This window comes from Rana temporaria, chromosome 3, assembly GCF_905171775.1.
Source record: "Rana temporaria chromosome 3, aRanTem1.1, whole genome shotgun sequence".
Lineage (NCBI taxonomy): Eukaryota > Metazoa > Chordata > Amphibia > Anura > Ranidae > Rana > Rana temporaria.
The window spans coordinates 489,144,489-490,297,921 of record NC_053491.1 but is presented as its reverse complement, the minus strand read 5'-3'; the positions used below and the strand labels follow the sequence as shown (position 1 = coordinate 490,297,921).

The 1,153,433-nt window shown below is 46.0% G+C and overlaps 6 protein-coding genes and 1 long non-coding RNA gene across 19 annotated transcripts in view; 4 read left to right on the top strand and 3 right to left on the bottom strand.

Annotated features, from left to right (window-relative positions):
- Positions 1-221,450, top strand: part of LOC120933759 (NACHT, LRR and PYD domains-containing protein 3-like) — a 250,256-nt gene extending 28,806 nt beyond the window's left edge. For 3 of the 7 annotated variants that reach the window (XM_040347144.1, XM_040347141.1, XM_040347140.1), the window contains exons 2-11: positions 48,521-48,643; positions 56,965-57,122; positions 77,369-77,540; positions 103,970-104,035; positions 105,908-107,615; positions 144,678-144,842; positions 175,389-175,553; positions 180,587-180,751; positions 206,908-207,072; positions 221,288-221,450. In XM_040347144.1, coding sequence (XP_040203078.1) covers positions 48,577-48,643; positions 56,965-57,122; positions 77,369-77,540; positions 103,970-104,035; positions 105,908-107,615; positions 144,678-144,842; positions 175,389-175,553; positions 180,587-180,751; positions 206,908-207,072; positions 221,288-221,375 — 2,919 coding nt within the window. In that variant the 5' untranslated portion in view covers positions 48,521-48,576 and the 3' untranslated portion in view covers positions 221,376-221,450. Of the gene's footprint in view, positions 1-39,055; positions 39,119-48,520; positions 48,644-56,964; positions 57,123-77,368; positions 77,541-103,969; positions 104,036-105,907; positions 107,616-144,677; positions 144,843-175,388; positions 175,554-180,586; positions 180,752-206,907; positions 207,073-221,287 lie in introns of those variants that run through there. The other 4 variants (XM_040347142.1, XM_040347145.1, XM_040347146.1 and 1 more) reach the window with 4 other exon arrangements.
- A 54,972-nt stretch (positions 221,451-276,422) lies between these two features.
- Positions 276,423-811,204, bottom strand: LOC120933758 (NACHT, LRR and PYD domains-containing protein 3-like). Of its 5 annotated transcripts, none has more exons than XM_040347135.1 (18): positions 811,120-811,204; positions 792,665-792,781; positions 779,409-779,569; positions 767,799-767,970; positions 743,052-743,117; positions 707,536-709,243; positions 667,425-667,589; positions 661,431-661,595; positions 655,714-655,878; positions 650,007-650,171; positions 643,635-643,799; positions 321,251-321,415; positions 315,297-315,461; positions 309,202-309,366; positions 299,232-299,396; positions 294,086-294,250; positions 288,942-289,106; positions 276,423-276,543 (listed from the first exon to the last, which is right to left on the bottom strand). In XM_040347135.1, the coding sequence occupies exons 2-18, from the start codon at positions 792,723-792,725 to the stop codon at positions 276,459-276,461; spliced, it is 4,068 nt and encodes a 1,355-aa protein (XP_040203069.1). In that variant the 5' UTR covers positions 792,726-792,781; positions 811,120-811,204; the 3' UTR covers positions 276,423-276,458. The 5 variants fall into 5 exon arrangements, with proteins under 5 accessions (XP_040203069.1, XP_040203070.1, XP_040203071.1 ...); XM_040347136.1 differs by lacking the exon at positions 811,120-811,204 and adding an exon at positions 805,733-806,260; XM_040347137.1 differs by lacking the exon at positions 315,297-315,461.
- On the top strand, positions 540,340-545,785 carry LOC120933762. The gene is made up of 2 exons (XR_005748127.1): positions 540,340-540,429; positions 544,901-545,785. It is a non-coding gene; the product is annotated as an uncharacterized LOC120933762 (long non-coding RNA).
- Positions 724,908-732,713, bottom strand: LOC120933757. Of its 2 annotated transcripts, XR_005748126.1 has the most exons (4): positions 732,485-732,713; positions 732,037-732,275; positions 725,246-725,369; positions 724,908-725,036 (listed from the first exon to the last, which is right to left on the bottom strand). XR_005748126.1 is itself a non-coding variant. In XM_040347133.1 (2 exons), exon 2 carries the CDS (start codon positions 731,547-731,549, stop codon positions 725,676-725,678), a length of 5,874 nt encoding a protein of 1,957 aa, XP_040203067.1. In that variant the 5' UTR covers positions 731,550-732,275; positions 732,485-732,713; the 3' UTR covers positions 725,395-725,675. The 2 variants fall into 2 exon arrangements, 1 of the variants encoding a protein (XP_040203067.1); XM_040347133.1 differs by lacking the exons at positions 724,908-725,036; positions 725,246-725,369 and having other exon boundaries at positions 725,395-732,275.
- Positions 811,205-955,863: 144,659 nt separating the features above from the next.
- LOC120930814 (E3 ubiquitin/ISG15 ligase TRIM25-like) lies at positions 955,864-958,355 on the bottom strand. The gene is made up of 2 exons (XM_040341992.1): positions 957,562-958,355; positions 955,864-957,471 (listed from the first exon to the last, which is right to left on the bottom strand). Exons 1-2 carry the CDS (start codon positions 958,353-958,355, stop codon positions 956,793-956,795), a joined length of 1,473 nt encoding a protein of 490 aa, XP_040197926.1. The 3' UTR covers positions 955,864-956,792.
- A 40,299-nt stretch (positions 958,356-998,654) lies between these two features.
- On the top strand, positions 998,655-1,001,777 carry LOC120930813. The gene is made up of 2 exons (XM_040341990.1): positions 998,655-1,001,517; positions 1,001,672-1,001,777. Exon 1 carries the CDS (start codon positions 998,655-998,657, stop codon positions 1,001,511-1,001,513), a length of 2,859 nt encoding a protein of 952 aa, XP_040197924.1. The 3' UTR covers positions 1,001,514-1,001,517; positions 1,001,672-1,001,777.
- A 26,467-nt stretch (positions 1,001,778-1,028,244) lies between these two features.
- On the top strand, positions 1,028,245-1,094,934 carry LOC120933760 (NACHT, LRR and PYD domains-containing protein 3-like). Of its 2 annotated transcripts, none has more exons than XM_040347148.1 (10): positions 1,028,245-1,028,395; positions 1,030,071-1,030,138; positions 1,031,086-1,031,385; positions 1,033,735-1,033,773; positions 1,034,562-1,036,269; positions 1,039,052-1,039,204; positions 1,072,327-1,072,497; positions 1,078,887-1,079,063; positions 1,086,123-1,086,196; positions 1,094,466-1,094,934. In XM_040347148.1, exons 2-9 carry the CDS (start codon positions 1,030,102-1,030,104, stop codon positions 1,086,160-1,086,162), a joined length of 2,625 nt encoding a protein of 874 aa, XP_040203082.1. In that variant the 5' UTR covers positions 1,028,245-1,028,395; positions 1,030,071-1,030,101; the 3' UTR covers positions 1,086,163-1,086,196; positions 1,094,466-1,094,934. The 2 variants fall into 2 exon arrangements, with proteins under 2 accessions (XP_040203082.1, XP_040203083.1); XM_040347149.1 differs by lacking the exon at positions 1,028,245-1,028,395 and adding an exon at positions 1,028,581-1,028,599.
- Positions 1,094,935-1,153,433: the final 58,499 nt, after the last annotated feature.

Sequence of the window (1,153,433 nt, the reverse complement as noted above, 5' to 3'; positions counted from 1 at the left end):
TTTAGGGTTCCCAAAAATGCAGCGTTAGCGGGATCATCCCAGATACCTGCTAGCACCTGCGTTTAGCTCCTCTGCCCAACACAGCCCACCCCACCCAAATGCAGTATCGTTCGATCACTGTCACTTCCAAAACACTAAGGGCCAGATTCACGTAGAATCGCGGCGGCGTAACTTATCCTAGATAAGTTACACCGCCGCAATTTTTCATCGCAAGTGCCTGATTCACCAAGCACTTGCGATGAAAACTACGTCCGCGGCCTCCGGCGCAAGGCGGGCCAATTCAAATGTGCGTGTGCCATTTAAATTAGGCGCGCTCCCGCGCCGGACCTACTGCGCATGCTCCGTTTCCTAACTCCCGCCGTGCTTTGCGCGCCGTGACGTCATTTTTTTGAACGCCGACGCGCGTAGCGTACTTCCGGATTCCCGGACGGCTTACGCAAACGACGTTAAATTTTGAATTTCGACGCGGGAACGACGGCCATACTTTAGACAGCAATACACTTGCTGACTAAAGTTAGAGCACCAAAAAAAAAGTGTAACTTTGCGACGGGAAACTAGACTAGCGGCGACGTAGCGAACGCGAAAAACCGTCGTGGATCGCCGTAACTCCTAATTTGCATACCCGACGCTGGTTTACGCCGCAAACTCCCCCCAGCGGCGGCCGCGGTACTGCATCCTATGATCCGACAGTGTAAAACTATTACACCTGTCGGATCTTATGGATATCTATGCGGAAATGATTCTATGAATCAGTCACATAGATAGAAACAGAGATACGACAGAGTATCAGGAGAAACGCCGTCGTATCTCTTTTGTGAATCTGGCCCTAAACCCGTAACTGCAACATTTGCAGAGTCAGGCCTGATTCCTGCGAATGATAACATTTTTTTGGTAGCGTTTGAAGCAGTCGCTCTTTTTTCCTGTGAGTCTCACTAGTGTACCAGTAAATTTAGAGGCCAAAATGTCCAATCAAAGGTACACTAGTGAAGAGGCCTACTAGCCAGATTCACGTACGGCCGCTTAAAGTTATGCGGGCGTAGCGTATGTCATTCACGTTACACCGCCGCAAGTTAGAGAGGCAAGTGCTGTATTCACAAAGCACTTGCGTCCTAAGTTACGGCGGCGTAGCGTAAATGTGCCAGCGTAAGCGCGCCTAATTCAAATTGTGAAGAGGTGGGCGTGTTTTATGTAAATAAAGCATGACCCCACGTAAATGATGTTATGAATGAACGGCGCATGCGCCGTCCTTGGACATATCCCAGTGTGCATGCTCCAAATGACGTCGACGTGAACGTAAATTACGCCCAGACCCATTCACGCGCGACTTACGCAAACAACGTAAAAATGTATAAATTCGACGCGGGAACGACGTCCATACTTAACATTGGCTGCGCCATCTTTTGGGTGGATTATCTTTACGCCTGAAAACGCCTTACGTAAACGGCGTATCTTTACTGCGACGGGCAAGCGTACGTTCGTGAATAGGCGTATCTCGCTGATTTACGTATTCTAGGCGTAAATCAGCGCACGCGCCTCTAGCCGCCAGCGTAAATAGACAGCTAAGATACGACGGCGCCGGCGGTCGTATCTTAGCAACATTTAAGCGTATCTCAATTTGAGAATACGCTTAAAAATACGACGGCGCAGATTCGGAGTTACGACGGCCAAGGTCAGGCGTATCCGACTCCAGCGCTGTAGGAGGTGATTTCACCACCACAGTTAAAAAATAAAAAAAGCATATATGTCGAAGCATGGGGGCAGGGATGGAGGGGCGATTTGCTCCTAACATTACGGAGGCCCTGAAATGTCCAGATAGCACAAAACACCCCCAAATGACCCAATTTTGGAACGTAGACACCCCAAGGTATTTGCTAAGAGGCACAGTGAGTACTGTGCAGCTTTAATTTGTTTTTGAAAATTAAGAAAGGAATTTTTTTTTTTTTCAATTTTCAAAACCTTGTGACAAAAAGCAAGATCTGCAAAACACTCAACAATAGCTTGGGATGCCTACTTTTTTAAATGGGGTCATTTGGGGGGGTTTTGTGCTATCTGGGCATTTTCATGGCCTCCGAAACTGTCATAGGCAGTGAGGCGTGAAATCAAAAAATGCACGTGGTCCCCCTAAAAATCTATACCTGACCGAGCTCCAAGGCTGTCCAGTAGGGGGGGGGGAACAAACATAAGGGGTTCGCTCGGTAGCGGGGTGTGTGACCCCCTGGATGGGATCACCACACACTGAATTTATACAGACAGGCAGTCGAAGACGGTTGAAAACAAAGAATTTGGTTTATTCTTCCATCTTGCTGGAAACAAGTGCAAGCATCCAAACAGCATAAACAAAATCAAACATAAAATAAACCCTGGCCACTTGGGGCGTCTAACTTCACCACACAGGAACCTATCTATGGAGTCTGGCACAGCCTAGTGAAAATCCGATTGTCTGTAGCAATTCCGACGTGCAAAATTCCGACGCATGCTCTGAAACAATTTGACGCATGCTCGGAAGCATTGAACTTCATTTTCTCGGCTCGTCGTAGTGTCGTACGTCACCGCGTTCTTGACGGACGAAAGTTCAGAGAACTTTTGTGTGACCGTGTGTAGGCAAGCCAAGCTTGAGCGGAATTCCGTCGGAAAAACCATCCAAGGTTTTTTCCGATGGAAAATCCGATCGTGTGTACGCGATAAGTGTAGCAATATGTTGCTAAATGTACCTTCATTAACCACTTCCTTCCCGGGGGGCACTTATACACCTTCCTGCCCAGACCAATTTTCAGCTTTCAGCGCTGTTGCACTTTGAATGACAATTGCGCGGTCGTGCTACACTGTATCCAAACTACATTTTTTTCATTTTGTACCCACTAATAGAGCTTTCTTTTGGTGGTATTTGATCACCTCTGCGATATTTATTTTCTGCAAAAAAAATAAAAAAATACAGAAAATTTTGAAAAAAAATAGTTTTTTTTGTTTCTGTTATAAAACATTGTAAATAAGTAAGTTTTCTCCTTCACTGATGGGCACCGATGGTACTGCACTGACGGGGAAAGAAGAGGCGGCACTGATGGGCACCGATGAGGTGGCATTGATGGGCACTAATATGCGGCACTGATGGGCGGCACGGATGGGCACTGATAGGCGGCATGGATGGGCTAGGATAGGCGGCACGCATGGGCACGGATAGGTGGCACAGATGGGCACAGATAGGCGGCACGGACGGGCACGGATAGGCGGCACGGATAGGCGGCATGGATGGGCACGGATAGGCGGCATGGATGGGCACCAGGCCCGGACTGGCCATAGGGCACACCGGGCATATGCCCGGTGGGCCTCGGCAGCCAGGCCGACAGTTAACATGTCCCCATGCTCAGCTGCTTGGCCGGCCTCTCTGCGCTAAAATCGCGGCCGTATTCGCGGCCGATTTCCGCGGAGACGGCCGCATTTCTATTAGGCAGGTGTCCGGCCGGGTCCCCCCCACACTCTGAGGCAGCGTCTGGGCTTCTCCCTGTGCTGGCATGGCTGCGCCACGGCAGGCTCCACAGCCGCCTCCACGGCCGCCGGCCAGCCTTCTGTTCTAGGCTTAGAAGGAAGGAGCAAGGAGGGCTTCATTACGTCAGGCCGGTCATGTGACTGTGAAGGGGGAGGAGCTGCTGGAGGAGGCCTGGTGTCTTAAAGGGAGCTCGACGTCTAGAAAGGTAAGTGACACAGTATGGCAGCCTGCCAATGTTTTTTTTTGTTTTTTTGTTTTTTTTTTAATAGCTTGCCTGTCATTGTTTTTAATAAGCAGTTAAATAAAAATGCCTAAACGACCCTGAAATCTGATTGGCAGCTGTGGAGAAATACCTCCTGCTAGTAAATATATATTTAATTTCATTGATATCATGAGACTTTCAGACTTCATCAGCTTCTTCTTGCTAGTTGGATCACTAGCAAGAAGAAGCTGATAAAGTCTGCCAGTCTCATGATATCAATGAAATGATATATATATTTACTAGCAGGAGGTATTTCTCCACAGCTGCCAATCAGAACTTGCTACTATCACACTGGATCGGTGCGCTGTCGGCGGTAAAACGCTGCTGTTATTAGCGGCGCTTTACTGTCCTTTTTGTGGCGTTATTCGGCCGCTAGCGGGGCACTTTTAACCACCGCTATCAGCCGAAAAAGGGTTAAAACCGCCAATGGGCAGGAGCGCTTTAGGAGCGGTGGATACACCGCTCCTACAGCGCCTCAAAAGATGCAGCTGGCAGGACTTTTTTGAGCGTGCTTCCAGCGCACCGCTACAGTGTGAAAGCCCTGGGAGACGCTTTTTCAGGGCGCTTTGCAGGCGCTATTTTTAGCTCTTTAGCGCCCTCAAAGCACCCCAGTGTGAAAGAAGCCTAAGTGCAGAATCATGAAATCTGGTTGTTACAGGTTACGAAACTCTCCAAACCAACCAGCAATGCTCTTGTACCCCTTTCACACTGGGTTACTTTGCAGGCACTATACCGCTAAAACTAGCACCTGCAAAGCGCCCTGAAAGAGCCGTTCCTTTCACTCCAATGTGAAAGCCAGAGGGCTTTCACACTGGAGCGGTGCACTGCCACTCCTTACAGCGCCTCAAAGATGCTGCTAGCAGGACACCGCTCCTAAAGTTCCCTTGACCATTGAAATCAAAGGGGCAGCGCTTTGCGGCCGGTTTTAACCCTTCCGCGGCCGCTAGTGGGGGTTAAAAGCACCCTACTAGCACTTTTCAGGCACTATTTTTAGTTCTAAAACGCCTGAAAAGGGCTGAAAAGCGCCTCTAGTGTAAAAGGGGCAAAGTGATGGTGTCAGAGATTGTGTGAGAGAAGGACAGTTCTTGTACCCAAAAGGCATCCTGCATTCACATTGGGCCGATTTGGCATGCGATTTGACATGTCAAATCACATACCAAATCAGCGGCTATAGCCGGCAATAGCACTGTCCGAATCAGTGTGTCATCGACTTTGCAGCGCCGCACCAATTCCCAAAAGAAGTTCCTGTACTACTTTTGCCGACTTCGGGGGCAATTTGAATAGACAAATCTTCCCCCAAAGTCAGACTGCATTGCCGGTTTGAAATTGTGCGAGTTCATCTGAACTCGCATGATTTCAAACCGGCAATGCAATGCAGTCCGACTTTGGGACACCTTTTGGGTGTATATATATATATATATATATATATATATATATATATATATATATATATATATATATATATATATATATATATATATATATATATATATATATATATATATATACCCCCTCCCACCGCCGCCTTCACCAGGCTCTCCTGTGTGAGTGGGCAACCCAGTAAGGATGCAACTGGTGGCATCCAGCTCTAGGCACACAGTGAGAGGAACTGATCTTATTCCTCTTACCTTGTGACGTCAGAAACAAGGAGCGAGGGTTTAGTCACTTCCTGTTCTGGCTCTTTGGTTACCTGGCCATTACCGATCAGACTGATTGGCTCCATTGGAGGCCAGAGGACAGATTTGATGTCTAATAGACCCCAGATCTCTCCATAAAAGAGGAACTGTCACGGCCCATGCTATTACAAGGGATGTTGTTCATGCCATTTTAACAGCAATAAAGTTGATGAAAAATAAATAAATGCCAATAGCACCACCCAATAGCACCACACATGTAAGGTATCACCGCAAACCTAGTGAGAGCAATCATTCTAGCACCAGACCTCCTGTGTAACTCTAAACTGGTAACTGTAAAGACTTTAAAAGCGTTGCCTATGGAGATTTATAGGTACTGTAATTTGGCCGTGTTCAATAGGCGGACGCAGGGAAATTGCCACTCCCGAGAGAAATTAGTTTTAGTTGCGGAATTTGGCACCAGAGAGTCTGAGCGGGCGGTTCAGCAGTGAGTGAGAGTCAGAGAGTGGGCGGTCAGCTGGTCGGCTCTGTGGGTGTGTGGGTGGCTGGCCAATCAACAAGCCAGCGGCCGGGGGAGCAGAGAGATGACATCATCTTTCACCGCCCGGTGCCCGCCTTGCATACCGGCAGTAATTTTCGCCCTCACTGTGCAGGCAGCAGGGAGATTACATCATCTCTCTGCTACCTGACTCTGACAAGCAAAACACCACCTTAGCAAGTGACAATCCGCAAGGTGTGGCAGGTGAGGTGGCAAGTGACAATCTGCATCTGGTGGCAGGCAAGTGACATTCCGCAAATTGTGGCAAGTGACAATCCGCAACATGTGGCAGGTGACATGGCAAGTGACAATCCGCAACATGTGGCAGGTGACGTGGCAAGTGACAATCCGCAACTTGTGGCAGGTGACGTGGCAAGTGGCAATCCACAATGTGTGGCAGGTGATGTGGTAAGTGACAATCCGCAACTTGTGGCAGGTGACGTGGCAAGTGGCAATCCACAATGTGTGGCAGGTGATGTGGTAAGTGACAATCTGCAACTTGTGGCAGGTGACATGAAAGGGACAATCCACAATGTGTGGCAGGTGATGTAGTAAGTGACAATCAGGGCCGGCGCAACCACCAGGCGGACCAAGCGGCCGCTTGGGGCGGGCAGGTCCGCAGCCTGTGATGGGGCGAAAAGATTACTTTTTTTTTTTTTTTTTTTATTGTCCGGAGTTGAACGAGTCCTGCGGGAACGGCGTCTGTAGAGGAGAAGGGAGGGAGAAAAAGTTTCACTGGCACCGCACTGCCCCGCCCCCTCCCCCGGCGAGCTGTTGCAGAAGAACAATAACATCATTAGCATGTGACAAACCCGAGTCTCTGCTGCCTGACTAGTAACTCCCCCCAGCAGGAGATCGTGGCCGTGCTTCCCTGCTTGTAATTTTTTTTTGTGATGGACGCTGATGAGCTGACCAGCCAATCTGCATGCACCTAGCCCTATCATGTGCATGCAGATTGGCTGGTCAGCTCATCAGCGTCCATCACAAAAAAAAATTACAAGCAGCCAGCATGCTCCCTTCAGCAGGGAAGGAAGAGAAGTTTAGCTAGTGCTGGCCACGATCTCCTGCTGGGGTCGAGTTACTAGTCAGGCAGCAGAGGCTTGTCACATGCTAATGATGTTATTGTATAAATACCAGGAAGCAGCATGGATGGAGGGTAAGTCACAGAAATTGTGTGTGTTACTGTGCCCCCCCCCCCCCTGCAGACTTTATTTAAACTCCTGTTTAAAGGGAAACCTGGCTGAGGTTGACAGGCTGGCATTGAGAAAATGGATGAGGATGACTCTGGGTGGATATGAGAGTTACATTGTGGATGGAAATTCTCTTCACAATGTAACTCTCATCCCCACAGAGTCATCCTCATCCATCTTCACAATGCAACACAATCATCTTCATCCCCACCCAGCACCATCCATCCCTCTCTAACGCATCCCCTGCACCATCCATCCCTTTCCACAACACATCCCCACCCAGCACCATCCATCCCTCTCTAACGCATCCCCTGCACCATCTATCCCTTTCCACAACACATCCCCACCCACACCCAGCACCATCCATCCCTCTCCACAACGCATCACCACCCACCCCTCTCCACAACGCATCCCCACCCACGCCTAGCACCATCCACCCTCTCCACAACACATGGCAGTGGAGGAGGCGGGTACAGAGAGAGGTGGCTGTGGAGGAGGCGGGTACCACCCACCCCTCTCCACCACGCATCACCACCCACGCCAAGCACCATCCATCCCACTCCACAATGCATCCCCACCCACCCCTCTCCACAACGCATCCCCACCCACCCCTCTCCACAACGCATTCCCACCCACGCCTAGCACCATCCACCCTCTCCACAACACATGGCTGTGGAGGAGGGGGGGTACAGAGAGGTGGCTGTGGAGGAGGGGGGGTACAGAGAGGTGGCTGTGGAGGAGGGGGGGTACAGAGAGGTGGCTGTAGAGGGGGGTACAGAGAGGTGGCTGTAGAGGAGGGGGTACAGAGAGGTGGCGGTAGAGGGGGCACAGAGAAGTAGCTTTACAGCCCTCTCTGTACCCCCCCTCCTCCACAACCACCTCTCTGTACCCCCCTCCTCCACAACCACCTCTCTGTACCCCCCTCCTCCACAACCACCTCTCTGTACCCCCCTCCTTAAAATGACTAAGATTGTATTTTTTTTTCTTTTTTAATAATTATGAGGTGGCACTGGTGGGCAGTAATGAGGTGGCACTGATGGACACTAATGGGCTGAACTGGTAGGCAGTGATGAGGTTGCACTGACAGGCTGAACTGGTGGACACTAATGAGGTGGCACTGTTGGACACTGATAGGCTGCACTTTACCTCTCCACCCAAACAATAACCTCCTCCCCAACCTAGATTTCCTGAGATAATGAAAAAAAAAAAAATATCGGCTGCAAAAATCGGCCTAAAATATTGGCCTAAAATATCGGCCTAAAATATCGGCCATCGGCCGCCCCAATTTTGAAATATCGGTATCGGCCAGAGAAAAACCCATATCGGTCTACCTCTAGTCTGCACTGTAGGGGTGTCTGCATTGTAGGGGTGGGGGTCTGCACTGTAGGGGTGTCTGTACTGTGGGAGTCTGCACTATAGGGGTGTCGGTCTGTACTGTAGGGGTGTCTGTACTGTGGGGGTCTGCACTATAGGGGTGGGGGTCTGCACTGTAGGGGTGTCTGTACTGTGTCGGGTTGGGGTCTGCACTGTAAGGGTTTCTGTACTGTGGGGGGCTGCACTATAGGGGTGTCTGTACTGTGGGGTATGGGGGTCTGCACTGTAGGGGTGTCTGTACTGTGGGGGTCTGCACTATAGGGGTGGGGGTCTGCACTGTAGGGGTGTCTGCACTATAGGGATGGGGGTCTGCACTGTAAGGGTGTCTGTACTGTGTCGGGTGGGGGTCTGCACTATAGGGGTGTCTGTACTGTGGGGGTCTGCACTGTTGGGGGGTGTCTGTGTAATGGGGTCCAGAGGTGCAGGGTGCTATGTAATGTTAAGGGGTCCAGTGGTGTATGGTGCTGTGTAATGTAAAGGGGTCCAGTATGTTTTACATTTAGTAGTATGGTGTATATTATACTAAGAATTTCTGGTGTGGCGTGGTTACAAAAGCACAAATTAGTGTGTTTTTTTTATATAAAAAAATGATTGAAAGAAAATTTTTTGCAAGGGAGGTGGGTGGCCGTTGGGGGGGGGGGGAGGGGGCGCCAAAATGGAGCTTCGCTTGTGTAGGCAGAAATCCTTGCACCGGCCCTGGTGACAATCCGCAACTTGTGGCAGGTGACATGAAAGGGACAATCTGCAACTTGTGGCAGGTGATGTGACAATCCGCAACTTGTGGCAGGTGACGTGGCAAGTGACAATCCACAACGTGTGGCAGGTGATGTGGCAAGTGACAATCCGCAACTTGTGGCAGGTGACATGGCAAGTGACAATCCACAATGTGTGGCAGGTGATGTGGTAAGTGACAATCCGCAACTTTTGGCAGGTGACGTGAAAGGGATAATCCCAAATGTGTGGCAGGTGATGTAGTAAGTGACAATCCGCAACTTGTGGCAGGTGACATGAAAGGGACAATCTGCAACTTGTGGCAGGTGATGTGGCAAGTGACGTGGCAAGTGACAATCCGCAACATGTGGCAGGTGATGTGGCAAGTAACAATCCGCAACTTGTGGCAGGTGATGTGGCAAGTGACAATCTGCAACGTGTGGCAGGTGACGTGGCAAGTGACAATCCGCAACATGTGGCAGGTGATGTGGCAAGTAACAATCCGCAACTTGTGGCAGGTGATGTGGCAAGTGACAATCTGCAACGTGTGGCAGGTGACGTGGCAAGTGACAATCCGCAACGTGTGGCAGGTGATGTGGCAAGTAACAATCTGCAACTTGTGGCAGGTGATGTGAAAAGGACAATCTGCAACTTGTGGCAGGTGACGTGAAAGGGACAATCTGCAATGTGTGGCAGGTGACGTGAAAGGGATAATCTGCAACTTGTGGCAGGTGACGTGGCAAGTGATAATCCGCAACGTGTGGCAGGTGATGTGGCAAGTGACAATCTGCAACTTGTGGCAGGTGATGTGAAAAGGACAATCTGCAACTTGTGGCAGGTGACGTGAAAGGGACAATCTGCAATGTGTGGCAGGTGACGTGAAAGGGATAATCTGCAACTTGTGGCAAGTGACAATCCGCAACATGTGGCAGGTGATGTGGCAAGTAACAATCCGCAACTTGTGGCAGGTGACGTGGCAAGTGACAATCCGCAACGTGTGGCAGGTGATGTGGCAAGTAACAATCTGCAACTTGTGGCAGGTGATGTGAAAAGGACAATCTGCAACTTGTGGCAGGTGACGTGAAAGGGACAATCTGCAATGTGTGGCAGGTGACGTGAAAGGGATAATCTGCAACTTGTGGCAGGTGACGTGGCAAGTGATAATCCGCAACGTGTGGCAGGTGATGTGGCAAGTGACAATCTGCAACTTGTGGCAGGTGATGTGAAAAGGACAATCTGCAACTTGTGGCAGGTGACGTGAAAGGGACAATCTGCAATGTGTGGCAGGTGACGTGAAAGGGATAATCTGCAACTTGTGGCAGGTGACGTGGCAAGTGATAATCCGCAACGTGTGGCAGGTGATGTGGCAAGTGACAATCTGCAACTTGTGGCAGGTGATGTGAAAGGGACAATCTGCAACTTGTGGCAGGTGACGTGAAAGGGACAATCTGCAATGTGTGGCAGGTGACGTGAAAGGGATAATCTGCAACTTGTGGCAGGTGACGTGGCAAGTGATAATCCGCAATGTGTGGCAGGTGATGTGGCAAGTAACAATCAGCAACTTGTGGCAAGTGACGTGGCAAGTGACACACTCGGGGCTCCCACTGATTCGATATTATGGTGAGTTGAACCAATTAATTTTATATTACAATGTAATAATAGAAATAATGCTCTTCAATCATCCTGATACCATAACAACCATGGTGCCATGATCATTGAAGCGCTAACATTAGTCATTTCCCTGATAAATTGCCCCCCCAATTTTGGTTTTTAACAAAATGGGCTGCTCAGCTTAGAATGCCCGGGCCTATTTTTTGTCCCAGTCCGGGCCTGATGGGCACTGATAGGCGGCATGGATGGGCACTGATAGGTGGCATAGATTGGCACTATTGTATGTGTTGTACTAATGGATGCCAATCAGTGCCAAACAATGCCTGCCAATCAGTGATGCCCATTGTGGGCACTGATTGGCATTCATTGCGGCACTGATTGGCATCCATTTTCTGTGTCCTCCTCATCCCTGGTGGTCTAGGGTGGCATCCTTTATTTATTTTTTATTTATGGTGATCTATATGGCCATCCCTGGTGGTCCAGTGGGCATCCTCGGGGGGGCTGTGCTGATGATTGATCAGCACAAACCCCCCCTGTCACAGGAGCAGCAGATCGGCTCTCCTCTACTCGCGTCTGACAGATTACCGGCTTTTCCTATTTACATCGTGATCAGCCGTGATTGGACAGGCTGATCACGTGGTAAAGAGTCTCCGTGAGAGACTCTTTACCGAGATCGGTGTTGCGGGGTGTCAGACTGACACCCCGCAACAACGATCGCCGCGATGCGCGCCCCCGGGGGCGTGCAGCGGCTCAGAATCCTGAGGACGTCATATGACGTCCAGTCAGGATTCTACAACCACTTTGCCGACGTCAATCTGTCATTGGCGGGCGGCAAGTGGTTAAATGTATATTGCTACACTTAGAGGCTCCTCTCTTCTCTTTTATACTCAGTTGTGACATCACACTATACCAAGTCAAAATGTATTAAAAATAGCTTGTCTTGCAAAATGCTCTCAAACCAAGTTACTCTCAAACCAAGGTTTTTATCCTGCCAGTAAGTATGTTGTTATTCAAAAGAATATGTCCTGCATATTCTAGCAGTTAGGGACAAACCAATACCACTGATAGGGGTGCTTACAGTGATCACTTTTTATTTATTCAAAACCTTTATCCCAAAAGAAGAAAATGCTGCCCCCCCCCCCCCCAGGAAAAATCACGTCCACCAAGAATGTTCACATTCACCTCAGTGTGGGTGCGGGAGTCATTGGCCCAGATTCAGGTAGAATCGCGCAATATTTGCGTGGGCAAAGAGCAAATTTTTTTCTCTGCGCCCACGCAAATATTGCGCTTTGCCCGCGATTCACGGAGCAGTTGCTCCGTAAATTGCGCGGGCAATATGCTAAACAGCCGGGTGCAAGGCTGCCTAATGTAAATGATCCCGCCGGGGCGGGAATCATTTAAATTAGGCGCGCTCCCGCGCCGAGCGAACAGCGCATGCTCCATCGGGAAACTTTCCCGACGTGCATTGCGGCAAATGACGTCGCAAAGAAGGTCATTTGCTTCTAAGTGAACGTGAATGGCGTCCAGCGCCATTCACGGTTCACTTACGTAAACGACGTAAAATTTGAACGTCGCGAGCGGGAAGCGCATCTATACTTTAGCATTGGTTGCGCCTGCTATTAGCAGGAGCAGCCTTATGCTAAAGTCGCCGTACGGAAACTCCGTACCTTGCGTGCGCAGGGCCCGCGCAACTTTTGTGAATCGGTGGTAGTATGCAATTTGCATACTATACGCCGATCACAAAGGCCGCGCCCCCTAGCGGCCAACGCAAGAATGCAGCCTGAGATATGAAGGCATAAGGAGGCTTATGTCTGTCACATCCTAGGCTGCAGTCCGCGTAGCGATGTTCCTGAATCAGGGGCACTCGTTACACCGGAGCAAGTAAGCCCTTGCGCCGCGCAACCTATGGTTGCGCGGGCGCAAGTGCTTCTTGAATCTGGGCCACTGTGTATAAATTGCACACATTTCTCACACCCGCATAAACAACACGTTGCTTTAAGAAAACATGTGGGAATGCCATTAACTCTTAAATATACAATGTGATTTGTTGCTCACATAAACACTAGTGTTGCTCACGAATATTCGCATTGCGAATATTCGACTCGAATATAGCATATTCGAGAAATCGCGCTATATTTCGAAATTCGCGGTGAATATTCGCAATTCCGAATATTCGATTTTTTACAATTTTTTTTTTGAATCAGATCACATCCTAGATATCTCCATCGACGTCTAAAAGCATTGCTGGTATCATTAGAGACCCTGGGCCGAGTAGCTGAAGCGTTCATTGAATTTTCCAGAAAGATCGCAATGCGATTATTCGGCAAACGCAATATCGCGCGATTATTTTCCTCGCCCCGATCTTCCGCATCAGAGCGATTTTTACAGTTTCATTTTTAAAACAGATCACATCCTAGTGATCTCCATAGACGTCTGAAAGCATTGCTGGTATGATTAGAGCCATTGGGCCGAGTAGCTGAAGCGATCATTTTATATTGCCGAATATTCGCAATGCGAATATTCGGCAATAGGAATATTGCGCGATTATTTGCTCCGCCCTTTTGCATCAGAGCCAATCAGAGTTCTCCTTCCACACTCGTCACAGGTTAGCAACCAATAGGAACCTGCCTGCATGGACATTATATAAGCTCACTCCCAGCACCATTTCATTGCAGATTCAGAAGCTTGCTATAGAGTGTGGAGGCTGTTTCTGTGTTCCTGGTTTCCTGTGTCTTTGTTCTTGATTGATTTAGATCATCACCAGCATTGCTATTTAGTGATTCCAGTGGATCTTTTCCAGTATATCAACTGCTTTTTTCAAAGCAATAGACCCAAGAGCTTTTTTCAAAGCTACGTTTTGTGCTGTTTTGTGCTGTTTTTTTCATTTGTGTTACTGTTTGATCCTGCAATCCTCCCTGTTCAGTTATATTTGCAAGAGATTTCAGAACACATTTTGCTGAGCTTTATAAAAGAGCTTTTCTAAAAGCTAAGTTTTGTTCATCTTGTGTTACTGTTAGATCTTGCAGGTTCGCTGTTCAGTGATATTTGATAGGCATCTCAGTTCAAATTTTGTTTAGTTTTCCCTAAAGAGCTTTTATAAAAGCTAAGTTTTGTGTTCAGTTTAGTTAAATTTTGTGTAGTAAGTGTACACACTGTTAGTGTACATTTATTTCATCTAGCTTAGCTTAGTGTGTGTTTAGTGTCTGTGTTTTGTGTTTAAAAAAAAAAAAAAAAAAAAAAGTTAGTGTTTGTTTAGTGCTTTTTTTTTTTTTCTTTAATTTTGTAGTCCTTGTCTGGTGTACTACTTTTCTTATAGTTTAGTAGCTGTCTGTGTACGTCTTTGTCTGCGTGCCTGTCTTGTAAAAAAAACACAAAAACACATTTTGTTCACATTTTCCCCCCCAATAAAGTTTAACCCCCCCACACACATATCAGCAATAATGAGCGGCATCCGTGGCCGTGGCAGCAGGGGTAGGGGAGTTACTCCCAGTGCTGGATCGCTGCCAGCACGGGGTACCTCTCGTGCCCCTACTAGTGGTAGAGGATCGGGTGCAAGGGGAGTACGCCTGATCCGGGAGTTCTTCCCATCGGGCAGCCGCCCGATATTGCCATCTCAGGCTCAAGTAGTGGTGGACTACATGGGGCACAGCAGTGCCACTGAGTCGTCGGTCCCGACTCACAGTAGTACCACCATTACACCGTTGCCTGTACTACCCCCCCCCAGCCCCCAAGAGTCCAGCATCTTACTGTTCGACAGCGACAGTGATAGGGATCTCTTGGGGGAGGCCATGCATCAGGCAGACCTCCAGCTCTGTCCTGATGGTCAGGACCTTTTTGAAGGGATGGATGAGGAGGATGGGATACCTGCTGGCAGTATCCCAGAGACATCCCTTCAAACTGGTGCTGCTGTTTTGGTGCAGGAAACAGCAGCACCTAGTCAGACCCAGGCGTGGGTGAGGGGACAGCGGAGCCAGGCTAGAGGCTCCATGTCACGTGGTTCCCTCAGACCAACACATCTCAGCCCTTGGTCTGACATCTCTGGGGGCGAAGAGGGTGACCCATCATGGTTGCCATCTGACGCGTCGGCTCACTACGTCAGTGACGACGGGGAAGGTAGGCACCCTGGTGAAACGGTGCGCCAGGTCACCACCAGGGAGACCATCGTCAGGGTCTCCACTGGTGATGGCAGCAGGAGGTGTCAGGAGGAGGAGCAGCAGCAGCAGCAGCAGGCAGCTCCACCTGTGCGCACCGAATCCCAGCAGGTGCAAGTAAGCGTCACCCCATCTGACAGGAGGGCGGTGCTGAAGTCACCTGTCTGGAATTTCTTTACCCTGGTGGCAGACAACCCTACCGTGGCCATCTGCCGGATTTGTAAAGTGAGGGTGAAGAGAGGGAAGTGTTTGGCTCGGGTGGGTACCACAGCCCTGAACCAGCACCTGAGGATAAACCACTGGGCGTTGTATGACGAGATGAAGCGTGGTGGTGGTAGCAGCGCCACCACCACAAGTGAGCAGGGTACAGCAGCCCCTGCCACATCTTCATCTGTTTCCAGCAGGTCATGCCCCCCCGCTCCCTCTAGTAGAGGTACTGGTACCGGCAGCCAGACCTCTACTTCCACAGCACCCTCCACGTCTGTGTCCCGCACTGCCGTCCGGCGCCAGGCGTCGATTTCAGACGCCTTTGACCGCACCACTCCCTTCCCCCCTGGAGACCGACGTGTGCGTTCCCTCAATGGGCTCCTGGCAAGGGTTATTGCCCAACATCTGCTGCCCTTCAACATAGTTGACAGCAACCCCTTCAGGCAGATGTTGGAGCAGGCCCAACCCCAATGGCGTGTCCCCAGCCGCCATTTCTTTGCCAGGACTGGTGTCCCTGCCCTACACCAGCACATTGTGCAGAATGTAACCCTGTCGCTGGATCACGCTGTCAGCGACAGGGTTCATCTGACAATGGATGGCTGGACCAGCAGGCATGGGCAGGGACGCTACATCAGCTTCACGGCCCATTGGGTTTCCCTCCGAGGCGTCGGTGAGGGATCGTCGGCAACCGATCTTGTGGTGCCGCCCCGGGGTGTCCAGGGGAGAACTGCTGGTCTCCCTCAAGCCACTGTCTCCGCAGCTGCTGAGCCTCCCAGCAAGCGCCCCCGTAGCTACTCAAGTGTGGGGCACGTGCGCTGTCAGGCCGTGCTCCAGCTTGTTAGTTTAGGGGACCGGAGACACACTGCAGAAGAAGTGCTGAAAGCACTTCAAGCTCAGGTCCAGAAGTGGCTGACACCCCGAAGGCTCCAGCCAGGTATGGTTGTCTGCGATAACGGCAGCAACCTACTCGCCGCCCTCCATGCTGGCAGTCTGACGCACGTGCCCTGTCTGGCACATGTCCTCAACCTGGTGGTGCAGAAGTTCCTGCGCACTTATCCAGGGTTGAGTGACATTGTGGCAAAGGCGCGTAGGATTGCCAGCCACTTCAGGCGCTCCCCAACCGCTACCGCGTCCCTGTCCAAATTGCAGCGGAAGTACAATCTGCCCCTTCACAGGCTGATTGTGGACAGTGTGACGCGGTGGAACTCCACCCTCCACATGCTGAAGAGGTTGTGGGAGCAGCAAAGGGCGGTGAGGGAGTACCTGATGGAACTAGGCACTGAGAGGGCTTCACCACAACTCCCTTTCATCGCCTGTGCGGAGTGGGGGCAGATAAACCAGGTCTGCCAAGTGTTGTCCTCCTTCGAGCAGGCGACCAAGATGGTCAGCAGTGAGCAAATTGGCCTCAATAGCGTGCTGCCAATACTGTTCATGCTGGAGAGGACACTAGATCGCCTGCTCGAGGCTGGGGAGAGTGCCTTGGTGGAGCAGGAGGAGTCAGCAATGCTCCACCGAGACCAGGGCCAGGACCAGGAGGAGGAGGAGGAGGAGGAGGATGATGATGAAGAGGAGGAGGAGGTGGTTGCTGGTGTCGTCCCGGAGTCAGGGCCTGGTCAGGAGGGAGAGCCGGTGTTGGGGGCACCGATAGTCCGGGGGTTGGGCATGTCTGAGTTTGACCAGCAGCGCCTCAGGGAAGAAGAGTCGCACCTCATTCACCTGGCCAGCATTGAGGAGTCACAGCGGGCTGTGCTCTTCCCCATGGCTGCCCACATGCTGAGATGCCTCAGGAGGGACCCCCGGGTTAAGACCATCAAGACGAGGGATGATTTCTGGATGGCCACCCTTTTGGATCCCAGGTGCAAGGGGAAACTGGAGCAGTTCATCCCAGCCAGCCGGAGGCAGCACCGGATGGAGGAACTGCAGGCAGCCATTGTCAGACGGTTGGAGCAGGCAACTCCCCGGCCTCCAGTTGTCCCCCCTCATCTCACCCAGCAGGTGGCTGCACCCAGCTGCAGCCGAGCAGGGGACCTAATGGAAGAGATGAGGATGTTCTTCCAAACCGAGCGACCCAGTACCACCACCAGCAGCAGCAGCAGCAGTCACCACCAGCGGCTGGCCCACATGGTGGCAGACTACATGGCGTCCGTCGGTGCTTCTGACAGTATGAGCACCGACGACCCCATGGAGTACTGGGTTGCCAGATTGGACACCTGCCGCGAGCTCGCTCAGTATGCGCTGGAGTTATTGTCTTGCCCCCCCTCCAGCGTACTATCTGAGCGGACATTCAGCGCGGCAGGTGGGGTGGTCACGGACAAGAGGACCCGTCTGTCCACAGACTCCGTGGACAGACTCACATTCATAAAGATGAATGAGTCCTGGATCGGCGGTGACTTTCTGGCACCCGTCGTCGGTTCAGGGCGCTGAAGGGTCCCTTGCCATGCATTCCCTGATGAAGCCCCGGACCTGATGTATTTACAGTGCTGAATATAACTATTTCAACATCAGAGAAAATCAATGTTAATATTTGGTACAGTAGGCTTTCTTTGCAATTACAGCGGTCAAACATTTCTTGTAGTTTTACACCAACTTTGCACACACTGGAGGAGGGATTTTGGCCCACTCCTCCACACAGATCTTCTCTACATCAGTCATGTTTCTGGGCTATCGCTGAGAAACACGGAGTTTGAGCTCCCTCCAAAGATTCTCTATTGGGTTTAGGTCTGGAGACTGGCTAGGCCACGCCAGAACCTTGATATGCTCCTTACAGAGCCAATCCTTGGTTATCCTGGCTGTGTGCTTTGGGTCATTCTCATGTTGGAAGACCCAGCCTCGACCCATCTTCAAAGCTCTAACTCAGGGAAGGAGGTTGTTGCCCAAAATCTTGCAATACATGGCCCCGGTCATCCTCTCCTTAATACAGTGCAGTCACCCTGTCCCATGTGCAGAAAAACACCACCAAAGCATGATGCTACCACCCCCATGCTTCACATTAGGGATGGCGTTCTTGGCATGGTACTCATCATTATTCTTCCTCCGAACACGGTTAGTGAAATTATGATCAAAAAATTATATTATAGTCTCATCTGACCACATGATTTTCTCCCATGACTCCTTTGGATCAGTCAAGACAATTATGTCAGCAGTTATTTCACACCCTATATACTCTTATTAAGACTGCTGTACATCATGGCAACTCCTGCCCATGTGATATGACTCTGTATCAACTACTACTGTTAATACTACTACTGCTGCTTCTGCTGCTGCTGCCGCCCAGTCAATACACCTATGTCAGCAGTTATTTCACACTCTATATACTCTTATTAAGACTGCTGTACATCATGGCAACTCCTGCCCATGTGATATGACTCTGTATCAACTACTACTGTTAATACTACTACTGCTGCTTCTGCTGCTGCTGCTGCCGCCCAGTCAATACACCTATGTCAGCAGTTATTTCACACTCTATATACTCTTATTAAGACTGCTGTACATCATGGCAACTCCTGCCCATGTGATATGACTCTGTATCAACTACTACTGTTAATACTACTACTGCTGCTTCTGCTGCTGCTGCTGCCGCCCAGTCAATACACCTATGTCAGCAGTTATTTCACACTCTATATACTCTTATTAAGACTGCTGTACATCATGGCAACTCCTGCCCATGTGATATGACTCTGTATCAACTACTACTGTTAATACTACTACTGCTGCTTCTGCTGCTGCTGCTGCCGCCCAGTCAATACACCTATGTCAGCAGTTATTTCACACTCTATATACTCTTATTAAGACTGCTGTACATCATGGCAACTCCTGCCCATGTGATATGACTCTGTATCAACTACTACTGTTAATACTACTACTGATGCTTCTGCTGCTGCTGCCGCCCAGTCAATACACCTATGTCAGCAGTTATTTCACACTCTATATACTCTTATTAAGACTGCTGTACATCATGGCAACTCCTGCCCATGTGATATGACTGTATCAACTACTACTGTTAATACTACTACTGCTGCTTCTGCTGCTGCTGCTGCCGCCCAGTCAATACACCTATGTCAGCAGTTATTTCACACTCTATATACTCTTATTAAGACTGCTGTACATCATGGCAACTCCTGCCCATGTGATATGACTCTGTATCAACTACTACTGTTAATACTACTACTGCTGCTTCTGCTGTTGCTGCTGCCGCCCAGTCAATACACCTATGTCAGCAGTTATTTCACACTCTATATACTCTTATTAAGACTGCTGTACATCATGGCAACTCCTGCCCATGTGATATGACTCTGTATCAACTACTACTGTTAATACTACTACTGCTGCTTCTGCTGCTGCTGCCGCCCAGTCAATACACCTATGTCAGCAGTTATTTCACACTCTATATACTCTTATTAAGACTGCTGTACATCATGGCAACTCCTGCCCATGTGATATGACTCTGTATCAACTACTACTGTTAATACTACTACTGCTGCTTCTGCTGTTGCTGCTGCCGCCCAGTCAATACACCTATGTCAGCAGTTGTTTCACACTCTATATACTCTTATTCCTACTGCTGTTCATCATGGCAACTCCTGCCCAAGTGATATGACTCTGTATCAACTACTACTGTTAATACTACTACTGCTGCTTCTGCTGCTGCTGCTGCCGCCCAGTCAATACACCTATGTCAGCAGTTATTTCACACTCTATATACTCTTATTAAGACTGCTGTACATCATGGCAACTCCTGCCCATGTGATATGACTCTGTATCAACTACTACTGTTAATACTACTACTGATGCTTCTGCTGCTGCTGCCGCCCAGTCAATACACCTATGTCAGCAGTTATTTCACACTCTATATACTCTTATTAAGACTGCTGTACATCATGGCAACTCCTGCCCATGTGATATGACTCTGTATCAACTACTACTGTTAATACTACTACTGCTGCTTCTGCTGTTGCTGCTGCCGCCCAGTCAATACACCTATGTCAGCAGTTATTTCACACTCTATATACTCTTATTAAGACTGCTGTACATCATGGCAACTCCTGCCCATGTGATATGACTCTGTATCAACTACTACTGTTAATACTACTACTGCTGCTTCTGCTGTTGCTGCTGCCGCCCAGTCAATACACCTATGTCAGCAGTTGTTTCACACTCTATATACTCTTATTCCTACTGCTGTTCATCATGGCAACTCCTGCCCAAGTGATATGACTCTGTATCAACTACTACTGCTAATACTACTACTACTGCTGCTGCTGCTGCTGCTGCTGCTCAGTCAAGACAACTATGTCAAAAGTAATTTCCCACTCTATATACTCCTATTACCACTGCTGTTCATCATGGCACCTCCTGCCCAAGTGATATGACTCTGTATCTACTACTACTACTACTACTGCTGCTGCTGCTGCTCTGTCAAGACACCTATGTAAAAAGTTACTATTACCACTGCTGTTCACTGATACCACTGATAGTTAATTTATCCCTTAACTACCCCCATTTGTGAGGGTCGGGGTTTTCCTTTAAAGTCCCATGCAAATCAATGGAAAATGTATGTTCCCACATAACTTCTGTACGCCTGGAGATATTTCAATAATACCCGCTATACATATTACTTATATGCCAAATAAAAATATATAACAGTTAAATTAACCCTTACCAACACCCTTATATAAAAGATGGGTATATTTATATTACTATGATTTTCCTCCCCAAAAGGTTAAGATAGGAAGACCGGGCAACGCCGGGTATTCAGCTAGTAATAGTATAAAATGTTTTCGGTTATTATTAAGCTAGATGTGTTGATGTTGATGTTGATGTGTTAGATGTGAAGTTAGATGTGAAGTTAGATGTGTTTAAAAAACTAACAATTTCAATAAGAAATGAAACCTTTGCAAAATATAACATTTTTTATTAAAAAAAAAAAAAAAAAAAATTAGGACATTAACTTCTGAAGCTCTGTCACCTCATCCATGTTTTTCGCCAGTTGTTGCACCAGTTGTTGATTTTGGCGCATCAAAAACAGTATCTGCTGCTCATTTGCCATTACTCTCTTCGTGAGGTTTTTCATGGCAGCTTGTTTCACCTCTAGCTTTTTTAGAACTGTTAGGATATAAGAAAAAAACATTTGGATTTCAAAGACCGTTACGAAAGATTATTTTCAGCCATAAAAATAATAAAGTCTGACTTAAGAGACTCTATGAAAGAGGATCTGGCAGAGGCAATTCTCTTCCTTAGAACTCTACATTGCATTTATTTGCATTTGCTAAGCCTAGAACTACATTTCAAGATTAATATAAACCATTTCTAGGTTTTTCATATTTTTTTTTTGGGTTCATTATAGATAAGCTTTGTTTTGGTTCTAAAACAGCCAAATAATGTGGTCTGTATTTTTGAACTGTTAAAGATCATGTTCCTGATGTTTAAGCCTGCTGCTACTATCCAGTCACTTGATTGTTTTCATTGTGTTTGTCTTTTGCTTAAACTGTGCAATACAGTAGACTGTTGGCTTCCCAGCCAGTAGTCCTGTGGTAGTTTGCGTTTCTTTCCCTCAAGGAATCTATAAAATACATTCGCATATTAATACAGAGGAGTCGGAGTCGGGGAGTCGGGGAGTCGGGGAGTCGGAGTCTGAAGTACATAAAACTGAGGAGTCGGAGTCGAAAAATTTATCTACCGACTCCACAGCCCTGCTTTAAATGCTGTCCATTTTTAGAGCTACATTTTATTGTTGAAATTTTATTAATCTCTGTGCACATATTTACCCTCCTGATTGACGGTATAATTAACCGTCTCATCCTGCTCCTCTTCCTCGTCACCCACTACTCCACCAGAAGTTTCGGGGGGGGGGTGCAGCTCCTCCTCTTGCTCCTCCACAGGAACTGGGGGTGGTGATGTGGATGGCCCTGGCTGCTCCTCCTCATCCCTCTCCTCCTCTTCCACATCCTCCTCCTGCTCCTCCTCTGCGGCCTGTCGCCTTGTGCGCTTGGGGCGCACAGTTGGTAGCGGAGCTCCTATAATAACACAATGTTCATATATTATAAAAATGTTTTCTAATGACGTATGCAAATTCTGTGTACTCTACTGTATTGTATATGAATACAAATTAATTTATATAGACAGTTAACCAATGGGACAATGTTATATTAAAGGGTCTTGTGGGCACTACAGGGGACTGAGCGTGAGCTGGGCTGCCACCATGGTAAAATGAGCTGTTTTTGTCTCCTTTGTTTTGTTCAGACGATCTCATGTTAAAAAAAAGTACTTGATGGAGTACACAGGATTACTATAACAACCCCACGCCTAACACAGGAATTTAGTGGGAATCTATATATATAAAACTCAACGTGTGTGTGCATGTATGTATGTATGTTCCACCATCACGTCCAAACGGCTAAAGATATTTACATGAAACTTGGCACACAGGTTACTTATATGTCAGCCACAAATATAGGATTGGTGGTTTAACCCATACCCACCCCCATTTGCCTTGGTCAGGGTTTTTCTTTAAAGTCCCATTCAACTCTATGGGAAATACATGTTATTTCATAACAGCTGTAGATATTTCGATAACACTTGGTCACATGTTATCTATACGTCCACTTAAAGTATAGGATCGTTAATTTATCCCTTAACTAACCCCATTGGTGAGGGTCGGGCTTTTTGTTTAAAGTCCCATGCAAAGCAATGGGAAAAGTATGTTCCCACATAACTTCTGTGTTCCTGTCTGCTGTCCCATGTTTTTTTCCAACAGTACTATGAATACCTTGGCTGGTGGTGATATATGTTACAACAACATGGCGTCTTGGTTAACAACATCTGACCTTACATTAATTACATATGACCTTACATAACTGTCCCCAAGGGACCCGGGCTGGCTCAACGCGATTGCCACTGCGCTGACAAGCCATTCACCTCTGCAGCTAGGGGTTCGGATCCCGCTCTCGGCTACATGTGAATTGAGTTTGGTGGTCTCAGCTCGGCCCCCGGTGGGTGTGCTATGCGAGGTAAGCCTGCGCTTAGTATGCCCACCTCCCTCCCACAAAAACCACCACACTTACACACGCACTCGCAATTGGGTTAACATGCACGCACTCTGACCATGCGGTCTCTAAAAAGAGAGGCGAAGGACTAACGGGGCTGGTTGAGCGGGCAAATCCTCTCACTCCCTTATAGGGAGTCCCTCTGCCCCGTGGGGCTTCGAAGCGGAGCAGGTAGGACGGTCTGTGTGGGAGGACCCCCTCACACCCGCCATTGCCACCCGGGGCATGGAGAAAGGTGGCAGATTACCTCTGGGGGAGGCCTGCCTACTCCCAACTCCTGCAGTCCGGCTCCTCTCTCGAGTACACGCACAAAATACACTTTAGGGAAAAAAAAACATAACTGTGACCAATAACTTACCAGGATGATATTTATTCCGGATACGCCTGACCCGGTTCATCTGGCGCCTCTTCAGGTCGGACCACTTTTTGAGGATCGCCATGCGAGTGTGTTCTTCGCCTAGTTCCTCAATCAGGGAGCTTATAACTCCCTGTTTTTCTTGCTGCCTCCGCAGCTCATCGTATCCTGTTTCCAGGAACTTCTGCAAGATGAAGAACAAAGTATATTGTAATACTTTTGTTGACAGCCTTATGGATATATGACATAAATGTATGCTATTCAACAATTGGAAGCATTCTCGCCTTATTAATCAATGACAGGGGTAACATGACAGATTTTATATCCTGCCATTTCGGTCGCCACCTTTTTTACATAAATATAGCAGCCATTATCATTTGCATAATTATGAATATATACTAACTTTTAAACTAGACTAAAATGCAGTTGAAGATAATGAAATAACAGTGGTCAAAATACTTACACAAATCAGCAACTTTTCCTCAGATACAGTGAAATTACTTCCAACCATCTTGCTCTGCGATTGCGTTGCGATCATAAAGTTGGAAACTGGCAAGGGTCCAGGAAATGGTCGCGTGTTGTTCGCGTGTTGATTGCGCTGCTTGGACCGAGATGGGTCCATATGGCTTCGGCTGTATGGACCACAGTAACTCTTTTCCCTGTCAGGAGCCTAACGCCCCGGGGGGTCAGAGACGGGACCTTTTCGGAGGACCACTGACGTATGCAACCGTCGCAGTTTTTTGTGATGTCACTCTTTAGGTGTGTGCAAATTTTTCCTTGCACCGGGTGGAGTTTTTGGGTTGTGTTTTGCACGCCACAGGCTTTTCAACAGAAAATAACCAGCTGGAGGCAGAATGGTTGCAAAACACTACGGGTTTGTTACCTAACTCTGGGTTTCAAGACCAGTCCAACTCCAGCTGTTGCAAAACTACTACTCCCATCAGCCACGGTCTGTCAGTGCATGCTAAGAATTTTACTTTTGCTGCATCTAGGGTGCCACAGTTTAGAGACCCGTGCATAAAGGCCTGAAAAATGTGGGCCTGCAGAACTTACAATACTAGAAGTGCCAGCATTCCCAGGCATGCTGGAAGTTGTAGTTCTGCAACATCTAAAGGGCAATATGTATTCGAACGTCCTTGGGCCTTGAGGACACTGAAGTCAGGACGTTCGCATACGTCCTATGTCCAATAAAATGTTAAATTCATTATGCTAAATAACAAGGAAAAGTGCCTAAATACACATTTGCCAACCAGGGTGTCTGCAGCTGTCCAGGCATGCTGGGACTTGTAGTTTTGTAAAAGCAGGAGACACATTTTTTGTGAAATACTAATATCTGATCATATATACTAACTTTTAAACTAGACTTAAATGCAGTTGAAGATGATGAAATAACAGTGGTCAAAATACTTACACAAATCAGCAACTTTTCCTCAGACTTAGTGAAATTGCTTCCAACCATGTTGCTGTGTGATTGCGCTGCGATCATAAGTTGGAAACTGGCAAGGCTCCAGGAAATGGTCGCGTGTTGTTCGCGCAATTGCGCATGCGCGATCGAAAAATCGCAATCGCAATATGTATTTTGGTTAAAATATCATACATATTCGATTTCAGAGTGCTGCTACAGCAGTTTTCGAAATATCTGCAATCAATTTCGCATTCGCATGTTGCGATATTTCGATAAAATATCAGGAATATTCTGAGCCAATCAGAGCGCTCCTCCAGCATATCTCGAAATTGCGCAATAAATATCGCATTCGCATGTTGCGATATTTCGATAAAATATCACGAATATTCTGAGCCAATCAGAGCGCTCCTCCAGCATATCTCGAAATTCCGCAATAAATATCGCATTCGCATGTTGCGATATTTCGATAAAATATCACGAATATTCTGAGCCAATCAGAGCGCTCCTCCAGCATATCTCGAAATTCCGCAATAAATATCGCATTCGCATGTTGCGATATTTCGATAAAATATCACGAATATTCTAAGCCAATCAGAGCGCTCCTCCAGCATATCTCGAAATTCCGCAATAAATATCGCATTCGCATGTTGCGATATTTCGATAAAATATCACGAATATTCTAAGCCAATCAGAGCGCTCCTACCGCAGTTATTAAAAAATCGCAATTATTTTCGCATTCGCAATAGCGAAAAATCGCATTCAATTAATTTCGATAAAATATCACGAATATTCGAATTTAGCGAATATATCTCGAATATTCGAATATATATTCGAGATATATCGCGAAATCGAATATGGCGTATTCTGCTCAACACTAATAAACACAAAGGCACCGTGCAGTTTCTGTGCAGACACATGTAAGGAAACATCGGCACACTGGTCTATTCTAATGAATGGGCTGCTTTGCCCATACAAAGAAATGCAGCACACAAAACTGCTTAGATGTAAATCTATCTTCAGACCTTGTGGGCCATATTCTGAGAGAAGTTACGACAGAGTATCTCAGGAAACTCCGTCGTATCTCTCTTTTTTGGGCCGCGTATCTATGCGACTGATTCCTAGAATCATTTTCGAATAGATACGCTTAAGATCCGACATGTGTAAGTCACTTACACTGTCGGATCTTAAATGTAATTACTCCGCCGCCCGCTAGGTGGCGTTTACGTTCAGGTCTCATTTGTTTATGCAAATGAGCCTGATACGCCGATTCACGAACAAAAAAAATTGCGTCGCGTAACCGCCGCTAACGCCGTTTGCGTAGGCGTAAGGTTACCCCTGCTATATGAGGGGTAACCTTACGCCAGTCCCACGTAGGCCATGTTAAGTATGGCGTCGGGTCCGCGTCGTGTTTTCCCGTCGGGTACGTCGTTTTACTAAGTCGTCCGCGAATACGACTTTACGTCAATGACGCACACGTCGGCGTCATTGACGTTTTACACCGAGAACTGGAGCATGCGCACTGGGCTATTTTAAGCCCGGCGCATGCGCAGTTCGTTAGAATCGGGGGCGCGCTTAATTTAAATACAAGCCGCCCCCTTGGATATACGCGGGGATACGCCGGGCCATTTTCACTCCGCCGCCCCAAACTACGGAGCAAGTGTTTGGGGAATACAGCACTTGCTCCTGTAGGTTGGGGCGGCGGAGTGTAAATGGCTTACGCGCCGCCCGCCTACTTTCTACCAGAATATGGCCCTGTGTGTTTCCATGGGCAACAGCTTCACTTAAAAGGGTTGTAAACCTTCAGGTTTTTTCACCTTATTGCATCCTAGGCATTAAGATGAAAAAACACCTGGCAGTGCCCCCCCCCCCCCCCCCCCGAGCTCCTCTACCTCCTGTCAGTCCGGTGTTCTATCATTATGGGTCCCCAGTCCCCTATCAGATAGTGCCCTGGCCAGGCCGGGTACCACGCATGGTACAGGAGATTCATAGCCAGATTCTCGTAGGCGGGCACAATATTAGGCAGGCGTAGCGTATGGCATAGAGAGGCAAGTGCTGTATTCACAAAGCACTTGCCTCCTAAGTTACAACGGCGTAGCGTAAATGGGCCGGCCTAAGCGCGCCTAATTCAAATGTGGAACAGGGGGGCGTGTTTTATGTAAATGACTGGTGACCCGACGTGATTGACGTTTTTAACGAACGGCGCCGCTCGTATCTTAGCCTAATTTAAGCGTATCTGGTTTCCAGAATACGCTTAAATTTGCGACGGCGTAGATTCAGAGTTACGACGGCGTATCTACTGATACGCCAGCGTAAACCTATCTGAATCCACCTATCAGTTTCCTGTGTTCCCGGCCGGACTGAAAGGAAGTGAGCACTCAGTGTGCGGTCCCTGGCCAGACTGACAGACTCCAGGAGGAAGGAAAAGGAGCTCAGCCACACTACAGCCTGGGAAGGGGAAGTTGGGGGCCCCAGGCTAGCTCGGGCCCCAAGCAATTGTTTGTTTTGCCTGTCCTGTAGCGACGGGCCTGGTGGCAGGCAGGTGATTGTGCTAGCTGCAGTATTCTCACGTGGTGTACTGCCCGTGTCCTCTGCAGTTTGCACCTAAAGCTACGTGGTGTGTACTGCCCGTGTCTGTGCTATTTTTCTCAGTGATTTTCATCCATATTGCAGGGACCAGACATTACATTAAAGCCGCAAGCAGTTTTAAATTACCGTATTTATCGGCGTATACCGCGCACTATTTTGCCCTGAAAATCAGGGCAAAATCGTGGGTGCGCGATATACGCCGATACCCGCTTTCCCGCCATGAGTTTGAATACTGCGCCCGCATATAGCGAGCGCAGTACACTCGTGAATCTTCGGCCAGTCTCGGCGCCTCTCGTACTGACGTCCTGACGTCCTGAGCGTACAGAACGTCAGTGCGAGAGGCGCCCGAGCCTGCCCGAAGATTCACGAGTGTACTGCGCTCGCTATATGCGGGCGCAGTATTCAAAGTCGTGGCGGGAAACGAGCGGGAGGACGCCGCCGAAGGACGCCGGACCCGCCGAAGATGGACACCGAACCCGCCGAAGATGGACACCGGACCCGCCGAAGATGGACACCGGACCCGCCGAAGATGGACACCGGACCCGCCGAAGATGGACGCCCGACCCGCCGAAGATGGACGCCCGACCCGCCGAAGACGGACGCCGGACCCGCCGAAGAGGACACCCGACGAGGCCGCAGAAGGACGCCGGACCCGATGAGGCCGCAGATGGACGCCGCGCAAGACATCAAAACTGTAAGTACAAAACAACAAAAAAACTTTTTTTCCCACAGGATTGGGGGCCACTTTGGGGGTGCGCGGTATACGCCAGAGCGCGTTATACCGCGATAAATACGGTACCTTTTTCTTATAGTAATCTCATGTTGTGCGGGAACATTTCTAAACACGTGCCACTCAGAGGCGGCTCTAGACTTTGTGAGGCCTTAGGGAAAACTTAGACCCGAGGCCCCACTCACGCAATTATAAAAACTATAAAAATGAACTGTATAAATGCATATATTAACTTAAATAAATAACACTTCTGTATTACTTAACTGTAAAAGAGAAGGTGATACTGGTACACCATTCTGGGTGTACTGTCTGGGAGAGGAATATGAACCACAAAAATAGCTGCACAGAACTATAAATCTATTGGTAGAGGAAACATTTCACATATGTGCGTTTGAATAGATGTTTGCTTAGGGTTAATTTTGAAAGCAGAACTGAAGCAAGATAAATAATTTAAAAAAAATAATAAATAAGCCCTCCAGTTTGAACAACAGCCAGCCAGCCTCATTCAACTGGAATGTACATGCCCACAGCCTGTCATTCAACAAGTAAGGAGTAGGGCACAATGATGATCCCATCCAGTGGCAGCTGGTGCTCCAAATTTTTTGGGGGGCACAAAGAAACTGAAAAAAAAAAACATCAATTGCAGCCTCACTGTGCCCATCAAAGACAGCCACTGTGCCCATCAAACACAGCCACTGTGCCCATCAATCGCAGGGCGGAGAAAGTATTCGCGAATATTCGGAAATCGAATATTGGTGATATTTTATCGAAATTTCGCTAATGCGAATGCGAAATTGATTGCGAGATTTTGACAACTCTGATGCAAAAAAAGGGTGGAGAAGTATCCATTTCCGAATATTCGCAAATACTTTCTCCACCCTTCTTTTGCATCAGAGCCAATCAGAGTTCTCCTACCACAGTTGTCAAAATATTTCACAACATTTTTTTTTTTGATAAAATATTCAGAATATTCGTTTTCCGAATATTCGAGAATACTTTCTCCGCCCTTCTTTTGCATCAGAGCCAATCAGAAAAAAAAAAAAAAATTTGCAAAATGTTCGCAATAAATTCGCATTAGCAAAATTTCGCATTTTTTTTTTTTTTTTTTTAAATATCACGAATATTCGATTTTAGCGAATATTTCACGAATATTCGGCTATATATTCGTGATATATCGCGAAATCGAATATGGCGTATTCCGCTCAACACTAGTTAATACGCAAGTTATTGTCATAAAAAGTGTTTGGGGGCCCGGGTCCTGCCCCAAGGGACATGTATCAATGCGAAAATACGTTTTTAAAACGGAAGTTTTTTTCGGGAGCAGTGATTTTAACCACTTGCCGACCAGTGCGCGCTGATATACATCGGAAAAATGGCGCGGACAGGCAAAAGGGTGTACAGATACGTCCCCTTTAAGGCTGCATTCACACCTCGGCGTATATACGCCTGAAGCGCGACGCTCGTGCCGCTGGAGGGGCGAATTTCCATTGAAGTCTATGAGATGGTTCACATCTCACGCCGAACGCCGAAACGCTGTACGCCTGAAAACAAGTCCTGGACCCTTTTTTTCAGGCGGCATTGGCGTTCGGGCATAGACATCAATGGAAATTATTTGTTAAAAAAAAAAAAAGTAAACAAATCGCGGCAAAATACGCCGCGTAAGCGGCGTTACAATGGGAATGCTGCCGTGTGGTCACACAGCTCCGCAAGCTCCATGAACACGCCTGTGGGACCCACGGACCCGATCGCCGCCGGTGTCCCACGATCGGATCACAGAGCTCAAGAACTGGGAGATGTTGTGTGTAAACACAACATCTCCCCGTACTGCCTAGTGACACTGGGCCAGATTCAGGTAGCTACGCTATAAGTTACGGCGGCGCAGCGTAGTGTATTTACGCTACGCCTCCGCAACTTACAGGAGCAAGTGCAGTATTCACAAAGCACTTGCTCCGTAAGTCGCGGCGGCGTAGCGTAAATGGGGCCGGCGTAAGTGCGCATAATTCAAATGGGGAAGGGGGGGGGGGGCGTGTTTTATGGTAATATGTGATGACCTGACGTGATTTACGAACGGGAACGACGTCCATACTTAACATTGGCTGCGCCTCCTAATAGCAGGAGCAGCCTTACGCCGAAAAAGCCTTAACGCAAATGACGTAAAAAAACGAACGCCGGGCACACGTACGTTTGTGAATCGGCGTATCTAGGAAATTAGCATATTCTACGCCGACAACAACGGAAGCGCCCCTATCGGCCAAAGTTATATTGCACACAATTCTACGCCGCCGCAATCAAGTTACGTCGGTGGAGGAAGCCTATCTTTTCAGCGTAACTGCCTTTGTGAATCGGCGCAACGCTACGCGGGGGCGGAATTCAAATTACGGCGGCGTATGTGAATCTACCCCACTGTCACTGATCGTTTTCCCTGTCATCGGGAGCAACAATCAGTGATGTGTCACGTGTAGCCACGCCCCCTACAGTAAGAATCACTTCCTAGTGAACACTTAACCCCTTCAGTGCCCCCTACAGGTTAACCCCTTCACTGCCAGTGTCATTTTTACAGTAATCGGGGCATTTTTTTTATACCAAAAATCTGTCAAAAGTGTCCGATGCGTCCGCCACAATGTCGCAGTCATGATAAAAATTGACGATCGCCGCCATTACTAGTAAAAAAAAATATAAAAAAAATGCCATAAATCTATCCCCTATTTTGTAGGCGCTATGGGCCAGATTCACAGCTGAAATACGCCGGAGTATCTACTCATACGCCGGCGTATTTTCAAATTTGCCGCGTTGTATCTTTAGTTTGAATCCTCAAACCAAGATACGACGGCTTCTGGCTTCGATCCGACAGGCGTACGCCTTCGGATCGTAGGTGTAATACTTTGGCGCCCGCTGGGTGGAGTTTGCGTCGTTTTCCGCGTTGGGTATGCTAATTAGCTGTTTACGGCGATCCACGAAGGTACGCGCGTTCGTCGCATTCTCTTACGTCGTGGCTAGTCGGCTTTTCCAGGCGTATAGTTACGGCTGCTATTTCTTGGCTTATATTTAGACTTGCCATGTTAAAGTATGGCCGCCGTTCCCGCGTCGAATTACATTTTTTTTTTTTGCGTAAGTCGTCCGTGAATAGGAAAGGACGTAACGCACGTCGCCGTTCAAAAAATGACGTCGGTGCGACGTCATTTCGCGCAAAGCACGGCGGGAAATTTCAAAACGGAGCATGCGCAGTACGTTCGGCGCGGGAACGCGCCTAATTTAAATGATACACACCCCATTTGAATTAGGCGGGCTTGCGCCGGACGGATTTACGCTACGCCGCCGCAAGTTTACAGGCAAGTGCTTTGTGAATCAAGCACTTGCCCGTAAAACCTGCGGCGGTGTAACGTAAATGTGATACGTTACGCCGCCGCCGATTTACGCAATTCTACCTGAATTTGGCCCTATAACTTTTGCTCAAACCAATCAAACACTTATTGCAATTTTTTATACCAAAAATATGTAGAAGAATACCTATCGGCCTAAACTGAGGAAAAAATGTTTTTTTTTATATATTTTTGGGGGATATTTATTATAGCAAAAAGTAAAACGTATTGCTTTTTTTTCAAAATTGTCGCTCTATTTTTGTTTATAGCGCAAAAAAAATGCAGAGGTGATTAAATACCACCAAAAGAAAGCTCTATGTGTAGGAAAAAAAGGACGTCAATTTTGTTTGGGAGTCACGTCACACAACCGCGCAATTGTCAGTCTAAGCGGCGCAGTGCCGCATCGCAAAAAGTGCTCTGGTCTTTGGCCAGCCAAATGGTCCGGGGCTTAAGTGGTTAATTAGAGGGTGTAGTCAAATTTCACTAACAGTGGGAGGGTCTCAAGGGGCATGAAAGTGCATTACATACAGAGTGCAGAGTTTGGGGTGCGCTATGTGCAGATTTCAGGGGTGCACTACATAGAGCCTTCTACCACAGCCACTCACCTCTGTATCCCCATTCACATGCTTTCACCCCTCTTCAGTTCTGACTTCTCTATGCACCCCCCCCCCATCCTTCACTGCCTCCACCCCCCTCCTTAAAAGCTTCACTACCTTCCACATGTTTTACTTTTGTTGTTGTATTAAGCTGTAGCACCCAGCCAGCTCTAGTACCTCCCTGCACACTGTAGGTCGCTCTGTCTTTCTCACTTGCAGGGAGATCATCCTGGGGGGGGGGGGGGGGTGTCGCAGCATCTGCTCCCCAGGGACATGCATCTCCCTTGTCCCCATCCTGCACTCAGTGGGAGCCGCTCAGGAGATCAGATCTGTGGGAGCCATTGGGGGACAGGCTGTCACTTATAAACACAGAAGCCAGACATCTCTATTTACAAGTGTTAGTAGTAGGCATACCTCCCAACATTTAAAAAGTCCGCTGCAGGCCAGTTGTTGAGCGGGGGGGGGGGTGGTCGAAGTTGTTGAGTGGGGGGACGAAGTGGATGCCTCTCACCTTTGCACAGAATGTCTCCTTCCTCAGTAGTCATCGACGCGCCGCAGTACTGCCCATTCAGCTACGCCCGCCCCCCCCGATAGTACGGCTGACATTCAGCTCCGCCCGCCTCCTCCTATAGGCTGCCATTCAGCTCCACCCGCCTCCTCCAGCAGTACTGCCCATTCAGCTCCGCCCACCTCCTCTTACAGTACTGAGGGGGGGGGGGGGGGAGCTCGGATCCTCTCAGTGCGGGGAAATTTAAACCTTTTGCGGGACTGCGGGAATATGCAGTCAGTGCGGGATAATCCCGCAGAATCCGTGCTTGTTGGGAGGTATAGTGGTAGGCAAGGAGCAGAGGTGGTGGAACTTAGTTCTACCAAGTTCCAGCTGAAAATATGGCCTATATATATATGTGTGTGTGTGTGTGTCTGTGTGATCCTGCACTTCCAGGTAGCGGGCACACAAGTGCACACTGCTGGCGGCTCGCTCCCGCTGTGATTGTACACAGTGGGAGCTGATCAGCGTGTCCTCCAGCACCTGCCGATCATTTTGTACACAGGCAGAATGGTGATCTATCTATGTAAACAAGGCAGATTGCCATTCTGCCAGTTAGGAAGGCATGAATCCCAGGTACACTGATCTATGCTGTCCACTAGTAAAAGCACCTCCCCCCACAGGTAGAAAACACATTTTAAGAACACATGTAACCCTTTCATTGCCCTTGATGTTTAACCCCCTTCCCTGCTAGTGTCATTAGTACAGTAACGGTGCATATTTTTTAGCACTGATCACTGTATTAGTGTCACTGGTCCCCAACAAGTGCTAAAAGTGTCAGCTAGTGTCCAATTTGTCCACCACAATATCGCAGTCCTTCTAGCCCCCCCTGCCAACCTTCTGGTGATTCCTGGGCTTACCTGGACAATCGGTAGCTCCAGGAACCGATCCAGCACTGGCAGCAGCTGGATCCAGAGATGAGCGAAGGAAAAATGGCTTCCAATCAGCTCTATGACCTAGGAGGACCAGAGCGATGTCATGACGTCACTTCTGTTCCGGCCACATGTTAACAAGGACATTTTTTTTATTATTTTGCTTTAACGGTAGAGGAAAGATTTGGCATCTTATAGACCTCAGATCTCTCCATAAAGAGGACCTGTCATGATGTATTGTTTGCCACAAGGGACGCTTTCATTTCTTGCAGCAGCAATAAAAGTGATCACATTTTTTTAATGAACAGTGTAAAAATAAAAAAAGTAATAACATTTAAAAATTATAAAAAATGTAAACAATTTCCATCCTCCATGCTGAAATGCAGAACTCATATCTAGGTCACACCCACATATGTAACCAATTGATCCATTGATTGCACCACACATGTGAGGTATCACCGCAGATGTCAGAATGAGAGCAATCATTCTAGCACTAGACCTCCTCTGTAAGGATAAACTAGTAACCTGTAGAGAATTTTAAAATGTCGCCTATGGAGATTTTAAAGTACCATAGTTTGGCGCCATTCCACAAGCAATTTTAAAGCGTGACATGTTAGGTGTCAGGGACCTTGGAATGCGGAAGTGTTCCTCCTTGAAAGCTGTTACACAGTGGGGGGTCTTCTGCTCTGTCTTAAGGCTCCAGACGGCTCCATTGTTCTGTGCCTGGCTATTGTGTACATTGATTGCCCCCTGGGGCTTCTGTCTCATTACACATAGCAGTCCTTCTATTCAAGCTATCGGATCAATCCTTGCTGACTCATTTTCAAGTCCTCATTTTCATGGTTATGAGGACCTGAAGGAGAACTACATGTACTTTACAATTGACCAATAGGAAAGCGGTTGTTGGGGGCGGGATGTTCCAAATTCTGTATAAAAGTGTGTTGTGTGCTTCCAATAAAGGTCTTCCTGTTTGAACTTGCATACAGCCTGCCTGGTGTTTGTTCTAATGGATTCCGAACGGCACATAGCTGTAGTTCGGATCCCGGAGCCTTGGATGACCGAACCATCAGACGTTGCAATCTGCAAGCTGACTCACTAGTAGCAGATGAGTGTCGGGGGAGCAGAAGCCAGCGAGCAAGGGTCTTGTTACATTAGGTATCTATTTAATCACTGTAACATAATCTTTCACATTTTAGTAAAAAAAAATGGGATATACATTGTGTTTTTTATTTTTTTTATTCATTAAAGTGTATTTTTTCCCAAAAATTGCCTTTGAAAAACATCTGCATAAAAACCGTGTGACATCATTTTTTTTTAATGATCGACATTTTATTCTCTAGGGTCTCTGCAAAAAAATATATAATGTTTGGGGGTTTGAAGTAATTTTCCAGCATAAAATACAGATTTTTACTTGTAAACAAAGCGCGTCAGGAAAGGTCAGGTCTTTAACCACTTTAAACCCGCACGCCGTCATATGACGTCCAAAAAGGGGATCTGTTATCCCGGGTGGACGTCATATGACGTCCTGTGCTTTGTGCGGGGATATCCGAACGATGCCTGCACCTAGAGGCATCATTCAGATATAATTTTCTTCTGGCGGCGATCGTAAACACCGTAAGAATGATCATAGCTGCGGTTCTGCCGCTTGATCGTTCTTACAGGCGGCGGGAGGCGACATCCCCCCCTCCCGCCGCCATGCGGTGCTTCTCCGGGCTCTACCGTCCCATCGGGGGCCCGGAGAGATGATCGCCGTCCGCCGGATGTGCAGCATAGAGATGACTGGTGACCAGACCGGAGAATCTAACTGATCCATAATGTGAAGCCTTAAAACTGCAACAAATAAACTCAGATAATCAAAACTTTCCATAGGCAATGCTTTCCAATTCCTTCCAGGTCATCCTTTTTTACAGATCACCGTTATTAATGATCTGAGAACGATCGCTCTCTCCGGTGTGTGTGGTGATATGTAATGTGTAGAACATCTCCGGATTTTACAGAATGACTCTTTCTATGGGGGTAGACCTGGTCACCTTCCACACATCACCCACCTACATACCTCCAATGGAGCGTGTGATGAAGGTGTGACGGTATTGGTATGATATCCCCGTCAAACCGTCCCTTCTTCCCATAAAAGAAATCACAGAAGCATCCATACATGAGGCAAGGCTTAAGGCTGGAACAACACAGACTTTTAATAGTAAAAAACAGAGCTTATATGTGGTTACAACTGTTACAATGACAAATCTCCGCCCCCCCTTACACAGTGGGGGGTCTTCAATACAGCTCCCTTGAAATAAAGATATTTCTTTGAACTAATCAGTATCTAGCCGGTTCGGCTCCGCATATAGAGAGATAATTACCACAATGAAGCAATCAGCATAATTAACATGAGCCACTTATCTAATCACAGTAACCAGTAAACACAGGGCTAGAACAATTAACATTTGAAACAGGACTGGCTGCAGAAGGGTAAATACCATTAACAGCCTTAAACAAGCAGGGAGGATTAACCTGAAGCATATAGGTAAAAAGTCCTTCACAATGGCCCCCCTTTTTCTCCCTGCTCCGGCAAACCCGGTTGGACCTTCCCTGGTCCAGTAGGGTTGACGGGTTCAGAGCTTTTAGTCCGAGGTTAACTCCGTTTGGCGTGACTGACCTCCCTTGGCAACTGCTTCCGACTTAGGTATGTCACCGGGTCGTCAGATCACACGCCGGTCAGTCCCCAAGTCTTTGTGCGATCTGCAGAGTCACCAGAAGTCAGTGTGAAGACGGCGAATGGGTCTGTGCGCCGCCGTCTAGGTGTCCCGCCATGGGAGGGGCAGGTTATGGCTCTGAAGTGACAATCACAGGAGATTCATAAAAAGGAAAAGTTATATTTGTTGACATGCTGTAGCACTGGTGCTCAGAGTCCGGGGGGGGGGGAGGGGACTCAGAGCCCCATAAGGTCAGCCACCCCCTGCTCCCTCCGCAGCCGCCGGTTCTCCTCTTTGAGCTTCTCCAGCTCCATCTCCAGTTCATGGAGCCTGGGGGGGTCAGCCCGCTGTGACCTCAGGTGGTTGTTCTCCTCCTCCATGCGGCTTATGCACTCCTCCAGCTCTATGTACTCACGGATCAGATCCTGCTTGCTCATGTCCTGCAGGCTTTCCACGTGGTCCTTCATCATCAGGAACTGGGTGGTGGTGTAAGGGGCCACCGGTGGGCCCTTGGCGAACATCTCAGCCCGCATCTGGGGCGCCCGCTGCGATTCCATCTCCTCCAGTCGCTTCTTCTCCTCCCAGGTCCGCTGGTTATATGACTTCCAGGACCTCTTCTTCTTGGAGGGTAGCTGGCCGTGCCTCTTTCTGCCCAGCTCCCTGAAAGGCCCCTCTGGCTCATGGCTGTCGCCCATGACCAGCTGACAATGGTGTTCCCTGTTGTCCGTGATAACAGATTGTACCATGAGGGCTTCGTAAGGGGTGCCCAATGGTTCTTCCTGACCCAGCTCCTGGGGATCCCAAGCCGAGTCTACACAATGGGCTGCTGCTGGTGGGCGGTACCCAGGTTGAGACCAATTTGACCTGGTGTTGTCATTCAGGGGGCAATTCTGCTTGAAGTGACCCAACTGTTTGCACCGGAAGCAGCGTTGTTCGTTGTCCTCCTAGCGTGGATAGCGAGGGCTCGATGTCATCGATCTGTTAGGCGGTTGGTATCTAGCGGCTGGTGGGTGTGAGGGCGCTGTTGGTCGTGGAGGTTGTACCCGTGGTGTGACCTGGTTTGTCTTGCGAGTATCCGCATATTCATCCGCCAACTTTGCGGCCTCTGGTAGAGTCATGGGCCTGCGATCTCTCACCCAATCTTTGACATCCGTCTGGATGTGATTGTAAAATTGCTCCAGGAGCATTAGTTGCAAAATGTCCTCTGCGGTGGTGGCCTGGCTGCTGTTAACCCAGTTAGAGGCCGACAGGGACAACTGGCATGCCCATTCCGCGTAAGAGTCTTCCGTGGTTTTGCGTGAGTCCCTGAACGTCTGTCTGTGGGACTCTGGGGTTACTGCATAACGAGCCAGGAGCACTTCTTTAACCCTGGCGTAGCTATGGATATCCTGATCTGGCACGGTCCGGAAAGCATCAGAAGCTTTGCCTGACAGTTTGCCTGACAATATTGAAACCCACTCTCCTCTAGCTATTCGGTGCAGGTTACATTGTCGCTCAAAATCTGCCAGGTAGTTATCAATCTCACAGTCCTTTTCATCAAAAGCTTTAAAAGCGCTAAACGGAATCTTCCTTGCGTCTGCTGTGCTGTACTCACTGTTTGGAGAATGTGCGGCTGCTTGTTGGACTGCTGCCAGTTTTAACTGTAGCTCTGCGTCTCTTATTTGTTTAGCCTTCTGTAGCTCTGCGTCTCTTATTTGTTTAGCCTCCTGTAGTTCTGCGTCTCTTATTTGTTTGTCTCTTATTTCTTTAGCCTCCTGTAGCTCCATCACTTTCAGCACCACATCCGGCGTTGGGTTCGGGCCGAACCACGCTAGCTTCTCTCTCATTAGCTTGTTGGTTGGTGACTCCTCCTGAATCACTGGTGTCTCCATCTCTTGTACTGCTGGCGTTGCTGCAATTACGTTCTCCTGGTCTAGCTCCATTAATTCTGCTATGATGACCCGCTTGGTTTTGTTGCTAGCAATCCTTCCATGAACTTCCAGTAGTTCTTTCAGTGTATTTCTTTTAAGCAGGGTGTAGCAGCCTTCCATTCACTGTTCCCAGTGTCTGCTTGGAATCCTGGTGTAAGGGAGAGTAGAAGGGAAAATCCCGCTGCTGCCAACCAATTTGTGACGGTATTGGTATGATATCCCCGTCAAACCGTCCCTTCTTCCCATAAAAGAAATCACAGAAGCATCCATACATGAGGCAAGGCTTAAGGCTGGAACAACACAGACTTTTAATAGTAAAAAACAGAGCTTATATGTGGTTACAACTGTTACAATGACAAATCTCCGCCCCCCCTTACACAGTGGGGGGTCTTCAATACAGCTCCCTTGAAATAAAGATATTTCTTTGAACTAATCAGTATCTAGCCGGTTCGGCTCCGCATATAGAGAGATAATTACCACAATGAAGCAATCAGCATAATTAACATGAGCCACTTATCTAATCACAGTAACCAGTAAACACAGGGCTAGAACAATTAACATTTGAAACAGGACTGGCTGCAGAAGGGTAAATACCATTAACAGCCTTAAACAAGCAGGGAGGATTAACCTGAAGCATATAGGTAAAAAGTTCTTCACAGGAGGAAATACAAAACATGCAGTAGATCCAGTAATACAGGAAGGTGAAATTCTTATAAAAAAACATTCCCTGCAGACTTGGGCTTGTCCCTCTACATGGTATGAGCTAAAATTCTCTTTATCTAGAGGTGGAAGGATAATGTACCCCAGACTGCTGCACCAGATACTTGGGCAGTGAAGGCCAAACATTAACCATCCACAGAGGTAAGTACTGGGGGTGGGAAATGGGGCAGGCTTCATTTTCTTTTTTATATTTTTTTTTAATTTAATTTTTTAAAAGTTAACCAAGACATAGAAACAAAGCAAAGATCACTACAAGTGCTTCATCCCAATATACATAGAATGTGATGTTATAAATCATGGAAGACGGGATTAGAATTCACAAGAGGAAAATGAGAAATTCAAGGAAATATAAAATCCAGATATAAAAGGAGCGTAGAAATACAAGGAACACATCAGGGGTGAATATTATAGCAGAGCATTGAATTGCTTCATGTGAAAAATAACAAGATGTTGAGGACAAGGAACCTAAGGGGACAGAGAAGACCATATTCAGACCGGTCCCAATCCTCCCTTATAAAATGACAAGAGAGTATCGCCTACATTGGCAGTAAGGTGTCCTCACTGGGTTCCCATTGAAGAGCTCAGTAAAAGTGGCAGCAGGAGGGTGACCCCCTTCCCCCGACTGTAAAAGTAATCCAGCGACTATTTAGCCACTTGGATTACTTTTGCAATGTGCAGAATCACCAGCTGGAAACAATTATATTGCAGATGCAACAATGTATGTGATTTTACCCTTCCCATCCAAGGATGTACAGGTATGCCCTATGTACAGGGAATGGTTAATTCTACTCCTCATTTCTTCCCAGGAAATGGGATTAATTTAATTTTTGTTACTTTTCAGTTTATTTTTGTGGGGTGTAATTATGTATTAAAAAATTCTATTTTCTTGATCATACATCACGGGACAAAGAGCCTTAATCACTTAATGGGATGTCCCATAGCAATACTAAAATTAGAGGGGAGGGAGACACAGATCAGAATAAGACCACCATCGAGCCAGAGGATCTATACTGCTGCCTGCAGCACACTACGCCCGAAGGTGGCATCCTCATAACCTCTCACATCTATCTGGTAGAATTTGGTAAATGTATGGACTAAAGACCAAGTAGCAGCCCTACAGATCTGCGTCATGGAGGCCTGGTGATGCACTGCCCGTGAAGCACCAACTGCTCTAGTGGAGTGCGCTTTCACCTGAAAAGGAAGGATCTTATTTTCTAAACCATAGGCCTGAATAATGACTTGTCGAATCCACCTTGCAATAGTGGATCTTGACGCTGCCTGGCCCTTCTTTGGGCCTTTTGGCAGAATGAACAGACAATCAGTCTTCCTTATCTGAGCTGTAGCTTGCAGATAAACCCTTACCGCTCTTACAACATCTAGAGCAGTGGTCATCAACCCTGTCCTCGGGGTCCACTAACAGGCCAGGTTTGCAGGATAACTGAAATACATCACAGGTGATCTCATTTTGCTGCTCAGTGATTGCAGTATTCTAGTCTGCATCTCCCCAAGGTAAGGCTTCATTTCCACTGGCGTTTTTACAGCCACTGTTGTTAGCCTTTTTTACAGCTTAAAAACGCCTGTCCATGTTTATTTTGTAAAAAAAAAAAAAAAACGTCTGGCGTTTTTACAGCTCTACTCTGGAGCTTCAGAACGCCCTGGTCCTGCGTTTTTTTTACAGCTCAAAAACGCCTATGCCATTTGCAGCTCAAAAACGCCTATGTGGGCATGATGCCATAGAATAACATGGACAGGCGTTTTTAAGCTGTAAAAAATGCTCAGAAAAGTGGCTGTAAAAACGTCAGTGGAAATGAAGCCTAATACTTAAAACCTGGCCTGTTGGTGGGCCCTGAGGACAGGGACGATGACCACTGATCTAAAGAGTGTAGACTTTCTTCCTCCGCAGACTGTGGATCTGGAAAAAAAGACGGTAGGACTATATCTTGGTTCAGATGAAAACCTGAAACCGCGGTGCACCCTGAACAAAGGCCCTAACTAGGGAATGAGAAGCTAGCGTTTTTTGAAAAAATACTGACAAAGCTGAGATTAGGCCCTTGATAGTGCTCAAGGCCAACCTCATATCTAAGCCCAACTGAAGAAAGGCAAGAATCCTATTAATGGCAAACTTCCTAGGATGCCACTTTCTGGGTTCACACCAGGAAACATATGCCTTCCAGATTCTGTAGTAGATGAGCCTGGAGGCCGGCTTACTAGCATTAACCAGGGTGGATAAGACTGGTCCTGAGAGCCCACGTTTCTTCAGAATGTTTGTCTCAACAGCCAAACTGTCAAATTTAGACTTTGTAAGGCATGATGGAATATTGGACCCTGTGATAATAGGTCTGGGCGTAATGGAAGAATCCAAGGTCTTCTTACTGCCATCCGTACGACTTCTGCGTACCAGGGTCTCCTGGGCCAAGCCGGGCCGACCAAAATCACTGACTTTCCTTCCTTCTTGACCCTCTGAAGGAATCGTGGGAGGAGCGGTACTGGAGGGAATGCATAAATCAGGGAATACCGATCCCGTGAGATTGTTAGGGCATCTGAGCCTTGAGCATAGGGATCTCTTGTTCTTGACACAAAGCTGTCCAGTTTTGCGTTGAACCTGGAAGCCAACAGGTCCACATTTGGGGTTCCCCATTTCTGACATATGATCTGAAATATGTAGGGGTGTAGAGACCATTCTCCTGGGCTCAGTTGCTGGCGGCTTAAAAAAATCCACCTGCCAATTTTCTACCCCTGGAATGAAAACCGCAGACAGGCGAGGAATATGCATTTCTGCCCAGTCCAGGATGTAATTTACCTCTTTTTGGGCATCCAGACTTCTGGTGCCTCCTTGGTGATTGATACAGGCCACGGCCGTAGCATTGTCGGACTGAATCCGAACAGGCCAGCCTTGCAGTCTGTAAGACCAAACTTTGAGGGCCAAATGAATTGCCCGAATCTCCAGAATGTTGATGGGTAGGAGCTTTTCGGCCCCGGACCACTTCCCCTGGGCAGATGCTTCTTCTAGAACTGCCCCCCAGCCCAGAAGGCTGGTGTCTGTGGTCACCACTTTCCAGGTAACTGGAGTGAAGGATTTTTGCTTCTGACATATTTTGGGGGAGCAACCACCAATTGAGGCTCTGGCGAACCCTTGGAGATAAGATCATAGGAAGACCCAGGGCCTGAACATTTGTTCCAAGCTGACAGAATTCTGCCCTGTAATGGTCTTGAGTGAAACTGGGAGTAAGGGACAGCCTCGAATGAGGCTACCATCTTTCCCAACAATCTCATGCAAAGATGGATGGAAGAATGTGGGTAATCGTGTAGCGCTAAACCAAATAAACAATATAATAAAATAATGATATTCAATGTCACATGAATGCAACCAAAATAAAGTGAAAAACAAACATGAAATTAACAAATGAAATTGCACAAATTATTGAATATAGTACAGTAATACACCCAGTGGTGAAAATGTCCGGATATGGCTGAAGTAACATAAACATCCACCATAAGTGACAAATGAAGTAATGACATAAATGTTGAAGTGATGAAACCAAAATTCAACTGGAAGTGACTTCTTATGTGCAGTAAAAGACCCTCCACCAATGAAGATGCAGGCTTACCAGATAGCATGGACTTAACCACTTCCATACCAGCCCATTGTAAAATGACGTCCACAAAGGACCTCTAACGATCCGGGTGGACGTCATATCACGTCCTGGGCTTTGTGGGGGGATATCTGAATGATGCCTGCAGCTAGAGGCATCATTCAGATATCCTTCTCTTCTGCCGGCGATTCTGCACAACGTAAGAATGATCATAGCGGCGATTCCGTCGCTAGATCGTTCTTACAGGCGGCGGGAGGGGACATCCCCCCCCTCCCGCCGCCATCCGGTGCTTCTCCGGGCTCTCCCGTGCCATCGGGGGCCCGGAGAACGAATCGTCCGGCGCTGGCAGGAAGCATAGAGATGACTGGTGACCAGATGGTCACCAGTCATCTCTATGACCGTCGGAGGACCCGGGCGCGATGTGATGACGTCACGGCCGGGTCCCCGTAAGTAAACAAAGCCGCAATTGCGGCTGCTAAGCAACAGTAAACATGAGATCGGTGAATTTTTTTTCACCGATTTCATGCTTTCCAGCCTGGAGGAGAGATGTGGGGTCTTATTGACCCCGCATCTCTCCATAAAGAGTACCTGTCACACACATTCCTATTACAAGGGATGTTTACATTCCTTGTAATAGTAATAAAAGTGATTATAAAAAAAAAAGTAAAAAAAAAAAAAAGTGTAAATAAATAAATAAATATGTAAAAAAAAAAATAAAAAAAAAAAAATGTTAACGCCCCTGTCCCCAGTAGCTCTTGCGCAGAAGCGAACACACACTCAAGTCCCGCCAACATATGTAAACGCCGTTTAAACCACACATTTGAGGTATCGCCGCGTGCGTTAGAGTGCCAGCAACAATTCTAGCACTAGACCTCCTCTGTAAATCTAAACTGGTAACCTGTAAAAAAATTCAAAGCGTTGCCTATGGAGATTTTTAAGTACCGAAGTTTGGCGCCATTCCATGAGTGTGCGCAATTTTAAAGCGTGACATGTTAGGTATCTATTTACTCGGTGTAACATCATCTTTCATATTTTACAAAAAAATTGGGCTAACTTTACTGTTTTGTTATTTTTTTAATTCATGAAACAATTTTTTTCCAAAAAAAAGGTGTTTGAAAAATTATTGCGCAAATACCGTGCTAAGATAAAACGTTTCAATGACTGTCGTTTTATTCCATAGGGTGTCTGCTAAAAAAACATATATAATGTTTGGGGGTTCTGCGTAATTTTCTAGCAAAAAAATTATGATTTGTACATGTAGGAGAGAAGTGTCAGAATAGGCCTGGTATGGAGGTGTGTATAACAGCCCTGTATGGAAGTAGGGTGCCCACGTGTACATCTACCCGCAATTGACATGTCTGTCCCGGGTCCCGGGCACCTCCATTCCGGGACAATACAATGTCCCGGAATGAAATAGAGGACACAGTCACCCCCTACCAACTAATATCTACATTTCCGGAACTGGTGGCTAGGGCCGGCGCTGCCTGGCATCTTGTAACCAGTGACAATTTACTCTCAGACAGTAAGGCCGAGAGCGAGGCTTACGCCTAGTGCAGCACTGCTGTCCCCACCCACCTTGGCACCTCCTCCTTCTCCGGCACCCAGCAGCAGGGACTGGTGTGATCTTCACTCTCCAGATAGTGACGCCACTTCTTTCCTTCTACGCACGTGGCTCATGCAGAGGGAGTGACAGCAGCACTGCATCTGGTGGCAGGCTATGGGTGGCAAGCGGCACTGCATCTGGTGGCAAGTGGCACATTCACCTGACAAATAACCCGCCGCCAAATTCCCCATCAACCCCTGAGACCACATCCCCCCCCTCATCTTTTTTTGGGGAAGGTGAGAGAGGGGTGTGTCCCTGAATGGCAGTTTGGAAATGTGGTGACCCTATATGGAAGTAGTTAAAGAAACATATGCTTCATGAGTCAAACAGGCTCAATAATCAGAGGAGCTCCAAGGGGATCACTTCAAGAACAGAAGATCAGCAACTGGCTCTCCGACAGATGTATAATGCCCCAAAATTGGATAAGCAATGGCTTGTAAGACATGTAGATTGCTCTCGGATGTAATGGATCTGCCACAAGTTAAATCAATTTCATGGGTTGTTATGCGTTTCCACACTTTGCAGATCATCCGTTTTGCAGTCCTTTATTGAACAGGTTTGATTGTCTTTTTCCGTATTGACAATAACTTCCCAAGTAGTAAAAAACTACTACTTGGGAAGTTATTGTCAGTAAGGAAAAAGACAATCCGGTTATAGCTCCTAGGTCTCCACAACCAGACCAACCAGACCATCAAAAGAGCATTTTTCTTCTTGGCACATGTTAAACGTGACCAAACACTGGTTTTTATTTTTTTGCACTATAAACAAACAGAAGGCAACAATTTTGAAAAAAACAAAACCATTTTTGTTTTACTTTTTGCTATAATACATATCCAAAAAATAATAAAAAACAATTTTATTCATCAGTTTAGGCCGACATATACTCTTCTAAATTGTTTTGGTTAAAACAATTGCAATAGGTATATATTGATTGGTTGGCGCAAAACCTATATAGGATAGATTAAGGGACTTTTATTTATTTTTTATTGTTTTTACTAGTAACCGTGGCAGTCTGCGATCTTTAGCGGGACTGCGACATTGCGGCAGACAAATCTGACTCCAAATTACACTTTTTTGGGGACCAGTGACATTTTTAAATTGATCTGTGCTATAAAAATGCACTGATCAATGTAAAAATTACACTGGCAGGGAAGGGGTTAACTGTGTTCCCTCAGCGTGTTCTAACTGTGGGGGGATGGACTGGCAGGAACATGACAGATCACTGTTCCCGATGACTGGGAACAGAAGATCTGTCAGAATGGGGATCCGCGTGTACAAAGGAAGATCCCTGTTCTGCCTCTGTACTAGGTGATTACTGGTTGCTGGTGGACATCGAGTCTGCTGACCCACGGGCACACTCCCGCAGCTTGCAATGGGCACTCTCCCGCTATCGTGCCTGCATGCGCCGCCGAACAGCTACGGTGATTTGCGCAGGAGAGCCAACCAAATGCCATCATCCTTCAAGTGGTTAAATTACTTCTTCCATATAAAATACATTTTACTGCTTTAGCCCCGGAAGAATTTACCCCCTTCCTGACCAGAGCACTTTTTTGCGATTCGGCACTGTGTCACTTTAACTGACAATTGCGCGGTCGTGCAACGTTGCACCCAAAACAAAATTGACGTCCTTTTTTCCCCACAAATAGAGCTTTCTTTTGGTGGTATTTGATCACCTCTGCGGTTTTTATCTTTAGCACTATAATCAAAAAAAAGAGCGTAAATTTTGAAAAAAAGCAATATTTTTGAGTTTTTGCTATAATAAATATCCCCCAAAAAATATATAAAAACAATATTTTTTTCCTCAGTTTAGGCCGATATGTAAAAATCACAATAAGCGAATATTGAATAGTTTGCGCAAAAGTTATGGGGCCATTTTCACAACCAGCGGACTTAACTTAAATGTTCCGATTTAAGTTACACCGCCGCAAAATTTCTACCTAAGTGCCCGATCCACAAAGCACTTACCTATAAATTTGCAGCTGTGTAACTTAAATCCGTCCGGTGCAAGGCGGGCCCAATCTAATGGGGCGAGTCCCATTTAAATTAGGCGCGCTCCCGTGCCAGACGTACTGCGCATGCTCCTGACGCTATTTTCCCGATGTGCTTTGCGTTATGTTGCGCCGAGTTTTGTGAATCGCGACGGGTAAAAAAGATGCGGCGAAAAAAAAAAAATGTAAAAAAAAAAATTGACAGCGACGCGGGAAAGACGGGTATACTTTTACATGGTGTACTAAGTTTACACTTTGTAAAAGCAGCCCTAATTTTGCGACGGCAAACTAACACTTACGGAGAATTAACGAAGGGAAAAACCTTTGTGGATCTCCGTAAGTGCTAATTTGCATACCCGACGCGGAATTTCGACGAGAAATGCCCCCAGCGGCGGCCGCGGTACTGCATCCTAAGATCCGACCGTGTAAAACAATTACACCTGCCGGATCTTAGGAATATCTATGCGTAACTGATTCTATGAATCAGCCGCATAGATAGAAACAGGGATACGACGGCGTATCAGCAGATACGCCTGCGTATCCCTTTTGTGGATCTGGCCCATAGTGCCTACAAAATAGGGGATAGATTTTTGGCATTTTTATTAATATATATTTTTTTACTAGTAATGGCGATCTGCATTTTTTTTATCATGACTGCGTTATTGCGGCGGACACTTTTGACACTATTTTGGGACCATTGACATTTATACAGTGATCAGTGCTATAAAAATGCGCTGATTACTGTGTAAATGACACTGAAGGGGGCGATGAAGGGGTTAACTGCGTCTTAGGGAGTTATTATAACTGTGGGGGGGGCTGGGCTACAAGTGACATGACAGTGATCACAGGGAGCAGACAATCAGTGTCCTGTCACTAGGCAGAACAGGGAAATGCCTTGTTTATAAAGAAATCTCCCCACAGCTTTTTAGAGGGGGATGTACCTGTATGTCCATTTGCCCACCGCTGCCATTGTGCCGACGTATATCACGTGCAGCATAGGGTGACCACATTTCCAAACTACCATTCAGGGACACCCCCCTTCCCAAAAATCAGCTTGTGCTGTAACGAATCACAGCACAGTGATTGGACACAAGAGGCGTGATTTATAATTTCTCCAATCACAAGCAGGGGGTGGGGATTGTGCTCCTCCAGGCATTCCCGGCCAGGACAAGTACTGTCTGTGAGTAAAAAGGTGATGTGGGGCCCTTTTTTGGGGGCACCAGATTGTCCCTGGGGGGTGGCTGTGTCAGTTTCATTCCGGGACACTGTATTGTCCTGGAATGAAAGTGCCTGGGACAGACCTGCAAAATGCGGGACTGTCCCGGGCAATCCGGGACATGTGGTCACCCTAGTGCAGCGGTCAGCAAGTGGTAAATAATGTAATGATGACAGAGTTGTATTCATTTGCATCCTTTATCTCTGCATGGATTGAGAACAAACTGTTTATCTGTCTCTTAGATATACCGTAATAAATTATAAAGTTCCACAAAGATTTCAGTCTGCAGCTGGAAATGAATCCTCAAGCCCTGTACACACGGCCCAGAATCTCGTCAGGAAAAAAAACGTAATTTTTCCTGACGAGATTCTTTGCAAGAATCTCTTGCCGCCCGAGTGTACAGACACTCCATTCAACAGAACCGCCGTTCTTTTGAATGGTACGAACGCGGTGTCGTCATCGAGTACGACAGGCATGCGCTCGTCGCATTCGATGCCGCCATCTTGCTTCACCCCACCTATGCCTTGGAAGCTACCACGCATGCCTCAAAGTCATTTTGAGCATGCGTGGGTTTCCATGGAGAGGTAAGTATACACACGCTCGGGTTTCTCGGCAGGAAAACACTGAGGCCCCGTACACACGTCCGAGGAACTCGACGTGCCAAACACATTGAGTTCCTCGTCGAGTTCAGTGTTGAAGCCGCCGAGGATCTCGGCGGGCCGACTTTCCTCATTGAGCAACGAGGAAATAGAGAACATGTTCTCTATTTGGCCCGACGAGTTCCTCGTCGGCTTCCTCGCTGAAAAGTGTACACACAACCGAGTTTCTCGGCAGAATCCAGCTCCGATCGAGTTTCTGGCTGAATTCTGCCAAGAAACTCGGTCATGTGTACGGGCCTCACGAGAATCTCATGATGATAAAATAGAGAAGAGGTTCTCTATTTTTCTCGTCTAGATTCTGGGCAGTTTTCTTGACGAGAAACCTCAAAGCCTGGTACACACGCGCGGTTTACTCGGTAAGAAAGCTCTGCCAGCAGTTTTCTTGCCAAGCAAACAGTGCGTGTGTACGAGGCTTTAGACCTCTTACATGTGGGGGATCTGGACAACATAGTAACCGTTAGTCACAATGTATCTCTGTGTCTAGGTGTTCTATGACATGACTGGGATTCAGATGTAGAAGAACCAAGACCGAGCAAAGAGATGGCGGAGAGATTGAGAGAAGCCTTCAAAGGAATGTTGGAGAGAAAGAAAAGAAGTAACAACCCCGGTAATTACTTTTTGTGTTTTATTTCTCTGATTTATTAAATGAGTAATAACTAGTGTTGCTCACGAATATTCGCATTTCGAATATTCGTTACGAATATGGCATATTCGAATATTCGCGAATAACTCGAATTTCGCGGCCAAAATTCGCTATTCCGAATATTCGTATTTTTTCAAATTTATTTTTAAAACAGATCACATCCTATCGACGGCTAAAAGCATTGCTGGTATGATTAGAGACCCTGGGCCGAGTAGCTAAGCTGAGGCGATCCTTTTATGTTGCCGAATATTCGCAATCGCGAATATTCGATTTCCGAATATTCGCAAATACTTTCTCCGCCCTTCTTTTGCATCAGAGCCAATCAGAGTTGTCAAAATCTCGCAATCAATTTTGCATTCGCATTAGCGAAATTTCGATAAAATATCACCAATATTCGATTTCCGAATATTCGCAAATACTTTCTTCGCCCTTCTTTTGCATCAGAGCCAATCAGAGTTGTCAAAATCTCGCAATCAATTTTGCATTCGCATTAGCGAAATTTCGATAAAATATCACCAATATTCGATTTCCGAATATTCGCAAATACTTTCTCCGCCCTTCTTTTGCATCAGAGCCAATCAGAGTTGTCAAAATCTCGCAATCAATTTCGCATTCGCATTAGCGAAATTTCGATAAAATATCACCAATATTCGATTTCCGAATATTCGTGAATACTTTCTCCGCCCTTCTTTTGCATCAGAGCCAATCAGAGTTCTCCTACCACAGTTGTCAAAATTTCGCAATCAATTTCGCATTCGCGAAATTTCGCAATTTTTTTTTTTTTATAAAATATCACGAATATTCGATTTTAGCTAATATTTCACGAATATTCGTCTATATATTCGTGATATATCGCGAAATCGAATATGGCGTATTCCGCTCAACACTAGTAATAACATAAGAATTGTCAGAATTGCAAATCATATTTAAATCGTATCATAAAGAGAATAAAACATCCCCCGTTGCCAAAGGGGAATCCGGGAAATCACTGCAAGGCACGTCTGCCGCATCTTCAGTAAGTTCCGAAATTCCCCAAACGTCCCCCTTCTTTTATATACATTCATAATTTACATATTGTTATCTTCTGTCATGCACAGTGCATTCTGATAATGCGCTTTAGCTACATCCAGCACGTGACCTGCTCATGTCATCATGCGCAGTTGCTCGTCTTGATTGAATGCACATCTTGTGACTACGAGTCATAGAACTGGTCTTGCCTGCTTTTGGTATGAGTCCTTATCAGTAGTCTGTCGTTACATATTCAGTAGTATCCATTTCTCAGGAATTAATTTTTAGCAGTATTGGGTCATTTCAGACTGGTGTTCCTGACTTTGTAGTTTGAACTATAGTCACCTTCTCCACTGAGGGCCAGATTCAGGTACAAATCTGTTACGCTGCGGCGGCGTACCGTATCCCATTTACGTTACACTGCCGCAGGTTTACAGCGTAAGTGCCTGATTCACAAAGCACTTAACTGTAAACTTGCGGCGGTGTAACGAAAATCCGCTCAGCGCAAGCCCGCCTAATTCAAATGGGGCGGACACCATTTAAATTAGGCACGTTCCCGCGCCGAACGTACTGTGCATGCTCCGTCCGTCAAATTACCCGACGTGCATTGCGCTAAATGACGTCGCAAGGACGTCGTTGGTTTCGACGTTAACGTAAATGGCGTCCAGCGCCATTCACGGACGACTTACGCAAACGACGTGAAATTTAAAAATTCGACGCGGGAACGACGGCCATACTTAATATTGGTTAGACCACCTAGAGGGCATGCTTAGTTTTACGCGACGCATCTCTACGGAAACAACGTAAATTTAGATTGACGGGCAAAGCGTACGTTCGTGAATCGGCGTAACTAGTCATTTGCATATTCTACGCCGACCGCAATGGAATCGCCACCTAGCGGCCGGCCTAGAATTGCAGCCTAAGATCCGACGGTGTAAGTCACTTACACCTGTCTGATCTTAGTGAGAACTATGCCTGATTCTATGAATCAGGCGCATTGTTGATTCTATGATCAACCTGATTCTATGAATCCGGCGCATTGTTACGACAGGCGGATCTCAGAGATACGACGGCGTATCAGGAGATACGCCGTCGTATCTCTTTTGTGAATCTAGCCCTGAGTATTCTTCTACTAGAATTGATGATAATTAGGTGTCGGTCATCCTTCCACACATACATTCTACACACCCGTATCACATATGTATCACAATCAGTTTTTTTCCAATCAGGCAGAGTTCAGGTTTTTTCAACGGGTACCATAGCACGATGCCAAAAAATTGCCCAAAAATGACATACAAGCCAGCGGGTGTGTCAAGTCTAATGATCAGTATTGCCGGCTATAGCCGGTGGCTCTGATCATGCAGGGAAAAAACCAACAGGCTGATTGTACACAGGTCGCCTATAGACATTAATCAATATTCAGCCAGTCCCAGCTGAACAGCTTGCATTGTGATCCATGTATGGTCGGCTTAGCCATAAAATGTGACATTTACCATACAATTTGGGCAAATGTAATTATTTCCAATTCCTACATGTCTATTACAATGTATTTATTACAGTCCTTAATACAAAAATATGCCTTATCTATTCTCTCTTCTCCCTCTTATGATTGATAAGACTTCTCCATCACATCTCCATGTTATGTAAACACTAACCAATTCCGGACCACCCACCACATAGCTGTGCAAAACCATGTACAGATATGTGATTTTGGGCACAAGATCCAGGGGGCGCACACCGGAGCGTTGCTTCTGCTGTGATTGGACACAGCAGGTCCAGCGGCTGAGATGGCCATCGGGACCCGCAGATCATTCAGTAGAAAGGAAGAACAGTGGTCTAACTATGTAAACAAGGCAATACGCTGTTTTGACATGGTGTGATAGAGAGATCTTAACCTCCCTGGCGGTATGATTCTGTCTGGAATTACTTACCAAAAGCGGTACAATTATTTGCAAGGAAATTTGGCGTTTTATACTGTAGGCCTGTAATTTTTAGGAATAACTCACTTAAATCTGACCAAGCAAGAGTCTTGTAGGCATCCCGGGTATGATTTTTTTTTAAAAACAAAATTTTAAATTATAATATAATAAATAATTATAAATAATTATAGCAAGTAATAATATAATTAAATAAAAAATTTGTCAATAATAATGTAATCAACTCAAAATCACTGAAATTTGCAGTTGCAGAATTGTCGCTGTCATTATTTATTTATTTTTATGACGAATTTCCCCACAAATCGCTATCGCACAATTCTGCAAGTGATTATAATTTATTATCGCTGTTTTCTAGCTGATCTAAAACCATTTTTGACATAAAGGGACACTTTTGGACAATCTACAGTTTTTAGGCAGAAATGACATTTTTTATTTTTATAAAAGAACATGCAGGGCACTGGGCAGACCACTAGGGACAAGGGGGGGGTGTATTTTTTACATACAGTACTGTAATCTATAAGATTACAGTATACTGTATGTAAAGTGTTTGTTTACTTTTTTTGAATTTGGCGCCGTTCTCCGCTCCCGTGCGTCGTAACGTCGCAGGGAACGGAGATCGGCGGCACACGGAGACTGTGAATCGAGCGAGGAGGACCCGCTCGCTCACACAGTGGGGAGGCATCGCTGGATCCAGGGACAAGGTAAGTAACTTGCCTGTGGATCCAGCGAGAAGGTAAGCCGCGCCGCTGCACACTCTGCACAGCTACCCCAAGCGTGACTCAGGGATACCGATCCTAGCATAAAAAAATTAGGCCAGTGTGTATCCTGCTACATATGCATAAACTCTTATTGCGATTTTTTTTACCAAAAATAGGTAGAAGAATACGTATCGGCCTAAACTGAGGAAAAAAAATGTTTTTATATATATTTTTGGGGGATATTTATTATAGCAAAAAGTAAAAAATTTGATTTAAAAATAAAATGTATTGGAAATTTTTTATAGCAGAAATTAAAAAATATATATATTTTTTCCACAATTGTTGTTTTTTTTGTGTTTATAACGCAAAAAATAAAAACTGCAGAGGTGATCAAATACCACCAAAACAAAGGTCTATTTGTGGGAAAAAAAAGAACATACATTTTAATTGGGTACAATGTCGCACGACCACGCAATTGGAAGTGAAGTCACTGTAAATCTGAGGGGTAGATCTGAAATGAGGGGAAGCTCTGCTGATTTTATTATCAATCATGTGCGAGCTAAAATGCTGTTTTTTTATTTTCCTTGCATGTCCCCCTCGGATCTACAGTGACTGCACTTTCAAGTGTACTTTCAGTGCAATTTCAAGTGCACTTTGCACTTGTAGTTTTCACTTGTAGTGCAAAGTAGAGTTGTCTTTTGTAAAAAAAAAAAAAACAAGTGTTGTATCCTGTAGAGCAGACATGACCAGATATGTATGGATCTGCACAGAGAACACCAGGCTCAACACTAAATGGAAGTAAATGGGGTTTATTCGGGAAACAAGACAAGTGATCAGCACAACAATAAGTACACCGGGCCAGATTCACAGACAATTAGGTTACACCGCAGCGGCGTAACGTATCCCATTTACGTTACACTGCCACAGGTTTACAGCTTAAGTGCCTGATTCACAAAGCTCTTACCTGTAAACTTGCGGCGGTGGAACGTAAATGCGCTCGGCGCAAGCCCACCTAATTCAAATGGGGCGGGCACCATTTAAATTAGGCGCCTTCCCGCGCCGAAACGATCTGCGCATGTTCCGTTAGGAAATTTCCCGACGTGCATTGCGCGAAATTACGGCGCCCAACGTTTTTTTTTAAATGCGACGTGCGTTACGGCGTTTCGTATTCCCGGACGTCTTACGGAAAAAAGAAAAAAAATCGAAATTCGATGCGGGAACGACGGCCATACTTTAACATGGCTGATCTAAAGATAAGCCATGTTAAAGCAGGTGTAACTTTGCGACGGGTAAAAAGGACTAGCGACGACGTACGGGATTGCGACGAACGTGTGGATCTTCGTGGATAGCCGTAACTAGTCATTTGCATATTCTACGCCGACCGCAATGGAATCGCCACCTAGCGGCCTGCCTAGAATTGCATCCTAAGATCCGACGGTGTAAGTCAATTACACCTGTCGGATCTTTTGGCTATCTATGCGTAACCTGATTCTATGAATCAGCCGCATAGTTAGGACGGGGCGGATAACAGAGATACGACGGCGTATCAGGAGATACGCCGTCGTATCTCTTCTGTGAATCTGGCCCACCGAGTACAAAACCCAGTGAATCTAATCAGTGAAAGTGATTACAACTAAGCAAAGCTACCTAAATTTAATCTGTCCAGAGATGGTTTGAAATTTGTCCGGTTCAGCAGGAACCGGCAGCCCGGAGATTGTGCCACACTTAAAAAGTGTCCTTGAGCCCGCCGTCAAATGCGGGAGACGCCCGCAAGTCACGTGAGACTTGGGATGTCTGTGGCTATAGCTACCAGCAGTGATCATTGTATACTGCCAGTTGGGACGGCTGCCTGCGCTCCCCACCAGCACAAAACAATAGCACTGTGGGATGGATTCCCCCATCTACACTGACTGGATAGGATTCAGAAAGAGATACGACGGCGTATCTCCTGATACGCCGTCGTATCTCTGAGTTCCGCCGGTCGTATCTATGCGACTGATTCATAGAATCAGTTACGCATAGATATCCCTAAGATCCGCCAGGTGTAAGTGTCTTACATCGTCGGATCTTAGGCTGCAATTTCAGGCTGGCCGCTAGGAGACGCTTCCGTATGTTTTACGTGAGGAATATGCAAATTAGGATTTACGCCGATTCAGAAACGAACGCTCGCCCGGCGTTTTTTTTTACGTCGTTTGCGTTCGGCTTTTTCCGTCGTAAAGTTACCCCTGCTATATGAGGGGTATGTGCGGCGTATCCTATGTTAAGTATTTCCGTCGTTCCCGCGTCAAATTTTGAAAATTTTGCGTAAGTCGTTCGCGAATATGGCTGGACGTAATTTACGTTCACGTCGAAACCAATGACGTCCTTGCGACGTCATTTAGAGCAATGCACACTGGGATATTTTACGGACGGCGCATGCGCCGTTCAATTAAAACGTAAAAAACGCGGGGTCAAGACAAATTTAAATACTACACGCCCCCAACATCCCCATTTGAATTACGCTGCCTTACGCCGCAACACATACGTTACGCCGCCGTAAATATGGGCGCAAGTTCTTTCTGAATACAGAACTAAGCGCCCAAAGTTACAGCGGCGTTACGCCGGCCGGACAGATACGCTCAGGTATCTGAATCCGGCCCACTGTGTTGATGGAGGAATTATGCAAATTTCTTTCTTGCAACCTGTGGTATGGCCTGTCTAGCTAACTAAGCTTTGTAAACATGGCAGGATAAATAGGGCAGAGAAGTAACAGGAACATGATTACAGGATATAAGAAGCAGAGCACATGGGGCACAGAGGCAAAGCACTGAGGCACTGTAGAATACTATCAGAGAAGCTAAATACCCTCCCAGCAACCAGCATCAGGTGGAGGCGAATGGCTTGATCTGTTGGTTACAAAAACACACCCACTGGTGGGCACTAGTATAGCACCCTTCAGATCTGTAAACCACAGTGTCACTGGTAATGACAGTCACATTCCAACTAAAACATTTCCTCTTTAGCTATAGAATAAACAACGAATACCAGAGCCTCTGTCATGTTTTTATTATTGGGTTGTGTGTGTATGTATATGTGTGTGTGTATGTATATATATATATATATATATATATATATATATATATATATATATATATATATATATATATATATATATATATATATTAGGGAGATTTCCATTTCTTCTTGTCTGAGGGACCCCAAGTCATCTGGAAAGGAATTAAAAAAAGTGTAGCAAATGGGGACACAGAGAGCAATGACCAGACAGTGACAAAACCCTGACAGAAGTCCTAACTCTTCTCAGTTGTTGGGGTGGCAATGTGTGACAGCGCTGGGCCAGTATGTGGTTTGGTATTACTCGAGTGGATCTGGGATGTGTTGTCCTTCTGTTCCACTTAACGCCCGCCGCACGACTATTTACGTCCGCAAAATGGCACGGACAGGCAGATGGGCGTATATATACGTCCTTGCCTTTCCGCGGGTCGGGGGTCTCCGATCAGGACCCCCCCCCCCCCCGCTGCGTGCGGCTTACCTCGTAAGCCCCCTGTGGTTAACTCCCAAACTGCAACTGTCATTTTCACAGTAATCAATGCAATTTAAATGCATTTTTTGCTGTGAAAATTACAATGGTCCCAAAAATGTGTCAAAATTGTCCAAAGTGTCCGCCATAATGTCCGATGTGAGTTTGACTGGGCAAAATCCTGATCGTGTGTATGGGGCATAAGACTTATTTTAAAAGGTGGCAGTTATCATAAGTCCATGGCTATACCTGAGAGCCTTCTCCTTGTGTTAGCAATTTGTGAATTGAGTCCAATGCATGATAAAATCCTGACAGAGGATATAACCCTCTCCCTCTATAAAAAATAGGGTTATATTTGAACTCTTGATATGAGGCCTGCATGGAAGGTAAAGTTAGAGATTAAATTATCATTGAAACTTTTACATACCATAGGTATTAATTTTAAGAGAGAAGTTTCAGAGGAAAAAAAATATTTTAAATAAAGAACTTCAATGCAAAATAGGGGTCAGTGCCCATCTGCAGCCCCACCATTGCCCATTAATGCAGCCTGATCAGTGCCCATTAACTACTTGCCGACCAGCCACCCTCGTTATACGGCAGCAGGCTGGTTCCCCTGCGTGAATAGTGATAGCTGTACGGTGGGCGCTTTAAGGAGTATAAGGGGAGCGCGTGCTTGCCACGTGACGTCGGAGCCGATGTACGTGGCTGGCGGCCATGATGTCTGCCAGCGATCGCTCCTGAGAGAGACAGATATTTTGGAGAAGTTGAGGAGCTGTAAAAATGTCAATCGCTCCTAAACTCCTGTTATCTCTTGTGAACGTCAAGTTTTAACGTTGTTTTTTATTTGGGAATTAACTTTTGAAGAGGGGAGTGCAAAAAACGCCTGTAAACTCAAACACACAAAAACTCTCATAAACTTGCCTAAACTTTGTACAATAGGCGGTCAATTTGCGTTTTTTTATGCCACGTTTTTTTCTGCTCCTATTGTGCATGGAGCCTTATAGTGATTCTCACCCCCAGTGCTCCTTTTCTCAATTGCAGAGATCTCCAGTGAGATAAAATTCATACTGGATATTAATTTGCATAATTTATAAATTAGAACATGTATTTCTGTGTATTTTCTAGACATCAGGAGGTTCCGCCGCCGGCTGTCTGCATACGATGATCCATCACTGAGGAGAATATATGAGTATTATAGAGATGATCTGATCTACATCCTAGAGAACATGGATCCTCATACTGTTCTGGTAGAACTAAAATTTTGGAATGTCTTAAACACAAAGGTAAGAAAAATATATTTCTAAATTACCTCCAGCAATATATGTATAAGTAATGGGGAGCTCTGATTCATAGTTGTAAACATGGATTACCCCAGTCCTTTATCATTGTACACTAGACATGTGCATTCATTTTCGTCCTAATGAATTTTTGTCCAAATTTCGGGGGTTTTCGCGTTTGTTTTAACAAACAACGAACGTGCAGAATCCGAAAGATCCGACATAAAAAATTCTTTATTTTAATTTTGTTGCGACAACAGTTCGATATAGATAGAAGATTCGACATGACAACAGCGATCTGTGTCTTTTGAACCTGCGGTCAAATGTGCCTAACCTTAACTCTATTAGTCCAAGATTATTCGATATAAAAATAAAAGATTCGACATTATAGAGAGAAAAGATTTGACATTATAGAGAGAAAAGATTTGACATTATAGAGACATGAAGATTCGACGAAGCAGCTAAAAACATACGATCGCAGCGAGCGGACATTTATGGTCAAATGCTCCGCCCATAGGCTATAGAATAATTCTAATGTTGGTTGACTAGTAATAATAAATATAATGACTACTAGTCATACAACATTAGAATTCTACTATAGCTAGTGGGTGGAGCATTTGACCAGAAATTTACGATTGCGGCGTTGTACAGTTTAGCTGCTTTGTTAAATCTTCTTAGAACACCCGACGGACACCATAAGGCTTCAATGACAGATTCAACCTTAATTAAAGCGGAGTTCCACCCAAAAGTGGAACTTCCACTTTAACCACTCCTCGTCCCCTTACATGCCACATTTGGCATGTAACTTTTTTTTGGGGGGGGGGGTGGGGGCTTTGGTAGGAATGGGACTTCCTGTCCCACTTCCTCCTTCCGTCCAGGGACCGCCTAGGCGGCGACTCCTCTCACCTTAAGCGACCCCTCCCTGTAGGCGATCACCTGGGACACATGACAGGTCCCAGACAATCGCCTATCCCCTCCGGGAGTGCAGAGCGACTCGCGCATGCGCGGTGCATACCCGGCTGTGAAGCCTAAAGCTGTCACAGCCAGGTGCCCAGAGTGACAATGGAAGCACCATCGGAGAGGAGCGATGCTCTGTTCAGCCACATTGCTGGACCGTGGAACAGGTAAGTGTCTGTTTATTAAGTCAGCAGCTACACTTTTTGTAGCTGCTGACTTTTAATAAACATACAAAAGCCTGGAACACCCCTTTAAATTGAGATTTTCCTAGCATGTGAAGGAAAATATTAGTTATATGAAGACAGGAGGCGAGTATCTTATGCATATCTTTCTTTACTAAAGCTCATAGCAGAAATACATAAAAACTTTATGGTAATCTAAAAATAAAACATTCAAAGGACTACCAATCCCAGCAGTCCCTGGGGCAACGTAGCCCCTCCCAGGCCTCAGCCTATATATGGGACTGACTGAGGTAACCACGTCCTCTTTCTTTGTGCAAATCCTTGTAATCAGGAAATGTAAGTTCGATCCTCTCTCCTTGTGAAGATCAGGGATTTCCATACTGGAACACGTTGTCCGCCTCTGACTGGAACGGCAGGGGATGTCCAACTGGGTCGTTTCATACGAACTGACTTCATCCCAACGGGGATCAAGGGAAAACCGGATCCTTTGGGCCGACTGGGCCGCCGCCTTCAGGTAAAACATACCAACTGCAATCCAACAGGGATTGTGAGCAACTCAGGCCATCCGCATTCCAGGATGAGTACTGTACTGTTCAATAACCTGCAAGGAGAAGAGAATAATCGTAATAGGGATGGGAAGGGAGGGAAGATACTCGCCTCCTGTCTTCATATAACTAATATTTTCCTTCACATGCTAGGAAAATCTCAATTTATATATCAGACAGGAGGCTTCGTATCTTATGCAAGTTCAAAGCAAACAATAGAGTTAACAATGTATACAATGCAGATAAACCTCATAAAATTGACATGGACACATGGGCCTCCGGTCTGAAATAAAAATCACGAAAGGTGGACTCTGAGGACCAATCGGCTGCTCTAAGTAGGTCAGAAAGTGAGCCTCCGGAGGAGACGATCTTCGTAGCCATAGCGCCTCTAGTGGAATGAGCTCCAAACAGGGAGGTGTCTATGCCCGCCATCTCCATGGTGGAACGTATCCACCGTGCCAAGGTAGCGGAAGAGACTGGATGATGGGGTTTAACGTATGAGACTAGGAGTTGGGAGAAGTTCGGTGGGCGAAGAACAGACGTATGTGCCTCATAGGATTGTAAACAGCGCACTACGCACAGTCGCGGATGAGTGGGAAAAAAGGGATAAAAGACAGATTGAATACCTGTCTTTGTCCTACGGACCACCGAAAATCTGACCCCTTGAGGCGAAAATTGGCGCCTGGAAATGTCTAACGCTCTCACGTCCGAGACGCGCTTGACCGAGACCAAGCAGAGTAACACTGTGAGTTTGAAAGACAGTAATCTTAGGGATAGATCCTCATTGTCTTCCCATGAAGCAAACATGTCAAGTAGCTTGGAGACGTCCCAAGTTGCCTGATACTTAGGTCTAGGGGGGCGTTGGAATTTTATACCCCGCAGAAGTCTACAGACCAAAGGGTGTTTGCCTACGGCTAAAGAGTTAACTGGACAGTGGTATGCTGATATAGCTGAGCGGTATATGTTGATGGAGCTGTAAGATTTGCCGGAATCAAAAGATTCCGCCAAATAATTCACCACTACAGATACAGGGGCATGTATGGGATCAACCTGTTGTTGATCACACCAACGAACCCAGAGTCGCCAAGCATGCCGGTAGGTTGATCTAGTCCCGGGGGCCCAGGCCACGTCGAGGAGATCCCTAGCTGACCCTGAAAGGTCGATATCCGCTTCGGAGATCCTGAAATCAGCCATGCTAGGAGATGGAGGTTGCCCTCCATTATTAGTGGATGGGGTTCCCCGGATGGGTTGGTCAGCAGTAATGGGAACAGAGGGAGCAGTCTGGGGTAATCCACGACCATCCCTAAGAGGAGAGGGAACCAGGGTTGTGTCGGCCACCAGGGTGTGATCAGCACAATAGTTGCCTGTTGATTCGAGGCGTGGAGGAGAACTCTGGGTATCATCTGGAATGGGGGAAATGCGTAATGAGTTCCCTCTGGCCAGATGTGACGGAAAGCGTCCACTGCGGATGCTTCTGGGTCGGGCCTCCAGCTGAAGAACTGGGGTAGCTGGTGGTTGAGGCGAGAGGCGAACAAATCCATGTTCAACGGGCCCCAAAGACGTTCCAATAGGTGGAACACAGGGCGATCCAGTCGCCAGTCGCTGGAATCGACAAGGTGGCGAGAGTACCAGTCGGCTACCGTGTTGGAGACTCCAGGAATATATTCCGCGATAGGGACAATGTTGCGGGCCAAGCAGAAGTGCCAGAACTCCTTTGCCAGTTCTGCAAGGGTCCTGGACCTGGTGCCTCCTAAGCGGTTGACGTACTGAACCGCGGCCACATTGTCCATGCGGAACAGTACACAGCAATCGGAAGCCTGTGGGATGAAGCTCTTGACGGCGAAGAATGCCGCCAGCAGTTCCAAGGCATTGATGTGCAATTCCGATTCGGAGGCAGACCAAGTCCCCCCTGTGGAAGCTGCCCCGCATCGGGCGCCCCAGCCGTGGCGACTGGCGTCCGACTCTATGATGATGTTGGGACCTGAATTGAATATGGTCTTGCCGTTCCACTCGATTGCGTGGCGAAGCCACCATTGTAATTCCTCTATTGCTTCCGAACAGAGAGAGATCTCGTCCGCATATCTGAGGCCCTGGCGAAGGTGCAAAATTTTGAGCCTCTGAAGGGCTCTGTAATGAAGTGGGGCCGGGAAGATGGCCTGTATGGATGAAGCTAAAAGTCCCACCAAGCGGGCCAGAACCCTTAAGGATAAGGAGCCTTTGCGAAGCACTGCCCTGATTTCTTTGCGAATTAGGGCTAATTTTGGTTTTGGGAGTCGGAGGACCGCTTGTTTGGTGTCCACTAGGAAACCCAAGAATTCCAACACCTGGGCCGGATTTAGAACCGATTTTTCGTGGTTGATTAGGAAACCCAGCGTTTGTAGCAGGGAGACCGTCCATGTCATGTGAAGGGAAACTAGGGCCCTCGAGTGGGCCATGATTAGGATATCGTCCAGATAGATAATTAGACGTACCCCTCTGCTTCGAAGTGCAGCTACCACTGGTTTCATCAACTTTGTGAAACACCATGGTGCCGACGATAGTCCGAATGGAAGGCAGGTGAACTGCCATATCTGGTCTTTCCAGCGGAACCGGAGTAGGTGTTGTGACTCCGTGTGGATAGGGACGGTGAGATAAGCGTCCTTCAAATCTATTTTCCCTAACCAGTCCCCCGGTTGTAGGAGGTCTCGAAGGCAGTGAATGCCCTCCATCTTGAAGTGTCTGTAGCAGACATGTTGGTTCAAATCTCTTAGGTTTATTACGGGCCGGAACCCGCCCCCTTTCTTCTTGACAAGAAAAAGGTTGCTTGTGAAGCCCGGGGAACAATCCTCTACTTTTAAAATCGCCTGTTTGGACCAGAGGTCCTGTATTTCGTTCTCGATGAGAGTAACGTTCTGGCGTGTGAATTTGATAGGATGAGGGACCACATTTAATGTCGGTGACGACAGAAGTTCTATTTGAAAACCCTCTACCGTCTGCAATATCCATGGGTCTGCCGTAATCGCAGACCAGGCGTGGATAAAATACCTCAGGCGTCCCCCCACTGGAATGTGTGGTTGTGGAGTGTAAGGTATACTCACCGAATGGAGGTCGGGCTCGGGTGTATCCGCGTCCGCCGCGTCCGCGCCATGGTCTGCCCCGGGGTGGAAAGAACGGTGCTGGTTGCGCCACTGGAACGGGGTAGGTGGAAGGAGCCTGCTGGTACTGGTATTGGGGGTTTGGTCTGTTTTGTGGCCTATAGGTGGACCCACGGCCGGCAGATCGGCCTCTACTTCTGCCGGCCCTGTTGAAAACTCTCACAGCCCCTGACTTTCTGAGAGATGTTTGGGCTTTATCAAGTCCTGAAAACAAACCCACAAATTTATTGATGTCTTTGAGGAGGTTATCCCCAAAGAGCATACCGACTGCCGCCGGACCGGGTTCGGTCTCGGCCAGGTGGGAAAGTTGGGGGTCTAGCCGCATTAAGATGGAGCGGCGTCTCTCCACCGAGCAGGAGGTGTTAGCCGTGCCCACTAGGCAGATAGCCCTCTGAGCCCAGCCGCGTAGTTGCATTAAATCTACCGGTTGACCCGAAGCGGCTGCCTGTTCTGATAAATTCAGAATTTTGGTTAGGGGTCCCATTAGATCTAAGATGCGTTCCTGGATAGATTTAAAGGAACGCTCAATCCCTTTTTTGGGAAGTTTCCCCGATTTTGCCAAGTATTTGGCCAGCATGGGATCCACCTCAGGTGTGGTTACTACCTTGTTGGGGATAGAGGGTCTAGGGCACTCGGCCCGCAGTTTGTTGCGGGCGTGTCTGTCCAGGGATTTCCTGGCCCAGAGCTCCACGTACTGAGATACGTGAGGTAAGGGGGACCAATCGCCGGATCGCGGGTGAGCGATGGCATCTGGGTGAAAAAATGGTTCCCCCAAGGCATCTAAAATGCTTTCTCCCTGTGCATCAGGGTTGGCATTGGCGTGAAATGCCGTATCCTCAGCATCCTGTCTATCCTCGTCAGACCCATAGTCGTCAGACTCGCTTTTCCCTGAAGCACCTGGTGAATCCTCATCCGAGGAATCAACATAGGAGTCAGGTTTGGTCCTTCTAGCGGACCGATGCCTCTTAGTGTTTAACTCCCTGAGGCCCAGGGGTCGATCAGGGTCTGTTGGATGCTGTGGTTGGCAGGCCGGGGAGGGAACTGCCTGAAACAAATTATTCTCTTCCCCTGTCGGGGAGTCAGGTGCTGCTAGAACGTGTTTCTGTTTAAAAGAAACTTTGCCTTTCTTGTGTGGCGGTTCGCCATTTTGAGGCGGATTAACCGTAGCAGCCTTTGAGGGATGTGTTCCAGTGGACGGGATGGCCGAGGCCAGAGCCGTTTGGACAGAGATATTGATCAGATCTTGGATCTGAGCCGCCGTCATGAACTGAGTGGTATCCAGGGTAAAAGCCTCCCCTGCAAGGGGGGCAGTGTAATTATCCTCAGACATGCTTTTTAAAATGTCGGCGTTTTAAAAGTCACTGGTCCCTCTATAAATCAATATATATATTTATTTAAATCAGTTGATCACCAGTCTAGACTGTAATGTACCAGATCCTTACAGTTATTTAGCCTAGAAACAATTTGTGGATCAAACTCTATCCTTACAGCTTGTAAGCATAGAAGCAATTAGGATGTTTAAAAGGTTTCTGTGGGTAACAAGTATCCACAAGTGTCAGTAATAGGGGGAGAAAACGGGAGTAGCTCAGCAGGCTTCCTCACCTCAGAACCGCTCGTCTTGCACTGGCAGCGGTGTGAGGGAGAAAGCCCGCGTTACTTTCGCGCTCTGGGCGAAGTCTCGCGAGACTACGCTACCCGAGCGCTGATTGGCTGGTTGCCGCCGAGTCCCGCCCCTCCTCAGTGAAAGAACGTGAGGAGAAGGGAGAAGATGGCGCTGCCTGTCGCGCTGCGAACGCTGACAGGCAAGCGGAGGGGGGGGCGGGCGGGGGAACACCACTCCATGCAGTGTGCGAGTGAGGGGACAGCGTCTGCACCTCACGATCAGCAGGTGTAGATGGAGTACACAGGAGAGGAAGGGCACATAACCCGGAAAACCGTCAGGAAAGAGGAGAATTCTAAATGGTTATTACAGAAGTAAATAACAATGAATAAAGCGCGTACATAGCATACATAAGTGAAATGAGTGAATAACAGCTGTGGAAAAAACGGAAAGACCGCAGGGGGGGGTACCCCACTGTCACTGAAACAGCTGTCTATCAATGTCAATCAAATACTTATCTGAATCCTGCGATGAGCAGAAAGAAAGAGGACGTGGTTACCTCAGTCAGTCCCATATATAGGCTGAGGCCTGGGAGGGGCTACGTTGCCCCAGGGACTGCTGGGATTGGTAGTCCTTTGAATGTTTTATTTTTAGATTACCATAAAGTTTTTATGTATTTCTGCTATGAGCTTTAGTAAAGAAAGATATGCATAAGATACGAAGCCTCCTGTCTGATATATAATTCAGATTTTCGGACAAATGCATTTTTTATTGAAACAAAATAAATAAAAACGAATTTCGGGAATAACTAAATACATTTACTTTGCGGACGAAAACGAAATTCCGAAACTAAATATTTCAGTGTGCACATGTCTATTGTACACATATCACTCCATAATGATCATACAACAGCTGAACATAAAAGTCCTCCCAATAAACATGATCATATCAAAACTTCATTACTCAATACTAAATATATTTAAACCATTTACACAACTTCTCCCACCAGAATGTAATAATGCACAGAGGGGTTGAGTTACTAAATGCAAAGAGACTGTACACTTTGGAAGTAAATTTTCACTCAGTTTCCCCAGAGCTTAGCAAATGTGATGAAGCTTCATATTGCAAAGAATACCCAATCATATAGGTAGCGGGGGCAATTTTGCCTCTAAGAGCCCTTTGACACTGCCGCGTTTTTGCGGCGTTTTTGCTGTGTTTTCGCAGTAAAAATAGCGCTATTAAAACGCTCATAAAACCCCCCCTCTATTAAAATGAATTGAAAATGCTGTAAAAACGCGGTAAATCGCGGTAAAAACGTGGCAAAAACATGGTAAAATCGCTGTAAAATAGCGGTGTTTTACCGCTATTTTAACGCTCCGCTATTGGCGTTTCCAGTGTGAAAGGGCTCTTAATCTTGTATTAATATTGTGTAATGACATTTTCGGGACTAATGCTATAAATTGGTAATTGGCTTCATCTAGTGGCCAAAATGTGAAATGGACTTCAGTTATGGTATTGTTGTTTTTCAAGAACATGATGAGGGATTATGCAAATAGCCTACCCATGAACACTCGGGGCTGAAGTGCATGCTGGGAAGGAGATAAAAAGCCTTGTGGTGGCCATTTTAGGTCTCTTGTTCCTGAGACACATGGCTTGCCAGCAGAGCTCTGTATGTAAATGAATGAATGACTTGTATAGCGCTACTCATGCAAACTGAATCGCCTCTGGGCGCTTTTTCCAGCCAGAGTCGGCTTGGCTGGTGCAGTCATTTACCCCGTAGGATCGTGACACGCTTGGGACACACAGTCATACACACAGAATACATATATATACTGGGCCAATTTGGACAAGATCCAATTTACCTACCAGCATGTCTTTGGAGTGTGGCAGGAAACTGGAGTACCCAGAGGAAACCCGCACAGGGAGAACATGCAAACTCCAGGCAGATGGTGTCGTGGTCGGGATTTGAACCAGCAACCCTTTTGCTGCTAGGCGAAAGTGCTACTCACTGCACCACTGTGCTGCCCTCACAGAGCTCCGGCCTACATCGTGGTGAACAAACCAGCGACCCTTGGGGAGGTAACTGTGAACTCCCTGGTACTTTGAAACAGAACAGCAGTGTGAACAAACCAGTGGCATTTGGGGAGGTAACGGAGAACTCCCGGTCGTCCGTGAAACGGTACAGCGTGACAGTGTGGTTGCAGCAAACAGACGGAGATCCTGTGGAGCAGAGGCATCTATCTTCCCGGACATCGTGTGGTGAGAGGGCTGATGCCCAGAACTTTGTACTGCTTTTCACACACCTAGACTGATTGCGTAGTGTTGCTGGGACCGGTAGTTCAACGGAACAGTTCAGTTCAATAGAGTCACATGTGCATTGATTGTTTGGTGACTGCCACTGGAAGTGCATTTCTAGGAAGGAGTACACAGATACTTTCCACAATTTAAACTACAGTTTTATGTTGTTCTACCTTGCTTATTGAGCAGATAGCCCTTTGGACTACAATCTTTGTTTCACTGTAGCTAGCAGAAGAAAAAAGACCAGAGACTATACTGTATTCTTATTGCAAGGCCTTGCCGTGCTGCTACCATTTGCTAGAGACTGTAAGGGGGGGATATTGAGTTCATTATACTGTGATATACTATTCTCGCTAAATACTGTGTGCCGCATAGTAGGTTTCATAGTGTTTACATGGTGTGCTGAAAGTGGGAAGGTGCTCGGTGCTGAGGTTGTTGCCTGAACATTAGTCCCACTTGGAGACACTCCTGCTGAAGCAATACAGGTGGTTCTCAGGCGGTTGCCACTTACAGCCTCTTGTTTCATTATTGTATACCAATTGTGACTCCATGTTAATGATAAAACCTGTTCTAGTAAAGTTACCTTTTGCTTTAACACAATCTGTTGTGAGGCTTGTTAATTCTCCAAGCAGATGTAACAGTGTATGCCCGGGTGACAACACAGGTAAAGTGAATATAATCTGTGTCTAATTACTTGTCTTTTATTATTGAGCTTCATATCAGCACTGCACCACAGCTGTGTCAAGGGGAGTGAGACCAAATTATTGGGGGGTGTTAAAGCAGAGTACAGACCCAATCAATTACCAGCGGCTCCCTAATGGGGTAGCGCTACATATGCAAGGAAAATAAACATTATTCTTGCACATGATTGGATGATGGAAATCAGCAGAACTGCACCACATTCACTAAGCTCTGGGAAAAATCTGTGTAACTGTACTTTTAAAGTGCACAATCTATTTGCCTTTAGTAAATCCACCCAAATTCCCTTTAAATAACTTCTATCAATGTATCCAATTGTATCTACAGTATATTATAATCATCTTTTATATACTTTCATTGCTAAAAATGGTAAGCCCAGGGTCTTTCCTCTTCCTGGGCTTCCCCAGTGACGTAGCAGAGGGTACGTCAGAGGGTGCGGGGTCAAGTGACGGGGGGCTCTGCCTCCTCTCTATAAGTAATGTCACAGCTTCAGCCGCTCATTCGCTGGGCTGTGTCCAGCGGTGAGAGGAGGTCGGGGATGCTGCTGCGCTGGATGGATGGATCTTCTCATCGCTGGAGCGGAGATCACCCGGCGCAGGATCTTCTCATCGCTGGAGATCACCCGCAGCCGTCGCAGGATCAGGACAACGCAGGAAGCCGGGAACGAGTGGATTATCACCGCTGGAGTTTTTTTCTTTTTTTTTTTATTAATAAAGGACTTTATTCTACGGTGTCAGTGTGTTTTTTTTTTACAAGACTTTACACTTCCTTCGTGAAATGGTAGGGGTACCCCATTACCAATTCACACAGGGGGGTCAGGATCTGGGGGTCCCCTTTGTTAAAGGGGTCTTCCAGATTCTGATAAACCTCCCGCACGCATACCCCCACAACCACCGGGCAAGGGTTGAGGGGATGAGACCCTTGTCCCCATCAACATGGGGACATCCTCCCCATGTTGAGGGCATGTGGCCTGGTGCGGTTCAGGAGAGAGGGGGCGCACTCTGTCCCCCCCTCTTTTCTGCAGCCGGCCAGGTCAACGTGCTCGGATAACGGGTCTGGTTATGGATATTTAGGGGGAACCGCACGTCATTTTTGTTTTAAATTGACGGCGGGGTTCCCCTTAATATCCATACCAGACCTAAAGGGTCTGGTTATTGAATTTGCGGGGACCTCCGCGCATTTTTTTTTCTAAAAGTCCGTGTCCCATTGACTACAATGGGGTTCGGAGTTCGGGTTCCCGAACCCGAACTTTTTTTTTAAAGTTTGGGTTCGGACCCGAACCTGAACATCCAGGTGTCCGCTCAACTCTAGTCAGGAGGGAAATTGTTGTTCCCTCCCATGCAACCACCTAAGGGGGAGGTGTAACGATATCACGCACTGGACACACAGATAGCTGTAGCAGAGGCCATGTTGTTAGCTAAGCTGTCATGGCTGCTGTACGGTTTTCAAACAGTGTAAGCAGTGAAAATGAACTCACTCCCTCCCTCCCTTATTCTCAGGAATTCATAGGCTTTATACTTCAAAAGAGTTGTTATCTCATCAGAGAAACAGAACCAAGCTAGGTTTGATAAGGTCGCCTGCCAGGGTTCCTGGCGTAAAACTGTCACCCTCTCACCTCAGAGAACCAGCAGACCCCGGTCGTAAATGCCTTAGTACCCATAAAGGCTTAGGGCCAGATTCTCGTCCAGCGGAGTATCTTTGCGGCAGCGTAACATATCCGATTTACGCCTCTGCAACTTAGACGGGCAAGTGCTGTATTCTCAAAGCACTTGCTTTGTAAGTTGCAGCGGGGCAGCGTAAATCGTCCGGCGTAAGCCCGCCTAATTCAAATGTGGGACAGGGGGGTGTGTTTTATGTTAATCTACTGTGACCTGACGTGATTGACGTTTTTCACAAACGGCGCATGCGCCGTCCGTGGAAATCTCCCAGTGTGCATTGCTCCCAATACGCCGCAAGGAAGTATTGGTTTTGACGTGGACGTAAATTACGTCCAGCCCCATTCACGGACGAGTTCCGCAAACGACGCAAAATTTTCAAATTTCGGCGCGGGAACGACGCCCATACGTAACATTGTTATGCGGCACTTACGCCACCATATAGCAGGGGTAACTATACGCCGGGAAAAGCCTAACGTAAACGGCGTAAATGTACTGCGTCGGCCGGGCGTACGTTCGTGAATTTGCGTATCTTGCTGATTTACATATTTTGACGCGTAAATCAGCATACACACCCCTAGCGGTCAGCGTAAAAATGCAGTTACGATCCGACGGCGTAAGAGACTTACGCCTGTCGGATCTAAGGGAAATCTATGCGTAACTGATTCTAAGAATCAGGCGCATAGATACAACGGCACAACGCAGAGATACGACGGCGTAAAGATACACCGTCGTATCTCCACTGAGAATCCGGGCCTTAAACTGTGAAATAGGTATGAAAGTTAAGCAGGTTTCATAACTTCCAGCTAACTCATAGCACAGCCAAAGAACGGACATATTTAGTTTCCTCAGATAATTTGTAACGTTTCAAGCCCAGACATGAATATGATCAATTATATGGAAGGCCCCTGGCCCCATTTATTAGTCCTAGGTAAAATAACAATGGCAAACTTGTTTTAAAATATGGGGGGGGGGGGTGCAATGGCGCTTGCAATAAATAACTAAAAACTATATTAAAACACTTCCTGTTGAAAAATTTCAATCAAAGTAAAAAATCCACCACTTCCTGTATTTCTAGAGGTGTTCCACTCCAATTGCAGTTTCAACAACCATCCAACATCAATAGGATAATGTGGAGGGTGATAAGAGTGAGAGAATAATAATACGAATATCCTTGTTTAAATATACACACGTGCCTATATAAGCACAATGTAAATACAATGAATGTAATCAATCCTCAAAACCCGGGATAAGGAAAGCACCCAGACCTTAATAAATAATGTGAGGGGCAATAAAGGTGAAATATCCTAATACTGAGCAAACGTGCCAATATTATATAGATAATAAATATAGATAAAAAATCAAAATACAAATACCATAAATAAATAATAATAATAATAATAATAATAATAAGTGAAAAAGATCCAGTAAAGTGCTTGATTCATTGAAAGTGCATATGTGCAATCATAAAGCTGTAGTCCAATATATGTGTTGAGAATAAACGTCCTTATAAGTGAAATAAATGACATGCATGGGTTAACAAAACCCAATCTATAAATAGACCGAAGTGAAAATGTCCCATAAACTTCCGAAAACGTGAAAAACACAAAAAACGTGTCATAAAAAATATATAAAAAAATGTGATGATAAAAATATACATAAAAAAATATAATATTTATAATATAATATCAAAAAGTGTCCAGTGCACAAACGTGCAGAAACCAATGGATAGAATCCAACAATGTGTCCAGTGCACAGACGTGCAGAGAAAATAAATTCAATGAATGCTTCAATCATAAACTTGAAAGGTGCATAAGTGCTCCACCAACCACCAGGCTTTCCACAATGTAGATGTACGAATCAGCGTTCATGCAAGCCCCTTACCTCACAGAGGCTATATTAAAGCCTGTAATGCTGCCAAAGAGGGTATTTCCCAGCCAACCTGCTGCTTCACTCACACACGAACCGTCTCACAGGGTCCCAGCAATGGCGCTCAAATATAAAAACAGGGATGCTTCCATAGCGTAAAAACGTACACAATTTATTTGGATTAAAAAACAAGGTAGCACTTACAAACAGCGCTGAATCATCAGCATGTAAAACAGACAGATTCGTCTCTGCTCTGCGGCCGCAAGCGGATGACGTCACCAGCGAATCCTCCTACTTCCTCCTCACGCGTATCGTGACACCACGTCACTTAATCATAGGATGGGCAAACTTGTCATGTTTGGACTTTTCATAAAGCAAATATCACACTGAACAATAAAATGGATATTGTTAGTCTGCAAACATTATGCCGTGTACACACGGTCATTTTTTGTGATGAAATAAAACAAAGTTTTTTATCATGAAACAAAACAATGTTTTTCAAACTTCATTTTAAAAAACGAAGTTGCCTACACACCATCGTTTTCTCTAGCAAAGCACGGTTACGTTCAGCACGTACGACGGCACTCTGTTCCATTCAAGCTCCCGTCATAACTTGCTTCTGAGCATGCGCATTTTTAAAAACTTCGTTTTACCCACACACTATCATTTATTGTGACGAAAACGACATAAAAAATTGAAGCATGCTCGATTTTTTTTTGTCGTTTTTCACAAGACAAAACAACGTTTTCCCCACACACAGTCATTTTAAATGACGTTTTTAAAAATGTCGTTTTTTTTCATCACAAAAAACGACCATGTGTACACGGCATTAGAGTTGCAGAGATATGAAAATGGATCACAAAGTGACGTGGGATATGGGCATGAATGTGGACCCCTCCCAGTAACCAACCCCTAACTAAGTTGACCAGACAATTGGTCACTGGTCGTGTCAGCGCCCCTTTGATCTGACAGAAAAGAGGAGATGTCAAGTCATCAGGGGTTCTCCTTTTTGACCATCCAAGCAGGAACATCTGCCAAGTTTTGAGCACCGATTACCCAGTTCATCGATCGAACTCTGATCAACCCTTGGACATTAATTGCAAGTATTCTTCTTCTTCAATTCTACCTTATTACTTATTACTTATTACTCATTATCTCTTTAACCACTTGCTTACTGGGCACATATACCCCCCTCCTACCCAGGTGAAATTTCAGCTTCCGGCACTGCTTCGCTTTAACTGACAAATGCACGGTCATGCGACGTGGCTCCCAAAGAAAATTGACGTCCTTTTTTTCCACAAACAGAGCTTTCTTTTGGTGGTATTTGATCACCTCTGCGGTTTTTATTTTTTGCGCAATAAACAAAAAAGCGACAATTTTGAAAAAAAAATACTATGTTTTACTTGTTGCTATAATAAATAGCCCATTTTTTTTTCTCAGTCTAGGCCGATACGTATTCTGGTTTTGGTTTGCGCAAAAGTTATAGCGCCTACAAAATAGGGGACAGAATATTTTTTTTATTATTTTTTTTTTACTAGTAATGGCGGCGATCTGCAATTTTTTTTATTGAATGAATGAAAAACTTATAAAGCGCGGCGCATGCGAACTGAATCGCTTCTGGGCGCTAGTTGTTCGTGTCTCATGACATCAAAAGAGCAGAGTTTTGATCCGTCTTCTGAAAGTCAGGTGGTTTTCCTCCAACCGAATGCTGGTTGGTAAAGCGTTCCATAGTCTAGGACCCTGAAAAGCAAACCTTCTTTCTCCTTTGGACTTGTATTTGGTTTTTGGTACCCTGACCAGATTTTGGTAGGTGGATCGCAGAACGCGATTCGAATTGTGAGGTTCTATCTTGTCGCAAAGATATTGCGGAGCCTTCCCATGGATGCACTTATGTGTCAGGCAGAGTGCTTTAAATGCAATTCTGTCTTTTACTGGCAGCCAGTGAAGGGTTCTCAACGAAGGTGAGATTGATTCCCATTTTTTTTTTCCAGTCACCAGTCTGGCGGCCGTATTCTGAACGACTTGCAGACGGGAGATTTGGTACTTTGGGAGTCCGAGGTACAGGGCGTTAGCATAGTCCAGTCTGGAATTCACGATTGTTCCCACCACGACTGCTACGTCGTCTTTATTGGGACTGGGATTTATTGTTATTTATTATTGGGATTTTTTTATTGTACAATTGAGCTGCGTAAGCTCAATTGTACAATATGCAAGCTGCATGCATAGTGAAAAACGTTCAAAAAATATAGTGGGATGATAAGTGCTGGATATGGGTGATGGTGACAATATATATCCACTCTGTAGGTATCCTTCTGGTGACAGTGAATGAGTGGCCTCTTACCTCACTGCTGTGAGGTTACAGCATGTAAATATATCGATCCGGCCTTATGTTGAGCCTGGGGATAATGGTCTGGCTATATGGGACACTTCACCTGTCCATAAGGTATATGTTCTACAACGATCGTACCCAAAATGAGCAGGGAAAGGATAAAGGAAGATCCCGATATGGTGTAGTAATTTTGAAAATAATCTGTAATAATCCGAAAAATAATCCAAGCTCTTCCGTGTCACCTCCGGTGCTTGCGTTGTCCCGGCGCGTGTCGTCACTGATCACGTGACTTCATCAGGGGATAAGAAAACAAGCACAAAGGATGTCCTTATATTCGTATAGGGAATTCTGATGAGGGCGGCCATTTTCCTGAAGCTCAAAACACAGGATGTTGAATGGCGGCCATGTTACTGAAGGTGTATGTGTTCTGCTGGGTGTGGCCATTTTGTTGGTGGGTTAATGTGCTATAAATAATAATATTTGCATTCTTGCATATTAACATTAACATAGCACAGAGTCACTATCTGTCCCCTTTGATATGTGGAGTAAATCTTGTTTGGTCACTATCCCCTTTGATCAACAAATCCCCTTTGAAATGCGTAATTAGATTAACAGATATCAATGTTGCCCTGCACAACATTAACACCCTTTTGATGTGTAAAATGGATTTGTCCTGGAATGCCTACATATAACACAATATATAAAATAGAAATGAGCTTTGAGTTCGAGTCGAACTCATGTTCGACTCGAACAGCGAACTATTTAGGGTGTTCGTGGCAAATTCGAAAAGCCGCGAAACACCCTGTAAAAGTCTATGGGAGAAATCTAAAGTGCTAATTTTAAAAGCTAATATGCAAGTTATTGTCCTAAAAAGTCTTTGGGGACCTGCTGTCCTGCCCCAGGGGACAGTTTTAAAAACAGCATTTTTTTTCGGGAGCAGTGATTTTAATAATGCTTAAAGTGATACAATAAAAGTGAAATATTACTTTAAATTGCATACCTAGGGGGGTATATAATATGCCTGTGAGGTAGCGCTTATTTCCCGTGCTTAGAACTGTCCCTGCACAAAGTGTAATTTCTGAAGAAAAAAAAAAGTAATTTAAAATCACTCGTGGCTATACTGAATTGTCGGCTCCCGGCAATTCAGAGAAAAGTCATTCATAAAAATAAAAAAAAAACATGGGGGTCCCCCAAATTTAATTACCAGGCCCTTCAGGTCTGGTATGGATATTAAGGGGAACCCCGCGTCAAATTTAAAACAAAAATTACGTGGGGTTCCCCCTAATATCCATTCCAGACCCTTCAGGTCTGGTGTGGATTTTAAGGGGAACTCCACCCAAAAAAAAAAAAATGGCGTGGAGTTCTCCCAAAAATCCACATATTATCTGAGTACGCAACCTGGCAGGCCACAGGAAAAAGGGGGGACGAGAGCTCCCCCCTCCTGAACTGTACCAGGCCACATGCCCTCAACATTGGGAGGATGCTTTGGTGGGTCTGTGACCCCGCCCCCCATGTGAATTGGTAATGGGGTACATTGTACCTCTACCATTTCACTAAGGAAGTGTAAAGAATTGTAAAAAAAAAACACACACAGTGGAGAACTGGGGAAGCCTGGGCTCTCCCTTGCGTCAGAGGGGGACGGGTGGCCCCGCCCTCACCTACATAAGAGCTGTCACTGCTGAAGTCGCAACATTCGCCGGGCTGTTTCCAGTGGAGACAAGCAATGCGTGCGCTGGATGGACATCTCATCGCTGGATCCCGGACCTGGATGAAGAAGAGATCTTCTCATCGCTGGACCCTGGCGGAGAGGAGATCACAGGATACCAACAGCGTTGGAGCGGAGACCGAGAGTGGATTACCACAGCTGTATTTTTAATTTATTTATTTTGAATAAAGGACTTTCTCCACGGTGTGTGTGTGTGTTTTTTTTTAATTACAATTCTTTACACTTTCTTACTGTAATGGTAGAGGTACAATGTACCCCATTACCAATTCACATAGGGGGGGGGCGGGATCTGGGGGTCCCCTTTGTTAAAGGGGTCTTTCAGATTCCGATAAGCCCCCTGCCCGCAGACCCCCACAACCACCGGGCAAGGGTTGAGGGGATGAGGCCCTTGTCCCCATCAACATGGGGAAATAGTGCTTTCAGGGGTCACAAACCCCCCAAAGCATCCTCCCAATGTTGAGGGCATGTGGCCTGGTATGGTTCAGGAGGGGTGCACTCTCTCGTCCCCCCCTCTTTTCCTGTGGCCTGCCAGATTGCGTGCTCGGATAAGGGGTCTGGTGTGTATTTTTGGGGGGAAATCCATGCCATTTAAAAAAAAAATTTAAAACTAGACCAGAAAGGCCTGGTAATTGAATTTGGGGGAACCCCCACGCTTTTTTTTTCTTTTTTATGAATGACTTTTCTCTGAATTGCCGGGAGCCAACAATTCATTATAGCCGCAAGTGATTTTAAATGACTTTTTTTCCTTCAGAAATTACATTTTGTGCAGGGACAGTTCTAAGCACGGGAAACAAGCGCTACTTCACAGGCATACTATACACCCCCAGGTATGACATTTAAAGGAATAATTAAATGTTATTGTTTCACTTTAAGCATTATTAAAATCACTGCTCCTGAAAAAACTGCAGTTTTTAAAACTTTTTTTTGCATTGATACATGTCCCCTGGGGCAGGATTCAGGTCCCCAAACACTTTTTAGGATCAATAACTTGCATATTAGCCTTTAAAATTATCACTTTAGATTTCAAACGTTCGAGTCCCATAGACTTTAACAGGGTTCTAAAGTTCACACAAACTTTTGGTCTGTTCGCAGGTTCTGGTGCGAACCGGACGGGGGATGTTCGGCTCATCCCTAATATAAAATACATACACATATATATTAATAATCTAATCTAATGCCTAGGGTGGTCAGCTTGAAATGGGAAAACAGGGGGACTAGCTTTTAGCGCTGTCGCACTTTGAATGACATTGTCATTCAACACTAACTATATGACATTTTTATCTTTTTCCCCCACAAATAGAGCTTTCTTTTGGTGGTATTTTATCACTACTGGCTTTTTTATTTTTAAAAAATACCAACATTTTAAAAAAAAATACCTTTTTCTTTGTGTTTGTTTAAACAATGTTTTATTCTCATGGTTATGCAGTAATGTTTGTCTGCCAGCTTACCTCTCCTCCATGTGTTCAGCTTTAGAGGCCAGACACTCTCACCTGGCTGCGTAAGTAATCTCTCCTCTAAGCATGGCTCCACCCCAGGCCCCATCAGGGAACTCTATATTAACCTGTGCACTGCAAGCCAGCCGTGCTGATCAACATTGTTTGTTAGCTATTGTGTGTTTGGTTTCCAGCTTGCCGTGTGCTCTATGTCTGTGTCTGTTTTACCGATCTTGGCTTGTTCTTGACTATCCATGACTGCTTGTGACCCTGACCTTTGGCGTTTTCTATGTTTATCCTTGTCTGCTAGTCACCCTGATCTTTGGCTTATCCCCTTACTATCTCTTGTTATCCTGAGTTGCTGCTTCACCTCTATCCTCTTGTAGCCTACTGGAAGTGTGAGCTGGGAGACTCTGGGGGCTGCGACCTGCAGCCAGTTGCAGCCCAGTCAATCCTCACCACTAGAGGCTCTGGTGAACACCTGCTGGCTCTTAGACTCCACACCCTGGGGAATCTTATGCTCTAGCTCCCTGTGGAATCTGTGTTGGTGCTCCAGTGGACCCACCTTCCTTTAACCACCCGGAGTTCCATCTGCAGCAGTCAGCCGTAAGGTCCACAGCCTTAGCGGTGCACTCCTGACCCTAACGGTGTGTATCTGTCACCTGGCCTCAGGTGACCTGACATTTGTAAATAATTTTCCTCCTTCACTGATGGACACTGATGAGGCAGCACTGAGGAGGCACTAATATGTAGCACTGATGTGCACAAATAGGCAGCACTGATGGGTACTGATAGGTGGCACTGATATGCAGCACTGATGGGCTCTGATGGGTGGCACTTATGGGCAGCGATGGGCAGCAATGATGGGCACTAATGGGTAGCACTGTTTGGCAACACATTATCACCCCCTGTAGTGAATAGTATAAATCTGATCTGTTGTCTCTTGCCTGCACCTCTGGTAGTGTCTTTGTGACAGGAGTGACTTTGGGTCTGGGGTTTGTGGAACTCAGCTTGCCCTGGAGAGTTCTGGAGGCTCCTTGTCCAGCTTCCCCCGACGCCTGTATTGTGTAAAGCACCCTGTGTCTCTAATAGGGTCACATTGTGAATGAGAACCCCACTATGATCTGTGCTAGTCAGACTCAATGCTGTATATATGTATATATAACGTATGTTGTCTCATGCTGTTGGACTATTTGCTGTGATGGTTTGCGGTGTGACTGTATTCTATTGTCTATTGTGGCTATCTGCCTCAAGTATTATGGGAGTATTAAGTGTCTTGCTGTGAGGAATGAGGGAGGGGGTTTCCTCCAGCAGCCCCCTGTGGATAAGACTGTTTACCAATGAGAAGTTTGAACAGATCTGACCTCTGTATCCATTGTCATTGGACAGTTTAACCCGCCCTGTTTTCCAAGGGTGGGAGGGAAGTGTTTTGAAGTGAGATCTCTGTTGTGTTCATGTGTGAATATAAAGCAGTTTGTTGTTTGCCACTCTACACTGAGGTGTTGTCTGGGGGGCTGGAGATTATTGGATGGTGCTGGTTCTGGACAGAGGAAGCATTGACGGCAGACCGAGTGCTGTTTGAGAACATAGGGTTTGTCACAGTCCTATTGAATCAAAATATAATGGGAGAAATGCAAAAGCACACAAAGGCCAGGAAGATTTCAGGCAAGTGTCAGCGGTACCCAGGATAACTTCCTTTGTAACAAGATGTTCTTTTCTGAATGGAATGTTCAAAGCACCCAGAATCATTTTATGTATTTATCCAAAAGAAATTAAGTTACATTTTAACAGCAGATATGATAAAATAATCATATATATTTTCCAGAAATACACATCAATGGAAAAAGACCCGTCTTCCTTCTCTCGTACCTTGTTACAAGATATTCAGGATCGGGGAAGAAAAGCTGTGATTGGACTCTGGGAATGTCTCCATGCACTACAGAAAGATCATCCTCATCCTAATTTATTGGCCATTCTGGATGAGATCACACAGACAGGTAAGAGGACTTTGTGTTTTCAGACAACAATTTGGTAAAATAATGGTTGACACCAATCATCTCAAAATAATGAGTGACACCAATTATCTCAAAATAATGATTGGCACTAATTATCCCAAGTGTAACTCCATTGTCGGTGATAAACACTGTACACATACACCGCACTCATCACCACTACCTTTATTCTCTCCTTTTCTCTTTGGTAGATTTTCTCTTGTTCCCATTTCCAAACAAATCCTCACTGTCAGATCAGAATTTGTATTTTTTTAAACAAACTTTGCTACACAATAGAAAAGAGGTGGAAGTGGTTGGTGTATCCTCTAATAGATTTGGCACCTCATCCCTGTACAATAGGTAAAAAGTAAAGGAAGGGATGGAGGGATTATGACGGTGCCTAAACAAGTCACATGAATTTTGGAAGCAAAATTAAATGAAGGCAACATTTTATTCAATTCAATTGAGTAAAAATGAAGACTGTAAGCTATAGAAATATATACTGAATTGTGATAAGTATAACACAATGTCCCAAAATGCCTCCCTGTTCTTCTTCAGGAGTATGGAATTCGTTCAGTGTAGTGAATACAGTCTTTTTTTTGTATTAATATTTTTTTTATTTTGCAAAGGGGAAAGGCATACAAAATAGCATACATATTCCAAGAGAAAGAAAAACAGCATCACCACGTCCACATAATACAAATACACCAATATAACATATACCTTATTCTATCCAACAACATAATAGGATGGGGATTTCCTATACCCAATGTATCCCTTTCTCCCCTTTACATTACTTCTTCGACCTACGGACTAAGTCAAAGAGAGAGAAGGGAACAAAAAAAAAAAAGGACCACCCCTCCCTCCCCCCCTCCATATCCACTATTCTCTGAGGTGTGTGGCACCAAATCTTATAGAGTCCCTTTACCTGTTATTTTTCCTCAAACATTTTCTTCCCTTCCTCTGAGTTAATAAATGTTTTCCAACCCAACCAGGTATCGTTATATTGTTTCCTCCTATTCTGAGCTGAGAGAACTAAATACTCCATTGCCTCTATCTCCTGAATCCTCAAAAGCCACCGTGCTATAGAGGGAGGTCTAGAGTCCCTCCAGCTTCGGGGGACTCCCACCTTTGCTGCATTGATCATGTGACATATGACTGATTTCCTGTAACTCTGGACTGGAATTTGTGAGCAATGGAGCAGGAAGAAAGCGGGATCATTTGGTATCTGATATTTTGTAACATTTTGGGATATTCTCCTAACTTCCTCCCAATAATGTCTCATTTTTTCACAAGTCCAGAATATATGCAAAAGAGTTCCCCGCTCCCTCCCACATCTCCAACATTGGTCTGAGTTTTCTTTTGCAAATTTATTCAGCCTTACTGGGGTATAGTACCATTGTGTGAGAATTTTATAACTGGCCTCTTGGGTTCTTGTAGAAATCGAAGAGTTAAATGTCAGTAAAATAATCTGTTTCCGTTCAGTTGGAGTGAAATTTCTCTCCAGGGCTTCTTCCCATTTGCCAATTCCTGACATCACATACTCTTCTGGAGGAGCATTCAAAAGACCATACATCTTTGATACCACCTGCAAGAGTGGTTCTTCATCGCTACAGTATTGTTCAAACACTGTCAACTGCCTTTGAAAGTTCTCCACCGATCCTAGTGACCCCAGGAAATGGTTTAACTGGATTGCCTGCCAGAAAGTGAGCCCAAAGGACCCCCATCCTTTGTCAGATCGCCCACTGAGGGCCAATCTTCTGACTGTATAAAATATGCGGCCTGATAGCCGCCCTTCTGTCTAAGGTTCTCAAAATTGCCCTTTTCCAAACCCGGGGTGAATTTAGGATTTCCTAATATAGGTAGCAATGGTGAATATTTTGACGAGAATTCCTGATTCCTACATATTTTTGCTAATATTCTTAACGTAGGTCCTATTGTAGGGTGTTTTTTAAGATATATTGGTAATTCTGCATAACACCACGATGCTCTAGATAATGGGATCGGGCTACAGGTTAGTTCAATATCTACCCAACATTTTGACACTCTATGCCTGCACCAGTCCACCATCCTTGTCAGGTGAGTTGCTCTATAGTATTTCACTATAGCTGGGACAGCCATCCCCCCTACTCTCCTCGGCTTTCTAAGTAATTCTCTCTTTATTCTAGGGCATTTCCCCGCCCATATAAAGTTAATAAACAGCCTATCTAATTGCCGAAGGAAAGAAGCTGGGATAGAAATTGGGAGTGCCTGGAAGAGATACAGTATTTTTGGCAAAATCGACATCTTCACTGTACTACTCCGCCCAAACCAGGAATGAAGTCCATGTTGCCATTTATCTAGAAGTGTTTGTATTGAGCTATACAGGGATGGGAAGTTTAACCCAAAAATATTCTTTATATTTGCTGGTATATAAGTACCCAAATATTTCAGGGCCTTCCCCCATTTAAATCCAAAGTTCAGTCTTATGGTTTCCCCCATGTTGGCTGGCATTGCCACCTCCATTGCCTCTGATTTAGTTCTATTAATTTTTAAATTAGACATCCTTCCGTATAGCTCAATTTTTGTTTATCAGATTAGGCAGGGAAATATGAGGGTTGGTCAAGGAGAAAAGAAGATCGTCTGCGTATGCTGCCACCTTGTGTATCTGCTCCCCCATCTGAATTCCCTGGATATTCAAATTCTGACGGATTCTATTTAATAAAGGCTCCAGTGAAAGAGCAAACAGCAAGGGCGATAAGGGGCATCCCTGTCTTGTACCATTTGAGATCTTAAACGGGCGAGAAAGGACTCCATTTACTTTTTCTGAGGCACGTGGGGTCGTGTAGACACTCATGATCCACCTGACCATATGTGCCCCCAGCCCCACCTGACTCAGCATCTCCTCCAGGAACCCCCAATTCACCCTATCAAATGCTTTTTCGGCATCAGTATTCACCATGACGCTAGGGTTTTTTTGTCTCCGCATAATGAATCAAATTGATGATTTTAATTGTATTATCCCTGGCTTCTCTTCCAGGGATAAAACCTACTTGGTCAAAGTTCACTAACTGCACCATCCATGGTTGGAGACTGGTTGCAATTATTTTTGAAAATAATTTTAAGTCAACATTTAATAGAGAGATAGGCCTGTAACTGCCACAGTCTGCCGGGTCCTTCCCCTCCTTGGGTATCACTGTAATATGCGCAAGGAGTGCGTCTGGGGGAAACTTTGCAGTACTTCCAAGAGCGTCGAAAAATGTTGTCATTTGGCCTATTAATAGTGTGGAGAATTCCCTATAGTACCTTAAAGTAAATCCATCGGGGCCTGGCGTCTTTCCTGGCTTAATCTTTTTTAATGTAGCATCTACTTCCTCAATGGAAATAGGTCTCTCTAGACTCTCTCTAATTGGGAATGGCAATCTAGGTAGCTCCGAGGCGGATAGATATTCCTTCATCTCTAGCTGGGATTTCACATCTATAACAAGATTATATAAGGAGGAATAATAATCCCCAAATGTCTGGGCTATCTCTCTTGGTTTTCGTATTAATTGTCCTTCCTTCCCTTTTATTTGGGGGATGTATGTTGACCCTCTCTTTTCTTTGAGTGTTCCTGCCAATAACTTACTACACTTATCTCCAAATTCATAATTAAATCTCTTTGAATTGTTGCCTTTGCTTTAAAACGCATCACCTCTGTTAGCTGTCTCCTTAAGTAACCTAAGTCTCTCCCACTACTAGATAATTGTGTTTTTTTATGTTGGACTTCCAGCTTCTGAATATCTTCCAATAATTCCCTAATTTGTTTATCACGTTTCTTTTTCAGGATCGAGCCATGCTTGATCAGGATCCCCCTAATCACAGTCTTGTGTGCTTCCCAAACCATGCCCGGGTCAGATCCAGGGGTATCATTAATTTGAAAGTACGCTGCAATTTCTTTAGCAACGTCTTCCCTAATTTCCGTGTTTTGCAGTAAACTCACATTTAAACGCCAACATCTGTCCTGGGATAGAACCGCACCGGAAAGGGAAAGACACACGCTGACTGGGGCATGGTCTGACCACGTTATATTCCCAACCTCTACTTTCGTTACCGATGTAATCAGGTAGTGTGGAATCAAAAAAAAGTCTATACGAGAGTATGTCTGATGTGGATTGGAAAAAAAAGAATAATCCCTTTCTTCTGCATGTAATATCCTCCATACATCTACTAACTGTGTCTCATGCAATTTATGCAGAATTCCTTTTCTAACTTTCCCTGGGATCGATGATGTCCCAGAAGACACATCCAGGCCGGGATCCAAAGTAACATTAAAATCTCCTCCCAAGATCAACTTGCCCTCTGCGAAATCCATCAAGTCTGTGAGAACCTTTTTAATAAATACATCTTGATGGGTGTTTGGTACATACAGTGTGGCCAAAGTTACTTTAGTCCCTCCAATAGTACCCTTCAGAAAGAGATACCTTGCTTTCAGGTCCAGACGTTTATCTAACAATGTCCAAGCAATTTGGTTGGAGATCAAAATCGATACTCCTTTAGATTTTGCTTCCTGGTTCATTGCATGATAGACACAAGGGAAGAATCTGTTCTGGAGAAATGGTAGATGTCCTGTCTTGAAGTGTGTCTCTTGAACGTAAGCCACATCTGTTTCCTCCCTCCTTAAGTCATTTAAGAGCATTCTACGTTTTTCTGGTACATTAAGTCCTTTAGCGTTCAATGATGTTATTTTTAGAGCCGCCATCTCAGGGAAAAAGTGGAGAAAAAGAAATAAAAAAAGATAAAAAAAAGGATTCAATAAATATAAATGTTAATTCCCCTCCAAAAGTACCTTCCCCCTCCCCCCTCTATACCCCTAAGGGAAATATACACCACTGACTGGGTCTTCCCCCAGTTACCTCCGTGGGTGAAATCCTAACTAGGGGGAGATGACCCAAAATGGTTGAGCGGCTCCCACCCTAGCTCCCCCTCCCCCGGCTGTCATTTATTATTATCTCCAAACCCCTCCTAACTAAACCATATTTTCAACTTAATCCCATCCAAAATAATACCTCCCTTTTTTCTCCTTCCCCTCCCCCTTAAATCCCCACAATCCATGGGGATATTTATATACATAGATTACAACTACCCCTCCCGTATTTTTCCCTCTTTAGACATGAATTATTCACTATATAATTTATATCTTCATATCATTCCATTTCCATATTTAGAGTACCAGAAAGCTAAATTTAAACGATCTCCATTTATATTCCTCAATCTGTCTCCAAAGGAAAAAAACAAACAAACAAATATGTCTATAATTTTAATAATAGTCATGCCACCCTTTTACATTATATGCTATAGTTTATTCTTATGATAAGGCTGAGGAATATAAATGCGTCTCGTCTCCACATCACAAATTGCATCAAACATCCCTTTATAAACTTCCTCTATTGGTTATATTTCACCAATATACTTATGTCCACCTCCCCCCCTCCCCCCTATGTTGACCATTCCCGGCACAGGGGGACCAAAAAAAAAAAGAAGATGGGCAGAGAGGCGAAACCGAGGGGGCAAAATAAAACAACAATTATAGCCCTCCCAGGGTAACACCATTAAAATAATTTATATTTCTACCTCTTAAAAAAAAAAAAAACATCCCCCTCCCATCCCTCCCAGTATGTGCTTCTACTTCTACTTAACTGTGCTTTTTTATATTCGCTTTTTCTTTACTATATAACCTTCCCCATGTGACCAATATGTGATGTATAAGAACCCCCCAGTAGAGAAATACGATACCTCTCCCAATTCTTCCCTTTCTCCCTTCCCTCCCATTTCCTTCCCCTACCCCTCTTTTACCCCTTTCTCTTCCCCCCCTATCACCCAATCTTTTTATCCCCTTATATATTTGTGTTCCTATACGTGTTTACTTTATGTGATTTCTAGATTACCCTATAAAGGGTAGAACCCCCCCCCCCCCGGTGTATTACTTTGTGTTTGAGTTTCCCATTTATAACTATTTCCTATAGTTATTATAAAATATATTCCACCAAAAAATATATATATATAAATAAATAAAAAGGTAGACTTCCCTCGTATAGCATTGTATGGCATCCCCATGGGAGAATTAGCAATTCTCTAATTTAGTAAGCTTAGAAAAAAAATTGTTAATAGTTTAAATAATATATATATATATATATATATATATATATATATATATATATATATATATATATATATATATATATATATATATATATGTATATATACATATATATATAAAAATATAAGAAATAACATCCCAGAAATAAAGGGGGAAAAAAGAGCGGGAGGAGAAAGAGCAAAGGGAGCCTCATATAGATGTATAACAGGGGGAGGGGAAACCAGGGGAGGCCAGATCCATTGCAACTGGACTTAGGCTTAAAGAAAAAAAATTAAAAATAATAAAAAAAAAAAACATTTTCTCCATTAGAGAGACTTCATTAAGTTCCTACATTTTCCTCCCTTGTACCCCCCCCTCCACCACATAACCTTAGGTAGACTCCATGAGCTCTCCTCCTTCCCCCCTTTCTGTTACTGCCACAATAGTTAAACGTTTATTCAAACTCGGAATATATTGTAACCAGTCCGGAATCTCCATAGGAACTGTTTCAATGAACTTGAATAGTTCTGGCAGGTCTAATGGCTGTTTCAGGGAAAATGATCGCTTGTTTTTCTTGACTGTTAGAGAAAATGGATATCCCCACCTGTAAGATCCCCCCGATTTCCTAATACTGTCTAGTAGTGGGCGCAATATTGCTCTCCGCTGGAGGGTAGCCCAGGAAAGATCGGGTAAAAATTTTATCTGAGCGCCTTCATACGATACCTCCCCTGCCTCCCAGGCCATGTGGCTAATAGTCTCTTTTTGTGCATAACGCAAAAAAATACAGATCACGTCCCTGGGCCTATCCGCGTTAGCAGATCGAGGTCCCAGAGACCTGTGAATTCGCTCAAATTCAATGGCCTGTGGGAGGGGGGACACCGTCACTTGGAGACAGATTGCCTGAATAATTTCTTGCAGATTTTCTTTCTCCATGGCCTTTGGGATCCCCCTAAATCTCAAATTCTTGCGGCGGTTACGGTCTTCCATTTCTTCTAACTTTAATTGAATAATATTTGTATGGGTTAACTGTTGTGTTTGTTCCAGTTCTAATTGTGTTATGCGTTTTTCTACAGAGGATAAGCATTTTTCATCCTTATCAATCTTGTCTGCAAGCATTTGAATATCTCCCCATACAACTTCAAGATCTTTCCTGTGTATCTCTTCAACTCTAGCTACAAGAGCTTCCATATCTGTTTCTACCCGGGAAACAAACACTTCCATATCTGCCCTTGTAGGTAAAGTTTGGAGGTCTGTTCTAGTTGGGAGTGCTTGTAACAAAGTCCTTAAATCCATCTCCTGTTTGCCTTGAGCAGCCTGCTTTATCAATGGGCTTTCCTGACATTCTGTCTGGCCCTTTAACTCATCTCGGGTCTGTTTCTCCATATGTATTTCTTTAGGAAGCCCCTGTCCGCCTGAAAATGCCACCGTATCAGGCCGTGTATCTAAGTGTGGTGATTTTGCTTCAGATAAAGTACAAAATTGTCTCTCCTTACACCCTACTTGCTTAATTTGTTTAGTGGTCTCAGTTATCTTTTGCAAAACACATGTCACACTTATCTTTTGTCGCTCACGCTCGATCTCCTCACTCTCTCCTTGCTTTCTGTAATCACCAGGGCCGCTTGTCTCTCCACGCTCAGTCTCACAGGCGTCTTGGCTGTCTGACTCCCGGAGCGTCACGGTGTCACGTGGTTTGTGTTCTCTCTCGCGATCACACACGGCAGTAGCGATATCGGCGGAAACAGCGGCTTCTGCAGCAGCAGTAATTGCAGCAGCGATCGAACGAGTCTGGGGAAAGAATCTCCGGATCTCCGTCTGAGCAGGTGTGGACAAAGGTATGGACAAAGATTTAAGTGCCCGGGCTTGCCTCTTCTTCATACCAGAGGTCTGAATCCCGCTCCTTTACCGTACGGTACAATATCAATTTTTTTTTCTCCTTTAGCTGCTCAGCCAGGTCCCCCCCCCCCTTGGGTCTCTGACAGATCTCCTGCTACAGGTTGCTACACAGGCTGCACAACTGCCACACGCAAGGTTACAAGCTTTGTTCTGCAACAGGCTGGGCTGGGTTAACACATCCTCAGATTAGCCGGTTGGGAGGTTGGAGCTCAGGGATCAAAGCAGCAGCGTGTGTCTCTACTCCTCCATCCTAGACCACTCCCCCTTCTATGTGAATACAGTCTATAAGAAAAAACAATATTGGTAAATTTACATACAATAATTTTCTAAATAAAGCTGAAAGTCAAAAGAAGTCCGAAAAAAAAGGGTCCAAATGTGAAGGCCTCAGAGACAGACTCAGTGCACAGAAAAAAACTGTACCTACCCCCAGGTCAAGGACCAGGCGAGACGCGGCGTCCAAGGGCGAAAGACAAAGACTCCAGCCCAAGTGTGGTTGCAGGGGACTAATGATTCAAACTACAAAAAATAAGGTTATAGAGAGCTAATTAGGGGTTAATTGCCATGAACAATAATGCCATGGCTAACAATTATCCCTCAATTGGGGCTAAAATAGCCTCCCATACATACCCGAACCAACAGTAAGTTAAGAATAAAAATGGGGGCGCTGACTAGACTGCCAAGATACAAAATTGTTAGTCAATAGCAGATAAGGATCCAACTACAAGAAATTAAAAAGGGATAAATGTGGCCATGCAGTCAGGAATATGGACAAGGAAAATGGATGAGAAAAGGGCTTACCAAGAAAAACCACTATGCAATAAATAGCATAGCTGTCAGATCAGCAGGGAAGTAGAAAGTAAACCTGCAATGATGTGCACATTATGAAGCAGTAGATCAGTTAGAGACAGTGGGCAGATCCACAGACGAAGTACGGTGTACTTTTTAAATTTCCCGCGTCGTATCGTTGTTTTGAATCCTCAAAACAAGATACGACGGCTTCTGGGTTAGATCCGACAGGTGTACGTCTTTGTACGCCTTCGGATCTAAGATGCAATACTTCGGCATCCGCTGGGGGTGTTTTCCACGTCGGGTATGCAAATTAGCGATTTACGACGATCCACGAACGTACGCCCGGCCGTCGCATTTTCTAACGTCGTCTGTAGTCGGCTTTTTCCGCCGTATAGTTAAAGCTGGTATTTTGCGGCGTATAGATAGAATTGCCATGTTAAGTATGGCCGTCGTTCCCGCGTCGAAATTAAAAAAAAAAATTGCGGAAGTCGTCCGTGAATAGGGATGGACGTAACTCACGTCTAAGTTCAAAAAATGACGTAGTTGCGACGTCATTTAGCACAATGCACGGCGGGAAATTTAGGAACGACGCATGCGCATTTCATTCGGCGCGGGGACGCGTTTCATTTAAATGAAACCCGCCCCCAACCCGCCCAATTTGAAATACACCGCCAGAAATACACTACGCCGCCGTAACTTACGGCACAAACTCGCTGAGGATTCGGCGGCGTAGTGTATCTCTGATACGCTGTGCCAATGTATTTCTTTCTGGATCTGGCCCAGTGAACCTGAATTATGATAGAGAGAAGAAAAAAAAGATTTCAATACAGTAAAGTCAGCAAACCAGACCATGTAAGTCCTATCCACAAGAAAAGCAGAGCTGATTACCTGGGATCAATAGGAACAGTGAAACAGCACCCCACCGACAAGCCAGCACATGAGGGCTGGCTGCACCGGTTTAAATAGTCCCCCAGCCGGTCAGCATCTGACATAACTGAACGGCAACGCACAGGAGATAGCCACGGCGCTTGCGCACATCCCGAACTAAGCCTACAAGACCCATACTGCTTTATGGTGTAACATCAGCGATAGCAAGGCGGACGGGATCCATCCACGCCAATGGAAAAACAGAACAGAGGAGGCAGTTCTTGAAGTAGAGGGATAGATGGTAAAGGCTGCAAGGGCGTAGCTAAGGGGCGGGCAGAGTGTCAATGACAACACGGCCCTTGGGTGTCCATACAGCCACAGCTTGGGATCAGAGTGCCGGCCAAGCACATTACAGCAAACACCACAGCCAAACCCCAAGAAGGACAGGCATCGGGCACAAAGAAAATGTCAACATGAGGCCAACATATGTCAAGATATAAATGACAGAAGGACCTAAGGTGGTCTGACATCGAAAGGAATCCAGCCTAAAAGAAAATGATATAAAATCAATGTAAAATGTAAATTGTACAGTTGCTTGAATTAACAATTAAGATACAATAAAGGAGTCAAAACAGAACCGTAAAGATAATCAACATATATGTTTCTAAAACAAGGAATAAATGTATACACAAATAAAATGAAACAAAAAGAGGAGGCAATATAGAGCCCCAAAATAACATCCAAGTGGATCCATGCATGTAAAAGGATCATAATTAGCGATGAGCGATGAGCAAAGGAGAACTGGTGAGGGAAAAGCAAGGGAAGGGATTTCAGACTAACATGAATGAACAATTAGTCATACACATGGAGTCCAAAGCACAGTAAAAAAAGGAGCACAGACTGTAGAAACCCAAATTTGTATTCATTGGAGAAATTAGCAAGGAAACTTATAGAAATGACTTGTAGCTGCTGTACTCATTGAGCCCGGGGTATCTAAAAGCATCCAAGCTGTGTATCCACCTTGTCTCAAGTTGTAAAAGAGTCACATCTATGCCACCCCCCGAACATGTGATGGCACGTGTTCAAGGGTATGGAACCGTATCCTAGCTGCAAAATTTCATCCTTGGTTCCTGACCAAAAAATCAAAATGTTGTCTATATATCTAGACCAAGTGATCATATGTTGTAGCAGTGATGATAAATGATCATTAGAAAAAGTTCCCTCTACCACCCCCCCAGGTACAAGTTGGCATAGGAGGGGGCACAAATGATCCACATAGCCACACCTTGCACCTGGAGGAAGTGGGAGGTACCGAATACAAAAACATTACGTGTAAGGATGAACTCAAGCAGCCGAAGGACGAACTGGCTGTAACGACAAGAAGAGGAATCGAGTTATATATACAGTACTTTCTACATCTAATGCGACCAACCAAGTGCCCGGCGGAATTTGTTTTCCGTCAATGCTACGAAGCAGGTCAATGGTATCCTTAACATAAGATAATAATAAGATAACGTGAGGATGCAAGTACTTGTCAACCAATGCACTTGCATTTTCCGTTTAATCCTTGACAATCAGACACAATCGGGCGACCAGGAGGGTGAACCAAAGATTTGTGTACTTTCGGTAAAGAATAGAACGTAGGTAATTTGAGATCCTTGACGTTTAGATAATTCCAAGTAGGTTGGTCGATGATGCTGTGACAGACTCAGATTCTCCTATGTCTAGGGTCACCTTATGTCCAATAGGGCCATAGGGTGACTAAGAAATGATATCATAAATTCTATGAGATGGGACATTACTGATACTGATAGTTCATATTCCAGGATGTCTTGGGATATTACAGGTGATTTTATTCTGACCCCCAACCAGGTCAATAGACTCAGAAGATATACTAATTGTCCATTGTGTAAGGCTGTAGAGGTGTTAATTCAGGTCTGCTCCTAGACCTTTCTATTGTGTGATAACACTGTTTAAAGCCTTTTGATTATCAGGTGTAAACACCTTTCTGTCGGAGACAGACCGTCTGTCTAAAGATGTGTATTGAAAGACATACCATGTTCTATTGTGTGATGCCAATACTGTGTTGTAACTGATTAAGTCAAAAAGGTCAGAAGTCTCCTTTCAGGCTGTCTGGGTAACGCATTCTGTTACAATTAGTAATTAACTCCACTGATGTCATTATCTAGGAATGTGTCTTATCAGGTTCGGTGCCAGGGTGTCTATCTAAAAGTATGTGATTGAAGCCCCCCATGGTGTGAAGGGGGGTGGAGATTTCATTGTTCATGTGATTGTTGAAACATACCTTGTACCTTATATAAGGCTGTATTCTTGGTCCTATTAAACAGTCCATACTTAGCACACATACAAGTCTCGTCTCGTTGTGTGTTAAAGGCAGCTAACATATCTGGTATCTATGTCCAGACTGATGGGAAGCGCTGTATGACGGAAGCATTCGTTCTGAGTGCGGGGACCTTCCGTGACAGATGCCATCCCGATAGACCTTAAAAATAACATCATAATACTCCTGAGTAAAATTATCCACCACTGTCCTCGAGATAGGACAGTACCAAAGCTTGTTGTCAAGGATGTCGAGGCACATGCGTTCATATGCCTCGACATCCATGACAACAACATTACCCCCCTTATCGGCTGGTTTGATAACCAGACCAGGGTGGGCCTGAAGGTCTCTAAGTGCCTTGCAATGTATGGGAGACAAATTCTGTTCATATTTGTTTGATAGCTCCATGTTTTTAGAGGTACTCTGCTGGACAAAAGCCCAAATATTAGGATTGGCAAAGGAAAATTGCGAGATTTCGGCTTAAAGGAAGTAGGGGGGAAGATATACCAGGAATGACAACCCCTGGCAAGGATAAAGTTGGAGGGTTGCCATCAGCCTCCTCCCAGAGTGACATAAGATAATTAGAGTTGAGCGGACACCTGGATGTTTGGGTTCGGACCCGAACCCGAACTTTGAAAAAAAAGTTCGGGTTCGGAGCCCGAACCCGAACCAAACTTTTACCTGAACCCCATTGAAGTCAATGGGGACCCGGACTTTTGACTACAAAAATGTCTCTAAAAAACTAAGGGAAAGGGCTGGAGGGCTGCAAATGGCAGCAAAATGTTGGGAAGAGCATGGCAAGTACTCTGAAAATAAATGTGGATAGGGAAATAACTCAAAATAACATTAAACAAAAACATTTTGCAAAATGTCGGGAACAGCATGGCAAGTACTCTTAAAATAAATGTGGATAGGGAAATAACTCAAAATAACATAAAATAACATAAAAAAAAATAAAAAAATAAAAATAAAATCATTTTGACCTAGGAGGACGAGGTCCATATGTAGTAGGAGGTTGAGGTGGATGTGGCGATGTAGGTGGAAGTGGCGGTGGAGGAGCAGGATGAGGTAGCCAACACAGCAGGTTTTGGTTTTTAATATATGTATTTTTTAAATTAGGGTAAACCCCAAAAGAGTGAGAAAGATCTAGGGTTGCTACCTCATCCCTTTAAACCTGAACACAGAGTAATTTCACAGGTTCTGGGGCTAATTTAATGTCGATAAGACACCAAGTGAGTTTAATTAGCAGCACCTTAATCAGCCAGAGAACCTGTGTAATTAATATGTTTTTGCTTTTAAAGGGATGAGATGGCAACCCTAGAAAGATCAGAAAATAAACAATGGCTGGGTAAGGCCGGCCCGGTGCCTATTCTGCACAAGGTATGGACAAGTCCTATGGGATCCATGCCTGGTTCATTTTAATGAACGTAAGCTTGTCCACATTGGCTCTGGACAGACGGCTGCGCTTGTCTGTGATAACGCCCCCTGCCGTGCTAAATACGGCAGGGCAGGCCAGCACCTCCAAGGCGTAAAGGACAAGCTCAGGCCATGTGCCCAATTTGGAGACCCAGAAGTTTAAGGGGGCATAGCCGTCATTCAGTAGGTGTAGGCGTGTGCACACATACTGCTCCACCATGTTGCTGAAATGCTGCCTCCTGCTAAAACGTTCCATATCAGCTGGTGGTGCTGTTTGTTGTGGCGTGCTGACAAAGCTTTTCCACATTTCGGCCATGCTAACCCTGCCTTCTGAGGTGCTGGCGGTGCCCCTGCTGCGTTGGCGACCTCTTCCTCCTCCTCTGCCTTCGCCTTCTGCTTCCACTGTGCCCCCACTGCCAGGTGGGAATTGCACCAGCAGCGCGTCTACCAGCGTGCGCTTGTACTCGTGCATCTTGCGTTCACGCTCCAGTGAGGGGATTAAGGACGGTACATTGTCCTTGTAACGGGGATCCAGCAGCGTGGCCACCCAGTAATCAGCACCTGTTATAATGTGCGAAACACGCCGGTCGTTGCGGAGACACTGCAGCATGTAATTGCTCATGTGTGCCAGGCTGCCCAGAGGCAACGAAAAGCTGTCCTCTGTGGGAGGTGTATCATCTGTGTCCTCTGTATCCCCCCAGCCACGCACCAGTAATGGCCATGAGCTGGTCTGGATGCCATCCTGCTGTGAACATGGTTCCTCCTCCTCCTCCATGTCTTCCTCCTTCTCATCCTCCACCGTGTCATCCTCCAGAACTGTGCCCTTGCTGGACAATTGTGTACCTGGCCTTTGTTGGTGCACGAACCCACCCTCGAAGCCACTTGTGAATGACTGCCCTGAAAGCCTTGGAAATGATCCTGATTCCTCCTCCTCCTCCTGTGCCACATCCTCTTCCATCATTGCGCATAGCGTTTTTTCAAGGAGGCATAGAACTGGGATAGTCACGCTGAGAGCGGCGTCATTGGCACTGGCCATGTTGGTGGAGTACTCGAAACAGCGCAACAAGGCACACAGGTCTCGCATGGAGGCCCAGTTATTGGTGGTGAAGTGGTTCTGTTCCGCAGAGCGACTCACGTGTGCGTGCTGCAGCTGAAGCTCCACTATCGCCTGCTGCTGCTCACACAGTCTGGCCAGCATGTGCAAGGTGGAGTTCCACCTTGTGGGCACATCACATATGAGGCGGTGAACGGGAAGGCTGAAGTTACGCTGCAGCACTGCCAGGCGAGCAGCAGCAGGGTGAGAACGCCGAAAGTGCGCACAGACGGCCCGCACTTTCTGCAGCAGCTGTGGCATATCGGGGTAAGTTTACAGGAAACTCTGCACCACCAAATTCAGCACATGCGCCAGGCAAGGGATGTGCGTCAAACCGGCTAGGCCCAAAGCTGCTACGATATTTCGCCCGTTATCGCACACCACCAGGCCCGGCTTGAGGCTCACTGACGCCAACCACTCATCGGTCTGTTGTTCCTTGTCCCTCCACAACTCCTGCGCGGTGTGTGGTTTTTCCCCCAAACAGGAAAGTTTTAAAACTGCCTGCTGCCGTTTACCCATGGCTGTGCTGAAGTTGGTGGTGAATTTGTTACGCTGACTGGATGAGGAGGCGGTAGAGGATGAGGAAGCAGAGTAGAAGGAGTTAGGAACAGGAGGCAAACTGAAGCACCCTGCAATCCTCGGTGGTGGAAGGACATGCGCCAAACTGCTATCCGCCTCAGGCCCAGCCGCCACTGCATTTACCCAGTGCGCTGTTAGGGAGATATAACGTCCCTGACCGTGCTTACTGGTCCACGTATCCGTAGTTAGGTGGACCTTGGCACAGATGGCGTTGCGCAGTGCACACCTGCTTTTGTCCCCCACTTGGTTGTGCAGGGAAGGGATGGCTCGCCTGAAAAAGTAGTGGCGGCTGGGCACGATGTACTGTGGGACAGCCAATGCCATCAGGCTTTTAAAACTCTGCGTCTCCACCAGACGGAATGACAGCATTTCAAAGGCCAGTAATTTTGAAATGCTGGCATTCAGGGCCAGGGATCGCGGGTGGGTAGAGGGGTACTTCCTCTTACGCTCCAGTGTTTGGGAGATAGAGAGCTGAATGCTTCCATGGGACATTGTGGAGATGTTTGGTGACCCAGGTGGTAGTGTTGCTTGCCAGTCCTCTAATTGAGGGGTGGCAGGTGGCACTGTCACTACAGAGGTGGATGAAGAGGCAGAGAGGCCCGAGACTGATGCAGAAGAGGAAGCAGGAGGAGCCAGAGACCTTTCTTGGTTTTTGAGGTGTCTACTCCACTGCAGCTCGTGCTTTGCACTTAGATGCCTGGTCATGCAGGTTGTGCTCAGGTTGAGAACGTTTATGCCTCGCTTCAGGCTCTGATTGCACAACGTGCAAAGCATGCGTGTCTTGTCATCAGCACATTGTGTGAAGAACTGCCACGCTAGGGAACTCCTTGGACCTGGCTTTGGTGTGCTCGGTCCCTTGCTGCGTTGGGCAGTAGCAGGCATACTGTCTAGGGGATGGACGCTCTGCTTTGGCACCCTGCTCCCTCTTCTGCTGTGCTGGTGGCTCTGTGCGACCACTGCCTCTTCCTCCGAACTACATGGGTCACCTGCATGAGGTTGATTCCATGTCGGGTCGAGGACCTCATCGTCCTCCACATCATCTTCCACCCAGTCTTCACCACTGCCCTCCTTGTCGGTCTGCACAATTGCAAAAGCACCAGCAGTTGGCAACTGTGTTTCATCATCATCCAAGACGTGCTGTGATGGTCCCCCCATGTACTCATCTTGAAATATAAGTGGTTGGGCATCAGTGCACTCAATCTCTTCCCCTCCTGGGGCTGGGCTAGGTGGATGGCCCTGGGAACACATGCTAACAGACTCATCAAAAAGAAGAAGAAGAGACTGCTGCATGCTTTGGGGCTCAGACTGCTTGGCTGATTTGCAAGGGGGTGAAGTGAAAGACTGATGGTGGACATCGGCTGCAGGCGCCAACTCTGAACTTTCAGCACAAGACTGGTTGGAAAACAATGTGAAGGAACTGGAGGCACTGTCAGCAACCCAATCTACTACCGCCTGTCCTCCTCCTGGCCTCAACATTCGTAGAGCTGGATTAGGCCCGACCAAATACCGATGTAGGCTCTGTCGGCTACTCGCACCTGAGAAAGGTGTTTCACTTGTGCGTGTAGCTGGCACAGATCGACCACGTCCTCTCCCTGTAACAGGAGCTCCACCAGCAGCACCACGACCACGGCCACGTCCCTTATTTGACGTTTTCCTCATATTTCTCAAAATATGGATTTAAATATTAAAATACAACAATAGTGTAATATGGTGAAATAGGCAGAGATTCACCTATATATTTCTCTACCTATAGCAAGAAGCAGGAACCTAGCCCTAAACAATGTACTGCACAGAAAGTATATCACAGAGAACAGGTGGAGTGCTGGTGAAATAGGCAGAGAGTCACCTATAGATTGCTGTCCCTATAGCAAATAGCTGGAACCTCTCCCATAACTATGTACTGGACACACACAGTATATCACAGGTGGTGGCAGGTGCAGTGCTGGTGAAATATACAGAGCGTCACCTATAGATTGCTGTCCCTATAGGAAACAGCTGGAACCTCTCCCTCAACTATGTACTGGACACACACAGTATATCACAGGTGGTGGCAGGTGCAGTGCTGTTGAAATATACAGAGTCACCTATAGATTGCTGTCCCTATAGGAAATATCTGGAACCTCTCCCTTAACTATGTACTGGACACACACAGTATATCACAGGTGCACAGGTGGTGGCAGGTCCAGTGCTGTTGAAATATACAGAGTCACCTATAGATTGCTGTCCCTATAGGAAATATCTGGAACCTCTCCCTCAATTATGTACTGAACACACACAGTATATCACAGGTGCACAGGTGGTGACAGGTGCAGTGCTGTTGAAATATACAGAGCCACCTATAGATTGCTGTCCCTATAGGAAATATCTGGAACCTCTCCCTCAATTATGTACTGGACACACACAGTATATCACAGGTGCACAGGTGGTGACAGGTGCAGTGCTGTTGAAATATACAGAGTCACCTATAGATTGCTGTCCCTATAGGAAATATCTGGAACCTGTCCCTGAACTATGTACTGGACACACACAGTGGATCACAGGAGAGAGTTGCAGTGCTGGTGAAATAGGCAGAGTCACCTATATATTACTGTCCCTATAGAAACAAGCTGGAACCTGTCCCTGAACTATGTACTGGACACACACAGTAGATCACAGGAGAGAGTTGAAGTGCTGGTGAAATAGGCAGAGTCACCTATATATTACTGTCCCTATAGAAACAAGCTGGAACCTGTCCCTGAACTATGTACTGGACACACACAGTGGATCACAGGAGAGAGTTGCAGTGCTGGTGAAATAGGCAGAGTCACCTAAATATTACTGTCCCTATAGAAACAAGCTGGAACCTGTCCCTGAACTATGTACTGACACACACAGTGGATCACAGGAGAGAGTTGCAGTGCTGGTGAAATAGGCAGAGTGACCTAAATATTACTGTCCCTATAGAAACAAGCTGGAACCTGTCCCTGAACTATGTACTGGACACACACAGTGGATCACAGGAGAGAGTTGCAGTGCTGGTGAAATAGGCAGAGTCACCTATATATTACTGTCCCTATAGAAACAAGCTGGAACCTGTCCTTGAACTATAAGATGCAGATCTCACAGAAATACACAGTGCTGTTTTCGATTAGTGAAGCAGTATAAAGCTATCTGACACTGTCCCTGATTCAGCAGCAGATTGTCCCTATTACATAGCTAGAGCACACTTGAAGCAGGAAAAAACTATCTGACACTGTCCCTAGGCAGCACAGCCTCTCCCTATCATAACTAAAGCAGAGTGACGATCTGTGCTGTGTGCCTCTATGTGATATAGAGGCTGGTCATATGCTGAGTCACATGCTGCACTGGCCAATCACAGCCATGCCATAAGTAGGCATGGCTGTGATCAGTTCCCAGTCACAGTAGTAAAACAAATGGCGATTGGCTGCCGTGCAGCGCGCCAAAACATACCCGAACTCCGAACCCGAACTCAAACTTTTTTCAATTATTCTGGTTCGGGTCCAAAAAAAAAACAAAGTCCGTACCGAACCCGAACTTTACAGTTCGGGTTCGCTCAACCCTATTTATGTTGATAGTTTGCTAAATCTATGCCCTTGATTGAGGGGTTTGTATGGATAGCCTGGGCAAGAGGTTCAATGATTAAGGCAAATAAGAGTGGGGAGAGAGGGCAACCCTGGCGTGTTCCTCTATTGATATCGAACATGTCTGATTTGTATCCTGCATAATTAACACATGCATTGGGATTATTATAAAGTGAAGTGACCCAGCTTAGAAAATGATGGCCAAAGCCCCATTTTTGTAGAGCAAAATGTAAGTAGGGCACGTCACTGTATCAAATGTTTTTTTGATATCTAATGAAAGGAGGCACAGAGGTATGTGCCATGTTTTAGCTGCTTGAATCAATAATGATGTTGTTCGAACATTATCTGTGGCTTGGCGTAAAGGGACGAAACCTACTTGATCTTTGCTTATTAATGAACCAATTATATTATTGAGACGCAACGCCATTACTTTCGTTTAAGGATTTAGGTCTAAAGTTAGTACAAGATGAGTTATCAGACTGAGGTTTAGGGATCATTGAAATTATTGCATTTAAAGTGGAGGTTCACCCGCAAATTTTTTTTTAAGATGAGATTCATGCTCATTTTGTCTAGGGGAATCGGCTAGTTTTTTTTTATAAAAACGAAGCAGTACTTACCGTTTTAGAGAGCGATCTTTTCCGCCGCTTCCGGGTATGGTCTTCGGGTCTGGGCGTTCCTTCTTGATTGACAGGCTTCCGACAGGCTTCCGACGGTCGCATCTATCGCGTCACGATTTTCTGAAAGTAGCCGAACATCGGTGTGCAGGTGCCGTATAGAGCCGCACCGACGTTCGGCTTTTTTCGGCTACTCATGACGCGATAGGTGCGACCATCGGAAGCCTGTCGGGAGCCTGTCAATCAAGAAGAAACGCCCAGACCTGAAGACTCCACATCTCTCCTCCAGGCTTACAAGCATGAAATCGGTAAAAAAAATCACCGATCACATGCCGACAGCCGCAATTGCGGGTTTGTTTACTTCCAGGTACCGGGCGTGACGTCATAACGTCGCGCCCGGACCTCCGACGGTCATAGAGATGACTGGTGACCATCTGGTCACCAGTCATCTTTATCCTTTCAGGCAGCACCGACCGATTCACTCTCCAAATAGCGAACAATTTGCAGGGTGTTCGTGGCAAATTCGAATGCAGTGGAACACCCTTTTACAAGTCTATGGGAGAAATCAAAAGTGCTAATTTTAACTACCTCAATACCGAGCCTATTCTGGCACATCTCTCCTTAATGAAAAAATCATAATTTTTGCTAAACAATTACTCAGAACCCCCAAACATTATATATATATATTTTTTTAGCAGACACCCTAGGGAATAAAGTGGTGGTCATTGCAACTTTTTTTATCTCGCATGGTATTTGCGCAATCATTTTTCAAACTTATTTTTTTGGGGAAAAAAATGGTTTAATTAATTAACCACTTGCCCACCGAAGTACGAGAAAATACATCCTCTGTGCGGTGATATCTGAATAATGCAAAGGAAAAAACAAAAAAACGCGCTAATACCCTCCCAACCTCTATGCTAAGGCAGCAACTAGCGTGCGATACACAAATAGACAATAGAAACAAGAAAAAAGCCGCGCCACAAATAAAGTGTATTAAAATCAGCAGTCTCTGAAGATGTGATAGGTGAAAACATCCATAAATAAATAGATTGTTAATAACGTGTCCATGGGTTATGCAGATTCATTCCTTGCAGAAATACTTTCTACGTTCCACACCACCAAGTGACACATAAACAAAGTGCACCCTCCACCGAAAGAAAGAGCCGCTTACCAGAAGGCAAGCAATACGGTCAGATGGCTATAACCCAGCCGCGGCCTTTAAATTCCTTGAAGGTTTCCAAATGAGGGAAGACTATCTCTGGAACGTGATGGCTGACAGAAACGAAAAACTTGATATCAGCATAAATAAAACATTGCCAGTCGGCATACAGGAGCCCTCCTCCTCAGCGTGGTGACGTCACTGCGTAACCTCCCAAACGCGTTTCGTCACTAGTAGGATGTTATTAATGGGTAACACCCCCATTGATAACATCCTACTAGTGACGAAATGCATCTGGGAGGTTACGCAGTGACATCACCATGCTGAGGATGAGGGCTCCTGTATGCCGGCCGGCAAGGTTTATTTATGCTGATATCAAGTGCTCGTTTCTGTCAGCCATCACGTTCCAGAGATAGTCTGCCCTCATTTGGATACCTTCAAGGAATTTAAAGGCCGTGGCTGGGTTATAGCCATCTGACCGTATTGCTTGCCTTCTGGTAAGCGGCTCTTTCTTCCGGTGGAGGGTGCACTTTGTTTATGTGTCACTTGGTGGTGTGGAACGTAGGAAGTATTTCTGCAAGGAATTAATCTGCATACCCCATGGACACGTTATTAACAATCTATTTATTTATGGATGTTTTCACCTATCACATCTTCAGAGACTGCTGATCTCAATAGACCTTTTATTTGTGACGCGGCTTTTTTCTTGTTTCTAATATCTGAATAATGGGTGCAGCTACAGGCATCATTCAGATATCACCGTCTTCAGCCAGCGATTCTGTGCACATCTCTATGCTTCCCAGCCTAGCGCCGGCCGATTCATTCTCCGCCCCCCCGATGGCACGGGAGAGCCCGGAGAAGCACTGGATGGCGGCGGGCGGGGGGGACGTCCCCTCCCGCTGCCTATATGACGTCCTTGGGGGACAAGTGGTTAATTGGTTAAGCGCACGTGCAAGAAGGGTGAAAGGTTTTATTAGCTTTAAAGTAGAATTTGTGTTTAACTTATGTAATGTTTTGTCCACCGATTCTGACAGGAATAGGTCAAGATTCAAACTTGCCTTATCAAGTTGTGTTTTTGACACTGGTGTAGGGTTAGATTGGAAATTTGTGTGAAATTCATTGAATTATTTTTCTAGTTTTTGTTGTAGTTGTCATTTTCTTTTTTAAGGTATGATGCTTGTCGTGAACAGACCCCTCTAAGAACTGGTTTATGGGCTTCCCACAATGTTAGTGGGGATGTATCATGAGTATCATTGTTTCCCAGATATTCTTTTATTGCTGATTCTAAGTTGGATGAATGTGATGGGTGTGTGAGAATTGAATCGTTTATGTGCCATATGGGATCTTGAGCTTTTGGGTTCAAAGAAGTAAAGGTTGAAATTAACTCACAGTGATCTGTCCAAGTATAAGGTTTAATATAAGAATTGAGCAATTCTGGTGACATACTGTACTTATAAATATTAGGATATGATCAATACAGGAATTTACGTTTTAAAGAATTAATTTCACGCCAGGAATCTAGCAGTGAGTGTTGTTGAAGGAGTCTTTGAAACATTCGAGATCGAGAGCTGAATACGCTTATAGTTGGGGATTTATCTAGATAGGGATATAGAACTTGATTTGAATCGCCACATATCAAAAGAGTGTCCATTTTAGGTCAATCTATTACTTGTAGTAAGTGAGAAAGGAATGAAGTTGGTCTTTTATTAGGGACATAATAAGAAACAATTGTGATTGGGATATCACATAGGTGTCCCAAAGGTATGAGATAGCGGCCTTCTGGATCTTTGATCTCTGTTATGAGGGTAAAAGGTGTTGTTTGGTGAAATGCTATTAATACTCCTCTGTGTTTTGATTTAGTTGAGGCAATAAAAACTTGGGGGTAGCATGTCCCAAAATATTTAGGGGTTGAAGTTTCAGTAAAATGTGTCTCTTGAAGGCACACTATATGGACTTTTGAGGAGGACAGAGATCTGAATACTTTAGTTTGTTTCTGAGGAATGTTTAGACCTTGGACATTTAAGGTTAGGACATTTAAAGGAGCCGTATATAATTATTACATAAGATATAATGATGTATTACTGTTATCATTTGCAGAATCAGAGAAACCCTGGGGAAAGACCAGAAAAAAAGTTATATAGACTAGGAGAAGTAGATTATGAGAGAAAAAAGAAAGAAAAAGAGTCATATATTTAAGAATAAATTATAATTACTAATATATGTATAAAAATAAAACAATGGTGTACTGAGCATGCAAATCTGCTAGCTCAGAGGCACAAAGTCTATCTGAGGAGGCTCCTCACTCTATAACCCTAGTGGAGGAGAGTCCTAGGACAGAAAAAATGGGGCAGCAGTGACCAATTCTCGGGTCCCCCACGGACAAAATTTATGAAAAAACAAATAAAAATCTATTTAGACATCCAATTTTGGTTGTAGTCATTAAAAATAAGCAAACATAAGAGTAGGATTAAATACTATTCCTTTTAACAAATCCTGAATTAGTTATATATAAATATTTGCACATAAGGTTATATACCTTAACTTATAATATATTAAGTACTAGTTATGAACTTGAACTATTTAAAATTAAAGCTAAGAAATGAATCATAAAGTTGAATGACCTTCAGAGAGAATTGTTGTACGTCAAAGAGGGCTGGTTGAGGGCCTATTGTATAGATGCAGATTTTGCAAGGTGTTCTGTAATTCTTCGGAGGATCTGCATGAATATTTGGTGCCTTAAAAGGTAAAACAAATAGAAAATGGGAATCCCCATTGTTGGAGATTTTGTAGCAAGGGTTTCATTGTACGACATTTAGCAACTGTTATTGGGATTAGGTCAGCAAAAATCTGGTATGAATGACCTTGAAAAGTAAGAGATTCCTTGTTCCTGGCAGCTGTCATAAGTTGCTCTTTTGTGTGAAAAAAGTGGAACTTTACAATTATGTCACAAGGGGGGCCTTCAGTTTTGCGTGGCGCCAAAGCTCTATGTTTCCTGTTTATTTCCAATCTTTCAATTGGGATTGACGGTGTTAATCCCTGAAAAAGAGCAGTCATAGTCGATTGAAGGTCAATGATTGACTCAGGTGTACCTCGTATGCGGAGGTTTGATCGACTTGCCCTATTTTCAAAGTCCTCCAAATGCGCTTGTAGCATTAAGTTTGCATCTTTAATACCGCGTACACATGATCATTTTTCGGCATGAAAAAAACGTTGTTTTAAAAAAAATGTCATTTAAAATGATCGTGTGTGGGCTTCACATAATTTTTCGGGTTCTGAAAAACGACAATTTTTTTTTCGTACATGCTGCATTTTTTAACGACGTTTCAAACTATGTCGTTTTTTTGGGTTGTAAAAAATGATCGTGTGTGGGCTAAAACAACGTTAAAAACCCGCACATGCGCAGAAGCAAGTTATGAGACGGGAGTGCTCGTTCTGGTAAAACTACCATTCGTAATAGAGTAAGCACATTCATCACGCTGTAACCGACAGAAAAACGTGAATCATTTTTAACTAACAGGAATTCAGATAAAGCAGCCCAAAGGGTGGCGTCATCCGCATGGAACTTCCGCTTTATAGTGCCGTTGTACGTGTTGTATGTCACTACGCTGTGCTAGAGTATTTTTAAAAAATGACCGTGTGTGGGCAACGTCGTTTTAATGATGAAGTTGGAAAAACTTTGTTTTTTCTACATGCCGAAAAACTTTGGTTTTTTTTCATGCCGAAAAATGATCGTGTGTACGCGGCATAAGAGTCTCAAATTGATTGTCATGTGAAATTACATTAGTTTCAATGTCATCCATTCTGTTTTCCAAGTCAGCTGTGCGTTGGCCTAAATCACGTATTTCTTTTGTCAGTTTCTCTGTAATTTGGTCGGAGGTCTGCTTTAAAGCTTTCTGTCGCATTTTCTCTATTTGCTTGGGTGTAATGTAACTGCTTGTTGTGGCTGGGAGCTGGCGCTGTATTCACTGTCTGTGTCATATAATTCCTGAGGTAAATGCAGCTGCTTCTTGTCAGTGAGTGCTTTAGTTGTGTGAGGAGAATTTGACTGAACCATATTTCAGGAGCCTCTGGGCAGCTTTTCCTTGTGGCTTTTCACTTTTGTTTTACCTCGGGCAGCTACCAAAACCATTCTATTTGGTTCAAGGGTACTGAAGAGGATCTCAGTATGCTTTGTTTAGTTACCCTGCCATTTGGGCGTCTGTAGTGGCCATGCAGTCCCAGGAGGAACAGAGCCTCAGCGGGATATGTCCATCGCTGTCTACTCTGTGCATGCACCCCACGCAATTGAGGTCAGCAGTCTTTCTCATGATTGTGATTCCTACTGAACCAGACGCAGAGACCATTTAAAGGCTCAGGAACCCTTTGCAGGTTTTATGGCTTAATTATCTGATTAGAGTGACTTTGAGCCTAGAATATTGCAACTTTTCACAATATTCTAATTTTCTGAGATTTTGGATTTGGGGTTTTCATGAGCTGTAAGCCATAATCATCACAATTATGACAAATCATGGCTTGAACTATCTTGCTTTGCATGTAATGAGTCTATCTCATATATTATTTTCACCTTGTAAGTTGCATTAGTGAAATAAATGAACTTTTGCACAATATTCAAATTTTTCGAGTTTCACCTGTATGTGTATGTGTATGTGGATTAGCTGTGAGAGAAGAGGGGGATTTATCATGCAGCCCTTCCTAAAGGCTGTCCGTGTGTCTCTTGTTACTGAATGTAACTCACCCCCTCATGTAGAGGGCATGTGGCCTGGTACGGTTCAGCGGGGGGGCGCTCGCTCATCCCCAACCCCTTTTCTGACCTGCTGGGCCACTACCTCAATACCGGGCCTAATCTGGCACGTCTCTCCTTCAAGTAAAAATCATCATTTTTTTGCTAGAAAATTACTCAGAACCCCCAAACATTATATATATATATATATATATATATATATATATATATATATATATATATATATATATATATATATATATATATATATACATATATATATATATATATATATATATATATATTTGTATATATTTTTTTTTTAGCAGACACCCTAGGGAATAAAGTGGTGGTCATTGCAACTTTTTATCTTGCATGGTATTTGCGCAATAATTTGGGAAAAACGGTTTCAAGAATTAAAAAATAACAAAACAGTAAAGTTAGCCCAGCTAAAGCGCAAGCTATTGGGGACAGGGGCCTTACATCTTTTTTTGTTTACTTATTTATTAATTTTTTATATTTTTTTTTTTACATTTTTTTTTATCACTTTTATTCCTATTACAAGGAATGTAAACATCCCTTGTAATAGGAATCTATTGTGACAGGTCCTCTTTATGGAGAGATGCTGGAGCAATAAGACCCCACATTTCTCCTCCAGGCTTAAAAAGCATGACATTTAGAAAAAAAAATCACTGATCTCAGGCCGACAGCCGCAATGGCAGCTTTGTTTACTTATGGGTACTCGGGCGTGACATCATAACGTCGTGCCCGGGCCTCCGATGGTCATAGAGATGACCGGTGACCATCTGGTCACCGTAAATCTCTATCCTCGTCATCCGGCACCAGCTGATTCGTTCTCCAGGCCCCCGATGGCGCAGGAGAGCCCAGAGAAGCATCAGATGGCGGCAGGAGAGGGGAGCGTCCCCTCCTGTCGCATATAAGAATGATTAGGGCCGGAACTGCCTGCTCGCAAGTTCTGATGTGAACTTAACTAAAGGGTGTTTGACTCATCCTTATTACCACTACATGTGTGAAAAAAAATGCAAAAACAGCCCTGGCAGTGAAAGGGTTAATACACTAAGATCTAACATTATTGATATATGTTCCGGGTTCCCTAACAATCAGTCAAAACACAATATTAATAAGATCACTGACATGTAAATGTAACATAGGATTTGTGATATTCTGCTGTGTGGACATAATTGTAATGTGTAGTTTGGTGTATGTGAAAGATCAGCTTCAATCATACATGACTCAGAGCCATCATCTTATATTCCTCTCTATAGGTAAGGATCTGCCGAATCAGATCCTACTGGATGAACTCGGACATTCCCTGACTCCGGAGCTGAGAGGTAAATAAAACCCGAAGTGTATCTATCACAGGAATCACTTTGTGTAAGGGGCAGAGAAGGTGTTGGAATATTTACACTTCATTTGTACCGTCTATTCCACTGAGGGATTCTGGATCTGAATCTAGCAAATTAATAGTGATGGTATGGGTGCTCTAATTACACCGGATCCCGGGGTCTGTCTTCTGGTTATACCAAGATCAGAATTATGGAACACTGAGTTTTATTCCAAGAGTCCAGACTCTTATATATATATATATATATATATATATATATATATATATATATATATATATATATATATATATATATATAAAACACACGCCTGTACAAACCTTTTAGTATCAGATGTGGCTAAGTGCTGATGTAGTGTGAAATGCGTTAGTTGGAGTGCTATGTTCCCTTGATTGGAGTGGGGTGTGGAGAGTCTTTCCTGAAAATGTCCAAATAAAGGTGATTTTATTGGATGTGCTCCGACCAGATTATTTTCTTCTACATGTCTAAAGTCATGCAGACCCTGCCACTTTCCTCATTAGAGCCATACAAGTGCCACAGGTGATTGATAACTATAAAGTCACTCCCCTACAGACTCAATCCCCTTTCACACTTGTACGACTTCAAAGTCGTGTGACTTTGCCATGATTTTACCGCAATTTCGCAAAATTTTGCCGCAATTTTGGATCAGTACTACTTTGTACGACTTTGCCACAATTTTGGCACCAACCAATGCGTTTCCAGTTCCTGTTTGCTTCCTGGTTGTTGTGACAAAAAATGTTTGCTACTCAATATATTGCCACAGCAGTTGTCATTGCTGCTGCAGCAGTAGCAGTGCATGAGGAAGAAGAGGAGGAGAAGCGGAGGACAAGGACAAGGACATCTCTTTTTTTGGGCTGTTTGGAGCACATTGTTCCTGAGGGAATAACCAGGAAGTGAATGTGTGCTAGAAAAATGTGCTTGGGAGGGGCTACTATGCTGAAAGGATTGGGTGGGACAAGGGTCAAAAAGCTGCTTGTGCTTACAAAGTCGTACTGAAATTGTGTCTATATTATTCAGGTACGATTTGCATGCTACTTGAGGGTTTAACATTGAGGTCTATGGACATCAACTCGCATGGAAGTTGGACCAAAGCAGTGCAGGGACTACTTTGAAGTCCGCACGTCTTAAATTCCTGCCAATATGAATGGAAGTCATTGAAAATCATGGAGAATGACTTGTCATGCAATTTTGCAGTCCAAAATCGTGGGACAAGTCGTATAAGTATGTATTGAGTGAGTCCCATTTCACAAAGACAGACAAACAGCTATTTCTTCAGAATAACTAGAGGTAGGAATCTACAAAAATGTTTGTTTAAATCTTTGCAGAAGACATAGATCACCCAGAGGGGCATGTTTTTTTCAACAAAAGTGGAGTTACCCCTTCATGACCAGGCCATTTTTTTTCCAATATGGCACTGCATTACTTTAACTGACAATTGTGACAATGTACCCAAATAAATGTATTTATTTGACAGCATAGGAAAGTAAATCTGGGCAGGGCTGACATTATTTTTTGATATTTCAGCTTAGAAAAGGCACAATGTTTTCTGATACAAGTGTATTTCTGTCTGGATCAATAGGTATTTTTCTTTACTTGCATGGTATTTAAAGGATAAAACATGGAGAAATAAGCATATTGTACATATTGTAAAGAATCAGTGTTCAAGTAATATCTGGATGTTTAATGACCACACATGGTAACCTGTAAAATTTGAAACTAAAATGTAGTAATAATTAAAGAAACTTTATTAACATTATGAACATTACAAAAGAAAATAACATCAACATTCTCAACTTCTACTTTAACATGATCCATACAATATTTTCTTTATCTTTCCAGAAATTCAGGAAAAGCACAAACACCATCTGATGGAGAAGACTGAGACTCTAGTGGAGCATAAACCCCCAGGAACTACCCTGGAGCCACAAACATTCCTCATCAATGAGCGTTATGTGAACCTGATTGTAGTCTCCACTGATCAGTTCAGGGAACGTCCCCAGAATGAGCTAATACAGACCGGGGTAAAACATGAGGAATGCTTGAAGGAAACACAGACAGGACTGGAACACATTTCCCCCAACAAGCTGTTCAGATGGAACCCCCAGTCACATTGTGTACCACGTGCAGTAATGGTGAGCGGAGTGCCAGGAATAGGGAAGACCACACTGATGCAGAAGTTTGTCTATGACTGGGTGACCGGAAAACTCTACCAGAGATTTTCCTTTCTCCTCTTCTTCAGATTCCGGGACCTTAATAGACTGGGAGAGGTCAGCTTGGAGGAGATGATTCTTCATCAATATCCATATCTGGAGAGTCAGATTGGAGATATTTTACAAGATCCAGAGAGACTTCTGTTTATATTTGATGGATTAGATGAAAGTATTCACCAAGTGAATTTCAGATCAAGTAAACTGTCCAATCCAAAGCAGAGATCACATTTTGGTGAGATTGTGGACAGTTTGGTGAGGCAGAGTCTTCTTGAGGGTTGCTCTGTACTGATAACAAGCCGCCCAACCAGACTGGCATCAGTTGATACCGGTGTTTTCCAGAGAATAGCTGAGATCATGGGATTTCTCCATGAAGACAGACGGATCTTCTTTAATAATTTCTTTGGAAATGAGGAATTGTCAGAAAAGGCTTTTCATCATTTACAGGAGAATGACACGCTGTACACTTTCTGTTATATCCCATCATACTGCTGGATCATCTGTACAGTGTTATCAATGTGCTTCAGAGCCCAACCAATCACTGATCAGCTGATGACATCATTACCCAAAACAGTGACACAACTCTTTGTGACTTTTGTCTCCAACATTCTGGCCAATCACAGCCAGAATAAAGATGGTGGTCACACTGACCGTGATCTGCTGACCTCTATTGGGCGGATGGCAGAACATGGAGTTATGAATCACATGATTGTATTTGATAAGCGTGATCTGGAGTCGTTCAGTGTGAGAAATGATAATCATCTCTTTTCATCTTTCATGATGGAATCTGGTCAGCCTCCTGATGTGGATTACACCTTCTTACATCTCACTCTTCAGGAGTTTTTTGCTGCTTTAGTCCATTTTATTAACTATAATGCTGACAGATTACAGAAAACACTTGATGATGGTGAATCTTATGAAGACGGTCGTGCTAAAATATTCCTCCGTTTCCTCTGCGGTCTCTCAGACTCTTCTACTAGATCCTTGTTAAAGTCTCATGGGGGAGAATTGTCTACTCAGGCTGCCAGACATGTCATCACCTGGATCCAGAAGAAATTACCAGAACAAACACCTGACAAATCCATAAGAGGCAGCACAGAGTTTCTTAATGTATTCTACTATCTCTATGAGAGCAGGAATAAGGCTCTGGTGTCACAATGTATTGGATTAAAGAAAGTTGACTTTTCTGAGGTCCCCCTCAGCCCTCTGGACTGCTCTGTGCTGTCTTTTATCCTTCAATCCTGCAGAGACACAGAAGAAGTAAATCTAAGTTCATGTAATATTCAGAGTGAAGGATTGAGGAAATTTATACCGGCTCTACACAACATCAAGAGCTTAGGGTAAATATTAAATCTGATTTATCACATTTCTATAATTGGTATTTTTAGGTGTATTCCCAGAGAAATTACTAATTATTAGTGCGATTTGTTTCCTGTTATATGCAGACTGTACATATCTATCTATATGAATACATCAGATAAGACTTAAAGCAGAACTAAAGGCAAAACCTTTTATTTTCGGATGGAGTAAAGGAAGGTTATAACTCATGTCTGTTTTTTGCCATCTGTATCACATTGGGGAGATTTCCCTTCACTTCATATCCCATAGACAAAACAGGAAGTGAGAGGAAATCCCTCCAACGTGAGGAATCACTGGTTGTCATCAGAACTAGAGTTCTTATTGGAATATTTCCCCTCTTTTCCATGTTCTGGTGACAACCCAACATATTTGTTTTTTTCACTTTCACTCTCGGAGATAATAGTAAACAGGACAAATAGAGGGTGTATCTCCCTATTGGGGGCACAGACAGTAATAAAAACCTTACAGGCGCTCTAATCCTTCTCCACATAATTGAAACCTAAAAAAGTTTTGTCTTTAGTTATACTTTCATTTTCACAGAGAAATACTTTTATTTTGAAATGTTGAATTATTACCCAGAATGAACAGACAAATGACATTGGGTTTCTACCTTTTGATTGATGAACAGAGTGGGTGCAGTGAATGCTAAAAAGTGGGTGTGACTTGTTAAAAATGGGTGTGAACGAATATGTGTGATTGAAGCTGTGTGTTACATATATATAGATTGAGTTTAGTGAAAAAGGGTGTGGTTAGGTAAAATCTGAGCCTACTCAAAGTATACACTGTACACATATCACCATTAGGGATGGGCAAACGGTTTGGCCCGAGCATGAGTGGGGGCCAAACATTTGACAATAAATGAAAAAATAGGATTTTTAATACAGCTTACCTGTAAAATCCTTTTCTTGGGAATACATCACGGGACACAGAGCCTTAATTAATGGGTTATGTAATCACCACAGGTGATTGGACACTGGCAAACCCAATTAGAATTGAGTTCCTCCCCTATATAACCCCTCGCAAATGGAGAGTGCCTCAGTTTTGTAGCAAAGCAATAAGTGTTCCATGTTTAACTCCTAAGAGGGGTGGGAGCTCTGTGTCCCGTGATGTATTCCCAAGAAAAGGATTTTACAGGTAAGCTGTATTAAAAATTTATATTTTCTTGATCATACATCACAGGACACAGAGCCTTAACCACTTAATGGGATGTCCCATAGCAATGCTAAAATTTTAAGGGGAGGGAGACACAGATCAGAATAAGACCACCATCGAGCCAGAGGATCTATACTGCTGCCTACAGCACACTACGCCCGAAGGCGGCATCCTCGTAACCTCTCACATCTACCTGATAGAATTTGGTAAATGTATGGACCGAAGACCAAGTAGCAACCTTACAGATCTGTGCCATGGAGGCCTGGTGATGCACTGCCCATGAAGCACCAACTGCTCTAGTCGAGTGTGCTTTCACCTGAAAAGGAAGGATCTTCTTTTCTAAATTATAGGCCTGAATAATGACTTGTCGAATCCACCTTGCAATAGTGGATCTTGACACTGCCTGGCCCTTCTTTGGACCTCGTGGCAGAATGAACAGACAATCAGTCTTCCTTATCTGAGCCGTAGCTTGCAGACAAACCCTTACTGCTCTTACAACATTTATAGAGTGTAGACTCTCTTCCTCCGCAGACTGCGGATTTGGAAAAAAAAGACGGTAGGACTATGTAACGGGCAGGGGTTAACGCTGTTTACGATATTCCATTCCACCAACCCAAGACAGCTTATCGACAGTCCACAATCCAGCAGACGAACAGGGCCCATATGATTTCCCCAGAAAACGAGACACACAGCTCTGTTCTCTGGTTCAAAACAGATAGATCTTTAATGGTAAACTCAGGCTTCTTATATACAATCAGTAATAAAATAACAATGGCTTAACTCCACCCACAACATGACACAAGGAGCCCAATATGCATCTTTAGTCAGACTTTCTGGCACCGGTATAACCCACATGAGCTAATTAGCTACAGCTGACAAGTCAGACATCAAGACTCCAGCTTTTCTCACCTGCTATACAATACTCATTTATCAATAGAATTTTCACACAATACAGTGTTAATTAGCATCACACAATGAAAAGGTCTTTAGAAGCCAGACTGTCTACCAAGCTCCAATCCACATCACCACAGTAGCAGACTTAGTTAGCACAATAGACAATAGAATGCAATCACAGCAAGCTTTATCATACACTAGAGCCAGGTAGCTGGAGGTGATGACATTTTTCAATTAACATCTTTCAATTAACCTGTTGAGTTCAGAATCAACAACCAGTAATTCGTTTTTTACAGACATTCTTGAATATATTGTGGATTATCATTACTGTCCCATCTCATGTAATCCAAGATATCAGTTCTCAATCATCCTATGCCCCTAGTGGACATAGGATGACCCTAGACACAAGAGTCATTGGTGAAGCTGAAACAGGAGTACCCCACACCCTTCAAGAGCCTCTGGGTCCCACGGGCCATACCGTTACAGATTATATCTAGGTTCAGATGAAAACCTGAAATCACCTTAGGTAAGAAATTCGGGTGAGGCCATAGCACCACCCTGTCTGTACGGTTCTTTACATGAAAGAGCCGCCAATTCCGATACCCTTCTAGCCGAGGATATGGCTATAAGAAAAAAACTGTTTCTGTCAACATATTAAGAGAAACCTGGTGTAAAGGTTCAAAAGGTAGCTTCTGTAAAACAGACTACACCAAATTCAAATCCCATGGGCACACGGGAGACTTAATCAGCGGATTTAACCACAGTGCACCCGGAACAAAGGCCCTAACTAGGGAATGAGAGGCAAGCAGTATTTGAAAAAATACTGACAAAGCCGAGATTTGGCCCTTGATAGTGCTCAAGTCCAACCTCATATCTAAGCCCAACTGAAGAAAGGCAAGAATCCTAGGATGTCACTTTCTGGGTTCACACCAGGAAACATATGCCTTCCAGATTCTGTAGTAGATGAGCCTGAAGGCCGGCTTCCTAGCATTAACCAGAGTGGATAGGACTGGCCCTGTAAGCCCATGTTTCCTCAGAATGTGGGTCTCAACAGCCAAACTGTCAAATTTAGACTTTGTAAGGCAGGATGGGATATTGGACCCTGCGATAGTAGGTCTGGGTGTAATGGAAGAACCCAAGGTCTTTCTACTGCCATCCTTACGACTTCTGCATACCAGGGTCTCCTGGGCCAAGCCGGGGTGACCAAAATCACACTTTCCTTCCTTCTTGACTCTCTGAAGGAACCGTACTGGAGGGAATGCTTAAATCAGGGAATACCGATCCCATGAGATTGTCAGGGCATCTGACCCTTAAAGGGCCACTAAAGGCAGAAATATAAAAAAAAAAATAACAAACCTGTTATACTTACCTCCGCTGTGCAGTTCATTTTGCACAGAGTGACCCGGATCTGTGTCTTCTGGGGTCCCTCGATGGCTGTCTCGGCTCCTCCTCGCAAAAGCTTTCCACGTTCATGCGAGCTCCCTCGCATGGTGGAAAGCTTTTGCGAGCGCGCTCCTGTGATACATCGGCGGCCATAGCCGCCGACTGTATCACTCGGCCCCGCCCCCCGGCGCGCTGCATCATCCGCTGTGATTGACAGCAGCGCCAGCCAATGGCTGCGCTGCTATCAATCCGCCCAGCCTAGCCAATCAACGGCCAGGCTGGGACCCGAACAAGATGACAAGCACGCTCCCGGGACTTTCAAACGGTGAGGTAAGTAAAACGGGGGCTTGGGGGGGGGGTGGTGCTGTCTGATGTTTTTTTACCTTAATGCATAGGATGCAATAAGGTAAAAAAACTTTTACCTTCACAACCACTTTAAGCATAGAGATCTCTTGTTCTTGACACAAAACTGTCCAGTTTTGCGTTAAACCTGGAAGCCAACAGGTCCCCATCTGGGGTTCCCCATTTCTGAAATATGATTTGAAACATGTCGGGGTGTAGAGACCACTTGCCTGGACTCAGTTGCTGGCGGCTTAAAAAATCCACCTGACAGTTTTCTACCCCTGGAATGAAGACCACAGATAGGCGAGGAATATGCCTTTCTGCCCAGGCCAAGATGTGATTCACCTCTTTTTGGGCATCCAGACTTCTGGTGCCTCCTTGGTGATTGATATAGGCTACGGCCGTAGCATTGTCAGACTGAACCCGAACAGGCCAGCCTTGCAGTCTGCAAGACCAAACTGAGGGCCAAATTAATTGCCCGAATCTCCAGAATGTTGATGGGTAGGAGCTTTTCGGCCCCAGACCTCTTCCCCTGGGCAGATGCTTCTTCTAGCACTGCCCCCTGCTCAAAAGGCTGGCATCTGTGGTCACCACTTTCCAGGTAACTGGAGTGAAGGATTTCCCTTCTGACAGATTTTTGGTGAGCAACCACCAATTGAGGCTATGGCGAACCTCTGGAGATAAGATCATAGGAAGATCCAGGGCCCGAACATCCTTGTGCCAAGCTGATAGAATTCTGCCCTGTAACAGTCTTGAGTAAAACTGGGCATAAGGGACAGCCTTGAATGAGGCTACCATCTTTCCTAACAATCTCATGCATAGACAGATGGAAGGCCTTCTTTTTGCCCTTACCACTCGGACCAAGTCTCCTATGGCTTTTGCCTTTGGCTTGAGAAGGAATACCATGCTTAGGGACGTGTTTAAAATCATGCCCAAGTACTCTAGCCTTTTTTGAGGCTGCAATGAAGATTTCTCCAGATTGAGGACCCAGCCTAGGTACTCTAAATATTCCACTGTTCTGTGCACATTGTGGCCTAAGCGTGCGGCAGACTGATCTATGATCAATAGATCGTCCAGATAGGCTGTTATCGCTATGCCTCGTGCCCTTAGCCTTGCCGGGGCCAGTATTTTCGTGAACACTCGAGGTGCTGTAGCCAGCCCAAAAGAAAGGGCCACAAACTGAAAGTGGCGCTGATCCACCACAAACCTTAGAAATCTTTGGTGAGCGGGAAATATTGGCACATGTAGATATGCATCTCTGATGTCTATTGATGCCAGGAACTCTCCTCCCTGAAGGGTGGAAACAACTGAAAGAACAGACTCCATGCAGAAGGAGCGAATGTTCAGAAACTGATTGTGACTTTTTAGATCTAGGATAGGGCTGACATTCCCGTTTGGTTTTGGAAACAGGTTTGAATAGAAATCTGACCCCTGATCCTCTGGGGCTAATGCCAAGATCACCCCTTGGGACAACAGGTGTTCCATGGCCAGGGCAGGACTTAGGGTGGTGGGGGCCCCTGGGCTTGAGTGTTGAAGGGGCCCCCTGGAGCCGAGAATTGAGGGGGATCGAAGGTGTTGAGCGAGGGGGGATCATAGTTGTTGAGCGGGGGGGATGCACATTAAAGTTGTTGAGCGGGGGGGGCAAATTGAAGTTGTTGAGCGGGGGGGCGCATTAAAGTTGTTGAGCAGGGGGGGTGCCTCTCACCTGTGCCAACAGCCGGGGCCACAGACTGTCATTAGCCCGGTTGTCGGCCTTCTTCCCTTCAGCAGCCACAGTCCTCCACATACCGCTCCGGTTCCTCCTGCTTAACCCTTTCATGGGACTGCGGGAAGAAGCTGTCTGTGCGGGAAAGTCCAGCAGAATGCGGTCGTGTTGGGAGGTATACGCAGGGCCGCCATCAGGAATTTTGGGGCCTCTTACACAGCTTAAGGCATGGCAGAGAACCGGGGGGGGGGGGGGGTGCTGCCGCCTGAAATTAAGCGTGGGGGGGGGCGTTTACAAAAAAAAAAAGAAATAAAGAAATATATATATATATATATATATATATATATACAGTACAGACCAACAGTTTGGACACACCTTCTCAATCAAAGAGTTTATTTTTATTTTTATTTTCATGACCATGAAAATTGTAGATTTACACTGAAGGCATCAAAACTATGAAGTAACACATGTAGAATTGTACATAACAAAAAAGTGTGAAACAACTGAAAATATATTTCATATTCTAGGTTCTAGGTAGCCACCTTTTGCAGCAGACACATCTCTAGAACTGGTAAGAGGAGACTGTGTGAATCAGGCCTTCATGGTAGAATATCTGCTAGGAAACCACTGCTAAAGAAAGGCAACAAGCAGAAGAGACTTGTTTGGGGCTAAAGAACACAAGGAATGGACATTAGACCAGTGGAAATCTGTGCTTTGGTCTGATGAGTCCAAACTTGAGATCTTTGGTTCCAACCCCTGTGTCTTTGTGCGACGCAGAAAAGGTGAACGGATGGACTCTACATGCCTGGTTCCCACTGTGAAGCATGGAGGAGGAGGTGTGATTGTGTGGGGGTGCTTTGCTGGTGACACTGTTGGGGATTTATTCAAAATTGAAGGCATACTGAACCAGCATGGCTACCACAGCATCTTGCAGCGGCATGCTATTCCATCCGGTTTGCGTTTAGTTGGACCATCATTTATTTTTCAACAGGACAATGACCCCAAACACACCTCCAGGCTGTGTAAGGGCTATTTGACCAAGAAGGAGAGTGATGGGGTGCTGCGCCAGGTGACTACCTCTTGAAGCTCATCAAGAGAATGCCAAGAGTGTGCCAAGCAGTAATCAAAGCAAAAGGTGGCTACTTTGAAGAACCTAGAATATGAAATATATTTTCAGCTGTTTCACACTTTTTTGTTATGTATAATTCCACATGTGTTAATTCATAGTTTTGATGCCTTCAGTGTGAATCTACAATTTTCATAGTCATGAAAATAAAGAAAATTCTTTGAATGAGAAGGTGTGTCCAAACTTTTGGTCTGTACTGTATATATAAAAAAAGGGGGGTAGCCATCTGGGGCCCTGGGGACCTCTGGGCCCTTTAATAAAAATAAAAAATAAACCTCTGGGCCCTTTATTAAAAAAAAAACATTTATAAAAAACGCATTAAAAAGGGGAGGTTGCCACATGGGGCCATGGGGACCTCTGAGCCCTTTAATAAAAAAAAATATATATATAAACATTTTTTTTATTTTTTTTATAAAAAAAAAGGAGGGTTGCCATCCGGGGGCCCTGGAGATCTCTGGGCCCTTTATTAATAATAATAATAATAATAATAATAATAATAATAATAATAATAATAATTAAAAAAAAAATATATATATATATATATATATATACATATATATAAAAAATATATAAAAAAAATTTATAAAAAAAGGGGGGGTTGCCGTCCGGGGGCCCTGGAGACCTCTGGGCCCTTTAATAATAATAATAATAATAATAAAAAAAAAAAAAAATATATATATATATATATATATATATATATATATATATATATATATATATAAAATATATAAAAAAAACATTTTTTATATAAAAAATAAATACAAAAAGGGGGGGTTGCCGTCCGGGGCCCTGGGGACCTCCGGAACCCTAAAAAAAAAAAAAAGGGGGCCCCCTATTGGGTGGGGCCCATGGGCTTGAGCCCAGTCAAGCCCAATGGTAAGTCCGGCCCTGTCCATGGCCAACAGTAGAGGCCTTCTTTTCTCTGGGTCTTTGGCAATTCTTGATCTCAGAAACCGGGGTGGCGAAAGTTCTCTGAATTCTAGCTTGTAACCTGAAGACCCCGTGGCGATGACCCACTTGTCCTGAACCTCGTTTCGCCAGGCATTTGCAAAATGCAGTAGCCTTCCCCCCACTTGTCCAAGCGGGGGGAAACCTTCATAGGGAAACTTTGGGGGTCTGTTTAGACTTTGAACCCCAAGTCCTTTTCTGCCCATGGGCTTGGCTCTGGGCTTTACCCCTAGTGTTAGGCTGGGGCAGCCGCCTCCACTGCCTCGAGACTGATTTTTCCAGGGGCTGGAGAAAGCGTACATTTAAATGAGGGACGCTTACTCTTTCTTTTAACTGGCAATAGAGTAGACTTGCCTCCAGTTATCTTTTGGATATATTTATCCAGGTCATCTCCAAACAGGCGTTCTCCCCAAAGGGGAATGCTGCCAAGTATTTCTTGCAGCGGAATGCTTGCTGAACAGAGTCCATAATCGCATCAATCGCAAAGCACAAGGCCTTAGGAAGGTTCTCATAAACCTCAATCTCCTCTGAAGGGAGGAGTTAAATCATCTGCTTTATTTGTTCCTTGAGGAACTGACATACACCAGTGGCTGCAACTGCAGGTTGTACTACAGCCCCAGCCATGGCAGAGGAGGCTTTTAACAGGGACTCCAGCTTTTTATCAGTTGGGTCCCTGAAACCCTACACGTTGTCTAAAGGACAGGTCAGGTTTTTGTTTGCACAAGAAATAGCTGCATCAGTAGCAGGTACCCCCCATTTCTTACTGAAACCTTCCTCCATAGGATAAAGGAGGGAAAACTGTCTAGGAGGAGAAAACTGTTTATCTGGGTGAACCCAGTCATCATATATCAGTTTATCCAGCAAGGAATGAACTGAAAAGGTGCATGCAGCCTGCAGGGATTTCCCTAGATCCAAAAGAGGAAACAAAGGGCCTAGAAGCTTTAACATGAAATTTGTAAGTGGCATGCACCATCTCTGCATAATATTGCACCTGCATCTTTAGCGACTGAGAGGTAGCAGGAATCCTCTCATCCTCCGAATCCTCAGACTGCACATGATCCTCATCTCCAGAGAGGGATTATTCACCCTCAGACGGCTCATCTGATGAGAGAGCCAGAGCAGATGACGGGGATCTACCCCGTTTTCTGCTATCTTTCAAGGAGGTTGCGATAATAGTAGCAATCCTTTCTTCCAGGCCTTCCATAGCAATTTTTAAAGCTTCCTCAGTGACGTATACAGGAGTTGCCATAGGAGAAGCAGCAAAACCAGACAGGGGCTCATCTTGTAAGGCTGCTATCAGGCTAACAGAGGGGGATGGTAAACTGCAGGCAAGCTCAGAATCCTTAGCCGTACGTGGGGATTTTCTGGTGCATTTTTTATTCGCCCTAGACCCTCTTCTAGGAGACCTAGTCCTTACTGAAAAGCAAAAGGTACTATCCACAAATATAAATCACTGTTGTGCAATAGTCTTACAATACACAAAAATATCAGCTCACTGCACAACCTGATGCTGAGTAGGAGTCTTAGGTTTGCCTGGTTCAATCCACAGGGATGCTCACAGCCCACAGCTCTGTGTCCATGCCATTAACATGTAGCACTACCCCCGAAGGAGCCGCTGGTTGATTTTGGGATCGGCCTGCTAGGTCACCTTGGCAATGTCTAGTGGTGTAGTTTGTGAGAACAGCAGGAGTGGATGGAAGTCCAGACATTCAATAAAGAATTTTCAATGCTTTGTTGCTTAGGCCAAACACGGCCAACATCAAAACAATGTAGGAAGGTCAAGTTGATGAAGGAAGAAAGGAACCATGCGGTATCTGGCCTGGATGTAGATCCGAGCAACTCTCTGCTCTGAATCAATTAGAAGACACACCGCCACTCTACTCGGAGTGGGTAAAGTGCTCCCCGGACAGACCCCTATGATAGGCCTGGCAGCCAGAGCGTCACTCTGGATAATACTGGGATAAGTAGGTCTCTCACACAGACCTGTCTCTAGGCCCCATCATAGGCCATCTTCAATATAGAGACTCTAGCAAGTGAAGAACGTTCCCAGTAGGCTGATTTAAAGAGAGTCCCTGGATGACAGTGAGCATACCTGTCAGCTGCTGGACTCCCGATCCCAAACAAGGATCCTGTCAATAAGTCTTGGAACCCAGCGGAGCGCTGAGATTCTCTCTCTCTCTGTAGGATGCGATCCACTGAATGGTTCGGTCCTGGCCGCGGGAAAAGAGCACTCGAACACCTGACCTCCCTCACGGATATACCCTCTCCCAGCATGCCCTGCAAGACAAAACATCCTCTGATTGGCCGCTGGGAGAAGATCTTCTCCATCAGAACCCCTCTGGTGCCAACTGCTGACCAAAGGTGGCATTGCACTCCCTGACCACAGTCTGACCCAGTGGACTTCTGAAACGACAGAGGTCCCAAATTTAGTCAAACACATAGAAGGGAGCAAAGTAACTCTCCCTTCCTCACTAAATTTAGGCATAGTGCCCATGCTAAAAGCAAGTGGGCGCTACATACTCCCCCCACTTGAACTGACACTGTCCCCAGTGTCCAAAAGCATTCGAGCCCGAATGCTGACCTGATAACTGCAAAAAAAAGAAAAGGAGGAAAAGAGAGGACAGAGTTCACACATGAACATATAGTTCTTAAATCAACCTAAGACACACGACATACACAGCCCTGCTATCTATCTGCCCATTCTCAGCAGTGATCGACGCAGGTGGGTCCAAAACGGTCCTGTATGGGAAGAGAAAAAAAACACATACAGAAATGCAATATTTTTTTTCTAATATTTACAGTATCTATAGTCAGGATCGAGACTGCACGCTCAAACCTGAACGCAAAGTCTCCTTCCCCAAAAACTCGAAATTTCAAGTGCCATGAAGGATTACTCTCTGCAAGAATATCATAATACAGTTCTATGAAGAACTATGCAGAACACTGCCCCTAGCGGTCAGTGCGCTGGTACTGCAACAGTCACAGGTCAGAGAAAAAAAACACGCTGAAATAGCAGCAAATGGAAGTGAAAAAAAAACACAGTCCTTTCTCCTGATGAAATATTCCAAAGTTGCCAAAGGAAAGTTAACCAAGTCCCCACTCTAACTGGCTAAAGCCAAACCCTCCCAAGAGTCATTCACAATAGTTCTTGTGGTTCTGGAGAAGTAAGGGGGGAAAGGGAAACTGGGAGAGGGAAAAAAATGTCAATTGGAGTGGGGCATACTTGTCCGTAACTTCCCTGGGTTGAATAACCACAGTTTTGGCAGGCTGCCTGATCAAACGCAGGCCTGCTAATGGGAGCATCATTCTCCTGAGTAGGACAACTTGCCCCGGGCTGGAGGAGCAGTGAGCCTAGCCTATTGAAAAAAACAAAAACGCACAGCACACAACAGGCTCACCCGCTCCGTTATGGCAAATATGGGCCACTAGAGGTATTCTGATCAGGGCGTCTTTTTCTTCTCCTCGTTTTTCCCGAGGCCCGACATCCCCCGAAGCCCTGCTGCTCCGGGAACCGGGGCTAAAACTGATGATCAGGAAGAACGCCATCGTCCGTATGAGAGCCCCCCGACCAAGGGTCAAACTTTGTGGAATCCTCGGCTTCAGAGGGGAGGTATTCCCTTTCTCCAGTGACCTTGTCCGGTCGAATAAACTGCCTCAGCTTGGCCCAGTCAAGGGGCTGGGTAGATCTTCCACCCGCAGACACACATCGAATGGTCCCCGCACCGATGGGGTCGGCCCCACAGGTGGTCTTGGCCTGCACACAGGCCGCAGGGGCCGTAAACTCGCTCCTTGGTTCCCTCTCGCCCAATGGGCTTACCTCCTGAGAGCCAAAAGCCCAGGCAGCCGGCAGGGGAACCTTCTGCAACACTCTCTCATCTTCCGATAGGCCAGCGGGGGTTGCGCTCCCTTCAGCGGGATAAAATTCCGGCCATGGGGCCTCCGCCTCTGCGATGACAGCTCTGGAACACTTATCCACCCGATAGTCCTGCGGAGGTTCAGCCACTGGCATCGTGGAGAACAAGGGCGCCCGGCATCTCTGGAACTGGGCGAAGGGCAAAAGGCGGACAGCCAACTCCTCACATCGGGGGCACCGGAGGCCCAACGTCTCCGCTCCCTCAGAGGACAACAGGACAAACTGGCCCGCCGTGGACAGTCGGACACCTGTATCTGTCACAGGTGTCCCGGTTTTCATAGGCTCAAGGAATAGCCTGGGTGCAGTCACTGAGCGCCCCAGGGCAATTGGAGCCTGGAAAGTCTCTGACATCTCGGTAGTAGCGATCCGCTCCAATCAGAGGAATGATGATTCTGCCTGGACTCCCACTTGGCGCAAATTTGGGCATCGCTCATCCCAGTTTGGCGCAAAATATTCTGGCGCCATGCGCAGGGGAGGGTGGCTCCGCCCACTTGAAGTGAAACTGTCCGGACACGTTGCAGGCGCGTGCTAGGCCACACACGCCCAGGCTCAGCAATGCAAAAAAACATCCATTTAGGGCAATAAAAAAAATTGCAGTGTTTCCTCCATATCTGTACGTGTGAGATAAACACTTTAGCTAGTGTTCTTCTATTGTGGTATTCAAAAAACACCCATTTATATTTTGCAGTGTTTCCTCCAGTGTTTCCTCCATATTTGTTAGTGTGAGATAAACACTTTGGGCCAGATTCTCAAAGACTTACGACGGCGTATCTCCAGATATGCCGTCGTAAGTCCGAATGGCCGCCATCGTATCTATGCGCCTGATTCATAGAATCAGTTAGGCATAGATTTGACCAAGATACGAGCGGCGTAAGTCTCCTATGCCGTCGTATCTTGGGGTGCATATTTATGCTGGCCGCTAGGTGGCGCTTCCGTTGATTTCCGCGTTAAATATGTAAATAAGCAAGATACGCCGATTCACGAATGTACGTACGCCCGTCGCAATTAGTTACGCCGTTTACGTAAGACATATGCCGGCGTGAAGATAAAGCTGGTCTCTAGGTGGCACAGCCCATGCAAGGTATAGACGTCGGAACAGGCGTATCTTTTTACATCGTTTATGTAAGTCGTACGCAAATAGGGCTGTGTGTAAGTTACGTTCACGTCGAAGGCAGTGTTCGACGTATCTTAGGCTTTCTATCCGACGCATGCACACTGGGATACGTCCATGGACGGCGCATGCGCCGTTCTTTCGAAGCGTCATTTATGTGGGGTCATGCTTAATTTACATAAAACACACCCACCTCTTCCACATTTGAATTACGCGCGCTTACGCCGGCCGATTTACACTATGCCGCCGTAACTTAGGACGCAAGTGCTTTGTGAATACAGCACTTGCCTCTCTAAGTAGCGGCGGCGTAGCATAAATAAGATACGCTACGCCCGCACAACGTAATGCCGCCCTACGTGAATCTAAGCCTTTAGCTAGTGTTCTTCTATTGTGCTATTCAAAAAACACCCATTTAGGGCAAACAAAATTTATTTTGCAGTGTTTCCTCCAGTGTTTGCAGTGTTTCCTCCATATCTGTTAGTGTGAGATAAACACTTTAGCTAGTGTTCTTCTATTGTTCTATTAAAAAAAACACCCATTTTGGTGCAAAAAATATATTTTACAGTGTTTCCTCCATATCTGTACATGTGAGATAAACACTTTAGCTAGTGTTCTAGTGTTCTATTCAAAAAACACCCATTTAGGGCAAAAAAATAAAATGTGCAGTGTTTCCTCCATATCTGTACATGTGAGATAAACACTTTAGCTAGTGTTCTTCTATTGTGCTATTCAAAAAACACCCATTTAGGGCAAAAGTATTTTTTTATTATTTTTATTTATTTTATGTTATTTTAAGTTATTTCCCTATCCACATTTGTTTGAAGAGTACTTGCCATGCTCTTACCAACAGTTTGCTGCCATTTGCAGCCTTCTAGCCCTTTCCATTACTGTTTTAGAGACATTTTAGTAGTCAAAAATTCGGGTCCCCATTGACTTCAATGGGGTTCAGGGTCAAGTTCGGGTCCCGAACCCGGACTTTTTTTCCGAAGTTCAGTCGAACCCGAACATCCAGGTGTCCGCTCAACTCTAGTGATGAGACAAATGAGAAATCTGCAACCTACAATGTGTCCGAATACCAACACTTATAATGTAGATGTGATAACTCCACCAATAGAAATGGCCTGGCGGTTCGCCCGGCAGTCGATTCACGGCAAACTTTGCTAGTTCGTGGTTCGCCAAACAGGCGGACATCTAGCGATATTTGCGCTATCCGTAATTTTACATTGAGAAGAACTTTGACCCATGACATATCCATCAGGTGGTACAGGACAGCCAATTGAGATATTTCAGCATGGACATACCCCCTACCTTATAAATAGACCTGATCTGGTGGCCATTTTACATTCTGCTTTTTGTCAGTGTAGAGAGAGGTTGCTGTGTGGAGCAGGGACAGGCTGTATTGAAACAAATTGCTAGCTAAAAGGTCCACAAAAGTCCTTTTAAGGACTGGTATAGGTGTACTATTGTTTGGTGTGCAGTATATAGGGGTGTAATACACTTATAATATACTTTCTAACATAGAAAGCATATTATCGTGGATTTGTATTGTGCACTGTGCAGCATTGTGACTGGTGTATTTGGGTACTGCAGATTTTTTTTTCTGTTTTGCTGCTTTACCTCTTGCTACACACAGTAACAAATGATACTGGAAAAAAAAGTTTTATAACTGGTGTGATACATTCTGCTTTTTGTCAGTGTAGGGAGAGGTTGCTGTGTGGAGCAGGGACAGATGTAGTGACACAAATCGTGTACGGGGCTTAAGAGGAAGTCTATCTTAATATGGATTAGCCGCGTGTTGCTATGTATTTACGAAAGTACAAAATTACGAATCCATTAAACGAAAATGATTATCTAACAAAATTACGAATTTCGAATCAACGAAAATAAATTAGACAGAATTACGAATCATTCAGTATAAACGAAAATAAAAATGTTACGAAAATACGAACGGGTCCGAATAGGAAAACTTGAGTCTTACGAAATTACAAATCTTTACGAATCTACGGAACGAGACAAAACGGAACAAAAAAATACGAAAATGTTTGTTGTGCAGACAAAAAGGAACAAAAAAAATACGAAAATTTTCTAGTTACCACTGTGCCATCAATTGCTACCACTGTGCCCATCAATTGTAGCCACTGTGCCCTGCAATTGTCGCCACTGTGCCCCGCAATTGTCGCCACTGTGACCAGTAAAATGCTGCCACTGCGACCTGTATGTGCCATCAATTGTTACCACTGTGCCCAGCAATTGTAGCCACTGTGCTCTGCAATTGTCGCCACTGTGCCCAGTAAAATGCTGCCACTGTGACCTGTATGTGCCATCAATTGTTACCACTGTGTCCAGCAATTGTAGCCACTGTGCCCTGCAATTTTCACCACTGTGCCCAGTTAAATGCTGCCACTGTGACCTGTAAAATGCCCCTTCCCCCGTGCCTGGCACTTACCTTTCTGGGGTCGGCCGTGCTTCTACCGTCACTCGATGTCTTCTCCCGCCCTCGATGACGCTTCAGCCAATCAGGTTACCGATAACCAGAACCAGTGAACCTGATTGGCTGAGACGCCTGTCAGTCTTATCCAAGGAACGCACCGCCGGTACGTCCCGAGGATAAGCATTCAGGTAGCCGACTACAGCCTGAAGGCTGTACTCGGAAAGCCTATCAGAGCCGCTGGCTCTGATAGGCACTTCCACACAGCCAACCAGCTGCCGTTATTCAGATGGCCGGCCCTCAGCATCCGGCCATCTGAATAGTGGGCAGCAGCGGCGAAAATACTTAGATTCATGCAATGGATGAATCTATGTATTTCAGTGGCTGTGCAAGAGCCAGAGGGGGCAGCGCTCCAGCGCCCTCTTTGGACGAACTGCCACTGGTATAGGTTGAAACAGTATGATACATTCCAACGATACATAAAACAGTAGAAAAGGAAGTCGAAAATTGCTAGGCCTTCCAGGAGAATTGATGATCGATGGGGAGGAGGGAGCAAGGCTACGATAGGCGTATGGCCTGGGGTGAGCCAGAGTGACTGGTTGAAGAGTCATAGGGGCCGCGACTAGTAAAAGCATGGTAGAAATTACTTCAATAAGGTGTGAGTCGTTGTTGGTCTGGACCAGAAGCTCTGAATTTTTTTGGAGAGTCTTTGCGTGGACTTCTGTGTTCAAGGGCACGGTTGGTGGGAGCTGATCTGGGAGAAGGACTGAGCTATGGGCCTGCGTGTAGCGATCACAGGAAGGCCTCCGCTTCGGACGGTTCGTGGAAAGAGGGTTGGTCACCATTGGGGGGATTTAAGCCGGAGGGTAGCTGGGAATGCCAGGGTGAATTTGACTTGCCGTCGGTGAAGCTCTGAGCAGATCTGTTGGAATGCTTTTCTTTTCTTGGATACTTCTATGGAATAGTCCGCAAAAATCAGGTAGTTAGATTCAGGTAGATTGCCGCAACTTTAAGGCGGCATAGCGTATCGTATTTACGCTACGCCGCCTTAAGTCAGAGAGGCAAGTACTGTATTCACAAAGTACTTGCATCCTAACTTACGGCGGCGTAGCGTAAATGCGGCAGGCGCAAGCGCGCCTAATTCAAAATAGGCTGAGGGGGCGTGTTTTATGATAATTTGCTTTGACCTGACGTGTTTGATGTTTTTTTGGAACGGCGCATGCGCCGTCCGCCTACATTTCCCAGTGTGCATTGCGGCTAAGTACGCCGCACGGTCCTATTGATTTTGACGTGGACGTAAATGACGTAAATCCCTATTCACGGACGACTTACGCAAACGACGTAAAATTTTCAAATTTCGAAGCGGGAACGGCGGCCATACTTTAACATTACTATTCCAACTATTTGATGGAATATCTTTAGGCCTGATAATGCGTTATGTAAACGGCGTATCTGTACTGCGTCGGCCTGGCGTATGTTCGTGAATAGGCGTATCTAGTGATTTACATATTCTATGCCGACCGCAATGGAAGCGCCACCTAGCGGCCAGCCTAAATATTGCACCCTAAGATAGGACGGCGCAAGCCGTCCTATCTTAGATAGGTTTAAGTGTATCTCTGTTTGAGAATACACTTAAACTTAGGTCGGCGCAGATTCCGAGTTAGGTCGGAATACTACTACTGATACGCCGACCTAACTCTTACTGAATCTAGCTAAGGATCTTTATTCCGTCGATCTGGAGAGTTCTGGACTGTCTGAATTTCTGTAGGATGAGAGCTTTGTCCGAGTAGTTGAGGTACTTGGCGATTATGGGGCGAGGTGTTTTGCGATCGGAATTAAAGGTCCCCATGCGGTGGGCACGCTCGACTGTGCAGGGGCCTGGGAGGCCTAATGCTTCGGGAATGCGACTCGAGCACAGATCCGTTAGTGCCGAAGGTTGTAGCGATTCTGGGAATGCCCATGAATCGCAGGTTGCTCCGTCTGGACCTATTTTCCAAATCATCCAGCTTCTCAAGGATGTACCTGTTTGTCTTGTCTTGGTCCTGTTCTGTGGACTGGGCCTGGTACAATTCCTCCTTCACGTTAGCGATGCGGTGTCCAGCCTCATTTAATCTGGAGGTGTGCTCCCCTAACTGGGCCTGGAGCTTCTGCATGCCAGCGCTGATGGCCTTCTCGACATAGGCTGCAATATTTGGGGACAGGAGAGCCACCACAGCCTGGGCGACGAGGTCTGTATTGGGATCCCATGCGTGTGGTGGAGCCGTGACAACCTGTGAGGAGGAGGGGGGCCGAAGCGCCGCTTACCTCCATTGCGGGAGCCGTTTCTGGGGGTTGAAGGATGGTGCTGCTGGTGATCGGTGCCGGGTCTGCCAGCTTTATAAGCCATTTTGTGAGTCAGGCTGCGGGAGCTGATGCGAGGGGCAGCTACTCCATGCGGCGCCGGACCGGAAGTCGACACTTACTTCTGTATCCGGTTTTTCACTTAATACTTTTGGTAGGTCAGTGTCAATGTTGTGGGACTATTTGTGCACAGCTAGTATTTTGTGGCTGCAAATATGACCTGCAGGTTTTTAATGTTCGCCTGCCATTAAAGTCAATGGGGCCCACCGTGAACTTGCGGTTAGCATTCGCGAACCGCCCCGTCAGATGTTCGGCCATCACTATCCACCAATAGTGATCAATAATAAAATTTGCATTCACTACAAAAATACACTTTCATACATGTGAGCAAGGGCAGATCTCCTCCTACCTATTCCTACCTATTCACAGCTACTTCAGTCTGTATAACATATAATGTACAAAAATACAATATCACCCGAGGTGTCCACACAATGGCCGCAATCACATTACATAGAAAAGAAGAAGCCTCCATGTTACTGCCTGGACTCCATCATACACGGCTGCAGTCCGGAGCGGTGTGTGCTCTGAGTTCTGTGTATACTTGTGTATATGATGAAGTGTACAATCTGTGATTCTATATATATATATATATATATAAAGGATTATACACTATGGAGGATTTTTCTTTTCTATGTGATGTGATTTTGGCCATTGTCTGGAGACCTCGGCCATAGATACAGAGAGCCGCCTAAGGAGAAATAATGTACGCATTCTAGGCCTGCCAGAGCGAGCAGAGGGAGAAAATCCAATCAAATTTGCGGAAAAATTACTAACGGAAGTATTGAAATTGGCAGAGGCAACTACAATGATTGTGGTAGAGCGAGCACATAGAATTTCATTCCGCCTCCCCAAACCGGGGGCACCTCCCCTGCCCGTTTTTGGTGCATCTATTGAACTATAGAGATCGAGATCAAATCCTGTCAACAGCCAGAGTAAGGGCAGACATCCAGTATGAGAACGTTAAGTTGCTATTTTTTCCTGATTACCCGATAGAGATTCAGCAGCAAAGAAGAGAATACACAGAGATCCGTAGAAGACTGAGAGAAAAAGGGTTAAAATACAGTCTTTTATACCCTAGTAAACTACGAGTGACGGATGGGACACGCACCCTTTTTTTTGAGACCCCAACCCAAGCGGTGGAATGGCTGGATACCAAATAGACAGGCCGGCTGTGCGATTTTTGTGAGACTTTTTATTTTTTTTGGTTGTTTTTTTTTGTTTTTTTCTTTCTTCCTTTTTGAGGTTCCCCATGACAGGGGGGCTGACGGGTCCAACCCTATGTACAAATTTGAAACTCGATATTTGAAACTTTTTTTTTTGGGGGGGGGGGGGAGGAGGGAAGGGGGAGGGAGAAGGTATAAATTGGGGTACATGAGATGATATTGTATAATGTTTATTTTATCCCCTTAGGGAAGAAGGGAACATATATTTTGAATGAGTGATTGATAATGAGAAAGAATTGGAATTGGAAATTTGGGTTATAATTGATTAATAATAATTAATAAGCACTTAAGCACTTGGGCACTTAAGAATATGTGAATGATGGGAGGTGGAGAGAAATTGTTCTTCTCCCCCTCCGTTCAATATGTCATCTGTTTGAGGGTGGAAAGTGTTTTCCCTTTTTTTTTTAAAGATATAAGGAATTGTAAAATCACGTTAAAATTAGGTTAAAGACAAACAAGGAATACACAAATATTCACTGATAATTTATAGAAATGAAGTAATACAATGGTATGTAATAAGAGGGAAAGGTTTTTTTTCTTCTTTTTTTTTTTATTAAAAGATATAAGGAATTGTAAAATCACGTTAAAATTAGGTTAAAGACAAATAAGGAATACACAAATATTTACTGTTAATTTATAGATATGAAATAATACCCATTACATAACCATTATGTAATAAGAGGGAAGAGGAGGAACGATACAGAGATGGGGAGGGGGTTGGGAAGGTTTTTTTTTTTTTTTTTTGGGGGGGGTGAAGGTATAAAAGGGCATATGGAGGATAATATTGTACAATATTTATGTTATGTTCCCCTAGGGGGAAAAAGGGGATATGTATGAGGAATAAGTGACGGATTATGAGTATTGATTAGTATTGATTGGTATATTTGTTATAATTTAATTAATAATGAGCACTTGGGCATCTGGGTGTTTCAAAATTATGTGAATGAGGGAGGGGAGGGAAGCGGACAGAACTGTTCTCTCTTTCTCCTTCCGTTCACTCTATCATTTGTGTTTTTTTTTTTTTTTTTTTTTTTTGGGGGAAGGTCCCAAGATATGGAATAATATAAATAACACAGGTGTGTAGATGAAATATGTAGCTGAGTAGAGGAGCCTGCCACACAAGTGAATGGGAGATAGGTGGTTGTTTTTTTTATGTACTAGGGAAGAAGGGTGGGCTATGCTAGATACTAGACCTAAAAAAGAGATTATGGTCAGTAAAATAGGGGATAGAAGAAATTCCTCTCCACTCCCAGAGAGGGGAGTGGGGAGGGGTAGGGTGGGGAGGGGGAATGAATGTAAGAGTGAAGAGAGAATGGAGTCAATGGTGTGATTTAGGTACCCAAGAAATACCACCCAAAAGAATGTAGTGGTATAGTGAACAATGGAGGTATAAATTCCTCACATATTCTAGATATTATGCCCGGGAAGGATAACTGGTTTTCGATTTTATCCTGGAATGTTCGAGGATTGAATTCAAAGTTTAAACGTGCATTAATGTTTCAGTATATAAAAAATTTTTCTCCCCAACTGATTGTACTACAGGAGACTCATTTAATGGGGAAAAAAATTAATAATGCTAAAAAAAGCCTGGATACAGAAAACGTATCACTCTACGTATTCTTCATATGCTAGAGGGGTGTCGATTCTAGTGAATAAATCTTTTATAGGAGAAATAGAGAAGGCTCATATGGACGTAAATGGAAAATATGTTATTCTAGTATATAAGATAGGTAAACAGAGATATGTTACAGCAGCTGTGTATATTCCACCCCCATTTTCGGTGGCAGTACTGAATGAGATCATGGAGAAAATCATTCAGTATATGCCAGCGAGATTGATGTTAATAGGAGATTTTAATGCTGTCCTATCACCAGAGTTGGACAGACCAAAACCCCCTAAACAACATCTAACAGAATTATATAACTGGGCACAGGTAATGGGGTAACGGAAGTTTGGCGGTGGAAGAATCCAGGATAAAGGGGATACTCATGCTTCTCCACTTCCTATAAAACGGCATCTAGAATAGACTTGGCATTTACTGATCCCACGATGTTAGCAGATATTGTGGAGGCCAAATATCTACCGAGTGGTCTTTCGGATCATTCTCCTTTATTTCTGTCAGTACGTATTGCAACTCCTAAAAATGCGTCTCTGTGGAGATTAACTCCGCAATGGGTGGATCACCCAGAGATAGCAGAAAACATGGAACCAATAATGAGGGAATACTGGGAGAATAACGCAGGATCAGCCTCGGTAGAGATGGTATGGGATGCGTTCAAAGCTTATACACGAGGGCAATATATATCAAATATTTCAACAATTAATAAAAAACAGAAGATGAAGGAACAAGAGTTGAAAATACAGATTGATATACAAAGGGAGAGATATGGGCAGGACCCCAGTAGCATCAATTTTGATGAAATGATGGCAGCACAGAGAGATCTTCACCTACATATGGAAGAAATAACAAGATTGGAAATGCATAAAAATAGACAGAAAATTTTTGAACAGGGAGATAGGGGGGGTAAATTCCTGGCAAGGTTGGCGCAACAAGAACATCAAGCCACAATTGTATCAGAGATTGAGGACTTAAATGGACAGATAGTAAAAGAACCCAAAGAGTTACTGGAGGCCTTCAGAGAGTATTATAGCATGCTTTACACCTCCTCACTCCCATCTGGCTCCTGCCCAGAGGGTATGACGGACCTTTTGGACCGGATAGCCTTGGGGTGGCTGTCAGATGGGGAGAGGAGAGAATTGGTTCGGCCCATTGGGGTGGAAGAGATTATGGAGGTTATACGAACATTTTCGGGAGGAAAGGTACCAGGTCCAGATGGAATTCCTGTAGAATTTTATAAAAGGTATGGAGCATTAATAGCCCCTAAATTAGCAGAAGTATTTACAAGTGGGTTATTGCAAGGAGCCCTGCCAGAATCTATGAGAGAGGCACATATAACATTAATATATAAGGAAACAAAAGATCCAAAGTTATGTTCATCGTATAGGCCAATTGCATTATTAAATACAGATTTGAAAATATTGACAAAAATATTAACATTTAGAGTACAGCCTCTGCTCAGAAGAATAATAGATTCAGATCAAACAGTATTCATGCCACAAAGAACAACAGATATTAACTTACGTAGGCTTTACACGAACATACATACACATCATATGCATGAGGGATCAAGGACAGTGGCCTCTTTAGATATTGAGAAGGCCTTCGATACGGTGGAATGGCCATTTCTCTGGGAAATACTTAGGAGGATGGGATTTCCTCTAGTATTTATTACGTGGATCCAAACAATATACGAAAGGCCAATGTCTGCAGTGAAATTGGGGGGAAGACTGTCGTCTTTTTTTCAACTATATAGAGGCACGAGGCAGGGCTGCCCTCTCTCTCCAGCGCTCTTTGCAATTGCAATAGAGCCAGTGGCAGAGGCTCTTAGGACCACACCTAACATTCAGGGACTCCGGGTAGGGGGGCTGGAGGAGAGAGTAGCCCTGTATGCCGATGACATGCTTCTATTTTTGAGAGATGCGGGTCCTTCTTTGGAAGGAGCTCTGGAATTGCTGAATGTATATTCGGTATATACAGGGCTTAAAGTAAACTGGGGTAAGTCAATATTATTTCCTATAAATCAAGGAGCACAAAAAAACGCTGCCCCAAATAGGCCGTTGAAATGGGCACTGGAATTTAGATATTTAGGCATTAAAATATCCAGACAGGTTGAAGATTTTCGGAAATTAAATTCAGATCCGAAGGTACAGGAGCTTGGGAGGAAAATAAAAATCTGGGCAACATTGCCTCTGTCGTTACTGGGATGTATAAACTTAGTAAAGATGAAGGTATTGCCCAAGTTTTTATATGCTTTCAGAAACTCTCCACAGTGGCTCCCAAAAAGTTTTTTTATACAGCTACATGGAATGCTCTCCTCATTTATATGGGCCAATAAACCAGCTAGACTTAAATTAAGTACACTTATGAGACCGGAAGTGCAGGGGGGATTAGCATTCCCAGACTTCCATAAATATTATACAGCGGCACAGTTAGTGACAGCAGGGAGATGGTTATACCCGGACGGGTATGATTCGGCCACTATGTTGGAAGCAGCAGTGGTCCAATCGGTAAAAGCACTGCAGGGATTGCTGTATAGGGGTATTAAAACTAGGAGAGATGTGACGCCAGCAATGAAAACAACAGTTAAAATATGGAAAGCGGTCATAGGAAGAGAAGGGGGAAAAAAAATAACTTATCTCCAAATACTCCTTTGTGGAGGAACCCTGAATTACCTCATCTGGATTTGGTTCAAGACCCGGGAGCATGGACTAAATACGGGGTGAAGAAATTATCACAGTTGATACGGGAGGGAAAGTTTCTATTATATGTTGAAATAAGACAGCTTTGGAATATCCCCGAGAGTTATGCGTTCAGGTATAGGCAGCTCAGCCATGCCTTAATAACCCAGTTCCCAGAGGGGACTCCGCAACTGACGGAATCAGATGTAGAACGAATGGTAAAAGGCGGGAAGAGGACAATCTCAAATTTCTATGGATATTTGATAAACACTACACCTTATGATATAAGCAAACTAAGGGAGAAATGGAAGAGAGAAGCACCGGGTTTGGAGAACTGGGAGGAAGTATGGAGGTTCCCATTGCAGATACTGGTATCACTCCGAGATAAACTGATACAATATAAAATTATACATAGAAGCCATTATACACCATATAAGCTGCATAAGATTTCACGACCAACTCTCAGAATTGCTGGAGGTGTGTAGTTGCTTCAGGAGACTTTATGCACATATTTTGGCTTTGTCCAAAAATAGCAGTGTTCTGGAGTGAGATTTTGAGAATGATAGCAAGAGTGACATCTGTAAGGCTAAAACAAGAAATGGAGATTTGTCTCTTAGGATTAATAGGGGGTAATGCTATTTCGAAAGAAAGGAAAACGCAGATAGGCCTGTTGCTGTTCTATGCCAGGAAAGTAATAGTCCTAAATTGGAAAAAACAAGAGGCCCCTTCAATAGTACAGTGGAAAAACTTAGTAAATAGCAACCTGATATTATACAGAGAGACATATTGTAATAGAGGATATGGGGAGAAATATAGGAGAGTATGGGCAAATTGGATAGAGAACTCTATAACAGCGTCAGGATAAAGGGGGAAATTGGGAAAATAATCACACCATTGGGAGAGAGTGGGGGAGGGAGAAAGAAGAATGTAATGTATTGAATGGAAGGATACTGTCAGGCCCCGTACACACGACCAGTTTCCTCGGCAGAATTCAGCTTCTGACCGAGTTTCTCGCTGAATTCTGCCGAGAAACCCGGCCGTGTGTACACTTTCGGCCGAGGAAGCCGACGAGGAGCTCGGCGAGGAAATAGAGAACATGTTCTCTATTTCCTCGTTGTTCTATGGGAGCTCTCGTCCCGCTGAGCTCCTCGGCGGCTTCAGTGCTGAACTGGCCGAGGAACTCGATGTGTTTGGCACGTCGAGTTCCTCGGCCGTGTGTACGAGGCCTAAGGATGTCTTGGAGAAATAGAGGAAGGTCAATGTCATTGGAATTTAAGAAAAATATGAATGTAATGTACGTGTACGATTTTATGTTTTTGTATGGGAAAAAAAAGAGAAAATTTAAATAAAGAGATTTATAAAAAAAAAATATCGTACCTGCTGGGTGTCTATAGTAGTGACACGTGTTTAGAACTGTCCCTGCACAAAATGAGATTACTATAAGAAAAAGGTAATTTAATGTAATGTTTGGTCCCTGCAATATGGATGAAAATCACTGAGAAAAATAGCATGGGTTTCCCCGCCCCTCTCCCCCTAGGTCATTATAAGCCCCTTTCTCCCTATATACTTTGAACAGCAGTATACAGGCGGTGCAAATAACACAGGGACTGTGGGCCAGATTCACAAAGCACTTACGCCGACTTATCTCGAGATGCGTGGCGTAATTGAAAGATGCTCCGCGCGTATCTTTGCGCCTGATCCTCAAAACGAGATACGCCTGAAAACCACTTTTTTCCGTCCGACGTAAAATGATTACACCGGCGCTTCTTTGAGCGCAAAATACGCTAGACACACCACTGTTTTGAGGGAGATACGGCGATCCACAAAATTACGTGTGTGCGGCGTAGGCTACGACCTGTGCGCATCTGTTAGTTTCCCGGAGTAAAGTTACACTTTATAAAAGGTGCCCTAACTTTGCACCAGCCGTGTAAATGTCAGCTAAAGCAACACCATTAAGAAAGAGCTGAGCACACACACTTGCAGGACAACAATCTGTATGCCAACATGCCAGGGGCATCCATGCTCATAACTATACTAGTGACTTTAGTAACCGAGGGTACCCCGTCTTCTGAGGGAACAGCAGCCAGGAGACGCCTTGCAGAATGCATCTTTAGACAGTAAACACACACATTAAACATGGCACAATGAGAATGCATGCATGCACGCCCACTGTGGTCCCTAGCGCAGACACATCACATGCACATCGAATTGGATTAGATCCAAGTACCCCCAATGCTACTTGGGAGCAGCAACGCCCCGCCACGGCTCCAATTATGTTGCTTTGCATTCATACACCATTCACATGGACCTGGGATCACTTCTCCCTGGTCCTGGGATCCCTACTTCACCAAAAATGAGGGTGACACCCTTATTTAATCAGGAATGCCACCCCCACATTCATACATCATTCACACACATAAAACAAATCATAAGCACAGTATAAATAAAAAATAATAAAAATAAAAAATCAAAAGTACCCCGAAACCTAACGGCGGCGTCATGAGCTATGCCTGGGCCGGCCATGGCCAACCAGGGGAGACTCCTGGGGGGGGAAGCAGGGGAAGGAGGAGCCTCCCCTGGTGACTGTCCTCCTGCTGGCCTGCCCTCCAAGGCCACGGCGATCCTGGTCAGGCCCAGTGTGTGGGCAGCCGTATTGGCCTGGACAGCCCGGGTGTTGTCCTGGACAGCCTGGGTCAGGGCACTCACCTCCTGGGCCACGCCTGTTGTTGCGGTCTGCAGCTCACACAAGCATGTGATGACCGCCAAGGAGTTTGTGGCCACATCACTGAGTGAATTCTTAATTGAGCCCAGGTTGTCCTCCATCTGGGTCAAAGTCGGGTTGATCTGACCCAGATGGCGGGTCTGAAGGGCATTGTCCCTCCGCAGACTGGCCGGCAGACACTCGGCCACCCCCCTGGTCATATGGGTCGCCTTCCTGCCTGCAGCTGAGTCTTGTGGCCTGGGAGGAGGGGAGAGAGAGACCCTTGTGGGGTGAGGCCTGTTGGGGGAGGAGTGGGAGGGGCTACCCCTGATGGTGGCCTGACTGCTGCCAGCCTCAGGGGTAGCCTCAGGGGTAGCTTCACGGGGAGACACATCTGAAGCCAAAAGGATTTCCCTGGCAATGTCCATATCTTCATCCTCATCCTCCCCCCCTCATCCTCCTCACGATGTGAGGTGTGGCCACTCCCCTCCCCTGGGGACTCCTGCCCTTCTTGGGGCTCTTCTGCAGCCTCTTGTCCTGGGGGTGGTGCAGCCTGGCCTGATGGCCCAGCAACCTCCTGGCCTGATGGCCCAGCAACCTCCTGGCCATCTGTGGAGGACACAAAACATTCACATGTTGGAGGATCCACACACTTGCCCCATATTCCCTTCCCCCACCCACACATGCTACTCACCAGATAGAAAAACCAAACAATTACCTGTCCTCACAGGAGCATCTGATTCAAAGCCAGGCAGGCCGACCACCTGCTGGCTATGGAAGCACCTGGCCACTGCCCATTCCTTCTCAGTCAGCATGACGGAGCAGGGTGGCCCTCCTCCAGTGGCCCTGGCATGGGCACTTTTCTTGGCCATCTTGTCCCGGACCAGGCTCCTACGATCGTTGATCTTCTTCTGTATCCCACTGGGGGTCCTCGTCTCCCCCCCCCCCCGCCGCATTGATCTGATCAGTGATTTGCTGAACAATCGCCCTCTTCCTGGCCGGGGTGGTGTCCCGGCTCTCAGGGCCATGCAAATAACGCCCGAAACGGGTAATGGCCCAAGCAAGTATCTGCTTTTCAACTATGGAAAAATTAAGCTTCCTGCGCTTCGGTGCCATAACACCCAACACTCAGCACCAAACACAAAAAACAAATACAACAAACACAAATACTCACTGAACAAACACACAAAAATCAAACCACACAAGCAGACAGCTAATACAAATTCAAAAACAAACACCAAAAAAACACACAGAAAAAACAAACAGAAAAAACACTGAGAAAAAACAAACAGAAACTACAATCTACTACTCCTCCAAATCTTTTAACTAACACTACACTCACCAACACACACCAACAGACGACAGAGCAAAAGACAATTGCTTTAGGAAGGGGAACACAGGGATGTACTTTTGCAAGGGAAGTGTGTTTGTCTGGGGCTATTTATACACAGGGCGATTCTCAAACTAAGTACGCTTGGCCTTTTACCTATCTCACTGATTGCGCCGATGACCGAGTTCTGAGCATGCCCAGTGAGGTGCAGATTTGTGCGCGCATGCGCAGTACAGCCGGCCCTTCATTTGCATGGGGTCACGGCTCATTACAATGAAGCACGCCCACTTCCTTCCCACTTGCAATAACCCCGCCTTACGCCTCGGGATTTAAGTTACGCTGGCGCAAAGTTGGGCGCAAGTGCGCTGTGGATACGGCACTTACGTCACAAAATTCAGCCGCCTTAACTTAACTGACATACGTTAGGACAAACTAAATTTGCGCCTCTCTACGTGAATCTGGCCCTGTAGGTTTGTTGTTACGTAGAATCTAGTTGTAATTTTCAACTGGTACTTCTTTAAAGTGTAGCTTCAGCCATAACATTTTAAGCTTTTCTGAAAACATAGAGAAGGGTTATCACCCCTGTAACATTTGTTTTGCTGTCTGTGTGCATCAGAAGATTGCACCTCACTTTCTGTCCCAATGACAAATGATTTTTTGAAAATGTTTTTTTTGTGAAACAAGGATTGTGATAAAGCATCAGTGGACAGGAGACACCTCTTACAGAAGAGAATTTCCCTTCCTAGGGGTAGATTTCCTCTCACTTCCTGTTGTCTCCTTGCATTTGCAAGTAGGAGTCGTTTGTAAGTTGGATGTTTGAGGGGCAGAAAAATTGGACCTTAGGCGCTGGTGCTGGTGCCACAACACTGCAACCCCTCACAGATACTCTAATTGGAGCGCAGCAATGAGCATGCTGCAAAGTATAGCATGAACAAATTGTAATTACATGCCCCTGTTCAACAGGGGCAGAAAAATCGGGCCTTAGGCACTGGTGCTGGTGCCACAACACTGCAACCCCTCAGATACTCTAGTTGGAGCGCAGCAATGAGCCCGCTGCAAAGTATTGCATCAAAAATTGTAATTACACGCCCCTGGTAAACAGGGGCAGAAAAATTGGGCCTTAGCCACTGGTGGCGGTGCCCAGAGCCAACAATGTTCTTACAAGCTATCAGCAAGATCATTGAGGAGGAAAAGGATATTCAGTCAGCAAAACAGGATAGTCTTCAAGGGATCTGACATTTAAAAAAAAAATATTCAGTTATATCAGCATCAGGTGATTGGTAGCTGGTGGTGATCCAAACCTGATTCATTTTTATGAAGGTCAGTCGATCGATGGAGTCGGTGGAGAGGCGCACCCTGTGATCGGTTACAAAGCCTCCAGCAGCACTGAATGTGCGTTCTGAAAGAACGCTGGATGCAGGACAAGCCAGAAACTCAATTGCGTACTGTGCAAGCTCTGGCCAGTGATCCATCCTCAAGACCCAGTAAGCCAGAGGATTTTCGGTGGGAAAGGTGTCCAAGTCTGATCTTGCCCCTAGGTATTCCCGCACCATGCAAAACAGTCGCTGGCGATGGTTGCTGGAACCGGTCATACCTTGGGGCTGCGGACTAAAAAATTGGGTCAGCCTCCATAGAGGCTGACCCAATCAAAATGTCATCAACATATGAAATTACTCTTTCAGGTTTTGAAAACTTATCAATCACTTCTTTTATATGTGAGTGAAATATTGCTGCACTGTCTTTGTACCCTTGCGGAAGAACTGTCCAATAATATTGAAAGCCCGCCCAGCTGAAGGCTGTTTTATACTGACATGTTGGGTCAAGGGGTAAATTCTAATAACTGTTACTGATATCAATCACCATGAACCATATCATTTCTGGTGTTAATTTGGCAATCATTTCAGGGTAAGCTGCTACCACAGGAGCAATACTTTTAGCATATTTGTTTAAGGCACGGTAATCTATCGTCAGCCTGAATGACCCATCAGGTTTGGTGACTGGCCAGGCTGGCTAATTACATGTTGATGCACCCCTTTTTAATGTACCTTGCGCCTCAAATTGTTTTATAGCTTCTGTTATAGGTTTAATGGCGTCTTTTGGAACAGGGTATTGTTTGAGAGGTGCTGGATCAAATCCTTCCAATAAAATCATTGTATTCAGCCTACCACAATCTTGTTTATGCTTAGCCATTATGTCATCAAATTCACACATCAGACTATCCCAACAGGGAACCCAATCTCCATTTAACACACCAACTGGCTTTACTGCTGCTGTCACCAATTCCATGGGAGGATGCCACACATGACCCAATCCATCATTTCCAGGCATCATCCACAACTTCATGTTAGCAAGATCAACCACCAGACCCTGCTGTACACAGACATCAGCACCAATTATGTCCTGATTTTGACAAAAACAATGTCACACTCCCACTTCTCTCCCCCTATTTGCATCTCAACACCACGCACAAAAGGAGCTTCAATGGAATATCCAGTGACACCTGTTATTCTAATTTTCTCATTTCCAGGGACAACAGATTTACTAAAACTAATCGCTGCCCCACTATCTAGCAAAGCATTTACACAAGTTCCCCCTAATGTTACATCAACAGTGGGCCGCCCCCAGGAATCTAATGTTAAATCAGTTAAAAATCGTCAGGAAGGGGCGTGGGGGGCTCGGAACCCCTAACAATGACTGGTAGAGGGTGACACAGCACTTTCCATTCCTATTGCTGCTACCTTGACCCCTCCTGCTTTTATTCTTTCCATTTCTTCCTGTATCTTGTATAGCTCCTCCTGCAAACTATTAGCCAGATTCAGAGAGAGTTCCGCCGGCATATCAGTAGATACGCCGTCGTAATTCTGAATCTGCACCGTCGTAAATTTAAGTGTATTCTCAAATTGAGATACACTTAAATCTAGCTAAGATATGACCGCGGGCAACGTCGTATCTTAGCGGTCTATTTAGGCCGGCGTGTACACTAATTTACGCCTAGAATGTGTAAATCAGCGAGATATGCCTATTCACGAACGTACGCTTGCCCGTCGCAGTAAAGATACGCCGTTTACGTAAGGCGTTTTCAGGCCTAAAGATATTCCACCAAAAAACATGGCGCAGCCAATGTTAAGTATGGACGTCGGAACCGCGTTGAATTTAAAAATGTTTACGTCGTTTGCGTAAGTCGTCCGTGAATGGGGCTGGGCGTAATTTACGTTCACGTTCACGTCAAAACCAATAAGTCTTTGCGGTGTAATTTGTAGCATGCGCACTAGGATATGTCCACGGACGGCGCATGCGCCATTCGTTAAAAAGGTCAATCACGTCGGTTCACGATTCATTAGCATAAAACACGTCCACCTCTTCACAATTTGAATTAGGCGTGCTTAGGCCGGCACATTTACGATACGCCTCCGTAACTTAGGACACAAGTGCTTTGTGAATATAGACAATTTCTTTCACCGCTCCAGGTGAGTCTCGTAGATCATCAAGGGTAGTTTGAACCACCAGGGTGCCGGCAATGCTGATTGTAGCAAAAACGAAAAGAACTCTGGACAGCCGCACTCCAAAATGACTTAAAATAAAGTTGGTCTTTTAATGTAAAAAGTACATACAGGCACTGCAAACAACAGATACAGATTGGCCAATCTGTATCTGTTGTTTGCAGTGCCTGTATGTACTTTTTACATTAAAAGACCAACTTTATTTTAAGTCATTTTGGAGTGCGGCTGTCCAGAGTTCTTTTCGTTTTTGCTGCTTTGTGAATATAGCACTTGCCTCTCTAACTTACGGCGGCGTAGCATATATGAGATACGCTACGCCTGCCTAACGTTAGGCACGGATACCTGAATCCAGCTATATCTCTCTCACTTCTCATTTCACTAAACGGCACCCAAGGCTGTTTACTAGGCTTTCCTCTGGGTTCTGGCCTTCTATAACTACCTGTATTGTTATAAGATCTTCTTCTCCATGGACCATAATCATCTCTATTTTGCTGACCCTCGACTCTAGCTGCATCAACCGCAAGACTGTCTTCTCTACACCTTCTCCTCCACAAATTATCCGCTCTTAACAAAATATAATTATAATCACTAGGATCAGGTGAAACAGATAAAATGCCTTCCCTGACATCATCATCATCCACTGCTTCCAATAACATTGACCTTTGAACCAGACCACCACGTTCAAAACCAGGATTCCCAGTCATCACATATTCTATCACACTGCTAATTCTATCTGCAAGTTCATACGGGCATTCATTCTTCATTTGCTTAATTTTTTTTGACAAGGACACATTTGTCGTCGCACCATACAATGCTTTCAATAATTCCCTTAAAACATCCTTAGTTTTATGACGCTGGCCACAATTTTGCAAAATCCGTGCCCACAATCCATTGCCTACACTTTTCTGCAAAATTCTAGCTAGGTCCTCCACATTCAAGTTGTATGTGTCTCTGACTCTCTGCAAATCACAAAACCATTTCATGAACCTATTTACATCATAGCGGGGTACCTGACCTACCTCTCTTATAATAGCTTCCATCTCCTGTGGCTTTAATTGTTTTGTGATCAATTTAATTTCACTTGTATCGTCGGTGTTCAATACAGTTGTTGTAGTGGTAGGAGCTGCTGGTATGCATGGGGCTGCATGTAACTCACCCCAGGGATATATTGGCTTATAATCTTTGGTATCAAGCTGTATTTTAGAAGTATCATTTTGATGTGTGTAACTTGATTTTTCTGCCAATTTATCAAAAGCAATGTTCGCAGCATGTTTACACTCCTCCAACTGTTTCTTTTTGTCTTCTCAATCAGTGCCTCCCCAGTAGTGATGGCATGTAACCTGAGATCTGACATCCTCTCATTCAACCCTTTTTCCATAACCTCGTAGCTCTGAGTATGTTCTAGAATTTTCTGCTTTTTCCCTTTAATCTCCTCTATTAATTCTGTACAACAAGACAGTAGTCCCTTACGTTTCTTTTCTTTTGTTTTCTTATCAAAGACACTATCAGATAAAAAGCATTTAATTAAATCCCATGACTGTCTACATTCTTGGGGAATCTCATAAGGCCCCCCATGATTTTTTATATAATTTAACAGCCATATATTCACATTCTCTCCTTTAGGGCTATTGTCACCACCAGACGAAGCCAAAGCCATTGTGAAAAATACAATGAGAGAGAAGAAAAAAAAAACGATTAAAAAAATAATAATAATAATAATGAATAAGGCACACTTACCAATTGTTATGTTTCTTTGAACTTCCTTCCTGGTTCCTCACGGTCTTCTATCACCTCACAGATTGTGAGATCCAGTCTCCAGAAAATAATTCTAGGCTTTCAAACTTGTTAAATTTTGTAGATCAGACTCTTGGTTTTTCATCAGGAATTGTTGTCATCACTGGCTTCTGTTACTAAGTCCTGAAAATGCGCTTCTGGTCACTTGAACGGCACCAATGTAGTGAAGTCATATATAGTATCCAGTCCGGTTATATAATTGTTATTTAGATGTTATTATGATGACTATAAATGATGATGTTCCGCAGCAACACACAGGCTCTCCAGAGAATGCATTTTTATTTAACTTCCAATGACGAACATAGTCCAAATTCCACAGACGATACAAATCCAACAGAGTATATAATTCAAATCTCTTCCTAGATCTGTGCCTCCATATCAGAGAATACATAGGGAATATATTCTGATCACTTCTAGACCTGTGCCAAATTCATACAGAGAATATACCGGGAATAAGTGACAAGACTGAACTCCATGATTATATTCCCTATCCACTGAATAGCTGAGCAATTTGATTGGCCGTCTTTGATCCACATCCTGTCTTTCAGCGTGACAGGACAATGACCCCAGCCAGAGACCTATTTCTAATTTTGCATTCTTGCATACTAATAAGCTTTTTCTAATATGTAATTAGATTACATGTGGCCCGAGTAATGGTTTGATTGGTTTGATGTGCAAAATAGACCCATCCTGTCTCTTTGCCTATTGAAAATCGACAAGCGTCTTTTGATGTGTAACATGTAATTACAGGTTTGATGTATAAAATAGACTTATCCTGTCTCTTTGCATATTGACAATCGACAAGCGTCTTTTGATGTGTAACATGTAATTACAGGTTACTGAAATCTGGTCTGGTCAATTTTGGACTCATAATAAAACATATATATATATAACATCCCACATAAATCGGCCAACATATTACAACATATATTACAGCACCCCTCTCTCTGGGCTCTCGTTACTGCCTTCCTCTATCTATGTACCATCATCGGAGCCTTCAAAACGCTGCGCATCCACATGCAGCATGGACCCAACACTGTGGTCAACAGTTCGGGGGACTTCTCAGGAGGACATGCTGGGGCTAGGGAAGGAGTGAGTGATGCCATTGAGCAGAGGGAAGAGGACGCCTTGGCACCTACTTTGCCAGACAAAGTTCCCTGAGCCTGGGTGAGAGAGGATGAGGTCGGCTTGGTCATCCACTCTACCAAGTCTTCGGCATGTTGGGATCAACACGGCCAGCTGCCGAAAACAAGGACGAGCATGTCCAACGGCCACGTGCTGATGAGGATGCACCGTGTCCACAACCAGCACTGTTGCCTCTAGACGCAGAGCCTGCTTGCCCTTGTGACTCTCTGCCTCTCCTTGTTGTCCTTCCAGACATATTAATAGCCTGCAGAGGACAATGGCAGTGCACACACCTCGTAGCTTTAGGTGCAAACTACAGCGGACATGTGCAGTACACAGCAAGTAGCTTTAGGTGCAAACTACAGAGGACACGTGCAGTACACAGCAAGTAGCTTTAGGTGCAAACTACAGAGGACACGGCCAGTACACACAAAGTAGCTTTAGGTGCAAACTACAGAGGACACGTGCAGTACACAGCAAGTAGCTTTAGGTGCAAACTACAGAGGATACGTGCAGTACACACCAAGTAGCTTTAGGTGCAAACTACAGAGGATACGTGCAGTAGACACACTACATAGCTTTAGGTGCAAACTACAGAGGACACGTGCAGTACACACTTAGTAGCTTTAGGTGCAAACTACAGAGGACACGGGCAGTACACACCAAGTAGCTTTAGGTGCAAACTACAGAGGACACTTGCAGTACACACCAAGTAGCTTTAGGTGCAAACTACAGAGGATACGGGCAGTACACACCAAGTAGCTTTAGATGCAAACTACAGAGGACACATGCAGTACACACTTAGTAGCTTTAGGTGCAAACTACAGAGGACACAGGCAGTACACACCAAGTAGCTTTAGGTGCAAACTACAGAGGACACGTGCAGCACACACTTAGTAGCTTTAGGTACAAACTACAGAGGATACGTGCAGTACACACACTATGTAGCATTAGGTGCAAACTACAGAGGACACTTGCAGTACACACCAAGTAGCTTTAGGTGCAAACTACAGAGGATACGGGCAGTACACACCAAGTAGCTTTAGATGCAAACTACAGAGGACACATGCAGTACACACTTAGTAGCTTTAGGTGCAAACTACAGAGGACACAGGCAGTACACACCAAGTAGCTTTAGGTGCAAACTACAGAGGACACGTGCAGCACACACTTAGTAGCTTTAGGTACAAACTACAGAGGATACGTGCAGTACACACACTATGTAGCATTAGGTGCAAACTACAAAGGATACGGGCAGTACACACTTAGTAGCTTTAGGTGCAAACTACAGAGGACACGTGCAGTACACAGCAAGTAGCTTTAGGGGCAAACTACAGAGGACACGTGCAGTACACAGCAAGTAGCTTTAGGTGCAAACTACAGAGGATACGTGCAGTACACACACTACGTAGCTTTAGGTGCAAACTGCAGAGGACACGTGCAGTACACACCAAGTAGCTTTAGGTGCAAACTACAGAGGACAGGTGCAGTACACACTTAGTAGCTTTAGGTGCAAACTACAGAGGATATGTGCAGTACACACACTACTACGTAGCTTTAGGTGCAAACTACAGAGGACATGTGCAGTACACACTTAGTAGATTTAGGTGAAAACTACAGAGGATACGTGCAGTACACACCCTACGTAGCTTTAGGTGCAAACTACAGAGGACACATGCAGTACACAGCAAGTAGCTTTAGGTGCAAACTACAGAGGACACTGCAGTACACACACTACGTAGCTTTAGGTGAAAACTACAGAGGACACGTGCAGTACACACTTAGTAGCTTTAGGTGCAAACTACAGAGGACACGGGCAGTACACATCAAGTAGCTTTAGGTGCAAACTACAGAGGACACGGGCAATACACCACGTGAGAATACTGCAGCTAGCACAATCAACTGCCTGACAGTAAATTAGGAAGAACTGATCTAACTAAACTATACAGTGTATAAATATATGTACAACACCTGGGATGTATATATATCCTCTACACACTATGGCCCGGATTCACGTACCTGGGCGCATCTTTGTGCGGGGGTAGCGTATCTTCTTTACGCTACGCCACCGCAACTTAGAGAGGCAAGTGCAGTATTCACAAAGCAGTTGCTACGTAAGTTGTGGCGGCGTTGCGTAAATTGGCCGGTGTAAGCCTGTGTAATTCAAAGTAGGCTAGTAGTGGGCTTGTTGTATGGAAATTAATCTTGACCCCATGTAAATGAAGCGCCTAACAAACGGTGCATGCGCGCGCATGCTCAGTACCACATCGAATTTACTCCCTAAGATACGCCGGCTCAATGCCTGTGACATGAACGTAACCTACGCACAGACCCATTCATGTACGACTTACGTAAATGACGTAAAAAGATACGCTTGTTCCGACGTCCATACTTTGCATTACCTGCACCTCATATAGCAGGGGTTACTTTACGTCGAACGTAAGCCTTACTTAAACGGCGTAGCGGGCACAAGTACGTTCGTGAATTGGCGTATCTAGCTCATTTACATATTCGATGCGTAAATCTACGGAAGCGTCCCTTGCGGCCAACGTAAATATGCACCCAAGATACAATGGCGTACGGCAACTTACGTCGGTCGGCTGAAGCCATATTTCAGGCGTGTCTAGGTTCCTGAATACAGGGCATAGATACAACAGCGCATCTTTGAACTTATGCCGCGTATCAATAGATACATCGGCGTAAGTCGTCTGTGAATCTGGCCCTTTAACTTTAACTGACTAGCCTGCCTGCTCTATCTACCTAGAAAAAAAGACACTCTCTCTCTCTCTCTCTTAGACAGATCCTAACCACCGCCGCAACACACTACACAACGCCGACCTGCAGGCAGCCTTTTATAGTGTGGGGCGTGTACTAAACCCCCTGAGCCATAATTGGCCAATTATGGCTCTCTGTTTTTTGTGCGCTGTGATTGGCCAAGCATGCCAGTCATAGTGCATGCTTGGCCAATTATCAGCCAGCAATGCCGCAGTGAATTTTGGGCCGTGACGCGCCACTCGAATTTGGCGCGAATGGCCCGGATCATTCGTATTTCGACGAATGGTCGAACATACGATGTTCAAGGCGAACATGGGATTAACTCGAACACGAAGCTCATCCGTAATGAAGAGAATTTATAATCAGCATATATAAAATTAGTGCAGCAATATTAGTACAAATTTTCAAAAAAGGTCCAAATAAAGAACGGTAATAATAAAATCTTCTCCACACCATAAGATCAAATCCTCCACCATGATGTTCAAAGGAAATCCCAAAGTACAATGGTGTCACTTTTAGTCAATGAAGTTTCCACAACATGAGTGAGACTTCTGTGACCATCAAAGTGAATCCCCACAACCGAATCCAAGACTTAGCAGAAGGTTGGAGGTGAAAGCCTATTGGTCAGTGTGAGTGTGTATGGTCCAATCCCCATACAGGACTAATGAATGGATCACACCACCTCATCCACTACTCATGTCACATTTAGTAATTGGGATCCACAAAAAGAGAAAACCTCCAATAGTGTAGATGATCGATCGTGTTTTATAAAGTGATCTCATATAAATGATTCCAATAAAGAGAAATGAGTTCCATTCATGTAGAGAATAGTTCCATTCATTCCTGGGGGAGAAATTCATTTTCTTCTGGTAACATTCTTCTCTTCTTCTACAGATTGTCCTCTAATTACCTGACAGACAGTTCCTGCCCCCACCTGACATCTGGAATAAGAAATAACCAGACACTGAGGACACTGGACCTTTCTGATAACAATCTGAAGGGTCCTCATTTCAGGGATCTGATGAAAGCTCTGACAACAAGCCGGATAGAGGAATTACGGTGAGTATAACAGGACTGACTGAGACAATAATATTCTGGGACAGTTTTATATCTAAACCACATAAATAATATAGAAATATGAGAATGTCATTAAATTATATCTTAAGACTCCATACACACTGGGCTTAAAAAATGCCAGTTCCCTTGGCAGAAAAAAAACCTTCATATAGAGAGTTTATTGTACAATGTTTTGGTGAGTTTTACATTTTTCTGCCAGAAAGCTCCAATCAGAAACGTGAACCAGAAGAGTTTTTTTTTTCCTGCCACTAACATAGAGCTCAAAATATGTCTGTAATCATCCCAATGTGTATGGACACATAGGAGAACATGGAGCTGCTTCTACAGGCAGAACACAAAACTCCTGTAGTAGCAGCGATTGTTAAGCCAGTGTGCACAATATACACTATATTACCAAAAGAATTGGGACGCCTGAATTAACACACATGAAGTTTAATGGCATCCCAGTCTAATGACGTGTACACACGACCGTTTTTAATGTCCTAGAAAAAATTTAATTTTTCTCTACGTGATTCTTGTCAAGCCTGCCTTGCATACACACGATCGCGAAAAAAATGCAGGAGCAAAGCGCGGTGACATACAACACGTACGAATGCACTATAAATGGGAAGTTTCATTCAGATGGTGCCACCCTTTGGGCTGCTTTTGTGTTGGTAAAAGTTTGGTGAGAGACGATTCGCACTTTTCAGTCTTCGTGCTTTTCAGTTTGTTACAGCGTAATGAATGTGCTACTGTATCTCCATTACAAATGCTAGTTTTACCAGAACGAGTGCTCCCGTCTCATAACTTGCTTCTGAGCATGTACGTTTTTTTTCCCATCGTTAAAGCCTACACACGACCATTTTTCACAACGTGAAAAATTACAACGTGAAAAACGATGCGAAAATTTAGAGCATGTTCTAAATTTTTAATGCCCATTTTTCACGTCGAGAAAAGTGCTCTGGAGCCCTCACACAATTGTTTTTAATGACATTTTAAAACAAATGGCATTTTTCACATCATTAAAAACGGTCATGTGTACGCGGCATTAGTCCATAGAGTTCAATATTGAGTTGGCCCACCCTTTGCAGCTATAACAGCTTAGGTTTAGGAGGGTGTCTATGGGAATGTTTGAACATTCTTCCAGAAGCACATTTGTTAGGTCAGGCACTGATGTTGAACAAGAAGGCCTGGCTCACAGTCTCCACTCTAATTCATCCCAAAGGTGTTCTATCGGGTTGAGGTCAGGACTCTGTGCATACTAGTCAAGTTCCTGCACCCCGAACTCACTCATCCATGTCTTTATGGACCTTGCTTTGTGCACTGGTGAACAGTTATGTTGGAATAGGAAGGGACCATCCCCAAACTGTTCCCATAAAGTTGGGAGCATGAAATTGCCAAAATGTCTTGGTATGCTGACACCTTAAGAGTTCCCTTCACTGGAACTAAGGGGCCAAACCCAACCCCTGAAAGACAACCCCCACACCATAATCCCCCCTCCACCAAATGATTTGGGGTAGGGCACAAAGCAAGGTCCATAAATACATGAACGAGAAACTTGACTGGCCTGGACAGTCTGGACCTTAACCCAATAGAACATCTTTGGGATGAATTAGAGCAGAGACTGTGAGCCAGACCTTCTCGTCCAACATCAGTGCCTGACCTCACAAATGTTTTTCTGGAAGAATGGTCAAACGTTCCCATAGACACACTCCTAAACCTTATGAACAGCCTTCCCAGAACATTTGAAGCTGCTATAACTGAAAAGGGTGGGCCAACTCAATATTGAACCCTACGGACTAAAGCCCCATACACACAATACGAAAATTGGAAGTAGAATTTTGTCCGAACGAACGATCTGCCGATTTTTGGATCGTTAGTATGTTGCTTTTGACAGCCAATTTAGATTTTTCGTCCGACAAAAGCTGGATGTGCAGACTATAACATTTTTATCGTATGTGAACTCAACGTCTGATTTTCAATTAATAAGTATGTTTTTCATCTGAAAATAAATAGTAGGAACAAGACTATTCACAGCTACTTCAGTCTGTATAACATATAATGTACAAAAATACAATATCACCCGAGGTGTCCAGACAATGGCCGCAATCACATTACATAGAAAAGAAGAAGCCTCCATGTCACTGCCTGGACTCCATCATACACGGCTACAGTCCGGAGCGGTGTGTGCTCTGAGTTCTGTGTATACTCGTGTATATGATGAAGTGTACAATCTGTGATTCTATATGTAGCACTACCCCCGGAGGAGCTGCTGGTTTGTTTTGGGTGGCATGTTACCTTGTAACAAGAACAAGACTACGCATGCTCAGAAATGAAAGAATACATACAAAACTATTCAACACATTACATCACTTCTGAAGTTGTATTCTGTTGGATGAGAATTTTCGTATGGTGAGTAACCTCTTCACTTTTGGTATAAGACTAGCATGCCACAAAAAACGGACGAACGATCGTCCGAAAATCTGATTGTGTGTGCGAGGATTAAGACCGGGATGCCATTAAAATTTATGTGCGTGTAAAGGCAGGCGTCCCAATACTTTTGGTAATATAGTGTGTGTCTTAACTACATAAATCAAATAATAATAATTGTCCTGGACTCGCTTCCCGTACTCCCGGAGTCTATGGGTAGCTATCTAGGCAGATGACCTTTCTCTGCACACACAATAATAGACTGCTGTTTCTTATCTTGTGTCTTTATTGGCACGTTACAGATTTCAATACACATGTGAGTGACACACGTGATATGCGGGAAAACTGAAAGTAACAAGAATAATATAACATTACCATACAGAAATAGACAACATCATACAAGCATCAACTAAGATGGCTAACTACCTCCCTGACAGCCTGTGGAGGAAGAAGAAGAAGATTGCTTACCTCCAATGCCATGGATGGGGAGAGATTGCATGCAGGCCTTCCTGCCTTGATCTTAAACATGGAGATACTAAAAGACCTTCACTTCCTGGCTAAAGAGGATATGACGATTTTGATGTCACATCCTATAAAAGCTAGATAAGAATATTTACAACTATATTAATGTTTGGCCAGTAGATGGCGCAAGCGTAACAGCTAACCTGAGACAAACACAATTCTGCTTACTAATGCAATAATACATTGTACACACAGTGAATTGTCCTTTTTGAACCTGAAAGGTATCCTGGAGACATAACAATAATGGAGATATATTTCATCTCTTGGTTGTCTCTCTATATCTCCAATATCAGACCGTTCTCTAAAGCTGAATATAAAAATGTAAAAAATGAAATATCTGCACTAAAAATCTAATAAATGAAAAGCAGCCGCCAGCAGGAAGTCTGATATAGAAGTACAAATAGTATAATAGAATTCTATGCATAGAGCCCGGCACTTAGTGATAAAATGTGTGATGAGACAAATGAGAAATCTGCAACCTACAATCTGTCCGAATACCAACACTTATAACGTAGATGTGATAACTCCACCAATACTGATCAATAATACAAATTACATTCACTACAAAAATACACTTTCATACATGTGAGGAAGGGAAGATCTCCTCCAACCTATTCACAGCTACTTCAGTCTGTATAACATATAATGTACAAAAATACAATATCACCCGAGGTGTCCAGACAATGGCCGCAATCACATTACATAGAAAAGAAGAAGCCTCCATGTCACTGCCTGGACTCCATCATACACGGCTACAGTCCGGAGCGGTGTGTGCTCTGAGTTCTGTGTATACTCGTGTATATGATGAAGTGTACAATCTGTGATTCTATATGTAGCACTACCCCCGGAGGAGCTGCTGGTTTGTTTTGGGTGGCATGTTACCTTGTGGCTCTCTGAATTCCTAGGGGTGAATGTTGCATTTAGCAGAAGTAAAGGAATGTCCGAAACAGGTGGATTGTCGAGGCCCTATTGGATTGCCAGCCTCTCATTGGCTCTCCTCAGATGGACTCCCCACGAACAGCTATACCGCTTTGGATCTTCAGGATTGGGAACCGAGTCGACCACTGGGTTCCCTGCCACAGCTCAAATGTTCCAGACCAACATGGTCCCGGAACCAGGAACTCTGCATGCAGGCCCTGGCCTAGTAGGCCATAACGCCGGGGCGCTGTGGTGCAGACACCCTAAAGGTGGATGCCGACCTTGAAGAAGAAGACCCAGAACTAATGGTATCTACCCCTTAAATACCCTCCCCCAGCATGCACAGTGAGGCTCAACCCTCCTGATTGGCTGCTGGGGAGGAGCACCCAAACCTTGACTCCACTGCTGCCATCTACTGCCCTGGGGTGGGAAGAATACCCCAGCACAACAGAATGAGCCCACAGCACAGCCAAGCAAACAGAGACCCAATTTGAACATATTATCCAGATCAGAGTTTAACTACACTCTGATCTCCCTCTAAATTTAAATAGCACCGGTACTTTGAAGTAACCAGGTGCTACACACACACATATATATATATATATATATAGATAGATATATATAAGGATTATACACTGTGGAGGATTTTTCTGTTCTATGTAATGTGATTGCGGCCATTGTCTGGAGACCTCGGGGGATATTGGAGATACTACCTTGGGGTCTGACATTCCGTGGCACAGTCTGTTCTCATCGGAAGCCGGCTTGAGCAGAGTGGAGCTGCTGGAAGGATATAGACAAGCGTGTCTGGGCCTTGCTTGTGGGGACAAACCTTTTGGTAAGTGACCTGTTTGCTCACTGGTGTGGGGGAGGGTGATTGAAGTTGCTTCAAAGAGGTGGCAGCTGATCAGCATTGATTTAATCCATCTGGATGAATCTTTGGGACTTCTTATTTCTGTTACGGCACAAGTCACTGTATGGTGATTGGAGATGGAAGTAGTGGTGAATGGGTTGTAGGAAATCCATTTTTTTACATTTATGAACTTTCTTTTGATGTTTGCAATTTTATAAGATACCTTTGTTATGTTTCATGTTTATGTATTTTGAACATTATATGTTATACTGTAAAGATTGAAGTAGCTGTGAATAGGCTAGGAGATCTGCCCTTCCTCACATGTATGAAAGTGTATTTTCTTTATCGTACATCACGGGACACAGAGAAGCATAGTTATTACTATGTGGGTTATAGAGTAGGGTGACCAGACGTCCCCGATTTCCGGGGACAGTACCCTGATTGAAGACACTGTCCCCTGAGCCTGAGTGTCTCCGGATTCATTGGTGGCACCCAAATCCATTGTTGCCAGCCTAGCTAACTAGCAGGACATGCAGCAGTGTGACCAATGACCATGGATCCAGCGATCCAGTTATTGGGAAGTAAGCCAGGGGCGTATGGCTGCAGGGAGAGTGAGTGGATCTGTCAGGTTGAAGGTCTGATGTCGGGATGGAGGGGGGCAATATCTAGAGCTCCGCCCCTTTGTTAGACAACCCAGAGCATAGTGAGCAGGAAGTACAGGTAGTGAAGGTGCCAGCAGCTGACCAGCGTCTCTCTCCCTCTGCCTTTCTGCTACAATAGCAGCCGATCCCCAGCCTCCTGGTATTCTCTCCCTGCACTCAGCTCAGTGCTGTGATGTCGGCTCTCCTTCCTGCATGATCTTCTATTTACCTCATAAGTTTGCTACTCCTCCACCTTCTAGATACTGGTCCTGCTCACATTCTCCCTTCTTTGTCCCACTGATAGCAGGGGCGGATCCAGAGTCTGGTCTCAGGAGGGGCACTGGCAGAAAATTTTGCGGGCATATTGTCAGGGCAATGGCTGGTGTTGGCGCTTCAATCATCACGGCGCCATGGTTGTTATGGTGTCAGGATGATTGAAGTGCATTATTTCTATTATTACATTGTAATAATTCAGAATCAGTGGGAGCCCCGAGTGTGTCACTTGCCACATTCCCTGCCAGTGGCTGTGTCCCGGAGTGAGGGCGGACAGTGAGTAGGGTTGCCACCTTTTCGTCAAGCCAAACCCGAACACATTAGCAGCGCACGCCAATACATATATATATATAAAAAATAATATTATATATATATATATATATATATATATATATATATATATATATATAATTATTTTTTTGTAGTACATTAAATTCATTACCTCTGTACAAAGCAATGCACTGCTATTTTTTTATGCAGTATACACTGTATATATATTTTTGTGATTAAATACAATTTCTAATCATATGGAGTTAATCACAAGAGTCCCCCTTTATATTAGAGTCAACAGTGTTCTCCACAGAGTTGCCCATTACATCTGAATGTACAGGGTTCTGCAGAAGAGGAGTGCAGAGGGTATGAGGGGGGCAGTATGTACAGGAGAGGAGTGCGGAGGGTATAATGGGGACAGTTTGTATTGAAGAGGAGTTGGGAAGGTATGAGGGGGGCAGTATGTACAGGAGAGGAGTGCAGAGGGTATGATGGGGACAGTATGTATTGAAGAGCAGCTGGGAAGGTATGAGGAGTGTGGAGGGTATGATGGGGGCAGTATGTACAGGAGAGGAATGTGGAGGGTATAATGGGGGCAGTATGTATAGAAGAGGAGTGTATGACGGGGACAGTATGTACAGGAGAGGAGTGCGGAGGGTATGGCGGACTGGCGGTGGCATAATGGGGAGGGATTTCTTGTGGTGTCTATGGGGTAATCAGGGAGTGATGTTGGAAAGATAAGGGAAGGAAAGTGACCATGGAATGATGTCCCTCAGCTGGAGGGGGGGGGGGGGGGGGTAGGAAGCAGCTCGGAGTGGTGTCTGTATGAAGTGGTCTGGGGGGTGATGCAAGATGGGGGCTGAGAAGTGGTCAGATAGCGATTTATATAATAATAATAATAAAAAAAAAAAAATAAACTCATCCATTAAAAACATTTACAACAATAAATCATACAACAGTACTACTAGATGTAAGTACAGATCTATGAAATCCAGCCCCTAGCACTCTGTATGCCCAGATAATGTGAAGGTAAATATATGATCATTCATATAACCCTGTGTTATTCAGGCTCTGAGTCTGTACAATCAGAGGTGTGAACTCACCACATATACTGTACACAGGTTACATGAATTTCTCCACATATCTAGCCTGAACAATTGGATTGGAGGATGTTTGCACAGACTGTTCATGCTTAGAAGTGATCTGTCACATGTGGTCGGGCTGCAGACCTCACCCCCCCCTCCCCCTCACTCTCACTATCTCCTCCAAGATTCTTCTCCTGAAGAACATATCTCCTTGAAAGTTTGCAACTACTATCCACCCTACTAAACTTAAACTCACCTCCTCCCCTGCTCCGGCCAGCCGACAGTGAGCTCCGCCTCCCAGGTCTCTCAACACACCGCACTGGTGATTGGAGGGGGGGGGCTGAGTCAGAGATAACAAGGACCCCGCACAGCACGAGACTGGAGGGAGGGGGGGGCATAGCATGCATAGCATGCGCCTAAACCCTGCACTCTGTGCATAGCATGCTACTGAGCCATGCACTCTGTGCATAGCATGCTCCTGCACTCTGTGCATAGCATGCTCCTGAGCTCTGCTCTCTGTGCATAGCATGCTCCTGAGCTCTGCACTCTGTGCATAGCATGCTCCTGAGCTCTGCACTCTGTGCATAGCATGCTCCTGAGCTCTGCACTCTGTGCATAGCATGCGCCTGAGCCCTGCACTCTGTGCATAGCATCCCCCTGAATCCTGCACTCTGCACGTAGCATCCTCCTTTACCCTGCACGTAGAATCCTCTTGCACGTAGCACCAGCATACAGGGGGCACACTGACCACCAGCATACAGAGGGAACACACTGACCACCAATATGCTGGGCCAGTGGTTACCAGTGTACAGAGGAAATAACAAATCAAGTAAAACTTCCACCATACAACCCCAAAAAATCTCAAAAGCAATAAGAGAATCTTGTTAGCTTGTTCCCTCATCTAACACGAATCAATAAAAAGCAAACAATGCAGCACTGCTCTACACTTCATCTATACAATTGTACAAATGGACTTATAAGTGTAATGGTAAAACCTATAAATGAATATCCAGTGCAAATCAATTAATGTATTGCAATATAGTAGTGATGGTGTCACCCCCCCCCCCACTCTGCAAATGGTAGGAAATATTGCAGAGCTGCAATGTGCAAATAGTGGTGGAACCCCCTATATATAATCCTAATAAAATATGTACATCAATTGTACTTTTTATTATGATTTTGCACATTGCAGCTCTGCAATAAGTCCTACCTTCTGCAGAGAGGGCGACACCATCACTACTATGTCCTAATACACGGGTTGATTTGCATCTCTGTTATTATTATTGTATGTAGGGGGTTTCACAATTATTTGCACATTGAAGCTCTGCAATTTCTCTAAATAGTTTTGCAGTGGGGGTAACACCATCACTACTATATTGCAATACATTGGTTGATTTGCACTGGATATTATTTTATATGATTTACCATTGCACTTATAAGTATATTTGTAGAATTGTATAAAGGAAGTGTAGAGTTATGTATTGGTATACAGAGGCCAGGACATACTGATCACCATTGTACGCCATGTAGAAACCTCTGCTTTCAGGCCATACCCAGTTGCTGGGCACACCCACTTTTTGGCCACATCCAAGGGTGTGCGGGAGCCTGCTGCATTAGCACCCTCACTTTTACCTCAAGCACCACCATGGCCCCCCCCCCCCCCCAAAAAAATAAATTGTCTGGAGCCGCACCTGAATGGAGTAGATTTGAATTGTGCCACCCCATCCATCCCTCCAAGTTTTTTTTTCTATCTTATTTTCTTAGCATTTAGTAGTCCTATCCCCCAAAAATTCTAAGGCCCCGTACACACGAGGGGGTCTCCGCTGGAAACGGTCCGCCAGACCGTTTCCAGCGGAGATTCCTCCTCCAGATTTGGATCCGAATTCATCCGCGGTGACGTGTCGCGCCGTCGCCGCGATGATGACGCGGCGACGTGCGCGACGCTGGAATGTAAGTACTTCCACGCATGCGTCGAATCATTACGACGAATGCGAGGGAGGGGAGCGGACGGATTGATCCGGTGAGTCTCAATCCGCTGGACCCGATTCAAGCGGGTAAATTTCTTAGCATGCTAAGAAATTTATATCCGCTTGAAATCGATCGGCCCAAGAAATCTCAGCGGATAAATATCCACTAGGCCGTACAGACGACCGGATTTATTCGCTGGAACTGATCCGCGGATCAATCCCAGCGGATAGATACGGTTGTGTGTACGGGGCCTTAGAAGCATCTTTCACGGAGGAAATGTGAGAAATAACATATATATCATACAATCATTCCATAAACACATACACTGCATATATCATTTGAGGAAAATATGCTTATGAAATAGTTTACCATTTGCCAATAATAAAAAAAAAAAAAATGTCCCCTGATTTCATTTTAAAAATCTGGTCACCTTATTATAGAGTCTACCTTCAGGTGATGGACACTGGCAAGCCCTTAAGGCAGGAAGTTCCCTCCCCTATATAACCTCTCCCATACCGGGAGTACCTCAATTTTTTCGCCAGTGTCTAAGGTGTTGGTCTGAGGAGCTCCACTGGAGGGATCCATGCTGGATTTAAAAAGCCTCCAAAGAAACCGGATCCATCCAAAGTGCATCTTAGCCAAAGTGGACGGTACCCGGTCCCCGGTTGAGAAGAATGGGGTTTGGCCTGTAATGCTCCTCTTTTGAGGGGTGGATCCTGGGTTTCAGTGCTTTGGTCAATTTCCCAATACCAAAAGCTTACTGACAGGGTGCTATATGGGTCCAGGGGTGTGGTGTTCCTGTCCATGGACCCCGGTCCCTGAAGGTCTGCAGACTCAGCTCTCCATGATGGGCGAAGATTGGGCTGCCTGTATTTTGCAGAGTCCTGCAGCGTTAGATAAGATAAATGAAGGCTCTTTCAGAACTTGGGGCCAGATCCACAGCCAGCGCCGCAAATTAAGTTACTCAAAACTTATGTCATTTAAGTTACGACGCCCTAAGTTGGTGTCGTAATTGCCGTATCCACATCGCATTTGCGCACAAAATTGCGCTTGCGTAACTTAAATCCAGAGGCTTAAGGCGGGGTTATTGCAAGTAGGAAGGAAGTGGGCGTGCTTCATTGTAATGAGCCGTGACCCCATGCAAATGAAGGGCCGGCCGTACTGCGCATGCGCGCACGAATCTGCTTCTCACTGGGCATGTGCAGAACTTTGCTCGGCGCAATCAGTGAGATAGGTAAAAGACCAAGCGTACTTAGTTTGAGGATCGCCCTGTGTATACATAGCCCCAGTCAAACACACTTCCCTTGCAAAAGTATTTCCCTGTGTTACCCTTCCTAGAGCAAGTTGCTTCTGCTCTGAATGTTTGTCGGTGTTTGTTGGTGAGTTGTGTGTGATAGAGAAGTTTTGGAGGAGTATTAGATAGTAGTTGGTGTTTGTTTCTGCTAAGTGTATTTTGTGTTTGTTTTTTTCTGAGTGTATTTTTTTTTTTTTTCTGATTGTATTTTGTGTTTGTTTTTTTATGAGTGTATTTTGTGTTTGTTTTTTGCGTGTTTGTTTTTGAATTTGTAGTAGCTGTCTGCTTGTGTGTTTTGCTTTTTGTGTGTTTCTTCTGTGAGTGTTTTTGTTTGTTTGTTGTGTGTGTATTTTTGTTTGTTTGTCCTGTGAGTTTCTTCTTGTTGCTGAGTGGTGTCTGTGATGGCACCCAAGCGCAGGAAGCTCAATTTTAATCAGGTTGAGAAGCAAATCCTTGCTAGGTCCATCGTCCTATATGGGCGCTATTTACATGGGCCTGAGAGCCAGAACACCTCCCCGGCCCAAAGAAAGGCGATTCTAAAAAAGATAACGGATCAGATCAATGCGGCGGGGGGGGGAGACGAGGACCCCCGCTGGCATCCAAAAAAAGATCAACGATCTAAAGAGCGTGGTCCGTAACAAGGTGGCTAAGATCAATGCCCATGCCAGGGGCACTGGAGGAGGGGAACCCTGCCCCATCCGTCTGAGTGAGGAGGAATGGGCAGTGGCCCAGTGTTTTCAGCCAGAGCAGGTGGTGGGCCTGCGTGGATATCAGACAGGTGTTCCTGTGGGGCCAGGTAAGTTTTTGTTTTTTCTATCTGGTGATTAGCATGTGTGGGTGGGGGAAGGGAAGATGTGCCAAGTGTGTGGATCCTCAAACCTGTGATTGTTTTGTGTTCTCCACAGATGACCAGGAGATTGCAGGCCCATCAGGCCAGGAGGTTGCTGGCCCATCAGGCCAGGCTGCTGCACCACCCCAAGGACAAGAGGCTGCTGAGGATTACCCAGGGGAGGGGAGTGGCCAAACCTCCCCTCATGAGGAGGTTGAGGGGGAGGAGGATGAGGGGGAGGAGGATGAGGGGGTGGAGGATGAGGGGGTGGAGGAAGAAGATCTTCAAATTGGCCGGGAAGTCCTTTTGGCCTCTGATATGATGACCTTTGAGGATACCCTTGAGGCTACACTTGAGGCTACCCCAGAGGCTGGCAGCAGTCAGGCCACCATCAGGGGTAGCCCCTCCCACTCCTCCCCCAACAGGCCACAACCCACAAGGGTCACTCTCCCCGCTCCTCCCAGGCCACAAGCCTCAGGGGCAGGCAGGATGGCGACCCAGGAGACCAGGGGGGTGGCCGAGCGTCTGCCGGCCAGTCTGCAGAAGGACAATGCCCGGCAGACCCGCACTCTGGGTCAGATAAAAGTCACTCTGACCCAGATGGAGCACAGCCTGGGTGTAATGAAGGAGTCACTCGGTGATGTGGCCACCAACTCATTGGCGGTCATCACATGTTTGTGTGAGCTGCAGACCGCCACAACAGGCGTGGCCCAGGAGGTGACTGCCCTGACCCAGGCTGTGCAGGACAATACCCGGGCTGTCCAGGACAATACCCAGGCTGGCCAGGCCAATGCGGCTGCCCTCACAAACTGTCTGACAAGGATAGCAGTGGCCTTGGAGGGCAGGCCAACAGGAGGACAGACACCAGGGGAGGCTCCTCCTTCCCCTGCTCACTCACCCCCCCATGAAGATACTCCTTCCCCTGCTAACACCCCCCCATGAAGATTCTCCAGTTGGCCGTGCCCGTGTCCATGCCCGTGGCCAGCCCAGACGGAGCAAACGCCGCCGAAATTAATTTGCAGGGGTACTTTTTTTTTTTTTTTTTATGATTTTGTTTGGTATACTGTACTTATGATTTGGTTTATGTGTGTGAATGATGTGTGAATGTGGGGGGGGGGGTGGCATTCCTGATTAAATAAGGGTGTCACCCTCAGTTTCGGTGGAGAAGGGATCCCCAGGACCAGGGAGAAGTGATCCCAGGTCCATGAATGGTGTATGAATGCACAGTAACAGAATTGGAGCCGTGGCGTGGCGTTACTGCTCCCAAGTACCAATGGGGGGGGTACTTGGATCTAATCCAATTAGATGTGCATGAGATATGTCTGTGCTAGGGACCACAGTGGGTGTGCATGCATGCATTCTCATTGTGACATAATTAATGTGTGTGTTTACTGTGCAAAGATGCATTCTGCGAGGCGTCTCCTGACTGCTGTTCCCTCAGAAGAGGGGGTACCCTCGGTCGCTGAAGTCACTAGTCTAGCTATGCGCATGGATGCCCTTGGCATGTTGGCATACAGATTGTAGTCCAGCAAGTGTGTGTGCTCAGCTCTTCCTTAACCACTTGCCGCCCGCCAATGACAGATTGACGGCGGCAAAGTGGTTGTAGAATCCTGACCGGACGTCATATGACGTCCTCAGGATTCTGAGCCGCTGCGCGCCCCCGGGGGCGCGCATCGCGGCGATCGTTGTTGCGGGGTGTCAGTCTGACACCCCGCAACACCGATCTCGGTAAAGAGTCTCTCACGGAGACTCTTTACCACGTGATCAGCCGTGTCAAATCACGGCTGATCACGATGTAAACAGGAAGAGCCGTTGACGGCTCTTCCTCACTCGCGTCTGACAGACGCGAGTAGAGGAGAGCCGAACGGCTGTTCTCCTGACAGGGGGGGTTCGCGCTGATTGTTTATCAGCGCAGCCCCCCCTCGGATCGCCACATGGACCACCAGGGAAGGGCAGATAAAAAAAAAGGCTAAAAAAAAAAAAAAAAAAAATGCTGTAAAAAAAAAAAAAAAAAAAGGGCAGAAAAAAAAAAAAAAAAAAAAAAAAAAAAGGCTGTAAAAAAAAAAAAGCATAAAAAAAAAAAAGATGCCAATCAGTGCCCACAAATGGGCACTGACTGGCAACATAGGTTAATCAGTGCCACCCCAGTGTCCATCAGTGCCACCCTACAGTGTCCATCAGTGCCACCCCACAGTGCCCATCCATGCCCAGTGCCCACCTATCAGTGCCCATCTATGCCACCCATAAGTAGCCATCAGTGCCACCCATAAGTGCCGCCCATGAGTGCCCATCTGTGCCGCCTATGAGTGCCCAGTGCCGCCTATGTGTGCCCATCAGTGCTGCCTATGTGTGCCCATCAGTGCCGCATACAAGCGCCGCCAATCAGTGCCACCTCATCTGTGCCCGTCAGTACTACCTCATTGATGTCCATCAGTGCCATCTCATCGGTGCCCATCAGTGCCGCAATATCAGTGCCCGTAATTGAAAGAGAAAACTTACTTATTTACAAAAAATGTAACAGAAAAAAATAAAAACGTATTTTTTTTCAAAATTTTCAGTCTTTTTTTAGTTGTTGCGCAAAAAAAAAAATCGCAGAGGTGATCAAATACCACCAAAAGGAAGCTCTATTTGTGGGGAAAAAAGGACGCCAATTTTGTTTGGGTGCAGTGTAGCATGACCGCGCAATTGCCATTCAAAGTGCGACAGTGCTGAAAGCTGAAAATTGGCTTGGGCGGGAAGGTGTATACGTGCCCTGTATGGAAGTGGTTAATGATGTTGCTTTAGCTGACCTTTACACGGCATGTGTAAAATTAGGGCACCTTTTATAATGTGTAAATTTACACATTGAAACTAACAGAAGCGCACAGGGTGTAATCTAAGGCGCACACACTTAATTTTGTGGATCGCCCTATCTCCCTCATTTGCATCTTTGCCTATCAAAACAGTAGCGTTTCTAGCATAATTTGCGCACAGAAAAGCGCCGGTGTAATTATTTTAGGTAGGACGGAAAAACCTGATTTTAAGGCGTATCTCGTTTTGAGGATCAGGCGCAAATATACACGCCATGTAAATTTCAATTACGCCGCGTATCTCGAGTTAAGTCGGCGCATCTGCTTTGTGGATCTGGCCCTTGGTTCTGAAAGTTTCCTTCTTTTGAGCCATTATGCTGGTTTGCCTGTCTGTGCCTCTCTCTCCTTTCATTGTCCTGGTGTAGAAGTGATTGTGAGGTTTATCTATAATGAGTACTTGCCTGAGTGCGTCATTTAGCCTCCACCTGCTGGTAGTTGGTTCCTGGGGAAGGTTCCTCCAAAATTTTGGCTACAGAAGTGTTTGTTTTTGGTCCTCACATGCTGGCTTCAGCTGACAGCAACCTCGTGCACGGGCAAATCAGCGTCACGTGCAAGCGTACAATAGTCATCATAGGCGCGCGCGCAATAGCCAACTTTTATGCGTCCCGGCGCTCCGGGATGCACGCAGTAGCGTGTGTGCACACACGCGGCTTCGGAATAGGCGTGCGGTGGGACACGCGCGCGCGCGCATGTGCACGGCCTTGTAATAGGCGCGCATGAGGATTTGGTTCAGCTGCTCTCTATGAGCCTGAAATTGCAGGACAGAGCAGGTCAGGTGAGTTGCACCTAGTCCATAAAGCTCAGTCTACCTCACCTATCCTGGCTAACGGTGGACAGAGAGGGGCAGATTCTCGTAGATCGGCGTAAAAATGGGCGGGCGTAACATATCTGATTTACGTTACGCCGCCGCAAGTTTTTCAGGCAACTGCTTTATTCACAAAGCACTTGCGTGTAAAGTTGCGGCGGCGTAACGTAAATCACCCGGCGGAATTCAAATTCGGCGGGTAGGGGGCGTGTATCATTTAAATGAAGCGCGTCCCAGCGCTGAACGAACTGCGCATGCGCCGTCCCTAAAAAATTTCAGCGTGCATTGCTCTAAATGACGTTGCAAAGACGTCATTGGTTTTGACGTGGACGTAATTTACGTCCAGCACCATTCACGGACGACTTACGCAAACAACGTGAATTTATACATTTTCGACGCGGGAACGACGGCCATACTTAACATTGACTACACCTCATAGACCCAGGGGCAACTTTACGCCGGGAAAAGCCTAACGTAAACGTCGTAACTTTACTGCGTCGGCCGCGCGTACGTTTGGGAATTTGCGTATCTAGCTAATTTGCATACTCGACTGGGAAATCGACGGAAGCGCCACCTAGCGGGCAAAAAAAAAAAATTGCAGTTAAGATCCGATGGCGTAAGAGACTTACGCCTGTCGGATCTAATGGATATCTATGCGTAACTGATTCTAAGAATCAGTTGCATAGATACGACGGCCCAGATTAGGACTTACGACGGCGTACATGGCGCTGCGCCATCGTAAGCCCTTTGAGAATCTGGGCCAGAGTTTATTTGTGCATAAATTGACAGTGGCATTTTCTTAAGGCACATAGTGTGCTCTGCATCTCGCTGACCATCAAATAGCAGCGTCAGTGCTGGTCTATAGGTCCGCAAGTGGATGCAATTCCTGGCTGTGAGTACCTCGGCTTTACTATGGCAAAGGGCTCAGGGACTAAAAATGCAAAAAGACAAAGGTTTCGCCATCAGGCTCAGAGGATCTTGTGCTCCTGCGGCTATTTTCTCTCCTGATAAATTAGAGGTGAACCAGGGTGATCCATCGGGGCTTTTAGGTGCCTCAGCTGCCCTTGCCCCGCCTGCTCCAGTGTTTGTAACAGAGGAGGCTCTGGCTCAGCCATGGGTGGACTGGAGAAAAGTTTGGCGACTTTAATTGCATCTTCTCTTTCAAGAGATAAACGCACCAGGTCTCCCTCTCCCCCTGCAGAGTTCCTTTTGACAGAACAACTATCCCCGGAAGAGATTGTTTTACCCTCAGGGGATCAGGCAGAGGGTCAGTCAGATTCTATCCTGGAGGAACCGTTTTTGGCTTCTCAGTCCGAAAGATTGTTAGTAAGTCCCTTACTGAGATGGTCCATTCGGCCTTTAAGTTATTAGAGCCAGCTTCTAGCTTGGTCTCTGCTTTGGGCTCTTTGAAAGCCCCCCAGGCGGATTATTCCTTCTGGCTCATCATCTACTAGAAGGTCTTATCTATCAAGATTGGGAACATCCAGATAGATTGTTTCTGCCGCCTAAAAAAAATTCTATTTTATATCCCATGGAGGAGAAGTTCACTAAAAAATGGAGTGTCCCTGCAGTGGACGCAGCTATCTCCTGTGTGAACAAGATTCTGACCTGTCCGGTGGACAACGTGCAGATGTTTAAAGACCCGACAGATAAGCAACTGGAGACGTTGTTAAAAACATCATTTGCTACAGCCAGAGGGGTAACCCAACCTGCAGTAGCAGCTATTGGCATCTGCCAGGCCTTAAAAGACCAGATGAAGCAGGTCTTGAAAGATGTCCTGGCTCAGCAAGCTTGGGAGTTGGCCGACTTTCCCAAGGCATTATGCCTTTCAGTAGATGCCATCAAGGACTCTATACAACAGTCCTCCCGCCTTACACTACTTTTAGTACATATGCGTAGGCTGCTCTCGTTGAAAAACTGGACTGCTGAAACCCCTTGCAAGAAGCTTCTAGCCGGGTTTCCCTTCCACGGAGAGCGTTTGTTTGGGCAAGATATGGATAGGTATATCCAGAAAATTTCCAGTGGCAAAAGCATGCTGTTAACATTTAAAAAGAGTTTCTCCAGTTCCTGGGCCTTCTGCCTCCAGGCAGTCCTGACGGCCTCCCAGAAGGTTTAATGCAGGAGGAAAACCTCAAGGGCAATCTCAGGCTCCCAGGAAACCCTGGAACCGTAAGCCGGCCAAGCCTGCGTCTAAGTCAGCATTTTGAAGGTTCACCCCCACCCAGCCGGGTGGGGGGAAGACTTCAGCTGCTTGCAGGGACCTGGCAAGAAAGGATCCAAGACAATTGGGTCCTCCACGGTTTCCGAGGGGTACAGGCTGGAGTTGCGAGAGTTTCCTCCACCCTGCTTCCTGGCATCAAGTGTCCCGAAAGACCCAGGAAAAATAAAGTCTCTAGCGTTGGCCTTGGATCATCTGGTATAAAACTACCAGTGGAAGAGCAAGGTTTGGGTTTCTTTTCAAATCCTTTTACCGTCCCCAAGCCAAACGGAGACGCAAGACCCATTCGGGATCTCAAGGCCCTAAACCAGTCCCGAAATGTTCGATCCTTTCGGATGGAATCAATTCGGTCAGTGACCGCCTCCCTGCAGGGAGGGGAACTATTAGCGTCCATAAATATCAAAGACGCATTCCTACACATACCTATCTTTCTCAGCCATTAGAAGCTGTTACGCTTCGCGATATATCAGCACCATTTTCAGTTCGTGGCTTTACCCTTCTGACTAGCCACTGCACCTCGGGTGTTCACAAAGGTGCTGGCCTCCCTGTTGGCCAATCTAAGGTCTCATGGCATATCTATAGTAGCCTATCTGGACGATCTGTTGCTGGTAGATCGCTCAATTACCGATCTGAATTGAGAAATACGCAGAACCGTGAGGTACCTGGGGTCCATGGGTTGGATTCTCAACCTGGACAAGTCAGCCTTAGTTCCTGTGAAGAGGCTGGAATATTTAGGTCTGCTCATAGACACAGATCAGAGAAAGATATCCTTGCCTCAAATGAAGGTCGATTCTTTAAGGGAACTAGTCCAGTTTGTCAGTTCAAAACGTCAGCCTTCCATTCGCCTTTGTATGCGACTCCTGGGGAAAATGGTAGCCTCATTTGAGGCCATCCTATTTGCCCAGTTCCACTCAAGGAGACTACAACACGCCATCTTATCCGCTTGGAACAAGAAAGCCCATGCCTTAGACTTCCCTATGTTGCTCTCCCCTATAGTTTGGCAGAGCCTTTGCTGGTGGCTGGTTCAACAGAATTTTTCTAAAAGGGAAGTCCTTTGTTCCAATATCTTGGCTGGTTGTGACTACAGATGCCAGTCTGCTAGGAGCAGCTATCTCTCCAGGGATAGTGGTCGGTCTCCGAGAAATCTCTACCCATCAACCTGATAGAGATTCGGGCAGCTCGTCTAGCCCTAGCAGCATTGACAGACAAGTTGCGGGGCTTTCCAGTCAGGATACAATCCGACAATGCCACAGCTGTGGCATACATAAATCACCAGGGTGGCACGAGAAGTCGTGCGGCCCAAAAATAAGTGGATCAGATCCTGATTTGGGCAGAAAAGCATGTCCCGTGCATATCAGCGATTTTCATTCCGGGAATAGACAATTGGCAGGCAGACTTCCTAAGTCGCCAGCAGTTGCTCCCAGGAGAGTGGGCTCTTCACCCAGACATCTTCTGGGGCATTTGTCAGAGGTGGGGAACACCAGATGTGGATCTCTTTGCATCAAAGAGGAACGCGAAGGTGGACAATTTTCTGTCCTGAACGAGGGATCCACTCGCTTGCGGAACAGATGCGCTTGGGTTTCCGTGGGATCGGTTCTCCCTAATCTATGTGTTTCCTCCACTGCAATTGTTACCCCGCCTCCTTCGAGGGATAAAGTCGGAAGGAAAACCAGTATTTCTGGTCGCTCCAGCTTGGCCCAGAAAGGCTTGGTACGCAGAGATGGTAAGGATTTCAATAGGACATTCACAGGGGCCAATATTCCACCCTTCCTTACGGTCTCTAAATTTAACGGTCTGGCTGTTGAAACCCATATCCTAAAGAGGAGGGGTCTCTCTAATTCTGTAGTATCTACACTAATAAATGCCAGAAAGCCAGCTTCTAGGCTTATTTATTTTCAGAATTTGGAATATGTGGCCTGGTGCGAAGCACCCTCGCAGATATCTCATTGGCAGAATACTGGAGTTTCTGCAGTTAGAGGCAGACATGAGATTAGCCTTGAGTACCATCAAGGGCCAGATCTTGGCCTTATCAATATTTTTTCAAAGGCCACTGGCTACACATTCTCTGGTTAAGACCTTCTTACAGGGGGTGATTTGTATTAATCCTCCAATTAAAACCCCCTTGTGCCTGTGGGACCTGAATCTGGTTCTCTTTGCCCTACAGAAGCAACCCTTTGAGCCTCTGGCTCACATTCCCTTGGTCCTCTTGACCAGGAAGGTGGTGTTCTTGGTAGCCATAGCCTCTGCTTGGAGGGTATCGGAGTTGGTGGCCCTTTCATGTAAAGAGCCATACCTAATTCTTCATAAGGACAAAGTGGTCCTGCGGCCTCATCCGGCCTTTCTCCCCAATGTAGTTTCAAATTTCCATCTGAACCAGGATCTGGTTCTCTCTTCTTTTTTTCCAGAACCTAGTTCTGCAACAGAAAGATCATTGCATACTCTGGATATACTGAGAGCAGTAAAAATCTATCTTAAAACTACTGCTCAGATTCGGAAATCTGACATTTTATTTGTTCTGCCCGATGGTCCCAGAAGCGGACAGGCAGCATCTAAGTCCACTATTTCTAAATGGATTCGACAGGTCATTCTCAAGCCTGTGGCTTGAAAGGAAAGATTCCTCCACTTAAGGTTAAAGCGCACTCCACTAGAGCGGTTGGCACTTCCTGGGCAGTGCATCATCATGCCTCCATGGCTCAGGTCTGTAAGGCCGCGACCTGGTCGTCAGTCCACACTTTCACTACATTTTACCAATTGGATATACGAGTGAGGAAGGCGCCTTTGCGCAGTGTGCTGCAGGCTGCAGTTTGATTCCTCACGTCTGATGGCGCCCGGCTTATTTTCTCTTCCGTTCATGGACGGACACAGCAGCATTGACCTTAGGATTATATATCCTTCCAGGAGAGACTAGGCAGAAAAAACAGCACTCAAATGTTAAAACACTTTCCTCAGTACAGCACCTCCCAGGGGGCGTGGTCCCCCAGGTATATCCCACTCTCTGACTCAGCAGCTCCAGTTTTTTTTTGCCTAGCGTCAGGAGAAGACATGGGCTTTTCTGGAGTCCATGTGCTCTGGAATTTTTTCTGCGATTTTTTTCGCTTTTATTTGATTTTTTCCTTTTGGATCCTGGGATCTACAATCGACTGCTGACTGGGTGACAGGCTGGATCCTCGATCCTTGTAGTCCCCCCATGTTCGGCGGCCATTTTCTTGTGGCCCGCATGCTTTTTTCTGCATTCCGGCGGCCTTCTTGGTAAAGTCTCGGCCTCTAGTGCCTGGAATAGCGGTGCAAAAGCCTGAAAATTGCTTCCTGAAGGACGGCGCAGCGCAGACAGCACTCTCAGCTTCGGGTGGTGAGTTCCCCATGGGATCCCCTGCCCCATGGGCGGCATAGCGGTGGGTCAACGTGGAGTCTGAACCAGAGGCTTCTACCCCAACCATGCCTGAGTTAACCCTTAGTTCCCCTGCGGCCTCTGTAGAGGCTAGGCTGTCCTTGAGGCGTTTATCGCCAGGATTGAAGCGACAAGTGGCCAGAAGGGGGGTAAAAAAAGCGCCCCATCCCTGCGACTGCTTCTGGGGATGGCTCTGACACAGAACCAGACCCTGCTACTGCGTCTGGCTCTGGTTCTGTCATGTCAGATGATGCAGGCTTAGCCCACACGGACAGTGAGGATGACTCTGCTTCAGGGTCAGCGCATTATAAGGCGTTTGTTGGAGCTCTTATCACTGCGGGGCGGGATACTCAGAAACTTGAGGATTTGGCGGAGGCATCAGATATGCCAGTCCCTTTTGGGTTCCGCAAGACGCCCCGCACCGCAAAAGTGTTTCCTTGTGTTCTATACCTGGACATACTGTTGTACAAGGAATGGGATAAGCCGCAGAAAGTTTTTGCTGTTCCAAAATACTTTGCGGTCCGTTACCTCCTTGAGGAGAACTTTTTTTAAAAAGTGGGTTTCCCCCTGTGTCCAGACGGAGCAAAGCCACCACGTTGCCTGTGGAAGGGGCCCCCACCTTTAGGGACCCCGCAGATGGGAGAGCTGAGGCTGTGTTCACAGTAGTGGGTTCGGCAGTGAGACCGGTTTTGGCCGGAGCTCTGGTGTCACAGACACTTACCGAACAGGCAAAGGTCTTGCTGCAGGAGCTGGAGGCGTGGAATGCTTCTGAGATCTGTGTGGACATGGCTGACCAGTTAGTGCAAGGGCAAAAAGTTTGTCTGTGAGTCGGCCCTGGATATGCTCCCCTTGATTTCCAGGGCCTCCGCTTACGCAGTGGTACTACGCCGCCTTGTGTGGCTGAAGTGTTGGTCTGCGGACCAGTCTTCAAAAAAGGCCTTGGTGGTTTTACCCTTTAAGGGTGAGTGGCTTTTTGGGGTGTCCCTGGATGACATCATAAAGGATGTCACAGGTGGTAAGAGCACACTGCTCCCACAATCTGGGAAGGGTAAGAAGCCTCGCCGTAAGCAAGGACCCTCCTTTACTCCCCCCAAGTGTTTTTTTTCGCCCGCCAAATACGGCAGTGGAAAGTTTTCAAGGTGCTAAAGCACCCGCTGAAGGGCAGAAGCGCACCTGGTACCGCAAGCCTAACAAGCCTCCGGACAAACCTGCTTCCGCATGAAGGTCTGCCCCCGCCTGCATCTCGGGTAGGGGGCCGGCTTCGCGGATTCGTGGAGGTCTCTGCTTTCCGACCGTTGGGTTTGCGAAGTAGTTTCCTCGGGGTACAAGATAGAGTTTCTCTCTTGTCCACCAAACAGATTTATTCTTCCAACCTCCAGCTTCCTCCGGATCGCCGGAAGGATCTGTCAGGGGCTGTCCAGGATCTACTGGTCAGGGGAGTGATTCTGCCAGTTCCCTCAATGGAACGTTTTCAGGGGTTTTACTCCAATCTGTTTGTAGTCCCCAAGAAGGAATGGGTCCGTCCAATCATGGACCTCAAGGCCCTCAATTGTTTCGTCATAGTGTAAAAATTCAGAATGGAGTCGATTCGCTCGGTGGTAGCAGCGCTCCATCAGGGGGACTTTATGGCGTCCTTGGACGCCATGGACGCATACCTGCATGTCCCCATATGCACAAAGCACCAGAGATTTCTTCGCTTTGCGATCGGAGAATACCACTTTCAATTTGTGGCCCTCCCGTTCGGCCTGGCCTTGGCACCACGGGTCTTCACCAAGGTGCTCGCTCTGATTCTGGCCCTGCTGAGGCAGCGAGGGATCGCTATCGTAGGATACCTGGACGACCTTCTCCTGAGATATTCCTCAAGCTCAGAGTTAGAAGAGGGCGTGTCTATCACCTGTCAGACCCTCTGAGAATTCCGTTGGCTACTGAATGTCCAGAAGTCAATGTTGGTACCGTCTCAGTGGCTGGCATACCTGGCGTTACCCCTGCATTCCTCGGAGGCGAGAGTTTTTCTCCCAACGGAAAAACTTCAGACATTACAATCTGCGGTGCAGCGGTTGGCGACCCAGAAGTGGTCGTCGCTTCGCTTCTGCATGAGGGTTCTGGGTCTGATGGTGGCTTCTTTTGAGGCAGTTCCGTATGGCCAATTCCACACTCGAGTGTTACAGAAAGAGATTCTGTCACTTTGGAACAAGCTCCCTTCATCTCTGGATTACCAGATTCGGGTGAGTCGACTGGTCAAGTCGTCCCTAGTGTGGTGGCTGACGTCTCTGGTGCTTCGGCCTGGGAAGTCGTTTCTGCCGTACCATTGGACAGTGGTCACGACGGATGCCAGCCTCTCTGGCTGGGGGGGTGTCTGGGGTGCCCAGTCAGCCCAGGGGCGCTGGACTCAGGAGGAGTCCCGCCTTCCAATCAACGTACTGGAGCTCCGAGCGATCAGGTTGTGCCTCGTCAAGTGGTCTCTGGGTCTGCAGGACTGTCCGGTCAGGATCCAGTCCGACAACGCCACGGCCGTGGCATACGTCAATCATCAGGGAGGCACACGGAACTCGGCTGCAGCGACGGAAGTCGCGCACATCCTCCGGTGGGCTGAAAGGTACGTTCCAGGTCTGTCGGCCGTGTACATTCCGGGGGTGCTGAATTGGCAAGCCGACTACCTAAGTCGCCAAACACTAGACCAAGGAGACTGGTCACTACACCCGGAGGTGTTTCAGAGTCTGTGCCAAAAATGGGGCACTCCAGACGTGCACCTTCTGGCGTCCCGTCTCAATCGGAAGGTGTCACGGTTCGTGGCCAGGTCAAGGGACCCGTGGGCGGACGCATTGGTGGCGCCATGGGGTCACTATCGCCTAATCTACGCCTTCCCTCCTCTGAAGCTTCTTCTTCACCTGCTGCGCCGAGTGGAAGCTGAGGGAATTAAAACAATCGTGATCGCCCCAAGATTGACCGCGCTGTCCCTGGTACGCGGACCTGGTGCGTCTGGTGGCAGACGTCCCTTGGCGTCTACCCCTGAGAGAAGACCTTCTGTCGCAGGGTCCGATCTTTCACCCTGCTTTACAGTCGCTGGCTTTAACGGTGTGGCTGTTGAGAGCCAGGTGCTGAAAGACCGTGGTCTGTCAGGCTCGGTGGTCTCTACCATGCTACGAGAACGGAAGTCTATTTCACGAAAGATTTACCATCGTACGTGGAAGGCCTACATCTCTATGTGTGAAGAGATGAAATGGCACCCCCGTACATACGTGATGTCCCGGATTCTGCTGTTCTTACAGCGTGGAGTGGATCAGGCTCTCACCTTAAGTACAGTTAAGAGTCAGATTTCAGCTCTAGCTGTTTACTTTCAGCGATCCTTGGCGGAACACTCCCTGGTGCGTACGTTTGTGCAGGGGGTTTGGCATGTGGCCCCCCCTGTGCGTCCTCCACCGCCTCCATGGGACTTGAATTTAGTGCTCTCGGTGCTTCAAGACGCTCCGTTTGAGGACATTTGAAAGATCCCTCTGTTGACTCTGTCCCAGAGGGTGGTTTTTCTGGTGGCAATTACCTCTGTCAGACGGGTATCTAAACTGGCGGCCTTGTCCTGCAAGGCTCCCTACTTGGTCATCCATAAGGATAAGGTGGTGCTGCGGCCGCAGCCGTCATTTCTCCCAAAGGTTGTTTCGGCTTTTCACATTAATGAGGACATTGTGTTACCATCCTTATATATTAAGGAGGCCACTTTGCATTCCTTGGACGTGGTTTGGGCCCTACGGGTGTACTTGTCTGCTACGGCTCTGTTTCGGAGGTCAGACTCACTGTTCGTGTCGGTGACTGGTCCTAAAAAGGGTCTGGCGGTCTCGTTGGCCACCATTTCTAGGTGGATCAGACAGGTCGTGTTTTAGGCCTATGCCATAAGGGGGCGGGCGCCTCCCTTTCAGGTTACGGTGCATTTGACCAGGGCGATTGAGTGAGAAACTTATATAGCGCAACACATGCAAACTGAATCGCCTCTGGGCGCTTGGTATCCATTCCCTGGGCCCTCAGAAGAGATGGGTCTTGATCTTTCTCCTGAAGGCCAGGTGGTTTACCTCCAATCGGATGGTGGTTGGTAGAGCGTTTCATAGTCTGGGTCCTTGGACCGCAAATCTTCGTTCTCCTTTGGACTTGTATCTGGCTTTGGGTATCTGGAGTAGATTTTGGTTGGTGGATCGCAGAATGCGATTGGTGTTGTGAGCTTTTAGTTTTTCGCATAGATATTGGGGGGCATTTCCCAGAATACACTTATGTATTAGACAGAGTGCATTGAAAGTGATTATGTCTTTTAAGGGCAACCAATGAAGGGATCTCAACGAAGGTGAGATTGATTCCCATGTTTTTTTCCCAGTCACAAGTCGAGTGGCCGTATTTTGAACGACTTGCAGACGAGTGATTTGGTATTTTGGGATTAAAAAAATGGAAAGTTGGGACTTTAAATGAGATGCGATTAGCAAAATGCGATTAAATATACATATGGAAAATACAAAAATTCTTACCATAATAGCCAGGCTCAAAAATACCAAACCAAAGAAGCACAAAACCAAATTAATCTGTCTAACTGTATGTAATTAAAACAGAGGTTTAGTTGGCAATTATGTAACACTCCTGAAATCGCATCTCCATCCCTTAGTTAATGTTTATAACATTAACTAAGGGATGGAGATGCGATTTCAGGAGTGTTACATAATTGCCTCCACAGATCTGCCACCAACAAGTTAATTCATGCATTGTCATTTTTTGACTAGCTGACCCAGTTCGATGTGGTCCGCATCCAGTTTGGTGGTATTTTAGTTTGGTAGGCATGTTTTGGTTTCACCCCTGTTTTTTGTCTTTTCAGTGCTCTCATTTGCCAGACCAACCATAGATAGGGGCGGTTCTAGGTTGCCTTCTGCTCCCTGTCTATTAATTAGCACACCTGGGTTCCTCCTTTGGAGGCCTTAAAATTCATAGTTAGGACTGCAGTTACACAGAGTGCCGTGACGTGGCCTGCAGCTTCCCAGACATTTGCAAATGACTGCAACTAAACCCCTGTTTTAATTACATACAGTTAGACAGATTAATTTGGTTTTGTGCTTCTTTGGTTTGGTATTTTTGAGCCTGGCTATTATGGTAAGAATTTTTGTATTTTCCATATGTATATTTAATCGCATTTTGCTAATCGCATCTCATTTAAAGTCCCAACTTTCCATTTTTTAAACCCTTTTAGGGATGGAGGCCTGTGGTGGTGCAAACCACATGCCTCATATAAAGTCCCAACCCCACTTTTTCCTATAACATTGGTATTTTGGGAGTCCAAGATAGAGGGCATTTGCATAGTCATGTCTGGAGTTGATAAGTGTCCACACCACGACTGCTATGTCTTCTTTTGGGATAAAGGGAGCGAGTCTGCGTAGAAGGCACAGCAGATGGTGCGATCCGCTGACTACTGACCCTATTTGTGCATCCATTGTCATGTAGGTGTCGAAGATGACTCCAAGACTTTTGACTTTGGTGCTAGGGGTGATGGATTGACCCAGAATGGGCGGGGGGCGTCCATGTTGTTGCGGGATGAATCTTCCGATTGGCCTGAAACAGGAGAAGTTCTGTTTTTGAGCCATTGAGTTTAAGGTAACTCTTTGTCATCCACTTTTATATCAAAGAAAGGCATTTCTCTAGTCCGAGATAATGATCCTTTTTGTTGCAGATGCGAAAATATAGTTGTGTGTCATCTTCATAAGAGTGATAAAGTAACTTCTGGTTGCTGATTTCAAAAAGAGGGCGGAGATAGATATTGAAAAGAACAGGCGACAGAGGGGATCCCTGGGGGACTCTGCATGACACTGAGTTTTTCAGAAGTGAAAGGGCCCAATTTCACTATTTGTGATCGGTTTTCCAAGAAGGAGGAGAACCACGATAAATCACATTCCGCAACTCCAGCTACTTTGACTAGCCGTGCCAGCAATAATTTGTGGTCTACCGTATCAAAAGCTGCGCTTAGGTCCAGCAGTACTAGAAGACAAGATTCTCCTTCGTCTGCGGCCTCTAGACCGTCATCCCATATTTTGAGCAGTGCTGTTTCTGTCCCGTGACCAGGACGTAAACCGGACTGGAATGGGTCAAGTAATTTATGGGTGTCTAAGTGATGTTGTAGCTGTTGTACAACTTCTTTCTCCATTACCTTGAAGAAGACATTCAGCCCTGTTATGGGGCGACGGTAGTTAGGGTCTTTGGTGTCGAGGGTGTTTTTTTTTAGAATTGGTTTGATTATACCTTGTTTAAGCAAGGGTGGCACCACGCCCTCCTTGAATGACTGGTTTATGAGCTGCATGATAGCTGAAGCCATAATATCGGGAAAATTCTTTCAGCAGTTTGGGGATGATATCATTGGGCGCTGTGCTATTTCGCAGAGTACCAATGATATTTTTAGTGGCATCGATGGAAATGGGTTTTAGAGTGAAGTTAGGTGACTGTGGAGGAATTATGTGGGTATTAGGTTTGTGATTTACAGGGGGGTAGATGGAGGTTGTATTTTGCTGAATACTTTCACGGATTCCTTTAATTTTGTTGATGAAGTAATCTGATAAATAGTTGCCAAATTCTTGTGAATCAGAATTAAGGGCTTCTAGACAGACTAGGTTCATGGTCTTGGTAACTAGATTGAAGAGTTCACAGGGGCGGTTTAGGGCATTGGTGATAATATTGGAAAAATGTTTTTTTTTGGCAATAAAGATTTCTTTATGGTATTTTTTGGTTATTATCTTATAAATGGTGTGGTTTTCCTCTTTTCCTCTGAAAGGCTTCTTTTCCAGGCTGCTTCAGCTCTTCTGCGTTCTTGCTTTAGCAACGACAGCTGGTCGTTAAACCAATTGTTTTTCCGGATGCACGTTGTGCGTTTTGGCGCTACTAAGTCGGCTGACTGTAGCAGAGCCTTGTTTATAGCATCAAGAGTTTCTGTGGCTGTTTGATGTAGTTGGATTGTTTTTATTTTTTTCCCTAATGTAGTTTTGAAGAGTTCCGAGTGGAGCTTCTTCTGAGATCTAGTCCAGTGTGTTGTCACCGGTTTTACCGTTTTTTTTTAGGGGGCATTTATGTTGATTGTGAATTTAATGGCATGGTGATCAGTCCATGGTTGCGGCTCATTTTCCAGAATATTAATTTCCAGATCTTGTCTGAAAATGAGATCGAGCGTGTGACCTGAAGCATGTGTGGGCCCACATACTAGTTGCTGCAGACCTAATCCTTCCAAGTGGTCAATGCAGGCTTCGGCAACGGGGTCCTGTGAGGAGTTGGCCCAGAGGTTAAAATCCCAGAGCAGCAGGAGATGTTTGGTGTTTAGGGTATAGGTGGAGATGAACTCTGTCAATGACATGAGCAGGTGCGTTTTTGGACCCGGTGGTCTATAGCACAGGAGTATGTGAACAGTGTCCTGGGGATTTGTTTGCAGTTGCAGGATGAGGGTTTCCATGAATGGAAGTGAGTACTGAAGGCCTGGTTTAGTGATCGAGAGGTGAGTCTTGTGGATCACCGCCAGGCCTCCTACTCTTTGCCCCACTCTGTTTTCTGTTAGAATGCGATAATTCTCTGGCACCAATTCTCCTAGAATGGTATTACAGTCAGCTGTGAGACAGCTTTCTGTGATAAAAAGGCAGTCTAAATCGTTTTGTAGAATGAAATCATGGATTTCTTGTCAGTGTTTTACTGCCGACCTTGTATTGACCAAAGCACATGATATGTGCTTATGTTGGGGTAAATGCGTGTAATTTTTGACTGTCGATCGTCGATTGATTCTTAACAGTTGCTCATTCCTTAGAGCTTTTTTGGTGACAGCTGGTAATATTGAGGCGAATGGCTTTAGACCCCACATGATTTCTGCAGAGTATCTCAGATTAGACATTATCGCAGAAAAACGCCGGAAAAAGTGATAATTGATCGGGGAGATATTCAATGATGATGGGAAGGGCGATTTCCAAGTTGGTTCCCTACTCGGCAAATCTTCCCCCGTTTGATCCAGAGGAAGGCGAAAAAACCCTGGCCGTGCTGTGCCAATGTGCCTTGACCGGGGGAAAAAAAATCCTTCCTGATCCCACAAGGGCGATCGGATTGGTGCCTCTTGGGCTTTCCGTCATCAAGCGTCTGTTTTACAGGTGTGTAAGGCAGCGACCTGGTCGTCAATCCACACCTTTTCAAAATTTTACAAGGTGGATGTGAGGGCATCTTCGGATGCCTCCTTCGGCCGCAAGGTTTTACAGGCGGCAGTTTAAGGTTGGATTTCCTATGTTGAGAAACTCTGTTTTTTTTGTTTGGGGTGAAGCTTGGTTTGCTGTGTTGTTTCCCACCCCTCAAAATTTTTTGACACTGCATGGGGACGTCCCTAAGGTCAATGCTGCTGTGTCCGTCCATGAACGGAAGAGAAAATAGGATTTTTGTACTCACCGTAAGATCCATTTCTCTTCCGTTCATGGACGGACATAGCAGCCACCCCTCGTTTTTGTTTGTACTGCTTGTTACGAACTGGAGCTGCTGAGTCAGAGAGTGGGATATACCCGGGGGACCACGCCCCCTGGGAGGTGCTGTACTGAAGAAAGTGTTTTAACACTTGAAGTGCTGTATTTTCTGCCTAGTCTCTCCTGGAAGGAAGGATATATAACCATAAGGTCAATGCTGCTGTGTCCATCCATGAACGGAAGAGAAATGGATCTTACGGTGAGTACAAAAATCCTATTTTTTGGGGTCTCCCTCCCCTCATTAGCATTGCTTTAGGACGTCCCACATAGTAATTACTATGCTTCTCTGTTCCGTGATGTACGATAAAGAAAATAGAATTTTTATAACAGCTTACCTGTAAAATCCTTTTCTTGGAGTACATCACGGGACACAGAGCTCCCGCCTCTCTTGATGGGGATATTGGGACACTTATTGCTTTGCTAAAAAACTGAGGTACTCCCGGTATGGAAGGGGTTATATAGGGGAGGGAACTTCCTGCCTTAAGGGCGTGCCAGTGTTCATCACCTGAAGGTAGACTCTATAACCCACATAGTAATTACTATGCCTCTCTGTGTCCCGTGATGTACTCCAAGAAAAGGATTTTACAGGTAAGCTGTTATAAAAATCCTATTTTTGTAGTGAATGTAATTGTTATATCTGATCACTATTGGTGGCGTTATCACATCTAGTATAATATGGAAGACTGCAGCACTAGTATATAACATTCACACAATATAAATGTGAAAATATAACAATAGAAGTGAGACTCCTCATCACAAACCTCCCTATAAGTGTATATATAACAATGGTATGGCGAATATTTCACTGATAACTAATGAAGAGAATTTATAATCGGCATATATAAAATTAGTGCAGCAATATTCGTACAAATTTTCAAAAAAGGTCCAAATAAAGAACGGTAATAATAAAATCTTCTCCACACCATAAGATCAAATCCTCCACCATGATGTTCAAAGGAAATCCCAAAGTACAATGGTGTCACTTTTAGTCAATGAAGTTTCCACAACATGAGTGAGACTTCTGTGACCATCAAAGTGAATCCCCACAAATGAATCCAAGACTTAGCAGAAGGTTGGAGGTGAAAGCCTATTGGTCAGTGTGAGTGTGTATGGTCCAATCCCCATACAGGAATAATGAATGGATCACACCACCTCATCCACTTCTCATGTCACATTTAGTAATTGGGATCCACAAAAAGAGAAAACCTCCAATAGTGTAGATAATTGATTGTGTTTTATAAAGTGATCTGATATAAATGATTCCAATAAAGAGAAATGAGTTCCATTCAAGGGTGTCAAACTAAATTTTATTGTGGGCTGCATCAGCATTATGATTGCCCTCAAAAGGGCCGGTTGTATCTGTAAGATTAGATGTCCAGTGCATCCCCTCCCCATATATTGTCAAGAGCCACTCCACCATCAGAAGTTGAGTCCCCCACTCTCCCTTACATCACAATACACCACCCTTTCCATATGCTGCTGGGAAGAAGCTGGATGCATTGCTTGAAAGCAAAAAGTAAGGGTCTGGAGTAGGATCAGAAGAGGGCTGAAGCTCTCCTGCAGCTGCTGGAGAGGTGCGAGGGCCACAAGAAATGGCCTGGAGGGACGGATTCGGCCCACAGGCCTTGTGTTTGCCACCTATGATTAGAGAATAGTTCCATTCATTCCTGGGGAGAAATTCATTTTCTTCTGGTAAGATTCTTCTCTTCTTCTACAGATTGTCCTCTAATCACCTGACAGACAGTTCCTGCCTCCACCTGACATCTGGAATAAGAAATAACCAGACACTGAGGACACTGGACCTGTCATATAACAATCTGAAGGGTCCTCATTTCTGGGTTCTGATGACAGCTCTGAAAACAAGCCAGATAGAGGAATTACAGTGAGTATAACAGGACTGACTGAGACAATTATATTCTGGGACAGTTTTATATCTAAACCACATAAATAATATAGAAATGTGAGAATGTTATCAAATTCCATCTTTAGGCTCCATAAGGCTCCATACACACTGGGCTTAAAAAAAATGCCAGTTCTCTTGGCAGAAAAAAAAACATTCATATAGAGAGTTTATTGTACACAGTTTAGACGAGTTTAGGAGAGTTTTGCATTTTTCTGCCAGAAAGCTCCAATCAGAAACGTGAACCAGAAGAGTTTTTTTTTCCTGCCTCTAAATATTGAGCTCAAAATATGTCTGTAATCATCCCAATGTTTATGGACACATAGGAGAACATGGAGCTGCTTCTACAGCCAGAACACAAAACTGTAGTAGCAGCGATTGTTAAGCCAGTGTGCACTATATTACCAAAAGTATTGGGACGCCTGCCTTTACACACACATGAACTTTAATGTCATCCCAGTCTAATGCCGCGTACACACAACCGTTTTTAATGTCTTAGAAAAAAATAAATTTTTTTCAACGTGATTCTTGTCAAGCCTGCCTTGCATACACACGATCGTGAAAAAAAAAATGCTGGAGCAAAGCGTGGTGACGTACAACATGTACGACGGCACTATAAAGGGGAAGTTCCATTCAGATGGCGCCACCCTTTGGGCTGCTTTTGCTGATTTCCTGTTAGTAAAAGTTTGGTGAGAGACGATTCGCACTTTTCAGTCTTTGTGCTTTTCAGTCTGTTACAGCGTGACGAATGTGCTATCTCCATTACAAATGCTAGTTTTACCAGAACGAGTGTTCCCGTCTCATAACTTGCTTCTGAGCATGCACGTTTTTTTCCCCATCGTTAAAGCCTACACACAACCATTTTTCACGACGTAAAAAATGACAACTTGAGCTCTGTATTCTGTATGAAATGTACTCCTTCTCTTTCTTATTTTCAATAAAAAGTTATTTGATAAAAAAAAAAATGACAACTTGAAAAGCCCACACACGATTGTTTTTAATGACATTTAAAAAAAATTGCATTTTTCACGTCATGAAAAACGGTCGAGTGTACGTGGCATTAGTCCATGGAGTTCAATATTGAGTTGGCCCACCCTTTGCAGCTATAACAGCTTCAACTCTTCAGAGAAGGCCGTCCACAAGGTTTAGGAGTGTCTATGGGAATGTTTGACCATTCTTCCAGAAGCACAATTGTTAGTTTAGTCACTGATGTTGGATAAAAAGCCCTAGCTTACAGTCTCTGCTCTAATTCATCCCAAAGGTGTTCTATCGGGTTGAGGTCAGGTCTGTGCAGACTAGTCAAGTTCCTCCACCCCAAACTCACTCATCCAAGTCTTTATGGACCTTGCTTTGTGCACTAGTCATGTAGGAACAGGAATTGGCCATTCCCAAACTGTTCCCACAAAGTTGGGAGCATGAATTGTCCAAAATGTCTTGGTATGCTGACGGCTTAGAAGATCCCTTCACTGGAACTAAGGGGCCAAACCCAACCCCTGAAAAACAACCCGACACCATAATCCTCCCTCCACCAAATGATTTGGGGCAGTGCACAAAGCAAGGTCCATAAAAGATATGGATGAGTTTGGGATGGAGGAACTTGACTGGCCCACACAGTCCTGACCTCAATACGATAGAACACCCTCGGGATTAATTAGAGAGCAGTCTACAAGCCAGGCCTTCTCATCCAACATGCCTGACCTCACAACGTGCCTGACGTCACAAATGCGCTTCTGGAAGAATGGTCAAACATTTTCAATAGATACACTCCTAAACCTTGTGGATGGCCTTCCCAGAAGAGTTGAAGATGTTATAGTTGCAAAGGGTGGGGCCAACTCAATATTGAACCCTACGGACTAAAGCCCCATACACACGATCTGAAAATCAGAAGTAAAATTTCGACGAACGATCTGCCGATTTTCAGATTGTTAGTATGGTGCTTTCAACAGCCGATTATGATTTTTCTTCCAACATAAGCTGGATGTGCAAACTGTAAAATTCTGATTGTACGTGAACTCAACATCTGATTTTCATTTAACAAGTACGGTTTTCATCTGAAAAAAATTGTAAGAGCAAAACTATTCAACACATTACATCACTTCTGAAGTTGTATTCTGTCGAACGAGAATTTTCGTATGGTGAGTAACTTCTTGACTTTCCATATGAGACTTGCATGCCACAAAAAAAAACTGATAAACAGTCGTCCGAAAATCTGATCATGTGTATGAGGCTATAAGCAGAACTTGTTGCTGATCTACCTTCACCAACTTTGCCACCCATGTTCTTCTGAGCTCTGTAATTCCTCTTTAATAGGCTGCTGAACTTGCTGAAAAACCTTTATTGCCTGCTGACATCCTGTTTGTAAGACCGCTGGCTGCTATCCCTCTCCTCAGCTCAGCCAGCAGTCTGACACACACCCTTGTAGTCCTCTGAAAGCCAAGCATGAAGTTCTATTTCCTTTAGTGGGCAGAGGGAGTCTCTCAGCCCCCGGTCTGTTCTGCCAATGGATGAGGTCTCCTCCTTTTTGTTTCTCCTCCCTCCTCCACTGTCAACCCCCACCGCCGCCCCCCCCGCCTGCTGTCTACATGCAGAGCAGAGATTATTATCAGTAATCAGTTATATGACACAGTGAGGATGTCCCACTGTGTCAGGTATAGTCAGTGCTTTGTCTTGGTCTAGGCCAACACTTTGTGAGGTGGCGACAAGAAAGCCACCCCGCACGAAAAAAAGCCCCCCGCTGAGTCCCAACGGCCGAACAAATTGAGTCCCCCATAAAGCATCATAAAGTGAAAGGCTCGACTGTGCTCGTGCAGGTGGGCGGTCTCAGCTCACCTCGGCTGTGCTCGTGCAGGGGGGGGGGGGGGCGGTCTCAGCTCACCTCGGCTGTGCTGTGCTTGGGTGGGGGGAAGTCCCTGCTCAGCTCACCTCAGCTGTGCTCGGCTATGCTTGGGTGGGAAGTCTTGAATCACGTCACGCTTGGCTGGGCTCAGCAGAGGGGACGGTCACAGTTATGTATCATGTAAGTGTAGCACTACCCCCGGAAGAGCTGCTGAGTATTTTCGGCGGCATGTTACCTCTATCTTCTCGCCGTCCAGGGTAGTAGATGAGAGTTGAAAAAGTTCAATGTCCACACTTTGCACTTCTTTTTCTAAGATTTATTTGAGGAACTTGGTAAAGAAAGAAGTGGTTGAAGAGGTCGAAGGGTAAACAGGTAGATAGGTTCAGGTGCATAATTTCAATCAGGAAACACTCCTGTTTCCAGCAACACAGTTCTCGTCGCCACTCTAGTCAGAGTGGGTTTTGCGCACCTGGATAGGTTCCTCTCACTGGCCTAGCAGCCAGAATGGTGCACGGAATAAGGTACAGTCTCTGCCACAGACCTTCCCTCAGATGGAGACACTTTCGGTCCAGAATACCCGTAACACAGGATTCAGCACCCGGATCTCTCCAGATTAACTTCTGTAGAACTTAGAACTGACAGGCCATCACCATCAAGACTCTCAGTAACGGTGCATCCTTCGAAGAAGTTTCCAGGCCTCTCCTGAGATACCAGCCTCTTGCTTGGTCCTCTCCAAGATAGATCCTTCATCGAGCGGCTTCCTCCCTCCAGGGCGGACAGCACAGGATCACCTTGCAAGCGCAGACCCAGTCTGACTACTGGGCCCACTTGAACAGATCACAACCCCGGACCAACGTGGTCCCAAAACCAGGATTGCAGGAGCACACACCCCTGGCCAGGAGGGCCACAAGGTGGTGGGACGACAGACCAAAGACCGACGACCTCGGTCCAGCTACGTCTGTTCCTTAAGTACCCCTCCCCAGCATGCATAGCGGGACGATCACTCCCACGACTCACTGCCGAGGGGGAACACCCAATATCACCTTGACTTAGCTGCTGCCACCCTTGGTCTGGGGTGGTAATGACACCCCCAGGCGCACAATGGTGGTAACTCACAGCACAGCGATGGCTGGAACAGAGGCCAAATTTAACCAAAATTATACATGTCTTAGTCGGCTAACTCTCAGACTCCCTTCTAAATTTAAAGCAGCGCCAGCCCAACAGGAGCAGGCCACTACATAAGTAATGATGACCAGCAAATGTATTAGAAGAAGGATGCTGACCATGTCTGCAGCCCCTGACCATGTCTGCAGCCCCTGACCATGTCCGTAGCCCCTGACCATTTCCACAGCCCTCGACCATGTCTGCAGGGCCCCCCCAGCCCCTGACCATGTCTACAGCCCCACAGCTCCTGACCATGTCCACAGCCCCTGACCATGTCCACAGCCCCTGACCATGTCCGCAGCCCCTGACCATGTCTGCAGCCCCTGACCATGTCTGCAGCCCCTGACCATGTCTGCAGCCCCGCAGCCCCTCGACCATGTCCTCAGCCCAGCAGCCCCTGACCATGTCCGCAGCCCCTGACCATGTCCCCAGCCTCTGATCATGTCCCCAGTCTCTAATCTTGTCCCCAGCCTCTAATCTTGTCAACAGTCTCTGATCATGTCCCCAGCCTCTAACCATCTCCTGTATCATGTGTGCAGTTTCTGATAATGTCTGCAGTCTCTGACCATCTCCTGTATCATGTCCGCAGTCTCGGACTGTCTCCTGTATCCTGTCCGCAGTCTCTGACCGTCTTCTGTATCATGTCTGCAGTCTCTGACCGTCTCCTGTAATAATAATCTTCTCCACACCATAAGATCAAATCCTCCATCATGATGTTCAAAGGAAATCCCAAACTACAATGATGTCAGTGTGAGTGTGTATGGCCCAATCCCCATACAGGAATAAGGAATGGATCACTCCACCTCATCCACTTCTCATGTCACATTTAGTAATTGGGATCCACAAAAAGAGAAAACCTCCAATAGTGTAGATGATCAATCGTGTTTTATAAAGTGATCTCATATAAATGATTCCAATAAAGAGAAATGAGTTCCATTCATGTAGAGAATAGTTCCATTCATTCCTGGGGGAGAAATTCATTTTCTTCTGGTAACATTCTTCTCTTCTTCTACAGATTGTCCCGTAATCACCTGACAGACAGTTCCTGCCCCCACCTGGCATCTGGAATAAGACATAACCAGAAACTGAGGACACTGGACCTGTCTGTGAACAATCTGGAGGGTCCTGATTTCAGGGATCTGATGGAAGCTCTGACAACAAGCCGGATAGAGGAATTACAGTGAGTATAACAGGACTCATTGAGACAATAATATTCTGGGACAGTTTTATATCTAAACCACATAAATAATATAGAAATATGAGAATGTCATCAAATTCCATCTTTAGGCTCCATAAGGCTCCATACACACTGGGCTTAAAAAATGCCAGTTCTATTGGCAGAAAAAAAAACATTCACATAGAGAGTTTATTGTACAAAGTTTAGACGTGTTTGTGAGAGTTTTGCATTTTGTCGGCCAGAAAGCTCCAATCAGAAACGCAAACCAGAAGAGTTTTTTTTCCTGCCTCTAAACATTGAGCTCAAAATATGTCTGTAATCGTCCCAATGTGTATGGACACATAGGAGAACATGGAGCTGCTTCTACAGGCAGAACACAAAACTCCTGTAGTAGCAGCGATTTTTAAGCCAGTGTGCATGGAGCCTAAATATACAATCCTGGACTGTTACACTATATGACCAAAATTATTGGGACACCTGCCTTTACACACACATGAACTTTAATGGCATCCCAGTCTTAGTCTGTAGGGTTCAATATTGAGTTGGCCCACCTTTTGACGCTATAACAGCTTCATCTCTTCTAAGAAAAGGCTGTCCACAAGGTTTAGGAGTGTCTATGGGAATGTTTGACCATTCTTCCAGAAGCGCGTTTGTGAGGTCAGGCACTGATGTTGGACGAGAATGCATGGCTCACAGTCTCCACTGTAATTCATCCTGAATGTGTTCTTTTGAGTTGAGGTCAGGACTCTGTGCAGGCCAGTTAAGTTCCTCCACCCCAAACTCACTTGTCCACGTCTTTATGGACCTTGCTTTGTGCACTGATGCGCAGTCATGTTGGAACAGGAAGGGGCCATCCCCAAACTGTTCCCACAAAATTGGGAGCATGAAATTGTCCAAAATGTCTTGGTATGCTGATGCCTTAAGAGTTCCCTTCACTGGAACTAAGAAAGCCAAACCCAACTTCTGAAAAAACAACCCCACACCATAATCCCCCTTCACCAAATGATTTGGACCAGTGCACAAAGCAAGGCCCATAAAGACATGGATGGGCGAGTTTGGGCTAGAGGAACTTGACTGGCCTTGACCTCAACCAGATAGAACACCTTTGGGATGAATTAGAGCAGAGACTGTATACCAGGTCTTCTCATCCAACATCAGTGCCTGACCTAACAATTGTGTTTCTGGAAGAATGGTCAAACATTCCCATAGACACACTCCTAAACCTCGTGGATGGCCTTCCCAGAAGATTTGAAGCTGTTATAGCTAAAAAGGGTGGGGCCAATTCAATATTGAACCCTACGGACTAAAGGCCCATACACACACACAATACAAAAATTTGGAAGTAAAATTTCATCTGACAATTGTTCTGACGAGTTAATGGATTGTTAGTATGATGCTTTTGACAGCCGATTCAGATTTTTCGTCCGACAAAAGCTGGATGTGAAAACTATAATTATTATATTTTGTATTGAAGTTTCTGCATAAACAAAGTACATTGAACAAACTCTGTCATGTTATGTAACACATTGATGAAAGTCAGACAAAATGAACATTATAAGCTATACTGGGTATCAGATGTGGATTGCAAGTCCCTGCTCTTCCACTCATTGCACCCCATCTGGGATCAAACTGTGCTAGGGAGAGGCAGGGCAGCACAATCCGCTGATATACAGATACCACAGGTACATAATGTGTAAATGACAGCAAGTACAGCACTGTGTATAAACAGTAGACATGTGCGATTCGTTTCGTACAAATTTCCGAAAATTCGTACTTTTGGAAGCCTCTGTAATACGAATTTCTATTTTTACGAGTTTTATACGAAATATAAAATTTTGTTGACAAATTTATTTTCGGTGGGAGACTGCTCAGACTGGTATTGGTAGTCGATGGGAGATTCAGAATTGGACAAAATAAGAATGTTCGTTAAAATCGTTTTATTATTGTCATAATAATTACGATTATTCGCTATGATGAAGTTAAAAACCCAGGAAGTCAGCACAGCACAGGGATGATGGAAGCCCCTCATAATGAGCACAGCACAGGGATGATGGGAGCCCCTCATAATGAGCACAGCACAGGGATAATGGGAGCCCCTCATAATGAGCACATTAGGGATACAGCCCCAGGAGGAAGTCAGCACAGCACAGGGATGATGGGAGCCCCCTCATAACGAATGTTCGTAATTGTTACAAAAAGTTAATGAACCTAACAAACTTTTGTATTTTGTATGAATCCAAATTGAATTTCGGACACAAATTATGAAATACAAATTAAAGGGCTACTACAAACCCAGGAAGTCAGCACAGCACAGGGATGATGGGAGCCCCTCATAATGAGCAAAGCAGGGGTACACTGCCACATTGAGTAAGATATGTGTTACTTTTTAAATTCATCATAACGAATGTTTGTAATTGTTACGAAAATTTTATGAATCTAACGAAAATTCGTATTTCGTACGAAACAAATCCAAATTGAATTTCGGACACAAATTACGAAATAAGAATTGTTGTCTTATACGGAACGGAACAAAACAAATTTATTGACGGCGCACATGTCTAATAAACAGGTAAACAACAGTTAGATTTATGTGCCACATAGGGCTCAAAAGAGCAACTATTTGGAAGGTGAATCAGAAAACAATATTATGGATGTAACTGAATATGTCTTGAAAAGAAGAGACTATACATTGAAGTGAGGAGAAGGAGATAAGAGAGTATAGAGAGAGAGAGAGAGAGAGAGAGAGAGAGAGAGAGAGAGAGAGAGAGAGAGAGAGCACCTCTCCTCGATATATGGTTACCGCCTATACCACTCTTTCCAACAGTTCCAATTTTTAATCAAAGGATGAGCAAGAGGCTTTCCTTAGAGCAATGAGCCTTTCCTATTGGTAGTGGAGATTAACCTGTACCAGGACTAGAGATGGCCTGCCAGTTCGCCAGGCGGTCGTTTCGTGGAGAACTTTGGTCGTTCGAGGTCCGCCAAACCGTCGGACATCTGGCGATGTTCGCGGTGGTCCGCAATGTTACATGGGTAAGAACTTTGACCTATAAGACATCCATCAGGTGGTGCAGGACAGCGAATTGAGACATTTCAGCACATGGACATACCCCCCTCCTTATAAATAGACCTGATCGGGCGTCCATCTTACATTCTGCTGTTTGTCAGTGTAGGGAAAGGGTGCTGTTTGGAGCAGGGACAGGCTGTATTCTTTCAAATAGCTATCTAAAAGGTCCACAAATGTCCTTTTAAGGGCTGGTATAGGTGTGCTACTTGCTCTAGTATAAAAGGTGTCTAATACATTCTTATACTTTTTGTCAGTGTAGGGGCAGGGTGCTGTTTCCATCAGGGACAGACTTCAGTGACAAATCGCTACCTAACAGGTCCACAAAAATGGTTTCAAACACCGGTATAAGTGTGCTACTTGCTCTAGTATATAGGTGTCTAATACATTCATATACTTTTGTCAGTGTAGGGACAGGGTGCTGTTTCCATCAGGGACAGAGTATAACAACACAAATCGCTATCTAACAGGTCCACAAAAGTCCTTTCAAGCACTGGTATAGGTGTGCTACTTGCTGTGCACTGCAGTATATAGGTGTAATATACACTTATAATATACTTTCGAATATAGAAAGCATATTATAGTGGATTTGTATTGTGCAGCATTGTGACTGGCGGTGTATTTGATCACTGCTGGATTTTTGCCTCTTTCGCTGTGTTTCCTCTGCTACACACATTAAAAAAATACTGAAAAAACTGTTTCATAACTGGTGAAATAAACCAGTGGCCCCCCAAAACGACAGATTTTGTTATATACCTTCTTCCACATATACTGCGCTTCTCTAGAGACTTTTGTCACAGGGTCATTTAAAAAATGACAGGCAGAGGAAGAGGCAGGCCCTTCCGCAGGGGTGGTAGGGGTAGGGCAGGAGCACCAGGCCAGAGCCAAAGTGGGAAGTGGCACAATGTTCATTCGATTATGTCAAAGGACGCACCAGACTTGGTTGAGTGGCTTGCCACCAACACCACCACCACATACCCTCTGCTTGAGTCACAGGAATTATTTTCCAAACCATCAGAAGAAGATATTTCGGATGCGCAGCCATTCTTGGCATTGGATCAGGAAGAGGAGGTAGCAACAGCCGGCACTCAGCAGTCTGATGACAGTACTCAGATCAGCCCAAGGAGGTTGGTGCCCGCTGTTGCTGCCTACTCCGAGATCTCTCATGTTAGTGATGGGGAAGGTGACGTTGATGATGACGTGTCTACAGACATCACATGGGTGCCCACAAGAGAGGAAGAGGAGGGGAGTTTAGAGGGAGAGATGGACCAACAGATAGGGAGGAGAAGCAGGCAGAACTTACATTGCACAGGAGGGACAAACCAGACTCCTAATGTATCAGGAGCGAGCCATCAACCATGTACGGTCACGTCTGGCACTCCCAGGACGCCGGCCCATGGCTCCGCAGTGTGGACTTTTTTAACGTGTCCGCTGCAGTCAATAGTGTTGCCATCTGCAGCCTTTGCAGTCAACACAGAAGTCGCGGTAAGCCCAACACTCACCTAGGGACGACCACCTTAAGAAGGCCCCTGGCCTCCCATCACCGAGCCCAGTGGGAGCAACACCATCAGAACCCACAAAGCCACACTCCAGGCTCTGACCGTCCAGCCTCTTTTCCTTCCCCTCTATCCTCACAATTGTCCTCCACTCCACCTTCCATCATGCCTTCCTCACGTTTTTCTGCAAAAAGGCAGGCCTCCATGGCCCAAATGTTCTAATGTAAAAAAAAGATGATGCCGGATAACCCTCTTGCCCAACGGTTTACCGCTGGCTTGTCGGAACTGATAGCCTGCCAGCTACTGCCATCTAAACTGGTAGAGTCAGAGGCCTTTTGAAAAAATTGTGGCCATTGGAACACCACAATGGAAGGTCCCAGGAAGGAAATATTTTTCACAGAATGGCATCCCAGAGCTATATGGCCATGTTCAGCAGCAAGTGAATGATACATCTGACCGCAGACATGTGGTCTAGCAAATGCGGGAAGGGAAGGTATATAACATTCACTGCCCACTAGGTGAACCTTCTGACGGCCGTCAAGCATGTAACCCATTGCACCCATGTAGATTTGGTTTTACCGCCACGGATTACATGCAGGCCTGCCTCTTCTTCTTCTCCTCCTCCTCCATCCTCCCTCTCCTCCTCGGCTGACTCCTCATTTTCCGATGCTACCGTCTCTTCTGCTGCGCCGCTCAAGATCCCCAGAAACTATTCTACATGCCAGGTGAGACGTTGCCATGCTGTGCTGCGTCTGTTGTGCCTGGAAGACAAGAGCCACACTGGTCATGCACTCCTTTCAGCTTTGCATTCACAGGCAGATCAGTGGCTAACACCGCTAAATTTGAAAGTTGGTAAAGTGGTGTGCGACAACGGTGCCAATCTCCTGAGCGCGCTGAAACAGGGCAAAATTACACACGTGCCATGCATGGCACACGTCCTGAACTTGGTCGTGCAGTGATTCATTGCCAAATATCCTGGGCTCCAGGACGTCTTGCGGCAGGCCAGGAAAATCTTGGCCCATTTCAGAAGATCTTACACGGCCATGGCTCGCCTTGCTGACATTCAGCGGCGACACAACCTGCCCGTCAGACGTTTTATTTGTGACTGCCCAACGCGATGGAACTCAACATTGTATATGCTTGATAGGCTGCTCCAGCAGAAACGTGCAGTTGATGACTACCTGTACCAACTCTGCAGCAGGACAGGTTCTGGGAGCTTGGTTTTTTTCACGGCACCAGTGGCTGCTCATGCGCGACTCATGCAGACTTCTGTGGCCATTTGTTGAGATCACCAAACTGGTCAGTCACAGCCAGGGCGCCATTGGTGACATCGTACCTTACGCCTTCTTTCTGGAGCGTGCATTGCGTTGTGTCATTGATCAAGCCATCGAGGAGCAGGAACAGGAAGATGAGGAAGTCGCAATGCTGGATGAATTCCCAGGGGGGCTACTCCACCTGAAAAAAGTCAACAATGGGAGTCTAAAGAGGAGTCAGAGGAGGATGGTGCCGGGGCGGAGGAGGAGGAGCAAGAGCATGCTTTAAACTTTTCTGGGATCCCTGGTGTTGTCCGTGAATGAGGGGAGGAGAACGAGGACGACATTATCCTGGATGATGAGCAGGAGCCAGGCCAGTACAGCGCTTCCAGTTTAGTGCAAATGGGGGCCTTCATGCTCCAGTGTTTTAAGAGGGACCCCCGTATAAAAAGCATAAAGGGCAAGGACCAGTACTGGGTGGCAACGTACTTGGACCCCCGGTACAAGCAAAACATGGCGGAAATGTTAGAGAAACAGTTTTGGGTACCAATCCAACAGTGCCAGCAAGAAAAGGGCGGTTTGGAGATGTCTTGGTCACTAATGATATGAGATCATTCTTTCAGCCGACCCATCGACAGCTGTCCTCCGAATCCAGCATCAGGGAACGCCTAGACCGGCGGTTAACGGCCGATGTGGACGCACTGAGAAGTGATGAACCCCTGGACTACTGGGTGGGCAGGCTTGACCTCTGGCCAGAGCTTACATAATTTGCAATGGAACTGTTGGCTTGCCCCTCGTCCAGTGTCCTGTCTGAAAGGACATTCAGCGCAGCAGGGGGATCATGACTGATAAGCGCACTCACCTAGCTCACAACAGTGTTGACTACCTCACATTTATAAAAATTAATGAGGCATGGATCTCGGAGGAATTAAACACATGTAACCAGTAGACCATGTTTGATTCAAATTCAGGTGAACGCCTGTGGGCTAATTTTTGGAGCCTATAATGGCTGACACTTCTGTATCCGGTGAATGCCTAATGTACCACCAGCCACAGAATACAAAGTTGTTTGCCGTCAGGTGAACGCCTGTGGCCATGGGCTAATTTTTGGGGCATGTAATGGGCGGGACTTACTACTGTATCCGGTGAATGCCTATTGTACCACCAGCCACAGAATACAAGGTTGTTTGCTGTCAGGTGAATGCCTGCGGCCGTGGGCTAATTTTTGGGGCATGTAATGGGCGGGACTTACTTCTGTATCCGGTGAATGCCTATTGTACCACCAGCCACAGAATACAAATTTATTTGCTGTCAGGTGAACGTATGTGGGCTAATTTTTGGGGCCTGTAATGGCCGACACTTATTTCTGTATCCGGTGAATGCCTAATGTACCACAAGCCACAAAATACAAATTTGTTTGCTGTCAGGTGAACGCCTGTGGCCGTGGGCTAATTTTTGGGGCATGAAATGGGCGGGACTTACTTCTGTATCCGGTGAATGCCTATTGTACCACCAGCCACAGAATACAAGGTTGTTTGCTGTCAGGTGAATGCCTGTGGCCGTGGGCTAATTTTTGGGGCATGTAATGGGCAGGACTTACTTCTGTATCCGGTAAATGCCTATTGTACCACCAGCCACAGAATACAAAGTTATTTGCTGTCAGGTGAACGTATGTGGGCTAATTTTTGGGGCCTGTACTGGCCGGCACTTACTTCTGTATCCGGTGAATAGATTAATATACCTTCAGCCTCAGAATACAAAGTTGTTTGCTATCAGGTGAATGCCTGTCGGCTAATTTTTGGGTCCTGTGATGGCCGGCACTTACTTATGTATCCGTTTTTTCACTTAATACTTCTGGTAGGTCATTGTCCATGTTGTGGGACTATTTGTGCACAGCTAGTAAGTATTTTGTGGCTGTAAATATGACCTGCAGATTTTTAATGTTCACCTGCCATTAAAGTCAATGGGGCCCACTGCGAACTTGCGGTTTGCGGACATTTGCAAAAGTTTGCGGTTAGCGTCCGCGAACTGTCCCGTCAGATGTTCGTCCATCACTAGCGCTAACACCCACACACACAGCATACACCTCCCTTAGTGGTATAGTGTCTGAACGGATCAATATCTGATCAGATTTATACTAACGTCCCCAGCAGTTAGGGTTCCCAAAAATGCAGTGTTAGCAGGATCAACCCAGATAGCTGCTAGCGCCCGCGTTTTGCCGGTCCGCCTAGCCCAGCCCACCCAAGTGCAGTATCAGTCAATCACTGTCACTTACTAAACACAAAACTGTAGCGTTCGCAGAGTCAGGCCTGATCCCTGCAATCGCTAACAGTTTTTTGGTAGCGTTTTGATACAGATGCTGAAAGTCGGGTGCTTTTTTCCTGTGAATCATTTAGAGCCCAAAAGAGCCCAAAATGGCAAATCAAAGGTACAGTAGTGAAGAGGCCTACAAGTTTCTGAGCATGACAGATAGTGAAGAGGAATTCACTCATCCGCTCAGATTCAGACTCAGAATACAATCCTGTTGATGACAACGGCTCCATGACAGATAGCACTGACAGAGTTGTGGTTCGTGCGAAGGTCAGGCGTACCCGACCCCATTCTTCTTCTTCTGTTGTTGAGGTGCAAGAACCGCAGGGCTCTCATATGCAGAGAAGTACTAGTGCCGGGCATCCTTCTGGTGAACTGGCAAGTGCCAGTGGCCTAGTACACCCTGGTTGTACATCCAGCACTGCAGTATCACTTGGTGACGCGGCGAGTCCCATAAGTGCAGCTCAAGCTGGCGAGGTGGCAAGCACAAGTAGTGTCCCGCTGCCACCAAGAAGAAAATGAGTGGGTACGTCGGTGCCCATAGTGTCGTTGTAGAATTTGCCAATCCTGATTGGGTGCCCACCACTTCTGCAGAACCCGTACTTCACTGGCCAACTTGGAATTCAGGTGGAAACGGTTGATTTTACGTCACTTGATTTTTATTCACTGTTTTTCATGGAAGATCTCTATAGATCTATTGTGGACCAAACTAATTTTTATGCTGGTCAATTTATTGCTGCTAATCCCCAGTCCTCCCTTGCCAGAGAATGGACACCAATTACGGTTTCCGAATTTAAGACCTTTCTGGGCCTTTCCCTCGAGATGGGCATAGTTAAAATGAGTAGGTTGCGATCATATTGGTCCATTGACCCAGTTTACCATTTGCCCCTCTTTTCTGCCTCCATGACCAGGGCACGATACAAGCAGATCTTGCGGTTCATGCAGTTCAATGACAATGAACTCTGTCGTCCTCATAGAGACCCTGGATAGATCGGCTCTACAAAATTCGGCACTTCATAAACCACTTCAACAAACGTTTTGCAGCCTTGTATACTACCCATCAAGTTGTCTGCGTTGATGAGTCCCTGATTACATTTTCTGGCCGCTTGTCTTTCAACCAGTATCTTCCCAGCAAGCGTGCCAGATATGGGGTTAAGATGTATAAGCTCTGTGACAAGGCCACAGGCTATACATGTAGTTTAATGGTTTATGAGGGAAGAGATAGTCATGTAGAGCCGGAGAACTGCCCAGATTACATAGGAAGGCCCGGACAAGATTGTGTGGGACTTGGTGTCACCCTTATTCAGAAAGGGGTAACATTTGTATGTGGACAATTATTACACAAGCGTGCCATTTTTTAGTCACTTGTTTGATCATCAAATTGGCGCATGTGGCACTGTGTGATTTAATTGCTGGGGCTTTCCTCAGGAAATTCCCATCTTAAGCTGGGGGGGAGAGCCTGCTTGAAGTGTAATAATTTGCTCGCTGTGAAGTGGAGGGATAATAAGAATGTTTTCGTTCTGTCCTCCCTTCACACAGACACAACGCTCCAAATTTCTACGGCGACTGGGGTCGAGAAACCCCTCTGTGTCCACGAATATAATCAAAATATGGGAGGCGTGGACCTCAACGACCAGTTGTTGGCGCCATACCTAATTGCCCCTAAGGTCAGACGATGGTACAAAAAAGTGTCTGTATACTTATTTCAATTGGCTTTGCTGAATGTGCTATACAGAGCTTCAGGCCGAACTGGATCTTTCCTTAAATTCCAGGAAGTGATCGTCAGAGCCCTTCTGTTTCCAGACGGTGCTTCACCTCACCATCCCCAACCAAATACAGTAAGCCAGCTGCATGAGAGGCATTTTCTGTATGTCCTCCCTAGTACCCCTACCCAATGAGCCCCCCAAAGAAAATGTATCTGTAGAAAGCGTGGATATAGGCATGACACCCCCTATTATTGTTCCTCCTGTCCTGACAATCCTGGTCTTTGCATTGGTGAATGTTATGAATGCTACCACACACTAGTGCAGTTTTAGAGTAGGGTACATCACTGCACAGACTAGGACACATAGTAGGTGACCGCGATATTGTGTCAATCTCGCTGATTCTATCGGCGAGAATCAACACCTACGAGCTCCATCGTGGGAGTCAGCGCTGAGCTGGCTTGCCGGAAAGAGAAAAATGTGTTGAAGCCGACATACAGGATCCAACTTGGATTCCCACCAATACCAGGCACTGTGTTTGGTATGAATCATGAGGGGGAACTCCACGCCAATTTTTAAATAAAAAAACGGCATGGGTTCCCCTCCAGGAGCATACCAGACCCTTATGCATGTCAAGAAAAAAACACACTACACAAGTTTTTAAAGTCATTTATTAGGCAGCTCCTGGGTTCTTCTGACTTCAGTGGTCTCTTCCGACTTCTCTGTGCTCTTCTGCTCTCCCGTGTCGTCTCCACACTCTGGTTCTTCTCCCACTCTCCGGTGCCTTCTTCCTTCTGCCGGGCTCCTCCGCTATCTTCTTACAGCTTTTTTACTAGCGGAGGCCTGGTCTCCCCTGTCGTCTTCTCCCGCTCTCCGTTGTTCTTCTGCAGGGCTCCTCCGCTATCTTCTTCCAGCTCTTTTACTAGCGGCGGCCCGATCTTCTGCATCGGTGACTTCCCTCTTCTCTTCTTCGATGTTGACACAACGCTTCCTCCTGCTGTAATGCCAGGTGCACAACGATTTATATAGGCATGGGGCGTGGTCATTGGGTGATGTCACCTGGTGACCCCCGCCCCTTATGTCGTCACCACCCGGAGCATGATGGGACTGTGACATCATAAAAGGCCTATATAAATCGTGGTCTCTGACACGTTGCACTGCTTTGTATTTATAAGGCTGTAACCTATCATACTGTGTATTATGTATGGCTTGCTGGCTGCAGAATGAGGAGTGTGATTTATGTTGGAGTGGGTGGGTTTACATTTACATGTACAAGCCTAGGGTACCTCCCAAATTCACTCCCATCCCAATTATTCATGGGAAATGTAGTCTGATTACAGTTAGAGAGAGAGAAGAGGATATGATGTAATCCCTGTTCTAAGAGATCCTCCCTGCCAGAAAAGATGAAGCATTTTTTGAATCACAAAACTGACTTCCTAAAAATTCAATCAGTCATATCTCTTAAATCAGAGGTCTCCAAACTTCCTAAACAAAGGGCCACTTTTCTATTGTTCAGACCTCAGGGGGCCGGCTTGTGGCCAGTGGTGAGCACAAAATATCCTGGCTTCAATAGGAGGAATAGTGACCCATATTCAGTATTGTGGGAGGAATAGTGTCCTCGGTACCAGTAGGAAGAATAGTGCCCCAAGGGCCAGATAAAGGCCACAGTTTGGAGACCCCTGTCTTAAATGATAAGAAATGTCGCAAATGTAATAACTGTTTATTGTTTTGTGTGGAGAGTGTACTAATGTTTTTTTTTTTTTTAAATCCCAAAGTTTTGCTTTAAGACTGGGATGCCATTAACCACTTCAGCCCCAGAAGATTTTGCTGCTTAATGACCGGGCTATTTTTGCATCCCGATACTTTTTATAATAGTGTATGTCTAAGCTACATAAATCAAATAATAATAATGGAGATATATTTCATCTCCTGATTGTCTCTCTATATCTACAAAATCAGACCGTTCTCTAAAGCTGGATATAAAAATGTAAAAAATGAAATATCTGCACTAATAAACATGAACAACTTTGTAAAAATCTAACGAATGAAAAGCAGCCGCCAGAAAGAAGTCTGATATAGAAGTACAAATAGTATAATAGAATTCTATGTATAGAGCCCGACACTTAGTGATAAAATGTGTGATGAGACAAATGAGAAATCTGCAACCTACAATCTGTCCGAATACCAACACTTATAATGTAGATGTAATAACTCCACCAATAGTGATCAATAATAAAAATGACATTCACTACAAAAATACACGTTCATACATGTGAGGAAGGGCAGATCTCCTCTTTTTTTTTTCCCACATCAGACTCAACCACAAAACAGGACAGCGAGACATGCTCACGGTAACTCTGCCCTTCACGTCTTCTCTGTGGCATCGCATCACATGTGGTTTATCCATTCATAATATATATATTTTTTTTATTATATATTTTTTTCTTTCTTATACATAACAAGAAAGATCTCTCTTGGATGAATAACCATTTTTAGTTATAACCATCAGTACAAAGAGGAAATCCCGCCCCTGAAGTACTACCCTTCTTTCTTCCATTTGACCCCTCCTAATCCTATCCCTCCCCCTCGATCACCATTTAAGTTTGATTTCTCTATTTATACGTAGGTCTCACCTATCTGTTTCTGTCATTGCCTGTACGAATTCTTCTGACATTTTGAAAGCTCTCCATTTCTCCCAGACTGTTCTACATCTATCCTCTCCTCCCAGTTCACCTCGCCCCAGATATTCCATTTCAGCTATGTATCCACTCTTTTATGGATGGCCTCTGTGGGTGTAGCCAATTTTTTGGGATTAGGCTCTTTGCTGCATTCAGTAACACCGGAACCAAAGTCGATCCATACTGTTTTTTTGGCCTGACTGTTCCATGGAACAAGCAGGTCAAAGGATTTTGTGGGATCTTTTCACCTGTAATTTCTTCTATATGTTCTAAAACTTCTTTCCAATACTCTTGTATTCTCGGGCAGTCCCACCAAACATGCATTGTAGTTCCTACTTGATTACATTCCCTCCAACACAACGCAGAGTTATTTGGATGTATTTTATTCATTCTCTCAGGGGTCAAATGCCAGCGTAGCATACATTTATAATTTGTCTCAATTGTGGTGATGTCAGTTGCATAGTTGAACACTGCGCCTATCATTTGTGAGTCCTATCTTTTTTCCAATGTCTTGTCCCCACTTTTCTACGCATGTCAGCGTTCCCTGCATCTCCAAGTCCGTTAATATCCTGTATAGTACCGCAATTCCGTGTTTTAATGGTTTTCCAATGAAGCATAGCTTTTCTATTGAGTTTAATGTTTTATCATCTCTAATCGGCTGTGGTAAAGTGCTCACAAAGTGTTTTAATTGAAAGTATTCCCTCTCACTACAATCTTGCACCCTTCCTGTGTTTGAAGATCGTTTATTGGCCTTATTTTCCCTTGTGTAACTAATTCCCCTAATCTTTTAGTACCCAAATGCTTTCCCATTCGTGTCCTGTTGCCTGGTGGAAAAAAATGTGTGCCTGCTAATGGAATTAGTGGAGAGTTATATTCCCATTTTTCCTGTCTTTATATTGTGTCCCATATGGAATTACATAGGTTTTTATAGTTCTTTGATCTGCTAACTATTTTAAATTTGATCTGTTCCGCTGCCTGTGTATGTTTTTTTGGTTGTTGCTGTATTGTTGTTCTCGGCGCATCGAGGCCTACGGGTAACTGACTGCGTTTTGTACTTTTTTGTACTTTTAAGAATTTTAATAAATAAATAAATAATATTTTAAATACATTTTTCGTTATGCTGTGTGTGTCCGTGCCCATTTTTCTGAATTTAGGTGGAATCCAAAAAATTTTTTTAATTGCGTCGAACTTAATGTGTCTTCCATCTGTGCCCACTTTTTTTTAGTGTGTATGTTTGTTCATTCTGCTAACCTTGCTAAAATTACGGCGTAATAATATCTTTTTATATCTGGGAGTGCCAGCCCCCCATTGTTTTCTTGAAAAAGCTTTGTGGAATTCTTATAGGGAGCATTTGAAACTTGTATATTATTTTCGGTAGGGTCATCATTTTAAATGCATTGATCCTACCTACCCAGGAGATCTGCATTTATTAAATCTGGCATTAATGCCTCCATCCTCGTAGCCAATATTTTTGCATAGAGCTTTATGTCAGCGTTCAATAATGCTATTGGATGGTAATTGGAACAAAGAGTACCATCTTTTCCCGCTTTGGGGATAATTAAAATATTGGCAAGGAGGGATTCTTTTCTTATTTCCTCCTATTCTCCCAATCTATTAAAATAGTTGCATAGCTCTGGGACCAAAAGTTCTTTACATTTTTTAAAATACAGTACTTAATTGGTAACACGTCCGGACCTGGGCTCTTGCCTCCAGATGTTTCTTAAATGGCTTTATGGATTTCCCCCTGTGTTATTGGATCCTCTAGTAGTTCAGCATTTTCTTGCAATATCTTTGGTAGATTGGCTTCCTATAGATATTCCTTAGTTTTTATTTTCCTGATTTCTTTCTGATCTTGAGTTTCTCCCTTTCTAATGGAATACAGTGCACTATAGAAGGTCTGAAATGCCTCTGCAATTTCAGAATTCTTATATTTTATCTGACCTACTTGGTTTTTTATTTTTTCAATATATTTTTTTTTTTCCTTAGATATTTTGGCAAGATATTTCCCTGGTTTATTCCCCCATTTGTATCTTTCTTTTTCTACGTTCTTGAATATGTTTCTGGTTTCAAGTTCCATCAGGTCTCCAAGTTGGGCCCTCTTTATCACTATTTTCTGATATATTTCACTTTCTCCTTTATGTTTTTGTTCCAGATCTTGTAACTTGCTTATTATATTTTTTCTATTTGATTCTCTTGCCTTTTTTTCCCCTGCCCCTATGGAGATTAACTTACCCCTAATACATGCCTTATGGGCTTCCCATATTGTCGCAGAACTTACATCCGGTGTGTTATTAGTCAAAAAATATTGCTCTATTTTTTTTTTTACTGTGTCCCCTACTTCTATATCATTTATCAGTTCCTCATTTAAATTCCACATCCCTTTTCTTTGTTCTATCTCATTGAACTGTATTCGAGCTATTACCGAGGCGTGGTCAGAGATTAATATTATACCTATTGAGGTTTTATTTACATATTCCAATACACCGTGATCTACCATTAGATAATCCAAACTTGAGTATGTGTCGTGCACCGATGAATGGTATGTATAGTCCCTTTTATTGAGATGTGCAATTCTCCACGGGTCTATTAATTGGTGTTTGAACATTTTTTTTTTCACTAATCGCAGTTGCTTAGAATATCGCATCAGTGCACCAGACGTACTCTCAAAATGGTGTTCCAATGAGGAATTGAAGTCTCCAGCTAGGATTACATATCCTTGAAATCCATGAATGCATTTAAAATCCCCCTAAGATACTTTTGGGGGTGTCTATTGGGACAGTATATGTTTGCTAGCGTGTATTTTTTCCCTTGTAGGACCCCTCTTAAAAACAGATACTGACCCTCTGGGTCGACTCTCCTTTCTTCAACCTTGAAACTAATATTTTTCCCTATCCCTATGGTGACCCCCTTGGATCTTTTCTTTGGGGAGTCTCCATAGTACCAGGTTGGGACCGCCCGAGAATAGAGTCTGACTCTAGAATCTACTGTTATATGTGTCTCTTGTAAAAAAACAATTTCTGCAGAGTACCTTTCAATTTCTTTTAAGACCATATGTCTTTTTTCAGGGGAACAGAGGCCTCGTACATTATATGTAATAAAATCTGTGTTAGTCATGTATATTTTTTTTTACAGAGTTTTGACCTTTTTTTTTTTCAGACAGATAACCAAACCTAATCTCCTATGCCCCCCCTCATCCCACCTTCCCCTACCCACCCCCTTTCATCACCCTCCCCCCACCCCACTCCCCTTCCATCCCACCCAGTCCCTCCCCCCTTCCCATGATGGAACCTTGACCCTATGGTCTTGTTATATAGCATCTCCTCTTGCGCCCCCTTTGGCGCTCTTTTGCTCCTATCTCTAAGGTGGAGAACTATTCACCACGGTCTCCTATTCCCTATTTCTAGGGAAATAACGCCGGGCCTAGCCGATATTTCGGGTCCCCATGTCTCTTTCTTTCTAAATTGTATTAATCCCCCTTATTTTCCTTCCCCGTCCCCTGAATTAATTATTTTCTCTTTTTCCTTCCTTTCCCTTCCTCTTCCTTTTCCCCTTCCCATCTCGTTAACTGGTAGGCATTGGGATATCTAGTTTTTGACAGAATTCCGGTATTTCTTCAATAAATGTGAGTCTTGCCGTAACCACGTTTTTTCTGCTGATCAAGCATGCTGGGAAACCCCAGTTGTACTGTATTCCTTGCTCTTGAAAAACCCTTAGTAATGGTCTTAAGTTTCTTCTTCTTCTGAGCATCTCTTGGGATAGGTTCTGGTATATTTTAATATTGTGTTCTGCAAATTTTATTGGGGACTTTCGTCTCAGGTTTCTCCATAATTGATTTTTCTCTTCCCAGCTTTCAAATCTTATAATGATATCTCTAGGACTCTAGGAATTATCCTGTGTGCCCGTTCTATTCTTAATGGGAAAGTTATTTCTCTATCCAGTTGTGGGTTACAAATTTTCCTTATTATTTCTGGGAGATTTTCTGGCTGAGATGAATCTGGAACTCCGTGGATTCTGATATTTTTCCTTCTATCTCTATTTTCTTGGTCTTCTAATTTATACGCTTATTCCTGTTGTTCTTTTTTTATTGCTTTAATTTCTTCCTCTAATTTTCTAATAGTATTTTTATTCAAGTCTGGGTTTTTTTCCCGCTTCTTCCAATCTTTCCAACATGTGCCCCATATTTCTATCCATTTGCGATTTAAGTGATTTTTCCAGGGCTGTGGAGTCGGTAGATAAATGTTTAGACTCCTAAATGTTCCGACAATCTAAATTTAGTAGGAGTCGGAGTATTGTTTGCTGACTCCGACTCCAGGTACCCAAAATCAAGGCACCTTGGTAGGAACCGCCCGGGCCAGTGAGGGCAAGTAATGACCAACTATTATTTTTTACTATCTATCTGTCTAATCCTTTTTTTTGTCAGTATTTTAGTCCTGATCTGTTCTTTCCGCACACTCCCTTTATTAGTGGGATGTTAGGTGCAAAGTTTTAGTATTAGACCATCCTGTAAACTATGCAGATTTAGGAGAGACTGTAGCTTTTTACTAATTAAATTTGCTTCAGGCTTATTAATTGCTGGTTCAAGGGAAAAAAAAGAAAAAGAGAAAGAGCAAACAAGCAGCGAAATTATCTTTCCCCCACAATCTCTTTGCTTGTGGAAAGTTCAGTGCGAATATTAGGCAGTCCTGAAAACTATGCAGACTTAGAGCCGGTTCACACTGGGGCGATCCGACTTCCAGCGCGACTTCCAGAGGCGATTCCAACACGACTTGAATGTGAACCACAGGCCGATCTGGGGAGATTTACAACAGGACTTGAAGTCGTCTCCAGGACAGGAGACATTCCAGTGGCCAATAAAACAACCATCAGCTCTGGGAGAGGGAGGGGGAGGGAGGGGTTTGCCTGAGAAATGTATGTTATCTTCCTAGAAAGTAGCTTCAGATAAGACAGTGATCCGACTTCCATTGAAATCAATGGGTACAAATCGCCTACAAGTTGGATTGAAGTAGTACAGGAACCTTTTCTGAAGTCGGATCGCCTTGAGTCGTGTGTATTAACACTGCTCCCATTCACTTCCATTGTTTTTCTCTACAGCATGACTTGGGACGACTTGAGGCGACATGAAGTCGGATCGCAAGTCGCCCCAGTGTGAACCGGCTCTTAGAGGAATATTAGCTTTTTACTTTGTTGCATTCAATTAGGATTTTTGACTGGTTGCTTGTTTAAGGCAAAACACAGGGAGAGAAAGAATACACAAGCAGCGAAAGAAAACCATTTCCTGGAAGCTCATGTAGTTTTTTCCTTCCCAGCAGAATAAATACTTTGTCCCAATAGCTTTTTTTTTGTTTTTCAAGTAACCAATGTTACATGTAACAGTAATTTGTAACAATGTTTTGTTAATGCTTTGTTGCCTCTGGAATTTTTGGATGCTGGGATTTAAATATAAAAATCACAACCTGTTCACAGTTCTTGGTTCGGCTTACATGGTTACCGTCCTTGCTTTACTCATTAGCACTTATACCGTCCCCACCTGGCAACATCTGTTTTTTTTTCTCTTTCTTGTATTGGGAAAGGGAACTAGCCAAATTTTTCAGTGACCTGCTATTGAATTATCGTTTTAATCTCTGTATCTCAAAATCAATGCACAGTTCACACTTCAATGCGCCATTTCTGATTGCCAGAGACCTCCAGCGTACTCAAAAAAAAAAGTGGACCAAACGGCATATTTTCCCTCAATCCAGATTCGGATTTGTGATTTCAAACAATACAGGGAAAAGAGAACGTATCGGAGAGCCAGCTGGATGCCATAAGCAGTTTGCTGTTTTTTTATTTTTCTATCGCCAGAGCACGTAACACAATCCAAACAATTTTCCCGATATTTAAATAGATTAATATCATACTCACTGGTAGTCGACTCTAATTCTGTGCCTTTTGGCCGAAGAGATACTGCCCACTGGTGCCGGGAGCGAGGGGCGAGGAGCATAGGCTGACAATACTCACCACTCGCGTCTCCCCATACCTGTGCAGCCCCCCGGCTGGCGCTCCGTGCACCGCGCTGCCGTACGTGTTTTGGAGCTGCTCACTCTCAGCTCAGCCTCGTTCTCAGAGCCGACCAACCGATACCTTATTCGCAGCTTCCCCTGTATTCCACCTGGGGTCACCGTCTGTCACCTGTGGTGTTCCCTCTGCCGACGACACCGTGACCTCCGACTAGGTAGGTTGTTTTCTCCCTTTGCGATGCTTTGGCTGTGTCTGCGGGGCTGTGTCTACGGGGTTGGACGGGGGGAGAGAGAGAGCCGCGCTATGCGGTGGGGGGATCAAAGCGGGGAAGGAAAGGCTCATCGCTTCCTGGGGCTGAGGGCCGCGAGCTCCCGTCTAGCTACCCCAGCGATCTGGTCCCGCCATTCCTAGACTCCTCCCCCGTTTATTCCGGGCAGATCTCCTCTAACCTATTTACAGCTGCTTCAGTCTGTATAACTGTCACGGTCTGGGGTCAGGCTCAGAGGCCAGTAGCTATAGCAGTTGATGACAGGTGTACAGACAGTCACTTCTGGCAGATGACCCAGGGTCACCTGAGGTGCAGAGTCTAAGCGCTAACCGGTGTTCACCAGAGCTCCTGAAGGTGGAGATGGATTTTGCTGTGTGTTAGCACCAGGTCGCAGTCCTCAGGATCGCCCCACCAGGAGGTGAGCAAGCCGGGGTACAATAGCGGATGAGCAGGTAAGGATCAAACAGAAGCATGGTCGGTAAACAAGCCAAAAGGTCGGTAATGAGTATTTGCAGGTTGGGATCAAGCAGAAGCGTAGTCGATGAACAAGCCAAGGGTCGATAACGAGCAGTAGAAAATATGGACGGCAGCAGGGAAGACAGGAGCGAGATACAGGCTGGAGATAGCACAATATTCTGGCAAGGAGGAAGTGCAGAGACATGGCTTATATCAGGAAGTTCGTGGGAGGAGCAAGGGGTTCAATGTTCAAGGCAATCAAGACACCAGGCAGGAATGTCCAATGGATCAGATGGATTTGTCTGGCAGATCAGACAGGGAGCTGTCCAGCATCCTAGATAGCTCAGTGAGAAGGTTCACTGCCAGACACAGATGAGGTCCCAGGTTCAAGTCCAGGTCCTGACAGTACTCCCCTCCTCCCAGGACGTCCACTGGACGTCTTAGGGCCTGGTTTGTGAGGGAACCTCTGGTGGAATTCTCTTGTTAATCTAGGAGCATGAACATTCTGCTCAGGCTCCCAAGAATTTTCTTCTGTCCCGTATCCTTCCCATTGAACCAGATATTGCAATTTGTTCCTATAGATCCTGGAATCAAGAATTTTCTCCACCACGTATTCTTCTTCACCCTGTACCTCAACAGGTGGAGGGGGTGGAAGAGTTCTTCCAGAAAAAGTATTTTCGTGAAATGGTTTAAGTAGCGAAATGTGAAACACAGGGTGAATCTTCATACTGGCTGGAAGTTTTAGGCGAAAGGCAACTGGGTTAATCTGGGCCAAGATCTGGAAAGGTCCCACAAACTTTTGTCCCAACTTTGCAGATGGAACATGAACCTTCAGATTTTTAGTGGATAACCAAACTTTATCACCCACATGAAAGGTAGGAAGTGCTCTGCGATGTCAATCTGCAGCCTTCTTGTAACTTTCCTGAGCTTCCCTCAAAGTCTCGATCAATTTTTCCTGGATCTCCTGTAAAGCAGTTAATCTGTTGGTAACAGCAGGAATTGGAGTTGAGATAGGGAGATCAGGGATAAAATCTGGATGATGCCCGGTATTTAGGAAAAAAGGGGTCTGAGAGGTGGAGCTATGTTTAGAATTGTTATAAGCAAACTCCGCTGTAGGAAGATAGTCCACCCAATCATCCTGAAGATAACTAACAAAACATCTGAGGTACTGCTCTAACGTTTGATTGGTCCTCTCGGTCTGCCCATTAGACTGAGGATGAAAAGCAGAAGATAGATTAATTGTTACTCCTAAAGCTGAGCAAAAGCTTTTTAAAAATTTTGAAGTGAACTGTACTCCTCGGTCAGAAACTAAATCTTCTGGAATTCCATGTAGTCTAAAGACTTCTCGAACCATCAACTCTGCAGTTTGTTCTGCAGAGGGTACCCCCTTCACCGGTATGAAGTGAGCCATCTTAGTGAAGCGGTCAATAACAACCAAGATAGTGGTCATTTCTTTAGAGGGGGGTAAATCAACCACAAAGTCCATATAAATTGATCCCCATGGTCTTGATGGGACAGGGAGTGGCTGGAGCAAACCCAAAGGAGAAGCTTGGGGTGTCTTATTGCGAGCACAGACCAGGCACGAGGCTACATAACTTTTGACATCTCTTTTGTACCCAGGCCACCAAAAGGAACGGGATAAAAGTTCCTCCGTCTTAGAAACTCCGAAATGTCCAGCAAGTTTGGAGTCATGAGCCAACTTGAGGACTTCAACCCGAGCAACTTCAGGTACATAGAGGCGATGTGCTTGAGTCCAGAAGCCATTCTTGTACTCAAGGATGATGTTCATAGGAGGATCTTTGAGGAGTGGGTCATTCTCGTACCCTTCCTTGAGAAGACTCAAGAATGCTTTAGAACTAGTGACACCTAAAAAGTTATTTTGAGGCAGGACTGTGTATTCAGAGTTGTCTTCCTGGAGAGGCCCAGACAACATTCATGATAAAGCATCAGCCTTACCATTCCTTGACCCAGGTTGATATGAGATAATAAAATTGAACCTAGAAAAGAACAATGACCAACGTGCTTGTCTAGAAGACAATCTCTTGGCAGAACGAATGAATTCCAGATTCTTATGATCTGTGAGAACGGTTACAGGATGCTTAGCGCCTTCCAGCAAATGCCTCCATTCAGAAAATGCTTCCTTAATTGCCAGCAACTCCTTATTCCCAATGTCATAATTTCTTTCGGCTGAAGACATTAAACGAGAGAAGTAAGCACAAGGATGTAGCTGCATCTTTTCACCATGTCGTTGAGAGAGGATAGCTCCCACGGCAGAGTCTGAAGCATCCACTTCCACTATAAAAGGTAATTCAGGATTGGGATGTACCAATACTGGTGCAGAAGTAAAAAGAGTTTTTAACTTTCCAAAAGCAGCCTGTGCCTCAGATGACCACACAAAGGGCACCCCTTTCTTTGTTAGCTGGGTAATTGGAGCTATCACCTTAGAGAAGTTCCTTATAAATTTTCTGTAAAAGTTGGCAAACCCGACAAATCGCTGGATTTCCTTAATGTTTCCGGGGGCAGGCCAATCTACCACTGCTTTAATCTTCTCAGGATCCATGCCCACTCCATCTGGAGAAATAATATACCCTAAGAACTGGATCTGGGTTTGTTCAAACTCACATTTCTCCAATTTGATGTAAAGTCGATTCTGCCTTAATCTTTCAAAGACAGTGCAAACATGCTTGCGGTGCTCTTCCAGGTTGTCAGAAAAGATAAGGATGTCATCCAGATAAGCAATGACAAATTGGTCCAACAGATCTCGAAAAACATCATTTATGAAGTGCTGAAAGGTCGCAGGGGCATTGCAGAGACCAAAAGGCATGACCAAGGACTCAAAATGCCCATATCTGGTTCTAAAGGCGGTTTTCCATTCATCTCCTGAACGAATACGGACCAGGTTATATGCCCCCCGTAGGTCAAGTTTTGTAAACACTTTGGCAGGACGAAGTCTTTCCAACATTTCCGAGATCAAGGGGAGTGGATAACGGTTTTTAATTGTGACCTTATTCATGTGCCTGTAATCAATGCATGGACGCAAGGTGGAGTCTTTCTTTTCAACAAAGAATAGAGCTGCTCCTGCAGGAGATGTTGAGTGTCTAATAAAACCCTTTTCTAAATTTTCATCAAGCCACTCCCTGAGCACTTTTAATTCAGGTTCTGAGAGATTAAAAAGGCGGCCAAATGGTATTTCGGCCCCTGGAAGCAGCTCAATGGGGCAATCGTATGGGCGATGAGGAGGTAATTGATCTGCATTTTTCTTATCAGACATCCCGGAATGCATGGTATTGTGGAGGCAAGTCGTCATATGACTGGGTAGTTACCACACCAACTTGAAATTCCTTGACCAGCAGAGATCTTGTTTGATAAGATTCCCTACAGTGTTCCTTGCAGTGGGAGGATGTGAAATCTATGGTCTGTTCTCCCCAGTTGATAGAGGGATTGTGAGTGGAGAACCAAGGAATGCCCAAAATGATGGGAAATTTGGGTGATGTGATCAACAGAAAGCTGATGGTCTCACGATGATCCGCCTCAAACTGGATTACCAAAGGAACTGTTTTATGGGTAACAGGTCCTGAGGATAAGGGAGAACCATCAACTGTCTCCATCTCAATAGGAGCAGATGTATTTATGGCTTGAATGTTATTGTGGTGGGCAAACTCTATATCCATAAAGTTTCCTCCAGCCCCAGAGTCCAGCATAGCAGAGCAGGGGATTTCACGGCCCTCAGAAATTAGCTTAATAGGGATGACAAAATTAGTTGATAAAGAATTAACCTTATTTGCTTCCTGAATCAAAGGAGAGACAGACTGAGAAATTGAGTTTATTTGTTCAGATACTGTAAAATCTGTTGCTGCAATTTTTCTTTTAAATTTATTGGGACAATTAACTGCATAATGTCTGGATTCTCCACAATAAAGACATAAGTTCTCTGAACGTCGTCTTTCTTTCTCCTGAGTAGTAATATATCTTTAAAGAGCATCCACCTGCATAGGTTCAGGAGTGTCAGAATCAGGAATAAATCTTGAAACCTTAGGAGGATACTGAGTAGTAGAAAAAAGCATGCCACCATTACTGCCTAAGATTCCCAGTCTCTCCTTTCTCCTTTCAGTAAGTCTTTGATCAATTCGAATACACAATTTAATAAAAGCCTCAATGTCGTCAGGACTTTCTACTCTGGCAAGCTCATCTTTTACTTGTTCCGAGAGTCCTTGATGGAACTGACTCTTTTGTGCTGCTGGATTCCAATTGGTATCTGAGATCCAACGTCGGAATTCAGTTGTGTACTCTGCAACAGAGCGTCTACCCTGCCGTAAATTGTGCAATTTTGCCTCAGCAGTAGCGCAGCGGTTAGGATCATCGAAAACTTGGTTCATCGCAGTCACAAAAGAATTTAAATCATCCAGGACGACATCATCTTTCTCCATATAAGGGGAGGCCCAGGCTAAAGCTTCCTCAGTCAGGAGGTTGATAATAAAAAGCACCTTTTTCCTGTCTGAAGTAAATGCAGCAGGTTGCATCTGAAAGTATATATGACATTGATTAAGGAACCCTCTATAATGGCGGCGGTCTCCGTTAAACTTAAGTGGTAGGGGCATTCGTGCATTAGTATCTACGGCAGCAGTGTCTCGGGTACGAAAGTCACGCAATTGTTTATTCATATCAAGGATTTCCTCTTGTAGTGCTTTCACTTCAGGTTATAACTCAGAACATTTTTCCTGGTAGTTAACAGCAAACGTCTGCAACTCAGCGATTTGCACCCTGAGAGGAGCTACAGCAGCTGCTACAACGGCCTCCATGTCTTGGGCCAGAATATTCTGTCACGGTCTGGAGTCAGGCTCAGAGGCCAGTAGCTATAGCAGTTGATGACAGGTGTACAGACAGTCACTTCTGGCAGATGACACAGGGTCACCTGAGGTGCGGAGTCTAAGCGCTAACCTGTGTTCACCAGAGCTCCTGAAGGTGGAGATGGATTTTGCTGCGTGTTAGCACCAGGTCGCAGTCCTCAGGATTGCCCCACCAGGAGGTGAGCAAGCCGGGGTACAATAGCGGATGAGCAGGTAAGGATCAAACAGAAGCGTGGTCGGTAAACAAGCCAAAAGGTCAGTAATGAGTATTTGCAGGTTGGGATCAAGCAGAAGCGTAGTCGATGAACAAGCCAAGGGTTGATAACGAGCAGTAGAAAATATGGACGGCAGCAGGGAAGACAGGCTGGAGATAGCACAATATTCTGGCAAGGAGGAAGTGCAGAGACATGGCTTATATCAGGAAGTTCGTGGGAGGAGCAAGGGGTTCAAGGTTCAAGGCAATCAAGACACCAGGCAGGAATGTCCAATGGATCAGATGGGTTGTCCAGCAGATCAGACAGGGAGCTGTCCAGCATCCCAGATAGCTCAGTGAGAAGGTTCACTGCCAGACACAGATGAGGTCCCAGTTTCAAGTCCAGGTCCTGACAATAACATATAATGTGCAAAAATACAATATCACCCGAGGTGTCCAGACAATGGCCGCAATTACATGGAAAAGAAGAAGCCTCCATGTCACTGCCTGGACTCCATCATACACGGCTGCAGTCCGGAGCGGTGTGTGCTCTGAGTTCTGTGTATACTCATGTATATGATGAAGTGTACAATCTGTGATTATATATATATAGATTATACACTATGGAGGATTTTTCTTTTCTATGTAATGTGATTGTGGCCATTGTTTGGAGACCTCGAGGGATATTGGAGATACTACCTGGAAATCTGACATTCCGTGGCACAGTCTGTTCTCATCGGAAGCCGGCTTGAGCGGAGTGGAACTGCTGGAAGGATATAAACAAGCATGTCTGGGCCTTGCTGTTTGCTCACTGGTGTGGGGGAGATTGATTAAAGTTGCTGCAAAGAGGTGGCAGCTGATCAGCATTGATTTAATCCATCTGGATGAATCTTTGGGACTTCTTATTTCTGTTACTGCACAAGTCACTGTATGGTGATTGGAGATGGAAGTAGTGGTGAATGGGTTGTAGGAAATCCGCTATGTTCACATTTATTAACTTTCTTTTGATGTTTGCAATTTTATAAGATAACTTTGTTACATTTCATGTTTATGTATTTTTGTACATTATACGTTATATAGATTGAAGTAGCTGTGAATAGGTTGGAGGAGATCTGCTCTTCCTCACATGTATGAAAGTGTATTTTTGTAGTGAATGTAATTGTTATATCTGATCACTATTGGTGGAGTTATCACATCTAGTATAATATGGAAGACTGCAGCACTAGTATATAACATTCACACAATATAAATGTGAAAATATAACAATAGAAGTGAGACTCCTCATCACAAACCTCCCTATAAAAGTGTATATATAACAATGGTATGGAGAATATTTCACTGATAACTAATGAAGAGAATTTATAATCAGCATATATAAAATTAGTGCAGCAATATTAGTAAACATTTTAAAAAATGGTCCTAATAAAGAACGGTAATAATAAAATCTTCCCCACACCATAAGATCAAATCCTCCACCATGATGTTCAAAGGAAATCCCAAAGTACAATGGTGTCACTTTTAGTCAATGAAGTTTCCACAACATGAGTGAGACTTCTGTGACCATCAAAGTGAATCCCTACAACTGAATCCAAGACTTAGCAGAAGGTTGGAGGTGAAAGCCTATTGGTCAGTGTGAGTGTGTATGGTCCAATCCCCATACAGGAATAATGAATGGATCACACAATCTCATCCACTTCTCATGTCACATTTAGTAATTGGGATCCACAAAAAGAGAAAACCTCCAATAGTGTAGATGATCGATCGTGTTTTATAAAGTGATCTGATATAAATGATTCAAATAAAGAGAAATGAGTTCCATTCATGTAGAGAATAGTTCCATTCATTCCTGGGGGAGAAATTCATTTTCTTCTGGTAACATTCTTCTCTTCTTCTACAGATTGTCCTCTAATAACCTGACAGACCGTTCCTGCCGTCACCTGACATCTGTAATAAGAAATAACCAGACACTGAGGACACTGGACCTGTCTGATAACAATCTGGAGGGTCCTCATTTCAGGGATCTGATGGAAGCTCTGAGAACAAGCCGGATAGAGGAATTACAGTGAGTATAACAGGACTGATTGAGACAATAATATTTTGGGACAGTTTTATATCCAAACCACATAAATAATATAGAAATATGAGAATGTCATCAAATTCTATCTTTAGACTCCATAAGGCTCCATACACACTGGGCTTAAAAAAATGCCAGTTCCCTTGGCAGAAAAAAACTTTCATATAGAGAGTTTATTGTACAAAGTTTAGACGAGTTTAGGAGAGTTTTGCGTTTTTCTGCCAGAAAGCTCCAATCAGAAACGCAAACCAGAAGAGTTTTTTTCCTGCCTCTAAACATTGAACTCAAAATATGTCTGTAATCATCCCAATGTGTATGGACACATAGGAGAACATGGAGCTGCTTCTACAGGCAGAGCACAAAACTGCTCTAGTAGCAACAATTGTTAAGCCAGTGTGCATGGAGCCTAAATATCCAATCCTGGACTGTTACACTATATGACCAAAAGAATTGGGACACCTGCCTTTACTCAGACATGAACTTTAATGGTATCCCAGTCTTAAGCCTCGTACACACACTCAGTTTTCTCGGCAAGAACCAGCAAGAAAACTACTGGCAGAGCTTTCTTGCCAAGTAAACCAAGCGTGTGTACGAGGCTTTGAGGTTTCTCGTTGGGAAATCTGCCCAGAATCTCCACGAGAAAAATAGAGATCCTGCTCTCTATATTCAAAACCCAAAGGTCTGTATACTTACCTGTCGCCGTGAAAAGCTGCACATGCTCGAAATGACTTTGACGCATGCGCAGTAGCTTCCTAGGCATTGGTAGGGTGCAGCAAGATGGCAGCGACAGCATCGAAATGTGACAAGCGCATGCTCGTTGTACGCAATGACGACACTGCGTTCTTGCCTTTCAAAAGAACCGTGGTTCTTTTGAAAGGAGTGTCTGTACACTCAGGCGGCAGTTTTTTTCTGACAAGATTCTGGCCCATGTGTACAAGGTTTTAGTCTGTAGGGTTCAATATTAAGTTAGCCCACCCTTTGCAGCTATAACAGCTTCAACTCTTCTGGGAAGCGGTCCACAAGGTTTAGGAGTGTCTATGGCAATGTTTGACCATTCTTCCAGAAGCGCCTTTCCGAGGTCAGGCACTGATGGAGAAACTTGACTGGCCTGCACAGAGTCCTGACCTTAACCAGAAAGAACACCTTTGGGATGAATTAGAGCAGAGACTGTAAACCAGGCCTTCTCATCCAACATCAGTGCCTGACCTCACAAATGTGCTTTTGAAAGAATGGTCAAACATTCCCATAGACACACTCCTAAACCTTGTGGACGGCCTTCCCAGAAGAATTGAAGCTGTTATAGCTAAAAAGGGTGGGGCCAACTCAATATTGAACCCTACGGACTAAAGGCCCATACACACGATACGAAAATTTGGAAGTAAAATTTCATCTGACAAACGTCCTGACGATTTATGTATCGTTAGTATGGTGCTTTCGACAGCCGATTCAGATTTTTCGTCCGACAAAAGATGGATGTGAAGACTATAATTATTATATTTTGTATTGAAGTTTCTGCATAAACAAAGTACATTGAACAAACTTTTTCATGTTATGTAACACATTGATGAAAGCAACAGCGGATCCAGGGGGGGGAGGCAGGGCAATTGCCTCCCTCCCCCCCGAGACAATCATGTCACATTGGCTTTTTTTTTATCATTTTTTTTTTAAAACTGCTTTGCGGTGCCTGCAGCTGCCGAGTCTCTTACTCTCTCTCATCACCAGGGCCGGACTGGCCCAGCCTGGTAGGCTGCCTATCCTGAGGCTGCTTTGAGCTGTAGCTGACTGCAGCGCTCCCCCTCTTTCCTGCGTGTATGACACCGGGCATCTCTCGCTGTGTGTGAGAGCTGGGTCTGTGTTGCCTGTGCTAGACCTACTTGTGTGATAGTAGATGGAGATGGAACACTGATTGAATCAGTGTTTTGTCTATCACACAAGCCCGTCTAGGGGGGGGACCTTGCCAGAGCACACTGCCCTGCCGAACACAGACCTACAGCTCCTGTTTGTTCCATGACACACGTCGGGAGAGGAGATACCTGCTGTGTGTGATCGAGGCAATGCCATGGTGAGTGCCATGCACAGTGGGGCTTCATTCATATACAAAAGTGGGGCTGCATTAATATACAAAGTGGGGCTGCATTCATATACAAAGTGGGGCTGCTTTTATATACAGAGTGGGGCTGCTTTTATATACAGAGTGGGGCTGCATTAATATACAAAGTGGGACTGCATTAATATACAAAGTGGGGCTGAAATTATATACAAAGTGGGGCTGCTTTTATATACAAAGTGGGGCTGCTTTTATATACAAAGTGGGGCTGCATTCATATACAAAAGTGGGGCTGCATTCATATAAAAAAGTGGGGCTGCATTCATATACAAAAGTGGGGCTGCATTAACCACTTAAGCCCCGGACCATTTTGTTGCTAAATGCCCAGGCCAGGTTTTGCGATTTGGCACTGCGTCGCTTTAACAGACAATTGCGTGGTCGTGCAACGTGGCTCCCAAACAAAATTGGCGTCCTTTTTTTCCCCACAAATAGAGCTTTCTTTTGGTGGTATTTGATCACCTCTGCGTTTTTTTTTTTTGCGCTATAAACAAAAATAGAGCAACAATTTTGAAAAAAATGCAATATTTTTTACGTTTTGCTGTAATAAATATCCCCCAAAACATATATAATTTTTTTTTCCTCAGTTTAGGCCGATACGTATTCTTCTACATATTTTTGGTAAAAAAAAAAAAAAAAATCGCAATAAGCGTTTATCGATTGGTTTGCGCAAAATTTATAGCGTTTACAAAATAGGGGATAGTTTTATTGCATTTTTATAAAAAAAAATTTTTACTACTAATGGCGGCGATCAGCGATTTTTTTCGTGACTGCGACATTATGGCGGACACTTCGGACAATTTTGACACATTTTTGGGACCATTGTCATTTTCACAGCAAAAAATGCATTTAAATTGCATTGTTTATTGTGAAAATGACAGTTGCAATTTGGGAGTTAACCACAGGGGGCGCTGTAGGAGTTAGGGTTCACCTAGTGTGTGTTTACAACTGTAGGGGGGTGTGGCTGTAGGACTGATGTCATCGATCGAGTCTCCCTATAAAATGGATCACTCGATCGATGCAGCCGCCACAGTGAAGCACGGGGAAGCCGTGTTTACATACGGCTCTCCCCGTTCTTCAGCTCCGGGGAGCGATCGCGACAGAGCGGCTATAAACGAATAGCCGTGCTGTCGTCCCGGATCGCTCCCCGCGGGAATCCGACCGCCGCATGTCGCGGGGGGGGTTCCGATCGGACCCCCGACCCGCGGAAAGGCAGGGATGTACCTGTACGCCCATATGCCTGTACGTGCCATTCTGTGGACGTACATATACATGCGGCGGTCGTTAAGCAGTTAATATACAAAAGTGGGGCTGCATTAATATACAAGTGGGGCTGCATTAATATACAAAAGTGGGACTGCATTTATATATATATATATATATATATATATATATATATATATATAGTGGGACTGCATTCATATACAAAAGTGGGACTGCATTCATAGACAAAAGTGGGACTGCATTCATAGACAAAAGTGGGGCTGCATTAATATACAAAAGTGGGACTGAATTTATATACAAAAGTGGGACTGCATTTATATACAAAATTGGGACTGCATTTATATACAAAAATTGGGACTGCATTTATATACAAAAAGTGGGACTGCATTTATATACAAAAAGTGGGACTGCATTTATATACAAAAAGTGGGACTGCATTCATATACAAAAGTGGGACTGCATTTATATACAAAAGTGGGGCTGCATTCATATACAAAAGTGGGGCTGCATTCATATACAAAAGTGGGGCTGCATTCATATACAAAAGTGGGACTGCATTTATATACAAAAGTGGGACTGCATTTATATACAAAAGTGGGGCTGCATTTATATACAAAAGTGGGACTGCATTTATATACAAAAAGTGGGACTGCATTTATATACAAAAGTGGGGCTGCAGTCCTGTCAGCTGGTCTCCGTGTGTGTATCTCCTCGTGAGCGTGATGACGGTCCACGCAAAATCCAGTCGTTCCTACGCACGTTTCGTCGTAAATGACATCGTCGGGGATAGGCCAACGATGCGTGCGTCATCACACAGGCCTTATATAGTACCAGGACATCATTTTAACTGGTGGCAATAACTAAGGGCAGAGGAAAGAACATAGAACACACAGGAAGCGTCTGGATAGATGGACGCTAATGGTAGATGGAATTAAAAGCAGATGACTGCCATCTTGTGGTGAAATAAGAGAAGAGTCACACAACATTAGGAGCCAGCATTAGGAAATGGAGGAAGAACGCCGCATTATACATATTAATAAAAAATGTATATATATATATAAAATATAAATGTAAAACATACATATATATAAATCATATATATATATATAAAGGAATACCGTATTTATCGCGGTATAACGCGCTCCCGCGTATACCGCGCACCCCTAAAGTTGCCCCGTATCCTGTGGAAAAAAAGTTTTTTTTCTACTCACAGTTTTGGTGTCTTGCGCGGCGTCCATCGGCGGCCTCGTCGGGTCCGTCTGCGGCTTCGGGTGTCCTCTTCGTCGGGTCCGGCGTCCTTCTGCGGGTTTGGGTCACCTCTTCGTCGCGTCCGGTGTCCGTCTGCGGCTTCGGGTGTCCACTTCGTCTGGTCCGTTGTCCTTCTGCGGCGTCCTCGCATCCTCCCCGCTCGTTTCCCGCGCCGAGTTTGAATACTGCACCGACATATACCGAGCGCAGTACACTCGTGTATCATCGGGCAGGCTCGGCAACTCTCGCGCTGACGTCCTGTACGCTCAGGACGTCAGCGCGAGAGGCGCCGAGACTGCCCGAAGATACACGAGTGTACTGCGCTCGGTATATGCCGGCGCAGTATTCAAACTCGTGGCGGGAAAGCGGGTATCGGCGTATACCGCGCACCCACGATTTTGCCCTGATTTTCAGGGCAAAATAGTGCGCGGTATACGCCGATAAATACGGTATACATATATAGATATAAAGGATATAAAATCCCAATATATATGAAAAAATCCAACCCATATAAAAATAGATTGAATAAAAACAATCAAATATAACAATGAACCTACATTCTCAATATAAGTTATAAAAGCTATGAAAATTCCCTTTTAGGTTTAGTCAAATAAAGAAATTAGATAAAAAATAAAATAAATATTAAAATCATATGATTAACATTTAAAATTTAAAACAGTGGGGAGGAGCTACGCATTACTGAGAAAACAATTGATATCCCACTCTACGTTTAACCAAAAAGGGACAAAACTCTTCATATTAAAAACCCACTGAGTTTATGACCTGGATATGGAACGCACTTTATTCGTACCCCTCCATGGTGCATTTAACTTTTCAATGGGAAGAAAGAGGGTCCCATTAATCTGTTTATTATGGTATTTCGCATAATGCTTTGACAGATTATGTTTGGGAAAACCTCGTCTGACGTTACCAACATGTTCTTCCAATCTAACATGCACAGCTCGCTTAGTGCGTCTATTCTGAATCGGCTACAAAGGCTATGAATGTATTTTTCAGTAGCACATGGAGCTCATTGCCCTGAAGAGATTATCCATCCCAAATCACCTTTCCAGATAGCTTACTCAGTCACAACTCACATGAAAGAAGATCTGGCGATGTTTATTCGTCGTATGATCCGTAGAATGCAAGTTACAACAGGTAAAAGAACGATTCTTACATGCAGGTAGAAGAAACATACAGGTCACATGAAGTACAGCATTGAAATGACTGATACAGAAAAGAGGGGGAGGAGACTGAGCAGCATGCAAACTAAGGAATGCCACAAGAGTCAAACTAGATAGGGATTAAAGAGACAGTACATAATAAAAATAATATCATGTAACATGACACTCCCCGCCTGAAATCTTTAGATTTCAAAGTCTATTACATATATAAAGATAAGTCCAACTTGAACCTGTAGGGAAAGAAACGTTAAAGGTAAAACTGGTGTGTAAACCATAGATACGAGATACCCGCAAACACAAGAAGGTATGCAGTAAATGAACAATGAAACATGACGTCCAAAAAACAGATGGCTTGAGTCCTGCAGTCTATCGTTTGTAATCGTGGGACTTCAACAGTAGCACAGTCAATAGTGATAGTGATATTCTCCCCGCCATAGCGGGTATAGCCGGTACTCCTGCCTAAGTCACTATTATGACTTCAGCTATTTCCACTGCTAGCACAGCTGCACAAAGTTCAAGTCTGGGTATGGTATGTGCGGGTTTTGGTGTTAGCTTTGTCTTGCCTAGAACAAAGTTGCAGTGTATGTCTCCATTAACTCCTGAGGTCTTCAAATAGGCCACTGCAGCTATAGCTTCAACTGATGCATCAGAGAAAATATGGATTTCCCTCTGGACAGCGGCTGAGATGGAGACTGGGGCATAGCAACGTGGAATTTGGAGCTGTTCTAATGTCTTCAGAGAACCTCTCCATTTCTCCCATCTTTGTTGTTTCTCAATAGGTAACGGAGTGTCCCAATCTAGGTTATCGGTAGTAAGCTGTCTTAATAACATCTTACCTTGGATGGTGACTGGGGCTATAAATCCCAGTGGGTCGTAGATGCTGTTCACTACGGACAAGACTCCTCTCTTGGTGAAGGGTTTGTCACAGGTTGACACCTGGAAGGTGAATGTGTCTGCCTTGATGTTCCACAGCAGACCTAGACTTCTCTGTATAGGGGGTGTGTCTGACCCAAGGTCAAGGTCTTTCACACTGGCGGCATAGTCCTCAGGGTGAAATGCATTCATTAGCTCTTGGCTGTTAGATATAATTTTGTGAAGTCTCAAGTTTGCTACAGCTAGCATCTCCTTTGTTCTGGTAAGAAGATTAATTGCTTCTTTAGCAGTAGGAAAGGATTTGAGCCCGTCATCTACGTAAAAGTTCCTTTCAACAAATTGACGAGCATCGGATCCATACTCAGCTTCTCCAAGCTGAGCTGTCTTTTTTAGTCCATAGATTGCTACAGCTGGGGAAGGGCTGTTCCCAAAGACATGTACCCTCATTCGGTAATCAATTACCTCTTTGTTGATGTCGTTGTCCTTGTGCCATAGAAACCTGAGGTAATTCCTGTTATCTTCCTTGACGATGAAGCAGTGGAACATTTGTTGAATGTCGGCCATCACCGCTACAGGTTCTTGACGAAAGCGAATTAGGACTCCAATGAGGTTGTTGTTCAAGTTGGGCCCTGTGAGGAGCATGTCGTTAAGTGAGAAGCCTTCATGTTGGGCACTGGAGTCAAAGACAACTCTGATTTGGTCTGGCTTTCGTGGGTGATACACACCGAAGGAAGGGAGGTACCAGCATTCTTCTCCTTCTTTCAATGGGGGTGCGGGTTCGGCATGACCCCTGTCAAAGATATTCTGTATGAAGTCCACAAAATGTCTTTCCATCTCTGGCTTCCTGCTTAAGGTACGCTTTAAGGAGGAGAATCTTTTGACTGCTTGATGTAGATTGTTTGGTAGCTTCTCTCTCGGGAGGCGAAAGGGTAGGGGTGCTACCCAGCTATTGGAATCTTCCTGAAAGAACTCATTGTCCATTACTTTAAGGAATTCTTTGTCTTCTGCCGAAGGAGCCAACTTGTCGTCTTCACTGCTTACGTTGAAAACTGTAGAACCAAAGCTGTCATCGTAGGTGCGGGAAAGGTTTGTGTTGCAATGTTGCAACTTGCAGCTAGTTACCTTCTCCTTTACCCAGTAGTGATGTGGGCATGGCTCAAAGTGAGTATTACGACCATTTGGCAATACATTTGTCTTGAATGAAGAAATGTTAGTAGGCCTTTTCATTTTGCCTATACAGACGTTGCCTATGATGACCCAGCCTAAGTCCAGGTACTGGGCGAATGGGGCCTCTGGAGGTCCGCTGACCTGCCTGTGTACCTTGTGGATCCTTAGAATATCTCTTCCCAGCAGAAGAAGGATTTTAGCATCTTTGTCAAGTGGTGGGATTTCACTGGCTATTGACCTTAGATGAGGGTGGTAGAAGGCAACTTCTGGTGTAGGTATTTCTTCTTTGTTGGCTGGTATCTGGTTACACTCTACAAGTGTAGGTAAGGGTAATTGTAGGTTATTTTCTAGGGAGGACACAATAAATCCATGAGCCCTTCTTCCAAAAACCTCTGTAGTTCCACTACAAGTGCCTAATGTGTAAGGGTGAACCTCTCCTTTTGTGCAAAATAGATCGAACAGTTCGGATCGTGCAAGCGATCGATTGCTTTGATCGTCTAAGATAGCATACACCCTTAAAGTCTTTTCTGGCTGATCCTTGTGATGAATATTCACTAGGCATATTTTAGCGCAAGATTTGTCACAGTGGTCTTCCCCACAGACTTCAGTGCACGAAGAAAATACCATGGTGGAATTAGATACGTGATCTGTACTCTTCCCGCTGTGGTTCTGCCCAGGAGGAAGGTCTGCATGTTGTGAAGGATTGGACTCAAGGGGATGGAGTGCTTGCACGTGGTCCTCGGAACCGCACTCTATGCACTTGATAGGAGTTTTACATTCCTTGGCAAAGTGATCGGTGGAAGCACAGCATCTATAACATACCCCAAAAGTCTTTAGGAGTTCCTTTCGTTCTTGTAGGGGCTTCTTTCTGAAACCGATACATTTTTTGAGGGGATGAGGCTTCTTGTGGATGGGACATAATCGGTTTGGGTTTTCGATCTTGCCGCTCTTGTTTGGGGCGGGAGTGGGAATAATGTCTGTCTTCCTAACGGACACGGGACCTCTGCGGTTCCTGTAGCTAGTATGTAGGTTGTCACCTTTAGGTGAGGGAGTATTGAACTCGCTGAATGCAAAACTAGGATCGTTCTTGGTGTCAGCAATGTTCCTGACGAAATTGCAGAAGTAGGAGAACGGGGGAAAGGAAACCTTGTTTTCCCGTTTGTATGATGACCCAACTTGGATCCACTTTTCTTGTAGGCCATGCGGAAGCTTGCAAACGATAGGGTTAACTCCTCGAGCAGTGTCCAGGTAACTGAGGCCAGGTAGCTTAGGGTCAGTTTTGGCAAGCTGGACTTCGAGAAGAAGGTCGCTGAGTCTCTGGAACTCTATATTGTCCTTACCAGATATCCTTGGGAAATTTTCCAATCGTTTGAGCAATGCATTCTCTATGGCTTCAGGACTACCGTAAGTCTGTTCTAGACGCTCCCATGCTGCGGTGAGACCTGCAGTTGGATTGTCGATGTAAACTGACCTGAGGCTCTTGACACGTTCTGTTGACTGTGGGCCAAGCAACCCGATCAGCAGATCCAGCTCACGATCGGCAGTAAAACCGATACCGCCTAATGTAGTTTTGAAAGCGGCTTTCCAGCTTCTATAATTTTCAGGATGGTCGTCGAAGTTTACTAGGCCTGACTTGGCGAGCTCATGTCGAAGTAAGTACTTTACTACCTCTGTTGCCTCTGACTTTACATAGGAGGTTGCTGGTTGATTGTTGTGGATAGCATTGTTTATGGTATCGTTGCAAAGAGACGTGGGAAGATATGGTGCAGCAAGGGCATTCAGCTGAATTGTTGGGTGAAGGTCTGGAACAGTACTGTTAGCAGGAGGCTGGCGACTTGCTTGCGGATTAGTGTGCCGTTTTGTGACATATGCGGGATCAGCATGACAGTCGGGAGCTGCACTGGGGTGGGTTTGCATGTAGGAAGTGGCTGGAACAGCTTTTACCTGATGATGTGGTGAAGTCCTTGCGTTGCCGTGAAACGTGGAGGTAATTGAGTGTTCACTGCTGTGGTTTAGAACATAGTTCTTAGTGCGTTCAAAAGGATCTTCTACATCTGCCTTGACGCTGACCCTTTCGCTAGCATCTTCATCTGCACCGATAGCTTGTTCCAAAACCTTTAGTTTTGCTGCAGCTGCCTCGTAGTTGCTCTGTTCCTTTAAAGCTTCAATTGCTGCCCTTTGACGCGCTGCCTCGGTTTCCATTTCTGCTCTCTTTTTTGCATATGCGGCCCGTACCTTGATAGCCTCTGCTTCGGCGCGGGCATTTATTAGCTGTTCACTAAGCGTTGAGTGCCTTGAACTTCGGGATCTAGAGGAACCTTTAGAACGTCTGGTGGATACAGATTTGTGAGATACAGTGTCCCGTGGCAGCATTAATTTTGCTTCTGCCTTTGCTTTAGTTCGCTGGATAAAGCTTTCTCTTTCCTCATTAAGAAGCTGGGCATTGTTAAGTTGCTCTAAGGACTCCTCAGTGTTGATGCTTTGCAGAATAGTTTTATATTTCTTGCTTGTAGTCTGGTACAGTTCGTATGAGGCAGAGAGATGCTTTATGGCGCCCTCTAGTTGCAGTACCTCATGGCTGGGACATGAAATCACATCAATGTGGGTGAGGATTTTATCCCAAATCTGCTTCAAACTGGTTGCTAGTTCAGTTCTCATGGATTCATAGTTCTCTTTAACCTTCCAAGTGGGTTTCACAGAGCGTTTGGTCAATGCAGTGAACTCTGGGTCCTCATCCTGGCTTTCTCTGTGTGGTGCATGCTGTGGTGTTTCATCACACACTGAGCCCTTTCCACTCATGATGGCCTGCAGTACACAGGCTTGACTGTAGCAGTGAAGAGTGTCTGTATACTGTGAGGAGCTGTAACAAGCTGTGCTGGGGTTGTATGCAGAATTCTCATGCAATACACACAGTTACACTTCACTATGATCTGTTCTGTGACGCAGTTATCTCTGTGCAGGCTGCTGGATACGTTCTTTTACTATTCTGAATCGGCTACAAAGGCTATGAATGTATTTTTCAGTAGCACATGGAGCTCATTGCCCTGAAGAGATTATCCAACCCCAATCACCTTTTCTAGATAGCTTACTCAGTCACAACTCACATGAAAGAAGATCTGGCGATGTTTATTCGTCGTATGATCCGTAGAATGCAAGTTACAACAGGTAAAAGAACGATTCTTACATGCAGGTAGAAGAAACATACAGGTCACATGAAGTACAGCATTGAAATGACTGATACAGAAAAGAGGGGGAGGAGACTGAGCAGCATGCAAACTAAGGAATGCCACAAGAGTCAAACTAGATAGGGATTAAAGAGACAGTACATAATAAAAATAATATCATGTAACATGACAGCGTCCAATATATTGTTTGGAGCAAGGGCACTGTATAAGATATACAACATGATCGCTAGTGCATGTAATAAACAAATCAATGTTGTATGTCCTGTTGGTCTGAGTAGACTGGAAGGATAAAAGTTTACGTCCTTGAAAATAATTAATTTTACAGATGTTACATTTCCGACATGGGAAAAACCCCTTCATATCCTGAAAAAATTGCACAGTTTTAGGGGGATCAATCACATTCGGTGCAACTTTAAGGCGTAACGGGGTACCCCTCTAAAGATAACCACTGGTTGGTCCGGAATGTTTGGACCCAAAACACGGTCATTCTTTAAAACATTCCAGTGCCGTTTTAAAATCTTCTTAACGGAAAAATGCTGGTTTGAATAGCCAGTGATCATCGCAAAATTTAATTTTTGTTCCATATTAACCTTAGAAGCTCTAATGCCACTCAACAACTGATTTCTATCAAGTTCACTAACTTGTTGGATAGTGTCATCTATGGTGACCTCGTCATATCCTTTTTCAAGAAACCTTGATTTCAATACGAGGGCTTGCTGATAATAATCACTTATTGATGTACAATTACGTCTAATTCTCTGAAGCTGGCCCTTAGGCACAGCTTTAAGCCATTGAGAATGGTGGCAACTATTAAGAGGGATGTAGACATTACGGTCTATCTTTTTAAAATAAGTGGTGGTTTTAACCACACCATCCTGGACTGAAATGTTCAAATCCAGGAAGCGGATCTCAGACTCGCTTGCCTCATGCGTTAAAGTAATACCTCTATCATTGGTATTCAATCTGGTAAAGAAATCCTCCAGAGATGGGAGATCCCCCTCCCATATTAACAGAACATCATCGATGTATCTTTTCCAGAGCCTCAATTCTCTGGGGGGGTTGGTATCTATTACATCTCTCTCCCAAAAGGCCATAAAAAGGTTGGCTAGGCTCGGGGCAAATTTAGCCCCCATAGCCACGCCGCGTGTCTGTAAATAGAAATTGTTTCCAAACCAAAAATAGTTGTGACTAGTGGCAAAGATTAATAAATTAATTATAAAATCTTTCTGAATCAGCGACAAAGTAGTATCCTGTTGTAAGTAAAACCGAACGGCTTCCAAACCATGATCGTGCGAAATGATCATGTAAAGAGAATTTACATCAGCTGTGGCGAAAATGAAACCTTCCCTCCAACCACAATCAGCCAACAGGTTGATCACTTGTGTCATGTCACGTAAATAAGAGGGAGTAGTGACAACCAAAGGTTGTAAAAATTCATCTATATACCTGCCCAGGCGTGACGTCACTGAGTCCAATCCACTAATGATTGGACGTCCTGGTGGAATGGTAGGATTTTTATGCACCTTTGGCAGGTAATAGATGACGGGGATCCTGGGTGCAGATGGTACTAAGTAAGCTGTCTCCTTTTTATTTAAGACGCCAAGAGAATATCCCTCATTAATCAAAGTCTTAAGTTCTTTTTTGTATTTGACTGTAGGGTTAATCGCCAATCGACTATAGGTGGCGGTGTCTGACAATAGCCTGTCCATTTCAGCTATATAATCGGTCTTATTTAATATCACGACACCGCCACCTTCTGCCCAGTTAACAACAGGAGAACAGTCCATTTTAAGTTATGGCCTTAAATTTGCACCTCCCCGTACCCTAAACAAGTTTGAGACATTCATGGATGCTCACAAATTTATTCGAAAATTCGGCATCAAGAGACTCTTTATGCTCAACCCCTCAGGTATAAGGAATCTAACCGCAGTTCAGCCTGTTGTTCAAACAACAGAGGGCCAGATTCTGGTCCATCCTGTGGCAGCGTCGCGTAAGCCATTTACACTACGCTGCCGCAACTTACTGGAGCAAGTGCCGTATTCGCGAAGCACTTGCTCTGTAGTTTGCGGCGGCGTAGTGTAAATGGCCCGGCTTATCCCTGCATAATTCAAATGGGGCGGCTTGTATTTAAATTAAGCGCGCCCCAGCGACGATTGAACTGCGCATGCGCCGGGCTGAAAAATAGCCCAGTGCACATGCTCCAGTTCACGTCAGAAAACGTCAATGACGCCGACGTGTGTGTCATTGACGTAAAGTCGTATTCAAGAACGACTTAGGAAAATGACGTAACCGACGGAAAAAGACGACGCGGACCCGACGCCATACTTAACATGGCATACGGCGGACTGGCGTAAACGTACCCCTCATATAGCAGGGGTAAGTTTACGCTTACGCAAACGACGACTACGCAACGCAAATTTTTAACATTTAAGTTACACCGCCGGTGTAATATAAACTGATACATTCTGCTGGGGAGCTTGTGCTTTTGAATAACAACAGACGTGCTGGCTGGTTCACCTGATAGAATTAGAAAAAAAAAAGCCTGAAAAAAGGAAACGTATTACAGCAGTCACAGAGTAGAGAAAAGATGTCCATCCTCCTAGGTCACTAGCAAAAAAACTGAGGCATGCTGGGAGGAGGAGGGATTATCCTGGTCTGACCCACAATGTTTTATTTTCCCAGTGTCAGATTCTCCTGTAGGTGGCAGTATAACCCAAACTTATCTGAACTGCTGTGTCTCTCATTGGATGAGATATAAAGAGAAGAGTGACTGTGATTGGTGGGTTTGGGACGTCACAGAACAGATCTTACAGGATAAATGACCAATGAGGAGGAATATTTCCTGTTCTATAATCCGATATCTCCCATCAGTCTCCATAGGGCAGTGTGACGTCTTAGTTGGTAAAGCCCTACAAGAAGGTGACAGGATGATGTAAGGCCCACCACACACACAGTACAATCTGACCATACAATCTTTGTACAATCAGCTTTATATCTTCCAGAACTATGTAATATGAGGACCTCCCTAATCTATCATATCCGTCTCTCTACAAATCAGACAGATCCTTTCTCTACATACTTCCTGGAAGATCTAACAGAGATTGTACAATCAGATTGTAATGTGTGTGGTGAGTATTAGATATCCTGGAGGATGCTGGGAAATAATGTGAGAGAATTCTGCTGAAATCTGATGACTGTTTTTATATTCTCTCTTTTAGGATCAGGGGCTTCCCCTTGTCAAAGAAAACAAGAAGAGAACTAAAAAATCTGGAAAAGTTCCAACCAGAAATTAAGATTTATAGATGAATCCCCCTGGAGGAAGAGACTCAGCTACAGCTGTGAATGGAAGTGGGGAGAGGGGACATTGCTGTGAATGGGGGAGGGGACATTTCTGTGAATAGGGGAGGGAGGACATTGCTGTGAATAGAGGAGGGGGAGGGGACATTGCTGTAAATGGAGGAGGGGGGACATTGCTGTGAATGGAGGAGGGGGAGGGGACATTGCTGTGAATGGAGTAGGGGGAAGGGGACATTGCTGTGAATGGAGGACGGGGAGGGGACGTTGCTGTGATTGGAGGAGGGGGAGGGGACGTTGCTGTGATTGGAGGAGGGGACATTGCTGTGATTGGAGGAGGGGGAGGGGACATTGCTGTGATTGGAGGAGGGGGAAGGGACATTGCTCTGTATGAGATATAGAGATGAGAAAACCCGACCCCAGAGGAGGAGAAGAATCATCACAGATGAAGTAATACACAGGACAGGACGGGGATTGTGTTTTATAATGAAGAAGGAGATAAAAACATTCCATATATAATGTGACTCTTACACAGCCCCTCCCCCTCTCCCTCTCTCCCTCTCTCCCCCATGATGGGAGGAATCCTTGTTCTGTGAATGGAGTCTCCTCCCCCCAATGGGTCACTGCCGGCCTTTCCACACGGACTCCGTGTCGCCCACATGGATTGATCCCTGCAGGAGAGATCAGAACTGGGTTTGTATGAAGCTGTGTGATTGGAGGAGGACAATACAGGAGGACTCATCAGAAGATCCATCAGCCTGGGAGAGGTAAAATCAGGGGACAGAGGAGCCCTTGGAAAGTCCCCAATGGGGGATGGGATGGAAGTTTCTGATACATCAGTCTATGTATTGATCATTACACACACAGCAGGGATCGGGATCACATTCTCTACAATACTGAGCCACATTCTATATTATAATGGAATACAAATAGAGAAGCAGAATTGGTGATCAGTGATATTATTCAGGAACATTTCATGGGCCGCAGACCATCTTCTGCCGATCACATCCGAGGGACATTCCGGCCTTTTCATCTCATTTCATGTGGAATAAAAGTTCTAATCAATAAAATGTAAATTTGAACTTTTACTCCTCAGATCCTGACTGGTGATACATTGTAATATAAAACATATTTATCATCTCCCTGTAATGTGAGGATTCCTATTGAGGAGCTAAAGTGATCTGATTGGTTGATACAATGAACATGGTGTACCGTGTGTATTAATTCTTGTTATTAGTAATTTTGGTAAAGCTTTCATGTATTTTCTCATGAGGGGGTGTGGTCTCTTCTATTCTGGATTCTAATTGGTCAGTTTCTGTGGGAAGGACATGAAAGGAAGATCAGACAGAGAAGATGAATGATGGTGATGATTGGAGGATGGTAATACCGGTGATGTGGGCGATGATTGGGGATGGTAATACCGGTGATGTGGGTGATGATTGGGGGATGGTAATTGTAATGGTCAGGGGTTAACACCGTTCAAGATCTCCCATTCCATCAACCCACTTCCGACACTCCAACCATCCAGCAGACCCAGTCCATTCCATATGAATTCTCCCCAGAATTACGAGACAGACGCTCTGTGTTCTGAGTCAAATGTATGAATATTTTAATGGTTAGCTCTCAGGTTTATATACAGTTACAAGGCATGTTTCAGTAAGCACAGGAACAATCAAACTCTCCACCCCCAACATCACTCAATTCTTCAATCACATTCTTTTAGATAATTACATAGAGGAGTTAATTATCCCCCAGACGTTACATCTCCGACAATAAGTGATTCACCTGCATAATACACATTTCTATGTCAGACGTTTTGGCACCGAGCTGACATAATTACTACAGTTGGCATGTACATTCCACACAAAAAACAGTATTAGCATACATAATGAGAGATCCAGGAGCCAGGCTGTCTGCCAAGCTCAAATCCACTTTACCCCAGTACAGACTCAATTAGCATATCAACAGCCTATGTTACACAAAGGAATGAGTCACTATTGACCAGTAGGGTCAGAATAAGCCCCCTTTCACACTTGTACGACTTCAAAGTTGCGCGATTTCGCGGCCGCGATTTCAATGAATGCCTGTGTAAGTGGCATCAAAATCGGACCAAAGTAGTGCAAGGACTACTTTGAAGTAGGCACAACTGAAAGTCGTGCCAGTATGAATGGTAGTCATTGAAAATAATGGAGAATGACTTGTCATACGATTTTGCAGTCCAAAATCGTGAGACAAGTCGTATAAGTGTGAAAGAGGCCTAAGCCAACAACTTGTAATTAGTTCTTTGCAGACATTAAGGAATATATTGTGGATTACTGTCCATGCTAAAACAATCCAACATATGTCCCTTATTTCCTGGCTCAATCTGTGCCCAAACATGGCTCCCTCCTTGTGGAACACTCCGGCAGACCCGGCTTGATCCTTTTTGGGTCAACTTGGGGATGTCCGGAACTAGGAGGCCGGGATGACGTCTGTTTGTCGGGATAACCCATCCGCATTGCCATCTTGCTTACCAGGACGTAGCTGATGGTGAAGGTGAATAATGGAATTCAGTTCTGGAACAGTCACTTGCTTTGCTCTCTCAATGGCTCCCAAAACCTGTTGCTGATGCTCTTGGGAGAGATAAGGCACAACCTGGGCGCAAATCCCATTTAACCTTTTGACAATTTCAGCCTGTTTGTGCATTTCAATGTTCAAGCCACGGGACATCTCATAATACATGACATAGTGTCGTTGCATCTCCGATTTCTCACTGGCCAACTTGTCACATTCCCATTTTAGACTGTGCCGGATCTACAGTACATGTCGGGGAAGGTAGTCTTACTCAGATCTCAGCAGCAAGCAAATTGGTTACAGCAATGCAGGTCTGGGCACAGGTAGTCACTGTGTGGGCTTCAGCGGGGCACATCGGGGCGTAAGCAGAAACAAGTGGGGCCAAATCATTCCCCAGTAGTACATCCACTGGCAAATCCTTCATCACCCCCACATTCACATGTCCCAAACCAACCCCCCAATCCAGGTGAACCTGGGCAATGGGTAGCCGGAAGACGGTGTCTCCTGCTACTCTTACGGCTACAGTGTCTCCAGTGTGCTGGCTCTCTGGGATGAGTTTCTTCTGTAGCAGTGTCATCATGGCCCCAGTATCACATAGCCCATTGGCTACCTTTCCATTGACCCAGACAGTCTGCCTGTGTTGCTGCCTGTTGTCCTGGTTAGCTGCTTGTATCGGACCTGCCTCGTGCAGAACGCCCCAATGTTCTTCCTCCTCAACACAGTGGGCCGCAGGAATGGGTGTGCGGGGGTTCCCCCTTTCTGGCTGTCTCCATGACTGTGACTGCCTGGGTGGATTTAATGGACAGTCTAGCTTTTTGTGTCCTAGCTGTTTACACTCAAAACACTTGATGGGTTGTGAGTAGCCCTGGGAGTTGTTCCTGGGCTACTGAGGATAAGTGGCCGCTGGAGGTGGTGCTGTAGAACGGTCCAACTGGGGTTTGTAGGCAATAGCGGGCGGGGGTGCCGCTGATCGATAATCCACCTGAGCTGTTGTCTTGACCACAGAGTTGTCCAGTTTGTGGGCGTCTGTGTATTCGTCCGCCAGGCGAGCTGCTTCAGACAAGGAGAAAGGGTTTCTGTCCCGGACCCACTCTCTGACTTCCCGGGACAGTTTGTCAAAGAAGTGCTCCAGCAGGAACACCTGCAGCACCTCTTCCCTGGATTCTGCTTGGCATCCATCGACCCAGTGGGATGCTGTGCGGTGTAGGCGGCATGCCCACTCGGTATATGAGTCTCCAGTCTGCTTGCTTGTCTCCCAGAACCGCCTCCGGTATGCCTCTGGTGTGATGGTATACCTGGCCAAAAGTGCTTTTTTACCAGTCCATAGTTCATAATATCCTTGTCTGGGATGGCCCTGAACACTTCACTGGCCCGGCCGGACAATTTCCCAGACTAAATGGTAACCCATTCCTCTGTGGGCACCCGGTGTAGGGCACATTGCCGTTCAAAATCAGCAAGGTACCCATCAATATCCCCTTCAGTTTCAATGAAATTCTTAAAAGCAGCAAAATGCATCCTTCTCCTTTCAGTTGGTGCTGCTGTGACTTCTGCTGCTGCAGAACCTCTTTGCCGTAGCCAATTTGCGTCCACAGCAGCTATAACTCGGTCTATGATCTCTGGTGGAGGGTTAGGACCATAGTGTGCCAGTCTTAGTTTAACAGCCCGATCAAAACTTGCCTCCTCGGGTGTCCTGTCTGTTACGCTGGGCCTTTCCGTTAAGTTGGGTCTTTCAGCTCCATCCATTTGGACAAGTTCTGTGATCACGTCCATCTTCTTATGGTTGCTGGCCGGTCTGCCACGGTTCTCCAGTAAGTCCTTGTAGCTGTCCTTTAAGGCTGTGGGATCATCTCACTGCTAGCCAACAATTGTAAGGGTCAGGGGTTAACAACGTTCACGATCTCCCATTCCATCAACCCCCTTCCGACACTCCAACCATCCAGCAGACCCGATCCAGTCCATAAGAATTCCCCCCAGAATTACGAGACAGACGCTCTGTGTTCTGAGTCAAATGTATGAATATTTTAATGGTTAGCTCTCAGGTTTATATAGTTACAAGGCATGTTTCAGTAAGCACAGGAACAATCAAACTCTCCACCCCCAACATCACTCAATGCTTCAATCACATTCTTTTAGATAATTACATGGAGGAGTTAATTATCCCCCAGACGTTAAATCTCCGACAATAAGTGATTCACCTGCATAATACACATTTCTATGTCAGACGTTTTGGCACCGAGCTGACACTACAGTTGACAAGTACATTCCACACATAAAACAGTATTAGCATACATAATGAGAGATCAAGGGGCCAGGCTGTCTACCAAGCTCAAATCCACCTCACCCCAGTACAGACTCAATTAGCATATCAACAGCCTATGTTACACAAAGGAATGAGTCACTATTGACCGTTAGGGTCAGAATAAGCCAACAACTTGTAATTAGTTCTTTGCAGACATTAAGGAATATATTGTGGATTACTGTCCATGCTAAAACAATCCAACATATGTCCCTTATTTCCTGGCTCAATCTGTGCCCAAAGTGACTCCTGTTACAGTAATACCGGTGATGTGGGTGATGATTGGGGGATGGTAATACCGGTGATGTGGGTGATAATTGGGGGATGGTAATACCGGTGATGTGGGTGATAATTGGGGGATGGTAATACCGGTGAAGTGGGTGATGATTGGGGGATGGTAATACCGGTGATGTGGGTGATGATTGGGGGATGGTAATACCGGTGATGTGGGTGATTATTGGGGGGATAGTAATACCGGTGATGTGGGTGATGATTGGGGGATGGTAATACCGGTGATGTGGGTGATGATTGGGGTATGGTAATACCGGTGATGTGGGTGATGATTGGGGGATGGTAATACTGGTGATGTGGGTGATGATTGGGGGGATGGTAATACCGGTAATGTGGGTGATGATTGGGGGATGGTAATACCGGTGATGTGGGTGATGATTGGGGGCATGGTAATACCAGTGATGTGGGTGATGGTAATACCTGTGATGTGGATGATGATTGGGGGCATGGTAATACCAGTGATGTGGGTGATGGTAATACCTGTGATGTGAATGATGATTGGGGATGGTAATACCGGTGATGTGGGTGATGATTGGGGGGATGGTAATTGTAACGGTCAGGGGTTAACACCGTTCACGATCTCCCATTCCATCAACCCAAGACAGCTTCCGACACTCCAACCATCCAGCAGACCCGGTCCATTCCATAAGAATTCCCCCCAGAATTACGAGACAGACGCTCTGTGTTCTGAGTCAAATGTATGAATATTTTAATGGTTAGCTCTCCGGTTTATATACAGTTACAAGGCATGTTTCAGTAAGCACAGGAACAATCGAACTCTCCACCATCAACATCACTCAATGCTTCAATCACATTCTTTTAGATAATTACATAGAGGAGTTAATTATCCCCCAGACGTTACGTCTCTGACAATAAGTGATTCACCTGCATAATACACATTTCTATGTCAGATGTTTTGGCACCGAACTGACATAATTACTACAGTTGACATTTACATTCCACATATAAAACAGTATTAGCATACATAATGAGAGATCTAGGGGCCAGGCTGTCTACCAAGCTCAAATCCACCTCACCCCAGCACAGACTCAATTAGCATATCAACAACCTATGTTACACAAAGGAATGAGTCATTATTGACCGGTGGGGTCAGAATAAGCCAACAACTTGTAATTAGTTCTTTGCAGACATTAAGGAATATATTGTGGATTACTGTCCATGCTAAAACAATCCAACATATGTCCCTTATTATATACAAAAAAGTGTAGCGCTAAATACATGTGTGGTAGGAATGCTAGACGCAAACCCAATATAAGGTACCGAAGGTACTAATAGATTATAAATTCGTGAGTCCACAAACGAAATAAGAAAAAGTTTGTAGGTGAGGTTTCATATGCAATAGTCAAAACACTCCCCACACTTAGTGAAACAATCTGCAGTGAAGTGACTTGTCTTCATAGGCATGGAGTGACAATCAAAAGTGTATCCACCACCGAAAGTAATTGGAGGCTTACCGGATTCAGTGGACCCAAAATAGGCTTATACCTAATGGGTCATAGAGGCTTATAATTGATGGTATCCCACTTCTGGAGGTGTCCTAGATGGCAGGCAGGAGGGAGAGGTCCGATGCAATTCAGTAAACGTACCAGGAAGAGGATAATCCCAATAATAGCCTTAGGCCCCGTACACACGACCAAACATGTATGCTGAAACTGGTCCGCGGGCCAGTTTCAGCATACATGTTCGGTCGTGTGTAGGCGCGAGCGGGCCGAATTCCAGCAAACATTTGCCCGCCGGGCCTTTTCCCAGCAGACAAATATTCCTGTTTTAAAACCGTCCGCTGGAATCCTGCCCGCTCGGACATGTACGGTCGTCAGTACAGACCTACCGTACATGTCCGAGCGCCCGCCGTCCCTCGCATGCGTCGAATGACTTTGACGCATGCGTGGAAGCCTTTAAATGGCAGGCCCGCCCACGTCGCCGCGTCATCATCGCGGCGACGACGCGGACACGCCCCGCGTAATGTTTACGCGCGGACTTCTGTACGATGGTTAGTACAACCATCGTACAGAAGCCCTCTGGCAGACATGTACGGTGAAAACGGTCCGACGGACCGGTTTCACCGTACATGTTTGCTCGTGAGTACCCGGCCTTAGATGTTAAATGATTTGGACCCACGTAAGTGGTTCAAAATCGCAGCTCATAGAGAAGGAATGTAAGAGAAAGCAAAGATGCACATAGTGTAATTCTGTATGTAAAGGTTTACTTAGCAGTAAAGACAAAAGAAATTACACTCACATTTCAGCAAACAAAATCAGGCATGAAATCTGTCAGCAGTAGGGTCAGCGGGTTCCCAACGCGTTTCGATCTAATGGATCATCATCTGGGGTGCTGTCAGCACAACCACTGGGCAAGGGTTGTGGAGATGAGGCCCTTGTCCCCATCAACGTGGGGACATGGTGCTTTGAGGGTCACAGACCCCCAAAGCATCCCCCCAATGTTGAGGGCATATGGCCTGGTACGGTTCAGGAGGGGGGTGCTCTCTTGTCCCCCCTCTTTTCTGCAGCTGGCCAGGTTTGCGTGCTCGGATAAGGGGTCTGGTGTGGATTTTTAGGGGAACTCCACGCCATTTTTTTTCAAAATTTGAGGTGGAGTTCCCTTTAAAATTCATACCAGACCTGAAGGGTCCGGAATTGATATTTGGGGGGAACCCCACATATTTTTTTTTATTTGACGCAGGGTTCCCCATAATCTCCATAACAGACCTGAGGGGCCTGGTAATTGAATTTGGGGGGACCCCCACACATTTTTTTTTTTTTAATGAATGACTTTTCTCTGTATTGCCGGGAGCCGACAATTCATTATAGCCGCGAGTGATTTTAAATGACTTTTTTCCTTCAGAAATTACACTTTGTGCAGGGACAGTTCTAAGTACGGGAAACATGCGCTATTTCACAGGCATACTATACACCCCCCCTAGGTACGAAATTTAAAGGAATATTTCACTTTTATTGTTTCACTTTTAGCATTATTAAATTCACTGCTCCCGAAAAAACATCAGTTTTTAAAACTTTTTTTTTGCATTGATACATGTCCCCTGGGACAGGACCCAGGTCCCCAAACACTTTTTAGGACAATAAATTGCATATTAGCCTTTAAAATTAACACTTTTGATTTCAAACGTTCAAGTCCCATAGACTTCAATGGGGTTCTAAAGTTCACACAAACTTCTGGTCTGTTCACAGGTTCTGGTGCGAACCGAACGGGGGGTGTTCGGCTCATCCCTAGTCAGAAGTATTTGTGAGTGCCAAACAAAATGCCCTGCAATTAGTCTAAAAGATTAATGTCTGTGTTGTCAGCTCCATCTAGTGGCCAAAGTGCAGTATAGTTTTCTGAAACACGTCATTTATAAAATTATACCACATTTTGGCTTCTAGGTGGCGCTCATGATACAGGAATTAATCTACACTATATTACTAAAAGTATTGGGACACCTCCCTTTACACACACATGAACTTTAATGACATCCCAGTCTTAGTCCGTAGGGTTCAATATTGAGTTGGCCCCGCCCTTTGCAGCTATAACAGCTTCAACTCTTCTGGGAAGGCCATCCACAAGGTTTAGGAGGGTGTCTATGGGAGTGTTTGACCATTCTTCCAGAAGAGCATTTGTGAGGTCAGGCACTGATGTTGGATGAGAAGGCCTGGCTCACAGTCTCCGCTCTAATTCATCCCAAAGGTGTTCTATTGGGTTGAGGTCAGGACTCTGTGCAGGCCAGTCAAGTTCCTCCATCCCTAACTCACCCATCCATCTCTTTATGGGCCTTGCTTTGTGCACTGATCCAAATCCTTTGGTGGAGGGGGGATTATAGTGTGGGGGTGTTTTTAAGGGGTTGGGTTTGGCCCCCTTCCTTCCAGTGAAGGGAACTCTTAAGACTTCAGTATACCAAGACATTTTGGAGAATTTCATGCTCCCAACTTTGTGGGAAGAGTTTGGGGATGACCCCTTCCTGTTCCAACATGACTGCACACCAGAGCACAAAGCAAGGTCCATAAAGACATAGATGAGGGAGTCCTGAGCCATAATCACCGGGAGTGACATCATCACGACTCACATGACATGAAGTCTGAACCCGGAAAGGAAGAGCGGGTGAATATGGAAGCCCTGTCAGTGGTGACAGCACGTCACTGGAGGGCTTTATTCTAAGGTAAGTATGTGCTGCATACTAGCACATTATGACATTGCCTTGCAGGTTTAAAAAAAAAAAAACAGTGGTTTATTAACCCTTTAAAAACTGACCACACTAAGCAGGAGAGCACACCATGGTCAGTTCTTTAGCTATGCTGGGAACTCAGTGTGCTTTCCTCCAATGATCAGACTTGTCCTGACACACCCCCCTTGCGCAGCTTTTCACTGGGAAGATCAGTGTACTGCTGCTTCTCCTCCCCCAGCTCTTATGCAGCTGAGAATAGAGAGAATGGGATCACTTATTAAAAGGGTAAAAAAATGTATTTATAATGTTTTTTTTTAGATCTATTCAAAAAGGTTTTGCATTTCAATTCTATTTTATTCGGAATGATTTGTTTTACAATCACTTTAAAGGGGTTGTAAACCTTTGTGTTTTTTTTCACCTTGTTGCATTCTATGCAGTTAGGTTAAAAAACACCTTGCAGTGTCCGGGCCCCCCAGCCCCCCCCCATTTTACTTAACCTGAGCCCTGAATTTCCTTGGGCGCGATCCCGCATCGCTCTCTCCATGGCTTCTCATTGGAAAGATTGATAGCAGCGCAGTCATTGGCTCCCGCTGCTGTCAATCAAATCCAATGACGCCGCCGATGGGGGGGTGGGGCCGAGTCAAAAACTTTGCGTCTATGGACAACAAGGGTATGACACGGGAGCGTACTCGCAAGGTAACCCCCTCGGGAGAGAGCTTCACAGAGGGGGTTATCTAATGTGGGGAGGAGCCACAAGAGCCACGAGGGACCCCAGGAGGAGGAGGATCGGGCCAATCTGTGCAAAACAAACTGCACAGTGGAATTATGAAATTTTTGTTATTAAAAAAAAAAACCTTTAGCCCCCATTCACACCTAGGCGTTTTGTCGCCTGTAGTGTGACGCCGCAGCCGCCAGAGGGATGATTTAACATTGCCCTCTAAGGAGATGGTTCACATCTCCACGCCGAACGCCTGCCGCCTGAAAAAAGGTCCCGGACCTTTTTTTCAGGCGGCTTTCGGCGTTCGGCATAGGAGATGGGAACCATCTCCATAGAGGGACAATCTTGGGGCAAATCTAGGCGGACAATCGCGGCGTTTTGTCGCCGCAAATCGCGGTACAAAACGCCGCTATTTGTCGCCGCAATTCGCGGGAAATTTGTCTGCCTAGATGTGAATGGAGCCTTACAACCACTTTAATCCCTGGTTCACATTGATGCTACTTTGAAGTCACACAATTCCAGGTGCTACCTGGCTGATATCTGTGCTACTCCATGCACAGATGTCTATGAAAGTCGCACCTGAAATCGCCAAAAATAGTGCAGGAACTTTTTTTCTCCAAATCAGTGCGGCTCCGCAAAGTCAGTTCCATTGCTAACAATGGGGTAATCAGTGCGGCTCCGCAAAGTCAGTTCCATCGCTAACAATGGGGTGCGACTTGTCGTGTGATTTGGAACTGTCTAATTGCATGACAAGTCGCACCGATGTGGGGTCTTGGGCTCCATTCACACCTATGCATGTTGCTTTTGAGCGTTTCTGCTGTGCTTTCTGCAATTTTATTTTACCCCAATTTGCTTTTTTGTTGTTTGCTGTATTTTATTTGTATGTGTTGTTGGGCAGATTTAAAAATGCAAATTGTAGCAAAGGCGGTAAAAACGCACGTCATGCTTTTCTGCAGCTTCTCCATTGAACCAAAAAATTCAAAAAAGCACAGTTATACATTTAAAAAAGTCCCTGAGGCCGGTTCACATTGGATGTGGTGCGAATTCAGAGCAAATCCACATCTACGCCCCAAGTTCACACTGAATGTGGCTTTCAGCTGAACTTGCATGATTTCAAACCGGCATTTCAGTGCGACTTCAGGGGCGATTTTAGAGACGTCTCTGTGGCTTCATGCACAGATGTCTATTGAAATCGCCCCTGAAGTCACGAAAAGTAGTGCAAGAACCACTTTTGGGATATGGATGGCGCCGTTATCAGCAATAAGCTGTGATTTGACATGCGATTTGACATGGCAAATCGCATGCCGAACTGGCCAGTTGTGAATGGGGACTAAACTGATTGCGGAGTGTATGTTAAGTTAACGACACCCCAAAATCTGTTTCCAAAACGTAACACCCATGCGATCCAATTCTGGTGCAGACAAAAAAAAGGTTCCTGCACGAGTCTGGTCTGAATGCGATGTGACTTCAGCTGTACGGCTTGTATGTCTGAATTTGAATCGCACAGACATCGCATTTGATCGTCACAGAAATGCTGTGCGAATCACATGCGATGTCTGGAATCGCAACAGTGAGAACAGTCCTGCATTTCTGCCAAAAGCATGAAAAAACGCATCGGTATGAATGGAGCCTAACACAATGCTATAGTCCGGGTTCACACATATGTGATGTCGGAGATCGCATGTGATTCGCATCGTATTGCTGTGCAGATCTTATGCGATGTCTGTGCAATGCGAGTTCAGCCACACATTTGTATTTCTGAACTCGCATTGGATTCGCACTAAAATATTGCAGGAACCTCTTTTTCCCCCGGCACTGGAATCGGATCGCATGGTGTGAACAGCGATTCCTGTCCAAATTCACACCGCAATCCGATCTGGGGGTGTCATTAACTTTGTATTGACACCCACAGCGGTTGGCAGAGGGCGGTATGATCTGCCTGCAGGGGAGACACGGTTCGGGAACCAGTGTCCTGTTGAGAAATTCCCGCCTGGAACTGCGCATGCACAGTACAGAGCCGCCGAACATCTAAATTTATGATCAGTTGTAGACGGCGCCTGTGCACAATAGCCGACATTGTGCCACACACTCCCGATGCTCGTGCAAGTCTGCAAGGGGTGGATTTCTTCATGATGGGCGGATACCTACATGAAGGGGGCGGGTTTCTTCATGATGGGCGGGTGTGAGGGGCGGATACCTACATGAAGGGGGCGGATTTCTTCATGATGGGCGCGTGTGAGGGGCGGATACCTACATGAAGGGGGTGGATTTCTTCATGATGGGCGGATACCTACATGAAGGGGGCGGATTTCTTCATGATGGGCGGGTGTGAGGGGCGGATACCTGTATGAAGGGGGCGGATTTCTTCATTTAGGGGGCGGGTGTGAGGGGCAGATACCTACATGAAGGGGGCGGATTTCTTCATGATGGGCAGGTGTGAGGGGTGGACACCTACATGAAGGGGGCGGATTTCTTCATGATGGGCGGGTGTGAGGGGCGGATACCTACATGAAGGGGGCGGATTTCTTCATGATGGGCAGGTGTGAGGGGCGGATACCTACATGAAGGGGGGGGATTTCTTCATGATGGGCGGATACCTACATGAAGGGGGCGGATTTCTTCATGATGGGCGGGTGTGAGGGGCGGATACCTTTATGAAGGGGGCGGATTTCTTCATGATGGGCGGGTGTGAGGGGCGGATACCTACATGAAGGGGGCGGATTTCTTCATGATGGGCGGGTGTGAGGGGCGGATACCTACATGAAGGGGGCGGATTTCTTCATGATGGGCGGGTGTGAGGGGCGGATACCTACATGAAGGGGGCGGATTTCTTCATGATGGGCGGGTGTGAGGGGCGGATACCTACATGAAGGGGGCGGATTTCTTCATGATGGGCGGGTGTGAGGGGCGGATACCTACATGAAGGGGGTGGATTTCTTCATGATGGGCGGATACCTACATGAAGGGGGCGGATTTCTTCATGATGGGCGGGTGTGAGGGGCGGATACCTGTATGAAGGGGGCGGATTTCTTCATTTAGGGGGCGGGTGTGAGGGGCAGATACCTACATGAAGGGGGCGGATTTCTTCATAATGGGCAGGTGTGAGGGGTGGACACCTACATGAAGGGGGCGGATTTCTTCATGATGGGCGGGTGTGAGGGGCGGATACCTACATGAAGGGGGCGGATTTCTTCATGATGGGCGGGTGTGAGGGGCGGATACCTACATGAAGGGGGCGGATTTCTTCATGATGGGCGGGTGTGAGGGGCGGATACCTACATGAAGGGGGCGGATTTCTTCATCATGGGCAGGTGTGAGGGGTGGATACCTACATGAAGGGGGTGGATTTCTTCATGATGGGCGGGTGTGAGGGGCGGATACCTACATGAAGGGGGCGGATTTCTTCATGATGGGCGGGTGTGAGGGGCGGATTACCTACATGAAGGGGGCGGATTTCTTCATGATGGGCGGGTGTGAGGGGCGGATACCTACATGAAGGGGGCGGATTTCTTCATGATGGGCGGATGTGAGGGGTGGATACCTACATGAAGGGGGGCGGATTTCTTCATGATGGGCGGGTGTGAGGGGCGGATACCTACATGAAGGGGGCGGATTTCTTCATGATGGGCGGGTGTGAGGGGCGGATACCTACATGAAGGGGGCGGATTTCTTCATGATGGGCGGATGTGAGGGGTGGATACCTACATGAAGGGGGCGGATTTCTTCATGATGGGCGGGTGTGAGGGGCGGATACCTACATGAAGGGGGTGGATTTCTTCATGATGGGCGGGTGCCTACAGAAGGGGGTGTATTTTGTATTAATGGGCAGTGCTGCCAAGATGGGGCGGGATTTTTCAGGAAACTCAAAGCAGAGATATATTTGTTTAGGAGATGTGTTTGAGTTTCGTGAAAAATTCCGCCCCCATCTTAGTAGCTCTGCCCATCATTACAAAATACACCCCCTTCTGTAGGCATCTGCCCCTCACACACGCCCGTCATGAAGAAGTCCGGCCCTTGCAGAGCTGCATGAGCATCGGGAGCGTGTGGCACAATGTCGGCTATTGTCTCGTTTCTCGTCAGAACACCAGCACTGGAATCGCACTGGTTCCCGCATCGCTTATGTGTGAACCTGGGGCATAAAAAAACTGCAGATCAACACAAATACATTTATAGTGTGTCAGCGTGCAGAAAAATGCACACGTGGTGTGACTCCACCCCTGACTACCATCTGCACCATCCTTCTACATTACTGCTTGTATTCCACATAAAGGAGACGCACTGAACACGCAGACCGGCGCCTTTTATCCCATTCAGAGATCAACGTTTTCTACGTTTCTTCACGGGTCACCGAGCAAAGGACGGGATAGTAGACATGTGCAATTCATTTCACTCCAAATTATTTTTTTTGTCAAAATTCAACAAATCCATTGAACATTTTTTTTTGGGGGAAAGTTCGAAAGAACGAAAATCTGAAATTCAAAAATCTGAAAATTAGAAAATCCAAAAATAAGAACGAAAATCTGAAAACCCGGAAATTTGAAGATCCAAAATAATAACTATTAAATTATAGGTATTGGAATTTCCTTTCAAATTTGGGTGTTAGAAAACAACGAATACGAAAAAAAAAAAAAAATGAAACATTTTTATTTTTTCGGCAGTGCACGTGTCTACTGGATAGGAATGGGAAAGCCTTTATATTACCGATAACCAGACACATGATACCGGAGGAGACGTGTGCGCTTTGCTTCATTCTAAATTAATATTCAGATGATTTTACCGAATACCAGTAACAAAAACAAAATGTGTCCGTATTTTGAAAATTTGGACTGGAATTCAAATCAAATTTTACATGAAACTCAAATTCTAAGGCCGCGTACAGACGAGCATACATGTACGATGAAACCGGTCCGCCGGACCGTTTTCACAGTACATGTCTGCCCAGGGATTTCTGTATGGTGGCTGTACTCACCATCATACAGAAATCCGCACGTAAACAATACGCGGGGCGTGTCCGCGCCGTCGCCGCGACGATGACGCGGCGACGTGGGCGGCCCTGCCAGTTAAATGCTTCCACGCATGCGTCAAAGTCATTCGACGCATGCGAGGGATGGCGGGCGCTCGGACATGTACGGTAGGTCTGTACAGACGACCGAACATGTCCGAGGGGACAGGATTCCAGCGGACTGTTTTAAAACAAGTCCGGAAATATTTGCCCGCTGGGAAAAGGCCCGGCGGGCAAATGTTTGCTGGAATCCTGTCCGCTCGGGCCTACACACGACCGAACATGTCTGCTGAAACTGGTCCGCGGACCAGTTTCAGCAGACATGTTCGGTCGTCTGTACGGCCAATAACTGTACACATATTACTGACATCAAAGCCCGTGTGTTATTAGAGGAACATTTCCAAATAATGATGTTTTAGTGAAGACATAGAATTAGATCCGCGCAGCGTATCGGAGATACGGTACGCCACCGTACCTTACCTGGCGGAAGTTCGAATCCACAACGATTTTGCGCCGTAAGTTACGGCGGCGTAGTGTATTTCTGGCGGCGGAATTCAAATCGGCAATCAGGGGGCGAGTTTCATTTAAATGAAGCACGTCCCCGCGCAAAATGAACTGCGCATGCGTCGTCCAGAAATTTCCCGCCCCTATTTTTGCGCGAAATGACGTCGCAACAACGTCATTTTTTGAACTTAGACGTGAGTTACGTCCATCCCTATTCACGGACGACTTACGCAAAAAAAAAAAAAAATTTTATGCGGGAACGACGGCCATACTTAACATGGCAAGTCTACCTATACGCCGCAAAATACCAGCTTTAACTATACGCCGGAAAAAGCCGACTACAGAAGGCGTTAGAAAATGCGACGGGCACGCGTACGTTCGCGGATCGTCGTAAATCGCTAATTTGCATACCCGACGCTGAAAACGACGCATACTCCACCCAGCGGGCGCCGAAGTATTGCATCTAAGATCCGAAGGAGTACGAAGCCGTACGCCTGTCGGATCTTACCCAGATGCCGTTATATCTTGGTTTGAGGATTCAAACTAAAGATACGACGCGGGAAATTTGAAAGTACGCCGGCGTATCAGTAGGTACGCTGGCGTACTTGCTCTGTGGATCTGCCCCTATGGTCCTTGCAGTTGCCGGAAAAAAAATTAGAACATGCTGCATTTTTCCTGCACTGGAACGTTGTAAAAAGCATCAAAAACACACCGGAACACACATTGTGACGGGAGTCAATTTTGGGCGCAGGGTGAACCCTGAGAATGTGATTGGATTACTTCAAATGGGACATTAATATTCATTAACAATATCTCTCAATAAATATAAAGATTTTTATCCCCTGTACACTGTGAGGTCTATGACCAGGAAGTATAACTCCTAATATGGGCATTCCAGGAAGTTCAACGTAAGAGACCGACCGTCTATTGCTTAACGATGTTGACTTTGTCTGGATAAGTAAATTGTGTCATTGTGTCACTGCTGGCTGACGCGTTTCAAAGCGCAAAGCTTCTTCATCAGAGCCCAGGCTGCGCAAAGCTTCTTCATCAGAGCCCAGCCTGGGCTCTGATGAAGAAGCTTTGCGCTTTGAAACGCGTCAGCCGGCAGTGACCCTCATCACATCCTCCATGACCATTCGTAGTGCGTTCTACATGCTACAGCCACCTATGGAATAACTTTTTTACTGTGAACCTTTCTACTACTATATTGTATCCTAAATAAAATCTATCCATACAATAATACACTAGGCTGGTGCGCCCTTCTTGTTTTCTTTCTTTTCGTTTGTTACCAGGACACCCCTATCCATGAAGGGCAGCAAGGCCAATGTCATCGTTACGAAATATTGACTGCTTGAAAATCCACTCGTTCGCAGGAGTGTTCATTTTCTGTTATCAAAAGTACACATTCAAGAGCCGATTACGACACGGGCTGTGGTTGTTGGGGTTTGTGGGTGGGGGGGGGGGGCTTTCTGGAATCTGGAAGCCCCCTTTAACAAGGTCCCCAGATCCCAGCTCCCCATACTCCTACCCATTCATCAAAAAAAGTGTCAAAAAGTAAGAACCACAGGAAACTGTTTTTTGACAAATCCTTCATTAAAAAATAAAAAAAAGTGTGCCTCAATGTAAATCCACCCTCATGTGATGTCAGAAGGGGGCGGTACCACTGAGTGACATAACCAGATGGCCCACCCCCTTGCCTATATAAGAGCCGTCAAAGCGAAGTGAGAGCATACAGTGGGTGGCCTCCCAGGAGGTGGAAGCGTTTTAATTTTTTTCTACTTTTCGGGTCCGGCAGGCGTTGCGATTGATGATGATTTACATTGAGGGACACTATTTTTTTAGTTTTTATTAAAGGATTTGTCAAAAGCCATTTCCTGTGGTTCTTACTTTTTGACACTTTTTTGGGTGAATGGGTATGGATACAATGTACGCAATACCCATTCACATGGGGAAGGGGCAGGATCCGGGAGGATTCCAGATTCTTATAAGCCCCCACCTGCAGACCCTGACAACCACAGCCCAGGGTTGTCGGGAAGAGGCCCTTGTCCCCATCAACATGGGGATAAGGTGCTTTAGGTTAGGGGGGTGAAGAGCTCCACCTGCTCCAAAGCACCCACCCCCCATGTTGAGAGCATGTGGCCTGGTATGGTTCAGGAGGGGGCACTCGCTCATTCTCTCTCCTTCCCTAATCTGCCAGGCTGCATGTTTGGATAAGGGTCTGGTATAAGTTTTTAGGGGGGACCGCACGCTGTATTTTTCTTTTTATTCAGCTGTCAGCAGGGAAACCCATTGACAGCTGATGACTCATCATTGACAGCTGATGACTCATCGGTTAAGGACATGGCAGCTGGCTTGCCAGCCCATTCCTTAACAACCAGCTTATACTGCCCCCTGATTGGGCAAAGCTGTGCAGCGCTTGGTGTATTGCAGGGTGTTCATCAGGGCAAACAACCTGCAAATTCAGGTGTTCAGCAAATGGCCAAACAGGAAAATGTTCAGCCCGAACTCATGCTCGGGCCGAACCATTCACCCATCCCTAGTAAGCATTCCTTGTCATAACAATACAGTGTGACAGGTCCTCTTTATGGAGAGATCTGGGGTCTATAAGGCCCCAAATATTTCCTCTACCTTTAAAATTTTTGATCTTTTGATTTAAAAAAGACAAATGGCCTTGTTTACATGGGTCTGGAACCGGAAGTGACATCACAATGGTTCGGTCCTCCTAAGCCATAGAGTTGAGTGAAGGCCATCTTTCCTTCGCTCATCTTCGTGACCAGCTGCCACCAGTGCCAGATCAGTTCTTGGAGCTACCAATCATCCAGGTAAGCCCGGGAATCACCGGAAAGTAGCAGAAGGGCGGGGGTGGGGGGGCTTGACCCCTCACACTGCTTCTAAAAGTGATTCAACAGCAAATCTACAGTTTAGATCACTTTTATCAGAAAGTCCGGAGCCTGAGGGGAAAATAGATACCGGGGGTTGTGACATCTTACCACAGCCATAACTCCAGTATTAAATGTCAATATCATGATGTATTTCCCCAGGTAGGTGGTCAGCAAGTGGTTAACCCCTTCCCGACCTCCTCATGTACATTTACGTCGGCAGAATGGCACGTACAGGCACATTGGCGTACCTGTACGTCCCTGCCTTTCCGCGGGTCGGGGGTCCGATCGGGACCCCCCCCCCGCGCGACATGCGGCGGTCGGGTTCCCGCAGGGAGCGATCCGGGACGACGGCGCGGCTATTCGTTTATAGCCGCTCCATCGCGAACGCTCCCCGGAGCTGAAGAACGGGGAGAGCCGTTTGTAAACACGGCTTCCCCATGCTTCACTATGGCGCTGCATCGATCGAGTGATCCCTTATATAGGGAGACTCGATCGATGATGTCAGTCTTACAGCCACACCCCCTTACAGTTGTAAACACACACTAGGTGAACCCTAACTCTTACAGCACCCCCTGTGGTTAACTCCCAAACTGCAACTGTCATTTTCACAATAAACAATGCAATTTAAATGCATTTTTTGCTGTGAAAATGACAATGGTCCCAAAAATGTGTCAAAATTGTCCGAAGTGTCCGCCATAATGTCGCAGTCACGAAAAAAATCGCTGATCGCCGCCATTAGTAGTAAAAAAAAAAAAAAATAATAAAAATGCAATAAAACTATCCCGTATTTTGTAAACGCTATAAATTTTGCGCAAACCAACCGATAAACGATTATTGTGATTTTTTTTTACAAAAAATAGGTAGAAGAATACGTATCGGCCTAAACTGAGGGGAAAAAAAAATTATATATATGTTTTTGGGGGATATTTATTATAGCAAAAAGTAAAAAATATTGCATTTTTTTCAAAATTGTCGCTCTATTTTTATTTATAGCGCAAAAAATAAAAACCGCAGAGGTGATCAAATACCACCAAAAGAAAGCTCTATTTGTGGGAAAAAAAGGACGCCAGTTTTGTTTGGGAGCCACGTCGCACGACCGCGCAATTGTCTGTTAAAGCGACGCAGTGCCGAATTGTAAAAACACCTTGGGTCTTTAGGCAGCATATTGGTCCGGTCCTTAACTGGTTAAAATAAATAAATGTATCCATGTGATGAATAGAAGGACCTTCTATTGCTCTCAGACTCCTCCTCCCGAATCTCCACATTTATTTCCTCCTTCTATGATGTCACTTCCTGTTAGAGGGGGCTATGCTCATTCTCCATGATCTCTGTATGTAGGGATGGAGCCCCCCTCCCCTCCCTTGCTCCCTCCTGAGATGGACTATGGGATGTGTAATGTACATAGAGAAGTGTCATGTCTACAACTAATGTACGCTGCTTGTTCCAAACAAATGGAAGTCGGGGAGAGAAAAGGAAAGGTCCGGGAGCTCATGGAGGATTACAAAGAGCCAGAAAAACACAGAAGCACTTCCATGAGAAATAAATGACAGAGCCATTAGATAGTAGAGAGATAAAGAAGAACTCTGTGTAATGATTCTGTATGAAATGACATAAAGAGGGTATAGGAACCAGGGGCGCTGATAGGGGGGGGGACCACCGGTCCTCTTGTAGGGGGCCCGAGCACACAGTCGGGCCCACACAGGGAGGGGGATTAATGATGGACGACAATTGTGTCGCTCTTCCTCCTGCAGCTGAAAGCTAGTCTCTCCCCCTCTCCCTGCAGCCAGCGTTTATCTGCTGAGAAAGAGACAGTCGTCCTTTACTAGTCCCCCTCCCTGGCTCTGATGTTGGCTCGGCTCGTGAGTTTGTTATCTCTGTAACTTTGTTTCCCTCCCTCTGCCTCTCTGATCCCGGAGCTCCAACTACCCAGCCTATGTATTTTTATTTCATCTCATCTTCGGTTTTATTTATCAACTCAGTTTTATCTTTTAGATTTAGCAGCAGTTCTGTGAGTTCTTGTGTCTGCTAATAATTTTATTGTACTTTTAGTGAAATATATCTTTAATATTTTCTGGGGGGGGCCCCACGATTTCTATCAGCAGCCCTGATAGGAACTCTATACTAAGAATGACGAGATCTGTATCTCATGGTAGGAGCAGAAATATGAGGGTGAGAGAACAGATTTACCAGCATGGGGGTGCTGTGTACCCCGATAATCAGAGCCGGGACAAGGGCAACCAACACCCAGGGCAAAGATGCCAATCTGCCCCCCCCCCCACCCCACTGTTCATGATCTGCAAGCTTAGGGGATCCAATGGCCAGCGGTCACTCACCCCATCCCTACAGTAAGCCATTGCGCCTGGGGCACACGTTCCTCTCGCCCACCCGTGCCGATAATACTTCCTCCAGTGCCATGGTCTGTATATACAATAAGTACAATATTACCGGAGGATTCCTCACACCTCAGCATCTTAATAAAGGATCTTCCAGTGTAAATGCTGAGAAAGGCCGGCCTGGAGGTTCCCTCCTTTCATTATATATAAGGGGGTGTGACATCATCAGAGGAGGATTATCAATAATAATGAGCAGAGAGGAGACACAGACAGTGACAATTGTAATCTCCCCTCACATTGGAGGTCTAGGTGATGTCATAGTGATGTTAGTTTGTATGGTGTGATGTGTCGGCTTCCTCTATAGCAGGGGTCTCCAAACTTTCTAAACAAAGGGCCAGTTTACTGTCCTTCAGACATGAGGGGGGCTGCAAATTGGTTTCAGTGGGAGGGAATAGTGCCCCCCCCATTGGTGTCAGTAGGGGGGAATAGTGCCCCCTCATTGGTGTCAGTAGGGGGGGGATAGTGTCACATCATTGGTGTCAGTGGAATAGTGCCCCATCATTGGTGTCAGTGGGAGGGATAGTGTCCCATCATTGGTGTCAGTGGGAGGAATAGTGTCCCATCATTGGTTTCAGTGGGAGGGATAGTGTCCCATCATTGGTGTCAGTGGGAGGAATAGTGTCCCATCATTGGTTTCAGTGGGAGGAATAGTGTCCCATCATTGGTGTCAGTGGGAGGAATAGTGTCCCATCATTGGTGTCAGTGGGAGGAATAGTGTCCTATCATTGGTGTCAGTGGGAGGAATAGTGTCCTATCATTGGTGTCAGTGGGAGGAATAGTGTCCTATCATTGGTGTCAGTGGGAGGAATAGTGTCCCATCATTGGTGTCAGTGGAATAGTGTCCCATCATTGGTGTCAGTGGGAGAAATAGTGCCCCCTCATTGGTGTCAGTGGGAGGAATAGTGCCCCCTCATTGGTGTCAGTGGGAGAAATAGTGCCCCCTCATTGGTGTCAGTGGGAGAAATAGTGCCCCCTCATTGGTGTCAGTGGGAGAAATAGTGCCCCCTCATTGGTATCAGTGGGAGGAATAGTGCCCCCTCATTGGTGTCAGTGGGAGGAATAGTGCCCCCTCATTGGTGTCAGTGGGAGAAATAGTGCCCCCTCATTGGTGTCAGTGGGAGGAATAGTGCCCCCTCATTTGTGTCAGTGGGAGAAATAGTGCACCCTCTTTGGTGTCAGTGGGAGAAATAGTGCCCCCTCATTGGTGTCAGTAGGGGGGAATAGTGCCCCCTCATTGGTGTCAGTAGGGGGGGATAGTGTCCCATCATTGGTGTCAGTGGAATAGTGTCCCATCATTGGTGTCAGTGGGAGGAATAGTGTCCCGTCATTGGTGTCAGTGGGAGGAATAGTGCCCCCTCATTGGTGTCAGTGGGAGAAATAGTGCACCCTCATTGGTATCAGTGGGAGGAATAGTGTCCCATCATTGGTGTCAGTGGGAGGAATAGTGTCCCGTCATTGGTGTCAGTGGGAGGAATAGTGCCCCCTCATTGGTGTCAGTGGGAGAAATAGTGCACCCTCATTGGTATCAGTGGGAGGAATAGTGTCCCCTCATTGGTGTCAGTGGGAGGAATAGTGTCCCATCATTGGTGTCAGTGGGAGGAATAGTGTCCCATCATTGGTTTCAGTGGGAGGAATAGTGTCCAATCATTGGTGTCAGTGGGAGGAATAGTGTCCCATCATTGGTGTCAGTGGGAGGAATAGTGTCCCATCATTGGTTTCAGTGGGAGGGATAGTGTCCCATCATTGGTGTCAGTGGGAGGAATAGTGTCCCCTCATTGGTGTCAGTGGGAGGAATAGTGTCCCATCATTGGTGTCAGTGGGAGGAATAGTGTCCCATCATTGGTTTCAGTGGGAGGAATAGTGTCCAATCATTGGTGTCAGTGGGAGGAATAGTGTCCCATCATTGGTGTCAGTGGGAGGAATAGTGTCCCATCATTGGTTTCAGTGGGAGGAATAGTGTCCCATCATTGGTGTCAGTGGGAGGAATAGTGTCCCATCATTGGTGTCAGTGGGAGGAATAGAGTCCCATCAGTGGCGTCAGTACCAAGAATAGTGCCCCATAGTTGGTGTCTGTGAGAGGAATAGCATTTAGTATCAGTGAGAGGAACAGTGCCCCAAAGGCCTGATAAAGGCAAGCAAAGGGCCGCATCTGGCCCTCGGGCCGCAGTTTGGAGATCCCTGCTCTATAGAGTCCTGTGTGTGTGATTGGTGCTGTAAAAAGAACCTTCACATGAGAGCCGTTCTATTGGCTCATTCCATACGCAGCCTCTGCTTCCTCCTTAGTAGATCTGCACAATGCATGTGTCCTGCTGAGCCCTCATCTCACTGCCAGCCTAACAGACATTACTGCACTGTCCTCAGACTGGGGGGAGGGAGGGGCTGTAAATATGATGGTGTCATACAATTGGGGGGGGGGGGACTCCATGATGGAGAAGGATCTAGGGGGGGGGTCACACTTCAATCTGATATATAAGAGAGAAATTAATGCAGCTCTGTGTTTATGAAGACATCATGGAGGCAGTGGAAGAATCTGACCTGGTATCAGCCTCTTGCAGTCCCTGTACAGCCACATCCTGAGTAGAAAGGCCTGTCCCCATCCAGCATGATACAGAGAAGGAGCCTTGCTCTCTGTGTGGAAGCAGTGGTCTCTCTGCAGAGGTCTGACACCCCCCCTGCTGACTAAGAGCCCTCCAATCAGCTGACGGGAATGTATACATGTAAAGTGCTGTATAAATACCTGAAATATCAGTGAGGAGGGTGAGCTTTACTTATTGCAGAGCTAGAAGTGTGACTCAGCAGGGGGTGTGTCAGACCTCTGCAGAGAGACCACTGCTTCCCCACAGAGAGCAAGAGACCTACTCTGTAGCATGCTGGCCGGGGACAGACCTTTCTACTCAGTGTGTGGCTGCTTTCTACACACAATGGCCCGGATTCAGTAACAATTGCGCTTTTTTTACGGAGGCGCAGGGCAACGTTTTTGCCCTGCGCCCCCGCAATTTTTTTGCGCTGCCCTCGATTCACGGAGCAGAAGCTCCGTAAATTGCGCGGGCGCGCCGGCAAAATGCCCGGCGTAAGCGCGCGCAATTTAAATGATCCCGTAGGGGGCGGGAATCATTTAAATTAGGCGCGTTCCTGCGCCGATCGTAGAGCGCATGCTCCGTCGGGAAACTTTCCCGATGTGCATTGCGGCAAATGACGTCGCAAGGACGTCATTTGCTTCAAAGTGAACGTGAATGGCGTCCAGCGCAAAGTACGTAAATTTCAAATTTCGCGACGCGGGAACGACGGGTATATGTAACATTGGCTGCCCCTGCTAATAGGGGCAGCCTTACGCAAAAACCGCCGTACGGAAACAACGTAAATTGCGCACGCAGGGCTCGCGCAACGTTGTGAATCGGTGTTAGTATGCAATTTGCATATTATACGCTGAGCACAACGGGAACGCCACCTAGCGGTCATTGCAAGAATGCAGCCTAAGATATGCGGGCATAAGAGCCTTATGCCGCGCATATCTTAGGCTGCAGTCGGCGTAACAAGGTTCCTGAATCAGGAGCACTCGTTACGCCGGGGCAAGTCAGCAATTGCGCTGTGTAACCTATGGTTACACAGGCGCAATTGCTTCTTGAATCCAGGCCAATGAATGGTAAAACCACAGCTAGACATGTGCAGAACCACAAATATCAGTTCAGCGTTTAGATAAATTTGTTTATTTCATTTTCAGAATTCCTTTAGTTTAACATTTTCAGACTTTGGAAAATTAGAATTCCATTCTAAAATTCAAATTTTGGAAGAAAGTTATATTCTATGTTATTATATTATTATTTTTTTATTCAATTATTTTCTATTGTATTCAAATATATTCTATTTGAAATTAGAATTTTAGAAGCTTGTTATATTCTTTTGATATTATTATGTTATTATATTCTAATTTACTCTTCCTTTTTATATTCTATTGTTTTATATTCTATTCCTTTGTATTGTATTCAAATGTATTCTATTTGAAAATTGAAATTTTAGAAGATGGCAATATTATTTTTATTTTATTCCTTCATTTTCTATTCTATATTTCTCTGTTATTTATGCTCTATTCTTTTTTACCCTATTTTATTTTCTATTCAGTTTTTTTCTATTCTGTTATTTTCTATTAATTTATTTTTTATTCTATACAAATATTAATTCTATTCTATTCAAAATAAGAATTTTGGAAGAAAGTGATGTTTTATGTTATTATATTCTTTATTCACATTTTTTATTGTATTCAAATCTATTCTATTTGAAATTTGAATTTTAGAAACTTGTTATATTGTTTTTGATTTATTCTTTTTATCATATTCTATTCCTTAATTTTCTATTCTATTTATTCTGCTTTACTTTTACTTTTCTAATCTTTTGATTGTATTCAAAATGTATTCTATTTGAAAATTAAAATTTTAGAAGATGGTGATATTATCTTTATTTTATTCAATTTTTTTTTAATTCTATTCCTTCATTTTCCATTCTATTTTTCACTGTTATTTATTTTCTATTATTTTTTACCCGATTTTTTTGTTCCTTTTTTTTTTTTCGATTTTTTTCTATTCTTTTTTTTTTCTCTTCAATTCTATTTTATTTTCTTCAGAAATTCAAATTTGATTTGAAAACTATTAGAATTTTGTTCCAAAAAAATTGTTTTATTTCAGATTTGTTTAAATCTTTTACTGTTGTATTTCGGAGATTTGGATACATCCAAATTTCTGAATAACAAAAACATGGTCTAAATTTCGATTCAGAACAAAACTAAGGCATGTCTACCCAGAGCTACACCACCGCATTTTACCATCCCCCTCCTTCCCAACCATCAGGGCCGGTTCACACCACAAAAACTCACCGCAGATCCGTCCCGGATGCGTTTCTGCATGCGTGTTTTTGATGCAGTTCTGGATGCATTCCAGCTGCTTTTCTTTTCTCCTTTTACTATACTAGGGTCCAGTGTGATGCGTTTTTGATGCGTTCCAGTTCAGTGCCTTTTTCATGCGTTTTAGTGCGTTCCAATACAGTCCAGTGCAGGAAAAATGCAGCACGTTCTACTATTTTTCTGGAACTGACCGCCCTGGTGTGAACTATTCCATTGGAAACCAACTAACCTACTTTTCATGCGTTTTTTAAAGGTTAACTTTTTTTTTTTATTGTTTATAAAAACATAACAAACACACACACACTACACAGGTGTATTATCCTAGCGAACATCGCTTCAGTCAAAGTGCAATACAATACTCGGGCGTACAGGTGAACATTGTGAAACAGCATACAGACAATATCATCACATAGCACAATCTACCCTAGTCAGGGCCTAGGCACTGGCAGTCCTGGAACTATAGTATCCCTATTAACCACTTAACGCCCGCCGCATGTATGTGTACGTCCACAGAATGGCACGTACAGGCAGATGGGCGTACCCGTACGTCCCTGCCTTTCCGCGGGTCGGGGGTCCGATCGGGACCCCCCCCCCATGTTACATGCGGCGGTTGGTAGCTCTGGAAACGATCCAGGATGAGGGGGCGGCTATTCGTTTCTAGCCACCCCCCCCCGCGCGCGATCGCTCCCCGGAGCTGAAGAACGGGGAGAGCCGTATGTAAACACACCTTCCCCGTGCTTCACTGTGGCGGCTGCATCGATCGAGTGATCCCTTTTATAGGGAGACACAATCGATGACGTCAGTCCTACAGCCACACCCCCCTACAGTTGTAAACACACACTAGGTGAAACATAACTCCTGCAGCGCCCCCTGTGGTTAACTCCCAAACTGCAACTGTCATTTTCACAATAAACAATGCAATTTAAATGCATTTTTTGCTGTGAAAATGACAATGGTCCCAAAAATGTGTCAAAATTGTGCGAAGTGTCCGCCACAATGTCGCAGTCACAAAAAAAAATAAAAAAACGCTGATCGCCGCCATAAGTAGTAAAAAAATAATAATTAATAAAAATGCAATAAAACTATCCGCTATTTTGCAAACGCTATAAATTTTGCGCAAACCAACCAATAAACGCTTATTGCGATTTTTTTTACCAAAAATAGGTAGAAGAATACGTATCGGCCTAAACTGAGGATTTTTTTTTTATATATATATATATATATTTTTGGGGGATATTTATTATAGCAAAAAGTAAAAAATATTGCATTTTTTTCAAAATTGTCGCTCTATTTTTGTTTATAGCGCAAAAAATAAAAACCGCAGAGGTGATCAATTACCACCAAAAGAAAGCTCTATTTGTGGGGAAAAAAGGACGTCAATTTTGTTTGGGAGCCACGTCGCACGACCACACAATTGTCTGTTAAAGCGACGCAGTGCCGAATCGCAAAACCTGGCCTGGGCTTTTAGCTGCATTTTGGTCCGGGGCTTAAGTGGTTAAGAGCTGTACCCTAGGGGGTTTCATGCATTTTTTAATGCAGAATAAAACTGGACTGCATGTGGTGTGAGGCGACCCCAAGTGTAGGCGGGGCCTCAGGCTCCAAACACATCTGAGGATTTTGTAAATGTGCGCAAAATTGTGTATTTTTTTCTGTAAAACACACATTGCGTTTGTGTCGCTATTCATTGTTAATGACGCCCAAAATGCGGCAAGCAGACGCACATTTTGTTGCATTAAAAAAAACGCAGCACAAGTGACCGCGGCAGAAACCTGAGAGCGACTTTCCCTCATGAAGGGCGCCCTGTTAAGGTGTGGGGTGCGGGGGATGGGAAAAGGTGTGCGGGGGATGGGAAAAGGTATGCGGGGGTGGGAAAAGGTGTGCGGGGGATGGTGGCTGTGATTGGCTCCTCAGGGCTGTGACTGTGAGAGGATTTCTACCTCAGAAGGATGAGGTGTCCGGTCTTATCTGTGCTTTCTGTATATTCATCAATAATGGAGAAGAAAACTCCATTCATTTTATAAATGTTACTCCGTGTCTCTAGCTGTGGGGGGCGCCGTCTCTGGAGGGGACATTTCTATGGAAGAGGAAGGAGAAGATTTTCCCTCCAATGACCTCTTACCTGACACAAAATGGAGGACGGCTCCTCACTCTGAGGTGTCGCTGAGAAATCCTTCCCCCCCGACACACAGAGCAGGAAGTAGAGTTCCCCCTTCTAGTGTTGTGTGGAATGTGCCCCCCCCTCTTCCCCCCTCTTATTACTGGGACTGGATTGACATTTAATTTTCCCTCCAATGACCTTTGACCTGACACAAGATGGAGGACGGCTCCTCACTCTGAGGTGTAGCTGAGAAACCCCCCCCCCCCCCCGACACACAGAGTTCCCCCTTCTAGTGTTGTGTGGAATGTGTCCCCCCCTCTTATTACTGGGACTGGATTGACATTTAATTTTCCCTCCATTACTGTCCAGTGTAGATTGCGGAGTATTCCCTGTCAGGGAGCCCCACACACATCCTATATACACTCTCTATATACACACACTGTATATATACACACACTGGCCCAGATTCAGGTAAATCCGCGCAATATTTGCGTGGGCAAAGGGCAACGATTTTTGCTCTGCGCCCACGCAAATATTTTGATATGCCCGCGATTCACGGAGCAGTAGCTCCGTAAATTGCGCGGGCGCTATGCTAAATAGCCCGGCGTAAGGGCGCCTAATGTAAATGATCCCGCCGGGGGCGGGAATCATTTAAATTAGGCGCGCTCCCGCGCCGAGCGAACAGCGCATGCTCCGTTGGGAAACTTTCCCGACGTGCATTGCGGCAAATGACATCGCAAGGACGTCATTTGCTTCTAAGTGAACGTGAATGGCGTCCAGCGCCATTCACGAATCACTTACGTAAACGACGTGAAATTTAAATTTCACGAGTGGGAAGGGCGGCTATACTTTAGCATTGTCTGCCCCTGCTATAGCAGGAGCAACCTTGCGCTAAAGTCGCCGTACGGAAACTCCGTACCTTGCGTGCGCAGGGCCCGCGCAACTTTTGTGAATCGGTGGTAGTATGCAATTTGCATACTATACGCCGATCACAATGGCCGCGCCCCCTAGCGGCCAACGCAAGAATGCAGCCTGAGATATGAAGGCATAAGGAGGCTTATGCCTGTCATATCCTAGGCTGCAGTCCGCGTAGCGATGTTCCTGAATCAGGGGCATTCGCTACGCGGGAGCAAAACAGCTATTGCGCGGGCGCAATAGCTTCTTGAATCTGGGCTACTATATATATACACACACACACACCCTATATACACACACTCTCTATATACACACACTATATACACTAGGCTGACCAGACATCTCCGGTTTCCAGGGACAGTCCCCGGATTGAGGACACTGTCCCCGGACCAATTATGTCTCTGGATTCAGGGACAGCACCCATACCCATCGCTGACAGCCTAGCCCTAGCAGGACAAGCAGCAATGTTTATATCCATCCAGCACAGCAGGGATGTGGTGGGCAACCCCGGGACGTATATGGCGTACAATGGCGATCAGTATGTCCCGGCCTCTGCATACCAATAACAATCCCCAAAATTCTACAAAATATAAGAAATATTGCTGCAGAGCTTCAATGTGTAAATATTGGTGACACCCCCCCCCCCCCCTATATATAATTATAATAAAATGTAAAATATGTCCATCAATTGTACATTTTATTATAATTATATAATCGGGGGGTCTCACCACTATTTTCACATCGCAGCTCCGCAATATTTCTTACCTTTTCCAGAGGGGGGGGGGGGGGGGGGGTGACACCATCACTACTATGTTCTAATACACGGCTTGATTTGAACCTATGTTATTATTATTGTATGTAGGGGGGGTGTCACCGTTATTTGCACATTGAAGCTCTGCTAATTTGCAGTGGGGGGAGGGGGGGTGACACCATCACTATCATATTGCAATACATTGGTTGATTTGCACTGGACATTCATTTATACATTAATTTTTTTCCATTGCACACTGGGTAGTTTTTCAGGCGCTAGAACGCTAAAAATATCGCCTGCAAAGCGCCCTGAAACAGCCGCTGCTGTCTCTCCAGTGTGACAGCCCAGAGGAGCAGTGCGCTAGCAGGGCGGTAAAAAAAAAAAAGTCCTGCTAGCAGCATCTTCGGAGCGGTGAAGGGGCGGTGTGTATACCGCTCCTGCCCATTGAAATCAATGGGACACCGCAGCTAAACCGCTGGCAAAGCGCTGCTGCAGCAGCATTTTTCCGGCGGTTTTAACCCTTTTTCGGGTTAGGGTTTCCCCTTGAAGAATTAGGCTAGGACTTAGGAATTGGAACAGTGACCTCCCCCAGAGGTCAAAGGTCAGAAGGTGGGTTGTCAAAGGTCACGGGGCATGGCTGACCCTCCACCCCCAAAGTGTACCGCCTACCCCAAATAAGTCGAGGAATGAACAAGTCGGGGAAATCGGCCGAATACCTCTGCAAAAACGACGGTAAAGCGCTGCTTAAAAATTGCGGCACTTTACAGCCAATGTCGCCCCCGCCCCAGTGTGAAAGGGGCCTTATAACTCCACTTGTAGAATTGTAAAGGACCCCTTTCACACTGGGGCAGTTTGCAGGCGCGATTGAGCTGAAAAATATCGCCTGCAAACTGACCTGAAACAGCGGCTGCTGTTTCTCTAGTGTGAAAACCCCGAGGGCTTTCACACTGGTACGGTGCGCTAGCAGGACCGCTCCAAAAGTCCTGCTAGCCGCATCTTCGGAGCGGTGTGTTTACTGATCCTCCACCACTCCTTCCCATTGAAAGCAATGGGACACCGCGGCAGTGCGCCTCTGCAGACGGTATTAACCCTTTTTCGTCCGCTATCGGGGGTAAATCTGCACCGCTAGCGGCCGCATACCGACGCAAATCCGACGGTAAAGCGCCGCTAGAAATAGCAGCGCTTTACCGCCACCACACCTCCCGCCGCCGTGTGAAAGGGGCCTAAAGGAAGTGTGGGGTTGTGCTGCATTTTGGGGATTTTTATTGGTATACAGAGGCCGGGACATACTGATCACCATTGTACGCCATGAAGAAACCGCCACTTGCTGGCCACAGGTAGTGCGCCGCATTTGTACCCTCGCTTTTACCCCGAGCACCACCAAAATAATTGTCTGGAGCCGCCCCTCACCGGATTGGACCTGAATGTTGCCGCCCCCATCCCCCATCCAAGTTTTTTCTCTATCTTATCTTCTTAACATGTGGTAGTCATATCCCCAAACATTCGAAGAAAATTATTTTTTGTTTGTTTTATCTGATGGAGGAAATGTGAGAAATAACGCGTGTGTGTGTGTGTGTGTGTGTATAGAGCATACAATCATCGTGTGTGTGTATATATATCATACAATCATCGTGTGTGTGTGTGTGTGTGTGTGTGTATATATCATACAATCATCGTGTGTGTGTGTGTGTGTATATATATCATACAATCATCATGTGTGTGTGTGTGTGTATATCATACAATCATCGTGTGTGTGTATATATCATACAATCATTGTGTGTATATATATATATATATATATCATACAATCATCGTGTGTGTGTGTGTATATATATATATCATACAATCATCGTGTGTGTGTGTGTGTGTGTATATATATATATATATATATATCATACAATCATCGTGTGTGTGTATATATCATACAATCATCGTGTGTGTGTGTGTATATATATCATACAATCATCGTGTGTGTATATCATACAATCATCGTGTGTGTGTGTGTGTGTATATATATATCATACAATCATTGTGTGCGTGTGTGTATATATATATCATACAATCATCGTGTGTGTGTGTATATATATCATACAATCATCGTGTGTGTGTGTGTATATCATACAATCATCGTGTGTGTGTGTGTGTGTATATCATACAATCATTGTGTGCGTGTGTGTATATACCGTATTTTCCGGCGTATAAGACGACTTTCTGGATGCAAAAAAATGCATCCAAAGTCGGGGGTCGTCTTATACGCCGGGTACGGTCTCCGTGCAGCTGCGATCGTCATAATTTCAAAGCTGCGCGCCGTCTTCTCAGAGCGTCCTCGCTGTCCTGTGATAGGCGGAACAGAAATCTTCCCAGTAGCGCCTCTGTTCTGTTTTCCGCCTATCACGGATGCCTTCTCATCCTCGGACGAGATGAGAAGGCATCCGTGATTGGCGGAACACAGAACAGAGGCGCTACTGGGAAAATTTGTGTTCTGCCAATCACAGGACACGCTGAGAAGACGGCGCGCAGCTTTGAAATCATGGACGCTCGCAGCAGACGGAGACTGTCACCGGCCTGCAAAACGTGAGTGATGGCACAGTGGGGGCATGCAATGTGATGGCACTGTGGTGGCATTTAATGTGATGGCACTGTGGGGGCATGCAATGTGATGGCACTGTGGGGGCATGTAATGTGATGGCACTGTGGTGGCATTTAATGTGATGGCACTGTGGGAGCATGCAATGTGATGGCACTGTGGTGGCATTTAATGTGATGGCACTGTGGGAGCATGCAATGTGATGGCACTGTGGGGGAAAGTAATGTGATGGCACTGTGGGGGCATGCAATGTGATGGCACTGTGGGGGCATGCAATGTGATGGCACTGTGGGGGAAAGTAATGTGATGGCACTGTGGTGGCATTTAATGTGATGGCACTGTGGGGGCATGTAATGTGATGGCACTGTGGGGGCATGCAATGTGATGGCACTGTGGGGGCATGCAATGTGATGGCACTGTGGGGGAAAGTAATGTGATGGCACTGTGGTGGCATTTAATGTGATGGCACTGTGGGGGCATGTAATGTGATGGCACTGTGGTGGCATTTAATGTGATGGCACTGTGGGGGAAAGTAATGTGATGGCACTGTGGGGGAAAGTAATGTGATGGCACTGTGGGGGAAAGTAATGTGATGGCACTGTGGGGGCATGCAATGTGATGGCACTGTGGGGGCATGCAATGTGATGGCACTGTGGGGGAAAGTAATGTGATGGCACTGTGGTGGCATTTAATGTGATGGCACTGTGGGGGCATGTAATGTGATGGCACTGTGGGGGCATGCAATGTGATGGCACTGTGGGGGCATGTAATGTGATGGCACTGTGGGGGCATGTAATGTGATGGCACTGTGGGGGGAAGTAATGTGATGGCACTGTGGGGGCATGTAATGTGATGGCACTGTGGGGGCATGTAATGTGATGGCACTGTGGGGGCATGCAATGTGATGGCACTGTGGGGGCATGCAATGTGATGGCACTGTGGGGGAAAGTAATGTGATGGCACTGTGGGGGCATGTAATGTGATGGCACTGTGGGGGCATGTAATGTGATGGCACTGTGGGGGCAAGTAATGTGATGGCACTGTGGGGGCATGTAATGTGATGGCACTGTGGGGGCATGTAATGTGATGGCACAGTGGGGGCATGTAATGGCACAGTGGGGCTTGGAAAAAAAGGGGGTAGTCTTATACAGTGAGTATATCCCAAAACCAAATTTTTTCCTGGAAAATTAGGGGGTCGTCTTATACGCCGGAAAATACGGTATATCATACAATCATCGTGTGTGTGTGTGTATATCATACAATCATCGTGTGTGTGTGTATATCATACAATCATCGTGTGTGTGTGTGTGTGTGTGTGTATATCATACAATCATCGTGTGTGTGTGTGTATATATCATACAATCATCGTGTGTGTGTGTGTATATCATACAATCATCGTGTGTGTGTGTGTGTGTGTGTGTGTGTGTGTATATATATATATCATACAATCATCGTGTGTGTATATATCATACAATCATCGTGTGTGTGTGTGTATATATATATCATACAATCATCGTGTGTGTATATATCATACAATCATCGTGTGTGTATATATCATACAATCATCGTGTGTGTGTGTGTGTATATATATATCATACAATCATCGTGTGTGTATATATCATACAATCATCGTGTGTGTGTGTGTGTATATATATATCATACAATCATCATGTGTGTATATATCATACAATCATCGTGTGTGTGTGTGTATATATCATACAATCATCGTGTGTGTGTATATATATCATACAATCATCGTGTGTGTGTGTGTGTATATATATATATCATACAATCATCCCATACACTGCTTATATCATTTGAGGGAAATATGCTTATAAAATAATTTACCAATTAAAAAAAAAATATGTCCCGGATTTCATTATAAAAATCTGATCACCTTACTACACACTCTATATACACACACACTCTCACTCTCTATATACACACACTCTCTATATACACACACTCTCTATATACACACACTCTCTATATACACACACTCTATACACACACTCTCTATATACACACACTCTCTATATACACACACTCTCTATATACACACATACACTCACTCTCTATATACACACACACTCTCTATATACACACACTCTCTATATACACACACTCTCTATATACACACACTCTCTATATACACACACTCTCTATATATACACACATACACACACTCTCTATATACACACACACTCTCTATATACACACACTCTCTATATACACACACTCTCTATATATACACACATACACTCACTCTCTATATACACACACACTCTCTATATACACACACTCTCTATATACACACACTCTCTATATACACACACTCTCTATATATACACACATACACACACTCTCTATATACACACACTCTCTATATACACACACTCTCTATATACACACACTCTCTATATACACACACTCTCTATATATACACACATACACTCACTCTCTATATACACACACACTCTATATATACACACACACTCTCTATATACACACACTCTATACACACACTCTCTATATATACACACTCTCTATATACACACACATCCTATACACACTCTCTCTATATATACAAACTCTCTATATATACACACACTCTATATACACACACTCCTATACAAGTCAATGGGTGGACAGTACCTCAGTCACCACAGCTGTGCGCACACATTTCTCCTCCCACACACCTTTCTAGTCAGGTAGTTGTGTGTATTGGTGGGCGGTGATTGGCGGCTGTGTGTGGCCCCTGTGGGCTCCCTCCCTGGCGGGTGAAGGGGCCACATTTACACTATAGGGCCGGACACAGCCGTCTACATGAGTCCAAACAAGGCCCAGACCTCTTATTATGGGATGTATGAGCCTCATAATAGAAACACATTTTTATTCAGCGTCTTTGAGCTTTTGGCATTTTTCTATTATTCAGTAGAGAAAACTCTCATCTGTTGTATCATTTGTTACTCCGACCTTCAGATTTTCTTATTATAATTATTCCTCCCCCCTCCCCCACACATAATTCTCCTCATGGTTACTCACAGTCTCAGATTTCCTCTCAGATCAGAGGTGTGCGCTTCCTTTCCCCTTCCCCCGGGAACACACAATGTACACAGCGCCCCCCAGAGGATGGAGGACTGACTGACCTCTACAGGCTGCACTGGGGAGGAAGTGAGGTCACCAGATGGAGGAGAGAAACTCTTTCTGAGGTGAGATTGTGGCCCCCACTGAGGTGTGAATGGTGTCCTAACTGTGTGGCCCCCACTGAGGTGTGATTGTCACCCTAACTGTGTGGTCCCCTCTGAGGTGTGATTGTCACCCTAACTGTGTGGCCCCCACTGAGGTGTGATTGTCACCCTAACTGTGTGGCCCCTCTGAGGTGTGATTGGGGCCCTAACTGTGTGGCCCCCACTGAGGTGTGATTGTCACTCTTAGGCATGTGCATTTCGTTTTGTTCCGAATCGAAATTCGGACAAATTTTTCATTATTCGGATGCATACGAATTTCCGAATTGCAATATTAATGAATTTACCGAATCCGAACGAACGTTTTTGATTCCGAATCGAAAACCCGTGGACGAAATTCGATCGGAATTCGAAAAAAAAAAAAAAAAAAAAATTTGAATATAATTCGAAAAAGAATTCTATTCGAAAAGAGACTATTTGTTTTCGAATGTGGTCGAAATATTTTTCGAATTTGACCAGATTTTTCGAAATTCGGTCGAAAACGAACGAATTCCGCAAACGAATTTTAACACATGTAACGAATCTAACTTAACGAAATTAATTAAATAACGAATTAAAACGAAACGAAACAAATTTTTCCCTTTTGCACATGCCTAGTCACCCTAACTGTGTGGCCCCCTCTGAGGTGTGATTGTCACCCTGTGTGGCCCCTCTGAGGTGTGATTGTCACCCTGTGTGGCCCCTCTGAGATGTGATTGGGGCCCTAACTGTGTGGCCCCCTGCTGAGCTCTGCTGTCAGTGAAGTGGGCACAATGACACGGCTCTGCACATCCTGTCTGTCCACACGGCAGGCGTTCCTCCTTCACCATTTGTTGAGTATCTGTGAGGGCCACACCAGGGCCCCAGTAGGGAAGCAGGGGTGATGCTTGAGGAAGATACTGAGTGATAAAAGCGGCAGCGCGGTGACGTCACATGTGATGCCCGTGTGATTGCAGTTAGGTTGTGAGGGAATCTATTGATCAATGGACTGGTAATTGATGTTCATCCGTTTGCCCTCCACCTAGGGAACCTTGAAGGATGGCACCCAGGAGTTGGCGTTTTCATCACCCCCACTCACCATACTAAGCCCACCTGACCTGCAACGCAGTACTGCTTGGGGCTCCATTGGGTCTGGTGAGTCCAACCATAAGGGGGGGGGGTCCCATATACACCTGTGTACAGCATCATATGTGTTTTCCAGCACAGCAGCACTTCTGAGAGGAACTTTTCACCTGAGAATTGCTATATGTTTATGTGGACTTTCACTGGTCACATGCTTAATATTGATTTGAACTATTTCTAGCACAGCAACACCTGTAGAAGTTTATGATTATTTGCACATGTTTTTCAAGCTTTCACTGGCTACATGCTTGATATATATTGTTTGTATTGTTGGATAATTTTGCACTTTATTTTGTATGCTCTGCAGTTGCACTTTATTGTATTATTCCGGCTGTCAGCGCCGTGCTCCTCGCACCTTTTATTTCCTTAAAGGGGATGTAAAGATTCGTGTTTTTCTGCCTTAGTGCATCCAATGAAAAATCACCTCGCTGTCGGCGACATCTCTCCCGGGGGTTACTTCCGGGTATCTCGGCTCCGGCAGTGTGTATAGGACGGGGGTGTAGGGTTAAAGGGGCAGTATGTATAGGAAGGGGGTGTAGGGTTAAGGGGTGCAGTGTATTTAGGAAGGGGGTGTAGGGTTAAGGGTGCAGTGTATTTAGGAAGGGGGTGTAGGGTTAAGGGGTGCAGTGTATTTAGGAAGGGGGTGTAGGGTTAAGGGTGCAGTATGTATAGGAAGGGGGTGTAGGGTTAAAGGGGCAGTTTGTACAGGAAGGGGGTGTAGGGTTAAAGGGGCAGTGTATATAGGAAGGGGGTGTAGGGTTAAAGGGGTACAGTGTATATAGGAGGGGGGTGTAGGGTTAAAGGGGCAGTGTGTATAGGAAGGGGGTGTAGGGTTAAAGGGGTACAGTGTATTTAGGAAGGGGGTGTAGGGTTAAGGGGTGCAGTGTGTACAGGAAGGGGGTGTAGGGTTAAGGGGTGCAGTATGTATAGGAAGGGGGTGTAGGGTTAAGGGGTGCAGTGTGTACAGGAAGGGGGTGTAGGGTTAAGGGGTGCAGTGTGTACAGGAAGGGGGTGTAGGGTTAAAGTGGGCAGTGCATAGGTGTGCACCTCAAACCCACATGTGGGGGGCTCCCCCTGTATGTATAATATACACACACTTATGGCAGAGCTGGTCAGTGAGGAATCCTTTCCCATCCCCCTGCTGGCAAACAAAGTGATAATACTCGGAGTGATTGGGGTGTGCCCAGGTGCACGGAGTGCCCAGGTGCACGGAGTGATTAGGGTGTGCCCAGGTGCACGGAGTGATTAGGGTGTGCCCAGGTGCACCCCTATGGAGCCACCTGCCTTCCAGCCCCCCGGGAGTTACCATGCGGTGGCGCCATCTTCACTGAACGGGGACACCAGACGGAGTCGAACATCTACTGGGGTCCATGGTGGTGAGGGGGCACCTGCCCATCCAAGTAGAGACAACTGTATTGCTGAGTTTCTTTCCTACAGACTGCTGGTGAGACTTGTAGTTCCACGGATGTGGATCTGCTCTTTCACAGACATCATAGAGCCAGACGTTGGGGCCTTGCTCTTCTCCCCCGCGCTGTAAGGTCAGGACTGTATTACTCACACATGGAAAGAGGAATCTACAATAAGGTCACCAGATTTATAAAATCAAATCCGGGGACATATTTTTTTTTACTAGTAATGGCTGCAATCAGCGGCTCTCTGCCCGTTGCCGCCCCTGCCCGCCACACACAGCCTGTCACGTCTCACTCTCCGGGCCCCCCGGATACTACTGGGTGGGGGGCTGAGGAAGATCACTCTGCCAGGGAAGGCAATGAGATCGGCAGGCGGCTGGCCGGGACTTGAGCCAAGGCAGAAGAACATGTGGGAGGAGCTGAATGGACACGCCCCCGAAACTGAAGAAATATTCCCTCCGCTCCGACATGATCATCAGGAAGGGGCCCAGATAATGGAGAAAATACACCCCCTGAGCTAGAAGGAGCGGCAGAGCGGGGGAGGGGGGGAATTCAGCCTTTTCTTTATCGTACATCACGGGACACAGAGCGGCATATTCATTACTATATGGGTTATATGGAGTACCATCAGGTGATGGACACTGGCAATCTCAAAAACAGGAAGTGCCCCTCCCTATATAACCCCCTCCCATAGGAGGAGTACCTCAGTTTTTACGCCAGTGTCTTAGGTGTTGGTCATGGTTTAGCTTGCCTCCACATCCTTGGGATTAAGGTGGGCTAACCGGTTCTGTCCAAAGGCCTCAGCGCTAAAGTGGTCAGTAACCGGACCCCAAACCAATGGGGTATAGCCCATAATGCTTTCTGTTGACTTAAAAACCTTTGGGGGCCTAATGTTTCTGTTGCCAGAGTGCTATATGGGCCCAGGACAGTGGATCCTTCATAGGAACCCAGGGCCTGAAGGTCAATGCCCCACGGAGATGGGGAAGATTGGGCCTCTTGCTGTGCAAAGTCCTGCGGCATGGAGCAGGTAAGTGAGGGGAAACTTGCGGAACTTGGTTCTTAGCAGGTTTTTCTGGGGGGTTCACAGGGGACATGCCTAAAGTTATGCGCTGCATCTGGCAAAGTAAGTCACATGTCTTAAAGATAGGATGGCTCTATGTGTATTTCCCCATAAGGGTGACCTCCCTGGTAGTATTGTAAAGCATTAGAGAGAGGTCTGTGTAAGAGAGCTGTGCTTACCTGCAAGCCTCCAGGCGATTGCTGCCAAGGTCTTCCTCCTGGTGGATGACAGACAAACTCTGCCTCCTCGTGTGGCCTCCTTCCACCCCACCCCCCCCCCCACCGGCGGGCGCGCGCGCGTCCCCGTGTTATGGGCGCAATTTCGCGCCGTTAGCTGAGGGGGGAAGGGCGGGCCAGCATGTTAAAGGAAGGGGCGGCCCTTCCATTCGTTCCCAGCTCAGTGTTTGCTGGAACTGAGGAGGAAGAGACCAGAGCGGCAGCGCGGGGCGCCGAGGACACACAGTGGCCAAAAAAGATATTACAGTCTTCAAAGACTGTCCTGGAGCCTAGAGATAGGCTGTTCTTTTTTCTTTTCCTCTCTCAGCAGTTTTTTGGCAATACTACTAAGGGGGAAAGGATGTTTTTTCTCTCTTTGGTTTAAAAAAAAAAAAAAAAGAAAAGAACCATTAAAAGGAGAGAAGGCATTTTTTATCCCCCAAAGGGTTTTTGGGTAAATAACTATTTATAATTCCAAACACCGTTAAGTTAGCGGGCGTACCTCGGTATTGTACCATGGCATCTGGTTCAGAGGGTACAAGAGGTGGGGACTCCCCCCGAGAGTCTGAGGTCTCGGACAAGGTTATGCCGCTGCTTTCCCGAGAGGGAACCTTGGTGGGGCCATCGGGATCTGGGGCTGGGGCTGACACGGGTCAGTCCAACCCTAGGGTGGTCACGGACGAGGTGCTGTCCACCTCTTTAAAAGAGATGGAAAAAAGAATGGAAAAAATGATAGCCAAGGCTATGCGGGGCAGAAAACGGAATAGATCTCCGTCGCCCGAGCGTGGACCCTCAGAGGAGGAGGTCCTTTCCGCAGGGGAATTGGACGACCTCTTGGACAGGGACCAAGCAGGTTCAGGGATCGAGGACCCGGATACGGAGGAGTCTGGGGCAGCCTCCCAAGGGGAGAGCTGGTGGGTTCAAGCCTTAACGGACTTGGTCCATAGAGCATTCAACTTGCCAGTACCAGATCTCCAAGTGTCAACGGTTTCAGCTTTGGGCTCACTAAGGACGCCTCAAAACAACGCAGTTTTTCCGATCCACCCTCTGCTAGAGGAAGTTATGTTCCAAGATTGGACCAAACCAGATAGAATCTTTTTACCACCTAAAAGATTCTCTGCCTTATATCCTATGGGAAAGAAATTTTCCAAGAGATGGGCAACCCCGGCGGTGGACGCAGCCATTTCATGTGTTAACAAATCTTTAACATGCCCTGTAGAAAACATACAGGTGTTCAAGGATCCGGTTGATAAACGCTTGGAAACGCTACTTAAAAACTCCTTCACTACTGCAGGGGCAGTAGTGCAGCCAGCTGTGGCTGCGATTGGGGTTGCACAAGCATTATCGGATCAAACTAAGCAGATGCTTAAACTTATTCCTGCCCAGCAGGCAGAAGAATTTTCGGATGTCCCTAGGGCCATACGCTTTACGGTAGATGCGATTAAGGATTCTATCCAGCAAGCGTCACGTTTATCGTTATCCCTTATCCATATGAGAAGACTCTTATGGTTAAAGAGCTGGGAGGCAGAGCCCCCATGCAAGAAGCTCCTGGTAGGGTTCCCCTTCCATGGAGAACGACTCTTCGGAGAAGACCTGGATAAATACATTTAGACCATTTCAAGCGGCAAAAGTACTCTTTTGCCAGCCAAGAAAAAGTTTCGAGGCCCTGAGTTTAAACGACAGTACTCCCCTGGGCAGGGGCCCTCCAATACCAAACAGTATTGACGGCCTCCTGCAAGATCAAACTTTAACTTTAACAACAAATTTGCAGGGACAGGCCGCTGGAGGCAAGAAGCAGTGGTTTCGCAAACCAGCAAAACCAGCCCCCAAGCCGGCCTTATGAGGGGGCGCCCCCACCCACAAGGGTGGGGGGAAGACTGCGTCTCTTTTCCGAGGTTTGGGAGGCCAGCATTCTCGACAAGCTGCCACACTCCAGAAGGACGACTTCATGGCATCCATAGACATAAAGGATGCCTACCTTCATGTTCCAATTTATCAGCCACATCAAAGATTTCTACGCTTTATGGTGGCTTTGCGTCATTACCAATTCGTGGCGCTTCCCTTTGGGTTGGCTACGGCCCCCCGGGTGTTCACGAAGGTCCTAGCTCCAATCCTAGCCAAGCTAAGGATCCAAGGGGTCACGATCCTAGCGTACCTGGACGACCTCCTAGTCATAGATCACTCGTCTCCTGGCCTGGAACGAGCAGTGGCCCTCACAGTCCAGTACCTCGAGAGGTTCGGCTGGGTCCTAAATAGAGAAAAGTCAGCATTCCAGCCCACAAGGCAGTTGGAATATCTCGGCATGAGGTTAGACAGAACAACAAAGGGTGTTTCTACCTCTGATAAAGATCAAAGCCATCAAGGAGTTAATCCTACTGGTTCTAAGCAAGAGAGAACCAACTGTTCGCCTATGTATGCGGTTACTAGGCAAGATGGTGGCCACATTCGAGGCGGTACCGTACGCCCAGAGCCACACTCGCATCCTGCAGGCAGCCATCCTGTCAGCATGGAGCAGGAGGCCACAGGCCTTGGATATCCCTTTGCCGCTCTCATCAGGAGTCCGACAAAGTCTGTGTTGGTGGTTAGACCCTCAGAATCTTCTGAAGGGGAAGTCTTTCAGCCCAGTGGCTTGGAAGATAGTAACCACAGACGCCAGCCTGACGGGCTGGGGAGCAATTTTGGATGGTTGCACTCGCCAGGGTACTTGGGCAAAGCCAGAGAAGCAGTTGCCCATCAACATCATCAACATCTTGGAGCTCAGAGCTGCTCGACTAGCCCTCAGGGCTTGGACGTCCAAATTGCAGGGGTTCCCGGTGAGAATTCAATCAGACAATGCCACGGCTGTGGCATACATAAATCACCAAGGGGGAACCAAGAGTCAAGCCGCTCAGAGAGAGGTGAGCTTGATTCTCCGATGGGCAGAGGCTCATGTGCCCTGCATATCGGCAATATTCATTCCAGGAGTGGACAACCTTCAGGCGGACTTCTTAAGTCGCCAGACTCTGTTGCCGGGGGAATGGTCTCTACATCCACAGGTCTTTCAGACACTCTGCCAAAGATGGGGAGTGCCGGACGTGGATGTCATGGCATCAAGACTCAACAAGAAGCTAGACAGGTTCATATCCCGCTCAAGGGATCCGATGGCCTGCGGAACCGATGCGCTGGTTTGCCCTTGGTATCAGTTCAAACTTCTTTATGCATTTCCCCCGATCCAGTTACTACCCCGCCTGCTGCGCAGGATCAGGGTGGAGCACATACCAGTTATCCTGGTAGCTCCAGCATGGCCCAGAAGGGCATGGTATTCACTAATCCTGAAGATGGTAGTGGGAGACCCTTGGACTCTACCTCTACGGCCAGACCTGCTATCGCAAGGTCCGATCCTCCACCCTGCCTTACGGCATCTAAATTTGACGGCCTGGAAGCTGAATCCCTGATTCTCAGGGGTAGAGGTCTGTCTCAGAAAGTAATCTCTACCCTAATCAGAGCCAGGAAACCGGTCTCTAGGGTGATTTATTACAGGGTCTGGAAGGCCTATGTAGGCTGGTGTGAGTCCAAGCGATGGCTTCCTCGCAAATTTACCATCGATAGAGTATTAAGTTTTCTCCAGCTAGGAGTGGATAAAGGACTGGCATTAAGCACAATCAAGGGACAGATTTCAGCTTTGTCAGTGTGGTTTCAGCGGCCGCTGGCCACCCACTCGCTAGTTAAGACCTTCATTCAAGGGGTCTTACGTATTAATCCTCCAGTTAAATCCCCGCTTTGTCCGTGGGATTTAAATCTTGTTCTGTCAAGTTTACAGAAACAACCTTTTGAGCCGTTGGCTGAAATTCCTTTGGTTCTACTGACAAGGAAGTTAGTATTTTTGGTCGCCATAGTTTCCGCCAGAAGAGTATCGGAACTGGCAGCCTTATCCTGTAAGGAACCATATCTTATTTTGCATAAGGACAAGGTCGTTCTCCGCCCTCATCCTTCCTTCCTACCAAAGGTTATATCCAGTTTTCATCTAAACCAGGATTTGGTATTACCATCCTTCTTTCCTAAACCTACTTCCAGAAAAGAAGGGTTGCTGCATACCTTGGATATTGTCAGGGCCATGAAGGCCTATCTTAAAGCTACAGAGAAGATGCGGAAAACAGATGTGTTGTTCATTTTACCGGATGGGCCCAAGAAGGGGCAGGCAGCTGCAAAATCCACCATCTCGAGGTGGATTAAACAGTTAATCACTCAGGCCTACGGCTTGAAAGGGTTGCCTCCTCCGTTATTATTAAAAGCTCATTCTACTAGGGCCATGGGCGCCTCCTGGGCAGCACACCACCAGATCTCTATGGCTCAAGTTTGCAAGGCGGCAACCTGGTCTTCTGTCCACACGTTTACAAAATTCTACCAGTTGGACGTAAGAAGGAATACTGATACAGCCTTTGGGCAGGCAGTGCTGCAGGCTGCAGTTTGAGACCCTCGGATTCCGGGGGCTCCCTTTTGAGTTAAATTTAAAAATTTAAAATTATTTTTTCTCAACTAAGTTGGATTTATTATGATTTGAGTATATCTCTAAATTAAATCCTTTTGTCTTGGGAAGATGTTCTCCCTCCCCTCATTGTAAGCATTGCTTTGGGACATCCCATATAGTAATGAATATGCCGCTCTGTGTCCCGTGATGTACGATAAAGAAAAAGAGATTTTTAATACAGCTTACCTGTAAAATCTTTTTCTTGGAGTACATCACGGGACACCGAGCTCCCACCCCTCTTTTGGGGACCATTTTGGGAGGCATACTGCTTGCTACAAAACTGAGGTACTCCTCCTATGGGAGGGGGTTATATAGGGAGGGGCACTTCCTGTTTTTGAGATTGCCAGTGTCCATCACCTGAAGGTACTCCATATAACCCATATAGTAATGAATATGCCGCTCTGTGTCCCGTGATGTACTCCAAGAAAAAGATTTTACAGGTAAGCTGTATTAAAAATCTCTTTTTTTTTATTTCTGCACTGACTGTCTTTGAAATTGCCCCAGCCCCCGTTCAAATCCAATCCGGGGACAAAACCGGGGGACAGACTTGGTCCGGGGACAGTGTCCTCAATCCGGGGACAAAACCGGGGGACAGACTTGGTCCGGGGACAGTGTCCTCAATCCGGGGACTGTCTCCGGAGACCGGGGACGTCTGGTCACCCTGATCTACAAGTTGGGATCGTTCTTCAGTCTGAGGAAACATCAGCAGATTTCTTGCTTTGCTCCCTTTTCTTTGTGTTCCTTTGGGTTACAAGCAAAACACAAAATCACACTGCAGTGTAAACACCAGGCTAGCTGAAGACACCCGGAATCTAAGGAACGCTCATCGTTTTCTTCTTCTACAAGCTTTATTGTTCCACTTGGAGTTGTGCTCTGAAGTACAACATAGGGGGAGGAGCCATTGTGTGAGATATTGTCAGAACTCGCACTGTGTCGTTGTGTGCATGTGTTGTATATTTTATGCTGGTTTGTGTGCTGAGGCCTCAGTGGGAAGGTCCTCAATACATGTGTTAGAGGGATTGGATATTTACCCCCCTTGTGCACCTCTCCACATCTACCTCTTCAGCCTATCACCAGGTTACACGTATATGTATGTATGTGCACCGAGCAATACTTTGTGTCGATCATAACTTGTGTTCATTCATAACTTTCATTGTGTTCATTCTTTATCTCAGTAAACATTTCTGAGTGGTTCAGTGATCTTGTGTGAGTTTCTCATTACTAATGTGACCCTTTAGAATGGAATCTGGGGTGTCAGAGGTAAGAGAGTCGGGGGGCCAGTGGGGTATAGAGCCAATCAGCAGCCCCCATGGGGGGTACCGCTACAAGTGTTATCTGTTCTCCTGTTATCTCTTCTCCCTTTCTCTGTTTTGTTTCTCTCCATTATAAACTGATATGATGGGGGGGCTGTCTGTGTAATACCATGAGGGGCTTTTCACAGGATGGGAGGAGACAGAGACAGGGGCGTCACATGACTACTTCCACATGGATGAGCTCTGCTCGGGGGCGGGGCAAATTACTGCAGGGGAGGGAAGAGAGGAGGGGATAAGAATCATGGGACACAGGAAGTCCAGTGACAGGAGACTGGTAAACGTACTGCCTGAGGAGAGAATGCACAGCTCCCAACTGTCCCTGGTTTGGAGGGACTGTCGCTGGTTTGGAGGGACTGTCGCTGGTTTGGAGGGACTGTCGCTGGTTTGGAGGGACTGTCGCTGATTTGGAGGGACTGTTGCTGATTTGGAACAGTCCCTCAGTCCCTCTTTCCTCCTCATATGTCTGATCTATATAGTTTGTAGCACTACCCCCGGAGGAGCTGATGGTTGTTTTGGGCGGCACATTTACCTCGTGGCCCCCCCCCCCCCCGAATTCCTAGGGGTGAATGGCGTATATAGCGATAGTAAAAGGAATGTCCGCAACAAGTGTCTTTTCTGTTCTCTTTATTACCCAGCCGGGTAAAAACAATGAACCGGTGATGAAAGGATGGAGTTTGGAAGAAGAACAGCAGATTCAGGCGTAGTATTTGGAACAGTCCTGATCCCATATATAACACTTTCCACACCACTCCTGACTGAGTGGATTTAGTGTACCCGGACAGGCCCCTCTCGCTGACCCGGACGGGCCCCTCTCGCTGACCCGGACGGGCCCCTCTCGCTGACCCGGACGGGCCCCTCTCGCTGACCCGGACGGGCCCCTCTCGCTGACCCGGACGGGCCCCTCTCGCTGACCGGGACGGGCCCCTCTCGCTGACCGGGAAGGGCCCCTCTCGCTGACCGGGAAGGGCCCCTCTCGCTGACCGGGACGGGCCCCTCTCGCTGACCGGGACGGGCCCCTCTCGCTGACCGGGACGGGCCCCTCTCGCTGACCGGGACGGGCCCCTCTCGCTGACCGGGACGGGCCCCTCTCGCTGACCGGGACGGTCCCCTCTCGCTGACCGGGATGGGCCCCTCTCACTGACCCGGCAGCCGGAGTATCACTCGAACCTTTTGAGGAAAAGTCTCTGCCACAGACCCTCCTTGGAATGAACTTCAGGGAGACGCCTCTGCCACAGGCCCTCTCTGATTGCGAATGCAATCCTCCTCGGAAGAATTACGCCTGGATCTCCTTAACGTCGCCCAGGTACTGACTGACAGGTGATCAGTCCTTCAGTGTCCGGCTACCTCGATCCCCGGTGGTTTGTTGAAATCCTTTTGGACTGCCAGCCTCTCATTGGCGCTCCTCAGACGGACTCCCCACCAAACAGCTCTACCGCTTGGGATCTTCAAAAGTGGGAACCCAGTCGATCACTGGGTCCCCGCCGTTGCTCAAACGTTCCGGACCAACATGGTCCCGGAACCAGGAACACCACGTGACACGCGCACCCCGGCTAGGTAGGCCATAACGCTGGGGCGCTGTGATGAGGTCACCCTAAAGGTGGGTGCCACACTGGAAGAAGAAGATCCAGACTCAATGGCGTCTGTCCCATAAGTACCCTCTCCCAGCATGCCCAGCGAGGAAACTCCCTCCTGATTGGCTGCTGGAAAAGAACACCCAAGTCTCGACTCTGCTGCTGCCACCTGTCGCCCTGGGGTGGGATAGCACCCCAGCAAAAACAGAATGAGCCCACAGCACAGCCAAGCTGAAACAGAGACCCTATTTGAAGATTGTAATTTGGATCAGAGTCATTAGTACTCTGACCGCCCTCTAAATTTCAATATCACCGCTACTTGGAAGTCACCCGGCGCTACAAGTTGTACATAAAATGCACTTTTTATCTTTTATCATAAAGTGTTTCCCAGCGCTAAACCTTTCTTACAAATGTTAAATTGCTGCATTTGTCAATTTTAAAAGTCAATGAAAAGGAATATTAGTGGTAAAAAAAAGCACTTGTGGATTTCATTAAACTTTTTTGGGGTTATGTCCCCTTTAAGGGGCGTGACAGGAGGCGTGTCCTATGCCTACATACCTTTGCTAGTAGGTGTCCCTCATTCCCATCTCAGAATGTTGGGCGGTGTGAGAATTTATTTGCAGCTTTTGAATGATGGAAAATGGGAACTCGCATCTTTGCAGGAAGCAAAGGATATGAAAGGTACAACTGTTTACAATTCTGCACCGCACTTTTTACCCCTATGGGCGACCTTTACACCAATATGGAACGTTTATTACAGGGGAACTAACCCTTCTCTTACCTTGTCTCCCCAAAAATAAGCCTGGGTCTTATTATAATACCGGCAACAAAAGACACAGTAGGGCTTATTTTTGGGGTAGGTCTTACCATGTAATGTGCCGTCTTCTCTCCCCCTCCCCCCTCCCTGCCTGTCAGGAATCCCCGGCATGAACTGATTTATAATGCTTGTAAAATCCTATAATCCTCTATTACTGTCACGTCCCCGATAGAGCAGAGGGAGGCTCCTTTACGGCTCCTACTCACGGCTCCTGGTAACAGTAACAGAAGGCACAGGAGTGAGGAGGAGTGGTACGAGTGCCTGGCAGGTAGACATGTGCACTGCCAAAAAAATATATTGTTTTATGTTATTTTCGTTTTTTTTCCGGAAATTCAAAAAAAAAAAAATGTTTTTGTTTCATTCGTTTTTTTGCTTTTTTCGTAAATTCGGGAAATTCGGAATTCTTAAATCTGGAAATTCGAAAATTCAGAATTCCAAATTTTCTGAATTCCGAATTTTCTGAATTCCGAAAAAGCAAAAAACAAATAAAACAGAAAAAACGACATTTACGAAAAAAACGAATGAAACGAAAATATTTTTTTTTTAATTTGGGATTTCGGAATTTCTAAAATTAAAAAAAATCAAAAATTCCACATTTTCGAAATTTCGAAAATTCAAAATTTCGAAAATGAAAAATTCGTACAAAAATGGGAACCAGGACAGACAGCAACCATTCAGCAGACTGGAACCAGGACAGACGGGAACCAATCAGCAGACTGGACTGGAACCAGGACAGGCGGGAACCATTCAGCAGACTGGACTGGAACCAGGACAGACAGGAACCAATCAGCAGACTGGACTGGAACCAGGACAGACAGGAACCAATCAGCAGACTGGACTGGAACCAGGACAGACGGGAACCATTCAGCAGACTGGACTGGAACCAGGACAGACGGTGGATCTTGTCGGATCGGATGCCAGGTGGGTGTCGGCAGACACGGATCCGCTGACATTAGTCTCACCATAGAAGTCAATGGGCGGCCCGATCGGATCGGCCTGAGAAATGGAGAGGCGGATGGGATGGGTGTGATGGTGTGAAAGGGGCCTTACTCCTCAGATCCTGACTGGTGATACATTGTAATATAAAGATGTTTATTATCTCCCTGTAATGTGAGGATTCCTATTGAGGAGGTGAAGCGGCTCTGAGGAGGTCGGACATTGATTACAATTATCAGGGTGTGTAATAATTCTTACCAGTTGATTGGCTGATTAGAATTTTGGTGAATCTTTCATAGATTTTCTTTTGTTCAAACATTTTATTGAAGAATATAAGAAGTATACATCTATAAAGGAGCGAAAAAGGAGATTCCGATCCATAGAGAGGAGAAGACAGGATCTCCCATAATGCAATGAGAGAGATGCAGCCCTTCACCACTTCAGCCCCGGACCATTATGCAGCTTAAGGACCGGGCCCCTTTTTGCGATTCGGCACTGCGTCGCTTTAACTGACAATTGCGCGGTCATGCGACGTGGCTCCCAAACAAAATTGGCGTCCTTTTTATTTCCCCACAAATAGAGCTTTCTTTTGGTGGTATTTGATCACCTCTGCGGTTTCTATTTTTTGCGCTATAAACAAAAATAGAGCGAGAATTTTTTAAAAAATGCAATATTTTTTACTTTTTCCTGCAAAAAATATCCCCAAAAAAGATATAAAATTTTTTTTTTTTTCGATATGTATTCTTCTACATATTCTTGGTAAAAAAAATCTCAATAAGCGTTTATCGATTGGTTTGCGCAAAGTTTATAGCGTTTACAAAATAGGGGATAGTTTTATGGCATTTTTATTAATATTTTTTTTTTACTACTAATGGCGGCGATCAGCGTTTTTTTTTTTTTTTTGGTGACTGCGACATTACGGCGGACACATCGGACACATTGGACACTTTTGGGACCATTGTCATTTTCACAGCGAAAAGTGCTATAAAAATGCACTGATTACTGTGAAAATGACACTGGCAGTGAAGGGGTTAACCACTAGGGGGCGCTGTAGGGGTTAAGTGTGACCTCATGTGTGTTTCTAACTGTAGGGGGGCGGGGCTGGACGTGTGACGTCAGTGATCGTCTTTCCCTATATCAGGGAACAGACGATCGGTGTCACTGTCACACAGAAGGACGGGGGAAGGTTTCTTTACACTCACCTCTCCCCGTTCTTCAGCTCCGGGGACCCAAAGCGATACGATCGCCATCAGTCCAGCGGGTCGGATCGGATGATCGGATGAAAATGGACAGGCGGTCTGTTCTCCTCCGATCTCCCCATAGAGGAGGGCGGGACTCTAACAAGTCCGTCTCTGTACAGTGAGCCGGATCCGCCCCCCCGTGTGAAAGGGGCCTAACATTGTACATGACATTTTATTGATTAGAAGTTTTATTCCACATGAAATGAGATGAAAAGGCCGGAATGTCCCTCGGATGTGATCGGCAGAAGATGGTCTGCGGCCCATGAAATGTTCCTGAATAATATCACCGATCACCAATTCTGCTTCTCTATTTGTATCCCATTATAATATAGAATGTGGCTCAGTATTGTAGAGAATGTGATCCCGATCCCTGCTGTGTGTGTAATGATCAATACATAGACTGATGTATCAGAAACTTCCATCCCATCCCCCATTGGGGACTCTCCAAGGGCTCCTCTGTCCCCTGATTTTACCCCTCCCCCAGGCTGAGGGATCTTCTGATTGGTCCTCCTGTATTGTCCTCCTCCAATCACACAGCTTCATACAAACCCAGTTCTGATCTCTCCTGCAGGGATCAGTCCATGTGGGCGACACGGAGTCCGTGTGGAAAGGCCGGCAGTGACCCATTGGGGGAGGGGAGACTCCATTCACAGGACAAGGATCCCCCCCCCACCATGGGGGAGGAGAGGGGGAGGGGCTGTGTAAGATAAATGTCCATGGGGGAGGGGAGGGGCTGTGTAAGATAAATGTCCATGGGGGAGGGGAGGGGGAGGGGCTGTGTAAGATAAATGTCCATGGGGGAGGAGAGGGGGAGGGGCTGTGTAAGATAAATGTCCATGGGGGAGGGGAGGGGGAGGGGCTGTGTAAGATAAATGTCCATGGGGGAGGAGAGGGGGAGGGGCTGTGTAAGATAAATGTCCATGGGGGAGGGGCTGTGTAAGATAAATGTCCATGGGGGAGGGAGAGGGGGAGGGGCTGTGTAAGATAAATGTCCATGGGGGAGGGGAGGGGGAGGGGCTGTGTAAGATAAATGTCCATGGGGGAGGAGAGGGGGAGGGGCTGTGTAAGATAAATGTCCATGGGGGAGGGGCTGTGTAAGATAAATGTCCATGGGGGAGGGAGAGGGGGAGGGGCTGTGTAAGATAAATGTCCATGGGGGAGGGAGAGGGGGAGGGGCTGTGTAAGATAAATGTCCATGGGGGAGGAGAGGGGGAGGGGCTGTGTAAGATAAATGTCCATGGGGGAGGGGAGGGGGAGGGGCTGTGTAAGATAAATGTCGGGATAAATGGCGCCTGTGTTCCCCGAGTCACATTATATATGGAATGTTTTTATCTCCTTCTTCATTATAAAACACAATCCCCGTCCTGTCCTGTGTATTACTTCATCTGTGATGATTCTTCTCCTCCTCTGGGGTCGGGTTTTCTCATCTCTATATCATCCTCCCCCCTCCTCCATTCACAGCAATGTCCCCTCCCCCTCCTCCATTCACACCAATGTCCCCTCCCCCTCCTCCATTCACAGCAATGTCCCCTCCCCCTCCTCCATTCACAGCAATGTCCTCTCCCCCTCCTCCAATCACAGCAATGTCCCCTCCTCCATTCACAGCAATGTCCCCTCCCGCTCCTCCATTCACAGAAGTGTCCCCTCCCCCCTCCATTCACAGCAATGTCCCTTCCCCCTCCTCCAATCACAGCAATGCCCCCCCTCCTCCAATCACAGCAATGTCCCCTCCCCCTCCATTCACAGCAATGTCCCCTCCCCCTCCTCCATTCACACCAATGTCCCCTCCCCCTCCTCCATTCACAGCAATGTCCCCTCCCCCTCCTCCATTCACAGCAATGTCCTCTCCCCCTCCTCCAATCACAGCAATGTCCCCTCCTCCATTCACAGCAATGTCCCCTCCCGCTCCTCCATTCACAGCAATGTCCCCTCCCCTCCTCCATTCACAGCAATGTCCCCTCCTCCATTCACACCAATGTCCCCTGCCCCTCCTCCATTCACACCAATGTCCCCTCCCCCCTTCTCCATTCACACCAATGTCCCCTCCCCCCTCCTCCATTCACACCGATGTCCCCTCCCCCTCCTCCATTCACACCAATGTCCCCTCCCCCTCCTCCATTCACACCAATGTCCCCTCCCCCTCCTCCATTCACAGCAATGTCCCCTCCCCCTCCTCCATTCACAGCAATGTTCCCTCCCCCTCCCCCAATCACAGCAATGTCCCCTCCTCCTCCTCCATTCACAGCAATGTCCCCTCCCCCATTCACAGCAATGTCCCCTCCTCCATTCACAGCAATGTCCCCTCCTCCATTCACAGCAATGTCCCCTCCCCCTCCTCCATTCACAGCAATGTCCCCTCCCCCATCCACAGCAATGTCCCCTCCCCCTCCTCCAATCACACCAATGTCCCCTCCCCCTCCTCCAATCACACCAATGTCCCCCCCCCCCAAATCACAGCAATGTCCCCTCCTCCATTCACACCAATGTCCCCTCCCCCCTCCTCCATTCACACCAATGTCCCCTCCTCCATTCACACCAATGTCCCCTCCCCCTCCTCCATTCACAGAAGTGTCCCCTCCCCCCTCCATTCACAGCAATGTCCCTTCCCCCTCCTCCAATCACAGCAATGCCCCCCCTCCTCCAATCACAGCAATGTCCCCTCCCCCTCCATTCACAGCAATGTCCCCTCCCCCTCCTCCATTCACAGCAATGGCCCCTCCTCCATTCACAGCAATGGCCCCTCCCCCATTCACACCAATGTCCCCTCCCCCTCCTCCATTCACAGCAATGTCCCCTCCCCCTCCATTCACAGCAATGTCCCCCCCTCCTTCATTCACAGAAGTGTCCCCTCCCCCTCCATTCACAGCAATGTCCCCTCCCCCATTCACAGCAATGTCCCCTCCCCCTCCATTCACAGTAATGGCCCCGCCCCCTCCTCCATTCACAGCAATGTCCCCTCCCCCTCCTCCATTCACAGCAATGTCCCCTTCCCCCTCCTCCAATCACAGCAATGCCCCCCCTCCTCTAATCACAGCAATGTCCCCTCCCCCCTCCATTCACACCAATGTCCCCTCCCCCTCCTCCATTCACAGAAATGGCCCCTCCATTCACAGCAATGGCCCCTCCCCCTCCTCCATTCACAGCAATGTCCCCTCCCCCTCCTCCATTCACAGCAATGTCCCCTCCATTCACAGCAATGTCCCCTCCCCCTCCTCCATTCACAGAAATGTCCCCTCCTCCATTCACAGCAATGTCCCCTCCCCCTCCATTCACAGCAATGTCCCCTCCTCCATTCACAGCAATGTCCCCTCCTCCATTCACAGCAATGTCCCCTCCCCCTCCTCCATTCACAGCAATGTCCCCTCCCCCTCCTTCATTCACACCAATGTCCCCTCCCCCTCCTTCATTCACAGAAATGTCCCCTCCCCCTCCTCCATCCACACCAATGTCCCCTCCCCCTCCTCCATTCACAGCAATGTCCCTCCCCTCCTCCATTCACAGCAATGTCCTCTCCCCCTCCTCCAATCACAGCAATGTCCCCTCCTCCATTCACAGCAATGTCCCCTCCCCTCCTCCATTCACAGCAATGTCCCCTCCTCCATTCACAGCAATGTCCCCTCCCCCTCCTCCAATCACACCAATGTCCCCTCCCCCTCCTCCAATCACAGCAATGTACCCTCCCCAATCACAGCAATGTCCCCTCCCCCCTCCTCCATTCACACCAATGTCCCTTCCCCCATTCACAGCAATGTCCCCTCCTCCAATCACAGCAATGTCCCCTCCCCCTCCTCCATTCACAGCAATGGTCCCTCCTTTCACAGCAATGTCCCCTCCCCCATTCACATAAATGGCCCCTCCCCCTCCTCCATTCACAGAAGTGTCCCCTCCCCCTCCTCCATTCACAGCAATGTCCCCTCCCCCCCTCCATTCACAGCAATGTCCCATCCCCCTCCCCCATTCACAGCAATGTCCCCTCCCCCTCCTCTATTCACAGCAATGTCCCCTTCCCCCTCCTCCATTCACAGAAGTGTCCCCTCCCCCCTCCATTCACAGCAATGTCCCCTCTCCCCTCCTTCATTCACAGCAATGTCCCCTCCCCCTCCTCCATTCACAGCAATGTCCCCTCCCCCTCCATTCACCGAAGTGTCCCCTCCCCCTCCATTCACAGAAGTGTCCCCTTCCCCCTCCTCCATTCACTGCAATGTCCCCTCCCCCATTCACAGCAATGTCCCCTCCCCCTCCCCCATTCACAGCAATGTCCCCTCCCCCTCCTCCATTCACATCAATGTCCCCTCCCCCATTCACAGCAATGTCCCCTCCCCCTCCTCCATTCACAGCAATGTCCCCTCCCCCATTCACAGCAATGTTCCCTCCCCCTCCTCCATTCACAGCAATGTCCCCTCCCCCTCCTCCATTCACGCAATGTCCCCTCCCCCTCCATTCACAGCAATGTCCCCTCCCCCCTCCTCCATTCACGCAATGTCCCCTCCCCCTCCTCCATTCACAGCAATGTCCCCTCCCCCCTCCTTTATTCACAGCAATGTCCCCTCCCCCCTCCTCCATTCACAGCAATGTCCCCTTCCCCTCCTCCATTCACAGCAATGTCCCCTCCCCCCCTCCATTCACAGCAATGTCCCATCCCCCTCCCCCATTCACAGCAATGTCCCCTCCCCCTCCTCTATTCACAGCAATGTCCCCTTCCCCCTCCTCCATTCACAGAAGTGTCCCCTCCCCCCTCCATTCACAGCAATGTCCCCTCTCCCCTCCTTCATTCACAGCAATGTCCCCTCCCCCTCCTCCATTCACAGCAATGTCCCCTCCCCCTCCATTCACCGAAGTGTCCCCTCCCCCTCCATTCACAGAAGTGTCCCCTTCCCCCTCCTCCATTCACTGCAATGTCCCCTCCCCCATTCACAGCAATGTCCCCTCCCCCTCCCCCATTCACAGCAATGTCCCCTCCCCCTCCTCCATTCACATCAATGTCCCCTCCCCCATTCACAGCAATGTCCCCTCCCCCTCCTCCATTCACAGCAATGTCCCCTCCCCCATTCACAGCAATGTTCCCTCCCCCTCCTCCATTCACAGCAATGTCCCCTCCCCCTCCTCCATTCACGCAATGTCCCCTCCCCCTCCATTCACAGCAATGTCCCCTCCCCCCTCCTCCATTCACGCAATGTCCCCTCCCCCTCCTCCATTCACAGCAATGTCCCCTCCCCCCTCCTTTATTCACAGCAATGTCCCCTCCCCCCTCCTCCATTCACAGCAATGTCCCCTTCCCCTCCTCCATTCACAGCAATGTCCCCTTCCCCCTCCTCCATTCACAGCAATGTCCCCTCCACCACCCACAGCAATGTCCCCTCCCCCTCCTCCATTCACAGCAATGTCCCCTCCCCCTCCTCCATTCACAGCAATGTCCCCTCCCCCTCCTCCATTCACAGCAATGTCCCCTCCCCCTCCTTCATTCACAGCAATGTCCCCTCCCCCCTCCTCCATTCACAGCAATGTCCCCTCCCCCTCCTCCATTCACAGCAATGTCCCCTCCCCCCTCCTCCATTCACAGCAATGTCCCCTCCCCCTCCCCCATTCACAGCTGTAGCCGAGTCTCTTCCTCCGGAGTCATCAATAAATCTTCATTTCTGGTCGGATCTTTTCCAGATTTCTTAGTTCTCTTCTTGTTTCCTCTGACAAGTTGTTGTCCCTGATCCTAGAAGAGAGAATATAAAGAGTCATCAGATCTCAGCAGAATTCTCTCACATTATTTCCCAGCATCCTCCAGGATATCTAATACTCTCCACACACATTACAATCTGATTGTACAATCTCTGTCAGATCTTCCAGGAAGTATGTAGAGTGAGGATCTGTCTGATTGTAGAGAGACGGATAGGATAGATTAGGGAGGTCCTCATATTACATAGTTCTGGAAGATATAAAGCTGATTGTACAAAGATTGTATGGTCAGATTGTACTGTGTGTGTGGTGGGCCTTACACCCTCCTGTCACCTTCTTGTAGGACTTTACCAACTAAGAAGTGACATTACACAATGGAGGATGACGGGAGATATCATAGAACAGGAAATATTCCTCCTCATTGGTCATTTATCCTGTAAGATCTTCTCTGTGACGTCCCACCAATCACAGTCACTCTTCTCTTTATATCTCACCCAATGAGGGACACAGCAGATCAGATACGTTTGGGTTATACTGCCACCTACAGGAGAATCTGACACTGGGAAAATAAAACATTGTGGGCCGGGCCAGGATAATCCCTCCCCCTCCCAGCATGCCTCAGTGTTTTGCTCGTGTCCTAGGAGGAGGGACGTCTTTTCTCTACTCTGATGAGAAAAGTTTGAAGTGATATTAAACTAAAAATAAACATTTATTATATTGCAGCTCATCAATTCTTAGATGTGACGGCGGTAATAAGTTTCCTTTTTTTAGGCTTTTTTTTCCTAATTTCATCAGGTGATCCAGCCAGCATGTCTGTTGTTTTTCAAAAGCACAAGCTCCCCAGCAGAATGTATCAGTTTATATGAATGAGACAAACCATTTAACACTGGCAGGGGTGATTAATATGATCGGCTTTTATTTCTTATTATCTAATCATCAGGCAGATTTACATGTCATATCTACAGTGTCTTGCAAAAAAGAGATTTTTAATACAGCTTACCTGTAAAATCCTTTTCTTGGAGTACATCACGGGACACAGAGCGGCATTCATTACTATATGGGTTATATGGAGTACCTTCAGGTGATGGACACTGGCAATCTTCAAACAGGAAGTGCCCCTCCCTATATAACCCCCTCCCATAGGAGGAGTACCTCAGTTTTGTAGCAAGCAGTATGCCTCCCAAAATGGTCCTCAAAAGAGGGGTGGGAGCTCTGTGTCCCGTGATGTACTCCAAGAAAAAGATTTTACAGGTAAGCTGTATTAAAAATCTCTTTTTCTTTATCGTACATCACGGGACACAGAGCGGCATTCATTACTATGTGGGATGTCCCAAAGCAATGCTTACAATGAGGGGAGGGAGAACATCTCCAAGACAAAAGGATTTAATTTAGAGATATACTCAAATCATAATAAATCCAACTTAGTTGAGAAAAATAATTTTAAATTTTAAATTTAACTCAAAAAAGAGGAGCCCCCGGAATCCGAGGGTCTCAAACTGCAGCCTGCAGCACTGCCTGCCCGAAGGCAGTATCAGTATTCCTTCTTACGTCCAACTGGTAGAACTTTGTAAACGTGTGGACAGAAGACCAGGTTGCCGCCTTGCAAACTTGAGCCATAGAGATCTGGTGGTGTGCTGCCCAGGAGGCGCCCATGGCTCTAGTAGAATGAGCCTTTAATGATACTGGAGGAGGCAACCCTTTCAAGCCGTAGGCCTGAGTGATTAATTGCTTAATCCACCTAGAAATGGTGGACTTTGCAGCTGCCTGCCCCTTCTTGGGCCCATCCGGTAGAATAAACAGCACATCTGTTTTCCGGATCTTCTCTGTAGCTTTAAGATAGGCCTTCATGGCCCTGACAATATCCAAGGTATGCAGCAACCCTTCCTTTCTGGAAGTAGGTTTAGGGAAGAAGGATGGTAATACCAAATCCTGGTTCAAATGAAAACTGGATATGACCTTCGGTAAGAAGGAAGGATGAGGGCGGAGAACGACCTTGTCCTTATGAAATATAAGATATGGTTCCTTACAGGATAAGGCTGCCAGTTCCGAAACTCTTCTTGCGGAAACTATGGCAACCAAAAATACCAACTTCCTTGTCAGTAGAACCAAAGGAACTTCAGCCAACGGCTCAAAGGGTTGTTTCTGTAAACTCGACAGAACAAGATTTAAATCCCACGGACAAAGCGGGGATTTAACTGGAGGTTTAATACGTAAGACCCCTTGAAGGAAGGTCTTAACCAGCGAGTGGGTGGCCAGCGGCTGCTGAAACCACACTGACAGGGCAGAAATCTGTCCTTTGATTGTGCTTAATGCCAATCCTTTATCCACTCCTAGCTGGAGAAAACTTAAAACTCTATCTATGGTGAACTTGCGAGGAAGCCATAGCTTGGACTCGCACCAGCCTATATAGGCCTTCCAGACCCTGTGATAAATCACCCTAGAGACCGGTTTCCTGGCTCTGATTAGGGTAGAGATTACCTTCTGAGACAGACCTCTACCCCTGAGAATCAAGGATTCAGCTTCCAGGCCGTCAAATTTAGATGCCGTAAGGCAGGGTGGAGGATCGGACCTTGCGATAGCAGGTCTGGCCTTAGAGGCAGAGTCCAAGGGTTTCCCACTACCATCCTTAGGATTAGTGAGTACCAAGCCCTTCTGGGCCATGCTGGAGCTACCAGGATAACTGGTATGTGCTCCACCCTGATCCTGCGCAGCAGGCGGGGTAGTAACTGGAGCGGGGGAAACGCATAAAGAAGCTTGAACTGATGCCAAGGGCAAACCAGAGCATCGGTTCCGCAGGCCATCGGATCCCTTGAGCGGGACATGAACCTGTCTAGCTTCTTGTTGAGTCTCGATGCCATGATATCCACGTCCGGCACTCCCCATCTTTGGCAGAGTGCTTGAAAAACTTGTGGATGCAGAGACCATTCCCCCGGCCATAGAGTCTGGCGGCTTAAGAAGTCCGCCTGAAAGTTGTCCACTCCGGGAATGAATATTGCCGATATGCAGGGCACATGAGCCTCTGCCCATAGGAGAATCAAGCTCACTTCTCTCTGAGCGGCCTGACTCCTGGTTCCCCCTTGGTGATTTATGTATGCCACTGCCGTGGCATTGTCTGATTGAATTCTCACCGGGAGCCCCTGCAATTTCGACGTCCAAGCCCTGAGGGCTAGTCGAACAGCTCTGAGCTCCAAGATGTTGATGGGTAAAAGCTTCTCTGGCTTTGCCCAAACACCTTGGCGAGTGGACCCATCCACAATCGCTCCCCAGCCCGTCAGGCTGGCGTCTGTGGTCACTATCTTCCAAGCCACTGGGCTGAAAGACTTTCCCTTCAGTAGATTCTGAGGGTCTAACCACCAACACAGACTTTGCCGGACTCTTGATGAGAGTGGCAACGGGATATCCAAGGCCTGTGGCCTTCTGCTCCATGCTGACAGGATGGCTGCCTGCAGGATGCGAGTGTGGCTCTGGGCGTATGGCACCGCCTCGAAAGTAGCCACCATCTTGCCTAGTAGTCTCATACATAGGCGAATAGTCGGTTCTTTCTTGCTTAGAACCAGTAGGATTAATTCCTTGATGGCTTTGACCTTCCTCAGAGGTAGGAACACCCTTTGTTGTTCCGTGTCTAATCTCATGCCGAGATATTCCAACTGCCTTGTGGGCTGGAATGCTGACTTTTCTCGATTTAGGACCCAGCCGAACCTCTCGAGGTATTGGACCGTGAGGGCCACTGCTCGTTCCAAGCCGGGAGACGAGTGGTCTATGACTAGGAGGTCGTCCAGGTATGCTAGGATCGTGACCCCTTGGATCCTTAGCTTGGCTAGGATTGGAGCCAGAACCTTCGTGAACACCCGGGGGGCCGTAGCCAACCCGAAGGGAAGCGCCACGAATTGGAAATGACGCAAAGCCACCATAAAGCGTAGATATTTTTGATGTGGCTGATAAATTGGAACATGAAGGTAGGCATCCTTTATGTCTATGGACGCCATGAAGTCGTCCTTTTGGAGTGTGGCAGCTGCTGACCGCACGGATTCCATCCGAAATGAGCGGACTTTTAAGTATGCATTTACCATCTTTAGGTCCAAAATTGGCCTGACATCTCCATTGGGCTTTGGGATGATGAATAGGTTGGAGTAGAAACCCAGCCCCTGTTCCAGGACTGGTACCTCTACTATTACTTCCTGGGAAAGTAGATGATCTAGAGCCGATCTTAATGCGGCTCCTTTCTCCAGATCGTTTGGAATCCTCGACTCCTGGAAATGAGGAGGAGGAAACCTTAGGAATTCTAGCTTGTAGCCTGTGGCCACGGAAGACCGTACCCACTCGTCGGGAATGCTGGCTTCCCAAATCTCCGAAAAGAGTCGCAGCCTTCCCCCCACCTTCGTGGGTGGGGGCGCCCCTTCATGAGGTAGACTTGGGGGCTGGTTTTGCTGGCTTGCAAAACCACTGCCTCTTGCCCCTAACAGCCTGTCCTTGTGATCTGCTGTTGAAGCCGAAGTTTGTTCTTGCAGGAGGCCGTCGATACTGCTTGGCATTAGAGGGCCCCTGCCCAGGGGAATGCTGTCGTTTAAACGCAGGTCCCTGAACCTTCTTCTTAGTTGGCAAGAGAGTACTCTTGCCGCTTGAAATGGTCTGAATGTATTTATCTAGGTCCTCTCCGAAGAGCCGTCCTCCATGGAAGGGAAACCCTGCCAGGAGCTTCTTGCATGGGGGCTCAGCCTCCCAGCTTTTTAACCATAAGAGTCTTCTCATATGGATAAGGGATAATGATAAACGTGACGCTTGCTGGATAGAATCCTTGATTGCGTCTACCGTAAAACATATGGCCTTAGGGACATCCGAAAATTCTTCTGCCTGCTCGGCAGGAATAAGTTCAAGCATTTGCTTAAATTGATCCGATAAAGCTTGAGCGACTCCAATCGCAGCCACGGCTGGCTGTACTACTGCCCCTGCAGAAGTGAAGGAGTTCTTAAGTAGGGCTTCCAAGCGTCTATCAACTGGATCTTTGAAAACCTGTACGTTTTCTACAGGGCATGTTAACGATTTGTTAACACATGAGATGGCTGCGTCTACTGCAGGAGAAGCCCATCTCTTGGAAAACTTTTCTTCCATAGGATATAAGACAGAAAATTTCTTAGGTGGAAAGAAAACCTTGTCTGGTTTGTTCCACTCTTGGAACAAGACTCCCTCCAATAGAGGATGGATCGGAAACACAGCACTGCTTTGAGGCGCCCTCAGTGAGCCCAAAGCTGAAACCGTCGATACCTGGAGATCTGGTACAGGCAGGTTGAATGCCTTATGGACCAAGTCCGTCAAGCCTTGAATCCACCAGCTCTCCCTCAGGGAGACTGCCCCAGACTCCTCTGTATCCGGATCTTCGATCCCTGAACCTACTTGGTCCTTGTCCAAGAGGTCGTCCCATTCCCCAGAGGAAAGGACCTCCTCTTCCGAGGGTCCGCGCACGGGTGACGGAGATCTATTCCGCTTACTACCCCGCATAGCTGCGGCTATCATTTCTCCCATGCTTCTCCGCATCTCATTTAAAGAGGTGAGTAACACCTCCTCCGTGACCACCTTAGGGTTGGGTTGACTCGCGTCAGCTCTAGCCCCAGACCCCGATGGCCCAAAGGCTCCCTGTGGGGAAAGCAGCGGCATAGCTCTGTCCGAGACCTCAGACTCTGTGGGGGAATCCCCACCTTTTGTACCCTCTGATTTTGATGCCATGGTACAATACCGAGGTACACCTGCTACTTATTGGTACCTGGGACTTATAAATAGTTAAATGCCCAAACACCTGTTTGGGGAATAAAAAATGTTTCCTCTACCCTAGATGACACTTTTTTTTTTTTTTTTTTTTTTCCAAAGAAAAACTTCTCTTCTTTTTTTTTTTTTTTTTTTCAATCTAGGCAAGAAAAAACATTCTATCCCCCTGAGTAGTATTGCCAAAGAAAAGACTATGAGATGGAAAAGAAAAACAGCCTATTCCTAGGCTAAACCACAATCTTCTGAAGACTGTAGTATTCTTTCTGGCCACTGTGTGTCCTCAGCGCCCCGTGCTTCACTCCAGTCCTTCCTCCCCTAAGCCAAAGAAATGAATGAGCTGTGGCATCTAAGGAAGGGCCGCCCCTTCCTTAAACCACTGACCCGCCCTTCCCCCCCAGCTAAAACGGCGCCAAATGCGTCTATAACACGTGCACGCGCACCGCGCGCGCGCCCGCCGACGGGGGGGGGGGGTTGGGAGGAAGGGCCTCTCTGTTCCTGCAGCCGCAGGCCTGGAACACACGAGGAGGTCAGCGTTTTGCCTGCCTTGCAGGCATGAGGAAGAGGACTGGATAGAGCATCGCCTGGAGGCTTGCAGGTAAGCATAGCTCTCTGACACACACATACATTTGTACACAAAAGGCCCCACTCACAGCTTTTCCAACACTACCAGGGAGGTCACTTTTTATGGGGAATAATAACATATAGAGCCATCCTATCTTCATGATATGTGACTGGTTTGCCAGATGCAATGCATAACCTTAGGCATGTCCCCTGTGACCTCCCAGAAAAAACTTGCTAAGAGCCAAGCCCCGCAGGTTTTTCCCCTTACTCACCTGCTCCATGCCGCAGGACTTTGCCAAGCAAGAGGTCCAATCTTCCCCCATCTCCGTGGGGATGTCTAGACCTTCAGGCCCTGGGAACCTTCTTCTTCCATGAAGGATCCACTGTCCTGGGCCCATACAGCACCCTGGCAAACAGAAAACATTAGGCGCCCCAAAGGTTTTCTAAGTTCTGGGCCCAGGGTCCAGCTCTCTTAAAAAGAAAGCATTATGGGCTATACCCCAAGGGTTTGGGGTCCGGTTACTGACCACTTTAGCGCGCAGGCTTTTTTGGACAGAACCGGTAGCTCACCTAATCCCAAGGATGCGGAGGCAAGCTAAACCATGACTAACACCTAAGACACTGGCGAAAAAACTGAGGTACTCCTCCTATGGGAGGGGGTTATATAGGGAGGGGCATTTCCTGTTTGAAGATTGCCAGTGTCTACACCTGAAGGTACTCCATATAACCCATATAGTAATGAATGCCGCTCTGTGTCCCGTGATGTTACGATAAAGAAAGTATTCACCCCCCCCTTGGCACTTTTCATGTTTTGTTGCCTCACAACCTGGAATAACTCGGATTGTTTGAGGATTTGCATCATTTAAATCGGTGGTCTCCAAACTGCGGCCTGGGGGCCAAATACGGCCCTTTGCTTCCTTTTACCTGGCCACTGGGGCATTATTCCCCCCACAGACAGCAACCAATGATGGGGCACTATTCCTCCCACTGACACCAACGATGGGGCACTATTCCTACCACTGATACCAATAATGGGGCGCTATTAATCCCATTGATACCAATGGTGGGGCACTATTACTCCCCCTAATACCAATCTTGGGGAATTGTTTACCCCCACTGATGCCAGGACATTTTCTACTCCTATCATCCACATTGTCCGGCCTTTCTAAAGCTTGAAGGACAGTAAACTGGCCCTTTGTTTAGAAAGTTTGGAGACCCCCGATTTAAATCACAGAACACGCCCACAACTTTAAAAGGTATATTTTTTTTATTGTGGAGCAAACAACAAATAGGACAAAATAATAGAAAAAGTCAATGAGCATAACTTTTCACCCCCCTAAAGTCAATACTTTGTAGAGCCACCTTTTGCGGCGATCACAGCTCCGAGTCTCTTTGGATAAGTCTCTATGATCTTCCCACATCTCACCTCTGGGAATTCTGCCCATTCCTCCTTGCAAAACTGCTCCAGATCCTTCCAGTTGTGAACAGCAATCTTTAAGTCTGACCACAGATTTTCTATTGGATTGAGGTCTGGGCTTTGACTAGGCCATTCCAACACAGTTACATGTTTCCCCTTAAACCACTCAAGTGTTGCTTTAGCAGTGTGTTTGGGGTGATTGTCCTGCTGGAAGGTGAACCTCCGTCCTCGCCTCAAATCACACACAGAGTGCTACAGGTTTTGCTCAAGAATATCCCTGTATTTATCACCATCCATCTTTCCCTCAACTCTGACCAGTTTCCCAGTCCTGACTGCTGAAATACATTCCCACAGCATGATTCTGCCACCACCATGTTTCACAGTGGGGATGGTATTCTTTCGGTGATGTGTTGGGTTTGCGCCAGACATAGCCTTTTCTTTGATGGCCAATAACTTAAATTTTAGTCTCATCAGACCAGAGCCCCTTCCTCCATACATTTTGGGAGTCTCCCACGTGCCTTTCCCAAACTCAAAATCTGACATTTTGTTTTTTGTTGAAAGTAATGTCTTTCTTCTGGCCACTCTGCCATAAAGCCCAACTCTATGGAGCGTACGGCTTATTGTCGTCCTATTTACAGATACTCCAGTCTCTGCTGTGGAACTCTGCAGCTCCTCCAGGGTTACCTTAGGTCTCTGTGCCGCCTCTCTGATTAATGTCCTCCTTGCCCGGTACATGAGTGTTGGTATGCGGCCGTCTCTTGGCAGGTTTGCTGTTGTGCCGTGTCCTTTCCATTTGGTTATGATAGATTTGATGGGGCTCTGAGGGATCATCAAAGATTTGGATTTTTTTTATAACCCAACACTGACTTGTACTTCTCACCAACATTGTCCCTTCCTTGTTTGGAGAGTTCCTTGGTCTTCATGGCAGTGTTTGGTTAGTGGTGCCTCTTGCTTAGGTGTTGCAGCCTCTGGGGCCTTTCAAAAAGGTGTGTCTATGTAATGACAGATCATGTGACACTTAGATTGCACACAGGTGGACGTCATTTCACTAATTATGTGACTTCCGAAGGCAATTGGGAGCGGCCATCACCACCACCACCGAGGGCAGCCACTCATCACTATCAGCATGAGCTGCTGGAAGACCACAGCACTGAATCTGAGCAATGGACCAAACTACATGAGGTGAACCTAGCACAAGCCGAGGGGGACAACCGGGTGCACCACAGACAATGGGTCTTTCCATCTACTGTGACAATGGGTCACAGTAGATGGAAAGAAGGCTGAGGCACTACAAGACTCTGGGGCCACCCTCACTCTGGTGCAGCCTCACACCGTATCTGCGAAGGCGCGCACCAACAGGACTGTTGCAGTAAGAGTGCCAAATGTTCGGATGAAAGGATCAGACGAGCCTTTCATGTGAACATGTTGAAACCATACTTTGAGCGCTCCGAGGATGTGGACGCTATCAGTGCCCCATCCACTGACGCTAGTGAAGGACTCCCCTTACCCGACCTGCTGACAGCTAACCAAGGTAACCTAGAGCAAGTTGGGTTGGGGGAGAAACTAAATCTCACCCTGAAACCCGAGAACTGCCATGCGGGCATGGCAGAGGTTCAATACCTAGGTCCTAGAGTAGGGTCTGGGAAACAGCACCCCGAACCCGCGAAAGTAGAGGCCATAGTCAATTGGCCCCAGCCCTGCACCAAGATGCAGGTATTGAAAAGTAGATGAAAGATGGATAGCCGCACTCCAAAAAAAAGTGCAGGTTGTCTTTTATTTAAATAAACAGCAAATACATCACCAAATCATAAAACAGGAACAGGGGAACAGCCGACGTTTTGCACAAGATTAGTGCTTATTTATGGCTAACATGCAAATGAAAACTGTTGGATATATATATAGAAAACAAATAGGGAGACATGTGACTTCTGTGAATAATTGGCTAGGAGTGGCCCAAGGTAACAGGACACACCTGGAGCCAATTAAGAGTCACAGCCCACCTGTGCATACCATAGAATAGAAAAGTGAAAAGAATATATATATAATTTTTCCTAAAATCCAAAAAGATGCAGGTATTGGCGTCCCTAGGCACCGCCGGGTATTATAGGAAGTTCGTCCCGGAGTATAGCACCCTAGCGAAACCCCTCACCGACCTGACAAAAAGGTCCCTACCCAAGCAGGTAGCCTGGTTTTCAGAGTGTGCAACGGCGCAGAGTGTGCAAACGTACCTTTATGGCCGTGCCTTTACCCTACTCACTGACCACAACCCCCTCATCTGGCTCAACCGAGTCTCTGGAGACAATTCCTGGTTGCTGCGCTGCAGTCTAGCGTTGCAGCCCTACAATTTTACACTGCAATACCGCCGGGGCAAGCAGAACGGCATGTTTTAAAGAGCGACAAAGTCCTTGGTGATATATTACCCGATAAACCGCAGGTCATATTCAGAGGGGTACCTACATTGAAGGATAAGTTGGCTCCTAATATCTTGAATCCCCCCAAGATTAATTCAATGTTCCTTTCTGGCCTTACAGGGTTTTTTAAGTGTGGGAAATGTCAAGTATGTTCGCTTAATGGATGCAAAACAAAGAGAATGTTCAGTTCAAATTGCACCTCTAGAAGTTACTGTATCAAGTCCTTTATTACATGTTCCACGATCGGGGTGGTCTACATGCTTCAGTGCCCATGTGGCCTGCAATACGTGGGAAGGACTAAGCGCCCTTTGCAGGTTCTTTTGAACAAACTAATTAATAATATATGCAGTTGTTACCCTAAACACTCTGTATCCAGGCATTATTTGTCCACACATGGTAAGGACCCCAAGAACACAATTTTTTTGGGTATCGATAGATTTAATGCACACTGGAGAGGGAGTGATATGGTACGGAGCATTTCCAGATCGGAAATGGCATGGGTGCATAGACTTACATGCTGTAAAGGGTTTTAGGGAATTTAGTGTACATTTGTAATTGTATTCAGAATGAAATCCTACAAGGACTTCTTAAAGAACCATATGCAACTAAAATGACATCAATTGGTTTTGTAATACAGTAGTAAATGTGTATTTTGTGAATTCTTCATTTACACAATTATTCAACCCCTTAAAGACTACCACTCTGAAGAACAGGGGTTCAATGCAAATTCAAAGCGTGTATACACTGCCGCCTCATTTTGTGTATACACGCTTTGAATTTCCAGCCTACATGTGAGTGTAATTGCTGTTTTTTTTAAATAAATGCTTTTTTTTGTTACAATTTTACGCTATGTGGCCACCCTTCTCTTTTTCCTCCTAAAATAAACATCCTCGATACCACTTTGAGTGGTTGGGCCTAGGAACCTTCCTTTTTTACCAAAAAGTTCCCCTTTTAGAAGCATTGGATGATCATCGCATCTAGCTGCCTGCTTCCACGACCCTGGATATACACTTTAAAGCTCTTTTTGACTTCAGGCGACATACGTCCCCTTTAGTTCACCTTTTCCGGTAAGCAGATCACTACACTGTTGGTGGAGGTCTGATCACTACAAGGACGCTATTGCATTTCTTGGATTGTATCCCTTCTCACGTGGTGGAATATAATTTATATGGACTCTAGTTATCTTATCTTTTTTTATCACATTGTTTATCCACGCATCATGTTCTTTTATTTGTTTATATACACAATGAAATCATGTTGTAATTAAGAACTGTCACGAAATTCCTTCCGTTACACAATATTCTATCCAAGTATAATTTTACTATTTACCTGGTCTAAGCGCTACACTTAATTTTTCTGCACGTTCTGCTAGTCGGCCGGCTTGAGATTTTTATATGCTTCATTTGATCTGCTCTGTTGTAAGTGCAAATCTTTTTATTCTATTAAAACGGTTGTAAGGTTTTATGCTATGTGAGTCTCCCATGTCTTTTTGCATATTCCTGTCAACTGACCTTAATCTGGGGATTTATTTACTGGGGAAGATTTGTTTGAGTGCTGGATTGCCCTGAGGATTCCTTTTGTCCATGCTGTGTTTGATCTCTTTGAGATCGCTGTGTCTTGTAAGGGTCAGTGTTTGATTGTGGTGGAGATGCTTTGTCAACACTGTCAGTGTTCCACTTAAGGACCATCTTTTCACCGGGCATCACTATCATCTTATTCATCTACCTGGGACTTTTCCATTGTATATGTGCTGCCAGCGCACACATTTGTGTCACTAATGTTCCTTTAAGGATTTATCTTCATTAGCACAGTGCACTTTATTTTCAATAGAGCGATTCCTTTTTTCGGTAATATAGTGTAACAGTCCAGGATTGGATATTTAGGCTCCATGCACACTGGCTTAGAAATCACTGCTACTACAGGAGTTCTGTGTTCTGCCTGTAGAAGCAGCTCCATGTTCTCCTATGTGTCCATACACATTGGGACGATTACAGACATATTGTGAGCTCAACGTTTAGAGACAGGAAAAAAAACTCTTCTGGTTCTCGTTTCTGATTGGAGCTTTCTGGCAGAAAAATGCAAAACTCTCCTAAACTTTGTACAATAAACTCTCTATATGAATGTTTTGTTTTTCTGCCAAGAGAACTATTTTTTTTTTTAAGCCCAGTGTGTATGAAGCCTAAAGATGGAATTTGATGTCATTCTCATATTTCTATACTATTTATGTGGTTTAGATATAAAACTGTCCCAGAATATTATTGTCTCAGTCAGTCCTGTTATACTCACTGTAATTCCTCTATCCGGCTTGTTGTCAGAGCTTCCATCAGATCCCTGAAATGAGGACCCCCCAGATTGTTCATAGACAGGTCCAGTGTCCTCAGTGTCTGGTTATTTCTTATTCCAGATGCCAGGTGGGGGAAGGAACTGTCTGTCAGGTGATTATCATACAATCTGTAGAAGAAGAGAAGAATGTTACCAGAAGAAAATGAATTTCTCCCCCAGGAATGAATGGAACTATTCTCTACATGAATGGAACTCATTTCTCTTTATTGGAACCATTTATATGAGATCACTTTATAAAACACGATCGATCATCTACACTATTGGAGGTTTTCTCTTTTTGTGGATCCCAATTACTAAATGTGACATGAGAAGTGGATGAGGTGGTGTGATCCATTCTTTATTCCTGTATGGGGATTGGACCATACACACTCACACTGACCAATAGGCTTTCACCTCCAACCTTCTGCTAAGTCTTGGATTCAGTTGTGGGGATTCACTTTGATGGTCACAGAAGTCTCACTTATGTTGTGGAAAATTCATTGACTAAAAGTGACACCATTGTACTTTGGGATTTCCTTTGAACATCATGGTGGAGGATTTGATCTTATGGTGTGGAGAAGATTTTATTATTACCGTTCTTTATTTGGACCTTTTTTGAAAATGTTATATATGCTGATTATAAATTCTCTTCATTAGTTATCAGTGAAATATTCTCCATACCATTGTTATATATACACTTATAGGGAGGTTTGTGATGAGGAGTCTCACTTCTATTTTCACATTTATATTGTGTGAATGTTATATACTAGTGCTGCAGTCTTCCATATTATACTAGATGTGATAACTCCACCAATAGTGATCAGATAGAACACTTAGGCCGCGTACGGGCCATTTCCATCGGTTCACCACTGAAGTGGCCTGATGGTCTGATATGTGTACACACCATCATTCCAAAAACCGATCGGGTCAGAACGCGGTGACGTCAAACACACGACGTGCTGAATAAAACGAAGTTCAATGCTTCCAAGCATGTGTCGACTTGATTCTGAGCATGAGCGGGTTTTGAACCAATGCTTTTCTGTACTAACCATCGGTTTGGACGGATCGGTCAGCGGACCATCGGTTTGATTTTGAAGCATGTTTTAAAATTTTGGACCGAAGGAAAACAGACCGATGGGCTATACACACCGTCGGTTTGGACCTGTGAAAATGAACCTCGGTCCATTCTCATCAGTTTGGAACGACCGTGTGTACGCGGCCTTACATTCACTACAAAAATACACTTTCATACATGTGAGGAAGGGCAGATCTCCTCCAACCTATTCACAGCTACTTCAATCTATATAACATATAATGTACAAAAATACATGAACATGAAATGTAACAAAGTTGTAGGTTGCAGATTTCTCATTTGTCTCATCACACATTTTATCACTAAGTGTCGGGCTCTATACATAGAATTCTATTATACTATTTGTACTTCTATATCAGACTCACTGCTGGCGGCTGCTTTTCATTTATTAGATTTTTAGTGCAGATATTTCATTTTTTACATTTTTATATCCAGCTTTAGAGAACGGTCTGATATTGGAGATATAGAGAGACAACCAGGAGATGAAATATATCTCCATTATTATTAGATTTTTGTAGTTTAGACACACACTATATTACCAAAAGTATTGGGACGCCTGCCTTTACACGCACATGAACTTTAATGGCATCCCAGTCTTAATCCTCCCACACAGATCAGATTTTCAGACGACCGTTCATCCGTTTTGTGTGGCATGCTAGTCTCATATCGGAAGTGAAGAGGTTACTCACTATACAAAAATTCTCATCCGACAGAATACAACTTCAGAAGTGATGTAATGTGTGGAATAGTTTTGCTCTTATGATCTTTTTCTGATGAAAAACTTACTTATTAAATGAAAATCAGATGTTGAGATCACATACGATAACAATGTTATAGTCTGCACATCCAGCTTTTGTCAGACGACAAATTGGAGCGGTTGTTGAAAGCACCATACTAACGATCTGAAAATCGGCAGATTGTTTGTTCTGATGAAATTTTACTTCCGATTTTCATATTGTGTGTATGGGGCTTTAGTCCGTAGGGTTCAATAATGAGTTGGCCCCGCCCTTTTCAGTTATAACAGCTTCATCTCTTCTGGGAAGTCTGTCCACAAGGTTTAGGAGTGTGTCTATGGGAATGTTTGACCATTCTTCCAGAAGAGCATTTGTGAGGTCAGGCACTGATGTTGGATGAGAAGGCCTGGCTCACACTCTCCACTGTAATTCATCCTAAAGGTGTTCTATCGGGTTTAGCTCAGGACTCTGCAGGCCATTCAATTTCCTCCACCCTAAACTCGCTCATCCGTGTCTTTTATGGACCTTGCTTTGTGCACTGCCCCAAATTATTTGGTGGAGGGGGATTATGGTGTGGAGTTGGGTTTGGCCCCTTAGTTCCAGTGAAGGGAACTCTTAAGGCGTCAGCATACCAAGACATTTTGGACAATTTCATGCTCCCAACTTTATGGGAAGAGTTTGGGGACGGCCCCTTCCTGTTCCAACATGACTGCACACCAGTGCACAAAGCAAGGTCCATAAAGACATGGGTGAGCGAGTTTGGGGTGGAGGAACTTGACTGGCCTGCACCTCAACCCGATAGAACACCTTTGGCATAGGTGTGCGCAGCCTAATGCATTAGGGTGTGCACCTCAAACCAAAGCTCAAACACACGTGTCATATATATATACACACATATACACTCTTATAAATACATGTATTAAAACATTTTTAATTAAATAAACATCAATGTAAACTAACATTGTTTTTTTAACTTATTAATTAAATAATCTTTTAACATAAACAAAACTTTTAAATAAATCGCCAGATCAAATAAGTAATTTTTACACAAACCGCACAGTAAGTAGGATTTTTTTTATAAGTGTCAGGTTTTAATATCCTGAATTGTATTTACTGCTTTAAATAAACTTGTTAGATACCCTCAGCAACAATAGATCCCCCAGGAACAAGACATCTCCCCAGCAACAATAGATCCCTCATGGCAACTATAGATTCACCAGCAACAATAGATCCCTCCCAGGAACAATAGACACCTGCCCCCCAGCAACAATAGATCCCTCCCAGGAACAATAGACACCTGCCCCCCAGCAACAATAGATCCCTCGCAGGAACAATAGACACATGCCCCCCCCCCCAGCAACAATAGATCCCTCCCAGGAACAATAGACACCTGCCCCCCAGCAACAATAGATCCCTCCCAGGAACAATAGACACCTGCCCCCCAGCAACAATAGATCCCTCGCAGGAACAATAGACACCCGCCCCCCAGCAACAATAGATCCCTTCCAGTAACAATAGACACCTTCCCCCCAGCAACAATAGATCTCTCCAGATTTGGTCTGTGTGAAAGTTATACAGTCTACAAACTATGGCATACTGTATATATATTGCAATTGATCAGGACGCTTGTATGGGTCAGGACGCTCTGATTGGACACAGCAGTCACATGGTACAAGACCAGCGGTAATGGGATTCACTGTGTCCAGGCCACACACTGATCACAGGGCTTCCAGGTGTATTTTTTATGTTGGATTTATATACGGTACATAATCTGTGGGATTTATTTGCCATTTTTAATATTTTTGCACACGTACTATATTTCCTTTACATAATTTGCCACTGTTTTTGCTGGACACTTCATATTTTAGTTTTTTTTACCTGCACTGTCAGGGTATTTATTATTACTATCACTTACACATCTGTATTATATCATTAGAATCAAATCTCGCAGAACAGAGCCACATTCCCTTTCTTTGAGTTTTATTTCCTGGATCAATATGAACCCTGCCTGACTTGTCAGCAAAAAAGTAAGTGTGATAGATATATATATATATATATATATATATATATATAAATGCACACTTACTTTTTTGCTGACAAGTCAGGCAGTGTTTATATCGAGTTGTCTTTTTTTCTTGGTCCATCGTGTGTCTGGCTGTCTTCCCTGCTCAGTCAGTGCTGTTTCACTGCTCACCTTACTGAGCCACCCGCTCTGCCGCTATCCAGGCTGAGGTTCCGTGTGCTTCTTCCAAGGAAGAGAGAGGAGGCCAAATGGGGGGGGGGGGTCGGAGTGCAGATGTATATCACTCCGCCGCCGCCTCTGGGTCCTGCAGCCGGAACTATAGAAGACCCATCGGCAAATGCGTCTGGATTAATCCGTGGCTGTGGTCCCGGGGACTCCCTAGTCCCTGTTTAATCACCTCCCAATCACAGCACACAGTTTTTTTTGCTTGCCCGGACCGACCCCAGGGGTGACATAAGGTACACAGGCAATTTCACAGGCTCACAGCAGTGAGAGCACAGGATTGATTAGGGTGTGCCGGGTGTGCGCACGCCTATGACCTTTGGGATGATTTAAATCGGAGAGTCAGGCCTTCTCATCCAACATCAGTGCCTGACCTCACAAATGCTCTTCTGGAAGAATGGTCAAACATTCCCATAGACACACTCCTAAACCTTGTGGACAGACTTCTCAGAAGAGTTGAAGCTGTTATAACTGCAAAGGATGGGCCAACTCAATATTGAACCCTACGGACTAAGACTGGGATGCCATTAAAGTTCATGTGTGTGTGGGTAAAGGCAGGTGTCCCAATACTTTTGGTCATATAGTGTAACAGTCCAGGATTGGATATTTAGGCTCCATGCACACTGGCTTAAAAATCACTGCTACTACAGGAGTTTTGTGTTCTGCCTGTAGAAGCAGCTCCATGTTCTCCTATGTGTCCATACACATTGGGATGAGTACAGACATATTTTGAGCTCAACGTTTAGAGGCAGGAAAAAAAAACTCTTCTGGTTCTCGTTTCTGATTGGAGTTTTCTGGCAGAAAAATGCAAAACTCTCCTAAACTTGTCTAAACTTTGTACAATAAACTCTCTATATGAATGTTTTTTTTTTTTCTGCCAAGAAAACTGGCATTTTGTTAAGCCCAGTGTGTATGGAGCCTTATGGAGCCTAAATATGGAATTTGATGACATTCTCATATTTCTATATTATTTATGTGGTTTAGATATAAAACTGTCCCAGAATATTATTGTCTCAGTCAGTCCTGTTATACTCACCGTAATTCCTCTATCCGGCTTGTTGTCAGAGCTTCCATCAGATCCCTGAAATGAGGACCCCCCAGATTGTTATCAGTCAGGTCCAGTGTCCTCAGTGTCTGGTTATTTCTTATTCCAGATGTCAGGTGGGGGCAGGAACTATCTGTCAGGTGATTATCATACAATCTGTAGAAGAAGAGAAGAATGTTACCAGAAGAAAATGAATTTCTCCCCCAGGAATGAATGGAACTATTCTCTACATGAATGGAACTCATTTCTCTTTATTGGAATCATTTATATGAGATCACTTTATAAAACACGATCGATCATCTACACTATTGGAGGTTTTCTCTTTTTGTGGATCCCAATTACTAAATGTGACATGAGAAGTGGATGAGGTGGTGTGATCCATTCTTTATTCCTGTATGGGGATTGGACCATACACACTCACACTGACCAATAGGCTTTCACCTCCAACCTTCTGCTAAGTCTTGGATTCAGTTGTGGGGATTCACTTTGATGGTCACAGAAGTCTCACTTATGTTGTGGAAAATTCATTGACTAAAAGTGACACCATTGTACTTTGGGATTTCCTTTGAACATCATGGTGGAGGATTTGATCTTATGGTGTGGAGAAGATTTTATTATTACCGTTCTTTATTTGGACCTTTTTTGAAAATGTTATATATGCTGATTATAAATTCTCTTCATTAGTTATCAGTGAAATATTCTCCATACCATTGTTATATATACACTTATAGGGAGGTTTGTGATGAGGAGTCTCACTTCTATTTTCACATTTATATTGTGTGAATGTTATATACTAGTGCTGCAGTCTTCCATATTATACTAGATGTGATAACTCCACCAATAGTGATCAGATAGAACACTTAGGCCGCGTACGGGCCATTTCCATCGGTTCACCACTGAAGTGGCCTGATGGTCTGATATGTGTACACACCATCATTCCAAAAACCGATCGGGTCAGAACGCGGTGACGTCAAACACACGACGTGCTGAATAAAACGAAGTTCAATGCTTCCAAGCATGTGTCGACTTGATTCTGAGCATGAGCGGGTTTTGAACCAATGCTTTTCTGTACTAACCATCGGTTTGGACGGATCGGTCAGCGGACCATCGGTTTGATTTTGAAGCATGTTTTAAAATTTTGGACCGAAGGAAAACAGACCGATGGGCTATACACACCGTCGGTTTGGACCTGTGAAAATGAACCTCGGTCCATTCTCATCAGTTTGGAACGACCGTGTGTACGCGGCCTTACATTCACTACAAAAATACACTTTCATACATGTGAGGAAGGGCAGATCTCCTCCAACCTATTCACAGCTACTTCAATCTATATAACATATAATGTACAAAAATACATGAACATGAAATGTAACAAAGTTGTAGGTTGCAGATTTCTCATTTGTCTCATCACACATTTTATCACTAAGTGTCGGGCTCTATACATAGAATTCTATTATACTATTTGTACTTCTATATCAGACTTCCTGCTGGCGGCTGCTTTTCATTTATTAGATTTTTAGTGCAGATATTTCATTTTTTACATTTTTATATCCAGCTTTAGAGAACGGTCTGATATTGGAGATATAGAGAGACAACCAGGAGATGAAATATATCTCCATTATTATTAGATTTTTGTAGTTTAGACACACACTATATTACCAAAAGTATTGGGACGCCTGCCTTTACACGCACATGAACTTTAATGGCATCCCAGTCTTAATCCTCCCACACAGATCAGATTTTCAGACGACCGTTCATCCGTTTTGTGTGGCATGCTAGTCTCATATCGGAAGTGAAGAGGTTACTCACCATACGAAAATTCTCATCCGACAGAATACAACTTCAGAAGTGATGTAATGTGTGGAATAGTTTTGCTCTTATGATCTTTTTCTGATGAAAAACGTACTTATTAAATGAAAATCAGATGTTGAGATCACATACGATAACAATGTTATAGTCTGCACATCCAGCTTTTGTCAGACGACAAATTGGAGCGGTTGTTGAAAGCACCATACTAACGATCTGAAAATCGGCAGATTGTTTGTTCTGATGAAATTTTACTTCCGATTTTCATATTGTGTGTATGGGGCTTTAGTCCGTAGGGTTCAATAATGAGTTGGCCCCGCCCTTTTCAGTTATAACAGCTTCATCTCTTCTGGGAAGTCTGTCCACAAGGTTTAGGAGTGTGTCTATGGGAATGTTTGACCATTCTTCCAGAAGAGCATTTGTGAGGTCAGGCACTGATGTTGGATGAGAAGGCCTGGCTCACACTCTCCACTGTAATTCATCCTAAAGGTGTTCTATCGGGTTTAGCTCAGGACTCTGCAGGCCATTCAATTTCCTCCACCCTAAACTCGCTCATCCGTGTCTTTTATGGACCTTGCTTTGTGCACTGCCCCAAATTATTTGGTGGAGGGGGATTATGGTGTGAGGTTGGGTTTGGCCCCTTAGTTCCAGTGAAGGGAACTCTTAAGGCGTCAGCATACCAAGACATTTTGGACAATTTCATGCTCCCAACTTTATGGGAAGAGTTTGGGGACGGCCCCTTCCTGTTCCAACATGACTGCACACCAGTGCACAAAGCAAGGTCCATACAGACATGGGTGAGCGAGTTTGGGGTGGAGGAACTTGACTGGCCTGCACCTCAACCCGATAGAACACCTTTGGCATAGGTGTGCGCAGCCTAATGCATTAGAGTGTGCACCTCAAACCAAAGCTCAAACACACGTGTCATATATATATATACACACACACACACACTCTTATAAATACATGTATTAAAACATTTTTAATTAAATAAACATCAATGTAAACTAACATTGTTTTTTTAACTTATTAATTAAATAATCTTTTAACATAAACAAAACTTTTAAATAAATCGCCAGATCAAATAAGTAATTTTTACACAAACCGCACAGTAAGTAGGATTTTTTTTATAAGTGTCAGGTTTTAATATCCTGAATTGTATTTACTGCTTTAAATAAACTTGTTAGATACCCTCAGCAACAATAGATCCCCCAGGAACAAGACATCTCCCCAGCAACAATAGATCCCTCATGGCAACTATAGATTCACCAGCAACAATAGATCCCTCCCAGGAACAATAGACACCTGCCCCCCAGCAACAATAGATCCCTCCCAGGAACAATAGACACCTGCCCCCCAGCAACAATAGATCCCTCGCAGGAACAATAGACACATGCCCCCCCCCCCAGCAACAATAGATCCCTCCCAGGAACAATAGACACCTGCCCCCCAGCAACAATAGATCCCTCCCAGGAACAATAGACACCTGCCCCCCAGCAACAATAGATCCCTCGCAGGAACAATAGACACCCGCCCCCCAGCAACAATAGATCCCTTCCAGTAACAATAGACACCTTCCCCCCAGCAACAATAGATCTCTCCAGATTTGGTCTGTGTGAAAGTTATACAGTCTACAAACTATGGCATACTGTATATATATTGCAATTGATCAGGACGCTTGTATGGGTCAGGACGCTCTGATTGGACACAGCAGTCACATGGTACAAGACCAGCGGTAATGGGATTCACTGTGTCCAGGCCACACACTGATCACAGGGCTTCCAGGTGTATTTTTTATGTTGGATTTATATACGGTACATAATCTGTGGGATTTATTTGCCATTTTTAATATTTTTGCACACGTACTATATTTCCTTTACATAATTTGCCACTGTTTTTGCTGGACACTTCATATTTTAGTTTTTTTTACCTGCACTGTCAGGGTATTTATTATTACTATCACTTACACATCTGTATTATATCATTAGAATCAAATCTCGCAGAACAGAGCCACATTCCCTTTCTTTGAGTTTTATTTCCTGGATCAATATGAACCCTGCCTGACTTGTCAGCAAAAAAGTAAGTGTGATAGATATATATATATATATATATATATATATATATAAATGCACACTTTTTTGCTGACAAGTCAGGCAGTGTTTATATCGAGTTGTCTTTTTTTCTTGGTCCATCGTGTGTCTGGCTGTCTTCCCTGCTCAGTCAGTGCTGTTTCACTGCTCACCTTACTGAGCCACCCGCTCTGCCGCTATCCAGGCTGAGGTTCCGTGTGCTTCTTCCAAGGAAGAGAGAGGAGGCCAAATGGGGGGGGGGGGGGGTCGGAGTGCAGATGTATATCACTCCGCCGCCGCCTCTGGGTCCTGCAGCCGGAACTATAGAAGACCCATCGGCAAATGCGTCTGGATTAATCCGTGGCTGTGGTCCCGGGGACTCCCTAGTCCCTGTTTAATCACCTCCCAATCACAGCACACAGTTTTTTTTGCTTGCCCGGACCGACCCCAGGGGTGACATAAGGTACACAGGCAATTTCACAGGCTCACAGCAGTGAGAGCACAGGATTGATTAGGGTGTGCCGGGTGTGCGCACGCCTATGACCTTTGGGATGATTTAAATCGGAGAGTCAGGCCTTCTCATCCAACATCAGTGCCTGACCTCACAAATGCTCTTCTGGAAGAATGGTCAAACATTCCCATAGACACACTCCTAAACCTTGTGGACAGACTTCTCAGAAGAGTTGAAGCTGTTATAACTGCAAAGGATGGGCCAACTCAATATTGAACCCTACGGACTAAGACTGGGATGCCATTAAAGTTCATGTGTGTGTGGGTAAAGGCAGGTGTCCCAATACTTTTGGTCATATAGTGTAACAGTCCAGGATTGGATATTTAGGCTCCATGCACACTGGCTTAAAAATCACTGCTACTACAGGAGTTTTGTGTTCTGCCTGTAGAAGCAGCTCCATGTTCTCCTATGTGTCCATACACATTGGGATGAGTACAGACATATTTTGAGCTCAACGTTTAGAGGCAGGAAAAAAAAACTCTTCTGGTTCTCGTTTCTGATTGGAGTTTTCTGGCAGAAAAATGCAAAACTCTCCTAAACTTGTCTAAACTTTGTATAATAAACTCTCTATATGAATGTTTTTTTTTTTCTGCCAAGAAAACTGGCATTTTGTTAAGCCCAGTGTGTATGGAGCCTTATGGAGCCTAAATATGGAATTTGCAGACATTCTCATATTTCTATATTATTTATGTGGTTTAGATATAAAACTGTCCCAGAATATTATTGTCTCAGTCAGTCCTGTTATACTCACCGTAATTCCTCTATCCGGCTTGTTGTCAGAGCTTCCATCAGATCCCTGAAATGAGGACCCTCCAGATTGTTATCAGACAGGTCCAGTGTCCTCAGTGTCTGGTTATTTCTTATTCCAGATGCCAGGTGGGGGCAGGAACTATCTGTCAGGTGATTATCATACAATCTGTAGAAGAAGAGAAGAATGTTACCAGAAGAAAATGAATTTCTCCCCCAGGAATGAATGGAACTATTCTCTACATGAATGGAACTCATTTCTCTTTATTGGAATCATTTATATGAGATCACTTTATAAAACACGATCGATCATCTACACTATTGGAGGTTTTCTCTTTTTGTGGATCCCAATTACTAAATGTGACATGAGAAGTGGATGAGGTGGTGTGATCCATTCATTATTCCTGTATGGGGATTGGACCATACACACTCACACTGACCAATAGGCTTTCACCTCCAACCTTCTGCTAAGTCTTGGATTCAGTTGTGGAGATTCACTTTGATGGTCACAGAAGTCTCACTCATGCTGTGGAAACGTCATTGACTAAAAGTGACACCATTGTACTTTGGGATTTCCTTTGAATATTATGGTGGAGGATTTGATCTTATGGTGTGGAGAAGATTTTACTATTACTGTTCTTTATTTGGACCTTTTTTGAAAATTTGTACCAATATTGCTGCACTAATTTTATATATGCTGATTATAAATTCTCTTCATTAGTTATCAGTGAAATATTCTCCTTACCATTGTTATATATACACTTATAGGGAGGTTTGTGATGAGGAGTCTCACTTCTATTGTTATATTTTCACATTTGTATTGTGTGAATGTTATATACTAGTGTTGCAGTCTTCCATATTATACTAGATGTGATAACTCCACCAATAGTGATCAGATATAACAATTACATTCACTACAAAAATACACTTTCATACATGTGAGGAAGGGCAGATCTCCTCCAACCTATTCACAGCTACTTCAGTCTATATAACATATAATGTACAAAAATACATAAACATGAAATGTAACAAAGTTATCTTATAAAATTGCAAACATCAAGAGAAAGTTCATAAATGTGAACATAGCGGATTTCCTACAACCCATTCACCACTACTTCCATCTCCAATCACCATACAGTGACTTATTATTATTATTATTATTATTATTATACAGGATTTATATAGCGCCAACAGTTTACGCAGCGCTTTACAACATCAGGGAAGACATTATAGTTACAATACAATTTAATACAGGAATGATCAGAGGGCCCTGCTCGTTAGAGCTCACAATCTAGGAGGGAGGGTGAAGTGGAACAGAGGGTAGTAGATGTGGGGGGTGATCAGGTGGGCAAAGTTAAAATACAGTTGTTAGGTGTGGGTAGGATAGGCTGCCGTAACAGAAATAAGAAGTCCAAAGATTCCTCCAGATGGATTAAATCAATGCTGATCAGCTGCCACCTCTTTGCAGCAACTTCAATCACCCTCCCCCACACCAGTGAGCAAACAGGTCACTTACCAAAAGGTTTGTCCCCACAAGCAAGGCCCAGACACGCTTGTTTATATCCTTCCAGCAGCTCCACTCCGCTCAAGCCGGCTTCCGATGATAACAGACTGTGCCACGGAATGTCAGACCTCCAGGTAGTATCTCCAATATCCCCCGAGGTGTCCAGACAATGGCCGCAATCACATCACATAGAAAAGAAAAATCCTCCATAGTGTATAATTCTTATATATAGAATCACAGATTGTACACTTCATCATATACACGAGTATACACAGAACTCAGAGCACACACCGCTCCGGACTGCAGCCGTGTATGATGGAGTCCAGGCAGTGACATGGAGGCTTCTTCTTTTCTATGTAATGTGATTGCGGCCATTGTCTGGACACCTCGGGTGATATTGTATTTTTGTACATTATATGTTATACAGACTGAAGTAGCTGTGAATAGGTTGGAGGAGATCTGCCCTTCCTCACATGTATGAAAGTGTATTTTTGTAGTGAATGTAATTTTTATTATTGATCAGTATTGGTGGAGTTATCACATCTACATTATAAGTGTTGGTATTCGGACAGATTGTAGGTTGCAGATTTCTCATTTGTCTCATCACACATTTTATCACTAAGTGTCGGGCTCTATACATAGAATTCTATTATACTATTTGTACTTCTATATCAGACTTCCTGCTGGCGGCTGCTTTTCATTCATTAGATTTTTAGTGCAGATATTTCATTTTTTACATTTTTATATCCAGCTTTAGAGAACGGTCTGATATTGGAGATATAGAGAGACAACCAGGAGATGAAATATATCTCCATTATTATTATTTGATTTATGTAGTTTAGACATACACTTTATTACCAAAAGTATTGGGACGCCTGCCTTTACACGCACATAAACTTTAATGGCATCCCGGTCTTAATCCTCGTACACACGATCAGATTTTTCAGACGACCGTTCATCCGTTTTTTGTGGCATGCTAGTCTCATATCGGAAGTGAAGAGGTTACTCACCATACGAAAATTCTCATCCGACAGAATACAACTTCAGAAGTGATGTAATGTGTGGAATAGTTTTGCTCTTATGATCTTTTTCTGATGAAAAACGTACTTATTAAATGAAAATCAGATGTTGAGATCACATACGATAAAAATGTTATAGTCTGCACATCCAGCTTTTGTCAGACGACAAATTGGAGCGGCTGTTGAAAGCACCATACTAACGATCTGAAAATCAGCAGATTGTTTGTTCAGATGAAATTTTACTTCCGATTTTCATATTGTGTGTATGGGGCTTTAGTCCATAGTGTTCAATATTGAGTTGGCCCCGCCCTTTTCAGTTATAACAGCTTCATCTCTTCTAGGAAGGCTGTCCACAAGGTTTAGGAGTGTGTCTATGGGAATGTTTGACCATTCTTCCAGAAGAGCATTTGTGAGGTCAGGCACTGATGTTGGATGAGAAGGCCTGGCTCACACTCTCCACTGTAATTCATCCCAAAGGTGTTCTATCAGGTTTAGCTCAGGACTCTGTGCAGGCCATTCAATTTCCTCCACCCCAAACTCGCTCATCCATGTCTTTTATGGACCTTGCTTTGTGCACTGCCCCAAATTATTTGGTGGAGGGGGATTATGGTGTGGAGTTGGGTTTGGCCCCTTAGTTCCAGTAAAGGGAACTCTTAAGGCGTCAGCATACAAAGACATTTTGGACAATTTCATGCTCCCAACTTTATGGGAAGAGTTTGGGGACGGCCCCTTCCTGTTCCAACATGACTGCACACCCGTGCACAAAGCAAGGCCCATAAAGACGAGGATGAGCGAGTTTGGGGTGGAGGAACTTGACTGGCCTTCACCTCAACCCAATAGAACACCTTTGGCATAGGTGTGCGCAGCCTAATGCATTAGGGTGTGCACCTCAAACCAAAGCTCAAACACACGTGTCATATATATATATATATATATATATATATATATATATATATATATATATATATATACACACACACACACACACACTCTTATAAATACATGTATTAAAATATTTTTAATTAAATAAACATCAATGTAAACTAACATTGTTTTTTTAACTTATTAATTAAATAATCTTTTAACATAAACAAACCTTTTAAATAAATCGCCAGATCAAATAAGTAATTTTTACACAAACCGCACAGTAAGTAGGATTTTTTTTATAAGTGTCAGGTTTTAATATCCTGAATTGTATTTACTGCTTTAAATAAACTTGTTAGATACCCTCAGCAACAATAGATCCCCCAGGAACAAGACATCTCCCCAGCAACAATAGATCCTTCACAGCAACTATAGATTCACCAGCAACAATAGATCCCTCCCAGGAACAATAGACACCTGCCCCCCAGCAACAATAGATCCCTCCCAGGAACAATAGACACATGCCCCCCAGCAACAATAGATCCCTCCCAGGAACAATATACACCTGCCCCCAGCAACAATAGATCCCTCGCAGGAACAATAGACACCTGCCCCCAAGCAACAATAGATCCCTCGCAGAAACAATAGACACCTGCCCCCCCAGCAACAATAGATCTCTCCAGATTTGGTCGGTGTGAAAGTTATACAGTCTACAAACTATGGCATACTGTATATATATTACAATTGATCAGGATGCTGGTATGGGGTATGACAGTGATCAGGATGCTGGTATGGGGTATGGCAGTGATCATGAAGCTTGTATGGGTCAGGACGCTCTGATTGGACACAGCAGTCACATGGTACAAGACCAGCGGTAATGGGATTCACTGTGTCCAGGCCACACACTGATCACAGGGCTTCCAGGTGTATTTTTTATGTTGGATTTATATACTGTACATAATCTGTGGGATTTATTTGCCATTTTTAATATTTTTGCACACTATACTATATTTCCTTTACATAATTTGCCACTGTTTTTGCTGGACACTTCATATTTTAGTTTTTTTTTACCTGCACTGTCAGTGTATTTATTACTACTAGCACTTACACATCTGTATTATATCATTAGAATCAAATCTCGCAGAACAGAGCCACATTCCCTTTCTTTGAGTTTTATTTCCTGGATCAATATAAACCCTGCCTGACTTGTCAGCAAAAAAGTAAGTGTGTATATATATATATAAATGCACACTTACTTTTTTGCTGACAAGTCAGGCAGTGTTTATATCGAGTTGTCTTTTTTCTTGGTCCATCGTGTGTCTGGCTGCCTTCCCTGCTCAGTCAGTGCTGTTTCACTGAGTATATAAAGAAAAAAGTGCAGCGCAAAAATACAATCTAATAAACATATAAAAATAAATATAAATATAAAGTGTCCAAGTGCAAAATAAAGTGTCCTTTAAACAAATAAATAAATCCGGCAGGGGTGAGAGTGAAGAGGAGACACCAGAGGTAAATCCACCACCAAGGTAAGGATGGACTCTCACCTCATTGCTTCGACCCATAAAGAGTCACAAAGCATATCGGCATAACAGCATCCAAAACTCAGTCAAAGACCAGCTTCCAGTCTCCAGCATGACACCATATCAGATTGATATCCACAGGTCACCATAAAAGAAAAACACACAAGAATCTAAGTGCTCTCTGTATGTACCGGGGATATTTAATAAGGAAAAAGTGGTACACTTACATTTAAAATCACTCTGAGCCGAGTGCGAGCAAAGCAGCATGTACAGCAAACAATCCAAACACAGCGGCGATGATCGAGGGTGACGTCCGTGCGTAACTCCTCCCCCTTCGTACGCGTTACGTCCCGTGGGCGGGACTTCCTCAGCGTCGGGTGAGAGAGAACGCCGGACGTCCCCAATGGTAAAGAATTTATAGTGAAAGCATAAATGGACGGCCAATCAGATAAGCTCACGGATGTGACCAATGAGAGTACTCAATGGCCAATAACATCCGGGGCAAAGGTCGCCTATAATGAAGTGCTGAGAGTAACCGGCCTATCGAATTGATAGTAGATGTGGCCAATCAGTAGCTAAATGACCAACAACTTCCGGTTCAAAAGCCATAATGCTGTTTAAATTACGATTCAGCACCCAATCGAAAGAGTCTCAGGATGTGGCCAGTAAAGGGAAATAAACTGGAATTACACATCCAAGGCTGGGCAACAAATCAATAATAGACAATAAAATAGGGAGGCATAAAAAATATATATAAAAAATATATAAAAAATATATAAAAAATCGGAACAAGAACTGAATGGAAAGGAAAAAAGAAAAACCAAACAGTAAGGTCCAATAAGCCTCATGAATAATTAATTAACTGGATATAAAAATTAGATTATATACAATCCCCGCACAATCAAAAAAGACTATTTTTATTTTTATAAAAAATTGTACAGAGAAGCCAGCTAAATATATTAAAATATATGTTAAAAAATTCATATAAAATGCATAAAATATATATATATATAAAAAATTTATATATACAAAAATTTATATAAAAACGGACGTCATCCTCGATCATCATCACTTAACAGTGACTGATAACAAATTGAAACAGAGATAAATAAATACAGACAACAATATAATAAAAATTAAAAATTACTATAAAAACGAAATTTTAATCAATTAATTACCGGTTAGAAATGAAACAATTTAAATCAAACTCAACGTTAAGGCCCCCAGGCGAGGCAACCTTGAGCTCAAAGATCCAATACGATTCTCGTCTGCTTAACTGGCGGATAAAGTGCCCCCCCCTCCAATGTCGGGACACTCTCTCAATACCCCAGAATTTCAGACATTTAGGATCACGGTTATGATAACGTCTAAAATGTTTTGACACGCTATGTGTTTTCACACCTCGTTTGATGCAACTGATGTGTTCGCCAACGCGAACATGTAGGGCACGTGAGGTACGACCTACGTATTGGAGCCCACAATCACATTGTAGCATGTATATAACTCCTTCAGTATCACAGGTGACAAGCTCTTTGATAGTATACTCATTACTAGTGACGGTAGAACTGAAGGTTTTTCGTTTCTTAATATTGTTTCTCACATGTTTACACGTGGCACATCTGCCACATGCATAAAAACCAGAAAGAAAATTGAATAATCTCGGTCTAGGCACAATAGGCGGGTCGATGACCCCCGGTGCAACCAAATCACGCAAGGCTGGGGCTTTCTTGTAAACGAATTGCGGTCGATCAGGTAGTGTCGGTCCCAAAACCGCATCTCCTTTTAACACTGACCAATGTTTTGTAACAATCCGTTCAAATTTTTTATATTGTATATTGTAATCTAAAACAATTTTATGATTAACAGTTTGATCAATGCCTGATGAGACTGGTGATTTGTCTGAGACAATAGCCTCCCTATTCATTAAGCGCACCCTTTCAATTTCTGAATCTATATCTGAGGAAGAGTAGCCTTTCTGGATGAATCTTTTGGCAAGCACCTAAAAAAAAAAAAAAAAAAGGTACTTGCCAAAAGATTCATCCAGAAAGGCTACTCTTCCTCAGATATAGATTCAGAAATTGAAAGGGTGCGCTTAATGAATAGGGAGGCTATTGTCTCAGACAAATCACCAGTCTCATCAGGCATTGATCAAACTGTTAATCATAAAATTGTTTTAGATTACAATATACAATATAAAAAATTTGAACGGATTGTTACAAAACATTGGTCAGTGTTAAAAGGAGATGCGGTTTTGGGACCAACACTACCTGATCGACCGCAATTCGTTTACAAGAAAGCCCCAGCCTTGCGTGATTTGGTTGCACCGGGGGTCATCGACCCGCCTATTGTGCCTAGACCGAGATTATTCAATTTTCTTTCTGGTTTTTATGCATGTGGCAGATGTGCCACGTGTAAACATGTGAGAAACAATATTAAGAAACGAAAAACCTTCAGTTCTACCGTCACTAGTAATGAGTATACTATCAAAGAGCTTGTCACCTGTGATACTGAAGGAGTTATATACATGCTACAATGTGATTGTGGGCTCCAATACGTAGGTCGTACCTCACGTGCCCTACATGTTCGCGTTGGCGAACACATCAGTTGCATCAAACGAGGTGTGAAAACACATAGCGTGTCAAAACATTTTAGACGTTATCATAACCGTGATCCTAAATGTCTGAAATTCTGGGGTATTGAGAGAGTGTCCCGACATTGGAGGGGGGGGCACTTTATCCGCCAGTTAAGCAGACGAGAATCGTATTGGATCTTTGAGCTCAAGGTTGCCTCGCCTGGGGGCCTTAACGTTGAGTTTGATTTAAATTGTTTCATTTCTAACCGGTAATTAATTGATTAAAATTTCGTTTTTATAGTAATTTTTATTATATTGTTGTCTGTATTTATTTATCTCTGTTTCAATTTGTTATCAGTCACTGTTAAGTGATGATGATCGAGGATGACGTCCGTTTTTATATAAATTTTTGTATATATAAATTTTTTATATATATATATATTTTATGCATTTTATATGAATTTTTTAACATATATTTTAATATATTTAGCTGGCTTCTCTGTACAATTTTTTATAAAAATAAAAATAAAAATAGTCTTTTTTGATTGTGCGGGGATTGTATATAATCTAATTTTTATATCCAGTTAATTAATTATTCATGAGGCTTATTGGACCTTACTGTTTGGTTTTTCTTTTTTCCTTTCCATTCAGTTCTTGTTCCGATTTTTTATATATTTTTTATATATTTTTTATATATATTTTTTATGCCTCCCTATTTTATTGTCTATTATTGATTTGTTGCCCAGCCTTGGATGTGTAATTCCAGTTTATTTCCCTTTACTGGCCACATCCTGAGACTCTTTCGATTGGGTGCTGAATCGTAATTTAAACAGCATTATGGCTTTTGAACCGGAAGTTGTTGGTCATTTAGCTACTGATTGGCCACATCTACTATCAATTCGATAGGCCGGTTACTCTCAGCACTTCATTATAGGCGACCTTTGCCCCGGATGTTATTGGCCATTGAGTACTCTCATTGGTCACATCCGTGAGCTTATCTGATTGGCCGTCCATTTATGCTTTCACTATAAATTCTTTACCATTGGGGACGTCCGGCGTTCTCTCTCACCCGACGCTGAGGAAGTCCCGCCCACGGGACGTAACGCGTACGAAGGGGGAGGAGTTACGCACGGACGTCACCCTCGATCATCGCCGCTGTGTTTGGATTGTTTGCTGTACATGCTGCTTTGCTCGCACTCGGCTCAGAGTGATTTTAAATGTAAGTGTACCACTTTTTCCTTATTAAATATCCCCGGTACATACAGAGAGCACTTAGATTCTTGTGTGTTTTTCTTTTATGGTGACCTGTGGATATCAATCTGATATGGTGTCATGCTGGAGACTGGAAGCTGGTCTTTGACTGAGTTTTGGATGCTGTTATGCCGATATGCTTTGTGACTCTTTATGGGTCGAAGCAATGAGGTGAGAGTCCATCCTTACCTTGGTGGTGGATTTACCTCTGGTGTCTCCTCTTCACTCTCACCCCTGCCGGATTTATTTATTTGTTTAAAGGACACTTTATTTTGCACTTGGACACTTTATATTTATATTTATATTTATTTTTATATGTTTATTAGATTGTATTTTTGCGCTGCACTTTTTTCTTTATATACTTTGGGAATTGTTTTATGAATACATTCACAGTGCTGGCTTGCATTATATTTTATTAATTGTTATTTCCCAGCGCTGAATTTTTCTATTTTCACCAGTGCTGTTTCACTGCTCACCTTACTGAGCCACCCGCTCTGCCCCTATCCAGGCTGAGGTTCCGTGTGCTTCTTCCAAGGGAGAGAGAGGAGGCCAAATCGGAGAGTCAGGCCTTCTCATCCAACATCAGTGCCTGACCTCACAAATGCTCTTCTGTAAGAATGGTCAAACATTCCCATAGACACTCCTAAACCTTGTGGACAGACTTCCCAGAAGAGTTGAAGCTGTTATAGCTGCAAAGGGCGGGGCCAACTCAATATTGAACCCTACGGACTAAGACTGGGATGCCATTAAAGTTCATGTGTGCGCAAAGGCAGGTGTCCCAATACTTTTGGTCATACAGTGTAACAGTCCAGGATTGGATATTTAGGCTCCATGCACACTGGCTTAAAAATCACTGCTACTACAGGAGTTTTGTGTTCTGCCTGTAGAAGCAGCTCCATGTTCTCCTATGTGTCCATACACATTGGGATGAGTACAGACATATTTTGAGCTCAACGTTTAGAGGCAGGAAAAAAAACTCTTCTGGTTCTCGTTTCTGATTGGAGCTTTCTGGCAGAAAAATGCAAAACTCTCCTAAACTTGTCTAAACTTTGTACAATAAACTCTCTATATGAAAGTTTTTTCTGCCAAGGGAACTGGCATTTTTTTAAGCCCAGTGTGTATGGAGCCTTATGTATCCTAAAGATAGAATTTGATGACATTCTCATATTTCTATATTATTTATGTGGTTTAGATATAAAACTGTCCCAGAATATTATTGTCTCAGACAGTCCTGTTATACTCACTGTAATTTCTCTATCCGGCTTGTTGTCAGAGCTTCCATCAGATCCCTGAAATCAGGACCCTCCAGATTGTTATTAGACAGGTCCAGTGTCCTCAGTGTCTGGTTATTTCTTATTCCAGATGCCAGGTGGGGGCAGGAACTCTCTGTCAGGTGATTAGAGGACAATCTGTAGAAGAAAAGAAGAATGTCACCAGAAGAAAATGAATTTCTCCCCCAGGAATGAATGGAACTATTCTCTACATGAATGGAACTCATTTCTCTTTATTGGAATCATTTATATGAGATCACTTTATAAAACACGATCGATCATCTACACGATTGGAGGTTTTCTCTTTCTGTGGATCCCAATTACTAAATGTGACATGAGAAGTGGATGAGGTGGTGTAATCCATTCATTATTCCTGTATGGGGATTGGACCATACACACTCACACTGACCAATAGGCTTTCACCTCCAACCTTCTGCTAAGTCTTGGATCCAGTTGTGGGGATTCACTTTGATGGTCACAAAAGTCTGATTAATGTTTTGGAAATTTTATTGACTAAAAGTGACACCATTGTACTTTGGGATTTCCTTTGAACATCATGGTGGAGGATTTGATCTTATGGTGTGGAGAAGATTTTACTATTACTATTACTGTTCTTTATTTGGACCTTTTTTGAAAATGTGTACCAATATTGCTGCACTAATTTTATATATGCTGATTATAAATTCTCTTCATTAGTTATCAGTGAAATATTCTCCATACCATTGTTATATATACACATAGGGAGGATTTTGATGAGGAGTCTCACTTCTATTGTTATATTTTCACATTTATATTGTGTGAATGTTATATAGTGCTGTGCTGTGCTAGTGCTGTAGTCTTCCATATTATACTAGATGTGATAACTCCACCAATAGTGATCAGATATAACAATTACATCCACTACAAAAATACACTTTCATACATGTGAGGAAGAGCAGATCTCCTCCAACCTATTCACAGCTACTTCAGTCTATATAACATATAATGTACAAAAATACATAAACATGAAATGTAACAAAGTTATCTTATAAAACTGCAAACATCAAGAGAAAGTTCATAAATGTGAACATAGCGGATTTCCTACAACCCATTCACCACTACTTCCATCTCCAATCACCATACGGGGACTTGTGCCATAACAGAAATAAGAAGTCCCAGAGATTCATCCAGATGGATTAAACCAATGCTGATCAGCTGCCACCTCTTTGCAGCAACTTCAATCACCCTCCCCCACACCAGTGAGCAAACAGGTCACTTACCAAAAGGTTTGTCCCCACAAGCAAGGCCCAGACACACTTGTTTATATCCTTCCAGCAGCTCCACTCCACTCAAGCCGGCTTCCGATGAGAACAGACTGTGCCCCGGAATGTCAGACCTTCAGGTAGTATCTCCAATATCCCCCGAGGTCTCCAGACAATGGCCGCAATCACATTACATAGAAAAGAAAAATCCTCCATAGTGTATAATCCTTATATATATATATATATATAGAATCACAGATTGTACACTTCATCATATACACGAGTATACACAGAACTCAGAGCACACACCGCTCCGGACTGCAGCCGTGTATGATGGAGTCCAGGCAGTGACATGGAGGCTTCTTCTTTTCTATGTAATGTGATTGCGGCCATTGTCTGGACACCTCGGGTGATATTGTATTTTTGCACATTATATGTTATACAGACTGAAGTAGCTGTGAATAGGTTGGAGGAGATCTGCCCTTCCTCACATGTATGAAAGTGTATTTTTGTAGTGAAGGTAATTTGTATTATTGATCAGTATTGGTGGAGTTATCACATCTACATTATAAGTGTTGGTATTCGGACAGATTGTAGGTTGCAGATTTCTCATTTGTCTCATCACACATTTTATCACTAAGTGTCGGGCTCTATACATAGAATTCTATTATACTATTTGTACTTCTATATTAGACTTCCTGCTGGCGGCTGCTTTTCATTTATTAGATTTTTAGTGCAGATATTTCATTTTTTACATTTTTATATCCCGCTTTAGAGAACGGTCTGATATTGGAGATATAGAGAGACAACCAGGAGATGAAATATATCTCCATTATTATTATTTGATATATATAATTTAGACACACACTATATTACCAAAAGTATTGGGACGCCTGCCTTTACACGCACATGAACTTTAATGGCATCCCAGTCTTAATCCTCGTACACACGATCAGATTTTCAGACGACCGTTTGTCAGTTTTTTGTTGCATGCTAGTCTCATATCGGAAGTGAAGAGGTTACTCACCATACGAAAATTCTCATCAGACAGAATACAACTTGAGAAGTGATGTAATGTGTGGAATAGTTTTGCTCTTATGATCTTTTTCTGATGAAAAACTTACTTATTAAATGAAAATCAGATGTTGAGATCACATACGATAAAAATGTTATAGTCTGCACATCCAGCTTTTGTCAGACGACAAATTGGAGCGGCTGTTGAAAGCACCATACTAACGATCTGAAAATCAGCAGATAGTTTGTTCTGATGAAATTTTACTTCCGATTTTCATATTGTGTGTATGGGGCTTTAGTCCATAGTGTTCAATATTGAGTTGGCCCCGCCCTTTTCTGTTATAACAGCTTCATCTCTTCTAGGAAGGCCGTCCACAAGGTTTAGGAGTGTGTCTATGGGAATGTTTGACCATTCTTCCAGAAGAGCATTTGTGAGGTCAGGCACTGATGTTGGATGAGAAGGCCTGGCTCACACTCTCCACTGTAATTTATCCCAAAGGTGTTCTATTGGGTTGAGGTCAGGACTCTGTGCAGGCCATTCAATTTCCTCCACCCCAAACTCGCTCATCCATGTCTTTTATGGACCTTGCTTTGTGCACTGCCCCAAATTATTTGGTGGAGGGGGGATTATGGTGTGGAGTTGGGTTTGGCCCCTTAGTTCCAGTGAAGGGAACTCTTAAGACGTCAGCATACCAAGACATTTTAGACAATTTCATGCTCCCAACTTTATGGGAAGAGTTTGGGGACGGCCCCTTCCTGTTCCAACATGACTGCACACCAGTGCACAAAGCAAAGTCCATAAAGACATGGATGAGTGAGTTTGGGGTGGAGGAACTTGACCGGCCTGCACAGAGTCCTGACCTCAACCCAATAGAACACCTTTGGCATAGGTGTGCGCAGCCTAATGCATTAGGGTGTGCACCTCAAACCAAAGCTCAAACACACGTGTCATATATATATACACACACACTCTTATAAATACATGTATTATAACATTTTTAATTAAATAAACTTCAATGTAAACTAACATTGTTTTTTTAACTTATTAATTAAATAATCTTTTAACATAAACAAATAAGTAATTTTTACACAAACCGCACAGTAAGTAGGATTTTTTTTTATAAGTGTCAGGTTTTAATATCCTGAATTGTATTTACTGCTTTAAATAAACTTGTTAGATACCCTCAGCAACAATAGATCCCCCAGGAACAAGACATCTCCCCAGCAACAATAGATCCCTCGCGGCAACTATAGATTCACCAGCAACAATAGATCCCTCCCAGGAACAATAGACACCTGCCCCCCAGCAACAATAGATCCCTCCCAGGAACAATAGACACCTGCCCCCCAGCAACAATAGATCCCTACAAGGAACAATAGACACCTGCCCCCCAGCAACAATAGATCCCTCCAAGGAACAATAGACACCTGTCCCCCCAGCAACAATAGATCCCTCCAAGGAACAATAGACACCTGCCCCCCCAGCAACAATAGATCCCTCGCAGGAACAATAGACACCCGCCCCCCAGCAACAATAGATTCCTCCCAGGAACAATAGACACCTGCCCCCCAGCAACAATAGATCCCTCCCAGGAACAATATACACCTGCCCCCAGCAACAATAGATCCCTCGCAGGAACAATAGACACCTGCCCCCCCAGCAACAATAGATCCCTCCCAGGAACAATAGACACCTGCCCCCCCAGCAACAATAGATCCCTCCCAGGAACAATAGACACCTGCCCCCAGCAACAATAGATCCCTCCAAGGAACAATAGACACCTGCCCCCCAGCAACAATAGATCCCTCCAAGGAACAATAGACACCTGCCCCCCAGCAACAATAGATCCCTCCCAGGAACAATAGACACCTGCCCCCCAGCAACAATAGATCCCTCCCAGGAACAATATACACCTGCCCCCAGCAACAATAGATCCCTCGCAGGAACAATAGACACCTGCCCCCCAGCAACAATAGATCCCTCGCAGAAACAATAGACACCTGCCCCCCCAGCAACAATAGATCTCTCCAGATTTGGTCTGTGTGAAAGTGATACAGTCTACAAACTATGGCATACTGTATATATATTACAATTGATCAGGATGCTGAAATGGGGTATGGCAGTGATCATGATGCTGAAATGGGGTATGGCAGTGATCAGGACGCTTGTATGGGTCAGGACGCTCTGATTGGACACAGCAGTCACATGGTACAAGACCAGCGGTAATGGGATTCACTGTGTCCAGCCCACACACTGATCACAGGGCTTCCAGGTGTATTTTTTATGTTGGATTTATATACGGTACATAATCTGTGGGATTTATTTGCCATTTTTAATATTTTTGCACAAGTACTATATTTCCTTTACATAATTTGCCACTGTTTTTGCTGGACACTTCATATTTTAGTTTTTTTTACCTGCACTGTCAGGGTATTTATTACTACTATCACTTACACATCTGTATTATATCATTAGAATCAAATCTCGTAGAACAGAGCCACATTCCCTTTCTTTGAGTTTTATTTCCTGGATCAATATGAACCCTGCCTGACTTGTCAGCAAAAAAGTAAGTGTGATAGATAGATATATATATAAATGCACACTTACTTTTTTGCTGACAAATCAGGCAGTGTTTATATCGAGTTGTCTTTTTTTCTTGGTCCATTGTGTGTCTGGCTGCCTTACCTGATCAGTCAGTGCTGTTTCACTGCTCACCTTACTGAGCCACCCGCTCTGCCGCTATCCAGGCTGAGGTTCCGTGTGCTTCTTCCAAGGGAGAGAGAGGAGGCCAAAGGGGGGGGGGGGGGTCAGAGTGAAGATGTATATCACTCCGCCGCCGCCTCTGGGTCCTGCAGCCGAAACTATAGAAGACCCATCGGCAAATGCGGCTGGATTAATCCACGCTTGTGGTCCTGGGGACTCCCTAGTCCCTGTTTAATCACCTCCCAATCACAGCACACAGATTTTTTTTGCTTGCCCGGACCGACCCCAGGGGTGACATAAGGTACACAGGCAATTTCACAGGCTCACAGCAGTGAGAGCACAGGATTGATTAGGGTGTGCCTGGGCACACCCGGCACACCCCGTGCGCACGCCTATGACCTTTGGGATGATTTAAATCGGAGAGTCAGGCCTTCTCATCCAACATCAGTGCCTGACCTCACAAATGCGCTTCTGGAAGAATGGTCAAACATTCCCATAGACACCCTCCTAAACGTTGTGGACAGACTTCCCAGAAGAGTTGAAGCTGTTATAACTGCAAAGGGTGGGCCAACTCAATATTGAACCCTACGGACTAAGACTGGGATGCCATTAAAGTTCATGTGTGCGCAAAGGCAGGTGTCCCAATACTTTTGGTCATATAGTGTAACAGTCCAGGATTGGATATTTAGGCTCCATGCACACTGGCTTAAAAATCGCTACTACAGGAGTTTTGTGTTCTGCCTGTAGAAGCAGTTCCATGTTCTCCTATGTGTCCATACACATTGGGATGATTACAGACATATTTTGAGCTCAACGTTTAGAGGCAGGGGAAAAAAACTCTTCTGGTTCGTGTTTCTGATTGGAGCTTTCTGGCAGAAAAATGCAAAACTCTCCTAAACTTGTCTAAACTTTGTACAATAAACTCTCTATATGAATGTTTTTTTTTCTGCCAAGGGAACTGGCATTTTTTTTAAGCCCAGTGTGTATGGAGCCTTATAGAGCCTAAAGATGGAATTTGATGACATTCTCATATTTCTATATTATTTATGTGGTTTAGATATAAAACTGTCCCAGAATATTATTGTCTCAGTCAGTCCTGTTATACTCACCGTAATTCCTCTATCTGGCTTGTTGTCAGAGCTTCCATTAGATCCCTGAAATGAGGACCCTCCAGATTGTTATCAGACAGGTCCAGTGTCCTCAGTGTCTGGTTATTTCTTATTCCAGATGCCAGGTGGGGGCAGGAGCTGTCTGTCAGGTGATTATTATCCAATCTGTAGAAGAAGAGAAGAATGTTACCAGAAGACAATGAATTTCTCCCCCAGGAATGAATGGAACTATTCTCTACATGAATGGAACTCATTTCTCTTTATTGGAATCATTTATATGAGATCACTTTATAAAACACGATCGATCATCTACACTATTGGAGGTTTTCTCTTTTTGTGGATCCCAATTACTAAATGTGACATGAGAAGTGGATGAGGTGGTGAGATCCATTCATTATTCCTGTATGGGGATTGGACCATACACACTCACACTGACCAATAGGCTTTCACCTCCAACCTTCTGCTAAGTCTTGGATTCAGTTGTGGGGATTCACTTTGATGGTCACAGAAGTCTCACTCATGTTGTGGAAACTTCATTGACTAAAAGTGACCCCATTGTACTTTGTGATTTCCTTTGAACATCATGGTGGAGGATTTGATCTTATGGTGTGGAGAAGATTTTATTATTACCGTTCTTTATTTGGACCTTTTTTTGAAAATTTGTACTAATATTGCTGCACTAATTTTATATATGCTGATTATAAATTCTCTTCATTAGTTATCAGTGAAATATTCTCCATACCATTGTTATATATATACTTATAGGGAGGTTTGTGATGAGGAGTCTCACTTCTATTGTTATATTTTCACATTTATATTGTGTGAATGTTATATACTAGTGCTGCAGTCTTCCATATTATACTAGATGTGATAACTCCACCAATAGTGATCAGATAGAACAATTACATTCACTACAAAAATACACTTTCATACATGTGAGGAAGAGCAGATCTCCTCCAACCTATTCACAGCTACTTCAATCTATATAACATATAATGTACAAAAATACATAAACATGAAATGTAACAAAGTTATCTTATAAAACTGCAAACATCAAGAGAAAGTTCATAAATGTGAACATAGCGGATTTCCTACAACCCATTCACCACTACTTCCATCTCCAATCACCATACAGGGACTTGTGCAGTAACAGAAATAAGAAGTCCCAAAGATTCATCCAGATTAAATCAATGCTGATCATCTGCCACCTCTTTGCAGCAACTTCAATCACCCTCCCCCACACCAGTGAGCAAACAGGTCACTTACCAAAAGGTTTGTCCCCACAAGCAAGGCCCAGACACGCTTGTTTATATCCTTCCAGCAGCTCCACTCCGCTCAAGCCGGCTTTCGATGAGAACAGACTGTGCCCCGGAATGTCAGACCTCCAGGTAGTATCTCCAATATCCCCCGAGGTGTCCAGACAATGGCCGCCATCACATTACATAGAAAAGAAAAATCCTCCATAGTGTATAATCCATATATATATATATATAGAATCACAGATTGTACACTTCATCATATACACGAGTATACACAGAACTCAGAGCACACACCGCTCCGGACTGCAGCCGTGTATGATGGAGTCCAGGCAGTGACATGGAGGCTTCTTCTTTTCTATGTAATGTGATTGCGGCCATTGTCTGGACACCTCGGGTGATATTGTATTTTTGCACATTATATGTTATACAGACTGAAGTAGCTGTGAAAAGGTTGGAGGAGATCTGCCCTTCCTCACATGTATGAAAGTGTATTTTTGTAGTGAATGTAATTTTTATTATTGATCAGTATTGGTGGAGTTATCACATCTACATTATAAGTGTTGGTATTCCGACAGATTGTAGGTTGCAGATTTCTCATTTGTCTCATCACACATTTTATCACTTATGCCGCGTACACACCATCACTTTATGTGATGAAAAAAAATGACGTTTTTAAAAACGTCACTTTAATTGACTGTGTGTGGGGGAAAACGTTGTTTTATGTCTTGTAAAAAACGACCAAAAAAAATTGAAGCATGCTTCAATTTTATGTGTCGTTTTTCAAAAGTGCACTTTTTACTTCACAGAAATTGACCGTGTGTAGCAAAAAACGTCGTTTTCTAAGACGTTTTTTCATCCACGCATGCCCAGAAGCTACTTATGAAGCAATCTTCAATGGTAAAACGTGGTGGAACGTAACCTCACTTTGCAAGATCATTGTGAGAAAACGATGGTGTGTATGCAACTTCGTCTTTGAAAATTGAAGTTTCAAAAACGTCATTTTTTACTTCACAGAAAGTGTCGTTTTTTTTCATCACATAAAGTGATGGTGTGTACGCGGCATAAGTGTCGGGCTCTATACATAGAATTCTATTATACTATTTGTACTTCTATATCAGACTTCCTGCTGGCGGCTGCTTTTCATATATCTCCATTATTATTAGATTTTTGTAGTTTAGACACACACTATATTACCGAAAGTATTGGGACGCCTGCCTTTACACGCACATGAACTTTAATGGCATCCCGGTCTTAATCCTCGCACACACGATCAGATTTTCAGACGACCGTTCATCCGTTTTTTGTGGCATGCTAGTCTCATATCGGAAGTGAAGAGGTTACTCACCATAAGAAAATTCTCATCCGACAGAATACATCTTCAGAAGTGATGTAATGTGTGGAATAGTTTTGCTCTTATGATCTTTTTCTGATGAAAAACTTACTTATTAAATGAAAATCAGACGTTGAGATCACATACGATAACAATGTTATAGTCTGCACATCCAGCTTTTGTCAGACGACAAATTGGAGCGGCTGTTGAAAGCACCATACTAACGATCTGAAAATCGGCAGATTGTTTGTTCAGATGAAATTTTACTTCCGATTTTCATATTGTGTGTATGAGGCTTTAGTCCGTAGGGTTCAATATTGAGTTGGCCCCGTCCTTTTCAGTTATAACAGCTTCATCTCTTCTGGGAAGTCTGTCCACAAGGTTTAGGAGGGTGTCTATGGGAATGTTTAACCATTCTTCCAGAAGCGCATTTGTGAGGTCAGGCACTGATGTTGGATGAGAAGGCCTGGCTCACACTCTCCACTGTAATTTATCCCAAAGGTGTTCTATCGGGTTGAGGTCAGGACTCTGTGCAGGCCATTCAATTTCCTCCACCCCAAACTCGCTCATTCGTGTCTTTTATGGACCTTGCTTTGTGCACTGCCCCAAATTATTTGGTGGAGGGGGATTATGGTGTGGAGTTGGGTTTGGCCCCTTAGTTCCAGTGAAGGGAACTCTTAAGGAGTCAGCATACCAAGACATTTTAGACAATTTCATGCTCCCAACTTTATGGGAAGAGTTTGGGGACGGCCCCTTCCTGTTCCAACATGACTGCACACCTGTGCACAAAGCAAGGTCCATAAAGACGAGGATGAGTGAGTTTGGGGTGGAGGAACTTGACTGGCCTTCACCTCAACCCAATAGAACACCTTTGGCATAGGTGTGCGCAGCCTAATGCATTAGGGTGTGCACCTCAAACCAAAGCTCAAACACACGTGTCATATATATATATATACACACACTCTTATAAATACATGTATTAAAACATTTTTAATTAAATAAACATCAATGTAAACTAACATTTTTTTTTAACTTATTAATTAAATAATCTTTTAAAATAAACAAAACTTTTAAATAAATCGCCAGATCAAATAAGTAATTTTTACACAAACCGCACAGTAAGTAGGATTTTTTTTTAATAAGTGTCAGGTTTTAATATCCTGAACTGTGTTTACTGCTTTAAATAAACTTGTTAGATACCCTCAGCAACAATAGATCCCCAGGAACAAGACATCTCCCCAGCAACAATAGATCCCTCACGGCAACTATAGATTCACCAGCAACAATAGATCCCTCCCAGGAACAATAGACACCTGCCCCCCAGCAACAATAGATCCCTCCCAGGAACAATATACACCTGCCCCCCAGCAACAATAGATCCCTCCCAGGAACAATATACACCTGCCCCCCCGGCAACAATAGATCCCACGGAGGAACAATAGACACCTGCCCCCCCAGCAACAATAGATCCCTCGCAGGAACAATAGACACCTGCCCCCCAGAAACAATAGATCTCTGCAGATTTGGTCTGTGTGAAAGTGATACAGTCTACAAACTATGGCATACTATATATATTACAATTGATCAGGATGCTGGTATGGGGTATGGCAGTGATCATGATGCTGAAATGGGGTATGGCAGTGATCAGGATGCTTGTATGGGTCAGGACGCTCTGATTGGACACAGCAGTCACATGGTACAAGACCAGCAGTAATGGGATTCACTATGTCCAGCCCACACACTGATCACATGGCTTCCAGGTGTATTTTTTATATTCGATTCATATACGGTACATAATCTGTGGGATTTATTTGCCATTTTTAATATTTTTGCACACGTACTATATTTCCTTTACATCATTTGCCACTGTTTTTGCTGGACACTTCATATTTTTGTTTTTTTTACCTGCACTGTCAGGGTATTTATTACTACTAGCACTTACACATCATGTATTATATCATTAGAATCAAATCTCGCAGAACAGAGCCACATTCCCTTTCTTTTGAGTTTTATTTCCTGGATCAATATGAACCCTGCCTGACTTGTCAGCAAAACAGTAAGTGTGATAGATATATATATATAAATGCACACTTACTTTTTTGCTGACAAATCAGGCAGTGTTTATATCGAGTTGTCTTTTTTTCTTGGTCCATTGTGTGTCTGGCTGCCTTCCCTGCTCAGTCAGTGCTGTTTCACTGCTCACCTTACTGAGCCACCCGCTCTGCCGCTATCCAGGCTGAGGTTCGGTGTGCTTCTTCCAAGGGAGAGAAAGGAGGCCAAAGGGGGGGGGGGTCAGAGTGAAGATGTATATCACTCCGCCGCCGCCTCTGGGTCCTGCAGCCGGAACTATAGAAGACCCATCGGCAAATGCGGCTGGATTAATCCGCGGCTGTGGTCCCGGGGGCTCCCTAGTCCCTGTTTAATCACCTCCCAATCACAGCACACAGATTTTTTTGCTTGCCCGGACCGACCACAGGGGTGACATAAGGTACACAGGCAATTTCACAGGCTTGCAGCAGTGAGAGCACAGGATTGATTAGGGTGTGCCTGGGCACACCCGGCACACCCCGTGCGCACGCCTATGACCTTTGGGATGATTTAAATCGGAGAGTCAGGCCTTCTCATCCAACATCACAAATGCTCTTCTGGAAGAATGGTCAAACATTCTCATAGACACCCTCCTAAACCTTGTGGACAGACTTCCCAGAAGAGTTGAAGCTGTTATAACTGCAAAAGGTGGGCCAACTCAATATTGAACCTTATGGACTAAGACTGGGATGTCATTAAATGTTATTCATTTATGTATTTCATGGGATGAGGTGCTTTCAAATTTGAGGATCTGCTTATCCATACCATAATACTGGGATGCAATTAAAGTTCATGTGTGCGCAAAGGCAGGCGTCCCAATACTTTTGGTCATATAGTGTAACAGTCCAGGATTGGATATTTAGGCTCCATGCACACTGACTTAAAAATTGCTACTACAGGAGTTTTGTGTTCTGCCTGTAGAAGCAGCTCCATGTTCTCCTATGTGTCCATACACATTGGGATGAGTACAGACATATTTTTAGCTCAACGTTTAGAGGCAGGAAAAAAAAACTTCAGGTTCGCGTTTCTGATTGGAGCTTTCTGGCAGAAAAATGCAAAACTCTCCTAAACTCGTCTAAACTTTGTACAATAAACTCTCTATATGAAAGTTTTTTCTGCCAAGGGAACTGGCATTTTTTTAAGCCCAGTGTGTATGGAGCCTTATGGAGCCTAAAGATGGAATTTGATGACATTCTCATATTTCTATATTATTTATGTGGTTTAGATATAAAACTGTCCCAGAATATTATTGTCTCAGACAGTCTTGTTATACTCACTGTAATTCCTCTATCCGGCTTGTTGTCAGAGCTTCCATCAGATCCCTGAAATCAGGACCCTCCAGATTGTTCTCAGACAGGCCCAGTGTCCTCAGTGTCTGGTTATTTCTTATTCCAGATGCCAGGTGGGGGCAGGAACTGTCTGTCAGGTGATTATCATACAATCTGTAGAAGAAGAGAAGAATGTTACCAGAAGAAAATGAATTTCTCCCCCAGGAATGAATGGAACTATTCTCTACATGAATGGAACTCATTTCTCTTTATTGGAATCATTTATATGAGATCACTTTATAAAACACGATTGATTATCTACACGATTGGAGGTTTTCTCTTTCTGTGGATCCCAATTACTAAATGTGACATGAGAAGTGGATGAGATGGTGTGATCCATTCATTATTCCTGTATGGGGATTGGACCATACACACTCACACTGACCAATAGGCTTTCACCTCCAACCTTCTGCTAAGTCTTGGATCCAGTTGTGGGGATTCACTTTGATGGTCACAAAAGTCTGATTAATGTTGTGGAAATTTTATTGACTAAAAGTGACACCATTGTACTTTGGGATTTCCTATGAACATCATGGTGGAGGATTTGATCTTATGGTTTGGAGAAGATTTTACTATTACTATTACTGTTCTTTATTTGGACCTTTTTTGAAAATGTGTACCATTATTGCTGCACTAATTTTATATATGCTGATTATAAATTCTCTTCATTAGTTATCAGTGAAATATTCTCCATACCATTGTTATATATACACATAGGGAGGTTTGTGATGAGGAGTCTCACTTCTATTGTTATATTTTCACATTTATATTGTGTGAATGTTATATACTAGTGCTGCAGTCTTCCATATTATACTAGATGTGATAACTCCACCAATAGTGATCAGATATAACAATTACATTCACTACAAAAATACACTTTCATACATGTGAGGAAGAGCAGATCTCCTCCAACCTATTCACAGCTACTTCAGTCTATATAACATATAATGTACAAAAATACATAAACATGAAATGTAACAAAGTTATCTTATAAAACTGCAAACATCAAGAGAAAGTTCATAAATGTGAACATAGCGGATTTCCTACAACCCATTCAACACTACTTCCATCTCCAATCACCATACAGGGACTTGTGCCATAACAGAAATAAGAAGTCCCAGAGATTCATCCAGATGGATTAAACCAATGCTGATCAGCTGCCACCTCTTTGCAGCAACTTCAATCACCCTCCCCCACACCAGTGAGCAAACAGGTCACTTACCAAAAGGTTTGTCCCCACAAGCAAGGCCCAGACACACTTGTTTATATCCTTCCAGCAGCTCCACTCCACTCAAGCCGGCTTCCGATGAGAACAGACTGTGCCCCGGAATGTCAGACCTTCAGGTAGTATCTCCAATATCCCCCAAGGTCTCCAGACAATGGCCGCAATCACATTACATAGAAAAGAAAAATCCTCCATAGTGTATAATCCTTATATATATATATATATATATATATAGAATCACAGATTGTACACTTCATCATATACACGAGTATACACAGAACTCAGAGCACACACCGCTCCGGACTGCAGCCGTGTATGATGGAGTCCAGGCAGTGACATGGAGGCTTCTTCTTTTCTATGTAATGTGATTGCGGCCATTGTCTGGACACCTCGGGTGATATTGTATTTTTGCACATTATATGTTATACAGACTGAAGTAGCTGTGAACAGGTTGGAGGAGATCTGCCCTTCCTCACATGTATGAAAGTGTATTTTTGTAGTGAAGGTAATTGTTATTATTGATCAGTATTGGTGGAGTTATCACATCTACATTATAAGTGTTGGTATTCGGACAGATTGTAGGTTGCAGATTTCTCATTTGTCTCATCACACATTTTATCACTAAGTGTCGGGCTCTATACATAGAATTCTATTATACTATTTGTACTTCTATATTAGACTTCCTGCTGGCGGCTGCTTTTCATTTATTAGATTTTTAGTGCAGATATTTCATTTTTTACATTTTTATATCCCGCTTTAGAGAACGGTCTGATATTGGAGATATAGAGAGACAACCAGGAGATGAAATATATCTCCATTATTATTATTTGATATATATAATTTAGACACACACTATATTACCAAAAGTATTGGGACACCTGCCTTTACACGCACATAAACTTTATTGGCATCCCAGTCTTAATCCTCGCACACACGATCAGATTTTCAGATGACCGTTCTTCCATTTTTTGTGAAATGCTAGTCTCATATAGGAAGTGAAGAGATTACTCACCATACAAAAATTCTCATCCGACAGAATACTACTTCAGAAGTGATGAAATGTGTGGAATAGTTTTGCTCTTATGATCTTTTTCTGAAGAAAAACTTACTTGATAAATAAAAATCAGATGTTGAGATCACATACGATAAAAATGTTATAGTCTGCACATCCAGCTTTTGTCAGACGACAAATTGGAGCGGCTGTTGAAAGCACCATACTAACGATCTGAAAATCGGCAGATTGTTCAGATGAAATTTTAGTCCGACTTTCATATTGTGTGTATGAGGCTTTAGTCCGTAGGGTTCAATATTGAGTTGGCCCCGCCCGTTTTCAGTTATAACAGCATCATCTCTTCTGGGAAGGCTGCCCACAAGGTTTAGGAGTGTCTATGAGAATGTTTGACCATTCTTCAGAAAAGCATTTGTGAGGTCAGGCACTGATGTTGGATGAGAAGGCCTGTCTCACAGTCTCTGCTCTAATTCATCCCAAAGGTGTTCTATTGGGTTAAGGTCCGGACTATCCAGGCAAGTCAAGTTCCCCATTCATGTCTTTATGGACCTTGCTTTTTGCTCTGCCCCAAATAATTTGGTGTAGGGGGGATTATGGTGTGGGGTTGTTTTTCAGGAGTTGGGTTTGGCACCATCGTTCCAGTGAAGGGAACTCTCAAGGCGTCAGCATACTAAGACATTTTGGACAATTTCATGCTCCCAACTTTGTGGGAACAGTTTGGGGACGGCCCCTTCCTGTTCCAACATAACTGTTCACCAGTGCACAAAACAAGGTTCATAAAGACATGGATGAGTGATTTTGGGGTGCAGGAACAACTGGTATGCACAGAGTCCTGACCTCAACACGATTTAACACCTTTGGGGTGAATTAGGGCAGATACTGCGAGCCAGACCTCATATTCAACATCAGTGCCTGACCTCACAAATGCTCTTCTGGAAGAATGGTCAAACATTTCCATAGACACTCCTAAAATTTGTGGACAGTCTTCCCAGAAGAGTTGAAGCTGTTATAGCTGCAAAGGGTGGGCCAACTCAATATTAAACCCTACAGACTAAGACTGGGATGCCATTAAAGTTCATGTGTGTGTAAAGGCAGGTGTCCCAATACTTTTGGTCATATAGTGTAACAGTCCAGGATTGGATATTTAGGCTCCATGCACACTGGTTTAACAATTGCTGCTACTACAGGAGTTTTGTGTTCTGCCTGTAGAAGCAGCTCCATGTTCTCCTATGTGTCCATACACATTGGGATGATTACAGACATATTTTGAGCTCAACGTTTAGAGGCAGGAAAAAAAAAACTCTTCTGGTTGACATTTCTGATTGGAGCTTTCTGGCATAAAAATGCAAAACTCTCCTAAACTCGTCTAAACTTTGTACAATAAACTCTCTATATGAAGGTTTTTTTCCATCATCGCGGCGAAGGCGCGACACGTCATCGCGATGGGATTTTGGCGCGAATTTCGATTCGATGGTGAGTACACTCCATCGGATGCAAATCCGCGGAAATCTTCGAGAGGATTTATCCGCGGAAACGGTCCGTTGGACCGTATCCACGGATAAATCCTCTCGTGTGTACTAGGCCTTATACAGACTGAAGTAGCTGTGAATAGGTTGGAGGAGATCTGCTCTTCCTCACATGTATGAAAGTGTATTTTTGTAGTAAGTGTAATTTTTATTATTGATCACTATTGGTGGATAGTGATGGACAAACATCTGACGGGGCGGTTCGCGAACGCTAACTGCAAACTTTCTCAAATGTTCGTGAACCGAAGGTTCGCAGCGGGCCCCATTGACTTTAATGGCAAGCGAACATTAAAAACCTGCAGGTCATATTTGCAGCCACAAAATACTTACTAGCTGTGCACAAATAGTTCCACAACATGGACACTGACCTACCAGAAGTATTTAGTGAAAAACCGGATACATAAATAAGTGTCGGCCATTACAAGCCCCAAAAATTAGCCGACAGGCGTTCACCTGACAGCAATCAACTTTGGATTCTGTGGCTGGAGGTACATTAGGCATTCACAGGATAAATAAGTGCAGGCCCCAAAAATTAGGCATTCAACGGACATAAAAGGCCTTTTATGCCGCTGTATTTACCTAAGACAGGGACCATGAATTGTTATGGGTGGTGGCTGATATTTGTGGCCTGTCATGAGGAATTTGAATGAAACATGGTCTACTGGTCATTAGGGTTGAGCGAACCCAAACTGTAAAGTTCGGGTTCGGTACGGACTTTGTTTTTTTTTTTACCTGGACCCGAACATTTTTCTGAAAGTTTTGGTTCAGAATTCGGCTATGTAACGGTGAGCTGCACGGCAGCCAATCGCTTTTTGTTTTACTGCTGTGACTAAAAAGCCATCACAGCCATGCCTACTAATGGCATGGCTGTGATTGGCCAGTGCAGCATGTGACCCAGCATGTGACCCAGCCTCTATACAAGCTAGAGGCACACAGCACAGCTCGTCACTCTGCTTTAGCTATGGTAGGGAAAGACTGCTGCTGATCTGAGGGAGAGATTGAGATAAGATTGTGAAATGGAAGGGCTCTCGTGCTATCAGTATTCTAAACCTAGGGGGCACTGCTGCAGTTACCTGAAATTGGTCCTAACCAAAAGTGAAAGCAAATTAAATAAGTAATAGTGACTGCGCTATGTTGGTGTGGAGGGATAAAACAAAAAACAGTGAGTCCCACCAAGTAGGCGGGGTAATCCCTACAAGCAATGTCCAATCTGAGCTGTGGGGTGGGTGATCTGAGAAAGCTTAGCAATGTGCAACAAAATACATTCATGAAAGATAAATAAACACAGGAATAAATAAGGTAAACACAATATTAAAGATAAGTGTCCAAGATTGGTACTGTAAGACCAAAAGGTAAGTGATCCCAAAAAATGATAAAGTGTAAAAAGTCCAATGGAGTCAGATACAGGTGAAGGTCTCACATCCAAAAAGAGGTAAAGAGTGCAATTCTCGATATGCTGTCAACAATAGTGTGGTGAAAAACCAAAGAATCCAGTGTTTCAGGGAAGAGCGAACTTCGGTGCACACACCTCTAGTGGTATAGAATGCTCACCTCAAGGCCATAGCAAGGACAGCCTAAATACCACTTGGGATACACTCAAAGATCCAGCAGGATAAATAGCTAGATGTAGTCTCCACATTGAATGGCCATATTGGAAGGAAAAGAAAAAGAGAAAAACATGGCGTAGTACTGAAAAAAGGATCTGGGAAATAATGAATCACATGCACATGCACTCACATGGAGGCCGTGAGCAGTGGGCCTATCTCCTACGAATGGCGAGTTTGTGCGATCCAGTCAGTGATCTTGATTGTATACTGATCCTCTCTCTTTAGCCTCCACCTAAACGTCCACAGATGCTGGCACTCAGAAATGCTCAGCGGGTGTAGATGGGCAAAGAGAGAAGAAAGCACATAGTACAGCTCCGCTTCAAAGGTATTTATTGTAAAAGAATATAAAAAACTCACATTTAAAATGTCGGGAATCTCCAAACAAAACGAGCAGCGAGCTTGTGTCTCTCCTGTCAGAGTGTGTGAGGTCTAGTACTTCCTGTCCCTACGCGATACACCTCCGAATCACCCATGCCAAAGACGTTCATGCGCGTTCGGTATATCCTCTCCCGTGCCCTCCTACGTGCCTGTGGACACAGTAGTAGTGCTAGGACCACGGCTGCCCCTGGCATGTTGGCATACAGATGTGTTGTCCTGCAAGTGTGGTTGCTCAGCTCGTCCGTAACGGTGCTGCTGCAGCTGCTCTCCTGCTGACCTGTGCACGTCTGTTGCTGAGTTACACCTGCTTTATGAGAGATAACTTTAGGCCGGACGTACAACTTACGCGCACCGCGCGTAGCGTGCGCCGGGTGCACGTACGTTTGCGAATCGGCGTATCTCCCTCATTTGCATATCTGAATAGGAAATTAATGGGAGCGCCAGATGCGTCCAGCGTAAATATGCGCCCGCGAAACGCCGGCATAGGAAAGTTACGTCGGTCGGAAGAAACCTATTTTCAGGCGTATCTATTTCTGTGGGTATGGCGCACAGATACGACTGCGCACATTTTGACTTATGTGGCGTATCTCGAGATACGTCGGCATAAGTCCTACGTGAATCTGGCCCAATGTTGTCTATAATTGCAGAAGCTGCACAAACCGCTCAAACACACAAAATTCCACATATACAGCCAATTAAACTGGTAGACCAACATTAATTGTAGTAAATACTTCACACATGAAGTGACATTTGGAGAATAAATTTACTTTTTAGATCCACTGGAATAGAAAAAATGCTTCAGGTAAGCTCATGCTGATTGGACAAAACATGTCGGCTGTCACAACACCACATGAGTTACATTGAGAAGTGACCTCTGATGCTACGTTGCACATGCTCCTTGAGTTCCACGAGTACCGTGGCATCCATCTTTACTGAGGCACTCCGAGACACCAGCTTAGAGCTGAATCCAGATGAGCAGCTATCGCTCATATCCCCGAGTGCGACCTAAGCTACAACTCCTGGACTTCATGTTTACCAGATGTGAGACACGGATGAGACAACAAGCCGCCACAGGCTGTTAAAGACACAAACCTGCAGTGCTCCTAGTCGGGTGAGCGGACCAGCTGGTCCTTGGTTTATTTAAAGATCCATGATTTTCACCTCATAGTGAAGCCCTGATGGTTACTTGCATTATCTTTTCCATCTCATTATCTCTGGGCTATTTCTAGCAATATTGAGAACTTTACCTCTACAACACAGCCCTAATGCATATATGCCCATACAGTGGCGGAACTTTCAAGGTCACTGCAGTCGCACTTGTGACGGGGCCCTGCCGTTCTGCTGCTGTGGGGGGCCCCAAGACACAGCATCTCCCCCTTCACCTCTGGCTTTCAGTTTGGGATGCAGTGGGGGGAGTGGGAGGTGGTGATCGGCAGCTCTATGGTGCTCGCAGCATCTCCCTTGGGTAGGGTTGCCACCTTTATTTTAAGTCAAACCCGAACACTTTAGCAATGCACTGCAATTTTTATTTATAGTGTAGCACTACCCCCGGAGGAGTTGCTGGATTTTTGGGCGGCATATTACCTCATGGATCCTCCAAAATTTCTAGGGGTGCATGTTGCATATAGTAGAAGTAAAGGCGTACGCACGCACATACGTCACTTCCGGGTCAGCGTTCAGGTGGTTGTGGTTGGAACGCACGCCACCCACCGCCGTATACATGCTTATACCCTGCATTCCTGACGCTTTAATCTTTTGTTTTTCGTCTGGATTTGCTTATCGTATTGTGTTATTTTACCATAACTGTTACAGCCACTCTCATTGAGCATTTGTGGCTATTTCTTTTTTTCTATTTAATTTTATTTTTAATACATTTTATGGTACTACACCATTGGAGCTCCTCTTTTTGTTTTTACACATATATACTTTTTGGAACTACGGAGCAACTATTTGGTGTGCATATCTTGTCGGACGGGCAATCTCTGGAAGTTCTGGAAGTCTGGAAATCATACTCGAGGGGCAGCTGAGCGTGTGAGCAGAGGAAAGGATTAACATCTGAGTTTGCGGTACATGCCTGGCACCCCAAACGGGGAGCGCCATCTGGTGAGTGGGGAACCCTGAGGGGAGCACCGGGATCACTTCGTACCTGCAGCCCTAGGACCACTCCCTCTGCACGCCTCACCTTCCTTGGACATCCTGTATATCCAGTATTGCCATTGCCCACTGTTATCTATGATTTTATGGACATGGACTAAGTGGCCCACACATTGCTGTGCATAAGCCCGTCACGGTCTCTAGCACTATAGGTTTTTACCTGTACGTTGTTTACTATATGCGCAGGATATATATGCAGTATTTGTACAGTCAACTTGTATGATCCAGTATATAGCATTTACATATCTTGGATTAGCAGCTATATTTATACCAGTTACTAGTACCCACCTTTTTGTGACCTTGAGTGGATCTCCAGCCACTATATAGTTTGTGTGCTGGGCTTCCACCCATTTATATATACACAGGGTGTACTGCTGTATTGTTTTCTTTTTACTTCATTTATTTTGTATGTGCAGGATTCATTGGTTATCTACATTGCAGTAACTCTTGTATACTGTTTAGCACATGCACGTGTAGTATATGTAGATTGTGTTATATGATTGGTGTATTGATACATAGTACATATAGATCTGGTACATTGTTACTAATATACATCTGCACCACCTTATCTCAATAACATCACTCTGAGTGGGTTCCTAGCCCACTTGCACTGCTGGGACCCTAGCCACTCACAGCCCTATTGGATGCACTTGGGCACTCACACCTGAGTAGGCCCTACGTGCACTAGGCAGCGCCACCACCCCATTTACATTTTTATCTCTTTCACATCCCTGTTATAGGGGCTACACAGGGGGGCAGCAGCCTATACTCCTTATCCCAGCGCAGGTTACCTTCCACTATACAGAAGTAAAGGAATGCCCACAACAGGTGCTCTTTGCTGTGCTCTTTATTACCCAGCCGGGTAAAAACAGTAAACTTGTGGTGAGAAAAGTAATGTTGAAGAAGAATGGAGAATAGCAGATTCAGGCGTGATAATAAGAAACAGTCCTGCTCCCAAACGTAACCCTTCTATGCACCACTCCTGCCGGAGTGGGTTTAGCGTACCCGGACAGGCCTCTCTCACTGACCTGGCAGCCGGAGTATCACTCGGACAATTGTAGGATAAAGTCTCTGCCACAGACCCTCCTTAGTGAACTTGAACTTGAGAAAGAGCCACAGATTCCCCTTGGTGAGCCTCAGAAAGACACCTCTGCCACAGGCCCTCTCTGGATTGAATTCTTGGAGATATCCCTCCTTAGATGAGTTACGCCAGGATCTCCTTCAACTTGTTGCCCAGGTAGCGACTGACAGGTGATCAATCCCTAAGTGTCCGACTACCTCGATCCCCAGTGGTCTGTCCAGGCCCTTTTGGACCGCCAGCCTCTCAATGGCGCTCCTCAGACCGACTCCTCACCGAACAGCAGTACAGCTTGGGATCTTCAAAGGTGGGAACCCAGTCACTCACTGGTTCCGCGTCGCTGTTTAGATTCTCCGGGCCAGCATGGTGCCGGAACCAGGAACACCGCGTGGCACGCACGCCCCGGCCAGGTAGGCCATAGCACCAGGGTGCCGTGGTGTGGCCACCCTAAAGGTGGGTGCCACACTGGATGAAGAAGACCCAGACTAAATGGCGGCTGCCTCATAAATACCCCTCCTCAGCATGCACAGCAAGGACAAACCCTCCTGATTGGCTGCTGGGAAAGAGCACCCAAACCTTGACTCCACTGCTGCCACCTGCAGCACCGGGGGTGGACAAACACCCCAGTACAACAGAATAAGCCCACAGCACAGCCAAGCTGAGACAGAGACCATATTTTGCACTTAACAATCTGGATCAGAGTTTAACTACACTCTGATCTACCCTTAAATTTAACTAGTACCGGTACTATAAAGTACATAGGTGCTAAAATAGTATAAACTATACATATATTTTGTTATTAAATAACATTTTTAATCATATGAAGTTTATAACAAGAGTCCTCCTTCACATCAGTGTCCACTGAGTTCCCCTTTTAAATCTGAATCTGCAGAGTTCCCCTTTTACATCTGAACTCACAGCGTTTCCTAACACTGTAAGGGGGGACTCTGCAGACTCTGATGTAAGGGAGAACTCTGGGGACTCTAACATAAGGGATGCTCTGGGCACCCTGATTTAAGGGGGGATACTGAGAACTCTGATGTACAAAGAAGACTATGATGTAAGGGGAAACACTGTGGCCTCTGGTTTAAAGGGGATCTCTGATGTAAGGGGTGCACTGAGAATCCTGATTTACCTTAATGTATTTAATTAGAGGAAGGAGAGAGAAGGAGGAAGACTTCTGTAACAGACAGGGATGGATGGTGAGCTCACTCACCCCTTAGCAGTCAGCACCTCTCATTCAGATGTATCTGAGGTTGCTGGACTTCAAATTTAAGCCCCCCAACTTTCCTTTTCTGAGGTACAGCGCCGGGGATTGAAGTGTGGGCAGACACAGAAGGGTAGGGGTGGGGGGGAAGAGGTGCAGATCGAGCCCTCTCTCCTCTCCCATCTGTGTGTGTTGGGGTGAGGATAGTTAGTGCTGGCTTTGGGCAGTGTAAAAATGTACGATTCTGCCAGATTCGATCAGAATGCAGGGATTAGGAATGCGTTGTGCTCAGAATACACTGTGCAACATACACTGACCTACCTGATGCATGCACTCACCTACCTGACACATGCTTTCTGCTCTACTCACATCCCCATCCCCCCACACACAGTACAATGTAGATCGGAGGATCCATCCTCCCTACCTATCCATGGCCTCATCGTCCAGCTCTCCCCGGGCAGTATTGAAGGAATCCCCGCCATTCAGCCACTCTTCAAAATCCCATCCACCGGAAAGGTCAGCTAGCAGCCACTGCACCTCTCCCCATGAATGATCTGCTCCGAGCACTGCCTATTCCCCTCCACTTTTTCACAGGCTGTACTAGAAGGACAGACTGAACCAAAGTCGTCCTGGAGCATTGGGAGCTGGAATAGGGCGCCTGCAGAAAGGAGTGCCCGAATGCCTTACCATAGGTGTAGGGGTCCGGGGGAGGCAATAAGCTGCAGAACAGAGTTGGGACGGTGGAGGAAGAATTTTAGACCCCCCCTTAACAGCACACATGGAAGAAGATGACTGGCTGCCGACGTCACTGGCACTGATACAAGGAAGGAAGCTGGCTCCTCCGTGTCATACAGAGACATGGTTGGGGGGAGGGTCAATGTGGTTGCTAGTGCCCGTGCACAATGCAGGACACCTGTGTGCAGGCGCCAAGAGGCTGGTTCAAAAGCCCAGAACGCCAGAGCCTTCTGTAAGCGGCATGGACACAGAGCTGTGGACTGTAAGCATCACTTTGGATTGAACCAGGCAAACCTAAGACTCCTACTCGGCATCAGGTTGTGCAGTGAGCTGATATTTTTGTGTATTTTAAGACTATAGCACAACAGTGATTTATATTTGTGGATAGTACCTTTGCTTTGCAGTAAGGACTAGGTCTCCAAAAGACGGTCTAGGGCGAATAAACAATGCACCAGAAAATCCCCACGTACGGCTAAGGATTCTGAGCTTGCCTGCAGTTTACCATCCCCCTCTGTTAGCCTGATAGCAGCCTCACAGGATGAGCCCCTGTCTGGTTTTGCTGCTTCTCCTATGGTAGCTCCTGTATACGTCACTGGGGAAGCTTTACAAATTGCTATGAATGGCCTGGAAGGAAGGATTGCTAATATTGTCGCAACCTCCTTGAAAAATAGCAGAAAACGGGGTAGATCCCCTTCATCTGCTCTGGCTCTCTCATCAGATGAGCCTTCTGAGGGTGAAAAATCCCTCTCAGGAGATGCGGATCATGCGCAGTCTTAGGACTCAGAGGATGAAAGGTTTCCTGCGACTTCTCAGTCGCTAAAGATGCAGGTGCAATATTATGCAGAGATGGTGCGTGCCACTTACAAATTGCCTCCTGTTGAAGCTTCTAGGCCCTCTGTTTCCTCTTTGGGATCTCGGAAATCCTTGCAGGCTGCATGCGCCTTTTCAGTTCATCCCTTGCTGGATAAACTGATATATGATGACTGGGTTCACCCAGATAAACTGTTTTCTCCTCCTAAGCAGTTTTCCCTCCTTTATCCTATGGAAGAAGGTTTCACTAAGAAATGGGGGGTACCTGCTATTGATGCAGCTATTTCTTGTGCCAACAAAAACCTGACCTGTCCTTTAGACAACGTGCAGGGTTTTAAAGATCCAACTGATAAAAAGCTGGAGTCCCTGTTAAAAGCCTCCTCTGCCATGGCTGGGGCTGTAGTACAACCTGCGGTTGCAGCCATTGGTGTATATCAGTTCCTCAAGGAACAAATGAAGCAGATGATTAACCCTCTCCCTTTAAAGGAGATTGAGGTTTATGAAGACCTTGCTAAGGCCTTGTGCTTTGCGATTGATGCGATTATGGACTCTGTTCAACAAGCATCTCGCTTGAATCTCCTGCAGGTACATATGCGCAGGTCCCTTTGGTTAAAACATTGGGAGGCCGAGGCTTCCTGCAAGAAATACTTGGAAGCATTCCTCTTTGGGGGAGAACGCCTGTTTGGAGATGACATGGATAAATACATCCAAAAGATAACCGGAGGCAAGTCTACTCTATTGCCGGTTAAAAGAAAGAGTAAGCATCCCTCATTTAAATGTACTCTTTCTCCAGCCCCTGGAAAATCAGTCTCCAGGCAGTGGCGACGGCCGCCCCAGTCTAACACTAGGGGTAAAGCCCAGAGCCAAGCCCATGGGCAGAAAAGGACTTGGGGTTCAAAGTCTAAACAGACCCCCAAGGTTTCCCTATGAAGGGATGCCCCCGCTCGGCCGAGTGGGGGGAAGGCTACTGCATTTTGCCAACGCCTTGCAGAACGAGGTTCAGGACAAGTGGGTCATCGCCACAGTGTCCTCAGGCTATAAGCTAGAATTCAAAGAACTTCCGCCACCCCTGTTTCTAAGATCAAGAATTACCAAAGACCCAAAGAAAAGAAGGCCTCTACTGTTGGCCTTGGAACACCTGTTGTGCCAAGGGGTGATCTTGGAATTAGCCCCAGAGGATCAGGGGTCAGGATTCTAATCAAACCCGTTTACGGTTCCAAAACCAAATGGGGATGTCAGACCTATCATAGATCTAAAAAGTCTGAATCACTTTTTGAACATTCGCTCCTTCGGCATGGAGCCTGTTCGTTCAGTTGTTTCCACCCTTCAGGGAGGAGAATTCCTGGCATCAATAGACATCAGAGGTGCATATCTACATGTGCCAATATTTCCCGCTCACCAAAGATTTCTAAGGTTTGCGGTGGATCAGCGCCACTTTCAGTTTGTGGCCCTTCCTTTTGGGCTGGCTACAGTACCTCGAGTGTTTAAGAAAATACTGGCCCCGGCCCTGGCAAGGCTAAGGGCACAAGGCATAGTGATAACAGCCTACCTGGACGATCTGTTGATCATGGATCAGTCTGCCGCACGATTGGGTCACAATGTGCACAGCACAGTGGAATATTTAGAGTACCTAGGCTGGGTCCTCAATCTGGAGAAATCTTCCTTGCAACCTCAAAAAAGGCTAGAGTACTTGGGCATGATTATAGACACATCCCTAAGCAAGGTATTCCTTCTCAAGCCAAAGGCAAAAGCCATAGGAGACTTGGTCCGAGTGGTAAGGGCAAAAAGAAGGCCTTCCATCCGTCTATGCATGAGATTGTTAGGAAAGATGGTAGCCTCATTCGAGGCTGTCCCTTACGCCCAGTTTTACTCAAGACCGTTACAGGGCAGAATTCGGTCAGCTTGGAACAAGGATGTTCGGGCCCTGGATCTTCCTATGATCATATCTCCAGAGGTTCGCCAGAGCCTCAATTGGTGGTTGCTCCCCCAAAATCTGTCGGAAAGGAAATCCTTCACTCCAGTTACCTGGAAAGTGGTGACCACAGATGCCAGCCTTTTTGGGCTGGGGGGCAGTGCTAGAAGAAGCATCTGCCCAGGGGAAGTGGTCTGGGGCCGAAAAGCTCCTACCCATCAACATTCTGGAGATTCAGGCAATTCATTTGGCCCACAAAGTTTGGTCTTGCAGACTGCAAGGCTGGCCTGTTCGGGTTCAGTCCCACAATGCTACGGCCATAGCCTTTATCAATCACCAAGGAGGCACCAGAAGTCTGGGTGCCCAAAAAGAGGTGAATCACATCTTGGCCTGGGCAGAAAGGCATATTCCTCGCCTATCTGTAGTCTTCATTCCAGGGGTAGAAAATTGGCAGGTGGATGATCTCTACACCCTGACATGTTTCAAATCAAATGGCAGAAATGGGGAACCCCCGATGGGGACCTGTTGGCTTCCAGGTTCAATGCAAAACTGGACAGTTTTGTGTCAAGAACAAGAGATCCCTATGCTCAAGGGTCAGATGCCCTGACAATCTCATGGGATCGGAATTCCCTGATTTATGCATTCCCTCCAGTACCGCTCCTCCCACGATTCCTTCAGAGAGTCAAGATCCATGGGACCAATACTTTGGTTGGATGAACGGGTGGCAGAGAATTTTATATGCAAATAGGAGTAACTATTTTGATCTGTCCCTATTTTAATCCAAGATTCCCCACCCCAGGGCGCGGAGTCTAAGGTCCAGCAGGTGTTCCCCAGAGCCTCTAGTGGTGAGGATGGCTTTCACTGCAACTGAACTCAGGTCGCGGCCCCTGGGGTTCCCTATCCTATCTGTCCCTGTTGTCCTGCCTATTCATGATGTGAGACTGGGAATGTCTGTAGTGGAATGTGTGGTTCTTTGTACTCATCTTCCTCGTGCCCTATATCTTGGTTCACAAATGTGGGGATTCCTTGTTCTACTGCTTTCTCTATACATTTCTTCAGACAAGGGAGTATGCAACAGATTACCAGAGCTAGGAGAAATAGGACGATTAATATAGTTACTCATATTTGCGTTAAAATTCTCTGCCACATGCAACAAGGCACTATCCAACGGTACCTGCTACGCACAACATCACAAGACCCTCGTACAGGGAAAGACAAACTTTCAGCAAGCCGAACTCCGGGCAAAACTAAGCTTCCTCCCCCGCTTCATCGGATGGTGGACACGGCTCGGGCCCACACCCAACTCCCCTGATGGACCCTCAGGTTCCAATATCCGGACCCGCACTGCCTCCTACCACTAGCGTAGGCATTCCCCCAGAGGGGATGCCTCTCCCGGCCTCGGGGGGAGCTCCGGGCTCCACAACCACTGCCCTGCTCTCTGCCTTCCGGGCTGACTTTGACTCCTGGGCCTCTAAATTGGAGGCTTCTCTCCATGTTGAACTGACTGCCCTTAAACAACGGGTCTCTGCATCGGAGGTCACAGTTTCTGCACTGGCTACCACTCAGGAAGACCATTAAGCCCGTATAACAGCGCTTGAAAATGCTTCTACAGCCCACCTTTCCCGTCTACGACAGCACCAGCTCCGAATCGAAGACAGTGAAAACAGGAGCCGCAGGAACAACATCCGGCTGCAGGGTGTCCCGGAGGCAACCTCCGGTACTGATCTCAAACCCACTATCACCGCTATCCTCAATCAGGTCCTGGGCAGGGAGGTTACATCCCGTATCGAACTGGACAGAGTGCATAGGGTGAGGGGCGACCGCAGGGACCGCCCTCGTGACGTCCTCTGCCGGGTGCACTACGACGATCGTTTCGTCCAATCACGTCTTCTGAAGCGGGACCCGCTTCAGAAGACGTGATTGGACGAAACGATCGTCAAGCGGATACACGCATACCCCCACGCACTTCCGGGAGACGAGCTGGAACGCACCTGGAGCGCACGCCGCTCTACAGCTCTGTCACGAGTACCGGACGCTAAGTGCCTAGTGGGCATACTGCTGGCTCAGCAGGTTTTGTTTTTATACCCAACGGCTGGTATACTTCACCAGCCTGGACCTTTTTTAATTAATTTTAATTTTTTAATTTTCTTTATATTTGAGTCCCTGTCATTTTTGTATTTTTGTTATCTGTAACTTTTCTTTTTGCTGGCACCGCCAATTAAACCCTAGCTTAGTGCTATTTCAAACATATTACGCTATGGGAGTCCCTGTCCTTCTTATTTCCGGAGGTATATAAAGACAGCCGTTTATTTTTGCCCCGCTGTGGAATTTAAAGGGAACGTCGGGGAAATCCAGTGCCTGGAGATCTGAGCTGTGGAACACCTGGTGGAGATCCTACCTACGCTTTTTACCCCTGTAGGGGTGTTCAACTCTGGTGAGTGGGGACACATAAGGGGGAGCACCGGAGCCACAGCGACTGCACCTGAAGTATTATGTTTGTTCACCAAGCAAGGCACTAAGATGACACCCATCGAATGAACTGATTATTTGTTGCCATTCATTTATTGCCACAAATTGGAAGGACTTTTTTAACTCATTTGTCTATAGATGTTTTTCACTTTTTATTGTTCACATCTATCAAGTATACCATACTTGTCCAGTGGCAATTAATGCTGCTGGTTGTGGATGATATATATATTTTTTCACTGTTTAGAATCTTTCACTTCACACATTGGCGTGTGAATATATTTAATGTAATTAATTATTTTTCATGTCTTGCTACTAGCTAGCTGGTCACACCTTTCAGTGCACCTGCACTAACATTTTGGTTATCACAGTCAAATTACAGGCACTTATATTATCGCCATCTAGTGGACACATAGTATTACTATACCACATATTTATATAATTACCGTATTTATCGGCGTATAACGCGCACCGGCGTATAACGCGCACCCTAATTTTAGGAGGGAAGTTTTAGGAAAAAAACTTTCAACAGCCCCTTTTATATTCCAAAGCCCCCTGCACATTACATACAGATCCCAGCACATTACACATAGATCACATCCCAGCACATTACATATAGATCACATCCCAGCACATTACATATAGATCACATCCCAGCACTTAGATCACATCCCAGCACATTACATATAGATCACATCCCAGAACTTAGATCACATCCCAGCACATTACATATAGATCACATCCCAGCACTTAGATCACATCCCAGCACATTACATATAGCCCCCAATCCTGTGGGAAAAAAAGATTTTTTGTTGTTTTGTACTTACAGTTTTGATGTCTTGCGCGGCGTCCATCTGCGGCATCGTCGGGTCCGGCGTCCTTCTGCGGCCTCGTCGGGTGTCCTCTTCGGCGGGTCCGGCGTCCGTCTTCGGCGGGTCCGGTGTCCATCTTCGGCGGGTCCGGTGTCCATCTTCGGCGTGTCCGGCGTCCTCCTCCCGCTCGTTTCCCGCCACGACTTTGAATACTGCGCCCGCATATAGCGAGCGCAGTACACTCGTGAATCTTCGGGCAGGCTCGGGCGCCTCTCGCACTGACGTCCTGTACGCTCAGGACGTCAGGACGTCAGTACGAGAGGCGCCGAGACTGGCCGAAGATTCACGAGTGTACTGCGCTCGCTATATGCGGGCGCAGTATTCAAACTCATGGCGGGAAAGCGGGTATCGGCGTATACTGCGCACCCACGATTTTGCCCTGAAAATCAGGGCAAAATAGTGCGCGGTATACGCCGATAAATACGGTATATATTTTTGGTTATCCACTTTTAATTTCACTTTATGATCCTCGCTATTTTAGCATTAGGACCGCTCACATGCTTATTAGACAGATCGCACCCTGGTCATACAGGGAATACACAGACAGCGCCAGTACCCCCATTTTTTGTATTTGTATTATTTATGTTTTCCTTGGAAAACATGTTCTAGGGGGGGCAGCAGTTTGGTGTTCACATTTACCTTCCTTATACCTACTTTACATACGCGCAGGCTTTGGTCTTCTTTTCTTCTTTTCTTCTTTTTTTCCCTGAATAGGATTGGCACAGCCCGTGTCTGACACGTGATTTTTCACGAGGTGTCCTGTTTTCTCGGACACTAGTAGTTTTTTCTTGAGCCACTATTCTAAGGTGCTCTCTTTGTTCAATCTCTTACCCACCTCTCTTCTCCTCGACTCTTCCTTCCCTGCTGTCTTCCTTCCCTTTTCTTTCTCTTGATCCCTATTCCTCCACTCCAGCCTTCCCTTCTCTTTCCCCCCTCCCCCCTTCTTCTTTGTCACTCCATCATGGCCCACACAATGGTTTCTCACCCCAGGCTGCAATTCTGTTCCTACAACGTTAATGGCCTCAATGTTGCCTCCAAAAGAGGTCAAATCCTTTATCAAATGCACAAACGCCAAGTCAATGTGCTTCTTCTCCAGGAGACACATTTCCACTCCGCTTCCACCCCTTCCTGCTCCAACAGATATTTCAATAGGTGGTTCCATAGCACTAACCCAACTCAGAAGGCCAAAGGAGTGTCTATTGCCTTTCATAAGACGCTCCCCATGGAGGTGCTTGATCAGCTCTCTGACCCTCATGGAAGGTATGTTTTCGTGAAATTCCTGCTGTGGGGTACCAAATTTACGGTAGCTAACATCTATCTTCCCAATGTTAATCAAGTATCGTCCGCGCTGAACTACTTGAGGATTCTGTCAGGGTTCATGGAGGGTAAGCTAGTCTTGGGAGGTGATTTTAACACCCCTCTGGAGCCGCTTTTAGATTCCTCCACTTCACGATCGGGTGTCTCATTCTCTAGACTGAGGGCACTGAAGCGGGCATTTTATGATATGCGTCTTGTAGACGTGTGGAGGGTATTACACCCCACGTCCCGTGATTATACCCACTTCTCTCATGTACATCACACTTATAGTCGCATAGACTACTTGATGAGTGACCACAGCTGTCTAGATTGGTCTCCTGAATGCAACATAGACCCGATGGTCTGGTCTGACCACTCTCCTATCCACATGACATTCTCGCTCCCCTCCACTCCAATTAGGGAGTGGACATGGCGCTTGAATGATTCGTTGCTCACGAATTTGGAGTGTGTGCAGAGGGTCTCTGATACGATCTCTAACTTTTTTGCTGACCATGCCTCGGATACGACTGCGGTGCCCTTTCAATGGGAGGCGCTAAAGGCCGTTCTACGCGGAACCTTTATCCAAATGGGTGCACGTCTGAAAAAGGAACGATCGGCTGCCATAGAGACAGCAATTCGAACACTTAGAAACCTAGAAATTGATCATAAAAGATCCCCGACGGTGTCAACGCTGTCGGATGTGTCTAGGGCGCGATCACAACTCAGAGAACTGTACGAGACCTCCGCACGCACGTATGCGGATAAGCTCGCTTTCCATCAATATAAGTTTCAAGATAAATGTGGTCGATCGCTGGCTCGCTCCCTACATCCAAAAGGATCTTCCGCCTTTGTGCCCCACATTCGGGGGGTGCGGGGAGAGTTGATCTCCGCACCGACTAAGATGGCTGAGGAATTCAGGGACTTCTATCAATCCCTATATAATATTCCTGCGACCCGATCGACCGGTTCCCCTTGTTCTGGGGTAGATGACCAATTGTCCTATATCTCGGATACCGCACTTCCTACATTAGATGCTGACACCGTTGCGGATCTGGAAGCCCCTATCACGGAAGATGAAGTCGCCACAGCCATAGCGGGTACGCCGAGTGGAAAGAGCCCGGGCCCGGATGGCTTCACTCCCAAGTTCTATAAACTATTTTCTGCCCTTCTCGCACCCTTTCTTACTAAGGTGTTCAACTCTCTGACAGGGGGCTCAGTGTTTCCTCCACAAACACTTGAGGCCCACATCTCCCTCATTCCAAAGCCGGGCAAGGACCCTACTCTTTGCGCTAATTATAGGCTGATTTCTTTGATTGGTGTCGATCTGAAAGTCTTTGCTAAAATACTGGCAAATAGGCTGCAATCACTGTTGCCAGGGATAATACACCTAGATCAGGTCGGCTTTGTGAGTGGCCGTGAGGCTAGGGACAATACCCTAAAGACCCTTCTTTTAACTGATTATGCCCGGTCTCACGAGGTCCCATTGTGCCTCTTAAAGGAGTTCTCTGACCTAAAACTTTTAACCCCCGCTGTGCCCGGGCTGTAAAACTATACAAAATAAACTTTCACTTACCTGCCTACGATCCCCCGTTGTTCCGATATCGCCGTCCCGTTCTCCGGTCCCGGTCTCTTCCGCTTCCTGTGTGTCGGTGACTCATAGTGCGCTCAGCCTATCAGCGGCCGCGACGGGACATTGCTGCGGCCGCTGATAGGCTGAGCGCACTATGAGTCACCGACACACAGGAAGCGGAAGGGGCCCGGGACCGGAGAACGGGACGGCGATATCGGAACAACGGGGATCGTAGGCAGGTAAGTGAAAGTTTATTTTGTATAGTTTTACAGCCCGGGCACAGCGGGGGTTAAAAGTTTTAGGTCAGAGAACTCCTTTAACGGTCGATGCCGAGAAGGCATTCGACCGTGTAGACTGGCAGTTCCTTCGACTATCCCTGCAACAAATAGGCTTGGGACCTAATATGATCGCGAGGATAATGTCCCTTTACTCTTCTCCATCTGCTAGGGTTAGATTGAACGGCTCACTATCTCCGACCTTCTCTATATCTAACGGGACTCGACAGGGTTGCCCACTGTCCCCCCTCCTCTATGTTCTTACAATGGAACATCTAGCCATTGCTCTACGTAACAATCCCTCGGTCCAGGGCATAACGATCGGGCCCACTCATACTATACTCGCCCTTTTTGCGGATGATCTGCTCTTGTTTGTGACACACCCACATACATCCTTGCCTTCAGTGTTGCAGGAATTTCAGAAATTTGGAGAGGTTAGCAATTTCAAGGTGAACTACACCAAATCTGAAACCCTTAACGTATCTTTATCCAAGTCAGACCTACGGAGACTATCCACTACTTTTTCCTTCAAGACTGGCTCTACCTCCATCAGGTACCTCGGAATTCAAATCCCGGCGGATCCATCCCAACTCTTTTCCCTGAACTTTACCCCCCTACTTCTTAGGACCCAAGCAGATCTAACTACGTATGCGTCCAAACGGATCTCATGGCTAGGTAGAGTAAATGCCCTGAAAATGGATGTCCTCCCTAGGTTCCTATATTTGTTTCAAACCATCCCTATTCATATACCTAATTTGTACTTTAAGAAGCTGCGCCGGATGTTCTCCAAATTCATTTGGAATGCTGCCCGTCCCAGAATACGATATGAAACATTATCTCTTCCAAAGGTTAGGGGGGGAGCTGGAGCCCCAGACGCCTCCTTGTACCATAAGGCTGCGGTGCTCACTCGTATATTAGACTGGTTCCATCACTCTTCAACCAAACTCTGGGTTCAGTTGGAAAGCCACATGAACCCAGTTGAACTCTCCGCTCTCCCATGGACCTCACCTACGGTTCGGGGGGGTTCGGGCCCTTTAGGCGACCTTACCCTTCAAACGCTCTAGATTTGGGATCACCTGCGACCCAGGAGGGGCTTGTCAAACCACATGGGTCCTATGACTCCCTTCTTTGGGACCCCAGCCTTCCCGCCGGCCATGTCCGCAACGAGATTCGGACCATGGCGAAAGGAGGATCATGGGAGGCTTGCCCAGGTCCTTCGAGCAGACCCCACCCTGAGGGCTGATACCCCGACCGATCCGACCTCCCGACACCCCATGCGGTGGCTTCAGAGGCAACAGATTACTTCTTACATTCGAACCTTCCCATCCATTCCGGACATCCTTGCTGAACCGACGGGGTTTGAGGCGCTGCTTCTGCAGGCGGAACCTCCAACACATGTGGTATCTCAACTCTACTCCATGTTGCTCAGTATCTTCTCCCCTGACCCCCCGCCATTTACAGTGGCCTGGGAGACGGACCTTTGTCACTCTATTTCCCTTATAGACTGGAAGAAGTGTTTTATCCTGACGCACAAGCTATCCTTGGCCACTAAGACCCAAGAGAAGGGGTTCAAGTTGCTAACAAGATGGTACAGATGCCCAACAACTATCCACCATTTCAATTTTGGCAGTGCCGGACACCTGCTGGCGGTGTCTTGGATCTTGGGGAACCATGCTCCACATCTGGTGGGAATGCCCTCCTGTACAGGGATTCTGGAGGCGGATTTTCAAATTGTACTGCAAACTGATGGCGACCTCTATTCACCCTTCCCCTGAGATGGCTCTCCTATCTATACTCCCTGACACGTTCAAATCCATCAAAAACGATGTACTACGACACTTCCTGGCGGCGGCCAGAGTGGTGATCCCCCGTCATTGAAGATCGGCAACCATGCCTTCCCTGGGGGATTGGGCTGTTGAAGTGCACCGCATAAGGGACTTTGAGCGTCTGTTAGCGGAAGAGGGTGGTAAAAGCGAGCAGTTTTCTCTCACCTGGACTTCATGGTCCATGTTCCGATACTCTTCTGAGTTTATCTCTTGGGCCGAGGGTGGCCTGGATGATGTGACCCTGACGCCATGATGGAGTGATTCTTGTCCCTTGACCCTTTTCCCCTGTCTCTCTGCCCCCCTCTTTGTCTGCCCATGCTTCTTCTCCTTCTCTTGATCTCTAAATACTTCCTTAGGAATCTATTGAGCTAAACATATCATGGCCCCGACCCGCTTAGTATTCCTGATTCGTTATGTGACCCCATGTCTTATTTTGCCTGCAGACTCATGCATTATCTCCCCTAATATGCCATATGCGGCGCAACACTGACCCCCTCAAAAATGCGAGGTTGGTGGATGCAATTAATATTCATATTATATATCTGGGGATTGTTTAAATGAACGGCCTTGTAGTGGTCCGCATACACATGCTCTCGTTCCCATTTCTCAAGTATCTTGGACATGAGTTTGTTATGTCAAACACGTTGCTTACTGCTGATGTAAGTGTTTTCATTGTATGTAATGTTTGAGACACTATCTGTCTATGTGTTTCTTCCTTTTCTTCTTATGAATAAAATAAGATTGAATTAAAATTCTCTGTCACCCGTTCATCCAACTGAAGTATTGGTCTCATGGATCTGTGACGCCTGATTTTTTCTTTAGTTCAACTGACAGATTCTTCAACTTTAAGAGCTACAGTGACTTGGCCATTCGGACCGGTGTTGTCTGGAATATAGGTACAGCAAGTGGTGCTGGTCATTTTGTCTATCATAGTACAAACCCCTCCTTTCTCTGCAAATATCATATCCAGAGCCATCCGGTTCTGGAAAGTCATTTGAGAGTCGGCCTCCAACTGTTCGGCTATTCCCTGGAATGCATCTCTCGTGTAGTTGACAAACATTTGCTGATTGTAATATATATAATTTATCCAATCTACATTTTTGCTAACAGTTATTATTCAGACAAGGGAGTATGCAACAAATTACCAGAGCTAGGAGAAATAGGACGATTACTATAGTTACTCCTATTTGCGTTAAAATTCTCTGCCACCCGTTCATCCAACCGAAGTATTGGTCCCATGGATCTGTGACGTCTGTGATTTTGGTCACCTCGGCTTGGCCCAGGAGATCCTGGTACCCAAAATTCATAAGGGTGGCAGTAGGAAGACCTTGGGTTCTTCCATTATGCCCAGACCTACTATCGCAGGGTCCAATATCCCATCCTGCCTTACAAAGTCTAAATTTGACAGTTTGGCTGTTGAGTCCCACATTCTGAGGAAATGTGGGCTCAGGGCCAGTCCTATCCACTCTGGTTAATGCTAGGAAGCCGGCCTCCAGGCTCATCTACTACAGAATCTGGAAGGCATATGTTTCCTGGTGTGAACCCAGAAAGTGGCATCCTAGAAAGTTTGCCATTAATAGGATTCTTGCCTTTCTTCAGTTGGGCTTAGACATGAGGTTGGCCTTGAGCACTATCAAGGGCCAAATCTCGGCTTTGTCTGTATTTTTTCAAAGACCGCTTGCCTCTCATTCCCTAGTTAGGGCATTTGTTCAGGGTGTACTGCAGTTAAATCCGCCGATTAAGTCTCCTGTGTGCCCATGGGATTTGAATTTGGTGTTGTCTGTTTTACAGAAGCTATCTTTTGAACCTTTATACCAGGTTTCTCTAAATCTGTTGACACAAAAACAGTTTTTTCTTATAGCCATATCCTCGGCTAGAAGGGTATCGGAATTGGCGGCTCTTTCGTGTAAATAACCAAACATGATTATTCATGAAGACAGGGTGGTGCTATGGCCTCACCCAAATTTCTTACCTAAGGTGGTTTCAGGTTTTCATCTGAACCAAGATATAGTCCTACCGTCTTTTTTTCCAAAATCTGCAGTCTGCGGAAGAAGAAAGTCTACACTCTCTAAATGTTGTAAGAGCGGTAAGGGTTTATCTGCAAGCTACGGCTCAGACAAGGAAGACTGATTGTCTGTTCATTCTGCCACAAGGCCCAAAGAAAGGCCAAGCAGTGTCAAGATCCACTATTGCAAGGTGGATTCGACAAGTCATTATTCAGGCCTATGATTTAGAAAAGAAGAGCCTTCCTTTTCAGGTGAAAGCGCACTCTACTAGAGCAGTTGGTGCTTCATGGGCAGTGCATCACCAGGCCTCCATGGTGCAGATCTGTAAGGCTGCTACTTGGTCTTCGGTCCATACATTTACAAAATTCTATCAGGTAGATGTGAGAGGTTACAAGGATGCCACCTTCGGGCGTAGTGTGCTGCCGGCAGCAGTATAGATCCTCTGGCTCGATGGTGGTCTTATTCTGATCTGTGTCTCTCTCCCCTCAAAAATTTAGAATTGCTATGGGACATCCCAGTAAGTAATTAAGGCTCTGTGTCCCATGATGTATGATCAAGAAAATTAGATTTTTTAATACAGCTTACCTGTAAAACATTTTCTCTGATCAAACACAGCAATGGCTGTGTGACTGCCTGTACTATAAGTGGATGGACTGATATCTGCTATTACTGATCCTGTTTTCCCACAAGCAACGGTGGTACAGCTTATATATTTTTTCATATTCATGTTGATGTCTCTTTTCTGAACATAAGATACCGGCATATTTAATAGTCAGCAAGTGTCGCACGCTTCCACCTGTGCCTACTTACACAGGACTTGGTAAGAAGGGAATCCACTCCTTCATTTCCACTAGTTCATCATCGTCTGACCTTATGTCAGCTGATTCATACTGTTTAGCTATCTGAACTTAACAGCACATCCAACTGTCAGCAAGTGAAGCAAGCTTTCACCTGTGTTTACTCACACTGGACTTGGATGGTCTCACTGCCCAATAGGAAGAAATGGAAGGTGAAGTGGTGAAGTTAAGCTCCATGCCATTTTGAGGATTTCATATCCCACTTGAACACATTTGAAGACAAACATCTCTAGGAAGCAGTGTGAGAGTCTGATGAGCTGGATAATGGGACAGTTCTAACTGCAGCAAAAACAATTATAGCAAGCTGAGGCCTGGAGAATTAACCCCTGCAGCACTGGGTGACAAGTGAACGTTTGTTTTATGTTTTATTTTTTCTGCCCTCCCTTGTTTTGCCACTAATATATGATTGAAAAGTATGGCATTGCTATGAGTTTAAACGCTAGAAGCGCTTGTCAGGGGGGCAAACACATTAGTGGAACCCTCCATGGGAAGGACAGGGTCAGTAGGAGGACTACGAGACAGGGCAATGATATACTGGAGAAAAATAAGAGAACAAAGAACAACATTTCTTGCAGAAGTAATATACAACAGCAGGCACGGAGTGAGCTGACACGGATGCTTCTGAATCTTCGCTCAATGAAGGCTCACCATGTTTTTTTTTGTTTTTTTTTAAATGTTTTATTTATCACCAGAAAGCCAGTCCTCGCGGACCTTCAACATACAATGTTAACAGTAGATACAACAGTTCTCGTACATTGGTAAAATAACAAGTGTGAAGCTAATGTCATCGACACATTACAGCGTGCATGTTAGAATATAACTAGATCTCAGTGAGGGAGTGTCTGTCGAGGCGACGAGTACTTCCTCGTGCCACGATGCCGGGGTTCGATCGGACCAGCCTCTATAACCGTTTTCCGTTTTCAGGGTAGAGAGAGATAAAATAGGGGTTAGAGAGTAAATTAGAAGAGAGTAGGGAGGGAGGTAGGGAGGAGAGGGCGGGGGAGGGGGGGGGGGGTAGGGGGGGGAACTGCCTGAGCAGGGCTAGTGCAAGGCGCCCCCAAGGGGCGTAATGTATTTCTGTGTCAATCCTGGACAGACTGTTTGTCAAAAGGAGCAAGCATCAAACCTGTGGATGCGTAGACAGTTGGCAGTCGGTCTCTCTGAGCTGTTGTCCTTCCTCTGAGTACTTGAAGATGTTGTACATCTGCGAAGTCTCAGAGTACGTCTCCTGTCGCTGTTGGCTGGAGAGGATGAGGTCTTCCATTCGACTGATCTCGTCTACTTTGTTTAGCCAGAGAGAGATAGTCGGGGGGTGAGGGGATTTCCAGCGGAGAGGCACGCAGGCTCTGGCTGCGTCCAAAAGGTGACGCACCACCGACTTTTTATAAGACCCAGGTGGTATATTAGTTGCCTGTAAGAGGAAGTAAGCCGGGTCATCCGGCACTGTGTACCCCGTAAATTTTTGGGTGATCCGGCGTACCTCTCCCCAGAAGCCCCTGATCAGTGGGCAATCCCAGAACACATGGAGTAGGGTGCCCTTCTCTTGCTGGCATCTCCAGCAGGTGTCGGTAGTGTTGGGAAATAGCTTATTTAGGAGATCTGGGGTTCTGTACCAGCGAGTAAGGACCTTGTAATTTGTCTCCTGAGTTTTTGCGCATAAAGATGACTTATGTGCAAAGCGGAGTATGTTCTGTCTTTTGGTGGGTGAGAACCGCTCACCATGTTTTTATATTTGACTTCATTACAGAAATTACGATGTTTATTGTTTTACAGAGACATGGTTAGATGAGGCTAGTGGACCTGTTATAGCGTCTGCTATCCCCCCAGGTTACAAGATTATCTATCAAAACAGGGCTATAGGAGAGGTGGAGGGACAGCGGTAGTTTTTAAACAAAATTTAAAAGTTAAAAAGACGGAAGAACTGAATATGAAGGGATGCGAGATTCTCTCGATCCAATTTTTAGGTGTTGACAAGGTCCTCTTGGACCTTCATGTAGTGTATATCTGCCATAATTTGAAAACTGCTAGTCTGGCTAAATTTTGGGAGTGGGCTATGAATACACTTTGTAGACCCCACCCTGCGATCTTTTTAGGCGATTTTAACATTTGGTCTGAAGATCACAGTATCAAGGAAGTGAGAGATTTTTTTCACTGCTCTGATGAGATGGGACTGTTGTTTTTAACAATGGGGCCCACCCATCAGTCTGGCCATGCTTTAGACTTGATTCTCTTTAGAGAAATAAGTCTTAATTTCACGGCCACTTTGACTATTCCATGGACAGACCATTGTGCTGCGTCATTTACTAGTTTATACTTATTAAAGGAAAACATTTCCACCTCTATAATGGACTGTTCCTTCAGAAATTTTAGGAAATTCCCTCAAGAAAGGTTTAACTCTTTACTGGAAAGGGAGCTGGTCTCCACTCCTGAATCTGATGTAGAGACTGTGTTCAGGGCTATTCATAATGGTATTGTGGGGGCCCTGGACATAGTGGAACCCTTCAAACAGAAAAAAAAAGAAGGTAGGTAGGGCTTTTAGCTCTGCCCCATGGTATACCGAGGCTCTTAAGGTGCAGCGGAGAGAGGGGAGAGCTTTGGAACGGGTGTGGAGAAAGAATCCCTCCCCGGATTCAAAGATGTTATGGAAATCCCATATGGGGCTTTATAAGAACGCCATCCTGCTCACAAAGAAAACTTTTGTGGCAGCGAGGGTGGAGAAACCCAACAATAATGGAAAGGAACTTTTTAGAATTGTCCAGGAGTTTACTTCCCCGAGGGCACTTCACTTAGAAGTGGAGGTTTTCTCGCAGACAGCCCAAATGTTTGCCAACTTTTTTGTCAGGAAGATAGAAAAAATACATCTTGGCCTAAAAATATCAGCAGAGTTGAATGGTCCGTTAAATGCCCCAATTCAGTCTGATATAAAGCCAGCTTTACTTGACCACCCTCAGTTCTTTTTTAAAGATGTGACAGCAGACTTTGTCCTGGGACTTATTTCCCAGGCCAAGGATTCTGCGCCCCCTAGTGACCCCTGCCCCAGTAATTCTTTTAAAGGGGCCAAACTAGTTCTGGTTTTCTTCTGCCTTAAAAACTAGTTTTTAAGGCATTCAATAAATTAGGTCTTACTTACCTCCAGGCGAAATTGACAAGACATCTCACCGTTCATTGAGAGCAGCCACTCAATTCCACCTGGAGGTCCCAAAGTTTAGATTGAAAAAGTTGGGGGCAGAGCATTTTGCTTTTAAATGTCCTTATTTCTTCTGAGAAATCCTCACTTCCTGTTCTTCTGTCTGTAACTAAACACAGTAATGCGACACTTTCTCCCTGATGTGGAGAAAGCCTCTTGAGGGGGGAGGGGGCGAGCAGGAGTGTCAGGACGCCCACTAACACACAGCTCCTTTCTTTATCTGCAAAGTAGATAGCGTCCTGACTCTCCTACTCGCCCCCTCAAGAGGCTTTCTCCACACCAGGGAGAAAGCCTCGCATTACTGTGTGGAGTTACAGACAGAAGAACAGGAAGTGAGGATTTCTCAGAAGAAATAAGGACATTTAAAAGCAAAATCGAAGGATGAGGTAAATGAAGGAGGACTGCACTAAGGTAAAGGAAGCTATTTAGGGAAATGTATTTTACCTTTACAACCCCTTTAAACGTGGAACACTTATTGCTTTGCTACAAAACTGAGGCACTCTCCATTTGGAAGGGGTTATATAGGGGAGGAACTCAATTCTAAATTGGGTTTGCTGGTGTCCAATCACCTGTGGTGATTACATAACCCATTAATTAAGGCTCTGTGTCCCATGATGTATTCCCAAGAAAAGGATTTCACAGGTAAGCTGTTTTAAAAATACTATTTTTTCGTTTATTGTCAAATGTTCGGCCCCCACTCATGCTCGGGCCAAACCGTTCGCCCATCCCTAACTGTGATATGTGCAGTGGCGGCCCGTCCATAGGGGGCGCCCGGGCGCCGCCCCCCCCCTCCCCCAGTCTGTAAAAAAAAAAAAAATTAAACCTGTCCCTTTAAGAAAAAAAAAATCCAAAATAGGTAATTATGTGCACTGTGTCGGCGCGCCGGGCATAGTGCGGTAGGAGTAGCGCCACGTCTGTGCAATCACGGGATTGCAGACGTGGCGCTACATTGGCAGCCAAAATATGCCTTTGTGGCGCTGCCGATTACGCCACTTGCTTCCGGTGCAATGCCAGTAGCATTGTTATGGCCGGGCGGGTGCATTTCTTTGTGCACGCGCTCGTCTCTGCGCTCGTTCCGACGTCACTGGAAAAACAGGAAGTGACGTCGGCACTCTCGAGCTCAGTGCGTCCCGACGGGGAACAGGTAAGCAGAGCTATGTCTTCCCCTCTTAACTACATTATGTTGTAATACAAACTGCAGCAGCATGACCAGAGTCCAGACAGTGGAATCCCAGGCATGCCTCTCCCTCACTGAGCACCACAGTCACTACTCTGTTATTTCAATGGTGTTAAACTTGTTAACCCAGTCATTGCTGGAGGCCCTAGCACACATGGATTGACGGATGGCAGCATGTCACACAGATAAATGCATCCAGCCTTGATAAATTCCCGCAGACAGACCCAATCTGTCACAGTGACCCGATACCCTGCAATTAGCAATAAATATTAGTTCCAGCCCAGTGCCCATCACTAAATGCTGCCCAGTAACTGCTGCAATAGGTGACATTTCCTTAATCCTAATTACATTGCTAAGTTATAGCTTATAGAAAAGTGGTTTAAGGTTATGTACATGGCAGTTTTATTTATATATAAATTTGAATGTGGATTGCTTAATGCAGATGGCATGTGGCTGTGTGTTGGCACCCTTATGCTAATAAATCCATAATTATTCTACCTGTGTACACTATTGTGTAACACACAGTTTTACGTGTCTGCAATGCATTATTGTAGCTGGTGTGGTGGTTATGGATTGAGGGTTCAGTGGCTGCACTGGTGACATATTCTTGTGCTTGTCCGTCACAGGTAGAAACTATGCCAGGGCTAGACCTGCAATTTAAAGTACTTGTATACCCAACATCGGCGGCCGGCACACCACCCCACTCGCTTATACAACTTTGAAGTAGTTCCTGCATTACTTTTGTCCCACTTTGATGTGACTTGAGCTCCATAGACCTCCAGAATACATTGCTTCAAGTCGTGCTGCAAAATCGCAGCAAAAAATTGTGGCAGAATAGTGCGACTTTCAGGCTAATGCAGTCTGAAAGTTGCACAATTCTACCGCAATTTTAATGCGACTTAAAGCAATGCCTGTGTATTCCGGAGGTCTATGGACCTCAAGTTGCATCAAAGTGGGACCAAAGTAATGCAGGGACTACTTTGAAGTCGCTGTGACCTGAAGTCGCACAGATATGAACGGTTCTCATTGGAAAAAATGGGGTACGACTTGTCATGCAAGGTTCAAGTCCCAAGTCGCAAGACAAGTAATGCAGTATGTCCGCAGTCTCTGGTAATCTTGTGCAGTATGTCCGCAGTATCTGCTAATCTCCTGCCCAATTCGAGTCCTTCATTACTAACAGTGTCATTTTTTACGTTGTTTGCACCGATCTGTAAGGCTGCGCTATATACCATGATTTGTGATGCTGGGGCTGTATACTCTGTGCTGTGATGCTGAGCTGTATACTCCTGACAATATGAGTGGAAGCAAGTGGAATACAGGGGACGGAGTGGTGGATTCTATAAGGGGTGTGGCTTATGAGACGTGGGAGGGACCAAATGTGGAAGGGCGGGGTCTTGCGCCCCCCCATCCTAAAACTTCACCAGCCGCCACTGGATATGTGTACAGTGTATACTTTGAGTAGGCTCATATTTTACCTAACCACGCCCTTTTTCACTAAACTCAATCTATATACATGTAACACACAGCTTCAATCACACATATTGGTTCACACCCATTTTTAACAAGTCACACCCACTTTTTAGCATTCACTGCACCCACTCGGTTCATCAATCAAAAGGTAGAAACACAATGTCATTCGTCTGTTCATTCTGGGTAATAATTCAACATTTCAAAATAAAAGTATTTCTCTGTGAAAATGAAAGTATAACTAAAGACAACATTTTTTAGGTTTCAATTATGTGGAGAAGGATTAGAGTGCCTGTAAGGTTTTTATTACTGTTTGTGCCCCCAATAGGGTGATACACCCTCTATTTGTCCTGTTTACTAATATCTCCGAGAGTGAAAGTGGAAAAAAAATATGTTGGGTTGTCACTAGGGTTGAGCGAACCCGAACTGTAAAGTTTGCGAACCCGAATAATTGGAAAAAGTCCGGGTTCGGAGTTCGGGTATGTTTTGGCACGCTGCACGGCAGCCAATCGCCATTCGTTTTACTACTGTGACTGGGAACTGATCACAGCCATGCCTACTTATGGCATGGCTGTGATTGGCCAGTGCAGCATGTGACCCATCATGTGACCAGCCTCTATATTAGATAGAGGCACACAGCACAGATCGTCACTCTGCTTCACTTATGATAGGGAAAGGCTGCTGGAATCTGCTGCTTAGGGACAGTGTTAGGTGTATCCTGCTTCAGAAATCTCAACAAGCACACTTTATTTCTTTGATATCTGCATCATCTTATGGTATCTGTCTCGTTGTCACTGTGCTTTAGTTATCATAGGGAAAGGCTGTTGTTGCTGCTTAGGGACAGTGGGCCAAATCCACAAAGATCGTGCCTAACTTAATTTTTTCCATTTAAGTTACACTGCCTTAAAATTTCTACCTAAGTGCCCGATCCACAAAGCACTTACCTAGAAATTTTGGGCTGTGTAACTTAAATTCCGCCGTCGCAAGGCGTTCCTATTCAAATGGGGGCGATTCCCATTTAAATTAGGCGCGCTCCCGCGCCGGCCATACTGCGCATGCTCGTGACGTCATTTTCCCGACGTGCATAGCGCGAAATTACGTTACGCCGAGCTTTGTGGATTGGGACGGGTCAATAAAGTTGCGTCGGGAAAAAAAAAAGATACGGCGGAAAAAAAAAATCAAAATTTTAAAAAAATCGCGTCGCTGGACAGAAAGGTCTGCTTTTACTAACTTTACACCATGTAAAAGGAGCCCTAAATTTGCGTATGCAAACAAAAACTTACGGAGAAAAAACGAAGCTGAAAAGCTTCGTGGATCTCCGTAAGTGCTAATTTGCATACCCGAGGCGGCATTTCGACACAAAATGCCCCCAGCGGCGGATGCGGTACTGCATCCTAAGATCCGGCAGTGTAAGTCCCTTACACATGCCGGATCTTCTGCCTAACTATGGAAAACTGATTCTGTGGATCAGTTCCATAGTTAGGAACAGGGATACGACAGCGTTACAGCAATTACGCCGTCATATCCCTTTTGTGGATTTGGCCCTGTGTTAGGTGTATCCTGCTTCAGAAATCTCAACAAGCACTCTTTATTCCTGTGACATCTGCTGTGCTTCATATAGTTTAGGAATTTTGTTCAGCTATAGGGACAGTCAGCAATCTATAGGTGACTCTGAATATTTCAACAGCACTGCACCTGCCACCACCTGTGCACCTGTGATATACTGTGTTTTTTTGTCCAGTACATAGTTCAGGGACAGGTTCCAGAAATGTTCCTATAGGGACAGTCAGCAATCTATAGGTGACTCTGAATATTTCAACAGCACTGCACCTGCCACCACCTGTGATATACTGTGTTTGTGTCCAGGTTCCAGAAATTTTCCTATAGGGACAGTCAGCAAACTATAGGTGACTCTGAATATTTCAACAGCATTGCACCTGTCCCCTGTGATATACTGTCTGTGCAGTACATTGTTTAGGGCTGGGTTCCTGCTTCTTGCTATAGGTGGAGAAATATATAGGTGAATCTCTGCCCATTTCACCAGCACTCCACCTGTCCGCTGTGATATACTGTCTGTGCAGTACATTGTTTAGGGCTGGGTTCCTGCTTCTTGCTATAGGTAGAGAAATATATAGGTGAATCTCTGCCTATTTCACCAGCTTACACTATTTTTGTATTTAACATTTCTCAAAATTAGGGCAAGACCCTAAATTTGAGAAATATATAGGTGAATCTCTGCCCATTTCACCAGCACTCCTCCTGTCCCCTGTGATATACTGTCTGTGCAGTACATTGTTTAGTGCTGGCTTCCTGCTTATTGCTATAGGTAGAGAAATATATAGGTGAATCTCTGCCTATTTCACCAGCTTACACTATTTTTGTATTTAAAATTTCTCAAAATTAGGGCAAGACCCTAAATTTGAGAAATATATAGGTGAATCTCTGCCCATTTCCCCAGCACTCCGCCAGTACATTGTTTAGGGCTGGGTTCCTGCTTCTTGCTACAGGTAGAGAAATATATAGGTGAATCTCTGCCTATTTCACCATATTACACTATTTGTGTATTTAAAATTTCTCAAAATTAGGGCAAGACCCTAAATTTGAGAAATATGAGGAAAACGTCAAATAAGGGACGTGGCCGCGGTCGTGGTGCTGCTGGTGGAGCTCCTGTTACAGGGAGAGGACGTGGTCGATTTGTGCCAGCTACAAGCACAAGTGAAACACCTTTCTCAGGTGCGAGTAGCCGACAGAGCCTGCAGCGGTATTTGGTCGGGCCTAATCCAGCTCTACGAATGTTGAGGCCAGGAGCAGAACAGTCGGTAGTAGATTGGGTTGCTGACAGTGCCTCCAGTTCCTTCACATTGTTTTCCAACCAGTCTTGTGCTGAAAGTTCAGAGTTGGCGCCTGCAGCCGATGTCCACCATCAGTCTTTCACCTCACCCCCTTGCAAATCAGCCAAGCAGTCTGAGCCCCAAAGCATGCAGCAGTCTCTTCTTCTTTTTAATGAGTCTGTTAGCATGTGTTCCCAGGGCAATCCACCTAGCCCAGCCCCAGAAGGGGAAGAGATTGAGTGCACCGATGCCCAACCATTTATATTTCAAGACGAGTACATGGGGGGACCATCACAGCACGTCTTGGATGATGATGAAACACAGTTGCCAACTGCTGGTGCTTTTGCAATTGTGCAGACCGACAAGGAGGGCAGTGTTGAAGACTGGGTGGAAGATGATGAGGTCCTCGACCCGACATGGAATCAACCTCATGCAGGTGACCCGTGTAGTTCGGAAGAAGAGGCGGTGGTCACACAGAGCCACCAGCACAGCAGAAGAGGGAGCAGGGTGCCAAAGCAGAGCGTCCATCCCCTAGACAGTACGCCTGCTACTGCCCAACGCAGCAAGGGACCGAGCACACCAAAGCCAGGTCCAAGGAGTTCCCTAGCGTGGCAGTTCTTCACACAATGTGCTGATGACAAGACACGCATGGTTTGCACGTTGTGCAATCAGAGCCTGAAGCGAGGCATAAACGTTCTCAACCTGAGCACAACCTGTATGACCAGGCATCTAAGTGCAAAGCACGAGCTGCAGTGGAGTAGACACCTCAAAAACCAAGAAAGGTCTCTGGCTCCTCCTGCTTCCTCTTCTGCATCAGTCTCGGGCCTCTCTGCCTCTTCATCCACCTCCGTAGTGACAGTGCCACCTGCCACCCTTCAATTAGAGGACCGGCAAGCAACACTACCATCTGGGTCACCAAACATCCAAACACTGGAGCGTAAGAGGAAGTACCCCTCTACCCACCCGCGATCCCTGGCCCTGAATGCCAGCATTTCAAAATTACTGGCCTTTGAAATGCTGTCATTCCGTCTGGTGGAGACGCAGAGTTTTAAAAGCCTGATGGCATTGGCTGTCCCACAGTACGTTGTGCCCAGCCACCACTACTTTTCCAGGCGAGCCATCCCTTCCCTGCACAACCAAGTGGAGGACAAAATCAGGTGTGCACTGCGCAACGCCATCTGTGCCAAGGTCCACCTAACTACGGATACGTGGACCAGTAAGCACGGTCAGGGACATTATATCTCCCTAACAGCGCACTGGGTAAATGTAGTGGCGGCTGGGCCTGAGGCGGATAGCAGTTTGGCGCATGTCCTTCCACCACCGAGGATTGCAGGGCGCTTCAGTTTGCCTCCTGTTCCTAACTCCTTCTACTCCGCTTCCTCATCCTCTACCGCCTCCTCATCCAGTCAGTGTAACAAATTCACCACCAACTTCAGCACAGCCATGGGTAAACGCCAGCAGGCAGTTTTAAAACTTTCCTGTTTGGGGGAAAAACCACACACCGCGCAGGAGTTGTGGAGGGACATGGAACAACAGACCGATGAGTGGTTGGCATCAGTGAGCCTCAAGCCGGGCCTGGTGGTGTGCGATAACGGGCGAAATCTCGTAGCAGCTCTGGGCCTAGCCGGTTTTTACGCACATCCCTTGCCTGGCGCATGTGCTGAATTTGGTGGTGCAGAGTTTCCTGAGAACTTACCAAGATATGCCACAGCTGCTGCAGAAAGTGCGGGCCGTCTGTGCGCACTTTCGGCGTTCTCACCCTGCTGCTGCTCACCTGGCAGCGCTGCAGCGTAACTTCGGCCTTCCCGCTCACCGCCTCATATGTGATGTGCCCATAAGGTGGAACTCCACCTTGCACATGCTGGCCAGACTGTGCGAGCAGCAGCAGGCGATAGTGGAGTTCCAGCTGCAGCACGCACGCGTGAGTCGCTCTGCGGAACAGAACCACTTTACCACCAATAAATGGGCCTCCATGCGAGACCTGTGTGCCTTGTTGCGCTGTTTTGAGTACTCCACCAACATGGCCAGTGCCAATGACGCCGCTCTCAGCGTGACTATCCCAGTTCTATGCCTTATTGAAAAAACGCTACAGGCGATGATGGAAGAGGATGTGGCACAGGAGGAGGAGGAGGAATCAGGATCATTTGCAAGGCTTTCAGGGCAGTCATTCACAAGTGGCTCCGAGGGTGGGTTCCTGCACCAACAAAGGCCAGGTACACAATTGTCTAGCAAGGGCACAGTTCTGGAGGATGATGCGGTGGAGGATGAGGAGGAGGAAGACATGGAGGAGGAGGAACCATGTTCACAGCAGGATGGCATCCAGACCAGCTCATGGCCATTACTGGTGCGTGGCTGGGGGGATACAGAGGACACACCTCCCACAGAGGACAGCTTTTCGTTACCTCTGGGCAGCATGGCACACATGAGCAATTACATGCTGCAGTGTCTCCGCAACGACCAGCGTGTTTCGCACATTATGACAGGTGCTGATTACTGAGTGGCCACGCTGCTGGATCCCCGTTACAAGGACAATGTACCGTCCTTAATCCCCTCACTGGAGCGTGAACGCAAGATGCGCGAATACAAGCGCACGCTGTTAGATGCTCTGCTGGTGCAATTCCCACCTGGCAGCGGGGGCACAGTGGAAGCAGAAGGCGAAGGCAGAGGAGGAGGAAGAGGTTGCCAACGCAGCAGGGGCACCGCCAGCACCTCAGAAGGCAGGGTTAGCATGGCCGAAATGTGGAAAAGCTTTGTCAGCTAGCCACAACAAACAGCACCACCAGCTGATATGGAACGTTTTAGCAGGAGGCAGCATTTCAGCAACATGGTGGAGCAGTATTGGAGCACACTCCTACACGTACTGAATGACGGCTATGCCCCCTTAAACTTCTGGGTCTCCAAATTGGGCACATGGCCTGAGCTTGCTCTTTACGCCTTGGAGGTGCTGGCCTGCCCTGTGGCCAGTGTATTGTCTGAACGTGTATTTAGCACGGCAGGGGGCGTTATCACAGACAAATGCAGCCGCCTGTCCAGAGCCAATGTGGACAAGCTCACATTCATTACAATGAACCAGGCATGGATCCCAGAGGACTTGTCCGTACCTTGTGCAGAATAGACACCGGGCCGGCCTTACCCAGCCATTGTTTTTTTTTCTGATCTTTCTAGGGTTGCCATCTCATCCCTTTCAAAGCAAAAACATATTAATTACACAGGTTCTCTGGCTGATTAAGGTGCTGCTAATTAAACTCACTTGGTGCCTTATCGACATTAAATTAGCCCCAGAACCTGTGTAATTACTCTGTGTTCAGGTTTAAAGGGATTAGGTAGCAACCCTAGATCTGTCTCACTATTTTGGGGTTTACCCTAATTTAAAAAATAAATCAATTAAAAACCAAAACCTGCTGTGTTGGCTACCTCCTCCTCCTTCTCCACCGCTGCTTCCACCTTCAGTCACATTCTTAGGCTTGCGCACTGCAACTGCTTTCTTTAAGTCCCACCAGAGGTTCTCAATCGGATTTAAGTCTGGTGACTGCGATGGCCACTCCAAAATGTTCCAGCCTTTAATCTGCAACCATGCTCTAGTGGACTTGGAGGTATGCTTGGGATCATTGTCCTGTTGAAAGGTCCAACGTCTCCCAAGCCTCAGGTTTGTGATGGACTGCATCACATTGTCATCCAATATCTCCTGGTACTGAAGAGAATTCATGGTACCTTGCACACGCTGAAGCTTCCCTGTACCTGCAGAAGCAAAACGGCCCCAAAGCATGATTGACCCCCCCGCCATGCTTCACAGTGGGCAAGGTGTTCTTTTCATCATAGGCCTTGTTCTTCCTCCTCCATACATAGCATTGATCCATGGGCCCAAACAGTTCTAATTTTGTTTCATCAGTCCACAGAACACAATCCCAAAACTTGTGTGGTTTGCCCACATGACTTTTGGCATACTGCAGTCGACTCTTCTTATTTTTTGGAGACAGCAAGGGGGTGCGCCTGGGAGTTCTGGCATGGAGGCCTTCATTACGCAGTGTGCGCCGTATTGTCTGAGCAGAAACTTCAGTACCCACATCTGACAAATCTTTTCTCAGTTCCTCAGCAGTCACACGGGGACTTTTCTCCACTCTACGCTTCAGGTAGCTCACAGCAGTCGAAGTCAGCATCTTCTTTCTGCCACGACCAGGTAGCGTTTCAACAGTGCCCTTTGCCTTAAATTTTGCATTTACTACTGTATTACAAAACCAATTGATGTCATATTAGTTGCATATGGTTCTTTATGAAGTCCTTGTAGGATTTCATTCTGAATACAATTACAAATGTACACTAAATTCCCTAAAACCCTTTACAGCATTGGGGGGTTGAATAATTTTGAACAAAACTGTATGGACCTCGTCCTCCAAGGTCAAAATCATTATATTTTTTATTTTTATTTTTTTTATGTTATTTTAAGTTATTTCCCTAGCCACATTTATTTCCAGAGTACTTGCCATGCTCTTCCCGACATTTTGCTGCCATTTGCAGCCCTCCAGCCCTTTCCCTTAGTTCTACTTAGAGACATTTTTGTAGTCAAAAGTCCGGGTCCCCATTGACTTCAATGGGGTTCGGGTCAAAGTCCGGGTTCGGGTTCGGTCCCGAACCTGAACTTTTTTTTCAAAGTCCGGGTTCGGGTCCGAACCCGAACATCCAGGTGTCCGCTCAACTCTAGTTGTCACCAGAACATGGAAAAGAGGGGAAATATTCCAATAAGAACTCTAGTTCTGATGACAACCAGTGATTCCTCAATTTGAAGGGATTTCCTCTCACTTCCTGTTTTGTCTATGGGATATGAAGTGAAGGGAAATCTCCCCAATGCGATACAGGTGGCAAAAAACAGACATGGGTTATAACCTTCCTTTACTCCATCCAAAAATATAAGGTTTTGCCTTTAGTTCTGCTTTAAAGGGTCACTAAAGGAAAACATTTTTTTTGCTGAAATGACTGTTTATTGGGTATAGAGACATAAAAGTTAACTGATTCCTTTTAAAAATGATTAAAAATTGAATTTAATCTATCATATAATGTGCCTCTAGTTTCACGTTCGGTTTTAAAGGTACATACATGAATTTCCGGGTGAGAGGTGAGTCGGGAAGACTCACAGAACAAAAACAACAAATCCAGGGCAGTTTTTTTTTTTTAAATGAATCTGATTGATTCTGAGGAGTTTTAGACACACAGTAATGACAGCTTAGACCACCATGAAAATCTCCCAGTACGATGGTTATAAGGAAACAGGCAACCAGGAAGTGTGGAGATCACAGCAGAATTACAGCTACTTCAAAGCAAAAACGAACAATGAGGACATGAAACCAGGACTGCAGTAAGGTAAAGGAAGCTATTTAGCTAAAAAAAAAAAAAATCCTTTAGTGCCCCTTTAAGTCTTATCTGATGTATTCATATAAATAGATATGTACAGTCTGCATATAACAGAAAACAATTCACACTAATAATTGGTAATTTCTCTGGGAAAACACTAGGGTTGTTCTGATATCACTTTTTTAGGACTGAGTACAAGTACCGATACTTTTTTTCATGTACTCGCCGATACCGAATACCGATACTTTTTTTTTAATGTGACAGTTTTCAAATTTAAGAATGTCTCTTACATTGGTGGTCAGGGTACTGGGCACAGGGTATGGGGCACATCAGAGTACTGGGCACAGGGTATGGGGCACATCAGAGTACTGGGCACAGGGTATGGGGCACATCAGAGTACTGGGCACAGGGTATGGGGCACATCAGGGTACTGGGCAAATCAGGGCACAACGGGGTACTGGGCACATCAGGGCACTGGGCACAGCGGTGTACTTGGGCACAGGGTATGGTGCACATCAGGGTACTGGGCACATCAGGGCACAGCAGGGTACTGGACACAGCGGGGTACTGGGCACATCAGGGTACTTGGACACATCGTACTGGGCACAGTGGGGCACTGGGCACATCAGGGTACTGGGCACAGCAGGGTACTGGGCACATCGGGGTACTTGGGCACATTGTACTGGGCACAGCAGGGTACTGGGCACAGGGCACTGGGCACATCAGGGCACAGCGGGGTACTGGGCACAGTGGGGTACTGGGCACATCAGGGTACTTGGGCACAGCAGGGCACATCAGGTTACTGGGCACAGAGTAGCGCAGGAAGCGGCTCACATCTGTAATAAGTGGCTGTAATAAGTTCTTACTGTCCTCTATCATGTTGCGCTATTCCCTGGCGGCCCCTCCTCTCCTCTTGTCCATCTCAGATGCTGTCACAAGCGTACAACAAGAGGAGACGAGAGGAGGGGAGGGGCCACCAGGAACAGCGCAACATGATAGAGAACAGTAAGAACTAATTACAGCCAATTATTACCTGCCTGAGAACTGCTCTCCGCCCCCGCCCGCTCTCCGCCCCCTCGCCACTCTCTTGCAATAGATAGATAGAAGTATCGGGTCAGGCATCGGCAGCATTTGCGCGAGTACAAGTACTCGCGCAAATGCTCGGTATCGGCCCTGATACCGATACTAGTATCAGTATCGGGACAACCCTAGAAAACACCTAAAAATACCAATTTATTACAGAAATGTGATAAATCAGATTTAATATTTACCCTAAGCTCTTGATTTTGTGTAGAGCCGGTATAAGTTTCCTCAATCCTTCACTCTGAATCTTACATGAACTTAGATTTACTTCTTCTGTGTCTCCGCAGGATTGAAGGATAAAAGACAGCACAGAGCAGTCCAGAGGACTGAGGGGGACCTCAGAAAAGTCAACATTGTTTGATCCAATACATTGTGACACCAGAGCCTTATTCCTGCTCTCATAGAGATAGTAGAATACATTAAGAAGCTCTCTGCTGCCTCTTATGGATTTGTCAAGTGTTTGTTCTGGTAATTTCTTCTGGATCCAGGTGATGACATGTCTGGCAGCCTGAGTAGACAATTCTCCCCCATGAGACTTTAACAAAGATCTAGTAGAAGAGTCTGAGAGACCACAGAGGAAACGGAGGAATATTTCGGCACGACCGTCTTCATAAGATTCAGCATCATCAAGTGTTTTCTGTAATCTGTTGGGATTGTAGTTAATAAAATGGACTAAAGCAGCAAAAAACTCCTGAAGAGTGAGATGTAAGAAGGTGTAATCCACATCAGGAGGCTGACCAGATTCCATCATGAAAGATGAAAAGAGATGTTTATCATTTCTCACACTGAATGACTCCAGATGACGCTCATCAAATACAATCATGTGATTCATGACTCCATGCTCTGCCATCCACCCAATAGAGGTCAGCAGATCCCGGTCAGTGTGACCACCATCTTTATTCTGGCTGTGATTGGCCAGAATGTTGGAGACAAAAGTCACAAAGAGTTGTGTCACTGTTTTGGGTAATGATGTCATCAGCTGATCAGTGATTGGTTGGGCTCTGAAGCACATTGATAACACTGTACAGATGATCCAGCAGTATGATGGGATATAACAGAAAGTGTACAGCGTGTCATTCTCCTGCACATAATGAAAAGCCTTCCCTGACAATTCCTCATTTCCAAAGAAATTATTAAAGAAGATCCGTCTGTCTTCATGGAGAAATCCCATGATCTCAGCTATTCTCTGGAAAACACCGGTATCAACTGATGCCAGTCTGGTTGGGCGGCTGGTTATCAGTACAGAGCAACCCTTAAGAAGACTCTGCCTCACCAAACTGACCACAATCTCACCAAAATGTGATCTCTGCTTTGGATTGGACAGTTTACTTGATCTGAAATCCATTTGGTGAATACTTTCATCTAATCCATCAAATATAAACAGAAGTCTCTCTGGATCTTGTAAAATATCTCCAATCTGACTCTCCAGATATGGATATTGATGAAGAATCATCTCCTCCAAGCTGACCTCTCCTAGTCTATTAAGGTCCCGGAATCTGAAGAAGAAGAGAAAGGAAAATCTCTGGTAGAGTTTTCCGGTCACCCAGTCATAGACAAACTTCTGCATCAGTGTGGTCTTCCCTATTCCTGGCACTCCGCTCACCATTACTGCACGTGGTACACAATGTGACTGGGGGTTCCATCTGAACAGCTTGTTGGGGGAAATGTGTTCCAGTCCTGTCTGTGTTTCCTTCAAGCATTCCTCATGTTTTACCCCCGTCTGTATTAGCTCATTCTGGGGACGTTCCCTGAACTGATCAGTGGAGACTACAATCAGGTCCACATAACGCTCATTGATGAGGAATGTTTGTGGCTCCAGGGTAGTTCCTGGGGGTCTATGCTCCTCTAGAGTCTCAGTCTTCTCCATCAGATGGTATTTGTGCTTTTCCTGAATTTCTGGAAAGATAAAGAAAATATTGTATGGATCAGGTTAAAGTAGAAGTTGAGAATGTTGATGTTATTTTCTTCTGTAATGTTCATAATGTTAATAAACTTTCTGTAATTATTACTACATTTTAGTTTCAAATGTTACAGGTTGCCACGTGTGGTCATTAAACATCCAGATATTACTTGAAAACAGAGATTATTTTTATCTACAATATGCTCATTGCTTCATGTTTTATCCTTTAAATACCCTGCAAGTAAAGAAAAATACCAATTGATCCTGCCAGAAATACACATGTATCCTAGTTTCCTGCTAGGAGTAAGCATCTTATGATCTGAAACATGTCAGCCGTTTTTTTGTCCTATGGTTCACTTTCTATTTTTGACTGCACTGTTTTTGGATTATGTTTTGATTTGATTTTATCCAATAAAGACGTTGTTTAACGGAATGCGGCAGTCCAGGATTTCTTTCAAATCCTAGTTTCCTCTTGTGGCAGAAAACATTGTGCCTTTTCTATACTGAAATATAAAAAAATAATGTCAGCCCTGCCCAGTTTTACTTTCCTATGCTGTCAAATAAATACATTTATTTGGGTGCATTGTCGCAATTGTGAGTTAAAGTAATGCAGTACCGTATTGCTAAAAATGGCCTGGTCATGAAGGGGTATAATCTTCTGGAGGTCAAGTGGTTAAAGAGTAACTCCACTTTTGTTGAGAAATAACATTCCCCTCTGGGTGATTTAAACAAACATTGTTGCAGATTCCTACCTCTTGTTATTTTGAAGAAATAGCTGTTTGTCTGTCTCTATAAACAAATAGCTAGATTCATGTATGGTGTCCTAACTTTGCGGCGGCGTAGCTTAGCGTGTTTAGGCTACGCCGCCGTAAGTTAGCGTGGCAAGTACTTGATTCTCAAAGTACTTGCCTGCTAAGTTACGGCGGCGTAGCCTAAAGCGGGTGGGCGTAAGGGCGCCTAATTCAAATTTGTCTGAGGGGGCATGTTTTATGGTAATGAGGCTTGACCCGACGTGATTGACGTTTTTTTTTTAACTGCGCATGCGCCGTGCGCCTACATTTCCCAGTGTGCATTGCGGCTAAGTCCGCCACACGGGCCTATTGATTTCGATGTGGACGAAAAAGACGTAAATCCCTATTCACGGACGACTTACACAAACGACGTAAAAATTTTGAATTTCGACGCGGGAACTGCGGCCATACTTAACATTACCATTTCATCTATTTGATGGAATAACTTTAGGCCTGTAATGCGTTACGTAAACGGCGTAAATGTACTGCGGCGGCCGGGCGTACGTTCGTGAATAGGCGTATCTACTGATTTACATATTCTACGCCGACCGCAATGGAAGCGCCACCTAGCGGCCAGCCTCAATATTGCAACCTAAGATAGGACGGCGCAAGCCATCGTATCTTAGATATGTTTAAGCGTATCTCTGTTTGAGAATACACTTAAACATGGGTCGGCGCAGATTCTGAGTTAGGTCGGCGTATCTACTGATACGCCGACCTAACTCTACCTGAATCTAGCTAAAAGTCTTTCAATCCAGAGTGATTAAAAAGAGAATGGGGCTAAAGGAACACCAACAATTTGGTAATGTATCAAAAAGAAATATTTGTATTACTTGTAATAATATGTATATCATATAATACTTTATTATATGATATACACGGTGGGTGGATAAATATATGGAGACTAAAAGAGTGTTGTATGATCTGAATGGAGATGCCAGGCAGATCATAGTAACTCACACATAGGAAGGACATACATGACAAACATGTAACAATAAACAAAGTCCGGACGCCAGGTAATTTGGGGAGAGTGCACTCACAACAGGAAATCCCATAAAGGCACAGCAATGCTGTATGAAGTGTGAGACCCACACCCAAATCCCCCTGGATGCTCAAGCCACCGAAGCAGAAGGAGGAAAAGGGACAGAGCTGGAAAACGGGATGGGGTAACTAGCTATATGTGGTGGAAATGTAAAAATAATGGGGCATTGCGGGGAACACAGTCCATCAAATAGTCTCCTCCAATGATCCACTATATGCTCAGACCACCAGGGTAAAGATGCCCAATGTTGCAGGTGTATATGTCCAAATAGTTCTCAAGCATGTGTGTGCTGTCATCAAAACATAGTATCACAACGATATGGTTTGATACATTACCATTCCTATGGTATCTAGAAACTCCGATAAGGCTGACTGGTATCTCCTGGTTAGGTGTGACAAGGGAGATCCACAACACAGCCGTGTCTGGAAATGTGCTGTATCCAAAGTGTGACCAAGAGTGGTGTAGAGATGACATAGCACACCGCCAAAGTGGGGACATAGGTTAGATCCCAAGTCTTGAGGGGGAGGAAAAAACAGTGAGCTAGATTCACAAAGACTTTACGTTGGCGTATCTATTGATACGCCGCGTAAGTTGAAAGATGCGCCTTCGTATCTATGCGCGCAGGGCCGATCCTAGGGTCATATGCGCCTGGGTGCAGAAATATTTCTGGCGCCCCTACAAGGGCGTGGTCACCTTACTAACTCCTCCCCCTTTACAAATGTTTCTATGGCAACGATTCAAACGCAGAGATGCGTTACCCTGGGATCCTTACATGATCTCTTAAAAATAAACAAAATACAGAAAGAGAAGCAGAGTACTTTATTGGACCTAGAGGGGGGGGGGTCTCTATAATGGACACAGAGAGGGCCTCTGTTAGAGAGTCTGTTTAGAAAGACCCCCCCAGACATAATACAGGAGATGGTCAGAGACTGCAGACATACTACAGGAGATGGTCAGAGACTGCAGACATACTACAGGAGATTAATGCAGTGCCCATCAAATGCAGCCTTATCAGTGCCCATAAAAATGCAGTCTACCATTGCTCACAATTGTAGCCTACCAGTGCCCACCAATTGCAGCCTACCAGTGCCCACCAAATGTAGCCTTATTAGTGCCCACCAAATGCAGCCTACCAGTGCTCACCAAATGCAGCCTACCAGTGCCCACCAATTGTAGCCTTATAATTGCTCACCAATTTCAGCCTACCAGTGCCCCTGGATCACACAGAAGAGCAATATCCTGCTGTTACAGAGCTTGGATTTGATTCGCCCGGGCAGGCACTGTAACAAAGACGCACACACACGTCAGTTTTCATGGACTTCGCTTGCTCAGCAGGGATCGCTTCGTTGAGCCGACAGATGGCAGGTCCGTCTCTGCACACAGTGGAGAGATGGACCTTTTAGAGCTCCGCTCTCCTCTATGAGGGACTGGATGAAAACAGATCCTCCTGTCCGTTTTCATCCCATCTGCCAGAGGGATGGAAAATAGGGTTTCCATCCACCTGGATTAGCGGATTTGGATGTCAGCGGACATGTCACCACTGACATCCCTCACTCCATAGAGGTGAATGGAGCGTCCTGTCAGGTCCGCCTGAAAAACTGACAGACCTGAACGTGTGAAAGGACCCTAACTCACTCCTCATTCTTTCCATCTCTCTGTCCATCCACCTCCCCCAACACTCCACTACTCTTTCCATTATAAACAAATAAAAAGACTACAATGCACTTCCACACCAAATCTGCTCACTACTTACAAAAAAATATATGAACACCTTAAAGCGGTAGTTCACCCCCCCCCCGACACATTTTACCATCGAGACAGGCATTGCTACAGTATGCCTGTCCCGATTTTTTTAACCCCGGACTCACCTTGTAATCCGACATCGTAGGTTTCGGCTCCCGCGGGGAATGGGCGTGCCTATGGAGAGGGAGGATGATTGACGGCCGGCCCTGGCACGTCACTCTCCCCGAAGACAGCCGGAGTAGGTCTCGGCTCTTCACGGCGCCTGCGCACAGGCTATGCGCACGCGTCGTGAAGACCAAGCCTATTTCGGCTATTTCCGGAGAAGCGTGACGCGCCAGAGCCGGCCGTCAATCATCCTCCGTCTCCATAGGCACGCCCATTCCCCGGTATCTTCGATGGACGACTACAAGGTGAGTACGGGGGTAAAAAATTCGGGACAGGCATACTGTAGCTCGCGCTACAATGCCTGATTTTAAGGTAAAAGAAAAAAAAAATTTTTTTTTTTGGTCGATAGGGTGAACCCCCGCTTTAAGACCATCAAGCGTAATAATCAAATATATAAAAAAGGGGGAACTAATGCGCAAATCAACCTAACCACGGGCAACTAAGCTAAAATGAAATTAAATAAAAATAATATATATAAAGTACAACTATTAGGCAGCAGCCACGACGAACAGTGCTCTCACACTGACAATAAGAATACAGGGGTGGGGTGTAATGGCGCTTACCGATTGATAAAATATAAAGAAGATAAAAATATCAAATCCAAGAATACCACCCAACACTAATAAATAATGTGGAGGGTACAGCATAATGTTGATAAAAACATATATAAAATTCAGATAATTAATGACAAATAGTGAATAAATAAATGCAGTAAAAATAAGTGAAAATCTTTTAAATGGATGAAGCACTTTATGGATTTTCACTTATTTTTACTGCATTTATTTATTCACTATTTGTCATTAATTATCTGAATTGTATTTATGTTTTTATCAACATTGTGCTGAGTTTGGCACATCTGTTTACCTGATTAGGTATTTATTATTATACCACTCTTAGTACCCTCCACATTATTTATTAGTATTGGGTGGTATTCTTGGATTTATTTAGAGTGGAACATATTTAGACCCACAGCAGGTAGCAGATTGACCCATCAGTCATTTGGATCTGTTTCTGATTAACTTTGGAGAAATATTTTATCAACAGGAATTGCTATTTTTATCTTCTTTATATTTTAGTCATCGGTAAGCGCCATTACACCCCACCCCTGTAATCAAATATATAATTATCATACATTTTATAAAACACACTATACAACACCAGCACTTTTCATCTACAAAACCAGCCTGATCTGTGACATTGCTCCTGCATCCCCTCTCCTGACATGCTGGGATTTGTAGTGCCACAGCCTGACACATGAGGTGGACATACAGGAGAGGAGGCTGTGCCTGGTGAGCAGATAATGGGTAGGGACAGGGAGGTGTAATAGAGATTAGAGGAGATCTCAGAAAACATGCTCCCTTTAGAAGCAGAGCAGTACACAGCCACACATAAAAACGATCTTGTGTAACAGCATGAGACAGGAGCCTGCTACACAGAGCCCATCCTCCTCTCCACTAAGATAAGCCACCGACAGGACTGACTGCATGTTGTTCAGCTTACCTTAGAATAGGCTGAACTCCGTCCTCCACTGCAGAGGCTGCATGGCTCCACTCCTCCCCCTCTCAGCATCTCCTGTGAGGAACTTGAATAAGGCGCGCTGAGAGAAAGGGGAGGGTACAAGTAACTGCACTCTGTCAGATCATAAGACTCTCGGTCTCTGTCAGCTCTGGCTGGAAGCTGCACATGAGTAGTATGTACTGCAACATTCCTAGATCGGAACCAGTCCTGATGGAGCCCCATCAGCACTTGTGGCCACTGGGCACTGCCCGCTCAGTAAGACGGCCCTGCCCCCACCTCTGTTCCACACAGTATACCCCCCACACAAATCAGTTCCTTTCTGTACGACCTCCAACTCCCCCCCCCCCCCCCCCTCTCTGTTCCCCTGTGTGTGAGCCAGCAGCGGGCTGCTGCCTGTTCTCCCACAACAGATCTCTCACGAGCCAGGAGGAGGAGGAGGGAGGGGAAATCATGGCAAGCCCAGGCAGGGTTACATGCAGCCAGGGTTCTCACTGAGTTCCATCTCACCCGCCCCAGCCGACTCCATGTTAATGCAGCACTTTCCGGGCTGCTCCTTGTCCCGGCTCTCTCCCCTGTTCTGATTACTGATGCTGCTAGCACAATTCCGACCAACAGTGCTTCTAAAACTTTGGCGCCCCCTCCCCTCTGGCGCCTGGGTGCAGCGCACCCTGTGCACCCCGTCTCGGATCGGCCCTGTATGCGCGGTATTCAGGGAACTAGATACGCCTGAATTCCTGCTTCATCCAACCGACCTAAGTCTTAGTACGCCGTCGTATCTAGGGTGCATATTTACGATGGCCGCTAGGGGCGCTTCCGTAGATTAACACGTAGAATATGTAAATGAGCTAGATACGCTGATTCACGAACGTACTTGCGCCCGCTACGCCGTTTACGCAAGGCTTACGTCCGGCGTAAAGTCATCCCTGCTATATGAGGCGCAGCCAATGTTAAGGTATGGACGTCGGAACAGCCGTCGAATTTTACGTTGTTTACTTAAGTGGTACGTGAATGGGGGTGTGCGTAGGTTACGTTCACGTCGAAAGCATTGAGCCGACGTTTCTTAGGGAGTATTTGCGACGTGATTCTGAGCATGCGCGCGCATGTGCCGTACGAACGGACATTTATTTACATGGGGTCACGGCTAATTTAAATGAAGCACGCCCACTACCTGCCCAGTTTGAATTAGGTGGGCTTACGCCGGCCTATTTACACTACGCCGGCGCAACGTACGGCGCCAGATCTTTGACAATACTGGTCTGGGCTCCCTGTTTTATGTCGGCGTAACGCATATGAGATGCGATACGCCGGCCAAAAGAAGCGCCGAGCTACCTGAATCTAGCTCAGTATATTAAGTCACTGGGGCATATTGGCAACAGATGTACAATAATTCCTATTAACTGAATTACTAGTTAGGTAAATAGCATGAAGGTGAATCAAACACGAGGACAAAAAGCATGGACTACATATAACATAATCACACATAGACAATGTACACAATACATAATGAGGCACATACTTGGAGGAAAAAAGGGAGGAATATGCCCTCTAATAGTACCAAAGTGTGTGTGTGTTTGTGTGTGTATGGTACATTTTATCAGAAAGAATGTGGCATCCATCAAGTTCCAAGGAATGGCTGTAAGTTCAGCCTGTTGTTCAAGCCCATAGGCACAAGCGAACCCAAACGATAAATCCACATTTTCTCCTTCTGGAGTAGTATCTGATCAAAGTCCCCCCCTCCTCAGAGAGAGATTTAATGAATAGATACCTTTTACTTTCATGCCGGCTCAATTACCACCATGAAAAAGGGTGAAATGTCTAGCTAGGGGTTTCTCAGGGTTTTTCTCTTTAATTTCCCTCATATGTTCCCCCAGCTGTACCCTTAGTTGACGTTTCATCTTACCAATGTAGATCTTTTTACATGGGCAAGTTAACATGTAGATGATTCTGGAGGTGGCACAGTTGATAAGATCCCTGATTTGGTAACTTTGTTCATTTTTGGAATCATAAAAAGTAGATGTCCTATCCACATAGGGGCATACATGGCAATGTCCACATGGGAACATGCCCTTACTTCTTGGGTAGTCTGACAACCATTTAGTTTCTGTTGTTCTTGTGAACTCTGAGTGTATCAACATGTCACCCACATTTTGGGCTCTTTTTGCCACCATCAAGGGGGTAGCTCCAACTATTTTTTCTATTCCTGGAGTATTAGTCGGTACATCCCAGTGTTTGTTTAAAATCTTCCTCATTGTATCCCATTGGGTACAAAACTGTGTGATGATCCTCACCGGGCCTGGCTCTGGGGCATCCTCTTTGGGAGTACTGATCAGCAGATGCCTACGATCACTTTAAGAGATGTGCTGAAAAAAATATATTTTTGTTTTGTTTTTCAGTGCAATATAATGTCCTTATTGGAAGTAAACAAATCCAATTGCCAAGTGCTGAGTGATTCTAAAAGTGCTTTGTGCTCTTGTTGTATGCTGTGATCACTGCAATCCGTGCTCTTATACACCCAACACTCACCAACTTTTTCACCCCTTGTTAGGGTCTGGTGCTTTCACAGTATAGGCCACTGTAAAGCCCTCTGGCCGTTACGCGTCCCCCTGCGCTGATGATGTTAGTCCAGTATTTTTTTTTCCAGCACATCTCTTAAAGGGTTAACATAGGTACCCTAATGGTACAGGAATTTCACGTTTTGCAAATTTTCTTTACCTAGCAGTGTTTTAATTTGCACAGCACTGTGATATATATTTTATGTATTTTGTTTTATTTTTTTTCATAGCTGCATTTATGATATATACTGTGGAATCATTCTAGTAGTTTACATAGGCACTTGGCACTTTGTGTATATTTTGCACACTGCACCTTATACTAGGAGTCTCTTTTATGGAGCATTTGTCTCCGTAGGACCAGCGCCAACTCTACTTTCTTTTTCTTCTCAACACTTCTTTGCCCTTTATGCTTTTTATACAGGGGTCCCTCTTAAAACACCGGAGCATGAAGGCCCCCATTTGCACTAAACTGGAAGCACTGTACTGGCCTGGCTCCTGCTCATCATCCAGGACAATGTCTTCTTCGTTCTCCTTCCCCCATCCAGGGACAACACCAGGGATTCCAGAAAGGTTTAAAGCATGCTCCTCCTCCTCCGCCCCGGCACCATCCTCCTCTGACTCCTTTTCAGACTCCTGTTGTTGACTTGTCTCAGGTGGAGTAGCCCCCCTGGGAATTCATCCAGCATTGCGACTTCCTCATCTTCCTGCTCCTCGACGGCTTGATCAATGACAAGACGCAATGCACGCTCCAGAAAGAAGGCGTAAGGTACGATGTCACTGATGGTGCCCTGGCTGCGACTGACCAGTTTGGTGATCTCATCAAATGGCCGCAGTCTGCATGAGTCGCGCATGAGCAGCCACTGGCGCGGTGCAAAAAAACAAGCATATACACAATGTTGAGTTCCATCGCATTGGGCAGTCACAAATAAGACATCTGACGGGCAGGTTGTGTCACCGCTGAATGTCAGCAAGGCAAGCCATGGCCATGTAAGATCTTCTGAAATGGGCCAAGATTTTCCTGGCCTGCCGCAAGACGTCCTGGAGCCCAGGGTATTTGGCAACAAATCGCTGCACGACCAAGTTCAGGACGTGTGCCATGCATGGCACGTGTGTAATTTTGCCCTATTTCAGCGCACTCAGCAGATTTCCACCGTTGTCGCACACCACTTTACCAACTGTCAAATTGAGCGGTATTAGCCACTAATCTGCCTGTGAACGCAAAGCTAAAAGGAGTGCAGGATCAGAGTGGCTCTTGTCTTCCATGCACAACAGACGCAGCACAGCATGGCAACGTCCCATGGCATGTCGAATAGGTTCTGGGGATCTTGGGCGACGCAGCGGAAGAGACGGTAGCATCGGAAAATGAGGAGTCAGCCGAGGAGGAGAGGGAGGATGGAGTAGAAGGAGGATGAGAAGAGGCAGGCCTGCATGAAATCCGTGGCGGTAAAACCAAATCTACATGGGTGCCACGGGTTACATGCTTGACGGCCGTCAGAAGGTTCAACCAGTGGGCAGTGAAAGTTAGTTTGCTAGACCACGTGTCTGTGGTCAGATGTATCTTGGCACCGACACTGTGTCCCAGAGATCCATTCACTTGCCGCTGAACATGGCCATATAGCTCTGGGATGCCCTTCCCAGGGACCTTCCATTGTGGTGTTCCAATGACCACAAATTTCCAAAAGGCCTCCAACTCCACCAGTTTATATGGCAGTAGTTGGTGGGCTATTAGTTCTGACAAGCCAACGGTCAACCGTTGGGCAAGAGGGTTGTAACGGTCACCACCGTTTATGACCTTCCATCAACCCACGACAGCTTATCTGACACTCCAACCATCCAACAGACATCAGACATCCCATTTCCCAGAATAACGAGACTTGCTCTGTTACTGGTTTCAAATGTATGAATACTTTTAATGGTTAGCTCTCAAGTTTATATACAGTTTTCAAGACATGTTTCAGTGATCACAGGAACAATCAAACTCTCCACCCACCCATCACACACTGGGGGGGCTTCAATACACCTTTATATGAGCCAATTGCTAAACATTCCAGACATTTTGGCGCCGGTCTATAATTAACATCAGGAGCCAGCCTCATTTAACAACTCACTAGCCTGGGCTAATCATTGAAAAGAGTCATTATTGACCGGTAGGGTCAGAATATTCTTTACAGACATTAACCACTTAAGGACCGCCTCCTGCACATATACGTCGGCAGAATGGCACGGCTGGGCACATGTACGTACAGGTACGTCCTGTACTAGTACCCAGCCGTGGGTCACGGGGGCGCTCCCGCGACCAGGTCCGAAGCTCCGTGAACGGGACCGCGGACCCGATCGCCGCTAGTGTGCGGCGATCGGTCCCCGGAGCTGAAGAACGGGGAGAGCCGTGTGTAAACACGGCTTCCCCGTTCTTCACTGTGGCGGCTGCATCGATCGTGTGATCCCTTTTATAGGGAGACACGATCGATGATGTCAGACCTACAGCCACATCCCCCTACAGTTGTAAACACACACTAAGTGAAACGAAACTCCTTCAGCGCCCCCTGTGGTTAACTCCCAAACTGCAACTGTCATTTTCACAATAAACAATGCAATTTAAATGCACTTTTTGCTGTGAAAATGACAATGGTCCCAAAAATGTGTCAAAATTGTCCGAAGTGTCCGCCATAACGTCGCAGTCACGAAAAAAAATCGCTGATCGCCGCCATAAGTAGTAAAAAAAGAAAAATTATAAAAATGCAATAAAACTATCCCCTATTTTGTAAACGCTATAAATTTTGCGCAAACCAACCGATAAACGCTTATTGCGTTTTTTTTTACCAAAAATAGGTAGAAGAATACGTATCGGCCTAAACTGAGGAAAAAAAAGTTTTTTTTATATATTTTTGGGGGATATTTATTATAGCAAAAAGTAAAAAATCGTTTTTTTTTCAAAATTGTCGCTCTATTTTTGTTTATAGCGCAAAAAATAAAAACCGCAGAGGTGATCAAATACCACCAAAAGAAAGCTCTATTTGTGGGGAAAAAAAGGACGCCAATTTTGTTTGGGAGCCACGTCGCACGACCGCGCAATTGTCTGTTAAAGCGACGTAGTGCCGAATTGTAAAAACCCCTTGGGTCATTTAGCAGCATATTGCTCCGGTCCTTAAGTGGTTAAGGAATGTATGGTGGATTACTGTCCACGTTAAAACAATCCAACATATGTCCCTTTATTTCCTGTCTCAATCTGTGCCCAAAAGTGACTCCTGTTTCATGGCTCCCTCCTTGTGGAACACTCCGGCAGACCCGGCTTGATCCTTTTCGGGTCAACTTGGGGATGTCCGGAACTAGGAGGCCGGGATGACGTCTGTTTGCCGCGATAACCCATCAGCATTGCCATCTGGCTTACCAGGTCGGTAGCTGATGGTGAAGGTGAATAATGAAATTCAGTTCTGGAACAGTCACATGCTTTTCTCTCTCAATGGCTCCCAAAACCTGTTGCTGATGCTCTTGGGAGAGATAGGGCACAACCTGAGCGCAAATGCCATTTAACCTTTTGACAATTTCAGCCTGTTTGTGCATTTCAATGTTCAAGCCATGGGACATCTCATAATACATGACGTAGTGTTGTTGCATCTCCGATTTCTCACTGGCCAACTTGTCACATTCCCATTTTAGACTGTGATATTGTGCTGGATCTACAGTACATGTCGGTGAAGGTAGTCTTACCCGGGTCTCAGCAGCAAGCGAGTTGGTTGCAGCAACGCAGGTCTGGGCACAGGTAGTCACTGTGTGGGCTTCATCGGGGCGTACGCAGAAACAAGGGGGGCCAAATCATTCCCCAGTAGTACATCCGCTGGCAAATCCTTCATCACCCCCACATTCACATGTCTCGAACCAACCCCCCAATCCAGGTAAACCCGGGCAACGGGTAGCCAGAAGACACTGCCTCCCGCCACTCTTACGGCTACAGTGTCTCCGGTGTGCTGGCTCTCTGGGATGAGTTTCTTCTGTAGCAGTGTCATCGTGGCCCCAATATCGCGTAGCCCATTGGCTACCTTTCCATTGACACAGACAGTCTGCCTGTGTTGCTGCCTGTTGTCCTGGTTAGCTGCTTGTATTGGATCTGCCTCGTGCAGAACGCCCCAATGTTCTTCCTCGTCAACGCAGTGGGCCGCAGGCATGGGTGTGCGGGGGGTTCCCCCTTTCTGGCTGTCTCCATGACTGACTGCCTGGGTGGATTTAATGGACAGTCTAGCTTTTTGTGTCCTAGCTGTTTACACCCAAAACACCTGATGGGCTGTAAGTAGTCCTGGGAGTTGAACCTAGGCTGCTGAGGATAAGTGGCCGCTGAAGGTGGTGTTGTTGGAAGGTCCGACTGGGGTTTGTAGGCAATAGCCGGCGGGGGTGCCGCTGATCGATAATCCACCCGAGCTGTTGTCTTGACCACAGAGTTGTACAGTTTGCGGGCATCTGCGTATTTGTCCGCCAGACGAGCTGCTTCAGACAAGGAGAAAGGGTTTCTGTCCCAGACTCACTCTCTGACTTCCCGGGACAGTTTGTCAAAGAAGTGCTCCAGCAGGAACACCTGCAGCACTTCTTCCCCGGATTCTGCTTGGCATCCATCGACTTAGTGGGATGCTGTGCGGTGTAGGCGGCATGCCCACTCGGTATATGAGTCTCCAGTCTGCTTGCTTGTCTCCCAAAACCGCCTCCGGTGTGACGGTATACCTGGCCAAAAGTGCTTCTTTTACTAGTCAATAGTTCATAATATCCTTGTCTGGGATGGCCCTGAACGCTTCACTGGCCCGGCTAGACAATTTCCCAGACAAAATGGTAACCCATTCCTCTGTGGGCACCCGGTGTAGGGCACATTGCCGTTCAAAATCAGCAAGGTACCCATCAATCTCCCCTTCAGTTTCAATGAAGTTCTTAAAAGCAGCAAAATGTATCTTTCTCCTTTCAGTTGGTGCTGCTGTGACTTCTGCTGCTGCAGAACCTCTTTGCCGCAGCCAATTTGCGTCCACAGCAGCTATAACTCGGGCTATGATCTCCGGTGGAGGGTTGGGACCATAGTGTGCCAGTCTTAGTTTAACAGCCCGATCAAAACTTGCCTCTTCGGGTGTCCTGTCTGTTACGCTGGGCCTTTCCGTTAAGTTGGGTCTTTCAGCTCCATCCATTTGGACAAGTTCTGTGATCATGTCCATCTTCTTACGGTTGCTGGCCGGTCTGCCACGGTTCTCCAGTAGTCCTTGTGGCTGTCCTTTAAGCAATGGAATTATCCCACTGCTGTGCCACCACTGTAACGGTCACCACCGTTTACGACCTTCCATCAACCCACGACAGCTTATCTGACACTCCAACCATCCAACAGACATCGGACATACCATTTCCCAGAATAACGAGACTTGCTCTGTGTAACGGACCTATGAACTATTCTGCCTACAGAGGACTGCATGACTCGTTACTGAGCTCAAAGGGTTAATTGTAGAAGGAGCTCTTTCATTGCTAAATGCTAATTGACGCTCTGTTGTGTATTACCAGTTAACAGCCTCCTGTCAGGTGTATGCTAACGTGATGATCTGTGAGTGTATTGTTCTAAAGGTTAATTGAATTCTATTGAGAAAGGAATGTGCCCGGCCAGGTCATGTTAAGTGGATTTCGGTGCCGGAACGTCTAGAGACTGATTGATTTAAGGAGATGTCATTATTTCAAAGCATGTGTATTGAAGCTCCCCCTGTGTGAGGAGGGGGGGGGGGGCGGAGAGTGTCATTGTCCCTGTAAGTTGTGGTAACCACATATAAGCAAAGTAAAATGTGCCAATAAAGAGTCTTGTTTGACCCTTCAACGTAGCCTTGTCTCGTTCGTGAAGGGGAATTCTCTCTCTCTCTCTCTCTGGATCTATTGGACGGGGATACCGGCGGTACTTGCATATTGCAGCTTGCCAGGGAAAAGGACTTCTCCAACGGCTGAGACCCTCTCCCTAACTGGGTAGCCGTTACACTCTGTTACTGGTTTCAAATGTATGAACACTTTTAATGGTTAGCTCTCAAGTTTATATACAGTTTTCAAGGCATGTTTCAGTGATCACAGGAACAATCAAACTCTCCACCCACCCATCACACACTGGGGGGGCTTCAATACACCTTCAGATGGGCTAATTGCTAAACATTCTAGACATTTCGGCGCCGGTCTATAATTAACATGACCTAATCACTCCACCTGAGAAGTCACATTCCTTCATTAACAGAATTCAAACAAAACACCATCACACAATGATTTCCCCTCAATCCACATCTTTAGACAGACGGTCTGTCTCCGACAGAAAGGTATTTACACCTGAGCATCAATAGGCTTTAAACAGTGTTATCACACAATGAAAGGCCTTTCAGGAGCCAGCCTCATTTAACAACTCACTAGCCTGGGCTAATCATTGAAAAGAGTCATTATTGACCGGTAGGGTCAGAATATACTTTACAGACACTAAGGAATGTATGGTGGATTACTGTCCATGTTAAAACACTCCAACAACATATGTCCCTTTATTTCCTGGCTCAATCTGTGCCCAAAAGTGACTCCTGTTACAAGGGTTATCCGGCGTCATCTTTTTTTTACGATCGAACATTTGGGCCACGGAAGCCTGCCTTTTTGCAGAAAACGTGAGGAAGGCATGATAGAAGGTGGAGTGGAGGACAATTGTGAGCAAAGAGGGGAAGGTGAAGGAGAAGAGGCCGGACGGTGAGAGCCTGGAGTGTGGCTTTGTGGGTTTTGATGGCGTTGCTCCCTCTGGGCTCGGTGATGGGAGGCCAGGTGCCTTCTTAAGGCGGTTGTCCCTAAGTGAGTGTTGGGCTTACCGCGACTTATGCGTTGACTGAAAAGGCTGCAGATGGCAACACTATTGTCTGCAGCGGACATGTTAAAAAAAGCCCACACTGAGGAGCCATGGGCCGGTGTCCTGGGAGCGCCAGATGTGACCGAACATGGTTGATGGCTCGCTCCTGATACATTAGGAGTCTGGTTTGTCCCTCATGTGCAATGTAAGTTCAGCCTGCTTCTCCTCCCTATCTGTTGGTCCATCTTTCCCTCTGAACACCCCTCCTCTTCCTCTCTTGTGGGTGCCCACGTGACGTCTGTAGACACCTCATCATCGACGTCACCTTCCCCATCACTAACAATAGAGATCTCAGAGTAGGCAGCAACATTGGGCACCAACCTCCTTGGGCTGATCTGAGTACTGTCATCAGACTGCTGAGTGCCCAGAATGGATGCGCATCCAAAATGTCTTCTGATGGATCAGAAAATAATTCCTGTGACTCAAGCGGAGGGTATATGGTGGTGGTGGTGTTGGTAGCGAGCCACTCAACCAAGTCTGGTGCGTCCTTTGACGTAATCGAACGAACATTGTGCCACTTCCCACTTTGGCTCCGGCCTGGTGTTCCTGGCCTACCCCTACCACCCCTGCGGAAGGGCCTGTCTCCTCCTCTGCCTGTCATTTTTTAAATGACCATGTGACAAAAGTCTCTAGAGAAGCACAGTATATGTGGAAGAAGGTATATAACATAATCTGTCGTTTTGGGGGGCCACTGGTTTATTTCACCAGTTATGAAACTTTTTTTCAGGATTTTTTTTTAATATGTGTAGCAGAGGAAACGCAGCAAAAGAGGCAAAAATCCAGTAGTAACAAAATACATCGCCAGTCACAATGCTGCACAATACAAATCCACTATATTCGAAAGTATACAGTATTATAAGTGTATATTACACCTATATACTGCAGTGCATAGCAAGTAGCACACCTATACCAGTGCTTGAAAGGACTTTTGTGGACCTGTTAGGTAGCGATTTGTGTCGCTAAACTCTGTCCCTGCTGGAAACACCAACCTCTCCCTAAACTGACAAAAAGTATATGAATGTATTAGACACCTATAAACTAGAGCAAGTAGTACACCTTTACCAGTCCTTAAAAGGACTTTTGTGGACCTTTTAGATAGCTATTTGAAAGAATACAGCCTGTCCCTGCTCCAAACACAGCACCCTTTCCCTATACTGACAAAAAGCAGAATGTAAGATGGCCACCAGATCAGGTCTATTTATAAGGTAGGGGGTATGTCCATGTGCTGAAATGTCTCAATTGGCTGTCCTGCACCACCTGATGAATGTGTCATAGGTCAAAGTTCTTACCCATGTAACATTGCGGACCGCCGCAAACATCGCCAGATGTCCGACGGTTTGGCGGACCGCAGACGTCCAAAGTTTGCCGCGAGACGACCGCCTGGCGAACCGGCAGGCCATCTCTAGAAGAGATCCGAAAATATATAAAAGAAACAGCCTTACAGCGGTTACTAAGAGAAATATCTGAGGACATGGAAAAAGAAACTTCACTTGAGGAGATCCAACAGGCAGTTGCCGAGCTGGTCCCGGGAAAAAACGCCCTGGACCATATGGATACACCTCAAGATTCTATAAAGCATTTGAAGATATAATAATACCTATTCTTAAAAAAACATTTAATGCAATACCTATAACTCAAACTTTTACAGTACAAAGTATGGAAGCACACATAGTATTGATAACAAAACCCGACAAGGACCAGACATAATGCAATAATTATCGACCAATTTCTCTGACGAATATTGACATAAAGTTATATTCAAAAATAATTTCTAATAGAATAGCACCCATACTACCAGGGTATATACATTTAGATCAAACAGGGTTTACAAAAGGCAGAGAAACTAGGGATAATATTATAAAAACCCTTACATTAATGGAATATGCCCAGAGAACTGCCATCCCAACCTGTTTATTATCCATCGATGCGGAAAAAGCTTATGACAGAGTGGGATGGCAGTTCTTAACCACTTAAGACCCGGACCTTTAGGCAGCTAAAGGACCCGGCCAGGTTTTGCGATTCGGAACTGCGTCGCTTTAACAGACAATTGCGCGGTCGTGCGACGTGGCTCCCAAACAAAATTGGCGTCCTTTTTTTCCCACAAATAGAGCTTTCTTTTGGTGGTATTTGATCACCTCTGCAGTTTTTATTTGTTGCGCTATAAACAAAAATATTGCGACAATTTTGAAAAAAATGCAATATTTTTTACTTTTTGCAATAATAAATATCCCCAAAAATATATTAAAAAAAAAGATATTTTTTCCTCAGTTTAGGCCAATACGTATTCTTCTATCTATTTTTGGTAAAAAAATAAATCGCAATAAGCGTTTATCGGTTGGTTTGCGCAAAATTTATAGCGTTTACAAAATAGGGGATAGTTTTATTGCATTTTTATAATTTTTTTTTTTTTTTACTACTAATGGCGGCAAACAGTGATTTTTTTCGTGACTGCGACATTATGGCGGACACTTCGGACAATTTTGACACATTTTTGGGACCATTGTCATTTTCACAGTAAAAAATGCATTAAAAATGCATTCTTTATTGTGGAAATGACAGTTGCAGTTTGGGAGTTAACCACAGGGGGCGCTGATGGGTTTATGTGTTCCCTGAAGTGTGTTTACAACTGTAGGAGGGTGTGGCTGTAGGTGTGATGAAATCGATTGTGTTTCCCTATAAAAGGGATGACATGATCGATGCAGCCTTCACAGTGAAGAACGGGGAAGCCGTGTTTACACACGGCTCTCCCCGTTCTTCAGCTCCGGGGACCGATAGCGGTACTCAAGCGGCGATCGGATCTGTGAGTCCCACGGTCCCACTCACGGAGCTTCGGACCTGGTCGCGCCCACGACTGGGTACTAGCACAGGAAGTACCTGTACGTACATGTGCCCAGCCTTGCCATTCTGCCGACGCATATGTGCAGGAGGCGGTCCTTAAGTGGTTAAAGGAACCATTGGTTCAGATAGGAATGGGCCAAAAAATGCTCAGTAGGATTGCCGCATTGTACTCCAATTCACGGGCAAAAGTAATAACAAACGGAATGCTATCAGAAAACATACTAATTACAAATGGAACTAGGCAGGGTTGCCCATTATCCCCCTATATATATATATTAGTGATGGAACATCTTATACAAGCAATTAGGAAAAACAAAGACATACAAGGAATTAGTATTAAAGATAAAGAATATAAGGCAGCAGTTTATGCAGATGATTTACTAATATATGTAACAAATCCCATTATAAGAATACCAAACCTAAAAAGGGAATTAAAAAAATTTGGGGAACTTAGTAATGTTAGGGTTAATTATGAAAAATCCGAAATGCTAAATGTATCATTAACAGAAAAAATACAGGGACTACTACAAAAGGACTTTCCGTTTAGACGGCAGCAAATAGCAATTAACTGTTTGGGAATATATATCCCGAAAGACTTAAAAAAGCTACAAGAATTAAATCATAAAGCAACAGTTAGAAAAGTAATACAAATATTACAAAAATATGAAAAAATTGCAAATTCATGGTTTGGAAGAATTAATATAATAAAAATGGATATATTATAGAGGGAACCTATCCACTAGGATGGGACCACTGACCCCTTTGTTCTCCAATCCAAAAATTTCTGCCAGCATTAACAACTACAAAATATTTAAAATGGAATATATTGGAGAATGCAAGGGTGGCTTAGATTCTGGTGTAGGTGAAGGTACCAAAAATGCAAGATCTTGGACCCAAATATAAACATAAATGGTTGCAATATCAAAAATTAAAAACATTTATTTAACCTCCCTGGCGGTATGATTCTTTCAGAAAAAACATGCTGAAAGCGGTACCATTATTTGCAAGGAAATTTGGCGTTTTATATTGTAGGTCTGTCATTTTTAGAAATAACTCACTTAAATCTGACCAAACAAGCTTCTAATAGGCATCCCGGGTATGACATTTTTTTAAAAACAAAATTATAAATTATAATATAATAAATAATTATAAATAATTATAACAAATAATAATATAATTATAATAAAAATTATTCAATAATGTAATCAAATCAAAATCACTGAAATTTGCTCAGTTGCAGAATTGTTGCTGTCATTATTTTTTTTTTTTTATGACGAATTTCCCCACAAATCGCTATCGCACAATTCTGCAAGTGATTATAATTTATTATCGCTGTTTTTTAGCTGATCTAAAACTATTTTTGACATAAAGGGACACTTTTGGTTGCTATGAACAATCTACAGTTTGCAGGGAGAAAGAAACGTTTTTATTATATAAAATGACATGCATGACACTGGACAGACCACTAGGGACAAGGGGGGGGTGTATTTTTTACATACAGTACTGTAATCTATAAGATTACAGTATACTGTATGTAATGTGTTTGTTTACTTTTTTGAATTTGGCGCCGTTCTCCGTCCCCGTGCGTCGTAACGTCGCAGGGAACGGAGATCGGCGTCACACGGAGGCACTGTGTGAATCGAGCGAGGTCCCGCTCGCTCACACAGCGTGGTGGCATCGCTGGATCCAGGGACAAGGTAAGTAACGTTGCCTGTGGATCTAGCGAGGCAAGCCCGAGTCTGACTCGGGGTTACCGCTCGCAGCAGGAAAATCTAACCCCGAGTCAGACTCGGGAACACCGCCAGGCAGGTTAAACAAAGATAGTAATTACTTTAATAAATAGACCAAAAACTCAATTTGAACAAATATTAATAGATGAACAAAAACCAACAAAAAAAAAATCTAAAGGGTATATAATCTACTGCTTCCCTCTGGACCGATTAGAGAAATAATGGGAATAAAAAAATGGGAAAAAGAAATAGGAAGACCAATATCAGAGATGGAATGGGAGATATTTCTACTAATCCATAAAACATCCCTAGCAATTAAATACCAAGAGAGAAACAATAAAATAACTATGAGATGGTATTGGAGCCCAGTAGCATTAAATAAAATAAATGATGGACAGACAGACATCTGTTGGAGAAGCAAGGTGGAAAGGGGAACTATGGAGCACATATGGTACACCTGTTACTTGGTTAGAAAAAGATTTATACAATATATCAGAAAATATCGGGAGTAGAAAAGAAGTCCTCCATGTTATCTTCAACTCTAGATAATTTAACCACTTAAGGACCTTGGGTGTTTTTCAGATTTGGCGTTTACAAGACTAAAACTGTTTTTTTTGCTAGAAAATTACTTAAAACCCCCAAACATTATATATATTTTTTCTAGCACCCTAGAGAATAAAATGGCGGTCATTGCAATACTTTTTGTCACACCGTATTTGCGCAACGGTCTTACAAGCGCACTTTTTTTGGAAAAAATTCACTTTTTTGAATAAAAAAATAAGACAACAATAAATTTGGCCCAATTTTTTTATACATTGTGAAAGATAATGTTACGCCAAGTAAAATGATACCCAACATGTCACGCTTAAAAATTGCACCCGCTCGTGGAATGGCGTCAAACTTTTACCCTTAAAAATCTCGATAGGCGACGTTTAAAAAATTCTATAGGTTGCATCTTTTGAGCTACAGAGGAGGTCTAGGGCTAGAATGATTGCTCTCGCTCTAACGATTGCGGTGATACCTCACTTGTGTGGTTTTAACACCGTTTTCATATGCGGGCGCTACTCACGTATGCGTTCGCTTCTGCGCGCGAGCTTGTCGGGACGGGGTGCTTTAAAAAAAAAAAAAAGTGTTTTCTTATTTATTTTTATTTATTTTATTATTTTTTACACTGAAAAAAAAAATGATCACTTTTATTCCTATTACAAGGAATGTAAACATCCTATGTAATAGAAAAAAACATGACAGGTCCTCTTAAATATGAGATCTGGGATCAAAAAGACCTCACATCTCATATTTAGACTTAAATGCAAAAAAATAAAAATAAAAGGAAAATGTTGTCATTTGAAAAAATTACATTTTAAAAATGTTGCTTTAAGAAGCATTGGTGGAACTGACGTTTTGACGTCACTTCCGCCCTGCTACGCTATGGGGATGGGTGGGGGCCATCTTGCCCTCATTCGCATCCCCACACAGCAGGAGAGAGGACCTGATCACCACCGCCGCTACCGACGGCTCCGGTAAACGGCGGAGGGTACAGGAGAGTGGCGGTGGGGGGGGGGCCCTCTCCCGCCACCGATAACAGTGATCTTGCTCCGAATCCGCCGCGGAGACCACCGTTATCTTTTACAGAACCGCTCACGCTAAGGATGGATATCTCGGTTGTGGCAGCAGCTGCTGCCGTTACCGAGATATCCATCTTTAAAAAAAGGACGTATATCTGCGTGAGGAGGTCCTTAAGTGATAAAGAGCATTAGGAAAGATATTTTTCATTATATGACAACAGCAGCCAGAAAAATAATAGCACGTAACTGGAGAAATAATAAAGAACCAAATATAGCAGAGTGGATATGTGAAATGAACAAAATGCAATGTATGGAAAGGCAGATAATGAATGAATGAATGAATGAAAAAACTTATATAGCGCGGCACATGCGAACTGAATTGCCTCTGGAGATAAGAGATGAAGGATATATAGATAATCAAATGCCAATAATTTTCTTTATTCTTAGAGCCAGCAAGGCGTCCTGAAGACGACTTCAGAGGCGACTTGCAAAATGACTTCTGTATAGAAGTCAATGCAAGTCGCCCCGAGTCGCCCCCAAAGTCGTACAAGAACCTTTTTCGTCCCTCCTATTAGAGCGGTTCTATTGAATAGAATGGGACGCGACTTGTCAGGCGGCTGAGTCGCCTGACGAGTCGTCCCAGTGTGAACCGGATCTTAGTGTGAATGAGTATGAATGTTGAAAATGTTTTTATGATAAAGCAATATGTATTTATTAAAACTCGATATACTGAAGAGAACATGTGAATAATGTAAACGAGTTATGTATAAATGTGAAAAAAAAATTGTACTTGGAAAAATATCAACAAAAAGAAATTGGAAACAGATCATACAACACTCTTTTATTCTCCTTATATTTATCCACCCACCGTGTATATCATATAATAAAGTATTATACTTTTTGATACATTACTAATTTTTTTGGTGTTCCTTTAGCCCCCTTCTCTTTTCAATTACTCTGGATTGAAAGTCTTTGTTTATGCAGTTAGGGGCCGAACAGCAACTGGTACTAATAGATCTGCATTGTACATTATTAGCCTTGTTTGCTCTCTCTTTTTTATTCATTGTCTGTCTCTATGTATTGAGGGAGTCTGTATGGGAGTGACTTTATAGTTATCAATCACATGTGGCACTTGCAGGGCTCTAATGAGGAAAGTGGCAGGGTCTGCCTCACTTTAGACATGTAGAAGAAAATAATCTGGTCGGAGCACATATGATAAAATCACCATTATTTGGATATATTCAAGAAATACTCTCCACACCCCACTCCAATCAAGGAAACATAGCGCCCCAACTAACGTGTTTCACGCTACATCAGCACTTAGCCATAGCTGATACTAAAATGTTTGTACAAGCGCGTGTCGTATACTGTATATATATATAGTTATTTAAAAATATACAGTGGGGATCGAAAGTTTGGGCACCCCAGGTAAAAATTTGTATTAATGTGCATAACGAAGCCAAGGAAAGATGGAAAAATCTCCAAAAGGCATCAAATTACAGATTAGACATTCTTATAATATGTTAGAAAAAAAGTTAGATTTTATTTCCATCATTTACACTTTCAGAATTACAGAAAACAAAAAAATGGTGTCTGCAAAAGTTTGGGCACCCTGCAGAGTTAATATCTTGTACTGCCCCCTTTGGCAAGTATCACAGCTTGTAAATGCTTTTTGTAGCCAGCCAAGAGTCTTTCAATTCTTGTTTGAGGTATCTTTGCCCATTCTTCCTTACAAAAGTCTTCCAGTTCTTTGAGATTTCTGGGCTGTTTGTCACGCACTGCTCTTTTAAGGTCTATCCATAGATTTTCAATTATGTCGAGGTCAGGAGATTGTGAAGGCCATGGAAAAACCTTCAGTTTACGCCTCTTGATGTAATTCCCCGTGGATTTTGAGGTGTGTTTAGGATCATTATCCATTTGTAGAAGCCATCCTCTCTTTAACTTCAGCCTTTTCACAGATGGCATCAAGTTACCGTCCAAAATTTGCTGAAATTTTATTGAATCCATTTTTCCTTCTACTCGTGAAATGTTCCCTGTGCCACTGGCTGCAATACAACCCCAAAGCATGATTGATCCACCCCCATGCTTCACAGTTGGACAGAGGTTCTTTTCATTAAATTCTGTGCCCTTTCTTCTCTAAACGTACCTTTGCTCATTCCGGCCAAAAATTTATATTTTAACCTCATCGGTCCACAGAACTTGTTTCCCAAAATGCATCAGGCTTGTCTATATGTTCATTTGCAAAGTTCAAACGCTGATTTTTGTGGTGAGGACGTAGAAGAGGTTTTCTTCTGATGACTCTTCCATGAAGATCAAAAAAAAAAAACAGGGAGAAAAGCGCCTCTTAGTAAACTGTATTTAATGTATAAAAATAAAGATTATCCAGCACTTACATAGTATAACACAAGTGAAGTCCGGGGAGCTGGTGTGAATCTCTGCTGACGTCTAATGAAGCATCAAAGCCAGGTAGTTGCAGCCGCTCAGAGCCGGGGGCAGCCGACTTAATCCGCGATGGTGATTGGCTGCTACACTGGAGTGTTGTTTGCACACAGGTGACGTCAGCTGTACAGAGGCCTGAGGGGACCACAACGCGTTTCAGAGCGTGCGCGGGTCTGAGGATGGACCTGCGCGCTCTTTTTTCAAGTGTTGGTGGATGGGGGAAAGAGGCGGGTATAAATGCGCATCATGTGGCTGACCAATAGGATGTCTAGAAACACGATCAGACGGGGCACAGTGATAATAGTAATAGTAATTATAAGCTAAGGGGACAATGAGAGAGTCATATATAGAAACAGATCAATAAATCTAAATGTATCATTTGTGCCCATATACACAGGAACAATCATAATGATATAAGCAGACAGTGCTTGCAATCTGTGGGCCAGATTCAAGAAGCACTTGCGCCCGCGCAACCATAGGTTGCGCGGCGCAAGGGCTTACTTGCTCCGGTGTAACGAGTGCTCCTGATTCAGGAACCTCGTTACACCGACTGCAGCCTAAGATATGACAGACATAAGCCTCCTTATGCCTTCACATCCCAGGCTGCATTCTTGCGTTGGCCGCTAGGGGGAGCGGCCATTGTGATCGGCGTATAGTATGCAAATTGCATACTACCACCGATTCACAAAAGTTGCGCGGGCCCTGCGCACGCAAGGTACGGAGTTTCCGTACGGCTACTTTAGCATAAGGCTGCTCCTGCTAATAGCAGGCGCAACCAATGCTAAAGTATAGCTGCGCTTCCCGCTCGTGAAATTTAAATTTCACGTAGTTTACGTAAGTGAACCGTGAATGGCGCTGGACGCCATTCACGTTCACTTAGAAGCAAATGACGTCCTTGCGATGTCATTTGCCGCAATGCACGTCGGGAAAGTTTCCCGACGGAGCATGCGCTGTTCGCTCGGCGCGGGAGCGCGCCTAATTTAAATGATTCCCGCCCCCGGCGGGATCATTTACATTAGGCGCCCTTACGCAGGGCTATTTAGCATATCGCCCGCGCAATTTACGGAGCAACTGCTCCGTGAATCGCGGGCATTTCAAAATATTTGCGTGGGCGCAGAGAAAAATCTTTGCTCTTTGCCCACGCAAATATTGCGTGATTCTACCTGAATCTGGCCCTGTGTATTAAAAGCAGGGAGCCCTCTAAGGCAACATGGCCCAGAGTGGCAACTCAAAGACCACACATTTCGGGTATGAAATGAAGTAAAGAAAGAAAGAAAGATGAAAAATTATATAAAAAAAAAGTAATGAATATAAAATTAAAAATGTTAGGCTTCATGTTAAAAAGTAAAAAATGGTAGGGATAATTGGGGATATGGATGTATGTAAAAGAGAACTATGATTAAGAAATATGTATAATTGGAGGATAATATGGGAACAATATGTGCAGAATTATGATGAAATAAAGTTACAATGGATTATGGAAGATAATCTCTACACTAATAAGTGCAAGTGCATGCGCATGCACACGTATACACACGTACATGTGCATACACATATACACGTGCATGCATGCATACACATACATCTACACACATATCCAAACATACATGTGTGCACCCACACAAGCACACACATGCATGTGAGGAAAAAGAGGGAGGGGGGAGGGGAAAAGGAAAAGGCGTGGGATTCAAAGGATAGTGTTAACATCCAGTTCCTCATTAAGGCCAAGAAGTGCGAGACAATCCAGAGTGAAGATCCAGAAAGTCTCGCGCTCACACAGTCTTGAGAACCGCTCAGCCTTGAAGTGACCTTTGGGTATGGATTCGATGACCCACACCCGCAGGCCATCCGTGGACTGGTCGTGGTGCCCAAGAAAGTGACGTGGCACGCTATGTTCGTCACAGCCTGCCTCAATGAACCATCGGTGTGCGCCAAACCGCTGTCTAAGCGGGTTAATGGTGCGGCCGACATACAAGAGTTTACAGGGACATGTGAGACAATAGACAACATAGTCACTGGAACAATTAAAGACATTTTCCAGTTGATATGTTTTGTCTCGCTGAGTGAATTCTTTTTGACTGTGGGAAACGAAAGAGCAGGTCTTGCACCGGGGTTTATTACACCTGTACATCCCCTTGAGTGGGATCAGACAGGTGATACTGGGTAATGGGAGACTCTTTAGCCTGCTGGGCGCAATCTTATTTTTAAGGGTGGGGGCCCTTCTGTACGTGACTTTGGGTTTGTCACACAGAGTATTGGCCAAATGAGGGTCTTGTTTAAGGGTGTTCCAGTGTTTAAGGAGAATGTTTTCCATTTTTTTTATATTGTCCATGGAAACCGGTGATAAATCTCACTGCAGGTTTTTCAGGTGATTTAGTAGGCTTTGGTTTTTTGCCTGGGAGGTAGAAGGTGTAAGCTTGATCTATCAGGGGTTCAGGGTACCCTTTCTCCAGAAATTTTTGTTTTAAATGTGTACTTTGAGAGATGTAATCACTGTCTCTAGTACAGTTTTGACGTAGTCTGCAGAATTGGCCTTTTGGTATATTTTTTACCCAAAGAGGGTGGTGGCAACTGTCATAGTGCAGGTAAGAGTTGCCCGCTGTGGGTTTATTATAGTTACGGGAAAATATATTATTCTGTTCATGACAGAGTTCTAGGTCAAGGAAGGCCAGACTGTCCTGATTCCACACAAAAGAGAAGGAGAGTCCTAGATTATTAGCGTTACAATGATCTACAAAGTTGTTTACCAGGAGGGGAGGGCCGGCCCAGATGATGCCAATGTTATCAATGTATCGACCGTAAAATATAATATGTCTGGAAAAGGGGTTCTCCTACCATATGTATGAGTTCTCCCACAGACCCATGGTCAGGTTGGCATAAGACAGGGCCAAGTTGGCTCCCATTGCTGTACCATGGGTCTGTAGGTAGAAGTCACCATCAAAATAAAAATAATTGTGCTTAAGACAAAAAGAGGTGGCCTCTACAATAAAGGCCATCTGTTTAGAATTAAGCATGGGGTCAGAAAGTAAAAATTGTTGTACAGCCAGAAGACCTGTGTCGTGGGGGATGGACCTGTGTCGTGATGACATTCCACCATAGGACTCCTAGGATTACCAGGAATAGGTGACAATATGTCATCATAGATCATGACATACCTGGGTTACCTCTATAGGGGTGATCAGCATTATATCCAAGGACATCTGAGGCAACAAGGCGGTCCATTCAAAGGCCCTGGCTAGGGTGTATAGCCACAAGTCCATTTTACTTGGCTTCTGGTAAGCCTTCATTTCATTAGGTGATCTGGTGATGGTGGCACTCATTCAGTGACAGCTATTTTACCATGTTTGTTTTGCAATACTTCACTATGTCTATTTCATTGTTTTAATATACACAACCCGATGACGATCCATTTGGAGATCTCTTGATTGGTTTCCATCCGGTGTGGATTTCCCAAAAGGCCCAGGATGGGGTTTACAGCCACAGGCTCGCTATGCTTGCCTTCTGGTAAGCCTCCATTTTCAAAGGTGTTTTTGGTGGTGGTTGTTTATTTATTGGACCTTTAACTATTTGGACTGATTTAACACAAGACCTGGTTCACACAATTTTTCCAATTGGGATCACAGCTGCAAGCTGTTCTGGCTTGCCATAGCCACTTGAACTTTATTCTTCACCAATTGGACTTTACATTTAAAGGGATATCTGCTTCATGTAGTGTTTCCTGTTTTTATTATTATATTTACACTAGTTTAATTTATTGTTCACAGCGCAACTCAATTTCCTATATTTTTTGAATAATATATTTGCCCGTAAATATACTAAACCCACAGCGGGCAACTCTTACCTGCACTATGACAGTTGCCACCACCCTCTTTGGGTAAAAAATATACCAAAAGGCCAATTCTGCAGACTACGTCAAAACTGTACTAGAGACAGTGATTACATCTCTCAAAGTACACATTTAAAACAAACATTTCTGGAGAAAGGGTACCCTGAACCCCTGATAGATCAAGCTTACACCTTCTACCTCCCAGGCAAAAAACCAAAGCCTACTAAATCACCTGAAAAACCTGCAGTGAGATTTATCACCGGTTTCCATGGACAATATAAAAAAAAATGGAAAACATTCTCCTTAAACGCTGGAACATTTTTAAACAAGACCCTTATTTGGCCACTACTCTGTGTGACAAACCCAAAGTCACGTACAGAAGGGCCCCCACCCTTAAAAATAAGATTGCGCCCAGCAGGCTAAAGAGTCTCCCATTACCCAGTATCACCTGTCTGATCCCACTCAAGGGGATGTACAGGTGTAATAAACCCCGGTGCAAGACCTGCTCTTTCGTTTCCCACGGTCAACAAGAATTCACTCAGCAAGACAAAACATATCAACTGGACAATTTCTTTAATTGTTCCAGTGACTATGTTGTCTATTGTCTCACATGTCCCTGTAAACTCTTGTATGTCGGCCGCACCATTAACCCGCTTAGACAGCGGTTTGGCGCACACCGATGGTTCATTGAGGCAGGCTGTGACGAACATAGCGTGCCACGTCACTTTCTTGGGCACCACGACCAGTCCACGGATGGCCTGCGGGTGTGGGTCATCGAATCCATACTCAAAGGTCACTCCGAGGCTGAGCGGTTCTCAAGACTGTGTGAGCGCGAGACTTTCTGGATCTTCACTCTGGATTGTCTCGCACCTCTTGGCCTTAATGAGGAACTGGATGTTAACACTATGCTTTGAATCACACGCCTTTTTCATTTTCCCCTCTTTTTCCTCACATGCATGTGTGGGTGCACACATGTATGTTTGGATATGTGTGTAGATGTATGTGTATGCATGCATGCACGCACGTGTATATGTGTATGCACATGTACGTGTGTATACGTGGGCACGTGTGCATGCACTTATTAGTGTAGAGATTATCTTCCATAATCCATTGTAACTTTATTTCATCATAATTCTGCACATATTGTTCCCATATTATCCTCCAATTATACATATTTCTTAATCATAGTTCTCTTTTACATACATCCATATCCCCAATTATCCCTACCATTTTTTTACTTTTTAACATTAAGCCTAACATTTTTAATTTTATATTCATTACTTTTTTTATATAATTTTTCATCCTTCTTTCTTTACTTAATTTCATACCCGAAATGTGTGGTCTTTGAGTTGCCACTCTGGGCCATGTTGCCTTAGAGGGCTCCCTGCTTTTAATACACAGATTGCAAGCACTGTCTGCTTATATCATTATGATTGTTCCTGTGTTTATGGGCACAAATGATACATTTAGATTTATTGATCTGTTTCTATATATGACTCTCTCATTGTCCCCTTAGCTTATAATTACTATGTTGTCGTTCGTTTTAACATTTGTAGTCCCATTATCACTGTGCCCCGTCTGATCGTGTTTCTAGACATCCTATTGGTCTGTGTCAGCCACATGATGCGCATTTATACCCGCCTCTTTCCCCATCCCCCAACACTTGGAAAAAGAGCGAGCAGGTCCATCCTCAGACCCGCGCACGCTCTGAAACGCGTCGTGGTCCCCTCAGGCCTCCATACAGCTGACGTCACCTGTGTGCAAACAACACTCCAGTGTAGCAGCCAATCACCATCGTGGATCAAGTCGGCTGCCCCCGGCTCCGAGCGGCTGCAACTACCTGGCTTTGATGCTTCATTAGACGTCGGCAGAGATTCACACCAGCTCCCCAGACTTCACTTGTGTTATACTATGTAAGTGCTGGATAATCTTTATTTTTATACATTAAATACAGTTTACTCAGAGGCGCTTTTCTCCCTGTTTTTCTTTCTTGCATATTTGAACTGGCTTCGCTTCTGGAGAGCTGCCCTGAGCAACTGTCATCACCTGCACTCGCCGTTTACAGCCACTAATTACAGCCTATTGCTACTTGCTGGGACTGATCCTTCAATGGACTTATGAACTTTTAAATCACACATGTTGTCAGTGTGGTTTCATTCTTATTCACGTTTTATCTCTATATTCTGCCCTATAATTGATTGTTTTTGCATACATCCTGAGCGCTGTTACCCACTCCTAACTTCCATTAAGACCATATTTGTACAAGTATCTCTTTATGGTGGAATAGTGTACCACAACTCCAGTGTCTGCCAGATCTTTCTGGAGGGATCGTGCAGTCAAACGTGGGTTTTGAATTGCTTTTCTCACAATCCTGCGAGCTGTTCTGTCTGATATTTTTCTTGGTCTTCCAGATCTTGCTTTAACTTCCACTGTTCCTGCCATTTCTTAATTACATTCCGAACAGAGGATATTGACATCTAAAAAACGCTTTGCTATCTTCTTATAGCCTTCTCCAGCTTTGTGAGCGACAACTATTTTCAGTTTCAGTTTTCTAGACAACTGCTTAGAAGAAGCCATGGTGCTGATTGTTTGGGCAAGGTCAGATGAGTCTGGGCATTTAAAACCTTTGAGATTGACATCACCTGGTCTTCCCAGACGATGATTGAGAACAATCCATGACACTGGCAGGTCTCAGCTTTGCAAAGGGGGCAGTGCATGCTATAAATTCTGCAGGGTGCCCAAACTTTTGCAGATGCCATTTTTTTGTTTTCTGTAATTTTGAAAAAGTAAATGATGGAAATAAGATCTAACTTTTTTGACATATTATAAGAATGTCTAATCTGTAATTTGATGCCTTTTGGAGATTTTTCCATCTTTCCTTGGCTTTGTTATGCACATTAATACAAATTTTTACCTGGGGTGCCCAAACTTTCAATCCCCACTGTATATATATATGAGCTTCTGGACTTAATTCCATAATTCTGATCTTGGTATAACCAGAAGACAGACCCTGGGATCCGGTGTAAATAGAGCACCCATACCATCACTATTAATTTGCTAGATTCAGATCCAGAAGCCCTCAGTGGAGTAGATGGTACAAATGAAGTGTAAATATTCCAACACCTTCTCTGCACTTTACACAAAGTGATTCCTGTGATAGATACACTACAGGTTTTATTTACCTCTCAGCTCCGGAGTCAGGGAATGTCCGAGTTCATCCAGCAGAATCTGTTCCGGCAGACCCTCACCTATAGAGAGGAATATAAGATGATGGCTCTGAGTCATGTATCATTAAAGCTGACCTTTCACATACACCAGACTACACATTACAATTATGTCCACACAGCAGAATATCACAAATCCTATGTTACATTTACTTGACAGTGTAAAGGTCTCTATATTCTGACCATATATAAATATATAGAAGTGATCTTATTAATATTGTGTTCTGACTGATTGTTAAGGAAAATATATCAATAATATACCAGCCATGTTAGATCTTAGTGTATTAAGTAAGGATGAGCCGAACACCCCTCGGTTCGGTTCGCACCAGAACTTGCTAACAGGCAAAATATTTGTTCGAACACGCAAACACCATTAAAGGGTCATGAACATGAAAAACCCAAAGTGCTAATTTTAAAGGCTTATATGCATGGTATTGTCATAAAAAGTGTTTGGGAACGTCCAGGTCCTTCCCCAAAAGACATATATCAATGCAAAAAAAGATTTAAAAACTCCAGTTTTTTCGGGAGCAGGGATTTTAATAATGCTTAAAGTGAAATTCCTTTAAATTGCGTACCTATGGGTGTCTATAGCATGCCTGTAAAGTGGCACATTTTTCCAATGTTTAGAACAGTCCCTGCAGCAAAATGACATTTATAAAGGAAAAAAAGTAATTTAAAACTGCTTGTGGCTGTAATGAATTGTTGGGTCCCAGCAATACAGATAAAATTCTATGAAAAAAAAAAAACGGCATGGGCTCCCCCCAGTCCATTACTAGTCCCTTTAGGTCTGGTATGAATATTAAGGGGAACCCAAACTAAAATTCCTCCCAAATTCCATACCAAGCCCTTCAGATCTGGTATAGATATTAATGGAAACCCTGCCCCAATTTTTTTTATGGCATAGAGGTCCCCCTTCAGGTCTGGTATGGATTTTAAGGGGAACCCCGCACCAAAATAAAAAAATGGCGTAGGGGGTCCCCCAAAAATCCATACCAGACCCTTATCTGAGCATGCATCACAAAAAAGAAAAGAAAATGCGTCCCATGCACTAACCTGATTATGAAAAGTAGCAACAACACTGAGAAGACACACCCCCAAGGCTTGAAGGGGTTTTGCCGTAGCCAAAAAGCCAACTGAATATATACAAAGATACCCAGGTAGCAACCCTAAAAAATAAGGCTACCTCTGGGTAAGAAGCTACTATGGGCAAAACAAGGACTATACTCAAATGTGCAAAAATATGAATATTTAATAATAATTTATAGTTTACTACAAAACATGGTAAAAACCGATCAACTATAGATACAAATTGAAAATGTGGCAGAGCTAGTTGGCCAACAATTTTTTCCAGTTCTCTTTACAATACTTCCAACAGATCAAAGGAACCTCTATGGGGGCGGCCTGGGCTCCTGCTTATGCCTGTCTCCATTTGGGGCTGTGGGAGGAGGAAGATGTTTTCACCTTGCCACAATATCATGACCATGTGCAAACATGGCTAAGGTACATAGATGGACTAATTAATAATAGTGATACATACTTGAACCAATCAATATACAAATATATAATACTACAACACCTTATATTACTAGAAGATCTAGTAAAAAAAGTCCTAGAATCCTGAGCTGTGTTGCAGTAGTGATTGCTCAGATTCCTGTGCCAAACAAATTAAATAGACTGTGATAATGAAAACAAGTCCTATTAATGCATAGTAGCATACAGGTGAGAGTCTTTTCCCAAATTAATCCTCGATTTGTGAAGAAAATTTTGTGTGCTGTTTGATCAGATAAAGTGATGTTTCCACCTTCACCTTTAAACTGTCACCCAAAGTGAATAAATCAGATGGCTTCTTACCAGATGGTAATGTCCCTTACTTTGATACCAAAAAAGGGAACATTAGCGCTTATGACAGGATCACCTGTAAGGTCAATGCCGTCCTGGCAGTAATGCTTGCAGTGTTCATTGAATGCCCGATAATTGCATGAAAAACAGAACGATGCCAAACATAGTGTAATATGTTTTATTAAAGTAAAAGATATATGCAGAGGGAGCCAAGTGTCCGCCTACCGTTTAGGGTGCCTCAAACCCGGCACTGGGGCTATCTTGCGTTGGAGCAGTTAAGATCCTGGATGCTGTATGCCGCGCTCGTTACCCGGCCGTGCGTTCCACCTCAGCAGTGATGAGAACCAGCGATACAGGAAGTGACGATGTTGCGTGCGTGGTTAGGCACCGCCCCGTCGTACGTTTCGTTGTAAACGTCTTCAGGAGGCGTACCCAACCACGCTTGTTTGGAATGTTTTATACGTCTGTCAATTGTTGTGGGCGGGGAGCGGTGTACGACAGCCCCAGTGATGGGTTCAATGCGACAGATGCGAATGAAACAGCCATTCGTCATAACCCCTTAACAATATATGAAATGTATACTTGGGTGCAGTTGCAACACAACTGCTGCAGTGATGTAATCCAATCGATGACCATACAATCATACACTGTGCATATGCAAAAAACATCTGGTTAGAAACCTAAGTTTATACCAGAAAATTAATAATACATAATAATCATATAGACAGACTTAAATTAAAAAATAGAAATATAAAATTAGAATTTTTGGGTACTGGACTATAGTGGACCTCTCGACCTAATGGATGCTGAGCCCATCTGATCAATCCACGCTACCAATACCCCCAACTAGTAAATGGCTATTAAAATATTTAAAATGAATTTGAATTATTTTAAAATAACATTAGGTATGAAATTAAAATCGCATATAATAATAAAATTTAGAATTAAAATTCTATATAGACTCAACACCCTAATTTTAATAGTTGGTGAGAAAGCAGTTCAGGTCCAATTCAATGTTGAGGCCTTGCGGCTGCATCGTCCCCAAACGATGAATCCACATGGTCTCGTTCTGGGAGATGGCCTGTGTCATATTGGTGCCTCTCCAGTGACTGCTTACCTTATCTATACCAACAAACGAGAGCTTGCTGGGATCTCGATCATGATATTGGTCAAAGTGACGAGATACACTGTGATTGGGGAATCCATTTTTAATGTTAACCACGTGTTCGTTAATTCTTATTCTAAGTTTTCTCGTAGTGCGGCCTACATATTGAAGAGAGCACGGGCACTCTAATAAATATGTGACATGATGAGAATCACAAGTTATGAGTGGTTTTACAGTGTATTCTTTCTGTGTGATGTTAGATTTGAATTTGACTATTTTTCTGTTTTTTCTAGTCGTGCAGTGATGGAAACCTGTTCCATCAAGAAAGGTGGGAGGTCGAGGAGGAGGATCTGGTACATTTGGGGCAATTATATTCCGAAGACCTGGTGCCCTTCTGTAGACAAATTTAGGTTTAGGGGGTAAAATTGCGGCCAAGTCATTGTCTTTAAGCAGAATGGGCCAGTGTTTTTTAAAAAAAAATTCAATACTTTGGTATTGGCGATGAAAGCCCGAGAAGAAAGCCAGATTTCCTGAGAACGGAGCCTTTTTCTTGGAAGTCAAAAGTTGGTCCCGATCCATGTTTGATACTTCCAGTGTTGTTTTTTCTAGTGCCTGGGAATGGTATCCTTTTTCTTTGAACTTTTCCGTTAGGATCAGGGATTGGGATTGGAAGTCAGTAGTGGTGTCGCAATTGCGACGAATCCGCATGTACTGCCCTTTCGGAATGGTACTTAGCCACTTGGGATGGTGGCAGCTGTTCACTGGCACAGATGCATTCCTGTCTGTGCTTTTGAAGTACGTGTGTGTACTGATTTTATTGCCATTCTTAGTTAGAGTTAAATCTAAATAATTAATGGAGGCCAGACTTGAAGTTGCCGTAAATTTGAGTCCATATTGGTTGTTGTTCAATCCACTCAAAAAGGCCTGAAGTGTAGCCCAAGATCCCTCCCACATGAGAATAATATCATCTATGTACCTCATGTAATAGATGAGGGAAACATGGTTATCATGATAGATGGTTTCTTCCTCCCATTTATTCAGTACCAGGTTTGCAACACTGGGGGCATAGCGAGCCCCCATTGCAACTCCCTTGATTTGATTGTAACACAATCCCAGTGCCCAGAAGTAATTATTCCCCATTGCCTGTCGGAGTCCATCAACGAGGAATTTGATTTGGACCTCCGGTAGTCTGGGATCAGTCCTAAGTGCCAGTGTTACTGCTTCTATGGCATCCTCCTGTCGGATATTTGTGTACAAAGACTCTACGTCTACTGTAACCAACCATGTGGACTCTGTTATTGTTAAGGAGGATAGGGACTTAATGAGTTCCCGACTATCTTTCAAGTATGATTTGCCTTGTATGACCAATGGTTGAAAAAATGTATCAAGATATTCTCCGATCCTGGAATATAAGGATCCGATCCCACTTATTATGGGCCTTCCTGGTGGGTTTATTTTATCCTTGTGCACCTTGTGAACTATATAAAGGACAGGAGTCCTAGGTGTATTGGGAACTAAATACAATGCCTCCTTAGTGGTTAATATGGATTTGGCTGTGCCTTCTGACGTCCTTAAGCTTAACCAGAGTATCTCCCCGAAGTGGTTTATAGGTAGTTACATCTCCCAGTAGTCTTTGTATTTCACCATAATAATTATCCTTGGTGAGCACTACAACGCCCCCCCTTGTCAGCGGGGCGAATAATGATATTTTTATTTGCTTCTAACTGTTTGATACCCTCTGATATCAAACCATTGGTGTTAAAATGTTTCACCTCCAGGTCTTTGATGTCTCCTTGAATCATGTTTTTAAAAACCTCCACGTGATGATGAGTGCCCTTTTTGGGGTTGAAAACAGAATTGTTCTTCAGCCCTGTATGAACAAACCCATCATCAGCAACAGTGGGTGTACTGATACTCTGTTGTGAAAAGTATTTTTTAATATTTAATTTTCTTATGTATTTCTCGACCTCTATGTAAACCTCAAATTTATTAATATTTTTATCTGGGCAGAATTTCATGCCTTTTGACAAAACTTCCAGCTCTGCTCTGGAGAAATCCGCCCCTGCCAGATTGAATATCCCCTCATTCAGTCGTCTCGAGGTCTTTTTCGTCCTGGCTCCCCCTCGTCTCCCTCTTCACAGTGTATCTCGTCACTTTGACCAATATCATGATCGAGATCCCAGCAAGCTCTCGTTTGTTGGTATAGATAAGGTAAGCAGTCACTGGAGAGGCACCAATATGACACAGGCCATCTCCCAGAACGAGACCATGTGGATTCATCGTTTGGGGACGATGCAGCCGCAAGGCCTCAACATTGAATTGGACCTGAACTGCTTTCTCACCAACTATTAAAATTAGGGTGTTGAGTCTATATAGAATTTTAATTCTAAATTTTATTATTATATGCGATTTTAATTTCATACCTAATGTTATTTTAAAATAATTCAAATTCATTTTAAATATTTTAATAGCCATTTACTAGTTGGGGGTATTGGTAGCGTGGATTGATCAGATGGGCTCAGCATCCATTAGGTCGAGAGGTCCACTATAGTCCAGTACCCAAAAATTCTAATTTTATATTTCTATTTTTTAATTTAAGTCTGTCTATATGATTATTATGTATTATTAATTTTCTGGTATAAACTTAGGTTTCTAACCAGATGTTTTTTGCATATGCACAGTGTATGATTGTATGGTCATCGATTGGATTACATCACTGCAGCAGTTGTGTTGCAACTGCACCCAAGTATACATTTCATATATTGTTAAGGGGTTATGACGAATGGCTGTTTCATTCGCATCTGTCGCATTGAACCCATCACTGGGGCTGTCGTACACCGCTCCCCGCCCACAACAATTGACAGACGTATAAAACATTCCAAACAAGCGTGGTTGGGTACGCCTCCTGAAGACGTTTACAACAAAACGTACGTCGGGGCGGTACCTAACCACGCACGCAACATCGTCACTTCCTGTATCGCTGGTTCTCATCACTGCTGAGGTGGAACGCACGCCCAGGTAACGAGCGCGGCATACAGCATCCAGGATCTTAACTGCTCCAACGCGAGATAGCCCCAGTGCCGGGTTTGAGGCACCCTAAACGGTAGGCGGCCACTTGGCTCCCTCTGCATATATCTTTTACTTTAATAAAACATATTACACTATGTTTGGCATCGTTCTGTTTTTCATGCAATTATCGGGCATTCAATGAACACTGCAAGCATTACTGCCAGGACGGCATTGACCTTACAGGTGATCCTGTCATAAGCGCTAATGTTCCCTTTTTTGGTATCAAAGTAAGGGACATTACCATCTGGTAAGAAGCCATCTAATTTATTCACTTTGGGTGACAGTTTAAAGGTGAAGGTGGAAACATCGCTTTATCTGATCAAACAGCACACAAAATTTTCTTCACAAATCGAGGATTAATTTGGGAAAAGACTCTCACCTGTATGCTACTATGCATTAATAGGACTTGTTTTCATTATCACAGTCTATTTAATTTGTTTGGCACAGGAATCTGAGCAATCACTACTGCAACACAGCTCAGGATTCTAGGACTTTTTTACTAGATCTTCTAGTAATATAAGGTGTTGTAGTATTATATATTTGTATATTGATTGGTTCAAGTATGTATCACTATTATTAATTAGCGCACCCATTTCCAAATATTCTCTCACTGTATAATCATTCGATTAATATTGGGTAGCAGCTTAACACTGTATATAAATTTAATTTAATTTATTGGCGCGAGATACCACACACACACAATAAGGTACATAGATGACATTTTTGTCATATGGGCGGGTGACATCGACTCCTTTCACAGCTTCATTGGCAGTCTAAATACTAACGAGCGGAACATCCACTTAACCTACACGATAGACAGGAATGTGATCACCTTCCTTGATCTTACAATTGGTCTCAAGGAAGGCAGAATCGTTACGTGTACTTTCCGCAAGGAAACAGTGGCAAATACCTTGCTACAGGCAGATAGCCATCATCCACCTTGGCAAAAAAATAGCATCCCTATTGGGAAATTTATTAGGATAAAACGAAACTGCTCTGATAAATCAAGCTATGACACTGAAAGCAAGGAACTCTATGCAAGGTTCAGGGAAAGGGGCTACTCACATAAACAGATTAGACATGCAAAGAAGAAAGCAGCCCAACGAAGTAGGAGCAGCCTACTCGTTATGAAACCCAAGATGCCAGTACTAAATAGCAAGGACACTAACCCGGTGAGGCTCATTACCACATATGGCCCCCAATGCGAGAACGTGAGACAATTGTTGGAAAAACATTGGGGCATTTTAACTGGTAACAAGACGCTTGCCAAACTCGTAGGTACAAGCCCCAAAATGATGGCATGTAGAACCAGAAATTTGGGGGACCTCCTGGTCCACTCTGAATTCACCAAACAACCACAGATTTCTTGGCTGTCGGAATACCCACGTAGCACCGGTATGTTCCCGTGCTCTAAATGCCAGGTATGTCCATACGTGGACAGAACTAAAACTTTCTGTGATGCAAAGGGTGAAAAGACTTATGAGATTAAAGGGCTCATAAATTGCGCGACGGAAAGGGTTATCTACATGCTCACCTGTCCCTGCCCCAAAATATATGTGGGTAAATCCAAAAGACAACTCAGGGTAAGGATAGGTGAGCATCTCAGGGACATCAAAAATGAGGAAAGGGAGGAGGAAAAACGCAAAAAAGTTGGACATATTGAAAAGTACCATGAAAGTCCAATAGCCAGACACTTCTTGCAACATCATGGAGGTAGACCTGATGGCCTTAGGGTTAAAGGTATATATACCCTAAGGCTACCTGCAAGGCGAGGCGACTTTGACAAAGTGTTACACCAAAAAGAAAAGTGGTGGATATACACTTTGAAATCTTTGGCGCCCCTCGGAATCAACACCGAGATGAGTATGCAACCTTTCCTTTAAATAAATAGCCCCATCAATGTTTCTCAATAGATAGCTTCTTCATCTCTATCTCCCGATAGTACCCACATAGAGAGTTCATACTTCCCGTTATACCACATTGTGATTACCAGGCACTTTGGTAGCCTGGGTGTCTTTTGTGCTCTTTATATTGATTGGGGTACTAAATGCTATACCCCCTAACTTATTTTCACAACTCAATATGGAATGACATAAATCCATATATGTATACCTCCTATGGAGGCTGATATCTCAATTTGCTTGATGCTATGATGTGTGTTTCATGTTATATGTAATCTTTGTCTTTTGTTGTCTTTTGTTTATGGTCCCCCATAAAATACATACTAGGTTGTATTGTTTAAAAACATTTTTTGGAGAAATGAATTAGTTTTCAACCAACAACGCTGATAACTATGGGGCACGGATGGTAAAGACATCTTACAACATATTAGAGATTAAAACGACACAATGTTATTGACACGGCTACTTACTTACATACCATTAAGGAACCTATCAGGTTTTACGAACAATATGCGATTTAATCAACAAACACTCTAAAATAAAATTGGTGAACATATAGTTCAGGAAAGTGGGCGTGCATAGCATGATGCATAAAAAGGAGTGATGCACGGCCCCTTTTCAAGCGTCCAGACGAAGCTACGCAAGTCATTTGCGAAACGCGTTGACGTCACAATGCTCAGACGTCGGACACACACACACCCCCCTTACCAGCTGGGGCCGGGTGTATGAGGGAGCGTCAGCTTGACAGGACCTGATTAGGTCATCGCCAGCCTGCTGCACGCCAGCACATTTATATGCTAGCATATTAGTACATCGGACAGCCTGACTCAGCCTGACTCAAATTCACGGAGCCATCTGTATACATGAGGGTCATCCCTCGAGGCGGTGTCCTCCCACATGCTTTGTGCGGTGCATGATCGGGCCATATAAGTTTCAAATAAGGACTTATCTGCATGACCTCACACACTAGAGGCAAATGCTTTCATACAACCTGGAGAATTTTGATACAGCTTATAACTTCAACTCATGGATGCGGTAAGATCGTTCCAATAACCACTTTTTCAGCACCAAGTTTTTCTATAATTGAGTTGTTTTCATCGCAATCTCCACTCAAGAGTTATACTCCTTTCCAGGAACTGTCCTGACCTGGTTCATGGCCATGATCGAAGAGTGAGACTACACAGGAACATGACCCATGCGGTCTTCCATTTATCCTGCATTCAGCAGTTTTGTTTGTAGTCCCACATGTCATCTTGATGATACCTTGACTTCATTTGTTGATAGGTCGGGACATTATCAGGCACAGGGCATAATTCACCTTCACCGGTGGGCCCTTCTATCTGATTTATGTACCAACCGCCACCTGTAGAGTATATATCATCATATATACAACAGGTCATACAGGGTTTCTTCTTTGTCTAGCTGTCTGCTCCCCCCTCCCCGCAGTGTCACCTCCGTGGTTTGTTCACTATTGACTTATTCTTTACATTATAATTTTTTCTGTAAATTAATAGGGGTTTTCCCTTGGTGAACCATCACAGAAGTGATATTTCTTTGTCCGGACTGTCTGGGGTCTTATTGTTGCATGTTTGTCATTGTCTTTTGTTTGTATGTCTGATACTTGCAAAACCGCTATCGCGGGAGCATTCTGTTCTACCAACTAGCTCTGCCACATTTTCAATTTGTATCTATAGTTGATCGGTTTTTACCATGTTTTGTAGTAAACTATAAATTATTATTAAATATTCATATTTTTGCACATTTGAGTATAGTCCTTGTTTTGCCCATAGTAGCTTCTTACCCAGAGGTAGCCTTATTTTTTAGGGTTGCTACCTGGGTATCTTTGTATATATTCTGAGCATGCAACCTGGTAGGCCACAGGAAAATAGGGGGATCAGAGAGCGCCCACCCCTCCTGAACTGTACCAGGCCCATTTTCATCAACATGGGGAGGATGCTTTGGGGTCTGGACCCCAAAGCACCATGTCCCCATGTTGATGGGGACAAGGGCCTCATTCCCACAACCCTTTCATGGTGATTGTGGGGGTCTGCAGCGGGGGGGGGGCTTTTCGGAATCTGGAAGCCTCCTTTAACAAGGGGGCCTCCAGATCCTGCCCCCCCTATTTGAATTGGTAACGGGGTACCCATACCATTTCACCCAAAAGTGTCAATCAAATGGAAAAAAAAAGCGAGCTTGGGACAAGTCCTTTATTAAAAAAGAAAAAAAAGTCCAGCGATGTACATCTATCTTGCTCTGGCGACGATACCAAAAAAAAGCTGCTACTGATGTGCCTCCATAGGAGACTCCCATCGAGTGACGCTACTCCCGCAATGGCAGCTCTTATAAAGCTGAGGGCGGGGCCACCCATTGATGTACATAGGTGACCCTATCCCATCTGATGCCACAAGGGTTTCCTTCGGTTTCCCCATTTGTTCTCAAGTTGAATCTGCTTGTAATTTGGAACAGGTACATTTTGTAAGTGTAGCTCCAGCCAAAAAATCTATTTTTAAGATTTTTAGATAACATAGGGAAGGGTTATTGTAACGGACACATGCATGCTGCCGAGACAGTTATAATCTTCATGCAGGGAGGACTACAAGGAACGGCATGGCTTGTCACAAGTGGATGTACCACAGTGTATTCTGAGCTCAAAGGGTTAATTGGACAAGTTTCTTTTCATTGTTGAATGCTAATGTTCCCTTCGCATAGATAATGAACTCTTCTTTTGTGTGCAGGTAAACAGCCCCCTGTGAGGTGTATGCTGATGGGGATTATGTGTGAGTGATAATTGTTTTAAAGGTTAATTGAATTCTATGTGCCTGGCCAGGAAATGTTAAGTGGGGTGAGGTGCCGAAGCGTCTAGAAACTGGCCAAGTGATTAATTCAAGGAGATGTCATTGTTTCAGGGGGTCTGTGTTGAAGCCCCCTACTGGGAAAAGGGGAGGGCGGAAACTGTCATTGTTCTTGTAACAGTTGTAACCAGATATAAGCAGGTGAAATATGCCAAATAAAGTCAGTCTGCTTGACCCTCCAAACGTAGCACGTCTCGTTTCTTGGAAGGGCGTTCGATGGGATATACCGGCGGTACCTGCATATCATAACTTGTCAGCAAAAAGGACGTCTCCAACGGCCGATACCCCTCACTACCAGTGGGTAGCCGTTACATTGGTTGGCAGTAGTGGGATGGTCCTTTTATCCAAAGAGCAAGTGCTGAATGGAGTCGCAGTACGCCAGGCTGAAAAGATCCACACTGAAAGATCTATTGGAGATTCGTGGTAGGAGCGCCAGCAACAGACCACGGAGGGAGCTGATAGCTGACCTGCTGGAGCTGGACGAAATGGATGGATCCATGGAAGGAACGGAGCCCCTTGCACCGGTCAGCGAAGAAGATGTAATTACTGGGATTGTACAGCGGAGATTATCCTTGTATCCAGAAACGTCCGTGGAACTAATCAACCAGCTGTTCCGGGAAGCAAAGGAAGAAATACAAACGAAGAGGGGACAAGAACTGGAACTGGTAAGAGCGAGACAGCCCATTACACCTGCAGTTCCTACCCCCCCACCTGCTGCTACAGGAAAGAAAATACCGTTCACTGCATTTAAAGCTTTTGTAGAAAGTGAGGAGGAAATCGATGGATATTTGGCGGACTTTGAGAGGCAGTGCTCACTACACCAGGTACCACCAGACCAATGGGTCACTATTTTGTCGGGGAAATTGTCGGGCAAAGCCAATGAAGCCTTTCGGGCTCTCGCCCCAGAGGATATTTTACAATACCAGCAAGTTAAAAAGGCGCTGCTAACCCGATACGCCGTAACGCCAGAAGCCTACCGCCGGCGCTTCCGGGAGTCCAAGAAGATGGCTGTGGACTCCCACATGGAATGGGCAAACCAGTTACAAAGGGTGGCATCCCTTTGGGTCCAAGGGTGCAAGGCCAACACCGGGGAGGAAGTATTACAGCTGTTCCTAATGGAACATTTCTTCCAAGACCTGGCCGCAGACATACAAGACTGGGTACGAGATCGCCGGCCCGCTAACTTAAACGAGGCGGCTCGGCTAGCAGATGAGTACGCGGAAACAAGGAAAGTAAGCCAGGGTACTACACGGCTGGCTCATAAGGTAGAACCGCGTACTCCAACCGTCACCCCACGCCCAGAGTTTCGGGCTCCAGTCCCACCACGTCCTCAGGGGCCTAGCAACTACCCCCGGGATTCGCCTAGGGTGACGTGCCATCACTGCAGCGACACTGGACATATTGCTCGTTATTGCCCTTTGAGAGCTACAAATAACAATTGGAGACGCACAACACCCAACACAGAGGTCACTCCATCACGTCCCTCTGCGGCCCACTGCCTGGAGACCGAGGGGGGCCCGGAGGAATGTCTGGGAATTTGGTATGAGGCAGACCCAATACAAGCGGCCTCTCCGGATAACCGTCAGCATCACCGTCAGGAGGTACGAGTGAATGGACAAGTAGCACAAGGCTTAAGAGATTCCGGGACTACTATCACTCTGATTCAAAAACATCTGGTAAAGCCAGAGAACGTGTCCACTCGCACAGTTGCCGTCCGGGTCGCAGGGGGTGCTGTATTTCGCGTACCCACCACCCGGGTGCACTTAGACTGGGGAGCCGGGTCAGGAAAGACCACAGTTGGTATCATGGACAACCTACCTGCCGAGGTGGTGCTGGGCAACGACATTGGCCCTCTGACTTCGGCTTATTTACCTACACCTGCTGCTGCTTGTCCCGTGACCACCCGCATTGCTGGAATCAACCCGCTTGCTGCTGAGAACCGGGTAAGACTACCTTCCCCGACATGTACTGTAGATCCGGCACAATATCACAGTCTAAAATGGGAATGTGACAAGTTGGCCAGTGAGAAATCAGAGATGCAACGACACTATGTCATGTATTATGAGATGTCCCGTGGTTTGAACATTGAAATGCACAAACAGGCGGAAATTGTCAAAAGATTAAATGGGATTTGCATCCAGGTGGTGCCGTATCTGTCCCAAGAGCATCAGCAACAGGTTTTGGGAGCCATTGAGAGAGCAAAGCAAGTGACTGTTCCAGAACTGAATTCCATTATTCACCTTCACCATCAGCTACCGACCTGGTAAGCCAATGGGAAGGCTGACGGACTGTCCAGGCAAACGGAACTTTTACCCTAACAGCAGACCGGACATCCCCAAGTTGATCCGAAAAGGATCAATCCGGGTCTGCCGGAGTGTTCCACAAAGGGGGAGTAGTGTAACGGACACATGCATGCTGCCGAGACAGTTATAATCTTCATGCAGGGAGGACTACAAGGAACGGCATGGCTTGTCACAAGTGGATGTACCACAGTGTATTCTGAGCTCAAAGGGTTAATTGGACAAGTTTCTTTTCATTGTTGAATGCTAATGTTCCCTTCGCATAGATAATGAACTCTTCTTTTGTGTGCAGGTAAACAGCCCCCTGTGAGGTGTATGCTGATGGGGATTATGTGTGAGTGATAATTGTTTTAAAGGTTAATTGAATTCTATGTGCCTGGCCAGGAAATGTTAAGTGGGGTGAGGTGCCGAAGCGTCTAGAAACTGGCCAAGTGATTAATTCAAGGAGATGTCATTGTTTCAGGGGGTCTGTGTTGAAGCCCCCTACTGGGAAAAGGGGAGGGCGGAAACTGTCATTGTTCTTGTAACAGTTGTAACCAGATATAAGCAGGTGAAATATGCCAAATAAAGTCAGTCTGCTTGACCCTCCAAACGTAGCACGTCTCGTTTCTTGGAAGGGCGTTCGATGGGATATACCGGCGGTACCTGCATATCATAACTTGTCAGCAAAAAGGACGTCTCCAACGGCCGATACCCCTCACTACCAGTGGGTAGCCGTTACAGTTATCATGACCCCTGTAACATTTGTTTTGCTGTCTGTGCACCTGTTCAAAAGATTTCACCTCACTTTCTGTCCCAATGACAATTGGATTTAGAAAATGTGGGTTTTTAGGGAAACAAGGATTGGTGATAAAACATCAGTGGAGACACCTTTTTCCCATATTAACTCTTACAGGAGAGAATTTCCCTTCCTAGGGGTAGATTTCCTCTCACTTCCTGTTGTCTCCCTCCCTTTGTAAGTAGGAGTTGTTTGTAAGTCGGATGTTTGAAAGTAGGGGACCGCCTGTATATACTATACGGCCTGTCCTATGTACTCTTCAGAAATTTGGGCCTTAGGTGGGGGTGGTGCCACAACACTGTAAGCCCTCACAGTTACTCTTGGTGGGCGCTGGAACGGTCCCTGCTGTGAAATATTATATCAAGAATTGTAATTACATGCCCCTGTTGAACAGGGGTAGAAAAATTGGGCCTTTGGTGGTGGTGGTGGTGCCACAACACTGTAAGCCCTCACAGTTACTCTTGGTGGGCGCAGAAATGGGCCTTGCAGTGAATTATTAGTTTAAAAATGTTAATTACACACCCCTCTTAAATAGGGGCAGAAAAATTGGGATTTAGGCACTGGTGCTGGTGCAACACCACTATAACCCCTCACAGATACTCTAGTTGAGCGCAGGAACGAGCCCAGCTTCAAAATATTACAGCAAAAGTTGTAATTACACACACTTGTTAAACAGGGGCAGAAACATTGGGCCTTAGCCACTGGTGGTGGTGCCCAGAACCAAAAATGTTCTTAAAAGTTATCAACATGAGCATTGAGGAGGAATAGGATAGTCACTAAGCATAACAGGATAGTCACTCAGCATCAGCATAAGCAGTTTTCAAGGGATCTCACATTCATAAAAAATTCATTGGTTACATCAGCTTCAGGAGCTTGGTAGCTGGTGATCCAAGACTGATTAATTTTTACGAAGGTGAGCCGATCAACCGAGTCTGTGGACAGGTGCACTCTGATCGGTTACAAAGCCTCCAGCAGCACTGAATGTGCATTCTGAAAGAACGCTTGATGCAGGACAGGCCGGTAGCTCAATTGCATACTGTGTTAATAATGGGGGGAACTAATGCGCAAACCACACTACAATAAGAATAGCTGATTAATTAAAACTGCATCAACACTATGTTAATGTAGTGAATACGGGGTTAAAACAACTTAGGCAGCTGCCACAACTAAGTAATGTTCGCACACTGATAATATATGAAGGATGGGGGGTGTTGGGGCACTCACCAATAGTAAAAAAATTGAATAAATAAACTAATTGATCAATAAAATTGCAATGTGCTCATTAAAATATAAGTGATCCCATCAACATTAAATGAGCAATAAATAAATCACACAATAATAAAAGTGCAGCAATATTAAAATAAAGTGCCTAAATAAATATGTGCTGATCATGTGCATCAGAATTAATAAAATAAAGTGCATAGACAAAAACAAATAGATCAATAATGTCCATAGCATATTAGTGAAAAAAGTCTCTCATGCAAGCGTGCAATATAAATCAGCATTTATAGGATCCTATGATTAGGAAAACAAAAGGGGGCGCTCGTGAGACAGTGAGAATAATAAATAAATAAGAAAAACAAAAAATATCCAAAATTGATTAATCAAAGGCAATCACAATAACATGTCACATACAGTATGTGCAATGTGCAACATCCATATGTGAGGATGCTTGATAGAAAAAGTGGTCACAATAGTCCCATACATATACTGAGTACATGAAAGAAAAACTGTGAAAAAAGGGAACCAAGTGTCCATAAAAACTGAATGAAGAGTGTTCATATATTCCTTGCAATCTGCATTGTGCATGCAATAGAGACAAGCAGGTTTCCACCTTCACCGATACAAGACACCCAATAGTGCATATAAGGATGGCCCCTTACCGCAAAATGTTGACCTTTCTTGTTAGAAAAGAGGTCAAAATGAGCTTGTTGTCACCATAGACAAAATTGTAACACCTGTAGTTTCCTTTGGATCAGCTTGTTAGAGCATCATAGGCATAATGAAAGAGACAGAGATACCGCCATGGCATAATAACGTTTTATTTAAAAGAAAATATAAAACACAGTGCCGAGTGGCCCCTTACTTGGATGGTGCCCTCGTCCCGGCGCTGAGGCTATAGGCTTATAGGTCGAATTGATCAATCGAATGGATCGAATCGGATAGAGATGCGTCCGTGCTGGGGAGACTTACAGCGTGCGCTCCACCTCTCGCTGTTGAGAAACCAGCTGGACCGAAAGGTGCTGTGCGTGTTCACGTACCGCCTCGATGTACGTTTCAATTTGTCATCATCAGGAAGCGTACCTGACACACGCACAAGACCCATTTTAAATAGGTCTCATAGACAGCAATGCCAAGGATGTTTAGCCAATGAAAGCCTCAGTCCCGGTTACCGCGGCAACTAGTACACAGACTCAAAGGATATGCGTACAAGGCAAAACAGCATGTTAAATACAAGGTCACATTAACCAATGAATGGCAGGAAGCAGACGAATCTTACTCCACCAAAACGCTCATATTAACAACAATATTAAACTAGAATAAAATAATTTTAAAATAACACAAGATGTTACGGGGAGGTACATATGAAATTACCTATTAAAAATATTTAGATATTTAAACCCATAATGTTATAATACACTCCATAACGATCATTCATTAGTCAAAAAGCAATTGAGATCAAGCTCTATATTAAGGCCCAACGGTCGCATAGTTCGCAAACGGTGCAGCCATTGGGTCTCATTTTGGGATACTGCTCTGGTAAGGTGGGTACCCCTCCAGTGGCTAGTAATCCTGTCAATACCATAGAATGTGAGCTTACGAGGATCTCTATTGTGAAATAAATTAAAATGTTTGGATACGTTATGGTTAGGGTAGCCTTTTAAAATATTTGCTACATGTTCATTGATCCTTACTTTAAGCTCCCTGGTGGTCCTACCAACATATTGAAAAGTTCACGGGTGCAGTAATAGAAACCAGACCCATCCAAGAAAGTGAGAGGTCTCTCGGGGGGGGGGGGGTCTGGCACATTACCTGCTATCATATTTCTAAGGCCGGGGGCTTTGCGGTAAATGAAGTTAGGTTTAGAAGGTAATATTTTGGCCAAATCGTTGTCCTTCAGCAAAATAGGCCAAAATTGTTTAAAGATCTTTTCCACATTTCTATATTGTCTATGACAACCAGACAAAAAAGAAAGTTCGCCCTGATGAGGAGGTCTAGGTTTGGATTCAAGCAACATCTCTCTATCCATAGCCCTGACCTCTTCTTTAATAACTAACAGCTTGGTTTGGGAATATCCCTTCGCAATAATAAAAGTGCAGCAATATTAAAATAAAGTGCCTAAATAAATATGTTCTGATCATGTGCATCAGAATTAATAAAATAAAGTGCATAGATAAACAAATAGATTAATCAATAATGTCCATAGCATATTAGTGAAAAAAAGTCTCTCATGCAAGCGTGCAATATAAATCAGCATTTATAGGATCCTATGATTAAGTGGTGTGAGTTGCCATGTAACGCGCGAGGAACAGCTGAGCCGTCGGTGACGTCATCTCTGCTCTCAGCCGGGAGCGGGGAAATCTACACGTTTGTCTGATGTTCTTGTATTGGAACTTTTAAATGTAAGTTTTCTGCGTTTTAAATACAATTTGCTGTTGCGATATCACACTATTGTGAGTGTTTTCTCCTTCACATGCACTGCATGAGAGTCATTGGTTTGAGGAAAGAATGAATACTGGTCAAAACGCTGCAGTTTGGTGTGGTACTGCAAGCAACCTGCACATGAAATAGGAAAGAGAAGCTGCGGCCATTGTGATCATTATTAAGGCTTATTATAAGCCTCCAAGAGGTGAGAGGCTAGCACTACAGGTCACTTTTGAGTGGAGCATGTTTTTTTGGATTTATTTTTCCTGAGCAATGCACTTTGGAAATATCGTGTGGAGAATAATTATCTGTGGGCTGCATGTTTGGGATTCTGCCCTGGATTTATATTGCACGCTTGCATGAGAGACTTTTTTTCACTAATATTCTATGGACATTATTGATTAATCTAATTGTTTATCTATGCACTTTATTTTATTAATTCTGATGCACATGATCAGCACATATTTATTTAGGCACTTTATTTTAATATTGCTGCACTTTTATTATTGTGTGATTTATTTATTGCTCATTTAATGTTGATGGTATCACTTATATTTTAATAAGCACATTGTAATTTTATTGATCAATTCGTTTATTTATTCTATTTTGTACTATTGGTGAGCGCCCCAACACCCCCCATCCTTCAATTGCATACTGTGCAACTCTGGCCAATGATCCATCCTCGAGATCCAGTAACCCAGTGGATTTTCGGTTGGAAAGGTCTCCAAGTCTGATCTTACCCCAAGGTACTCCTGCACCATTTAAATCAAACGCTGGCGATGGTTGCTGGAACTGATCAGACCTTGGGGCTGCAGACTAAAAGATTGTCTAAACGCATTGGTCAGACGGCTACCTTCTCCACCACTCCTTATGTGACTGACCGAATCCTCAGCAACATTTTGTCCAGGACCAGGAAATGGTAAACTCCCAGGCTCTGGAAACGCATTGCACAAACTTTTCTGCAAGGTCTCCCGAAGATGTTTCCTCCTCTGCTCCCTCTGCAACGGCTGGATAAGTTCTGCAACCTTACCCTTCTAACGTGGATCAAGAAGGGTTGCCAGCCAGTAATGATCCCTCTCCTTGATCACATGAATCTGAGGGTCCTTTCCCAGGCTTTGCAGGATCAGGGAAGCCATGCAGCGTAGGTTTACTGAGGCATTCGGTCTGGAGTCCTCTGGGTCACTAAGGACGACATGATCCGCAGTCACCTCCTCCAAGTCACGTACAAGTCCATGAGTTTCTGGGGACTTAAAATGATCCCTTGAAGACTGCTGCTGATGCTGAGTGCTAGGCACCACCTCCATGCTTACACAATCCTCCTCCTCTTCCTGTGAGATCGGCGGGCACGCAGGAATACTGTCTGGATAAAGTGGGCCTTGAGAGGCAAGGAAGTCTTCCTCTTTCTCTCTCTGTTCTGCCTTAAGTGCCCTGTCTATTATTCCATTCAGCGTGTGCTCCAACAAGTAGACAAGAGGGACAGTATCACTGATGCATGCACTGTCACTGCTCACCATCCTTGGGGCCTCCTCAAATGATGACAGGACAGTACATGAGCCACTGGCATGGCAAAAAGGGGATTTTTATAAACAGTTTACTTACCTGTAAAATCCTTTTCTTGGAGTACATCACGGGACACAGAGCAGCATAGCCATTACTATGTGGGTTATAGAGTCTACCTTCAGGTGATGGACACTGGCACTCCCAGACAGGAACTCCCCTCCCTATATAACCCCCTCCCATAACGGGAGTACCTCCGTTTTGTAGCAAGCAGTATGCATCCCAAAAATCCCCCAAAAGAGGGGTGGGAGCTCTGTGTCCCATGATGTACTCCAAGAAAAGGATTTTACAGGTAAGCTGTTTACAAAAATCCCCTTTTCTATATCGTACATCACGGGACACAGAGCAGCATAGCCATTACTATGTGGGATGTCCCAAAGCAATGCTTAAAGGGTGCCCTGGACGTGAGGATCTTATACTGCAGCCTGCAGTACTGCCCGCCCAAAGGCTGCGTCTGCGTTACTCCTAACGTCCAGCTGGTAAAACTTTGTAAACGTGTGGACCGACGACCAAGTCGCCGCCCTGCAAACCTGAGCCATGGAGATCTGGTGATGCGCCGCCCAAGAGGCGCCCATGGCTCTAGTAGAATGGGCCTTCACCAACAAAGGAGGGGGTATCCCCTTTAAGCCGTAGGCCTGGGTAATCAACTGTTTGATCCATCTAGCAATAGTGGATTTCGCTGCTGTCTGACCCTTCTTGGGTCCATCCGGTAAAATGAACAAAACGTCGGTTTTTCGAACCTTTTCCGTGGCCTTAAGGTAGACCTTCACAAGGTATGGCTCTCTACACGACAGGGCTGCCAACTCAGATACCCTTCTAGCAGAAGCCATGGCCACCAAAAATACTAACTTTCTAGTCAGTAACAGCAACGGGATCTCGGCCAAAGGCTCAAAAAGCTGCTTCTGTAGAGCTGACAGGACAAGGTTTAGGTTCCAGGGGCAAAGGGGGGCCCTGACTGGAGGATTAATCTGTAAAACTCCCTGTAAGAAGGTTTTAACAAGAGAGTGGGTAGCCAATGGTCTTTGAAACAAGACCGATAAGGCCGAAACCTGACCCTTGATAGTGCTCACGGCTAGGTTTTTGTCTACCCCGAGCTGAAGGAATTCTAGAATCCTGCCAATAGCATATTTGCGGGGATGCCACCCCCTCGACACACACCAGGCTATGTAGGCCCTCCACACTCTGTAATAGATTATCCTGGAAACTGGCTTTCTGGCCTTAATCAGAGTGGAGATTACCTGGCTATACAGGCCTCTACCCCTGAGAATTAGGGATTCAGCCGCCAGGCTGTCAAATTTAGTGGCCGTAAAAGAGGGTGGAGGATCGGGCCTTGCGAAAGCAGGTCTGGGCGGAGCGGGAGAGTCCAGGGCTCCCCTTCTGACATTCTCACTAGGGATGAGCTTCGAGTTCGAGTCAAACTCATGCTCGACTCAAACATTGCCTGTTCGGTGAACAACGAACAATTAGGGGTGTTCGCGGCAAATTCGCAAAGACACGGAACACCCTGTTAAAGTCTATGGGAGAAATCAAAAGTGCTAATTTTAAAGGCTAATATCCAATTTATTGTCCTAAAAAGTGTTTGGGGACCTGGGTCATGTCCCAGGAAACATGTATCAATGCAAAAAAAGTTTTAAAAATGGCTGTTATTTCGGGAGCAGTGAATTTAATAATGCTAAAAGTGAAACAATAAAAGTGAAATATTCCTTTAAATTTCGTACCTAGGGGAGTGTAAAGTTAGCATGTGAAATAGCGCATGTTTCCCGTACATAGAACTGTCCCTGCACAAAGTGTCATTTCTGAAAGGAAAAAAAGTCTTTTAAAACCGGACTTGTGGCAATAATGAATTGTCGGCTCTGGCAATTCAGAGAGAATTCATTCATAAAAAAAAAAGCATGGGGATCCCCCCAAATTCCATTACCAGGCCCTTCAGGTCTGGAATGGATATTAAGGGGAACCCCGCCGTCAATTTAAAAAAAAATGACGTGGGGTTCCCCCCCAAATATCCATTCCAGACCCTTCAGGTCTGGTGTGGATTTTAAGGGGAACTCCACCCCAAATTTAAAAAAAAAAATGGCGTAGAGTTCCCCCAAAAATTCACACCAGACCCCTTATCCGAGCACGTTAACCTGGCCGGCTGCAGAAAAGAGGGGGGGACAGAGGGGGGGACAGAGTGCGCCCCCCCCTCTCCTGAACCATAGCAGGCCACATGCCCTCAACATGGGGAGGATGTCCCCATGTTGATGGGGACAAGGGCCTCATCCCCACAACCCTTGCCCGGATGTTGTGGGGGTCTGCGGGCGGGGGGCTTATCAGAATCTGGAAGACCCCTTTAACAAAGGGGACCCCAGATCCTGGCCCCCCCTATGTGAATTGTACATTGTGCCCTTACCATTTCACGAAGGAAGTGTAAATAGTTTGAAAAAACACACACACACACACCGTAGAAAAAAGTCCTTTATTAATAAAAAAAAAAATTAAAAAAATCCAGCGGTGAAAATCCACTCTCGGTCCAGGCTTCCTGCTCCAACGTTGTCTGTATCCAGCGACTGGTGCGGCTGAAGCTGTGACATTTCTTATATAGGGGAGGCGGGCCACCTGTCACGTGACCCCACCCCCTCATACGCACCCTCTGCTACGTCACTGGGTAAGCCCAGTCTTCCCCCTTCCTGGGCTTCCCCAGTGACATAGCAGAGGGTGCGTCAGAGGGTGCGGGGTCACGTGACGGGTGGCCCTGCCTCCCCTATATAAGAAATGTCACAGCTTCAGCCGCGCATTCGCTGGGATGTGTCCAGCGGTGAGAGGAGGTCGGCGATGCTGCGCTCTGGATGGATGGATCTTCTCATCGCTGGATCGGAGATCACCCGCACCCGTCGCTGGATACAGACAACGTTGGAGCAGGAAGCCGGGACCGAGAGTGAATTTTCACCGCTGGATTTTTTTTATTTATTTTTTTATTAATAAAGGACTTTTTTCTACGGTGTGTGTGTGTTTTTTCAAACTATTTACACTTCCTTTGTGAAATGGTAGGGGTACAATGTACCCCATTACCAATTCACATAGGAGGGGGCAGGATCTGGGGGTCCCCTTTGTTAAAGGGGTCTTCCAGATTCTGATAAGCCCCCCGCCTGCAGACCCCCACAACCACCAGGCAAGGGTTGTGGGGATGAGGCCCTTGTCCCCATCAACATGGGGACATCCTCCGCATGTTGAGGGCATGTGGCCTGGTGCGGTTCAGGAGAGGGGGGGCCGCACTCTGTCCCCCCCTCTTTTCTGCGGCGGCCAGGTTAACGTGCTCGGATAAGGGTCTGGTGTGGATTTTTGGGGGAACTCCATGTCATTTTTAAAAAAAATTTGGGGTGGAGTTCCCCTTAAAATCCACACCAGACCTGAAGGGTCTGGTATGGATATTTGGGGGGAACCCCACGTCATTTTTTTTAAATTGACAGCGGGGTTCCCCTTAATATCCATATCAGACCTGAAGGGCCTGTTAATGGAATTTGGGGGGACCCCCAGGCTTTTTTATTTTTATTTTTTATGAATGAATCATCTCTGAATTGCCAGAGCCGACAATTCATTAGAGCCGCAAAGCCGGTTTTAAATGCCTTTTTTTCTTTCAGAAATGACACTTTGTGCAGAGACAGTTCTATGTACGGGAAACATGCGCTTTTTCACATGCTGACTTTACACCCCCCTAGGTACGAAATTTTAAGTAATATTACACTTTTATTGTTTCACTTTTAGCATTATTAAATTCACTGCTCCTGAAAAAACGGCCGTTTTTAAAACTTTTCTTTTGCATTGATACATGTTTCCTGGGACAGGACCCAGGTCCCCAAACACTTTTTAGGACAATAACTTGCATATTAGCCTTTAAAATTAGCACTTTAGATTTCATATGTTCGAGTCCCATAGACTTTAACGGGGTTCTAAAGTTTACACGAACATTTGGTGTGTTCGCAAGTTCTGATGCGAACCGAACAGGGGGGTGTTCGGCTCATCCTTACTCCCAACATTTAAAAAGTGAGGGGGGGTTCGAGGTTGTTGAGCAGGGGGGGGGGGGTCGAGGTTGTTGAGCGGGGGGGGAGTGGATGCCTCTTACCTTTGCAGCATGTCTCCTTCCTTAGCAGTCATCTCATTGCCGCGCCGCAGCTACGCCCGCCTCCTTCAATAGGCTGCCATTCAGCTCCACCCGCCTCCTTCAGCAGAACTGCCCATTCAGCTCCTCCTACAGTACTGAGCAGGGGGGGGGGGCTCGGATCATCACAGTGCGGGAAATTTAACCCTTTTGCGGGACTGCAGGAATATGCAGTCAGTGCGGGTTAATCCCGCAGAATCCATGCTTGTTGGGAGGTACTGTATGCACTCCCCAGACTAGTCACACAGATCTGGTTCCAGGTTGGAGCATATCTCTCTGCATGCTGGGAGTTTTTGTAGAGGACCTAATGAGCTCACCTAATTCAGCTGGGCCCATCAAGTCTTCCAGCAGGACTCCCAGCACTCCCCCTAGAGGTATAAACTGGCATAAGGCCTGAACCTAGGGGATATATACACTGCATCCTGGATGCAACCAGGGAATTTAACCTGCCTGCTGCCACAATATATATATATATATATATATATATATATATATATATATATATATATTAAATACACTGCAGCTAACTGAATCAACTGCCTGCTCAAAGTAAAGTAAATGACACACTCTCTCTCCACCTGCAACACACTACACAAGGCCGACGTGCAGACGGCCTTATATAGTGTGGACTGTAACGGATTATGGACTATTCTGCCTGGACATTGATAATAATTGCAGGATCTTGAGAGACTACAAGATGTTGGTTAATTGTGACCCCAACCAGTCAATATTCTATGACTCAGTCTAGTGACATGCTAATTGCGTCAGGGCCTGGGAGACAGTCCATTGTCCTTGTATAAAGGTGTTGTAATGGACAGGTGTTAATCCCAGGTCTGCTCTCAGAACTATAATTATGCACGCTAAAAACTGTTTATGTGTGATAACACTGACTCTGTATGCGGAGACGAAACGTCTGCCTAGGAGACGGAGTGGGTGAAGGTTTTGTTGTTATTAATTAAAGAATGTTTAGTAATTAGCCTTAGTGTGTGATGAGGGGGGGAGTGTCATTTGTTTCTGTACAGTTGTAACCAGATATAAGGAGAAAAAATGTGGAAAATAAAGTCAGTCTGCTTGACCCTTCAAACGTAGCACGTCTCGTTTCTTGGAAGGGCGTTCGATGGGATATACCGGCGGTACCTGCATATCGCAGCTTGCCAGGGAAAAGGACGTCTCCAACGGCTGAGACCCTCACACCAGTGGGTAGCCGTTACATGGACTTAAACCCCTGAGCCATAATTGCCCAAAGGCACCCTGCCTCTGGCCAATTATCGCTCTCTGTGCTAACGGCGCTGTGATTGGCCGAAGCATGCGGATCATAGTGCATGCTTGGCCAATCATCAGCCAGCAATGCCCTGCGATGACGCAGTGCATTATGGTGCATGACACGCCACTCAAATTTTGCGTGAACGCCCCATAATGTTTGAATTTCGGCAAACAATCGAACAGCCGATGTTTGAGTCAAACTTATGTTCAACTCGAACAGAAAGCTCATCCCTAATTATTTTGGCGTAATTAGTGGCAATCATTATTTTGGGATAATTAGTGCCAATCATTATTTGGGGATAATTAGTGCCAATAATTTTTTGGGATAATTAGTGCCAATCAATATTTTGGGATAATTAGTAACAATAATTTTTTTGGGGATAATTGGTGGCAATCATTATTTTGGGATAATTGTCACTCATTATTTTGGAATGATTGGTGTCAATCATTATTTTACCAAATTGTTGTCTGAAAACACAAAGTCCTCTTACCTGTCTGTGTGATCTCATCCAGAACGGCCAATAAATTAGGATGAGGATGATCTTTCTTCAGCGCATAGAGACATTCCCAGAGTCCAATCACAGCTTCTCTTCCCCGATCCTGAATATCTTGTAACAAGGTGTGAGAGAAGGAAGACGGGTCTTTTTCCATTGATAGGTATTTCTGGAAAATATATAAGATTATTGTTTCATATCTGCTGTTAAATTCTAACTTAATTTCTTTAGTATAAATACATAAAAAGCTTCTGGGTGCTTTCAGAAAATAACATCTTATTACAAGGAAGTTATCCTGGGTACCGCTGACACGTCTGAACTCCTTCTGGCCTTTGTGTGCTTTTGCATTTCTCCAATTACATTTGGACGTAATAGGACACTACCAAAGCTGCAGGCAATAGAGACAATAGATCTGATTTATACCATTCACTACAGGGGGTGAAAATGGGATTAAAAACATACATTTAAAGCGGTAGTTCACCCTCTAGTACTTGATGTTACCATCGAGACAGGCATTGTAGCGCGAGCTACAGTATGCCTGTCCCGATTTTTTTAACCCCGTACTCACCTCGTAGTCGTCCATCGTAGATTTCGGCTCCCGCGGGGAATGGGCGTGCCTATGGAGAGGGAGGATGATTGACGGCCGGCCCTGGCACGTCACTCTCCCCGAAGACAGCCGGAGTAGGTCTCGGCTCTTCACGGCGCGTGCGCACAGGCTATGCGCACGCGTCGTGAAGACCAAGCCTATTTCGGCTATTTCCGGAGAAGCGTGACGCGCCAGAGCCGGCCGTCAATCATCCTCCGTCTCCAGAGGCACGCCCATTCCCCGGTATCTTCGATGGACGACTACAAGGTGAGTATGGGGGGAAAAAATTCGGGACAGGCATACTGTAGCTCGCGCTACAGTGCCTGATTTAAAGGTAAAAGAAAAAAAAAAAATTTTTTTCCTGTCGATAGGGTGAACCCCCGCTTTAATCACATCCCACATCAGCTGTCCTGACTGGGTGTCATAAGATGTTCAGCAGGATGAGCCGCTCGTGTGCACCCCTGTGGGCGTGCAGTGTGGCGATCTGTGATGCGGTGTGTCGGTTCTACACACTGCTTCTCCGATCTAGGTAAAGAGCCTATGATGTAGGCTCTTTACCATGTGATCAGTTGTGTCCAATCACAGCTGATCACATGGTAACCAGGAAGTGCCGTTTATTAGCTTTCCTCTATTCTGACAGGTGTGAGAGTAGAGATGAGCCAATCAGCAGCTCTCCTGACAAGGGGGGGTTGCAATGATAGCCAGCGCATTGTTTATCAGTGCAGACCCATCATTAATGTCCACCTATTCCCACCGGTGATGCCCATCAGTGGCCCACCAGTAATGCCAATCAGTGCCCATAATGGATGTCAAACAGTGCCCATAAGGGATGTCAATCAGTGCCCATAAGGGATGTCAATCAGTGCCCATAAGGGATGTCAATCAGTGCCTGTGATAGACTCACCTGGGCCAGAGGCTTTCGGAGTAGAATAAATGCTAGCCTCGCGCCTACCGACTATGGGCCCTGGCATTTGAAGGAGCTACAATCATGGGTGAGTCTGTAACAGTGCCCATCAGAAATGCCAGGCAGTGCCTCCTCATCAGTGCTGCCTATCAGTGCCATCGATCAGTGTCACCAAACAGCGCCACCCATCAGTGCCCATCATTGCTGCCCATCTGTGCCCATAAGTGCCACCTATCAGAGCCCATCAGTGCTGCATATTAGTGCCTCCTCATCAGTGAAGGAGAAAAATTACTTATTAACACCATTTTATAACAAAAACAAAGAAAAAGGTTTTTCCTTTTTCAAATTTTTTTTTATTTTTTTTTATTTGTAGTGTAAAAAATAAAAAAGCCAGTGGTGATAAAATACCACCAAAAGAAAGCTCTATGTGTGTGAAAAAAGGATACAAATGTTGTATGGTTAGTGTTGAATGACAGTGCAATAGTCATTCAAAGTATGACAGCGCTAAAAGCTGATAATTGGCCCGGGCAGGAAAGGGGTGAAGGTGCCCGGTAATAAAGTGGTTAGAGAATGCCATCTCAACGTTTCATATTCCTGATATGTGCCTACTGTACCATGTAATTGTGTTAAAAAGTATCCCATTCTTGTCATTGCTTTCTTTGTGTGGAATACCTGGGGATCCTGCCAGTCCCCCTGTCTTCCTATTTCAGACTGACCACTCTAGGCATTAGATTAGATTATTAATATATATGTGTATGTATTTTATATATTGTGTGATATGTAGGCATTCCAGAACAAATCCATTTTACACATCAAAAGGGTAATAATGTTGTGCAGGGCCACATTGATATCTGTTAATCTAATTACGCATTTCGAAGGGGACTTGTTGATAGACATGTGCAATTCGTTCTGTTTCTAATTCGTTTTTTTACGAAAATTCGGAAATTCGTGAATTACGAATTTTCGTATTTACGATTGTTTTATTTACGAATTTTCGGACTTCCGAAAATTTTGAATTTACAAATTTACGAATTTTCGTATTTCCGAAAATTCGAATTTACGAATTTACGAATTTTCGTATTTCCGTTTTTTTTACGAATTTCGGAAATTCGGATTTTCGGAAATTCGGAAATCCGAAAATTTTTCGAATTTTAGAATTTTCGAATTTTTCAATTTTCGAATTTTTCAATTTTCGAATTTTCGAATTTTTCAATTTTCGAATTTTTCAATTTTCGAATTTTTCAATTTTCGAATTTTTGAATTTTTCAATTTTCGAATTTTTGAATTTTCGAATTTTTGAATTTTTCAATTTTCGAATTTTCGAATTTTCGAATTTTTCAATTTTTCAATTTTCGAATTTTCGAATTTTCCAATTTCGAATTTTCCAATTTTTGAATTTTCGAATATTCGAATTTTTCCCATTTCGAATTTTTCAATTTTCGCATTTTTCAATTTTCGAGTTTTTCCAATTTCGAATTTTCGAATTTTTCAAGTTTCGAATTTTCGAATTTTTCAATTTTCGAATTTTTCAATTTTCGAATTTTTCAATATTTCAATTTTCGAATTTTCGAATTTTCGAATTTTCGAATTTTTGAATTTTCGAATTTTTCAATTTTCGAATTTTTCAATTTTCGAATTTTTCAATTTTCGAATTTTTCAATTTTGAAAATGTGAAATTTCGGAAATTGAAAAATGTTTCAAATTTCGAATTTTTCAATTTCCGAATTTCGAATTTTCGTATTTCCGAAAAATTCGAAATTCGAAAATTGAAAAATTTTTCAATTTTCGAACTTCGATTTTTTCAATTTTTTTTTTTTTAATTTTCGAAATTTCGAATTTTCGAGATTCGTAAATACGAAAATTCGAAATTTGAAAAATTCGAAATTTGAAAATTGAAAAAATCGAAGTTCGAAAAATTCGAATTTTAGATTTTTTCAAATTTCCAATTTCTCCATTTTCGAATTTTTCAGAAATTTCGCATTTCGAATTTTTCAATTTTCGAAATTTTGAATTTTCGTATTTCCGAATTTTAGTATTTCCGAATATTTTCGTATTTCCGAATTTTGGTATTTCGAAATTTCGAAAATTGAAAAATTCGAAATGTCAAAAATCGAAATTTCGAAAATTGAAAAATTCGAAAATCGAAATTTCGAAAACTGAAAAATTCGAAATTTCGAAAATTGAAAAATTCTAAATTGAAAAATTCGAAATTCAAAAATTGAAAAATTCGAAAACTGAAAAATTCGAAAATTAGAAAATTCGAAAACTGAAAAATTAGAAATACGAAATTTCGAAATACAAAATTTCGAAATTTCGAAAATTGAAAAATTCGAAATTTGAAAATGGAAAAATTCGAAATTCGAAATTTCGAAAATTGAAAAATTCGAAATGTCAAAAATCGAAATTTCGAAAATTGAAAAATTCGAAAATCGAAATTTTGAAAATTGAAAAATTCGAAATTTCGAAAATTGGAAAATTCGAAATTCAAAAATTGAAAAAATCGAAAACTGAAAAATTAGAAAATTCGAAAACTGAAAAATTAGAAATACGAAATTACGAAAATACGAAATTTCGAAATTTCGAAAATACGAAATTTCGAAAATTTTTAAAATTAGAAATTTTCCCGAATTTCCGAAAATTCTTTTTTTTTTTCGTTTCATTCGTTTTTTTTCGTTTTATTCGTTTTTTTTTGTTTCATTCGTTTTTTTCGTTTTTTTGATTTTTCGGAAATCCGAAAATTTCCCGAATTTACGAATTTACGAAAAAAGCAAAAAAACGAAAAAAAAAAAAAAATTTTCAAAATTTACGAATTTCCGAAAAAATAAAAAAAACGAATGAAACAAAAACGGGAAAAAATTATTTTTCGAATTTCCCGAATTTACGAAAAAATAAAAAAAACGAAAATAACATAAACGAAAAAAACGAATTTTTTGGCATTGCACATGTCTACTTGTTGATCAAAGGGGATAGTGGCCAAACAAGATTTACTCCACATATCAAAGGGGACAGATAGTGACTCTGTGCTATGTCAATGTTAACCACTTAAAGCGGTTCTCCACCCTAAAGTGGAGTCCCGCTGATCGGAACCCGCCCCCCCTCCGGTGTCACATTTGACACCTTTCAGGGGGGAGGGGGGTGCAGATACCTGTCTAAAGACAGGTATTTGCACCCACTTCCGGCCACACGCTACGGGCAAAAGACGGGTTTTTCTGACTTCCCGTCTGTCGCCCGTTGTGTGCTGGGAACACTCGGCTCTCAGCACACAGCGGGAGCCAATCGGCGGGCGACACGCTGATGAAGTCCCGCTCATAGGGACGTAACGTCGTACGAGGGGAAGGGGCCACATGTGACGTCAACCGCGATCGCCGACCTAGACTGAAACCCATGCTCTTATGGATGTTTTATGCTGTTTCGCTGCACTCGTTTGAGAGTGCTTATACAGTGAGTGTATTCGTTTTTTATTCTTAAATAAATGTATTTTGGCTTCAGAGAGCACTAGATTTCCTCTCCTTTGTTTTTTATGCCCTGATTGCCATGTCCTGATCCTGAGTCTGACTGATATCGTGGTTCTACTGCTGCATTGCTTGCTGTCCTCTGAGAACAGGTGGTTCTCTGATTATGCTTTGTGACCTATTGCAGGTCGAAGTTGTAAGGTGAGAGGCCATTCCTGCTATTTGGTGGAGGTTCCTTATGGATATCACCCTTTGGATTTTTGCACTATTATATTCCGATTTGGATCATCTTTTTGCACTTGAGCACTTTATATGGACTTTATTATATAATTTTTAATTATATATCATATATCATATGTTTTAACTTTCTGTTTGTATAGTTTAAAATTGTTTGTTTTGCGCTGCACTATTATTATTTTATGTCAATGTGAGGTGTTTTATTTGAATTTACCTTAGTGCTGGCTTGCATTTTTTAGTTTATATTTACATTCCAGCGCTGAATAATTTTTCTTTATTACTCCATTATGAACTGCCATTTGTATGCAGGCTCCCTGTATATCATGAAGGAGCAGTGGAAGTGTGCATTACCTGTTGGAGCCACAGGAATGACTGGAGAATGAGCTGCAACATTAGTGCTGATCACATTCACCTTTCATCTCTAATCATTGAGATTGCAGTTGGTATAAGTGATCACTGAGGCAACTGAGGGTTAAATTGTAACTACTCTATTCCCTCCTATTCACACATGACTGACTATGCTGTCCTGCATACTGGGAACATAACATCACACACCACTGGAGGGTTCCATAGTCCCAATATTGTTTCCTCCTTTCTTGTCATTACACCTTACTTTGTTCCTTTTGCTCCATGATCCTACTGAATGGAGTGTCCAGAGGAGCTGCAGAACCACCAATGGAGCTGCCAAACTTTTTTTTCCTTCTGATGGACCTCACCATATTTTTTTTGTGTTGGTTTTTGGGACTAAGCTATAAACCGGAGGTTTTCTTTTTAGTTTTTTTAGTTGGGTATCTGGTATAATAGCAGGATGGGGGCAATTTTGTTTGTCACAGTTCTCCAATGTGCCTTAGCTTTTGATACCATTCCACAATGGATTGGCTCAGTTTTTTTTGTGGTCACTACATAGCCATAAAATTATCAGCACAGCCCCCCAGAGGATGCCCACACTGGACCACCAGGGATGCCACTAGACCACCAGGGATGCCCACCACAGGTATGCCACCCTAGACCACCAGGGATGACAATCAGAAATAATGGATGCCAATCAGTGCCCACAATGGATGCCAATCAGTGCCCACAATGGGCATCACTGATTGGCAGGCATTATTGTTTGGCACTGATTGGCATCCATTAGTACAACACAATACAGTACATTAGTGCCACCTATCAGTGCCCATCTATGCCCATCCATGCCACCTATCAGTGCCCATCCATGCTGCCTATCAGTGCCCATCCATGCCGCCTATCAGCGCCCATCCATGCCGCCTATCCATGCCCATCCGTGTCACCTTTCCGTGCCCATCCATGCCGCCTATCCGTGCCGCCTATCAGTGCCCATCCGTGCCGCCTATCAGTGCCCATCATCAGTGCCCATCAATGCCACCTCTTCAGTGCCGCCTTATCAGTGAAGGAGAAAACATACTTATTTACAATGTTTTGTAACTGAAACAAAAAAAAAACATATTTTTTTCTAAATTTCCGGTCATTTTTTTCTTTTTTTTGCAGAAAATAAAAATCCCAGAGGTGATCGAATACCACCAAAAGAAAGCTCCATTTGTGGGAACAAAATGATAAAAATGTAGTTTGGGTACAGTGTAGCATGACTGCGCAATTGTCATTCAAACTGCAACAGCGTTGAAAGCTGAAAATTGGTCTGGGCGGGAAGGTGTATAAGTGCCCCCCGGTATGGAAGTGGTTAAAGTGACACTAAAGGTTCACCTTTTCTTAAAATAACAAACATGTTATACTTACCTCCACTGTGCAGTTTGTTTTGCACAGAGTGGCCCCGATCCTCCTGTTCTGGGGTCCCATGGTGGCTCTTGCGTCTCCTCCCCGCATTAGATAACCCCCTCTGTGAAGCTCTCTCCCAGGGGGGTTACCTTGTAGGCACGCTCCTGTGTCATACACTCGGCGTCCATAGACTCGGCCCCGCTCCCGAAGAATGCATCATTGGATTTGATTGACAGCAGTGGGAGCCAATAGCTGTGCTGCTATCAATCTATGAGTGAGTGAGTGAGTGAAAAACTTATATAGCGCAACACATGCGAACTGAATCGCCTCTGGGCGCTTGTTTGAGCACTTCTCCCTTGAGCTCAGAAGAGGTGGGTTTTGATCTTTCTCCTAAAGGCCAAATGGTTCTCCTCCAACCGAATGGAGGTTGGTAAAGTGTTCCAAAGTCGCGGGCCTTGGACAGCGAATCTTCTTTCTCCTTTGGACTTGTATCTGGTTTTGGGGATGTGGAGTAAATTTTGGTTGGAGGATCGCAGAACGCGATTGGGGTTGTAGGTTTTTATTTTTTCGCATAAGTATCGGGGGGCATTTCCCCAAATACATTTATGCGTTAGACAGAGTGCTTTGAAAGTGATTCTGTCTTTCACTGGCAGCCAGTGAAGGCTTCTCAGTGATGGGGAGATTGATTCCCATGGTTTTTTCCCAGTCACAAGTCGCGCGGCCGTATTCTGAACGACCTGCAGGCGTGTGATTTGGTACTTTGGGAGTCCGAGGTAAAGGGCATTTGCATAGTCCAGTCTGGAGTTAACAATTGTTCCCACCACGACTGCTATGTCTTCTTTAGGAATAAATGGAATAAGTCTGCGTAGTAGGCGTAGCAGATGGTGCGATCCGCTGACTACTGACCCTATTTGTGCGTCCAATGTCATGTGGGTGTCGAAGATGACTCCGAGACTTTTGACTTTGGTACTAGGGGCGATGATTTTTCCCAGAATGGGCGGAGGTATCCAGGTTGTTGCTAGTTGATTCTTCCGATTGGCGTGAAACAGGAGAAGCTCTGTTTTCGAACCGTTGAGTTTAAGATAACTCTGTGTCATCCAGTTCTCAATCAAAGAGAGACATGTCTCTAGATTGAGATGATGATCCTTTTTGTTGCAAATGCGAAAATACAATTGTGTGTCATCCGCATAAGAGTGGTAGAGCAGCTTCTGGCTGCTGATGATTTCAAAAAGAGGGCAGAGATAGATATTAAACAGCACTGGCGCCAGCTGGGATCCTTGAGGGACTCTGCATGATACCGTGCGTTTTTTGGAGGTGAACGGTCCCAGTTTCACCACTTGTGATCGGTTTTCCAAAAAGGAGGAGAACCAGGATAAGTCACATTCCGTAACTTTGGCTACTTCAGCTAGCCGAGTCAGTAATAATTTGTGGTCTACCGTGTCAAAAGCTGCGCTAAGGTCCAACAGTACTAGAAGACAAGGTTCTCCTTCGTCTGCGGCCTCAAGAGCATCATCCCATATTTTGAGCAATGCCGTTTCCGTCCCGTACCCTGGACGGAAACCCGATTGATAAGGATCGAGCAAATTATGGGTGTCTAAATGCTTTTGCAGCTGTTGTACCACGGCTTTCTCCATTACCTTGGAGAAGACGTTCAGACCTGTTATGGGACGACGGTGTTCGGGGTCTTTGGGGTCGAGGGTGGGTTTCTTTAAGATGGGTTTGATTATACCTTGTTTCAGCAGGGTGGGCACTATGCCCTCCCTGAATGACTGGTTATTCAGTTGCTTGATAGGTGGTGCCAGAATATCGGCACATTCCTTCAGCAGTTTGGTGGGGATAATATCGTCAGGCGCTGTGCTATTTCGCAGGGTGCTGATGATATTTTTTGTGGCCTCGAGGGAATTGGGTTTTAGAGTGAACATTGTTGATTGGGCCTGATTCCTATGGGGATTGGGCGGGCGACTAAGGGGGGGATTGAGGGGGGTACTGGTTTGCTGAATGCTTTCACGGATCCTTTCAATTTTGTTAACGAAATGATCCGATAATTCATTGCAAAATTCTTGGGTGTCAGAATTGGGGGCTTCAAGACAAGCTGGGTTCATGGCCTGGCTGACCATCTTGAAGAGTTCCCGGGGACGGTTTAGGGCATTGGTGATGATCTTGGAGAAATGTTTTTTTTTGGCCTGGAAAATTTCTTTGTGGTATTTTTTTGTTATATCCTTGTAGATAGCGTGGTTTTCGTTTGTAGTGCTTCTTTTCCAAGCTGCTTCCGCTCTTCTGCGTTCTTGCTTAAGGAACGACAGCTGGTCATTAAACCAGCTGGAATTGTATTTCCGGATGCAGGTTTTCTGTTTGGGCGCTACTACGTCAGCTGACTGTAGTAGAGCTGTGTTAATGGCATCCAGGGTTTCAGTAGCTGATTGATGCGAGTGGATTGTTTTTACTTTATTCCCTAATATTGTTTTGAAGAGTTCCGAATGGAGCTTCTTCTGAGATCTCATCCAGTGTATTGTTCCTGGTTTTGGTGTTTTTATTAAAGGGGTATTTTTGGTAATCATGAATTTGATTACATGGTGGTCTGTCCATGGTACCGGCTCATTTTCCAGAATTATTACTTCCAGATCTTGTCTGAAAATAAGGTCGAGCGTGTGACCAGAAGAATGTGTGGGCCCACATACTAGTTGCTGCAGACCTAGTCCTTCCAAGTGGTCAATGCAGGTGATGGCCACGGGATCCTGTGAGGAGTTGGCCCAAAGGTTGAGATCCCCAAGCAGCAAAAAATGTTTGCTGTTTAGTGTATAAGTGGACAGAAATTCTGTCAAAGATGTGAGAAACTGCGATTTTGGACCCGGTGGTCTATAGCAGAGTAGGATATGGACGGTCTCCTGTGGATTTGTTTGAAGCTGTAGGGAGCGGGTTTCCATGAATGGAAGTGTGTTCTGAAGGACTGGTTTAGTGATCGAGAGGGAACTCTTATGGATCACCGCCAGGCCTCCTCCTCTTTGCCCCACTCTGTTTTCTGTTATTATGCGATAGTTCTCTGGCACCAGTTCGTCGAGAATGGTGTTACAGTCAGCTGTGAGCCAGCTTTCTGTAATAAAGAGGCAGTCTAAATCGCATTGTAAGATGAGATCGTGAATTTCTACTCAATGCCTTACTGCTGATCTTGTATTGACCAGGGCGCATGATATGGGCTTTGGTTTGGGTAAGCAGGTGTAGTGTTTGACTGTCGATCGTCGACCGATTCTGAACAGTCGTTCGGTCCTTAAGGCTTTTTTGGTGGTGGCCTGCAATCTTGAGGCCAATGGCTTTAGTCCCCAAATAGTTGCTGCCGAGTACCTCAGTTTAGTCATAGTTGCTGACGCACTGGGGGCTAATGCCTGTAAGGGGGGGGGGGATTTGCAGTAATGCTGGGAGCAATGATTCACAGAATCCTAAACTCCCTGTTTGATCCAGAGGAAGGCGAAAAACCCCTGTCCGTGCTATGCCAATGTGCCGTGGCAGGGGAAAAAATTCCTTCCTGACCCCCAGGGGTGATCGGACGTGGCCCTGGATCAAATAACTGCAAAGGGCTGTGGTGGTGACCTTGAGGGGAGAAACGGGCGCAGGGGGGGGGGTTAACTAACTAATAGTTATTGGGTTAAGACTTGAAAGCGGTAGGTGACCCCCAACTGCAGGGGTGCCCCAAGATGGTCACCCACTGAAAAATTGGGGCTGGGGGGGCTAAATCCTGCGGGTGGGGGCTGCTCTGGGGAAGTCTGGTGATTGATGGTGGGTGGAGGGGGGATTTGTGTCCAGTTTGCAGGGTTTCTTAGGGTTCCTGGAGGGGAGGTGCAGTGGGCCACTAGGCCGCGGGTGAAGCCGCGGTCTTTCCTAAAAATCGCAGCCGACTGGAGGGGTAGATTGTGCGGGTAGGGCTAGTCCAGGGATATCTGGTGAAAGATGGGTGGTGAGGGGGGGATTGGTGTCCAGTTTGCAGGGTTTTTTTGGGCTCTCTGGAGGCAAGTGCGGCGGGCCGCTAGGCCGCGGGTGAAGCCGCGGTCTTTCCTGAGATTGCGGCCGTCGATTAGTTCCAGGCTGTCGTACGAGGGCCGTCGCCGCCGCGGCTTGTCCTGAAAAGGACGGCCGCCAACGGACAGGGGAGGTGGGAGAAGACAGCCCTGTGCCAGGGGCTTACCTTAGCTGGCTTGTGGGGGAGAAGGGAACCAGGGGAAAAGGCGGATGGCAGGTCCTGGAGCAAGCTGGAGGCTGGCTGGGGGAGGAAACCCTTCCTATCTGCATCCAGGAGCCACACGTCCTACTCCTAGGTACGTGTGCCGATTACTACTAGATGCAGTTCTCGCCCTGGGGAGGAGTCGCTCTTTCAGACTCAATCCTGTGAGTCAGGAGAAGCTGTACACACACATTAATCTATCCAATGAAAGCCAGGACTCTGTGGAGAGAAGGACGGCGGACACTCGCCCATGGAAATTTGGGGCTCAGGTAAGTAAAATGGGGGGGGGGGGGGGGCGGACACTGCAAGGTGTTTTTTCATCTTAATGCATAGGATCTATTAAGGTGAAAAAACACGAGGGTTTACAACTCCTTTAAATTACACACAAGTGGACTCTATTAACTAATTGAGTAACTTCTGAAGGCAATTGGTTCCACTAGATTTTAGTTTGGGGTAACAGAGTAAATGGGGCTGAACACAAATGCCCCCCTCCCCACATCTTTCACATATTTATATAAAAAAATGCACCCCATTTATCATTTTTCTTCCACAATTATGGGCCACTTTGTGTTGGTCTATCACATAACATCCCAATAAAATACATTTATGTTGTTGGTTGTAGCGTGACAAAAAGCTGAAAATTGGGCAGGAAGGTGTGTAAGTGTCTGGTATGGAAGTGGTTAAAGGCAATTGGGGTGGATTTACTAAAGACAAATAGATTGTGCACTTTGGAAGTACAGTTACACGTATTTTCCCCAGAGCTTAGTGAATGTGGTGCAGTTCTGCTGATTTCCATCATCCAATCATGTGCAAGAAGAATGTTTATTTTCCTTGCATATGATTGGGTATTCTTTGCCAGATGAAGCTTCACCACATTTGCTAAGCTCTGGGGAAAACGAGTGAAACTTTACTTCCAAAGTGTACAGTCTATTTGCCTTTAGTAATCATCCCCTCTGTGCATTATTACATTCTGGTGGTAGAAGTTGTGTAAATGGTTTCCATATATTTAGCGGGATGTAATGAAGTATTGATATGATCATATTTATTGGGAGGACTTATATGTTCAGCTGATTATGATCAGTATGGAGTGATATGTGTACAATTATAAAGGACGGGGGTAATCCATGTTTATAACTATGAATCAGAGCTCCCCATTACTTATACATATATTGCTGTAGGTAATTTAGAAATATATTTTTCTTACCTCTGTGTTTAAGACATTCCGAGATGTTAGTTCTACCAGAACAGTATGAGGGTTCAGGTTCTCCAGGATGTAGATCAGATCATCTCTATAATACTCATATATCCTCCTCAGTGATGGATCATCGTATGCAGACAGCTGGCGGGGGAAACTCCCGATATCCTCTAGAAAATACACAGAAATACATTTTCTGATTTATAAATGATGAAAATATCCAGCATGCATTTTATCTCACTGGGGATTTCTGCAATTGAGAAAAGGAGCACTGGGGGGTGAGAATCACTATAAGGCTCCATGCACAATAGGAGCTGAAAAAACATCAATGTTTTAGGTGGAAAAACGTGGCATAAAAAATGCGAATGGAGAGCCTATTGTACAAAGTTTTTGCGTGTTTGAGTTTACAGGCATTTTTTTGCACTTAACAACACTCCCCTCTGCAAAAGTCAACTCCCAAATAATAAAAAAAAAAAAAAACGTTGAAACTTGACGTTCACAAGAGATAACAGGAGTTTAGGAGCTATAAAGAAAAGGGTAGTGCTGCGCTGTAAATACGTAAGGAATGGGGTACAAGTGTAAGAGGAAGTGTAGCAAATCCTTATATGAGTGTAACCAAGAGTTCACCAAGAGGTACCGGAGGTGACGTCGGCGAACGCACTCTTTCATTTTACATGCCTGATTTTATCACAGCTATGTGAGTACCCTAGTGTATTATTTTGTTAATAAACCTTTTTAAAACAATCCTGCACTATTGGCACTTTATCTCCCTGGGTGCGAGTCACTGTCATTTCTCGGACGTGACTACCGAGAGGGATCTATCTCTTCAATTACAGTGCATCCGGATAACATCCTATGCGGATACGACCAGAAAGTGTATTTGGGCTGATATGCTGTTACCTTACAGCAGTAAGGTAAGGGGACATCCTCACTTATTTTGAAGAGAACACCGAAAACCTACCTTTTTTTCACATTATTTTGGCATCTTCACCTGCACTTTTATTTTTGGGTTTTTCCTTTGTTATGCTTATAGGCTTTTTGTTGCATGGACATTTAACTTAGCCTATTTCAGTCACTGTTGTGTGTTGTGTTATGCACGCTGTACACCCCATTGGATAACAGTACACCAATTATTATTGTATTACACTGTATGATACTAGCACTGTCACGTTTTATTATCCTACTTTTGCCAGCTGGATTAGCTGCACTGTAGCACGTTAATTTTGATGTCAATATTTTTTCACATTGTCATTTTGATCATTAGTCAGACTGTATCTTTTTACATATAAGGATTTGTTACACTTCCTCTACACTTGTACCCCATTCCCTATTTACAGTGCAGCACTACCCTTTTCTTTATATCTGTTATGGTCTGATACACCTTTCAGTGCCGCAGCCGTACCCCCTTCCTTTTTCCCCTTCCCCCACTTCTTGGTAGCGCGGTAATACTCACTCCCTCACAGGAGTTTAGGAACGATTGACATTTTTACAGCTCCTAAACTTCTCAAAAAACAGGATTTTTTAAACAGCTTACCTGTAAAATCCTTTTCTTGGAGTACACCACGGGACACATAGCAATTCATTACATAATGGGTTAAGGGTCACCAGCGGTGATTGGACACTGGCACAACCAATTAAAGACAGTTACCCTCCATATAACCCCTCCCATCAGGGAAGTACCTCAGTTTTGTAGCAAGCAATAAGGTTCCCATAAGAAGGGGGGACCTCTGTGTCCCGTGGTGTACTCCAAGAAAAGAATTTGGAAAATGTGTGGATTGAAGACCAAGTTTTACAGATCTGAGCCAACGAAGCCTGGTGATGCACTGCCCATAAAGCCCTTATAGCCCTGGTAGAGTGCACCTTAACAGAAAAAGGAGGAGTCCTGATCTTTAAACCATAGGCTTGAATAATTGTTTGTCGAATCCACCTGGAGATAGTGGATTTTAATGCCGCTTGTCCCTTCTTGGGACCATCTGGCAAAATAAACAAAACATCTGTTTTGCGTATCTGAGCGGTTGCCTGCAGATACAACTTTACTGCTCTCACTAGATCTAGAGAGTGCAATAATTTTTCCTCCGCTATCTGCGAATCCGGAAAAAAAGAAGGCAGAACAATGTCCTGATTTAAATGAAAAGCCGACACCACCTTAGGTAAAAAGGCAGGATGGGGTCGTAGTACAATTTTGTCTTTGTGACAAATTAAATAAGGCTCTTTACAAGAAAGAGCTGCTACTTCAGATACTCTTCAAGCCGAAGAGATATCAATCAGAAAGGCCAACTTCCTGCTTAAAAGGATCAGAGGAGTCTGGCAAAACGGTTCAATTTCAAGTTTATTTTGCAATACTGACAATGCCAAATTCAAATCCCATGGGCACAAGGGAGACTTGACTGGCAGATTTATCCACAGTACCCCCTGAATGAAAGCCCGAACTAGGGAATGAGATGCCAGCAGTCTTTGAAAAAAGACTGATAGAGCCGATATTTGATCCTTGTAACGGGAGTCCCTTTAGGGCATAGGGTGACTGAGAACTGATATCTCGGATTACATGAGATGGGACATTAATGATAATTCATATATTGCAGGATATCTTGAGATGTTACAAGTTGGTTATCCTGACCCAACCGGTCAATAAGAGTGTCTCCTTCAATGTGAGGACACATGCTTTTGAGGTGTTAATTGGGTTTGCTCCAAGACCTTTCATTATGTATGCTAATAACACTGTTTGTGTGAAGATGCTATTGATGATAGATATGTGTTGTGGGTTAGCAGTCTAAGGGTCAGATGTCTCCTTTCAGGGGTAGGGAATTAGCATGTCAATTATGTTTAGTAAAGGGATGTGACTTCTCAGCTGTAGTAATTAGGTCATGTTAAATCGGTGCCAAAACGTCTGACATAGAAATGTGTATTATGCAGGTGAATCACTTAGTATCGGAGTCCGGACGTCTGGGGAATAATTAACTTCTCTGAATGTCATTCTCTAAAAGAATGTGATTGAAGCCCCCCCATTGTGTGATGTGTGGTGGAGAGTTCATTTGTTCCTTTGATTACTGTAAACATGCCTGTACTGTATATAAGAAAGATAAGATACCATTAAAGTTCATTCATTTGACTCAGAAAGAACAGAGCTTGTCTCGTCTTAATTCTGGGGGAATTCTTATGAAATGGATCAGGTCTGCTGGATGGTTGGAGTACAAGAAAGAGTCACCGCTCCAGGTGGGTCTACTATATGGTCACACGTGTAGAACAGGATTCCAAGGGTACTGGCAGTGCACTGGGCAAGCATAAAAAGTAGATGAAAGATGGATAGCCGCAAAAAAGTCCAGGTTTTCTTTTATTCAAATAAACAGCAAATACATCACCAAATCATAAAACAGGAACAGGGGAACAGCCCATGGATGGTTGGAGTGTCGGAAGCTGTCTTGGGTTGATGGAATGGGAATATCGTAAACGATGGTGATTATAGTGGTGGCACAGCAGTGAGATGATCCCACAGCCTTAAAGGACAGCTACAAGGACTTACTGGAGAACCGTGGCAGACCGAACAGCAACCGCAAGAAGATGGACGTGATCACAGAACTTGTCCAAATGGATGGAGCTGAAAGACCCAACTTAACGGAAAGGCCCAGCGTAACAGACAGGACACCCGAGGAGGAAAGTTTTGATCGGGCTGTTAAACTAAGACTGGCACACTATGGTCCTAACCCTCCACCGGAGATCATAGACCGAGTTATAGCTGCTGTGGACGCAAATTGGCTACGGCAAAGAGGTACTGCAGCAGCAGAAGTCACAGCAGCACCAACTGAAAGGAGAAAGATACATTTTGCTGCTTTTAAGAATTTCATTAAAAATTGAAGGGGAGATTGATGGGTACCTTGCTGATTTTGAACGGCAATGTGCCCTACACCGGGTGCCCACAGAGGAATGGGTTACCATTTTGTCTGGGAAATTGTCCGGCCCGGGCCAGTGAAGCGTTCAGGGCCATCCCAGACAAGGATATTATGAACTATGGACTGGTAAAAGAAGCACTTTTGGCCAGGAATGCCGTCACACCAGAGGCGGTTTCCAAGAGACGAGCAAGCAGACTGGAAACTCATATACCGAGTGGGCATGCCGCCTACACCGCACTGCATCCCACTGGGTCGGTGGGTGCCAAGCAGAATCCGGGGAAGAGGTGCTGCAGGTGTTCCTGCTGGAGCACTTCTTTGACAAACTGTCCCAGGAAGTCAGAGAGTGGGTCCGGGACAGAAACCCTTTCTCCTTGTCTGAAGCAGCTCGCCTGGCGCACGAATACACAGACGCCCACAAACTGGATAACTCTGTGGTCAAGACAACAGCTCGGGGTGGATTATCGATCGGCGGCACCCCCGCCGGCTATTGCCTACCAACCCCAGTCGGACCGTCCTACAGCACCACCTCCAGCGGCCACTTATCCTCAGCAGCTCAGGTTCAACTCCCAGGACTACTCACAGCCCATCAGGTGTTTCGGGTGTAAACAGCTAGGACACAAAAAGCTAGACTGTCCATTGAATCCACCCAGGCAGTCACAGTCATGGAGACAGACAGAAAGGGGGAACCCCCACACATCCATGCCTGCGGCCCACTGTGTTGAGGAGGAAGAACATTGGGGCATCCTGCATGAGGCAGATCCGATACAAGCAGCTAACCAGGACAACAGGCAGCAACACAGGCAGACTGTCTTGGTCAATGGAAAGGTAGCCAATGGGCTACGTGATACTGGGGCCACAATGACTCTGCTACAGAAGAAACTCATCCCAGAGAGCCAGCACACCGGAGACACTGTAGCTGTAAGAGTGGCGGGAGGCACCGTCTTCTGGCTACCCGTTGCCCGGGTTCACCTGGATTGGGGGGTTGGTTCGGGACATGTGAATGTGGGGGTGATGAAGGATTTGCCAGTGGATGTACTACTAGGGAATGATTTGGCCCCCCTTGTTTCTGCTTACGCCCCGATGTGCCCCGCTGAAGCCCACACAGTGACTACCTGTGCCCAGACCCGTGCTGCTGGAACCAACCCGCTTGCTGCTGAGAGCCGGGTAAGACTATCTCCCCCGACAGGTACCGTAGATCAGGCACAATATCACAGTCTAAAATGGGAATGTGACAAGTTGGCTAGTGAGAAATCTGAGATGCAACGACACTACGTCATGTATTATGAGATGTCCCGTGGCTTGAACATTGAAATGCACAAACAGGCTGAAATTGTCAAAAGATTAAATGGAATTTGCGCCCAGGTTGTGCCTTATCTGTCCCAAGAGCATCAGCAACAGGTTTTGGGAGCCATTGAGAGAGCAAAGCAAGTGACTGTTCCAGAACTGAATTCCATTATTCACCTTCACCATCAGCTACCGACCTGGTAAGCAAGATGGCAATGCTGATGTGTTATCCCGGCAAACAGACGTCATCCCGGCATCCTAGTTCAGGACATCCCCAAGTTGATCCGAAAAGGATCAAGCCGGGTCTGCTGGAGTGTCCCACAAGGAGGGAGCCATGTAACGGGAGTCCCTTTAGGGCATAGGGTAACTGAGAACTGATATCTCGGATTACATGAGATGGGACATTAATGATAATTCATATATTGCAGGATATCTTGAGATGTTACAAGTTGGTTATTTTGACCCAACCGGTCAATAAGAGTGTCTCCTTCAATGTGAGGACACATGCTTTTGAGGTGTTAATTGGGTCTGCTCCAAGACCTTTCATTATGTATGCTAATAACACTGTTTGTGTGAAGATGCGATTGATGATAGATGTGTTGTGAGTTAGCAGTCTAAGGATCAGATGCCTCCTTTCAGGGGTAGGGAATTAGCATGTCAATTATGTTTAGTAAAGGAATGTGACTTCTCAGCTGTAGTAATTAGGTCATGTTAAATCGGTGCCAAAACGTCTGACATAGAAATGTGTATTATGCAGGTGAATCACTTAGTATCGGAGTCCGGACGTCTGGGGAATAATTAACTTCTCTGAATGTCATTCTCTAAAAGAATGTGATTGAAGCCCCCCCATTGTGTGATGTGTGGTGGAGAGTTCATTTGTTCCTTTGATTACTGTAAACATGCCTGTACTGTATATAAGAGAGCTAAGATACCATTAAAGTTCATTCATTTGACTCAGAAAGAACAGAGCTTGTCTCATCTTAATTCTAGGGGAATTCTTATGGAATGGTTCAGGTCTGCTGGATGGTTGGAGTGTCGGAAGCTGTCTTGGGTTGATGGAATGGAAATATCGTAAACGGTGGTGACCGTTACAGATGTAACGGAATGACCCGTGACAATCAGAGACTTTTGAAGAATGGGGGGTACTCCTGTGCCAGCGTCACTAATGACTCTTGGGTCTAGGGTCACCCTGTGCCCCTTTTGGGCATAGGGTGACTGGGAAATATTAATTATAAAATTACATGAGATGGGACATTACTGTTAATTCATGTATTGCAGGAGATCTGGAATATTACAGTTTGATTTCATGCTGACCCACAACCAGTCAATAAGAGTGCCTACTTCAATGCTTAACCTAGGCTGTTGAGATGCTAAGTACGTCTGCTCCTCAGACCTTTCATTGTGTGAAGATGCTATTGATGATAGATATGTGTTGTGAGTTAGCAGTCTAAAGGTCAGATGTCTCCTTTCAGAGGTAGGGAATTAGCATGTCAATTATGTTTAGTAAAGGAATGTGTATTATGCAGGTGAATCACTTATTGTCAGAGACGGAACATCTGGGGGATAATTGGCTCCTCTGAAGGTCATGGTCTAAGAGAAGGTGTATTGAAGCCCCATTGTGTGATGTGTGGGTGAAGAGTTCATTTGTCCCTGTGATTACTGTAAACATGCCTGTACTGCATAAAAATCTGAGAGCTAACCATTAAAGTTCGTTCATACATTTTGACTCAGAGAATGGAGCTTGTCTCGTTTATTCTGGGGAAATCCATATGGATCGTGTCTGTTGGATGGTTGGAGTGTCAGATAAGCTGTCGTGGCCAATGGAATGGGAATATCGTAAATGGTGGTGACCGTTACAATCCTTAATGGTACTAAGGGCTAATTTCATATCCACTCCTAACTGGAAAAAAGGTGAAACTCCTACTTATGTCATACTTCTGAGGATTCCATCTTTTGGTTTGACACCATGAAACATATGCCTTCCAGACTCTATAGTAGATAAGCCTGGAGGCTGGCCTTCTAGCATTAAGAAGTTTAGAAAGAACTGGACCCGAGATCCCTCGTTTATTAAAAATGTGAGTCTCAGCAGTCAGACCATCAAATTTAGCTTTTGTAAGGAAGGATGGAACCCTGTACCCCACGACAGTAGGTCGTGACAAAGTGGAAGCTTCCAAGGTTTTCCTACCGCCATTTTTATGATTTCGGCGTTCCATGGCCTTCTGAGCCAATTTGGGGCCACTAAGGATTACAGGAATTCTTTCCTTCTTGATCCTGCAAAGTAGCCTCTGTAAGAGAGCGATTGGAGGAAATGCATAGATCAGTGAGAACTGATTCCAGGGAATTATTAGAGCATCCGATACACAAGCTAGAGCAGGGATATGCAAGCTGACCTCCAGCTGTTGCAAAACTACAAGTCCCATCATACCTCTGCCTCTGGGTGTCTTGCTTGTGGCTGTCAGTCTTGCTATGCCTCATGGGAATTGTAGTTCTGCAACAGCTGGAGGTCCGCTAATTGCATATCCCTGGGCTAGAGGATCTCTCATCCTGGATACAAAGTTGTCTAACTTCCTGTTGAACCTGGAAGCTAGCAGGTCCCCAATTTCTGACATATGGCTTGAAAGACATCGGGTGGAAAGACCATTCTCCTGGTGACAGCTGCTGGCGACTCAGATAGTCCTCTTGACAGTTTTCTACCCCTGAGTTTGAAGATTGCAGAGAGACAAGGAACATGAGCTTCTGCCCATTAAAATCCGATTCACCTCTTTCTGAGCACCCTGACTGCGGGTGCCTCCCTGGTGATTGATGTAAGCTACTGCAGTAGCATTGTCAGATTGAATCCGAACCGGGTGGCCCTGTAACCTGTGTGTGCAGATTCTGAGGGCCAAGTATATTGCACACATCTCCAGTATGTTGATGGTCAGGTTCTCGTCAGTCTTGGCCCTGGGTAAATCCAGAGCTTGGATCTTCCTGTTCCAGGTGGCTAAGATACTGCCTTGAAGTAGTCTCGAAGGAAACTGGGTGTAGGGGACAGCCTCGAAGGAGACAACCATCTTCCCTAATAGCCTCATGCAAAGGCGAATAGATGGCCCTTTCTTTGCCTTGACCTTGTGGAGCAGATCCTTTAGCGACTTGATCTTTGGCTCTGCTTTTGGCTGTGTCTATGATCATGCCCAAATACTCTACCCTTCTTTGGGCTTGTAGAGAGGATTTTTGTAGGTTTACAATCCATCCTAAATGCTCCAGGTATTTTATTGTGGTGAGCATAGCGTGATGCCTCTGACTGATCTATCATGAGTAGATTGTCTAGATAGGCTGTTATCGCTATGCCCTGTGCCCTCAGATTTGCCAACAGAGGGGCTAGTACCTTTGTAAATACCCCGGGGCGCGGTAGCCACACCAAAGGGCAGAGCCACAAGCTGGAAGTGGCGATGTTCTACCGCAAACCTTAAGAACCTTTGGTGAGCAGGATGGATAGGCACATGTAAATATGCGTTCCTGATGTCTATCGATGCCATGAATTCTTCACCTTGTAGGGTGGCGAACACTGATTGAATAGTTTGCATTCGGAAGTGGCGAACGTTCAGAAATTGATTTAGAGATCTTAGATCCAGGATGGATCTGATGTCTTTGTTTGCTTTTGGAATCACAAATAGGTTTGAATAAAAACCTGAGCCTTGCTTTTTTAGGGGTACTTCTGTGATCACCCCTTGAGACAGCAAGTGATCCAATGCTTTGAAGAATCCTTAAGCTTCGGAACTGAGAAGATGGGACTTCTCGAAATTCCAGCTTGTACCCTAGGGATACTGTGGCTACTACCCATTTGTCCTAGATTTCTGTCTGCCAAGCTGCTGAAAACTGCCAAAACCATCCCCCCATTCGGCCGAGTGGGAGCGCCTCTTCATAAAGAGGCTTTGGGGTTTTGCTTGTTAGCTTTTGAACCCCACGGCTTCTTGTTTTTCTGGGCCTGGTCTTCTTTAGCCTTTGTGGCTGGCTGAAAATGCCCTCGCCATTGGCTGGAGGTAGATTTACCAGGGGCCATGGAGAGAGAACCTTTAAAACAAGGCCGCTTGTTTTTTTCTTCTTCTCTGGTAATAGAGTGGTCTTCCCACTCGATATCTTTTGGATATATTTTTCCAAATCTTCCCCAAAGAGGCGTTCGCCATGGAAGGGGAAAACTGGCCAAACGTTTTTTTGCATGGTGCCTCTGCTGACCAATGCTTTAGCCAAAGAATTCTGCGCATATGCACCAGCTGGAGTGTGAGGTGAGATGCTTGTTGAATCGAATCTCTCATAGCATCTATTGTAAAACATAAGGCTTTAGGCAAATTCTCCCGCAGATCCTTCGGGATCCACCGGACAAGTCAGGTTTTTTTTTTTATACAAGAAATGGCTGCATCTACAGAAGGCAGACTCCACTTCTTGGAAAACTCTTGCTCCATATGATAACGAATGTCAAACTTCTTAGGAGGTGAGAAACGCTTATCTGGATGTTGCCAGTCTGCATAAATTAGCGTTTTTATTAATGGATGAACCGGAAAAGAGAGGGATTTTAGTGAACCCAGGGAGGAGACAGGTGATTCAGTTAACTCCGAAGAGGGCAACCTGAATGCAGTACGCACTTTCAGCATAACATTGTACCTGTGACTTTAGCATCTGGGAAGCAGAGAAGGGTTCCTCTGATATCCCTGATCCATCTGACTCCTCATCCCTATCCTCTGCAGATGTTACCTCATCTTCATCCTTCTCCTCAGAATTTTCTGAAAGGGGATCTAGAACCACCAAAGGAGATCTGCTTTGCTTCTTGGCCTTTTGCAAGGACTTTGCGATTAGCGTAGCGATTCTCCCCTCTAAGTTTTCCAGGGCTGCGGCCAAGGTGTCCTCAGTGACATATGCAGGCCCAGGTGCCACCGGTGGAAGTTGTTACTTCTGATAGTGGCAATCGCTCCTCCTGTACAGGTGCATCAAATATTACAGGAGAGGAAGGTACCGAGCAGGCACGTCTCAGACAGCGGTGCTTTCTTGTCTTTCTTAGTCTCTGAATTTTTTCTAAGGGAAGACACATTACTAAGCAACAAGTCGAGGTACCACAACGCATATACTACTGTGCTCAGTTTAGCAATCTACATAAAGTATGCAACTTAAACAGAGTTTCATGCATAGAGAAGGTGTCTCTCTCCGGAGTGCCCCACCAACCACATAGAGCTTACATGCCCCCAAAATGCTGCTGTGTCCCAAGGAAGAGCTGCCGGCTCTGAGTCCCTTTATGGCTTTTGTGATGAGCGCCATGCTTCAAATTAGCGTGCACGCTTGCGACCCTGTTGCTCCTCCTCTCCGATAAAGCGCGCCCCTGTGCGCACGCGCGCACAACCTAGGGAAGATGGCGGCTGTCCTGGAGTGAGGGGAGCCTCCTCCTGCCTAGTACTGCCTGTGCTGTGGCATTTTACCCAGCGTCTGGAGGAGAGAATCGGTGGCCGTCTATGGCAGAGCTCTGCAGCGAAGGAAGTGTGCTTGCCCATAGGATCTGACACTGCTTAAAACATGGTGAGTATAACTCAGCTCTTTACTCCCTCTAGTGGCGGAAAAAGAGAAAAGACACCTTACTCAATTAGAAAAGGTCCTTAAGATTGTTCTTAGGATTCCTTTTCCTCTTACCTTTATCCCGCCGCATGTTTTTCTGCTGAAAATTCAGACAGCACCAATATTCACCCTACACGGGGGGGGTTTGTGTGCCAACCTTCAGGGATATGGGTTCCTATTTAAAGGAGACCTCTCCCCTGGGCCTTGTAGAAGACTCTTACCAGGACTTTTAGCATAAAGAGCTAAAGTGTTGGACCCTAAAACATAACGCAGAGCTGTCTAGTAAGTGATGTTCACTATACAGAGGGAGCTTGTATTGCAGTGCATATCCTGGTGTGTAATCATCCAATGCATACCTCCCAACCAGCACAGATTCTGCACATTCCAGCAGAATTTTCCTGCATAGACATTACTTTCCTACAATCCTGCGATAGAGGTTATTTTCCCACACAGCACATAGAAAGAAGAGGCAGCACTTTTCTAATGTCAGACAATTGGCGGCAGCACCCCCCCCCCCCCCCCACACTTATCAACTATTTTAATGTCAGATGATCGGCAGCAGAACCCCCCATCCACCGCTTATCAACTATTTTAATGTCGGATGATTGGCGGCAGCACCCCCCCTTATGAACTTCTTTAACCTCCCTAACATTATTTGTCCCGCAGTTCACGATTCAAAATTTGGGAGAGTGGAGGAGAGGTATGCCAATGACATGCTGGAATCCTTGAGGACTGGCCATGGGTAAATTGCCATCAGTTTATTGTACACTGTACAATGCAATGTATTCACTTTTATTGCTTGAATTATTTTTATTATGAGTGGGGCCTCATGTCTTATGCCTCGTACACACGCTCGGTTTACTCAGCAAGAAACAGCAAGAAAATTGCTGGCAGAGCTTTCTTGGTGAGTATACCGAGCGTGTGTATGAGGCTTTCAGGTTTCTCGACAAGAAAACTGCCCAGAATCTAGATGAGAAAAATAGAGAACCTGTTCTCTATTTTCTCGTCGCGAGATTATCTGTAGTTTTCCTGCCGAGAAACCTGAGAGTGTGTATACTTAGCTGTCGCCGTGGAAACCCGCACATGCTCAAAATGACTTTGATGCATGTGCGGTAGCTTCCTAGGCATAGGTAGGGTGCAGCAAGATGGTGGTGATGGCATTGAATGTGACGAGCGCATGCTTGTCGTACTCGATTATGTCACCGTGTTCTTGCCTTTCAAGAGAACCGCAGTACTTTTGAAAGTAGAGTCTGTGCACTCGGGCGGAAAGAGATTCTTGGCTAGAATCTCGTCAGGAAAAACAAGGGTTTTTTCCTGACGACGTTCTGGCCCGTGTGTACAGGGCATAAGTTTTGCCTAAAGCCTCACAAAGTCTAGAGCCGCTTCTCTGGTCACCAATGCCTGGGCTTCCATTTTCATCTGGTCTTCCTTTCAGGTTCACCAGCTTCAGGGGTTTGAATTGCCAAGTGTGGAGACTTCACTCATTGTGCATGCACATGGGAGTCACAGCCCAGACCTCTAAATGGACAGCGCCATCTATTCAGAGCATAGCGTGCATGCGCAGGTGACATCACTGGCTGCTACTAAAGCAGCTGACACTGACTCTGTTCATTCTGAAAAGGTAGGAGCCGGGTTGTGTCCAATCACAGCGGGAGCCATGCTCTGATGGCGTGTGCACGCCCCCTGGATCTTGTGCCCAATATCGCATACCTGTATATGATTTTGCACAGCTGGGCCGCCCTGCCTCAGTATATATGTGGTGGGCGGTCCGGAACTGGTTAACTTTAGTGTCTTTTTACTGACTTTTGTGCTTGATAAACCATTCCATCTGTATATATACCAGGAATTGTATGGATAAAAGCTGATTAGATATTAGGCATGTATTTTGCAGACCGGAAGTGAAACAAAGTTGATGTCTGATCATCTGTATACATAACATGGAGATGTGATGGAGAAGTCTTATCAATCATAAGAGGGAGAAGAGAGAATAGATAAAGCATGTTTTGTATCAAGGACTGTAATAAATACATTGTAATAGACATGTAGGGATTGGAAATAATTACATTTGCCTAAATTGTCTGGTAAATGTCACATTTTATGGCTAAGCCGGCCATACATGGATCACAATGCAAGCTGTTCAGCAGGGACTGGCTGAATATTGATCCATGTATGGGTGAGCTGGTCTATCAATCGACTTGTGTACAATCAGCCTGTTGGATTTTTCCTGAATGATCAGAGCCACCGGCTATAGCCGGCAATACTGATCATCAGACTTGAAACCCACTGGCTTGAATATGATTTTTGGGCAATTTTTGGGCATTTTGCCAAGGCACCCCCTGAAGAAACCTGAACGCTCCCTGATTGGAAAAGGCCGATACATAGCAGATAGAAAATATAGATGACCTTGCATCAAATATCAACACATTCAATGGATTAGTAGAAGTATTCAGTATTTGATGCTTCATATATAATTAGTCACATTACATTAAACCTGATCAGAGAAATAAAAGACAAATAGTGATTACCGGGCCTGATAGTTCTTCTCACAGACAATCCTTGGAAGGTTTTTCTCGATCTCTCCGCCATCTCTTTGCTCGGTCTTGGTTCTTCTACGTCTGAATCCCAGTCATGTCATGGAACACCTAGACACAGAGATACATTGTGACGAATGACTGGTCCAGATCCCGCACATGTAAGATGTCTGAGGATTTATTTCCAGCTCTGAACTGAAATCTTTGTGGAACTTTATATTTTATTACAGTATATCCAAAACTAAATTCCACAGACAGATAAACTGTTTGTTCTCAATCCATGCAGAGATAAAAGATACAAATTAATACAACTCTGTCATCATTACATTATTACATGTATTTTATATATAAGAAGTATTTTAACCACTTAAAGACCTCTTCACGCCGATATACGTTGGCAGAATGGCACGGCTGGGCACAATCACGTACCTGTACGTGTCTCTTCGGTGATCGGTGACCCGATCGCCACCGGTGTCCCGTGATCGGTCACCGGAGCTGAAGAACGGGGAGAGGTGTGTGTAGACACAGCTTCCCCGTTCTTCACTGTGGCGCTGTCATTGATCGTGTGTTCCCTTATATATGGAATCACAATCGATGATGTCACACCTACAGCCACACCCCCCTACAGTTAGAAACACAGATCAGGTCACACATAACCCCATCAGTTCCCCCTAGTGGTTAACTCCCAAACTGCAATTGTCATTTTCACAATAAACAATGCATTTTTATAGCATTTTTTTGCTGTGAAAATTACAATGGTCCCAAAAATGTGTCAAAATTGTCCGATGTGTCCGCCATAATGTCGCAGTCACGAAAAAAATCGCTGATCGCCGTCATTAGTAGTAAAAAAAAAATATTAATAAAAATGCTATAAAACTATCCCCTATTTTGTAAACGCTATAAATTTTGCGCAAACCAATCAATAAACGCTTATTGCGATTTTTTTACCAAAAATAGGTAGAAGAATACGTATCGGCCTAAACTCAGGAAAAAAAAATGTTTATATATGTTTTTGGGGGATATTTATTATAGCATAAAGTAAAAAAAATAGATTTTTTTTTTCAAAATTGTCGCTCTATTTTTGTTTATAGCGCAAAAAATAAAAACCGCAGAGGTGATCAAATACCACCAAAAGAAAGCTCTATTTGTGGGAAAAAAGGACGCCAATTTTGTTTGGGAGCCACGTCGCATGACCGCGCAATTGTCAGTTAAAGCGACGCAGTGCCAAATCGCAAAAACGGGCAAGGTCCTTAACCTGCATAATGGCCCGGGGCTTAAAGCTCACCCGAAAAAAAAATTTAACATTAGATTAAGGCTCGTTTTGTGAAGGGGAATCGAGTATTTTTTTTTAAAACAAAGCAGTACTTACCGTTTTAGAGATAGATCTTCTCGCCGCTTCTGGGTATGGTCTTCGGGACTGGGCGTACCTATTTGATTGACAGCCTTCCAACGGTTGCATACATCGCGTCACAAGCCTGTCGGAAGGCTGTCAATCAAATAGGAACGCCCAGTCCCGAAGACCATACCTGGAAGCGGCGGAGAAGATCTATCTCTAAAACGGTAAGTACAGCTTTGTTTTAAAAAAAAATACCCGAAAAAAAAACGGTAAGTACTGCTTCGATTTATAAAAAAATACCCGATTCCCCTTCACAAAATGAGCCTCAATCTAATGTTAAAAATTAACTTTTCGGGTGAACTCCCGCTTTAAGTGGTTAACCACTTGGAGGACGATGGCGGCTGGTTGGCTCTCCTGCACAAATCACCGTAGCTGTATGGTGGCGCGCGCAGGCACGATAGCGGGAGGGCACCCTTTGCATGCTGTGGGAGTGTGCCCGCAGGTCGGCGTACTCGATGTACACCAGTGACCTGTAATCGCCTAGTACAGAGGCAGAACGGGGATCTTCCTTTATAAACAAGGCGGATCCCCATTCTGACAGATGACATGACACTTCTGTTCCCAGTCATCAGGAACAGTGATCTCTGTCATGTCCCTGTCAGTCTTTCCCCCCCAGTTAGAACACACTGAGGGAACACAGTTAACCCCTTGATCGCCCCCTAGTGTTAACCCCTTCCCTGCCAGTGTCATTTTTAAATTGATCAGTGCATTTTTATAGCACAGATCAATGTAATAATGTCACTGGTCCCCAAAATAGTGTCATTTGGGGTCAGATTTGTCCGCCGCAATGTCGCAGTCCTGCTAAAAATCGCAGATCGCCACCGTCCCTAGTAAAAACAATAAAAAAATATAAAAGTCCCTGAATCTATCCCATAGATTGTAAACGCAATAAGTTTTGCGCAAACCAATCAATATACGCCTATTGCAATTTTTTTTTTTTTTTATCAAATTCTTTTATTATATTTTTTCTAGACATTACAATAAATACAACATAAAATCAACATATAGACTAACAACATACATGGTCTCGAGTAGGTACCCCTTACACTAATAGAGATAACCAAAAATATTTAGAAGAATATATATCGGTCTAAACTGATGAATAAAATCTTTTTTTATTATTTTTGGGATATGTATTATAGCAAAAAGTAAAAAAAAAAATTGTGTTTTTTTCAAAATTGTTGCTAATTGTTTATAGCGCAAAAAATAAAAACTGCAGAGGTGAGAAAATACCACCAAAAGATCTATTTCTATTTCTAGTTCTATCTGTGGGAAAACAAAAGGACGTCAATTTGTTTGGGTACAGCGTCGCACGACCGCGCAATTGTCAGTTAAAGTGACGTGGGGCCGTTTTGCAAAAAATGTCCTGGTCATTAAGGGGGCGAATCCTTACGGGGCTGAAGTGGTTAATCTGACCTGGTATTATTCTCCTGCAGAATAAGTCAATCTGTTAATGTGCTGACAAGAAGCATGCTGATTGGAGGAGAGAGCAGAGTGACAGAGAGAGATGAGCTCATAACTGCTGCTTCTCCTTTCACTGTCCAGTCACAGGCATTTTTATTTGAAAAATATATACATTTAAGTAGATTCAGTAAGAGTTAGGCCGGCTTATCTACAGATACGCGGCGTAGGTGTAAATATGCGCCGGCACGCTTTTGTTCCGTACCCACAGAACAAGATACGCCTGAAAATAGGCTTTTTTCGACCGACGCAACTTTTCTAAGCCGGCCTAACTTGGGCGCATATTTAGGCGCGACCAGGGGCGACTCAGGGGGCCCTGACCCTCCCAACATTATGCTGTGCCCCACCATGTGCCCCCCCAAAAAAATTTTTTTTTTTTTTTTGCATTTTTGTATTTTGCTCGGGCCGCAGCTGGAGTAACAGTCTCTCCTGAGAGGGAGAGCGTCCCAAGTCAGCTCTGTTGGGCATTCTTTCCCCCCCTCCCTCTGCTCACTGACACTGCATAATGCGAGCTCTCACACAACCACAGCAGCCCGATCTGCTAATTTCCCTGCATCCTTATTGGCACGGAGAAGAGCGAGTTGCAGAAAGGACTCCATGAGCACTGTGGGGGAGGGGGGGCCCAAGCCTTCATCTCAGTTACTGAAAAAACAGACTGATTTCTCCCATCCTTAAAACAGGAGAACCAGCCTGTAAATTCCGAGAGTGGTGACTGCAAGCTGAGCCAAGTGTCAGTCTATAACACTCTTTTACAGACCAGCGAGTCCAGCCACCCCCCCCCACTCTCCTCACATACGAGCAGGAAGGAATACAGCTCCTCCTCCTCCTTTCAGTCCCGCCCACGCTATCCTGGTGTGCTGTATCTGAAGAGAGGGGATGTGTGGGTGGGAAATATGAAAATCAGCAGCATTCCTGGCTGTGTGTGAATGATGCCTGAGATTCTAGCCTGGACCGTGGGTAAGTGTGTGCACTGCAGACTGCAGTACACTGTAATCACTGAACTGCATTATCTCCATCCCTTCTCCCCCCCATCTGTCTCCCTCCCCCTCTCCTGTTCTTTCAAGACATTCACAATTTACTTTCTGTAATGGTCACCACCGTTTACGATACTCCATTCCATCGCCCCACGACAGCTTATCCAACAGTCCAACAGACATCAGACACAACCCATTTCATTTCCCAGAATAACTGAGACAACACAAGCTCTGGTACTGGTTCCAAAATGAATGAATGAATGAATCCTTTAATGGTAATCTAGCTTTGTTATATACAGTACAAGCATATTACAGTTAATCACAGGGACAAATACACACTCCACCCACACATCACACAATGGGGGGCTTCATACACATTCTTTTAGATAATGACATTCCAATGAGTTAATTACTACTCATTACCCAGATGGTCTGGCTCCGCATTTAGAGGGGTTAATTACTACAGCTTGACAAGTCACATTCCACATCTTAACAGCTTCATTAGCATACACAATGAACAGGTCTTAGGAGCAGACTTAATTAGCACAATGGACACAAAACAGTATTAGCACCACACAATGGAATGTCTAGGAGCAGACTCAATTAACACCTCAAAAGCATGTGTCCCCACGTTGAATGAAAACACTCTATTGACCTGTCGGAGTCAGACTTTAACAACTTGTAATATTTCAAGATATCCTGCAAAACATGAATTATCAGTAATGTCCCATCTCATGTAATTTATCATTATCATTTCTCAGTCACCCTATGCCCAAAAGGGGCACAGGATGACCCTAGACCCAAGAGTCATTAGTGACGCTGCCACAGGAGTACCCCCCATCCTTCAAAAGTCTCTGGGTGTCACGGGCCATTCTGTTACACTTTCACTTTCAGTTAGTCAGGTAATATACAGTGCATATTTCTTTCCTACATCCACAGATTGCAGGAAAGAAACTTGCATGATTCCCCCATCAACACAGACAGTGGTGACAGGGGAATATCCCTCCTGCCCAGCAATTGTATTCTCCCGACAAACAGTGATTATCACCAGTGGCTATACAGAAACCACTAGTGATAATTATAAGAGAATCTGCTCATTAATGGTTAAAATTTCAGCCAGTTCCTGCTGAACCAGCTGAGATTTAAACTGTCTATGTCTGGTCTTAGCTCTTAGGCAGCCCATACATTGATCACTTTTTTTCATTCAACTATTAGGTTGAATGAAAAAAAAAAAAGAAATGATCCAATTCCCCCATCTACACATTATAGGTGGATGGGGGAATCCTCCCAGTGTGAACCACTGCTGGAATAACCACAGTTGCTGTCCTGTCCTGGCTATTCACAGCGCTGGTCTCCTCTGTCTCCATGGCAGCGGCGGCAGCACATTGGAACCCAGAGCTGGTTACTTTATGGGGCTGATGTACAGGAGGGCCAGAACAATTTAATTGTTAGAGATGGGCTGGGGCATGTTCAAAATTCCACCTGCCAGAGCCTGCCAGGAAGCTGACACTGCACAGCGCTAATCACAGGTAGTGAGACATTTCCCTGTCCGAAGCTGCACAGATCAGGAAATGTCTCGCTGGCTGTGATTAGCACTGTGGAGTGTTGGCTTCCTGGTGGGATCGGGCATGTGGGATTTCAAACACACCTGAGCCCATCTCTATTGGTTGTAGACAGTTGAGCTCCCTGCAGGTTGCTTAGCAGCAGTGGATCTTCTCTGACATGCTGATCGTGATGCATTCCAGGTGATGCTCCCAGTCAAATCCTAGTGTTAAATATCAGAGATTTTATTGATCAAAGCCCACACTTTACAGGCATAGAGCCCACACGGCTGCGGAACATATGTTTGATTATATATATATATATATATATATATGTGTGTGGTTGTACTCTTGATGCTAATAAATACTGGCTGTGATTCAGATACATTGTAGTATCTTTGAGCGGGCGTAACGCATCTCCTATGCGCTACGCCAACGTAACATTGAGAGGCAACTACTGTATTCAGAAAACACTTGCTCCCAAAGTTACGTCGGCGTATCGTAAATGGGCCGGCGTAAGCCCGCGTAATTCAAAGTAGCAAGGCAGTGGACGTGTTGTATTGTAATGAAGCGCGACCCCATGTAAATGCATGTCCGATCGAACGGCGCATGCTCAGAATCACGTCGCAAATACTCCCTAAGATACATCGGCTCAATGCTTTGTCGACGTGAACGTAACCTACGCCCAGCCCCATTCACGTACGACTTACGCAAACGACGTAAAATACAACGCTGTTCCGACGTTTCAGACGTCCATACCTTAACATGACTTACCCCTGCTTTATGAGGGGTAAACTTACGATGGACATACGCCTAAAGTAAACGGCGTAGATAAATCCGACGGGCGCAAGTACGTTTCTGAATCAGCGTATCTAGGTCATTTGCATATTTGTAAATCTACGGAGGTGCCCCTAGCGGCCAGCGTAAATATGCACCCAAGATACGACGACGTAAGAGACTTACGTCGGTTGTATCTTGGCAAAATTCAGGCATAACTGCCTTTATGAATCAGCGCATAGATACGACGGCGCTCATTTGGACTTACGACGGCGTATCTGGAGATACGCCGTCGTAAGTCCTTTCTGAATCCGGAAAGCGCTCTATAACCAATAGTGCCAGCCTTCCCCTGCATGCACCCATAATGTCACCAGCACTAGGTCCTAATAGACTGCCTCTGCTGCCAAGGAGACAGATGCCAGACCAGCGCTGTCAATAGCAGGGACAGGACAGCTGGGGAACCTCACAGGGGCAGAACACCAGGCCCCGGTGGCAAGACAACCTTTGCAACCCTGAGAGTTCTCCCACTGCTTTGGACCCTTATATTTTCTTGGTGTGCTGGTAACATATATCTCTTGTTTTCTGCCACCATGGGGGGCCCCAGTATAGTAGGAAGGTAGCTCACTGCAGAAAATGTGAAAGGGCCCGTTGTGGGATCGTAGTAAAGGGCCCCAGGAGAAATATATATATATATGTATGTATATATATATATATATATATATATATATATAATTGCATTTTATAGTTGGCCCCCCTACTTTAGCCCCTGTCCCCCCATGTGCCCCCCCTAAATGTGAAAGCTGGAGACGTCACTGGGCGCGACGCCTCTTCCACTAGCATTGATTTCCTATTTAAATATGCAAATTACGGAGATACGGCGATTCGCGAATGTAAGTGCGCCCGACATAGGCTAAGCCCGATGCGCGCAAGTGTTACGTCAGGCCGAAAGTTATTCCATCAAAAAGGTGGAATAACTTTGCACCAGACGGACACAGGTCAGCTGGAGAGCAGCTACAGCAGCAGCGTTACAGATGAGCTGAGCAAGCAGAGCACCCACACTTGCAGGACAACACATCTGTGTGCCAACATGCCAGGGGCAGGCGTGCTCCTTGCACTACTAATGGGTCCACGGACTCGTAGGAGGGCACGGGAGCAGATATACCGCACGCGCATGAACATCTTTGACATGGGGGAATCAGAGGTGTATCGCATCTTCAGATTCAGCCCTGATGCCATCCTGGAATTAGCCAGAACCCTGCATGATGACATCGCCAGCAAGACACATCGCGCACATGCAGTGCAGCCACTGGTCAAGGTATTAGCAACACTGCATTTCCTTGCCAGTGGATCTTTTCAGCGCACAAGTGGAGTCTTGTCTGGGAAGTCACAAACCAGCATGAGCAGATGTGTGACCAGGTTGTCCCCGCAATCCTGAGATGCATGTCCCACCACTTCATCAGCATCTGCAGCAGAAGGCAATGGAGGATTTCTACAGAATTGACAGATTCCCACGCACCGTGGGGGCCATTGATAGCACACATGTGGCACTATAGCCCCCCGTGAGACAGAGCACCTATACTGCAATCGGAAGCACTGGTATTCCATCAACATACAGGTGATAGCTGATGCCCAATGCCTCATATGGCACGTCCGTGCCAAACACCCCGGGTCCTGCCACGACAGCTTCATATACCGTCAAAGCCCCATCCCAACAGAATTTGAACAGAACGTATATGGGGACAGCTGGCTGGTTGGTGAGTGACATGGGAGTCAGGCATGACTGTCCGACCCCATGATGCAGACATCACGAGGGGCACATGCACGACTAACATCCTCCTGTCTTTTCCCTTCCAGGTGACTCTGGATATGCACTTGGGCCCCATCTCATGACTCCATTCCGGGATCCCCAAACACCAGGAGAGAGAAAATACAATGAAGCACACGCACGTACCCATGGAGTGGTGGAACGCACCTTTGGCCTCCTGACGTCCCGTTTCCGATGCCTGGATAAGTCTGGGGGGAGCCTGTTGCATTCCCCAAACTGTGTGCCAGATCATCGGGGCATGTTGCATGCTGCACAACTTCGCCATGAGAAAGGGCCTGCAGATTGACATACGTGATGACCTGACCCCTGAACCACACAATCCCCCCCTAACCGAGGCTACCCCGTCTGCTGTGGGAGCAGAAATCAGAAGACGCCTCACAGAAGACATCTTTTCACGTTAAAAACACACATTAAACATGGCACAATGAGAATGCATGCATGCACACCACTGTGGTCCCTAGCACACACCCCCCACATCCTCATCAAATTGGATTAGACCGAAGTACACCACACAGGACTTTGGAGCAGCAATGCCACGCCAAGGCTCCAATTATGTCACTGTACATTCATACACCTTTCACATGGCAGAGGGTGACACCCCTTTGCCAGCAGGAGTGACACCCCCCCCATTCACACACCAGTCACACTGTAGCAGCACTCCTCACTGTGTGCTTGCACAAATCAAAGGAACTCATCACCTGAGCAGAACCAAAAAAAAAAAAAAAAGCTCATCACCTGAGCAGAACCAAAAAAAAAAAAGCTCATCACCTGAGCAGAACCAAAAAAAAAAAGCTCATCACCTGAGCTCCTCAGCTGCCTGGGGGGGCCTGGGGGGGGAGATTGGGAGGTGGCTCATCCGCAGGTGGCCCAGTCCTGGCAGGTGACAGCTGCCTGGCCTCTAAGGCAACGGCTATTCGGCTGAGGAACATGTTGGTCTGGGCCTGCATCTTCAGCTGTCGGGTGAGGTTAGCCCTCTCAGTCCGCTGCCTCCGTCTCCCCTCCTCCTGTACGGCAGTGGTATTTGCCTTAACAGCCTCAATAAGGCAATCCACTTTGTTGACAAGGTTGGCAGTGGTGGCCTGCAGGTCAACCACACAGGTGGCTACTGCAGAGCTGTTGCAGCTCACCTCCTGCACTGCCTCCCTTAGTTGTCCAGCATCGTCAGCCGTCTTCCGGAGGTGCCCGGCAATATCCCCCATATGCCAGGTCTGTTGGCTTTGATCCTGGGCAATCTGGTCCTGGACATCCACCGCTACACCCCTTGTCTTCCTGGTTACCTTCCTGGACCCAGAAGAGGCGACTGAGCGGGTGTATGGGGAGCCCCTTGAGGTGGTTGCCCTGCTGGTGGGTGATGGACAGGGGCTTACTATCATGGGGGTAGAGGTGTTAGAGGGCCCAACCATGAACATGGACTCCTCAATGATAAGACCAATCTGGCCTAGGTCCACTGATTCATCCAACACCACCTCAATAGGAGTGGTGTGGACAGTCCCCATCACCACAGTATCTTGGGGGTCTTCCTGAGGCTCCTCGGACAATGTGGTGGGACGGCCACAGACACCAGATGTGCCCGCCCCTCCTGCACATCTGTGGATGACATAAAGCAGTCACATGTTGGGGGACCACTCACATGTTCCCTTCCCCCACCCACACATGCTACACACCAGATAGGAAATATAAAACACACTTACCTGTCCTCAAGACCTCTTCCCGGGAATAAAACCCTTCTACTCCCTCCACCTGCTCCCTATGCAGACACCAGGCGATCCTCTCATCCTCCGGGGTGAGCTCAACATCACAGGGTGGTCCACCCCCAGTGCCAGTCTGGTGCTTATTGATTTTTGCGAGCTTCTCCTGCACACGAAGCCGCATGTCATAAATTTTTTTAAGTATGTCCTTTGCAAGGCGGGGGACATTGCCAAGGGCATTGACCCTAGTGGCTATGGTGTCCAGGATCTCCTGCCTCCTGGCACGGGTGGTATTTCGAATTTCAGGTCCATGGAGGAGCTCATCAAACTCCTCCATCCCAGAGATGATGATAGCCCTCTCCTGGGCAGTAAAAAAAAATTCTCTTGATGACAGGAGCAGCCATCAGACAGAAAAAATAAACAAGCTGGGGGCAAAATTACCACGCTCAGGGGGGAAAGCAGGTATTTATGAGCTCGACGCAAGCCAATAGGCCGGCGTACAACGGGAAGTTCGGCTGACCTAGATGCGCGCATGCGCACAAGAAAGCGCTCCGGCTTAGACATCACTGCGCATGCTCCTTTGAAGTTAGGCTGGGCGTAAGCCACTGCACCACGCTCACACAATCATTTGCATAAGTTCACACCCACTTCCACTTACACCGGCTTAAGCCTCCAAGTTTAGGTTCGGCCAGCGCACATTGGCGAGCAAGTGCTTTGTGAATAATCAACTTTGCTTATGCCGGCGTAGCGCATATACGTTGCGTTACGCCGGCCCAAATATGCACCAATCTACCTGAATCTACCTAAATATCTTTACTCACATAAATGCACCCCACAAAAATGATCTGAAAAATAACAATAATGAAAATAATCGCATTTCCTGGGAAGAAATGATGAGTAGTATTAACCGTTGTAGCAGAGCATCCCAGAGAGAGCCTGGGAAAGTCCTGTTCGGGGTTTATACATCTCCCAGGCTCCTCTTACATATTCAGGGATCTCTGATTCAGGATCCAGGATCCAGTTTGGGTCTTGACCCTCTCTCCCAGGCCAATTTAAGTTCACCTGAGCAGACAGCCTTTGCTCTGCCTAGGAAACACAGATAGTGTTGGTCTGTGAGAGCAAGAAGGTTGGTGAAAACTTTTGGAGCAGTTTATGTGAAAGCTGACAAGCTGTAGGCTTGCTCAGCTTGGTAGTGAGGGCCTGTATATATAGTTTAGTTAGAGCCGAGACACGACTAGGTTTTTGTTTAACTATTTTTTTGTTCTGTTTGTTTTTTCTGCAAATTTGTATATTGCACCAATAAACACTGCATTGTGTTTCACTTATCCTATGGACTTGGTATCTGTGCCAGCTCATCCTAGGGAGCTTTTGTACCTGCTACCTATCCCCCCAGGTTACATATGGTGGAGAATGCAGGCAGCTGTAGTAAGTTACTACCTTAAAGACCAGTACCTAAAGAGAAAAAAACATGGAGAAAATCCTCAAGCAATTGGTGTTATCCAATGCTGCACAGCAGCAAGCAAACGCTGCACAACACTATCGCACAGGAGCAAACCAAGGCGCTGTGCCAACAGATTGGTGCTGTACAGCAGCAATCGCAGAGGCTGTTTGAACAGCTTGCCACTGCTGCAAAAAGCGGATAGGAAAACCCTGACTGAGGTTATGGAGACGCTAGCACAGTGGGCACCTGTGAAAATTATGGATATTGGAGACAAGCTCACTCTAAGATGACTGCAGATGATGATTCGGAGTCCTTTCTAATAACATTTGAACGGACCGCTGAGAGGGAAGGGTGGCCTCAAACCCAATGGGCAGGACTGATCGCCCCCTTGCTTTCTGGAGAATCACAGAAGGCCTACTATGATCTGGAGTCAGCAGAAGCGGGAGACTATGAGAAGGTCAAGTGGGAAATCCTGGCGCGACTCGGTGTCACCTTGGCCGTTCGAGCACAGCGGGTCCACAGCTGGTTCTTCCAAGATGAGAGGCCCTAAAGATCACAGATGTTTGATCTAATCCACCTGGTGTGGAAATGGCTGCAGACGGAGTCCCTGTCTGCGCCACAAATAGTGGAGCGTGTGGTCATGGACCAATTCCTGAGGTTCTGAGGGTTCTAAAAAGCGGAGGTTCCTTGTTTATGTGGACTTCCGCTTTAAAGCAGATGTCCGCTGAAAAAAAATATTAAAAGTTAGCAGGTACAAATACTGCAGCTGCTGACTTTTAATATCGGCACACTTACCAGTCCAGCACTGTCCGCAGCAAAGGACCAGCGATCGCTCGTCACTCTGCTGCCCCCGCCATCCTCGGTGAGGGAACCAGGAAGTGAAGCGCTTGGGCTTCACTGCCCGGTTCCCTATGGCACATGTGTGAGCCGTGATGCGCCATGCTGACTGGCTCCCGCTGTGTTCTGGGAGCCGAGTGTTTCCCAGAACACAACGGGGGACGGGAGGTGACGTCCTGCCCGCAGTCTACCCGCAAACTGTGTGACTGGAAGTGGGTGCAAATACCTGTCTTTAGACAGGTATCTGCACCCCCCTCCTCCCTGAAAGGTGTCAAATGTGACACTGGAGCGGGGAGGCTTCCGATTCACGGGAGTGAAGGTGGAGGGTGGAACTCCACTTTAAAGTTACCACTGCCTGCAATACTTCCTGCCACCATTAGAGGGAGAGTAGCCTAAAATTTCCTAAAATCTAGCTGGCTGGACACACATTAGCAAAAACGAATATTTTGTATACAATCTGGCAAATTCTAAAGGTTGTGTAGCAGCCAAGTGAATCACACACACACTTCCAAGATCCCTCAAGATATTGTATGAGCTGGAATCCTCGGGTGATCACTTTCCCTACTGCCCACACACACACACCACACACACAATTCATTGGGTAGTGCTTTAACCTTTTTTAGCTGACTTGTCTAATAGGCAAATCTTTCCTGCAACCACTGAGAGCTACTGTGTTCTCCTGGTGGTGGGGCAGGAAGAGAAATCCCTCCAGGGAGAACGCAGTGATTACTGCTAGTGGTTATAATATTCGCTAGCAATCAGCCAGCCCATACATGGTTTAAATCTTGTCCCTGCTGAACCAGCCGAGATTTTAACCTACGGCTGGCTTTTGATTAGTACACAGAAGGTACTTTTTAATTTTATAATTTATTATTCCTAGATGGACATTGCATAGTTTTATGTATAGAAGGTAAAATGAAGGAGGACAAGAAAAAAAATGATATAGAAAATTATTGGTTATTTGTTATAAAATAAAATGGGAAATAAACATTACACTGGAATGTCAGTGTACTCAGTGGGTCTAATGCTCCATGTATGGGGGTGGTCATTATATTTTTACAGATAGGTAAAGATGGGATACACAGTATATTATCATCCTCCATACCTGACTCTGTGTCCTCTGGTCTCGGTGATATCTCACTGTGTGATGTGGAAGTCGCTTAGAATATTTCTTCATTAAGATTAGTTTCATTTCCCAGCTCTGCCCTCAGATCCTCCCCTCCCCCTCCTATTTCCTTTACTGTGTACCGTACTCAGACTTGGCTCCGTGTTTTGGCGCTCTCCTCGGTGATTCTTCATAACATCTCCACAATAATCACACAGACACACCAACACCTACACACACCATTCACTAAAGGAGGAGAGACTCTTCACTCTGGAAATTCAACAACCTAAGTTTACATTGCCAAATATATTAGGGTTAATGCAGGAATTTCAAAATATATCCAATTTTAAGATCTGAAATATTAAATATATCAATACCTACGCATGAAGCTGACATTTTAAAAACCTTATGGTTTCCATTTTACACCGACTCTCACCAACTTATTCCAATACAACATCTCAAACTGCTTAAAGAAATTTAACTAGACTTACATACAGTACAGACCAAAAGTTTGGACGCACCTTCTCATTCAAAGAGTTTTCTTTATTTTCATGACTATGAAAATTGTAGATTCACACTGAAGGCATCACAACTATGAATGAACACATGTGGAATTATACAGAACAAAAAAGTGTGAAACAACTGAAAATATATTTCATATTCTAGGTTCTTCCACCTTTTGCAGCAGACCCATCTCTAGAACTGATAAGAGGAGACTGTGTGAATCAGGCCTTCATGGTAGAATATCTGCTAGGAAACCACTGCTAAAGAAAGGCAACAAGCAGAAGAGACTTGTTTGGGATAAAGAACACAAGGAATGGACATTAGACCAGTGGAAATCTGTGCTTTGGTCTGATGAGTCCAAACTTGAGATCTTTGGTTCCAACCCCCATGTCTTTGTGCGACGCAGAAAAGGTAAACGGATGGACTCTACATGCCTGGTTCCCACCGTGAAGCATGGAGGAGGAGGTGTGATGGTGTGGGGGTGCTTTGCTGGTGACACTGTTGGGAATTTAATCAAAATTGAAGGCATACTGAACCAGCATGGCTACCACAGCATCTTGCAGCGGCATGCTATTCCATCCGGTTTGCGTTTAGTTGGACCATCATTTATTTTTCAACAGGACAATGACCCCAAACACACCTCCAGGTGGGGGAAGGGCTATTTGACCAAGAAGGAGAGTGATGGGGTGCTGCGCCAGGTGACTACCTCCTGAAGCTCATCAAGAGAATGCCAAGAGTGTGCCAAGCAGTAATCAAAGCAAAAGGTGGCGACTTTGAAGAACCTAGAATATGAAATATATTTTCAGTTGTGTCACACTTTTTTGTTATGTATAATTCCACATGTGTTCATTCATAGTTTTCATGCCTTCAGTGTGAATCTACAATTTTTATAGTCATGAAAATAAAGAAAATTCTTTGAATGAGAAGGTGTGTCCAAACTTTTGATCTGTACTGTAAATGGTCCTCCCTCTGCCATTCTTGGATAAGTAAGATCAATGTCATTAAAATGAATGTCCTTCCCCATGTCCTATATATATTCCAAATGATACCCTTTGGTGTCCCTTTGGGTTTTTTCTTTTTCTGTTACAGTCTTCTATAGCACACTATATTTAGGAGAGACAGAGTAATAGAATATCCTGAAACATTTTGTACCGTCCTAAAAAATTAGGGGGATTGGCTTTACCAAACTTCAAATTATATTACTAAGCAATTGCACTAACCCGTTTGGCAGACTGGAAATATGCTAAAAATACTGGGCCAGATCCTCAAAAGAGATACGGCGGAGTAACTGCTGTTACTCCGTCGTATCCCTGGTCCTAACTATGGAACTGATCCACAGACTCAGTTTCCCATAGTTAGGACGAAGATCCGACATGTGTAATTGAATTACACTGTCGGATCTTAAGGATGCAATTCTAGGCCGGCCGCTAGGTGGCGAGGCCATTCCGGCCGGCGTAGAATATGCAAATGACCAGTTACGGCGATCCACGAACGTTCCGACGGGCCCGTCGCTCGAAATCTACGTCGTTTACGTCGAGTTCCGCCGCGTAAAACTAGGGCTAAGCCCTAGTTGTCTTAAGCCATGTTAAGTATGGCCGTCGTTCCCGCGTCGAATTTTAAATTCTACGTCGTTTGCGTAAGACGTCCGTGAATGGCGCTGGACGCCATTTACGTTAACGTCTAAGCAAATGACGTCGGAGCGACGTCAGTTAGCGCAATGCACGTCGGGTAATTTACCCGACGGAGCATGCGCAGTACGTCCGGCGCGGGAGCGCGCCTAATTTAAATGGGACTCGCCCATTTGAATAGGAACGCCTTGCGCCGGACGGATTTAAGTTACAGTGACGCAAAATTCCAGGTAAGTGCTTTGTGGATCGGCACCTAACTTGGGAATTTTGCGGCGGAGTAACTTAAATCCGAAAAGTTACGTTGCGCCGCGGCTTTGTGGATAACCCCCACTAGGGCCAAATCCACAAAGAGCCTGCCTAACTAAATTTTTTCCATTTAAGTTACACTGCCTTAAAATTTCTACCTAAGTGCCCGATCCACAAAGCACTTACCTAGAAATTTTGGGCTGTGTAACTTAAATTCCGCCGGCGCAAGGCGTTCCTTATGTAATGGGGGCGATTCCCATTTAAAATAGGCGCGCTCCCGCGCCGGCCATACTGCGCATGCTCGTGACGTAAAAAAAATTGCGTCGCTGGACAGAAAGGTCTGCTTTTACATGGTGTACTAACTTTACACCTTGTAAAAGCAGCCCTAATTTTGCGTATGCAAACTAAAACTTACGGAGAAAAAACGAAGCTGAAAAGCTTTGTGGATCTCCGTAAGTGCTAATTTGCATACCCGAGGCGGAATTTCGACACGAAATGCCCCCAGCGGCGGATGCGGTACTGCATCCTAAGATCCGGCAGTGTAATTCAATTACACATGCCGGATCTTCTCATTAACTATGGAAAACTGATTCTGTGGATCAGTTCCATAGTTAGGAACAGGGATACGACAGAGTAACAGCAGTTACGCCGTCGTATCCCTTTTGTGGATTTGGCCCACTAGACTCTGGGGGGAACTTAAAATGGCATTGGAAGATACCGATTTATCAGCAGTCCCATGGATACCACAATCACTGAGAGGGCTGGTGCCCACAATATCACCCTTGATTAAATCAACCCTGGCAATATGGGACTCCCTGCATACTCGATACGGGTGGAAATATAATTCCCCACTAATGCCCTTGTTGAAACATGAATATTTTGTGCCGGGAGCCCTGGATAAAGGCTTTGAATCATGGTTTCCAGAGTGACACCGTTATTACATTAAGTATTAACGTCCCTGGCGGTATGATTATTTCAGATTTTAGATGCTGAAAGCGGTACCATTATTTTGCAGTGAAATTTGGCGTTTTATATTGTAGGCCTGCAATTCTTAGGAATATCTCACTTAAATCTGACCAAACAAGAGTCTAGTAGACATCCCGGGTATAATAAAATGTGAAACACAAAATCATAAATTATAATATAATAAATAAATATAAATAATTATAACACATAATATAATAATAATAATAAAAATTATTACTTTTCATTTTTTGACGATGAATTTCCCCACAAATCGCTATCGCTCAATTCTGCAAGTGATTCTAATTTATTATCGCTGTTTTCTAGCAGCTCTAAAACCACTTTTGACATAAAGGGATGCTTTTTGTTTGCTATGGACAATCTCCAGTTTCCAGGCAGAAAGAACAGTTTTTATTATATAAAAGTGCATGTAGGACACTGGGCAGACCACTAGGGACAAAGGGGGTGTGTATTTTTTACATACGGTACTGTAATCTATGTATTGTGTTTACCTTTTTAAATTTGGCGCCGATCTCCGACCCCGTGCGTCGTAATGTCACAGGGAACGGAGCTCGGCGGCACTCGGTACTGTGAATCAAGCGAGGAGGATACTGCTCGATCACACAGCGGGGAGGCATTGCAGGATCCAGGGACAAGGTACGTAAACTCTGCCTGTGGACTCTGTAAGGCGTTCCCAGGTCTGGCTCGGGGTTGCCACTTTTGGTCCTGAAATTCCACCCCGAGCCAGACTCGGGAATACCGCCAGGGGGGTTAAAAGATAAAAAAATGAAAACAATTAAATCTCTATGTGGAACAGATCAGCCAAAATTTATGGACCAGTGGAGATATGTACAGTTGTCTCAATGTATTCAGAATCTCCCACAACCCATTCATTTGTTAAAAGTATTGAATCCTATTGAAACAATTATGCAATATAAAGACCAACTGCAACACTGTATTTTCCTTTTTTTAAAGCTTTGATGATCCTGCAAAACCCTGGGTACCCAGACTATATAGGCTGGTGGGAAAAAGACTAACAAATCACAATTACAGATAAACAAAAAATGAGATCATACAATTTTCTTATATTTTCTTATATGCCCGCCAAACTCCTATCTCAATGGCATTATACACCAGTAAAATTACATGCAATGTCTGACTCAACCTTGTCCCTCTGCTGGCGGGAATGCGGAGAGCGAGCCACACACGGGGGGTTTTGTCCTAAGATCCGCCCATCTTGAGAAGAGGCGGCAAAGCTGATTTCTTTGAACCATTAATATTTGTATTTCATTGTACGAATGAAACAACAGAGCAGTACAAGATGACCCCATACTTATTAAATGCTTGTAAATCTCTGATCCCACTATAATGGGGAAAATGTTAAATGCCTTCTATTTCACAGTGGCTATGAAGGGTTAATGAGCTCCGTTTAATAGAAAAAATAACTTGTGGAAATAAAGGGCTGACCAGTGAATTACTTAATATATGGGCAAAATGGTTTGAAATCAAAGTGGAGCTCCACCTTAAAGTGGAACTTCCGCTGATCGGAACCCTCCCCCCCTCCGGTGTCACATTTGACACCTTTCAGGGGGGAGGGGGGTGCAGACAGGTATTTGCACCCACTTCCGGCCACACAGTCTGCGGGTAGACTGTGGGCAGGACGTCACCTCCCGTCTACCCCCCCCCCCCCCCCCGTTGTGTTCTGGGAACACTCGGCTCCCAGAACACAGTGGGAACCAGTCAGCACGGCGCATCGCGACTTGCACATGCGCTGTAGGGAACCGGGCAGTGAAGCCGGAGCGCTTGACTTCCTGGTTCCCTCACCGAGGATGGCAGGGGTGCAGCAGAGTGATGAGCGGTCGCTCGTCCTCTGCTGCGGATGGCGCTGGACTCCAGGACAGGTAAGTGTGCCGATATTAAAAGTCAGCAGCTGCAGTATTTGTAGCTGCTGGCTTTTAATATCTTTTTTAGCGGACATCCGCTTTGAGAAAACCAAGTTATATTATGAAATAATTTCGGATTCCGATAGTAAGTCAGAGCCCTATTTATTAATCAATATAGATTAATATTATTTTTTCTGCACATCTTTGATAGTTTTATATCTACATTTGTCATAGGACTCCCCCTTTAGCTTCCCCATTTTTGATCTTTCTTTCCTTTGATTTTTTTTTTCTATGTTTTCTTTTTATGTTGTCCCCGCCCTCCTCCCTCTAATTTGCTATTGGAGGGTAGAGGATGGGAACTAATAAGATAAAGTGTATGATATGTGTTTTAAGATGATGTTTGGAATTTCTTAAAATGCTGAAAATGATAACAATTTAAATAAAGTAGGTTACGTTAATCTTCTTGCCCTGCTATGTGATGTTTTTATTTGTCATTGTGCAATAAACCTGAGGGTGCAGAAAAAAAAAGTTTGAATTCAGCATCTGAACTTAAGATGCATGAAAATTATTTTTGATAATAATAATAATAATAATAATAATAATTGCTATTATTATTTTTAATTAAAGCATAGTAAATGACAGAGAAAATAAAAAAAGTGAAAATGGTTGGGGTCTCATTACATTGATGGTCAGTGTGGAGAAGGGCCACATTACACTGGAAAGTTAGTGTACTCAGTGGGTCTAATGCTCCATATATCGGGGGTCATTAGATAGATTTGCCCCTCTTACAGATAGGTAAAGATGGGATACACAGTATATTATCATCCTTCATACCTGACTCTGCGTCCTCTGGTCTCGGTGATATCTCGCTGTGTGATGCGGAAGTCGGTTATAATATTTCTTCATCAAGTTTAGTTTCATTTCCCAGCTCTGCCCGCAGATCCCCCCCTCCCCCTCCTGTTTCCTCTGTTGTGTACCGTGCTCAGGTTTTGTTCCGTGTTCTTGACTATGGTATAAATACATTAACCCCTTATCTGCTAAGACCCACATTTTTTACTCAACCTTTACCTTAATAAATAACTGACACCACTACTGTAATCTTTGGAGTAAAAACTGGCCGTAGCAGCCTCCATTTATTTTAAATAACCTTTTAAATATTAAATAACATTAAATAACATTTTCACACATAACCTTTATTAGACCTGACATACAATATTTTTAACCCTGCTGATGCTGGACTTTGCAGGCACATTAACACACTTGTAACCATTCTAAAACGTTTTATGAGCACTGCTGTACCTAACTCTGGTCTTAGGCCTCAAGCCGAAACTGACTCAAAGACGACCAACTGACCGCAGTGCCCCCATTAACCACTTGTCAGCTACACCTTGGTAGACTGGACTAACAGCCCCTTCAGAACCCATACCACCTCTGGGTAATGGCATCCACTTCAGGGTAATTTCTTCTCCTGCAAAGTCCAAAACACCCGCCGCCGCCACGACATCATGAGTTCGTACCTGTGTGGAAAAACAAAAACCAGGAAAGCACCCAAACCGCCAACACCATATCACATACCCTTACATCCCAATATACCAATAGCCCCCTTTAAAATACCCAACGAAGGGAGGGTGGGTGGTAAAATTCTCCCCTCGTGTGTTACCCAGGAAGCGTGGGAGGGGAAATATATAACCTCCCTCCCACTGCTCTCCTTCCTTACTGAGCCCTCCCCCCGGCCAGAGCAGGGCTTTTCTTTAACCCTGTCATGGCCGGCCCTCCGCCTATGTCCTGCTGCTCTTTGCTCCGGGCCTCTCTTGACTATGGTATAAATACATTAACCCCTTATCTGCTAAGACCCACATTTTTTACTCAACCTTTACCTTAATAAATAACTGACACCACTACTGTAATCTTTGGAGTAAAAACTGGCCGTAGCAGCCTCCATTTATTTTAAATAACCTTTTAAATATTAAATAACATTAAATAACATTTTCACACATAACCTTTATTAGACCTGAGATACAATATTTTTAACCCTGCTGGTGCTGGACTTTGCAGGCACATTAACACACTTGTAACCATTCTAAAACGTTTTATGAGCACTGCTGTACCTAACTCTGGTCTTAGGCCTCAAGCCGAAACTGACTCAAAGACGACCAACTGACCGCAGTGCCCCCATTAACCACTTTTCAGCTACACCTTGGTAGACTGGACTAACAGCCCCTTCAGAACCCATACCACCTCTGGGTAATGGCATCCACTTCAGGGTAATTTCTTCTCCTGCAAAGTCCAAAACACCCGCCACCAGCACCCAAAGGTAACTCCTTACCTTTGGGCGCACCTCCACACCCTCAATGCTCACTGTATCCCGTCCTGTAGGCCCAACACCCACATATCAATCCCCACGTCGGTCAAATGAACTCCATCTCTCAGCTGATACCTCCACGTATCCACCTCCAACTCGGGGTGACTAACCACCAACCCGCCGTTCCGAATCACAAATTTAGCCACGTCCCGATTAATCTTTCTCCTGGCCCTGTTCACACCTTCCCATGATCTAGCCATCCGCCATGAAGACCTTCCCACAATATCAGACCATATCACTACCGTTTCCGGGTAGGACATGCGAATCCTCAAGAAATCAAACTTGATGTCTCGTGCGACATCCAACATAGAACGCACCCCCAAGTCGTTGCCCCCCGCATGGATCAACAAAACGTCCGGCGGTCGATCCAACCGTGCAAATTTGTGCACTTCCGGCACCACCCTGCTCCACAACATCCCCGGGAATCCCAACCACCGCACCATCGCTTCCTGTCTTGGAACCCCCAGTTGGCGACCGTTCGGCCGCATATCCGCTCTCGCAGCCCCCCTACGCACGAAGGAGTGGCCCATTATCCATACCAGTCCCTGTCCCGCACCTGAAAGACAGCAAGTAAGAAATCCATCACCACAAGCCCATCGGGAGACGCTCCCATCCCCGACTACCAACATGTTCCCTTTACCAAAAAACCCCGATCCACTCCCCATCCCCCTTGGAGGTGGCCTAACCTTAACTTTCCCTGGACCTCTATTTTGTTGCACCACCGCTCACCCCTAATTCTACCATGAGCTGAGGTCTGACATATAACCGAAACCTCCTCGACTCCCATCTCCCAATCCTTTTCACCAATTCATCGTCCAAGCCACAACGTACTGCTTCTGTCGCGGCCCCAATCCGAAAGGAATGCGCCGAGAACTCCTGAGCCGCCAGGCCCAATGCCCCCAGACACCGTCTGAACACTGTCACGAACTGATACCGCGACAACGCTGTCCCATCCTCGTGCACCAAGAATGATCCACTTAACACTGGCCGTACATCCAAAAATTCCTGCACTGCGACCCCGTCTTGCTTCCACACCACATCCTCAGCTAACATGCCACCCTGCACCGTCTTCGAGGGGCTAACCAACTCCCCCACTCGAAAAGCTCCAAAGAATGCCAACGCGAACGCCGCGCGAAACAATAACACTTCAAACCGGGACGAACACAATGTCCCCAATTTTCCCATAATACCCCTCAATATTTCAAACGACACAGGGCGCCGGGAATCCGCCTGACGCCCCTGCTTCCTGTAACCCTTGAGAGCCTGCCGGACACAAAATTCCTTAGTAAAGTCCGGGCGCCCTTGCCACTTAAACAGAAAAGCCAAACCAGCCAACTTTTTGTCCAACATGGACGGAGAGACCCCGGCCTCCATGTTCCTGACCAAGAAATACAACACCAATCCCTTGACCTCGGGACCGGCCGGGTCCACCTCGGACTCCCCAACCAAAGCCTGCCATTCCGCCCACACCTTCTCATACACCCTCCAGGTGTTCACACTTACCGACCTTCTGATCCAATCGGAGACGATTCCAACGGAATCCTCCAAAGCCACTCCGGACAGGGGACACCTTGCTCCTCTGCCTCCGGCGCCAGCTCCCGGAACCTGTCCCACTGAAAGCGAGACAGAGCGTCAGCCACTACATTCTCCACCCCCGGTAAATGCACCGCATATACAAATATGTTCAACTGCAAACAGCGCAGCACCAGGTGCTGTAGCAGCCGAATAACTGGAGGAGAAGACGCCGTAACTCTGTTGATCACCTGGACCACCCCCATATTGTCACCATGGAACCGCACCTTCCGATCCCGGAAGGCCGCCCCCCACAGTTCTACTGCCAGCACCACCGGAAACAATTCCAACAGCACCAAGTTCTTTGTGAACCCCGCCTCCAACCAGGCCTGTGGCCAAGAGCCCGCACTCCATTGCCCTTAAAAATATGCCCCAAAACCTGCGCCACCGGCCGCATCTGTGAACAACTCCATGTCAAAGTTGCTAACCGGGCCGGACATCCACAAGGCCCTGCCGTTGAAGGAGTCCAAAAAGGAGTGCCATACCAACAAATCCTCCCTATGTTCCTTCCCCAGTCGCACATAGTGCCTGGGCGACCTGACGCCCGCTGTGGCCGCCGAAAGGCGCCTGCAAAAAACCCTCCCCATGGGGAGAATGCGGCAAGCAAAATTTAGCTTCCCCAGGAGCGACTGAAGCGCTCGGAGTTGCACCTTTCGCAAGCCCACCATCTCCTGAATCTCGGCCTTGAGGCCCACCAACTTGTCCAGCGGTAACCTACATTCCATCCTTTCCGAGTCAATCACGATGCCCAAGAATTGGATGACCGATCTCGGTCCTTCCGTTTTCTCGGGTGCCAGCGGCACCCCAAATCGCTCCGCCACGTGCTCCAACGTGGCCAACAACACTGCGCAAATCCGCGACCCCGCCGGCCCAACACAGAGAAAGTCGTCCAGGTAGTGGATCACGGAGCTTACGCCGGACACATCCCGAACCACCCACTCCAGGAACGAACTAAACCGTTCAAACAGCGCGCAGGAAATGGAACAGCCCATCGGCAGACACTTGTCTACGTAGAACTCCCCACCCCAATGGCAGCCCAAGAGCCTGAAACTATCTGGGTGGACCGGCAGGAGCCGAAACGCCGCCTCAATGTCCGACTTGGCCATCAAGGCCCCCCGGCCATACCGCCTGACCCAGCCCACCGCAGCATCAAAAGAGGTGTAACTCACCGTACACTCCTCCATGCTGATGGCGTCGTTCACAGACCCCCCCTTTGGAAACGACAAATGATGAATAAGCCAAAATTTGTTTGGCTCCTTCTTCGGCACCACCCCCCAACGGGGAAACCACCAAGTCGTCCAAGGGAGGCGAGACAAATGGGCCCCCCATACGGCCCAACGCCACTTCCTTCCGCAGTTTCTCTGAAACCACATCCGGGTGTTGTAACGCGGAACGCAAATTCTTAGCCACCGGGGGGACCACGGCCAAAGAGCACGGAATGTTAAAACCCACAGAGAATCCCCTTTCCAACGACAGGGCGGCCGCCCTGTCAGGATATCTACCGAGAAACGGTCGCATCCTTTCCACCATCACCGGAGTCCTCCCTCTTACTTGAAGAATCTCCGGGACGTCCCTTGCCTTGCTTAAAACACCGGGAAGAGGGGTGATTGCCACCACAGCCGGAGCACTCGTGCTTGAACCGGCAAGACCCTCCGAACCTGCAGTTTCCCTCGTTAAACTGCCAGCAGACCCCTTTCTTCTTTCCGGCCGACTGTCCTGGGGAAGAGGTTCCACCGGCCCCCCCCCTGAAAAAACGGCGTGGACGTCCGTGGGGCCGACATAAGCCGCATCCAAAGGCCAATGTCCTTAGTGTCCCACCTAATATCCGGCCTGATAGCCCGGCGTTGCCGGAACTGCTCATCATACCGGAGCCACCCCGTGCCCCCGTAACACCGGTAGGCCTCGCTGATCGCCTCTTGGTAACTGAAAAGCGCCGAACAATGTTCGGGGTTTTTCTCACCGATCACGCTCGCCATGATCGAGTAGGCCTGCGACCAATTCGCAAAAGTCCTAGGTATAAGCCTTCTTCTCCTCGTCCTCTTTCTTGGACTCTTCCGGCTTAACCCTATCCAGGTTAAACTTTTCCAGCGGAAGCAACGCGAATATCTCTACATATTCACTCTTCCAAATCTTTTCCCGCACCTCCGGCTTCAAATGCGAACCCAGCGGTGCCTGCCAACACGTGTAAACCTCCCCTTTAGCCGCGTCCGCCAACCGGACCAACTCTCTCTTCTTCGCGGAGTCGACCCCCGCATCCCCCTTTTCTGTAGGAGGCACCACGGCACCTGCCGCCACTGCCCCTACCTCTTGTCCCTTGTCCACGGGCACCACAGCCCCCGGCACGGCGACCGCTACTGCAGACGCCGTAACCCCGGATCCACCCGCCGTTCCCCATGCCGCCGCTGGGCTGACAGCGGGGCTGACCCCACCCTTCAGCTGGCTAACCAACGTTTCCAGACCCGCCAGGAACCGGTGCAAACCCGCATCCTCTCTCGACTGTTCCCCCAGCGCACCAGAATCACCACTACTCACCCCTGCGGGCACCCCCACTCGACTACGGGGACCCGTCCCCGTCCCCCCGCTAACACCCCCACATTTTGTAAAGTAGAAGGAAAAGCCAAAAACGACTCACCGGGCTGTCTGGAAGCAATCCCACCAGCCGTCCGGCTAGGCTCCCGCGCTGCGAACTCCGTCCTGGGCACGACTTCCTCCTCCGACAGCTCCCCTTCCGATCGATCTCCATGCCGACCCTCCTCACCAGATGAAAGCCCACCAGGCGACTCGGGCCTGGGAGCCGCGGGCCCAGAGCTGGACTCACTCTCGCTGCGTGCCCTGGACCCGTGCACCGACTTCCGCGTAGCTTTTCGTGGCACCTCGGACACTGCCGTCTTCCCCTCCCCCTCGCTCCCTCACCACGGGGCTGGATTGGAGGTGGCTAGCCGCGGATGCTGAAGAGCTAGCCACCGCAGGGACAGATGTGTTTTGCCGAGGCTCTCGGCCCTCCGTTGCAAAACCGGGGTTGGAGCCCGCATCCCTCCGATCATCTCGCCGAGCGGACCTGGCCGCCGCATTGGAGCCCCCTGGCCGCCCCCTCCCTGTTCCCTGCTGCCGATCGGTGGCCTTCTCCTGGCGCCCCCCCGCCGCCGACGCTGTCCGTTTTGCGGGTGGGCCCGAGGGGGCCCGGATGGGGCTACCCCCTCTCCTATGGGACCGGGTGGACGGTCCCGGGGAATAACGTGCCGGAGGCCGGGACACCCTGGATCGCGGGGTGTCCCCCTACCCCCCCCCGGATGGGTGACTCGCTGGCTATGTCCTGGGTGGCAGTATGCGCCCCCCCCGCTCGCAGGGTGCCCCCCCCACCCCCCCGAACGGGTGAATCATGTTCCGTGTCCCCGGGCGGGAGTAGCGGCCCCAGCATAGACTGCAGCCACCCCTCACCGCGGCGATCCGCCTCCTGCCTGAGCTGGGCGAGCATAGCCTCGACCCCAGCCATGGTGCAGGCCGATGGATGTGGCAAAATTTAGTCCCCGGCTGCGGCCTAGCGGCGCTCGTTTTTTTTTTTTTTTTTTTGGGGGATTTCTGGCAGAGCCTGGCTTCCCCCAGCAGCGCTGGTCTAAAAAGCTGCAAAAACGGCAGGAAATGTCCCCGGTCGCAGCCTACCTCACCCCTTCCTAAGTCTGGCAGAGCAGCAAGTCCCCAGCAGAAAATTCTCCCCTCGTGTGTTACCCAGGAAGCGTGGGAGGGGAAATATATAACCTCCCTCCCACTGCTCTCCTTCCTTACTGAGCCCTCCCCCCGGCCAGAGCAGGGCTTTTCTTTAACCCTGTCATGGCCGGCCCTCCGCCTATGTCCTGCTGCTCTTTGCTCCGGGCCTCTCTGACACGCTGGTCGGTGATTCTTCATAACGTCTCCACAATAATCACACAGACACCACAACACCCACACACACCATTCACTAAAGCAGGAGAGATTCTTTACTCTGGAAATGTTAGTAAGTCATCTTATTTTTTCTTCAACCAGCAGGTTGAATGAATAAAATTATCAATTCCCTCATCCACACACTCAAGAACATATATATATATATATATATATATTGTAGCAGAGCATCCCAGAGAGAGCCTGGGAAAGTCCTGTTCGGGGTTTATACATCTCCCAGGCTCCTCTCTTATACGTTCAGGGATCTCTAATCTGACTTTTGGAGCAGTTTATGTGGAAGCTGACAAGCTGTAGGCTTGCTCAGCTTGGTAGTGAGGGCCTGTATATATAGTATAGTTAGAGCCAAGACACAGCTAGGTTTTTGTTTAACTATTTTTTTGTTCTGTTTTTTTTTCTGCACATCACCTGTAAATAGACTTTGTATATTGCACCAATAAACACTGCATTGTGTTTCACTTATCCTATGAACTTGGTATCGGTGCCTGCTCATCCCAGGGAGCTTTTGTACCTGCTACCTATCCCCCAGGTTACATATGGTGGAGAATGCGGGCAGCTATAGTAAGTTACTACTTAACCTCTTCGCCACCAGCCGCCGTCTGGAAACGGCGGCAAGGTGGATGCTTAACTGGGGGTCGCCGTTCTGAAACGGCGCCCCGCAGAAGCAGCAATGCGCGCCGCCTCGGGCGCGCACACAGAAATTTCTGTGCGCGCCGGGTCTATGAGACCCGGCGCTACACAGATCTAGGTAAATGACCAGCAACAACGGTCATTTACCTTGTGATCGCGCCGTCCAATGACGGCGCGATCACAATGTAAACACAGGAGGTCAGGGAAAGTTTACCTCCTCTCCTCTCCTCACACAGTATCAGCGGGAGAGAAGAGGAGATAAACTGTGAGTGTTCTATTGCCGATAGTGTCACATCAGTGCCCAATCTGTGCCCTAAAGTGCCCTAAAGTGCCCAATCTGTGCCCTAAAGTGCCCAATCTGTGCCTAAATTGCCCAATCTGTGCCTAAAGTGCCCAATCTGTGCCCATCTGTGCCCAATCTGTGCCCATCTGTGCCCAACAGTGCCACATCTGTGCCCAACAGTGCCACATCTGTGCCGCATCAGTGTCACCAGAGCCGCACCAGTGTCACCAGAGCCGCACCAGTCACCAGAGTCCTATAATATTGCCACAACAGTGCCGTACCAGTGCCGCCTGTGCCCACCAGTGACGCCTGTGCCCGCCAGTGCCGCCTGCGCCCGCCAGTGCCGCCTGCGCCCGCCAGTGCCGTCTGCGCCCACCAGTGCCGTCTGCGCCCACCAGTGCCGTCTGCGCCCACCAGTGCCGCCTGTGCCCACCAGTGCCGCCTGTGCCGCCTGTGCCCTCCAGTGCCGCCTGTGCCCACCAGTGCTGCCTGTGCCCACCAGTGCTGCCTGTGTCCACCAGTGCTGCTAATCGGTGCACACCAGAGCCACCTGTGCCCACCAGAGCCACCTGTGCCGCCTGTGCCCACCAGTGCCGCCTGTGCCCACCAGAGCCACACCCGTGCCACTACAGTGCACATAAGTGCCGCCTGTGCCCACCTGTGTCCACCAGTGCCACCACAGTACTCTGCAGTACAGCCTCACCAGCCACCAATATGGCAAAAAAATTCTTTACCGGCGAGCAGGCCGTACATCTTCTACTTGCCATGAGCGATGAGAGCAGCGAGGAGTCTCTGTCCGATTCTGATTCGGCCTATGAACCCGTTATAGACAGTGGGTCCGATTCAGAGTCTGAAGAAGAACATGTGCCCAGGAAAAAAAGGGGTGCTGGCGTGGAGAAGCGGCCTACTCCCAGACGCGCAGGGCCGTCCACCTCAAGCGCTGTGCCTACAACCCCAAGCGATGTGCCGTCCACCCCAAGCGCTGTGCCGTCCACTCCAAGCGCTGTGCCGTCCACCCCAAGCGATGTGCCGTCCACCCCAAGCGATGTGCCGTCCACCCCAAGAGCTGTGCCGTCCACCTCAAGAGCTGTGCCGTCCACCTCAAGAGCTGTGCCGTCCACCTCAAGAGCTGTGCCGTCCACCAGTAGGGTGTCATCTCAGCCCCAAAGGGATAGGGGCCATGCCAGCCTTCCCTATGGCCTTCAAAACCCCCTGTGGCTTCCCCCCAATTCCGGAGCAGCAAATATCCCCCCCTTCACTGCCCAGCCAGGTGTCCAGGTGAACACAGAAAACTTTTCTATGATAAATTTTTTTAATTTAGTTTTCACCGAAGATTTCCTTTCCTCCATTGTGGCCCAGTGCAATCTCTACGCACAACAGTACGTAAGAAGTAACCCTGGTTCCAGATATGCCCGCCCCTTTGAGTGGAGAGAACTAACCGTGGACGAATTTAAAATGTTCTTAGGCCTAACCTTTACTATGGCACTTTCAAAAAAAAACCAATTGTACTCCTACTGGTCCACCAAACCCATTCACCACATGCCACTCTTCTCCTCCCTTATGCCAAGATCCCGATATTTAATAATTATGCGGTTCCTCCACTTTAACGACAACGCCCAGTGCCCCCCCCGAAATGACCCTGCTTTTGACAAGCTATATAAAATTCGGCCACTTCTAAATTTTTTCGCTCAACAATTTCCCCAATTATATACCCCTGACCAGAACATATCTGTGGACGAGTCCCTTGTCAAATTCTCAGGCAGGCTGGGCATCAAGCAGTTCATCCCCAGCAAAAGGGCCCGATATGGGGTCAAAATGTACAAGCTTTGCGACAGAGCCACAGGGTACCTCTACTCGTTCATGGTGTATGAAGGAAAGGACTCCCAACTGCATCCCCCTGAATGTCCAGAGTATATGGGAGTCAGCGGAAAAGTGGTCTGGGATCTGATGTATCCACTCTTTGGAAAGGGATACCACCTTTATGTGGATAATTTCTACACCAGCTTGCCCCTGTTTCGCTGTCTTTACCTTCAGAATACCCCAGCATGTGGCACAATAAGACCCAACAGGAAAGGCTTCCCGCAAAAACTGGTGGATCAAAAGCTCAGACGAGGGGAGTCTGCAGCATTGAGGAACCAGGAGATATTGGCTGTCAGGTGGAGGGACAAACGGAACGTCCACATGCTTTCATCAATCCACAATGACACCCACGTGGAAGTCCCCAAAAGAACCGGCCCAATCCAAAAACCAAAATGCATATATGACTATAATTTGTTCATGGGGGGAGTGGACTTCAACGACCAGATGTTAGAACCCTACCTGCCCACAAGAAAATCCCGCCACTGGTACAAGAAAGTGTCCATTTATTTTTTTAGTTTGGCCTTCTACAATTCCTATGTAATTTACAAAAAATCATCCGAGAACCCCGTATCATATCTGGACTATCAAGAAGAAGTCATCACCGCCCTTTTGTACCCTGAAAACCCACCGGAAAATATTCGCTCTGATTCTGTGAGCAGACTGCACGAGCGTCACTTTCCTGAGCAAACCCCCTCCCGTGAAACAGGCAACAGACATCAGAAGAGGTGCCGGGTGTGCTCCAGAAGAGGAATTAGAAAAGACACCACATATTACTGTCCCGATTGTCCTTCCCAACCAGGCCTCTGTATTGGAACATGTTTCCGCCGTTACCATACGTTTCTTCATTATTAGGGACGTATGGTAAACGCAATTCTAATTTCCTGTACTTTCCCCCCCCCCACACCCCTTATGCCACTGCACTCATACCTCTGCCTTCTCCGGAACCGACCATGGCCTGTTATACAACCACTCTTTTGCCTAACCCTAAACATACTTCTGCCTTCTCCGGAACCGACCATGGCCTGTTATACGACCACTCTTTTGCCTAACCCTAAACATACCTCTGCCTTCTCTGGAACTGACCCTGGCTTGTTATACGACCACTCTTTTGCCTAACCCTAAACTGTACCTACCTCTGCCTGCTCTGGAACTGACCCTGGACTGTTTGACCACGTTTTTTGCCTGCCCCTTGGATTGATCTTTTACCCTGCTATACTAGTGGGAACACAGGGGTCTCACATATGTGAGGGGCTCCAGAATTGTTTTTCTGGATGAAAAAACTAATTTTTTAGTTTTCTCATTCCCGGATTAGGGTCTGGTTGCCCGGAGGCTTCAAAGAGATTTGGGTGGGAGAAGCCTCTACCCCTGTCCCCATTCCCCTACCCATGGCCCGCTACTTGGACCATGTTCCTACCAGGACAAATATTTTGCCACTGCTGGCACTGTACTGACTATGGACAATATTCCTGCCTGCTGCCTGGACAATTCCATTCACTGTCGCTGACCAGTGACCACGTCCCTGCCTGCTGCCTGGATCGGGGCTCTCCTTCTGTGGACAATTGCACTACTAAAACCACAGGTAATCTTCTTTTTTTTTTACCCATTACTCAGCAGAATGTATTTTAGGGTGTAATTCTTGGTATGTACATGCTGTGTTAGAAATATGAAGGCCCTTCAAAAATGTGATAGATTGTAAGGAAATTGGATGTGTAATTTATGTCCCTAGAACACCTGATGGTGCTTCTTGGATGTTGGGCCTCTGTATGTGGCCACGCTGTGTAAAAGTCTCACACATGTGGTATCGCCATACTCAGGAGGAGCAGCAGAATATATTTTGGGGTGTAATTTTTTCTATGTACATGCTATGTGTTGGAAATATCCTATAAATGGACAACTTTCTGTAAAAAAAATGCGTTTTTATTTTTTTCCACATTTTCCAAGAACATCTGGAAAAAAATGAACTGTTCAAAAGACTCATTATGCCTCATAGATTATACGTTGGGGTGTTAGCTTTCCAAAATGGGGTCACTTTGTGGGCGTTTCTATTGTCCTGGTGCTCCAGGGCCTTCAAAAGTGTAATAGGTGGTTGAGAGATTAGATGTGTAATTTATGCTCCTAGAATGCTTGAAGTTGCTACTTCGGTGTTGGGCCTCTGTATGTGGCCACGCTGTGTAAAAGTCTCACACATGTGGTATCGCCATACTCAGGAGGAGCAGCAGAATATATTTTGGGGTGTAATTTTTTCTATGTACATGCTATGTGTTGGAAATATCCTATAAATGGACAACTTTCTGTAAAAAAAAATGCGTTTTTATTTTTTTCCACATTTTCCAAGAACATCTGGAAAAAAATGAACTGTTCAAAAGACTCATTATGCCTCATAGATTATACGTTGGGGTGTTAGCTTTCCAAAATGGGGTCACTTTGTGGGCGTTTCCATTGTCCTGGTGCTCCAGGGCCTTCAAAAGTGTAATAGGTGGTTGAGAGATTAGATGTGTAATTTATGCTCCTAGAATGCTTGAAGTTGCTACTTCGGTGTTGGGCCTCTGTATGTGGCCACGCTGTGTAAAAGTCTCACACATGTGGTATCGCCATACTCAGGAGGAGCAGCAGAATATATTTTGGGGTGTAATTTTTTCTATGTACATGCTATGTGTTGGAAATATCCTATAAATGGACAACTTTCTGTAAAAAAAAATGCGTTTTTATTTTTTTCCACATTTTCCAAGAACATCTGGAAAAAAATGAACTGTTCAAAAGACTCATTATGCCTCATAGATTATACGTTGGGGTGTTAGCTTTCCAAAATGGGGTCACTTTGTGGGCGTTTCCATTGTCCTGGTGCTCCAGGGCCTTCAAAAGTGTAATAGGTGGTTGAGAGATTAGATGTGTAATTTATGCTCCTAGAATGCTTGAAGTTGCTACTTCGGTGTTGGGCCTCTGTATGTGGCCACGCTGTGTAAAAGTCTCACACATGTGGTATCGCCATACTCAGGAGGAGCAGCAGAATATATTTTGGGGTGTAATTTTTTCTATGTACATGCTATGTGTTGGAAATATCCTATAAATGGACAACTTTCTGTAAAAAAAAATGCGTTTTTATTTTTTTCCACATTTTCCAAGAACATCTGGAAAAAAATGAACTGTTCAAAAGACTCATTATGCCTCATAGATTATACGTTGGGGTGTTAGCTTTCCAAAATGGGGTCACTTTGTGGGCGTTTCTATTGTCCTGGTGCTCCAGGGCCTTCAAAAGTGTAATAGGTGGTTGAGAGATTAGATGTGTAATTTATGCTCCTAGAATGCTTGAAGTTGCTACTTCGGTGTTGGGCCTCTGTATGTGGCCACGCTGTGTAAAAGTCTCACACATGTGGTATCGCCATACTCAGGAGGAGCAGCAGAATATATTTTGGGGTGTAATTTTTTCTATGTACATGCTATGTGTTGGAAATATCCTATAAATGGACAACTTTCTGTAAAAAAAATGCGTTTTTATTTTTTTCCACATTTTCCAAGAACATCTGGAAAAAAATGAACTGTTCAAAAGACTCATTATGCCTCATAGATTATACGTTGGGGTGTTAGCTTTCCAAAATGGGGTCACTTTGTGGGCGTTTCCATTGTCCTGGTGCTCCAGGGCCTTCAAAAGTGTAATAGGTGGTTGAGAGATTAGATGTGTAATTTATGCTCCTAGAATGCTTGAAGTTGCTACTTCGGTGTTGGGCCTCTGTATGTGGCCACGCTGTGTAAAAGTCTCACGCATGTGGTATCGCCATACTCAGGAGGAGCAGCAGAATATATTTTGGGGTGTCATTTGTGGAATATACATGCCATGTGAGAGAAATAACCTGTTATAATGACAATATTGGTATGAAAAAAAAAAAAAAAAAAAAAAATCTTAATTTTGCAAAGAATTGTGGGAACAAATGACAACTTCAAAAAACTAACTATGACTCTTACTAACTACCTTGGAATGTCTACTTTCCAAAAAGGGGTCATTTGGGGGGTATTTGTACTTTATTGGCTTGTTAGGGTCTCAAGAAATGAGAGAAGCTGTCAGTAATTCAGGTGTGATCAAATTGTTCAATTTTCAGAAATTGGTACCATAGCTTGTAGACCCTATAACTTTCACCCAGACTAAATAATATCCAAATTTTTTTTTTTTTTTTACCAAAAATATGTAGCAGTATGCATTTTAGGCCAAATGTATAAGGAAAAATTACTTTTTTACAAAATGATATGATAGAAATGAAGAAAAATTCATTTTTTTACAAAATTTTCGTTCTTTTTTCATTAATAGCGAAAAAAATAAAAACCGCAGAGGTGATCAAATACCACCAAAAGAAAGCTCTATTTGTGGGAAAAAAAGGACAAAAATTTCATTTGGTTACAATGTTGTATGACTGAGTTATTGTCATTCAAAACGTGAGAGCACCAAAAGCTGAAAATTGGTCTGGTTATTAAGGGTGTTTAAGTGCCCAGTTGTCAAGTGGTTAAAATACCAGTACCTAAAGTGAATAAACATGAATAAACATGGAGGAAATCTTCAAGCAATTGGTGTTATTCAATGCTGCACAGCAGCAAGCAAACACTGCACAGCAGCAAGCCAATGCTATTGCACAGGAGCAAACCAAGGCGCTGTTAGGGTGACCACATTTCCAAACTACCATTGAGGGACACCCCCCCTTCCCAAAAATCAGCTTGTGGTGTAACGAATCACGGTACAGTGATTGGACACAAGAGGTGGGATTTATGATTTCTCCAATCACAAGCAGGGGGCGGGATTTTGCTCCTCCAGGCATTCCCGGCCAGGACAAGTACTGTCAGTGAGTAAATCGATGACGTGGCGGCCTTTTTTGGGGGAATCAGATTGGCCCGGGGGGTGACTGTGTCAGTTTTTTTCCGGGTCACTATTGTCATGGAATGAATGTACATGAGACAGACCTGCAAAATGCGGGACTGTCCCGGGCTATCCGGGACATGTTTAGACACAAAAAATTCACTAGCGCTCTATGGGGAAAGACTAGTGTCCAAAAGCATATATATAAAAACCCTTGTATGGGACGTGAACAAACCAGTGCTGCGGAATTAATGGTACCCGGAAGTACCAATCATACACATAAACACCAAAAATAATTCTGCGCTCATGGAAGTTCACAGGGTCAAATCAGCCCAAAATAATAAGGGAAAAATCATTAATAAGCACAGTCTATATTGAGAGAAAAAAAAAACAAAAAAACAATCCTTTTAATTGAGTTCAACAGCGGTCCTCTGTATTGTTAATCGAGAACTGCTGACAGGAATTCGATAAGATGAAGTTGATAAAATAATAAAATTAGGATGGAACTTCCATAGTGAGGGAAAAACGATTTAAAAGTATGTCCTTGACGACGCGTTTCGCACTTACGAGCGCTTTTTCACAGTCACAGTCACTATGGAAGTTCCATCCTAATTTTATTATTTTATCAACTTCATCTTATCGAATTCCTGTCAGCAGTTCTCGATTACCAATACAGAAGACCGCTTTCTACAGTCTCTCCACCAGAGGGCACCCAGTACTTCCCTGTTCTGATGCTGAGCGGTGTCTCAGACGTGTGACGCCAGCGCGCTCACACAGGGAGAGCGTCCGCTTCTACAGACCGCTCCGTGCCGTGTCCCCGGGAGCTGGATTCACTGGACAATCCGGCGTTCCTGCACCCACACGTGGAGGCGACCGGGACCCCGCACCGCCTGGTTCCGGCTAGTGGGGTGACACTCATCCCCTCACCAGTGTCCCGGTTTCACATACTCCTGGCAAGGTACTGTTGATTTCATTACGGATGGCATGCTAGATCAAAGCCGTGAGGTTTAACCCCCTGAGACTGTAGGAGAGTGCTGGAGAAACATTACATCTGTATATGCAACCTGGTTACTTTCGGTACATTATCCAATCCGGACTGCTTATATGTAAATTCTGAAGTTGAACTCAATTAAAAGGATTGTTTTTTTTTTTTTTTTTTCTCAATATAGACTGTGCTTATTAATGATTTTTCCCTTATTATTTTGGGCTGATTTGACCCTGTGAACTTCCATGAGCGCAGAATTATTTTTGGTGTTTATCCGGGACATGTTGTCATCCTATTGGCATAATACCTAGATGTAAATGTAACACAATTCGGAATATCTGGGTGCGTGGAGGTGTTCCTATAATGACAATACCCACACCCCCATATCTAAAAGATACCCGGCCTTTTACAGGGATCCCTACTGCCACCTCTAAACTCACTCTAGACCAGTTTGTCTCTCAGAGATCTTGCTCTCCAGAATATAAAAGCCGGACGTTCAGAAACACACAATCCGGCTATCAGATCAAGTGCTAGGATGTGCCAATATTTATTAATATTTTTTCTGAAAAGTTCCTGCTGGTTAGAGTAATGATCCTAAGATGGTTGGTGTCAAGTTTATGGGTTTTAATTTTATATAACAGTTCCTGTCTAGTTTTTAAAGTAGCTTTTTTAAAAGCTCGCTTTAGGCATTTATTAGAGTATCCACGAGCTAACAGCCTTACTCGCAGTTTGTCTGCATGCTCTTTAAAAGTATTTTCATCTGAACAGTTTAGTTGGATCTGAAGATACTGGCCAAAGGGGATGGAATTAACCAGACTACTGGGATGGAATCTTGTGGCATATAAAACGCCATTACCAACAGTTGGTTTACGATAAAGACTACTAGACAGGAAATCGCCTTGGTCAATATGAATATACGCATCTAGAAACTAAATTTTTAGCTGGATCACAGGACATGGTAAAACTCAGGTTAAAAGTGTTGGTGTTAAGTCTCTGCACAAAAGTATGAAGCAACTCATCGGAGCCGCTGCAAACCATGAAAATGTTGTCGATGTAACGAAACCAAAGAACGACATGATCAAGGAATGGAGCCAGGTCATTAGAAGTATTGATCATACGTTCCCACTCCCCTAGGTACAGATTGGCGTAGGATGGGGAACAACAAGTCCCCATTGCTAAGCCCTGTACCTGGAGGAAGTGGGAACGATTAAAAGTATAATAGTTATGACGCAGGATAAAGTCAATTGCGTCAATAATAAAGTCATTGAACTTACGCACTTTGCCCCCTCACACCTGTACGTACTCAGCTCCCTCACACCTGTACATACTCAGCCCCCTCACACCTGTATACACTCAGCCCCCTCACATCTGTATGCACTTAGCCCCCTCACACCTGTACATACTCAGCCCCCTCACACCTGTACACACTCAGCTGCCCCTCCATCTGTATATATTTCAGGCCCACACACACACAACTGTAAACACATACACACACAACTCTGCCCCCTGTACACAAAAGCCTCCTCCCTTCACTTGTACTCACAGCCCCCACTTGTAAGGTGGTCTTCCTTGTCCCAGGTCCTGTTTCTACATGTCCTTGTGAAAATACTTGAACCATACCAGGCCGCTTGCCCTCAAAGCACCTTGGGGACACCTACCCATTCACCCACAAAAGTGTCAAAAGGTAAAAACCACAACAGATAGTTTATGACAATTCCTTTATTAATTTTAAAAAAAGTGTCCCACAATGTCCATCCATCTTCAATCACGCCGCCCCGACAGAGCCAAAAATGTTTTAAAAATAAAAAAGATCCACCTCGATGGGAGGGTTTCCCATGACTGCTTTGACAGCTGTTATATAGGCAAGGACGGGGGCCACCCGGTGACGTAATCGAGTGACCCTGCCCCTTCTTATATCATGTGACGTCAGAGGGGATAAGGTCATCTGATTAAGTCAGTGGATGGCCCTGTCCTTGCCTATATTAGAGCTGTCTAAGTGGAAAGGCTGCAGTCGCCGGGATGCCTCCCATGGAGGGTGAGTCTTTTCATTTTTTAAACTATTTTTTGGGTCTGTCGGGCGGTGTGACTGATGATTGATGGACATCGCTGGACACTTTTTTTCTTGTTAAAGGGGGCTTCCAGATTCCAATAAGCCACCCGCCTGCAGACCCCGACAACCAATGGCCAGGGTTGTCAGGAAGAGGCTCTTGTCCCCATCAGCACCCACCCCCCCCATGTTGAGGGCATGAGGCCTGGTATGGTTGAGGAGGGGGGGCGCTCGCTCATCCCTTTTTGCTGACCTACAGGCTGCATGCTCAGATAAGGGTCTTGTATGGATTTTGGGGGGACCCACACGCCAAATGTTTTCCTTGATTTTTCGTCTATATTGCCAGTATAATGCATTACAGCCGCAAGCAACTTTAAATAAAAAAAATTCCTTTAGAAATGTAACTTTGATGTGGTACTGTTATAAACATTGCACATATGTGCCACATTACAGGCAGACTAAGCCCCCCCCCCCCCCCCCCCATGTACGATATTTAAAGGAATATTTCATTTTTATTGTTTCACTTTAAGCATCGTTAAAATCACTGCTTCTGAAAAAACGGTTGTTTTAAAAACGTATTTTGCATTGATACATATCCCCTGGAGAAGGACCCGGGTCCCCAAACACTTTTATGCCAATTTAACTTGCATATAAACCTTTATAATGAGCACTTTTGATTTTTCATGTTCGTGTCCCATAGACTTTAATAGGGTTTGCATGTAAGCTAGAACTTTTTGCCTGTTTGATGTGTTCTGGTGCGAACCAAACCGGGGGGTGTCCAGCCCATTCCTAATCAGCACCTATCTAACTTTTGGCCTACTGTCTTCAAAATGGCAGAACAGGTACTGAATATCCAACTCCCATTGTCCTCTGGTCTCGCCTTGCTCACTTTGTGTGTGCAGGACATTCCCTCTCCACTAAGAACGATGGCAACCCACATGTTTATAGCAGCACGGCTATCTTTAATCAGGCAATAGAAAGATCCCTAAGCCCAGAATTTAAAAGAGGTTACTGAGACTATGCATACCCAATGTATGTATGAGCTGCTATTTGCCTCTATTACTGGGAGATTCCCTGTCTCTAAACTGTGATCACCCTGGATAGAATGGTTTTCAAAATCCTCTGGGCAGAGGTTACAGTGCTTTCTGGCAATTAGTATTTTGTATCATCTGACATGCTGATTTAAATTTACCGACTGCGTAAGTATATCATTTTCCTTTTCTGTTTTCCTTTCTATGTTCAGTTTCTACTAAACATATTTTGTTGTTTTCAACTTTACTATGTAAACCTCAACCATATCCCTGATAATAAAAAACGAGTTGGGACTTTGAATGAAGCACCTGGGGAAAGTGCTTCCATCCCTGATAGACAGTAAGGAGGGGGGGGAATTTGGGACTTTGAATGAGACAGTTGACAGGTAGGGGTTGAGTTGAAAAAAAGGGTCAAGTTTATTACAGGTATATACCCTGTTTCCCCAAAAATAAAACCTACCCCGAAAATAAGACCTAGTGTTATTTTCCAGGCGGGCTTCAATATAAGCCCTACCCCTAAAATAAGCCCTAGTTAAAAAATGCTTGTAAAATCCTATAATCCACTATATTACAGTAGTTTATAATGTACAATGTGTGTGTTTCTGTAATAAAATTGCGGGGAAGAGAGCTCCGGCGGGTAACAGAAGTGCAGAGCGGCGCTATAACAAATGTATTTGGCACAATTATATTACAGAAACGCACACATTGTACATTATATACTACTGTAATAAAGTGGATTTTAGGATTGTACAAGCATTTTAACTCAGATCACACTGGGGATTCCTGACAGGCAGGGAGGGAGAGGGGGAGAGAAGACAGCACATTACATGGTAAGACCTACCCTGAAAATAAGCCCTACTGTTGATTTTGTTGGCATAATTAATATAAGACCCGGGCTTATTTTCGGGGAAACACGGTAGTACTGATGCCTCACAGTGGTGAGTGGTAGCATGAGCATGTGCACATGACATAACCTACATAGTATATGTACATAACAGTCAACATGATAAACGTGACACAAGTTGGTAATGACAAATAACATTGTATGGACTAGATAATACATAGCAATGGGGTATAAAAAGGTGTGTACAATTGATATGAAAATGATATTGATATGATATGTAAAATTGGATAAAGTAAAGTCCTATTAGCAAGTAGCTACATCCTTGGTGCCCGACGCGTTTCTGTGAATACCACTTCATCAGGGCGGATGTTAAGGGACATCTGAAATAACAGAGTATGATAACATAAGAATTTAATAATGTGCCACCAGCAGGCACAAAGTGTCAATTCTGTGTACTTACAATATACCAGGTTGCGGTGTAAGTGGGGGCTGGATCCCAAGAGGTGTCCCTCCCGGGGGGGCAGCGAAGATTCCAACACATGCAAGGGCACACGGGCACCACTCCCAGAACGCAAAAAGCCACAAATCATCATGCCCACAGTGTGGTTAGTGGTTGATCAAGGTAAAGGGTAAATATCTAAAATGGATGAATGGGTCCATTAGAATTAACCAGAAGCATCCAAAAGGTAAGTAGAGGAATGCTAAAGCCTTTTTACTCAAAATTACAGGGATCTTTTCAAAATTTTACACACCTTTTTATACCCTGTTGCTATGTATTGTCTAGTCCATACAATGTTATTTGTTATTACCAACTTTTGTCACGTTTATCATGTTGACTGTTATGTACATATACAATGTAGGTTATGTCATGTGCACATGCTCATGCTACCACTCACACTGTGAGGCATCAATACTATATACATGTTATAAACTTGACCCTTTTTTTCAACTCAACCCCTACCTGTCAACTGTCTCATTCAAAGTCCCAAATTTCCCCCCCTCCTTACTGTTAACCATATCACTTGGCACATATTTTCTCATCTGTGACATTTTTCGTTTTCTTGTACTTAACCTTAATAAAGATATATTGAAACATAAAATGTATACAGATGTGTATGTGTTAAACATAGTCTATTTTGTTTTAATAGGAGGCAATGTAAGAGAGAGAGAGAGAGCAGGCAGACTCCATTTTTTTTTATTGAGCAAAAAAATACTTTATACAATATAAAAGCAGCCCATCAAAAGGGCACAAAAAAAAAACTACCCAACAGTATATACTGTTAGCATAGCATGGTCAACTAATTTACAGCAATACACTGTAAAATCACTGTGTAACACTTCAATGTCCCATGTCCAGAATACATACCGTATTTATCGGCGTATAACACGCACCTACATTTTAAGAGGGAAATTTCAGGAAAAAAACTTTTTTAACTAGACAACTTTGAATTAAAATAAGGGGCAGTGCTCATCAATGCAGCCTGTTTAGTGCGCATCTGCAGCCTGATCATTGCCCATCTGCAGCACATCTCAACAATGCAGCCTGATAAATGTGACATGATCAATGCCCGTCCCATCATGCAGCCTTATCAATGCCTATCTCATCATGCAGCCCTATCAATGCCCATCTCGTCGGGCAGCCTTATCAATGTCCTGCAATAATGATTTTTTTTTGCAATGCTTAGACAATTAAATGTAATACAATTAAACAAAAATGCACTTTTTCTTTTTGAGCAGTGTTGGTTTAAAAGTAAATAGGGTTACTGCACAGAAAATGTGTACATTTTATTCTATAATTTGTCCTGTTTAAATCAACACTAAAATTATGTTTTTGGTACAAAGCATTGCAAAGATTTTTTTACAAATGAAGTATTTTTTTTTCTTCTTTTCAATTTTGCCCTTTTTTTCAGTGTGATACATGTAAATATATGTAAAAGTCGTAAAAATATTAATGAACAAAGCAAACAAAAATCAGAAAAAAGTTTAAATATTCGTTAATAAAATAGAAAAAATTAAAACAAATACTGTATCACCAGGAAAATTATAATTAAATGGAGAAGAAGAATACAGAGTTATTATGGCTGATTAGAGTAAACTAAGGCCCTGTACACACGAGAGGATCTATCCGCTGGGATTGATCCGCGGATCAGTTCCAGCGGATAGATCCAGTCGTGTGTAGGCCCGAGCGGACAAATGTCGGCGGATATTTTTTCTGCCGATGGATTCCCAGCGGATAAAAATTTTGTAGCATGCTACAAAATCTATCCGCTGGGATCCAGTCCAGCAGACTGATCCGGTCGTCTGTACAGACTCACCGGATCAGTCCGTCCGCTCCCATCCCTCGCATGCTTCGTAATGATTCGACGCATGCGTGGAAGTGTTTACCTTCCAGCGTCGCGCACGTCGCCGCGTCATCATCGCGGCGACGGCGCGACACGTGACCGTGGATGAATTCCGCGCGGATTTCGATCTGATGGTGAGTACAGCCATCAGATCCAAATCCGCCAGAGGATTTATCCGCTGGAAACGGTCCGGCGGACCATTTCCAGCAGATATCCTCTCGTGTGTACAGGGCCTAAGGGGCTAAAAAAACAAACAAAAAACATTACTTGTCAGGCTGCTTTAACTTAACTTTATCTGCAGATGGAAGTTCATCCCTTTGATCTGCAGATGAACAAACAGAAAGTTACAAAATGTAACAATTTTTCTTTGTATCTTTCTGTATACGCAGCTGAGCAATGTTGTTGATAAACATTGCCATTTAACAGCTCTTGCTGCTGGGACAATCTCTGTGTACACAGCAATGCAGCTGTGATTTAATCAGAGCTGAAATGCTGTGTACTGGGACAGGGGAAATTCCGGCAGCAGAGCAGAAGGACTGGACATACCAGACACGCCCTGTGTACAATGATGACCTTTTTTTGGGCATGTCTAGTATGCCTCGAGTCTGGTTAAGGAATCGCTATTAATCCACACTACTTTACTTTAAATAGTGTGTATCCACAAAAAAATCATGATTGTGCCAGTGAATAAGATCGATAGAATTTTGCATGTATATATTAAAAAAATGTATTTATGATATTTAGTTTGTAAGCTTCATGAGCAGGGCCAACCTATTCCTTCTGTATTGAACTGCATTGTAATCCTACTGTCCCCCTCCACAATGTAAAGCGCTGCATGAACTGCACCATATAAATCCTGTATCATCATAATAATAATATTTAGAGTTTGCACATGCTCAAATCATTGACTCTGCAATGAACCAATCCTCCCCTCCCTTCCTGTGACGCCGCTAGTTTCTAGGCAGAGTTATCACATCTCAGACTTTGCCCCCACATATCTTTATACAACCTCTTGCTACACATAAACCAGCATGGAGGGGCTCAGTGAAGGTGGTGGTAAAGGTGTGGAGGTGTCGGATCGGGTCACACAGATCATAATATGAGATCCGCCCGGCCTCGCAATCCAGATCTATCCTGACTCTGTTACTGGAGATATTTGTAGATAAGAGGGTCTCTTTTCTGTCATGTCTCACAAAATGCTGACTACCAGACCTCAGCAAATATTAATGAACAAAGCAAACAAAAATAAGAAAAAAGTTTAAATATTCGTTAATAAAATAGAAAAAATAAAAACCAAAAAATACTGTATCACCAGGAAAATTATAATTCAATGGAGAAGAAGAATACAGAGTTATTATGGCTGATTAGAGTAAACTAAGGCACTAAAAAAAAAACATTACTTGTCAGGCTGCTTTAACTTAACTTTATCTGCAGATGGAAGTTCATCCCTTTGATCTGCAGATGAACAAACAGAAAGTTACAAAATCTAACAATTTTTCTTTGTATCTTTCTGTATACGCAGCTGAGCAATGTTGTTGATAAACATTGCCATTTAACAGCTCCTGCTGCTGGGACCTTCTCTGTGTACTCAGCAATGCAGCTGTGATTTAATCAGAGCTGAAATGCTGTGTACTGGGACAGGGGAAATTCCGGCAGCAGAGCAGAAGGACTGGACATACCAGACACGCCCTGTGTACAATGATGACCTTTTTTTTGGCATGTCTAGTATGCCTCGAGTCTGGTTAAGGAATCGCTATTAGGCCACACTACTTTACTTTAATTAGTGTGTATCCACAAAAAAATCATTATTGCGCCAGTGCATAAGATCGATAGAAGCATGTATGTATTAAAAAAATGTATTTATGATATTTAGTTTGTAAGCTTCATGAGCAGGGCCAACCTTTTCCTTCTGTATTGAACTGCATTGTAATCCTACTGTCCCCCTCCACAATGTAAAGCGCTGCATGAACTGTTGGCACCATATAAATCCTGTATCATAATAATAAAAATAATATTTAGAGTTTGCACATGCTCAAATCATTGACTCTGCAATGAACCAATCCTCCCCTCCCTTCCTGTGACGCCGCTAGGTTCTAGGCAGAGTTATCACATCTCAGACTTTGCCCCCACATATCTTTATACAACCTCTTGCTACACATAAACCAGCATGGAGGGGCTCAGTGAAGGTGGTGGTAAAGGTGTGGAGGTGTCGGATCGGGTCACACAGATCATAAAATGAGATCCGCCCAGCCTCATAATCCAGATATATCCTGACTCTGTTACTGGAGATATTTGTAGATAAGAGGGTCTCTTTTCTGTCATGTCTCACAAAATGCTGACTACCAGACCTCAGCAAACACCAGGACTTGTTATTCTTTCCTATTCCTGCCTGCAAACCTTTCCTGTCCATACTGGGGTAACACATCCCAACTCTCCAGTATCGTGATCCCCCAACATCCACTTCCCAGTAATGTTGCCCCAAAGAAAAAACCTGACTGCTCAACACCTGAGGATAATCCTGAAATCTCTCTGGTCTTTCTGGGCGATGCTGGTACCTATCTGACCAGGATAAAGATTTCCTGTCATCTGATATATGAAGCTTATTACCAGCTGTGTTTACATCCAGTAATATGTCTGCAGCTCCCTGTATAGCAGGGGTGGGCAATTATTTTTTCGATGGGGCCACATGAGAAACTAAAAATATTTTGGAGGGCCGGGCCAAAAGGCTAAACTCAATACTGCATAAAATCAATTGTATTTCTTTATAAAAAGCAGTAAATATCATTGTTGGAAAACTGGTACGAGTACTTGTTATAGACATGGCACAGGAGGGGGACAGACGCTGGGGACATGACACAGGAGGGGGACAGAGGCTGGGGACATGGCACAGGAGGGGGACAGAGGCTGGGGACATGACACAGGAGGGGGACAGAGGCTGGGGACATGACACAGGAGGGGGACAGAGGCTGGGGACATGGCACAGGAGGGGGACAGACGCTGGGGACATGACACAGGAGGGGGACAGAGGCTGGGGACATGGCACAGGAGGGGGACAGAGGCTGGGGACATGACACAGGAGGGGGACAGAGGCTGGGGACATGACACAGGAGGGGGACAGAGGCTGGGGACGACACAGGAGGGGGACAGAGGCTGGGGACATGGCACAGGAGGGGGACAGAGGCTGGGGACATGGCACAGGAGGGGGACAGACGCTGGGGACATGGCACAGGAGGGGGACAGAGGCTGGGGACATGACACAGGAGGGGGACAGAGGCTGGGGACATGACACAGGAGGGGGACAGAGGCTGGGGACATGACACAGGAGGGGGACAGAGGCTGGGGACATGACACAGGAGGGGGACAGAGGCTGGGGACATGACACAGGAGGGGGACAGAGGCTGGGGACATGACACAGGAGGGGGACAGAGGCTGGGGACATGACACAGGAGGGGGACAGAGGCTGGGGACATGACACAGGAGGGGGACAGAGGCTGGGGACATGACACAGGAGGGGGACAGAGGCTGGGGACATGGCACAGGAGGGGGACAGAGGCTGGGGACATGACACAGGAGGGGGACAGAGGCTGGGGACATGACACAGGAGGGGGACAGAGGCTGGGGACATGACACAGGAGGGGGACAGAGGCTGGGGACATGGCACAGGAGGGGGACAGAGGCTGGGGACATGACACAGGAGGGGGACAGAGGCTGGGGACATGACACAGGAGGGGGACAGAGGCTAGGGACATGACACAGGAGGGGGACAGAGGCTGGGGACATGGCACAGGAGGGGGACAGAGGCTGGGGACATGGCACAGGAGGGGGACAGAGGCTGGGGACATGACACAGGAGGGGGACAGACGCTGGGGACATGACACAGGAGGGGGACAGAGGCTGGGGACATGGCACAAGAGGGGGACAGAGGCTGGGGACATGGCACAGGAGGGGGACAGAGGCTGGGGACATGACACAGGAGGGGGACAGAGGCTGGGGACATGACACAGGAGGGGGACAGAGGCTGGGGACATGACACAGGAGGGGGACAGAGGCTGGGGACATGACACAAGAGGGGGACAGAGGCTGGGGACATGACACAGGAGGGGGACAGACGCTGGGGACATGACACAGGAGGGGGACAGACGCTGGGGACATACGCTGGGGACATGGCACAGGAGGGGGACAGAGGCTGGGGACATGACACAGGAGGGGGACAGAGGCTGGGGACATGACACAGGAGGGGGACAGAGGCTGGGGACATGACACAGGAGGGGGACAGAGGCTGGGGACATGACACAGGAGGGGGACAGAGGCTGGGGACATGACACAGGAGGGGGACAGAGGCTGGTAAAATGACACAGGAGGGGGACAGAGGCTGGGGACATGACACAGGAGGGGGACAGACGCTGGGGACATACGCTGGGGACATGGCACAGGAGGGGGACAGAGGCTGGGGACATGACACAGGAGGGGGACAGAGGCTGGGGACATGACACAGGAGGGGGACAGAGGCTGGGGACATGACACAGGAGGGGGACAGACGCTGGGGACATGACACAGGAGGGGGACAGACGCTGGGGACATGACACAGGAGGGGGACAGACGCTGGGGACATGACACAGGAGGGGGACAGACGCTGGGGACATGACACAGGAGGGGGACAGACGCTGGGGACATGACACAGGAGGGGGACAGACGCTGGGGACATGACACAGGAGGGGGACAGACGCTGGGGACATGACACAGGAGGGGGACAGACGCTGGGGACATGACACAGGAGGCTGCATGTGATGGCACAGTGGCTGCGTGTGATGGCACAGTGGTTGCGTTTGATGGGCACAGTGGCGACAATTGATGGCACAGTGGCTGCGTGTGATGGGCACAGTGTCAACAATTGATGGCACAGTGACTGCGTGTGTTGGCACAGTGGCTGCGTGTGATGGCACAGTGGCTGCGTTTGATGGGCACAGTGGCTGCGTGTGATTGGCACAGTGGCTGCGTTTGATGGGCAGAGTGGCTGCGTGTTATTGGCACAGTGGCTGCGTGTGATTGGCACAGTGGCTGCGTGTGATTGGCACAGTGGCTGCGTGTGATTGGCACAGTGGCTGCGTGTGATTGGCACAGTGGCTGCATGTGATTGGCACAGTGGCTGTGTTTGGGAACAGTGGCAACAATTGATTGCACAGTTGCTGCGTGTTATTGGCACAGTGGCTGCGTGTGATTGGCACAGTGGCTGCGTTTGATGGGCACAGTGGCTGCATGTGATTGGCACAGTGGCTGCATGTGATTGGCACAGTGGTTGCGTGTGATTGGCACAGTGGCTGCGTGTGATTGGCACAGTGGCTGCGTGTGATTGGCACAGTGGCTGCATGTGATTGGCACAGTGGCTGTGTTTGGGAACAGTGGCAACAATTGATTGCACAGTGGCTGCGTGTGATTGGCACAGTGGCTGCATGTGATTGGCACAGTGGCTGTGTTTGGGAACAGTGGCAACAATTGATTGCACAGTGGCTGCGTGTGATTGGCACAGTGGCTGCGTTTGATGGGAACAGTGGCTGCGTGTGATTGGCACAGTGGCTGCGTTTGATGGGAAAGTGGCTGCGTGTGATTGGCACAGTGGCTGCGTGTGATTGGCACAGTGGCTGCGTGTGATTGGCACAGTGGCTGCGTTTGATGGGCACAGTGGCTGCGTGTGATTGGCACAGTGGCTGCGTGTGATTGGCACAGTGGCTGCGTTTGATGGGCAGAGTGGCTGCGTGTTATTGGCACAGTGGCTGCGTTTGATGGGCACAGTGGCTGCATGTGATTGGCACAGTGGCTGCGTGTGATGGGCACAGTGGCTGCGTGTGATTGGCACAGTGGCTGCGTGTGATTGGCACAGTGGCTATGTGTGATTGGCACAGTGGCGACAATTTATGGTGGCACAGTGGCTGCGTGTGATTGGCACAGTGGCTACGTGTGATTGGCACAGTGGCGACAATTTATGGTGGCACAGTGGCTGCGTGTGTTGGCACAAGTGGCTGCATGTGTTGGCACAAGTGGCTGCATGTGTTGGCACAAGTGGCTGCATGTGTTGGCACAAGTGGCTGCGTGTGACCCCTCCCGGCCCTGCCTACTGTTATCACCGCGGCGGGGAACATTAAAGACAGCGTTCGTTTGAACAGCGTTTGAACAGCTGCGCATAGACACTCCCCCTTGGACGGATCTGTCCAATCGCGAGCAAGGGGGAGTGTCTATGTGACTCCCCCTTGCTCGCGATTGGACAAATCCGTCCAAGGGGGAGTGTCTATGCCATACACTCCCCCTTGGACGGATCTGTCCAATCGCGAGCAAGGGGGAGTGTCTATGTGACTCCGCCTTGCTCGCGATTGGACAGATCCGTCCAAGGGGGAGTGTTTATGCGCGGCGGGGAAAACAGCTGTTCAAACGAACGCTGTCTAATGTTCCCCGCCGCGGTGATTAACGTGGCAGCGGCGGCGGTTTCGGCGGCGGGGGTGGGCCGGATTAAAAGGTCCGCCGGGCCGTATAGTTTGCCCAGGTCTGCTGTATAGGGAAGTATACATTTACATCTGTTATTATATCAGATAAACCTGTGTGTAAGACCTCTGCCACATCCAGACCCCCTCCATCATGGAGGAGCTCCTCATGTCTCTCTCTGTCCTCATTATCTCCATCCTCAGTATCACACAAGTCACCTGTGTCTGATTCCTGTAAGACAGTCAGTGGATCCGTCATGTTACACAGCTCCTCAATGTGGCGCATCTTCCTGGACAGTTCATATTTCTTTATTTCCAGATTCCGGATTGAGACGGAGACCCGCTTTGCCTGCCCAGAGATTTCCCTCAGGACTCTCTTCTCCAGATCTTCCAGACGTATCCTGAGATCTCTAAACAGGGCAATCACTTTTTTTGTGTCATCGGCGGCTTCTTCTTCTACTTTCCTCCTGTGTTCCTGCAGACTCTGGACTCTTTCCTCCGTCTTTCTTCTCTTTATCAAAAATTTCTGCAGAATGTTCCTCTGTTTGTTCTTTTTCTTCTTAGAAGCCTCATCCAGCAGCTCCGCCTGGTGTCCCCGATTTGAGCATGTTGTACTCTCCATGGACAAGATGGGGTCACATAAGATGTGTTCTGGGGACTTTTTGTGGACTCTCAGGTGTTTATCACACAGAGAAACCTCACAGTGTAGACAGGATCTAACAGCAGGTACAGGAGAGTCCACACAGTGAGTACAGAAGACCCCGGTACCCTCCTGATCTGGGTGAGCAGACTGGAAATTCTCCACTATGTTACGTAGTGCTATGTTCCTCTGCATTGCAGGACGGCTCATGAATCTTTTTCTACATACAGGACAGAAGAAATCTCCAGACCCCTCCTGTGTATCCAGCACACGATCAATACATTCCCGGCAGAAGTTGTGTCCACATTGCAGCATTATAGGATCTGTATAAATGTTCAGACAGACGGAACATTCCAGCTCATCTCTCAGATCAGCAGATGCCATCGCTGACAGCAGAAGAGAAGAATGAAAGTTTGATATTCACTATTTCTAGGTGGTTTCATGGACCATTGGACCTTGATGAAATTACAAAAAGATGAATTAATGGTTGGCTGTTCTTGCAGGACACAAATAACATAAACATGATGTTCTTCTACAGTAAGTGCCGGTTCACACAGGGGCAACGCGACTTACAGCACCACTTTTAAAGGCGACTTCAGCACAACTTGGAGCAACTTACAACGAGACTTGAAGTTGCCTCCAGGACAGGCGACTTTGGCTGTGGCCAATCACAGAATAATCAGCTCTGTGGGAGGGGTTTGCCGGAGTAAACTATTTTCTTTTCCTGTAAAGTTGCTTCAGTTAAGATAGTGATCCGACTTTGGAGGCGACTTCCATTGAAATCAATGCGTACAAGTCGGATAGAAGTCGCCTTAAAGTAGTACAGGAACCTTTTCTGAAGTCAGAGCCACTTCAGTAGTGTACATTAGGACGGCTCCCATTCACTTCAATTGAATTTCTCATGTCGCGCGACTTGGGGCGACACAAGTTGGATCCCAAGTCGCGGTAGTGTGAACCGGCACTAAGGTGTCAGCTAGTCTCATTTTTTTTTTACTATAAGTTTTGTTGAGCTTTTGTATAACAACAAAATTACAAACAATGTAGATATAAAAATGGTACCAATAACCAGTACAGACTAGAAGAAAGGAATTTAAGACCAGATCTATGAACATGATATCATTTTTTTATATCTTTTCATGCAAGATGTCTAAACCCCTTTTAATGAAAAGAAAAGAAGAAAAATGGGGATAAAGGGTAGGAGATGGAGGGGAGTGATAGCAAAAGGGGATAGAGGAGGTCTCAACTGTGAAAGAGACAAGAGAAAGGTCAAGTGTCATCATGAATAATTGAGATAGCGTCATACCAAAATTGAACAATTATGTGACAGTGCCATTTTATGTGTATTAAAGAGCCTTCTTGCCCACATTGGGGTTGATTTACTAAAACTGGAGAGTGCAAAATCTGGTGCAACTCTGCTTAGAAATCAATCAGCTTCCAGGATTTATTGGCAAAGCTTAAGGGCTCTTTCACGCGGAGCTGATCCGTATTGATCCGCCCGTGTGTGTCCGTCTGCTCAGCGGGGATCATCCCTAAATCCCCGCTGATCTGTCGGCGGACAGGGCGGTCCCCGCACACTGTGCAGAGACCGCCCTGTCTTTCCTCCGCTCTCCCCTAGGGGGAATCGGATGAATACGGACCGTGTGTCCGTATTCATCCGATCCGTTCCACCAGACGGAAGAAAAATAGGGTTTTCTTCCGTCTGAAAAAGCAGATCTTTGCGGAGGCGGATGTTTGCGGACGTTAGCGGATGCTCAATCTGCTAAAGTCTGCAATCCCATAGGGAAGCATTACAAGTCCGTAAACAGACTTGTAAAAAACGGACCATTTGTCCGCCCGTGTGAAAGGGCCCTTACTGAAAAAGCTGAAGTAAATAGCTGATTGGCTACTATGCACAGCTGCACCAAACTTTGCACGCTTCAGTTTTTTAGTAAATCAACCAACCCCATTGTCTCCGAAGAATGATGTGAAGGGAAACTAGTTGCTAAATGTGAAGGGGTAAAATACCATCTGTAAAGTATGTTCTGTACGATGGAGATTTGGCTAAGGGCTATTGGTTTTGGACTTTGAAGGCACACAGTACATATGGTAAGAAAACTAAATACATTTATTTTGTAAGAATGTCATAAAAACAGTTACAAACATAAAATTAGAAAGATCAAGTAAATAACTGGTCCACATAGGTTGTCACAATTGTAATACAGTTCTACCATAGAAGGCTCAAATGTAAAGCATGATTTAAAAGTTGACTGTATAGTGTGTAACCAAGTGGTAGTCCAGAGGAACAGGAGGGCTCGCTCTACATGTTACTCGCTGTAGATAGCGCTTCCTCAGGAGCACAGACAATTCAATATAGGGTTAACCGCGTTGAGGGTAAGCAACAATCGGTCTTTTTCTAAGCCTAGCATTGGCCGTAGTTCAAGGAGTACTACTTTGGCCAGTTAGGGGGGTGTTATCATTTGAAACAAAACAATGTTGCGATGGGTGACAAGGCAATTAAATGTTGGTAAGCAGGGGGGAAACAGTCTTCCAGGGGCACACGGATGGTCAGAATGTAGGCTAGATATAATGGGCCGGACAACAGTGAACAGGGGGGTAAGCCTGACTCACTGAACACTAGCTTGAAAGTCTCCAGTCCAAGTTAAGGAAGTGGATACAAGCAATAGTGAGAAGGGTCCATAAAGCCCAGTGCCTTCCTGTACAGCCAAGTTATTTGCCCCTGGTTTGTGGAGGACGCCTGTTTTCTTACCATATGTACTGTGTGCCTTTAAAGTCCAAAACCACTAGCCCTTAGCCAACTCCAATATTATCGGGACGGTGGCACACTGGTTACCGGTACATCCACTAGGGTGACCACGTGTCCCGGATTGCCCGGGACAGTCCCGCATTTTGCAGGTCTGTCCCGGGCACCTTCTTTCCAGGACAATACAGTGTCCCGGAATGAAACTGACACAGCCACCCCCCGGGGCCAATCTGATGCCCCCAATAAAGGCTGACACATCACCGGTTTACTCACTGACAGAAATTGTCCTGGCCGGGAATGCCTGGAGGAGCATAATCCCCGCCCCCTGCTTGTGATTGGAGAAATAAAGACATAAATCCCGCCTCTTGTGTCCAATCACTGTGCTGTGATTCGTTACAGTACAAGCTGATTTTTGGGAAGGGGGGTGTCCCTGAATGGTAGTTTGGAAATGTGGTCACCCCAACATCCACAGTATCACCCTGTTTGGACGTACGTTAAACATAGGCCCTCTTTCTTTCATGTTCTGTACGATCTCACAGTGGGAGAGACCTCGCAATGCTTTCCTGGGCCATCTAAGGGCATAGAGCCATTGCCAGACAGGTTTCTAGAAATTCAGTTCCCAGTCCCATCCAAACAACACAAGTAGTTTGTCAGGCTGTAAGCTTTTAGAGAGGAGGTCATACACACAAGAAATTCTGCCTTGAGACGTGTTAGAGGAGGTATAGGATGACTGGGGAGAATCCATAAGAGTATCATATGACAATGGTTTATAAGTCAGTAGATGATGTGTCAGTGTCAGTCTGACACCCTGAATCTCCAATCTTGGTAAAGAGCCTCCGGTGGAGGCTCTTTACCACGTGATCAGCCGTGTCCAATCACGTGATCAGCTGTGTCCAATCACGTGATCAGCAGTGTCCAATCACGTGATCAGCCGTGTCCAATCACGGCTGATCACAATGTAAACAGGAAGAGCCATTGATGGCTCTTACTCACTCTTGTCTGTCAAAGAGAGTAGAGGAGAGCCGATCGGCGGCTCTCCTGACAGGGGGGGCTGCGCTTTATCAGTGCAGCCCCCCCGAATGCCCACACTGGACCACCAGGGAAGCTCACACTGGACCACCAGGGAAGGAGGCAATAAAAATAAAATGAGAAAGATGCCAATCAGTGCCCACAAATGGGCACTGACTGGCAACATGGGCACTGGGATAAACAAGTGATTCCCAGCAATGCCCTCAGTGCCACCCCTCAGTGTCCATCAGTGCCACTCCTCGGTGTCCATCAGTTCCACCTCTCAGTGTCCATCCATGCCCAGTGCCCACCTATCAGTGCTCATCTGTGCCACCCATAAGGACCCATCAGTGCCACCCATAATTGCCCATCAGTGTCGCCTATCAGTGCCCAGTGCTGCCTATGAGTGCCCATCAGTGCCGCCTATGAGTGCCCATCAGTGCCGCCTATGAGTGCCCATCAGTGTCGTATACCAGCGCCGCCTATCAGTGCCGCCTATTAGTGCCCATCAGTGCCGCCTCACCGGTGCCCATCAGTGCCGCCATATCAGTGCCCGTAATCAAAGACTAAAACGTACTTATTCACTTTTTTTAGTTGTTGCGCAAAAAATAAAAATCGCAGAGGTGATGAAATACCACCAAAAGAAAGCTCTATTTGTGGGGAACAAAATGAAAAAAAAAATTGTTTGGGTACAGTGTACCGCGCAATTGTCATTCAAAGTGCGACATCGCTGAAAATTGGCAGGAAGGTGCGTAAGTGCCTGGTATGGAAGTGGTTAATTAAATCCACAAGTGCTTTTTTTACCACTACTATTCCTTTATATTGGCTTTTAAAATGTACAAATGCAGACATTAAGAATTTGGATGAAAGGTTTAGCTCTGGGAATCACTTTTTGAAAGATAAAAAGCGCATTTTATATACAACTATATGGATCAGACCAACATGAGGGACAAATGAGGAGGAACAGAGGGACATTGCTCCAAATCAGGGACAGTTGGGAGCTCTGTCTGAGGCTTCCTGTTCATTCACAAAACAAAACAAAGCTCCACGCGAGCCCCCTACGGCGCACATCCTAGAAAGAAAGAAAAACACACACACAGGGGTAGATTCAGAGAGCAATTACGCCAGCGTATCCATAGATACGCCGCGTAATTGCTAAGTAGCGCCGGCGTATCTACTTTCTGTATTCAGAAAGCTAGATAAGCCGACTTTAGCCTAAGATACGACTGGCATAAGTCTCTTACGCCGTCGTATCTTAGGGTGCATTCTGACGCTGGCCACTAGGTGGCGCTCCCATAGATGTCATCGTAGAGTATGCAAATTACATACTTACGCCGATTCGGTGAATGGCCCTGGACGCCATTTACGTTCATGTCGATACCAATGACGTCCTTGCGACGTCAATTACCGCAATGCACGCCGAGAAATTTTAGGGACGGCGCATGAGCAGTACGTTCGGCGCGGGAACGCGCCTAATTTAAATGATCCACGCCCCCTACGGGATCATTTGAATTATGCGCGCTTACGCCGGCACCTTTTACGCTACACCGCCGCAACTTTATAGGCAAGTGCTTTGTGAATCAAGCACTTGCCCATAAAACTTGTGGCTGCGTAACGTAAATGTCATACGTTACGCCGCCGCAGTTTTGCGCGCCCCTACCTGAATCTACCCCACAGTTTCTGACAACTTCTTTATTTAAAAAAAAGTCCCTCGATGTAGATCCATCGCCAATCACGACGCTCACTGCACCTCAAGGCCATGAAAAAAAAAACCTTGCCACTACCGCCGTCTGCCTGCTCCGCCATGGGACAGTTCTTAAATAGGTAAGGGGTGGGGCCGCCTGGCAACATCACCTGGTGGCACTGCCACCCATGTGTTGTCACCGACCCAGCATGCTTCGGCCGGTAGCGTCACATAGGGGCGGTGCCACCAGGTGACGTCACCAGATGGCCCCGCCTATTACCAATTTAAGAACTTTCACATGGCGGAGCAGGCAGTTGGTGGGGAGCCTTTGTTGGAGCGGAGTCTTTTTTTCTTTTCTCAGGCTTGGCAGTGCGGCGGGCATCGCAAGAATTGTCAAAAACTGTGTGTGTTTTTGTTTATTTTTTACACTTTATTTGGTGAATGAGTAGGAGTATGTAGCGGTACTGCTGAATTTTCTGGCCCACCTGCCACCCTGCCCAGCCCGGCATTCACTTCCAGACACTCCAATTCAATGAACAGTCAGTTAGCGTTGTTTTGTGTTTTTATTGAGGGATTAGAACTTGGATGGGGTTAAGGAATTCATGGAATGCCCAGAAAGTATAATTGCCCCCAAATTATACTCTCTCCTCTTCCTCCAGAACAACTCTTACTGCAGACTATTCCTTCTTCTTTGTCCAGTACAACTCTTTAGGCACAGCTAGAATGTGGTTAGGCCTGATTTAACTTCAGCCAGGCCCTAGCAACAGCCCTTTGCAGGCAGGGACCGCGAGTCCCTCTGGTGTAGCAAACATTGGAAAGTTCTGGTGCTAGCTGTCCTAGCTGGACTACTGATCCCAGTCAGCCCTCTTCAGGCCCTGCCAGCCCTCCTGGCTGCAGCTGCCTGTCTTTACTGCCCAGGGCACCACAGTCCTTACTGGCTCTTCATCCATTTCAGATTGCAGCCTCCCAATCCACTCTGGCCAGTGTTCCTGGCTGTGTGTCACTCACCAATATCTGGTGGAACCCTCCTGGAGACTTGTCCAGCAGTGCACTCCACTGCCCTCTTCTGCTCCTGGTCAGGACACCTCTGTGGTTTGTATGAGGGTCCCTTCCACTCCCAAGCTCCAGGCCCAAGGTCAACCCCCAGACTGGGGAGCTTCCTCAAAGGCCCCTACTGCTACTACTCTTCCAGTTCTTCCACCTGACAACTCCTCCCCAGCTGGGTTGACCCTGGGTATTTCAAGGAGGCCTAACCCCTGCCAATACTAGTTGGGGATTGGTCAGGGCTCCATGATACATCCCAGACAGCCCCATCTCTCTTCCCTTCCTTCCTTCTAGAAGCCCCTAGAAACAGAAGGGAGTCACCAGCCTACTCTGATCCACTCCCAGCCCAATCACATCAAAACAAGCAGGCCTAGCTTACTGCTAGGCCTGACTAAATTTACCTAAAGTAGAGGGTGCTACAAGTACAATGTACCCCATACTCATTCATATAGGAGGGGCTGGGATCTTGGGGGCCCTTATCCCTGGCAGAGCCCCCCTGACCCAAAGCAACCCCCCATGTTGAGGGTATGTGTCCTGGTAGGATTCAAGAGGGGGGTGCTTGCTTGTCCACCCCCCTTTCCTGGCCGCAAACTCGGATAAAGGTCTGGTATAAATTTTGGGGGGGACCCTATGCCATTTAAAAAAAAATTGGCATGGGGGTTCCCCTCAAAATCCATGCCAGACCTAATGGTCTAGTATGGCTTTTGGGTGGGACGCCACACCATTTCTTTTTATTTTGGTGTGGGGGTTTCCCTTAAAATCCATACCAGACCCAAAGATGCAGCAACCAAAATAAATGTGTATACAGCACTTAATGTAATGCTGTTAAACACTGCACTATAACACACTACATTATAATCACACTACACTATGCTTACACTACACTATAGGTCATAGGGTAACTGAGAAAATATATCTTGGACTACTTAAACTGGGACAGTAATATTCATTAACAATATCTCTCAAGAAATACAAAGATGTTATTTGGGCATTGCGGGAAGTTCAATGTAACAGGCCGACCGTCTATTGCTTAACGATGCTAATGTCATCACCCCCAGACACCTGTCTGTTGTAATGTTAATTAATCCAGACTAACTTCTAAGGATGCTTTCAGAGGGGCTTGGACTAATTGACCCTGTATTGTATGAAAGGATTCCTGTGGTAATGTGTATTGAAGTTCAGGAGACAACCAGGCTGCTAAAATGAATTAGGTAATTAGCATGTTAATTAGGTCTGGTCACAGGTGTATTTTCAGAGTAATATGATGCATCTCCTCTTTTGGTGTATAAAACTTGTAGTCTTTTCAATAAAGATTGTCAGTCCTGCTTGAACCTCAAGACAGAGCTTAGTCTCGTTATTGGGGGAGCATTTTACTTATGGGTCTTGTTTGCCTGACTGGAGTGTCAGTAGCTGCCTTGGTGTTCGGGAATGGAATATCCTAAACGGCTTTAACCCCTCTCATACACGGGGGTGTCGTCACATGCCCTGATTGGCAAAGCCTTGCACCTGACCAGCTGTTGGGTGCACTGCTTCAGACAATCAGGGCCCTAGAATGCACTGTGCGTCTCGCAGTGCATTCCAGGGGTGTTAGGTGGGCGAACATCCCTCCAAGCGCTCTGCAAATTTGGGTGTTTGTTAAATGGGAAAACACGCAATGTTCAGGTTGGACTTTTGCTCAGCTCGAACCATTCGCCCAACTCTAACTAGGATTATCAAAGACCTGGGGAGTCCTGCTACATAGCAGTGGCGACTGGTGCTCAAAATTTTTGGGGGGGGCGCAAACAAACGAAAAAACAAAACAAAAAAACAATTGCAGCCACACTGTGCCCATCAAATGCAGCCACTGTGCCCATCAAATGCAGCCACTGTGCCATGCCATCAATTGTCGCCACTGTGCCATGCCATCAATTGTCGCCACTGTGCCATGCCTTCAAATGCAGCCACTGTTCCATGCAACGCAACCACTGTGCCATCATTTATCACCACTGTGCCCATCAATTGTCACCACTGTGCCATGCCATCAAATGCAGCCACTGTGCCATCAATTGTCGCCACTGTGGCATGCCAAACGCAGCCACTGTGCCATCAATTGTCACCAATGTGCCATCAAACGCAGCCACTGTGCCATGCCATCAATTACCACTGTGCCCACATCAATTGTTACCACTGTGCGAACATCAATTGTCACCACTGTGCCCTTTAATTGTGGCCACTTTGCCCTTTAATTGTTGCCACTGTGCCCTTTAATTGTTGCCACTTTGCCCTTTAATTGTTGCCACGGTGCCCATTCATTTGTCCCCATTGTCCCCACTGTGCCCTTCGTCGCCGCTGTGCCCCTCCCCCCCCCTGCCCGGCACTTACCTTTACTGGAGTCAGCCATCCACGTCCTCGACCCTCGCCTCGATGTCTTCTCCTGCCCTCGATGACGCTTCAGCCAATCAGGTTACCGGTAGCCAGAACCGGCCAACCTGATTGGCTGAGACGCCTGTCAGTCTTATCCAAGGAACGCACACCATGTGCGTTCCGAGGATAAGCTTCCGGGGACCCGAGGGCTGTACTCGGAAAGCCTATCAGAGCCGCTGGCTCTGATGGGCACTTCCGTACAGCCAACCAGCTGCCGTTATTCAGATGGCCGGCGCCTCATGTCCGGCCATCTGAATAGAACAGCGCAGCGGTGACAATAACATAGATTCGTTCAATACATGAATCTATGTTATTAGACTCAGTGGCGGTGAGAGCCAGAGGGGGCGGTGCTCCAGCGCCCTCTATGGACGAACCGCCACTGCTACATAGGTAAACAAGGTATACGGTGCATGTAGCACATCGTGGAGAATGATGGGCATGGTCAGGTTGCACATAACAGAGGGCGTTATTACCCAGAATCCCTGCACATCATTGTGTACATCACACACATCATTTCTTTTAAAAATCAAACTTTTCTATTGCGTTTGCTTTTCTGCACACAAAGGGCCAGATTCTCATACATTCGCGCTGCTCCTGGGCAGCGTAATATATGAGATCTACGTTACACCGCCGCAGGTCTACAGGTTTACATCCTGATTCTCAGAACACTTACCTGTAAACTTGCGGCGGTGTAGCGTTAGATTGCTCGTCGCAAGCCCGCCCAATTCAAATGGGGAGGGCACCATTTAAATTAGGCGCGCTCCCGCGCCGAGCGTACTGCGCATGCTCCGTCGGGTAAATTACCCGACGTGCATTGCGCTAAATGACGTCGCCCCGACGTCATTTGCCTAGATGTATACGTAAATGGCGTCCAGCGCCATTCGCGGACGTCTTACGCAAACAACGTAATTTTTATTGAATTCGACGCGGGAACGACGGCCATCGTTAACATTGGTTGCGCCTGCTCATTAGCAGGGGCAACCTTACGCGTCGGGTACGCTACGCAAACGACGTTAATTCGCTGCGTCGACCTCGCGTATGTTCGGGAATCGCCGTACTTACCTAATTTGCATAGACGACGGGGAAAAGCGACGATGCGACACCTAGCGGCGGGAAAAAAAATTACTTTTAAGATCTGACAGCGTAATAGCCTTACGCTTGTCAGATCTAATGGGTACCTATGCGCAACTGATTCTGAGAATCAGTTGCATAGATACCCGGGGCCAGATGAGGTGTTACGACGGCGCTAATGGTGTTGCGCCGTCGTAACGCCTTTGAGAATCTGGCCCACAATGTATGACTTTGTCTGAGCCTACTCTAAAAAATTATTTCACTAACCACGTGAGCCCCGGGCCGATTCCGACATTTCTCTCATACATGTAAAAATCTGTATTTTTTTGCTAGATAATTACTTTAACCCCTCAGATATTATACCTTTTCTTAAGCAGAAACCCTAGAGAATGATATTTTATGTCATACAGTTGATATGTAAATCGTGACAAGCATTAATATGTAAATCGCGAGTGGCAGGCGGCATTGATATGTAAATGGTGGGCGCATTTATAGGTATATCAAACTCCCCTGAGCCCCTGTCCACCATCAACCTCTACTGAATGCTGCCGACATTGGGGATGTAAACACGCCTGCCAATGCCACTGAGCCTGCAATCAGCTTGTACTGCAAAGGTGAGCAGATGGGGAGTCCGGGGGTAACAGCAAATGGATTACAGATTGGAGTGCAGACATGAGCAAAGAGGGTGTGTGCAGGGGGGCTGGGGTGCAAAGATGAGCAGAGGCATGAACATATACTCCTCACTCCTCTCCCTGTACATACTACCCACTTTCATACACTCCACACCCCTCTCCTGCACATACTACCCACCACCATACACTTCACACTCCTCTCCTGCTCATACCACCCACCGCCATACACTTCACACTCCTCGCCTGCAAAAAACACTCACTGCCATACACGCCACACTCTTCTCCTGCACATACCACCGCTGCCATACATACTACATTCCTCTCCTGCACATACCACCGCCGCCATACATACTACATTCCTCTCCTGAACATACCACCCACTAATATACACTCCATACTCCCCTCCTGCACATACCACCCGCCGCCATACAGTCTGCACTCCTCTCCTGCACATACCACCCACCGCTATACACTTCATACTCTTCTCCTGCACATACCACCTGCCGCCATACACTTTGCTCTCCTCTCCTGCTTATATCACCCACCACCATGCACTCGGCACTACTCTTCAGCACAAACCACCCACCGCCATACACTCTGCACTCCTCTCCTGCACATACCACCCACCGCTATACACTTCACACTCTTCTCCTGCACATACCACCCACCGCCAAAAACTTTGCACTCTTCTCCTGCACATACCACCTGCCGCCATACACTTTGCTCTCCTCTCCTGCGCATACCACCCACCGCCATGCACTCAGCACTACTCTCCAGCACAAACCACCCACCGCCATACACTCTGCACTCCTCTACTGCACATAATACCCACTTCCCTACATTCTGCACTCCCCTCCTGCACATACTAACCACTATAATTTACTATGTATTTCTCTCCTGTACATACTAACCCCCACCATACTCTTCACACTCAACTCCTGTTAATACTGGCCACCATTGCACCTTAATAATTCCTTTTTAATACATACTACCCACTATCATACACTATGTAGTGAAGTGAATGTCTCACACACAGAGTACAAAGTGTCCCTGGAACTTTTTTTTACATTTTGGGAACTACTGTCTGTTCTATGTGATTGTCGCATACCTGGTCGGAGGCCAAAGTGCTGAGAGGGCTTCCCTTGCAACTAGGTGCAGAGCACCCTGATGGTGGGGACAGGGAGTGCTATGCTCAGGGAAACGGGGGTTGCCAGCTGTGACAGGCTGAGGTGATGAGGAGATGTCTGCTGGATGGCAACTGACAAGCAGAATGTACTGCTGGGTGAGACTTGACAAGAGCAGAGTCAGGCCAGAAGTCATGCATGGAATATCAGCCAGGAGTAATGCCGTGTACACACGGTCAGAAATTCCGACAAGAAAAGACAGATGTGAGCTTTTGGTCGGAAATTCCGACCATGTGTAGGCTTCATCAGACTTTTGCTGTCGGAATTTCCGCCAACAAAAGATTGAGAGCAGGTTCTCTACTTTTCTGACGGAAAAAGTTCCTATCGAAAATTCTGATCATCTGTAGCAATTCCGACGCGCAAAATTCCTACGCATGCTCGGAAACAATTCAACGGATACTCGGAAACATTGAACTTAATTTTTTAGTGTTGTACATCACCGCGTTCTCGATGGTCAGAATTTCAGAGAACTTTTGTGTGACTGTGTGTATGCAAGCCAAGCTTGAGCGGAATTCCATCAGAAAAACCATCCAAGGTTTTTCCGACAGAAATTCCAACCGTGTGTACGCGGCTTTAGGCAGCAAGCAGAGTCAGGAGTCAGCCGGGGTCATACACTAGTAATCAGGCAGCAGCAGAGTCAGAAGAGCAAATCAGAGGTTTTACATGGATCAGCAGGCAGAAGCGAAGTTGTGTCGGAATCCGGACACCCTGACTGGGTATCTCTGCCATGAAGCTGCTTCCCAATGCTCTGGAACCCCTGTTACCCCAAGAACTAGGAAACACCAGTTTTGGAGTAAACCAGAATAAGAACTTTTTATTTGAACAAGAATACAGGCTTTTATACACTTGAGAAGAAGATCACTCACCACATTAACAATGACCCAAATATTAATCCAAAACCTAACACAATGATTTAGCCAACGAGGTGCAGCTGACTCATGGCTAATCCCATCACAGAGGATCCTTCATTAACCACCTGGATGACTCAGATGTCTCATTGCAGGTCAGACTTGCCGACTTCAAGCTAACTACAGACAATATACATTATCATAAGTGTAGCACTACCCCCAAAGGAGCTGCTGGTTTGTTTTGGGTGGCATATTACCTCATGGCTCCTCCGCCGCCTAGGAGTGTACAGTGAATGTAGCAGTAACGGAATGTCTTTTTCTGTGCTCTTTTTTACGCAGCTGGGTAAAAACAATAAAACTTTGTGGTGATAGAAGAGTTGAAGTAAAAGGAGAAATAGCAGATTCAGGCGTAGCAAAAGGGAAACAGTCCTGCTTCCAACAGCACTTAGTCTTCTTCGCCACTCCAGCCGGAGTGGGTATAGTGTACCTGGACAGGCCTCTCTCACTGACCTGGCAGCCAGAGTATCACTCGGAACTTAGAGGAAAAGTCTCTGCCACGGACCCTCCTTAGGATTAAGGTAGCGGAAGTAATCCTCCTTAATAGACTTTGGCCTGGATCTCCTTCAGGTAGTTTGCAAGTTACCGACTGACAGGTGACCAAAGTCCAGCCTTTCAGTAATCGGTTTTCTTGATCCCCGGTGGATTGTCGAGACCCTATTGGATCGCCAGCCTCTCTTGGCTCTCCTCAGATGGACTCCCCACTGAACAGCTTCCTCGCACTGGGAACACGCTTGGGATCTTCTCAGGGATGGAGACCCAGTCGATTACTGGGGCCCCGCCACAGCTTTAAATGTTCTGGGCCAACATGGTCCCGGAACCAGGAACAACGTGTATCGCCTGTGTACTTTTCAGTACAGGTGCTATGTCAAAATTTAGTGGGGGATGAGAGAGTTACCTTGCTCTCATCCGTGCTGTTTACTAAATTGGGTTTCTGTCGGTTCTGGACTGTCCTGTGGGTCATTCTGTGCTCCAGAGATGTAGTTCCATCTCTGGATGGCAGGTGGTGCAAGAGGGGTCCAGGCGGAGCCGCTTTTCTCCAGCAGCCAATTAGAAAAGTGTTTCCCTCGCGGGGCATGCTGGGGGAGGGTATTTCTGTGGCAGACGTCATTTTGTGGGGTTCTTCGCGGGTTCCTGGTTCCAGGTGCGGCACCCACCTTTAGGGTGTGAGCACATCACGGCCCCCGGCGATATGGCCTACCAGGCCGGGGCGCACGTGCTACACGGAGTTCCTGACTCTGGGCCCTCATGGCCCGGAGCAACTGATGCTGCCAAAGGGGCCCCAGTGACTTACCGGGTCCCCCAACTTTGTTGAGAAAATCCCAAGTGAGTTGTGCTGTTCAGTGGGGAGTCGGTATGAGGTGAACCCGGAGGCAAGTGATCCAATAGGGCTTAGACGAACCATCGAGGATCTGGGTGACCGGACACTGACAGGTTGTATGCTGCAAACTGTCAGTCGGTGCCCCGAAAACAATCAAGTCTACCTGAGGGAGATTCAGGTAAGATTGTGTTACTGGGAGGATTCGCTCTACTATCCATGTTTTCAAGTACCAGGCCTGTAGCAGAGGTCTCATCACTAAATCCTAATCCTATTAGAGCCGAGTCTGTGGCAGAGACTTGTTCCTTCCCAGAAGTTCTAGTGACGCTCCGGCTGCCAGGCCTGTGACAGGGACCTGTCCGGGGGCACTATACCCACTTCGGCTGAAGTGGCGACGAAGTAAAAGCTGCTACTAGAAGCAGGACTGCTTCAATCTATCCATAGGCCTGAATCTGCATGTTCTTCTTTCACCAACCTACTTCTATCTACCTCAGTTGGATTGTTGGTCATGTTGGACCAGTAATAAAGCATTGAAAACGTCACCCTACTATCTGTAAAGAGGGGAGTGTAATGGCGCTTACCAGTGGAGAAATAATAAATACCAAATTATTGCACAGCAACGTATGGATATTAACCAATAAAATGTGTTCCACTCCTAATTTCCTCCCTTCATAGCATCCACAACTCCGATGAGAAAGGTAGGAAAAGTGAGATTATTGAAATTGATGAAGACTAAAATTAATAATAATTTAAAGTCAATGAGCATTATAAAGACAATTGTAATGCATGGTAAAATTCAGTGCCGTCACCAAATATGCACAAATAATTAAACGTGAATAATGATAATTGGATAATGTCCAAAAACACAAAATCCTAGATGTGTTTTTTATATATATATAAATGTGCACCAAAAAATGTGCAGAGAGAAACAAATAAATAATGTTCAAGTATAAATTGATATAGTGTTCAAAGTGAATTCCAGCGCTTGATAAAAAATTGTGCAGAGTGAAAATAAATATAAAATGTTCAGATATAAATAAATAAATACATAAATATAGTTCAAATAAATATGGTGTTCCAAGTGAATTCCAGCGCTAGGTAAAATATTCCAAAAAAAGTGCAGAACAAGTGTTCAAAAGTTTCCCAAAAGTGCAATGGTGTTTAAAACAAAGGACGGTACTGCAGTCCACCGCACGATTCTCCAGTGTAGCTGTGCAGACCCAGAGTGAAGAAAATACTAGCCTCTCACCTCTGAACAGGTTAAACCAGCCTGTATAAATGTGGATGGTAACCAGCAACACACACCATAGATCCAGAAAGGCTCAGGTCCCTCCAAACTTCCGACCAAAGGCTCGTCCAGACCACTCTCAATAAAAGCAAAGGGCAAACTCCATAGTGCAGTAAATTCAGCAAGGTTTAATAAATAAATAGTAACACTCACATTTAAAAGCTGAAACAGCATGCAGATAGTTTACAGCGAAGTAACCATAAGCATAAACACGACAAACCTTCAAACAATAGCAGGAGACCTACTTACAATAACCACATTATGGCAGGGGGCCCCCGACATGTGGCTTGCTGATGACAACATTAAGAGTCCGAAGTTGAGAGAGACCATTATGGCCTTTTTAATAATGTCCTTTTGAATTACATAACGGAACACCTTCCTAAATGCTTGTAGCGCCCTCAAATGCCAGGGCACATAGTCAGCAGGCAAGAGGCTAGCAGTCCTCTTCAAAAGCCTCTGTCCTGGGTGAGTCTAACATAGGAGTCACTGGAACAAGCTGAGAGTCAAAGCCAGGAATGGAGACATGACAGGTCAAAGGCAAGCCGGGTCAGTAACAGGAAATTCAATAATAGCAGGAACAGGAACTTGGGAACACACGGGGGAGCTTAAAGGGTCACTAAAGGATTTTTTTTTTTGCTAAATAGCTTCCTTTACCTTACTGCATTCCTGGTTTCATGTCCTCATTGTTCGTTTTTGCTCTGATGTTGCTGTAATTGTTCTCTGTTCTGGACACTTCCTGGTTGTCTGTTTCCTGAGGAACACAGTACTGGGAGCTTCTAGTTTCGTTTTTCAAACCATCACTTCTCTATGGCTCTATACAGCACAGAGGCAGGATAACATGCAAAAAACGAAACTGAAACTACAGGTACATTATATGATTGATTTGTATCTATTTTTAATTGTTTTTAAAAGGAATCAGTTAACTATTATGGCCCGGATTCAGAAAGGACTCTTCTTCTGATACGCCACGTAAGTCCACGGATGCCCCGTCGTATCTATGTGCCTGATTCAGCAAACAAGATATGCCTGAATTTTGGCTTGATCCGACCAACGCAAGTCTCCTATGCCGTCGTATCTTGGGCGCATATTTACGCTGGCTGCAAGGGGCGCTTCCATTAATTTACGCGTCGAATATGTAAATGACCGAGATACGCCGATTCACGAACGTACTTGCGCCCGTCGCTGTAATCTACGCCATTTACATAAGGCGTACGTCCGGCGTAACGTTAAGCCTCATAAAGCAGGGGTAAGTCATGTTAGGGTATGGACCAGGGAACAGCCATCGTATTTTACGTCGTTTACGTAAGTCGTGCATGAATGGGGCTGGGCGTAGGTTACGTTCACGTCGTAGGCATTGAGCCGTCGTATCTTAGGGAGTATATGCAACGTGATTCTGAGCATGCGCGCGCATGCGCCGTTCGTTCCGCCCTTCATTTGCATGGGGTCACGCTTCATTATAATAGATCACGCCCACTACCTTCCTACTTTGAATTAGGCAGGCTTATGCCGGCCAATTTACGTTACGCTGGAGCAAGTTTGGGAGCGAGTGCTTTGTGAATACTGCTCTTGCCTCTCAGAGTTAAGTCGGCGTAGTGCATATGAGATGCGTTACGCCGGCACAAAGATGCGCCGCTGTACGTGAATCTGGGCCTATGTCTCTATACCCTGTAAACAGTCATTTGAGCAAAAAAAATAATAATTTTTCCTTTACAACTCCTTTAAGATCATCCAGCAACTAATGGCTGATGCTGCTGGCTTTAAATAGGCCACTGGGTGCCAGAATCTGTCACGCATTGTGTGTGCCACGTCTGCACACTGGCACATGAATGTGTGCATTAGCATTGGCACATTTCTATGTGCCAATCTGTGATTCTGCTGGGTATTAGCAGATGTGCCAGTTCTTCTGCGGACTGTTCTCTGACAGTGCCCCCCAAGGAGCAGCCTCCGGATGCCCAAGTGTGCTTGCTTCTCAGGGTACCTGTTGAAAAACTCAGAAAGTAGTCTAGGGACATGTACATTACATAAAGGTTCCCAAGAGCTCTCTTCAGGTGAGTAACCCCTCCACTTTTTCCCCCAATAAATTAATTTGGCCTCCTGCTGCTTCCAGGAAAATCAGAATCAGACAGGATTATGTGTGAGTTCTGCACACAAGTGGCTTTAGGCTTTGTGAGGCCTTAGGCAAAACGTAGACATGAGGCCCCCCCACTCACACCTATAATGGGAAAAATAAGGCATCAGAGACCTCCCTGCCCCCCCCCCCCCCCCTGACCCAGTCCACCCCTACCTCCTGGTGGGTTCAGCAGCAGCTGGCACTGACTGGGGACATTCCATGCCATTCTATCATATACATCAGGCAAATTAGGCAGCCGCGAGGCCCCTGAAAGCGAGAGGCCTTAGTCGACCGCCTTCTTTGCCAAATTAGAGAGCCGCCTCTGGTTCTGCACTATTGTGAACATGAACCCCATTCCTAATGGCCAGTTTTTACATAGATGACCTCCTGAAAATTAAACAACTTTATTTTATTTGTTGGAGGTGTTTTATCCTTACTAAATCAATTTCCTTGATTTCATGTAAAATACAATTCTGTTATAGATACAGTGGCCCAGATTCTGAAAGGGCTTACAATGGCGCAACGCAATGTGCACCATCGTAAGTCCTAATCTTGGCTGTCGTATCTATGCAACTGATTCTTAGAATCAGTTACGCATAGATAACCATTAGATCCGACAGGCGTAAGTCTCTTACGCTGTCAGATCTTGAATGCAATTTTTTTTTTTCGCCGCTAGGTGTCGCCTCTGTCGTTTTCCCGATCGAGTATGCAAAATAGCAAAATACGCGAATTCCCAAACGTACGACCGGCCGACGCAGTGAAGATACGACGTCTACGTACGATTTGCTACGCGTAAAGTTGCCCCTGCTATATGAGGGGCAACCAATGTTAAGTATGGTCGTCGTTCCCGCGTCGAAATTAAAAAATTTACGTTGTTTGCGTAAGTCGTCCGTGAATAGGGCTGGACGCCATTTACGTTAACGTCAAAACCAATGACGTCCTTGCGACGTCATTTAGCACAATGCACGTCGGGAAATTTTAGGGACGGCGCATGCGCAGTACGCCTAATTTAAATGATCCACTCCCCCTACCCGGATCATTTGAATTAGGCGGGCTTGCGCCGGAGGATTTACGCTACGCCGCCGCAACTTTACAGGCAAGTGCTTTGTGAATCAAGCACTTCCCCTTAAAATTGAGGCAGCGTAGCGTAAATAAGATACGTTACGCTGCCGCAAAGATGCAGTGATCTACAAGAATCTGACCCAGTAACTATAATGCATAAATAAAAAAATTAAAAAAATAATTGATGCAAATTAGTCTTTTAACTATAGTCCAGAAAATCTGTGATTTTAGAAGTGTTTCATACTTTGAAAAGGAATGGAATGTGAAAAAAAGGTGTTTTGATGTGTTAAAAATAGTAAACTGGTTCAACCGCTGGAGGTGCAAAATGGGAGCCCAGCAGAGGAGAAGAAAAAGGGCAAAACTTTATATAATACAGAAAATAAATAAAAAATAAAAAGAAACCCTGGGACTTCACCACCCAGACTGGAGATATGCCAAAACTAAACCTAAATATCCAGACCTGTCTCTTTATAAAAATTGATTCTGACTGTGGCTCTTTGGGAATTTTAATATACAGTACTGATTTTTTTCTTTGCCGTGTTTATTATTCTATTATTATTGTTATTATTATTTTTCTTTGCCTTGAAAAATCTGAAATTATTGTAAAATCAGATGATGGGATAGAGAGGTGTACAGGTACCAGGGCCGCTGTTAGAAATCACGGGGCCCCGGACAACTTACCTGACAGGCCCCCCCCCCCCCGGGAAATATCAAGTTGCTAAAATGCCATGGTCGCAATGGCGTGTTTTGCAGCCATGGCAGAAACTAGAGCCATGCTACTGCCACCTCATGACTCTTGTTTTTTTTTTTTTTACTTTTTTAAATTGCTGAATGGCAATTTTACATCGCAAGACCGCGTTGCAAACTGTAAAATAATTATTTGGCTTCAAGGTGCAGAGCGGCCCCATTGAACTCGATGAGAAATTTGACAGGCAGTGCTGAAGCTCTGAAGTAAAGCATTGCGTCAATGGCATGTATACAGCCCTGTCTGACTATATGACAGCTGCCTTATAGGGGCATGACCAAAAAAGGTCTGTCAACTCAAACAGTGATGTCAGCCAATGGCTGAGAGTACTGACCAGAGTGTTCTGGTGAGGTGGGGGGGGGGGCATCCCCTTGTCAGAACACAATAGAACAGTAGGGGAGATGTCAATACTAACATCGGATTGTTAGTACAGCGGATCCAATCTGAGGTTTCAGGTTTGTTTCGTACAGCCTGTGGGGGTTGAATGGGAAAAAAAACTAGCAGTGTATACTAGGCATTAGGCCGCATTCACATTTGACGTTTCATGAATGTGGGATAAAGTGCAGGCGTTTTTCAGTGCATTTTGAAAATGCACATAGCGCTTGAGGTGTCATTAATTGTTGATGGCACCCTGAATACAATTAGCAGACCTGTGTTGTGTCATGTGGTAAATCTGAATGCTTTAAAAGGTTCTAGGGCCTGTCACGCAAGTGACAGGCCCTAGAACCTTTTAAAGCATTCAGATTTGCCACATGACACAACGCAGGTCAAATGGCGACACCCATTCAAGTGAATGGGTTCCCCTCATGGGCGTCCGCTCCATAGGGCAAAGGGGGGCAATTGACCACCCCCCCGGAAAATTGAGAAGGTGTTGAAGAGTCTCGCGGCTGTTGGCTGTCTGAGCAGTCTCGGGCCGGATGTCACACAGACACAGCGAGCAGAGTGAAGCCGCCTCCCCCTCCAGTGTTTATGTGTACACAGGGGGAGGGAACCTGCTGTGCCCATGCCGTGCTATGGCTGATCTGAGGTACTGAATGGGATGGGGGAGGGGGGGTTCATCTGTGCTGAAGGGGGGGGGGTTGTGCTGAATGGGGGCCCATCTGTGCTGAAGGGGGGGTCTGTGCTGAATGGGGGGCTGTGCTGAAGGGGGGTCCATCTGTGGTGAATGGAGAGGTTTGTGCAGAATTGGGGGGTCTGTGCTGAATGGGGGGTCTGTGCTGAAGGGGGGTCCATCTGTGCTGAAGTGGGGTCTGCACATTCTCTAGGCTATATTTATATGGGCATGGAGTGAAGCTGAATTATCTCAAGAGCTATTTCACACTGCCAGCTGGCCGAGCTATCAGTAAAGCGGCGCTTTACAATTGTTTTAGCTGCGCTATTTGGCCGCTAGCAGGGTGCTTTTAACCCCTGCTAGCGTTTAAAGAAAGGGTTAAATGCGACTGTATCGCCACTGCGGAAGCGCCCCCCCCCCCGAAAAAATTTCAGCGGACACCTATGGTTCCCCTATATGCGAAAAACAAGCAACAAGGCAAAAACAAAACATGTGCAGGAATGTGTGTTCCCGCTACATGAAGTTCAAGGGGGGACTTAGGGCTGGTGTATAGAAATGTTTTGGCAGATATGTCTGTCAGCTGGAGGGAGAGACGTGTACACTGGTTCCTAGCTTAGTACTGCAGTGGCAGCTACCTGAGTTCTAGGCTGGCTGCATATTTACTTCTCTCCAAAATCCTGAAGTTACTGTCCCTTCACTGCATCAGCAACCCCCCTGTAACGGACACATGCATGCTGCCGAGACAGTTATAATCTTCATGCAGGGAGGACTACAAGGAACTGCATGGCTTGTCACAAGTGGATGTACCACAGTGTATTCTGAGCTCAAAGGGTTAATTGGACAAGTTTCTTTTCATTGTTGAATGCTAATGTTCCCTTCGCATAGATAATGAACTCTTCTTTTGTGTGCAGGTAAACAGCCCCCTGTGAGGTGTATGCTGATGGGGATTATGTGTGAGTGATAATTGTTTTAAAGGTTAATTGAATTCTATGTGCCTGGCCAGGAAATGTTAAGTGGGGTGAGGTGCCGAAGCGTCTAGAAACTGGCCAAGTGATTAATTCAAGGACATGTCATTGTTTCAGGGGGTCTGTGTTGAAGCCCCTACTGGGAAAAGGGGAGGGCGGAAACTGTCATTGTTCTTGTAACAGTTGTAACCAGATATAAGCAGGTGAAATATGCCAAATAAAGTCAGTCTGCTTGACCCTCCAAACGTAGCCTGTCTCGTTTCTTGGAAGGGCGTTCGATGGGATATACCGGCGGTACTTGCATATCGCAGCTTGCCAGGGAAAAGGACGTCTCCAACGGCCGATACCCCTCACTACCAGTGGGTAGCCGTTACATTGGTGGCAGCAGTGGGATGGTCCTTTTATCCAAAGAGCAAGTTCTGAATGGAGTCGCAGTACGCCAGGCTGAAAAGATCCACACTGAAAGATCTATTGGAGATTCGTGGTAGGAGCGCCAGCAACAGACCACGGAGGGAGCTGATAGCTGACCTGCTGGAGCTGGACGAAATGGATGGATCTATGGAAGGAACGGAGCCCCTTGCACCGGTCAGCGAAGAAGATGTAATTACTGGGATTGTACAGCGGAGATTATCCTTGTATCCAGAAACGTCCGTGGAACTAATCAACCAGCTGTTCCGGGAAGCAAGGGAAGAAATACAAACGAAGAACTGGAACTGGTAAGAGCGAGACAGCCCATTACACCTGCAGTTCCTACCCCCCCACCCGCTGCTACAGGAAAGAAAATACCGTTCACTGCATTTAAAGCTTTTGTAGAAAGTGAGGAGGAAATCGATGGATATTTGGCGGACTTTGAGAGGCAGTGCTCACTACACCAGGTACCACCAGACCAATGGGTCACTATTTTGTCGGGGAAATTGTCGGGCAAAGCCAACGAAGCCTTTCGGGCTCTCGCTCCAGAGGATATTTTACAATATCAGCAAGTTAAAAAGGCGCTGCTAACCCGATATGCCGTAATGCCAGAAGCCTACCGCCGGCGCTTCCGGGAGTCCAAGAAGATGGCTGTGGACTCCCACATGGAATGGGCCAACCAGTTACAAAGGGTGGCATCCCTTTGGGTCCAAGGGTGCAAGGCCAACACCGGGGAGGAAGTAATGCAGCTGTTCCTAATGGAACATTTCTTCCAAGACCTGGCCGCAGACATACAAGACTGGGTACGAGATCGCCGTCCCGCTAACTTAAACGAGGCGGCTCGGCTAGCAGATGAGTACGCGGAGACAAGGAAAGTAAGCCAGGGTACTACACGGCTGGCTCAGAAGGTAGAACCGCGTACTCCAACCGTCACCCCATGCCCAGAGTTTCGGGCTCCAGTCCCACCACGTCCTCAGGGGCCTAGCAACTACCCCCGGGATTCGCCTAGGGTGACGTGCCATCACTGCAGCGACACGGGACATATTGCTCGTTATTGCCCTTTGAGAGCTACAAATAACAATTGGAGACGCACAACACCCAACACAGAGGGCACTCCATCACGTCCCTCTGCGGCCCACTGCCTGGAGACCGAGGGGGGCCCTGAGGAATGTCTGGGAATTTGGTATGAGGCAGACCCAATACAAGCGGCCTCTCCGGATAACCGTCAGCATCACCGTCAGGAGGTACGAGTGAATGGACAAGTAGCACAAGGCTTAAGAGATTCCGGGACTACTATCACTCTGATTCAAAAACATCTGGTAAAGCCAGAGAACGTGTCCACTCGCACAGTTGCCGTCCGGGTCGCAGGGGGTGCTGTATTTCGCGTACCCACCACCCGTGTGCACTTAGACTGGGGAGCCGGGTCAGGAAAGACCACAGTTGGTATCATGGACAACCTACCTGCCGAGGTGGTGCTGGGCAACGACATTGGCCCTCTGACTTCGGCTTATTTACCTACACCTGCTGCTGCTTGTCCCGGGACCACCCGCGTTGCTGGAATCAACCCGCTTGCTGCTGAGAACCGGGTAAGACTACCTTCCCCGACATGTACTGTAGATCCGGCACAATATCACAGTCTAAAATGGGAATGTGACAAGTTGGCCAGTGAGAAATCAGAGATGCAACGACACTATGTCATGTATTATGAGATGTCCCGTGGCTTGAACATTGAAATGCACAAACAGGCGGAAATTGTCAAAAGATTAAATGGGATTTGCATCCAGGTGGTGCCGTATCTGTCCCAAGAGCATCAGCAACAGGTTTTGGGAGCCATTGAGAGAGCAAAGCAAGTGACTGTTCCAGAACTGAATTCTATTATTCACCGCCACCATCAGCTACCGACCTGGTAAGCCAATGGGAAGGCCGACGGACTGTCCAGGCAAACGGAACTTTTACCCTAACAGCAGACCGGACATCCCCAAGTTGATCCGAAAAGGATCAATCCGGGTCTGCCGGAGTGTTCCACAAAGGGGGAGTAGTGTAACGGACACATGCATGCTGCCGAGACAGTTATAATCTTCATGCAGGGAGGACTACAAGGAACTGCATGGCTTGTCACAAGTGGATGTACCACAGTGTATTCTGAGCTCAAAGGGTTAATTGGACAAGTTTCTTTTCATTGTTGAATGCTAATGTTCCCTTCGCATAGATAATGAACTCTTCTTTTGTGTGCAGGTAAACAGCCCCCTGTGAGGTGTATGCTGATGGGGATTATGTGTGAGTGATAATTGTTTTAAAGGTTAATTGAATTCTATGTGCCTGGCCAGGAAATGTTAAGTGGGGTGAGGTGCCGAAGCGTCTAGAAACTGGCCAAGTGATTAATTCAAGGAGATGTCATTGTTTCAGGGGGTCTGTGTTGAAGCCCCTACTGGGAAAAGGGGAGGGCGGAAACTGTCATTGTTCTTGTAACAGTTGTAACCAGATATAAGCAGGTGAAATATGCCAAATAAAGTCAGTCTGCTTGACCCTCCAAACGTAGCCTGTCTCGTTTCTTGGAAGGGCGTTCGATGGGATATACCGGCGGTACTTGCATATCGCAGCTTGCCAGGGAAAAGGACGTCTCCAACGGCCGATACCCCTCACTACCAGTGGGTAGCCGTTACACCCCCCAACCCCACTTACCCTTTTCAGCAGAAGGACTGCACAATGCAAACCCTGGAGTTCACCGTGAACACAGTGCACAGGTGAGAGAGGGCACGATCTGAGGGGAGGGGATTCAGTGAGGAGGTGGAGCTTACTTCCTGCTCATTCATCACGCAGACCAGAGATAACACTGCCGACTGATGGAAGGGTAGTTTCAGGACCCGAGAGAGGCACATGCAGAGACTCTGCAGCTGTCTCCCTCTGCTTCAAATTGGGACATTTTGCAGTATGTAGAACCGATCCCCCTGCATAGCTGCCAGGGGGGAGAAAGCAGGATGAGCTGCAAGGTGATCCACAGGAGTCACAAGGCAGTATAGATAGCTCTCTTGCCCGGGCCCCTCTTCTGAAGTGACAGAGCTCGGGCCCCCTACAGGAGGGCTGGCTGTACTGCCCTATCAGCGGCCCTGGCCCATAAGACTAAAACACTGAGGGTCTATTTATTTATAATTAAAACAGAAGACAGAAGAAGGCAGAAGAAGAGAAGAAGGCAGAAGAAGAGCGGGCTGCGGCGCTGCTAGTAATTGAGCTAACACGAAGATAGCGGCGGCCAGCGGGAGAAGAACCGGGGAGCGCAGAGACAACAGCGGAGAGCGGCGAAGATGGAAGAAGACCCCCGGAGAGTGGAGAAGACCCCCGGAGAGCAGAGAAAACCCATGGAGAGCGGAAGAGAACCAGACAACGGTGAAGACTGACACCCCCCGCACCGAAGACGTTGAAGAAGAAGGCCCCCTGATAAAAGAGCTAAAGAAGAGAGGGGGGCCACCGGAGCTGACTAATAAATTGCTTTAAAAACGCTATGTCGTGTGTTTTTTTTTCTTTTACACTTTGCCTCCAGGTGAATGGGTAGGGGTACGATGTACCCCATATTCATTCACCTAGGGTGGGGGGCCGGTATCTGGGGGCCCCCTTATTAAAGGAGGCTCCCAGATTCCGATAGGCCCCCCGCCCGCAGACCCCAACAACCAACGGCCAGGGTTTTCAGGAAGAGGCCATGTCCTTATGAACATGGGGACAGGGTGCTCTGGGGTGGGGGGCCGCAGGGTGCCCCCCTGCCGGAGAGCACCCAAGTCGGATCCCCATCGCTTCTATGATGCGCTCGCTGGAATGTGCTTTTTCTATTCCGGAGAGTGCAAGATGTCGGCACCCTGTCGCCGAGAATCAGCGCGATGCTGTCGTGCTGGAAACACATTCTCGGCAACAGGTACAGTAGAAGGGGAAAAATATGAGGGAGCTGAATGAATAGGTGTTTGGCTAATCATACCTCTAGCTGCAGTGTGGAGACATATAGCAACGGTATTATCCATTATAAATCATGTCATCCAGGTATGCAGAGCCATGTCCTGCTACAAACCCACCAAATGAAATGTCGGCCACTGACATGACTGAACTTGTTGCTGAATGTCACTTGACCGCCACTGCAATTTAAGCAAAGGGGTGGGATTTTTGGGAGATGTAATTGGCTTATATAGGGACATGGCCATAGTTGGTCAATGATGTCATGGGGATCACAGTGGTCAGACATCATCTGGAGACCCAACCCCTTTACTTCTTTTGTGGTAATGGGGACCAGGAGATGACATTCGGTGGGGGTCAAGCGATGGATTCGAACAGGTCAGCAGCCAGAATTTTTTTTTTTCATTTAGAAGGTTAATGGCCATTGGGCATTGTGACTGATGTGGATCAGATAAGGTGCAGTTTAGTTCATCTTTGTTATCCTCTTTCATCTTGGATTACACATTTACTGCTGTATAACCAACAGGCTAGCTAAAGATAACTGGAACTAAAGAAACACTTATCATTTCTTCTCTGCTGTGCACAACTTTCTTACATTGCTTTGCCTATTGCATTGAACTACTACTACAGGGAGCAAATCTATAGGATATTATTCAATTTACATTGTGCTTGAGATATATATTGTAACGGAACGTCCCACACTCCGCTTGAGTGCTTCCGTCATATACCGCTTCCTATCAGTCTGGATTTAGATATCATATATTCCAGCTGCTCACAAGCACACAACGAGACGAGACTTGTTTGTCTGCTGAACATGGAGTGTTTATTAGAACCAAGAATACAACCTTATTGTAACGGCTACCCACTGGTAGTGAGGGGTATCGGCCGTTGGAGACGTCCTTTTCCCTGGCAAGCTGCGATATGCAGGTACCGCCGGTATATCCCATCGAACGCCCTTCCAAGAAACGAGACGTGCTACGTTTGGAGGGTCAAGCAGACTGACTTTATTTGGCATATTTCACCTGCTTATATCTGGTTACAACTGTTACAAGAACAATGACAGTTTCCGCCCTCCCCTTTTCCCAGTAGGGGGCTTCAACACAGACCCCCTGAAACAATGACATCTCCTTGAATTAATCACTTGGCCAGTTTCTAGCCGCTTCGGCACCTCACCCCACTTAACATTTCCTGGCCAGGCACATAGAATTCAATTAACCTTTAAAACAATTATCACTCACACATAATCCCCATCAGCATACACCTCACAGGGGGCTGTTTACCTGCACACAAAAGAGGGTTCATTAGGTATGCGAAGGGAACATTAGCATTCAACAATGAAAAGATACTTGTCCAATTAACCCTTTGTGCTCAGAATACAATGTGGTAAATCCAACTGTAACAAGTCCTGCAGTTATTATCAATGTCCAGGCAGAATAGTCCATAATCCGTTACACTGCCCCCCTTTTGTGGAACACTTCGGCAGACCCGGATTGATCCTTTTCGGATCAACTTGGGGATGTCCGGTCTGCTGTTAGGGTAAAAGTTCCGTTTGCCTGGACAGTCCGTCGGCCTTCCCATTGGCTTACCAGGTCGGTAGCTGATGGTGACGGTGAAGAATAGAATTCAATTCTGGAACAGTCACTTGCTTTGCTCTCTCAATGGCTCCCAAAACCTGTTGCTGATGCTCTTGGGACAGATACGGCACCACCTGGATGCAAATCCCATTTAATCTTTTGACAATTTCCGCCTGTTTGTGCATTTCAATGTTCAAGCCACGGGACATCTCATAATACATGACATAGTGTCGTTGCATCTCTGATTTCTCACTGGCCAACTTGTCACATTCCCATTTTAGACTGTGATATTGTGCCGGATCTACAGTACATGTCGGGGAAGGTAGTCTTACCCGGTTCTCAGCAGCAAGCGGGTTGATTCCAGCAACGCGGGTGGTCCCGGGACAAGCAGCAGCAGGTGTAGGTAAATAAGCCGAAGTCAGAGGGCCAATGTCGTTGCCCAGCACCACCTCGGCAGGTAGGTTGTCCATGATACCAACTGTGGTCTTTCCTGACCCGGCTCCCCAGTCTAAGTGCACACGGGTGGTGGGTACGCGAAATACAGCACCCCCTGCGACCCGGACGGCAACTGTGCGAGTGGACACGTTCTCTGGCTTTACCAGATGTTTTTGAATCAGAGTGATAGTAGTCCCGGAATCTCTTAAGCCTTGTGCTACTTGTCCATTCACTCGTACCTCCTGACGGTGATGCTGACGGTTATCCGGAGAGGCCGCTTGTATTGGGTCTGCCTCATACCAAATTCCCAGACATTCCTCAGGGCCCCCCTCGGTCTCCAGGCAGTGGGCCGCAGAGGGACGTGATGGAGTGACCTCTGTGTTGGGTGTTGTGCGTCTCCAGTTGTTATTTGTAGCTCTCAAAGGGCAATAACGAGCAATATGTCCCGTGTCGCTGCAGTGATGGCACGTCACCCTAGGCAAATCCCGGGGGTAGTTGCTAGGCCCCTGAGGACGTGGTGGGACTGGAGCCCGAAACTCTGGGCGTGGGGTGACGGTTGGAGTATGCGGTTCTACCTTCTGAGCCAGCCGCGTCGTACCCTGGCTTACTTTCCTTGTCTCCGCGTACTCATCTGCTAGCCGAGCCGCCTCGTTTAAGTTAGCGGGACGGCGATCTCGTACCCAGTCTTGTATGTCTGCGGCCAGGTCTTGGAAGAAATGTTCCATTAGGAACAGCTGCAATACTTCCTCCCCGGTGTTGGCCTTGCACCCTTGGACCCAAAGGGATGCCACCCTTTGTAACTGGTTGGCCCATTCCATGTGGGAGTCCACAGCCATCTTCTTGGACTCCCGGAAGCGCCGGCGGTAGGCTTCTGGCGTTACGGCATATCGGGTTAGCAGCGCCTTTTTAACTTGCTGATATTGTAAAATATCCTCTGGAGCGAGAGCCCGAAAGGCTTTGTTGGCTTTGCCCGACAATTTCCCCGACAAAATAGTGACCCATTGGTCTGGTGGTACCTGGTGTAGTGAGCACTGCCTCTCAAAGTCCGCCAAATATCCATCGATTTCCTCCTCACTTTCTACAAAAGCTTTAAATGCAGTGAACGGTATTTTCTTTCCTGTAGCAGCGGGTGGGGGGGTAGGAACTGCAGGTGTAATGGGCTGTCTCGCTCTTACCAGTTCCAGTTCTTGTCCCCTCTTCGTTTGTATTTCTTCCCTTGCTTCCCGGAACAGCTGGTTGATTAGTTCCACTGACGTTTCTGGATACAAGGATAATCTCCGCTGTACAATCCCAGTAATTACATCTTCTTCGCTGACCAGTGCAAGGGGCTCCGTTCCTTCCATGGATCCATCCATTTCGTCCAGCCCCAGCAGTTCAGCTATCAGCTCCCTCCGTGGTCTGTTGCTGGCGCTCCTACCACGAATCTCCAATAGATCTTTCAGTGTGGATCTTTTCAGCCTGGCGTACTGCGACTCCATTCAGAACTTGCTCTTTGGATAAAAGGACCATCCCACTACTGCCAACCAATGTAACGGCTACCCACTGGTAGTGAGGGGTATCGGCCGTTGGAGACGTCCTTTTCCCTGGCAAGCTGCGATATGCAGGTACCGCCGGTATATCCCATCGAACGCCCTTCCAAGAAACGAGACGTGCTACGTTTGGAGGGTCAAGCAGACTGACTTTATTTGGCATATTTCACCTGCTTATATCTGGTTACAACTGTTACAAGAAAAATGACAGTTTCCGCCCTCCCCTTTTCCCAGTAGGGGGCTTCAACACAGACCCCCTGAAACAATGACATCTCCTTGAATTAATCACTTGGCCAGTTTCTAGCCGCTTCGGCACCTCACTCCACTTAACATTTCCTGGCCAGGCACATAGAATTCAATTAACCTTTAAAACAATTATTACTCACACATAATCCCCATCAGCATACACCTCACAGGGGGGCTGTTTACCTGCACACAAAAGAGGGTTCATTAGGTATGCGAAGGGAACATTAGCATTCAACAATGAAAAGATACTTGTCCAATTAACCCTTTGTGCTCAGAATACAATGTGGTAAATCCAACTGTAACAAGTCCTGCAGTTATTATCAATGTCCAGGCAGAATAGTCCATAATCCGTTACACTTATATACAGTTAAAGAGGAGGAAACCAGAACATAAATTAACATGAGCTAATTAACTAATCATTTACCCAGACTAGGTGACTCATAGATATGACCATTCATGGTAGACGTCACGTCTCCTCGCTCACATACTATACAATACACATTATCATAACTGTAAACACAGGACATCTTCACACAATAGCAGGGTCAATTAGCACAGAGAACAGACAGATGGCTGGAGGTGACGGCATTAGCATCTCCTTACACTGTATGTCCCAACAGTATGAATCAGTCACTCTAATATGGCATATACAGGGTCCCCAGGCATACAGCTCACAAAGAGCACCGATCCCCCAAATGCCAGGGCCCATGATTGCAAGGCAAGAGGCTAGCATTCAGTCCCCTCCAAAAGCCTCTGTCCCAGGTGAGTCTGTCATATATATATATATATATATATATATATATATATATATATATATATATATATGTTTATTAGTTTGTCGAGGCATAGAGTCTACTAGCAGCCCTCATGGGGGTACCGCTACATGTATGTAGACAAGAGAGCACACTATAATGTATATAGTGCATTTGCTTTAAACTTAAGATAGCATAGGGAAGGGTAAGACCCAAATTAGATGATTTTTTTACTACCTGTGTCTCATTGGGGAAATTTCCCTTCCAGCCATGTAGATGAAACAAACAATTAGAGTAAGTGTCGGTTCACACAGGGGCAACCCGACTTACAGCGCGACTTTGCAAGGCAACTTCAATGCGACTTCACCGCGACTTCAGCGCGACTTAGACCAACTTACAACGCGACTTGAAGTTGCCTCCAGGACAAAAATAGTTTACTCAGGCAAACCCCCTCCCTCCCACAGAGCTGATTATTCTGTGATTGGCCACTGGCAAAGTTGCCTGTCCTGGAGGCAACTTTGCCAGTGGCCAATCACAGAATAATCAGCTCTGTGGGAGGGGTTTGCCTGAGTAAACTATTTTCTTTTCCTGTAAAGTTGCTTCAGTTAAGAGAGTGATCCGACTTTGGAGGCAACTTCCATTGGAATCTATAGGTACAAGTTGCCTAGAAGTGGCCTTGAAGTAGTACAGGAACCTTTTCAGAAAGTCGGAGCGACTTCAGTAGTGTACATTAAGATGGCTCTCATTCACTTCAATTGATTTTCTCATGTCGGGTGACTTGGGGCAACATAAGTCAGATCCCAAGTCATGGTAGTGTGAACCGGAACTAAGCCTAGGTCCATATCTGTGTGGATGATTGCACCTGTTCCGGCAGACGCAACCACCTGCACATAAAAATGCTGGAGCGGTGTGCAGGTACCATTAATGCTAATGGCATGCAGCACACACTGGAAATCACACCTGCTATGGTAATTGCACTGCATTACAGGAGGCATGGCTGCAACGGGCTGCCATACTGTGGCGTAGCGTATGGGGGGGCAGGGGGTGCTGTGGCCCCGGGCGAAAAATTTAGGGGGGCGAAATTCCGTGCGGCTTGCCTCCTAATTTTTATTTCCAGTGTCCCCCCGATCTCTTGCCGCCATGTTTAATGTCCGGCGCCCTGTGATTGGGTGTATGGGGGTCATGTGCGGCGTGGGGCTGGCCAGTCCGCGATCCGTACATGACCCCCATATGCCCAATCAGAGTGCGCCGGGAAACATTGAAAATGGTAGCGGGAGACAAGCACTAGAAAGGAACCCGCTGGCGCTGTCTCCTCCTCCGCCTGTCCCTGTGGTGCAGCGCTGTGTGTGGAGCGGGGCTCGGTGGAGATGGGACCGGCTGGAGCATGGATGTCTGTGGATGGCCTCGGGTGGATGATGCTGCCTGGCGGGGACTCTTAACACTTTAGTGGAGCGCCTAGTACTCGGCTCAGTAGAGATGGGACTCGGAGCATGGATGGAGGTGCAGCGTCTAACACCATGGAGCGCGCTGCGGGTGGATGGCGCTGGCGGGGAGTCGGGACAGAGACAGAGGTAAGGAGGACTCAGAGGACGGATTTGCACACAGCTGTGGGGAGGGGGGTGTGAGTGGTACAGGAAGTAAGATGCAGACTGTAGGTGTCGGGGGTCAGTGTATGTTTTGAGGGGTCAGTATATGTTTTGGGGGTCAGTGTAGGTGTCGGGGGTCAGTGTAGGTGTCGGGGGTCAGTGTATGTGTCGGGTAGGTGTCAGGGGTCAGTGTAGGTGTCGGGGGTCAGTGTAGGTGTCGGGGGTCAGTGTAGGTGTCGGGGGTCAGTGTATGTGTCGGGCAGGTGTCGGGGGTCAGTGTATGTGTTGGGGGTCAGTGTATGTGTTGGGGGTCAGTGTAGGTGTCGGGGGTCAGTGTAGGTGTCGGGGGTCAGTGTATGTGTCGGGTAGGTGTCAGGGGTCAGTGTAGGTGTCGGGGGTCAGTGTATATGTCGGGGGTCAGTGTATGTGTCGGGCAGGTGTCGGGGGTCAGTGTATGTGTTGGGGGTCAGTGTATGTGTTGGGGGTCAGTGTAGGTGTCGGGGGTCAGTGTAGGTGTCGGGGGTCAGTGTAGGTGTCGGGTAGGTGCCGGGGGTCAGTGTAGCTGTCGGGTAGGTGTCGGGGTCAGTGTATGTGTCGGGGGTCAGTGTATGTGTCGGGTAGGTGTCGGGGGTCAGTGTAGGTGTCGGGGGTCAGTGTATATGTCGGGGGTCAGTGTATGTGTCGGGTAGGTGTCGGGGGTCAGTGTAGGTGTTGGGGGTCAGTGTATGTGTCGGGTATGTGTCGGGGGTCAGTGTAGGTGTCGGGGGTCAGTGTAGGTGTCGGGGGTCAGATAGGTCACATATGTTCAAAAAATGGAAAGAGTGCAGCGCTTATGTGGTTAAAACCATGTGTGAAATAAATGTTATACCTAGAAATGTAAACAAATTATAAATGTATTAAAAGGAAAACTAATGCAGAGTCCAAAAAGAACACAACATAGTCCGTGAAGAGTTAATTCCAAAAGCAAATCCGTGAAGGGTTAACTCCCAAAAAGACACATTGCTTGCCTAGAAAGTGAAGATAAAGTTTGGTGAATAATAAGTCCCAAAATTCTCTGGTAATACCCTGGTTTATTTTGGGACTTATTATTCACCAAACTTTATCTTCACTTTCTAGGCAAGCAATGTGTCTTTTTGGGAGTTAACCCTTCACGGATTTGCTTTTGGAATTAACTCTTCACGGACGATGTTGTGTTCTTTTTGGACTCTGCATTAGTTTTCCTTTTAATAAATTTATCACATATCATTTGTTATAACATTTATTTCACACATGGTTTTAACCACATAAGCGCTGCACTCTTTCCATTTTTTGAGATCTATCCTAAGTTTTTTTTTTTTTTTGTAGTGAACTTAAGTGCCAGCTGCTTTCTTATACACTTTATCATCATTTTTTTTTATTATATTCTTAAATTAGCGCAGCGTTTGCCTTATTACTTCTTTTTTTCTAAGGTCAGGGTAAAGTGGTTCAGGGCGGGGTGGGGTGCCAACAATCCTTGCACCAGCCCTGGTGGTCAGGGTAGTGGTCAGTGTTTGGGTTAGTGGTCAGTGTGTGGATTAGTGTATAGTGTAGTGGTCAGTGTGCAGTGTAGTGGTGTGTGGGTTAGTGGTCAGTGTATAGTGTAGTGGTCAGTGTGTGGGTTAGTGTATAGTGTAGTGGTCAGTGTATAGTGTAGTGGTCAGTGTGTGGGTTATTGGTCAGTGTGTAGTGGTCAGTGTGGTGGTGTGTGGGTTAGTGGTCAGTGTATAGTGTAGTGGTCAGTGTGTGGGTTAGTGGTCAGTGTATAGTGTAGTGGTCAGTGTGCAGTGTGGTGGTGTGTGGGTTAGTGGTCAGTGTATAGTGTTGTGGTCAGTGTATAGTGTAGTGGTCAGTGTGGTGGTGTGTGGGTTAGTAGTCAGTGTATAGTGTAGTGGTGTGTGGGTTAGTGGTCAGTGTATAGTGTAGTGGTCAATGTGCAGTGTGGTGGTGTGTGGGTTAGTGGTCAGTGTATAGTGTAGTGGTCAGTGTGTGGGTTAGTGTATAGTGTAGTGGTCAGTGTGTGGGTTAGTGGTCAGTGTATAGTGTAGTGGTCAGTGTGTGGGTTAGTGGTCAGTGTATAGTGTAGCGGTCAGTGTGCAGTGTGGTGGTGTGTGGGTCAGTGTATAGTGTAGTGGTCAGTGTGTGGGTTAGTGTATAGTGTAGTGGTCAGTGTGCAGTGTAGTGGTGTGTGGGTTAGTGGTCAGTGTATAGTGTAGTGGTCAGTGTGTGGGTTAGTGGTCAGTGTGTGGGTTAGTGGTCAGTGTGTGGGTTAGTGTATAGTGTAGTGGTCAGTGTGCAGTGTAGTGGTGTGTGGGCTAGTGGTCAGTGTATAGTGTAGTGGTCAGTGTGTGGGTTAGTGTATAGTGTAGTGGTCAGTGTGTGGGTTAGTGGTCAGTGTATAGTGTAGTGGTCAGTGTGTGGGTTAGTGGTCAGTGTGTAGTGGTCAGTGTGGTGGTGTGTGGGTTAGTGGTCAGTGTATAGTGTAGTGGTCAGTGTGTGGGTTAGTGGTCAGTGTATAGTGTAGTGGTCAGTGTGCAGTGTGGTGGTGTGTGGGTTAGTGGTCAGTGTATAGTGTAGTGGTCAGTGTGTGGGTTAGTGGTCAGTGTATAGTGTAGTGGTCAGTGTGCAGTGTGGTGGTGTGTGGGTTAGTGGTCAGTGTATAGTGTTGTGGTCAGTGTATAGTGTAGTGGTCAGTGTGGTGGTGTGTGGGTTAGTAGTCAGTGTATAGTGTAGTGGTGTGTGGGTTAGTGGTCAGTGTATAGTGTAGTGGTCTGTGTATAGTGTAGTGGTGTGTGGGTTAGTGGTCAGTGTATAGTGTAGTGGTCAGTGTGTGGGTTAGTGTATAGTGTAGTGGTCAGTGTGTGGGTTAGTGGTCAGTGTGTGGGTTAGTGGTCAGTGTGTGGGTTAGTGGTCAGTGTGTGGGTTAGTGGTCAGTGTATAGTGTAGTGGTCAATGTGCAGTGTGGTGGTGTGTGGGTTAGTGGTCAGTGTGTGGGTTAGTGGTCAGTGTGTGGGTTAGTGGTCAGTGTATAGTGTAGTGGTCAATGTGCAGTGTAGTGGTGTGTGGGTTAGTGGTCAGTGTATAGTGTAGTGGTGTGTGGGTTAGTGGTCAGTGTATAGTGTAGTGGTGTGTGGGTTAGTGGTCAGTGTATTTTGTAGTGGTCTGTGTATAGTGTAGTGGTGTGTGGGTTAGTGGTCAGTGTATAGTGTAGTGGTCAGTCTGTGGGTTAGTGTATAGTGTAGTGGTCAGTGTGTGGGTTAGTGGTCAGTGTATAGTGTAGTGGTCAGTGTGTGGGTTAGTGGTCAGTGTATAGTGTAGTGGTCAGTGTGGTGGTGTGTGGGTTAGTGGTCCGTGTATAGTGTAGTGGTCAGTGTGTGGGTTAGTGGTCAGTGTATAGTGTAGCGGTCAGTGTGCAGTGTGGTGGTGTGTGGGTCAGTGTATAGTGTAGTGGTCAGTGTGTGGGTTAGTGGTCAGTGTGTGGGTTAGTGTATAGTGTAGTGGTCAGTGTGCAGTGTAGTGGTGTGTGGGTTAGTGGTCAGTGTATAGTGTAGTGGTCAGTGTGTGGGTTAGTGTATAGTGTAGTGGTCAGTGTGTGGGTTAGTGGTCAGTGTATAGTGTAGTGGTCAGTGTGTGGGTTAGTGTGCAGTGTAGTGGTGTGTGGGTTAGTGGTCAGTGTATAGTGTAGTGGTCAGTGTGTGGGTTAGTGGTCAGTGTGTAGTGGTCAGTGTGGTGGCGTGTGGGTTAGTGGTCAGTGTATAGTGTAGTGGTCAGTGTGTGTTTTAGTGGTCAGTGTATAGTGTAGTGGTCAGTGTGCAGTGTGGTGGTGTGTGGGTTAGTGGTCAGTGTATAGTGTTGTGGTCAGTGTATAGTGTAGTGGTCAGTGTGGTGGTGTGTGGGTTAGTAGTCAGTGTATAGTGTAGTGGTGTGTGGGTTAGTGGTCAGTGTATAGTGTAGTCGTCTGTGTATAGTGTAGTGGTGTGTGGGTTAGTGGTCAGTGTATAGTGTAGTGGTCAGTGTGCAGTGTAGTGGTGTGTGGGTTAGTGGTCAGTGTATAGTGTAGTGGTCAGTGTGTGGGTTAGTGTATAGTGTAGTGGTCAGTGTGTGGGTTAGTGGTCAGTGTGTGGGTTAGTGGTCAGTGTGTGGGTTAGTGGTCAGTGTGTGGGTTAGTGGTCAGTGTGTGGGTTAGTGGTCAGTGTATAGTGTAGTGGTCAATGTGCAGTGTAGTGGTGTGTGGGTTAGTGGTCAGTGTATAGTGTAGTGGTGTGTGGGTTAGTGGTCAGTGTATTGTGTAGTGGTCAGTGTGTGGGTTAGTGGTCAGTGTATAGTGTAGTGGTCAGTGTGGTGGTGTGTGGGTTAGTGGTCCGTGTATAGTGTAGTGGTCAGTGTGTGGGTTAGTGGTCAGTGTATAGTGTAGCGGTCAGTGTGCAGTGTGGTGGTGTGTGGGTCAGTGTATAGTGTAGTGGTCAGTGTGTGGGTTAGTGTATAGTGTAGTGGTCAGTGTATAGTGTAGTGGTCAGTGTGTGGGTTAGTGGTCAGTGTGTAGTGGTCAGTGTGGTGGTGTGTGGGTTAGTGGTCAGTGTATAGTGTAGTGGTCAGTGTGTGGGTTAGTGGTCAGTGTATAGTGTAGTGGTCAGTGTGCAGTGTGGTGGTGTGTGGGTTAGTGGTCAGTGTATAGTGTTGTGGTCAGTGTATAGTGTAGTGGTCAGTGTGGTGGTGTGTGGGTTAGTAGTCAGTGTATAGTGTAGTGGTGTGTGGGTTAGTGGTCAGTGTATAGTGTAGTGGTCAGTGTGTGGGGTAGTGTATAGTGTAGTGGTCAGTGTGTGGGTTAGTGGTCAGTGTATAGTGTAGTGGTCAGTGTGTGGGTTAGTGGTCAGTGTATAGTGTAGCGGTCAGTGTGCAGTGTGGTGGTGTGTGGGTCAGTGTATAGTGTAGTGGTCAGTGTGTGAGTTAGTGTATAGTGTAGTGGTCAGTGTGCAGTGTAGTGGTGTGTGGGTTAGTGGTCAGTGTATAGTGTAGTGGTCAGTGTGTGGGTTAGTGGTCAGTGTGTGGGTTAGTGTATAGTGTAGTGGTCAGTGTGCAGTGTAGTGGTGTGTGGGTTAGTGGTCAGTGTATAGTGTAGTGGTCAGTGTGTGGGTTAGTGTATAGTGTAGTGGTCAGTGTGTGGGTTAGTGGTCAGTGTATAGTGTAGTGGTCAGTGTGTGGGTTAGTGGTCAGTGTATAGTGTAGTGGTCAGTGTGTGGGTTAGTGGTCAGTGTATAGTGTAGTGGTCAGTGTGCAGTGTGGTGGTGTGTGGGTTAGTGGTCAGTGTATAGTGTTGTGGTCAGTGTATAGTGTAGTGGTCAGTGTGGTGGTGTGTGGGTTAGTAGTCAGTGTATAGTGTAGTGGTGTGTGGGTTAGTGGTCAGTGTATAGTGTAGTGGTCTGTGTATAGTGTAGTGGTGTGTGGGTTAGTGGTCAGTGTATAGTGTAGTGGTCAGTTTGTGGGTTAGTGTATAGTGTAGTGGTCAGTGTGTGGGTTAGTGGTCAGTGTGTGGGTTAGTGGTCAGTGTGTGGGTTAGTGGTCAGTGTATAGTGTAGTGGTCAATGTGCAGTGTAGTGGTGTGTGGGTTAGTGGTCAGTGTATAGTGTAGTGGTGTGTGGGTTAGTGGTCAGTGTATAGTGTAGTGGTGTGTGGGTTAGTGGTCAGTGTATTGTGTAGTGGTCTGTGTATAGTGTAGTGGTGTGTGGGTTAGTGGTCAGTGTATAGTGTAGTGGTCAGTGTGTGGGTTAGTGTATAGTGTAGTGGTCAGTGTGTGGGTTAGTGGTCAGTGTATAGTGTAGTGGTCAGTGTGATGGTGTGTGGGTTAGTGGTCCGTGTATAGTGTAGTGGTCAGTGTGTGGGTTAGTGGTCAGTGTATAGTGTAGTGGTCAATGTGCAGTGTGGTGGTGTGTGGGTTAGTGGTCAGTGTATAGTGTAGTGGTCAGTGTGTGGGTTAGTGGTCAGTGTGTGGGTTAGTGTATAGTGTAGTGGTCAGTGTGTGAGTCAGTGTATAGTGTAGTGGTCAGTGTGTGGGTTAGTGTATAGTGTAGTGGTCAGTGTGCAGTGTGGTGGTGTGTGGGTTAGTTGTCAGTGTATAGTGTTGTGGTCAGTGTATAGTGTAGTGGTCAGTGTGGTGGTGTGTGGGTTAGTAGTCAGAGTATAGTGTAGTGGTCAGTGTATAGTGTAGTGGTCAGTGTGTGGGTTAGTAGTCAGTGTATAGTGTAGTGGTGTGTGGGTTAGTGGTCAGAGTATAGTGTAGTGGTCAGTGTATAGTGTAGTGGTCAGTGTGTGGGTTAGTGGTCAGTGTATAGTGTAGTGGTCAGTGTGGTGGTGTGTGGGTTAGTGGTCCGTGTATAGTGTAGTGGTCAGTGTGTGGGTTAGTGGTCAGTGTATAGTGTAGTGGTCAGTGTGGTGGTGTGTGGGTTAGTGGTCCGTGTATAGTGTAGTGGTCAGTGTGTGGGTTAGTGGTCAGTGTATAGTGTAGTGGTCAGTGTGGTGGTGTGGGTTAGTGGTCAGTGTATAGTGTAGTGGTCAGTGTGGTGGTGTGTGGGTTAGTGGTCCGTGTATAGTGTAGTGGTCAGTGTGTGGGTTAGTGGTCAGTGTATAGTGTAGTGGTCAATGTGCAGTGTGGTGGTGTGTGGGTTAGTGGTCAGTGTATAGTGTAGTGGTCAGTGTGTGGGTTAGTGGTCAGTGTGTGGGTTAGTGTATAGTGCAGTGGTCAGTGTGTGAGTCAGTGTATAGTGTAGTGGTCAGTGTGTGGGTTAGTGTATAGTGTAGTGGTCAGTGTGCAGTGTGGTGGTGTGTGGGTTAGTGGTCAGTGTATAGTGTTGTGGTCAGTGTATAGTGTAGTGGTCAGTGTGGTGGTGTGTGGGTTAGTGGTCCGTGTATAGTGTAGTGGTCAGTGTGTGGGTTAGTGGTCAGTGTATAGTGTAGCGGTCAGTGTGCAGTGTGGTGGTGTGTGGGTCAGTGTATAGTGTAGTGGTCAGTGTGTGGGTTAGTGGTCAGTGTATAGTGTAGTGGTCAGTGTGCAGTGTGGTGGTGTGTGGGTTAGTGGTCAGTGTATAGTGTAGTGGTCAGTGTGTGGGTTAGTGTATAGTGTAGTGGTCAGTGTGCAGTGTGGTGGTGTGTGGGTTAGTGGTCAGTGTATTGTGTAGTGGTCAGTGTGTGGGTTAGTGTATAGTGTAGTGGTCAGTGTGCAGTGTGGTGGTGTGTGGGTTAGTGGTCAGTGTATAGTGTAGTGGTCAGTGTGCAGTGTGGTGGTGTGTGGGTTAGTGGTCAGTGTATAGTGTAGTGGTCAGTGTGTGGGTTAGTGTATAGTGTAGTGGTCAGTGTGCAGTGTGGTGGTGTGTGGGTTAGTGGTCAGTGTATAGTGTAGTGGTCAGTGTGTGGGTTAGTGTATAGTGTAGTGGTCAGTTTGCAGTGTGGTGGTGTGTGGGTTAGTGGTCAGTGTATAGTGTAGTGGTCAGTGTGTGGGTTAGTGTATAGTGTAGTGGTCAGTTTGCAGTGTGGTGGTGTGTGGGTTAGTGGTCAGTGTATAGTGTAGTGGTCAGTGTATAGTGTAGTGGTCAGTGTGGTGGTGTGTGGGTTAGTGGTCCGTGTATAGTGTAGTGGTCAGTGTGTGGGTTAGTGGTCAGTGTATAGTGTAGCGGTCAGTGTGCAGTGTGGTGGTGTGTGGGTCAGTGTATAGTGTAGTGGTCAGTGTGTGGGTTAGTGGTCAGTGTATAGTGTAGTGGTCAGTGTGCAGTGTGGTGGTGTGTGGGTTAGTGGTCAGTGTATAGTGTAGTGGTCAGTGTGTGGGTTAGTGTATAGTGTAGTGGTCAGTGTGCAGTGTGGTGGTGTGTGGGTTAGTGGTCAGTGTATTGTGTAGTGGTCAGTGTGTGGGTTAGTGTATAGTGTAGTGGTCAGTGTGCAGTGTGGTGGTGTGTGGGTTAGTGGTCAGTGTATAGTGTAGTGGTCAGTGTTTACTGCATACTTACTAGTGTAGTGGTCAATGTAGGAATCGGGTAGATCAGTGCAGTGGACTCAGGGAGTGCAAAAAGTCTGCAGGTTAGGGGGGGAGCAAATTTCTTGCCTTGCCACGGGCGCTTACAACCCTAGCTACGCCACTGCTGCCATACCCATGCAAAACGTGGTCAGCAGAGCTGCACAGATGTGAAACTAGCCGAAATCTGTCCAGAGTGAACAGAAATACCATTATATGTACACGGCTGTGTGAAAATATGGCAAGAGGCTTTGGTCTTTGCACTGTATGGATGTAGAGTCTGAGCAACAATTACACAAATACAGTGTTCTAGTGTAAATTGCCTTGTTCTTAGAATGTTACTTTGAGAATCCAATGAGCGTCCTCCATTGCTAGGATGCAGGCGACTTCACAAGGAAGATGTCCAGTGTTTTTTCTGTTGCTAAGACAAAGATGGCTCTTGAACTTAAAGGGGTTGTAAAGGAATTTTTGTTTTCATAATAAACATCCTTTACCTGCAGACATTCCTCTTTTCACTTCCTCATTGTTGGTTTTTGCTCAGAAGTTGCTTTATTTCTTCTCTGTTCTGTTCACTTCCTGCTTGTCCGATTGTTACTGACCACTGTGAAGGGAGGCTTTACTGCGGTGGTCAGTAACGTGCTCGCCCCTTCCTGGGACCTACATCTGTGCGGCAGGACGCTCTCTACGTGTTAGAGACTTCAAGGAGGTGTGAATTACTGGGCGTGCCGCAATTCATACTGGGAAATGTAGTTCTTACATGAACGAGCGCCGCAAACCAGGAAGTGAATGAGAGAACAGAAACTAGAACGCCGGAGGTGAGATAGATGAAGGAATTTAATAGGTATTTACTCGTTTTTTAACCACTTAAGACCTGGACCTTTAGGTAGGTAAAGGACCTGGCCAGTTTTTGCGATTCAGCACTGCGTCGCTTTAACTGACAATTGCGCGGTCGTGCGACGGGGCTCCCAAACAAAATTGGCACGCTTTTTTTCCCACAAATAGAGCTTTCTTTTTGTGGTATTCGATGACTTCTGCGGTTTTTATTTTTTGCACTATAAACAAAAATAGAGCGACAATTTTGAAAAAAAAATCAACATTTTTTACTTTTTGCTATAATAAATATCCCCCAAAAATATATAAAAAAAAAACTCCTCAGTTTAGGCCAATACGTATTCTTCTACATATTTTTGGTAAAAAAAATCGCAATAAGCGTTTATCGATTGGTTTGCACAAAATGTATCGGGCCAGATTCACAAAAGAGATACGATGGAGTATCTCAGATACACCATCGTATCTCGGATTTTTTCTGGTCCTATCTATGCACCTGATTCATAGAATCAGTTACGCATAGATAGGGCTGAGATCCGACAGTGTCACACTGTGTTACACTGTCGGATCTTTTTTTTGATTTAAAAATGGCGCCGGGGGCGTTCCCGCTGATTTACACTGAATAATATGTAAATCAGCGAGATACGCGAAATTCACGAACGTACGCGGACCCGACGCTGTGTTCTTACGTCGTTTCCGTAGCGGTTTTCCGTCGTATACTTACCCTTTCTAAAAGCAGGGGTAAGTATTGTTAAGTATGGCCGTCGTTCCCGCGTCGATTTTGAATTTTCCTACGTCGTTTGCGTACGCCGATTCACGAACACGCGCGTCGCAAGTCCCGCTCACGTCGCAACCACTGACGTCCTATTGACGTCAGTGGGAGCAATGCACGCCGGGAAATTCCCCGGACGACGCATGCGTATTTAAATCGGCGCGGGAGCGCGCCTGATTTAAATATGACACTCCCCTAGCTGCGGAATTTGAATTCCGCTGGGGGAGTTAGGATCCGCCGTCGCAAGTTTGGAGGTAAGTGTGTTGTGAATTTGACACTTTCCACACAAACTTGCGAGGGCGGATCTTAATTCACATAGGTTACACGGATCTAAAGATCCGCTAACCTTTGTGAATCTGGCCCATAGTGTTTAGAAAATAGGGGATAGTTTTATTGCATTTTTATTAATATTTTTTTTTTACTACTAATGGCGGCTATCAGCGTTTTTTTTTCGTGACCGCGACATTATGGCGGACACTTCGGACAATTTTGACACATTTTTGAGACATTTGTCATTTTCACAGCAAAAAATCCTATACAAATGCATTGTTTACTGTGAAAATGACAATTGCAGTTTGGGAGTTAACCACTAGGGGGCGCTGAAGGGGTTAAGTGTGACCTCATATGTGTTTCTAACTGTAGGGGGCCGGGCTGGACGTGTGACATCATTGATCGTGCTTCCATATATCAGGGAACACACGATCAATGACGGCGCCACAGTGAAGAACGGGGAAGGTGTGTTTACACTCAGCTCTCCTCGTTCTTCAGCTCCGGGGACCGATCGCGGGACACCAGCGGCAATTGGGTCTGCAGGTCTCGCGGTCACGGAGCTTTGGACCGGGTCGTGGGTGCGCCAGCGACCCATGGCTGGGCACTTAAAGAGGACTTACCTGTACGCGCTTGTGCCCAGCCGTGCCACTCTGCCGACGTATATGTGCAGGAGGCGGTCCTTAAGTGGTTAAAAAATAAATATGGATCTGAATGCAGCACAAGTTTTCTGATCTTTATGTAGTGGTATACATTGGCCTATAGAAAACAATGAACCTGCATTCAGATCCTAAAAAAATAAAAATAAAACACTGGTAACAATGCTGAATTTTTGGTAGTCATGTCCTTGAGACCCTAGAGCACAGGTGTCAAACACAATGCCTGAGGGCTGAATCCGACCCTCCAGGTCATTTCATGTGGCCCTACCACCCCCCTCGTCTCTGCCCCCACCTGGTCTCAGCAGTCAGCAGCACATAGGACAGGACTCCTCCACCAGATCCTGCACTTCTCTGTCCAGCCCTCCTGGCAGAAGCACGAGGCAAGGGGATGCACTGATGTAAGGGATAGTGGGGGGGATGCTCGACTTCTGATGGGGAGGGGCTCTTGACATCTGATGTAAGGGGGGTGGGGTGCTGATACAACCAGCCCTTTGAGGGCAACCATAATGCTGATGTGGCACACAAGCAAATTGAGTTTGACACCCCTGCCCTAGAGAGTTGTCATAGGAACAGGTGTCCCAGATGGAGGATATACCATCATTTCATTATTTTGGATTTCCCGTCACTTTCTGACTCCATGACAATGGCCAAAGGGACAATTAAAAGGAAAAACCTTATCCAATAGGGACACAGACAGAATTGAAAACCTGGCAGTGATTCTAACCCTTATCCCCTAAACCCACACAACCCTAGCCAATCAGAAAGCCATCCAAGCCAGGCGAGGGAGGACAAGTCCGGTAACTCAGCTTAGAGGGAATCCCAGGTATGCAAATGAGGGGAAGTTTCAGAAGCTTGTGTTATTTTCTCTCGAAAAAATGGAAATACCCCCTGAGATGGGATTTTAACGGCAACAACACTACCAAGGTTGAATGAAATAAATGTTTATTGATACATATAAAAAAGAATCAATCACACATGGGATGATCTTTAAAAACAGAGCAAGAGCAAATGACAAATTCATTGCAAGCATACAAAAAAGCATGAAGTATACAATATTACTCCCCAATGTCCAAGAATAATCTTCGGTACCTTACTTTTAATATTTATTTTATTAACCACATCCCACCCAGCCACTGCATATATACGGCCGGGTGGGCACTTCCTCCTTCTGAGTGGACGTTCAGGAACGTCCCTCAGAAGGAGGGGGATCATGCACGCTCGTGCCCACGCAGCTGCATGATCCCGATGTGCTTGTGTCACCCGGACATGATGCACCTCCGATCGGCAGGAGGGCGCTGTGATTGGCCTCCCTGATCACATGATGGCTGTGTCCAATTACAGCCATCATGTGATGTAAATGGAGTGCCGGTTGCTAGGCGATCAGCTCTCCTCTCCTCACACAGAAAGCTGTCGGTGAGGAGAGGAGAGCGGATTACTGCAGCCGGCCGGTGATCAGTGAGTATGAGCTGTTTTTTACACACTGATTATCAGCCTAATGTCCCCACTAAATGTAAAACACACAATGTCCCCACACAGTAAAAACACCTGTCCCCCACATATGAAATAGTAAAATCACATGTCCCAATGATCACCTGAGCACACATCTGTCCGTGATCACACAAACCAATTATTATACACTTAACAGGATTTTTTTTACCAAAAACATGTAGCAGAATACATTTCGGCTTAAATTCATGACAACATTTTATTTTATTGGATTTCTTTTAACCACTTAAGACCTGGACCTTTATGCAGGGAAAAGACCAGGCCAGTTTTTGCGATTCGGCACTGCGTCGCTTTAACTGACAATTGTGCGGTCGTGAGACGTGGCTCCCAAACAAAATTGGCGTCCTTTTTTTCACACAAATAGAGCTTTCTTTTGGTGGTATTTGATCACCTCTGCGTTTTTTTTTTTTTGCGCTATAAACAAAAATAGAGCGAAAATTTGGAAATAAAATATATATTTTTTACTTTTTGCTATAATAAATATCCCCAAAAAAGATATAAAAAAACCCTTGTTTTTTCTCAATCACAATAAGCGTTTATCGATTTGTTGTGCTATTTTAAGGTCATATTTACCCGCACAGTAATTTACTTTGAATTCTTTTATAATGAAGATATTTTTAAATACAAGACAATCTATATGACATAGTCTGTAATATGAAACTTATTCACAGAGACGTATGATCATACAAAATAGCTAATTTATTGGTAGACAAATTATGAATATTTACATGAAATTAAAATACCAGTTGCGTTACATTAACGACTTGAAAATCAATAAAATACCCCCAAAATGGGCATGCAGTGCCTTTGATTTGTGTCATGGTAAGTTCTCAAGATAAATTTATGTAAATGACAATGAAACAAAACCGTCTATTTCACATGCCCAACCATTACTATACTGCAGGTAAGTAAGTGATTAACAATGTGAAATATATTGGACGTTTGTTTTGTCAACAAAATTGGAACTATGTAAAAATAAAAATATAATTAAAACTGTACTCTTTAAGAAAAAATTACCAGTTATTGATTATGAGAACAAACCATCACTACAGGATATTCAATACTTCAATATTTCAACATTTCTAGGGAACAACAATAGATTTGAGATAAAACCAAAATGACATAGTTACCAATTCCCAAGATGGCTATTTCCTATTGGCAAGTGACCAGAGCTAAAATCGTTGCAGTCTTCATGCATAGTGCAAGTGCGCCCCCTCCCCATCAGAGTCAGTCCTCCCTGTATCATATTTCAGTCATTGCTTCATTCCTGCTCTCATGTGGCGCTCCTATTGATGGGGTCTTCCTTGGGGTCCTCTTTCATTTTCCCATTTTAAGATCCCTTTCGCTCTCTCACTCTCTAACTTTATATCGATCAAAACAATAGGACCATAAAGATCATACTCAGTTTGGCCCCTCTGACAACTGTCCTTCACTCATAGGCCTGTGGCACAGGCGTTCCTGTCAAGACGTGTCTGGTTTTTATTGGCTGACAGCTTAATAATTGACTTGTTCTCTGGGCTTGGAGAACCTCAAGTAATATCACTTCCAGCCACTAGGTGTCTCACCTTTATTGTGAGATAATCTATACGTTGGATATTTATATTTTTGGGTAAACTATCGACATATATATATATATATATATACACACACATCTATGCATGACTCTGGTATCTTTATATTATATAAAATACAATTAGTATACTTTTGTATTCCACATAACATGCTTATTTATTTCCTGTATAACCGTATATTTCCTAACAACATTGTTTCCAATCACGCATAGGTTTATATTTCAATCAATGCAAAATAATTATTAATATGGATACATGAATTATTTTGATATGTGTTTGATGGATATATGTTACAGGTTAATTCACATTTTTATAATCACAATGTGATATCTTTCATAATATTGATTAGCTTCTTCAATGAACTTCTATTTATAAATAAAATTTCTCATATAATTCTTTCTTCTAACAAAGTTCTAAATTAATAGATATATTTCCCTTGGTCCAAAGATGTCATTGATCATCTAAACATTACTTATTATTTATCTCATGTCGATGTATTCTTTTAATACCATGTGTATCTTAAAATATCTCTGACTTGTATCATATGTTGGTGAAGCTTGGACTTAATGAAGACAGTTTAGTAGCCCAGCTGTGTAAATATCCTCTCCTTAGAGACTCTTCGCTGGTCAACATGGTCCATTGTGTTAGGATGGCTAAAGTCAACGTTCTTGTCCAGGAAAGCTACTCCACAATGGGGATATCTTCCCAATTGAAATTAGTTTAAGCATCTTGTTTGGTGAGAAAGCCATTTCATTGTTCTGTGATGAGAGCTTCCATTGTTCACACTTTCACCCAAGCTTGTAAAAGTTAGAGATAGCTAATGTATTGGGAACTTGGTGATCTGAGCCAAATGTTCCTTCTTCACTGACTGAATGACTTCCATATATAATCGTTACGATCAAATTTGAGGCCTAATGGCATTTTCATATTTTTGCTGAATAATATTGAATATATTATTATTATCTTCGCCAAAAAAAACCATAACAGATTGGTTTGCGCAAAATTTATAGCGTTTACAAAATAGGAGATAGTTTTATTGCATTTTTATTAATATTTTTTTTTTTACTACTAATGGCTGTGATCAGTGATTTTTTTCGTGACCGCGACATTATGGTGGACACATCAGACAATTTTGACACATTTTTGGGACCATTGTCATTTTCACAGCAACAAATGCTCTAAAAATGCATTGTTTACTGTGAAAATTACAATTGCAGTTTGGGAGTTAACCACAAGGGGGCGCTGAATGTGTTAAGTGTGACCTCATCTGTGTTTCAAACTGTAGGGGGGCGGGGCTGTACATGTGATGTCATTGATCCTGTTTCCCTATATTAGGGAACACACGATCAATGACACTGCCACAATGAAGAACAGGGAAGGTGTGTTTACACACACCTCTCCCCGTTGTTCAGCTTCGGACGGCCGATCGCGGGACACCGGTGGCCATTGGGTCCGCGGGTCCCATGGGCGCGGTCATGGAGCTTCGGACTGTGTCACGTGCATGCGCCGGCGGCGCACACACGTGACCCCACGGCTGGGCTTAAAGGGCCACGTACAGGATGTGGATGTGCCCAGCCGTGCCATTCTGCCGACGTATATCGGCGTGAAGAGGTCCTTGGCCCTTTGGAAGAAAGGGGCCGAAAGTGCCCGGTATTGAAGTGGTTAAAGTGTTAATTTTCTCGGCTGGGAACCTTGGTGGAAGGTGGATGGAGGACTTAAAGTCCCAGCCAAGGAACAATCACTGCTCTGAAACTACAGCCACATGATACAGGGAGTGCAGAATTATTAGGCAAATGAGTATTTGGACCACATCATCCTCTTTATGCATGTTGTCTTACTCCAAGCTGTATAGGCTTGAAAGCCTACTACTAATTAAGCATATTAGGTGATGTGCATCTCTGTAATGAGAAGGGGTGTGGTCTAATGACATCAACACCCTATATCAGGTGTGCATAATTATTAGGCAACTTCCTTTCCTTTGGCAAAATGGGTCAAAAGAAGGACTTGACAGGCTCAGAAAAGTCAAAAATAGTGAGATATCTTGCAGAGGGATGCAGCACTCTTAAAATTGCAAAGCTTCTGAAGCGTGATCATCGAACAATCAAGCGTTTCATTCAAAATAGTCAACAGGGTCGCAAGAAGCGTGTGGAAAAACCAAGGCGCAAAATTACTGCCCATGAACTGAGAAAAGTCAAGCGTGCAGCTGCCAAGATGCCACTTGCCACCAGTTTGGCCATATTTCAGAGCTGCAACATCACTGGAGTGCCCAAAAGCACAAGGTGTGCAATACTCAGAGACATGGCCAATGTAAGAAAGGTTGAAAGACGACCACCACTGAACAAGACACACAAGCTGAAACGACAAGACTGGGCCAAGAAATATCTCAAGACTGATTTCTCTAAGGTTTTATGGACTGATGAAATGAGAACGAGTCTTGATGGGCCAGATGGATGGGCCTGTGGCTGGATTGGTAAAGGGCAGAGAGCTCCAGTCCGACTCAGATGCCAGCAAGGTGGAGGGGGAGTACTGGTTTGGGCTGGTATTGTAAGGAATGTGAAATAATGGAATATTATATGTCTGACATTATCTACTCCATTTTAGATCTAGGATTCCATTTTATATAACATAGGTCTCTGTAGAGACATTTCAATATGTATTTTTTGTTTTTGCTTTTATTCTAACATTTAAGTTTTGCGGTTTTCATAAATAGAATATGTGCTAGATGGCTAGTTCCGGAGCAGGCATTCTGTATGCAAGTAACGTGTTCTTCTGTCTTTAAAATTTAACAATTGTTCCTTAAAATCCTCTGAAATCTGTAAGACTGAAACTTGTGAACTTGTTCCCCTTTTTCTAAATATGTAAGGAGGAGGAGATTTCTGTAACTCTCTGTATGTGTGTATAAAAGCTCTGTCGAAAAATATAGCAATTTGCAATCTCTAATACAGCATATATCGTGTCTGTGTTATAAATTGACCGACCGGTGTGGGGGTTAAAATATCCAACTGTCCAAGGTCCAGCCTAGGCAACAGAACCAGAACCGAACCTAACAGAACTGGTACCAGGAAGCGGGGTACTGATTGACCAGGTAAGGCCACACTTATTCTCGAATTTTACATTTGGGTGTTTTTGTGTTCTTTGCCTGGCTCAGTAGAACCTCGGATAATTTTAATTTTTAGTTTTAAGATTCTGTTGTGCGTATTGCAGAGGTTGCGGTTATAAAGGATAGGGAGAGTCCGACGGAGTGTCTGACTATAAACTAACAGAGTCGACGGGTTTGTCTGACTATAAACAAGAATATTTCAGGGTAGCAGCAGATTGCTCCCTGAAGAAGGACGGACAGAGTGGAGCCCCAAGTACAAAAGAGCTCATTTCTTGTTTTGTATTGTCTGAAATTGATGTGATTTAATCTGTTACAACCTTTTGATTGATATAGAACACAATGTATTGTATAATATAAGATTGATGGTTGTTGTTTTTGTGACAAGTGATTGCATGTCATACTCTGTGCCAAAGACCTCCTGTAGTGAGTGCAAAACAGGTTTAACTTTCTTGGCAGACGGGTCAAAGTTATCCCTAATCTCTGTATGGCCGGGAGGACATAGAAGTCCAACCCAACTAGGCAACAGGAGATTTTACCCGTTTAATCCCCAAAAAAAAAAACAACAGTCCCCCTGCACTAGAGTGCACCGAGTAAATATATATACAATCAGATACCGTTCACCCCACAGGAAGGTCTTAGAGAAGGCCTGTCCCCGGACGAAGGGAAGGAGATTGTGCAAAGGACAGGACAAACTTTAGTTGTCTGTCCCTTTTCTTTACCAGTGTCCCAAATATTTTAAGGAGGACTTGAAATACAGAGTACCGACATGGGTAATAAATTTGGGAAGGAGTGTTCAGAAGGTGAGCTGAAGCAACCCTCCCCTATAGAGTTTGTTAAGAATGAAATACCAATTGTATATTGTGATCCTTTTTGGGATTTGATAATGAAACGAAGCCATCAATTGCATATGTCAGGATACAGTCCAGTGGGTCCTGTGAATAGGGTATGAGGTAGAGAAGATGTGTGGAATAGGAAAGAACATATATCCACCAGGAGATTGGGATACGGAGTATATGAAAAAAAAATGTTGTAAGAAGTGGAGGCCTTTGGTGGAAAAATATGAAAAGAAATATGCGGAGTTGGACCAAGGTACTGCCCTTCCTAGGGAGGTTCCTCCACCTTATACCAGGCGCCCACCCCCAGTTCCAACCGCGCCAACTCCACCATCCTATGTTTTTGTTAAAGAGGAAGCTCCTCGCAGAAAATTATACCCCGTTCTTTCAAATCCTCAAGTTGCAATCATGGCCTATGGCTCTGCAACTGACCAGCAAAAACGGCAATGGGAAGGTAGAGCCAAAGAGGAGGCAGATAAGAGGGCATTTGAAGAAGACAGGAAAATAAGAGAAGCCCAGACAATAGCGGATACACTAAGAGAGCTTGGGGAGTTGCAAAGGGACTTAGAGGAGATAGAAGAATCGAGACGCATCCAAGAACAGCATAGAGAAATAAGATTAAAACGTGAACAGATGAGTGAGCATAAACAAACTCTTGATGAGCAAGCCCGGGAAATGAGTAATCTTAGGAAAAAACTTAGGAGGGATGAGGAGGAAATATTAGCACTTTAGATTTCAAATGTTCGAGTCCCATAGACTTTAACAGGTCTTTTTGAGGCAAAAGGAGGATTGTTCCCAGCTTTAACGGGAGAGCCCATGCTGGAGGAAACACCCCTGTTGGCGGCACAAATGCCCTACCAACAACAGAATCAGTATCCTAGTGATAATCAGTACCCTCCACGCTCTGTGCCATGCCCTCGCCAGGGCCCACAAAATGATCAAGCATGTTTCCATTGTGGTGGCTTTGGCCACTGGAGGGCTAACTGCCCACAAGGGAGACAAAGTCATTGAGGTAAAAAGGGAAACAGGGGAGCTTATAGAGGTCAAAACCCTAACTGGAATGACAATAGACAGATAGCCCAGTACCCACAGTGGAACCAACAGGCACAATCTCAGTCCCGTCCTTAGTTATTTGCTCTTGTTCTGGCATTTGGCAGTCTTTACCTACTTGAAACCTTGTTGTAGAGGGGGAAGACACCTCCGTTCCGGTTGACACAGGGAATTAATGGGATACCAACACCACATGACATAACATCAGACTTAGAAATATGTAACCAGGATGGCAAGTTTCTATGTAAATGCAGTTTTGCTCTGTTACTTACTTGCCCAGTCTCTCTAGCTGGTAGAGACTTACTGTCCAAATTACGGATCAAAATAATTTTTGAGCCCAATGGCACCGTGTCAGTTAAATCACCAGACTGTGATGTGTCAGTGCAGAAACGGGTGGACATCAGATCTTTCTTTGTGGCTCTACCCCCACCAGTAGGTCAGCATAAAATATGGGCAGAGTCCAAAGATTCTGTGGGTTTCCTAAATTGCACACCCTACCGGCCAACAATCAGGCAGGGATGTATCCCCATTTTTCAGAAACAATATCCCCTGTCTGAGGAGAAGTTGAATGGTATAGACCCACAGATAGAATTATTTTTAAAAAAGGGCATACTGACTCCAGTCATCAGTCCTTGGAACACACCCATTAACCCCGTAAGAAAGGCAAATGGAACATGGCGCTTGGTACAAGATTTAAGACCCTTGAACAAATGCATTACACCTCTACCTCCCCTCGTTGCAGATATTAGCACCATCTTTGCTCCTCTGACACCAGAACATAAATGGTATACGGTGATAGACCTTGCCAATGTATTTTTTAGTGTGCCCGTTGATGCTGCTAGTCAGCCCCTCTTTAGTTTTTCATGGAAACGCGACCGACTGACATGGACCAGGTTACTGCAGGGCTTTGTGGATAGTCCAGCCGCCTTCAGCATGGTGTTAAATCAATCCCTGACTGACTGGGTGCCTGAACATGGTTCAGTTCTGATCCAATACGTGGACGATCTTCTAATAGGAAATGGGACGGAAATTGGCTGTAGTAATGACTCTGTGCATCTGTTAGACCACCTCGCTGACAAGGGTCACTTAGCGTCTTTCAAGAAGGTGCAGTGGTGCTCGTCTCGGGTGGAATACTTGGGAGCGGTCATCTCGGAAGGTGCCAGGCTGGTATCCCCTGCCAGAGTAGAGGCCATATCGGCACTGAGCAGACCGAGCGACAAGCGCTCACTGCTGTCTTTCCTAGGCTCAATAGTGTACTGTAGGCAATGGATTCCAGACTGTTCATTTCATGACTCAGTCCTTAGGAAGGCTACACTCGCCACAGCCCCCAAACAAATTACCTGGACCCCTGAGATGGTCACTGCCTATGACATGCTGGTGCGTTCACTTCGTAATGCACCCGCTTTGGGGCTGATACAACATGGTAGGCCTTTTTCACTGTATTGTCTCGTTGTGGGGAATACCATGGCTGCTGTTCTGACTCAGGAGCATGGTGGTAAGCAAAGACCTGTAACGTATATTTAAAAAAAACTACCTGTTCAGGTTCAGGGTATGCCCGCTTGTCTTCAAGCACTGGCCGCCTGTGCCTTAGCAGTACAGGCGGCAGAGAAACTTGCTCTGGCATCACCCATGACCCTTTTCACAACTCACAATGTCACACAACTGATGCAAAACATGAACACGCAACATATGACAGCTCAAAGGTTAAGTGGGTACGAGATAATTCTCTTAAACACACAAAATTTAGAGATGAAAACTTGTCCATCCACTACTCCTATAGTACGGTTTCTGCACTCCCTCATTAAAACTAATGCCTGAATCAGAGCCAGTGCCCGAGCATAATTGCGAAGACCTAATTTCCCAAACAACCTCCCCAGGAGCTGATTTAAAGGAGAAACCCCTAGAAGGGGGCATTGACATATATGTGGACGGTAGCTGTACACGTCCCGATGATAAAACCTACCGTACTGGTTATGCAGTTGTCCAACTTCCTGACATTATTCATGAATCAAAACCCTTAGTCGCAAAATCTGCGCAAGAGGCTGAACTTACTGCTTTAATACGTGCCTGTCAGCTGTTTGCAAACCCTTATTGAAACATTACTAGATGCCATACACCTGCCTAAAGCAATTGCAGTGATTAAAGTGAAAGCTCATACTACGAGTAGGACCACGGAAGCACTTGGCAATGCACTTGCTGACAAAGTAACCAAACAAGCAGCGGATACTATCCCTGCACATGATTTGCCCCCTCCATTAGGACCTCTTACAGACTTACAAATAGACTTTACACATATGCCAAAACAGAAAGGAAATGTAAAATATCTTTTGGTAATTGTGGAACGAATGAATAGAAACATTATCTTCCAGGTGTACTTTACCAGATAAGGGTCACTCCTAATTCTAGAGGGTATTCCCCTTTTGAGATACTCATGGGACATCCTCCAGCTGAGAATAGTGTAGGAAAGGATAATGATTTGTTTTCTCAACAGGAGACTTGGATGAAACATCTGGTGAGTACTATCCAACATACCCAAGAAGGAGTTGCTGTCACCCTTTCTCCTCTTTCCACAGATCCAACTCACCCCTTTATACCTGAGATGAGGTATTGGTTAAGCAATTGGCCGTGAGGAGAAAGACAGGCCCCATTTACCAAGGTCTATATACGGTGGAAAAGGTCCCTTGAAGATAAAGACCCCAGAAGCCCCGATGGCTCCCCCCTTGGAGCGAGGGCTCAAGAACAAGGAGGACACAAAGCTAGAAGCCCCGATGGCTCCCCTCTTGGAGCGAGGGCTCAAGAACAAGGAGGACGCAAAGCTAGAGACCCTGATGGCTCCCTCCATAGAGCAAGGGTCCGGGAAGACCAGCACTTAACTGCCAATCAGGTGTACAATAGAACGATACAAAGAGGGAAATATTGTGGACTATTGCTTATACTGTTTGTGGTGACCGCTTTTGTGGTTTGCTACTTCACCCCAGGTTGATACATAAGATAGGAAAAGGCCAAGACCTAGTAAGGAAAAGATTCATACCAAATTTGGTATAGTGAGTGATCCCAAGAAAGTAAACATTCTTTGGGATCAGAGGAGGGATGTAAGGAATGTGAAATAATGGAATATTATATGTCTGACATTATCTACTCCATTTTAGATCTAGGATTCCATTTTATATAACATAGGTCTCTGTAGAGACATTTCAATATGTATTTTTTGTTTTTGCTTTTATTCTAACATTTAAGTTTTGCGGTTTTCATAAATAGAATATGTGCTAGATGGCTAGTTCCGGAGCAGGCATTCTGTATGCAAGTAACGTGTTCTTCTGTCTTTAAAATTTAACAATTGTTCCTTAAAATCCTCTGAAATCTGTAAGACTGAAACTTGTGAACTTGTTCCCCTTTTTCTAAATATGTAAGGAGGAGGAGATTTCTGTAACTCTCTGTATGTGTGTATAAAAGCTCTGTCGAAAAATATAGCAATTTGCAATCTCTAATACAGCATATATCGTGTCTGTGTTATAAATTGACCGACCGGTGTGGGGGTTAAAATATCCAACTGTCCAAGGTCCAGCCTAGGCAACAGAACCAGAACCGAACCTAACAGGTATCATCAAAGATGAGCTTGTGGGGCCTTTTCGGGTTGAGGATGGAGTCAAGCTCAACTCCCAGTCCTACTGCCAGATTCTGGAAGACACCTTTTCTCAAGCAGTGGTACAGGAAGAAGTCTGCATCCTTCAAGAAAAACATAATTTTCATGCAGGACAATGCTCCATCACACGCGTCCAAGTACTCCACAGCGTGGCTGGCAAGAAAGGGTATAAAAGAAGAAAAACTAATGACATGGCCTCCTTGTTCACCTGATCTGAACCCCATTGAGAACCTGTGGTCCCTCATCAAATGTGAGATTTACAAGGAGGGAAAACAGTACACCTCTCTGAACAGTGTCTGGGAGGCTGTGGTTGCTGCTGCACGCAATGTTGATGGTGAACAGATCACAACACTGACAGAATCCATGGATGGCAGGCTTTTGAGTGTCCTTGCAAAGAAAGGTGGCTATATTGGTCACTGATTTGTTTTTATTTTGTTTTTGAATGTCAGAAATGTATATTTGTGAATGTTGAGATGTTATATTGGTTTCACTGGTAAAAATAAATAATTGAAATGGGTATATATTTTTTTTTTGTTAAGTTGCCTAATAATTATGCACAGCAATAGTCATCTGCACACACAGATATCCCCCTAAAATAGCTAAAACTAAAAACAAACTAAAAACTACTTCCAAAAATATTCAGCTTTGATATTAATGAGTTTTTTGGGTTCATTGAGAACGTGGTTATTGTTCAATAATAAAATGAATCCTCAAAAATGTAATAATGTCCTGAAGTTTTAAAAAAATATTGCTATGGTATGTAATTATGTTACCTTTAACATGCTGTTATCAGTCTGGGGGGAATGCCATTGCTATGGGGGGCACCTGGGTAACACCCCTCAGAGGGGTGACACCATCCCATACATGACAGTGAAAGGACAAGGCGCACTGGCAGAACTGCTCTGCCCTGCTGTCACTCTACAGCGGCAGGATAGAGCACTGTGGCAGGCTGGGGGAAAGAGCTGCGCCGATGTGGCAGTGCAGTATGTAACGGGAGGGCCCGTGGAACCCAGAATCTCTTGGAAAGTATGGGATATACTTTCTTCAGCTCCCCATGCACCTCTTATGTCTAAATCACCCTGTGTCCATTAGGGGCATAGGGTAACTGAGAAAATATATCTTGGACTACTTCAAATGCGACAGTAATATTCATTAACAATATCTCTCAAGAAATATGAAGATGTTATCCCCTGTACTAGTCAGATTCAATGCTGTATACATTGTGGGCCAGATTCTCGTACAGCGGCGTAATTTTGTGCGGGTGTAATGTATCTGCTTTACGTTACGCCTCCGCAACTTAGACGGGCAAGTGCTGTATTCTCAAAGCACTTGCTCCGTAAGTCGCGGCGGCGTAGCCAGCGTAAATCGGCCGGCGTAAGCCCGCCTAATTCAAATTTGGATCAGGGGGGCGTGTTTTATGTAAATGTACTGTGACCCGACGTGATTGACGTTTTTCCCGAACGGCGCATGCGCCGTCCGTGGAATTTTTCCAGTGTGCATTGCTCCAAAGTACGCCGCAAGGACGTCATTGGTTTCGACGTGAACGCAAATGACGTCCAGCCCCATTCACGGACGACTTACGCAAACGACGTAACTTTTTCAAATTTTGACGCGGGGAACGACGCCCATACTTAACATTGGTATGCCGCTGTTATGCCTCATATAGCAGGGGCAACATTACGCCGGGAAAAGCCTAACGTAAACGGCGTATCTTTTCTGCGTCGGCCGCGCGTACGTTCGGGAATTCGCGTATCTAGCTAATTTACGTATTTTGACGCGTAAATCAACTTGCACGCCCCTGGCGGCCAGCGTAAAAATGCAGTTAGGCTCCGACGGCGTAAGAGACTTACGCCAGTCGGATGTAATAGAAATCTATGCGTAACTGATTCTAATGCCCCGTACACACCATCACTTTATGTGATGAAAAAAAACGACATTTTCTGTGAAGTAAAAAATGACGTTTTTGAAACTTCAATTTTCAAAGACGAAGTTGCCTACACACCATCGTTTTTCTCACAATGTTCTAGCAAAGCGAGGTTACGTTCCACCACGTTTTTCCATTGAAGCTCGCTTCATAAGTAGCTTCTGGGCATGCGCAGATGAAAAAACGTTGTTTTAAACAACGTTTTTGCTACACACGGTCAATTTCTGTGAAGTAAAAGTTGACGTTTTGAAAAACGACACATAAAATTGAAGCATGCTTCAATTTTTTTTGGTTGTTTTTTAGAAGACATAAAACAACGTTTTCCCCCACACACGGTCAATTAAAGTGACATTTTTAAAAACGTCATTTTTTTTCATCACATAAAGTGATGGTGTGTACGGGGCATAAGAATCAGGCGCATGGATACGACGGCTCGGATTTGGACTTACGACGGTGTACATGGCGCTACGCCATAGTAAGTCCTCTGAGAATCCGGGCCTGTATATATTGTGTGTTGGCTGTTGTGTACCATTTGCTGTGATGGGGTGGGGTGTGACTATATTCTATTGTCTATTGCTTAACGATATTGGCCCAGATTCAGGTACATTTGCGCGATATTTGCGGGGGAGCAGGGCAACGATTTTGCCCTGCGCCCCCGCAAATATTTTGCGCTGCCCTCGATTCACGGAGCAGTAGCTCCGTAAATTGCGAGGGCGCGCCGGCAAAATTGCCCGGCGTAAGCGCGCGCAATGTAAATGATCCCGCCGGGGGCGGGAATCATTTAAATTAGGCGCGCTCCCGCGCCGAGCGTACAGCGCATGCTCCGTCGGGAAACTTTCCCGACGTGCATTGCGGCAAATGACGTCGCAAGGACAATGGGACAATGGGAGCGCCCCCTAGCGGCCCACGCAAGAATGCAGCCTAAAATCTGCGTGGCATAAGAGCCTTATGCCGCACAGATTTTAGCCTGCAGTCAGTGTAACGAGGTTCCTGAATCAAGAGCACTCGTTACACCGGAGCAAGTAAGCAATTGCGACGTGTAACTTATGGTTACACAGGCACAATTGCTTCTTGAATCTGGGCCAGTGCCTTTGTCTGGATTAGTAAATTCTGTTAATCTTGTCTAATGGCCCGTACACACGATCCAAATATCGGACGAAAACCATCGTCCGAGGAAGAACCGGACGATTTTCAGGTCAAGCGTACACTACTTTCGAGAGCCGATCACGACAGTTCATCCGATATTATTCGTTCGGACAAGCCCGAAAACTTTCCTTGTACGATGCCAGATCGCACGATTTTCGTTTAGTCTGCACAGTTGTCGTCCGAAAATACAATACAAATACATTACAACACATGACATCACTTCCGTTTTTTTGTACCATAATTTTGGTGACTTTAATAACCTATTCAAATTCTACTTGCGACTATTAAGCGGAAAAAGTCGTACGATCTGTCGTACGATATTCGGATCGTGTGTACGGGGCATTAGGCAGCTTTCCATTCACCTATTATTAAGTGTGCTAATGAACTCACCTGTTGTCTGCTAAGGGATGTATTGACACTCAGAATAATGTGTATTGGGGGCTCGTTATGTAACCATTGTGTGATGTTGTGGGTGGATTTGGGTCATTGTTCATGTGGTTACTGCAGTATTCTTTTGGTGTATATAAGAGCTTGTTTCCTCAATAAAGATTGTCAGTCCTGCTTGAACCTCATACAGAGCGTTGTCTCGTATCTGGGGGAGAATTATTCGTATGGGGTCTTATTCAGCTGGTTGGAGTGTCTGGTAGCTGCCTTGTGTTGGGGAATGGAATATCCTAAACGTCTTTAACTCCTTTCATACTTAGGGTGTCGTTACACAGTACAACAAGAAAGGCCCGGAGCAAAGGACAAAATAAGAGCAGGGCCGGGCATGACAGGGTTAACAGGACCCAATCAGCTAGGTGGGAGGGGATTGGTAGAGAGTACAGTGGGGAGGGGAAGGATAGTTGTTAAATAGGTCCCGCCCCTCTTCCCGGGTAACACAGCATGGGGAAAGTTCCCGCCCACCCTCCCTTTGTTTAGTAGGTTGGTGGTTTAGGTTGATTCTGGTGTTGGTCTTTTGGTGTTTCCTTTTTTTCTTTTTATGCAGGTGACGCTGAGCATGCAGTCGTGGCAGTGGCGGGTGTTGGACTTTGCAGGGGAAGGAAGATACCTCGGAGAAGGATTTCAGAACCTAGCGGTGGTATGGGTTCTGAGGGGGTATTTTTCAGTAAACCAGAGTGTTGCTGGAATTTTAGGTTAATGGGGGCACTGCGGTCCGTGGTCGTCTCTGAGCCAGCTTTTAGGCTTGAGGCCTATGACCAGAGGTGAGGTACTGCAGTGCCAGATGTTATGTTAGAATATGGAATTTTAGTGGTTCCTGCAAAGTCCAGCACTAAGATACTATAGGATTGTTTTCTGAGAAACTGTTAATTTAAAGTTTTAATATTTAAAGTTAATTACAAAAAAAATAAAGGAGGCTGCTACGGCCAATGTTTTACTCCAAGGTATGGTGGTGGTCTCATTATTCATTTAGAGTATAAGGTGGAGTATATGTTGGGGGTCTTAGCAGCAAAAAGGGGAATATCTGGTATACCATAGTCATGGTGTCTCCTTGGGGGGGGGGGGGGGGGGGTGACACCATGTTTTACTGCACCAGGTGATACCAACCCTAGTGAAGCCACTAATAGGAAAGAGGCAGGAATACTGGTGAAATCGTTGACCTATTGTAGCTTCATGGACAAAGGTAAAGTCTTTATTGTTACTACTAGCTCTAATCAGTGGATCTACAATGAACCATTCCCACCCTCCTACCCTCTAATATCACCATTTCCTAGGTGGAGTTCTCCAATCTCCCCCCACATATCTTTATATAACCTTTGCATACACATAACTTAGCATGGAGGGGCTCAGTGAAAGTGGTGGTGAAGGTGTGGAGGTGTCGGATCGAGTCACACAGATCATAAAAGGAGATCCGCCCGGCCTCATAATCCAGATATATCCTGACTCTGTTACTGGAGATATTTGTAGATAATGGGGTTTCTTTACTGTCATGTCTCACAGAATACTGATCACCAGACCTAAACAAACCCCAAGATTTGTTATTCTTTCCTATTCCTGTCTGGAAACCTTTCCTCTCTATACTGGGGTAACACATCCCAACTCTCCATAAATCTGATCCTCCAACATCCACATCCCAGTAATGTCGTCCTAAAGAGAAACTCTGACTGCTCAACACCTGAAGATAATCTGTAAATCTCTCTGGTGTTTTTGGGCACTTCTGGTGCCTATCTGACTTGGATACAGTTTTCCTGTCACCTGATATATGGAGATCCTTATGAGCTGTGTTTCCATCCAGTAATATGTCTGCAGCTTCCTGTATATAGAAGTCTACATTTACCTCTGTTATTATATCAGATAATGTGTGTAATGTGTGTGATATCCCATCCACATTCAGACCCCCTCCATCATGGAGGAGCTTCTCATGTTTCTCTCTGTCCTCATTATCTCCATCCTCAGTATCACACAAGTCACCTGTGTCTGATTCCTGTAAGACAGTCAGTGGATCTGTCATGTTACACAGCTCCTCAATGTGACGCATCTTCCTGGACAGCTCCTCCTTCTTTATTTCCAGATCCCGGATGGAGATGGAGATCCGCTCTGCCCTCCCGGAGATTTCCCTCAGGACTCTCTTCTCCAGATCTTCCAGACGTCTCCTGAGATCTCTAAACAGGACAGTGACTCTCTCGGTGTCACCAGCTGCTTCTTCTTCTACTTTCCTCCTGTGTTCCTGCAGACTCTGGACTCTTTCCTCCATCTTTTTTCTTTTTTTCAGAAGTTTCTGGTGAACATTTCTAATTTTTCTTTCATCTAGCATTTCCACCTTGTGTCCCTGATGTTCTCCAGCCAAACTGCAGGACACACAGATACAGCTGTCATCCTGGATGCAGTAATATGTTATGCGTTCGTTATGAGTGGAGCATTTCCTGATCTGTAGAGATGTGCTGGGGTCAGATAAGACGTGATCTGGGTCCTTGTTGTGGACTTTCAGGTGTTTAGCACACAGGTGGGCTTCACAACGTTGACAGAATTTCACAGCAGGTACAGGAGAGTCCACACAGTGAGTACAGAAGACCCCAGACTTCTTCTGATCTGGCTGCACTCTGCAAGTCCTTGGCGTGTTCCTCTGCTGTGCGGGACGACTCCAGAAAGTTTTTTTGCATACAGGACAGGAATATCCTCCAGACCTCTTCTGTTTATCCACACGAACAATACAGTCCTTGCAGAACTTGTCTCCACACAGCAGGATTTCAAGATCTTTATAATTTTTCTGACAGAGGGAACATTTCAGCTTAGCTCCCTGATCACCGGACGCCATCGCTGACAGCAAATGAGTGAAGTAAACTGATGTTCTCTGATCTTATCCAGAAGTGGTTTAATGGACTTTTGGACATTGCTGAGCCTGTAAAATACAGAAATACAAATTCATGGTTGGCTGTTTTTATAGGACACAAATAATATAAGCATTACATTCTTCTATAGTAAGCAGGCATGTACTGGTCATCGGGACTACCGGGAGTTTCCTGGTGGGCCCATGGCTCAGTGGGCCAGTTTCAGTGACAGCGGAGGTAGAGTAGGCGGGGACTCCTGTTGTGGAAATTTGAAGATGTCTTTAAAGCCTTGTACACACGACTGAACATGTCCACTGAAACTGGTCCGCGGACCAGTTTCCGCGGACATGTTCGGTCGTGTGTAGGGCCGACCGGACAATTTTCCGGCCGAGCGGACAGGTTTCCAGCGGACAAATGTTTATTAGCATGCTAAGAAACATGTCCGCTGGAAGCCTGTCCGTCGGACATGTCCGATGGTCAGTATGACTCATCGGACATGTCCGCTCGCCCGAAATCCCACGCATGCGTCAAAGTGATTTGACGCATGCGTGGAAGCATTGAACTTCCGCGTCAGAGAACGTCGGTGTCGTATACATCACCGCGTTCTCTGTCCGCAGGGATTTTGGTCTGATGGTGTGTACACACATCAGACCAAAACATCCCAGCGGACATGTCCGATGAAAACGGTCCGTTTTCATCGGACATGTTTGCCCGTGTGTATGAGGCCTAATATATATTGTCATAATGGCACCCAGTCTTAGTACTTCTGCAACCCGCTCTATAGAGCTGACTGGGGCAGTCTGAGACTGGTTGAGATACACTTCCTGATTTGGAGAAAGGTGTTTGTGGAGTGGGGGTGTCGGCCGGCGAAAGGGCCCCTGTGTCATGCACAGATATTCGCCTGCCGGGTGCGTCCACTCTGCAGGCACATTATCGGTTTAGTGGATGTGAGCTTTTGTCGTCTCTGTGTCTGATCAACATAAATATGGTGGCATGAGCATACACCTGCAGATAAGCTCCCCCCATCAGGAACTGTGTTCATTGGTTATAGTATTATTACTGTATTGTTATTGTTATATTACTGTATTGTTATTGAATTATTACTGTATTGAATCCATGTCAGAAGGGTTATCATATATTATCACATCCTGTGTTGTCAAATCCATATATGGACATCTGCTTGGTGGAGCTTACACCCAGTGAGCTCACTTCCTATGGAGGAGGTCACATGTTGTGACATCACTTCCTGCTGGGTTTTTAATAAAACAGCCTGTGAGGGCGTCAGCAAGGGGGTGATAGCTGGGATGTCGAGATGAAAACAAGCTGGTGTGATGGTCTGTTACTGAATGAATGGCAGGGAATGGATGGTGAGTGAACTTATTTCGTTTAAAGATGGATTATTTCACTAAGACAAAATGTGTTACTATTAGAGACACGATATCTGTCTGTATGCTCTGCAAACAGACAAATTTCGTTAACAGCTGGCGGGCCAAAGGTAGGACTATTCATGGTCTTCCCTGGGCACCAGATGGGGGTAGATTTGGGGTACATTCTGATGTTTGGGAGGACCATGCTCTGCAAAAGAACAACGTTTTTTTCGTCTTTTTGAAATAATATTTGAAGTTCAATTTGTGTGTGGCTGGTTTGTGTGCACATGTGAGAATCTGTTGTGGGCCTGTGTATATGTGTGATTCTGATTGTATGTGACTGTGTGTGTGTGTGAGAATGTCTGAATTTTGTATGGTGTTTGACTGACCAGCTATGAGGCATATGGAAACTGTATATTGTGGATGATTTGTCAGTATAGAGGTGGGATTATTCGGCCTGCAATGTGTGCGGCTGAGCTTTTTGTATTTTCTGAATGTCTTGTTCCCGTGTATGGAATCATTGTGTAAGATGGCCGCTTGCCATGTGCTTGAATGGGGGAGGTATAGAAGTGTTTTGAGTAAAGGGTTTGGTTTAAGTTGAAAATTCCTGCCGCATATTCAAGTGGCCAGACAATAGTAGCTGCTTGTTGAAAGGAATCAGGCTTTCCTTTGGCTGCTAGCATTAAAGTGTTTTTTTTTTTTACGGTTTTAAATAATGTAACCTCACTGGCCCGGATTCAGAAAGACTTTATGTCGGCGTATCTATTGATATGCCGCGTAAATTCTAATCTGCGCTGGCGTATCTTTTTTCTGTATTCAGAAAACAAGATACGCCGGAATTTGGCTAAGATCCGACTGGCGTAAGTATCTTACGCCGTCGTATCTTAGTTGCATATTTACGATGGCCGCTAGGTGGCGCTTCCGTCGATTTACGCAAGGAATATGTAAGTGTAAGTCGTTCGCGAATAGGGCTGTACGTAAGTTACGTTCACGTCTAAAGCAATGACGATTTGCGGCGTAATTTTCGAGCATGCGCACTGGGATTCTTTCACGAACGGCGCATGCGCCGTTAGAAAAAAAACGTCAAATACGCGGGGTCACATGTAATTTAAATAAAACACGCCCACATCATCCACATTTGAATTAGGCGGGCTTACGCCGGACAACATATGTTACGCCGCCGTAACTTAGGGCGCAAGTTCTTTCTGAATGCGGAACTTCTAAGATACGTTATGCCGGCCGGTCAGATACACCATTGTATCTGAATTCGGCCCACTGTGTATATCTCTCAAATGGCTTGTTATGAAAGGTGATGCCACGGTGTGTACATGAACTTTGAGAAAAGAGTGTTTTTTTTATGTTGTGTTTCATATAACTGACATTTTTTGAATGTGCTGTTTTTGTTGGTAAAAGGTCAGATTTGAAGCAGCCTAAAATGTGTGAAGTTTAGTAAATTCTAAACATGTTTTCAAGTGTTAATTTTTGATGTCCCATGTTTTTGTAGGGAAGTTTTGGGGGGAACTATTTGTTTGCCCTTTGGGTCATCCTAGAGGGGAAGGTGCAGCCTCCTTTCCTTTGGGTGTGATACCATGTGACTGTGCAGTGGAATTTCGCAGCCTTTGGGGCAGATTTTTATGTTTGGTGCGAATTGAGTAGTGCGTTTTTTTCTGTGTTGGGATCTGGTGGACGCCATTTTTGTTTTCCTTTGTGTGCGTGTAGTACGGTCTGTCCTGTGGTAAAAAGGTGATTTGGAGGCGCAGTTCTTGTTGGCGTTTACAGTTTGGCCTGTGGGTCGCCCCCAGAGTGGTGAGACACTGGGATGACATACTGAGAAACTGTTTTTGTTAATGTTAAATTCGCCGGTTTAAATTGTTTTTCTTAAGCATGACCAATTTAGTTGAGTAGAGTGATATCTTGATATAGCGCAGTCATGCCCCGAGGGGTACCGACACTCTTGCGGGCACATGCTTGGGCCAATTTATAATCGGGATCTGACTTACCTACCGGTTGACTTTGCAGTGTAGGAATGGAGACTTTGTGTAGAATTTAGTTTTTGGGTGAGGGACTCTGCTTTGCACTGAATTTTGATGGATTGTGGGACTGGCTTTGACTGCATTTTTGTGCACAGCGGTGTGTTGTTTTTGTGTTTGAATGTTAGGGAGTTTCCCAGGGGGCAATCCATTGTTTTTGAAGATGGTATTGTGTGGCCTGCAGGGTCAAGGGGGATCAACTCAGGGAAGGGGTTAACCACTTGGGGGCGGGGAAGGGGTAAAATGTGTAGCCTTGGAGTGTTCTAACTGTAGGGGAAGGGGGGTGACGGGGGGAGGTGACCGATCTGTGTCCCTATGTACAAGGGACACAGAATCGGTTTCCTCTTCCTGACAGGACGTGGAGCTCTGTGTTTACTAGTGTTGCTCACGAATATTCGTATTGCGAATATTCGGCTCGAATATGGCATATTCGAGTATTCGCGATATATTTCGAATTTCGCGGTGAATATTCGCAATTCCGAATATTCACATTTTTTCAATTTTATTTTTAAAACAGATCACATCCTATCGACGTCTAAAAGCATTGCTGGTATGATTAGAGACCCTGGGCCGAGTAGCTAAGCTGAGGCGATCCGTTTTTTGTTGTCGAATATAAAAAAAAAATTGCGAAATTTCGCTAATGCGAATGCGAAAATGATTGCGAATTTTCGATAACTGTGGTAGGAGAACTCTGATTGTCTCTGATGCAAAAGGGGGGGGGGGGCTTTGTGTATGTTTCTGTTATGAATATTTGTATGTTTGATATTATTTTTTTTTGTAAGAAGGAAAAAATTGCGCATACCTTAAAAAAAGGGGAGAATACAGCAGCAACTCAAAAATGTTATACAACATAAATTAATACAAGACAGAAAATGGAGTCGCTCTACAAGAATAAAAAATATGTCTAGTGACAAGACATGTGGGCAAATTATAAAATAAGCAAGCGCAAATAACTTGTGAAATACACAGTGAAACAAATATATAAAGAAATATAGTCCCAATAATAGAAAAATAATCTTTCATAAAAATGTCTTTGATATGTGAAGTGAAAAAAAGTCCAAAGCATGCAGCATGAACGTGTTCAATCTTCAAGGTGTTTGATTGACAAACGGCTGTGACAGATGGATAGAGTAAAGAATCACCACCAATGCAAAACACTTTTTATTTTCTATTGTAAAATATCACGAATATTCTGAGCCAATCAGAGTGCTCCTTCCGCATTTGTCGAAATTTCGCAATTATTTTGTATTGTAAAATATCACGAATATTCTGAGCCAATCAAAGTGCTCCTTCCGAAATTTCGCCATCAATATCGCATTCGCATTTTGCGAAATTTCGATACAATATCACGAATATTCTGAGCCAATCAGAGTGCAAAATATCACGAATATTCTGAGCCAATCAGAGTGCTCCTTCCGCTGTTGTCGAAAATTCGCAATTATTTTCGCATTCGCAATAGCGAAAATTCGCAATCATTTCATTTCGATAAAATATCACGAATATTCGAATTTAGCGAATATATCTCGAATATTCGACTATATATTCGAGATATATCGCGAAATCGAATATGGCGTATTCTGCTCAACACTAGTGTTTACACACAGAGCTCCACGTCCCTGCTCAGTTACTGGGCAATTGCGGGTGCCCGGCCGCCATCGTGGGCGTCGGGCACGCGCATTGTGTTCCCCCTAGTGGCTTCAAATGACAGGACATCATATGACGTCCTGTCAGAACAATAGGGTATTCCGCCCGCCGTCATTTGACGGCGGGCGATACCCTAGTGGTTAAACCAATTCATGCTTATATATGTCCCATTGTTGTGACTTTCATAAAGTAGGATCAAATGTAATTGGGGTGTATTGACATGATCTTGTAGCTTCCACATAAATTTGCACATTTGTACAGTGAGGGCCCGTTCACACTACCACGACTTGGGATTCGACTTGTGTTGCCCCAAGTCGCGCGGCATGAGAAATTCCATTGAAGTCAATGAGAGCCCTCTTAAAGTGGAGCTCCGGCCACAATTTCACTTTTTAAATATAAATACCCCTGTAATGCACAAGCTTAACCACTTGGTAACCGCCCTATAGACAATATACGTCTACAGGGCGGGTGGTTAACTCTAGGAGGGCGTCAATGTACGTCCTCCCAGAGTCCGTCTCCCGCGCGTCCCCTGGGACGCGCACACGGGAACATCCGTGACCGCCGGGTCCAGAGGACCCGGCCGATCACGAATCGCGGTAAACGGCCGCTGATAGCTGCCGTTTACCATGTGATCGCTCCGTCCAATGAGGGAGCGATCACATGTAAACAAACCGGCGTCTTTTGATGACGCCGGTTCCTCCCTCCTCTCTCTGTACCGAGCGGTACAGTGTGAGAGGGGGGAGCGCGGGTGTCAGCAGCACTGTGGATGGATCTGTGACTATTGCAGTCACAGATCCATCCATCCCTGCTCAGCCATCCCTGAAACCCCCTGCAATACCCCCCCTTACAATACTCTGCAATACTCTGCATACCCCCTACAATACTCTGCATACCCCCTACAATACTCTGCATACCCCCTACAATACTCTGCATACCCCCTACAATACTCTGCAATACTCTGCATACCCCCTACAATACTCTGCAATACTCTGCATACCCCCTACAATACTCTGCAATACTCTGCATACCCCCTACAATACTCTGCAATACTGTGCAATACACTCTGCAATACCCCCCCTACAATACTCTGCATACCCCCGGCAATACTCTGCATACCCCCCTGCGCAATACTCTGCATACCCCCCTGCGCAATACTCTGCATACCCCCCCTGCGCAATACTCTGCATACCCCCCCTGCGCAATACTCTGCATACCCCCCCTGCGCAATACTCTGCATATCCCCCTGCGCAATACTCTGCATACCCCCCCTACGAAATACTCTGCATACCCCCCACCTGCGAAATACTCTGCATACCCCCCTGCGAAATACTCTGCATACCCCCCCTGCGCAATACTCTGCATACCTCCCCTGCGCAATACTCTGCATACCCCCCTTCGCAATACTCTGCATACCCCCCTGCGAAATACTCTGCATACCCCCCTGCGAAATACTCTGCATACCCCCCTGCGCAATACTCTGCATTACTCCCCGGCAATACTCTGCATTGCTCCCCGGCAATACTCTGCATTGCTCCCCGGCAATACTCTGCATTGCTCCCCGGCAATACTCTGCATTGCTCCCCGGCAATACTCTGCATTGCTCCCCGGCAATACTCTGCATTGCTCCCCGGCAATACTCTGCATTGCTCCCGGCAATACTCTGCATTGCTCCCCGGCAATACTCTGCAATACCCCTGCACAATTACTCTGCGCAATTACTCTGCAATACCCCCGCACCAATACTCTGCAATACCCCCGCACCAATACTCTGCAATACCCCCGCACCAATACTCTGCAATACCCCCGCACCAATACTCTGCAATACCCCCGCACCAATACTCTGCAATACCCCCGCACCAATACTCTGCAATACCCCAACACCAATACTCTGCAATACCCCAACACCAATACTCTGCAATACCCCCGCACCAATACTCTGCAATACCCCCGCACCAATACTCTGCAATACCCCCGCACCAATACTCTGCAATACCCCCGCACCAATACTCTGCAATACCCCCGCACCAATACTCGGCAATACCCCCGCACCAATACTCTGCAATTCCCCAACACCAATACTCTGCAATACCCCAACACCAATACTCTGCAATACCCTAACACCAATACTCTGCAATACCCCAACACCAATACTCTGCAATACCCCGGCTAATACTCTGCAGTACCCAGAAAATACTCTGGGAAAAAAATGCGTTTTAACCACTTCCCGCCTGCCGGCCGTCATGACGTCCTTGACTTTGTGCAGGGATATCTAAATGATGCCTGCAGCTACAGACATCATTCAGATATCATTTTTTTCAGCCGGCGATTCCCTACACCGTAAGAACAATCATGTCGGCTGTTCCGCCTCTTGATCGTTCTTACGGGAGGCGAAAGGGGACATCTCCCCTCCCTTCTCCCTCTGGTGCCTCTTCTGACTCACCGCTACGATCGAAACCAGGATCGTTTTATTTTTTTTAATTTTTTTTCAGGCTTCCCAGCCTAGAGGTGAGATGTGGGGTCTTATTGACCCCACATCTCACTGTAAAGAGGACCTGTCATGCTATATTCCTATTACAAGGGATGTTTACATTCCTTGTAATAGGAATAAAAGTGATCAAAACATTTATTTTTGGGGAAAAAACGTATCAAACTAAAATAAATAAAGTGAAATGAACAATAAAAATATTTTTTTTTTTTAAAGCGCCCCTGTTCCTGCGTGCTCGTATACAGAAGCGACCGCACACGTAAGTCCCGCCCACATATGAAAACGGTGTTCAAACCACACATGTGAGGTATCGCTGCGAACGTTGGAGCAAGAGCAATACTTTTGGCCCTAGAGCTCTTCTCCAACTAAAAAGATGTAACCAGTAAAAATATTTAAAGCGTCGCCTATGGGGATTTTTAAGTAGCGAAGTTTGGCGCCATTCCACAAGCGTGTGCAATATTGAAGGGTGACATGTTGGGTATCTATTGACTCGGCGTAACTTCATCTTTCATATTATGCAAAAACATTGGGCTAACTTTAATGTTTTTTTTTTTTTAAAAGCACAAAACCGTTTTATTTCCAAAAAAAACGCATTCGAACAATTGCTGCGAAAATAACGTGCGCGATAAAAAGTTGCAACGACCGCCATTGTATTCTCTAGGGTTTTTGCTAAAAAAGCATATATAATGTTTTGGGGTTCTATGCAATTTTCTAGCAAATAAATGATGATTTTTCCATGTAGGAGAGAAATGCCAGAACGCCTGATGGTGCTCCCTGCATGTTGGGCCTCTGTATGTGGCCACGCTGTGTAAAAGTCTCACACATGTGGTATCGCCATACTCGGGAGGAATAGCAGAATGTGTTTTGGGGTGTAATTAGTGTTATGCATATGCTGTGTGTGAGAAATAACCGGCGAATATGAACATTTTGTGAAAAAAAAAAAAAAAAAAAAAAAATATTGATTTTGCAAAGAATTGTGGGAAAAAATTACAACTTCTAAAAACTCACCATGCCTCTTTCTAAATACCTTGGAATGTCTTCTTTCCAAAAAGGGGTCATTTGGGGGGTATTTGTACTTTTCTGGCATGTTAGGGTCTCAGGAAATGAGAGAGGCTGTCAGTACATCGGGTGTGATCAAATTGATCAATTTTCAGTAATTGGTACCATAGCTTGTAGACCCTATAACTTTCACCCAGACTAAAAAAATATCCAAATTTTTTTTTTTTTTACCAAAGATATGTAGCAGTATACATTTTAGGCCAAATTTATGAAGAAAAATTCATTTTTTGCAAAATTTTATAATAGAAATGAAAAAAAAATCATTTTTTTACAAAATTTTCGTTCTTTTTTCATTATTAGCGGAAAAAATAAAAACCGCAGAGGTGATCAAATACCACCAAAAGAAAGCTCTATTTGTAGGAAAAAAAGGACAAAAATTTCATTTGGTTACAGTGTTGTATGACTGAGTTATTGTCATTCAAAATGTGAGAGCACCGAAAGCTGAAAATTGGTCTGGTTATTAAGGGTGTTTAAGTGCCCAGTTGTCAAGTGGTTAAAGGGGTTGTAAAGGTAAATGTTTTTTTCACCTTAATGCCATCCTATGCATTAAGGTGAAAAAACATCCAATGGTACCCCCGAACCCCCGTTTTACTTACCTTACCCCTCGAAAGTCCCGCGTGCGTCCATGTGATCCTCTTCGGTTCCCAGCCTGCCCGTTGATTGGCTAGGCTGGACGGATTGATAGCAGCACAGCCATTGGCCGGAGCTGCTGTCAATCACAGCGGATGACGCTGTGCGCCGGGGGGCGGGGCCAAGTGATACAGTCGGCAGCTATGTCCGCTGCTGTATCACGGGAGCGCGCTCGCAAAAGCTTTCCACCATGCGAGCTTGCATGAAGGTGGAAAGCTTTTGCGAGGAGGAGCCGAGACAGCCAAAAATTTGCCTTTAGTGTTCCCTTAATGTATTCTAGTAAAGTTAGTCTGTAAACTAAGGTCCGTTTTGTTAGGTTGTTACAGCATTTAGTTTATAAACTATAAATAGACCGTGGCTATCTTAAAGGGTTTGTAAAGGAAATAGTTTTTTTATCTTAATAGCTTCCTTTACCTTAATGCAGTGCTGTTTTCATGTCCTCATTGTTCGTTTTTGCTCTCAAGTTGCTGTAATTCTTCTCTAATCTCCACACTTCCTGATTGTCTGTTTCCTGATAACCACAGTACTGGGAGCTTTCTCTCTGTGGTCACTAATCAAGGAGGTGTGATTACTGTGTGTCTAAAACCCCTCAGCACCAATCAGTTTCGTTTTCCAAACCATCACTGCCCTGTATTGTTCTGTGTCTCTGTACATCACAGAAGCAGGAAACAACATGCAAAAACGAAACTAGAAACTGCAGGTACATTATATTATTGATTTTTATCTATTTTTAATCATTTTTAAAAGGAATCAGTTAACTGTTCTGCCTCTATTCCCTGTAAACAGTCATTTCAGCAAAAAAAAAATGTTTCCTTTACAACTCCTTTAAAACCCTTTCATGCCTAAGCCTATTTATGGCATTTGGTGTTTACAAGTTAAAATCCATATTTTTTGCTAGAAAATTACTTAGAACCCCCAAACATTTTATATATATATATATATATATATATATATATATATATATATATATATATATATATATATTTTAGCAGAGAATCTAGAGAATAAAATGGCGATTTTTTGCAATATTTTATATCACACGGTATTTGTGCGGCGGTGTTTCAAACGCAACTTTTTGGGAAATATTAACTTTCATGAATTTAAAAAAAATGAAAAAGTAAAGTTAGCCCAATTTTTTTGCATAATGTGAAAGATGATGTTACGCCGAGTAAATAGATACCAAGCATGTCACGCTTTATAATCGCACGCACTCGTGGAATGGCGACAAACTACAGTAACTAAAAATCTCCATAGGTGACGCTTTAAACTTTTTTTACGGTTACCAGGTTAGATTTACAGAGGAGTGCTAAAATGATTGCTCTCGCTCTGACAATCGCGGCGATGCCTCACGTGTGATTTGAACACCGTTTTCATATGCGGGCGCGACTTCCGTATGAGTTTTCTTTGTTGCGCAAGCTCGCGGGGGGGGCGCTTTAAATTTTTTATTTTTTTTTCTTATTTTTTTATAATATTAAATAGTTTTTTGGTGTTTTTTTTTACATTTTGATCACTTTATTGCTGTCACAAGGAATGTAAACATCCCTTGTGACAGTAATAGGTGGTGACAGGTACTCTTTATGGAGAGATTGGGGGTCTAAAAGACCCCCGATCCCTCCTTTGCACTTCAAAGTATTCAAATCGCTGAAAATGGCGATTCTGAATACTGTGTACTTTTTTAAATCCGGCGCCATTGGCAGCTGAGAAACCCGGAAGTGACGTCATGACGTCACTTCCGTGTTTCCATTGCAGAGACTGAACAAAGCCGTTTACGGCTTAGTTTCAGTCTCCGCCTGGACACAGAAGGCGCCGGATGGAGGATGGGGTCTCCCAGTGGGACGGGAGGCCCGGTCAGAGCGGTGAGTGGCGGCGGGAGGGGGGATGTCCCCTCCCGCTCCTCCAGCATAACAACCGAGCAGCTTTTAGCCGCATCGGTTGTTATGTCTGAAGAGCCAATCGCCCGCTCTAAACAACGGTACCGGGATGATGCCTGCAGCTGAGGGCATCATCCCGGTATAACCTCCGAAAGCTGAGGACGTGTAGCGGGGTCATCCTGTCAGAGTCCAATGACAGGCCATCCCCGCTGGAACTTTATTTTAGCGTGTAGATATGTAAGATACCTTTAAGAAAGTGATGCATTGTGGGATTGCAAGTAGCAGGAGATATGGACTCCATTGACTCTTAGGAGAAACAGACTACACTCCCCACAATGCCCTGCATCACTTGAACATGTGACACCTCCGCACAGACTTATGGGGGAGGTTACTTAAGGAAAGGGAGTGGGGGGCGTGGCCTGGACAGCAACCGAGATGGACGCACACTAACGGAGCTCCGTGCTAAGACACAGCCGACAGCCTTCTAACCTGCCACTCGGTTCCTAGAAATGGGCAAGCTGACATACCAGACCCCGCACACCAGAACACGCCGCAATTCAGCCGCATCCTCGTCCAGGAGCATCCCGGACTTGTTCAAATCGGCTCAGCAGAACAACGCGGCTCCCCACAAAATGGCGCGGTCCCAACACGAGGAGGACGACTTCAGCGAGGATTCGCAATTCAACGCGGAGGAGTCAGGTAGGAACCGACCCCGCACGGGAAAACCTCTCACCCTCGCAGACATGTCTGTCATAGCAGCTGATATCAAAGCCACGTTCTCGGCAGCGATCACAGACTTAAAGTCAAACATACTTGTCTTATCAGACAAAATGGAGGCGGCCGAGACGAAGGGGAAGCAAAGAGACAGGGCCTTACACAGACTGGAAAAAGTGACTGACTCACATGCAGCACATTTTATTGAAATGAGTCGTCATTTAGAAGACTTAGACAACCGCGGACGCAGGTGCAACGTGAGGGTGAGGGGGATACCGGAATCGGTAGAAAACGACCAGATAATCCCCGCCCTACAGAGGGTATTTAACAGTCTGTTGGAAAGGCAGGAGGACACTGCGATAGAATTCGTTAGGGCCCACAGAGCTCTCAGACCCAGAGGCCCAGATGATGCACCACCAAGAGATGTGGTCTGCTGTCTGCAGAATTTCCAACTAAAAGAGGATATAATGAGAAAGGCACGCAGAAACGACCACATAGTGTTTAACGGAGCAAACATCATGCTTTATCAAGACTTGTCACAGATCACACTAAAAAACCGCAGCGCCCTGCGCCCCTTGCTAGATCAACTGAGGGGGAGGGAGATCAAATATACATGGCGATTTCCCTTTGCTCTTGTAGTCACAGTGGCAGGCAAACAGCACACCCTGCGCGCTCCGGCAGATCTGCCTTACTTCTGTGAAGCCCTGAACCTAGAACCCATGGATCTACCCGAATGGTATCAGGAATACACTCTGTCACCCCCCACCAGAAGCCCCCCTGACTCGCCTTTCTCTACCCCTGATAAGCAGAAAAACAAGAAACAGAAACAAGGACGTGGGGGAAACTCCCAAGCTGGAACCCAGGCTCCCCGCCACACCCCAGCTAGGGGACATGCATATGACTAATTGCCATAGAATTACTCGGACGTCTCGTGGGAGAAAATGTGGGACAGTTATTATGGTGGAATGAATGAAGGCTCACTCTGCAAACTGGAACCCTGAGTTGCATGAACTATGTTCACCATTCTGGCAGCCTGCGCACGCCATTGAAGGTGGGAGAACAGGATGCAAGCACTTGAACAGACACTTGCTTTAACTCACAAACTCTGTTGCTGACAAGGGGTGACCATTTACACCAGAACTGGAAACTGATTAAAACAACCCCCATGATGGCCCATGAGGATTTATTCTCAGCGACACATGTTACAGAAGGCATGAAAAGCAATAGGGGCCTTACCTAAGCTCTTGCTGACCTTACCCCAGAGCCGAGCTAGATGCCTCTATTCTGACTGATCACCGATTTTGCTATATGTTATTTTTATTTTTTGTGCCCCTTTCCCACGAGAGGTCCCGTCCTACATATTCAGGACCAAGTTTATTTTTTGCCTATTAGGAAGGCTGTGTCTTTTCACCCTTATGTTCCAATGTTGGTGTATATATACTGATATTTTTACACCAGTTAATTCCTTTTTTTTTTTTTTTTTTTTATGTTTGCTGTCTTCCGCATAGGAACACAGGTTGCTGCCGTTTCGCGCTCCCAAGGAGTGGACCGGGAAGGAGTTTTCTCTATCCCGGCACACTAATTTTTCTTAAAAATGGAGTAGCGCTAAAAAACTAAACTGAAGGCCTTCAAAAGACGGAAGGCTATGTGGAAATGTCAATCAAGATTGTGTGGTACACATGAGTGAAAACAAATGATTAATAGTCCAAGTGAAAATCAGGTTTGGAGCGTGACACCCCAAACAGAAGAGTGAAGTCTGGCTCCAATATGGAAAAATGCAACTTGCTGACCCTTACCACAAAGGAAGGTCCTAACGGACCTAGTCAAGCTGAAATCGCTGGGTGTGCTGAAGAAGAACTTGTTTGTATAAACGGTCCCTCCCGGGGTCACCAATCCATCAATAAAGCAACCAGAAGAGAAAGGAAACTCATATAGTGTAAATCCGTGTTAAATCAAACACATAAGTGCATCCCCCAGTGACTGGCAACAGACAGTGTGAACATAAAAAACCACCACCGGTACACACACTGACCCTTACCAGAGCATATGATCCATCAGGATCCGTCAGAGCATAGGGGATATACACAGTAGGCAGCAATGGAACGTCTCAGCCAATGGTGGAACGGGAGAAACAGCAGGTCCAATATGTGAGAGGAGGAAAGAGAACTCACATGGCGTGATATCGTAAAGATATTTGATAAAAAAAAGTAGTAACACTTACAGTTGGGTACAAAAATAACAGCAGAGAAAGAGAAGCCGGCCGGCGTGTCAGAACAGGTCCTCAAATCGCGGGAGGCGACGTGCTGACGTCACCGCGATTTGAGGACCTACTTTTTTTTATCAAATATCTTTACGATATCACGCCATGTGAGTTCTCTTTCCTCCTCTCACATATTGGACCTGCTGTTTCTCCCGTTCCACCATTGGCTGAGACGTTCCATTGCTGCCTACTGTGTATATCCCCTATGCTCTGACTGATCCTGATGGATCATATGCTCTGGTAAGGGTCAGTGTGTGTACCGGTGGTGGTTTTTTATGTTCACACTGTCTGTTGCCAGTCACTGGGGGATGCACTTATGTGTTTGATTTAACACGGATTTACACTATATGAGTTTCCTTTCTCTTCTGGTTGCTTTATTGATGGATTGGTGACCCCGGGAGGGACCGTTTATACAAACAAGTTCTTCTTCAGCACACCCAGCGATTTCAGCTTGACTAGGTCCGTTAGGACCTTCCTTTGTGGTAAGGGTCAGCAAGTTGCATTTTTCCATATTGGAGCCAGACTTCACTCTTCTGTTTGGGGTGTCACGCTCCAAACCTGATTTTCACTTGGACTATTAATCATTTGTTTTCACTCATGTGTACCACACAATCTTGATTGACATTTCCACATAGCCTTCCGTCTTTTGAAGGCCTTCAGTTTAGTTTTTTAGCGCTACTCCATTTTTTTTGTATACGATTTTATGTTAGTATAACATTTTTGAGTTAGCAGCTTGTTCACTATTTATTTTTTGGTAAGCGCACTTTTTTCCTTTTTATATACTAATTTTTCTTACTTTAGAGACTGTTATTACTGCTCTGAAGTGTGATTAAGTTGACTCTCATGCTGCTGGTTCTATTTCCGGCTCCCTGTCTTCTCCTCTACCACCCAATTCATTCTCCCCTCTGCTGCTACTTTCTGAACCCTACCCCACCTCCCCCCCCCCATTGCACTGACTGCAGTTGTTCTTACATTGCTTAGTAGTCCTAAGTACCTAACAACACCTTAAAAGTTTATTATAGAGTCACGGCTGGTGGCAACTTAGTCGGGGACAGATGGCGTACTCATCCCTGGGAGGGAACCCGGTGGTGATATCCCACAACACAAAGGGCCTGAACATACCCGAGAAACGGGCATCCCTGCTCCGAGAACTTAAAAAAGGTAAGCCCCATTTTGTCTACCTGCAGGAGACCCACTTCAAAACAGGTCATGTACAAAAACTGACTAATAGCTACTTTACTGAGGCCCACCACGCAACCAATGACGAGGCTAAGACCAAGGGGGTTTCCATCCTGATTAGCAAGGACGCACTCTTTGCTCTCACGGACCGCCTAGTAGACCCCCGAGGACGATATGTCTTCTTAAAGGGCACGTACATGGGTAAACCCATCACCCTTGCGAATGCTTACTTCCCCAACACAGCGCACGCCACCTTCTGTCGGACACTGACACAGGAACTAATGGGGTTCATGTCAGGCCTCCTTATTTTGGGAGGAGACTTTAACATACCCCTGGCCCCTGAACTAGATTCCTCCTCAGGCAAATCTTGCATGACGTACCGTGTACTCAAGAGACTCAAAAAAATGCTACATTCCTTACAGCTGATAGACACCTGGAGATTTCTCCAACCTGACACCAGAGACTATACGTTTCACTCAATTCCACATAACCGATACTCACGCATAGACTACCTGTTTATATCCCAACGAGACCTCCACTTGGTGCAGGAGGCACACATCGGTATTCAATCGCTATCTGACCACGCCCCGATTTCCTTAACATTAGACCTCAGACGTTCAGCGCCTAGACCAAATACTTGGAGGCTGAACGCCTCGCTTTTGACTGACCCAGAGCTACTACCAGGGATCACCTCCTCTCTCTCAGAATATTTTCATTTGAATGCTACGCCCGATTCTGACCCCATGATGGTCTGGCAGGCATATAAGTGTTACATGAGAGGGGAGTTGATCAGACTGGGATCCCAGAAGAAACGGAAACAAACCCAATTAATTTCGGAACTATCCGATAAAATACATGACCTAGAGAGCCAACACAAACAATCTCTGTCACAAAAATCTGCGCTAGAGCTGCTTGAAGCCCGAAAAACTCTAAGGGAACTGTTTGACACCAGAACAAAGAGAATGCTATTTTTTTTAAAAAAAGCTTTACTATGAGGCAGGCGACAAAACAGGGAAGTTCCTAGCGAGAGCATTACGGGAAGCAAACGCAACTAATCACATCCCCAGCATAAAATCACCCAACGGAACATTAGAGGTCACCACTGAGGCTATAGCTGCGCAGTTTCATCAATATTACTCAGAACTCTATAACTTGCCAAGACAACACAAACCTAGAACAGTTGTTGAGGATAGAGCAGCCGCTATACAAGACTATCTAATTAGGAGCGGCCTTCCCAAACTAGCTGAGGATTTACTAGAACCACTAGAAAGTCAGATATCGGCAGAGGAAACCCAGCAGGCAATCGGGGACCTGAAGTCGGGAAAAAGCCCAGGACCTGACGGGTTCACATCTATTTATTACAAAACTTTTTGTGACAAGCTGTCATCACACCTGACAAACGCTCTAAATTCATTATCATCTCCCAGATCGGTGACAGCTGACTTTCTCTCTGCCCATATAACACTGATACCCAAGCCAGGGAAGGATCACACAGAGTGCTCGAGCTACAGGCCCATATCTTTATTGAACCTTGACCTCAAAATTCTAGCAAAGATAATGGCCAACAGAATTAAACACCTGTTATCATCCCTGATAGGCCAAGAACAGGTGGGATTCATCCCAGGCAGGGAGGCAAGAGATAATGTGATCAAGACTTTGCTTCTAACAAATGAGGCATGTAGGGGTGGCGTCGAGGGCCTTCTCCTGTCCACGGACGCGGAGAAGGCCTTCGATAGAGTCGCATGGGACTACATGAGAGCCACTTGCGAATTTATAGGCCTGGGCCAACACATGATGTCATGGATAAACGCCTTATACACCAGACCCACAGCCAAATTAAAAATCAACGGCTCCATGTCAAAGGAGGTCGTAATTGCAAATGGGACTAGGCAGGGATGCCCCCTGTCCCCACTCCTGTTCATCCTGACGTTGGAGCCCTTCATTAGGACGGTCAACAAAGATGACTCAATAGCAGGTTTTACAATAGCCAACACAAAATACAAAATAGCAGCCTATGCGGACGACCTCCTATTTTTCTTGACGGGCCCCCATATCACAATACCTAATTTGATGAAACAATTCTCCACCTACGGTTATATATCGAACCTCAAAATCTATTTTTCCAAATCAGAAGCAATGAATATCTCCTTAACACCAGAATCCTTAATAAAAACTAGAACCAACTGCCCCTTTAAATGGGTGTCGGGAGCACTTAAGTGCTTGGGAGTTTGGCTGACACCTACCTTAACCTCTGTCTTTGAACAGAACTTTCCCACACTATTAAAGGATATACGCAAAGACCTGCAAACCTAGAATACCAGATTCTTTTCCTGGTTTGGGAGAGCTGCAATTTTGAAGATGGTAATCCTCCCGCGATTGCTTTACCTCCTCAGGGCCCTCCCAATCAGAATCCCCCAAGCGTTTTTTAGATCATTGCAATCAGCTTTAGTGCAATTCCTTTGGAAACATAAAAAACCTAGAATAAAGTTTTCTCTACTCACAAGACCGAAAGACAGGGGCGGTATGGGGCTCCCAAACTTTTACAATTACTACCTGGCATCTCACCTCACAAGGGTGATAGACTGGCATTGCCACGGCGGGTCTAAGGACTGGGTTAGGCTAGAAAACTCACTGTTTGGGACCCCCCTAACGTTCTCACCCTGGATCCCGTGGCGGTGTCAACCTGACTCTGTCAAGAGAAACCCATTAACTGGCACCACCCTACGCCTGTTCCACGAGATAGCCTCCAAAACTGACCTGACAGACGTACTAAGCCCACTCACTCCACTAAGGGACAGCCCGGACTTCCCCCCGGGAGTAGAGAATGATTCCATGCTTTCACCCAAGACCAATAGCTCGCTTCTACTAGCAGACTGTTTCCGTAACGGAAAGTTCAAAAACCTCACAGCACTTAAACACGACAATGGACTACGGGCACTATCCTGGTTGTCATTTTTTCAGATTAGGGACTACGCGACTTCGGGAGAGGGGAAACATTTTTTCTCACGGGAACTAACCAACCTCGAACAGGCTTGTGTAGATGGCTCACAGTTTTTTAGAGCGACCTCCACCAGCTATGCATGGATACAAACATCGCTTACCTCGTCGGACGACCGGTTTAGACGACTGTGGTCCAATGAATTAAACACAAACATTACTGAAAAGCAATGGACACAGGCCTGTATCCTATCACATAAATGCTCTATAAGCACTAAATTACAGGAGATGTCTTACAAATTAATGACTCACTGGTATGCCACACCAGAGAAACTACACAGATGGTTCCCACAGACCTCGAACAAGTGCTGGAGGTGTGGGATTGAAACGGGTACCCTTAAACACATTTGGTGGGACTGCCCGGGCATTTCCGATTACTGGACCAAAGTAAGAGGGGTTGTGAGACAAATCACGGAGACCAGCCTTAGGCTAGATGCGGCCTGTTGTTTACTCCACATTACAAACTTCTCGATGAAACGTTACAAAAATTCGCTCACCAAGCACCTCTTGAACGCTGCCAAATCCTTGATCCCTGTCCTCTGGAAAAGCACTAAGCCACCCTCCATACGTGAATGGCTTAAAAAAGTGGATGACACATGCCACATGGAGGACACTTCAGCCCAGAATTCCGACAATGCGGAAAAGTATAGGGAAACATGGTCTCCGTGGTTTGTCTTCAAGACCTCCTCGGAATACAACCTAGCCTTAGCGCTTTGAGATATTAGTTGGATCAGTCCGATATTCTTCTGGTTCACCACAGAACATAGACAAACTTGGCTTACTGAGATAATTCCTCCCAATTGAATCTTCTGAATAATCGTAACAACCTGCAGTCAGTGTGACAATCCCCACCTCTCCTTACCTGACCTATATTTCTTTCTTACCCATCTTCCTCCTCTCATATCCCTTACTACATTAAGAATAATTTGATTCATGCAATGCTTTATTAACTCATAGAACTATTGGTATACAAATCTGAATCCGCCCTCGTCCAGGTGGCTGCTCAGTGCTACCGCGGATACAGGACTGAGTACAACCACAACATCTTATGTTGAGACCTTAAACAAGTTAATGCTCTTATGCCAACTAGATTGAATACTGTATTTTCATCTCATTTACATTATTTACGCTAATGAATAATCTGTTCAATACGAAATCTGTAATGCAATATTTGGCTTTAATAAACCTTTGATGATAAAAAAATGCTTCCATTTTCCCTTGTCCCCCACACCAGCCAATATCTTGCTCTCCCTCAGTTCCATCATTCATGTACAACCAGAATGGCCAGCAATTCATTTCTACCAAATAGTATTGTTTACACACACTGTTCTCCTTTCTCGCCAATTTATTTTATTTTTTTACAATAAAAGTTTTATTAAAGAAAAGGCAGTTTACAAAGTTCAGAAAGTACATGGGTACAGTAATCCAACACATTGATTACAGTTGTTTTTATGTACTTTGAAGGAACAAAAAACAAAACTATTGCCTTATGAGGAGTTTATGAGAAATCTTCATTAGCAACTGGGAATATTTGTATATATATGTACAGTACAGACCAAAAGTTTGGACACCCCTTCTCATTCAAAGAGTTTTCTTTATTTTCATGACTATGAAAATTGTAGATTCACACTGAAGGCATCAAAACTAAATATAAAAATAAATAAAATATATTTCATATTCTAGGTTCTTCAAAGTCGCCACCTTTTGGTTTGATTACTGCTTGGCACACTCTTGGCATTCTCTCGATGAGCTTCAGGAGGTAGTGACCTGGCGCAGCACCCCATCACTCTCCTTCTTGGTCAAATAGCCCTTACACAGCCTGGAGGTGTGTTTGGGGTCATTGTCCTTTTGAAAAATAAATGATGGTCCAACTAAACGCAAACCGGATGAAATAGCATGCCGCTGCAAGATGCTGTGGTAGCCATGCTGGTTCAGTATGCCTTCAATTTTGATTAAATCCCCAACAGTGTCACCAGCAAAGCACCCCACACCATCACACCTCCTCCTCCATGCTTCACGGTGGGAACCAGGCATGTAGAGTCCATCCGTTCACCTTTTCTGCGTCGCACAAAGACATGGGGGTTGGAACCAAAGATCTCAAGTTTGGACTCATCAGACCAAAGCACAGATTTCCACTGGTCTAATGTCCATCCCTTGTGTTCTTTATCCCAAACAAGTCTCTTGTGCTTGTTGCCTTTCTTTAGCAGTGGTTTCCTAGCAGATATTCTACCATGAAGGCCTGATTCACACAGTCTCCTCTTACCAGTTCTAGAGATGTGTCTGCTGCAAAAGGTGGAAGAACCTAGAATATGAAATATATTTTCAGTTGTTTCACACTTTTTTGTTCTGTATAATTCCACATGTGTTACTTCATAGTTGTCATGCCTTCAGTGTGAATCTACAATTTTCATAGTCATGAAAATAAAGAAAACTCTTTGAATGAGAAGGTGTGTCCAAACTTTTGGTCTGTACTATATATATAGTTTAGAATAGGAAATAAGATTAGTGTGTATGTAATATTGTTTCTGTAGAGTTAACGTGGCTAGATGTAAATATATATGACAGGCTTTGCCTGAGAAGATCTAATCCATTTAACAGTTCCCTTTTGACATGAAAGAATGTTGGGTGGGGATGTGTTATGGGAGACACTCGGCTATTTACCTATCGTAATATTCAAAGGCCAGGAATAGATACCATCTGAGTGTGTAGACTTGATGAGCCAAATTCATTAGCTAGATAAAGGCCTTGTAGGCCTCCTTGTTAACCTGAATAATGTATCCATTTCAAAGGGTGTTTGATCCCCATTCAATAGAAGGTGATGACCTTCGCTTTAATAAATTCCTCTTCAAACTAAATATCACTAACTCATTAAGCCAATAGAGCAGGTGCTATTGAGGGGAAATTAAGTTAAGAGGAAATTGTCCAATCTTGGATGAGATACGCCCGGAGGGAGAAGAGGGCTAACATAATTACCAATCAGAGTGGCCCTGTTCCAATCAATGAGAGATGGGCCTATATTAGTGGGAGCCCAAAAAAGAATAGATAGTCATGAATCTGACCTGGGCCCAGAACCATTAATAGAGGTAAATATCAGGTCATCTCCCAGCACTTAAAGGTATACCTGCTTGTCATATGTTTGTTTGCTATTTGTATTTTGATGAATATTCTCATTATCCTTGTCTTTTAACCTAATATTTCCTCCCTTGCTTAAAGCGGAGGTTCACCCTCAAAATGAACTTTCCAGCATCCTTAAAGCGGAAGTAAATCCATCAATTTAACAGTTTGAAAAAGCAGTTACATTCCTGGCATGCCGGGAATGCTAACTGTCACATTGGTTGTGCTCTCAACCAAACTGTCAAACCATCCAATGGCTGGTGTCATAACTGATCACATGTGTAGCATCATGGCAGTTGAAGATTAAACAGAGGCCAAGATGCGCCTTAGCAGCCGTCAATCAACTCCTCTTCGCTTAGAAACGCCCATTCCCTGCAGGATTCCCCGCTCGGAGCCGGAAAACAAGGGCTCATATAACGATAATTACAAGCAAATGTTTGTGTATTAGATAGACTTTTAACTACACTGGCCCGGATTCAAGTAGATTTGCGCATTTTTTACGGAGGTGCAGGGCAGCGTTTTTGCCCTGCTCCCCCGCAAATTAACTGCGCTGCCCTTGATTCACGGAGCAGTAGCTCCGTAAATTGCGTGTGCGCGCCGGCAAAATGCCTGGCGTAAGCGCGCGCAATTTAAATGATCCCGTAGGGGACGGGAATCATTTAAAATAAGGCGCGTTCCCGCGCCGAGCGTAGAGCGCATGCTCCGTCGGGAAACTTTCCCGACGTGCATTGCGGCAAATGATGTCGCAAGGACGTCATTTGCTTCAAAGTGAACGTGAATGGCGTCCAGCGCCATTCACGATTCACTTACGCAAACTACGTAAATTTCAAATTTTGCGACGCGCGAACGACGGGTATACGTAACATTGGCTGCCCCTGCTAATAGCAGGGGCAGCCTTACGCGAAAACCGCCGTACGGAAACGACGTAAATTGCGTACGCAGGGCTCGCGCAACATTGTGAATCGGCGTTAGTATGCAATTTGCATACTATACGCTGAGCACAACGGGAACGCTACCTAGCGGCCATCGCAAGAATGCAGCCTAAGATATGCGGGCATAAGAGCCTTATGCCGCGCATATCTTAGGCTGCAGTCAGCGTAACGAGGTTTCTGAATCAGGAGCATTTGTTACGCCGGGGCAAGTAAGCAATTGCGCTGTGTAACTTATGGTTACACAGGCGCAATTGCTTCTTGAATCCAGGCCACTGTAAATAAATGTTATTATGTTAACATTTTCACTTCTGGTCAAAAGAACTCTCATTTAACCCACATCATATGTTTGCAATATTAAATCTTAAGGGGCAGATTTACAGAGCAAGTACGCCGGCGTATCTACTGATACGCCGGCGTACTTTCAAATTTCCTGTGTCGTATCTTTAGTTTGAATCCTCAAACCAAGATATGACTGCATTTGGGTAAGATCCGACAGGCGTACGGCTATGTACGCCTTCGGATCTTAGATGCAATACTTTGGCGTCCGCTGGGTGAAGTTTGCGTAGTTTTCAGCGTCGGGTATGCAAATTAGCCGTTTCCGACGATCCACGAATGTAAGCGTGGTCGTCGCATTCTCTTACATCGTCTCTAGTCGGCTTTTTCCGGTGTATAGTTAAAGCTGCTATTTTGCGGCGTATATATAGACTTGCCATGTTAAAGTATTGCCGTCGTTCCCGCGTTGAAATTAGAATTTTTTTTTTTGCGTAAGTCGTCCGTTAATAGGGATGGACGTAAGTCACGTCAAAGTTCTAAAAATGACGTCGTTGCGACGTAATTTCGCGCAAAGCGCGGCGGGAAATTTCGATACGGAGAATGCGCAGTTCAATCGGCGCGGGGACGCGCTTCATTTAAATGAATCACGCCCCCTACCCGTCCAATTAAAAAAAAAACGCGACGAGAGATACACTACGCCGCCGTAACTTACGGCGCGAAATCTTCCTGGATTCGACTTAGAGCCAGGTAAGATACGGCGGCGTAGCGTATCTCTGATACGCTGCGCCTGGGCAATTCTCTGTGAATCTGCCCCTAAGTGTATATTTTCCAGGTGAACAAAACTAAAACAAAAGTAACTGGCCTCAGGTGCAACCCAATCATAGCATAACAAGTGAGCTATCAGCTTCAACATATTAACTGGTATTGACCCTAGGCCAGTAGAGTGAAATAGGATGAGGGGGTGAGAGAGAGGGAAGACAAAAACAAAAAGGGGAAGGGAAAATGACTAATAGGTCATTTATAAAGGGTCTTTGGTGAGAATGTCTAGTGACGGAATTGTCCAATAGGACCAATATGGGAGTCGTCAGTGTCCATTATGATACATTGATGAACAGTCCGTCTGTAGTCCAACCTTCCAGAGGTGGCAAGAAGTGGTGGTCCATGCTATGATGCACTGGCCACCATTTCCTCCATATGATAGATCTTTTCTATGGAGTGAAACCATTCAGAGATGGAAGGAGTATACCGTATTTTCCGGCGTATAAGACGACTTTCTGGATGCAAAAAAAATGCATCCAAAGTCGGGGGTCGTCTTATACGCTGGGTACAGTCCCCCATGCTGCGAGCGTCAATGATTTAAAAGACGCTCCTTCTCCTCAGTGTGTTCTGTGATAGGCGGAACACAAATCTTCCCAGCAGCGCCTCTGTTCTGTGTTCCTCCTATCACAGATGCCTTCTCATCCTCGGACGAGATGAGAAGACGTCCGTGATAGGCTGAACACAGAACAGAGGCGCTGCTGGGAAGATTTGTGTCCCGCCTATCACAGAACACACTGAGGAGAAGGAGCGTCTTTTAAATCATTGACGCTCGCAGCACGGAGACTGTCATCGCACCGCATCGCCTGCTATTCAGAAAAAAAGCAAGTAAATGCACCGTTTGCAGTGATGGCACAGAGAGGGGGCAAGTGATGGCACAGAGAGGGGTCAAGTGATGGCACAGAGAGGGGTCAAGTGATGGCACAGAGAGGGGTCAAGTGATGGCACAGAGAGGGGGCAAGTGATGGCACAGAGAGGGGGCAAGTGATGGCACAGAGAGGGGTCAAGTGATGGCACAGAGAGGGGTCAAGTGATGGCACAGAGAGGGGTCAAGTGATGGCACAGAGAGGGGGCAAGTGATGGCACAGAGAGGGGGCAAGTGATGGCACAGAGAGGGGTCAAGTGATGGCACAGAGAGGGGGCAAGTGATGGCACAGAGAGGGGGCAAGTGATGGCACAGAGAGGGGGCAAGTGATGGCACAGAGAGGGGGCAAGTGATGGCACAGAGAGGGGGCAAGTGATGGCACAGAGAGGGGGCAAGTGATGGCACAGTGGGGGCATGTAACGGCACAGTGAGATTTGAAAAAGCCTGTTTCTGTCAGCGGTTCTGGCTACCCCTCAGCTTCCAGAAAGACTAGTAAGAAGGGGGTAGTCTTATACAGTGAGTATATCCCAAAACCAACATTTTTCCTGGAAAATTAGGGGGTCGTCTTATACGCCCAGTCGTCTTATACGCCGGAAAATACGGTACTTTCATTTCCAGTGCCTGGGAATCAGGATTTTTGCTGCATTTAGCAGATGTCTGGTTAACAACCTTTTGTAACGTCTCATGTAGCAGTACGCTATATGCAATATGCAACACACTGGTGTGAGAGAGATTTTGGTGTCTATGATATACACCAAGGCCCGGATTCAGAAAGGACTTACGACGGCGTATCTTCAGATACGCTGCCGTAAGTCCAAATGTACGCCGTCGTAGCTTTCGGCGTATTCAGGAACTGAGATACGCCTGAATTTTGCAAGATACGACCGACGTAAGTCTCCTTACGCCGTCCTATGTTGGGTGCATATTTACGCTGGCCGCTAGGGGCGCTTCCGTAGATTTGCGTGTTGAATATGCAAATGACCTAGATACGCCGATTCAGAAATGTACTTGTGCCCGTCGGATTTAGCGACGCCATTTACGTAAGGCTTACGTCCGGCGTAACGTTACCCCTGCCATATGAGGCGCAGCTAATGTTAAGGTATGGACGTCGGAACAAGCGTCAAATTTTACGTCGTTTGCGTAAGTCGTATGTGAATAGGGCTGTGCGTAAGTTATCTTAGGCATTCTATCCGACGTGATTCGGAGCATGCGCACTGGGATACGTCCACGGACGGCGCATGCACCATTCGTTCGGCCCCTCATTAGCATGGGGTCACGGGTCATTTTAATACAACACGCCCACTGCCTTGCTCATTTGAATTAGGCGGGCTTACGCCGGCCCATTTACGCTACGCCGCCGTAACTTAGGGAGCAAGTGCTTTCTGAATACTGCACTTGCCTCTCTATGTTACGTTGGCGTAGCGCATATGAGATACGCTATGCCCGCTCAAAGATACGACAATGTATCTGAATCGCGGCCCAAATGCGTAGGATCATGCACTGGGCTTGTTCACATCTCCCGTAGGAGTCCGAGGACAGTGTGTACCGCTTTTTTAAATGTATCTGATGTGGCGTACCAGTGTGTTAGGAGCTTATCAGACATTTCATGCAACCTTGTACCAATTGAGCATTTGTGAGCAAAAATTGAGGTTTGCTGCCATTGTTAATCGGTAAGATTTGTTTTAAGTGCTTTTTCCCCACTGTTGTCGTGCTTCATGAGCCCCCCCACTTCTATCCCCCTAAAGCCAGGAGTACATGAGGGAAGTAGAATTGGCTACTGGGGTTCCAGAGAGGCAGACGTGTTCAAACGGAGTTGTAGGTCTGAGTAGCTGACGTTTAGCAGTGCCCCAAGAGGAAGCAATATTTCGCGAAACCGGTCGGGCGGAACGTGTATTGCATCGGTATCACCCCCCATTGACTACACTAACTCCAAACATATTGGACGGGTTGTCTGGTTTGCTTCCGGCCGGAGCTCCAGACTGACAGGCCTTTTAAGCACTGCTACAATGTAAGCGTGTTTTTGTCTTTATTTTAATAAATTTTATCTATGGTTTTACACTATTGCGGTCCTCTTTGTGTTTTCCATGTTACTCGGTAACCAAGTTTTCTACCTACTGGATTGGAATGGTGATTGGCATCAAGCTCGGCCCATATAGACCTCAACTCCTACAGTGTTAATCTACATGCTACCTGGGGTCCTCTTTTGATTAAGGGACTGCTGGGAATCTGGTAAGCGGATTCATTACTCTAATGGTGGAGGATCTCTTTCTATCAGATTGTCACTACAGTCTATGATCAACAATTGTGGACTTTTTTCTTTCTATTCACTGGTGAAAGGAGCTACGTTGTTCTTCTAAGGACTTTGATCACAGCGCCATGGCTGTTATGGTATCAGGATGATTGAAGCACATTATTTATATTATTCCATTGTAATATAAAATGTATTAGTTCAACTCACCATAATGCAGAATCATTGGGAGCCCTGAGCGTGTCACTTTCTACCGTTGCCTGCCACGAGATGTGGATTGTCACTTGCCACATCCCCTGCCACCAGATGGGAATTGTCACTTGCCAGTAGCTGTGTTCCAAAGTGATGGCGGGCGGTGAGAGATGTCAAAAAGCTGCTACCCATCAAAATATGCAACCAAAGTGATGTTGCATTGCGGCCATCTTGGTACACCCACATGCAGTAAACCTAGAGTTAGAAGTCGGCAAGCAGACAATACACCCACCCGGAGTCTTGCTTTTCACAGTTTTTTTTACAGTAAACTCAGCTTATATATAGTGAAATATAAGCTGAGTTTACTGTTAAAAATAACTGTAAAAAGAAAGACTGGTGGGTGTATAAAGATTTCTGCTTGCCGACTTCTAACTCTAGGCTTACTGCGTGCGGGTGTACCAAGATGGCTGCGACGCAACGTCACTTCAGTTGCATATTCAGATGGGGAGCGGTTTCCTGACAGAACACCTGCCTGCTCGCTCGGTCACATGCTAGCCCGCTCACCAGCCTGACCGGCATGATTGCTCACTTGCTGGCCTGCCCATCTGCTCGCTCACCCGCCGGCCTGCTCAGTCACCTGGCAGCTCACCCGCTTGTTATTTTCTCTCCCTGGATCCGCCCCTGAATCTCATGTCAAAACGCTCCAGTTTGAATCAGGGCTTAACCACTTGAGATCCGTGCTATGGACGAAAGACGTCCACAGCGCAGCTCTCAAGTGCCGAGTGGACGTCTTTGGAACGTCCTGTTGTTGACATTCCCCGTGTGTGCCGCTGGGGGCGCGCAGCGGGGAAACAACGTGCCCGGCGCATCGCTAGGAAGCCAATGCGTGTGCCTGGCGGCCCCGATGTCTGCCAGGTACACGCGATCGGCGGTGACAGCAGGGACATGGAGCTCTGTGTGTAAACACAGAGCTCCACTTCCTGTCAGGGAGAGAGGAGACCAATCTGTGTCCCTTGTACATAGGACACAGCATCGGTCACCTCCCCCAGTCAGTCCCCTCCCCCCACACAGTTAGAACACACCCAGGAAACACATTGAACCCCTTCCTCGCCCCCTAGTGTTAACCCCTTCACTGCCGGTCACATTTATACAGTAATTAGTGCATTTTTATAGCACTGATCGCTGTATAAATGTGAATAGTCCCAAAATTGTGTCAAAACGTCCGCTGCAATATTGCAGGCCTGACAAAAAAATAAAAAATCGCAGATCGCCGCCATTACTAGTAAAAAAAAATCATAAATCTATCCCCTATTTTGTAGGCGCTATAACTTTTGCGCAAACCAATCAATATACGCTTATTGAGATTTTTTTTAACAAAAATATGTAGAAGAATACGTATCGGCCTAAACCAAGGGATTTTTTTTTTTTTTAAATGGGATATTATTATAACAAAAAGTTAAAAATATTGGGCCAGATCCACAAACACCCGGCGCAACGTAACTTTTGTCATTTAAGTTACACCGCCGCAAATTACACAAGGTAGTGCCTGATCCACAAAGCACTTACCTGGAAATTTGCAGCGGTGTAACTTAAAATCGGCGCAAGGCGTTCCTAATTTAATGGGGCGAGTCCCATTTAAATTAGGCGCGCTCCCGCGCCGGACGTACTGCGCATGCTCCCGACGTCATTTTCCCGACGTGCTTTGCGCGGTTTTACGTTGCGCCGGGTTTTGAGAATCGCGACGGGCGTAAAAAAAAAAAAATACGAGTTGCGGCGGGAAAAAAAAAAATAAAAAAAAAAAAAAAAAAAGACACCGTCGCGGGAAAGAAGGGTCTACTTTTACATGGTGTACTAACTTTACACCTTGTAAAAGCAGCCCTAATTTTGCGATAGCAAACTAATACTTACGGAGAAAAAACGAAGCTGAAAAGCTTTGTGGATCTCCGTAAGTGCTAATTTGCATACCCGAGGCGGCATTTCGACTCAAAATGCCCCCAGAGGCGGCCGAGGTACTGCATCCTAAGATCCGACAGTGTAAACCTATTACACCTGCCGGATCTTAGGAAAATCTATGCGTAACTGATTCTGTGAATCAGTTGCATAGATAGAAACAGGGATACGCAGGCGTAACAGCAGTTACGCCTGCGTATCCCTTTTGAGGATCTGGCCCATTGTGTTTTTTTTCAAAATTCTCTGTCTTTTTATGTTTATAGGGCAAAAAATAAAAATCGCAGAGATGATCAAATACCACCAAAAGAAAGCTCTATTTGTGGGAAAAAAAATGATAAAAATATAATTTGGGTACAGTGTTGTATGACTACGCAATTGTCATTCAAAATGCGTCAGCGCTGAAAATTGGTCTGGGCACGAAGGGGGTTTAAGTGCCCAGTAATGAAGTGGTTAAAGGGGTTGTAAAGGTTTGTTTTTTATTTTCTAAATAGGTTAGCTTAAGCTAGTGCATTGTTGGTTCTCTTACCTTTTCCTTCCATTTCCCTTCTAAATGTTTTTTTTTTCTTTGAATTTCTCACTTTCTGTTCCTCCTCAGTAAGCTTGACCTCCTCATCCAAAATGTTCTGGCTGGGGGTTAGTCAACATGCTCGCCCCCAGGGAGGGGGCGAGCGCGCTGACCAATACCCAGCCAGAATGGCTCGGAAGATGGGGGCAAGCTTACAGGAAGTGATAAATTCAAACAAAGGAAAAAAAAACATTTAGAAGGGAAATTGAAGGAAAAGGTAAGTAAACAACAATGCACAAGATTAAACTAACCTATTTTAGAAAATAAAAAAATCAACCTTTTCAACCCCTTTAACAACAAGCAGCCTGCCCCTGGATCCTACCCTCAGCCGTCAGACCGGAAGTGAAACCAAGTTGATGTCTGATCATCTGTATACATAACATGGAGATGTGATGGAGAAGTCTTATCAATCATAGGAGGGAGAAGAGAGAATAGATAAAGCATGTTTTGTATCAAGGACTGTAATAAATACATTGTAATAGATATGTAGGGATTGGAAATAATTACATTTGCCTAAATTGTATGGTAAATGTCACATTTTATGGCTAAGCCGGCCATACATGGATCACAATGCAAGCTGCTCAGCAGGGACTGGCTGAATATTGATCCATGTATGGGCGAGCTGGTCTATCAATCGACTTGTGTACAATCAGCCTGTTGGGTTTTCCCTGAATGATCAGAGCCACCGGCTATAGCCGGCAATACTGATCATTAGACTTGAAACACCCGCTGGCTTGTATATCATTTTTGGGCAATTTTTGGGCATTTTTCCAAGGCATCCCTGAAGAAACCTGAACGCACCCCGATTGGAAAAGGCCGATACATAGCAATTAGAAAATATAGATGACCTTGCATCAAATATCAACACATTCAATGGATTAGTAGAAGTATTCAGTATTTGATGCTCCATATAATTAGTCACATTACATTAAACCTGATCAGAGAAATAAAAGACAAAAAGTGATTACCGGGGATACTAGTTCTTTTCTTTCTCTTAAACAATCTTTTGAAGGTTTTTCTCAATCTCTCGGCCATCTCTTTGCTCGGTCTTTGTTCTTCTAGATCTGAATCCCAGTCATGTCTCACGGAACACCTAGACACAGAGATACATTGTGACTAATGGTTACTATGTCGTCCAGATCCCCCACATGTAAGATGTCTGAGGATTCATTTCCAGCTCTGAACTCAAATCTTTGTGGAACTTTATATTTTATTACAGTATATCCAAAACTAAATTCCAGAGACAGATAAACTGATTGTTCTCAATCCATGCAGAGATAAAGGATGCAAATGAATACAACTCTGTCATCATTACATTATTACATGTATTTTATATGGAAGAAGTAATTTAACCACTTAAAGACCAGACACTGTTTGAGCAGTATATCATACTGTGACACAAAGCACTGGGAGAGCTTGGGTCGTGCCTCTTGAATTAGTTTTTCTATGTCAATGGAGGATTTATTTTTATTTTGGGTCTCATGGTCAGTTAAAATCTGGGTGAGGACAGTTTAATGAACACTCCACGCATGAAGGCTTTGTAAGCCACCCATAGAGTGTTCATCAGTCACTGAGTTAACATGTTGTGTAAAACAATCCATTTGTTCGGACTTGACATGTTTCTCATAGCTACGGTTGTTTAAGGGGTTGACATTTAGGCTCCATAGTTTAGTGGGTTGCGTATGACAGTGAAGAGTCAAGGAAAGGGAGATCAGACCACAGGATGGTGCCAATCTGTGCCTCGGTAGATTGGAAAAGGGTGGCCTTGTCTACTAGAAACATGTCAATCCTGGAATATACATGAAGTGCAGAAGAGAAGAAAGTGAAGTCTTTCTCAGAACCGTGTATACTTCTCCAAACATCAAACAGACCTTTGTCTCGTGTGAGAGAAGAGAGGTTATGTGAGCGTTTCCGGTGGGCGCTTGTGGAGTCCAATGAGGTGTCTGACACAGCAGTGAAATCTCCAGACTATACGTTGGCCTACTTGGATTGAATTGACATATTTTAGTAAAAGTTTGCAGAATTCTTTTCTGGTTAGTGTTCGGCGAATATACTGACACTAGAGTAAATGGTTGGTGGTTAAGTTCTGCTCCCAGTATAACATATCTGCCATTGGGGTCACTTTCCACAAATTTCTGCGAGAAGGCGATTGTGTCCCTAATAGCCATCTGTAACGGGGGGCCCGAGGAACCCAAAATCTCTTGGAAAGTAGGAGATACCCTTGCTTCAGCTCCCCATGCACCTCTTATGTCTAAATCACCCTATGTACATTAGGGGCATAGGGTGACTGAGAAAATATATCTTGGACTACTTAAAGTGGAACAGTAATATTTATTAACAATATCTCTAAAGAAATATGAAGATGTTATCCCCTGTACACTGTGAGGTCTATGAACAGGAAGTATAACTCCTTATTTGGGCATTCCAGGAAGTTCAATGTAACAGGCCGACCGTCGATTGCTTAACGGTGCTAATGTCATCACCCCCAGCCACCTGTCTGTCATCTTCTATAATTTAAAGGAGTCTAGTGTGACTGCTCTGCATTTCATTGTTGCTTGTGCTAATTGACCCTGTAATTGTATGAAGGAGTTCTGTGTTGATATGTATGATAATGTGTATTGTAGTTAAGGAGACAGCCAGGCTAGGAAACTCAAAGGTCATGCTCATGAGTCATCTGGGCTGTCTAAAGGATTGGATAATTAGCTCGAGTTAATTTATGTCTCTGTGTATTGCAGAGTAATATGAGCATTTTTAGAGACATCTTGTCATGGAAGGCCTTCCAGCATCAGTGATAACGGCAGGAGAATCCAATCCCGGTGCGCGTTGGCGCACGCACGCGCATCGGCGGTGGGAGCGCGCACGTGCGGTGACAGCGTTTGGCGCCAAAACTCCCTATTTAAACAGCCTGACCCCTCACCAACTTGCTGTCCAGTCTACAGCGTATCCCTGAAGAATCTTGCACCTGTGTACCTGTTTGTATCCCGATTACCTGACCCGGCTTCCTCTAACCTCTCCTGCCTGCAACCTGCCTCTGACCCCGGCTACATCTGACTACCGCACCAGCTCTGCCCCTGGCTCTGTTCTCTGCCCGCCTGTTAAATCGACCCGGCCTGAACTTTGACTACCCCTTTGGAGTTTGCTCTGGCTTCTGATCTGCCCGCCTGTGTTTGACCCGGCTTGCCTCACCTGCTTGATTCCTGTCCCACAAGTGCCGCACCTCTACTCCAGCTTGCCACTAGCATCCTGCCAGGACCTTGGTGCTTCCTCCTGATGCCGCATCTGGCCACTACTCAGCTTACTACCAGGTGCTTGTGCCCCTCTGAACTCTTGACCCCCTGTCTACTCTACCAGGGGCTCCTGAGTCAGAGGCTTACGAGAGGCCGCTCCCTGCACGTTGGGCTCCACTACCAGGTACGTGACAGTTCTCTAGAGTTGGGGAGTACTAGGATGGAAAATGTGATGCAAAGAGATGGGAATGTCCCACTTGTGTTATGTGGTGTGTTGGAGAAGTGCACACAGTCATAGGGATGTACCACAGCTTTGAACAAATATAAGATAATGCTAATACGGTTAGAAGTACTTGTAAGCTAGATTTGTGATACAAAGAGTGTACTAATAGTACGCAACAAATTCCATAATGCAAACAATCGGTGAAGAGGAACTAAAAAACCTAGGGTCTTTAACAAAACTGTAAATAACTGATGTGTAATGGTATGAGGTAGGAGGGTCTAAACCAAAGGTAGATGAGTTGCTACATCTAAGAGGTGTCATGCCATTAACAGGTATAATAGGTAGACCAAATGTAGTGATAAGAGGTTAGCCTGGGCCAGAAGGAGTGTTCCGGGCTTGAGCGTGTGGGTGAGGATTAATGGAGCTCTCCCCATCCTTTACTGATGGTGTAGGGACGTCCCATTGCTGGGGTAGTTTCCTTGCCTCTTCCGGAGAGCTTAGGATGTATTTTTTCCCCTTGATACGTGAATGGCAGGAAAGAGACAATTGTACAGGATCTTTTTATCTCTTATGCCAACACCCCGATGAATGTTGGCTCAAACTTGTCTTGCACATACACGGTCGCACAAATGTTGCTTGGAAATTCCGATGGTCAAGAACGTGAAAACGTACAACACTATGACGAGCTGAGAAAAATAAATTACAATGATTCCGAGCATGCATCAAATTGATTCCGAGCATACGCAGCACATTTGTGCACAGAAATGGCTACACACGGTCAGAATTTCCAACAAGAACTTTTGCAGACGGAAAAATAGAGAACCAGCTCTCAATCATTTGTTGTTGGAAATTCCGATAGCAAATGTACGATGGAGCCTACACACACCCCTGCCGTGAGCTGAGTGACCGTGCCCGCAGACTCGATGTCCGCTGGTGTCCTGCAATCGTGTCACAGAGCTGCAGAACGGGGAGAGGCCAGTGTAAACAAGACATCTCCCTGTTCTGCCTAGTGACACTGATCGTCTGTTCCCTGTCATCGGGAGCAGTGATCAGTGATGTGTCACTCGTAGCCACGCCCCCAAAGAGTTAGAATCAAAAAGTTTTTTTTAAATTGTTGCTCTTTGTTTATAGCGCAAAAGGTGATCAAATACCAGAAAGCTCTATTTGTGGGGGAAAAAAAGGACGTTTGGGTACAACATTGCACGACCGTGCAATTGTCAGTTAAAACGATGAAGTGCCGTTTCGCAAAAAATGCCCTGGTCATTAAGGGGGCAAATCCTTCCGGGACTTAACTGGTTAATCTGACCTGGTATTATTCTCCTGCAGAAGAAGCCAATCTGTTAATGCGCTGACAAGGAGCATGCTGATAGGAGGAGAGAGCAGAGTGACAGATGAGCTCATCACTGCTGCTTTTCCTTTCACTGTCCAGTCACAGGCATTTTTATATTAAAATATAGAATATCTTTGCTCACATTATTGCACTGCACAAAAACTAACTGAAAAATAACAAGAATGAAAATAATCGCATTTCCTTGGAAGAAATGATGCGTAGAATTAACCATTTCCTGTACATGGGGCATACCTGTACATGGGGCACACCTGTACATAGCGCACACCTGTACATAGGGCACACCTGTACATGGGACACACCTGTACATGGGGCACACCTGTACATGGGGCACACCTGTACATGGGGCATACCTGTACATGGGGCATACCTGTACATGGGGCATACCTGTACATGGGGCATACCTGTACATGGGGCACACCTGTACATAGGACACACCTGTACATAGGGCACACCTGTACATAGGACACACCTGTAGATAGGGCACACCTGTAGATAGGGCACACCTGTACATAGGGCACACCTGTAGATAGGGCACACCTGTACATAGGGCACACCTGTACATAGGGCACACCTGTACATAGGACACACCTGTACATAGGGCACACCTGTACATAGGGCATACCTGTACATAGGGCATACCTGTACATAGGGCATACCTGTACATAAGACATACCTGTACATTATTGGATGGGAAGGGTGAAATCTCAGTCATTGTTGCAGCCGAGATATCATTTTTTCCAGCCGGTGATTTTGCACATTGTAAAAGTAATCCAAGTGGCTAAAGAGTCGCTGGATTACTTTTACAGTCGGGGGAAGGGGGTCTCCCTCCTGCTGCCCCCTTTACTGAGCTCTTCCAGGGAACCCAGTAAGGACACCTTACTGCCACTGTAGGCGATACTCTCTTGTAATTTTATAAGGGAGGATTGGGATCGGTGTGAATAGGGTCTTCTCTCTTCCTCTTAGGTTCCCTGTCCTCTCCATCTTGTTATTTTTCACATCAACCATTTACATTCTCTGCTATAATATTCACCCCGATGTGTTCCTTGTATTTCTACACTCCTTTTATATCTGGATTTTATATTTCCTTGAATTTCTCATTTTCCTCTTGTGAATTCTAATCCCGTCTTCCATGATTTGTAACATCACATTCTATGTATATTGGGATGAAGCACTTGTAGTGATCTTTTGATATGACTTTCTTTCTATGTCTTGGTTAACTTTTAAACAATTCAATAAAAATACAATAAAAAAATAGGAAAATAAAGCCTGCCCCACCCCCCACCCCCCAGTACTTACCTCTGTGGGTGGTCGGTCTTCACTGCCCAAGTATGGGGTGCAGCAGTCCGGGGTACATTATCCTTCCACCTCTAGATAAAGAGAATTTCAGCTCATCCCATGTAGAGGGACAAGCCCAGATCTGCAGGGAATGATTTCCATAATAATTTCACCTTCCTGTATTACTGGATCTATTGCATGTATTTGTATTTCCTCCGTCACATGCCCCATTGGAGGTACAGTACAGACCAAAAGTTTGGACACCCCTTCTCATTCAAAGAGTTTTCTTTATTTTCTATGAAAATTGTAGATTCACGCTGAAGGCATGAAAACTATGAATGAACACATGTGGAATTATACAGAACAAAAAAGTGTGAAACGACTGAAAATATATTTCATATTCTAGGTTCTTCCACCTTTTGCAGCAGACACGTCTCTAGAACTGGTAAGAGGAGACTGTGTGAATCAGGCCTTCATGGTAGAATATCTGCTAGGAAACCACTGCTAAAGAAAGGCAACAAGCAGAAGAGACTTGTTTGGGATAAAGAACACAAGGGATGGACATTAGACCAGTGGAAATCTGTGCTTTGGTCTGAGGAGTCCAAACTTGAGATCTTTGGTTCCAACCCCCGTGTCTTTGTGCGACGCAGAAAAGGTGAACGGATGGACTCTACATGCCTGGTTCCCACCGTGAAGCATGGAGGAGGAGGTGTGATGGTGTGGGGGGTGCTTTGCTGGTGACACTGTTGGGGATTTAATCAAAATTGAAGGCATACTGAACCAGCATGGCTACCACAGCATCTCGCAGCGGCATGCTATTCCATCCGGTTTGCGTTTAGTTGGACCATCATTTATTTTTCAACAGGACAATGACCCCAAACACACCTCCAGGCGGGGGAAGGGCTATTTGACCAAGAAGGAGAGTGATGGGGTGCTGCGCCAGGTGACTACCTCTTGAAGCTCATCAAGAGAATGCCAAGAGTGTGCCAAGCAGTAATCAAAGCAAAAGGTGGATACTTTGAAGAACCTAGAATATGAAATATATTTTCAGTTGTTTCACACTTTTTTGTTCTGTATAATTCCACATGTGTTCTTTCACAGTTTTCATGCCTTCAGTGTGAATCTACAATTTTCATAGTCATGAAAATAAAGAAAACTCTTTGAATGAGAAGGGGTGTCCAAACTTTTGGTCTGTACTATATGTAGGTGGGTGATGGGTGGAAGGTGACCCTGTCACCGGGTCTACCCCCATAGAAAGAGTCATTCTGTAAAATCCGGAGATGTTCTACACATTACATATCACCACCAGGGCCGGACTGGCCCACCGGGAGACCGGGGAAAATCCCCCGGTGGGCCGGCTGCCTGGCTGCTCCTGGAGGCTGGTGTGAGGGCAGCGGCGCCCGAAAAAAACATGGCTGCGGTCGGGGCTGGCCGACATACAACTGTATGTTTGGATTTGTCCGATTTCCGCTCTGTTAACCTGGCCCCTCCTATGTGTCCGTGTCATTTCCTGTGTACGCTGTTGTTTTGTGTCCCCGGGTTTGCGGCTGGCGCACACTAGTTCCTATCCAGCCCTGCTTGCGGCAGTGCGCATGCGCGCGCGTCTGTCTGCTGGTCACCCCGGAAGGATGATTCTTTCTATTTCCTCTCCGCAGGTGAGTGTGCTAGGCTGTGCCAGTGAATGGCCTTTTTTTAATCTGCCAGCGCTCCTCTCCCTCCTTCCCCCTCCATGTCACACAGAGTCAGCGGGCATCTCCTGCTGTGTGGCTGCGAGTGTGAAAACTTTGGCCGTGCTGCTGTTTGAAAAGCCCCCCCCTCCTCCTCCTAGACCAGATCGTGTCTGCTGTGTGTGGGGGGGGGGGGGGGCAAAAGCTAGTAATGTGGCTTCAGTTAAGAGCAGAGTGTGTATTACATTCTCTGTCACAACACTGCTCGGACCCGCACTGACAGCCCACACCCCCCCCTCCTCGCAGAGACGTCGGACAGGAGAGAGAAAAAAAGATACAGATAGCAGGATCTTCTCTCACCCCCCTCGTGTGTGTCCCACAGGGTGACCACGTGTCCCGGGTAATATCTTTGTCCCTGATCCCAGGCACCTTCGTTCCGGGACAATACAGTGTCCCGGAATTGCCCCCTTGGCCGATCTGATGCCCCCTAAAAATCGCCACCGTATTGCCGCTGTCCCTCACTGACCGCTTGATTTCCCCTGCTGCCTGGCTCACTGCCAAAACAACTGGTTGCTAGGCATAGCTCGACTGGCGTCTAACAACCAGTGACGTCACGATGAGGAGGAGAGTGGAGCCCCAGCATTCCAAGCGAGCCGGTGGAGGATTCCGCCTCGCGCCTAAGCCCAGCCCCCGACTCCGCCCCCGCCTCCGCCTCTTCCCTGATGGCTGTTCCTACGCTGGAAGAAAGGTAAGCTAAATGCTCCCTGCACTGCCCTGACTCTGACTGACTCATGGTCACTTTTCTCCGTCCCATACACTGCACCCCTCCAGTCATGCTGTACATTATACTGCCCTCCACTACTACCCCTCCCATCATACTGCCCTCCCTCCCATCATACTGCCCTTCACTACTACCCCTCCCATCATACTGCCCTCCCTCCCATCATACTGCCCTTCACTACTACCCCTCCCATCATACTGTCCTTCACTACTACCCCCTCCCATCATACTGCCCTCCCTCCCATCATACTGCCCTTCACTACTACCCCCTCCCATCATACTGTCCTTCACTACTACCCCCTCCCATCATACTGCCCTCCCTCCCATCATACTGCCCTTCACTACTACCCCTCCCATCATACTGTCCTTCACTACTACCCCCTCCCATCATACTGCCCTCCCTCCCATCATACTGTCCTTCACTACTACCCCTCCCATCATACTGCCCTCCCTCCCATCATACTGCCCTTCACTACTACCCCTCCCATCATACTGTCCTTCACTACTACCCCTCCCATCATACTGTCCTTCACTACTACCCCTCCCATCATACTGCCCTTCACTACTACCCCTCCCATCATACTGCCCTCCCTCCCATCATACTGTCCTTCACTACTACCCCTCCCATCATACTGCCCTCCCTCCCATCATACTGCCCTTCACTACTACCCCTCCCATCATACTGTCCTTCACTACTACCCCTCCCATCATACTGCCCTCCCTCCCATCATACTGTCCTTCACTACTACCCCCCCATCCACCCCACTGTCCCTCCATCCACCCCACTGTCCCTCCATCCACCCCACTGTCCCCCCCCATCCACCCCACGGTCCCCCCATTCACCCCACTGTCCCTCCATCCACCCCACTGTCCCCCCATCCACCCCACGGTCCCCCCATCCACCCCACGGTCCCTCCATCCACCCCACGGTCCCTCCATCCACCCCACGGCCCCTCCATCCACCCCACTGTCCCCCCATCCACCCCACGGTCCCCCCATCCACCCCACGGTCCCTCCATCCACCCCACGGTCCCTCCATCCACCCCACGGTCTCCCCATCCACCCCACGTTCCCCTTATCCACCCCATGGTCCCCCCATCCACCCCACGGTCCCTTCATCCACCCCACGGTCCCTCCATCCACCCCACCCACCCCACGGTCCCTCCATCCACCCCACTGTCCCTCCATCCACCCCACTGTCCCTCCATTCACCCCACTGTCCCCCTATCCACCCCACTGTCCCTCCATTCATCCCACTGTCCCTCCATTCATCCCACTGTCCCTCCATTCATCCCACTGTCCCTCCATTCATCCCACTGTCCCTCCATTCATCCCACTGTCCTTATATCCACCCCACTGTCCCTCCATTCATCCCACTGTCCCCCCATCCCTCCATCCACCTCGCTGTCCCTCCATCCACCTCACTGTCCCTCCATCCACCCCACTGTCCCTCCATTCACCCCACTGTCCCTCCATCCACCCCACTGTCCCTCCATCCACCCCACTGTCCCTCCATTCACCCCACTGTCCCCCCCCATCCACCCCACTGTCCCCCCCCATCCACCCCACTGTCCCCCCCCATCCACCCCACTGTCCCTCCATTCACCCCACTGTCCCCCCCATCCACCCCACTGTCCCTCCATTCACCCCACTGTCCCCCCCCATCCACCCCACTGTCCCTCCATTCACCCCACTGTCCCCCCCATCCACCCCACTGTCCCTCCATTCACCCCACTGTCCCCCCCATCCACCCCACTGTCCCTCCATCCACCCCACTGTCCCTCCATCCACCCCACTGTCCCTCCATCCACCCCACTGTCCCTCCATCCACCCCACTGTCCCTCCATCCACCCCACTGTCCCTCCATCCACCCCACTGTCCCTCCATCCACCCCACTGTCCCCCCCCATCCACCCCACTGTCCCTCCATTCACCCCACTGTCCCCCCCATCCACCCCACTGTCCCTCCATCCACCCCACTGTCCCTCCATCCACCCCACTGTCCCTCCATCCACCCCACTGTCCCTCCATTCACCCCACTGTCCCTCCATTCACCCCACTGTCCCCCCCCATCCACCCCACTGTCCCCCCCATCCACCCCACTGTCCCCCCCATCCACCCCACTGTCCCTCCATCCACCCCACGGTCCCCCCATCCACCCCACGTTCCCCCCATCCACCCCACTGTCCCTCCATCCACCCCACTGTCCCTCCATCCACCCCACTGTCCCTCCATCCACCCCACGGTCCCCCCATCCACCCTACGTTCCCCCCATCCACCCCACGTTCCCCCCATCCACCCCACTGTCCCTCCATCCACCCCACTGTCCCTCCATCCACCCCACTGTCCCTCCATCCACCCCACTGTCCCTCCATCCACCCCACTGTCCCTCCATCCACCCCACTGTCCCTCCATCCACCCCACTGTCCCTCAATTCACCCCACTGTCCCCCCCCATCCACCCCACTGTCCCTCCATTAACCCCACTGTCCCTCCATCCACCCCACTGTCCCTCAATTCACCCCACTGTCCCCCCCCATCCACCCCACTGTCCCTCCATTCACCCCACTGTCCCCCCCATCCACCCCACTGTCCCCCCCATCCACCCCACTGTCCCTCCATCCACCCCACGGTCCCCCCATCCACCCTACGTTCCCCCCATCCACCCCACTGTCCCTCCATCCACCCCACTGTCCCTCCATCCACCCCACTGTCCCTCCATCCACCCCACGGTCCCCCCATCCACCCTACGTTCCCCCCATCCACCCCACTGTCCCTCCATCCACCCCACTGTCCCTCCATCCACCCCACTGTCCCTCCATCCACCCCACCGTCCCTCCATTCATCCCACTGTCCCTCCATTCATCCCACTGTCCTTATATCCACCCCACTGTCCCTCCATTCATCCCACTGTCCCTCCATCCACCTCACTGTCCATCTACCCCACTGTCCCTCCATCTACCCCACTGTCCCTCTATCCACCCCACTGTCCCTCCATTCATCCCACTGTCCCTCCACCCACCCCACTGTCCCTCCACCCACCCCACTGTCCCTCTATCCCTCCATCCACCCCACTGTTCCTTTATTCCTCTGTCTCTCTATCCACCCCCTGTTCCTCCATCCATCCCACTGTCCCCCTATCCCTCCATCCACCCCACTGTCCCCTCCATCCACCCCACTGTCCCCTCCATCCACCCCACTGTCCCCTCCTTCCACCCCACTGTCCCCTCCTTCCACCCCACTGTCCCCTCCTTCCACCCCACTGTCCCTCCATTCATCCCACTGTCCCTCCATTCATCCCACTGTCCCTCCATTCATCCCACTGTCCCTCCATTCATCCCACTGTCCTTATATCCACCCCACTGTCCCTCCATTCATCCCACTGTCCCCCCCGTCCCTCCATCCACCTCACTGTCCCTCCATCCACCTCACTGTCCATCTACCCCACTGTCCCTCCATCTACCCCACTGTCCCTCTATCCACCCCACTGTCCCTCCATTCATCCCACTGTCCCTCCACCCACCCCACTGTCCCTCTATCCCTCCATCCACCCCACTGTCCCTTTATTCCTCTGTCTCTCTATCCACCCCCTGTTCCTCCATCCATCCCACTGTCCCCCTGTCCCTCCATCCATCCCACTGTCCCCCCCATCCACCCCACTGTCCCTCTATCCACCCCACTGTCCCTCCATCCACCCCACTGTCCCTCCCATCCACCCCACGGTCCCTCCCATTCACCCCACTGTCCCTCCATCCACCCCACTGTCCCTCCATCCACCCCAATGTCCCTCCATCCATCCCACTGTCCCTCTATTCACCCCACTGTCCCTCCATTCATCCCACTGTCCCCCGTCCCTCCATCCACCCCACTGTCCCTCCATCCACCCCACTGTCCCTCCATCCACCCCACTGTCCCTCTCTCCACCCCACTGTCCCTCCATCCACCCCACTGTCCCTCCATTCATCCCACTGTCCCTCTATCCCTCCATCCACCCCACTGTCCCTCTATCCCTCCATCCACCCCACTGTCCCTTTATCCCTCTGTCTCTCTATCCACCCCCTGTCCCCCCATCCACCCCACTGTCCCCCCATCCATCCCACTGTCCCTCCATCCACCCCACTGTCCCTCCATCCACCCCACCGTCCCTCCATCCACCCCACCGTCCCTCCATCCACCCCACCGTCCCTCCATCCACCCCACCGTCCCTCCATCCACCCCACCGTCCCTCCATCCACCCCACTGTCCCTCCATCCACCCCACTGTCCCTACATCCACCCCACTGTCCCTACATCCACCCCACTGTCCCTACATCCACCCCACTGTCCTTACATCCACCCCACTGTCCCTCCGTCCACCCCACTGTCTCTCCGTCCACCCCACGGTCCCTCTGTCCACCCCACGGTCCCTCTGTCCCTCCATCCCTACATCCACCCCACTGTCCCTCCATCCACCCCACTGTCCCTCCGTCCACCCCACTGTCTCTCCGTCCACCCCACGGTCCCTCTGTCCACCCCACGGTCCCTCTGTCCTTCTATCCCTACATCCACCCCACTGTCCCTCTGTCCACACCACTGTCCCTCTGTCCACACCACTGTCCCTCTGTCCACACCACTGTCCCTCTGTCCACACCACTGTGCTTCTATCCCTACATACACCCCACTGTCCCTCCATCCATCCTACTGTCCCTCCGTCCACCCCACTGACCCTCCGTCCACCCCACTGACCCTCCGTCCACCCCACTGACCCTCCGTCCACCCCACTGTCCCTCCGTCCACACTAACTGTCCCTTTATCCATCCCACTGTCACACTGTCCCCCTATCCACCCCACTATGTACATATTACTCCCGCCATACACTCTGCATTCCCTATTTAACATTACCACATTCTGCACTATACAAGTCATCCCAAACTCTCTTTAATAACAACCCCTTTAAGCGCAATTTAAGACCTGTCCACTGTTCCCCACAACGCGCTTTGTGCAACATATTGTTCTTCTTGATGCCTAGGGCCTACTTTTGATCTTCCACACGGGCCCACTGATTTCATACGCCCCTGCCCCAAAAGTCAGACAGTAAGTATAAATAAATAAGGTTGTATGCGTAATAACCCGGCTAAAACTTACCAACCAAACAGCAGGCCAAATTCAACTGTCTAACTTTGTATGTTAAAAAGCAGAGGATTGGTTGCACACGTTTGCAAATATATGGCTAAGCTACAGGCCTCGCCAAGGCTCTCTGCATTCCTGTAGTCCTAACTAAACTTTTATAGTTTCCTCAATGGAGGCATACAAGTACTAATGAGTAGATGGAGGGCAGGTGACTAGGGGTGTGTGTCACCCCCTCCATCTAGGATTGGTATAGTAGTAGAGAGCACTGGAAAAAACACATAAAGGTATATGCTCTTTTTCCATGATCAGGGATGGAGGCATGTGTTTTTCTTATGCCTCATTCAAAGTCCCAATCCATGTTCCATTCATGTCATCAGGGAGATGCGTTTTTTCATACGTTTATACATATACCTTTATGCGTTTTTCCAGTGCTCTCTACTACTATACCAATCCTAGATGGAGGCGGTGACACACACCCCTAGTCACCTGCCCTCCATCTACTCATTAGTACTTGTATGCCTCCATTGAGGAAACTATAATAGCCAGATTCAGAGAGAGTTACGCCGGCGTATCAGTAGATACGCCGACGTAACTCTGAATCTGCGCCGTCGTAAATTTAAGCGTATTCTGGAAACCAGATACGTATAAATTAGGCTAAGATACGAGCGGCGTAAGTCTCCTACGCCGTCGTATCTTAGGGTGCAATATTTACGCTGGCCGCTAGGTGGCGTTTCCGTTGAGTTCGGCGTAGAATATGCAAATGCCTAGATACGCCGATTCACGAACGTACGTGCGCCCGTCGCAGTAAAGATACGCCGTTTATGTAAGGCGTTTTCCGGCGTAAAGTTATTCCAACAAATCGCTGGCCTAGTCAATGTTAAGTATGGCCGTCGTTCCCGCGTCGAAATTTGAAATTTTTACGTCGTTTGCGTAAGTCGTCCGTGAATGAGGCTGGACGTAATTTACGTTCACGTCGAAACCAATACGTCCTTGCGGCGTACTTTGGAGCAATGCACACTGGGATATGTCCACGGACGGCGCATGCGCCGTTAGTAAAAAAACGTCAAACACGTCGGGTCACAAGTAATATACATAAAACACGCCCCCCTCATCCTCATTTGAATTAGGCGCGCTTAAGCCGGCCCCATGTACGCTACGCCGCCGTAACTTAGGAGGCAAGTGCTTTGTGAATACAGTACTTGCCTCTCTGACTTACGGCGGCGTAGCGTAAATACGATACGCTACGCCGCCTTAAAGATGCGCGCCCCTACCTGAATCTGGCTATAGAAGTTTAGTTAGGACTACCTACAGGAACGCAGAGAGCCTTGGCGAGGCCTGTAGCTTAGCCATGTATTTGCAAACGTGTGCAACCAATCCTCTGCTTTTACCATACAAAGTTAGACAGTTGAATTTGGCCTGCTGTTTGGTTGGTAAGTTTTAGCCGGGTTATTACGCATACAACCTTATTTATTTATACTTACTGCTTGTATTTAAACGCATCTCATTTAAAGTCCCAAACCTTTCTCTTTTTCCATTTCAGCCAATCAGGTGACCGGTAACATTCCTGGCAACCTGATTGGCTGATTGGCGGATTCAGTGTTAGCCAAGTGAATTTCTTCTCTTTGCTAACACACAGCTGAGTGGACAGCGAATGCCCAGCATGGCGCCCCCTGTTCACATTTTTGGGCACCTACTGGAGCCTTTGACTCTAATCAGGTGCTTCCAAAAAACACCCCTCTGGTGTAATTCAGGTGCCCGACACCCGAAAAGGGTCCGGACACCTGAATAGGGGGTGTCAGCGGCGACCATAGCGTCATGCATTGCATGAATCTATCTATGATGATAGAGCGGTGCCAGGAGAGAGGGGGCGGGGCTCCTGTGCCCCTTATGGACGCACCGCCACTGATCAGATCACTAATAACGGGGATCTCTAAACTGATCTCATGGAGGGAATCGGAAAGCATTGCCGATGGAAATTTACAGGATGGAAGATTGGTGTTTGTTGGGGTTTTAGGGCTTCACATTATGGATCCGTTAGATTCTGATTGGCTGCCATGCAGAGCTGCACTAGATTTTCTACTCTCCAGTTTTAGTAAATCATCCCCATTGGGTGTCCATTCCCTCGTCACAATCTCATCTGTTATATTGTCCCAACAATCGGGGAATATATCGCGTGTCTGCGCCCGAAAACTAACTTCAGGGTGTTTTTTACAGAAATCTTTGCGCTTGGTAAACCGCTGTGCTAATAATGTGTTACATCATACATTGAAACTAACGCCATTTTATTCTCCAGGGTCTCTCCTTTCAGGAAATATCCGTTTTACTGGTTTTAAGTAATCAGGTCTAAAAATATAATAAATGTGTGTACAAAAAAAATAATTGCTCCGGCGGCAAAAGGGTTAAAATGATAGTAAAGTCCGATTCTACTTCCCACCCGGCCTATAGCAGAATGACGTCCGGCGGAGGTTCAGTTATCCTGAGCGGGCGTCACATGATGTGCAGCAGGAGAACAGCCGCCGCTACACCCATCTCCGTACAGAGATCAGCCGCGTCCAATCACAGCTCATCACGAGGTAAACAGGAAGAGACCTTTTCTATTCTGTTTTACTTGTACTTTTTTATATTCTATTGTTTTCTATTCTATTCCTTTATATTGTATTTGAAAATTGAAATTTTAGAAGATGGTGATTATATATTTTTATTCTATTCCTTCATTTTCTATTCTATTTTTCTGTTTATTTATTTTCTATTCTTTTTTATTCTATTATTTTATTTTCTATTCAATTTATTTTTTCTATTCTATTCAAACATTAATTTATTCTATTCAAAATTAGAATTTTGGAAGAATGTTATATTCTATGTTATTTGATTAGAATAATAATAAAAAAAAAACAATCAAATAACATAGAATATAACCTTCTTCCAAAATTCTAATTTTGAATAGAATAAATTAATATTTGAATAGAATAGAAAAAAAAAATTGAATAGAAAATAAAATAATAGAATAAATAAGGGTTAAAAAAAATAGAAAATAAATAACAGAAAAATAGAAAATGAAGGAATAGAATAAAAAAAAAATATATCCCCATCTTCTAAAATAAAAATTTTCAAATCGAATAAATTTAAATACAACACAATTTTTTTTGGGCACAACATTTCGAATAGTTTTCAAATCAAATTTGAATTTCTGAAGAGAATAAAATAGAATAGAAAATAAAAGAATAGAAAAAAAATGAATAGAAAATAAAAGAATAGAATAAAAAAATAGGGTAAGAAATAATAGAAAATAAATAGAGAAAATAGAATAGAACATAGAAAGAAATAGAATAAAAAATTGAATAAAATAAAAATAATATCAATATCTTCAAAAATTTCAATTTTCAAATCAAATAAATTTGAATACAATGCAAAGGATTAGAATAGAATAGAAAACAATAGGATATAAAAAATTAAGAGTAAAACAGAATAAAATTTCAAATAGAATAGATGTGAATACAATAGAAAATAATAGAATAAAAAAAAAACATTCTTTTCTATTGTATTCAAATCTATTCTATTCGAAATGTTATTCTGTTTTACTCTTGATTTTTTATATCCCATTGTTTTCTATTATATTCTATTCCTTTGTATTGTATTCAAATTCAAATTTATTCGATTTGAAAATTGAAATTTTAGAAGATATTGATATTATTTTTATTTTATTCATTTTTTATTCTATTTCTTCATTTTCTATTCTATTTTCTCTATTTATTTTCTATTATTTCTTACCCTATTTTTTTATTCTATTCTTTTATTCTCTATTCATTTTTTTTTCTATTCTTTTATTATCTATTCTATTTTATTCTCTTCAGAAATTCAAATTTGATTTGAAAACTATTCGAATTGTGTGCCCCAAAAAAATTGTCAGTTAAAGCGACGCAGCAGAAAGTGTCCTGGTCATTTGGCAGCCAAATCTTCCGGGGCTGAAGTGGTTAATGGCGCTCCTAATGCAAGAAGCAGACGCACCTTTTGTAAAAAATGAGCAACAAACGCAGCACAAGTGACCGCGGCGGAAATCTCCACGAGCGACTTTCCCACATGAAGGGCGCCCCGTTGAGGTGTGGGGTGCGGGGGATGGGAAAAGGTGTGCGGGGGATGGGAAGAGGTGTGCGGGGGATGGGATGAGGTGTGCGAGGGATGGGAAAAGGAGTGCGGGGGATGGGAAAAGGAGTGCGGGGGATGGGAAAAGGAGTGCGGGGGATGGGAAAAGGAGTGCGGGGGATGGGAAAAGGGGTGCGGGGGATGGGAAAAGGTGTGCGGGGGATGGGATGAGGTGTGCGGGGGATGGGAAAAGGTGTGCGGGGGATGGGAAAAGGTGTGCGGGGGATGGGAAAAGGAGTGCGGGGGATGGGAAAAGGAGTGCGGGGGATGGGAAAAGGGGTGCGGGGGATGGGAAAAGGTGTGCGGGGGATGGGATGAGGTGTGCGGGGGATGGGAAAAGGTGTGCGGGGGATGGGAAAAGGTGTGCGGGGGATGGGATGTGCGGGGGATGGGAAAAGGTGTGCGGGGGATGGGATGTGCGGGGGATGGGAAAAGGTGTGCGGGGGATGGGAAGAGGTGTGCGGGGGATGGGAAGAGGTGTGCGGGGGACGGGGGCTGTGATTGGCTCCTCAGGGCGGTGAGAAGGATGAGGTGTGCGGGGGACGGGGGCTGTGATTGGCTCCTCAGGGCGGTGAGAAGGATGGGGTGTGCGGGGGACGGGGGCTGTGATTGGCTCCTCAGGGCGGTGAGAAGGATGGGGTGTGCGGGGGACGGGGGCTGTGATTGGCTCCTCAGGGCGGTGAGAAGGATGGGGTGTCGGCTCTTATCTGTACTTTCTGCACGGCTCACAATGTCAAGTCCTGAGCTACTAGCCACGCCTTAAGAGTCACTCGCCACCAGTTTCCCCGCCCCCCGCCCCGCCCCGCCCCTAATCCCACCACTAAACACGCCCTCGGAAACGATCTCGTGAAAGGATACTGTTACATGTTTTTTGCAGTATTAAGTTTTAAAAATAAATATCAACAACAACAACTTTAATCAATATTAACATAAAGCATTAGACGACAGAGTTCCCCTTTACATCACAGTCCACAAAGTTGTCTGTTACATCAGAGTCTCCAGCATCCCCCCCCAACATTATGGTCTGGACTCCGCAGCCTTTCCCTTCACAGAGTTTCCCCTTACATCAGAGTCTCCAGCATCCCCCCCAACATTATGGTCTGTACTCCGCAGCCTTTCCCTTCACAGAGTTTCCCCTTACATCAGAGTCTCCAGCATCCCCCCCCAACATTATGGTCTGTACTCCGCAGCCTTTCCCTTCACAGAGTTTCCCCTTACATCAGAGTCTCCAGCATCCCCCCCAACATTATGGTCTGGACTCCGCAGCCTTTCCCTTCACAGAGTTTCCCCTTACATCAGAGTCTCCAGCATTCCCCCCCAACATTATGGTCTGGACTCCGCAGCCTTTCCCTTCACAGAGTTTCCCCTTACATCAGAGTCTCCAGCACCCCCCCCCCAACATTATGGTCTGGACTCCGCAGCCTTTCCCTTCACAGAGTTTCCCCTTACATCAGAGTCTCCAGCATCCCCCCCAACATTATGGTCTGGACTCCGCAGCCTTTCCCTTCACAGAGTTTCCCCTTACATCAGAGTCTCCAGCACCCCCCCCCCCAACATTATGGTCTGGACTCCGCAGCCTTTCCCCTCACAGAGTTTCCCCTTACATCAGAGTCTCCAGCCCCCCCCCCCCCAACATTATGGTCTGGACTCCGCAGCCTTTCCCTTCACAGAGTTTCCCCTTACATCAGAGTCTCCAGCACCCCCCCCCCCCCCAACATTATGGTCTGGACTCCGCAGCCTTTCCCTTCACAGAGTTTCCCCTTACATCAGAGTCTCCAGCACCCCCCCCCCCAACATTATGGTCTGGACTCCGCAGCCTTTCCCTTCACAGAGTTTCCCCTTACATCAGAGTCTCCAGCATCCCCCCCAACATTATGGTCTGGACTCCGCAGCCTTTCCCTTCACAGAGTTTCCCCTTACATCAGAGTCGGCTCTCTGCAGGATTGCCCTTCACATAAGAGGTCCCCTTCATGTCAGGGTCTGCAGAGTTCCCCCTTATGCCCCAATCCTTTCCAGTCCTTGTGTGTGGGCATATGTACCAGCTGGTTCCTCCATCAGCACATCTACCGGGCACCAGAGGGGCCGGAGACTGTCCAGAGCGTGACTGAAGATTGTACAGTGTATGGCCATCTTACAGGAGATTGTACAAATACATTGTACAATCTGATTGTATAATCTCCTGTAAGATGGCCATACATTGTACAATCTGATTGTATAATCTCCTGTAAGATGCCCATACATTGTACAATCTGATTGTATAATCTCCTGTAAGATGGCCATACATTGTACAATCTGATTGTACAATCTCCTGTAAGATGGCCATACATTGTACAATCTGATTGTATAATCTCCTGTAAGATGGCCATACATTGTACAATCTGACTGTACAATGTATGGCCATCTTACAGGAGATTGTACAATCTGATTGTACAGTTTATGGTCATCTGCAATCAGATTGGACAGTGTACGGCCATCTGCCCTCTCTCTCCTCCTGTCAGCATGCAGCCTGGCATTGCTCTGCAGATGTGGAACTACAAGTCCCAGCACTCTGCAGGCAGGTAAGGGGTAGAAGCTCCTGTACACTCAGATTGGACAGTGATCTACAATCCCCACCCTACCTTGGCACTGCTGAGCTCTCATTGGCCGTCTGGGTCTTGCGTTCCTCCTTCTCCCCTTTGGTGGGGATTGCTGTACCACCTCCGCCCGGCCTCTGCTCCCCGCCTCTCCTTGGCCTCTTTCAGGGCACACCGTCCCGGGCTCATGTGATACCTCCTCCGCACTCGGGCTGCCGTGTCCCCGGACCGTCCCAACTACCCCTGCGGTAGCCTGCGATTCATAAAAGGTGCCGCCGCCGTGATGTCACCGACTATACGCCTATCTGTCTGCCCCTTGTCTGAGTCTGGGCTGGCCTCAGCACTGAGCTTGCACAGGTCTAAAGCCTGCCGGGGACATATTTTTTATGGGCAGCAGCCATCTGTAAAAACGCACAGGTGGCAACTCCGCTTCACCCTCGCCCTCAACTTATTTCAACTCGCCAAATGCGAGCAGGGGAGTTGGAATTTTGAGGGCTGCTTTCTGTATATTCATCAATAATGGAGAAGAAAACTCCATTCATTTTATAAATGTCACTCCGTGTCTCTAGCTGTGGGGGGCGCCGTCTCTGGAGGGGACATTTCTATGGAAGAGGAAGGAGAAGATTTTCCCTCCAATGACCTCTGACCTGACACAAGATGGAGGACGGCTCCTCACTCTGAGGTGTTGCTGAGAAATCCTTCCCCCCGACACACAGAGCAGGAAGTAGAGTTCCCCCTTCTAGTGTTGTGTGGAATGTGTCCCCCCCTCTTCCCGCCTCTTATTACATTTCATTTTCCCTCCATTACTGTCCAGTGTAGATTGCGGTGTATTCCCTGTCAGGGAGAACCACAAATCCTATATACACACTCTATATATACACACACATCCTATTTACACAGACTCTATACACACACTCTATACATATATATATACACACTCTCTATATACACACACACTCTATATATACACACACACTCTATATACACACACTCTATATACACACAGCTCTCTATATACACACACTCTCTATATATATACACACTCTCTATATACACACACTCCTATACAAGTCAATGTGTGGACAGTACCTCAGTCACCACAGCTGTGCGCACACATTTCTCCTCCCCACACACCTTTCTAGTCAGGTAGTTGTGTGTATTGGTGGGCGGTGATTGGCGGCTGTGTGTGGCCCCTGTGGGCTCCCTCCCTGGCGGGTGAAGGGGCCACATTTACACTATAGGGCCGGACACAGCCGTCTACATGAGTCCAAACAAGGCCCAGACCTCTTATTATGGGATGTATGAGCCTCATAATAGAAACACATTTTTATTCAGCGTCTTTGAGCTTTTGGCATTTTTCTATTATTCAGCAGGGAAAACTCTCATCTGTTGTATCATTTGTTACTCCGACCTTCAGATTTTCTTATTATAATTATTCCTCCCCCTCCCCCACACATAATTCTCCTCATGGTTACTCACAGTCTCAGATTTCCTCTCAGATCAGAGGTGTGCGCTTCCTTTCCCCTTCCCCCGGGAACACACAATGTACACAGCGCCCCCCAGAGGATGGAGGACTGACTGACCTCTACAGGCTGCACTGGGGAGGAAGTGATGTTACCAGATGGAGGAGAGAAACACTCTGAGGTGAGATTGTGGCCCCCTCTGAGGTGTGAATGGTGTCCTAACTGTGTGGCCCCTCTGAGGTGTGATTGTCACCCTGTGTGGCCCCTCTGAGGTGTGATTGGGGCCCTAACTGTGTGGCCCTCGCTGAGCTCTGCTGTCAGTGAAGTGGGCACAATGACACGGCTCTGCACATCCTGTCTGTCCACGCGGCAGGCGTTCCTCCTTCACCATTTGTTGAGTATCTGTGAGGGCCACACCAGGGCCCCAGTAGGGAAGCGGGGGTGATGCTTGAGGAAGATACTGAGTGATAAAAGTGGGAGGGGTGAAACGCAGCGTCAGACGCGGCTCGCGGCAGCGCGGTGACGTCACATGTGATGCCCGTGTGATTGCAGTTGGGTTGTGAGGGAATCTATTGATCAATGGACTGGTAATTGATGTTCATCCGTTTGCCCTCCACCTAGGGAACCTTGAAGGATGGCACCCAGGAGTTGGCGTTTTCATCACCCCCACTCACCATACTAAGCCCACCTGACCTGCAACGCAGTACTGCTTGGGGGTCCATTGGGTCTGGTGAGTCCAACCATAAGGGGGGGGGAGGTCCCATATACACCTGTGTACAGCATCATATGTGTTTCTCAGCACAGCAGCACTTCTGAGAGGAACTTTTCACCTGAGAATTGCTATATGTTTATGTGGACTTTCACTGGTCACATGCTTAATATTGATTTGAAGTATTTCTAGCACAGCAACACCTGTAGAAGTTTATAATTATTTGCATGTGTTTTTCAAGCTTTCACTGGCTACATGCTTGATATGTATTGTTTGTATTGTTGGATAATTTTGCACTTTATTTTGTATGCTCTGCAGTTGCACTTTATTGTATTATTCCGTCTGTCAGCGCCGTGCTCCTCGCACCTTTTATTTCCATAAAGGGGATGTAAAGATTCGTGTTTTTCTGCCTTAATGCATCCAATGAGAAATCACCTCGCTGTCGGCGACATCTCTCCCGGGGGTTACTTCCGGGTATCTCGGCTCCGGCGCTGTGATTGGCCGGAGCCGCGTGGAGGTCACATGTGTGCAGGAGACGCTGGTAACGCCACACTGACTGAAGAACGGCTGCAAAGGGGTGCAGTGTGTATAGGAAGGGGGTGTAGGGTTAAGGGGGAAGTATGTATAGGAAGGGGGTGTAGGGTTAAAGGGGGCAGTGTGTATAGGAAGGGGGTGTAGGGTTAGGGGGGCAGTATGTATAGGAAGGGGGTGTAGGGTTAAGGGGGCAGTATGTATAGGAAGGGGGTGTAGGGTTAAGGGGGCAGTGTGTATAGGAAGGGGGTGTAGGGGTAAGGGGGGCAGTCGTGCGATGTGGCTCCCAAACAAAATTGGCGTCCTTTTTTTCCTACAAATGGAGATTTCTTTTGGTGGTATTTGATCACCTCTGCGGTTTTTATTTTTTGCGCTAGAAACAAAAATAGAGCGCCAATTTTTTAAAAAATTCTATTTTTTTACTTTTTGCTATAATAAATATCCCCAAAAAAGATATAAAAAAAAATTCCGATACGTATTCTTCTACCTATTCTTGGTAAAAAAAAATCGCAATAAGCATTAATTGATTGGTTTGCGCAAAATTTATAGCTTTTACAAAATAGGGGATAGTTTTATGGCATTTTTATTAATCATTTTTTTTTACTACTAATGGCAGCGATCAGCATTTTTTTTTTGTGACTGCGACATTACGGCGGACACATCGGACACATTTTTGGGACCATTGTCATTTTCACAGCGAAAAGTGCTATAAAAATGCACTGATTACTGTGAAAATGACACTGGCAGTGAAGGGGTTAACCACTAGGGGGCGCTGTAGGGAATAAGTGTGACCTCATGTGTGTTTCTAACTGTAGGGGGGCGGGGCTGGACGTGTGACGTCACTGATCGCCTTTCCCTATATCAGGGAACAGACGATCGGTGTCACTGTCACACAGAAGGACGGGGGAAGGTTTCTTTACACTCACCTCTCCCCGTTCTTCAGCTCCGGGGACCCAAAGCGATACGATCGCCATCAGTCCAGCGGGTCGGATCGGATGATCGGATGACAATGGACAGGCGGTCTGTTCTCATCCGATCTCCCCATAGAGGAGGGCGGGACTCTAACAAGTCCGTCTCTGTACAGTGAGTCGGATCCGCCCCCCCGTGTGAAAGGGGCCTAACATTGTACATGACATTTTATTGATTAGAAGTTTTATTCCACATGAAATGAGATGAAAAGTCCGGAATGTCCCTCGGATGTGATCGGCAGAAGATGGTCTGCGGCCCATGAAATGTTCCTGAATAATATCACCGATCACCAATTCTGCTTCTCTATTTGTATCCCATTATAATATAGAATGTGGCTCAGTATTGTAGAGAATGTGATCCCGATCCCTGCTGTGTGTGTAATGATCAATACATAGACTGATGTATCAGAAACTTCCATCCCATCCCCCATTGGGGACTCTCCAAGGGCTCCTCTGTCCCCTGATTTTACCCCTCCCCCAGGCTGAGGGATCTTCTGATTGGTCCTCCTCCAATCACACAGCTTCATACAAACCCAGTTCTGATCTCTCCTGCAGGGATCAGTCCATGTGGGTGACACGGAGTCCGTGTGGAAAGGCCGGCAGTGACCCATTGGGGGAGGGGAGACTCCATTCACAGAACAAGGATCCCCCCCACCATGGGGGAGGGGAGGGGGAGGGGCTGTGTAAGATAAATGTCCATGGGGGAGGGGAGGGGGAGGGGCTGTGTAAGATAAATGTCCATGGGGGAGGGAGAGGGGGAGGGGCTGTGTAAGATAAATGTCCATGGGGGAGGGGGAGGGGGAGGGGCTGTGTAAGATAAATGTCCATGGGGGAGGGGGAGGGGGAGGGGCTGTGTAAGATAAATGTCGGGATAAATGGCGCCTGTGTTCCCAGAGTCACATTATATATGGCAGTGATGGCGAACCTTGGCACCCCAGATGTTTTGGAACTACATTTCCCATGATGCTCAGCTACCCTGAAGAGTGCATGAGCATTATGGGAAATGTAGTTCCAAAACATCTGGGGTGCCAAGGTTGGCCATCACTGATATATGGAATGTTTTTTTTTTTTTTTTTTTTTTTTAATTATTTTTATTTAAAATGTTTCATTAAAATATTATTTACAATACCAACCTTATCAATGACAATACATGACATAATCACAAGTGTAACTTTCTGAATGTACAGTATTAGTTATAGAGAATAGTTTTCTATAGATTGTAATGTGGATCTTATTCATACAGGGAGGCCACACCCACTCTCCTCCCCTGATCATTTTGATGGGGCTCTTTTACATTCATGTGTTGGTGGATATCTCTATGGAGGGTCCTAAAGATCTTTAACCCCCCAAACTATGAACTATTCTTTTTTGTTGTAAAGGTTTTTATTGAGATTTCAAGCAATTACAATATACATGACACATTGATAAAGTTGCATGAACACGGACGCAGCCGTGTGAAGGAGCATAAGAATATAACAGCCAGTGGCCAAAACAATATTAAAGCTTCATTGCATCTAAGGCCCCTTTCACATGTGCGGACCGTTCGTCCGCTTATTACGAGTCCGTTTACGGACTTGTAATGCATCCCTATGGGATTGCAGACGTTAGCGGATGATGCATCCGCTAACGTCCGCAAAGGTCCGCGTCCGTAAAGATCCGGTTTTTCGGATGGAAGAAAACCCTATTTTTCTTCTGTCCATCCGGCGGATCGGATCAGATGAATACGGACAGACGGTCCATATTCATCCGATTCCCCATAGGGGAGAGCAGAGGAGAGACAGGGTCAGGGGAGGGCTGGCAGGGGGGCAGGGTGGAAATCTCCCCCGGGCTGGTGACATTATGCACAGCACAGCACTATGCGGACTCTGGTGTAAGGGGGGCCACAGTGTGGACTCTGATGTAAGGGGGGGCCACTGTGCGGACTCTGATGTAAGGGGGGCCACTGTGCGGACTCTGATGTAAGAGGGGCCTCTGTGCGGACTCTGATGTAAGGGGGGCCACTGTGCGGACTCTGATGTAAGGGGGGCCACTGTGCGGACTCTGATGTAAGGGGGGCCACTGTGCGGACTCTGATGTAAGGGGGGCCACTGTGCGGACTCTGATGTAAGGGGGGCCTCTGTGCGGACTCTGATGTAAGGGGGGCCACTGTGCGGACTCTGATGTAAGGGGGGCCACTGTGCGGACTCTGATGTAAGGGGGGCCATTGTGCGGACTCTGATGTACGGGGGGCCTCTGTGCGGACTCTGATGTACGGGGGCCCACTGTGCGGACTCTGATGTAAGGGGGGCCACTGTGCGGACTCTGATGTAAGAGGGGCCACTGTGCGGACTCTGATGTAAGAGGGGCCACTGTGCGGACTCTGATGTAAGAGGGGCCACTGTGCGGACTCTGATGTAAGGGGGGCCACTATGCGGACTCTTGTGATCATGAAAAATCTTTAGACTGTTTTCCTCGATCCATCACTTTTCCACGCTCTATGGGCCACTTGACTGGACTTGCCCCCCAGGCCTAAGGCTGCCAGCCCTCCCCTGGACAGGGCGGTCTCTGCACAGTGTGGGGGACCGCCCTGTCCGCCGACAGCTCAGCGGGGATTACGGATGATCCCCGCTGAGCCGACGGACACACACGGAGCGGACACAAAAACGGTCCGCTCCGTGTGAAAGGACTCTTCTTATACTTATTATAACATTGCATGAAGAGAAAAAAAATACAATTCTGATAAGCTAGTTATATCAATTTATCAACAGAGGAAATATTGAAAATATTGAAGACAAACTAGCCTGAGTTCTCAACAAGTTTGTTAGTCCAGACTGTAAATTACACCAGGAAAACAAAAGTATCAAGTAAACAATTATATCTAGAACATAAATGAGGGAAAGTGAAGGGGAAAGGGAAAAGGGAAGGGACCTGACACACCTCCAGAGTATCAATAGGGTCAAATAAGGGAGATATCATGTTCCAGGATTAATATTTTTGTATCTATCGGACAAAGTAAAATTCGGCCAATCAGACCATGTGTCAGTGAAACGTTTTTGAGTATCCTTCGCTTGATGAATCAACGTTTCCATTTCCACGTTTCTTTGGGTACGGTTGAACCAGTCAATGCTAGAAGGGGGAACATTGGATTTCCATCGAACTGGAATACACATCCTGGCCGAATTGATCACATGTATGGTCAAGGATCGGTAATAGCCTCTGGGCGACGAGGGAGAATAGTGGAGTAAAAATTGAGCAGGTGTGAAATCCAAATGAAAAGAGGTTATTAGGGAGATATGTTTATGGACTTCCTTCCAGTAAGGTTGGATAGCAGTGCACGACCACCAAATGTGAAGGAAAGAACCTATCTCGCGATTGCATCTCCAACAGGTATTAGATATCGAGGATTTAATTCGATGTAAGTTTAGAGGGTCATATACCATCTGGAAAGAATCTTATAAGCGTTTTCTTGTGTTTGTACATGAATCGATCCTTTATGTATAAATTTATAAATATTCCTCCATTCCGAGTCAGATAAATCAAGCGAAAGGTCTCTTTCCCATAGCTGATTGGCCCAGTTAATCTTAGGGGATTGAGTGGAAAATAACAAGGAATATGTAGATGAGACCAGGTGTTTAACCGCTTCCATACCGGGCTTTTATACACACCTCCATACCAGGCCTATTCTGGCACTTCTCTCCTACATGTACAAATCATCATTTTTTTGCTAGAAAATTACGCAGAACCCCCAATTATTCTATATGTTTTTTTAGCAGACACCCTAGGGAATAAAACGACGGTCATTGAAAAGTTTTATCTTGCACGGTATTTGCGCAATAATTTTTCAAACGCCTTTTTTTTGGAAAAAAATTGTTTCACAAATTAAAAAAATAACAAAACAGTAAAGTTAGCCCAATTTTTTGGTAAAATATGAAAGATGATGTTACACCGAGTAAATAGATACCCAACATGTCACGCTTTAAAATTGCGCACACTCATGGAATGGCGCCAAACGTCGGTACTTAAAAATCTCCATAGGCAACGCTTTGAAAATTTTTACAAGTTACCAGTTTAGATTTATAGAGGAGATCTAGTGCTAGAATTGTTGCTGGCACTCTAACGCACGCGGCGATACCTCACATATGTGGTTTAAACTGCGTTTACATATGTCGGCGGGACTTGCGTGCACATTCTGCGTGCGAGCTACTGGGGACAAAGGCGTTAAAAAAAAAAAATGTATTTCTTTTTACATATTTATTTATTTTTTTAAACTTTTTTTTTTTTTTTTATTATCACTTTTATTCCTATTACAAGGAATGTAAACATCCCTTGTAATAGGAATGTGTGTGACAGGTACTCTTTATGGAGAGATGCAGGGTCAATAAGACCTCACATCTCTCCTCCAGGCTGGAAAGCATGAAATCGGTGAAAAAAAAATCACAGATTTCACGATTACTGTTGCTTAGCAGCAATATGGAAATAAGATCTCGCGCCAATACGAATAAAGTGAAAAATTAAAAAATTTTTTTTTTTTAAATAAATATATAACCAAGCTGCTCTCTGTGAAATTACATGAATGCAATTTTAAACAGTGGAGTGAAATATAGAGGCGCTAGGTAATAGTGTGAAAACACTAGGAATAATTATGCATAAATACCTAAATATAAATGAGTGAGTATGAGATAAGAATTGTATAAATAGATAATAGTGACCATATATAACAAAAATTATCCACAATAATTGTTAGAGACAATCAATAAACAATATTGCACAATAAAGGTGAAAAATGTGATAAAAAATAAATAGAGATAAATAAAGTCCATATATGTATAAATGATGAATCTTCAATAATATAGACAGAAGATCTTCCACCTTCACCAAGATATAGAAAAGACCACCAAAAGTGCTCATGGATGGCACCTTACCGCAAATAATGGACCACTTTAACTAAAAAGAGGTCAATTAGGCAGATTGGAGAAATTTCCCAGGCTTAGATCCCTCAGTCTCACAGTCTTGATAACGCAACACTCCACGCCACATGAGGTATTGAAACAAGAGAAGGAAAAATCGCCATAGAATAATATTGTTTTTATTGTATAAAACAGAAGAACAAACGCCAAATGGCCTCTTACTTGATGGGGTGCCTAGCCCCGGCACTGAGGTTGAAGGCGTGGGTATTATGGGGAGATGAGATGGAGTCCTGTCACCGGCATAAAGCATGCAGAGCCGCAATCGCGTGGTTGGCGTGCGTTCCACCCTCCAAGGTAGGAGAACCAGCAGGACCAGGAAGTGGGTGGGTTGAGCGTGACCTGTAAGCCTCGACGTACGTTTCGTGATGATGTCACGTCGTCAGGAAGCATACAGCGTCGCGCTCAGGGTCTGTCTTAAAGGCCCATCAATCAACTAAAGTGGGAGGGGATCAGAGGGGCGGCAACACTCAGTCCCGGATCAAGCAAACCTGGACATTATACTAAACAATGCGTATATGCCAGCGAAATAGATATGAACAGAAACTAATACAAACAATAATAACAATAATTGTCGCGATCATGCGATACATAAAATAAGATTGGCATAATATATCAAAAGGGATAGCCATTAGACATATACTGCAAAAACCCAAGCATATAAGATAGCACATATATAAGTAATCCATACATATATATTAGTAATCAACTATGTCTAATTGACAATGTGTCTGTCCCATAATAAAACCATAACACATATAAATGTCAATCTAATCCAACCAAGATAATAGAAAAGTTTATATAAAAATATTAGAATATTAGAATATATCTATATATTAAAACATTTTAAAATTATAAAATTAGCCTTATGGCCTAACCAGAGGGTATATTTATAAATTCTAATTTTATTATAGGATAAAATAAAAAATATATAAAAATAAATGGAATAAAGTCCATTTAACAGAAAAAGGATTAGGATTCTATTCATTAGTTAAAAAGCAGTTTAGGTCTAGCTCGATATTTAGACCCAATGGGCGCATCGTGCGCAATCGATGCAGCCACTGGGTCTCATTCTGGAAGACCTTCTTGGTCATATCTGTACCCCGCCAGTGTCTAGATATCCTGTCAATACCATAAAAAGTCATTTTTCGTGGGTCTCTGTTATGGCACTCATCAAAGTGCCTGGACACACTATGGTTTGGGTACCCTTTAAGGATATTGGCCACATGTTCATTTATGCGTACCTTGAGCTCCCTTGTGGTACGACCCACATATTGCATTTTTAACTGTGTGGCCCCTATGAGGTGTGATTGGGGAACTGTGTGGCCCCCTGTGAGGTGTGATTGGGGAACTGTGTGGCCCCCTGTGAGGTGTGATTGTCACCCTGTGTGGCCCCTCTGAGGTGTGATTGTCACCCTGTGTGGCCCCTCTGAGGTGTGATTGTCACCCTGTGTGGCCCCTCTGAGGTGTGATTGTCACCCTGTGTGGCCCCTCTGAGGTGTGATTGGGGCCCTAACTGTGTGGCCCCTCTGAGATGTGATTGTCACCCTGTGTGGCCCCCTCTGAGGTGTGTTTGTCACCCTCTGTGGCCCCTCTGAGGTGTGATTGGGGCCCTAACTGTGTGGCCCTCGCTGAGCTCTGCTGTCAGTGAAGTGGGCACAATGACACGGCTCTGCACATCCTGTCTGTCCACACGGCAGGCGTTCCTCCTTCACCATTTGTTGAGTATCTGTGAGGGCCACACCAGGGCCCCAGTAGGGAAGCGGGGGAGATGCTTGAGGAAGATACTGAGTGATAAAAGTGGGAGGGGTGAAACGCAGCGTCAGACGCGGCTCGCGGCAGCGCGGTGACGTCACATGTGATGCCCGTGTGATGGCAGTCGGGTTGTGAGGGAATCTATTGATCAATGGACTGGTAATTGATGTTCATCCGTTTGCCCTCCACCTAGGGAACCTTGAAGGATGGCACCCAGGAGTTGGCGTTTTCATCACCCCCACTCACCATACTAAGCCCACCTGACCTGCAACGCAGTACTGCTTGGGGGTCCATTGGGTCTGGTGAGTCCAACCATAAGGGGGGGGAGGGGTCCCATATACACCTGTGTACAGCATCATATGTGTTTTTCAGCACAGCAGCACTTCTGAGAGGAACTTTTCACCTGAGAATTGCTATATGTTTATGTGGACTTTCACTGGTCACATGCTTATTATTGATTTGAACTATTTCTAGCACAGCAACACCTGTAGAAGTTTATGATTATTTGCACGTGTTTTTCAAGCTTTCACTGGCTACATGCTTGATATATATTGTTTGTATTGTTGGATAATTGTGCACTTTATTTTGTATGCTCTGCAGTTGCACTTTATTGTATTATTCCGGCTGTCAGCGCCGTGCTCCTCGCACCTTTTATTTCCATAAAGGGGATGTAAAGATTCGTGTTTTTCTGCCTTAATGCATCCAATGAGAAATCACCTCGCTGTCGGCGACATCTCTCCCGGGTAGGGTTGCCACCTCATCCCTTTAAAACAGAACACATATGAATTACACAGGTTCTGTGGCTGATTTATTGCAGGTAAGGCACCAAATGAGTCTAATTACCACCTTAATTAGCCACAGAACCTGTGTAATTAATATGTGTTCTGTTTTAAAGGGATGAGGTGGCAACCCTACTCCGGGGGGTTACTTCCGGGTATCTCGGCTCTGGCGTTGTGATTGGTCGGAGCCGCATGGAGGTCACATGTGTGCAGGAGACGCTGGTAACGCCACACTGATTGAAGCAACGGCTGCAAAGGGGTGCAGTGTGTATAGGAAGGGGGTGTAGGGTTAAGGGGGCAGTTTGTATAGGAAGGGGGTGTAGGGTTAAGGGGTCAGTGTGTATAGGAAGGGGGTGTAGGGTTAAGGGGGCCATGTGTATAGGAAGGGGGTGTAGGGTTAAGGGGGCAGTGTGTATAGGAAGGGGGTGTAGGGTTAAGGGGGCAGTGTGTACAGGAAGGGGGTGTAGGGTTAAGGGGGCAGTGTGTATAGGAATGGGGTGTAGGGTCAAGGGGGCAGTGTGTATAGGAAGGGGGTGTAGGGTCAAGGGGGCAGTGTGTATAGGAAGGGGGTGTAGGGTCAAGGGGGCAGTATGTATAGTAAGGGGGTGTAGGGTTAAAGGGGGCAGTGTGTATAGGAAGGGGGTGTAGGGTTAAGGGGGCAGTGTGTATAGGAAGGGGGTGTAGGGTTAAGGGGCAGTGTGTATAGGAAGGGGATGTAGGGTTAAGGGGGCAGTGTGTATAGGAAGGGGGTGTAGGGTTAAGGGGGCAGTGTGTATAGGAAGGGGGCAGTGTGTATAGGAAGGGGGTGTAGGGTTAAGGGGGCCGTGTGTATAGGAAGGGGGTGTAGGGTTAAGGGGGCCGTGTGTATAGGAAGGGGGTGTAGGGTTAAGGGGGCCATGTGTATAGGAAGGGGGTGTAGGGTTAAGGGGGCCATGTGTATAGGAAGGGGGTGTAGGGTTAAGGGGGCAGTGTGTATAGGAATGGGGTGTAGGGTCAAGGGGGCAGTGTGTATAGGAAGGGGGTGTAGGGTCAAGGGGGCAGTATGTATAGTAAGGGGGTGTAGGGTTAAAGGGGGCAGTGTGTATAGGAAGGGGGTGTAGGGTTAAGGGGGCAGTGTGTATAGGAAGGGGGTGTAGGGTTAAGGGGGCAGTGTGTATAGGAAGGGGGTGTAGGGTTAAGGGGGCAGTGTGTATAGGAAGGGGGCAGTGTGTATAGGAAGGGGGTGTAGGGTTAAGGGGGCAGTGTGTATAGGAAGGGGGTGTAGGGTTAAGGGGGCAGTGTGTATAGGAAGGGGGCAGTGTGTATAGGAAGGGGGTGTAGGGTTAAGGGGGCAGTGTGTATAGGAAGGGGGTGTAGGGTTAAGGGGGCAGTGTGTATAGGAAGGGGGCAGTGTGTATAGGAAGGGGGTGTAGGGTTAAGGGGGCAGTGTGTATAGGAAGGGGGTGTAGGGTTAAGGGGGCAGTGTGTATAGGAAGGGGGCAGTGTGTATAGGAAGGGGGTGTAGGGTTAAGGGGGCAGTGTGTATAGGAAGGGGGTGTAGGGTTAAGGGGGCCATGTGTATAGGAAGGGGGTGTAGGGTTAAGGGGGCAGTGTGTATAGGAATGGGGTGTAGGGTCAAGGGGGCAGTGTGTATAGGAAGGGGGTGTAGGGTCAAGGGGGCAGTGTGTATAGGAAGGGGGTGTAGGGTCAAGGGGGCAGTGTGTACAGAAAGGGGGTGTAGGGTTAAAGGGGGAAGTGTGCAGGAGGGGGTGTAGGGTTAAAGGGGTGCAGTGTGTATAGGAAGGGGGTGAAGGGTTAAAGGGGGCGGTACATAAGTGTGCACCTCAAAGCTCAAACACATGTGGGTGGCTCCCCTGTATGTATAACACACACATTTATGGCAGATCTGGTAAGTGAGGAGACCTTTCCTACCCCCCTGCTGGTAAACAAAGTGATAATACTAATGTGCACGGAGTGATTGGGGTGTGCCCAGGTGCACGGAGTGATTGGGGTGTGCCCAGGTGCACGGAGTGATTGGGGTGTGCCCAGGTGCACGGAGTGATTGGGGTGTGCCCAGGTGCACGGAGTGATTGGGGTGTGCCCAGGTGCACGGAGTGATTGGGGTGTGTCCAGGTGCACGGAGTGATTGGGGTGTGTCCAGGTGCACGGAGTGATTGGGGTGTGTCCAGGTGCACGGAGTGATTGGGGTGTGTCCAGGTGCACGGAGTGATTGGGGTGTGCCCAGGTGCACGGAGTGATTGGGGTGTGCCCAGGTGCACGGAGTGATTGGGGTGTGCCCAGGTGCACGGAGTGATTGGGGTGTGCCCAGGTGCACGGAGTGATTGGGGTGTGCCCAGGTGCACGGAGTGATTGGGGTGTGCCCGGAGTGATTGGGGTGTGCACGGAGTGATTGGGGTGTGCCCAGGTGCACGGAGTGATTGGGGTGTGCCCAGGTGCACGGAGTGATTGAGGTGTGCCCAGGTGCACGGAGTGATTGGGGTGTGCCCAGGTGCACGGAGTGATTGGGGTGTGCCCAGGTGCACGGAGTGATTGGGGTGTGCCCAGGTGCACGGAGTGATCGGGGTGTGCCCAGGTGCACACCTATAGAGCCACCTGCCTTCCAGCCCCCCGGGAGTTGCCATGCGGTGGCGCCATCTTCACTGAACGGGGACACCAGACGGAGTAGAACGTCTCCTGGGCTCCATGGTGGTGAGGGGGCACCTGCCCATCCAAGTAGAGACGACTCTATTGCTGAGTTTCTTTCCTACAGACTGCTGGTGAGACTTGTAGTCCCACGGATGTGGATCTGCTCTTTCACAGACATCATAGAGCCAGACGTTGGGGCCTTGCTCTTCTCCCCTGCGCTGTAAGGTCAGGACTGTATTACTCACACATGGAAAGAGGAATCTACAATAAGGTCACCAGATTTGTAAAATGAAATCCGGGGACATATTTTTTTTTTATTACTAGTAATGGCGGCAATCAGCGGCTCTCTGCCCGTCGCCGCCGCTGACCGCCACACAGCCTGTCACGTCTCACTCTCCGGGCCCCCGGCTACTACTGGGTGGGGGGCGGAGGAAGATCACTCTGCCAGGGAAGGCAATGAGATCGGCAGGCGGCTGGCCGGGACTTGAGCCGAGGCAGAAGAACATGTGGGAGGAGCTGAATGGACACGCCCCCGAAACTGAAGAAATATTCCCTCCTCTCCGACATGATCATCAGGAAGGGGCCCAGATAATGGAGAAAATACACCCCCTGAGCTAGAAGGAGCGGGGGAGGGGGGGTGTAATTCAGACTTTTTTTATTTCTGCACTGACTGTCTTTGAAATTGCCCCAGCCCCCGTTCAAATCCAATCCGGGGACAAAACCGGGGGACAGACTTGGTCCAGGGACAGTGTCCTCAATCCGGGCACTGTCCCCGGAGACCCGGGACGTCTGGTCACCCTGATCTACAAGTTGGGATCGTTCTTCAGTCTGAGGAAACATCAGCAGATTTCTTCTTCTGCTCCCTTTTCTTTGTGTTCCTTTGGATTACAAGCAAAACACAAAATCACACTGCAGTGTAAACACCAGGCTAGCTGAAGACTCCCGGAATCTAAGGAACGCTCATCGTTTTCTTCTTCTACAAGCTTTATTGTTCCACTTGGAGTTGTGCTCTGAAATACAACATAGGGGGAGGAGCCATTGTGTGAGATATTATCAGAACTCGCACTGTGTCGTTGTGTGCATGTGTTGTATATTTTATGCTGGTTTGTGTGCTGAGGCCTCAGTGGGAAGGTCCTCAATACATGTGTTAGAGGGATTGGATATTTACCCCCCTGTGCACCCCTCCACATCTACCTCTTCAGCCTATCACCAGGTTACACGTATATGTATGTATGTGCACCGAGTAATACTTTGTGTCGATCATAACTTGTGTTCATTCATAACTTTCATTGTGTTCATTCTTTATCTCAGTAAACATTTCTGAGTGGTTCAGTGATCTTGTGTGAGTTTCTCATTACTAATGCGACCCTTTAGAATGGAATCCGAGGTGTCGGAGGTAAGAGAGTCGGGGGGGCCAGTGGGGTATAGAGCCAATCAGCAGCCCCCATGGGGGGTACCGCTACAAGTGTTATCTGTTGTTCTCCTGTTATCTCTTCTCCCTTTCTCTGTTTTGTTTCTCTCCGTTATAAACTGATATGACGGGGGGGGGGGGCTGTCTGTGTAATACCATGAGGGGCTTTTCACAGGATGGGAAGAGACAGAGACAGGGGGGTCACATGACTACTTTCACATGGACGAGCTCTGCTCGGGGGCGGGGTAAATTACTGCGGGGGAAGAAAGAGAGGAGGGGATAAGAATCATGGGACACAGGAAGTCCAGTGAGAGGAGACTGGTAAATGTACTGCCTGAGGAGAGAATGCACAGCTCCCAACTGTCCCTGATTTGGAGGGGCTGTCGCTGATTTGGAGGGACTGTCGCTGGTTTGGAGGGACTGTCTCTGATTTGGAGGGACTGTCACTGGTTTGGAGGGACTGTCGCTGGTTTGGAGGGACTGTCGCTGGTTTGGAGGGACTGTCGCTGGTTTGGAGGGACTGTCGCTGGTTTGGAGGGACTTGTCCCTGATTTGGAGGGACTTGTCCCTGATTTGGAGGGACTTGTCCCTGATTTGGAGGGACTTGTCCCTGATTTGGAGGGACTGTCGCTGATTTGGAGGGACTGTCGCTGATTTGGAGGGATTGTCCCTGATTTGGAACAGTCCCTCAGTTCCTCTTTCCTCCTCATGTGTCTGATCTATATAGTTTGTAGCACTACCCCTGGAGGAGCTGCTGGTTGTTTTGGGTGGCCCCCCGAATTCCTAGGGGTGAATGGCGCATATAGCAATAGTAAAAGGAATGTCCGCAACAAGTGTCTTTTCTGTGCTCTTTATTACCCAGCCGGGTAAAAACAATGAACCGGTGATGAAAGGATGGAGTTTGGAAGAAGAAGGAGAACAGCAGATTCAGGCGTAGTATTTGGAACAGTCCTGATCCCATACGTAACACTTTCCATACCGCTCCTGACTGAGTGGGTTTAGTCTACCCGGGCAGGCCCCTCTCTCTAACCGGGACAGGATTTCCGAAAAAGCAAAAAACAAATAAAACAGAAAAAACAAATTTTCCGAAAAAAAAAAAACGAATGAAACGAAAATGAAATTTTTTTTAATTCGAAAATTTGCGATTTCGGAATTTCTAAAAAAAAAAAAAAAAAATCCACAATTTCAAAAATTCAAAAATTAAAAATTTGAAAATCTAAAATTCGAAATTTACAATTTTTAAAAATTCAAAAGTTCGAATATTTGAAAATTCGAAAAATAAAAATAAAAAATTTGAAATTTCGAAAATTGAAAATTTCGAAAATTCGGAATTTTGAAAATTAGAAAATTAAAAAAAAACGAAATTTTCGTATTTCCGAAAATCCGAATTTTCGAAATACGAAAATTAGGAAATTAAAAAATTCTGAAATACGGACATTCGAATTTTCGTAAATGAAAAATGTTCAGAAGTCCGAAAAAAAAAAATTGTTAATACGAAAATTCGGAATTAATGAATTTCCGAATTTTCGTTAAAAAACAAATTTATAAACAATTGCACATGTCTACTGGCAGGATCAACAGAGGTAGAGGTAGTCCGGACGTTCAGGAACTTCTCAGGAACTGGGAAACAGGAGCTGAAGCAGCTGACAGGTTTGGCAGACAGGAGCTGGAACACTGGACTGGAACCAGGAACACACAGGCACAGTTCAGCAGACTGGACTGGAACCAGGACAGACGGGAACCATTCAGCAGACTGGACTGGAACCAGGACCGACAGGAACCATTCAGCAGACTGGACTGGAACCAGGACAGACAGGAACCAATCAGCAGACTGGACTGGAACCAGGACAGACGGGAACCAATCAGCAGACTGGACTGGAACCAGGACAGACGGGAACCAATCAGCAGACTGGACTGGAACCAGGACAGACGGGAACCATTCAGCAGACTGGACTGGAACTAGGACAGACGGGAACCATTCAGCAGACTGGACTGGAACCAGGACAGACAGGAACCAATCAGCAGACTGGACTGGAACCAGGACAGACGGGAACCAATCAGCAGACTGGACTGGAACCAGGACAGATCGGTGGATCTTGTTGGATCGGATGCCAGGTGGGTGTCGGCAGACACGGATCCGCTGACATTAGTCTCACCATAGAAGTCAATGGGCGGTCCGATCGGATCGGCCTGAGAAATGGAGAGGCGGATGGGATGGGTGTGATGGTGTGAAAGGGGCCTTACTCCTCAGATCCTGACTGGTGATACATTGTAATATAAAGATGTTTATTATCTCCCTGTAATGTGAGGATTCCTATTGAGGAGGTGAAGCGGCTCTGAGGAGGTCGGACATTGATTACAATTATCAGGGTGTGTAATAATTCTTACCAGTTGATTGGCTGATTAGAATTTTGGTGAATCTTTCATAGATTTTCTTTTGTTCAAACATTTTATTGAAGAATATAAGAAGTATACATCTATAAAGGAGCGAAAGAGGAAATTCCGATCGCTAGAGAGGAGAAGACAGGATCTCCCATAATGCAATGAGAGAGATGCAGCCCTTCACCACTTCAGCCCTCGACCATTATGCAGCTTAAGGACCGGGCCCCTTTTTGCGATTCGGCACTGCGTCGCTTTAACTGACAATTGCGCGGTCGTGCGACGTGGCTCCCAAACAAAAATGGCGTCCTTTTCCCCCCACAAATAGAGCTTTCTTTTGGTGGTATTTGATCACCTCTGCGTTTTTTTTATTTTTTGCACTATAAACAAAAATAGAGCGCCAATTTTGAAAAAAATGCAATATTTTTTGCTATAATAAATATCCCCAAAAAGATATAAAAAAAACTTTTTTTTTCCGATACGTATTCTTCTACCTATTCTTGGTAAAAAAAATCGCAATAAGCGTTTATCGATTGGTTTGCGCAAAATTTATAGCGTTTACAAAATAGGGGATAGTTTTATGGCATTTTTATTATTTTTCTTACTACTAATGGCGGCGATCAGCGATTTTTTTTTTTTCGTGACTGCGACATTAAGGCGGACACATCGGACACTATTGACACATTTTTGGGACCATTGTCATTTTCACAGCGAAAAGTGCTATAAAAATGCACTGATTACTGTGAAAATGACACTGGCAGTGAAGGGGTTAACCACTAGGGGGCGCTGTAGGGGGTTAAGTGTGACCTCATGTGTGTTTCTAACTGTAGGGGGGGCCGGGCTGGACGTGTGACGTCAGTGATCGTCTTTTCCTATATCAGGGAACAGACGATCGGTGTCACTGTCACACAGAAGGACGGGGGAAGGTTTCTTTACACTCACCTCTCCCCGTTCTTCAGCTCCGGGGACCCAAAGCGATACGATCGCCATCAGTCCAGCGGGTCGGATCGGATGATCGGATGAAAATGGACAGGCGGTCTGTTCTCTTCCGATCTCCCCATAGAGGAGGGCGGGACTCTAACAAGTCCGTCTCTGTACAGTGAGTCGGATCCGCCCCCCGTGTGAAAGGGGCCTAACATTGTACATGACATTTTATTGATTAGAAGTTTTATTGCACATGAAATGAGATGAAAAGGCCGGAATGTCCCTCGGATGTGATCGGCAGAAGATGGTCTGCGGCCCATGAAATGTTCCTGAATAATATCACCGATCACCAATTCTGCTTCTCTATTTGTATCCCATTATAATATAGAATGTGGCTCAGTATTGTAGAGAATGTGATCCCGATCCCTGCTGTGTGTGTAATGATCAATACATAGACTGATGTATCAGAAACTTCCATCCCATCCCCCATTGGGGACTCTCCAAGGGCTCCTCTGTCCCCTGATTTTACCCCTCCCCCAGGCTGAGGGATCTTCTGATTGGTCCTCCTGTATTGTCCTCCTCCAATCACACAGCTTCATACAAACCCAGTTCTGATCTCTCCTGCAGGGATCAGTCCATGTGGGCGACACGGAGTCCGTGTGGAAAGGCCGGCAGTGACCCATTGGGGGAGGGGAGACTCCATTCACAGAACAAAGATCCCCCCCCCCATGGGGGAGGGAGAGGGGGAGGGGCTGTGTAAGATAAATGTCCATGGGGGAGGGAGAGGGGGAGGGGCTGTGTAAGATAAATGTCCATGGGGGAGGGAGAGGGGGAGGGGCTGTGTAAGAGAAATGTCCATGGGGGAGGGGAGGGGGAGGGGCTGTGTAAGATAAATGTCCATGGGGGAGGGGAGGGGGAGGGGCTGTGTAAGATAAATGTCCATGGGGGAGGGGAGGGGGAGGGGCTGTGTAAGATAAATGGCGCCTGTGTTCCCCGAGTCACATTATATATGGAATGTTTTTTATCTCCTTCTTCATTATAAAACACAATCCCCGTCCTGTCCTGTGTATTACTTCATCTGTGAGGATTCTTCTCCTCCTCTGGGGTCGGGTTTTCTCATCTCTATATCTCATCCTCCCCCCTCCTCCATTCACAGCAATGTCCCCTCCCCCCTCCCTCCATTCACAGCAATGTCCCCTCCCCCTCCTCCATTCACAGCAATGTCCCCTCCCCCCTCCTCCATTCACAGCAATGTCCCCTCCCCCCTCCTCCAATCACAGCAATGTCCCCTCCCCCGTACCTCCATTCACAGCAATGTCCCCTCCCCCATTCACAGCTGTAGCCGAGTCTCTTCCTCCGGGGTCATCATATAAATTTTCATTTCTGGTCGGATCTTTTCCAGATTTCTTAGTTCTCTTCTTGATTCCTCTGACAAGAAGTCCTCCCTGATCCTAGAAGAGAGAATATAAAGAGTCATCAGATCTCAGCAGAATTCTCTCTCATTATTTCCCAGCATCCTCCAGGATATCTAATACTCTCCACACACATTACAATCTGATTGTACAATCTCTGTTAGATCTTCCAGGAAGTATGTAGAGAAAGGATCTGTCTGATTGTAGAGAGACGGATAGGATAGATTAGGGAGGTCCTCATATTACATAGTTCTGGAAGATATAAAGCTGATTGTACAAAGATTGTATGGTCAGATTGTACTGTGTGTGTGGTGGGCCTTACACCCTCCTGTCACCTTCTTGTAGGACTTTACCAACTAAGAAGTGACATTACACAATGGAGGATGACGGGAGATATCATAGAACAGGAAATATTCCTCCTCATTGGTCATTTATCCTGTAAGATCTTCTCTGTGACGTCCCACCAATCACAGTCACTCTTCTCTTTATATCTCATCCAATGAGGGACACAGCAGATCAGATACGTTTGGGTTATACTGCCACCTACAGGAGAATCTGACACTGGGAAAATTAAACATTGTGGGCCGGGCCAGGATAATCCCTCCTCCTCCCAGCATGCCTCAGTGTTTTGCTCGTGTCCTAGGAGGAGGGACGTCTTTTCTCTACTCTGATGAGAAAAGTTTGAAGTGATATTAAACTAAAAATAAACATTTATTATATTGCAGCTCATCAATTCTTAGATGTGACGGCGGCAATAAGTTTCCTTTTTTTAGGCTTTTTTTCCTAATTTCATCAGGTGATCCAGCCAGCATGTCTGTTGTTTTTCAAAAGCACAAGCTCCCCAGCAGAATGTATCAGTTTATATGAACGAGGCAAACCATTTAACACTGGCAGGGGTGATTAATATGATCGGCTTTTATTTCTTATTATCTAATCATCAGGCAGATTTACATGTCATATCTACAGTGTCTTGCAAAAGTATTCACCCCCTTGGCACTTTTCATGTTTTGTTGCCTCACAACCTGGAATAACTCTGATTGTTTGAGGATTTGCATCATTTAAATCAGTGGTCTCCAAACTGCGGCCTGGGGGCCAGATACGGCCCTTTGCTTCCTTTTACCTGGCCACTGGGGCATTATTCCCCCCACAGTCAGCAACCAATGAGGGGGCATTATTCCCCCCACAGTCAGCAACCAATGAGGGGGCACTATTCCTCCCACTGACACCAATGATGGGGCACTATTTTTACCACTGATACCAATGATGGGGCACTATTACACCCCCTAATACCAATCATGGGGAATTGTTTACCCCCACTGATGCCAGGGCATTTTCTACTCCTATCATCCACATTGTCCGGCCTTTCTAAAGCTTGAAGGACAGTAAACTGGCCCTTTGTTTAGAAAGTTTGGAGACCCCCGATTTAAATCACAGAACACGCCCACAACTTTGAAGATATATATTTTTATATTGTGGAGCAAACAACAAATAGGACAAAATAACAGAAAAAGTCAATGTGCATAACTATTCACCCCCCTAAAGTCAATACTTTGTAGAGCCAACTTTTGCGGCGATCACACCTCCGAGTCTCTTTGGATAAGTCTCTATGATCTTCCCACATCTCACCACTGGGATTTCTGCCCATTCCTCCTCCTGGCAAAACTGCTCCAGCTCCTTCAAGTTGGATGGTTTGCACTTGTGAACAGCAATCTTTAAGTCTGACCACAGATTTTCTATTGGATTGCGGTCTGGGCTGTGACTAGGCCATTCCAACACATTTACATGTTTCCCCTTAAACCACTCAAGTGTTGCTTTAGCAGTGTGTTTGGGGTCATTGTCCTGCTGGAAGGTGAACCTCCGTCCTCGCCTCAAATCACACACAGACTGCTACAGGTTTTTCTCAAGAATATCCCTGTATTTAGCACCATCCATCTTTCCCTCAACTCTGACCAGTTTCCCAGTACTGACTGCTGAAAATATCCCCACAGCATGATGCTGCCACCACCATGTTTCACAGTGGGGATGGTGTTCTTTCGGTGACGTGTTGGGTTTGCGCCAGACATAGCGTTTTCTTTGATTACCAATAACTTAAATTTTAGTCTCATCAGACCAGAGCCTCTTCCTCCATACATTTCGTGAGTCTCCCACGTGCCTTTTCCCAAACTCAAAATCTACCATTTTGTTTTTTGATGAAAGTAATGTCTTTCTTCTGGCCACTCTGCCATAAAGCCCAACTCTATGGAGCGTACGGCTTATTGTCGTCCTATGTGAAGATACTCCAGTCTCTGCTGTGGAACTCTGCAGCTCCTCCAGGGTTACCTTAGGTCTCTGTGCTCCTCTCTGATTAATGCCCTCCTTGCCCGGGCCGTGAGTGTTGGTGTGCGGCCGTCTCTTGGCAGGGTTGCTGTTGTGCCGTGTTCTTACCATTTGGTAATGATAGATTTGATGGGGCTCCTAGGGATCATCAAAGATTTGGATTTTTTTATGACCTAACCCTGACTTGTACTTCTCACCAACATTGTCCCTTACTTGTTTGGCGAGTTCCTTGGTCTTCATGGCAGTGTTTGGTTAGTGGTGCCTCTTGCTTAGGTGTTGCAGCCTCTGGGGCCTTTCAGGAAGGTGTGTCTATGTAATGACAGGTCATGTGACACTTAGATTGCACACAGGGGGACATCATTTCACTAATTATGTGACTTCTGAGTCACATAAGCTCTGAGTTGGCACCAGACCTTTTTATGGGCTTCCTAACAAAGGGGGTTAGCTCGGTAGCGGGGTGTGTGACCCCTTGGATGGGTTCACCACGCATTGAATTTATACAGACAGGCAGTCGAAGACGGTTGAAAACAAAAGATTTTGGTTTATTCTTTCATCTTGCTGGAAACAAGTGCAAGCATCCAAACAGCATAAACAAAATCAAACATAAAATAAACTCTGGCCACTTTGGGCGTCTACCTTCCACACAGGAACCTATCTATGGAGTCTGGCTCATCCTAGTGCTGGGCAGACACTGCTGGTCGTACAGCAGAAAAACAATAGTCTTGATTTTTATCACACAGAAAAATCAATCCTCTCCTCACCTCCTCAGAAGACTTTCAGTGCTGCTCTCCTTACTCACAAAGCCTCAGGAATGATGTAGCAAAAAAGTGGTAATCCTCTGGACTACTTATAGAGGCCTTAATTGCCTAATTTTGAACAGCTGAAGTTTTTCAACGGCCTTTAGCCTTTCTCTGGCTACGTTTGCAGCCGACGCCTAATAACAATTTGTGTATTGTCTAAACAAGGCAGAAATGTATGTCCCGTATGTGACAACACCCACAGATTTACCTGACTTCCTGTCACATACCCCCCCCTCTTGTTTCAACCCTAGGGTTGGGACACAGGTTGCCAGGCAGGCATGCACTCGGGACAACCCATCTGCATTCCCCATTTTAGCACCGGTGCGATGTGTTACCACAAAACTAAATTCCTGGAGGGCCAGGAACCACCTATTTATTCTCCTATTGGTCTCTTTGTTCTGTGCCATCCACTTCAATGGGGCATGATCCGTCACAAGTTCAAACTGTCTACCCACGAGGTAGTACCGGAGAGAATCCAAAGCCCATTTCACCGCCAAACATTCTTTCTCAATGGTGGCATAATTCTCCTCATGGGCCTTCAACTTTCGGCTGAGGTACATAACAGGGTGTTCCTCCCCCTTGATAACCTGAGACAGTACAGCTCCTAAGCCCACATTTGACACATCTGTTTGAACAACGAAGTCCCATGAAAATTCAGGCAAATTTAAAACTGGCTGACTACATAAGGCCTGTTTTAAAGCCTGAAAAGCTGTTTCTGCTACAGGAGTCCATTTGGTCATTACAGACTCCTTCCCTTTGGTCAAATTGGTCAGGGGAACAGCCTGTGAGGAAAAATGGGGGATAAAGCGGCGATAGTAGCCCGCGATCCCCAAAAATGCACGAACCTGTTTCTTGTTGGTGGGACGTGGCCAATCCTGAATAGCCTCAACTTTGTTTATTTGGGGCTTGATTAGACCTCTTCCAATGGTATACCCCAGATACTTCGCCTCTTCTAGCCCAAGGGTACATTTTTTTAGATTGGCTGTAAACCCGGCTTTCCAGATGGAATCCAACACAGCCTGAACTTTTGGCAAGTGTGATTCCCAATCCTCACTGTGGATGACAATGTCATCGAGGTATGCAGCAGCATAGGCTCGATGAGGCCGAAGGGTCTTATCCATGGTGCGTTGGAATGTGGCGGGAGCATTTTGTAACCCAAAAGGCATCCTCCGATATTGGAAAGATCCGTCTGGAGTTACAAATGCTGTTTTTTCCCTGGCCGACTCCGAGAGAGAGGAATTTGCCAATAACCCTTGGTCAGGTCTAACGTTGTCATGTAGCGGGCAGTGCCTAGGCGATCAATCAGTTCATCTATGCGGGGCATGGGATAGGTGTCAAACTTAGTGATTTTATTCAGGCAGCGAAAGTCATTACAAAACAGCCAACTTCCATCTGGTTTGGGCACTAAGACAATGGGACTGGACCAATCACTATTTGACTCTTCTATCACCCCCAGCTCAAGCATTTTTTTTACTTCCTGGCGAATTGCCTCTCGCCGGGCTTCTGGAATTCGATAAGGCTTCAACTTGACCTTATCGCCTGGTGTGGTGATAATGTCATGTTCAACTCCGGAGACCCAACCTGGCAGGTTTGAAAACTTCTCCCTATTACGGAGCACAAATTCTTTAACCTCCTGTTTCTGAGTTTTGGATAGAGTCTCCGCTATCCCAACTTCAGGGACAGCCAGGTTAAATGGAGCAGAAAATCGGGTACAGTAGGTGTTTGTGATATTGTGTTTTTAGCACGACAACATCGCGCTGATTCTCGGCGACATGGTGCCGAGATCTCACCGACATCTCGCACTCACTGGAATAGTGACAGCACATCCCAGCAAGCGCATCATAGAAGCGACGGGAGATCCGAATTGGATTCCCGCCAATTCTACACGTGTGCGGCGTTTGTTATGAATCCTGAGGGGGAAGTCCCCGCCGGATTTTAAATAAAAATCCGGCATGGGTTCCCCCTCAGGAGCATACCGGGCCCTTAGGTCTGTTATGGGTTGTAAGGAGAGCCCCCCTACACCGAAAAAAACGGCGTAGGAGGTCCCCCTACAATCCATACCAGACCCGTATCCAAAGCACGCTACCCGGCCAGGAAGAGAGTGGGGACGAGCGAGCGCCCCCCCCCCTCCTGACCCGTACCAGGCTGCATGCCCTCAACATGGTGGGGTTGGGTGCTCTGGGGCAGGGGGGCGCACTGCGGCCCCCCCACCTCAGAGCACCCTGTCCCCATGTTGATGAGGACAGGGCCCCTTCCCGACAACCCTGGCCGTTGGTTGTCGGGGTATGCGGGCGGGAGGCTTATCGGAATCTGGGAGCCCCCTTTAATAAGGGGGCCCCCAGATACCGGCCCCCCACCCTAAGTGAATGGATATGGGGTACATCGTACCCCTACACATTCACCTGGAGGAAAAAAGTCAATAAACACAACACAAGAGTTTTTAAAATAATTTATACATCGACAAAAAGAACCATCAGTGGGAAGAATGTCCCTTACATTGGTGATCAGCAGAAAGAATGTTCCTTACATTGGTGGTCCCCAGAAAAAATTGTTCCTTGCATTGGTGGTCTGTGCGAAGAATGTTCCTTACATTGGTGGTCAGCAGAAAGAATGTTCCTTGCATTGGTGATTTGTGCAAATAATATTCCTTACATTGGTGGTCACCAGAAAGAATGTTCCTTGCATTGGGGGTCCCCAGAAAAAATTGGTCCTTGCATTGGTGGTCTGTGCGAATAATGTTCCTTGCATTGGTGGTCACCAGAAAGAATGCTCCTTACATTGGTGGTCTGTGTGAATAATGTTTCTTGCATTGGTAGTCACCAGAGGAATGTTTCTTGCATTGGTGGTCACCAGAAGAATGTTCCTTGCATTGGTGGTCACCAGAAGAATGTTCCTTGCATTGGTGGTCACCAGAAGAATGTTCCTTGCATTGGTGGTCACCAGAAGAATGTTCCTTGCATTGGTGGTCACCAGAAGAATGTTCCTTGCATTGGTGGTCACCAGAAGAATGTTCCTTGCATTGGTGGTCACCAGAAGAATGTTCCTTGCATTGGTGGTCACCAGAAAGAATGTTCCTTGCATTGGTGGTCCCCAGAAAAAATTGTTCCTTGCATTGGTGGTCTGTGCGAAGAATGTTCCTTACATTGGTGGTCTGTGCGAAGAATGGGCCAGATCCACAAAAGAGATACTCCGACTTAACTGCTGTTCAGTTTGTGTGTAACTTTGGAAACGATCCTCAAAAGGCTTTTTCCAAAGTTAGGCAGAAGATCCGGCATGTGTAATTGAATTACACTGCCGAATCTTAGGATGCAGTACCGCATCCGCCGCTGGGGGCATTTCGAGTCGAAATGCCGTTTCTAGTATGCAAATTAGCACTTAAGGCGATCCACAAAGCTTTCCAGCTTCGTTTTTTCGCCGTAAGTGTTATTTTGCAAGTGTAAAATTAGGGCTGGTTCTACAAAGTGTAAACTAGTCACACCTTGTAAAAGCCCATTCCAGCGACGGCATTTGGTATGCATTCCCGAGGGAGAACTCCACGGCAATTTGTAAAAACAAAACCGGCATGGGTTCCCCCCCAGGAGCATACCAGGCCCTTAGGTCTGGTATGGGTTGTAAGGGGCCCCCCCCTACGCCGCAAAATCGACGTAGGGGGTCCCCCTACAATCCATACCAGACCCGTATCCAAAGCACGCTACCCGGCCGGTCAGGAAAGGAGTGGGGACGAGCGAGCGTCCCCCCCCTCCTGAGCCGTGCCAGGCCGCATGCCCTCAACATGGGGGGGTTGGGTGCTCTGGGGCAGGGGGGCGCACTGCGGGCCCCCCCCACCTCAGAGCACCCTGTCCCCATGTTGATGAGGACAGGACCTCTTCCCGACAACCCTTGCCATTGGTTGTCGGGGTCTGCGGGCGGGGGCTTATCGGAATCTGGGAGTCCCCTCAAATAAGGGGGCCCCCAGATACCGGCCCCCCACCCTAAGTGAATGGATATGGGGTACATCGTACCCCTATCCATTCACCTTTAGGCAAAAAGTTAGTTAGTAAACACACAACACAAGGCTTTTTAAAATAATTTATTATTCTGCTCCGGATGCCCCCCCTGTCTTCGTTATTAGCTCTATTTCCAGGGGGGGCTTCTTCTTCCACTCTCCGGGGGTCTTCTTCCACTCTCCGGGGGGGGTCTTCTCCGCTCTCCGGGGGTCTTCTCCGCTCTCCGGGGGGGCTTCTCCGGACTCCGGGGGGGCTTCTCCGGACTCCGGGGGTCTTCTTCCATCTTCTCCCCTCTTCCGATGTTGACTTGGCGAACCCCGGTTCTTCTGCAGATGTCCGGTGCCTTCTCCTTCAGCGCTGGCTGCCTGCTATCTGTGTGTTAGCTCAATTTCAAACAGGCAGCCGGCGCGGTCTTCTGTGACGTCAGGGTCTTCTCTTCTGTTCTTCTCCCCTCTTCCGATGTTGCCTCGTCGCGTCTTGTCGCTGTAATGATGGAAGCGCGCCTTGCATCACATTTATATAGGCATCACCGTCCCATCATGCTCCGGCAGGTACCCACGTGGTGGGTGCACGTGGGTAGGCACCCACCACGTGGGTACCTACCGGAGCATGATGGGACGGTGATGCCTATATAAATGTGATGCAAGGCGCGCTTCCATCATTACAGCGACAACAGGCGACGAGGCAACATCGGAAGAAGGGAAGAGAAGACCCTGACGCCACAGAAGACCGCGCTGGCTGCCTGTTTGAAATTGAGCTAACACACAAACATAGCAGGCAGCCAGCGCTGAAGAAGAAGGCACCGGAGAGCTGCAGAAGAACCGGGGTTCGCCGAGTCAACAGCGGAAGAGGGGAGAAGATGGAAGAAGACCCCCGGAGTCCGGAGAAGCCCCCCCGGAGGCCGGAGAAGCCCCCCCGGAGAGCGGAGAAGACCCCCGGAGAGCGGAGAAGACCCCCCCCGGAGAGTGGAAGAAGACCCCCGGAGAGTGGAAGAAGAAGCCCCCCCTGGAAATAGAGCTAATAACGAAGACAGGGGGGGCATCCGGAGCAGAATAATAAATTATTTTAAAAAGCCTTGTGTTGTGTGTTTACTAACTAACTTTTTGCCTAAAGGTGAATGGATAGGGGTACGATGTACCCCATATCCATTCACTTAGGGTGGGGGGCCGGTATCTGGGGGCCCCCTTATTTGAGGGGACTCCCAGATTCCGATAAGCCCCCGCCCGCAGACCCCGACAACCAATGGCAAGGGTTGTCGGGAAGAGGTCCTGTCCTCATCAACATGGGGACAGGGTGCTCTGAGGTGGGGGGGGCCCGCAGTGCGCCCCCCTGCCCCAGAGCACCCAACCCCCCCATGTTGAGGGCATGCGGCCTGGCACGGCTCAGGAGGGGGGGGGGACGCTCTCTCGTCCCCACTCCTTTCCTGACCGGCCGGGTAGCGTGCTTTGGATACGGGTCTGGTATGGATTGTAGGGGGACCCCCTACGTCGATTTTGCGGCGTAGGGGGGGTCTCCTTACAACCCATACCAGACCTAAGGGCCTGGTATGCTCCTGGGGGGTGAACCCATGCCGTTTTTTTCTTTGAAAATTGGCATGGAGTTCTCCCTCAGGAATGCATGCCGAGCGACGCTGTCATTTTTTATTTTTTTTTCCCGACGTAACTTTTTTAAGCCGTCGCGATCCTCAAAACTCGGCGTAATGTAACTTCGCGCATGCGCAGTATGGCCGGCGCGGGAGCGCGCCTCATTTAAATGGGACTCGCCCCATTTGAATAGGAACGCCTTGCGCCGGCGGAATTTTAGTTACACAGCCTGAAATTTCTAGATAAGTGCTTTGTGGATCAGGCACTTAGGTAGAAACTTTAAGGCAGTGTAACTTAAATGGGATTTTTTAAGTTACGCCAGGTTTTTGTGGATCTGGCCCAGTGTTCCTTGCATTGGTGATTTGTGCAAATAATATTCCTTACATTGGTGGTCAACGGAAAGAATGTTCCTTGCATTGGGGGTCACCAGAAAAAATTGTTCCTTGCATTGGTGGTCTGTGCGAATAATGTTCCCTGCATTGGTGGTCACCAGAAAGAATGTTCCTTACATTGGTGGTCACCAGAAGAATGTTCCTTACATTGGTGGTCACCAGAAGAATGTTCCTTACATTGGTGGTCACCAGAAGAATGTTCCTTACATTGGTGGTCACCAGAAGAATGTTCCTTACATTGGTGGTCACCAGAAAGAATGTTCCTTGCATTGGTGGTCACCAGAAAGAATGTTTCTTGCATTGGTGGTCACCAAAAGAATGTTTCTTGCATTGGTGGTCACCAGAAAGAATGTTCCTTGCATTGGTGGTCACCAGAAGAATGTTCCTTACATTGGTGGTCACCAAAAGAATGTTCCTTACATTGGGGGTCACCAGAAAGAATGTTCCTTGCATTGGTGGTCACCAGAAGAATGTTCCTTGCATTGGGGGTCGCCAGAAAGAATGTTCCTTGCATTGGTGGTCACCAGAAAGAATGTTCCTTGCATTGGTGGTCACCAGAAAGAATATTCCTTGCATTGGTGGTCACCAGAAAGAATGCTCCTTACATTGGTGGTCTGTGTGAATAATGTTCCCTGCATTGGTGGTCACCAGAAAGAATGTTCCTTGCATTGGTGGTCACCAGAAGAATGTTCCTTATATTGGTTGTCACCAGAAGAATGTTCCTTACATTGGTGGTCACCAGAAGAATGTTCCTTGCATTGGTGGTCACCAGAAGAATGTTCCTTGCATTGGTGGTCACCAGAAAGAATGTTCCTTGCATTGGTGGTCACCAGAAAGAATGTTCCTTGCATTGGTGGTCACCAGAAGAATGTTTCTTGCATTGGTGGTCACCAAAAGAATGTTCCTTAAATTGGGGGTCACCAGAAAGAATGTTCCCTGCGTTGGTGGTCACCAGAAGAATGTTCCTTACATTGGTGGTCACCAGAAGAATGTTCCTTGCATTGGTGGTCACCAGAAGAATGTTTCTTGCATTGGTGGTCACCAAAAGAATGTTCCTTACATTGGGGGTCACCAGAAAGAATGTTCCTTGCATTGGTGGTCACCAGAAGAATGTTCCTTGCATTGGTGGTCACCAGAAGAATGTTCCTTGCATTGGTGGTCACCAGAAGAATGTTCCTTGCATTGGTGGTCACCAGAAGAATGTTCCTTGCATTGGTGGTCACCAGAAGAATGTTCCTTGCATTGGTGGTCACCAAAAGAATGTTCCTTGCATTGGTGGTCACCAGAAGAATGTTCCTTGCATTGGTGGTCACCAGAAAGAATATTCCTTGCATTGGTGGTCACCAGAAGAATGTTCCTTGCATTGGTGGTCACCAGAAGAATGTTCCTTGCATTGGGGGTCAGTGGGAAGAATGTCCCTCAAGGTAACCCCCGGGAGAGCGCTTCTCCTAGGGCAGTGATGGCGAACCTTGGCACCCCAGATGTTTTGGAACTACATTTCCCATGATGCTCAGTTACACTACAGAGTGCATGAGCATCATGGGAAATGTAGTTCCAAAACATCTGGGGTGCCGAGGTTCGCCATCACTGTCCTAGGGGGTTACCTGATGCGGGGAGGAGCCGCGAGAACCACGCGGGGACCCCAGAAGACCAGGTTCAGGGCCATTCTGTGCAAAACGAACTGCACAGTGGAGGTAAGTATGACATGTTTGTTATTAAAAAAAAAAAAAGAGCCTTTACAATCACTTTCATTTTGGAAATGTATCGTTGTTGCACTTTCTTTAATATAAGTTTATTTTTCTTTATATTCTATAATTACCATTTTATTTTGAACATAGTGTAGAGAAATTCTGCGACGAACGCATGTAGTGTGGGCAGTACAATATGATTTGTGTGGGTGTGGTGTGAGTATGGGTGGGAACACATGGGCGGGGACAGGGGGCCCCAGGATCTCCTATTGCCCGGGGGCCCTATGAGTTGTCAGTCCGCCCCTGATTACATCATACTATTGGTTTCTGAATACCGATTCCCTGACTTTCTTGTACTTGTTTTGATACACTTATGGTTGTTGTGTATGAGATTGTAAATGTTTTACAGACTAAAATCAATAAAAAAAGATCCTGTTCTATGGAACTTCAAAACTGATCCATCAACTCACCCCGAGACCAGAACAATTATACAGCTTCTCGCTGCATTAACCATTGGGAACTCACTCAGAAGATTCTGGCTAGGTGGTATAGAACGCCATACCAACTGGCCAAAATGTTTCCTTCTTAAATGGGTTGTAAAGGATTTTTTTTCCCCTAAATATCTTCCTTTACCTTAGTGCAGTCCTCCTTCACTTACCTCATCCTTCCATTTTGCTTTTAAATGTTCTTATTTCTTCTGAGAAATCCTCACTTCCTGTTCTTCTGTCTGTAACTCCACACAGTAATGTGAGGCTTTCTCCCTGGTGTGGAGTGTCGTGCTCGCCCCCTCCCTTGGACTACAGGAGAGTCAGGATGCCCACTAACACACAGCTCCTTTCTCTATCTGCGTAGAGAGTGTCCTGACTCTCCTGTAGTCCAAGGGAGGGGGCGAGCACAACACTCCACACCAGGGAGAAAGCCTTGCATTACGGTGTGGAGTTACAGACAGAAGAACAGGAAGTGAGGATTTCTCAGAAGAAATAAGGACATTTAAAACAAAATGGAAGGATGAGGTAAGTGAAGGAGGACTGCACTAAGGTAAAGGAAGATATTTAGGGAAAAAAAATTACCTTTACAACCCCTTTAATCCTCCCTTTGCTGGAGAAACTGTGGCAACTCTGGCACAGTCCTACACACATTTTGGCAATGTAAGAACCTATCTAGCTTCTGGAGGAAAATATTCAGTATTATAGCAGACATCACTGGAATTCTGCTAACTCCTGAACCAGCGTTAGCAATCCTACATCTAGGAATAGACAAATATCCACTGACATTTCACATAGTAGTTATTCATATTCTGATTACTGCAAAACTGGTTATTGCCAGACATTGGAGAAACGCCTATACCCCCAACCCCTCAGAAGTCCTGGTACAGGTTATCTCCACTACCAATAGGAAAGGCTCATTGCTCATCCTTTGATAAAAATTGGAACTGTTGGAAGAAGTGGTATAGGCGGTAACCATATATCGAGGATAGGCGCTCTCTCTCTCTATCCTCTCTTCTCTCCTCTCCTCTCTTCAATGTATAGTCTCTTCTTTTCAAGACATATTCAGTTACATCCATAATATTGTTTTCTGATTCACCTTCCAAATAGTTGCTCTTTTGAGCCCTGCGTGGCACATAAATCAAACTGTTGTTTACCTGTTTATTGCGCCGTCAATAAATTTGTTTTGTTCCGTTCCGTTTTAGACAAAAATGTGTGTCCAAAATTCAATTTGGATTTGTTTCGTACGAAATACGAATTTTCGCATTCATGAAATTTTTGTAAATTCCGAACATTCGTTATGATGATTTTAAAAAGCAAAAAATATCTTTCTCAATTTGGCAGTCGGCGACTCATTATGCTCATTATCCTCCTGGGACTGTACCCCTGCTGTGCTCATTATGAGGGGCCCCATCATCCCTGTGCTTTGCTCATTATGAGGGGCTCCCATCATCCCTGTGCTTTGCTCATTATGAGGGGCTCCCACCATCCCTGTGCTGTGCTCATTATGAGGGGCTCCCACCATCCCTGTGCTGTGCTCATTATGAGGGGCTCCCACCATCCCTGTGCTGTGCTCATTATGAGGGGCTCCCACCATCCCTGTGCTGTGCTCATTATGAGGGGCTCCCACCATCCCTGTGCTGTGCTCATTATGAGGGGCTCCCATCATCCCTGTGCTGTGCTCATTATGAGGGGCTCCCATCATCCCTGTGCTATTCTCATTATGAGGGGCTCCCACCATCCCTGTGCTGTGCTCATTATGAGGGTCTCCCACCATCCCTGTGCTGTGCTCATTATGAGGGGCTCCCATCATCCCTGTGCTGTGCTCATTATGAGGGGCTCCCATCATCCCTGTGCTGTGCTCATTATGAGGGTCTCCCATCATCCCTGTGCTGTGCTCATTATGAGGGGCTCCCATCATCCCTGTGCTGTGCTCATTATGAGGGTCTCCCATCATCCCTGTGCTGTGCTCATTATGAGGGGCTCCCATCATCCCTGTGCTGTGCTGACTTCCTGGATTTTTAACTTCATCATAATGAATAATTATTATGACAATAATAAAATGATATTAATGAACATTCTTATTTTGTCCAATTCTGAATCTCCCATTGACTACCAGTACCAGTCTGAGCAGTCTCCCACTCCCGAAACGAAAATTTGTCAACGAAATTTTGTATAAAACTCATAACACTAGAAATTTGTATTTCGGAGGCTTCCAAATGTACGAATTTTTGGAAATTCGTAGGAAACGAATCGCACATGTCTACTGTTTATACACAGTGCTGTACTTGCTGTCATTTACACATTATGGCCCAGATTCTCGTAGATGGGCGTAAAACTGCGGCGGCGTAACGTATGTCATTTACGTTACGCCGCCGCAAGTTTTAAAGGCAAGTTCTTATTCACAAAGCACTTGCCTGTAAAGTTGCGGCGGCGTAGCGTAAATCACCCGGCGCAAGCCCGCCTAATTCAAATTAGGCGGGTAGGGGGCGTATAGCATTTAAATTAAGCGTGTTTCCAAGGTTCTCCATCACTGGTCTATGGGAATGTTTGACCATTCTTCCAGAAACACAATTGTTAGGTCAGGCACTGATGTTGGATGAGAAGGCCTGGTTTACAGTCTCTGCTCTAATTCATCCCAAAGGCGTTCTATCTGGTTGAGGTCAGGACTCTGTGCAGGCCAATCAAGTTCCTCCAGCCCAAATTCACCCATCCATGTCTTTATGGACCTTGCTTTGTACACTGGTCCAAATTATTTGGTGGAGGGGGATTATGGTGTGGAGTTGGGTTTGGCCCCTTAGTTCCAGTGAAGGAAACTCTTAAGGCATCAGCATACCAAGACATTTTGGACAATTTCATGCTCCCAACTTTGTGGGAACAGTTTAGGGACGGCCCCTTCCTGTTCCAACATGACTGTGCATCAGTGCACAAAGCAAGGTCCATAAAGATGTGGACAAGGGAGTTTAGGGTGGAGGAACTTGACTGGCCTGCACAGAGTCCTGACCTCAACTTGAAAGAACACCTTCAGGATAAATTAGAGTGGAGACTGTGAGCCAGGCATTCTCGTCCAACATCAGTGCCTGACCTCACAAAGGCGCTTCTGGAAGAATGGTCAAAAATTCCGTTAGACATTCCTAAACCTTGTGGACAGCCTTTTCTTAGAAGAGATGATGTTGTTATAGCTGCAAAAGGTGGGCCAACTCAATATTGAACCCTCCAGACTAATGCTGGCCATACACTATACGAAAATTCGGCCGAAAATCGGTCATAAAGAAAGATCTTTCGTTTTTCGGCCAGTTAATGGGCACAAAATCGATAATCGTCGGGACGTTTTTGAGCCGAAAAAACGAAGGACACGTTTAGAAATTTTCTGCCGAACGAACGATAAATCGGAAGGTTAATGTGTTTCCCGTCCGAACTTTCTGCACTAGGTATATGTAAAAAAAACGATTTATCGCCCATTACATGATGGCACTATCGTTTGCACTCAGGAAAGAACTTTCGTTTTTTGAAAGTTCGTTCAGACGATTTTTTGTGGAGCATAAGACTGGGATGCCATTGAAGTTCATGTGTGTGTAAAGGCGTCCCAATACTTTTGGTCATATAGTGTAATGCCGCGTACACATGGTCGTTCTTTGTGATGAAATAAAACAACGTTTTTTAAAACGTCATTTAAAATGATCATGTGTGGGCTTCACATTGTTTTTATGTCGTTTTTTAAAATGTTGTTTTTTGTGTCATAAAAAATGATCGTGTGTGAGCTAAAACGACGTTTTAAACCCGCACATGCTCAGAAGCAAGTTATGAGACGGGAGCTTGAATGGAACAGAGTGCCGTCGTACGTGTTACCGCGCTTTGCTAGAGCATTTTCAGAAAACGATGGTGTGTGGGCAACGTCGTTTTTATGATGAAGTTAGAAAAATTTAGTTTTTTTCGTGATGAAAAACTTTTGTTTTATTTCATCACAAAAAACAACTGTGTGTAGGCGACATAACAGTCCAGGATTGTATATTTAGGCTCCATGCACACTGGCTTAGAAATCACTGCTACTACAGGAGTTCTGTGTTCTGCCTGTAGAAGCAGCTCCATGTTCTCCTATGTGTCCATACACATTGGGATGAGTACAGACATATTTTGTTGTTTACAAACGGTTTATTGAAAAAATAAGTCTCAATACAGTTTAAACTCGAATTGGCAAGAAGTACAAAAATACATACAAGAGCAGTGAGCATCTGTGAAGAATATGCATAGCAGTTATTCGATAGGCAGAGAAATAGGTAATGATTTGTATGAAAGGCTATCAGGTAGCACAATGCAGCAATGTGGGAACTTAATGAATTAGATTAATGGCAAAAAGAGAGGAGAGAAAAAAAAACAAAAACAAAAACAAACAAAAAAAAAATTTGAATTTCTCCCCCAGGAATGAATGGAACTATTCTCTACATCAGGGGTCTCCAAACTTTCTAAATAAAGGGCCAGATAACAGTTCTACAGACTTAACGGGGGCCGGACTGTGGCCATCAGGAGTAGAAAAGGTCCCGATTATCAGTGGGAATAAACAATGCCCCATCTTTGGTGTCATTGGGAGAAATTGTGTCCTATCGTTTGTCTCATTGCAGGAATTGTGCACCATCATTGGTTTATCAGTGGGTCGAAATATGTCCTATTGTTGGTATTGGTGTTTAAAAATAGTGCCCCAAGGGCCGGATCAAAGCAAGCAAAGGGCCGTATCTGGCCCCCGGGCCGCAGTTTGGAGACCACTGCTCTACATGAATGGAACTCATTTCTCTTTATTGGAACCATTTATATGAGATCACTTTATAAAACACGATCGATCATCTACACTATTGGAGGTTTTCTCTTTTTGTGGATCCCAATTACTAAATGTGACATGAGAAGTGGATGAGGTGGTGTGATCCATTCATTATTCCTGTATGGGGATTGGACCATACACACTCACACTGACCAATAGGCTTTCACCTCCAACCTTCTGCTAAGTCTGGGATTCAGTTGTGGGGATTCACTTTGATGGTCACAGAAGTCTCACTCATGCTGTGGAAACTTCATTGACTAAAAGTGACACCATTGTACTTTGGGATTTCCTTTGAACATCATGGTGGAGGATTTGATCTTATGGTGTGGAGAAGATTTTATTATTACCGTTCTTTATTTGGACCTTTTTTGAAAATGTTATATATGCTGATTATAAATTCTCTTCATTAGTTATCAGTGAAATATTCTCCATACCATTGTTATATATACACTTATAGGGAGGTTTGTGATGAGGAGTCTCACTTCTATTGTTATATTTTCACATTTATATTGTGTGAATGTTATATATTAGTGCTGCAGTCTTCCATATTATACTAGATGTGATAACTCCACCAATAGTGATCAGATAGAACAATTACATTCACTACAAAAATACACTTTCATACATGTGAGGAAGAGCAGATCTCCTCCAACCGATTCACAGCTACTTCAATCTATATAACATATGATGTACAAAAATACATAAACATGAAATGTAACAAAGTTATCTTATAAAATTGCAAACATCAAGAGAAAGTTCATAAATGTGAACATAGCGGATTTCCTACAACCCATTCACCACTACTTCCATCTCCAATCACCATACAGTGACTTGTGCAGTAACAAAAATAAGAAGTCCCAAAGATCCATCCAGATGGAATAAATCAATGCTGATCAGCTGCCACCTCTTTGCAGCAACTTTAATCACCCTCCCCCACACCAGTGAGCAAACAGGTCACTTACCAAAAGGTTTGTCCCCACAAGCAAGGCCCAGACACGCTTGTTTATATCCTTCCAGCAGCTCCACTCCGCTCAAGCCGGCTTCCGATTAGAACAGACTGTGCCACGGAATGTCAGACCTCCAGGTAGTATCTCCAATATCCCCCGAGGTGTCCAGACAATGGCCGCAATCACATTACATAGAAAAGAAAAATCCTCCATAGTGTATAATCCTTATATATATATATATAGAATCACAGATTGTACACTTCATCATATACACGAGTATACACAGAACTCAGAGCACACACCGCTCCGGACTGCAGCCGTGTATGATGGAGTCCAGGCAGTGACATGGAGGCTTCTTCTTTTCTATGTAATGTGATTGCGGCCATTGTCTGGACACCTCGGGTGATATTGTATTTTTGTACATTATATGTTATACAGACTGAAGTAGCTGTGAAAAGGTTGGAGGAGATCTGCCCTTCCTCACATGTATGAAAGTGTATTTTTGTAGTGAATGTAATTTTTATTATTGATCAGTATTGGTGGAGTTATCACATCTACATTATAATGCCGCGTACACACCATCACTTTATGTGATGAAAAAAAATGACGTTTTTAAAAACATCACTTTAAATGACCGTGTGTGGGGGAAAACGTCGTTTTATGTCTTGTGAAAAACGACAAAAAAAAAATTGAAGCATGCTTCAATTTTATGTGTCGTTTTTCAAAACGTCATTTTTTACTTCACAGAAATTGACCGTGTGTTGCAAAAAACGTCATTTAAGACGACGTTTTTTCACCCGCGCATGCCCAGAAGCTACTTATGAAGCGAGCTTCAATGGAAAAACGTGGTGAAAGTAACCTCACTTTGCTAGAACATTGTGAGAAAAACGATGGTGTGTAGGCAACTTCCTCTTTGAAAATTGAAGTTTCAAAAACGTCATTTTTTACTTCACAGAAAATGTCGTTTTTTTTTTTTATCACATAAAGTGATGGTGTGTACGCGGCATTAGTGTGGTATTCGGACAGATTGTAGGTTGCAGATTTCTCATTTGTCTCATCACACATTTTATCACGAAGTGTCGGGCTCTATACATAGAATTCTATTCTACTATTTGTACTTCTATATCAGACTTCCTGCTGGCGGCTGCTTTTCATTCATTAGATTTTTAGTGCAGATATTTCATTTTTTACATTTTTATATCCAGCTTTAGAGAACGGTCTGATATTGGAGATATAGAGAGACAACCAGGAGATGAAATATATCTCCATTATTATTAGATTTATGTAGTTTAGACACACACTATATTACCAAAAGTATTGGGACGCCTGCCTTTACACGCACATGAACTTTAATGGCATCCCAGTCTTAATCCTCGTACACACGATCAGATTTTCAGACGACCGTTCATCCGTTTTTTGTGGCATGCTAGTCTCATATCGGAAGTGAAGAGGTTACTCACCATACGAAAATTCTCATCCGACAGAATACAACTTCAGAAGTGATGTAATGTGTGGAATAGTTTTGCTCTTATGATCTTTTTCTGATGAAAAACGTACTTATTAAATGAAAATCAGATGTTGAGATCACATACGATAAAAATGTTATAGTCTGCACATCCAGCTTTTGTCAGACGACAAATTGGAGCGGCTGTTGAAAGCACCATACTAACGATCTGATAATCGGCAGATTGTATGTTCTGATGAAATTTTACTTCCGATTTTCATATTGTGTGTATGGGGCTTTAGACCGAAGGGTTCAATATTGAGTTGGCCCCGCCCTTTTCTGTTATAACAGCTTCATCTCTTCTGGGAAGTCTGTCCACAAGGTTTAGGAGTGTGTCTATGGAAATGTTTGACCATCCTTCCAGAAGAGCATTTGTGAGGTCAGGCACTGATGTTGGATGAGAAGGCCTGGCTCACACTCTCCACTGTAATTCATCCCAAGGGTGTTCTATCGGGTTTAGCTCAGGACTCTGTGCAGGCCATTCAATTTCCTCCACCCCAAACTCGCTCATCCATGTCTTTTATGGACCTTGCTTTGTGCACTGCCCCAAATTATTTGGTGGAGGGGGATTATGGTGTGGGGTTGGGTTTGGCCCCTTAGTTCCAGTGAAGGGAACTCTTAAGGCGTCAGCATACTAAGACATTTTAGACAATTTCATGCTCCCAACTTTGTGGGAACAGTCAGGGCCGGCCTTTGCAGTGTGCGGACAGTGCGATCGCACAGGGCGCCATAACAACATGGGCGCCTGGCGACCGCACAGATTTTTTAATTCGCCTGCATATTAAGTAGTGGGCGGGGGGGCGTGCCGCACACTGGGGGTTTCAGGCCGCCCACCCCCCTGCAACTGAAGAGGACCTTGGCGGGTGCCTGGCTTTGCAGGGGGGGTGCCGTGCAAGCCGCATCCCAGCGAGCCGTCGGCACACCGGGGACCTGGCGGCAGTGATCCCCCTTCTCCTTAGGCAGCTCCGCGGCTCTGAGTCTCGGCTGCCTGTGACTGTCTCAGTCACGCAGCCGAGCAGTGAAGCAGCCTCCCCCTTGCCTGTACTGTGCTGTGTGTGCAGCACGCGGCAAGCAGGTTATCTGAGCCTGCTTGCTTTACAGGTCTGAAGGGGGGGTCATCTGTATTTTAGGGGGGGTTCTTTATTGTAGGGGTTGATCTGTATTGTAAGGGGGGTGTTTTCTGTATTGTGTGTGTGGGGGGGGGGTTCTTTATTGTTGGGGGGGTCTGCACTTTAGGGGTTGATCTGTATTGTATGAGGGGGGTGTTTTCTGTATTGTGGGGGGGGGGGGGTTCTTTATTGTAGGGGTGGTCTATTGTAGGGGGGTGTTCTGTATTGTGGGGGGTTCTTTATTGTAGGGGGGTCTGCACTGTAGGGGTGGTCTATTGTAGGGGGGGGTTCTTTATTGTAGGGGGGTCTGCACTGTAGGGGTGGTCTATTGTAGGGGGGTTCTGTATTGTAAGGGTAAATCTGTATTGTAGAGGGGGTTCTGTATTGTAAGGAGAGATCTGTATTTTAGGGGGAGGGGGTATGCACTGTGCGGGGGTCTGCGTAACATGCATACAAGTTATACAGTTTACAAACTATGGCATACTGTATATATATTACAATTGATCAGGATGCTGGTATGGGGTATGGCAGTGATCAGGATGTTGAAATGGGGTATGGCAGTGATCAGGACGCTCTGATTGGACACAGCAGTCACATGGTACAAGACCAGCGGTAATGGGATTCACTGTGTCCAGGCCACACACTGATCACAGGGCTTCCAGGTGTATTTTTTATGTTGGATTTATATACTGTACATAATCTGTGGGATTTATTTGCCATTTTTAATATTTTTGCACACGTACTATATTTCCTTTACATAATTTGCCACTGTTTTTGCTGGACACTTAATATTTTAGTTTTTTTTTTTACCTGCACTGTCAGGGTATTTATTACTACTAGCACTTACACATCTGTATTATATCATTAGAATCAAATCTCGCAGAACAGAGTCACATTCCCTTTCTTTGAGTTTTATTTCCTGGATCAATATGAACCCTGCCTGACTTGTCAGCAAAAAAGTAAGTGTGATAGATATATATATATATAAATGCACACTTACTTTTTTGCTGACAAGTCAGGCAGTGTTTATATCGAGTTGTCTTTTTTTTTTTGGTCCATTGTGTGTCTGGCTGCCTTCCCTGCTCAGTCAGTGCTGTTTCACTGCTCACCTTACTGAGCCACCCGCTCTGCCGCTATCCAGGCTGAGGTTCCGTGTGCTTCTTCCAAGGGAGAGAGAGGAGGCCAAAGGGGGGGGGTCGAAGTGCAGATGTATATCACTCCGCCGCCACCTCTGGGTCCTGCAGCAGGAACTATAAAAGATCCATCGGCAAATGCGGCTGGATTAATCCGCGGCTGTGGTCCCGGGGACTCCCTAGTCTCTGTTTAATCACCTCCCAATCACAGCACACAGATTTTTTTGCTTGCCCGGACCGACCACAGGGGTGACATAAGGTACACAGGCAATTTCACAGGCTCGCAGCAGTGAGAGCACAGGATTGATTAGGGTGTGCCTGGGCACACCCGGCACACCCCGTGCGCACGCCTATGACCTTTGGGATGATTTAAATCGGAGAGTCAGGCCTTCTCATCCAACATCACAAATGCTCTTCTGGAAGAATGGTCAAACATTCTCATAGACACACTCCTAAACCTTGTGGACAGACTTCCCAGAAGAGTTGAAGCTGTTATAACTGCAAAAGGTGGGCCAACTCAATATTGAACCTTATGGACTAAGACTGGGATGTCATTAAATTTTATTAATTTATGTATTTCATGGGATGAGGTGCTTTCAAATTTGAGGATCTGCTTATCCATACCATAATACTGGGATGCAATTAAAGTTCATGTGTGCGCAAAGGCAGGCGTCCCAATACTTTTGGTAATACAGTGTAACAGTCCAGGATTGGATATTTAGGCTCCATGCACACTGGCTTAAAAATTGCTACTACAGGAGTTCTGTGTTCTGCCTGTAGAAGCAGCTCCATATTCTCCTATGTGTCCATACACATTGGGATGATTACAGACATATTTTGAGCTCAACGTTTAGAGGCAGGAAAAAAAACTCTTCTGGTTCGCGTTTCTGATTGGAGCTTTCTGACAGAAAAATTCAAAATTCTCCTAAACTTGTCTAAACTTTGTATAATAAACTCTCTATATGAAAGTTTTTTCTGCCAAGGGAACTGGCATTTTTTTAAGCCCAGTGTGTATGGAGCCTTATGGAGCCTAAAGATGGAATTTGATGACATTCTCATATTTCTATATTATTTATGTGGTTTAGATATAAAACTGTCCCAGAATATTATTGTCTCAGTCAGTCCTGTTATACTCACTGTAATTCCTCTATCCGGCTTGTTGTCAGAGCTTCCATCAGATCCCTGAAATGAGGACCCTCCAGATTGTTCCCAGACAGGTCCAGTGTCCTCAGTGTCTGGTTATTTCTTATTCCAGATGCCAGGTGGGGGCAGGACCTGTCTGTCAGGTGATTATCATACAATCTGTAGAAGAAGAGAAGAATGTTACCAGAAGAAAATGAATTTCTCCCCCAGGAATGAATGGAACTATTCTCTACATGAATGGAACTCATTTCTCTTTATTGGAATCATTTATATGAGATCACTTTATAGAACACGATCGATCATCTACACTATTGGAGGTTTTCTCTTTTTGTGGATCCCAATTACTAAATGTGACATGAGAAGTGGATGAGGTGGTGTGATCCATTCATTATTCCTGTATGGGGATTGGACCATACACACTCACACTGACCAATAGGATTTCACCTCCAACCTTCTGCTAAGTCTGGGATTCAGTTGTGGGGATTCACTTTGATGGTCACAGAAGTCTCACTCATGTTGTGGAAACTTCATTGACTAAAAGTGACACCATTGTACTTTGGGATTTCCTTTGAACATCATGATGGAGGATTTGATCTTATGGTGTGGAGAAGATTTTATTATTACCGTTCTTTATTTGGACCTTTTTTGAAAATTTGTACCAATATTGCTGCACTAATTTTATATATGCTGATTATAAATTCTCTTCATTAGTTATCAGTGAAATATTCTCCATACCATTGTTATATATACACTTATAGGGAGGTTTGTGATGAGGAGTCTCACTTCTATTGTTATATTTTCACATTTATATTGTGTGAATGTTATATACTAGTGCTGCAGTCTTCCATATTATACTAGATGTTATAACTCCACCAATAGTGATCAGATAGAACAATTACATTCACTACAAAAATACACTTTCATACATGTGAAGAAGAGCAGATCTCCTCCAACCTATTCACAGCTACTTCAACCTATATAACATATAATGTACAAAAATACATAAACATGAAATGTAACAAAGTTATCTTATAAAACTGCAAACATCAGGAGAAAGTTCATAAATGTGAAAAAGCGGATTTCCTACAACCCATTCACCACTACTTCCATCTCCAATCACCATACAGTGACTTGTGCATTAAATCAATGCTGATCAGCTGCCACCTCTTTGCAGCAACTTTAATCACCCTCCCCCACACCAGTGAGCAAACAGGTCACTTACCAAAAGGTTTGTCCCCACAAGCAAGGCCCAGACACGCTTGTTTATATCCTTCCAGCAGCTCCACTCCGCTCAAGCCGGCTTCCGATGAGAACAGACTGTGCCACGGAATGTCAGACCTCCAGGTAGTATCTCCAATATCCCCCGAGGTGTCCAGACAATGGCCGCAATCACATTACATAGAATAGAAAAATCCTCCATAGTGTATAATCCTTATATATATATATATAGAATCACAGATTGTACACTTCATCATATACACGAGTATACACAGAACTCAGAGCACACACCGCTCCGGACTGCAGCCGTGTATGATGGAGTCCAGGCAGTGACATGGAGGCTTCTTCTTTTCTATGTAATGTGATTGCGGCCATTGTCTGGACACCTCGGGTGATATTGTATTTTTGTACATTATATGTTATACAGACTGAAGTAGCTGTGAAAAGGTTGGAGGAGATCTGCCCTTCCTCACATGTATGAAAGTGTATTTTTGTAGTGAATGTAATTTTTATTATTGATCAGTATTGGTGGAGTTATCACATCTACATTATAATGCCGCGTACACACCATCACTTTATGTGATGAAAAAAAATGACGTTTTTAAAAACATCACTTTAAATGACCGTGTGTGGGGGAAAACGTCGTTTTATGTCTTGTGAAAAACGACAAAAAAAAAATTGAAGCATGCTTCAATTTTATGTGTCGTTTTTCAAAACGTCATTTTTTACTTCACAGAAATTGACCGTGTGTTGCAAAAAACGTCATTTAAGACGACGTTTTTTCACCCGCGCATGCCCAGAAGCTACTTATGAAGCGAGCTTCAATGGAAAAACGTGGTGAAACTAACCTCACTTTGCTAGAACATTGTGAGAAAAACGATGGTGTGTAGGCAACTTCCTCTTTGAAAATTGAAGTTTCAAAAACGTCATTTTTTACTTCACAGAAAATGTCGTTTTTTTTTTCATCACATAAAGTGATGGTGTGTACGCGGCATTAGTGTGGTATTCGGACAGATTGTAGGTTGCAGATTTCTCATTTGTCTCATCACACATTTTATCACTAAGTGTCGGGCTCTATACATAGAATTCTATTATACTATTTGTACTTCTATATCACACTTCCTGCTGGCGGCTGCTTTTCATTCATTAGATTTTTAGTGCAGATATTTCATTTTTTACATTTTTATATCCAGCTTTAGAGAACGGTCTGATATTGGAGATATAGAGAGACAACCAGGAGATGAAGTATATCTCCATTATTATTATTAGATTTATGTAGTTTAGACACACACTATATTACCAAAAGTATTGGGACGCCTGCCTTTACACGCACATAAACTTTAATGGCATCCCAGTCTTAATCCTCGTACACACGATCAGATTTTCAGACGACCGTTCGTCCGTTTTTTGTGGCATGCTAGTCTCATATCGGAAGTGAAGAGGTTACTCACCATAAGAAAATTCTCATCCGACAGAATACAACTTCAGAAGTGATGTAATGTGTGGAATAGTTTTGCTCTTATGATCTTTTTCTGATGAAAAACGTACTTATTAAATGAAAATCCGATGTTGAGATCACATACGATAAAAATGTTATAGTCTGCACATCCAGCTTTTGTCAGAAGACAAATTGGAGCGGCTGTTGAAAGCACCATACTAACGATCTGAAAATCAGCAGATTGTTTGTTCTGATGAAATTTTACTTCCGATTTTCATATTGTGTGTATGGGGCTTTAGTCCGTAGGGTTCAATATTGAGTTAGCCCCGCCCTTTTCAGTTATAACAGCATCACCTCTTCTGGGAAGGCTGTCCACAAGGTTTAGGAGTGTGTCTATGGAAATGTTTGATCATTCTTCCAGAAGCGCATTTGTGAGGTCAGGCACTGATGTTGGATGAGAAGGCCTGGCTCACACTCTCCACTGTAATTTATCCCAAAGGTGTTCTATCGGGTTTAGGTCAGGACTCTGTGCAGGCCATTCAATTTCCTCCACCCCAAACTCGCTCATCCATGTCTTTTATGGACCTTGCTTTGTGCACTGCCCCAAATTATTTGGTGGAGGGGGATTATGGTGTGGAGTTGGGTTTGGCCCCTTAGTTCCAGTGAAGGGAACTCTTAAGGCGTCAGCATACCAAGACATTTTAGACAATTTCATGCTCCCAACTTTATGGGAAGAGTTTGGGGACGGCCCCTTCCTGTTCCAACATGACTGCACACCCGTGCACAAAGCAAGGTCCATAAAGACGAGGATGAGCGAGTTTGGGGTGGAGGAACATGACTGGCCTTCACCTCAACCCAATAGAACACCTTTGGCATAGGTGTGCGCAGCCTAATGCATTAGAGTGTGCACCTCAAACCAAAGCTCAAACACACGTGTCATATATGTATATACACACACACACTCTTATAAATACATGTATTAAAACATTTTTAATTAAATAAACATCAATGTAAACTAACATTGTTTTTTAACTTATTAATTAAATAATCTTTTAACATAAACAAATAAGTAATTTTTACACAAACCGCACAGTAAGTAGGATTTTTTTTTATAAGTGTCAGGTTTTAATATCCTGAATTGTATTTACTGCTTTAAATAAACTTGTTAGATACCCTCAGCAACAATAGATCCCCCAGGAACAAGACATCTCCCCAGCAACAATAGATCCCTCATGGCAACTATAGATTCACCAGCAACAATAGATCCCTCCTAGGAACAATAGACACCTGCCCCCCAGCAACAATAGATCCCTCCCAGGAACAATATACACCTGCCCCCAGCAACAATAGATCCCTCGCAGGAACAATAGACACCTGCCCCCCAGCAACAATAGATCCCTCCCAGGAACAATAGACACCTGGCCCCCAGCACCAATAGATCCCTCCAAGGAACAATATACACCTGCCCCCAGCAACAATAGATCCCTCGCAGGAACAATAGACACCTGCCCCCCCAGCAACAATAGATCCCTCCCAGGAACAATAGACACCTGCCCCCCCAGCAACAATAGATCCCTCCCAGGAACAATAGACACCTGGCCCCCAGCAACAATAGATCCCTCCCAGGAACAATAGACACCTGCCCCCCCAGCAACAATAGATCCCTCCCAGGAACAATAGACACCTGCCCCCCAGCAACAATAGATCCCTCCCAGGAACAATAGACACCTGGCCCCCAGCAACAATAGATCCCTCCCAGGAACAATAGACACCTGCCCCCCCCAGCAACAATAGATCCCTCGCAGGAACAATAGACACATGCCCCCCCAGCAACAATAGATCCCTCCCAGGAACAATAGACACCTGCCCCCAGCAACAATAGATCCCTCGCAGGAACAATATACACCTGCCCCCAGCAACAATAGATCCCTCGCAGAAACAATAGACACCTGCCCCCCCCAGCAACAATAGATCTCTCCAGATTTGGTCTGTGTGAAAGTTATACAGTCTACAAACTATGGCATACTATATATATTGCAATTGATCAGGATGCTGAAATGGGGTATGGCAGTGATAAGGACGCTCTGATTGGACACAGCAGTCACATGGTACAAGACCAGCGGTAATGGGATTCACTGTGTCCAGCCCACACACTGATCACAGGGCTTCCAGGTGTATTTTTTATGTTGGATTTATATACTGTACATAATCTGTGGGATTTATTTGCCATTTTTAATATTTTTGCACACGTACTATATTTCCTTTACATAATTTGCCACTGTTTTTGCTGGACACTTCATATTTTTGTTTTTTTCACCTGCACTGTCAGGGTATTTATTACTACTATCACTTACACATCATGTATTATATCATTAGAATCAAATCTCGCAGAACAGGGCCACATTCCCTTTCTTTGAGTTTTATTTCCTGGATCAATATGAACCCTGCCTGACTTGTCAGCAAAAAAGTAAGTGTGATAGATATATATATATAAATGCACACTTACTTTTTTTGCTGACAAGTCAGGCAGTGTTTATATGGAGTTGTCTTTTTTTCTTGGTCCATTGTGTGTCTGGCTGCCTTCCCTGCTCAGTCAGTGCTGTTTCACTGCTCACCTTACTGAGCCACCCGCTCTGCCGCTATCCAGGCTGAGGTTCCGTGTGCTTCTTCCAAGGGAGAGAGAGGAGGCCAAATGGGGGGGGGGGTCGGAGTGCAGATGTATATCACTCCGCCGCCGCCTCTGGGTCCTGCAGCCGAAACTATAGAAGACCCATCGGCAAATGCGGCTGGATTAATCCGTGGCTGTGGTCCCGGGGACTCCCTAGTCCCTGTTTAATCACCTCCCAATCACAGCACACAGATTTTTTTGCTTGCCCGGACCGACCCCAGGGGTGACATAAGGTACACAGGCAATTTCACAGGCTCGCAGCAGTGAGAGCACAGGATTGATTAGGGTGTGCCTGGGCACACCCGGCACACCCCGTGCGCACGCCTATGACCTTTGGGATGATTTAAATCGGAGAGTCAGGCCTTCTCATCCAACATCAGTGCCTGACCTCACAAATGCGCTTCTGGAAGAACGGTCAAACATTCCCATAGACACCCTCCTAAACGTTGTGGACAGACTTCCCAGAAGAGTTGAAGCTGTTATAACTGCAAAGGGTGGGCCAACTCAATATTGAACCTTATGGACTAAGACTGGGATGTCATTAAAGTCCATGTATGCGCAAAGGCAGGTGTCCCAATACTTTTGGTCATATAGTGTAACAGTCCAGGATTGGATATTTAGGCTCCATGTACACTGGCTTAAAAATCACTGCTACTACAGGAGTTTTGTGTTCTGCCTGTAGAAGCAGCTCCATGTTCTCCTATGTGTCCATACACATTGGGACGATTACAGACATATTTTGAGCTCAACGTTTAGAGGCAGGAAAAAAAACTCTTCTGGTTCGCGTTTCTGATTGGAGCTTTCTGACAGAAAAATGCAAAATTCTCCTAAACTTGTCTAAACTTTGTACAATAAACTCTCTATATGAATGTTTTTTTTCTGCCAAGAGAACTGGCATTTTTTTTAAGCCCAGTGTGTATGGAGCCTTATGGAGCCTAAAGATGGAATTTGATGACATTCTCATATTTCTATATTATTTATGTGGTTTAGATATAAAACTGTCCCAGAATATTATTGTCTCAGTCAGTCCTGTTATACTCACTGTAATTCCTCTATCCGGCTTGTTGTCAGAGCTTCCATCAGATCCCTGAAATCAGGACCCTCCAGATTGTTCTCAGACAGGTTCAGTGTCCTCAGTGTCTGGTTATTTCTTATTACAGATGTCAGGTGGGGGCAGGAACTGTCTGTCAGGTCATTATTATCCAATCTGTAGAAGAAGAGAAGAATGTTACCAGAAGAAAATGAATTTCTCCCCCAGGAATGAATGGAACTATTCTCTACATGAATGGAACTCATTTCTCTTTATTGGAATCATTTATATGAGATCACTTTATAAAACACGATCGATCATCTACACTATTGGAGGTTTTCTCTTTTTGTGGATCCCAATTACTAAATGTGACATGAGAAGTGGATGAGGGGGTGTGATCCATTCATTATTCCTCTATGGGGATTGGACCATACACACTCACACTGACCAATAGGCTTTCACCTCCAACCTTCTGCTAAGTCTTGGAATCAGTTGTGGAGATTCACTTTGATGATCACAGAAGTCTCACTCATGTTGTGGAAACTTCATTGACTAAAAGTGACACCATTGTACTTTGGTATTTCCTTTGAACATCATGGTGGAGGATTTGATCTTATGGTGTGGAGAAGATTTTATTATTACCGTTCTTTATTTGGACCTTTTTTGAAAATTTGTACCAATATTGCTGCACTAATTTTATATATGCTGATTATAAATTCTCTTCATTAGTTATCAGTGAAATATTCTCCATACCATTGTTATATATACACTTATAGGGAGGTTTGTGATGAGGAGTCTCACTTCTATTGTTATATTTTCACATTTATATTGTGTGAATGTTATATACTAGTGCTGCAGTCTTCCATATTATACTAGATGTGATAACTCCACCAATAGTGATCAGATAGAACAATTACATTCACTACAAAAATACACTTTCATACATGTGAGGAAGAGCAGATCTCCTCCAACCTATTCACAGCTACTTCAATCTATATAACATATAATGTACAAAAATACATAAATATGAAATGTAACAAAGTTATCTTATAAAATTGCAAACATCAAGAGAAAGTTCATAAATGTGAACATAGTGGATTTCCTACAACCCATTCACCACTACTTCCATCTCCAATCACCATACAGTGACTTGTGCAGTAACAGAAATAAGAAGTCCCAGAGATTCATCCAGATGGATTAAATCAATGCTGATCAGCTGTCACCTCTTTGCAGCAACTTCAATCACCCTCCCCCACACCAGTGAGCAAACAGGTCACTTACCAAAAGGGTTGTCCCCACAAGCAAGGCCCAGACACGCTTGTTTATATCCTTCCAGCAGCTCCACTCCGCTCAAGCCGGCTTCCGATGAGAACAGACTGTGCCACGGAATGTCAGACCTCCAGGTAGTATCTCCAATATCCCCCGAGGTGTCCAGACAATGGCCGCAATCACATCACATAGAAAAGAAAAATCCTCCATAGTGTATAATCCATATATATATATATATATATATATATATATATATATATATATATATATATATATATATATATATATATATAATCACAGATTGTACACTTTATCATATACACGAGTATACACAGAACTCAGAGCACACACCGCTCCGGACTGCAGCCGTGTATGATGGAGTCCAGGCAGTGACATGGAGGCTTCTTCTTTTCTATGTAATGTGATTGCGGCCATTGTCTGGACACCTCGGGGGATATTGTATTTTTGTACATTATATGTTATACAGACTGAAGTAGCTGTGAATAGGTTGGAGGAGATCTGCCCTTCCTCACATGTATGAAAGTGTATTTTTGTAGTGAATGTAATTTTTATTATTGATCAGTATTGGTGGAGTTATCACATCTACATTATAAGTGTTGGTATTCGGACAGATTGTAGGTTGCAGATTTCTCATTTGTCTCATCACACATTTTATCACTAAGTGTCGGGCTCTATACATAGAATTCTATTATACTATTTGTACTTCTATATCAGACTTCCTGCTGGCGGCTGCTTTTCATATATCTCCATTATTATTAGATTTTTGTAGTTTAGACACACACTAACGATCTGAAAATCAGCAGATTGTTTGTTCAGATAAAATTTTACTTCCGATTTTCATATTGTGTGTATGGGGCTTTAGTCCGTAGGGTTCAATAATGAGTTGGCCCCGCCCTTTTCAGTTATAACAGCTTCATCTCTTCTAGGAAGGCCGTCCACAAGGTTTAGGAGTGTGTCTATGGGAATGTTTAACCATTCTTCCAGAAGCGCATTTGTGAGGTCAGGCACTGATGTTGGATGAGAAGGCCTGGCTCACACTCTCCACTGTAATTTATCCCAAAGGTGTTCTATCGGGTTGAGGTCAGGACTCTGTGCAGGCCATTCAATTTCCTCCACCCCAAACTCGCTCATCCATGTCTTTTATGGACCTTGCTTTGTGCACTGCCCCAAATTATTTGGTGGAGGGGGATTATGGTGTGGAGTTGGGTTTGGCCCCTTAGTTCCAGTGAAGGGAACTCTTAAGGCGTCAGCATACCAAGACATGTTGGACAATTTCAAGTTCCCAACTTTATGGGAAGAGTTTGGGGACGGCCCCTTCCTGTTCCAACATGACTGCACACCAGAGCACAAAGCAAGGTCCATAAAGACATGGATGAGCGAGTTTGGGGTGGAGGAACTTGACTGGCCTGCACCTCAACCTAATAGAACACCTTTGGCATAGGTGTGCGCAGCCTAATGCATTAGAGTGTGCACCTCAAACCAAAGCTCAAACACACGTGTCATATATATATATATACATACACACTCTTATAAATACATGTATTAAAACATTTTTAATTAAATAAACATCAATGTAAACTAACATTGTTTTTTTAACTTATTAATTAAATAATCTTTTAACATAAACAAGTAAGTAATTTTTACACAAACCGCACAGTAAGTAGGATTTTTTTTTATAAGTGTCAGGTTTTAATATCCTGAATTGTATTTACTGCTTTAAATAAACTTGTTAGATACCCTCAGCAACAATAGATCCCCCAGGAACAAGACATCTCCCCAGCAACAATAGATCCCTCACGGCAACTATAGATTCACCAGCAACAATAGATCCCTCCCAGGAACAATAGACACCTGCCCCCCAGCAACAATAGATCCCTCCCAGGAACAATATACACCTGCCCCCCAGCAACAATAGATCCCTCGCAGGAACAATAGACACCTGCCCCCCCCAGCAACAATAGATCCCTCGCAGGAACAATAGACACCTGCCCCCCAGCAACATTAGATCCCTTCCAGGAACAAAAAACACCTGCCCCCCCAGCAACAATAGATCTCTCCAGATTTGGTCTGTGTGAAAGTTATACAGTCTACAAACTATGGCATACTATATATATTACAATTGATCAGGATGCTGGTATGGGGTATGGCAGTAATCATGATGCTGAAATGGGGTATGGCAGTGATCAGGACGCTTGTATGGGTCAGGACGCTCTGATTGGACACAGCAGTCACATGGTACAAGACCAGCGGTAATGGGATTCACTGTGTCCAGGCCACACACTGATCACATGGCTTCCAGGTGTATTTTTTATGTTGGATTTATATACTGTACATAATCTGTGGGATTTATTTGCCATCTATCTATCTATATATATAAAACTCAACGTGTGTGTGTGTGTGTGTGTATGTATGTATGTTCCAGCATCACGTCCAAACGGCTAAAGATATTAACATGAAACTTGGCACACAGGTTACTTATATGTCAGCAACAAACATAGGATAGGTGGTTTAACCCTTACCTACCCCCATTTGCCATGGTCGGGGTTTTTCTTTAAAGTCCCATTCAACTCTATGGGAAATACATGTTACTTCATAACTTCCAAACGGCTGTAGATATTTAGATAACACTTGGTCACATGTTACTTATATGTCCACTTAAACTATAGGATAGTTAATTTATCCCTTAACTACCCCCATTTGTGAGGGTCAGGGTTTTTGTTTAAAGTCCCATGCAAATCAATGGGAAATGTATGTTCCCACATAACTTCTGTACGCCTGCAGATATTTCAATAATACCTGGTACACATATTACTTATATGCCAAATAAAAATATATGACAGTTAAATTAACCCTTACCTACACCCTTATATAAAAGATGGGTATATTTATATTACTATGATTTTCCTCCCCAAAAGGTTAAGATAGTCAGACCTGGCAACGCCGGGTATTCAGCTAGTTTTTAATATTTTTGCACACGTACTATATTTCCTTTACATAATTTGCCACTGTTTTTGCTGGACACTTCATATTTTAGTTTTTTTCACCTGCACTGTCAGGGTATTTATTACTACTAGCACTTACACATCATGTATTATATCATTAGAATCAAATCTCGCAGAACAGAGCCACATTCCCTTTCTTTGAGTTTTATTTCCTGGATCAATATGAACCCTGCCTGACTTGTCAGCAAAAAAGTAAGTGTGATAGATAGATATATATATAAATGCACACTTACTTTTTTGCTGACAAGTCAGGCAGTGTTTATATCGAGTTGTCTTTTTTTCTTGGTCCATCGTGTGTCTGGCTGCCTTACCTGCTCAGTCAGTGCTGTTTCACTGCTCACCTTACTGAGCCACCCGCTCTGCCGCTATCCAGGCTGAGGTTCCGTGTGCTTCTTCCAAGGGAGAGAGAGGAGGCCAAAGGGGGGGGGGGTCGTAGTGCAGATGTATATCACTCCGCTGCCGCCTCTGGGTCCTGCAGCCGGAACTATAGAAGACCCATCGGCAAATGCGGCTGGATTAATCCGTGGCTGTGGTCCCGGGGACTCCCTAGTCCCTGTTTAATCACCTCCCAATCACAGCACACAGATTTTTTTTGCTTGCCCGGACCGACCCCAGGGGTGACATAAGGTACACAGGCAATTTCACAGGCTCGCAGCAGTGAGAGCACAGGATTGATTAGGGTGTGCCTGGGCACACCCCGTGCGCACGCCTATGACCTTTGGGATGATTTAAATCGGAGAGTCAGGCCTTCTCATCCAACATCAGTGCCTGACCTCACAAATGCTCTTCTGGAACAATGGTCAAACATTCCCATAGACACACTCCTAAACCTTGTGGACAGACTTCCCAGAAGAATTGAAGCTGTTATAACTGCAAAGGGCGGGGCCAACTCAATATTGAACCCTACGGACTAAGACTGGGATGCCATTAAAGTCCATGTATGCGCAAAGGCAGGTGTCCCAATACTTTTGGTCATATAGTGTAACAGTCCAGGATTGGATATTTAGGCTCCATGCACACTGGCTTAAAAATCACTGCTACTACAGGAGTTTTGTGTTCTGCCTGTAGAAGCAGCTCCATGTTCTCCTATGTGTCCATACACATTGGGACGATTACAGACATATTTTGAGCTCAACGTTTAGAGGCAGGAAAAAAAACCTTCAGGTTCGCGTTTCTGATTGGAGCTTTCTGGCAGAAAAATGAAAAACTCTCCTAAACTTGTCTAAACTTTGTACAATAAACTCTCTATATGAATGTTTTTTTTCTGCCAAGGGAACTGGCATTTTTTTTAAGCCCAGTGTGTATGGAGCCTTATGGAGCCTAAAGATGGAATTTGATGACATTCTCATATTTCTATATTATTTATGTGGTTTAGATATAAAACTGTCCCAGAATATTATTGTCTCAGTCAGTCCTGTTATACTCACTGTAATTCCTCTATCCGGCTTGTTGTCAGAGCTTCCATCAGATCCCTGAAATGAGGACCCTCCAGATTGTTATCAGACAGGTCCAGTGTCCTCAGTGTCTGGTTATTTCTTATTCCAGATGTCAGGTGGGGGCAGGAACGGTCTGTCAGGTTATTAGAGGACAATCTGTAGAAGAAGAGAAGAATGTTACCAGAAGAAAATGAATTTCTCCCCCATGAATGAATGGAACTATTCTCTACATGAATGGAACTCATTTCTCTTTATTGGAATCATTTATATCAGATCACTTTATAAAACACGATCGATCATCTACACTATTGGAGGTTTTCTCTTTTTGTGGATCCCAATTACTAAATGTGACATGAGAAGTGGATGAGGTGGTGTGATCCATTCATTATTCCTGTATGGGGATTGGACCATACACACTAACACTGACCAATAGGCTTTCACCTCCAACCTTCTGCTATGTCTTGGATTCAGTTGTGGGGATTCACTTTGATGGTCACAGAAGTCTCACTCATGTTGTGGAAACTTCATTGACTAAAAGTGACACCATTGTACTTTGGGATTTCCTTAGAACATCATGGTGGAGGATTTGATCTTATGGTGTGGAGAAGATTTTATTATTACCGTTCTTTATTTGGACCTTTTTTGAAAATTCGTACTAATATTACTGCACTAATTTTATATATGCTGATTATAAATTATCTTCATTACTTATCAGTGAAATATTCTCCATACCATTGTTATATATACACTTATAGGGAGGTTTGTGATGAGGAGTCTCACTTCTATTGTTATATTTTCACATTTATATTGTGTGAATGTTATATACTAGTGCTGCAGTCTTCTATATTATACTAGATGTTATAACTCCACCAATAGTGATCAGATAGAACAATTACATTCACTACAAAAATACACTTTCATACATGTGAGGAAGAGCAGATCTCCTCCAACCTATTCACAGCTACTTCAACCTATATAACATAACAATGTGCAACAAATACACAAACATGAAGAGTAACAAAGTTATCTTATAAAACTGCAAACATCAGGAGAAAGTTCATAAATGTGAAAAAGCGGATTTCCTACAACCCATTCACCACTACTTCCATCTCCAATCACCATACAGCAGTGTTTCTCAATTCCAGTCCTCAGGCCCCCCCAACAGGTCAGGTTTTCAGGATTTCCATTATTTTGCACAGGTGATTTGATCAGTTTCACTGCCTTAGTAATCACCACAGCCTTTTCATCTGAGGGAAATCCTGAAAACCTGACCTGTTGGGGGGGCCTGAGGACTGGAATTGAGAAACACTGCCATACAGTGACTTGTGCATTAAATCAATGCTGATCAGCTGCCACCTCTTTGCAGCAACTTTAATCACCCTCCCCCACACCAGTGAGCAAACAGGTCACTTACCAAAAGGTTTGTCCCCACAAGCAAGGCCCAGACACGCTTGTTTATATCCTTCCAGCAGCTCCACTCCGCTCAAGCCGGCTTCCGATCAGAACAGACTGTGTCACGGAATGTCAGACCTCCAGGTAGTATCTCCAATATCCCCCGAGGTGTCCAGACAATGGCCGCAATCACATTACATAGAAAAGAAAAATCCTCCATAGTGTATAATCCTTATATATATATATATAGAATCACAGATTGTACACTTCATCATATACACGAGTATACACAGAACTCAGAGCACACACCGCTCCGGACTGCAGCCGTGTATGATGGAGTCCAGGCAGTGACATGGAGGCTTCTTCTTTTCTATGTAATGTGATTGCGGCCATTGTCTGGACACCTCGGGTGATATTGTATTTTGTACATTATATGTTATACAGACTGAAGTAGCTGTGAATAGGTTGGAGGAGATCTGCCCTTCCTCACATGTATGAAAGTGTATTTTTGTAGTGAATGTAATTTTTATTATTGATCAGTATTGGTGGAGTTATCACATCTACATTATAAGTGTTGGTATTCGGACAGATTGTAGGTTGCAGATTTCTCATTTGTCTCATCACACATTTTATCACTAAGTGTCGGGCTCTATACATAGAATTCTATTATACTATTTGTACTTCTATATCACACTTCCTGCTGGCGGCTGCTTTTCATTCATTAGATTTTTAGTGCAGATATTTCATTTTTTACATTTTTATATCCAGCTTTAGAGAACGGTCTGATATTGGAGATATAGAGAGACAACCAGGAGATGAAATATATCTCTATTATTATTATTTGATTTATGTAGTTTAGACACGCACTATATTACCAAAAGTATTGGGACGCCTGTCTTTACACGCACATGAACTTTAATGGCATCCCCGTCTTAATCCTCATACACACGATCAGATTTTCAGATGACCGTTCATCCGTTTTTTGTGGCATGCTAGTCTCATATCGGAAGTGAAGAGGTTACTCACCATACGAAAATTCTCATCGGACAGAATACAACTTCAGAAGTGATGTAATGTGTGGAATAGTTTTGCTCTTATGATCTTTTTCTGATGAAAAACGTACTTATTAAATGAAAATCAGATGTTGAGATCACATACGATAAAAATGTGATAGTCTGCACATCCAGCTTTTGTCAGACGACAAATTGGAGCGGCTGTCGAAAGCACCATACTAACGATCTGAAAATCGGCAGATTGTTTGTTCAGATGAAATTTTACTTCCGATTTTCATATTGTGTGTATGGGGGGCTTTAGTCCGTAGGGTTCAATATTGAGTTGGCCCCGCCCTTTTCAGTTATAACAGCTTCATCTCTTCTGGGAAGGCTGTCCACAAGGTTTAGGAGTGTGTCTATGGAAATGTTTGACCATCCTTCCAGAAGAGCATTTGTGAGGTCAGGCACTGATGTTGGATGAGAAGGCCTGGCTCACACTCTCCACTGTAATTCATCCCAAAGGTGTTCTATCAGGTTTAGCTCAGGACTCTTTGCAGGCCATTCAATTTCCTCCACCCCAAACTCGCTCATCCATGTCTTTTATGGACCTTGCTTTGTGCACTGCCCCAAATTATTTGGTGGAGGGGGATTATGGTGTGGAGTTGGGTTTGGCCCCTTAGTTCCAGTGAAGGGAACTCTTAAGGCGTCAGCATACCAAGACATGTTGGACAATTTCAAGTTCCCAACTTTATGGGAAGAGTTTGGGGACGGCCCCTTCCTGTTCCAACATGACTGCACACCAGTGCACAAAGCAAGGTCCATAAAGACATGGATGAGCGAGTTTGGGGTGGAGGAACTTGACTGGCCTGCACCTCAACCCAATAGAACACCTTTGGCATAGGTGTGCGCAGCCTAATGCATTAGGGTGTGCACCTCAAACCAAAGCTCAAACACACGTGTCATATATATATATATATATATATTCACACACACAGACTCTTATAAATACATGTATTAAAACATTTTTAATTAAATAAACATCAATGTAAACTAACATTGTTTTTTAACTTATTAATTAAATAATCTTTTAACATAAACAAAACTTTTAAATAAATCGCCAGATCAAATAAGTAATTTTTACACAAACCGCACAGTAAGTAGGATTTTTTTTTAATAAGTGTCAGGTTTTAATATCCTGAACTGTGTTTACTGCTTTAAATAAACTTGTTAGATACCCTCAGCAATAATAGATCCCCAGGAACAAGACATCTCCCCAGCAACAATAGATCCCTCACGGCAACTATAGATTCACCAGCAACAATAGATCCCTCCCAGGAACAATAGACACCTGCCCCCCAGCAACAATAGATCCCTCCCAGGAACAATATACACCTGCCCCCCAGCAACAATAGATCCCTCCCAGGAACAATATACACCTGCCCCCCGGCAACAATAGATCCCACGCAGGAACAATAGACACCTGCCCCCCAGCAACAATAGATCCCTCGCAGGAACAATAGACACCTGCCCCCCAGCAACAATAGATCTCTCCAGATTTGGTCTGTGTGAAAGTGATACAGTCTACAAACTATGGCATACTATATATATTACAATTGATCAGGATGCTGGTATGGGGTATGGCAGTAATCATGATGCTGAAATGGGGTATGGCAGTGATCAGGATGCTTGTATGGGTCAGGACGCTCTGATTGGACACAGCAGTCACATGGTACAAGACCAGCAGTAATGGGATTCACTATGTCCAGCCCACACACTGATCACATGGCTTCCAGGTGTATTTTTTATATTGGATTCATATACGGTACATAATCTGTGGGATTTATTTGCCATCTTTAATATTTTTGCACACGTACTATATTTCCTTTACATAATTTGCCACTGTTTTTGCTGGACACTTCATATTTTAGTTTTTTTTACCTGCACTGTCAGGGTATTTATTACTACTATCACTTACACATCTGTATTATATCATTAGAATCAAATCTCGCAGAACAGAGCCACATTCCCTTTCTTTGAGTTTTATTTCCTGGATCAATATGAACCCTGCCTGACTTGTCAGCAAAAAAGTAAGTGTGATAGATATATATATATAAATGCACACTTACTTTTTTGCTGACAAGTCAGGCAGTGTTTATATGGAGTTGTCTTTTTTTCTTGGTCCATTGTATGTCTGGCTGCCTTCCCTGCTCAGTCAGTGCTGTTTCACTGCTCACCTTACTGAGCCACCCGCTCTGCCGCTATCCAGGCTGAGGTTCCGTGTGCTTCTTCCAAGGGAGAGAGAGGAGGCCAAAGGGGGGGGGGGTTTGTCAGAGTGAAGATGTATATCACTCCGCCGCCTCCTCTGGGTCCTGCAGCCGGAACTATAGAAGACCCATCGGCAAATGCGGCTGGATTAATCCGTGGCTGTGGTCCCGGGGACTCCCTAGTCCCTGTTTAATAACCTCCCAATCACAGCACACAGATTTTTTTGCTTGCCCGGACCGACCCCAGGGGTGACATAAGGTACACAGGCAATTTCACAGGCTCGCAGCAGTGAGAGCACAGGATTGATTAGGGTGTGCCTGGGCACACCCGGCACACCCCGTGCGCACGCCTATGACCTTTGGGATGATTTAAATCGGAGAGTCAGGCCTTCTCATCCAACATCAGTGCCTGACCTCACAAATGCGCTTCTGGAAGAATGGTCAAACATTCCCATAGACACCCTCCTAAACGTTGTGGACAGACTTCCCAGAAGAGTTGAAGCTGTTATAACTGCAAAGGGCGGGGCCAACTTAATATTGAACCTTATGGGCTAAGACTGGGATGCCATTAAAGTCCATGTATGCGCAAAGGCAGGTGTCCCAATACTTTTGGTCATATAGTGTAACAGTCCAGGATTGGATATTTAGGCTCCATGCACACTGGCTTAAAAATCGCTACTACAGGAGTTTTGTGTTCTGCCTGTAGAAGCAGCTCCATGTTCTCCTATGTGTCCATACACATTGGGATGATTACAGACATATTGTGAGCTCAATGTTTAGAGGCAGGAAAAAAAAACCTTCTGGTTCGTGTTTCTGATTGGAGCTTTCTGGCAGAAAAATGCAAAACTCTCCTAAACTTGTCTAAACTTTGTATAAACTCTCTATATGAAAGTTTTTTCTGCCAAGGGAACTGGCATTTTTTTAAGCCCAGTGTGTATGGAGCCTTATGGAGCCTAAAGATGGAATTTGATGACATTCTCATATTTCTATATTATTTATGTGGTTTAGATATAAAACTGTCCCAGAATATTATTGTCTCAGTCAGTCCTGTTATACTCACCGTAATTCCTCTATCCGGCTTGTTGTCAGAGCTTCCATCAGATCCCTGAAATGAGGACCCTCCAGATTGTTCACAGTCAGGTCCAGTGTCCTCAGTGTCTGGTTATTTCTTATTCCAGATGCCAGGTGGGGGCAGGAACTGTCTGTCAGGTGATTATCCTTCAATCTGTAGAAGAAGAGAAGAATGTTACCAGAAGAAAATGAATTTCTCCCCCAGGAATGAATGGAACTATTCTCTACATGAATGGAACTCATTTCTCTTTATTGGAATCATTTATATGAGATCACTTTATAAAACACGATCGATCATCTACACTATTGGAGGTTTTCTCTTTTTGTGGATCCCAATTACTAAATGTGACATGAGAAGTGGATGAGGTGGTGTGATCCATTCATTATTCCTGTATGGGGATTGGACCATACACACTCACACTGACCAATAGGCTTTCACCTCCAACCTTCTGCTAAGTCTTGGATTCAGTTGTGGGGATTCACTTTGATGGTCACAGAAGTCTCACTCATGCTGTGGAAACTTCATTGACTAAAAGTGACACCATTGTACTTTGGGATTTCCTTTGAACATCATGGTGGAGGATTTGATCTTATGGTGTGGAGAAGATTTTATTATTACCGTTCTTTATTTGGACCTTTTTTTAAAAATTTGTACAAATATTGCTGCACTAATTTTATATATGCTGATTATAAATTCTCTTCATTAGTTATCAGTGAAATATTCTCCATACCATTGTTAAATATACACTTATAGGGAGGTTTGTGATGAGGAGTCTCACTTCTATTGTTATATTTTCACATTTATATTGTGTGAATGTTATATACTAGTGCTGCAGTCTTCCATATTATACTAGATGTGATAACTCCACCAATAGTGATCAGATAGAACAATTACATTCACTACAAAAATACACTTTCATACATGTGAGGAAGGGCATATCTCCTCCAACCTATTCACAGCTACTTCAATCTATATAACATATAATGTACAAAAATACATAAACATGAAATGTAACAAAGTTATCTTATAAAACTGCAAACATCAAGAGAAAGTTCATAAATGTGAACATAGCGGATTTCCTACAACCCATTCACCACTACTTCCATCTCCAATCACCATACAGTGACTTGTGCAGTAACAGAAATAAGAAGTCCCAAAGATTCATCCAGATGGATTAAATCAATGCTGATCAGCTGTCACCTCTTTGCAGCAACTTCAATCACCCTCCCCCACACCAGTGAGCAAACAGGTCACTTACCAAAAGGTTTGTCCCCACAAGCAAGGCCCAGACACGCTTGTTTATATCCTTCCAGCAGCTCCACTCCGCTCAAGCCGGCTTCCGATGAGAACAGACTGTGCCACGGAATGTCAGACCTCCAGGTAGTATCTCCAATATCCCCCGAGGTGTCCAGACAATGGCCGCCATCACATTACATAGAAAAGAAAAATCCTCCATAGTGTATAATCCATATATATATATATATATATATATATATATATATATATATATAGAATCACAGATTGTACACTTCATCATATACACGAGTATACACAGAACTCAGAGCACACACCGCTCCGGACTGCAGCCGTGTATGATGGAGTCCAGGCAGTGACATGGAGGCTTCTTCTTTTCTATGTAATGTGATTGCGGCCATTGTCTGGACACCTCGGGTGATATTGTATTTTTGCACATTATATGTTATACAGACTGAAGTAGCTGTGAAAAGGTTGGAGGAGATCTGCTCTTCCTCACATGTATGAAAGTGTATTTTTGTAGTGAATGTAATTTTTATTATTGATCAGTATTGGTGGAGTTATCACATCTACATTATAAGTGTTGGTATTCCGACAGATTGTAGGTTGCAGATTTCTCATTTGTCTCATCACACATTTTATCACTTATGCCGCGTACACACCATCACTTTATGTGATGAAAAAAAATGACGTTTTTAAAAACGTCACTTTAATTGACTGTGTGTGGGGGAAAACGTCGTTTTATGTCTTGTAAAAAACGACCAAAAAAAATTGAAGCATGCTTCAATTTTATGTGTCGTTTTTCAAAAGTGCACTTTTTACTTCACAGAAATTGACCGTGTGTAGCAAAAAACGTCGTTTTCTAAGACGTTTTTTCATCCACGCATGCCCAGAAGCTACTTATGAAGCAAGCTTCAATGGTAAAACGTGGTGGAACGTAACCTCACTTTGCAAGATCATTGTGAGAAAACGATGGTGTGTATGCAACTTCGTCTTTGAAAATTGAAGTTTCAAAAACGTCATTTTTTACTTCACAGAAAGTGTCGTTTTTTTTCATCACATAAAGTGATGGTGTGTACGCGGCATAAGTGTCGGGCTCTATACATAGAATTCTATTATACTATTTGTACTTCTATATCAGACTTCCTGCTGGCGGCTGCTTTTCATATATCTCCATTATTATTAGATTTTTGTAGTTTAGACACACACTATATTACCGAAAGTATTGGGACGCCTGCCTTTACACGCACATGAACTTTAATGGCATCCCGGTCTTAATCCTCGCACACACGATCAGATTTTCAGACGACCGTTCATCCGTTTTTTGTGGCATGCTAGTCTCATATCGGAAGTGAAGAGGTTACTCACCATAAGAAAATTCTCATCCGACAGAATACATCTTCAGAAGTGATGTAATGTGTGGAATAGTTTTGCTCTTATGATCTTTTTCTGATGAAAAACGTACTTATTAAATGAAAATCAGACGTTGAGATCACATACGATAAAAATGTTATAGTCTGCACATCCAGCTTTTGTCAGACGACAAATTGGAGCGGCTGTTGAAAGCACCATACTAACGATCTGAAAATCGGCAGATTGATTGTTCAGATGAAATTTTACTTCCGATTTTCATATTGTGTGTATGAGGCTTTAGTCAGTAGGGTTCAATATTGAGTTGGCCCCATCCTTTTCAGTTATAACAGCTTCATCTCTTCTGGGAAGTCTGTCCACAAGGTTTAGGAGGGTGTCTATGGGAATGTTTAACCATTCTTCCAGAAGCGCATTTGTGAGGTCAGGCACTGATGTTGGATGAGAAGGCCTGGCTCACACTCTCCACTGTAATTTATCCCAAAGGTGTTCTATCGGGTTGAGGTCAGGACTCTGTGCAGGCCATTCAATTTCCTCCACCCCAAACTCGCTCATTCGTGTCTTTTATGGACCTTGCTTTGTGCACTGCCCCAAATTATTTGGTGGAGGGGGATTATGGTGTGGAGTTGGGTTTGGCCCCTTAGTTCCAGTGAAGGGAACTCTTAAGGAGTCAGCATACCAAGACATTTTAGACAATTTCATGCTCCCAACTTTATGGGAAGAGTTTGGGGACGGCCCCTTCCTGTTCCAACATGACTGCACACCTGTGCACAAAGCAAGGTCCATAAAGACGAGGATGAGTGAGTTTGGGGTGGAGGAACTTGACTGGCCTTCACCTCAACCCAATAGAACACCTTTGGCATAGGTGTGCGCAGCCTAATGCATTAGGGTGTGCACCTCAAACCAAAGCTCAAACACACGTGTCATATATATATATATATATATATACACACACTCTTATAAATACATGTATTAAAACATTTTTAATTAAATAAACATCAATGTAAACTAACATTTTTTTTTAACTTATTAATTAAATAATCTTTTAAAATAAACAAAACTTTTAAATAAATCGCCAGATCAAATAAGTAATTTTTACACAAACCGCACAGTAAGTAGGATTTTTTTTTAATAAGTGTCAGGTTTTAATATCCTGAACTGTGTTTACTGCTTTAAATAAACTTGTTAGATACCCTCAGCAACAATAGATCCCCAGGAACAAGACATCTCCCCAGCAACAATAGATCCCTCACGGCAACTATAGATTCACCAGCAACAATAGATCCCTCCCAGGAACAATAGACACCTGCCCCCCAGCAACAATAGATCCCTCCCAGGAACAATATACACCTGCCCCCCAGCAACAATAGATCCCTCCCAGGAACAATATACACCTGCCCCCCCGGCAACAATAGATCCCACGGAGGAACAATAGACACCTGCCCCCCCAGCAACAATAGATCCCTCGCAGGAACAATAGACACCTGCCCCCCAGAAACAATAGATCTCTGCAGATTTGGTCTGTGTGAAAGTGATACAGTCTACAAACTATGGCATACTATATATATTACAATTGATCAGGATGCTGGTATGGGGTATGACAGTGATCATGATGCTGAAATGGGGTATGGCAGTGATCAGGATGCTTGTATGGGTCAGGACGCTCTGATTGGACACAGCAGTCACATGGTACAAGACCAGCAGTAATGGGATTCACTATGTCCAGCCCACACACTGATCACATGGCTTCCAGGTGTATTTTTTATATTGGATTCATATACGGTACATAATCTGTGGGATTTATTTGCCATCTTTAATATTTTTGCACACGTACTATATTTCCTTTACATAATTTGCCACTGTTTTTGCTGGACACTTCATATTTTTGTTTTTTTTACCTGCACTGTCAGGGTATTTATTACTACTAGCACTTACACATCATGTATTATATCATTAGAATCAAATCTCGCAGAACAGAGCCACATTCCCTTTCTTTTGAGTTTTATTTCCTGGATCAATATGAACCCTGCCTGACTTGTCAGCAAAACAGTAAGTGTGATAGATATATATATATAAATGCACACTTACTTTTTTTGCTGACAAGTCAGGCAGTGTTTATATCGAGTTGTCTTTTTTTCTTGGTCCATTGTGTGTCTGGCTGCCTTCCCTGCTCAGTCAGTGCTGTTTCACTGCTCACCTTACTGAGCCACCCGCTCTGCCGCTATCCAGGCTGAGGTTCGGTGTGCTTCTTCCAAGGGAGAGAAAGGAGGCCAAAGGGGGGGGGGGGTCAGAGTGAAGATGTATATCACTCCGCCGCCGCCTCTGGGTCCTGCAGCCGGAACTATAGAAGACCCATCGGCAAATGCGGCTGGATTAATCCGCGGCTGTGGTCCCGGGGGCTCCCTAGTCCCTGTTTAATCACCTCCCAATCACAGCACACAGATTTTTTTGCTTGCCCGGACCGACCACAGGGGTGACATAAGGTACACAGGCAATTTCACAGGCTTGCAGCAGTGAGAGCACAGGATTGATTAGGGTGTGCCTGGGCACACCCGGCACACCCCGTGCGCACGCCTATGACCTTTGGGATGATTTAAATCGGAGAGTCAGGCCTTCTCATCCAACATCACAAATGCTCTTCTGGAAGAATGGTCAAACATTCTCATAGACACACTCCTAAACCTTGTGGACAGACTTCCCAGAAGAGTTGAAGCTGTTATAACTGCAAAAGGTGGGCCAACTGAATATTGAACCTTATGGACTAAGACTGGGATGTCATTAAATGTTATTCATTTATGTATTTCATGGGATGAGGTGCTTTCAAATTTGAGGATCTGCTTATCCATACCATAATACTGGGATGCAATTAAAGTTCATGTGTGCGCAAAGGCAGGCGTCCCAATACTTTTGGTCATATAGTGTAACAGTCCAGGATTGGATATTTAGGCTCCATGCACACTGACTTAAAAATTGCTACTACAGGAGTTTTGTGTTCTGCCTGTAGAAGCAGCTCCATGTTCTCCTATGTGTCCATACACATTGGGATGAGTACAGACATATTTTTAGCTCAACGTTTAGAGGCAGGAAAAAAAAACTTCAGGTTCGCGTTTCTGATTGGAGCTTTCTGGCAGAAAAATGCAAAACTCTCCTAAACTCGTCTAAACTTTGTACAATAAACTCTCTATATGAAAGTTTTTTCTGCCAAGGGAACTGGCATTTTTTTAAGCCCAGTGTGTATGGAGCCTTATGGAGCCTAAAGATGGAATTTGATGACATTCTCATATTTCTATATTATTTATGTGGTTTAGATATAAAACTGTCCCAGAATATTATTGTCTCAGACAGTCCTGTTATACTCACTGTAATTCCTCTATCCGGCTTGTTGTCAGAGCTTCCATCAGATCCCTGAAATCAGGACCCTCCAGATTGTTCTCAGTCAGGTCCAGTGTCCTCAGTGTCTGGTTATTTCTTATTACAGATGCCAGGTGGGGGCAGGAACTGTCTGTCAGGTGATTATCATACAATCTGTAGAAGAAGAGAAGAATGTTACCAGAAGAAAATGAATTTCTCCCCCAGGAATGAATGGAACTATTCTCTACATGAATGGAACTCATTTCTCTTTATTGGAATCATTTATATGAGATCACTTTATAAAACACGATTGATTATCTACACGATTGGAGGTTTTCTCTTTCTGTGGATCCCAATTACTAAATGTGACATGAGAAGTGGATGAGATGGTGTGATCCATTCATTATTCCTGTATGGGGATTGGACCATACACACTCACACTGACCAATAGGCTTTCACCTCCAACCTTCTGCTAAGTCTTGGATCCAGTTGTGGGGATTCACTTTGATGGTCACAAAAGTCTGATTAATGTTGTGGAAATTTTATTGACTAAAAGTGACACCATTGTACTTTGGGATTTCCTATGAACATCATGGTGGAGGATTTGATCTTATGGTTTGGAGAAGATTTTACTATTACTATTACTGTTCTTTATTTGGACCTTTTTTGAAAATGTGTACCATTATTGCTGCACTAATTTTATATATGCTGATTATAAATTCTCTTCATTAGTTATCAGTGAAATATTCTCCATACCATTGTTATATATACACATAGGGAGGTTTGTGATGAGGAGTCTCACTTCTATTGTTATATTTTCACATTTATATTGTGTGAATGTTATATACTAGTGCTGCAGTCTTCCATATTATACTAGATGTGATAACTCCACCAATAGTGATCAGATATAACAATTACATTCACTACAAAAATACACTTTCATACATGTGAGGAAGAGCAGATCTCCTCCAACCTATTCACAGCTACTTCAGTCTATATAACATATAATGTACAAAAATACATAAACATGAAATGTAACAAAGTTATCTTATAAAACTGCAAACATCAAGAGAAAGTTCATAAATGTGAACATAGCGGATTTCCTACAACCCATTCAACACTACTTCCATCTCCAATCACCATACAGGGACTTGTGCCATAACAGAAATAAGAAGTCCCAGAGATTCATCCAGATGGATTAAACCAATGCTGATCAGCTGCCACCTCTTTGCAGCAACTTCAATCACCCTCCCCCACACCAGTGAGCAAACAGGTCACTTACCAAAAGGTTTGTCCCCACAAGCAAGGCCCAGACACACTTGTTTATATCCTTCCAGCAGCTCCACTCCACTCAAGCCGGCTTCCGATGAGAACAGACTGTGCCCCGGAATGTCAGACCTTCAGGTAGTATCTCCAATATCCCCCAAGGTCTCCAGACAATGGCCGCAATCACATTACATAGAAAAGAAAAATCCTCCATAGTGTATAATCCTTATATATATATATATATATATATATATATATAGAATCACAGATTGTACACTTCATCATATACACGAGTATACACAGAACTCAGAGCACACACCGCTCCGGACTGCAGCCGTGTATGATGGAGTCCAGGCAGTGACATGGAGGCTTCTTCTTTTCTATGTAATGTGATTGCGGCCATTGTCTGGACACCTCGGGTGATATTGTATTTTTGCACATTATATGTTATACAGACTGAAGTAGCTGTGAACAGGTTGGAGGAGATCTGCCCTTCCTCACATGTATGAAAGTGTATTTTTGTAGTGAAGGTAATTGTTATTATTGATCAGTATTGGTGGAGTTATCACATCTACATTATAAGTGTTGGTATTCGGACAGATTGTAGGTTGCAGATTTCTCATTTGTCTCATCACACATTTTATCACTAAGTGTCGGGCTCTATACATAGAATTCTATTATACTATTTGTACTTCTATATTAGACTTCCTGCTGGCGGCTGCTTTTCATTTATTAGATTTTTAGTGCAGATATTTCATTTTTTACATTTTTATATCCCGCTTTAGAGAACGGTCTGATATTGGAGATATAGAGAGACAACCAGGAGATGAAATATATCTCCATTATTATTATTTGATATATATAATTTAGACACACACTATATTACCAAAAGTATTGGGACACCTGCCTTTACACGCACATAAACTTTATTGGCATCCCAGTCTTAATCCTCGCACACACGATCAGATTTTCAGATGACCGTTCTTCCATTTTTTGTGAAATGCTAGTCTCATATAGGAAGTGAAGAGATTACTCACCATACAAAAATTCTCATCCGACAGAATACTACTTCAGAAGTGATGAAATGTGTGGAATAGTTTTGCTCTTATGATCTTTTTCTGAAGAAAAACTTACTTGATAAATAAAAATCAGATGTTGAGATCACATACGATAAAAATGTTATAGTCTGCACATCCAGCTTTTGTCAGACGACAAATTGGAGCGGCTGTTGAAAGCACCATACTAACGATCTGAAAATCGGCAGATTGTTCAGATGAAATTTTAGTCCGACTTTCATATTGTGTGTATGAGGCTTTAGTCCGTAGGGTTCAATATTGAGTTGGCCCCGCCCGTTTTCAGTTATAACAGCATCATCTCTTCTGGGAAGGCTGCCCACAAGGTTTAGGAGTGTCTATGAGAATGTTTGACCATTCTTCAGAAAAGCATTTGTGAGGTCAGGCACTGATGTTGGATGAGAAGGCCTGTCTCACAGTCTCTGCTCTAATTCATCCCAAAGGTGTTCTATTGGGTTAAGGTCCGGACTATCCAGGCAAGTCAAGTTCCCCATTCATGTCTTTATGGACCTTGCTTTTTGCTCTGCCCCAAATAATTTGGTGTAGGGGGGATTATGGTGTGGGGTTGTTTTTCAGGAGTTGGGTTTGGCACCATCGTTCCAGTGAAGGGAACTCTCAAGGCGTCAGCATACTAAGACATTTTGGACAATTTCATGCTCCCAACTTTGTGGGAACAGTTTGGGGACGGCCCCTTCCTGTTCCAACATAACTGTTCACCAGTGCACAAAACAAGGTTCATAAAGACATGGATGAGTGATTTTGGGGTGCAGGAACAACTGGTATGCACAGAGTCCTGACCTCAACACGATTTAACACCTTTGGGGTGAATTAGGGCAGATACTGCGAGCCAGACCTCATATTCAACATCAGTGCCTGACCTCACAAATGCTCTTCTGGAAGAATGGTCAAACATTTCCATAGACACTCCTAAAATTTGTGGACAGTCTTCCCAGAAGAGTTGAAGCTGTTATAGCTGCAAAGGGTGGGCCAACTCAATATTAAACCCTACAGACTAAGACTGGGATGCCATTAAAGTTCATGTGTGTGTAAAGGCAGGTGTCCCAATACTTTTGGTCATATAGTGTAACAGTCCAGGATTGGATATTTAGGCTCCATGCACACTGGTTTAACAATTGCTGCTACTACAGGAGTTTTGTGTTCTGCCTGTAGAAGCAGCTCCATGTTCTCCTATGTGTCCATACACATTGGGATGATTACAGACATATTTTGAGCTCAACGTTTAGAGGCAGGAAAAAAAAAACTCTTCTGGTTGACATTTCTGATTGGAGCTTTCTGGCATAAAAATGCAAAACTCTCCTAAACTCGTCTAAACTTTGTACAATAAACTCTCTATATGAAGGTTTTTTTCCATCATCGCGGCGAAGGCGCGACACGTCATCGCGATGGGATTTTGGCGCGGATTTCGATTCGATGGTGAGTACACTCCATCGGATGCAAATCCGCGGAAATCTTCGAGAGGATTTATCCGCGGAAACGGTCCGTTGGACCGTATCCACGGATAAATCCTCTCGTGTGTACTAGGCCTTATACAGACTGAAGTAGCTGTGAATAGGTTGGAGGAGATCTGCTCTTCCTCACATGTATGAAAGTGTATTTTTGTAGTAAGTGTAATTTTTATTATTGATCACTATTGGTGGATAGTGATGGACAAACATCTGACGGGGCGGTTCGCGAACGCTAACTGCAAACTTTCTCAAATGTTCGTGAACCGAAGGTTCGCAGCGGGCCCCATTGACTTTAATGGCAAGCGAACATTAAAAACCTGCAGGTCATATTTGCAGCCACAAAATACTTACTAGCTGTGCACAAATAGTTCCACAACATGGACACTGACCTACCAGAAGTATTTAGTGAAAAACCGGATACATAAATAAGTGTCGGCCATTACAAGCCCCAAAAATTAGCCGACAGGCGTTCACCTGACAGCAATCAACTTTGGATTCTGTGGCTGGAGGTACATTAGGCATTCACAGGATAAATAAGTGCAGGCCCCAAAAATTAGGCATTCAACGGACATAAAAGGCCTTTTATGCCGCTGTATTTACCTAAGACAGGGACCATGAATTGTTATGGGTGGTGGCTGATATTTGTGGCCTGTCATGAGGAATTTGAATGAAACATGGTCTACTGGTCATTAGGGTTGAGCGAACCCAAACTGTAAAGTTCGGGTTCGGTACGGACTTTGTTTTTTTTTTTACCTGGACCCGAACATTTTTCTGAAAGTTTTGGTTCAGAATTCGGCTATGTAACGGTGAGCTGCACGGCAGCCAATCGCTTTTTGTTTTACTGCTGTGACTAAAAAGCCATCACAGCCATGCCTACTAATGGCATGGCTGTGATTGGCCAGTGCAGCATGTGACCCAGCATGTGACCCAGCCTCTATACAAGCTAGAGGCACACAGCACAGCTCGTCACTCTGCTTTAGCTATGGTAGGGAAAGACTGCTGCTGATCTGAGGGAGAGATTGAGATAAGATTGTGAAATGGAAGGGCTCTCGTGCTATCAGTATTCTAAACCTAGGGGGCACTGCTGCAGTTACCTGAAATTGGTCCTAACCAAAAGTGAAAGCAAATTAAATAAGTAATAGTGACTGCGCTATGTTGGTGTGGAGGGATAAAACAAAAAACAGTGAGTCCCACCAAGTAGGCGGGGTAATCCCTACAAGCAATGTCCAATCTGAGCTGTGGGGTGGGTGATCTGAGAAAGCTTAGCAATGTGCAACAAAATACATTCATGAAAGATAAATAAACACAGGAATAAATAAGGTAAACACAATATTAAAGATAAGTGTCCAAGATTGGTACTGTAAGACCAAAAGGTAAGTGATCCCAAAAAATGATAAAGTGTAAAAAGTCCAATGGAGTCAGATACAGGTGAAGGTCTCACATCCAAAAAGAGGTAAAGAGTGCAATTCTCGATATGCTGTCAACAATAGTGTGGTGAAAAACCAAAGAATCCAGTGTTTCAGGGAAGAGCGAACTTCGGTGCACACACCTCTAGTGGTATAGAATGCTCACCTCAAGGCCATAGCAAGGACAGCCTAAATACCACTTGGGATACACTCAAAGATCCAGCAGGATAAATAGCTAGATGTAGTCTCCACATTGAATGGCCATATTGGAAGGAAAAGAAAAAGAGAAAAACATGGCGTAGTACTGAAAAAAGGATCTGGGAAATAATGAATCACATGCACATGCACTCACATGGAGGCCGTGAGCAGTGGGCCTATCTCCTACGAATGGCGAGTTTGTGCGATCCAGTCAGTGATCTTGATTGTATACTGATCCTCTCTCTTTAGCCTCCACCTAAACGTCCACAGATGCTGGCACTCAGAAATGCTCAGCGGGTGTAGATGGGCAAAGAGAGAAGAAAGCACATAGTACAGCTCCGCTTCAAAGGTATTTATTGTAAAAGAATATAAAAAACTCACATTTAAAATGTCGGGAATCTCCAAACAAAACGAGCAGCGAGCTTGTGTCTCTCCTGTCAGAGTGTGTGAGGTCTAGTACTTCCTGTCCCTACGCGATACACCTCCGAATCACCCATGCCAAAGACGTTCATGCGCGTTCGGTATATCCTCTCCCGTGCCCTCCTACGTGCCTGTGGACACAGTAGTAGTGCTAGGACCACGGCTGCCCCTGGCATGTTGGCATACAGATGTGTTGTCCTGCAAGTGTGGTTGCTCAGCTCGTCCGTAACGGTGCTGCTGCAGCTGCTCTCCTGCTGACCTGTGCACGTCTGTTGCTGAGTTACACCTGCTTTATGAGAGATAACTTTAGGCCGGACGTACAACTTACGCGCACCGCGCGTAGCGTGCGCCGGGTGCACGTACGTTTGCGAATCGGCGTATCTCCCTCATTTGCATATCTGAATAGGAAATTAATGGGAGCGCCAGATGCGTCCAGCGTAAATATGCGCCCGCGAAACGCCGGCATAGGAAAGTTACGTCGGTCGGAAGAAACCTATTTTCAGGCGTATCTATTTCTGTGGGTATGGCGCACAGATACGACTGCGCACATTTTGACTTATGTGGCGTATCTCGAGATACGTCGGCATAAGTCCTACGTGAATCTGGCCCAATGTTGTCTATAATTGCAGAAGCTGCACAAACCGCTCAAACACACAAAATTCCACATATACAGCCAATTAAACTGGTAGACCAACATTAATTGTAGTAAATACTTCACACATGAAGTGACATTTGGAGAATAAATTTACTTTTTAGATCCACTGGAATAGAAAAAATGCTTCAGGTAAGCTCATGCTGATTGGACAAAACATGTCGGCTGTCACAACACCACATGAGTTACATTGAGAAGTGACCTCTGATGCTACGTTGCACATGCTCCTTGAGTTCCACGAGTACCGTGGCATCCATCTTTACTGAGGCACTCCGAGACACCAGCTTAGAGCTGAATCCAGATGAGCAGCTATCGCTCATATCCCCGAGTGCGACCTAAGCTACAACTCCTGGACTTCATGTTTACCAGATGTGAGACACGGATGAGACAACAAGCCGCCACAGGCTGTTAAAGACACAAACCTGCAGTGCTCCTAGTCGGGTGAGCGGACCAGCTGGTCCTTGGTTTATTTAAAGATCCATGATTTTCACCTCATAGTGAAGCCCTGATGGTTACTTGCATTATCTTTTCCATCTCATTATCTCTGGGCTATTTCTAGCAATATTGAGAACTTTACCTCTACAACACAGCCCTAATGCATATATGCCCATACAGTGGCGGAACTTTCAAGGTCACTGCAGTCGCACTTGTGACGGGGCCCTGCCGTTCTGCTGCTGTGGGGGGCCCCAAGACACAGCATCTCCCCCTTCACCTCTGGCTTTCAGTTTGGGATGCAGTGGGGGGAGTGGGAGGTGGTGATCGGCAGCTCTATGGTGCTCGCAGCATCTCCCTTGGGTAGGGTTGCCACCTTTATTTTAAGTCAAACCCGAACACTTTAGCAATGCACTGCAATTTTTATTTATAGTGTAGCACTACCCCCGGAGGAGTTGCTGGATTTTTGGGCGGCATATTACCTCATGGATCCTCCAAAATTTCTAGGGGTGCATGTTGCATATAGTAGAAGTAAAGGCGTACGCACGCACATAAGTCACTTCCGGGTCAGCGTTCAGGTGGTTGTGGTTGGAACGCACGCCACCCACCGCCGTATACATGCTTATACCCTGCATTCCTGACGCTTTAATCTTTTGTTTTTCGTCTGGATTTGCTTATCGTATTGTGTTATTTTACCATAACTGTTACAGCCACTCTCATTGAGCATTTGTGGCTATTTCTTTTTTTCTATTTAATTTTATTTTTAATACATTTTATGGTACTACACCATTGGAGCTCCTCTTTTTGTTTTTACACATATATACTTTTTGGAACTACGGAGCAACTATTTGGTGTGCATATCTTGTCGGACGGGCAATCTCTGGAAGTTCTGGAAGTCTGGAAATCATACTCGAGGGGCAGCTGAGCGTGTGAGCAGAGGAAAGGATTAACATCTGAGTTTGCGGTACATGCCTGGCACCCCAAACGGGGAGCGCCATCTGGTGAGTGGGGAACCCTGAGGGGAGCACCGGGATCACTTCGTACCTGCAGCCCTAGGACCACTCCCTCTGCACGCCTCACCTTCCTTGGACATCCTGTATATCCAGTATTGCCATTGCCCACTGTTATCTATGATTTTATGGACATGGACTAAGTGGCCCACACATTGCTGTGCATAAGCCCGTCACGGTCTCTAGCACTATAGGTTTTTACCTGTACGTTGTTTACTATATGCGCAGGATATATATGCAGTATTTGTACAGTCAACTTGTATGATCCAGTATATAGCATTTACATATCTTGGATTAGCAGCTATATTTATACCAGTTACTAGTACCCACCTTTTTGTGACCTTGAGTGGATCTCCAGCCACTATATAGTTTGTGTGCTGGGCTTCCACCCATTTATATATACACAGGGTGTACTGCTGTATTGTTTTCTTTTTACTTCATTTATTTTGTATGTGCAGGATTCATTGGTTATCTACATTGCAGTAACTCTTGTATACTGTTTAGCACATGCACGTGTAGTATATGTAGATTGTGTTATATGATTGGTGTATTGATACATAGTACATATAGATCTGGTACATTGTTACTAATATACATCTGCACCACCTTATCTCAATAACATCACTCTGAGTGGGTTCCTAGCCCACTTGCACTGCTGGGACCCTAGCCACTCACAGCCCTATTGGATGCACTTGGGCACTCACACCTGAGTAGGCCCTACGTGCACTAGGCAGCGCCACCACCCCATTTACATTTTTATCTCTTTCACATCCCTGTTATAGGGGCTACACAGGGGGGCAGCAGCCTATACTCCTTATCCCAGCGCAGGTTACCTTCCACTATACAGAAGTAAAGGAATGCCCACAACAGGTGCTCTTTGCTGTGCTCTTTATTACCCAGCCGGGTAAAAACAGTAAACTTGTGGTGAGAAAAGTAATGTTGAAGAAGAATGGAGAATAGCAGATTCAGGCGTGATAATAAGAAACAGTCCTGCTCCCAAACGTAACCCTTCTATGCACCACTCCTGCCGGAGTGGGTTTAGCGTACCCGGACAGGCCTCTCTCACTGACCTGGCAGCCGGAGTATCACTCGGACAATTGTAGGATAAAGTCTCTGCCACAGACCCTCCTTAGTGAACTTGAACTTGAGAAAGAGCCACAGATTCCCCTTGGTGAGCCTCAGAAAGACACCTCTGCCACAGGCCCTCTCTGGATTGAATTCTTGGAGATATCCCTCCTTAGATGAGTTACGCCAGGATCTCCTTCAACTTGTTGCCCAGGTAGCGACTGACAGGTGATCAATCCCTAAGTGTCCGACTACCTCGATCCCCAGTGGTCTGTCCAGGCCCTTTTGGACCGCCAGCCTCTCAATGGCGCTCCTCAGACCGACTCCTCACCGAACAGCAGTACAGCTTGGGATCTTCAAAGGTGGGAACCCAGTCACTCACTGGTTCCGCGTCGCTGTTTAGATTCTCCGGGCCAGCATGGTGCCGGAACCAGGAACACCGCGTGGCACGCACGCCCCGGCCAGGTAGGCCATAGCACCAGGGTGCCGTGGTGTGGCCACCCTAAAGGTGGGTGCCACACTGGATGAAGAAGACCCAGACTAAATGGCGGCTGCCTCATAAATACCCCTCCTCAGCATGCACAGCAAGGACAAACCCTCCTGATTGGCTGCTGGGAAAGAGCACCCAAACCTTGACTCCACTGCTGCCACCTGCAGCACCGGGGGTGGACAAACACCCCAGTACAACAGAATAAGCCCACAGCACAGCCAAGCTGAGACAGAGACCATATTTTGCACTTAACAATCTGGATCAGAGTTTAACTACACTCTGATCTACCCTTAAATTTAACTAGTACCGGTACTATAAAGTACATAGGTGCTAAAATAGTATAAACTATACATATATTTTGTTATTAAATAACATTTTTAATCATATGAAGTTTATAACAAGAGTCCTCCTTCACATCAGTGTCCACTGAGTTCCCCTTTTAAATCTGAATCTGCAGAGTTCCCCTTTTACATCTGAACTCACAGCGTTTCCTAACACTGTAAGGGGGGACTCTGCAGACTCTGATGTAAGGGAGAACTCTGGGGACTCTAACATAAGGGATGCTCTGGGCACCCTGATTTAAGGGGGGATACTGAGAACTCTGATGTACAAAGAAGACTATGATGTAAGGGGAAACACTGTGGCCTCTGGTTTAAAGGGGATCTCTGATGTAAGGGGTGCATTAGAGGAAGGAGAGAGAAGGAGGAAGACTTCTGTAACAGACAGGGATGGATGGTGAGCTCACTCACCCCTTAGCAGTCAGCACCTCTCATTCAGATGTATCTGAGGTTGCTGGACTTCAAATTTAAGCCCCCCAACTTTCCTTTTCTGAGGTACAGCGCCGGGGATTGAAGTGTGGGCAGACACAGAAGGGTAGGGGTGGGGGGGAAGAGGTGCAGATCGAGCCCTCTCTCCTCTCCCATCTGTGTGTGTTGGGGTGAGGATAGTTAGTGCTGGCTTTGGGCAGTGTAAAAATGTACGATTCTGCCAGATTCGATCAGAATGCAGGGATTAGGAATGCATTGTGCTCAGAATACACTGTGCAACATACACTGACCTACCTGATGCATGCACTCACCTACCTGACACATGCTTTCTGCTCTACTCACATCCCCATCCCCCCACACACAGTACAATGTAGATCGGAGGATCCATCCTCCCTACCTATCCATGGCCTCATCGTCCAGCTCTCCCCGGGCAGTATTGAAGGAATCCCCGCCATTCAGCCACTCTTCAAAATCCCATCCACCGGAAAGGTCAGCTAGCAGCCACTGCACCTCTCCCCATGAATGATCTGCTCCGAGCACTGCCTATTCCCCTCCACTTTTTCACAGGCTGTACTAGAAGGACAGACTGAACCAAAGTCGTCCTGGAGCATTGGGAGCTGGAATAGGGCGCCTGCAGAAAGGAGTGCCCGAATGCCTTACCATAGGTGTAGGGGTCCGGGGGAGGCAATAAGCTGCAGAACAGAGTTGGGACGGTGGAGGAAGAATTTTAGACCCCCCCTTAACAGCACACATGGAAGAAGATGACTGGCTGCCGACGTCACTGGCACTGATACAAGGAAGGAAGCTGGCTCCTCCGTGTCATACAGAGACATGGTTGGGGGGAGGGTCAATGTGGTTGCTAGTGCCGTGCACAATGCAGGACACCTGTGTGCAGGCGCCAAGAGGCTGGTTCAAAAGCCCAGAACGCCAGAGCCTTCTGTAAGCGGCATGGACACAGAGCTGTGGACTGTAAGCATCACTTTGGATTGAACCAGGCAAACCTAAGACTCCTACTCGGCATCAGGTTGTGCAGTGAGCTGATATTTTTGTGTATTTTAAGACTATAGCACAACAGTGATTTATATTTGTGGATAGTACCTTTGCTTTGCAGTAAGGACTAGGTCTCCAAAAGACGGTCTAGGGCGAATAAACAATGCACCAGAAAATCCCCACGTACGGCTAAGGATTCTGAGCTTGCCTGCAGTTTACCATCCCCCTCTGTTAGCCTGATAGCAGCCTCACAGGATGAGCCCCTGTCTGGTTTTGCTGCTTCTCCTATGGTAGCTCCTGTATACGTCACTGGGGAAGCTTTACAAATTGCTATGAATGGCCTGGAAGGAAGGATTGCTAATATTGTCGCAACCTCCTTGAAAAATAGCAGAAAACGGGGTAGATCCCCTTCATCTGCTCTGGCTCTCTCATCAGATGAGCCTTCTGAGGGTGAAAAATCCCTCTCAGGAGATGCGGATCATGCGCAGTCTTAGGACTCAGAGGATGAAAGGTTTCCTGCGACTTCTCAGTCGCTAAAGATGCAGGTGCAATATTATGCAGAGATGGTGCGTGCCACTTACAAATTGCCTCCTGTTGAAGCTTCTAGGCCCTCTGTTTCCTCTTTGGGATCTCGGAAATCCTTGCAGGCTGCATGCGCCTTTTCAGTTCATCCCTTGCTGGATAAACTGATATATGATGACTGGGTTCACCCAGATAAACTGTTTTCTCCTCCTAAGCAGTTTTCCCTCCTTTATCCTATGGAAGAAGGTTTCACTAAGAAATGGGGGGTACCTGCTATTGATGCAGCTATTTCTTGTGCCAACAAAAACCTGACCTGTCCTTTAGACAACGTGCAGGGTTTTAAAGATCCAACTGATAAAAAGCTGAAGTCCCTGTTAAAAGCCTCCTCTGCCATGGCTGGGGCTGTAGTAAAACCTGCGGTTGCAGCCATTGGTGTATATCAGTTCCTCAAGGAACAAATGAAGCAGATGATTAACCCTCTCCCTTTAAAGGAGATTGAGGTTTATGAAGACCTTGCTAAGGCCTTGTGCTTTGCGATTGATGCGATTATGGACTCTGTTCAACAAGCATCTCGCTTGAATCTCCTGCAGGTACATATGCGCAGGTCCCTTTGGTTAAAACATTGGGAGGCCGAGGCTTCCTGCAAGAAATACTTGGAAGCATTCCTCTTTGGGGGAGAACGCCTGTTTGGAGATGACATGGATAAATACATCCAAAAGATAACCGGAGGCAAGTCTACTCTATTGCCGGTTAAAAGAAAGAGTAAGCATCCCTCATTTAAATGTACTCTTTCTCCAGCCCCTGGAAAATCAGTCTCCAGGCAGTGGCGACGGCCGCCCCAGTCTAACACTAGGGGTAAAGCCCAGAGCCAAGCCCATGGGCAGAAAAGGACTTGGGGTTCAAAGTCTAAACAGACCCCCAAGGTTTCCCTATGAAGGGATGCCCCCGCTCGGCCGAGTGGGGGGAAGGCTACTGCATTTTGCCAACGCCTTGCAGAACGAGGTTCAGGACAAGTGGGTCATCGCCACAGTGTCCTCAGGCTATAAGCTAGAATTCAAAGAACTTCCGCCACCCCTGTTTCTAAGATCAAGAATTACCAAAGACCCAAAGAAAAGAAGGCCTCTACTGTTGGCCTTGGAACACCTGTTGTGCCAAGGGGTGATCTTGGAATTAGCCCCAGAGGATCAGGGGTCAGGATTCTAATCAAACCCGTTTACGGTTCCAAAACCAAATGGGGATGTCAGACCTATCATAGATCTAAAAAGTCTGAATCACTTTTTGAACATTCGCTCCTTCGGCATGGAGCCTGTTCGTTCAGTTGTTTCCACCCTTCAGGGAGGAGAATTCCTGGCATCAATAGACATCAGAGGTGCATATCTACATGTGCCAATATTTCCCGCTCACCAAAGATTTCTAAGGTTTGCGGTGGATCAGCGCCACTTTCAGTTTGTGGCCCTTCCTTTTGGGCTGGCTACAGTACCTCGAGTGTTCAAGAAAATACTGGCCCCGGCCCTGGCAAGGCTAAGGGCACAAGGCATAGTGATAACAGCCTACCTGGACGATCTGTTGATCATGGATCAGTCTGCCGCACGATTGGGTCACAATGTGCACAGCAAAGTGGAATATTTAGAGTACCTAGGCTGGGTCCTCAATCTGGAGAAATCTTCCTTGCAACCTCAAAAAAGGCTAGAGTACTTGGGCATGATTATAGACACATCCCTAAGCAAGGTATTCCTTCTCAAGCCAAAGACAAAAGCCATAGGAGACTTGGTCCGAGTGGTAAGGGCAAAAAGAAGGCCTTCCATCCGTCTATGCATGAGATTGTTAGGAAAGATGGTAGCCTCATTCGAGGCTGTCCCTTACGCCCAGTTTTACTCAAGACCGCTACAGGGCAGAATTCGGTCAGCTTGGAACAAGGATGTTCGGGCCCTGGATCTTCCTATGATCATATCTCCAGAGGTTCGCCAGAGCCTCAATTGGTGGTTGCTCCCCCAAAATCTGTCGGAAAGGAAATCCTTCACTCCAGTTACCTGGAAAGTGGTGACCACAGATGCCAGCCTTTTTGGGCTGGGGGGCAGTGCTAGAAGAAGCATCTGCCCAGGGGAAGTGGTCTGGGGCCGAAAAGCTCCTACCCATCAACATTCTGGAGATTCAGGCAATTCATTTGGCCCACAAAGTTTGGTCTTGCAGACTGCAAGGCTGGCCTGTTCGGGTTCAGTCCCACAATGCTACGGCCATAGCCTTTATCAATCACCAAGGAGGCTCCAGAAGTCTGGGTGCCCAAAAAGAGGTGAATCACATCTTGGCCTGGGCAGAAAGGCATATTCCTCGCCTATCTGTAGTCTTCATTCCAGGGGTAGAAAATTGGCAGGTGGATGATCTCTACACCCTGACATGTTTCAAATCAAATGGCAGAAATGGGGAACCCCCGATGGGGACCTGTTGGCTTCCAGGTTCAATGCAAAACTGGACAGTTTTGTGTCAAGAACAAGAGATCCCTATGCTCAAGGGTCAGATGCCCTGACAATCTCATGGGATCGGAATTCCCTGATTTATGCATTCCCTCCAGTACCGCTCCTCCCACGATTCCTTCAGAGAGTCAAGATCCATGGGACCAATACTTTGGTTGGATGAACGGGTGGCAGAGAATTTTATATGCAAATAGGAGTAACTATTTTGATCTGTCCCTATTTTAATCCAAGATTCCCCACCCCAGGGCGCGGAGTCTAAGGTCCAGCAGGTGTTCCCCAGAGCCTCTAGTGGTGAGGATGGCTTTCACTGCAACTGAACTCAGGTCGCGGCCCCTGGGGTTCCCTATCCTATCTGTCCCTGTTGTCCTGCCTATTCATGATGTGAGACTGGGAATGTCTGTAGTGGAATGTGTGGTTCTTTGTACTCATCTTCCTCGTGCCCTATATCTTGGTTCACAAATGTGGGGATTCCTTGTTCTACTGCTTTCTCTATACATTTCTTCAGACAAGGGAGTATGCAACAGATTACCAGAGCTAGGAGAAATAGGACGATTAATATAGTTACTCATATTTGCGTTAAAATTCTCTGCCACATGCAACAAGGCACTATCCAACGGTACCTGCTACGCACAACATCACAAGACCCTCGTACAGGGAAAGACAAACTTTCAGCAAGCCGAACTCCGGGCAAAACTAAGCTTCCTCCCCCGCTTCATCGGATGGTGGACACGGCTCGGGCCCACACCCAACTCCCCTGATGGACCCTCAGGTTCCAATATCCGGACCCGCACTGCCTCCTACCACTAGCGTAGGCATTCCCCCAGAGGGGATGCCTCTCCCGGCCTCGGGGGGAGCTCCGGGCTCCACAACCACTGCCCTGCTCTCTGCCTTCCGGGCTGACTTTGACTCCTGGGCCTCTAAATTGGAGGCTTCTCTCCATGTTGAACTGACTGCCCTTAAACAACGGGTCTCTGCATCGGAGGTCACAGTTTCTGCACTGGCTACCACTCAGGAAGACCATTCAGCCCGTATAACAGCGATTGAAAATGCTTCTACAGCCCACCTTTCCCGTCTACGACAGCACCAGCTCCGAATCGAAGACAGTGAAAACAGGAGCCGCAGGAACAACATCCGGCTGCAGGGTGTCCCGGAGGCAACCTCCGGTACTGACCTCAAACCCACTATCACCGCTATCCTCAATCAGGTCCTGGGCAGGGAGGTTACATCCCGTATCGAACTGGACAGAGTGCATAGGGTGAGGGGCGACCGCAGGGACCGCCCTCGTGACGTCCTCTGCCGGGTGCACTACGACGATCGTTTCGTCCAATCACGTCTTCTGAAGCGGGACCCGCTTCAGAAGACGTGATTGGACGAAACGATCGTCAAGCGGATACACGCATACCCCCACGCACTTCCGGGAGACGAGCTGGAACGCACCTGGAGCGCACGCCGCTCTACAGCTCTGTCACGAGTACCGGACGCTAAGTGCCTAGTGGGCATACTGCTGGCTCAGCAGGTTTTGTTTTTATACCCAACGGCTGGTATACTTCACCAGCCTGGACCTTTTTTAATTAATTTTAATTTTTTAATTTTCTTTATATTTGAGTCCCTGTCATTTTTGTATTTTTGTTATCTGTAACTTTTCTTTTTGCTGGCACCGCCAATTAAACCCTAGCTTAGTGCTATTTCAAACATATTACGCTATGGGAGTCCCTGTCCTTCTTATTTCCGGAGGTATATAAAGACAGCCGTTTATTTTTGCCCCGCTGTGGAATTTAAAGGGAACGTCGGGGAAATCCAGTGCCTGGAGATCTGAGCTGTGGAACACCTGGTGGAGATCCTACCTACGCTTTTTACCCCTGTAGGGGTGTTCAACTCTGGTGAGTGGGGACACATAAGGGGGAGCACCGGAGCCACAGCGACTGCACCTGAAGTATTATGTTTGTTCACCAAGCAAGGCACTAAGATGACACCCATCGAATGAACTGATTATTTGTTGCCATTCATTTATTGCCACAAATTGGAAGGACTTTTTTAACTCATTTGTCTATAGATGTTTTTCACTTTTTATTGTTCACATCTATCAAGTATACCATACTTGTCCAGTGGCAATTAATGCTGCTGGTTGTGGATGATATATATATTTTTTCACTGTTTAGAATCTTTCACTTCACACATTGGCGTGTGAATATATTTAATGTAATTAATTATTTTTCATGTCTTGCTACTAGCTAGCTGGTCACACCTTTCAGTGCACCTGCACTAACATTTTGGTTATCACAGTCAAATTACAGGCACTTATATTATCGCCATCTAGTGGACACATAGTATTACTATACCACATATTTATATAATTACCGTATTTATCGGCGTATAACGCGCACCGGCGTATAACGCGCACCCTAATTTTAGGAGGGAAGTTTTAGGAAAAAAACTTTCAACAGCCCCTTTTATATTCCAAAGCCCCCTGCACATTACATACAGATCCCAGCACATTACACATAGATCACATCCCAGCACATTACATATAGATCACATCCCAGCACATTACATATAGATCACATCCCAGCACTTAGATCACATCCCAGCACATTACATATAGATCACATCCCAGAACTTAGATCACATCCCAGCACATTACATATAGATCACATCCCAGCACTTAGATCACATCCCAGCACATTACATATAGCCCCCAATCCTGTGGGAAAAAAAGATTTTTTGTTGTTTTGTACTTACAGTTTTGATGTCTTGCGCGGCGTCCATCTGCGGCCTCGTCGGGTCCGGCGTCCTTCTGCGGCCTCGTCGGGTGTCCTCTTCGGCGGGTCCGGCGTCCGTCTTCGGCGGGTCCGGTGTCCATCTTCGGCGGGTCCGGTGTCCATCTTCGGCGGGTCCGGCGTCCTTCGGCGGCGTCCTCCCGCTCGTTTCCCGCCACGACTTTGAATACTGCGCCCGCATATAGCGAGCGCAGTACACTCGTGAATCTTCGGGCAGGCTCGGGCGCCTCTCGCACTGACGTCCTGTACGCTCAGGACGTCAGGACGTCAGTACGAGAGGCGCCGAGACTGGCCGAAGATTCACGAGTGTACTGCGCTCGCTATATGCGGGCGCAGTATTCAAACTCATGGCGGGAAAGCGGGTATCGGCGTATACTGCGCACCCACGATTTTGCCCTGAAAATCAGGGCAAAATAGTGCGCGGTATACGCCGATAAATACGGTATATATTTTTGGTTATCCACTTTTAATTTCACTTTATGATCCTCGCTATTTTAGCATTAGGACCGCTCACATGCTTATTAGACAGATCGCACCCTGGTCATACAGGGAATACACAGACAGCGCCAGTACCCCCATTTTTTGTATTTGTATTATTTATGTTTTCCTTGGAAAACATGTTCTAGGGGGGGCAGCAGTTTGGTGTTCACATTTACCTTCCTTATACCTACTTTACATACGCGCAGGCTTTGGTCTTCTTTTCTTCTTTTTTTCCCTGAATAGGATTGGCACAGCCCGTGTCTGACACGTGATTTTTCACGAGGTGTCCTGTTTTCTCGGACACTAGTAGTTTTTTCTTGAGCCACTATTCTAAGGTGCTCTCTTTGTTCAATCTCTTACCCACCTCTCTTCTCCTCGACTCTTCCTTCCCTGCTGTCTTCCTTCCCTTTTCTTTCTCTTGATCCCTATTCCTCCACTCCAGCCTTCCCTTCTCTTTCCCCCCTCCCCCCTTCTTCTTTGTCACTCCATCATGGCCCACACAATGGTTTCTCACCCCAGGCTGCAATTCTGTTCCTACAACGTTAATGGCCTCAATGTTGCCTCCAAAAGAGGTCAAATCCTTTATCAAATGCACAAACGCCAAGTCAATGTGCTTCTTCTCCAGGAGACACATTTCCACTCCGCTTCCACCCCTTCCTGCTCCAACAGATATTTCAATAGGTGGTTCCATAGCACTAACCCAACTCAGAAGGCCAAAGGAGTGTCTATTGCCTTTCATAAGACGCTCCCCATGGAGGTGCTTGATCAGCTCTCTGACCCTCATGGAAGGTATGTTTTCGTGAAATTCCTGCTGTGGGGTACCAAATTTACGGTAGCTAACATCTATCTTCCCAATGTTAATCAAGTATCGTCCGCGCTGAACTACTTGAGGATTCTGTCAGGGTTCATGGAGGGTAAGCTAGTCTTGGGAGGTGATTTTAACACCCCTCTGGAGCCGCTTTTAGATTCCTCCACTTCACGATCGGGTGTCTCATTCTCTAGACTGAGGGCACTGAAGCGGGCATTTTATGATATGCGTCTTGTAGATGTGTGGAGGGTATTACACCCCACGTCCCGTGATTATACCCACTTCTCTCATGTACATCACACTTATAGTCGCATAGACTACTTGATGAGTGACCACAGCTGTCTAGATTGGTCTCCTGAATGCAACATAGACCCGATGGTCTGGTCTGACCACTCTCCTATCCACATGACATTCTCGCTCCCCTCCACTCCAATTAGGGAGTGGACATGGCGCTTGAATGATTCGTTGCTCACGAATTTGGAGTGTGTGCAGAGGGTCTCTGATACGATCTCTAACTTTTTTGCTGACCATGCCTCGGATACGACTGCGGTGCCCTTTCAATGGGAGGCGCTAAAGGCCGTTCTACGCGGAACCTTTATCCAAATGGGTGCACGTCTGAAAAAGGAACGATCGGCTGCCATAGAGACAGCAATTCGAACACTTAGAAACCTAGAAATTGATCATAAAAGATCCCCGACGGTGTCAACGCTGTCGGATGTGTCTAGGGCGCGATCACAACTCAGAGAACTGTACGAGACCTCCGCACGCACGTATGCGGATAAGCTCGCTTTCCATCAATATAAGTTTCAAGATAAATGTGGTCGATCGCTGGCTCGCTCCCTACATCCAAAAGGATCTTCCGCCTTTGTGCCCCACATTCGGGGGGTGCGGGGAGAGTTGATCTCCGCACCGACTAAGATGGCTGAGGAATTCAGGGACTTCTATCAATCCCTATATAATATTCCTGCGACCCGATCGACCGGTTCCCCTTGTTCTGGGGTAGATGACCAATTGTCCTATATCTCGGATACCGCACTTCCTACATTAGATGCTGACACCGTTGCGGATCTGGAAGCCCCTATCACGGAAGATGAAGTCGCCACAGCCATAGCGGGTACGCCGAGTGGAAAGAGCCCGGGCCCGGATGGCTTCACTCCCAAGTTCTATAAACTATTTTCTGCCCTTCTCGCACCCTTTCTTACTAAGGTGTTCAACTCTCTGACAGGGGGCTCAGTGTTTCCTCCACAAACACTTGAGGCCCACATCTCCCTCATTCCAAAGCCGGGCAAGGACCCTACTCTTTGCGCTAATTATAGGCTGATTTCTTTGATTGGTGTCGATCTGAAAGTCTTTGCTAAAATACTGGCAAATAGGCTGCAACCACTGTTGCCAGGGATAATACACCTAGATCAGGTCGGCTTTGTGAGTGGCCGTGAGGCTAGGGACAATACCCTAAAGACCCTTCTTTTAACTGATTATGCCCGGTCTCACGAGGTCCCATTGTGCCTCTTAAAGGAGTTCTCTGACCTAAAACTTTTAACCCCCGCTGTGCCTGGGCTGTAAAACTATACAAAATAAACTTTCACTTACCTGCCTACGATCCCCCGTTGTTCCGATATCGCCGTCCCGTTCTCCGGTCCCGGTCTCTTCCGCTTCCTGTGTGTCGGTGACTCATAGTGCGCTCAGCCTATCAGCGGCCGCGACGGGACATTGCTGCGGCCGCTGATAGGCTGAGCGCACTATGAGTCACCGACACACAGGAAGCGGAAGGGGCCCGGGACCGGAGAACGGGACGGCGATATCGGAACAACGGGGATCGTAGGCAGGTAAGTGAAAGTTTATTTTGTATAGTTTTACAGCCCGGGCACAGCGGGGGTTAAAAGTTTTAGGTCAGAGAACTCCTTTAACGGTCGATGCCGAGAAGGCATTCGACCGTGTAGACTGGCAGTTCCTTCGACTATCCCTGCAACAAATAGGCTTGGGACCTAATATGATCGCGAGGATAATGTCCCTTTACTCTTCTCCATCTGCTAGGGTTAGATTGAACGGCTCACTATCTCCGACCTTCTCTATATCTAACGGGACTCGACAGGGTTGCCCACTGTCCCCCCTCCTCTATGTTCTTACAATGGAACATCTAGCCATTGCTCTACGTAACAATCCCTCGGTCCAGGGCATAACGATCGGGCCCACTCATACTATACTCGCCCTTTTTGCGGATGATCTGCTCTTGTTTGTGACACACCCACATACATCCTTGCCTTCAGTGTTGCAGGAATTTCAGAAATTTGGAGAGGTTAGCAATTTCAAGGTGAACTACACCAAATCTGAAACCCTTAACGTATCTTTATCCAAGTCAGACCTACGGAGACTATCCACTACTTTTTCCTTCAAGACTGGCTCTACCTCCATCAGGTACCTCGGAATTCAAATCCCGGCGGATCCATCCCAACTCTTTTCCCTGAACTTTACCCCCCTACTTCTTAGGACCCAAGCAGATCTAACTACGTATGCGTCCAAACGGATCTCATGGCTAGGTAGAGTAAATGCCCTGAAAATGGATGTCCTCCCTAGGTTCCTATATTTGTTTCAAACCATCCCTATTCATATACCTAATTTGTACTTTAAGAAGCTGCGCCGGATGTTCTCCAAATTCATTTGGAATGCTGCCCGTCCCAGAATACGATATGAAACATTATCTCTTCCAAAGGTTAGGGGGGGAGCTGGAGCCCCAGACGCCTCCTTGTACCATAAGGCTGCGGTGCTCACTCGTATATTAGACTGGTTCCATCACTCTTCAACCAAACTCTGGGTTCAGTTGGAAAGCCACATGAACCCAGTTGAACTCTCCGCTCTCCCATGGACCTCACCTACGGTTCGGGGGGGTTCGGGCCCTTTAGGCGACCTTACCCTTCAAACGCTCTAGATTTGGGATCACCTGCGACCCAGGAGGGGCTTGTCAAACCACATGGGTCCTATGACTCCCTTCTTTGGGACCCCAGCCTTCCCGCCGGCCATGTCCGCAACGAGATTCGGACCATGGCGAAAGGAGGATCATGGGAGGCTTGCCCAGGTCCTTCGAGCAGACCCCACCCTGAGGGCTGATACCCCGACCGATCCGACCTCCCGACACCCCATGCGGTGGCTTCAGAGGCAACAGATTACTTCTTACATTCGAACCTTCCCATCCATTCCGGACATCCTTGCTGAACCGACGGGGTTTGAGGCGCTGCTTCTGCAGGCGGAACCTCCAACACATGTGGTATCTCAACTCTACTCCATGTTGCTCAGTATCTTCTCCCCTGACCCCCCGCCATTTACAGTGGCCTGGGAGACGGACCTTTGTCACTCTATTTCCCTTATAGACTGGAAGAAGTGTTTTATCCTGACGCACAAGCTATCCTTGGCCACTAAGACCCAAGAGAAGGGGTTCAAGTTGCTAACAAGATGGTACAGATGCCCAACAACTATCCACCATTTCAATTTTGGCAGTGCCGGACACCTGCTGGCGGTGTCTTGGATCTTGGGGAACCATGCTCCACATCTGGTGGGAATGCCCTCCTGTACAGGGATTCTGGAGGCGGATTTTCAAATTGTACTGCAAACTGATGGCGACCTCTATTCACCCTTCCCCTGAGATGGCTCTCCTATCTATACTCCCTGACACGTTCAAATCCATCAAAAACGATGTACTACGACACTTCCTGGCGGCGGCCAGAGTGGTGATCCCCCGTCATTGAAGATCGGCAACCATGCCTTCCCTGGGGGATTGGGCTGTTGAAGTGGACCGCATAAGGGACTTTGAGCGTCTGTTAGCGGAAGAGGGTGGTAAAAGCGAGCAGTTTTCTCTCACCTGGACTTCATGGTCCATGTTCCGATACTCTTCTGAGTTTATCTCTTGGGCCGAGGGTGGCCTGGATGATGTGACCCTGACGCCATGATGGAGTGATTCTTGTCCCTTGACCCTTTTCCCCTGTCTCTCTGCCCCCCTCTTTGTCTGCCCATGCTTCTTCTCCTTCTCTTGATCTCTAAATACTTCCTTAGGAATCTATTGAGCTAAACATATCATGGCCCCGACCCGCTTAGTATTCCTGATTCGTTATGTGACCCCATGTCTTATTTTGCCTGCAGACTCATGCATTATCTCCCCTAATATGCCATATGTGGCGCAACACTGACCCCCTCAAAAATGCGAGGTTGGTGGATGCAATTAATATTCATATTATATATCTGGGGATTGTTTAAATGAACGGCCTTGTAGTGGTCCGCATACACATGCTCTCGTTCCCATTTCTCAAGTATCTTGGACATGAGTTTGTTATGTCAAACACGTTGCTTACTGCTGATGTAAGTGTTTTCATTGTATGTAATGTTTGAGACACTATCTGTCTATGTGTTTCTTCCTTTTCTTCTTATGAATAAAATAAGATTGAATTAAAATTCTCTGTCACCCGTTCATCCAACTGAAGTATTGGTCTCATGGATCTGTGACGCCTGATTTTTTCTTTAGTTCAACTGACAGATTCTTCAACTTTAAGAGCTACAGTGACTTGGCCATTCGGACCGGTGTTGTCTGGAATATAGGTACAGCAAGTGGTGCTGGTCATTTTGTCTATCATAGTACAAACCCCTCCTTTCTCTGCAAATATCATATCCAGAGCCATCCGGTTCTGGAAAGTCATTTGAGAGTCGGCCTCCAACTGTTCGGCTATTCCCTGGAATGCATCTCTCGTGTAGTTGACAAACATTTGCTGATTGTAATATATATAATTTATCCAATCTACATTTTTGCTAACAGTTATTATTCAGACAAGGGAGTATGCAACAAATTACCAGAGCTAGGAGAAATAGGACGATTACTATAGTTACTCCTATTTGCGTTAAAATTCTCTGCCACCCGTTCATCCAACCGAAGTATTGGTCCCATGGATCTGTGACGTCTGTGATTTTGGTCACCTCGGCTTGGCCCAGGAGATCCTGGTACCCAAAATTCATAAGGGTGGCAGTAGGAAGACCTTGGGTTCTTCCATTATGCCCAGACCTACTATCGCAGGGTCCAATATCCCATCCTGCCTTACAAAGTCTAAATTTGACAGTTTGGCTGTTGAGTCCCACATTCTGAGGAAATGTGGGCTCAGGGCCAGTCCTATCCACTCTGGTTAATGCTAGGAAGCCGGCCTCCAGGCTCATCTACTACAGAATCTGGAAGGCATATGTTTCCTGGTGTGAACCCAGAAAGTGGCATCCTAGAAAGTTTGCCATTAATAGGATTCTTGCCTTTCTTCAGTTGGGCTTAGACATGAGGTTGGCCTTGAGCACTATCAAGGGCCAAATCTCGGCTTTGTCTGTATTTTTTCAAAGACCGCTTGCCTCTCATTCCCTAGTTAGGGCATTTGTTCAGGGTGTACTGCAGTTAAATCCGCCGATTAAGTCTCCTGTGTGCCCATGGGATTTGAATTTGGTGTTGTCTGTTTTACAGAAGCTATCTTTTGAACCTTTATACCAGGTTTCTCTAAATCTGTTGACACAAAAACAGTTTTTTCTTATAGCCATATCCTCGGCTAGAAGGGTATCGGAATTGGCGGCTCTTTCGTGTAAATAACCAAACATGATTATTCATGAAGACAGGGTGGTGCTATGGCCTCACCCAAATTTCTTACCTAAGGTGGTTTCAGGTTTTCATCTGAACCAAGATATAGTCCTACCGTCTTTTTTTCCAAAATCTGCAGTCTGCGGAAGAAGAAAGTCTACACTCTCTAAATGTTGTAAGAGCGGTAAGGGTTTATCTGCAAGCTACGGCTCAGACAAGGAAGACTGATTGTCTGTTCATTCTGCCACAAGGCCCAAAGAAAGGCCAAGCAGTGTCAAGATCCACTATTGCAAGGTGGATTCGACAAGTCATTATTCAGGCCTATGATTTAGAAAAGAAGAGCCTTCCTTTTCAGGTGAAAGCGCACTCTACTAGAGCAGTTGGTGCTTCATGGGCAGTGCATCACCAGGCCTCCATGGTGCAGATCTGTAAGGCTGCTACTTGGTCTTCGGTCCATACATTTACAAAATTCTATCAGGTAGATGTGAGAGGTTACAAGGATGCCACCTTCGGGCGTAGTGTGCTGCCGGCAGCAGTATAGATCCTCTGGCTCGATGGTGGTCTTATTCTGATCTGTGTCTCTCTCCCCTCAAAAATTTAGAATTGCTATGGGACATCCCAGTAAGTAATTAAGGCTCTGTGTCCCATGATGTATGATCAAGAAAATTAGATTTTTTAATACAGCTTACCTGTAAAACATTTTCTCTGATCAAACACAGCAATGGCTGTGTGACTGCCTGTACTATAAGTGGATGGACTGATATCTGCTATTACTGATCCTGTTTTCCCACAAGCAACGGTGGTACAGCTTATATATTTTTTCATATTCATGTTGATGTCTCTTTTCTGAACATAAGATACCGGCATATTTAATAGTCAGCAAGTGTCGCAAGCTTCCACCTGTGCCTACTTACACAGGACTTGGTAAGAAGGGAATCCACTCCTTCATTTCCACTAGTTCATCATCGTCTGACCTTATGTCAGCTGATTCATACTGTTTAGCTATCTGAACTTAACAGCACATCCAACTGTCAGCAAGTGAAGCAAGCTTTCACCTGTGTTTACTCACACTGGACTTGGATGGTCTCACTGCCCAATAGGAAGAAATGGAAGGTGAAGTGGTGAAGTTAAGCTCCATGCCATTTTGAGGATTTCATATCCCACTTGAACACATTTGAAGACAAACATCTCTAGGAAGCAGTGTGAGAGTCTGATGAGCTGGATAATGGGACAGTTCTAACTGCAGCAAAAACAATTATAGCAAGCTGAGGCCTGGAGAATTAACCCCTGCAGCACTGGGTGACAAGTGAACGTTTGTTTTATGTTTTATTTTTTCTGCCCTCCCTTGTTTTGCCACTAATATATGATTGAAAAGTATGGCATTGCTATGAGTTTAAACGCTAGAAGCGCTTGTCAGGGGGGCAAACACATTAGTGGAACCCTCCATGGGAAGGACAGGGTCAGTAGGAGGACTACGAGACAGGGCAATGATATACTGGAGAAAAATAAGAGAACAAAGAACAACATTTCTTGCAGAAGTAATATACAACAGCAGGCACGGAGTGAGCTGACACGGATGCTTCTGAATCTTCGCTCAATGAAGGCTCACCATGTTTTTTTTTGTTTTTTTTTAAATGTTTTATTTATCACCAGAAAGCCAGTCCTCGCGGACCTTCAACATACAATGTTAACAGTAGATACAACAGTTCTCGTACATTGGTAAAATAACAAGTGTGAAGCTAATGTCATCGACACATTACAGCGTGCATGTTAGAATATAACTAGATCTCAGTGAGGGAGTGTCTGTCGAGGCGACGAGTACTTCCTCGTGCCACGATGCCGGGGTTCGATCGGACCAGCCTCTATAACCGTTTTCCGTTTTCAGGGTAGAGAGAGATAAAATAGGGGTTAGAGAGTAAATTAGAAGAGAGTAGGGAGGGAGGTAGGGAGGAGAGGGCGGGGGAGGGGGGGGGGGTAGGGGGGGGGAACTGCCTGAGCAGGGCTAGTGCAAGGCGCCCCCAAGGGGCGTAATGTATTTCTGTGTCAATCCTGGACAGACTGTTTGTCAAAAGGAGCAAGCATCAAACCTGTGGATGCGTAGACAGTTGGCAGTCGGTCTCTCTGAGCTGTTGTCCTTCCTCTGAGTACTTGAAGATGTTGTACATCTGCGAAGTCTCAGAGTACGTCTCCTGTCGCTGTTGGCTGGAGAGGATGAGGTCTTCCATTCGACTGATCTCGTCTACTTTGTTTAGCCAGAGAGAGATAGTCGGGGGGTGAGGGGATTTCCAGCGGAGAGGCACGCAGGCTCTGGCTGCGTCCAAAAGGTGACGCACCACCGACTTTTTATAAGACCCAGGTGGTATATTAGTTGCCTGTAAGAGGAAGTAAGCCGGGTCATCCGGCACTGTGTACCCCGTAAATTTTTGGGTGATCCGGCGTACCTCTCCCCAGAAGCCCCTGATCAGTGGGCAATCCCAGAACACATGGAGTAGGGTGCCCTTCTCTTGCTGGCATCTCCAGCAGGTGTCGGTAGTGTTGGGAAATAGCTTATTTAGGAGATCTGGGGTTCTGTACCAGCGAGTAAGGACCTTGTAATTTGTCTCCTGAGTTTTTGCGCATAAAGATGACTTATGTGCAAAGCGGAGTATGTTCTGTCTTTTGGTGGGTGAGAACCGCTCACCATGTTTTTATATTTGACTTCATTACAGAAATTACGATGTTTATTGTTTTACAGAGACATGGTTAGATGAGGCTAGTGGACCTGTTATAGCGTCTGCTATCCCCCCAGGTTACAAGATTATCTATCAAAACAGGGCTATAGGAGAGGTGGAGGGACAGCGGTAGTTTTTAAACAAAATTTAAAAGTTAAAAAGACGGAAGAACTGAATATGAAGGGATGCGAGATTCTCTCGATCCAATTTTTAGGTGTTGACAAGGTCCTCTTGGACCTTCATGTAGTGTATATCTGCCATAATTTGAAAACTGCTAGTCTGGCTAAATTTTGGGAGTGGGCTATGAATACACTTTGTAGACCCCACCCTGCGATCTTTTTAGGCGATTTTAACATTTGGTCTGAAGATCACAGTATCAAGGAAGTGAGAGATTTTTTTCACTGCTCTGATGAGATGGGACTGTTGTTTTTAACAATGGGGCCCACCCATCAGTCTGGCCATGCTTTAGACTTGATTCTCTTTAGAGAAATAAGTCTTAATTTCACGGCCACTTTGACTATTCCATGGACAGACCATTGTGCTGCGTCATTTACTAGTTTATACTTATTAAAGGAAAACATTTCCACCTCTATAATGGACTGTTCCTTCAGAAATTTTAGGAAATTCCCTCAAGAAAGGTTTAACTCTTTACTGGAAAGGGAGCTGGTCTCCACTCCTGAATCTGATGTAGAGACTGTGTTCAGGGCTATTCATAATGGTATTGTGGGGGCCCTGGACATAGTGGAACCCTTCAAACAGAAAAAAAAAGAAGGTAGGTAGGGCTTTTAGCTCTGCCCCATGGTATACCGAGGCTCTTAAGGTGCAGCGGAGAGAGGGGAGAGCTTTGGAACGGGTGTGGAGAAAGAATCCCTCCCCGGATTTAAAGATGTTATGGAAATCCCATATGGGGCTTTATAAGAACGCCATCCTGCTCACAAAGAAAACTTTTGTGGCAGCGAGGGTGGAGAAAGCCAACAATAATGGAAAGGAACTTTTTAGAATTGTCCAGGAGTTTACTTCCCCGAGGGCACTTCACTTAGAAGTGGAGGTTTTCTCGCAGACAGCCCAAATGTTTGCCGACTTTTTTGTGGGGAAGATAGAAAAAATACATCTTGGCCTAAAAATATCAGCAGAGTTGAATGGTCCGTTAAATGCCCCAATTCAGTCTGATATAAAGCCAGCTTTACTTGACCACCCTCAGTTCTTTTTTAAAGATGTGACAGCAGACTTTGTCCTGGGACTTATTTCCCAGGCCAAGGATTCTGCGCCCCCTAGTGACCCCTGCCCCAGTAATTCTTTTAAAGGGGCCAAACTAGTTCTGGTTTTCTTCTGCCTTAAAAACTAGTTTTTAAGGCATTCAATAAATTAGGTCTTACTTACCTCCAGGCGAAATTGACAAGACATCTCACCGTTCATTGAGAGCAGCCACTCAATTCCACCTGGAGGTCCCAAAGTTTAGATTGAAAAAGTTGGGGGCAGAGCATTTTGCTTTTAAATGTCCTTATTTCTTCTGAGAAATCCTCACTTCCTGTTCTTCTGTCTGTAACTAAACACAGTAATGCGACACTTTCTCCCTGATGTGGAGAAAGCCTCTTGAGGGGGGAGGGGGCGAGCAGGAGTGTCAGGACGCCCACTAACACACAGCTCCTTTCTTTATCTGCAAAGTAGATAGCGTCCTGACTCTCCTACTCGCCCCCTCAAGAGGCTTTCTCCACACCAGGGAGAAAGCCTCGCATTACTGTGTGGAGTTACAGACAGAAGAACAGGAAGTGAGGATTTCTCAGAAGAAATAAGGACATTTAAAAGCAAAATCGAAGGATGAGGTAAATGAAGGAGGACTGCACTAAGGTAAAGGAAGCTATTTAGGGAAATGTATTTTACCTTTACAACCCCTTTAAACGTGGAACACTTATTGCTTTGCTACAAAACTGAGGCACTCTCCATTTGGAAGGGGTTATATAGGGGAGGAACTCAATTCTAAATTGGGTTTGCTGGTGTCCAATCACCTGTGGTGATTACATAACCCATTAATTAAGGCTCTGTGTCCCATGATGTATTCCCAAGAAAAGGATTTCACAGGTAAGCTGTTTTAAAAATACTATTTTTTCGTTTATTGTCAAATGTTCGGCCCCCACTCATGCTCGGGCCAAACCGTTCGCCCATCCCTAACTGTGATATGTGCAGTGGCGGCCCGTCCATAGGGGGCGCCCGGGCGCCGCCCCCCCCTCCCCCAGTCTGTAAAAAAAAAAAAATTAAACCTGTCCCTTTAAGAAAAAAAAAATCCAAAATAGGTAATTATGTGCACTGTGTCGGCGCGCCGGGCATAGTGCGGTAGGAGTAGCGCCACGTCTGTGCAATCACGGGATTGCAGACGTGGCGCTACATTGGCAGCCAAAATATGCCTTTGTGGCGCTGCCGATTACGCCACTTGCTTCCGGTGCAATGCCAGTAGCATTGTTATGGCCGGGCGGGTGCATTTCTTTGTGCACGCGCTCGTCTCTGCGCTCGTTCCGACGTCACTGGAAAAACAGGAAGTGACGTCGGCACTCTCGAGCTCAGTGCGTCCCGACGGGGAACAGGTAAGCAGAGCTATGTCTTCCCCTCTTAACTACATTATGTTGTAATACAAACTGCAGCAGCATGACCAGAGTCCAGACAGTGGAATCCCAGGCATGCCTCTCCCTCACTGAGCACCACAGTCACTACTCTGTTATTTCAATGGTGTTAAACTTGTTAACCCAGTCATTGCTGGAGGCCCTAGCACACATGGATTGACGGATGGCAGCATGTCACACAGATAAATGCATCCAGCCTTGATAAATTCCCGCAGACAGACCCAATCTGTCACAGTGACCCGATACCCTGCAATTAGCAATAAATATTAGTTCCAGCCCAGTGCCCATCACTAAATGCTGCCCAGTAACTGCTGCAATAGGTGACATTTCCTTAATCCTAATTACATTGCTAAGTTATAGCTTATAGAAAAGTGGTTTAAGGTTATGTACATGGCAGTTTTATTTATATATAAATTTGAATGTGGATTGCTTAATGCAGATGGCATGTGGCTGTGTGTTGGCACCCTTATGCTAATAAATCCATAATTATTCTACCTGTGTACACTATTGTGTAACACACAGTTTTACGTGTCTGCACTGCATTATTGTAGCTGGTGTGGTGGTTATGGATTGAGGGTTCAGTGGCTGCACTGGTGACATATTCTTGTGCTTGTCCGTCACAGGTAGAAACTATGCCAGGGCTAGACCTGCAATTTAAAGTACTTGTATACCCAACATCGGCGGCCGGCACACCACCCCACTCGCTTATACAACTTTGAAGTAGTTCCTGCATTACTTTTGTCCCACTTTGATGTGACTTGAGCTCCATAGACCTCCAGAATACATTGCTTCAAGTCGTGCTGCAAAATCGCAGCAAAAAATTGTGGCAGAATAGTGCGACTTTCAGGCTAATGCAGTCTGAAAGTTGCACAATTCTACCGCAATTTTAATGCGACTTAAAGCAATGCCTGTGTATTCCGGAGGTCTATGGACCTCAAGTTGCATCAAAGTGGGACCAAAGTAATGCAGGGACTACTTTGAAGTCGCTGTGACCTGAAGTCGCACAGATATGAACGGTTCTCATTGGAAAAAATGGGGTACGACTTGTCATGCAAGGTTCAAGTCCCAAGTCGCAAGACAAGTAATGCAGTATGTCCGCAGTCTCTGGTAATCTTGTGCAGTATGTCCGCAGTATCTGCTAATCTCCTGCCCAATTCGAGTCCTTCATTACTAACAGTGTCATTTTTTACGTTGTTTGCACCGATCTGTAAGGCTGCGCTATATACCATGATTTGTGATGCTGGGGCTGTATACTCTGTGCTGTGATGCTGAGCTGTATACTCCTGACAATATGAGTGGAAGCAAGTGGAATACAGGGGACGGAGTGGTGGATTCTATAAGGGGTGTGGCTTATGAGACGTGGGAGGGACCAAATGTGGAAGGGCGGGGTCTTGCGCCCCCCCATCCTAAAACTTCACCAGCCGCCACTGGATATGTGTACAGTGTATACTTTGAGTAGGCTCATATTTTACCTAACCACGCCCTTTTTCACTAAACTCAATCTATATACATGTAACACACAGCTTCAATCACACATATTGGTTCACACCCATTTTTAACAAGTCACACCCACTTTTTAGCATTCACTGCACCCACTCGGTTCATCAATCAAAAGGTAGAAACACAATGTCATTCGTCTGTTCATTCTGGGTAATAATTCAACATTTCAAAATAAAAGTATTTCTCTGTGAAAATGAAAGTATAACTAAAGACAACATTTTTTAGGTTTCAATTATGTGGAGAAGGATTAGAGTGCCTGTAAGGTTTTTATTACTGTTTGTGCCCCCAATAGGGTGATACACCCTCTATTTGTCCTGTTTACTAATATCTCCGAGAGTGAAAGTGGAAAAAAAATATGTTGGGTTGTCACTAGGGTTGAGCGAACCCGAACTGTAAAGTTTGCGAACCCGAATAATTGGAAAAAGTCCGGGTTCGGAGTTCGGGTATGTTTTGGCACGCTGCACGGCAGCCAATCGCCATTCGTTTTACTACTGTGACTGGGAACTGATCACAGCCATGCCTACTTATGGCATGGCTGTGATTGGCCAGTGCAGCATGTGACCCATCATGTGACCAGCCTCTATATTAGATAGAGGCACACAGCACAGATCGTCACTCTGCTTCACTTATGATAGGGAAAGGCTGCTGGAATCTGCTGCTTAGGGACAGTGTTAGGTGTATCCTGCTTCAGAAATCTCAACAAGCACACTTTATTTCTTTGATATCTGCATCATCTTATGGTATCTGTCTCGTTGTCACTGTGCTTTAGTTATCATAGGGAAAGGCTGTTGTTGCTGCTTAGGGACAGTGGGCCAAATCCACAAAGATCGTGCCTAACTTAATTTTTTCCATTTAAGTTACACTGCCTTAAAATTTCTACCTAAGTGCCCGATCCACAAAGCACTTACCTAGAAATTTTGGGCTGTGTAACTTAAATTCCGCCGTCGCAAGGCGTTCCTATTCAAATGGGGGCGATTCCCATTTAAATTAGGCGCGCTCCCGCGCCGGCCATACTGCGCATGCTCGTGACGTCATTTTCCCGACGTGCATAGCGCGAAATTACGTTACGCCGAGCTTTGTGGATTGGGACGGGTCAATAAAGTTGCGTCGGGAAAAAAAAAAGATACGGCGGAAAAAAAAAATCAAAATTTAAAAAAAATCGCGTCGCTGGACAGAAAGGTCTGCTTTTACTAACTTTACACCATGTAAAAGGAGCCCTAAATTTGCGTATGCAAACAAAAACTTACGGAGAAAAAACGAAGCTGAAAAGCTTCGTGGATCTCCGTAAGTGCTAATTTGCATACCCGAGGCGGCATTTCGACACAAAATGCCCCCAGCGGCGGATGCGGTACTGCATCCTAAGATCCGGCAGTGTAAGTCCCTTACACATGCCGGATCTTCTGCCTAACTATGGAAAACTGATTCTGTGGATCAGTTCCATAGTTAGGAACAGGGATACGACAGCGTTACAGCAATTACGCCGTCATATCCCTTTTGTGGATTTGGCCCTGTGTTAGGTGTATCCTGCTTCAGAAATCTCAACAAGCACTCTTTATTCCTGTGACATCTGCTGTGCTTCATATAGTTTAGGAATTTTGTTCAGCTATAGGGACAGTCAGCAATCTATAGGTGACTCTGAATATTTCAACAGCACTGCACCTGCCACCACCTGTGCACCTGTGATATACTGTGTTTTTTTGTCCAGTACATAGTTCAGGGACAGGTTCCAGAAATGTTCCTATAGGGACAGTCAGCAATCTATAGGTGACTCTGAATATTTCAACAGCACTGCACCTGCCACCACCTGTGATATACTGTGTTTGTGTCCAGGTTCCAGAAATTTTCCTATAGGGACAGTCAGCAAACTATAGGTGACTCTGAATATTTCAACAGCATTGCACCTGTCCCCTGTGATATACTGTCTGTGCAGTACATTGTTTAGGGCTGGGTTCCTGCTTCTTGCTATAGGTGGAGAAATATATAGGTGAATCTCTGCCCATTTCACCAGCACTCCACCTGTCCGCTGTGATATACTGTCTGTGCAGTACATTGTTTAGGGCTGGGTTCCTGCTTCTTGCTATAGGTAGAGAAATATATAGGTGAATCTCTGCCTATTTCACCAGCTTACACTATTTTTGTATTTAACATTTCTCAAAATTAGGGCAAGACCCTAAATTTGAGAAATATATAGGTGAATCTCTGCCCATTTCACCAGCACTCCTCCTGTCCCCTGTGATATACTGTCTGTGCAGTACATTGTTTAGTGCTGGCTTCCTGCTTATTGCTATAGGTAGAGAAATATATAGGTGAATCTCTGCCTATTTCACCAGCTTACACTATTTTTGTATTTAAAATTTCTCAAAATTAGGGCAAGACCCTAAATTTGAGAAATATATAGGTGAATCTCTGCCCATTTCCCCAGCACTCCGCCAGTACATTGTTTAGGGCTGGGTTCCTGCTTCTTGCTACAGGTAGAGAAATATATAGGTGAATCTCTGCCTATTTCACCATATTACACTATTTGTGTATTTAAAATTTCTCAAAATTAGGGCAAGACCCTAAATTTGAGAAATATGAGGAAAACGTCAAATAAGGGACGTGGCCGCGGTCGTGGTGCTGCTGGTGGAGCTCCTGTTACAGGGAGAGGACGTGGTCGATTTGTGCCAGCTACAAGCACAAGTGAAACACCTTTCTCAGGTGCGAGTAGCCGACAGAGCCTGCAGCGGTATTTGGTCGGGCCTAATCCAGCTCTACGAATGTTGAGGCCAGGAGCAGAACAGTCGGTAGTAGATTGGGTTGCTGACAGTGCCTCCAGTTCCTTCACATTGTTTTCCAACCAGTCTTGTGCTGAAAGTTCAGAGTTGGCGCCTGCAGCCGATGTCCACCATCAGTCTTTCACCTCACCCCCTTGCAAATCAGCCAAGCAGTCTGAGCCCCAAAGCATGCACCAGTCTCTTCTTCTTTTTAATGAGTCTGTTAGCATGTGTTCCCAGGGCAATCCACCTAGCCCAGCCCCAGAAGGGGAAGAGATTGAGTGCACCGATGCCCAACCACTTATATTTCAAGACGAGTACATGGGGGGACCATCACAGCACGTCTTGGATGATGATGAAACACAGTTGCCAACTGCTGGTGCTTTTGCAATTGTGCAGACCGACAAGGAGGGCAGTGTTGAAGACTGGGTGGAAGATGATGAGGTCCTCGACCCGACATGGAATCAACCTCATGCAGGTGACCCGTGTAGTTCGGAAGAAGAGGCGGTGGTCACACAGAGCCACCAGCACAGCAGAAGAGGGAGCAGGGTGCCAAAGCAGAGCGTCCATCCCCTAGACAGTACGCCTGCTACTGCCCAACGCAGCAAGGGACCGAGCACACCAAAGCCAGGTCCAAGGAGTTCCCTAGCGTGGCAGTTCTTCACACAATGTGCTGATGACAAGACACGCATGGTTTGCACGTTGTGCAATCAGAGCCTGAAGCGAGGCATAAACGTTCTCAACCTGAGCACAACCTGTATGACCAGGCATCTAAGTGCAAAGCACGAGCTGCAGTGGAGTAGACACCTCAAAAACCAAGAAAGGTCTCTGGCTCCTCCTGCTTCCTCTTCTGCATCAGTCTCGGGCCTCTCTGCCTCTTCATCCACCTCCGTAGTGACAGTGCCACCTGCCACCCTTCAATTAGAGGACCGGCAAGCAACACTACCATCTGGGTCACCAAACATCCAAACACTGGAGCGTAAGAGGAAGTACCCCTCTACCCACCCGCGATCCCTGGCCCTGAATGCCAGCATTTCAAAATTACTGGCCTTTGAAATGCTGTCATTCCGTCTGGTGGAGACGCAGAGTTTTAAAAGCCTGATGGCATTGGCTGTCCCACAGTACGTTGTGCCCAGCCACCACTACTTTTCCAGGCGAGCCATCCCTTCCCTGCACAACCAAGTGGAGGACAAAATCAGGTGTGCACTGCGCAACGCCATCTGTGCCAAGGTCCACCTAACTACGGATACGTGGACCAGTAAGCATGGTCAGTGACCTTATATCTCCCTAACAGCGCACTGGGTAAATGCAGTGGCGGCTGGGCCTGAGGCGGATAGCAGTTTGGCGCATGTCTTCCACCACTGAGGATTGCAGGGCGCTTCAGTTTGCCTCCTGTTCCTAACTCCTTCTACTCCGCTTCCTCATCCTCTACCGCCTCCTCATCCAGTCAGTGTAACAAATTCACCACCAACTTCAGCACAGCCATGGGTAAACACCAGCAGGCAGTTTTAAAACTTTCCTGTTTGGGGGAAAAACCACACACCGCGCAGGAGTTGTGGAGGGACATGGAACAACAGACCGATGAGTGGTTGGCATCAGTGAGCCTCAAGCCGGGCCTGGTGGTGTGCGATAACGGGCGAAATCTCGTAGCAGCTCTGGGCCTAGCCGGTTTTTACGCACATCCCTTGCCTGGCGCATGTGCTGAATTTGGTGGTGCAGAGTTTCCTGAGAACTTACCAAGATATGCCACAGCTGCTGCAGAAAGTGCGGGCCGTCTGTGCGCACTTTCGGCGTTCTCACCCTGCTGCTGCTCACCTGGCAGCGCTGCAGCGTAACTTCGGCCTTCCCGCTCACCGCCTCATATGTGATGTGCCCATAAGGTGGAACTCCACCTTGCACATGCTGGCCAGACTGTGCGAGCAGCAGCAGGCGATAGTGGAGTTCCAGCTGCAGCACGCACGCGTGAGTCGCTCTGCGGAACAGAACCACTTTACCACCAATAAATGGGCCTCCATGCGAGACCTGTGTGCCTTGTTGCGCTGTTTTGAGTACTCCACCAACATGGCCAGTGCCAATGACGCCGCTCTCAGCGTGACTATCCCAGTTCTATGCCTTATTGAAAAAACGCTACAGGCGATGATGGAAGAGGATGTGGCACAGGAGGAGGAGGAGGAATCAGGATCATTTGCAAGGCTTTCAGGGCAGTCATTCACAAGTGGCTCCGAGGGTGGGTTCCTGCACCAACAAAGGCCAGGTACACAATTGTCTAGCAAGGGCACAGTTCTGGAGGATGATGCGGTGGAGGATGAGGAGGAGGAAGACATGGAGGAGGAGGAACCATGTTCACAGCAGGATGGCATCCAGACCAGCTCATGGCCATTACTGGTGCGTGGCTGGGGGGATACAGAGGACACACCTCCCACAGAGGACAGCTTTTCGTTACCTCTGGGCAGCATGGCACACATGAGCAATTACATGCTGCAGTGTCTCCGCAACGACCAGCGTGTTTCGCACATTATGACAGGTGCTGATTACTGAGTGGCCACGCTGCTGGATCCCCGTTACAAGGACAATGTACCGTCCTTAATCCCCTCACTGGAGCGTGAACGCAAGATGCGCGAATACAAGCGCACGCTGTTAGATGCGCTGCTGGTGCAATTCCCACCTGGCAGCGGGGGCACAGTGGAAGCAGAAGGCGAAGGCAGAGGAGGAGGAAGAGGTTGCCAACGCAGCAGGGGCACCGCCAGCACCTCAGAAGGCAGGGTTAGCATGGCCGAAATGTGGAAAAGCTTTGTCAGCTAGCCACAACAAACAGCACCACCAGCTGATATGGAACGTTTTAGCAGGAGGCAGCATTTCAGCAACATGGTGGAGCAGTATGTGAGCACACTCCTACACGTACTGAATGACGGCTATGCCCCCTTAAACTTCTGGGTCTCCAAATTGGGCACATGGCCTGAGCTTGCCCTTTACGCCTTGGAGGTGCTGGCCTGCCCTGTGGCCAGTGTATTGTCTGAACGTGTATTTAGCACGGCAGGGGGCGTTATCACAGACAAATGCAGCCGCCTGTCCAGAGCCAATGTGGACAAGCTCACATTCATTACAATGAACCAGGCATGGATCCCAGAGGACTTGTCCGTACCTTGTGCAGAATAGACACCGGGCCGGCCTTACCCAGCCATTGTTTTTTTTTCTGATCTTTCTAGGGTTGCCATCTCATCCCTTTCAAAGCAAAAACATATTAATTACACAGGTTCTCTGGCTGATTAAGGTGCTGCTAATTAAACTCACTTGGTGCCTTATCGACATTAAATTAGCCCCAGAACCTGTGTAATTACTCTGTGTTCAGGTTTAAAGGGATTAGGTAGCAACCCTAGATCTGTCTCACTATTTTGGGGTTTACCCTAATTTAAAAAATAAATCAATTAAAAACCAAAACCTGCTGTGTTGGCTACCTCCTCCTCCTTCTCCACCGCTGCTTCCACCTTCAGTCACATTCTTAGGCTTGCGCACTGCAACTGCTTTCTTTAAGTCCCACCAGAGGTTCTCAATCGGATTTAAGTCTGGTGACTGCGATGGCCACTCCAAAATGTTCCAGCCTTTAATCTGCAACCATGCTCTAGTGGACTTGGAGGTATGCTTGGGATCATTGTCCTGTTGAAAGGTCCAACGTCTCCCAAGCCTCAGGTTTGTGATGGACTGCATCACATTGTCATCCAATATCTCCTGGTACTGAAGAGAATTCATGGTACCTTGCACACGCTGAAGCTTCCCTGTACCTGCAGAAGCAAAACGGCCCCAAAGCATGATTGACCCCCCCGCCATGCTTCACAGTGGGCAAGGTGTTCTTTTCATCATAGGCCTTGTTCTTCCTCCTCCATACATAGCATTGATCCATGGGCCCAAACAGTTCTAATTTTGTTTCATCAGTCCACAGAACACAATCCCAAAACTTGTGTGGTTTGCCCACATGACTTTTGGCATACTGCAGTCGACTCTTCTTATTTTTTGGAGACAGCAAGGGGGTGCGCCTGGGAGTTCTGGCATGGAGGCCTTCATTACGCAGTGTGCGCCGTATTGTCTGAGCAGAAACTTCAGTACCCACATCTGACAAATCTTTTCTCAGTTCCTCAGCAGTCACACGGGGACTTTTCTCCACTCTACGCTTCAGGTAGCTCACAGCAGTCGAAGTCAGCATCTTCTTTCTGCCACGACCAGGTAGCGTTTCAACAGTGCCCTTTGCCTTCAATTTTGCATTTACTACTGTATTACAAAACCAATTGATGTCATATTAGTTGCATATGGTTCTTTATGAAGTCCTTGTAGGATTTCATTCTGAATACAATTACAAATGTACACTAAATTCCCTAAAACCCTTTACAGCATTGGGGGGTTGAATAATTTTGAACAAAACTGTATGGACCTCGTCCTCCAAGGTCAAAATCATTATATTTTTTATTTTTATTTTTTTTATGTTATTTTAAGTTATTTCCCTAGCCACATTTATTTCCAGAGTACTTGCCATGCTCTTCCCGACATTTTGCTGCCATTTGCAGCCCTCCAGCCCTTTCCCTTAGTTCTACTTAGAGACATTTTTGTAGTCAAAAGTCCGGGTCCCCATTGACTTCAATGGGGTTCGGGTCAAAGTCCGGGTTCGGGTTCGGTCCCGAACCTGAACTTTTTTTTCAAAGTCCGGGTTCGGGTCCGAACCCGAACATCCAGGTGTCCGCTCAACTCTAGTTGTCACCAGAACATGGAAAAGAGGGGAAATATTCCAATAAGAACTCTAGTTCTGATGACAACCAGTGATTCCTCAATTTGAAGGGATTTCCTCTCACTTCCTGTTTTGTCTATGGGATATGAAGTGAAGGGAAATCTCCCCAATGCGATACAGGTGGCAAAAAACAGACATGGGTTATAACCTTCCTTTACTCCATCCAAAAATATAAGGTTTTGCCTTTAGTTCTGCTTTAAAGGGTCACTAAAGGAAAACATTTTTTTTTGCTGAAATGACTGTTTATTGGGTATAGAGACATAAAAGTTAACTGATTCCTTTTAAAAATGATTAAAAATTGAATTTAATCTATCATATAATGTGCCTCTAGTTTCACGTTCGGTTTTAAAGGTACATACATGAATTTCCGGGTGAGAGGTGAGTCGGGAAGACTCACAGAACAAAAACAACAAATCCAGGGCAGTTTTTTTTTTTTAAATGAATCTGATTGATTCTGAGGAGTTTTAGACACACAGTAATGACAGCTTAGACCACCATGAAAATCTCCCAGTACGATGGTTATAAGGAAACAGGCAACCAGGAAGTGTGGAGATCACAGCAGAATTACAGCTACTTCAAAGCAAAAACGAACAATGAGGACATGAAACCAGGACTGCAGTAAGGTAAAGGAAGCTATTTAGCTAAAAAAAAAAAAATCCTTTAGTGCCCCTTTAAGTCTTATCTGATGTATTCATATAAATAGATATGTACAGTCTGCATATAACAGAAAACAATTCACACTAATAATTGGTAATTTCTCTGGGAAAACACTAGGGTTGTTCTGATATCACTTTTTTAGGACTGAGTACAAGTACCGATACTTTTTTTCATGTACTCGCCGATACCGAATACCGATACTTTTTTTTTAATGTGACAGTTTTCAAATTTAAGAATGTCTCTTACATTGGTGGTCAGGGTACTGGGCACAGGGTATGGGGCACATCAGAGTACTGGGCACAGGGTATGGGGCACATCAGAGTACTGGGCACAGGGTATGGGGCACATCAGAGTACTGGGCACAGGGTATGGGGCACATCAGGGTACTGGGCAAATCAGGGCACAACGGGGTACTGGGCACATCAGGGCACTGGGCACAGCGGTGTACTTGGGCACAGGGTATGGTGCACATCAGGGTACTGGGCACATCAGGGCACAGCAGGGTACTGGACACAGCGGGGTACTGGGCACATCAGGGTACTTGGACACATCGTACTGGGCACAGTGGGGCACTGGGCACATCAGGGTACTGGGCACAGCAGGGTACTGGGCACATCGGGGTACTTGGGCACATTGTACTGGGCACAGCAGGGTACTGGGCACAGGGCACTGGGCACATCAGGGCACAGCGGGGTACTGGGCACAGTGGGGTACTGGGCACATCAGGGTACTTGGGCACAGCAGGGCACATCAGGTTACTGGGCACAGAGTAGCGCAGGAAGCGGCTCACATCTGTAATAAGTGGCTGTAATAAGTTCTTACTGTCCTCTATCATGTTGCGCTATTCCCTGGCGGCCCCTCCTCTCCTCTTGTCCATCTCAGATGCTGTCACAAGCGTACAACAAGAGGAGACGAGAGGAGGGGAGGGGCCACCAGGAACAGCGCAACATGATAGAGAACAGTAAGAACTAATTACAGCCAATTATTACCTGCCTGAGAACTGCTCTCCGCCCCCGCCCGCTCTCCGCCCCCTCGCCACTCTCTTGCAATAGATAGATAGAAGTATCGGGTCAGGCATCGGCAGCATTTGCGCGAGTACAAGTACTCGCGCAAATGCTCGGTATCGGCCCTGATACCGATACTAGTATCAGTATCGGGACAACCCTAGAAAACACCTAAAAATACAAATTTATTACAGAAATGTGATAAATCAGATTTAATATTTACCCTAAGCTCTTGATTTTGTGTAGAGCCGGTATAAGTTTCCTCAATCCTTCACTCTGAATCTTACATGAACTTAGATTTACTTCTTCTGTGTCTCTGCAGGATTGAAGGATAAAAGACAGCACAGAGCAGTCCAGAGGGCTGAGGGGGACCTCAGAAAAGTCAACATTGTTTGATCCAATACATTGTGACACCAGAGCCTTATTCCTGCTCTCATAGAGATAGTAGAATACATTAAGAAGCTCTCTGCGGCCTCTTATGGATTTGTGAGGTGTTTGTTTTGGTATTTTCTTCTGGATCCAGGTGATGACATGTCTGGCAGCCTGAGTAGACAATTCTCCCCCATGAGACTTTAACAAGGATCTAGTAGAAGTGTCTGAGAGACCACAGAGGAAACGGAGGAATATTTCAACACGGCCGTCTTCATAAGATTCAGCATCACCAAGTGTTTTCTGTAATCTGTCAGCATTATAGTTAATAAAATGGACTAAAGCAGCAAAAAACTCCTGAAGAGTGAGATGTAAGAAGGTGTAATCCACATCAGGAGGCTGACCAGATTCCATCATGAAAGATGAAAAGAGATGATTATCATTTCTCACATTGAATGACTCCAGATCACGCTTATCAAATACAATCATGTGATTCATGACTCCATGTTCTGCCATCCACCCAATAGAGGTCAGCAGTTCCCGGTCAGTGGGACCACCATCTTTATTCTGGCTGTGATTGGCCAGAATGTTGGAGACAAAAGTCACAAAGAGTTGTGTCACTGTTTTGGGTAATGATGTCATCAGCTGATCAGTGATTGGTTGGGCTCTGAAGCACATTGATAACACTGTACAGATGATCCAGCAGTATGATGGGATATAACAGAAAGTGTACAGAGTGTCATTCTCCTGCACATAATGAAAAGCCTTCCCTGATAATTCCTCATTTCCAAAGAAATTATTAAAGAAGATCCGTCTGTCTTCATGGAGAAATCCCATGATCTCAGCTATTCTCTGGAAAACACCGGTATCAACTGATGCCAGTCTGGTTGGGCGACTGGTTATCAGTACAGAACAACCCTTAAGAAGACTCTGCCTCACCAAACTGACCACAATCTTACCAAAATGTGATCTCTGCTTTGGATTGGACAGTTTACTTGATCTGAAATCCATTTGGTGAATACTTTCATCTAATCCATCAAATATAAACAGAAGTCTCTCTGGATCTTGTAAAATATCTCCAATCTGACTCCCCAGATGTGGATATTGATGAAGAATCATCTCCTCCAAGCTGACCTCTCCCAGTCTATTAAGGTCCCGGAATCTGAAGAAGAAGAGAAAGGCAAATCTCTGGTAGTGTTTTCCGGTCACCCAGTCATAGACAAACTTCTGCATCAGTGTGGTCTTCCCTATTCCTGGCACTCCGCTCACCATTACTGCACGTGGTACACAATGTGACTGGGGGTTCCATCTGAACAGCTTGTTGGGGGAAATGTGTTCCAGTCCTGTCTGTGTTTCCTTCAAGCATTCCTCATGTTTTACCCCGGTCTGTATTAGCTCATTCTGGGGACGTTCCCTGAACTGATCAGTGGAGACTACAATCAGGTTCACATAACGCTCATTGAAGGGGAATGTTTGTGGCTCCAGGGTAGTTCCTGGGGGTCTATGCTCCTCTAGAGTCTCAGTCTTCTCCATCAGATGTTGTTTGTGCTTTTCCTGAATTTCTGGAAAGATAAAGAAAATATTGTATGGATCAGGTTAAAGTAGAAGTTGAGAATGTTGATGTTATTTTCTTCTGTAATGTTCATAATGTTAATAAAGTTTCTGTAATTATTACTACATTTTAGTTTCAAATGTTACAGGTTACCGTGTGTGGTCATTAAACATCCAGATATTACTTGAAAACAGAGATTCTTTTTATCTACAATATGCATATGTATCCATGTTTTACCCTTTAAATACCCTGCAAGTAAAGAAAAATACCAATTGATCCTGCCAGAAATACACATGTATCCTAGTTTCCTGCTAGGAGTAAGCATCTTACGATGTGAAACACGTTAGCCATTTTTTTGTCCTAGTGTTCACTTTCTATTTTTGACTGCACTGTTTTTGGATTATGTTTTGATTTGATTTTATCCAATAAAGACGTTGTTTAATGGAGTGCGGCAGTCCAGGATTTCTTTCAAATCCTAGTTTCCTCTTGTGGCAAAAAACATTGTGCCTTTTCTATACTGAAATATAAAAAAATAATGTCAGCCCTGCCCAGTTTTACTTTCCTATGCTGTCAAATAAATACATTTATTTGGGTGCATTGTCGCAATTGTGAGTTAAAGTAATGCAGTGCCGTATTGCTAAAAATGGCCTGGTCATGAAGGGGTATAATCTTCTGGAGGTCAAGTGGTTAAAGAGTAACTCCACTTTTGTTGAGAAAAAAACATTCCCCTCTGGGTGATTTAAACAAACATTGTTGCAGATTCCTACCTCTTGTTATTTTGAAGAAATAGCTGTTTGTCTGTCTCTATAAACAAATAGCTAGATTCATGTATGGTGTCCTAACTTTGCGGCGGCGTAGCTTAGCGTGTTTAGGCTACGCCGCCGTAAGTTAGCGTGGCAAGTACTTGATTCTCAAAGTACTTGCCTGCTAAGTTACGGCGGCGTAGCCCAAAGCGGGCGGGCGTAAGGGCGCCTAATTCAAATTTGTCTGAGGGGGCGTGTTTTATGGTAATGAGGCTTGACCCAACTTGATTGACGTTTTTTTTTAACTGCGCATGCACCGTGCGCCTACATTTCCCAGTGTGCATTGCGGCTAAGTCCGCCGCACGGGCCTATTGATTTCGACGTGGACGTAAACGACGTAAACACCTATTCACGGACATCTTACGGAAACGACGTAAAAATTTCGAATTTCGACACGGGAACGGCGACCATACTTAACATTACTATTCCATCTATTTGATGGAATAACTTTAGGCCTGTAATGCGTTACGTAAACGGCAAAAATGTACTGCGGCGGCCGGGCGTACGTTCGTGAATAGGCGTATCTACTGATTTACATATTCTACGCCGACCGCAATGGAAGCGCCACCTAGCGGCCAGCCTCAATATTGCAACCTAAGATAGGACGGCGCAAGCCATCGTATCTTAGATATGTTTAAGCGTATCTCTGTTTGAGAATACACTTAAACATAGGTCGGCGCAGATTCTGAGTTAGGTCGGCGTATCTACTAATACGCCGACCTAACTCTACCTGAATCTAGCTAAAAGTCTTTCAATCCAGAGTGATTAAAAAGAGAAGGGGGCTAAAGGAACACCAACAATTTGGTAATGTATCAAAAAGAAATATTTGTATTACTTGTAATAATATGTATATCATATAATACTTTATTATATGATATACACGGTGGGTGGATAAATATATGGAGACTAAAAGAGTGTTGTATGATCTGAATGGAGATGCCAGGCAGATCATAGTAACTCACACATAACAAGGACATACATGACAAACATGTAACAATAAACAAAGTCCGGACGCCAGGTAATTTGGGGAGAGTGCACTCACAACAGGAAATCCCATAAAGGCACAGCAATGCTGTATGAAGTGTAAGACCCACACCCAAATCCCCCTGGATGCTCAAGCCACCAAAGCAGAAGGAGAAAAAGGGACAGAGCTGAAAAACCGGATGGGGTAACTAGCTATATGTGGTGGAAATGTAAAAATAATGGGGCATTGCGGGGAACACAGTCCATCAAATAGTCTCCTCCAATGATCCACTATATGCTCAGACCACCAGGGTAAAGATGCCCAATATTGCAGGTGTATATGTCCAAATAGTTCTCAAGCATGTGTGTGCTGTCATCAAAACATCGTATCACAACAATATGGTTTGATACATTACCACTCCTATGGTATCTGGAAACTCTGATAGGGCTGACTGGTATCTCCTGGTTAGGTGTGACAAGGGAGATCCACAACACAGCCGTGTCTGGAAATGTGCTGTATCCAAAGTGTTACCAAGAGTGGTGTAGAGATGACATAGCACACCGCCAAAGTGGGGACATAGGTTAGATCCCAAGTCTTGAGGGGGAGGAAAAAACAGTGAGCTAGATTCACAAAGACTTTACGTTGGCGTATCTATTGATACGCCGCGTAAGTTGAAAGATGCGCCGTCGTATCTATGCGCGGTATTCAGGGAACTAGATACGCCTGAATTCCTGCTTCATCCGACCGACGTAAGTCTTAGTACGCCGTCGTATCTAGGGTGCATATTTACGATGGCCGCTAGGGGCGCTTCCGTAGATTAACGCGTAGAATATGTAAATGAGCTAGATACGCCGATTCACAAACGTACTTGCGCCCGCTACGCCGTTTACGCAAGGCTTACGTCCGGCGTAAAGTCATCCCTGCTATATGAGGCGCAGCCAATGTTAAGGTATGGACGTCGGAACAGCCGTCGAATTTTACGTCGTTTACTTAAGTGGTACGTGAATGGGGGTGTGCGTAGGTTACGTTCACGTCGAAAGCATTGAGCCGACGTTTCTTAGGGAGTATTTGCAACGTGATTCTGAGCATGCGCGCGCATGTACCGTACGAACGGACATTTATTTACATGGGGTCACGGCTAATTTAAATGAAGCACGCCCACTACCTGCCCAGTTTGAATTAGGCGGGCTTACGCCGGCCTATTTACACTACGCCGGCGCAACGTACGGCGCCAGATCTTTGAGAATACTGGTCTGGGCTCCCTGTTTTACGTCGGCGTAGCGCATACGAGATGCGATACGCCGGCCAAAAGAAGTGCCGAGCTACCTGAATCTAGCTCAGTATATTAAGTCACTGGGGCATATTGGCAACAGATGTACAATAATTCCTATTAACTGAATTACTAGTTGGGTAAATAGCATGAAGGTGAATCAAACACGAGGACAAAAAGCATGCACTACATATAACATAATCACACATAGACAATGTACACAATACATAATGAGGCACATACTTGGAGGAAAAAAGGGAGGAATATGCCCTCTAATAGTACCAAAGTGTGTGTGTGTTTGTGTGTCTATGGTACATTTTATCAGAAAGAATGTGGCATCCATCAAGTTCCAAGGAATGGCTGTAAGTTCAGCTCGTTGTTCAAGCCCATAGGCACAAGCGAACCCAAACGATAAATCCACATTTTCTCCTTCTGGAGTAGTATCTGATCAAAGTCCCCCCCTCCTCAGAGAGAGATTTAATGAATAGATACCTTTTACTTTCATGCCGGCTCAATTACCACCATGAAAAAGGGTGAAATGTCTAGCTAGGGGTTTCTCAGGGTTTTTCTCTTTAATTTCCCTCATATGTTCCCCCAGCTGTACCCTTAGTTGACTTTTCATCTTACCAATGTAGATCTTTTTACATGGGCAAGTTAACATGTAGATGATTCTAGAGGTGGCACAGTTGATAAGATCCCTGATTTGGTAACTTTGTTCATTTTTGGAATCATAAAAAGTAGATGTCCTATCCACATAGGGGCATACCTGGCAATGTCCACATGGGAACATGCCCTTACTTCTTGGGTAGTCTGACAACCATTTAGTTTCTGTTGTTCTTGTGAACTCTGAGTGTATCAACATGTCACCCACATTTTGGGCTCTTTTTGCCACCATCAAGGAGGTAGCTCCAACTATTTTTGCTATTCCTGGAGTATTAGTCGGTACATCCTAGTGTTTGTTTAAAATCTTCCTCATTGTATCCCATTGGGTACAAAACTGTGTGATGATCCTCACCGGGCCTGGCTCTGGGGCATCCTCTTTGGGAGTACTGATCAGCAGATGCCTACGATCACTTTAAGAGATGTGCTGAAAAAAATATATTTTTGTTTTGTTTTTCAGTGCAATATAATGTCCTTATTGGAAGTAAAAAAATCCAATTGCCAAGTGCTGAGTGATTCTAAAAGTGCTTTGTGCTCTTGTATGCCGTGATCACTGCAATCCGTGCTCTTATACACCCAACACTCACCAACTTTTTCACCCTTGTTAGGGTCTGGTGCCTTCACAGTATAGGCCACTGTGTAGCCCTCTGGCCGTTACGCGTCCCCCTGCGCTGATGATGTTAGTCCAGTATTTTTTTTTCCAGCACATCTCTTAAAGGGTTAACATAGGTACCCTAATGGTACAGGAATTTCACGTTTTGCAAATTTTCTTTACCTAGCAGTGTTTTAATTTGCACAGCACTGTGATATATATTTTATGTATTTTGTTTTATTTTTTTTCATAGCTGCATTTATGATATATACTGTGGAATCATTCTAGTAGTTTACATAGGCACTTGGCACTTTGTGTATATTTTGCACACTGCACCTTACACTAGGAGTCTCTTTTATGGAGCATTTGTCTCCGTAGGACCAGCGCCAACTCTACTTTCTTTTTCTTCTCAACACTTCTTTGCCCTTTATGCTTTTTATACATAGGTCCCTCTTAAAACACCGGAGCATGAAGGCCCCCATTTGCACTAAACTGGAAGCACTGTACTGGCCTGGCTCCTGCTCATCATCCAGGATAATGTCTTCCTCGTTCTCCTTCCCCCATCCACGGACAACACCAGGGATCCCAGAAAGGTTTAAAGCATGCTCCTCCTCCTCCGCCCCGGCACCATCCTCCTCTGACTCCTTTTCAGACTCCTGTTGTTGACTTGTCTCAGGTGGAGTAGCCCCCCTGGGAATTCATCCAGCATTGCGACTTCCTCATCTTCCTGCTCCTCGACGGCTTGATCAATGACAAGACGCAATGCACGCTCCAGAAAGAAGGCGTAATGTACGATGTCACTGATGGTGCCCTGGCTGCGACTGACCAGTTTGGTGATCTCATCAAATGGCCGCAGTCTGCATGAGTCGCGCATGAGCAGCCACTGGCGCGGTGCAAAAAAACAAGCATATACACAATGTTGAGTTCCATCGCGTTGGGCAGTCACAAATAAGACATCTGACGGGCAGGTTGTGTCACCGCTGAATGTCAGCAAGGCAAGCCATGGCCATGTAAGATCTTCTGAAATGGGCCAAGATTTTCCTGGCCTGCCGCAAGACGTCCTGGAGCCCAGGGTATTTGGCAACAAATCGCTGCACGACCAAGTTCAGGACGTGTGCCATGCATGCATGCATGCATGGCACGTGTGTAATTTTGCCCTATTTCAGCGCACTCAGCAGATTTCCACCGTTGTCGCACACCACTTTACCAACTGTCAAATTGAGCGGTATTAGCCACTAATCTGCCTGTGAACGCAAAGCTAAAAGGAGTGCAGGATCAGAGTGGCTCTTGTCTTCCATGCACAACAGACGCAGCACAGCATGGCAACGTCCCATGGCATGTCGAATAGGTTTTGGGGATCTTGGGCGACGCAGCGGAAGAGACGGTAGCATCGGAAAATGAGGAGTCAGCCGAGGAGGAGAGGGAGGATGGAGTAGAAGGAAGATGAGAAGAGGCAGGCCTGCATGAAATCCGTGGCGGTAAAACCAAATCTACATGGGTGCCACAGGTTACATGCTTGACGGCCGTCAGAAGGTTCAACCAGTGGGCAGTGAAAGTTATATACCTTCCCTTTCCGTGTTTGCTAGACCACGTGTCTGTGGTCAGATGTATCTTGGCACCGACACTGTGTCCCAGAGATCCATTCACTTGCCGCTGAACATGGCCATATAGCTCTGGGATGCCCTTCCCAGGGACCTTCCATTGTGGTGTTCCAATGACCACAAATTTTCAAAAGGCCTCCAACTCCACCAGTTTATATGGCAGTAGTTGGTGGGCTATTAGTTCTGACAAGCCAACGGTCAACCGTTGGGCAAGAGGGTTGTAACGGTCACCACCGTTTACGACCTTCCATCAACCCACGACAGCTTATCTGACACTCCAACCATCCAACAGACATCAAACATCCCATTTCCCAGAATAACGAGACTTGCTCTGTTACTGGTTTCAAATGTATGAACACTTTTAATGGTTAGCTCTCAAGTTTATATACAGTTTTCAAGACATGTTTCAGTGATCACAGGAACAATCAAACTCTCCACCCACCCATCACACACTGGGGGGGCTTCAATACACCTTCATATGAGCTAATTGCTAAACATTCCAGACATTTTGGCGCCGATCTATAATTAACATCAGGAGCCAGCCTCATTTAACAACTCACTAGCCTGGGCTAATCATTGAAAAGAGTCATTATTGACCGGTAGGGTCAGAATATTCTTTACAGACATTAACCACTTAAGGACCGCCTCCTGCACATATACGTCGGCAGAATGGCACGGCTGGGCACATGTACGTACAGGTACGTCCTGTACTAGTACCCAGCCGTGGGTCACGGGGGCGCTCCCGCGACCGGGGTCCGAAGCTCCGTGAACGGGACCGCGGACCCGATCGCCGCTAGTGTGCGGCGATCGGTCCCCGGAGCTGAAGAACGGGGAGAGCCGTGTGTAAACACGGCTTCCCCGTTCTTCACTGTGGCGGCTGCATCGATCGTGTGATCCCTTTTATAGGGAGACACGATCGATGATGTCAGACCTACAGCCACATCCCCCTACAGTTGTAAACACACACTAAGTGAAACGAAACTCCTTCAGCGCCCCCTGTGGTTAACTCCCAAACTGCAACTGTCATTTTCACAATAAACAATGCAATTTAAATGCACTTTTTGCTGTGAAAATGACAATGGTCACAAAAATTTGTCAAAATTGTTCGAAGTGTCCGCCATAATGTCGCAGTCACGAAAAAAAATCGCTGATCGCCGCCATAAGTAGTAAAAAAAGAAAAATTATAAAAATGCAATAAAACTATCCCCTATTTTGTAAACGCTATAAATTTTGCGCAAACCAACCGATAAACGCTTATTGCGTTGTTTTTACCAAAAATAGGTAGAAGAATACGTATCGGCCTAAACTGAGGAAAAAAACGTTTTTTTTATATATTTTTGGGGAATATTTATTATAGCAAAAAGTAAAAAATATTGTTTTTTTTTCAAAATTGTCGCTCTATTTTTGTTTATAGCGCAAAAAATAAAAACCGCAGAGGTGATCAAATACCACCAAAAGAAAGCTCTATTGGTGGGAAAAAAAGGACGCCAATTTTGTTTGGGAGCCACGTTGCACGACCGCGCAATTGTCTGTTAAAGCGACGTAGTGCCGAATTGTAAAAACCCCTTGGGTCATTTAGCAGCATATTGCTCCGGTCCTTAAGTGGTTAAGGAATGTATGGTGGATTACTGTCCACGTTAAAACAATCCAACATATGTCCCTTTATTTCCTGTCTCAATCTGTGCCCAAAAGTGACTCCTGTTTCATGGCTCCCTCCTTGTGGAACACTCCGGCAGACCCGGCTTGATCCTTTTCGGGTCAACTTGGGGATGTCCGGAACTAGGAGGCCGGGATGACGTCTGTTTGCCGCGATAACCCATCAGCATTGCCATCTGGCTTACCAGGTCGGTAGCTGATGGTGAAGGTGAATAATGAAATTCAGTTCTGGAACAGTCACTTGCTTTTCTCTCTCAATGGCTCCCAAAACCTGTTGCTGATGCTCTTGGGAGAGATAGGGCACAACCTGAGCGCAAATGCCATTTAACCTTTTGACAATTTCAGCCTGTTTGTGCATTTCAATGTTCAAGCCATGGGACATCTCATAATTCATGACGTAGTGTTGTTGCATCTCCGATTTCTCACTGGCCAACTTGTCACATTCCCATTTTAGACTGTGATATTGTGCCGGATCTACAGTACATGTCGGTGAAGGTAGTCTTACCCGGGTCTCAGCAGCAAGCGAGTTGGTTGCAGCAATGCAGGTCTGGGCACAGGTAGTCACTGTGTGGGCTTCATCGGGGCACATCGGGGCGTATGCAGAAACAAGGGGGGCCAAATCATTCCCCAGTAGTACATCCGCTGGCAAATCCTTCATCACCCCCACATTCACATGTCTCGAACCAACCCCCGAATCAAGGTAAACCCGGGCAATGGGTAGCCAGAAGACAGTGCCTCCCGCAACTCTTACGGCTACAGTGTCTCCGGTGTGCTGGCTCTCTGGGATGAGTTTCTTCTGTAGCAGTGTCATCGTGGCCCCAGTATCGCGTAGCCCATTGGCTACCTTTCCATTGACACATACAGTCTGCCTGTGTTGCTGCCTGTTGTCCTGGTTAGCTGCTTGTATTGGATCTGCCTCATGCAGAACGCCCCAATGTTCTTCCTCGTCAACGCAGTGGGCCGCAGGCATGGCTGTGCGGGGGTTCCCCCTTTCTGGCTGTCTCCATGACTGACTGCCTGGGTGGATTTAATGGACAGTCTAGCTTTTTGTGTCCTAGCTGTTTACACCCAAAACACATGATGGGCTGTAAGTAGTCCTGGGAGTTGAACCTAGGCTGCTGAGGATAAGTGGCTGCTGAAGGTGGTGTTGTTGGAAGGTCCGACTGGGGTTTGTAGGCAATAGCCAGTGGGGGTGCCGCTGATCGATAATCCACCCGAGCTGTTGTCTTGACCACAGAGTTGTACAGTTTGCGGGCATCTGCGTATTTGTCCGCCAGACGAGCTGCTTCAGACAAGGAGAAAGGGTTTCTGTCCCAGACCCACTCTCTGACTTCCCGGGACAGTTTGTCAAAGAAGTGCTCCAGCAAGAACACCTGCAGCACTTCTTCCCCGGATTCTGCTTGGCATCCATCGACCCAGTGGGATGCTGTGCGGTGTAGGCGGCATGCCCACTCGGTATATGAGTCTCCAGTCTGCTTGCTTGTCTCCCAAAACCGCCTCCGGTGTGACGGCATACCTGGCCAAAAGTGCTTCTTTTACTAGTCAATAGTTCATAATATCCTTGTCTGGGATGGCCCTGAACGCTTCACTGGCCCGGCTAGACAATTTCCCAGACAAAATGGTAACCCATTCCTCTGTGGGCACCCGGTGTAGGGCACATTGCCGTTCAAAATCAGCAAGGTACCCATCAATCTCCCCTTCAGTTTCAATGAAGTTCTTAAAAGCAGCAAAATGTATCTTTCTCCTTTCAGTTGGTGCTGCTGTGACTTCTGCTGCTGCAGAACCTCTTTGCCGCAGCCAATTTGCGTCCACAGCAGCTATAACTCGGGCTATGATCTCTGGTGGAGGGTTGGGACCATAGTGTGCCAGTCTTAGTTTAACAGCCCGATCAAAACTTGCCTCTTCGGGTGTCCTGTCTGTTACGCTGGGCCTTTCCGTTAAGTTGGGTCTTTCAGCTCCATCCATTTGGACAAGTTCTGTGATCACGTCCATCTTCTTACGGTTGCTGGCCGGTCTGCCACGGTTCTCCAGTAGTCCTTGTGGCTGTCCTTTAAGCAATGGAATTATCCCACTGCTGTGCCACTGCTGTGCCACCACTGTAACGGTCACCACCGTTTACGACCTTCCATCAACCCACGACAGCTTATCTGACACTCCAACCATCCAACAGACATCGGACATACCATTTCCCAGAATAACGAGACTTGCTCTGTGTAACGGACCTATGCACTATTCTGCCTACAGAGGACTGCATGACTCGTTACTGAGCTCAAAGGGTTAATTGTAGAAGGAGCTCTTTCACTGCTAAATGCTAATTGACGCTCTGTTGTGTATTACCAGTTAACAGCCTCCTGTCAGGTGTATGCTAACGTGATGATCTGTGAGTGTATTGTTCTAAAGGTTAATTGAATTCTATTGAGAAAGGAATGTGCCCGGCCAGGTCATGTTAAGTGGATTTCGGTGCCGGAACGTCTAGAGACTGATTGATTTAAGGAGATGTCATTATTTCAAAGCATGTGTATTGAAGCTCCCCCTGTGTGAGGAGGGGGGGGGGGGGGCGGAGAGTGTCATTGTCCCTGTAAGTTGTGGTAACCACATATAAGCAAAGTAAAATGTGCCAATAAAGAGTCTTGTTTGACCCTTCAACGTAGCCTTGTCTCGTTCGTGAAGGGGAATTCTCTCTCTCTCTCTCTCTGGATCTATTGAACGGGGATACCGGCGGTACTTGCATATTGCAGCTTGCCAGGGAAAAGGACTTCTCCAACGGCTGAGACCCTCTCCCTAACTGGGTAGCCGTTACACTCTGTTACTGGTTTCAAATGTATGAACACTTTTAATGGTTAGCTCTCAAGTTTATATACAGTTTTCAAGGCATGTTTCAGTGATCACAGGAACAATCAAACTCTCCACCCACCCATCACACACTGGGGGGCTTCAATACACCTTAAGATGGGCTAATTGCTAAACATTCCAGACATTTCGGCGCCGGTCTATAATTAACATGACCTAATCACTCCACCTGAGAAGTCACATTCCTTCATTAACAGAATTCAAACAAAACACCATCACACAATGATTTCCCCTCAATCCACATCTTTAGACAGACGGTCTGTCTCCGACAGAAAGGTATTTACACCTGAGCATCAATAGGCTTTAAACAGTGTTATCACACAATGAAAGGCCTTTCAGGAGCCAGCCTCATTTAACAACTCACTAGCCTGGGCTAATCATTGAAAAGAGTCATTATTGACCGGTAGGGTCAGAATATACTTTACAGACACTAAGGAATGTATGGTGGATTATTGTCCATGTTAAAACACTCCAACAACATATGTCCCTTTATTTCCTGGCTCAATCTGTGCCCAAAAGTGACTCCTGTTACAAGGGTTATCCGGCGTCATCTTTTTTTTACGATCGAACATTTGGGCCACGGAAGCCTGCCTTTTTGCAGAAAACGTGAGGAAGGCATGATAGAAGGTGGAGTGGAGGACAATTGTGAGCATAGAGGGGAAGGTGAAGGAGAAGAGGCCGGACGGTGAGAGCCTGGAGTGTGGCTTTGTGGGTTTTGATGGCGTTGCTCCCACTGGGCTCGGTGATGGGAGGCCAGGTGCCTTCTTAAGGCGGTTGTCCCTAAGTGAGTGTTGGGCTTACCGCGACTTATGCGTTGACTGAAAAGGCTGCAGATGGCAACACTATTGTCTGCAGCGGACATGTTAAAAAAAGCCCACACTGAGGAGCCATGGGCCGGTGTCCTGGGAGCGCCAGATGTGACCGAACATGGTTGATGGCTCGCTCCTGATACATTAGGAGTCTGGTTTGTCCCTCATGTGCAATGTAAGTTCAGCCTGCTTCTCCTCCCTATCTGTTGGTCCATCTTTCCCTCTGAACACCTCTCCTCTTCCTCTCTTGTGGGTGCCCACGTGACGTCTGTAGACACCTCATCATCGACGTCACCTTCCCCATCACTAACAATAGAGATCTCAGAGTAGGCAGCAACATTGGGCACCAACCTCCTTGGGCTGATCTGAGTACTGTCATCAGACTGCTGAGTGCCCAGAATGGATGCGCATCCAAAATGTCTTCTGATGGATCAGAAAATAATTCCTGTGACTCAAGCGGAGGGTATATGGTGGTGGTGATGTTGGTGGCGAGCCACTCAACCAAGTCTGGTGCGTCCTTTGACGTAATCGAACGAACATTGTGCCACTTCCCACTTTGGCTCCGGCCTGGTGTTCCTGGCCTACCCCTACCACCCCTGCGGAAGGGCCTGTCTCCTCCTCTGCCTGTCATTTTTTAAATGACCATGTGACAAAAGTCTCTAGAGAAGCACAGTATATGTGGAAGAAGGTATATAACATAATCTGTCGTTTTGGGGGGCCACTGGTTTATTTCACCAATTATGAAACTTTTTTTCAGGATTTTTTTTTAATATGTGTAGCAGAGGAAACGCAGCGAAAGAGGCAAAAATCCAGTAGTAACAAAATACATCGCCAGTCACAATGCTGCACAATACAAATCCACTATAATATGCTTCCTATATTCGAAAGTATATTATAAGTGTATATTACACCTATATACTGCAGTGCATAGCAAGTAGCACACCTATACCAGTGCTTGAAAGGACTTTTGTGGACCTGTTAGGTAGCGATATGTGTCGCTAAACTCTGTCCCTGCTGGAAACACCAACCGCTCCCTAAACTGACAAAAAGTATATGAATGTATTAGACACCTATATACTAGAGCAAGTAGTACACCTTTACCAGTCCTTAAAAGGACTTTTGTGGACCTTTTAGATAGCCATTTGAAAGAATACAGCCTGTCCCTGCTCCAAACACAGCACCCTTTCCCTATACTGACAAAAAGCAGAATGTAAGATGGCCGCCAGATCAGGTCTATTTATAAGGTAGGGGGTATGTCCATGTGCTGAAATGTCTTAATTGGCTGTCCTGCACCACCTGATGAATGTGTCATAGGTCAAAGTTCTTACCCATGTAACATTGCGGACCGCCGCAAACATCGCCAGATGTCCGACGGTTTGGCGGACCGAAGACATCCAAAGTTTGCCGCGAGACGACCGCCTGGCGAACCGGCAGGCCATCTCTAGAAGAGATCCAAAAATATATAAAAGAAACAGCCTTACCGCGGTTACTAAGAGAAATATCTGAGGACATGGAAAAAGAAACTTCACTTGAGGAGATCCAACAGGCAGTTGCCGAGCTGGTCCCGGGAAAAAACGCCCTGGACCATATGGATACACCTCAAGATTCTATAAAGCATTTGAAGATATAATAATACCTATTCTTAAAAAAACATTTAATGCAATATCTAGAACTCAAACTTTTACAGTACAAAGTATGGAAGCACACATAGTATTGATAACAAAACCCGACAAGGACCAGACAATATGCAATAATTATCGACCAATTTCTCTGATGAATATTGACATAAAGTTATATTCAAAAATAATTTCTAATAGAATAGCACCCATACTATCAGGGTATATAAATTTAGATCAAACAGGGTTTACAAAAGGCAGAGAAACTAGGGATAATATTATAAAAAACCCTTACTTTAATGGAATATGCCCATAAAAGTGCCATCCCAACCTGTTTATTATCCATCGATGCGGAAAAAGCTTATGACAGAGTGGGATGGCAGTTCTTAACCACTTCCATACCAGGCACTTACGCACCTTCCCGCCCAAGCCAATTTTTAGCTTTCAGCAATGTCGCAATTTGAATGACAATTGCGCGGTCGTGCTACACTGTACCCAAATGAAATTTTTATCATTTTGTTCCCAGAAATAGAGCTTTCTTTTGGTGGTATTTGATCACCTCTGCGATTTTTATTTTTTGCGCAACAACTAAAAAAAGACCGAAATTTTTTTTTCTGTTAATTTTTTTTTTAATAAGTACGTTTTCTTCTTCAATTATGGGCACTGATGGGCACCGATGAGGTGGCACTGATTGGCACCGATAGGCGGCGCAGGTATTCGGCACTGATGGGCACTCATAGGCGGCACTGATGGGCACTCATAGGCAGCACTGATGGGCACGCATAGGCGGCACTGATGGGCACTCATGGGTGGCACTGATGGGTGGCACTGATGGACACTTATGGGTGGCACAGATGGGCACTGATAGGTGGGCACTGGGCATAGATGGGCACTAAGAGGTGGCACTGATGGACACTGGGTGGCACTGATGGACACTGGGTGACACTGAGGGGTGGCACTGATGGCATTGCTGGGCATCATTAGTCAGTGCCCATGTTGCCAGTCAGTGCTCATTTGTGGGCACTGATTGGCATTGATTGTATTCAATGTTGTTTTATTTTATTTATTGCTTTTTTTTAATCAACTCTGTGCTCTATTGAGCACCGGGGGGGGCACTCCCTGGTGGTCTAGTGTGGCGATCCGAGGGGGGGCTGCGCTGATAAACAAACAGTGTGAACCCCCGATCGGCTCTCCTCACGTCTGTCAGATGCGAGTGAGTAGGAGCCGATCAACGGCTCTTCCTGTTTACATCGTGATCAGCCGTGGTTGGACACGGCTGATCACGTGGTAAAGAGCCTCCGCCGGAGGCTCTTTACCGAGATCGGAGATGCAGGGTGTCAGACTGACACCCCGCATCACCGATCGCCGCTCGCCGGCATGAAATCCTGCAGGACGTCAATAGACCATTGATTTTACAACCACTTCCCGGACGCCAATTGGCCATTGACCGGGCGGGAAGTGGTTAAAGGAAACATTGGTTCAGATAGGAATTGGACAAAAAATGCTCAGTAGGATTGCCGCATTGTTCTCTAATTCACGGGCAAAAGTAAGAACAAACGGAATGCTATCAGAAAACATACTAATTGCAAATGGAACTAGGCAGGGATGCCCATTATCCCCCTTGTTATATATATTAGTGATGGAACATCTTATACAAGCAATTAGGAAAAACAAAAATATGAAAAAATGGCAAATTCATGGATCGGAAGAATTAATATAATAAAAATGGATATATTACCAAAATTGCTTTATGTATTTCAAACAGTCCCCTTGATTGTTCCAAAGAAACTCATAATGGAATTAAGGAGGGCAATAGGGAGTTTCATATGGGCCCATAAAACACCACAAATTAAAAGGGAATCCCTAATTAGAACTAAGCAAAAAGGAGGTTTAGCATTACCCGATTTCTCGAAATATCTACAAGCAGCATCTTTGGTTAGGATTGTAGACTGGTATTGTCATGAAGATCCTGCCAGAAACAGGCGACTTCGATTTTGCGGTTCCCGATCACGGCTGCGATCACGCATGCGTGTGCGTGCACGGGTGCACATGCCTATTGGAGCCAGGCGGGGTATTTAAGCCGGCCCCTCACACACCATCCCTGCTGTCTGCTCTACAGCGTTGAGTATCTGAAACCTGATCTGAGACTTACCTGTGAAAGACCCGGCTTACCTGTGACTATTCCAGCCATCCGCCTGCACCTGATCCTTGGCCTGTTCTGACTACCCTTCTGTCTGCACCCTTGTACCTCGCTGTCTGCCACGATATCTGACCCGGCCTGTCAGACCTTCTGTGCTGATCCAGTCTGCTCCAGTCTGCTGAAAGATTCCAGTTGTCCTAGTTCCAGTCCAGCTGAACGATTCCAGTTGTCCTAGTTCCAGTCCAGCTGAACAATTCCAGTTGTCCTAGTTCCAGTCCAGCTGAACAATTCCAGTTTGTCCTAGTTCCAGTCCAGCTGAACGATTCCAGTTTGTCCTAGTTCCAGTCCAGTTTGCTGAGCTGATCCGGTCTGCTAAGCTGATCCAGTCTATTGGACCTATCCTCTCTGCTGAGCTGATCCTGTCTGGTGTGGGTTTCCAGTCTGCTAAGCTGATCCAGTCTATTGGACCTATCCTGTCTGCTAATCTGATCCAGTCTATTGGACCTATCCTGTCTGCTGAGCTGATCCAGTTCCGGTATTCCAGTTACTGCAAGGAAGCTTCTACTAGACTGACCCACTACCTCTTCTTGTTGATCCTGCCAGGCACCCGTGCCACTCCTTACTCCTGTGCCTTCTGTTATCCTATCAGGGGGCCACAAGTGGGAGCTGTTACGGCCCCTTTGGCATCGAATAAATAACAAGAGGAGAGCTTCTGACGGGTGCAGTAGTTTTATTATTTCGGAACAAAGGTGCGCAGCAGGGTTGAATATTATTTTCTTTATCTCCTTGAGCACCGTAAATATGAATATCGTAAGCACCATAGCACCATAGCACCGTGAAAACTGTAAATGACATATAAAACACTTATTTACAGTTGTCACCAAAAAGGGGGTTACAGGGTTAATTACAGTTGTCTGCACACACATCTAATTACATTGAACATTCAAAGAAACATGGTTACATGCATAGCGTATTTAAAACCAAACAGCATGAACAGGGTTTATCTCTAGAACATATACACCTTTATAACAATGCACACTTTTCTGCATACCTCGATCCACTTGCCAAGGGGGGTACAAACTTTAAGCTTTAGGGATTTTCTGCAGACATCTTCCATGAAATCCTATGCAGACAGCTAACATGTGGCATCTGAGATACAGGAAAAGGCTTTCTTTCTAAGACAGGAAGAAGAAGTGGTCTTGTAATCCTGCTGATCAAAACATTCCCCAGGGAACCAAAGGGAGGCAGAAATGTTCCACCCAGCAGTAAGTGCTGAACAAGATCCACAATGATAAGCGGACAGTTACACTCCCACCAAATTATGTTATGATGAACATAACCTAAAAGTCATACATAATTTACAGAACATAACCTTGGCCGCTATAAAACATGGTACATCATACACAATTTAGCTTATAGGTACCTCTGTAACTGGCTACTGTCTTGTGTGGTGGTATGCTAGTGTATCACTAAAACTATACTTATTTGCTTTCTATGAGGACTACTAGCTTTTGAATAGGACGTTCAATAATTGAAGGTTTTGATACATAGTCCTTCTTATCTTGCAATCTTCTGTCACCTACTAACACCTTGACTCGACGAACTAGATCATCCTTTTCTATTGTAGTTTCAATTACACGTCCTAGTTGCCACTGGCATCTGGGAGACATATCATCTTTGATTATGACAATGTCATTTACTTTGAGGTTACGTCGAGGTGTGTGCCATTTCTGTCTTGTGGAAACACTCATGAGGTATTCTCTTTTCCACCGACTCCAGAATTGTTCTGCTAAATATTGCACTCTACGCCACCGTTTAGCTGCATATACGTCTTCCTTTACGAATTTCCCAGGTGGAGGTAATGCAACCTTGGATTTCATCAGGATGAGGTGGTTTGGAGTTAGAGGTTCTGGCGCCTTGGGGTCATTGATTCCATCGACAGTTAAAGGACGGCTGTTAACAATGGCCATGGCTTCATAAAATAGCGTTCTAAGAGAAGCATCGTCTAGTCTACTTGAACATTGGACTGTTGTAGCATTTAGCACATTACGAATGGTTCTAATTTGACGTTCCCAGACTCCACCTGCATGACTTGCGGAAGGAGCATTGAAGATAAACTCACACTGTTTATCAGCTAGGAAAGTTTCTAGTGCCTTTGTGTCACATTGCTTCAGGGCTTCTTTAAGTTCGTTCTTTGCTCCTGTGAAGTTTGTGCCTTGGTCACAGTGAAGTTGGCAAACGGCTCCTCTTAAACTGATGAAACACCTTAAGGCATTGATGAAGGAATCTGTAGATAAATCTTCAAGCATTTCGATGTGGACTGCACGTGAGGAGAAGCATGTGAAGATTAGACCATACCTCTTGTATTCCTTTCGACCTTGTTTGGTGATAAAGGGACCAAAACAGTCCATACCACAGTATGTAAAGGGAGCTGAAACTTCTACTCGTTCTTCGGGGAGCTCTGACATACGCTGTTCCTCTGTGGGACGCCGGAGCTTTCGACACTGTACACATTTATGTATTAACTTGGCAACTGACTTGCTTCCACCAAGCACCCAAAATCCATTTGCTCTGAGTTCTGTTAGAGTTTGGCTGCGGCCCTGGTGATGAATGGCTGCATGATAGTGGGACAGGATTAACTGGGTAATGTGCCCTTCTTTTGGGAGGATGACTGGGTGCTTTGTTTCTTGACTAAGAGTTGATCTTGAGAGCCTTCCACCAACACGAAGAAGTCCTTGAACCAGAATGGGGTCAAGGCAGCTAAGAGGGCTTGAACTTGGGAGACTATCTCCTCTTTGAAGGAGTTTTAGCTCTTGGGGGAAAACTTGCTGTTGAACTAGACCTATCACTACCTCCCCGGCCTCCTTACGTTCCTCCACAGACACAAGATTGCTGCAGTGATACGTCTTCGTTTTTATTCTCCTGATTCTTGCAATCACCTTAATGAGCATTGACCAACTGGAGAACCTGCTCAGACGATTTAGAGTATCAGTTTGTTCATTGGCTTGTGATGCAAGGGTTGTAACAGGTTTGACTTCAGGGTCGCCTACAATTAGTTCTGCTGAAGAGCTTGAAGATGCGTGCACTTCAGATCTCCAAAGGAAACTAGGCCCAGATAACCAACTTGAGGTGGAGATATCCGCTACATGTAGACCCCTGGATGCATGGTCGGCTGGGTTTTGTGTCGTATCCACATAATGCCACTGGGTTGGATCTGTAATCTCTCTTATGAGTTGAACACGATTGGCTACAAACACGTGAAACCTTCTTGCTTCGTTATTGATATAGGCTAAGACTACTTGGGAGTCTGTCCAGAAGAACTCTTTGTCAATTTCTATTTCAAGTTCTGCCTTCAACATGACACTCAACCTTGCTGCAGTGACGGCAGCTGAGAGTTCAAGCCTTGGGATGCTCACAATCTTCGTTGGTGCAACTCTTGCCTTGGCCATTACGAAGCTGCAATGGACTTGATCTCTGTCATTTTTGTACCTAAGGTACGAACAGGCACCATATCCTATGTTGCTGGCATCGGAAAAGTGGTGTAGTTCCACTTTCATTCTGTTACCAAAGTCTGGGGGATGGTAACATCTGGGTATCTTGATTTCCCTTAAAGCTTGCAGACTACTCTTCCAAGCCTCCCACCGTGGACATAAGCTCTCAGGAAGTGCTTCATCCCAACTGATGCCTCTGCGGCAAAGCTCTTGGAGAATGCACTTGCCACTCAGTATGAAGGGGGCTATGAAGCCTAGAGGATCATAAAGGGAGGCTACGACTGACAGGATACCACGACGAGTTGAGGGTTGATGCTTTATGTCAGCACTGAAACTGAAGGTGTCGTTTTCAATTGACCACTGAATGCCAAGTACTTGTCCTTCTGTTGTTGAGTCTGGGCTAAGTTTGACAGGTACACTAGTTGTTGCTCTTTCTGACGGAGCTATACAGGACAGGACGTCCCTTTTATTAGAGTTGAACTTATGCAGTCGTAGGCCGGCATTTTTACATAATCCTTGAGTTTCGAGGATTAGATTCGAAGCTTCGCTGACTGTTGGAACGCTAGTTAGGCCGTCGTCGACATAAAAGTTCTTCTCGATGAAGGCTGATGCTGAGGGATGTTCTGACTTGTGTTGTCGTGCAAGATACTTAAGGCCGAAATTGGCACATCCTGGAGAGGAGCTGGCACCGAAAAGGTGAACTGCCATTCTGTATTCTTTCGGTTCTGTTTCCAACTGACCGTTCTCCCACCAAAGGAACCTTAAGTAATTGCGCATTTCTGAGGGGATATAGAACTGATGGAACATCTTTTCAATGTCGCATATCACAGCAACTGCTTCCTTCCTGAAGCGACAGAGGACTCCCACTAGAGAGTTTATCAGGTCGGGACCTGTCAGCAAGGTATCGTTTAGGGAGATGCCTTTGAACTTTGCTGAACAATCAAAGACAACTCTTAACTTGTCTGGCTTCTTGGGGTGATAAACCCCGTGATGTGGGATGTACCACACTGTCTCTTCCTCTGATAATGAAGGGGCTGGTTCTGCATCACCTTTTCTGATTGTTTCTTCCATGAATGCAGTGTAGTGTTCATGGTACTGTCTATTTCCCTTTAATCTTTTCTTTAGATGATGAAGTCGAATAAGGGCCAGCCTCTTATTGTTTGGTAGTGCCAGTTGACTGTTGTCTTTGAAGGGTAACGGCATCTCGTAGTGTCCATCTTTCCTTTTCATTATAGTTTCCGAGAGAAACTGCACGAAGCGAACATCATCTTGAGACACGTACTTATCTTCATAATTTCTTTCAATGAAGTCCATTTCTAAAGCCTTTAACACATCAGCGACCGGCGGCATTGGCATTTCTTTCACTGCGACTCTGTGTACGAAGCTCTGGCTACCCTGTCTATCAAGATGTGGATTTGCTGATCCTACAATGCTCCAGCCGAGCATAGTTTTTTGAGCGAAGGGTTCATTTTCGGAGCCGATAACAACCTCCAAGGGAGCCAGTGCTGATGGGCAGTCATAACCGATCAGTAGTCCTACTTCGCAATCTTGAAGTGGCTGTAACTTGTTTGCCAAGTGTTTGAGGTGTGACCACTGGAGTGCAGTCTCCTTAGTGGGGATGTGAGACTTATCTACTGGAATGAAATCTCTTGTATAGGCTTGACGGAGTTGGACTTGAACTTCGGAGTTGAAGCCACGCACTTGCAGACCGTGAGCAATTTGGCTTGAAATAACTGTGTCAACCGCTGTCATTGTGCTGAGCCTTAGCTGTAATGGCTTGGTGCTCACACTTAACTTCGATACCAGGTCTGCCAGAATAAAGGTTGAATCACTCTGTGTGTCAAGTAAGGCATAAGTGAGGATTTCCCTCTGAGGCTCCGTAGTAGCTGACAACAGAACTGGAACAATGCAGGATGTGGCAGACGTATGTCTTGTCAAAGTATGGGACATAACTTTGGGAACGTTGTCGTTTGCCTTATTTCTCATGCCTACTGAATCATCGTTTGATGCCTTGACAGGCTCAGTGTCTCTCTGTATGTGCAAACAGGTTGGATGACGTCGACTGCATATGCTACACGTGTGTCTTCCTTTGCAGTCTTTTGTAGTGTGGCCCTTTCTTAAGCAACCAAAACAGAGATGGTTTTCGTGAATAAAGGCCCTCTTTTCATCGATGGTCTTTGCCGCAAAAGTCAGACATTTAGCGACACCGTGTGTTTCGTCTTTGCAGACTAGGCAAGGTGGTTTCGGTCTTGAAGCTGAGATATTTGGAACGTTGAAGGTAGAGGGCTTCATTTGAGTGCTTGTGTTGAGCGCCTTGGCTCTCTTGGGAATTCTCTCATCTGTAGTCTTGGTACTGAGGAGAAAAGGAGAGGCAATGGGGTTGCATGCAATCTTAGCTTCCCTTTGCAGGAACTCTGTGAAACGAGCAAAGGTTGGGTATTCTTGGGACTTGTCCAGCTCGTCCACGGCGATGCGACCCCATCTGCGCACGATCCATTCAGGCAGTTTCTTGAGAAGCTTGTGGTTTTCTTCACAATCATTTAGAATAGCTAGGCCTTTAACATGAGGAATGGCCTCCACACAACCTTGAAGGAAATCTGCAAACTCTCTTAATGCTACAGGGTCATTTGCTGATATCTTTGGCCATTTAGCCAACCTTTCTCTGAAGGCTCTTTGCACTATGAATGGACCTCCATACCTGTCCTGTAGGATTCCCCAAGCACCTAGATAGGCATCTTCTGAATTTCGGTAGAAGAACCCTTCCACTGCCTTACGAGCTTCACCACCTAGATACCTCTTCAAGTACAGCATTTTTTCGCACACAGGGAGTGGTTTCTGATCAATCAGCGCCATAAAGGATATCTTCCAATCTATGAACTTCAAAGGATCACCTGTGAATACAGTTGGTTCAGGTATAGGGAGACGGTTGGAGATAAGCAGACTTGCAAGTCCTGGGGTTAGACTAACTTCTTCATTTGGTCTTGACACCCCAAGTGGTGTATTTGAAGGTTGAAATGGCACAGCCTTTGGATTCAATGAGTTTCGTGGTTCATTATTTTGGCAGAGGTATTGCACCTTGTGGTCTGTCTCCTGTTCGTAAATATCAAGACTATCGTAAGCGGTGTAGGCTTTCACTCTTGCTGCAGCTACCTTGACTTCATTTTCTGCTTGTAGCTGTTGTAGTCTTGTCTTTTCCTCATCCAACTTCAGTTTAATTTCTGCCTCTAGTTTGTTCAGCTTAGCTTGCTCCTCGCGCATCTGTTGCGTCGCCTTTGCCTGTTCTATTTTGGCTGCAAGATCTGCTTCTGCGTCAGCGCGTTTGCTAGATCTGGAAGTGGCTCTTGAGCTTGCGTTGGAGTCTGGTAATGACTCTGAGAGGACAGTTTCTGTTTCTGAGTTTCCAAAGACTGACTCATGCTCTTCTTTATTAAGCACCATCCTCACCCTTTCCTTCTCAAGTTGATCGTTAAAGATTTCATCTACATTCTCTAGCCGCTTGCTGATGAGGTTGCAGATTTCAGCCGTTAACGCGGTGCATGCATCCATTTTCTTAACAACGTACGGGGTAGTGGAATTATTTTGGCACATGGACTCATACTGTTGGTGCACTAACGCTTCTTTGGCTTTAATCTCTTTCAATCTTGTATTAAGGTCTTCAGTTGAGCAGAAACCTTTTAACTTTGTCCTACATTCCTTTGCTAGCTCCTTCCAAGAGTTGCACACCTTGTTGAATGCCTTTAAATTTTTCTTAACTGTTTCTTCGTGCATTTCTTTGCCCTTTTCTGTTAGGCTTCGCTCTCTAGAGCTGGATCGTACCTGTTGTGACTCTGTGGGTTTGTCTGTTTCTTCAGCAGGTGACAACATTTTGTTCTAGTGTGCCTTTGCCTTTCAAGTGTGAGTGTGCCTGAAACCTAACTTGAATGAGTGTTGGCTCAAACTTGCTACTAAGGGCTACGACAGATAACAGGTGTTCACACTTGTAACTAAAGATTAGCAAACAATGCGTACAGTACTACAAAATGTTTTAAACGAATATACTGCTGACACTTTCTAACCAGACAATTAACCCTTTACGTAAATAACTGCAGTTTAGTGGATTAGGAACTTGGAAGATAGCGTTGCTTTAAATCTGACACTAGGCCTCTAAACACGAATATAATAACTTGATCACTGGTTTAGCAAAATATTAACTATTTGGCTCGCATAGTAGTTAAGGGCGGCTTCCGGATCACATATAAAGAGCCCGCTATATTTAAAAGTCCACGTGACACGTTTACTTTTTTAGCCAAGTCTCTGTTGCCAAGATGGCGTCCGCACGTGTCTTGCGAGGCGTTGGGAAGCCTTTACTCACAGTTCGATGAAGACAGCGACGCAGCTGGTGATGTCGAGTCTCCACCGCAGCGACGAGTTTTCACTGTTACGGCCCCTTTGGCATCGAATAAATAACAAGAGGAGAGCTTCTGACGGGTGCAGTAGTTTTATTATTTCGGAACAAAGGTGCGCAGCAGGGTTGAATATTATTTTCTTTATCTCCTTGAGCACCGTAAATATGAATATCGTAAGCACCATAGCACCATAGCACCGTGAAAACTGTAAATGACATATAAAACACTTATTTACAGTTGTCACCAAAAAGGGGGTTACAGGGTTAATTACAGTTGTCTGCACACACATCTAATTACATTGAACATTCAAAGAAACATGGTTACATGCATAGCGTATTTAAAACCAAACAGCATGAACAGGGTTTATCTCTAGAACATATACACCTTTATAACAATGCACACTTTTCTGCATACCTCGATCCACTTGCCAAGGGGGGTACAAACTTTAAGCTTTAGGGATTTTCTGCAGACATCTTCCATGAAATCCTATGCAGACAGCTAACATGTGGCATCTGAGATACAGGAAAAGGCTTTCTTTCTAAGACAGGAAGAAGAAGTGGTCTTGTAATCCTGCTGATCAAAACATTCCCCAGGGAACCAAAGGGAGGCAGAAATGTTCCACCCAGCAGTAAGTGCTGAACAAGATCCACAATGATAAGCGGACAGTTACAGGAGCTGTAAGGGAGGCCAACCTCTGCAATTCGGGCTCATCACCATCAGGTATGTGACAGTAGCAGACAGCCATGTCTGAGCCCGAGCAGAGAGTCTCCCCTATGGAAGAACTGTGTCAGCACCTGGCTGGTTTAACTGAAGCAGTTAAGAATCTTCAGCACGGCTACACCCAGCTAGAAGAACGGGTGCTGGTTCTGTCCAACCCCACTGGAGCCCAGGGATCTTCCCACGCATCCACCTCTTCTGCTGGGACAGGATCGACACCAACTGTGGTGATGCTTCCTCCGGAACCCAGGGTCCCCACACCTGAAAAGTTCTCTGGAAATCGAAGTAGCTTCAGGGCCTTTCGTAATTCCTGTGAGCTGTATTTCGCCCTTCAGCCACGAACCTTCTCTCTGGAAGTCACCAAAGGGGGCTTTGTGATCTCCTTACTTACTGGAGAACCCCAAACCTGGGCCCACCGCCTCCTAGAACGAAAGGATGAGTCCGTGACCAACCTTACCACTTTCTTTGATGCTATGGCACAGCTTTACGAAGTCCCCCAGCTTTCAGCAACTGCAGAAGCTGCTTTACGTACCCTTCAGCAGGGTCGCAGGGCAGCAGAGGACTATGTCGCTGAGTTTAGGTGGTGGAGTGCAGATACAGACTGGAACGACGCTGCTCTTCGTCACCAGTTCCGCATGGGACTATCAGATCCTCTGAAAGGTGAACTGGATAGAGTTGGGGTTCCACAGACTTTGAATGCGCTGATCGATTTAGCCATACAAATCGATCGACGCCTAAGAGAGCGAAGGGCTGAGAGAGCTACGGGGTTTTCTCGTCCAACCTGGATGCTTCCCAAGGCCCCAAGTCATCTACACCCAGTACCAATTGCATCACCAGCCCTTACAGCTGACACACCTGAGCCCATGCAGCTGGGCATCCTTCGTCCTTCCCTTACTCCTGAAGAGCGTCAACGACGTCGTGTAAATAATCTGTGTCTGTACTGCGGTGGACCCGGCCACTACGTCAGGAACTGTCCTCTAAAGCTCCGTAAGTGTCTCTCCATGTCTCCTAGCCATACAGACTTTATTACCCAGCCTGCATCTCACCTTGCCCTTTCTGTGTCGTTCCAGCTTCCAGGAAAGACTCTGCTAACACCTGCCATTATTGACTCCGGGGCCTGTAGCTGTTTCATGGACTCATCTTTTGCTGCTAAACACCAAATTCCTCTCCTTCCCAAGACTGTTAAAGTCTATGGGAGAAATCTAAAGTGTTAATTTTAAAGGCTAATATGCAAGTTATTGTCCTAAAAAGTGTTTGGGGACCTGGGTCCTGTCCCAGGAAACATGTATCAATGCAATTTTTTTTAAAAAAAACGGCTGTTTTTTCAGGAGCAGTGAATTTAATAATGCTAAAAGTGAAACAATAAAAGTGTAATATTACTTTAAATTTCGTACCTAGGGGGGTGTAAAGTCAGCATGTGAAAAAGCGCATGTTTCCCGTACATAGAACTGTCCCTGCACAAAGTGTCATTTCTGAAAGAAAAAAAGCCAGTTAAAACCGGCTTTGCGGCTCTAATGAATTGTCGGCTCTTTCAGTTACAGAGATGATTCATTCATAAAGGAAAAAAAAATGTGTGGGGATCCCCCAAATTAAATTACCAGGCCCTTCAGGTCTGGAATGGATATTAAGGGGAACCCCGCCGTAAAAAAAAAAAAAAAAAAATTACGTAGGGTTCCCAGCAAATATCCATACCAGGCCCTTCAGGTCTGGTGTGGATTTTAAGGGGAACTCCACCCCAAATTAAAAAAAAATGGCGTAGAGTCCCCCTAAAAATTCACACCAGACCCTTATCCGAGCACGTTAACCTGGCCGGCCGCAGAAAAGAGGGGGGGACAGAGTGCGCCCCCCCCTCTCCTGAACCGCACCAGGCCACATGCCCTCAACATGAGGAGGATGTCCCCATGTTGATGGGGACAAGGGCCTCATCCCCACAACCCTTCCCGTCGGAAGCCTCTCGGAAGACTGTCAATCAAGAAGGAACGCCCATTCCCACAGCCCATACCCGGAAGCGACGGAGAGGATGCATCTCGTAAACGGGTAAGTACTGCACATATTTTAAAACAAATAGCCGATTCCCCTAGAGAAAACGAGCAGGAATCTAAGGGGAAAAAGTGCCCTCTAAGGGTGAACCCCCGCTTTAAGACAGTGCATGTTCAGGGTGGGTGCCGGTCAAAGACTCAGTGCACTGCTATAGCATCATTGAAGCGTCATGCCAATGCAGCAGGCAAGACGCTTCATTTGCAGTTTTTTTTTAAGCTCTGTGGCTATGTGCTGTGCGCCACGAGCCAATCACTCTCCAGTGTCTCCACTCTCCTCTCTAATTGGGTCCTGCTGCTTCCTCACTGCATAAGGAAATGGGCGGTGCTTTCCCCAGGGCACTGGGCAGTGTTACTTTCGCTTTTGGCTCCAGGAGGACTCTAAGGTAAGTAACTTATTAAAACACTTTATTTGTCTAATTGTCTGTCCTGTCCAGTGTCCCACCCTGTCCATCCCATCCATCTCCAGCACCTTGTGCTGTATGCTCAGCCTGTACTGTGATCAGACTGAGTGTGTACAGGAGGGAGGGGGGAGGGTGCCGTGCTTCACATCTCCTGTCTGGCTCTGAGAACTGCGTCCTGTAGCTGTGCTGTACAAATCTCTTATCTCTGTCTGTCTATCTAATCTATCTGACTGTCCTGCCTGTCCTCTCTCTCTCTCTCTCTCTCTCTCTCTCTCTCTCTGTCTGTCTGTCTGTTTAATTATCTATCTATCTCTCTATCTATCTATAGCTATATCTCTCTATCTATAGCTCTAAATATCTATCTATCTATCTATCTATCTATCTATCTATCTATCTATCTATCTATCTATCTATCTATAGCTCTATCTATCTATCTCTCTATCTATAGATCTATCTATCTCTCTCTATAGCTCTATCTATCTATCTCTCGATCTATAGATCTATCTATCTCTCTATCTATCTATAGCTCTATCTATAGATCTATCTATCTATAGCTCTATCTATAGATCTATCTATCTATCTATCTATCTATCTATCTATCTATCTATCTATCTATCTATCTATCTATCTATCTATCTATCTATCTATAGCTCTATCTATCTATCTCTCGATCTATAGATCTATATATCTATCTATAGCTCTATCTATCTCTCTATCTATAGCTCTATCTATCTCTCTATCTATAGATCTATCTATCTCTCTCTATCTATCTCTCTATCTATAGCTCTATCTATAGATCTATCTATCTCTCTATCTATAGATCTATCTATCTCTCTCTATAGCTCTATATATCTCTCTCTATCTATCTATCTATCTATCTATCTATCTATCTATAGCTCTATGTCTCTATCTATCTATCTATCTATCTATCTATCTATCTATCTCTCTATCTATAGCTCTATGTCTCTATCTATCTATCTATATATCTATCTATCTATCTATCTATCTATCTATCTATCTATTAGCTACCTCTGTCTAATTATCTATCTATTTATCTATCTAATTATCTGTCTGTCTGTCAATCTGTCTGTTTAATTATCTATCTATCTCTCTATCTATCTATGTCTCTATCTATCTATCTATCTATCTATCTATCTATCTATCTATCTATCTATCTATCTATCTATCTATCTGTGTCTCTATCTATCTCTATCTATCTATCTATCTATCTATCTATCTATCTATCTATCTATCTATCTATCTATCTATCTATCTATGCGTATATCTATCTATGTGTGTCTATCTATCTATTAGCTACCTCTGTCTAATTATCTATATATCTATCTAATTATCTATTTATCTATCTAATTATCTATCTATCTGTCTGTTTAATTATCTATCTATCTATCTATCTATCTATCTATCTATCTATTTGTCTGTCTATCTAATTATCTATAGCTACCTGTTTGTCTGATTATCTATCTATCTATCTATCTATCTATCTATCTATCTATCTATCTATCTATCTATCTATCTATATCCATCTAATTATCTATCTATATCTATATATCTGTCTGTTTATCTATCTACAGCTCTATCTCTTTATCTATCTACAGCTCTATCTATCTATCTATCTATCTATCTATCTATCGATCTATCTAATTATCTATATCTATATGTCTGTCTAATTATCTATGTATCTATCTAATTATCTATCTGTATGTCTAATTATCTATCTATCTATCTAATTATCTATAGCTCTATCTCTCTCCCCCTCCCTCCATCTATCTATCTGTTTAATTATCTATTTATCTATAGCTCTATCTAGCTATGTCTCTCTATCTATCTGTCTGTCTGTCTGTCTATCTAATTATCTATCTAATTATATATAGCTCTATCTCTCGCTCCCTCCCTCCCCCTCCCTCTATCTATCTATCTATCTATCTATCTATCTATCTATCTATCTATCTATCTATCTATCTATCTATCTATCTATCTATCTATCTATCTATAGCTATCTGCCTAATTATCTATTTATCTATCTAATTATCTATCTATATCTATCTGTCTGTCTGTTTAATTATCTATCTATCTATTTGTTTTATTATCTGTCTGTCTATCTATCTATCGGAATATATGTCTCTCTGTCTGTCTGCAGGTCCCATTGTCTGCGAGTGGCGGGGGGGGGGGGGGGGGTTGACTGGAGTTTTGTTTGCGCCCCCCAAAAAAAATGGAGCACCAGCCGCCACTGCACCTAGAAGATAAGAGAATGATGGGGAGTTCTGGTTTCACATGTGAGATGAAAAGCCTGCACAGCATGACACGAAACTCAGCATTGTCTTTATACTATGAGACTAAGGGGGCTCACTCACAATCCCGGTGGAATAATATACTGTATCTTAAATAGTATTGTTTCTTTATAATGCCTTAACAATATGTGTATTAGTAGTTCAATTTAGTTCAACTCGTTAAGCACGTATACATATATAGTATCATCTTTACAAATGTGAGATCACAAGTGACTCTGAGAATCTATATTTGAGGAGAAAAAGGTTCTCCTATAAAAGTACACTTCAAAGGTTTTCACTTGTCTAAAGAATTAAACAGATATATGAGCTAATGATATGTAAACATTCCGAGTCCACAGAACTCACTAAGAACGCCAAGATGTCTGACAATTGTTTGACATATAGGACAATTTATGATGGTGCTATACCTAGATAAAGTCAGAGAGGTCTTAAGTCATGATCAACTCTGATTGACCCGAAAATTAGGAATTATTCCCTAGGCACCATTGCCCCCTACAGGTTAATATCGGCATTGGTTCAATATAGTCACTCATCAAAACATATCATGTGACATTGGCAGTCATGTGGTAGTGATGTGACACACCCATTTCCCTGGGGAGATAAAAAGTGATTACACAAGACAGGAGGGAGCTCTGATGGGAAGAAGCTTGATGGGAGAGAGATGGCTGATCTCTGGAGGGCTGATGGCTGGAAGCTGCTCTGATCTCTGAAGGAAGCTGGAATGCAGAGATTGACCGCAAACATGTAGGGGCTCTCAAGAGTCTTGTATTAGGACTTTCCCTTCTCAAGCAGAACTCTTACACACTGGTAATGTATAATCTTGATTATTTACCTTTTTGGTAATTTGGAGATTTTCACATACACACACAACTAAAACCATGTAAATATACTTGGCAAATATAATTGTATTCCAAATATTAAAGACATATGCATTACGTTTGTCTTTGAAAAGCTAAGTGCCAATGATGGTAAATCGGTTTTAGAGTGAGGGCGTATGTGAAGATATATCCTCACCAAATTTAACAAAAACTTGTGTACAACATAACATTTGTCATGTACACATATTTAAGAAGCAGTAGAAAGAGATCTGTTTGTTATTGAGAAGAGATAATACAATGTCAAGGTTATGTCACTAAAAGCTAAAAGGTTTTAAATACGCCAAGATGATTTAAATACCAAGAGCTAGGAATATGCCTTGTCATAATATTGTAAATATTATCTAAAACATTCAACCATCGCTTATTTCTGATTATAGAAGCATATCAAATATTTGTTGTAATACGAATTGTACCTGATTTTAATTTTGCACTCTTTAGTTAATAAATATATATATATATTAAATATTCATTTGTATTGCTTGTCCTCAAAATAGCACGGATAAAAGAATTTTAGATATCTTGTATTGTAGGAAAATTGTATTTCTCCCAAAGCACAGATTTACATATTTTCATAATACAATAATATTTTTATAGTTCAGAATAAATATTCTGACGGTATGTGTAGGCTCTATGCCGAGATACGTCAATGGTTCTGACAGTACCTTTTGGTGGCCTCAGTTACGGGTAGATTGTAAAAAGTATGTTGAATCCTGCACTACTTGTATCAGAAACAAGACCCATAGAACCAAGGCTTGGGGTCTTCTAAAGCCCTTGTCTGTCCCAGATAGACCATGGAGAATGTTATCAATAGACTTTATCGTTGAATTACCTCCGGCAGAAGATCATACCACTATCTTCGTGGTAGTTGATCGTCTGTCAAAGATGGCACATTTTATTCCAATGAAAGGCACTCCCTCAGCTTCTGAAACAGCGCAGGCATTCATTAAGGAAATCATCAGACTCCATGGGGTACCAGCTAACATCGTTTCAGATCGGGGGTCCCTCTGTAAGGCCCTGGACATTTAACTGTCCTTTTCCTCCGCTTATCATCCCCAGACCAATGGGCAAACTGAGAGGACGAATCAGACTCTCGAACAGTATCTACGCTGCTTTTCCTCTTTCGCACAAGATGATTGGATTTCTCTGCTTCCATTGGCCGAATTCGCCTACAATAACTCCATCCACTCTGCTACCAAACAAACCCCCTTTTTCGCCAATTTTGGCTTCCATCCCTCATTTCTGCCCAATTCACTTCCTGAATGTACAGTACCAGCAGTCCAGGAGAAAATTAATTTCTTCTCTACCAATAACCAGCTTTTGCAGGAAACTATGACCAAGACTCAGGAACACAACAAAACAGCCTTTGACAAGAAGAGACGAGGTGAATTAATATTGTCTCCTGGTGACCTGGTGTGGTTATCCACAACGAATTTGAGGATGGCATGTCCTTCGAAGAAGCTGGGCCCCAAATTTTTAGGGCCATTTCCGGTGAGGAGGAGAATCAACGAAGTAGCTTACGAACTAGAACTCAGAGATTCATTAAAGGTCCATCCTGTATTTCACGTATCGCTGTGAAAACCTTCTATTCCCAATCCTTTTCCAAATAAGAGTACTCCCCCCTGATCCTGTCATTGTAGATGGAGAAGAAGAATTCGAAGTGGAGGCTACCCTGGACTTCAGAAGGAGAAGGAACCAGAATCAGTTTTTGATAAAATGGAAGGGGTACGGACCTGAAGTACGGGTGCACACGCCTATTGGAGCCAGGCGGGGTATTTAAGCCGGCCCCTCACACACCATCCCTGCTGTCTGCTCTACAGCGTTGAGTATCTGAAACCTGATCCGAGACTTACCTGTGAAAGACCCGGCTTACCTGTGACTATTCCAGCCATCCACCTGCACCTGATCCTTGGCCTGTTCTGACTACCCTTATGTCTGCACCCTTGTACCTCGCTGTCCGCCCCGATATCTGACCCGGCCTGTCTGACCTTCTGTGCTGATCCAGTCTGCTCCAGTCTGCTGAACGATTCCAGTTGTCCTAGTTCCAGTCCAGCTGAACGATTCCAGTTTGTCCTAGTTCCAGTCCAGCTGAACGATTCCAGTTTGTCCTAGTTCCAGTCCAGCTGAACGATTCCAGTTTGTCCTAGTTCCAGTCCAGTTTGCTGAGCTGATCCGGTCTGCTAAGCTGATTCAGTCTATTGGACCTATCCTCTCTGCTGAGCTGATCCTGTATGGTGTGGGTTTCCAGGCTGCTAAGCTGATCCAGTCTATTGGACCTATCCTGTCTGCTAAGCTGATCCAGTCTATTGGACCTATCCTGTCTGCTGAGCTGATCCAGTTCCGGTATTCCAGTTACTGCAAGGAAGCTTCTACTAGACTGACCCACTACCTCTTCGTGTTGATCCTGCCAGGCACCCGTGCCACTCCTTACTCCTGTGCCTTCTGTTATCCTATCAGGGGGCCACGAGTGGGAGCTGTAAGGGAGGCCGACCTCTGCAATTCGGGCTCATCACCATCAGGTACATGACAGGTATCATAGTATGGAGGATAAGCAATGGGTTAAATTAGAAGAAGATATTACAGGTATTCAACTTAAAGCTCTTCCATGGATAAAGTCTCAGTTAAGACCTGGAAATAATATATTACCAATATTTGTAAGAGCTACATTAAAAATATGGGATGCATAACTAAACAGAGGGAAACCTATCCACTAGGATGGGACCACTGACCTCTTTGTTCTCCAATCCAAAATTTTTGCCAGCATTAACAACTACAAAATATTTAAAATTGAATATATTGGAGAACGCAAGGGTGGCCCAGATTCTGGTGGAGGGGAAAGTATCAAAAACGCAAGATCTTAGACCCGAATATAAACATAAATGGTTGCAATATCAACAATTAAAAACATTTATTGAAACAAAGATAGTAATTACTTTAATAAATAGACCAAAAACTACATTTGAACAAAATATCAATAGATGAACAAAAACCAACAAAAAAAATATCTAAGGTATATAATCTACTGCTTCCCTCTGGACCGATTAGAGAAATAAAGGGAATAAAAAAATGGGAACAAGAAATAGGAAGACCAATATCAGAGATGGAATGGGAGATATTTCTACTAATCCATAAAACATCCCTAGCAATTAAATACCAAGAGAGAAACTATGAGATGGTATTGGGGCCCAGTAGCATTAAATAAAATAAATGATGGACAGACAGACATCTGTTGGAGATGCAAGGTGGGAAGGGGAACTATGGAGCACATATGGTACAGCTGTTACTTGGTTAGAAAAAGATTTATAAAATATATCAGAAAATATCGGGAGTAGAGAAGAAGTCCTCCATGTTATCTTCAACTCTAGATAATTTAAAGAGCATTAAGAAAGATATTTTTCATTATATGAACAGCAGCCAGAACAATAATAGCACGTAACTGGAGAAATAATAAAGAACCAAATATAGCAGAGTGGATATGTGAAATGAACAAAATACAATGTATGGAAAGGCAGATAAAAGATGAAGGGATATATAGATAATCAAATGCCAATAATATGGCAAAAATGAGATGAATTTCGGCACTCAGGAGGAATGAAACAATACATATAAAGGAAAAATAGATAAAAATAACTGAGGGAGAACATAGAGGTGAGGGGGAAGAGGGAAAGTTTTTTTCTTTCTTTCTTCTTAGTGTGAATGAGTATGAATGTTGAAAATGTTTTTATGATAAAGCAATATGTATTTATTAAAACTCGATATACTGAAGAGAATATGTGAATAATGTAAACAAGTTATGTATAAATGTGAAAAAAAAATTGTACTTGGAAAATTATCAATAAAAAGAAATTGGAAACAGATCATACAACACTCTTTTAGTCTCCATATATTTATCCACCCACCGTGTATATCATATAATAAAGTATTATACTTGATACATTACTAAATTTTTTGGTGTTCCTTTAGCCCCCTTCTCTTTTCAATTACTCTGGATTGAAAGTCTTTGTTTATGCAGTTAGGGGGTTGAACAGCAACTGGTACTAATAGATCTGCATTGTACATTATTAGCCTTGTTTGCTCTCTCTTTTTTATTCATTGTCTGTCTTTATGTAATAAGTGAGTCTGTTTGGCAGTGACTTTATAGTTATCAATGACCTGTGGCACTTGCAGGGCTCTAATGAGGAAAGTGACAGGGTCTGCCTCACTTTAGACATGTAGAAGAAAAAAATCTGGTCGGAGCACATATGATAAAAGCATCTTTATTTGGACATATTCAATAAAGACTCTCCACACCCCACTCCAATCAAGGAAACATAACACCCCAACTAACGTGTTTCACGCTACATCAGCACTTAGCCATAGCGGATACTAAAATGTTTGTACAAGCGTGTGTGTATACTGTATATATATATATATGAGCGTCTGGACTTGATTCCATAATTCTGATCCTGGTATAACCAGAAGACAGACCCTGGTATCCGGTGTAATTAGAGCACCCATACCATCACTATTAATTTGCTAGATTCAGATCCAGAAGCCCTCAGTGGAATAGATGGTACAAATGAAGTGTAAATATTCCAACACCTTCTCCGCACTTTACACAAAGTGATTCCTGTGATAGATACACTTTGGGTTTTATTTACCTCTCAGCTCCGGAGTCAGGGAATGTCCGAGTTCATCCAGTAGAATCTGATCAGGCAGACCCTCACCTATAGAGAGGAATATAAGATGATGGCTCTGAGTCATATATCATTAAAGCTGGTCTTTCACATACACCCGACTACACATTACAATTATGTCCACACAGCAGAATATCACAAATCCTATGTTACATTTACATGTCAGTGTAAAGGTCTCCATATTCTGACCATATATAAATATATAGAAGTGATCTTATTAATATTGTGTTCTGACTGATTGTTAAGGAACATATATCAATAATATACCAGCCATGTTAGATCTTAGGTCGCGTACACACGATCAGTCTAAACTGATGAAAACGGACTGAAGGACCGTTTCATCGGTCCAAACCGACCGTGTGTGGGCCCCATTGGTCAGTTATCCTTTGGTCCAAAAATGTAGAACTTGCTTTAAAATTCAACCGATGGACGCCAAACCGATCGGTCAAATCCGATGGTTAGTACGCAAAAGCATTGGTTAAAAACCCGCGTATGCTCAGAATCAAGTCGACACATGCTTGGAACATTGAACTTCATTTTTTTTTCCCGTAAAGAATTTTATTAAGATATATCAAAACATGTAGTCTTACATACAATGAACGGACATGAACATACAGCAATGGGAATGAACATACGTCAATGAAAAGTCACAGGGCAAATTAATGTTGCAAAAAAAAAATTTCAAGGCCAAAAAGAAAAAAAAAAAACATCACTAAGGCAAACCAACTACCCAGGGTTTGCATGATATCGCAAATTGGCCGTTCAGAATCACAAAGCAGGTTCACTATCAAGGGAAGAGAATAGGGAAATAGAAACAGATGTATGAGAGAGAAGAGAGAGAGAGGAGGGGAGAAAAGAAGAAAGCCAGAAAGAGAAAGGAAGCAGGAGAAAGAGAGAAGGAGAGCAAGAAAAAGAGAGAGCGAGAGAAAAAAAAAGGGGGGGCAGGGTGGGGGGGAAACATCAAGGGAAGGGGGGAAAGGGGTCAGCAGGGTCTATGGTCCTTCACCAGATTGCTTCACCAGATTAAACTCCACAGTGTCCACTCGGCCAGGCTAGACTAGTATCAAATAAAGCTTAAGAGTTATGAGCCTGGAAGCGCGGAGTTGTTTTGAAACGAGTCCAGCAAGTCCATGTACTTGTAAATTTCTGAATACATTCCTGAGAGATGTGAATTAGTTCTTCCATTTCCTCAATTTTAGAGATTCTACTGAACCATTCCCCAATCGTTGGAGCGCGTGTGGAGCACCAATGAACCGGAATGCATAGTCTCGCCGCATTAACCATATGCATGGCCAGGGATTTAAAGTATTCAGTTTTGGTTAAGTGCGTATGATGCAGGAGGAATTGTGCCGGAGTAGAGTCCAATGTATAAGTAGTAACATGCGATATAATCTCGTGTACCTCTTTCCAAAATGGCTGGAGAGACTCACATTCCCACCATATGTGGAGCATAGATCCTCTCCCCCTCCAGCACGCGTCAGGGATAGTTGGGGAAAATTTGTGTAGGAGAGCCGGGGTCCTATACCAACATGTTTCAATTTTGTAACAGTTTTCCTGTATAGCGAAATTAAGGGATCCCTTATGGGCATATTCATTAATACGGGCCCAATCATCCTCGTCCAGGGAGAGCTGAAGATCAGATTCCCAGGCCCTATGGGCTGGGTCTGGGCATTCGGGGGTGTCATCTAGAAGGATCTTATATATGCTAGAAATCAAGTGTCTCTGTGGAGCGCTCTACGTACACAGGGATTCAAAAGGCGTCAATCGTCGCGTCCAAGTCTCAGATGATGACTGAGAGGAAAGAAAATTTTGTAATTGCCTATAGGACCAGAAAGGGAAAGAGTTGGATGGGGATTTAGACACTAGGTCCTCATAGGAGCGAGGAGACCCATGAGAAAAAAACTGGTGGGTTAAGAGTTGGTCATGTGGCCAGTCCTTTGCTAGGAAAGAGGGCGAGAGCCTTGGTGTGAAGTCAGGATTACCTCTTAACTTGGTGAGGGGTCCAGGTACCGTTGAGAAAGCAGGGGCTTTCGTCACCCGCTCAAAGGCCTTGAAAGAGGGAAGGAGAAGAGGATGCAACCTAATTTCCAGGGGCCAATGAGGAGATGATATCCAGGGGAGTGAGCCAAGAGGGCACTGTGTGAACGACTTTTCTAGGACTACCCAGGCCTTTCTTTCCATATGGATATTCCAGTCCACCACTCGCATAAGGTGACTCGCCAGATAGTATCGAAAAAGGTCTGGCAAACCGATGCCACCTTTAATCTTCAAGCGAGTGAGTCGGGCATACCTAATACGGGGAGGTGAGTTCCTCCAGATGAACAAGGAGCATGCTCTTTTGTACATCACGAAGAAAGACAGTGGTAGGTAAATTGGGAGACATTGTATTAGGTACAGTAGGCGTGGTAAAAAAATCATCTTCATAATGCTGAGCGGCCAAACCAAGATACATTGAGGGCCCCCCAATCTTTTAGATTTTGCTGAGCCTTTTTTAGGGAAACCAGAACATTTTCATCGTATAGATGGGCAAAATCTGCGGCAATTTGAACCCCTAAATATGTGATAGCTTTTGCGTTCCAAATTCATGGAAAGGAACACTTGCAACATTCCACATCCTGCTTCGAGGGTGACACATTCAAGGCATGAGATTTAGAGTAATTGATCTTAAAGTGGGACAGCATCCCAAAGTGTTCAATGTCCTTTAACAAGTTCGGTAGGGAAATCCTTGCTGACAACAGGGAAAGAATAACATCATCAGCGAAAGCTGCGACTTTGTATTCCCTATCGTTTACAAGAAAGCCCCTGATGTCAAGATTATTTCGCAACCTGTTCAGGAAAGGTTCCAAAGACAAGACAAAGATCAGGGGGGATAAGGGGCATCCCTGACACGTACCATTACTAATAGAGAAGGCATCCGACAGGTGACCATTAGCCCGCACACGCGCGCTAGGTGTGGAATACAGTGCAGAGATATGGGCCAACATGCGGGGCTGGAGGACGATTGATTTCAAAACCTCCCGCATGTAGTCCCATGCCACCCTGTCGAACGCCTTCTCCGCGTCTAGGGACAGAAAAAAGCCCTGGGTTTTAGAGGAAGTAAGCCAGTGGTGGAGATTCAACGCCCTGATGGTGTTGTCCCTGGCCTCATGTCCAGGAACAAAACCTACCTGGTCTTGGGAGACCAGGCCAGGCAGCAGAGGTGACAGCCTGTTCGCCAGGATCTTAGCGTACAATTTGGTATCGACATTTAGAAGTGATATCGATCTATAGTTCTGGACCTGCGTGGTATCTTTGCCCTCTTTTGGTATGACCGTTATATGGGCCTCTAACATACGGCCCATCATCGCAGAGGGAGATGCCAAGGTGTTAAAGGTACAAATCATCTTAGAAGACAGGATATTCAAAAAGGATTTATAATATTGTAATGTGAGTCCCATCAGGTCCTGGGCTCTTTCCCGGCTTCATTTGCTTTACAGCAGTATGGAGTTCCTCAACAGAGAGGGGACGCTCTAATTCCACCGCCTGCTCTTCCCGGATATGCTTCGGACAATGTCAAGATAAAAAATCCCCAATTGCCTCAGCTCTCCTAGTAGTTTGGGTTGAATTTTGGCTCGTGGCTCCAAGTTAAATAGCTTTTTTTAATAGTGTTCAAAACATTTTGCTATGTCCTCGTTTTTGGATAAGGTTACACCGTGGTGGTCCTGGACCTGATGGATCGTGTTGGAAGGCCTGGAAGCTCGTACTGCTCTTGCCAGCAGTCTCCCGCATTTATTGCCCTGCTCATAAAAGACCATCTGGTGCAGCACATAGTGTCGTCTTGATCGTTTTCCTAGTTCCTCTAGAAGCAGGGATCGAGTGTGGGAGAGCTCCTGCAAGGAGCGCCGCGATAGGGAGGCTTTATGAGAGGCCTCCAGTTGCCTAATCTTATTTGTTAGGTTTACCACCAATTTCTGGCTTTGCTTTTTAACCCTTGCCGCCTGAGCTATAAGTTCTCCCCGAATCACACACTTGTGGGCTTCCCACAAAGTGAGTGGGGATATGTCCGGTGAGGTATTATCCACAAAATTGAACTTCATTTTTATCTGCACGTCATTTTGTTTTACGTTACCGCATTGGACTCGATCGTTTTTTTAACTGATGGTGTGTAGGCACATCAGACAATCAGTCAGCTTCATCGGTTAACCGATAAAACGGTCCTTCAGTCCGTTCTCATCGGATGGACTGATCGTGTGTACAGGGCTTTAGTGTATTAAGTAAGGATGAGCTGAACACCCCTCGGTTCGATTTGCACCAGAACTTGCTAACAGGCAAAAAATTTGTTCGAACACGCGAACACCATTAAAGGGTCACGAACATGAAAAACCCAAAGTGCTCGTTTTAAAGGCTTATGTGCATGGTATTGTCATAAAAAGTGTTTGGGAACCCCCAGGTCCTGCCCCAAAGGACATGTATCAATGCAAAAAAAGTTTTAAAAACTCCAGTTTTTTCAGAAGCAGGGATTTTAATAATGCTTAAAGTGAAATTCCTTTAAATTTCATACCTGGGGGTGTCTATAGTATGCCTGTAAAGTGGCAAATTTTTCCAATATTTAGAACAGTCCCTGCAGCAAAATGACATTTATAAAGGAAAAAAAGTAATTTAAAACTGCTCGTGGCTGTAATGAATTGTTGAGTCCCAGCAATACAGATACAATTCTATGAAAAAAATGGCATGGGCTCCCCCCCAGTCCATTACCAGTCCCTTTAGGTCTGGTATGAATATTTTTTTTTTTCAATTAACAGTTTTTATTAGACACGAGGTAACCCCCGTGCCAGAAAAGATACGGTACAAGGATGCCATCAGAGCATCAACAGAAAAGAAAACAGTGCATAGCATATAACAGTACAGTACAAGGCAGGTATCAGGGGGAGCTCAATAACTCCACTCATAAGCAGCCAACCTAAAAACAAAAGCTGCCAAAAGACAAAAGTAAGCACGTGTAGAACAAACCCCTGAGTAGCAGAGGCATAGGAGGAAACAAAAAAGAGGGAGCCAAGAAAAAAAGAAAAGGGAAAGAAAAAATAAGAGAGGTGAAGAAAGAGCAGAGGAAGGAGACTGCAAGCGCAGATAGACAGGGAGAGAGAAAGAGGGGGGGGAGGGGTTAAGGGGTGGCTCGACTCATGGCTCAAGGCGGATCCTCCCGACGATGCCATTCTGCCCAAACTGCATCATGAGTGTCCAAACTATCACGTAACCTGGCAGTCATTTTTTCCATTAGTTCAATATCTTTGATCCTGGCGTAGAGGTCAGATTGAGAAGGGGGTGACAGGCGCTTCCAATGGAGGGCAACTAGGCATCTCGCAGCCGTCAATGCATGCCTCAACAATTTCTTGGAGGACTTGGAGATCCGCAGGGCTGAGACACCTAGTAAAAACAGTTTCGGGGACCAGGGAACCAGCACTCCCAGGAGGCGAGACAGCAACTGCTGGGTCTCCGTCCAAAACGGTACTATCTTGGGGCAGGTCCAGTAAATGTGGTACAAGGTTCCCCTGGCTCCCTGACAACGCCAACACCTGTCTGAACTGGATGGATAGATAGCGTGGAGGATAGCCGGCGTCATGTACCAGAAATACAATATTTTATAGGCATTCTCCTTATACAACGTACAAAGAGAGCTTTTAGCCGCCTGGGACCAGATCGTCTGCCACTCTGTCTCCGAGATCTCCTCCCCGAGCTCCCTCTCCCATCGCAGCATGTATGCATGCTTACCCTGGGTGGGGAAAGAGCGAGAGTTCAGCAACCGATACGTATCAGATATCAACCCGCGTCGAGCCGATCCCTCCAGTACCAGTTTTTCGAAAGGCGTTGGCGCTGAGAATTGGAGCCCAGGGGCAAATGATTGTGCATAGTGTCTTATCTGCAGATACCCATAGAACACCTGGCGGGGTCAAATTTCTTTTGCAAATCGGAAAACGATAGGAGTTTCCGTGTTATGGGGTCCACTAAATGGCCAAAATGAAAAAGATCACGCGACGCCCAAGGCGACGACATCTGATGGGTCAAACTATCAGGCATCCTGGGGTTGAACAGGAAGGAGGTCAAAAGAGACCGCTCCGAGCTCAGGCTATGCGTCTGGGACAGTCTGCGCCAAAGCGTCCTGAGGTGAAGCATGGGCCCCAAGAGTCGGCCCGGATCCACCTCTGCGCCTGCATTCCACAGTAAGCTATTCGGGTGTGCGGAAGCCATCCAAATTTTCTCGATTTGTGTCCATATATTATAAGAGCGCTGAGGGAACCAAGAGGCAACGGCGCGCAGCTGAGCTGCCTGATAATATTTAAGCAGGTCAGGGAACCCCAATCCCCCGTCAGTGCGGGATGCTGTCAAGACCGTTCGTGGGACTCTGTGTCACCCGTAATTCCAGACGAAGCGGACCAGATCCGCTTGGAGCTTACGTAGGTCCGCGTATGGGACTGGTATGGGCAACGTCTGGAATAAATAGAGGAGTTTGGGAAGGATGACCATCTTAACAGATGCCACCCTACCCAAAAGGGAAATGTGATGGGCCCTCCACTTCTGCAAAAGTTCTCTTATGGAGCGATAGAGGGGGGGGAGTTGGCCTTATATAAAGAGTCAAAGGACGGGGTGATCTGCACCCCCAGATATTTCAGCCCCGCTGTAGCCCAGTGGTAGGGAAAGCACTGCTTCAGATGTCGAACCTCCTCGCCGGGGATGTTAATGGAGAGAGCTACTGACTTGGCCGCATTTATCTTATAACCCGACAGGGACCTATATAGATCGAGTTCAGCGTGGAGGTTAGGCAGGGAGATTCTAAGTTGGGTCAGGGTCAGAATAACGTCGTCTGCGAAAAGTGCCAGCTTGAATTCCCTACCCCGCACCAAGACACCCCGGATATCCGGGTTCCTGCGAATCGATGCCGCCAGGGGCTCCACGCAAAGCGCGAACAGAAGCGGCGAAAGTGGGCATCCCTGGCGCGTTCCATTTGCTATCGGGAAAGAGGGAGAATGGGCAAAGGGGGTCTTAACCTGAGATGTAGGATTCGTATAGAGGTGCTGTATGGCCTGCAGCAAGGGGCCGCGAAGCCCTATGTGTTTTAACGTGGCAAACAGGAAAGGCCAGCTGAGGCGATCAAATGCCTTTTCTGCATCCAGACTAAGGGCTAACGACTCCTGGCCCTCCCTGTTCACCACATCTATCAGGTCGATAACCCGTCTGGTGTTGTCCCCCGCTTGGCGGAGAGGGACAAAGCCTACCTGGTCCTTATGAACCAATGAAGGGAGCAGCACATTTAGACGCAGTGAGAGGAGCTTGGTGAAAATTTTTAAATCTGAGTTAAGTAACGCGATTGGCCTGTAGCTAGCGCACAGCGAGGGGTCCTTGTCGGGTTTGGGGATCAGAGTCAGAAATGACCGCTGCATGTCCGAGGGGATAGGGGTCGTTTGAAGGAAGACATTAAACAGCTTGCACATGCGCGGGAGGAGGATGGGGAGAAACGTCTTATAATACTCATAGGGGAGACCGTCTGGGCCAGGGGATTTATGTGCGGGCAGGGACTTAATGGCAGCCGTGAGTTCCTCCTCTGTCACAGAGGCGTTAAAGGAGAGGAAGTCAGCAGGCTGGATCTTAGGGATTCCACTGTGTTCCAAGTAGTCACGCAGACGATCAGCCAGGTCAGGGGGTGAGGGGTCATGCGGTATGTCAGGGTCGCTATATAAGGCTGTGCAAAATTCCTCAAAAGCCCGAGCTATGTCCCGAGGGTGGGTCAGAAGGCGGCCCGTGCCATCCTTAATCTGGTGAGGGGTGGTCATGTGGGAGCGTTCCGATAGCTTACGCGCCAGCAGAGAGTGAGCCTTATTTCCCTTGTCATAGTACCTTTGTTTTAGCCGGAGTAGGGCCTTCTCCACCTGGCCTAAGGCCAAGTCCCGAAGTGTTCAGCGTAGGCATACTATCGTTTTAAGAAGGGGTTTGGATGGAGAGGTTTGCAGTTGGCTCTCTAGTTTCCTCAAGTCCCTCTCTGCCTGCACTTTAGCTGCTTTCGCATCCCTTTTCATGGCCGAGGAGAGCGCCATGCAACGACCCCGAAGGACTGCCTTATGGGCCTCCCAAAGAGTGGCCAGGGAGACGTCCTGAGTATCGTTTTCGACAAAATAGTTTTGCAGTTTTCTGCATTTCCAACCTTGAGGGGCTATACTGGAGTAAAAAGTTGTTCAGCTGCCAGTGACAGGGCCTGTGGTTAGGGGCACCCAGGTCCAGAGTCAGGACCACTGGGGCGTGATCAGACCAGGAGATCGGTAATATCCGGGCCTCCCTAGTAACACGGAGGGTGGCGTTGTTAACAAAAAGGTAGTCTATACGGGAGTGCATGCGGTGCGGAGCAGAGTAATATGTAAACTGTTTATCCCCCGGGTGAAGGGCGCGCCAGGAGTCAAACAGGGCATAACGTCTAGTAAGCTGCCGAAAAAGTTTAGAGTCTCTGTGGGCCCGGGTCTGTGGGTCCGACGGATTCAGGACCAGGCGGTCAAGGGCCACCGACTGGCACAAGTTGAAGTCTCCCCCAAATAGCAAGTATTCGTTGGGTGACCGGAACAACCGCGCAAGTACTCTAGAGAGAAAGTGAATCTGGTGGGTGTTGGGTGCATATAGAGTGCATAGCGTAACTGGTTGCTGCTGCCAGAGGCCCCTCAGGATGATGTAGTGCCCTCTAGGGTCAATAAATGACTCTGAGCATTTAAAGGGGGAACCTTTCCTAAAAAGTATGGCCACTCCCGCTCGCTTTCTAGGATTGAACGCGTGGAAAATCTGGGGGTACTGTCTGGACGCAAACCCAAAGGAGTCCCTTTTGTCGAAGTGCGTTTCCTGGAGAAAGACAACGTCCGCCCCAGAATGCCTTATCTCCCGCAGTGTAAGATGTCTCTTCCTATTTGAATTTAGGCCGTGGACATTGAGGGACATAATCTTAGCCATGGTCATGGGTATGTGCAAGCAAGAAGGTACTTATCTGATCCTGCCGCGAGGATATGCCGGGGTCCGCCTGGGGGAGACGCCATTCCGCAGACACAGTCCGGACAGCCGCCAGGAGCACGAGCCGAGCCACGGGAGCAAGGGAGGGGAAGAAGAAAGAGAAAGAACAAAAGGAGGAGAGAAAAGGGAAAAAGACAACATTAAATGCAATGCAATCAAAATGACATTGAGTAAAACGAGGCCCGAGTGCACCGCGCCACTCGGGGCCCAAAGGGTTCCAATAAGTCCTCCCAACCAGGGCCCCCCAAAAGGGAGAGGGTCCAGGCCCCCCGGACATAGAGAACTACAGTAACCAGTAACAACAAAGTACAATGGGGTACCAAGGGAACTTCTAGTAGGTCGGACCTACAGGGGGGGTGGGTGACCAGAAGTCTCCAACTGCACGTGCCCAATGAACAAAGCAAGTGTCAAGTGGTGGGCCCAGGGGAGGAGGGGTTACAAATGGAGCTGATGGGTGGGTCAGGGGGGGGTCAAGCAAAAGAGGAAGTCCGATACAATCAGTCATCAGCCATGACCAGATTGAGGGGGACCGCGGGGGGAGCCCCGGTCCCGAGGTCGCTTGGTCGGGGGGACCTTTTGCCAAACCGTGGGAGGGGGCGGGGGTGTAGCCACCAGGTCCCATTCTTGAAGGCTGGGGACAGGGATGTCCATAGTTTCGCAAAAGGTGTCAAGGTCTTCAGGATAGCGGAGCACCGCTGATTGACCCTGTCGGCGGGCTGTGAGGCTGAAGGGGAAACCCCAGCGGTAGACTATGTCGCGTTCCTGCAACAGGAGCAGAAGGGGTTGCAAGAATCTGCGCTTCTGCAGGGTTATCCAGGACAGGTCTGGGTAGAGCTGCAGTGGGACGTTGCCAAAGACCACCTTTCTGGCGGTGTGAGCTTTACGCATGATGTCTTCTTTCAGGGGGAAGGAGTTAACTTTACAGATGATGTCACAAGATCTGGAGGCAGGTCCCTTGGGGCGTAGGGCGCGATGCGCCCGGTCCATCTCTATTGGTTTGTCCGGGGGGTCTCCTAAAAGGTCATTGAAGAGGGTTTGCAAGGTATGGTGGAGGTCTTCAGGGCCCTCCGATTCAGGCAGGCCTCTAACACGGATGTTGTTCCTGCGTCCCCTGTTGTCCAGATATTCCAGCTGGCGCTGCATTTCTCTGAGCATTAAACGATGATCAGCACTCTGCATTTGCGTGCGATGAACTGCGATTTTGGTTTCTTGGATTTCCTCCTCCGCCATTTCCACCCTATCAGATGTTTAAAGTTGGCATGTAGAACTTGAATTTCGGCTCGGCAGGCCGACTTGACCTCCTCAATAAGCAGCTTAAAATCATCTTTAGTCGGTATGGCCTGGAGATACGTCTGCCATGGAGGGACAGCTTGGGGAAGGGGGTCAGCTCCCTGGACGGGCTGGGGAGATAACAGAAGTAAGGGGGGGTCCCGACGTGACAGCGGAGGGGCCCCAGGCTTGGGTTGCACCCAGGGAGGCGACCGAGGTCCCCGCGTGTCCGACCATTCTGGAGTGCACGGAGTGGGCGCCCGGCCATCCATGGAAGTCACAGCGGGGGATCCAACTGCTTGGGCATAGGAGGCTGCTGTGTCTATCCCCCACGAAGCAGACCTGGGCCCCGTACTACGGGAGAGTCTCTGTGGCTGGGGGGGGGGCAGATGGCAAATGAGGGGCAGGCTGGGGCTGATTGAGAGAGGGGTGCTCCATTCGTGGACTTCCCAGGGTCCAGGCTGGATTGTGCACTGACAGGGGGGGGTATTCCTCCGACATGGTGGGGGAGGCAGAGGAGTCAGGGCTCCCGAGAGTCATTTCTGTGGGAGTCATTTCTGTGGGAGTCATTTCTGTGTCCGGGGCCGTTCTGAGCAGTCTTGGTACTGCCTCTGAGCACTGCGTCAGTGGGGTCCCAGCGAGGCCCAACGGGGCCTGTCCGGAGCTATGCTGCGGGGGTGCTGTCTGAAGAGACTGGGGAGGGGGAGATGCCGGGCGCAGTGCAGGCTGAGGCCTATGCAGGCAGGGGTGTTGCAGTTGCAGGCCCCCCGGGATCCAGGCCTGGCTGGGCTCCGTCAGGGGGGGAAAGTCCTCTGATGTGGCAGGGGGGACAAGGCTCCCGAAGGTCATGCCCGGGTCCGAGGCCGTCCGGAGCAGCCTCGGGACGGCCTCCGAGCACTACGTCGGCGGGGTCCCATTGAGGCCAAGTGGGGCCTGCCCAGAGCTGTGCGGTGGCGGCGCCGCCTGGAGTGGCTGGAGCGGGGATAAACTCACGGGTCCTGGCGGTGGTGGGTTGAAGGTCCCCAGGCGGATGGCGGCTGATCCCCCGAGCCGGCAGGCGAATAGATGCTGTGGGAAGGTGGCGGCCGCATGGAGGAGTCAGGCGCCATCTTGGGCCCCCCACCTCGTGCCAGAGGCGGCGGCGAAAAGTACCCCCGGAGGGTCGCAGAGGATCCGGGAGGCGGCTGGGAGGACCCCCGGATCTTAGAGGAGCGGGTGCGCCGTGATCCACCCATTTTCGTGCGGTAGGTGTCCCCTAAACAGGCCAAAGTGCTGCGGGCTGTGAGAGAGCTAAGGGCTCACACGTCCATGCAGGGCTACGTCCGGCCACGCCCCCTGGTATGAATATTAAAGGGAACCCGAACTAAAATTCCTCCCAAATTCCATACCAAGCCCTTCAGATCTGGTATAGGTATTAAGGGAAAACCTGCGCCAATTTTTTTTATGGCGTAGAGGTCCCCCCTAAAAAAAATTCTGTAGGGGTCCCCCAAAAAGCCATACCAGACCCTTATCTGAGCATGCAACCTGGCAGACCACAGGAAAAAAGGGATTTTTAATAACAGCTTACCTGAAAAATCCTTTTCTTGTAGTACATCACGGGACACAGAGCAGCATAGCCATTACATATGGGTTATATAGTGTACCTTCAGGTGATGGACACTGGCACTCTCCGACAGGAAGTTCCCTCCCTATATAACCCCCACCCATAGTGGGAGTACCTCAGTTTTGTAGCAAGCAATATGCATCCCAAAATTCCCCATATGAGGGGTGGGAGCTCTGTGTCCCGTGATGTACTACAAGAAAAGGATTTTTCAGGTACGCTGTTATTAAAAATCCCTTTTTCTTTATCGTACATCACGGGACACAGAGCAGCATAGCCATTACATATGGGATGTCCCCAAGCAATGCTCCATGAGGGGAGGGAGACAACCAGAAAAAAACAAACAGGAGGTGCCACCGGACAGGAGGAGGTTAAATTGCGGCCTGGAGGACCGCCTGCCCAAAAGCTGAATCAGCGTTCCTCCTAACGTCCATTTGATAAAACTATGCAAATGTGTGGACAGACGATCAGGTCGCTGCCCTGCAGACCTGAGCCATAGGGACCTGGTGATACGCTGCCCAAGAGGCACTCACAGCTCTAGTGGAATGAGCCTTAACCGATAAGGGTGGACTTTTCCCCTTCAGGCCATAGGCCTGTATAATTGTCTACCTAATCCACTTAGAAATAGTGGCTTTAGACGCTGCCTGGCCCTTCTTGGGCCCTTCTGGCAGAATGAATAAGACGTCAGTCTTACGAATCTGGGCTGTAGCTTCCAAGTAAATCTTTACAGCTCTAACTACATCCAAGGAATGTAGTAACCTCTCTTCCTTAGAAGAAGGCTTTGGAAAAAATGATGGAAGAATCACATCTTGATTAAGGTGAAAATTAGACACCACCTTAGGCAGGAAGGACGGAAGCGGCCGCAAAACGACCCTGTCCTTATGCAGTAATAAATAAGGTGCCTTACATGACAAGGCTGCCAACTCCGACACTCTTCTGGCGGATGCCATGGCCACCAGAAACACTAGTTTCCTAGTCAAAAGGACCAAAGGGATCGCGGACAAGGGCTCAAAAGGCTGCCTTTGCAAGGCCGATAGAACCAAATTTAGATCCCAAGGATACAGGGGAGCTTTAATCGGTGGATTCACCCGAATGACACCTTGTAAAAAGGATTTCATTAAAGAATGGGCAGCCAAAGGTCTCTGGAAGAAGACCGACAAGGCAGACACCTGCCCCTTGATTGTGCTGACCGCCAAACCTTTTTCCACTCCCCATTGTAAAAAATCCAGGATTCTCCCAATTGAATATTTGCGGGGATCCCATTTCCTGGTCTCACACCAGGTAATATAGGCCTTCCACACCCTATAGTATATTAACCTGGAAACTGGTTTCCTTGCGCTTATAAGGGTGGAAATGACCTGCCCTGAAAGGCCTCTGTTTCTGAGAATCAGGGACTCAGCCACCAGGCCGTTAAATTTAGGGCCTGTAAGGCAGGATGGTAGAATGGCCCTTGTGAGAGGAGGTCCGGACGAAGAGGGAGGACCCAAGGCTCCTCTACCGTCATCCTTTTTATCAAGGAGTACCAAGGTCTTCGGGGCCATGCTGGGGCCACTAGAATCGCTGGCTTGCGTTCCCTTTGAATTCTGTGAAGAAGACGGGGTAGCATCCGTATTGGAGGGAAGGCATCGATTAGCGCAAACTGATGCCAAGGGCACACCAAGGCATCCGTCCCGCAGGCCAATGGATCCCTCGTTCGAGAGACAAACTTTGCTACTTTGGCATTGAATCTGGACGCCATAACGTCCACCTCCGGAGTACCCCACTTCCGGCAAATGTCCTGGAACACTTCGGGGTGGAGGGACCACTCCCCTGGGGACATCTGTTGGCGGCTGAGGAAGTCCGCCTGCCAATTGTCCACCCCGGGGATAAAGATAGCTGAGATGCAGGGGACATGGGCTTCTGCCCATGAAAAGATCCGATCTACCTCCCTCTGGGCTGCCTGACTCCTGGTGCCGCCCTGGTGGTTTATATAAGCCACGGCAGTGGCATTGTCGGATTGTACCCTTACTGGGGAGCCCTGCAGAATCTCCGTCCAGCACAAAAGAGCCAACCGAGCTGCTCGGATCTCTAAGACATTTATGGGTAGGGCTGATTCTGCCCTTGACCATTTCCCCTGTAGGGTTAAATCGTCTAGGACTGCACCCCAGCCCGATAGGCTGGCATCCGTGGTTACTATCCTCCAAGAGGGGGGACTGAATCTTCCTTTCAGAAGATTTTTTGTGACTAGCCACCAACACAGACTCTGCCTTACCGCATAGGGAAGGGAAATGGGAAGATCCAAGGCCTGGAGTTTTTTGTCCCAGGCCGTGAGAATTGCTCTCTGTAGCCTTCGAGAATGGATCTGGGCATAGGGCACTGCCTCGAAGGTGGCCACTAGCTTTCCCAACAGGCGCATGCAGAGGCGTATAGATGGCCTTGTGCTGCTTAAGACTACCTGGATTAATTCCCTTATCAAGTCTACTTTGGACTGGGGCAGGAAGATCCGTTGTCGTCTTGTATCTAAAATTAGACCTAGATACTCCAACCTTCTTGTTTGCTGTAAGGCCGATTTGTCCCGGTTTAGAACCCAACCCAGGGACTCTAGGCAGTTTACCACTAGCAACACTGCCTGATTTAAGCCGGCCGCTGAGTGGTCGACTACCAGAAGATCGTCTAAGTAGGCCCTGACCAGAATGCCCTGTTCCCTTAGGATGGCCAACACAGGGGCCAGGATTTTCGTAAAAACCCGAGGGGCCGTGGCTAGTCCGAACGGAAGGGCCACGAACTGATAATGCCGATAGTTTAGGGCAAAACGCAGAAACCTGTAATGGCCTGGGAAAATCGGAACGTGCAGGTACGCGTCCTTTATATCGATGGAGGCCAAGAACTCCCTTCCTTGAAGGGCGGCCACCACCGAGCGAATGGACTCCATTCGAAAGGACCGGACTCTTAAAAAGCGGTTTAATGACTTTAGGTCCAGTATAGGCCTGACGTCGCCGTTTGGCTTTGGGACAATGAAGAGGTATGAGTAAAACCCTTGTCCTTGCTCCCCTGCTGGTACTTCCATAATCACTCCTTGAGATAGGAGTCGCTCTAGGGCGGACAGAAGTAATGCCTGCTTTTGAGGGTCGCCTGGAAGTCTTGACGCTTGAAAGTGAGGAGGGGGGAACTCCCGAAACTCCAGCTTGTACCGCTGAGTCACTGAGGACAGAACCCATTGGTCGGTAACTTTGGCCCCCCACAACTCCGAGAAGAACCGGAGTCTTCCCCCCACCCAAGAGAGTGGGGGCGCCCCTTCACAAGGCTGCCTTAGGGGCAGCCTTAGCCGGCTTACGGTTCCATGGTCTTTTGTTCCCTGCAGCTTGACCCTGTGGCCTGTTTGCAGCTGCGCGTCCAGGAGGCCGTCGATACTGCCTAGAGAATGAGGGCCCTGGGACTGGAGAGGTTGGACGCTTAAAAGAGGGACCCCGGAAACTTTTCTTAACCGGCAAGAGGGTGCTCTACCACTAGAGATCTTTTGTATATATTTGTCAAGATCTTCTCCAAACAATCTTTCTCCCTGAAAGGAGAATCCAGTAAGGAGTTTCTTGCAGGGGGTTTCTGCAGACCAGTTTTTCAACCAAAGCAATCTCCTCATATGAACCAAAAATAGGGATAAGCGAGAAGCTTGTTGGATCGAATCCTTGATTGCGTCTACCGCGAAACATAAGGCCCTAGGTAGGTCAGCCAGATCCTGAGCTTGTTGGGCTGGGAGGTCCTTTAGGGCCTGCTTTGCTTGGTCTTTTAAGGCCTGGCAGACGCCAATGGCGGCTACAGCCGGCTGGACCACTGCCCCCGCTGTGGCAAAGGATGCCTTCAATAAGGTCTCAAGCCTTTTATCCACAGGGTCTTTAAACATGTGGATATTGTCTACTGGACACGTTAAAGACTTATTGACACATGAGATGGCTGCGTCCACAGTAGGGACAGACCATTTCTTTGAAAACTCTTCCTCTAAGGGGTACATGACTGCGAACCTTTTGGGAGGCAGAAAAATCCTGTCCGGCTTAGCCCAGTCCTGAAAAATCAGGTCCTTTAACAAAGGATGTACCGGGAATACCAAATTGGCTTGGGGCGTTTTCAGGGAGCCCAATGAGGATACCGCGGAGGCCAGAGGCTGAGGCACAGGTATCTTAAAAGCCAACCGCACCATATCCGTTAGGGACTGAACCCACAGTCTTTCTGCGTGAGAAGCTGAAAAAGGTTCCTCTATTGTAGAATCCTCAGAACCTAAATGGTCAAGGTGATCCTGAGTCTGGTCTCCTTGATCTTCCAATTCGTCAGCGGAGAGGATATCCTCCTCCAGAGACTCAGACCTGGGAGACGGGGATCTAACCCGCTTCTTCCCTGCCAAAGATGCCGTAATTAGAGCGGCCATCCTTCTTTCCAATCCACCCAAAGTGGAGGCCAACATCTCTTCCGTCACATAGGAAGGAGCTGGTTGAGTAGGGCCAGCCGTAGCACCTAGCAACCCTGATGGCTCACCTAGGACAACAACTTCCGGGCATTCCGGAGTAGTAGGGGCTGCTGGATTTTGGATATCCTCAGAGCCTGATGGAGAACCCTTTGGTTTTTTAACCGTCTTAGCGTTTTTAGCGCTACCTGCACCCTTAGGAGCCATAATATACAAATTCTGAGGCACTCCGCTAGTATACAACTGACTGTAATAGCTGGAGAAAATACACATATAATCAAATAAATGTGAACAATAGGATAGGGTAATGTTAGAGGGACTCCAAACCTCCCATAACCTATAAAAAAGGAAAATCAATACTGAGCCCCAAGGGCTTCAACTACCAGTCTGGTATTGACCCCCTAATGCTGGGCTAGGTGAGCACCCCTAAGTGTTCAAAGGCGCTGCTTAGTACACAGGCTTTGAATGCAAACTTTTAAGCCAGAGGCTCCTTTAGTAAGGTGTACTTCCAACAACTGCCACCGGGTGTCACTGTGCCAGAAAGCTCTGTCAAACCTTCCTATGCTGTAGCCAGCATCGCTGCTCCGTGTCCCTTCACAGACTGAACAGCCCTCCAGGATTTATCCTCCCTGTGTGCAGTGAGGAGGAGCCGTCCGGCGTCAACCGCCCCCTCCCCGCGGCGTCGTCGCGTGCGCGCAAGCGCGCGCACCGATAAGTAAAGCACGCGCACGCGCGCGCACCGAACGCCGTCAGTGAAAGCAGGAAGCCATGTGGAGAGGAGCATCAGGACCTGAAACGCTGGAGCAGCAGACACAGGTAAAAGGAAGCTTTCAACTGTCTCCCTAATGGCATGGTTCCCTCTCTGTGGAACACCCTGCCCAAAAAAAGGCCCTCCTTGTGACAGAAGCAGCAGCAGCCTACTAGCCCAGCCAGGGAAACTATACCTGGGTGCTTTGAGCCATCCCGTTTGAAAACTTTGTGGTTCTCCTTTGCCCATGCACAGAGGCATAAATAGGCTGCCCAAGAATCCCCTGTAGGAAGCCTACTGACAAACCAAGTTCCGTAGGCCCCCTGCTTACCTTTCCACGCCACAGGGTATTGCTCTGCAAGAGGCCCAATCTTCCCCCTTCACCGTGGGTATGGTCATAGACCTTCAGGGACCGGGGTCTTAAAAGAACACCACACACCTGGACCTATACAGCACCACTGGCAACAGGTATTCTCTAGGTATAGAAACCAGACCTGGAACCCAGGGTCCAGCCCTCCAAGGAGAGGCATTATAGGCAAAACCCCATCCACGAATTGGGGCCCGGGTACCGTCCACTTTGGCTATGAAGCACCTTGGACGGATCCGGTCAGCTGGCCCTGGTCCCAAGGACTACTACAGGCACAGCCTCAACGTGCACCAACACCTAAGACACTGGCGAAAAAACTGAGGTACTCCCACTAAGGGTGGGGGTTATATCGGGAGGGAACTTCCTGTCGGAGAGTGCCAGTGTCCATCACCTGAAGGTACACTATATAACCCATATGTAATGGCTATGCTGCTCTGTGTCCCGTGATGTACGATAAAGAAATAGGGGGATGAGAGAGCACCCACCCCTCCTGAACTGTACCAGGCCCATTTTCATCAACATGGGGAGGATGCTTTGGGGTCTGGACCCCAAAGCACCATGTCCCCATGTCGATGGGGACAAGGGCCTCATTTCCACAACCCTTGCATGGTGATTGTGGGGGTCTGCAGTGGGGGGCTTTTCGGAATCTGGAAGCCCCCTTTAACAAGGGGGCCTCCAGATCCTGCCCCCCCTATTTGAATTGAAAACGGGGTACATTGTACCCCTACCATTTCACACAAAAGGGTCAATCAAATGGAAAAAAAAAAAGAGCGAGCTTGGGACAAGTCCTTTATTAAAAAAGAACAAAAAGTCCAGCGATGTACATCTATCTCGCTCCGGCGACGATACAAAAAAAAGCTGCTACTGATGTGCCTCCATAGGAGACTCCCATCGAGTGACACTACTCCCGCCATGGCAGCTCTTATATAGCTGAGGGCGGGGTCACCTGTTGATGTACATAGGTGACCCCATCCCCTCTGATGCCACAAGGGTTTCCTGCGGTTTCCCTGTTTGTTCTTAAGTTGAATCTGCTTGTAATTTGGAACAGGTACATTTTGTAAGTGTAGCTCCAGCCAAAAAATAAATTTTTAAGCTTTTTAGATAACATAGGGAAGGGTTATCATGACCCCTGTAACATTTGTTTTGCTGTCTGTGCACCTGTTCAGAAGATTTCACCTCACTTTCTGTCCCAATGACAATTGGATTTAGAAAATTTGGGTTTTTAGGGAAACAAGGATTGGTGATAAAACATCAGTGGAGACACCTTTTTCCCAAATTAACTCTTAGGCCCCGTACTCACGACCAAACATGTCTGCTGAAACTGGTCCGCAGGCCAGTTTCAGCAGACATGTTTGGTCGTGTGTGGGCGCGAGCGGGCCGAATTCCAGCAAACATTTGCCCGCCGGGCCTTTTCCCAGCGGACAAATATTCCTGGACTTGTTTTAAAACAGTCCGCTGGAATCCTGCCCGCTCGGACATGTACGGTCGTCAGTACAGACCTACCGTACATGTCCAGGCGCCCGCCGTCCCTCGCATGCGTCGAATGACTTCGACGCATGCGTGGAAGCATTTTAAAGGCGGGCCGCCCACGTCGCTGCGTCATTGTCGCGGCGACACCGCGTCATCGACGCGGCGACACCGCGGACACGCCCCGCGTATTGTTTACGCGCGGACTTCTGTACGATGGTGTGTACAACCATCGTACAGAAGCCCTCTGGCAGACATGTATGGTGAAAACGGTCCGATGGACCGCTTTCACCATACATGTTTGTTCGTGTGTACCCGGCCTTAGGCCGCGTACACACGGGCAAACATGTACGATGAAACCGGTCCGCCGGACCGGTTTCACCGTACATGTCTGCCCGGGGATTTCTGTACGATGGCTGTACTAACCATCGTACAGAAATCCGCGCGTAAACAATACGCGGGGCGTGTCCGCGCCGTCGCCGCGACGATGACGCGGCGACGTGGGCGGCCCTGCCAGTTAAATGCTTCGACGCATGCGAGGGATGACGGGCACTCGGACATGTACGGTAGGTCTGTACAGACGACCGAACATGTCCGAGCGGGCAGGATTCCAGCGGACTGTTTTAAAACAAGTCCAGGAATATTTGCCCGCTGGGAAAAGGCCCGGCAGGCAAATGTTTGCTGCAATCCTCCACGCTCGGGCCTACACACGACCAAACATGTCTGCTGAAACTGGTCCGCGGACCAGTTTCAGCAGACATGTTCGGTCGTCTGTATGGCCCATTAGAGGAGAGAATTTCCCTTCCTAGGGGTAGATTTCCTCTCACTTCCTGTTGTCTCCCTCCCTTGGTAAGTAGGAGTTGTTTGTAAGTCGGATGTTTGAAAGTAGGGGACCGCCTGTATATATTATACGGCCTGTCCTATGTACTCTTCAGAAATTTGGGCCTTAGAAGGTGGTGGTGCCACAACACTGTAAGCCCTCACAGTTACTCTTAGTGGGCGCTGGAACGGTCCCTGCTGTGAAATATTATATCAAGAATTGTAATTACATGCCCCTGTTGAACAGGGGTAGAAAAAATGGGCCTTTGGTGGTGATGGTGGTGCCACAACACTGTAAGCCCTCACAGTTACTCTTGGTGGGCGCAGGAATGGGCCTTGCAGTGAAATATTAGTGTAAACATTTTAATTACACATCCCTGTTAAATAGGGGAAGAAAAATTGAGATTTAGGCACTGGTGCTGGTGCAACAACACTATAACCCCTCACAGATACTCTAGTTGAGCGCAGGAACGAGCCCAGCTGCAAAATATTACAGCAACAATTGTAATTACACACACCTGTTAAACAGGGGCAGAAACATTGGGCCTTAGCCACTGGTGGTGGTACCCAGAACCAAACATTTTCTTAAAAGTTGTCAACATGAACATTGAGGAGGAATAGGATAGTCACTCAGCATCAGCATAAGCAGTCTTCAAGGGATCTCACATTCATAAAAAAATAATTGGTTACATCAGCATCAGGTGCTTGGTAGCTGGTGATCCAAGACTGATTCATTTTTATGAAGGTAAGCCAATCAACCGAGTCTGTGGACAGGTGCACTCTGATCGGTTACAAAGTCTCCAGCAGCACTGAATGTGCATTCTGAAAGAACACTGGATGCAGGACAGGCCAATAGCTCAAATGCATACTGTGCAACTCTGGCCAGTGATCCATCCTTGAGACCCAGTAACCCAGTGGATTTTCGGTTGGAAAGGTCTCCAAGTCTGATCTTACCCCAAGGTATTCCTGCACCATGTAAATCAAACGCTGGCGATGGTTGCTGGAACTGATCAGACCTTGGGGCTGCAGACTAAAAGATTGTCTAAATGCATTGGTCAGACGGCTACCTTCTCCACCATTCCTTCTGTGACTGACCGAAGCCTCAGCAACACTTTGTCCAGGACCAGGAAATGGAAACCTCCCAGGCTCTGGAAACGCATTGCACAAACTTTTCTGCAAGGTCTCCCGAAGATGTTTCATCCTCTACTCCCTCTGCAACGGCTGGATAAGTTCAGCAACCTTACCCTTGTAACGTGGATCAAGAAGGGTTGCCAGCCAATAATGATCCCTCTCCTTGATCACATGAATCTGAGGGTCCTTTTCCAGGCTTTGCAGTATCAGGGAGGCAATGCAGCGTAGGTTTACTGAGGCATTCGGTCTGGAGTCCTCTGGGTCACTATGGACGACATGATCCGCAGCCACCTCCTCCCAGCCAGTACAAGTCCATGGGTTTCTGGGGACTTAAAATGATCCCTTGAAGACTGCTGCTGATGCTGAGTACTAGGCTCCACCTCCATGCTTACACAATCCTCATCCTCCTCCTCCTCTTTCTGTGAGATCAACGGGCACGCAGGTATACTGTCTGGATAAAGTGGGCCTTGAGAGGCAAGGAAGTCCTCCTCTTTCTCCCTCTGTTCTGCCTTAAGTGCCCTGTCCATTATTCCATGCAGCGTGTGCTCCAACAAGTAGACAAGAGGGGCAGTATCACTGATGCATGCACTGTCACTGCTCACCATCCTCGTAGCCTCCTCAAATGGTGACAGGACAGTACATGAGCCACTGGCATGGCAAAAAAAGCCAAGCTCCCCTGATCCTGTCCTGGTGCCATACTAGCACAGGTACTCATTAATGGCCCTCTGTTCCATGTGCAGCTGCTGCAGCATTGCCAATGTTGAGTTCCACCTGGTGGGGATGTCACAGATGAGGCGGTTCTTGGGCAGGTTGCATTCCTTTTGGAGGTCAGCCAGCCGAGCATTGGCATTACATGAAATGCCCACAGACTAGACTGGCCTGCCTCAGGAGATCCTGTAATCCTGGGTACCTGAACAAGAACCGCTGCACCACTAAACTAAGGATGTGAGCCAAACAGGGCAAATGAGTCAAGTGTCCCTGTCGGAGGGCAGAGAGGAGGTTGGTGCCATTGTCGCAAACCACCATTCCTGGCTGAAGCTGGCATGGCGTCAACCACCTCTGAGCCTGCCCCTGCAGAGCTGACAGAATCTCTGCCCCAGTGTGGCTCCTGTCCCCTAAGCAGACCAACTTAAGCACTGCATGGCATCCTTTTGCCTGAGTGTTTGCGTAGCCCCTTGAATGCCAACGGAGCACCACTGGTTCATAGGACAAATCTGTACAGGAAGTGGCCACAGAGGAAGAAGAGGAGAGGTCAAGAAGAGAGGTATGGCATAATCACCACTACCAGCATTTTGGAGGCATGGTGGTGGAACAAGCTCAAACAATACTGCACCCTGTCCTGTCTATGCCTGCTGGACCATGAGTCAGCTGTAATATGCACCTTACCACTGACCGCCCTGTCCAATGAGGCCAAGACATTGCCTTCCACATGACAGTAGAGAGCCGGAATCGCCTTCCGTAAAAAAAAAAGTGGCATTTGGGAACCTGCCACTGAGGTACCGCACATTCCACAAATTCACGAAAGGGGGCAGAGTATACCAGTGGAAAAGTTAGCAATTGGAGTGCTAGAAATATAGCCAAGCTTGCATTCAGTCGCTGGGCATGTGGATGGCTGGGACCAAATTTCTTGCGACGGTTTAGCAACTGGGGTAGGGAAATTTGCCTGCTACAATCTTGGATATTGGTGCAGCGATAGCATATTGCCCACAAGTACTTGGCACACCTAATTCTACACCTTCATTCCTCTCAGTGCAGGTTTCTGAGAGGACTGAAGGTATAGTGGGGTTGGAGATCCCAGCTAATGAGGAGCAAGGAGAGGTCTTCCTTGTTCTTTGGTGTGGGTCTTTTAAGAACTGTTGCCAATGCAACGGCATGGGAGCTCAACATATGTCTGGTCAAGCATGTGGTGCCCAAGCGGCTGCTGTTTTGGCCATGCTTGATACACTTCAGACATATGTTGCAAACAGCAATGGTGTGATCTGCTGCATGTTTTAAAAAAGGACCACACCAAAGAACTTTTGGAAAAATGTGCAGTGCCCTGCAAATGCAGAGCTCTGCGGTGTGATGCAGTCAGTTGGCTGCCCTTAAGCTGGCCCCTGGAGGGCATCCTGCCTCGTTGGAGATGTGCCTCCTCCTCCTCTCAGGCACCCACATAAAGTCAGTGACCTCATCATCCCCTCTCTCCTCATCATTGGAGCAAACTTGGCAGTATGCTGCAGCTGGGGGAACATGACTGTCAGTTTTGTGTCCTTCTTGGGCACCCCCTCTCTCTGGGTTCACGTTATTGCCTTCCTCAACCTGGGTACCATCATTGGAGCCTTCAAAATGCTGCACATCCTCTTGCAGCATGTACCCAACACAACAACAGTTCGGGGGACTCCTCCATGCATGATGTTGGGGCTAGGGAAGGAGTAACTGATGACATTGAGCCGATGGAATAGGTCACTTTTGCAGCTGAATTAGCAGCCAAAGTACTCTAAACCTGTGTGACAGAGGATGAGGAGGATGAGTACAGCTTTGTGATCCACTCTACCAACTCTTCTGCATGTTGTGGCTCAACATGGCCAGCTGTCGAAAAAAAGGACAAGCGTGCCCCACGGTCATGTGCTGAGGATGCACCGTGTCCACACCCAGCATTGTTGGCTGTAAACACAGAGCCAGCTTGCCCTCTTTTAGTGGCCTGTGAGCGTCTGCCTGTCCTTGGTGGCCTTTCAGACATACTGTAAAATTGGATTAGCATAACACTGCCTGAAGTTTACTAGAACAATTACACCAGGAATGGCCTGCAGTCAGATATAGGCTTGACTAGACTGGAATGCAGTGGACATATATGTAGGAGACAGTATATATATTTTATGCACTGCAGATCACTGAATCACCTGCTTGCCTGAAAGTGTATTTCAATACGTACACCAGGAATGGCCTGCAGTCAGATCTAGCTACATAGTATACAGTGTATATATTATATATACACATACATACAAGCCGGGATGTATATATATATATATATATATATATATATATATATATATATATATATAATGTACACACTAAAATGCACTGCAGCTAAATGAATCAACTGCCTGCCTGAAGTATATTAGAAACAGTACACCAGGAACGGTTCTGCAGTGAGACCTAGCTAAACTGGATACAGTGTATATATACTGTATATACAAAGCCTGGATGTGTGTGTGTGTATATATATATATATATACTATATATATATACTAAATACACTGCAGCTAACTGAATCAACTGCCTGCTCAAAGTAAAGTAAATGACACACTCTCTTTCCGCCTGCAACACACACTACACAAGGCCGACGTGCAGACGGCCTTATATAGTGTGGACTTAAACCCCTGAGCCATAATTGGCCAAAGGCACCCTGCCTCTGGCCAATTATCCCTCTCTGTGCTAACGGCGCTGTGATTGGCCAAAGCATGCGGGTCATAGTGCATGCTTGGCCAATCATCAGCCAGCAATGCCCTGCGATGACGCAGTGCATTATGGTGCGTGACACGCCACGCAAATTTTGCGTGAACGCCCCATAATGTTCGAATTTCGTCAAACAATCGAACAGCCGATGTTTGAGTCAAACTTATGTTCAACTCGAACAGAAAGCTCATCCCTAATTATTTTGGCGTAATTAGTGCCAATCATTATTTGGGGATAATTAGTGCCAATTATTTTTTGGGATAATTAGTGCCAATCAATATTTTGGGATAATTAGTAACAATCATTTTTTTGGGATAATTAGTGGCAGTCATTATTTTGGGATAATTGTCACTCATTATTTTGGAATGATTGGTGTCAATCATTATTTTACCAAATTGTTGTCTGAAAACACAAAGTCCTCTTACCTGTCTGTGTGATCTCATCCAGAACGGCCAATAAATTAGGATGATGATGATCTTTCTGTAGCGCACAGAGACATTCCCAGAGTCCAATCACAGCTTCTCTTCCCCGATCCTGAATATCTTGTAACAAGGTGTGAGAGAAGGAAGACGGGTCTTTTTCCATTGATAGGTATTCCTGGAAAATATATAGGATTATTGTTTCATATCTGCTATTAAATTGTAACTTCATTTCTTTTGTATAAATACATAAAATGCTTCTGGGTGCTTTCAGAAAATAACATCTTATTACAAGGAAGTTATCCTGGGTACCGCTGACACATGCCTGAACTCTTTCTGGCCTTTGTGTGCTTTTGCATTTCTCCAATTACATTTGGACGTAATAGGACACTACCAGAGCTGTAGACAATAGAGACAATAGATCTGATTTATACCATTCACTACAGGGGGTGAAAATGGGATTAAAACGTATATTTCATAACATCCCACCCGGCCAATAGTAAAATGATGGCCACAGCGGGGATCAGCTGTCCTGACTGGGTGTCATAAGATGTTCAGCAGGATGAGCCGCTCGTGTGCACCCCTGTGGGCGTGCAGTGTGGCGATCTGCGATGCGGTGTGTCGGTTCTACACACTGCTTCTCCGATCTAGGTAAAGAGCCTATGATGTAGGCTCTTTACCATGTGATCAGTTGTGTCCAATCACAGCTGATCACATGGTAACCAGGAAGTGCCGTTTATTAGCTTTCCTCTATTCTGACAGGTGTGAGAGTAGAGATGAGCCAATCAGTGGCTCTCCTGACAAGGGGGGGGGGTTGCAATGATAACCAGCGCATTGTTTATCAGTGCAGACCCATCAGAAATGTCCACCTATTCCCACCGGTGATGCCCATCAGTGGCCCACCAGTAATGCCAATCAGTGCCTGTGACGAGATCCTTCCTCGCCCAGGTCCTGCTCTCCCGACACTCCCCTGCTACCAGTGAGTCAGCTTGCAGATTGCAGCGTCTGATGGTCCAGTCATCCAAGGTTCCGGGGTCCGAACTACAGCTATGTGCCATTCAGACCCATTAAGAACAAACACCAGGCAGGCTGTATGTAAGTTCAAGCAGGACTCTTTATTTCAAGTACACAGCACACTTTTATACAGAATTTTGGAACATCCCACTCCCAACAACCGCTTTCCTATTGGTCAATTGTAAAGTATATCCAGTCTTCACTCAGGTCCCCCTTGACCATGCAAATGAGGACTTGAAATTGTCAACAGGGATTGGTCCAATAGCTTGGATAGAAAGACTTGTGTATTGAGACAGAAGCCCCAGGGGGTAATCAATGTACACAATAACCTGGTTCCAGCTAGACGGCCTGACTCCGACACCCGCTCTTAACCTGCAGAACACAATAAAAGGTATTTCGCAAGCTGGTTCCACTTAGCATTTCAAAAGCCTTGCATTGAATGTCCCTCTCCTGTGTAACATATGTCAAGTAGAAACACTTTAATATCTCAAGGTCCATGACATTACTTCCCCTGGGAACCAGTCCAACAGCCGCAGTGGGACCCAAACGGGTCAACTCGAGGATGTTGGAAAAGTAGTCTTAAAGTTCCAGGACTGTGCTGGGATGACCCATCTGCCTTCCTGTTTTGAGGTCCTGGCCCATAATCGGACGGCAAGAGGCTCACATTCAGTCCTCTCCAAAAGCCCCTGTCCCGGCTAGGTCTGTCACACATCTCCCCCTTTGGCAGGAGACTAACACTGGGAGAGACCCCAATTTCGGTACCCACCCAGTACCCCAGATACCTTGTCCCAAAGAGAGCATTACTCACCCAGCCAATCTCTGCCTCTCTCAGAGAACACGCCTGCCGCTGGGGAGAGGCCTGGACTGGCCCTTCTCCCTGGAGTCCTTTCAGCCGCTGGAGAGAAGGCAGGGTGGCTGGGCTCAGTTCATCATGCCATTGGGAATCTGGGCCAACTGGCCACCATTCCTGGGGTATACCAGTGGAGACTGCAGTCCCATCCACTGATGCTAGGTAAAAATCCCCCGGTGCTTGCAAAGCAAAGCCGACATCCTCCTGTCTCAGTGCCGCACCATTTTCTGGGGTTGTGTCTGTGGAGATCGGAGTCCCATCCACTACCACAGGAACCCCCTCTTCTGTTAGTTGAGAGCAGAGGCCCGGGGCACTCTGCTCTGTTGCCAGCTCTTCCGCTGGGTTGCTGTGAGTGGGGACCACAGTCCCATCCACCGATATCCGCTCAAGCTGTAGTTGTGTGCAGCAGCCAGTAGCATCCTGCCCTGCTGCCAGTGATTCAGCTGGGAGTAACAGCTTTACTACCTCAGCTTGTTGCTGGGGAGGGGGGCCAACCGCCCCGGCTCCCTGGAACTCCACAGTTGGTCCCAGTGCTGGGCAGAGATGGCTAGCATTCTGCCCTGTTGCCAGCACTTCTGCTGGGGGTGCATAATCCATAACATCCTCTGAACAGTCCATACATTCTGTAATCTGTGGCTGGGGAGTGATTGCCATCTTCTCACCCTGAGCCTCCGGAACTGCCACGGGGGTGGGGCAGAGGTCTTGATCCCTCTGTCCTGTGACCAGCGCTTCAGCTGGGGAAGTTCCTTGTAACTCCACAAATACTGCCCTTGGTGCTGGGCAGAGCACAGTGAAGTTTGGCCCTGATACCAGCTCTTCTGCTGGAGGCTCCCCAGGTTGTTCTTCCTCAGCAGAAAAGTCTATCAAATCCCCTGTCTCTACAACTGGTGTCTGGGGATAGAGGTTCACCATCTCCTGTCCATGGAACCCAGAAGATGCTATGGGTACTGAGCAGAGGTTAGCAGAGCTCGGCCGTGCGGTCAGCACTTCAGCTTTGGGAATGGCAAGCTCCCGATTTTCCACTGCTGATTCATCAGCCAGGATTTCATCACTGTCAGCTGATATTTCCTCATAGTCCCAGGTAAAGGGAACCTCACCCTGCTGCTGAGCGGAGTCTAGCAGCTGTTTGTAGGTGATTTCCAGTTCCCATTCTTGAGCGGCCAGGAATTCCAAATCTTCCTGTAACCAGTGCACTTCCGGGACATTCAGTCTTCGCTCTCTGTGCTCCATTATTTCCTCCCAACGCCACTCCCGATCGCTCCCAAAGTTGGGATCCCTGGACATCCTCCAATACAACAATCCCAGGCCATCATAGTCAAAGCCTTCCGTGGGGCTGTCATCCGCTGACCACGGGCACTCTTGGACTACATACCACCGGAGGGCTCTGTAGCTCTCGTCCAACCGCATCTCTTCCCGGATCAGCCTGCTTAACTCTGCTGTCCACTCCTGCTTTGGTTGTTCCCCCAATAACAGCATCCGTACTTCATACTGTGACCAGTACCTTACATGGATGGAGGGGAGAGCTTTTCCCTGGTGTCGCTGCTCACGGGCTAGCGCTTCTTTCCAGAGTTCGCAGCGGATCGAATCAGACCATCCAAGGAGGACCTCCTCTGATACTGGTCCTCTGCGCTGTATCTGCTTCTCTCGCAACCTCCTGCTGAATTCCTCTTCCATGGTTACTGGTATCTGTACCTCTCCTCTTCTTTCCTTTGGTGCTGCTTCTTTAGGCGTTGTCACCGATCGCCGTATTTCTGCAATTCTCAGCTCCTGTTGCCGCTCTCGTTCTCTCTGTTGTCGCTCTCGTTCTCTCTCATCCTGCCGCTGGAGGTCTCTAATGGTATTCTGTATGGCGGTCTCTGATGGGTTCGCACCATATAATGCCAACCGCTGTTGAACTCGCTGCTGGAACAAGTCTTCAACTGACCGGGGTCCTGCATCACCATCCCTCTGATCCATCTCGGCTAGCGCAATGATCAGGGTGGCCTTGTTCTTCCCACCGGTCCCTCCACGGCTCTCAAGCAAGTCTTTTAGCATGGTTCTCCTGCAGGCTGCATAGCTGGTCATTCATGGTGGTGGTTTGGAGTTGTCCCAGTAACTGGAGAGCAAATCCCACCGCTGCCAACCAATGTGACGAGATCCTTCCTCGCCCAGGTCCTGCTCTCCCGACACTCCCCTGCTACCAGTGAGTCAGCTTGCAGATTGCAGCGTCTGATGGTCCAGTCATCCAAGGTTCCGGGGTCCGAACTACAGCTATGTGCCATTCAGACCCATTAAGAACAAACACCAGGCAGGCTGTATGTAAGTTCAAGCAGGACTCTTTATTTCAAGTACACAGCACACTTTTATACAGAATTTTGGAACATCCCACTCCCAACAACCGCTTTCCTATTGGTCAATTGTAAAGTATATCCAGTCTTCACTCAGGTCCCCCTTGACCATGCAAATGAGGACTTGAAATTGTCAACAGGGATTGGTCCAATAGCTTGGATAGAAAGACTTGTGTATTGAGACAGAAGCCCCAGGGGGTAATCAATGTACACAATAACCTGGTTCCAGCTAGACGGCCTGACTCCGACACCCGCTCTTAACCTGCAGAACACAATAAAAGGTATTTCGCAAGCTGGTTCCACTTAGCATTTCAAAAGCCTTGCATTGAATGTCCCTCTCCTGTGTAACATATGTCAAGTAGAAACACTTTAATATCTCAAGGTCCATGACAGTGCCCATAATGGATAATGGATGTCAAACAGTGCCCATAAGGGATGTCAATCAGTGCCTGTGATAGACTCACCTGGGACAGAGGCTTTCGGAGTAGAATAAATGCTAGCCTCGCGCCTACTGACTATGGGCCCTGGCATTTGAAGGAGCTAGAAGCATGGGTGAGTCTGTAACAGTGCCCATCAGTAATGCCAGGCAGTGCCTCCTCATCAGTGCTGCCTATCAGTTCCATCGATCAGTGTCACCAAACAGTGCCACCCATCAGTGCCCATCATTGCTGCCCATCGGTGCACATAAGTGCCACCTATCAGAGCCCATCAGTGCTGCATATTAGTGTCTCCTCATCAGTGAAGGAGAAGAATTACCTATTTACAACATTTTATAACAAAAACAAAGAAAAAGGTTTTTCCTTTTTCAAAATTTTTGGTATTTTTTTTTTATTTGTAGTGTAAAAAATAAAAAAGCCAGTGGTGATAAAATACCACCAAAAGAAAGCTCTATGGGTGTAAAAAAAAAGGATAAAAATGTTGTATGGTTAGTGTTGAATGACAGTGCAATAGTCATTCAAAGTGTGACTGCGCTAAAAGCTGATAATTGGCCCGGTCAGGAAAGGGGTGAAGGTGCCCGGTAATAAAGTGGTTAGAGAATGCCATCTCAACGTTTCATATTCCTGGTATGTGCCTGCTGTACCATGTAAGTGTGTTAAAAAGTATCCCATTCTTGTCATTGCTTTCTTTGTGTGGAATACCTGGGGATCCTGCCAGTCCCCATGTCTTCCTATTTCAGACTGACCACTCTAGGCATTAGATTATTAATATATATGTGTATGTATTTTATATATTGTGTTATATGTAGGCATTCCAGAACAAATCCATTTTACACATCAAAAGGGTAATAATGTTGTGCAGGGCCACATTGATATCTGTTAATCTAATTACGCATTTTGAAGGGGACTTGTTGATCAAAGGGGATAGTGGCCAAACAAGATTTACTCCACATATCAAAGGGGACAGATAGTGACTCTGTGCCATGTCAATGTTAATGTGCAAGAATGCAAATTAGAGCATTTTATGACGGCAGCTATTTCTGGCTAGGGGTCATTATCTGTCACTCGGAAAGACAGAAACAGATCAAAGACCTAATGAAACGGCCAATCAAATTGCTCAGCCCTTCCGCGTATAGGGGATATAACCTGGCGTTCAGTCTAGTCTTTCTCCATGAATATGAAGGCACAGGCCTAGGAAAAATGAGACTCTGAAAGCTACTATTCTTTGTCATATTTACTCTGTTGGATTTTGTCATGTGTTGCAAGTATCTTATGGACTTTGTTCTGTGTTGGAAGTCAATAAAGTGCATCTCTCTGGAAGAATCGGGTTGCTGCGGGAAATTACTCACATCATCATCATAATACCTAAATAATAATTATCTACCCACTAAATGATATCACTACAATTACATGGTAAAGTCTGCACTGATTATATTTTTGGAACATTCCTCGTCATACCACTGGATGGAGCCAGGTTCCTTGTATAGTCTGTATTACTCCGTGCTCGTGGGAGAGGTAAGGAAACTCCATTATGACCTGCCATTTGTATGCAGGCTCCCTGTATATCATGAAGGAGCAGTGGAAGTGTGCATTACCTGTTGGAGCCACAGGAATGACTGGAGAATGAGCTGCAACATTAGTGCTGATCACATTCACCTTTCATCTCTAATCAGTGAGATTGCAGTTGGTATAAGTGATCACTGAGGAAACTGAGGGTTATATTGTAACTACTCCATTCCTTCCTATTCACACATGACTGACTATGCTGTCCTGCATACTGGGAACATAACATCACACACCACTGGAGGGTTCCATAGTCCCAATATTGTTTCCTACTTTCTTGTCATTACACCTTACTTTGTTCCTTTTGCTCCATGATCCTACTGAATGGAGTGTCCAGAGGAGCTGCAGAACCACCAATGGAGCTGCCAAACTTTTTTTTTCCTTCTGATGGACCTCATCGTTTTTTTTTTTTGGTTTTTGGGACTAAGCTATAAACCGGAGGTTTTCTTTTTAGTTTTTTTAGTTGGGTATCTGGTATAAAAGCAGGGTGGGGGCAATTTTGTTTGTCACAGTTCTCCAATGTGCCTTAGCTTTTGATACCATTCCACAATGGATTGGCTCCATTTTTTTTGTGGTCACTACAAAGCCATAAAATTATCAGCACAGCCCCCCCGAGGATGCCCACACTGGACCACCAGGGATGCCACTAGACCACCAGGGATGCCCACCACAGGTATGCCACCCTAGACCACCAGGGATGACAATCAGAAATAATGGATGCCAATCAGTGCCCACAATGGATGCCAATCAGTGCCCACAATGGGCATCACTGATTGGCAGGCATTATTGTTTGGCACTGATTGGCATCCATTAGTACAACACACTACAGTACATTAGTGCCACCAATCAGTGCCCATCTATGCCCATCCATGCCACCTATCAGTGCCCATCCATGCTGCCTATCAGTGCCCATCCATGCCGCCTATCCGTGCCCATCCATGCCGCCTATCCGTGCCCATCCATGCCGCCTATCCGTGCCGCCTATCAGTGCCCATCCGTGCTGCCTATCAGTGCCGCAAATAAGTGCCCATCATCAGTGCCCATCAATGCCACCTCATCAGTGCCGCCTTATCAGTGAAGGAGAAAACATACTTATTTACAATGTTTTGTAACTGAAACAAAAAAAACATATTTTTTTCTAGCTTTCCGGTCATTTTTTTCTTTTTTTTGTAGAAAAAAAAATCCCAGAGGTGATCGAATACCACCAAAAGAAAGCTCCATTTGTGGGAACAAAATGATAAAAATGTAGTTTGGGTACAGTGTAGCATGACTGCGCAATTGTCATTCAAACTGCAACAGCGCTGAAAGCTCAAAATTGGTCTGGGCGGGAAGGTGTATAAGTGCCCCCCGGTATGGAAGTGGTTAAAGTGACACTAAAGGTTCACCTTTTCTTAAAATAACAAACATGTTATACTTACCTCCACTGTGCAGTTTGTTTTGCACAGAGTGGCCCCGATCCATGTCTTCTGGGGTCCCATAGTGGCTCTTGCGGCTCCTCCCCGCATTAGATAACCCCCTCTGCGAAGCTCTCTCCCAAGGGGGTTACCTTGCAGGCGCGCTCCTGTGTCATACACTTGGCGTCCATAGACTCGGCCCCGCTCTCGAAGCCTGCGTCATTGGATTTGATTGACAGCAGTGGGAGCCAATGGCTGTGCTGCTATCAATCTACCCAATCAAAGCCAGGACTCTGTGGATAGAAGGACGGCGGAGACTCGCCCATGGAAATTTGTGGCTCAGGTAAGTAAAATGGGGGGGGGGGGGAAGGGGGCGGACACTGCAAGGTGTTTTTTCACCTTAATGCATAGGATCTATTAAGGTGAAAAAACACGAGGGTTTACAACCCCTTTAAATTACACACAAGTGGACTCTATTAACTAATTGGGTAACTTCTGAAGGCAATTGGTTCCACTAGATTTTAGTTAGGGGTAACAGAGTAAAGGGGGCTGAATACAAATGCCCCCCCACATCTTTCACATATTTATATAAAAAAATGCACCCCATTTATCACTTCCACAATTATGTGCCACTTTGTGTTGGTCTATCACATAACATCCCAATAAAATACATTTATGTTGTTGGTTGTAACATGACAAAAAGCTGAAAATTGGGCAGGAAGGTGCGTAAGTGCCTGGTATGGAAATGGTTAAAGGCAATTGGGGTGGATTTACTAAAGACAAATAGATTGTGCACTTTGGAAGTACAGTTACACGTATTTTCCCCAGAGCTTAGTGAATGTGGTGCAGTTCTGCTGATTTCCATCATCCAATCATGTGCAACAATGTTTATTTTCCTTGCATATGATTGGGTATTCTTTGCAATATGAAGCTTCACCACATTTGCTAAGCTCTGGGGAAAACGAGTGAAACTTTACTTCCAAAGTGTACAGTCTATTTGCCTTTAGTAAATCATCCCCTCTGTGCATTATTACATTCTGGTGGGAGAAGTTGTGTAAATGGTTTCCATGGGCCAAATTCTCAAAAGAGATACGCAGACTTAACTGCTGTTCAGCCTGCTTATCTCTGTGCCTAACTTTGGAAACGATTCTCAAAAGGCTTTTTCCAAAGTTAGGCAGAAAATCTGACATGTGTAAGACACTTACACGGTCAGATTTTAGGATGCAGTACCGCATCCGCCACTGGGGGCATTTCTCATTGAAATCCAGCTTTGCGTATGCAAATGAGGACTTAAGCAGATTTTCAAAGCATTTCAGCACTTTGATTTCTGCCTAAGTTCCGAATTTGCCGGCGCAAAATTAGGGCTGGTTTTACAATGTGGAAAGTTAGCCAAACCTTGTAAAGGCCCATTCCAGCGACGGCATTTGGTATGCATTCCTGAGGGAGAACTCCACGGCAATTTTTAAATTCAAAACCGGCATGGGTTCCCCCCCAGGAGCATACCAGGCCCTTAGGTCTGGTATGGGTTGTAAGGAGACCCCCCCACGCCGAAAAATTGACGTAGGGGGTCCCCCTACAATCCATACCAGACCCGTATCCAAAGCACGCTACCCGGCCGGCCAGGAATGGGAGTGGGGACGAGCGAGCGCCCCCCCCCCTCCTGAGCCGTGCCAGGCCGCATGCCCTCAACATGGGGGGGTTGGGTGCTCTGGGGCAGGGGGGCGCACTGCGGGCCCCCCCACCCCAGAGCACCCTGTCCCCATGTCGATGAGGACAGGACCTCTTCCCGACAACCCTTGCCATTGGTTGTCGGGGTCTGCGGGCGGAGGCTTATCGGAATCTGGGAGTCCCCTCAAATAAGGGGGCCCCCAGATACCGGCCCCCCACCCTAAGTGAATGGATATGGGGTACATCGTACCCCTATCCATTCACCTGTAGGCAAAAAGTAAAATGTAGTAAACACACAACACAAGGCTTTTTAAAATATTTTATTATTCTGCTCCGGAGGCACCCCCCTGTCTTCGTTATTAGCTCAATTACCAGGGGGGGCTTCTTCTTCCACTCTCCGGGGGTCTTCTCCGCTCTCCGGGGGTCTTCTCCGCTCTCCGGGGGTCTTCTCCGCTCTCCGGGGGGGCTTCTCCGGACTCCGGGGGGCTTCTTCCATCTTCTCCCCTCTTCCGCTCTTGACTCGGCGAACCCCGGTTTTTCTGCAGCTCTCCGGTGCCTTCTTCTTCAGCACTGGCTGCCTGCTATGTTTGTGTGTTAGCTCGATTTCAAACAGGCAGCCGGCGCGGTCTTCTGTGACGCCAGGGTCTTCTGGTCTTCTGTTCTTCCGATGTTGCCTCGTCGCCTGTTGTCGCTGTAATGATGGAAGCGCGCCTTGCATCCCATTTATATAGGCATCACCGTCCCATCATGCTCCGGTAGGTACCCACGTGGTGGGTGCCTACCCACGTGCACCCACCACGTGGGTACCTACCGGAGCATGATGGGACGGTGATGCCTATATAAATGGGATGCAAGGCGCGCTTCCATCATTACAGCGACAACAGGCGAGGAGGCAACATCGGAAGAACAGAAGACCAGAAGACCCTGGCGTCACAGAAGACCGCGCCGGCTGCCTGTTTGAAATCGAGCTAACACACAAACATAGCAGGCAGCTAGCGCTGAAGAAGAAGGCACCGGAGAGCTGCAGAAGAACCGGGGTTCGCCGAGTCAAGAGCGGAAGAGGGGAGAAGATGGAAGAAGCCCCCCGGAGTCCGGAGAAGCCCCCCCAGGGGACCGGAGAAGACCCCCGGAGAGCGGAGAAGACCCCCGGAGAGTGGAAGAAGAAGCCCCCCCTGGTAATTGAGCTAATAACGAAGACAGGGGGGTGCCTCCGGAGCAGAATAATAAAATATTTTAAAAAGCCTTGTGTTGTGTGTTTACTACATTTTACTTTTTGCCTACAGGTGAATGGATAGGGGTACGATGTACCCCATATCCATTCACTTAGGGTGGGGGGCCGGTATCTGGGGGCCCCCTTATTAAAGGGGACTCCCAGATTCCGATAAGCCTCCGCCCGCAGACCCCGACAACCAATGGCAAGGGTTGTCGGGAAGAGGTCCTGTCCTCATCGACATGGGGACAGGGTGCTCTGGGGTGGGGGGGCCCGCAGTGCGCCCCCCTGCCCCAGAGCACCCAACCCCCCCATGTTGAGGGCATGCGGCCTGGCACGGCTCAGGAGGGGGGGGGGCGCTCGCTCGTCCCCACTCCCATTCCTGGCCGGCTGGGTAGCGTGCTTTGGATACGGGTCTGGTATGGATTGTAGGGGGACCCCCTACGTCAATTTTTCGGCGTGGGGGGGTCTCCTTACAACCCATACCAGACCTAAGGGCCTGGTATGCTCCTGGGGGGGGAACCCATGCCGTTTTTTTCTTTGAAAATTGGCATGGAGTTCTCCCTCTCAGGAATGCATGCTGAGCGACGCTGTCATTTTTTTTTATAATTATTTGTTTTCCCGGCGCGTCTTTTTTTTTCACCCGTCGCAACTTTAGTGTCCCGTCGAAATTCTCAAAGCCGACCGGCGTTAATTACGTTCGCGCGCTGCACGTCGGGAAAATGACGTCACACGCATGCGCAGTACGGCCGGCGCGGGAGCGCGCCTCATTTAAATTTTAAACGCCCCCAGGAGAGGAGGACCGCCTTACGACGGCGGCACTTAAGTTACACAGCGTGTAATTTCTACCTAAGTGCTTTGACGATCAGGCACTTAGGTAGAAATTTTAAGTCAGTGTAACTTAACTGCTGAAATTTAAGTTACGCAGAGTTTTTGAGAATTTGGCCCCATATATTTAGTGGAATGTAATGAAGTATTGATATGATCAGGTTTATTGGGAGGACTTATATGTTCAGCTGTTTATGATCAGTATGGAGTGATATGTGTACAATTATAAAGGACGGGGGTAATCCATGTTTATAACTATGAATCAGAGCTCCCCATTACTTATACATATATTGCTGTAGGTAATTAGGAAATATATTTTTCTTACCTCTGTGTTTAAGACATTCCGAGATGTTAGTTCTACCAGAACAGTATGAGGGTTCAGGTTCTCCAGGATGGAGATCAGATCATCTCTATAATGCTCATATATAATCCTCAGTGATGGATCATCGTATGCAGACAGCTGGCGGGGGAAACTCCCGATATCCTCTAGAAAATACACAGAAATACATTTTCTGATTTATAAATGATGAAAATTAATATCCAGCATGAATTTTATCTCACTGGAGATCTCTGCAATTGAGAAAAGGAGCACTGGGGGTGAGAATCACTATAAGGCTCCATGCACAATAGGAGCAGAAAAAACATCAATGTTTTAGGTGGAAAAACGTGGCATAAAAAATGTGTATGGAGAGCATATTGTACAAAGTTTTTGCGTGTTTGAGTTTACAGGCTTTTTTGCACTTAACAACACTCCCCTCTGCAAAAGTCAACTCCCAAATAAAAAAAATTAAAAAAACTTTGAAACTTGACGTTCACAAGAGATAACAGGAGTTTAGGAGCTATAAAGAAAAGGGTTGTGCTGCGCTGTAAATACATAGGGAATGGGGTACAAGTGTAAGAGGAAGTGTAGCAAATCCTTATATGAGTGTAACCAAGAGTTCACCAAGAGGTACCGGAGGTGACGTCGGCGAACGCACTCTTTCATTTTACATGCCTGATTTTATCACAGCTATGCGAGTACCCTAGTGTATTATTTTGTTAATAAACCTTTTTAAAACAATCCTGCACTATTGGCACTTTATCTCCCTGGGTGCGAGTCACTGTCATTTCTCGGACGTGACTACCGAGAGGGATCTATCTCTTCAATTACAGTCCATCTGGATAACATCCTATGCGGATACGACCAGAAAGTGTATTTGGGCTGATATGCTGTTACCTTACAGCAGTAAGGTAAGGGGACATCCTCACTTATTTTGAAGAGAACACCGGAAACCTACCTTTTCTTCACATTATTTTGGCATCTTCACCTGCACTTTTATTTTTGGGTTTTTCCTCTGTTATGCTTATAGGCTTTTTGTTGCATGGACATTTAACTTGGCCTATTTCAGTCACTGTTGTGTGTTGTGTAATGCACGCTGTACACCCCATTGGATAACAGTACACCAATTATTATTGTATTACACTGTATGATACTAGCACTGTCACGTTTTATTATCCTACTTTTGCCAGCTGGATTAGCTGCACTGTAGCACGTTAATTTTGATGTCAATATTTTTTCACATTGTCATTTTGATCATTAGTCAGACTGTATCTTTTTACATATCCAAGGATTTGCTACACTTCCTCTACACTTGTACCCCATTCCCTATTTACAGCGCAGAACTACCCTTTTCTTTATATCTGTTATGGTCTGATATACCTTTCAGTGCCGCAGCCGTACCCCCTTCCTTTTTCCCTTCCCCCACTTCTTGGTAGCGCGGTAATACTCACTCCCTCACAGGAGTTTAGGAGCGATTGACATTTTTACAGCTCCTAAACTTCTCAAAAAACAGGATTTTTTAAACAGCTTACCTGTAAAATCCTTTTCTTGGAGTACACCACGGGACACATAGCAATTCATTACATAATGGGTTAAGGGTCACCAGCGGTGATTGGACACTGGCACAACCAATTAAAGACAGTTACCCTCCATATAACCCCTCCCATCAGGGAAGTACCTCAGTTTTGTAGCAAGCAATAAGGTTCCCATAAGAAGGGGGGACCTCTGTGTCCCGTGGTGTACTCCAAGAAAAGAATTTGGAAAATGTGTGGATTGAAGACCAAGTTTTACAGATCTGAGCCAACGAAGCCTGGTGATGCACTGCCCATAAAGCCCTTATAGCCCTGGTAGAGTGCACCTTAACAGAAAAAGGAGGAGTCCTGATCTTTAAACCATAGGCTTGAATAATTGTTTGTCGAATCCACCTGGAGATAGTGGATTTTAATGCCGCTTGTCCCTTCTTGGGACCATCTGGCAAAATAAACAAAACATCTGTTTTGCGTATCTGAGCGGTTGCCTGCAGATACAACTTTACTGCTCTCACTAGATCTAGAGAGTGCAATAATTTTTCCTCCGCTATCTGCGAATCCAGAAAAAAAGAAGGCAGAACAATGTCCTGATTTAAATGAAAAGCCGACACCACCTTAGGTAAAAAGGCAGGATGGGGTCGTAGTACAATTTTGTCTTTGTGACAAATTAAATAAGGCTCTTTACAAGAAAGAGCTGCTACTTCAGATACTCTTCAAGCCGAAGAGATATCAATCAGAAAGGCCAACTTCCTGCTTAAAAGGATCAGAGGAGTCTGGCAAAACGGTTCAATTTCAAGTTTATTTTGCAATACTGACAATGCCAAATTCAAATCCCATGGGCACAAGGGAGACTTGACTGGCGGATTTATCCACAGTACCCCCTGAATGAAAGCCCGAACTAGGGAATGAGATGCCAGCAGTCTTTGAAAAAAGACTGATAGAGCCGATATTTGATCCTTGTAACGGGAGTCCCTTTAGGGCATAGGGTGACTGAGAACTGATATCTCGGATTACATGAGATGGGACATTAATGATAATTCATATATTGCAGGATATCTTGAGATGTTACAAGTTGGTTATCCTGACCCAACCGGTCAATAAGAGTGTCTCCTTCAATGTGAGGACACATGCTTTTGAGGTGTTAATTGGGTTTGCTCCAAGACCTTTCATTATGTATGCTAATAACACTGTTTGTGTGAAGATGCTATTGATGATAGATATGTGTTGTGGGTTAGCAGTCTAAGGGTCAGATGTCTCCTTTCAGCATGTCAATTATGTTTAGTAAAGGAATGTGACTTCTCAGCTGTAGTAATTAGGTCATGTTAAATCGGTGCCAAAACGTCTGACATAGAAATGTGTATTATGCAGGTGAATCACTTAGTATCGGAGTCCGGACGTCTGGGGAATAATTAACTTCTCTGAATGTCATTCTCTAAATGAATGTGATTGAAGCCCCCCCATTGTGTGATGTGTGGTGGAGAGTTCATTTGTTCCTTTGATTACTGTAAACATGCCTGTACTGTATATAAGAAAGATAAGATACCATTAAAGTTCATTCATTTGACTCAGAAAGAACAGAGCTTGTCTCGTCTTAATTCTGGGGGAATTCTTATGAAATGGATCAGGTCTGCTGGATGGTTGGAGTACAAGAAAGAGTCACCGCTCCAGGTGGGTCTACTATATGGTCACACGTGTAGAACAGGATTCCAAGGGTACTGGCAGTGCACTGGGCAAGCATAAAAAGTAGATGAAAGATGGATAGCCGCACCCCAAAAAAAGTCCAGGTTTTCTTTTATTCAAATAAACAGCAAATACATCACCAAATCATAAAACAGGAACAGGGGAACAGCCCATGGATGGTTGGAGTGTCGGAAGCTTTCTTGGGTTGATGGAATGGGAATATCGTAAACGATGGTGATTATAGTGGTGGCACAGCAGTGAGATGATCCCACAGCCTTAAAGGACAGCTACAAGGACTTACTGGAGAACCGTGGCAGACCGAACAGCAACCGCAAGAAGATGGACGTGATCACAGAACTTGTCCAAATGGATGGAGCTGAAAGACCCAACTTAACGGAAAGGCCCAGCGTAACAGACAGGACACCCGAGGAGGAAAGTTTTGATCGGGCTGTTAAACTAAGACTGGCACACTATGGTCCTAACCCTCCACCGGAGATCATAGACCGAGTTATAGCTGCTGTGGACGCAAATTGGCTACGGCAAAGAGGTACTGCAGCAGCAGAAGTCACAGCAGCACCAACTGAAAGGAGAAAGATACATTTTGCTGCTTTTAAGAATTTCATTAAAAATTGAAGGGGAGATTGATGGGTACCTTGCTGATTTTGAACGGCAATGTGCCCTACACCGGGTGCCCACAGAGGAATGGGTTACCATTTTGTCTGGGAAATTGTCCGGCCCGGGCCAGTGAAGCGTTCAGGGCCATCCCAGACAAGGATATTATGAACTATGGACTGGTAAAAGAAGCACTTTTGGCCAGGTATGCCGTCACACCAGAGGCGGTTTCCAAGAGACGAGCAAGCAGACTGGAAACTCATATACCGAGTGGGCATGCCGCCTACACCGCACTGCATCCCACTGGGTCGATGGATGCCAAGCAGAATCCGGGGAAGAGGTGCTGCAGGTGTTCCTGCTGGAGCACTTCTTTGACAAACTGTCCCAGGAAGTCAGAGAGTGGGTCCGGGACAGAAACCCTTTCTCCTTGTCTGAAGCAGCTCGCCTGGCGCACGAATACACAGACGCCCACAAACTGGATAACTCTGTGGTCAAGACAACAGCTCGGGGTGGATTATCGATCGGCGGCACCCCCGCCGGCTATTGCCTACCAACCCCAGTCGGACCGTCCTACAGCACCACCTCCAGCGGCCACTTATCCTCAGCAGCTCAGGTTCAACTCCCAGGACTACTCACAGCCCATCAGGTGTTTCGGGTGTAAACAGCTAGGACACAAAAATCTAGACTGTCCATTGAATCCACCCAGGCAGTCACAGTCATGGAGACAGACAGAAAGGGGGAACCCCCACACATCCATGCCTGCGGCCCACTGTGTTGAGGAGGAAGAACATTGGGGCATCCTGCATGAGGCAGATCCGATACAAGCAGCTAACCAGGACAACAGGCAGCAACACAGGCAGACTGTCTTGGTCAATGGAAAGGTAGCCAATGGGCTACGTGATACTGGGGCCACAATGACTCTGCTACAGAAGAAACTCATCCCAGAGAGCCAGCACACCGGAGACACTGTAGCTGTAAGAGTGGCGGGAGGCACCGTCTTCTGGCTACCCGTTGCCCGGGTTCACCTGGATTGGGGGGTTGGTTCGGGACATGTGAATGTGGGGGTGATGAAGGATTTGCCAGTGGATGTACTACTAGGGAATGATTTGGCCCCCCTTGTTTCTGCTTACGCCCTGATGTGCCCCGCTGAAGCCCACACAGTGACTACCTGTGCCCAGACCCGTGCTGCTGGAACCAACCCGCTTGCTGCTGAGAGCCGGGTAAGACTATCTCCCCCGACAGGTACCGTAGATCAGGCACAATATCACAGTCTAAAATGGGAATGTGACAAGTTGGCTAGTGAGAAATCTGAGATGCAACGACACTACGTCATGTATTATGAGATGTCCCGTGGCTTGAACATTGAAATGCACAAACAGGCTGAAATTGTCAAAAGATTAAATGGAATTTGCGCCCAGGTTGTGCCTTATCTGTCCCAAGAGCATCAGCAACAGGTTTTGGGAGCCATTGAGAGAGCAAAGCAAGTGACTGTTCCAGAACTGAATTCCATTATTCACCTTCACCATCAGCTACCGACCTGGTAAGCAAGATGGCAATGCTGATGTGTTATCCCGGCAAACAGACGTCATCCCGGCATCCTAGTTCAGGACATCCCCAAGTTGATCCGAAAAGGATCAAGCCGGGTCTGCTGGAGTGTCCCACAAGGAGGGAGCCATGTAACGGGAGTCCCTTTAGGGCATAGGGTAACTGAGAACTGATATCTCGGATTACATGAGATGGGACATTAATGATAATTCATATATTGCAGGATATCTTGAGATGTTACAAGTTGGTTATTTTGACCCAACCGGTCAATAAGAGTGTCTCCTTCAATGTGAGGACACATGCTTTTGAGGTGTTAATTGGGTCTGCTCCAAGACCTTTCATTATGTATGCTAATAACACTGTTTGTGTGAAGATGCGATTGATGATAGATGTGTTGTGAGTTAGCAGTCTAAGGATCAGATGCCTCCTTTCAGGGGTAGGGAATTAGCATGTCAATTATGTTTAGTAAAGGAATGTGACTTCTCAGCTGTAGTAATTAGGTCATGTTAAATCGGTGCCAAAACGTCTGACATAGAAATGTGTATTATGCAGGTGAATCACTTAGTATCGGAGTCCGGACGTCTGGGGAATAATTAACTTCTCTGAATGTCATTCTCTAAAAGAATGTGATTGAAGCCCCCCCATTGTGTGATGTGTGGTGGAGAGTTCATTTGTTCCTTTGATTACTGTAAACATGCCTGTACTGTATATAAGAGAGCTAAGATACCATTAAAGTTCATTCATTTGACTCAGAAAGAACAGAGCTTGTCTCATCTTAATTCTAGGGGAATTCTTATGGAATGGTTCAGGTCTGCTGGATGGTTGGAGTGTCGGAAGCTGTCTTGGGTTGATGGAATGGAAATATCGTAAACAGTGGTGACCGTTACAGATGTAACGGAATGACCCGTGACAATCAGAGACTTTTGAAGAATGGGGGGTACTCCTGTGCCAGCGTCACTAATGACTCTTGGGTCTAGGGTCACCCTGTGCCCCTTTTGGGCATAGGGTGACTGGGAAATATTAATTATAAAATTACATGAGATGGGACATTACTGTTAATTCATGTATTGCAGGAGATCTGGAATATTACAGTTTGATTTCATGCTGACCCACAACCAGTCAATAAGAGTGCCTACTTCAATGCTTAACCTAGGCTGTTGAGATGCTAAGTACGTCTGCTCCTCAGACCTTTCATTGTGTGAAGATGCTATTGATGATAGATATGTGTTGTGAGTTAGCAGTCTAAAGGTCAGATGTCTCCTTTCAGAGGTAGGGAATTAGCATGTCAATTATGTTTAGTAAAGGAATGTGTATTATGCAGGTGAATCACTTATTGTCAGAGACGGAACATCTGGGGGATAATTGGCTCCTCTGAAGGTCATGGTCTAAGAGAAGGTGTATTGAAGCCCCATTGTGTGATGTGTGGGTGAAGAGTTCATTTGTCCCTGTGATTACTGTAAACATGCCTGTACTGCATAAAAATCTGAGAGCTAACCATTAAAGTTCGTTCATACATTTTGACTCAGAGAATGGAGCTTGTCTCGTTTATTCTGGGGAAATCCATATGGATCGTGTCTGTTGGATGGTTGGAGTGTCAGATAAGCTGTCGTGGCCAATGGAATGGGAATATCGTAAATGGTGGTGACCGTTACAATCCTTAATGGTACTAAGGGCTAATTTCATATCCACTCCTAACTGGAAAAAAGGTGAAACTCCTACTTATGTCATACTTCTGAGGATTCCATATTTTGGTGTGACACCATGAAACATATGCCTTCCAGACTCTATAGTAGATAAGCCTGGAGGCTGGCCTTCTAGCATTAAGAAGTGTAGAAAGAACTGGACCCGAGATCCCTCGTTTATTAAAAATGTGAGTCTCAGCAGTCAGACCATCAAATTTAGCTTTTGTAAGGAAGGATGGAACCCTGTACCCCACGACAGTAGGTCGTGACAAAGTGGAAGCTTCCAAGGTTTTCCTACCGCCATTTTTATGATTTCGGCGTTCCATGGCCTTCTGAGCCAATTTGGGGCCACTAAGGATTACAGGAATTCTTTCCTTCTTGATCCTGCAAAGTAGCCTCTGTAAGAGAGCGATTGGAGGAAATGCATAGATCAGTGAGAACTGATTCCAGGGAATTATTAGAGCACCCGATACACAAGCTAGAGCAGGGATATGCAAGCTGACCTCCAGCTGTTGCAAAACTACAAGTCCCATCATACCTCTGCCTCTGGGTGTCTTGCTTGTGGCTGTCAGTCTTGCTATGCCTCATGGGAATTGTAGTTCTGCAACAGCTGGAGGTCCGCTAATTGCATATCCCTGGGCTAGAGGATCTCTCATCCTGGATACAAAGTTGTCTAACTTCCTGTTGAACCTGGAAGCTAGCAGGTCCCCAATTTCTGACATATGGCTTGAAAGACATCGGGTGGAAAGACCATTCTCCTGGTGACAGCTGCTGGCGACTCAGATAGTCCTCTTGACAGTTTTCTACCCCTGAGTTTGAAGATTGCAGAGAGACAAGGAACATGAGCTTCTGCCCATTAAAATCCGATTCACCTCTTTCTGAGCACCCTGACTGCGGGTGCCTCCCTGGTGATTGATGTAAGCTACTGCAGTAGCATTGTCAGATTGAATCCGAACCGGGTGGCCCTGTAACCTGTGTGTGCAGATTCTGAGGGCCAAGTATATTGCACACATCTCCAGTATGTTGATGGTCAGGTTCTCGTCAGTCTTGGCCCTGGGTAAATCCAGAGCTTGGATCTTCCTGTTCCAGGTGGCTAAGATACTGCCTTGAAGTAGTCTCGAAGGAAACTGGGTGTAGGGGACAGCCTCGAAGGAGACAACCATCTTCCCTAATAGCCTCATGCAAAGGCGAATAGATGGCCCTTTCTTTGCCTTGACCTTGTGGATCAGATCCTTTAGCGACTTGATCTTTGGCTCTGCTTTTGGCTGTGTCTATGATCATGCCCAAATACTCTACCCTTCTTTGGGCTTGTAGAGAGGATTTTTGTAGGTTTACAATCCATCCTAAATGCTCCAGGTATTTTATTGTGGTGAGCATAGCGTGATGCCTCTGACTGATCTATCATGAGTAGATTGTCTAGATAGGCTGTTATCGCTATGCCCTGTGCCCTCAGATTTGCCAACAGAGGGGCTAGTACCTTTGTAAATACCCCGGGGCGCGGTAGCCACACCAAAGGGCAGAGCCACAAGCTGGAAGTGGCGATGTTCTACCGCAAACCTTAAGAACCTTTGGTGAGCAGGATGGATAGGCACATGTAAATATGCGTTCCTGATGTCTATCGATGCCATGAATTCTTCACCTTGTAGGGTGGCGAACACTGATCGAATAGTTTGCATTCGGAAGTGGCGAACGTTCAGAAATTGATTTAGAGATCTTAGATCCAGGATGGATCTGATGTCTTTGTTTGCTTTTGGAATCACAAATAGGTTTGAATAAAAACCTGAGCCTTGCTTTTTTAGGGGTACTTCTGTGATCACCCCTTGAGACAGCAAGTGATCCAATGCTTTGAAGAATCCTTAAGCTTCGGAACTGAGAAGATGGGACTTCTCGAAATTCCAGCTTGTACCCTAGGGATACTGTGGCTACTACCCATTTGTCCTAGATTTCTGTCTGCCAAGCTGCTGAAAACTGCCAAAACCATCCCCCCATTCGGCCGAGTGGGAGCGCCTCTTCATAAAGAGGCTTTGGGGTTTTGCTTGTTAGCTTTTGAACCCCACGGCTTCTTGTTTTTCTGGGCCTGGTCTTCTTTAGCCTTTGTGGCTGGCTGAAAATGCCCTCGCCATTGGCTGGAGGTAGATTTACCAGGGGCCATGGAGAGAGAACCTTTAAAACAAGGCCGCTTGTTTTTTTCTTCTTCTCTGGTAATAGAGTGGTCTTCCCACTCGATATCTTTTGGATATATTTTTCCAAATCTTCCCCAAAGAGGCGTTCGCCATGGAAGGGGAAAACTGGCCAAACGTTTTTTTTGCATGGTGCCTCTGCTGACCAATGCTTTAGCCAAAGAATTCTGCGCATATGCACCAGCTGGAGTGTGAGGTGAGATGCTTGTTGAATCGAATCTCTCATAGCATCTATTGTAAAACATAAGGCTTTAGGCAAATTCTCCCGCAGATCCTTCGGGATCCACCGGACAAGTCAGGTTTTTTTTTTTATACAAGAAATGGCTGCATCTACAGAAGGCAGACTCCACTTCTTGGAAAACTCTTGCTCCATATGATAACGAATGTCAAACTTCTTAGGAGGTGAGAAACGCTTATCTGGATGTTGCCAGTCTGCATAAATTAGCGTTTTTATTAATGGATGAACCGGAAAAGAGAGGGATTTTAGTGAACCCAGGGAGGAGACAGGTTATTCAGTTAACTCCGAAGAGGGCAACCTGAATGCAGTACGCACTTTCAGCATAACATTGTACCTGTGACTTTAGCATCTGGGAAGCAGAGAAGGGTTCCTCTGATATCCCTGATCCATCTGACTCCTCATCCCTATCCTCTGCAGATGTTACCTCATCTTCATCCTTCTCCTCAGAATTTTCTGAAAGGGGATCTAGAACCACCAAAGGAGATCTGCTTTGCTTCTTGGCCTTTTGCAAGGACTTTGCGATTAGCGTAGCGATTCTCCCCTCTAAGTTTTCCAGGGCTGCGGCCAAGGTGTCCTCAGTGACATATGCAGGCCCAGGTGCCACCGGTGGAAGTTGTTACTTCTGATAGTGGCAATCGCTCCTCCTGTACAGGTGCATCAAATATTACAGGAGAGGAAGGTACCGAGCAGGCACGTCTCAGACAGCGGTGCTTTCTTGTCTTTCTTAGTCCCTGAATTTTTTCTAAGGGAAGACACATTACTAAGCAACAAGTCGAGGTACCACAATGCATATACTACTGTGCTCAGTTTAGCAATCTACATAAAGTATGCAACTTAAACAGAGTTTCATGCATAGAGAAGGTGTCTCTCTCCGGAGTGCCCCACCAACCACATAGAGCTTACATGCCCCCAAAATGCTGCTGTGTCCCAAGGAAGAGCTGCCGGCTCTGAGTCCCTTTATGGCTTTTGTGATGAGCGCCATGCTTCAAATTAGCGTGCACGCTTGCGACCCTGTTGCTCCTCCTCTCCGATAAAGCGCGCCCCTGTGCGCACGCGCGCACAACCTAGGGAAGATGACGGCTGTCCTGGAGTGAGGGGAGCCTCCTCCTGCCTAGTACTGCCTGTGCTGTGGCATTTTACCCAGCGTCTGGAGGAGAGAATCGGTGGCCGTCTATGGCAGAGCTCTGCAGCGAAGGAAGTGTGCTTGCTCATAGGATCTGACACTGCTTAAAACATGGTGAGTATAACTCAGCTCTTTACTCCCTCTAGTGGCGGAAAAAGAGAAAAGACACCTTACTCAATTAGAAAAGGTCCTTAAGATTGTTCTTAGGATTCCTTTTCCTCTTACCTTTATCCCGCCGCATGTTTTTCTGCTGAAAATTCAGACAGCACCAATATTCACCCTACACGGGGGGGTTTGTGTGCCAACCTTCAGGGATATGGGTTCCTATTTAAAGGAGACCTCTCCCCTGGGCCTTGTAGAAGACTCTTACCAGGACTTTTAGCATAAAGAGCTAAAGTGTTGGACCCTAAAACATAACGCAGAGCTGTCTAGTAAGTGATGTTCACTATACAGAGGGAGCTTGTATTGCAGTGCATATCCTGGTGTGTAATCATCCAATGCATACCTCCCAACCAGCACAGATTCTGCACATTCCAGCAGAATTTTCCTGCATAGACATTACTTTCCTACAATCCTGCGATAGAGGGTATTTTCCCACACAGCACATAGAAAGAAGAGGCAGCACTTTTCTAATGTCAGACAATTGGCGGCAGCAACCCCCCCCCGCCCCCCACTTATCAACTATTTTAATGTCAGATGATCGGCAGCAGAACCCCCCATCCACCACTTATCAACTATTTTAATGTCGGATGATTGGCGGCAGCACCCCCCCTTATGAACTTCTTTAACCTCCCTAACATTATTTGTCCCGCAGTTCACGATTCAAAATTTGGGAGAGTGGAGGAGAGGTATGCCAATGACATGCTGGAATCCTTGAGGACTGGCCATGGGTAAATTGCCATCAGTTTATTGTACACTGTACAATGCAATGTATTCACTTTTATTGCTTGAATTATTTTTATTATGAGTGGGGCCTCATGTCTTATGCCTCGTACACACGCTCGGTTTACTCGGCAAGAAACAGCAAGAAAATTGCTGGCAGAGCTTTCTTGCCGAGTATACCGAGCATGTCTACGAGGCTTTCGGGTTTCTCGACAAGAAAACTGCCCAGAATCTAGATGAGAAAAATAGAGAACCTGTTCTCTATTTTCTCGTCGTGAGATTCTCTGTAGTTTTCCTGCCGAGAAACCTGAGAGTGTGTATACTTACCTGTCGCCGTGGAAACCCGCACATGCTCAAAATGACTTTGATGCATGTGCGGTAGCTTCCTAGGCATAGGTAGGGTGCAGCAAGATGGTGGTGATGGCATTGAATGTGACTAACGCATGCTCGTCGTACTCGATTATGTCACCGTGTTCTTGCCTTTCAAGAGAACCGCAGTTCTTTTGAAAGGACAGTCTGTACATTCGGGCGGAAAGAGATTCTTGGCAAGAATCTCGTCAGGAAAAATAAGGGTTTTTTTCCCTGATGAGGTTCTGGCCCGTGTGTACAGGGCATACGTTTTGCCTACAGCCTCACAAAGTCTAGAGCCGCTTCTCTGGTCACCACTGGCTGGGCTTCCATTTTCATCTGGTCTTCCTTTCAGGTTCACCAGCTTCAGGCGTTTGAATTGCCAAGTGTGGAGACTTCACTCATTGTGCATGCACATGGGAGTCACAGCCCAGAGCTCTGAATGGACAGCGCCATCTATTCAGAGCATAGCGTGCATGCGCAGGTGACATCACTGGCTGCTACTAAAGCAGCTGACACTGACTCTGTTCATTCTGAAAAGGTAGGAGCCGGGTTGTGTCCAATCACAGCGGGAGCCATGCTCTGGAGGCGTGTGCGCGCCCCCTGTATCTCGTGCCCAAAATCGCATACCTGTATATGATTTTGCACAGCTGGGCCGCCCTGCCTCAGTATATATGTGGTGGGCAGTCTGGAACTGGTTAACTTTAGTGTCTTTTTACTGACTTTTGTGCTTGATAAACCATTCCATCTGTATATATACCAGGAATTGTATGGAAAAAAGCGGATTAGATATTAGGCATGTATTTTGCAGACCAGAAGTGAAACAAAGTTGATGTCTGATCATCTGTATACATAACATGGAGATGTGATGGAGAAGTCTTATCAATCATAAGAGGGAGAAGAGAGAATAGATAAAGCATGTTTTGTATCAAGGACTGTAATAAATACATTGTAATAGACATGTAGGGATTGGAAATAATTACATTTGCCTAAATTGTCTGGTAAATGTCACATTTTATGGCTAAGCCGGCCATACATGGATCACAATGCAAGCTGTTCAGCAGGGACTGGCTGAATATTGATCCATGTATGGGCGAGCTGGTCTATCAATCGACTTGTGTACAATCAGCCTGTTGGGGTTTTCCTGAATGATCAGAGCCACCGGCTATAGCCGGCAATACTGATCATCAGACTTGAAACCCACTGGCTTGAATATGATTTTTGGGCAATTTTTGGGCATTTTGCCAAGGCACCCCCTGAAGAAACCTGAACGCTCCCTGATTGGAAAAGGCCGATACATAGCAATTAGAAAATATAGATGACCTTGTATCAAATATCAACACATTCAATGGATTAGTAGAAGTATTCAGCATTTGATGCTCCATATAATTAGTCACATTACATTAAACCTGATCAGAGAAATAAAAGACAAATAGTGATTACCGGGCCTGATAGTTCTTCTCACAGACAATCCTTGGAAGGTTTTTCTCAATCTCTCCGCCATCTCTTTGCTCGGTCTTGGTTCTTCTACGTCTGAATCCCAGTCATGTCATAGAACACCTAGACACAGAGATACATTGTGACCAATGACTGGTCCAGATCTCGCACATGTAAGATGTCTGAGGATTCATTTCCAGCTCTGAACTGAAATCTTTGTGGAACTTTATATTTTATTACAATATATCCAAAACTAAATTCCACAGACAGATAAACTGTTTGTTCTCAATCCATGCAGAGATAAAGGATACAAATGAATACAACTCTGTCATCATTACATTATTACATGTATTTTATATATAAGAAGTATTTTAACCACTTAAAGACCTCTTCACGCCGATATACGTTGGCAGAATGGCACGGCTGGGCACAATCACGTACCTGTACGTGTCTCTTCGGTGATCGGTGACCCGATCGTCACCGGTGTCCCGTGATCGGTCACCGTAGCTGAAGAACGGGGAGAGGTGTGTGTAAACACAGCTTCCCCGTTCTTCACTGTGGCGCTGTCATTGATCGTGTGTTCCCTTATATATGGAATCACAATCGATGATGTCACACCTACAGCCACACCCCCCTACAGTTAGAAACACAGATCAGGTCACACATAACCCCATCAGTTCCCCCTAGTGGTTAACTCCCAAACTGCAATTGTCATTTTCACAATAAACAATGCATTTTTATAGCATTTTTTTGCTGTGAAAATTACAATGGTCCCAAAAATGTGTCAAAATTGTCCGATGTGTCCGCCATAATGTCGCAGTCACGAAAAAAATCGCTGATCGCCGTCATTAGTAGTAAAAAAAAAATATTAATAAAAATGCTATAAAACTATCCCCTATTTTGTAAACGCTATAAATTTTGCGCAAACCAATCGATAAACGCTTATTGCGATTTTTTTACCAAAAATAGGTAGAAGAATACGTATCGGCCTAAACTCAGGAAAAAAAATGTTTATATATGTTTTTGGGGGATATTTATTATAGCATAAAGTAAAAAAAATAGATTTTTTTTTTCAAAATTGTCGCTCTATTTTTGTTTATAGCGCAAAAAATAAAAACCGCAGAGGTGATCAAATACCACCAAAAGAAAGCTCTATTTGTGGGAAAAAAGGACGCCAATTTTGTTTGGGAGCCACGTCGCATGACCGCGCAATTGTCAGTTAAAGCGACGCAGTGCCAAATCGCAAAAACGGGCAAGGTCCTTAACCTGCATAATGGCCCGGGGCTTAAAGCTCACCCGAAAAAAAAATGTAACATTAGATTAAGGCTCGTTTTGTGAAGGGGAATCGAGTATTTTTTTTTAAAACAAAGCAGTACTTACCGTTTTAGAGATAGATCTTCTCGCCGCTTCTGGGTATGGTCTTCGGGACTGGGCGTACCTATTTGATTGACAGCCTTCCAACGGTTGCATACATCGTGTCACAAGCCTGTCGGAAGGCTGTCAATCAAATAGGAACGCCCACTCCCGAAGACCATACCTGGAAGCGGCGGAGAAGATCTATCTCTGAAACGGTAAGTACAGCTTTGTTTTAAAAAAAAATACCCGAAAAAAAAAACGGTAAGTACTGCTTCGATTTATAAAAAAATACCCGATTCCCCTTCACAAAATGAGCCTCAATCTAATGTTAAAAATTTACTTTTCGGGTGAACTCCCACTTTAAGTGGTTAACCACTTGGAGGACGATGGCGGCTGGTTGGCTCTCCTGCACAAATCACCGTAGCTGTATGGTGGCGCGCGCAGGCACGATAGCGGGAGGGCACCCTTTGCATGCTGTGGGAGTGTGCCCGCAGGTCGGCGTACTCGATGTACACCAGTGACCTGTAATCGCCTAGTACAGAGGCAGAACGGGGATCTTCCTTTATAAACAAGGCGGATCCCCATTCTGACAGATGACATGACACTTCTGTTCCCAGTCATCAGGAACAGTGATCTCTGTCATGTCCCTGTCAGTCTTTCCCCCCCAGTTAGAACACACTGAGGGAACACAGTTAACCCCTTGATCGCCCCCTAGTGTTAACCCCTGCCCTGCCAGTGTCATTTTTAAATTGATCAGTGCATTTTTATAGCACAGATCAATGTAATAATGTCACTGGTCCCCAAAATAGTGTCATTTGGGGTCAGATTTGTCCGCCGCAATGTCGCAGTCCTGCTAAAAATCGCAGATCGCCACCGTTACTAGTAAAAACAATAAAAAAATATAAAAGTCCCTGAATCTATCCCATAGATTGTAAACGCAATAAGTTTTGCGCAAACCAATCAATATACGCCTATTGCAATTTTTTTTTTTTTTATCAAATTCTTTTATTATATTTTTTCTAGACATTACAATAAATACAACATAAAATCAACATATAGACTAACAACATATATGGTCTCGAGTAGGTACCCCTTACACTAATAGAGATAACCAAAAATATTTAGAAGAATATATATCGGTCTAAACTGATGAATAAAATCTTTTTTTATTATTTTTGGGATATGTATTATAGCAAAAAGTAAAAAAAAAAATTGTGTTTTTTTCAAAATTGTTGCTAATTGTTTATAGCGCAAAAAATAAAAACTGCAGAGGTGAGAAAATACCACCAAAAGATCTATTTCTATTTCTAGTTCTATCTGTGGGAAAACAAAAGGACGTCAATTTGTTTGGGTACAGCGTCGCACGACCGCGCAATTGTCAGTTAAAGTGACGTGGGGCCGTTTTGCAAAAAATGTCCTGGTCATTAAGGGGGCGAATCCTTACGGGGCTGAAGTGGTTAATCTGACCTGGTATTATTCTCCTGCAGAATAAGTCAATCTGTTAATGTGCTGACAAGAAGCATGCTGATTGGAGGAGAGAGCAGAGTGACAGAGAGAGATGAGCTCATAACTGCTGCTTCTCCTTTCACTGTCCAGTCACAGGCATTTTTGTTTGAAAAATATATACATTTAAGTAGATTCAGTAAGAGTTAGGCCGGCTTATCTACAGATACGCGGCGTAGGTGTAAATATGCGCCGGCACGCTTTTGTTCCGTACCCACAGAACAAGATACGCCTGAAAATAGGCTTTTTTCGACCGACGCAACTTTTCTAAGCCGGCCTAACTTGGGCGCATATTTAGGCGCGACCAGGGGCGACTCAGGGGGCCCTGACCCTCCCAACATTATGCTGTGCCCCACCATGTGCCCCCCCAAAAAAAATTTTTTTTTTTTTTTTGCATTTTTGTATTTTGCTCGGGCCGCAGCTGGAGTAACAGTCTCTCCTGAGAGGGAGAGCGTCCCAAGTCAGCTCTGAGGGGCATTCTTTCCCCCCCTCCCTCTGCTCACTGACACTGCATAATGCGAGCTCTCACACAACCACAGCAGCCCGATCTGCTAATTTCCCTGCATCCTTATTGGCACGGAGAAGAGCGAGTTGCAGAAAGGACTCCATGAGCACTGTGGGGGAGGGGGGGCCCAAGCCTTCATCTCAGTTACTGAAAAAACAGACTGATTTCTCCCATCCTTAAAACAGGAGAACCAGCCTGTAAATTCCGAGAGTGGTGACTGCAAGCTGAGCCGAGTGTCAGTCTATGACACTCTTTTACAGACCAGCGAGTCCAGCCACCCCCCCCCCACTCTCCTCACATACGAGCAGGAAGGAATACAGCTCCTCCTCCTCCTTTCAGTCCCGCCCACGCTATCCTGGTGTGCTGTATCTGAAGAGAGGGGATGTGTGGGTGGGAAATATGAAAATCAGCAGCATTCCTGGCTGTGTGTGAATGATGCCTGAGATTCTAGCCTGGACCGTGGGTAAGTGTGTGCACTGCAGACTGCAGTACACTGTAATCACTGAACTGCATTATCTCCATCCCTTCTCCCCCCATCTGTCTCCCTCCCCCTCTCCTGTTCTTTCAAGACATTCACAATTTACTTTCTGTAATGGTCACCACCGTTTACGATACTCTATTCCATCGCCCCACGACAGCTTATCCAACAGTCCAACAGACATCAGACACAACCCATTTCATTTCCCAGAATAACTGAGACAACACAAGCTCTGGTACTGGTTCCAAAATGAATGAATGAATGAATCCTTTAATGGTAATCTAGCTTTGTTATATACAGTACAAGCATATTACAGTTAATCACAGGGACAAATACACACTCCACCCACACATCACACAATGGGGGGCTTCATACACATTCTTTTAGATAATGACATTCCAATGAGTTAATTACTACTCATTACCCAGATGGTCTGGCTCCGCATTTAGAGGGGTTAATTACTACAGCTTGACAAGTCACATTCCACATCTTAACAGCTTCATTAGCATACACAATGAACAGGTCTTAGGAGCAGACTTAATTAGCACAATGGACACAAAACAGTATTAGCACCACACAATGGAATGTCTAGGAGCAGACTCAATTAACACCTCAAAAGCATGTGTCCCCACGTTGAATGAAAACACTCTATTGACCTGTCGGAGTCAGACTTTAACAACTTGTAATATTTCAAGATATCCTGCAAAACATGAATTATCAGTAATGTCCCATCTCATGTAATTTATCATTATCATTTCTCAGTCACCCTATGCCCAAAAGGGGCACATGATGACCCTAGACCCAAGAGTCATTAGTGACGCTGCCACAGGAGTACCCCCCATCCTTCAAAAGTCTCTGGGTGTCACGGGCCATTCTGTTACACTTTCACTTTCAGTTAGTCAGGTAATATACAGTGCATATTTCTTTCATACATCCACAGATTGCAGGAAAGAAACTTGCATGATTCCCCCATCAACACAGACAGTGGTGACAGGGGAATATCCCCCCTGCCCAGCAATTGTATTCTCCCGACAAACAGTGATTATCACCAGTGGCTATACAGAAACCACTAGTGATAATTATAAGAGAATCTGCTCATTAATGGTTAAAATTTCAGCCAGTTCCTGCTGAACCAGCTGAGATTTAAACTGTCTATGTCTAGTCTTAGCTCTTAGGCAGCCCATACATTGATCACTTTTTTTCATTCAACTATTAGGTTGAATGAAAAAAAAAAAAGAAATTATCCAATTCCCCCATCTACACATTATAGGTGGATGGGGGAATCCTCCCAGTGTGAACCACTGCTGGAATAACCACAGTTGCTGTCCTGTCCTGGCTATTCACAGCGCTGGTCTCTGTCTCCATGGCAGCGGCGGCAGCACATTGGAACCCAGAGCTGGTTACTTTATGGGGCTGATGTACAGGAGGGCCAGAACAATTTGTTGTTAGAGATGGGCTGGGGCATGTTCAAAATTCCACCTGCCAGAGCCTGCCAGGAAGCCGACACTGCACAGCGCTAATCACAGGCAGTGAGACATTTCCCTGTCTGAAGCTGCACAGATCAGGAAATGTCTCGCTGGCTGTGATTAGCACTGTGGAGTGTTGGCTTCCTGGTGGGATCGGGCATGTGGGATTTCAAACACACCTGAGCCCATCTCTATTGGTTGTAGACAGTTGAGCTCCCTGCAGGTTGCTTAGCAGCAGTGGATCTTCTCTGACATGCTGATCGTGATGCATTCCAGGTGATGCTCCCAGTCAAATCCTAGTGTTAAATATCAGAGATTTTATTGATCAAAGCCCACACTTTACAGGCATAGAGCCCACACGGCTGCGGAACATATGTTTGATTATATATATATATATATATATATATATATATATGTGTGTGGTTGTACTCTTGATGCTAATAAATACTGGCTGTGATTCAGATACATTGTAGTATCTTTGAGCGGGCGTAACGCATCTCCTATGCGCTACGCCAACGTAACATTGAGAGGCAAGTACTGTATTCAGAAAGCACTTGCTCCCAAAGTTACGTCGGCGTATCGTAAATGGGCCGGCGTAAGCCCGCGTAATTCAAAGTAGCAAGGCAGTGGACGTGTTGTATTGTAATGAAGCGTGACCCCATGTAAATGCATGTCCGATCGAACGGCGCATGCTCAGAATCACGTCGCAAATACTCCCTAAGATACATCGGCTCAATGCTTTGTCGACGTGAACGTAACCTACGCCCAGCCCCATTCACGTACGACTTACGCAAACGACGTAAAATACAACGCTGTTCCGACGTTTCAGACGTCCATACCTTAACATGACTTACCCCTGCTTTATGAGGGGTAAACTTACGATGGACATACGCCTAAAGTAAACGGCGTAGATAAATCCGACGGGCGCAAGTACGTTTCTGAATCAGCGTATCTAGGTCATTTGCATATTTATAAATCTACGGAGGTGCCCCTAGCGGCCAGCGTAAATATGCACCCAAGATACGACGACGTAAGAGACTTACGTCGGTTGTATCTTGGCAAAATTCAGGCATAACTGCCTTTATGAATCAGCGCATAGATACGACGGCGCTCATTTGGACTTACGACGGCGTATCTGGAGATACGCCGTCGTAAGTCCTTTCTGAATCCGGAAAGCGCTCTATAACCAATAGTGCCAGCCTTCCCCTGCATGCACCCATAATGTCACCAGCACTAGGTCCTAATAGACTGCCTCTGCTGCCAAGGAGACAGATGCCAGACCAGCGCTGTCAATAGCAGGGACAGGACAGCTGGGGAACCTCACAGGGGCAGAACACCAGGCCCCGGTGGCAAGACAACCTTTGCAACCCTGAGAGTTCTCCCACTGCTTTGGACCCTTATATTTTCTTGGTGTGCTGGTAACATATATCTCTTGTTTTCTGCCACCATGGGGGGCCCCAGTATAGTAGGAAGGTAGCTCACTGCAGAAAATGTGAAAGGGCCCGTTGTGGGATCGTAGTAAAGGGCCCCAGGAGAAATATATATATATATATATATATATATATATATATATATATATATATATATATAATTGCATTTTATAGTTGGCCCCCCTACTTTAGCCCCTGTCCCCCCATGTGCCCCCCCTAAATATGAAAGCTGGAGACGTCACTGGGCGCGACGCCTCTTCCACTCGCATTGATTTCCTATTTAAATATGCAAATTACGGAGATACGGCGATTCGCGAATGTAAGTGCGCCCGACATAGGCTAAGCCCGATGCGCGCAAGTGTTACGTCAGGCCGAAAGTTATTCCATCAAAAAGGTGGAATAACTTTGCACCAGACGGACACAGGTCAGCTGGAGAGCAGCTACAGCAGCAGCGTTACAGATGAGCTGAGCAAGCAGAGCACCCACACTTGCAGGACAACACATCTGTGTGCCAACATGCCAGGGGCAGGCGTGCTCCTTGCACTACTAATGGGTCCACGGACTCGTAGGAGGGCACGGGAGCAGATATACCGCACGCGCATGAACATCTTTGACATGGGGGAATCAGAGGTGTATCGCATCTTCAGATTCAGCCCTGATGCCATCCTGGAATTAGCCAGAACCCTGCATGATGACATCGCCAGCAAGACACATCGCGCACATGCAGTGCAGCCACTGGTCAAGGTATTAGCAACACTGCATTTCCTTGCCAGTGGATCTTTTCAGCGCACAAGTGGAGTCTTGTCTGGGAAGTCACAAACCAGCATGAGCAGATGTGTGACCAGGTTGTCCCCGCAATCCTGAGATGCATGTCCCACCACTTCATCAGCATCTGCAGCAGAAGGCAATGGAGGATTTCTACAGAATTGACAGATTCCCACGCACCGTGGGGGCCATTGATTGCACACATGTGGCACTATAGCCCCCCGTGAGACAGAGCACCTATACTGCAATCGGAAGCACTGGTATTCCATCAACGTACAGGTGATAGCTGATGCCCAATGCCTCATATGGCACGTCCGTGCCAAACACCCCGGGTCCTGCCACGACAGCTTCATATACCGTCAAAGCCCCATCCCAACAGAATTTGAACAGAACGTGTATGGGGACAGCTGGCTGGTTGGTGAGTGACATGGGAGTCAGGCATGACTGTCCGACCCCATGATGCAGACATCACGAGGGGCACATGCACGACTAACATCCTCCTGTCTTTTCCCTTCCAGGTGACTCTGGATATGCACTTGGGCCCCATCTCATGACTCCATTCCGGAATCCCCAAACCCCAGGAGAGAGAAAATACAATGAAGCACACGCACGTACCCGTGGAGTGGTGGAACGCACCTTTGGCCTCCTGACGTCCCGTTTCCGATGCCTGGATAAGTCTGGGGGGAGCCTGTTGCATTCCCCAAACTGTGTGCCAGATCATCGGGGCATGTTGCATGCTGCACAACTTCGCCATGAGAAAGGGCCTGCAGATTGACATACGTGATGACCTGACCCCTGAACCACACAATCCCCCCCTAACCGAGGCTACCCCGTCTGCTGTGGGAGCAGAAATCAGAAGACGCCTCACAGAAGACATCTTTTCACGTTAAAAACACACATTAAACATGGCACAATGAGAATGCATGCATGCACACCACTGTGGTCCCTAGCACACACCCCCCACATCCTCATCAAATTGGATTAGACCGAAGTACACCACACAGGACTTTGGAGCAGCAACGCCACGCCAAGGCTCCAATTATGTCACTGTACATTCATACACCTTTCACATGGCAGAGGGTGACACCCCTTTGCCAGCAGGAGTGACACCCCCCCCCATTCACACACCAGTCACACTGTAGCAGCACTCCTCACTGTGTGCTTGCACAAATCAAAGGAACTCATCACCTGAGCAGAACCAAAAAAAAAAAAAAGCTCATCACCTGAGCAGAACCAAAAAAAAAAAAGCTCATCACCTGAGCAGAACCAAAAAAAAAAAAGCTCATCACCTGAGCTCCTCAGCTGCCTGGGGGGGCCTGGGGGGGGGGGAGATCGGGAGGTGGCTCATCCGCAGGTGGCCCAGTCCTGGCAGGTGACAGCTGCCTGGCCTCTAAGGCAACGGCTATTCGGCTGAGGAACATGTTGGTCTGGGCCTGCATCTTCAGCTGTCGGGTGAGGTTAGCCCTCTCAGTCCGCTGCCTCCGTCTCCCCTCCTCCTGTACGGCAGTGGTATTTGCCTTAACAGCCTCAATAAGGCAATCCACTTTGTTGACAAGGTTGGCAGTGGTGGCCTGCAGGTCAACCACACAGGTGGCTACTGCAGAGCTGTTGCAGCTCACCTCCTGCACTGCCTCCCTTAGTTGTCCAGCATCGTCAGCCATCTTCCGGAGGTGCCCGGCAATATCCCCCATATGCCAGGTCTGTTGGCTTTGATCCTGGGCAATCTGGTCCTGGACATCCACCGCTACACCCCTTGTCTTCCTGGTTACCTTCCTGGACCCAGAAGAGGCGACTGAGCGGGTGTATGGGGAGCCCCTTGAGGTGGTTGCCCTGCTGGTGGGTGATGGACAGGGGCTTACTATCATGGGGGTAGAGGTGTTAGAGGGCCCAACCATGAACATGGACTCCTCAATGATAAGACCAATCTGGCCTAGGTCCACTGATTCATCCAACACCACCTCAATAGGAGTGGTGTGGACAGTCCCCATCACCACAGTATCTTGGGGGTCTTCCTGAGGCTCCTCGGACAATGTGGTGGGACGGCCACAGACACCAGATGTGCCCGCCCCTCCTGCACATCTGTGGATGACATAAAGCAGTCACATGTTAGGGGACCACTCACATGTTCCCTTCCCCCACCCACACATGCTACACACCAGATAGGAAATATAAAACACACTTACCTGTCCTCAAGACCTCTTCCCGGGAATAAAACCCTTCTACTCCCTCCACCTGCTCCCTATGCAGACACCAGGCGATCCTCTCATCCTCCGGGGTGAGCTCAACATCACAGGGTGGTCCACCCCCAGTGCCAGTCTGGTGCTTATTGATTTTTGCGAGCTTCTCCTGCACACGAAGCCGCATGTCATTAATTTTTTTAAGTATGTCCTTTGCAAGGCGGGGGACATTGCCAAGGGCATTGACCCTAGTGGCTATGGTGTCCAGGATCTCCTGCCTCCTGGCACGGGTGGTATTTCGAATTTCAGGTCCATGGAGGAGCTCATCAAACTCCTCCATCCCAGAGATGATGATAGCCCTCTCCTGGGCAGTAAAAAAAAATTCTCTTGATGACAGGAGCAGCCATCAGACAGAAAAAATAAACAAGCTGGGGGCAAAATTACCACGCTCAGGGGGGAAAGCAGGTATTTATGAGCTCGACGCAAGCCAATAGGCCGGCGTACAACGGGAAGTTCGGCTGACCTAGATGCGCGCATGCGCACAAGAAAGCGCTCCGGCTTAGACATCACTGCGCATGCTCCTTTGAAGTTAGGCTGGGCGTAAGCCACTGCACCACGCTCACACAATCATTTGCATAAGTTCACACCCACTTCCACTTACACCGGCTTAAGCCTCCAAGTTTAGGTTCGGCCAGCGCACATTGGCGAGCAAGTGCTTTGTGAATAATCAACTTTGCTTATGCCGGCGTAGCGCATATACGTTGCGTTACGCCGGCCCAAATATGCACCAATCTACCTGAATCTACCTAAATATCTTTACTCACATAAATGCACCCCACAAAAATGATCTGAAAAATAACAATAATGAAAATAATCGCATTTCCTGGGAAGAAATGATGAGTAGTATTAACCGTTGTAGCAGAGCATCCCAGAGAGAGCCTGGGAAAGTCCTGTTCGGGGTTTATACATCTCCCAGGCTCCTCTTACATATTCAGGGATCTCTGATTCAGGATCCAGGATCCAGTTTGGGTCTTGACCCTCTCTCCCAGGCCAATTTAAGCTCACCTGAGCAGACAGCCTTTGCTCTGCCTAGGAAACACAGATAGTGTTGGTCTGTGAGAGCAAGAAGGTTGGTGAAAACTTTTGGAGCAGTTTATGTGAAAGCTGACAAGCTGTAGGCTTGCTCAGCTTGGTAGTGAGGGCCTGTATATATAGTTTAGTTAGAGCCGAGACACGACTAGGTTTTTGTTTAACTATTTTTTTGTTCTGTTTGTTTTTTCTGCAAATTTGTATATTGCACCAATAAACACTGCATTGTGTTTCACTTATCCTATGGACTTGGTATCTGTGCCAGCTCATCCTAGGGAGCTTTTGTACCTGCTACCTATCCCCCCAGGTTACATATGGTGGAGAATGCAGGCAGCTGTAGTAAGTTACTACCTTAAAGACCAGTACCTAAAGAGAAAAAAACATGGAGAAAATCCTCAAGCAATTGGTGTTATCCAATGCTGCACAGCAGCAAGCAAACGCTGCACAACACTATCGCACAGGAGCAAACCAAGGCGCTGTGCCAACAGATTGGTGCTGTACAGCAGCAATCGCAGAGGCTGTTTGAACAGCTTGCCACTGCTGCAAAAAGCGGATAGGAAAACCCTGACTGAGGTTATGGAGACGCTAGCACAGTGGGCACCTGTGAAAATTATGGATATTGGAGACAAGCTCACTCTAAGATGACTGCAGATGATGATTCGGAGTCCTTTCTAATAACATTTGAACGGACCGCTGAGAGGGAAGGGTGGCCTCAAACCCAATGGGCAGGACTGATCGCCCCCTTGCTTTCTGGAGAATCACAGAAGGCCTACTATGATCTGGAGTCAGCAGAAGCGGGAGACTATGAGAAGGTCAAGTGGGAAATCCTGGCGCGACTCGGTGTCACCTTGGCCGTTCGAGCACAGCGGGTCCACAGCTGGTTCTTCCAAGATGAGAGGCCCTAAAGATCACAGATGTTTGATCTAATCCACCTGGTGTGGAAATGGCTGCAGACGGAGTCCCTGTCTGCGCCACAAATAGTGGAGCGTGTGGTCATGGACCAATTCCTGAGGTTCTGAGGGTTCTAAAAAGCGGAGGTTCCTTGTTTATGTGGACTTCCGCTTTAAAGCAGATGTCCGCTGAAAAAAAATATTAAAAGTTAGCAGGTACAAATACTGCAGCTGATGACTTTTAATATCGGCACACTTACCTGTCCTGGAGTCCAGCACTGTCCGCAGCAAAGGACCAGCGATCGCTCGTCACTCTGCTGCCCCCGCCATCCTCGGTGAGGGAACCAGGAAGTGAAGCGCTTGGGCTTCACTGCCCGGTTCCCTATGGCACATGTGTGAGCCGTGATGCGCCATGCTGACTGGCTCCCGCTGTGTTCTGGGAGCCGAGTGTTTCCCAGAACACAACGGGGGACGGGAGGTGACGTCCTGCCCGCAGTCTACCCGCAAACTGTGTGACTGGAAGTGGGTGCAAATACCTGTCTTTAGACAGGTATCTGCACCCCCCTCCTCCCTGAAAGGTGTCAAATGTGACACTGGAGCGGGGAGGCTTCCGATTCACGGGAGTGAAGGTGGAGGGTGGAACTCCACTTTAAAGTTACCACTGCCTGCAATACTTCCTGCCACCATTAGAGGGAGAGTCGCCTAAAATTTCCTAAAATCTAGCTGGCTGGACACACATTAGCAAAAACGAATATTTTGTATACAATCTGGCAAATTCTAAAGGTTGTGTAGCAGCCAAGTGAATCACACACACACTTCCAAGATCCCTCAAGATATTGTATGAGCTGGAATCCTCGGGTGATCACTTTCCCTACTGCCCACACACACACACCACACACACAATTCATTGGGTAGTGCTTTAACCTTTTTTAGCTGACTTGTCTAATAGGCAAATCTTTCCTGCAACCACTGAGAGCTACTGTGTTCTCCTGGTGGTGGGGCAGGAAGAGAAATCCCTCCAGGGAGAACGCAGTGATTACTGCTAGTGGTTATAATATTCGCTAGCAATCAGCCAGCCCATACATGGTTTAAATCTTGTCCCTGCTGAACCAGCCGAGATTTTAACCTACGGCTGGCTTTTGATTAGTACACAGAAGGTACTTTTTAATTTTATAATTTATTATTCCTAGATGGACATTGCATAGTTTTATGTATAGAAGGTAAAATGAAGGAGGACAAGAAAAAAAATGATATAGAAAATTATTGGTTATTTGTTATAAAATAAAATGGGAAATAAACATTACACTGGAATGTCAGTGTACTCAGTGGGTCTAATGCTCCATGTATGGGGGTGGTCATTATATTTTTACAGATAGGTAAAGATGGGATACACAGTATATTATCATCCTCCATACCTGACTCTGTGTCCTCTGGTCTCGGTGATATCTCACTGTGTGATGTGGAAGTCGCTTAGAATATTTCTTCATTAAGATTAGTTTCATTTCCCAGCTCTGCCCTCAGATCCTCCCCTCCCCCTCCTATTTCCTTTACTGTGTACCGTACTCAGACTTGGCTCCGTGTTTTGGCGCTCTCCTCGGTGATTCTTCATAACATCTCCACAATAATCACACAGACACACCAACACCTACACACACCATTCACTAAAGGAGGAGAGACTCTTCACTCTGGAAATTCAACAACCTAAGTTTACATTGCCAAATATATTAGGGTTAATGCAGGAATTTCAAAATATATCCAATTTTAAGATCTGAAATATTAAATATATCAATACCTACGCATGAAGCTGACATTTTAAAAACCTTATGGTTTCCATTTTACACCGACTCTCACCAACTTATTCCAATACAACATCTCAAACTGCTTAAAGAAATTTAACTAGACTTACATACAGTACAGACCAAAAGTTTGGACGCACCTTCTCATTCAAAGAGTTTTCTTTATTTTCATGACTATGAAAATTGTAGATTCACACTGAAGGCATCACAACTATGAATGAACACATGTGGAATTATACAGAACAAAAAAGTGTGAAACAACTGAAAATATATTTCATATTCTAGGTTCTTCCACCTTTTGCAGCAGACCCATCTCTAGAACTGATAAGAGGAGACTGTGTGAATCCGGCCTTCATGGTAGAATATCTGCTAGGAAACCACTGCTAAAGAAAGGCAACAAGCAGAAGAGACTTGTTTGGGATAAAGAACACAAGGAATGGACATTAGACCAGTGGAAATCTGTGCTTTGGTCTGATGAGTCCAAACTTGAGATCTTTGGTTCCAACCCCCATGTCTTTGTGCGATGCAGAAAAGGTAAACGGATGGACTCTACATTCCTGGTTCCCACCGTGAAGCATGGAGGAGGAGGTGTGATGGTGTGGGGGTGCTTTGCTGGTGACACTGTTGGGAATTTAATCAAAATTGAAGGCATACTGAACCAGCATGGCTACCACAGCATCTTGCAGCGGCATGCTATTCCATCCGGTTTGCGTTTAGTTGGACCATCATTTATTTTTCAACAGGACAATGACCCCAAACACACCTCCAGGCGGGGGAAGGGCTATTTGACCAAGAAGGAGAGGGATGGGGTGCTGCGCCAGGTGACTACCTCCTGAAGCTCATCAAGAGAATGCCAAGAGTGTGCCAAGCAGTAATCAAAGCAAAAGGTGGCGACTTTGAAGAACCTAGAATATGAAATATATTTTCAGTTGTGTCACACTTTTTTGTTATGTATAATTCCACATGTGTTCATTCATAGTTTTCATGCCTTCAGTGTGAATCTACAATTTTTATAGTCATGAAAATAAAGAAAATTCTTTGAATGAGAAGGTGTGTCCAAACTTTTGATCTGTACTGTAAATGGTCCTCCCTCTGCCATTCTTGGATAAGTAAGATCAATGTCATTAAAATGAATGTCCTTCCCCATGTCCTATATATATTCCAAATGATACCCTTTGGTGTCCCTTTGGGTTTTTTCTTTTTCTGTTACAGTCTTCTATAGCACACTATATTTAGGAGAGACAGAGTAATAGAATATCCTGAAACATTTTGTACCGTCCTAAAAAATTAGGGGGATTGGCTTTACCAAACTTCAAATTATATTACTAAGCAATTGCACTAACCCGTTTGGCAGACTGGAAATATGCTAAAAATACTAGGGCCAAATCCACAAAGAGCCTGCCTAACTAAATTTTTTCCATTTAAGTTACACTGCCTTAAAATTTCTACCTAAGTGCCCGATCCACAAAGCACTTACCTAGAAATTTTGGGCTGTGTAACTTAAATTCCGCCGGCGCAAGGCGTTCCTATTGTAATGGGGGCGATTCCCATTTAAAATAGGCGCGCTCCCGCGCCGGCCGTACTGCGCATGCTCGTGACGTAAAAAAAATTGCGTCGCTGGACAGAAAGGTCTGCTTTTACATGGTGTACTAACTTTACACCTTGTAAAAGCAGCCCTAATTTTGCGTATGCAAACTAAAACTTACGGAGAAAAAACGAAGCTGAAAAGCTTTGTGGATCTCCGTAAGTGCTAATTTGCATACCCGAGGCGGAATTTCGACACGAAATGCCCCCAGCGGCGGATGCGGTACTGCATCCTAAGATCCGGCAGTGTAATTCAATTACACATGCCAGATCTTCTCACTAACTATGGAAAACTGATTCTGTGGATCAGTTCCATAGTTAGGAACAGGGATACGACAGAGTAACAGCAGTTACGCCGTCGTATCCCTTTTGTGGATTTGGCCCACTAGACTCTGGGGGGAACTTAAAATGGCATTGGAAGATACCGATTTATCAGCAGTCCCATGGATACCACAATCACTGAGAGGGCTGGTGCCCACAATATCACCCTTGATTAAATCAACCCTGGCAATATGGGACTCCCTGCATACTCGATACGGGTGGAAATATAATTCCCCACTAATGCCCTTGTTGAAACATGAATATTTTGTGCCGGGAGCCCTGGATAAAGGCTTTGAATCATGGTTTCCAGAGTGACACCGTTATTACATTAAGTATTAACGTCCCTGGCGGTATGATTATTTCAGATTTTAGATGCTGAAAGCGGTACCATTATTTTGCAGTGAAATTTGGCGTTTTATATTGTAGGCCTGCAATTCTTAGGAATAACTCACTTAAATCTGACCAAACAAGAGTCTAGTAGACATCCCGGGTATAATAAAATGTGAAACACAAAATCATAAATTATAATATAATAAATAAATATAAATAATTCTAACACATAATATAATAATAATAATAAAAATTATTACTTTTCATTTTTTGACGATGAATTTCCCCACAAATCACTATCGCTCAATTCTGCAAGTGATTCTAATTTATTATCGCTGTTTTCTAGCAGCTCTAAAACCACTTTTGACATAAAGGGATGCTTTTTGTTTGCTATGGACAATCTCCAGTTTCCAGGCAGAAAGAACAGTTTTTATTATATAAAAGTGCATGTAGGACACTGGGCAGACCACTAGGGACAAAGGGGGTGTGTATTTTTTACATACGGTACTGTAATCTATGTATTGTGTTTACCTTTTTAAATTTGGCGCCGATCTCCGACCCCGTGCGTCGTAATGTCACAGGGAACGGAGCTCGGCGGCACTCGGTACTGTGAATCAAGCGAGGAGGATACTGCTCGATCACACAGCGGGGAGGCATTGCAGGATCCAGGGACAAGGTACGTAAACTCTGCCTGTGGACTCTGTAAGGCGTTCCCAGGTCTGGCTCGGGGTTGCCACTTTTGGTCCTGAAATTCCACCCCGAGCCAGACTCGGGAATACCGCCAGGGGGGTTAAAAGATAAAAAAATGAAAACAATTAAATCTCTATGTGGAACAGATCAGCCAAAATTTATGGACCAGTGGAGATATGTACAGTTGTCTCAATGTATTCAGAATCTCCCACAACCCATTCATTTGTTAAAAGTATTGAATCCTATTGAAACAATTATGCAATATAAAGACCAACTGCAACACTGTATTTTCCTTTTTTTAAAGCTTTGATGATCCTGCAAAACCCTGGGTACGCAGACTATATAGGCTGGTGGGAAAAAGACTAACAAATCACAATTACAGATAAACAAAAAATGAGATCATACAATTTTCTTATATTTTCTTATATGCCCGCCAAACTCCTATCTCAATGGCATTATACACCAGTAAAATTACATGCAATGTCTGACTCAACCTTGTCCCTCTGCTGGCGGGAATGCGGAGAGCGAGCCACACACGGGGGGTTTTGTCCTAAGATCCGCCCATCTTGAGAAGAGGCGGCAAAGCTGATTTCTTTGAACCATTAATATTTGTATTTCATTGTACGAATGAAACAACAGAGCAGTACAAGATGACCCCATACTTATTAAATGCTTGTAAATCTCTGATCCCACTATAATGGGGAAAATGTTAAATGCCTTCTATTTCACAGTGGCTATGAAGGGTTAATGAGCTCCGTTTAATAGAAAAAATAACTTGTGGAAATAAAGGGCTGACCAGTAAATTACTTAATATATGGGCAAAATGGTTTGAAATCAAAGTGGAGCTCCACCTTAAAGTGGAACTTCCGCTGATCGGAACCCTCCCCCCCTCCGGTGTCACATTTGACACCTTTCAGGGGGGAGGGGGGTGCAGATACCTGTCTAAAGACAGGTATTTGCACCCACTTCCGGCCACACAGTCTGCGGGTAGACTGTGGGCAGGACGTCACCTCCCGTCTACCCCCCCCCCCCCCCGTTGTGTTCTGGGAACACTCGGCTCCCAGAACACAGTGGGAACCAGTCAGCACGGCGCATCGCGACTTGCACATGCGCTGTAGGGAACCGGGCAGTGAAGCCGGAGCGCTTGACTTCCTGGTTCCCTCACCGAGGATGGCGGGGGTGCAGCAGAGTGATGAGCGGTCGCTCGTCCTCTGCTGCGGATGGCGCTGGACTCCAGGACAGGTAAGTGTGCCGATATTAAAAGTCAGCAGCTGCAGTATTTGTAGCTGCTGGCTTTTAATATCTTTTTTAGCGGACATCCGCTTTGAGAAAACCAAGTTATATTATGAAATAATTTCGGATTCCGATAGTAAGTCAGAGCCCTATTTATTAATCAATATAGATTAATATTATTTTTTCTGCACATCTTTGATAGTTTTATATCTACATTTGTCATAGGACTCCCCCTTTAGCTTCCCCATTTTTGATCTTTCTTTCCTTTGATTTTTTTTTTCTATGTTTTCTTTTTATGTTGTCCCCGCCCTCCTCCCTCTAATTTGCTATTGGAGGGTAGAGGATGGGAACTAATAAGATAAAGTGTATGATATGTGTTTTAAGATGATGTTTGGAATTTCTTAAAATGCTGAAAATGATAACAATTTAAATAAAGTAGGTTACGTTAATCTTCTTGCCCTGCTATGTGATGTTTTTATTTGTCATTGTGCAATAAACCTGAGGGTGCAGAAAAAAAAAGTTTGAATTCAGCATCTGAACTTAAGATGCATGAAAATTATTTTTGATAATAATAATAATAATAATAATAATAATAATAATAATAATAATAATAATAATTGCTATTATTATTTTTAATTAAAGCATAGTAAATGACAGAGAAAATAAAAAAAGTGAAAATGGTTGGGTCTCATTACATTGATGGTCAGTGTGGAGAAGGGCCACATTACACTGGAAAGTTAGTGTACTCAGTGGGTCTAATGCTCCATATATCGGGGGTCATTAGATAGATTTGCCCCTCTTACAGATAGGTAAAGATGGGATACACAGTATATTATCATCCTTCATACCTGACTCTGCGTCCTCTGGTCTCGGTGATATCTCGCTGTGTGATGTGGAAGTCGGTTATAATATTTCTTCATCAAGTTTAGTTTCATTTCCCAGCTCTGCCCGCAGATCCCCCCCTCCCCCTCCTGTTTCCTCTGTTGTGTACCGTGCTCAGGTTTTGTTCCGTGTTCTTGACTATGGTATAAATACATTAACCCCTTATCTGCTAAGACCCACATTTTTTACTCAACCTTTACCTTAATAAATAACTGACACCACTACTGTAATCTTTGGAGTAAAAACTGGCCGTAGCAGCCTCCATTTATTTTAAATAACCTTTTAAATATTAAATAACATTAAATAACATTTTCACACATAACCTTTATTAGACCTGACATACAATATTTTTAACCCTGCTGGTGCTGGACTTTGCAGGCACATTAACACACTTGTAACCATTCTAAAACGTTTTATGAGCACTGCTGTACCTAACTCTGGTCTTAGGCCTCAAGCCGAAACTGACTCAAAGACGACCAACTGACCGCAGTGCCCCCATTCACCACTTGTCAGCTACACCTTGGTAGACTGGACTAACAGCCCCTTCAGAACCCATACCACCTCTGGGTAATGGCATCCACTTCAGGGTAATTTCTTCTCCTGCAAAGTCCAAAACACCCGCCGCCGCCACGACATCATGAGTTCGTACCTGTGTGGAAAAACAAAAACCAGGAAAGCACCCAAACCGCCAACACCATATCACATACCCTTACATCCCAATATACCAATAGCCCCCTTTAAAATACCCAACGAAGGGAGGGTGGGTGGGAAAATTCTCCCCTCGTGTGTTACCCAGGAAGCGTGGGAGGGGAAATATATAACCTCCCTCCCACTGCTCTCCTTCCTTACTGAGCCCTCCCCCCGGCCAGAGCAGGGCTTTTCTTTAACCCTGTCATGGCCGGCCCTCCGCCTATGTCCTGCTGCTCTTTGCTCCGGGCCTCTCTTGACTATGGTATAAATACATTAACCCCTTATCTGCTAAGACCCACATTTTTTACTCAACCTTTACCTTAATAAATAACTGACACCACTACTGTAATCTTTGGAGTAAAAACTGGCCGTAGCAGCCTCCATTTATTTTAAATAACCTTTTAAATATTAAATAACATTAAATAACATTTTCACACATAACCTTTATTAGACCTGAGATACAATATTTTTAACCCTGCTGGTGCTGGACTTTGCAGGCACATTAACACACTTGTAACCATTCTAAAACGTTTTATGAGCACTGCTGTACCTAACTCTGGTCTTAGACCTCAAGCCGAAACTGACTCAAAGACGACCAACTGACCGCAGTGCCCCCATTAACCACTTTTCAGCTACACCTTGGTAGATTGGACTAACAGCCCCTTCAGAACCCATACCACCTCTGGGTAATGGCATCCACTTCAGGGTAATTTCTTCTCCTGCAAAGTCCAAAACACCCGCCACCAGCACCCAAAGGTAACTCCTTACCTTTGGGCGCACCTCCACACCCTCAATGCTCACTGTATCCCGTCCTGTAGGCCCAACACCCACATATCAATCCCCACGTCGGTCAAATGAACACCATCTCTCAGCTGATACCTCCACGTATCCACCTCCAACTCGGGGTGACTAACCACCAACCCGCCGTTCCGAATCACAAATTTAGCCACGTCCCGATTAATCTTTCTCCTGGCCCTGTTCACACCTTCCCATGATCTAGCCATCCGCCATGAAGACCTTCCCACAATATCAGACCATATCACTACCGTTTCCGGGTAGGACATGCGAATCCTCAAGAAATCAAACTTGATGTCTCGTGCGACATCCAACATAGAACGCACCCCCAAGTCGTTGCCCCCCGCATGGATCAACAAAACGTCCGGCGGTCGATCCAACCGTGCAAACTTGTGCACTTCCGGCACCACCCTGCTCCACAACATCCCCGGGAATCCCAACCACCGCACCATCGCTTCCTGTCTTGGGACCCCCAGTTGGCGACCGTTCGGCCGCATATCCGCTCTCGCAGCCCCCCTACGCACGAAGGAGTGGCCCATTATCCATACCAGTCCCTGTCCCGCACCTGAAAGACAGCAAGTAAGAAATCCATCACCACAAGCCCATCGGGAGACGCTCCCATCCCCGACTACCAACATGTTCCCTTTACCAAAAAACCCCGATCCACTCCCCATCCCCCTTGGAGGTGGCCTAACCTTAACTTTCCCTGGACCTCTATTTTGTTGCACCACCGCTCACCCCTAATTCTACCATGAGCTGAGGTCTGACATATAACCGAAACCTCCTCGACTCCCATCTCCCAATCCTTTTCACCAATTCATCGTCCAAGCCACAACGTACTGCTTCTGTCGCGGCCCCAATCCGAAAGGAATGCGCCGAGAACTCCTGAGCCGCCAGGCCCAATGCCCCCAGACACCGTCTGAACACTGTCACGAACTGATACCGCGACAACGCTGTCCCATCCTCGTGCACCAAGAATGATCCACTTAACACTGGCCGTACATCCAAAAATTCCCGCACTACCCTAACCGGGCATAATTCCGACCCTTCAATAGGGAAGACTCGCACCACTTTACCCTTCCCTTTCTGGTCCGTCTTGGACCGGCGTAGCAACAATGCGACCCCGTCTTGCTTCCACACCACATCCTCAGCTAACATGCCACCCTGCACCGTCTTCGAGGGGCTAACCAACTCCCCCACTCGAAAAGCTCCAAAGAATGCCAACGCGAACGCCGCGCGAAACAATAACACTTCAAACCGGGACGAACACAATGTCCCCAATTTTCCCATAATACCCCTCAATATTTCAAACGACACAGGGCGCCGGGAATCCGCCTGACGCCCCTGCTTCCTGTAACCCTTGAGAGCCTGCCGGACACAAAATTCCTTAGTAAAGTCCGGGCGCCCTTGCCACTTAAACAGAAAAGCCAAACCAGCCAACTTTTTGTCCAACATGGACGGAGAGACCCCGGCCTCCATGTTCCTGACCAAGAAATACAACACCAATCCCTTGACCTCGGGACCGGCCGGGTCCACCTCGGACTCCCCAACCAAAGCCTGCCATTCCGCCCACACCTTCTCATACACCCTCCAGGTGTTCACACTTACCGACCTTCTGATCCAATCGGAGACGATTCCAACGGAATCCTCCAAAGCCACTCCGGACAGGGGACACCTTGCTCCTCTGCCTCCGGCGCCAGCTCCCGGAACCTGTCCCACTGAAAGCGAGACAGAGCGTCAGCCACTACATTCTCCACCCCCGGTAAATGCACCGCATATACAAATATGTTCAACTGCAAACAGCACAGCACCAGGTGCCGTAGCAGCCGAATAACTGGAGGAGAAGACGCCGTAACTCTGTTGATCACCTGGACCACCCCCATATTGTCACCATGGAACCGCACCTTCCGATCCCGGAAGGCCGCCCCCCACAGTTCTACTGCCAGCACCACCGGAAACAATTCCAACAGCACCAAGTTCTTTGTGAACCCCGCCTCCAACCAGGCCTGTGGCCAAGAGCCCGCACTCCATTGCCCTTAAAAATATGCCCCAAAACCTGCGCCACCGGCCGCATCTGTGAACAACTCCATGTCAAAGTTGCTAACCGGGCCGGACATCCACAAGGCCCTGCCGTTGAAGGAGTCCAAAAAGGAGTGCCATACCAACAAATCCTCCCTATGTTCCTTCCCCAGTGGCACATAGTGCCTGGGCGACCTGACGCCCGCTGTGGCCGCCGAAAGGCGCCTGCAAAAAACCCTCCCCATGGGGAGAATGCGGCAAGCAAAATTTAGCTTCCCCAGGAGCGACTGAAGCGCTCGGAGTTGCACCTTTCGCAAGCCCACCATCTCCTGAATCTCGGCCTTGAGGCCCACCAACTTGTCCAGCGGTAACCTACATTCCATCCTTTCCGAGTCAATCACGATGCCCAAGAATTGGATGACCGATCTCGGTCCTTCCGTTTTCTCGGGTGCCAGCGGCACCCCAAATCGCTCCGCCACGTGCTCCAACGTGGCCAACAACACTGCGCAAATCCGCGACCCCGCCGGCCCAACACAGAGAAAGTCGTCCAGGTAGTGGATCACGGAGCTTACGCCGGACACATCCCGAACCACCCACTCCAGGAACGAACTAAACCGTTCAAACAGCGCGCAGGAAATGGAACAGCCCATCGGCAGACACTTGTCTACGTAGAACTCCCCACCCCAATGGCAGCCCAAGAGCCTGAAACTATCTGGGTGGACCGGCAGGAGCCGAAACGCCGCCTCAATGTCCGACTTCGCCATCAAGGCCCCCCGGCCATACCGCCTGACCCAGCCCACCGCAGCATCAAAAGAGGTGTAACTCACCGTACACTCCTCCATGCTGATGGCATCGTTCACAGACCCCCCCTTTGGAAACGACAAATGATGAATAAGCCGAAATTTGTTTGGCTCCTTCTTCGGCACCACCCCCCAACGGGGAAACCACCAAGTCGTCCAAGGGAGGCGAGACAAATGGGCCCCCCATACGGCCCAACGCCACTTCCTTCCGCAGTTTCTCTGAAACCACATCCGGGTGTTGTAGCGCGGGGTTTTTCTCACCGATCACGCTCGCCATGATCGAGTAGGCCTGCGACCAATTCGCAAAAGTCCTAGGTATAAGCCTTCTTCTCCTCGTCCTCTTTCTTGGACTCTTCCGGCTTAACCCTATCCAGGTTAAACTTTTCCAGCGGAAGCAACGCGAATATCTCTACATATTCACTCTTCCAAATCTTTTCCCGCACCTCCGGCTTCAAATGCGAACCCAGCGGTGCCTCCCAACACGTGTAAACCTCCCCTTTAGCCGCGTCCGCCAACCGGACCAACTCTCTCTTCTTCGCGGAGTCGACCCCCGCATCCCCCTTTTCTGTAGGAGGCACCACGGCACCTGCCGCCACTGCCCCTACCTCTTGTCCCTTGTCCACGGGCACCACAGCCCCCGGCACGGCGACCGCTACTGCAGACGCCGTAACCCCGGATCCACCCGCCGTTCCCCATGCCGCCGCTGGGCTGACAGCGGGGCTGACCCCACCCTTCAGCTGGCTAACCAACGTTTCCAGACCCGCCAGGAACCGGTGCAAACCCGCATCCTCTCTCGACTGTTCCCCCAGCACACCAGAATCACCACTACTCACCCCTGCGGGCACCCCCACTCGACTACGGGGACCCCCCCCGTCCCCCCGCTAACACCCCCACATTTTGTAAAGTAGAAGGAAAAGCCAAAAACGACTCACCGGGCTGTCTGGAAGCAATCCCACCAGCCGTCCGGCTAGGCTCCCGCGCTGCGACCTCCGTCCTGGGCACGACTTCCTCCTCCGACAGCTCCCCTTCCGATCGATCTCCATGCCGACCCTCCTCACCAGATGAAAGCCCACCAGGCGACTCGGGCCTGGGAGCCGCGGGCCCAGAGCTGGACTCACTCTCGCTGCGTGCCCTGGACCCGTGCACCGACTTCCGCGTAGCTTTTCGTGGCGCCTCGGACACTGCCGTCTTCCCCTCCCCCTCGCTCCCTCACCACGGGGCTGGATTGGAGGTGGCTAGCCGCGGATGCTGAAGAGCTAGCCACCGCAGGGACAGATGTGTTTTGCAGAGGCTCTCGGCCCTCCGGTGCAAAACCGGGGTTGGAGCCCGCATCCCTCCGATCATCTCGCCGAGCGGACCTGGCCGCCGCATTGGAGCCCCCTGGCCGCCCCCTCCCTGTTCCCTGCTGCCGATCGGTGGCCTTCTCCTGGCGCCCCCCCGCCGCCGACGCTGTCCGTTTTGCGGGTGGGCCCGAGGGGGCCCGGATGGGGCTACCCCCTCTCCTATGGGACCGGGTGGACGGTCCCGGGGAATAACGTGCCGGAGGCCGGGACACCCTGGATCGCGGGGTGTCCCCCTACCCCCCCCGGATGGGTGACTCGCTGGCTATGTCCTGGGTGGCAGTATGCGCCCCCCCCCCGCTCGCAGGGTGCCCCCCCACCCCCCGAACGGGTGAATCATGTTCCGTGTCCCCGGGCGGGAGGAGCGGCCCCAGCATAGACTGCAGCCACCCCTCACCGCGGCGATCCGCCTCCTGCCTGAGCTGGGCGAGCATAGCCTCGACCCCAGCCATGGTGCAGGCCGATGGATGTGGCAAAATTTAGTCCCCGGCTGCGGCCTAGCGGCGCTCGTTTTTTTTTTTTTTTTTTTTTTGGGGATTTCTGGCAGAGCCTGGCTTCCCCCAGCAGCGCTGGTCTAAAAAGCTGCAAAAACGGCAGGAAATGTCCCCGGTCGCAGCCTACCTCACCCCTTCCTAAGTCTGGCAGAGCAGCAAGTCCCCAGCAGAAAATTCTCCCCTCGTGTGTTACCCAGGAAGCGTGGGAGGGGAAATATATAACCTCCCTCCCACTGCTCTCCTTCCTTACTGAGCCCTCCCCCCGGCCAGAGCAGGGCTTTTCTTTAACCCTGTCACGGCCGGCCCTCCGCCTATGTCCTGCTGCTCTTTGCTCCGGGCCTCTCTGACATGCTGGTCGGTGATTCTTCATAACGTCTCCACAATAATCACACAGACACCACAACACCCACACACACCATTCACTAAAGCAGGAGAGATTCTTTACTCTGGAAATGTTAGTAAGTCATCTTATTTTTTCTTCAACCAGCAGGTTGAATGAATAAAATTATCAATTCCCTCATCCACACACTCAAGAACATATATATATATATATATTGTAGCAGAGCATCCCAGAGAGAGCCTGGGAAAGTCCTGTTCGGGGTTTATACATCTCCCAGGCTCCTCTCTTATACGTTCAGGGATCTCTAATCTGACTTTTGGAGCAGTTTATGTGGAAGCTGACAAGCTGTAGGCTTGCTCAGCTTGGTAGTGAGGGCCTGTATATATAGTATAGTTAGAGCCAAGACACAGCTAGGTTTTTGTTTAACTATTTTTTTGTTCTGTTTTTTTTTCTGCACATCACCTGTAAATAGACTTTGTATATTGCACCAATAAACACTGCATTGTGTTTCACTTATCCTATGAACTTGGTATCGGTGCCTGCTCATCCCAGGGAGCTTTTGTACCTGCTACCTATCCCCCAGGTTACATATGGTGGAGAATGCGGGCAGCTATAGTAAGTTACTACTTAAAATACCAGTACCTAAAGTGAATAAACATGAATAAACATGGAGGAAATCTTCAAGCAATTGGTGTTATTCAATGCTGCACAGCAGCAAGCAAACACTGCACAGCAGCAAGCCAATGCTATTGCACAGGAGCAAACCAAGGCGCTGTTAGGGTGACCACATTTCCAAACTACCATTGAGGGACACCCCCCCTTCCCAAAAATCAGCTTGTGGTGTAACGAATCACGGTACAGTGATTGGACACAAGAGGTGGGATTTATGATTTCTCCAATCACAAGCAGGGGGCGGGATTTTGCTCCTCCAGGCATTCCCGGCCAGGACAAGTACTGTCAGTGAGTAAATCGATGACGTGGCGGCCTTTTTTGGGGGAATCAGATTGGCCCGGGGGGTGACTGTGTCAGTTTTTTTCCGGGTCACTATTGTCATGGAATGAATGTACATGAGACAGACCTGCAAAATGCGGGACTGTCCCGGGCTATCCGGGACATGTTTAGACACAAAAAATTCACTAGCGCTCTATGGGGAAAGACTAGTGTCCAAAAGCATATATATAAAAACCCTTGTATGGGACGTGAACAAACCAGTGCTGCGGAATTAATGGTACCCGGAAGTACCAATCATACACATAAACACCAAAAATAATTCTGCGCTCATGGAAGTTCACAGGGTCAAATCAGCCCAAAATAATAAGGGAAAAATCATTAATAAGCACAGTCTATATTGAGAGAAAAAAAAACAAAAAAACAATCCTTTTAATTGAGTTCAACAGCGGTCCTCTGTATTGTTAATCGAGAACTGCTGACAGGAATTCGATAAGATGAAGTTGATAAAATAATAAAATTAGGATGGAACTTCCATAGTGAGGGAAAAACGATTTAAAAGTATGTCCTTGACGACGCGTTTCGCACTTACGAGCGCTTTTTCACAGTCACAGTCACTATGGAAGTTCCATCCTAATTTTATTATTTTATCAACTTCATCTTATCGAATTCCTGTCAGCAGTTCTCGATTACCAATACAGAAGACCGCTTTCTACAGTCTCTCCACCAGAGGGCACCCAGTACTTCCCTGTTCTGATGCTGAGCGGCGTCTCAGACGTGTGACGCCAGCGCGCTCACACAGGGAGAGCGTCCGCTTCTACAGACCGCTCCGTGCCGTGTCCCCGGGAGCTGGATTCACTGGACAATCCGGCGTTCCTGCACCCACACGTGGAGGCGACCGGGACCCCGCACCGCCTGGTTCCGGCTAGTGGGGTGACACTCATCCCCTCACCAGTGTCCCGGTTTCACATACTCCTGGCAAGGTACTGTTGATTTCATTACGGATGGCATGCTAGATCAAAGCCGTGAGGTTTAACCCCCTGAGACTGTAGGAGAGTGCTGGAGAAACATTACATCTGTATATGCAACCTGGTTACTTTCGGTACATTATCCAATCCGGACTGCTTATATGTAAATTCTGAAGTTGAACTCAATTAAAAGGATTGTGTTTTTTTTTTTTTTTTCTCAATATAGACTGTGCTTATTAATGATTTTTCCCTTATTATTTTGGGCTGATTTGACCCTGTGAACTTCCATGAGCGCAGAATTATTTTTGGTGTTTATCCGGGACATGTTGTCATCCTATTGGCATAATACCTAGATGTAAATGTAACACAATTCGGAATATCAGGGTGCCTGGAGGTGTTCCTATAATGACAATACCCACACCCCCATATCTAAAAGATACCCGGCCTTTTACAGGGATCCCTACTGCCACCTCTAAACTCACTCTAGACCAGTTTGTCTCTCAGAGATCTTGCTCTCCAGAATATAAAAGCCGGACGTTCAGAAACACACAATCCGGCTATCAGATCAAGTGCTAGGATGTGCCAATATTTATTAATATTTTTTCTGAAAAGTTCCTGCTGGTTAGAGTAATGATCCTAAGATGGTTGGTGTCAAGTTTATGGGTTTTAATTTTATATAACAGTTCCTGTCTAGTTTTTAAAGTAGCTTTTTTAAAAGCTCACTTTAGGCATTTATTAGAGTATCCACGAGCTAACAGCCTTACTCGCAGTTTGTCTGCATGCTCTTTAAAAGTATTTTCATCTGAACAGTTTAGTTGGATCTGAAGATACTGGCCAAAGGGGATGGAATTAACCAGACTACTGGGATGGAATCTTGTGGCATATAAAACGCCATTACCAACAGTTGGTTTACGATAAAGACTACTAGACAGGAAATCGCCTTGGTCAATATGAATATACGCATCTAGAAACTAAATTTTTAGCTGGATCACAGGACATGGTAAAACTCAGGTTAAAAGTGTTGGTGTTAAGTCTCTGCACAAAAGTATGAAGCAACTCATCGGAGCCGCTGCAAACCATGAAAATGTTGTCGATGTAACGAAACCAAAGAACGACATGATCAAGGAATGGAGCCAGGTCATTAGAAGTATTGATCATACGTTCCCACTCCCCTAGGTACAGATTGGCGTAGGATGGGGAACAACAAGTCCCCATTGCTAAGCCCTGTACCTGGAGGAAGTGGGAACGATTAAAAGTATAATAGTTATGACGCAGGATAAAGTCAATTGCGTCAATAATAAAGTCATTGAACTTACGCACTTTGCCCCCTCACACCTGTACGTACTCAGCTCCCTCACACCTGTACATACTCAGCCCCCTCACACCTGTATACACTCAGCCCCCTCACATCTGTATGCACTTAGCCCCCTCACACCTGTACATACTCAGCCCCCTCACACCTGTACACACTCAGCTGCCCCTCCATCTGTATATATTTCAGGCCCACACACACACAACTGTAAACACATACACACACAACTCTGCCCCCTGTACACAAAAGCCTCCTCCCTTCACTTGTACTCACAGCCCCCACTTGTAAGGTGGTCTTCCTTGTCCCAGGTCCTGTTTCTACATGTCCTTGTGAAAATACTTGAACCATACCAGGCTGCTTGCCCTCAAAGCACCTTGGGGACACCTACCCATTCACCCACAAAAGTGTCAAAAGGTAAAAACCACAACAGATAGTTTATGACAATTCCTTTATTAATTTTAAAAAAAGTGTCCCACAATGTCCATCCATCTTCAATCACGCCGCCCCGACAGAGCCAAAAATGTTTTAAAAATAAAAAAGATCCACCTCGATGGGAGGGTTTCCCATGACTGCTTTGACAGCTGTTATATAGGCAAGGACGGGGGCCACCCAGTGACGTAATCGAGTGACCCTGCCCCTTCTTATATCATGTGACGTCAGAGGGGATAAGGTCATCTGATTAAGTCAGTGGATGGCCCTGTCCTTGCCTATATTAGAGCTGTCTAAGTGGAAAGGCTGCAGTCGCCGGGATGCCTCCCATGGAGGGTGAGTCTTTTCATTTTTTAAACTATTTTTTGGGTCTGTCGGGCGGTGTGACTGACGATTGATGGACATCGCTGGACACTTTTTTTCTTGTTAAAGGGGGCTTCCAGATTCCAATAAGCCACCCGCCTGCAGACCCCGACAACCAATGGCCAGGGTTGTCAGGAAGAGGCTCTTGTCCCCATCAGCACCCACCCCCCCCATGTTGAGGGCATGAGGCCTGGTATGGTTGAGGAGGGGGGGCGCTCGCTCATCCCTTTTTGCTGACCTACAGGCTGCATGCTCAGATAAGGGTCTTGTATGGATTTTGGGGGGACCCACACGCCAAATGTTTTCCTTGATTTTTCGTCTATATTGCCAGTATAATGCATTACAGCCGCAAGCAACTTTAAATAAAAAAAATTCCTTTAGAAATGTAACTTTGATGTGGTACTGTTATAAACATTGCACATATGTGCCACATTACAGGCAGACTAAGCCCCCCCCCCCCCCAGGTACGATATTTAAAGGAATATTTCATTTTTATTGTTTCACTTTAAGCATCGTTAAAATCACTGCTTCTGAAAAAACGGTTGTTTTAAAAACGTATTTTGCATTGATACATATCCCCTGGAGAAGGACCCGGGTCCCCAAACACTTTTATGCCAATTTAACTTGCATATAAACCTTTATAATGAGCACTTTTGATTTTTCATGTTCGTGTCCCATAGACTTTAATAGGGTTTGCATGTAAGCTAGAACTTTTTGCCTGTTTGATGTGTTCTGGTGCAAACCAAACCGGGGGGTGTCCAGCCCATTCCTAATCAGCACCTATCTAACTTTTGGCCTACTGTCTTCAAAATGGCAGAACAGGTACTGAATATCCAACTCCCATTGTCCTCTGGTCTCGCCTTGCTCACTTTGTGTGTGCAGGACATTCCCTCTCCACTAAGAACGATGGCAACCCACATGTTTATAGCAGCACGGCTATCTTTAATCAGGCAATAGAAAGATCCCTAAGCCCAGAATTTAAAAGAGGTTACTGAGACTATGCATACCCAATGTATGTATGAGCTGCTATTTGCCTCTATTACTGGGAGATTCCCTGTCTCTAAACTGTGATCACCCTGGATAGAATGGTTTTCAAAATCCTCTGGGCAGAGGTTACAGTGCTTTCTGGCAATTAGTATTTTGTATCATCTGACATGCTGATTTAAATTTACCGACTGCGTAAGTATATAATTTTCCTTTTCTGTTTTCCTTTCTATGTTCAGTTTCTACTGAACATATTTTGTTGTTTTCAACTTTACTATGTAAACCTCAACCATATCCCTGATAATAAAAAACGAGTTGGGACTTTGAATGAAGCACCTGGGGAAAGTGCTTCCATCCCTGATAGACAGTAAGGAGGGGGGGGGAATTTGGGACTTTGAATGAGACAGTTGACAGGTAGGGGTTGAGTTGAAAAAAAGGGTCAAGTTTATTACAGGTATATACCCTGTTTCCCCAAAAATAAAACCTACCCCGAAAATAAGACCTAGTGTTATTTTCCAGGCGGGCTTCAATATAAGCCCTACCCCTAAAATAAGCCCTAGTTAAAAAATGCTTGTAAAATCCTATAATCCACTATATTACAGTAGTTTATAATGTACAATGTGTGTGTTTCTGTAATAAAATTGCGGGGAAGAGAGCTCCGGCGGGTAACAGAAGTGCAGAGCGGCGCTATAACAAATGTATTTGGCACAATTATATTACAGAAACGCACACATTGTACATTATATACTACTGTAATAAAGTGGATTTTAGGATTGTACAAGCATTTTAACTCAGATCACACTGGGGATTCCTGACAGGCAGGGAGGGAGAGGGGGAGAGAAGACAGCACATTACATGGTAAGACCTACCCTGAAAATAAGCCCTACTGTTGATTTTGTTGGCATAATTAATATAAGACCCGAGCTTATTTTCGGGGAAACACGGTAGTACTGATGCCTCACAGTGGTGAGTGGTAGCATGAGCATGAGCACATGACATAACCTACATAGTATATGTACATAACAGTCAACATGATAAACGTGACACAAGTTGGTAATGACAAATAACATTGTATGGACTAGATAATACATAGCAATGGGGTATAAAAAGGTGTGTACAATTGATATGAAAATGATATTGATATGATATGTAAAATTGGATAAAGTAAAGTCCTATTAGCAAGTAGCTACATCCTTGGTGCCCGACGCGTTTCTGTGAATACCACTTCATCAGGGCGGATGTTAAGGGACATCTGAAATAACAGAGTATGATAACATAAGAATTTAATAATGTGCCACCAGCAGACACAAAGTGTCAATTCTGTGTACTTACAATATACCAGGTTGCGGTGTAAGTGGGGGCTGGATCCCAAGAGGTGTCCCTCCCGGGGGGGCAGCGAAGATTCCAACACATGCAAGGGCACACGGGCACCACTCCCAGAACGCAAAAAGCCACAAATCATCATGCCCACAGTGTGGTTAGTGGTTGATCAAGGTAAAGGGTAAATATCTAAAATGGATGAATGGGTCCATTAGAATTAACCAGAAGCATCCAAAAGGTAAGTAGAGGAATGCTAAAGCCTTTTTACTCAAAATTACAGGGATCTTTTCAAAATTTTACACACCTTTTTATACCCTGTTGCTATGTATTGTCTAGTCCATACAATGTTATTTGTTATTACCAACTTTTGTCACGTTTATCATGTTGACTGTTATGTACATATACAATGTAGGTTATGTCATGTGCACATGCTCATGCTACCACTCACACTGTGAGGCATCAGTACTATATACATGTAATAAACTTGACCCTTTTTTTCAACTCAACCCCTACCTGTCAACTGTCTCATTCAAAGTCCCAAATTTCCCCCCCTCCTTACTGTTAACCATATCACTTGGCACATATTTTCTCATCTGTGACATTTTTCGTTTTCTTGTACAGTAGGTGTTTGTGATATTGTGCTTTTAGCACGACAGCGTCGCGCTGATACTCGGCGACATGGTGCCGAGATCTCGCCGACATCTTGCACTCACTGGAATAGTGACAGCACATCCCAGCAAGCGCGTCATAGAAGCGACGGGAGATCCGACTTGGATTCCCGCCAATTCTACACGTGTGCGGCGTTTGTTATGAATCCTGAAGGGGAAGTCCCCGCCGGATTTTAAATAAAAATCCGGCATGGGTCCCCCCTCAGGAGCATACCGGGCCCTTAGGTCTGTTATGGGTTGTAAGGAGAGCCCCCCTACTCCGAAAAAACGGCGTAGGGGGTCCCCCTACAATCCATACCAGACCCGTATCCAAAGCACGCTACCCGGCCAGCCAGGAAGGGAGTGGGGACGAGCGAGCGCCCCCCCCCCCTCCTGAGCCGTACCAGGCTGCATGCCCTCAACATGGGGGGGTTGGGTGCTCTGGGGCAGGGGGGCGCACTGCGGCCCCCCCACCTCAGAGCACCCTGTCCCCATGTTGATGAGGACAGGGCCCCTTCCCGACAACCCTGGCCGTTGGTTGTCGGGGTATGCGGGCGGGAGGCTTATCGGAATCTGGGAGCCCCCTTTAATAAGGGGGCCCCCAGATACCGGCCCCCCACCCTAAGTGAATGAGTATGGGGTACATCGTACCCCTACCCATTCACCTGCAAGAAAAGTGGTAAAAACACAAATAAACCACACAGTGTATTAAAATATTTTATTTTTCTGCTCCGGAGGCCCCCCCTGTCTTCTTTATTAGCTCTTTTACCAGGGGGAGCTTCTTCTTTGACGTCTTCGGGTGGGGGCCGCCGTCTGGTTCTCTTCCACCGCCGGGGGGGGGGGTGGCTTTTAAAAAAGCCCCCACCCCCCCGGCGGGTTTCCTCCGGCGTCTTCGGCGGGGCTCTTCTTCTTCCGCTATCCCGACGGGTCTTCTCCGCTATCCGGGGGGTCTCGCCGCTGTTGACTCGTCGCACCCCGGTTCTTCGTCTCGCAGTCCGGTCCCTTCTTCCGTGCTGTACGTCTTCTTCCGTGCTGTGAGTTCTTCTTCCGCGCTGTGACGTCATGTTCTTCACTTCTCTTCTTCTCCCGATGTTGACTCGCCGGTCCTCCTCGCTGAAATGACGGATGCGCGCCTTGCATCGGACCTATATAGGCCTCACAGTCCCATCATGCTCTGTACCTACCCATGTGATACCTACCCACGTGGGTAGGTATCACATGGGTAGGTACAGAGCATGATGGGACTGTGAGGCCTATATAGGTCCGATGCAAGGCGCGCATCCGTCATTTCAGCGAGGAGGACCGGCGAGTCAACATCGGGAGAAGAAGAGAAGTGAAGAACATGACGTCACAGCGCGGAAGAAGAACTCACAGCACGGAAGAAGACATACAGCACGGAAGAAGGGACCGGACTGCGAGACGAAGAACCGGGGTGCGACGAGTCAACAGCGGCGAGACCCCCCGGATAGCGGAGAAGACCCGTCGGGATAGCGGAAGAAGAAGAGCCCCGCCGAAGACGCCGGAGGAAACCCGCCGGGGGGGGTGGGGGCTTTTTTAAAAGCCACCCCCCCCGGCGGTGGAAGAGAACCAGACGGCGGCCCCCACCCACCCGAAGACGTCAAAGAAGAAGCTCCCCCTGGTAAAAGAGCTAATAAAGAAGACAGGGGGGGCCTCCGGAGCAGAAAAATAAAATATTTTAATACACTGTGTGGTTTATTTGTGTTTTTACCACTTTTCTTGCAGGTGAATGGGTAGGGGTACGATGTACCCCATACTCATTCACTTAGGGTGGGGGGCCGGTATCTGGGGGCCCCCTTATTAAAGGGGGCTCCCAGATTCCGATAAGCCTCCCGCCCGCATACCCCGACAACCAACGGCCAGGGTTGTCGGGAAGGGGCCCTGTCCTCATCAACATGGGGACAGGGTGCTCTGAGGTGGGGGGGCCGCAGTGCGCCCCCCTGCCCCAGAGCACCCAACCCCCCCATGTTGAGGGCATGCAGCCTGGTACGGCTCAGGAGGGGGGGGGGCGCTCGCTCGTCCCCACTCCCTTCCTGGCTGGCCGGGTAGCGTGCTTTGGATACGGGTCTGGTATGGATTGTAGGGGGACCCCCTACGCCGTTTTTTTCGGCGTAGGGGGGCTCTCCTTACAACCCATAGCAGACCTAAGGGCCCGGTATGCTCCTGAGGGGGGACCCATGCCAGATTTTTATTTAAAATCCGGCGGGGACTTCCCCCTCAGGATTCATAACAAACGCCGCACACGTGTAGAATTGGCGGGAATCCAAGTCGGATCTCCCGTCGCTTCTATGACGGCTCTGTCTCCATCGCGGCAAGCCAGCTCGGCGCTGGCTCCCGCGATGGGGCTCGTAGGTGCTCAATCTCGCCGAGAAAGAGAGCGAGATTGACACAAAATCGGGTTCACCTACTGTACTTAACCTTAATAAAGATATATTGAAACATAAAATGTATACAGATGTGTATGTGTTAAACATAGTCTATTTTGTTTTAATAGGAGGCAATGTAAGAGAGAGAGAGAGCAGGCAGACTCCATTTTTTTTTATTGAGCAAAAAAATACTTTATACAATATAAAAGCAGCCCATCAAAAGGGCACAAAAAAAACTACCCAACAGTATATACTGTTAGCATAGCATGGTCAACTAATTTACAGCAATACACTGTAAAATCACTGTGTAACACTTCAATGTCCCATGTCCAGAATACATACCGTATTTATCGGCGTATAACACGCACCTACATTTTAAGAGGGAAATTTCAGGAAAAAAACTTTTTTAACTAGACAACTTTGAATTAAAATAAGGGGCAGTGCTCATCAATGCAGCCTGTTTAGTGCACATCTGCAGCCTGATCATTGCCCATCTGCAGCACATCTCAACAATGCAGCCTGATAAATGTGACATGATCAATGCCCGTCCCATCATGCAGCCTTATCAATGCCTATCTCATCATGCAGCCCTATCAATGCCCATCTCGTCGGGCAGCCTTATCAATGTCCTGCAATAATGATTTTTTTTTGCAATGCTTAGACAATTAAATGTAATACAATTAAACAAAAATGCACTTTTTCTTTTTGAGCAGTGTTGGTTTAAAAGTAAATAGGGTTACTGCACAGAAAATGTGTACATTTTATTCTATAATTTGTCCTGTTTAAATCAACACTAAAATTATGTTTTTGGTACAAAGCATTGCAAAGATTTTTTTACAAATGAAGTATTTTTTTTTCTTCTTTTCAATTTTGCCCTTTTTTTCAGTGTGATACATGTAAATATATGTAAAAGTCGTAAAAATATTAATGAACAAAGCAAACAAAAATCAGAAAAAAGTTTAAATATTCGTTAATAAAATAGAAAAAATTAAAACAAATACTGTATCACCAGGAAAATTATAATTAAATGGAGAAGAAGAATACAGAGTTATTATGGCTGATTAGAGTAAACTAAGGCCCTGTACACACGAGAGGATCTATCCGCTGGGATTGATCCGCGGATCAGTTCCAGCGGATAGATCCAGTCGTGTGTAGGCCCGAGCGGACAAATGTCGGCGGATATTTTTTCTGCCGACGGATTCCCAGCGGATAAAAATTTTGTAGCATGCTACAAAATCTATCCGCTGGGATCCAGTCCAGCGGACTGATCCGGTCGTCTGTACAGACTCACCGGATCAGTCCGTCCGCTCCCATCCCTCGCATGCTTCGTAATGATTCGACGCATGCGTGGAAGTGTTTACCTTCCAGCGTCGCGCACGTCGCCGCGTCATCATCGCGGCGACGGAGCGACACGTGACCGTGGATGAATTCCGCGCGGATTTCGATCTGATGGTGAGTACAGCCATCAGATCCAAATCCGCCAGAGGATTTATCCGCTGGAAACGGTCCGGCGGACCATTTCCAGCAGATATCCTCTCGTGTGTACAGGGCCTAAGGGGCTAACAAAACAAACAAAAAACATTACTTGTCAGGCTGCTTTAACTTAACTTTATCTGCAGATGGAAGTTCATCCCTTTGATCTGCAGATGAACAAACAGAAAGTTACAAAATGTAACAATTTTTCTTTGTATCTTTCTGTATACGCAGCTGAGCAATGTTGTTGATAAACATTGCCATTTAACAGCTCTTGCTGCTGGGACAATCTCTGTGTACACAGCAATGCAGCTGTGATTTAATCAGAGCTGAAATGCTGTGTACTGGGACAGGGGAAATTCCGGCAGCAGAGCAGAAGGACTGGACATACCAGACACGCCCTGTGTACAATGATGACCTTTTTTTGGGCATGTCTAGTATGCCTCGAGTCTGGTTAAGGAATCGCTATTAATCCACACTACTTTACTTTAAATAGTGTGTAGCCACAAAAAAATCATGATTGTGCCAGTGAATAAGATCGATAGAATTTTGCATGTATATATTAAAAAAATTTATTTATGATATTTAGTTTGTAAGCTTCATGAGCAGGGCCAACCTATTCCTTCTGTATTGAACTGCATTGTAATCCTACTGTCCCCCTCCACAATGTAAAGCGCTGCATGAACTGCACCATATAAATCCTGTATCATCATAATAATAATATTTAGAGTTTGCACATGCTCAAATCATTGACTCTGCAATGAACCAATCCTCCCCTCCCTTCCTGTGACGCCGCTAGTTTCTAGGCAGAGTTATCACATCTCAGACTTTGCCCCCACATATCTTTATACAACCTCTTGCTACACATAAACCAGCATGGAGGGGCTCAGTGAAGGTGGTGGTAAAGGTGTGGAGGTGTCGGATCGGGTCACACAGATCATAAAATGAGATCCGCCCGGCCTCGCAATCCAGATCTATCCTGACTCTGTTACTGGAGATATTTGTAGATAAGAGGGTCTCTTTTCTGTCATGTCTCACAAAATGCTGACTACCAGACCTCAGCAAATATTAATGAACAAAGCAAACAAAAATAAGAAAAAAGTTTAAATATTCGTTAATAAAATAGAAAAAATAAAAACCAAAAAATACTGTATCACCAGGAAAATTATAATTCAATGGAGAAGAAGAATACAGAGTTATTATGGCTGATTAGAGTAAACTAAGGCACTAAAAAAAAAAAAAAAAAACATTACTTGTCAGGCTGCTTTAACTTAACTTTATCTGCAGATGGAAGTTCATCCCTTTGATCTGCAGATGAACAAACAGAAAGTTATAAAATCTAACAATTTTTCTTTGTATCTTTCTGTATACGCAGCTGAGCAATGTTGTTGATAAACATTGCCATTTAACAGCTCCTGCTGCTGGGACCTTCTCTGTGTACTCAGCAATGCAGCTGTGATTTAATCAGAGCTGAAATGCTGTGTACTGGGACAGGGGAAATTCCGGCAGCAGAGCAGAAGGACTGGACATACCAGACACGCCCTGTGTACAATGATGACCTTTTTTTTGGCATGTCTAGTATGCCTCGAGTCTGGTTAAGGAATCGCTATTAGGCCACACTACTTTACTTTAAATAGTGTGTATCCACAAAAAAATCATTATTGCGCCAGTGCATAAGATCGATAGAAGCATGTATGTATTAAAAAAAATGTATTTATGATATTTAGTTTGTAAGCTTCATGAGCAGGGCCAACCTTTTCCTTCTGTATTGAACTGCATTGTAATCCTACTGTCCCCCTCCACAATGTAAAGCGCTGCATGAACTGTTGGCACCATATAAATCCTGTATCATAATAATAAAAATAATATTTAGAGTTTGCACATGCTCAAATCATTGACTCTGCAATGAACCAATCCTCCCCTCCCTTCCTGTGACGCCGCTAGTTTCTAGGCAGAGTTATCACATCTCAGACTTTGCCCCCACATATCTTTATACAACCTCTTGCTACACATAAACCAGCATGGAGGGGCTCAGTGAAGGTGGTGGTAAAGGTGTGGAGGTGTCGGATCGGGTCACACAGATCATAAAATGAGATCCGCCCAGCCTCATAATCCAGATATATCCTGACTCTGTTACTGGAGATATTTGTAGATAAGAGGGTCTCTTTTCTGTCATGTCTCACAAAATGCTGACTACCAGACCTCAGCAAACACCAGGACTTGTTATTCTTTCCTATTCCTGCCTGCAAACCTTTCCTGTCCATACTGGGGTAACACATCCCAACTCTCCAGTATTGTGATCCCCCAACATCCACTTCCCAGTAATGTTGCCCCAAAGAAAAAACCTGACTGCTCAACACCTGAGGATAATCCTGAAATCTCTCTGGTCTTTCTGGGCGATGCTGGTACCTATCTGACCAGGATAAAGATTTCCTGTCATCTGATATATGAAGCTTATTACCAGCTGTGTTTACATCCAGTAATATGTCTGCAGCTCCCTGTATAGCAGGGGTGGGCAATTATTTTTTCGATGGGGCCACATGAGAAACTAAAAATATTTTGGAGGGCCGGGCCAAAAGGCTAAACTCAATACTGCATAAAATCAATTGTATTTCTTTATAAAAAGCAGTAAATATCATTGTTGGAAAACTGGTACGAGTACTTGTTATAGACATGGCACAGGAGGGGGACAGACGCTGGGGACATGACACAGGAGGGGGACAGAGGCTGGGGACATGGCACAGGAGGGGGACAGAGGCTGGGGACATGACACAGGAGGGGGACAGAGGCTGGGGACATGACACAGGAGGGGGACAGAGGCTGGGGACATGGCACAGGAGGGGGACAGACGCTGGGGACATGACACAGGAGGGGGACAGAGGCTGGGGACATGGCACAGGAGGGGGACAGAGGCTGGGGACATGACACAGGAGGGGGACAGAGGCTGGGGACATGACACAGGAGGGGGACAGAGGCTGGGGACGACACAGGAGGGGGACAGAGGCTGGGGACATGGCACAGGAGGGGGACAGAGGCTGGGGACATGGCACAGGAGGGGGACAGACGCTGGGGACATGGCACAGGAGGGGGACAGAGGCTGGGGACATGGCACAGGAGGGGGACAGAGGCTGGGGACATGACACAGGAGGGGGACAGAGGCTGGGGACATGACACAGGAGGGGGACAGAGGCTGGGGACATGACACAGGAGGGGGACAGAGGCTGGGGACATGACACAGGAGGGGGACAGAGGCTGGGGACATGACACAGGAGGGGGACAGAGGCTGGGGACATGACACAGGAGGGGGACAGAGGCTGGGGACATGACACAGGAGGGGGACAGAGGCTGGGGACATGACACAGGAGGGGGACAGAGGCTGGGGACATGGCACAGGAGGGGGACAGAGGCTGGGGACATGACACAGGAGGGGGACAGAGGCTGGGGACATGACACAGGAGGGGGACAGAGGCTGGGGACATGACACAGGAGGGGGACAGAGGCTGGGGACATGGCACAGGAGGGGGACAGAGGCTGGGGACATGACACAGGAGGGGGACAGAGGCTGGGGACATGACACAGGAGGGGGACAGAGGCTAGGGACATGACACAGGAGGGGGACAGAGGCTGGGGACATGGCACAGGAGGGGGACAGAGGCTGGGGACATGGCACAGGAGGGGGACAGAGGCTGGGGACATGACACAGGAGGGGGACAGAGGCTGGGGACATGACACAGGAGGGGGACAGAGGCTGGGGACATGACACAGGAGGGGGACAGAGGCTGGGGACATGACACAGGAGGGGGACAGAGGCTGGGGACATGACACAGGAGGGGGACAGAGGCTGGGGACATGACACAGGAGGGGGACAGAGGCTGGGGACATGACACAGGAGGGGGACAGACGCTGGGGACATACGCTGGGGACATGGCACAGGAGGGGGACAGAGGCTGGGGACATGACACAGGAGGGGGACAGAGGCTGGGGACATGACACAGGAGGGGGACAGAGGCTGGGGACATGACACAGGAGGGGGACAGACGCTGGGGACATGACACAGGAGGGGGACAGACGCTGGGGACATGACACAGGAGGGGGACAGACGCTGGGGACATGACACAGGAGGGGGACAGACGCTGGGGACATGACACAGGAGGGGGACAGATGCTGGGGACATGACACAGGAGGGGGACAGACGCTGGGGACATGACACAGGAGGGGGACAGACGCTGGGGACATGACACAGGAGGGGGACAGATGCTGGGGACATGACACAGGAGGGGGACAGACGCTGGGGACATGACACAGGAGGCTGCATGTGATGGCACAGTGGCTGCGTGTGATGGCACAGTGGTTGCGTTTGATGGGCACAGTGGCGACAATTGATGGCACAGTGGCTGCGTGTGATGGGCACAGTGTCAACAATTGATGGCACAGTGACTGCGTGTGTTGGCACAGTGGCTGCGTGTGATGGCACAGTGGCTGCGTTTGATGGGCACAGTGGCTGCGTGTGATTGGCACAGTGGCTGCGTTTGATGGGCAGAGTGGCTGCGTGTTATTGGCACAGTGGCTGCGTGTGATTGGCACAGTGGCTGCGTGTGATTGGCACAGTGGCTGCGTGTGATTGGCACAGTGGCTGCGTGTGATTGGCACAGTGGCTGCATGTGATTGGCACAGTGGCTGTGTTTGGGAACAGTGGCAACAATTGATTGCACAGTTGCTGCGTGTTATTGGCACAGTGGCTGCGTGTGATTGGCACAGTGGCTGCGTTTGATGGGCACAGTGGCTGCATGTGATTGGCACAGTGGTTGCGTGTGATTGGCACAGTGGCTGCGTGTGATTGGCACAGTGGCTGCGTGTGATTGGCACAGTGGCTGCATGTGATTGGCACAGTGGCTGTGTTTGGGAACAGTGGCAACAATTGATTGCACAGTGGCTGCGTGTGATTGGCACAGTGGCTGCATGTGATTGGCACAAGTGGCTGTGTTTGGGAACAGTGGCAACAATTGATTGCACAGTGGCTGCGTGTGATTGGCACAGTGGCTGCGTTTGATGGGAACAGTGGCTGCGTGTGATTGGCACAGTGGCTGCGTTTGATGGGAAAGTGGCTGCGTGTGATTGGCACAGTGGCTGCGTGTGATTGGCACAGTGGCGGCGTGTGATTGGCACAGTGGCTGCGTTTGATGGGCACAGTGGCTGCGTGTGATTGGCACAGTGGCTGCGTGTGATTGGCACAGTGGCTGCGTTTGATGGGCAGAGTGGCTGCGTGTTATTGGCACAGTGGCTGCGTTTGATGGGCACAGTGGCTGCATGTGATTGGCACAGTGGCTGCGTGTGATTGGCACAGTGGCTGCGTGTGATTGGCACAGTGGCTGCGTGTGATTGGCACAGTGGCTACGTGTGATTGGCACAGTGGCGACAATTTATGGTGGCACAGTGGCTGCGTGTGATTGGCACAGTGGCTGCGTGTGATTGGCACAGTGGCTGCGTGTGATTGGCACAGTGGCTACGTGTGATTGGCACAGTGGCTACGTGTGATTGGCACAGTGGCGACAATTTATGGTGGCACAGTGGCTGCGTGTGTTGGCACAAGTGGCTGCATGTGTTGGCACAAGTGGCTGCATGTGTTGGCACAAGTGGCTGCATGTGTTGGCACAAGTGGCTGCGTGTGACCCCTCCCGGCCCTGCCTACTGTTATCACCGCGGCGGGGAACATTAAAGACAGCGTTCGTTTGAACAGCTGTTTTCCCCGCTGCGCATAGACACTCCCCCTTGGACGGATCTGTCCAATCGCGAGCAAGGGGGAGTGTCTATGTGACTCCCCCTTGCTCGCGATTGGACAGATCCGTCCAAGGGGGAGTGTCTATGCCATACACTCCCCCTTGGACGGATCTGTCCAATCGCGAGCAAGGGGGAGTGTCTATGTGACTCCGCTTTGCTCGCGATTGGACAGATCCGTCCAAGGGGGAGTGTTTATGCGCGGCGGGGAAAACAGCTGTTCAAACGAACGCTGTCTAATGTTCCCCGCCGCAGTGATTAACGTGGCAGCGGCGGCGGTTTCGGCGGCGGGGGTGGGCCGGATTAAAAGGTCCGCCGGGCCGTAGTTTGCCCAGGTCTGCTGTATAGGGAAGTATACATTTACATCTGTTATTATATCAGATAAACCTGTGTGTAAGACCTCTGCCACATCCAGACCCCCTCCATCATGGAGGAGCTTCTCATGTCTCTCTCTGTCCTCATTATCTCCATCCTCAGTATCACACAAGTCACCTGTGTCTGATTCCTGTAAGACAGTCAGTGGATCCGTCATGTTACACAGCTCCTCAATGTGGCGCATCTTCCTGGACAGTTCATATTTCTTTATTTCCAGATTCCGGATTGAGATGGAGACCCGCTTTGCCTGCCCAGAGATTTCCCTCAGGACTCTCTTCTCCAGATCTTCCAGACGTCTCCTGAGATCTCTAAACAGGGCAATCACTTTTTTTGTGTCATCGGCGGCTTCTTCTTCTACTTTCCTCCTGTGTTCCTGCAGACTCTGGACTCTTTCCTCCGTCTTTCTTCTCTTTATCAAAAATTTCTGCAGAATGTTCCTCTGTTTGTTCTTTTTCTTCTTAGAAGCCTCATCCAGCAGCTCCGCCTGGTGTCCCCGATTTGAGCATGTTGTACTCTCCATGGACAAGATGGGGTCACATAAGATGTGTTCTGGGGACTTTTTGTGGACTCTCAGGTGTTTATCACACAGAGAAACCTCACAGTGTAGACAGGATCTAACAGCAGGTACAGGAGAGTCCACACAGTGAGTACAGAAGACCCCGGTACCCTCCTGATCTGGGTGAGCAGACTGGAAATTCTCCACTATGTTACGTAGTGCTATGTTCCTCTGCATTGCAGGACGGCTCATGAATCTTTTTCTACATACAGGACAGAAGAAATCTCCAGACCCCTCCTGTGTATCCAGAACACAATCAATACATTCCCGGCAGAAGTTGTGTCCACATTGCAGCATTATAGGATCTGTATAAATGTTCAGACAGACGGAACATTCCAGCTCATCTCTCAGATCAGCAGATGCCATCGCTGACAGCAGAAGAGAAGAATGAAAGTTTGATATTCACTATTTCTAGGTGGTTTCATGGACCATTGGACCTTGCTGAAATTACAAAAAGATGAATTAATGGTTGGCTGTTCTTGCAGGACACAAATAACATAAACATGATGTTCTTCTACAGTAAGTGCCGGTTCACACAGGGGCAACGCGACTTACAGCACCACTTTTGCAAGGCGACTTCAGCACAACTTGGAGCAACTTACAACAAGACTTGAAGTTGCCTCCAGGACAGGCGACTTTGGCTGTGGCCAATCACAGAATAATCAGCTCTGTGGGAGGGAGGGGTTTGCCGGAGTAAACTATTTTCTTTTCCTGTAAAGTTGCTTCAGTTAAGATAGTGATCCGACTTTGGAGGCGACTTCCATTGAAATCAATGGGTACAAGTCGGATAGAAGTCGCCTTAAAGTAGTACAGGAACCTTTTCTGAAGTCAGAGCCACTTCAGTAGTGTACATTAGGACGGCTCCCATTCACTTCAATTGAATTTCTCATGTCGCGCGACTTGGGGCGACACAAGTTGGATCCCAAGTCGCGGTAGTGTGAACCGGCACGAAGGTGTCAGCTAGTCACATTTTTTTTTTACTATAAGTTTTGTTGAGCTTTTGTATAACAACAAAATTACAAACAATGTAGATATAAAAATGGTACCAATAACCAGTACAGACTAGAAGAAAGGAATTTAAGACCAGATCTATGAACATGATATCATTTTTTTATATCTTTTCATGCAAGATGTCTAAACCCCTTTTAATGAAAAGAAAAGAAGAAAAAGGGGGATAAAGGGTAGGAGATGGAGGGGAGTGATAGCAAAAGGGGATAGAGGAGGTCTCAACTGTGAAAGAGACAAGAGAAAGGTCAAGTGTCATCATGAATAATTGAGATAGCGTCATACCAATATTGAACAATTATGTGACAGTGACATTTTATGTGTATTAAAGAGCCTTCTTGCCCACATTGGGGTTGATTTACTAAAACTGGAGAGTGCAAAATCTGGTGCAACTCTGCTTAGAAATCAATCAGCTTCCAGGATTTATTGGCAAAGCTTAAGGGCTCTTTCACGCGGAGCTGATCCGTATTGATCCGCCCGTGTGTGTCCGTCTGCTCAGCGGGGATCATCCCTAAATCCCCGCTGATCTGTCGGCGGACAGGGCGGTCCCCGCACACTGTGCAGAGACCGCCCTGTCTTTCCTCCGCTCTCCCCTATGGGGAATCGGATGAATACGGACCGTGTGTCCGTATTCATCCGATCCGTTCCACCAGGCGGAAGAAAAATAGGGTTTTCTTCCGTCTGAAAAAGCGGATCTTTGCGGAGGCGGATGTTTGCGGACGTTAGCGGATGCTCAATCTGCTAAAGTCTGCAATCCCATAGGGAAGCATTGCAAGTCCGTAAACAGACTTGTAAAAAACGGACCGTTTGTCCGCCCGTGTGAAAGGGCCCTTACTGAAAAAGCTGAAGTAAATAGCTGATTGGCTACTATGCACAGCTGCACCAAACTTTGCACGCTTCAGTTTTTTAGTAAATCAACCAACCCCATTGTCTCCGAAGAATGATGTGAAGGGAAACTAGTTGCTAAATGTGAAGGGGTAAAATACCATCTGTAAAGTATGTTCTGTACGATGGAGATTTGGCTAAGGGCTATTGGTTTTGGACTTTGAAGGCACACAGTACATATGGTAAGAAAACTAAATACATTTATTTTGTAAGAATGTCATAAAAACAGTTACAAACATAAAATTAGAAAGATCAAGTAAATAACTGGTCCACATAGGTTGTCACAATTGTAATACAGTTCTACCATAGAAGGCTCAAATGTAAAGCATGATTTAAAAGTTGACTGTATAGTGTGTAACCAAGTGGTAGTCCAGAGGAACAGGAGGGCTCGCTCTACATGTTACTCGCTGTAGATAGCGCTTCCTCAGGAGCACAGACAATTCAATATAGGGTTAACCGCGTTGAGGGTAAGCAACAATCGGTCTTTTTCTAAGCCTAGCATTGGCCGTAGTTCAAGGAGTACTACTTTGGCCAGTTAGGGGGGTGTTATCATTTGAAACAAAACAATGTTGCGATGGGTGACAAGGCAATTAAATGTTGGTAAGCAGGGGGGAAACAGTCTTCCAGGGGCACACGGATGGTCAGAATGTAGGCTAGATATAATGGGCCGGACAACAGTGAACAGGGGGGTAAGCCTGACTCACTGAACACTAGCTTGAAAGTCTCCAGTCCAATTTAAGGAAGTGGATACAAGCAATAGTGAGAAGGGTCCATAAAGCCCAGTGCCTTCCTGTACAGCCGAGTTATTTGCCCCTGGTTTGTGGAGGACGCCTGTTTTCTTACCATATGTACTGTGTGCCTTTAAAGTCCAAAACCACTAGCCCTTAGCCAACTCCAATATTATCGGGACGGTGGCACACTGGTTACCGGTACATCCACTAGGGTGACCACGTGTCCCGGATTGCCCGGGACAGTCCCGCATTTTGCAGGTCTGTCCCGGGCACCTTCATTCCAGGACAATACAGTGTCCCGGAATGAAACTGACACAGCCACCCCCCCGGGCCAATCTGATGCCCCCAATAAAGGCTGACACATCACCGGTTTACTCACTGACAGAAATTGTCCTGGCCGGGAATGCCTGGAGGAGCATAATCCCCGCCCCCTGCTTGTGATTGGAGAAATAAAGACATAAATCCCGCCTCTTGTGTCCAATCACTGTGCTGTGATTCGTTACAGTACAAGCTGATTTTTGGGAAGGGGGGTGTCCCTGAATGGTAGTTTGGAAATGTGGTCACCCCAACATCCACAGTATCACCCTGTTTGGACGTACGTTAAACATAGGCCCTTTTTCTTTCATGTTCTGTACGATCTCACAGTGGGAGAGACCTCGCAATGCTTTCCTGGGCCATTGCCAGACAGGTTTCTAGAAATTCAGTTCCCAGTCCCATCCAAACAACACAAGTAATTTGTCAGGCTGTAAGCTTTTAGAGAGGAGGTCATACACACAAGAAATTCTGCCTTGAGACGTGTTAGAGGAGGTATAGGATGACTGGGGAGAATCCATAAGAGTATCATATGACAATGGTTTATAAGTCAGTAGATGATGTGTCAGTGTCAGTCTCACACCCTGAATCTCCAATCTTGGTAAAGAGCCTCCGGTGGAGGCTCTTTACCACGTGATCAGCAGTGTCCAATCACGTGATCAGCCGTGTCCAATCACGTGATCAGCAGTGTCCAATCACGTGATCAGCCGTGTCCAATCACGTGATCAGCAGTGTCCAATCACGTGATCAGCCGTGTCCAATCACGGCTGATCACAATGTAAACAGGAAGAGCCATTGATGGCTCTTACTCACTCTTGTCTGTCAAAGAGAGTAGAGGAGAGCCGATCGGCGGCTCTCCTGACAGGGGGGGCTGCGCTTTATCAGTGCAGCCCCCCCGAATGCCCACACTGGACCACCAGGGAAGCTCACACTGGACCACCAGGGAAGGAGGCAATAAAAATAAAATGAGAAAGATGCCAATCAGTGCCCACAAATGGGCACTGACTGGCAACATGGGCACTGGGATAAACAAGTGATTCCCAGCAATGCCCTCAGTGCCACCCCTCAGTGTCCATCAGTGCCACTCCTCGGTGTCCATCAGTTCCACCTCTCAGTGTCCATCAATGCCCAGTGCCCACCTATCAGTGCTCATCTGTGCCACCCATAAGGACCCATCAGTGCCACCCATAATTGCCCATCAGTGTCGCCTATCAGTGCCCAGTGTTGCCTATGAGTGCCCATCAGTGCCGCCTATGAGTGCCCATCAGTGCCGCCTATGAGTGCCCATCAGTGTCGTATACCAGCGCCGCCTATCAGTGCCGCCTATTAGTGCCCATCAGTGCCGCCTCACCGGTGCCCATCAGTGCCGCCATATCAGTGCCCGTAATCAAAGACTAAAACGTACTTATTCACTTTTTTTAGTTGTTGCGCAAAAAATAAAAATCGCAGAGGTGATGAAATACCACCAAAAGAAAGCTCTATTTGTGGGGAACAAAATGAAAAAAAAAATTGTTTGGGTACAGTGTACCGCGCAATTGTCATTCAAAGTGCGACATTGCTGAAAATTGGCAGGAAGGTGCGTAAGTGCCTGGTATGGAAGTGGTTAATTAAATCCACAAGTGCTTTTTTTACCACTACTATTCCTTTATATTGGCTTTTAAAATGTACAAATGCAGACATTAAGAATTTGGATGAAAGGTTTAGCTCTGGGAATCACTTTTTGAAAGATAAAAAGCGCATTTTATATACAACTATATGGATCAGACCAACATGAGGGACAAATGAGGAGGAACAGAGGGACATTGCTCCAAATCAGGGACAGTTGGGAGCTCTGTCTGAGGCTTCCTGTTCATTCACAAAACAAAGCATGGTAAACACAGTGTACTATGCTTCAATGATGAATGGACACAGGGGTGATTAGTACTGATCACTCACTGTGTTCATTCTGGGGAAAGTAAGAGGCCAGTAAATGAAATCAGACTGATTAAAGATTTGTGACTGGGAAAGCTCCTCATGTAGTATAATGTAAAAACATTCACAAGCTAGGTGCTGGGAATAGAGAAGAGTAATAGGAAGATGTCAGTAATGGAAATAGCGAGCATAATAAAATGATTAAAGTCAATCGGATCCACATCACTTCTACAACCACAAGTTAAAGTCTGGACTGGGAGACATCCTCAGATAATTCTATACACACAGCTGAGTACTGATATAGAGCAGGATAATAATCAGCAGACTTACCTGGATGATAATGTGGGGGGTAATGGAGTCCGGGTCGATCGGTCGGTGTCACAGATCACTGGTACTGCAGCAGTCTCTGTCCTCCCCGGAGAGCTCGGGGGAAATGAACCTTCTCCTGGATGAACTATGAAAAAAAAATTCTGATAATAACCAAAAGGAAACTACATTCTCTACATACTACGCTCTCTTTAAGCTATATTATGGCCCCGCCCCTTTCGCAAGAATGCAATATGAAAGAATTTACTGACGGACCACATTTCTGACTGATAACCTGAAATATGACTGAACCTGAAATATGTCCAAGCTCACGGGGAGCTTGGACGCCTTCCCAGTGCAAGCTCCACGCGAGCCCCCTACGGCGCACATCCTAGAAAGAAAGAAAAACACACACACAGGGGTAGATTCAGAGAGCAATTACGCCAGCGTATCCATAGATACGCCGCGTAATTGCTAAGTAGCGCCGGCGTATCTACTTTCTGTATTCAGAAAGCTAGATAAGCCGACTTTAGCCTAAGATACGACTGGCATAAGTCTCTTACGCCGTCGTATCTTAGGGTGCATTCTGACGCTGGCCACTAGGTGGCGCTCCCATAGATGTCATCGTAGAGTATGCAAATTACATACTTACGCCGATTCGGTGAATGGCCCTGGACGCCATTTACGTTCATGTCGATACCAATGACGTCCTTGCGACGTCAATTACCGCAATGCACGTCGAGAAATTTTAGGGACGGCGCATGAGCAGTACGTTCGGCGCGGGAACGCGCCAAATTTAAATGATCCACGCCCCCTACGGGATCATTTGAATTATGCGCGCTTACGCCGGCACCTTTTACGCTACACCGCCGCAACTTTATAGGCAAGTGCTTTGTGAATCAAGCACTTGCCCATAAAACTTGTGGCTGCGTAACGTAAATGTCATACGTTACGCCGCCGCAGTTTTGCGCGCCCCTACCTGAATCTACCCCACAGTTTCTGACAACTTCTTTATTTAAAAAAAAGTCCCTCGATGTAGATCCATCGCCAATCACGACGCTCACTGCACCTCAAGGCCATGAAAAAAAAAACCTTGCCACTACCGCCGTCTGCCTGCTCCGCCATGGGACAGTTCTTAAATAGGTAAGGGGTGGGGCCGCCTGGCAACATCACCTGGTGGCACTGCCACCCATGTGTTGTCACCGACCCAGCATGCTTCGGCCGGTAGCGTCACATAGGGGCGGTGCCACCAGGTGACGTCACCAGATGGCCCCGCCTATTACCAATTTAAGAACTTTCACATGGCGGAGCAGGCAGTTGGTGGGGAGCCTTTGTTGGAGCGGAGTCTTTTTTTCTTTTCTCAGGCTTGGCAGTGCGGCGGGCATCGCAAGAATTGTCAAAAACTGTGTGTGTTTTTGTTTATTTTTTACACTTTATTTGGTGAATGAGTAGGAGTATGTAGCGGTACTGCTGAATTTTCTGGCCCACCTGCCACCCTGCCCAGCCCGGCATTCACTTCCAGACACTCCAATTCAATGAACAGTCAGTTAGCGTTGTTTTGTGTTTTTATTGAGGGATTAGAACTTGGATGGGGTTAAGGAATTCATGGAATGCCCAGAAAGTATAATTGCCCCCAAATTATACTCTCTCCTCTTCCTCCAGAACAACTCTTACTGCAGACTATTCCTTCTTCTTTGTCCAGTACAACTCTTTAGGCACAGCTAGAATGTGATTAGGCCTGATTTAACTTCAGCCAGGCCCTAGCAACAGCCCTTTGCAGGCAGGGACCGCGAGTCCCTCTGGTGTAGCAAACATTGGAAAGTTCTGGTGCTAGCTGTCCTAGCTGGACTACTGATCCCAGTCAGCCCTCTTCAGGCCCTGCCAGCCCTCCTGGCTGCAGCTGCCTGTCTTTACTGCCCAGGGCACCACAGTCCTTACTGGCTCTTCATCCATTTCAGATTGCAGCCTCCCAATCCACTCTGGCCAGTGTTCCTGGCTGTGTGTCACTCACCAATATCTGGTGGAACCCTCCTGGAGACTTGTCCAGCAGTGCACTCCACTGCCCTCTTCTGCTCCTGGTCAGGACACCTCTGTGGTTTGTATGAGGGTCCCTTCCACTCCCAAGCTCCAGGCCCAAGGTCAACCCCCAGACTGGGGAGCTTCCTCAAAGGCCCCTACTGCTACTACTCTTCCAGTTCTTCCACCTGACAACTCCTCCCCAGCTGGGTTGACCCTGGGTATTTCAAGGAGGCCTAACCCCTGCCAATACTAGTTGGGGATTGGTCAGGGCTCCATGATACATCCCAGACAGCCCCATCTCTCTTCCCTTCCTTCCTTCTAGAAGCCCCTAGAAACAGAAGGGAGTCACCAGCCTACTCTGATCCACTCCCAGCCCAATCACATCAAAACAAGCAGGCCTAGCTTACTGCTAGGCCTGACTAAATTTACCTAAAGTAGAGGGTGCTACAAGTACAATGTACCCCATACTCATTCATATAGGAGGGGCTGGGATCTTGGGGGCCCTTATCCCTGGCAGAGCCCCCCTGACCCAAAGCAACCCCCCATGTTGAGGGTATGTGTCCTGGTAGGATTCAAGAGGGGGGTGCTTGCTTGTCCACCCCCCTTTCCTGGCCGCAAACTCGGATAAAGGTCTGGTATAAATTTTGGGGGGGACCCTATGCCATTTAAAAAAAAATTGGCATGGGGGTTCCCCTCAAAATCCATGCCAGACCTAATGGTCTAGTATGGCTTTTGGGTGGGACGCCACACCATTTCTTTTTATTTTGGTGTGGGGGTTTCCCTTAAAATCCATACCAGACCCAAAGATGCAGCAACCAAAATAAATGTGTATACAGCACTTAATGTAATGCTGTTAAACACTGCACTATAACACACTACATTATAATCACACTACACTATGCTTACACTACACTATAGGTCATAGGGTAACTGAGAAAATATATCTTGGACTACTTAAACTGGGACAGTAATATTCATTAACAATATCTCTCAAGAAATACAAAGATGTTATTTGGGCATTGCGGGAAGTTCAATGTAACAGGCCGACCGTCTATTGCTTAACGATGCTAATGTCATCACCCCCAGACACCTGTCTGTTGTAATGTTAATTAATCCAGACTAACTTCTAAGGATGCTTTCAGAGGGGCTTGGACTAATTGACCCTGTATTGTATGAAAGGATTCCTGTAGTAATGTGTATTGAAGTTCAGGAGACAACCAGGCTGCTAAAAGGAATTAGGTAATTAGCATGTTAATTAGGTCTGGTCACAGGTGTATTTTCAGAGTAATATGATGCATCTCCTCTTTTGGTGTATAAAACTTGTAGTCTTTTCAATAAAGATTGTCAGTCCTGCTTGAACCTCAAGACAGAGCTTAGTCTCGTTATTGGGGGAGCATTTTACTTATGGGTCTTGTTTGCCTGACTGGAGTGTCAGTAGCTGCCTTGGTGTTCGGGAATGGAATATCCTAAACGGCTTTAACCCCTCTCATACACGGGGGTGTCGTCACATGCCCTGATTGGCAAAGCCTTGCACCTGACCAGCTGTTGGGTGCACTGCTTCAGACAATCAGGGCCCTAGAATGCACTGTGCGTCTCGCAGTTCATTCCAGGGGTGTTAGGTGGGCGAACATCCCTCCGAGCGCTCTGCAAATTTGGGTGTTTGTTAAATGGGAAAACACGCAATGTTCAGGTTGGACTTTTGCTCAGCTCGAACCATTCGCCCAACTCTAACTAGGATTATCAAAGACCTGGGGAGTCCTGCTACATAGCAGTGGCGACTGGTGCTCAAAATTTTTGGGGGGGCGCAAACAAACGAAAAAACAAAACAAAAAAACAATTGCAGCCACACTGTGCCCATCAAATGCAGCCACTGTGCCCATCAAATGCAGCCACTGTGCCATGCCATCAATTGTCGCCACTGTGCCATGCCATCAATTGTCGCCACTGTGCCATGCCTTCAAATGCAGCCACTGTTCCATGCAACGCAACCACTGTGCCATCATTTATCACCACTGTGCCCATCAATTGTCACCACTGTGCCATGCCATCAAACGCAGCCACTGTGCCATCAATTGTCGCCACTGTGGCATGCCAAACGCAGCCACTGTGCCATCAATTGTCACCAATGTGCCATCAAACGCAGCCACTGTGCCATGCCATCAATTACCACTGTGCCCACATCAATTGTTACCACTGTGCGAACATCAATTGTCACCACTGTGCCCTTTAATTGTGGCCACTTTGCCCTTTAATTGTTGCCACTGTGCCCTTTAATTGTTGCCACTTTGCCCTTTAATTGTTGCCACGGTGCCCATTCATTTGTCCCCATTGTCCCCACTGTGCCCTTCGTCGCCGCTGTGCCCCTCCTCCCCCCTGCCCGGCACTTACCTTTACTGGAGTCAGCCATCCACGTCCTCGACCCTCGCCTCGATGTCTTCTCCTGCCCTCGATGACGCTTCAGCCAATCAGGTTACCGGTAGCCAGAACCGGCCAACCTGATTGGCTGAGATGCCTGTCAGTCTTATCCAAGGAACGCACACCATGTGCGTTCCGAGGATAAGCTTCCGGGGACCCGAGGGCTGTACTCGGAAAGCCTATCAGAGCCGCTGGCTCTGATGGGCACTTCCGTACAGCCAACCAGCTGCCGTTATTCAGATGGCCGGCGCCTCATGTCCGGCCATCTGAATAGAACAGCGCAGCGGTGACAATAACATAGATTCGTTCAATACATGAATCTATGTTATTAGACTCAGTGGCGGTGAGAGCCAGAGGGGGCGGCGCTCCAGCGCCCTCTATGGACGAACCGCCACTGCTACATAGGTAAACAAGGTATACGGTGCATGTAGCACATCGTGGAGAATGATGGGCATGGTCAGGTTGCACATAACAGAGGGCGTTATTACCCAGAATCCCTGCACATCATTGTGTACATCACACACATCATTTCTTTTAAAAATCAAACTTTTCTATTGCGTTTGCTTTTCTGCACACAAAATGTATGACTTTGTCTGAGCCTACTCTAAAAAATTATTTCACTAACCACGTGAGCCCCGGGCCGATTCCGACATTTCTCTCATACATGTAAAAATCTGTATTTTTTTGCTAGATAATTACTTTAACCCCTCAGATATTATACCTTTTCTTAAGCAGAAACCCTAGAGAATGATATTTTATGTCATACAGTTGATATGTAAATCGTGACAAGCATTAATATGTAAATCGCGAGTGGCAGGCGGCATTGATATGTAAATGGTGGGCGCATTTATAGGTATATCAAACTCCCCTGAGCCCCTGTCCACCATCAACCTCTACTGAATGCTGCCGACATTGGGGATGTAAACACGCCTGCCAATGCCACTGAGCCTGCAATCAGCTTGTACTGCAAAGGTGAGCAGATGGGGAGTCCGGGGGTAACAGCAAATGGATTACAGATTGGAGTGCAGACATGAGCAAAGAGGGTGTGTGCAGGGGGGCTGGGGTGCAAAGATGAGCAGAGGCATGAACATATACTCCTCACTCCTCTCCCTGTACATACTACCCACTTTCATACACTCCACACCCCTCTCCTGCACATACTACCCACCACCATACACTTCACACTCCTCTCCTGCTCATACCACCCACCGCCATACACTTCACACTCCTCGCCTGCAAAAAACACTCACTGCCATACACGCCACACTCTTCTCCTGCACATACCACCGCTGCCATACATACTACATTCCTCTCCTGCACATACCACCGCCGCCATACATACTACATTCCTCTCCTGCACATACCACCGCCGCCATACATACTACATTCCTCTCCTGAACATACCACCCACTAATATACACTCCATACTCCCCTCCTGCACATACCACCCGCCGCCATACAGTCTGCACTCCTCTCCTGCACATACCACCCACCGCTATACACTTCATACTCTTCTCCTGCACATACCACCTGCCGCCATACACTTTGCTCTCCTCTCCTGCTTATATCACCCACCACCATGCACTCGGCACTACTCTTCAGCACAAACCACCCACCGCCATACACTCTGCACTCCTCTCCTGCACATACCACCCACCGCTATACACTTCACACTCTTCTCCTGCACATACCACCCACCGCCAAAAACTTTGCACTCTTCTCCTGCACATACCACCTGCCGCCATACACTTTGCTCTCCTCTCCTGCGCATACCACCCACCGCCATGCACTCAGCACTACTCTCCAGCACAAACCACCCACCGCCATACACTCTGCACTCCTCTACTGCACATAATACCCACTTCCCTACATTCTGCACTCCCCTCCTGCACATACTAACCACTATAATTTACTATGTATTTCTCTCCTGTACATACTAACCCCCACCATACTCTTCACACTCAACTCCTGTTAATACTGGCCACCATTGCACCTTAATAATTCCTTTTTAATACATACTACCCACTATCATACACTATGTAGTGAAGTGAATGTCTCACACACAGAGTACAAAGTGTCCCTGGAACTTTTTTTTACATTTTGGGAACTACTGTCTGTTCTATGTGATTGTCGCATACCTGGTCGGAGGCCAAAGTGCTGAGAGGGCTTCCCTTGCAACTAGGTGCAGAGCACCCTGATGGTGGGGACAGGGAGTGCTATGCTCAGGGAAACGGGGGTTGCCAGCTGTGACAGGCTGAGGTGATGAGGAGATGTCTGCTGGATGGCAACTGACGAGCAGAATGTACTGCTGGGTGAGACTTGACAAGAGCAGAGTCAGGCCAGAAGTCATGCATGGAATATCAGCCAGGAGTAATGCCGTGTACACACGGTCAGAAATTCCGACAAGAAAAGACAGATGTGAGCTTTTGGTCGGAAATTCCGACCATGTGTAGGCTTCATCAGACTTTTGCTGTCGGAATTTCCGCCAACAAAAGATTGAGAGCAGGTTCTCTACTTTTCTGACGGAAAAAGTTCCTATCGAAAATTCTGATCATCTGTAGCAATTCCGACGCGCAAAATTCCTACGCATGCTCGGAAACAATTCAACGGATACTCGGAAACATTGAACTTAATTTTTTAGTGTTGTACATCACCGCGTTCTCGATGGTCAGAATTTCAGAGAACTTTTGTGTGACTGTGTGTATGCAAGCCAAGCTTGAGCGGAATTCCATCAGAAAAACCATCCAAGGTTTTTCCGACAGAAATTCCAACCGTGTGTACGCGGCTTTAGGCAGCAAGCAGAGTCAGGAGTCAGCCGGGGTCATACACTAGTAATCAGGCAGCAGCAGAGTCAGAAGAGCAAATCAGAGGTTTTACATGGATCAGCAGGCAGAAGTGAAGTTGTGTCGGAATCCGGACACCCTGACTGGGTATCTCTGCCATGAAGCTGCTTCCCAATGCTCTGGAACCCCTGTTACCCCAAGAACTAGGAAACACCAGTTTTGGAGTAAACCAGAATAAGAACTTTTTATTTGAACAAGAATACAGGCTTTTATACACTTGAGAAGAAGATCACTCACCACATTAACAATGACCCAAATATTAATCCAAAACCTAACACAATGATTTAGCCAACGAGGTGCAGCTGACTCATGGCTAATCCCATCACAGAGGATCCTTCATTAACCACCTGGATGACTCAGATGTCTCATTGCAGGTCAGACTTGCCGACTTCAAGCTAACTACAGACAATACACATTATCATAAGTGTAGCACTACCCCCAAAGGAGCTGCTGGTTTGTTTTGGGTGGCATATTACCTCATGGCTCCTCCGCCGCCTAGGAGTGTACAGTGAATGTAGCAGTAACGGAATGTCTTTTTCTGTGCTCTTTTTTACGCAGCTGGGTAAAAACAATAAAACTTTGTGGTGATAGAAGAGTTGAAGTAAAAGGAGAAATAGCAGATTCAGGCGTAGCAAAAGGGAAACAGTCCTGCTTCCAACAGCACTTAGTCTTCTTCGCCACTCCAGCCGGAGTGGGTATAGTGTACCTGGACAGGCCTCTCTCACTGACCTGGCAGCCAGAGTATCACTCGGAACTTAGAGGAAAAGTCTCTGCCACGGACCCTCCTTAGGATTAAGGTAGCGGAAGTAATCCTCCTTAATAGACTTTGGCCTGGATCTCCTTCAGGTAGTTTGCAAGTTACCGACTGACAGGTGACCAAAGTCCAGCCTTTCAGTAATCGGTTTTCTTGATCCCCGGTGGATTGTCGAGACCCTATTGGATCGCCAGCCTCTCTTGGCTCTCCTCAGATGGACTCCCCACTGAACAGCTTCCTCGCACTGGGAACACGCTTGGGATCTTCTCAGGGATGGAGACCCAGTCGATTACTGGGGCCCCGCCACAGCTTTAAATGTTCTGGGCCAACATGGTCCCGGAACCAGGAACAACGTGTATCGCCTGTGTACTTTTCAGTACAGGTGCTATGTCAAAATTTAGTGGGGGATGAGAGAGTTACCTTGCTCTCATCCGTGCTGTTTACTAAATTGGGTTTCTGTCGGTTCTGGACTGTCCTGTGGGTCATTCTGTGCTCCAGAGATGTAGTTCCATCTCTGGATGGCAGGTGGTGCAAGAGGGGTCCAGGCGGAGCCGCTTTTCTCCAGCAGCCAATTAGAAAAGTGTTTCCCTCGCGGGGCATGCTGGGGGAGGGTATTTCTGTGGCAGACGTCATTTTGTGGGGTTCTTCGCGGGTTCCTGGTTCCAGGTGCGGCACCCACCTTTAGGGTGTGAGCACATCACGGCCCCCGGCGATATGGCCTACCAGGCCGGGGCGCACGTGCTACACGGAGTTCCTGACTCTGGGCCCTCATGGCCCGGAGCAACTGATGCTGCCAAAGGGGCCCCAGTGACTTACCGGGTCCCCCAACTTTGTTGAGAAAATCCCAAGTGAGTTGTGCTGTTCAGTGGGGAGTCGGTATGAGGTGAACCCGGAGGCAAGTGATCCAATAGGGCTTAGACGAACCATCGGGGATCTGGGTGACCGGACACTGACAGGTTGTATGCTGCAAACTGTCAGTCGGTGCCCCGAAAACAATCAAGTCTACCTGAGGGAGATTCAGGTAAGATTGTGTTACTGGGAGGATTCGCTCTACTATCCATGTTTTCAAGTACCAGGCCTGTAGCAGAGGTCTCATCACTAAATCCTAATCCTATTAGAGCCGAGTCTGTGGCAGAGACTTGTTCCTTCCCAGAAGTTCTAGTGACGCTCCGGCTGCCAGGCCTGTGACAGGGACCTGTCCGGGGGCACTATACCCACTTCGGCTGAAGTGGCGACGAAGTAAAAGCTGCTACTAGAAGCAGGACTGCTTCAATCTATCCATAGGCCTGAATCTGCATGTTCTTCTTTCACCAACCTACTTCTATCTACCTCAGTTGGATTGTTGGTCATGTTGGACCAGTAATAAAGCATTGAAAACGTCACCCTACTATCTGTAAAGAGGGGAGTGTAATGGCGCTTACCAGTGGAGAAATAATAAATACCAAATTATTGCACAGCAACGTATGGATATTAACCAATAAAATGTGTTCCACTCCTAATTTCCTCCCTTCATAGCATCCACAACTCCGATGAGAAAGGTAGGAAAAGTGAGATTATTGAAATTGATGAAGACTAAAATTAATAATAATTTAAAGTCAATGAGCATTATAAAGACAATTGTAATGCATGGTAAAATTCAGTGCCGTCACCAAATATGCACAAATAATTAAACGTGAATAATGATAATTGGATAATGTCCAAAAACACAAAATCCTAGATGTGTTTTTTATATATATATAAATGTGCACCAAAAAATGTGCAGAGAGAAACAAATAAATAATGTTCAAGTATAAATTGATATAGTGTTCAAAGTGAATTCCAGCGCTTGATAAAAAATTGTGCAGAGTGAAAATAAATATAAAATGTTCAGATATAAATAAATAAATACATAAATATAGTTCAAATAAATATGGTGTTCCAAGTGAATTCCAGCGCTAGGTAAAATATTCCAAAAAAAGTGCAGAACAAGTGTTCAAAAGTTTCCCAAAAGTGCAATGGTGTTTAAAACAAAGGACGGTACGGCAGTCCACCGCACGATTCTCCAGTGTAGCTGTGCAGACCCAGAGTGAAGAAAATACTAGCCTCTCACCTCTGAACAGGTTAAACCAGCCTGTATAAATGTGGATGGTAACCAGCAACACACACCATAGATCCAGAAAGGCTCAGGTCCCTCCAAACTTCCGACCAAAGGCTCGTCCAGACCACTCTCAATAAAAGCAAAGGGCAAACTCCATAGTGCAGTAAATTCAGCAAGGTTTAATAAATAAATAGTAACACTCACATTTAAAAGCTGAAACAGCATGCAGATAGTTTACAGCGAAGTAACCATAAGCATAAACACGACAAACCTTCAAACAATAGCAGGAGACCTACTTACAATAACCACATTATGGCAGGGGGCCCCCGACATGTGGCTTGCTGATGACAACATTAAGAGTCCGAAGTTGAGAGAGACCATTATGGCCTTTTTAATAATGTCCTTTTGAATTACATAACGGAACACCTTCCTAAATGCTTGTAGCGCCCTCAAATGCCAGGGCACATAGTCAGCAGGCAAGAGGCTAGCAGTCCTCTTCAAAAGCCTCTGTCCTGGGTGAGTCTAACATAGGAGTCACTGGAACAAGCTGAGAGTCAAAGCCAGGAATGGAGACATGACAGGTCAAAGGCAAGCCGGGTCAGTAACAGGAAATTCAATAATAGCAGGAACAGGAACTTGGGAACACACGGGGGAGCTTAAAGGGTCACTAAAGGATTTTTTTTTTTGCTAAATAGCTTCCTTTACCTTACTGCATTCCTGGTTTCATGTCCTCATTGTTCGTTTTTGCTCTGATGTTGCTGTAATTGTTCTCTGTTCTGGACACTTCCTGGTTGTCTGTTTCCTGAGGAACACAGTACTGGGAGCTTCTAGTTTCGTTTTTCAAACCATCACTTCTCTATGGCTCTATACAGCACAGAGGCAGGATAACATGCAAAAAACGAAACTGAAACTACAGGTACATTATATGATTGATTTGTATCTATTTTTAATTGTTTTTAAAAGGAATCAGTTAACTATTATGGCCCGGATTCAGAAAGGACTCTTCTTCTGATACGCCACGTAAGTCCACGGATGCCCCGTCGTATCTATGTGCCTGATTCAGCAAACAAGATATGCCTGAATTTTGGCTTGATCCGACCAACGCAAGTCTCCTATGCCGTCGTATCTTGGGCGCATATTTACGCTGGCTGCAAGGGGCGCTTCCATTAATTTACGCGTCGAATATGTAAATGACCGAGATACGCCGATTCACGAACGTACTTGCGCCCGTCGCTGTAATCTACGCCATTTACATAAGGCGTACGTCCGGCGTAACGTTAAGCCTCATAAAGCAGGGGTAAGTCATGTTAGGGTATGGACCAGGGAACAGCCATCGTATTTTACGTCGTTTACGTAAGTCGTGCATGAATGGGGCTGGGCGTAGGTTACGTTCACGTCGTAGGCATTGAGCCGTCGTATCTTAGGGAGTATATGCAACGTGATTCTGAGCATGCGCGCGCATGCGCCGTTCGTTCCGCCCTTCATTTGCATGGGGTCACGCTTCATTATAATAGATCACGCCCACTACCTTCCTACTTTGAATTAAATAGGCCACTGGGTGCCAGAATCTGTCACGCATTGTGTGTGCCACGTCTGCACACTGGCACATGAATGTGTGCATTAGCATTGGCACATTTCTATGTGCCAATCTGTGATTCTGCTGGGTATTAGCAGATGTGCCAGTTCTTCTGCGGACTGTTCTCTGACAGTGCCCCCCAAGGAGCAGCCTCCGGATGCCCAAGTGTGCTTGCTTCTCAGGGTACCTGTTGAAAAACTCAGAAAGTAGTCTAGGGACATGTACATTACATAAAGGTTCCCAAGAGCTCTCTTCAGGTGAGTAACCCCTCCACTTTTTCCCCCAATAAATTAATTTGGCCTCCTGCTGCTTCCAGGAAAATCAGAATCAGACAGGATTATGTGTGAGTTCTGCACACAAGTGGCTTTAGGCTTTGTGAGGCCTTAGGCAAAACGTAGACATGAGGCCCCCCCACTCACACCTATAATGGGAAAAATAAGGCATCAGAGACCTCCCTGCCCCCCCCCCCCCCCCCCTGACCCAGTCCACCCCTACCTCCTGGTGGGTTCAGCAGCAGCTGGCACTGACTGGGGACATTCCATGCCATTCTATCATATACATCAGGCAAATTAGGCAGCCGCGAGGCCCCTGAAAGCGAGAGGCCTTAGTCGACCGCCTTCTTTGCCAAATTAGAGAGCCGCCTCTGGTTCTGCACTATTGTGAACATGAACCCCATTCCTAATGGCCAGTTTTTACATAGATGACCTCCTGAAAATTAAACAACTTTATTTTATTTGTTGGAGGTGTTTTATCCTTACTAAATCAATTTCCTTGATTTCATGTAAAATACAATTCTGTTATAGATACAGTGGCCCAGATTCTGAAAGGGCTTACAATGGCGCAACGCAATGTGCACCATCGTAAGTCCTAATCTTGGCTGTCGTATCTATGCAACTGATTCTTAGAATCAGTTACGCATAGATAACCATTAGATCCGACAGGCGTAAGTCTCTTACGCTGTCAGATCTTGAATGCAATTTTTTTTTTTCGCCGCTAGGTGTCGCCTCTGTCGTTTTCCCGATCGAGTATGCAAAATAGCAAAATACGCGAATTCCCAAACGTACGACCGGCCGACGCAGTGAAGATACGACGTCTACGTACGATTTGCTACGCGTAAAGTTGCCCCTGCTATATGAGGGGCAACCAATGTTAAGTATGGTCGTCGTTCCCGCGTCGAAATTAAAAAATTTACGTTGTTTGCGTAAGTCGTCCGTGAATAGGGCTGGACGCCATTTACGTTAACGTCAAAACCAATGACGTCCTTGCGACGTCATTTAGCACAATGCACGTCGGGAAATTTTAGGGACGGCGCATGCGCAGTACGCCTAATTTAAATGATCCACTCCCCCTACCCGGATCATTTGAATTAGGCGGGCTTGCGCCGGAGGATTTACGCTACGCCGCCGCAACTTTACAGGCAAGTGCTTTGTGAATCAAGCACTTGCCCGTAAAACTTGAGGCAGCGTAGCGTAAATAAGATACGTTACGCTGCCGCAAAGATGCAGTGATCTACAAGAATCTGACCCAGTAACTATAATGCATAAATAAAAAAATAAAAAAAATAAATAAAAATTGCCTTGAAAAATCTGAAATTATTGTAAAATCAGATGATGGGATAGAGAGGTGTACAGGTACCAGGGCCGCTGTTAGAAATCACGGGGCCCCGGACAACTTACCTGACAGGCCCCCCCCCCCCCCCCGGGAAATATCAAGTTGCTAAAATGCCATGGTCGCAATGGCGTGTTTTGCAGCCATGGCAGAAACTAGAGCCATGCTACTGCCACCTCATGACTCTTGTTTTTTTTTTTTTTACTTTTTTAAATTGCTGAATGGCAATTTTACATCGCAAGACCGCGTTGCAAACTGTAAAATAATTATTTGGCTTCAAGGTGCAGAGCGGCCCCATTGAACTCGATGAGAAATTTGACAGGCAGTGCTGCCTGTCAAACTCTGAAACCTGCTCTAAAAATGCTGCAGCTCTGAAGTAAAGCATTGCGTCAATGGCATGTATACAGCCCTGTCTGACTATATGACAGCTGGCTTCTGTTGAAGGGGCATGACCAAAAAAGGTCTGTCAACTCAAACAGTGATGTCAGCCAATGGCTGAGAGTACTGACCAGAGTGTTCTGGTGAGGTGGGGGGGGGGGGCATCCCCTTGTCAGAACACAATAGAACAGTAGGGGAGATGTCAATACTAACATCGGATTGTTAGTACAGCGGATCCAATCTGAGGTTTCAGGTTTGTTTCGTACAGCCTGTGGGGGTTGAATGGGAAAAAAAACTAGCAGTGTATACTAGGCATTAGGCCGCATTCACATTTGACGTTTCATGAATGTGGGATAAAGTGCAGGCGTTTTTCAGTGCATTTTGAAAATGCACATAGCGCTTGAGGTGTCATTAATTGTTGATGGCACCCTGAATACAATTAGCAGACCTGTGTTGTGTCATGTGGTAAATCTGAATGCTTTAAAAGGTTCTAGGGCCTGTCACGCAAGTGACAGGCCCTAGAACCTTTTAAAGCATTCAGATTTGCCACATGACACAACGCAGGTCAAATGGCGACACCCATTCAAGTGAATGGGTTCCCCTCATGGGCGTCCGCTCCATAGGGCAAAGGGGGGCAATTGACCACCCCCCCGGAAAATTGAGAAGGTGTTGAAGAGTCTCGCGGCTGTTGGCTGTCTGAGCAGTCTCGGGCCGGATGTCACACAGACACAGCGAGCAGAGTGAAGCCGCCTCCCCCTCCAGTGTTTATGTGTACACAGGGGGAGGGAACCTGCTGTGCCCATGCCGTGCTGATGGCTGATCTGAGGTACTGAATGGGATGGGGGAGGGGGGGTTCATCTGTGCTGAAGGGGGGGGGGGTTGTGCTGAATGGGGGCCCATCTGTGCTGAAGGGGGGGTCTGTGCTGAATGGGGGGCTGTGCTGAAGGGGGGTCCATCTGTGGTGAATGGAGAGGTTTGTGCAGAATTGGGGGGTCTGTGCTGAATGGGGGGTCTGTGCTGAAGGGGGGTCCATCTGTGCTGAAGTGGGGTCTGCACATTCTCTAGGCTATATTTATATGGGCATGGAGTGAAGCTGAATTATCTCAAGAGCTATTTCACACTGCCAGCTGGCCGAGCTATCAGTAAAGCGGCGCTTTACAATTGTTTTAGCTGCGCTATTTGGCCGCTAGCAGGGTGCTTTTAACCCCTGCTAGCGTTTAAAGAAAGGGTTAAATGCGACTGTATCGCCACTGCGGAAGTGCCCCCCCCCCCCCGAAAAAATTTCAGCGGACACCTATGGTTCCCCTATATGCGAAAAACAAGCAACAAGGCAAAAACAAAACATGTGCAGGAATGTGTGTTCCCGCTACATGAAGTTCAAGGGGGGACTTAGGGCTGGTGTATAGAAATGTTTTGGCAGATATGTCTGTCAGCTGGAGGGAGAGACGTGTACACTGGTTCCTAGCTTAGTACTGCAGTGGCAGCTACCTGAGTTCTAGGCTGGCTGCATATTTACTTCTCTCCAAAATCCTGAAGTTACTGTCCCTTCACTGCATCAGCAACCCCCCTGTAACGGACACATGCATGCTGCCGAGACAGTTATAATCTTCATGCAGGGAGGACTACAAGGAACTGCATGGCTTGTCACAAGTGGATGTACCACAGTGTATTCTGAGCTCAAAGGGTTAATTGGACAAGTTTCTTTTCATTGTTGAATGCTAATGTTCCCTTCGCATAGATAATGAACTCTTCTTTTGTGTGCAGGTAAACAGCCCCCTGTGAGGTGTATGCTGATGGGGATTATGTGTGAGTGATAATTGTTTTAAAGGTTAATTGAATTCTATGTGCCTGGCCAGGAAATGTTAAGTGGGGTGAGGTGCCGAAGCGTCTAGAAACTGGCCAAGTGATTAATTCAAGGAGATGTCATTGTTTCAGGGGGTCTGTGTTGAAGCCCCTACTGGGAAAAGGGGAGGGCGGAAACTGTCATTGTTCTTGTAACAGTTGTAACCAGATATAAGCAGGTGAAATATGCCAAATAAAGTCAGTCTGCTTGACCCTCCAAACGTAGCCTGTCTCGTTTCTTGGAAGGGCGTTCGATGGGATATACCGGCGGTACTTGCATATCGCAGCTTGCCAGGGAAAAGGACGTCTCCAACGGCCGATACCCCTCACTACCAGTGGGTAGCCGTTACATTGGTGGCAGCAGTGGGATGGTCCTTTTATCCAAAGAGCAAGTTCTGAATGGAGTCGCAGTACGCCAGGCTGAAAAGATCCACACTGAAAGATCTATTGGAGATTCGTGGTAGGAGCGCCAGCAACAGACCACGGAGGGAGCTGATAGCTGACCTGCTGGAGCTGGACGAAATGGATGGATCTATGGAAGGAACGGAGCCCCTTGCACCGGTCAGCGAAGAAGATGTAATTACTGGGATTGTACAGCGGAGATTATCCTTGTATCCAGAAACGTCCGTGGAACTAATCAACCAGCTGTTCCGGGAAGCAAGGGAAGAAATACAAACGAAGAACTGGAACTGGTAAGAGCGAGACAGCCCATTACACCTGCAGTTCCTACCCCCCCACCCGCTGCTACAGGAAAGAAAATACCGTTCACTGCATTTAAAGCTTTTGTAGAAAGTGAGGAGGAAATCGATGGATATTTGGCGGACTTTGAGAGGCAGTGCTCACTACACCAGGTACCACCAGACCAATGGGTCACTATTTTGTCGGGGAAATTGTCGGGCAAAGCCAACGAAGCCTTTCGGGCTCTCACTCCAGAGGATATTTTACAATATCAGCAAGTTAAAAAGGCGCTGCTAACCCGATATGCCGTAACGCCAGAAGCCTACCGCCGGCGCTTCCGGGAGTCCAAGAAGATGGCTGTGGACTCCCACATGGAATGGGCCAACCAGTTACAAAGGGTGGCATCCCTTTGGGTCCAAGGGTGCAAGGCCAACACCGGGGAGGAAGTAATGCAGCTGTTCCTAATGGAACATTTCTTCCAAGACCTGGCCGCAGACATACAAGACTGGGTACGAGATCGCCGTCCCGCTAACTTAAACGAGGCGGCTCGGCTAGCAGATGAGTACGCGGAGACAAGGAAAGTAAGCCAGGGTACTACACGGCTGGCTCAGAAGGTAGAACCGCGTACTCCAACCGTCACCCCATGCCCAGAGTTTCGGGCTCCAGTCCCACCACGTCCTCAGGGGCCTAGCAACTACCCCCGGGATTCGCCTAGGGTGACGTGCCATCACTGCAGCGACACGGGACATATTGCTCGTTATTGCCCTTTGAGAGCTACAAATAACAATTGGAGACGCACAACACCCAACACAGAGGGCACTCCATCACGTCCCTCTGCGGCCCACTGCCTGGAGACCGAGGGGGGCCCTGAGGAATGTCTGGGAATTTGGTATGAGGCAGACCCAATACAAGCGGCCTCTCCGGATAACCGTCAGCATCACCGTCAGGAGGTACGAGTGAATGGACAAGTAGCACAAGGCTTAAGAGATTCCGGGACTACTATCACTCTGATTCAAAAACATCTGGTAAAGCCAGAGAACGTGTCCACTCGCACAGTTGCCGTCCGGGTCGCAGGGGGTGCTGTATTTCGCGTACCCACCACCCGTGTGCACTTAGACTGGGGAGCCGGGTCAGGAAAGACCACAGTTGGTATCATGGACAACCTACCTGCCGAGGTGGTGCTGGGCAACGACATTGGCCCTCTGACTTCGGCTTATTTACCTACACCTGCTGCTGCTTGTCCCGGGACCACCCGCGTTGCTGGAATCAACCCGCTTGCTGCTGAGAACCGGGTAAGACTACCTTCCCCGACATGTACTGTAGATCCGGCACAATATCACAGTCTAAAATGGGAATGTGACAAGTTGGCCAGTGAGAAATCAGAGATGCAACGACACTATGTCATGTATTATGAGATGTCCCGTGGCTTGAACATTGAAATGCACAAACAGGCGGAAATTGTCAAAAGATTAAATGGGATTTGCATCCAGGTGGTGCCGTATCTGTCCCAAGAGCATCAGCAACAGGTTTTGGGAGCCATTGAGAGAGCAAAGCAAGTGACTGTTCCAGAACTGAATTCTATTATTCACCGCCACCATCAGCTACCGACCTGGTAAGCCAATGGGAAGGCCGACGGACTGTCCAGGCAAACGGAACTTTTACCCTAACAGCAGACCGGACATCCCCAAGTTGATCCGAAAAGGATCAATCCGGGTCTGCCGGAGTGTTCCACAAAGGGGGAGTAGTGTAACGAACACATGCATGCTGCCGAGACAGTTATAATCTGGATGCAGGGAGGACTACAAGGAACTGCATGGCTTGTCACAAGTGGATGTACCACAGTGTATTCTGAGCTCAAAGGGTTAATTGGACAAGTTTCTTTTCATTGTTGAATGCTAATGTTCCCTTCGCATAGATAATGAACTCTTCTTTTGTGTGCAGGTAAACAGCCCCCTGTGAGGTGTATGCTGATGGGGATTATGTGTGAGTGATAATTGTTTTAAAGGTTAATTGAATTCTATGTGCCTGGTCAGGAAATGTTAAGTGGGGTGAGGTGCCGAAGCGTCTAGAAACTGGCCAAGTGATTAATTCAAGGAGATGTCATTGTTTCAGGGGGTCTGTGTTGAAGCCCCTACTGGGAAAAGGGGAGGGCGGAAACTGTCATTGTTCTTGTAACAGTTGTAACCAGATATAAGCAGGTGAAATATGCCAAATAAAGTCAGTCTGCTTGACCCTCCAAACGTAGCCTGTCTCGTTTCTTGGAAGGGCGTTCGATGGGATATACCGGCGGTACTTGCATATCGCAGCTTGCCAGGGAAAAGGACGTCTCCAACGGCCGATACCCCTCACTACCAGTGGGTAGCCGTTACACCCCCCAACCCCACTTACCCTTTTCAGCAGAAGGACTGCACAATGCAAACCCTGGAGTTCACCGTGAACACAGTGCACAGGTGAGAGAGGGCACGATCTGAGGGGAGGGGATTCAGTGAGGAGGTGGAGCTTACTTCCTGCTCATTCATCACGCAGACCAGAGATAACACTGCCGACTGATGGAAGGGTAGTTTCAGGACCCGAGAGAGGCACATGCAGAGACTCTGCAGCTGTCTCCCTCTGCTTCAAATTGGGACATTTTGCAGTATGTAGAACCGATCCCCCTGCATAGCTGCCAGGGGGGAGAAAGCAGGATGAGCTGCAAGGTGATCCACAGGAGTCACAAGGCAGTATAGATAGCTCTCTTGCCCGGGCCCCTCTTCTGAAGTGACAGAGCTCGGGCCCCCTACAGGAGGGCTGGCTGTACTGCCCTATCAGCGGCCCTGACAGGTACCATAAGACTAAAACACTGAGGGTCTATTTATTTATAATTAAAACAGAAGACAGAAGAAGGCAGAAGAAGAGAAAAAGGCAGAAGAAGAGCGGGCTGCGGCGCTGCTAGTAATTGAGCTAACACGAAGATAGCGGCGGCCAGCGGGAGAAGAACCGGGGAGCGCAGAGACAACAGCGGAGAGCGGCGAAGATGGAAGAAGACCCCCGGAGAGTGGAGAAGACCCCCGGAGAGCAGAGAAAACCCATGGAGAGCGGAAGAGAACCAGACAACGGTGAAGACTGACACCCCCCGCACCGAAGACGTTGAAGAAGAAGGCCCCCTGATAAAAGAGCTAAAGAAGAGAGGGGGGCCACCGGAGCTGACTAATAAATTGCTTTAAAAACGCTATGTCGTGTGTTTTTTTTTTCTTTTACACTTTGCCTCCAGGTGAATGGGTAGGGGTACGATGTACCCCATATTCATTCACCTAGGGTGGGGGGCCGGTATCTGGGGGCCCCCTTATTAAAGGAGGCTCCCAGATTCCGATAGGCCCCCCGCCCGCAGACCCCAACAACCAACGGCCAGGGTTTTCAGGAAGAGGCCATGTCCTTATGAACATGGGGACAGGGTGCTCTGGGGTGGGGGGCCGCAGGGTGCCCCCCTGCCGGAGAGCACCCAAGTCGGATCCCCATCGCTTCTATGATGCGCTCGCTGGAATGTGCTTTTTCTATTCCGGAGAGTGCAAGATGTCGGCACCCTGTCGCCGAGAATCAGCGCGATGCTGTCGTGCTGGAAACACATTCTCGGCAACAGGTACAGTAGAAGGGGAAAAATATGAGGGAGCTGAATGAATAGGTGTTTGGCTAATCATACCTCTAGCTGCAGTGTGGAGACATATAGCAACGGTATTATCCATTATAAATCATGTCATCCAGGTATGCAGAGCCATGTCCTGCTACAAACCCACCAAATGAAATGTCGGCCACTGACATGACTGAACTTGTTGCTGAATGTCACTTGACCGCCACTGCAATTTAAGCAAAGGGGTGGGATTTTTGGGAGATGTAATTGGCTTATATAGGGACATGGCCATAGTTGGTCAATGATGTCATGGGGATCACAGTGGTCAGACATCATCTGGAGACCCAACCCCTTTACTTCTTTTGTGGTAATGGGGACCAGGAGATGACATTCGGTGGGGGTCAAGCGATGGATTCGAACAGGTCAGCAGCCAGAATTTTTTTTTTTCATTTAGCAGGTTAATGGCCATTGGGCATTGTGACTGATGTGGATCAGATAAGGTGCAGTTTAGTTCATCTTTGTTATCCTCTTTCATCTTGGATTACACATTTACTGCTGTATAACCAACAGGCTAGCTAAAGATAACTGGAACTAAAGAAACACTTATCATTTCTTCTCTGCTGTGCACAACTTTCTTACATTGCTTTGCCTATTGCATTGAACTACTACTACAGGGAGCAAATCTATAGGATATTATTCAATGTACATTGTGCTTGAGATATATATTGTAACGGAACGTCCCACACTCCGCTTGAGTGATTCCGTCATATACCGCTTCCTATCAGTCTGGATTTAGATATCATATATTCCAGCTGCTCACAAGCACACAACGAGACAAGACTTGTTTGTCTGCTGAACATGGAGTGTTTATTAGAACCAAGAATACAACCTTATTGTAACGGCTACCCACTGGTAGTGAGGGGTATCGGCCGTTGGAGACGTCCTTTTCCCTGGCAAGCTGCGATATGCAGGTACCGCCGGTATATCCCATCGAACGCCCTTCCAAGAAACGAGACGTGCTACGTTTGGAGGGTCAAGCAGACTGACTTTATTTGGCATATTTCACCTGCTTATATCTGCTTACAACTGTTACAAGAACAATGACAGTTTCCGCCCTCCCCTTTTCCCAGTAGGGGGCTTCAACACAGACCCCCTGAAACAATGACATCTCCTTGAATTAATCACTTGGCCAGTTTCTAGCCGCTTCGGCACCTCACCCCACTTAACATTTCCTGGCCAGGCACATAGAATTCAATTAACCTTTAAAACAATTATCACTCACACATAATCCCCATCAGCATACACCTCACAGGGGGGCTGTTTACCTGCACACAAAGAGGGTTCATTATCTATGCGAAGGGAACATTAGCATTCCAGCAATGAAAAGATACTTGTCCAATTAACCCTTTGTGCTCAGAATACAATGTGGTAAATCCAACTGTAACAAGTCCTGCAGTTATTATCAATGTCCAGGCAGAATAGTCCATAATCCGTTACACTGCCCCCCTTTTGTGGAACACTTCGGCAGACCCGGATTGATCCTTTTCGGATCAACTTGGGGATGTCCGGTCTGCTGTTAGGGTAAAAGTTCCGTTTGCCTGGACAGTCCGTCGGCCTTCCCATTGGCTTACCAGGTCGGTAGCTGATGGTGACGGTGAATAATAGAATTCAGTTCTGGAACAGTCACTTGCTTTGCTCTCTCAATGGCTCCCAAAACCTGTTGCTGATGCTCTTGGGACAGATACGGCACCACCTGGATGCAAATCCCATTTAATCTTTTGACAATTTCCGCCTGTTTGTGCATTTCAATGTTCAAGCCACGGGACATCTCATAATACATGACATAGTGTCGTTGCATCTCTGATTTCTCACTGGCCAACTTGTCACATTCCCATTTTAGACTGTGATATTGTGCCGGATCTACAGTACATGTCGGGGAAGGTAGTCTTACCCGGTTCTCAGCAGCAAGCGGGTTGATTCCAGCAACGCGGGTGGTCCCGGGACAAGCAGCAGCAGGTGTAGGTAAATAAGCCGAAGTCAGAGGGCCAATGTCGTTGCCCAGCACCACCTCGGCAGGTAGGTTGTCCATGATACCAACTGTGGTCTTTCCTGACCCGGCTCCCCAGTCTAAGTGCACACGGGTGGTGGGTACGCGAAATACAGCACCCCCTGCGACCCGGACGGCAACTGTGCGAGTGGACACGTTCTCTGGCTTTACCAGATGTTTTTGAATCAGAGTGATAGTAGTCCCGGAATCTCTTAAGCCTTGTGCTACTTGTCCATTCACTCGTACCTCCTGACGGTGATGCTGACGGTTATCCGGAGAGGCCGCTTGTATTGGGTCTGCCTCATACCAAATTCCCAGACATTCCTCAGGGCCCCCCTCGGTCTCCAGGCAGTGGGCCGCAGAGGGACGTGATGGAGTGCCCTCTGTGTTGGGTGTTGTGCGTCTCCAATTGTTATTTGTAGCTCTCAAAGGGCAATAACGAGCAATATGTCCCGTGTCGCTGCAGTGATGGCACGTCACCCTAGGCGAATCCCGGGGGTAGTTGCTAGGCCCCTGAGGACGTGGTGGGACTGGAGCCCGAAACTCTGGGCGTGGGGTGACGGTTGGAGTACGCGGTTCTACCTTCTGAGCCAGCCGCGTCGTACCCTGGCTTACTTTCCTTGTCTCCGCGTACTCATCTGCTAGCCGAGCCGCCTCGTTTAAGTTAGCGGGACGGCGATCTCGTACCCAGTCTTGTATGTCTGCGGCCAGGTCTTGGAAGAAATGTTCCATTAGGAACAGCTGCAATACTTCCTCCCCGGTGTTGGCCTTGCACCCTTGGACCCAAAGGGATGCCACCCTTTGTAACTGGTTGGCCCATTCCATGTGGGAGTCCACAGCCATCTTCTTGGACTCCCGGAAGCGCCGGCGGTAGGCTTCTGGCGTTACGGCATATCGGGTTAGCAGCGCCTTTTTAACTTGCTGATATTGTAAAATATCCTCTGGAGCGAGAGCCCGAAAGGCTTCTGTAACGGCTACCCACTGGTAGTGAGGGGTATCGGCCGTTGGAGACGTCCTTTTTGCTGACAAGTTATGATATGCAGGTAACGCCGGTATATCCCATCGAACGCCCTTCCAAGAAACGAGACGTGCTACGTTTGGAGGGTCAAGCAGACTCACTTTATTTGGCATATTTCACCTGCTTATATCTGGTTACAACTGTTACAAGAACAATGACAGTTTCCGCCCTCCCCTTTTCCCAGTAGGGGGCTTCAACACAGACCCCCTGAAACAATGACATCTCCTTGAATTAATCACTTGGCCAGTTTCTAGACGCTTCGGCACCTCACCCCACTTAACATTTCCTGGCCAGGCACATAGAATTCAATTAACCTTTAAAACAATTATCACTCACACATAATCCCCATCAGCATACACCTCACAGGGGGCTGTTTACCTGCACACAAAAGAAGAGTTCATTATCTATGCGAAGGGAACATTAGCATTCAACAATGAAAAGAAACTTGTCCAATTAACCCTTTGAGCTCAGAATACACTGTGGTACATCCACTTGTGACAAGCCATGCAGTTCCTTGTAGTCCTCCCTGCATGAAGATTATAACTGTCTCGGCAGCATGCATGTGTCCGTTACACTACTCCCCCTTTGTGGAACACTCCGGCAGACCCGGATTGATCCTTTTCGGATCAACTTGGGGATGTCCGGTCTGCTGTTAGGGTAAAAGTTCAGTTTGCCTGGACAGTCCGTCGGCATTCCCATTGAATCTGCCAGGGCGGTATTGGATAGAAAAATTGTAGGGTTGTAGGGCCAAGCTCCATCTTAGCAAGCGCCCATTATCTCCGGCTACTCGGTTCAGCCATACTAGTGGGTTATGGTCCGTGATCAGGGTGAATTCCTGACCATACAGGTAGGGTGTGAGCTTCTTTAAGGCCCAAACCAGGGCTAAACATTCCTTTTCCACGGCCGCGTAGCTCACTTCCCTGGGTAATAGTTTTCTACTCAGGTACGCGACAGGGTGTTCTCCTCCATCCTCCCCGATCTGGCTTAGAACTGCCCCCAGTCCATACATGGATGCATCTGTATGAACGACAAATCTTTTGTTAGGGACGGGGGCAGATAGAACAGGTGCGTTGATCAATGCTTGTTTCAAGGTTTGGAATGCTGTTTCACAGGCGGGAGACCACAGGACTACTCTAGGCAAATTCTTTTTGGTCAAATCCGTCAGGGGTTTGGCAATGGTACTATAGTCAGGGACAAATTCTCTGTAATACCCCGCTGTCCCTAGAAATGCCAGTACCTGGGTCTTAGTGTGGGGAGTTGGCCAATTGGCTACAGCCTCAACCTTAGCGGGTTCTGGTCGTTGTTTCCCACACCCCACTCTGTGTCCCAAGTACTGGACTTCTGCCATCCCGAAATTACATTTTTCTGGCTTCAGGGTTAGGCCGGCGGCCCTAATCTGATCCAGTACAGCCTCAACATGCCTCAAGTGTTCCCCCCAAGTCTCACTATAGATCGCAATGTCATCCAGGTACGCGCAAGCAAAATCCTGGAAGCCATCAAGGAGGCGGTCCACTAAGCGCTGAAATGTGGCTGGGGCGTTCTTCATCCCAAATGGCATGACCTTGAACTGGAATAAGCCAAATGGGGTGACAAATGCCGACTTAGGGATAGCCTCTTTGGACAGGGGAATCTGCCAATACCCTTTGCACAGATCGATTGTGGTCAGATAACGTCCCCTGGCAATACGATCTAATAGCTCGTCTACTCGGGGCATGGGGTAGGCATCTGTCACGGTTTTGTCATTGAGGCGTCGGTAATCGACACAGAATCGGGTTGTTCCGTCCTTTTTGGGTACTAGGACAACGGGCGAGGCCCAGGGGCTGTCAGATGGTTCTATGATCCCCAGTCTTAACATTTCTTGTATTTCCTTCCTCATCTCCTCTTTTACTGCCTCAGGGATTCTGTAGGGAGTCTGTCTGAGCGGGTTTTGTCCTGGGGTCTCTACGTAGTGAGTCGCTAAGAGAGTGTACCCGGGCTCCTGGGAAAATGTCAGTCCTTTCTCAGTTATCAATTGTCGCATCTGTCCCTTTTCTGCGGGAGGTAACCGCTCCCCTAGCTGTATCGTATTGAGCAGAGTCTTAGGTTCCGAATCTGCTAATAGATCTGGGATGGGTAAGCTGTCGGGGTCTTCAGTGGCTGGGATACATATGGCTGCTACATCCTCTGGTCTTTCCTGATACTCTTTTAATAAGTTTACATGAAAGGATTTCTGGACCCTTTCATCTTGGCTGCTGGCGATTACATATGTAGTATCGCAGACTTGCGCTACCACTTTGTAAGGGCCCTGCCATGAGGTCTGGAGCTTATTCCCTTTGACAGGCCTAAGCACCAGCACCTTCTGGCCCACTTGAAACGTTCTCTGACGGGCGCCCCGGTCGTACCAGTGTTTCTGTCGTCCCTGGGCCGTTTGGAGATGGTCCCGTGCCATCCGAGCTAAATGTTCCATGCGGTCCCGCATTTCCAGCACATATGGCACAATGGGGACACCTTCATGTTCTGTCTCGCCCTCCCAGTGCTCCCGGATGAGGTCGAGGGGGCCTCGCACTCTCCGTCCATAGAGCAGCTCGAAGGGAGAGAACCCTGTGGATTCCTGCGGTACCTCTCGATAGGCAAACAAGAGGTGCAGCAAAAATCGCTCCCAGTCTCTGTATTCTGCCGTAAAGGTCCGCAGCAATTGCTTGAGGGTACCATTAAAGCGTTCACAGAGACCGTTGGTCTGAGGGTGGTACGGTGAACTAAGCAGGGTCTTAATACCGCAGACCTTCCATAACTGTTGGGTTAGATCTGCAGTAAACTGGGTCCCTCGGTCGGACAGGATTTCCTGAGGGAACCCCACTCGGGTGAATATCCCGACGAGCGCACTGGCAACAGTGTCCGCCTGAATATTCGTCAGAGCGACGGCCTCCGGGTAGCGGGTAGCATAGTCTACTACGGTAAGAATGTATTTCTTACCTGAGGGACTGGGGTTAGGTAGAGGTCCCACTAGGTCGACTGCTACCCTGCTAAACGGTTCCTCGATCACGGGCATAGGTGACAGTCGAGCCTTAGGGTGGTCCCCTCTTTTTCCTACCCGTTGGCATACGTCACAGGTGCTGCAGTAACGTCGCACATCCTTCGAGATCCCTGGCCAAAAGAAAGTCTGGGTGATCCTGTAGGTGGTGCGGTTACCCCCTAGGTGCCCTGCCAACGGAATGTCGTGGCCGATTCGGAGAAGTTCCAACCGGTACTTTCTGGGTACCACTAGTTGGCGCTTTTGCGAAGGGACACCGCCTCTCTTTCTGCCTTCAGTCAATCTGTATAACCTGTCACCCTCCCATATAAAACGTTCCCGCTCATCCCCTCTACTGTCTGCTAATTCTCGATACTTTTGAAGGGTGGAGTCCTCCCTAGTTTCCCTCCCAAATTCCTCTGGGGTGTCCCAAGCTATGGGTCTCTCTACCGTAGTGGGGTTACATGTCGGTTCTTGGCTTACCTGGGTCTCCTGGCCTGTTGTAGGATCATCTGTGATACGGGTCTGTGAGCGGGTGGTCACGGGGCAAGCTGCATCAGGTGTAGGTAGATACGCCGAAGTCAGAGGGCCAATGTCGTTGCCCAGCACAACCTCGGCCGGTAGGTTGTCCATGATACCAACGGTGGTCTTTCCTGACCCGACTCCCCAGTCTAAGTGCACCCGGGCGGTGGGTAAGCGGAATACAGCGCCCCCTGCGACCCGGACGGCAATTGTACGAGTGGAGAGGTTCTCTGGCTTTACCAGATGTTTTTGAACCAGAGTGACAGTGGCCCCGGTATCTCTTAAGCCTTGTGCTACTTGTCCATTCACCCGTACCTCCTGACGGTGATGCTGACGGTTATCTGGGGAGGCAGCTTGTATTGGGTCTGCCTCATACAAAATCCCCAGACATTCCTCCGGGCCCCCCTCGGTCTCCAGGCAGTGGGCCGCAGAGGGACGTGATGGAGTGACCTCTGTGTTGGGTGTTGTGCGTCTCCAATTGTTATTTGTAGATCTTAGAGGGCAATAACGAGCAATATGTCCCGTGTTGCTGCAGTGATGGCACGTCACCCTAGACGAATCCCGGGGGTAGTTGTTAGGCCCCTGAGGACGTGGTGGTCCTGGTGAGACTGGAGCCCGAAACTCTGGGCGTGGGGTGACGGTTGGAGTACGCGGTACCACCTTCTGAGCCAGCCGCATAGTACCCTGGCTTACTTTCCTTGTCTCCGCGTACTCATCTGCTAGCCGAGCCGCCTCGTTTAAGTTAGCGGGACGGCGATCTCGTACCCAGTCTTGTATGTCTGCGGCCAGGTCTTGGAAGAAATGTTCCATTAGGAACAGCTGTAATACTTCCTCCCCGGTGTTGGCCTTGCACCCTTGGACCCAAAGGGATGCCACCCTTTGTAACTGGTTTGCCCATTCCATGTGGGAGTCCACAGCCATCTTCTTGGACTCCCGGAAGCGCCGGCGGTAGGCTTCTGGCGTTACGGCGTATCGGGTTAGCAGTGCCTTTTTAACTTGCTGGTATTGTAAAATATCCTCTGGGGCGAGAGCCCGAAAAGCTTCATTGGCTTTGCCCGACAATTTCCCCGACAAAATAGTGACCCATTGTTCTGGTGGTACCTGGTGTAGTGAGCACTGCCTCTCAAAGTCCGCCAAATATCCATCGATTTCCTCCTCACTTTCTACAAAAGCTTTAAATGCAGTGAACGGTATTTTCTTTCCTGTAGCAGCGGGTGGGGGGGTAGGAACTGCAGGTGTAATGGGCTGTCTCGCTCTTACCAGTTCCAGTTCTTGTCCCCTCTTCGTTTGTATTTCTTCCCTTGCTTCCCGGAACAGCTGGTTGATTAGTTCCACGGACGTTTCTGGATACAAGGATAATCTCCGCTGTACAATCCCAGTAATTACATCTTCCTCGCTGACCGGTGCAAGGGGCTCCGTTCCTTCCATGGATCCATCCATTTCGTCCAGCTCCAGCAGGTCAGCTATCAGCTCCCTCCGTGGTCTGTTGCTGGCGCTCCTACCACGAATCTCCAATAGATCTTTCAGTGTGGATCTTTTCAGCCTGGCGTACTGCGACTCCATTCAGAACTTGCTCTTTGGATAAAAGGACCATCCCACTACTGCCAACCAATGTAACGGCTACCCACTGGTAGTGAGGGGTATCGGCCGTTGGAGACGTCCTTTTTGCTGACAAGTTATGATATGCAGGTACCGCCGGTATATCCCATCGAACGCCCTTCCAAGAAACGAGACGTGCTACGTTTGGAGGGTCAAGCAGACTCACTTTATTTGGCATATTTCACCTGCTTATATCTGGTTACAACTGTTACAAGAACAATGACAGTTTCCGCCCTCCCCTTTTCCCAGTAGGGGGCTTCAACACAGACCCCCTGAAACAATGACATCTCCTTGAATTAATCACTTGGCCAGTTTCTAGACGCTTCGGCACCTCACCCCACTTAACATTTCCTGGCCAGGCACATAGAATTCAATTAACCTTTAAAACAATTATCACTCACACATAATCCCCATCAGCAGACACCTCACAGGGGGCTGTTTACCTGCACACAAAAGAGAGTTCATTATCTATGCGAAGAGTACATTAGCATTCCAGCAATGAAAGAGACTTGTCCAATTAACCCTTTGAGCTCAGAATACAATGTGGTACATCCACTTGTGACAAGCCATGCAGTTCCTTGTAGTCCCCCTGCACGAAGATCATAACTGTCTCGGCAGCATGCCTGTGTCCGTTACACCCCCTTATGCCCCAATCCTTTCCAGTCCTTGTGTGTGGGCAAATGTACCAGCTGGTTCTTCCATCGGCACATCTACCGGGCACCAGAGGGGCAGGAGACTGTCCAGAGCGTGACTGAAGATTGTACAATGTATGGCCATCTTACAGGAGATTGTACAAATACATTGTACAATCTGATTGTACGATCTCCTGTAAGATGCCCATACACTGTACAATCTGATTGTATAATCTCCTGTAAGATGCCCATACACTGTACAATCTGATTGTATAATCTCCTGTAAGATGGTCATACATTGTACAATCTGATTGTATAATCTCCTGTAAGATGGTCATACATTGTACAATCTGATTGTATAATCTCCTGTAAGATGGCCATACATTGTACAATCTGATTGTATAATCTCCTGTAAGATAGCCATACACTGTACAATCTGATTGTATAATCTCCTGTAAGATGCCCATACATTGTACAATCTGATTGTATAATCTCCTGTAAGATGCCCATACATTGTACAATCTGATTGTATAATCTCCTGTAAGATGCCCATACATTGTACAATCTGACTGTACAGTGGATGGCCATCTTACAGGAGATTGTACAATCTGATTGTACAGTTTATGGTCATCTGCAATCAGATTGGACAGTGTACGGCCATCTGCTCTCTCTCTCCTCCTGTCAGCATGCAGCCTGGCATTGCTCTGCAGACGTGGAACTACAAGTCCCAGCACTCTGCAGGCAGGTAAGGGGTAGAAGCACAGCTCCTGTACACTCAGATTGGACAGTGATCTACAATCCCCACCCTACCTTGGCACTGCTGAGCTCTCATTGGCCGTCTGGGTCTTGCGTTCCTCCTTCTCCCCTTTGGTGGGGATTGCTGTACCACCTCCGCCCGGCCTCTGCTCCCCGCCTCTCCTTGGCCTCTTTCAGGGCACACCATCCCAGGCTCCGAGGAGGCAGCCGCAACTCATGTGATACCTCCTCCGCACTCGGGCTGCCGTGTCCCCGGACCGTCCCAACTACCCCTGCGGTAGCCTGCGATTCATAAAAGGTGCCGCCGCCGTGATGTCACCGACTATATGCCCATCTGTCTGCGCCTTGTCTGAGTCTGGCCTCAGCACTGAGCTTGCACAGGTCTAAAGCCTGATGGGGACATATTTGTTATGGGCAGCAGCCATCTGTAAAAACGGACAGGTGGCAACCCTGCTTCACCCTCGCCCTCAACTTATTTCAACTCGCCAAATGCGAGCAGCGGAGTTGGAATTTTGAGGGCTGCAAGTTTCTGTATATTCATCAATAATGGAGAAGAAAACTCCATTCATTAAGTGGTCTTGCATAGCAAGAGCACTTATTGTTATCTCACATATATATTATTAAGTGGTCTTGCATAGCAAGAGCACTTATTGTTATCTCACATATATATTATTATTCTTATTATAGCCAAATTTGCCACCCTAACTCCTCCCACAGTTTTTACACTACATAGATGAGTAATATATCGAATCGTGCGGATTGTTCCCGATCGGTGGGCTATTACGTTGTGGAACGTTTCGCCGAATCGTTCGCGAAATATCGTCATTTTTGCGGCAAAATTTTCCCATAGGAATGAATGGGGAGAGGTACAGTGTGGAATGTCAGAAACGGAAAAATCAGCACATGATTTGTAAACTGCGACCACTCCCTCATTTTCAAGCCGACCTACACAAATCTTATATCAAAACGTTCAGCTATCCCTGCTTCCACCAGATGTGTTCACGGCTACGTGATTGATCAAACCGTTTTCACAATATGATAATTTGTTTGCAACCTACGCCATCCATTATTTCAATGGAAGTCAATGGAGGTCAAGGTTTAGAAAACTAAAATCTGCTTTGGAATTTGTAAACTGCGACTGTGCCTTCAATTTTATTATTTCAGAGACATACTATACATCAAAATGTAGGTCTGGGTCTTGTGATTCGTAAAATATAAAGATATTCGCTGTGCGATTTATAGTTTTTAAAATACAAGAATTTGAAGGACAAATATTAAAAAATAAATCCAGGATCTGAGAATCTGCCTAGAGTGTGTTTGCATATGTTTACATTTGGTTTCCTAGGAGACGCTGAGGTAATTAAAAGTCCTCACAGCTGTAAGGGGATTATATAGCTCCTCCCACACAGTTGTGAGGTGTTTTCTGTGAGGTGAGTTCTGTGAGGTAAATACCTTCATACACACAGTTGTGAGGTAGTTGTGAGGTGTTTTCTGTGAGGTAAATACCTTCATACACACAGTTGTGAGGTAGTTGTGAGGTGTTTTCTGTGAGGTAAATACCTTCATACACACAGTTGTGAGGTAGTTGTGAGGCGTTTTCTGTGAGGTAAAAACCTTCATACACACAGTTGTGAGGTAGTTGTGAGGTGTTTTCTGTGAGGTAAATACCTTCATACACACAGTTGTGAGGTAGTTGTGAGGTGTTTTCTGTGAGGTAAATACCTTCATACACACAGTTGTGAGGTAGTTGTGAGGCGTTTTCTGTGAGGTAAATACCTTCATACACACAGTTGTGAGGTAGCTGTGAGGCGTTTTCTGTGAGGTAAATACCTTCATACACACAGTTGTGAGGTAGTTGTGAGGCGTTTTCTGTGAGGTAAATACCTTCATACACACAGTTGTGAGGTGTTTTCTGTGAGGTGTTTTTTTGTGAGGTGAGTTCTGTGAGGTAAATACCTTCATACACACAGTTGTGAGGTGTTTTCTGTGAGGTAAATACCTTCATACACACAGTTGTGAGGTAGTTGTGAGGTGTTTTCTGTGAGGTAAATACCTTCATACACACAGTTGTGAGGTAGTTGTGAGGTGTTTTCTGTGAGGTAAATACCTTCATACACACAGTTGTGAGGTAGTTGTGAGGTGTCTTCTGTGAGGTAAATACCTTCATACACACAGTTGTGAGGTAGTTGTGAGGTGTTTTCTGTGAGGTAAATACCTTCATACACACAGTTGTGAGGTAGTTGTGAGGTGTTTTCTGTGAGGTAAATACCTTAATTTGAAGGACAAGTATTCAAAAAACATTCCTCAATTTCTGCTGTGTTTACAGAGAGCCTGCAAACCAAACAATTGGTTTCCTAGGAAACGCTGAGGAGTTTAATAACACCTCACAAACAGTTGTGAGGTGAGTTGGCTCCTCCCACACAAGGCTGAGGGAACTTTCCTCTGCTAGCAAGGGTCTCAAACTGGTGGCCCTCCAGCTGTTGTAAAACTACAAGTCCCATCATGCCTCTGCCTGTGGGAGTCATGCTGGTAACTGTCATTCTTGCAATGCCTCATTGGACTTATAGTTTTGCAACAGCTGGAGGGCCGCCAGTTTGAGACGCCTGGTTAGAGGCTGCTTGCATATGTTTACATTGGTTTCCTAGGAGACGCTGAGGTAAAATCCTTCATACACACATCTGTGAGGGCTTTCTATAGCTCCTCCCACACACTGTGAGGTGATATGGCTCAATTTTTTTTGGCTCTGCGTAACTTCTGCATGCTCTGCATATAGCAACCATGCATAGCAACCAGTCCATAGCAACCACTCCATAGCAACCAGTCCATAGCAACCGTCCATAGCAACCAGTCCATAGCAACCAGTCCATAGCAACCAGTCCCTAGCAACCAGTCCCTAGCAACCAGTCCCTAGCAACCGTCCCTAGCAACCAGTCCCTAGCAACCAGTCCCTAGCAACCAGTCCCTAGCAACCACTCCATAGCAACCACTCCATAGCAACCAGTCCCTAGCAACCAGTCCCTAGCAACCAGTCCATAGCAACCAGTCCCTAGCAACTGTCCCTAGCAACCAGTCCCTAGCAACCAGTCCCTAGCAACCAGTCCCTAGCAACCGTCCATAGCAACCAGTCCATAGCAACCAGTCCATAGCAACCAGTCCCTAGCAACCACTCCCTAGCAACCGCAACCACTCCATAGCAACCAGTCCCTAGCAACCAATCCCTAGCAACCAGTCCATAGCAACCAGTCCCTAGCAACCGTCCATAGCAACCAGTCCCTAGCAACCAGTCCATAGCAACCAGTCCCTAGCAACCAGTCCCTAGCAACCACTCCCTAGCAACCAGTCCCTAGCAACCAGTCCCTAGCAACCAATCCATAGCAACCAGTCCATAGCAACCAGTCCCTAGCAACCAGTCCCTAGCAACCAGTCCATAGCAACCAGTCCATAGCAACCGTCCATAGCAACCAGTCCATAGCAACCAGTCCCTAGCAACAAGTCCATAGCAACCAGTCCCTAGCAACCAGTCCATAGCAACCAGTCCATAGCAACCGTCCCTAGCAACCAGTCCCTAGCAACCAGTCCCTAGCAACCAGTCCATAGCAACCGTCCATAGCAACCAGTCCCTAGCAACCAGTCCCTAGCAACCAGTCCCTAGCAACCAGTCCCTAGCAACCAGTCCATAGCAACCAGTCCCTAGCAACCAGTCCATAGCAACCCTCCATAGCAACCACTCCATAGCAACCAGTCCAAAGCAACCGTCCATACCAACCACTCCATAGCAACCAGTCCATAGCAACTGTCCATAGCAACTGTCCATAGCAACTGTCCATAGCAACCATTCCATAGCAACCCTCCATAGCAACTCTCCACAGCAACCAGTCCATAGCAACCAGTCCATAGCAACCGTCCATAGCAACCCATCCATAGCCATCAGTCCATAGCAACCAGTCCATAGCAACCAGTCCATAGCAACCCTCTATAGCAACCAGTCCATAGCAACCAGTCCATAGCAACCAGTCCATAGCAACCCTCCATAGCAACCACTCCATAGCAACCCTCCATAGCAACCACTCCATAGCAACCCTCCATAGCAACCCGTCCATAGCAACCAGTCCATAGCAACCCTCCATAGCAGCCAGTTTTTGATGGGGCAAATTAGGATGGTGCAGTTTTGATGGTGCAGTTTTGATGGGCTAGTTTTTGATGGAGCAGTTTTTGATGGGGCAATGGACCGAATTGGATCGACACACGGTTGGATCACATTTACATCTCCAGGGGCACCGTCTCCAGTCAGGAGTATTGGTGGAGGCAAGACCACGCCACACAATTTCCCCAGAAATTGTATCTTTTCTAGTTAAGTGGTCTTGCATAGCAAGAGCACTTATTGTTATCTCACATATATATTATTATTCTTATTATAGCCAAATTTTCCACCCTAACTCCTCCCACAGTTTTTACACTACATAGATGAGTAATATATCGAATCGTGCGGATTGTTCCCGATCGGTGGGCTATTACGTTGTGGAACGTTTCGCCGAATCGTTCGCGAAATATCGTCATTTTTGCGGCAAAATTTTCCCATAGGAATGAATGGGGAGAGGTACAGTGTGGAATGTCAGAAACGGAAAAATCAGCACATGATTTGTAAACTGCGACCACTCCCTCATTTTCAAGCCGACCTACACAAATCTTATATCAAAACGTTCAGCTATCCCTGCTTCCACCAGATGTGTTCACGGCTACGTGATTGATCAAACCGTTTTCACAATATGATAATTTGTTTGCAACCTACGCCATCCATTATTTCAATGGAAGTCAATGGAGGTCAAGGTTTAGAAAACTAAAATCTGCTTTGGAATTTGTAAACTGCGACTGTGCCTTCAATTTTATTATTTCAGAGACATACTATACATCAAAATGTAGGTCTGGGTCTTGTGATTCGTAAAATATAAAGATATTCGCTCTGCGATTTATAGTTTTTAAAATACAAGAATTTGAAGGACAAATATTAAAAAATAAATCCAGGATCTGAGAATCTGCCTAGAGTGTGTTTGCATATGTTTACATTTGGTTTCCTAGGAGACGCTGAGGTAATTAAAAGTCCTCACAGCTGTAAGGGGATTATATAGCTCCTCCCACACAGTTGTGAGGTGTTTTCTGTGAGGTGAGTTCTGTGAGGTAAATACCTTCATACACACAGTTGTGAGGTAGTTGTGAGGTGTTTTCTGTGAGGTAAATACCTTCATACACACAGTTGTGAGGCAGTTGTGAGGCGTTTTCTGTGAGGTAAAAACCTTCATACACACAGTTGTGAGGTAGCTGTGAGGTGTTTTCTGTGAGGTAAATACCTTCATACACACAGTTGTGAGGTAGTTGTGAGGCGTTTTCTGTGAGGTAAATACCTTCATACACACAGTTGTGAGGTAGCTGTGAGGCGTTTTCTGTGAGGTAAATACCTTCATACACACAGTTGTGAGGTAGTTGTGAGGCGTTTTCTGTGAGGTAAATACCTTCATACACACAGTTGTGAGGTGAGTTCTGTGAGGTAAATACCTTCATACACACAGTTGTGAGGTGTTTTCTGTGAGGTAAATACCTTCATACACACAGTTGTGAGGTAGTTGTGAGGTGTTTTCTGTGAGGTAAATACCTTAATTTGAAGGACAAGTATTCAAAAAACATTCCTCAATTTCTGCTGTGTTTACAGAGAGCCTGCAAACCAAACAATTGGTTTCCTAGGAAACGCTGAGGAGTTTAATAACACCTCACAAACAGTTGTGAGGTGAGTTGGCTCCTCCCACACAAGGCTGAGGGAACTTTCCTCTGCTAGCAAGGGTCTCAAACTGGTGGCCCTCCAGCTGTTGTAAAACTACAAGTCCCATCATGCCTCTGCCTGTGGGAGTCATGCTGGTAACTGTCATTCTTGCAATGCCTCATTGGACTTATAGTTTTGCAACAGCTGGAGGGCCGCCAGTTTGAGACGCCTGGTTAGAGGCTGCTTGCATATGTTTACATTGGTTTCCTAGGAGACGCTGAGGTAAAATCCTTCATACACACATCTGTGAGGGCTTTCTATAGCTCCTCCCACACACTGTGAGGTGATATGGCTCAATTTTTTTTGGCTCTGCGTAACTTCTGCATGCTCTGCATATAGCAACCAGTCCCTAGCAACCAATCCATAGCAACCAGTCCATAGCAACCAGTCCCTAGCAACCAGTCCCTAGCAACCAGTCCATAGCAACCAGTCCATAGCAACCGTCCATAGCAACCAGTCCATAGCAACCAGTCCCTAGCAACAAGTCCATAGCAACCAGTCCCTAGCAACCAGTCCATAGCAACCAGTCCATAGCAACCGTCCCTAGCAACCAGTCCCTAGCAACCAGTCCCTAGCAACCAGTCCATAGCAACCGTCCATAGCAACCAGTCCCTAGCAACCAGTCCCTAGCAACCAGTCCCTAGCAACCACTCCCTAGCAACCAGTCCATAGCAACCAGTCCCTAGCAACCAGTCCATAGCAACCCTCCATAGCAACCACTCCATAGCAACCAGTCCAAAGCAACCGTCCATACCAACCACTCCATAGCAACCAGTCCATAGCAACTGTCCATAGCAACTGTCCATAGCAACTGTCCATAGCAACCATTCCATAGCAACCCTCCATAGCAACTCTCCACAGCAACCAGTCCATAGCAACCAGTCCATAGCAACCGTCCATAGCAACCCATCCATAGCCATCAGTCCATAGCAACCAGTCCATAGCAACCAGTCCATAGCAACCCTCTATAGCAACCAGTCCATAGCAACCAGTCCATAGCAACCAGTCCATAGCAACCCTCCATAGCAACCACTCCATAGCAACCCTCCATAGCAACCACTCCATAGCAACCCTCCATAGCAACCCTCCATAGCAACCCGTCCATAGCAACCAGTCCATAGCAACCCTCCATAGCAGCCAGTTTTTGATGGGGCAAATTAGGATGGTGCAGTTTTGATGGTGCAGTTTTGATGGGCTAGTTTTTGATGGAGCAGTTTTTGATGGGGCAATGGACCGAATTGGATCGACACACGGTTGGATCACATTTACATCTCCAGGGGCACCGTCTCCAGTCAGGAGTATTGGTGGAGGCAAGACCACGCCACACAATTTCCCCAGAAATTGTATCTTTTCTAGTTATTATTATTATTCTTATAGCCAAATTTGCCCCCCTAACTCCTCCCACAGTTTTTACACCACATAGACGAGTAATATATCGAATCGTGCGGATTGTTCCCGATCGGTGGGCTATTACTGTGTGGAAAATTTCGCCGAATCGTTCGCGAAATATTGTAATTTTTGCGGCAAAATTTTCCCATAGGAATGAATGGGGAGCGGTAGAGTGTGGGATTTCTAAAAATGAAAAATCATTACATGATTTGCAAACTGCGACCACACCCTCATTTTCAAGCCGACCTACACAAATCTTATATCAAAACGTTCAGCTATCCCTGCTGCCTCCACACGTGTTCACGGCTAAGTGATTGATCAAACTGTTTTCACAATATGATAATTTGTTTGCAACCTACGCCATCCATTATTTCAATGGAAGTCAATGGAGGTCAAAGTTTAGAAAACTAAAATCATCTTTGGAATTTGTAAACTGCGACTGTGCCTTCAATTTTATTATTTCAGAGACATACTATACATCAAAATGTAGGTCTGGGTCTTGTGATTCGTAAAATATAAAGATATTCACTGTACGATTTATAGTTTTTAAAATACAACCATTTGAACAGGACATGTAATAAAAGACATTCCTCAATTTCTGCTGTGTTTACAGAGAGGCTGCAAACCAAACAATTGGTTTCCTAGGAGACGCTGTGGAGTTTTATAACTGCTCACAAACAGCTGTGAGGTGAGATGGCTCCTCCCACACAAGGCTGAGGGAACTTTCCTCTGCTTAGCTGCTTGTATATGTTTATATTGGTTTCCTAGGAGACGCTGAGGTAAAAACCTTCATACACACATCTGTGAGGGCTTTCTATAGCTCCTCCCACACACTGTGGTGATATGACTCAGGGAACTTTCCTCTGCTTAGAGCAAGGGTCTTCGCTGTACGATTTATAGTTTTTAAAATACAATCATTTGAATAGGACAAGTATTTAAGAAAAATCCAGGATCTGAGTCTCTGCTTAGAGGCTGCATGCTTATGTTTACATTGGTTTCCTAGGAGACGCTGAGGTAACTAAAACTCCTCACGCACAGCTGTAAGGGGATTCTATAGCTCCTCCCACACAGTTGTGAGGCAGTTGTGAGGTGTTTTCTGTGAGGTAAATACCTTCATACATACAGTTGTGAGGTGTTTTCTGTGAGGTAAATACCTTCATACATACAGTTGTGAGGCAGTTGTGAGGTGTTTTCTGTGAGGTGTTTTTTGTGAGGTAAATACCTTCATACACACAGTTGTGAGGTAGTTGTGAGGTGTTTTCTGTGAGGTAAATACCTTCATACACACAGTTGTGAGGTAGTTGTGAGGTGTTTTCTGTGAGGTAAATACCTTCATTTGAAGGACAAGTATTCAAAAAAAATCTTCAATTTCTGCTGTGTTTACAGAGAGCCTGCAAACCAAACAATTGGTTTCCTAGGAGACGCTGAGGGGTTTAATAACACCTCCCAAACAGCTGTGAGGTGAGTTGGCTCCTCCCACACAAGGCTGAGGGAACTTTCCTCTGCTAGAGTGTGTTTGCATATGTTTACATTGGTTTCCTAGGAGACGCTGAGGTAAAATCCTTCATATACACACATCTGTGAGGGCTTTCTATAGCTCCTCCCACACACTGTGAGGTGATATGGCTCAGTTTTTTTTGGCTCTGCGTAACTTCTGCATGCTCTGCATATAGCAACCATGCATAGCAACCAGTCCATAGCAACCAGTCCATAGCAACCAGTCCATAGCAACTGTCCATAGCAACCAGTCCCTAGCAACCACTCCATAGCAACCACTCCATAGCAACCACTCCATAGCAACCAGTCCCTAGCAACCAGTCCCTAGCAACCGTCCATAGCAACCAGTCCATAGCAACCAGTCCATAGCAACCAGTCCATATCAACCACTCCATAGCAACCAGTCCCTAGCAACCAGTCCCTAGCAACCAGTCCCTAGCAACCGTCCATAGCAACCAGTCCCTAGCAACCACTCCATAGCAACCACTCCATAGCAACCACTCCATAGCAACCAGTCCCTAGCAACCACTCCATAGCAACCAGTCCCTAGCAACCAGTCCCTAGCAACCAGTCCCTAGCAACCAGTCCATAGCAACCAGTCCCTAGCAACCGTCCATAGCAACCAGTCCCTAGCAACCAGTCCCTAGCAACCAGTCCCTAGCAACCAGTCCCTAGCAACCAGTCCATAGCAACCAGTCCCTAGCAACCAGTCCCTAGCAACCAGTCCATAGCAACCAGTCCATAGCAACCAGTCCCTAGCAACCAGTCCATAGCAACCACTCCATAGCAACCCTCCCTAGCAACCAGTCCCTAGCAACCAGTCCCTAGCAACCAGTCCATAGCAACCGTCCATAGCAACCAGTCCATAGCAACCCTCCATAGCAACCACTCCATAGCAACCGTCTATAGCAACCAGTCCAAAGCAACCGTCCATAGCAACCAGTCCATAGCAACCAGTCCATAGCAACCAGTCCATAGCAACTGTCCATAGCAACTGTCCATAGCAACCATTCCATAGCAACCCTCCATAGCAACTCTCCATAGCAACCACTCCATAGTAACCACTCCATAGCAACCAGTCCATAGCAACCAGTCCATAGCAACCGTCCATAGCAACCCATCCATAGCAACCGTCTATAGCAACCAGTCCAAAGCAACCGTCCATAGCAACCCATCCATAGCAACCGTCTATAGCAACCAGTCCAAAGCAACCGTCCATAGCAACCAGTCCATAGCAACCAGTCCATAGCAACTGTCCATAGCAACCCTCCATAGCAACCCTCCATAGCAACCACTCCATAGCAACCAGTCCATAGCAACCAGTCCATAGCAACCTGTCCATAGCAACCCTCCATAGCAACCCTCCATAGCAACCACTCCATAGCAACCCTCCATAGCAACCACTCCATAGCAACCCTCCATAGCAACCCTCCATAGCAACCACTCCATAGCAACCGTCTATAGCAACCAGTCTAGGGCAACCAGTCCATAGCAACCGTCCATAGCAACCAATCCAGAGCAACCGTCCATACCAACCACTCCATAGCAACCAGTCCATAGCAACCGTCCATAGCCATCAGTCCATAGAAACCACTCCATAGCAACCACTCCATAGCAACCACTCCATAGCAACCGGTCCATAGCAACCGTCTATAGCAACCAGTCTATAGCAACCGGTCCATAGCAACCGTCTATAGCAACCAGTCTATAGCAACCGTCCATACCAACCACTCCATAGCAACCAGTCCATAGCAACCAGTCCATAGCAACCGTCCATAGCAACCAGTCCATAGCAACAGTCCATAGCAATCCGTCCATAGCAACCCTCCATAGCAACCACTCCATAGCAACCATTCCATAGCAACCCTCCATAGCATCCAGTCCAAAGCAACCAGTCCATAGCAACCATCCATAGCAACCGTCCATAGCAACCAGTCCATACCAACCGTCCATAACAACCCGTCCATAGCAACCAGTCCATAGCCATCAGTCCATAGCAACCCTCCATAGCAACCAGTCCATAGCAACCCTCCATAGCAACCAGTCCATAGCACCCAGTCCATAGCAATCAGTCCGTAGCAACCACTCCATAGCAACCACTCCATAGCAACCAATCCATAGCAACCCGTCCATAGCAACCAGTCCATAGCAACCCTCCATAGCAGCCAGTTTTTGATGGGGCAAATAGGATGGTGCAGTTTTGATGGTGCAGTTTTGATGGGCTAGTTTTTGATGGAGCAGTTTTTGATGGGGCAATGGACCGAATTGGATCGACACACGGTTGGATCACATTTACATCTCCAGGGGCACCGTCTCCAGTCAGGAGTATTGGTGGAGGCAAGACCACGCCCCACAATTTCCCCAGAAATTGTATCTTTTCTAGTTTTATAAATGTTACTCCGTGTCTCTAGCTGTGGGGGGCGCCGTCTCTGGAGGGGACATTTCTATGGAAGAGGAAGGAGAAGATTTTCCCTCCAATGACCTCTGACCTGACACAAGATGGAGGACGGCTCCTCACTCTGAGGTGTCACTGAGAAATCCTTCCCACCCACACACAGAGCAGGAAGTAGAGTTCCCCCTTCTAGTGTTGTGTGGAATGTGTCCCCCCTCTTCCCGCCTCTTATTACATTTCATTTTCCCTCCATTACTGTCCAGTGTAGATTGCGGAGTATTCCCTGTCAGGGAGAACCACAAATACTCTATATATACACACACACACACACTCTATATACACACTCTATATATACACACACACTCTATATATACACACACACTCTATATACACACTCTATATACATACTTGCCAACTGTCCCGTTTTTAAAGGGACAGTCCCGTGAAATAGGACCTAGTCCCGGCTAATTTAGCCTGCCGGGACTTGTCCCGGCTAGTGGGGAAGGCAGGTGCAGCAGTATGTTTATATATCTCCCTGCAGTCCCCAGGCTGCCTGGTCCTGACTCCTGACACACACATTGCAGAGTGAGACGGAGTGAACTGAGCCCGCCCCCTCCTCCTTCTCCTGCTGTGTGATGTTTCCTGTGTACACAGAGGAGGAGGGGGAGGAGAAGGAGGCTCACCACGCTGCTGCAGAGAAAAGCTGCTCGTCTGACAAAATTACACATGTCCTGATGCAAAGTAAGTGAGCCTTCCAGAGGGGGAGGGAGGGGGTCATGCCTACGGGTTACAGTTTACTGTGAGTAATTTTGGGGGAAAGGATATGTTCTAGGGGGCACTTTATGATGTATGCTGCAAGGGGGCTTGAATATGAAATCCACCCCCTTAGCACATATTCCTCCCCCCAAATTAAAGCTGCTGTCTGCCACAGAGGGGGTGGACCTTGGCATCCCAGAAGAGATGTGGCAAATTGCTCCAGGTGCCCATACTAATGCCCCCTTTCCAGGCAAGTTAGCAAAGTGTGGGTTCCAGGTCACAGGTCCAGGTTCACACTGAAAAACACAGGAACAGCGTGTGCGTTCTGTGCAATTTCAGCCCAATTATGTCCGCACACTCTCTGACCATCTCCTGTACCATGTCTGCAGTCTCTGACTAAGGATGAGTTCCAGCGTTTTCACACAGCCCATGTGCAGAGCCCACCAGGAAGTCAGCACTGCGCTAATCACAGGCAGTGAGTCATAGGTGTACAAGGCAGGAGGCGTGCTGATACTTGTAGTCCTTTATATTGGACCTTCCCTTACCCTAAGGACTTCCTCTCCCCTCTTACACAATCACAGAGGTTGTATCAATTTCCTGTAATTCTCTCTTTATTGAGTAGACCCTATAATCCAGTGGTCTCAAAGTACCGGCCCGCGGACCACTTATAAATGGCCCGCAGGCAGGGCGGAAGTGGGGGGAGTAGATTTCCTTCACATGCAGAGTAGCGCAGGAAGCGTCTCTGTCATAAGTTCACTTCTCTGTCTCACGCTGCAGCTGCTCTCTGCCCCCGGCGCCCCCCCTCTCTCTTCTCGTCCATCCCTATTTGCTTGTGATATCACCTGGGATGGACGAGAAGAGAGGGGGGGGGCCGCCGGGGGGCGGGGAGCAGCCACAGCATGAGACAGAGAATCGAACATATGACAGAGACGCTTCCGGCGCTGCATGTGAAGAAAAAAGAAAAACAAGTAAACGCTGACATGTACACTGATTGTGCCCCATGTGCTCTGTTTGTTCCCCATGTACCCCGATTGTGACCTCATGTTCCCCATGTACCTTAATGTGCCCCATGTACCCTGATTGTACCCCGATTGTGCCCCCATGTGCCCCGATGTGCCCCATGTACGTGCCCTCATGTACCGTGTTTGTACCCTGAATCTGCTTCATGTACCCTGATGTGCTCCGATGCGCCCCATGTGCTCCGATGCGCCCCATGTGCTCCGATGCGCCCCATGTACCCTAATGTGCCCCGATTGTGCTCTGATGTACCCTGATGTGCCGGGCTCTGTACCCTGATGTGCCGGGCTCTGTACCCTGATGTGCCGGGCTCTGTACCCTGATGTGCCGGGCTCTGTGCCCTGATGTGCCAGGCTCTGTACCCTGATGTGTGCTGTGCCCTGTACCCTAATGTGCTGGGCTCTGTGACCTAATGTGCTGTGCCCTGATGGTGAATGGTCAGTGTGTAGTGGTCAGTGTGCAGTGTAGTGGTCATCGTGTAGTGCAGTGGTCAGTGTGCAGTGTAGTGGTCAGGGTTAATAATGCATCCACTGACACCAGTGCTGGGGGTAAAAATGCGTCCACTTACAGCAGTGCTGGTGGTAATAATGCGCTCGCTGACACCAGTGGGGGGGGGGTAAAAATGCGTCCACTTACAGCAGTGCTGGTGGTAATAATGCGCTCGCTGACACCAGTGCTGGGGGTTAAAGCGGTGGTTCACCCTAATTGTCAAGTTTTTCTTGTTAAAACCAGCAGCCATTGTACTGTATCTATCCGTTTTTTTTATTTTTTTAATAGGCCTCCTTACCTTGGAATGAGGGCCTTTTGTGAGCTGTCACTCACATTTCCCCGCGGGAGTGGGCGTGGTTTCAAAAAATCCCCGATCAGCGCTATGTCTCCTGGGAGCGAGTCCTGAGAATCCCAGGAGACGCGCTGTGTTTGAAATCCCGCGGGTCACGTGACTAGTCTGGCTAGTCACAGCGGGGAGTGTCCTTTTCAGGACGCTGCCGGCCGTTGTCCTAGCAACTATGCAGTGTTGACGGCGCGGCTCGCCGTCACACTGCATAGTTGCTAGGACAACAGCCGGCAGCGTCCTGAAAAGGACACTCCCCGCTGTGACTAGTCACGTGACCCGCGAGATATCGCGAGATTTCAAACACGGCGCATCTCCTGGTATTCTCAGGAGACACCGCATCCCGGAAGATAATACAGGAGGGATTCACGGTGCCAGCAGTTAAGATGGCAATGTCCATCATCAGATTTTATAAAATCTTCTTTTGGGGGAAATCGTCCTGGTGGCGGCTGCGACTAGGAGACTGGTGAGTACAATTTTCGTTGTACCATCAGCTTTACAAAAACGTCTTTAAAAAAAAACGTTTTCCCGCGGAACTACCGCTTTAATAATGCGTTCGCTGACACCAGTACTGTTGTTTTTGAAGTTTGAAAGTTTGCATGTGGCCCCCCATGGCATATGAAAACTTGTCTTTTGGCCCTCAGGTAATTTGAGTTTGAGACCCCTGCTATAATCTGATAAGTAGGCGAAGATTATGCGGAGTGGGTGGAGCTTCGGGGAAGTGAGTGTGGTAATTAATTAATAGCTGTGCTGCAAAGTGTCCCTGGAATTTTTTTTTAAATGTTGGCAACTATGTATATATACACACACACTCTATATACACACTCTATATATACACACACACACTCTATACATACACACACACTCTATATATACACACACACACTCTATATACACACACACACTCTATATATACACACACACTCTATATACACACACACACTCTATATATACACACACACTCTATATACACACACACACTCTATATATACACACACACTCTATATATACACACACACTCTATATACACACTCTATATATACACACACACTCTATATACACACTCTATATATACACACACACTCTATATATACACACACACTCTATATATACACACACACTCTATATACACACACACACTCTATATATACACACACACTCTATATACACACTCTATATATACACACACACTCTATATACACACTCTATATATACACACACACACTCTATATATACACACACACTCTATATACACACTCTATATATACACACACACTCTATATACACACTCTATATATACACACACACTCTATATACACACTCTATATATACACACACACTCTATATATACACACACACTCTATATACACACTCTATATATACACACACACTCTATATACACACTCTATATATACACACACACTCTATATACACACTCTATATATACACACACACTCTATATACACACTCTATATATACACACACACACTCTATATATACACACACACTCTATATACACACTCTATATACACACACACACTCTATATATACACACACACTCTATATATACACACACACTCTATATACACACACACACTCTATATATACACACACACTCTATATACACACACACACTCTATATATACACACACACTCTATATACACACACACACTCTATATATACACACTCTATATATACACACACACTCTATATATACACACACACTCTATATATACACACACACTCTATATACACACTCTATATATACACACACACTCTATATACACACACACACTCTATATATACACACACACTCTATATACACACACTCTATATATACACACACACTCTATATACACACTCTATATATACACACACACTCTATATATATACACACACACACTCTATATATACACACACACTCTATATATACACACACACTCTATATACACACACACACTCTATATACACACTCTATATATACACACACACTCTATATACACACTCTATATATACACACACACTCTATATATACACACACACTCTATATATACACACACACTCTATATACACACACTATATATACACACACACTCTATATACACACTCTATATATACACACACACTCTATATACACACTCTATATATACACACACACTCTATATACACACACTCTATATACACACACACTCTATATACACACTCTATATATACACACACACTCTATATATACACACACACTCTATATACACACTCTATATATACACACACACTCTATATATACACACACACTCTATATACACACTCTATATACACACTCTATATATACACACACACTCTATATACACACTCTATATATACACACACACTCTATATATACACACACACACTCTATATACACACTCTATATATACACACACACTCTATATACACACTCTATATATACACACACACTCTATATATACACACACACTCTATATATACACACACACTCTATATATACACACACACTCTATATACACACTCTATATATACACACACACTCTATATACACACTCTATATATACACACACACTCTATATATACACACACACTCTATATATACACACACACTATATATACACACACACTCTATATACACACACACTCTATATACACACTCTATATATACACACACACTCTATATACACACACACTCTATATATACACACACACTCTATATACACACTCTATATATACACACACACTCTATATATACACACACACTCTATATACACACACTATATATATACACACACACTCTATATACACACTCTATATACACACACACTCTATATACACACTCTATATATACACACACACTCTATATACACACTCTATATATACACACACACTCTATATACACACTCTATATATACACACACACTCTATATATACACACACACTCTATATATACACACACACTATATATACACACACACTCTATATACACACTCTATATATACACACACACTCTATATACACACTCTATATATACACACACACTCTATATACACACACACTCTATATATACACACACACTCTATATACACACTCTATATATACACACACACTCTATATATACACACACACTCTATATACACACACACTCTATATACACACACTCTATATACACACTCTATATATACACACACACTCTATATATACACACACACTCTATATATACACACACACTATATATACACACACACTCTATATACACACTCTATATATACACACACACTCTATATACACACTCTATATATACACACACACTCTATATACACACACACTCTATATATACACACACACTCTATATACACACTCTATATATACACACACACTCTATATATACACACACACTCTATATACACACACTATATATATACACACACTCTATATACACACTCTATATACACACACACACTCTATATACACACTCTATATATACACACACACACTCTATATATACACACACACTCTATATACACACTCTATATATACACACACACTCTATATACACACTCTATATATACACACACACTCTATATATACACACTCTATATATACACACACACTCTATATATACACACACACTCTATATACACACTCTATATATACACACACACTCTATATACACACTCTATATATACACACACACTCTATATATACACACACACTCTATATACACACACTATATATATACACACACGTTCTATACACACTCTATCTATATATATATATACACACACACACACTCTATATATACACACTCTATATACACACACTCTATATACACACACACACATCCTATACACACTCTATATACACACACTCTATATACACACACACATCCTATACACACTCTATATACACACACTCTATATACACACACACATCCTATACACACTCTATATACACACACTCTATATACACACACACATCCTATACACACTCTATATACACACACTCTATATATACACACACCCATACTTGCCAACTGTCCCGTTTTTAAAGGGACAGTCCCGTTATTTGGGACCTAGTCCCAGCTAATTTAGCCTGCCGGGACTTGTCCCGGCTATTGGGGAAGGCAGGTGCGGCTTCTGGGTCTCAGCAGGGACCTGAGCCTGCGGTGTGTGTTTCTGTCCCCTCTCTCCTCCCAGTCTCGTGCTGTGCGGGGTTCTTGTTATCTCTGACTCCCCCCTCCAATCAGCAGTGCGGTGTGCTGTGAGACCTCGGAGGCGGAGCTCACTGTAGCTCCTGTCGGCTGGCCAGAGGAAGGGAGGAGGTGAGTGAGCTGAACTTTTCTGGGAGAAGTTTCCTAGGGTGGATAGTAGTAGTTACACACTTTCAAGGAGATTTTTTCTTAGGAGAAGGATCAAAGGAGATAGTGTGGGGGAGGGGGCTGAGGTCTGCAGCCCAAACACATTTTGGCAGATCACTTCTAAGCATGAACACTCTGTGCAAACATCATCCAATCCAATTGCTCAGACTAGATAATGTGGGGTCATTTATAGCCATTCATGTAACCTGTGTGTGTATGTGGTGAGTTCACACTTCTGATTGTACATGTATACAGGTTCTGAGTCTGTGCAATCAGAAGTGTGAACTCACCACATACACACACAGGTTACATGAATGGCTATAAATGACCCCACATTATCTAGTCTGAGCAATTGGATTGGATACAGAGTGCTATAAACTGGATTACATAGATCTGTACTTACATCTAGTACTGTTGTAGGATTCATTGTTTTAAATGTTTTTAGTGGATGAGGTTTTTTTTTTATTATATACATCGCTATCTGACCACTTCTCAGTCCCCCTCTCCTGTACATACTGCCCCCAGCTTGCATCACCCCCAGATCACATCATACAGACATCACTCCGAGCGAAATACCCCCCCCCCCCCCCCCGCTGAGGGACATCATTCCATGGTCACTTACCTTCCCTTATCTTCCCAACATCACTTCCTGATTACCCCATAGACACCACAAGAAATCCCTCCCCATTATGCCACCGCCATACCCTCCAAACTCCTCTCCCGTACTAACTGTGCCCATCATACCCTCTGCACTCCTCCGCCTCTCCTGTACACACTGCCCCCATCATACCCTCTGCACTCCTCCTCCTCTCCTGTACATACTGCCCCAGCATACCCTCTGCACTCCTCCTCTCCTGTACATACTGCCCCAGCATACCCTCTGCACTACTCCTCCTCTCCTGTACATACTGCCCCAGCATACCCTCTGCACTCCTCCTCCTCTCCTGTACACACTGCCCCCATCATACCCTCTGCACTCCTCCGCCTCTCCTGTACACACTGCCCCCATCATACCCTCTGCACTCCTCCTCCTCTCCTGTACACACTGCCCCCATCATACCCTCTGCACTCCTCCGCCTCTCCTGTACACACTGCCCCCATCATACCCTCTGCACTCCTCCTCCTCTCCTGTACACACTGCCCCCATCATACCCTCTGCACTCCTCCTCCTCTCCTGTACATACTGCCCCCATCATACCCTCTGCACTCCTCCTCCTCTCCTGTACATACTGCCCCAGCATACCCTCTGCACTCCTCCTCCTCTCCTGTACATACTGCCCCATCATACCCTCTGCACTCCTCCTCTCCTGTACATACTGCCCCCATCATACCCTCTGCACTCCTCCTCCTCTCCTGTACATACTGCCCCCATCATACCCTCTGCACTCCTCCTCTCCTGTACATAAACAAAGGAGAGAAGGATATGGGAATCCCACCTATTTATCAAATATGTAGTACTCACCGATATTTTCGGGGGGTGCAATCAAAAATATAATGTACCAAGAGAGAAAAAAAAAACAAAAAAGAAAAATGACTGCTGCACACCCTTAAGAGTTATTACTACGTTTTATTAAATATCAGAAAATAGAGCATAAAAGGCATTAAAAACACACAGGTAACCAATAATGGTATAGTACCCTAGAAGTGACCTGAGAATACACTCACAAAAGCGAGACGGCAAAAATCAGTGACAAATTGAAAACTGGAGCTTGATCATCCAATAAGGAGATCTAAGTCCATAACTCACCCATTCACCCTCCACACAACACAAAGAGACCCCCCACCCCAAGCACATATAAAACCCCCACTGCTATCAATAATCCTAAAGATTTCCACACCATGCGGTGGTTCCCTGTAACTACAGGTGAATGTACCACCGTCTAAGTGGGAAAAGTTGCAAAAAAGAAAAAGCTCAAAAATGGGGACATGAGAGGGATCCACTATATAGTGGTATAGTAATACTGCTCAATTGGAGATAAATGGCAAGTGATAAATCAGATGAGAGAGATATAGTCCCAGGGACCACAGACAATTCTACTAGGCTGGAGAAAAAAAGTGGTATATATATATATATGTCTCTGCTCTTCAGATGGGTCGCCGCATCTGGCGTAAACAGTTATTCAATTTCCATCAGATGGTAACTGATAAGGAGGCATTCAACAAAAATATATATTTGAGACACTGTAGTAGTGATCATTAAGTATCAGAGTTCACCTATGCTGCACTTGAGAGGACTATGCAACAATGTAGCCACAGTTGATTGACGGGTTCCCATTACTTATGGGTAGTGTCCATTCTAATATATCAAGTAGATATGTCCATCAGATATTGAAATCTTGTTGAACTGCTAATGGCAATTAGGCTTACACGAATATTGGATGTGTTGATATATACACTGTTGGTGAGCAGATAATTGATCAGCATTCCACAGAAAATAAACGGTTGAAGTTGTACTCACTGTTGGGCTGTTATGTGTAGCTCAGAGTTGTAGCTACCACATCAAATCTGTACTCACGTGCTGCCAGAGAGATTTGCAGCCGAGCCATCCATCCATGTGTAGCACACAGAGCCTGAAGCACTCCTCATCAGTGCAGTAATGATAGGTGAATGATATAGTAATGTCCAGTATAAAACTGCAATTATACAGTGTCTTCAATGATGTTAGGCAAATACCAATCTCCAAAGTTGAGAATAAAGAATGTATTAGGTCTCCATGGGGTCAGTCTCTCCAATTTGAGCGTGCAAGTAATGTTCAGATTGCACTGTTCATGTCTCCATGTGATAGTTTTCCTTAAGCTGCTTAGTGGCTCAAGGTAACTATGTTACCGAGCTCCAAAAGAAAAAAAAGCACTGAGGTTCAAAATGTGCATCGGGGGGTCCCTGTACCCCAAGAGTTTACATGTTTCGTTCCTTTAGAACTAGGAACTTGCATATGCATTGTGTAGAATTGATAGTGATACGCCCTATGCTTTTGTAGGGAATATTGATCTACTATGGGATATGATATGCATAGCTATAGAAACTGACCGGGTGTTCCAGTCGCACTGGGTATGTATATACCCCTCACCTCTCTATCTGTGCTCCATCCATATCCCTTTTCTGGTTCCATAGAGATTCCAAGCAGTGTATTGCCTGGTGGTTAAATGCACTTGCCAGAGAATATGGAAAAGAATTTCCTCTGCGATTTGGATATATTTGTGAAATAGGAATCGGATGGTATGTGGATGGATCTTTTTGGATACGATATGTTTCAAATTTTTAAAAAATATTATTTGGACATGTACTATATGGATGCATGGATGCAGTGTGTATGAATGCGTTTTTCCTATTGGGAATAGATTGTATGTGACAGCGCACACCAACATAGGTTTTTTGGCTATGGGTTTCTTTTTAATTGTAGATTTAAAATTGATATGTAGAGCACCAGGTAAACCTAATGGTTAAATGAGATAATGGGTTGATTACACCTGATTGACATCTAGGTTAATTATGGATAGCTCTGAATTCCCTTTTTATAGGAGGTAAAGATCAATAGCCCCCCAGTTCTGACGAAGTTCCTAGTTCTAAAGGAACGAAACATGTAAACTCTTGGGGTACAGGGACCCCCCGATGCACATTTTGAACCTCAGTGCTTTTTTTTCTTTTTTTTTTTTTTTTTTTTTTTTTTTTTTTTTCTCTTTTGGAGCTCGGTAACATAGTTACCTTGAGCCACTAAGCAGCTTAAGGAAAACTATCACATGGAGACATGAACAGTGCAATCTGAACATTACTTGCACGCTCAAATTGGAGAGACTGACCCCATGGAGACCTAATACATTCTTTATTCTCAACTTTGGAGATTGGTATTTGCCTAACATCATTGAAGACACTGTATAATTGCAGTTTTATACTGGACATTACTATATCATTCACCTATCATTACTGCACTGATGAGGAGTGCTTCAGGCTCTGTGTGCTACACATGGATGGATGGCTCGGCTGCAAATCTCTCTGGCAGCACGTGAGTACAGATTTGATGTGGTAGCTACAACTCTGAGCTACACATAACAGCCCAACAGTGAGTACAACTTCAACCGTTTATTTTCTGTGGAATGCTGATCAATTATCTGCTCACCAACAGTGTATATATCAACACATCCAATATTCGTGTAAGCCTAATTGCCATTAGCAGTTCAACAAGATTTCAATATCTGATGGACATATCTACTTGATATATTAGAATGGACACTACCCATAAGTAATGGGAACCCGTCAATCAACTGTGGCTACATTGTTGCATAGTCCTCTCAAGTGCAGCATAGGTGAACTCTGATACTTAATGATCACTACTACAGTGTCTCAAATATATATTTTTGTTGAATGCCTCCTTATCAGTTACCATCTGATGGAAATTGAATAACTGTTTACGCCAGATGCGGCGACCCATCTGAAGAGCAGAGACATATATATATATATACCACTTTTTTTTTTTTTTTTTCTCCAGCCTAGTAGAATTGTCTGTGGTCCCTGGGACTATATCTCTCTCATCTGATTTATCACTTGCCATTTATCTCCAATTGAGCAGTATTACTATACCACTATATAGTGGATCCCTCTCATGTCCCCATTTTTGAGCTTTTTCTTTTTTGCAACTTTTCCCACTTAGACGGTGGTACATTCACCTGTAGTTACAGGGAACCACCGCATGGTGTGGAAATCTTTAGGATTATTGATAGCAGTGGGGGTTTTATATGTGCTTGGGGTGGGGGGTCTCTTTGTGTTGTGTGGAGGGTGAATGGGTGAGTTATGGACTTAGATCTCCTTATTGGATGATCAAGCTCCAGTTTTCAATTTGTCACTGATTTTTGCCGTCTCGCTTTTGTGAGTGTATTCTCAGGTCACTTCTAGGGTACTATACCATTATTGGTTACCTGTGTTTTTAATGCCTTTTATGCTCTATTTTCTGATATTTAATAAAACGTAGTAATAACTCTTAAGGGTGTGCAGCAGTCATTTTTCTTTTTTGTTTTTTTTTCTCCCTCTCTCCTGTACATACTGCCCCCATCATACCCTCTGCACTCCTCCTCCTCTCCTGTACATACTGCCCCAGCATACCCTCTGCACTCCTCCTCCTCTCCTGTACATACTGCCCCAGCATACCCTCTGCACTCCTCCTCCTCTCTTGTACATACTGCCCCCATCATACCCTCTGCACTCCTCCTCCTCTCTTGTACATACTGCCCCCATCATACCCTCTGCACTCCTCCTCCTCTCCTGTACACACTGCCCCCATCATACCCTCTGCACTCCTCCTCTCCTGTACATACTGCGGAGTGGGTGGAGCTTCGGGGAAGTGAGTGTGGTGGTAATTAATTAATAGCTGTGCTGCAAAGTGTCCCTGGAATTTTTTTTCAAATGTTGGCAACTATGCTCTGCCAGCCTATGTATGGCACAGGCAAGTAGGCCTTGTTTGCTGACCAATCCAGGGCCCAAACCTTCATCTTTGGTAAGAGAAATATCCCCCCTCCCCCCCTCTCATCTCAACAACCTCTGATCACACTTATGTAAGGGAGAGCTCTGTGGACTGTGATGTAAAGGGGGACTCTGATGTATGTGGGGGCTTTGGTGATCAGAGACCCCCCTTACATCAGGATTCCAAGAGAACCTCTTTGGGCCAGTTCACTCCGGACAGTTCCATGTGCTTGTTTTATGCAAAAAATGCATGCACAGTGTTTTCCATGTATTCCAATGGCTCTAGTTCACACCATGCAGTCAGTTTTCAGTCAGTTTCTGCACCGGAAACTGACTGCATGGTGTGAACTAGAGCCATTGGAATACATGGAAAACACTGTGCATGCATTTTTAGCGCAGTAAAAATGCGCACAAAACTGTATGGAACTGCGTCTGGTGTGAACTGGCCCTTACATCGGTTTCCCTTTACATTAGTCCACAGATCTCTCTCTTAGAGCCCTTTCACATGGGCAGACTCTGCCAAGCAAATCCACCTGCTCAGCGGGGGAACTCTCCGCTGATCCCTGCTGAGCAGGCGGATGACAGGTCCGTGTCTGCTCCACTTATGCAGAGTGGACACAGTCACAGACTGCTGTTCTCTATGGACCGGTCTGACTGTCATCCAATCTGCTAGAGCGAATGGGGAATCTCCATCCATCTTTTTTCATTGGAGCGGATGCAGGCAGGTGTAAATGGACACGTCTGTTTACATCCACCTCCCCATACAAAACAATAGGTAGTCCAATTAGTTCAATTGTGTAAAAGGGGTCCTTCTGCAGGACCAAAATCAAGGGCCCCGTGATGGGAGAAAAGGACACCAGGATCATTAGAAAGGGCCCTGGGACCAGAGGTCCCAGGGGCCCTTCATGGTTTCTTGGGGGCCCTGAAGGTTCTAGTTACGCCTCTGGGCACAGACACTGACTGCATTATGGGCAGGGTGAGACTGCATTATGGGCATGGTCAGGCTGCAATGATGGGCACGGTCAGGCTGCAATGATGGGTACAGTGAGGCTGCATTTGATGGGCACTGTTGAGGCTGCATTGATCTCTTGTACCATGCCCCCAGCTCCTGAAATCTCCTGTACCATGCCTGCAGCCCCTGACATCTCCTGTACCATACCCGCAGCCCCTGATATCTTGACATCTTCTGTACTATGCCCACAGCCTCTGACATCTCCTGTACCAGGCCCACATCCTCTGCCATCTTGACATCTTCTGTACCATTCCCATAGCCTCTGACATCTTCTGTACTATGCCAACAGCCTCTGACATCTCCTGTATCATGCCCACATCCCCTGCCATCTTGACATCTCCTGTATCATGCCCACAGCCTCTGACATCTCCTGTATCATGCCCACAGCCTCTGACATCTCCTGTATCATGCCCGCAGCCTCTGACATCTCCTGTACCATGCCCACAGCCCCTGAAATCTCCTGTATCATGCCCACAGCCTCTGAAATCTCCTGTATCATGCCCACAGCCTCTGACATCTCCTGTACCATGCCCACAGCCTCTGACATCTCCTGTATCATGCCCACAGCCTCTGCCATCTTGACATTTTCTGTACCATGCCCAAAGCCTCCGGCATCTTCTGTACCATGCTCAAAGCTTCTGACATCTTCTGTACTATACCCGCAGCTTCTGACATCCCCTGTACCATGCCCACAGCCTCTGACATCTCCTGTATCATGCCCACAGCCTCTGCCATCTTGACATCTTCTGTACCATGCCCATAGCCTCTGACATCTCCTGTACCATGCCCACAGCCTCTGACATCTTGACATTTTCTCTACCATGCCCAAAGCCTCTGACATCTTCTGTACCATGCCCAAAGCCTCTGACATCTCCTGTACTATACCCACAGCCTCTGACATCTCCTGTACCATACCCACAGCCTCTGCCATCTTGACATTTTGTGTACCATACCCACAGCCTCTGACATCTCCTGTACCATACCCACAGCCTCTGACATCTCCTGTACCATGTCCACAGCCTCTGCCATCTTGACATTTTGTGTACCATACCCACAGCCTCTGACATCTCCTGTACCATGTCCACAGCCTCTGCCATCTTGACATTTTGTGTAACATACCCACAGCCTCTGACATCTCCTGTACCATGTCCACAGCCTCTGCCATCTTGACATTTTGTGTACCATGCCCACAGCCTCTGACATCTCCTGTACTATACCCACAGCCTCTGACATCTCCTGTACCATGTCCACAGCCTCTGCCATCTTGACATTTTGTGTACCATGCCCAAAGCCTCTGACATTTTCTCTACCATGCCCAAAGCCTCTGACATCTTCTGTACCATGCCCAAAGCCTCTGACATCTCCTGTACTATACCCACAGCCTCTGACATCTCCTGTACCATGCCCACAGCCTCTGCCATCTTGACATCTTCTGTACCATGCCCATAGCCTCTGACATCTCCTGTACCATGCCCGCAGCCTCTGACATCTCCTGTACCATGCCCACAGCCTCTGCCATCTTGACATCTTCTGTACCATGCCCACAGCCTCTGACATCTCCTGTACCATGCCCACAGCCTCTGACATCTCCTGTACCATGCCCACAGCCTCTGACATCTCCTGTACCATGCCCACAGCCTCTGACATCTCCTGTACCATGTCTGCAACCTCTGACCATCTCTTGTTTTATATCATGTCTGCAGTCTGGAGAGGAGTCAACGGTTGGGGTCACGGGAGAAGTCAGACGTGTGTGGACTGTGGAGAGGAGACAATAGGAAACCCAGAGCCACCAACCGGGAGCCGACTGACTGATCCCTGCACAGCGCACCTGAAAGGTGGTCAGTGACAGCGCTGCCAGGCCAGTCTGAGAGGGGGGGGGGGGTCATTGATGTAAGGTGTCCCCCTTGATGATTGCTCCACTTTTACCACTTTTAACTGTAATTTGCTGTTATATATCCCTAGCCCTATGTGTTGTCATATCTGTCTTCTCTATATATAATACACTCTTCAACTGTGCTTTACAATGCATAATTTTCCCTTTCACGAACAAGAAAATAATGACGTTTGCTGTTGGGCTGGTATAATAATGCTATGGGGCTGGTATGACATTTTTTCCAGGGCTGGTTTTTACTCCCAGTCCGGCCCTGACTGTGTGTTATGTTGATGTTGGCTATGTTAGCCTTGGAATAAAGCATTGGAAAATCCACGCTGTTGTCTGGACATTTGCTCCTTCTACATACTCACAAGTTATACCCCTAGACAAGAGAACTTGGGGCCAGATTCACGTAGCCCGGGCGCAGCGTAACGTAACCGATTTAGGTTACACCGCCGCAAATTTTCTGTCTAAGTGCCCGATCCACAAAGCACTTACCTGGAAATTTGCGGCGGTGTATCCTAAATCCGTCCAGCGCAAGGCGGGCCAATTCAAATGGGGCGGGTACCATTTAAATTAGGCGCGCTCCCGCGCCGGACGTACTGCGCATGCTCCCGACGCAAATTTCCTGAAGTGCTTTGCGCGAAATTACGACGCACCGACGTTTTGTGAATCGCGACGTGAAAAAAAGACTTGCGCCGGGAATTTTTTTTTTTTTTAAAAAATTCAAAAGCGACGCGGGAAGGACGGGTATACTTTTACATGGTGGAGTAATTTTCCACTTTGTAAAAGGTGCCCTATCTTTGCGACGGCAAACTAACACTTGCGGCGACGTAACGACGGGAAAAAGTTTTGTGGATCGCCGTAACTGCTAATTTGCATACCCGACGCTGGTTTACGACGCAAACTCCCCCCCAGCGGCGGCCGCGGTACTGCATCCTAATCTTAGGGATATCTATGCGTAACTGATTCTATGAATCAGTCGCATAGAAACAGGGATACGATGGCATATAAGCAGATACGCCGTCGTATCCCTTTTGTGAATCTGGCCCTTGGTAACTTAATACGCCGATCCCAAACTATCCAGCGGCTCCTTCGGGGGTGAGCGCTACAAGTGCTTTTGTCATATGCTGCTTCCTTCCAGTCCTAATATAGATATCAGATCTTCCAAACGCTTGCAACCACAAACTAGGCAGTACTCGTTCTGGCTGCTGACCATGAACTGTTTATTTGAACACAGGCACACCGATATTCAAACTTCTAATCAATCAGCAGGGAGAGCTGTTGGAGGAATTCCCCCTTTCCTCCGCAAATACACATAGACATATACATCCCATAATAGGTTGCTCCCAAGGCAGACAGACACAATAGAACCATGGGGTACAGCCACACCTAACAAACACATCTTGCTCTCTCAAATTCTCTCGCTCTCTTTTGTGCTCTTTCGCGCTCTTTCCGGCGCTTTTTCACGTTCGCTCTCTTTTGCTCTCTTTCTCTTTTCATGCTCTCTCTTGCACTTCTCTCTCTCTCTTGCCCGCTTCTCTCTCTCTCTTGCCCGCTTCTCTCTCTCTTGCCCGCTTCTCTCTCTCTCTCTCTCTCTCTCTCTCTCTCTCTCTCTCTCTCGCCCACTTTTTCTTGCCCGCTTCTCTCTCTCTCTCTCTCTCTCTCTCACCCGCTTCTCTCTCTTTCTCTCTCTTTCTTTTTTCTCTTTCGTCATGGTTCATAGGTAGCTGGTGTTCCAGTTGCACTGAATGCTAGAAGCTGTCAGGGCCGGGCTGGTTTTCAGTAAGAAGCTGCTTGTCAGTCTGATTGGGTGCCAGTTGGCAGATCTCCTTATCACCATTGATGCAGCACGAGCCTGAAAGGTTAAGCAGAGTAACCTGTTATCAAACAAGTAGTAACTAAGATGAACCCATTATTACAATGTGATACTGGGAGGAGGTTTACTTGTTAATCTGAGTAACCAAAAGACAGGGTACCAGTGGCGATGTGTCCATAAAGGGCCACACCTAACAAACACATCTTGCTCTCTCAAATTCTCTCGCTCGCTCTTTTGGGCTCTTTCCTGCACTTTTTCACGTTCTCTCTTTCTCTCTCTCTCTTGCCCGCTTTTCTCTCTCTCTTGCCCGCTTTTCTCTCTCTCTTGCCCGCTTTTCTCTCTCTTGCCCGCTTTTCTCTCTCTCTTGCCCGCTTTTCTCTCACCCACTTTTTTCTCCCTCTCTTGCCCGCTTTTTTCTCCCTCTCTTGCCTGTTTTTTTTTTTTTCTCCCTCTTTTGCCCGCTTTTTCTCTCTCTCTTGCTCTCTCTTTCTTTTTTCTCGTTCGTGATGGTTCATAGGTAGCTGGTGTTCCAGTTGCACTGAATGCTAGAAGCTGTCAGGGCCGGGCTGGTTTTCAGTAAGAAGCTGCTTGTCGGTCTGATTGGTTGCCAGTTGGCGGATCTCCTTATCACCATTGATGCAGCACGAGCCTGAAAGGTTAAGCAGAGTAACCTGTTATCAAACAAGTAGTAACTAAGATGAACCCATTATTACAATGTGATACTGGGAGGAGGTTTACTTGTTAATCTGAGTAACCAAAAGACAGGGTACCAGTGGCGATGTGTCCATAAAGGGCCACACCTAACAAACACATCTTGCTCTCTCAAATTCTCTCGCTCGCTCTTTTGGGCTCTTTCCTGCACTTTTTCACGTTCTCTCTTTCTCTCTCTCTCTTGCCCGCTTTTCTCTCTCTCTTGCCCGCTTTTCTCTCTCTCTTGCCCGCTTTTCTCTCTCTTGCCCGCTTTTCTCTCTCTTGCCCGCTTTTCTCTCTCTCTTGCCCGCTTTTCTCTCACCCACTTTTTTCTCCCTCTCTTGCCCGCTTTTTTCTCCCTCTCTTGCCTGTTTTTTTTTTTTCTCCCTCTTTTGCCCGCTTTTTCTCTCTCTCTTGCTCTCTCTTTCTTTTTTCTCGTTCGTGATGGTTCATAGGTAGCTGGTGTTCCAGTTGCACTGAATACTAGAAGCTGTCAGGGCCGGGCTGGTTTTCAGTAAGAAGCTGCTTGTCGGTCTGATTGGGTGCCAGTTGGCGGATCTCCTTATCACCATTGATGCAGCACGAGCCTGAAAGGTTAAGCAGAGTAACCTGTTATCAAACAAGTAGTAACTAAGATGAACCCATTATTACAATGTGATACTGGGAGGAGGTTTACCTGTTAATCTGAGTGACCAAAAGACAGGTTACCAGTGGCGCTGCGTCCATAATGGGCGCACGAATGCCGCCCAGTCTCTCCTGTCACCTCTCTCTCTCTCACCATAGATTCATGCATTGCATTAATCTATCTATGGTCGCCAATGCCACCCCCTATTCAGGTGTCTGGCCCCTTGTAGGGCGCCGAGCACATGAATTACAGCGGCACTTTGTTTTTGGAAGCACCTGAATTTAGCCGTAGGCTCTAATAGGCATCCACAATGGTGAACAGCGGGCGCAATGCTGTGCATTCGCTGTTCACTCAGCTGTGTGTTAGGAAAGCAAATGAATCGCTTTTCTAACCTTGATCTGCCTCTCAGCTAATCAGGTGTATGGGTCTGTTACCTGTCACCTGATTGTCTGAAATGACAGGCGCTGTGATTGGACACCCCCTCAGGCGTTCAATCATAGGAGAGGGTGGGAGGAGACATGGAGGACATCGCTCGCTGCCTGCTGCCGTCACCCGCTGCACACCCGAGGCAGGGTAAGTCCCGGGCAGGAGGCACAGTGGCTCCATTTGATGGCACAGTGGCAACATTTGATAGGGTTTTTTTCAGAATCTTTCTGTTTGTGCACTCCCAAAATTTTGAGCACCATCCGCCACTGTAGGTTCCTCTAAACTGACCAGGCAGCTGCATAGTGCAGTGATGAGTCAGAAAAACATGGAGGACAAAGAGCATGATCAATGGACGCCTTTACTATAGAAAGAAATGTCATGTTTATGTTATTTATGTCCTTTTTAAGAACAGCCAACCATGAGTTAAATGCTTTTTTATTTTGTATTTACAGCAATGTTGAAAGGTCCATGTAACAACCTAGAGAGAATCTCAGAGAATATTGGAGACATTTCTCTTCCACTTTCAGCGATGGCGTCTGCTGACCTGAGAGCTGAGCTGGAATGTTCCATCTGTCTGAACATTTATACCAATCCTGTTATGCTGAAATGCGGACACAACTTCTGCTGGGACTGTATCGATCGTGTGCTGGATACACAGGAGGGGTCTGGAGATTATTTCTGTCCTGTATGTAGAAAAAGGTTCAGGAGTCGTCCTGCACTGCACAGGAACATAACACTACATAACATAGTAGTGCACTTCCTGTCACCTCAGCCACATCAGGAGGAGTCCGGGGTCTTCTGTACTCACTGTGTGGACTATCCTGTACCTGCTGTTAGATCCTGTCTACACTGTGAGGTTTCTCTGTGTGATAAACACCTGAGAGTCCACAAAAAGTCCCCAGAACACATCTTATGTGACCCCACCTTGTCCATGGAGAGCAGGAAATGCTCCATCCATAAGAAGATCCTGGAGTATTACTGCACTGAGGATGACACCTGTGTTTGTGTGTCCTGCAGTTTGGCTGGAGAACATCGGGGACATCAGGTGGAGATGATGGATGAGGCTTTTAAGAAGAAGAAGGAGACACTGAGGAATGTTCTACAGAAACATCTGACAAAGAGAGAGGAGACGGAGGAAAGAGTCCAGAGTCTGCAGTACCAGATGTGGAAAGTAGAAGAAGAAGCAGCTGGTGACACCGAGAGAGTCACTGTCCTGTTTAGAGATCTCAGGAGACTTCTGGAAGATCTGGAGAAGAGAGTCCTGAGGGAAATCTCCGGGAGGGCAGAGCGGATCACCATCTCCATCCGGGATCTGGAAATAAAGAAGGAGGAGCTGTCCAGGAAGATGCGTCACATTGAGGAGCTGTGTAACATGACGGATCCACTGACTGTCTTACAGGAATCAGACACAGGTGACTTGTATGATACTGAGGATGGAGATAATGAGGACAGAGAGAGACATGAGAAGCTCCTCCATGATGGAGGGGGTCTGGATGTGGCGGGGGTCTTACACACAGGTTTATCTGATATAATAACAGAGGTAAATGTATACTTCTATATACAGGGAGCTGCAGACATATTACTGGATGGAAACACAGCTCATAATATTCTACAGATATCAGATGACAGGAAAACTGTATCCAAGTCACATAGGAGACAGAATTACCCCAAAACACCAGAGAGATTTGAGGATTGTCAGGTGTTGAGCAGTCAGAGTTTCTCCTCAGGGAGACATTACTGGGATGTGGATGTTGGGGGGTCAAATAGATGGATAGTCGGGATGTGTTACCCCAGTATAGACAGGAGAGGAGAGCGGTCAGAGATTGGATATAACAAGAAGTCCTGGGGTTTGGATTGGGATGGTGAAGGGTATTGGGTAATACATAATGGTAAAAACACTTGTTTATCTGACAATGTCCCCAGTAACGGAGTCAGGATATATCTGGATTACGAAGGCGGGCAGATCTCCTTTTATGATCTGTGTGACCCGATCCGACACCTCCACACCTTCACCACCACCTTCACTGAGCCTCTCCATGCTGGGATAGGCCTCTGGGATGGCTGTATCAAGATCCTTAGCGGGAATCCTAAGATGTGAGAACTCCACCCAGAATCTGGTGACATCAGAGGGACGGGCGGTGGGATCGGTTCATTGATCGGCCAATGCTTGACGGAAGTGAGGGCTTCAGGGAGAAGTGTGAGGGCTGCCATTGCTGGCCTCATTCTGAAAATGCTAGTTACCTGGCTGTGTCTAATGTACTGTAAGAATTTTAAAGTGGTACTAAAGACAAAATAAAAAGACCGATATGTTGCTGACATTAACAGTCTTTTGTTTTTCCCATTTTTGGTGATTAATGCCATTTTATGTTTCTGACCCAGAACAAGCATGCTGTAAATAAGAATCGGAAAAGTATCAGAATTTTTTATCTCTATACTTGTTCTGAGACAGTATTGAAGCCAAATCATCAGCAGCTAAGGAACTAGTGTTCTCAAAAGGGTTTACAATGGCAGCCCCCATGATTCTCTCATTACAGATGCCCTTTAAATATAATGAATATCATTCATTACCTGACACAATGATAACTGACAGATGTGTCTGGATTCCAAGGATAGTCCCGGGATTTAGAGGTTTGTTCCTGGAAATGTTGCCAATTTGAATCAAATGTTATATAATTTTCTGTCATGACTGTCATTACAGAGTAAGGTCACCTTCATGGTAATAAATGGTGACCATTCTGTTATTCCTCATTTTCCTTTTAAGTTAATGTTGGCAGTCCTGGAAATACACGTCTTCATGTTTTCTCTGATATAACATAAAAATTGTTAATAAACCAGAAATGTATATGCAGATCAATGTCTGTTTTTTTTTTGTTGTTTGGCAGAAGAGCTGACAATACACCTCAGATTCCCCCCTATGATAACCCCATAGACATATATCATCTGTTATAGTCCTCCTGCCATCCACCAGAGGACCCGATTAGGAATGTTCATGTTTCTGTTGGTCATGTTCTATTTCTATCACTGGGGTCATGTGATCAGTTCTGTCAATCATTTTTTGGATTTTTTATGTCCCAATCTGAAGAGGAACAGGTAATATAACCACCCAGGTGTGCTCTTAGGTAATGCAGGATAACTGTCAGTGACCCGTCAGATCTGAGAGACACCCATTGAAAACACACGGAAACAGTTGCTAAGTGTTTCAATAGTTGTCTGCTTTATTGAGCACGAACAGAGTATTTATGCAGTTGTAAAGACGATAAAGTGGGGGCTTAGGAGGGGTTTCGTATAATGCATACTGTGAACTTTGGGGGTTGTTTAGCGCTGTGGGATTAAGTGCGTAAACCGTTAACGTTGAACCAAAAAGGGTTTTAATTGTAACCAAACCAAAAAACACGCTTCATTCAGCACACGGGGGGAAAAATATAAAGTAAAAGTCCGCTTGTATCCAGCATAAACAAAAAAAGTCTGTTTGTCTTCAGCACAGCAATAAATCAAAGCAAAGGCACATACGGTTTTAGGTAGGTCTTCACCCCAGAACTTCCAGTCCTTGCTGACCCTTTATCAGCTTCTCAGAGATACACAGCTTCTTCAGACAGGTGCACTCCCATACTCCTCCACACACCCTCTATTAGCACTTCCTGTCTTTAAAGCTGTTCTTCTGGAAGTTCTTAACCCCCTGTGTGCTTGACTGCCAGTGGTCAGGAGAGGAGGCTCTTTCCCTCCCGAACGTCACTTTAGAGCCTCTGAAATTCCGGGCCCCAAATGACACTCTAACAAGGACAGAGAGGACGGTAGGCCCGTCCTCTCTGTATTAACTTTTATTGCCCGGAATTTCTCACCCCCTCTGGGTGACCCCCCTAAACACTATACCATTGCCTTAAAGGGACCACAATCCAAATATTGGTGCAACATAGCATCCATCCAGGACCCAACCCTGGCGTCCTGTACAATATGTATCCTATATGTTATCAAGATAAAGACACAAGACGTCGTTAGCAAAAAATCTGTTTCTACCCTAAATTTGTTCTTTTTTTCATCTCAATGACGTACATTACAGTTAGAACAGGAAATGTATTCTAATGCCGTGTACACACCACCATTTTTCATGATGAGAAATTTTTTTTTTTTTTTTAATTGGTCGTGAAAAGTGGCCGTGTGTAGGCTCCAGACCATTTTTCTCGATGAGAAAAATGGCAGTTAAAAATTTCGAACCTGCTCTATTTTTTTTCTTGTCATTTTTCACATCATCGTTTTTCAACGGTCGTGTGTACGCTTTAACGAGGGGGGGAGTGCATGCTCAGAAGCAAGTTATGAGATGGGGAAATTAGCATAAGCAGCCCAAAGGGTGGCACCATTCGAATGGAACTTCACGTTTGTAGTGCCGTTGTACGCGTTGTACGTCGCTGTGCTTTGCTCGAGCATTTTTTTTCACGATCGTGTGTATGCAAGGCAGGCTTGAGAGGAATCGCGTCGCAAAAAAAAAAAAAAATTTCCATGACATGAATAACGGTGGTGTGTACGCGGCATAAGGCTTTGGCTTGACCACAAGATAAGTCACAAGAGTGTATAGTTCTATGTAAAGAGAAACTGTCTAAAGATAGGAAATGGCGCATATTTTCTTAAGATTAAATAAACTTTATGGTTTATACATATTACAATCCCCTCTTTGAGACATCATTTGAATGGCTCATTTTCCCTAATTTTTTTTTTTTTAAAGTGTATTTTGTGCGTGTACTCGAGAGAGGAGCCGGACTGCAGGAGTTGGGAGTAGGCAGGCCTCCCCCAGAGGCAATCTGCCACCTTTCTCCATGCCCCGGGTGGCAATGGCAGGTGTGTGAGGGGGTCCTCCCACACAGCCCGCCCTACCTGCTCCGCTTTGAAGCCCAACGGGGCAGAGGGACTCCCTTTAAGGGAGTGAGAGGATTAGCCCGCTCAACCAGCCCCGTTAGTCCTTCGCCTCTCTTTTTAGAGACCGCGTGGTCAAAGTGCGTGATGTTAACCCAATTTCGAGTGCGTGTAAGTGTGGTGGTTTTTGTGGGAGGGGAGTGGGCATACTAAGCGCAGGCTTACCTCACATAACACACCCACCGGGAGCCGGGCTGAGACCACCAAACTCAATTCACATGTAGCCGAGACCGGGATCCGAACCCCTAGCTGCCGAGGTGAATGGCTTGTCAGCGCAGTGCCAATCGCGTTGAGCCACCGCAGCTCCCATTTTTCCCTCATTGTAACATAGGTAGCTTCCTTATTTATTTCAGCTTGTGTATCTCTTTTGTATGTAGCGCCCCCTTACTTTCAGTATGGGTACTACGCTAAAGTTAGTGGGGAATGGGAGAGTTACTTTGCTCCCATTCAAAATTTGCTAAAATTGGGACTTCTGTCACTCCAGAAACGTCCACTGGGTCAGTCTGTGCTCCAGGGATGCAATACCATCCCTGGCCAGCAGTTGGCACCAGAGGGGTTTTGGCAGAGCAACTTTCCCCAGCAGCCAATTAGAGAAGTTTCTCCCTCGCAAGGCATGCTGAGGAGGGGTATATCTGTGACAGGTGTCATGTGCTAAGCAAGTTTTGCGGGGTCCCGGTTCCAGGTGCGGCATCCACCTTCAGGGTGCGCGCATCCATGGACCCTGCCAGCGAGGCCCACCAGGCCAGAATTTCAGTCTACATAAACCCTCATCCGGAGGTAAAAAGGGACTCCAGTGACTTACTGGATCGCCAGTCATATTGAGAGGATCCCAGGCTGGGTGCTGTTCGATTGGGGGGTCGGCTTGAGGAGAACCCGGAGGCAGGTTGTCCAACAGGGCTTGAACGAACCAATCGGGGATCTGGTGACCGGAATGTTGACAGGTACGTTTTGCTGTCATCCGGTGACCTATGCTAAAACCTACTGGGAGGATTCGCTCCATTTATCCGTCTAGCTCACCTAAAGTAATTGGCCGGTGGCAGAGGCCCTAGAGCCAGGTCTGTGAGAGAGATCTGTTCCTCCCAGAAATTCCTAAGTGACACTTCGGCTGCCAGGCTTGTGAGAGGGGTCTGTCCGGGGGCACTTTACCCACTCCAATAAGAGTGGCGACGAATAACAATTTGGTACTCTATTGAGCAAGCACTGCTCAATTAATATCCGGGCCTGACACTGCAAGGTTCTCCCTTTTCTTCATCAACCTGCTCTTCCCATTTAATGTTGATGGCCGTGTTTGGCCTGGAATAAAGCATTGGAAAAATCTTTATTCACTGTCTGGACCTTCGCTCACTGCTTTGTTCTCCAACTGCACCCATACGCCACACTAAGGTAACTCAATATGCCGATCCCAATAACAAATCAGCGGCTCCTTCGGGGGTAACGCTACACGTATCTAACATGTGTATGATAAGATTGGTTCCGAGGTGACCCAAATATGCCTTTTAAGGCTCCCAAGTCCTCTGGATGATGTATACAGTTAGTTATGTCCCAGGTGGGTAGGAACACAATCGGAGTGATCAGTAGGGATGAGCTTTATGTTTGGGTCGAACATAAGGCTGTTCGCCAGTTTGCCGAATAGCGAAAAATTTGGGGTGTTGGTGGCAAATTAGAAAGCCGTAGAACACCCTTTAAAAGTCTATGGGAGAAATCAAAAGTACTAATTTTAAAGGTTAATATGCAAGTTATTGTCATAGAAAGTGTTTGGGGACCTGGGTCCTGCCCCAGGGGACATGTATCAATGCAAAAAAGGTTTTAAAAACAGACGTTTCTTTTTTGGGAGCAGTGATTTTTAATAATGCTTAAAGTGAAACAATAAAAGTGAAATATTCCTTTAAAATTTTGTACCTGGGGGTGTCTATAGTATGCCTGTAAAGTAGAACATGTTTCGGTGTTTAGAACTGTCGTCCTTTTTCTTTTTATTAAAGGACTTGTCCCAAGCTGTGTGTTTTTTTTGCTTTGTTTTTTACTTTTTTGGGTGAAATTATAGGGGTGTAATATACCCCGTTACCAATTCACATAGGGGGTGAGTTCTGGGGGTCCCCTTTGTTAAAGGGGGCTTTCAGATTCTGATAAGCCCCCCTGCCCACAGACCCCCACAACCACTGGGCAAGGGTTGTGGGGATGAGGCCCTTGTCCCCATCAACATGGGGACATCCTCCCCGTGTTAAGGGAATGTGGCCTGGTACGGTTCAGGAGGGGGGATGCTCTCTCCCCCCCTTTTTTTCCTGCGGCCTGCCAGGTTGCATGCTCGGATATGGGTCTGGTATGGATTTTTGGGGGGGGGGGGAACCCCACAACATTTATTTTTAATTATTTTGGTGCGAGGTTCCCCTTAAAATCCAGACCAGAAGGGTTTGGTATGGATTTTGAGGGGGACCCCTACGCCATTTGAAAAAAAATGCTGCAGGGTTCCCCCTTAATATCCATGCCAGACCTGAAGGGCCTGGTATGGAATTTTGGGGGACCCTCACACTTATTTTTTAATTTTTTGGTTTGGGGTTCCCCTTAATATTCATACCAGACCCAAAGGGCCTGGTAATGGACTGGGGGGAACCCAATGCCGTTTATCTGTATTGACGGGACACGACAATTAATTATAGCCGCAAATAGTTTTAAATTACTCTTTTTCCTTTAGAAATTACATTTTGTGCAGAAACTGTTCTAAACACGGGAAACATGCGCTACTTTACAGGCATACTATAGACACCCCCAGGTATGAAATTTAAAGGAATATTTCGCTTTAAACATTATTAAAATCACTGCTCCCGAAAAAACGGCCGTTTTTAAAAACTTTTTTTGCATTGATACATGTCCCCTGGGGCAGGACCCAGGTCCCCAAACACTTTTTATGACAATACCATGCGTAGTAACCTTTGAAATTAGCTCTTTTGATTTCTCCCATAGACTTTTAAAGGCTGTTCCACGGTTTTCGAATTTGCCGCGAACACCTCAAATTGTTCGCCACTAGGCAAACATTGGGCTCATCCCTGCTGGTCAGTTAGAGATAAATGCACCAACATTAATGGCAGAAAATACTTGCATCAGTGGGAGTAAAAAAAAGCCCTGGTGGTAGTCATATCTCCTTAGAATTTACACCACAAATATCCCCCCTTAACATTCAGACCCCAGGACAGCCCTTAACATTTAGATCGTTCCCCTTTTAATCTGCTTTTCAAACCTTAGGCCCCTTTCACATTGAGGAGTTTTTCAGGCGGTACAGCGCTAAAAATAGCGCTGCTATCCCGCCTGAAAAACTCCTTCACTGCAGACTCAATGTGAAAGCCCGAGGGCTTTCACACTGAGGCGATGCGCTGGCGGGAGACAAAATAATCTCCTGTCAGCAGCATCTTTGGAGCGGTGAGAGGAGCGGCATCAGGGGCGGACTGACAGTTCATGGGGCCCCCGCCCATGTGTCCCCGCCCACGTTAAAGCTACATTCACACAAAGTCCCACCTACATATTGCACTGCCCACATTGCAGGCGTTCAAAGAATTTCTCTACACACTGTTCAAAATAAATGTTTATTATAGGAATTAAAACATTCTTCCCACTGATGATCACCAATGTAAGGAACATTCTTCCCACTGATCACCAATGTAAGGGACATTCTTCCCACTGATCACCAATGTAAGGAACATTCTTCCCACTGATGATCACCAATGTAAGGAACATTCTTCCCACTGATCACCAATGTAAGGGACATTCTTCCCACTGATCACCAATGTAAGGAACATTCTTCTCACTGATCACCAATGTAAGGGACATTCTTCCCACTGATCACCAATGTAAGGAACATTCTTCCCACTGATCACCAATGTAAGGAACATTCTTCTCACTGATCACCAATGTAAGGGACATTCTTCCCACTGATCACCAATGTAAGGAACATTCTTCTCACTGATCACCAATGTAAGGGACATTCTTCCCACTGATCACCAATGTAAGGGACATTCTTCCCACTGATCACCAATGTAAGGAACATTCTTCCCACTGATCACCAATGTAAGGGACATTCTTCTCACTGACCACCAATGAAGGGACATTCTTCCCACTGATTACCAATGTAAGGGACATTCTTCCCACTGATTACCAATGTAAGGGACATTCTTCCCACTGATCACCAATGTAAGGGACATTCTTCCCACTGATCACCAATGTAAGGAACATTCTTCCCACTGATCACCAATGTAAGGGACATTCTTCCCACTGATCACCAATGTAAGGAACATTCTTCTCACTGATCACCAATGTAAGGGACATTCTTCTCACTGACCACCAATGTAAGGGACATTCTTCCCACTGATCACCAATGTAAGGGACATTCTTCCCACTGATTACCAATGTAAGGGACATTCTTCCCACTGATCACCAATGTAAGGGACATTCTTCCCACTGATCACCAATGTAAGGAACATTCTTCTCACTGATCACCAATGTAAGGAGTATTCTTCCCACTGATCACCAATGTAAGGAACATTCTTCCCACTGATCACCAATGTAAGGAACATTCTTCTCACTGATCACCAATGTAAGGAACATTCTTCTCACTGATCACCAATGTAAGGGACATTCTTCTCACTGATCACCAATGTAATGGACATTCTTCTCACTGATCACCAATGTAAGGGACATTCTTCTCACTGATCACCAATGTAAGGGACATTCTTCTCACTGATCACCAATGTAAGGAACATTCTTCTCACTGATCACCAATGTAAGGAACATTCTTCTCACTGATCACCAATGTAAGGGACATTCTTCTCACTGATCACCAATGTAAGGGACATTCTTCTCACTGATCACCAATGTAATGGACATTCTTCTCACTGATCACCAATGTAAGGGACATTCTTCTCACTGATCACCAATGTAAGGGACATTCTTCTCACTGATCACCAATGTAAGGAACATTCTTCTCACTGATCACCAATGTAAGGAACATTCTTCTCACTGATCACCAATGTAAGGAACATTCTTCTCACTGATCACCAATGTAAGGAACATTCTTCCCACTGATCACCAATGTAAGGAACATTCTTCCCACTGATCACCAATGTAAGGAACATTCTTCTCACTGATCACCAATGTAAGGAACATTCTTCCCACTGATCACCAATGTAAGGAACATTCTACCCACTGATCACCAATGTAAGGGACATTCTTCCCACTGATCACCAATGTAAGGGACATTCTTCTCACTGATCACCAATGTAATGGACATTCTTCTCACTGATCACCAATGTAAGGGACATTCTTCTCACTGATCACCAATGTAAGGAACATTCTTCTCACTGATCACCAATGTAAGGAACATTCTTCCCACTGATCACCAATGTAAGGGACATTCTTCTCACTGATCACCAATGTAAGGGACATTCTTCCCACTGATCACCAATGTAAGGGACATTCTTCCCACTGATCACCAATGTAAGGGACATTCTTCTCACTGATCACCAATGTAAGGAACATTCTTCTCACTGATCACCAATGTAAGGGACATTCTTCTCACTGATCACCAATGTAAGGGACATTCTTCTCACTGATCACCAATGTAAGGGACATTCTTCCCACTGATCACCAATGTAAGGGACATTCTTCTCACTGATCACCAATGTAAGGGACATTCTTCTCACTGATCACCAATGTAAGGGACATTCTTCTCACTGATCACCAATGTAAGGGACATTCTTCTCACTGATCACCAATGTAAGGAACATTCTTCTCACTGATCACCAATGTAAGGAACATTCTTCTCACTGATCACCAATGTAAGGGACATTCTTCTCACTGATCACCAATGTAAGGGACATTCTTCCCACTGATCACCAATGTAAGGGACATTCTTCTCACTGATCACCAATGTAAGGGACATTCTTCTCACCGATCACCAATGTAAGGGACATTCTTCCCACTGATCACCAATGTAAGGAACATTCTTCTCACTGATCACCAATGTAAGGAACATTCTTCTCACTGACCACCAACGTAAGGAATATATATAGGGAATAACACTCACTTAGGCTGGATTCACACCTACAGTATGCATTTTTAGTGCTTTTTGCATTTTTCAGATTTGCACTACAGAACGTGTTCCATAGGAAACCATGTTAAATGGATTGTTGTGCAAATCTGCAAAATGCACAAAAAATGCCATAGGTGGGAATCAGGCCTTTGTCCAGGTTCACACTGACAGCGGGAATGAAATTGTGCGAGACAGTTCAGCTAAACTCGCATGATTTCATACCCGCATATCAGTGCGAATTTGGGGGGTGATTTCAGAGACATCTGTGAGGGTTGCTGCACAGATGTCTATGGAAATTGCACCAAGAAGTCGCCAAAAGTTGTACAGAAACTACTTTTGGGAATCGGCGCCACGAATGGGGCATCGCACTGATTCGGTTAGTGCCATTGCCATGCGATTTGACATGTCAAATCGCATGGTAAATTGCTTCAATGTGAACCAGGTCTAAGTGCTATTCCCTATATATAACACTGATATCTATACACTGAGTGGCATTCAGTGTACCAGATATCAGTGTGCAGGGGCGGATTGACCAGTCAGTCGGTAACTGCCCGAGGGCACCGTGGTGGCAGGGCCCGGGCCGGCTCAGTCCGCCACTGGAGGTGCCCGCAACAGTGGCAGCTTATCATACACAATAAAAAAAAACTGAGTCTGTACCCCCGAGAAAGCAGTGCCTTGAACCATTAAATCCCACTAGCTAGGTTGATGTGGCTGTTGTATATGAGGGGGTCGGGAGGTATGAGCTGGCCGGTGTCCTGACGATATGGTTCCTCTATCTGATAGTTTCCGACCTCAACTGTGCATGCTCAGTCAGAGTCTACGGAAATCTCCGAGGCTGAACAGCTGTTTGTCCGCTGTAAATGGAGCATGCGCAATGCGCTCGCTCCCAACCCGATGCTTGGGGCTGGTTATACACGGCTCCTCCACTCGATGGCCAGTGCTTTTGTCAAAGGGGTGGATGTCATATTGAGAATATCAACAAACTGGGGGCGTGTGTAACCAGCACCAAGCATTGGTTCGGGATCGAGCGCAGTGTTCATTGCATATGCTCTGTTTACAGCGAACAAACAGCTCTTCGGGCTTGGAGATTTTCGTAGCCTCCGACTGCGCAAGTGCAGCGCCTGCGCAGTCGAGGTGGGAACCTATCCGATAGGGGAACCATCTTGACAAGACACCGGGATGGATGGCTCATCATGTGCACTAGTGAATAGCCCCTGACTAGTGAATAGCCCCTGACATGACCTGGTAAATAAGCACAGACACAGCACAGGGCAAGAAGGTAAAGAAACAATCAGCATGGGCATGGCTCTTATAACACAGATTAGACACTGTCACTGCAATCACAGGGCTTTCATTATTTATGACACTGACCTGCTAATCTGCACACAACACAAGGCAGGTCATTGTGAATGCCATTCGTTCCTGTGTCTTTGCAATTCAGTGTGCTCTGCCTCTCCAGTCCAGCAGCAGCAGCTCCTTCACATGCAGTCCTCCGAGGCAGTGACTTATGGCCCCGCCCCCTCAGCTGAACCACAGGGGAGAGAGGTGGCCGGAGCGCCTGTCACAGTGTCACTGTACATCCCCACACGCACGGCTCACGGCTCTGATGAGCCATCCATCCTGGGAAGCTCATAACTCCCGAGCGAGACTCCGTTTTTTTAATAGTGTAGAAGCTGACGCTGCTGCGGGCACCTCCAGGGACGGACTGAGCCAGCCCGGGCCCCCCCCCCCACCACGGGGCCCTCGGACAATGACCGAATGACCGAATGGTCAGTCCGCCCCTGAGCGGCATGTATACCGCTCCTTCACCGCTCCTTCCCATTGAAAACAATGGGAAACCGCGGCAATACCGCCCGTAATGCGCCTCTATAGAGGCGCATTGCGGGCGGTATTAACCCTTTATCGGCCGCTAGCGGGGGTTAATACCGCACAGCTAGCGGCTGATTCCCACGGCAATCCTGGCGGTATAGCGCCGCTATTTTTAGCAGCGTTATACCACCACCGCGGCTCCCGCCCCAGTCTGAAAGGGGCCTTAGATTAGTCCTCTCCACCCAAATCCTCTCTGGACCCTAAACCAGTCAAGCGTCTCAGAGCAATGTAAGTCTATCCCACATTTAGTTTGTGGCTCTGAGTTCTTTAATGCTATCATCACATGACCATACAAAGGAAGCGGCTATGGGTTTTACCAATTTTCCTGTTCTTGTTTTGGTAAGACACCAATATCAGGTGCTGGAACTAGAATTTAAGCACCTGGCACCAGGACATGAGGTCAGTCTAAGGGATCCCACTATTTTGGTTCAAATCTTGGGATAGTCCTACAAAATTTGGGTTGGTGGAGAGTTATCCTAATATTCTTTTCCTATCCACATTCCTAAGGGTCCTGGGATGTTCCAGGAATCATACGCATAGGTGGTCAGTACTAAATGGATACTACTGGACAGAGGTAAAAACTTGACATGACTGGACTGTAGACCAGTCAAGCCTTGACTGTGCTTGTAGGATACATGAGAAAGAACCTTGTGACAACTGTTAACAGCTTTTATGAGAGACCAAGGCTGGAAGCAGAAAGTGTCCGCAGGCACACTGTCTGCCTGATCTATAATACAAGGTGCAGCTTTGTACAACTAAAGCAAACATAACTGCTCAGTAAAATGTTTTATATAAAACAATGAACTATCTGATACTGCAATCAAATTGATAGGCAAAGGTTGATGATTATAAACCACTTAACCCCCGGACCATATTGCTGGTCAAAGACCAGAGCACTTTTTGCGATTCGGCACTGCGTCGATTTAACTGACAATTGCGCGGTCGTGCGACATGGCTCCCAAACAAAATTGGCGTCCTTTTTTCCCCACAAATAGAGCTTTCTTTTGGTGGTATTTGATCACCTCTGTGGTTTTTAGTTTTTGTGCTATAAACAAAAATAGAGCGACAAGTTTGAAAAAAATGAATATTTTTTACTTTTTGCTGTAATAAATATCCCCCAAAAATATATAAAACTTGTTTTTCCTCAGTTTAGGCCGATACGTATTCTTCTACATATTTTTCGTAAAAAAAAAATCGCAATTATTGATTGGTTTGCGCAAAAGTTATAGCGTTTACAAAATAGGGGGTATTTGTATGGTATTTTTATTAATATTTTTTTTTACTAGTAATGGCGGCGATCAGCATTTTTTTTTCTCGGTACTGCGACATTATGGCGGACACTTCGGACACTTTTGACACATTTTTGGGACCATTGGCATTTTTATAGCGATCAGTGCTATAAAAATGCATTGGATTACAAAAAAAATGCCACTGGCAGTGAAGGGGTTAACACTAGGGGGCGGGGAAGGGGTTAAGTATGTTCCCTGGGTGTGTTCTAACTGTAGGGGGGGTGGCCTCACTAGGGGAGATGACTGATCTTCTGTTCATACATTGTATGAACAAAAGATCAGCATTTCTCTCCCTGACACACACAGCTCCCGGTCCCCGCTCTGTCACGAGCGATCGTGTGTATGCGGCGGCGATCACGCCCGCCGGGCATGGGAGTCAGGGAGAGCGCGACGTATAGCTACGGGCTCTCGCGTGGGGGAGCCGACCTGCCGCCGTAAAACGACGGCGGCTGGCCGGGAAGCTGTTAAAATGTTCTCCAGGTATTTACTTTTAAATTCAATTTTAATGTAGCGCCCTGCTCCTGTTGGGTAGGCGCTATTTGTAAATTTAAGTTATCTGAGCTGTAGTTTTGGCTCGGAATAATTATGTCAAATTATTGGTTTATAATAAACATTGGTTTATGTTCCAGTTCAGCTGCGTTGCACATTTTCCACTTGACTGTAGGTGTCACTGTCACCACGGGACAAGGTTGGAAATGCAGCGGCATGGGGGCCCCTGCACTTTTCCCAAAGCAGCTGGTCCTTGAACCCACGCTGCCACAAAATTGGGGGCCCCATGATGGCACTGAGAATGATAGCTGTTGCTGGACACAAAGTACCCCAATAGTAGTACAAGGACTATGGCAAATGTGTGCAATGTATACTGTGCACAGTCTCAGACTCTATTTTACCACATCCAATAGTTATCACTATGTAGCCACACCCACTTTGTGTCAAAGAGTGCTGTACATGACACACCTCCAGGCTTCTTCAGGTTGTCTTTCTTTAGGGAAGTCTAAAGTTGAGTGTTTTTTTTTTTTTTATATTGAAAGATCATTTCCATGGAGCAGGGTCGCTTGAGAAGCAGTAGGATTGTAGTGCAACTATGCTGTTGTCTGGAATCCCAGAGTACTTTTCCACATGGGGTGGCTTCCACATAAGGACAACACTCCGCTTTGTAGATTTCCATATGGGGGATCCTACTTCATACCCATATTTACAGTACTTTCTGGGATGGGATTGCCAGCCAATGATGATGGACCCACCATGTATATGGTGGTAGTGAATCAAAGCCTCTATGGAGTTTTAGATATTTGAAGATAAGGTTAGCACCCACATTAGAAGGAATATGCGGATTTCAAGTGGATACACATATGCGTCTGTTAGATTTTAAATGTATTGATATTATGTTATAACGGTCTCTGAATCATTTGGTTTAGACATGGTAGCTTTGAGGGCAAACAAGGTCAGTTACATCTGTTGTAGGCCACATCTATTCTTGAAGACTTGCGTCAAGAAAGAGGTTGGAGATGTTACTTAAAAATACCTAAGTGGGTGTGAACGATCATTACCAACCTTCTTTGGAAAGCTAGATTTGTGCTTAGTTAGCTGTTAAATCAGTATATAAGAACCTGTGTTGAGCATAGTGGGGAGGGATCTCCAGGGTCACCCCTGGACGGAAGCCTCAGGGTCTTCGGACTGATGAGAGATGGGGGAGGGAGGACCCTCTCCCAAGAAAGATCAAATCATCTTAACATCTATTCCCTCCTTCTGTAACTTTGTGATGCCTACCTGCCATGATGTCTGTAACAACGTAACAATGGAAGCATAAACTTCTTGCTGTCATATCGTTGGGAGAATAAAACATCGTAATAATGAAGTAATCCAATGTCTGAATATTTTGAAAGCAACGCCTGGAGAGGAAGAGGTTTTTGACACATCGCATGACACCTGTTAGAGGCATATGTCCATTATGTCCTCTCTGTTCTATCTGTATCTCTGTCACCTCTTCTCCCCCCTGCCCCCCGGCATCTAACAGCGTCTTATCTTTTCTCTTCCAAGCGAGGAGTATATTCAATCCAGGATTGGGGGTGTGCTTTGGACTATGTGCTCTTTACCTGCGACGTGTGTTATTTTTGGTCTCCCCTTAATCCGAATGCCCTGGATGGCTTAAAGATTATGAGCTAGCTCCCACATAAGCCCTGAAGCAGCAGATATATAAACCGTGAAACACGTTGGCTACTTTATTATAATATCTCTGTTTGGCATGCTGTATCCATACCATAGTTTTTAATACATAGGGGTGTGTATGTTATTTCCCTACTTTCATGCTTTATGTCTTTTTCAAAAACGAATTCAGTGTTAGACATGTTTGTTATTTGTCTGGAGGAAACCATTTAACGCCCAAATCCAATACATATCCCTTTTCCCTACTAGGATCATAGTTCTTGGGGTCCATTCTGTGTAATTCTCCTGCTTCCTCCCACACCAATCAAATTTTGGTGCGGGGTTCCCCTTAAAATCCATACCAGAGCTGAAGGGACTGATATGGAATTTGGGGGGACCCTCGCGCTTTTTTTTGGCTCTGGGTTCCCCTTAATATTCATATCAGACCCAAAAGGCCTGGTAATGGACTGGGAGGGTGAACTCTGCCGATTTTTTTTCAATGACTTTGATCTGTATTGCCGGAACCCGACAATTCATGAATAGCCGCGAGTAGTTTTAAATGACTTTGTTTTCCTTTAGAAATTTAATTTTGTGCTACTTTACAGGCATACTATAGACACCCCCAGGTATGAAATTTAAAGGAATATTTCACTTTTATTGTTTCACTTTTAGCATTATTAAAATCACTGCTCCCGGAAAAACTGCCGTTTTAAAAACTTGTTTTGCATTGATACATGTCCCCTGGGGCAGGACCCGGGTCCCCAAACATCTTTTATGACAATAACTTGCATATTAAAGGGGTTATAAAAGGTAAAATAAATCCTAAATCCTAAATAGCTTCCTTTACCTTAGTGCAGTCCTCCTTCACTTACCTCATCCTTCCATTTTGCTTTTAAATGTCCTTATTTCTTCTGAGAAATCCTCACTTCCTGTTCTTCTGTCTATGTCTTACAGTAATGCAAGGCTTTCTCCCTGGTGTGGAGTGTCGTGCTTGACCCCTCCCTTGGACTACAGGAGAGTCAGGACGCTCTCTACGTTGCAAATAGAGAAAGGAGCTGTGTGTTAGTGGGCATCCTGACTCTCCTGTAGTCCAAGGGAGAGCACGATACTCCACGCCAGGGAGAAAGCATCGCATTACTGTGTGGAGTTACAGACAGAAGAACAGGAAGTGAGGATTTCTCAGAAGAAATAAGGACATTTAAAAGCAAAATGGAAGGATGAGGTAAGTGAAGGAGGACTGCACTAGGGTAAAGAAAGCTATTTAAGGGGGGGGGGGTTGTACCTTTACAACCTTTAAAATTAACACTTTTGATTTTTCATGTTCATGTCCCATAGACTTTAACGGTGTTCGCGTGTTTGAATTAATTGTTTGCCTGTTTGCATGTTCTGGTGCAAACCGAACTGGGGGGTGTTCGGCTCATCCCTAGTGAGGACGTGTGTTAGTCTGTCTATACCACCAACCTGAATAGAGGTCACCCCCCCCCCCCCCCCCAAAAAAAAAAGTGACTGGTTGGGGCCATTATATCACAGCCTGGATGTGTATTCCCTCATTCAGTCCTTTTGGAGACAGAGTACCCAAGTGATATATTCAACATGTCTCTCTCCCTTACAGAGCTTTCCTTACCGTCTCCCCAAGTTTGTAGACATGTGCGGTTAGTTTTCAGTCCGAAACTAAATTCAGATGAAATTTTCACTTGGAAATTTGGATGTATTCGAATTTCTGAATTAGTATAGTAACAAATTTAAACAAATCCAAAATATCAAAACAAAATTTTGGAAGAAAATAGAATAAAATTCGAAACAGATTTGAATTTTAATCTTTTTATTCAATTTATAAATAGAAGAAATAGAAGAAAACAGAAAGTATAATAGAATAGGAAAGAGCAGAATGGGAAATAAAGAACTAGAATGAAATATAAATATAACCATCTTCTGAAATTTAAAATAGAATAAATTAAAATTAAAATAGCATAGAAAAAAAAACAATTGATTAGAATGAAATAGTTTTTTTTCCTAACCATCTTCCAAAATTTGAATCAAATTGAATATAAAATAAAATAGAAAAACATTTCCCAAAATCCAAATAGAATAAATTCAAACTCAAATAGAATAGAAGGGAATAGACTAGACAAAACAATAGAATAGAAAGAATATAACCATCCTCCAAAATTTGAATTTTGAATAGAAATAAATTTGAATTTGAATAGAATAGAAAAACAGAATAGGTATCCTGCCAGATACCCTCTTCCACGGCTCAGACTTTTCTAGGCATAAATATAGAAATTCAATGACCGTTCATCTCCTGATGTCATGTGTCTGAGCTCTTTGGAAGCAGGAATCGCCTCCCTCAATCTCACTGTGACTTAAAAAAAATAGCTGACATATATGCTATGGAAAAAAGGTAATTATACAAGGTAGAGAGGAGAAGTTCAACAAAAAATTGACACAATGGTCCCTCTTTGTCTGCTCTAGAGAATACGGCTATGCACTCGTAGAGGGGAAATAGAGGCCCATTTCCATATTTTTTTCCCCCTTTTCTCTCTGTTTACTTTATGGATAAACAGCTAGGATGCCAGAGGTCAAAGTCTAAATCATTGTAACAAGTGAAATATTTGCGCTGTAAAGTGTTATACAGATTAATGTGTGTGTGCATATAACCACATATATATACAAGTACAAAAAAATGGGTGGGGAAAGTCCAAAAAAGGGAAAGTGACACTAATATACCAGTAAACAATATTGTTGAATAGTCCTTAATCGAGGGCACAGTGCTGAAGAGGTCCAGGTACAACAAAATCCAACCATGTAGGGGTGCAGTTCATCAATACTTAATCCAATCAATAACGTTGTAAAGTGAAAAATGTTGAAAAACACAATAAAAGTAATATAAAAATAAATATAAAAATAAAAATAAAAATAAGGGTCAAAGTATTTAAGAAGAAGGAGGCCTTGTATCCAAAAAGGGTGAAAAGATAGAGAGTGAGCCGTAACCAAGATCTCATATATGCACCTCTAGTGATCCCAGCAGCTCACCTCTAATCTGGCAAGCTGGATTAAATCAGCCTGATCCTGATGGGTGTGGTCCGTTGTTGGATATCACATACGGGTCTCCATAAAGTGTGTTACATGAAAAAGTAAAAAAGGGTAGAAACCAAATGGTGTGATAACGTCACAGAGAGGGGTAGCAATGTCTTCTGATTTAAACCAGTGGAGATGCACTCACATGTGGGTGAAAAAACTGGGGCTCTTATCCACGAACGCCAAGCTCGTCAGTCCCTCCTTCCTCTCCCTTACTGATTCTCCAGGGTTAGGGGTCCCGTGTCCCCAATGGTTCACGAATCGGCTCTTGTTATGTATGAGGATCTCGGTAGTGTATGTAGGGTAAGAGAGAAGGACAGGCCTGATCGTGTGATATCATCAACAATAAACAAAAAAACCCCAGGAATGCCCAGATGGTGATGCACTCACATGAACAATATAACATAAAAGACCTTCCTCCACGAGTGCGGACTCGCAATAAATCTGTGCCTCCAACACTTCCCCTCTATCTGTGGCTCAGTCCGGACACTCAGATGTGGCAGTCATACATGGGTGGAAGTGGAATAAACAACCACAGCGTAGCCCAGTCAGACGTGAAAAATGTATTATAAAAGCACTTAAAAACTCACATTTAAAATCGAAATTGCTGCATCAATCCGACGAGTGGCGAACTCGTATGTACAATGGTCGGATGCTGGAGTGTGTCAAGCCCTCCAATCCCGACGCGTATCGTCAACATGTGACTTCATCAGGGGATGAATCAGGGGATCATTAGATTTATAAAAGAAGAATTCTGACTTGAAAGGATTTGTATATTTATTTAAAATAGAATTGATCTGTGACATGTTATAATATCTGTGATGCGCATGCAATTGAAGTATGTCTGTTTGTATAAAATTGTTTAAAATAAAATATAAAACAGAATAGAATTAGAAAAAAAACAACAATAGAATAGAAACAAAAAATCTGAATAAAACCATCTTCCAAAATTTGAATTGAGTAAATTTGAATAGAATCCAAAATATAAATCAAAAAGAAGGGAATAGAAAAAAAAATAGAATGTAACCATGTTCCAAAATTCTAATTTTGAATATAATAAATTCTAATTTGAATGAGATTCAAAAAGGAATTTGATTTGAATTACATTCCAATTTTCACCCAATTCAGAAAATTCGAATAAAATTAAAAATTAAATAAAATGAATTCAACCACTTCATTACTGGGCACGTAAACCCCCTTCGTGCCCAGACCAATTTTCAGCTTTCAGCCCTGACGCATTTTGAATGACAATTGCGCAGTCATACAACGCTGTACCCAAATTATATTTTTATCGTTTTTTCCCACAAATAGAGCTTTCTTTTGGTGGTATTTGATCACCTCCTGCGGTTTTTATTTTTTGCGCTATATACAAAAAAAGACAGAAAATTTTGAAAAAAAACCCACAATTTTTTACTTTTTGTTATAATAATATCCCCAATTTTTTTTTTCTTTTTCCTCGGTTTAGGCCAAAACCTATTCTTCTACATATTTTTGTTAACAAAAAAAAAAAAAAATCGCATTAAGCGTATATTGATTGGTTTGCGCAAAAGTTATAGCGCCTACAAAATAGGGGATAGATTGATTTTTAATTTTTTTTTTACTAGTAATGGCGGCAATCTGCGATTTTTATTTTATTTTTTATTGCGGCGGACATATCGGACACTTGACACAATTTTGGGACCATTCACATTTATACAGCGATCAGTGCTATAAAAATGCACCAATTACTGTATAAATGTGACTGGCAGGGAAGGGGTAAACACTAGGGAGTGAGTAAGGGGTTAAATGTATTCCCTGGGTGTGTTCTAACTGTGTGGGGACTGACTGGGGGAGGTGACCGATGCTGTGTCCCTATGTACAAGGGACACAGATCGGTCTTCTCTCTCCCTGACAGGACGTGGAGCTCAGTGTTTACACACACAGATCAACGTCCCTGCTGTCACCGCCGATCGCGGGTACCTGGCGGACATCACGGCCGCCAGGAACACGCATCAGCTTCCCAGCGATGCGCCAGGCACAGTGTTTCCCCGCTGCGCACCCCCAGCAGTGCGCACGGGGAATGTAAACAACAGGATGTCCAGGGACGTCCACCCGGCACTTGAGAGCCCAAGTGGTTAACTAAACAAATTTATGTAAATAACAAATCAAAACAATTCAATTTTGTTTGTTCTGCACATGTCTACAAATCCGTATTCCATCCCAAATACCTCAAGCCCCATGGGGTTTGTTTTATGTTTCTCTTGGAAGTGGGTTTGCATGGCTTATAGAAATGGGGACTGCTATAAAGGGACAATAGCCATTTCCCTCACCTGTAACTGGCCTTTGCAGTAAGGAGCCCAGGCTCACTTGCCCTCTGCCTATCCATTATAATGTATGCACTTTCACTGTGGACTTACAATTTTGAGTTAGGACTACAGAAAATACTGGGGTGCCTTGATGTGGCTCTGTAGCTTACACATGTATTTGCAAATGTGTGCAAACTAAGCACCTGTTTTTAATGCATAGTTACACAGGATGATTTGGTTGGTTGCAAGCTGGTGGGCAAGTTAAGCATTGAATTTCTTTGGTTATAGGCGACACTACACTACTAGGCTATATTCCCAGATTACGCATATAGAGGTGGCCATTACTGTACATTGTTTTTGATTTTTGTGGATTTTTGTGATACACACGATACAATTTTCAGTACATAATCAGTCCAGTCTCACGCATGTGGTATCCCAATACTTAGGAATAGCAGAGTTTGTTTCAGTGTGAAATTCAAGTGTGCTCATACTGTGAGTGAATATCTTATTAAAGCAATATTGCAGACATGTGCAGAATGGAAAAATGTGTTTAATTTCAGATAGATTCATTATGTTACCAATTTATTTTCATTATGGAATTTGTTTAGTTTTATTTCCTTAAATTGTATTTTCATAAAAATTCTATTCATTTTATAAACTAACAAATTTCAACTTTTCACAACGATTAGAATTATGGTCAATCGAAAAATGATCGACCCAATTCAAATACTGTGTAAACAAAATAGCTGGTTGTTAAGCAGCGGGCCGGAAAGCCGCCCGCCTGCAACCTTAACAACCGTGACTCATCCTCAGGGCCGGTGCAAGGATTTTTGCCAACTCAGGCGAAGGTGCATTCTGCTGCCCCCCCCCGGAACGCACACGCGCACACACACCATACATTATATACGTATATATATATATATATCAGACCCCCTCCACTAACTACAGATCCCCCCTCTCGCAGTATGTATCCCCCTCACTAAGAACAGACCCCCCTCCTAAGTACAGTCCACCTTCCGTCAGTATAGACCCCCTCCCTCAGTACAGACACCCCGTCAGTGTCTGTGAAGTCGGCTGTGCCATTCTCCCCTCTGATCCACGCTGCTGTTATCATTGAATCACTGGAGGAAACAGAGCACGGGAAACTCATGTGAACTGTCAGCCTCTGATGATGGAGGCGTGGTTAAGCCTCCAGAACGCCCTGATTGGTCACAGCATCCCAGGCTGACAGCACATTGCAATTTCCCCGCTGCTTTTTATCCTTGGCTTCCTCCAGAGATTCTGTGAAACAGCAGCGTGGATCGGAGGGGAGAATGGGACAGCCGACTTCACAGACTGACATGCCCACTGCTGACATGAAGAGTGAGTGGATCGTATTTAAACATTTATTTTATTAAAAACGTCCACACCAGCAGCTGCCTGTCATTCTCTCTCTCTCTCTCCTCTCTCTCCTCTCTCTCCTCTCTCTCCTCTCTCTCTCTCTCTCCTCTCTCTCCTCTCTCTCCTCTCTCTCCTCTCTCTCCTCTCTCTCCTCTCTCTCCTCTCTCTCCTCTCTCTCCTCTCTCTCCTCTCTCTCCTCTCTCTCCTCTCTCTCCTCTCTCTCCTCTCTCTCCTCTCTCTCCTCTCTCTCCTCTCTCTCCTCTCTCTCCTCTCTCTCCTCTCTCTCCTCTCTCTCTCTCTTTCTCTCTCTCTTCTCTCTCCTCTCTCTCCTCTCTCTCCTCTCTCTCCTCTCTCTTCTCTCTCTTCTCTCTCTTCTCTCTTCTCTCTTCTCTCTTCTTCTTCTCTCTTCTCTCTCTTCTCTCTTCTCTCTCTTCTCTCTCTTCTCTCTTCTCTCTTCTCTCTCTTCTCTCTCTCTCTCTCTTCTCTCTCTCCCCAGCAATAGAGAAATTATAAAAATAAAACAGAGTGGGGTCCCCCCCAAAATCTATAACCAGACCCTTATTTGAGCATGCAGCCCAGCAGGGCAAGGAGGATGAGGGGACTAGCAAGTGTCCCCTCCCTCTTGAACCATACCAGGCCACACTCCCTCAACATGGGGGGGTGCTTTGGGGCACGGGCCCCCTACCTTAAAGAACTATGTCTATGGGGACAAGGGCCTCTTCCCAATAACCCTGGGCTTTTGTTGTCAGGGTCTGCGGGCAGGGGCTTATTGGAATCTGGAAGAGGGCCCCCAGATCCCACCCCCCTATGTGAATGGGTATCAGTATATAGTGCCCATTTAACAATGTGTCCCCCAATGTTGATCCATCATCAATCACACCACCAGTTGCACCCGTCTATGTCTCCTGGTGGCACAGCCCCCCTTTGATTTCATGGACCTGTGCAGCCCAGGGTTGGTGGGATCAACATGAAGACCAGGGGCTTTTGGGTGAAGGCAAAAAGCACCCACACCCCCATGTTGGAGGGCATATGGCCTGGTATGGTTCAGGAAGGGGGGGTGCTTTCTTGCCCCCTCCCCCTTTCCTGACCTGCCAGGCTGCATGCTAGGATAAGGTTTTGGTATGGAATTTGGGGGGACCCTTCGTCATTTGTTTTTTTGGGCACGGGTTCCCCTTAGATCCATACCAGATCTGAAGAGCCTGGGAGGTGGACCCCACACCATTTAATTATGTTTTTCTCTTTCCGGCAATTCTGGCATTGTTTTCTTTACATTCCTCTGTCAGTGGGGAAGCCCGCTGACAGATGACAACTCATGGTTGTTAAGGACGCGTGTGGGCCGCTGGCTTCCCAGCCCGCTGCTTAGTAGGGATGAGCCGAACATACCCGGGTTCGGTTCGCACCAGAACATTCGAACAGACCGCGGGTTCGCACGAACATTTAGAACCCCATTGAAGTCTATAGGACTCGAACGTTCGAATTCAAAAACGCTCATTTTAAAGACCAATATTCAATTTAATGTTGGAAAACGTCTTTCAGAACCCGGGTCTTGCCCCAGGGAACATGTATCAATGGAATTTTTTTTTTTTTTTAAAACGGACGTTTTTCCGGAGCAGTGATTTTAATGATGCTTAAATTGAAAAATTCCTTTAACCACTTCCAGACCTGCGCACGACGATGTACGTCCTGTATTTAAAGATTGATATCTCGGTAACGGCAGCAGCTGCTGCCACAACCGAGGTATCGATCTTTAGGGTGCGCGGTCTGGAATCCGATAATGGCGGTCTCTGCGGCGGATTCACCGCGAGATCGGCGTTATCGGTGGCGGGAGAGGGGCCCCCCCTCCCGCCGCTCTCCCGCGCCCTCCGCTGCTTACCGTAGCCGTCGGTAGCGGCGGAGGCGATCGGGTGCTGTCGGCTGGTGAGCGGGGACGAGACTGAAGGAAAAATCTCCTTCGCCCGTCCCCATAGCTCGGCTGGGCGGAAGTGACGTCAAAACGTCAGTCCCGCCCAGCCTCTTAAAGAGACAAATTTTTTTTTTTGGTCATTTGAAAAAATGACTTTTTATTTTTTTTTATTTTTTGCATTTAAGCCCAAATATGAGATCTGAGGTCTTTTTGACCCCAGATCTCATATTTAAGAGGACCTGTCATGCTTTTTTTCTATTACAAGGGATGTTTACATTCCTTGTAATAGGAATAAAAGTGATCATTTTTTTTTTTTTTTTTTTCAGTGTAAAAAATAAGATAAATAAAAATAAATAAGAAAACAAAAAAAAATGTTTTTAAAGCGCCCCGTCCCGACGAGCTTGCGCGCAGAAGCAAACGCATACACGAGTAGCGCCCGCATATGAAAACGGTGTTCAAATCACACAAGTGAGGTATCGCCGCGATCGTTAGAGCGAGAGCAATAATTATAGCCCTAGAGCTACTCTGTAGCTCAAAAAATGCAATCTCTAGAATTTTTTAAACATCGCCTATCGAGATTTTTAAGGATAAAAGTTTGACGCCATGCCACGAGCGGGCGCAATTTTTAAGCGTGACATGTTGGGCATCATTTTACTCGGCGTAACATTATCTTTCACAATATATAAACAAATTGGGCCAAATTTATTGTTGTCTTATTTTTTAATTCAAAAAAGTGAATTTTTTCCAAAAAAAGTGCGCTTGTAAGACCGCTGCGCAAATACGGTGTGACAAAAAGTATTGGAATGACCACTATATTATTCTCTAGGGTGTTAGAAAAAAAAATATATAATGTTTGGGGGTTTTAAGTAATTTTCTAGCAGAAAAAACTGTTTTAGTCTTGCAAACACCGAATCTGAAAAACACCTAAGGTCTGGAAGTGGTTAAATATCACACCTGCTGTGTGTCTATAGTAGTGGCACGTGTTTAGAAATGTTCCTGCACAACATGAAATTATTATAAGAACAAAGTAATTTAATACTGCTTGCGCACGTGCTGTGTGGCAACAATATCTCGATTATTTTAGGGGTGGTGGGGGGGCCATTATTTTTTTGTGAAAGCAAAATTGTAGAAAAAAGGGCACCCCTCAAACATACTGTAATTGGAGCGCAACAAAGAGCCACGTGCAAAGTATTGCATCAAAAATTGTAATTAGGCGCCCCTGTTGCACAGGGGCGCCTAATATTTGTCCTTAGGCACAACACAACACTGTAACCCCTCCCAATAACTGTAATTGGAGCGCAACAAGGAGCCACGTGCAAACTATTGCATCAAAAATTGTTATGGGACTTCCGGTTCCGGCGCCGTATGTAGGAGACGCTAGCTCCGGAGGCTCCGCACTCACCGCCAGGTAAATCTGCCTACAAAGCCCCGGCATAGCCCCGGACTGCAGAGATCTACATCCCCGCACACCGCTCATATCTCAGCGGATGGAGAGATACCTGACAAAAGCCCGAGCGGCCAGGGGCTCGGGCACAACGGAACCAGCCGCGGAGAACTCGGCCCTGGGCAACATGGCCGCTGCAGAGGACACACGTGGCGCTCCCTCGATACACGGAAGCCCTCAGCCAGGCTCCTCCAGTCATCAGCTAGACAGCGGACCCCAATCGGAAGGTATGGACACCTCACTCCCTGCTCTACCTGACCACGCCAGCACCCATGAAAGAATCGCAAAGGCAGTGGCTGCGCTGCTTTCGCCCACTATCACAGCGGCAGTGGACAGGGCGGTAGCGGAGGGCATACAACAGCTCCGGAGAGAGCTGGGAGAACACTCCACGAGGCTGGACATGGTGGAACACCGAGTGTCCTCGGTGGAGGAAGACCAACACAGCATGGAGACGGCCCTGGAGCGATTCACACAGGACCAACAGATTCTGCACGATCGCATGGAGGACCTCGAGAATCGCTCCAGGAGAAATAATTTGCGCATAATCGGCCTCCCTGAGTCGCACAAACAAAGTTCCCTGATGGACATCTGCTCAGTGGCCTTGCCGCAGATTCTAGGCCTTAATCATAGATGCGTGGTGGAAAGAGCGCATCGCATTGGCGCGCAATCCGAGGACCAGGCCCGCCACAGACCCATTAAGCAGCACACACTCCAATCTGTAGAGAAAGCCAGAGCACTCCTACAATCGATGTCCATCGTACAGGAACCTACAGGCACGTACGCAGACCGAGTGAAACAAGGCCCAAGGGATCAGAGAAGCCCACGCAAAGAACCACCGAAACGCCTCAAACAAACGCAACCATCCGAACACCAAGGATCCGGATGATTTTCTCCCACTCCTTCTGGGATGTTGATAGCTCGTTTGTTTTGATCTCTTTTTCTATTTTCAACCCCTCAGGGAGCTGTTTTGATGTCAGTGCTTCAGGACCACTGCGACGCGCACTAACACCCCTATACATATCATGGGGTTTCCATCCTAGGTGGCCTGATGCAGAGTCTGCAGCTGGTAATGACATTGTTAATGATAGTTCAGTTAATCTCTTTTATTCTTCTTTTTTTTTATTGTTTATTTAGCCGATGCCATTTGTTATGTCAGGTCTGTTCCCCTTACAGTTAACAGGCAGGGCTACTACGGCTGATACCGAACGTTATATTTGTAAATTTGGTTTCCCAAGGGTGCCTCTTTCTTAGCACTTAGTAGGTATGTACACTTACCACAGGATCGCTCGCAATCACCATTAAAGATTCACTAGATCAAGAGCCGTAAAATGGCGATTGCGATGATCCCACATAATGAGGCTATGCTGGTACAATTTGTCCCCCTACTGGCGGTGTGGCGGTACGTCCGGTGGGGAGAGTACATACGGAAAAAAGCGAAGTCAGTTGATTGATATATGGTTGTATTGAAGTTAATTTCTCCCTTTTCTATTTCCTTTTCTCTTTCTTGACACCTTTCTTTTCCCCATGAGAAGACGGTCTTGCCAACGCAAGTTTAGGAACGCAAGCTACTTAATGTTATGCCCATCTGAAGTCACCTCTCGGAAACAGGGTAAGAATTGTACAAATCTATACACCTTTACCCCCCTAACACATTCAACATGACCCAATTACAAGTAATATCTTGGAATGTCAAAGGGTTAAGGGCACCGACAAAGCGAATGAAAATACTTAGACACCTTAAACGTTTAAAGGCAGACGTAGCTCTACTTCAGGAAACGCACCTAGAGGATAAGGATTTTTTTCGAATGAAAAAAACTTTGGGTAGGGAAAGTGGTGGGATCGACTTCGATCAACCGCAAGGCAGGCACGCTCATCTTATTTCATAAAAACCTAGTATATGACTTAATCTCTATTACCAATGACACAGAAGGGAGATATACATCTATACACCTTAGACTCCCCTCAGGAGATATTCGGATCTCCAACATCTATGCCCCTAACTCTCCTGACCAGGACTACTTCACACGGTTGACACCGCTTCTACACCCACATGACTCCATCTCCCATCTTGTGGGGGGTGATTTTAACTTGACTCTCAATGACCAGGAAGACAGGTCCAGACCCAGACTTCAGCCTCGAACATCTCACTCCCCTCGCCCCACCCCACTCTGGCACATGACACAGGCAATGAACCTAATTGACACGTGGAGACTGCAGCATCCCATAGACACGGGCTTCACTTTTTTCTCACCGGTACACAAGTCTTTTGCAAGAATTGACTACTTTCTGTGCACACACGCCCTTCTACCACGCATACATGACACGGTCATACACGATCTAGTGATCTCCGACCACTCCCCAATTGCGATTTCGCTTAATTATCATAGGCCAACTCCATCTATCATACAATGGAGATTCCCAGCCTTTCTGGCCCATAATGATGACTTCAAAGCAATGTTAACCTCGGCTTGGGCGGAATACTCACGGGACAATGCCCAACACATGGACAACCCCAATTTATTTTGGGAAGCGGGTAAAGCTTATTTAAGAGGTAGGATTATTTCGTATGCGGCGGGGTATAAAAAGAATGCACAAAAGCAATACGTGGAAGCTAATAACCAATTGCGCATAGCACAACAGACCTTAAACGACAACCGCACAGACACCAATCTTGAGAAATGGGTGACATCCAAAGAAAGATTTGATAGTTCGGCGGAAAAAGTGGAAAAGACAAAACAATCAGCAGCACAATTACTTTTCCACAAATTTGGGAACAAAGCAGGCAAACTTCTCGCCAAACTCACTAAGGGCCCCTACACGCCGACACACATTGACAAGCTTAGGAACCCCGATGGCTCCCTATCCACAACACCCAAAGATGTTAATAAGACATTCGAAAATTTCTATAGCACATTGTACAGCGCAGAACCTGTAGATAGGGATCTAGCCAAAACCCTTTTAAAAGACACTAAACTTCCTTTGATAGACCCTGAACAGTTAGAACAATTAAATGCGCCCATATCCCCGACAGAAATTAAACATGCACTGGGAGGTCTTTCCAACGGAAAGGCGCCTGGCCCAGATGAGTACACACCCGAATTTTACAAGCTCCTGAATCCGGACCTTATACCTACTCTTCACACGGTGTACAACTACATATGGGCAGGGGGCCCTTATCTCCCTACAGGGCACCTGGCCAATATTAAACTTATTGCGAAAAAAGGGAAAGACCCGCTAGACCCAGGATCATTTCGCCCAGTGCTTTAAGTGGGCCAAAAGAGGTGCCGGTACTCTATTAGGCGCCGGTGCTCCCCCCCCCCCCCCAATACTGAACATGAAAATACCCTTAGAAAGTACCCTGAAAAAGAGCTACTGAACATAAATAAAATGTGCAAAAGGGTATTGAACAAAATGGGCTCTGCACGTGCACTGTGCACTGTGCGAACACTCTGGAGCTCATCCTTAATCCTATGTAATGTATCCCTCTCAGGGCTTTCAGCATGTAGGGGGTTAAATGATTAATCCAGTGTAATGCATCCTTCAGGTCTTTCATCATGTAAGGGGTTAAATTATTGCAGGATTAATCATTTAACCCCTTACTGTAAGGGATTAAATGATTAATATTGCAATCATTTAACCCCTTACATGCTGAAAGCCCTGAAGGATGCATTACACTGGATTAATCATTTAACCCCTTACATGCTGAAAGCCCTGAGGGTATAGATCATGAAGCTCTGTTATTGATCAAATTATTGCAGGCCGCAGCAGGAGGGGGCTTTTGGCAATGGCATCAGGCAGACAGGCATGTTGGACTTCAATTTGTACAAAGTACTACCTTAAAAAAAAAAAAAAAAGTTTAACAGCAGAATCTAATGGGACCTGGAGGGGGGTCTTTTTCTAACAGTGTCCCATGGACAGTCTATTAGAAAGTGTCCCCTCTAGGCCCCATTAGAGACTACAACAGAGTCTAATGGGACCCCCTCTGTGTGCCATGACTCTCACCCCTGCCCAACCTCTCACAAAGTAGAAATACAATTGTAGCGCTACTCTTACCTTAACTGTGGGTGCTGTAGCTGTGGCTGGCTCCCTGGATCCTCTGTGGCTGGTTCCTGTGGGTGGCTAGCTGGCACCTGTTGGTGGCTGGCTGGCACCCTGCTGTGGCTGGCTGGATCCCTGGTGTGGGTGGGTCACCATGGGTGGCTGGCATCCTGCTGTGGATAGTCACTGTGGCGGGTTTGCTCCTGTGGGTGGCTGGCTCCCTGCTGTAGGTGGGTCACTGTGGCGGGTTGGCTCCTGTGGGTGGTTGGCTGGCACCCCATTGTAGCTGGCTGGTTTCCTGGTGTGGGTGGGTCACTGTGGGTGGCTGGCTGGCACCCTGGCCCTGCTGTGGATGAGTCACCATGGGTGGCTGGCACCCTGGCCCTGCTGTGGGTGGGTCACCGTGGGTGGCTGGCTTCTGTGGGTGGCTGCCTGGCACCCTGCTGTTGGTGGCTGACAGAGAGGTGGGTGGGTTGACAGAGGGGGGTGGGTTGACAGAGGGGAGATGGGTTGGCAGAGGAGGAGTGGGCTGAGAGGGGGTGGGTGCTGACAGAGGGGGGGTGGGCTGACAGAGGGGGGTATGCTGACAGAGGGGAGATGGGTTGGCAGAGGAGGAGTGGGCTGAGAGAGGGTGGGTGCTGACAGAGGGGGGGTGGGCTGACAGAGGGGGTATGCTGACAGAGGGGAGATGGGTTGGCAGAGGAGGAGTGGGCTGAGAGGGGGTGGGTGCTGACAGAGGGGGGGTGGGCTGACAGAGGGGGGGTGGGCTGACAGAGGGGGTGGGGGCTGACAGAGGGGGTGGGGGCTGACAGAGGGGGGGTTGGCTGACAGAGGGGAGATGGGTTGGCAGAGGAGGAGTGGGCTGAGAGGGGGTGGGTGCTGACAGAGGGGGGGTGGGCTGACAGAGGGGAGATGGGTTGGCAGAGGAGGAGTGGGCTGAGAGGGGGTGGGTGCTGACAGAGGGGGGGTGGGCTGACAGAGGGGGGTAGGCTGACAGAGGGGAGATGGGTTGGCAGAGGAGGAGTGGGCTGACAGAGGGGGGTAGGCTGACAGAGGGGAGATGGGTTGGCAGAGGAGAAGTGGGCTGAGAGGGGGTGGGTGCAGACAGAGGGGGGTGGGCTGAAAGGGGGGTGGGCTGACAGAGGGGAGATGGGTTGGCAGAGGAGGAGTGGGCTGACAGAGGGGGGTAGGCTGACAGAGGGGAGATGGGTTGGCAGAGGAGAAGTGGGCTGAGAGGGGGTGGGTGCAGACAGAGGGGGGTGGGCTGAAAGGGGGGTGGGCTGACAGAGGAGGGGTGGGCTGTGGGCTGACAGAGGGGGGGTGGGTTGACAGAGGGGAGATGGGTAGGCAGAGGAGGAGTGGGCTGAGAGGGGGTGGGTGCAGACAGAGGGGGGGTGGGCTGAAAGGGGGGTGGGCTGACAGAGGAGGGGTGGGCTGTGGGCTGACAGAGGGGAGATGGGTAGGCAGAGGAGGAGTGGGCTGAGAGGGGGTGGGTGCTGACAGAGGGGGGACGGGCTGACAGAGGGGGGGTGGGCTGACAGAGGGGGGTATGCTGACAGAGGAGAGATGGGTTGGCAGAGGAGGAGTGGGCTGAGAGGGGGTGGGTGCTGACAGAGGGGGGGTGGGCTGACAGAGGGGAGATGGGTTGGCAAAGGAGGAGTGGGCTGAGAGGGGGTGGGTGCTGACAGAGGGGGGGTGGGCTGACAGAGGGGGGTAGGCTGACAGAGGGGAGATGGGTTGGCAGAGGAGGAGTGGGCTGAGAGGGGGTGGGTGCTGACAGAGGGGGGGTGGGCTGACAGAGGGGGGTAGGCTGACAGAGGGGAGATGGGTTGGCAGAGGAGAAGTGGGCTGAGAGGGGGTGGGTGCTGACAGAGGGGGGGTGGGCTGAAAGGGGGGGTGGGCTGACAGAGGAGGGGTGGGCTGTGGGCTGACAGAGGAGGGGTGGGCTGACAGAGGATGGGTGGGCTGACAAAGGGGGTGTGGGCTGCCTGACATAGAGGAGGATGGCTGACATAGAGGAGGTGGTTTGACAGAGGAGAATGGCTTAAACGGGGGGTGATGGTGACAGAGACCTCAGAAATTCAAAGCGCCCTAGGCCGAGAGACGGGACTCCAGCAAGTGGTCACGACCAGCCGCATCCACACGTGACCAGCTCCGCCTCCGTCGATGATTTGCAGGGCGCTCGCAACACAAATGCCCTGTGATTGGCCAAACAGGGTCATGTGCGGCCGTACGCTGTGGAATTCTGGGACATGTAGTCATGATGCGAGGCTCGGATCATGACTCATGATGCGAGCCTCACATCATGACTACATGTCCCAGAATTCCACAGCGTGCGGCCGCACATGACCCTGTCCGGCCAATCACAGGGCTTTTGTATGGCTGCCGCCTACTGTATTGAAGTCGACTTCAAAGAAAAAAAAAAAAAAAACGGCAGCGAGAGCGACACGGACGCCGGTATTTTGTGCCCTCCCCCAATGTTGCGCCCGGTGCGATACGCCAGTGCGTTCCGGTACGAGAAACCCACGTACTGGGCGCACGGAGAGGTGCTGGTACTCTCCAGGGCTATTTTTGGAAGTGGCGGTACTGAGTACCGCCGCGTTCCGGCCCAGTTAAAGCACTGATTTCGCCCCATTTCACTACTAAATGTCGATTCCAAAATATTGTCTAAGACAGTGTTTCTCAACTCCAGTCCTCAAGGCGCACCAACAGGTCTTGTTTTCAGGCTTTCCATTATTTTGCACAGGTGATTTGATCAGTTTCACTGCCTTAGTAATTACCACAGCAGTTTCATCTGAGGGAAATCCTGAAAACATGACCTGTTGGTGCGCCCTGAGGACTGGAGTTGAGAAACACTGGTCTAAGATCATAGCCACTAGATTGGGGGATATTATGCCATCTCTTATACACAACGCCCAATCGGGATTTACAAAAGGAAGATCCGCCGCGGCTAACATCCGTAAAGTACTGATGGCCCTCGAATACGCACAGACACACCCCTCTGACGATGCGGCAATAGTCACCCTTGACGCAGAGAAAGCTTTTGATAACAGTAGTTTCAAGTGGCTTTCTCTGGTTATGCAACGTTTTGGCCTGAATGGGCCGTTCTATTCCTTCATCCATAACATATACTCAGCCCCCTCCGCCACGATCACTGCAGCAGGCATACAATCCCCGCCCTTCCATCTTCACAGAGGGACAAGGCAGGGTTGCCCTCTTTCCCCTCTTCTCTTCAACCTCGCCATAGAGCCCCTATCACGCCTCCTTTCTCTGTCCCCTCTGTTACATGGTCTACCCATAGGGCGGGAGGAATTAAGAGTAGCTCTTTTCGCAGACGATATTCTGATATTTTCCTCGTCCCCCCACACGGACATACCGGCCATACAATGTATATTCGAAGATTTCCGCAAATGCTCGGGACTCAAAATTAACTTTTCAAAGAGCGAGATTCTCCCTTTAGGTACTACCCCCCTACGACACACCCTCCCCTCCCTCCTCTCTAAGAATAGCGGGCACCCATATAACATACCTCGGCTTGAAGATTGGCAAAACACCGTCTTCTCTATACACTCTGAACTACCCTCCTTTGATTGATAGGTTGGTGGGTGAACTTGAAACTTGGATGGATCTTCCTCTCTCACTCTTTGGGAGATGCGCACTATTTAAAATGGTCAGTTTTGCTTGCTTACTATATCCCCTACAGACACTACCCTTACTGCTGAAACATAAGGATGTCCAATTATTGAACAAAGCCATAACCAAATTTATTTGGAAGAAAGCCAAGCCGAGAATAGCTCTGACCAAATTATTTCTCCCGAAGAGTGAGGGTGGAGTGGGTCTTCCCAATATACGGCTATATAATTTGGCCTGTCTACTGAGGGTCGGGCTGGACTGGATACTGGGTTCCTCTAAATATTCTAATTTCAGTCTTGAGTCGTCGCTGGTTAAACCTTTTGATCTAGCAGCTATGCTCCATAGCTCACTCCAGAAACTACCAGTGTCAATCAAACATAACCTACTTTTCAGAGACACCCTGGTGGCCTGGCGAGAAATCAGGAAGAAATTGGGTTTATCCCCCCCTATTCTCTAAACACCTCCCGATTTACGGTAATCCAATGTTTACACCCAGTCTCCAGTACGAGCCCTTCTCTAAATGGAGAGACAAAAGGATTAGATAGGATTCACTCCCTTTTTCAAGATGTCACAGGCATTGTCAAGTCGTTTTCTCAGCTGTCATTGGAATTCCACCTCCCCCAAAACCACTACTTCCCGTACATGCAATATGTAGCCTTTATCAACAAGATATGCCCGAATAAGTCTGTCCGCCTTCGAGCCTCATTCATCGATACCCTTGTAGAAAATGATACCTACTCAATTTCGGACATTTACACTCCACTGCTTGGTAAATTTTCAACACCCCTACAAAAAACCTCCATGTCCTCATGGGTCAAAGACCTGCCCGGTCTTGTGGAAGTGGATGACATCATACAGTCTTACCAGGTCTGTCATCCAAAACGAATCCTGGAGAGAGACTCAATTCAAGATTATTCACAGGGCGTATTACCCTTTTTCTGCTTCAAAGGCCCCTGAAATAGGCCCGGCCTGCCCCTGGTGCCTAACAATCAAACCGACGCTACTGCATAGACTCTGGAACTGTTCACCCATAGTACTATTCTGGTCGTCGGTTATCCGTCTGGTAACCAAAGTAACACAGTTTTGCCCCATGATGGACCCAACACTCCTACTTTTTGGATGCCCTCCTCACACGGAACCACACTCTTCTGTCTACCATCGGTTGCCCAGACACACTCGGCAATGGATACTCCTGGCTTTACTCACGGCTTGCAGGACAATTCTTCAACACTGGATCACTCCATCCCCTCCCTCTACTGTATATCAGCCATGATAAAGGAGTTGAAAACTTTACTACTCAAGGAAAACTTGGACATGTTCTCTACCCCCACGCACTCCAAACCCCAGTTTGAACTAAGGTGGTCAGCCTTCATTATGCAATACCTCTCTACTTCAGATCAAAATGCATCTTCGGGTTCTTTTGCTTTTACAATCCCCCGGCCTACGTGATCATCCCTTACCCAAGGTATAACTGTATTATTGTGTAACCATCTCCCTACCCCCCCCATTACCCTCTATACTGAATAGATAGTCACGTTCATTTATGGTGACCCAAGTTATTGACCAAGTTATTGTGCAACTAGAATGTATAAAGATCTCTTCTTGCCCTCCTCTCCCTCTCTACCTCCCTCTCTAGCCTTTACTCACCTTTATCTTTACCTTTCCCTGGAGGTCTGTCCTCTAGTCCTAAACTGGTCAACATTCAAGCATGTTTATGACGTATCTCTACTTGTGCGATAATATTGTCCACCACTGTACTATGTATAATTTCCATTGGACTAGACAATGTACCTCAGTTCTTTTGTCTTTGTTATATTATTTTCTGTAAACTCAATAAAATATTTTGGAAAAAAAAAAAAATTGTTATTAGGCGCCCCTGTTATACAGGGGCACAAAAATTGTGCCTTAGACCACGTGCAAAGTATTGCATCAAAAATTGTTATTAGGGGCGTGTCCTGGCTATGGAGGAGTGAGGACGCGTGTGTCTGCCGCTCCGATCCACCGCCGCACCTAACCTAAGCTACAAGGGAGGATTGCCTACCGTTTGTCCCCTGACATGTCGCAGAAGGTCTGGGCACCCCCGCAGACCCCTCGGGGAGACCGCTCGAGACAGGGACAGCTCGATTCCTTCCTCGTGGAACCGGGCAGAGGCGGCCGCGAGGCCTCCAAGATGGCGCCGGCCGGGAGATCACAGAGCGCTGCTCCAGCCTCGCAGGCTCTGACGACCCGATCCCAGCTGCAACCGAGCTCCCCCGGGCCTTCTCCGTCGCTGGTGAGTGACCCGACAGCCCCGATCTTCCCGCATTCGCCCTCCTCTCTCCTGGGCCTCTCTGAAGAGCCTGAACCCCTGGAAGACGCAGACATCAGGCGCCATATTTGGGCCCTCCCCACCAAAGCAGACCTGGAGCGTTTTGCAGACTGGGTTGAAAGGGCCCTGAAAGAGGACGTGGCCCAATTAAAGACTGACACTGCCCATCTGGACAATAGGGTAGAAACCCTGGAGCAGAAACTAGAAGATGTGCTCCCAGTCATCTCGCAGCTACAGGAGAAATGTTCAGCTCAGAGCCATCAAATTGAGGCCTTGCTGTGTCATTTAGATGACATGGAGAACCGTAGCCGCAGGGCGAATATCAGGATAAGGGGCTTGCCTGAAGCGACCGGAGCTAGGGATATAACTCCTACATTGGAAGACATATTTAAAGACATTTTAGGCCTGCCTGCTACGGCTGTGGTGGAGATTGACCGCGCACACAGAGCACTTAAACCACCGTCGCAAGACGTGAACAACCCGCGAGATGTCATCTGCAAACTCCATAAATACACACTCAAGGACCGTATAATGCAGAAGATGAGGGGTAAAACCCATTACGATTTTGATGGTGCGCGTCTGACCTTTTACCAGGACATTTCAAGGCGCACCCTTATGCAGAGAAGGTTGCTGCGACCCCTTTTGGCGGCCTTACAAGGCGCAGGCCTGCCATACCGCTGGGGTTTCCCCTTCTATCTTTAGGCTACTAAAGATGGCAGAACTGTGACTCTACGCACGAAGGATGACTTGCCGCACTTCCTTTCGTCTCTTGACCTGGACCCGGTGGACTTCCCGGACTGGCGGACGTCGTCGGAGGTCCCTACCCTCACCCTCCCGCCTTCGGGCCCCTGGCAAACAGCTAAATGCAGGAACCGCAGACGGGGACGGGGCCAACGCCTTTCCGAGTCCTCGCAAGGCCCTGCTCCTGTCGGAGACTGATTCTTCTTTACTCCATCTCCGGCTGGAGATGCTTGATGATTCCTAATACCGATGTGCCCATTCCCACCTGTTTGGGCTCCCTGTTGCCTATACCCCTTGGGACTGCCACCTTTGACTTTTAGCTCCCTATTCCTCTCCCACATACCGCTCCACGCCTGATGCGGTGGTCGGTGGCGGACGCCCCCTCCTTTCCCTCTTGTTGTGTTGGCCACGTTCCCCCAGTAGGCTACCCTTTTTTATTTTTTGGGTACTGATCCCCTTTGGGATCTTGGACTAGGGTCCGGGCCCCCCCTCCGTAAAGGATCGAGGTCCCGGACAGGGTCCATAGTGACTTGGCTAGACTGTTTGGTCTCGGCCTTTCCCCCCCCTCTCTTTTTATTTTTTGCCGTGTTTACTATGTATTTACTGACTATTGATGCTTGTTATTTTGTCTCCCCTCTTCCCACTCTTTCACCTGTCCTTTTTTCCCTTTCTTCTCTCCTTCCCTCGCCTTCCTCCTACCCCTCTCTCTTCTAGGTACGTCTTGCTGCTCCGCCTTCCACACCGTGCGCCCCGTATCTATCAGCGACTCCATCCTCTCCGGACACACCTATGGCCACCCTACAGGTAAGCTCCTACAATGTTAGAGGCTTGTGCTCCCCCCACAAGCGTAGCAAGCTCTGGTGGGAGTTGAAAAGGCTCAAAACGCAGGTGGTCTTCTTACAGGAGACCCATTTTACGCCACAGTCGCTACCCAGGCTCCCTAAACACCTCTTTAGCCAGTGGTTTATTAGCACGTCTCCAACCCCTAAATCCAGGGGTACCGCTATAGCTATACACAGGTCATGCCCCTTTCAGCCCACTGACACCCGAATAGACCCCCTAGGCCGCTACGTATTTTTGAAGGGCTCCCTGGCCGGACACACCTACACGTTAGCATCTATCCATGCCCCTAATGTAAATCAGCTGGGGTTTCTCGACACTATGTTGGAATGTCTGGGCGAGTTCAGGGAGGGCTTCCTGATCCTGGGGGGAGACTTCAATGTCAGCCCTGACCCCTTGCTTGACACTTCTCATGCTAGGCCCCCACATTCCTACGCGTTCCTCAAACACTTCCGTAAGTCCCTCCAATCTCTCCTCCTGACTGATAGCTGGCGAACACTACACCCGTCTGACCGCGACTTTAGCTATTACTCTAAGGTACATGACGTCTACACCCGCATAGATCACCTGTACGTAGACCGGAACACCCTGGAGCTTTTGCGATCTGCCTCCATAGGACAGATCACCATCTCGGACCATGCGCCGGTGTCGGCGGTCTTCGCCTTACCCTTGGGTTCACGTCGATCCTGGACATGACGACTAAATGACAACTTACTAGACGACGCGGGGGTGGTGGGGGAAATCTCAGACACCTTGTCCCACTATTTCTCCAAGAACTCCATGGCTGACGTGAGTGAGGGCACGTTGTGGGAGGCCCATAAGGCCGTGGTCAGGGGGGCATTGATCTCCCAAGGCTCCCGGCTGAAGCAAGAACGCATGGCGGACTTTCACAGGGTGTACACCGCCCTCCAGAAAGCTGAACTCGACCATAAGACGACGGGGGGCGCAGAGGCACTGCGTACCCTGACGGAACTATGGGAGTTGTTCCTGCGGCTTTCTGGACAGGCACACACACAAGCGTTTCCTATGTCCCATAGGTTCTACGAATATGGGAACAAGTGCGGTCGCATGCTAGCACGGGCGCTCCGGACACGGATGACTCAGATGCATGTTCATAAATTAAATTCCCCTTCGGGGGTTCCGACGGTGCTGTCCTCTAAAATTGCAGCGGGCTTTTGGGAATACTACGCCGCTTTGTATGATTTGAATTCTGATCTCCCCTCTTTGGCGCGGGCCCCGAAATGTCAGGCGATTCGAGACTATTTGACCTCCTCGGGACTCCCCTCGCTCACGGACTACCAGTCCTCAGCTTTAGAACAACCAATCACCCTGATTGAACTTAGATCGACGATCGGGTCTCTACCCGCTGGGAAGAGCCCGGGCGGGTTTACCAAGGCATACTTTGCGACCTTTCTCTCCCACTTAGAAAACCCATTATTGCGCTACTTTAATTCTACAGCGGGGGGTACGACAATTCCGCCGGAAGCTTTACTAGCCCATATTACTGTGATCCCGAAGGAGGGCAAAGATCCCGCCGCCCCACAGAGTTACCGCCCTATCTCGCTCTTTAACTTAGACGTGAAGATCCTAGCGAAAATATTGGCCAATAGGCTCAAACATCTGTTGCCTGGGCTTGTGCACCTTGATCAGACAGGCTTCATCCCGGGCAGGGAAGCTAGGGACAACTCCATACGGGCGGTTCAGCTCATTCACTGGGCCCGCTCCTGTGCAGACCCCCAGCCCTACCTCATCCTCTCCACTGATGCCGAAAAGGCATTTGACCGGGTGGACTGGTCGTACCTGCAGGAGGTACTTAAACATTTGGGCTTGGGCCCCCGTATGTTGGCATCCATCTTGGCCCTGTACTCTGATCCATGTGCACAGGTGAAGGTGAATGGTACCCTTTCCTCCCGCTTCCCCATCAGGAACGGCACGAGGCAGGGGTGCCCACTCTCACCCCTCCTCTTTGCTCTGGTACTGGAGCCCCTGCTCCGTACAGTTCGGGCTAGCGGTGATATTAGGGGCTTGCAGGTTGGGAATGCGGAACATAAACTCTCAGCTTATGCTGATGATGTTCTTTTTCATCTCGCGAACCCACTGCTCTCGTTGCCGGTCCTGCTGAGGGAACTTAACCACTTTGGCACCCTATCCAATTTCAAAATAAATTTTGACAAATCGGAGATCCTCCCTATTAACTTGTCCCCAGACCTAACAAACAGGCTCAAAGCCGCCTTTCCTTTCTCATGGGCCAATACATCCTTACGCTACCTGGGAGTACAACTCACGGATAGGTATGAAGCCTTGTACAAGACAAGCTTCCCCCCTCTGCTCGCCACGATTAAAGATGATCTTATTAAGTGGACTCGCACTGCCTTCACCTGGTTTGGCCGAGTGAACGTGGTGAAGATGAACATTCTACCGCGTATCCTTTTCTATTTCCAGATGCTCCCGATTAGATTGCCCAGACTGTTCTTTGATCGCCTCTCTAGCATGCTGACTGAATTTATCTGGAGCGCGCGTAAGCCCCGAATAGCTCTCAAGACGTTAAAGCGGGCTGGGACTTCCTGACATTGGACGATATTATAGGGCAGTTGCTCTCCAAAGGATACTGAACTGGCGTTTCCACTCTCATTCGAAGCTCTGGGTATCTCTGGAGAAATGCCTTGCGGGGCAGAACCTATCGTACGCACCATGGTTACAGCGGGAACACAGGGGTCTATCAGAGACAACCTCCCCATTAACGACCCATGTGCTCGCGCTCTGGGATAGACTGAACGTTACGCTTAAATTGTCTCCCCCTGCGTCGCCGCTGGCCCCACTAGGTGGCTTCCTTTGGTTCCCTCCGGGTGAGCAAATGGCCTTTTTTGGGCCATGGGTAGAGGACGGGAACGCCAGCTGCGGGAAGCTTATGAAGGATGGTAAACTCCTGGATTACGAGACCCTTCCGGCGGGGAGGCAGGGGCCACGGATGAATTTCTGGCGGTATAGTCAACTACACCACTTTTTTTTAAAAACAGGGCCACAGGATTAGAGATCCCTCTTCTATCACCCCGTTTGAAAGTCTGTTTATTAATGATGAACCTACCCCACACCTGGTGTCTGAGCTCTACCGTTTGCTGAGCTCTGCTGCCCCTCTGCCCGTGCCCGCCTACATACGGAGATGGGAGAGAGATTTGGATCAGGTCCTTACGGACGCACAACTGACCCATCTGTACCGCCTCACTCATTCTTCCTCTGTAGACTCTAAAACACAAGAGACAAATTTTAAACTATTGTCTCGCTGGTACCGTGTGCCGGCGGACTTTGGCGTGTATTTACCCAACTGAATCCGGGCTGTGTTGGTGTGGGTGCGGGCACACTCATCCACATATGGTGGAGCTGCCCCCTGATTGAGCCCTTCTGGGCGGACGTTAAAGATCAGATACTGACGATCACGGGGGTTGACATATCCTTCTCTCCGGTGCACTTTCTTCTCCATGTCCCAACAATTCCTCTCAGTCACTATAAGAAGAGTGTAATACCACACATACTCAATGCAGCCAGGAGGCTGCTTCCGGTGTACTGGAGGCAGTCTAGAGTACCTGGTCGCGAGGACTGGATACGGGTGGTGAGTGACATCGGAGAGGCCGAGAGATGGGTGGCGACCTGTCGCGACCGCCATATGACCGTGAGGGCACCGTGGACAGACTGTCTCGGACCCTGATTTTGTTCCCTCTAGTTTAGACGTGGCTTTGCTGGAATTGGCGGAGCCCTCCCTTAAGACTCGCAGGCTGCAAGCTCTCGCTGGGGAGCAGCTGGACCCACCAGCACTTGGCTAAGGAGGTGGCCGTACGGCACTGATGTTTGGTGTTGGAGTGGAGCGCCCGGTGTGGAAGCGGACAAGTTTTTTGCTCACTAACAAGGTACGCACTGTTCCTTTCTCTACTCTTTCTTTTCTACCCCCCCTCTTTCCCTCTCCTCCCCTTTCTCCCTACATGTCTTACCTGTGTTTCCTCACTTTCCCAGACCCTTATCTCCCTCTCATCCTCTCCCCTCCCAATGCCTACTCCCCTTTATTGTCACGGCTTGTGACCAGTGATGGAGATGTTACCCCTTAAGCATGTTGAGTGTGGTGTTGGGCTAGTTGGAGCAAATTGTTAGACCTTGGTTTACCCCATAGCCCGCCTGGGAGCCTTTGCCGATCCCTGGCCCGGAGCTCGCCTGGGGGTGGTTAGTTGGAGGTCTTAGTACCCCCCCTCCGCCCCGGACGTGAGCTTCTGGTTCGGTCTTGAGCCCTATGGCTCGCCTGGGTTGGCACGGCTCTCGCGCAGATTTCCCTCCTGGCTCATACCCGGGCTCGGGTGGTCTAGCGGAAAGTTCAGCTCTTCCCCCTCCGAGGCATCACACCATGTGTGTTCGCTCCCACACCCTCTCTGGTTGTGGCCCATGCGGCCACCATGTTGCCTGGGGGGCCGAGCCGGCCGCGGGCGACCTTTGAGTGTTGGCTGCTTGATCGGCCCTCATGGCTGCGTTTACGTCTTTTACCGGCGGTTCATACTTGCTTACACAGTGTGCATTGTTTGATATATATCTCCACTGTTTGACGGCCCTGCGTGGCCGGATCTTTATGCAATGACAACCTGTTGGGTGTATCTGACATTTGTCGTATATGCTCTTCCCCCTTCCCCTTTTATGTTTCTGTTTCCCTTTTTATTTCTTTAATAAATACTGATTATACAAAAATTGTTATTAGACGCCCCTGTTACACAGGGGCACAAAAATGTGTCCGTAGGCACAACACAACACTGCAAACAACATTTCTTACTAGCTATCAGCAAGAAAAATGAGGAGGAGAAGGATATTCCATCAGCAGCATAACAGGACAGTCACTCAGCATCAGCAGTCTCAAAGGGATCTGACATTTAAACAAAAAATTATTATTCAGTAACATCAGCATCAGGTGCTTGGTAGCTGGTGTTGATCCAAGCCTGATTCATTTTGATGAAGATCAGTCGATCAACAGAGTCGGTGGAGAGGCGCACCCTGTGATCAGTCACAAAGCCTCCAGCAGCACTGAATGTGCATTCTGAAAGAACACTGGATGCAGGGCAAGCCAGTAGCTCAATTGCGTACTGTGCAAGCTCTGGCCAGGGATTCATCCTCAAGACCCAGTAAGCCAGAGGATTTTCCGTGGGGTAGGTGTCCAAGTCGGATCTTGCCGCTAGGTATTCCCGGACCATGTAAACCAGACGCTGGCGATGGTTGCTGGAACCGCTCAGACCTTGGGGCTGTGGACTAAAAAATTGTTTGAACGCATCGGTCAGACGGCCATCTTCTCCACCGCTCCTTCTCTGACTCACCGAAGCCTCAGCAAGACGTTGTCCAGGGCCAGGTTTTGGTAATCCCCCCGGTTCTGGGAACGCATTGCACAGACCCTTCTGCAAGGCCTCCCGCAGAAGTTTCATCTTCTGCTCCCTCTGCGATGGCAACATAAGGTCCGCTACCTTACTCTTGTAACGTGGATCAAGGAGAGTTGCCAGCCAGTAATGATCCCTCTCCTTGATAGCACGTACACAAGGATCCTTACGCAGGCTTTGCAGTATCAGGGAGGCCATGCAGCGTAGGTTTGCAGAGGCATTTGGGGCAGAGTCCTCTGGGTCACTGAGGACGACAGGATCCGCAGCCACCTCATCCCAGCCACGTAAAAGTCCACATGTTCCTTGGGACTGTAAATGATCCCTTGACTACTGCTGCTGCTGAGTGCTAGGCTCCACCTCCATGCTGCTGATACAATCATCCTCCTCCTCCTCCTCCCCTTCCTCTTCCTGTGTTCTAGGTGGGCAAGCAGGAACAGTGTCTGGACAAAGGGGGCCTTGAGAGGTAAGGAAGTCCTCCTCTTCCTCCCTCTGGTCTGCCTCAAGGGCCCTGTCCATTATTCCACGTAGGGTGTGCTCCAACATGTGAATAAGCGGGACAGTCTCACTGATGCATACACTGTCACTGCTCACCATCCTCGTGGCCTCCTCAAATGGTGACAGGACAGTGCATGCATCCCTGATCAAGGCCCACTGGCATGGTGAAAAAAAAACAAGCTCCCCTGAGCCAGTTCTGCTGCCATATTGGCACAGGTACTCATTGATGGCCCTCTGCTGCGTGTGCAGCTGCTGCAGCATGGCCAACGTAGAGTTCCATCTGGTGGGCATGTCACAGATTAGGTGGTTCTTGGGCAGGTTGTATTCCCTCTGGAGGTCTGTCAGCGGAGCAGTGGCATTATATGACCTCCGGAAATGCACACAGACTTTCCTGGCCTGCTTCAGGACATCCTGTAAGCCCGGGTACCTGCCCAAGAACCGCTGCACCACCAAATTGAGAACATGCGCAAAACAGGGCACATGGGTGAGTTTTCCCTGTCGCAGGGCAGAGAGGAGGTTGGTGCCATTATCGCTGACCACCATTCCAGGCTTCAGCTGGCGTGGCGTCAACCACCTCTGAGCCTGCCCCTGCAGAGCTGAAAGAACCTCTTCCCCAGTGTGGCTCCTGTCTCCCAAGCACACCAGCTCTAGCACCGCATGGCATCTCTTGGCCTGCATTCCTGCGTAGCCCCTCGTATGCCTACGGAGCACGGCTGGTTCTGAGGAAACACCACCACAGGAAGAGGCCACAGAGGAAGAAGAAGAGGGGGGGTGGAGGAGAGAGGTGTGTCACAAGCAGTAGTAGTGTTTTGTAGGCGTGGTGGCGGAACAACCTCCAAAACTACAGTACCTTTCCCTGCGTCCTTCCCAGCTGCCAGCAGAGTCACCCAATGGGCCGAAAAAGACAGGTAACGTCCCTGTCCATGCCTGCTGGACCATGAATCAGCGGTAAGATGCACCTTACCACTGACCACCCTGTCCAGGGAGGCATGGACATTGCCTTCCACATGCCGGTAGAGAGCCGGAATCACCTTCCGTGAGAAAAAGTGGCGTTTGGGTACTTGCCACTGAGGTACTGCACATTCCACAAACTCACGGAAGGGGGCAGAATCTACCAACTGAAAAGGTAACAGTTGAAGTGCTAGCAATTTTGCTAAGCTAGCATTCAACCACTGGGCATGAGGATGGCTGGGAGTGTACTTTTTTTCGGCGCTGCAGCAGCTGGGGCAGGGAAATTTCTCTGGTACTATCAGTAGATTGACACACCTATTTCTACAACTTCAGTGCAGGCTTCAGAGAGGACAGGGGGTGTAGTGGGGTTGGAGGTCACAGAAGGGCAAGGGGAGGTCCTCTTTGGTGTGGGTCTTTCTGGTATGCTTGCCAACGAGCTGCATGGCAGCTCGACATATGTCTGGACAAGCATGTGGTGCCCAAGCGGGTGATGTTTTGGCCACGCGAGATACGCTTGAGACATGTGTTGCAAACAGCAAAGGTACGATCTGATGGACATGTTTCAAAAAAGGCCCACACCAAAGAACTTTTGCTGTACCGTTGAGACACAGCAGTGCCACATAATGCAGTTGGTGTGCTGCCCTTAAGCTGACCCCTGGAGGGCATCCTGCCTCTTTGGAGATGTGCCTGTGCCTCCTCGTCCTCCTCCTCCTCTTCCTCCTCCTCTCTCGTATCAGGCACCCAGGTAGAGTCAGTGACCTCATCATCACCTCCCTCCTCATCATCATCATCACTGTCGACAACCTGGCAGTATGCTCCAGCTGGGGGAACATCACTCCCAGATTGTTGTCCCTCTCGGCCACCCCCTCTCCCTGGGCTCACATCAATGCCTTCTTCTATCTGTGTTCCGTCATCGGAGTCTTCAAAACGCTGCGCATCTTCATACAGCATGTACCCAACACTGTGTTGAAACAGTTCGGTGGACTCCTCAGGAGGACATGGTGGGACTAGGGAAGGATTGTGTGAAGCCATTGTGCAGAGGGAAGAGGATGCCTTGGCAGCTGCTTTGCCAGACAAACTATGATCAGTCTGTGTGAGAGAGGATGAGGAGGATGCGGATGGCTTGGTCATCCACTCCACTAATTTCTCTGCATGTTGAGGCTCAAAAACGGCCAGCTCCCGAAAAGAAGGACGAGCGGCCACGGCCATGTGCTGAAGATGATGCACCACATCCACCACCAGCGTAACCTCTAGATGCAGAGCCTGCTTGCCCTCGTGACTCTCTGCCTTTCTTTGTCCTTCCAGCCATATTTATGCGTTCAGGTGCTATGTAACTGCACACGGGCAGTAAGAGCGACTGCGTTCAGGTGCTATGTAACAAAACAGACGCAGTGACACCAACTGCGTTCAGGTGTTAGTAAACTGCACACGCGCAGTAAGAGCGACTGTGTTCAGGTGCTATGTAACAAAATAGAGGCAGTGACACCAACTGCGTTCAGGTGGTATTAAACTGCACACGCGCAGTAAGAGCGACTGTGTTCAAGTGCTATGGTAACAGCACACACGCAGTGACACCAACTGCGTTTAGTTGCTATTAAACAGCACACACGCAGTAAGAGCGACTGCGTTTCTGTGCAATTCAATAGCCCACTTGCATTAACAGCGACTGCGTTTCTGTGCAAATAAATTGCACATGTGCAGTAACAGGTAATGCGTGTATGTGCAATTAACTAGCACACGTTGAATAACACGGAGTACTATGTTTAAGCTAATCCCTAATGCAGGCAATACAACACGTTAGAGCACTGCATGAAGAACAATCTCCTGCCTGACAGATACTAATAGCAGATCTAGCTGAGCTATACAGTTTATAAATATATTGACAACTCCTAGGGATGTGAATATATTCTCTACAAACTGTAGATTTAACTATACTGACTAGCCTTCCTGCTCTATCTATATATCTGGTAGAAAAGACTCTCTCTCTCTCAAAGCCGGAACACACTACACGAGGCCGCCGTGCAGGCTGCCTTTTATAGTGTGGCGCGTGCACTAAACCCCCCTGAGCCATAATTGGCCAAAGCCAGCCTGGCTTTGGCCAATTATGGCTCTTCGTTTTTTGCGCGCTGTGATTGGCCAAGCATGCGGGACATACAGGATGCTTGGCCAATCATCAGCGCTCAACGCCGCAGTAAATTATGGGACGTTTTGCGTAATTTGAATTTGGCGCGAACGACCCGTTTTGTTCGAGTTTCGACGAACGACCGATGTTCGAGTCGAACATACGTTCGTATCGAACGCGAAGCTCATTCCTACTGCTTAGTAACCAGTAATATCCTTACACAGAATTCAAATCGGTCAATCATTTTTTCGACCAGTCCGAATTGTAATTCTGAAAAGTTGGAATTTGTTAGAAAACAAATTTTAACGGATTGCAACAAAATTGGTTACCATTTCATTTGGAGATTCGGATACATCCGAAAAAACAAACATTTGCTTGAATTTTTATTAGGACCGAAACTAATTGCACATGTCTACAATATTAAAAGTGTTGTTTATTTTAAATAACAAACATGTTATACTTACCTGCTCTGTTGTGGTTTTCCTCCTCTTCGAGTCCCCTTCCGCAGCTCCTGGTCCCTCCCTCCTTTTAAGTGCCCCATAGCAAGCAGGTTGCTCTGGGGGTACCCAAGCAGGGGTGCTCTCGAGCCATGGCTTTGTTTGTCCATTCACGGATGGCTGTAGATCAGCACTGCATCCTCCCCTCTCCCGATCGGCTCACTGGCTGTGATTGACAGCAGTGGAAGCCAATGGCTGCCCACTGCTGCCTCAGCCAGTCAGCAGTAAAAGCCCCCAGAAGTTGAGGCCCTTGTGGACATTTCTGAATCGAGAGGGGGGTCCATTATTAGGGGGGCTGCTACAAACAGAAGGTTTTTTTACCTTCATGCATCGAATACATGTAAAAAAAAGCTTGAGCTTTTAGAGCCACTTTAAATTGACAACTTCATGTTTAAAATCATTTTCATTTTCTTTGTTTTTTCTAAAAACTAGCTTCAAAAGACTCACCATTCCCAATACCGTGGGGCATTTATTCACCAAAATGTAGTAATTTGTGGGAGTTTCTCCTGTCCCGGTGTTCCAGGGCCTCAAAATATGATAGGCAGTGAGGAAATTAGATGTGCAATTTATACCCCTAGAAAGCCTTAAAATTCTCTTTGGATTTTGGGCCCCTTTATGTGGCTAGGCTGTGAAAATGTCTCACACATGTGAGATCATCATACTCAGGAGTTTCGGGGGGGAAAATCTAAGTATGTCTGATGTGCGTTAGAAATATCCTATTTGACAACTTTGTGTAATTAGTTTTTTTCCTTAATTTTTCCAAAACTTGCCTCTTAGAAAATAACTTTCCAAAATGTGGTTATTTTGGGGGTTTTTCTTCTGTCCTGGCACTTCAGCGACTTGAGAAATATATGTAGCACCCTTTTAGATAGACTGCTAGGTTTTGATTAGGCAAATTTAGTTATTGGCTCTCTTTTAATCAGCAGATCGGTGTGTGATTGCTTTAGGTTGGTCTGGGCTCTGCAGGTTGTATTGCTTCCTCTTGTTTTCTGGAGATTTCCAGAACATATAGGGTAGGGAAATCAAATGAGCAACCTGAATATATTCATGCAGCTTCAGCCAATCCCTGGAGAGGTGTGCCCAGATGGTGGTTGAGGAGTGCATAAATAGTTTGGAGCCCCAGAGAACAGAGCTCTTTTTCGGGAGGAGAGATTCCCAGTCAAGAGGGCTCAGTTATACTTAGCTGGGTAGCCCATCTTTCTACAAGTTCTTTGGAAGTCAAAGGAGGGGTGCCCCTGAGGATCTTATTCACAAGCTTTACATAAAAGTATACCTTCTTGAGTCTGAGGGAAAGATCTAAGCCCTGGGGACACTGGGTACAACCTGAAGGAAGAATCTCAGCGATTGTGCCACACTGCAATAAACTGTTGAAAAAAGACAAACCCTAGAGACCGTTTCTTGAGCCAAATGTGCCTGGCTGCTGCTATACAGAAAGGGAAGGCCCAGGAACACAAATTGGTAGCCTTTACAGGGAAAAACACTACATACGATAGGTAATCAGAAAATTGGAAGTGCAGTTTGTGCCCCTTAAAAGCTTGAAGGTGCTCTTTAGATTTTGAGCCCCTCTATGCATTTAGGCTGTGAAAAAAAGTCTCACATATGTGGTATCCACATACTCAGAAGGCAAACAGAATGGGTTTTGGGGATGTAGTTCTAAGCATGCCTATATGGTGTATGAAAAATAACTTACATATATATATAATATATATAATATAATCTTACATTTTCCTAAACATTTTGACAAAAAATAAATACAACTTCAAAAAACTTGCCATGCCTCTTACTATGTACCTTGGACTGTCTACTTTCCAAAAGGAGTCAAATGGGGAATATTTGCACTGTCCTGGCATTTTAAGGGCCTCAAGAAATTAGGTCGTCCATATATCAGGACCGATCAGTTTTCAAATGCATATCCCATAGTTTGTAGACTCCGTGGGCCAGATTCACGTAGCTCAGCGGATCTATAGATCCGCTCGATCTACGTGAATTAAGATCCGCTCCCGCAAGTTTAGGAGGCAAGTGGCTAATTCACAAACCACTTACCTCCAAACTTGCGACGGCGGATCCTAAATCCCCCAGCGGAATTCAAATTCCGCGGCTAGGGGAGTGTCATATTTAAATCAGGCGCGTTCCCGCGCCGATTTAAATACGCATGCGTAGTCCGGGGAATTTCCCGGCGTGCATTGCTCCCACTGACATCAATAGGACTTCAGTGGTTGCGACGTGAGCGGGACTTGCGACGCGCGTGTTCGTGAATCGGCGTACGCAAACGACGTAGGAAATTTCAAATTCGACGCGGGAACGCCGGCTATACTTAACATTGGCTGCGCCTGATAAAAGAAAGGGTAAGTATACGACAGAAAACCGCTACGGAAACGACGTAAAAACAATGCGACGGGTCCGCGTACGTTCGTGAATTTGCGTATCTCGCTGATTTACATATTCTTTATCGTAAATCAGCGGGAACGCCCCCGGCGCCATTTTTAAATTTAAAAAAAAAGAGATTTTTAATACAGCTTACCTGTAAAATCTTTTTCTTGGAGTACATCACGGGACACAGAGCGGCATTCATTACTATATGGGTTATATGGAGTACCTTCAGGTGTAGACACTGGCAATCTCAAACAGGAAGTGCCCCTCCCTATATAACCCCCTCCCATAGGAGGAGTACCTCAGTTTTGTAGCAAGCAGTATGCCTCCCAAAATGGTCCTCAAAAAAGAGGGGTGGGAGCTCTGTGTCCCGTGATGTACTCCAAGAAAAAGATTTTACAGGTAAGCTGTATTAAAAATCTCTTTTTCTTTATCGTACATCACGGGACACAGAGCGGCATTCATTACTATATGGGATGTCCCAAAGCAATGCTTACAATGAGGGGAGGGAGAACATCTCCAAGACAAAAGGATTTAATTTAGAGATATACTCAAATTATAATAAATCCAACTTAGTTGAGAAAAATAATTTCAAATTTTAAATTTAACTCAAAAAAGAGGAGCCCCCGGAATCCGAGGGTCTCAAACTGCAGCCTGCAGCACTGCCTGCCCGAAGGCAGTATCAGTATTCCTTCTTACGTCCAACTTGTAGAATTTTGTAAACGTGTGGACAGAAGACCAGGTTGCCGCCTTGCAAACTTGAGCCATAGAGATCTGGTGGTGTGCTGCCCAGGAGGCGCCCATGGCTCTAGTAGAATGAGCCTTTAATGATACTGGAGGAGGCAACCCTTTCAAGCCGTAGGCCTGAGTGATTAATTGCTTAATCCACCTAGAAATGGTGGACTTTGCAGCTGCCTGCCCCTTCTTGGGCCCATCCGGTAGAATGAACAGCACATCTGTTTTCCGGATCTTCTTTGTAGCTTTAAGATAGGCCTTCATGGCCCTGACAATATCCAAGGTATGCAGCAACCCTTCCTTTCTGGAAGTAGGGTTAGGGAAGAAGGATGGTAATACCAAATCCTGGTTCAAATGAAAACTGGATATGACCTTCGGTAGGAAGGAAGGATGAGGGCGGAGAACGACCCTGTCCTTATGAAAAACAAGATATGTTTCCTTACAGGATAAGGCCGCTAGCTCCGAAACTCTTCTTGCGGAAACTATGGCAACCAAAAATACTAAACTTCCTTGTCAGTAGAACCAAAGGAATTTCAGCCAACGGCTCAAACGGTTGTTTCTGTAAACTTGACAGAACAAGATTTAAATCCCACGGACAAAGCGGGGATTTAACTGGAGGTCTAATACGTAAGACCCCTTGAAGGAAGGTCTTAACCAGCGAGTGGGTGGCCAGCGGCCGCTGAAACCACACTGACAGAGCAGAAATCTGTCCTTTGATTGTGCTTAATGCCAATCCTTTATCCACTCCTAGCTGGAGAAAACTTAATACTCTATCGATGGTAAATTTGCGAGAAAGCCATCGCTTGGACTCACACCAGCCTACATAGGCCTTCCAGACCATGTAATAAATCACCCTAGAGACCGGTTTCCTGGCTCTGATTAGGGTAGAGATTACTTTCTGAGACAGACCTCTACCCCTGAGAATCAGGGATTCAGCTTCCAGGCCGTCAAATTTAGATGCCGTAAGGCAGGGTGGAGGATCGGACCTTGCGATAGCAGGTCTGGCCGTAGAGGAAGAGTCCAAGGGTCTCCCACTACCATCCTTAAGATTAGTGAGTACCATGCCCTTCTGGGCCATGCTGGAGCTACCAGGATGACTGGTATGTGCTCCACCCGGATCCTGCGCAGCAGGCGGGGTAGTAACTGGAGCGGGGGAAACGCATAAAGAAGTTTGAACTGATGCCAAGGGCAAACCAACGCATCGGTTCCGCAGGCCATCGGATCCCTTGAGCGGGACATGAATTTGTCTAGCTTCTTGTTGAGTCTCGATGCCATGATATCCACGTCCGGCACTCCCCATCTTTGGCAGAGTGCTTGAAAGACTTGTGGATGCAGAGACCATTCCCCCGGCCATAGAGTCTGGCGGCTTAAGAAGTCCGCCTGAAAGTTGTCCACTCCTGGAATGAATATTGCCGATATGCAGGGCACATGAGCCTCTGCCCATAGGAGAATCAAGCTCACCTCTCTGAGCGGCTTGACTCCTGGTTCCCCCTTGGTGATTTATGTATGCCACGGCCGTGGCATTGTCTGATTGAATTCTCACCGGGAACCCCTGCAATTTTGACGTCCAAGCCCTGAGGGCTAGTCGAGCAGCTCTGAGCTCCAAGATGTTGATGGGCAACTGCTTCTCTGGCTTTGCCCAAGTACCTTGGCGAGTGCAACCATCCAAAATTGCTCCCCAGCCCGTCAGGCTGGCGTCTGTGGTCACTATCTTCCAAGCCACTGGGCTGAAAGACTTCCCCTTCAGTAGATTCTGAGGGTCTAACCACCAACACAGACTTTGTCGGACTCTTGATGAGAGCGGCAACGGGATATCCAAGGCCTGTGGCCTCCTGCTCCATGCTGACAGGATGGCTGCCTGTAGGATGCGAGTGTGGCTCTGGGCGTATGGTACCGCCTCGAATGTGGCCACCATCTTGCCTAGTAACCTCATACATAGGCGAATAGTCGGTTCTTTCTTGCTTAGAACCAGTAGGATTAATTCCTTGATGGCTTTTACCTTCCTCAGAGGTAGGAACACTCTTTGTTGTTCTGTGTCTAATCTCATGCCGAGATATTCCAACTGCCTTGTGGGCTGGAGAGCTGACTTTTCTCGATTTAGGACCCAGCCGAACCTCTCGAGGTATTGGACCGTGAGGGCCACTGCTCGCTCCAAGCCGGGAGACGAGTGGTCTATGACTAGGAGGTCGTCCAGGTATGCTAGGATCGTGACCCCTTGGATCCTTAGCTTGGCTAGGATCGGAGCTAGGACCTTCGTGAACACCCGGGGGGCCGTAGCCAACCCGAAGGGAAGCGCCACGAATTGAAAGTGACGCGAAGCCACCATGAAGCGTAGATATCTTTGATGTGGCTGATAAATTGGAACATGAAGGTAGGCATCCTTTATGTCTATGGACGCCATGAAGTCGTCCTTTTGGAGTGTGGCAGCTGCTGACCGCACGGATTCCATCCGAAATGAGCGGATCTTTAGATATGCATTTACCATCTTTAGGTCCAAAATTGGCCTGACATCTCCATTGGACTTTGGGATGATGAATAGGTTGGAGTAGAAACCCAGCCCCTGTTCCAGGACTGGTACCTCTACTATTACTTCCTGGGAAAGTAGATGATCTAATGCCGATCTTAATGCGGCTCCCTTTTCCGGATCGTTTGGAATCCTCGACTCCTGGAAATGAGGAGGAGGAAACCTTAGGAAATCTAATTTGTAGCCTGTGGCCACGGAAGACCGTACCCACTCGTCGGGAATGCTGGCTTCCCAAATCTCTGAAAAGAGTCGCAGCCTTCCCCCCACCTTCGTGGGTGGGGGCGCCCCTTCATAAGGTTGGCTTGGGGGCTGGTTTTGCTGGTTTGCGAAACCACTGCCTTTTGCCTCTAACAGCCTGTCCTTGTGATTTGCTGTTGAAGCCGAAGTTTGCTTTTGCAGGAGGCCGTCGATACTGCTTGGCATTAGAGGGCCCCTGCCCAGGGGAATACTGTCGTTTAAACGCAGGCCCCTGAACCTTCTTCTTAGTTGGCAAGAGAGTACTCTTGCCGTTTGAAATGGTCTGAATGTATTTATCTAGGTCTTCTCCGAAGAGTCGTCCTCCATGGAAGGGGAACCCTACCAGGAGCTTCTTGCATGGGGGCTCAGCCTCCCAGCTTTTTAACCATAAGAGTCTTCTCATATGGATAAGGGATAACGATAAACGTGACGCTTGCTGGATAGAATCCTTGATTGCGTCTACCGTAAAACATATGGCCTTAGGGACATCCGAAAATTCTTCTGCCTGCTGGGCAGGAATAAGTTTAAGCATCTGCTTAAATTGATCCGATAATGCTTGAGCGACCCCAATCGCAGCCACAGCTGGCTGTACTACTGCCCCTGCAGTAGTGAAGGAGTTCTTAAGTAGTGCTTCCAAGCGCTTATCAACTGGATCCTTGAACACCTGTATGTTTTCTACAGGGCATGTTAACGATTTGTTAACACATGAGATGGCTGCGTCCACTGCAGGAGTAGCCCATTTTTTGGAAAATTTATCTTCCATAGGATATAGGACAGAGAATCTTTTAGGTGGTAAGAAGATCTTATCTGGCTTGTTCCAATCTTGGAACAAAACTCCCTCTAATAGAGGATGGATCGGAAACACAGCATTGCTTTGAGGCGCCCTCAGTGAGCCCAAAGCTGAAACCGTCGATACCTGGAGATCTGGTACTGGCAAGTTGAATGCCCTATGGACCAAGTCCGACAATCCTTGAATCCACCAGCTCTCCCTCAGGGAGACTGCCCCAGACTCCTCTGTATCCGGATCTTCGATCCCTGAACCTACTTGGTCCTTGTCCAAGAGGTCGTCCAATTCCCCTGAGGAAAGGACCTCCTCTTCTGAGGGTCCGCGCTCGGGCGACGGAGATCTATTCCGCTTACTGCCCCGCATAGCTGCGGCTATCATTTTACCCATGCTTTTCTGCATCTCTTTTAAAGAGGTGAGTAATACCTCCTCCGTGACCATCTTAGGGTTGGACTGACCCGCGTCAGCTCCAGCCCCAGATCCCGATGGCCCCAAGGCTCCCTGTGGGGAAAGCAGCGGCATAGCTTTGTCCGAGACCTCAGACTCTCTGGGGGAATCCCCACCTCTTGTACCCTCTGACCCGGATGCCATGGTACAATACCGAGGTACACCTGCTAGCTTATTGGTACCTGGGACTATAAATAGTTAAATGCCCAAACACCTGTTTGGGGGAAAAAAATGCTTCCTCTCCCCTAGATGACACTTTCTTTTTTTTTTTTCAAAAAAAAATCTCTTTCTTTTTTTTTTTTTTTTCAAATCTAGGAAAGAAAAAACATTCTGTCCCCCTGAGTAGTATTGCAAGAAAAACTATGAGATGGAAAAGAAACAGCCTATTCTTAGGCTTGAAAACAGTCTTCTGAAGACTGTAATATTCTTTCTGGCCACTGTGTGTCCTTGGCGCCCCGTGCTCGCTCTGGTCTTTCCTCCCCAGTTCCAAAGTAATGAATGAATGAGCTGTCTGGAACACATAAGGAAGGGCCGCCCCTTCCTTAAGCCACTGACCCGCCCTTCCCCCCCAGCTAAACGGCGCCAATTGCGCCTATAATACGTGAACGCGCGCCGCGCGCGCGCCCGCCGACAGGGGGGGGGGGGTTGGGAGGAAGGGACCTCTCTGCTCCAGCAAACTGCAGCCTGCAGCCTGGAACACACGAGGAGGTCAGCGTTTTGCCTGCTTTGCAGGCTCTGAGGAGGAAGACTGAATGGAGCATCGCCTGGAGGCTTGCAGGTAAGCACAGCTCTCTGACACACACATACACTTTATACACAGGCCCCACTCAATGCTTTTCCAACACTACAAGGGAGGTCACATCTTATGGGGAATAATACATATAGAGCCATCCTATCTTTATGATATGTGACTAGTTTGCCAGATGCAGTGCATAACTTTAGGCATGTCCCCTGTGACCCCCCAGAAAAAACCTGCTAAGAACCAAGTTCCGCAAGTTTTCCCCTCACTTACCTGCTCCATGCCGCAGGACTTTGCCAAGCAAGAGGCCCAATCTTCCCCCATCTCCGTGGGGATGTCTAGACCTTCAGGTCCTGGGTTCCTATGAAGGATCCACTGTCCTGGGCCCATATAGCACCCTGGCAACAGAAAACATTAGGCACCCAAAGGATTTCTAAGTTCTGGGCCCAGGGTCCAGCTCTCTAAAAAGAAAAGCATTATGGGCTATACCCCAAGGGTTTGGGGTCCGGTTACTGACCACTTTAGCGCTGAGGCTTTTTTGGACAGAACCGGTTAGCTCACCTAATCCCAAGGATGCGGAGGCAAGCTAAACCATGACTAACACCTAAGACACTGGCGTAAAAACTGAGGTACTCCTCCTATGGGAGGGGGTTATATAGGGAGGGGCACTTCCTGTTTGAGATTGCCAGTGTCTACACCTGAAGGTACTCCATATAACCCATATAGTAATGAATGCCGCTCTGTGTCCCGTGATGTACGATAAAGAAAGATCCGACAGTGTAACACAGTGTAACACTGTCGGATCTAGCCCTATCTATGCGTATCTGATTCTATGAATCAGGCGCATAGATAGGACCAGTGTAAGTCAGAGATACGATGGTGTATCTGTAGATACACCGTCGTATCTCTTTGTGAATCTGGCCCCATAACTTTCACACAGACTAAATATACACGGATTTGGGGTATTTTTTACCAAAAAAAATGTAGCTGAATAAATGTTGGTCTAATTTAATATAATTTATTTGCAAAATTTTACTAAAAAAAAAAAAAGAATAAAATAACAGTCACTGGTTAGCCCCTTTGCAGGGCCAGGACAAGGGGTGGACAGGAGGGGAAAGTTGCTATATGTGCAATGGTTTACTTGGTGTAGGACCCTCTAAGCTTGCACATCATAAACACATCATAAAAAGGGGGAAGGGGGGCATGGTTTGGAATCTTTGCCCTGGGCGCTGGATGACCTTGTTCTGGCACTGCCCCTTTGCGATAGCTTGACAGGTGACAGGTCTTCTTTATGGAGAGATCACCCTCCAATATTTTGACTGACCGCCAGAGGGCAGAGGTGAAGCTGTAAAACGGGAAGTGATGAAATCATTATCACTTCTGGATTCATTCATCCCAGAGGAGATCACAGAACTGATGTTCTTCCATCTCCTCAACGTGATGCCGTCATGGCCATTTACCAAAGTCCAAGCTCCTGGGAAGAGAGGGAGAGCTTCAGGCTGTGGTAGTTGTGGCAGTGTTATAAAAGTGGTCAGACACTGAAAAGCCACCCAGATCACTTTTACAAAACAGCTGATCACCGGTTTCTGCAGTCATGATCTTGGTATAAACTCTTGCCGACAGGTCGTATATAAAGATAATGGTCAGAAAGGGACACAAGGCATCTGTCATAACAGAATTATGGGAGCGGCCATTGCTGAGCTCTCCCTTTGAGAATGGTAGTTCCATGGCTGTCTTGTCTAGGTTTTGTATTGACTAGCATCCCAGTGTTGGACACAGAACAAGTACAAAGCAACTAGCATTTCCATAAGGAGACCTGCAATTGCAGCCCTCATACTTTTCCCAGGAGTCACCATTTCCTCCAAGCATTGGCGGAATGATGAACCAATCCCACCACCCATCCTTGTGATGTCACCAGATTCTGGGTGGAGTTCTCACACCTCTGGCCTCCCCCCACATATCTTTATACAACCTCCCAATACACCAAACCCAGCATGTAGGGGCTCAGTGAAGGTGGTGGTGAAGGTGTGGAGGAGTCGGATCGGGTCACACAGATCATAAAAGGAGATCCGCCCGGCCTCATAATCCAGATCTATCCGGACTCTGTGAACTCTGGAAATATTGGTGGGTAAATGGCTCCATTTACTGTTATGTATCACCCCATACTGAGCACCATACCTCTCCACACCCCAGGACTTTTTATTCCTTCCAATCTCGGACCTCCTTCCTTTCCTGGCTATACTGGGGTAACACAGCCCCACTATCCAGAATTGTGATCCTCCAACATCCAATTCCCAGTAATGTTGCCCTGAAGAGAAACTCTGACTGCTTAACACCTTAGGACAAAACTGAAATCTCTCTGGTGTTTCTGGGGGATTCTGGCCTATACCTGACCAGGATAGAGTTTTCCTGTCATCGGATATGTGTAGAGTATTATCAGCAGTGTCTACATCCAGTAATATGTCTGCAGCTTCCTGTATATAGATGTATGCATTTATCTCTGTTATTATATCAGATAAACCTGGGTGTAAGACCCCCGCCACATCCAGACCCCCTCCATCATAGAGGAGCTTCTCATGTCTCTCTCTGTCCTCATCATCTCCATCCTCAGTATCATACAAGTCACCTGTGTCTGATTCCTGTAAGACAGTCAGTGGATCCGTCATGTTACACAGCTCCTCAATGTGACGCATCTTCCTGGACAGCTCCTCCTCCTTTATTTCCAGATCCCGGATGAAGATGGAGATCCGCTCTGCCCTCCCGGAGATTTCTCTCAGGACTCTCTTCTCCAGATCTTCCAGACGTCTCCTGAGATCTCTAAACAGGACAGTGACTCTCTCTGTGTCACCAGCTGCTTCTTTTTCTATATTCCTCATGTGTTCCTGCAGACTCTGGACCCTTTTCTCCGTCTCCTCTCTCTTTGTCAGAAGTTCCTGCAGAAAATTTCTCAATGTCTCCTTCTTCTTCTCAGAAGCCTCATCCAGTGTCTTCACCTGGTGTCCTTTATGTCCTCCGATCTCACAACAATACACACAGACACATGTATCATCCTCAGTGCAGTAATACTCAAGGATCCACTTATGGATGGAGCATTTCTTTCTCTCCATGGACAAGGTGAAGATGTGTTCTGGGGACTTTTCGTGGTCTCTCAGGTGTTTATCACACATGGAAACCTCACAGTGTAGACAGGATCTAATAGCAGGTACAGGAGAATCCACACAGTGAGTACAGAAGACCCTGGACTCCTCCCAATCAGGCTGAGCAGACAGGAAATTCTCCACTATGTTACTCAATGTTATGTTCTTCTGCAGTGCAGGACGACCTTTGAACCCTTTTCTACAGACAGGACAGGAATATCCTCCAGACCCCCTCTGTGTATCCAGCACACGATCAATACAACCCAGGCAGAAGTTGTGTCCACATCTCAGGTTTACAGGATGTGTAAAAATGTTCAGACAGACGGAACATTTCAGCTCCGCTTTCAGCTCAGACGCCATCGCTGACAACAGACAAAAACTTTAAATCTCCAATATTCTCTGAGATTCTCAAAAGTTGTTTCATGGACCTTTGAACAATGCTGTAAAGAAAAAGAAAAAGAAAGTTTAAAAAACACATGGTTGGCTGTGCTTACAGAACAGACAAACAAACAACAATAAACATGACATTTCTTTCTATAGTAAGGTGCCCATTGATCACCCCCCCCCCCCCCTATGTTTTACTTTACTTGACTTATCTCTATATAATGCACCTTTTTGGTCGGTTTAGGGGAACCTGCCCCTTGGCCATCCAGAACCTCATGTCCACCCTCCCCAAGATCATGTTGTAATATCAGGTTCACCTTTATTACTAATCATTTTATTGATAACAGGGTACCCTGCTCAACCCTTCAGACTCTTTGATGCGGTGCAAAAATTCAACAAAAAAAAAGTATAATACAGACAGTTCCTTCACTTGTGTAGCCCTCTTTTGGGGGTTATGGGTAATGGCCAAACAGGCTGTGGTACTAAACCTGTAGGTAACTAGAAGGACCAGAACCTTCTGGGGGGGGGGGGGGGTGTTGGATAATAAAGTTGGCAGGGCCTCCACCCAGGACAGGGCCTCTGAACAGAGGGGGCTCCCTTCCTGGGAAATAAACCAGTAATCCAAGTGTAGGAGGCAACAGTTGTATCGGTCACCAAGTTTTTTCCCCCACAACTGCCGGGCACATTTGAGCATTTATTGCTTCAGCTCAAGAAACAGTCCAGGGTTGGTGTTTTGATGTTTTAATAAAAGGATTGACCTGAAATGAGGGGGGAGAAGTAGTGAGGGCACTAAACTTGCTTCTTAAAGCGAAGCTCCAATCTAAAGTGGAACTTCCGCTGATCGGAACCCTCCCCCCCTCCGGTGTCACATTTGACACCTTTCAGGGGGGAGGGGGGGGTGCAGATGCCTGTTCTAAAGACACAGTCTCGGGCAGACTGCGGGCATGACGTCACCTCCCGTCCCCCCCGTTGTGTTCTGGGAACACTCGGCTCCCAGTACACAGTGGGAGCCAATCAGCAGGCGTAGCCCGACTCGCGCATGCGCCGTAGGGAACCGGGCAGTGAAGCCTGGTTCCCTCACCGTGGATGGAGGGGGGAGCAGCAGGGTGACGAGCGATCGCTCGTCATCTGCTGCGGACGCCGCTAGACTCCAGGACAGGCAAGTGTCCTAATATTAAAAGTCAGCAGCTGCAGTATTTGTAGCTGCTGGCTTTTAATATATTTTTTTAGTGGCACATCTGCTTTAAGACACTAATCACTGTCTCGGTGTAGCACATGGTGGACAGGTTCTGCAATAACAGCATTAACCACTTAAGGACCAAGCCTTTTTTTCAGACACATTAAAACATTTTTTTTTTTGCTAGAAAATTACTCAGAACCCCCAAACATTATACATTTTTTTTCTAACACCCTAGAAACTAAAATGGGGGTCATTGCAATACTTTGGTCACACCGTATTTGCGCAACGGTCTTACAAGTGCTTACGCAACGGTCTTACACTTTGAATAAAAAAACAAGACAACAGTAAAGTTAGCCCAATTTATTTTATATTGTGAAAGATAATGGTATGCTGGGTAAATTGATACCCAACATGTCACGCTTCAAAATTGCACCCGCTCGTGGAATGGCGTCAAACTTTTACCCTTAAAAATCTGCATAGGCGACATTTTAAAAAATTCTACAGGTTGCATGCTTTGAGTTACAGAGGAGGTCTAGGGCTAGAATTATTGCCCTCGCTCCAACGATTGCGACGATACCTCACTTGTGTGGTTTTAACACCGTTTTCATATGTGGGCGGGACTTATGTATGCGTGCGAGCTCGTCGGGATGGGGCGCTTTAAAAAATAATATATATATTTTTCTTATTTTTTTTACTTGATTGTATTTTTTTTTATACAGTTACAAAAAAAAAAAATGGATCACTTTTTATTCCTATTACAAGGAATGTAAACATCCCTTATAATAGGAAAAAGCATTACAGGTCCTCTTAAATATGAGATCTGGGGGTCAAAAAGACTTCAGAACTCATATTTGGGCTAAAATGCAAAAAAAAAAAATAAAAAAAAAAAAGTCATTTGAAAAAAAAAAAAATTACAAAAATAAATGGTCTCTTTAAGCCGTATGGGCGGAAGTGACGTTTTTGACGCCGCTTCCGCCCTGCTATGTTATGGAGACGGGTGGGGGCCATCTTGCCCTCACTTGTATCCATGATAGGACTCAATCGCCTCTGGTGGAGAGCGGCGGGCCCCCTATCCTGCCGCCGATAACGGTGATCTTGTGGTGAATCCGCTGCAGAGACCACCATTATCGTTTAAAGGACTGGCGCCTGAAGAGATGGATATCTCGGTTGTGGCAGCAGCTGCTGCCATTACCGAGATATCCCTCTTCAAAAAGAGGACGTATATAGTCGTGCGCAGGTCCTTAAGTGGTTAAAGGGGTTGTAAAATGTACATGTTTTTTCACTTTAATGCATAGAATGCATTAAGGTGAAAAAACTTTGAGGATTAGCGGCCCCCCAGCACCCCTGTTTACTTACCTGACCCCTCGAAAGTCCCACCATGTGAACGCATTGGCTTCTTGGCTCATTCATTGGTTGATTGATAGCAGCGCAGCCATTGGCTCCTACTGCTGTCAATCAAATCGATGACACAGCGCACCGGGGGGGATGGGGCCGAGTGATACAGTCGGCGGCTATAGCCTCCGGCTGTATAACAGGAGCGTGCCCGCAAGCTAACCCTCTTGTACTTAAGCCGCCATTTGCCTGCAGATCACACACACACAACGGCGCATACTACAGCTAAACAACAGGGGCCTCCAATGCAAAAAGACGTCTAGGCGCATAAATATTGCACAGATCAACTAGAACTGTACGATAAATTGCTAGCTAATGAGGGCGCGGGTGTATGAGCCCACCCACTGCATGAGGAAAAAAGGCAACAACCGAACCAATAGGGGACACTGTAGTGAGGGGAGAGGAATCGCATGCTAAAGCGAATGAGAGAAATGCCATCGGATACTAAGACCCCTCTCACACTGAAGTGCCCCTACAGCAATTTTGGTGTCAGAAACAGCGCTATCAAAACACCCATAAAACGTCCTCCATGTATCCCAATGGCCCCCCCCCCCCCCCCCCCAACTTGCCCCACAAGCAGCCTCCACAGAGCAGCCCCTGGGTGCTGAAAAAAAAGGGCTCCAAAATCGCCCCTCTCCATTGTGGTTTGTGGAGCATTTTTTTTCACCGTTTAGTTCACTCACGATCCCTTTATTTCACATTCCCTTTTCACTTCCCCTTCCCAGTCCCTCCCCCACAGCGCAGCCATCATACTTCACATTATTATCACTTTTTCTGTTAGGGTCAGATCCACAGGTGCTGCTGCAGTCCCCCCCATCCATCAGACAGCGCCAGAGTTCTCTATTTCTATACTTTTTATTTTTTTGACACCCGCCCAGAAACAAGAAAAAAAAAAAGAAGAAGCCCTCCTAGGTGGGACTTACTGGTAATGAGGTTTCTGCACCGCCACTGAATACAATGCACAGATTCATGCATTGCACAAATCTATGTATTGTTGCTGCCGCCCACTATTCAGATGGCCGGCCCCCTTGGTAAGTGCCGGCCATTTGAATAACGGCAGCTGGTTGGCTTTGGAAGTTCCTATCAGAGCCAGCGGCCTGAGGGATGTAATTTGCTTCCAAATAGTTAACCAGGGGACGCACAGGGTGTGCGTTCCCTGGTTACACACCGACAGGCGTCTCAGCCAATCAGGTTCACCGGTTCTGGTTGGCTGAAGCGTCATCGAGGGTGGGAGAAGACATCAAGGGACGGTGGAAGGAGGATGGCTAACCACAGAAAGGCAAGTGCCGGGCGCAGGGGGGGGGGGACAATCTGGCAGCATTTTACAGGGCACAGTGGCGACAATTGATGGCATGGCACAGTGGCGACAATTGATGGCATGGCACAGTGGCGACAATTGATGGCATGGCACAGTGGCGACAATTGATGGCATGGCACAGTGGCGACAATTGATGGGCACAGTGAGGCTGCAATTGTTTTTTTTTTTTTTCTTCGTTTGTTTGCGCCCCCCAAAAATTTTGAGCACCAGCTGCCACTGGAAGAGAACAATTATAGATTATCATTTGAGTGACGGCTCCGAGTCTGTTGGGACTGCTGATATCACATCCAAGATGGTGGCAGGGAGCAGAAGATTCGGGGCTTTTGGATGGCTACACAAGTGAGGCTTTTACAGGTAAATCACATGAATATAATATGCGTAATGCACATCATCTCGTATGCGAGGCACAATAACATTTTAAAATATGCAATACAACTCTATAACAAATGCACATTTCTGCGTTTTATCCCTTTGAAGTCCTGCAAAGTTCAGACAAATATCTATGGATCTGCCACCGATGCCCTCAGCTCCTAATTTCTATTGTGGGGAGATGAAGCTCAGCATTTTTGTGGACCAAATGGTGGGTGTCAGCCCTGCCCGGCTGTCTTTTTCTAAACAACTCTATCCCTCCAATTCAAATCACATGATCAGCTCACCTGTCACAGGGTCACCTCAGCACTCTATTTCCAGGCAGGGATGGACTGGCCATTGGGACTACAGGGAGTTTCCCGGTGGGCCGATGGCTCAGTGGGCCGGCTTCAGTTAGAGCAGACCGCCGCCCCCCTCCGCTCCTTTGTCTCTCCCTTCCCGCAGCACTCATCTCCTCTCCCTGCCTACAGCGCTCACCTGGGGGGAGCAGAGAAGCAGGGGGAGGACCAGAGGAGCAGGGGGAGGACCAGAGGAGCATGGGGGGAGGGGACAGACAGCTGACTCAACAGCTATGGCCTGGGAGTTTCTCACTTCTGCCTAATCTTGTCCCATAAGGGGGGACACCGAACGGATTCTTTGCCCCCGGTGAAATAATGTCTAGCTTCCCCACTGGTACTGCCTATAAGAGTACCAGTACCAGCCATTCTACTCTAATAAAGTAGAATGGCTAGTGGCTAGTGAAGGGGGAGAGGGGGCTTGGGTGGCCGAGAGGGGGGGGGGGGTTGCGGAAGTTGTCTGGCCGCCATGGGAGAGACCTGTCAAAGTGGGCCAGTCTGGATGAAGTCCAGGGCCAAATTTTTGTCCCAGTCCAGCCCTGTTTCCAGGTCTCTCTCTCTCAACAGATGGCTGTGCTCGCTGGTGCCTGATTGTACTGTAACAGAATAGATAACAGATAAATAGAATGTTACTGTGTATCTTTGTCTCCCATCTGATCAATGTTTATAAACAATGTTACTTTGTATCTTTGACTCCCATCTGATCAATGTTTATAAACAATGTTACTTTGTATCTTTGACTCCCATCTGATCAATGTTTATAAACAATGTTACTTTGTTTTGGACATTAGCCATTTCTACAGCTCTTTACACAACAATTCTCTGTTTTTAAGGCTGCATTCACACCTAAGCGACAGCCGTGTTCGCGTGTAGCGGCAGATTTGCCGCGAGTACAAATGTTTAAATTTTTTTTCCCCTAAAAGTATTCCCATTGCTGTCTATGGGAAAACGCGCCTGTCGCGTGAAAAAAAGGGTCCGGGACTTTTTTTCAGGCGACAGGCGTTGCGCGTCTATGAGATGTGAACCATCTCCATAGACAGCAATGGGAATTCTCTCCTCTAGCGGCAGAAGCGTCCCGCGTCGGGCGTTTTGTCGCTTAGGTGTGAATGCAGCCTTAAGTGGAGTTTCCATCCCAAATTTTTTTCCCCATTATTGTGCTCATTAGACCTAAAAAAGAAAAAAAAAATGTTTTACTCATCTGGAAATGCCTGTTGCTATGCGGTCCCACGAAATCTGCCTTTGGAATCACCTAGGATCCTGACATCATCTCCCTCTAATGCTCCTGGGAAATGTGTGTCATCATTTCCCAGGATGCAGTGCGCTACCCAATTATCACTCCCCATCCAAGACTTCCAGGAAGTAAGTGCTTGTAGGCTTCACAATGCCCACAAGCAAAATGACAACGGTGTAGACATAGTTCTTTATTGAATATCTATGCGGATCGGCGGCGGATTGTAAAATAGTAAGTGACCGGATTTATAATATAAAAACGCATGATGAAAGGACATACATTTAAAAAATGCTAATTGTGGTTGGAACCAGGGCCGGCCTTTGGGTTGTGCGAGCTGTGTGGCCGCACAGGGCGCCATGGGCAACAGGGGTACCACACACTGGGGGGGGGGGGTGTCAGACCGGCACCCCCCTCCGCAATTGTATTACACCTGCGGTGGAAGCGCCACGGATTTAGGCAGCGGCACACTGGCACAGGCAGGGAGAGGCGAGCTAGCTACAGTGGCGAGGGGTTGGGGGTGTGCGGTCCCGGATGTCACACGGGCACAGCTGAGTGAAGCCACCTCCCCCTTCTCTCTGTTTATGTGTAAACAGGGGGAGGGGACCTGCTGTGCATGTGCCGCCGTGCTGATCTGAGGTACTGAAGGGGGGCTGCACTGAACGGGGGGGAAGGCAACACTGAACGGGGGGAAGGCAACACTGAACGGGGGGGTCTGCACTAAAAGAGGGGGCTGCATTGAAGGGGTGGATACAATGAAGGGGGGTCTGCACTGAAGGGGGGTCTGTGTAACATTCAGGGGGTCCAGAGCTGCAGGGTTCTGTGTAATGTAAATGGGTCCAGAAATGCAGGGTGCTGTGTAATGTAAAGGGGTGAAGGGGGCTGTGTAATGTAAAGGGGTCCAGAGCTGCAGGGTGCTGTGTAATGTAAAGGGGTCCAGAGCTGCAGGGTTCTGTGTAATGTAAAGGGGTCCAGAAATGCAGGGTGCTGTGTAATGTAAAGGGGTGAAGGGGGCTGTGTAATGTAAAGGGGTCCAGAGCTGCAGGGTGCTGTGTAATGTAAAGGGGTCCAGAGCTGCAGGGTGCTGTGTAATGTAAAGGGGTCCAGAGCTGCAGGGTGCTGTGTAATGTAAAGGGGTGAAGGGGGCTGTGTAATGTAAAGGGGTCCAGAGCTGCAGGGTGCTGTGTAATGTAAAGGGGTCCAGAGCTGCAGGGTGCTGTGTAATGTAAAGGGGTCCAGAGCTGCAGGGTGCTGTGTAATGTAAAGTTAAATTAAAACAAATTATTTGTTACAAATATATTTTTCCTCTTTGTGTATGTTTAGGTGATCAGGGGGTGCCACAGGATTAGCTCGCACAGGGCGCCTGAACACCTAAGGCCGACCCTGGTTGGAACCCCGCTTTAAGTTGGTAATTACAGGCAAGTGTGTGTGTGTGTGTGTATTAGAAGGACAGGCATACTACACACACCTGGTGTACTTTTTTTTGTTTTGTTTTTTTTACATGTGAAGTACATCCGGGGTCCACAACTAGTTGAAAAGAAAAACATGATAAATCCACAACAGCGGTGTTCTTTAGACCAGTGTTTCTCAACTCCAGTCCTCAAGGCGCCCCAACAGGTCATGTTTTCAGGATTTCCCTCAGATGAAACAGCTGTGGTAATTAAAAGGCAGTGAAACTGATCAAATCACCTGTGCAAAATAATGGAGAGCCTGAAAACATGACCTGTTGGGGCGCCTTGAGGACTGGAATTGAGGAACCCTGCTTTAGACCATGTTCATTGAGGGTGGATTTGAATAGGTGTCCACTACTTCAGGGGTGCACATGCAACTCAGATAGGGGAAATGGATAACACTATTATAGAAAATAAAATGTGTTTTCTGTCTGTGTTGCTGCCAAATAGTTCCTCTCACTTCCTGTCTGGTAACAATGTTGTCACCAAGACAAAAAGTGAGAGGAAACCTTCAATGGAGTCACGTATAGCAGTAAAATCTGACAGGGGATCCAATCCTTCCCCACTCCATCCAGAACTAAGAAAAAATTGAGTTTTAGCTGGACATACACTTTATACATAATTCCCAAGTGTCCTTCATTTGGAGGGATTGTCCCTTTATGGAAGTCCCTCTGTCCCCGTCTCCTTCTCAGTTGTCCCTCTTGTTGGTGTGAAGTGTAGACCTCTATAAAACGGATTATTAACCACCAAACATGTTATATTGCCACTAAATCCCCACCACTATCACCATCACCATTCAATATCACACCCCAGTCCAGTGATCTCCTGACCAGCAGAGGTCCATGTATTGGAGATATTTCCAGGTTATATACAGACGGTGTACAGAGCTCCAGAGATAACCAGTCCCAACCTTCCAACCAAACCCCTAGCCGTGTCCCGGCACTCACTACACAATAGCAATCCTAGTTCAACCGGCTTCACAATACAAACTCTTCCCAGGATCACCAACCTCAGATCCAGCAGATCCCTCCTGTCTTCTCCTCAAACTACAGAGCTCCGCCTGTGTGTCTCAGGTGACCCTAAACCGCCCAATAGGGAGAGAGCAAAACCCGGAGTGTACCGAGGATCAGAGGGCTGGGAAGGGGCCTGGGAGATGTGTAAATCCCGAACAGGACTTTCCAGACTCCCTGCCAGACCCTCTACAGCAGTGGTCATCAACCCTGTCCTCAGGGCCCACTAACAGGCCAGGTTTGCAAGATAACTGAAATACATCACAGCTGATATAATTTGCTCCTCAGTGATTGCAGTATTCTAGACTGCATCTCCCCAAGGTAATACATAAAACCTGGCCTGTTAGTGGGCCCTGCAGGACAGGGTTGATGACCACTACAGTGCTCAAGAAAACAAGCGTGTCAGTTGAGATGGGCTCGGGCGTGTTTGAAAACCCCACATGCCATATCCCGCCAGGAAGCCAACACTGCACACAGCTAATCACAGGCAGTGAGATATTTTCCAATCTGCAGCTGCACAGATCAGGAAATGTCTCACTGCCTGTGATTAGCCATGTGCAGTGTTGGCTTCCTGGCGGGTTTCAAACATGCCCAAGCCCAGCAGACCAGTCATTTATGTCCCTTGAAAGCCTAAGGCTTCGTACACACGATCGGTTAAACAGAGGACAACGGTCTGATGGACCGTTTTCATCGGTCAAAACCGATCGTGTGTGGGCCCCATAGGTTATTTAACCAACTTGCTTTAAATTTTAACCGATGGATTACTAACCGATAGGTCAAAACCGATCGTTTGTAGGCACGACCATCGGTTAAAAATACACGCATGCTCAGAATCAAGTCGACGCATGCTTGGAAGCATTGAACTTCATTTTTTTCAGCACGTCGTTGTGTTTTACGTCACCGCGTTTTGACACGATCGGTTATTTAACCGATGGTGTGTGGGCGCGACGGACCATCAGTCAGCTTCATTGGTTAACCGATGACAATGGTCCTTCAGACCGTCCTCATCGGATGGCCTGATCGTGTGTACGAGGCTTAAGGGCTCAGTGCAGGAAGCCAGTGTTCCATGTGTGTTTCCAGCACCACACTCATAACACTTTGCAGTTGTGATCGGCAGCAGGTGTCACGGTTACGTTAACAATACCCCAATCACTGGTCCAGAGGCGTTGCTACGGGGGGTGCAGTCCGCACCGGGTGACACCCGCTAGAGGGGTGACACCATCCCGTTTTTTTTTTAGCTGACATGCCCAGCCTGCCCTGTGCAATCCCAGCCTGCCCTGTACCACCACAGCCTGCCCTGTGCCACCCCAGCCTGCCCTGTACCACCCCAGCCATCCCTATACCACCCCAGCCTGCCCTGTACCCCCCCCCAAACAGCCTGTACCACCCCAGCCTGCCCTGTACCACCACAGCCTGCCCTGTACCACCCCAACTTGCCCTGTGCCACCCCAATCTGCCCTATGCCACCATAACTTGCCCTGTACCACCCCAACCTTTCCCATGCCATCCCAACTTGCCCTATGCCACCCTAACTTGCACTATACCACCCAACCTGCCCTGTACCACCCTAACTTGCCCTATACCACCCCAACCTACCCTATGCAACCCTAACTTGCCCTATACCACCCCAAACTACCCTATATCACCCCAACATGCCCTATACCAACTTAACCTGTCCTATACCACCCCACCACACCAACCTGCCACTATACTACTCTATACTACCCTAACCTGCCACTATACTGCCCTATACTATCATTCACAGGGGCTGGTTTGGGGTGCGCCGCCTGCTTGGTGCTGGGCAGCCTAGACAGAGGGGTGGGTGACACCATGTTTTTCTGCACCGGGTGACACCAACCCTAGTGACGCCACTGCACTGGTCACAAATGCAGTGTGTTTGCCTTCAACGGATCATGGCACCATGAGATCCAGGTGCAGGGCTTTTATTAATGTACTGCATGCCCTTCTTTTGGTGTGGTTTAGTGCAATTCAGCCCATTCAAAATTCAAATTGCACCGCACTGAACTACACGTGAATTGTACAGGAACACGCAAAGCATTTATGTGCGATTCCTGGTGTGAACCGGCTCTGAAAGTGATCCTTAACCACTTAACCCCCGGACCATATTGCTGGTCAAAGACCAGAGCACTTTTTGCGATTCGGCACTGCGTCGCTTTAACTGACAATTGCGCGGTCGTGCGACGTGGCTCCCAAACAAAATTGGCGTCTGTTTTTTCCCACAAATAGAGCTTTCTTTTGGTGGTATTTAGTTTTTGCGCTATAAACAAAAATAGAGCGACAATTTTGAAAAAAAATTATATTTTTTACTTTTTGCTGTAATAAATATCCCCCAAAAATGTATGTATATATATATATATATATATATATATATATATATATATATATATATATATATATATATATATATATATAAAAATGTCCTCAGTTTAGGCCGATACGTATTCTTCTGCATATTTTTCATAAAAAAAAAAGCGCAATAAACGTTTATTGATTGGTTTGCGTAAAAGTTATAACGTTTACAAAATAGGGGGTAGTTTTATGGCATTTTTATTAATATTTTTTTTTACTACTAATGGCGGCGATCAGCGTTTTTTTTCGGTACTGCGACATTATGGCGGACACTTCGGACACATTTTTGGGACCATTGGCATTTTTATAGCGATCAGTGCTATAAAAATGCATTGGATTACTATAAAAATGCCACTGGCAGTGAAGGGGTTAACACTAGGGGGTGGGGAAGGGGTTAAGTATGTTCCCTGGGTGTGTCCTAACTGTAGGGGGGGGGGTGGACTCACTAGGGGAAATGACTGATCTTCTGTTCATACAATGTATGAATAGAAGATCAGCATTTCCCCCGCTGACAGGACCGAGAGCTGTGTGTTTACACTCTGTAACGAGCGATCGCAGGTGCGATCAGGGACGAGCGGGGGGCGCGCACGAGCCCCTAGTGGCCGCTTCGCGAGGCGACGTAGAGCTACATTGTATGAACAGACGGTCAGGCATTTCTCCCCCTGACAGGACCGGGAGCTGTGTGTTTACACACACAGCTCCCAGTCCTCGCTCTGCAACGAGCGATCGCGGGTGCGATCAGGGAGGCGCGCACGAGCCCCTAGTGGCCGCTTCGCGAGGCGACGTAGAGCTACGGGCTCTCGCGCAGGGGAGCCGACCTGCCGCCGTATAACTGTGGCGGCTGGTCGGCAAGTAGTTAAGCCTCGTACACACGATCGGATTTCCATCGGACAAAGCCGTGGAATTTTGTCTGAAGGGCGTTGGCCGTAAAACCTGTTCTGCATACAAAGGGCAAAACCTTGTCGGCTAACAAACATAGACAATGTGTTTTTTCTGCTCTTTAGCGCCATCCTTTGGGCAACTTCTGCTAATAATCAGCTGTCACTGGCTGACCCCTTACTCCGATCTGTGATCCAGCGAGTCTTATAGACTCTTATCGACTCGCTGATCACAGAGCGTGCCATGCACACCCTGCAGGGGGCGCACAGGCCGCTCCAGCATGGGAGGATGTCTATTGAAGCCCTCCCGGGAAAGTAGGTCTGCGCTGTAGCCGTCATTCGGATCTGAAGAAGTTAAACATCACCAAAGAAAAGATCTACCCGTCTCGAATAATTATAGAAAATGTGTTTGGCAACAGGGTTCCGTGACTCTATGAATGAATGACGCGGCCATGTGGACAGATCCCTGCATGGCTGCGCTGTTCTTGTCCTTGTGTTATGGATGTAACATAGGGTGACCACATTTCCAATCTCCCATTCAGGGACACCCTCCTTCCAAAAAATCAGCTTGCGCTCCAACGAATCACAGCACAGTGATTGGACACAAGAGGCGGGATTTATGATTTCTCCAATCACAAGCAGGGGGCGGGGATTTTGCTCCTCCAGACATTCCCGGCCAGGAGAAATACTGTCAGTGAGTAAAGCGGTGATGTTTTTTGGGGGCATCAGATCGGCCCGGGGGGTGGCTGTGTCAGTTTCATTCCGGAACACTGTATTGTCCTGGAATAAAGGTACCCGGGACAGACCCGCAAAATTCGGGACTGTCCCGGGCAATCCGGGACACGTGGTCACCCTAATGTAACATGTTAACAAAGATGAACTAATCCTTGAAGCAGACATGTAACACTTTTGAACACTGATGATGGAGACGTGATGGAGGTTTGCACCATTTTTAGAGACACCTTATCAGACATGCCGATATTTCTGAGAGCAGACATTGGGCTAGATTCAGAGAGAGTTACGCCGGCGTATCAGTCGATACGCCGTCGTAACTCTGAATCTACGCCGTCGTAAATTTAAGCGTATTCTGGAAACCAGATACGCTTAAATTAGGCTAAGATACGAGCGGCGTAAGTCTCCTGCACCGTCGTATCTTAGGGTGCATGTTTACGCTGGCCACTAGGTGGCGCTTCCGTTCCATTTCAGCGTAGAATATGCAAATGAGCTGGATACGCCGATTCAGAAACGTACGTGCGCCCGGCGGATTTTTTTACGTCGTTTGCGTAAGGCTTTTTCCAGCGTAACGTTACTCTTGCTATATGAGGCATAGCCAATGTTAAGTATGGACGTCGGGACAGCGTCAAATTTTACGTCGTTTGCGTAAGTCGTTCGCGAATAGGGCTTAGCGTAAATTACGTTCACGTCGAAAGCATTGACTATTTGCGACGCGATTAGGAGCATGCGCACTGGGAGACATTCACGGACGGCGCATACGCTGCTCGTTAGAGACGTCATTTACGTGGGGTCATGTTTTATTTACATAAAACACGCCCACCGCCTCACAATTTGAATTCGGCGCGCTTACGCCGGCAGATTTACGCTGTGCCGCCGTAACTTAGGGCGCAGGTTCTTTGTGAATACAGAACCTGCCTCACTAAGTTACGGCGGCGTAGCGTATCTCAGATACGCTACGCCCGCACAAAGTTACGGCGGGCTATCTGAATCTAGCCCATAGCATCCAGGTCTCACACACAGCTAGATTGAAGCATACAGGCTCGCACCACAGCTACAAATCTTTTCTGGATAAGCTGTAAATGAAGTCCCGGTTCACAACGGTGCGACTTGTCGCGCAATTAGTTTCAAATCGCATGACAAGTCGCAGCCTATTTTCGGCAACGGAACCGGTCATATCGCTGCAACTCATGTCACCGCAATTATAAAAAAAAAGTTCCTGCGCTACTTTTTGACCATTTAACCACTTCCCGACCTCCTCATGTACATATACGTCAGCAGAATGGCACATCCACGTACCTGTACATCCTCTGCTAGACGTGGGTGGGGGGTCCGATCGGGACCCCCCCCCGGTACATGCGGAGGTCGGGTCCGCTCGGGGATCGATCCGGGACAACGGCGCGGCTATTTGTTTTTAGCCGCGCGATCGCTCCCCGGAGCTGAAGAACGGGGAGAGCCGCGTGTACACGCGGCTTCCGTGTGCTTCACTGTGTCGGCGCATCGATCGCGTCATTCCTTTTATAGGGCAGACACGATCGATGACGTCATTCCTACAGCCACACCCCCCTACAGTTGTAAACACACACTAGGTGAACACTTAGGCTCCATTCACACCTAGGCGTAGGGCGTACAGGCGTTTTTACATGCGATTTTTACCGACGTTTTTGTCGCGCGTATATGCGCGTTTGCGCGCGTTTTCGCACAGTGGCGTTCGACGTTTTTGTACTTTGTCTTTTTCCATATTAGCCAATAAGTAAAATGATCATCCCTGACATCACTTGTTGCTCTCCTAGGAATTTTTTATTCCTCTTCCTGGGATTTCAGCAACACAGGCGTCAAAACGCAATACGCGCGTATCAGGCGTTTTACATTGACTTCAATGTAAAAAAAACCGCTCAAATACGCGCATATCGCGCGCTAGGAGCGACAAAAAAGGGTCCGGAACTTTTTTGAGCTACAGGCTACAGGCTACAGGCGTTTAGGCGTTCAGATGTGAACCATCCCCATTGCCTTTCATTACTTTTCGTCCCTCTGGCGTTTGTGCGCGTCGCGCTACAGGCGTAAAAACGCCTAGGTGTGAATGGAGCCTAACTCCTACATCGCCCCCTGTGGTTAACTCCCAAACTGCAACTGTCATTTTCACAATAAAGAATGCAATTTAAATGCATTTTTTGCTGTGAAAATGACAATTGTCCCAAAAATGTGTCAAAATTGTCCGAAGTGTCCGCCATAATGTCGCAGTCACGAAAAAAAATCGCTGATCGCCGCCATTAGTAGTAAAAAAATAAAATAAAAATGTAAACGCTATAAATTTTGCGCAAACCAACCGATAAACGATTATTGCGATTTTTTTTACCAAAAATAGGTAGAAGAATACGTATCGCCCTAAACTGAGGAAAAAAAAAATTTTATATATGTTTTTGGGGGATATTTATTACAGCAAAAAGTAAAAAATATAGCATTTTTTTCAAAATTGTCGCTCTATTTTTGTTTATAGCGCAAAAAATAAAAACCGCAGAGGTGATCAAATAGCACCAAAAGAAAGCTCTATTTGTGGGGAAAAAAGGACGCCAATTTTGTTTGGGAGCCACGTCGCACGACCGCGCCGTCGTAACTTTGTTTTGTATCCACAAAACAAGATACGACTGAATGTGGGCTCGATCCGACTGACATACGTCTTAGTACGCCGTCGGATCTTAGGTGCATATTTACGCTGGCCGCTAGGTGGCGCTTCCGTTGATTTCCGCGTAGAGTATGCAAATTAGCTAGATACGCCGATCCTCAAACAAACGTCCGCCCGGCGCATTTTTATACATCGGCACTGATGGGTGACATTGATGGGCAACATTGATGAGCATTGATGCTCAGCAGTGATGGGCACTGATAGGCAGCACTAATAGCCAGCACTGACTGGCATCACTTGAGGGCACTGATTGCTGGCACTTTTGGGCACAGATTGGTGGCAATTGACTCAGCACAGGGATGGTGGGAACCCCTCATAATGGGCACAGCGGGTGTACAGACCCAGGAACTCAGCACAGGGATGGTGAGAACCCCTCATAATGGGCACAGCGGGTGTACAGACACGGGAACTCAGCACAGGGATGGTGGGAACCCCTCATAATGGGCACAGCGGGTGTACAGACCCAGGAACTCAGCACAGGGATGGTGGGAACCCCTCATAATGGGCACAGCGGGTGTACAGACCCGGGAACTCAGCACAGGGATGGTGGGAACCCCTCATAATGGGCACAGCGGGTGTACAGACCCGGGAACTCAGCACAGGGATGGTGGGAACCCCTCATAATGGGCACAGCGGGTGTACAGACCCGGGAACTCAGCACAGGGATGGTGGGAACCCCTCATAATGGGCACAGCGGGTGTACAGACCCGGGAACTCAGCACAGGGATGGTGGGAACCCCTCATAATGGGCACAGCGGGTGTACAGACCCGGGAACTCAGCCCAGGGATGGTGGGAACCCCTCATAATGGGCACAGCGGGTGTACAGACCCAGGAACTCAGCACGGGGATGGTGGGAACCCCTCATAATGGGCACAGCAGGTGTACAGACCCAGGAACTCAGCACAGGGATGGTGGGAACCCCTCATAATGGGCACAGCGGGTGTACAGACCCGGGAACTCAGCCCAGGGATGGTGGGAACCACTCATAATGGGCACAGCGGGTGTACAGACACGGGAACTCAGCACAGAGATGGTGGGAACCCCTCATAATGGGCACAGCGGGTGTACAGACCCGGGAACTCAGCCCAGGGATGGTGGGAACCCCTCATAATGGGCACAGCAGGTGTACAGACCCAGGAACTCAGCACAGGGATGGTGGGAACCCCTCATAATGGGCACAGCGGGTGTACAGATATCTCACAAATTGAGTCCATAAGAAATAGAAGTTACCTCACCATGCAGCGAGTGAAGCCCCCCTATAGAAAAAGTATAGTCTTATAGTCTCTAATAATCATACAGGGCCTCCATATCACATTTCCAGGGGCAGACGGTCTCCAGCATTGGCTGTTGGAATTCCATTCATACTTCCAGCCATGTGCTTGGAAGGGGAGGGGAGACGAATATGAAATATAACTCCCATCATCCCACCTGGATCATCCGCAGATTTCCTCGCAGTCCCCCGATCAACCTGTATCCTGAGGGCCCACTAACAGGCCAGGTTTGCAAGATAACTGAAGCACATCCCAGGTGATATAATTTGCTGCTCAGTGATTGCTGCATTCTAGTCTGCATCTCCCCCAAGGAAATCCAGAAAACCTGGCCTGTTAGTGGATCCGGAGGACAGGAGGTGAGAACCTCTCTCCTAGATGTTAACCACTTCATTACCCGCGTATAGTAGAATGACGTCCGCAGATGGGATCTCCCATTTTGGGGTGGGCGTCATGTGACGGCCTCCGCTTCCCGCTGGCATGGGTGGCGCGCCCGCACCTGCTGCGTCACTGAGGAGCCGATGCACGTGCCCGGCGGCCGTGATGTCCATTGGGCCGCCGCGATCGCTCCCAACAGAGCAGGAACGTGGATCTCTGTGTGTAATAGGGTTGCCACCTCATCCCTTTAACCACTTCAGCCCCGGACCATTTGGCTGCCGAAAGACCAGGCCACTTTTTGCGATTCGGCGCGGCGTCGCTTTAACTGACAATTGCGCGGTCGTGCGACCTGGCTCCCAAACAAAACTGACGTTCTTTTTTTCCCACAAATACAGTTTTCTTTTGGTGGTATTTGATCACCTCTGCGTTTTTTTTTATTTTTTTTGCCATATAAACAAAAATAGAGCGACAATTTCGAAAAAAAATGCAATATTTTTAACTTTTTGCTATAATAAATATCCCCCCAAAAAATATATATATAAAAAAAAATGTTTTTCCTCAGTTTAGGCCGATACGTATTCTTCTACATATTTTTAGTAAAAAAAAAATCGCAATAAGCGTATATCGATTGGTTTGCGCAAAAGTTATAGCCTCTACAAACTAGGGGATAGATTTATGGCATTTTTATTAATAGTTTTTTTTTACTAGTAATGGCGGCGATCAGCGATTTATATTGTGACTGCGACATTATGGTGGACACTTTTGACGCTATTTTGAGACCATTCACATTTATACAGCGATCAGTGCTATACAAATGCACTGATTACTGTGTAAATGTGACTGTCAGTCAAGGGATTAACCCCTAAGGGGGCTAGGAATGGGGTTAAGTGTGTCCTAGGGAGTGATTCTAACTGTTAGGGGGCGTGGCTTACTGTGACATGTCACTGATCACTGCTCCTGATGAGAGGGAGGAGACGATCAGTGTCACCAGGCAGAACAGGGAAATGCCTTGTTTACACTGGCCTCTCCCTGTTCTGCAGATCCGTGACCCGATCACGGGACACCAGCGGACATGGAGTCCGCAGGTCCCGCGGTCACGGAGCTCACGCCAGCAGCGCGCGCAGCGCACCCGCATGGAGGGGAAATTTAAAGTGACGTAAATATACGTCACTTTGCCCACGTAAACCCTTTACAGCCACTTTAACCTACAGGTAAGCCTAGATTAAGGCTTACCTGTAGGCGCTTGAAATATTTCCTAAACCTCCACGGTTTAGGAAATATTTACAAAAATCGCGGGCGCACTTTAGCAACGGCGATCGTCCCGTTCTTAATGGAGGCCGTGCCGTGACTGGCGGCTCCGGCGCGCATGCGCGGGAGTGACGTCATCGCGGCTCCGGCCAATCACAGCGCCGGAGACGCAATACCCGGAAGTAACACCCGGGAGAGATGTCGGCCGCCCGAGCGATGTACGAGGACGGCTGTGAGGGCTTCCATCTCGGGTGAGTATTACTTAATGAGCTAGTATTCTAGGCATTATGCTCATACTAGCTCATTATGCCTTTGTCTTGCAGGTGATGGTTTACTTCCTCTTTAACCACTTGCAGACTGCCGCACACACATATATGTCGACACAATTGCATGGGCAGGCAAATGGGTGTACCTGTATGTCCCTTTAAATTTGCCGCCCAGTGGGCGTGGGCGCCCGCCAGGTGCCTCGTGAGCGTGTGCGATGTTCACGGGCGGCCTGCGGTTGCGGTCGGCAAAGGCAGAACAGGGGGGGTGCCTTTGTAAACAAGACATTCCCCTATTCTGCCTAGTGACACTGTCACTGATGACCGGTCCCCGTGATCGGTCATCAGTGACGTGTCACGTGAATAGCCACGCCCCCCTAACAGTAAGAATCACTTCCTGATACTGACTTACCCCCTTCAGAGCCACCTAGTGGTTAACCCCTTCACTGCCAGTGTCATTTTCACAGTAATCGATGCATTTTTATAGCACTGATCGCTGTAAAAATGACAATGGTCCCAAAAATGTGTCCGCCATCATGATAAAAATCGCAAATCGCCGCCATTACTAGTAAAACAAAAAATAATACAAATGCCATAAAACAACTGTAGACGCTATAACTTTTGCGCAAACCAATCGATAAACGCTTATTGCGATTTTTTTTACCAAAAATAGGTAGAAGAATACGTATCGGCCTAAACTGAGGGAAAAAAATGTTTTTTTATATCTTTTTTTTTGTGGATATTTATTATAGCAAAAAGTAAAAAATATTGCATTTTTTTTCGAAACTGTCGCTCTATTTTTGTTTATAGCGCAAAAAAATTAAAACCGCAGAGGTGATCAAATACCACCAAAAGAAAGCTCTATTTGTGGGGGAAAAAGGACGCCAATTTTGTTTGGGAGCCACGTCGCACGACCGCGCAATTGTCAGTTAAAGCGACGCATTGCTGAATTGCAAAAACTGGCCGGGTCCTTTAGCTGCCTAAAGGTCCGGGTCTTAATTGGTTAATAAATGCCCTGCAACCGGATCTCATGGCACCATGGTCCGGTGAAGGCAATCACACTGCATTTGTGACCTGCGTTTGGGGTTAACCTAACATTGATACCTGCTGCCGATCACAACGTCAGTGTGGTGTGAGTGCGGTTCTGGAATCGTGCATGGAACGCTGGCTTCCCGCATTGTGGTGTGAGGGAGCCTTCAGACCTTCAAGGGACATACATGACCCATCTGATGTCCTGATCTCTGTAGTAGAGGGTCTGGCAGGGAGTCTGGAAAGTCCTGTTCAGGATTTACACATCTCCCAGGCCCCTTCCCAGCCCTCTGATCCTCGGTACACTCCGGGTTTTTCTCTCTCCCTATTGGGCGGTTTAGGGTCACCTGGGACACACAGGCGGAGCTCTGTAGTCTGCGGAGCAGACAGGAGGGATCTGTTCAGATCTGAGGTTGGTGATCCTGGGAAGAGTTTGTATTGTGAAGCTGACAAGTGTTAGGACTGTGCAGCCGGTGAACTAGGACTGCTATTGTGTAGTGAGTGCCGGGACACGGCTAGGGGTTTGGTTGGAAGGTTGGGACTGGTTATCTCTGGAGCTCTGTACACCGTCTGTATATAACCTGGAAATATCTCCAATACATGGACCTCTGCTGGTCAGGAGATCACTGGACTGGTGTGTGATATTGAATGGTGATGGTGATAGTGGTGGGCATTTAGTGGCAATATAACATGTTTGGTGATTAATAATACGTTTTTATAGAGGTCTACACTTCACACCAACAAGAGGGACAACTGAGGAGGAGACGGGAACAGAGGGACTTCCATAGAGGGACAACTGAGAAGGAGACGGGAACAGAGGGACTTCCATAGAGGGACGAAGGAGAAGGGGACAGAGGGACTTCCATAGAGGGACAACTGAGAAGGAGACGGGAACAGAGGGACTTCCATAGAGGGACAATCCCTCCAAATGAAGGACACTTGGGAACTATGTATAAAGTGTATGCCCAGGAAAGAAATCTTAATTCTGATGGAGTGGGGAAGGATTAGATCCCCTGTCAGGTTTTCTCATTACCTGGGTCTCCATTAGAGATTTCCTCTCACTTCCTGTCTCGGTGACAACGTTTGTCCCAGACGGGATATCTCCCAGGGATTCATCAGGTTTTGTAACGGAAGTAGGGTGACCACATTTCCAAACTACAATTCAGGGACACCCCCCCTCCCAAAAATAAGCTTGTAACGAATCTCAGCACAGTGATTGGACACTAGGCGGGATTTATGATTTCTCCAATCACAAGCAGGCAGGGGCGTTGCTAGGTGGCAAGAAGACCAGGGGCTTCACCCCGAGACGGGGGGGGCGGCGATTGCGGGGCGGTTTTGGATCTGACATGCACGCACCTACCTGACATGCACGCACCTACCTGACAGACACACATACTTACCTGACTTTGCATTTTGCATTTACTTAGCTGCCTGTTAAACCTAGTTTCCTTTTTACCTTGCTATCACCCAATCGCTCCTCCGCTGGCCTGATCTCTCCCGATCTATCCGAGAGCCACCCGCCCGAGCTCCGAGTGGGGATCATCTCAGTGATGTAGCGCGGCGGCGGTATTGTAATTCCCGCCTTCTGGAGCTTGCAGCACCTATGATGGACGTCACACTTCCTGCGGTCCCAGCATTGGATCAGTGGGACGTCCATCATAGGCTTTGCTGGCTCCAGAAGGCGGCACCTGCTATCGCACTCGGCAGGACTCGGCGCGGCAGCACTCGGGATCAGAGCGGTGGCTATGCACTCGGGGCTAACAATAGACAGCTAAATGCCCGTGACTCGGGGCTTTACGGGGACCCATTCGGGGCTCCAGCCTCCTAAGCCCGGGTCTAACGACGCCCCTGCAAACAGGGGGCGGGGACTTTGCTCCTCCAGGCATTCCATTCCCGGCCAGGACAAGTACTGTCAGTGAGTAAAGCGGTGATGTGGCGGCCTTTTTTGGGGGCATCAGATTGGCCCGGGGGGGTGGCTGTGTCATCCCGGGACGCTGTATTGTCCCGGAATGAAGGTGTCCGGGACAGGCCTGCAAAATGGGGACTGTCCCGGGCAATCCGGGACACATGGTCACCCCATGTTCTGATGCCGCCATCTTGCTACACCCCACACTCGTTCACTGCGAGAAGGCAGCAAGCGGACCTCTTGTTACACCCACCGGAGTCTTGCATTTCACTCCTTATTTCTAATAGTAAACTCCGGCTTTAGAAAAATCTGCCGCGCTGTTTAGATGTTGAATTTTAAAATCTGCGGCGAGCCCTACTGATCTGACAGGTTTGCTATTCTGACAGAACACCGCTGCTTTGAAAAATCAACATCAAGACAGGCTGACGGATTTAAAAATACCGACTTTCACTATATAAACTCTGCTTACTGGTAAAAACAAGTGTGCGAGACTCCTGGTGGGTGTAACAAGATGTCCGCTTGCCGCCTGCTTACTGTGGACAAGTGCGGGGTGTAGCAAGATGGTGGCGTCAGAACGTCACTTCGGTTACAAAATCTGACGAAACACCGGCAGAAATACAAATAATTTTCTTTAGCAAAGTTAGGCCACGTCCATGTTGGAGACTTCACTTCCTGATTTTGGGGAAACTGTTAGCAGTGAGGGGGGGCTCTCTTTAAAGTAGGGTGACCCAGGGCTGTCTTAATGAGAGGGCACACCTGGGCACTGCCCAGGGGCCCCAGCAGCATGGGGGGGGGGCCTGCCTTTTCCCCAAAGCAGCTGGTCCTTGAGCCCGGCTGTCCCTCTACATCCCAGATATCCCCCCAGAATTCTGACCCCTCTACACCCCAGATATCCCCCTAGCACTCTGACCCCTCTACACCCCAGATATCCCCCCAGCACTCTGACCCCTCTACACCCCAGATATCCCCCCAGCACTCTGACCCCTCTACACCCCAGATATCCCCCCAGCACTCTGACCCCTCTACACCCCAGATATCCCCCCAGCACTCTGACCCCTCTACACCCCAGATATCCCCCCAGCACTCTGACCCCTCTACACCCCAGATATCCCCCCAGCACTCTGTCCCCTCTACACCCCAGATATCCCCCCAGCACTCTGACCCCTCTACACCCCAGATATCCCCCCAGCACTCTGTCCCCTCTACACCCCAGATATCCCCCCAGCACTCTGACCCCTCTACACCCCAGATATCCCCCCAGCACTCTGACCCCTCTACACCCCAGATATCCCCCCAGCACTCTGTCCCCTCTACACCCCAGATATCCCCCCAGCACTCTGACCCCTCTACACCCCAGATATCCCCCCAGCACTCTGACCCCTCTACACCCCAGATATCCCCCCAGCACTCTGACCCCTCTATACCCCAGATATCCCCCCAGCACTCTGACCCCTCTACACCCCAGATATCCCCCCAGCACTCTGACCCCAGATATCCCCTCCAGCACTCTGACCCCTCTACACCCCAGATATCCCCCAGCACTCTGACCCCTCTACACCCCAGATATCCCCCCAGCATTCTGACCCCTCTACACCCCAGATATCCCTCAGCACTCTGACCCTCTACACCCCAGATATCCTCCAGCACTCTGACCCCTCTACACCCCAGATATCCCCCAGCACTCTGACCCCTCTACACCCCAGATATCCCCCCAGCACTCTGACCCCTCTACACCCCAGATATCCCCCCAGCACTCTGACCCCTCTACACCCCAGATATCCCCCCAGCACTCTGACCCCTCTACACCCCAGATATCCCCCCAGCATTCTGACCCCTCTACACCCCAGATATCCCTCAGCACTCTGACCCCTCTACACCCCAGATATCCCCCCAGCACTCTGACCCCTCTACACCCCAGAAATCCCCCCAGCACTCTGACCCCTCTACACCCCAGAAATCCCCCCAGCACTCTGACCCCTCTACACCCCAGATATCCCCCCCAGCACTCTGACCCCTCTACACCCTAGATATCCCCCCTGCACTCTGACCCCTCTACTCCCCAGATATCCCCCCAGCACTCTGACCCCTCTACACCGCAGATATCCCCCCAGCACTCTGACCCCTCTACAGCCCAGATATCTCCCCCCCCCAGCACTCTGACCCCTCTACACCCCAGATATCCCCCCAGCACTCTGACCCCTCTACCCCCCCAGATATCTTCCCCCCCCCCAGCACTCTGACCCCTCTGCACCCCAGATATCGCCCCCAGCACTCTGACCCCTCTACACCCCAGATATCCCCCCAGCACTCTGACCCCTCTATACCCCAGATATCCCCCCAGCACTCTGACCCCTCTACATCCCAGATATCCCCCCAGCACTCTGACCTCTCTACACCCCAGATATCCCCCCAGCACTCTGACCCTTCTATACCCCAGATATCCCACCAGCACTCTGACCCCTCTGCACCCCAGATATCCCCCCAGCACTCTGACCCCTCTACACCCCAGATATCCCCCCAGCACTCTGACCCCTCTACCCCCCAGATATTTCCCCCCCCCAGAACTCTGACCCCTTTACACCCCAGATATCCCCCCAGCACTCTGACCCCTCTACACCCCAGATATCGCCCCAGCACTTTGACCCCTCTACACGTTTAACCCTTTGATTGCCCTAGATGTTATCCCCTTCACAGCCAGTGTCTATAGGACAGTGATGGTGCATATTTTTAGCACTGATCACTATTAGTGTCCGATTTGTCCGCCGCAATATCGCAGTGCCGCTATAAGTCGCTGATTGCCGCCATTACTAGTAAAAAAAAAAAATGTCCCTGGATTTAATTTATAAAATCTGGTCCCCTTACTTTAAAGCGGAGTTCTGCCATTTTTTTTTTTAAAGTCAGCATCTACGAATACGACAGCTGCTGATTTTTTTTAAATAAGGACACTTTCCTGTCCAGGGCGCCCACGATGTCGGCACCTGAAGCCAATCTGTACTTCGGCTCTTGGGTGGAGGCGCCGCCATCTTTGGTAAGGGAATCAGGAGGTGAAGCCTTGAGGCTTCACTTCCTGGTTCCCTACTGCTCATGTGCAACTCGCACTGCGCAAGCCCACTGGTCCCTGCTGTCTTCTGTGGGACCTGTGTTTCCCAGAAGACAGCAGGGGGGGGGGACGGAGACGGTGCCGGAAGTGGCGTAGATACCCGCAGGTGGCTAGGGTATCTATGCCCGGAAGTGGGAGCAAAATACCTGTATTAGACAGGTATCTGCTCCCTCCTCCCCCTGAAAGGTTCCAAATGTGACACCAGAGGGGAGGGAATCCAAAAAACGGAAGTTCAATTTTTGGATGGAACATCGCTTTAAGGGCATCCCAGATTGCAGTAAAACTTGACCATGGTCTTGATTTATTGTTTTATTTTTTTCCCCCACTCCACCCAAAACAAATTGGCTTAAGGACCCCCTACCGACGATATACGTTGGCAGAATGGCACGGCTGGGCACAAGCACCTGTACATTCTCTTTAAGTGCCCAGCCGGCGGCACGTTCGCGACCCGGTCCGTGACAAAGCCCACAGGACCTGATCGCCACCGGTGTCCCGCGATCGGTCACCGGAGCTGAAGAACGGGGAGAGGTGAGTGTAAACACACCTTCCCCGTTCTTCTCTGTGGCAGTGTCACTGATCATCTGTTCCCTGATATAGGGAAAGACGATCACTGATGTCACACGTCCAGCCCCGCCCCCCTACAGTTAGAAACACACACAAGGTCACACGTAACCCCTTAGCGCCCCCCCCCCCTAGTGGTTAACTCCTAAACTGCAATTGTTATTTTCACAGTAATCCGTGCTTTTTTATAGCACTTTTTGCTGTGGAAAATGGAAAATTGAATACCTACCTTTCTGTAATTTTCCTTTCCTGGTGCCTACCCATGGCAGCATACCAATGGTCATGGCTCCGCCCCCACTGACCCACAGGACCACGTAACTCTCTCAATAAAAAATAGCTCCCCCCTCAGATAGGCATTCTAGTTACTAGCCCTCAGACCGCAGAGCAGTCCATAAGGGAGGGTGTATGCTGCCATGGGTAGGCACCAGGAAAGGAAAATTACAGAAAGGTAGGTATTCAATTTTCCATTTTCCTGGTGCCTCCATGGCAGCATACCAATGGTCAAATAACTTGCTTCACAGGGAGGGTACTGCTCAAAAAAAATATATATTTAATAATTATAGAGTAGAGCGTTCTAGCAATTTTCTCCCAAAGTCTCTCGATGTGAGGGCTGCCGGGTCAAGGCTATAGTGGGACATAAAGGTGCCGAAGGAAGACCAGCTTGCTGCCCTGCAGATAGTTTCCGGGGAGACCCTTGCCAGGGCTGCCCAGGACGAGGCGACTCCTCTCGTTGAATGTGCGTTTATTGCCTTGGGAATAGGAAGACCACTAGCCCGATAGGTTTTCTGGATGAGTCCTACAATCCATCTTGCCACTGTTGACTTGGAGGCTGCTTTTCCTTTCCTTGCCCCTTTTGGGATGATGAAGAGGCGTTGGTCCTTTCTGAATTCCTGTGTCACCTTAAGATAATGTTTTAAGGATCTGGCTACATCTAGCTCATGCAGGTTTGTGGATGCTTGCTCTCCTTCAAATGTTGGAAGTACCCATTCTTGATTGAAATGAAAGACCGAAGGTACTTTGGGAATGAACTGATGTATTGGCTGTAGTACTACCCTGTCTGGAAAGAATGTGATGTAAGGCTCTTGGGCTCCCAGGGCTTGGATTTCCGACACCCTGCGCCCTGATGTGATTGCAATCAGGAAGGCTGTCTTCCAGGTAATGTCCTCTAGTGAGCAACCTTCTGTAGGAGCGAATGGGGAACGTGTTAGGGCTTTCAGCACAATTGTCAGATCCCATTTGGGGTATAGAGATTTCCTGGGCGGGCGAAGTCTCAGAACCACCTTCAAAAATCTGTCCACCAGTGGATTAAGTGCCCATCTGACATCTGTTAAGGCTGAGATGGCAGACACCTGGACCTTTAGAGTGCTGTGTCCTAAACCTAGGTCTAGGCCTGACTGTAAAAATAACAAAATATTATGAACCTCCGGAAACAGTGGATTGAACTGGTTGGATTCCGCTAGGGTCACAAATTTCTTCCAAATCCTGTAGTAAGTGGTGTTCGTGGAAGACTTTCTTGCGAGCAAAAGGGTTCGGATGACCTCTTGTGAACACCCTATATCCCCCAGCCTCCTCCTTTCAATATCCAGACCCTCAAATCCAGAATCTCTGGATTCGGGTGGATGAAAATGCCCTGAGTCAGCAGGTTGTTCTTGAGAGGTAGATGGCAGATCCTGTTGAAGACCTCTTGGTCTAGAGACCATTCGTTGTTGTTGTAGAACGACCTTGATAGGTGATCGGCTAACTGGTTCTCTGGACCCGGAATATAAGATGCCCGTATGTCAAACAGATTCTTCTCTGCCCATGAGATTATTGGAGTTACTTCGCTGAATAATGCCCTGCTGTGCGTGCCCCCTTGGTTCTGGACGTAGGCCACCGCCGCACGGTTGTCCATTTGAAGAAGGACCGGTTTGCCCCTGAGAAGAGGTGCTAGATGTAGAAACCCCATCCAGGCCGCTCTTAGCTCCAGGATATTGGATATCACTCCCTCCGCACTGAATGGCCACTTCCCTTGAACTAATTTGTCTTGGGTGTGTGCCCCCCAACCTAGTTGGCTGGCGTCTGAAGTAAGAATGGTCCATGTAATTGGACCCAGGAGTCGCGGAGTTAATAGATTGGAGGGTCTTGTCCACCACCATAGACTGGATTTCATCGAAGAGGACACAATTATCTTCTGCTTGAGATGTTCTTTCCCCCATTGGGCTAGGAACCCTAGCTGAAATTCCCGTAGGTGCCATCTGGCCCATTTTACCATTGGGATGCATGAAGCGAAGGAGCCTATGAGGCTCAGACATTCTGACGCTGACATGAAGCGGGAACTCATTGCTCGTTTTACTTTTTGAACCAACATTGGAACCTTTTCCGGTGGCAGAGAAACTGATTTCTCCGGGGTGTTGAATAGGGCCCCCAAGTAACCCATTTTCTGTGTTGGCTTTAGCTGGCTTTTCGCTATGTTGATCAACCAACCGAATCTGGACAAGGTGCTTAGTACTGTTTGGGTGTGCTCCTCTAAGAGGCTTTTTTGCTGAGACAAGATTAGAATATCGTCCAAATAATATAGTACTCGTATCCCCTTTTCCCGAAGAGGCACTAGAATGGCCCCTAGTACTTTTGTAAACGTTCTGGGAGCTGATGAGATTCCAAACGGGAGGCATTGGAACTGTAGACGTAGGCCGCCCACCTTGAACCGTAAAAAGTGCTGGAACTGGCTGTTTATCGGAATGTGCAGATATGCATCCTGGAGATCTATGGAAACCATCCAGTCCCCGGGCTGGACTGATAAGATTACTGTGTTCAGAGACTCCATCTTGAATCGTTCCAGTCTGATATACTTGTTCAGTTTTTTTAGATCCAGTACGGGTCTCCATCCTCCCGTCTTCTTGGGAATTAAGAAGACGGGAGAGTAGAACCCCGAGTTCATCTCTGAAGCTGGGACTGGTAACACTGCCTTCTGTTGTAACAGTATTTGGATGTACTGAAATAATACTGCCCTTTTCTCTTTGGACGCCGGGATCTTGGTGTCTTGGAAAGAGTATGGAGGAGGGCGAGATTTGAACCTCCAAAAATGTCCCCTGAGGATGGTGGACACCACCCATGGGTCGGTGCACCCTTCCACCCAGACCTGCGCATAGGCCTTGAGTCTTGCACCCACTAGGCTGGTCTGGGTGGCAGGGGAGTCAAAAAGACTTCTGGGAATCTCCCACAGAAGTTGTGGGTTTTGGTTTCCCCAGCTTAAGGAAAGAAGCTTGAGACCCCTTCCAGCCCCTTCTATAACCCGGGCGATAGGATCTTGAGTCCCTTCCTCTCTGCTGAGCTCCAGGCCTGGGAGCAAATCTCTTCCTTCTGTTTCTATCTTGAGGGATCAGACCACTCTTTCCTCCTGTGACTCTTGAAATTGCCGAATCCATCTTCTCCCCAAAAAGTGCTTTCCCATCATACGGAATGCGACACCACGATTGCTTCGAAGATGGGTCTGCTGCCCATGGTTTTAACCATAGGGCTCTTCTGGCCGTGATTGAATACAACATGGCCCTGGAGGAGCTTCTTAAGACATCTATCGCTGCCTCTGCCATGAAATCTGATGCCAGCTTTAACTCATCTAATGCCTTAATGACTTCCTCGGTGTCTATGCCTGCTCTGAGAGCTGTCTCAATGTTGTCAGTCCACACCCTGGTGGCTCTGGAAACAGACGATAAGGCTACCGCCGGTTTGCAAGCCCCGCCAGTTGCTTGGTACATCTTTTTAAGATCTGCATCGATCCTCCGGTCTAAAGCATCCTTGAAGGAGACCGAGGGTCGTATTTTTTGCTAGCCTCATGACTGAGGCATCCACAGTTGGAATGGATTCAAAGATCTTAGCATCCAATTCGGCCAACGGATACAGTTTTTGAAGACGATTAAAGGCGACAGGCCTCTTATCAACTTTCTGCCATTCTCCTAGAATGATCCCTTTAATCTCCTCCATAAGTGGAAAATTAGATATTCTCTTTGTTAAATGCGGAAAGTATTTTTTTGTTTTGGACGGAGGCTCCAGGCCCTCCTCTTCCCACTGAATGGCGTCCTTGACTGCCATTACAAATGGCTCCACCAGACCAAAGTCAAAGGCTGAAATCTCTTCCTCATTTCGTCCAGGCCCTCTTCCCCCGGGTATGGGGTGGATGGACCCGCGATCTCTTGCTCAGCCGAGGGAGAAGGAGGAGAAGTGCTTTGTGCTGCAGCCAATTCCCTGATGGATTCTTTGATAAGGTCTTTTATCGAACTTGTGGACACCTGTTTTTCTGCAGTAGCCTCCAAGAAGCATTGGCCGCAGGCTAACTTGCCTGGTAGGGCTTTTTTCCCACAGACCCAACAGTCATCCCCCCTAGGTTTGGAAGAGGACTGGTGGGAAGAACTTCGATGGCTGCTAGAGTTGCGGCCTGAAGAGTGTGGATGGCCTGAACTCCTATGGCCTCCTGAGCTCCTGTCGCGGGAGGATCTGTAAGATGCGTCTCGTTGCGGGCTGCGGAGACAAAATCCCAGAATATAGGATTTATAGTATGTCTGTGATAGTGCTCTTTTTCTATTACTAATACTTTACCTGTTCTGTAGCAGCCCTTACCTAGTGGAATGTTGAGGATCTTTTATTGGCATGACTGTGTCCAGGACAGCTAAGGGCAAATTTAGAATTTCCTAGGGTTACTATCTTTAAACAAGATAAAAAAACATAAACAAACTAACTCCCCTGATATACAAAGACCAGTGCAAAAAAAGAGAAAGAGAAAAAAAAATAAAAAAATAATGTGCAGCTAAAGATACATATACATACATACATACATATATATATATATATATATATATATATATATATATATATATATATATATATATATATATACCGTATTTGCCGGTGTATAAGGCGACCGGGCGTATAAGACGACCCCCTATTTTTACAGTTGTTTTTTACGATTTTTTGACGACCCCCCTTCCGAGGCTTCAGACGCTTCATATTTCTTCCTTCTGGAGCCATATTCTTCTTCCTTCTGGCTGGAGCTGAAGCCAATCACGGCGAGCGATGTATTCTAATGAATACAAAGCCTGCTTGGATTGGCAGAGGCTGTAACATCATCAGCTCATGCCTCTCTGACACTCAAAGCCAATCCGAGCAGGCTACTGTATGTAGCCTGCTCGGATTGGCAGAGGTTATTACTCCAATCCGAGCAGGCTCTGTATTAATTTGAATACATCGCTCACCGGGATTGGCTAAGAGGAATATACTGTATGTAGCCGAAGCTACATACAGTATTACCGCACATCCAGCAGGCATCCGAGCAGTTGACCCGGCGTATAAGACGACCCCTGTTTTTTTACCATTTTTTTTAAGTGTAAATGGTAGTCTTATACGCCAGAAAATACAGTGTATATATATATATATATATATATATATATATATATATATATATATATATGAAACACACACACACCCTCTCTTTACATACACTGCCCAGTCCAAAAAGTTCCTTGGCAAGGATCCATATTGCTCTGGTAGAAGAAATCCAGCAGGAGACAAGTGCTGGCGATGCTATCCCACTGACAGTCTGCTCTCAACTGAGAAAGACAGGCTGCTTTTAAAGTCTTGGGAGTACCAAGATGGCCGCCAAACGCGCAGTGCGCATGCGCGGCCGCGGCTCCGCCCCCCCGAGCTGACAAACTGAGTCATGTGACCCGCGCGAAGCGCTTGCAGCTCGTGGGGAGGACAGACGCTCGGCGTCCCGCCGAGGAGAGAGACATACAGGCGGTAAGAGCTGGAAATCCTTTACATAGTGGTAAAGCCCTATTTCTGGAGGAGCACCCCCGGGATGTGGAATAGTCAGCCTAAATACCTGAAGAGGAGATAGCATAAGCTCCTGGAGGTAACACAAGTGCCCCAAAAAAAATCCTCAAAAAAAATGGGCTCCTATACTTATCTGGCGCCTTTAGCAGCCCAAGCCATAGGACTCCGTCCTGCAGGAGAGCATGAACCTGCAACGGTTACACCATGGATGGTGAGGTAGGGCTGAAATATGATCCTGCGGGATGAGGACAGAAAAAAGAATGCCTATCTGAGGGGGGAGCTCTTTTTTATTGAGAGAGTTACGTGGTCCTGTGGGTCAGTGGGGGCGGAGCCATGACCATTGGTATGCTGCCATGGAGGCACCAGGAAATGACAATGGTCCCAAAAATGTGTCAAGTGTCCGCCATAATGTCGCAGTCACGAAAAAAAATCGCTGATCGCCTCCATTACTAGTAAAAAAAAAAAAATATTAATAAAAATGCCATGAAACTATCCCCTAGTTTGTAAACGCTATATATTTTGCGCAAACCAATCGATAAACGCTTATTGTGTTTTTTTACCAAAAATAGGTAGAAGAATACGTATCGGTTTAAACTGAGGAAAAAAATGTTTTTTTATATATTTTTGGGGATATTTATTATAGCAAAAAGTAAAAAATATTGCATTTTTTCAAAACTGTCGCTCTATTTTTGTTTATAGCGCAAAAAATAAAAACCGCAGAGGTGATCAAATGCCACCAAAAGAAAGCTCTATTTTAACTTTTTTTTTTTTTGCATTGATACATGTCCCATGGGGCAGGACCCGGGTCCCCAACCCCTTTTTAGGACAATAACTTGCATTTTAGCCTTTAAAATTTGCACTTTTGATTTCTCACGTTCGAGTCCCTTAGACTTTAACCACTTAAGCCCCGGACCAAAATGCAGCTAAATTCCCAGGCCAGGTTTTGCGATTCAGCACTGCGTCGCTTTAACAGACAATTGCGCGGTCATGCGACGTGGCTCCCAAACAAAATTGGCGTCCTTTTTTTCCCACAAATAGAGCTTTCTTTTGGTGGTATTTGATCACCTCTGCAGTATTTATTTTTTGCGCAATAAACAAAAATAGAGCGACAATTTTGAAAGAAATGCAATATTTTTTACTTTTTTCTATAATAAATATCCCCCAAAGATATATAAAAAAAAAGTTTTTTCCTCAGTTTAGGCCGATACGTATTCTTCTACATATTTTTGGTAAAAAAATCGCAATAAGCATTTATCGGTTGGTTTGCGCAAAATTTCTAGCGTTTACAAAACGGGATAGTTTTATTGCATTTTTATTCATTTTTTTTTTTCCTAATAATGGCGGCGATCAGCGTTTTTTTTTTTTTTTCGTGACTACGACATTACGGCGGACAATTTTGACACATTTTTGGGACCATTGTCATTTTCACAGCAAAAAATGCATTTAAATTGCATTGTTTATTGTGAAAATGACAGTTGCAGTTTGGGAGTTATCCACAGGGGGCGCTGAAGGAGTTATGTTTCACCTAGTGTGTGTTTACAACTGTAGGGGGGTGTGGCTGTAGGTGTGACGTCATCGATTGTGTCTCCCTATAAAAGGGATGGCATGATTGATGCAGCTGCCACGGGGAAGCCATGTTTACATACGGCTCTCCCCGTTCTTCAGCCCTGGGGAGCGATCGCGGGGGGGTGGCTAGAAACGAATAGCCACCCCCCTCATCCCGGATCGCTCCCGGAGGCTTGCCGACCGCTGCATGTACCGGGGGGGGGTCCCGATCGGACCCACGTCTAGGCAGGGACGTACGGGTACGCCCATCTGCCTGTACGTGCCATTCTGTGGACGTACATGTACATGCGGCGGGCGTTAAGTGGTTAACGCGGTTCGAAAGTTTGCACAAAGTTTTGGTCCATTTGCATGTTCTGGATGCGAACAGAAGCGGGAGGTGTTCGGCTCATCCCTAATCTTGAGTATGGGGGTCCATGACCGCTCCCTCCCTCACACTTGCTAGAAATACCCATCTGGAAAAAAACTGAAACCGTTGTAGTGTAAATACAGAGCTGTGAAAACTGCTGCTGTAAAAAAAGGAACCGTCTGACACATTGTTTATAAACATTGATCAGACAGGAGATAGAGATACAGGGCTAGATTCAGAGAGGATATACGCCGTCGTATCTCCGGATACGTCGTCGCATCTCTGAGTGCGGGCTGTCGTATCTATGCGCCTGATTCATAGAATCAGGCGCATAGATTTCCCTAAGATACGACCTGCGTAAGTGTCTTACACCGTCATATCTTAGGCTGCATATTTACGCTGGCCACTAGGTGGCGCTTCCGTATAGTTAAGCGAGGAATATGCAAATGAGCCAGATACGCCGATTCAGAAACGTACCTTCCGACCGGTGCATTTTTTTACGTAGTTTACGTTAGGCTTTTTTCGGCGTATAGTTTCCCCTGCTATATGAGGCGTATCCTATGTTAAGTATGGACGTCGTTCCCGCGTCGAGTTTTGAAAACTTTACGTCGTTTGCGTAAGTCGTTCGCGAATAGGGATGTACGTAATTTACGTTCACGTCGAAAGCAATGACGTTTTGTGGCGGATTTTCGAAGCATGCGCACTGGGATTTTTTTCACGAACGGCGCGGGCTCACAGTTAATATACATAAAACACGCCCACATCATCCACATTTGAATTAGGCGGGCTTACGTCGAAACGGATACGTTACGCCGCCGTAACTAAGGGCGCAACTTCTTTCTGAATACAGAACTTGCTCCCTAAATTACGGCAGCGTAACGTATCTGATATACGTTACGCCGGGCATAAAGATAGACGATTCTATCTGAATCTAGCCCACAAAGTATTTTTTTTCTGGTATTTCTTCTGTTCTATTAACTTGGTATCTCTTCTGTTACACTGCAGGCGGGGGAAACACCAGAGAGCACGGAAGTCTGTCTAGAGACCAGGAGAGAAGTGCTGAGGTGACACTGTGACAGGTGAGCTGATCATGTGATTTGAAACGGAGGGATTGAGGTGTTTAACAAATGACTGTTGGACAGGGCTGACACCAGGAATGCTGAGCTTCATCTCCCCATAACAAGAATTGGGAGCTGAGTGCATCCGTGGCAGATCCATAGATATTTCTCTGACCTTTCCTGGACTTTAAAGAAATAAAACCCAGAAATGCGCTCTTCTTCTTATTATAGAGATGTACTGCATTATTTTTATTTTGTTGTGACTCCCATAAGATTTTATGTGCATACAACATATTCTATTCATGTTATTTACTTGTAAAAGCCTCCATTGTGTAAACCTACAAAACCCCTGAGACTGCGGCTCCATGCCACCATCTTGGATGTGATATTGGCAGTCCCAACAGACTCCAAACCATCACTCAAGTCACACTCTGGGGGTTATTTGCGAAAGGCAAATCCACTTTGCACTACAAGTGCAAAACACACTTTGAAATTGCACTGAAAGTGCACTTGGAAGTGCAGTCGCTGTAAATCTGAGGGGTAGATCTGAAATGAGGGGATTTTTTCATCCAGTCATGTGCAGGCCCGGATTTACTCCCTTTGCCGCCCCCGCCTGCGCAGTACAGGGGGGGACATTATCCGCCGGGGAACTTTTTCGGCAGGACACTGGGAAACAGGGGGGATGCTTCTGCCAAAAATTACATTGAGAACTGGTGGGGGGGGGGGGGGATGTTGCTGCCAAAAATGACATTGGTCATTGGGGGGGTGCTGCTGCCAAAAATTACATTGAAAACCATCTCACCTCTTCCCTCTGTTTTCTTTCCTCTGACCATCCGTGACATGACAGGGGGGGGAAATGAAAGTGTCCTCTCCTGTCAGCTGCAGTGCCGCCCCTGCACCCACTTCCGCCCCAAGGCCTGGCCTTGTTGGCCTTGCCTGGAATCCGGCCCTGATCATGTGCAAGCTAAAATACTGTTTTTTATTTTCCTTGCCTGTCCCCCTCGGATCTACAGCGACTGCACTTCCAAGTGCACTTTCAGTGCAATTTCAAGTGCGTTTTGCACTTGTAGTGCAAAGTGGATTTGCCTTTCGTAAAGAACCCCCCCCCCTCTCTAATTGTTCCTCTTCCCTCATCCCCCAGCAGCTGCATGTAGGTGGCTGTAGTGCAGGACAGCCTAGCTGGCTGCAAGAGGAAGTGGGTATATACTCAAGGCCAGATTCTCAAGATACGCCTTCGTATCTCTGAGTTGCGCCGTCGTATCTATGTGCCTGATTCTTAGAATCAGTTACGCATAGATTTCCCTTAGATCCGACAGGCGTAAGTCTCTTGCGCCGCCGGATCGGAACTGCATATTTACGCTGGCCGCTAGGGGCGTGTACACTGATTTACGCGTTGAAATATGTAAATCGGCTAGATACGCGAATTCACTAACGTACGCCCGGCCGACGCAGTACATTTACGCCGTTTACGTTAGGCTTTTCCCGGCGTAAAGTTACCCCTGCTATATGGTGGCGTAAGTTCGACATACCAATGTTAAGTATGGCCGTCGTTCCGGCGGCAAAATTTGAACATTTTGCGTCATTTGCGTAACTCGTCCGTGAATGGGGCTGGGTGTAATTTACGTTCACGTCAAAACCAATACGTCCTTGCGGCATATTGGGAGCAATGCACACTGGGAGATTTCCACGGACGGCGCATGCGCCGTTCGTGAAAAACGTCAATTACGTCGGGTCACACAACATTAACCTAAAACACGCCCCCCTGTCCCACATTTGAATTAGGCGGGCTTACGCCGGCCAATTTACGCTACGCCGCCGCAACTTACGGAGCAAGTGCTTTGAGAATACTGCACTTGTCCGTCTAAGTTGCGGAGGCGTAACGTAAATCGGATACGTTACGCCCGCACAAAGTTACGCGCTCCTACGAGAATTTGGCCCTCACTTTTCAGCCGATCTGATATGTTTATGTGTACATATGTTCAGAGCTGTTTGGCCTCTATAATTGTCTCCAGCACCATTTTGGAGAAGCCTGGTGTCCTGATAGGACAAGCAAATCTCGGGAGATTTGGTCAGCCATGTTTAGGACAGAACACGTGTGTGTGTGTGTGTGTGTGTGTGTGTGTGTGTGTGTGTGTGTGTGTATAGACAAGGACAGAGACCCCGCTTGTGAGGGAGAATTAGAAGGTAGGGAGAGTGTTCCGGCCTGTGAGGGATAGCTCAGGGTTCCTACGGAGTCTTGTATCAGCAATCCTGGTCGGATGAAAGACTCCCGTTGCGGATAATAAAAATAAAAAATGTCCTCACTGTGAGAGAGGGACAAGTGTGTCAGATGCCTATATCCATCTGCTGAAGGAATACCGTTGTTACCGTTGTAACGTGTGTGAATATTGGTCTTTACAGATACGCATTGTGTGCTTGGGTTTATACTGTGTCACTCAGTGGAAAGTGCCTATAGTGCCAACGAATACAACTACCGCTTACATCAGATGTGAATGTGCCGTGTATCTGTGCCTCCATGCTTGGAGTGAAACTACTTGCATTACTGCTGTAAATACTCTTTCTACTACCGTCTCTCCGGTAATAAATGTTGCCTGTGTAGCGCCTGGTTACTTCCAAGTACCGGTGTTAGTTAAATTTAGAGGGGGATCTTAGTGTTAGCTGACTTTGATCCAGTTAATATGTTTAAATCTGGGTCTCTGTCTCAGCTTGGCTGTGCTGTGGGCGCATTCTGTTGCTTCTGGGGTGCCATTCCCACCCCAGGACAATAGGTGGGACAATAGGTGACAGCAGTGGAGTCAAGGTTTGGGTGATCTTCCCTAGCAGCCGATCAGGAGGTAGTTTCCTTGCTGTGCATGCTGGGGGAGGGTATTTATGGGACAGACACCATTGGCCTGGGTTCTTCTTCGAGTGCGGCACCCACCTTTTAGGGTGACTGCATCACGGCACCCCGGCGTAATGGCCTTCCAGGCCGGGGTGTGCATGCCACACAGTATTCCTGGTTCCGGAACATTTGAGCTGTGGCAGGGAGCCCAGTAGTCTTGCCCAACACGGCAAACAGTGAACTTGAGGTAGATAGAGAGAGGTTGGTGAAAGGAGAACTTGCAGATTCAGGCTTATGGATGGTGGAAACAATCCTGCTTCCAATGGGACTCTAACCCCTCGTCGCCACTCCAGCCGGAGTGGGTATAGTGTACCTGGACAGGCCTCTCACACTGACCTGGCAGCCAGGGTATCACTCGGAACTCTGAGAAGGAACAAGTATTCGGATCAATACTCACAATTGGATATGAGATGAGATTGGGGTTGTGGCTCTGATATTTTCTTGTTCACTCTCATTGGTACATAGAGATTCTAGATGAGCCGTTTGCACAGCGTCTGTCTTTTTTTTTTTTTTTCCTTTCTTTTCCTTTCTTTTCTTTTCTTTTCTTTTCTTTTTCTTAGTAGTAGTTAGTAGCGGGTAATATCCTAGGTTGTGATGTTTCCCTTTGCTATCTTGTGTTATAAGATATAAAAGTAGCTTATTTTTCAGAGTATGTATTAATATGTTTTGATTTGTGTTTTCGGTACCATGGCTGTATTTTGTACTCTGATTTTCCTTTTCACCAACAATAAAAAAACTTGTACTAGTAAAAAAAACAAAAAAAAAAAACAAGTCTCTGCCACAGACTTGGCTCTGATAGAAATAGGAGTGGAACCTCTGCCACAGGCCCGTGCTCTGAAACGTAGATGATAGAGCGAATCCTTCTCAATAAATGCAAATTTGCCTGAATCTCCCTCAGGTAGCTTTTCTTAGTTTTGGATCACTGACAACAGGTTGTGACATACAACCTTCCAGTGTCCGGTGACCCCGATTGATTGTCCAGGCCCTGTTGGATCGCCTGCCTGCCGGGCTCACCTCAGACTGACTCCCCATCGAACAGCACTGGGGCCGCTCCACAGCTTCAGTTGCTCTGGGCCATGAGGGCCGAGAACTCCACGTAGCACGTGTGCCCCGGCCTGGTAGGCCATATCGCCGGGGCCCGTGATGTGTGCACACCCTAAAGGTGGGTGCCACACCCAGAACACAAGAAGACCCTTCAAAATGGCATCTGCCACAGAAGTACCCTCCCCCCGCATGCCCCGCGAGGGAGAAACTCCTCTGATTGGCTGCTGGCAGGAAGGCGCCACCACCTGGACCCCTCTGGCGCCACCTGTCACCCAGAGATGGAAAGTTATCTCTGGAACACAGAATGGAATCACAGGACAGCCCAGCCTGGCAAAAAAACTAATTTACATGAATCAACCGGATGAGAGCAAAGTAACTCTCTCATCCCCATCTAAATTTAACATAGCACCTGGACTGAAAGTACACAGGCGCTACACATGGAAAAGCTTTCTTGTCCAAGACACATAAATCTTTTACCATGTGAAACTTATCATTTGCACAATCTCTGGGGAAAGGGTCTTTACTAACCAATAGTGTTGAGCGGAATACGCCATATTCGATTTCGCGATATATCACGAATATATAGCCGAATATTCGTGAAATATTCGCTAAAATCGAATATTCGTGATATTTTATCAAAAACATTTTCTCTCAAGCGTCTTCCAGGACAGCCCATGAGACCTAGGGCTCCTCCTACCAGGACAGGAAACACGTTAACCCCCACCAGATAAAAGGGCGGTCCTCCAGGCCCCATGCCAGTATTAGTGTTTCCTCCGGACGGGGGGTAACATGTTTCAAGGAACCTGGTCCCCTAGGTCTCATGAGCAGAGGCTCTAACGGCTGTTATGGGGTATGTGCTCATTTTTAAAAAACTAACCTCCGTGCCATGTGCAGTGTCCACTGGAGAGGTGGTAATCTGCGGCTCTTTTTTTCTGTGCCTGGAGAGGGCCATGACCGGGATGGCGTCGGGTCCCTAGCGTCTTGGCAAACGCTGCAGCCGTTTGGTGGTGACGGGTCCCGCACACAGCATGGCTGTCTCGTGCTAGGATTCCAGGAAGTCACTGGCGCTGGAGGGGCGGGGCTTCTGCGCTCCAAGCTGGCCCACAGGAAGATCCGGAGGGGTCGTTTCCGGGTCATATGACGTCATCATCGGGCGCTGGAGACGCGGTTCCAGTCTCCAAAACGGCGCGAAAAAGTAGCTTTAAATGGCTGGCTGGTGATCGCTGGTAGAAGCAGCACAGGCTGTTAGAATACCAGTCGGGCGGCATGGATTCTCCTGCAGTTCCTTCTCAGGCAGATACAGCCTCCAACACCAGCACCTCTCAGGTAAGCTTTAAGTATAGGACTTTTTTTGCTATCCTGATGAGTGTTCTTCCCCCCCCCTCCCAATCATAGGATTGGGTGTTAGGGGACACACTTTCCCTTCTCCTGCACGTGGTGATGGAGTATTTATTTGTGGTTTGTTACTTATGGGGGTTATTTATTTTATGTCTTCCAGGGCAAGACCCAGGAAAAATCCCAAGCGCAGCCATATAAGAGAAAGTGTGCGGTGTGCGGTAACAAACTGAGCTCCACTTGGAACAAAGCAGTTTGTCGCACATGTATAGATGCTTTAGTGAAGGATGACCCAGTGACCTCATGTCAAAAAATGTTGACTTCGGTCAGGGATGAGCTTGTTTCTACTTTTGGTTCATTTAGAAATCTAATTGACAAAATGCAAGCTCCCCAACAGGGTACATCTTCAAAAAGAAAGGCTTCAGTGGCTAGCACCCCACAGGTGAGCGTAGAGAGTGAAGACTCTGAGGCTGAAGCCAAATCTACCCATTCTTCTCAGGAAGACTCAGGGTCAGATACAGAGACTAGGGATAGAGTATCCTCTAAGGGCTCAAGGTTTAAACTGTCTTAAGAAGATGTGGATAACTTGTTAAAAGCCATCTATACTACCCTTGAAATGGAGGAGGAGGAGGTACAAATGTCCAAACATGACCTTATGTACAAAGGGTTGCACAAAAAGAGAAGTAAAAACTTTCCAGTGCACGATTCCCTCCTTGATACGATCAAACTGGAGTGGGAGAATCCAGAGAGAAAACCTTTCTTTTCTGGTAACCAAAAAAGACGGTTTCCATTTGATGAGGACGCAGCGCTACCGTGGAACAAAAACCCTAAGTTAGATGCTCCTCTTTCAAAGGTTTCAAAAAATTCGGACCTGGCGTTTGATGACATGGGTACGCTTAAGGATCCTATGGACAAAAAATGTGACGTCCTTCTTCATAGAGCTTGGGATTCAACTATGGGGAATCTCAAACCAGCTTTAGCTTCCACTTGTGTAGCCAGGAATTTGGAGGAATGGCTTACACAAATCCAAACCCATCTTTTGGCAGGTACTTCTAGGGAAGAGATTTTAAAATCCTTTCCTCTCCTGTTTAGTGCTGTGGGGTTTTTGGCCGATTCTTCGGCAGAATCAGTAAGGATGACAGCCAGGACTTCAGCTTTGGTGAACTCAGCCAGAAGAAGTGTTTGGCTTAAAACATGGTCTGGGGATGCAGCATCTAAATTAAGATTATGTGCGCTGCCGCTGACAGGGGAGCATATTTTTGGCCCAGGTCTGCAGGAAGCTCTGGAACGTACAGCCGATAGGAAAAAGGCCTTTCCAGAAAAGAAAAAACAGACTGGAAGAAAAAATTTTCGTGGCCAAAACAAAGGCCTGCCATGGCAACAGGGTCCTAAAGAAAAGGACAATAGGCCCAAGAAACATTGGACCGGATACAAAGGCAAAGGTAGAGGAGGTGTTTTATTTAACACACCTCAGCAACCCGCCAAACCACAATGACCAGCTTCTGCCAGTGGGGGGAAGATTGAAGGCCTTTCTCCCACAATGGGCAGCTGTCACCTCAAGTCCCTTCATCCTGGATCTGGTGGCAAATGGGTACAGACTAGAGTTTTCCTGCCAGCCACCAGAACGTCTTTTGATCACCTCTCCTCCCAAAGATCGGGAGAAAGCAAGAGCTCTGGGTCTCCAAGTAGGAGAATTGTTAGACCAAAAAGTCCTGATTCCTGTTCCCCGGTCAGATCAGAACAAAGGGTTTTATTCCCACATTTTTGTCATCAGAAAGCCGTCAGGGAAGTATCGGCTCATTCTGAACCTTCGATCTCTAAATCGATCGATCAGGTACAAGCACTTCAGGATGGAGACAGTGTTCTCTATCAAGAATCTGCTTTACCCAAACTGTTTTATGGCCACATTGGATCTAAGGGATGCTTACCTACATGTCCCGATCCACCCAGCTTTCCAGAAATTCCTGAGAATAGCGGTAAAAATGGGAACGGAAATCAGGCACTTTCAATTTCAGGCCCTCCCCTTCGGTCTGTCCTCATCCCCTCGTATCTTCACAAAGGTATTGGGGGAGGCGCTGGCTCCACTAAGGTTAAAGGCGATAACTATCATCCTTTACCTGGACGACCTATTAATAGTGGCAGAATCTCACCAAAAATTACTAGCAGATCTCCAGACTGTGCTAGACTTTCTTCAGTCCCTGGGCTGGCTGATAAACAGGGAAAAATCTTCCCTAGATCCAGCCCAGAGGGTGAAGTACCTGGGTTACGACTTTTGCTCAGTAGTCCAAAAAGTTTTTCTCCCAGAAGAAAAGGTCTCCAAGATGGTGCAAGCAGTGTCAGCCTTACAGACCAATCAGTTGGTCTCGCTGAGGGAAATTTCAAGGACGGTAGGTCTCATGACCTCGTGTTTCCCTGCGGTACCATGGGCAAGGTTCCATCAGAGACCATTGCAGAGATTCCTTCTGGAAAATTGGGATGGGGACGCCAGGTCCCTAGAGTCAAAAGTTTGGTTATCTACCAAGGTAAAGAGAAGTTTGTGGTGGTGGAGAAAGGATCTGCACCTAACAAAAGGCCTGCCATGGTCCATCTCGATATCCAAGAGGATCACGACAGATGCAAGCGCCTGGGGATGGGGAGCCCACCTCAAAGATCAGGTCGCACAGGGAAAATGGTCCTCGAAGGAAGCAAGAGCTTCATCGAACCAGAGGGAACTGCTAGCGGTTCACAGAGCCCTGCAAGCCTTTCAATCGGAGATCAGGGGTCACAATCTCCAGATTCTGTCAGACAACATTGCGACAGTGGCGTACCTCAACAAACAAGGAGGCACGAGGAGTCGAATTCTTCAAGGAATAGCACAAGAAATGTTGTCCTGGGCAGAAGTAAATCTAGGCTCAATTTCAGCAGTGCACCTGAAGGGGACACAAAACAGTCTGGCAGACTACCTCAGTCGCCACAGGGTGGAGCGAGACAATTGGTCACTTCATCCAGAAGTCTTTGCGGAGGTCACCAACAAATGGGGTTATCCCGAAGCAGATTTGTTCGCGAATCAGGAAAACAGCAAGACAGAGGAGTTCTTTTCTCTAAACCCAGGGGATCGATCTCTGGGGATAGATGCCCTAGCAAATCCATGGCCCTTCGACCTTTGCTATGCCTTTCCGCCGATCAGACTCATTCCGGAAGTACTCCGGAAGTTTCTCCTAGAAGAGACAGACCTTATTTTGATCGCCCCCTTCTGGCCCAAGAGGCCATGGTTTTCCCTGCTACAGTCTCTGGTCTCGGAGCCTCCACTGAGACTTCAGAACAGAGAGGACTTGCTGTCGCAGGGTCCAGTGTCACACCCACAGGTGGTTTCATTAAGCTTAACAGCTTGGTATCTGAAGAGAAGATACTGAAGGCTCAGGGGTTTTCGGACAAGGTGATTAAAACCTTGGTAAATTGCAGAAAACCAGTCACTAGAGCCATTTATTCCAAAGTTTGGAAAAAGTTTAATTCATGGTTGTCTGAAAACCAAAGATCAACGCATGATGTTCCTTCTATTTTGGAATTTTTTCAAGAGGGTGTCGACAAGGGTCTTTCAGTTAGTACCTTGAAGGTACAGGCGGCAGCTATCAGCGTTTTCCTCCAGTTTTCTCTTTTGGAAAATCCCACGGTAGCTAGATTCTTTAAATCCATTTCAAGGGCCAGGCCGGTAGTGGTAAGAAGTTGTCCAACTTGGGACCTGTCCCTGGTACTTCAAACTCTGGTAGAGTTTCCTTTTGAACCTTTAGAGGATATTTCTGTTAAGCTACTTACCTTAAAGACAATTTTTTTAGTAGCTATTACCTCAGCTCGTAGAGTAAGCGAGTTACAGGCCTTATCAGTGAGGGAGCCTTTCCTCACGATTCTAGAGGATCGAGTTGTATTAAAAACTGATCCAGGTTTTTTGCCTAAGGTAGCTAGTACATTTCACAGATCACAGGACATTGTACTGCCATCCTTTTGTAGTTCACCACAGGGTGATCAGGAAAAGAAATTTAGTTTTTTGGATGTAAGAAGAACCCTTCTTGCATATTTAGAGGTCACCAAGACCTTCAGGAAGACAGACGCTTTATTTGTACTATTTTCAGGTACACACAAAGGTAAAGGTGCATCTAAAGCCACATTGGCTAGATGGATCAAGCAGGCAATCTCAGAATCCTATAAAATCAGAGAAGTTCCCACACCTTTTGTTACAGCGCATTCAACAAGGGCTTTGGCTGCGTCTTGGGCTGAGAGGGCTGGTGCTTCACCGGAACAAATCTGTAAAGCTGCCACATGGTCCAGTTACTCGACCTTTATTAAGCATTATCGCCTGGATCTGCTATCAGCTCAAGATCAGGCGTTTGGTCGAAAGGTCCTTCAGGCAGTTGTCCCACCCTAGACTGGTAAGTTCTGGCTCATCGTCTCATGGGCTGTCCTGGAAGACGCTTGAGTTAGGCTTACCGGTAACTCCTTTTCTGAGAGTCTTCCAGGACAGCCGGATTCCCACCCGGTTTTGTTGTATGGAAGTTATGTGTTATTAATGCATATGTTTTTCAGGGTAGTCCTACGGTTCTCGAGAAGACTGGCATGGGGCCTGGAGGACCGCCCTTTTATCTGGTGGGGGTTAACGTGTTTCCTGTCCTGGTAGGAGGAGCCCTAGGTCTCATGGGCTGTCCTGGAAGACTCTCAGAAAAGGAGTTACCGGTAAGCCTAACTCAGCTTTTTTTGCGAAATTTCGCTAATGCGAAATTGATTGCGAAATTTTGAAACATTCAATTTCACCTGCCCTTTGGAAAAAGTGTGGTTTTACGTAATGGACCCTGCAACTAACAAGGTATTAATAAAATAAATACATTATTATATAGATTTGAGGGTTTACTTTGACCAATTTGTATATTGATTAGTTTAATAAATATTGAATAACCATAGATTTGGAAAATACAAGTAAACCATTTACGTTGACATCTCTTAAATGTCTTTATGTTAAAAAGTTATTATTCTCATTAAAGAGGTGAAATGCAAATGATGATGACACGGGACAAAAGATGGAAAATTCTTTGAAGATGTGATACACTGGAAAAACGCACAGAAACACTCCACTCTCTCCTATGACAACTGTGGTAGGAGAACTCTGATTGGCTCTGATGCAAAAGAAGGGCGGAGAAAGTATTTGCGAATATTCGGAAATCGAATATTCGCGATTGCGAATATTCGGCAACATAAAAGGATCGCCTCAGCTTAGCTACTGGCCCAGGGTCTCTAATCATACCAGCAATGCTTTTAGACGTCGATGGAGATCACTAGGATGTGATCTGTTTTAAAAATAAAATTGAAAAAATACGAATATTCGGAATAGCGAATATTGGCCGCGAAATTCGAGTTATTCGCGAATATTCGAATATGCCATATTCGTAACGAATATTCGCAATGCGAATATTCGTGAGCAACACTACTAACCAAAGCTTCTGTCCACCCCACCAAATTAGAAACCCAAGAATTTATCAATTTGATAGTCAGTACCACAAACCCTGGCTACATAATCTTTACAATTTTCCCCAGGATTAGGATATGAGGGAGGTTCTTTACCATGTTCTTGACCCATATTAAAACAATGACAGTATGCCTGTCTTACCTTACAGACCTCCTTCTCCCACACATATAAATTATCTTATACTTCTAATATTTCTTATACTTTATGCAAAAGAAAGAAAAGCAAAAGTAGGTTGGGTCACTGAAGTATAAGCCTCATTAAAGCGGAGGTTCACCCGCACAGGACACTATTTCCCCCTAGATGGATGCTCGTTTTGTCTAGGGGAATCGACTAGTTGTTTTAAAATATGAGCATTACTTACCCGTTTACGAGATGCATCTTCTCCGCCGCTTCCGGGTATGGGCTGCGGGACTGGGTGTTCCTATTTTGATTGACAGTCTTCCGAGAGGCTTCCGACGGTCGCATCCATCGCGTCACGATTTTCCGAAAGAAGCCGAACGTCGGTGTGCAGGCGCAGTATAGAGCCGCACCGACGTTCGGCTTCTTTCGGCTACTAGTGACGCGATGGATGCGACCGTCGGAAGCCTCTCGGAAGACTGTCAATCTAGAAGGAACACCCGCTCCCGAAGACCCATACCCGGAAGCGACGGAGAAGATGCATCTCGAAAACGGGTAAGTACGGCTCATATTTAAAAACAACTAGCCGATTCCCCTAGACAAAACGAGCAGGAATCTAAGGGGAAAAGGTAAAAAAAAAAAAAAAAATGGGTGAACTCCCGCTTTAACTATTTAAGTTCCTTCCCAAAAGGACTGTACAGTACTGTATTATTAATTTTTAAAAGACCTTCACAGATGTACTTTTTAGGTGGGTTGTTCCCCCTAAAAAAATCCCCTATACACCAAGACGTGGTTTGTATCCCTCTTCTACATAAATTTAGTTCAAGATTAAATTTAAATCACAGCTAAGGCAAGAGAAACAGTCTGTCAAAAAGATAAAGGGATCCTTCTTGCCAAAAGTGATTATTTCATACCACCATTCTGAAGAGGAAACGGGTAATATGACCACGCAGGTGTACATGGGTAATGCAGGATAATTGTCTGACCCAATCAGATCTGAGAGACACCCAAGAATACACATGAACAGTTGAGTGTTATCAAGGCGTGTCTAGTTTATTGAACACAGATACGCAGGCCCGGATTCAGATACATTGGTGTATCTATCGGCGGATGTAACGTATCTCAGATACATTACGCCACCGTAAATTAGGGCGCAAGTTCTGTATTCAGAAAGAACTTGCGCCCTAAGTTATGGCGGCGTAACGTATGTGGTCCGGCGTAAGCCCACCTAATTCAAATGTGGATGATGTGGGCGTGTTTTATTTAAATTACATGTGACCCCGCATATTTGATGATTTTTACGAACGGCCCATGCGCCGTTCGTGAAAGAATCCCAGTGCGCATGCTCGAAATGATGCCACAAATCGTCAATGGTTTAGACGTGAACGTAACTTGCGTACAGCCCTATTCGCGAACGACTTGCGCAAACAACGTAAAATTTTCAAAATTTAATGCGGGAACGACGTCCATACTTAACATAGGATACGCCTCATATAGCAGGGGTAACTTTACGCCGGAAAAAGCCTAACGGAAACTACGTAAAGAAATGTGCCGGGCGGACGTAAGTTTCTGAATTGGCGTATCTACCTAATTTGCATAAATCTACGGAAGCGTCACGTAGCGGCCAGCGTAAATATGCAGCCTAAGATACGACGGTGTAAGACACTTACGCCGGTCGGATCTTAGGGAAATCTATGTGTAACTGATTCTATGAATCAGTCGCATAGATACGACCCCGCAACTCAGAGTTACGACGGCGTATTCGGAGATACACCGTTGTAACTGCTCTCTGAATCCGGGCCACAGTATTTATGCAGTTGTAAAGACGATAAGGTGGGGGCTAGGAGGGACTTCCTATATGTTATCAGAAAAAGACAAAAGATATCTCTAGCAAACATCCGCTTCCACTCTTATAATGCAGGTTTCTGTTTTCGTCTCAATGACGTATGTTACAGTTGGAACAGGAAATGTATTCTGGGACTTTGTCTTAAACAGACCACAAGATAAAGTCTATGTAGGTGAGAAACAGGTGTTGCCTATAGATAAATACATACTATAGCCTATGTCTTCACAGAAACGGGAAGCTTATTTCGGGAAATGGCTTAACCACACATAACTGACAAACTCTTATGCCCCGTACACACCATCACTTTATGTGATGAAAAAAAACGACACTTTCTGTGAAGTAAAAAATGACGTTTTTGAAACTTCAATTTTCAAAGACGAAGTTGCATACACACCATCGTTTTCTCACAATGATCTTGCAAAGTCAGGTTACGTTCCACCACGTTTTACCATTGAAGCTAGCTTCTGGGCATGCGTAGATGAAAAAACGTCTTAGAAAACGACGTTTTTTGCTACACACGGTCAATTTCTGTGAGGTAAAAAGTGCACTTTTGAAAAACGACACATAAAATTGAAGCATGCTTCAATTTTTTTCTGTCGTTTTTTAGAAGACATAAAACGACGTTTTTGCCCACACACGGTCAATTAAATTGACGTTTTTGAAAATGACGTTTTTTTCCATCGCAGAAAGTGATGGTGTGTACGCGGCATTAGTTCTATGTAAACCGAAGATGAGTTTTGATAAGGCAAAACTCATATATACATATCTACTTGTCAAAACCTAGAGGGGAATCTAGAAAGAGACAGAATTGTTCTATACATTCTTACACTAGGATAGATTTAGTTTTCCCCCTATTGTAGTCAATGGGGTTAATTTGTTTGGCAAATCTAATTTCACTCACTGTATTTAGTGGAGCTGGAAAACATTTTGGGTTATAGTGTTGTTGTGTAGGTACATTTTTAGTTCTGGCTCACTGTACCCAATAGAGCTGGATTTGATAGCTGGTCTATGGCTGCCTGATCATTTGCTTCTCCCTGTTCACCTGAATGAGTTATAGGTAAAAAAGGCAGGGGTATATCAATCAGCAGCTTAATATTTTGTTTAGCCCCAGCCAATCCCTGCGAGGTCTGGCCCAGAAGATTCTGGGAGAATGGATTAATACCCTGGAGCTGAGCGTAGATATGTTGTCTTCCAAAGGAAAAGATCACCAACTGGGGGGCTTGTTTTCCCCTCCCTGGGCACTGCTTCTATGTACTTGTCATGTGGAGGTCCCGGCTAGGAGGCTGGAGGGCCTGGGCTAAGGTTGCCACCTCATCCCTTTTTAAACCTAGACACACATGAATTACACGGGTTCTGAGGCTAATTTTAATGCAGATAAGTCACCAAGTGAATTTAATTAACACCTTAAAGCGGTTTTAACCACTTGCCGACCGCATATGTACGTCCACAGAATGGCACGTACAGGCAAATGGGCGTACAGGTACGTCCTTGCCTTTTCCACGGATTCCCGCGGGGAGCGATCCAGAGCTGAAGAATGGGGAGAGCCGTATGTAAACACGGGTTCCCCGTGCTTCTCTGTGGCGGCTGCATCGATCAAGTGATCCCTTTTATAGGGAGACTCGATCGATGACGTCAGTCCTACAGCCACACCCCCCTACAGTTGTAAACGCACAATAGGTGAACCCTAACTCCTACAGCGCCCCCTGTGGTTAACTCCCAAACTGCAACTGTCATTTTCACAATAAACCATGCAATTTAAATGCATTTTTTGCTGTGAAAATGACAATGGTCCCAAAAATTGTCCGAAGTGTCTGCCATAATGCCGCAGTCACGAAAAAAATCGCCGATCGCCGCCATTAGTAGTAAAAAAAATAATAATAATAATAAAACTATCCCCTATTTTGTAAACGCTATAAATTTTGCGCAAACCAATCGATAAACGCTTATTGCGATTTTTTTTTTTTTTTTAACCAAAAATAGGTAGAATACGTATCGGCCTAAACTGAGGGAAAAAAATTGTATATATGTTTTTGGGGGATATTTATTACAGCAAAAAGTAAAAAATATTGCATTTTTTTTCAAAATTGTCGCTCTATTTTGGTTTATAGCGCAAAAAATAAAAACCGCAGAGGTGATCAAATACCACCAAAAGAAAGCTCTATTTGTGGGGAAAAAAGGACGTCAATTTTGTTTGGGAGCCACGTCGCACGACCGCATAATTGTCTGTTAAAGCGACGCAGTGCCGAATTGTAAAAACGTCTTTGGGCATTTAGCGGCATATTGGTCCGGGGCTTAAGTGGTTAAACCCTGATTTTTTTTTTTTTTTTTTTATCACTTGCAAGACAAAGCCATAATGAGCTAGTATGACCAGCATACTAGCTCATTATGCATTACTTACCTTAGATCAAAGCTCCCGAAGCCGTCCCTCGTGTCCCCCTCTGGCCACAGACATCTCTCCACAGATACCCAGAAGGTTACTTCCAGGTATCGCCGCTCCGGCACTGTGATTGGCCGGAGTGGCGAAGGTGTCACTCCGCACATGCAGGCGGGAGCCGACAAATATGGCATTGCAATTTATATGAATGGAATTCTCACTGCGGCTGCGCCATTGTCTACAGCGCGCATGCGCCATAGACAACGGTGTATAACTTTTGGTAAATATCTCCTAAACGTGTAGGTTTAGGAGATATCGCAAACACCTACAAGTGAGCCTTAATCTAAGCTTACCTGTAGGTGTAACTTCCTGGGGGGGGGGGGGGGGTTTACAACCACTTTAATCAGCCACAGAACCTGTGTAATTAATATGTGTATGGTTTAAAGCAGGGGTCTCAAACTGGCGGCCCTCCAGATGTTGCGAAACTACAAGTCCCATGAGGCATTGCAAGGCTGACAGTTACAAGCATGACTCCAACAGGCAGAGGCATGATGGGACTTGTAGTTTCGCAACAGCTGGAGGGCCGCCAGTTTGAGACCCCTGGTTTAAAGGGATAAGGTGGCAACCCTAGACTGGGGACACTGAAGGTTGCTAAAGGCTGACTTGGGGTCTGTTGTTTGAGGATCTGGTCTGATACTACTGGGAGAGACTGCCTGTAGGATCCTGGTAGGAGGCAACAATTTGTATAGAGGCATATGTGAGTACAGACATGGTTGAGAGATCCTAGAGACTCGAGTGTCGCAGCCACCCCTCCTGTGCGCTTGGTCAGCTGTGTGTTTGCTAATGTTTTTTTTTTCCTGGAGAGCATAGTCCCACCATTCCTTGTGAAAGGGCTGTTGCTTGGACTGTTAACCTGAGGAAGGCTCAACCTCCATACTGTTACTGCAGAGCCTGTTGACCATCTGCCACACAGAGACGATGTTGTAAGAAGCGTCCTCACGTTTGTTCTAGGAAGATATTGGCGTATCCCATTTCTTCCCATACCCATCTCCAACACTTTATTAAAACATCAAAATGCCAACCTAGTACTGTTTCTTGAACTGAAGGCGTGAATGTGCATATATGCTTGACTGTGGCACTGTTGGTGAATACTCATATATGCTTGGTTGTGGGGAAAAGACTCAAGGACGTATAGAATTGTTGGCTCCTACGGGGGGTCCCAGTACACTTGAATGGTTAATTTCCCAGGAAAGGAACCTCCTCTGGGTGGAGACACTGCCACCTTTTATTATCAAATTCACCATTCCACTTGGTGAAGGCTCTGGTACTTCTAGTTATCTAAAGGTTTAGATTGCCTGTTTGGGAGGACCACTTCCCATAACCCCACAAAAGAGGGCTACAAGCTAAGTAAATGTTTTCATAGTACTGTTTTGTGAGTTATTGCACCACATGAATGAATGAATGAATGAATGAATGAATGAATGAACGAAAAACTTATATAGCTCTACACATGCAAACTGAATCGCCTCAAGGGGCTTGGTATCAATGTACTTCTAATTTGGCCTTTAGAATAGGTGGGTCTTTGAGTTTTTTCCTGAAGGCCTGGTGATTAGTTTCCGTCCGGATATTGGTTGGTAATTCCATAGTCGGGGGGTCCTTGGACTGTAAATCTTCGCTCTCCTTTTGTTTTGTAACGGGCCTTGGGGATTTTAAGTAAATTTTGGTAAGTTGACCTGAGAACGCAGTTGGGGTTGTGGTATGTTATTTTCTCACATCCAAGAATCTGAAAGGTTAAGAAAGGTAACCTGTTATCAATAAAGTAATTGTGTCATCAAGATGAACCCAATATTGCAATGTGATACTGTGGAGGGTAAAAGTGAGGTCTACCAGTTGATTTGAATGGCCAAGGAACAGGTTCTCCTAAACTGACCAGACAGCTGCATAGTACACCAATGAGTCAGTAAAACCTGGGGCTCAAAAAGTGTGATCCTTGGAAACCTTACTACAGAAAAACGTCCTGTTTTGTTTTATGTCCTGTAAAAACAACCAACTGTGAGTTAAACTTTTTATTTTATTTTTTTTATTTACAGAAACGTTCAAAGGTCCATGAAACCACTCTCCGATAATATCAGATTTTAAATTCTATTCTGTCTGTGATGGCTTCTGCTGATCTCAAAGCGGAGCTGGAATGTTCCGTCTGTCTGAACATTTATACCAATCCCGTAATGCTGAAATGTGGACACAACTTCTGCCGGGACTGTATTTCTCGTGTGCTGGATACACAGGAGGGGTCTGGAGATTATTTCTGCCCTGTATGTAGAAAAAGATTCAGGAGCCGTCCTGCACTTCACAGGAACATATCGCTACATAACATAGTGGTGCACTTCCTGTCTGCTCAGCAAGATCAGGAGAAGTCCAGGGTCTACTGTACTCACTGTGTGGACTCTCCTGTACCTGCTGTTAGATCCTGTCTGCTCTGTGAGGTTTCTCTGTGTAGTAAACACCTGAGAGGCCACAAAACATCCCCAGAACACATCTTAACTGACCCCACCTTGTCCCTGAAGAGCAGGAATTGCTCCGTCCATAAGAAGATGCTGGAGTTTTACTGCACTGAGGATGAGACCTGTGTCTGTGTGTATTGTTGTGTTATTGGAGGACATAAAGGACATGGGATGGAGTCCCTGGATGAGGCTTCTGAGAAGAAGAAAGAGACACTGAGGAATGTTCTGAAGAAACTTCTGACGAAGAGCGAGGAGACAGAGGAAAGAGTCCAGAGTCTGCAGGAACACTGGAGGAAAGTGGAAGAAAAAACAGCTTGTGACACCGAGAGTGTCACTGCCCTGTTTAGAGATCTCAGGAGACGTCTGGAAGACCTGGAGAAAAGAGTGCTGAGGGAGGTCTCCGGGCGGGGAGAGCAGTTCTCCAACTTTATGTCCGAGTTGGAAATAAAGAAGGAGGAGCTGTCCAGGAAGATGCGTCACATTGAGGAGCTGTGTAACATGACGGATCCACTGACTGTCTTACAGCAATCAGACACAGGTGACTTGTGTGATACTGAGGATGGAGATAATGAGGACAGAGAGAGACATGAGAAGCTCCTCCATGATGGAGGGGGTCTGGATGTGGCGGGGGTCTTGCACACAGGTTTATCTGAAATTATTACAGAGGTAAATGTGTACTTCTATATACAGAAACCCGCACACATATTACTGGATGTAAAGACCGCTCATAATCATATCCAGATATCAGATGACAGGAAAACTGTATCCAGGTCAGATAGAGACTGTAATTACCTAAAACTACCAGAGAGATTTCAGGAGTGTCCTCAGGTGTTAAGCACTCAGAATTATTCCTCAGGGAGACATTACTGGGAAGTGGATATTGGAGGATCAGATGACTGGAGAGTCGGGATTTGTTATCCCAGTATAGACAGGAGCGGGTTGAAGGCAGGAATTGGAAATGATGATAAATCCTGGGGTTTGTACAGGTATAATAATCAGTATTGGGTTACACATGACAGTAAATCCCTCCTCTTGAGTGCCAATATCTCTAGTAGCAGGGTCAGGATATATCTGAATTATGAGGCTGGGCGGATCTCCTTTTATGATCTGTGTCACCCGATCCAACACCTCCACACCTTCACCACCACCTTCACTGAGCCCCTCCATGCTGGGATAGGTATAGGAGGAGGCTGTATAAAGTTATGTGGGGGGGAATCGGGAGATGTGAGAACTCCACCCAGAATATGACATCACAGGGAAGGGAGGTGGGATTAGTTCATTGGTCAGCCAATGCTTGGAGGAGGTGGTGGTTCTGTCATTGGAGAAGTGTGATATGTCACTGCAGAACTTCTACTGGTCACTCGGCTGTGTTTTACTTAGTCGCCAACCCAGAAAAAAACATACTGTTAATGAGACTCAAAGTTTCAGAATTCCTTATCACTATATTTGTTGCGAGACAAAGAGACATTTATTGAAATCAAAGCATTGGCATGACAGCCAGGGAAAAAATAATTGTCTTGAAGCATTTTGACAGCCCTCATGATTCTCTTGACAGATGCCTTTTAGATCTAATAAATTTAATTTATTTGTTCTGACTATGCTATGATATAAATCTGTAAGTACCATTTGGAAGTGTTAATGTGCTAATATATAATGTAACCAAAGTGACAAGTGCAATATCCATATCTTCCAATGATTATTTATTGTAACTATTATTTAAGTCCATAAATATCACAAAGAAATAAAGTTCATATATGCTAATTCATCTTCAAAAAAGTGTCTTTTGAAAAGAAAATCCAAATTCCTGTGTCCATACTCCTGATCAGAGGCGTTGGGAGGGGGGCCTGGGGGGGGGGGCTGGAGCCCCAAATGGGTCCCTGAAAAGCCCGGGTCTCAGGCATGCACCATTGTATTAGCCCAAAGCGAAGCCGATGAGCGGGGGAACCAATCTGATCCTGAGTGACATAGCAGATCCCCCCCTTCTAGAGCCTGCAGCGCCTATGATGGTTGTCCCACTGGTCCAATACCAAGACCGTGGGATGTGTGACATTTATCATAGGCGCTACAAGCTCCAGAAGGTGAGAATTACTACACGGCCGCGGTGCCACATCACTATGAGATCCCCGCTCGGGTGGGCGGCTCTCCTCTTGCTGCCTGCTGTGATGAGCGTGCCGCACACTTCGGCTGAGCTGCAGGACACATGAAGTTTGTTGACTGGTCATGTAGGTCAGTGTATGTATGTCAGGTAGGTCAGTGTGTCAGGTAGGTGAGTTTGGTGGTCAGCATTGATGGGCACTGGTAAGTCAGGCAGCAAGTGAGCTTACCCCCACCACACAACCCCACCGCTCAGCCAAAAAAAAACACGCCACTCCCATTCCCCCCTGTGCAGGCCTCAGACTTTGGGCTGAAGCCCCTGGTCTTGTTTTTTTTTTTTTAACCGTAAAAGTTTTATTATAATCGAAATATAGCAGTACAAATAAACAGATAATGTAGTGATGCAAAGGTATAACAATTAGTTTGGTTAATAGCAGTCAACAAATCCAAATTGTTGTAAAACGTAGAGCATGGGAAGTGGAAATGTTACTCTATAAACAAATTTGAAGTAGTTTGCTTAATAACTAAGAAATCGATCAAGTAATTGGGCTCTTGGAATCGCATTATCTGTTGTAAAATTCACCTTTTATAATTAGAATAGGTAGAGATAAGACAAACTTAAGAAAAAGGTAGAAGAGAGAGGAAATGGGCGAGAAAAAGTATGGGTGGGGTATGGGTAAGGTAGGGTGTCTCTTACTAGCAGAACTCAGTGCTTTTTTCATTAAGCTACCAGATTCTGGTGTGTACAGGTCGACTCTGTGTCTGAATCGTGAAAGAGAATTGAATCAACGTGGCAGTGTTTTAAGAGGTCATTATTGCTTCATAGGCCTGTGAGGCCTTATAAGCGAACCACGGAGACCATGTTTTTTGATATTTTTCAACTCTATCTGAGGTTTGAGCTAATGTATATTCCATGTAACAGGTATCGGCTACCTTCTTTAGCCAATCTCGAATAGATGGGGGTCTAGTGCATTTCCAGAAGAGTGGAATTAGAAATTTGGCTGCGATCAGCAGGTGTTTTGTTAGCGATCATTTATAACGTTTAAGAGGAAAATGTGTTGTATGGAGCAGGCAAAAAGCCACATCAGTTCAATTCTGGTCTCCGTGATTTGCTTCACAATCTCCCTGACCTTGGTCCAGAAGCTGGGCAGTCCCAACAGATATGTCTGAGACTGCCCGTATCTGTCCCACATCTCAAGCACCTGTCTGAAGTATGTGGGTACCATTTGTTTTTTTTAAAGTTAATCTATCTGGGGTTGCATACCATTGCGTCAGGAGTTTGTAAGACGTCTCCTGTGTTTTGGTGCTAATGGAGCATTTATGTGAGAGAATGCAGACTATTTTCCACTGGTTGTCAGTGATGCCTATTTGTAAGGCTTTAGACCAGGCTTGTCCAAAGTCCGGCCCGCAGGCTGGTTTTGGATGGCCCACCTGGTGATCTTGACATGTATATCTTTTGTGGCCCCCAGCGTATCCCTAAGCGCCGGGGGCCGCAAAAGATAGGTATGCCGGCTGCCTTGGAGGAAAGGGACAAGTGCCGTGCAGACAGAGCATTTCCTGTTTACACAGCGTCCTGTGTAAAAGGAAGTCCCGTCTCCTGTGCTGCCATTGGACAACTGTTCTGTCCATCACAGAAGGCGGGACTTTCAATTAAAGAGGCCCGTCGACAAAAAAGGAGTTTCTCCTATTTGTCTGTTGGTGCTCGTCCCGCCCCCTCCCTGTCTCCTCTGCAGGCTGCATTCATGGCAATGGAGTGTGTGCTGCATTCATGGCAATGGAGTGTGTGCTGCATTCATGGCAATGGTGAGGCTGCAGATGGGCACTGATTAGGCTGCATTGATTTTGCTTCACAGTTCTTTATTAAAATTCTTGATTTAAAATGTATGATTTTTTTTTTTCCTAAAACGTCCTTTTTAAATACGACATATCCAAATAACACGCCCAAGCTCATCTCTTCACCACACACAGCCACAAAGGCAAGAAAATTATTGTTGGGCAGTGTAGTATTGCTCGGACAAACACCGAATTTGAATGGCAAAATGGTCGGCCCTCAAGCATGTTCACTTCTTCAAATCTGGCCCTCTTTGAAAAAAGTTTGGACACCCCTGCTTTAGACCATGCCGGTCTAAATCTGTCATCTGGTATAGTGAGTTTTGTAGCCATGCGTAAGCAATGAAGGTTGTTCTGTCACACCACATTCCCTCAGCAGAGAGCCTCTCAATTTTAGTCCTCCCTTGAGAGGTAAGACCTCTGAGGCCCAGTGTTGGCGTAATTACGTATTTGAAAATATGTCCACCAGGAGAGTCTTGGAAGGTCATTGTCGTGTTTGAGTGCTGCTAGGCTTTTAAATAAGCCTTTGTGGAAGCAATCTTTAATTGTGAGAGGGAAGTATTACCAATTCCTGGAGGCAAGTCTGGGTTGTCCCTTAACGAGGATAATGGGCTATAGATGTCGGGTCTGTTTTTTTTTGGTGGCCACAACACGGAACAGAGTCAATGTAGTGCCTGTCACTGGGTGCTTTTTGATGGAATAATTTTGGCTCTGCTATGGGATCCATGGTGAGAATGGCAAGGGAGTTTCACTCCGTGAGTCTTCCAATCTGACCCAGTCTTTGGAGTTGCCATGGCAGTGCCAATCGATCACCCGTGTGAGGTGTAATGCCAGATAGTAATTGTAGAAATTTGGTAGACCCATCCCAGCTTTTTCTTTTGGTCTGGTTAGAAGTGAGAACTTTATTCTAGGTTTTTTATGCCTCCACAGGAATTGTATGGGGGCAGACTGCAACGTTCTGAAAAACTGTGGTATTTTAATTGTGAGGTTTCTGAGGAGATTGCGATCATGGAAGTATAGCCATCTTTAAGATCGCTGCTCTGCCGAACCAGGAAAAGTATTTGGAGTTCCAAGCCTGTAAGTCTTTTCGTATGTCTCGTAACAAAGCAGGAAAGTTATATTCATAAATGGATGTTTAACCTAGGTGTAAACCACACTCCTAAATATTTGAGAGCTTTAGTAACCCACATAAAGTGGTAGTTGATCTGCATTTGTAGTTCACATGTCATCTGTCAAGGAGACATTCATAGCCTCAGATTTGGTGAAATTAATTTTTAAGGTTCGATTTATATATACCCGTAGATTGAAAACTGTTCATCAGATTAGGGATAGTAATATGGGGGTCAGTCAAGAAAAACAAGAAATCATCAGCATAAGTTACTATCTCTTGTATTCTACTCCTGAGACCCTAAAACCTGCTATCGATTTGTCTCTGTTGGCCATTCTGATGAGTTGAGTGACAAAATGAACAGAAGTGGGGTTAGTGGGCATCCCTGTCTGGTTCCATTCGATTTCAAGACCTCCTCTGACAGTGAGCCGTTTATTTTTTAACCTGGCTGTAGGCTTATCATAGAGGGCAACAATCCACGACATCATGTGTGGACCAAGGCCTACATATTTGCAAGTGGCCATCATAGAGTCCCAGGCAACTCTATGATCAAAGTCCCAACTGCATGCCTCGTGTGTCAGGAGTAAGGCCTTGGTCATGTTGTCCTTGGCTTCCCTGTCGGGCATAAAGCCCACCTGATCCTGTCCTACCAAAGAAGCAAATAGAGGTCTCAATCTATTGGCCATGATTTTTGCTAGAATCTTAAGGTCAAGATTTGGTAAGGAAATGTGCCTATAGCTGGAGCATTCGGCAAGGTCCTTCACAGGTTCCGGGATAAGTGTAATATGGCCAGAGAGAAAGTCAGTTGGCGCTGGCCTGTGAGAAGATAATGAGTTCAAAGCCGCTGTCAAGGGAGTCGTTTACTATGAAACATTTAGCGATATTCAGACTGACGTAAAGCCATCAGGGCCTGGGCTTTTCCCTGACTTAAGATCTTGAATTGCCGGCTGAGTTTCTGTCACCATGATTTTCTCTTCACGAAGGGATAACACTAACTCCTCCAGTTTGGGAGACCACTTTTTGTTTAGATAATCTAGTATTGCCATCGCTCTGTTCTATGTGCTTTGTGTAATACTGATGGAATTGTGCTGCTATGGCTTCAGTGGAAACCTCTAGTGACCCTCTCTGTGTTCTGATGTTTGATATGTGGTTGATGGTATTGGCTTCCTTTTTAATGCTCTTGCTAGGAACCTGCCGGTATTGTCCCCTGTCTCATAAAGTTTCTTTCTAAAAAAAAAAAAAAAAAAAAAATGGCAGTCTTTTGGTTTTGGTCTCAATTTACAATTCCTGTAGGGCTTTGCACGTTTCAAGTAGTTCCGTCACAGATAGTGTTTGTGGCAGTTTTCAAGTCTACGGATTTTGTTTGTCAACTCTTTAGCACAATGTTCCTGTTGTCTCTTCCTTTTTGATCCTAATCTGATTAGTTCACCCCTTTATGGAACATTTGTGTGCCTGCCAGACCATCATAGGGTCTATACCCAGGTTAGTGTTGTGGTGAAAGTATTCTGATAGTGAGGACTTGATTTTGGGTAGCAGATCTTGGTCCATCAGAAGTGATGCGTTCAGTCTCCATGTTTGTGTGTTCTAGGTGTTTTCAATCCCAGGTCTATCCGCAGGGACACTGGGGCATGATAAGACAGTGATTGAATGCCAAGATTTGCTCCCGTCACAGTTTGTAAGTCTTGTTGGGTAATGAATAGGTAATCTATTTGGGAGTAGCGGTTGTGAGGGATAGAAAGAAATGTAAAGTCTCTGGTGTCAGGATGGAGAAATCTCCATGTGTCTATCAATTGTAGAGAGTTGAGCATTGTTGTCAGTCTTTTAAGTGCACGATATGTGATGCATGATTTCCCAGATGAGGAGTCTACTAATGGTATGTTGAAGTCGCCCCCTAAAATAAGGAGTCCTGATGTGAATCCCATTAGTTCACATATTATTTTCTGGCAAAAAGTCACATTAGCCAAGTTGGGACGTATACGTTCTTTAGAGTTCTCTGTTTGCCATAGAATGTACCCTTTAGGAAGACATACCAGCCCTCTGGATCTATTGGGCGATCCTGCAGGTCGAATGGCGTGTCTCTACACACCAGGGTCGTCACCCCTTTAGTTTTTGCATTATCATTGGTCGCGTGATGTGCTGCTGTAAAGTAGGTGTAAGCTTCTGTATGTGAACAGTTTTAAAATGGGTTTCCTGTAAGAAAACAAAGTGTGGCTTGTCCTTCTTCAATTCTCTAAGGAGAGCAAACCTTTTTTTCTGGGATATTTAGCCCTTTTGGGTTGTGTGATATCACAGAATTCTTCCCCAGGGATGAGTAAACCATCGGTATTGTCAATGAGTTGTTGCTTATGAGGATTCCTGAAATAGACTTTTAAGCCTCGTACACATGCACGGTTTTCTCAGCAAGAAAGCTGCTGGGAGAGCTTTTTGCTGAGAAAACCGTCTCTCTATTCTTTACGTCAGGATTCTCGGCAGAGTGTTTCCTGCCGAGAAACCCATTCTGTGTATACTTGCCTGTCCCACGTAAGCCTGCGCATGCTCGAAAAGACTTTGACGCATGAGCGGTAGAATACAAGGGACGTATAGAGTGTACCAAGATGGCGACGGTATCGAATGTGATGAGCGCATGCTTGTCGATGACATCACTGCGTTCTTTCCATTCAAAAGAATGGTGGTTCTTTTGAATGGCCTTATGTACACAGGGTTGACAAGGCTAGCTTCCTGGGAATCCCGTCGGGAAAAACTGACCTTTTTTTCCCTACGGGATTCCCGTCCGTGTTTACAGGGCTTAAATGTATTGTTAGTGACCTGTCTCCACTGATGGGTGCATCAGACTCAGAGGTCCAGTAGAGACAATAACAAAGGGGGGGGGGGGGGTAAAAGGAAGGTGAAGGAGTGGGAAAGAAGAGAAAGTAAAGGTTTAAAGAATTCCAGCAATAGGGAGAACAATATCGGTATACTTTAGACAAAAAAAAAAGTGGAAAAGTAGTATATCTGAATCGAAAAATCTCCGTTCAGGTATACTTTTTGGTGACGTGGGGAGTCTGCAACCAGTATGCTCTTAAAAAAAAAAAAATGGAACTATTAAAACTAACAAAATGCACACAATGTCGGTGAAGCATAGAAAAGACACAGCCTCTTGAAGGCAAAAATGATATTGAGGCCTGTGTAGGCAACTTTTGAACTATAGATTCTTATCGAGCTAGCACAGTTCGGATGACCTACACCTGTGGTTAATTGCGGATGGTAATTTAAAGTTTTAAGACCTGTTGAGCAAAAAAAATAAGCTTATGAGTGAAATCACAAAGTTCAAAGCGTCTCTAGGTCATCCGCTAGATGGCAGAACCATAGATTAGAGAGGGTAACTGTGGTATACCGTCAATCTGCAGCAAGTCAGCCTGTCGCCTCTAAACCATCTATCGTGGACTTCCTGATAGTAACTGAAAGGATATAGTTGAGGACGGGAGAGGTTGCATAAATCCTCATGTGTCCCACTACCAAGTCTCCAGGGTGATCTAGTTTGTGATCGTTCAAAGGTTATAGCGGAAAGTAACAGGGGAGTATCCAACTGGGATAAACACATGGGATCCCCCTCCTCGGCCATGCTTCAGCTTCTTGGAACGTTGTTTGTCTGGTGTGGGGAAAAAAGGAGTCAGGTGGGCTCCTGGTAGGGGGTGGCAGAGTGGTACTATTTGGGTAGTTCCATCAGTTCCAAATTTAGGGCCTCACAGAAGCCAGGAAAATCAGCTGGGGAGCGCAGTACATGTTGTTTACCTGCCATTGTAACTACTAAGGCAAAGGGAAAGAGCCACATGTATATTATACCTTCTCCCTACGTTTTTCCGGGAGGGGTGCAGAGCCCTGTGGTTTTTCAGTGTAATTTGTGAGGGGTTCTGGTACAACATGATATGCGTGCTATTAAAAACATTGTGGTCGTTTTTCCGCACCTTCCTCATAATGTCCTCAAGTGAGAAGCTCTGCAAAAAACAGCAAATGTCTCCCAGGGGGGGGGGGGGGGCATCATCTGACACTCCTGGCTCTGAGAGCTCAGTGGGCTCTAACAAAGTCTATTTCTGCATCTTCCTGCCTTTCCAGCAAGCTATTGAACACCCTTTGCAGTGCAGGGATAATCTGATCACTTTCCACCGTTTTTCAGGTATCCCCCTCACCCTGAAATTATACCTACGGCCACGGTTGTCGAGATCTTCTAAATAACGGGTCATTTCAATAAAATGTGAAGCGTGTCTGCCACCGTTTCCAACCTGTGTATTGCTCTGTTTCTCAGTTTCTCTGTTTCCCCTTTAAGTCTACCGCCTCCCATTTTATCAGAGAGAACCCGCAGGTTTGATTTTTAGATATGTGATCACTGCAGAGAATGTGGCTTTAATATCTGCTGCTATGACAGACATGTCTGCAAAAGTGAGGGGTTTGCTGGAGCGTGTCCGGCTCCTACCTGAATTCTCCAGAGTGTACTGCGAGTCCTCGCTGAAGTCCTCTTCATCATGCTGGGACCGTGCCATCTTGTGACTCGCCATGCTGTCTCAAGAGGCCGGCTTGGCTTTGAAAAGTTCTGAGATGCTCCTGGACGAGGAGGTGGATGAAATACTGTGGGGTCTGGAGTGTGAAGCCTGGTAAGACAGTCTGCCCATTTCCAGGTGCAAACAAGCGGTATGAAGGGCTCTTGGCTGTGTCTTATCATGGAGCTCCTTCAATGTGCTTCCATTCCGGTTGCTTGCTAAGTCACGCCCCCGCCCCTGTTTTTTTTTTTTTTACCATCTAGCAACACCCCTGCTCCTTGTTGTGCTTTTTAAAGACAGTTTTGCCAATTGCGTTAAATGAATGACTTGAAAATCAATAAAAACACCTGCAAAAATAGCAGTCCCTTTGACATAATACCACCATGATAATTTCTCGTTGGAATCAATAACCTTGTTAAAACAACAATTAAACAGAACGTCTGTATTTCACATGTCCAACCATTGCTATACAGCGGTCTTAAAAAAATAATATATATATATATATATATATATATATATATATATCCGCTTAAACCAAACCGTCTTGAAAAGAGTGCCTTCAACGAGACAAGACCACATGTTTGATCCACCGCCCATACAAAACTACCACAAACTCTGCATGGAAAAAAAAAGGACGTCAATTTTGTTTGGGAGCCATGTCGCACGACCGCGCAATGGTCTGTTAAAGCGACGTAGTGTCGAATAGCAAAAAAGTGGCCCGGCCAGCAAAATGGTCCGGGGTTGAAGTGGTTAAGGATCAGAAAGAGAAAATAAAATCAGAGTTCATATCCCTTTACTCTGATATCATTCCATTCTGGACATTCTCTTCATATCAGGATTTGTGTATTACCTGAGAGGGGGAGGAGCTCCCACACACCATGGGCCAGATCCTCAAAAGAGATACGGCGGAGTAACTGCTGTTACTCCGTCGTATCCCTGGTCCTAACTATGGAACTGATCCACAGACTCAGTTTCCCATAGTTAGGACGAAGATCCGACATGTGTAATTGAATTACACTGTCGGATCTTAAGGATGCAATTCTAGGCCGGCCGCTAGGTGGCGAGGCCATTGCGGCTGGCGTAGAATATGCAAATGACCATTTACGGCGATCAACGAACGCTCCGACGGGCCCGTCGCTCTAAATCTACGTCGTTTACGTCGAGTTCCGCCGCGTAAAACTAGGGCTAAGCCCTAGTTGTCTTAAGCCATGTTAAGTATGGCCGTCGTTCCCGCGTCGAATTTTAAATTCTACGTCGTTTGCGTAAGACGTCCGTGAATGGCGCTGGACGCCATTTACGTTAACGTCTAAGCAAATGACGTCGGAGCGACGTCAGTTAGCGCAATGCACGTCGGGTAAGGTACCCGACGGAGCATGCGCAGTACGTCCGGCGCGGGAGCGCGCCTAATTTAAATGGGACTCGCCCATTTGAATAGGAACGCCTTGCGCCGGACGGATTTAAGTTACAGCGCCGCAAAGTTCCAGGTAAGTGCTTTGTGGATCGGCACCTAACTTGGGAATTTTGCGGCGGAGTAACTTAAATCCGAAAAGTTACGTTGCGCCGCGGCTTTGTGGATAACCCCCCATCTTCTTATCTTTTTCTTCTGTCTATTTGTACAATCCAGGCTCCTCCACCCCTTTATAGAAGAATAAAACAAGAGTGTTAGAAGAGGAAATGTTGCTGTGATGATGGAAAAGGGGGAGGGGCTCATACTGTGCTCTGTAAGAAATGATGGAAAAGAGAAGGGCCCTCACCATGGCAGGGGCCACACAATCATGGCCATCCAACCAGGGGCCACACAATTATGGCCATCCAACCGCCGGACTGGTAAAAAAATACGCTTGGGCATTTTAGACTGGGGGGTGGCGGCGGTGCTTTGCGGCAATGGTAAATAATGGGATGTGGGTTTCCAGAACCTTATACCTCTGGATCCCTTTACATTACACAGCACCCTGCACCTCTGGACCCCTTTACATTACACAGCACCTTGCACCTCTGGACCCCTTTACATTACACAGCACCTTGCACCTCTGGACCTCTTTACATTACACGGCCCCCTGGACCCCTTTACATTACACAGCACCCGGCATCTCTGGACCCCTTTACATTACACAGCACCTTGCACCTCTGGACCCTTTTACATTACACAGTACCCTGCACCCCTTTACATTACACAGCACCTTGCACCTCTTGACCCTTTTACATTACACAGCACCCTGCACATCTGGACCCCTTTACATTACACAGCCCCCCCCACAGTTTGTTACACAGACACCCCCTAACAGTTCTGGACCCCCTGCATGTTACACTGGGGGGGGACGCGACATGCGACTTGCGGCCCACCGGGCATATGCCCGGTATGCCCTATGGCCAGTCCGGGCCTGCATCCAACCATTGGGATAGCAGACTGTATGCCAAGTGTGCTGGGCTGTCATGTGTACAGGCTGAGAGCACACATCTGATTGGCTCAGTTAATCTGACACATTGTATAGACAGCAGGGGATGATGAATATTTTCCTGTAAAGGTAAAACCTTGTGGAAGATTGTAGGACCTGACCAAGATTATTAGTGGTGGATCTGATTTTCCCCATCCCCCATCTGTAATGATAAAACTTGGGATGAGGAATCAATTCTCCATCATCTAGGAAATCTGTGACTGGCACAGGAAATCTCAATCATCTCTCTCATTATCATTATAACTACAGAGACCTCCAATGGGTTCTACAGAAATTGTATAGAATGTTTGTCACCCCGTCCTTCAATTTTCATTAGGGATGAGCCGAACATACCCGCGTTCGGTTTACACAGACCGCGGGTTCGCGCGAACATTTGGAACCCCATTTAAGTCTATGGGACTCGAACGTTCGAATTCAAAAACGCTCATTTTAAAGACCAATATTCAATTTAATGTTGGAAAACGTGTTTCAGAACCCGGGTCTTGCCCCAGGGAACATGTATCAATGGACAAAAAAAGTTTTAAAAACGGCCGTTTTTTTCCGGAGCAGCGATTTTAATGATGCTTAAAGTGAAAAAAAAAAATGAAAAATTCCTTTAAATATCACACCTGCTGTGTGTCTCTAGTAGTGGCACGTGTTTATAAATGTCCCTGCACAACATGAAATTATTATAAGAACAAAGTAATTTAATACTGCTTGCGCACGTGCTGTGTGGCAACAATATCTCGATTATTTTAGGGGTGGTGGGGGGGGCCATTATTTTTTTGTGAAAGAAAAATTGTAGAAAAAAGGGGACCCCTCAAACATACTGTAATTGGAGCGCAACAAAGAGCCACGTGCAAAGTATTGCATCCAAAATTGTTATTAGGCGCCCCTGTTACACAGGGGTACAAAAATGTGTCCTTAGGCACAACACAACACTGCAACCCCTCCCAATATCTGTAATTGGAGCGCAACAAAGAGCCACGTGCAAAGTATTGCATCAAAAATTGTTATTAGGGGCCACTGTTAAACAGGGGCAGAAAAATTGTGCCTTAGGCACAACACAACACTGCAACCCCTCCCAATAACTGTAATTGGAGCGCAACAAGGAGCCACGTGCAAAGTATTGCATCAAAAATTGTTATTAGGCGCCCCTGTTAAACAGGGGCAGAAAAATTTGTCCGGCACAACAAAACACTTCAACCCCTCCCAATAACTGTAATTGGAGCGCAACAAAGAGCCACGTGCAAGCGCCGACTCGCTGTTCGGCTCCTTTCGCCAATCGTGACGCAGCTTACGCGACGGGGGAGCTCGTTTTTCTGTCATCACGTCAATCAACAGCATGTTAGGAACGCCCACTCCCGTGGGACTCGCAACCCGGAAGCCACGGGTGAATATGCTGTATCAAGGTATGTACAGCACAAAAAAAAACATAATAGGCATAATTGTATTGTAATGTGGGGGGCCAATGTAATACTAGAAAGTCGTTTTTAGGGTGAACCTCCACTTTAAGTATAGCTGTCGTTCCTGAGTCGATTTTGAATTTTTTAACGTCGTTTGCGTAAATCGTTCTGTAATACGGATGGACGTCGTTTACGTAAGCGTCTAAACCACTGACGTCCTAGTGACGTCAGTGGGAGCAATGCACGCCGGGAAAATTCACGGACTGTGCATGCTCATTTAAATCGGCGCGGGGACGTGCCTGATTTAAATAGTACACTCCCCCTAGCCGCGGAATTTGAATTCCACCGGGGGATTTGCGATACGCCGCTGCAAGTTTGGAGGTAAGTGGTTTGTGAATTACCCACTTGCCTCTCAAACTTGCGGCAGGGGGCTAGATTCACATAGATTACGCGGATCTTTAGATCCGCGTAATCTATGTGATTTACGATCCGCCGGTGCAATTTATCGAGGCTAGTGCAGTATTCACAAAGCACTTACCTCGAAAATTGCACCGTCGGATCGTAACTCCCCCGGCGGAATTCAAATTCCGCGGCTAGGGGGAGTGTACAATTTAAATCAGGCGCGTTCCCACGCCGATTTAATTGCGCATGCGCCGCCGGCGAAATTTCCCAGTGCGCATGCTCCAAATGACGTTGCTAGGACGTCATTGTTTTCGGCGGCAACGTCAATTGCGGCCATCCGTATTCCAGACCGACTTACGCAAACGACGTAAAAATTTGAAACTCGGCGCGGGAACGACGGCCATACTTAACATTAGCTACCCCTCATATAGCAGGGGTAACTATCCGCCGGAAAAAGCCGAACGCAAACGACATAAAAAAAAAGCGACGTGCGGGCGTTCGTTTCTGAATCGGCGGTTCTCCTCATTTGCATATCCGACGCGTAAAAGACCGAGGCGACACCTAGCGTCCGACAGGAGATTGCAGCCTAAGATCCGACGGTGTAAGTCACTTACACCAGTCGGATCTTAGGGAGATCTATGCGGAACTGATTCTTATGAATCAGTCGCATAGATCCGACCGTCGGATCTCAGAGATACGGCAGCGGATCAGGAGATCCGCCGTCGTATCTCTTTGTGAATCTGGCCCAGTGTATCTTAAATCAGATAGATCACGTGGATCTAAAGATCCGCTGATCTACCTGAATCTGGCCCATGTACTCCAATCAGTTGTTGGCTCAGCAGAGTGATCTGAGCTACAATTCATGTGAGCCCCTCCGCTCAAATGTCTTTCCATATCCATCCTGTGTATAATTGTTCTTTTACAAAGGTGGGGGTGATAATGTCCCACTGGATGGCACAGAAGTCGGCACCCCCATAAGATTGTAATAGAAATAACATATCAACAAACTGCAAATAAAATATAAGAAATTCATACAACTTTCTCAGTGAGAACCTTTGTAGACTTCAACTTTATAATCTCCCTCACTATCCCCTGTAAAATAAGGTGACCAGATTTTTAAAATGAAATCCGGGGACATATTTTTTCTTTACTAGTAATGGCAACAATCAGCGACTCTCTGCCCGCCGCCATACGCCTCACAGGCTCTCAAGTCTTAAAGTCTTACTCTTCAGGCTACTACTGGGTGGGGAGCGGAGGAAGATCACTCCGCCAGGGAAGGCAATGAGATAGGCAGGCGGCTGGCCAGGATTTGAGCCAAGGCAGAAGAACATGTGAGCGGAGCTGAATGGGCATGCACCAGAAACTGAAGAAATATTCCCTCCGCTCCGACCAGCACATGATCATCACAAAGGGGCCCAGATAATGGAGAAAATACACCCCCCTATGCTAGTAGGCACGGCGGAGCAGGGGGGGGGGGTGTGTAATTCTATTTTTTTTTTATTTTAATTCTGCACTGATTGTCTTTGAAATTGCCCCTGCCCCCTATTAAATCCAATCTGGGGACAAAGCCAGGGACAGACTTGGTCCAGGGACAATGTCCTCAATCAGGGGACTGTCCCCTGAAACTGGGGATGTCTGGTCACCCTAGTGTAAAAACAACAAACTTTCTGCTAATAAACATAACCAGAAAAAAATGATTTACAAATATTGTCCTAAATGTATTCTGCTCCATGTTTTTGATACAAAGACAATTCCCAATAAGTGTATATTGATTGGTGTGTGAAAGTTCTATATCTACATACTATGGGATATGTAGTGGAATTTTTATTTGTTTTATACTACAAATGGCAGAGATAAAGGACTTCTAGTGGGACTGTGATAGTTCAATCTGACACTAACTGACACTGGGGGGAAGTGACATCACCAGTGACACTAATTCAGTGATCAGTGCTAGAAATATGACACTGGCTGGGAAGGGGGTAACATCTCGGGGTGATGAAGGGGTTAAATATGTTCCATAACTCGGTGTAATGTGTGCACAGTGTGCTGCTTTATAATAATGATCTCTGACAGATCACTCCATCTGTACACAACTCAACACAGAGCTCTGAGCTGTGATTGGACACAGACGATCAGTTGATCCCGGGTGTGAATCATTGGCTGGGATGCTGTGTCCAATCACAGCGGGAGGGGTAAACATGCACCTAAACCATGGAGTAGGCAGAGACATACCAGCACATCACTTTGCCTACAGCATCTCCCGTCCTCAGTACAGCGCCCTCCATCCTCAATACAATGCCGCCCTGTCCTCAGTACAGCAACCCCCCCCCCCGTCCTCAGTACAGCAACCCCATCCTCAGTACAGCACCCCCCATCCTCAGTACAGCACCCCTTGTCCTCAATACAGCACCCCCCATCCTCAGTACAGCACCCCCCATCCTCAGTACAGCAACCCCCCATCCTCAGTACAGCACCACCCGTCCTCAGTACAGCAACCCCCCCCCCCCCGTCCTCAGTACAGCAACCCCGTCCTCAGTACAGCAACCCCATCCTCAGTACAGCACCCCCCATCCTCAGTACAGCACCCCTTGTCATCAGTACAGCACCCCCTGTCCTCAGTACAGCAACCCCCCATCCTCAGTACAGTGACCCCCCTCCTCAGTACAGCAACCCCCCATCCTCAGTACAGCACCCCCGTCCTCAGTACAGCACCCCCTGTCCTCAGTACAGCACCCCCCATCCTCAGTACAGTGACCCCCCTCTTCAGTACAGCAACCCCCCATCTTCAGTACAGCACCCCCTGTCCTCAGTACAGCAACCCCCCCATCCGCTGTACAGCAATCCCCGTCCTCAGTACAATGCCCTCTGTCCTCAGTACAGCAAACCCCCCTGTCCTCAGTATAGTGCCCCTGTCTGCAGTAAAGCAACCCCCCGTCCTCAGTACAGCGACCCCCCCTCCTCAGTACAGCGACCCCCCCTCCTCAGTACAACAACCCCCTATCCTCAGTACAGCACACCCTGTCCTCAGTACAGCACCCCCCTCCTCAGTACAGCGCCCCCCATCCTCAGTACAGCAATCCCCCCTATCCTCAGTACAGCACCCCCCCTCCTCAGTACAGCAATCCCCCCTATCCTCAGTACAGTACCCCCCTATCCTCAGTACAGCACCCCCTTATCCTCAGTACGGCACCCCTATCCTCAGTACAGCACCCCCTTATCCTCAGTACAGCACCCCCTGTCCTCAGTACAGCAATCCCCCTATCTTAAGTACAGCACCCCCCATCCTCAGTACAGGGCCCCTCCATCTTCAGTACAGGGCCCCTCCCATCCTCAGTATAATGTGGCCGGGCGATCGGTAAGTGAATAATATTTGCACTAGAACATATATATGATTTTCAGGAAGATGGAAGTTTAATGCCGACATTCCATGGAACTGTAAAACATTGTGTGGAGATCTGTGTGTGTCTCAGTCTCGGTCCTGATAGTTGGGATGAAGGGGGACAAACAAGGACAATGAGATTGTGATTAGAGACATGGATTATATTCTTCTTCCAACATAAACATCAACTTCCATCATCACCACAAATAGAAATTGGGAAATAATAAACAATCACTTTTACACACAAATCCACATTACAAAGTAATCTTTTTTTTTTGTTTACAAACTTTTATTAAAGAAATAAATGATGGTACAAATCAAACAATTAAGGCATATACAAAATGAAGGTTAAGGCATATAAGAAGTCAGTACGAATACACACATCAGCAAAGTTATCTTAACCACTTAACCGCCTATTTACATCCACAAAATGGCACGTACAGGCAGATGGGCGTATATATACGTCCCCGCCTTCTAGCGGGTCGGGGGTCCGATCGGGACCCCCCTCCGCTGCGTGCGGCGGGCGGATTCCCGCGGGGAGCGATCCGGGACGATGGCGCGGCTATTCGTTTATAGCCGCCCCGACGCGATCGCTCCCCGGAGCTGAAGAACGGGGAGAGCCGTATGTAAAGACGGCTTCCCCGTGCTTCACTGTGGCGGCTGCATCGATCGAGTCATCCCTTTTATAGGGAGACTCGATCGATGACGTCAGTCCTACAGCCACACCCCCCTACAGTTGTAAACACACACTAGGTGAACACTAACTCCTACAGCGCCCCCTTGTGGTTAACTCCCAAACTGCAACTGTAATTTTCACAATAAACAATGCAATTTAAATGCATTTTTTGCTGTGAAAATGACAATGGTCCCAAAAATGTGTCAAAATTGTCCGAAGTGTCCGCCATAATGTCGCAGTCACAAAAAAAATCGCTGATTGCCGCCATTAGTAGTAAAAAAAATAATAATAATAAAACTATCCCCTATTTTGTAAACGCTATAAATTTTTCGCAAACCAATTGATAAACGCTTATTGCGATTTTTTTTACCAGAAATAGGTAGAAGAATACGTATCGGCCTAAACTGAGGAAAAACATTTATATATGTTTTTGGGGGATATTTATTATAGCAAAAAGTAAAAAATATTGAATTTTTTTCAAAATTGTCGCTCTATTTTTGTTTATAGCGCAACAAATAAAAACCGCAGAGGTGATCAAATACCACCAAAAGAAAGCTCTATTTGTGGGGAAAAAAGGACGTCAATTTTGTTTGGGAGCCACGTCGCACGACCGCGCAATTGTCTGTTAAAGCGACGCAGTGCCAAATTGTAAAAACGCCTTTGGGCATTTAGCAGCATATTGGTCCGGGGCTTAAGTGGTTAAGCAGATACTTCACCAGAAAGTACAAAATCTCTTGTATTTCTACAAATCCCAACATAATGGATCAGTATGTGCTGCAGGCTGCAGTCCCTGGAGCTCCACAGGATGTGGAGGTCACATGTTTCCTGTCTACAGTGGAGCTCCACTCTGCAGCCACACCCCTCTCCCAGCTACAGCCATTCATTGTTTGTTACAATAAAGTTCAATAATAATAAAAAAAAGAGTGAAGGGCACATGCTTCCTATAAAACGTGGAGATCCACTCTGTAGCCACACCCCTCTCAGGAATAAGGAAGTAGGAAAGTGGGTGGAATACAATGAAATACGATGTTCCAGGAAGTTGGGTCTTAGAGACATTTCCTGAGGTGTGGAGAAGAGATCTACAGACTCCAACATTTCCATAGAGAAGGTGAGTGAGAGACGAGAACATTTCCATAGAGAAGGGAAGTGAGAGACGAGAACATTTCCATAGAGAAGGTAAGTGAGAGACGGCAACATTTCCATAGAGAAGGTAAGTGAGAGACGGCAACATTTCCATAGAGAAGGTAAGTGAGAGACGGCAACATTTCCATAGAGAAGGGAAGTGAGAGACGAGAACATTTCCATAGAGAAGGTGAGTGAGAGACGAGAACATTTCCATAGAGAAGGGAAGTGAGAGACGAGAACATTTCCATAGAGAAGGTAAGTGAGAGACGAGAACATTTCCATAGAGAAGGTAAGTGAGAGACGGCAACATTTCCATAGAGAAGGGAAGTGAGAGACGAGAACATTTCCATAGAGAAGGTAAGTGAGAGACGAGAACATTTCCATAGAGAAGGGAAGTGAGAGACGAGAACATTTCCATAGAGAAGGGAAGTGAGAGACGAGAACATTTCCATAGAGAAGGTAAGTGAGAGACGGCAACATTTCCATAGAGAAGGGAAGTGAGAGACGAGAACATTTCCATAGAGAAGGGAAGTGAGAGACGGCAACTAGGGTTGCCACCTTTTCTTAAAACCAAACCCGAACACTTTACTGGCGCAGGACAATTTTCAGCTCTAAGCGCTGTCATTCTACAATGTACACAAACTAAATGTTTATAATTTTTTCACAAATAGAGATTCCTTTTGGTGGTATTTGATCACCTCTGGGGTTTATGTTTTTTTGCTAAACAAACTAAAAAATACCAATTTAAAAAAATATATATATTAGTTTCTGTCATAAAATTTTTGTTTTCCCCTTCACTGATAAGGTGGCACTGACGGGCATTGATGAGGAGGCACTGATATGTAGAATTGATGGGCACCAAAAGATGGCACTGATGGGCGCCTGTATTACTGCCAGGTGTTACTGCTGGGTATTGGCGCTGTAATGGGCACTGATTGGCACTGTGGTGGGCTCTGGTACTGTGGTGGGCACTTGCAGACTTTTTTATTTGGGCACTGATTGGTAGCTGATTGGCACATCTGAGGGGGCTGTGCTGATGATCAGCACAGACCACCCCTCTGACAGGGAGAGCCACAGATTGTCTCTCCCTGTCAGTGCGAACCAAGGAATGGTTCCTTAGGATCCTTATCACAATCGGTGATGCTAAAATGATGTTTTTTATTTTTGTTGCATTTTCCCCTCGGACCTACAGCGACTCCACTTCCAAGTGCAATTTTAAGTGCACTTTGCACTACAAGTACTGTAAAGTAAAGTATTTTCCTTTTTCTCCTTTTACTCTCCTTTTCATCACCTGACCTCTGCCTCTCTGTAGACATCTTATTGGCTGATACTTTGGTGATGATTAGTACCAGTGTTGGCTATGAATGGCACAGATTTGTGGGGGTGACACCTAGAAATACGAGTCTATAAAGTGTGGCCCTAAACAGGGTAAGATTCCTTTGTGACCCTGATATACCAATCGGATGAATGCCGGGATGAAGGTTCTGATTGGCCCTCGTAGTTATGGGTTGTAAATGTCAGAAATCCATCCAATTCTAATCTATTCTGATTGGACAACCAGTCAGCCAATTGTTATCCACAGAAGGAAACAGAATTCTCCTCATTGGTTCCATTCATCTCACTACAAATTAGTTTATTATTGTTTGTGCTCCTTCCAGGTGATGTCATCTCGGGTCATCTTCTGATGTCATGGCGACCTCTTCCTCCTCCTACTCCTCCTCACAAGGTATGACTGCCGATCCTGACAATCCTTTCCAATGTTTTCCTCCATCTCATATCTCCAGAGATTGGAATTAGATGATAGGACGTCTTATGTCTCCGTAGTCTGGACATTTCCTGTAGACATCGGGTCAGTCCTCCCATTAGAAGAGTTCAGGAGCTTCATCAATTCCACCATCACATTCCCGTGTCTTCAGATTTTATTTATCATTGATGGAAAGGATCTTCTGAGATGGTCCAGTGACCCCATAATGACTGGAGGACCCCAAATTTTATGGTGATTTGTGTATTGGTCGGGAATCCTTTGTCTATAATCCTAAGGAGAACACACCCCCGTGTCACATGACACATACTGCTGGGAGATTTGGGGGATAAAAGTTCTTAGTTTACACGGATCAGACTCATCATTATTCAGGGGGAAGGTTTTATTATTTTCTTTTAGTTTACTATGAAACAATCAATAAACATGTTTAAAATGATCCTCCATACATATACATTAGGAGGTCTCTATATAAAATAATATAATTATAATAATATATAAAATAATTACTATGGGTTTGTGTCATTTGCACAGTCATCACTAATAATCCCCGTAATTTGTCTAATAGATTTACTTCCTATGATCATCCGCTCATAATGTTATTTTCTTGAAATACCTCAACCAGTAAGATATGACATTATGACTACTAGATGGGGCCCCCCTAGGTGTTTGCACCCAATATTATTTTATCTGAGAGGTAACTTGCCACTATGGAGGCAATCATATGAGATTATCACAGGGAATCCAATCTCTATAGGATAATGTACATATAGACATATTGGGGGATATTTTCCTTTCCCTTCTATATGCTCTTTATAGCATTGCCGGCCCCCAGTACAGACTTATATGCTGTCATGTGTCAGAAATCATCCAATCAGGATGAATGTTTATGGTTTTGATTGTCCTCTCTGCAGGGTCGGCTCCTGGTGTCCTGGGAAATGACTCACCAACCCCCGGGGATCTCATCATAGATTCTCTGGAGGATCTGAAAGGAAGTGACTTCAAGAGATTTAGGAACAAATTGTCTGATTTCTCCTATGGAAATAAACGTCCCATCCCCCGAGGAAAACTGGAAAATGCAGACTGGATCACCACCAAGGACCTCCTGATAGCCACATATGGAGAAGAAGGGGCTCTGGATGTCACCATTGATGTCCTTACACAGATCGGTCTGATGGGACCCGCAAATGACCTCCAGAGCAGAGCACAACATGGTGAGTTCCCATCTATAATGTCCATTTGCTACCAATTCCTGATCACTATCTGTGTGAGGAAGAACTAGGAAAACCCAGTGACCAATCAGGAGCTTCCAACTGGACAAACCCAATCCCGCTGACAGTATGCACTTATGGGGCCTCACAGAAGGTGGTCTTTATTCTGAGGGCCACATATCTGCATACCTCTCTTTGTGCTGCACAGAGACTAGGATCTTACCAAGAGCCCCGGGGATCGTATTAATTATCAAAATCTGGGACTCCTGATTCCCTGCCACATGATCGCTGTGATACCTTCTGATTTCCAGTCATAGTAATAAGTCTCTGTGCAGCCCCCCTGTGTTTTCTTTCTTTTCTAAATGGAGGGAAAGATACATTGGTTACCATACAGGATATATTATATAATACATTGTATACATACAGGATATATTATATAATACATTGTATACATACAGGATATATTATATAATACATTGTATACATACAGGATATATTATATAATACATTGTATACATACAGGATCTATTATATAATTTATGGTCGTTACCCTCTGACCGAGAGAGATGTGGATCACATAAACACGCGACAAGACTTACAACATAAATAGACCTGAAGTGTGCCTTGGTGGTCTGGTCAGTATGCCAAGAAAAGGGGGCAAACCCAAGGTAAGTAATGGGTAGTTAATTGAAGAAGGATATGCTGAGAAGTGCCCTGAAAAAGGGGAGGGCGGGAGGGTGTCGAATGCGATTGAATGCGCAGACTCACGGACATGAGGTGAGCTGGGAAGAGTCGGCCCAGTGACGTGTAGTACCGCACACTGAACCGACAAAGAGCATGTGTGAGTGGGCTGCTTAAATACCCTCCGGGCTCCTCCCATAAACTCAGGCCACCATACTGGCCTTCTTATTTATTATTATTATACAGGATTTATATAGTGGCGACAGTTTACGCAGCACTTTACAATATAAAAGGGAGTATTTTTTGTTAGGCCGTACTACGGGTAGAAACCACAACCAATGCCGTGTACAAACGGCTGGAATGTCCGACAGAAAAAGTCAGATGGGAGCTTTTCATCGGAAATTCCAAAAATGTGTATGCTCTATCAGACTTTTGCTGGTGGAATTTCCGCTAGCAAAGGTTTGATAGGAATTTTTTCTGTCGGAAAATTGAGAACCTGCTATCGGGAAATCCGATTGGCTGTATGCTTTTCCGATGCACCAAAAACCATGAATGCTCTGAAGCAAGTACGAGAAGGGAGCACTCGGTTTGATAAAACTAGCGATCATAATGGAGATAGCACATTTGTTACACTGTAATGGACTGCAAAGCATGAAGGCTGAAAAGCGCGAATCGTCTCTCGCCAAACTTTCACTAACACGGGATTAGCAAAAGCAGCCCAACCGATGGTGCTGCTGAAATAGAATTTCCGTTTTATAGTGGCGTCGTATGTGTTGTACATCACCGCATTTTTTTTGATGGTCAGAATTTGGTGTAACCATGTGTATGCGAGACAAGCTTGAGCGTAATTCTGTCGGAAAAACCTTTAGAGTTTTTTCTATGGGAAAACTGGTCGTGTGTATGGGGCATAACAGTGTTTGTGCCAGTGTTACCAAATGAAGCCCAATTTGCCCAAAAATAAATATGATATAATCCTCCTGGATACACAATATAGTTGGGATGATTGTACAGATTTACAAACACGGGTCTAAATTGCAAAATTGTGTTCAGGCATTAACATTTGTCTAACCCTCAGTCACTAAGGGGTTAAACCATGTTTACTGAGGAGTTTACGGAATGAAATAAATTTGGGTATAAAATTGTGGAGGAAGGAAAAGGCTACAGAGTTCAGGAACAATTTAAAAGCAGAGTAACACTTCTCCAGGATGCCGGCAGTCAGTCACCATAACACAATGACGTCACTCAGCATGCCGAGCAGAGCAATACAATCACAGCCACTTCCCTATTATAAAGAACCTCCATATTTATAGCTGTATTTCTGGGAGACCCTCATGACTGTTGCTCGGGGTTCTTGTGCCCCATTCATCCACCTGAGCCTCCATCAGAAAGAGGAGTCAAGGCTCCAGATTCTAGGTGTGTGCCTGTAATCCCTGCATAGAGAATTGGGGGCTTTTCTGGTCCCCCCACCATGGTCACATGTCACTGCAATGTGCTGAGATGTTACCAGGCAGACAAAGACACTCCCCATCACCTGGAGGAGGAGAGACTCCAATCTACAGAGGGTTGGTGGGATGATGGTGTCTGGGAGGATCTGCTACACTAATAACTTTCTTAGTTATTATTTCAGAGGTTTGTCAGGACTAATAATCACTTCCCTGATCTTATTTCCAGCCAAACTAAAGAAGACGACACATGGCAAAACATTATCAGGTTAGTAGGACATCCACATCTCATATGAAATCTCTTTTGGGTGAACATTTTGTTTATTGTAGTTTGGATCAGTGGTGGAACTACCAGGGTAGCAAAGGTCACCCTGACATTCCAACACTGTAGGGGGACCCAAGACGGCAGGAAGGTGGGCCACTGCAGAACATGGCTCAGTTTACACTGCTGTGATCCCAAAGTTGTGCAACTTGCTTGAAATTTCCTTGTGACTTTCTTGTGATTTTATGATTTAACATTGTAGTCTATGGCACTCAAATCACACCAAAGTCACAGAAAAGTATTGCAGAAACCTTTTTCTTTGTTGCTGTGACTTAAGTCGCATTCATTAGGACAACACCCATTGAAATAAATGTGTTTGATTTATCATGCGATGTGTTGCAAGTCACATGATAAGTCACAGCAGTCTGAACTAGGGCTTATAAAGGGCCCCAACAACAGGAACAAGTGGAAAGGGCCATGGGCTGAAGAAAAGAGCCCCAGCCTTGGAGGAAAGAGCACTGGGATCAGAGGAAAGGGCCTGGGACTGATGGAAAAGGGCCCCAGCAGTCATGGGTTCTTGCACTGGGTCTCTGAAGGTTCTAGTTACTACTCTGGTCTGGATGGTATGTCCATAGTTTAGATGCTTCCACAATTCTCCTGTATTTCATGGGATATCTTCTTTTAGGGTTCCATTCTTTAGATTTATGGTTAGAATACAATATTTCCAACTCTGTCTTATAAATAATATTTTATGTGTGTATGAGGAATAAAATATTCTCCTTTCTCTCATAAAGACATCAGTAAGGAACACAGAGAGTCTGAGAAGTTCCAGAGGATTAAAGAATATAATTCCCGTATGGGGGAGGCTGTTCATCTACAGGAAAGATTCACCAAGTTATTGATGATAATTGGACCCCAGAATAAAGAGGGAAAAGAAGAAGAAATTAGTTCAGGGAGAAGACATCTACAGACCATGGAGAAAAGACCCCCAACCACAATCCCGGCCCTCTTTGACCCTGATAAATGTGGGTTCATCCCTAAGATTGTTGTGTTAGAAGGAGCTGCTGGGATTGGAAAAACAATGACCTCCAAGAAGATCATGCTGGACTGGGCCTCTGGAAAGCTCTACCAAGACCAGTTTGACTTTGTGTTTTATCTGAGCTGTCGAGAAATCAACACCATCCCTGGAAACATAAGTCTTGTGGGACTTTTATCCAGATCCTGCAGACTGAGTTCAGATGACCTGGTGTCTATTCTGGAGGATCCTGGAAGTCAGAGAAAACTTCTCATCGTAGTTGATGGGTTTGATGAACTGAGGTGGACTCTGGAGGAGGAATCTGAGGGTTGTCCTGACATTTCTATGGAAACCCACAAAGAAATAATTCTCCAAAGCTTGCTCAGGAGACAGCTTCTCCCAGAATCTTCTCTGATCATCACCACAAGGTCACTGGCCATGGAGAAACTTAACACATTCATCGATGATTCTCGCAATGTGGAAATCCAGGGATTTACAAGGGAAGATCGGGAGGAATATGTCCATAAATTCTATGGAAATAAAGAAGATGCAGACAAGGTTCTCAGTATAATAAAAGACGATGACGTTGTGTACACCATGTGTGCCGTGCCCATCACATGCTGGATTGTCTGCACTGTAATGAAACAAGAAATAAGAAAAGATTTGGCTTTAATTCGGTGTCATACGACGACTTCAATTTACCTTCTCTTCCTGGAGGTTTTACTAACCCATCACAGCAAGAAGCAGCCGTCTGTACGCAGGAAACAATCCTGTCTGAAGAAGCTGTGTGCTCTGGCCAATCAGGGACTTCGGAACCAACAAATCTTATTTGAGAAGAAAGATCTCGAAAGACATGGACTTTCTCTGGATGAGGTGGAGTCTGTATTTCTGAATGAGAACATCTTTCATTGGGACGTCCGAACCCAGACCTGCTACAGCTTCATCCACCTGAGTGTACAGGAGTTCCTTGCTGCTCTCTATTATGGGATGGATGATGGGTCTGGGTCTATGGAAGGGACTTTCCTCCTGGAGATCTGTGAAGGGAAATCACTCCGTGACTTCAGTTCATATTACTCACATTTATCATTATCTGTACAATTCCTGTTTGGTCTCTTAAATGAAAATCCAGTGAAGACGTTCTCAGAGATCACAGGAATCCCCATCTCACTCCGAGCCAAACCTGCAATGATAGAATGGGCTATGGAGGACATGAATCAGATCTTCCATACTCAGACCATCTTCTGTCTGTATGAGACTCAGGATGAGGACTTCATTAGGAGAGTCATGTCTCGTTGTACAGAATTGTCTCTGTGCAGCTCACTTACTGATCACTTGTGGAAGGACAGGAATTATTCCAAGCAGCTGAACTATTGCTTGAAGACTTTGAAGAGAGAAAGTTTTCAGTCTTTACGTTTTGAATTTCTCACTGTGGGTCCAGAGTGCCAGAAACTTCTCTCTCCATTCCTACACAGGAGTCGGGAGGTCAGGTAAGTGAGTGTGAGGAAATCCTAACTGAATTCAGAGAATGGGCAGGAACCTGCATACAGTATAATGGTGATTATCAGACATGTTCTCCATCTACCACACTTGTTAGAAGTCCTGGGATCTCACGCTTTCCTCAGCCCTAAGCCCTGGTTCACACATCAGCAATTTTCCAGCGACATTCTGATGACATGTAAAGTCGCAGGTCCGGTGAAAACACAGATTTTATTGGATGTTGTCTTAATTGCTGCGTTTTGAGTCACTGCGACAAAAGAAAATACTTCCTGCACTACTTTTTGGGTGATTCTTGTGCTGCACGACTCCCATAGACTTCAATGTAAAATCGCCAGAAAGTCGCACATTTGTCTGAATCTTTTAAGCCCCATACACACGGACGGATAATCCGCTGAAAACGGTCCGCCCGGAGATTTCTGTCTGATGGTTGTACACACCATCAGACAGAAATTCGCACGTAAACAATACACGGGGCGTGGCTGGGGCCCTTTTCCATCAGTCCCAGGCCCTTTCCTCTGATCCCAGGGCTCTTCCCTCCAAGGCTGGGGCTCTTCCCTCTGAGGTCCGCTGGACCGGTTTCAGCGGACATGTCCGCCCGGAGATTTCTGTCTGATGGTTGTACACACCATCAGACAGAAATCCGCGCGTAAACAATACACGAGGCGTGGCCGCGCCGTCGCCAGGACGATGACGCGGCGACGTGCGCGGCCCTGGAAGTTCAATGCTTCCACGCATGCGTCTAATCAGTACGACGCATGCAAGGGATGGCGGTCGGTCGGACGTGTCCGGTGAGTCTGTACAGACGACCGAACACGTCCGACGGACAGGTTTCCAGCGGACAGATTTCTTAGCATGCTAAGAAATTTTTATCCGCTGGAAACTGTCCGATCCGCCGGACAATTGTCTGCTCGGGCCTACACACGTCCGGATCTGTCCGCTGGAACTGGTCCGGCGGACCAGTTTCAGCGGATTGATCCGGTCGTGTGTACGGGGCCTAGGACTCTTCTGTGACTTCTGAGGCTTCTTTATCCCTCACCTCTCCTCCCTGGTCATCCTTGTTGCCTAAAATCTTCCTCCCATCACATCCCAGTCACACCTGAGCATAGCGGAAACGCACCTTCCCACTTCAAATATTTGTGTATTTTTCATGTGTAAGCACACATTGTGTATAGGGAGCCCATTCACTGGAATGTTCTGCCCGACATGCAACAAACACCCCAAAGTAGCTGAAGAATCTTCTCAGTCATGGAGTGTCATGCATCTTGGCAGCAAAACATGCGTCTGATAACTGTGATTGGGGGTCATTAACAATTATCTGGCATTTGCATCTGCATGTTTTTGAATACGAGGAACCCACACAGACAATGTGCGCTTATTCATACGTCTAAAAATGCATAGCAACGCACGCCACACATGCACAGTTTTAAATGAATGACAACCCAGGTGCAATGTGCCTTGCTGTGCGTTTTTTGAAACATATGGCAGAGCGCATGTTTTTTTGCAGTCTGCCATGCATTCAAAAATGTGCAAATGAATAGCGCAAGCACGACGCACATTTATGAAACGCACAGCCAAGCATGAATTTTCTTGCAGGTTGTTGGAAATGCACAGATGTGAATGAATGGTAATGCATTTACAACTGTCCGGCAATCTGAAATACAACACATGCTTTGCTACATGTTTCGTGTGGCAATGCACATCACACTTGCATTACCTTTAATTTGCATCTTCATGAAAACGCATGCTTTGCTGTGCATTTAGAAATGTGCAGCAACAGGCGTTGCACTTGTGACACCATTCATTGGCGTCTGCACATTTCTGAATGCACAGTAACCTGCAGGAAAACGCATGCTTTGTCACACATTTTGGAAACATGCATCGTGCTTGGCTCGCCATTTTTGCAGTACAAGCGTGATGAACGTTTGCAGCACATTTCTGAAACGTGCGGCAAAGCACACAATTTCTTTGCAGTTGATGTGCATTCAGAATCACGCAGATGTAATTGCAGCCTGATTGTTAATGACGCCCCAATCATGGTTAGCAGACGCATGTTTTGCCATGTGACAAAACACGCTATAAACACGGACCCATCAAAGTCACATAGGAATGCTTCTCAGTAAAGTCACTTTGAAGTCACACCTGGTCGCCGATAAGTTGTAGAGCAAAGTCCGGCTGGAAGTCGCTGTGACTTTCATGTTGTGCTGTGTGAACCAGAGCTAAATGGTGGTTCCCACATATCACCTTCTACACAACTTCTGGGAACAATCACATCATATTAACCCTTTCCCTGCCCCCAATTATATCATTTATCACACAGAACATTTGGAGAGAAAGCTTAGTGTTCAGACATGTGGGGGAGGGAATTAATGCCAGGGGTGTGACATCATCATCCCAACATTGGAGGAGCCAATTGTCTGCAGAAGTGGGCGGAGATGAGAATGTCTGGACTGCATTTTATATCTGGAACCAAAGTGATGTTCCAGGATTTTCCAGAAGCTGTTGAATAATGGAAACCCCTGTGTAGGAAGGCCGGAGACCCTGTATACATACCAGGGGCTTTCTTTAAGTTTTGTCTGTAGTGTGACTTCAAAGACCGCTCATAGCCACCAATGAGAAGTCCTCATCAGGTCCAGTATGAGACGGTCGAGCCAGAGGGAAGGCAGCCATGTGGAAGGGAAATGTTGGGGGAAATGTTGGGTGTTACATTGTTATTCTTGGTGTCAGAGGTCATACATTCTTGGTGGTAATTATTATCTCATTATTGGCTTTTAGATTTCTGTGTTGTACTATTTCCAGTAAAGATTGTCCGGGAGAGGACAAAGCAGAAGAAGAAGAAGAAGAAGATTCCTCCTCTTCGGGATATAAAATGAAGTGTGATTCTCTTTCCTTTCTGATGAACCCGGAGAGTAAAATTCAGGAATTGGGGTAAGAGAAATGTGTGATCTGCAGTGATGGGGAAATGTGACGTCTTGTGATTGTTCCCGTCTCTCAGTGTCTCCTTCTATTTCTGGGTGTCCTCCATACTCACCCATGTAGAATCTCCCATCACCTGTCCTCTTCTCATGTCTTCTCCTCTCTCTGAGGGAATCTTTCTCTTTGTAATCTCATCCATGGGATTTGTGGTTTCCCTTATAGTAGAACAGTGACCAGGCTCTGTACATATGGAATGACCATCCATATTCCTAACAAGCAGGAAATAGGATAGAATAAAAACCCTTAGTACTCGCTCACACGTGATGATGATGAAGGAAGCAATGCTCAGTAACACTTCTATGACATTTATGATGTGTCTTCATTGTGTTTATGAAGCTCTGAAAACACTATAGGAATGCTGGATACATGTCCAGATGAGGGGTTGCTCTTCTAGTGGGAGGGGTCTAAAGAGGAAGTGATGTAGAGGAAATGATCTCCTCTGATATGTGGTTTTCGAATATATTACAATAATTATATAAAATGAAAACCAGCCGCCATGTCATCATACTCACTATCGCTCTCCTGCCCCCTGGAGGACAGATTTCCCAGTCTGAGGATAATACCCGCTTGGTGACTTGTTACCAGATCTGTATTATTTGTATGTGTCACAATAGCTGGGATACTCGGGTCATTAGAAGTTTATTAATAACTAGAAAATGCATTTCCTGAGGAAAATGCGCGTGGGAATGCTGAATAGCTGAATTGCTGAGCCCGCACCAAAGCCATTCACCATAACCACTACAGTATCTTTAGGACATACAAGCAGTGTTCCTTCAGTACTTATAAAGCCTATCACACAGCTCCTTTCTCTATCTGCAATATAGAGAGTGTCCTGACTTGTCTGGTCACCCCTCCCCCCTCAAGAGACTTTCTCCACATGAGGTGGGGGAGGAGAACTGCACTGAGGTAAAAGGAAGCTATTTAGGGAATCAAAATACCATTAGAAACGCTTTCATCCACACACAAAATCAGTTATTGAAGCCTTCAAACAAACCTTAATAAATCCACAACCGTATATGCGATCGATACAGCGACTTCACCGTTTGAAAGACACGGCCCTTGTGAACGCATCGATATGAAATTTATGTTGATAAACTTAAAAATGTGGCCATGTCAGCGATTTAAAAAAGAGCGTCTTTGTGTGTTTTGCAGAAACATTTTTTAGACTTTTTAACATGACGGTCAATGGGAGGGATTTTGAGGCACTTGTCCTTTAGAAGCTCCTGGAACTAAAAGTCAAATGCCTATCGCAAAACTGATCACATTGCCTGAAACCAGACAACAATACCTACGTTTTGATATATAAATTGTGTATGACAAGTCGATCTTGTGGGCGTGAGAGCAATTTGTTTCCCCTTTTTTTAAAGATAATTTTTTTTTCAATGATCTGCACTCTAAAGGTCACATGACACACTCTAAAGCTGTTCCATAGGATTACATTATAACCGATACAATTTTCTGAAAAGATCACTAAACGTAAATTGCGTTTTCACAAAAACCGTAAAAGATATCAATCTAAAAAGTCATGTTTGGATAGCTGAATATTTTGTGACCGCTTTAAAGTTTGTTTGGTGTCTGTAAGTGAAAGTATGAAGGAGCTGAAACTTTTGGCAGAACGTGTGTTTTGAAGCGGTAAAAAGGATGTTCTCATTGACTTCAATGTTAAAAAAAAGTGTCTAAAAGCTTAATATTTTAAAAAGTATAAATAGTACAAAAAAACTTGAAGTCCCATCGTTAGCTGAACATTTTAATAGTTGAATGGTCTCAATAGCTGAAAGTATGCAGAAGTTACGCAGAGCCAAAAAAAAATACGTAATAAAGGAGAAAAATAATAAAACTAGACAATGCATTTCCTGAGGAAAATGCAATGCGTGGGAATGCTGAATTGCTGAGCCCGTGCCAAAGCCATTCACCATAACCACTACACGATCTTTAGGACACACAGCTCCTTTCTCTATCTGCAAAGTAGAGAGTATCCTGACTTCCTGGTTGCCCCTCCCCCCCAGGTCAGTGAGGAAGAATATTGCACTGAGGTAGAAAGATATTTATGGAAAGAATTACCATTACAAACGCCTTTTAATTCACAGACCAAATACATGAATTAAGCCTTCAAACAAAACTTAATAAATCCACAACCGTACATGCGATCGATACAGCGACTACACCGTTCGAAACACAAGGCTTTTGTGAACGCATCGATATGAAATTTATGTTGATAAACTTAAAAATCTGGCCATGTCAGCGATTTAGAAAAGAGTGTCTTTGTGTGTTTTGCAGGAACATTTTTTAACATGAGAGTCAATGAGAGAAGATTTCAGGCTGTTGTCCTTTAGAAGCTCCAGGAACTAAAACTAAAATACATATCACAAAACTGATCACATTGCCTGAAACCAGACAAAAATACCTACGTTTTGATATATAAATTGTGTATGACAAGTAGATCTTGTGGGCGTGAGAGCAATTTGTTTCCCCTTTTTTTAAAGATAATTTTTTTTTGTGGATGATCTCCACTCTAAAGGTCACATGACACACTCTAAACCTGCTCCATAGGATTACATTATAACCGATAACATTTTCTGAAAAAATCACTAAACGTAAATTGCGTTTTCACAAAAACCGTAAAAGATATCAATCTGAAAAGTCATAGCCGGATAGCTGAATATTTTGTGACCGCTTTAAAGTTTGTTTGGTGTCTGTAAGTGAAAGTATGAAGGAGCTGAAACTTTTGACAGAACGTGTGTTTTGAAGCAGGAAAAAGGATGTTCTCATTGACTTCAATGTTAAAAAAAAAGTGTCTAAAAGCTTAATATTTTAAAAAGTATAAATAGTACAAAAAAACTTGAAGTCCCATCGTTAGCTGAACGAGACGCACATTTCAATAGTTGAATGGTCTCAATAGCTGAAAGTATGCAGAAGTTACGCAGAGCCAAAAAACGTACGGAATAAAATTAAAATTAAAATTAAGAAGAAGAATAATAAAAAACGAATATCAATACTGGGAATGCTTATTAAAGCATTCCCACTAAATATCAATACTGGGAATGCTTATTAAAGCATTCCCACTAATAAAAAACGAATATCAATACTGGGAATGCTTATTAAAGCATTCCCACTAATTAAGAAGAAGAATAATTAGTGGGAATGCTTTAATAAGCATTCCCAGTATTCATATCCGTAAATTTATTATTTTTATTATACCGTACGTTTTTTGGCTCTGCGTAACTTCTGCATACTTTCAGCTATTGAGACCATTCAACTATTAAAATGTTCGTCTCGTTCAGCTAACGATGGGACTTCTTCAAGTTTTTTTTGTACTATTTATACTTTTTAAAATATTAAGCTTTTAGACACTTTTTTTTAACATTGAAGTCAATGAGAACATCCTTTTTCCCGCTTCAAATCACACCCGCTGCCAAAAGTTTCAGCTCCTTCATACTTTCACTTACAGACACCAAACAAACTTTAAAGCGGTCACAAAATATTCAGCTATCCGGCTATGACTTTTCAGATTGATATCTTTTACGGTTTTTGTGAAAACGCAATTTATGTTTAGTAATTTTTTCAGAAAATTTTATCGGTTATAATGTAATCCTATGGAGCAGGTTTAGAGTGTGTCATGTGACCTTTAGAGTGCAGATCATTGAAAAAAAAATGATCTTTAAAAAAAGGGGAAACAAATTGCTCTCACGCCCACAAGATCTACTTGTCATACACAATTTTATATATCAAAATGTAGGTATTGTTGTCTGGTTTCAGGCAATGTGATCAGTTTTGCGATAGGCATTTGACTTTTAGTTCCAGGAGCTTCTAAAGGACAAGTGCCTCAAAATCCCTCCCATTGACCGTCATGTTAAAAAGTCTGAAAAAAATTTCTGCAAAACACACAAAGACGCTCTTTTCTAAAATCGCTGACATGGCCACATTTTTAAGTTTATCAACATAAATTTCATATCGATGCGTTCACAAAAGCCTTGTGTTTCAAACAGTGTAGTCGCTGTATCGATCGCATGTACGGTTGTGGATTTATTAAGCTTTGTTTGAAGGCTTAATTCATGTATTTGGTCTGTGAATTAAAAGCGTTTGTAATGCTATTTCTTTCCATAAATAGCTTTCTACCTCAGTGCAATATTCCTCCTCACTGACCCGGGGGGGGAGGAGAAACCTCTTGAGGGGGGAGGGGCGACCAGGAAGTCAGGATACTCTCTACTTTGCAGATAGAGAAAGGAGCTGTGTGTCCTAAAGATAGTGTAGTGGTTATGGTGAATGGCTTTGGCGCGGGCTCAGCAATTCAGCTATTCAGCATTCCCACGTGCATTTTCCTCAGGAAATGCATTGTCTAGTTCCGTACGTTTTTTGGCTCTGCGTAACTTCTGCATACTTTCAGCTATTAAGACCATTCAACTATTAAAATGTTCGTCTCGTTCAGCTAACGATGGGACTTCTTCAAGTTTTTTTGTACTATTTATACTTTTTTAAATATTAAGCTTTTAGACACTTTTTTTTAACATTGAAGTCAATGAGAACATCCTTTTTTACCGCTTCAAATCACACGCAGTGCCAAAAGTTTCAGCTCCTTCATACTTTCACTTACAGACACCAAACAAACTTTAAAGCGATCCAAAATATTCAGCTATCCAAACATGACTTTTTAGATTGATTGATTGAAGGGGAAACAAATTGCTCTCACACCCACAAGATCTACTTGTCATACACAATTTATATATCAAAACGTAGGTATTGTTGTCTGGTTTCAGGCAATGTGATCAGTTTTGCGATAGGCATTTGACTTTTAGTTCCAGGAGCTTCTAAAGGACAAGAGCCTCAAAATCCCTCCCATTGACCGTCATGTTAAAAAGTCTAAAAAATGTTTCTGCAAAACACACAAAGACGCTCTTTTCTAAATCGCTGACATGGCCACATTTTTAAGTTTATAAACATATATTTCATATCGATGCCTTCACAAGGGCCGTGTCTTTCAAACGGTGAAGTCGCTGTATCGATCGCATGTACGGTTGTGGATTTATTAAGGTTTGTTTGAAGACGTAATTCATGTATTTGGTCTGTGAATTAAAAAGCGTTTGTAATGGTATTTCTTTCCATAAATAGCTTTCCTTACCTCAGTGCAGTCCTCCTCCCCCACCTCATGTGGAGAAAGCCTCTTGAGGGGGGAGGGGCGACCAGGCAAGTCAGGACACTCTCTATATTGCAGATAGAGAAAGGAGCTGTGTGATATTAGGCTTTAAGTACTGAAGGAACACTGCTTGTATGTCCTAAAGATAGTGTAGTGGTTATGGTGAATAGCTTTGGCGCGGGCTCAGCAATTCAGCTATTCAGCATTCCCACTCGCATTTTCCTCAGGAAATGCATTGTCTAGTTATTTTTATTATACCGTACGTTTTTTTGGCTCTGCGTAACTTCTGCATACTTTCAGCTATTGAGACCATTCAACTATTAAAATGTTCGTCTCGTTCAGCTAACGATGGGACTTCTTCAAGTTTTTTTGTACTATTTATACTTTTTAAAATATTAAGCTTTTAGACACTTTTTTTAACATTGAAGTCAATGAGAACATCCTTTTTCCCGCTTCAAATCACACCCGCTGCCAAAAGTTTCAGCTCCTTCATACTTTCACTTACAGACACCAAACAAACTTTAAAGCGGTCACAAAATATTCAGCTATCCGGCTATGACTTTTCAGATTGATATCTTTTACGGTTTTTGTGAAAACGCAATTTATGTTTAGTAATTTTTTCAGAAAATTTTATCGGTTATAATGTAATCCTATGGAGCAGGTTTAGAGTGTGTCATGTGACCTTTAGAGTGCAGATCATTGAAAAAAAAATGATCTTTAAAAAAAGGGGAAACAAATTGCTCTCACGCCCACAAGATCTACTTGTCATACACAATTTTATATATCAAAATGTAGGTATTGTTGTCTGGTTTCAGGCAATGTGATCAGTTTTGCGATAGGCATTTGACTTTTAGTTCCAGGAGCTTCTAAAGGACAAGTGCCTCAAAATCCCTCCCATTGACCGTCATGTTAAAAAGTCTGAAAAAAATTTCTGCAAAACACACAAAGACGCTCTTTTCTAAAATCGCTGACATGGCCACATTTTTAAGTTTATCAACATAAATTTCATATCGATGCGTTCACAAAAGCCTTGTGTTTCAAACAGTGTAGTCGCTGTATCGATCGCATGTACGGTTGTGGATTTATTAAGCTTTGTTTGAAGGCTTAATTCATGTATTTGGTCTGTGAATTAAAAGCGTTTGTAATGCTATTTCTTTCCATAAATAGCTTTCTACCTCAGTGCAATATTCCTCCTCACTGACCCGGGGGGGGAGGAGAAACCTCTTGAGGGGGGAGGGGCGACCAGGAAGTCAGGATACTCTCTACTTTGCAGATAGAGAAAGGAGCTGTGTGTCCTAAAGATAGTGTAGTGGTTATGGTGAATGGCTTTGGCGCGGGCTCAGCAATTCAGCTATTCAGCATTCCCACGTGCATTTTCCTCAGGAAATGCATTGTCTAGTTCCGTACGTTTTTTGGCTCTGCGTAACTTCTGCATACTTTCAGCTATTAAGACCATTCAACTATTAAAATGTTCGTCTCGTTCAGCTAACGATGGGACTTCTTCAAGTTTTTTTGTACTATTTATACTTTTTTAAATATTAAGCTTTTAGACACTTTTTTTTAACATTGAAGTCAATGAGAACATCCTTTTTTACCGCTTCAAATCACACGCAGTGCCAAAAGTTTCAGCTCCTTCATACTTTCACTTACAGACACCAAACAAACTTTAAAGCGATCCAAAATATTCAGCTATCCAAACATGACTTTTTAGATTGATTGATTGAAGGGGAAACAAATTGCTCTCACACCCACAAGATCTACTTGTCATACACAATTTATATATCAAAACGTAGGTATTGTTGTCTGGTTTCAGGCAATGTGATCAGTTTTGCGATAGGCATTTGACTTTTAGTTCCAGGAGCTTCTAAAGGACAAGAGCCTCAAAATCCCTCCCATTGACCGTCATGTTAAAAAGTCTAAAAAATGTTTCTGCAAAACACACAAAGACGCTCTTTTCTAAATCGCTGACATGGCCACATTTTTAAGTTTATAAACATATATTTCATATCGATGCCTTCACAAGGGCCGTGTCTTTCAAACGGTGAAGTCGCTGTATCGATCGCATGTACGGTTGTGGATTTATTAAGGTTTGTTTGAAGACGTAATTCATGTATTTGGTCTGTGAATTAAAAAGCGTTTGTAATGGTATTTCTTTCCATAAATAGCTTTCCTTACCTCAGTGCAGTCCTCCTCCCCCACCTCATGTGGAGAAAGCCTCTTGAGGGGGGAGGGGCGACCAGGCAAGTCAGGACACTCTCTATATTGCAGATAGAGAAAGGAGCTGTGTGATATTAGGCTTTATAAGTACTGAAGGAACACTGCTTGTATGTCCTAAAGATAGTGTAGTGGTTATGGTGAATAGCTTTGGCGCGGGCTCAGCAATTCAGCTATTCAGCATTCCCACTCGCATTTTCCTCAGGAAATGCATTGTCTAGTTATTTTTATTATACCGTACGTTTTTTTGGCTCTGCGTAACTTCTGCATACTTTCAGCTATTGAGACCATTCAACTATTAAAATGTTCGTCTCGTTCAGCTAACGATGGGACTTCTTCAAGTTTTTTTGTACTATTTATACTTTTTAAAATATTAAGCTTTTAGACACTTTTTTTAACATTGAAGTCAATGAGAACATCCTTTTTCCCGCTTCAAATCACACCCGCTGCCAAAAGTTTCAGCTCCTTCATACTTTCACTTACAGACACCAAACAAACTTTAAAGCGGTCACAAAATATTCAGCTATCCGGCTATGACTTTTCAGATTGATATCTTTTACGGTTTTTGTGAAAACGCAATTTACGTTTAGTGATATTTTCAGAAAATTTAATCGGTTATAATGTAATCCTATGGAGGGGATTTAGAGTGTGTCATGTGACCTTTACAGCACAGATCATTGAAAAAGAAAATTATCTTTAAAAAAAGGGGAAACAAATTGCTCTCACGCCCACAAGATCTACTTGTCATACACAATTTATATATCAAAACGTAGGTATTTTTGTCTGGTTTCAGGCAATGTGATCGGTTTTGTGATACGCATTTTATTTTTAGTTCGTGGAGCTTCTAAAGGACAAGAGCGACAAAATCCCTCCCATTGACTCTCATGTTAAAACGTCTAAAAAAATTCCCAGCAAAACGCACAAAGACACTCTTTTTTAAATCGCTGACATGTCCACATTTTTAAGTTTATCAACATAAATTTCATATCGATGCGTTCACAAGGGCCGTGTCTTTCAAACGGTGAAGTCGCTGTATCGATCGCATGTACGGTTGTGGATTTATTACGTTTTGTTTGAAGGCTTAATTCATGTATTTGGTCTGTGAATTAAAAGCGTTTGTAATGCTATTTCCTGCCATAAATAGCTTTCTACCTCAGTGCAATATTCCTCCTCACTGACCTGGGGGGGAGGGGAAACCTCTTGAGGGGGAGGGGCGACCAGGAAGTCAGGATACTCTCTACTTTGCAGATAGAGAAAGGAGCTGTGTGTCCTAAAGATAGTGTAGTGATTATGGTGAATGGCTTTGGCACGGGCTCAGCAATTCAGCTATTCAGCATTCCCACGCACATTTTCCTCAGGAAATGCATTTCCTAGTTATTAGTGGGAATGCTTTAATAAGCATTCCTAGTATTGATATTCGTTTTTTATTATTAGTGGGAATGCTTTAATAAGCATTCCTAGTATTGATATTCGTTTTTTATTATTCTTTTTATTCTTATCCTTTATTCCATACGTTTTTTTGGCTCTGTGTAACTTCTGCATACTTTCAGCTATTGAGACCATTCAACTATTAAAATGTTCGTCTCGTTCAGCTAACGATGGGACTTCTTCAAGTTTTTTTGTACTATTTATACTTTTTAAAATATTAAGCTTTTAGACACTTTTTTTTTAACATTGAAGTCAATGAGAACATGCTTTTTACCGCTTCAAATCACACATGCTGCCAAAAGTTTCAGCTCCTTCATACTTTCACTTACAGACACCAAACAAACTTTAAAGCGGTCACAAAATATTCAGCTATCCGGCTATGACTTTTCAGATTGATATCTTTTACGGTTTTTGTGAAAACGCAATTTACGTCTAGTGATATTTTCAGAAAATGTAATCGGTTATAATGTAATCCTATGGAACAGTTTTAGAGTGTTGAGAGATCATTGAAAAAAAATTATCTTTAAAAAAAAAGGGGAAACAAATTGCTCTCACGCCCACAAGATCTACTTGTCATACACAATTTATATATCAAAACGTAGGTATTTTTGTCTGGTTTCAGGCAATGTGATCAGTTTTGTGATAGGCATTTGACTTTTAGTTCCAGGAGCTTCTAAAGGACAAGAGCGACAACATTTCTGTCATTGACTGTAATGTTAAAAAGACTTTAAAATGTTTCTGCAAAACACACAAAGACGCTCTTTTCTAAATCGCTGACATGGCCACATTTTTAAGTTTATCAACATAAATTTCATATTGATGCGTTCACAAAAGCCTTGTGTTTCAAACGGTGAAGTCGCTGTATCAATCGCATGTACTGTTGTGGATTTATTAAGGTTTGTTTGTTTGTATTTGGTCTGTGAATTAAAAGGCGTTTTGTAATGGTATTTCTTTCCATAAATAGCTTTCTACTTCAGTGCAATATTCCTCCTCACTGACCTGGGGGGGGGAACCTCCTGAGGGGGGAGGGGCGACCAGGAAGTCAGGATACTCTCTACTTTGCAGATAGAGAAAGGAGCTGTGTGTCCTAAAGATAGTGTAGTGGTTATGGTGAATTGGCTTTGGTGCGGGCTCAGCAATTCAGCTATTCAGCATTCCCACTCGCATTTTCCTCAGGAAATGCATTTTCTAGTTAACCACTTAAGCCCCGGACCAATATGCTGCCTAAAGACCCAAGGGGTTTTTACAGTTCGGGACTGCGTCGCTTTAACAGACAATTGCGCGCTCATGCGACGTGGCTCCCAAACAAATTTGGCGTCCTTTTTTCCCCACAAATAGAGCTTTCTTTTGGTGGTATTTGATCACCTCTGCGGTTTTTATTTTTTGCGCTATAAACAAAAATAGAGCGACAATTTTTTAAAAAAATGCAATATTTTTTACTTTTTGCTATAATAAATATCCCCCAAAAACATATATAATTTATTTTTTTCCTCAGTTTAGGCCGATACGTACTCTTCTACCTATTTTTGGTAAAAAAAAATCGCAATAATCGTTTATCGGTTGGTTTGCGCAAAATTTATAGCGTTTACAAAATAGGGGATAGTTTTATTGCATTTTTCTTTTTTTAATTTTTTTCACTACTAATGGCGGCGATCAGCGATTTTTTTTTTTTCGTGACTGCGACATTATGGCGGACACTTCGGACAATTTTGACACATTTTTGGGACCATTGTCATTTTCACAGCAAAAAATGCATTTAAATTGCATTGGTTATTGTGAAAATGACAGTTGCAGTTTGGGAGTTAACCACAGGGGGCGCTGTAACATTTAGGGTTCACTTTGTGTGTGTTTACAACTGTAGGGGGGTGTGGCTGTAGGACTGACATCATCGATCGAGTCTCCCTAATAAAAGGGGATCACTCGATCAATGCGCCGCCATAGTGAAGCATGGGGAAGCCGTGTTTACACACGGCTCTCCCCGTTCTTTAGCTCCGGGGCGGCTATAAATGAATAGCCGCGCGTCGTCCCGGATCGCTCCCCGAGGCTTACCGACCGCCGCATGTACGGGGGGGGGGGGGGGGGCCCGCTCGGACCCACGTCAAGCAGAGGACGTATAGGTACGTGCATGTGCCTGTCCGTGCCATTCTGCTGACGTATATTTACATCAGGAGGTCGGCAAGTGGTTAAAGCATTCCCACTAATTAAGAATAATAAATTTACGGATATCAATACTGGGAATGCTTATTAAAGCATTCCCACTAATAATAAAAAACGAATATCAATACTGGGAATGCTTATTAAAGCATTCCCACTAATAACATGTAATATATCCTCACATAGGATCACAATATATCCATGTAAGAATGCACAGAGCAGCCGGCGACCCTCCTCTCCTTCATAACAGTATAGCAGCGGCTCTCCTAGTGTATCTGACAGGCGTGATAACGTCTCCACCTTACACGTTACCCCCTAGGCGGGGCTTCATCATGTATATTTGTGTTGTTTGTTTGAAATGTGTAAATATTAACACTTTTAGGTTTAGGGAGTCTCACTTCTGATGCTGCACAGCTATCTTTATATCTATCCTGTAAGGAAGGTGTCGCTGCACATCACCAATCATAAGAGGCCAACCACATAGTAGGTTTTTTTTCATGTACATAGTCTGCTAAAGTTTGGGTGGTCTCACTCATCATGCTGCAATATTGAACACTTTGAAGATATCTTACTTCTATTGTTTTTTTATAACATTGTAATATTCCTGTATAATTGTGCTAAAAAACGTGTTGATTGTTTAAACATTTGAAATAAAAATACTATTTTTAGGTTTAGGGAGTCTGAAGAATAGTTAATATTTCTAATATTCTTATAGCTCAAGGGCTTTTCTGAATGAACAGTATTCATAGTCAGGTTGACTTGAAAATAACGTGTGAGTTTATTATCACACAGGTGGCATCATAAACACGATGAAAAATAGTATTATGTTGTAGTATATGTAGTAATATGTTGGGTGTTGTATGTGTGTATATATATGTATGGGGATATAGATGTATATATATCTAATATATTGTGATCAATTAGCTAGGTAGCGGGTGTGTGTGACCCCCTGGATGGGTTCACTACACACTGAACTGTACAGAAAGGCAGTTGAGGAGGGTTGAACACAAAGGATATGGTTTATTTTTTCATATTGCTGGAAACAAGTGCAAGCATCAAAACAAAACATAAAATAAACCCTGGCCACTTGGGGCGTCTACCTTCCCAACACAGGAACCTACCTATGGAGTCTGGCACAGCCTACTGATGGGCAGACACTGCTGGTCATACAGCAGAAAACAAAAAGTCTCTGATATTTATCACACAGAAATATCAACAAGCACCTCACCTCTTCAGAAGTCACTGCTCTCTTTCACTCAAAGGCCTCAGGAAGCAGAAATCAGTAGTCGTCCTTTTGGATGATTTATAGAGGTTTTAATTACCTCATTCTGAACAGCTGAATTTTTCCAACGCCCTAAACCTTTCTGGCTATTTCTGCAGCTGACGCCCAGTTATAATTGGTGTATTGTCTAAACAAGGCAGAAATGTATCTCCCGTCTGTGACAACACCCACAGATTTACCTGACTTCCTGTCACTATATATACTGTATATATATGTAGTATATGTATTGTATAAGTCCAACATATACAGGCCAGATTTCAGTAACCTGTAATTACATGTTGCACATCAAAAGACACTTATCCATTGTCACATGGATAAAAAGATAGGAGGTCTAGTTTACACATCAAACCTGTAATTACATGTTACAAGTTAAAAGACACTTGTCAGTTGTTAATAGGTAGAGAGACAGGATGGAGTCTAGTTTACACATCAAACCATTACTTAGGCCACAGGTAATCTAATTACTTATTAAAAGAGAGCTAATTAGTGACTCCGGGAGTGACAATTACCTGGCACTCTGGAAGACAGGACGTGGTTCCTGTGTTTAAGATCAAAGACGACCAATCAAATTGCTCAGCTATTCAGTTAATAGGATATATATTCTGGGAGTTCTGGTTGTCACTCAGAGAATGTATTCCCGGTATTCTCTCTGTATGAGTATGGAAGCACAGGTAGAGATTTGAATTATATACTCTGTTGGACTTTTGTATCATCTGTGGAATTTGGTCTTTATTCTGTATTGAAGTTGTTGAATTAAATTTGTGTTCTCTGGAGAATCTGAGTTGCTGCGAAACAACATAATTTATAATCAGCATACTAATATCTAAACATCAATTATCTAATCGGAGAGGACTATACTATACAGATCTAAAGACTACATATTACAGTTCAGTAATTTGTAGATGAAAATATGAGATTGAATCGATAGTGCTGTAGCAAGCTTATGAAAGTATGTGTGCTGTCTCAGTCTCCATTTTGTCTTCTGAGACTTTCCAAAGTGAAGAAGGAACAGGAAATTACGTTCTTCTGTTCGTCTGTTCTCCTCGTCCGTCTGAGTAAATATGTCAGTGTTCTCTTTTAAAGTGGGAGTGAGTGAGTGTGTGTCCGTGTGTCGTGTAAGTGTGTGATGAAAATGTGATTAGCCTTCTTAAAGCAAAGCTGTCAGTCAGTCAGTCAGTCAGTCAGTCAGTGTCAGAGGTGGAGTAGGGTGCTTCGGACCTTCCGTTACGAGCCTGCTCCCACCCAGACCTGACAGTCAGCTACTAGGCAGACTACCATTACCTGTCCTGCACAGGGAACAGCTACTAGGAACTACTGGGAACCAGGAATCCAGCTCTCTTCTCTCCTCGTGGACTCCTTCATTCGCCGCAGGTAAGACCCTGCCTCTCAGGGCCTACCATCCAGGGGAACCACTGACGGCCGTCCTTCTCAGGGCAGCCGTCACTCGGACCCCTCACTGCGGCTCTCTATTCCCCTCTTGGGCTCGGCATCCCCACTCGCACGGCCACCCACGATTGTGGTGGCCCCTAGACACCCCACCTGGGTGTATTCTCGGCGCTTCTCGGCGTTTTTTACACGCCCGCGCCAGCCTGCTACTTTCCGCGGCCGCCGCGCCTCAGGAAAGTCCGCGGCTTCAGCCGCGGCCTACCGGCGCTCCGTCCGTTTTCTCCCTGCGCCTGCCACCAATAGTGCGGGTCTTTCTGATTATCGCCCCCGCACCCCCAGAGGTCCCCTCCACCCCCCTGCTAAGCAACCAGATTGGGGGAATCATTTTCTTACCAACCTGGTTGCCCCCCCAGCCTGGGTCCTGTATCTTTGCCTGGCGGCCATCTTGGTGCACCCCAGCAACAGTGACACCCAGCATCCCCCCCCCCCCTCTTTTTCCCCTCATTAAGTTCAGCAGTCTTTGACCCAGGGCTTGAAGCCGATCGCCTTTAGGGATCAGGAAGGAATTTTTTTCCCTGCCGCAGCACATTGGCCAGCTTGCCCAGGGTTTTTTTGCCTTCCTCTGGACCAAGGACTGCTGAGAGCGAGGATTCTCCGAATCCTCTCTCACCGATCACCCGCACCCCCGCCCACGGTGACTGGCAACAATGGTTAAATTGCGATACTCTGCGGAAACCATTTGGGGTCTGAGACAATTCGCAACAATATTACCTGCCGTCACCAAAAAAGCCTTAAAATCAGATCAACTTTTGAGAATCGATCGACGATCGATCATCAAAAATTTCAACCATTCAACACAGCTCAAGCACATATCATGTGCGTTGCTTAACACTAGATCAGCAGTTAAACACCGATCAGAAATCCATGATTTCTTACTACAAAACGATCTGGACTGCCTCTTCATTACAGAAAGTTGGCTGTCAGACGATTGCAACACCATTCTTGGAGAACTGGTACCAGCAAATTATCGTATCCTAACGGAAAATAGAATAGGGCAAAGAGGAGGAGGCCTGGCGGTGATTCATAAGTCTCATATTGCAATCACTAAACCGGTCCTTCAAAATCCTCTACCTTTTATGGAAACTCTTACGCTTCAACTTCAAGCTCACTCTCAGGAGACCGTTCACATTCTCCTCTGCTATAGGCCCCCTGGGCCCAAATCGCATTTGATTTCAGCATTAACGGAGTTCATATCCACTTACTCCCTTAACAGCAATCATCTTTTGCTGCTCGGGGATTTCAATTTGTGGGCCAACTCCTCACAGGATCCCATCGCGGATGCCTGCATCGACCACCTGGAAGGGTTAGGTCTTCAGCAACTTATATGCGGACCCACGCATGCTTCAGGTCACACTCTCGACCTAATTTTCAGACAAAATCTGAAAATAAACATTCTGGGTATTGAACCTTTGCCATGGACAGACCACCATGCAATTAGCTTCATAATTCCCAGAATTCCACTAGTCATGAAAGTACCCAAGCCGGTGACAATACACTGGGCTAGATCTCAGAGGAAGCTCCACTCGGAACTCTTCAGATCTACCCTGGGAAACCGAATTGGGGCTATTCCTCCTCAGCTAGCAGCCTCAGATACTTTGGATGCCATAAATGCAGCTCTGCTACAGTCAGCCGACTTAGCAGCACCAAAGCGCAAAGTCCGCAGCCGGGCAAAAAAGTCCAGCTGGTTCAATAACCAGCTGTCGCTATTGAAGCAAGAGCGCAGAAGGGCGGAAGCCGCCTGGATAAGAAGTCCTTCAGAAGACCGCCTCAACTTCTACAAAGCAGTAACTACACGATATCACAAGGAAATTTTCAAAGCCAAGAAACTTCACTTTTCCACGGTGATTAACAGCGCAATGAATCGCCCACGTGAACTCTTCAGGATGGTCACCCAGACCATGAATCCGGGATGTCTTGAAGTCCCCACTTCAGACACCCAAGAGTTCTGCAATGAACTATCGGATTTCTTCATCAACAAAATTGAAAAAATTCGGGTAAGTATTCGGCAAAACAATACTCCACTCAGCCCCCTCTTCAATCAAAACACCGACGGAACGCCTCTACAATCAACTAAGTTCACTTTGGAACCCATCTCCATTGATACCACAAAAAAATTCATTGGTGCGCTGCGCAACAGCACAGCACCCAATGACATCATTCCCACCAAGCTACTGAAGGAATGTGCCGACATCCTGGCGCCTCCGATCACACAGCTTATAAATCAGTCATTTAAGGAAGGCATAGTGCCTTCCCTGCTGAAAGAGGGCACAATCCTGCCGATCTTGAAAAAACCTAATTTGGATCCTATGGACCCAACTCACCGCCGTCCCATAACAGGTCTAAATGCTCTGTCCAAGATAATGGAGAAAGTGGTGGTAAATCAGCTGCAACAGCATCTGGATACCCACAACCTACTCGATCCATTTCAATCCGGGTTCCGTCCCGGACACGGGACAGAAACGGCCTTACTGAAAATATGGGATGATGCGCTCGAGGCCGCAGACGAAGGAGAATCGTGTCTCCTGGTTCTGCTGGACCTAAGCGCAGCCTTTGACACAGTAGACCATAAATTGCTACTGAGACGACTAACAGAAGTCGCCGGAGTCTCAGAAGATGCCTTACCATGGTTCTCCTCTTTTCTCGGAAACCGTTCACAAACAGTGAAACTGGGATCTTTCACGTCAGAAAAACGCGCGGTGCCATGTGGGGTCCCCCAAGGATCCCCCCTATCACCGGTGCTGTTTAATATCTATCTTCGTCCTCTCTTTGATATTATCAGTAGCCAAGAACTACTCTATCACTCGTATGCAGACGACACGCAGTTGTACTTTCGCATCTGCCAAAAAAAGGATCATCATCTCAGATTAGAGAAATGTCTCTCTTCAATAGAAAACTGGATGACTAAGAGTTATCTCAAACTCAATAGCGCTAAAACAGAACTCTTTATGTTCAATGCCAGTCGGAAGAGACAACCGACAACTAACTGGACACCTTCGCCCATCCTGGGTCAGACCATCTCCCCTAGCTCCAAAGTCAAAAGTCTAGGAGTCACGTTTGACACCTTCATGACAATGGACGCACAAATAGGGTCAGTAGTCAGCGGGACGCACCTTTTGATGCGCCTTCTACGCAGACTTATTCCATTTATTCCCAAAGAAGACATAGCAGTCGTGGTGGGAACAATCGTGAATTCCAGACTGGACTATGCAAATGCCCTTTACCTCGGGCTCCCCAAGTACCAAATCGCTCGTCTTCAAGTCGTACAGAATACGGCCGCTAGACTTGTGACTGGGAAAAAATCTTGGGAATCAATCTCACCTTCGCTGAGATCCCTTCACTGGTTGCCAGTGAAAGACAGAATTGCATTCAAAGCACTCTGCCTGACACATAAGTGCATCCATGGGAAGGCTCCTCGATATCTTTGCGACAAGATCAAAACGCACAATTGCAACCGCATTCTGCGATCCACCGACCAAAATCTGGTCAAGGTTCCTAAAACCAAATACAAGTCCAAAGGAGAAAGAAGGTTTGCTTTCCAGGGCCCCAGGCTTTGGAATGCTTTGCCAACCAGCATTCGGTTGGAGCAAAACCACCTGTCTTTCAGAAGGCAGATCAAAACCCTGCTTTTCTGAAAGGCATGAGACACCAACAACTAGCGCCCAGAAGCGATTCAGTTCGCATGTGCCGCGCTATATAAATTTTTCATTCATTCATTCATTCATATATGTTACAAATGAACGTTGTGACCTCATACTGTTCAGACTTAGACCCTTGTATGGCATACATTCATTTCTGCTATGTTCAGCAATATGAATATCTTAGCACAGAGAGTCGTATGGAGTTTGATTGACAGGCACACATGTGGCACTCAATTTAGAGTGGTGTGCTGATGGTGTAACGTCATAAAACACATAGCTATTAGAGTTGAGGGAACACCTGGATGTTCGGGTTCGGACCCGAACCCGAACTTTGAGAAAAAAGTTTGGGTTCGGGACCCGAACTTGACCCGAACTTTGACCCGAACCCCATTGAAGTCAATGGGGACCCGGACTTTTGACTACTAAAATGTCTCTAAAAAACTAAGGGAAAGAGCTAGAGGGCTGCAAATGGCAGCAAAATGTCAGAAAGAGCATGGCAAGTACTCTGAAAATAAATGTGGATAGGGAAATAACTTAAAACAACATAAAAAAATAAAAAAATAAATCATTTTGACCTAGGAGGACGAGGTCCATATGGAGTAGGAGGTTGAGGTGGCGGTGGAGGAGGAGGAGGTAGCCAACACAGCAGGTTTTGGTTTTTGATTTCTTTTTTAAATTGGGGTACACCCCAAAAGAGTGAGAAAGATCTAGGGTTGCTACCTCATCCCTTTAAACCTGAACACAGAGTAATTACACAGGTTCTGGGGCTAATTTACTGTCGATAAGGCACCAAGTGAGTTTAATTAGCAGCACTTTAATCAGCCAGAGAACCTGTGTAATTAATATGTTTTTGCTTTTAGCCCAGGTTCACACTGGGTACGATTTGCTTCGATTTGAGATGCCATTTCACATGTGAAATCGCATCTCAAATCGGCGGCAATTGTCGGCAATGACACCTTCCTAATCGGTGCGACGCCGCATCTGCGGCGCTGCACCGATTTCAAAAAGTAGTTCCTGTACTACTTTTTGCGATTTCAGGCCACGATTTACATTGACATCTGTGCAGAAACCTGCACAGATGTCTCTTAAATCGCAGCCAAAATCGGAAATGCCAGCGGGAGTGAAGCCGTGCGAGTTCAGCTGAACTCGCACAGCTTCACTCGTGCAGCCCAGTGTGAACCAGGGCTTAAAGGGATGAGGTGGCAACCCTAGAAAGATCAGAAAAAAACGATGGCTGGGTACGGCCGGCCCGGTGTCTATTCTGCACAAGGTACAGACAAGTCCTCTGGGATCCATGCCTGGTTCATTTTAATGAACGTGAGCTTGTCCACATTGGCTCTGGACAGGCGGCTGCGCTTGTCTGTGATAACGCCCCCTGCCGTGCTAAATACACGTTCAGATAATACACTAGCTGCAGGGCAGGCCAGCACCTCCAAGGCGTAAAGGGCAAGTTCAGGCCATGTGCCAAATTTGGAGAGGGCATAGCCGTCATTCAGTACGTGTAGGCGTGTGTACACATACTGCTCCACCATGTTGCTGAAATGCTGCCTCATGCTAAAATGTTCCATATCAGCTGGTGGTGCTGTTTGTTGTGGCATGCTGACAAAGCTTTTCCACATTTCGGCCATGCTAACCCTGCCTTCTGAGGTGCTGGCGGTGCCCCTGCTGCGTTGGCGACCTCTTCCTCCTCCTCTACCTTCAACTTGTGCTTCCACTGTACCCCCGCTGCCAGGTGGGAATTGTACCAGCAGCGCGTCTACCAGCGTGCGCTTGTACTCGCGCATCTTGCGATCACGCTCCAGTGAGGGAATTAAGGACGGTACATTGTCCTTGTAACGGGGATCCAGCAGCGTGGCCACCCAGTAATCAGCACCTGTTAAAATGTGCGAAACACGGCGGCCGTTGCGGAGACACTGCAGCATGTAATCGCTCATGTGTGCCAGGCTGCCCAGAGGCAACGAAAAGCTGTCCTCTGTCGGAGGTGTGTCCTCTGTGTCCTCTGTATCCCCCCAGCCACGCACCAGTAATGGCCATGAGCTGGTCTGGGTGCCACCCTGCTGTGAACAGGGTTTCTCCTCCTCCTCCATGTCCTCCACCTCGTCATCCTCCACCGCGTCATCCTCCAGAACTGTGCCCTTGCTGGACAATTGTGTACCTGGCTTTTGTTGGTGCACGAACCCACCCTCGGAGCCACTTGTGAATGACTGCCCTGAAAGCCTTGGAAATGATCCCGATTCCTCCGTATCTTAGGGGTTATGCCGGCCGTAGTTGGTAGTTGTGAGCATGCACCGTTTGCGTTACGCCAGACGTAAACCTCTGCGCCACGCTCGGACCATCATTTGCATGGAGTCACTCCCACTTCCACCTACTTCCACTTACGCCGGCCTGCGCCTTCAAAATGTACGCTACGCCAGTGCAGAGTTGGGAGCAATAGCTTGCTGAATACAGTGCATGCTTCTCCGCGCTGCGCCGGCATAGCGTACTGTGTGTGTGCTACGCCGGCATAAATATGCGCCCATCTCTGTGAATCCAGGCCATTGTGTTTTTTTAACACTTCATAATCTGTTCCTTGTCCTACCTGTGTATTACCCCCTGTGGGGAGCCTCCTCTTTCCTCCTTCCTCTATAGTTACACACTCAGAATGAAAGTTCTTGTAAACTTCGGAAATGAGAAATGAACAAAGTATATCCTTCTATAGTGTGTACATAGGGATTGTCATTATTCAATCACTTGTGACAATAAAATAAAACATTCCATGGGCTCAACATGTCTCTCAGCAAATTCCTTGGGGTGTCTACTTTCAAAAAAGGGGTAATTTGGGGGGTTTTACTGTCCTGTCCTTTTATTACCACAAGAAATGAGATAGGCCGCCATAAACAAAAAGCTGTGTAAATTCCAGTAAATGTACCATAGTTTGTAGACACTATAATTTTTCTGCAAACCAATAAATATAAAGTGGAACCTCGGTTTTTCGAGTAACGCGGCTAATGAGCATTTTGAAAGACGAGCAACTTTTTTTTTATTCTGACTCGGTTTGCGAGTGTTGTGCAGAATTCAAGCTAATGGGGTGTGCAGTACAGCATTTTGCCTGAGGTGCGGGGGCGCCGGAACAGAGCCGAGCAGACCTGATCAGAGCTGTTTGGAAATACTCTGTTCCCAAATGTTTATGAGCCTTTCCGAGAGTTTCGGAGGTCAACCGAGCTGTCTCCAATCATTTCCGAGGCTCTCTGATGCTCCCCCACCTCTGGCCACATGCGGTATTGCATGCCATTGAAGTCAATGCAGAACACATTTTTTTTGTTTCCATTGACTTCTATGGGGAAACTCGCTTTGATTACGAGAATTCTCCTGGAATGGATTATGCTCGTAATCCAAGGTTCCACTGTACGCTTATTGAATTTTTTTGTTACCCAAGACATGTGGCTAAATACATTTTGGCCTAAATGTATGACTAATATTGAGTTTATTCGATTTTTTTTAACAAAGAGTAGAATTATTTTTTTTTTCTCTTTTTATTTATATCGCATAAAATAAAAATCCTAGAGGGGATCAAATACCACCAAAAGAAAGTTTGTGGGAAAAAAAGATGCAAATGTCATTTGGGTACAGCATTGCATGACCACGCAATTACCAGGTAAAGCAGCGCAGTGCCAAATTGTAAAAAGTGCTCTGGTCATTAAGGGGGTAAAACCTTCCGGGGCTGAAGTGGTTAAGGTAAAAAACCTTCATCCTTTCCATCCTCTGTAATAATTCCTGTAACATCCTAGTATATGATCTCTATCTATGAAGATGATATCTGATTGCTGGAGACACTAAAGAATGGGGGATGGAAGAATAAAGTGCTTTAATGTGAAGTGTCCCCCATGTGAATGTAGAATCCCATTGTAAATGTGGAATATCCACCAATATAGTACTTGTATCTCTAATATATCCCAGAAGTCTCAGCACTAAAGGCTGTAAATGTATATCCACCCCTCCCCCTACATTCTCTATAAGGGATCCTATTCCTGACACAATCCGATGACCTTCAATAGGAACTCCTGATTTGCGGACTTTAGGAAGGTGATGGAATATTGGGGTCACTGGGGTATCCACCATCAGAAATTCTGTTTTATTTCATAAACCCCCCCCAGATCCTTTCCTTTATCAATTTCAGAAGCCCCTGTATAAGACACTGTGTGAGGTCCTGCTTAATACCCGGGTACCAGGGGCGGACTGACAGCTCATGGGGCCCCCGGGCAAAAGAAGATCATGGGGCCCCCTGTGTCCCCGCCCACGTTCAAGCTATAGCCACACAAAGTCCCACCTACATATTGCACTGCCCACATTGCAAATAATTTCTCTACACAATGTTCAAAATAAATGTTTATTATAGGAATTAAATTCTTGCCTCTTGCCACTGATCACCAATGTAAGGGACATTCTTCCCACTGATCACCAATGTAAGGGACATTCTTCCCACTGATCACCAATGTAAGGGACATTCTTCCCACTGATCACCAATGTAAGGGACATTCTTCCCACTGATCACCAATGTAAGGGACATTCTTCTCACTGATCACCAATGTAAAGGACATTCTTCTCACTGATCACCAATGTAAAGGACATTCTTCCCACTGATCACCAATGTAAGGGACATTCTTCCCACTGATCACCAATGTAAGGAACATTCTTCCCACTGATCACCAATGTAAGGACCATTCTTCTCAATGATCACCAATGTAAGGAACATTCTTCCCACTGATCACCAATGTAAGGGACATTCTTCTCACTGATCACCAATGTAAGGAGCATTCTTCCCACTGATCACCAATGTAAGGAACATTCTTCCCACTGATCACCAATGTAAGGAACATTCTTCCCACTGATCACCAATGTAAGGAGTATTCTTCCCACTGATCACCAATGTAAGGGACATTCTTCCCACTGATCACCAATGTAAGGGACATTCTTCCCACTGATCACCAATGTAAGGAACATTCTTCCCACTGATCACCAATGTAAGGGACATTCTTCCCACTGATCACCAATGTAAGGGGCATTCTTCTCACTGATCACCAATGTAAGGAGCATTCTTCCCACTGATCACCAATGTAAGGAGTATTGTCATGTTACATGATATTATTTTATTATGTACTGTCTCTTTAATGTCTATTTAGTTTGTCTCTTGTGGCATTCCGTAGTTTCCATGCTGCTCAGTCTCCTCCCCCTCTTTTCTGTATCAGTCATTTTAATGCTGTAATTCATGTGACCTGTATGTTTCTTCTACCTGCATGGAAGAATCGTTCTTTTACCTGTTGTAACTTGCATTCTACGGATCATACGACGAATAAACATCGCCAGATCTTCTTTCATGTGAGTTGTGACTGAGTAAGCTATCTGGAAAGGTGATTTGGGATGGATAATCTCTTCAGGGCAATGAGCTCCATGTGCTACTGAAAAATACATTCATAGCCTTTGCAGCCGATTCAGAATAGTAAAAGAACGTATCCAGCAGCCTGCACAGAGATAACTGCGTCACAGGACAGATCATAGTGAAGTGTAACTGTGTGTATTGCATGAGAATTCTGCATACAACCCCAGCACAGCTTGTTACAGCTCCTCACAGTATACAGACACTCTTCACTGCTACAGTCAAGCCTGTGTACTGCAGGCCATCATGAGTGGAAAGGGCTCAGTGTGTGATGAAACACCACAGCATGCTTCACACAGAGAAAGTCAGGATGAGGACCCAGAGTCCACTGCATTGACCAAACGCTCTGTGAAACCCACTTGGAAGGTTAAAGAGAACTATGAATCCATGAGAACTGAACTAGCAACCAGTTTGAAGCAGATTTGGGATAAAATCCTCACCCACATTGATGTGATTTCATGTCCCAGCCATGAGGTACTGCAACTAGAGGGCGCCATAAAGCATCTCTCTGCTTCATATGAACTGTACCAGACTACAAGCAAGAAATATAAAACTATTCTGCAAAGCATCAACACTGAGGAGTCCTTAGAGCAACTTAACAATGCCCAGCTTCTTAATGAGGAAAGAGAAAGCTTTATCCAGCGAACTAAAGCAAAGGCAGAAGCAAAATTAATGCTGCCACGGGACACTGTATCTCACAAATCTGTATCCACCAGACGTTCTAAAGGTTCCTCTAGATCCCGAAGTTCAAGGCACTCAACGCTTAGTGAACAGCTAATAAATGCCCGCGCCGAAGCAGAGGCTATCAAGGTACGGGCCGCATATGCAAAAAAGAGAGCAGAAATGGAAACCGAGGCAGCGCATCAAAAGGCAGTAATGGAAACCGATGCAGCGCATCAAAAGGCAGTAATGGAAGCCGAGGCAGCGCATCAAAAGGCAGCAATAGAAGCTCAAACGGCACGTCAAAGGGCAGCAATTGAAGCTTTAAAGGAACAGAGCAACTACGAGGCAGCTGCAGCAAAACTAAAGGTTTTGGAACAAGCTATCGGTGCAGATGAAAACGCTAGCGAAAGGGTCAGCGTCAAGGCAGATGTAGAAGATCCTTTTGAACGCACTAAGAACTATGTTCTAAACCACAGCAGTGAACACTCAATTACCTCCACGTTTCACGGCAACGCAAGGACTTCACCACATCATCAGGTAAAAGCTGTTCCAGCCACTTCCTACATGCAAACCCACCCCAGTGCAGCTCCCGACTGTCATGCTGATCCCGCATATGTCACAAAACGGCACACTAATCCGCAAGCAAGTCGCCAGCCTCCTGCTAACAGTACTGTTCCAGACCTTCACCCAACAATTCAGCTGAATGCCCTTGCTGCACCATATCTTCCCACGTCTCTTTGCAACGATACCATAAACAATGCAATCCACAACAATCAACCAGCAACCTCCTATGTAAAGTCAGAGCCAACCGATACAACAGAGGTAGTAAAGTACTTACTTCGACATGAGCTCGCCAAGTCAGGCCTAGTAAACTTCGACGACCATCCTGAAAATTATAGAAGCTGGAAAGCCGCTTTCAAAACTACATTAGGCGGTATCGGTATTACTGCCGATCGTGAGCTGGATCTGCTGATCGGGTTGCTTGGCCCACAGTCTACAGAACGTGTCAAGAGCCTCAGGTCAGTTTACATCGACAATCCAACTGCAGGTCTCACCGCAGCATGGGAGCGTCTAGAACAGACTTACGGTAGTCCTGAAGCCATAGAGAATGCATTGCTCAAACGATTGGAAAATTTCCCAAGGATATCTGGTAAGGACAATATAGAGTTCCAGAGACTCAGCGACCTTCTTCTCGAAGTCCAGCTTGCCAAAACTGACCCTAAGCTACCTGGCCTCAGTTACCTGGACACTGCTCGAGGAGTTAACCCTATCGTTTGCAAGCTTCCGCATGGCCTACAAGAAAAGTGGATCCAAGTTGGGTCATCATACAAACGGGAAAACAAGGTTTCCTTTCCCCCGTTCTCCTACTTCTGCAATTTCGTCAGGAACATTGCTGACACCAAGAACGATCCTAGTTTTGCATTCAGCGAGTTCAATACTCCCCCACCTAAAGGTGATAACCTACATACTAGCTACAGGAACCGCAGAGGTCCCGTGTCTGTTAGGAAGACAGACATTATTCCCACTCCCGCCTCAAACAAGAGCGGCAAGATCGAAAACCCAAACCGATTATGTCCCATCCACAAGAAGCCTCATCCCCTCAAAAAATGTATCGGTTTCAGAAAGAAGCCCCTACAAGAACGAAAGGAACTCCTAAAGACTTTTGGGGTATGTTATAGATGCTGTGCTTCCACCGATCACTTTGCCAAGGAATGTAAAACTCCTATCAAGTGCATAGAGTGCGGTTCCGAGGACCATGTGCAAGCACTCCATCCCCTTGAGTCCAATCCTTCACAACATGCAGACCTTCCTCCTGGACAGAACCACAGCGGGAAGAGTACAGATCACGTACCTAATTCCACCATGGTATTTTCTTCGTGCACTGAAGTCTGTGGGGAAGACCACTGTGACAAATCTTGCGCTAAAATATGCCTAGTGAATATTCATCACAAGGATCAGCCAGAAAAGACTTTAAGGGTGTATGCTATCTTAGACGATCAAAGCAATCGATCGCTTGCACGATCCGAACTGTTCGATCTATTTTGCACAAAAGGAGAGGTTCACCCTTACACCTTAGGCACTTGTAGTGGAACTACAGAGGTTTTTGGAAGAAGGGCTCATGGATTTATTGTGTCCTCCCTAGAAAATAACCTACAATTACCCTTACCTACACTTGTAGAGTGTAACCAGATACCAGCCAACAAAGAAGAAATACCTACACCAGAAGTTGCCTTCTACCACCCTCATCTAAGGTCAATAGCCAGTGAAATCCCACCACTTGACAAAGATGCTAAAATCCTTCTTCTGCTGGGAAGAGATATTCTAAGGATCCACAAGGTACACAGGCAGGTCAGCGGACCTCCAGAGGCCCCATTCGCCCAGTACCTGGACTTAGGCTGGGTCATCATAGGCAACGTCTGTATAGGCAAAATGAAAAGGCCTACTAACATTTCTTCATTCAAGACAAATGTATTGCCAAATGGTTGTAATACTCACTTTGAGCCATGCCCACATCACTACTGGGTAAAGGAGAAGGTAACTAGCTGCAAGTTGCAACATCGCAACACAAACCTTTCCCGCACCTACGATGACAGCTTTGGTTCTACAGTTTTCAATGTAAGCAGTGAAGACGACAAGTTGGCTCCTTCGGCAGAAGACAAAGAATTCCTTAAAGTAATGGACAATGAGTTCTTTCAGGAAGATTCCAATAGCTGGGTAGCACCCCTACCCTTTCGCCTCCCGAGAGAGAAGCTACCAAACAATCTACATCAAGCAGTCAAAAGATTCTCCTCCTTAAAGTGTACCTTAAGCAGGAAGCCAGAGATGGAAAGACATTTTGTGGACTTCATACAGAATATCTTTGACAGGGGTCATGCCGAACCCGCACCCCCATTGAAAGAAGGAGAAGAATGCTGGTACCTCCCTTCCTTCGGTGTGTATCACCCACGAAAGCCAGACCAAATCAGAGTTGTCTTTGACTCCAGTGCCCAACATGAAGGCTTCTCACTTAACGACATGCTCTTCACAGGGCCCAACTTGAACAACAACCTCATTGGAGTCCTAATTCGCTTTCGTCAAGAACCTGTAGCGGTGATGGCCGACATTCAACAAATGTTCCACTGCTTCATCGTCAAGGAAGATAACAGGAATTACCTCAGGTTTCTATGGCACAAGGACAACGACATCAACAAAGAGGTAATTGATTACCGAATGAGGGTACATGTCTTTGGGAACAGCCCTTCCCCAGCTGTAGCAATCTATGGACTAAAAAAGACAGCTCAGCTTGGAGAAGCTGAGTATGGATCCGATGCTCGTCAATTTGTTGAAAGGAACTTTTACGTAGATGACGGGCTCAAATCCTTTCCTACTGCTAAAGAAGCAATTAATCTTCTTACCAGAACAAAGGAGATGCTAGCTGTAGCAAACTTGAGACTTCACAAAATTATATCTAACAGCCAAGAGCTAATGAATGCATTTCACCCTGAGGACTATGCTGCCAGTGTGAAAGACCTTGACCTTGGGTCAGACACACCCCCTATGCAGAGAAGTCTAGGTCTGCTGTGGAACATCAAAGTAGACACATTCACCTTCCAGGTGTCAACCTGTGACAAACCCTTCACCAAGAGAGGAGTCTTGTCCGTAGTGAACAGCATCTACGACCCACTGGGATTTATAGCCCCAGTCACCATCCAAGGTAAGATGTTATTAAGACAGCTTACTACTGATAACATAGATTGGGACACTCCGTTACCTATTGAGAAACAACAAAGATGGGAGAAATGGAGAGGTTCTCTGAAGACATTAGAACAGCTCCAAAGGGAAATCCATATTTTCTCTGATGCATCAGTTGAAGCTATAGCTGCAGTGGCCTATTTGAAGACCTCAGGAGTTAATGGAGACATACACTGCAACTTTGTTCTAGGCAAGACAAAGCTAACACCAAAACCCGCACATACCATACCCAGACTTGAACTTTGTGCAGCTGTGCTAGCAGTGGAAATAGCTGAAGTCATAAAGAGTGAAATGGACATTAACATTGATTCCTTCACATTTTACACAGACAGCAAGATAGTGCTTGGTTACATTTACAACCAAACTAAACAATTTTACGTGTACGTCAGCAATAGAGTAGAACGTATCAGAAGGTTCTCCTTGCCAAAGCAATGGCATCATATTCCCACTGACCTTAATCCTGCCGATTGTGGGACAAGAGCTATATCTCCAGTAGCTCTCCTCGACTGCTTGTGGCTGTCGCCTCCAAGATTTCTTTCTGAAAACTCCTACTCAATTTCCACGGACACTACCTATGAACTGGTACATCCTGACGATGATAAAGAAATCAGGTCTATGTACACCACACTGTGTACCTCTGCGAGTTCAGAACAAAAACTAAAGTCGCATCGTTTTGGACGTTTCTCAACCTGGTCATCTGCTGTTAGGGCCGTTGCTTATTTGATACACATTGCCCATTGTTTTTAAAGGAGGTTCTGCTCGGACTTTCTCACGACCAATCACGGAATTGGTGCTTCTTCTCCCAAGTGAGTGACTTAGGCAGGAGTACCGGCTATACCCGCTATGGCGGGGAGAATATCACTATCACTATTGACTGTGCTACTGTTGAAGTCCCACGATTATAAACGATAGACTACAGGACTCAAGCCATCTGTTTTTTGGACGTCATGTTTCATTGTTCATTTACTGCATATCTTCTTGTGTTTGCGGGTATCTCGTATCTATGGTTTACACACCAGTTTTACCTTTAACGTTTCTTCCCCTACAGGTTCAAGTTGGACTTATCTTTATATATGTAATAGACTTTGAAATCTAAAGATTTCAGGCGGGGAGTGTCATGTTACATGATATTATTTTATTATGTACTGTCTCTTTAATGTCTATTTAGTTTGTCTCTTGTGGCATTCCGTAGTTTCCATGCTGCTCAGTCTCCTCCCCCTCTTTTCTGTATCAGTCATTTTAATGCTGTAATTCATGTGACCTGTATGTTTCTTCTACCTGCATGGAAGAATCGTTCTTTTACCTGTTGTAACTTGCATTCTACGGATCATACGACGAATAAACATCGCCAGATCTTCTTTCATGTGAGTTGTGACTGAGTAAGCTATCTGGAAAGGTGATTTGGGATGGATAATCTCTTCAGGGCAATGAGCTCCATGTGCTACTGAAAAATACATTCATAGCCTTTGCAGCCGATTCAGAATAAGTATTCTTCCCACTGATCACCAATGTAAGGAACATTCTTCCCACTGATCACCAATGTAAGGGACATTCTTCCCACTGATCACCAATGTAAGGAACATTCTTCCCACTGATCACCAATGTAAGGGACATTCTTCCCACTGATCACCAATGTAAGGAACATTCTTCCCACTGATCACCAATGTAAGGGACATTCTTCCCACTGATCACCAATGTAAGGGACATTCTTCCCACTGATCACCAATGTAAGGGACATTCTTCCCACTGATCACCAATGTAAGGAGCATTCTTCTCACTGATCACCAATGTAAGGAACATTCTTCCCACTGATCACCAATGTAAGGGACATTCTTCTCACTGATCACCAATGTAAGGAGTATTCTTCCCACTGATCACCAATGTAAGGAACATTCTTCCCACTGATCACCAATGTAAGGAACATTCTTCCCACTGATCACCAATGTAAGGAACATTCTTCCCACTGATCACCAATGTAAGGAGTATTCTTCCCACTGATCACCAATGTAAGGGACATTCTTCCCACTGATCACCAATGTAAGGAACATTCTTCCCACTGATCACCAATGTAAGGGACATTCTTCCCACTGATCACCAATGTAAGGAACATTCTTCTCACTGATCACCAATGTAAGGGGCATTCTTCTCACTGATCACCAATGTAAGGGACATTCTTCCCACTGATCACCAATGTAAGGAACATTCTTCTCACTGATCACCAATGTAAGGGACATTCTTCTCACTGATCACCAATGTAAGGAGCATTCTTCCCACTGATCACCAATGTAAGGGACATTCTTCCCACTGATCACCAATGTAAGGAACATTCTTCCCACTGATCACCAATGTAAGGAACATTCTTCCCACTGATCACCAATGTAAGGGACATTCTTCCCACTGATCACCAATGTAAGGAACATTCTTCTCACTGATCACCAATGTAAGGAGTATTCTTCCCACTGATCACCAATGTAAGGGACATTCTTCTCACTGATCACCAATGTAAGGAACATTCTTCCCACTGATCACCAATGTAAGGAACATTCTTCCCACTGATCACCAATGTAAGGGACATTCTTCTCACTGATCACCAATGTAAGGGACATTCTTCTCACTGATCACCAATGTAAGGGACATTCTTCTCACTGATCACCAATGTAAGGGACATTCTTCCCACTGATCACCAATGTAAGGGACATTCTTCTCACTGATCACCAATGTAAGGGACATTCTTCTCACTGATCACCAATGTAAGAAACATTCTTCCCACTGATCACCAATGTAAGGGAAACTCTTCCCACTGATCACCAATGTAAGGAACATTCTTCTCACTGATCACCAATGTAAGGAACATTCTTCCCACTGATCACCAATGTAAGGTGCATTCTTAGTGTACAGATGACAGTATCAGGCCGCTTTCACACTGGGGCGGCGGCAGCAGTAAAGCGCCGCTATTTTTAGCGGCGCCTTACCGTAATTTTTGTGGAGATATTCGGCTGCTAGTGGGGCGCTTTTAACCCCCACTAGTGTCTGAAAAATGGATAAAACAACCTGCAAAGTGCCGCTGCATTTCAATTGGCACAGATGCTGCTTGCAGGACATTTTTTAACGTCCTGCTAGCGCATCGCCTCAGTGTGAAAGTATCTGGCTTTCACATTTACACTGCAGGGGAGACATTTTTCAGGTGCTTTACAGGCGCTATTTTTAGACCAAAAGCGCATGAAAAACATCCCAGTGTGAAAGGGGACTTAGGGAAAAGCATTCGGTGTATACATTTCAATGATTTTATGTAATTCATATATAGGGAATAACACTCACTTACGCCCAGGTTTACACTGACAGCAGGAATTAAATCATGCAAGTTCAGCTAAACTCGCACGATTTCATACCCGCATGTCAGTGCGGGTTTGGCGGGCGATTTCAGAGACATCTGAGCGGGTTGCTGCACAGATGTCGATGGAAATTGCACCCCGAAGTCAGCAAAAGTTGTAAAGAAACTACTTTTGGGAATCGGTGCAGGGCCACAAATGGGGCATCGCACTGATTCAGGTAGTGCCTTTGCCATGCGATTTGACATGTCAAATCGCATGGCAAATTGCTCCTATGTAAACCAGAGCTAAGTGCTATTCCCTATATATATATATATATATATATATATATATATATATATATATATATATATATATATATATAAACACTGATATCTATACACTGAGTGCTGTACCAGATATCGGTGTGCATTAGTGAATAGCACTTGATCTGGTAAATAGTGTTGAGCAGAATATGCCATATTCGATTTCGCGATATATCTCGAATATATATTCGAATATTCGAGATATATTCGCTAAATTCGAATATTCGTGATATTTTATCGAAATTAAATGATTGCGATTTTTCGCTATTGCGAATGCGAAAATAATTGCGATTTTTTGATAACTGCGGTAGGAGCACTCTGATTGGCTCAGAATATTCGTGATATTTTATCGAAATATCGCAACATGCGAATGCGATATTTATTGCGCAATTTCGAGAAATGCTGGAGGAGCGCTCTGATTGGCTCAGAATATTCGTGATATTTTATCGAAATATCGCAACATGCGAATGCGATATTTATTGCGCAATTTCGACAAATGCTGTAGGAGCACTCTGATTGGCTCAGAATATTCGTGATATTTTACAATACAAAATAATTGCGAATATTCGGCAAATGCGGAAGGAGCACTCTGATTGGCTCAGAATATTCTTGATATTTTACAATACAAAATAATTGCGAATATTCGGCAAATGCGGAAGGAGCACTCTGATTGGCTCAGAATATTCTTGATATTTTACAATACAAAATAATTGCGAATATTCGGCAAATGCGGAAGGAGCACTCTGATTGGCTCAGAATATTCGTGATATTTTACAATAGAAAATAAAAAGTGTTTTGCATTGGTGGTGATTCTTTACTCTATCCATCTGTCACAGCCGTTTGTCAATCAAACACCTTGAAGATTGAACACGTTCATGCTGCATGCTTTGGACTTTTTTTCACTTCACATATCAAAGACATTTTTATGAAAGATTATTTTTCTATTATTGGGACTATATTTCTTTATATATTTGTTTCACTGTGTATTTCACAAGTTATTTGCGCTTGCTTATTTTATAATTTGCCCACATGTCTTGTCACTAGACATATTTTTTATTCTTGTAGAGCGACTCCATTTTCTGTCTTGTATTAATTTATGTTGTATAACATTTTTGAGTTGCTGCTGTATTCTCCCCTTTTTTTAAGGTATGCGCAATTTTTTCCTTCAAAAAAAAATAATATCAAACATACAAATATTCATAACAGAAACATACACAAAGCCCCCCCTTTTGCATCAGAGACAATCAGAGTTCTCCTACCACAGTTATCGAAAATTCGCAATCATTTTCGCATTCGCATTAGCGAAAATTCGCAATTTTTTTTTTTCAATTCGGCAACATAAAAGGATCGCCTCAGCTTAGCTACTCGGCCCAGGGTCTCTAATCATACCAGCAATGCTTTTAGACGTCGATAGGATGTGATCTGTTTTAAAAATCAAATTGAAAAAATGCGAATATTCGGAATTGCGAATATTCACAGCGAAATTCGAAATATAGCGCGATTTCTCGAATATGCTATATTCGAGTCGAATATTCGCAATGCGAATATTCGTGAGCAACACTACTGGTAAATAGGCACAGCACAGGGCAAGAAGGAAGGAACCAGGAAGTAACACTCAGCATGGCTCTTAGAACAACACACAGACACAGTAACTGCAGTGATTTCATTATCACACTGACCTGCATCAGTCCAAGCTGACTCAGTCAGCTCTCCTCTATGTGCAGTGCTCTCTGCCTCAAAGGCTCCAGCTCCTTCACAGACTGTAACCCACGGCAGACTTATGGCCCCGCCCCCTCAGCTGGATTCCCCAGGAGAGAGCAGGGGGAGAGGTGGCTGGAGCGCCTGTCTCAGAATATCCCCGCACGGCTCAGGGCTCTGATGAGCCATCCATCCCAGCCAACAAACACCTCTCAGCTGCTCACACAGCCACAGCCAATGGTTCCATAGCACTGCTTCCTCGGGGGTACAGTTTTTTTTAAGTGTGCATAATAATCATCGCTGCTTCGGGGACCTTCAGGGACAGACTGAGCCGGCCGGGCCCCCCTCCCCACGGGCCCTCGGGAACTGCCCGACTCACCGAATGGTCAGTCCGCCCCTGCCGGGTACATAAGGGTGTGACTGAGCTGTCACAGCGCCCCCTCTTTATACTGTGTAGACATAAGTACTACAACAGCTTCACCATTATCATCTTTCCAAATAACAAGATATTTCCTCTGTATAACATTCCGTATATCCTGATATTCCGCTCTAGTGATGTTATGTTACTTTTCACTAAATGGGAATAATACCTCATATTCATCTTATAATATAATATCATGTGTCTGGATTTGTCTCTGCAGGTTGTGGAATTGTGGTGTGACTTCCTCTGGCTGTGATGATCTCAGATCCATTCTTATCAATAATCGATCCCTCACCAGACTGGATGTATCACAGAATAATCTGGAAGACTCTGGAATAAAACTTCTATGTGAGGGGCTCAGAGATCCTGGCTGTACTCTGCAGTGGCTGGAGTGAGTATTATCCTATAAATTATATAATATTCTGCAGGATTCCGGTATAAATCTTCCATGTGAGGGATCCAGGCATGTCACCTAGATGAATATTATACAGAAAATGGAAAGGTTTCCCCGTTTTTTGTGGGGCTTTTAGGCAGCAATGTCAAAGCAGTAAAATACTGGTTGCTATATAAAAATAGTATTTATTAACTAAAAAAAGGCTTAGATGTCACAGTATATAGAAATCACAATGTATAAAAACAGATGTAGTGGTAAAATATCACATTCCATGGTACATTAGGCATAATCATTACACATGATATAATATTCCATATTGTAGTACAATGTTGATCCCGACGCGTTTCGACCAATTGGGGTCTCTTTAGGGGGATAATTATTTCTAAAAGGTATATCACAGAAGTATAAAATTAATATAATATAAAGAGAACATGGAATAGAAGATATTGAAGCCATTGGATAAGCCGAAGGGACCTATGGGAAGCCCCCGCATTCCCGAGGGTGAGAAGTCCACCCATATGGGTCTTCAAGGAGCCTCAAAAGTGACACCCCACCGGCGGGGGAGGAGCCGCCACCTGTAATGGACACCCAGAATAGCCATGATTAGATAATTGAGTAAGTAATTACAAACAGGCCTATCAAATTGATGGCTAGTTTGTATATTTGTATGAGAAATAAAGGGCTGAAATATAATAGACAAGGCATTCCTGAATGTTCCGAAAAGGAAGGAATTGACTATACAATAAAAAATAAATAATAAAGGGTAATCAAATGTAGGGTGATAGATGTAGAAATACTAAACATGGTATGAAACATACTACGGTGTATAAGTGTAATGTGAAATAGTGATAATAAAGGTGCTGCAATATGCAAGTGACAGACTGCCAATGAAATAGGTAGATAAAAAATGTAAAATAAAATAAGGAAATCAAAATAAATATATAAGTGAGATAAATGGGGTGAAAGTGAATAAGTGAAAACAAACGTGTACCCAATAATAAAATTGGGCAGAAATAGTGTGTACGATCGAAAAATATAAATAATATCAAGAAATGTAAAAGTAAAACATTGTATGTAAAAAAAAATAATAATAGTAATGAATAAATATATATATTAACAGATGCAAGACAGTGTTACCTGGTACACTGATGTTTGTTTTTGTAGCTTGGTATAGTAGGTAGTTGAGAGCCTAACGGCAAATACTGCAGAGCAGGCAGAGACGGAAAGCCAAAACGGTATGGATGCAATGAAAGTTATACAAAGACAGAATTCTGATTGGCCGGTTAAACTGGGAGTTACCATCATAGTCTTTCTGGTCACTCGCTGTTATTGGCTTTCATCCCCTCCCCCTCCCCCTCCACTGACTATCAGAGATCAGACTTTGGCTGGGGTCACACTGGAGGTCACCGCGGCTCACAGCAGGGGGTCCGGTGCATCTCCATTCACCATTTCCGGTCCGATTTCAAACCAAATTTTGGGCTGAATTTGGGCCTGAAATTGACCAGAAGACACACAAGACTCCGTATTCTCTTCATTCACTGACCAATCATAGACAGATGGTCCTCAATTAGAATCTGGAAGGACAGAGCAAATCTCTAGACCAGAAGTGACCCCTAGATGCCAATAAAATCCCCCATCCTTGTAGATATAAAATGGTCACCTCACTGAGCCTCAAAGAGAAGTCCTAGTCATTTCATCTACAAGCCCAGCAGGGGATGAGGCCGATACAGTGAGAAGTTGGGGGAACTGTCTGCCAGACATTGATTTATGTCAGAGATCAGAGGAATCTATTTTATCTCTCATACAAAATAAAATATTAGTTGCAGAGAAATGGGAATAATTCTTCCTGATTGTACACATGTTGGGGTACATGTACATATATCATTGTATGTGTAGTGAGGATAGAATTCAGGAGAAACCCCCAGAATGGTTCTATGGAGTCTGATCACACCAGACAAGCAGTGATTGGTCTTGTTGGGATCAGACCAACATGCTGGTGTTAAAAATCCAATCCCCATCTGTAACAGTCACCACCGTTTACGATCTTCCATCATCCCACCCAAGACAGCTTATCCGACAAACCAGCAGACACGATCCATTCCATTTCCCAGAATAAAGACGAGACAAGCTCCATTCTCTGAGTCAAATGTATGAACACTTTTAATGGGAAACTCTCAGTCTTATATAGTTACAAGTGTACTATTTAAATCAGGCGCGTTCCCGCGCCGATTTAAATGAGCATGTGCCGTCCGCGGAATTTCCCGGCGTGCATTGCTCCCACTGACGTCGCTGGTTTCGACGCTTACGTAAACGACGTCCATCCGTATTCGAGAACGACTTACGCAAACTACATAAAAAAATTCTGGAGATACACCGTCGTATCTCTTTGTCAATCTGGCCCTCTGGCACCGGTCTGACATAATTAAAATGACCTAATTACTACACCTGAGAAGTCACATTCCACACCTAATCATCCATAGACTTTCACACAAACCGTGTCATTAGCATCACACAATAGACAATAGTATGTAATCACTACAGCCAGGTAGACTTAATTAGCATCTCAAAAGTATGTGTTAGCATTGAAGGAGACACTCTTATTGACCGGTTGGGGGTCAGAATGAAATCACCTGTAATATGTCCAGATATCCTGCAATACATGAATTATTATTTCTCAATCACCCTATGCCCAAAAGGGGCACAGGGTGACGCTAGACCCAAGAGTCATCAGTGACGCTGGCACGGGAGTACCCCTCATCCTTCAAAAGTCTCTGGGTGTCACGGGCCATTCCGTTACACCATCTATCAGAACCATCCATGCCACATTTAGCTCTGGTGGTTGTGTGGAGTCCCTGGTGGCTGTGCAGGATCTCTGTGCAGGGTCTCTGGTGACTGTGTGGGGTCTCTGCTCTCTGTGTGGAGTCTCTGGTGGCTGTGCAGGGTCCTTGGTGGCTGTGTGGGGTCCCTGAGTGGGATCTTTGGTGGCTGTGTGGGATCCCTTGTGGCTGTGTGGGGTCCCTGGTGGCAATGCAGAGTCCCTGGTGGCTGTGCGTGGTTCCTGGTGGCTGTGCGTGGTTCCTGGTGGCTGTGCGTGGTTCCTGGTGGCTGTGCGTGGTTCCTGGTGGCTGTATGTGGTTCCTGGTGGCTGTATGTGGTTCCTGGTGGCTTTGCGGGGTCCCTGGTGGCTGTGTGGGGTCCCTGGTGGCTGTGCAGGGTCCCTGGTGGCTGTGCAGGGTCTCTGTGCGGCATCTCTGGTGGCTGTTCGGGGTCCCTGGTGGCTGTGTGTGGTCCCTGGTGGCTGTGGGGGGTCCTTGGTGGTTGTGTAGAGTCCCTGTGTGGGGTCCCTGTTGGTTGTGCGGGGGCCCCTGTGTGCGGTCTCTGGTTGCTGTGCATGGTCCTTGTGTGGGGCCCGTGGTGGCTGTGTGGGGTCCCTGTTGGCTGTGTGGGGTCCCTGTTGGCTGTGCGGGGTCCCTGGTGGCTGTATGGGGTCCAGGGTGGCTGTGTGGGGTCTCTGGTGGCTGTGCAGGGTTTTTGGTTGCTATGTGGGTTCCCTGGTCGCTGTGCGGGGTCCCTGGTCGCTGTGCGGGGTCCCTGGTGGCTGTGTGGGGTCCCTGGTTGCTGTGCGGGGTCCCTGGTGGTTGTGCAGGGTCCCTGGTGGCTGTGCAGGGTTCCTGTGCAGGTTCTTTGGAGGCAGTATTGGGTCGCTGTGTGGGGTCCCTGTGCGGGGTCTCTGGTGGCTGTGTGGGTTCCCTGGTGGCTGTGTAGGTTCCCGGGTCCCTGATGGCTGTGTGGGGTCCCTGGTAGCTCTGCAGTGTTCCTGTTGGTTGTACGGGGTCCTTGGTAGCTGAGTGGAGGGGGCAGGTAGGTGAATGGAGGGGGTGGGGCAGTTAGGTGAGTGGAGGGGGGAGGGGACAGGTAGGTGACACACTCTGCATGGAGCAGGCACAGATGACAGATAACAAGTGAGGGGAGGTTTAGAGGAGACCCCAGTCTGAGGAGGAAGGTGACAATGATGTCGGGTGTCTGTGCACGGGGTGTTGATCACTCACCTCTCCTAGGACATGGTGTCTCCACTGACACACATACAAGAGAGTGGAGGGAGGTCAGAGCATATACTCTTCTCTGAGTGGGCGACGACCCCGATTAGAGCCGCTCTCTCTTTGGCTGACAGGAGAAAATGGAGAGAGGTGAGCGGGGGAAATACACAGACAGTCTGCAGCTCTCCTCTCCCCTATCACAGCGCCGCTGCCGAGTTCTCTGGTAAATGGAGCAGAGCTGTCACTGTGTACGGGGGGAGGGTGCGGGTGCTTTTTTTTCCGGGGGGGCTTTTATTCCTAGTTGGCCTAGGCCAGAACACAGCACTGATTGGCCCCATATACAGTATAGGTGTCGTGTGCTTGTCCCCCCTCTGGGGAGCTCAATGGGCCCAGGGGACATCCCATAAGATCAGATGTCACAAGTGTTGGGTCCCTTTAAGGGATCTGGTCCCTCCTGATAGGATGGATATAGAACTCCAAACAAAACAAAAATGCCACCAATAGTGAAGTACGTCCTTCAAAACAATTGTCTATTTACAATAAATGTACTGACAACCAATTATATGTCAGCATATCAAGCAACCAATTGAGCAGTAGATAATATCACTCACCAGCACCACTTCCTGCTTCAGTTCCAGGCAGGAAATGACATCACCCGACTCCGCCCAAGGGTCGCCTGTCCAATGATTGGTTGATCTGCTGAAATATTATCATTGCTTGTCAGTGCGTTTAGCGATCCTCCTGCATGGAGACGCATGTGAAGTAGAAATCCCATTATTTCCTATGTGGCCGGTTCCCATTGATGTGCCGCAGTTTAGTGTGAAAGGGAATTTGTATGGAGCCATTCACACCTCCAATGTGTGCGTCACCACGTACGCTGCAATGTACCCGCAACAGTGTAACTCCACACTAAGGGCTAGAGTCACAAAGACTTACGACGGCGTATCAGTAGATACGCCATCGTAAGTCCTAATCTCAGCCCTCGCAAATTTAAGCGTATGCTCATAATGAGATACGCTCAAAGCGGTGTTTCACCTTAAAAAACAAGTTTCTAGCATGCCATTCAGCATACTAGCGCGAGCTACAGTATGCCTTTATATATTTTTTTGGCGCCGTACTCAGTTTAATCGCGTAGTAAAGTTTCAGACTCCCCGCGGGGAATGAGCGTTCCTATGCAGAGGGAACGTGATTGACGGCCGGCTATGGCGCGTCACGCTTCCCGAAAATAGCCGGAGTAGGTCTCGGCTCTTCACGGCGCTATACGGCGCCTGCACACAGACATCGGAGCTGACTGCGCAGGCGCCGTGAAGAGCAAACTCCTATTTCGGCTATTTTGGTGAAGCGTGACGCGCCATAGTCGGCCGTCAATCACGTTCCCTCTGCATAGGAACTCCCATTCCGCGCGAGGAGTCTGAAACTTTACTACGTGATTAAACTGTAAGTACGGCGCCAAAAAAATATATAAAGGCATACTGTAGCTCGCGCTAGTATGCTGAATGGCATGCTAGAATTTTTTTTTTTTTAGGGAGAACCCCCGCTTTAAATGTTGCTAAGATACGACCAGCATAAGTCACTTACGCCGTCGTATCTTAGTTGCATATTTACGCTGGACGCTAGGTGGTGTTCCCGTATAAAATATGCAAATGAGCATGATATGCTGATTCACAAACGTACGTTTGACCGGCGTATCTACTTGCGTCGTTTACGTAAGGCTTACGCCCGGCGTAAAGTTACCCCTGCTATACGTTGTTTGCGTAAGTCGATTCACAATGGAGCTGGGCGTAAGTTACGCTCACGTCGTTTTCATTGACAATTTGCGACGTCATTTGGAGCATGCGCACTGGGATACATTAACGGCCGGCGCATGCGCAGTTCGTCCGGCGCGGGGACGCACTTAATTTAAATACTACACCCCCACTACCCGCCGAATTTGAATTAGGCCGGGCCATTTACGCTACGCCGCTGCAACTTTACAGGCAGTGCTTTGTGAATAAAGCACTTGCCTGAAAAAGTTGCGGTGGCGTAACGTAAATGGGATACATTACGCCGGAAGAAAGATCCGCTCTCCTTCCTGAATCTAGCCCTAAGACTTTTCAGGTGGGTGACAACTTACCTCCATTTCACAGGGGAGGTCCAACCAATATTCCATGACATCATCCCTCCAAATGTCCCAACATTTCATTCTCTAAGACCCCGCCCACTGATTATTCATTGGATGTGTCTACCTCTGCCCCTCCCTGGAAAAACATTTCATTTTTGAAGACTCCGCCCACTGATTATTCATTGGATGTGTCTACTTCTGCCCCTCCCTGGAAGAACATTTCACCTCTTTACTGCTTCTCCCTCCAGGATTTTGTACTGTAAAGGGACAATGCGGTGCTGTGATGATCTTTCCTCCGTTATCCCCGCAAACCAAACTCTGACCTACCTGAAGATAATATTGGATGATGATGAGATGTCAGAGGCAGAAGTGGGACGTTGTTGTGAGGTCCTCCGGAATGTCGGCTTCTCTGTGGATATAGAATGGTAAGATCTGTTCTATTGGAGGAAACACACAGACTTATGCGGTGTACACACGATCGTTTTAAAAAAACTTAATTTAAAATGATCGTGTGTGGGCTTCACATTGTTTTTCATCTTCTGAAAAACGACCAAAGAAAATTCGAACATGCTGCATTTTTCACGTCGTTTTTAAAAATGTCGTTTTTCGGGTTGTAAAAATTATCGTGTGTGGGCTAAAACTTTGTAAAAAAGCTGCGCATTCTCAGAAGCAAGTTATGAGACGGGAGCGCTCGTTCAGAATGGAGTAAGCACATTTGTTAGGTTTGAAATTATTGCATTGTGTAATGCAGCACATTCTTTTCTTCTTTTTAATGCTACACTAATCCTCATTTTTTGCTGCTGATATTGTTACATAGTTATGACAAGCTTTTTACTTTATTATTTATTGTTATCTAATGTTTTTTTGTTTGTTTTTTTAGCCAGATCTCCATCTAAAAAATTTAATGAATATTTTTAATATTTTAATGTAGCTCTTCTTTTTTGGTTATTAATTTGATAATATTTTAGACTGCTTTACATTTTTTTTTTGGAGTGTGTTAAGTTACTACAACAACATAATTATTTATTATAATTTACCCACAAGGTTAGGTTAGTTTCCCTTGTTAATTCGAAAATGTTATTTTTAGTAATGTCTCTGCCTACTCACTACCGATCTCTCTATTTTAAAGAGAAAAACATGGTCAAATTTTGTCAGCAAACCAAAAAAAACATTTATTCTGGTATAATTAAACTTAAAAAAAGCCAAGGAAGGCAGCACTGGAGAGCGTGCTTGCATTTGTAATGACAAGGGTCCCCAAAGCAAACAAACAAGGCTGTAAGCAAAAAAAATTAGACCATTAGGGGCATCACATCGCTCAATGCTTGGACTTGGTAGTCTTCTTCCCTGTAGTCTTCCATGCAGTCTTCCCTGCAGACCGAGTCCTCGGAGGCTGGGTTCCTGGAGGCGAGGTTGTGCCAGGAGCAGGACCCAGAGCAGGCTCAGGAAGAGGAGGAGCAGGACTAGGAGCAGGAGGAGCAGCAAAGGACAGGAGGAGCAATCCGCACAATGTCGGTGTCATCATCGAGCTGCCCCAACGGCTTATGGCCTTAAAGATGAGGGTTTCACAGTGCACACGCTCCAGATTATGGAGCTTGGCTGCGATGAGTGCTGCAAAACCCTCTTCTTCTCTGAGATGCTCTTGGAGGGCTGCAGTTGCCTCACAAAGCAGGGTCTGGGTCTCCTCCTCCATTTGGAGAAGCCTCCTGGCCCTTTGTGTCGGAGTACGGAGAGGAGGAATCCGTGAGATGGTATCACGATGACGTACCTCCTACCTCCCCCTGGCTCCCAGTGGGCTCTGCCACCTCCTGTCTTGCAGTGGGGCCTGCCTCCCCCTGGCTCCCTGTGGGGCCTGCCTCCCCCTGGCTCCCTGTGGGGCCTGCCTCCCCCTGGCTCCCTGTGGGGCCTGCCTCCCCCTGGCTCCCTTTGTGGCCTGCTTCCCCCTGGCTCCCTGTGTGGCCTGCCTCCTCCTGCCTCCCTGTGGGCTCTGCCTCCTCCTGGCTTTGCTCTGTCTGTGTATAAAAAAAGGTACATAGTTTATTTGTTGTCTTCATAAATTCATAGGCCCAGATTTACCAAGCACTTACGCCGACGTGAAGTACGTTACGCCAACGTAAGTGCAAATGTGCGCCTGTGTATGTGTGCGGCAGACCCACAAACCCACATGCTCCTAAAAACAGGCTACACCCCGCCGATGTAGCTTGCACACGCCGGCGTAGCGTGGGTGCAAATATGGGCTGGACGCACGGTGCTGCTCCCATTGATTAGCCATTCAAACTTGCAAATGAGGGAAATACGGCGATTCACGAACATGCGTGCGCCCGACGCATGCTGCGCTAGGTGCGCGTAAGTTGTACGTCCGGCGTAAAGTTATTCCCCATAAATGAGTTGCAACCCGGCAACAGACATGCACAGGTCAGCTGGAGAGCAGCTGCAGCAGCACCGTTAGGGACGAGCAGAGCAACCACACTTGCAGGACAACACATCCGTATGCCAACATGCCAGGGGCAGCCATGGTCATAGCACTACTGCGTCAACAGGCACGAAGGGCACAGGAGAGGATGTACCGAACGCGCATGAACATCTTTGGCATGGGGGAATCGGAGGTGTATCGCATCTTCCGATTCAGCCCTGATGCCATCCTGGAATTAGCCACAGCCCTGCATGATGAAATCACCAGCCAGACGGGACACTCACATGCAGTGCAGCCACTGGTCAAGGTACTGGCAACACTCCATTTCCTCACTAGTGGATCATTCCAACGTACAAGTGGAGTCGTGTCTGGGATGTCACAATCCACCATGAGCAGATGTGTGCACCAGGTTGTCCCCGCAATCCTCACATGCATGTCCCACATCATCAAACTGACCCATGAGCACCTGTGGCAGAAGGCAATGCAGGATTTCTACAGAATTGCCGGATTCCCACGCACCGTCTGCACCATTGATTGCACACATGTGGCACTACAGCCCCCCCGTGCCACAGAGCACATATACCGCAATCGTAAGCAATGGCATTCCATCAACGTACAGGTGATAGCCAATGCCTCATATGGCACGTCCGTGCCAAACATGCCGGGGCCAGCCACGACAGCTACATTTACCGTCAAAGCACCATCCCAACGGAATTCAAACAGAACGTGTACAGGGACAGCTGGCTGCTTGGTGAGTGACATGGGAGTTAGGCATGACTGTCCGACCCCATGATGTAGACATCACGAGGGGCACATGCACGGCTAACATCCTCCTGTCTTTTCCCTTCCAGGTGACTCGGCATATGCACTTGGGCCCCATCTCCTGACTCCATACCGGAATCCCCAAACCAGAGGAGAGAGAAGATACAATGCTGCACACATACACACCCGTGCAGTGGTGGAGCGCACATTTGGCCTCCTGAAGTCCCGTTTCCGATGCCTAAATAATTCCGGGGGGGGGCCCTGTTGTATTCCTCAATCTTTGTGTGTCAGATCATTGGTGCATTTTGTGTGCTGCACAACTACGCCATGATAAAGGGCCTGGAGATTGACATATGTGATGACCTGACCCCTGAGCCACACAGTCCCCCCCCCCTGCCCAAGGCTACCCCGTCTGCTGAAGGAACAGCAGTCAGGAGTTGCCTCGTGGAACACATCTTTGCACGTTAAACACACACATTCATCATGGCACACGAACAATGCACACCACTGTGGTCCCTAACTCACACACACCACATCCACATCACATTGGTTTAGCCCAAGTCCACCACACAGGACTTGGGAGCAGCAACGCCACGCCAAGGCACGAATGATGTTGCTGTACATTCATACCACATCCACACGGTCGTGGGGATAACACCTCCCCGACGATCCAAGGTGACCCCTGCCAGTTGACATGCAGTGCTGGCAGAAATGGCCTTGTGCCTATCTGAACACATTGGCCACACACACATACTCACACACCAGTCACACCGTAGCACTGACATCACTGGGCAAACCCTGCCCCTGCAAACTGGTGTCCAGTCACCATGAACACTTCTGCACTCCTGACCGTGTGCAGTCCGATGGTGCTGTGACATCCGTGAAAAGGAAAAAAAATTTGGACCATGCAATTATCCGCCATGGCAAGCCCTTACAGGTGCACAGCACATGCCTCTGTGCACGTCACCCATCAAAAAAATAAAAGCTCAGACTCTGAGCTGCACTCGTGTTGCCATTGTCCTCGGGGCAGTCACTTGCCCTCTCGCGGCCCATGCCTCGTGCCCAGGGTTCTACTCCACAGTTGTCGTGGCGATGACTCGGGTGGGGCATCTCGTGGCGGATCATCCCCTGGGCTGACGCTCCTGGAGCTGGTTTGATATGTTGCCTGCATCTCCTCCAAGGCAATGGCAATGTGGGTCAGCACGCCATTTGTTTTTCAGCCTGCAACTGCCTCTGACTGCCATTGTGTTGGCGCTGTAGGCGCCTGTTCTGGTGACCCTCGAACTGTATGGTGGCCGTGTTGGCCTGCACTATCACGCCCAGGCTGTTAACCTCCGCCACGATCCCTGCTGCTGTTGCCTGCAGTTCCTCTCTAGTAGTGGTGTTATTTTCCTTGGTCGCCTGCATGTCCGATCCCTGGTCCTCAGATGTTGACGGACCCCCTGCTACCATGTGCTGGTACATGCCATCCAGGGTCTGTGACTGGTCACACAGGCATGTGGCCATGGCTGCACAATTGGCATTGACCTCCTGCAGGCAGTCAGAGATGGCCATGGTGTGTTTGGCCTGATGGTTGAGGCACTGCTGCATTGTGGCTACGGTGCTCTGCACAACCAGCACTCAGCCTGTGCCTTCGCCGAGGACCCGACAAAGGAGGCTAGGCTGTCACGGTGGAGGTCGATGGCAATGTTCCCTCTCGAGCCCTTCTTGGACCGATCTGGCTACACCCCTGGTCTTGCTCAGGGCCTTCCTGGGAGTAGCATTTGGTTGCGTTCCTCTGGCCGGGGTGGCCCTTGAAGGCGTTCCTCTGGCCGGGGTGGCCCTGGGGGGGGGGGTTCCCCTGATGGGTGTCGAGGTCGTTAGATGGTTTGCGACTTCCACCGTCTCGGAGGGTCTGGCGCAGATGGTATCCTCATCATTAAGGTACAGGCAGTCCTCCTGTTGGATGTCCACAGGCTCATCCAGAACGATCTCCAATGCACATGTGTGTGCACTCCCCTCCATCATTGCTGCAGCCACAGCGTGTTGCCCAGCTTCGTGGCTTCCCAGGGGGTCAGACTGAGGAACATATTGCTTGCCTGACGTGGGTCGTCCAGAGGCAGATGGTGGTCCAGCTTCCTCCAGCACATCTGGGGATGACACACAGCATTCACATGTTGGTGGGCCCACACACTTGTCACATGTTCCCTTGCACCCCCTCACATGCTTCACACCGGATGGGGAATGAAACACACTTACCTGCCCTCAAGTCCTGTTCGCTGGAGTCAAATCCCTCCAGGCCCTCCACCTGCTCCTGCTTCAGGCAGCTGGCTATGACCTCCTCTTCAGCAGTCAGCTTTAAAGTACTAGCTGATCCGCCTCCCTTGGCCTCTTTATCTTTGCCAGCTTTTCCCTGACACGCCGACGCATATCATTTATTTTTTTTCTGGACCTCCTTCCATGTCCTTGTTTCATGGCCGAGGGTGTTCAGCTCCAGGGTCACCTTCTGCAAGTTTTCCAGTTTCCTGGCCTTGCTTGTCCTCCCGCTCTGTGCTCCGTGGAGGTAGGTGAGATGAGTTGGGGACTTCAAAAACACGACAAAAAATGCACTCTATCTGAATTAAACAACATTTTAAAAATGCACACATTTAGGGGGGGGGGGTGGACAAGGACTACAACGGAGGCCAAAAAAACTGGGGGATATAGGGAGACACCAAATGGAGCACTACAATGGAGACAAAAAAATGGGGGAAGTGACTAGACTAGGTGTGTTTGGGCCCAGAATAGAATGCTGGAGAGGTTGTCTATTGGAAATATGCATGTAGGCAAAAAAAAAACCATAACAAGCTTACAGCATGCATGGGAACAAAGGGAAAATCCACAGCATATTACAAACAGGTTAATTAGGGACTGATTGGAAAATAAAAAAAAAGCAAAAAATACATAATTTGTGAGGTTTAAGGACACAACTTACCTTAATATAGTCCTCCTGCAGAACCTGGATTATGGCTGAACAGGATTCCGGGATTATGACGCCCAGAGCCTGGGGGGAGATGCCCGTTGAGAACTTCAAGTCCTTAAGGCTTCTACCTGTTGCAAAGTAGCGCAACGTAGCAACTAGCCGCTGCTCAGCAGTGATGGCTTCCCGCATAACGGTGTCCTGCCTGGTGATATATGGTGACACCAAAGCCAAAAGCTGCTGGAATACGGGGGTCAGACATCCTCAGAAAATTCCTGAAATCATCAGGGTTATTTTCTTGGATCTCCCGCAGCAGAGGCATATGAGAGAACTGGTCCCTGCGGAGAAACCAATTCTTGGCCCACAAACTCTCACCCTGTTCATGGACCGGAGCCGGGATAAAACACAAATCCCTGCACCAAGCACAGCACGATTTTGGCGACAAGAACGTACCCGTAACATGGCTAGAAAATGGTTGTCTAATTAGATCTGACTAAAAAGAACACCCTGAAGAACAGAAAGGCCTCTGAAGAACGACCTGAAAACCAGTAATGAGCAGACAAGAACGCAATGCAAAAACAAATACGAAACTGACTACAAGCACTGAAAGACAGATACGAACCCAAAAGCACAAACTGTACGACAGAAAACTAAATTTAAAGCACGAAGACTGAAAAGCGCGAATCGTCTCTCACCAAACTTTTACTAACACTCAGTAACACGATATCAGCAAAAGGAGGCCGTCTTCCGCATGGAAATGGCCCTTTATTTTGTTCATACCGAAAAACTAACTTTATATGCGGCATTAGTCTTAGAATGTGAATAGTAAAATGTAGAGAACATTGGGTGGTGATGTGGGACGTTGTTGGGAGGTCTTCTGACACTGGCACTGTAATGAAAATTGAAGGACGGGGTGACAAACATTCTATACAATTTCTGTAGAACCCATTGGAGGTCTCTGTAGTTATACAGATAATGAGAGAGATGATTGAGATTTCCCAGATTATGGAGAATTTATTCCTCATCCCAAGTTTTATCATTACAGATGGGGGATGGAAAAATCAGATCCACCAATAATAATCTTAGTCAGGTCCTACAATCTTCCACAAGGTTTCACCCCCCATCCTCCGCTTTCTATCCAATGTGTCAGTATAACTGAGCCAATCAGATGTGAGCTTTCATCCTGTACACAGCACACCCGGCATACAGTCTGCTATTCCAATGGTTGGATGGCCATGAGTGTGTGGCCCCTGCCATGGTGAGGACCCCTCACTTTTCCATCATTTCTTACAGAGCACAGTATGAGCCCCTCCCCCTTTTCCATCATCACAGCAACATTTCCTCCTCTAACACTCATTTTATTCTTCTATGAAGGTTTGGAACCTGGAATGTATCTATAGACAGAAGAAGATAAGAATATGGTGTGTGGGAGCTCCTCCCCGTCTCAGGTAATACATGGCTCCTCCCCGTCTCAGGTAATACATGGCTCCTCCCCGTCTCAGGTAATACATGGCTCCTCCCCGTCTCAGGTAATACATGGCTCCTCCCCGTCTCAGGTAATACACGGATCCTGATATGAAGAGAATGTCCAGAATGGAATGATATCAGAGTAAAGTGATATGAACTCTCACATTTTATTTTCTCTTTCTGATCCTTAAAGGGGTTGTAAAGGAAAAAAAAAATGTTCATAATAAGCATCCTTTACCTGCAGACATTCCTCTTTTCACTTCCTCATTGTTCGTTTTTGCTCAGAAGTTGCTCTATTTCTTCCCTGTTCTGTTCACTTCCTGCTTGTCTGGTTTTACTGACCACTGTGAAGGGAGGCTTTACTGCGGTGGTCAGTAACGTGCTCGCCCCTCCTGGGAACTACATCTGTGTGGCAGGACGCTCTCTACATGTTAGAGACTTCAAGGAGGTGTGAATTACTGGGCGTGCCGCAATTCATACTGGGAAATGTAGTTCTTACATGAACAAGTAATGCAAACCAGGAAGTGAATGAGAGAACAGAAACTAGAACGCCGGAGGTGATATAGATGAAGGAATTTAATAGGTATTTACTCATTTTTTTTATCAGAATCATTACACTATTCTGTCTGTCTACCTTGCAGATATTCATTTTAGGCAAAACATTTTTTTCATTTACAACTCCTTTAAATATAGAATTCCAGTAATAATAATCTTTGTGTTCTTTTCCTCTTCTAAATGGTGTAATTTCTGCTCAGTATTGTCCACTTCCTGTGTTGTTGTGTGACCAGTGCCCCCTTCACAGCGCTGATCTGATAGGGACACCCGCGCATGCACGCTCCCATTTATTGTACTACAAGCCTGTGGTGACACACAGGCTGCACCGCATGTACAGGGGCCCAGACATCAGATCACTGATGACCAAACATTACAACAAACTTTATTCATACAAGACACGGTCCTGTTATGTCAAAGTTTACTGACAATACATTTTACTGACTTAATTTTCATTGGAATTTTATTTTATTTTAACCATCATCACCCAGAATTCTGTGTCCCCCCTCCAGGCAGATTCTGTGTAACCCCCCTCCAGGTAGATTCTGTGTCACCCCCCTCCAGGCAGATTATGTGTCACTCCTCCAAGGTAGATTCTGTGTCACCCCACAGGGTAGATTCTCTGTTACCCCCAGGGCAGATTCTGTGTCACCCCCCTCCAGGCAAATTCAGTGTCACCCCCTCCCCTCCAGGCAGATTCTGTGTCACCCCCCTCCAGGCAGATTCTGTGTCACCCCCCCTCCAGGCAGATTCTGTGTTACCCCCCAGGGCAGATTCTGTGTTACCCCCCAGGGCAGATTCTGTGTCTCCCCCCCTCCAGGCAAATTCAGTGTCACCCCCTCCCCTCCAGGCAGATTCTGTGTCACCCCCCTCCAGGCAGATTCTGTGTCACCCCCCCACCAGGCAGATTCTGTGTCACCCCCCTCCAGGCAGATTCTGTGTCACCCCCCTCCAGGCAGATTCTGTGTCACCCCCCCTCCAGGCAGATTCTGTGTCACCCCCCCCTCCAGGCAGATTCTGTGTCACCCCCCCCCCTCCAGGCAGATTCTGTGTCACCCCCCCTCCAGGCAGATTCTGTGTCACCCCCCCCCTCCAGGCAGATTCTGTGTCACCCCCCCCCCTCCAGGCAGATTCTGTGTCACCCCCCCAGCAGGCAGTTTCTGTGTCACCCCCCCAGCAGGCAGATTCTGTGTCACCCCCCCCCAGCAGGCAGATTCTGTGTCCCCCCCCCCCCAGCAGGCAGATTCTGTGTCACCCCCCCACCAGGCAGATTCTGTGTCACCCCCCCACCAGGCAGATTCTGTGTCACCCCCCCCCCCCCCACCAGGCAGATTCTGTGTCACCCCCCTCCAGGCAGATTCTGTGTCACCCCCGGGGGCCGACCTTGTGTTCAGGTGCCCTGTGCGAGCTAATCATGTGGCACCCCCCCATCTCGCCCCCTGGTCACCTAAACATACATAAAGAGGAAAAAAATATTTGTAACAAATAATTTGTTTCCCAAAGCGTCTTTCAGGACAGCACCTTGAGATAGTGATTCCTCCCTCTTCCTCAGGAAACACCTTCCAAATCTTTAAATGGAGGCCACTCCCCAGAACACTCAGTTTTTGTGTTTAGTCCGGCCGGAGGGAACATCTTCTTGGAGGGGAGTCTATATCTAACAGGTGCACCTGGAAGACGGCTTCCCTCCTACCTTTCTTTTTATGGTGTATGCCATTGAGACCGTCCGTCCTCCCATCCTACCCGCTCGGCAGTGGTAGTGTTCGGGCTCCCCTTCCCTTCATGGTACTTGGTGAGAGCCAGTGAAGTGCTCGGCGGTCCGCTTGGTGGACACGCGCATGCGTGTTCCGCCGCCATTTTGCCGTGGTCAGGATGTATGCGGTCGCTGAGATTTTGCGTTATTTCTGGCGTGTCCACAGGAGGAAAGGATAGGATGGAGGCTGGGACCTATTTCCGCTTCCGGTCCGGCGCAGCGGCATTATAGGAGCCCGGAAGCATGCTGTAAGCCACAGGTGAAGCACTGTCATCTGCCATGGAGGGAGCAGATGCCATATCATTTTCAGAGTCTCCTCCAGAGAGGTTTTTAGTAAAAAATCCTTGGCCATGAGGTCCTCCTTAAAAGAACTCATGCAACAGGGAGTAGTGACACAGGTTCCACCAGCAGAGCAAGGTCTAGGATTTTATTCCCACATCTTCCTGGTAAGAAAACCCACAGGAAAGTTCAGAATGATCCCCTAGAGAAAAAGGCCAGGGTTCAGGACGTCGTAGTGCAGCTGTAGTCCAACCAGCCTATAACTATAAGGCAGGTGATGTCGGCACTGGGGATTTTGACCTCAACCATGACGGCTATTCAGTGGGAAAATCTTTCTTCTGAGGTCTTGGGATCACAGGCTCAGCTCCCTGGACACCCAGATAAAGGTCCCGGCCCGAGTGAAGAGATCCCTCTATTGGTGAAAGGATCAGGAGATCCTTTCGAAGGGCCTAGAGTGGTCTTTTCCAGTGGAGAAAAGACTGACCACAGACACCAGTGCATGGGGATGGGGAGCCCACTTGGAAAGAGACTTCATCCAGGGATCTTGGAGGAAGGAGGAGTCAGTACAGTCCTCAAACTGGAGAGAGCTAAAGGCGATTGCTCTGGCCCTAGAAAAGTTTTCACCGGTTCTCCAGGATCGCCATGTCCAGGTGATAACAGATAATGCTACAGCAGTGGCATACCTAAACCAGCAAGGGGGCACGAGGTGCAGGGCCCTGCAGACTCTTGATGCAGACATTCTGCTGTGGGCAGAAAATAATTTTCGGTCCCCGTCAGCATTACATCTAAAGGGGTCCCTGAACAGGATGGTGGATTACCTAAGCAGACATCAGGTACGGGAGTCAGAGTGGTCTCAGAACTCGGAAGTCTTTGGGGAAATCTCCAACAGGTGGGGTCTCCCAGAAGTAGACCTCTTTGCCTCGAGGGAGAACTCCCAGGTGCCTCAATTCTTTTCCCTAAGGAGGCTGGACGAGTCCTTAGGTATAGATGCTCTGGCACATCCTTGGAGGTTTCGCCTGTGCTTCGCTTTTCCCCCATTCCAGTTGATTCCCCTAGTGTTAAGAAAAATTCAGAGGGAAAAGGCACCAGTCATTCTGATCGCTCCATACTGGCCAAAGAGAGCGTGGTTCTTAACGGTCCTAGGTATGGCAGCCGGGCCATGTTGGCATCTACCCCTCAGGCAGGATCTGTTAGCGCAGGGCCCTGTGTTTCATCCAAATGTGTCCACTCTCTCCCTTGCAGCATGGTTTCTGAAAGGCAACTTCTGAAGAGAAAAGGGTTTTCGGACCGGTTAGTTTCTACAGCAGGAAGAATGTGACAAGGGCTATCTACACGAAGGTGTGGAAAGTTTTTTCGACCTGGTGTACCTTGTCGGATCAGGATCCTAACGACCTTAAATCCATTTTGGAATTTCTTCAGGAAGGGGCGGATAAGGGACTGGCAGGTCAACACTCTAAAAGTTCAGGTATCCGCTTTGGCAGTGTTCCTAGAAAGGCCTATAGCCTCAAAACCCTTGGTAGGTAGATTTTTTAGAGCCCTCACAAGATCTAGACCGACCCAAGTTAGGGGTTTCCCAAAATGGAATCTCTTGGTAGTGCTAAAATCCATGGCTGGCAAGCCATTTGAACCCTTAAAGGATATTTCTCTTAGGCCCCGTACACACGACCAAACATGTATGCTGAAACTGGTCCGCGGGCCTTTTTTCAGCCTACATGTTCGGTCGTGTGTAGGCGCGAGCGGGCCGAATTCCAGCAAACATTTGCCTGCCGGGCCTTTTCCCAGCGGGCAAATATTCCTGGACGTGTTTTAAAACCGTCCGCTGGAATCCTGCCCGCTCGGACATGTACGGTCGTCAGTACAGACCTACCGTACATGTCCGAGCGCCCGCCGTCCCTCGCATGCGTCGAATGACTTCGACGCATGCGTGGAAGCCTTTAAATGGCAGGCCCGCCCACGTCGCCGCGTCATCGCCGCGGCGACGACGCGGACACGCCCCGCGTAGTGTTTACGCGCGGACTTCTGTAGGATTGTTAGTACAACCATCGTACAGAAGCCCTCTGGCAGGCATGTACGGTGAAAACGGTCCGACGGACCGGTTTCACCGCACATGTTTGCTCGTGAGTACCCGGCCTTAGAGATCTTACCTTTAACCACTTAAGCCCCGGACCAATATGCAGCCTAAAGACCCAAGGGGTTTTTACAGTTCGGGACTGCGTCGCTTTAACAGACAATTGCGCGGTCGTGCGACGTGGCTCCCAAACAAAATTGGCGTCCTTTTTTCCCCACAAATAGAGCTTTCTTTTGGTGGTATTTGATCACATCTGCGGTTTTTAGTTTTTGCGCTATAAACAAAAATAGAGCGACAATTTTGAAAAAAAAGCAATATTTTTTACTTTTTGCTGTAATAAATATCCCCCAAAAACATATATAAAAACATTTTTTTTCCTCAGTTTAGGCCGATACGTATTCTTCTACCTATTTTTAGTAAAAAAAATCGCAATAAGCGTTTATCGATTGGTTTGCGCAAAATTTATAGTGTTTACAAAATAGGGGATAGTTTTATTGCATTTTTATTTTTTTTTACTACTAATGGCGGCGATCAGCAATTTTTTTCGTGACTGCGACATTATGGCGGACACTTCGGACAATTTTGACACATTTTTGGGACCATTGTCATTTTCACAGCAAAAAATGCATTTAAATTGCATTCTTTATTGTGAAAATGACAGTTGCCGTTTGGGAGTTAACCACAGGGGGCGCTGTAGGAGTTAGGGTGCACCTAGTATGTGTTTACAACTGTTTGGGGGTGTGGCTGTAGGAATGACGTCATCGATCGTGTCTTCCCTATAAAGGGAATGACGCGATCGATGCGCCGCCATAGTGAAGGACGGGGAAGCCGTGTTTACACACGGCTCTCCTCGTTCTTCAGCTCCGGGGAGCGATCGCGACGGAGCGGCTATAAACAAATAGCCGCGCCGTGGTCCCGGATCGCTCCCCGAGCGGACCCGACCTCCGCATGTAGCGGGGGGGGTCCCGATCGGACCCCCCACCCGCTAATAGGCGAGGACGTACCCATACGCCCATGTGCCTGTACGTGCCATATTGTGGACGTATATGTACATGGGCTGGTCCTTAAGTGGTTAAGACTTTATTCCTAATTTCTATAACGTCAGCACGCAGGATTAGCTAATTACATGCCCTGTCAATAAGGGAACCTTATTTAGTTTTATTTGAAGATAGAGTTGTTCTTAGAACAGATCCTACGTTTTTACCGAAGGTAGCTTCGGTAGTTAATCATTCTCAAGATATTGTTCTACCTACTTTTTGCGCAAATCCCTCAGGGGAAAAAGAGACTTTTTTTTATATGCTAGACGTGATAAGGACTTTATTATGTTACCTTGAAATAACAAAGTGCTTCAGGCATGCAGATTCTTTATTTGTTTTGTTTGGGGGTAACAAAAAAGGGTACCAAGCATCAAAGGGTACCTTGGCTAGATGGCTGAAGTTAGCTATTCGGGAGGCCTACTTGCATGCAGATGAGGTTCCACCAGAAGGGATCTGTGCTCACTCAACGTGAGCGCTTGCAGCCTCATGGGCAGAAAGAGCTGGTGCCACCCCGGAGAAAATCTGCAAAGCGGCTATGTGTTCAAGCTTTTGCATGTTTGTGCGGCATTACAGGTTGGACCTCACTTTTGCTGGTGATCAGGCGTTCAGCAGGAAAGTCCTACAAGCTGTCATCCCGCCCTAAGGTGGTAAGTCAGTGGTATCCTCTCAAGGTGCTGTCCTAAAAGACGCTTTGGGAAAATTCAAGTTAGACTTACTGGTAACTTGTTTTCCAGAAGTCTTTCAGGACAGCAACGACCCGCCCTATTGGTTTGATGTGCCATGCTGTGACTAACGTATGTGTTTATGTGTTCCAGCCAGGGCCGGAGGTTTCTCTGTGACAACTGAGTGTTCTGGGGAGTTGCCTCCATTTAAAGATTTGGAAGAAGGTGTTTCCTGAGGAAGAGGCAGGAGTCACTATCTCAAGGTGCTGTCCTGAAAGACTTCTGGAAAACAAGTTACCGGTAAGTCTAATTTTTAATTTAACTTTACATTACACAGCACCCTGCATCGCTGGACCCCTTTTCATTACACAGAACCCTGCACCTCTTTACATTACACAGCACCCTGTGCCTCTGGACCCCTTTACATTACACAGAACCCTAGAGCTCTGGACCCCCTGCATGTTACACAGACCCCCCCTTCAATGCAGACCCCCCTTCAGTGTATCCACCCCTTCAATGCAGACCCGCCGTTCAGTGCAGACCCCCCATCAGTGTAGCCCCCCATTCAGTGCAGCCCCCTCGTTCAGTGCAGCCCCCTCGTTCAGTGCAGCCCTCCTTTCAGTGCAGCACCCCCCTTCAGTGCAGCCCCCCTGTTCAGTGTAGCCCCCCTCGTTCAATGCAGCCTCCCTTCAGTGTAGCCCCCCATTCAGTGCAGCCCCCCCTTCAGGACCTCAGATCAGCGCAGCGGCACATGCGCAGCTGGTCCCCTCCCCCTGTTTACACATAAAAAGAGAGGAGGCAGCTTCACTCGGCTGTGCCTGTGTGACATCCGGGATCACACAGACAGGCAGCCCGTGGCTGCAAGAGGAGGGGATGGTAGGTGCCGCGGTGTCACCCTGCACCCCCCTGCACCCCCTCCCCCTCGGCTGCACAGCTCGCACACCCAAAAGGCCGGCCCTGATCACCCCCCCCCCCAGGCAAATTCTGTGTCACGTCCCCCTCCAGGCAGATTCTGTGTCACCCCCCTCCAGACAGATTCTGTGTCGCCCCCTCCCAGTTCACTGTGTGTCACCCCCCCTCCCCTAGTTCACTGTGCCACCCCCCCTCCCCTAGTTCATTGTGTGTCACCCCCTCCCAGGGCATTGTGTGTCACCCCCTCCCAGGGCATTGTGTGTCACCCCCTCCCAGGGAATTGTGTGTCACCCCCTCCCAGGGAATTGTGTGTCACCCCCTCCCAGGGAATTGTGTGTCACCCCCTCCCAGGGCATTGTGTGTCATCCCCTCCCAGGGCATTGTGTGTCATCCCCTCCCAGGGCATTGTGTTTCACTCCTCAAAGCATGGTGATTCACCCATCCTACTGCAGAGCATTACATATTGTCACCCCCTTGTTTGGACCCGAACGGCAAACCCCCAATGAAGTCTATGGGACACAAACTGCAAAAAAGTCCCCATTTTGAAAGCTTATATGCAAGTAATTGGCATAAAAATGGTATGGGGGCTGCTTACTGCCCTGGGGGAATTTTTTTTGAAGGAGCCGTGATTTTAATGATTCTTAAAGTGAAACAATAAAAAAAAATCCTGTAAATATTGGAGAACAGAAAAATAATAAAACCCGTCCTGGCTGTTCCAGGGATGGGAATGGGGCTGACCTTCAATATTCTGAATACAATCGTCTCCTCGGTCGGCTCTGCTACTGATATTGGGATCTGCAGATCTTCCTCGGGTCACATGATCCCAATTCTTCTGTGGATGTTAAGTAGCCAAATTACTGATATGACCGAGTCCCTGTGTAACATGGAATGATATACACATCACATTCACATATATATGTATTGATGAAACATTTCGTGGAATGTATACAATGTAATATCTCAGTGTAATTGTACAATTATCTCTTGTAGACGGCCAGAGATTTGTCTGGTGATTGTGTCCCGGTGTTGGGTCTGCTGGACCTCTTCCATGTATAGAGGATGTACTCACCGACACCTCGGATTTCTCTGCAATCTTCTAAAGGAAAGTCTTCTACTCTTCATGGATATAATGGTTGCCTCCCATTGTGAATTCCCTCTTCTCCTCTCTGTAGGATTCCGCACTTTCCAATATTATCAATACTTACTATGATGATGATGATCCGACTCATTATTAGAACTCATTCATGGCGAGAATTTTTTCTTCTAGTTTCTCAATAAAAAAAGCAGTGAAATTGTATTTTTAACTCTATAAAGTAAATGGTGTATAAAAATAAGTAGCGCTTATACAAATATACATAAGGAATGTTTGTTTTCACAGGCCTTCAATGTGAACAAAGTGTTAACCTATTACATCAATCACCCTGTGACATTTGTGAATAAAATATATATAAACAAAGTGTATATAAAGCATAAGTCCATTAACCACTTAAGGACCGCCGCACCACGATATACATCGACAGAATGGCACGGCTGGGCACAAGGGCGTACAGGTATGTCCCCTTTAAGAACCCAGCCATGGGTCGTGAGCGTGCAACTTATCCGAAATCCAGTAACCACACCCGCAGACCCGATCGCCGCCAGTGTGCCGCGATCAGGTCACAGGAGCTGAAGAACGGGGAGTGTAAACAAACCTTTCCCCGTGCTTTCTAGTAAGCCTGTCACTGATCATAGGGAATAACGATCAGTGATGTCACACGTCCAGCCACGCCCCCTACAGTAAAAAAAAACAATTGGACACAATTAACCCTTTCAGCGCCTACAGGTTAACCCCTTCACTGCCAGTGTCATTTTCACAGTAATCAGTGCATTTTTATAGCACTTTTTTTGCTGTGAAAATAACAATGGCCCGAAAATGTGTCAAAAGTGTCCGATGTGTCCGCTGCAATGTCGCAGTCACAAAAAAACACTGATCACCGCCATTACTTGTAAAAAAAACTGTAATAATAATGCCATAAAACTATCCCCTATTTTGTAGGCGCCATAACTTTTGCGCAAACCATTCAATAAACGCTTATTGCGATTTTTTTACCAAAAATATGGAGAATACGTATCGGCCTAAACTGAGGAAGTGGTTGGTGTCAGTGGGGTAGTGGTTGGTGTCAGTGGGGTAGTGGTCGGTGTCAGTGGGGCAGTGGTCAGTGGGGTAGTGGTCGGTGTCAGTAGTAGACACCGTCCACTGACACTGTCCACTACCCCACTGACACCGACCACTGCCCCACTGACACTGTCCACTACCCCACTGACACTGTCCACTACCCCACTGACACTGTCCACTACCCCACTGACACTGTCCACTACCCCACTGACACTGTCCACTACCCCACTGACACCGACCGCTACCCCACTGACACCGTTTACTGACACTACTCCACAGACACCGTCCACTACCCCACTGACACCGTCCACTACCCCAGTGACATCGCCCACCCCCTTCCCCAAAAGCACTGTGAAAAAATATATTTAAAAAATAAAACCCCACCCTCTCATCAATAGTACAAAAATAAATTGTAAAAAAAAATGTTTAAAAAAAATAATAAAAATAAAAAAATCCACTGGTCCCAAAAAAACTTTTGGGAACAAAAAATATTAAATTGTAAAATAAAATAAAAATATCTGACACTGTCCACTTTCCTGACACCATCCTGCATGTACTACCCACCTCTGTACCCTACGCATTCCTGTAATTCGCAGCTCACTGATGTTCAGATCACATGCGATGTCTGTGCGATGTGATTTCAGCCATACAAACTGTATAGCTGAAATCGCATCACATTCGGACCAAACACGCATCACACCTATGCGATCCGATTCATGTCCTGTCAGTTCACAGTGCGATATGCGAGCTGAAATGGGGGTGTCATTACCATTGTATGGCACTTCCCAGCATATTGCAGTGTGAACTGCCGTGCGAGTTGGGTGCGATGTGGGAACCAGCAGTGGATTCGCAGGGTTCCCGAATCGCACCAGTGTGAACCAAGCCTCAAAGCATACAGCCTACAAATGTCACCTGACTGCTCCCACCAAGGTTCGGTTCACACTGGTGCGATTCGAGAACCCTGCGAATCCACTGTGGGTTCCCACATCGCACCCGACTCGCACTGCCATTGCGAACTGCTTGGGAGTGTCATACAATGGTAATGACACCCCCATTTCAGCTCGCATATCGCACTGCAAACTGACAGGACATGAATCGGATCGCATAGGTGTGAACACCTATGCGATTCTGGTGTGGACCAAAAAAAGGGTCCTGTGCGAGTTTGTTCCAAATGAGATGCAATTTCAGCCATACAGTTTGTATGGCGGAAATCGCATCGCACAGACATTGCATGTGATCTGAACAGCAGTGCGGTGCGAATCACTTGCGATCTCGTACAGCGCATTAATGTGAACCAGCCCTAAGTTCATTCAGCCTTACTGGGTGTAAGTATAAAAAGTGAGAGATCCACACCTCTCCCACATAACACATCCTGGTAATATAGGAATTGTGCATATGTGATCAGGTGACCTCAGACACACCACACTGCAATATAACAATAAGGCGGAATTCACACCTGAGTGTAGCAATTTGCGGCGTTTTTTACCGTGATTTGCCACGACAAATTGCAATGTTTTTTACCGTGATTTGCCATGACAAAACGCGGCGTTTTTTAACGCAATTTTGTACAGTCTATGATCACCAATGCAAAACGCCCAAGCCGCCCGATTCGCGCGTCAAAAAAGGGTCCGGAACTTGTTTGAGCTTCAGGCGTTCGGCGTCAAGCATTTTGGAGTGGAGATGTGAACCATCTCCATAGAGAATAATGTATTTTTTACCCTCTAGCGTTTTTGATTGTCGCGCTTCAGGCGACAAAATGCTCAGGTGTGAATGCAGCCTAATAAGAACATCACTCAAGCTTGGACTAAATATATCTCCACTAATAACTTGTCTATGTATATTCTGATAGCTGTTCACTGGAGAATTTCATCATGACATTGAATTCTGGCTGACCTCATGTTTTGAAAACATTTAAAGGGGTGTTCCAGACAATTTTTATGTTTATTAAAAGTCAGCAGCTACAAAAAGTGTAGCTGCTGGCTTTTAATAAACATACACTTACCTGCTCCAGCGTTCCAGCGACGCGCCGGCCGGGGCTCCGCTCCTCTCCCCCCCTCCCCGGCCGGCGTCTTCCTTTCAACTGTGGGCACCCGGCTGTGACAGCTTTCGGCTTCACGGCCGGGCACCCACTGCGCATTCGCGAGCGGCGCTGCGCCGTCTGATTGGAAAGGATTGATTGATTAGGGTTGAGCGAACCCGAACTGTAAAGTTCGGGTTCGGTACGGACTTTGGGTTTTTTTTTGCTCCCGAACCCGAATAGCTGGAAAAAGTCTGGGTTCGGAGTTCGGGTATGTTTTGGCGCGCTGCACGGCAGCCAATCGCCATTCGTTTTACTACTGTGACTGGGAACTGATCACAGCCATGCCTACTTATGGCATGGCTGTGATTGGCCAGTGCAGCATGTGACCCAGCATGTGACCAGCCTCTATATTAGATCGAGGCACACAGCACAGATTGTCACTCTGCTTTAGTTATCATAGGGAAAGGCTGCTGATTCTGCTGAGTCAGGTTTGATCTGAACAAGCATTCTTTATTCATAGAACTCCGCTCTAGTTATGACAGGGAGAGGCTGCTGAATGATTCTTAGTGACAGTGGGCCAGATTCAGGAACATCAGTGGATCTTTGGTCCGGCGCAGTGCATCTTTTTTACACTGCGCCGGAGCAGTGCAGAGAGGCATGCTAGTGATTCAGGAAACTTTTTTCCTGTCTCTTGCCCCGGCGTGGCGGATTTTACATGGCGTAAGGCGGCGTAGCGCGGCGTAAGGCGGGGTAGAATAAAATGGGTGGCTCCCTATGCTAATGAAGCGGGGAGCGTGGCGCAGGGGTCACGGCGGGGCGCAGAGTCGGCCGCGCATGCGCAGTGTGCTCCCTGGGGCAAATGCCCCAATCTGCCCATGCTCAGAACTGCCCCCCGGCGTGACACCTGCGCTACGCCGGCCCACTGCCTACGCCCAGGCCATAAATCAGACCAGAGTTCCGCCCTACAGGTGCAAATGTTCCCAAGCAATTTTATCAACTGCTAGGTAATTTGCTATTGCTCTTGCTATTGTCTGTGCATTATTATGTCTGCTGAAGAAGCAACAGGTGTCCGGATGACCAACTTTAGCCCTGAGGAGAGGGCAGTAATTATTGAGGGGCTCTCCCAACATGGGGACCGCCTCTATGGGCCACAGAGTGGGCACACTGGCAAATCTGATAAAGAGCGAATTTTTGCCATCATTACTAACCAGGTCAATGCTTTGGGGGTTGCGGAGAGGCAGCCCAAACATATCAGAAAAAAAATTAATGATTTGCGCAAACTGGTTAAAGACAAGTTGGTGGCAATGCGTAAACATGCCAGGGGAACAGGTGGTGGGCCAGCAAAAAAAATTACATTGACATCAGAGGACCTTGTGGTGGCCAGGTTCCTAGATCGTTCGGTGGTGGAGGGCCTGGATGGGTTTGATTCTGGAGAGCAGCCCTTGAGGACAGGTAAGTGTGTTTTCTCTTCTTTCTGGTGTGTTGCATGTGTGTGTGGGGGGGAGGGAACAAGTGACAATTGTGTGGGTCCACCAACATCTGAATATTTTGTGTCCTCCACAGATGTGCAGGATGGAGCTGGGCCATCATCGGCTGCCGACCGACCCACCACATCCAGGGTGGAGACTGCCCCTACCTCTGTGGTGGAGGAAGTGGTGGAGGAGCAGCCCGTAGAAGAGGAGGAGGAAACGTTTATTTTATTTTTGGAGACCCCCATTCCTGACCCCTCCCCCACCTCCCCCCTCATGACATTTACCCCCTCAGGGCTCTCTAGCCCTATCAGGGATTCCCCACCTAGGGACCCAAGCCCCTCCCAGGCCGGGCCCTCACAGGACCCAAGCCCTTCCCAGGCCGGGCCCTCACAGGACCCAAGCCCCTCCCAGGCCGGGCCCTCACAGGACCCAAGCCCCTCCCAGGCCGGGCCCTCACAGGACCCAAGCCCCTCCAGCCGTCCTCAATCTACTCCTGCCCCAAGGATGGCTCGTCAAAAAAGGAGGAGAGTCCATGACGAGCTGGAGGTGTCTCTGGCAAGGGACCAAACTAAACAGACCCGCTATATGGGGTCTCTTGCGGGGGATCTCTCACGGGTGGCTGCTAGCCTGGAGTCCTCTGCAGAGAGCCAGGCTGCCTGCACTCTGGCAATGAAGGAGGCCATTACTCAGCAGGCTGGCCAGAGTTTACTAATAAACGACAGCCTCCAGGACGTGGTGGGTAACGGGGCAGCCCTTCTCACGTCTCTGGGTGAGCTTCAGGCCACCACAAGCGAGCTGGTGGCAGAGGACCGCAGCCTGGCAGGTGCAGTAAGAGAGGAGGGGAGGCTGACACGGCGCCAGCAGCGCAGCAATGTGACCCGCCGGCTGCGGATGCAGGCTGCAACTAATATCTACCTTAATAGGTTAGCCGTGGCAATGGAGGGCAGGGATGCAGCTAGGGAGAGACTGGGGGAGGTACCACCACCACCACCCCCTGCCCCACCAGTCCCGGCCCCACCACCCCCTGCCCCACCAGCCCCGGCCCCACCACCCCCTGCCCCACCACCCCCTGCCCCACCAGCCCCGGCCCCACCACCCCCTGCCCCACCAGCCCCGGCCCCACCAGCCCCGGCCCCACCAGCCCCGGCTCGCCGCAGGCAACTGCGCCCCAGGAGCCGAGGGCCAAGAAAGAGCCCACGACAGGGCCGTTGATTTTGGTTAAATTTAATTATACTCAGGTTTTTTTTTTTTATAGTCATGTTATTTAAATTTTTTTATTTTTCTACTCAGGTTATGAGAATATTTTTTCCATTTTACTCATGTATTGCAAAAATGTATTTTTATTTTCTCAAGTGAGAGAATTATTTATTATTTTATATGCACACGGGAGTTAGTGCATGATTTATTCATAAAGATGTATGAATGGACAGCAACATAATTGGAGCCTTGGCGGGGCGTTGCTGCTCCCTAGTACCATGGGTGGTACTTCGGTCTAATCCAATTCTGTGTGAATGTGGGGTGTATGTGTTAGGGACCACAGTGATGTGCATGCATCCATTAACATTAATTTAATCGTGAAAAATAACGTTCGACGAGGCGACTCCTGACTGCTCTTCCTTCAGCAGACGGGTTAGCCTCTGGCAGGGGGGGATTATGTGGTTGGGGGGTCAGGTCCTCACGTAGCTCAATCTCCAGGCCCCTTCTCACTGCAAAGTTATGGAGAATGCAACAAGCCCCGATAATTTTGCAAACAAATTCAGGGGAATATAACAGGGTCCCCCCAGACTTATCCAGGCAGCGAAAACGAGATTTCAGCAGACCAAATGTTCGCTCCACAACTCCACGGGTCCGTGCATGGGCTAGGTTGTATCTCTTCTCTCCTGGGGTTTGGGGGTTCCGGAATGGGGTCATCATATGTGGTCCAAGTGCATATGCTGCATCACCTGTAAGGGAAAAGACAGGAGGATGTTACTCATGCATGTGCCCCTCGTGATGTCTATATCATGGGGGGGGACAGTCATACCTGACACCCATGTCACTCACCAACCAGCCAGCTGTCCCCGTAGACGTTCTGGTCAAATTCATCTGGGATGTTGCTATGACGATAAATAAAGCTATCATGGCACGAGCCGGGGTGTTTGGCACGGACGTGCCATATTAGTCCTTGGGCATCTACTATAATCTGCACATTAATCGAATGCCAGTGCTTTCGATTACAATAAATGTGCTCGATGTCACGGGGGGGCTGAAGTGCCACATGTGTACAATCAATTGCACCCACTGTGCCAGGAAATCTATCAATTGCATAAAAATCTTGCATTGTCTTCATCCGCTGGACCTCCTGGGAGGGTTTTATGAAGAGGTGGGACATGTGTCTCAATATTGCTGGTATCACCTGGTGAACACACCTGCTCACGGTGGGTTGTGACATCCCAGCCGACAGTGCACTTGTCCTTTGAAAAGAACCAGTGGCCAAGAAATGAAGTGTGGCTAATACCTTCACCAGTGGCTGCACTGCATGTGTGCGGAGTGTGGGGCTTGTGAGGTCATCCTGCAGGAATCTGGTGATTTCCAGTATGGCTTCACGGCTGAACCTGTAGGTGCGATACACCTCTGCGTCCCCCATGCCAAAAACATTAATGCGTGTGCGGAAGATTATCTCCTGTTCCCTCCTACGTGCCCGTCGACGCAGAAGTGCAAGGACCACGGCTGCCCCTGGCATGATGGCACACAGGTGTTGTCCAGCAAGTGTACTTGCAGCTCAGTTCGTCTGTAGCGATGTGGTTTTATCTGCTCTCCAAATGACCTGTGCAAGTGTGGTGTAAAGTTACCCCTGCTTTATAAAGGGTAACTTTCCGCTGCAAACCAGAGTTACACGCACCGGGAGTAGCCTGCGCCGGCAATTCGTAATTTGCTGAATCGGACCAACTCCCTCATTTGCATATTTAAAATAGAAAAACCAGGGCCGCGCTAGTTCAGACCAGCGTAAATGGGCGCCCACGCCGCACCGGCGTGGAAAGGTCCAAACGAAAAAAAAAATCTACGTTACGGCGTAATATTGTTTGCTGAATACGGCGCGGAGATACGCCGGCGCAAATTGGCATTTACGCCGCGCATCTCAGTCTACACTGGCGGAAATTGTTCCTGAATCTACCCCACTGTCAGCGAGGTTTGATCCTGCTTCATACATCTAAACAAGCATTATTTATTCATTGAACTCTGCTCTAGTTATGACAGGGACAGGCTGCTGAATGATTCTTATGCCGCATACACACCATCACTTTATGTGATGAAAAAAAACGACACTTTCTGTGAAGTAAAAAATGACGTTTTTGAAACTTCAATTTTCAAAGACGAAGTTGCCTACACACCATCGTTTTCCCACAATGTTCTTGCAAAGCGAGGTTACGTTCCACCACGTTTTACCATTGAAGCTTGCTTCATAAGTAGCTTCTGGGCATGCGTGGATGAAAAAACGTCTTAGAAAACGACGTTTTTTGCTACACACGGTCAATTTCTGTGAAGTAAAAAGTGCACTTTTGAAAAACGACACATAAAATTGAAGCATGCTTCAATTTTTTTTGGTTGTTTTTTACAAGACATAAAACGACGTTTTCCCCCACACACAGTCAATTAAAGTGACGTTTTTAAAAACGTCATTTTTTTTCATCACATAAAGTGATGGTGTGTACGCGGCATTAGGGACAGTGTCAGCGAGGTTTGATCCTGCTTCATACATCTAAACAAGCATTCTTTATTCATTGAACTCTGCTATAGTAATGATAGGGAAAGGCTGCTGACTGATTCTTAGGGACAGTGTCAGCGAGGTTTGATCCTGCTTCATACATCTAAACAAGCATTCTTTATTCATTGAACTCTGCTCTAGTAATGATATGGAAAGGCTGCTGACTGATTCTTATGGGACAGTGTCAGACAGTTGTGACATCTGCTTCATATAGTACATTGTTTAGGGCTGGGTTACCTGCTTCTTGCTACAGGATAGAGAAATATATAGGTGAATCTCTGCCCATTTCACCAGCACTCTACCTGTCCTCTGTCATATACTGTGTGTGCAGTACAATTGTTTAGGGCTGGGTTACCTGCTTCTTGCTCTAGGTAGAGAAATATATCGGTGAATCTCTGCCCATTTCACCAGCACACTCTACCTGTCCCCTGTGATATACTGTCTGTGCAGTACATTGTTTAGGGCTAGGTTCCTGCTTCTTGCTCTAGGTAAAGAAATATATCGGTGAATCTCTGCCTATTTCACCAGCTTACACTATTTTTGGATTTAAAATTTCTCAAAATTAGGGCAAGACCCTAAATTTGAGAAATATATAGGTGAATCTATGCCCAGCACTCCACCAGTACATTGATTAGGGCTGGGTTCCTGCTTCTTGCTATAGGTAGAGAAATATATAGGTGAATCTCTGCCTATTTCACCATATTACACTATTTTTGTATTTAAAATTTCTCAAAATTAGGGCAAGACCCTAAATTTGAGAAATATGAGGAAAACTTCAAATAATGGACGTGGCCGCGGTCGTGGTGCTGCTGGTGGAGCTCCTGTTACAGGGAGAGGACGTGGTCGATCTGTGCCAGCTACAAGCACAAGTGAAACACCTTTCTCAGGTGCGAGTAGCCGACAGAGCCTGCAGCGGTATTTGGTCGGGCCAAATCCAGCTCTACGAATGTTGAGGCCAGGAGCAGAACAGGCGGTAGTAGATTGGGTTGCTGACAGTGCCTCCAGTTCCTTCACATTGTTTTATAACCAGTCTTGTGCTGAAAGTTCAGAGTTGGCGCCTGCAGCCGATGTCCACCATCAGTCTTTCACCTCACCCCCTTGCAAATCAGCCAAGCAGTCTGAGCCCCAAAGCATGCAGCAGTCTCTTCTTCTTTTTGATGAGTCTGTTAGCATGTGTTCCCAGGGCCATCCACCTAGCCTAGCCCCAGAAGGGGAAGAGATTGAGTGCACTGATGCCCAACCACTTATATTTCAAGATGAGTACATGGGGGGACCATCGCAGCACGTCTTGGATGATGATGAAACACAGTTGCCATCTGCTGGTGCTTTTGAAATTGTGCAGACCGACAAGGAGGGCAGTGGTGAAGACTGGGTGGAAGATGATGTGCAGGAAGATGAGGTCCGCGACCCGACATGGAATCAACCTCATGCAGGCGACCCGTGTAGTTCGGAGGAAGAGGCGGTGGTCGCACAGAGCCACCAGCACAGCAGAAGAGGGAGCAGGGTGCCAAAGCAGAGTGTCCATCCCCTAGACAGTACGCCTGCTACTGCCCAACGCAGCAAGGGACTGAGCACACCAAAGCCAGGTCCAAGGAGTTCCCTAGCGTGGCAGTTCTTCACACAATGGGCTAGATTCACATAGATTAGCGGATCTTTAGATCCGCCTAATCTATGTGATTTACGATCCGCCGGTGCAATTTATCGAGGCCAGTGCAGTATTCACAAAGCACTTACCTCGAAAATTGCACCGTCGGATCGTAACTCCCCCGGCGGAATTCAAATTCCGCGGCTAGGGGGAGTGTACAATTTAAATCAGGCGCGTTACCTGTGCCGATTTAACTGTGCATGTGCCGCCGGCGAAATTTCCAGTGCGCATGCTCCAAATGACGTCGCTAGGACGTCATTGTTTTCGGCGGCTACGTAAATTCCGGCCATCCGTATTCCCGATCGACTTACGCAAACGACGTAAAAATTAGAATCTTGGCGCGGGAACGATGGCCATACTTAACATTAGCTACCCTTCATATAGCAGGGGTAACTATCCGCCGGAAAAAGCCGAACGCAAACGACGGTCAGGCGTTCGGTCTTGAATCGGCGGTTCTCCTCATTTGCATATCCGACGCGTAAAAAAACGCGATGACACCTAGCGGCCGGCGGTAGATTGCAGCCTAAGATCCGACTGGTGTAAGTCACTTACACCAGTCAGATCTAAGGGAGATCTATGCGGAACTGATTCTTATGAATCAGTCGCATAGATCCGACCATCGGATCTCAGAGATACGACGGCGGATCAGGAGATCCGCCGTCGTATCTCTTCATGAATCTGGCCCAGTGTGCCGATGACAAGACACGCGTGGTTTGCACGTTGTGCAATCAGAGCCTGAAGCGAGGCATAATAAACGTTCTCAACCTGAGCACAACCTGCATGACCAGGCATCTAAGTGCAAAGCACGAGCTGCAGTGGAGTAGACACCTCAAAAACCAAGAAAGGTCTCTGGCTCCTCCTGCTTCCTCTTCTGCATCAGTCTCGGGCCTCTCTGCCTCTTCATCCACCTCCGTAGTGACTGTGCCACCTGCCACCCCTCAATTAGAGGACCGGCAAGCAACACTACCACCTGGGTCACCAAACATCTCCACAATGTCCCACGGAAGCATTCAGCTCTCCATCTCCCAAACACTGGAGCGTAAGAGGAATTACCCCTCAACCCACCCGCGATCCCTGGCCCTGAATGCCAGCATTTCAAAATTACTGGCCTTTGAAATGCTGTCATTCCGTCTGGTGGAGACGCAGAGTTTTAAAAGCCTGATGGCATTGGCTGTCCCACAGTACGTCGTGCCCAGCCGCCACTACTTTTCCAGGCGAGTCATCCCTTCCCTGCACAACCAAGTGGGGGACAAAATCAGGTGTGCACTGCGCAACACCATCTGTGCCAAGGTCCACCTAAGTACGAATACGTGGACCAGTAAGCACGGTCAGGGACGTTATATCTCCCTAACAGCGCACTGGGTAAATGTAGTGGCGGCTGGGCCTGAGGCGGATAGCAGTTTGGCGCATGTCCTTCCACCACCGAGGATTGCAGGGCGTTTCAGTTTGCCTCCTGTTCCTTCTACTCCGCTTCCTCATCCTCTACCGCCTCCTCATCCAGTCAGCGTAACAAATTCACCACCAACTTCAGCACAGCCATGGGTAAACGCCAGCAGACAGTTTTAAAACATTCCTGTTTGGGGGAAAAACCACACACCGCGCAGGAGTTGTGGAGGGACATGGAACAACAGACCAATGAGTGGTTGGCGTCTGTGAGCCTCAAGCCGGGCCTGGTGGTGTGCGATAATGGGCGAAATCTCGTAGCAGCTCTGGGCCTAGCCGGTTTGACGCACATCCCTTGCCTGACGCATGTGCTGAATTTGGTGGTGCAGAGTTTCCTGAAAACTTACCCCGATATGCCACAGCTGCTGCAGAAAGTGCGGGCCGTCTGTGCGCACTTTCGGCGTTCTCACCCTGCTGCTGCTCGCCTGGCAGCACTGCAGCGTAACTTCAGGCCTTCCCGCTCACTGCCTCATATGTGATGTGTCCACAAGGTGGAACTCCACCTTGCACATGCTGGCCAGACTGTGCGAGCAGCAGCAGACGATAGTGGAGTTCCAGCTGCAGCACGCACGCGTGAGTCGCTCTGCGGAACAGAACCACTTTACCACCAATAACTGGGCCTCCATGCGAGACCTGTGTGCCTTGTTGCGCTGTTTTGAGTACTCCACCAACATGGCCAGTGCCAATGACACCGCTCTCAGCGTGACTATCCCAGTTCTATGTCTCCTTGAAAAAACGCTACGGGCGATGATGGAAGAGGATGTGGCACAGGAGGAGGAGGAGGAATCATCGGGATCATTTGCAAGGCTTTCAGGGCAGTCATTCACAAGTGGCTCCGAGGGTGGGTTTGTGCACCAACAAAGGTCAGGTACACAATTGTCCAGCAAGGGCACAGTTCTGGAGGATGAGGAGGAGGAAGACATGGAGGAGGAGGAGGAACCATGTTCACAGCAGGATGGCATCCAGACCAGCTCATGGCCATTACTGGTGCGTGGCTGGGGGGATACAGAGGACACAGATGATACACCTCCCACAGAGGACAGCTGTTCGTTGACTCTGGGCAGCCTGGCACACATGAGCAATTACATGCTGCAGTGTCTCCGCAACGACCGGCGTGTTTCGCACATTATGACAGGTGCTGATTACTGGGTGGCCACGCTGCTGGATCCCCGTTACAAGGACAATGTACCGTCCTTAATCCCCTCACTGGAGCGTGAACGCAAGATGCGCGAGTACTAGCGCACGCTGGTAGATGCGCTGCTGGTGCAATTCCCACCAGGCAGCGGGGGCACAGTGGAAGCAGAAGGCGAAGGCAGAGGAGTAAGAAGAGGTCGCCAAACGCAGCAGGGGCACCGCCAGCACCTCAGAAGGCAGGGTTAGCATGGCCGAAATGTGGAAAAGCTTTGTCAGCACACCACAACAAACCGCACCACCAGCTGATATGGAACGTTTTAGCAGGAGGCAGCATTTCAGCAACATGGTGGAGCAGTATGTGTGCACACGCCTACACGTACTGAATGACGGCTATGCCCCCTTAAACTTCTGGGTCTCCAAATTGGGCACATGGCCTGAGCTTGCCCTTTACGCCTTGGAGGTGCTGGCCTGCCCTGCGGCCAGTGTATTGTCTGAACCTTTATTTAGCACGGCAGGGGGCGTTATCACAGACAAGCGCAGCCGCCTGTCCAGAGCCAATGTGGACAAGCTCACGTTCATTAAAATGAACCAGGCATGGATCCCACAGGACTTGTCCATAGCTTGTGCAGAATAGACACCGGGCCGGCCTTACCCAGCCATTGTTTTTTTTCTGATCTTTCTAGGGTTGCCATCTCATCCCTTTAAAAGCAAAAACATATTAATTACACAGGTTCTCTGGCTGATTAAGTTGCTGCTAATTAGACTCACTTGGTGCCTTATCGACAGTAAATTAGCCCCAGAACCTGTGTAATTACTCTGTGTTCTGGTTTAAAGGGATGAGGTAGCAACCCTAGATTTTTCTCACTCTTTTGGGGTTTACCCTAATTTAAAAAATACATATATTAAAAACCAAAACTTGCTGTGTTGGCTACCTCCTCCTCCTCCTCTGCCGCTTCCATCTACACCGCCACATCCACCTCAACCCCCTAATACATATGGACCTCGTCCTCCTAGGTCAAAATGATTTTATTTTTTATTTTTATATTTTTTATGTTTTATTTTATGTTTTTTTTTAGTTATTTCCCTATCCACATTTATTTTAAGAGTACTTGTCATGCTGTTCCTGACATTTTGCAAAATGATTTTTTTTTATGTTATTTTGAGTTATTTCCCTATCCACATTTATTTTCAGAGTACTTGCCATGCTCTTCCCAACATTTTGCAAAATTTAAATTTTGTTTTAATTTTTATTTTGTTTATGCCATTTTGAGTTATTTCTCTATCCACATTTACTGTCATGCTCTTCCCGACATTTTGCTGCCATTTGCAGCCCTCCAGCCCTTTCCCTTAGTTATTTAGAGACATTTTTGTAGTCAAAAGTCCGGGTCCCCATTGACTTCAATGGGGTTTGGGTCCGGGATCAAAGTTCGGGTTCGGTCCCGAACCCAAACTTTTTTTTCAATGTCCGGGTTCGGGTCCGAACCCGAACATCCAGGTGTCCGCTCAACTCTAGTCCTGATGTGTTAAATAAAAGGACATGTGTGGAGATACCCTGTTCAGATGAGTCCACACAGCTTACCACAGTGGTGTGCTTTACAAACACTTTAAGTGTTCTTGCATAGCAAGATCACTTATTGTTATCTCACATATATTATTATTCTTATAGCCAAAATTAACCACCCTAACTCCTCCCACAGTTTTTACACTACATAGACAAGTAATATATCAAAATGTGCAGATTGTTCCCGATTGTGTGCTATTACTTTGTGGAACATTTTGCCGAATATCATAATTTTTGCGGCAACATTTTTCCCAAAGGAATGAATGGCGAAACTAGAGTGTGAGCTGACAAAAGCTGAAAAATCAGGACATGATTTCTAAACTGCCACCACTCCCTCATTTTCAAGCCGACCTACACAAATCTTATATCTAAACGTTCAGCTATCCCTGCTGCCACTACACATGTCTATGGCTTAGCCATGTTTGCAACTCATGCCATCCATTGACATCCATTGAAATTACAGTCTAGACACCGAAAATTTGAAGGCTAATTATCTAAACTGCAACTCTGCCTTCAATTTTAATATTTCGGAGACATAATATGCATCAAAATGTAGGTATGGGTCTTGTGATTCTCACAATATAAAGCTATTTACTGTACGATTTATAGTTTTTAAAATACAACATTTTGAAGAATGACAAGTATTCAGGAGAAGCAAAAAACTCTGGTCTGTGCTTAGAGCCTGCATATAAACATTGGGGTAGATTCAGGTACATTTGCCCATTTATTACGGAGGCGCAGCGCACCGTTTTGCCGCTGCGCCTCCGTAAATTTCCTGCGCTACGCTTGATTCACGGAGCAGTAGCTCCGTAAATTGCGTGTGCGCTCCGTAAAACTGCCCGGCGTAAGGGCGCGTAATTTAAATGATCCCGTAGGGGGCGTGGATCATTTAAATTAGGCGCGTTCCCGCGCCGAGCATAGTGCGCATGCTCCGTCGGGAAACTTTCCCGACGTGCATTGCGGTAAATGACGTCGCAAGGACGTCATTTGCTTCAAAGTGAACGTGAATGGCGTCCAGCGCCATTCACGATTCACTTACGCAAACAACGTAATTTTTCAAAAACGCGACGTGGGAACGACGGGTATACGTAGCATTGGCTGCCCCTGCAAAAACCGACGTACGCAAACGACGTAAACTGCGTACGCAGGGCTCGCGTAGGGTTGTGAATCGGCGTTAGTATGCAATTTGCATACTATACGCTGACCACAACGGGAACGCCACCTAGCGGCCTGCGTAAGAATGCAGCCTAAGATATGACGGCATAAGGAGCCTTATGCCAGCCATATCTTAGGCTGCAGTCGAGGTTCCTGAATCAGGAGCATTCGATACGCCGGGGCAAGTAAGCAATTGCGCTGCGTAACTATGGTTACGCAGATGCAATTGCTCTCTGAATCAACCCCAATGATTTCCTGGCAACGCTGAGGGGAATTATAATTCCTCACACACAGCTCTGAGGGGAATTATAGCTCCTCACACACAGCTCTGAGGGGAATTACAGCTCCTCACACACAGCTCTGAGAGGAAATATAGCTCCTCCCACACAACACTGATGGGAATTGGCTCAGTTTTTTGGCTCTGCGTAACTTCTGCATACTTTCAGCAATTAAAACATTTCAACTTTTAAAGAGTTCAGCTCTTTCAGCTAATGATGGGACTTCTTCAACTTTTTTTCTACTATTTATAACTTTTAAAAATTAAGCTTTTTAACACTTTTTTTAACATTGAAGTCAATGAAAGCATGCTTAAAATCCTTAAAATTTTCTCCCGTAGGAAGGAGTTTCAGCTCCTTCATACTTTCACCTATAGGACGCCAAACAAACTTTTAAATGTTCACAAAATATTCAGCTATCTGGCTATATCTTTACAGTTTGATATTTTGTACAGTTTATAAAAACAAAAATGTTTTTAAAAAAAATTGAAAAAAATGATTTTGAAAACAAAAATAAAAAAACAAATCATCCTCAAAAAAAATCATCCTTTTAAAGAATTATTTTTGAATAAAAAAAAAACATTTGGGGCGTGGTCTAGCGCGCGAAGGAGATGGCAGCTTAACTTGAGAGCTCCGTCGGCACCGCGGCCCTAACCCGTCTCTCTGCACGGAGATCATCCGAGGATGAGCAAACAAGGTCGCCACCCTCACCACACCCGTTCCAGGCGACCATCGGCTGCTAATACAGGGCGGAACATCTCGGATCTGTTCCGAAATCAAGCCGCGGTATTGAAGCTCACAGCAGGGGGCAAGATGGCGCCGGTCCACGCTGACGAAGAGTACAGCGAGGATTCCCAATCGGCTACAGAGGACAATGGCAGGAAAAGCACTAGGGCCGATCACCCGCTCACGTATTCAGATATGTCTGGCTTCGCTGCAGATATCAAGGCCTCCTTCTCTGCCGCAATCACGGACTTGAAAACAAGCCTCATTGTCCTACAGGAGAAGATGGCTACCGCAGAAACGGAAGGAAGGCACAGGGACAGAGCAATCCAGAGGCTCGACAGGGTCGTTACCACACAATCACTCCACTTCATCGAGGTAAGCAGACACCTGGAAGACCTCGATAATAGGGGGAGGAGGAACAATATTAGGGTACGCGGCATACCGGAATCGGTTGACACAGACCAAATAGTGCCCGTTCTCCAGAGGGTCTTCAATAGCCTCCTTGAGCGGCCCGAGGACTCGGCAATCGACTTTGTAAGAGCGCACAGGGCGCTCAGAGCCAGAGGCCCAGACACACAGCCACCCCGTGATATAATCTGCTGCATGCAAAACTTTGGCCTAAAGGAGGAGATAATGCAGAAGGCCCGCAGGAATGAACACATCGTGTTCAACGGGGAAAACATCAAGCTGTTCCAAGACCTCTCCCAGATAACTCTCAAGAACCGCAGGGCCCTGCGACCTTTATTAGACAAGCTAAGGGAGAGGGATCTATGTTACACTTGGCGCTTCCCCTTCGCCCTGCTAGTCACTCATGGAGGCAGACAGCATACACTCCGCACCCCTATCGACCTCCCCAAATTCTGTGATGCACTGCAGCTGGGTCGGGTGGAATTACCAGATTGGTACCATGAATACGCTATACCACCCAGAGAGAGGAGCCCGATGAGATCCCCCTGACAACGCCAGAGAAACAACTCTCCAAGAGGCAGAAACCAGCCCGCCAGGAAGGTCACCCACTGGGATCCCCAGGCATCCGCGCCCACCCCTCCAGGAACCTGATGGAAGCGTGAACCTCTTAATCCAGCATTGCCCCATCTGTTTGCAGCAAGCCGTTATTTTTGGGTCGTTAGCGCCTTGTTTGCGCACTGCACAGTTGGCATTTCGCCCTTTCCCCATGTTTGATTCACAGGACCCCTAGCCCGCATCGATGGACACGGCTGCCTGGTCACGTGGCTACGAAGCGCGCCATGACTGTATTTTCGCTGCCAAGCTGCACGGGTCAGACACGCCAGTTACCGGAGCGTCATCGCCTACCAGCTGGTAACTATTCCTACGCCTTTCACTTTGTGTTATGCCCCCCCTTTCATCCCCCCCGTATACAACACTCGCCCCACAGGAGGCTAATTGAGCTGTCATACGGCCCCCCCCTGACTGAGTGTGCTTCTGCACGTAAAACATCCCCTACATTGCCGTGGTTACATGCACTAGCTATACCAGTATGTCGGCTCACTTGTTGTGGACACATGGGGAGGAGGGGGGGGGGCGGTTTTCCACATATACAGGGCTGGATGATGGATACACACTCGAGCACCTCCGCTTCGATTGTGCTTGTTTTTGGGCACGGACTGTGGGCTAGGACAACAGCCTAAGGGGAACATGCAGTCATATACCTGAAATGTTTGCTATTAACCCAACCTCTTTGCTTATCCATATATGGATGTTTTATTATATACTTCTTGCTGTTAAACTGTTATAGATCCCACGTGTTTCGCGCGAGGGGTGGCGATTAGAATCTAGACGCTCATTAGCGCAGAGACCGATCGCTCCCTTTGGCGACCTTCTTTCTTTCTTTCTGAAAGACTAAGTAAACACAAACTTTTTGACTATTTGCCATATTGATCCTACCGTTGCAGAGTAGACTCTTAACCACTTGCTTACTGGGCACATAAACCCCCTTCGTTCCCAGGCGAAATCTCAGCGTCCGGCACTGCGTCGCTTTAACTGACAATTGCGCGGTCGTGCGACGTGGCTCCCAAACAAAATTGGCGTCCTTTTTTCCCCACAAATAGAGCTTTCTTTTGGTGGTATTTGATCACCGCTGCGGTTTTTATTTTTTGCGCTATAAACAAAAAAAGAGCAACAATTTAAAAAAAATATATATTTTTTTTACTTGTTGCTATAATAAATATCCCAATTTTTTTTTAAAAAACTATTTTTTTTCTCAGTTAAGGCCGATACGTATTTTTCGACGTATTTTTGTAAAAAAAAAAAAAAAATCGCAATAAGCGACTGGTTTGCGCAAAAGTTATAGCGCCTACAAAATGGGGAACAGAATTATGATTTTTTTTATTATTTTTTTTTTTTACTAGTAATGGCGGCGATCTGCGATTTTTATTGGGACTGGGATATTGCGGCGGACGTATCGGACACTTTTGACACAAATTTGGCGCCATTCACATTTATACGGCGATCGGTGCTATAAAAATGCACGAATTACTGTATAAATGTGACTGGCAGTGAAGGGGTTAACACTAGGGGGTGAGGAAGGGGTTAACTGTGTAGCCTGGGTGTGTTATAACTGTGTGGGGGGAGGGGGGTGACTGGGGGAGGGGACCGATGCTGTGTCCCTATGTACAAGAGACACAGATCGGTCTCCTCTCCTCTGACAGCACGTGGAGCTCTGTGTTTACACACAGAGCTCCACGTCCCTGCTGTTACCGGCCGTGTCACCGACGATCGCGTGTACCCGGCGGACATCGCGGCCGCCAGGTACACGCATCGGGTCTTCGGCGATGCGTCGGGACAGTTTTTACCCGCCGCGCGCCACCCAGTGGCGCGCGCGGGTAATGCACATAAAGGCCGTTTTTAAACGGCCACTTGGCACTTGAGAGCCGCGCTGCGGACGTATTTCGTCTATAGCGCGGATCTCAAGTGGTTAAGCATAAAATTTGCCTTTTGAAAGGGCCGTTGCCCGACCACTCTCGGATCTAGTCTTACACCTTCTGTGTTGACTGTGTACGAGAGACACAGATACGTGTGCCGTCTGTTTGGCGCGCACTCCGCGTTCTCCCATAGGGCACGGTGGTGGGCCTCAGGGCTCAACTCGGTGCGCTAATTTGAGTTCTCCGGGACGTTATAAACGTTTGGGAGAAGTGATCCTCAAACTCTCCTTATCTCTCTTTTCCTACACTCTACTGCCTATATCCCCACCCCCTTTACCTATCGCCTCACCTCAGATACATTGATTTATAACTACCCACCTTTTTGATATCCTCTCCCCCCCCCTCCTGAAAAGTAGTTGGTGGATTAAGCACTCAGTATATTGGCAGGTTATTTGGGACCTTCTCATAGTGCGGGGGTTCCCTTCTTTCTGTGATCAGCTATGGCTTACTCAGGTCTCGGGCGCAGCCCTTCTGTGATTTCTCACAATGTACGAGGTTTGAACATCCCTGAGAGACACTCTGCATTGCTGAGGGAACTCCGAAGGAGCAGGCCCGACTTCGTCTTCCTACAGGAGACACATTTTAGGACAGGTCAGATCCCAAAACTCACTAACTCATATTTTACAGAGGCCCATCACGCTACCAATGATGTTTCCAAGACTAAAGGGACAACCATTTTAGTCAGCAAGACCGCGTCCTTCGAGCTAACAGACAAGCTAGTCGACCCAGGGGGTAGGTTCATATTTCTTAAGGGAAAATGTGGGGAGACCCCAATTACATTAGCCAACGCTTATTTCCCAAACACGTCACACCTGACCTTCTGCCAGAGACTGGTCAGGGAATTGAAGGGATTCAGCTCCGGACGTCTGATCCTCGGAGGGGATTTCAACGTCCCCTTGAACCCCCTTTCAGACACCTCAGCTGGAAAGACGTGTATCACCTACAGAATCCTGAAAAGGATCAAAACACTCCTACACTCCCTCAACTTAATTGATACTTGGCGCTTTTTGCACCCAGACGACACAGACTTCACCTTCTACTCCAATCCGCATAATCGATACTCCAGGATCGATTACTTGTTTATTTCACAACAGGACCTACATGCAATAACAGGTGCACACATAGGGACCCAGAGCCTCTCAGACCACGCACCAATTTCTCTCACTTGGAATCCTGGGGTACCCCAGTCTAGATCCCCAATGTGGAGACTGAATGCCTCTTTACTGACAGATCCGACCTTACTTCCTGAGCTCAATTCGGCCCTTCTCGAATATTTCAAACACAATGCCACCCCGGACGCAGACCCCTGCAACATAGCGGGCATACAGAACAAAACTGGTAGGATAGACAGGGAAACAAACAAGATTGCGCAACACTTCCAAGAATTTTACACCAACCTATATAATCTACCGACACACCAAACGCCCCATGGGTCCAAGGAGTCTAAATCGCAGGCCATTAAAGACTATCTAACTGAGTCAGCTTTACCCTCACTCTCCCCTGAAGATGCCTCTTTACTGGAAAAAGACATTGACGCCTCTGAGTTACGGTCCGCAATTAAAGACCTGAAAACGGGCAAAAGCCCCGGACCTGACGGGTTTAGTGCCATATATTTTAAGACATTCACAGACATCCTAATCGCCCCTCTCAAAGACGCCCTGAACTCATTATCCACTCATAGGGAGGTACCACCTGATTTCTTATCGGCCTATATTACAGTACTGCCCAAACCGGGCAAAGACCCACTACACTGTGCAAGCTATAGGCCGATATCCCTGCTAAACCTAGACGTCAAGCTGATGGCGAAGATTGTCGCCAACAGATTGAGACCCCTACTACACAAACTGATAGGCCCGTGCCAGGCTGGATTCATGCCAGGCAGGGAGGCCAGAGACAATGTGACCAAATCCCTGAACCTCATTCACGCAGCCCGGGAACGAAAGATCGAGGGCTTTCTCCTGTCGACGGACGCGGAGAAGGCCTTCGATCGAGTAGACTGGGACTTCATGTTGGAGGCCTGTCGACATGTGGGCCTTGGCTCACAGATGATGGCCTGGATCTCAGCGCTGTACAAGAATCCCTCAGCCAAACTTAAAGTCAATGGCTCACTCTCAAATACTGTAAGCATCAACAACGGGACTAGGCAGGGGTGCCCCTTGTCACCCTTACTTTTTATAATCTCATTGGAACCCTTCATCAGACGGGTTCTGGCAAATACTGCCATTAGGGGTTTTCAGCTGGATGGTAGGGAGTTTAAGGTCGCGGCTTATGCCGACGACCTTTTATTTTTTCTATCAGATCCACATGTAACATTACCATCACTCCTGAGGGAATTCTCGCTGTATGGTAAACTAGCGAATCTCAAAATTAATTATTCTAAATCTGAAGCTTTAAACATTACATTGTCGGAGGCAACCCTAAAGTTGGCACAAAACAACAATCCCTTCACATGGCAGACCTCTGCCATAAAATACCTTGGTGTTTGGCTAACCCCCAGGCTTCAGTCAATCTTTGAGAGGAATTTTCCTCCTCTCTTTAAAAGCATTGAACAAGACCTGAAGACTTGGCACCCTGGTCATTTTTCATGGTTTGGCAGCTTCTTCAAAAACCTCCACTCCATCCAGATGAAATTTATTTGGGCACATAAACCCCCCCGCATAAAATCGAACCTACTGACTAAATCCAAAGCGCAGGGAGGACTGGGTATCCCGGACTTTAAGGCCTACTATCATGCTTCGCATATTGGTAGAATTATAGATTGGCACTGCCACTCCGCCAGCAAAGACTGGGTAGAGATTGAGTCTCTCCTCATTTCCATCCCCTTGCAATATTCACCTTGGATGTCTAGGACCTCCTACCCACAGTCGTTGCATATACATCCGCTGGTAAGCACTACACTTAACATCTTCCACCAATTGACTAAGCACACCAAATTCTCATCCCCCTTGAGCCCTCTCACACCATTGCTGAACAACCCAGGGTTCCCACCAGGAATGGAGAACGGATTCCTGAGATCTGACAGCACTAAGGCCCCCCTTCTCGCACGACACTGCTTTAACAAACGTTTAATGAAAGATCTGACACAATTCAGGACAGACAATGCGATCCCTCTCCTACCCTGGTGGTCATATCTTCAAATCCGCAGCTTTGTTACTAAACCGGCCCACGAAATGCACTTGACCAGAGACCTTACTGAACTAGAAAGGGTATGTGACAGGGGGGAACAGGTCCCCAGATCAACCTCAATGGCATATTCATGGCTACAAGACGTGACAAACACTGGCCCGAGTAGACACAGGGAGAAATGGTCGGAGAGCCTGGGTACCCAGATCACAGAAACCCAATGGTCCAGAGCATGCATATTGTCCCACAAGTGCTCACTCAGCACTAGAATACAAGAGACAGCTTACAAACTCTTAACGCAATGGTACGCCACGCCGGAAAAAGTTAACAGATGGTTCCCCCAGTCCTCGGACAGGTGCTGGAGATGCCATGGGGAGAAGGGAACCCTATTGCACATCTGGTGGCAATGTGACATGATAAAACCTTATTGGCTTGAGGTCAGAGAAATAGTGAGGCGGATCACGGAGACCAAGCTTTCTCTAGACGAAGCGTGCTGTTTGTTGCATATCTCACACCTCTCCCTGGGATCCTATAAAAAGTCCCTCTCGAGACACTTGCTAAATGCGGCCAAATCACTGGTCCCTTTACACTGGAAGTCTACAAAGGTCCCCACGGTGTCAGATTGGTTGCGTAAAGTGATTGACACCTGTGAGATGGAGGATACCTCAGCCCAGTCAACTGAAAACGTGGAAAGATATCACGAGATGTGGTCTCCTTGGTTCGCCTTCAGATATTCCAAAGAGTGTGAAACCCTTTTGAAGAATTGAAAGTGGGATTGGTGGGAACACCCACCCACTCCTGTATACAGAAAGCCATTTGACCTGCACCAATCTTATGCCTAGATACCCTAGATGTCTGGTCTCTTAGCCCATTGATTCACCCAACATTGTGACCCCTGCGATTTCGTGAATTGTAACCACTATATGAGTTTTCTCTTAGGTATAAATGTAAGATTCACAACCAGCTACCCTTCCTAACTACAACCATTGAAGTGCTCACACAGCCACTATCCATTGTATAATAATAATTCAAAAAGTAGAACCCCACCACCCCCCCTACCCTCCTCACCCCCCCTCTCCCCAATGTCTATCTTTCTTTCTGACTCTTATCTCTCTACCCTCTCTTTACACCGACGCCCTTTGGAAGATTCTTACGACCATATGAGGGGAAAATCATACACCCCACCGGAATCCGGGACACGTTCCTGGACCGGTGTAAACTAGATACTCATGCTTCCCTCACATTGTATTATGATTTACCTGTTTCTATATAACCAACATATAAGGTTTTATCTGTGCTGTTCTGAATATGACTTCCATTTGTATTTGTATTTGTACATGCAATACTCTTTTTTCTCAATAAACTTTGATGTGAAAAAAAAAAAAAACATTTTTGAAAAAATAAACCATTCCTACTTTTCCAAATATTCTCACTTCAATTTTTTTACAGATTTACAGTTTCCACAGTTACTCTAGTCTTGCCACTCCAACCACACAACAGTTACTCAAGCCCCTCCACCCAGTTACTCCGCCCACTCCAGTTGTAGACTACTGGTGGAGGCAAGAACATGTCACACAATATCCCCAGAAATTGTAGCTTTTCTAGTTTATATATATATATATATATATATATATATATATATATATATATATATATATATATATATATATATATATTTTATTCAAAAATGTCACAGGGTGATTGATGTAATAGGTTAACACTTTGTTCACATTGAAGGCCTATAAAAACAGACATTCCTTATGGATATTTAAGCGCTACATATTTTTATACACTATTTACTTTTTTCGAGTTAAAAATACTATTTCACATATTCTTTTTTAAAAGTGGCTGCTTCACTGGTGCACTTTATTGTTCTATATGTGCAGTGGTAGAAACTCAAGAGGGGCGGATTGTACTTGGTTATCATTGGTTTGAATAAAAAAAGCTGACTGGAACAATCACTAATACCGCCACACAGACCACATATTCCTCTTACTGCTCTCATACTACTCTCCATCCTCCATACTAATCTCCACCCTCCATCCTCCCATTCATTAGGGATGAGCTTTATGTTTGGGTCAAACATAAGTTTGACTTGAACATTGGCTGTTCGCCCATTCACCATATAACAATAATTTGGTGTGTTTGTAGCAAATTTTAAATCCGCAGTGCACCCACTAAAAGTCTATGGGAGAAATCAAAAGTGCTAATTTTAAAGGTTAATATGCAAGTTATTGTCATAAAAAGTGTTTGGGGACCCGGGTTCTGCCAAAGGGACATGTATCAATGCAAAAAAAAGTTTTCAAAATGGCCATTTTTATGGGTGCAGTGATTTTAATAATGCTTAAAGTGAAACAATAAAAGTGAAATATTCCTTTAAATTTCGTACCTGCTGGGTGTCTATAGTATGCCTGTAAAGTAGCGCATGTTGAATACCTTGAAAATAGTGACCAAGCTGCAGGTATTCAAGCCACGCATGTGAAGGAGAAAGGGGGTAATGAACCCTGTAACAGAGTGTACTTTAAGAACACTCTAGATGTCTTAGTCCAGGATAAAAAAGGAGATGTGTGCAAAGTCAGTGGAAATGCAGAATCACCAAACATTGGTGACAAGGGACTTGGTCTAGTAGACAATTGACCCTTATGTAAATAATGGCCCCAAGCATTTAATGTATATGTAACTTAGGCTGGTAAAGAATCTACTAGCGGTTTCTGAGCTGACGAGGTCCATATAACAAAGAAGTAAGGTCTGGAACAATAAGGTATTTTTCTAAAAAAAAACATAGTTTAGTTGATTCATTATGAGACAAATCCATGATATGAAGTAAAGATGATACATGAAGGTATAACAGAACATTGGGAAATATCACACCTCCCCTATACTTGGGTAATGATAAAGTAGGTAACTTAATCTGTGATTTTTTGTTACCCATATAAATTTACTAATAAGATTATTTATACTACGTAGAAATCCAGGGGGAGAGGAGACATGAACTGTTTGAAATACATATAGAAGTTTGGGTCATATATCCATTTTAATAATATTTATGTGTCCAAACCAAGATGAACGTACGGATTGTATACAGAAGGGGTCTATAATTCAAATCTGCAATTGCTGATAAACAAGTAGGCCCAGATTCACGTAGGGCGGCATATCTTTAGGTGGGCGTAGCGTATCTTCTTTACGCTACGCTGCCGCAACTTAGAGAGGCAAGTGCTGTATTCACAAAGCACTTGCTCTGTAAATTGCGGCGGCATAGCGTAAATTGGCCGGCGTAAGCCCGCCTAATTCAAATGTGTAAGAGGTGAGCGTGTTCTATGGAAATGAGCCGTGACCCCATGTAAATGAAGCGCCGATCGTATGGCGCATGCACGCGCATGCTCAGTATCAGGATGAATTTTTAAGTTATGCCGGTTCAATGCCTGTGACGTGAACGTAACCTACGCACAGCCCCATTCCCGTACGACTTACGCAAACGACGGAAAAAGATACGCTTGTTCCGAAGTCCATACTTTGCATTACCTGCGCCTGCTATAGCAGGGGTAACTTTACGCCAGACGCAAGCCAAACATAAACGGTGCAGCGGTCGCAAGTACGTTCATGAATCGGCGTATCTGCCTAATTTACATATTTGACGCGTAAATCTACGGAAGCTCCCCTTGCGGCCAGCGTAAATATACACCCAAGATACGACGGTGTAGGAGACTTACGCTGCTCGTATCTTGGCCAAATCTATGCGTAACTGATTCTATGAATCAGGCGCATAGATACGACGGCTCACATTCGGACTTACGACGGCGTACGTGAAGATACGCTGTCGTAAGTCCTTTGTGAATCTGGCCCGTAGAATATAAATACCTACATTTTTAATTGCTTGCCATGATAATGAGATATTTAACACCTCTGTATTGTCATAGTAAACATTAAAAATTTTCACTTGCCAAAAAGTCTCAAATTCATGTATTATGGAGGGAAGCGACATATGGAGTTGTTGTATATAGAGGTAGGTCATCCACGTAAAGTGATCATTTGTATTGACGGGAGCCTACCTCAATCTCTTTAATTATTTTATTTTATTTTTATTTTCTTGAATTCCAACTCCAAGGTGTTCCATTGTGAGAATATATAGCAAAGGAGAGGGGCAACCCTGTCGAGTACCGTTGTAAATTTTTAGAGGATGGGACAGAAACCCATTAGACATAACTCGAGCAGAGGGTTTATGGTAGAGAGCCTAGTTTTTTTAGAGTATATTAGGTCCTAATCCTATATGCTGGAGAGATCCCTTAAGGAACTCCCAGTTCACTCGGTCATATGCTTTTTACTCATCGACTGAGATTAAACCTGCAGGTATTTTATGTTTCTGAGCATATTTCATTAGAGAAATGGTCTTAGGAGTATTTGTGATGGGGGTCATTTTGGGTGGGGGCCCGTGCAACCCAGATTACCTTAGAGAGTTCTGGAAACCTATTTTCCAGCTCCCCCGGCCCCTCTTATGTGAAAGTCATTTGTCTATTAGGGGCATAGGATGGCCTGAGAACCCCAGTCTGGTCTGCCCTAACCAGACTCCCAGTACAACCACACCGGACTTATAATTGTGTGTTACCCCTGTTATTGTGGGTCTTATATGTGTGATTTGTGTTGAAAGAATAAAGCGGCTCTTTCACTTGGGACAGTAATATTCGGCCCTCAAGCGTGTTCACTTCATCAAATCTGACCCTCTGTGAAAAAAGGTTTGGACACCCCTGATGTAGAGTGATAAACCCAGTTTTGGTCACACCTCCTACCCCTCATACAGAGAAGTAAGGAAAGGAGACAGCAGATTCAGGTGTAACTGCATACGGGGAAACAGTCCTGCTTCCAACGACACTTTACTTCACCACTCCAACTGGAGAGGGTATAGTGCATCTGGACAGGCCTCTCTCACAAGCCTGGCAGCCAGAGTGTCACTCGAACTCGGCATCGAGTCTCTGCCACAGACCCTCCCAAAAGACTGGAGACAATTATGGTCCGGAATCTTCTCTCAGTAGATTCAGCACCCGGATCTCCTTCAGGTAGTTTTGCAAAATTAGTGACCGACAGGAGACCAACATCCAGCCTGTCAGATCCCAAGTTGTCCCTGATGAATGGACAGACCCCTCCTGGAACACCGGCCTCCTGCTTGGTATCCTTCGGACAGACTCCCCATCGGTCAGCTTCCTCCAATTGGACGGACAGCTCGGGACCCCCTCTAGATTGGGGACACAGTAGATCAATTGCTCCGGGCTAACGTGGTCCTGGAACCAGGAACACTGCCCAAGCACACCCCAGCCAGGAGGGCCATATGCAGGGGTGTTGTGGAGTGGCTACCCCAACGGTGGGCACCACACAAGAAAGAAGAGCCTTGAGGAAATGGTGTCTGCCCCTTTATACCCCCCAGCATGCACAGCGGGCGGCCCACCCCCTTACTTAACCCCACTGCTGCCACCTGCCGTCCAGAGGGTGACGTGGGTCCCTGAACAAAAGGTTAGCCCACAGTACAGCCAAGCTAGAGCAGAGACTCAAATTTAAACAATCAAACTAATTCAGAGCCAACTATTTCTCTGAATTCTCCCCCTAAATTTAACATAGCACTGGCCCTGAAAGTAGCCCGGCGCTACAAGTCTTTCCTGCTTTAGTGAATGGTGTGTGTAGGTGTTGGGGTGTCTGTGTGATTATTGTGGAGACGTTATGAAGAACCACCAACCAGCGTGTCAGAACACGGAGCCAAGTCTGAGAACAATACACAATGGAGGAAACAGGAGGGGAGGGGTGGATCTGACGGCAGAGCTGGGAAATGAAACTAAACTTAAAGAAAACACCTTGTAAGGTTTAACTTCCTAGATCTGCCGTCACACAGCGAGATAACCCCTGAGCCCAGAGGACGCAGAGTCAGGTATGAAGGAGGAGAATATACTGTGTGTCCTATCTTTACTTATCTGTTATAGGGAGAAATCTTTCTATTGCCCGCCCAATGTAAGGAGCATTCTTCACACTGACCAAAAATGTAAGGACTATTATTCCTAGTGACCACCAATGTAACAAGTATTCTTCCCATTGACTAACAATGTAAGACGTATTATGTGTAGAGCCGTGTTTCAATTAAAGGGGAACTGTCAGGATAGAGACAGAGACAGATACATAGATAGATAAACATATATGCAGATAGATAGATAGATAGATAATTAGACAGACAGATAGATATGCCGATAGATAGATAGATAGATAGATAGATAGATAGATAGATAGATAGATAGATAGATAGATAGATAGATAAACATATATGTAGATAGATAGATACATAGATACATAGATACAGTAGATAAACATATATGCAGATAGATAGATAGATACATAGATACATAGATACAGTAGATAAACATATATGCAGATAGATAGATAGATACATAGATACAGTAGATAAACATATATGCAGATAGATAGATAGATAGATAGATAGATAGATAGATAGATAGATAGATAGATAGATAGATAGATAGATAGATAGATAGATACAGTAGATAAACATATAGATAGATAGATAGATAGATACATAGATAGATAGATAGATAGATAGATAGATAGATAGATAGATAGATAGATAGATAGATACATAGATACATAGATAGATAGATACAGTAGATAAACATATATGCAGATAGATAGATAGATAGATAGATACATAGATATAGTAGATAAACATATATGCAGATAGATAGATAGATAGATAGATACATAGATATAGTAGATAAACATATATGCAGATAGATAGATAGACACACACACAGATGACTAGATAGATAATTAGACAGACAGATAGAGAGAGAGAGAGAATTAGATAGACAGATAGATATAGATTGATATAGATAGATAAATAGATAATTAGACAGACAGATAGAGAGAGATAGAGACAGATATATAGATAATTAGACAGACAGACAGAGAGAGAGAATTAGATAGACAGATAGATATAGATAGATAGACAGTTATATATATAGATGGATATAGATAGATAAATCGATAATTAGACAGACAGATAGAGAGAGAAAGAGACAGATATATAGATAATTAGACCAGTGTTTCCCAACTCCAGTCCTCAAGGCACACCAACAGGTCATGTTTTCAGGCTTTCCATTATTTTGCACAGGTGATATGATCAGTTTCACTGCCTTAGTAATTACCACAGCCGTTTCATCTGAGGGAAATCCTGAAAACATGACCTGTTGGTGTGCCTTGAGGACTGGAGTTGGGAAACACTGAATTAGACAGACAGACAGAGAGAGAGAGAATTAGATAGACAGATATACTGTAGATAGATAGACAGATAGATATAGATTGATATAGATAGAAAAATAGATAATTAGACAGACAGATAGATAATTAGACAGACAGATAGACAGACAGATAAATATAGATTGATATAGATAGATAGATAGATAGATAGATAGATAGATAGATAGATAGATAGATAGATAGATAGATAGATAGATAATTGGACAGACAGATAGATAGATATATAGATAGATAATTAGACAGACAGGCAGATAGATCAATAAAGAGATAGATAGATAGATAATTAGACAGACAGCTATAGAGAGACAGACAGATAGATATATAATTAGATAGATAGATAGATAGATAGATAGATAGATAGATAGATAGATAGATAGATAGGGAGAGACAGACAGATAGATATATAGATAGATAATTAGACAGACAGATAGACATAGATAGATAATTAGACAGACAGATAGATATAGATTGATATAGATAGATAAATAGATAGATAGATAATTGGACATGCAGATAGATAGATAGATATATAGATAGATAATTAGACAGACAGGCAGATAGATCAAGATAGATAGATAGATAGATAATTAGACAGACAGCTATAGCGAGACAGACAGACAGATATATAATTAGATAGATAGAGAGAGAGATACAGACACATAGACATGGATAGATAGATAGATAGATAGATATATAGATAGACAGTTATAGAGAGACAGACAGATAGACATATAATTAGATAGATAGAGAGAGAGAGAGACAGATAGATATATAGATAGATAATTAGACAGACAGATAGACATAGATAGATAATTAGACAGACAGATGGATATAGATAGATAAATAGATAGATAGATAGATAATTGGACATACAGATAGATAGATAGATAGATAGATAGATAGATAGATAGATAGATAGATAGATAATTAGACAAACAGGCAGATAGATCAATAAAGATAGATAGATAGATAGATAGATAGATAGATAGATAGATAATTAGACAGACAGCTATAGAGAGACAGACAGATAGATATATAATTAGATAGATAGAGAGACAGACAGATAGATAGATATATAGATAATTAGACAGACAGATAGACATAGATAGATAATTAGACAGACCGATAGATATAGATAGATAGATAGATAATTGGACATAGAGATAGATATATATAGATAGATAATTAGACAGACAGGCAGATAGATCAAGATAGATAGATAGATAGATAGATAGATAGATAGATAGATAGATAGATAGATAGATAGATACTTAGATATATAGATAGAGAGACAGACAGATAGATATATAATTAGATATATAGATAGAGAGAGAGATAGAGAGAGAGAGAGAGAGAGAGAGAGAGAGACAGACAGACACATAGACATAGATAGATAGATAGATAGATAGATAGACAGTTATAGAGAGCCAGATAGATATATAATTAGATATATATGGATAGAGAGAGAGAGAGAGAGACAGGCAGATAAATAGATAGATCGATAGATAGATCGATAGATAGATAGATAGATAGATAGATAGATAGATAGATAGATAGATAGATAGATAATTGGACATACAGATAGATAGATAGATATATAGATAGATAATTAGACAGACAGGCAGATAGATCAAGATAGATAGATAATTAGACAGACAGCTATAGAGAGACAGACAGATAGATATATAATTAGATAGAGAGAGAGAGAGAGAGAGAGAGAGAGAGAGAGCGAGAGAGATAAAGACAGACACATAGATAGATAGATAGATAGATAGATAGATAGAGACAGACATTTAAATAGATAGAGACAGACAGATAGATAGAGAGACACACGCAGATAGATATATAAATAGAGGGAGAGAGAGACAGAGAGACCTGTAAAGCATGACTGTAGGATGCAGTGCTGGGAGCCCCTCAGTCACACATACAGGAGATGTGTAATGAATGCTCCAGCAGATTGCGGGGTGAAGCACGGCTCCCTCCCTCCTCCCTCCTCCCTCCACCATCCACTCTCAGTCCAATCACAGGCTGACAATACATACAGCACAAGGTGCTGCTGTATATGGATGGGGTGAAAACTGGACAGACAATACGACTAATAAAGTGTTGAATATGACATGTTACCTACCTCCGAACCCGGGAGCCATTCACGGAGCCGAAACCGAAAGTTATACGGCCGCCCGGGGAAATCACCGCCCATTTCCTCTGGCGGTGCAGACATGAATTTAATGACCCAATGAGAGTGGAGAGTGACTGGAGAGGTGCACTGCAGAGAGCCACAGAGCATCAAAAAAACCTGCGTCTTGTCTGCAATCATGGGATTACATTGGCATGACGCTTCAATAGGGCACTGTGCCCGGCGCCTGCCCCGAACATAGTGCACTTAAATGACCATTTTTTTCTTAAAGGGCCAAACGTATTGATTTTATTTGTTACAGGATTTGGGGGTGGGGGAGCGGCACCCATGAGCCCCCTATGGACGGACTGCCTCTGATTATAAGGATATATGACCAGCCCTCAAAAATTCCACTCACCTGCTCGCATTTTGCGAGTGGATTTTGAGGGTTGGCACAGAAGGGCTGCCTGGGGGGGGGGGGGGTGAGCATCACCGGCAGGCGGGGTTGTATGGGAGTCCTTCTCCCAGCACTCACGGAGGGAAAGAGAGAAGAGCAGGCGGCTGGAACATCACTAGCAGATTTCATTTCAATTACCGTGTGTCACACACAGCCCCGCCCCCTTGTCCCGGGACTTTGATATACAGAGCACCCGAGTGATGTGTATCAAAGTTCTCCGGCCAGGGGGCGGGGCTGTATGTGACACCGAGCGACGGGAACACACAGCAATTGAAATGGAAGCTGTGATGTTCCTCAGTGCTCTCATCATCAACCCGGAATCCACTTCCTCTCTTCTGTTCCCCTGCATGATGGGCACAGATAGGCAGCATAAAGTACACAGGCAGCATGATGGGCACAGATAGGCAGCGTGAAGACCACAGGCAGCATGATGGGCACATATAGGCAGCATAAAGTACACAGGCAGCATGATGGGCACAGCTAGGCAGCATGAAGTACACAGGCAGCATGATGGGCACAGATAGGTAGCATGAAGGACACAGGCAGCATGATGGGCACATTGGCTGCATTGATGCACACTGGCGGGCTGCATTGGTGGACACTGACAGGCTGCATTGGTGGACATGGTATACTTGGACAGTGGGGTGGCTGTGGACGTGGTATACTTGGACAAAGGGGTGGCTGTGGATGCGGTATACTTGAACAGAGGGGTGGCAGTGGACGTGTTATATTTGGACGGGGGGTGGCTGTGGACGTGGTATACTTGGACAGAGGAGTGGATGTGGACATGGTATACTTGGACAGAGGGGTGGCGGTGGACGTGGTATACTTGGACAGAGGGGAGGCTGTAGATGTGGTATACTTGGACAGAGGCGTGGATGTGGACGTGGTATACTTGGACAGAGGAGTGGATGTGGACATGGTATACTTGGACAGAGGGGTGACGGTGGACGTGGTATACTTGGACAGAGGGGAGGCTGTAGAAGTGGTATACTTGGACAGAGGGGATGCTGTAGATGTGGTATACTTGGACAGAGGAGTGGATGTGGATGTGGTATACTTGGACAGAGGGGTGGATGTGGTATACTTGGACAGAGGGGTGGTTGTGGATGTGGTATACTTGGACAGAGGGGTGGCTGTAGACGTGGTATACTTGGACAGAGGAGTGGATGTGGACGTGGTATACTTGGACAGAGGAGTGGATGTGGACATGTGTTAAGACCCTGACAGTGAGAGGACTCTATTTAAAGTTTAGACCGCAGCTGTAGAGGCGTATCAGAAATGAACCACCAGATCACTCTCACTGAACAATAAGAGTTTGGGGTTATATCATCATATCCTCTAATGGAACAAAACACAAGAGTAATAGCTTAATTCGTCTTAAGCTTAACTAATGAATACAATCTGGATACTACAAGTATAAAGTCTTGTCTAAGTAAATTCAACAATTAAGGGTAGTAGTATTACAGGTATTGTAGGATATCACCACACTGGTATCAATAGAGTGAAATATCTCTGCTGTATCTGGTGCTAGTATATAATAACAAGTATAGAGTGAGAGACACAGTTCTGAGATATACTAGGAATCACTGTTATTGTAAGAAGCTGGGTTCAGATATACTTGCGGTTTAGGAGGTAGTCTGTACCGGGAATGTCCGCACAGGTGGTGGTGGTATCTTTATACAGCAGTAGTTTGGTATTTAAATATACTTGCAGTTCAGGAGGTAGTCTATACCAGGGATGTCCGCACAGGTGGTGATGGTATCCAGAATGTAGTACGCACAAGTGGTGAGACTTTATCCAGTAAGTACTGAACACACAGGACTTTGAAGAGGTCTGTTGTGGAGAGAGGTGCTACAGAGAGTCTGCAGCTTGTCCAGGGTTCCCAGATGGCGGCAGGGTCCAACAGCCCGGGCTGTGGGCTGAGCTGGGCGCCACACGCTGGAACGCACTTCCGCGTTCCAACGTGGAGCGCAGACGTCCGCACACCGGAAGTGACGCGGACGTGTGTCTGAATGGAGCGCAGCTGTCAAAAGTGACAAGCCTGCGCTCCGTGTAAAAGGAGTAACGCTGACGGCGTTACATACTCCCCTCCTCAAGGGGGCACCTCCGGGGCGCCCAGTAAGAGATGGCTTATTAGGATATTTATGATGAAACTGCTTAATGAGTCGAGGAGCATGAATATTTGATGAACATTCCCAGGAATCATCTGTGGGAGAATAGCCTTTCCAACTAATCAAATATTGAATAGAGGATCCTCTCTTCCTAGAATCAAGAATCTTCTCTACCTGATATTCAGTTTCACCAAAAACTTGAATTGGAGGAGGAGGTTGTGGATCTCTATCTGGAAAGGGATTAGGTTTGTAAGGCTTAATTAGTGAAACATGGAAAGATGGATGAATCTTCCAATCTGAAGGTAGAAGTAATCTAACAGCATTTTTGTTTATGACATGAGAAATTGGGAAAGGTCCTGTGTATTGACGACCAAGCTTCTTTGAAGGAATATTAAGTCGCAGGTTCCGAGTGGATAACCATACCAAATCTCCAATCTTGTATGAAGGTGATATTGTTCTATGAGAGTCATAGTATTTCTTCTGTCTAATTTTAGCAGCTTCAAGGTTAGAACGAAGAGTATTTAAAGTGTTTTTTATGGTTGAGAAGAAATTCTCAACAGCCAGAACATTATTTGGAAGAAAAGTAGATGGTAAACTATTAGGATGAAACCCATAATTTGCGTAAAAGGGTGAAAACTGAGAAGATGAATTGGAAGCATTGTTATATGCAAACTCTGCATGTGGAAGTAAGTCAAACCAGTCATCTTGAAGATGAGTGCAATAACAGCGCAAATACTGTTCAAGTGTTTGATTGACACGTTCCGTTTGCCCGTTTGTTTGGGGGTGATAAGCAGTTGACCTGCGATGATCTATTTGTAATGTTTGGCAAAGGGCTCTCCAAAACTTGGAAATAAACTGTGACCCACGATCCGAAATGATCTGGGATGGAAGACCATGTAATTTAAGAATATTAGATACAAAAGCCCTTGCTGTTTCTTGAGAAGTAGGTAATTTTTTCTATCTCCAAAAAAAGGTTCCGGAGAACAGGCCTTGGGTTCAGGTCTTTCCCTGGCTTGTGCAAAATTTTGATCTCTTAAAGCATCATTCTGCATACGTAACTCATTCATGTTAGTGGTAAGATTATCAACCCTTTGAGAGAGTGCAACTAAATGATTTGCAAGGTCAGCTGGATCCATTTTAAAGATATATATATATATATATATCCTTTTTTCCTTTATTTTGGGGTTCGGATATTATGTTAAGACCCTGACAGTGAGAGGACTCTATTTAAAGTTTAGACCGCAGCTGTAGAGGCGTATCAGAAATGAACCACCAGATCACTCTCACTGAACAATAAGAGTTTGGGGTTATATCATCATATCCTCTAATGGAACAAAACACAAGAGTAATAGCTTAATTCGTCTTAAGCTTAACTAATGAATACAATCTGGATACTACAAGTATAAAGTCTTGTCTAAGTAAATTCAACAATTAAGGGTAGTAGTATTACAGGTATTGTAGGATATCACCACACTGGTATCAATAGAGTGAAATATCTCTGCTGTATCTGGTGCTAGTATATAATAACAAGTATAGAGTGAGAGACACAGTTCTGAGATATACTAGGAATCACTGTTATTGTAAGAAGCTGGGTTCAGATATACTTGCGGTTTAGGAGGTAGTCTGTACCGGGAATGTCCGCACAGGTGGTGGTGGTATCTTTATACAGCAGTAGTTTGGTATTTAAATATGTGACGGTATCGGTATGATATCCCCGTCAAGCATTCCCTCCTCTCCATACAAGAACATCACAGGATTCCCCCACACATGAGTCAAGACTGGATGCTGGAACCAAGACACTTTATTGACACAAAAACTCAGCTTATATGTGGTTACAGCCTGTTAGGAACGCCCCCCTCACACAGTGGGGTTTCCCATACAGATTATAGGAGACAAGTCGGAGCCGACCATGCAGACACGTTTCTTTAGATAAAGACATCACTGGAGTTAATTACTACACTGAAGCAATCAGAATAATTAACATACTACTTCTCTAATCATTTAGCCTGATGATACAATACACATCTTTTAAGGGTAAACACAGATCTTCTTTACACAACACAATAGATCAATTAACCTTTAGAATAGTGAGGGGACATTAGCACGTCAATAACCTGTTAGAGGAATGAATCACACATGAAATTCCTTTCTACCTCTAACCCATATGGCTAGCAGGGAGCAGTACACTGAGACATATAGGCAAATGTATCACAATGGCCCCCCTTTTGCTCCCTGCTCCGGCAAACCCGGTTGGACCTTCCCTGGTCCAGTAGGGTTGACGGGTTCAGAGCTTTTAGTCCGAGGTTAACTCCGTTTGGCATGACTGACCTCCCTTGGCAACTGCTTCAGACTCAGGTATGTCACCGGGTCGTCAGATCACACGCCGGTCAGTCCCCAAGTCTTTGTGCGATCTGCAGAGTCACCAGAAGTCAGTGTGAAGCCAGCGAATGGGTCGGTGCGCCGCCGTCTAGGTGTCCCGCTATGGGAGGGGGCAGGTTATGGCTCTGAAGTGACAATCACAGGAGATTCATAAAAAGGAAAAGTTATATTTGTTGAACTGCTGTAGCACTGGTGCTCAGAGTCCGGGGGGGGGGGGGGGGGAGAGGTGACTCAGAGCCCCATAAGGTCAGCCACCCCCTGCTCCCTCCGCAGCCGCCGGTTCTCCTCTTGGAGCTTCTCCAGCTCCATCTCCAGTTCATGGAGCCTGGGGGGGTCAGCCTGCTGTGACCTCAGGTGGTTGTTCTCCTCCTCCATGCGGCTTATGCACTCCTCCAGCTCTATGTACTCACGGATCAGATCCTGCTTGCTCATGTCCTGCAGGCTCTCCACGTGGTCCTTCATCATCAGGAACTGGGTGGTGGTGTAAGGGGCCACCGGTGGGCCCTTGGCGAACATCTCGGCCCGCATCTGGGACGCCCGCTGCGACTCCCTCTCCTCCAGTCGCTTCTTCTCCTCCCAGGTCCGCTGGTTATATGACTTCCAGGACCTCTTCTTCTTGAAGGGTGGCCGGCGGTGCCTCTTTCTGCCCAGCTCCCTCCAGGGCCCCTCCGGCTCAGGGCTGGAGCCCATGACCAGCTGACAATGGGGTTCCCTGTTGTCCGTAATAGCAGATTGTACCATGAGGGCTTCGTAAAGGGGTGCCCAATGGTTCTTCCCGACCCCGCTCCTGGGGATCCCAAGCCGAGTCTACACAATGGGCTGCTGCTGGTGGGCGGTACCCAGGTTGAGACCAATTTGACCTGGTGTTGTCATTCATGGGGCAATTCTGCTTGAAGTGACCCAACTGTTTGCACCGGAAGCAGCGTTGTTCGTTGTCCTCCTGGCGTGGATAGCGAGGGCTAGATGTCACCGGTCTGTTAGGAGGTTGGTATCTAGCGGCTGGTGGGTGTGAGGGCGCCGTTGGTCGTGGAGGTTGTACCCGTGGTGTGACCTGGTTTGTCTTGCGAGTATCCGCATATTCATCCGCCAACTTCGCGGCCTCTGGTAGAGTCATGGGCCTGCGATCTCTCACCCAATCTTTGACATCCGTCTGGATGTGATTGTAAAATTGCTCCAGGAGCATTAGTTGCAAAATGTCCTCTGCGGTGGTGGCCTGGCTGCTGTTAACCCAGTTAGAGGCCGACAGGGACAGCTGGCATGCCCATTCTGCGTAAGAGTCTTTCGTGGTTTTGCGTGAGTCCCTGAACTTCTGTCGGTGGGACTCTGGGGTTACTGCATAACGAGCCAGGAGCACTTCTTTAACCCGGGTGTAGCTATGGATATCCTGATCTGGCACGGTCCGGAAAGCATCAGAAGCTTTGCCTGACAGTTTGCCTGACAATATTGCAACCCACTCTCTTCTAGCTATTCGGTGCAGGTTACATTGTCGCTCAAAATCCGCCAGGTAGTTATCAATCTCACAGTCCTTTTCATCAAAAGCTTTAAAAGCGCTAAACGGAATCTTCCTTGCGTCTGCTGTGCTGTACTCACTGTTCGGAGAAGGTGCGGCTGCTTGTTGGACTGCTGCCAGTTTTAACTGTAGTTCTGCGTCCCTTATTTGTTTATCCTTCTGTAGTTCTGCGTCCCTTATTTGTTTAGCCTTCTGTAGTTCTGCGTCTCTTATTTGTTTAGCCTTCTGTAGTTCTGCGTCCCTTATTTGTTTAGCCTCCTCCGCTAACAGGTCCATCACTTTCAGCACCACATCCGGCGTTGGGTTCGGGCCGAACCACGCTAGCTTCTCTCTCATTAGCTTGTTGGCTGGCGATTCCTCCTCCTGAATCACTGGTGTATCCATCTCTTGTACTGCTGGCGTTGCTGCAATCCCGTCCTCCTGGTCTATCTCCATTGATTCCGCTATGATGACCCGCTTGGTTTTGTTGCTAGCAATCCTTCCAGTAGTTCTTCCAGTGTCTGCTTGGAATCCGGGTGTGAAGGAGAGTAGAAGGGAAGATCCCGCTGCTGCCAACCAATTTGTGACGGTATCGGTATGATATCCCCGTCAAGCATTCCCTCCTCTCCATACAAGAACATCACAGGATTCCCCCACACATGAGTCAAGACTGGATGCTGGAACCAAGACACTTTATTGACACAAAAACTCAGCTTATATGTGGTTACAGCCTGTTATCAACGCCCCCCTCACACAGTGGGGTTTCCCATACAGATTATAGGAGACAAGTCGGAGCCGACCATGCAGACACGTTTCTTTAGATAAAGACATCACTGGAGTTAATTACTACACTGAAGCAATCAGAATAATTAACATACTACTTCTCTAATCATTTAGCCTGATGATACAATACACATCTTTTAAGGGTAAACACAGATCTTCTTTAGGAAGAAAAGTGTTACTGCGCTGATCTAATTATCCAGAGGTATTAAATCTCTGGGAGTATGGACATAAGTGAAATATCAGGGCCACAATGTACCCAATCTTAAATGTGAATAACCTGGATACAAACAATATATAAAAAAAATATATAAGAAATATATGAGTCATACAAATGTGACACAGTGATTTCAAACTTGAATCATATATCTAGATCAGTGTGTCAGCATACAATCCATATGCCACAGTGCTTCTATGATAAAAATGGCTGTTGCTGCTACTGACCAACCAAATAGTGAAAACAATACGAAAGATATTACAAAAAATATTGTGTATATATGTGTATAAAACCACAATATGCAGTATGCCAACTGCACCGTGAGTTGTTCAATAACCGATATTGGAACAAAATAAATATCAAAAAAGTGAAATAATTATCAAACAACCATACAAATGTGCAATGTGCTGACTGCACTTAAAAATAGTCCAAATGGCAGGCAATCTTGCTCTTATACAATAGGTTCCAGCAAACACAAGGTTCAATGTTGGTAGTACTGTGTAGAGGAAAGTGCCGCTAACTCTTCCACCCGACAAAGATGTGCCACCATCACCAATGGTTAAAATCAACACTCACCAGACCCCAGATATTATTAGGCTCCAAAGTGGTGTCTTTTCTTTGTCGTTAAAAGCCGCTGACCAGCATTTAAATGGCGTCCTAAGAGGTGTGCTTGCCCCGCTGTGCTCCGCATGTATTGCTACAAGGGGTCCGGGCGCGCTGGTGTGCTGCACCCTCTATGTGCGTGTCCAAACAGCCTCAGAGGCTGTTTGGACACGCACATGGTCAGCGGCTTTTAACGGTTGACACTGCCAAAGACACTCAGTGCCGGTCAGAGGCACTTTATATTGTAAGTGTTATTTTTTTACCTTTTTTAAATAAATACATATTTTAATATACTACACCATGATGAGCCCCTTGTTTTTGAGGAATTGATGAGACCTTGTAAAAGGGAAAAGGAGGCAACACCCACTGACGGACAAAGAAAAGACACCACTTTGGAGCCTAATAATATCTGGGGTCTGGTGAGTGTTGATTTTAACCATTGGTGATGGTGGCACATCTTTGTCGGGTGGAAGAGTTAGCGGCACTTTCCTCTACACAGTACTACCAACATTGAACCTTGTGTTTGCTGGAACCTATTGTATAAGAGCAAGATTGCCTGCCATTTGGACTATTTTTAAGTGCAGTCAGCACATTGCACATTTGTATGGTTGTTTGATAATTATTTAACTTTTTTGATATTTATTTTGTTCCAATATCGGTTATTGAACAACTCACGGTGCAGTTGGCATACTGCATATTGTGGTTTTATACACATATATACACAATATTTTTTGTAATATCTTTCGTATTGTTTTCACTATTTGGTTGGTCAGTAGCAGCAACAGCCATTTTTCTCATAGAAGCACTGTGGCATATGGATTGTATGCTGACACACTGATCTAGATATATGATTCAAGTTTGAAATCACTGTGTCACATTTGTATGACTCATATATTTCTTATATATTTTTTTTATATATTGTTTGTATCCAGGTTATTCACATTTAAGATTGGGTACATTGTGGCCCTGATATTTCACTTATGTCCATACTCCCAGAGATTTAATACCTCTGGATAATTAGATCAGCGCAGTAACACTTTTCTTCCTCATGCACTATTGACCCCCACTAAGGGCACACAGTACTGCAGCAGATCACAGTTCACATTTATTTATTTATTTTCTTTTGCGCCGGTGACACTCACAACCAACAGATCTTCTTTACACAACACAATAGATCAATTAACCTTTAGAATAGTGAGGGGACATTAGCACGTCAATAACCTGTTAGAGGAATGAATCACACATGAAATTCCTTTCTACCTCTAACCCATATGGCTAGCAGGGAGCAGTACACTGAGACATATAGGCAAATGTATCACAAAATATACTTGCAGTTCAGGAGGTAGTCTATACCAGGGATGTCCGCACAGGTGGTGATGGTATCCAGAATGTAGTACGCACAAGTGGTGAGACTTTATCCAGTAAGTACTGAACACACAGGACTTTGAAGAGGTCTGTTGTGGAGAGAGGTGCTACAGAGAGTCTGCAGCTTGTCCAGGGTTCCCAGATGGCGGCAGGGTCCAACAGGAATATCCGAACACCCTGCCGCCATTCCCGGGAGTTTAAATAGCCCGGGCTGTGGGCTGAGCTGGGCGCCACACGCTGGAACGCACTTCCGCGTTCCAACGTGGAGCGCAGACGTCCGCGCACCGGAAGTGACGCGGACGTGTGTCTGAATGGAGCGCAGCTGTCAAAAGTGACAAGCCTGCGCTCCGTGTAAAAGGAGTAACGCTGACGGCGTTACAACATGGTATACTTGGACAGAGGGGTGGCGGTGGACGTGGTATACTTGGACAGAGGGGAGGCTGTAGACGTGGTATACTTGGACAGAGGGGAGGCTGTAGACGTGGTATACTTGGACAGAGGAGTGGATGTGGATGTGGATGTGGTATACTTGGACAGAGGAGTGGATGTGGACGTGGTATACTTGGACAGAGGGGTGGCGGTGGACGTGGTATACTTGGACAGAGGGGTGGCGGTGGACGTGGTATACTTGGACAGAGGGGAGGCTGTAGACGTGGTATACTTGGACAGAGGAGTGGACGTGGTATACTTGGACAGAGGAGTGGACGTGGTATACTTGGACAGAGGAGTGGCTGTGGACATGGTATACTTGGACAGAGGGGTGGCGGTGGACGTGATATACTTGGACAGAGGGGTGGCTGTGGATGTGGTATACTTGGACAGAGGGGTGGCGGTGGACGTGGTATACTTGGACAGAGGGGTGGCTGTGGATGTGATATACTTGGACAGAGGGGTGGCTGTGGATGTGATATACTTGGACAGAGGGGTGGCTGTGGATGTGATATACTTGGACAGAGGGGTGGCTGTGGATGTGATATACTTGGACAGAGGCATGGCTGTGGACGTCGTATACTTGGATTTTGCTAAATCTTTTGACACAGTTCCCCACACACGACTAATGTGTAAGGTAAAGTCTACAGGATTAGATATATCAGTTTGTAAATGGATAGAAAACTGGCTAAAAGACAGAATTCAGAGAGTCGTGGTTAATGATTCTTACTCTGAATGGTCAGAGGTTATCATCGGTGTACCCCAAGGTTCAGTGCTGGGACCCTTACTTTTAAATATCTTTATGAATGATATTGGGTCTGGGATTAAAAGTAACATTTTCAGTCTTTGCAAATGACACCAAACTATGCAGTGGAATAACGTTAGAGGTGTAACTAGAAACTTCAGGGCCCCCCGAAAAGCAAGATTTCTATACTCTATTATTGGCAGCGGTGGTTCTCGAGGGGGGTGGTGGCTGTGGTGGTACTTGAGGGGGTGTGGCATATGTGGTACTTGAGGGGGGTTTGCAGAGGTGGTACTTGAGGGGGTGGCAATGGTGGTACCTGATGGGGGGTGGCAGAGATGGTACTTGATGGAGGGTGGCAGCAGTGGTACTTAAAGGGGGGTGGCAGCAGTGGTATACTGGGTACTATTATTTATAGGTAAAGTTGATCCAGGGAAAATTCTGATTGCCTCTCGAGGCACCAGACAGAATTTTTTTCCCCTGCTGTAGCAAACTTTGGATCATGCTTGGCTGGGGTTTTTCACCTTCACACTGAAGTCTATGGGAGCCAAACAGGAAAAATCAAAAGCCCCGATTTTGAAGGCTTATATGCAAGTAATTGTCCATAAAATGGGTATGGGGGTCTGGGTACTGCCCTGGGGGACATGTATCAATGCATTTAAAAAAAAAAACACTTAAGGTGCAACAATAACATTTTTAAATCCCTTTAAATATATTGCCTGGGGGCAGGCCGGTCATGACAAGGCAGGCAAACCAAGCAATTGATTGGGGCCCCGAGCTGGCATGGGGCCCCCACCCCAACTTGCATTGCTTTGGGGATGTTACCTCGTCATGTTGTCAACTGTCGTCAAGTGTCTTCTTACACTTCTAAAGTTCTAAAGGAAAAAAAAATTCTAAACTTGCTTGCGGCTGTAATCTATTGCCGGCTCACAATGAAAAATCAATGAAAATTATGGCATGGGGTCCCCCCAGCCCATACCAGGCCCTTCAGGTCTGGTTTGAATTTTAAGGGGAACTTTTAAAAAAAATGGCTTGGGGTCCCTCCCAAAATCCATACCAGATCTGAGCATGCAGCATGGCAGGTTAGGAGCGAGCGCCCCCTCTTGAACTATAACAGGCCACATGCCCTCAACGTGGGGGGGTGGGCACTTAATGGGGACAATGGCCTTTTCTCGGAATATGAAAGCCCCCAAATCCTGCCCCCCCATGTGAATGGGTTTCAGGTAAATTGTACCCCTATCCATTCACCCTAAAAGTGTAAAAAAAAGCACAACAGACAGTTTCTTGCGATGTACATCCCTGGGCGACAGGTGGCGCTAGAGGAGTTCTGGCAGAGCCACTTTTCCCCAGCAGCCAATTAGAGGAGTTGGACCTCACAAGGCATGCTGGGGGAGGGTATATTTGTGACAGATGCCATGATTCTTGGTTCTCTTCGCGGGGTCCAGGTTTCGGGTGCGGCATCCACCTTCAGGGTGTGTGCGTCCACGGACCCCGCCAGCATGGCCCACCTGGCCGGAGTCGCATGCTACGCAGAACTCCATCCTGATGTTGAGAAGGGCCCCAGTGGCTTACTGGGTCCCCAACTTTATTGAGAGGATCCTAAGCTGAAGGCTGAACGGTGGGGGATCGGCTCAGGGAGAACCCAAAAGCAGGTTGTCCAGGAGACTTGAATGAACCATTGGGGATCCGGTCACCAAGGCTTTGACAGGTACAGCCTATCACGGACGTCCTCTTGTCCGAGGACGAGATGATGTCCATGATAGGCGGAAAGCTAAACACAGGCTCCTCTGGGAAACTGACTGTTCCGCCTATCACAGAACACCACGAGGAGGAGGCGTGGCTTTTAAAAAATGGACGCCCGCAGTCTGAATCTAGCGTATAAGACTACCCCCTTTTTTGAGCCACATTTTTAACTGTAAAAGGTCGTCTTATACGCCGGCAAATACGGTAAGGTATATACTGTATGTGATACTGGGGAGGATGGAAATTAGGTTCTACTGTTGATTTGCCCCAAATGACTCAGGACAGGTTCACTTTGAACTGATCAATCAGCTGTACAGCACTGCAAAGTACAGTGATGACTGGGTGAGTACAACATGGGGCATAAAAAGTGTGGTCAACTGACACCTTACTATAGAAGAATGTCATGTTTATGTTACTTATGTCCTGTAAGAACATCCAATCATGAATTTATCTTTCTTTAATTTACAGCAATATCCAAAGGTCCATGAAAGCACTTCTAGATAAGACCAGAGAACATCAGAAACTTTCACTCCTCTCTTCTGCTGTCAGCGATGGCGTCTTCTGATCTGAGAGCCAAGCTTAAATGTTCCATCTGTAAGAAGAATTATACAGATTTTGTAATGCTGCCATGTAGAGACAAATTCTGCCGGGTCTGTATTGATCGTAAGCTGGATACACAGGGGAGGTCTGGAGGATATTCCTGTCCTAAATGCAGAACACATTTCCCGAGACGTCCCGCACTGTCGAGGAACACATCAAGTACTTGCAGAGTGCAGCCATATCAGAAGAAGTCTGAGGTCTACCGTACTTACTGTGTGGACTCTCTTGTACCTGCTGTTAGATCCCCTCTACATGGTGAAGCCTCTCTGTATAATAAACACCCGAGAGCCCGCAATGCGGCACCAGAGCATGTCTTATCCGATCCCACCACTTCTTCTCAAATCGGGAAATGCTCCACTCATAATGAACGCATGAAATATTACTGCATCAAGGATGATATCTATATCTGTGCATCCTGCAAGTGGACTGGAGAACATCGAGGACACCAGGTGGAAACACTGGATGAGGCTTCTGAGAAGAAGAAAACACAATTGAGAAATGTTAAGCAGAAACTTCTGACAAAGAGAGAGGAGACGGAGGAAAGAGTCCAGAGTCTGCAGGAACACAGGAGGAAAGTAGAAGAAGAAGCAGCTGGTGACACAGAGAGAGTCACTGTCCTGTTTAGAGATCTCAGGAGACGTCTGGATGACCTGGAGAAGAGACTCCTGAGGGAGATCTCCGGGAGGGCAGAGCGGATCTCCATCTCCATCCGGGATCTGGAAATAAAGAAGGAGGATCTGTCCAGGAAGATGCGTCACATTGAGGAGCTGTGTAACATGACGGATCCACTGACTGTCTTACAGGAATCAGACACAGGTGACTTGTGTGATACTGAGGATGGAGATAATGAGGACAGAGAGAGACATGAGAAGCTCCTCCATAATGGAGGGTGTCTAGATGTGGCGGGGGTCTTATATACATTACACACATTATCTGCTATAATAACAGAGGTAAATGTATACTTCTCTAAACAGAAAGCTGCAGACATATTACTAGATGTAAACTCGGCTCATAATTATCTATATATATCAGATGACAGGAAAACTGTATGCTGGTCGGATAGGAACCAGAAGCGCCCAGAAACACCAGAGAGATTTACAGATTATCCTCTGGTGTTAGGAAGTCAGAGTTTCTCCTCAGGACAACATTACTGGCATGTGGATGTCGGGGGATCTGATTTATGGAGACTCGGGATGTGTTACCCCAGTATAGAGAGGAGGGGTTTTCAGACAGGAATAGGAATGGATAACAAGTCTTGGGGTTTGCTCAGGTGTGATAATCAGTGTTCTGTGAGACATGACAATAAAGAGATCTTCTTACCCAACAATATCTCCAGTAACAGAGTCAGGATATATCTGGATTATGAGGCCGGGCAGATCTCCTTTTATGATCTGTGTGACGAGATCCGACACCTCTACACCTTCACCACCACCTTCACTGAGCCCCTCCATGCTGGGTTAGGTATAAAGGGAGGTTGCATAAAGATATGTGGGGGAAATTGGAAGATGTGAGTCAGAGTCTGGTGATAACACAGGGAGGGGGTGGTGGGATTGATTCATTGTAGAGCCAACGACTGAAGTCAGTGAAATCTTAGTGACATTGGCCAAATATGACCAGGTAGCCATATTAGGTCAATGATTTAATTATCCCTGCCGGTTTGTTACCAATGGCTGAAGGGCAGAAATATCCTTGGCCACAGCTGATTGAGCTAGCAACCTGATATCTTCTGACAGATTCCCATGGGTTTGGGCCAAACCTTGCCTCTTTACTAGCTTTAAACAAAGCCAGGGCCCTTCCCTCCGAGCCCGGTGGTGGAATGCCAGGGCCCGGTCGGAAGTGCAGCCTTTGCGACCCTGGTATTTCCGCCACTGGGGTCAGTAGATTATTTTGTTTTTACAATATCATTTTTTTTTAACTTTCAGTAGCCCCGTTAGGGGGCTTTAGTGAAATATCAGGGGTCTAAACAGAACTCTGATGGTTCACCTTTGAGACAGAGAGAAGAGGTTGAGGACACAGCCCTCAATTTCCATATCTGCAGCCTCAGGTGCACAGAATAAATGGACAGTAATAGCTCTGTACAGAGCTACCTGTTCATTCACAAACTGAACAGTGGCAGCTGGTGGTATATTTCTTTATCGTTACATCACGGGACACAGAGCGGCATTCATTACTATATGGGTTATATGGAGTACCTTCAGGTGTAGACACTGGCAATCTCAAACAGGAAATGCCCCTCCCTATATAACCCCCTCCCATAGGAGGAGTACCTCAGTTTTTACGCCAGTGTCTTAGGTGTTAGTCATGGTTTAGCTTGCCTCCGCATCCTTGGGATTAGGTGAGCTAACCGGTTCTGTCCAAAAAAGCCTCAGCGCTAAAGTGGTCAGTAACCGGACCCCAAACCCTTGGGGTATAGCCCATAATGCTTTCTTTTTAAGAGAGCTGGACCCTGGGCCCAGAACTTAGAAAACCTTTGGGTGCCTAATGTTTTCTGTTTGCCAGGGTGCTGTATGGGTCCAGGACAGTGGATCCTTCATGGAAGAAGAAGGTTCCCAGGGCCTGAAGGTCTAGACATCCCCACGGAGATGGGGGAAGATTGGGCCTCTTGCTTGGCAAAGTCCTGCGGCATGGAGCAGGTAAGTAAGGGGAAAACTTGCGGAACTTGGCTCTTAGCAAGTTTTTTCTGGGAGGTCACAGGGGACATGCCTAAGGTTATGCATTGCATCTGGCAAACCAGTCACATATCATGAAGATAGGATGGCTCTATATGTATTATTCCCCATAAAATGTGACCTCCCTGGTAGTGTTGGAAAAGCTGTGAGTGGGGCCTTTTGTGTACAAAGTGTATGTGTGTGTCAGAGAGCTGTGCTTACCTGCAAGCCTCCAGGCGATGCTCCATCCAGTCTTCTTCCTCATGCCTGCAAGGCAGGCAAAACGCTGACCTCCTCGTGTGTTCCAGGCTGCGGCTGCAGGAACAGAGAGGCCCTTCCTCCCAACCCCCCCCCCCCTGTCGGCGGGCGCGCGCGCGGCGCGCGTTCACGTGTTATAGGCGCATTTGGCGCCGTTTTAGCTGGGGGGGAAGGGCGGGTCAGTGGTTTAAGGAAGGGGCGGCCCTTCCTTAGATGTTCCACAGCTCATTCATTACATTGGTTTGAGGGAGGAAAGACTGGAGTGAAGCACGGGGCGCCGAGGACACACAGTGGCCAGAAAGAATACTACAGTCTTCAGAAGATTGTGGTTTAGCCTAGGAATAGGCTGTTTCTTTTCCATCTCATAGTCTTTTCTCTTGCAATACTACTCAGGGGGACAGAATGTTTTTTCTTGCCTAGATTTGAAAAAAAAAAAAAAAAAAAAAGTGTCATCTAGGGGAGAGGAAACATTTTTTATCCCCCAAACAGGTGTTTGGGCATTTAACTATTTATAAGTCCCAGGTACCAATAAGTAGCAGGTGTACCTCGGTATTGTACCATGGCATCAAAGAACAAGTCAGAGGGTACAAAAGGTGGGGATTCCCCCACAGAGTCTGAGGTCTCGGACAAAGCTATGCCGCTGCTTTCCCCACAGGGAGCCTTTGGGCCATCGGGATCTGGGGCTGGAGCTGACGCGAGTCAACCCAACCCTAAGATGGTCACGGAGGAGGTGTTACTCACCTCTTTAAATGAGATGCAGAGAAGCATGGGAAAAATGATAGCCGCAGCTATGCGGGGTAGTAAGCGGAATAGATCTCCGTCACCCGTGCGCGGACTCTCCGAGGAGGAGGTCCTTTCCTCAGGGGAATTGGACGACCTCTTGGACAAGGACCAAGTAGGTTCAGGGATCGAAGATCCGGATACAGAGGAGTCTGGGGCAGTCTCCCTGAGGGAGAGCTGGTGGATTCAAGGCTTGACGGACTTGGTCCATAAGGCATTCAACCTGCCTGTACCAGATCTCCAGGTATCGACAGTTTCAGCTTTGGGCTCACTGAGGGCGCCTCAAAGCAGTGCTGTGTTTCCGATCCATCCTCTATTGGAGGGAGTTTTGTTCCAAGATTGGAACAAGCCAGACAAAGTTTTCTTACCACCTAAAAAATTCTCTGTCTTATATCCTATGGAAGAAAAATTTTCCAAGAGATGGGCTTCTCCTGCAGTAGACGCAGCCATCTCATGTGTTAACAAGTCGTTAACATGCCCTGTAGAAAACATACAGGTTTTCAAAGATCCAGTTGATAAACGCTTGGAAGCACTACTTAAGAACTCCTTCACTTCTGCGGGGGCAGTAGTACAGCCAGCCGTGGCTGCGATTGGGGTCGCTCAAGCATTATCGGATCAATTTAAGCAAATGCTTGAACTTATTCCTGCCCAGCAGGCAGAAGAATTTTCGGATGTCCCTAAAGCCATATGTTTTACGGTAGACGCAATCAAGGATTCTATCCAGCAAGCGTCACGTTTATCGTTATCCCTTATCCATATGAGAAGACTCTTATGGTTAAAAAGCTGGGAGGCTGAGCCCCCATGCAAGAAGCTCCTGGTAGGGTTCCCCTTCCATGGAGGACGGCTCTTCGGAGAGGACCTAGATAAATACATTCAGACCATTTCAAGCGGCAAGAGTACTCTCTTGCCAACTAAGAAGAAGGTTCAGGGGCCTGCGTTTAAACGACAGCATTCCCCTGGGCAGGGGCCCTCTAATGCCAAGCAGTATCGACGGCCTCCTGCAAGAGCAAACTTCGGCTTCAACAGCAGATCACAAGGACAGGCTGTTAGAGGCAAGAGGCAGTGGTTTCGCAAACCAGCAAAACCAGCCCCCAAGTCTACCTTATGAAGGGGCGCCCCCACCCACGAAGGTGGGGGGAAGGCTGCGACTCTTTTCGGAGATTTGGGAAGCCAGCATTCCCGACGAGTGGGTACGGTCTTCCGTGGCCACAGGCTACAAACTAGAGTTCCTAAGGTTTCCTCCTCCTCATTTCCAGGAGTCGAGGATTCCAAACGATCTGGAGAAGGGAGCCGCATTAAGATCGGCTTTAGATCATCTACTTTCCCAGGAAGTAATAGTAGAGGTACCAGTCCTGGAACAGGGGCTGGGTTTCTACTCCAACCTATTCATCATCCCAAAGTCCAATGGAGATGTCAGGCCAATTTTGGACCTAAAGATGGTAAATGCATACTTAAAAGTCCGCTCATTTCGGATGGAATCCATGCGGTCAGCAGCTGCCACACTCCAAAAGGACGACTTCATGGCGTCCATAGACATAAAGGATGCCTACCTTCATGTTCCAATTTATCAGCCACATCAAAGATATCTACGCTTTATGGTGGCTTTGCGTCATTTCCAATTCCTGGCACTTCCCTTCGGGTTGGCTACGGCCCCCCGGGTGTTCACGAAGGTCCTAGCTCCAATCCTAGCCAAGCTAAGGATCCAAGGGGTCACGATCCTAGCATACCTGGACGACCTCCTAGTCATAGACCACTCGTCTCCCGGCTTGGAGCGAGCAGTGGCCCTCACGGTCCAATACCTCGAGAGGTTCGGCTGGGTCCTAAATCGAGAAAAATCAGCATTCCAGCCCACAAGGCAGTTGGAATATCTCGGCATGAGATTAGACACAGAACAACAAAGGGTGTTCCTACCTCTGAGGAAGGTCAAAGCCATCAAGGAATTAATCCTACTGGTTCTAAGCAAGAAAGAACCGACTATTCGCCTATGTATGAGATTACTAGGCAAGATGGTGGCCACATTCGAGGCGGTACCATACGCCCAGAGCCACACTCGCATCCTGCAGGCAGCCATCCTGTCAGCATGGAGCAGAAGGCCACAGGCCTTGGATATCCCGTTGCCACTCTCATCAAGAGTCCGGCAAAGTCTGTGTTGGTGGTTAGACCCTCAGAATCTACTGAAGGGGAAGTCTTTCAGCCCAGTGGCTTGGAAGATAGTGACCACAGACGCCAGCCTGACGGGCTGGGGAGCAATTGTGGATGGTTGCACTCGCCAAGGTACTTGGGCAAAGCCAGAGAAGCTGTTACCCATCAACATCTTGGAGCTCAGAGCTGTTCGTCTAGCCCTCAGGGCTTGGACGTCAAAATTGCAGGGGTTCCCGGTGAGAATTCAATCAGACAATGCCACGGCCGTGGCATACATAAATCACCAAGGGGGAACCAGGAGTCAGGCCGCTCAGAGAGAAGTGAGCTTGATTCTCCTATGGGCAGAGGCTCATGTGCCCTGCATATCGGCAATATTCATTCCCGGAGTGGACAACTTTCAGGCGGACTTCTTAAGCCGCCAGACTCTATGGCCGGGGGAATGGTCTCTGCATCCACAAGTCTTTCAAGCACTCTGCCAAAGATGGGGAGTGCCGGACGTGGATATCATGGCATCGAGACTCAACAAGAAGCTAGACAGGTTCATGTCCCGCTCAAGGGATCCGATGGCCTGCGGAACCGATGCTCTGGTTTGCCCTTGGCATCAGTTCAAACTTCTTTATGCGTTTCCCCCGTTCCAGTTACTACCCCGCCTGCTGCGCAGGATCAGGGTGGAGCACATACCAGTCATCCTGGTAGCTCCAGCATGGCCCAGAAGGGCATGGTACTCACTAATCCTAAGGATGGTAGTGGGAAACCCTTGGACTCTGCCTCTAAGGCCAGACCTGCTATCGCAAGGTCCGATCCTCCACCCTGCCTTACGGCATCTAAATTTGACGGCCTGGAAGCTGAATCCCTGATTCTCAGGGGTAGAGGTCTGTCTCAGAAAGTAATCTCTACCCTAATCAGAGCCAGGAAACCGGTCTCTAGGGTGATTTATCACAGGGTCTGGAAGGCCTATGTAGGCTGGTGTGAGTCCAAGCTATGGCTTCCTCGCAAGTTCACCATCGATAGAGTTTTAAGTTTTCTCCAGCTAGGAGTGGATAAAGGATTGGCATTAAGCACAATCAAAGGACAGATTTCTGCCCTGTCAGTGTGGTTTCAGCGGCCGCTGGCCACCCACTCGCTGGTTAAGACCTTCCTTCAAGGGGTCTTACGTATTAAACCTCCAGTTAAATCCCCGCTTTGTCCGTGGGATTTAAATCTTGTTCTGTCAAGTTTACAGAAACAACCGTTTGAGCCGTTGGCTGAAATTCCTTTGGTTTTACTGACAAGGAAGTTAGTATTTTTGGTTGCCATAGTTTCCGCAAGAAGAGTTTCGGAACTGGCGGCCTTATCCTGTAAGGAACCATATCTTATTTTTCATAAGGACAAGGTCGTTCTCCGCCCTCATCCTTCCTTCCTACCGAAGGTCATATCCAGTTTTCATTTGAACCAGGATTTGGTATTACCATCCTTCTTCCCTAAACCTACTTCCAGAAAGGAAGGGTTGCTGCATACCTTGGATATTGTCAGGGCCATGAAGGCCTATCTTAAAGCTACAGAGAAGATCCGGAAAACAGATGTGCTGTTCATTCTACCGGATGGGCCCAAGAAGGGGCAGGCAGCTGCAAAGTCCACCATTTCTAGGTGGATTAAGCAATTAATCACTCAGGCCTACGGCTTGAAAGGGTTGCCTCCTCCAGTATCATTAAAGGCTCATTCTACTAGAGCCATGGGCGCCTCCTGGGCAGCACACCACCAGATCTCTATGGCTCAAGTTTGCAAGGCGGCAACCTGGTCTTCTGTCCACACATTTACAAAATTCTACAAGTTGGACGTAAGAAGGAATACTGATACTGCCTTCGGGCAGGCAGTGCTGCAGGCTGCAGTTTGAGACCCTCGGATTCCGGGGGCTCCTCTTTTTTGAGTTAAATTTAAAATTTAAGATTATTTTTCTCAACTAAGTTGGATTTATTATAATTTGAGTATATCTCTAAATTAAATCCTTTTGTCTTGGAGATGTTCTCCCTCCCCTCATTGTAAGCATTGCTTTGGGACATCCCATATAGTAATGAATGCCGCTCTGTGTCCCGTGATGTAACGATAAAGAAAAAGAGATTTTTAATACAGCTTACCTGTAAAATCTTTTTCTTGGAGTACATCACGGGACACAGAGCTCCCACCCCTCTTTTTTGAGGACCATTTTGGGAGGCATACTGCTTGCTACAAAACTGAGGTACTCCTCCTATGGGAGGGGGTTATATAGGGAGGGGCATTTCCTGTTTGAGATTGCCAGTGTCTACACCTGAAGGTACTCCATATAACCCATATAGTAATGAATGCCGCTCTGTGTCCCGTGATGTACTCCAAGAAAAAGATTTTACAGGTAAGCTGTATTAAAAATCTCTTTTTTTTGGGGTCTCTCGCCACCCCCCGCTTGGTCAGCTGACCCGGCACTTATCCCATCTAGGTCACAAACAGCGCTCCTATGGGCTTCTCATGTCCACTGCTCCCCTGTATCATGCCATGTGTTTCCTCCCTCCTGTCCTCCATGTGCCGTGCATCTCCTCCCTCCTCCTTCTAGCCGGCCAATTTGATCGCCTCTCGCTTTTTGGCTAATCAGGTAATGGGTCTCAGGACCTGCCTTCATGATTATCTGGGAGGAGAATCAGCAAATATTAATTTTCAATTGTCTCACAAGTTGCACTGCGCCCGAGCCCATCCTTTTGTGAAGCCTATTAGAGCCTCTGGCTCTAATCACGGGCTTAAAAAAACAAAAAAACACATTTAAATATATGTGTCCGGAGCCCCGCATGTAGATTAGGGGTCCGGATGCATGGATAGGGATTACAGGCTGCCACTGAAACTAAAGCATAGTAAACATGGTTCACTATGCCTTAATTATGAATGTACAGAGTCAGTGATCCTTCCATTCCAAATCCGCCCTCTCAGCACACATATTTGCCCCCCCCAATCCCAGCACCTAGTTCAAATCCCCCTCAACCCCTCCTCCTAGCAAAAATCTCCCCACCCAAAAAATCACCCACAGCATACATCCCCTTTCCCCTCAAAATTTCCTACCCTAGAACAAATACCCACCCTCAAACCCCCCTATTAGCCTAAATTCCCTCACCCCCTCCTAGCAGCACTAATCCTCCCTCCTATCCCCCTCCTAGCACAAATTCCAACCCCAAATCCCCTCTCTTAGTCCAATTTCCTCCCTCCCCCTTTCACAATATAAATCCTCACCCAAATCCCCACTCTTAGCATAACCCCCTCATCCTAGCAGCATGTATCCTCCTCCCAAGCACAACTCCCCCTTCCTATCGCAGAGAAAGTGCAGAGGCCTGGGAGCACCAGAGGGAAGCTGGATAGGAGGGGTGGCAGCCTATAGAGGAATCGGTTGCCTCCTTCTTCCTCCTGGAGCCACTGAATACCTGTGCGAGGGAAAGGAGGAGAATCAGGCATTCAGCGGCTGCAGGAGGGGATTGGTTCCTCTATGGGCTGCCACACTTCTTTATTCAGGTGTACAGAGGCAGCCGCATGTGTCCCCTAGAGCATGGGGTTGGGTCGCTTTTGTGACTCCTGTGACCCCTGTAGCTACACCTCTGAGCATAGGTAAAGGCAGACTGGGACTGAAGAAACTTTAGCACAGGTAAAGAGGCTTTACTCACAAGGTCCCGGCACACACTCAGTCCATAGGTGCAACCTACATTAATCACTTGCCTGTTTTCAGCTTTCAGCACTGTCACACTTTGAATGAAATGAATTGCACAGCCATGTAACACTGTACCCATATGTAATGTTATCATTTATCGAAAGAGATTGAATTGGTCAATTTGAGAAACTCTAGCTTCCTTGGGTTAAGCATTGTTTACCTTCAGATATTGATGACACACAATAATATTATTGTCTTTGTAATTTTACTTTATTTGCCTTGACTATACTTTCTATTCATTTGGGATTGCATCACCAGTTGTAACCACCCTCACCTCCCCCTTCTCTACCCTTTCCTCCAGGGGTCAAGTCCTGGGGAAAAAAAGTGTGGGAACTCCCACCCAAGATCCACTATCCACATTATACGCTCATATGCATAATTACTAAACTGCATGTTTTTTTTCTTCGATCCACTGAACCTTAGTAATCCTTTATGTTACTGGCCGCTTCTTGTATATGGATTCATCAGGCAGTGTGCGGGTATTCCGTCACTTCCTCAATGCCGCAATGTCTCCTGGGAGCTTTTGTCATTGTTCCCAGGAGCAAGCAAGTTCTTTCTAAATCCCGCAATAACTCGCGGCAGACCTCCGCAATGTCTCCTGGGAACAATGACAAAAGCTCCCAGGAGACATTGCGGCATCGAGGAAGTGACGGAATACCCGCATACTACCTGATGAATCCATATACAGGAAGCGGCCAGTAACATAAAGGATTACTAAGGTTTGCCTGCCCCTGACTTGAGCTGGGCATCGCCGCTTAGTGAAGGATTGGCTCGGGTGGCTTGGCTGCTCTCGTCCTGCAAAGGGAACTGCGTTCCTGCTGTGAAAAAAGTGCAGGAACTCCGTGACCACGCGTTCCCGCAGGACTTGAGCCCTGCTTTCCTCTTTATCTACTCCTATTTTTTTTTCTAAATGTCTTTTAATATTGTGTGGTACTTACATTGGCCCGGATTCACATACATCGGCGCATATATATGCCGCCATAGCGTATCTCTTTTACGCAACGCAGAGAGGCAAGCATGGAATTCACAAAGCAAATGCTCCCAACGTTGCGCCGGCGTAAGGTAAATTAGTAGGCGTAAGCCAGCCTACTTCAAAGTGGGTGGAAGTGGGCGTGATCCATTTAAATGAAGCGTGACCCCATGCAAATGATGGGCCGAACGAACGGCGCATGCGCCGTCCCGTGGACACATCCCAGTGCGCATGCTCAGAATCACGTCGAAAATACTCCCTAAGATACGTCAAATCACTGCCTACGACGTGAACTTAACCTACGCCCAGCCCTATTCACGTACTACTACGTAAACAACGTAAAATACGACGGCTGTTCCCTGGTCCATACCTTTTCATGAGTTGCGCCTCATAGATGGGGAATAACTTTACGCCGGACGTACGACTTACGTAAACCGCGTATATTAATGCGTCGGGCGCAAGTACGTTCGTGAATCGGCGTATCTCACTCATTTGCATATTCGAATCGTAAATCAATGGGAGCGCCCCTTGCGGCCAGCAAAAATATGCGCCCACGATACGACAGAGTAGGAAACTTACGTCGGTCCGATGAAGCCTATTTACAGGCGTATCTTGCTTTCAAAGTCAGGCGCATAAATACGACAGCGCATATGTGCACTTACGCGGCATATCTCGAGATACGTCGGCGTAAGTGCTACGTGAATCCGGGCCATTATCTCTTCAGTTTTTTATTATATACCTATTAGATTGATCTCCTTATTACTGCTCTTTCAAAATGAACCATTAGTCACCAGCTTACTTTTTCTGGTGGAATTTTCTAATGCTTTCGATGTAAAACTTTATTGGTTTATTCGTTGCTCTACACGTTACATTTTTACATTGTCATATACTCATCCTGGTTATAAATCGATATGTTTAGCTTTATTACTATTTGAATTTTGTACCACCATCCTTGTATGTACTTCAACTGCCAATATTTGTTACAGTATATTTAAAAAAATTAAAATAAACACATTTGATGAGAAAACGGTATAATTTTTTTGAGACCAGATAGAGCTTTCTTTTGGTCGTATTAAATCACTGCTGTTTTTTTTTTTTTTTGTTAAACAAATGAAAAAAAGACGGAACATTTTTAACCACTTGCTTACTGGGCACATAAACCCCCTTCGTTCCCAGGCGAAATTTCAGCTTACGGCACTGCGTCGCTTTAACTGACATTTGCGCGGTCGTGCGACGTGGCTCCCAAACATAATTGACATCCTTTTTTCCCCACAAATAGAGCTTTCTTTTGGTGGTATTTGATCACCTCTGCGGTTTTTATTTTTTGCGCTATAAACAAAAAAAAGAGCGACAATTTAAAAAAATATATATATATATTTTTTACTTGTTGCTATAATAATTATCCCAATTTTTTTTTTAAAAAAAACTATTTTTTTTCTCAGTTAAGGCCTGATACGTATTTTTCGACGTGTTTTTGTAAAAAAAAAAAATCGCAATAAGCGACTGGTTTGCGCAAAAGTTATAGCGCCTACAAAATAGGGGACAGAATTATGATTTTTTTTTATTATTTTTTTTTATTAGTAATGGCGGCGATCTGCGATTTTTATTGGGACTGCGACGTTATGGCGGACACATCGGACACTTTTGACACAAATTTGGCGCCATTCACATTTATACAGCGATCAGTGCTATAAAAATGCACTAATTCTGAGTAAATGTGACTGGCAGGGAAAGGGTTAACACTAGGGGGTGAGGAAGGGGTTAAATGTGTATCCTAGGTGTGTTCTAACTGTGTGGGGGGAGGGAAGTGACTGGGGGAGGTGACCGATGCTGTGTCTCTATGTACAAGGGACACAGATCGGTCTCCTCTCCTCTGACAGCACGCGGAGCTCTGTGTTTACACCCCATCATTACACACAGAGCTCCACGTCCCTGCTGTCTTACCGACGATCGCGTGTCCCCAGCGGACATCGCGGCTGCCAGGTACACGCATCGGCTCCCAAGCGATGCGCCGGGACAGTGTTTACCCGCTGCGCGCCCCCCAGTGGCGCGGGGGTAATGCTTTCAAATGACGTCCAAAGACGTCCAGTTGGCACTTGAGAGCCGCGCTGTTGACGTCTTTTGTCAATAGCGCGGGTCTCAAGTGGTTAAAAAAAGTTTTTTTGCAAATAAGTAATTTTCCTTCTTCACTGATGTGCGCTGATGAAGCTGCACTGGTGGGCACTGACAGGCCGCACTGATATGCTATAACAGCTTTCAGTTGGTCCACCCTTTGCAGCTATAACAGCTTTAACTCTCCTGGGAAGTCTGTCCACAAGGTTTAGGAGTGTGTCGATGGGAATGTTTGACCATTCTTCCAGAAGCGCATTTGTGAGGTCAGGAGCACTGATGTTGGATGAGAAGCTCTGGCTTGCATTCTTTGCTGTAATTCATTACAAAGGTTTTCTATTGGGATGAGGCCAGTCAAGTTCCTCCACCCCAAACTCGCCCATCTATGTCTTTATGGACCTTTCTTTGTGCAAAATCAAAGGTCCCCCTTTTCAAAGGCTTGTATGCAAGTTATTGACCCTTAACCACTTAAGACCCGGACCATTGTGCAGCTAAAGGACCTTGCCCCTTTTTGCGATTCGGCACTGCGTCACGTTAGCTGACAATTGTGCGGTCGTGCTACGTGGCTCCCAAACAAAATTGGCGTCCTTTTTTTCCCCCAAATAGAGCTTTCTTTTGGTGGTATTTGATCACCTCTGCGGTTTTTATTTTTTGCGCTATAAACAAAAATAGAGCGACAATATTGAAAAAAAAAACAATAGTTCTTATTTTTTGCTATAAGAAATATCCCAAAAACAAAAAAAAAAAAACGTTTTTTTCCTCAGTTTAGGCCGATACGTATTTTTGGTAAAAAATAATCACAATAGGCGTTTATCGATTGGTTTGCGAAAAATTTATAGCGTTTACAAAATAGGGGAAAGTTTTATGGCATTTTTATTAATATTTTTTTTTACTACTCGTTCAGCGATTTTTTTCGTGACTGCGGCATTATGGCGGACACATCGGACAATTCTGACACATTTTTGGGACCATTGTCATTTTCACAGCAAAAAGTGCTATAAAAATGCATTACTGTGAAAATGACAATTGCAGTTTAGGAGTTAACCACTAGGGGGCGCTGTAGGGGGTTAAGTGTGACCTCATATGTGTTTCTAACTGTAGTGGGGCGGGGCTGGACGTGTGACATCATTGATCATCTTTCCCTATGTCAGGGAACAGACGATCAGTGACACTGCCAGTGTAAAGAATGGGGAAGGTGTGTTTACACTCACCTCTCCCCGTTCTTCAGCTCCTGTGACCGATCACGGGACCGATCCTGTGACCGGGTCGCGGACGCACGCCGGCGGCGCGCACGACCCACCGCTGGGCACTTAAAGGGGACGTACCCTTACGTGATTGTGCCCAGCGTACATTGGCGATAGACGGTCTTTAAGTGGTTAAAAGGGTATGGAAGCCCTGGTACAACCATGGGGGGCATGTATCAATGCAAAAAAAAGTTTTAAAAAAAAGATTTTCGTTGAAGAAACATTGATTTTATTGATGCTTAAAGTAAAACACTAAAAATACAATTTCCTTTAAATATATTGCCTGGGGGTCCTCTTAGTCTGCCCCTAAAGTGGTGCATCTCTACCATGTATAGAACCTGCTGCAGCAAAACTGACATTTATAAAAAAAAA

Excerpts from the sequence above, each read along its gene's own strand:
- LOC120933757 (XM_040347133.1), bottom strand. The coding sequence starts at position 731,549 with ATGTTGTCACCTGCTGAAGAAACAGACAAACCCACAGAGTCACAACAG.
- LOC120933758 (XM_040347135.1), bottom strand. The coding sequence starts at position 792,725 with ATGGCGGAGAGATTGAGAAAAACCTTCCAAGGATTGTCTGTGAGAAGA. Across the intron at positions 667,590-707,535 it reads CACAAAATCAAGAGCTTAGG|ATTGTATGATAATCACCTGA; the intron begins GTAAATATTAAA and ends CTTCTTCTACAG. Across the intron at positions 309,367-315,296 it reads AGCCAGATAGAGGAATTACG|ATTGTCCTCTAATCACCTGA; the intron begins GTGAGTATAACA and ends TTTCTTCTACAG.
- LOC120930814 (XM_040341992.1), bottom strand. The coding sequence starts at position 958,355 with ATGGCGTCTGAGCTGAAAGCGGAGCTGAAATGTTCCGTCTGTCTGAAC. Across the intron at positions 957,472-957,561 it reads GAAATAAAGGAGGAGGAGCT|TACTGAGGATGGAGATGATG; the intron begins GTCCAGGAAGAT and ends TGACTTGTATGA.
- LOC120930813 (XM_040341990.1), top strand. The coding sequence starts at position 998,655 with ATGGGCAGCTGTCACCTCAAGTCCCTTCATCCTGGATCTGGTGGCAAA.
- LOC120933760 (XM_040347148.1), top strand. The coding sequence starts at position 1,030,102 with ATGGCGACCTCTTCCTCCTCCTACTCCTCCTCACAAG. Across the intron at positions 1,039,205-1,072,326 it reads AGTAAAATTCAGGAATTGGG|GTTGTGGAATTGTGGTGTGA; the intron begins GTAAGAGAAATG and ends TTGTCTCTGCAG. Across the intron at positions 1,072,498-1,078,886 it reads TGTACTCTGCAGTGGCTGGA|GATTTTGTACTGTAAAGGGA; the intron begins GTGAGTATTATC and ends TTCTCCCTCCAG.